General features: G+C 48.7%; 1 protein-coding gene, 1 long non-coding RNA gene, 1 other non-coding gene and 1 pseudogene across 4 annotated transcripts; 2 read left to right on the top strand and 2 right to left on the bottom strand.

Moving 5' to 3' along the window:
• Positions 1-57,449: 57,449 nt before the first annotated feature.
• Positions 57,450-883,230, bottom strand: prex2 (phosphatidylinositol-3,4,5-trisphosphate-dependent Rac exchange factor 2). 2 transcript variants are annotated; one of them, XM_072467617.1, is made up of 40 exons: positions 882,646-883,230; positions 757,759-757,830; positions 757,089-757,211; positions 755,397-755,501; positions 728,425-728,526; positions 721,091-721,252; positions 656,424-656,557; positions 648,661-648,773; positions 630,248-630,397; positions 607,678-607,822; positions 592,982-593,082; positions 586,037-586,140; positions 575,120-575,169; positions 568,815-568,890; positions 560,472-560,544; positions 559,871-560,013; positions 546,403-546,495; positions 533,344-533,492; positions 510,933-511,018; positions 499,287-499,423; positions 488,138-488,261; positions 412,377-412,561; positions 408,524-408,685; positions 406,676-406,898; positions 397,143-397,350; positions 343,631-343,810; positions 340,581-340,675; positions 318,135-318,217; positions 307,771-307,861; positions 259,535-259,663; positions 230,879-230,920; positions 206,936-207,153; positions 173,416-173,518; positions 158,615-158,758; positions 158,391-158,505; positions 145,249-145,312; positions 144,767-144,957; positions 92,432-92,534; positions 79,469-79,536; positions 57,450-58,060 (listed from the first exon to the last, which is right to left on the bottom strand). In XM_072467617.1, exons 1-40 carry the CDS (start codon positions 882,784-882,786, stop codon positions 58,018-58,020), a joined length of 4,830 nt encoding a protein of 1,609 aa, XP_072323718.1. In that variant the 5' UTR covers positions 882,787-883,230; the 3' UTR covers positions 57,450-58,017. The 2 variants fall into 2 exon arrangements, with proteins under 2 accessions (XP_072323718.1, XP_072323719.1); XM_072467618.1 differs by lacking the exon at positions 230,879-230,920.
• Positions 100,428-100,499, bottom strand: trnac-gca (transfer RNA cysteine (anticodon GCA)). Its single transcript has one exon. It is a non-coding gene; the product is annotated as a tRNA-Cys (tRNA).
• Positions 201,054-211,214, top strand: LOC140385448 (uncharacterized). Its single transcript, XR_011933363.1, has 3 exons — positions 201,054-201,231; positions 203,408-203,466; positions 210,781-211,214. It is a non-coding gene; the product is annotated as an uncharacterized lncRNA (long non-coding RNA).
• Positions 271,081-272,561, top strand: LOC140386069 (nucleosome assembly protein 1-like 1; annotated as a pseudogene).
• Positions 883,231-1,139,028: the final 255,798 nt, after the last annotated feature.

The following is a 1,139,028-nucleotide window of genomic DNA, read 5'->3' on the forward strand; positions in this document are numbered from 1 at the left end:
TACAACAGCAGGTTAAAGTCCAACAGGTTTGTTTCGATGTCACTAGCTTTCGGAGCGCTGCTCCTTCCTCAGGTGAATGAAGAGGTCTGTTCCAGAAACACATATATATATAACTTAAAGCCAATGGGATTGAGCTTTTCTGCAAAGGCTTGCCAAGTTGAACCCGACAGCGCTTCGACAGGTAGCAGACATCTGGAAACGCCCAATCCCCGTTTTGGACAGACCACTGGAATATGCCATTGTATCCTCCAAAATTTCCCTTCATTGAACAAATGTAACACACTGCTCCATAGTACAAGAGTTAAGTTAGGTCCAAGTATAAAAATTCACTTATGGGATGTGGGCGCCGTTGGTTGGGCTAGCATTTATTATCCATCCCTAGTTGCCCTTCAGAGGGGGTGGTGAGTTGCTTTCTTGAACCGCTGCAGTCCTTGAGGTGTAGGTATACCCACTGTGCTGTTAGGGAGGAAGTTTCAGGAAGTTGCCCTAGTGACATTGACAATATATTTCCAAGTCAGGGTGGTGAGTGACTTGGAGGGTCACCTCCAAGTGGTGTGCTTCCCAGGTATCTGCTGCTGTTGTCCTAGATGGTAATGGTCGTGGGTTTGGAAGGTGCTGTCTGAGGAACCTTGGTGTGTTACTGCAGTGCACCTTGTAGATGGTACACACGGCTGCCACTGTTCCTCGGTTTAGCTAGGGCTTCTTGAAGCCATACTCGGTCAAATGTTGCCATGATGTCAAGGGCCGTCACTCTCACTTCACCTCTGGTATTCAGCGCTTATGTCCATGTTTGAACCAAGACTCTAATGAGGTCAGGAGCTGAGTGATGATGGCGGAACCTAAACTGAGCGTCCGTGAGCAGGTTATTGCCGAGTAACTGCTGCTTGATAGCACTTTTTAAAAAAATTTTATTCTCCTTTTTCACATTTTCTCCCAAATTTACACCCACCTACAATAAACAATAATCAGTGACAAATATGTCAATCCCCATATCAATAACAACGATCCCATCCTCCCACCAAACCCCAAACATTAGCCCGCATGTTCACATAAACAAATGACAAAAAAGAATCAAGAATCACCCATAGTCACCATTAACACACACAGTCTCCCCCCACCAACCCTCCCACCCACCCCCCAACTAGTGTTCGATGTTATCCAGTCCTTGAAAGTGCATAATGAATAATGCCCATGAAGTGTAGAACCCTTCCATCCTTCCCCTCAGTTCAAACTTAACCTTCTCAAGAGTCAAGAATTCCAACAAGACCCTCAGCCACGCCAGGGCTCAGGGTGGAGAGGCTGCTCTCCAACCCATCAGGATCCGCATTTGGGCGATCAACAAGGCGAAGGCTACAACATCTGCCTCTACACCCGTTCCCAACCCTGGCTGGTCCGACAACCCGAATATGACCTCCCGAGGGCCCGTGTCCAGTAAACCTCCAGCTTTGGACAGGACCAAAACATATGAACATGATTAGCACCCCACCCCCCGCAACGTTCACACACATCTTCTACTCCTTCAAATAATCGGCTCATCCTCGCCCTCGTGAGGTGTGATCTGTATACCACCTTCAGCTGTACCTGCCCCAACCTCGCACACGAGGTGGAGACGTTCACTCTCCGGAGCACCTCACACCAGAACCCCTCCACCACATCCTCTCCCAACTCTTCCTCCCACTTTGCTTTGATCCCTTCCAGTGGTGCCTTCTCTTCCAAATTAGCTCCGTAAACCATCGACACTACCCCATTCTCCAGTCCCCCTGTCGTCAACACCTCCTCCAGCAATGTGGAGGCCGGCTCCACCGGGAAGCTCTGTATCTCCTTTCTGGCAAAATTTCCAACCTGCATGTATCTAAACATTTCCCCCTGCTCCAGCCCATACTTTGCTTCCAGCTCCTTCAATCCTGCAAACCGACCCCGAAGAAACAAATCTTTTAGGGTCTTAATCCCCTTCTCCTCCCATTTCCGAAAATTTCCATCCCACCTCCCTGGCTCAAATCTGTGGTTCCACCGAATCGACATTTCGCTTGACCCTGCCCCCAACCCAAAGTGTTGACGAAACTGCCTCCAAATTCTCAATGAAGCTATTATTACTGGATTCCCTGAGTATTTCCCCGGGGCCATCGGGAGCGGCGCTGTTGCTAGTGTTTTCAATCCCGACCCCCTGAACAATCTCTCCTCCATTCTGACCAATTGGGAGTCAACCCCTCTGACCCAGCTCCGTACCTTCTCCACATTCGCCGCCCAGTAGTAATACATCAGGTTCGGAAGACCCAAACCCCCTATAAAGGGTGCCCCTTTATAGCAGCACCTTTCTAACTTTGGTCACCTTCGCTCCCCATATGAACAAAGTAATCATTCCCTCAATCTCTCTGAAAAAAGCCTTTGGCAGGAAAATCGGCAGGCATTGGAAAATAAACAGAAATCGCCACAACACATTCATTTTAACCGCCTGCAGCCGACCCGCCAGTGACAGAGGAAGACCATCCCACCTTGCCAGATCAGCTTTCACTCTCCCCACCATCGCTTGATAGCACTGTTGATGACTCCTTCCATCACTTTGCTGATGATGGAGAGTCGACTGACAGGGTGGTAATTGGCTGGGTTGGATTTGTCCTGTTTCTTGTGTACAGGACACACCTGGGCAATGTTCCACATTGCCGGGTAGATGCCAGTGCTGTAGCTGTACTGGAACAGCTTGGCAAGTTGCGGAGCACAAGTCTTCAGTACTATTGCAGGAATATTATCAAGACCCATAACCTTTGTAGTATCCAGTGCCTTCGGCCGTTTCTTGATATCATGTGGAGTGAATCATATTGGCTAAAGACTGACACCTGTGATGCTGGAGCCTTCTGGAGGAGACCGAGATGGACCATCCACTCGGCACTTCTGGCTGAAGATTTTTGCGAATGCCTCAGCATTGTCTTTTGCACATTTGTGCTGGGATCCTCCAACATTGAGGATGGGAATATTTGTGGAGCCTCCTCCTTCAGTGAGTTGTCTTATTGTCCACCACCATTCACGGCTGGATGTGGCAGGACTGGAGAGCTTAGACCTGATGTGTTTGTTGTGGAATAGCTTAGCTCTGTCTATTACTTGCTGCTTATGCTGTTTGATCCTGTGTTGTAGCTTCACCAGGTTGACACCTCATTTTTCGGTATGCCTGGTGTTGCTCCTGGCATGCCCTCCTGCACACTTCATTGAACCAGGGTTGATCCCCTGGCTTGGTGGTAATGGTAGAGTGGGAGAAATGCTGGGCCATGATGTTGCAGATTGTGGTTGAATACAACTCTGCTGCTGATGGCCCACAGCGCCTCATGGATGCCCAGTCTTGAGTTGCTAGATCTGTCCAAAGTCTATCCCATTTAGCACAGTGGTAGTGCCACACAACACGATGGAGGGTACCCTCAATGTGGAGATGGGACTTTGTCTCCAGAAGGACTGTGTGGTGGTCACTTCTACCCATACTGCCATGGACAGATGTATCTGCAGCAGGCAGGTTGGTGAGGATGAGGTCAATTATGTTTTCCCCTCTTGTTGGTTCCCTCACCACTTGTGCAGTCCCTTTGCCGGAATATTATCAGGACCCATAACATTTGTAGTATCCAGTGCCTTCGGCCGTTTCTTGATATCATGTGGAGTGAATCTTATTGGCTAAAGACTGACACCTGTGATGCTGGGGACTTCTGGAGGAGACCGAGATGGACCATCCTCTTGGCACTTTTGGCTGAAGATCGGCCAGCTCGGACTGTGGTGGTACTACCATGCCACTCTTGGTAATGGACATTGAAGTCTCCCACCCAGACCATATTCTGCGCCCTTGCCACCCTCAGTGTTTCCTCCAAGTGGTGTTCAACATGATTCAACAGCTGATGTGCAGCACGGTAGCACAAGTGGATAGCACTGTGGCTTCACAGTGCCAGGGTCCCAGGTTCGATTCCCCGCTGGGTCACTGTTTGTGCGGAATCTGCACGTTCTCCCTGTGGCTGCGTGGGTTCCCTCCGGGTGCTCCGGTTTCCTCCCACAGTCCAAAGATGTGCGGGTTAGGTGGATTGGCCATGATAAATTGCCCTTAGTGACCAAAAAGGTGAGGAGGGGTTATTGGGTTACGGGGATAGGGTGGAAATGAGGGCTTAAGTGGGTCGGTGCAGACTCGATGGGCCGAATAGCCTCCTTCTGCACTGTATGTTCTATGTTCTATGCTACGTGGTAATCAGCAGAAGGTTTCGTTGCCCATGTTTAACTGAAACCGTGAGACTTCATGGGGTCCAGAGTCAACATTGAGGACTCCCAGGGCAACTCCCTCTCAACAGTACACCACTGTGCTCCCACTTCTGCTGGATCTGTCCTGCCGGTGAGACAGAACATACTCAGGAATGATGATAGTGGTGTCTGGGACGTTGACTGCAAGATATGTTTCTGTGACTATGACTATGTCAGGCTGTTATTTAACTGGTCTGAAAGACAGCTCTCCCAACTTTGGCACAAGACCCCAGATGTTAGTAAGAAGGACTTTACAGGGTCGACAGGGCTGGGTTGTAATTCTGATGCCGGGTGGTCCATCCGGTTTCATTTCTTTTGTGTTTTCGAGGTGGTTGCTAGGCCATTTCAGAGGGCATTTGAGAGTCAACAACATTGCTTTGGGTCTGGATTCACATGTAGGCCAGACCAGGTAAGGGTGGCAGATTTCCTTCCCTCAAGGGCATTAGTGAACCAGGCGGACTTTTACGACAATCGACAATGGCTTCACAGTCATCATTAAACTTTTAATTACAGATATTTTATTGAGTTTAAATTGCCATGGTGGGATTCAAACCCGGGTCCCCACATCATTATAGTGGGTCTCTGGATTACTAGTCCAGTGACAATACCACTACACCACTGCTTCCCTGTCAGGGGGTGGCCTGTGCCGAGGCAACCTTCATCCTCGCATCACCCCTCTTTCCTTGACACTCTGCCCCTGGGGTCGTGACTTGCTTGATCAACATAGCGGCTAGGGGTTGCGTGTATCACTGCTGCCCTCCTTGTTGACCCGCATGGAAGCAACACCGGGCCCAGTACCCATCGCTGAGGCGTAAATGGGCCCTGGATGAGGTGGAGTGTCCACAGGGCAAGGTGTGTCAGTAGCCCTGAGCAAACTGAGCAACAGCAACAGAGAGAGAGCAACAGCAGCCACTTTCCACCACAGCAACAATCTCACAACTCCAAAGTCTGCACTGTGAGTGCCTGTTTCGGATTGGCCTTGCAAAATTGCCCCTTAGTGTCAAGGGATGTGCAGGTTAGGCGGGATTGAGGAGATAGAGTGGAACCTAGTTAGAGTGCTCTTTCAGAGGATTGGTGCAGACTCGATGGACCGAATGTTCTCTTTCTGCCCTGTCGGGATTCTATAAACACTTTGAAAAAATATATATTTTTTTTTAAATTTAGAGTACCCAATTCATGTTTTTCCAATGAAGGAGCAATTTAGCGTGGCCAATCCACCTAACCTGCACATCTTTTGGGTTGTGGGGGCGAAACCCACGCAAACACGGGGAGAATGTGCAAACTCCACATGGACAGTGACCCAGAGCCGGGATTGAACCTGGCACCTCGGCGCAGTGATGGAGGAGTGCTAACCCACTGCGCCACCATGCTGCCCTTAAAAAATATATTTTTATTGGTGTTTTTTTTTAAAAATATATATTTTATTCAAGTTTTTCGGTCAAACTAAAATAAAACAAAATTTTCCATTTTACAACTTTGAAATAATATATACATTGACCGTTTTTTAAATAAATAATATGCTAACTAATCGGCAACTGCCAACAACAAATTAAAAAACAACAAAAATAGTAACTAGTAACTAAAATAATAACTTCACAAAATAAATACCTAATATACTAACACATATACGAAACCCCTGAGGACCCGGATGAGTCCTCCCCTCCCCCCCCCCCCTCCCCCCCTCCCCCCCCCTTCCCCCCTGGGTTGCTGCTGCTACTTTTCCTATTTTCCCTTATCGCTCTGCGAGATAGTCGAGGAACGGTTGCCACCGCCTGGTGAACCCTTGAGCCGAACCTCTTAGTGCGTACTTTATCCGCTCCAATTTTATGAACCCTGCCATGTTGTTTATCCAGGCCTCCACGCCCGGGGGTTTAGCTTCTTTCCACATAAGTAGAATCCTTCGCCGGGCTACTAGGGACGCAAAGGCCAAAACATCGGCCTCTCTCGCCTCCTGCACTCCCGGCTCATCTGCAACCCCAAATAAAGCCAGCCCCCAGCCTGGTTCGACCCGGACACCCACCACCTTTGAAATCACTTTTGCCACACCCACCCAGAACCCATGCAGTACCGGACATGACCAAAACATGTGGGTGTGGTTCGCTGGGCTTCCCGCGCATCTCCCGCACCTATCCTCCACTCCAAAAAATCTACTTAGCCTTGCTCCAGTCATATGCGCCCTGTGTAGAACCTTGAATTGTATCAGGCTGAGCCTGGCGCACGAGGACGAAGAGTTTACCCTACTTAGGGCATCTACCCACAGCCCCTCCTCAATCTCTTCCCCCAGCTCCTCCTCCCATTTTCCCTTCAGCTCCTCTACCATCGTCTCCCCCTCGTCTCTCATTTCCCTATATATGTCTGACACCCTGCCATCACCCACCCATGCCCCCGAAATCACTCTATCCTGGATCTCTTGCACCGGGAGCTGCGGGAATTCCCTCACCTGTTGCCTCACAAATGCCCTCACTTGCATATAGCGAAATGCATTCCCAGGTGGCAACCCGTATTTTTCTGTCAGTGCTCCCAGACTCGCCATCTAAGAACAAATCCTTCAATTTCACAATCCCTGCTCGCTGCCAAGATTTAAATCCCCCATCTATCTTTCCCAGGACGAACCAGTGGTTGTTCCTTATCGGGGACCACACCGAGGCACCCGTCACTCCCTTATGTCGTCTCCACTGCCCCCAAATTTTCAAAGTTGCCACCACCACTAGGTTTGTGGTGTATTTTTTCGGGGAGAACGGTAGAGGCGCCGTCGCCAGTGCTTTTAGGCTAGTTCCCCTACAGGACGCCATCTCCAGTCTTTTCCACACCGCTCCTTCCCCCTCCCTCATCCATTTGCATATCATTGACACGTTGGCGGCCCAATAATAATCACTTAGACTCGGCAGTGCCAGTCCCCCCTGTCCCTGCTGCGCTGCAGGAACCCCCTCCTCACTCTTGGGGTCTTTCCAGCCCACACAAAGCTCATAATGCTCTTGTCCAACTTCTTGAAAAAGGCCTTTGTAATCATTACAGGGAGGCACTGGAACACAAAAAGAAACCTCGGAAGGACCACCATTTTAACCGCCTGCACCCTGCCCGCCAATGACAGGGGCACCATGTCCCACCTCCTAAAGTCCTCTTCCATCTGCTCGACCAATCTTGCCAAGTTAAGCTTATGCAAGGTTCCCCAGTTCCCGGCGACCTGGATCCCTAGATACCGAAAATCCCTTGTTACTCCTCAATGGTAAATCATCTATTCCCCTGCCCTGTTCCCCGGGGTGCATCACAAACAGTTCACTCTTCCCCATATTCAATTTATATCCTGAAAATTCCCCAAACTCCCTGAGCGTCTGCATTATCTCGGGCATCCCCTCCACTGGGTCCGCGACATACAACAACAAATCATCCGCGTATAATGACACCCGATGTTCTTCTCCTCCTCTATGTACCCCCCTCCACTTCCTAGAGCCCCTCAACGCTATGGCCAGTGGCTCAATTGCCAACACAAACAGTAACGGGGACAGGGGACATCCCTGTCTTGTACCCCTTTATAGTCGGAAGTGGTCAGATCGTTGCCTATTTGTAATCACCCTTGCCACCGGGGCTCTGTATAGGAGCTGAACCCATCTAATGAACCCCTCTCCAAGTCCAAATCTCCTCAACACTTCCCACAGATAGTCCCACTCCACTCTATCAAATGCTTTCTCTGCGTCCATCGCCACCACTATCTCCGCCTCCCCCTCCGGTGGGGGCATCATCATCACCCCCAACAGCCTCCGTATATTAGTATTCAATTGTCTCCCCTTAACAAACCCCGTTTGATCCTCATGGACCACTCCCGGGACACAATCCTCTATCCTCGTCGCCATCACCTTGGCCAAAAGCTTGGCATCTACGTTCAAAAGGGAAATAGGCCTGTATGACCCGCACTGCAGCGGGTCTTTGTCTCTTTTCAAGATCAGCGATATCGTCGCCTCCGACAACGTCGGGGGTAGTGTCCCCCTTTCCCTAGCATCATTAAAGGTTCTCATCAGAAGTGGGGCCAACAGGTCCACGTATTTCCTATAGAACTCCAACGGCCTGCATGCTCCCAATTCCTTTTACCACCTCCTCTACCTCAATCTGCGCTCCCAGTCCTGTCCTCTCCTGCTCCTCAACCTTCGGGAACTCCAACTGGTCTAGGAAGTGCATCATTCCCTCCTTCCCTTCCGGGGGTTGAACCTTATATAGCCTCTCGTAAAATGCCTTAAACACCCCGTTCACCCTCTCTGCTCCCCGTTCCATCTTACCCTCCTCGCCCCAAACCCCTCCGATCTCCCTCGCCACCCCCCTCTTCCTAAGTTGTTGGGCCAGCAACTGGCTCGCCTTCTCTCCATACTCATACTGCACTCCCTGTGCCTTCCTCCATTGTGCCTCCGCCTTCCCCATGGTCAACAAATCAAAGTCCGTGTGCAATCTTCATCTTTCCCTGTATAGTCCTTCATCTGGAGCCTCCGCATATTGCCTATCTACCCTCAAAATCTCCCTCAGCAATCTCTCCCTTTCTTTACTCTCTTGTTTCCCCTTATAGGCCCTTATGGAGATCAGTTCCCCTCTAACCACCGCCTTCGGCGCCTCCCAGACCACTCCCACCTGAACCTCTCCGTCATCATTGATCTCTAGGTACCTTTCATTACATCCCCTTACCCTTACACATACCCCCTCGTCCGCCAACAATCCCATATCTAATCTCCAGAGTGGGTGCTGTTCTTTTTCCTCTCCTACTTCCAGATCTACCCAGTGTGGGGCATGATCTGAAATGGCTATAGCCGAATACTCCGTTCCTGCCATCTTCGGGATCAGTGCCCTTCCCAGGACAAAGAAGTCGATCCGGGAGTACACTTTGTGAACATGGGAGAAGAAGGAGACTCTTTACTCCTTGGCCTTGTAAATCTCCAGGGATCCACTCCTCCCATCTGCTCCATAAAATCTTTAAGCACCTTGGCCGCTGCCGGCCTCCTCTCGGTCCTAGATCTGGACCAGTCCAGCCCTGGGTCTAGCACCGTGTTGAAGTCCCCCCCCCCATTACCAACTTTCCCATCTCCAGGTCCGGTATACGCCCCAGCATACGCCTCATGAAGTTCGCGTCATCCCAGTTCGGGGCATATACATTCACCAGCACCACCGCCTCACCTTGCAATCTGCCACTCATCATCACGTATCTACCCCCACTGTCCGCCACTATGGTCTTCGCCTCAAACATTACCCGTTTCCCCACCAGTATTGCCACCCCGCTGTTTTTCGCATCCAAGCCCGAATGGAATACCTGTGCCACCCATCCTTTCCTTAATCTGACCTGATCCGCCAGTTTCAGGTGCGTCTCCTGAAGCATGACCACATCTGCCTTTAGCTTCTTTAGGTGCGCAAGTACCTTTGCCCTCTTAATCGGCCCATTCAGCCCTCTCACGTTCCACGTGATCAACCGGGTTGGGGGACTCTTTGCCCCCCCCCCCCCCCCCCCCCCGTCGACTAGCCATCCCCATTTTTAGGCCAGCTCCTCATCCGGTTCCCACGCACCCGCTTATCCCCCCCGACGGCGCCCTCCCGTCCCGACCATCCCATCCCGTAATAGCGCCCCCTTCCCCTTAGCAGCAGCAACCCAGTTAACCCCCCCCCCCCGCTAGATCCCTCTCTAGCTTAGTTGCTCCCCCATGTTGCTTCCGGAAGTCAGCGAACTCTGGCTGACCGCGGCTTCCCCCGTTTATCCTTAGCCTCCTTCCTGCGCCCCCTTTTCCCACCACAATTTCCATAGCGCGGGAACAAAGCCCGCGCTTCCCTCTCGGCCCCGCCCCTAATGGCGCAGCACCCTCTCTCCTTCCCCCTCCCCTTCCCCACCGGCACCCACATGTCTTCGTGTCCCCCCCTTCTAGGGGAGAGAAAATTTTCCCCCATCCAATTCCCAGTCTCTTGCCACCACCTCACTACTTCATTACAAACATTCTTGCTCTAATCTAGTCCAGCTTCTCCTCCTCAATACATGTCCACACCTCTTCTGCCGTCTCAAAGTAGTGGTGTTTACCCTGGTGCGTAACCCACAGTCTTGCCGGCTGCAACATTCCAAACTTCACTTTCCTCTTGTGAAGTACCGCCTTGGCCCGATTAAAACTCGCCCTCCTTCTCGCCACCTCCGCACACCAATCCTGATACACGCGGATCACCGCGTTCTCCCACCTGCTGCTCCGTGTCTTTTTCGCCCATCTCAGGACAATCTCCCTGTTTTTGTAACGGTGGAACCTCACCACTATTGCTCGAGGTATTTCTCCTGCCTTCGGTCTTCTCGCGAGGACTCGATACGCTCCCTCCACTTTCAGGGGGCCCGTCGGGGCCTCAGCTCCCATTAAGGAATGGAGCATCGTGCTCACATACGCCCCAACGTCCGCTCCCTCTGCCCCTTCGGGAAGACCCAAGATTCTTAGGTTCTTCCTCCTCGAGCTATTTTCCAGGGCTTCCAGCCTCTCCATACACCTCTTATGTAGTGCCTCGTGCATCTCCGTCTTCACCACCAAGCCCTGTATCTCGTCCTCATTTTCGGTAGCCTTCGCCTTCACTCCACGGACCTCCATCTCTTGGGTCTTCTGCGCCTCCTTTAACCCCTCAATCGCCTGCAGCATCGGGGCCAGCACCTCCTTCTTGAGCTCCTCCACACATCGCCGAAGGAACTCCTGCTGTTCCAGGCCCCATACCGATCGTCCTCCCTCCGCCGCCATCTTGCTTCTCACTTCCCTTCTTTGCCGCTGCTCCAGAGGATCCTCTGCAATCTGGCCACTATTATCTCCTCTATCCATTCACATCCGGGGGGACTCCCTTCTATGTCGCCTCACAATGGGTTTAGCCTTCGAAAATTGCCGTTGGGGCTCCCAATAAGAGCCCAAAAGTCCGTTAAAACGGGCGGTGCCGAAACGTGCGACTTAGCTGGTCATCGCCGCACCCGGAAGTCCCTTTTTATTGGTGTTTTGATTAACAGAAGAAAAAATAAGAGGAGAAAAAGAGCTGGGTTTCCCACGTAGAATGTCATACAACGACAAAGAAGAAAACTACATAGGTCTGAACAGCCGGCCTTGGGCCCTTCGTTTTCACTGCAGCCGTGACTGGGGTCTAACGCGGGATAATATTTACATTTTTACAACAATGTTTGACTTTCAGAACAGTTTGTCGGGTTCTGCTGGGGCCCCTGTCGCTTGACGGTCGGGGTTGTCTCCAGTTTCCCCCTTCTGTATTCTGGTGTGGTTAGGGTGGGTGTCCTCGTCCCTCCCCTTGGTCTTGAGGCCTTTGAGGGGGTTGGATCTGCTTCTTACCCCAGTTTCTCCCGAGCAGAAGTCTCGGCCTGGCAATCAGTGAGGCAAAGGCTCGGGCGTCCACCTCTTTCCTTGTCCAGAGCACTGGGTGCTCCTGATACCCCGAAGACCGAGCATGGCTCCAACTCGACCCCCACCACCTTAGACATAGCCATGAACACCACCTTGGATATAGCCACGGAGAAGGCTGCTCAGAATTCCCTCAATCTGGAGCAGGACAAGAACATGTGGGTGTGGTTGCCTCCTATATATGTCACTGCACTTGTCGCCCACTAACCAGTCCAGCCCTACCATCATGTCCAGGAGTGTGTGGATGGGTCTGGGGGAACTCTTTCACCTCCTTGCGGATAAAGTTACGCAGCTGCAGGTACCTGAGCTCATTCTCTTTCAGGAGTTGGAGCTTCTCTGTAAATTCCCCCACGGCCGCAAGTCTGTCGTCCACGTACATGCCCTCTATCGTCAGCGTTCCTCTGTCCCTCAGTCCCCTACCCACGTCCAAAGATGGCGTCCATCCCTGCCACTGTGAACTGTAGTTATTGCAGATGGGGGCCCCCATGAACATCTTTCCCAGTTCAAAATGGCACCTGAACTGGTTCCACGTCCTTAGTGTGGGTACGACTACAAGGCTCCTGGAGTGTGTGTGTGAGGGGAGCATGGGGTGCTGCCGTGGCTAGCGCTCAGAGTGAGGTCCGCGTGCAGGAAGCCTTATCTATTTGGACCCAATCCATCTCCAGCTCCCTTAACCACCCGCTCACCCTCTCCGCATTGGCAGTCCAGTGATTTGGTAGGGCCAGGCCTCCCACGTGCCTCCCTCATTGTAAAATGGATTTGTGTATTCCAGGCACAACTCTAAACACATCAGTGTTTAGGAGAGAGATGGGTCTGCATGATCCACACTCTGTCGGATCCTTGTCTTTCTTGGGGATCATTGAGATCGAGGCCTGTGCCAGCATGGGCGGCAGGGCACCCTTAGACAGTGAGTCATTCAACATCCCCCACAGGTGTGGGGCCAGTGCTGCTGAGAATGTTTTGCAAATGTCTGCTGGGACCCCATCCAGCCCTAGTGCTTTCCCTGACTGCATGGAGTTGATGCACTCTACGATTGCGTCCAGCCTGACAGTGCTCCCAGCACCTGTTTTTTGTCCTCCCCCACTACCGGTATGTCCAGCCTGTTGAGGAACTGTTCAATCCCCAAGCCCCCTCCAGGGGCTCAGAGATGCATCACCCTTGGTAAAAGTTGTAAAGGCATCATTGACCTCGTTTGGATCAGTTACTATCCTATCATTACGGTCCCTGATCTGGGCTATCTCTTTCACGGCAGCCTATTTTCTTTGTTGGTTCGCCAGCATGCAGCTGGCATTGTCTCCATGTTCATGCCTGGTGGAGCTGGTGAACTGCCCTCTGTGTGGAGAGAAGGTCAAATTCCATCAGCAGCTTTTTCCTTTCCGCCAGCAGTTGCACGGTTGGGGCCGTGGAGTACTGCCGATCCACCTCCAGTATAGAGTCAATCAGCCGCTGCTTGGTTTCCCTTTCCTTCTTGTCCCTAAGGGCCCTATCAGCTATAATTCCCCCCCGGATCACCACCTTCAGTGCCTCTCAAAACGTGGAGGGTGAGACCTCCCCATTCTGGTTGAAGATACATAATCGTTGATAGCTTGTGATATTTTAGTGTTGAATTCCTTATTGGCGAGGAGAGCTGCATCCAGCATCCATGGGGGGGACGTTGGGCCCATCCCTTCTCCAACCACATGTCAATGTCATGTGGTGCAGGGTCAGAGATTACAATGGTGGAGTATTCCGCCTTTGTTACCCCTGGAAACATCCTCTTCCCTACCACAAAAACGTCTATCCGTGAGTATGGACATTAGAGAAGAAGAATTATTTTTCCCCAGGTGGTGGAACTTCCGCAGATCTATTCTCCTCCATCTTCTCCATAAAGCTGTTCAGTTCATGTGCCATGCCTGACATGTCCTGCGGTTGGATCTGTCTAACGTCATGTCTTGTAAACAGTTAAAGTCACCCCCAGTCCCCCATAATTAGTTGGTGGGTGTCCAAGTCCAGGATTTTGTTTTCTTGACGAACTCTGCGTCGTCCGAGTTCAGGGTGTATATATTTACCAAAACTACCGAGGACCCCTTCCAGGATCCCATTAACCATAACGAATCGCCCCCCCCCTGTGTCCGTCCCTGTGCCCGTCGCCGTGAATGATACAGTCCTGCTAACTAATATGGCCACACCCCTCGTCCTGGCATCGAAACATTAGTGAAACTTAGAATCATAGAATTTACGGTGCAGAAGGAGGCCCTTCGGCCCATGTAAAGTGATTATGTGGAGAATTGGAGATGGTTAACTTAGTATATAACAGCATAGGGATAATAATAATCTTTATTAGTGTCACAAGTAGGCTTACAGTAACACTGCAATGAAGTTACTGTGAAAATCCTCTCGTCGCCACACCCTAGTTGCAGAGTCAGGGCTATACTGGAGAAGGGGGACAACTGGCCTCATCGGGGCAAACCTCCTCAGGCAAGAGAAATGACTGAAGGGCTAAACATGTCTTGAGGGCTTGAGTGGGGACAGTTACACTCAAGACACATGACTGGGTGAAGAGAATGGGCTGGGAATAGTATCCTCAGCACCAGGATGGGGAGAGAGAATGTTACAGATTGACATAAGCCCCTTCAGACCAGAATGGAAGGAGTTCTGATTGAGATAACGCTTCAATTTACATTGTTGAGCTGGCAAAGGCTGTCCTTGTTCCAGCCCAGTGAGGGGAGCTCATGCCAGTCTCAGTCATGCCCAGCATGTTGGATGCAGGACATGGTCGTATCATCACACGTAATGGTCTGTGGGGCTTCTGGCATTCTAATGGGCCACAATTGACACTCAGTCAGAGGAGAAACCTGCAACCTACAGATGACAGAAAATGCATTGTATATCTGAGGATGTGGGGGAGGGCTCTAAATGTTTAACTGTATAACTGAGCTCAAGGTGGGGAGGGGTGAGACCCAAAAAGGGCATAGCGCTACTCTTCAAAATGTTCAGGGGCTAACAAATGGATATCCAGCACAAATATGATGGGATCAAGGAGATCAAGGAGAATTGAAAGGTCTGTGACAGAGGAAAAGCTTAACATTAAGTTCCTCCGAGATCATGGAAGTATAGAATCCCTACAGTGCAGAAGGAGGCCATTCGATCCATTGAGTCTGCATCGACCCTCTGAAAGAGCACCCTAGTCCCACTCCCCTGCCCTATCCCCATAACCCTGTAACCCTATCTAACCTTTGGACACTTAGGGACAATTTAGAATGGTTAATCCACCTAACGTGCACATCTTTGGACTGTGGGTGAGGGCATATTGGAGGGCAGGTACAAGCACGGGATCGGGGGCCGCGCGCGCGGCAGGGGGGGGGGGGGATTACAGAGGCACCCAACACAAATGTGAATTCCCAAATTAGACATGTTAGGAGGCTTTCACTGACAGGAATCAGGGCAGTGCAGCAATAATGCCCATTCATGCAAGACTAATGCTGCTAAGTGGCACTAATCGATCGCTTTGTCTTAATCCCTTTTTCGCAGCGTTAAAATTCCTCAGAGTAATAATGAACTCCAAAGCAGTTGGGCTGCTGGAAAAGCTTCCGAAGGCTGTCAGAGAATTGGTGCTGAAAGATTCACAGAAGAGAAATGAAGCCTCAGCTTCATCTCAAATAATCAAATTTTTTGACTCAACATTTACCTTCATATTTATTCTAAACAGGGTAGTATTAGAGGATCCCAGCACCTGGTCTGAACACAGCACATCCAAGAGCCTGGCAAAACAATGTCACAGCAGTCAGTTATGTTAGGCCTGGGTGCAGGGACTTTGATACGTGCCCCACAATGGCCATCATCTCAAGGGTGGGTAGTTGCTCACATGAGAAAAAAGTCCTTGAATCCCATTCACTGACGAGTCATTGACAGAAAGAGAACGTTTGAATACTATTGCTAACTCTGTTTCTCATTGATACTGTAGAGAGGAGACCATCAGGAAGATGGAGCCTGGATTTTTTGCTGCCTGGACAGGAGAGAAGGAGGAGAAGATTGCCATGGAGCCACCTGGATCGCCAAAAGGAGGAGCAAAGGCTTCAAGACAAAGGGCCAGCAGGTCTCCCTCTAGGTGAGAGGATGAGGCTCTCAGAGACGCCATGTATAAGCAGCTCACAAGACCCAAGTCTACTGAGCTCGGGTCTCTTATCTACTGTGAACGAGAAGCAGCCAATGGCTCCACATATTCAGGAGCTTGTTGTTCACAGTTATTCAGGAACTGGTCCCACAAGGGCATGGGAGAGCATCGATTGCCAATGGCGGTGTAAGTAACAGCCACGCTGAACTCCTGCACCAGTGGCTCCTTCTCGACCTCCACTAGGGTTCTCTGTGGGATCTCTCAAGCCTCCATGCACAATTCCATTCATGAGGTCACAGATGCCCTTTTTGCCAAGACTCACAATTAATCGACACAGATCAAACAAGCCCGGACGCCAAAGCATTGGCCTTGCTGAGACTTCCAGATTCCCACAGGTTCAGGGAACCATAAATTGCATTCTTGTAGCTATAAACGCTCCATGACAACAAGCACTGTAATACATAAACTGGAAAGACCACTCACTCATGTACAGCTGGTCTGAGATCACAAAAATATCTCATGCAAGTTTACACCAGATATACAGGAAGCATCTATGATTCATATATCTTTTTTAAAAATATATATTTATTAAAGTTTTTTAACACAATTTTTCTGCCTTACAAACAATAAACTCCCCCCCCCGTAACAAAAAAAAACGAGAAATCGCGCAGAGCAAGATATATATACATGGCAAAATGATATATTTACACAGCTTTGTACACTGGCCCTCACCCGTACGTGCCAGTTTCCCCAACCCTTCATGTTATCTCTTGCTCATCCACCCTCCCAGGCAGTCCCCCCTCTCCCCCCCCCCTCCCAGGACGCCCCCCCCCCCCAGGTTGCTGCTGCTGCTGACCGACCTTCCTCTAATGCTCCACGAGATAGCCTAGGAACAGTTGCCACCGCCTGTAGAACCCCTGCGCAGACCCTCTCAAGGCGAACTTAATCCTCTCCAACTTTATAAACCCAGCCATATCATTTATCCTGATTCATATATTTTGAGTAGATCGCACATCCTGGTCGCCTTCAAGGGACCATACAGGATATAGGCCTGGCTGCTCAGTGACAAAGGATGTGGCTGATGATGCCTGTGCTGTGGCTTCAGACTGCTGTATAGAGAAGGTATAATGGAGACTTCCGGGTCGCGGCGATGCGGAGCTAAGCCGCGCGAGTCGTCAGCTCCCGCAGAAACGGACTTTTGGGCCCGCTAACGGAGCCCCAACGGACCTGTAAAAAAAAAAACAACCTGTGGGGAAGAACGGAGGAAGCCCCCTACAGCCCTGCATGGACCGGACCCGCAGTGAAACGGCAAGGAAAGCGGCCCTGGAGCAGCGGGAGAAGAAAGAAGAAAAAAACAAAATGGCGGCGCCCATGGACAGAGAGGAGATGAAAGAGTTCATCAAGTGCTGCTTCGAGGAGCTGCGTAAGGAGATGGTGGCGCCTTTACTGGCAATGGTGGAAAAACTTGGAGCAACCCAGAAAGCCCAAGAGGTGAAGATTCAGGAGATCCAGGAAAAAGTGAGTGAGAACGGCGACGAGCTCGTGGGCCTGGCGGAGAGAGTGGAGCGGCACGAGGCGGTGCACAGGACGTGGGCGGGAAGACTCGAAGACCTGGAGAACAGATCAAGGAGAAACAACTTGAGGATCCTGGGTCTCCCAGAAGGAATGGAGGGGGCCGATGCCGCGGCATATGTGGGCACAGTGATCGGGACGCTGATGGGTGTGGAGGCCCCCCCGAGATTGCTGGAGCTGGATGGGGCGCACCGAGTGCTAGCGAGGAAGCCCAATGCAAAAGAGCCGCCAAGGGCGATGGTGGTGAGATTTCACCGGTTTACGGAGCGAGAGAGGGTCCAAGAAGGAACGGAGCAGCAAGTGGGACAATGCGGAGATCAGAATATACCCGGACTGGAGCGCGGAGGTCGCTAAGCGGAGAGCGGGTTTCAACCGAGCCAAAGTGGTGCTGCACCGGAAAGGGGTGAAATTTGGAATGCTGCAGCCAGCGCGACTGTGGGTTACACATAATGGCCAACACCACTACTTCGAAACGCCCAAAGAGGCGTGGACCTTTATATTAGCTGAAAAATTGGACTCTAATTGAGGGTTTGTGTGGGAGGGGGGTGTTTGAGGGGTGAAGTATGATGTTTGTTGTACATAGGGGGTCAACCACGCGCGCGGCAAAAAAATAAATAAAAAGGGCGGGAAGGGGACAAAGGAATGTACATTGATTGGGAGAGTCCCACACGGGGGGTTAAAGGGATGGCGGGGGAAGCCGGGGTCAGCAGGTGTCAGCTGACTTACGGGAGGGATATGGGGGGAGCAAAAAAGCTAGACGGGGATCTAGCGGGGGGGGGGGCAGGGGGGGGGGAGAGGAGGGAGTTGGGGAGGGGGGGGAAAGGGTTGCTGCTGCACTGGCCGAAAGAGAACGGGACACAGAAGAGGTGGCTGGGACGGGGGTTCCCCAGCTGGGGGACTGGAGAGTGAGGGAGACGCGGACAAGGGACTGGCCCAGAAAAGGAGATGGATAGTCGGGGGGGGGGTTGAGAGTCCCTCCAATCCGGCTGATAACGTGGAACGTGAGGGGCCTGAATGGGCCGGTGAAGCGGGCTCGAGTGTTCGCGCACTTGAAGGGACTGAAGGCAGATGTGGCAATGCTCCAAGAGGCACACCTGAAGGTGGCGGACCAGGTCAGGTTAAGAAAGGGATGGGTAGGACAGGTATTTCACTCGGGATTGGATGCAAAAAATAGAGGGGTGGCAATTCTGGTGGGAAAGCATGTGTCATTTGAGGCCAAGACTATCGTAGCGGATAATGGAGGGAGATATGTGATGGTGAGCGGTAGGTTGCAAGGGACGTGGGTAGTGTTGGTAAATGTATACGCCCCGAACTGGGATGATGCTGGATTCATGAAGCGCATGTTGGGGCGCATTCCGGACCTGGAGATAGGAGGACTAATAATGGGAGGGGACTTCAATACGGTGCTGGACCCAGCACTGGACCGCTCCAGATCAAGGACGGGAAGGAGGCCGGCGGCGGCCAAGGTACTTAGGGGGTTTATGGATCAGATGGGGGGAGTTTGAGGGGTGAAGTATGATGTTTGTTGTACATAGGGGGTCAACCACGCGCAGGAAAGGATATATGGGCTGGGGAAGAGGGACAAGGCCATGACATGGAGGTTTGCAAGACCGCAGGCCAGGGAATTTTCTTTTTTCTCCCACGTGCATAAGGCTTACTCCCGGATAGATTTCTTTGTTCTGGGCAGGGCGCTCATCCCGAGAGTGGGGGGGACGGAGTATTCGGCCATAGCCGTTTCGGACCATGCCCCGCACTGGGTGGAACTGGAGCTGGGAGAGGAGAGGGACCAACGCCCGCTGTGGCGGCTGGATGTGGGACTGCTGGCCGATGAGGTGGTGTGTGGGAAGGTTAGGGGGTGTATTGAAAGGTACTGGAGGCCAACGACAACGGGGAGATGCGAGTGGGGGTGGTATGGGAGGCGTTGAAGGCAGTGATCAGGGGAGAGCTGATCTCCATCAGGGCTCATAGGGAGAAGATAGAGGGAATGGAAAGGGAGAGGTTAGTGGGGGAGATCTTGCGGGTGGACAGGAGATATGCAGAGGCCCCGGAGGAAAGATTACTTGGGGAAAGGCGACGGCTCCAGACGGAGTTTGACCTGCTGACCACGGGCAAGGCGGAGGCACAGTGGAGGAAGGCGTAGGGGGCGACTTACGAGTACGGGGAAAAGGCTAGTCGGATGCTGGCGCACCAGCTCCGTAAGAGGGCGGCAGCGAGGGAAATAGGGGGAATCAAAGATGGAAGGGGAGCCACGGTTCGAAGTGCAACGAAAATAAATAAGGTATTTAAGGACTTTTATGAAGAGCTGTACAGATCCCAGCCCCCAAGGGGGGAAGGGGGGATTAGGCGATTCCTGGACCAGCTGGGGTTCCCGAGGGTGGAGGAGCAGGAGGCGGTTTGTTTGGGGGCACCAATTGGGCTGGAGGAGTTGAGTAAGGGTTTGGGGAGCATGCAGGCGGGGAAGGCCCTGGGGCCAGACGGGTTCCCGGTGGAATTCTACAGAAAATACGTGGACCTGCTGGCCCCGCTACTAGTGAGGACCTTCAACGAGGCAAGAGAGGAGGGAACCCTGCCCCAGACAATGTCGGAGGCGACAATCTCCCTGATCCTAAAGCGAGACAAGGATCCACTGCAAAGTGGATCGTACAGGCCAATTTCGCTCCTCAATGTGGATGCTAAGCTATTGGCGAAGGTACTGGCCACGAGGATTGAGGACTGTGTCCCGGGGGTGATTCATGAGGACCAAACGGGATTCGTAAAGGGCAGGCAGTTAAATACCAATGTGCGGCGGCTCTTAAACGTGATAACGATGACATCGGAGGAGGGAGAGGCGGAGATAGTGGCAGCTATGGACGCGGAAAAAGCCTTTGACCGAGTAGAGTGGGAGTACCTCTGGGAGGTATTGCGCAGGTTTGGGTTCGGGGGAGGGTTTATTAGATGGGTTAAGCTCCTTTACAGCGCCCCGGTGGCGAGCGAGTACTTTCGGCTGTACCGAGGGACGAGACAGGGGTGCCCCCTGTCCCCCCTGTTGTTTGCATTGGCGATCGAACCCTTGGCCATATCATTTAGGGAGTCTCAGAAATGGAGGGGGATAGTCCGCGGGGGAGAGGAGCATCGGGTATCACTATATGCGGATGACCTGCTGCTATACGTGGCGGACCCAATGGAGGGGATGGTGGAGGTCATGCAGACTCTGAAGGAGTTTGGAGAGTTTTCGGGCTACAAGCTTAATGTAGAGAAGAGTGAGCTTTTTGTATTACAGGCAGGGGACCAAGAAAGAGGTATAGGGGACCTGCCGCTGAGGAGGGCGGAGAGGAGTTTTCGGTATCTGGGGATCCAGATAGCCAGAAGTTGGGGGCCCTACATAAACTGAATTTGACGAGGGTGGTGGAGCAAATGGAGGAGGATTTTAAAAGATGGGACATGCTCCCGCTCTCGTTGGCGGGTAGGGTGCAGTCGGTCAAGATGGTGGTCCTTCCGAGGTTTTTGTTCGTGTTTCAGTGCCTCCCCATCGTGATCACCAAGGGCTTTTTCAAGAGAGTAGGGAGGAGTATTATGGGGTATGTGTGGGCAAATAAGACCCCGAGGGTTAGGAGAGGGTTCTTGGAACGCAGCAGGGACCGAGGAGGGTTGGCTTTGCCAAACCTAGAGAGTTACTACTGGGCAGCAAATGTGGCGATGATCCGTAAGTGGGTTATGGAGGGAGAGGGGGGGGCATGGAAGAGGATGGAGGTGGCGTCCTGGGGGCGTTGGTAACGGCACCGCTGCCGCTCTCGCCGACAAAATACACCACAAGCCCGGTGGTGGTGGCAACACTAAAGATCTGGGGCCAGTGGAGAAGACAAAGGGGTGCAATGGGAGCATCGGTGTGGTCCCCGATCAGGGGTAACCACCGGTTTGTCCCGGGGAAGATGGACGGGGGGTTCCAAGGCTGGCATCGGGCGGGGATAAGAAGAATGGGGGACCTGTTCATTGACGGGACATTTGCGAGTCTAGGGGCACTGGAGGAGAAATTTGAGTTACCCCCGGGAAATGCATTTAGATATATGCAGGTGAGGGCTTTTGTGAGGCGACAGGTGAGGGAATTTCCGTTGCTCCCGGCACAAGAAGTTCAAGATAGGGTGATCTCGGGAGTATGGGTCGGGGAGGGCAAGGTATCGGAAATATACCAAGAGATGAAAGAAGAGGGGGAAGCGCTAGTAGAAGAACTGAAAGGTAAATGGGAGGAGGAGCTGGGGGAGGAGATTGAGGAAGGGCTATGGGCCGACGCCCTGGGTAGGGTTAATACCTCTTCCTCGTGTGCCAGGCTCAGTCTGATACAATTTAAGGTGGTTCACAGAGTGCATTTGACGAGGGCGAGGCTGAGTAGGTTCTTTGGGGTAGAGGATAGATGTGAAAGATGTTCAGGGAGCCCGGCGAACCATGTCCATATGTTTTGGTCATGCCCGGCATTGGAGGGGTTCTGGAGAGGTGTGGCGGGAGTAATATCCCAGGTGGTGAAAGTCCGGGTCAAGCCAAGCTGGGGGCTAGCAATATTTGGAGTAGTGGATGAGCCGGGAGTGCAGGAGGCGAAAGAGGCCGGAATTCTGGCCTTTGCGTCCCTAGTAGCCCGGCGAAGTGTCTTGCTATTGTGGAAGGAGGCGAAGCCCCCTAGCCTGGAGGCTTGGATTAATGACATGGCGGGGTTCATAAAATTGGAGAGAATTAAGTTTGCTTTGAGAGGGTCTGCACAGGGGTTTTACAGGCGGTGGCAACCGTTCCTAGAATATCTTGCGGAGCGTTAGAAGAAGGTCGATCAGCAGCAGCAGCAACCCTGGGGGGGGGGGGGGGGGGGAACGAGAGACTGTCTGAGGGGATGGACGAGCGGGAGATAGCATGGAGGGTGGGGGGAAACGGTACGTGCGGCCAAGAGCCAGTGTATAAAGCTATGTAAATATACCACCTTGCCTTGTATATATCTTGCTCAGGGAGAATTTGGGTTATTTTGTTACGGGGGGGGGGGGGGGGGGGGGGGGTTATTGTTTGTAAGGGGAAAAAATATTGTTGTTAAAAAACTTTAATAAAAATATTTTTTTTTTAAAAAGAGAAGGTATAATGAGGCGCATGTCACTAGCAGAGCATTGGTGGAGCACACCACTGGTATCCTAAAGAGGAGGGGCTGGATTCTCCCAAAATGAGACTGTGCCCTCACGCCAGAGTAAAAACGGTGGAGGTTTACTCCAGGAATTCCTTCCAAAAAGTTGAATGAATTCAATGCCCTGCAGGGGGCTAGCAGGGACCCGGAGTGAATCTCACAGCTTTAGCTGCGGATGTGGGCTCCCGCACCTCTGGTTCGGAGTCCGTGCATGCGCACGGCGGCAGCCTTCTGCGGCTGCGCCGTGCTCCATGGCGGACTCGGACCTGTGAGGTGTTCGCCAGAAAGTTACCCTGAGAATAACCTTGAGCTACAGCCCACTGAGGTGTGTGTCTCTATGCTGGTGGAGGATGCAAGCTGCTGTAATGTTTCTTCCTCAGCCCCCTCATCCACAGACGTGGGGCGAGATTCTCCGACCCCCCGCCGGGTCGGAGAATCGCCGGGGGCTGGCGTGAATCCCGCCCCCGCCGGTTGCCTGATTCTCCGGCACCGGATATTCGGCGAGGCGGGAATCGTGCCGCGCCGGTTGGCGGGACCCCCCCCCCCCCCCGCGATTCTCCGGCCCGGATGGGCCGAAGTCCTGCTGCTAGAATGCCTGTCCCGCCGGCGTAGATTAAACCACCTCTCTTACTGGCGGGACAAGGCGGCGCGGGCAGGCTCCAGGGTCCTGGGGGGGCGCGGGGCGATCTGGCCCCAGGGGGTGCCCCCACGGTGGCCTGGCCCGCGATGGGGGCCCACCGATCCGTTGGCGGGCCTGTGCCGTGGGGGCACTCTTTTCCTTCCGCCTTCGCCACGGTCTCCACCATGGCGGAGGCGGAAGAGACTCCCTCCACTGCGAATGCGCGGGGTGCCGTGAGCGGCCGCTAATGCTCCCGCGCATGCGCCGCCCGGCAATGTCATTTCCGCGCCAGCTGGCGGGGCACTTCCGCCAACTGGCGGGGTGGAAATCAGTCCGGCGCGGGCCTAGCCCCTCAACGTTAGGGCTCGGCCCCCCAAGATGCAGAGGATTCCGCACCTTTGGGGCGACGCGATGCCTGACTGATTTGCGCCGTTTTTGGCGCCGGTCGGCGGACATCGCGCCGATACCGGAGAATTGGATTATTGCAGGAGTCCAAGCTCGGCGTCACGTCATGGAGGTGCGATCCCGATCCTCGCCGGGAAGCTTGTCTGCAGCCTCCTTGAACTCACTGAGGGCGAGTATCTTTGCCATCTCTCCCCGAGTCTGGGCTCACTCACAAATGTTGTTTGCAGATTTTGTCTGCATGGAGCCAAAATAAAATGTTGTGATCAGAGGTTTGGTGAAATGCATATCCCCTGTGTGCGGTGAGCCCTCCCCAGAAGGGACAGAGATTGGAGTTCGAGCAACAAGACAGATAGGATGGTGGTGTTGTGAAAGATTTCTTGAGAGAGTGTTGATATGTGTTCCCCAAGACTGAATGTGTGAGATCCATGAAGAGAATACATGATTTTTGAGTACATGATGCCATGCTGAGAGCCATTCCTTTGCGCTGTAAACTGGTGCTGCCTTATTTTTGAGACTGGTGAAGACAAGTGAGCTAGAGAGAGTAATATGAGGTTATTGGACTGGTGCTTAAGTATGGTCGGGACCTTCGATCTCATCATTTCCTGTCGGGCGGACAAATCTGCTTCTGGCCCTGTGCATATTTAATGTGGTGCCAAGTGCAGAATCTGGCGTGGGATCAGCCATTCTGACCAGCGGTAAAGGTATTGCCAGAGCTGCCTGCCACCCCACTTTGTGTCAGAATGGGAGAATTCCACCTTTGAAGCCATAGCTAGCTTTATATTTAGCGAGTTGAGATAATTGTAATATACCACACGTTTTATTTTTGCACACCTCAGCTGAATCCACAGCAATCTAAAAATCAAAGCTGCAATTTGAAATATAAAACAAATATAACATAGTTTTCCTTTCCAGTTTCTGTAACAAATATTTAATACACAAATATGTGTTAACTAGTAAGTACAAATTAACAACATAGATCGCACACACAGCTTCATGGCATATTATATTTATGTACAAATGAGATATCCTTTTAAAAAGGTGCAGGGACAACTGTGTACAATTTTCTCAGCGAAGAAAAAGATACTTAAAATTGATGTCATGCCAAAAGACCAAAATATTAATATTGTATGAACATAGAGTAAGAAATGCATTAATGATACGCCCACATTTAGTGCCACCAGATTGAGATACTACTAGAGGGCAAGCTACCATTTCAAATGTAAAGCTCATAAGATTCAGAACCATTACCAATTTCCAGAATATGTTATCTTTGTAGCTTTATCCAAATAATGCAAACATGACAATAAAGTTAACCAGCTGAATTTATTCACAACCACAGTGCAGCTTTTTAAAAATTGTAATATTCTACGAAATATTAAAGAAGCAAAATCATTAAAGAAAATTGGATTCTCTATTTTATAGGCCATACTAAACATATTTTGCCTTAGTGTGGGTATGCAAGTTGCATTTTACTTTACATGGCAAAGCATAAATAAACTCTTACTTATAATTTAATCTATAAAGAAATAATAAACACTTGCCATTTAGGGTTGGACTTCAAACTGAGGTCGGGCTCCCCACATCCTAGCGTCAACTTGAGGGGTGAGCCCACCTCCACGAGGTTGACTTTCCCAACATTAATTTTTCAGATGACGGTCCTTTCATTCAGATGAGGGTGAACTTCCGTTTGTCTCCATGAAGAAGTTCTGCCTCAGTGCTGCATGCTAATTGGAGGCTCACTGCTCTGTGCCAAATCAGGATCGATGGGCCACAACCGGCATTGCAGAATGTAAGTGGCCATACTAAGGACATGGAACCATTTCAGGCCCCATTTCAAGCTTGGTGAGGTGTCCATAGAGGCCCCCATCTTCAACAATAATAGGTTCACACCAGCGAGGATAGATGACATATTTGGGATGTGGAGGAAGGACAGAAGGACACTGAGAGTGAAGGACGTGTACATGGACAATAAACTGGCGACCCTGAGTGAATTCTCAAAGAGGCTCCAACTCCTGAAAGGGAACAAACTCATGTACCTGAAACTGCCTGATATTCTACACAAGGAGACAAAAGCGTTCCCCAGACACACATTTCTGGGCACAGTGGTAAGGCTGAACTGGTTAGGGGACGACATGTGGCAACATCTACATACGACTCATAGAAAAGATCAGGACCCCACTGGATGAGACCAGATAGAAATGGAAGAAGGAGCTGGGCATGGAGATTGTCATGATATTCAGGTAAACATCATGGTACAAACATACATACATACTGATGGACAGATCAACGGACCAATCAACACACACACAACACCACAGCCAATCACAGGCAAGAGCATACACACTATAAAACAGTGAACACGACACTTCCCAGGCATTCCATCAGGAGACAGCTCAGGGCACAGAGCTCACAGCAAGCCACTCAGACATCCACCATGTGCTGAGTGCCACTCCAAGATAGTATTAGGAATAGGTCCACAGATTCTAGGGTTATGATCGAACCTCGGTAACCAGTTTACCACTGTAAATAAATGTTAGTAATAAAACTGAGTTGTACCATTCGCAACCGTGTTGGTTCATGTGTGTAGCAGAGTACCCAACACATCATAGTACCAGGAGTAACTGTGGGACCTACCTACGAATCCTCCGGAATCTGCCATCCTGCGCCATGGACGCCGTCAGCACGCCGCAGCCGCTACATGTCGCTGGAAACCTCGGCGTCAATTGGAAGCTGTTCAAACAGCGCTTCCAGCTCTTCCTGGAAGCCAACGAAAAGGAGAGCGCTTTGGACACCAGAAAGATCGCCATCCTCCTCTCCACGGCAGGTCAACAAGCCATCCATGTCTACAACTCCCTGGTGTTCGCGGAAGGTGAGGACAAGACCAAGTACAAGACGGTCCTTCTCAAACTCGACCAACACTTCAACGTCGAGTTCAACGAGAGTTTTGAGAGGTTTCTCTTCTAGCAGCGCCTGCAGGGTAAGGATGAGCCCTTTCAATCCTTCCTTACGCATCTCCGTATCCTCGCGCAGTCCTGCGGTTACGACACTACCTCCAATTCACTGATTCGGGACTAGATTGTTTTTGGGGTCACCTCGGGCACCCTACACCAGCAGCTATTAAAAATTAAAGGCCTCACCCTAGCCTCCGCAATCGAAGCCTGTGTCCTGCATGAAAACGTGACTAGCCGCTACTCCCAATTTCAAGCGGCCGAATCGGCGCGGCAGGGGTCCTACGCGGCCGGATCGGCGAGGCAGGCGTCCTACGAGACCGAACGGGTCCAGGCGATCGAGTTCCTCCCGGCCCGCGGCCCGGACGAGGGCAGCCATTTTGCTTTCCGGGGCCTCCCTCATTTGTGCGCGCCAAAAAAGACGTCGACACAGTGGGATGTGATGTGCAGGCGCGCTCGACACAAGACCGAACTGTGCATGCGCGGTGGCACAACGAACGGCATGACGTCACGACATGCGGCAACTGCGGAGCCGCACATTTAAAGCGACAATGTCCGGCAAGAAACCGACAATGCCTCCGCTGTGGCAAGATGGGCCACTACGCTGCCTGCTGTCGAGCAGCTCAACCTGCCAATGTTCCCCAATTCCGACAACGTCGCAGGGACGTGCGGACCATTCAGCCTCCTTACTACGAGTCGTGCCCAGATGATATCCAGACCAGCGACACAGACGACCGGGACGCCTTCCGTGTTGCAGTCATTGATGGGAACCGGATGTCTCCAGCCAGGACCCACCAGCTGAAGCAAGTGAACACTGTCAGTCCGGGTGATGAATGGAGTGCCACCCTAACGGTCAACCGATCACCGATAACATTCCGTCTGGACACTGGTGCCTCCGCCAACCTCATGGCATGGTCAGCCTTCTACGCCATGAAGGTCAGACCACCAATTCAGCCATCCTGTTGCAAGATGGTCGACTACAATGGGAACGTTATCCCGGCTATGTGATCCGGCCAGCTCCAGGTGACACACAACACACACACGGCCACACTCTCATTCAAAATAGTCGGACTCCCTGCTGGGCGCACAGGCATGCAAGGTTCTCCACCTCGTGCAACGAGTCCACGCTCTGTCTCCAGAAGGCACATCTGACTTCCCGGCTGCAGAATTCAGGGCACAGCTCCAATCGCTCCTCGCCCACAACCAGGAGGCATTCGAGGGCATGGGAACACTGCCCTATACCTACAGAATACGGCTCAAACCGGACGCCACCCCGGTCATTCACGCACCTCGCAGGGTCCCAGCGCCACTCAAAGACCGCCTCAAGCAGCAGCTGCAGGATCTCCAGGACCAAGGGGTGCTGTCCCGGGTCACGGGCCCACGCCATGGGTCAGCTCCATGGTATGTGTTAAGAAGCCCTCCGTCGAGCTCCAGATCTGCATTGATCCAAAAGACCTCAACAGCAACATAATGAGGGAACACTACCCCATACCCAAACGGGAAGAGGTCACGAGCGAAATGGCCCGGGCTAAAATCTTCACAAAACTGGATGCCTCGAAGGGTTTTTGGCAGATCCAACTGGATCAGTCCAGCCGAAAGCTGTGCACCTTCAACACCCCTTTCGGCAGGTTCTGCTATAACAGAATTCATAAGAACATAAGAACTAGGAACAGGAGTAGACCATCTGGCCCCTCGAGCCTGCTCCGCCATTTAATGAGATCATGGCTGATCTTTGTGGACTCAGCTCCACTCTCCGGCCCGTACACCATATCCCCCGAATCCCTTTATTCTTTAGAAAGGCATCTATCTTTTTCTTAAAAACGTTTAAAGAAGGAGCCTCAACTGCTTCACTGGGCAAGGAATTCCAGAGATTCACAACCCTTTGGGTGAAGAAGTTCCTCCTACACTCCGTCCTAAATCTACCTCCCCTTATTTTGAGGCTATGCCCCCTAGTTCTGCTTTCCCCGACCAGTGGAAACAACATGCCCGCATCTATCCTATCTTTTCCCTTCATAATTTTATATGTCTCAATAAGATCCCCCCGCATCCTTCTAAACTCCAATGAGTACAGTCCCAGTCTACTCAACCTCTCGTCATAATCTAATCCCCTCAACTCTGGGATCAACCTAGTGAATCTCCTCTGCACTCCCTCCAGTGCCAATATGTCCTTTCTCAGGTAAGGAGACCAAAACTGAACACAATACTCCAGATGCGGCCTCACCAACACCCTATACAATTGCAGCATAACCTCACTAGTCTTGAACTCCATCCCTCTAGCAATGAAAGACAAAACTCAATTAGCCTTCTTAATCACCTGTTGCACCTGCACACTAACTTTTTGCGACTCGTGCACCAGCACACCCAGGTCCCTCTGCACAGCAGCATGTTTTAACATCTTACCGTTTAAATAATAATCCATTCTGCTGTTAATCCTCCCAAAATGGATAGCCTCACACTTGGCAACATTGAATTCCATCTGCTAGACCCTAGCCCATTCACCTAACCTATCCAAATCCTTCTGCAGACTTCCGGTATCCTCTGCCCTTTTTGCTTTACCACTCATCTTAGTGTCGTCTGCAAACTTTGACACATTGCACTTGGTCCCCAACTCCAAATCGTCTATGTAAATTGTGAACAACTGCGGGCCCAACACTGATCCTTGAGGGACCCCACTAGTTACAGGTTGCCAACCAGACAAACACCCATTTATCCCCACTCTCTGCTTTCTGTTAGTTAACCAATCCTCTACCCATGCTACCACTTTACCCTCAATGCCATGCATCTTTAGTTTATGCAGCAACCTTTTGTGTGGCACCTTGTCAAAAGCTTTCTGGAAATCCAGATATACCACATCCATTGGCTCCCCGTTATCTACTGCACTGGTAACGTCCTCAAAAAATTCTACCAAATTAGTCAGCCACGACCTACCCTTTGTGAACCCATGCTGCATCTGCCCAATGGGACAATTTCCCTCCAGGTGCCCCGCTATTTCCTCCTTAATGATAGATTCCAGCATTTTCCCGACAACCGAAGTTAAGCTTACCGGCCTATAATTACCCGCTTTCTGCCGACCTCCTTTTTTAAACAGTGGTGTCACGTTTGCTACTTTCCAATCCTCTGGGACCACCCCAGAGTCTAGTGAATTTTGATAAATTATCACTAGTGCGTTTACAATTTCCCTAGCCATCTCTTTTAACACTCTGGGATGCATCCCATCAGGGCCAGGAGACTTATCTACCTTTAGCCCCATTAGCTTGCCCAATACTGCCTCCTTAGTGATTACAATCATCTCAAGGTCCTCACCTATCATATCCTTATTTCCATCAGTCACTGGCATGTTATTTGTGTCCTCCACTGTGAAGACTGACCCAAAAAACCTGTTCAGCTCCTCAGCCATTTCCCCGTCTCCTATTATTAAATCTCCCTTCTCATCTTCCAAAGGACCAATATTTACCTTAGCCACTCTTTTTTGTCTTATATATTTGTAGAAGCTTTTACTATCTGCTTTTATGGTCTGAGCAAGTTTACTTTCATAGTCTACCTTACTCTTCTTTATGGCTTTTTTAGTCGTTTTCTGTTGTCCCCTAAAGACTTCCCAGTCCTCTAGTCTCCCACTAATTTTTGCCACTTTGTATGTTTTTTCCTTCAATTTGATACTCTCCCTCACCTCCTTAGATATCCACGGTCGATTTTTCCCCTTTCTACCGTCTTTCTTTTTTGTCGGTATGAACCTTTTCTGAACACTGTGAAAGATCGCTCGGAAGGTTCTCCACTGTTCCTCAACTGCTTCACCATGAAGTCTTTGCTCCCAGTCTACCTTAGCTAGTTCTTCTCTCATCCCATTGTAATCGCCTTTGTTTAAGCACAAAACACTAGTTTTGATTTTACCTTGTCATCCTCCAACTGTATTTTAAATTCCACCATATTGTGGTCGCTCCTTCCAAGAGGATCCCGAACTATGAGATCATTAATCAATCCTGCCTCATTACACAGGACCAGATCTAGGACCGCTTGTTCCCTTGTAGGTTCCATTACATACTGATCCAGGAAATTATCCCGGGCACATTCTATAAACTCCTCCTCAAGGCTGCCTTTACCAACCTGGTTAAACCAATCGATATGCAGATTAAAATCTCCCATGATAACCGCTGTACCATTTCTACATACATCCGTTATTTCTTTGCTTATTGCCTGCCCTACCATCCTGTTACTATTTGGTGGCCTATAGACTACTCCTATCAGTGACCTTTTCGCCTTACTATTCCTGATTTCCACCCAAATTGATTCAACCTTGGCATTTGGCATCATCTCGGCATCCGAGGTCTTTCACAGGATCATGGAGCAGATGATGGAGGGCATCGAAGGGGTGTGCGTCTATGTGGACGACGTCATCATCTGGTCCACCACACCACAGGAGCACATCAATCGTCTCCAGCGCGTCTTTGCGCGCATGCGGGAAAACGGCCTGCGCCTCAACCGAGCCAAGTGTTCTTTCGGCCAAACCGAGCTGAAGTTTCTGGGGGACCACATATCCCGGTCAGGGGTCCGTCCGGATGCAGACAAGGTGAGCGCCATTACAGCCATGCCGCAGCCGACAGACAAGAAAGCAGTCCTGGGGAAGTTCATTCCCAACCTTGCCTCCCACACGACGGCTCTGCGCCACCTAGTCAAGAAGTCCACGGAGTTCCAGTGGCTGCCCACACACCAGAAGGAATGGGAGGAGCTCAAAATTAAGCTCACCACAGCCCCAGTATTGGCGTTTTTCGACACATCTCGTTACACTAAAATTTCGACTGATGCCAGCCAGTCCGGCATTGGGGCAGTACTCCTACAGCGGGATGACACTGCGTCATGGGCCCCGGTCGCCTAAGCCTCGTGGGCCATGACCCCCACAGAACAGCGCTCCGCGCAGATCGAAAAGGAGTGCCTGGGTTTGCTGACCGTAATAGCCAAGTTCCATGACTAGGTGTATGGTCTCCCCCAGTTTACCATTGAGACTGACCATCGCCCCCTGGTCAGCATCATACACAAGGACCTGAACGAGATGACCCCTCGCCTCCAGCGCATCCTACCTAAACTCAGGAGGTATGACTTCCAACTTGTCTACACCCCGGGAAAGGACCTTATCATTGCGGATGCCCTATCTAGAGCAGTGAGCACACTGCCCGATTCGGAGGGGTTCGTCTGTCAGGTGGAAGCGCAGGTGGCCTTCACATCAGCAAATCTGCCAGCTGACGACTCCAGTCTGGCCCGTATTCGCCGGGAGACTGCGGCTGACCCTCTTCTACAACGGGTGATGCGCCACATGACGGGAGGGTGGCTCAAAGGACAGTGCCCGCAGTTCTACAATGTCCGAGACGACTTGGCCGTCATTGATGGCGTCCTCCTAAAGCTGGACCGGATTGTGATTCCGCACAGCATGCATGAGCTGGTCCTCGACCAACTACACGAAGGCCACCTGGGGGTCGAGAAGTGCAGACGGAGGGCCCCGAGAGTCGGTATACTGGCCGGGCATCAGTGATGACATTGCCAATATGGTGCTCAACTGCCCCACCTGCCAAAGGTTTCAACCGCGCAACCTCCTGAGACGCTTCAGCCCCATGAGCTGGTGACGTCCCCCTGGGTGAAGGTGGGTGTGGACCTTTTTCACGCGCTCGACAGGGACCATGTAATCGTCATTGATTACTTTTCAAACTATCCAGAGGTCATACACCTGCACGATTTAACATCGTCCGCTGTCATAAAGGCCTGCAAAGACACCTACGCTCGCCACAGAATTCCGATTACTGTCATGTCGGACAATGGGCCCTGTTTTGCCAGCCAGGAATGGTCGTCCTTTGCTGTTTCGTATGGCTTCACACACGTGAAGCCTCTGCATCCCCAGTCCAATGGAAAGGCGGAGAAGGGCGTTCACATCGTCAAGCAGCTCCTCTGCAAGGCTGCTGCTGCCGGATCGGATTTCTGCCTAGCCCTGCTGGCCTATCGCTCGGCCCCACTAGCCACTGGCCTCTCACCAGCCCAGCTGTTGCTGGGTCGTGCCCTCAGGACCACTGTGCCATCCATTCTGGTACCCACAACCAACCATGCTCCGGTACTACACAGAATGCAACAGCAGCGCGTTCGCCAGAAGATGGCATATGACACACGGGCAACTGATCTTCCCGCCCTGGTGCCTGGAGACGACATCCGCATCCACCTACCAGAAGGTGGCTGGTCAGCACCTGCCGAAGTTCTCCGACGCGTGGCTCCCCGCTCGTTCCTGGTTCGCATGCTTGATGGATCCATTCGTAGGCGTAATCGCCGGGCTCTTCGCCTGCTTCCACGCTCACTACGGGAACTTACACCGCCACCACGCCCTCCTGTTGTTCCTGATATCGACTTTGTGGAGCTTCCTGCCACCATGCCCCTTCCGTCGTCGCCCATGGCCAGGCCCATTCCTCAGCCGGTGGATCCAGACCCACCCTTGAGGCGGTCAACCCGAATTTGTCGCCCACCTACTAGACTGGACTTATGAGCCTGTTTGTACATTGAACTCATAATACCACTGTGTTAATATGTTTCTGTTCTTCCTTGTCGTTACAGGAGTTTGTTTTGTCGTTCAACATTTCCCCGTTCTTTGTTTATGGTACAACCTCGTTGCTATGTCGCACCCGACATCGCCCCTTGTATATAGTTTAGCCCCATGTACATGCTGTAGATATTGCACACACACACACACATCCAGCTGCACTCAGTACATAATCTCTATTTATAACCACATAGGCACATGTTCTTGTAAAAAAGGGGGGATGTCATGATATTCAGGTAAACATCATGGTACAAACATACATACATACTGATGGACAGATCAACGGACCAATCAACACACACACAACACCACAGCCAATCACAGGCAAGAGCATACACACTTCAGAACAGGGAACACGACACTTCCCAGGCATTCCAGCAGGAGACAGCTCAGGGCACAGAGCTCACAGCAAGCCACTCAGACATCCACCATGTGCTGAGTGCCACTCCAAGATAGTATTAGGAATAGGTCCACAGATTCTGGGGTTATGATCGAACCTCAGTAACCAGTTTACCACTGTAAATAAATGTTAGTAATAAAACTGAGTTGTACCATTCGCAACCGTGTTGGTTCATCTGTGTAGCAGAGTACCCAACACATCAGAGATAGGACATAATTATGTAATTCGTCCGAGTAGTGTCCTAGGCCCCAACCACCTTCAGCTGCTTCATCATTGACCTCCCTTCCATCATAAGTTTAGAAGGGCAAATGTTTGCAGATGACTACACAATGTTCAGCACCATTTGCGACTCCTCAGATATTGAAGCAGTCCATTTCCAAATGCAGCAAGACCTGGACAATATCCAGGCTTGGGCTGACAAGTGTCAAGTAACATTTGCACCACACAAGTGCCAGGCAATGACCATCTCCTACAAGAGAGGATCTAACCATCGCCCCTTGACATTTAATGGCATTACCATCGCTGAATCCCCACAATCAACATCCTGGGGTTACCATTGATCAGAAACTGAACTGGACAAGCCATATTAATACTGTGGCTATCAGGGTAGGTCAAAGGCTAGGAATTCTACGGCAAGTAACTCACCTCCTGACCCCCAAAACCTGTCCACCATCTACAAGACACAAGTCAGGAACATAACAAAAAACTCCCCATTTGCCTGGATGAGTGCAGCTCCAACACCACGAGTGAAGCTCAACACCATCTAAGACAAAGCAGCGCACTTGATTGCTTTCCCTTCCACAAACATTCGATCCCTCCACCTTCAATGAACAGTGGCTCACCAAGGATCTACCTCCATTCCATATTATCACCCATGTACAAGGACACGGGAACACAGATTTACACTTTCTCCAGCAACTTCAACCCAAACTCTGACCTTCTCCCGATGAACCCCCCCCCCCTCCCGCCACCCAGGCACGGTGGAAAGGTTGTAGCCATCTGGGATGGCCACTTTCAGTACACAAAATGGACACTTGCAGAGCCTATAGGGAAAAATGGACAATACAAAGCAACAAGCAGGCACCGTGCCTGAATGTATATTTGGAAGGCAGTCAGCAGACGGAATCGAAACTCTGGGTCGATTTACATATTGATGGCCCATCTCCGGGAACAAAAGACTAATGCTCAGGTAGCCGATACTGTCCCAGACATTCCGGCGCCACTACCCCAACCAGAAGACACGAACAAAGCAAGGCCAACGGCCACTTAGGACACGCCCAGCTATCAAGACACCAGCCCCTTTATTGGCTTAGATCGATAACAATGATCAAGAAGCTGCCCAATTAATTGGGACCCAGTTTAAGGCCCGCCTAAAAGCACGCAAAGCCCCTCCAAGTATAAGAAGGAACCCCCGCGGGGCTTCCAGTGATGGCGGGCGGGAGGCAGCCGCTCAATGGAGGGCTCCCATTCGGGAATGGCATTTTCGGGGCTTTAAGCTCGGTCCCAGGGTCCACGGAGGTGGCAAAAGCAGGGAGAAGGCACAGAGGAGACACAGTGAAGGCACAGTAAAGAAAAATGTTGAGGGTGAGCAAACAATCGGCCGTAAAAAAAACAGCTGAAGGTCCGTCGGGGAGTGGAAAGATCACCACGGGGCCACCAAGGAAAATGGAGGCTGGAGCACCAGGGCAGGCCGCATTGCTAACGGCTGAAGAAATAACTAAGGTGATGGCTGCGGAATTCGAAAGGCAGTATACAAAATACATGGAGACATTGAGGAAGGAGATGAGGGAGGTTTTGAGTGTGTTGGTGGAGGAGGCGATTTCCCCGGTGATGACGGCGGTGGCGAGCGCAGTGGCGGAAGTGCGAGAGCAAGGGGAGGCGCTGAAGGAAGGGGAGGAGACATTATTGCAGCACGATGATCAACTTACCTCGATGGGGAAGGAGATGCGGAAGGTGATGGAGATTAACAAGGTTCTGCGAGGAAATATGGAAGACCTAGAAAACAGATCCAGGCGACCGAATTTGAGGATTGTGGGGCAGCCCGAAGGAGTTGAAGGACCGAGGCCGACTGAGTATTTTGCCGCGATGCTGGCGAAACTATTGGGGGAGGGGGAGGATCCCTCCCGATATGAGCTGGATCGGGCTCATCGGTCGTGGAGGCCTGTACCAAAGGTGAGTGAGCCGCCAGGGGTAGTGACTCTGTACAGTGTGAAGGAGAAGGTCCTGAGCTGGGCCAAGCAGAAGCGGATGGTGCAGTGGGCTGGAGCTGGTATATGTGTATACCAGGACTTTACAGTGGAGCTGGCATGGAGGCGGGCTGCCTTCAACCGGGTGAAGAGAGCATTGTACATTAGCACGGTGCAGTGCGGCATTGTATATCCAGCGAAGCTGAGGGTGACTTACAAGCTCAAGGACTTTTATCTTGGAACGGCGGAAGCAGCGGAGGAGTTTGCGAAGGCAGAAGGAATGTGACAGAACTGAGAAATTGAGAAATGGCCAAGTGCCTATGTAACCTCAGGACTGCTTTTTTGTTTCACTGCGCGTGGGTGTAAGGGCTAAAGGAGCCAATGTTGTATATATTTGGACAAGGGAAGTGATGGGACTTTCACTCGAAATGAGGGCTCTTTGGGGTGTAGGTGGATATGCGGGGTTTGTGTGCTAAAAGGGGATTTCCGAGCTTTCCTAGGACCGGGCAAGGGGGAAAGGGACCCGGGCGGCGGCCTCCACGCCGGCCGGTTTAAGCCGGCCAGTGAACGGGAGTGAGGTGGGGGGAGGGGCTGCGGCCATCGGAGCCTGGCAGAACAGGGTCCGAGTGGTCTAGCCGGGGTGGAAAGTTGGGGGGAAGGAACCGAGGTTGGGGGGAGGAGTTTTACAGGAGGCAGTGGACGGGAGGAGTTGGAGAGGGGGGCGGGGTGTTTACAACTCTTGGGTATCATGTACGGTACTCTTTCAGAAGTTGGATGGCGTTGAGTGTAAGGGGGGGGGGGGTGGACTCTATAGGTTAATGGTGACCATTGGCGGTCCCGGTCCCTTTTTCTTTTTCTCCTTTGTTTCCACCATGGGAGGGTTTATTTTATTGGATGCATATATTGACAGGTAATCCGTTGTTTGGGGTGGTGGGAGGATGGGATCGTTGTTATTGTTAAGGGGGTTGATTTTGTATTTGTTACCATTTACTGTCTGTGGGTGGGGTGTAAATTTTGAAGGAAAATGTGAAAATGGAGAATAAAAACATTTTTTAAAAAGGAACCCCCGCAAAAGGTTCACTCACTTGGATTCGGCTCTCAAGCGGAGAGACCCTTCCACCAGCACCACCAGAAGCAAGTAAGTTCAAGGTTAACGCTCGCTACCAGACGGACGACCTTAGCTGTTCTCCTGTTACCTCTTCGAACCCAACAGGCCCAGATCCGAACAACGGCCATTGTTCCTCTGACCTAAGTGGGCACCCGAAGTTAAGTATAGGTGTTAGTGATAGATATAGTTTAGCCTGTAGTGTTATTGTGCATGAGTAAATCATACTGTGTGTAAATAAATTAGTATTGACTTTGAACTAACTGGTGTATTTGCTCTTTGATCGGTATTCGGGTTGAACCTTGTGGCGGTATCAAGAGATACCTGGCGACTCTGAAAGCATACTCATAATTAGGATTAAGAAAGGTGACCTTATTAACCGCCATATTTATAGCAAGTAAATATAGCAACAAGGTCAACCCATGGGACCAGGGTGTCCACCCCGTCAGCCCCTCCCCCAGCCCTCCCTCCTGTACATTTCTCAGGGGCCATACAATAGTAATGAGAATTATTTTATAATCACTGGAAAACCAGAAAACCTCTAAAAATCTAAGAAAAACCTGAATTCAAATTGACTATCACTGATACTGGTCTAAATATCCTAAGGAAATAAGGTTGTAATCCTTAATGTGCCTATTTGGTTTGTAAATGAACAAGGAACCACATCAAAGACAATTCTCCCCAAACTTTCCAAGTGTGGTCTCCGTTGGGAAACACTGCGTGATCCAGATTGTAATCCACCCACACTTGGAATTTTTTTGGAGGGGAGTGAGTTTTGCACCAGCACTGAGGGGGCGAGGCCTAAACATGTGGCAAGCACAGCTTCACAGCGATTGGGGCACCCATTTTAAGTAACAGTAAAGGCTCCCACACCACTACCATCACCGGCATGGGTGCTTTATGCTCCCCCCAGCATCACCCTCGCCGGCATCAACCCCCTCTCCCAACAACCTCACAAGGATTGCTGGCATCGGGGTCCTCTCAATGGGTCTCCGTCAAGCTCCACCCTTAATCATCAGTACTAGCAGACTACCCCCAATGAGCCCCACTCCTGTCATGCCCCATCCCCTTAATTCCCCTCCTTCCTGGCTCCACCCTTTGCATTCTCCCCCTTTCATGCCCTTTGGCAGTGCCAGCCTTACACTGACCCCTGGCAATGCCAACCTGACTATACCACTGCCCTGCCATGTCCCCAACTACCCAGGACTTCCAATGTCCTCAGAGCCATTGATGTGGTCAACACATCTGGTCTCATAAAATTTCAATAATTCTTAGATCAATAAGACCACCTGCTGAGCTGAAGCATTTGAAACCTAGCCAAGTATTCTTAATGGAACATCTGTGATAACAAAAGTTTCCATCTCCACTGCAGATATCCCTTTCCATTTCAAAACAAAATGTCTGTCAATCAATGAAGGAGGAGCTGGTACAAACCATTTCTTCTACCTTCAGAAAAAGTTTTAAAAACCTGGGGCTGGATAGGTAGACAGATTTTGGAAAAGAGTAAAAACAACACGGTTGTGGTGATGGGAGACTTCAACTTCCCCAATATTGACTGGGACTCACTTAGTGCCAGGGGCTTAGACGGGGCGGAGTTTGTAAGGAGCATCCAGGAGGGCTTCTTAAAACAATATGTAGACAGTCCAACTAGGGAAGGGGCGGTACTGGACCTGGTATTGGGGAATGAGCCCAGCCAGGTGGTAGATGTTTCAGTAGGGGAGCATTTCGGTAACAGTGACCACAATTCAGTAAGTTTTAAAGTACTGGTGGACAAGGATAAGAGTGGTCCTAGGATGAATGTGCTAAATTGGGGGAAGGCTAATTATAACAATATTAGGCGGGAACTGAAGAACATAGATTGGGGGCGGATGTTTGAGGGCAAATCAACATCCGACATGTGGGAGGCTTTCAAGTGTCAGTTGAAAGGAATTCAGGACCGGCATGTTCCTGTGAGGAAGAAGGATAAATACAGCAACTTTCGGGAACCTTGGATAACGAGAGATATTGTAGGCCTCGTCAAAAAGAAAAAGGAGGCATTTGTCAGGGCTAAAAGGCTGGCAACAGACAAAGCCTGCGTGGAATATAAGGAAAGTAGGAAGGAACTTAAGCAAGGAGTCAGGAGGGCTAGAAGGGGTCATGAAAAGTCATTGGCAAATAGGGTTAAGGAAAATCCCAAGGCTTTTTACACGTACATAAAAAGCAAGAGGGTAGCCAGGGAAAGGGTTGGCCCACTGAAGGATAGGCAAGGGAATCTATTTGTGGAGCCAGAGGAAATGGGCGAGGTACTAAATGAATACTTTGCATCAGTATTCACCAAAGAGAAGAAATTGGTAGATGTTGAGTCTGGAGAAGGGTGTGTAGATAGCCTGGGTCACATTGAGATCCAAAAAGACGAGGTGTTGGGTGTCTTAAAAAATATTAAGGTAGATAAGTCCCCAGGGCCTGATGGGATCTACCCCAGAATACTGAAGGAGGCTGGAGAGGAAATTGCTGAGGCCTTGACAGAAATCTTTGGATCCTCACTGTCTTCAGGGGATGTCCCGGAGGACTGGAGAATAGCCAATGTTGTTCCTTTGTTTAAGAAGGGTAGCAAGGATAATCCAGGGAACTACAGGCTGGTGAGCCTTACTTCAGTGGTAGGGAAATTACTGGAGAGAATTCTTCGAGACAGGATCTACTCCCATTTGGAAGCAAATGGACGTATTAGTGAGAGGCAGCATGGTTTTGTGAAGGGAAGGTCGTGTCTCACTAACTTGATAGAGTTTTTCGAGGAGGTCACTAAGATGATTGATGCAGGTAGGGCAGTGGATGTTGTCTATATGGACTTCAGTAAGGCCTTTGACAAGGTCCCTCATGGTAGACTAGTACAAAAGGTGAAGTCACACGGGATCAGGGGTGAGCTGGCAAGGTGGATACAGAACTGGCTAGGTCATAGAAGGCAGAGAGTAGCAATGGAAGGATGCTTTTCTAATTGGAGGGCTGTGACCAGTGGTGTTCCACAGGGATCAGTGCTGGGACCTTTGCTGTTTGTAGTATATATAAATGATTTGGAGGAAAATGTAACTGGTCTGACTAGTAAGTTTGCAGACGACACAAAGGTTGGTGGAATTGTGGATAGCGATGAGGACTGTCAGAGGATACAGCAGGATTTAGATTGTTTGGAGACTTGGGCGGAGAGATGGCAGATGGAGTTTAATCCGGTCAAATGTGAGGTCATGCATTTTGGAAGGTCTAATGCAGGTAGGGAATATACAGTGAATGGTAGAACCCTCAAGAGTATTGAAAGTCAAAGAGATCTAGGTGTACAGGTCCACAGGTCACTGAAAGGGGCAACACAGGTGGAGAAGGTAGTCAAGAAGGCATACGGCATGCTTGCCTTCATTGGCCGGGGCATTGAGTATAAGAATTGGCAAGTCATGTTGCAGCTGTATAGAACCTTAGTTAGGCCACACTTGGAGTTTAATGTTCAATTCTGGTCGCCACATTACCAGAAGGATGTGGAGGCTTTAGAGAGGGTGCAAAAGAGATTTACCAGAATGTTGCCTTTTGAGGGGGGACCTGATAGAGGTATACAAAATTATGAGGGGCATAGACAGAGTGGATAGTCAGAGGCTTTTCCCCGGAGTAGAGGGGTCAATTACTAGGGGGCATAGGTTCAAGGTGAGAGGGGCAAGGTTTAGAGTAGATGTACGAGGCAAGTTTTTTACGCAGAGGGTAGTGGGTGCCTGGAACTCGCTACCGGAGGAGGTGGTGGAAGCAGGGACGACAGTGACATTTAAGGGGCATCTTGACAAATACATGAATAGGATGGGAATAGAGGGATATGGACCCAGGAAGTGTAGAAGGTTGTAGTTTAGTTGGGCAGCATGGTCGGCACAGGCTTGGAGGGCCGAAGGGCCTGTTCCTGTGCTGTACATTTCTTTGTTCTTTGTTTGTTCTCCGTCGGCTGACACCGGAATCGGGAAACACGATTGGGCGGAAAATCAGTTTTGACGCCAAAATCGCGGGGGGGCACTGGTTTCACGCCAAATCACAATTCTCTGGTGGCTGACAGCGGCGGCAATGTGTTCCACTCCGCACACACAATTGCTTCACAGCTCCCGGGTCCCAGATTTGATTCCTGGCTTGGGTCACTGTCTGTGCTGAGTCTGCACATTCTCCCCGTGTGTGCGTAGGTTTCCTCCGGGTGCTCCGGTTTCCTCCCACAGTCCAAAGAATTGCAGGTTAGGTGACTTGGCCATGATAAATTGCCCTTTGTGTCCAAAATTGCCCTTAGTGTTGGGTGGGGTTACTGGGTTATGGGGACAGGATGGAGGTGTGGGCTTGGGTCGGGTGCTCTTTCCAAGAGCCAGTGCAGACTCGATGGGCCGAATGGCCTCCTTCTGCATTGGCTGGAAGCATTGCTAGAGCTGTGCAAAATCGTAGAATTCATTAATTCCATGCAGTTAGGGAAAGGGCAGGGATCAGACTGGTTCCCAGTAGGCTTTTACAAACAATTTGCAGCAGCGCTGGTCCTGCACCTATGGGAGATGTTCAACAATTCACTACGGTAGGGGACCCTGTCAACCAAGCTGGCCCAGGCCTCGATCTAACTGATCCCCAAAGAGACCTGACAGAGTGTTGAGTGTTGTATCTGTCCAATTCAGATACTTCAACCAGCCCCTTAATTAAAGTTTACACTGGTGTCTTTATTTATGAGAACAAAGTACCGACACAGATATAATGCAACACACTTTATTAAATATAGTTAACCTATAAATTACCCACTATACATAATAGAAACACCCAGGATTCGATTATACGACCCAAAGGCGGTTCGGTATGCTGTAGATCCGATCCCTGAGTCCCTCTGGTTCCTCTTTGCAAAGGTGACTCTTGCTGGCTGTTGCTTCCTTGCTCGATCCGGGCTATGAACAATAGACCTGTTCATTTCAATGGGGTGCGATGATCCCTTGCTGGGTCTCAGTAGAGTGCAATGATCTTTGGTGGGTGATTGATGGGACAGGCCCAGACATGTTCTGGAGCTTGTCTGTTGGTTGTGTATTTGACTTTGGTCAAGTTTAGATTCCAACAGCCGTCCTGAGGTTTGACTGCAGTATGATTTTAAAATGCCCAATTCTTTAATTTAGGATATCCAATTTAATCGGCCTTAAAACTAGCCCTGATTATATTACCACAGGAGCATACAGACTCATCTCTCTCTTAAACACTAACGCAAAAATCCTCCACATCATGGCAAAAATCCTCGCAAAAGCACTGGCGAACTGACTGGAGAGCCGACTGCAGAAGTGATTACGGAAGATCAGACCGGGTTTGTCAATGGCAGACAGCAAATAGTGAACATCAGACTCCTGCTGAATGTAATAATGACCCCATCTGGGAGAGGACACCAGAGGTGATTGTCACCCTGGATTCTGAGAAAGCCTTCGATCGAGTAGAATGGAGGTACCTCATGGAGGTGCTTGAACAGTTTGGGTTTGCAACATGGTTCACCGTGTGGGTGAAGCTCCTGTACAGTGCCCCTATGGCGAGTGTATGGATGAATACTACCAACTCTGAATACTAATACTATTGACTGCACAGGGGAACGAGGCAGGGACGTCCACTATCCCCGCTCCTGTTCACACTGGCAATCGAACCACTGGCCATTGCCCTTAGATCGGCGGACCGGCATTCAAAGAGGGGGTAGAGAGCATATAGTCTCACTTTATGTGCTCTATGTGTCGAACCCCCCCCCCCCCCCCCCCACCCCCCCCCCCTGCTGGCATGGGAATGAAAACCAGACTCCTCATGGAGTTTGATGCCATCTCAGGTTACAAACTCAACCTGGGAAAGAGCAACACCTTCCTGGTGAACCTCTGAGAGGGACGGGAGAAGCTGGAAGAGCTAGCATTTACAGTGATCCAAATCAAGTTCAGATACCTGGGGATCCAAGTGGCCCACATCTGGATGAGGATCCACAAATGGAACCTCTCCAGCCTAGTGGAGATGGTGAAGAGGGACCTACACAGATGGGACACACTGAGGACTTCCAATGGTTGCCATGGAGTGGGTGCACACAGGGCAGCTCCGGCTCGAAGGTGTTGGTTTGGGCACTTTATACCTGTTAGCGGGGTAGTTCTGGCAGAAAGGTGGTGCAGACTGTGGTGGTATGTATTAGGGGTCATGTGGGACTGTGAAGCCGTGATGCTATTGGCTGACAGATCCCGGGTCCTGGTTGGCTGCCGACTCCTGGCTCCGCCCTGAAGGCGGAGTATAAGAACCCGAGCTTCTCCCCGCCGCTTCATTCTGTTGCTGAGCTGCTGGCAAGCATGCTTTGAACACTGGCAAGCATGCTTTGAAGACTACCACCGAACGGCCCCCGGCCGGATCACAGAAGACCAGAAAATGCAGGTCCTGCATTCGAGGGTAAGCCCGGAAATTTACCCTCTCATAGAAGACGCAGAGGATTTCCCGAAGGTGCTCGCATTGCTGAAGGGCATCTACATTCGGCCCGTTAACCAGGTCTACGCGCGCCATCAACTCGCGACGAGACGGCAAAGTCCCGGAGAATTGCTAGAAGAATTCTACGCCGCGCTGCTAATTTTGGGACGGGGCTGCAGCTGCCCGCCGGTGAACGCGATCGAACACACGGACATGCTAATTCGCGATGCATTTGTGGCAGGTATGAACTCTCCCCAAATCCGCCAAAGACTTTTAGAAAGAGAGTCGCTAGGACTCTGAGGCACGGGCCCTTGCAGCTTCCCTAGATGTGGCCTCGCAAAACGCCCGCGCCTACAGCCCCGACCGCGCGGATGCCCCTTGGGCTCCGTGGACCCCCGTCGCGACAACCCCCCCCCCCCCTCGCAAGCTTGCGCGGTTAAAGCGCCAGACCATCCCGGGGGGGCCCGCTGCTATTTCTGCAGACAAGCGAAACACCCCCGGCAGCGCTGCCCGGCCCGCGCAGCTATTTGTAAAAGCTGCGGCAAGAAGGGCCATTACGCGGCAGTGTGCCGGTCCCGGGGGTTCGCCGCAATCCCCGGAGAAGAACGAGCCGAGCACATCTCAAACGCTCCCCAACCCCCCAGCGCCCCATGTGCGACCCGCGGGTGCCGCCATTTTGGGTCCCGGGCACCACGAGGGGAGGATGGGCGCCACCATCTTGTGACCCCCCCAGCCACGTGCGATTCATGGGGGCGGCCATTTTGTCCACCCCCGACCATGTGCGAACCATGGGGGCGGCCATTTTGTCCACCCCCAGCCGTGTGCGATTCATGGACGCCACCATCTTGGTTGACAACAAAGGACCCCAGCATCGACGGCTCCACGGGGTCCGAAGAAGACGCCGCGACACTACTACCACAACTGGCTTCGGTGACACTGGATCGGTTTGGGTTTGCAACATGGCTCACCGTGTGGGTGAAGCTCCTGTACAGCGCCCCTATGGCGAGTGTATGGATGAATACTACCAACTCTGAATACTAATACTATTGACTGCACAGGGGAATGAGGCAGGGACGTCCACTATCCCCGCTCCTGTTCACACTGGCAATCGAACCACTGGCCATTGCCCTTAGATCGGCGGACCGGCATTCAAAGAAGGGGTAGAGAGCAAATAGTCTCACTTTATGTGCTCTATGTGTCGAACCCCCCCCCCCCCCCCTCCCCCCCCCCCCCCACTGCTGGCATGGGAATGAAAACCAGACTCTCATGGAGTTTGATGCCATCTCAGGTTACAAACTCAACCTGGGAAAGAGCAACACCTTCCTGGTGAACCTCTGAGAGGGACGGGAGAAGCTGGAAGAGCTAGCATTTACAGTGATCCAAATCAAGTTCAGATACCTGGGGATCCAAGTGGCCCACATCTGGATGAGGATCCACAAATGGAACCTCTCCAGCCTAGTGGAGATGGTGAAGAGGGACCTACACTTGGGACACACTGAGGACTTCCAATGGTTGCCATGGAGTGGGTGCACACAGGGCAGCTCCGGCTCGAAGGTGTTGGTTTGGGCACTTTATACCTGTTAGCGGGGTAGTTCTGGCAGAAAGGTGGTGCAGACTGTGGTGGTATGTATTTTTTTAAAAAAATATGTTTTATTGAAATTTTTTTCCCAAACAACAATTTTTCCCCTCTTACAAAGCAAACGCAACAATAACAATACAGAAATTTTTAACAATACACAAGTAACAAAACCCCTTTATCTTTGACCTAAACTAAACTAACCCCCCCCCCTCCCCCTGGGTTGCTGCTGCTGGTCATCTGTCTTCCCTCTAACGTTCACCTAGGTAGTCGAGAAATGGCTGCCACCGCCTGGTGAACCCTTGAGCCGATCCTCTCAGGGCAAACTTTATCTGCTCCAGTTTAATAAACCCCGCCATATCATTTACCCAGGCCTCCAGTCCGGGGGGGTTTCGCCTCCTTCCACATGAGTAGGATCCTGCGCCGGGCTACTAGGGACGCAAAGGCCACAACGTCGGCCTCTTTCGCCTCCTGCACTCCCGGCTCTTCCGCAACTCCAAATAGAGCTAACCCCCAGCCTGGTTTGACCCGGGCCTTCACCACCCGCGAAATCACTCCCGTCACTCCCTTCCAATACCCTTCCAGTGCCGGACACGCCCAAAACATATGTGCGTGGTTTGCCGGGCTCCCGCCATACCTCCCACATTTGTCCTCCACTCCAAAGAACCTGCTCAATCTTGCTCCCGTTATGTGTGCTCTATGTAGCACCTTAAATTGAATCAGGCTAAGCCTGGCGCATGAGGAAGAGGAATTTACCCTGCTTAGGGCATCAGCCCACATACCCTCCTCTATCTCCTCCCCTAGTTCTTCTTCCCACTTTCCTTTTAGTTCGCCCACCGACTCCTCCCCCTCTTCCCTCATCTCTCGGTAAATCTCTGACACCTTGCCCTCTCCGACCCACACCCCTGAAAGCACCTTGTCCTGTATCCCCTGTGTCGGGAGCAACGGAAATTCCCTCATCTGTTGTCTAGTAAACGCCCTCACCTGCATATATCTCAAGAAATTTCCCCGGGGCAACTTATACTTTTCCTCCAATGCTCCCAAGCTCGCAAAAGTCCCATCTATAAATAAATCTCCCACCCTCCTAATTCCCAACTGGTACCAGCTCTGAAATCCTCCATCCATTCTTCCTGGGGCGAACCTATGGTTGTTCCTGATTGGGGACCCCACCAGGGCTCCCTGCACCCCTTTCTGTCGCCTCCACTGTCCCCAGGTATTCAATGTTGCCGCCACCACCGGGTTCGTGGTAAACTTTTTAGGTGAGATCGGTAGCGGCGCCGTCACCAGCGCCTCTAAACTCGTCCCTTTACAGGACTTTCTCTCCAGTCTTTTCCACGCCGCTCCCTCACCCTCCATCATCCATTTACGTATCATTGCCACATTGGCGGCCCAATAGTAATCGCCCAAGTTTGGTAGTGCCAATCCTCCTCTGTCCCTACTACGCTGAAGGAACCCCCTCCTTACTCTCGGAACTTTCCCTGCCCACACGAAGCTCGTGATGCTCCTGTCTATTTTATTAAAAAAGGTCTTGGTGATTAGTATAGGGAGACATTGAAATACAAATAAGAACCTCGGGAGGACCATCATCTTAATTGCTTGCACCCTGCCCGCCAGCGATAGAGGCTGCATGTCCCACCTCTTGAAGTCCTCCTCCATTTGTTCTACCAACCGTGTCAGATTAAGTCTGTGCAAGGTTCCCCAGCTCCTAGCGATCCGAATCCCCAGGTATCGGAAGTTTCTTTCCACTTTCCTTAGAGGCAAGCCTTCTATCTCTCTACTCTGGTCCCCTGGATGTATCACAAATAATTCACTCTTCCCCATGTTTAGCCTATACCCCGAGAAATCCCCGAACCCCCTCAAAATTCGCATAACCTCTATCATCCCCCCCGCTGGGTCCGACACGTATAACAATAGGTCATCCGCGTGTAACGAGACTCGGTGTTCTTCTCCCCCTCTAATCACCCCTCTCCTTTTCCTGGAGTCTCTCAACGCCATGGCCAGAGGTTCAATTGCCAACGCGAACAACAATGGAGACAGCGGGCATCCCTGTCTTGTTCCCCTATATAGTCGGAAATACTCCGATCTATGTCGACCTGTAACTACGCTTGCCGTTGGAGCCCCATAAAGAAGTCTAACCCAGCTAATAAACCCGTTCCCAAACCCAAACCTCCTTAACACTTCCCATAAATACTCCCACTCCACCCTATCAAATGCCTTCTCTGCGTCCATTGCCGCCACTATCTCTGCCTCCCCCTCCACTGGGGGCTCATTATCACCCCTAATAGTCGTTGCACGTTAACATTCAGTTGTCTCCCTTTTACGAACCCTGTCTGGTCTTCGTGCACCACCCCCGGGACAGTGGTGGTATGTATTGGGGGTCATGTGGGACTGTGAAGCCGTGATGCTATTGGCTGACAGATCCCGGGTCCTGGTTGGCTGCCGACTCCTGGCTCCGCCCTGAAGGCGGAGTATAAGAACCCAAGCTTCTCCCCGCCGCTTCATTCTGTTGCTGAGCTGCTGGGGACAAGTCTCGCTTAATAAAGCCTGAATCGACTTCATCACTTCTCGTCTCTCTCGTAAGTCATTGTGCGCTACACAGACGATGTAGGGGAAGAGGTTCTCCCCAAGATTAGCATGGTAGTGACTGGCTACCAGACCAGGCAAAAGACAGTTAAAAAGCTGGCTAAGGAATTGGAGGAGACCTGTGGCGCAGCAATACTTTCGAGAATGGTGGAGAGGGAAGGGTCGCTGTCAGTGAGAAAGTCCCAGATGGAGCAGTTGATGAGCTTCATCAAGGAGGAATTTCACCAACAAAGGAAGATGATGCACAGTGACTGGTCAAAGGAAGCACTGCGAGGGCTACTGGACTGGATGGAGAAGTGCCTTGAGTCACAAGGGGTGATGATATGTTTGGTGGCGAAGATCGTGTCCGGCCACAGTGATCAGATTGTGTCTTTTGAGGCAGAGGTGGTGATCCTGGAGGATCTATGCAAGTCGCTGGGGGCGAAGGTAATCCTTTTTCTTGCACGTGTATAAGGTGTATTTTAGAATTGATATCTTTGTGCTGAATCGGGCAGTACTGATGGGGCTGTTGGAGTAGACAGCAATTGTGATTTCGGATCATGTGGCACATTGACTGGAGGTGAGGCTTGGGCTCGGGGTGGGTGCAGAGCCAGGATGGAGGCTCGACTCAGGTCTCTTGGTGGATAAGGTGTTTTGTGAAAAGGTGAGACTGGCGATTGGGGATTTTGTGGCGCTTAATCAGAATGGGGAGGTGTCGACAGCCACATTCTGGGAGACATTGAAGGCGGTGGTTTGAGGGGAGACATTGAAAGCTCACAGGGATCGGAGGAGGAGAGAGGAGCATGAATCGCTGCTGGATGAGATAGTTCAGGTGGATAGAAGATACTCGGCGATACCCACTAAGAAGTTGTTGGCGGAGAAGAAAGTGGTTGCCGTGGGGCAGCATGACAGGTTGATGACGGGCAACGCAGTGGGGCAGCTACAGAGGGCGAGTGCAGTATGAGTACAGAGAGAAGGCGAGGCGCATGTTCGCCCACCAGCTGCGGCAGCAGGCGGCGTGGGTGTGGGCAGAGAATGGGGAGGTGGTGTCGGAGCCAGAGAAGTTCAGGCGGTATTATGAGAAGTTGTGAGGGGGAGCAGCGAGCCAGCAAGCACCTTTTCACAAAACACGTTATCCACCAAGAGACCTGAGGCTAGCGTCCATCCTGGCCTCTGCACCGTCCCCGAGACCGGGTGTTGTTGTATGCGGACAACCTGTTGTTGTTTGTGTCGGACCTGCTGGAAAGTATGGGCAGGATCATGGGCCTGGTGGAGAGATTTTGGGCCATCTTCGGGTACAAGTTAAATGTTGGGAAGGCGAGGTGTTTCTGGTCAATGTGGCGGAGCGGGAGGCCAATTTGGGGGCATTGCCATTTAAGGTGTCTAGAGAAAGGTTTAGGTATTTGGGGATTCAGGTAACGTGAGAGTAGGTCACGATGCACAGATGGAATTTGACAGCATTAGTGGAGGAAGGTATAAGGGAATTTAAAGAGGTGGGATATTTTGCACTTGATGCTGGCAGGGGGTGCAGGTGTAACTGGGAGGAGGAGTTGGGGGGGGGGAAATAGGTTGGGGACTATGGTGTGAGGTAATGCGATGGGTAAACTCAACCTCCTCCTGTGCGAGGATGAGCTTGATTCAGTTCAAGGTGGTGCACAAGGTACACATGACTTGGGCAAGGGTGAGTGGGTGCGAGAAGTGTGGGCGGGGACCGACGAATCATGCTCATGTGTTCTGGGGTTGCAAGAAGCTGCTGAGATACTGGGAGGCGATGTTTGGGACGCTATCTAAGATAGTGGGGGAGGAAGTCAAGCCAGACCCAATGCTGGCGATCTTTGGGGTGTTGTAAGTGCTGGAGCTTCTGGAGGGGAAGGGGGCTGATTTGTGACCTGCCCTCTCTGATTGCCTGGCGAAGGATCCTGTTACATTTGGAGGTCTGATACACCGCTGGGGGTGGCGATGTGGCTAGGGGACCTTATGACTTTCTCTGGTTGGAGAAGATTAAGTTCGATTTGAGCGGATCAGCAGAGAGCTTTGAGTTGCGGTGGGTGTTGGTCATGACGCTATTGAGGAATTGTTCATCATAGGGGGGGGATGGGGGAGAGGAGGGGTAAAAAGGGAAAAATTGTACAAACTGTGGACTGTGACTTCTTTGGAGTTTATATTTTGTATTTTGCTGTTGTTACATGTGTTTGGAATAAAATACATTATATAAAAAAAAGATGGGTCACACTCCCTCTTTCGCTCGTGCAATGGTTAGCACAGTGGTTAGCACTGCTGCCTCACAGCGCCTGGGACCCAGGTTCAATTCCGGCCTTGGGTCACTGTCTGTGTGGCGTTTTCATGTTCTCCCTATGTCTGCGTGGGTTTCCACCCGGTGCTCTGGTAGAATTGATAGGATGGGAAGAGGGGGCGGGGGGGGGGGGGGGGAAAGGAAAAATGGTGGGGGCAGAAAACACCATCCGGATGAAAGGAAGCCTGTAGAAAGAGGAGAAGGAGCGGGGAAGGAGGCCCTCCGTTGGAGGGGACAAGGGTCCTCTCACATGGGCCAAACTGTGAGCATGGACCAGTTTAACCCCCCACTCCCTAGAACCCGAGAGGGGGACAGGATCTCCCTCCCCAGCAAAACTAATGTAAGGGTATTTATAAATTATGAACCATGTAAAGAGCCCTGGCAATAGTTGAAAATACGTAAGTCAAGATGTGTGTAACCCGTATCACTAAATGTTAAGAGTTCGGATAAGAACACTTAAACAAAACGATGTGATACACACATGTAAATAAAGTAAGGAAAGGATTGAACAGGAGTCACCTTCTTGAACGTGGGGGCAGCCTGTGATGCTTGTGCTGATGTTGTTACTCCGTTGATTATTATGGTTGCTTCTGTATTATTCTGCAAAGTTTGGACAATAAATGCAAAATGCCAATAAAAATATTTTTCAAAAAAAAATGTCTCTCAGCTTTGAACATGTTTCATGACCCAGCCTCTACGGCCTTCTACAGTAAAGAATTCCACAGATTGCTTACCCTTTGGAGAAGAAATTCCTCCTCATCTCAGTTTTAAATGGGCGACCCCTTACCCTAAGATAATGCCCTCTGTTTCTAGCCTCTCCCACAAGGCAGAAGAGCCCTCAGCATCTACCCTGTCAAGCCTCTTGGGAATCCAATAGTCTCAATAAGGTCACCTCTCATTCTTCTAGACTCCAAAGAGTACAGTCCCAACCTACTCAACTTCTCATAAGAAAATCCCTCCATACCCAAGATCATGACAGAGATCAATGGTAAGGGACAGGAAATATACAACTATTAAAAGACCTCTAAGTTTACACATTATACTAATCATAAGTTTAAAAAAATACTGAGAAAACATTATCTAATATTTTTGTGAATTTTTAAAATGTAAACCTTTTTCAATCTTGTCTAATGAAAATTTGGATTTTAAATATTCACTTATTTAAATGTAGAATTACATAGATGTGATTAAAACGATGTAATTTTTTTGTGTTTAATATCCCACAAAAATATAACTGTATTATGTTCTTCTTTTGTCCTATGTTATTCTGAGTTACTGATATTACTTTCATCTCCCCTCTTTACTATCACATGATATAATTACTACCATGGAGTATTCCACACACAAGAGAAGAAAACAGTAGGTCAGTGATCTTTTATTACATTAAAGACAACTTTATAGCACATATAAAACAACATAATGGGGAATGGGTGGAAGATTATTACTCAAATACAGCTTAATGTGACAAAATGAAACTGTGTTGTGCTATATGAAATATGGGGCGAAATTCTCCGTTATCGGCGGAAACTCCGCCGATCGGCGCAAAAAACGGCGCAAATCCCACTTGCGTCACGTCATAAAAATGGGCCGATAGTCCTGCGGCCCGAAATGGGCTAGCAGCGACGTAACGGGATCCGCGCTTGCGCAGTGGTTCACGCCGTGCAGCGTCATACGCGCTGCACGGCGTGACGGCTCATAAGGCCGCGCAGCTCCCCCCCCACCCGACCGGAACAGCCGACCGCAACACCCGACTTGATGGCTGGCCGTCGCTCAGCCCCGAGGTTCGAGTCACGCGATGTGGAGGCGCTCCTGGATGCGGTGGAGCAGAGGAGGGACGCCCTGTATCCCGGGCACGGCCGCAGAGTTGCCCCACGCCACAGCCGGCGTCTGTGGAGGGAGGTGGCAGAGGCCGTCACCGCTGTGGCCCTGACACCACGGACAGGCACCCAGTGCCACAAGAAGGTGAACGACCTCGTCAGAGCAGGCAGGGTGAGCGTCCCCCATATCCCCCATATCCCCTCTCCCCCAAATCCCCCCCTCCCCCATATCCCCCCATATCCCCCATATCCCCCCTCCCCCATATCCCCCATATTCCCCCCTCCCCCATATCCCCCCCTCCCCCATATCCCCCCCTCCCACATATCCACCCTCCCCCATATCCCCCTCCCCCATATCCCCCATATCCCCCCTCCCATATCCCCCCCTCCCCCATATCCCCCCTCCCACATATCCCCCATATTCCCCCCTCCCCCATATCCCCCTCCCCATATCCCCCATATCCCCCTCCCCCATATCCCCCATATCCCCCCTCCCCATATCCCCCATATCCCCCCTCCCCCCATATCCCCCCTCCCCCATATCCCCCATATCCCCAAGTGAATCCAGCCCTAACCTTAACCTCTGCAATGCACGCGCAACCGATGGCGTGCATTCATATACCTGCCTAACACTGTTGCCTTTTACCCCTGCCACCACCCCCCCCCCCCCCCCCCAGGAGAAGCGCGCACACAACAATAGGGAGCATGTGAGGACTGGAGAGGGCCCGCTGATGAGAGGCCACTGACCGTACACAGGAAAGGGCCCTGGAACTGGCTGGCGGACCTGACGACCGGAGGTTGCTGATGCAGAGGTCGGGGCCCCACGAGCAAGTGAGCCACCAACAGCCCGTCCCCATAATCCCCCCTCCCCTATATCCCCCTCTCCCGTATCACCTGATCACTGCCTGATGTCTAACCATGCATGCTTCATTGTGTATCGCAGGACCAAACGTCCAGGCACCCATCCCCGCAGATGCAGACCGCCCGCAGGATGCCCCTCGGAGACCACGGGAGACGGAGAGACCCGAACCCTCCAGCATGCGACGCCCGCAGGATGCCCCTCGGAGACCACGGGAGACGGAGAGACCCGAACCCTCCAGCATGCGACGCCCGCAGGATGCCCCTCGGAGACCACGGGAGACGGAGAGACCCGAACCCTCCAGCATGCGACGCCCGCAGGATGCCCCTCGGAGACCACGGGAGACGGAGAGACCTGGAGCAACAGGGAGACGACACCCCCGTCACGTGCGGGAGCGACCACCCAGCGATGAGGGGGGCAGCCACAGGCCCCCGTCACATCCGAGCCAGGACACCACTACCCAGGACACCACTATCCAGGACACCCCTACCCGGGACACCACTACCCAGGACACCCCTACCCGGGACAGCACTACCCGGGACAGCACTACCCAGGACACCCCTACCCGGGAAGACGAAATACCGGACAGTGACTCAGAGTGGATGGGTGGAGACGAACCCCCACCCCAAAGTGCCATGGACTCAGAGTGGGACGAAGAGCACGACACAACGCCACTGCTGTCACCAACACCCTCCACCATCGCAGAAACACTCACCACGGTTGGGCACTTTAGTGATGAGGCGTCTGGTACACTCACTGGTGCGCACAACACAGCCGTCCCGGTACAGCAGGTGGAGGTAGGAGCAGCAGAGGGACCGGGGCGGTCGGAGGGCAGCCCAGGCCAAGCGAACATCTGCCGCCCAGATGGATCCCGGGTTCCTGCAGTTACCACACCCACACATAGATCCGATGCAACCACCGACACGGAGACGAGCGAATAGGGTGACGGGTGGCTTGCGGCGGCTGCGGTCGCAGGTGGAGGAGTCCACCCGCGTCCAGGAGCTGGGAGTGGTCCCGGTCATGCGTGCCACCCAGGCTGACACCGCACGGGTGGCGTCCGCGGTGGAGGCAATGGGTGCGACGGTGTCAGACATGGGGAACGGTTTGCGAGGCCTGGGGCCTTCCGTGCAGGCGGCGTCTGTGGCCCAGGAAATGGCTGCCCTCTCACAGGAGGCCATGAGCCAGTGCCAGCGCCAGATGGCAGAGGCGCTCAACGCCATAGCCCAGTCTCAGCAGGCCATGGCCCAGTCTCAGCAGGCCATAGCCCAGTCTCTGCAGGCCATGGCCCAGTCTCTGCAGGCCATGGCCCAGTCTCAGCAGGCCATCGCTGAGGGCATCGGCGCCAGTGGCCATGTGCGAGCTGGCGTCGCACTGTCGCAGACAGGGTTCGACAACCCCCTGGGCTCCATGGCTGCAAACCTGCAGACCCCTGTCGATACCAGCACGGGCCTCCAGGACTGGCAGCGCCAGATGTCGGGGGCGCGTCGGATGGCCAGTCCGTTCGCATCCCCCACCCATGTAGAGGCCTGGGGGCCATCGGGCACCCCGAGGGAGGAGGAGGTGGTGTGGTCCATCCCGGCTCCCTCTGTAGGGGAGGTCCCGGTACACCGCGACACCTCGGACTCCCCCCCTTCCGTCCCAGGTGCATCGGGTGGGCAACGGGCAGGACAGGCTGGCAGCTCGCCATCCCAGTCGCCCGGGCCGCAGCCTGGCCCATCTAGGCCAGGACGCCCCAGGAAACGGCCGCCAAAGGGATCCAGTGTCAGAGGGCAGGAATCACAGGAGTCCACCTCCAGTTCTGCTGTACCGTCTGGGGAACCACGTAGACGTAGTCAAAGGGCCCGTAAGGCCAAACAATTAGACACTGAGTAAGTTGGCACGGGTGCAGGGCACAGATGAGTTTTAGGCGCTAGGGCACGTGCATGAACTCCTTTGGTTATTAAAGTCAATGTTACACCTACCGAAGCTGCCTTTATGCTCTGTCCAAAGTGTGCGGGGGTGTCATGTACGTTGAGCGCAAGTGTGTGTGTGAGGGGTGGTCTTACCTCAGCCCCAGGTGAGTCTGCCCCCTTCCCCTGGGCCGCCATCAACATCCCCCGGGCAGAGGACGGGACCGTGCGCTGCAGTATCACAGCCGCATGCAGGGATGGTCCGGGTGGATGGTGGTACTGTGGCCATGGGTCAGACATAGTCCAACGATGTAGAGCCAGGAGCTCATCGGAGGCGGGCTGTCATCATTCTCCATGGCCTGCGATAGACACGCGTCCACCCGCAACTGGGTGAGCCCGGCCCGTTGTGCCGCCGGTGGATCGGCAATTGGGAGTGGGGGGGTGGTGTGCATGCGGGTGGGGTGTGTGGGGTTGGGGAGGGGGGTGATGGTGCTGGGTGGATGGATGGGTGGGGGGTGTGGGTGGTCGGCTGTTGTCATGGTGTGCGGTCTGTGGCCATACTACCCGATTCCCACGCCCATCTAGTCAGTGAAGCGGGCGTCTATCAGTCTGTCCCGTGCCCGCTGGGCCAGCCGGTAACGGTGGACAGCCACCCGTCTGTGTCTACCCCGTCTGCCCTGACCATTGCCCCCATCCCCCTCATCTGGGGAGGACTGGGCCTCTTCCTGCTGCTCCTCCACTCCGCCCTCCTCTGCCTGCGGCACATCGCCCCTCTGCTGGGCTATGTTGTGCAGGACGCAGCACACCACAATGATGCGGCCCGACCCTATCTGACCGATACTGGAGGGCGCCCCCAGAGAGGTCCAGGCACCTGAAACGCATCTTCAGCACGCCAAAGCACCTCTCGATCACTCCCCTTGTCGCTACATGGGCATCATTGTAGCGGTTCTCCGCCTCATTGCGTGGCCTCCGTATAGGCGTCATCAGCCACGATCGCAATGGGTAGCCCCTGTCGCCCAGCAACCAGCCCCTCAGCCGGGGATGGCGTCCCTCGTACATGCCGGGGATGGATGACCGCGACAACACGAATGAGTCGTGTACACTGCCTGGGTAACGGGCGCAGACGTGCAGGATCATCATGCGGTGGTCGCAGACCACCTGTACGTTCATCGAATAGGTCCCCTTCCTATTAGTGAACACGGCCCTGTTATCTGCAGGTGGCCGCACGGCGACGTGCATCCCATCGATCGCGCCCTGGACCATGGGGAACCCGGCAATGGCAGAGAAGCCCACGGCCCGGGCATCTTGGCTGGCCCGGTCCACGGGGAAGCGGATGTAGCGGTGCGCCATGGCATAAAGGGCATCTGTCACTGCCCGGATGCACCGATGCACCGATGTCTGCGATATGCCGGACAGGTCCCCACTCGGTGCCTGGAATGACCCCGTTGCATAAAAGTTCAGGGCCACCGTAACCTTGACGGACACGGGGAGAGGGTGTCCCCCGCCAGTGCCACGCGGTGACAGGTGTGCCAGCAGGTGGCAGATGTGTGCCACGGTTTCCCGGCTCATCCGGAGTCTCCTCCTGCATTCCCGGTCCGTGAGGTCCTGGTATGACTGCCGGGGCCGGTACACACGGGGCGCCCTCGGGTGCCTCCGTTGCCGTGGGGCCGCGACGTCCTCCTCCCCCTCCTCGTCCTGTCGGTCAGGTGTCCCTCCAGCCTGGGCGGCTGCCGCCTGCCCCTCTGCGGCAGCCTGCGCCGCCTCTCTGGCACGCTCCTCCTCCTCCTCCTCCTCCTCCTCCTCCTCATCCAGGGCAACATAGACATGAGCGGCTGCCACCACGGCGGCCAACATCGCTGGATGATCTGAAAACATGACGACCTGGTGGGGGGGAGGGGAACGACGACATGTCATCATTGCCCATATCCCCTCCTCCCCCCAGCCAGGTGGCATGGACCGCATGGGTCCAACTGTTGGAGGCTGGCACCTGGCCAGGTGGACCAACTCATTTGCCCTCCCATCACCCACCCCGGCACGGACCCCCCCCCGCCCCAACCTCCACCCCAGCACGGACCCCCCCCCAACCTCCACCCCGGCACGGACCCCCTCCCCAACCCCCAACCTCCACCCCAGCACGGACCCCCCCCCCCAACCTCCACCCCGGCACGGACCCCCTCCACAACCCCCAACCTCCACCCCGGCACGGACCCCCCCCCCCAACCTCCACCCCGGCACGGACCCCCTCCACAACCCCCAACCTCCACCCCGGCACGGACCCCCTCCACAACCTCCACCCCGGCACGGACCCCCTCCACAACCCCCAACCTCCACCCCAGCACGGACCCCCCCCCCCCAACCTCCACCCCGGCACGGACCCCCTCCACAACCCCCAACCTCCACCCCGGCACGGACCCCCTCCACAACCCCCAACCTCCACCCCGGCACGGACCCCCTCCACAACCTCCACCCCGGCACGGACCCCCTCCACAACCCCCAACCTCCACCCCGGCACGGACCCCCTCCACAACCTCCACCCCGGCACGGACCCCCTCCACAACCCCCAACCTCCACCCCAGCACGGACCCCCCCCCCCCAACCTCCACCCCGGCACGGACCCCCTCCACAACCCCCAACCTCCACCCCGGCACGGACCCCCTCCACAACCCCCAACCTCCACCCCGGCACGGACCCCCTCCACAACCCCCAACCTCCACCCCGGCACGGACCCCCTCCACAACCTCCACCCCGGCACGGACCCCCTCCACAACCCCCAACCTCCACCCCGGCACGGACCCCCTCCACAACCCCCAACCTCCACCCCGGCACGGACCCCCTCCACAACCCCCAACCTCCACCCCGGCACGGACCCCCTCCACAACCTCCACCCCGGCACGGACCCCCTCCCGGCACTCCCCCGGAGCCCAGCCTACTCTAACCACCCCCCCCCCCCCCGCCGCACACACACACAAGCCGAGACACACCTCTTCTCAGGCAATCAGTCTGCGGCCACGCCATTTCCTGCCCAGAGCCAACCCCCCAGGCCGTCACTCACCTCCTCGCTGGTCGGCGTGAGCCTGGAGCACCGGGTCACGCCGATGAAAAGGAGGTTTGATTGACGTCGACGTGAACGGTCATCACGTCGACGGGACTTCGGCCCATCCGGAAGGGAGAATATCGGCAGGCCGAAAATCGGCTGCCTTGCGCAGGCCCGTGACATTCTCCGCGGCAGCGGCGCCATTAACGCCCCGCCGACTTTTCTCCCTTCGGAGACTTCGGCGGGGGCGGGGGCGGGATTCACGGCGGCCAACGGCCATTCTCCGACCCGGCGGGGGGTCGGAGAATGACGCCCATGATCTGAACCTCTTGGTTATATTACAGTTTTGTCGCATCCTCTTAATATGAAACTGATTAGGGCAACATCTGATTGTAGTATGCATTTGTAAATGTGCCTATGCCTGACAAAAGAGAGCTACAACGCAGGATATCATCTTAAATAGTGAACAGTTCAAATTTACAAAATAGTATCAACAAATTATACTTTAATAATATAAGAGGTAAGGATTAAAGAATTGTAACTGTTCAAGCTGAGTATAGCTTCTCAAATTGATAGTTAATTAAAATATGATGTTTTATACATTTACACTAAGCAATTTTAATTAATTTTATAGTTTAGCCAAGAGGTTCACTAAACAGCAACCCTAATTTGAGCCCGTTCAGCATAACCAAGAAACAGCTATTCCAGTTGTATGAGTGGCCAAGGTTTATCTTGGTACAGTTCATAAAGGTGAGCACATAATTTTACCAGCACTTTCAACAACTTGTATGCAAACCCGGATCATTCTGTTATCTGCAACAGAAATGGCCAATGAATTATTATTGCAAAGTCTACACCTAGGTATCCCTGGGTTATGAGGCAGGAATCTTCATGCATCTCCATCAGGGGGTGGTTGACATAACTTGTACAATCTAGTAGGAACAAATGGCAGATGTTACATAACAAAAGGGCTAAATGTATCGATGATCAACAGGTCTATTGAGCATTCGCAACAGAACACTAAAATGAAGTAAACAATTACTAGACCACGAATAGGCCCACCAACAATAAATATTTCACAGTGTACTTTACTACATTTTAAAGCAAGCTTTATAAACTGTTTTGCTGGTCCTGAAACTACAAAACATCAGTGAACATTAATTTAGTGTGAATGTTACTGTGGGAAAAGCAACTTGCCTGGGCCATTAAAATAAATTAACTCATGGAAAATAAATAAACTTTCTATTATTTGGCACAACATATCATATTTTCTGTCAATATTCTCATTGAGTTCCTTGACCTTATTCACAGCACAGTAAATTAAAGAGAGATGATTAGAAACTGTGGCCGGGATTTTGCACCCCCGTTTGCAGCCGGTGGAAATGGCGGCAGGGGTGCAAAATCTCGCAAAAGACCAAAAACTGGATTTACACGGCAGCATTTCCCAGAGTGATTGTTCCGCCAATAACGTAACAGGGATCCCCCCCCTGCATTCATTCACACATAATTATGAGGACTCTCCGTAACAATCCTCCCTTCGTGCTGTAATGTCCACCCATGGTGGTGTGATGTCAGATCGCCGCATTGACGACTGTTTTGTAAAAACATGAAACCAGCAAGCTCACCTCCGAGGGGAATTTGGAGACGAGTGCGCAGTTTGCCACCGGCCACCACTTCTTCAGAGGGGAGAGAGGGCAGTTGAAAGTTGAGGAGTGAGGGAGAGACAGCTATGAGCCTCTAAGTTGACAGCGTGCTCCAGAATCTAGGGGCCGACGTCTTCGCAGCCAATCTCCTCGTTGACCATGAAGTAATGGCTGGGGAGCACTGTGCAGCCTTTAAATGGAGTGTCCCACTAATTGATGTGCACAGCGGATGGAGGGGCAGATATAACCAGAGGCCACCTGCCACCGGTAGGTGGCATGAAACCCATGCAAAAATATTTTTTATTCAAGGTGGCTAAAAATACTGTGCGAAAACCCATCAACACCGCCAGTGGGCTAACCACCACTTTCCCCACCTGAAACCACACGTTGACATATAGGTAGAATAAGGATAGAGGTTCTGCTGAGGGAATATGAGCAGCAATGGGCTAAATTAAAAAGCAGAACCAAAAAGGACCTTTGGATTACTACTTGAGTCTTGAGCTAATTGGCATAGGTTCAATCAGATTAAAGAGGTAAATGTGTTTCTCAAAGTTTGTAGTGGGGGAAATGGGTTTGAATTCATGGGTTCGAATTCATGGGACATTGGTACCAGCACTGGGGAAAGAGGGAGCTGTTCTGGTAGAATGGTCTTCACCTGAATCATGCTGGGACCAGAGTCCGGGCAAATCACATAACTAGGGCTGTAGATAGGGCTTTGAACTAAAATGCAGGGAGGGTTCAGTTGTATGGAAAATTAGAAAATGAAAGTTCAAGGAGAAGTTAGGACTGCAGGTTACTGATGAGGCTGATTGTTACCAGAAAATAAAAGGAAGGAACAGAACGAGGAATGTCATATTGCACCAAGAAATTATACAAGAGTAGGAAAATTTGATAATAGAACAAACCTAAAGGCTTTGTATCTGAATGCACGAGGCATTTGGAATAAAACTAATGATTTAACAACACAAATAGAGACAAAGGGTATGATTTGCTGGTGATTACTGAGACATGGTTACAAGGGAACCAGGTCTGGGAGTTGAATACCCAAGGGTACTCGGTATTTCAGAAGGATAGAGAGCAAGAAAAAGGAGATTATGTAGCTTTACTTGTAAAGGAAGGGATCAGTGCTGGAATGAGAAATGATATAGACACTGGAGATCAAGGCGTGGAATCAGTCTGGGTAGAAATAAGAAATAGCAAGAGAAAGAAGTCCCTGGTGGGAGTAATCTACAGGTCCCCAAACAGTAGTCCCAGAGTGGGGCACAGTATAAATCAGGGAATACTGGGGCTTGTAAGAAATGTACAGTAATAACCTTGGGTGATTTTAATAAGCATATAAACTGGATTAATCAAATTGGCAAGGGTAGCCTCGAGGGATAGTTCATTGAACTTATTAGAGATTGTTTCTTGGAGCAATAAGTTCTGGAACCAACCAGGAAGCAGGCTATTCTGGTTTTCGTATTGTGTAATGAGGAGGGATTAATGAATAACCTCACAATTAAGAATCATCCAGGGAAGAGTGATCATAGAATGATGGAATTTCAAATTCAGCTTGAGGGCAAGAAACTGGCGTTCCACACTAGCATTTTGGAGTTAAATAAAGATAATTACATCGGCATGAGGACAGATTTGGCCCGATTGGACAGGCAGGAAGTATTGGGTATTAGGAAAGGCTGAGCCAAAAGGGGATCATGGTGGATGATAGATGAGAATGGAAGCGTAGGCTCCCGATTCGATTTGTGAAATGGAATGGTCGGTGGGCTAAATGGGCCGATTAAGAGATCCCAGGCCTTTGCACACCTGAAGAGTTTGAAGGTGGCGGTGATCTTCCTACAGGTGACATACCTCCGAGTCTAAAATCAGGTTAAGCTGAGGAACGGATGGGTGGGACAAGTATTCCATGCAGGGTTTGGCTCGAAGTCGCGGAGGATAGCCATTTTCCTGAATAAGAGAAAGGGGTTTGTGGGAGCGAAGGAGGTACAGGACCCGGAGGGAGGTATATAATAGTGACTGGGGTGCTGGAAAGGATGCTGGTGGTGCTAGTCAACGTATATGCACCAAACTGGAATGAATGATGTGGGGTTTGTGAGGGGTTTACTGGGTGTGATCCTGAATCTATTCACATGCCAATTGATTATGAGTAGAGACTACAACAGTGTGATGGAGCCGAGGGTGGATAGGTCGTGCCTCAAGTCAATGGGAAAGTTGAAGATGGCAAAGGAGCTAGGAAGGTTTTTGGAACAAATGGGAATGGTTGACCCGTGGAGGTTTAGGAACCCGGGGAAGGGAAGAGTACTCCTTCTTTTCACATGTGCATAAGGCATACTCGAGAATTGATTTCTTCGCGGTGAGCTGGGCAGTGCTGTTAGAGGTGGTGGAGGCGAAGTATGCAGGAATCGTAATATCCGATCATGTGCCACATTGGATGGAGGGGCGGGTGCAGAGGGCGGAATGAAGATTTGACACGGGTATTTTGGCAGACAAGGTTTTTTGTGAGGCGGTTAGGTCGACGATCAAGGAGTATGTGGAGACTAACCAGAACGGGAGGTGTCAGCGGCCACATTTTGGGAGGTGCTGAAAGCAGAGCGGAGATTATCTCATTTAAAGCACATAGTGACAGGAGGCAGAGGGAAGAGTATGGATGGTTGTTGGAGGAGTTGGTTGAGGTGGACAAGAGATACTCGGGGGCCCCTACAAAGGAGCTGTTGGCAGAGATAAAGAGATTGTAGGGACTGTTTGATAGGCTGACAATGGGGAAGGCAGTAGGGCAGTTAAGAAAGGAGAGGGGGGTGCAATACGAATACAGGGAGAAGGTGAGCCATCTGCTGGCCCACTAGCTGAGGAGGCAGGCTGCATCCAGATACATTTTAAAAGTAAGAACGTAGAGGGGAGAGGTAGTATCGTGCTGGGGGGAGATAAATGGAGATACGATGAGAAGAAATATAGGTGGCGCAAGGTGGAATGGAAGGGAACATGGGAAGGTTCCTGGATGGCTTGGAGTTTCCGAGGTAGGAGGAGGAGAGGAGGCAAGCATTGAAGGAACCACTGGGCCTAAAGTAAGTGATTTATAGTGTTAGTGGAATGAAGTCGGGGCCTGATGGCTTTCTGGTGGAGTTTTACAAAGCATTTGTAACAGAATTGTGATTGTCAGGCCTTATGGCCGCCGAACATGCAAACCTCCTCATGCGCGATGCTTTCGTGACGGGGATTGCGTCGGACCGCATCCGAGCACGAAGGGGCCATGTTCGAACTGGCGGAGAAGGAAACCTTGGCGCTCTCCATGACGGTCGCATCCCGTAACATGCAATCATACCCCTCCCACCGCGCTGCCCACCCTTCTACTCCTTCCTACCCCTCCTGGACCCCGCCGACGACCTCCTGAGCCGGGGCCCTGCCATCCCAATACGCCTGCGCCGCACGCCGATCAGCGCACCACGGGGGTCCCCGCTGCTACTTCTGCGGTCAACAGAAGCACCCCCGCCAAAACTGCCCGGCCCGCACTGCCGTTTGGAAAGCCTGCAGTAAAAAGGGCCACTTCGCGGCTGTGTGCCAGGCCCGCACAGTCGCTGCGATCGTGCCCTCTATCGCCCCCTCCTCCACGCCAGACGCACAATATGAGCCGCCATCTTCTCCTTCCGGGTCCATGTGCGACCACTGGGCGCCGCTATCTTGTCCCCCTTTGGCCTGTGCGCCCCATGAGCGCCGCCATCTTGTCCCGACCCCGCAATGTGCGCACCATGGGCGCCGCCATCTTGTCCCCCACAGGGTCTCCGGACATCCTGACATCGGAACCGCATACGCTCGCCACCCGTAGCATCCGAAGGCTACCCGCAGCTCGCTTCGATGACGCTGGACCAATCTCGCCCGCACAACCTGGCCACCGCGTCGACGACGGTGAAAATCAATGGCCACGCGACCTCGTGCCTGCTGGACTACGGGAGCACCGAAAGCTTCGTTCACCCAGATATGGTAAGGCGCTGCTCCCTCGCTGTCCATCCTGCCAATCAAAGGATCTCCCTAGCCTCCAGATCCCACTTCGTCCCGATCCAAGGTTTTTGTAGTCACTCTCACAGTCCAGGGCGTAGAATTTAGTAACTTCCGCCTCTATGTCCTTCCTAATCTCTGCGCTGCACTCCTGTTGGGCCTGGACTTCCAGTGCAACCTCCAGAGCCTCACCCACAAATTCGGCGGGCCCTTACCCCCCCTTACCGCTTGCGGCCTCGCGACCCTCAAGTTCGATCCCCCCTCCCTTTTTGCCAATCTAACTGCGGATTGCAAGCCCGTTGCCACTAGAAGCAGACGGTACAGCACCCAGGACAAGACCTTCATCAGGTCCGAAGTCCAGCGGCTGCTTAAGGAGGGTATTATCGAGGTCAGCAACAGCCCCTGGAGAGCCCAAGTGGTAGTGGTTAAAACTGGGGAGAAACACAGAATGGTCGTGGACTACAGCCAGACCATCAATCGGTACACACAGCTCGACGCGTACCCCCTCCCACGCATATCTGATATGGGCAATCAGATTGCGCAGTACCGGGTCTTCTCAACAATTGACCTGAAATCCGCCTACCACCAGCTCCCCATCCGGAAGTCGGTCCGGCCATACACTGCCTTCGAGGCAGACGGTCGCCTCTACTACTTCCTTGGGGTCCCACTCGGCGTCACAAATGGGGTCTCGGTCTTCCAAAGAGAGATGGACCAAATGGTCGACCAGTACGGTTTGCGGGCCACCTTTCCGTACTTAGATAATGTCACCATCTGCGGCCATGACCAGCAGGACCACGATGTCAACCTCGATAAATTCCTCTGCACTGCCACTCTTCTCAACCTGACCTATAACAAAGAGAAGTGTGTGTTCAGCACGACCCGGTTAACCATTCTCAGCTATATAGTCCAAAACGGACTTCTCGGGCCCGACCCCGACCGCATGCGCCCCCTCATGGAACTTCCCCTACCCCTCAAATGCTGCCTGGGGTTCTTTTCCTCCTACGCCCAGTGGGTCCCAAACTATGCGGACAAGGCCCGCCCACTCATTCAGTCCACCCAATTCCCCCTCGTGGCCGAGGCACAACACGCTTTCGCCCGCATCAGAGCAGGCATCGTCAAGGCCGGAATGCGCGCAGTGGACAAGTCACTGCCTTTCCAAGTAGAAAGCGACGCTTCAGACGTCGCCCTTCCCGCCACTCTAAACCAGGCAGGCAGACCCGAGACATTCTTTTCCCGCACCCTTCAAGCCTCTGAAATTCGACATTCATTCGTCGAAAAGGAGGCCCAAGCTATCGTTGAAGCTGTGCGGCATTGGAGGCATTACCTGGCCGGTAAGAGATTCACTCTCCTTACGGACCAACGGTCGGTAGCCTTCATGTTCAATAACACACAGCGGGGCAAGATTCAAAATGATAAAATCTTGCTCTGGAGAATTGAGCTCTCCACCTATAATTACGAGATTTTGTATCGCCCCGGTAAACTCAACGAACCCCCAGACGCTCTCTCCCGAGGTACATGTGCCAGCGCACAAGTGGACCAACTCCGGGCCCTACACGACAGCCTTTGTCCCCCGGGGGTCACTCGTTTGTACCATCTGGTCAAAGCTCGCAATCTGCCCTACTCCGTCGAGGAAGTAAGGACAGTCACCAGGGACTGCCAGATCTGTGGGAGTGCAAGCCACACTTCTACCGGCCAGACCGTGCGCGTCTGGTGAAGGCTTCCCGCCCCTTTGAACGCCTGAGCCTGGACTTCAAAGGGCCCCTCCCCTCCACCGAACGTAACACGTACATTCTCAGTGTGATCGATGAATACTCCCGGTTTCCTTTTGCCATCCCATGCCGGGCCCGATATGACGTCTGCCACCGTCATCAAGGCCCTCAGAACCATCTTCGCTCTGTTTGGTTTCCCCGCCTACATCCACAGTGACAGGGGATCCTCATTCATGAGCGATGAGCTGCTCAGCAGGGGTATAGCCTCCAGCAAGATGACCAGCTACAACCCCTGGGGAAATGGGCAAGTAGAACGGGCGAATGGGGCAGTCTGGAGGGCCGTCCAGCTGGCCCTACGGTCCAGGAACCTCCCAGTCTCTCGCTGGCAGGAGGTCCTCCCTGACGCTCTACACTCCATCCGGTCACTATTGTGCACCGCCACTAATAACACACCCCATGAACATGTTTTTACCTTCCCCAGGAAGTCTACATCCGGGATGTCGCTCCCGACTTGGCTCGCAGCTCCAGGACCGGTCCTTCTCCGTAGGCACGTCCGACTCCACAAGGCGGACCCCTTGGTGGACAGGGTTCACCTGCTCCACGCCAACCCTCAATATGCCAACGTTGAGTTCCCCGACGGCCGCCAAGATACTGTCTCACTCAGGGACCTGGCACCGTCAGGTTCCACCCCAACACCCCACCCCCCAACCATGCGCCGCCCCCTCCCACCGCGCCGCCAATATTGACCCCACCAAACCACCCACCCTCCCCTTTTCTGCACAAGAGGACAAAGAGGACTTCGGCATGCTCCCGGACTTCCCTGATGACTGGCCGGCATCAGCACCGCCACCACCGCCATCGGTGCCACCTCCACCACCGCCAGCACCGACTTCGCCACCACCGTTACGCCGCTCCCAACGAACCACCAAAGCACCGGACCGGCTGAACTTTTGACGGACTCCGGACCGTCAACATGGACTTTTCTTTTCCTACCACTGTACATAATTGCACTAATTATATATAGTTTCACGTCACCCCCGCGTACTCATTTTTAACAGGGGGTGAATGTGGTGAACCACTGTATTAGGGGATGTAAGGGAGGACCTGCACTACAGGTTCGCCGGCGGCTCCTGCCGGCTGGCTCCGTCCACGGAGAACTGTATAAATATGCATGACCTCCAGTGCCCTGCCTTTTCGCCAGCTGCAGCAGGAGGCCACGCATCTGACTGTAATAAAGCCACAGTTGTACCCAGCTTTAGTCTTTGTGCAATTGATCGTGCATCAGTCATTGTCTATGCGGAGTCTGCACCTTTTCCCTGTGGCTGCGTGGGTTTTCTCCGGGTGCTCGAGTTTCCCCCCATGGTGCAACATTGTGCAGGTAGGTGAATTGGCTATGCTAAATTGTCCTTAGTGTCCCAAAATGTTGGGTTAGGTGGGGTTCGGGGATAGGGTGGAGGTGTGGGTTTAGGTAGGATGTTCTTTCGGAGGGCCGGTGCAGACACGATGGGCTGAACGGCCTCCGTCTACACTGTAAATTCTACGATTCTACAATTCTATGAATACCGAGAAATAGGAGGGATCCGTTCGAGTGTGGGTCATATAGACCCATTTTGTTGTTTTATACTGACTTGAAGGTGCTGGCCAAGATGCTAGCAGGAAGGATGGAGGGATATGTGCCAGGGGCGATGGCAGAAGACCAAATGGGTTTCATAAAAGGCAGACAACTCTCCAGTAATATCAGGAGGCTTTTGAATGTGATAATTAAAAAAAAAAAAAAAATTTAGAGTACCCAATTAATTTTTTCCAATTAAGGGGCAATTTAGCGTGGCCAATCCACCTAGCCTGCCCATCATTTGGGTTGTGGGGGCAAAACCCATGCAAACACGGGGAGAATGTGCAAACTCCACACGGACAGTGACCCAGAGCCGGGATCGTACCTGGGACCTCGGCGCCGTGAGGCAATAGGGCTAACCCACTGCGCCACCGTGCTGCTCATTGAATGCGATAATGCCACCGTCGGGGTGAGAGTGGGGGAGGTGCCAGAGGTTGTTGACTCCATGAATGCGGAGAAGGTGTTTAGGGTAGGTTTGGATTTGGACCGAAGTTCGTGGCTTGGGTGCGCTTGTTATATAAAACAGAGTGATCCAAGACAAAGTGAATTAACTCATGGAGTTTTGGGCTGTACAGAGGTAAGAGACAGGGATGTCCACTGTCGCCGTTGCTATTTACATTAGCGATTGAACCCTTGCCGATGGCCCTTAGGCAGTGCGCAATGTGGCGGGGTTTGGGAGGGGGAGTAGGGGACAACTGATATTGCTATACGCGGATGACCTGTTGTTGTTTGTATCGGATCCACTGGAGAGTATGGGTAGGATCATGGGAATATTGGAAAGGTTTGGGGCCTTCTCGGGGTATAGGTTGAACGTGGGGAAGAGCAAGATATTTCCGGTAAACGCGCTGGGGCCGAAGGCCAAGTTAAAGATGCTACCATTTAAATTTGCTAGGGGAGGGTTTTGGTACCTTGTGATTCGGGTGACAAGAGAATGAGCCACGACGCACAAGTGGAATTTGACAACGCTGGTGGAAGAGATTAAAAGGGACCTTAAGAGATGAGAAACACTGCATCTGGCGTTAGCAGGGAGAGTGCAGGTCGTAAAAATGAATGTGTTACAAAGGTTCTTGTTTGTCTTCCAGGCCCTCCCGATCTTTCTCCCAAAGGCTTTCTTTCGGAAATTAGAGGCAATAATCTCGAAGTTTGTATGGGCGGGGAAGGCGCCGAAGGTAAAGAGGGCACTGCTACAGAGGCAGAGACAGAAAGGGGGGTTGGCACTCCCGAACCAGCTACACTACGACAGGGCAGTAAACATGGAGAAGGTGACGTGGAGGTTGGGGGGGGGGGGGAGGGGGGGGTAGCAGAATGGGTTAGGATGGAAGAGAAGTTCTGCAGGGGATCTAGCCTGAGAGCCGTGGCCCCTCTATCATTTGCCCTGGGGAAATACACAGAGAGCCCAGTGGTGCAATTGACGATCACAGTAAGGAACCAACTGAGGAGATATTTTAAATTGGAGGGGATTTCGGTGTTGACACCATCATGTTGGAACCACAGGCTTAAGCCGTGGGAGATGGATGGGATGTATAAGAAGTGGAGGTGGGTGGGGCTGAAGGTGAGGGACCTGTACCTGGAAGGGCAATTTGCGGGTTTGGATGAGCTATGGGAAAGGTTCGAGCTGCCAAGAGGGAGTGGGTTTAGATATGGGAGGTATGGAAAATAAGAAAAGAGTGGAGGGCTTTTCCCGAGTTGCCATGGTATACTCTGCTGGAGCATTTGCTGCTTCCAGACAAGCCTGGAAAGGGCTGGATTGTAGATATATACGGGTTGCTTGGGGAGCAAGTGACGAAGATTAAGTGTCAGTGAGAGGAGGAGCTGGGAGGAGGGGGAATAGACTGGGGTCGGTGGTGCGAGGCTATGCGTAGGGTGAATGCTACTACTTCTTGAACGCGGATGAGCCTGATCCAGTTTAATATTGCGCACAATGTGAACAAGACTCGAGCACGAATGAGCAAGTTCTTACGTGGGGTGATTGACGTGTGCGAAAAGTGTGGACGAGGACCGGCGAGCCATGTGCACATGCTCTGGGGGTGCGAGAAGCTGGTAAGGTACTGGGAAGCGGTATTTGGGACACTAGCCAAAATTAAATGGTGGCGATCTTTGGGGCCTCAGAGGTGCCGGAGCTGGTGGAGAGAAAAGCGGCCGACGTTGGGGCTTTCGTTTCTCTAATTGCCTGGCGGAGGATTTTGTTAATTTGGAGGGCAGTCACGCCATCGAGAGTGACAGCCCGGCTGGGGGACTTGCATGATTTTCTATGTTTGGAAAAGATCACATTTGAGTTGAGAGGTCAGAGGAGGGATTGGAGGTATGGTGGGGATTGTTCATGACAATGTTTGAAGAATTATTCATTGTGGGGGAGGGTACGGGGTAAAACAGGGTAAACTGTACAAACTGTAGGATGTTGAATGTGTTGGTTGTATTTGTTACTGTTCTTGTTTATACATGTTTGCAATAAAATACATTAAAAAAAAAGCTACATATACTGACAACAGATCTGGCTGTCCGAACCTAGAGTGCATTCTGCAGGCTCCCATAAGTAACAGTCATGGCTCAGCACCATACCTGCCATGTCTGTTCAACCGTATGTATTTAATTAGTTGTTAATTTAGTTAGCTAAAGTAAGAATAAATTATAATCTCTGACCTTTCAGACAAAAAAGATTAGCTACGGGAGGCTGAAAAATAGGTAGGTGAAGCAGCACAACCCCTCTGCACCAAATTCCAACTAACAGTAAATTCCCAACTTAGTGCTTAATTCATGAAGTTGCTTGAGTCACTCTGTCTTGAGTCACTCTGTCTTGGGTCACTCTGTCTTGGGTCACTCTGTGCTTGGGTCACTCTGTGCTTGGGTCACTCTGCGCTTGGATCACTCTGTGCTTGGGTCACTCTGTGCTTGGGTCACTCTGCGCTTGGATCACTCTGTCTTGGGTCACTCTGTCTTGAGTCACTCTGTCTTGAGTCACTCTGCCTTGAGTCACTCTGTCTTGAGTCACTCTGTCTTGGGTCACTCTGTGCTTGGGTCACTCTGCTGTGCTTGAGTCACTCTGTCTTGGGTCACTCTGTCTTGGGTCACTCTGCTGTGACAGTCACTCTGTCTTGGGTCACTCTGTCTTGGGTCACTCTGCTGTGCTTGGGTCACTCTGTCTTGGGTCACTCTGTCTTGGGTCACTCTGCTGTGACAGTCACTCTGTCTTGGGTCACTCTGTCTTGGGTCACTCTGCTGTGCTTGGGTCAGTCTGTCTTGGGTCAGTCTGTCTTGGGTCAGTCTGTCTTGGGTCAGTCAGTCTTGGATCACTCTGTCTTGGGTCACTCTGCTGTGCTTGAGTTACTCGTCTTGCGTTACTCTGTGCTTGCGTCACTCTATAGACAATGGAACATTACAGCGCAGTGCAGGCCCTTCGGCCCTCAATGTTGCGCCGACCTGTGAAACCAATCTAAAGCCCATCTACACTATTCCATTATCATCCATATGTTTATCCAATGACCATTTAAATGCCCTTAATGTTGGCAAGTCGACTACTGTTGCAGGCAGGGCATTCCACGCCCCTACTACTCTGAGTAAAGGACCTACCCCTGACATCTGTCTTATATCTATCTCCCCTCAATTTAAAGCTATGCTCCCTCGTGCTAGACATCACCATCCGAGGAAAAAGGCTCTCACTGTCCACCCTGTCTAATGCTCTGATCATCTTGTATGCCTCAATTAAGTCACCTCTTAACCTTCTTCTTTCCAACGAAAACTGCCTCAAGTCCCTCAGCCTTTCCTCATAAGATCTTCCCTCCATACCAGGCAACATCCTGGTAAATCTCCTCTGCACCCTTTGCAATGCTTCCACATCCTTCCTATAATGCGGTGACCAGAATTGCACGCAATACTCCAAATGCGGCCGCACCAGGGTTTTGTACAGCTGCAACATTACCTCATGGCTCCGAAACTCAATCCCTCTCCCAATAAAAGCTAACACACCGTACGTCTTCTTAACAACCCTCACAACCTGGGTGGCAACTTTCAGGGATCTATGTACATGGACACCGAGATCTCTCTGCTCATCCACACTGCCAAGAATCTTACCATTAGCCCAGTACTCTGCCTTCCTGTTATTCCTTCCAAAATGAATCATCTCACACTTTCCTGCATTAAACTCCATTTGCCACCTCTCAGCCCAGCGCTGCTGCTTATCTATGTCCCTCTGTAACCTGCAACATCCCTCCGCACTGTCCACAACTCCACCGACTTTATTGTCATCCGCAAATTTATTCACCCATCCTTCTACGCCCTCCTCCAGGTCATTTATAAAAATAACATACAGCAATGGCCCCAAAACAGATTCTTGTGGTACACCACTAGTAACTGGACTCCAGGCTGAACATTTCCCATCAACCACCACCCTCTGTCTTCTTACAGCTAGCCACTTTCTGATCCAAACCACTAAATCACCATGAATCCCATGCCTCTGTATTTTCTGCAGTAGCCTACCGTGGGGAACTCTGTCTTGGGTCATTCTGCTGTGCTTGGGTCACTCTGTCTTGGGTCACTCTGTCTTGGGTCACTCTGTCTTGGGTCACTCTGTCTTGGATCACTCTGCTGTTCTGAGTTACTCTGTCTTGGGTCACTCTTTCTTGGGTCACTCTTTCTTGGGTCACTCTGTCTTGGGTCACTCTTCTGTGCTTGGGTCACTCTATCATGGGTCTCTCTGTCATGGGTCACTCTGTCTTGGGTCACTCTGTCTTGGGTCACTCTGTCATGGGTCACTCTGTCATGGGTCACTCTGTCATGGGTCACTCTGTCTTGGGTCACTCTGTCATGGGTCACTCTGTCTTGGGTCACTCTGTCATGGGTCACTCTGTCTTGGGTCACTCTGTCTTGGGTCACTCTGTCTTGGGTCACTCTGTCTTGGGTCACTCTGCTGTGCTTGAGTTACTCTGTCTTGGGTCACTCTGTCTTGGGTCACTCTGCTGTGCTTGGGTCACTCTGTCATGGGTCACTCTGCTGTGCTTGGGTCACTCTGTCTTGGGTCACTCTGCTGTGCTTGAGTTACTCTGTCTTGGGTCACTCTGTCTTGGGTCACTCTGCTGTGCTTGAGTTACTCTGTCTTGGGTCACTCTGCTGTGCTTGGGTCACTCTGTCTTGGGTCACTCTGTCTTGGGTCACTCTGCTGTGCTTGAGTTACTCTGTCTTGGGTCACTCTGTCATGGGTCATTCTGTCTTGGGTCACTCTGTCTTGGGTCACTCTGTGCTTGGGTCACTCTTCTGTCCTTGGGTCACTCTATCATGGGTCACTCTGTCATGGGTCACTCTGTCTTGGGTCACTCTGTCTTGGGACACTCTGCTGTGCTTGGGTCACTCTGTCTTGGGTCACTCTGTCTTGGGTCACTCTGCTGTTCTTGAAATGAAAGGAAATGAAAATCGCTTATTGTCACAAGTAGTCTTCAAATGAAGTTACTGTGAAAAGCCCCTAGTCGCCACATTCCGGCGCCTGTTCGGGGAGGCTGTTACGGGAACTCTGTTACTCTGTCTTGAGTCACTCTGCTATGCTTGGGTCACTCTGCTGTGCTTGGGTCACTCTGTCTTGGGTCACTCTGTCTTGGGTCACTCTGCTGTGCTTGGGTCACTCTGTCTTGGGTCACTCTGTGCTTGGGTCACTCTTCTGTCCTTGGGTCACTCTATCATGGGTCACTCTGTCATGGGTCACTCTGTCTTGGGTCACTCTGTCTTGGGACACTCTGCTGTGCTTGGGTCACTCTGTCTTGGGTCACTCTGTCTTGGGTCACTCTGCTGTTCTTGAAATGAAAGGAAATGAAAATCGCTTATTGTCACAAGTAGTCTTCAAATGAAGTTACTGTGAAAAGCCCCTAGTCGCCACATTCCGGCGCCTGTTCGGGGAGGCTGTTACGGGAACTCTGTTACTCTGTCTTGAGTCACTCTGCTATGCTTGGGTCACTCTGCTGTGCTTGGGTCACTCTGTCTTGGGTCACTCTGTCTTGGGTCACTCTGCTGTGCTTGGGTCACTCTGTCTTGGGTCACTCTGTCTTGGGTCACCCTGTCATGGGTCACTCTGTCTTGCATTCGGGACATTTTTAAAATTTGTTGATGAAATTACTGCAGCGTTACTGGAAATACTACATTCATTGCTCATCTCCTTTTTAAAATAAATTCAGAGTACCCAATTCATTTTTTTTTCCAATTAAGGGGCAATTTAGCGTGGCCAATCCACATCTTTGGGTTGTGGAGGCGAGACCCAGGCAAACATAGGGAGACTTTGCAAACTCCTCATGGACAGTGACCCGGGCCGGGATTGAACCCAGGTCCTCGACGCTGTGATGCAGCCGTGCTAACCACTGCGCCATCGTGCCGCCCTATTTATTGCTCATCTCTAATTCTCTTTGGTATGATTTAGGTGCAGTGACAATGATGTCAGGGAGAATGTTCAAGAATATTTAACCCATCAACAGTGAAGGAGCTGCAATAAATTCCAAGTCAGGATGGTGTGTGCCTTGGAGGAGAACTTGCTGACGGTGGCCCCTATTCTTCCAGGTGGTAGAGATGTCAGGTTTCAAAGAAGCCTAGGTGAGTTATTGCAGTGCACCTTGCAGATGGTACACACTGTTGACACTGAACTAATGGATCAAGAAGTGACGAGAACGACAGTTGCGTCCCATTCTCCCAAAAAGAACATGCGCCCGGGTGCGCGGGCTTGGCCGACTGGGCCTCTGCAAGGCGGGAGAGGGTGTAGGAAGAGGAGCGACCCGGACTCTGAGGCGGAGCGAGGTCGGAGACCTGGGTGCCCGGGAGCGGGGCGAGTGCCAGAAGCACGAGGGGAGAGCCCCCCCAGGGAGAAGGAGAGGAGGCCGCAAGGGACCGGAGCGGTAAGCTGCGGCCCGGGGGAAGCAAAGGTGCGCAGGAGGAGCTGGGGCTGGAGACCAGGAAGCGACCGGAGAGAGTCGCGCCCCCAGCCCCCCCCCCGCCCCCCGAACGGAGACAGCGCATTAGAGCGCTGGCCTGCGAGCCGGCCCGGCCGACCGAGCCACCACCCCCCCTGAGCGCACCGGTCGCTGCGCCCGAAACCCAGGGCGGAGGAAGACCCGAGGGCAGTTATAGCCAAACTGCACCGGTACAAAGACAGGGAAACAATCCTGCGCTGGGCCAGGCAAAACAGAACCTGCAAATGGGAAGGACACCTCATTAGAGTGTATGAGGACATTGGGGCAGACCTCGCCAGGAGACGGGCCGAATTCAACAGAGCAAAAGCAGCCCTTCACAGGAACAATGTGCGCTTTGGTATGCTGTACCCAGCAAAACTCTGGGTCACGTATCAAGAAAGAGAGTATTTCTTCACATCCCCCGCCGACGCAAACAAATTTATCGAAGAACACGGGCTGGAAAACGAACAGCGAGGGTAGAAACAAGGGGCCCCTGGTAAGGGGCAACAACACGCCGACGGGGAGGGGGGAGACAATGCCATGCTCCCCCGCCCTCATCCCCAACATGGCAAGCGCACCCTGAACAAAAAGCAAACCGCTACCCAACGAACCGCCATAGGTGGGAAACCAGGCCCCAGCACAAGGGCACGAGAGTAGCGGAGAAGTGTGAGCAAACAGGGGGAGTGCAGGGTAGAGCAGGGGAAGAGCGGGCAGAAAGATGCAGAGGCTGGGCAGGGGAGAAGCGAGACAGTAACTCCCTAGAGGGGGGTCGCTGCACTAGCAAGAAAGCTAGCACCAGGGACATGCAAAAAAGCAGGGCCGCAGCGCGCCCCCAACAGAGGGGACGGCACCAGGCAGAGGGGAGGGACCACTCAACAGAGGCGGGAGAGCAAACGAGGATAGGAGCAGGGGAAAGAGGGACAAGGGAGGGATATACGGGAGAGGGGAGAAAGGGAGAGGAAAGGGAGACACTGGGGGAGGGGGCACAGGGGGGGCGGAACACAGGGACGGAGGGACAAACAAGGCTAGAAAAGGAACAGCAATAGGGCGACAGAGTGCCGCAACCAAGGGCTCGGAACAAGGAATCGCTGCAAGCACCCACCCAGTACGGCCTCTGGGCGAAGGGAAACCCCAGAGTGAAGGGGGCTACCAGTATGGCGGACGCACAGCGGGCGACCATGGCGGGGTTCCCCTGGACGGAGGGAAGCCCCAGAGCGCAGGGGCCCGACCGCATGGAGAGAGCAGTGGCAGCGGCCATCCTGGACGGCCCCCTAATAAGGGGGAACCCCGGAGGGCAGGGGCGCGTCTACCAGGTGAATATGGTTAATCCCACAGGAGCGAGGGTACAGAAGCCTCCCATCAGGATAGTCACCTGGAATGTAAGGGGACTCAACGGCCCAGTGAAAAGATCCAGAGTCCTCACCCACCTAAGAAACATGAAGGCAGACATAATCTTCCTTCAAGAGACGCACCTGAGAGAGCAGGACCGACTGCGGGTAAGAAAGGGCTGGGCGGGACAGACCTACCATTCCTGTTACGGGACGAGGGCCAGGGAGGTGGCAATACTGATCAGTAAATGGACGATGTTTAGGGTGACAAAGACGGTTACGGACCCAGGGGGATGGTACGTCATGGTTAGCGGGACTCTGGACGGGGCACCGGTAGTACTAGTTAACGTGTTCGCGCCCAACTGGGACGACCCGAGCTTCATCAAGAAGAAACCCCTGACATAGCGACGCACCGACTAATCAATGGGGGGGCTTCAACTGTGTACAGGATCCAACGACTGACAGATCAAACCCCAAAACGGGGAAAACCTCAAACATGGCAAGGGAACTCGGTCACTTTATGGAACAGATGGGAGCGGTTCACCCACCCAGGGGAGAAGGAATTTTCCTTCTCCCCGGTACACAACGTATACACCAGAATTGACTTCTTTGTGGTGGGGAAAACGTGCTTCCGGGGATAGACAAAGTGGAATACTCCGCAATTGTGATATCAGACCACGCTCCACACTACATGGACGTGAGGCTGGAAACGGGCAGGGCCCAACGCCCCACATGGAGGTTGGATGTTGCCCTACTAGCTGACAAGGCTTTCAACGAAAAGATATCGCTGACCATAGCAGAATACACGGAGAACAATCAGAACGGGGGAGGTCTCACCCTTCACGTTCTGGGAAGCGCTAAAGGCCGTACTAAGAGGGGAAATCATCCCTTTCAAAGCGCGAAGAGATATGGAGGAAAGGGCGGCTAGGCAGCAGCTGGTCGACTCCATACTGGAGGTTGACCGTAAATACTCCGAGGCTCCGACCGTAGAGCTCCTGGCGGAGAGGAAAGAGTTACAAAGGAACTTTGATCTGCTCTCCACCAGGAAAGCAGTGTTTCAACTCCGCCAAGCTCGTGGGACCCTATACGAACGCGGAGACAAAGCCAGCCGCCTGCTGGCACACCAGCTGAGAAAGCAGGCAGCCACCAGAGAAATTGCACAAATCAGGGATTCTAGAGGCGCATTACAAACAGAGCCAGAAAAGATCAACAAAGCATTCAGGGCCTTTTACCAAGGGCTGTACACCTCAGAGCCCTTAATGGGGGAGTCCGGGATGAAACGGTTCCATGATGGACTGGACATACCAGTCGTGGGGAAGGGCAGAAAACGGGGCCTGGAAGCAACACTAGCACTGGGAGAGATCATGGACAGCATAAGCTCCATGCAGGCGGGGTAGGCACTGGGACCGGACGGATTCCCGGCGGACTTCTACAAAACATTTGTGACAGCACTGGCCCCGCACCTGCGGGAGATGTTCACAGACTCGCTGGCCAAGGGCACACTGCCACCCACGCTAGCACAGGCCTCAATCTCGCTGATACCTAAGAAAGATAAAGACCCAACGGAATGTGGGTCATACAGATCCATCTCACTGCTGAACGCAGGTGCCAAAATACTGGCCAAAATCCTAGCCAAAAGGCTAGAAGACTGCGTACCAGAGGTGGTCGCAGAGGACCAGATGGGCTTTGTCAAAGGTAGACAGCTTACCTCCAACATCAGGCACCTGCTGAACGTGATAATGACCCCCTCCGGGGAGAGAACACCAGAGGTGATCGTCTCCCTAGACGCAGAAAAGGCCTTCGACAGAGTCCGATCTACATCCCCAAGGGGGGGGGGGGGAAGAATGCTAGGATCCCAAAGAAGGTCTTACAAAAAAAAAAATCAAAGGGAGGGCTAGCCCTCCCAAACCTACAATTCTATCACTGGGCGGCGACGGCCGAGCGAATAAGGGGATGGATCAAGGAGCCAAAAGCCGAGTGGGTGCGCGTGGAAGAGGCCTCCTGCAAGGGGACCTCCCTTCGGGCCCTCGCCACGGTGGCACTCCCATCCCCACCCAAAAAACACTCCAGCAGCCCGGTGGTGATAGCCACCCTCCAGTCCTGGAACCAACTACGGCAGCAATTAGGCCTGACCAAAATGTCGGACAAAGCTCCCATCTGCAACAACCATAGGTTCACACCAGCGCTGACTGACTCCACCTTCAAAAGGTGGGGACAGAACGAGAGGACACTGACAGTCAGGGACCTAGACACCGACGGCAGGGTCGCGACACTGGACAAACTGACGGAGAAATTTCAGCTAGCCAGGGGGAACGAGCTACGGTACCTGCAACTCAGAAACTTCCTATGAAAGGAGACAAGGACCAACCACCACGACAACATTACTGGAAGAGTTACTGGACGCCAGCATATTAGAGAGAGGAAACTGTAGCGACATGTATGATCGACTGGTAGAAAGGGCCAACACCGTACTGGATGCAACAAGAATGAAATGGGAGGAGGACCTGGGGATCGAGATAGGGTGGGGACACTGGAGCGAAGCACTGCATAGAGTCAACTCCACCTCCACGTGCGCAAGGCTCAGCCTGACGCAACTAAAAGTGGTACATAGAGCCCACTTAACAAGAACTCGTATGAGCAGGTTCTTCCGGAGGTGGAGGATAGATGTGAACGGTGCCAAGGAGGCCTGGCCAACCATGCCCACATGTTCTGGTCTTGCCCCAGACTTGTGGAGTACTGGACTGCCTTCTTCGAGGCAATGTCCAACGTGGACAATGTGTCCAGGGTGGAGTCATGCCCGAAAGTGGCGGTCTTCGGGGTTTCAGACCAGCCAGATGCATTTCTGGGGAGCAGGGCAGATGCCCTTGCCTTTGCCTCCCTGATCGCCCGCCCTAGAATCCTGTTCGGCTGGCGGTCAGCAGCACCACCCAAAGCTGCAGACTGGCTGTCCGACCTCTCGGAATCTCTCCAAATGGAGAAAATTAAATTCGCCATCCGAGGGTCAGACGACGGCTTCCACAGAATCTAAGAGGAAGGAAAGGCGAACCGCAGCGGAGGGGGGGGGGGGTGGGGGGGAGAATGTTAACCAACTTGACATCCACAGGAACAGAGAAGAAGGAGAATACAGGCGGAGGACGGGAGGGCCGGCGGAAGCGGCAGTGAGCACGAGAAGACAACGGCGGTGAAATCCGGCAGGGAGAAGCAAGGGGCAACACCGGCACCAGACCCATTCGAGGATTGCCCTCTGAAAGTGCCTCGCCGGCACAAACGGATGCCTACTTATATATATCATATCCTGTGTACATAACGGCAAAATATACTCTGTTCATAAATCCAATAAATAAACATTTATAAAAGACACGGAACTAGTAGTCCAGTGCATGAGTATTTAAGATGGTGGATGGGGTGCAAATCAAATGGGCTGTTTTGTCCTGGGTGGCATCAAGTTGCCTCAAAGTTGTTGAAGCTGCAGTCCGCCAGAGAAATTAGAGTATTACCTACACTCTTGACTTGTGCTTGTTGATGCTGGACAGATTTTGGGGAGTCAGGATTTGAGGCATGGTGGGGATTGTTCATGACAATGTTTGAAGAATTGTTCATCGTGGGGAGGGGGAGGGTAAGGAGTCAGGAGCTGAACTACTCGCTGAAGAATTCCCTGCTTTTGTATCCACAGTATTTATACGGCTGCTCCAGTTCAGTTTCTGGTCAACTGTAAACCCCAGGATGGTGGTAGTTGGGGGTTTTGGTAATTTCATTGAGCCTAAAGGAAACGTGATTAGATTCTCATTTGTTGCAGATGGTCATTACCTGACACTTGTCTGGCATGACTGTTGCTGGTCACTTTCAGTCCAAGTCTAAATGTTGCCTAGGTATTGCTGCATACAGCTTCAGTATCTGCCTCAGTATCTGAGGAATTGCAAATAATAACGAACACTATGCGAATGTCCCTGCTTCTGACCTCATGATGGAGGGAAGGATATTAATGAAGCAGTGGAAGGTGGCTGGGCCTAGGATACTCCCCAGCGTGTGAGGAAAGAACAGGGCAGTGAGGCGAGTTGGATAGCTCTGCCAAACAGCCAGCTCCAGGCACAATGGGCTGAATGGCTTTCTTCTGGGCTCTATCATTCCATAATTCCAAACTTGTGTACTTCTTATTGAATCACAGAAACTCTCCCTTGTTTTGGAGATTTTAAACAAAGGAATTGGTCATTTTGCAAATCAAACACCTGAAAGTAGAAGATCAATTTAGTCAGTCATGAATCAGTAGATTTATTTTGTTTTCAAGATGTGTGGGTGCTGGTAAGGTCAGATTTACAACTCACTCCTTGTGCCCTGTAAAAGTGCTGGTGATCCTTCTATTTGCTTTCTAGTAATTGTTTTATTCCCAGTTGCCTTGCTATGCCACTTCAGGACATTCAGTCAGCCACATGGTATTGCACTGAAGTCATGAAGTCATGTATTGGCCAGACCGCAGAGAAGGGAGCAGCATGGTAGCATAGTGGTTAGCACAGGTGCTTCACAGCTCCAGAGTCCCAGGTTCGATTCCTGGCTGGGTCACTGTCTGTGCGGAGTCTGCACGTTCTCCCCATGTCTGCGTGGGTTTCCTCTGGGTGCTCCGGTTTCCTCCCACAGTCCAAAGATGTGCAGGTTAGGTGGATTGGCCATGATAAATTGGCCTTAGTGTCCAAAAAAAAGGTTAAGTGGGATAGGGTAGATATGTGGGCTTGAGTAGGGTGCTCTTTGTAAGGGCTGGTGCAGACTCGATGGGCCAAATGGCTTCCTTCTGCACTGTAAATTCTATGAAGTGTTGGCTTTACTTCCATGAAGAACATAAAATTGTGTTTTCAGTGACAATTCAGAAGCTTTGAGGGTTTCCCCCTGGTGCCGGCCAACCAATTCAGTCTCAAACCTTCCATGATTTTGATGTCATAAGCTCTTGGTTGTGAGTACAGTACCATAGTCACTCTGCACTACAATAATCACTAGTCCACAATATCCACATTTGTGTAAATGAATGCCTGATGAATTGCACAGACCATAATCAGACAATCCACCCATCTTTCCAGTTCAGTGGCTGCTGTTATCAAACAACAATAGTAAACCAACTAATATGACATTTCATTATTTCAATTATACAGAGCAGTTACCTTGGGGCTGACTGTGGTGTTCGGTCCCTCACTCCAAGATTCTTAGCAGAGTTCTGCACTCTTGCTCCCTAAAATAAAGCAAACACTTTCTTACTACACATAAAGCCAGTTCAATTGTTTTAATGCATGGTTTGAGAAGCCACAGTGATAAAACTGCATAATCAAATTAACATTGTTCATTCATAACGTATAGGATCTGCAGTGTAGAGTTTCATGGATTATAGTAGATTAACTGATGAACTGATTCCTTCAAGAAAATTGTCATTTTATGTCTGAGAGGATTTGATGGCAAATGATAATCAATCAAAAGTAGGAAAATGTACATTTAATATTTATCCTAAACATCATAAACATTTCAAAGCCCTTAGCATGTAAATTGATAACTTTGGACTGCAGTGACCATTGCCATTTAGGAAAACATGACAGCCAACAGAGCTTAAGATCATGAAAAAAAAAGAGATATATGATCAGTTAATTTTTTTCTGGTGCAGTTGGCGATGGAGGAAAAAGGTCCTAACATAAGGAGAGCTTAAACAAAAACAGTAGATGCTGTAATACTCAGTAGGATCTGGCAGCATCTATGAAGAGAAATCAAGTTTTCGAGCTCATTTCATGGCCCCTAGCCAAGCATGTTTTTGGCGGGCGGGCTTGAAAACACGAGCGGTGGCAAGCCCACCACCTTCCTGCCCACCCTCGACCTGACCCAATAACGTGAGGAGACATAAGCTACAAGATTAATTCCCCCTTTTGTTCCTCCCCATCTGGCCACAAAACATGCCCTCCCACCCTGCTTGAACTCTCCCAAGGATGCCCGATTCCCCCCTATCCAGCAACCCCAAACTTACCTGAGTCTGGCTGCTATGGTTGCCTTGATATGGGCCTGCCTGTCATCCCAGCAGGGCCCACTACGCAGTTCTGGCAATTATGGGACTGTTGTGCCAATATTCTACTAATCACGGTGTGGCAATTACCTTGCTAGGAGAATTACTGGTGAAACACATTCATTGTACAATAAATAGAGACAGCTGGAACACTTTAGGAAAAAAGCTTCTTGTATGTTAGGAGTATTGAGGAAGTGCATTACAATAAACCAGCTTGAACCTAAAATGATTCTTCCACCACAGCCACTTACTGTGAGTGACAAATGGTAGCAGAGAATGAGCCTTAGTTTTGGTGACTGACTGCTGTATGTGAAGCCTTTTTGTTTCAACCTTCTGAGGAAAAATAAGTGTACTCTTGCTGACAATTTAAGTTGTGGAATGGTAGAAGGATAGTGCAAAATTACAAACTTTGACTATCCACCAATATTTCTCTGACTCGGAACCAAATCAGCAATTGAAGGATGAAGTTGAAATATGGACCCAGGTTACTTCCATACCCTGTCTGTAAGAAACAAGGTATGGCATTAGCATTATTGACCCAGCCAAACGCAAGAGTGGAAAGTACCTGATCTGACTAAAGAAGAGGGATTGGACCTCCGTTTTTAAGTTTTATAAAAAAGATGTGTTGTAGGATGTGTATGAAGCTTGGGCAATCTTTGATAGATTTAGGAGAATGGAAGACTGTACCATGGATTTTTATGGATGTTGTTACAAGAGACTGTAGAGAGTTGAACATGGAATTCTGGAATTTATAATTGTGTTTTGACTGACTGGACTGTGCTTACATTTCCCATGTTGATCATCTTTGATACGAATGGGAGTTCAATTCCAAGGGAAAGAATCCTTTCTAGATGAAACGATGGTAGACCTAAAACATTTCTGGGAAACAGTTGTTCGCAGCCACTTCATTGGCAAAACAAACAACGCCATGAAACAAAGGATAGAGGATTAAATGGTGACTCAACTTCGAAGTCAATGCAACATTAAATGTAAATTCCAATACAGAGATGGGGTTAATAACAGGAGGTTGGAAAATGGTCATGACCCTAGCCAGTTTAAAGTTGGGACAGAAAGTGGGCCTGGGAAGTGACTTGTATTTAAACCCCAAAAATGCACGGGACATGGTTAATAGGTGTTTCCGGTGTAATTTGCAGCAGCATTATGCAATGAACTACTCACAGCGAAGGAACCGTGTTTTGAAATAATTCGCAACCCATGATGTGGCTTTATCTGAGACTGAAAATTATGATGGTGACTGCCATCATGGCATTATATTGGTTACCGAGTTTGAATCCAGTAAGAGCATATTAATAGTTGACTCTTTCAACTGTGTAGTTTTTGCATAGTATTTGCACTTCTACAGTGTGTGGTGTGGACTGGCTTACCAGCTATCTGGGGTCTCTCTGAGACAAACAGGTAGAAGGTCGGTGTATGAAAGCAACACCTGCTTCAGGTTCTGAGATGACAACAGGTTCTGAGATGACAACACATTAACATTCTCCAAACAGGTGGTCATCCCTTGTGAGATTGCAGGGATTTATCTGTTTATCAATAAGATGAAGTCGCCATAGTCCCAGTTGATCATAGGCTCATTTCCCCTTTCAGGAGAACTGACAGGTGGTTTAACCTGAGGATCACCACACCTTCAGCAAGGGGTAAGGTTGAGAATGCGAGCCTTCATGAATCCTCTCAGAACCCGTCCTGAAGGCCTTGCTCTGCATCACAAACCAGCTGTCTAGACCACCGAGCTAAAGCAGCCCCTTCACTGATGTGGTTTCCAGCTAAATACCCCTATTAAGTTGCTCTGTGATGAATCAGACTTCGATGATGCTGGATATGAAGAATGAGTGAGCTATAGTGTTTGGAAAATGTGTGGATTTGAATTTTATTCTTATTCTTTTTACTTTTATTCTATCAGGCCATTATCACTGTCATGAAGCATGCTGATGTTATCTGCGAGGGTATCCCAACTTGGAACACCAGTCTGGAGGCTATCCCAACTTGGAAACACCAGTCTGGAGGCTATCCCAGCTTGGAACACCAGTCTGGAGGCTATCCCAACTTGGAAACACCAGTCTGGAGGCTATCCCAGCTTGGAACACCAGTCTGGAGGCTATCCCAACTTGGAACACCAGTCTGGAGGCTATCCCAACTTGGAAACGCCAGTCTGGAGGCTATCCCAACTTGGAACACCAGTCTGGAGGATATCCCAACTTGGAACACCAGTCTGCAAGGCATCCCAACTTGGAACACTAGTCCATGGGGGTGTATAATTTTTTTGGTGGGAGGAGGCCAGTGAGAATAAATAGCCGAGTTGTGTAGTAATAATAAAGGGCATGAACTGGACTACTCGATCCTGTTGCAATTAAGGTGTATGAATTATGAAAAAAATTACATCAATTTAGAGATACAAAATGTATCTACGGTATCTGAACTTGACTTCCCCCGTTTTCCAAAAATCCAAATTGAATAACCAGCTATAGTTGCCACAGGGAGCCTTCATCTTTTTCCTGGTCCAGCGAAGATATTCTAAAACTGTTGTTACAAAGGTTTTCTGCATTGCCTTAGTTCTAAGACGATGCTTGTTTGTCGTTAACTTGACCTTCAGGTTTGGTGGCTGTTTTCTGAGACTGCTAGATGGTAACTGCCTCTCCTGGCTTCAGGGTCAGGCAATTATACCTGTTGTTCTTTGATTATACCTTTTGTGTATTCTGCTGTCTGCTCCTATCAACTTTGACTCTACATTAACATATGTATATCTCTGGGACCTTCTCAATCGTCTAGAATCTGTTTCTCCTCCATAAACTAATCACACTTGATTATTATCTAAACTCATTACTGGGAGAGGCGTATACCAATTGAGGCCCTTTGAATATTGTTTCCAGGCTGATTTATGATGCTGCTTACCACCGAGGAAGCCAGAGATGTCTCATCAACAAATTCAAAAAGTTTTGGTAACCACTGCGAATAAGAATTTGGTGGACAAAAAGCAGAATTTAGAAAATTACAGACTGCACATCCAGCGCTACAAAAACTACATAGAGATGTAGCAGTACATGATACAGTATATGATTAACTTACTGAAATTAATGACTGCCCAATGAGAAATCGGCACTTTATTTCCATACAATTAACGGGAGCCACCCCATATCCAGCAGCCTCCTCAGCAAGTAGTCAGGCTGGTGCTGATTAGTGCTCCTTTTGGCAGAAGGCCTGCTGCGGGGACCCCAGATGAGTAGCCAACATCGCTCACAGGCAATGAACCCAGGGGCACTGGGCTTCTGGCCCCTCTGCTCGGTGGAGGGGGGGGAGGGTATCGGTGCTGGGGAGGGGGGAGAAACCGTACATGGGTCCTCCATGCCAACCCCCGAATCATGTGTACCCGATCCGGGGGCAACACAGAGTTCCTGCCTGTCTGCTCCACCGACCACCCATAATTCCCAGTGACTGCGGAGGCCTCTGGCTGTGTGGCTGAAGGCCATTGCTAATAGGGAATTGGCAATCATAGTTAAGTGAGCACTTCACACATCCCAAGTGGATCCCCTTGGTGTGCCATGTAGCATGTGGGGCTTATTGCTTAGCATCCCAATCACGGCGTGATACCCGGACACTGTGCTTGAACACTGCAGGAGGCAGCAGCACAGATGCAGCAGCCAACCTCCAAACACCCAGGGGCTGGGCCCCAGCATCGGGCACATGTCTGCGGCCGGGGTATGGCGACGTTCTTTTCTGGTATGTAGCATGCAGAGTGTGCAGTCCGGTAAGCAGCCTCCCCGGCCGGGTGAGCGTGGGCAGGCCGTGTTGGATGCAGGGGGTAGGGGAGCAAGACGCTATGTCAGCGGGGATGGGGGCATGGTATTGCTGGCCAGCCCACGTCGCGGGACAAAGAGCCAGAGGCGTTATTCTGGTTGTGGTGAGGATTTTTTAATTTGCCTCAGCCACTTGCCCCACTCCTCTTTTCCTCCTCCCACCCCAATGCCCTCTCAGTGATCCTTAACTTGCTTAGTCTTCCTTGCTCTACCGCTACATTTAGGTGTATCCCTAGGATTCACACAAGTTGAAGCAGCTAGCTGCTTACCAGGTCCCGTGCCCTTCGATACCCCTGACGGGCATCCTCTGAGGCCGGAGGGTCCTGGTCCACTGGCTGCCGGCACATGCACAGCCATGTTGCTCTGTTCCCGGGTGCTGACTGCGAGAGGGGGCGTCGTCAGAGGGGTGGAACTATGGGGAGCTGGTGTCCACCGTCACCAGTCCATAGGATGGGTCCGGGGTTATCATCTGTGCCCAGTCCCTCGGTCAGTGCCAAACAGCCCTGGGGCTCACCTCAGAATAGAGGGGCAGCTGGATTGAGCTCTGGCAGCCCTCGCATCACCTGGGCCAGCCAGCCCTGGCGGCTACCCAATGTCTGTACCATGGTATCAACGCTCCTTAGTGACTGGGACACGTTTCCCCAGTGACTGGGCCACGCTCTGCAGTGTCTCGGCAATGCACACCTGCAACTGGGACAAGCTCTGCAGCACGTCGGCCATTCTCATCTGAGACCGGGACATGTCCCGCAGCGCCTCATCAAGGTTCGCCTAGTAATGGGTCACGTTCCCCCAATGAGTCGGGACAGTTTACTAAGGCCCTCAGCCGTTGCTGTCACCGACTGCCCATGCCCTGGATCTTTCCACTTATGCTGCTAACATCGTGCACCAGGCTCTTCACTACGATTATCACCCTAGCAGTGTTGGCCTTGGTGCCATGCATTGCTGGCACTATCTCCTGTACCCATAGCTTCTGGGACTCCTCCACTTGGCGAGTGTCACTGCCATCCCTCTCTCAATGTCACGGCCCCGCACGCTAACATTTCCATCAGATTGTGCCCCAGGAGCCTGACCACTAAAGTTGCCCACCGAGGTGTGTGTCTCTGTGCCAGTGAAAGGTGGAATGACAGCCATGACGGATCAATGGTGACATCCTCAGAAGGTATTCTCGGGCGGTGCGGGGAGGGGAGACGGGAACCACCCGAATGGGCTGGTGGTCCTGTGGAAGAATGAACACGTGGTCAGTGGGAAGTGATGGGTCCGTCCGAGTGTCATTAACAACTCAATGTGTGACAGTCCATCTGAGTGGGGACTGGTGGTTCCTTGCCTCTGCGGCGTGCGCCGACCTCCGCATTGGTGACCGCTCTGTCCACTGTCACCTCAAAACCTCCAGGGCCCGGTTCTTTAAAGTGGTGAGGATTCAGATGTCCAGCACGCCGCTGCCAGTCTGGGCCCTCTCGACGGTTGTGGGACATCGTCCCGAGGGGACACAGAGGGCCTTGTTAGCCACACGCATAGTTCGGTGGGGAGTGGCGGGGGGGGGGGGGGGGGGGGGGGGGGGGGGGGGCTGTGGTTCACCCGGGGGAGGGGGGTAGAAGGTTTATGGGGGGTGGGAAGGTTTTGGGGCGGTGCCGACTCTTATGTGCGGAGAGAGAAGGAAGTTAACATTTTGAGTCTGGATGACTTTGAAGTCATCCAGACTCGAAACGTTAGCTCTCTTATCCCTCACCACAGACGCTGTCACACCTGCTGAGACTGTCCACTATTTTCTGTTCTTGTTTCAGATTCCAGAATCCGAAGTAACTTGTTTTTATATACGAATGACACTGTTACACCTATCTCGAAAGTGTTAGGAGTGACACTGAATCAGCAATCTTATCTAGAAAGTGTTAATCATATCTCCATAACTCTGGTTATATCCTCACAATAAAAGAGGATCCAGCTACAAAGGAAGAAACAGAAGTTTGGTTGGGCACTGAAACTAGACCTATGATGTGTTGGAGTTAAGTACCAATATGAAACCTGCTTCAGTTGAGGAAATCCTTAGAGCAAATAAAACACTAAGAGTGTGATCTACCGGCCTCGTTGCGCCAGGTGCAAAAACAAACGGGCCGGATAGATCGCGGGCGAGGCTAAAATCAGGAACCATGCCAGGCGCCGATTAGTTTCCAATCTAACTGGCCCGTTCAACACCACAGAGGTAACAGCCAACATTCTAATACCCATGAATTAGGCCATGGTACTGGCGTTAGCCCTGTGACCAGAGGATGTGTGTTGACCAGGGAGGGAACCTGTGCCCGGTCCAGTTAGTATTTCCAGGGGGTGTCTAGCACCAGGGGTCTGTTCCCCAAGGGCGCCTGCTGCATCTGGGGGTGTGTGCAGGCTGTGTTGGATGGTGCCATGAGGGATGGCAGGGATGGTGCCATGGGGGATGTAAGAGTGGGGAGGCCTGGGAGCCCATGAGTCCGGGGCCAGTCTCTCGCCCTCTCCAATTCCTTACAGATACCACATTATGGATGATATTGTGGACCCCATGGAAGCTGTGCTCGTGGTGCTGCTGGCAAACTAGGCAGCCAGATACCAGAGAAAATGGCAGCAGTGTTGATTGAGGCTCAGGGCGGTGACCCATGTCCAACCCTGAGGATCTGGCCACCCATCAGGCCAGGTAGAGACCCAGAGGAGGAGATCGGCGATGGTCCAAGGAGTACAGGCGTTACTTGTTTTTTGAGCTGATGTCGGCCAGTATGTGCCGCAGGAGGCTCTGCCTCAACAAGGTAATGATGCGGCACCTGTGCCATGTCTTTGCTGGGCCTAGTACGTGTAGGAGGAGGCTACCCATTCCCGGTGGCCACCAAGGTCACCGCAGTACTAAACCTTTATGCCTCGGGAACATTCCAGGGCTGGAGTAGGAACTTGTGCAGCATTTCCCAGCCAACAGTCCACAAGTGCATCCGTAAAGTTATGGATGCCGTGTTTGCCCGGGCAGCTGACTACAATAAACTTTGACCTGGACTAGATGCCCGGGCAGCAGGATCCTCTGCCATCGACAGGATGCCCCAGGTCCGGGGATAATAAATACTCCTAGACCTACTGAAAATTCCATATCTTTATTTCAGAATTCCAGCATCCACAGCATTTTCTTTTTGTGCAGTGAGAACATATTGTTCGATATTAAATATTGGGCTAGATTTTCCACCTCCCCTGTAGTATGTTTCTCAGCGGTGGAAGGTGGCTCACTGTTGGCGGGATCTTGTGGCCCCCCCACTGTCAGTGGGATTTTCCATTGAATCCATGGCATGGGTTAGCCATCAGTGAACTCTAAAGATCCTGCTAGGGACAACAACCAGTAAAATAACCCCCCCCCCCCCCAATTGTCTTGTGATTTATTTTATGCCCATTAAGACAAATGGAAATTTGGCTTCACATCTGACCCAAAGGGTGGTGCCTCAAGCAAAACCGGTACAGTACTGGAGTTCAAAGGACAACTAATATGATTCTCTTGAAATATTTTCCTCTCCGAGATGAGCAAAGGCTCACTCTAAAACGAGGGAGGTTGAGTTGCAGAATAAATTGGGCCTATATTTTCTGGAATGTAGAAGAAAAGCAATCTCATTGAAACATACAATATTCTGAAGGGGCTTGATAGTGTAGACATGTAGTGGCAGTAGAGGCAGTTCAGGAGGTTCACTGGGTAGATTCCTGAGATGAGGTGTTGTCATATGAAGAGAGATTGAACAGTTTAGGCCTATACTCTCTAGAGTTTAGAAGAATGAGGGGAGGTGAAATTGAGGTATACAAGATGATAAAAGGTATAAGTAAAGTTAGACGTAGAGCAGATGCTTCCTCTTGTGGGGCATTCCAGAACGAGAGGTCATCGTCTTAGGATAAGAGGTAACAAATTTAAAACTGAGTTGAGGAGAAACTACTTCTCCCAAAGGGTTGTGAATCTGTACAATTCGCTACCCCAGAATGCAGTGGATGCTGGGACAGTGAGTAAATTTAATAATAATCATCTTTATTAGTGTCACAACTAGGCTTACATTAACACTGCAATAAAGTTACTGTGAAAATCCCCAAGTCTCCACACTCCGGCGCCTGTCCGGGTACACTGAGGGAGAATTCAGAATGTCCAATTCACCTAACGAGTACGTCTTTTGGGACTTGTGGGAGGAAACCAGAGGAAATCCACACAGACACGGGGAGAATGTACAGACTCCGCACAAACAGTGACCCAAGCTAGAAATCGAACCCGGGTCCCTGGCATGTGAAGCAACAGTGCTAACCACTGTGCTACCATGGACAGATTTTTAATTGGTAATGGTTGAAGGGTTATGGAGAATAGGCAGGGCAGTGGAGTTAAGGCCAGGATGAGATCAGCCAAGGGTGGCATGGCGCAGTGGTTAGCACTGCTGCCTGCGGCACTGAGGACCAGAGTTTGATCCTGGCCCTGGGTCACTGTCTGTGAAGAGTTTGCACATTTTTCCCATGTCTGCGTGGATTTCACCCCCACAACCCAAAGATGTGCAGGGTAGGTGGATTGGCCATGCTAAATTGCCCCTTAATTAGAAAAAAAATAAGTGGGCACTCTAAATTTATTTTAAAAAAAGGATGAGATCAGCCATGATCGAATGGCAGAGCAGACTCAATGGGCCAAAAGCCTAATTCTGCTCCTATATCTTATGAACTTATGAACATGGAGAAGTTTGGTAATGGAATTAAAAACATGGGGGTGCAGTCTCTGAATAGAATAAGGGCCTGATAAAAACCTGAGTTGAGGAGCAATTACTTCAAAGGGTTGCAAATCTTTAAAATCCTCCACTACAGAGGGTTGTAGATGCTCCATCATTTAATACCCTTAAGGCTGAGATAGACAGATTTTTGGTCTTTGGGAATCAGGTAGGAAAGTGGAGTTGAGGTAAAAATTATTCATGATCTTATAGAATGTCTCCGAGTAGGCTAGGTGGGCCATATGGTATGTTCCTGCCCTATTTCTCGTGTTCTTATGAACATCTTTCAATAGTTACAGAACTTATGAACCAATATAATACTGCAAAAAGGAAACAGTTTAACTTGCCCAGCACAAGAATGAACTGTAAGGATGCAAACTGCCAAGTTATTGTGAAAATCTACAGCGAGCTTCAAAGTTTTCAAGAAGTTTAATTTTTACAATGTCTAAATGTTTGCACTTGCTCATAACAACTTTATGGATAAATATTTTTCAATGATCTTTAATGATATTTTGAGTTGCTGATTAACATTTACATCAAATTCAATAGCAATGGCTCATTTATCTTATTATGCGATTGTCACAGTGAAATATTTTTGTTTTAACCTGACTATTCATAAGTTTGCAAATTAAATATGCTATTTAGATTTTCCCAAGTTTGCAAATTAAATATACTATTTAAGGGAATATATTCCATGTGTAATCATGAGTTGTAATTGAAATATTCATGACTCTATTAGTTTTTCATCAAAAAACTTCCAAATGTTTCATTTCTGAGACATTGAAAGTTAATTTGAGTAACAAAATGAATTTTTAAATATATTCATTACACACAAGTACTTCATCTTGTCCTCTGGCAATTTGGAGTACTGTAGCACATCTGTCGCCTATACCTAGCATCACTGTATATCTTGCAATTGGTTAATATTAAGTAATGAAGAGGGATTCTTAATTAATGTATTGCAGTGCCATCATGTATTTTCCACAGGATTATATACAAAGGACTGGGAGGAAGGGAAGCGAGAAAGAAACGTAATCAATGTGTCTAAGGACATAATCAATTATCTGCAGCTAAGTAATAGCTGTAAATATATCATTAAGTCATTAATAATCTTTGACTAAATTGAAAACCGACAGGCCTATTCCTCTGCCATGCAAAATCATTACATTTTCATGTCTGCATTGTAATAAAATGTGCTTTCTTTAGTACACACCAAGATCTGAGTGCAATGAAGAGATCTTAATCGTCTTACTGCACCCACTGTTTGATGTTAAAATGAACATCCTTTTATGCTGGTTTGGTTTCCTTGTTATTACAGATTTTACAAAGAGTCATGAAGTTGTTAATAAATTGGGCATGCTAATTCACATAACTAATAAAATAATTTGTTTGGTCTGTCAATGTTACATTGTGAAAAATTCAGAATCGTTTGTGTGAAGATTCCCTGGACCAAAATGATAGGACCTCTAGACACATCAATCTTCTCTCTCTCTCCAATAAAACATTATGGAGCTGGTCTTACATTACATTTGCTAACCCGTCAAATAACTTGCAGTGAGCAAAAATAGCTCCATGATTTATTTGGAATAATTCAGTAAATTATTTGTAAATTATAAGAATTCATCTGAAAATGAGTTGTGTGTGTGTATATATGAAATAATTTGGTATCTAACTGAAAAGGTTATAATATGAGAATGTGTTTCTGGGTAGTGCCTCACCAATTGAGAACACATTTCTATTTGTTTCCAGGCCAAGTACAAAAAAATATACCTAATAACAGAAATCATTTTCTTACTGGTGAGGAGCACAATAATTAATAAGCTTAGTAATATGTCACTGGGTGTCACATCATGAATTTCTATATTTGGTACACGAACTGAAGCCTGCTGGAAATTTTCATAAATCCTGGGAGGACTCCACAGGTTCTGAGTGGATCTGAGCATTAAAAAAAAAAATCCCTTGCCCTATTATAACTGAGTTTGTAAGACATGGCAAAAGAACAACCAGAAACTGAGACACATATAGGGCAGAATCTTCCCATAATTTGTGTTGGTTTCAGCAAGAAAATCAGTGTGTAGCTCTCCAGTTGCACAGCCAGGTTTTCTCTCCAGATCTCTCTCGCTGTACACAAGAGGCCAGGTACATGATTTCTGCCGTCACTGACAGGGCAGGGCCTGATTAAGCTGGCAATGCTGGCTCCACCTTCTTTAAAAGGTACCCTGATCAGCAATTGGGATAAAACACCATGGACACGGGTGGGTGGGTGGGGGGGGGGGGGGGGGGGGTTGCACACAAGCATCAGGGTGACCCCACTGCACATGCACACATAGCCTTGGAAGTAGAGAGATGAAGTCGACCTGTGCCTGAAGCAGAGTAAATGTTAGATCAATTGTCCTTGACGCAGCCTGCGATTGGGAGCTGGTATTCAGCAGTTTAAGACAAAATTGGAAAGGGGGGAAATATGACGATGATATATTTAGCTGAAACTAAAGGGAAAAAAAATCTTTCAATGCTTTCAATAAATGACAGATACCATCTTGCAATTAGCTTGGTTGAAGTTTGAAACCCTGGAGAACAATTGGAAACCAAAGGCATTTTCTGATGTTTTAAACCTCTGCATAGCAGTCACAGGCCACTTGTACTGGAGCTGTGAAATCTAATCTCGCGAGATTTTAAAAGGAGGTGTGTCATTTGGAAGGAACCCTTAAAGGATAAGCGAAGCTGGAACACTGAAGAAAAGTGTATTCCAGAGAACAGTGGTGTACCTTTGGTTTGGTCCGAGAGAAAAAGTGAATGAACCTTCAGGATTTTGTAAGATAATTGGGGCGGAAGTACAAGTAGAACAGAGTTCATAGCAAACATCATTATAAGCTGTACCATTAAGTTAGTGGTGCTTGTTTTGTTTAATTTCTTTTTGTTTAAAAACATGAAACCTTGTGGCTTGGTTCTATCAGTTGTTTGCTCGGTGTTTAGACTTTTTTCTTTCTTTAAATGTTTATGGTCTAAACAGGTTTGTGAGAACCTGATCTTCTCCCCTTTCTTTCTTTTATAACAATTGGAGCAGTAAGGTTAGTTTTCCAGTCAAACTATACTTGGCTATTAGATTTGTTCCCACTTCACAGGCTTCCATGGAACAGGCAGAAAATCCCATAATGTTTCGCTTGGGATTATTGGACAATATCAATAGTATTTAAAAAGTCCACCTCAGAATTATATTGTGATCATCTGCAATAATCTCATGTATACAAAATATATATTGTTTTATCCAATGATTTGAAAAATTCAAACTCCATTTTTATACATTTAGCTTGACAGCATTGAGCTATATGGTAAGTGGCTCCTTGGTCAAAAGGACTGAATCAAGCTCCACAATTGGCTCAGCTGGTAAGTCTGCTTTAGGTAGAACTAACTGGAGGAGGAACAACTCAGAATTTTCAAGTCTATTATGATACCTTGTGACAAAATAGTTTGGTCATCAGGGATCAGACAATACATTTTTAAATTAAAAAATGGTTAACTTGAAAAACATGTAATTTTCTATTAATGTACCTGCTTCCTCATCATATCAGTAGCCTGCATTATGTAACGTGGAGGTAGCCCATGACATCTTGCAAGAACAATTGCCTGTTCTAGAGTGACACTTAGTGTACATCTGGAAGAAAAAAGATATTAAATCAAAGGATATTCCTTTGAGATTAGATACATTTTTCCGAAAAGTTGGAAATCTTAAATTGTCAACAAAATTTAAAGCTACGCTGCAGATTTAAAAATATATTAAGCAATTTAAAGTTTCCCCAGCTTTGATCATTTTTCTAGCTACCCTGCTGAAATTAATGTAATTGGATCCATCTTCAACTTATTAGGATTTCTAAAAAGCTGACCTGAATGTTCACTGCTACACATATGCCAGAGAGTTTGATGAAGAAAGACTATGGTGCATATTTTGCTGTGGGAATAACAGGGAAGCTTCAAAATTCACCGTTATTTAAGGATAAATAGGACAGCAACCTCCAGTGGCTGCTAATGCACAATTATTTGTAGAAAGTACTTGTCTGAGATGCCCTGCTCCTTCAGTAGACAAACAATAACAGTATCTCCACCCAAAGACTCAGCAGATATATGGAGTGTGTGATTAATGTAAAAATGTTATATATTGTGCCAGTAATGTTACTTAAAAACTCTGGTTTAAAATATAGACATTATGCAGCTAAAGCTAAAATTAAAGGGTAGTAAAAGGTGAGGTAATCATTCCAAACATTTACTTGGTTACAGATAAAGGGCTAACAGAATTGTGTTTTGATTACTGGAGGTCCCTGGAGTTTGGATAATTTGTGTTACTTAGTCCTAACAAAGCAAGTCATGGGACATCTTAGTGGAATACAGATTATGTAATTAATCGGAGGAGCCAGGTCTGTCTGTAGTTTTACAGTTTGCTACAGGATTTGTGTTTGACCAGACAGAAGTGTGCTGGATCTGCTCTTGAAAGAGTCTCTTTCTAAAAGTATTTACAAAGATAAACGAGTAACCTGTTCAGTTATCTTCATTTAAAATGGCATTTGAACTGTATTGGGTTGCTTAATTAAAATTAATAGCAAGTGTAGATAATTTCAAGTTTTTCCTTTTACTTAGGAACTGTTTAAGTGATCACTGTAAAGCTATTTCTTTGATGTCAACGTGGTTAATTCTGTGTTTAAAAGTTTTAACATATGATACCTATCGGTCAGAGTTATCAATTATGTAGTGAAGTATCCTTTCCACACAGTTTTACAAAATGGGATCGATGCATCTGCGCAGGCATGTTGGTGAGGATGAGGTCTAGTATGTTTTTCCGTCTTTGGTTCCTTCACCACCTGCCACAAACCCAGTCTAGAGGGCTTTGTCAGTTGTGGTGATGGCCATTGACGTCCCCTACCCAGAGTGGTTTGCTAGACCATTTCAAAGGGCATTTAAGAGACAACCATATTGCTTTGGACTGGAGTCACATGGAGGTCAGACCAGACATGGGTGGCAGATTTCCTTCCCTGAAGGACATTTAATAAACCAGCTGGATTTATTTTTACAACAATCAAATGTTTTCATGGTCATCATTAAACTTTTAATTCCAGATATTTATTGGATTCCATTTCCACCATCTGCCATGGGAGATTTGAACCCGGGTCCCCAGGGAATTATCCTGTGTCATTGGATCACTAGTCCAGTGACAATGCCACTGCCTCCCCTATGACATATTGTCATAAAATCCTCAATTTACCATTTGTAATCATATAATCTTTATTAGTGTTACAAGTAGGCTTACATACATTAGCACTGCAATGAAGTTACTGTGAAAGGCTCCGAGTTACCACATTCCGGTGCCTGTTTGGGTACATAGAGGGAGAATTCAGAATGTCCAAATTAACTAACAGCATGTCTTTTGGGACTTGTGGGAGAAAATCGGAGCACCTGGAGGAAACCCACACAGACACTAGGAGAACATGCAGACTCCGCACAGACAGTGACCCAAACTGGGCTTTGAACCTGGTACCCTGGCGCTGTGAAGCAACAGTGCTACCATGCCACCCATAAAACCTAGACCAGGGAAGTTTTTCCATTAAGGGGCTACATCAAGGTAAATGCATAGTTAAACGCACAAACTGTAGACTTGTCCCTGCATATTGTTAAGGTAACTCTCCAGCCCTAATAGGGAGAACCTAGCCGGAGAGAATCCAGCTAAACCAGGCCAAAGCGCATCTCATGTCGGGAGTTCGGTGCAGGTCTACCGAAGATTTTAAAGATTAAGGACTAAAGCCAAGCAAGATGTTTAAAGATTAGGTCAGAACTGTACACAATCAGGTCTAAGGGCAAGGCACACCTATAGAGGCTGCTCAAAATGAAGGACCTCAGTCAATACAAGTGATTGAGCCACACCCCTCGGTACGTATATGTGATGATTTTCCAAGTCTCTATCAATCCCGGTACTGTGTGCAGAACAGTACCCTCTGTCTTTTTAATTGATTTTATTTGCTGGTTTGACTGGGGGCCAATATTTAAAAAAGTTGACCGTGGTCAACTTTAATCTCCAGATAAATCTCCAGATTCACAACAATATTTGACAATCGTGGCACAAAGGGCTATTCAGATACAAAAGACTTCTATTTAGCAACAAGTCTGCACCTGTGTTGTTCCAACGTGCCATAGATCAATTTCTAAACAGACTAGGAGTACAGTGCTACTTAGACGATATCCTAGATTCTGGAAAGAATGAAAAACATGTTCAAAATTTAGATGCTACACTCCAGAGACTTGAGGATTAAGAACTATTAATACAGAAGGATAAATGTGAATTCTTTAAACTTCCTATTGAATACCTGGGGAATGTCATGGATGAAAAGGAACTGCTATTCTCAAAACTTTACACAATTTATTGTGTGAAAACAGGAAATGGGTGGATCAGTACAAGGAGGCCTTCATACAAGCTAAGGAGGCATTACTAAAGTCAAGTCCTGGCACACTTTGATGCAACTGGCTTGCAAGGTGGGAGTAGTGGTTTCCACCATAACGCCCAATGGTGAAGAGGAACCAATAGTGTTTGCATCAAGATCCTTGAACAAGACAGGAATGAACTTTGCACAGATAGACAAGGAAACTCTGCGCATCATTTCGAGAATCCAGAGTTTCTGGACTGAAACTTACTTTACTAACAGATCATTGACCACTGGCAATAATACTGAAGCTACACACCAGTATTCCATCACCAGCAGCAAGCCTAATGCAGAGGTGGGCTTTGCTGTTGTCAGCACATATACAATAAAATATTGTCAATCAAATCTCCATGGGAAGAATGAGTTCCTTTCTAGATTACCTTTTTGCCTAACGAATGAACATTGGTAATATTTTCTATTTCGAAGAAATGTATTAATTTGTCCCGTGGTTACAGGAATGTGAGAAATGTACCAAAAATAATCCACCACCGTCAGAAGTTATGGACGTGGTACTTCATGGCAAGACCATGGGGGGCAACCCAGAGTTGAAGCCATATGTTATCCAAAGACTCAAACTATCTGTACAGGCTGGTTGTCTCCTCTGGGAAATGAGGGTCATCATTCTACCCTTGTTAAGGGAATGTGTCCTAAACAAACTTCATGAAGGTCATTGTAGGGCAGCATGGTGGCGCAGTGGTTAACACTGCTGCCTCACGGCGCCGAGGTTCCAGGTTTGATCCCAGCCCTGGGTCACTGTCCGTGTGGAGTTTGCACATTCTCCCCGTGTTTACGTGGGTTTCGCCCCCACAACCCAAAGATGTGCAGAGTAGGTGGATTGGCGACACTAAATTTCCTTAATTGGAAAAAATGAATTGGGTACTCTAAATTTTTTTTTTTTAAATTAATTTGCCATTCAAAAGTCTATGTCCTCGAAGAGAACAATATAAAGACTGGGTGAGATTTTTGCAAGATTGAATTACCCTGGACAGCTTGTTGGTGACAATTGTAGCCACCTGAGTTGGCCACTTCCCGACTTAAAATGGAGAACCGCAAAGGCTGAAGGGAAATTCAGCCAACACAGACAAAGACTAGCAAATACAGAAATCATGTGTATTGAAACCTGTAAAGAACCAGACAGCACTGAAACCAGCAGCCATCTGCATAGTAATGCAGCAGCCATCTACATAGTAATGTGTGATTCCCAGGCACAATGGCAACAGTTAAGGTAAATAAAGCCAAGCCAGACTCCTCGGCGCCAGCAGGAGCCAAGACAAAGGAAGGCCAACGAACATTTAGGGACCGCCTAGCAATCAGGGAACCGCTCCAACATTGGAGAAATCGATCCAAGTGATCGGAAAGTAGTCCAATCACTTGGAACCAGGAACGGGGTCCGCCCCAAAGGGCGGGAAGCCCCTGGGGACTATAAAGTAAAGCCCCCAAGTTCAAATCGTTCTTCTTTGGCAGGGTCACTCAGCAACTTGAATCAATCAGTGAGAGTGACCTGTCTCAGCTGCCGCCAAGCAAGTAAGTCTCAAGTCAATGCTCGCTTTGAGATAGGCGCTCCTAGCTACCAGTCCATACCAGCTTTTGAATCCTGCAGACTCAGGACCTGAACAAAAGGCCATTTGTTCCCCTGACCTGGTGGGCCAGTCCGAAGCTAAGTATAGGCCTTTTAGTGATAGGAATAGCCTAGAAAGTAGAGTTTATGCATGAGTAGTGATTTACTGTGTATAATAAATGTGTTTTGATTTGAATCTTATTAATTGGTGTGTTGAGTATTGATCATTACTTGAACTTGAACCTCGTGGTGGTATCATAAAGATACCTGGCGACTCTAGAGCAAAGGTTATAAAACAGAGCCAATTGAACCAACCAAAAGTTGGCAACACAATGGGCCACAGTTTATTTTGCAAGAATTCACAGTAGCTAAAGGAGAACCGAATCCAACATATCCACTCCTTATCTTGCCTCTAATGGGCTTGCTGAAAGGTTTGTTCAGACAGTGAAGCATCAATTGAAGGTAACAAGTGAGCAAGGATCATTGTCAATGACTAAGCCAATTCCTGATGAGACAGGAGTACAACACATTCCACCATTCAAGTTCTCCAGCATTACTCATGGTGAAATGACAGTTATGCTCAGCATTTGATTTGTTGAAGCCACCCAAGACCAGAGGAATTTTGAGAGGAAACAGCAGCAAAGTCAGGTTTTGTGATTTGAGAGCAGGGCTAAATGCAGTGTTGTTCATAAAGGTCAGGAAGTATTGGCAAGGAGCAGTGCCACCAGTGAAGTGGAAACCTGCCTGCACAGACCGGACCAGTCCCCTAAGCTGTTTAAATGGAGGATGGCATTTGTGTGGCGAAGACACGAGAGAGCCTACACCAAACTGTGTGCCAAGTGAAGACCTAGACGTTCCTGAGAACCTGACAATGAACTGTGGAAGACCGTTGCCCAGTTGAGGACACTTCAACACCGGTCAACCTGCAAATATGACTTTGACTCCAGTTGAGGATATGAGAAACACCAGAGATTGCAGTCAATGTGAAAAAGCAGACGCCTGAGTTTCTCCAACACCGCACAGAAATCTACATCCTCTGAAATGTCTAACTTGACTGTGCTAATTGTTCACATTGTAAATTTTGATTTTGATATTGTTTTCATTGCAAGAACCTCTAATGTTAAGGTGGGTGGGGGGGGGGGGGGGGGAGAGGAACTGTGATTTCATGTTTGTTCCTAGTTGGAACATGTGGTGTACCAATGTCATTGGCTATTTGCGCAGGTAACAGGAAGTCTATTTTTACAGCCTGTTGAGTAACACCTTTCCAATAAAGATCTTGCGTGTTTGTACATTCGTGGTCTGCAAGCCTATCCTTGAAAAAATACCACAAGAGCGGAGCATGCTACAAGGAACTGCTCCTCTAATCACAGTCCATTCCTTTCCCACTTTTCTGTGGGAGTGAAACTGTGATTGGAGGAGCAGCAACACTGGTGGTGGTCGTGAGTGTGCTCCGGAAAAAGAGGTTTTAGGGCAGTTGGGGAGGGGGGGGAGACTCACTGCTGCTCTGCATATTTCTTGTGTACTGTGCACACAGATCCTAAATCCCCTGTACAGAGGACATCACACTATATTTCCAATAACCCAAGCTCCAGTGCAGAATCCCAAGAATCTGGTGTAATAAATAGCTACACAGTTCATTCACTTCAATGCTGACCATAAAGTCCTGGTCATTAATATTTCCAAAGGTTTGGACAAACTGTGAAATGAAGAAACTCAGCAATATCATAACATGTGAATTTGAATCTGAACTTCATACTAGGGGTGCAGCAATATAAAGCAGGCACCGATATCCATGCTATAAAAAAACAATACGTTTGCTGAAGAATTTAAATGGGGTTTCTATTGAACTTGTGTTTAAGTAATGGCGGTTGAGTATTGGAAGCCTCCTGAGCACATAACTTCAGTAGTTGTCATCAAATGTCTAATAGATTAGATAATTTAAAAATTAATGTTATTGAGCTCTCATTTTTGACACACTGTCAAAGAAATTTAAATAAAATCATCTTTTTTCCGATCAAAAGATTCCAATAACCATGTTCATAAAAATAAAATTTGTAGCCTAAAATATGACCATGGTTCACCCTTCAGTCCCACACTCTGGAAAAAACATTCTCTAAGCCCATACACATTGCTTCCTCTCCCTAACTTCAAAGGCAGCCTGAAACCAATCTCCTTTCACCGAGCATTCAATCATTTTTCCCAATAATTCAGATGGTGGCACAGAGGTAATATCACCTGGGCTAGCAATCTGAGGGTGATGTCCGAGGGATCTGGGTTTGAATCCCACCATGGCAGATGGTGAAGTTTGAATTTCTGAAACCATTGTCAATTGTTTTAACAACCCATCTGGTTCACTGATGTCCTTGAGGGAAGGAAATATAACTTCTTGTGACTCTGAACAAGGGCAATTAGGGACGGGCAATAAATGCAGACCTAGCCCATGAATAAAAACAATGCTCAGTATCTCCAAGTTATTTAATCACATTCCATAAGTCACCCAGTCCACATAAAACTCAGTCGATTTTGGTACAAAAGCCAATTCTATATTTTGATTGTTAATTACATTTGCTTAATAATTAAATTAATGCTTCACTCTTTGGAACAAATGCAATTGTACTTAATTGGATACTGAAAATTGAGCTTCCTGCAGGCTCAACACAAGCAATGATGGAGAGTGGAGTTAATTTCCCAGAAAATGTAATTTGATAAGCAATCTGCCAAAGAAAGGGGACGAAATCAATCCAAACACTTGGCAGAGGTACATAAGAAGATCATCCCACCTTCACTGAGTACAGTAATTTGGATTTGGTGCTGTTGAATTACTTTCAATGTTGGAATTTAGTTCAGGTTCATAAATATGTTAATTTTTCATCCATTCTTTGTAATGAGAGAAAGTTCTGCCTGAGGTGGCGGCATTTCATTCAATACTTTAAAGAATTAGTCACCTATTATTGTTGGGGGAGGGAGGCAGACGTGGGTGTTTAGTATTCTTGATGGGGGTAGGTTACTTTTGTTGTGTTATAGGGTTGGTTGTGGGTTTCTTGTGTTTTATTAATATATCATAGAATTTACAGTGCAGTAGGAAGCCATTCGGCTCATTGAGTCTGCACCAGCCCTTGGAAAGAGCAGCCCACTGAAGCCCACCCCACCCCGTAACCCAGTAACCCCACCTCACCTTTTTTATTTTGGACACTATGGACAATTAATCATGGCCAATCCACCTAACCTGCACATCTTTGGTCTGTGGGAGGAAACCAGAACACCCGGAGGAAACCCACACAGGTACAGGGAGAACGTGCAGACTCCACACACGCAGTGACCCAAGCCGGGAATCGAACTGGGACCCTGGAGCTGTGAAGCAACTGTGCTAACCACTGTGCTACCATGCTGCCCTAAAAAGCATCTGCTTTACGTTCAAGCAGCAGATGATGTCTTAAAGTGTTTTCCAGACGATGGCAGCAAGCGGAGTTATTGTAAGGATTTTCTAAATTGTTGCAACAAAGGAAACGTGACAGCCAAACACCAAAGGGGGCACCTGGATTTGAACCAGAAACCTCGTGATCTGCAGTCAAATGCTCTACCACTGAGCTACACCCCCATACTTAAAGAAGCTTTTTTTGGTATCAAGCGTTTATGTTTTTCTGCTAGTTTCCTTTCGTAGTTCATCTTAGCTCTTCTGATTTTATTATTAGTAGTCTTTTGCTGAACCTTAAAGTTCTCCCAATCCTCCAGCTTACCACTAGCTTTTGCAGTATAGTGTGCCTTAGTTTTTGCCTTTAATGTCTTCCTTGACTTCCTTATTTAGCCATGGAACGTTTTTCTCCCTTTTACAATTCCTCTTCTTCTCAGGAATATGCTTTATTAAATTTTTCCAATTAAGGGTCAATTCAGCGTTGCCAATCCACCTACCCTGCCCATCTTTGGGTTGTGGGGCTGAAAACCACGCAGACACGAGGAGAATGTGCAAACTACACACAGACAGTGATCTGGTGCTGGTATCAAACTGGGTCCTCAGTGCCGTGAGGCAGCAGTTCTAATCACGGCGCCACCATGCTGCCTGTTTGTACAGTGCAATATGTATGAACTGCCATTTGGGCTGTTTGTGGTGTCTGTTATCAATGGAAAATTTTAACAAAATATTTTTTGACCCATTATTATAGTCATATACAGTACAGAAGAGGCCCTTCAGCCCATCGAGGCTGCACCAATAAACTAAATTAAATCTGCACTAATCCCATTTGCCAGCACTTGGGCCATAGCCTTGAATGAAAGTAATGACATTTCAAGTGCTTTTTTTGAAGGTTGAGGTTTCACCTCTACTACCCGCAAATACGATCACAGACCAGACCCCAACAGTGTCTAGGATAGTGCACCAAAACCCCAATATTTGGTTTATTTTAAGCCTATATGGAAAGAATGATTTGCTCCAGGAGTGAATGCATGGAAAGAAAATGAGGCTTTGGTATTTCGAAAACAAAACTTGATGATAAATAAAATATTAAACGTTTTAACTTCACACACAAAAAAGAACAGCTTACCCCTTAACACTGCTCCATCTCCCATTAAACAACAATAAAATAAACTTACAGCTCTCAATCCAGCTTAAACCAGCATTGCATGAAATAATACTTGTGTTATTATTGCGTTAGGGAGGTGGTGTAGCTCTGTTATTTAAAGATGACATCCAGGCAATAGTAAGGGAGACATCGGTGCTATGGAGGATACGGTTGAGTCCATTTGGGTGGAAATCAGGAATAGTAAGGTGAAAAAGTCACTGATAGGAGTAGTCTATAGGCCACCAAATAGTAACATTATGGTGGGGCAGGCAATAAACAAAGAAATAACTGATGCATGTAGAAATGGTACAGCAGTTATCATGGGGGATTTTAATCTACATGTCAATTGGTTTAACCAGGTCGGTCAAGGCAGCCTTGAGGAGGAGTTTATAGAATGTATCCGCGATAGTTTCCTAGAACAGTATTGTAGCCACCTAAAATGGCTGATTCCCGATTAATTTGGCCAAAACCCGATGTAAAATAGCTAACCGAAAAGGCTGATGGGAAAAGCAGCCAACAGGGCACAAACGGACAGCTGCAGACAGAACAGCGTATTCGGCTCTGGGGAAGTCGGCCCAGATCGAAACCTGCGACCATTAGCAGCACATCTCGCCAACATTGAGGGCATTTAAAAGTTTATTGGATAAACATATGGATGATAATGGCATAGTGTAGGTTAGATGGCTTTTGTTTCGGTGCAACATCGTGGGCCGAAGGGCCTGTACTGCGCTGTATTGTTCTATGTTCTATGTTCTATCAACCCAGACATGCAGTTTAATCGGCTATCCCCGGGAACAATTGCAACATATTAGCAATTGAATGCCGGGCCAGACCTCCCGGCGCCAGCAGTGGCCGAGACAAAGAAAGGTGAACGACCACCCCCCGATCAAGGAATCGCCCCATTATTGGAGCATATCGAACCCAGTGATTGGGAACAAATCCAATCACTTGGGACCAGGGTCAAGGTCCGCCCTGAGAGGCGGGAAGCCCCTGGGACCTATAAAAGATAGGGGCCAAGTTCAGATCGATCCTTCGCTCCCTTCTTCTCCTGCTCGCAACCTTCGCAAGAACCATCGACCAGCAACCGTAAGTTTGACTCCAGCGATCGCTACCCGATAGAGACTCCTAGCCATCGACCTGTGTCAGCATTTGAATCCCGCAGGCCAGACCCAATTCGATAAGCCATTCATTTCCCTGACCTGGTGGGCCATTCCCAAAAGTTAAGTATTGGCCAGTTGTGGTAGGTAGTAGTCTAGAAAGTAGGATTATTGTGTAAGTATTTATTGCTGTACATAATAAATGACCGTTGATTTTAATCTTACTAAGCGGTGTGCTGTCTTATTAATCATAACTAGAGCTTGAACCACGTGGCGGTATCAGAAAAATACCTGGCGGCTCGTGAGCAAAGGTGACAGAATTAGAGCTAATAAAACTAAGGCTAATAAGAGCAACAGTATGTAATGGAATCTATGAGGGAACAAGCGTCCTAGATCCGGTCCTGTGTAATGAGACAGGATTGATTCAGGATCTCATAGTTAGGGATCCTCTCGGAAGGAGCGATCACAATATGGTGGAATTTAAAATACAGATGGAAGGTGAGAAGGTAAAATCAAAAACTAGTGTTTTGTGCTTAAACAAAGGAGATTACAATGGGATGAGAGAAGAACTAGCTAAGGTAGACTGGGAGCAAAGACTTTATGGTGAAACAGTTGAGGAACAGTGGAGAACCTTCCAAGCGATTTTTCACAGTGCTCAGCAAAGGTCTATGCTAACAAAAAGGAAGGCCGGTAGAAGGAGGGAAAATCGACCGTGGATATCTAAGGAAATAAGGGAGAGTATCAAATTGAAGGAAAAAGCATATAAAGTAGCAAAGATTAGTGGGAGACTAGAGGACTGGGAAATCTTTAGCAGGCAACAGAAAGCTACTAAAAAAGCTATAAAGAAGAGTAAGATAGATTATGAGAGTAAACTTGCTCTGAATATAAAAACAGATAGTAAACGTTTCTACAAATATATAAAACAAAAAAGAGTGGCTGAGGTAAATATTGGTCCTTTAGAGGATGAGAAGGGAGATTTAATAATGGGAGATGAGGAAATGGCTGAGGAACTGAACAGGTTTTTTGGATCGGTCTTCACAGTGGAAGACACAAATAACATGCCAGTGACTGATAGAAATGAGGCTATGACAGGTGAGGACCTTGAGAGGATTGTTATCACTAAGGAGGTAGTGATGGGCAAGCTAATGGGGCTAAAGGTAGACAAGTGTCCTGGCCCTGATGGAATGCATCCCAGAGTGCTAAAAGAGATGGCTAGGGAAATTGCAAATGCACTAGTGATAATTTACCAAAATTCACTAGACTCTGGGGTGGTCCCGGCGGATTGGAAATTAGCAAACGTGTCACCACTGTTTAAAAAAGGAGGTAGGCAGAAAGCGGGTAATTATAGGCCAGTGAGCTTAACTTTGGTAGTAGGGAAGATGCTGGAATCTATCATCAAGGAAGAAATAGCGAGGCATCTGGATGAAAATTGTCCCATTGGCAGACGCAGCATGGGTTCATAAAAGGCAGGTCGTGCCTAACTAATTTAGTGGAATTTTTTGAGGACATTACCAGTGCGGTAGATAAGGAGAAGCCAATGGATGTGGTATATCTGGATTTCCAGAAAGCCTTTGACAAGGTGCCACACAAAAGGTTGCTGCATAAGATAAAGATGCATGGCATTAAGGGGAAAGTAGTAGCATGGATAGAGGATTGGTTAATTAATAGAAAGCAAAGAGTGGGGATTAATGGGTGTTTCTCTGGTTGGCAATCAGTTGCTAGTGGTGTCCCTCAGGGATCAGTGTTGGGCCCACAATTGTCCACAATTTACATCGATGATTTGGAGTTGGAGACCAAGGGCAATGTGTCCAAGTTTGCAGAAGACACTAAGATGAGTGGTGAAGCAAAAAGTGCAGAGGATACTGGAAGTCTGCAGAGGAATTTGGATAGGCTAAGTGAATGGGCTAGGGTCTGGCAGATGGAATACAATGTTGACAAATGTGAGCTTATCCATTTTGGTAGGAATAACAGCCAAAGGGATTATATTTTAAATGATAAAATATTAAAACATGCTGCTGTGCAGAGAGACCTGGGTGTGCTGGTGCATGAGTCGCAAAAAGTTGGTTTACAGGTGCAACAGGTGATTAAGAGGGCAAATGGAATTTTGTCCTTCACTGCTAGAGGGATGGAGTTTAAGACTAGGGAGGTAATGCTGCAATTGTATAAGGTGTTAGTGAGGCCACACCTGGAGTATTGTGTTCAGATTTGGTCTCCTTACTTGAGAAAGGACGTACTGGCACTGGAGGGTGTGCAGAGGAGATTCACTAGGTTAATCCCAGAGCTGAAGGGGTTGGATTACGAGGAGAGGTTGAGTAGACTGGGACTGTACTCGTTGGAATTTAGAAGGATGAGGGGGGATCTTATAGAAACATATAAAATTATGAAGGGAATAGATAGGATAGATGCGGGCAGGTTGTTTCCACTGGCGGGTGAAAGCAGAACTAGGGGGCATAGACTCAAAATAAGGGGAAGTAGATTTAGGACTGAGTTTAGGAGGAACTTCTTCACCCAAAGGGTTGTGAATCCACGGAATTCCTTGCCCAGTGAAGCAGTAGAGGCTCCTTAATTAAATGTTTTTAAGATAAAAATAGATAGTTTTTTGAAGAATAAAGGGATTAAGGGTTATGGTGTTCGGGCCGCAAAGTGGAGCTGAGTCCACAAAAGATCAGCCATGGTCTCATTGAATGGTGGAGCAGGCTCGAGGGGCCAGATGGCCTACTCCTGCTCCTAGTTCTTATGTTCTTATGTTACAAAACAGATTCTGGCTCTGATTATAGCCCCTTCAGACTCTGGCTGAATATCTTCAAATGGCTGCTTCAACTGGGTTGTTTCAGCCTCTTCCTTGCTTTGCTTTGAACCTTCCTACTGGGAAAGAAAACTGCTTTTTCTTGTGGTCAAAACAAGTAAGAGTTGCCAGATCAGAGGCAGACTTCACTTCCACAAGCCTTTCTCCAAAACATATCTTTCTCCACAGCTTTTCCAAAACACTCTGCCTCAATGCGGCAACATCCTAGTGAATCTCCTTTGCAACCTCTCCAGTGTAATCACATCCTTCCTAGAGTGTGGTGACCAGAATTACACACAGTATGCCAGCTGTGGCCTAATCAAAGTTTTGCACAGCTCCAAAATAACCCCCCCCCCCCACCCCCCACTTTAGAATCTATGTTAGGACTGACAAAGGTCCCGTATGCCTTCTTAACTACCCTATTAACCTGTCCTACTACCTTCAGGGAATCTGTGGACAAGCGTCCCAAGATCCCTCTGAGCTTCCTTGTATCCTGTCACTCCCTTTAATCCCTTGTCTTGTTACTCCTTCCAAAGTGAAGCACCTTGCACTTTGCAGGGTTAAATTCCTTCTGACCTATCTGCCTATATCTGCAACCCAAGACCGTCATCCTCATGATTAACCATCCTGCCAATCATCGTGTCATCCACAAACTCGCTCATCATATTTCTGCGCCCCCGCCCCCACCATATTCTCATCTATGTTATTGTTTACTATCACATCAAATAAGGGATGTAGCACTGATCCCTGTGGTATGCCACTGGACGTTATGTATTTTGATGTATCATTTAGTTTGTTTGCTGCTGAGCTCAAATGGCCATTTGGGGTTACTGACGTTCCTTCATAGGATATGTACAGTCGATCGAGGACAAAATCATGACCCACAATATTCTTAAATGCATTTAATCAATCTAAATATTCTGGCTCCTAAGGAGATGAAGGGAGATTTGAAAGTAAATACTCCAGTCTCAATCGCAGAACTATGAACTTGCCACAGGGTTAGGGCAGCACGGTAGCATGGTGGTTAGCACAATTGCTCCACAGCTCCAGGTTCCCAGTTTCGATTCCCGGCTTGGGTCACTGTCTGTGTGGAGATCTTTGGACTGTGGGAGGAACCCCTATGGGGATAGGGTGGGGCTGTGGGCTTGGGTAGGCTGCTCTTTCCAATAGCCGGTGCAGACTCGATGGGCCGAATGGCCTCCTTCTGCACTGTAAATTCTATGAACGAATGAACAAGAAACCTGAACAAATAACGGTAGCAATTTTGTTATCAGTGCTGGGGAAAGACTCCTACATCTTGCTTTGCACCCTACACCACAATGAGGAGCAGAAAAGCCAGTCTTCTAAAATTTTGGAGGCCTTGAAGACCCACTTTAAGCTGTCTACCAATGTTACTTATGAACAGTACCATGTTCAGCATCAAAGGTCAGAAAGCAGGGGAGAATCTTGATGAAGTATGTGATTGCATTGAAGCATCTAAAACAGCTGAAGGATAATCTGATTCGAGATATAATTGTTTTAGGATCAGATCCTGCCAAGAAAGCACATCTACTGAAGAGACAAAACTTGCTCTAAAGAAAGCTCTGAGGTGATCATTAATCAGTCGACGGGGCTTGATAGAACTGATGAGGCTTTGCACTGTGCTGAGTCAGTTCAGACCTTCCTAGCATAACAGAATGGAGAAAGGGAAGAACTATTTACCAGCAGAAAGATCAAGGTCAGAGTACTGAATGTACGTACTGCAGATGACACCAAACACAAGAAAAATGTCCAGCATGGGGAAAGCAGTGCCCGAATTACAAGAAGCTGAATCACTTTGCACACAAGTGTTTTGCTGGAAAGAAAACAAAGCCAATAAATGTGGTTGCTTGAGAGATGTCAGACGATGATTCTGACTAATCACTCTACACCAAGAACCGGTTGGCACCATCAAGTCTCCAGGAGAGAAATGGTTTGTGATTATTGGATTGATGACTGCATCAATTTAATATGAAGTGTCAGATAGACACTGGTGTCTCATGCACCATCATGACATTTACAGACTTATGTGACGTTATTTAAGATTGGGACCTGAAAATAAAGCTGTCAAATATAAAGTTGATGCTACATAATAGAACAATGTTCACCCCAAGAGGAAAAACTAAACTGAGAGCCCAATGCAACAGAAAGTAAAGGTCTACAGTTCCAGATAGTAACTACTCAGTAAAATCCACTCATCTCAGTTCAAACACGTACCAATGTACCAGAAGATATTTGCACAGTTTAATGCAGCACGACGGGCATTGACTGCTGAACAAATCCTAAAAAATTAAGATGATTTTACAGTACTTTGTCTTCCTGTTGAATATCATCTTGAAGCAGATGAGCATTAAACCAACTTGGCATCATCCGAACATTCCAGCTGTTCTCCAATCCAGCCTGAAGGACAAGATAGGGGAATTTGGAGATGGGAATAATCAACAAAGTAACCACTTCTACCGACTGGATTAGCAGCATGGTAGCAGCAAAAAACCTGGAAAACTGAGAGTGCGTAGATTCAAAGGACCTCAGTAAAACTTTGAAGAGAGATCTCACTACACCATGTCAATCATCAAAGGTGTCACGGGAATGTCACTTTAAGAAATGTTTGTCTTCTCAAGTGGCTGCAGTGATGTCAGTGTGTGGGTGGGGCTGGACTCTGGCTCTGCTTTTTACTTTCGTTTTGAGCTGGAAGCTGTTTTTGGCGGAGTTTTAGTTTCATTTTCAGTTGGAGAGCTGCATTCAAACAAAGGAGGTGTATTTTAGTCTCTCTCTCTACTGCTAAAGAATGTCTCCAGATCACTTGATGATTTCAAAGTAATACCTGTTTCTGTAAGGAATGCAAACCTATTGTCTTTGTTAAAAAGGGTCTTTGACTTATGGATGTTGTTAGGAAACCTAAGGATTACCTATAGAGTACTGTATCTTTGGGAGGGGGGGGGGGGGTCGGGTATCAGTGTTGGTAGTTGATAAGGTGTTTCCTGTGTGTTTATAAAATGTTAAATGAATTCATAGAATAAACATTGTTTTGTTTCAAAATACTTTAGATCTCTGTTGCAGGACACCTGTAAAGTGGTCCCTTGTGCTCCTCGTAACCAAAGTCTATTAAAGTTATGGGTCAGGTGAACTCCATGATATGCTTAGGTGTTCTCTAAACCTTGGCCCATAATAAAGGCATTTTGCAGCAACCTGCCAAACAATTTGTTGGAACTGTAAATTTTGATATCTGAGTTTCGTGCAAAGAGAAAAGGTAAGGAGGTGTCTACACTCTGGATTCATTAAGGTGTTGCTGTTATAATCTAAGATGGAGAATTGCCGAAGCCTGTGCAAACACCCTACTCATGCTACAGATCAGATGACGCTTCACCAGCAGGGATGTACTCACTGATACATAACATTTATACAAACCCACCTAAGCATTATCTCTATACCATATATACACAAAGAGAAATTGGTGGGGGGGGTTTCAGAAACCTCCTAAGGCAGTCTATTGTTATGTTTGCAAATTATTCCCTGAACCTAGTACAGGGAAACAATCATTTGTCAACAGATAGTGATCATGAAATTTAAAGTTATGTGCATTTTGTTCAAAGATTTAAATTATCTGGAAGAATTGATTCTTCAGTGTTATTGGCTCAGTTTGAAAAGTAGCATTCTTACTGGAGGAAATTGCTGAGACATACTGTTGCCACAGTCAAACTGCTGTCTTCCTTGGGACTTGATTTAAGAGGATATGATGAGTCATCAGTGTCAAGTCGAAGAGGTATCTTTTTAGCCTACCTTGAATATCTGAGTGAATTTGATAACTTTTCAAATGTTTTTTGAGGAGTTCATCAATATTGTGGCTCAGGGAAGACCAACATTTTAACATCAAGAACCTACGATGACTTCATCACTAATAGCAGAGCAGCTCAGAAACATATTCACTAATGAAGTCAGAGATGCCAAATACTATTCCATAATAGTTGATTCAACACCAGATTGAGTCATGTGGATCAACTAACATTAATCTTAAGATAAATGTAAGAAGTCTTACAACACCAGGTTAAAGTCCAACAGGTTTGTTTCGAATCACTAGCTTTCGAAGCGCTGCTCCTTCATCAGGTGAATCTGCGCTCCGAAAGCTAGTGATTCAAAATAAACCTGTTGGACTTTAACGTGTTGTAAGACTTCTTACTGTGTCCACTCCAGACCAATGGCAGCATCTCCACATTTAAGATAAATAACTAGCGATGGTAAAATTGTAGAGCGAAGTTTTCTTTGTTTAATCCAGCTACAATCCACACTTCTGAGTGTTTGGAGACAACTGTTATGCAAACTTTTGCAAATTTAGGTCTGGTCATCAAGTATTTTCGTCAGCAAAGCATTAACAATGTTGCAAAAATGGCAGGAAAATATTTTGGTCGAAAAGCAAGACTGAGCAATGCAAGCCCCTATTCATTATTCATCCCATGAGAATCCACTCCTTGAATTTAATCTGCAACGCTGCAGCAGAATCGGAGGCATTTTTTGACGTTGTTCAAAACTTGTCTGCCTTTTTATCGTTTCTGACGCATCAGTGGAATATGCTGCAATCACGCTTGGAGCAGGCATATGGGAAACATTCGACGGTTAAAAGAATATGACACCTAGATGTTCCACTTTTACAGATGCTGTTTTGACTTTGAGATTACATCTTGTTGCAACCAACAGAGGTAGTTGAATAGCAGGGAGCCAGTTCATCCCCTATCCCACCCGCCCCCTCATCTGGGATTGTAACAATTTGGGGCATCCCAGCCGGATAGTGACCAATTGAGAGGTGTTGCCCACAACAACAACTTCACCTGGGGTGGGTTGTAACATAAGAAATGTACACAAACTAAAATTTGACTTCAAAATTTCACTATTGCAGACTGATAGAAAATGCATTGACTGAAAACTATTTATATTTTGCTGCAAATATCACCCTATCTGACCATAAACAATTTAATTATTCATACATTTCTATTTTTATAGATATGACCTCTATTATACCAAAGGATCACAACTATGGTCATTTTATAAAGCATCACTTCATTATCTTGTAAAATTGAAGCTGTTTATAGTCAACTGGGATGCAGTGAAACTTTCGATAGCACAAGTAAATTCAATTAATTTACTCCACAAAAAATGAATGAATTCTTGATGTAGCGAAACTACCATATTTAGAATAAATGCAATCTTCCTTCAGCGAGCGCAAGTCTTTTCAGTGCAAGTTGAAATGCTCTTTTACATTCAGTTTCTGTATGAATTAGGGCTATATTGAGTTATTGAATTACATGTCCTGATATATTAACCCTGGAAATTAGATTCCGCACAAATACTCAGTAAATGACTACCTTCCAGCACTTGTCTTGACTTGAACACAGCCTTCATTAAAAGTTGTACAGGACGTATATACCAGTGACTAGATAGTGTTGATTGAAAATTAAAGCAGTCTGATATTAAAGAACAGGGTGATGTCTTGAAGATGAGAACAGTTACTCTTATCTCGCCTCTGGAATGTAACTATTCTGGGACCAAGGTTGTGATATCATCTGGAGCCAGGTGCTCTGGCTGAACCTAAAATCAGGGTTGGCAAAGCAGCTTATTGATGAATCAAGGTTGTTTGATGGCACTATTATGTCTTGAACATTCTATTTCAACAAATATTATACTCAATTAGAAAACTCCAAAAACATGAATTTTCTTTTTTTAATTTACCCAATTCTTTTTTTCCAATTAAGTGGCAATTTGGCATGGCCAATCCACCTACCCTGCACATCTTTCTGGGTTGTGGGGGTGAGACTCACGCAGAAACAAGGAGAATGACAGTGACAGTGATGGGGCAGCATGGCAGCATAGTGGTTAGCACCGTTTCTTCACAGCGCCAGGGTCCCAGGTTCATTTCCCGGCTTGGGTCACTGTCTGTGCGGAGTCTGCACATCCTTCCCGTCTGCGTGGGTTTCCTCCGGGTGCTCCGGTTTCCTCCCACAGTCCAAAGATGTGCAGGTTAGGTGGATTGGCCATGATAAATTGCTCTTCGTGTCCAAAAAGGTTAGGTGGGGTTAATGGGTTATGGGGATAGGGTGGAGGCGTGGGCTTGTCTGCTCCTTCCAAGAGCAGACTCGATGAGCCAAATGGCCTCCTTCTGCTCTGTAAATTCTATGATTCTATGACCTGGGGCCGGGATTGAACTCAGGTCCTCAGCGCTGTGAGGTAATCTCCCGGTGACAAACACCAGCGCTCTGTTATTAAAGTTAAGCATCACCGTAATTATGATAATCATACCTGGTGAGCCACCTCTCCTCTAAGGCTGACACTGGTGCAGGGATCAACATCATGTCCAATCTGCGAGTGCCTCCTTTGGACGCCCAAGGGCGTGAGTCTTGACCACGACATTTGTGCTGACACCAAGATCCTTGTGTACAAGGCAGTCATCCTCTTCGATACAGCTCAGAGACTTGGGACTATGTACTGATGCCTCCTCAAGGCCCTGTGAGAGGTACCATCAATGGTGTCTGAGACAGATTCTCCAAATCAGCTGGGAGGATAGGCGTACTAACATCTGTGTCCTTAAATGAGCCAAGAATACCAGCATCGAGGCAATGATCATTCAAAACCAACTCCACTGGGCTGGCCATGTGCTTGGGATTGTCAGTCAGGGAATTGGTGGGATGATAAATAGTGAGGAGTATAGCCTCTTCGATTACAGGAGGATTTAGACGGGCTGATCAGTGGCAAACGTAATTCAATCCTGATAAGTGTGAGGTTATGCACTTGGGCAGGACAAACAAGGCAAGGGAGCACCTGATAAACAGCTGGACCCTGGGAAACACCGAGGATCAGAGGGACTTTGGTGTGCATGTAGACTGCTCCATTAAGGTAGCTGAGCAGGTGAATATAGTGTTACTGCTGCACATGGTATACTTGCCTTTATTAGCCGAGGCATTGAGTTTAAGTGCAGGGAGGTTACGCTGGAAGTGTATAAAACATTGGTGCGGCCACAGCTAGAGTATTATGTGTAGTTCTTGAATCCACATTATAGGAGGGATGTGATAGCACTGGAAAGGGTGCAGAGGAGATTTACCAGGATGTTACCTGGGCTGGAGAGTTTTAGTTATGAAGAGAGATTGGATAAACTTGGATTGTTTTCCTTGGAGCAGAGGAGACTTGCGGGGGGAGGGGGGCATGATTGAGATGTACAAAATTATGAGGGGGATAAATAGAGTAGACAGGGAGAAACTTTTCCCCTTGGTGGAGATATCAATGACCGTGGGCATAGATTTAAGGTAAAGGGCAGGAGGTTTAGAGGGGATGTGAGGAAAAGCTTTTTTACCTAGAGGGTGGTAGGTGTTTGGAACTCACTGTCTGAAAGGGTGGTGGAGGCAGAGATCCTCAGAACATTTAAAGGCACTTAGATGTGCACTTGTAATCCCAAAGGCTTCCGAGATGATGGGCCAAGTGCTGGAAAATGGGTTTAGCATAGTTAGGTGGTTGTTTCTGACCAGCACAGACACGATGAGCCGAAGGACCTTTTCACTGCTTTTTGACTAAGCAAATCTTTGCCCAGCTCAAGGAGGAGGTCAAAGGAAGCGCTTCAAGAACACCCGGAAGGCTTCCCTCAAGAAATTAAACATGGACGTCTTTGCCTGGGACATCTGCTCAGAAGAGACCTACTTGGAGGAACCTCCTGATTGAAGGAAGACAGTTCTTCGAGGACACCCGATGGCAAGTGGAGGCTGGAAAAGGAGCCTGAGTAGGGATCTACAGTGTGAGGAGGACGGATCTCTCCTCCCAGAAACTCCTGCCATGTGTGTGGTCAATTGGGCTCATCAGCCATGCAAGAACCCATGACCAGTAACACCTAATTCTCTCAGGTGGGGTGGACAATGACATATTTGTTAGCCGAGTGATCGCTGAAGAAGAGAGAACATGGGGTCACAAGCTGCCCTGCAGAGGGAATTCTTTTATTTTAAATTTAGAGTACCCAATTCATTTTTTCCAATTAAGGGGGCAATTTAGCATGTTCAATCCATCTACCTTGCACATCTTTGGGTTGTGGCGGCGAAACCCACGCAGACACAGGGAGAATGTGCAAACTCCACACGGACAGTGACCCGGAGCCGGGATCGAACCTGGGACCTCGGCGTCGTGAAACTGCAGTGCTACCACTGCGCCATTGTGCTGACCTTGCAGAGGGAATTCTTACTGCCTGGTAGCTGTAGACACTTTTTATTTTAACCTTTTTTTGAAGATTCTTCAGAGGGTGACTCCTTCTTGAAGTGTCCTTTCTCTTTCCTACCTACATCACCATTGATAATGAAGCTCGAGGGCTTCCTATTGGCCCTGCAGCGTCAGGAACTTGTCTGCCTTCTTTAACTGGACAACAAACTGACTATCTGGCCACAAATTGGTCATGCTTGAAAACTGCGTTGGGTGTCAGACACTGATGGGATACAGGGTTGTAACCCAGAAATGCTTCTGAAATCTGGTCTCTACTCAAAAACAAAAATTAATTGCAAGGTTTCACTTTAATATTACATTTTTAATTCCAGTACTGGGGTTTATTTCTGAAGGGATAGCAAAATAGAGAATTACATTAAGCTGATATCATTTGACAGCAGTTACCAAGCAATTGTCTGCAAATTAGGTTGTGAGACATTCTGATGCGATAGGGAGTTGTGTAAATGCAGGTTCTGTTTTATTATATATATTTTATCTAATACCTGCTGCTTCCTTATCCTGCATTTCAACGTCCCTCAAATTAAAGAGCAGGGAGAAGGGTTTCAAGTATACAGGGGACTGGGGTGGAATGGTAGCACAGTGGTTAGCACTGTTGCTTCACAGTGCCTGGGTCCTGGGTGTGGTAATCACCACTGTTGTACATATTAGAAGATGTATGGTAAGGCCCTGTACTACAGGTACGGGGGTAGTCCCTGCCTGCTGGCTCCGCCCAGTAGGCGGAGTATAAATATGTATGCTCCCCGTACAGCAGCCATTTCGCCAGCTGCTGTAGGAGGCCACACATCTTAGAGTAATAAAGCCTCAGTTGTATTCAACTCTCGTCTTTGTGCAATTGATCGTGCATCACCGGGTTCGATTCCTGGCTTGGGTGACTGTCTGTGTGGAGTCTGCACGTTCTTCCCATGTCTGCATGGGTTTCCTCCGGGCTCTCCGGTTTCCTCCCACAAGTCCCAAAAGACGTGCTGTTCGGTAATTTAAACATTCTGAATTCTCCCTCCGTGTACCCGAACAGGCGCTGGAATGTGGCGACAAGGGGCTTTTCCACGGTAACTTCATTGCAGTGTTAATGTAAGCCTCCTTGTGACAATAAAGATTTTTTTATTATTCTCTGTTTCTGTAGCTAAGTGGCAGCGCCAACTGAGAATCCGTGGTGCTCCACAACAGGAAAATCGGTACGAGTCCCTCACCGATTCCGGTACCAGTGATGGGCTAGCACCCGTGCTGCGTGGACCACCCGCGGATCGAGTGGAAAACGGCCGGAGAATCACCAGGTCCCGTGTCGGCATGCAGAGGGCTGATAAGCTGCAGCCGCACACACCTACGCCCCCACCGGACGCGCCGAAAAACATGGCGCCGGCCGTGTGGACTGCGTACCTACCCACCCCGATCCCACAGCCCATCCCCGGCCATCCCCCACCACTCGCCCCAGCCCCAGCAGAAGTCTCCCGGCCAGTGACACGGATCCCAGCCGAATGTGGGGCGCTGGACAATGTCCGCAGCTGGCATCCCAGGTTCCTGACCGCTGGGACCACATGTGGCACCGCTGTCGGGAACTCGGCCCATCGGGGTTGGTGCATTGCGGGTCGGCCGGCTGATGACGCGCCAGTGGCATTGTGACTGCGTGTAGCGCGCGTCCCGATGATGCCGATTTTGGAGGGGGCGGCGCATCAGCATCCGGCATCAAACTGGGGCCTGCCCCGATTACGGCGCTGGAAGCCATTCACCGCTCGATTGCCAATCCCAATTTTGGCTGCGGAGAATCCCGCCCAGGATTCCTTTCTCGGTCGGTATGTAAGAAATACAAATGATCACTCCTAGATCTTGTACTGGATAAAAAAATCAAAATATATGAGAGAAATATCATGTATTACATCGAATGAAGTGCACCAAAACAGAACATTCAGTACAAGGCCATGCTTTGCTCAAGCCTCCTCTCAAACTTTCCTCCTCTAACTCTATCAACATATGCTGGGGTTCTCCGTTCTGGCCAAATGGCAAATCCCTCCGGCAGCGCGTCCCACACAACACACATCCCCACTTCAATCCCCAAACGCTGGCATTGCCATTGGTCCATTGTGCCCTGGCACTTCAACCTTGGCAGTGAATCCCATGCCTGCCACGGTGGACCCTAAGAGGTGGGTCAGTGCACTGATAATGTGCCCCACTGCCAGCCTGCAGAGTTTGGGGGGGGGGGGGGAGGGTGCTGAAGAGCAGGGACGACTCAAAGCAGAAACACGTTCCCTTTCCTAAAATCTGTTCCCTCAGACAAAACCCTTTGAAACAGCAGCTGTTACAAGTGTTAGAGGCTTCCTTGAAATCCCACAACATTGAAAAGGCTTCAAATCCGCTGAAGCCTTTGAAATACAAAATTTCCATTCAATTTCACCTTTTGTCTAGTTTGTGATTGACAGTTTAATAGTTCAGGCACAGCTGCTTGGTGGATTGTTTATTTATCTTTCCCTTCATGCTTAATGCATCTCAAATACCCTGCTTTGATGTTAACCACAATGTTTATAAACAGTCTTGATCTGATTGTCAGTTCCTCACTTCATCAAAAGAGCTAACTGGTTTCTGCTGTGATGAGAGGAAGTTGGGGCGGGGAACAGGAAGAAGATAAGTGCCCATAACCAGGATTACATTGGCATGACTGCAATGTCATAATGGGATGATGGGGGGGGGGGGGGGGGGGGGGGGGAGAGAGGAGGATGACCATTAAGTTGCCATCCTCTTGGAAGAGATGGAAGATGCGCTGGTGTTGCGCTTCCAACCTAAGCATGGGGGTTTGCTACGCATGCTGCAATGAAATGAATGGGGAGGCACTTTTAAGGATGCATAATGTGATTTTTAATTTAATGGTACTGACCCTGGTGAATAATTTCTACTTGTGCCTAAATTCACCCATGCCCACGCCGCCTGATACCTGCCACACCCTGGTGCCTTGCCAGGCGACCCCTGGAGGGCCAAGACCTTGAGGTTCTGGGCCTGCTGTTGGGCAGCATGGGTGTTGTAATTTAGCCTACTTTTGTGTGTGGAGCTGGAGGTGTGTTGGTTACAGAGAGGCGGGAGTCAGATTGTCTGGACTTCCCCAGGGTGAAAGGCCCTGGGCTGTACACCTAGCAATTTTCTTCCATACGGGATACTCCATGGGATATAAGGGCAGCTTGAATGAAGAACTGGCCTGTCATTTCCTGCTGTATGTCTCACTCCTTTATTGAATAAAAAGTTAAATTTCGTTATCTTCCAATCTAATAGAACCTTTTCCTGAATCTAGGGAATTTTGGAATGGATCAGCTATCTCACTAGTCACTTATTTCAAAACGTTAGGGTGAAGTCCATCTGAACCTGGAGCAAATCCCCATCAATGTGCTCAATACCACCTCTCGGCTGTCTGTAACTTTCCTGAATTCCTTCCTCCCTTCCATTTCCTGACTTACAGCTATTTCTAGGATGTAATTTGTGAAAACTGATACAAAATACTGGTTAAATTCATCCATCATCTCCCTACTTTCCATCATCAATTCTCCATATGCACTTTCTAATGCTATTTCATTAACTCTTTTCCAAGTTAAATATCTATAGAAACTCTCACACTCCATCTTTATACTACTAGCTAGCTTCGCTCCTGCTCTAATTTTTCCCTCCCTGTCATTCGTTTTGTAATTATTTTCTGCTCTTTATATTCTTTCCAACTTCTGACCTGCCACCAATTTTGCACAATTATATGCTTTTTCTTTAAAGGGTGTCTTTGCGTGGAGCTAGCACTATTCAAGCGATAGGAAGCTCATGCAGAGTCCTGGCCACCAAATAGATGCCTAGCCTTCAGCTTGTTGGTGCTTGACCAAAACACTGGCCACATCTGCCCTACACCATGTGACAGAATGGTGAGTTTCGGTCACTCAATTGCATCCTGTACTTTCAGCACAAGCGCAGGCATTAGCCTAACCTGTGCTCCCTGGCTGTGCAGTTTGCTTGGACCATGAAGATTAATGTCCCATGCCTATATAACTATAATGCTAGGTATTCCGAGCACCACCCTTAATAAGTGATCCATGGCCACCATTTGTCAGTGGATCCTCAAACTTGTCCAGTCACCCAATGATTCTGCAGCCTTATAACACTGGGTTGATTTGGACGCCTGCATACAAGAGATTAACACTGCAGGAGTAATCATCAGCACTCTTCGGAATTAGAGTTGCATCATTGCAAGGCTGTGGAGGCCAGATCACCAAATGTATTTAAGAAGGAAATAGATTTCTAGACTGTCAAGGGGTATGGGGAGAGCACTGGAGGAGGGTGTTGAGATAGAGGAATGGCCATGATCATGTTAAATGGCGGAGCAGGCTTGAAGGGCTAAATGGCTTACTCCTGCACCTATTTTCTATATATTTCTAATGTTCATGTGTGCACTCAGTTTCCTGGAAGCTGCAATGATCTCTAACTTTTTCCAGTTCTGATAAATGGTCATTAACCTGAAATGTTAACACTATTTCTCTCTCCATTGATGCCGCCTTGCCTGCCTTTCCAGAACTCTCCCTTTTTGTTTCCAATAGATCCTTGCATGTCCAATGTTCCAATTGCAGTGGAAATGACTGCTTTCAGTAAGTATCCCCAATTGAGTTATCAACCTTCAGAGTCCAAACAATGAAATACAAATAAATTTGCAAAATAATCAGAGCAGGGAAGGAAATGATGAAGTTGGCTGGGAACACTTATGAGCATGCTCATGTGAGGAAGAAACAGAGTAATTATTCCAAAATGCATCAGTGGTCATGTCGTATCAATTGTAAACATCAATTCATTTTCTTTGTACAGTCAGCTCAATATTTCCAAGCTTAATTCTCCAACAGCTTCATTATTCCTACATTTCTTCCTGCTCCCCCAGAATGTTGCCCATAAAGATTTGCACTATAATTCCAAATTTGGTTTGTGACTTTTCATTACATCTGCTGGGCGTAGTGCCGCAACGCAGCATGGCTAGTGAAAGCTGTGAGACCCCGCTCCCGGGATCTACCAGGCTCACAATGCCTTGTGAGATTCAGCGCAATCTCACAAGACGTTGCAAACTGAATCCTGCCCACAAAGGGCGGGATCACTTAGCAAATCTACATATTAGAGCGAGACAGTAAACCTTATTCTAATGTGCAAATTCCCGAGGTACCTGAGGCTTTGGAATTCAACCCTTCACCTCGGGGACCTTGGGCGAGTGCCGTTTTGTACTGGTCCCCAAAACGGCACTCGTGGAGGTACCCCAAGGGGATCGGTGGACCCCAGCTGCATGCCCTTTGGGCAGGGTGGTGCCCTAGCATTGCTGGTGCCAGCCTGACAGTGCCACCTGTGTGCCAGAATGGCACTGCCAAGGTGTCCAGGTTGCACTGCCAGCTGGCAGATGTACTGCCAGATGCAGATTCCCGAGGTACCTGAGGCTTTGGGATTCAACCCCTTCGCCTCGGGACCTCGGGCGAGTGCTGTTTGGTAATGGTCCCCATAAACGGAGACCAGACGGAACGGCACTCGTGGGGGCCTCCAAGGGGATCGGAGGCCCCCAGCTGTATGCGCTTTGGGCAAGGTGGTACCCTGGCAGTGCCACATGTGTGCCAGCATGGCACTGCCAAAGTACCCAGCTGGCACTTTCAAATTGCAGGAGTACTGCCAGGGTGCCAGGTTGGCACTGCCAAGCTGGCATTTTTTGCGCGATCGGGCCAGGGTTGCCCAGTGTGGGTCTCGGAGATTGGGACGCCATTTTTATCTCTCGCTGCAACTGGGTGTTCTGGCGAGTGGCGCTCCCCATTGTAAAAAAACGGGGCTATGTGCAGCCTCGGTCGCACGTTCCCCATTCGGGCCCCTTATTCAAACTTAAGCAAGGAGTCAGGAGGGCTAGAAGGGGTCACGAAAAGTCATTGCAAATAGGGTTAAGGAAAATCCCAAGGCTTTTTACACGTACATAAAAAGCAAGAGGGTAGCCAGGGAAAGGGTTGGCCCACTGAAGGATAGGCAAGGGAATCTATGTGTGGAGCCAGAGGAAATGGGCGAGGTACTAAATGAATACTTTGTATCAGTATTCACCAAAGAGAAGAAATTGGTAGATGTTGAGTCTGGAGAAGGGTGTGTAGATAGCCTGGGTCACATTGAGATCCAAAAAGACGAGGTGTTGGGTGACTTAAAAAATATTAAGGTAGATAAGTCCCCAGGGCCTGATGGGATCTACCCCAGAATACTGAAGGAGGCTAGAGAGGAAATTGCTGAGGCCTTGACTGAAATCTTTGGATCCTCGCTGTCTTCAGGGGATGTCCCGGAGGATTGGAGAATAGCCAATGTTGTTCCTCTGTTTAAGAAGGGTAGCAAGGATAATCCCGGGAACTACAGGCCGGTGAGCCTTACTTCAGTGGTAGGGAAATTACTGGAGAGAATTCTTCGAGACAGGATCTACTCCCATTTGGAAGCAAATGGACGTATTAGTGAGAGGCAGCACGGTTTTGTAAAGGGAAGGTCGTGTCTCACTAACTTGATAGAGTTTTTCGAGGAGGTCACAAAGATGATTGATGCAGATAGGGCAGTGGATGTTGTCTATATGGACTTCAGTAAGGCCTTTGACAAGGTCCCTCATGGTAGACTAGTACAAAAGATGAAGTCACACGGGATCAGGGGTGAACTGGCAAGGTGGATACAGAACTGGCTAGGCCATAGAAGGCAGAGAGTAGCAATGGAGCAATGGACGGATGCTTTTCTAATTGGAGGGCTGTGACCAGTGGTGTTCCACAGGGATCAGTGCTGGGACCTTTGCTCTTTGTAGTATATATAAATGATTTGGAGGAAAATGTAACTGGTCTGGTTAGTAAGTTTGCAGACGACACAAAGGTTGGTGGAATTGCGGATAGCGATGAGGATACAGCCGGATTTAGATTGTTTGGAGACTTGGGCGGAGAGATGGCAGATGGAGTTTAGTCCGGACAAATGTGAGGTAATGCATTTTGGAAGGTCTAATGCAGGTAGGGAATATACAGTGAATGGTAGAACCCTCAAGAGTATTGAAAGTCAAAGAGATCTAGGAGTACAGGTCCACAGGTCATTGAAAGGGGCAACACAGGTGGAGAAGGTAGTCAAGAAGGCATACGGCATGCTTGCCCTCATTGGCCGGGGCATTGAGTATAAGAATTGGCAAGTCATGTTGCAGCTGTATAGAACCTTAGTTAGGCCACACTTGGAGTATAGTGTTCAATTCTGGTCGCCACACTACCAGAAGGATGTGGAGGCTTTAGAGAGGGTGCAGAAGAGATTTACCAGAATGTTGCCTGGTATGGAGGGCATTAGCTATGAGGAGCGGTTGAATAAACTCGGTTTGTTCTCACTGGAACGAAGGAGGTTGAGGGGAGACCTGATAGAGGTATACAAAATTATGAGGGGCATAGACAGAGTGGATAGTCAGAGGCTTTTCCCCAGGGTAGAGGGGTCAATTACTAGGGGGCATAGGTTTAAGGTGAGAGGGGCAAGGTTTAGAGTAGATGTACGAGGCAAGTTTTTTACGCAGAGGGTAGTCGGTGCCTTGAACTCGCTACCGGAGGAGGTGGTGGAAGCAGGGACGATAGTGACATTTAAGGGGCATCTTGACAAATACATGAATAGGATGGGAATAGAGGGATACGGACCCAGGAAGTGTAGAAGATTGTAGTTTAGTTGGGCAGCATGGTCGGCACGGGCTTGGAGGGCCGAAGGGCCTGTTCCTGTGCTGTACATTTCTTTGTTCTTGTTTGTGTCGCTTGGGGACTTTGTTCCCTTTTGGGAAGATCTTGTACAATGAGTTTTAAACGTGTGTAAATAACCTGTGCTCACAGCAGAAGCATTCTTTTATTGTGATTATATGACTTCATGTTGAAAGGATTTGATTATATCTTAATTAATAAAGTCGTACTGAAGAAAAATCATTATCTTTGTGAAAGTTTGATATTGAAGTGGTACCTTAATATAGTACCCACTTTAAATAACAAAACTTTGTCACTCTATTGCATCTCAACAGATTTCTTTGATATTCTTTGCGATGGCATAAATAAAAATCCCTTTCCTAATTAGGAATTTTCTTTTGCTATGTCTCAAGTTTAGCAGTTGGGCACGGAGAACCATCTTTAGATGTTCTATCCAATAAAAATTCAGGTAGTTATTTTGTAGCAACATAAGAAGTGCTTCCATATAATTGAAAAATATACTTAAAGAACTATTCTTTAAACAAATTGCCTGTGTCTTAGTTTACACCAAGTTCTGTTCTGGTACCCTCTTATGTGTCGCTTACCCGCACTGCCTTTTGGTCAAGCGTCATATTGATTTTAAAATTCTTACCCTTGTATTCAAATCCCTCCATGGCCTCGCTCTCCCTATCTCTGTAACTTCCTCCAGCCCCAAAATGCACTGAGATATCTGTGCTCCTCCTATCTGGCCTCTTGTGCCTCCCGATGCACAACCATTGGTGATTGTGCTTCCAGTTGCCTCAGCTCTGGAATACCCTCCCTATACCTCTTAGCCTCCCCACCTTGCTTTCCTCCTTAAAGAAGCTCCTTAATACGTGCTTCATTGTGGTCACAGTGCTGATATCTCCTTGTGTATCTTGGTGTCATACTTTTGTGTTATAATGGTCCTGTAAAGTACATTTTATTGTGTTAAAGATGCTACATAAATGTCAGTTGTTGCTGTTGATGATGACTGTTTGTGAAATCAGTCACACTATCCTGGATGTACTAGATTGAATGACAGGGTAATATACAAAGACAAAGATTACTTAATAGCCCCACTAGTAGTCTTGGACAATGCGTGTAGACCTGTGCACAGTATGTCCTGCACATTGTATTTCACAGTAATGAAAAAAGACAGCCTTTGGAAAGCTGCATTGGGCTTCACTGCAGGTCTCATTATACTTATCAAATTGTTGTTGATTGGTCCCATGTAGCTTCCATATTATTCTCAACAGGATCTCTCCTTAGCACAGCTCACCCACATTAAATGGACCATGATTGTTTGGTTTGTCTATCCCATCAATGTATGCTTCTTAAAGCCTGTTTCTTTGCATGACACATTTTTGCCTAGCAAATTAAATTGCATAGCAGTTTATTATTTTCCAGCAGTCATGCTTGCCCCCCTCCAATTTCATTTGTAGCAAACAATATTCTCAGACTGGGAATTCATCCTGTGATTCTAATCACACTGCAAAATTTAGATAATAAGACAAGAGAGACAGATGTGGTCACATCTGATATATTATGTGCACACCCAATTTCACTCCAGGACACACATTTACAGATCAACTCCGAGCCACCTAGAAAGCGCAGAGGAGATTTGTATTCAACACTGCACAAAGAAAATTGGCACAGAGTTAAACCATCTGCTCCAAGCTGCCCCCAAGATAAACTTTGAGAATAAGTATGGCTCTTCCCATAGAAGTAACACTGCATTAAGGTTTAATGCAGCCTGATCCTTCCCAGTCATCATGGCGACATTGGCAGATCAGCTACTTCACAGTACCAAGCAAATGACACAATGCTTTGTCTGTTAGAGGCAGTATTTTCATCACTTTCTCTGTCAAAAGAAGACAGAAAACTGATTTAATGCAAAATGATAGGATTTCCAAGAGAACAAAGCATAGTAGATCACACCTTTTATCCACACAACAGCTATTACAGTGCGATGGGCATGTACTTTAGGGTATCTGTGTTGCCTTCAGTCACATTTTACAAGGTTTAGGTGTGGCAGTGCAAACTATTCAATATCCTGTGGGTTTACTGTCATGAACTGGTGTGTAGAAAAGCATACCGCTTCCCTGAGGGCACATCACATTATTTTCTGGTTATGATGAATATAAGTTTCAATGATCTGTCCAAATGTTAGCACACATAAGTAGGCATTTTGCCTCAGGTCCTAAGGGCCTACATTCTTTTGGGAATTTGTGGTCAGGCAGCTTGGACTCTATTTGAATGGGAAGGTACCTGTCTGTTTCTTTCCCGCACTGCCTGCACTACTGTTTAAATGTTGCACTGATATCAAAGTTCTGTTGTAAATCACCGACTGACCACTAGGAATCTCATTAGTATATAAGTGAATGTTAGAGTCAAGTGACCTCAGACTGACAAGGGAACTGGGAGAGAGGTTACTTGTGCATGTTCATACTGTTATTCATCTCTGTTTTGTATATATTTGACCCACAGTCAATGTTATTCAATTGTTTATAGCTTTAGCTACAAGTGTTCTTGTAATATATATCAGGCCATCCAACAAGAACATCACAAACGTGTGCCAATGAAAGAGTTAATTTTGCTTTAATTTAAGGTATTGGAAATATATTTACATACATACTTCATAAAGTTTCTCCATACAACTTATTTTGTATCTAATTCATTTGGCTAAAAAGATTTAAATAGAAAATCGTCGCCACACAACAGGCTAAACAAATATTAAGGGCGCAATTCTCAGGCCTCATTGCGCTCACGCTCGAGCGAAACACTGCCGGTGAGTAGCGGGAGAGGCCAAAAATGAGAACCGCAGCAGGCGCCAACAGGTCTCGATGCAACCAGCCTACCCCTCGAGGCGAAATCGGGATCTCGCTGTGGCATGGCAAGAAACCAATTATCACCTTTTAAGCCCTATTTCCATACAATTAACAGGAGCAACCTCAAATCCAAACCTCCCGTGATTCATCAGCCTCCCGAACAAGTGGTTATGATGGCGCCAATTAGTACTCCTTTTTAAAAACGTGAATCTTTCGGAAGTTCTTCTGCAGAGAGCCAAAGAAGTGAGTAGCCATCTTTGCTCACAGGCAAAGAGCCATGGGGTGCTGGGCTTGCCGCTCCAGTGCTCGGTGGGGGGTTCCCTTGGCTGGGTGGGTAACCACGTGCAGCACCACCATGCCAACCCCTGAATTGTTACTCTTACGGGGGGCAACCCTAGCGCCTGCCTGTCTGCCCCACCGACCACCTGTAACCCCCACCGACTGCTGAGGCCTCTGGCCATGTGGCTGAAGTTTATTGCTAATAGGGAATTGGCAATGATGGTTAAGTGAGCACTTTACACAACCCAAGTGGATTACTGTGGAGGACGGGCCATTTAATATGTGGGAGTCATTGCCTAGCATCCCAATCACACCTTGATGCCTGAACACTGTACTTGGACACTGTGGGAGGCAACACCACATACTCAGCAGCCAACATCCGAACACCCAGGGGATGGGACACAGCTTCGGAGACATGTCCACTACCGGAGGGTGGGCGAGTGCCACTGGGAGGGGGGGATGAAATTGGGTTAGGCCCTGGGACATGACGGATTCCCAGTGGAATTCTATGAAAAGTTCTCTGGGCTACTGGGGCCGCTCTTGGTTAAGTCCCGGGAGCTGGGAGTACTCCCCCCAACGCTATCACAGGCATCAATTTCTCTCATCCTGAAGTGAGATAAGGACCCGGAGAACTGTGGATCGTACAGGCCAAATTCCCTGATGAACGTTGATGCTAAATTGCAGGCAAAGATCATGGCCACTCAAATAGTGCATTGCGTCCCGGCGGTAATCGGGGAAGATCAGACGGGATTTGTGAAGGGCAGGCTCCTGACGTCCAATATTAGACGGCTTCTTAATGTTATTATGGTGCCAGCGGAGGGGCACGATATTGAGGTGGTAGTAGCCATGGATGTGGAGACGGCTTTCGACCGGGTGGAGTGGAAGTTCCTATGGGACATTTTGGGTAGGTTTGGGTTCGGACAGGGATTTGTGGATTGGTCCAGCTGTTATACCAGGCTCCGGTGGCAAATGTCAGAACCAACCGAGTCCTGTCAGAGTATTTTAGTTTCTGGGGGACAAGACAGAGATGTCCGCTCTCCCCATTACTGTTTGCCCTGGCCATAGAGCCCTTGGCAATGGCCCTTAGATCATCAAATGTCTGGCAGGGGATAGTGAGGGGTGGAGCACAGAGTCTCTCTATATGCGGACGATTTGTTGCTCTATGTCACAGACCCGGTGGGGGGGATGGCCGAAATCATAGAGATTCTAGGAGAATTTGGGTGGTTTTCAGGTTACAAGTTAAATATGGGAAAGAGCACGATCTTCATGATCCAGGCACGGGGACAGGAAAAGAGACTGAGGTAGTTGCTGTTCAGAGTGGTTGAGAGGCGTTTTAGATATCTGGGGATTCAAGTGGCCAAGGATTGGGGGCAGCTTCATAAATTAAATCTGTGCAAAGCGGTGGATCAAATGAAAAGGGATTTTCACAGATGGGACATGCTCCCGCTGATGCTGGCGGGGAGGGTCCAGACGGTAAAGGTGATGGTCCTTCTGAGACTGCTCTTCTTTTTGCAATGTCTTCCGATTTCTATCCAAAGGCTTTTTTCAGAAAAATGAACGCGGCAATATCGGGTTTTGTGTGGGCGGGTAAAACTCTGAGAGTAAAGAAGGCACTCCTGGAACGGGGTCGCGAAGAGGGGGCTTGGTCCTGCCGAGCTTTATTAACTATTACTTGTTGGCCAACATATCGATAGTCAGGAAGTGGGTGGTGGGGGAGGGGTCGGTGTGGGAGCGAGTAGAAGTGGCAACCTGTAAAGGGATGAGTTTGGCGGCCTTGCTGACGGCGCCCCTGCTGTTTTTGACCGGCTCAATACTCTACGAGTCCTGTGGTGGTGGCAGCCCTTAGGGTGTGGGGGCAATGGAGGCAACACATGAGATTGGAGCGGGCGTCAGTGTGGTCACCGATTTGTAACAATCACCAGTTTGCCCGGGGGGGGGCGGGGGGATGGCGGCGGGCAGGGATTGAGAGGTTTGGGGACCTATTCATTCCGAGGGTTTCCCTACTTTGGAGGCATTAGAGGAGGAGTTTGCGTTGCCAGGCAGGAACGGGATTCGGTACCTACAGGTATTGGATTTTGTCCGGAGACAGGTTCCTGGCTTCCCTCGCCTCCCCCTGAGGGGGTTACAAGATAAGGTGATGTCAAAAACTGAGGTTGGAGAGCGGAGGGTCTCAAGATATACAAGGAGCTGATGGAGTGGGAAGGGGCCCCTATCAGGGAGGTGAAGAGGAAGTGGGAAGAAGAGCTGGGTGGGGAGATAGAATTCAAGCTGTGGGAAAAAGCTCTGAAGAGAGTCAATTCATCCTCGTCGTGTGCCAGACTTAGCTTGATCCAGTTCAAGGTGGTCCACAGGACCCAGATAACGGTCACCCAGATGAGCAGGTTCTTTGACGAGGTGGAGGACAGATGTGGGCAGTGTGGGGGTAGCCCGGCGAACCATGTTCATATGTTTTGGGCTTGTCTGAAATTGAGGGGATTCTAGCAGGGATTTGCGGACGTTATGTCAGAGGTCCTGGAAGGAAGGGTAACTCCGAGTCCAGAATTGGCAATATTTGGGGTATCGGAGGATCTGGGGGCCGGGGGCAGGGGGGGCGCCGATGTTCTGGCCTTCTCCTCCCTGGTGGCCCGGAGACGGATTTTGCTGGGATGGAGGGACTCGGAGCCCCCGAAGTCAGGAGTGTGGGTCAGCGATATGGCAGGGTTTCTCAGTCTGGAGAAAATTAAATTTGCTTTGAGAGGATAAATTCAAGGGTTCGCCCTGAGATGGCAGCCATTCATATACTACTTCAAGGAGAATTGAACATCAGCAGTAAGGGGGGGGGGGGGGGGAAACAGGAGGCATGGCAATCTTACAACGGGACAGAGGATATAGTTTACGGGTAGCTAGGGAATAGAGCGGAGGGAGTAGGGGGCGTTGTTCTGTAGGTTGTTTATTTTCTTTCTTTGCGTGTGTCAGCCCGCGTGGGCGTTTAAGAGATGTTAACGTGTTAAACTGTGAAAATTACAAATGCTTCAATAAAATATTTTCTAAAAAAAACTAATGAAGTAAAGAGGGAGGGTGTTTTGTATCTGGGAATACATCCCTGCTGGTTCTGTGTCAGGTGATGTGTGGTGACATCAGCAGTGTTTTGCACAGGCTTTGAGCAGATCACCATCTTGATTGCATGAGGAACACCCTTAACAAACTTCTCATTGTGTTTTACAAGAATCTAGAGTGTGGGCACCCCCGTGCCTTTTCTCTTTGCAGCAACAAAGAAATGTGACAAAAGGCAAACTGTTTTGTAAGCCTTTTTGATTATTTTCAATATCTGTTGATGACATTTTCAGGATCTATGTACCCAGATCCCCAAGATTATTTGGACCTCCATATTTTCTAGCTTTTTGTCATTTTCAAAGTGCACATCTATCCTTTTTAGGTTTAAAGTAGCTGACCTCACATTTGCTTAAAATCTGTTTACTACTGTTTTGACCTTTCCCTCACTGTTTGGAATTTTGCATTTCCAGTTATACTGCTTTACAATACAGCCTATCTTTGTGCCATGAGCAAATCTGAATATGTGGCTTTCCATTCGATCAAAGTAATTAATGAATCCAATGTGTATTTGAGATCCCATCACAGATCCTTGTCAGCATCACGAGCTACATCCTGTCAATTAAAGTTCCTGTCCACTGTCCATCATTTCAACTCTGTCTCTTTCTACTCAGCTAATTTCCTAACTAGGTCAATAATTTGCTTTCAATTCCATGAGCTTCATATTTAGATCACAGTTCCTCAAGATTGACGTTACAAAATGCTTTTTGACAGTCCATATAAATGATATCCATAGACATTCTCCTGTCTATTACTTTAGTCACCTCTTCAAGAAATTCGAGCAGCTTCATCAAACATGAACAACCCTTTACAGATCCACGCTTCATTCTTCTAATCCGCAGAAAAAATTCCCATCATCCTATTCTTAATTATAGACTCTAGCAATTTCCAGCAACAAATCATTCTGCCACCTTCCTTAGTTGAGTCAAATAAGGAATTTCAAAACTTAAGAAATCCTCTTATGATACAAGTCAGCAGAATTTACATGTGGTGCAATTACAGTGGAGTATACGGTATCACAGTGGTTACATCACTGGACTCATCATCCGGAAGCTTGGATTAATGATTCAGGGACCAGAGTTTGATTCCAGCTGGGGAATTTAAATTCAATTAATTTAATAAACTGCAATTAAAAAACCAGTGGCAGTAATGGTGACTATGAAACTACAGGATTGTTGCGAAAACTCCTCAAGCTCACTAATGTCCTTTAGGGAAGGTAATATGACATCCTTATAAAGTCTACATTGGACTGCTGACCCACAACAGCAGTTGACTATTAACTGCCATGTGAAATATCCCAGAAAACTACTCAATTGCATTCAAGAGGATGGCTCATCACCACCTTCTCATGGGTAATAAGGAATGGGCAATAGGCACTGATCTTGTCACTGTCACCGCAGGTGAATATCATGTTTGGCCTGGCAGTGGATAAGTACTATAAAACATGGAACAACAGAACCACTGCCATGTCCAATGTAAAATCCCCAAACGGGTTACTTTAACTTCAAGCTACAAAAACTAGTACTAATAAAATTAGGCGGACAAGAAATAATTTAAATAGATCTCAAAGCATATTCCCATTAATAAAGCAAAAGAAAGGTAGAATGGTAGAGTTAAGGGAGAAATACACCTACTGAAAGTTAATGGCTGGGACTCTCCAAGCCCGTGCCAGGTCGGAGAATCGCCGGTGACATGGGAAATTCCCACCATGCCGCTCCGACGCGATTCTCCGGCCGCTAAAAGAGGCCCAGTGCCGATTCTCCGCGGTCGGCATGCCGAATTCCTGCTGACATGGTTCCAACATGGTACCACCCGGTAGGAGCTCGGACCCACGACCACGGTGACCGTCCTGGTGGGGCGGGGGGGATCAAATTCCGGGGGGGTTCTCCACGCTGTCCAGGGGGCGATGGTCGGTCTCCACAGTGAACTGCGGAAGACCATATACATAGTCGTGGAACTTGTCGATGCCAGTCAACAGGCGTAGGCACTCTTTCTCAATCTGCGCATAGCGCTGTTCTGTGGGGGTCACGCGACGCATAGGCGACCGGAGCCCATGATGCGGTGTCGTCCCGTTGCAGGAGTACACCCCCAATGCCAGACTGGCTTGTGTCAATTGAGATCTTTGTTTCCTGTGTGGTATCGAAAAACGCCAGTACCGGGGCGGTGGTGAGCTTGACCTTGAGCTCCTCCCATTCACTCTGGTCTGCGGGCAGCCACTGGAACTCTGTTGTCTTTTTGACCAGATGGCGAAGAGCAGTCGTGTGCGAAGCAAGGTTAGGAATGAACTTCCCCAGGAAGTTGACCATCCTGAGAAAGCGCAGCACTGCCTTCTTGTCTGACGGCTGCTGCATGGCTGCGATGGCTGCCACTTTGTCGGCATCCGGCTGCACACCCGACCAGGAGATGTGGTCCCCCAAAATCTTTAGCTCAGTCTGGCCAAAAAGCACTTGGCTCGGTTGAGGCGCAGGCCCTGATCCCGTATCCGTGCAAAGACACGTTGGAGACGACTGATGTGCTCTTGTGGTGTGGTGGACCAGATGATAACGTCGTCTACGTAGACGCGTACCCCTTTGATGCCCTCCATCATCTGTTCCATGATGCGATGGAACACTTTGGAGGCCGAAATGATGCCGAATGGCATCCCATTGTAGCAGTATCTGCCAAATGGAGTGTTGAAACTGCACAGCTTCCTGCTGGACTGATCCAATTGAATCTGCCAAAAGCCCTTTGAGGCATCAAGCTTGGTGAATGTTTTTGCCCAAGCCATCTCGCTCGTCATTTCTTCTCGTTTGGGTATGGGGTAGTGTTCCCTCATTATGTTGTGATTCAAACCTTTTGGGTCGATACAGATCCGGAGCTCGCCGGAGGGCTTCTTGACGCATACCATAGAGCTGACCCAGGCGTTGGCTCCGTGACCCGGGAAAGCACTTCTTGGTCCTGCAGGTCCTGCAGCTGCTGCTTGAGGCGGTCCTTGAGTGGTGCTGGGACCCTACGAGGTGCGTGAATGACCGGGGTGGCGTCCGGTTTGAGCCGTATTTTGTATGTGTAGGGCAGTGTGCCCATGCCCTTGAAAACCTCGTGGTTGTGCGCGAGGAGTGATTGGAGCTGCGCCCTAAAGTCTGCACCTGGAAAATCGGACGTGCCGTCTGGAGACAGAGCGTGTACCTGCTGAACGAGGTGGAGGATCTTGCACGCTTGTGCGCCTAACAGAGAGTCCTTCGAGGATCCTACGATTTCAAATGATAATGTGGCTTTGTGTGAGTTGTGTGTAACATCGAGCTGGCAGGACCCCGTGGCAGGGATAGCGTTTCCATTGTAGTCAACCAGCTGACAGTGGGATGGCAGAATCCGTGGTTTAACCTTCAAGGTCTGGAAGGCTGACCCTGCGAGGAGATTGGCGGAGGCACCAGTGTCCAGGCGAAATGTGATCGGTTGACATGTCGGAGCCCTTCAGCGGGCCCGCGAGGGAGGAGGTAGGCCCCCTCCAGATCGCAGGCGCCCACCGATCACTTGCCCCCGATCGCGGGCTTGGACAGCGAAATGGCCGCCATCGACCAGGCCGCGGGCTAGGAGGAACTCGATCAACTGGACCCGATCCGCCTCGTGGGACACGTGCCGTGCCATTTCGGCCACCTGGATTTGGGAGTACCGGCTGGTCGCGTTCTCATGGAGGACGCAGGTCTCGATGGCAGTCACTAGGGTGAGGCGCTTTTTTTAAGGAGCTGCTGGTGTAGGGTGTCCGAGATGACCCCAAAAACTATCTGATCCCGTATCATGGAGTCGGAGGTGGCCCCATAGCCACAGGACTGCGCGATGATACGGAGGTGTGTCAAGTAATATTGGAAAGGCTCAACCTGACCCTGCAGGCGCTGCTGGAACAGGTACCTCTCGAAGCTCTCATTGACTTCCATGCTGAAGTGTTCATCGAACTTCAGAAGCAGCGTCTTATATTTTGTTTTGTCCTCGCCCTCCACGAATGCCAGGGAGTTATAGATGTGGATGGCGTGTTGCCCTGCCGTGGAGAGGAGGAGGGCAATCTTCCTGGTGTCCGATGCATTCTCCCTGTCTGTGGCTTCGAGGAATAGCTGGAGCGCTGTTTAAACAGCTTCCAGTTCACGCCGATATTACCAGCGATTCAGAGTGGCTGCGGCGGGCTGATGTTTTCCATGGAGCAGGATGGTGGATTTCTGAAAGGGTGCAGGTAGGTCTCTCAGTCGCTGGTTTGCATCCATTACTGGTATCATGTCGTGTTGGGTGTTCTGATGCACAAATGATCCAACACGGCTGTAGATGGTACAACTGTTTTATTGTCTAACCAACGGTAACAACTAACTACTGGCTTGGGTACGTGCTTTACCAACTAACCTGTGGACCCAGCCCTATCACTATCTTAGTGAGGCACTCAGCACATGGTCTATGTCTGAGTGGCACGCTGTGAGCTCTGTGCTCTGAGCTGTCTCCTGGTAGAATGAGCGGGAACTGTGGTGTTCCCTATTTTGTAGTGCGTGTGCTCTCACTGGTGATTGGCTGTGATGTTATGTGTGTGTTGGTTGGTCCAACTGCCTGTCCATCAGTGTGTGTGTGATTGCACCATGATATGCTGATGTGGATATCATGACAAGTGGTTTATAAATTTATTCACAAAGTCCTTGGGAGAGAAGCTTTCAGACGTCAGTCTGAGAAACACACCTTTCCTCAGAAACCAGAACAGGACTCTCAAAAATGATTCTAAAAACTGACACAGGGCAGTGCTGAAAACAAAACTTAAAACCAGACCCAGACCCTCCCATGAGGGACATTGCAGCCTACCTCACTGTTACCCCCTTAATCACAGCTTTCAGACGGATAATCTGGACCTAAGTAACCTAAATACTTTTAATAACGTGACTGCAAAAGACACACAATGCAATATATATAAAAAATTCCTACATTCATCACAACATGCTGCTATTTTGAAGAACAACAGGGGAATTATTAACAGAGCCCTGGCCAAAGCTTAGTCCTCAATTAGCAGGGAGTTTGTTATATGGAAGCTGGTTCCCACATTTCCTACATTACAAAGGTTACTACACTTCAAAAGGTTTGTCACAAGCTGTAAAGTACTTTAGAATGTCCTGTGGTCATGAAAGGTGCCACATAAAATCTAAGTCTCTCTTTCTTCTTTCATCAGAATTGTTCATTGTGGTGAATGTATTGCTGTAACAATTCACCATGTGCAAATCTGTATTACACTGTTGCCCATGTGGGCTCCACCTATGGACCATTGTAAGGTATTACCTATGATGTTGCATGTTGGGGCCTATGTGGGCGCTGCCCCTGGCTCCACCCCTTGACGGGAGGCATAAAGAGCATAGATTATCATAGAATTTACAGTGCAGAAGGAGGCCATTCGGCCCATCGAGTCTGCATCATCTCTTGGAAAGAGCACCCTACCCAATGTCAACACCTCCACCCTATCCCCATAACCCAGTAATCCCACCCAACACTAAGGGCAATTTTGGACACTAAGGGCAATTTATCATGGCCAATCCACCTAACCTGCACACCTTTGAACTGTGGGAGGAAACCGGAGCACCCGGAGGAAACCCACGCACACACGGGGAGGATGTGCAGACTCCGCACAGACAGTGACCCAAGCCGGAATTGAACCTGGGACCCTGGAGCTGTGAAGCAATTGTGCTATCCACAATGCTACCGTGCTGCCCTGCAGTCGCCCTGTAGGTGGCTCCCACTAACAGATCAGTCGCAGGCAGGCACTGTTCTAGTTGATCAAAGCCACAGTTTACTTCTACTCCTGGTTTCGTGTGAATTGATGGTCGCATCAATTTAATCAACTACAACGCCACTATGGAATCGGCCCTCAAACCTAACCGACTGGAACTCGATCCGCAGGCCGCGGAGGTGAAAGAGATTTTTTCGCACTGGCTCCGCTGTTTCAAGGCCTACCTCGTCGCCTCCCCCTCGCCTTCCATCACCGACGAACAGAAGCTGAGTCTCCTCCACGCATGGGTGAGCCATCGAATCTCTGTTCTACTCGAGGAAGCCTCCACCTACGCAGACGCCCTCGCGATGCTAGAGCGCCTCTACGTGAGGCCCGTGAACGAGGTATACGCGTGGCATCTCCTCACCACTCGCAGCCAGCGTCCCGGGGAATCGCTGGAAGAGCACTTACGCGACATCAAAGTCCTTGCACGAAGCTGCAATTACCAGGCCGTTACGGCCACTCAACATATGGACCTCGCCATCCGGGACACTACGTGGCTGGAGTCAGGTCCAACTACGTGTGTCAGCGCCTACTCGAAAAGAGTGCCCTAGACCTGGAAGAGACCGTAAAATTAGCCTCCTCTCTGGAAGTAGCGTTCCAAAGCCTTAACCCGTTCCCATCCAACCACGCGACCCACTTGTGGACCCCCGACCAAAGAATACCCCAGGCCTGTGCCGTGTGGCTGCCCGCCCACCATGGGGGGCTACCCTGTTATTTCTGCGGCCAGCCTCAACACCCCCGGCAGCGCTGCCTGGCCCGGAACGCGAACTGCAGCGACTGCGGGAGAAAAGGACATTTTGCTAAAGTTTGCCTGGCCAGGTCCAAAAACTCTAAATCGCAGGCCCGACCCTCAGACTCACAGGCCCGCAGATCCCGCAGTGTGGCAGCGTGTCCGCCGGCTCCTCCCCCCGGACGCGTCATCGGCCTCGTGTTGTCCGTGGGGGCAGCCATCTTCCAGCACGCTCAGCGTGTGCAACTGACTGGGGCCGCCATCTTGGCCATCCTCGCTCACGCGGCCCGCCACGTGCGACCGATGGGAGCCGCCATCTTGGCCGACATCTGCAACGCCACCCGACACGTGCGACCAACGGGGGCAGCCACCTTGGAACCACCCCAGCACCTCCGACCACGTCGGCTACCCGCAACTCAGCGCGGTCACCCTTGACCAGTCGCGACCCAAACACCTCCGGAGCTCTATGATGACCGTCCGGGTAAATGGATACGAAACGCCCTGCCTCTTCGACTCCGGGAGCACGGAGAGTTTCATTCATCCAGACATGGTAAGGCGCTGCTCGCTCCCAATCTTCCCGGCGCATCAAATCATCTCCCTCGTCTCCAGGTCGCACTCGGTGCAGGTCCGGGGGTGCACTACCGCAACCCTCACAATACAGGGCGCCGAGTACGCCAACTTTAAATTATATGTACTCCCCGACCTCTGCGCTCCTCTCCTATTGGGACTGGATTTCCAATGTAACCTCAGGAACCTAACCCTGAAGTTCGGCGGGCCCCTACCCCCACTCACCGTATGTAGCCTCGCGACCCTAAAGGTCGACCCGCCCCCGCTGTTCGCAAATCTCACCGCCGACTGCAAACCAGTCGCCACCAGAAGCAGGTGGTACAGCATCCAGGATAGGACTTTTATCTGGTCCGAGGTCCAGCGACTCTTGCGGGAGGGAATCATCGAGGCCAGCAATAGCCCCTGGAGAGCCCAGGTGGTGGTTGTCAGGACCGGGGAAAAGAACTGGATAGTTGTTGATTCCAGCCAAACCATAAACCGGTACACACACCTCGATGCATACCCCCTTCCCCGGATCGCAGACATGGTTAATCAGATCGCGCATTATCGGGTGTTCTCCACGGTGGATCTGAAGCCTGCGTACCACCAGCTCCCAATCCGCCCGGAGGACCGCCACTACACGGCTTTTGAGGCAGACGGCCGCCTCTTCCACTTCCTCCGGGTCCCCTTTGGCGTCACGAACGGGGTCTCGGTCTTCCAAAGAACGATGGACCGAATGATGGACCAGTACGTGCTGCGGGCCACATTTCCGTACTTGGACAACGTCACCATCTGCGGCCATGATCAGCAGGACCATGACGCCAACCTCCAGAGATTTCCCCAAACCGCCCGAACCCTTAACCTCACTTACAACAAGGAGAAATGCGTTTTCCGCACAACCAGACTAGCCATCCTTGGCTACGTCGTGGAAAACGGGGTTCTAGGACCCGACCCCGACCATATGCGCCCCCTCCTGCAACTCCCTCTCCCACACTGCCCCAAGGCCCTGAAAAGGTGCCTAGGGTTCTTTTCATATTACGCCAAGTGGGTCCCAAATTTGAGAACAAAGCCCGCCCACTAATCAAGGCCACCATCTTCCCACTGGCGGCTGAGGCCCGCCAGGCCTTCAACTGCATCAAGGCGGATATCGCCAAAGCCGCAATGCGCGCGGTGGACGAGTCCGTCCCCTTCCAGGTGGAGAGCGACGCATCAGAGGTCGCCCTCGCCGCTACCCTCAATCAGGCAGGCAGGCTAGTAGCGTTTTTTTCACGAACATTCACCACCTCCGAAATTCAACACTCCTCAGTCGAAAAGGAAGCCCAAGCCATCGTGGAAGCCGTGCTGCACTGGAGGCACTACCTCGCTGGTAGGAGGTTTACCCTCGTCACCGACCAATGATCGGTAACCTTCGATAAGACGCTGCGGGGAAAGATCAAGAATGATAAGATCTTGAGGTGGAGGATCGCACTCTCCACCTATAATTATGATATAGTATATCGTCCTGGGAAGCTCAACGAGCCCCCAGATGCCTTGTCCCGCGGCACATGCGCCAGCGCGCAAGATGACCGACTATGTGCTATCCACGATGACCTCTGCCACCCGGGGGTCACCCGGCTTCTCCACTACATCAAGGCCCGCAACCTGCCCTACTCCACCGAGGAGGTCAGAGCCATGACCAGGGACTGCCAAATCTGTGCGGAGTGTAAGCTGCACTTCTATCGACCGGATAAGGCCCACCTGGTAAAGGCATCCCGGCCCTTTGAGCGCCTCAGTATCGATTTCCAAGGGCCCCTCCCCTCCAACAACCGCGACACATATTTCCTCAACATCATCAACGAGTTCTCCCGCTTCCCATTTGCAATCCCTTGCCCCGACATGACCGCGGCCACCGTCATTAAAGCCCTGCATAGTGTCTTCGCCCTGTTTGATTTCCCCACGTACGTTCAGTGACCGGGGCTCATCGTTCATGAGCGACGAACTGCGTCAGTACCTGCTCAGCAAGGGCATCGCCTCGAGCAGTTATAACCCCAGGGGAAACGTTAGGTGGAGAGGGGGAACGCGACGGTCTGGAAGACCATCCTCCTGGCCCTACGGTCTAGGAATCTCCCAGTTCCCCACTGGCAGGAGGTCCTCCCCGACGCACTCCACTCTATTTGGTCCCTACTTTGCACGGCCACAAACGAGACCCCTCATGACCGCCGATTCGTTTTCCCCAGGAAATCCACCTTCGGAACCTCGCTTCCACCCTGGCTGACGACACCGGGGCGTGTCCTGCTCTGCAAACACGTCAGGAGCCATAAGTCCGACCCGCTGGTCGAGAGGGTCCAGCTCCTACACTCCAACCCCCAGTACACATACATCGAACACCCCAACGGCCGACAATATACGGTCTCCCTCCAGGACCTGGCACCGGCAGGTTCCACCACCACCGCCACCCCAACCTACCCCGCCCAACTTACGCTGACAAGCGCCCCCCCCCTACATGGCACCCGCACCCCCTCCCACCCGCCATTCCCCCTTCACTGACCCACAGGAATGAAGCCCCAGAAGACACGCTCCCAGAGTCCACGTCTGTGCCCGCACCGGCGACTTCACTACCGATGCCAGCATGGCTGAGTTCGACGCCCGGGCCAGCTGCGATACCAGAGCTTCGGCGATCACAGCGCACAATCCATGCGCCGGACAGGCTGAATGTATGAACCCTTCACCCCTGCCGGACTTCATTTTTTAACAGGGGGTGAATGTGGTGAATGTATTGCTGTAATGATTCACCATGTGCATATCTGTATTACGCTGTTGCCCATGTGGGCTCCACCTATGGACCGCTGTAAGGTATTACCTATGATGTAGCATGTTGGGGCCTGTGTGGGCTCCGCCCCTGGCTCCACTCCTTGAGGGGAGGTATAAGAGCAGTCGCCCTGTAGGCGGCTCCCACTAACAGATCAGTCGCAGGCAGGCACTGTTCTAGTTGGTTAAAGACACAGTTTACTTCTACTCCTGGTTTTGTGTGAATTGATGGTCGCATCATTCATTTTCTTGCTTGCAAATAGTGAAAGGATAACATATGTCCAATCTGGACAGCTATAATTGTGATAGTGAGCTGCTTGTAACCAGATAACTACGAAATATCTCGCTTGTTAACCATTCTAAACTCAATGACAGGCTTGATCTATCTCTTCCTGTCTGACATAAGCAGGGTAGTGTGGTAAGTGGCTCCTATGGCAAACAACGGCACCTTTATTAAAAACAGCCAACACTTTGTCGATGCTTTGCTTTCAAAATTGAGAATTCAGTATTTGTTTTATTCAGTGTTTTAATTACAATCATTTTCTACAATATTATGAGGGTAAATTGATTTGTGTTTTAGGTTGCTTCCTGGGAGAAGGCAGCACCTGAGCAGCTTGTGCTGCATTCACTGTTATCATTGAAGAGTGCTATGTGGGCTGCCTGCGATCAACATGGTCTGCTCGGTGCCATGAGAACCAACTTCTTCCCCTAGTTTTTCTTAGTTTAAGGATTTTCTTCTCTTTCAGTCCTTATGCTTAAAATGATGACCAACAGGTTTGAACTTGAATAAAAATATTTTAAAGTTAGTGACACTTGTTCCACTGATAGCCTTTTAAATCTACTCACCCAATGCAATAAATAGCGTAAGGAAGGAGCAGCGCTCCGAAAGCTAGTGACATCGACACAAACCTGTTGGACTTTAACCTGGTGTTGTCTGAATACCATGACACATGAGGAAAATTGAATTAAAATGGAAGAGGCGATGTAGCTGCATTTAATCTGTTGCTGTTGCTGTTGTTGATCACATTGACTTGTGGTCAATGAAATATGCTGGCAGGATGCCTATGGTTAATAAAATGGGCTAAATCTGAAAGCTCATCCAAGGTTTTCAATTAGGAGTCTGGCAGTGCATTGCTCGGAGCTTTATCAAAATGTCAGTCACAAATAACAAATCCTATTCTGGGACTTGGGTGAGAGGAAAGAACTGAGTGAATACTGTGTTTAGTGGAGAACAAAGAACAGTTGGATGGTGGAAAAGACAACGTTGTTAAGTATAAAAACCGGAATTTTCACTCCTGTGTGCAGTGGGCGTCATGAAGTGCCTAAGAGCTAAATCTCGCGAGAAGGCCCAAAACCAGTTTTACCATGATGTAAAACGAGGAAGTGATTGTGCACTTCAGCCATCAATGGCGGGCTACGTTTCCGAATGTCACAGACATCATTAACATAAATCACCATCTCATTAAGACGTCTGCTCACCCGAATCAGCCCTCCACACTGCATTAAGACCCCACGTTGACATGCAATTCGAACATGTGCCACAACATGATTTAATCAACGTACAGCTGGTGGCTTGCACTTTGTTCCTGATTCTGTGGTTAGTTTGCATACCTTCTGTCGTGCAGCACTTGTGGGGATCAGCACTAGACTTCGCAGGCTGTACCGCATCAGCTTCAGGGGCTCACAGGAAAGCATCAACAAGATAGTGGTGACTTTTACTGGGCTCCATGGAAAGGGTTCCATTGGGGAAGGGGTCAGACAGAACTCGAGGAAGAGCAGGAGCTGCAAGGCAAGGGCTCCATTGGGAGAAATTATTGGGAGACACAAGACTGAGAGGCGGGGGGGCACTGAAGGGACAGCCAACTGAAATAATAGTTCCAAAATGAGGACAGAGACAGAGCCGAGACAGGTTAGCATCTGTTCAATTGACACGGTCAGGAACGTGAAGCAATAATGTCCATTCATGCAACACCAAATTTGTCAATGATTGTTCCCCAATTTTTAACCTCTTGTTCACTGCCTTCAAATTCACCAGAGTATTGTGGAACTGCACAACTATTGGGTAACTGGAAAAGCTTGAGGACCCCCTGTAAATATGGCCATGCACTATTCATAGAGGATACCTCCAGACTCCCTAAATTAAACTCAGTCACTGAAAAGTCGCCCTCATGTTTAGTCCAAAGAGTGCATTTGTGGGATGCAGGTAATGATGAACCCAGCACCTGGGCTGAAAGTAGAACATCTAATCATTTGGCCAAAGCTGCCTGTAGTCGGTCATGTGGGCTGGGGGATGGGGGGTATTGTAATGAATGTTCATGCACATCATTTCAGGGGCCAGTACTCTCCGGCATTCATAAAAAAGTCTTGAACCCACAATCAAAGATAATTCCTTGACAGAAAGTGGACCTGTGGAAATAAAATGCTGACTCTTGCATGTTTCTCATTGATACTGCAGTGAGGTGACCATCAGGAAGATGGAGCCTGGCGTTATCACTGTGTGCATTACAAGCTGGAGAGAAGAATGCGACCGAGGTGTCTGGCTCAAAGATAGTAGTAGAACCCTCAAGACAAGGAACAGCAGGTCCTCCTCCAGATGCAGAGGAAGATCCTCAGAGAGCTGTCATTTCTAGGCACCTTGCTAAACCCAAGGTGTATAGATGTCGTACGTGTTATCTGCAGATGAGCGACAACCAGTGTCACAAATGCCTCCACATAATAAGGGATCTGGTGACTATGGCATTTGCCATATTCCGCGGGATTCGGTGCCATGGGGACTTGGAGGCCACCCATTGCTGTGAAAGTAATCGCTGCACTCAATTTCAACGCCAGTGGCTCCTTCCAGGGTTCCACTGGGGACTTCTGTGTGATATCCCAGGAGGGCACAGATGCCATTTTTGCAAAGGTCACCAATTTTGTCAATGTTGACAGAAATTAAGCAAGCCAGAACACACTGGGCCTTGCTGAGATTTTTGGTTTCCCACAGGTGCGGGTTACAATCAACTGCAATCATGGTCCCTGACAGCAGGTAAAAGCTCCCTGACAGCAGGAAATGCTGCTACTTGCCAATGTGCAGCTTGTATGCATCCATAACAAACTTATGATGCAGGTTTATGCCAGTTCCCAAGGAAGTGCCCACCACACATATATCTGAGTAGGTCTCAGATCCCTGACATCTTTGAGGAACCACACAGGATGCAGGGTTGGCTCCTTGGGGGGGGGGGGGGGGGAAAGGACATGGCTGCTGACACTTGTGCAGCAGCATCTGGGGCGAAATTCTCCAGTATCCGCGCGATGTCCGCCGACCGGCGCCAAAAACGGCACTCATCAGTCCGGCATCGCGCCGCCCCAAAGGTGCGGAATCCTCTGCATCTTGGGGGGCCGAGCCCTAACCTTGCGGGGCTAGGCCCGAGCCGGACTGATTTCCGCCCCGCCAGCTGGCGGAAAAGGCCTTTGTTGCCCCGCCAGCTGGCGCGGAAATGACATTGCCGGGCGGCGCATGCGCGGGAATGATAGCAGCCGCTCACGGCATCCCCGCGCATGCGCTGTGGAGGGTGTCTCTTCCGCCTCCGCCATGGTGGAGACCGTGGCGAAGGCGGAAGGAAAAGAGTGCCCCCATGGCACAGGCCCGCTCGCGGATCGGTGGGCCCCGATCGCGGGCCAGGCCACCGTGGGGGCACCCCCGGGGCCAGATCGCCTCGTGCCCCCCGCAGGAACCCGGAGCCCGCCCGCGCCGCCTTGTCCTTCCGGTAAGAGAGGTGGTTTAATCCACGCTGGCTGGACAGGCATTCTAGCAGCGGGACTTCGGCCCATCCGGGCCGGAGAATCGCGCGGGGGGGGGAGGGGGGGGGCGCCAACTGGCGCGGCGCGATACCTGCCCCCGCCGAATCTCCAGTGCCAGAGAATTCGGCAACCGGCGGGGGCAGGATTCACGGCAGCCCCCGGCGATTCTCCGACCCGGCGGGGGCCGGAGAATCTCGCCCCAGATTCCTGCTGAGAGAAGCTGTAAAAAGGCCCATGGCGCAACTCGGACATTGGTGGAACACACCATAGGGATTCTAAAATTGTGATTCTGATGCCTGGAAGATCTGGTGGAGCACTCCAGTACACACCCCAGAGAGCCTCACAGATCATCGTGGCTTGCAGCACACTACACAACCTGGTGCTGCAAAGGGAGGAGGACTTGGCAGATGATGAGATGGGAGAGCTGGATATTTTCTCCGATGAGGACTTCCAAATGGGTGATAGCGATGAGGTTGTGGAATCACAGGATACAACTGAAGGGGCCATTGCACGGGCCAGACAAGGCAGGCATGCTCATGAGGCCCTCATTGTCACCATATTCCAGAAAGATGTTGACAAGGTGCATTGTAGATCCTCTTGGACAACTCCCCTCCATCATTGGCCAGCGTGAGCAGCAGCTTTTCTCCTCTTCTAATTTCACCCAGGAACTTCCAGATGACAGTGCATCATCGCACACCACGCTCACACTGCTTTCAAGGATGGACAAACGGCCATCTGAGATGAGGTGCTATCTGGAGCAGGGTGTCCCGGCATCAGTAATCAAACTGCTGCCTCTTCACATGTCCATCCAGCATCCCAGTCACAACAGCACCCTACAAAATGCAAGGGCGTTCCTCAGTGGGCTGGTGGCTGCATGCTTTCAATCTGGCAAGGCTCTCAGGGAGATCCATCGGAACCAACGCAGCCACGCACGATTACATTGAAGGTGATACAGAAACATACTTGGGACAAGACAGCCAGTGAAATATTCCTTCAGTGACTGTAATGACTCAGTTGGCTGTGATCCACTCCCCAAAGTGCTCTGACATCCGGCAGTTAAAATGAAGGATCCTGAGCTGCATTTATCCTAACCCTAATAACGAGCCAAAGCACCTGAGCAGCCATTTGGCTGAATGATATTGAGATGCCTTCTCTTACACACAACCAGTGTGCCCTTGTTGTCAGTCCTGGCCCTAGATCAGACAACATGAAGGCCTCAAGGGCACATGTCAATGTGAATGAGGAACACTGTTTTACTTCATCACATACTCGCTCCTATCCCATTGCTTCCTTCCACATCATCTGCAGCAATAATGTGTAAATCTAGAGCATGTTTAAAGACTGTTTTGACCCCCTGAAATCATGGAAGTAGCAGCAAGAACCACTTGGAATGTCAAGGTGACAGTACACACCGGGCTGTCTGCCAATTTTGTGATGAGGCCTTTCTAACTGCAATTGTCACACTACACGGCGACAGAAACTTAAGATTGGATGTCTCAGCACCTGCACACAAATTAGCCATTGCTTTCTCACTTTTAGGTGGATCCCACTTTTTGATGAGCTCCGCAGATTGACAATTGGAACATCAGAAACCAGTTAGGCTGAGGGCATCGCACGAGCTCTGAGTATAGGCTCGTATCATCAAATCTCTGCTGAGAAACAGCAGGCAGATGGAATTGGACGGTATGTGAGCCTTCTCCAGATGTGAGCACCTTCACCTTTCAAGAAGGAGGTGAGATAGGAGCATATCACTGCCTCAATCGTTCGGAGCCAAGAATGCATAGGACAGGACCCCACGAGGCATACGAAAGAGGTTTGTTCCAATTCGGGGCTGTCTTGTGAATGCGACTGATGAATTTGGACTTGACACGACTCCTGACGGCTTGAACATACATGTCGAGTCTAGACAAGCGGCCTTCCGGAGGGGTCCAATTCGACTCTTTCCTCTTCGGTTGCTGCACCGCAGATCTCTATGGCTGCTGTTCCGGTTCATTGGTTGTCTCATTGGGTTCGCTGTAGGTCTCTTGGGGTCTGTGAATAACTCCCGGAGCTTCATTCGCCTGATGAATTCTTCTGTGTCTGCCACAAGGCAGACGTTGCTAACGCATGAAAAATAAATTGTGATGGAAAAACTGTGAAAAGAGTTTCTAGGCAGCACATTGAAACACAAAGCTCAGTCCCCCACACACCTTTTTAAATGTTATTTCAGCCAGGACAGTTCATCCCACCCTGGATTTAGTCTGAAGCAAAAATATAATAGCTGCCAGGTCAATCGGCCCGCCCATCAACTGTAAAAGCAGACAGGCCATATAAAATTACATTTAATTGGCCCCTTAATGGGCTAAATTGCCGTCTTGATTGTTGGCCGGTGCACTTCTGACTTTAGCATGTGCCCTCCGACCGAGTAGTGCACAATAACACGGGATGCACGCCTCAAGTTTTCTTATGCAATTACATGTGTTTCTGTGTCTGGCGCACACCTGTACAAGCAATGTTAAGTGTCTGGCTTTGACCGTGGAAAAAAAAACTCTCATTCAAGAAACCATTCAAAACTTTTAAATCTCAAGTTGTTCTCTTATAAAGACAGACATACCTATATTCACACCCTACATCAAATTCAACTAATCCTTTAAAAGTTTCATCAAACTGTGAAGAGAGAACCCCCTGCTACCATAATTGTAGTTTATGAAACTGAGCCAAGCATTCATAATAAGAGGGTTTGTGGAAATGCCAACAAATACCGCTGTTGAAACTGTTCAAGCAGATGGTAATGCTTTTTTCTAACCGATACCAATCAAAGCAGTCCAGCAGAGTATTTTTTAAACTCTAACTGGACAAATTTAAGTCTTTTTAAATCAAGGTTATGTGTAGGTAATTTAAAAATCTTTAGATCATGAAAAATACTCTGCCTTAAAATCTGTGTATGCTGTAGGATATAATTCAACAATTTGCATCCTGTTATAATATGCTCACGAGATGTATTTTTGGGACAATTGGTAGCATCTCTGCCTCTTAGCCAAAAGCCCTGGGTTTGAGTCTCTCTCCAGGTCTTGTTGGACAAAGAGGGTGAATCCATAATGCAGCCAAACATGTTGATTATTAACCTGCAAATCCTTCAAACACTTGCTCAATGGCAGGTGGGAAGTGTGGGAGAGATTCTTGGTCAGAGTTGTGATGGAAAGAAATTTGGAACCTCTACCATCACTTTCCATGGCTCCAGACAACAACCTACATGTAAAAATGCACGCTGCCACAGCAATTCAGACTCTCTGAGTAATCTGTAACACACCACCACCACCATTATGATATGCCCAGTCATTTGTTGGATATCTTGTATTACTGTCATCCCTTCTGCAGGAAATCATGGAAATGGTTTAAGCAGCAGAGGAAAGCCAGTGGCATAGGTTTGACGGTTAGCTTTCCTCCCCAACTCAACAAGATTATATCATTCTACAATCACTGTTTAATGGCTGATGACCCAAGGTGCGCTACATTTACACTAGCAAGCTTCCCATGCTGGTTTACAATGCTGGTACAAATAAAGACATTCAGTGTAATTTATTTTTGAAATGTCCATTTAAATCTCATGTGCCAGATAAAGGTGACTTTAACCACACAGTTTATAATATGAATCTAAAAGACACAGGCATAGACAAAGACATACCGGTGAACTCCACTATTGCACATCATGATATGGCAGGCTCCCAAACGATTGCAGAGTTCAGAAGAGACTGACAACAAACCAACTCCTGAGGCACTACAGGCTGTATAAGCACAGGGTGCTGTACGTTTCGACCTGATAAAGGATTCCAGCAATCGGTGAAGTTCATCCACTGCATTGAGGGGCCGCATACACTGCAGGCAGAAGGAAGACAACACAGAAGTCAACACCTTTTGCTTTAGGTAGGTAAGGGACAACAAGTTGAGATAGGGGTGCTGATGGAGAACAAAAATTGTTCAGTTCCATAACTGTGTATAATTTTCTGGACTCCAGAAGGAAATTAAAGATATTTATTTTGTTACAAAAATTTGACTTTTATCTTTTTATTTTTACAAATTAAACAATTTTACAAATTTGAATCCATTCAGTGAACAACTGAAATTGAGATGAATTTAAATATAAAGATTCATGTTTGTCTTAATTACCTTATCTATTGCAGCAGCTTTGGATGAAATCGGAGGCAAATTTGATTTTGCCAGATAGAAAGCCCTGTTTAAAGAATATAGCCATTAGACAAAGTTCCTTGAACAAGCTAAATGCAAAATGCAGAAAAAATAATTCCAGGAGTCCTGCTTTTCGGTAGAAGTGCAGTGGGGTGGAAGTGTTGTTTGCCCAGAGTGTAAGCACACATCTTGCCCCAAATTGTAGGAATGGTGTCTTCAACATCTGTTAGAATGGACAGTCCACACTTGTAAGGATGCATCAGTGAAATCCACCCCAATGATTGATGAGCAGAATCCCAGATTCAATTATGTTATTCTTGGCAAGTTCTGGGGTCTCCTTAAAGTTATCAACAGAACTCATTTCAGCTTCAATATTTAGGTCAGAATTTCATTTTGATCTAACAAACTTTAACTTTGACACTGTCCTTGGGGATCAGCAATAAAGTGCCGGCCTTGCTAGTGTTACCCATATCCCAAGAATGAATTGACAAAACATAAACCTGGTTTTCCTTAAATTGTGTAATATAGGAGCAGCACGGTAGCACAGTGGTTAGCACAGTTACTTCACAGCTCCAGGGTCCCAGGTTCGATTCCTGGCTTGGGTCACTGTCTGTGCGGAGTCTGCACATTCTCCCCGTGTGTTCGTGGATTTCCTCCGGGTGCTCTGATTTCCTCCCACAGTCCAAAGATGCGCAGGTTAGGTGGATTGGCCATACTAAATTGCCCTTAGCGTCCAAAATTGCCCTGAGTGTTGGGTTCGGTTACTGGGTTATGGGGATAGGGTGGAGGTATGGGCTTGGGTAGGGTGCTCTTTCCAAGAGCCGGTGCAGACTCGATGGGCCGAATGGCCTCCTTCTGCACTGCAAATTCTATGATTCAATGATTGGCCGTTCTCCAACTACTTCTTCAGCTCCAGCCATTTCCTTATGGATTTAGTACACCCAGCAAAAATCAGTAAGTCAACAGTTTATAAACTTTCTCAATGGTTAATGAGAGCACCTTCTTAGGGCAAATCTGCAATCTGCAACTCCCAGTGCGGAAAAACCCTTGCAAGGAGAGTGCATTCCAGGAAATTGCCAACATAATTTTTACATGTAGTACATGTAACCACCAATTTTCACTGGGAGCACTGGATCATAGATTCCCTTATGGATGTAATGTAACATAGAATTTGAAGATTTCTTGATTACTTATGACTAGCTGCTAAGACAGATTTTCAGCTGTAAATGATTCCTGATTGGGGAGAAATTACTGTGAGCTGCAAGTAACTGAGTAGTTGTAACTTGAGAATTTAATTTGAGTACAGCTCTCCGGGGAAGTAACAAACTAAAGAAAGATTAAAATAGAGTATGAGGTAATTACCTACAAATAAATAGACTTCGATGAAGTAAGGATCAAAGATAAAGACTTATGAGAACTGGGTTTCAAAAGTTGAGATTTTTCAGCCTGTTCTGATGAAAGATCATCAACCTGAAATGTTTCTCTCCACAGATCATTTTAAAAAATAATTCAGGAGCTGGTGATGTCACAAGACAGTAGGTTGGTGAATAATACATTTGTTTGCTCTCTTTGGCAGGATGTGGTGTAAACTCGGAACCTGTAAGGAATACTTTATGAAATTAATAACATAAACTAGCTACAGTTATTAGTTTTTGAAAACACTAAAAACCCATCTCAATTCATTACATAACTAGATTATCATAGATTATCATAGAATTTACAGTGCAGAAGGAGGCCATTCGGCCCATCGAGTCTGCACCGGCTCTTGGAAAGAGCACCCCACCCAAGGTCAACACTTCCACCCTATCCCCATAACCCAGTAACCCCACCCAACACTAAGGGCAATTTTGGACACTAAGGGCAATTTAGCATGGTCAATCCACCTAACCTGCACATCTTTGGACTGTGGGAGGAAACCGGAGCACCCGGAGGAAACCCACGCACACACGGGGAGGACGTGCAGACTCCGCACAGACAGTGACCCAAGCCGGGAATCGAACCTGGGACCCTGGCGCTGTGAAGCAATTGTGCTAACCACCATGCTACCGTGCTGCCCTAGTTAGATAAAACAAGACAAGATAGAGACGACAGTGTAGGAGGTGCACCACATCTGCAGCATGTCGGGGTTTGTGGAGAAAAGTTGGTGATCCCAATCAACCACTTTTGCAGTAAGTGCCTGTAACTTGAGAAACTTAGTTTTAGAGTTGCTGAATTGGGGTGCAAGATTTAGATATTGAGATGTTGTGATGTAACAGGGGCAAGAGTTACCCAGAAATTTTAACTCAGGAGGTAGTCACATCCTTTAAGTTAGGCAATGGATTAGATTTAGTTAGTAGTCAGGGAAAGGATGATGTGACTGTGGCGAATAAGCAAGGAACTGCAGTGCAGTGGTGGAGGGGCCTCGGCCTTCACCATTGCCCAACAGAGGTAATTGCTATTGGATGAGAACAAAGCCTGCAGGTAGAATGGGAAATATAACCGCAGCACTGGTCCAGAAGATGATTCAAGTAGAAGGAGTGAAAAGTAGTGATTGTAGGGGATGCTACTGTCAGGGGATTGGACAATGTTATTTGCAGTTGTAACTGGCAGTCCAGAGGACTGTGGTGCCTGCCTGGTGCCAGAGTTAAGAGTGTCTTCTTGCGGATGTGGAAGAACTTTGGGAAGGATCTATTTTTCATGGTCCACATTGGAATCAACAACATAGATAAAACTTGAAATGGATTCTGCTAGGAGTTGGGAAAAAAATTAAAAAGGCAGTATTGAAGGTAATAATTTCTAGGTAATTTCTTGAACCACAAGTAAATTGGTGGGGCAAACAAATCAGGAAGTTTCAATTCATGGGGCACTGACACAGCTTTGAGGAAAGAGGGAGACAGACTTCGCAAAAGCTGTGCTGGGACTTTGTTCTGGCAAATCAAATAATTAGGGCAGTTGATAGAACTTTTAACTAATCTCCATCATCTACATCATTGATAATGTCATACAGTCATAGGGCTGGACTTAATGTTGTTAATGGGGATCGCCGGGGGAAGAACTTGTTCACTGGTTGGAGAACCAGTCTGACCTTCTCTGGGATATAGGACCCACCCGATGGGAGCTGCCAAACAACAGCTCTCCTTTCTCTCCTTTGCCAACAGCTGCTATTAGCAGTGGCTGCTGCTGGTAATGAATCATAGAATTTACGGCACGGAGACAGGCCCTTCGACCCAAACTGGTCCATGCCAACCAAAAAGCCCATCTAAGCTAACCCCATTTACCTGCATTTGGTCCATTTTCCTCTAAACCTTTTTCTATACATGTACGTGTCCAAATGCCTTTTAAATGTTGTTAATGTCCCTGCCTCAACCTCTTGCTCTAGGCAGCTCATTCCACATACGTACCACCCTCTGTGTAAAAATTGGTTGCTATTCAGGTTCCCATTAATTCTTTCCTCTCTTAACTTAAACCTATGCCTTCTAGTTCTTGATTCTCCAACCCTGGGAAAAAGACTGAGGCATTCACCCTATCCATGCCTCTTATAATCTTATACACTTCTATAAAATAATCCCTCAGTCTCCTGAGCTCCATAGAAAAAGTCCTAGCCTGTCCAATCTCTCCCTATAACTCAATCCCTTGAGTCCTGGCAACATTCTTGTAAATCTCTCCTGCACTCTCTCCAGTTTAGTAACATCTTTCCTATAGCAAGGCAACCAAAACTGAACACAATACTCTAGGTGCGGCCTCACCAACGTCCTGTACAATTGCAACATAACTTCCCAACTTCTATACTCAATGCCCTGACTGATAAAGGCAAGCATGCCAAAAGCCTTCTTCACTGCCCTATCTACCTGTGACTCTATCTTTGGAGAACCGTGCACCTGAACTCCAAGGTCCCTCTGTTACACGATACATCTGAAGGTCCTACCATTCACCGCGAAAGTCCTATCTTGATTTGATTTTCCAAAATGCAACACCTCACACTTATTTGTACTGAAAGCCATTTGCCATTTCTCGGCCCACCTCCCCAGTTGATCAAGATCCTGCTACAATTTTTGATAACCTTCCTCGCTGCCTACAATACCACCTATTTTAGTGTCATTTGCAAACTTACTGATCATGCCTTGTACATTCTCATTCAAATCGTTGGTATACATAACAAACAGCAATGGGCCCAGCACTGATCCCTGAGGCACACTACTAGTCACAGGCCTCCAGTCTGACAAGCATCCTTCCACCATTACCCTCTTTTTCCGACCATCAGGCCAAGTGTATAACCAACTTGCCAGCTCTCTCTGGATTCCATGTGATCGAAACTTCCAGAGTAGCCTACCATACGGAACTTTATCAAATGCCTAACTGAAGTCCACATAGACTACGTCTACTGCCCTGCCCATATCAACCTTCCTGGTCACTTCATCAAAGAACTCTAACAAATTTGTAAGGCGTGGTCTCCCATGCACAAAGCTGTGCTGACTACTCCTAATCAAACCCTGTCTTTCCAAATGCATGTATATCTTATCCCTTAGAATCCTCTCTAGTAACTTACCCACCACAGATGTTAAGCTTACCGGTCTATAATTCCCAGATTTTTCTTTGCAGCCCTTCTTAAATAAGGGCACAACATTTGCTACCCTCCATCTTCTGGTACCTCACCCGTGGCTAACGATGATTCAAATATCTCAGCCAGGGCTCCTGCAATTTCTTTGTTGTTGGATCCCTGGACACAGCTGAATGAGGATGGGATGCACATTGTAGAGAGAGATTTGTGCAAAGAGGCAGGCTAAGGGGTTCAGAAGAAAGAATGAGGGGGTGGCTTTATAGCTCCTATGCCAACCTAGTACCAACTCATGATCCCCCATGTCTCCCTACAGCCCCATTTCAACTTGCCAACCCATGCCCTCAACCCACCCTTTGCCCTATCACCGTCCATGCCAATTCTATATTAATAGAATAATATTTATTGTCACAAGTAGGCTTCCATTAACACTGCAATGAAGTTACTGTGAAAAGCCAATAGTCGCCACATTCTGACGCCTGTTCGGGTACACAGAGGGAAAATTCAGAATATCCAACTCACCTAACAGCACGTCTTTCAAGACTTGTGGGAGGAAACCGGAACACCCGGAGGAAACCCACTCAGGCAGAGGGAGAACGTGCAGACTCCACACAGACAGTGACCCAAACCGGGAATCGAACCTGGGACCCTGGAGCTGTGAAGCAACAGTGCTACCCACTGTGCTACCATGCCGCCCACATAAATGAGATAATTCACTTATGATCAACCTTAAACAGTCTTCAAGAGTCATGCTGGGGTGAAATGAAGTTCTAAATATCGATTATTGAGTTCCCTATATTAAAACGTTCCATTCATGAAAGGCCATTCAATACATTTAAATACCCAAGCACCTAATCTCAGACCAATATAAACATTTGTATTCATAGCCCCACATCCTTTAATAGCTTCTTTGGGATGTCAATGAAACTGTGAACTTATATCCCCCCTCCCAACTGTGATAATGTGATAGGTCATGGAAATCAGACAACCATTAATAATGCTGTAATGTTAGCAGTTAGGGTTATGTCAACAAACAGCTATTGAAACGACGAGAACAGATTTATTTTAAATCTCACAGTCACAGACAGGCAGTTCATTTCATTTTTTTAATGAGCTGCCCATTTAAATAAATTGACAGTTCTACAGATTTGGCTGTCCTTCAAGGGCATTTATTTAAAAAAAAAACATTTTAGTCAGGCAGTTATGATTTTATAACAATAAACAATACAAAAACAAATGTACACACAGTTAGAACATAGAACATAGAACATAGAAACATACAGCACAGAACAGGCCCTTCGGCCCACGATGTTGTGCCGAACCTTTGTCCTAGATTAATCATAGATTACCATAGAATTTACGGCGCAGAAGGAGGCCATTCAGCCCATCGAGTATGCATCGGCAATTGGAAAGAGCACCCGATCCAAGGTCAAACACCTATACCCTATCCCCACAACCCAGCAACCCCACCCAACACTAAGGGCAATTTTGGACACTAAGGGCAAATTATCATGGCCAATCCACCTAACCTGCACATCTTTGGACTGTGGGAGGAAACCGGAGCACCCGGAGGAAACCCACGCACACACGGGGAGGATGTGCAGACTCCGCACAGACAGTGACCCCAGCCGGAATCGAACCTGGGACCCTGGAGCTGTGAAGCAATTGTGCTATCCACAATGCTTCAGTGCATAACACATCCCCCCATCTTCGCTTGTTCCCACCTACTCTAAACACAAAATAGCCTAATTCCACCCCTCCCCCCCACCCTCACTGACCACCCCTCCCCTGACCTTATCGAATCTGCTGACAGCTTAGTTTTCTCCGAAGAAGTGGATGAACGGCTGCCATCTCCGGACGAACCCTAACGTTGATCCTCTCAGGGCGAACTTAATTTTCTCAAGTCTGAGAAACCCAGCCATGTCACTAACTCAAACCCCTGATTTTGGGGGCTTCGTCCCTCCACGCTAATAAGATCTGTCTCCGGGCTACCAAGGAGGCAAAGGCCAAAACGTCAGTCTCTCTCGCTCCCTGGACTCCCGGATCTTCCGACACTCCGAAAATCGCCACCTCTGGACTCGGCGCCACCTTTGTTCTTAGTACCGTGGGCATGACATCCGCAAATCTCTGCCAGTATCCCCTAAGCTTCGGGCATGTCCAAAACATATGGACATGGTTTGCTGGCCCTCCCGCACACCTCACGCCCTTGGCCTCTACCCAAAAAAACTTGCTCATCCGGGCCACCATCATGTGTGCCCGGTGAACCACCTTGTATGTATCAGGCTGAGCCTGGCACATGATGAGGACGTGTTGACTCTTCCACAGACCCACCTCTACCTCTCCTCCCAGCTCATCTTCCCATTTACACTTTAGCTCACCTATCTGAGTTTCCTCTCACTCCATAAGTTCATTATAGATGTCCAAAACCTTCCCCTTCCCCACCTCCATTTTAGAAACTACCTTGTCATGTATCCCCTGTGGTGGTAGAAGCGGAAAGGTCGCAACCTGCCTTCGCAAAAAATACCTTATCTGCAGATATCGAAACCCATTCCCTCCTGGCAATTTAAACTCCTCCTCCAAATCCACTAAACATGGAAAGCTCCCATCAATAAATAGATCCCCCAGTCTCTCAATCCCTGCTCTCTGCCACCTCCGAAACCCCCCATCCAGCCACCCCGGGACAAACCGGTAATTACTACAAATTGGAGCCCAAACTGACGCTCCCTCCACTCCCATATGTTGCTGTCACTGCCCCCAAACTCTCAGGGCCGCCACTACAGAGTACCGGCCTGGCGAGAACGGCAGAGGAGCAGTTACCAATGCCCCCAAACTTGTGCCCTTACATGATGCCGCCTCTACTCGCTCCATCACCGACCACCACCCCCCCCCCCACTACCCACTTCCTGATCATGGCTATATTTGCCGCCCAGTAGTAAATACTAAAGTTCGGCAGCGCCAGCCCACCCCCCTCGGCTTCGCTCCAGTAGCACTTCCTTTACTCGCTGTGTTTTAACCACCCTCACAAAACCAGAGATCACCCTATTCACCTGCTTAAAAAAGGCCTTTGGTATGAAAATAAGAAGGCACTGGAATACAAACAGAAATCTCGGGAGGACCATCATTTTTATGGTTTGTACCCTCCCCGCCAGTGACAACGGATGCATGTCCCACCTCCGAAAGTCCTCTTTCATTTGCTCAATAGTCGGGTCAAATTCAATTTATGTAAGTGCTCTCATCCCCGTGCCACCTGAATTCCCAAATAACGGAAGCTCCCTCCCACCACTTTAAACGGAAGCTCCCCCCGCCTCCTCTCCTGCCCCCTCGCCTGGATCACAAAAACGTCACTTTTACCCATATTCAATTTGTGCCCCGAGAACCGGCCAAATTCCCCTAAAAGCCGCATAATCTCCCCCATGATCAGCTTAATCTCCCCCATCCGCCCGATGGGTCAGAAATGTATAGGAGTAGGTCGTCTGCATATAATGAGACCATGTGTTCCATCCCCCCCCCTTGTCGAGCCCCTTCCAGTCCTTTGATGCTCTCAGCACCATCGCCAATGGCTCTGCGGCCAAGGCAAACAATAGTGGGATGTGAGGGCATCCTTGCCTTGTCGCTCGGTGCAATTTAAAGTAGTCCGAACTCAGCCGATTCATCCGCACACTCGCCACTGGTGCCTGGTATAGCAACCGAACCCAGTCAATAAAGCCCTGCCCAAACAGAAACCGTCCCAGGACCTCCCATAGATAATTCCATTCTACCCGGTTGAAGGACTTTTCCACGTCCACAGCGACCACTACCTCCGCCTCCCTCCCTCTGAGGGCATCATGATCACATTTAGGAGACTTCTAACTTTGGCCGTTAGCTGCCTGCCTTTAACAAACCCCATCTTCCCCAATCACCTCCAGAACACAGTCCTCTATCCTTGAGGCCAAACTTTTGGCCAGCAATTTGGCATCGACATTCAGTAGGCAGATTGGTCTGTATGACCCACATTGCTCTGGGTCGTTCTCTCGTTTCAGGATCACTGATATCGAAGCCTGCGACATTGTTGGGGGAAGGACACCTCACTCCCTAGCCTCATGAAATGCCCTCACCAGCAGCAGGCCCAGTATCCCAGAGAACATCTTGTAGAATTCCACTGGGTAGCCGTCCTTGCCCCACTGCATGGCCTCCAATCCCTCTACGAATTCCACAATTCCGATCAGGGCTCCCAACCACTCCACTAACCTTCCTCCACCTTCGGAAACTCCAACCATTCCAAAAACTGCCTCGTCCCCTCCATCCCAGCTAGGGGTTCTCATACAGCCGACTGTAAAACTCCTTAAACATCCCATTCACCCCTGCTGGGTCCAAGACCTCTGTCTTTCACTCTTTCTATCTCCCTGGCCGCCTCCCTCTTCCATAGCTGGTGTGCTAACATCCTACTGGCCTTCTCACCACACTCATATATCCCTCCCCTCGCCTTCCTTAACTGCCGCACCGCCTTTCCTGTGGATAGCAGACCAAACTCCATCTGCAGCTTCTGCCGCTCCTTCAACAACCCCGCCTCAGGGGCTTCAGAATACCTTCTATTCACCTTGAGTATTTCCCTCACCAGCCTGTCCATCACTTCCTGGTCCACCTTCTCCCTATGAGCCTGTATCGAAATTAGATCCCCCCTAATCACTGCCTTCAGTGCTTCCCATACCGCTGCTGCTGAAACTTCCCCCGTACCATTTATCTCCAAATAATTCTGGATGGCCTCCCTCACCCGCCCGCATACCCCCTCCTCCGTTAACAGTCCTACATCCAATCTCCACTGCGGGCACTGACCCCCCTCCTTGCTCACCCGTAGATCCACCCAGTGTGGGGCATGATCCGACACAACAATCACCGAATACTCGGTATCCACCACCCCTGCCAGTAAAGCCCTGTTTAAAATGAAAAAAATCAATCCGGGAGTACACCTTGTGCACGTGGGGAAAAAAAAGAAAACTCCTTCGCTCTTGGCCATCCAAACCTCTACGGGTCTACCCCCCCCCCCCCCCATTTGTTCCATAAACTCCTTGAGCTCTTTCGCCATGGCTGGCACCTCCCTGTCCTTGAACTCGACCGTTCCAACCTCGGATCAATGACCGTATGGAAGTCCCCCCCCGCCATGATCAGCTTATGCGAATCCAGGTCCGGAATCTTCCCTAACACCCGCCTCATAAACTCCGTGTCGCCCAATTTGGTGTGTAAATATTCACTAATACCACCGGCATCCCCTCCAGCTTGCCGCTCACCATGATACACCTACCCCCTGAGTCCGCCACTATATTCCCTACCTGAAATGACACCAGCTTATTGATCAGGGTCACAACCCCCTAGTTTTAGAGTCCAGCCCCGAGTGAAATATCAGCCCGACCTACCCCTTCCTCAGTCTAGTCTGATCCACTACCCTCAGGTGTGTCTCATGTAGCACTGCCATGTCCGCCTTCAACAGCCTCAAATGCGCGAATACGCGAGACCTCTTGACTGGCACATTCAGCCCTCTCACGTTCCTTGTGATCAGCCGGGTCGAGGGGCAGAGGGGTGCCGATCATCCATCACCTTTCTTAGGCCAGTCTCCAGCTCACGTCCCGCACCTACTCAGGCCCGCCGCGACCTCCAATTTGTCTCCCAACGCAAATGCCTCCCCTGTCAGCAGAACAATTGCCCACCTCCCCCCTACTAACAAAACAACAATCCCAACCCCCCATATCTAACTAGTCATCTACTCGCCCCCCACTGTGCTTCCGTGATCTAGCCCGCCCAGCTAACCTGGTAGCCCCCGCCCATGGCGCTAAGCATCCTACGCCCTAACGTTCTCCCTTCCCCCCGCTCGAACATACATATGCAAAGCATCACAATCCCCAACAAACACAAAGAAGAAAATACCACCCACCATCCCCCCACAAGAACAAAGTTAACCTGAGAAACTTCCCCAAACATTGGTACAAAAACACATTCACAGCTCAAAAAGGAAATAAATTTAGCAGCACAAGCACAGAATTACTCGCCCCCAAGTTCAATGTCCTCAATCACCAAAAGAGAAATTTCTTAATTAGAATTTTGTGAGCCTTTGGAGAAATTTACATGGCATTAAATCATACCATGCTCTTATCATAGAATCATAGAATCTACAGTGCAGAAGGAGGCCATTCGGCCCATCGAGTCTGCACCGGCTCTTTGAAAGAGCACCCTACCCAAGCCCACACCTCCACCCTATCCCCATAACCCAGTAACCCCACCCAACACGAAGGGCACTTTTGGACACTAAGGGCAATTTATCATGGCCAATCCACCTAATCTGCACATCTTTGGACTGTGGGAGGAAACCGGAGCACCCGGAGGAAACCCACGCACACACGGGGAGAACGTGCAGACTCCGCACAGACAGTGACCCAAGCCGGGAATCGAACCTGGGACCCTGGAGCTGTGAAGCAATTATGCTAACCACCATGCTACCGTGCTGCCCACGGTAGCTCTTGATTGCTCTTGATTGCAATATTGGAGCTCAATTGTTAAATGGCCAAGTTATGTGCATTGAGAATAAAGGTGAAGCTACTGTCACTCACTATTATCAACAAGTAGATTGGATAGTAACTTCTTGAGTACAGTAACTCCCCATTTAAAGTTACCCCACTTCAAGTCATTCTGCTTTAAAGTCATTTATTTTAGGGCTAGTCTTCCTAATTTGCGGTTTCAATTTCAATGTAACATCATTTTGCACCTATTGCATCATTGCGGTTTTCACGAAGAATAACCAAACAAACAATTTTGTTTTCCAAGGAAGAAATTGAAAGCGTTGGCTCTCATTTCTGTGCCGTAAAGGCCAATTTCTTGACTCGCAAGCTGATTTTAATTTGGGAGCCCCAGGTATACCTGCTGTGAAACGTTACATTGGTGAGGCAGAGATACCATTTTAAAGTCAATGAGTGAGAGGCTTTTGCTACTGTACACTGGTAAAATTACTTTCTTTGTCTCAGGAAATTACAGGCCAGTTAGCATGACATCAGTCATCAGGAAAATGCTGGAATCTATTGGTAAGGAATTCTTCACAATGCACTTAGAAAAATCATACTACAATCAGACCAAGTCAAAATGGTTTTATGAAAGGGAAGTCATGCTTGAGAAATCTAGAGATTTTTTTTAGAATGTAACTAGCAGCATCGATAAAGGGGAACCAGTCCAAGCTATATATACTTGGATTTCCAAAAGGTATTTAATAAGGTGCCACACAAAAGATAAATACACATAATAGTTTGTGGAGCTGGGGGTAATACATAAACATGGATAGATGATTGGTTAATGGAGAGGAAGCAAAGAAAGGGGATAAATTGGGCATTTTCACATTGGCAGGCTGTGACGAGTGTAATAGCACAACGATCTGCGCTGTGGCCTCAGCTATTTAAAGCCTAGATTAACGACTTAGATGAAGAGGCAGAGTTATAAATCAAGTTTGTGGTTAATACAAAGCTAGGTAGGATCGTAACCTGTTTGGAGGACACAATAAGGCTGCATAAGGATAGAAACAGGTTAAGTGAGTGGGCAATTAGATGGCAGATGGAAGTCCGGAAGTTATCCACATTGATAGTGAGAATACAAAAGCAGAATATTTTTAAAAAGGTATGAAACTTGTAAATGTTGACATTCAGAAGGACTTTGGTGATAGAATGGTGGAGCAGGCTCGAAAGGCCAAACGGCCTACTCTTGCCCTATGTTCTTACGTAGAACACATGGAATACTGTGCATAGTTTTGGTCTCCGTATCTAAGGAAAGATATACTTGCCTTGGAGGCAGTAGAGCAAAGGTCCACCAGAATGGTTACTGGGATGAGAGGGCTGTCCTATGATAGGCTAAGTAAATTAAGTCTATATTGTATGGAATTTAGAAGAATAAGATGTTGAAGCATACAAGATTATGAAGGGGTTTAACAAGGTAGACTCTGAGAGGTTGATTCCTCTGGCTAGGGAATCTAGAATGTGGGAGCAAAATGTAAGGGGTCAATCTTAGGACTGAGAAGATGCCAAATTACTTCACTTGAAAGGTCGAGTGTCTTTGGAATTCTCTAGCCCGGAGAATGGATGCACAATTATTGAACATATTTAAGGCTGTGATAGATATATTTTTGGTCTTTCAGGGAATCAAGAGATATGGGGAGAGGGCAAGAAAGTAGAGTTGAGGCAGATCAGCCATAATTGCATTGAGTGGTGAAGTAGGTTTGAGGGGCCTTATGGTCTTCTCTTACTCCTATTGTTATGTTCCACCAATCATCGGCAGCAGGTTTTTAAAGTGCAGGTTTAGAGTATGAGTGGCTAATTGCCTGACTATTTTGGCAGATTCCTGCAAAAATAAACTGGCTCAGCATTGTTATCACCCAACATTCTATTGTGTGAACTGATTTGTCTTTCAGTGATCCACCCAGTCAGTATTGTCATGATGTAAACATGTTACTAATTGGTGTGACTGTGCTTTTTCCCATTTACTAACTGCTGAATGGAATTACAGATAATCGAAAAGAAAAGAGTACTCCTGTTGACTCAACTAGAAACATTAATCACAAAATGTAGGACAATCTCGCCCTTACCTGAGCTTTTGACAGTATCGTTTTATATTCTCCAGAGAAGCTGCATTGATCTGTGCTTGGAATTCTTCCACAGACAGATTGTCCGTGTAATAATAACCCTCCATACTTTCCATTGCTATATAGAAGAGACATTTTATATTTCAGATTTATGAACATAAGCATTAGGCAGGATTAGAAAAAATGCAGCAGCTGAAAAACTCTGATATATAAAAAGTATTCTATACCTTGTGTAAAGAGTATTGGGTGAACTTTAAAACCTCCTCCATTCTTTAGCCGCTGAGGAAGTTGTTCAAAGTTGTAGCTGTCAAGGTAGAAGAGCACTTTTAAGGCTTGTCGATTCCCTTCAACTTTGTACATGATAGGATTATCTGCAAAATCAGAGGGAGAAAAAACAAGTGAATACAAGTCACCATATTTTCCTTACTCTGATAAGGGCCCCAATTTTAATTTGGGTCGACAACAGAGACAAGTGGAAAACCTTCCTGAGCGTGGCAGTGTGAGGCCCAAGACACGGGTAAGTCAACGAGCAGTTTTCATTGCTTGACTTCACCAGGGTTTTGCATTAGGGTTAAAATACTTTTGAACATTGCTAGAAACTACTATTGGGATCTGAACAATACGGGGTGTTTAGCTTTTTTCTGAGAAGATAATTTTTCCTTTTTAAGACAGGATTTATCACTTCCCTATTGGGTTGTTTGTGCAATACAACAATGTTAACTCAGAAGGAGAGGTCGGCAGCCTACTCCCTGAAAGACAGTAACATTTGGTTTGACATCCTTTTTGTTTTAACGACACCTCTGTAAAGTACCTTCATGTTTCCCTATGTAAAAAGTACTGTATAAATGAAAGGTTGTTGTGGTGGTGTTGATCGTGTATCCAATATGGGGTTAGGTGGGGAGTTCCAAAATTCTGACCCATCAACTTTGCAGAAATGGCAGTATATGTCCCAATCAGGATTGTAAGATGCCTCAAAGGTGATAGTGTTCCCAAAGGCATTCTTGCTCTTTTCCACTTGAGAAGATGAAGGCCCTAGAATTAATTTGTAAAATATGACCAAAGACTATGGAAATCACAGGAAGACAATTCAATTTAGAGGAGATGGCAGTATAGAGGTAATGTCAGAGGCCTGGCAATTCAGAGACCCAGGTTAATACTATGTGGACATGTGGCCAAATCCCACCATGGCAGGTGCCTGAATTCAAATTCAATTAATAAATCTGGAACATAAAACTAATCTCAGTAATGGTGACCTAACAATTATTATTGATTGTTGTAAAAATCCATTTGGTTCACTAATGTCCTTCAGGGAAGGAAATCTGCCACCCTTAGCTGGTCTGGCCTACATGTGATTCTCAACCCACAACAATGAGATAGACTCTTAACTGCTCTAGGAACTGGCCTGACAAGCCACTCAGTACAAGGCCTGGAAGGGCTAAGGGTCTGGAAGGATAAAACCTATCATTCAATTCATGTTGGACAAAGCTGTTTGTATGTTTGTGGGTAGGTTAAGTTCCAACTGCGTTTCTGTTGTGCTTAAAGAGAGCTGCAGCATGAAGAATAAATAAACCAGTAATGGTTTCTTAGCAACTGGGGCCTTATAGAGAATCTTGGAAGTTTTGGTTTAACTAATTTGATAGCAGTTGGTGATAGATAGTGAGAAAGAAAGTAGCTCTCACAGCTCTACTAGAAGTGGTTGGTTTAGAACACTCGAGAGGGAACATCTCTCTCAGCTTTTCTAGAGGAAAACCCATACCGTAGAGTAATGGTTAAGAAAACAAGTGCTGAGATCTGAAGAGCAGTGAGTTAAGGAAACTAGAACAAATGAAGAGAAGTTTCCAAGCGGTATGAGGTTAAAGGTACTAGGACAGATCACTGTTCAGTAAAAGGTACCGAACAGAGAAGAAGGTTCAGATGCCACAAAGATTTCCAAAGTGAGTTTTAGGTTTATGAAATTTTACGACAACCTGTGGAATGCGAGTTGAAATAATTATGGAAATCAGTGGCTGAACCTCGGAGTTTGTGTAAAAGCAGTCATGACAACATAAACTTAAAAAGGGTGGTGTAGAATCCCGGACTGGATTCTCTGTTTAAAGTGGAGTGGAAGCTTTGTTTAAAAGTGTAATTTGGAAAGCCTGGTCTGGATTCGGAATGCAAAATGCCAAGGGAAAGCATCATTATTTTAAAGCATGTTTTTGGGAGTGGAATTTGGAAATTCCCATGTGACCGTCATCTGGAGGGATTCTGATGAGAAATCCACACACACTAACTTGGGTTCAGAGTGGAGTGAGCGTATTTGACCAGTCATCTTGTGTGCTTAAAAGGCACTTGTTGTGTCAATTAGACCATTGTAGTTTAAGATGCAATCCCTGTTAATCCTAATATCTAATGAAAAAAGGTCTCTATAGTTATGTAGAGGTCTATGATTCATTTATGTAGGTTTAATTATGAATTTATGGGAGCTCAACAAGACCACTTAATGTGGAAATTTTAAACATAGTCTGGAGACAATTGGTACAAACATGAGAATGGTTTCGAATCCACAAATAGTTGATGCCTATAAAATCAGTCATTGAAAATTGACTTAAATGGAATAAAATAAATAAAAGTTTTATGATGAAGGTGAATGGAGGATATTGTTCAGTATTTTAACCAAGAGATTGTGAAATTGCCATGTCTCTTTAAGAACCTGTAGCCGTGAGGGAAAGCTAATGGTTTTCTGTGATATTTGCGAGCTGTGAGAATTTGTAAATTTTGTTTGTTTTATGTGGATGTTCGTACATCTGCTAAGGTTTATCTTTCTGGGAAGTAATCTTGAGTTTCTAATTTGGAAGTTTAGAACAGACACCACAAGGAAGTTTACATAATTAATTCTGGTCAAAGCACTGAAGTGCGATAGGTTCCTCTGTTTAAGGGTGTGGCTTCCGCCATGGCCTTAATTGCCACATCTGTGAATCAAGGGGCTGCCATTCCTCTTTGAGCATCCATCTTCCTTCCTTTTGTTTCCACAAATTTGCGACCCACAATGCACAATTCTGTCACTATGCAAACTGCCAGTGTCCCTTTAAATATTCAGCCTATATTTGAGCTTCTGATTGCTTCTTCTGCCCACTGAACTTAATTTGATGCTAATTCCAGAGTCCCCTCGATTGGCTGACCCTCTCAAAATGTACCTGGAAGCCATACTACTCACAGGATCATAATCGCCAACCCGATATGGTCCCAACAATCTGTCAAAAACTAGGTCCATAAGATTCTACCCACTTTTTCTGCAATGGTACTAAACGTTTCCCCTCAAAATTACTGCTTTACATAACTTCCATCTCTTTGCCAAAGATACTTCTCTGCACCAAATCAGAAAGTAGCTGCTTTATATTGCCAGCAGTTACTTTATTATGCCACAGTGACTATTGTTGTATTACCCCAATAATAATGCTATTTTAATCCTTTTACTGCTCATGTCAGTTTGCACTATATTTTCTGAATAAGTCAAGAGAAGCAAGATTGCTCTTCCAATGGATCAACTAAAGAGGTCATTCATAATTTTCTAAATTGTTTGCCAAGGTACAAAGAAATGTTTTACATCGTTGCCCTGCAGAGTCATTTTATAAAAAGGATTACATCAAGAGCATTGAAAATAAAGATAGAAATTCAAACAGAAAAATCATGGGAATCATGCAGGCAAATTCTCAATATATGTTCCTGGCAGGCCAACCTCCCAACTGGGAACATAATGTTGTATTATTACCTTTAGTTATTCAGGTTATTAAAATGCACGAGCTATGATCGGTGCTGATTTCTATGAATGCGCAATTCTTTATATTTGGATTAGAAATTTCAGAATCAATATTCTTTATAATTCATAGAATAAAGCCAATTTGGAAGCATGGAATGCCTCCAATATAAAAATCTAAGAAATAGGAGAAGGAGAAAGAAGGCAATTCAGCCCCTCAACAAGATAATGGCTGATCTGATTGTGAACATATTTTCACTCTCCTGCCTGCTCGCAATAACCTTCCACTCCCTGGTGGATCAAAAATCTAACTCGGCCATGAATATTTTCAAAGATCCAGGCTCCACTGCTCACTGGGGAAAAGAATTTTAAGCATTAATGATCCTCTGAGAGAAGAAATTCTTCCTTATCTTCATTTTAAATGAGAGGCCCTTTATTTTGAAACAGAATCAACCTAGTGAACTGTTGTATCTTTAGACTAACAATAGATTGCAGATTCACATGGGTTGAAAGCAATATTAACAGAGGTTTATTAAATAGGTCTTCACTGTACAAAGACTGGTACTAGACTAAGGCAAATACCCATGAAGTAGCCAATGATGTCACGCATGTAGTGTAACTCCTTTCTCAAACAGACATTACATACAACTACAATAACCCACATATATAAAATGAACCTTCACTAAACTGCTTCCAATACAAATATGTCTCCCCTTAAGTAAGATGACTAAAACTGTACACGGAGTCTGGAATTTCCAAAATAATGGGCAGGAACAAAGTCTGGAAGTCCCACCCCCATTTCCAACAGATCCAATGTTCACCAGTAAAGAAAAGTGAGTAGGCCTGATTCACACATGAGGAAAGCCCAACACATCAGCAAGTCCATTTGAACTTAAGTGCTACGTTAAGTCCTGATTCTGAAAGATCCACTTACAGATGCTCACCCACCCACTGCTGTAGTTTTCTGAGATCCTGGGTTGCTGGTGGTCTCCAGTCTGAACTCTGGAGGCAGACCCAGGCATTGTTCAGGTCAGTCTTGTCATCTGCACACCACGTTGTTCCAGAAATGCTTTGCACTGTCGCGTTTTCCCGCTGACATCATGGAAAATTCAGCTTGGATGGAAGATTTCAGTCAGACCTTTTTGTGCATCCCATTAGCAAACGCAAATCGGTTTCACACCAGTCTTTCAGCGAGTTTCCTGATCCACCATGGAGCACTAGCAGAAGATACCACCAGAAATTCGCGCCAGCATGAAACCTATTTTTGCACCCCTGCTAAATTCACCCCACCATCCAACATTCAACCTGCTGGAGGTCCATCAGAGAACTCCGTCCTCTGCTTCTTGTTAGTTAGTTAGTCTGGTGTTTATGCTAATATATCACCCCAACACAGCGACATCTTATCTTGTGTGAGTAACCTTTTATGTGGTACCTTACCGAATCTCTTTTGGAAATCAAAATACACTACATCTTCTGGTCCAACTATTACCTACCCCACTTGCTTATTCTCAAAGGAACACTAAAAGAATTGTCGAATATGAGTTCCCTTTCACATTTTCTCAATGTCCTGCTACTACCTCCCTAATAATGGATGCTAGCACTTTCCCAACAGAAGACATTAGGCTAACTGGCCTATGGTTTTATGCTTTATCTCCCTCCTTTCTTGAACAGGGCTGTTATACTTGTGGTTTTCTAATCTACTGGGAACCTTCCAGAATCTAGGGAATTTGTGGAGGCTAAAATCAATGCATCCACTATCTCTGCAGTCAGTTCATCTAATTATGCTTGAATGCAGACCATACCGTCTGACATACAACCCCGCTTTAAGTTCCATTACTTTTTCTCTCATGATAGTGATTGTTCTAAATTGCACCCTCCCTTTTGCCTCGATTTTCTACTATTCTGAGACTGCTTTTTTCTTTTACTACAAAATGGATACATAATATTGGTTCAAATTCCCTGCCATTTCCTTGTTTGCCATTACAGTAAAGTCCCACTGTTCACGGGGATCTCGCAAATGCCCAAATCGCAAATGAGGAGCATGTTTTGAATTGAGTCAATTAGATAGGTTCCAGCCATGCACGGAGAGCATTAGTTTAGGCAGCTACTCTCCAGCAAAATTGTGGGGCAGTACATTTTTAAAAATAAACATTTTATTGAGGTATATTTGGTATTATCGCAACAAAATAAATAATGTATATGAAACTATAAACAGTGCAAAAGCCGTCTCCCTCCCTTACAGGTCCCACCTTTATTAACCCCTTACTCTAAGCTAAACTAACCCCCTCCTCCTTCTGCTGATGATTAATTTTCCGCGAAGAAGTCGACGAACGGTTGCCACCTCCGGGCGAATCCTAACAGTGACCCTCTCAAGGCTAACTTGATTTTCTCCAAACAGAGAAAGCTAGCCATGTCCGATAGCCAGGTCTCCGACTTTGGGAGCTTTGAGTCCCTCCAAGCGAATAATATCCGCCTCCGGGCTATCAGGGAAGCAAAGGCCAGAACTTCTGCCTCTTTCTCCTCCTGGATTCCCGGGTCTTCCGACACCCCGAAAATCGCCACCTCTGGACTCAGCGCCACTCTTGGTTTTAACACCGTGGACATGACATCTGCAAACCCCTGCCAAAATCCCCTAAGCTTCGGACATGCCCAGAACATGTGGACATGGTTCGCTGGTCCTCCCGCATATTTTGCACACCTGTCTTCCAGCCCAAAGAATCTGCTCATCCGAGCCACTGTCATGTGAGCCCGATGAACGACCTTGAATTGTATCAGACTGAGCCTGGCACATGTTGCGGACGCGTTGACTCTACTCAACGCGTCCGCCCAGAGACCATCCTCTACCTCTCCTCCCAACTCCTCCTCCCACTTCAGCTCCTCGGTCTGCGTCTCCTCTGACCCCATAGGTTCCTTGTAAATGTCAGAGACACTCCCTTCTCCTACCCACCCTATGGAAACTACCCTGTCCTGAATCCCCCTGAGTGGTAGGAGAGGGAAGGTTGACACCTGTTTACGTAGGAAGACCGGCACCTGCAGATACCTGAATTTGTTTCCCCTCGCCAACCCAAACCTTTCCTCCAGCACCCTCATACTCGGAAAGCTCCCCTCTATAAACATATCCCCCATCCTCTCAATCGCTGCTCTCCGCCATATCCGGAACCCCCCCCACCCATACTTCCCAGGGCAAACTGGTGGTTATTACAGATTGGGGACCAGACTGATGCTTCCTCTACCCCCACGTCTCCTCCATTGCCCCCAGACTCTCAGGGCCGCCACCACCACGGGGCTGGTGGAGTACCGTGCCGGCGGAAATGGCAGAGGCGCAGTTACCAACACCCCCAGACTGGTGTCCTTGCATGAAGCCGCCTCCATACGCTCCCATGCTGACCACCCCCCTTCCCCCCACCACTCACTTCCTGATCATGGCTATATTCGCCGCCCAGTAATAGTCAGTAAAATTTGGCGGCGCCAGCCCGCCCTCTCCCCGACTCCACTCAAGCATTACCTTCCTTACTCGCGGGGTCTTGCCCGCCCAAACAAAGCCAGTGATCACTTTGTTGACCCGTTTAAAAAAGGACCGCGGAATAAAGATGGGGAGACATTGAAACACGAACAGGAATCTCAGGAGGACCGTCATCTTAACCGTCGTCAGTGACAACGGAAGCGCATCCCACCTCCGATAATCGTCCTTCATTTGGTCCACTAGTCGGGCCAGATTTAATTTATGCAGCCGGTCCCATTCCCGCGCCACTTGAATGCCTAGGTACCTAAAGCTTCCCCTACTAATCTAAACGGCAGATCCCCCAATCGCCTCTCCTGTCTCCTCGCATGGACCCCAAACATCTCACTTTTCCCCATATTTAGCTTATGTGGGGCAGTACTTGTACATGTTATTGCAGCTCTGGAACTAGCAATTTGGACATCTCCTTCATTTGGTTTGCACTTCAGCTGAAATCCTTCCAGCCTCTGCTCTGTCATGGCTGCTGTCTATCCAGGGAAAGAACAGAGAGGGAAAAGAAACTGTGGATAAGCGAACATTGCTCATACAATGGATGATTTGATGTCCAGGAAAGTGAAAACACGAACCAGGAAGTCACAAACAGTGGGACTTTACTATAATAATTTCCCAATCTCACCCTCAAAGGGACCATTGCTCACTTTGGCTTCACTTTTCCTTTTTATATACTTGTCGAAGCTTTTACTGTATGATGTTACATTACTAGTTTTCTCTCATATTTCAATTTCTCTCTCTGTATGATTTTTTAGCCATCCTTTGTTGGTTTCTAAAGCGTTCCCAATCTTCTGGCCTACCTTCATCTTAGCAGCATCGGATGCCTTTTCTTTCAATTTGATACCACTCGTCACTAACGTAGTCACAAATCTTTCATCCTTCTGCTCGTCTTTCGTCCTCAATGGAATTTATCTTTGTTGAATTATGAAATAGCTCCTTAAACAGTCTTTCAGAAAATGCAAAACAGGATACCAGATGCTTGAAGGTGTTTCTATCACTATTATAATATTCTTGATATCATTCAACTAATACAGGAAATATGGATATATAATGAGTCTGCAGAGGTCTACAGAGCGTGAGCTTTATAGGAATACATTTTACTGCATTGACTAGTCTTCCTCAAGGCTGCAGGAGAGAGTAAATATTGCGATACTGCATCATTTCATGTGATGTACACATTAGATGATTAGCATATTATATAGCTAGACTTACAGTAACCCATTATACTACATCTCCTCCAAGTCTCTGATTCTCATTTCTATATTGTGAAGATCAAACAAACCATGATTTTAAACTCTGGTGTGTTGCAGCTCTTAATCTTGTTTTCTTCTTCTCATCTTCTTGCCTCCAATCTTTCTATCGGGACAACAGCTGTGGTGTTTCCATGAGTTTACCAGAACAGGTCTTCTTTTCCTTTTGAGGTGATTGGAGGTTTGAGCCTTGTAGGTGGTCTGTCAGACTCTGGTAAGCAGAAGGGGAATTAGTTAGGCTCTCATCTGGAATCTGCTGCATGAGTGTGGCACCTCTGGCTGGTTAGATTAGGAAGATGACTGCTTCCACTGTGTGACAACCAGTGCATGTCTGTTCCATCTTATCGCCCCATGCTCTATTTGGTTGAGATAGGATTGTGGGTGTGGTGTCTGTTAAACCACCGAGCCATAGCTAGCTTGGTCTTGGATCCAAACTGACTCTCCTGTTTGAAGGTCTGGCAAGTTGTTTGCCTTGTGACTTTTGTCATAATTCCACATCTGACTGAAACGATATTTGTCTTCTTTCTCCCTCACTCTGTCCAAGTCCTCGGCATGTACCTATGGTATAAGTGAGTACGTGTGAGCAGGGAGTTGAGTTCTTAGTCTTCTACCCATAAGGAGTTCCGATTGTTCATCGGATTTCTGTGCATCTCTGATTTCATTCAGTTGCTGAGTTGTTACTGGGAAGGTCACGGTTGTTGTCAACGAAAAGTTTCTATCTCTTCAACAAGGGCTTTATCTCCTTGTTCTGGTCTTGCCACTGGACAAAGCACCCATTGTACCCTGCTGCTTTCCTGAAACATGCTCTACCTTTGCATCAAACCTCATCATCCTCAGTCTGAATCACTGTACTCGTGGAGGCATTTTGCTGAGTCCTTAGCATTTAAGAGTGTCACTAAGGGTTTGCGGTCTGTCTCTATCTTGAAGTGGAGAGCAAGAACACAATCACACCCTCTAAGGGACCAATATCTACCTTAATTACACTTTTCCACTTAAAAATACTTGTAGAAGCTTTTACAGAATGCTTTCTTATCGCTAGTTTTCCTCATACGCTAATTTTCACTCTTTTTTTTCAAGTCATCCTTTGCAAGTTTCTAAACATTTCCCCATTTGATAACTTCTTGTAAGCCCATATAGCAGCCGATGCTTCTTTCGTTATCACGGCATATCTCTGTCGGTAAATGGGATGTATAGTAAACTGGTCTGTGCTTTCACACATCTGTGTTGGAAAGAGTAGCGTTCCCAGGATGTAGAAGTCAAATTCACAGCAATTATACTGAGAGATTCTCGATCATACTGAGCAAAAATATTAGGTGATATCAGCATTTCATTGATTTTCCCAAAAGACATCTGTTGTGCTTCCTCCCGACACCATGCATTGTCTTGCTGCAACAGCTGATATGGTTCACTGACGACAACTAAGTTAGGCAGGAATTTTGCAACATGGGTTAGCAAACTCATGAATCTCTGGAGCACAGTCAGGTTTCAAGAAGCTGGAAACTCATTGATTGCTCTTGTCTTCTGTGGATCAGCTCTGACACTGGATACATCCACAGTATGCTCAAGGAACTTGACAGTCTGCTGTGAGAATTTGCATTGTTGTTGAATGTAAGTCCTGCTTTCTGTAGGCATTGCAGCATAGCTCACACTCCTGTGTCATGTTCTGTCTGAGTGGACCCATGGATCAGGTTATCATCCATGTGACATACGACTCCATCCAGTCTTTCTCGGATGCTTGACATTGTCCTCTGGAAAATATCTTGTGCTGATGTGATACCAAAGGCTATTCTGTTGAAGCAAAGCTTCCCAAGTGGAATAATGAAGGGCAATGAGCAATTCAGGCTCTTCATCAAGGGGTAGTTGGCAAAAACCACTACTACATCTCGCTTAATTAAGATTAAACTCGTTGCGATGCTGCAAAGCTCATCCACAGACGACATAGGATGAACTTTGTTGAAGCAAAGCTTCCCAATAGGAATAATGAAGACAATGAGCAATTCAGGCTCTTCATCAAGGGGTAGTTGGCAAAAACCACTACTACATCTAGCTTCATTAATATTAAACTCTTTGCGATGCTGCAAAGCTCATCCACAGACGACACAGGATGAACTTCATGTTTCACTGCTTTGTTCACTCACCTGATGAAGGAGCCACACTCCGACAGCTCGTGATTCCAAATAAACCTGTTGGATTTTAACCTGATGTTGTAAGACTTCTTGCTGTGTCCAACACTGGCATCTCCACATCTTGTTCAGCTATGTAAGGCCTATGCAAATTCTGATAGATCCACTGGGTTTTGGTATGAGGACCATGACAAGGGACCAGTGTGTTGGTTCTGCCATAGGTGAAATAACCTCTGCTTCATCAAACAGAAAATTTCCTTCTTTACTTTTGGTAAGAGTGGATGAGGAACTGGACGTAAACAGCCTTTAATTCAGGATTTAGAGTGATGTGGTATTCTATCTTCAGTCCTGTGAACAGTTGTGGAATTTCAGCTCTGAAGATTTGGGGCTGATCTTCTTGGCTTTTCAGATCCTCTACTCTGCAAATCAGATGCATGTCGGTATAAGCCTTCCTGCTCAAGAGTGAGCTACTCTGAGTCTCAATCACATACAATGGGCTGGATTCTCCCCCGGCGGGATGCTCCATTTTGCCAGCAGCCCGGGGTTTCCCGACGGTGTGGGGCTGCCCCACAATGGGAAACCCCATTGACCAGCCGGCGTAACGGAGCAGCCTGCCGGCGTGCTGGAACAGAAATGGAGCGCGGTGGGATGGAAAATCCAGCCCAATGTTTTGGGTCTCCCTCCTTATTTTTCAGTTCATAGAATCATAGAATTTACAGTGCAGAAGGAGGCCATTTGGCCCATCGAGTCTACACTGGCCCACCGGCTAGAGCACGAGGCAGAGGATCGCGTCCTTTGTCATTTTATGGGAGAATCGCAACCAATGTCTTAAATCCGAATGGGATAAATAGTAGTTCAGCTTTTAGAGGTAGTAGGACATGTCTGTTGAGAATGTGATGGGAGGAAATACCATTTGAGAAAGGCTCTGCTCGCAGGGACAGTTGGGGTGGACCTTTGGAACGGCAAAATATATTTTATAATAATAATTTTTATTGTCACAAGTAGGCTTATATTAACACTGCAATGAAGTATGGTTAGTTGCTGAGATACAGAATGCGGTGCTGTACTCTGTCCCTTTTTCAACAAAAAGTCAATTAATATATGATGGAATGATGCAGACAACGTTTTGCACACTTGTGTGATTAATGCCACTGTGTTATTGGTTATGTAGTCATAAATTAGACCGAACAGAATAGCATGTCACCCATTTTTCACCTCCAACTAGTGGATTGGAGGATTCAATTATTTGAGCACCTGTTTTGTCCTTTTATTTCATGCTTCTTATCGTGGCACATGTGAGTCATGCAGTCTAAAACTAGGTGTTTTAGCACCTAGTTTTAGTCATTTTCGCTACCCTAATATTTTCTAATGGTTGGTATTTTATTTGGACTTGCTAATCTTGGGAAATGGAGTAGGTAGGGGAACATAAAAATCATTTGGGTCCATTTTACACAAGATATTTTTCTGTTTAAGTTTAAGCTGTTTCTATTGCTATTTTCTTCAATTTTGTGTTTGTAAAGTGAAGTTAACAATTCAGAACAAAATATTTCTGTAACTTCCAGAGAAATGTTTATTTGTAGACTCAGAACATTAGTGTGCAGAAAAATGTACTCTGGCATGGCCCATTGTGAAAGATTGTTTTTAAATCGGTGTTCCTATCTGCTGTTCAAAATATGAATTACACATGGCAATAAATGTAATGGAAAATAATCCCTCAAATTACATGAGAAGCTACAATTGGGAAGCTTGTATTTCTACTTACACCACCTCATTTCTTTTCCCACCTCATTTAACCTAACTCCCATCAGCACTTCCTTCTGTCATTTTCTACCATGTGTAATGATTATTATCTAGAATGTACTGCCTGAAAGAGTGGTGAGTGCATATACAATCGTAACTTTAGAAGAAAAATTGTATAAATACTCGGAAATAAAGAAATTTAGAGGACAATGAGGAAAGAGCAGGAGAGTGTAGCCAATTGTATAGCTCGACCAAAGAGCTGGCACAGACATAATGAGCCGAATGGCGCTGCATCATTCCACACTGATGGACGGACAGATCCTTCTTACACATATGTGGCGATAACAAGGAGGGTTTTTGAAACCGTTAAGCAGTACAACGCTTTTGTAAAGGGCTCTGAATGTTGGAGATTGAATAAGACACGAATGAGGTTCATAAAGATTGAGGTTCATAAAGTGCAGGTCGACGGGCCGAGTAGCCTCCTGCACTGTAAATTCTATGATTCTATGACCAGGCAGAGGGGGTGCTGGATGCCAACCTGGAACTGTCCCATTGAGTGGGGATGATGGCCACCAGCTCCCCCGAGTTCCACCCCTCTGTCCTCATCCTCTTCCCCCCTCAGAGGTGACCGCGTGTTCCTCATCCTCCACTTCCAGCACAACTCCCCACTGCTGTGCCAGGTTGCGGAGGACACAGCAGACCACCATGAAGCAGGCAACCCCCCGGGAGGAGTGCTGCAGGACACTGCCAGAGCCGTTGCGGCATCGGAACCGCATTATGAGCAGGCCGATACACCACTGAGTGACAGCCCAGGTACCCACATGGGCCTCGTTGTATCGGGTCTCTGCATCGGTCTCGGGTTCCATACTGGTGTCATTAGCCAGGTCCTCAGCGCTCCTTATCCCCTAAGAGCCAGGCGGCTATCCTGGGTGATCCTTGAAGAGGTCGGGATGTCTGACTGTCCCAGGATGTAACTGTCGTGCACACTGCCTGGGAAGCATGCACACATGCATGATTCTAAGGTGGTGGTAGCACAAGCTGGATATTCAGGGAGTGGAACTCCTTCCTGTAAATGTAGGGCACTTCCCAGATGGCTAGGTGCACGTAAGGCGACATGCATGCAGCCTATCAGCTCCTGGACCTGGGGCATCCTGGCGATAGCAGTGAATCCTGCGCCCTGGGCATCTTGTTGGACTTGGTCCGTGTCAAAGTTTATATAATTTTCTGCCGGGCAAACAGGGCATTCATGGCCTGTCGGGTGCACCTGTCGGCTGTAGCTTGAGAGATATCACACAGGTCCCCGCTTTAACCCTGGAATGATCCCGAGGCATAAAGGTTCAGGCTGCAGTGACCTTGACAGCCATGGAGAGCAGGTGTCCTCCTCCTCCATTTGGTGCCAAGTCTTATTGAAACTTACAGGATACTGCGAGGCCTGGGTAGAGTGGACGTAGAGAGAATGTTTCCACTTGTAGGATAAACTAGAACCAGAGGACACAATCTCAGACTAAAGGGCCGATCCTTTAAAACAGAGGTGAGGAGGAATTTCTTCAGCCAGAGGGTGGAGAATCTGTGGAATTCTTTACCGCAGGAGGCTGTGGAGGCCAAATCACTGAGTGTCTACAAGACAGAGGTGGATAGGTTCTTGATTAATAAGGGGATCAGGGATTACGGGGAGAAGGCAGGAGAATAGGGATGAGAAAAATATCATCCATGATTGAATGGCGACGCTGACTCGATGGGCCGAGTGGCCTAATACTGCTCCTATGTCTTATGGTCTTATGTTAAAAGGATTGCATGTTTTTAAGTGTCCACTTCAGCGAAGTGACTGGTCCAAACTTACTGGGCGGGATTCTCCGCTCCCGGGACTAAGTGCCCGTGCCGTCGTGAACGGCGTCGCGTTTCACGACGGCGCAAACAGGGCCCGGGCATGACCTATTCTGGCCCCCACAGGAGCGATTCACGCCGCTCCAGCCTCCTTACGCGACGCCAAATGGGCGCGGCGCCAACCCGCGCATGCGCAGTTGGGGCAGCTCATTCCTGCGCATGTGCAGTTGGGACGCGCCATCCTGCGCATGCGTGGGGAACGTCTTACGCGCGCCGGCCCCCACCAACATGGCGCCGGGGTTCTGGAGCCGGCCGCGGAAGGAGGTAGGCCCGGGGGGGGTGGGGGGAGAGGTCGGCCAACCGATCGGTGGGCCCCGATCGTGGGCCAGATCCCATCGGAGGCCCCCCCCAGGTGAAGGAGCCCCCCCACAGTCCGCCCCCAAGCATTCCCGCACAGTTCCCGCCAGCAGCGACCAGGGGTGAACGGCACTGGCGGGACTGTCATTTTTTTCGCCGGCTGCTCGGCCCGTTTGGGCCGGAGAATCGCCGCTCGCCATTTGCGCCGATTCTCCGAGCGGCACGACGCAATTCTCGCGGCGCTGGTTTCAGGGGTGGGGGGGGTGGGGGGAGAGAATCGCGTGCAGGTGTCGGGGCAGCGTGGCGCGACTCGCGCAGCGCCCCGGCGATTCTCCCGCCCGGCGTGTGGGGGGAGAATACCGCCCAAAGTATTTATGCTTGAATAACAAGACTTCAACAGAATCAAGTATTGATATTGTAGCTGGCCTCTTTTACAAGATTTCTACAGAACTCATGTTGAAGATTACACATGAGGAAGAAAGTAACTTACTTGCTACCAGTAGTTCTTCTTCAGACTGTTGTAAATAGAATGTGACCTTTTCCAAGTCAGCCAAGGCAACCAGAGTGTCTTCCAATATAGCCTGCTCATCCATCTGGAAGATATTAGCAAACAGACAAAGAAATTAAAGGCTGAACATGGGAATGGGTGGAATTGGATATCTAATTAATGTATCATAATTTAAGACGTACTTGCATGAATTACAGTTGCAATACCTGTAATGAAGTAGATTTGCTGCAGGCATTTTGATCAAATATACCAGTATATTGTTGACAAAATCGAGAAAAATCATAAGGTACAGATATTAAAATAGAAAATATTCTTAATGACTGTTGTAATTTTTAGTGACGATTTTTCTGAAATATAAAGGCCGGAGAATCACCAGGGGGGCATGAGAATTCCGCCACGCCGCTCCGACGCCTGCCCGCCGATTTTCCGGCAACCGGAGAATTGGCGCCAAGCGCGCCCGCGCGGTCGCCGCGGCGTCGGTCGGGGGCCGTTGACAGCGGCCCCCCCAAGCCAATTCTTCGCGCTTAAAGGGCCAAATGCCCACCGAGTTCCGGCGAGTACTGCCGGCGTGGTTTACATATGGTCCTGCCCAGCGGGACCTTGGCATTCTGGCTGCAAGGCCCATCCTGGTGGGGGGGGGGGGGGGGGGGGGGGGGGGCGGAGGGGATCCGACTCTGGGGGGGCCACCCTGGTGGCCAGGCCCGCAATCGGGGGCTACCGTTTGGTGGGTGCGCACATTCCGGAGGGGGGCCTATGTTCCTCTGCGCCGGCCCCTGTAGGACTCCGCCATTTGCCCGGGGGCCGGCGCGGTGACGGCCGTGGCACGCATGCGCGGACCCGCGCCGGCCGTGTATGGCCGGCTTTCAGCACCGGAGCAGCGCACAGCACTCTTGCACCGTTCTAGCCCCTGAGGAAGAGGAGAATGACTGGGCCTGGAGGCCTGTTGACGCTGGCGTCAACACTTGCCCGCGATATCGGTGAATCCCGGCAAAGGAATCGCACGGCTATCTTCATTTGCTGCCTTTAAAGAATCATCTAACTTTGGTCTGCTTGTTCCTATTTCAATTACCTGAATTTTTCCAGATGGCGGATAGCCTCCCAGTATCCAAAGAGTTGGCACATTCTTGCCGACTCTGACCGCATCGCAGACAATTGACGCTCCAATGAGTGTTGATTGGCTGCAAGTGGGATTGCCACCCCTCACCTCGGAGGAAGTCTCACCTTGGAGAGCTGCTCACCAAACCGATTTGCAGGCAAAAGTGCTGCAGTGGACATAAGAGAAACTACACAAACCTGCCAGAGCCAGAGGACAAGGTAATTGTAAGTACCTCAGGGCGGGAAGGATAGTGACTGCCTGGGAGGATTTCAAGGGGAATGCGCCCCCAGTCAGAAGTGGGTTTCTGTTGGAGACCCCCACCCCCCTCCACCAACCAGCAGATTTTTTTCCCCTGGATCTAACTTTGATTCTCTCTTGCACATCCCCATGGATGTTCAAAGTTCCCGCCAGTCTAAAGGTTGAGAAAGGATTGTCAATGGCCCTTCCGTGGCTACTTAAGCACATGCAAAACTTAGCCTATGTGGCTGGAAGACATCATGGGCGGGATTCTCCGACCCCCCCCCCCCCCCCCCCCCCCCCCCGGCCCGGGTCAGAGAATGGGCGGGTGGGGGGGGGAGGCGTGAACCCCGCCCCGCCTCACTGACGGCGGCTGCCGAATTCTCCGGTGCCGGTTTTCGGGCGGGGGCATGGATCACGCCGCGCCAGTCGGGGGCCGTTGGCAGTGGCCCCCCTGGCAATTCTCCGGGCCCTGATGGGCCGAGCGGCCCCCCGTTTTTGGCCAGTCCCGCCGGCGTGAAATAGACATGGTCCATACCAGTGGGACCTGGCTTGTCGGCCGTCTAGAGGGGTCCACGGGGGGGAGGCGCGGGGGTATCCGGCCCCGGCCTAGCCCCTGGAAGTGCAGAGGATTTTGCAACTTCCAGGCGGCCTGACGCCGGAATGGTTTGCGCCGCTCTTGGAGCTGGCGTCGGGCCGTCCCGCCAAGTGCGGGAGAATCCCGCCCCATATCCCTGCAATTAAATGCGATCCAACCCCCTCCAACCTTTCAGGAAGTTGTCCCCAAAGTCCATCGGAGGACCAGCCTCCCACACAATGTAAAACCTTCACACCGCACTTGTACTGTATTTGATGTGGTCCAAGAGCTGTCAATCATAGCTGGATGTTAGTTTCACAACTGGATACTTCAAAGCCACTCAGGCCGAAAGGGAGATGAAAGAAGCAATGCCGACAGCTGGTTGTATGTGGAAGATGTGGCCACCTAAAATGGTATCCAGCAAGGGATGCTGGGAAAAGTGGTCAAGGGTATGGACAAGCAGGCTGCAGAGCAGATCAAACAAAGTTGCAGCAAAACGCTTTGCAGACTTCAAACAATTTCACAGGTTGATGCAATAACATAAGCAAATTGCCATCTCCAGGCCACCCCAGAATCACAAGAATTGTCCTGTTAATCAAACTTGTTTACGTGGGCGGCATGTGGCGCAGTGGATAACACTGGGACTGTGGCGCTGAGGACCCGGGTTCGAATCCTGGCCCTGGGTCACTGTCCGTATGGAGTTTGCACATTCTCCCCATGTCTGCGTGGGTTTCACTTCCACAACCCAAAGATGTGCAGGTTAGGTGGATTGGCCATGCTGAATTGCCCCTTAATTGGGGAAAAAAAAAATTGGGTTATCTAAATTTATTTTTTAAAAAGTCAAACTTGTTTACCAGACACAGTGGCACCTAACTTCCTTATGTGGACAGTCTACATGCATTCAACACCTTCATGAATGGCCACTGAATGCCCATCCCAAAATTGATGTGGCAGCCCCTGATTGGACTTGATTGATATGGCTGATCGAGCCCTGATCAATTGATTGACAAATGACCCAAAGACCGCCCACCAAAGAGTCACGAAACTCAAACAGCATAAACGTTACTGCACAGATTAATTCTTTCTCTTGAGCAGCAGTAACTAACAATGGTGACTTCCACCGGCCGACAAAGGATAAACTGAAGGAAGACCAGAGCCAGGAACAGACCAGACCAAGGACTGAACATTGATGACTACAAGATTCAGGACACAGATAAAGGCCAATATCTGTCTGGTACTTGCTAGCCACTCTGAAGTTAAGTTAAGGTTGTGTGCATAATAACTTTGTAGTTTGACTTAAGTGTGTGTGTGATCAATTAACAGGAACAATTGTGTGAAAGTGAATAAGTATTGAACCATTGTATGAAACAGTCTCATAGTCATTTGTCCACCGTATATGGGTTAAGACACGGTGGTTAAGAAAGGGCAACAAAGCTGTCAATCACAGCCTAGTGAAAGCAGTTTCACAGAAATATGAATGAATAGCTTGCAGATCAAAGGTCTGAGCAGGTTTAAACCCAGCTGACTGTTTTTCTCTTTCCAGGATTGACAGGTGCTGCTTCCTTTGCCTGAGCCAGCAGCTATACTGTAGAGATGCGTTTTAGAGCAGTGATCTTTTTCACAGCCTCTGTCTGTACTTTTCTACAACTCCCAGATAGGGGTCACTTTTATGGGAAGCTTCCAGGCAGGGGTCTCACTAATGGGGGGGGGGGGAAGGGGGAGTCTCTGGTGGTGGTCTCTTGTGGGGGGTCTCTGATGGGGGTCTCTCAAACTGGGAGCCTCTGGCAGGGGATCGGGTCAGCCTTGTACGAGGTGGGGTGTGAGCGATAAAATCCCAGGGGAGGGGCTGAATTGCATTGCAGGGGAGAAGCAGGCCCAGCCACTGGACCACTCTATTGGGCTGCCTGCTCAAAATGGTGGCCCGATAGCGGAATCTGCAGGAATCCCTCATAATTTTTCCATATTTGCGCTTCAGGGTTGAGTGCGATTGAGCTCCGGCAGGAGAAAATAGTCCCCCAAACGGAGAATTCCAGCTGTAGTCTCCTAATGACATCAGGTTGGAGGGCAGATGTAAATGGTGATCTGCGGTGACAGTCCTTGCTATTTCAAAATCTAAAGACTGCTTTCCGCTTACAATAAATGGTGCAATAAAAGGCATAATCCAACTATGGGAAAGCCTTTATATTCGAGTGGAGCTCGCAAAAGCAGGTCTCCTCTGACTAGCTTTGGCCAATTCTATTCTGGAACTCTTCCTTGTCTCAACTTTCTGAGAGAAAGAGGAATTCCAGAAGATCATGGACGGGATTCTCCACTCCCGCACGAAGTGCCCACGCCGTCGTGAACGCCGACGGTGCGAAACGGCCCCGATCCCGACCGATTCAGGCCCCGACAATGGGCTAGGATCGGGGCCGCGTCATCTACACACACCAGGCCTTGTCACCGCGTAAAGGCGGCGCCGCATTGATGTCGCGACCGGCGCCGCATAACTGACGTCACCCGCGCATGCGTGAATGCCGTTCTCTCTGAGTTCGCCCCGCAAGAAGATGGCGGACGGATCTTGCGGGGCCGCGGAAGGAAGGAGGTCCTCCTTCAGAGAGGACGGCCCGACGATCGGTGGGCACCGATCGCGGGCCATGCCACAGTTGAGGTACCCCCCGGTGCAGGATCCCCCCTCCCCCCCGCAGGTCGCCCCCCCCCCAGCGTTCCCGCGCTGTTCCCGACGGCAGCGACCAGGTGTGGACGGCGCCGGGGGGAACCCGCCGTTTTGGTCTGGCTGCTCGGCCCATCCAGGCCTGAGAATCGCCATTTTGGGTTTCTTCGGTGATTCTCCGGCCTGCGGCCCGCGGAACCCGACGGGGCCGTTCCCGCCGCTTGGGAGAATCGCGGGAGGGCGTCGGACCGGCGTCCCGGGAAATCTTGGCGGCCCAGCCGATTTTCCCAACCGGCGCGGGAGTGGAGAATCTCGCCCCATATGTAGGAGTAGGCAATTTGGCCCATCAAGCCTGCTCGGCCAATCAGTAGGATCATTCCTGATCTGACTGTGGCTTTAACTCCACTTTCCTGCCTGACCCCATAACCCTCAACTGGCTTGTGGATCAAAATCTGTTGAACTCAGTCTGGAATATATTCAAAGCCCAGCCTCCACTGCCCTCTTTGGAACAGAATTCTGAAGACCAATGACCCTCTGAGAGAAGGAATTCCTCCTCATCTGTGGCTTAAATGGAAGACAGCCACAACAGAAAACATCCTTTCAGCATCCACCCTGTCAAACTCCTTCAGAATATATGTTTCAATGAGAACGTCTCTCATTATTCTGAATTCCAATGAGCATAGACCCAATCTGTTCAACCTTTCCACAGAGCAACAATCCCTCCATCCCAGAAATCAGTCTTGTGAATCTTCTCTGAACTTTTTCCAATAAAAGTATATCCCACTTTAAGTAAGGAGACCAAAACCGTATACAGAATTCCAGCTGGAGCAAGGCTTCCCTTCTTTTGTGCTCCATCCCCCTTGCATTAAAGCGCAACACTTAATTTGCCTTCCTAATTACTTGTTGCACCTGTATGCTACCTTCTTTAGGATTTATGTGGAAGAGACCCAAACCCCTCTGTAGCACAATATTCTCTAGTCTCTCAGCTAAATAATATTCTGCTTTTCTATTCTTCTTGCCAAGGCAAGCAATCTCACATTTTCCCACATTATATTCCATTTCCAAAATTATTTGCCGGCCCACTTAGCCTATTTACATTCTTTTGCAGACACTTTGTTGATAGCTCAATCCAAAGCCAGTTGGTGAAGTATGAAGATAGAGACTAACACTTTTCTTGATAATCGGTTTATTTAGAGTGCAGCATTACATATGTCTACTCTGTATCTACGGAGTTTCTAGAGTTGATGTCAGCATTTGAAAGTGACATGGGGCAAGCTGTAGCCACTTAAAATGGCCAACTCCCGATTCAAAATGGCGAACGGCAAAGGTTGATGGGAAGGTCAGCCAACAAGACAAAAACGAGCAGCTGCAGGTTGGCTGTGTATTTACCTCTGGAAAGGCCAGACAATATCGATACCAGCAACCATCAGCATAACAAAACAACAGCCATCTGCATACTAATGAGCAATCCCCAGGAACAATAAGCAAGATTTAGACACACAAAGCAAAACCAGACTCTTCGGCGCCAGCAGACGCCTACACAAAAGGAGGTGAACGAGCACCTCAAGACCGCCCATCGATCGGGGAACCGCTCCAGCATTGGAGAAAATCGAACCAAGCGATTGGGACAAAGTCCAATCACTTGGGACCAGGTACACGGTCCGCCCTGAAAGGGGGGAAGCCCCTGGGAACTATAAGAATTGAGCCCCAAGTTCAAATCGCTGTCTTCTCTCTCTTCTCCACCGCTTCTCCAGCTCTTCACTCTTCAACAGCTGGTCGAAACTGTAAGTCTTACTTCAAAGCTCGCTACGAGATAGGCGCTCCTAGCTATCAATCTGTACCAACTTCGAATCCCGCAGGCTCAGAAACCCGAACGAAAGGCCATTTGTTCACCTGACCTGGTTAGCCAGTTCCAAGTTAAGTATAGACCTGTTAGTTGTAGAAGTAGCTTAAACGTAGAATTTGTGCATGAGTAGTGATTACTGTGTATAATAAATGTGCTTTGATTTGAATCTTACTAATCGGTGTGTTGGATTATTGATCATTACTCGGACTTGAACCACGCGGTGGTATCAGAAAGATACCTGGCGACTCAAGAGCAAAGGTGATAAAACAGAGCAATTGAACTGAGGCAAAGTTAGCAACAAAGCCAATTTAGGTGAATACATACTACTGTTATCGCTTATAGTTTGTGAAGATTTTATTTTGTGGTTTATAGAATGTAGGGGCTATATTCTGTATTACTGAGGTTAAGGGAAGAATTGCTCTAAAGTACTTGATATTATTTTTTTAAAGAGTCCTTTAAAGATTTAATCTGAAGTGGTAAGTCATGGCAGGCGAGCTCCAGGCCATGGTTTTCTCTTCCTGTTCTGTGTGGGAAGCTAGGGACATTTCTAGTGCCTGGGGACAGCATGTGTGCAGAAAGTGGCTCCAGCTGCAGCTCCTGGAAGCCTAGGTTTTGGAACTGGTGGCTGGGGTCACTGTAGAATATCCGCGAGGCAGAGAGTATCGTGGACAGAACATATAGAGAGGTGGTCACCGCAGGCTTCGAGTCCACAGGCAGGAAGATAATGGGTGACCACTGGGCAGAGCAAGAGGACAAGGCAGGCAGTGCAGAAATTCCCTGCGAAACAGATATTCTGCTTTGATACTGTTGAGAGGAATGGCCTCTCAGGGGAAAGCAGCCACAGCCAATTTTGTTGCTCCATGGTTTACTCTGCTGCACAGGGGAGGAGTAAAACGTGTGGGAATGCAATGGTTGTAGGGGATTCAAATGTAAGGGTAAGAGATAGGCATTTCTGTGGCCACAATCAAGGCACCAGGATGGCACATTGCCTCGCTGGTGCTAGGGTCAAGGATGTCTCAGAGCGGCTATAAGACATTCTAAAGGGGGAGAGTGAACAGCCAGTGGTTGTGGTGCATATCATTAACAAAGACATAGTTCAAAAATAGGATGAGGTCCTAAAGCCGAACGTAGGGAGTTAGGAAGTAAGTTGAAAACTAGGATCTCAAAGTAGTGATCTCATGATTACTCCCAGTGCCACATGCTAGGCAGAGTAGAAATAGCAGGATATATGAGGTGAATACATGGCTGGAAAGATGATGCAAGGGGGAGGGTTTGAGACTTCTGGGGCATTGGACTGGTTCTGGGGGAGATGGGACCAGTAAAAACTGGAAGGGTTACACCAGGGCAGGACTGGGACTGATGTCCTGGGGCGAGTATTTGCTAGTGTCTGGGAAGGATTTAAACTAGAATGGCAGGGGGATGGAAACTTAAGCAGGGTGACAAGGGAAAGAGAAACAAGGACAGGAATGAAAGGACAGTAAAATGTAAAAACGGTAGACAGGGTAATCAAAGGTCAGAGGCTATGAGGGCCACAGTACAAAGAAAAGTTAGGATGATTAAAAATAACAAAAAGGTAAGCCTAATGACTTTGTATCTTAATGCACAATGCATTTGGAATAAGGTAGACAAACTGATGACGCAAAGCGAGGTAAATGGATATGATCTCATAGCAATTGGGGAGAAATGGTTACAAGGAGATCAAAACTGGGAACTTAACATTCAGGGATATTTGCCTTTTTAGAAGGACAGGAGGGAAGGTGGCACTCTTATTAAGAGATGAAATGAGGACAGTTGTGAGCGACGATCTAGACTTGGATGATGTCGCGTTCACTTGAGTGCAAGGGAAAGAAAACATTGGTAGGAGTAATGTATAGACCCACAAACAGTAGCCACACCATAGGAAAGGATATAAGTCAATAAATAATTGGAGCATGTAAAAACAACAGAGCAATAATTATTGGGACTTTAATCTTCATGTTGATTGGGTTAATCAAGTTGGAAAGGGTAGCTGCAACAACAAATTAATATCATGCATTAGGGATAGTAATGGGTAATGAGTAATGAGGCAAGTTTAATAAATGACCTTGGAGTAAAAAATCCCCGAGGAAGTAGTGATCATACTATGATAGAATTTAATATTCAGTTTGAGAATGAAAAACCTGAGTCGGAAACAACTGTATTTAACTTAAATTAAGTGAATTACAACAAAATGAGGGTAGTTAGCTCAAGTGGATGGATAAATTAGTAGGAAAGACGGTGAACAAACAGTGACAGACATTTAAGGAGGTAATTCATGTCTCTCAGCAAAAATATACACCAGGAAGGAGGAAAGATCCTAAGAGCAAGATAAACGAATCATGGCTAACCAAGGAAGTTAAGGAGACCATTAAGTTGAAAGAAAAAGCAGATAAGGAGAGTAAAGTCAGTGATAGCCCTGAAGATTGGGATAAATCCAGAATCCAGAAAAGGAGGACTAAAAAAATAACAGAGAGAAAAAATAAACGAAGAAGGCAAATTAGAGAAGAATATAAAAACTGACAATAAGAGCTTCTTTAAATATCTAAAAAGGAAGGGAGTTAAAAGTGAACACATGCCCCTTAGAAAATGAATCTCGGGAGATAGTTATGGGGAATAAGGAAATGGAAGAGGAGTTAAACAGATGTTTTGTATTAGTCTTTATGGTTGAAGATACTTCGAACATCCCATTAATACCCAAGAATACGGGGGAGGAATTGAATACCATCACCATCATTAGGGAAGTAATATTAGACAAACTAATGGGGCAGCTAAGTCCCCTGGCCATGATGGCTTGAATCCTAGGATCCTAAAAGAAGTAGCTACAGTGATAGTGGATGCCTTGGTTGTAATTTTCCAAAAATCTTTGGATTCTGGAGAAGGACCAGAAGATTGTAAAACTGCCAATATGACACCTCGATTGAAAAAGGGAGGGAGGCAAATAGTGGATAACTATAGGCTGATTAGCCTAGACATTGGAAAAATGTTGGAATCAATTATTAAGGATGTAATAGCAGCACATTTGGAAAATAATAATATCATCAAGCAAAGTCAGCATGGCTTCATGAAAGGGAAATCATGCCTGATTAATTTATTAGAGTTTTATAGGAAGTCTCAACCAGAGTGGATAGAGGGGAACCAATAGATGTGTTGTATTTGGACTTCCAGTTTGGCAAGCTACCTCACAAAAGGTTGAGTCATAAGATAAGAGCCCATGGTGTTAGAGGTAGTATATTGGCATGGATAGAGAATTGGCTAATGGGCAGGAAACAGTGAGTAGGGATAAGGGGTTCTCTTTCAGGTTGGTGACCTGTAATCAATGGGGTTCCACAGGGATCGTGCTGGAACCACAACTGATTACAATATATATTAATAACTTAAAGGAAGGACAAATTTGCACAAGACACGAAAATAGGTGGAAAGGCAAGCTGCGAGAGGGATATGAAGAGCTGACAAAGAGATATAGGGTAAGTGGGCAAAAAGTTGGCAAATGGAATATAATGTGGGAAAATGTGTAGTTGTTCATTTTAGAAGGGGGAACAAAAGAACAGGATTACTTAATTGGAGAAAAATTGCTGAAAGCTGAAACACAAATGGACTTGGTATTTGTGAACAAAATACAGAAAGCTAGCACACAGCTGCAGGAGGTAATCAAGAAGGTTGATGGAATGTTGGCCCTTATTTCAAGGGGGTTGGAGGACAAGAATAGGGAAGTCTTGCTGCAAGTGTACAATAAGAAGTCTTACAATACCAGGTTAAAGTCCAACAGGTTACAAGTGTACAAGGTATCGGTGAGACCTCATCTGGAGTACCGTGAGCAATTTTGGTCCCCATATTAAAGAGAATATCTGGGGCGGGATTCTCCCCTACCCGGCGGGGTGGGGGGTTCCGACGTAATGGAATGGCGGGAACCACTCCGGCGTCGGGCAGCCCCAAAGGTGCGGAAGTCTCCGCACCTTTAGGGGCCAAGCCCTCACCTTGAGGGGCTAGGCCCGCGCCGGAGTGGTTTGCGCTCCACCGGCTGGCGGGAAAGGCCTTTGGCGCCACGCCAGCTGGGGCCGAAAGGTCTACACCGGGCGACGCGGGTCGGCGCATGCGCGGGAGCGTCAGCGGCTGTTGACGTCATCCCTGCGCATGCGCAGGGGAGGGGGATCTCTCCCGCCTCTGCCATAGTGAAGACCATGGTGAAGGCGTAAGAAAGAGTGCCCTCACGGCACAAGCCCGCCCGCGGATCGGTGGGCCCTGATCGCGGGCCAGGCACCCCCCGGGGCCAGATCGCCCTGCGCCCCGCCCCCCCCAGGACCCCGGAGCCTGCCCGTGCCGCCTTGTCCCGCCGTTCAAAAGGTGGTTTAATCCACGCCGGCGGGACAGGCATTCCAGCAGTGGGACTTCGGCACATCGCGGGCCGGAGAATCGGCGGGGGTGGGCCCGTCGACCGGCGTGGTGCGATTCCCGCCCCCGCCGACTGGCGCGGCGTGATTCCCGCCCCCGCCGAATCTCTGGTGGCGGAGATTTCGGGACACGGAGGGGGCGGGATTCACGCCAGCCCCCGGCGATTCTCCGACCCGGCGTGGGGTCGGAGAATCCCGCCAATTATTTCATGAGAGGTGGTTCAGAAAAGGTTCACTAGGATGACCCCAGTATGGAGGGATTGTCTTATGAGCAAAGGCTAAACCGGTTCGGATTCTACTCATTGGGATTTAGAAGGATGAGAGGTGATCTCATTGAAACATATTGGATTATCATAGATTGTCATAAAATTTACAGTGCAGAAGGAGGCCATTCGGCCCATCGAGTCTGCACCGGCTCTTGGAAAGAGCACCCTACCCAAGGTCAACACTTCCACCCTATCCCCATAACCCAATCACCCCATCCAACACTAAGGGCAATTTTGGACACTAAGGGCAATTTATCATGGCCAATCCACCTAACCTGCACATCTTTGGACTGTGGGAGGAAACCGGAGCACCCGGAGGATTCTTAAGGGGCTTGACAGGGTAAATGCTGAGAGGATGGTTCCCCTCGTGGGACCAGAGGTCATAGTCTCAGAATAAAGGGGTGCCAATTTAAGACTGAGATGAGAAGGAATATCTCCTCTCAGACGATTGAGAGTCTTTGGAACTCTGTGGGGGTAGAGTCTTTGTGTATATTTAGGGCTGAGATATACAAGATCCTTGATCAGTAAGGGAATCAAGGGTTACAGGGAAAGGGCAGTGGATGTAAGGAACGTCAGATCAGCCATGATCCTATTGTATGGTGTAGCAGGCTCGAGGGACCAAATTGCCTACTCCTGTTCCTATTTCTTATGGTCTAGTGCTACCATGTTCCAACGGTCTCTCCTTATACTCCTTTGTGCAAGACAAATAATCAAGTAACCCAATTAACTTAAGAATCACCCCTTAAGAGGGCACTACAACTAAAACAAAAGTATCAAAGGAAACTTAAATTGAGATAATGTTATCCAGCCCCATCAGCGCCTGTCAGTCAAAGGTCTCAAGCATACTGGTCGACACCATGAGCTCAATCTCCAAGGATACCTTGACCAAAATATCAAGAGACCAACACATCAACTTGGTAAAAAGCCACACCCATCTACATCCCCACCTCCCCGACACCAACAACCCGCCACATCCTGCCTTCCCCATTTTAACCCCCTTATCCCACCTCCCATCCCCCTGACCCACACCCCCTTGCTGACCTATCAATCCTCTTTAAAGAAATCGATTAACGGTTTCCACCTCCGGGTGAACCCCTCTGCCGACCCTCGCAGAGCAAACTTGACCTCCTCTAGCCTTACGATTTCTGCCACGTCACTCACCCACACTCCCGCTTTCGGCGGCTCCGAGTCCTGCAACCCTAGAAAAATCTGTCCGGCCTATCTGGGAGGCAAAGGCCAAAACGTCGGTCTCTCTCACCCCCTGGACTCGCGGGTCTTCCGAAACCCCAAATATTGCCGCGGCCAGACTCGGGACCACCCACACACCTCGAACATCACGTCCGAAAAACCCTGCCAGAACCCCCTCAGTCTTGGACACACCCAGAACATGATTCACGCCCCCCGCACATTTCCCACACCTAACCTCTACCCCCACAATGAACTCCTCATCGCCTCCATCATATGAGCCCTATGCACCATCCTAAACTGGATGAGGCTAAACCTCGCACACGATGAGGACGCCTTCATCCTCTGCAAGGCTTCCGCCCTCGCCCACACCTCCACTCAGAGCGCCTTCTCCCACTTACGCTTAATATCCCCCACCAAGGCTCCCTCACATTCTATCAATTCCTTAAAGATATCCAACATCTTCCCCTCCCCTATTTCATCCTCCGACAGCACTTAGATCTACAGCCTCAGGGACGGCAGCCCAGGAAAGGACGTCACCTTTGTCTTCGTGAAATTCCAAACCTGCAGGTACCTAAAGCCATTCCCCTTGGGCAGCTCATTAACTTCTTGCAAGTCCTCCAGCCCTGCAAATTTGCCCCCTATAAACAAGTCTCCAAAGTACTCTATCCCCACCTGCCTCCACTCCCTAAACCTCGCCTCCAGCCCCGCTGGTGCAGATCAGTGCCCACACCGAGGCACCCCCCCCAGCCCCAAATGTTGCTTCCACTTCCGCCCCATCCGTAAGGCTGACACCACTACTGGGCTCGCGGAGTACCTGGCCATCGGGAACAGTATAGGCACCAACAAGAAAGCCCTCAAACTCGTTCCCCTACATGATGCCATCTCCACTCGCCTCCATAGAATAGAAACATAGAATTCACAGTGCAGGCCATTCGGCCCATCGAGTCTGCCCCGGCCCTTGGAAAGAGCACCCGAGTTAAGCCCCACCCAACCTTTCTGGACACTAAGGGCAATTTAGCATGGCCAATCCACCTAACCTGCACATATTTGGATTGTGGGAGGAAACAGGAGCACCCGGAGGAAACCCATGCAGACACGGGAGAACGTGAAGACTCCGCACAGACAGTGACCCGAGCCGGATTTCGAACCTAGGATCCTGGAGCTGTGAAGCATCTGTGCTAACCACTGTGCTACTGTGCTGCCGGCCGATCTCTCTTCCACAGTACACTTGCGCAACATTGCAATATTCACTGTCCAATAATAATTTATAATTTTAGGCAATGCCAGCACCCCCTCGCTGAAAAAAGCCCGCGGCACCGTTGGGGCCTCCCCCGTCCACACAAACCCGGAGATCAGCCCATTGACCTTGCTAAAGAATGACTTGGGGGCAAACATAGTGAGGATCTGAAACACAGGGCTGAGTCCTCCCGTCGCAAGAACGCCATGGGCGAGCCGCCTGCAATGGAGAACTCAGTTGACGTCGGGAGGGATTCTCCGGTCACCGGGTAGACTCGGCCGGAGAATCCCGCCCTCAAACAGAAACCTAGGCAGCACCAACAATTTCACTGTTTGCACCCACCCAGCCAGCAACAGCGGCAATGCATCCGACCTCTCAAAATCCTCCATCATCTGCTCCACCAGTCGAGCCAAGTTCAGTTGATGCAGCTGCACCGAGCTACGCGCCATCTGGCTACCCAAATACCTGAAACTCGCCACCACCACTCTAAACGGTAACGCCCCCAGTCTCTGTTCCTGCCCTCTGGCATTAAATGCGAACCCCTCGCTCTTTCCCATGTTTAATTTGTATCCCAAATTGCCCCAAAATTTCCACAATATCTCCAATGCTACCCACCGGATCCGAGATATATAGGGCGGAATTCTCTGAAAATGGGGCTATGTCCCACGCCAGCGGGAAAACCGGCGCCAACTACTCCGGCGTCACCAGCCCCCAAAACGGAGGAATTCTCCAGTTTCTGGGGGGCTAGTTTGACGCCGAACTGGTTCGCGCCACTCCAGCCAGCGCTGAAGGGACGGCGTGAGTTCGCGCATGCGTGGAACGGCTGCTGTGATCTCAGGCATGCGCAGACCGGCCGGCGTATTTCCGCGCAAGCGCAGACCGACCGGCGTATTCCCGCGTATGCGCGGGGGTTCTCTTCTCCGTGCCGGCCCCCGGGCAATATGGCGGAGCCCTAGAGGGGCCCGGCGCGGAGGAAAGAAGACCCACACGGAACCAGCTTACCTGCAGGATCGGTAGGCCCCAATCGCAGGCCAGGCCACCGTGGGGGGCCCCCCCGGGGTCGGATCCCCCTGCGCCCCCCCCCAGGACCACCCCCACACACTTACCTGCCAGGTCCCACCATGCGTGAGGTGAGTAATTCACGTAGGCGGGGCTGGGCAAAACTGGGCGGCCACTCGGCCCGTCGGGGTCCGGATAATCGCCGGGGAGCCGCTGTCAACCGCCCCCGACTGGCGTGGCGGGAATCCCGCCGTCCCCCGAAAAACGGCGCAGGAGAATAGGGCAGTCGGTGTCGGGGCGGCGGGGCGGGATTCGCGCCTCCCCCCGGCGATTCTCCGACCCAGCGGGGGGTGGGTGAATCTCGGCCATAATAACAGGTCATCCATATACAGTGAGACTCTATGGGCGGGATTCTCTGATGCTGTGGCTAAGTGTTGACGCCATCGTAAACGCCGTTGTGTTTCCCGACGGCATCAACATGGCCTCAGGATCAGCAATTCTGACCCCTACAGAGCGCCAGCTCGGCACTGGTGCGGTCCTCGCATGCGCAGTGGGACCGGCGCGATTTCTGCGCATGCGCGGTGTCTCCCTTCTCCGCACCGGCCCCAACACAACATGGCGTAGGGCTACAGGGGCCGGCGCAGAACAAAGGAGGCTCCCAGCTCGAGAGGCCGGCCCGCCGATCGGTGGGCCTCGATCGCGGGCCAGACCACAGCGGAGGCACCTCTCCCGGGGTCGGACCCCCCCATCCGCCCCCGGGTCCTTCCACGCCGAGGTCCTGCCAGGTAAGACCAGGTTGGAACGCGTGGCGGTACTTTGGTTTTTTGGAACGGCCGCTCAGCCCCCGACCGGTGCCGTGCCGACCATGCCGGCGCCGATTCTCCGCTCTCCGGAGAGTCGTGTCTCGGCGGTGTGGCGCAATTCGAGCCGGTCGCGGCGATTCTCCGGCCCAGCCCTAGGCTCAGAGAATCCCGCCCTATGTTCGGCCCACCCTGCTCAATCCCTCTCCAATCCCTCAAAACCCTAAGCGCCATTGCCAATGGCTCTATTGCCAAGGCGAATAGCAAGGGGGAGAGCGTGCACCCATGCCTTGTCCCACATTGTGGCCCAAAATATCCTGAACTTGCTCGGTTCGTCCATAGGCTCGCAACCAGTGCCTTGTATAGCAGCCAGACCCAATCCACAAACCTCCGCCCAAACCTGAACCTCCAACCAATACGCCAACTCCACCCGGTCACAAGCCTTCTCCACATCCATCGCCACTACTACTTTACATCCTGCCCCCCCCGAAGGCCTCCGCACATTCTCTGACACCTGCCTTCCCTTCACAAAACCCATCTGATCATCGCATATTGCTCCGGCACATGGTCCTCAATCTGCAATGCAAGCACCTTCGCCGCATCGACATTCAATCACAATATTGGCCGATACGATCCACACTGCTCCGGATCCTTATCCTTCTTTAGAATCAGGGAAATGGAAGCCTGCGACAATGTAGGAGGGTGTTCCCCTCTCTCCCTTGCTTCATTATACGTCCTCACCAGCAGTGGCCCCAAACTATGTAGAAAACTCTTGCGGGAGCCAGTCCGGCCCTGGGGCCTTCCCTGTTTGCATCGCCCCCATACCATCCATCCCCTCCCTCAGTCCAATTGGGGCCCCCTGGCCCTGAACCAGTCCCTTCTCCAGTTTGAGAAATTGCAACCCATCCAGGAACTGCCACATCCCCTTCTACCCAGTTGGGGGCTCCAACTCGTACAGCCTCCTATAGAAGGTCTCAAATACCCCATTTACCCCAACCGGGTCCATTACCACCTTACCCTTATCACTCCTAATTCTGCCAATCTCTCTCGCCGCTGCATGCTTTTTTAACTGATGGGCCAACATCCTGCTCACCTTCTCCCCGTACTCATACACTGCCCCTCTGGCCCTCCCCAACTGTCCCACCACCCTCCCTATAGAGACGAGACCAAACTCCATTTGGAGCCTCTGCCTCTCCTTCAACAAAGCTGCCTCCGAATACCTTCTATCCACCCTCAAAAACCCATCCATCAGCCTTGCCCTCTTCTCTCGCTCCACCTTCTTCCTGCCTGCCCAAGTCTAAATAAAGTCCCCTTTAACTACTGCCTTAAGTGCCTCCCACAATGTGGAGGCTGTGACCTCCCCGTGCCGTTCAACTCCACATATTCCCGAATGGCAGCCCTCACCTGCTCACACACCTCCCCATCCGCCAGGAACCCCATATCTAACCTCCACTGCGGCCATTGGGCCTCCCCCCCGAGCCACCCGCAAATCAATCCAGTGCGACGCATGGTCGGAAAACACGATCGCCGAGTACCCTGAGTCGTCCACCCCTGCTAGCAGCTCCTTGTCCATCACAAAAAAGTCAACCCGGTGCACATGGGAGAAGTATGAAAACTCCTTCACCCACGGCCTCCCAAAACTCCCCCCCCCCCCCTCCCCCATGTGCTCCATGAAACATCTCAGCTCTCTCATCACTGACGACACCCTTGCTGACTTGGGACTCGACCGGTCCAAGCTCGGATCTACAACTGTATTAAATTGCCCCCCCATAATCAACCGATGCAAATCCAGGTCTGGAATCTGCCCAACACCCACCTCATAAAATCCATGTTATCCCAATTCGGGGCATAAATGTTTACCAGACCCACCGGCATCCACTCCAACGTTCCACTGACCATCATATACCTACCCTCCCGGATCGGCCACAATACTCTTCACCTCAAACACAACCATCTTATTGACCAATACCGCCAAACAGCAGAGGGTGTGACAGATGTAGATGTGGGAGGGAGGGGAAGGGGGAAGCAAAGGGGAGAAAGAGTAAGGAAAGGTGGATAAGATGGGGGTGTCCAATATATATAAAGAAAGAAAGAAATGGTAAAAGACAGTTCAAATGAAATGGGATGAAAATAAATGGGTGGAGGTGGGGTAGAGCTAATCATCTGAAGTTTTTAAATTCGATGTTGAGACGGAAAGGCTGTAGATGAGATGTTCCCACCTAACCGTAAGATGAGATGTTCCTCCAGTTTGCGTTGAGCTTCACTGGAACATTGCAGCAGGCCAAGGACAGACATATGGGCATGGGAGCAGGGCCTTGTGTTAAAATGGCAAGCAACGGGAAGGTCAGGGTCCTGAATGCGCACAGATCGAAGATGCTCAGCAAAGCGATCACCCAGTCTGCGTTTGGTCTCTCCGATAGAGAGGAGACCACATTGGGAGCATCGAATGCAATAAACCAGATTGAAAGAGGTGCAGCACGGTAGCATTGTGGATAGCACAATTGCTTCACAGCTCCAGGGTCCCAGGTTCGATTCCGGCTTGGGTCACTGTCTGTGCGGAGTCTGCACATCCTACCCGTGTGTGCGTGGGTTTCCTCCGGGTGCTCCGGTTTCCTCCCACAGTCCAAAATTGTGCAGGTTAGGTGGATTGGCCATGATAAATTGCCCTTAGTGTCCAAAATTGCCCTTAGTGTTGGGTGGGGTTACTGGGTTGTGGGGATAGGGTGGAGGTGTTGACCTTGGGTCGGGTGCTCTTTCCAGGAGCCGGTGCAGACTCGATGGGCCGAATGGCCTCCTTCTGCACTGTAAATTCTATGATAATCTATGAAATGCTGCTTAACCTGGAATGAGTGTTTTGGGTCTGAGATGTTAAGCATGGAAGAGGTAAAGGGGCAGGTGTTACATGTATATGGAATAGGAGCAGAAGTAGGTCAACGGCCCCTCAAACCTACTCTGACGTAAACTGGCCGAGTTCCAGACGGCGTGGTTCGAACCACATTTTGCCTGTTGGGAACGGCCAATGGCGGCTGCGGAGTCAGTCTGCGGCCGCCCTCATGGAGGGCGGGGGATCCTTCACCGGGGAGGGCCTCACAGACGGCCTGGCTATTGATCGGGGGTCACCGATCCGTGGGCGCGCCTGATTGCGGGTGGGGCCAACTTTTTGGTGCCGGTCCGCGGTGTGGGTCCGCCATGTCGCGCTGAGCGGTTGCCGCAGGCCGCCGCCGTGCGCGGACCCCCAATCAGAAGTGCAGGGCCCCGTATCGGCAGCCGGAGCTGCGAGGAGTACCCCGGGGCTCTGCTAGCCCCCTTCAGGTGGGAGAATCACTTTGGCCTTTCTTTAGGAAAGTCCAGAGTGATTCGCCCACGTTTTGGCACTGGAGTGGGGACATTATTGGAGAATCCCGCCCCCTGTCTTTCACCTTTATTATTAACTGAGGGGAACAGCTGCCTTCTTTCCACCTTTCCCATGTCCGTCATAATCTTATATACCTCAGTCAGGTCCCCTCTCAGCCTTCTCAGCTTCAAAGGGAAGAACCCGGGCTTATCCAGTCTCACTTCACAGCTAAAATGTTCCATCCAAGGCAACATCCTGGTGCACTTCCTCTGCATCCCCTCTAATGCAATTACAGGCAGGGCACAACTCTACCATCATTTACCAGCATGGGAACGGTGGGGAGGTGAGTGAATGGACAGAAACATGATGGTGAATGGAATACGGGAGTGACGAAGGTATACCAGGCACAGGGATGGCTAGGGTGGGGGCGTTGGAGCCTGACATACATGCAAACCCGGGGAGGTGGGGGGGTAAAACCCAGGAGGGGGGTGGCTGGGGTTTGTGTGGTACAAGAGGAAGGGGTGCACACAGACTCATAACTGAGAAGTGGGGGGAGCAGGGTTAGGGTTGCACAAGATGGAAGAGGTACACAGAGACTCACGACTGAGCTAGAGGTGGTCGAGGTGAGCCTTAAGGCAGCTGAGGTTAAGTGTCAGAGCGTCATAGTCCAGGGGCCGTTGCCAAACAGTTGGGGTGAGAGATCAAAGGCAGTCCGGGATTTTGCCGACCATGCTACAGGAAAATGCATGGCATGCACTTCATGGTCCCAGACGACGAAGCGGCAAGTCCTGTCTGATCAATGGTGGTCATCCAAGCATGGTGCAGTCAGTACCTCACACAAGGTGGTTCTGGCGGTGGCTGCCTTGGTGTTGGGCTGCCTGTAAATGGGGAAACCGTAATAAAGGAGGTACTTGAAGCCCTAATGGTAGGGGGATCTCTGTATGTAACCGTGCAGCCATGGGGACATCCACATGATGGGTTCTGGGTGAGGGCAGAGTTGTCCACAATAATCACAATGAATTCCCCAGTGTTGCCTGGGGAGGCTGGAGAATGACTGGAGGGAGATCCACCTGTACATTGTGGGGTTCCACAATGATCAGAGGGATGTGAACAGTGACACGGGTGGAGATGTAGCTGGTCTGGAAGTAGAAGTACAGCAGAAATATGTTGTAAACCATGATGCAATTTAGAAATGAAACGAGAAAACAATTGCCCAGAAGGGATCTGAGGCAGTGTGTGAGGATTCCATGGGCGGGATTCTCCACTCCCGCGCCGAAGTGGCCGCGCCGTCGTGAACGCCGTCGAGATTCACGACGGCGCGAAACGGCCCTGGTCCCGACCGATTAAGGCCCTGACAATGGGCCAGGATTGGGGCCGCATCATCTACCTGCGCCAGACCTTGTCGCCCGCGTAAAGCGGCGCCGCATAGATGACGTGGCCGGCGCCGCATAACGGGCGTCATCCGCACATGCGCGGGTTGGCCGGCGCCAACCCGCACATGCGTGGTTGCCGTCCTCTCTAAGTCCGCCCCGCAAGAGGATGGCGGACGGATCTTGCGGGGCAACGGAAGGAAGGAGGTCCTCCTTCAGAGAGGACGGCCCGACGATCGGTGGGCACCGATCGGGGGCCACCCCACATATGAGGTACCCCCCGGTGCAGGATCCCCCCTCACCCCCCCGCAGGCCGCCCCCACCAGCGTTCACGCACCGCTCACGACTGCAGCGACCAGGTGTGGATGGCGCCGGGGGGAACCCGCCGTTTTGGCCTGGCCGCTCGGCCCATCCGGGCCTCAGAATAGCGGGGGTGCCGGAGAATCGCCATTTCCGGTGTCTCCGGCGATTCTCCGGCCTGCGAAACTCGACCGGGCCGTTCCCGGCGCTTGGGAGAATCGCGGGAGGGCATCGGATCGGCGTCCCTGGAAATTTTGTCGGCCCAGGCGATTCTCCCAACCGGCGTGGGAGTGGAGAATCGCGCCCCATGTCTGAACTCTGAGACACTTTCAGGGAGCAACCTCATACACACTAGAATTTCAACATGGGGATTATGGATCAGCTCAGAGAACCCATGAAGATTTTGTTTAAAAGTTAGAGTTGCAACCAATACTGATGATGTGCTTTAACAGGACACTACATTGGGGCGTGATTTATCCAATAGATTTCTATGCCTGCTTTCGGGCGCGTTTAGCGGGGGTGTTTCGCGGCGGCTGTAGCAGTGAGAAATATCTCGCTATTAAACAGCACTTTGTCATTTATTTTAGTCTCGGAGAGTTTCTCTCCACCATAGCCACACTCAGAGGGATTTTCTGCTGGTGAGCTTAAGGCTCCTCACAGATCGGCGCGCCATTTTGTCTGGCTTCCTGATCTCACTCCCCCCCCCCCCCCCCCCCCCCCCCCAGTTTTCGACCTCCCCCAACCTTGGGGGGACTCCCAGGAACCCACCCCTCACTCCCCTCTACCAGTTAAGGCCCCCTGGCATTGTCAACCTGCATTCGGGCACCCTGGAACTGCCAGTGTGGTAGTCCCAAGATATCTGGGTGCCAGGGGGAGTGTCAGGGTGCCAGCCTGCTGGGTGTCTCCTATGACCTGGGAGACCCCCCTTGGAGAGCCCCCCCTGCCGCCGCCAAGGTGACATTATGCTTGGTCCATGTTTGTGTGTACCAGGAGTAAATGGTGCCCTGGTGAGATCTCGCAGGTGCAGCCATTGAGTACCGGGCGCCGGGAGACTCTGGCGAATGTATATTTAAATGAGATGAACATTGGATCTTGTGAGATGTTTCGTCATCGCGAATCTTGTCAGAGGCCTCGTCCGACACCAAGTCAGACACGGGGCGGCTGCTGAACTGCGCTCTAGGAATTGGGGTAACATTAGAGGTGGCCTCATTGAGCATTTAACAGCCAAAGGAATGTGAGAAAGGAAGAGGCAGCCAGACATTAAGAGAGCACAGCTGTTGGATATATTCATGAAGCTCTGTCAAATCCTACAATATTGTCCATTTGACATGGGTCACAGCACACAAGACATTCAAATAATTCCAAAAATGCAAGGGAGGGATAATCTCACATCCAAATTAGTTAGCATATGAGTGCCTTTCAAGAGACTCAAGATCAGATGGCTGTGCTCAATCCTCTTCCATCCATTATGGGATTGAGATGTCAAGCTGTTGGCGTAGCTTCTTAACCACACATGATCTTTGTGCCAGACATATATAATCTTTGTGCCAGTTACCTTGCAAGTTCTCACGACTCCTGCACCCACAGTCACTCTAGGTGCCACAGATATTCAAAGGACTGTAGCACTTAGTGTTGATTGCTGGTTGATCAGGGGTACCCACTGAAGAGATGGTTCATGACACAAGTGTATCATCCTCAAAGTGCCACAGAGAAGAGATGTAACATGGTGCACTCTGTGACAAGTTCCCTCATTGAGCAAACCATTGGCATCCTGAAGATGTACTTCTTGATGTTTGGAACGTTGAGGTGGGCTCCGAAGTACTCTCCAGAGAGGGTGTTCTTCATCATCGTGGCCTGCTGCACTCTGCACAACCTGGCACTTCAAAGGGGAAACATGGAGGAGGCAGAAATTTTCTCTGTCAAGCAGAATTTAGAAGGGCAAGAACTTAGAAGGGCAATGGTAGTCAGCAGCTACGTGAAGATGTCATCACAGGGACTTCGGGTGGCGGCCATGGAGTGAATGATTGCACACAGGGCAGCTCTGGCACGAAGGCATTGATTTGAACTCTTTTTACCCGAAAACAGGGGAATTTTGATGGGAATATGTAGCTGAAGGTATGGAAGGGAAGATCCCCCCAGGAGTGGCATGTCTGCTGGTTATCAGACCTGGCACAAGAAGGTTAAAGATCTGGCCGAGGAACTGGAGGAGACTATGGTGCAGCAACAATTGGAAAGGTGGAGGAAGGGGAAGGGTTGTTGCATTCTGGAAAACCCCAGATGGAGCAGTTGATGGCATTCATCAGAGAGGTGTTTCACCAGCAACGAAAGGAGATGCAGGAAGACCAATCGAAGGCCATCGAAGGAGCGGTAGCACCCCTGAAAGGCTCAATGGAGAAAGTCAAGAAGTGCTTGGAGGCACAGGGGTCGCAGATATGGGAGATGGAGAGGGTGAGGTCTGACCACGGTGATCGGGTGGTGGCATTGGAGGATGAGGTGGGCTCCTGGGGGACCTTTGTAAGTTGCTAAGGGGAAAAATAGAGAAGCATGAGAATAGATCTGGAAGGCAGAACCTGCGTATCGTCGGCTTGCCTGAAGGTGTGGAAGGCACGAGTGCTACGAAACATGTTTCAAGGGTGCTGGCGGGGCTGGTGGTGGAGGGGGTGTTGGACAAGGCCCCAGAGGTGGATAGAGCACACAGGTCTCTAAGGCAGAAGCCAAGAGTGGGGGAGCACTGCAGGCGGTGACTGTGAGGCTCCACAAGTTTGTGGAGAAGGAGACTATCTGCAGTGGGCCAGGGAAAAGCGGAACTGTGAATGGGAGGGGAACAATGTCCAAATCTATCAGGACATTGGAGCAGAGCTGGCGAGAAGGCATGCGAGGTTCAATAGGGCCAAGGCGGCTCTTTATCGAGGGCAAGTTTGGGGTACTGTACCCGGTGAAACATTTGAAGGCCAGGAATACTATTTCAATACCCCAGAGGAAGCCAATGAATTCATTAGAGATCATAAACTGGAGGAGAATGAACGTTGATGGGGGAACGGAGGAGTTGGAACAACGGAGTTTGGTAGATGAGGGTAGTATGGGAGCCGGATGGTGTTTTTTTTCTTCTTCTCGGCAATGGGGGGGGGGGGGGGGGGGGGGGTGATTTTATTGTTGCGATTATTTATTAGTTAACGGCAAGTTTGTGAAGAGGCAACTGCGACTCCTCCCCCCCCCCCCTCCCGTGCTGCCTGTGATTATTTTTTGGAGAAGGTGACCTGTGGCTTTGGATGTGCCTTTATTTGGGCAGGGGAGGGGGAGGTCCACAGGGAGCCATCTGCACATACCAAGGAGGAAAGGGTGGGGTGAGGGGTGGAAGTGGATATAGGAGGAGCCTTTGGGCAGGAGCTGCCACGTTGGCCGTGGTGGTTGGCTGGGGGGGGGGGTTATGACTTGGTCGTGTTGGAGGAGAAGCATGGTCATGGATGGAGAAGTGGGCCATCTTGGATGGGCCCGGTTTAGGGTGAAATTAAAGGGGACAGAATTGGTAGGCGAGGATGGTGGACAGTAGAAGGGAATGGACGCGCAAGCCTCTGGTAAGGTTCGTAACATGGAACATACGGGGGCTGACCGGGCCAGTAAAGAGGTCTTGGGTCTTTGCACTTGAGGAGTTTGAAGATGGGGGTGGTCTTTCTGCAGGAGATGCATCTCCGAGTGAAGGATCAGGTTAGATTGAGAAAGGGATGGGTGGGTCAGGTATTTCACTCGGGGTTCGATTCAATGTCGCAAGGGGTGGCCATCCTGTTGAGTACAAAGACGGGGTTTGTAAGTGCCAAAGAAGTGCGGGATCCGGGGGGGAGAGATAGGTGATGGTGAGAGGGGTGTTGAAGGGGATGCCGGTAGTGCTTGTGAATGCATATGCACCGAATTGGGATGACTTGGGGTTTGTGAGGGGGCTGTTGGGAGCAATTCCAGACCTGGATACGCACCAGTTGATTATGGGAGGGGCCTTGAATTGTCATCTGGAGCCAAGGTTGGACAGATCGAGCCCCAGGTCAATGGGAAAGCTGCAAATGGCGAAGGAGCTGGGAGGGTTTATGGAAAGGATGGGTATGATGGACCCGTGGAGGTTTAAGAACCCGGGGTAAAGGGAGCACTCCTTCTTCTCGCACAAGTTTCAAGTATACTCCAGAATAGATTTTTTTGTGGTTGAGACGAGAGATGTTGGTGGGGGTGGTGGGGCAGAGCATGCGGGAATCGTAGTTTCTGACCATGCACTGCACTGGCTGCAAGTCGACTTAGTTCGAGGCAGGAACAGAGGCTGGGATGGAAGTCAGACTCGGGGCTTTTAGCGGACAGGGGGTTCTGCGATAAGGTGTGGTCGGTGATTAAGGACTACATGGAGCTGAACCAAAATGGGGAGGTATCGCCGATCACATTCTGGGAGGCATTGGCGACCACAGTCTGGGAGGCATTGAAGGTGGTGGTTCAGGTGGAGATTATCTCATTCAAGGCGCACGAAGATAGGAGGAGGAGAGAGGAGTATGGCCGATTACTGGATGAGATAGTCGAGGTTGACAGGGATTATTCGAGGGCCCGCACCACGGAAGGATTACCGAAAATAAGTTACAGGGATAATTCGACAGGCTGACGATGGGAAGGGCGGTTGGGCAGCTACAGAGGACGGGGAGGTTGCAGTATGAATATGGAGAGAAGGTGAGCCACATGTTAGCCCATTAGCTGCGGAGGCAGGCCTCAGCCAGGGAAATTCTGCGAGTACGGACAGGGAAGGGGGAGGTAGTGTTGGAGCCGGGAAAGATAAAAGGCGTTCAGGGAGTACTATGAGAAATTGTATAGGGCCGATCCAGGGGTGAGGAAGGGCATATGAGAGCGTTTTCCGGGTGGGCTGGAATTCACACGGCTGGATGAGGAAAGCAGGCAGGCACTGGAGGAGCCATTAGGGTTGAGAGAGGTGATGGAAAGCATAAGAGGGATGAAGTTGGGGAAGACCCCGGCGCCGGCAGTTACCCGGCGGAGTACTATAAGGAGTGTGTGACATAGTTGAAAAGGGGGGATTATTTTTACAAACTGTAAACATGAGATGTGGAGAAGGTTCTCCGACTTATTAATGTTTTTGTACTTTGGAATATGTTTACAAAAAGATATCATCTCAGTAGCACCATGCAGAAGATGTGCCCATGACACTTTGATAGTCCCAAGGTTCCAGCAGCAATAAGATCCAGGCAAGGGGACCAGAGCACATTTCTCCTATCCCTTAGTGGCTTGTCAGGGATCGTAAAGGCCTTTAGAATTGGTGACATCACAAGCAAGGTCAGCGTGGCACGGTAGCACAGTGATTGGCACTGTTGCTTCACAGTGCCAGGGACCTGGGTTCGATACCCAGCTTGGGTCACTGTCTGTGCGGAGTCTGCACATTCTCCCCGTGTCTGTGTGGGTTTCCTCCGGGTGCTCCGGTTCCCTTCCGCAAGTCCCGAAAGACGAGCTGTTAGATGAACTCAAGGGACTGGTGATGGGAGGGAACAGTCACAGTCTGGTTTGGGGGGGTAGGGGGATTCAGTAGGGTGGCTGGTGCAGGGTGAGAGTTTGTTCGGTGAAGGTTTCATGTGGGGTGGTCATGAAAGGAGACTATACAGGTGCCTTGGATAACGTGAGGGGAAAGGGTCAGGATGAGCTTGGGGACAGTAATGGATACCAACACTGAGGGGAGGGAAGGTGGATCAGGATAGGGTCCATGGTAAAGTGGGGAGGAATGGTGAGATTGAGTGGGGTGATGGCGAAAGTTGCTGAGTGACAGAAGGTGGAGGAGCAAGTCTGGAATGTAACAAAAAACATTTTTCACATCTGACCTTTACCACGCAGTTAGTCAGTGAGATCCCACAAAGGGGAAGAGGGTTTTCTGGGTGAGTGGAGCTCAAGGTGAGTACAAGTGGCTGACTAAAGGGACACCTAAATAATTATTAGGCAACTGGATATCAACAATGCTCTCCTCTCTGTAGTGAAACCCACATGGTAGCAGTTTGTTTCTTACTCATATATCTCATAACACTGAGATCTCAACAAGGGCCATGTGCTATCTTCAGAGCTGAAGGGAGGGAGGGAGGTGGATGCCTCCAAAGTGCACAGCTAGTGGATGACAGTCAACCCGCGACTACTAGCCTCCATCCTTCCGGGTGAATGATCCTCATTGACAGGAGGTCACGTGGTTAGTCTTGCTATCATAGAATCATAGAATTTACAGTGCAGAAGGAGGCCATTCAGCCCATTGAGTCTGCACCGGCCCTTGGAAAGAGCACCCTACCCAAGCCCACACCTCCACTCTATCCCTGTAACCCAGTAACCCCACCCAACCTTTTTGAACACTAAGAGCAATTTATCATGGCCAATCCACCTAACCTACACATCTTTGGACTGCGGGAGGAAAACGGAATACCCAGAGGAAACCCACGCACACACGGGGAGAACGTGCAGACTCCGCACAGACAGTGTCCCAAGCCGGGAATCGAACCTGGGACCCTGGAGCTGTGAAGCAACTATGCTAACCACTATGCTACCATGCTATGCTGCCAAGGCACTTTCTGTATAGAGTCTCAAGGGTTGCAGAGGCAAGTGGAATAGTGTCAGAGGGAGGTTTAATGCACATTGTTCTCAATCGAGTCGGAGTGTCTATCAGGTTGGCACAGGGTCAGGAGGAGCAAAGGCCTGAGCGGCAAGAGGCAACAGAGCATCAAGAGGGTCAAGATGCTGATGAACAGGGTCCATTACAACAGCAAGTACTGGTGCAACCATGGGTATTCCACAGGCGCTTTCCTTATCTAGAAATGTGCAAAAGGCAATGCCCACGGTGCCCTTGTATGCCCCGGGATATGGTTCCTCACATATGCCAGCTTCTCCAGTATGAGCTGTGGCCACAACGATTCTGAAGGAGGAATGCAGAGCTCCTGGCCTGCATTGAGTGAATAACTGTCCAGGTGCCATTTAAATGCTGCACCAGGACCTATGACCCCATGAGGTAACAGCAGGGCTCGTGACTTCCTGCCTACCTTGTCACAAGATTGACCAAGCTTCTTCAAAATGCATAATTACTGAACTGAACAGCGGAAGCTGTCGTATGTTCAGTCACCCCTTCACCCAGTAGGAATGACACAAACTTTCCTGCCTACAACCAGATTTAGACCAGAAGAGAAGATTCCACCCAAATTCAGAAGTTTAAATTACATGCTAGCATGTAACAACAATTTACCATTTAAAAAAATGTCAGCAGCAGTAACAAGCAAAGGAGTCATTTTAAAGATGAAGAGAATGTTAATTTTTTCATATAATTGTCTCAAAATGCAATGGAAAGCATCATACTTATTATGAGCCAGAAGTCTGCAACCTGCCTGCACTCCCTTAGCCATGTTCAAATAAAACAACAGAAAGTGTTTGAGAACCCCTATGCAAAATTGAAGATGACATATAGCCTCAAAGGAAACACTGCAGGCCACCAACAAAGGTATTTATTAAATACATATCTGAATGTGGGGCGGGGTTCTCTCACCCCGGGACCAGGCCTGAGAATTGCTGGGACGGGCGGGAATCGCGCCATGCCGCCGGTCCACCGATTGTCCGGGCAGCAGAGAATCGGCGCCACTGGCGCCGCCGTGATACCGGTCGGGGGCCGCTCTCTATGCAGAGCCCCTGGCGATTCTCCGCCCGGGATGGCCAAGCGGCCGCGCAAAGAAAGCTGAGTCCTCTGGCGCCATTCACACCTGCTCTTACCTGGCGGGATCGCGGCGTGGATCCATCCGGGGGCGGCCTGGTGGGGAGCCGAGGGGGGTCCAACCCTGGGGGAGGGGGTCCGCTGTGGCCGGACCCTGTAGCCCCACGCCATGTTGCGTCCGGGCCGGCGCGGAGAAGGGAGCCACTGCGCATGCGCCGATTCTCTGCTGCCCGGACAATGCGCATTAGCACCGGTCCCACTGTGCATGCGCGGACCCGCGGCGCCCATCTGATGCCGGGGATCAGCAGCTGGAGCAGCGTGGGTCGCTCCAGTGCCGTGCTGGTCCCCTGTAGGGGTCCGAATCGCTGCTCCTGAGGTTATGTTGACGCTATCGAGAAACGCGACGGCGTTTACAACGGCGTCAACACTTAGCCTCAGGATTAGAGAATCCCGCCCGTGGTGCTGTGAGGCGCATGAATATTGACAACCCTAACATTTCGGCACACCACTGTTGACTATCCTCTCAAAACCCCCTTTCCTAACCCGAAGAAGTACTACCCTGAGGCTGCTGCTGGTGATGCAGTGGGCATATTCTGCAATAACTTTGTTAACAAACTGTTTCAGCTCACCGAACAAGCTTGCTGGTATCATTTAAATAAGACCTGAGGCCCAATATCAGGTGCACCTTCAACCTACTCCATTCACCTGCATGAGTGTGTCCTTCAGGGACTCAGTTCACGTTGATAAATTAATTTCTATATCGATATGTTCAAGTCGACAAAAACCTTTATTTGCAGAGATTTTTAAAATCCTGATCCTGATAATGCAATGCAAGTATCATGGTTCTAATTGTATGTGTTACCATCAGAACTCTAGATGGAGCATATGTGAAATCTACAATCTGGGATGTATTACGGTACCAACAAAAAAGTCTTGTACTTGAAAAGTATGGAATCAATTGACCCGCATTCTTGAATATCCTCCCCTCAACAAACCCATTTTTTAATGATAAATTTAAGTCATGAAAGATCAAATTCATCAAAGGATAAAACAACATTTCATAAATTGTCTGCGTGATGCAAAAGGAAATCCTTAAACAAAACCGGTATTGAAGATTAATTGATTTTCTTTCACCACCAGTATTAAAGGTGCGAATGAGTACATATCCTAAATACAAATAAGTGTCAATGGTCTTTCTGCACAGACATCACCACATAAGCAGATGGGATGGTGGAATGTCCTTGCTATGTTATTCTCTAAAACTGTATATAATACAGTCCAGAGGTATGGCCAGTGAAGCTAAGGTAAACTGCCCATGCTGAGCTGTCTCTGTGTGCTGCTGCTCACTAGCCCTGTGCTTCTGAAAAAGGCGGCTCCTCCCTTGGGCTGGACCCTTTATACCCGTCTCTGATGCTGCCTCAAGTGATGCTGTGGCTGTTACATCTGTCTGTAGTCCCTGGTGTATGTGCAGATGTATGTACAGATGTTCAGACCACTACACTTGTTTCTCACATGGCTTTCTGCATGCCAATATTTCTAACTGGATAGTTCTATTTTTTGAAAATAATTTATTCATAGCATGGGAAGAATAAAGCCCATCACTAAAGAAGAAAGCCAGCATGGATCCATTTTAAAATTCTGTCACGTGGACTTCACTATGTCTGCTCCATGTGATTCGGATTCTGCATGCAGTTTTTTGTCAATCAGTGCCATTCAGGAACTTCCTGTAGACTGCTAAATGCTTCGATGAAATACTAATCACAATTCCATTTTGAAATGGGAGAAATCCCTGTGGTTCAAGCATTTTCTACTTAGGACTCCAGGCCACAATTAGTATTCATCATATAAAACTCGGTTTGAAACTGACACATAAAGACACCACATTGAAAGCTCGTTCTCTAACTATCATATTCCAACCTTGTCTGTGCTTTAATTTACAATCTCTACTGAATAGTTATTCCTATTACAGACAGCAGTTTCAATCTGGCGCCAAGTCCAGGGGATGTCTCGGTGTGCAGTGATAGCAGGGTGAGTAGTCATGTACATCGGATATTCGCACACAGCTAACCAGCAAGTTAAAATTACTTAATATCCTTCACTTTTAATCTTCAATGATTAAGAAAAAAGTTTAAAAGAACTTTTAAAAATGTGGTATTTTATAATCATCTAGGCGATAAGTGCTTTCACTTCCTCTTTTTCTCAGCGGAAAGTATTTAACTGCTTTTGATCTGATCAGGATCTGTCAGTCACATACATTGTGGTCAGGGTCACAGCAGAGTACTTGAGATGCTTTCAAGCATGAAGGGAGATGAAAATAAACAATCTGGACACATCTGGCTATCTGGAAGCTCTTACTCTCTCTATTACAGCCTATCAAAAGCTATTTCTCTATGAATGTGAATAGAACACTCGCAGATCAAAGGATCTGAAGGGGTTTAAAGCCTTGCAATATGGTTTGGCTTTCTATGAAGTAACAGCTGCTACGTTCTGCACTTTTGACTGAGGCAGCAGCTGTAAGGGACAGGTAAGCAAAAAGCAATGATTTTTCACTGTTTCTGCCTGGATTACTCTTCAGATTTCAGGCAGGAGTGACTGATGGGGGGGAAGAGTGTCTGATAGGGGAAGGGTCTCTGATATGGGAGGAGTCTCTGATGTGAGAGGGGTTGCTGATGCGGGAGGGGTCACTGATGCAGGAGGGGTCACTGATGCGGGAGGGGTCTCTGATGTGGGGGGGTCTCTGATGTGGGAGGGGTCTCCGATGCGGGGGGGGGTCTCTGATGTGGGAGGGGTCTCTGATGCAGGGGGGGTCTCGGATGCGGGGGGGTCTCCGATATGGGGGTCTGACGAGGCTCTGATGCGGGGGTCTCTGATGGGGAGGAGGTCGGGTCACCCTCATGGATGTGCGCTGGTGTGCGCTGTTGACCCAGACATTCCCATGGTGGGGGATGGTGGTGGGGGATGCCTCTACTTGCCAGCAGAGATTTGCGTTGGGGGGGGGGGGTAGCTGCCAGACCTCAGTGTATCACCCCGCCTGCTCAAAATAGCTGCCAATACTGGTATTCAGAACAGAAACCCAGGAGCTACCCACCATGCATAAATTAGCATGACAAGGGAGAGTGATTCACTCCTTGGCACCATTCCTGGTTTCAGCACAGACGAGGAGTGATTCTATTCTAGCAGAAGAACTTGGGTTGGGATTCTCCGGTTCCCCAGCCGCGTGTTTCTCGAGAGTGCGCCATTTGTTGGTGGCGGGATTCTATCTTCCTGTCACTTGTCAATGGGATTTCCCATTATAACCACCAAACGCCACCAGGAACTCTGCTGACAGGGTTGGATCTGAAACTAGCATCTTAAGATTAAATAAAGACAATTAGAAAGGTATGAAGGCAGAGTTGACTACAGTGGACTGGGAAAATAGGTTAAAGTGCAAGATGGTCGATAAGCAATGGCAGCCATTTGAGATAGTTCATAAATCTCCACAAAGAGATGAGGAACTAGAAACGAGCAAAGAATGACGAAATAAATAATAGAAGGGGAAATTTGGGGAAGAGAATAAACTAGCAAGAAATATAAAAACAGACCGTAAAAGCTTCTACGTGTATATACAACAGAAGGCAGTGGGTGGGATTCTCCGATAATGGGGCTAAGTGTTGACGTCGTCGTAAACGCCAGAGCGTTTTACGACGGCGTTAACTGGCCACTAGGAGCAGCGATCCACCAACCCACAGGGGGCCAGCACAGCACTGGAGCGCTTCACGCAACTCCAGCTGCCAATACGGGCCCCAGCACGAGCGGCGCGGGTCCGCGCATGTGCACCCCCCCTTGGCGATTCTCCGACCCGGGCGGGATCAGAGAATCCCGCCCAGTAGCTTCAGTAAACACTTGTCCCTCAGAGGATGAGGCTGAAGAATTAATAATGGGAAACAAGGAAACTGAGACTTTGAACGAGTATGTTTGGCTGGATTTTCATATTTGAGATGGGTAGCAGGAGTTGAGAATATTCCAGGCTCACCTTGCCCACCCAGGGAGAAAGTACCCTTCAGGATGAGATTTTAATTTTGGGGGATGGAGAGGCAAATACGGGCTGTAGTCTGGCCAGATGTTTTGGGAAACCATTCAGAGGCAGCCACGGGACCTCCCGGGTGCGGAAGCACGCAGTTTAAAAGACCTGTCTTGGTGCTGTATGAATTTATCCCAGTTAAAGTAAACACAAAAAGGTCCTCCAGTCCTCACCTTGCCTCACACTCCCCATGCTCATCCATGCCACCTCATGCACCCCAACCACCCCATGGTCCCTCATTTCCCATGTCAAGTTATTTGCCTACAAACTATCCCTATGGCCCCACATACCCTCATGCCCATTCACAATGTATAGAAGTAATGAAGCCAATAGTGACAGTAGCATGCGCAAAAAATGACTTTCAGCCAAACGTTCCAGTTTCTTTAAAAAAACTCCTTTTTATGACAGCCCAATAGAAATGTCAATCATCCAGATCTATTAAAGTATCAATAACAGAAACGGAAAACACTTGAAACCTCTTTATCCTGTGTAAATAAATATTGTGAAATTGACCTAATCAGCTCCCAGCTATCATTTTTAAAGGGCTGCCAAGACATCTCAGCTTGGCGAAAATTCAGCCCTTTGTATCTGCCTTCACAATAGAAGACATAAAAACAACCTACGAATAGCAGGAAATCAAGAGTATAAATGAGGGAGGAACTTAAATAATCACTATGAGAAAAAGTACTGAGAGAAATAGCACTAAACTAATGGGACTATAGGCTGACAAATTCTCTGGAACCAAAAGCCTTCAACCTAAAAGAAGTGCTGCAGAGACAGTGAAAGCATTGATGGTAATCTTCCAAAATTCCCTCAATTCTGGAAAGGTCACAGCAGATTGGAACACCACAAATGTAACTGCTCTATTTAAGAAAGGAAGGAGCTCATGCTTATACATTTTTGCTAACACAGGTGACATCCTTATTCTTCCTCTTGCCAGCTACACCATCCAGAGTATAACTTGAGAACTACATAGTCTATGAGATTTTGTTTAATTTTGAATTTAACATTGCATTCAATTACATTGTATGCAGGGTACATGTATATGTCCTGATACCACAGTTGCAGTTTTGAAACTGTAGGTATGTTATAATCCGAATGGAGGCCACAGGGTGTGTACCATTCGTTTCCCGTGGCCTCCATAGAATATGGACTTCCCCAGTAATGTGGCTGGGCTTCCCATTTAACTAGGGGAGCCCTCACAGTATAAAAAATCCAACCTGGTTGCAGGTCGGGGAGGGTGACCCTTCAGGGAGAGGAGATTTGTGTATAGGAAAAAAAGAGTATCCTTTGCATCCTACTTGCCATTTCCTGCTTATTCTCTTGGCGTGGATACTACAAGGTGCTGTATCTAAACTTGTTACATCTTAAATCAAATACATCAATTAGATTACTAACATAACTTAGCAATAAACTCTGCAAATTGCAGCATCTTACCAGGTTAGGTGAGAGCAGTGACTGGAAGTTAAAGAGGATTCCTACATTGGCAATTTGCTCCAACCATTTTCTACTGGCTTCCTGTGTCTCGATTTCATATTCGCTGTTGGTATCATACATTTGATGCAATGCAGCCAATAGCTGTTCTGAGAAAGCACAAACTGTGGCCACTAAACTTTGGCAAAACACCATGTCTTGCCTGAGTTGAATTTCAGTGTCTGAGGGTTAACAAAATACAAAAGGGAAGAAACAGGTGATAAAAATAAATTAACAGATAATTTTTCTGCTGACAGCAAGCTAACTTGGCTCCGGACAACACATTTATGCTAGCTAGCTATGATGCTTGATAAAGAAATTAAGTCTAAAATAGCTGGGAAATAGTAACCATAATTTAAAAAAGGAAATCAGAGTACCCAATTCATTTATTCCAATTAAGGGGCAATTTAATGTGGCCAATCCACTTACCCTGCACATCCTTGGGTTGTAGGGGCGAAACCCACGCAAACACGGGGAGAATGTGCAAACTCTACACGGACAGTGACACAGAGCTGGGATCGAACCGTGAGGCATCAATGCTAACCACTGCACTACAGTGCTGCCCTACACGAAACATAATTTAACGTTTATATCAAATGATATTATTGTGACTTTCCAATATATTGAGACAGTTCTGTACTATCTAAGGATGTTTATGATGCACAAGTATACAAAGATCACTGAATTAAATTACCACACAGGAGGCCATTCAACATGCATCCATCATGTCTTTGTCAATTCTCTACAAAAGTAACTCAGCTAGCCAATCACCTTAAATCGATATGCTCTAGTCTCGACCCTTCAGCCAATGGACAGTTTCTCTCAACTACTCTGCTTCAGCTCGTCACGATTCTGAACACCTCTATCAAATCTCCTCTCAACCTCTTTTTCTTGAGGACACCCCCAGCTTCTATAATCTATTCACCTAACTGAAATCCCTCATCTCTGCAACAATTCTTATTAATCTTTTCTGCATAATCTCCAAACCCATCACATTCTTCTTCGAGTGATGTCAAGAATTGGATACAATTCTGTTGAGCTCAGACCAAACCAGTTTCTTATAAATGTTCATCATAATTTTGTACTCTACTTAACACGCTCAGGATCCCACATGTCTTATTACCCACTATCTCAACTTGCTAGCCACCTTCAATGATTTGTGTACATTTCCCACAGGTCCCATTGTGCCTGCAGCCCCTTTAGAATTTTGCCCTTTATTTTATATGTCCTCCCTTCATTCTTCCTGCAAAACATATTTCACAATTTCCTGCATTTTAAATTTCATCTGCCCATTCCACCAGCCAGGTCCATTTGAAAGCTATCACTATCTACCTCACAGTGAAAATGTTCTCCAAGTTGTGTGCCATCTACAAATTTTGAAATTGTGCCCTGTACACCCATGTCATTATTTTGATTAAGAAAAAGAGGGCCCTCGTACTGATCCTGAGGGAGCTTGTTATATGCTTTCATCTTGCCTGAAAAGACTACTGTTCACCACTGCTTTGTTTCCTCTCACTCAGCCAACGTTCTATCCATGCTGCCACTGTCTCTTTCATTGCATGGGCCTCAGCTGTGCTGGCAAGCCTATTCTGTGGCACTTTATCAAAATGCCCTCCACATCACATCAATCGCATTACCCTGATCACCCTGTTACCTCATCAAAAAACTCAATCAGGTTAGCTAAAAACCATTTACTTTCAACAAATCTGTGCTGGTTTTCCTTAATGAATCCACATTTGTCCAAGTGACTTTGTAATTCTGTCCTGAGTAATCACTTCTAAAAGTCTTCGAACCACCGATGTTAAACCAGCTGTGCTATAGTTGTTGGACATATCCTTATCCCCCATTTTTTGAATAAAGGTGCAACATTTGCAATTTTTTAATCCTCTGGTACCACCCGCGCATTTAAGGAAGATTGGAAGATTAAGGCCAGTATATCCCCAATTTCTGCCCTAACCTCCCTCAGTATCCTTGAATGCATCCCATGTGGTCCTGATGACTTGTCAACTTTTAAGTACAATCAGCCTTTCTAATACATCCTCTAAATAAGTTTAACATAACTGCTCTGGTTTTGAATTTTATTCCTTAAGAGATGAACTCCAGTTCTTTGCTCGCACGTCTTATGGCTTTGTTGACTTGCGATGCTATTTATAATGATTTGTGTATTTATAACTCCAATCGCTTTGCACCTCTACCCTCATTAGGGGTGGGATTCTCTGCAATCGGCACGATGTCCGCCGACCGACGCCAAAAACGGCGCAAATCAGTCCGGCATCGCGCCGCCCCAAAGGTGCGGAATCCTCCGCATCTTGAGGGGCCGAGCCCTCACCTTGAGGGGCTAGGCCCGCGCCGGACTGATTTCCGCCCCGCCGGCTGGCAGGAAAGGCCTTTGGTGCCCCGCCAGCTGGCGGGAAATGACTTTGCCGTGCGGCGCCTGCGCGGGAGCGTCAGCGGCCGCTCACGGTATCCCCGCGCATGCGCAGTGGAGGGGGTCTCTTCCGCCTCTGCCATAGTGGAGACCATGGCGAAGGCGGAAGGAAAAGAGTGCCCCCACGGCACAGGCCCGCCCGCGGATCGGTGGGCCCCGATCGCGGGCCAGGCCACCGTGGGGGCACCCCCCGGGGCCAGATCGCCCCGCCCCAGGACCCCGCCCGCGCCGTCTTGTCCTGCAGGTAAGAGAGGTGGTTTGATTCTCGCCGGCGGGACAGGCATTCCAGTAGCGGGACTTCGGCCCATCGCGGGCCGGCGAATCGCCGGGAGGGGCCCGCCAACCGGCGCGCCGCGATTCCCACCCCCGCCGAATATCTGGTGCCGGAGAATTCGGCAACCAGCGGGGGCGGGATTCACGCCAGCCCCCGGCAATTCTCCGACCCGGCGGGGGGTCGGAAAATCCCGCCCTAGATCTTTCACTGTTTTCTTCTTCTTGCCAGTTTATTTCGAGAAAATTGGAATCTCCAATGACTATTATTCTAACAGCTGCTTGGTAGTATAAAATTTGAATATTAATGAAGCGAGTCGTGTCTCCAAAACCTTTCAGCTTTGCCCTGGTGAACGCAAGAAAAAAATTATTCTATGTCTTTTCTATTTCCATAGATTTACCGACATAGTTTTCATTCCACTTCACATCCATTATTAAGTGGTCTGAAGTACACATGACCAATTCCTTCTTTATCCATTATCTCAATCTCAAGTTTCTATCTTGATGCCGTTTATGGTCTTTTCTCTTGCAGCCATTTGTTATTTCCAAATAATACATTCAACCCCACCAAACCTTCTTCCTCCCCTATTCTTTCTAAATAGCACGGTAGCATTGTGGATAGCACAATTGCTTCACAGCTCCAGGGTCCCAGGTTCGATTCCGGCTTGGGTCACTGTCTGTGCGGCGTCTGCACGTCCTCCCCGTGTGTGCGTGGGTTTCCTCCGGCTGCTCCGGTTTCCTCCCACAGTCCAAAGATTAGCAGGTTAGGTGGATTGGCCATGATAAATTGCCCTTAGTGTCCAAAATTGCCCTTAGTGTTGGGTGGGGTTGCTGGGTTGTGGGGATAGGGTGGAGGTGTTGACCTTGGGTAGGGTGCTCTTTCCAAGAGCCGGTGCAGACTCGATGGGCCGGGTGGCCTCCTTCTGCACTGTAAATTCTATGATAATCTATGTTAGAACCTGCAATTGCCATTCGTCAGCTATGACTTCTACATCTTGTTCCTCTCTGTGAATTATTGCCTCCAGTGTTCTCATTTTCCTTCAGATGCTTTAAATATTACGTTATAGGCAATTTCATTTGTTTTTAGTATTCATTCTTCACATTTTAATAGATATTTGATACTTCTGATCTACGACTTCATCTCAACCCCAACTGTTTATGTTGGTTGGGATTCCCCGATCCGAATGCAACCCTCCGCCTCCCCCACTGCAGCCAGCGAGAACGGAGAATTAGGCGCTCAGCAAGACTGCAGCGGGAACGGAGAATCATGCCGGCAGGAGTGGACGGAAAATTCTGGTCAACGGGTCTGAATAATAAACCTTGGGAGTTGTTGCTCTTCAAAATACCATAACAGTAATGTGTCCTGTAAGTTGAATTTATTTGCTTTACAAAAGATTGCAACCCAGTTTATTTTCAACTTTTATCCTCTGCAAAGTTTCTAATATCAATTCCAATTTTGGTGAGCAATATAGAAACTCAAACTATTCTCATCAGGCAACTGTCTGTTTGCCACCATATTTAGAATGCTGAGGACATTGGATTAAAGATTGTATATTAAAATATCTAATTAAATTAGTTCTTATCTTGTATTGGCCAAAAACAATGCATATATTACAGACCTCAGCAATTTGCATTATTATGAAGATTATTAATAATAATAACACTCTTTATTGTCACAAGTAGGCTTACATTAACAGTGCAATGAAGTTACTGTGAAAAGCCCCTAGTCGCCACATTCCGGCGCCTGTTCGAGGGAGAATTCAAAATGTCCGACTTACGTAACAGCACTTCTTTCAGGACATGTGGGAGGAAACCGGAGCACCCGGAGAAAACCCACGCAGACACGGGGAGAACGTGCAGACTCCACACAGACAGTGACCCAAGCCGGGAATCGAACCTGGGACCCTGGAGCTGTGAAGCAACAATGCTACCCACTGTGCTACCATGCTATTCAGTTCTGCCCAGTTGCTCAGGAAGGTTTATCAGTAGAGGACTCTTTAGCATAGAATTCATAGAATTTCCAGTGCAGAAGGAGGCTATTTGGTCCATCGAGTCTGCACGGCCCTGAGAAAGTGCACCCTACTTAAGTCCCCACCTCCTCCTTATCCCCGTAACCCAATAACCCCATCTAACCTTTTTGGACACTATGGTCAATTTAGCATGGCCAATCCACCTAACCTGCACTTCTTTGGGCAGTGGGAGGAAACCAGAGCACCTGGAGGAAACCCATGCAGACATGGGGAGAAAGTGCAAATTCCCACACAGTCAGTAACCAGAGGCCGGATTTGAATCTGGGACCCTGGAGCTGTGAGGCAGCAGTACTAATCACTGTGCCACCGTGCAGCTGGAAAGTATAATAGCCGGGATTCTCCGAGCCCGCGCCAGCTCGGAGATTCAGAGTTGACGCCGAGACAGCCCGCGACGCTGGTCTAACGCCGGGACGCGATTCTCCGGCGATCAGAGTATCGCCACCACCCGTGCGCGGTTGAGGGCTGTTGAAAGAGGCCCCCACAGTAATTCTCCGCGGTCGACCGGCCGAGTTCCCGCCGGCGTGGTTTTCCACCCGGCGGAAGCTTGGACCCGCGGCCGCGGTGGCCGTCCAGGTGGGGGGGGGGGGGGGGGGCAGGAGGATCAGACACAGGGGGGCCCCCACGATGGCCAGGCCCGTGATCGGGGGCCACCGATCGGCGAGCACGCGATCCAGGGGGGGGCCTACCTTCTTCCGTGCCGGGCCCGCGCAACATGGCGGAGCCACACAGCGGGCAGTGCAGGGGCCATGTATCGGCGCCGGTGCTGCGTGCAGCACTCCGATGCCATGCTGGCCCCCTGTGGGCCACGGAATCGCTGGGCCAGGAGGCCCGTTGTCGCCGGCGTGAAACACTCCGATGTTTACGCAGGCGGCAAACTTAGCCGCGATTTTAGAGAATCCCGTCCAATGTTTCTGTATTTGTGTGTACATTGACAGGAGGGAACCTGTGGCACATGCCATGTCACTGCAGGTTTTACATTTCTATATTGGGCCACGTACGACAACATTATTGACACTGCAGTTTGGTCACACTTCTGTCAAAAAATTCCATTCTTTTCACTATTTTTTTGTTGTATTTGCAATCAGTTTCCTGATGATTTCCTCAATATTTAGCAATTAGAGAGCACATCATGGATGAAAAAGCATGCCTATTTTTATTTTAAAACCTATCTAAATAAAGAATTTTAAACCTAAAGATATATTTCAATGCTATAACAAACAGACAACTCAAATTAGTTCAGTCATCCAATCCTTTGCTTTCTTTGTTCATTTTTGGATCTTCCTTCCTCTGATGTTTGTGTTTCTTTTTCTCTTCTTTCATTTCTCATGACTTTTTTCCTTTCCTTTCAATTCTGCTGTTTCTTTCCTTGTTGTTTTCATTCTCTCTGAGTCTCATTTGTGAATGCTAATGTCCCATTATGTCTGTTCTGTCCTTTTAGTATGCTTGTCAATCTACCTTCCTCTCATTCGTTCATGTCTGTTTTCGATCTTCATTCTCCCTTACTTTCATATTCCTCTCTTACTCATGCTTAACTTTGCCTACATATGTACCTGCTCACATAATGAAGGCAGTGTGTCAGAGAAATATGCACCAACTCACCAACCAGTGAAGGTTCATAAAATGCAGTGACAATGCCAAGAGTATCAAATGTGTATTGCTGCAAAAGACAACTATAGCAGTGTAAAAATACTATTATTCAAAGTTAGCTCCATGGATTACCTGTAAACCACAGCGGAAAATGTATTCTGTCTGAGTCTATGGGTGCCATTTAACCACCACATTGCGCCCGGTGCAGATCTGGGCCTACCGGTTAAATAGCGGAAAGGCCAAAATAGAGATTCGCGCTGGGTGCTTATCAGTTTGCTATCTAACCGGCCCGCTTCCAATTGCAAGTTATGGATCACACCCAAATGTGACGAACATATCATTCACACTCATGTGCATTAATTTCCATCTCATTAGAGAGATTAAAGTCAAAAGCAATGGCCTCCCAGGAATTAACTGTATTCCCAGAGAGAAATCACATGGGCGCTGTTTAAAACATGAAGCTGGCACAATCGCTGCTGAGGGGAACTGAGGAGGTGAGTAGCCATTTCCATTTTTCGGCTTGCAACTGCTGCCCAATGCTCGGGAGGGGGGGGGGGGGGGGGGGGAGACGGACCCCTCAGGGTGGCCGGGCTTGGTCGGGAGTCTGAAGCATACTGTGAGCAGCCTCTAGCTTCACAGCTGATGGCTATTGCTAATGAGACATTTGCTTGTTATAAGACCATAAGACAAAGGGGCAGAATTAGGCCACTCGGCCCATCGAGACTGCTCCGCCATTCAATCATGGCTGATATTTTTCTCATCCCCATTCTCCTGCCTTCTCCCCATTACCCTTGATCCCCTTATTAATTACAAGAACCTATCTATCTCTGTCTTTATGACACTCAGTGATTTGGCCTCCACAGCCTTCTGCAGCAAAGAGTTCCACAGATTCACCATGCTCTGGCTGAAGAAATTCCTCCTCATCTCTGTTTTAAAGGATCGTCCCTTTAATCTGAGATTGTGTCCTCTGCTTCTAGTTGTTCCTACAAGTGGAAACATCCTCTCCACATCCACTCTATCCAGGCCTCGTAGTATCCTGTAAGTTTCAATAAGATCCCCCCCTCATCCTTCTAAACTCCGAGTAAGACCCAGAGTCCTCAACTGTTCCTCATACGACAAGCTTTTCATTCCAGGGATCATTCTTGTGAACATCCTCTGGACCCTTTCCAAGGCCAGCACATCCTTCCATAGATACGGGGCTCACAATACTCCAAATGGGGTCTGACCAGAACCTTATACAGCCTCAGGAGTACATCCCTGGTGTTGTATTCTAGCATTGTACACTCGTTAGTTGTGACAGCACTTCCCAGCTGCAGGTTGTGTTTGCTGCTTGCTCCTGTTGGTGATTAAGAATGGCTGGAGGCTGCGATTGCTGAGAGGAAGGAAGAAATAAGGTGGTTGCCTTTTGGTCTCTTTTACCTGGGATGGGGCGAGGGGAGGATTTTGGCAGACCTACTACCGGGCTGAGGATATGGGAGGACTTGCTGGAGCAGTCTGTGGATGTTTTTAAAGGCCTGTTTTGTTTGTCAACTATGTATTCTGTTCTGGATTTGTGGGTCAGCTGTTAATGCCCCCTGTGTTCCTGTGGCCCGGTCCTCGGACAGGGTGTTGATGGAAGATCAGCTGCCAATACAGAAGACAATACATTCCAGTTGTAACTGAGGGGTGGCGGCCCGGCTAGACTGCGCAGCCTGGAGGTTGCGTTGGGATTACCGGTGACTTTTCATCTTCAGTAGCCATCTGCTGCGGGAAAAGAGGTGAGGTGTTCTCTCTCCTTCTCCCGCTGTGCCCCATGTCGGGGTGACCTGTTCCGGTGGTCCGTGCTGCTCGTTCTCACATATGTATACTCTAATAGGCATGCATGCGCAGTCATTCACCCATATACTCTTTATGCTTGCACTCTCACCGAAATGCATGCACTGATGTTCACACACATACTTTCCCCAACGCGCATTGGGCGTCTTTCCACCAACGTAGGTCTGCTGGGGTGGGGGGGTGGGGGGCGGGGGGGGGCCTTGGCAGCTGGTGGAGTTCCTTTGTTTTGTGCATAGGTTTTTGTTCCTGGTATACGGCCAGTTACTTTGTTGTCTTCCTGCCTGTTTTGTGTTTTCCTTCGGTGGTTGCTCTGTATTTGGTTTGGTTTATAATGTGCTCGGTGCTAAGTGATTAGTGTCCTCATTGTATTGTCTTCGGTATTTTGATACTGTCAATAAACTAAAATATTTGCAGGTTGTGTTTGTTGCTTGCTCCGACTGGTGGCTGTTTCCTTCCTTTTCTGTAACTGGAAAGAAGGACAATTTTTTTCTAAGGTTCCTGGGTCCTGGAACACCAGGCTCCGGGGCACATATGGGTCCAGAAGGTAATCCGGTTTGAAGCAAGAAGACGCTGCAGGACCTGGTGCACGACATTGATCCAAATGGCCCACCTGATGATGTGGTTGAAGAAATGCTTTCGCAGATTGCTGATGCTTTTGTTGCTGGTGTGGTGAGTGCTTTATGTAACTGGCATGTCACTGCGGTTTAAACACAATGGAAGTCAAGGATAGTCAACAGCACCTTGAGCGCCGGTGGAATATGTGGATGCCAGGATTTGGTTCTGGTGTTTCTGTTGAGGAACCTGCGAGGGGTGATACCCAGATTCTCCGACCAGGCGGCGGGTTGGAGAATCCTTGCGCCCCGCCGCCGGCTTCCCCATTCTCCGGCGCCATTTTTCGGGCGCCTGTGGGATCGCCGCCACGCCGGTCGGGGGCCGTTGACAGCGGGACTTGAGGCTGTTTTCGTTAGAGAGAAGGGGGTTAAGAGTACACTTAATTGAGGTATACAAGATGATCAGAGGATTGGATAGGGTGGACAGTGAGAGCCTTTTTCCTCGGATGGTGATGTCTAGCACGAGGGGACACACCTTTAAATTGAGGGGTGATAGATATAAGACAGATGTCAGAGGTAGGTTCTTTACTCAGAGAGTAGTAATGGCGTGGAATGCCCTGCCTGCAACAGTAGTGGACTCGCCAACACTAAGGGCATTCAAATGGTCATTGGATAAACATATGGACGATAGGGGAATAGTGTAGATGGGCTTTAGAATGGTTTCACAGGTCGGCGCAACATCGAGGGCCGAAGGGCCTGTACTGCGCTGTAATGTTCTATGTTCTAAGGTTTTCCAGCACAAGTGGCTCAGTGGACGGCACTCTGAGAGAAGGCAGGAAACAAGGGTTGGGGATATTTGGGGGATTTGAGAGTCCCGGGTTGGAAGCCCTAACTGACTGGCAGTCTCTCTCCTTCTCCAAGTCCTTACAAATATAATATGGCTGGTGCGGTCGGTCCCTCAGAGGCTGCCCTCGTGGTGCTGGTGGCAGCCGAGATAGGCAGATGTCGGAGAAGGCAGAACCAGCGCTGATGCAGGCTGGAGGTGGCACTCCACGTGTTTGAGGCTGTCACACTCCCTGAAGACCCGGCCGCCCATCAGGCCGAGGAGGAACCCAAAGGGGGACACCAGTGACGGCCCAAGGTGTACCGGCGTCATTGGCCTATCAAGGAGATGATAGATAGTATCTGCCGCAGGAGACTCCGTCTCAACAGAGAGACAGTGCGGCGCCTGTGCCATATCTTCGCGGACTTGCCACCCTGTGGAGGAGGAGGAAACCCGCTCCCGGTGGCTGTGAATGTCACGGCAGCACTGAACATCTATGGGAACGGTTTATTCCAGGATTCGAGTGGGGACTTGTGCGGCATTTGCCAAGCTACAGCCCACAAGTGCATCAGTGAGGCCATGGCTGCCCTATTTGCCTGGGCTTCAGACTTTATCCCTTTGAGCAGGAGAGGATGGAGGACAAGTCCGGGGAGGACCCAGTGGATGGAGGACAAGCGGCAGCAAGCTTCTGGCATGCCAGAAGGACCACAAAGGCCCTCATCCTCACCCAATTCTCATAGGATGAGGTTAGTCCGTCAGCTCACCCCCTCCACTCCATTCCCTCCTTCCCCCCGAATCCCCCCTCCCCATTCCCAATCTAATGACTACAGGGGGGTAAGGAAATGTAAAAAATCAAAAAGTAAGGTGACTTTTGGAGTGAAAGTTGGGGATGAGGCTGAGTGTAAAGAGAGATTAATGAAGGAGGCCAGAATGTGTGAAATGCAGAATGCACAAGAAAATCCAGCAAGGGAAAGACAAATCAGTGGGACATATATAAAAACCTTGTACTTAAACGGATGCAGTATTCAGAATAAGGTCAATGAGCTGGCAGCACAAATAGAGACAAATGGATATAATTTGATCGAGACCACTGAAATATGGTTGCAGGGGGACCGGGAATGGGAGTTGAATGTCCAAGGGTACTTAGTATTCCGAAAGGATAGACAGGATGGAACAGGAGGTGGAGTTGCTGTATTGCTTAAGAATGACATCAAGGCTGTAATAAGAAATTATATTGGCACTAAGGCCCATAATGTCTAATCGATCTGGGAGGGAATAAAAAGCAAGGGGAAAAACTGCTTGGTAGGAATAATTTACAGGCCCCTGAGCAATACTTCCAAAGTGTAGCATAGTATAAACCAAGAAATAATGAGGGCTTGTGAGAAGCGCACAACGGTAATCATGGGTGATTTAAATATGCATATTGACTTGACTAATCAAATTGGCAAGGGTAGTCTCGAGGGATATTTCAGAAAGTGTATGAAGGATTGTTTCTTAGAACAACATGGAGCCAACCAGGGAACAGGGTATTTTAGATTTATCATAGAATTTACAGTGTAGAAGGAGGCCATTTGGCCCATTGGTTCTGCACCAGCCCTTGGAAAGACCACCCTACTTAAGCCTACGCCTCAACCCTATCCTCGTAACCCAGTAACCCCAACTAATCCTTTCGACACTAAGGGGCAATTTAACATGGCCAATCCATCTAACCTGCACTTTTTGGACTGGGGGAGGAAACCGGAGTATCCGGAGTAAACCCACGCAGACACGGGGAAAAAGTGCAAACTCCATGCAGACAGTCACCTGAAGCCGGAACTGAACCCGGGTCCCTGGAGCTGCGATGCAGCAGTTCTAAACACAGAGCCACCATGCCACCCATATTATGTAATGAAGAAGGGTTGATAAATAGTCTTGTTGTTAAGGATCCTCTTGGAAGGAGTGATCACATCATGCTAGAATTTCTAATTCAGATTGAGCGAGATAAGACAGAGTGCCAAACTAGAGTTTTAGTGTTGGGCAGAGGTAATTATACAGGCCTGAGGAAAAAATTGGCCCAAGCAGACTGGGCACAGATAATTGAGGGTAGGACAATTGAGGAACAATGGTGGATGTTCAGGGAGATATTAAATATCTCTTAATTAAAGTATATTCATGAGAGGAAGAGAAATTGTAAAAGGGAGAAAAACGTTCCATGGCTAAACAAGGCATACCATATTGCAATAGTTAATGGTAAACTGGAGGATTGGGAGAACTTTAAGGTTCAGCAAAAGGCTAATAAAAATAAAGTCAAAAGAGCCAAGATGAACTACGAAAGGAAACTAGCAAAAAGCATCAACACTGATAACCAAAAGCTTCTACAAGTATATAATGTGGAAGAGAGTAGCTAAAGTAAATGTTAGCCCTTTAGAGAGCGATACTGGTGAAGTAAAAATGGGGAACACAGACGGCAGAGGCACTGAACCAATATTTTGCCTCTGTCTTCAGTGTAGAAGAGAATTTAAAAATTCCAAAAACTACAGTTAGTGTAGAGGAAGTTGGTGCAATAAACATCACTAGGGAGATGGTATTGAATAAACTGATGGGATTAAAGGCAGACAAGTCTGGGACCTGATGGCCTGCATCCTCGCGTATTAAGGGATGTGGCAGCAGAGATACTGGATGGATTGGTTATGATATTTCAGAATTTCCTGGATTCTGGAAGGGTCCTGGTGGATTGGAAACACGCTAATGTGACACACCTATTCAAAAAGGGAGAGAAGCAAAAAGTAGGAAACAATAGACAGGTTAGCTTAACCTCTGTGGTGGGAAGTTGCTGGAATCAATCATGAAGGATGAGATAACTGAACATTTGGAAAGACAATCCACCATTGTCAGCATGGTTTTTTGAAGGGTAACTCATGCTTGACAAACTTGGTGGATAAGGGAGAACCTGTGGATGCGGTATATCTAAACTTCCAGAAGGCGTTTGACAAGGTGTCGCATTAAAGGCTGATCCAGAGGTGAGATCGCATGGGATTAGGGATAGAGTAATAGATTGGATTGAGGATTGGCTGACGTGACAGAAAGCAGAGGGTTAGGATAAATAGGTCCTTTTCTGGCTGGCGAACTGTAACTGCGTGCCACAGGAGTCAGTCCTCGGACCTCAACTGTTTACAATCTATGTAAATGAACTGCAAGCAGGGACAGAGTGTAACATAGCAAAATTTGCAGATTATACTAAAATAGGTGAGAAAGCAGGCAGTGAAGAGATAAAAATTTTACAGCTGAATATGGATAGGCTAGGAGATTGGGCCAAAATTTGGCAGATGGAGTTTAATGTAGATAAGCGTGAGGTTATCCATTTTGGCCTCCTCCACTCCCCTCCTTCCCACCTAATCCATATCTCCCCTAAGCCCTTCTTCCCCCAAGCTCTCTACTCCCCTGCAACCCTCCTCATCCCTAATTCCTATCCCCCCATGCCCCTCCTTCTCCCCCATTTCCCTCCTTCCACACTCCCATTCCCTGGCTACCCCTTCTCCCGACAACCCTGTTCCACCCTCCAAGGAAGTGTGTAACATCACCCCAGGGTGATGGGCCTGTGTCGGCACTATCAGCAGGTCAATATACAAGGCAGGAGAGTGCTGATAACTTGTTGTGAGGAAAGCTCTGATGCTCATTACTTTATGCCAAAGTCTGACTCCTGTCTTTCTGCTGACAGCGCGCTCATTCCCATCCTCTGAACAGAGTTTGCCTCATGGGCATTTGATCTGGGACCACTGTACCCAGGGGGCTGGGGGTGGGGGGAGCGAAGGACAACAGCAGATGGAGTGCAGGCTGGTCCGCTGTGAAGATTTTTTATTTTTTTTAAACAAACAATTTTATTGAGGTGTTTTAGGCATATAGAAAAAATGACATTGTACAGTACAACCAAAAAAAGAAGTCAAGACACAAATTTCACATTAAACATAATGCAAACCATGGCTCTGTTCACGCACGGACCTGCCTCAATATCCCCCTACTCTACACTACTCTACCCTAGCCCCCCCCTCCCCCCCCACACACCCTGCTGACACTTACTCCTCTGCGAAGAAGTCAATAAATGGCAGCCACCTTCGGGCGAACCCTAGTAGCGAACCTCTCAAGGCGAACTTGACTTTCTCTAGGCCAAGAAAGCTCGCCATGTCCAATAGCCATACCTCAGCCCTTGGGGGTTTTGAGTCCCTCCATGCTGGCAGTATTCGTCGCAGGGCTACCACAGAAGCAAAGGCCAGAACATCGGCCTCCCTTTCTTCCTGGACTCCCGGGTCCTCTGAAACCCCAAAGATTGCCACCTCCGGGCTCATTACCACCCCAGTTTTCAACACCTGGGACATGACATCTGCGAAACCCTGCCGAGTTTAGTACACAACCAGAACATGTGTACATGGTTAGCCGGCCCTCCAGCGCATCTAGCACACTTGTCCTCCAGCCCGAAGAATTTACTCATCCGGGCCACCGTCATGTGGGCCCGGTGCACAACCTTAAACTGGATCAGGCTGAGCCTGGCACATGTTGCGGTCGTGTTTACTCTGCTCAGGGCTTCTGCCCAGATATCGTCCTCCAGCTCCCCCCCGAGCTCCTCCTCCCACTTAAGCTTCAGGTCCTCGGTCTGCGTATCCTCAGCTCTCATTAGCTCCTTGTAGACGTCTGAAACTCTACCCTCTCCCACTTCTCCCCTAGAAACTACCCTGTCCTGCCTCCCCTTCGGCGGGAGACGTGGGAAGGACGGCACAAGTCTGCGTACAAAATTCCTCACCTGCATGTATCTTAAGTCGTTCCCTCTCGTCAGCCCAAACTTCTCCTCCAGCGCCCTCATGCTCAGAAAGCTCCCTTCCAGGAACAGATCCCCCATCCTCACAATCCCCGCCCTCCTCCATAGTCGATACCCCCTGTCCATGTTCCCCGGGCAAATCGGTGGTTGCCGCAGATTGGGGTCCACACCGATGCTCTTACCTCCCCTACATGCCTCCTCCACTGGCCCCAGATCCGAAGAGCCGCCACCACTATTAGGCTGGTGGAGTACTGTGCCGGCGAAAGCGGCAGTGGCGCCATGACCAGGGCTGCTAAGCTAGTGCCCCTGCACGAAGCAGCCTCCATCCGCTCCCAAACCGACCCCGCACCCGCCATCCATTTCCTTATCATCGCTATGTTGGCCGCCCAGTAATAGTTGCTGAAGTTCGGCAACGCCAGTCCCCCTTCTCCTCTGTTCCTTTCAAGCATCACCCTCTTCACCCGCGGGGGCTTCCCTGCCCATACAAATCCCAGAATCGTTTTATTCAGCCTCTTAAAGAAGGACCGCAGGATAAAGATGGGGAGACACTGAAAAACAAAAAGAACCGCGGGAGAATCGTCATCTTAACAGTCTGCACCCTCCCCGCCAATGACAGCGGGAGCGCATCCCACCTCCGGACCTCCTCCCTCACTCGTTCCACCAGTCGGGACAGGTTGAGCTGGTGCAACTTGCCCCAGTCCCGTGCCACCTGAATCCCCAAATATCGGAAACTCTCCCCCACTAGCCTGAACGGCATCCCCTTCAGCCTACTCTCCTGTCCCCTCACCTGAATTACAAACAACTCGCTCTTAGCCATGTTCAGTTTGCATCCGGAGAACCGGCGAAATTCCCTCAGGGTTCCCATAATACCGTCCATTCCCAGCATTGGGTCCAATACATATAACAGCAGATCAACCGCGTATAACGAGACTCTATGTTCCACTCCTCCCCGGACCAGCCCTTTCCAGCCCCTAGAAGCTCTCAGTGCAATTGCCAGCGGCTCTATGGCCAGTGCAAACAGCAGCTGGGAGAGAGGGCAGTCCTGTCTTGTCCCATGGTGCAGTCTAAAGTAGTCCGATGTCGTCCTGTTCGTCCTTACACTCGCCTCCGGGGCCTGATACAATAGCCTAACCCAGTCGATGAAACCCCCCCCCCCCCCCACCAACCCAAACCGTCCTAGTACCTCCCACAGATAACCCACTCGACCCGGTCAAAAGCCTTTTCAGCATCCATGGCTACCACTATCCCTACCTCCCTACTCTCCGGGGGCATCATAATTGAGCAGACTTCTTATGTTGGCCACCAGCTGCCTCCCCTTTACAAACCCGGTTTGGTCCTCCACAATTACATCCGGTACACAGTCCTCAATTCTGGTCACCAAAACCTTGGCCAGTAACTTGGCGTCTACGTTGATCAAAGAGATCGGCCTGTATGACCCACAGGCCTCTGGGTCCTTTTCCCGTTTCAGAATGAGCGAGATGGTGGCCTGCGACATCGTTGGGGGTAAACTCCCTCTGTCTCTTGCCTTGTTAAAGACCCTGACCAGCACCGGCCCCACTATCCCGGCAAATGTTTTGTAAAACTCCACCGGATACCAGTCCGGCCCCAGGGCTTTACCCGACTGCATGACCTTCAGGCCCCCCAACACCTCTTCGATCCTGACCAGGGCCCCCAGTCCGTCCACCAACCCCCTCCTCACTCTTGGGAAAGTCAGTCCGTCCAAGAATCGCGTAATTCCCTCTGGTCCCCCGGGTGGTTCCGAAGTGTATAGCTTCCTATAAAAGTCCCTAAAGACCTTGTTCAGCCCTGCTGTATCACCCACTAGATTACCTTCCCCATCCACTACCCTCCCTATTTCCCTAGCCGCTTCCCTCTTCCTCAGTTGCTGCGCAAGCATTCTACTGGCCTTCTCCCCATGCTCATAAATCGCGCCTTTTATCTTTCTAAGCTGCTCTACAGCCTTGCCTGTAGTCAGCACCCCAAATTCGGCCTGCAGCCTCTGTCGTTTCCTGAGTAACTCTGGCCTCGGGGATTCCGGGTAACTCCTGTCCGTCCATAGAATTTTCTTAATCAGTCGGTCCGTCTCTGCCCTATCTGTCCTGCCCCTGTATGCCCGGATTGAAATCGGCTCCCCTCTCACCACTGCCTTCAGTGCCTCCCAGAGCACCGCTGCCGAGATTTCTCCAGTATCGTTCACCTGCAGGTAATTCTGCACGCATTTCCTCAGCCTCTTGCACACCGCCTCGTCCGCGAGTAGTCCAACTTCCAGCCTCCATGGCGCTGAAAGCTGTCCTTACAAAACTGCAGGTCTACCCAGTGCGGAGCATGGTCCGGTATGGCAATTGCCGAATATTCTGCACCCAACATTCCAGCCAGCAGGTCCCTACTCACAAAAAAATGGTCAATTCGGGAATACACCTTGTGGACGTGGGAGTAGTACGAGAACTCCCTTGCCGTCGGCCGGCTAAATCTCCACGGATCTGCTCCCCCCATTTGCTCCATGAACCCTCTCAGTTCCTTTGCCATCGCTGGCAACCTGCCCGTTCTTGAACATGACCGGTCCAGGCTCAGGTCCAGGACCGTATTAAAGTCCCCGCCCATGATCAACTTACGCAAATCCAAGTCGGGGATCTTCCCTAGCATCCTTCTAATAAAATCCACATCGTCCCAATTAGGGGCATACACACTGACCAGGACTACTCTCACCCCTTCGAGCTTACCCCTAACCATAACAAACCTGCCACCCCCATCCACGACTGTGCCCTCCGCCTCAAATTGTACCCTTTTATTAATCAGGATCGCAACCCCCCTCGTCTTAGAATCAAGCCCCGAATGAAAGACCTGACTGACCCAGCCCTTCCTTATCCTAACCTGGTCTGCCACTTTCAGGTGCGTCTCCTGCATCAAGACTATGTCCGCGTTCAGAACCCGCAGATGTGCCAACACACGCGCCCTCTTCACTGGCCCGTTTAACCCTCTAACGTTCCAGGTGATCTGCCTGGTTGGGGGGGGGGCACTTCCCCCCCCCCCCCTTTGCTGATCAGCCATCCCCTTTCCTTGGCCAGCCCCCCAGCCATGTGTTGTGCTTCTTCTGGCCCGCCCCCTGGCCGGCTCCACCCATGACCTCCTCACTGTTACCATGCCCAGTTCCCCTCCCCGTCAGCAGAACAACTCCCCCCTCCACCCCCACCCCCCCCCCCCCCCCCCCTTCCCCAGCAACACCCTCCTATCACCTAACCCCTGCCCTAATCTAACTATATGGACATCCTCCACCTCGGCTCCCGTTGACTAGCTGCACTCGGCTAGCCTGGGGCTCCCAGCCTCGGCTCCAGCCCGTCTCCCACCGATTGTTCTCAGTCACCCCTCCCCCGACCCCTCCACACCACTTCCCCAGATCAGACCTACTTAAGCAAACACTCGATACAAGTCATAAACAACCCCCGCAATAGCACCATTCAAGTGAAACAAGAAAAAAAGGGATAAGAAATAACAGGCACTCTTCAGTCCTTCCCATACAGACACACAAAAAAAATTGCACAAAGTTCCCCATAAGCATCCATTTTCACCCAATCCTTTTAACCGTTTTCTTTATTAATTCCCCCCCAGCCAAACTCCAACTAAGCAAAAAGCCCAAACAGGAAACATTCAGGTAAACCACGCAAACTCGCAAAAAACCACAACAAAAAAAAAAGATACATCCCAAAACGGGAGAGACACCACATATACTTAAAAGCTCGAACATGAATCCAAACGTCCTCAGCTCAGGGCCAGCCCTTGCTTCTTAACGAAGGCCATCGCCTCTTTGGGTTCCTCGAAATAGTGGTGCTGACCCTCATACGTAACCCACAGTCGCAAAGGAAAAATCAGCCCGAATTTCACCTTGTTTTTATACAGTATCTTCTTCGCCTGCCTGCAGCCTCCCCTCCGCCTGGCCACCTCCGTGCTCAAATCCTGGTACACACGGAGGGTGGTATTGTCCCAAATACAGCTTTGTGTGCTCTTTGCCCATTGCAGCACCCGTTCCTTGCCCAGGTACCTGTGAAAGTGTACCACCATCGCTTGTGGGGGACCCCCTTGTCGCGGCTGCCACACCTGCAGTCTGTGTGCCCTGTCCATCACCGGCAGGCGCAGGAACACCTCGTTTCCCAGCAACTTCTGAAACATACCCTCCACATATGCAGCAGCGTCCAGCCCCTCTGTCCCCTCCGGGTGGCCCACGATTCTCACGTTCTGCCGGCGAGATCTGTTGTCCATATCCTCCAGCCTTTCCAGAAGCACTTTTTGCTGGTCCCTCAGCCTCCGAATTTCCACATCCACCACCGTTTGAAAGTCAGCCTGCTCCTCCACTGACTTCTCCAACTGCTGGAGCTTCTCAGCCTGATCATCCAGCCTTTTTCCCATCCGGTCAATCGACTTCTGAAGCGGCTCCAAGTTGTCACGCTTCAAAGCCAAAAAGCCCTCCTGCATAGTCTGCAGCAGCTGCTCCATTGTGGGCTGGGCTGTCGGCTCCTTGCTCTGAACACCAGCCATGCTGGTCTCTCTCACAGCCTCCATTGTGCCCTTACTCGACCACTTCTTCTGCTGTTTACAGTCCCTCCGGCTTCTTAGGTCCATACAATTCTGTATGGGTCCAGTGCCTGAGTACTATTGCTTTCCAGTTCCGCGCTCAAAAGCGCAAAAAAGTCAGGGGAAAAGGTCCAAAAGTCCGACCGAAACGGGAGCCACTAAATGAGCGACCTACTCCCTCATAGCCGCCACCGGAAGTCAATGCCCGCTGTAAAGATTAACATGACGGAGGCTTCACATATATCAAGTGTAACATATTTTAATTGTGAACATTTGATATTTCCATTTCCCTAGCTACAGATAGTGCCCGCCCTCCACATCCATCCGTGCCCAATCAGTGATCCTCTCTCTTCTTGATCTTTCTTGGTCCATTGCTGTGTCTAGGTGTTTCCCCAGGATGCATGTCGGAGGTGGAGGCAACCTGCTGCTTTCTGTGCCCTGTGGCCTTTGATGCCCTTGGTGGACATCCACTGGAGGGCCAGTATTAAGGGGCTGGTTTAGCACAGGGCTAAAGAGCTGGCTTTTAAAGCAGACCAAGGCAGGCCAGCAGCACGGTTCAATTCCCGTACCAGCCTCCCCGAACAGGCGCAGGAATGTAGCGACTAGGGGCTTTTCACAGTAACTTCATTGAAGCCTACTTGTGACAATAAGCGATTTTCATTTTTGTTTTCTGGGGGGCCCCAGGCGACTTACCAGTACCACTGGCATCACTGTGCCACCCTGTTCTGCCCGCTGCACTTGAGATGCACTGGTATCAGGAGGGGGGGGGATTCGGAAGAACTGGAAATGGCCGTTATCCCCTTAGTGGCAGGCCCCAGGGTTTCCTCCAGCGCTTTCTCCTCCCTCACTGTGCCTATAGGACCCTGGGGGTCTCCATAGAATAGAAGGGCAACAGGAGTGAGCTCTAGAGGCATTTGGGTCATTTGGCTCTGCCTGTCCTGACGGCTCTCCATTGTCTGCACCATGGTATCAGCATCCTCAGCGATGGTCCTCAGTGACTGGGCCGTGCTCTGCAGTGCTTCAGCAATGTCCCCCTCCTTCTGGGACCTGATGTGAAGGCCCTCAGCCATGGTCGCCACAGACAGGACAATGCCTTAGACACCACCACTCAAGATGCTGCCGTTGGGCTCCAGGCTTTCTATGTTGGCCTCGGTACCACGCATTGTCGGCATCATCTCCTGCACCCTTTGTGACTCCTCTAAGTGGCTATTCACACACTGGAATGTCGCTGACAACCCCTCCTGAATGTAATGGTTGTGTCCTATCAACTGCATAAGCTCTGGGCGTACCTTGACAAAAGGCTCGGCATCTGACTGGGACCCAGCTGAGTCCTGACATACAGCAGCCCTCCAACTACTGATAGCCTTGGGTGTTCCTGCCTCCAGCTGATGTGTATCAGCAACTGGGTGGTGCTCACCAGATTGTGCTCCAGAAGCCTGTCCGCTAATGTTGCCTACCGAGGTGTGTGTGCCTGTGCTGGTGGAAGGTGCGGGTAATAGCTGTAACGCCTGGACGGTGGATTCCTCGGAGCTCTCCTCCAAGGCCATCTGTTGGGTGGTGGTTGGGGGGGTAGAGGTACGACTCCAGATAGCTCGGCCCTATCAGATGGACATCCTGCAAGGGCAGGATTATTTTGTCTGACATGAACAACTCACTTCAGGCAGGTGATCTAGGTGAAGGGGCAGTGGATACTCACCTCTGCGGTGCAGGCCAATCTCGCTATTGGTGATCTCTCGCCTAGGTCAACCCCGCGAGTTCCAGGGCCTGTTCCTCATCGCGGGTGTGGTCTCAAATAGTTGGGTATCCGCCCACTGTCTTGGCCCTTTCCCGCTTATTATGGGCTATCTTCTGCGGGAAAAAGAGAGGGCATTGTGAGCAGCATGTTTGATGGGCAGGGGGTTCTAAAGCAGGCAGCATGTGTGGGCACCACAACTGGACATGAAGGGGTTGCTCTGGTGGGTGCCAGTGGGTTCTGAGGAGCAAGCACGAAGATGGAATATGGGAAGGTATGAGGTGTCAGCCAGTGATTTGTGGGGAAGAAGGTGTTGGGAATTTACAGGGTGGCAGGTGGAATTGATGCCTGGATAGAAATGGTAACTTAACCTTACAGCTCGGTGGAGATTGTTTGTCTTCTTCCGACATTGTACGGTGGTTCTCCTGGTCATGCTGCTTGCACTGACAACCGCTGCCCCTGCCTTGCATGTGATATTGGTGACGGTCCTTCTGATCCTTCAACCCCCTCGGAAACAGGATGTCCCATCTCACATCGATGCCGTCGAGAAGCCTGGCCAGGTCGGCATCCCCAAAGCGATGAGCATGTCTGTGCGCTGCCATGCTTGTTTGTTGACTGGGAGTGAATGGTGAGGGAGCATTTAAACGCAGCTCCCTCTTGTTAACGACGAGACACTGAGGTTTGGCGAATCAGATGGCGAATCAGCCAGTAATGGAGAAAAACTTGTGTAGGCTCATTTCCCGCACTGAATGCCGTCAAATACGGCCCATGATTGCGCCAATGCACCATCGGAAATAACCTGCCAAATGCGCCCAAAATCACATTTAGAAATGTTTCCGTTAAAGCACACCATCTGTTATATTGACGGCACCACATATTCTGTACGAAACATTAATAACATACAAATGTATTACTGTGTGTTGCAACTGAGAACAACGACAATAAAAAAATACAATTTTGCTCACTCCTGCTGTCACAGTTGCTGCAGATCACAGTTCAGATGAAGCGCTATCCCACCGTCCTAGGCAGTATTTACTGTTACTGTGTGAATTGCCTGGTTTCACATTGCAGGGGAGATGAGATCACCCTCCTCCTCCCTCCCAGGACCATTCCTTCCCTTTCACATGAAATTTATGGGGGAAAATCAGGTAGGAAGATTGAATTACAGTAACTATTCAAGGGGCCAAGAACAGAAGGATTGTTCATGGCACTCTATGGTCCAATAAATTACCACTTATTCTGAACAAAAAACCTTACAATAATTGAAGATATAATTAAGCGCCACTCTAAAAAAAATTGGTTAGAATGTACTAAGCTCGTTCAGCACTTCTGCAAACACAGCAATATATATTCATTACTCAGTGAGGAATGAAGAACATTTTTGCATCCAAACTAGTAGCTGCATTAGTGATTTCAGAAGAAGTGAACTATACTGCTGTCGCCAAATCATTGTGTTGGCTTTAAGGGAGCCATATTCTGAAACACTGCAGCACAAGCTCCCATCTGGATTCTCTTCAGGTGGATGGATTGCCCTGTCAGTTTTTTTTGCAGAATTTTGAACTTATGAAGCAGAGTTCAGTGGAACACTGAGAACCTTTCTTTGATTAATTTTTTTAAAGATGGCTTTACAAGAATTGCCAGTATCAAGCACAAGTAATACGAGACCTCCATAATTCAATAAAATGTCAAAACAACAATGACACTCCCCAACTATTCTGCAGTTTTTGTATCACTGTGACTTACATGTTGATGCAGTAGCTGCAGTACAATTGGCAATCAGACTATTATTACTGTCCCTTTGCTCAGTGATACATTCTGTTTTTGTAAGTAAATTTCCAAAAATTGCAGACAAGAATTAATTTATCTGTAAATCCCAGAAATTTATTCAACTAAGATAATATTTCAATAATCTATCAGAAGTGCTACAGTTTTTAGGGCAGCACGGTGGCACAGTGGTTAGCACGGCTGCCTCACGTCGCCAAGGTCCCAGGTTCGAACCCAACCCTGGGTCACTGTCCGTGTGGAGTTTGCACATTCTTCCAGTGTTTGCATGGGTTTCGCCCCCACAACCCAAAGATGTGCAGGGTAGATGGATTGGCCACGCTAAATTGCCTCTTAATTGGAAAATCAGGATAGCAGCTGACGAGTAGTGGTGTTCCTCAGGGGTCAGTGTTGGGACCACAGCTATTCATGACAAACATTAATTATCTGGAAGAAGGCATTGTTGCTAATTTGCAGATGATAGAATTGAGGAAGCAGGGAGGCTACAGAAGAACCTGGGTAGGTTAGGAGAGTGAGCAAAGATGTGGCAGATGGAATATAATGTAGAAAAGTATGAGGTTGTGCACTTTGGTAGGAGGAATAGAGGCATAGACTATTTTCTAAATGGGAAAAGGCTTCGGGAATCGAAAGCACAAAGGGACTCAGGAGTCCTAGTTCAGGATTCTCTAAGGTTAACATGCAGGTTCAGTTGGCAGTTAGGAAGGCAAATGCAACGTTAGCATTCATGTCGAGAGGGCTAGAATACAAGAGCAGGGATGTACTGTTGAGGCTGTATAACGCTCTAGTCAGACCCCATTTGGAATATTGTGAGCAGTTTTGGGCCCTGTATCTCAGGAAGGATGTGCTGGTCTTGGAGCGGGCCCAGAGGAGGTTCGCAAGAATGATCCCCGGAATGAAGGACTTCTCATTTGAGGAGCGATTGAGAACTCTGGGTCTGTACTCGATGGAGTTTAGAAGAATGAGGAGGGGAACTCATTGAAACTTACAGAATACTGAGCGGCCTGGATAGAGTGGACATGAAGGGGATATTTCCACCAGTAGGAGAAACTAGAACCCAAGGGCACAGCCTCAGACTGAAGAGATGATCCTTTAAAACTGAGATAAGGAGTAATTTCCTCAGCCAGAGAGTGGTGAATCTGTGGAACTCTTTGCCGTAGAAGGCTGTGGAGGCCAAGTCACTGAGTGTCTTCACGACAGAGGTATACAAGTTCTTGATTAATAAGGGGATCAGGGGTTATGGGGAGAAGGCAGGAGAATCGGAATGAGAAACATCAGCCATGATGGAATGGTGAAGAAAACTGGCAGAGCAGACTCGATGGACATTCCGCTCCTATGTCTTATGGGTTAGACCCTGACCTGTACACACTGCTACACTGACAATGAAGGAACATTAAATTACTCTGAACAGGATATTCCTTAGCTTCAGCATGTATAAAAAGACAATTTACAGCCGAATGCATGCTCTGCATTACCCTAGTAAGATGCATACCACCTCTCAAAGAACTTGTTTCATTTTAAGGAGTTCTGGCAATACCTGTGTTTTCAAGGAGAGCCAGGAATACTCGTATCTTCACCTCTGAAAAAAAAAATTGGAGTATTGGTAGATACATTCTGCAATTAATACGCTATTACACTACTACACACAGTGTAACAGCAAGTGCATAGATTACACAATCATAGCGATAGTGGCACGGAGGAGGCCATTCGGCCAACTGAGTCCAGGCTGTTTCTCTGCAGAGCAATCTAATAAATCCCATTTCCCGATTTATTCCCATAAAGCAGCCAATGTCTTATCCTCAAGTGCCATCCAATTTCCTTTTGAAACCATTGATAGTCTCTGTTTCCACTATCCTCATCAGCGAAAAGTTCATTAGATCATTAACACTCATAGCATAAAAGACTTCTCCATCCATTTCCTCCCTATCTCTTACCCAAAATCTTAAATCTATGTCCTCAGTCCTTGCACCATCAGCTGATGAAACCGCTTTCCTTTGACTACTTTGTCTAACCTGCCATCATCTTGTACACCCCGATTAAATCTCCCTTCAATCCCCTTTGCTCCAAGGAGAAAACCCTAGCCTCTCCAAACTGGCAATGCAGCTAAAATCTCTTGTCCCTACAATCATTCTGCTAACCCTGTAGATATCATTATAAAACTCAGAAAATCCATAGTTTAAGCCATTTTCTTCTGAAAAAAATTTCATTGATTTTTAGTGAGCGTTTACTCCTGCAGAAATATTCAACACAACACATTTTAGTTTCTTCATTAGAATAGCATTCAATCCCCGTGTTGCCTGGGTTTCGCCCCCACAACCCAAAGATGTGCAGGCCAGGTGGATTGGCCACGATAAATTGCCCCTTAATTGGAAAAATGAATTGAGTACTCTAAATTTATTTTTAAAAAAAGAATAGCATTCAATTCCATAATTATACTCAGTGTTATTGATTTTTAAAATACAATGCGGTTATGAAAATATTTTATACATTTATTTTCATGGCTTCCATTACAGTTACTGATACCATTTTACTAATAATTTAATAACATTTTATGCAAAAAGGTGATAAAGTTTACAAGAGTGAAATCAGAGAGCATAGAGGAAAGGAGACCAGGGGCGGGATACTCCGCAGTTGGTGCGATGTCCGCTGACTGGCGCCAAAAACGGCGCGAATCAGTCCGGCATCGCGCCGCCCCAAAGGTGCGGAATTCTCCGCATCTTGAGGGGCCGAGCCCTCACCTTGAGGGGCTAGGCCCGCGCCGGATTGATTTCCGCCCCGCCGGCTGGCGGGAAAGGCCTTTGGCGCCCCGCCAGCTGGCGCGGAAATGACTTTGCCATGCGACGCATGCGTGGGAGCGTCAGCGGCCGCTCACGGCATCCCCGCGCATGCGCAGTGGAGGTCTCTTCCGCCTCCGCCATAGTGAAGACCATGGTGAAGGCGGAAGGAAAAGAGTGCCCCCACGGCACAGGCCCGCCCGCGGATCGGTGGGCCCCGATCGCGGGCCACGCCACGGTGGGGGCAACACCCGGGGCCAGATCACCCCGCGCCCCCCACAGGACCCCGGAGCCCGCCCGCGCCGCCTTGTCCCGCTGTTCGAAAGGTGGTTCAATCCACGCCGGCTGGCGTGGGTTGACAGCGGCGGGACTTCGGCCCATCGCGGACTGGAGAATCACCGGGGGTGGGCCCGCCGACCGGCGCGATTTCCACCGACCAGTGTGGCGGGATTCACGCCGGCCCCTGGTGATTCTCCAACCCGGTGGGGGGTCGGAGAATCGCGCCCCAGATATGAAGGAGTTCAGGTGTGAACCAGCAGGATATTGGCCAGATTTCAAAGGAATGCAAGTGCCAGGGAGTGAGCCAAAAAAGAACTATAACTGCCTCAGGAAGGCAGACAGCATTATCAGAGACCCCTCCCACCCAGGCATTGCCTTCTTCCAGACCCTCCCATCAGGCAGAAGGTACAGAAGTCTGAAGATCCACACATCCAGACATAGGAATAGCTTCTTCTCCACAGCTACAAGACTCCTCAATGACTCTCCCTCGGACTGATCTGTTCCCTGTAAGAACACTATTCATCATGCCCTATGCTGCTTTTGCTCATGTATTTGCTTTGTTTGGCCCCTTGTTCCGCACTATAACCAATCACTGTTTAGAACATACTCACTTCCACCCTACCCCCATAACTCAATAACCCCTCCTAACCTTTTTGGTCACTAAGGGCAAGTTATCATGGCCAATCCACCTAACGTGCACGTCTTTGGACTGTGGGAGGAAACTGGAGCACCCGGAGGAAACCCACGCAGTCACGGGTAGAACGTGCAGACTCCGCACAGACAGTGACCCAGCGGGGAATCGATCCTGGGACCCTGGCACTGTGAAGCCACAGTACTATCCACTTGTGCTATTGTGCTGCCCTGTGCATAAACTTCCAAACAACTCATCTACCTGTCCATTCAAGCACCACCGGTCCTGCATGTAGTACAGTCTTTTAATCATGCATTGGACTCATCAGCCATCACAGAACCTACCAAACCCAACTCCTCAATCCCGACAGACTGCAGAAAAGAATGAGTGCGGTGGTGAGAAAAATTTTGGGGGAAAAATTGAGACACTGTATAATTCATCACTTAGAAAGGATTAATCAAGAACAGTCAGCTTGGATTTGCTGACTAACTTTATTGAATTTATTGAGGAAGCAAAGGATAATGGTCGATGGTGTTTCCTGTGGCGTTCCACGGGCTTACTACAAATCTCTTGTTATTCATATTGCATAGTTTAATTGAATGATTCAATCTTAAAAGTAGAAAGTATGATTAAGCGGTTTGCAGATGATACAAAAATTGGTCATGTGGATGATCGCAGGAAAAAAGTCTTTAGCTTGCAGGAAGATATCAATGAACCCGTGAGAAAACAGAAAAATGGGAAATGAAATTCAACCCAGAGAAGTGAGCGGTTATGCATTTGGGTCGAGCTAATAAAACAAGTGATTACATGATAAATGGTAAGATTCTGAGAAGATTAGAGGAACTAGGTACCTTGAAGTGCCCTTGAAGATAAAATATGTAGAAAAGGTGGTCAAGAACGCCACAAGGTACTTTCAGTTGTTGACCAATGTCTATGGAACAGGGGTGTCATGCAAGGTTATTGTTTAAAACATGAGTTAGACTGCAGCTGAAGTACTGCGTAGAGTTTTGGTCACTGCATTACTGAACTATACTGCATTTTGTGACTACAACAGCAAGTCAGAGACACTGGGAATTCTGCAGCGAGTAACTTGCCAAATCCTGTTCAGCATCTGCAAGGCACAGGTCAGCAGTGCGATGGAATACACTTCATTTGTGGCTCTCATGCGCAAAAAGCCCAACACCATGCAGGACAAAGCAATCTTTTTGATTGGTACCCCATCCACCACCTTAAACATTCACTCCCTCCACCACCAATGCAAAGTAGTAGCACTGTGTACCATATATAAAATGCACTGCAGCAATTCAAAAACCATTTTCTCGATGGCACCCAAGGATGAACACCTAATCTGGCTTCACAAGGAATGCACACATTCCATGAATGAATAATAAAAGGGAAAATGTGATCACGCTTGAGAGGATACAGAGGAAATACAAAAGAATATTAGCATGAGTGGAGAATTCTAGCTATGAGGAATGGTTAGAACGGTTGGGCTGTTTTCTTTGGTGTGGAGATTGTGGGGGAGATTTAATTAGGTGTGCAAAATTATGAGGTGCTTTGGTATAGTGGGAAGGACCTATTTCCATTAGCAGCGAGTCAATAACCATGGTCCTTTAAAGTAAATGGTAGAGGGATTGGGGGAAGTTGTCAAGTAACCTTTTCACTTAGAGGTTGTTGGAGGCCTGGAATTCAGTGTGAAAGAATGTAGAGGCAAAACCCCTTATTGCATTTAAAAAACACTTAGATATGCACTTGAGGTGCTAGAACCTATGGAGTTACAGTCAAGAGCTTGACGGTGAGATAGCTCTTGTAGCTAGCTCTTTAACAAGCAGAGATGGTACTGCAAAGAAAAAGTCCATTTGTGATGGGCAATTTTCTGAAGTTGGCCCGGTTTTGCCTCCCAGAATTCCGCAGGGTGTTACAACTGAACTTAAAAAAAACGTTGACGTGAAACAAAACACGGACACAATGAAGTAACTTCTTGAATATACTACTCAAGAGGTGGCAGAGGCCATCAGACTGCACAATTATATGCACCTGTACAAGATTTAAATGATTTGCCATTGAACTCCTGTGGCCAACTTTATAATTGTGAATAGTACTTGCAAGCGAACAAGCTGAGGGTTCCAGGATGTCTGGGTGCGCTGTTTCCCTAGAGGGAAACTTATTCACCAATCTACTGATGCTGGTAAGCCAGAACCTCCACTCAAAACACCGTCAGATATTAATGGACTATTCACAAAGCCAGGATGTGGAATTGTTGCAGGATTTAGGAAGGTACAATCAAAGTTGGATGGGGTCTGTGGCAATCATTATCACGGGTGCGATTTTCCCACTCTAAGAAGCATGTATTTAGGGACAGGGACAGTGGCTCCCATGGATGGTTTTGAACATCCGCATACATGGTTGCAGTTCAGAGGTTAAGCGAATCACATTGGTAAGTATCGATTAACTTGAAGGGAGTAGGATACTAATGCTTGTAAGTTACTACTGGTACAATAAGCTGCTAAAAAAATACTGGGCTGAATTATGAGCCGTGAACATTTTCTCTACCCCAACGGGTTCAGTTTGGACTTTAGGGTTAAGCAGGGGAGATGCCGGCTCGCCCACCTACACACCTTTACAACTGGCAGACGTGAGATGAACCGAATGGAATCCTTCTGAGGTGTATATATTTCTAAATCTTTCTTTAGATTGATGAAATAGTGGAGATATTATTTTAAAAATAATAGAACAATTATTTCTGAACCCACTGCGTGATGTTTCAATCAGTTTTATTTTACCTACATGATGTGAAAAAACTGCCACAGAATTTATGTATTTTTAACTTTTATGTGAATAGTTTTGTTCCATTGTCTTCAATGTTTTTATTACAAAACCGATGATATAACATTTATGGGAGCTTTGCCTTATAAACAGTTTTGTAAATCAATTTCTTTTAATGTAACACTATTTCTTTCAAATTTTCTTTCTTCTGAAGACATTCAGACTGGGGTCCAACTTTTCTGGTATCTCTCCCATCTATCTGTTCACCTATCAACCGAGACAGTAAAGAAATGTGGCTGGAATGGTATCATAGTTCAACTGTAAGTTGTAACTCTGAGGTTCATGATATACATTTTCCACCACACATCATTGAACTATGGTAATGAGTAGTTGTTTTTAACTCTCCCATCCCTTGCTCCGGGTGCTACCTCATCTAATATCAGCTAATTCTGGGGACTGGGGACTGAGCCTGTGATCTTATAATATTCCCTATTGTGTGGTTGAAAAGCACATTCTACAATCAAACAAATGTAACAAAGCAAATTAGTTTAATGCTGTAGCATAAGCTGCTTCCTTGATGTGCACTCTGGCAAAGGAAGGTTCAGACTTGGAGATCGCTTTAACACATTTATTAAACTATTAACAATTCTCCTACTTGGATTCGACTCTCCTGTTAATCCTGCTATAGCTACTCAGACTGACGAACCAGTCTGCTACAATCCACGTGGTGGGTGTGATGTGCTTCAATCAACCCTCTCTGTACTCACTAAGTGTCTCCACTGGAAAGAGGAACATCATGTGTGCTGTGTCCTTATATATGGGTTGGGGTAATGCCCCCCTGTAGTAGTGTCACCTCTGTGTGTGTCGTGACTGCCCATTGAGTGTGTCCTATCTTACTGGCCTATTGGTTGAATGTCTGTGTATCATGATGTCTCTGGTGCTCCCTCTAGTGTTTATCTAGTCTAAGTGTATTTACATTAACCCCTTGTCTTACAGTGATGCATATCACCACATCCTCCCTTTTTTCGTATTACATAATTTCTGTACAGTGTTAAAGAAAATTGAACAAAATAGGTAGATGAGAGATGACATGTACAAATCATGATGAGTGATGATTACACAATAAGTCCAAATCATATGCATGAGTCCAAAGTTTAGTAATTAATATGGTCCAGTGGCTTTCTTGTTTGGTTGGTGAGTTGGTGATGTTGATGGTGGTACTTCACACAGTTATTCGTGTCAGCGGCCTTTGTGGCATCTGCTGTTTCCTTGAGCGTGCCGTCACTGAGTTTGCGGCGCTCCCCGTCTGGAGTCATGTCCGGCTTACTTGAATCAGCTTTGGCTTGTCGATGCTCAGCTTACTTGAATCAGCTTTGGCTTGTCGATGCTCCCCGTCTGGAGTGTGGTCTGTTTCACCCGAGTCAATTTTGGCTTCTTGACGCTCCCCGTCCGGAGTCATTGCCGGTTCACTTGAGCCAGCTGAGAGTTCTTGATGCTCCCCATCCGGAGTCATTTCAGGTTCACTTGAGTCAGCTGAGGTTTCTTGATGCTCCCCGTCCGGAGTCATTTCAGGTTCACTTGAATCTTCTGAAGTTTCGTGATGCTTCCCGTCTGGAGTCAAAACATCCAGGAATGCATTTGCTTGTGGAGAGGCTCGAGCGGATGAGGATTGAATTAACATGGTGTCACCGGAGTCACCAGTAGTCTCACTGTGATTGTCGAGTGCCTCTGTACACACTAGCTGAGGTCTGTCACGTTGCACATCTGGTATGGGAAGTGGGATGCCGTCGTCACTTGTCGCACATATAGTGGGTCATAGTCGCTTTGTTGTTTACGTGAGCGTGGTAGACTGTCATAGTCTTCTTGCTGTTCACTGGAGCGTGGTAGACTGTCATCGTCTTCTTGCTGTTCACTTAAGCGTGGTAGACTGTCAGTCTTCTTGCTGTGCACTTGAGTGTGGCAGACTGTCATAGTCTTTCTGTTGTTCACTTGAGCATGGCAGACTTGCATTGTCTGCTGCTGGCTGCTCAGAGGAGGTTGCTAGACCCTCAGGTCTTGTTCATGCAAGGACGGCTCTCTGGTGTCTTGCGTTCCTTCCATCGTGGAGTCCGTCCACGAGCTCACTGTGGAGGCTTGTGTCACTCTCTCTGTGGAGTCTTGCAGCGTTCCTGGTGTGGAATCGTGCATTGGTCTTGCTGTGGAGACTGTCATCACTGCTTGTTCATGCAAGGACTGCGCTCTGGAGTCTTGCGTTGCTTCTATCGTGGAGGCTGTCCACGAGATCGCTGTGGAGGCTTGTGTCACTCGAGTCACTTCTTGTTCATGCAAAGACTGCGCACTGGAGTATTGCGTTGCTTCTATCATGGAGGCTGTCCACGAGCTCGCTGTGGAGGTTTGTGTCACTGGAGTCACTTTCTGTGTGGAGACGTGCAGTTGTCTCGCTGTGGAGTCTTTCATCGGTTTCTGTGTGGAGGCTGGGATCCTTCGCGGTGCGTGGACCACTCTCTGTGTGGGGCCGGGGACCCTTTGCGGTGCGTGGAACACTCTGTGTGTGGCAGCAGGCCGCTCTCTGTGGGCTTGTACCGCTCTCTGTCTCTTGGTGTCAGGCCGCAGCATAATCCTGCACTCGCGCGTCAGGATGTCATATATGCTGGGCTGAAGATTGGATTCTTCACTGTAGAACACATCTCGGTGCGGTTCGGATTTGGTACTGGGGTCGCCATCTCCAATGATGAAATCATCGTCTGAGTCGTAGTCTTCAAGGACTGTATCATCTCTTTGGGCAGTGCTAACTGCTTGTTACAGGGTTCTGCGGAGGTTACTTTCAGCTAATGGTCGAAGTTCAGGCATTGTGCTGCTGTTCCAGGTGAAAGAATCTTGTTTTGAGGCTTAAAAAATTTTGTTTCTTGTTTTGGGACATTTCCCCTTTAAGTGGGCGTGGTCCGGGGCCTCTGATGTCACGACTCTTGTGACGTAGAGCGTAGGAAGCGATTGCGCATGCTCAGATCGTTGTTCCTTTACTTTGCGCATTTCTCTCAACTGCGCATGTGTGGCACCTTTTCCAAGATGGCCACCAATCAAAATTGTCGTTCGCTGCTCACCCACCCCGGCCTCGTGGTTAGTATTGGCACCTCTTTTACATTTTCTGTTGTTTTTTTTGTCTTTTCCTCGCAGTATCGTTCAAACCTGTCCAGGACTGTCTGGAATTCACTCTTGTCTTGCCGTTTGGAGAACTTGAATGTTTTGAAGATTTCTTCTGCTCTTGCACCCGCGATGGTGAACAGATGCTCTGTCTTTTCAGCATCGGCCACGACTTGTAGGTCGGCTGCTACCAGGAAGATCTCAAACCTTTGCCTGAATGCACGCCAGTTTGCACTGCGATTGCCGTGGCACCTGAGCTGCTGTGGAACCCGAATCTCGATGATCTTGCCTGGGTGCTGTTGCTGGTTGTCACAAATTTGTTGAGTTGAACTATAGGGTTTCAACAGGTCACTCCTAGGTATCATGTTTTGTTATGCTCTTGATGTAGCATAAGCTGCTTCCTTGATGTACACTCTGACAAAGGAAGATTCAGACTTGGAGATAGCTTTAACACATTTATTAAACTATTAACAATTCTCCTCATTGGATTCGACTCTCCTGTTAATCCTGCTAAAGCTACTCAGACGAACTAACCAGTCTGCTACAATCCACGTGGTGGGTGTGATGTGCTTCAATCAACCCTCTCTGTACTCACTAATTGTCTCCACTGGAAAGAGGAAGATCATATGTGCTGTGTCCTTATATATAGGTTGGTGTAATGTCCCCCTGTGGTAGTGTCACCTCTGTGTGTATCGTGACTGCCCATTGGTCGTGTCCTATCTTACTGGCCTATTGGTTGAATGTCTGTGTGTCATGATGTCTCGGGTGCTCCCTCTAGTGTTTATCTAGTCTACGTGTATTTACATGAACCCCTTGTGTACTTACAGTGATGCATATCACCATAAATGCTTTTGGCTTTTATGGATTCTCTTTGAAAAGGTAGGGTCACTTCAGATGTGTTTCATCCAAGATAAAAGGCACTGTGCATTGTAATAATATGATAGTGGTACTAGGCAGACTAATAGAGTATGTGCTGTTCTTTGAAGAGTATGTGCTGTTCTTTGAACTTTGATTCAGAAATTTCAGTTCAAATAAAGACAGATTATAAACATCGTGTACAACTTTATTATGGAATATTTTTCAATTGCAGGTGAAAAAAAAATCCCCAAAACCTTCAACTCGATGGTCCAGGTAACAAGGGAAAACCAATCTATCTAAAATTTGAATCCAAGTAATTAAAAGTGCAAACTTCAAACTGGGTACTGGGAGAACAAGGGGATTTCCAATAAATTGTATATGCGTCACATACATCATTATTATACTGCTCGAGTTGCTCATACCCCATGCGACTACTGGAATCAAATGCTTTCCGCTTCCACCCCCGAGACACATTTACAGCGACCAGATCACAAGGTACTTTCCAAGATTAAAATGACACATCGTTAGCATCGATTACATTTTCCAAGTTGACAAACCTAGCTTCCTAGTAGAGAGCAGTAAGGCACCTTCTATTTTACATAGAAAATAATTTGTCTTAAATTATAGTGATGTGCATAATTAGAAGAAAAAATATTTATTGAAGTTTTTCAGTTCTATTTATATTCTGTAAATGTTTATGATAGTTAACATGCCAAATAATGAGAAAGGAAATAGTTTTTAACTTTAGGATTTAGACATCAACTCCTAGCACAGTTTGCATAAATTTGATTTGCAATCACTTGAACTCAAAAAGTTTTTTTTGGTAAAACATTTTATTAAGGTATTTATAATTTTATAATAATAACAGTAAACAGTACAAATATAAACAGAGTGCATAAACCATCTCCATCCCTAACTCCCCCCCCCCCCCTATTTTCTTATTGCCTCTGCTGACAGTTTTCCCTGAAGAAGTCGACAAACAGCTGCTACCTCCTAGCAATAACCCTCTTAAGGCAAACTTAATTTTCTCAAGTCTGAGAAGCCCGGCCATGTTGTTAACCCAGATCTCTGATTTGGGGGGCTTTGAGTCCCTCCACCCTAACAATATCCGTCTCTGGGCTACCAAGGAGGCAAATGCCAAGACGTCAGCCTCTCTCGCTCCCTGGACTCCTGGATCTTCCAACACTCCAAAAATCGGCACCTCTGAACTCGGCACCACCCTGGACATGGCATCTGCAAATCCCTGCCAGAATCCCCTACGCTTCGGACATGCCCAGACCATATGGACATAGTTTGCTGGCCCTCCCGCACACCTGTCCTCTATCCCAAAAACCTTGCTCATCCGGGCCACCGTCATGTGTGCCCGATAGACGACCTTAAATTGTATCAGGCTGAGCCTGACACATGATGAGGACGTGTTGACTCTGCTCAAAGCATCCACCCACAGACCCGCCTCTATCTCCCCCCCGCCCCCCCAGCTCCTATTCCGATTTGCACTTTAGGTCCTCTATCCGAGTTGCCTCCGACTCCATGAGTTCTTCATAGATATCCGAGACCTTCCCCTCTCCCACCCCCGTTCTGGAAACCACCCTGTTCTGTATCCCTCGTGGTGGTATGAGCGGAAAGGTTGAAACCTGCCTTTCCAAAAAATCCCATGTCTGCAGATGTCTAAACGCATTCCCTCGCGGCAATTCAAATTTCTCCTTAAATCCTCCAAACAGGGAAAGCTCCCATCTATGAATAAATCTCCCATCCTCTCGATCCCTGCTCTCTGCCACCTCCGAAACCCCCCATCTAGCCTTCCCGGAACAAACCGATGATTGTTACAAATTGGAGCCCAGACCGATGCTCCCTCCACTTTCATATGCACCCTCCACTGCCCCCAGACTCTCAGGGCCATCACTACCACCGGGCTTGTGGAGTATCAGGCCAACAAGAACGGCGGAGGTGCCGTTATCAATGCCCCCAGACTTGTGTCCTTATACGATGCCGCCTCCACTCGCTCCCACACTGACCCCCACCCCCCACTTCCTAATCATGGCTATGTTGGCCGCCCAGTAATAGTTGCTAACGTTCGACAATGCCAACCCACCATCCCCCCTGACTACGCTCCAGCAACACTTTCTTCACTGGCGGGGTTTTAGCCGCTCAGTCCCTTGATACTCTTAGCGCCATCCCCAGTGGCTCTATGGCCAAAGCAAACAGTAATGGGAGAGGGGACATCCTTGCCTCGTCCCTTGGTGCAGGTTAAAATAGTCCGACATCAGCCGATTTGTTCGTACACTCGCCACCGGTGCCTGGTACAACAACCGAACCCAATCAATGAAGCCTCGCCCAAACCTGAACCGCCCTAACACCTCCAACAAATAGTTCCACTCCACCCAGTCGAAGGCCTTATCTGCATCCATCGCGACCACTAATTAGCACAGTGGGCTAAACAGCTGGCTTGTAATGTAGAACAAGGCCAGCAGCACGGGTTCAATTCCCGTACCGGCCTCCACAAGCAGGCGCCGGAATGTGGCGACTAGGGACTTTCACAGTAACTTCATTGATGCCTACTTGTGACAATAAGCGATTATTATTATTACCTCCACCTCCCTTCCCTCTGAGGGCAGCATGATCACATTTAAGAGCCTTCTAACGTTAGCCGTTAGCTGCTGCCCTGTACAAATCCCGTCTGGTCATCCCTATCACCTCCGGGACATAATCTTCTATCCTTGAGGTCAAGATTTTAGCCAACAGTTTGGCATCTGTCTTGTTATGCTCTAGGCACAGCATAAGCGACTTCCTTGTGGTGCACTTGACAAAGCAAGGTTCAGACGTGGAGATAACTTCAACACGTTTATTAAACTATTTGCACTTCTCCTACTCGGGTTCGCCACTACTGTTAATCCTACTATAGCTACTCAGACTGACTAACCAGTCTGCTTCAATCCACGTGGTGGGTGTAATATTGAATCAACCCTGTGTCTGTACTCACTGACTGTCTCCACTGGAAAGGGTAAGATCATGTGGTTGTGTCCCATATATATGGGTTGGTGTAATGTCCTTCCCATGTCCACAAAGTATACTCCCGTATCAATTTTTTTATCTTGAACGGGGCTTTACTGGCGGGGGTGGTGGATACTGAGTATTCGGCGATTGCTATGTCGGACCACACCCCACACTGGCTGGATCTACGGGTGAGCAGGGAGGGTGGTCAGCGCCCGCAATGGAGATTGGACGTAGGACTGTTAGCGGACGAGGGGATGTGCGGGCGTGTGAGGGACTTCATCCAGAACTATCTGGAAATAAACGACATAGGGGCAGTCTCGGCAGCAACAATCCCAACCTCCCCTCAACAAACTTATCACCTGCTCGCCCCACCACTGCGCTTTAGTGAGCTAGCCTGCCCAGCTAGCCCATGGTGCCAAACATCCTACCCATTATTGTTCTCCCTCCCCCACCCGCTCGAACATACATATTCAAACCAGCACAGTCCCCAACAAACACACAGAAGAAAAAGAATCCACCCAACATCCCCCTACAAGAACCAAGTTGACTTACAGAACTGAGCAACGGCCCAAAAATCGATACAGAATGCACGCCAGGTACAGTTCAAAATGAAAATAAATTTTACAGAATGGATATAGCATTATCACCCCACAGTTCAGTGTCTTCAGTCACCTGCCAACCTTTTATCTTCGACAATGTCCATCTCCTTGTTCGGCGATCCAAAATAATGCTCCTGACCCGCATAGGTGACCCACAAACGAGCTGGATGTAGCATTCCAAACTTCACCCCCTTCTTGAAGCGGGCCTATTTTACTCTATTAAATTCCGCTCTTTTTTTGGCCGCACCCAGGTCCTGGTAGATGCGCAGCTTGCTGTTTTCCCACTTGCAGCTCCGTGTCTGCTTGGTCCACCGCAAAATCTGTTCCTTATCCAGGAACCGGTGCATTCGCACCACCATCACCCTCGGCGGCTCATTCACACGCGGATTCCTCGCAAGCGCTCTATCCGCTCTGTCCACTTCCAAGGGTCGAGCAAATGCCCCATCACCCATTAACTTTGCAAGCATTCTCACCACATATGCCCTTGCGTCCGATCCCTCGCTGCCCTCCGGGAGACCAACAATCCTCAAGTTCTGTCTACGGGACCTATTCTCCAGGTCCTCCACCTTCTCCTGCAGCCTTTTCTGGTGGTCCCTCATCAGCCCACCTCCGCCTCCAGCGCGGTTAGCTGGTCCCCGTGCTTGACCAGCTTCGCCTCCACCTTCTGAATCGCCAGTCCGTGGGCTTCCAGCCCCTGTTCCACCCGATCGAATGATGCCTTGACTGGGTCTAAACCTTCCTTCTTTTGCTTGGTGAAACTCTCCTGAATGAATTTCACCAACTGTACCATTGACCACTGGGCCTCCAAGCCAGGATCCTGCACCTCAGCCATGTTTTCCTGTGCTGTAGGTTCTGCACGCGCCTTCTTTGCTCGGCTATTTCTTCTTATAAGACTACTTCTGGTCCATGTCTCCATATACTGGTGGGGATTCCTCCTCATTATCTCACCCGCCACCGATTTTCCCAAGAAAATTCCGAAAAAGTCAGGAGATAAGGTCCAAAAGGTCCGTCGCGAGCGGGAGCTACCAAATACGCGACTTCCTGCTCCATGGCCGCCACTGGAAGTCCTTGAACTCAGAAAGTTAATACCAATCTTATTGAGATATTTAAAGTGACAGAGATTCAATAGGGCAAATACAGAAGAAATATTTTCACTGAGGGAGGAATCCAGAAGAAGATGGCATAATCTTTAAATTAAAGCTAGGCCATTGAGGAGTGAAATCAGGAGGCATCTTTTCACACGAGTGTTGTTGAAAGTCTCAAGCTCACTCCTCCAATGTCTCGAGGCACTTGATCAATGCAAATTTTGAAGACGGAAATCAATTTTTGTTTGGATAAGGATATCAAGGGATCTCGAGGAGAGGCCTTGCACTGGTGGCATAGCGGCCTCCATATTGCGCTTTGCTCTTTTTAGGATTCACTGCCGACTGTCCAAATGTAGCCTTGACCCCATTTAACTAGTATTTTGCTGAATTTATGATGCTCAAATTTGTTTTTCCTGTTCGCTGGCAACTTGACCAGAAGTCCTAAGCAGAACTGCTGAATGCCAGAGGATAAAATAAATATTTTCTTATTTAACCTGATGTGGAGCCAGTGAGAGCAGACATGTTTCTCGAGAGCAGTAGCGGACTTAAACTTTATGGGAACTCTTGCTCACCTGCATTTGCACCGCCCCTAATGATTGATTGATAGATTGATTTATTGTCACATGTACCGAAATACAGTGAAAAGTATTTTTCAGCGGCCAAGGGAATGTACATAAAGTACGTACATTATAGACAAAAAGAATGGTCGACAAGGTACATTGACAAATAGTATATCGACAAATAATGATCGGTTACAGTGCGGAACAAGGGCCAATCAAAGCAAATACATGAGCAAGAGCAGCACAGAGCATCGTGAATAGTGTTCTTAATGATGTCACTCTCCTCCCCCAGTGACATCATGTCCCATTCCTCAATTACAGCCCCCCACTCCCAACCCTGCCCATCCACACCCCACAGAACGCAAAGGCGCAAGCTACAAAAATCACCAAATTGATCACTCCTAAACTGCTTTAGCGCTGTTTAACTTGTAAAAACATGCCAGTAATTGCTGAATTGGTATCCAAGTGTACCTCTTGTCAGAATTGCAGTAATGGTGGTCAATATTGTGATGTGTATCTTGAGGCGAGAAAACGTAGAACTTGCTGATGAGCAAGCAGATGGAAAAATCAGCCAATTACATCATTGCAGCACAGGCCAGTGCAGAACAGAATGATCCAATCCAGAGTAGCAGCAAATACTTCAGTCAACAAATGCATAGGCTGCCATTCAGTATATTTCAGAGTTTCACTCAGTTTCAAAAGTTAACTTCTTTACTTCCTCTCACAAAATCAAAAATGTTACTGCCGTAGATTCACGTGAATGGAATGGCCTGTGAGTCCAAGTTCAATATCAATGGCTCTATCTGCAGAATTCCATTCTTTTCTGAAGGCCAGTCTTCAGAGCGATGGTGGTTAGAAATATCAGCGTGATACCAGCTGCAACATTATATCAGACCAGAAATGATCCATTTTGAAAACAGAATTTAAACATGAAAATATGGAAGATGGACAGATTTTTAAGATTTTCTTGCCTCATCCCTTGTTGGCATGACAATTTAGATAGCCATTTTTCAATATTTTTTATTCAGGAAATCATCAATTGCATCATTGTCGGTAAAATCTTGTAAAGGCACACTTTCAATCGCCAATATTGCTGAATCTGTCAAATTTTCCTGACTCACTGTACTTCACAAATAATTTAAAAAAATCTTTTTCAATAAAGAAAAAGAACTTTCACTGAAAGCATTTGTGACAGATATTGTTAAAAATATTTTCAGAATGATTGCCAGATTTGGAAAGGTTGCCTGCAAACTATCAAGTACAAATTCATACAGATAAGCTGATGATCTCAAAGCACAGAGCTCATCATTATCGATAAATTGAATGAATTGTTTAACTTCATCTTTAAAAAGATTTGCGTCGCTCTTCCCAGTAGAATTCACTTAATTTCTTACTGAAGCTTAGAGCATTCTAATCCAAAACTCTGTCGAAAAGCACGCAAAATAAAGCAACAGTTTTCTTCAGAGATTCACTTCTACTCTGCAATTGCACCTACTGTGTTGCAAATAACACTGACAGTCTATGATGATCTTCTCTTTCCATTTTAAAGTAATTGCATTGTCTCTAATTCATCAAAAAACAGCTTCCTGCATCATGTACGCATATCATCAGTGGGCAGCACGGTAGCACAGTGGTTAGCACAGTTGCTTCAGAGTTCCAGGGTCCCAGGTTTGATTCCCGGCTTGGATCACTGTCTGTGCGGAGTCTGCACGTTCTCCTCGTGGCTGCGTGGGTTTCCTCCGGGTGCTCCGGTTTCCTCACATAGTCCAAAGATCTGCAGGTTAGGTGGATTGGCTATTCTAAATTGCCCTTAGTGGTTAAAAGGTTAGGTGGGGTTACAGGGATAGGTTGGAAGTGTGGGACGTCCGGTTGGGGCTATGCCTAGGTAGGTCACACGTTCGGCAGCTCCCGCCGGGAACGGGCTTTTGGGCTCTCCAGAGGGGCCCCAACGGCAATTGTTCGACGGCTTCCAGTGTGGGAAGGTGACAGCAAGGTCCCCCCGACATTATATGGATTGGACCAGGAGTGGAGCGGTTAAAAAAGTGATCCTGGGGCAGTGAAAAGTGCGAGGGAGGAAAAGCAAGATGGCGGCGGGTGGAGACCAAGCAGCGTGGGCGCAGTGGTCGCAGGAGCAGCAGGAGTTTCTTAAACGCTGCTTTGAGGAGCTGAAGACAGAAATGCTGGCGCCAATGAAGGCGGCGATTGAGAAGCTTGTGGAGACCCAGAAGGCCCAAGAGGCGGCAATCCGGGAGGTGCGGCAAAAAGCCTCAGAGAACGAGGATGAGATCTTGGGCCTGGCGGTGAAGGTGGAGGCGCACGAGGCGCTGCACAAGAGGTGGGCGGAAAAATTCGAGGACCTGGAGAATAGGTCGAGGAGGAAGAATCTTCGGATTCTGGGTCTCCCTGAAGGAGTGGAGGGGCCCGATGCCAGGGCATATATGAGCACGATGCTCAATTCGCTGATGGGCGCGGGAGCTTTCCCGAGGCCCCTGGAGCTGGATGGGGCTCATCGGGTCCTGGCAAGGAGACCCAAAGCCAATGAGCCGCCAAGGGCTGTAGTGGTGAGGTTCCACCGCTTTATGGACAGAGAGTGTGTCCTGAGATGGGCCAAAAAAGAGCGGAGCAGCAGGTGGGAGAACACGGAGATCCGAATTTACCAGGTAAGGAGTGCGGAGGTGGCTAAGAAGAGAGCTGGCTTTAACCGGGCTAAGGCGGTGCTCCATCGGAAGGGGGTGAAGTTCGGTATGCTGCAGCCAGCTCGATTGTGGGTCACGTTCTAAGATCGGCACCACTATTTTGAAATGCCCGATGAGGCATGGAACTTTGTACAGACTGAAAAGTTGGACTCAAATTGAGGGTTTGTCGTGGGGGGATGTTGACTGTGTTCACGGTGTGTATTACGTTTGGGGAATGTTCTTTTGGTTTGAGTGCTGGGTGGGGATGGGTGAACGGATTTGATGTGGGGGCTGTGGGAGAGTGTGGGCATCGGTGTTGGAGGGGCAGGCCCCCACGGAGGAAGAGGGGGAGTGGAGGCCCAGGGATGGGGAGTTGGGATGAGGCCGCAAAAAGGAGCTGCGCCAGAGGGGGCGGGGCCGGCTCAGGAAAGCGTGGGCTTTTCCCCGCGTTAGGGAAGGATGGGGGTGGGGCCGGGGGGAAGTGCGGTGCTGGAGAGGAGCGCACATGGACTGCCAAGGGGATGGGAGATTCTCACACTGGGGGGTCGATGGAATGGTGGGAGAGGCTGGGGTCAACAGGAGTCAGCTGACTTACGGGAGTGTCATGGGGGGAGCAAAGTGGCTAGATGTGGATCTAGCGGGGGTGGGGGGGGGCGGACAGGGTTGCTGCTGCATTGGCCAAAGGGGAGCTGGAAGTAGGAGGTGTAGTCGGGGCGGGTGTCCGCCGCCTGGGGGACTGGAGGGTGCGGGAGGCGCGGGCACGTGGCTGGCCTAGAAAAGGAGATGGCTAGTCGGCAGCGGAGGGGGGGGGGGCGGCAAATAGCCCCCCGATCCGGCTGGTAACTTGGAATGTGAGGGGCCTGAACGGGCCGGTCAAGAGGGCACGGGTGTTCGCGCACTTAAAGGGACTGAAGGCAGACGTGGTTATGCTCCAGGAGACACATCTGAAGGTGGCAGATCAGGTTAGGCTGAGAAAGGGATGGGTACGGCAGGTCTTTCATTCAGGGCTGGACGCGAAGAACAGAGGGGTTGCAATACTGGTGGGGAAGCGGGTGTCGTTTGAGGCACTGAATATTGTAGTGGATAATGGAGGTCGATATGTGATGGTGAGCGGTAGGTTGCAGGGGGTGCAGGTGGCACTGGTGAACTTATATGCCCCGAATTGGGATGATGCCGGATTTATGAAACGCATGCTGGGTCGGATTCCGGATCTGGAGGTAGGAAGCTTGATAATCGGGGGGGGGGGGGGGGGGGGGGGGGGGGGAATATTCGGCCATAGCCATCTCGGACCACGCCCCGCATTGGGTGGAGCTGGAGTTGGGGAGGAGAGGGACCAGCGCCCGCTGTGGCGTCTTGATGTGGGACTATTGGTGGATGAGGGGGTGTGCGAGCGGGTGCGGGAGTGTATTGAAAGATATTTGGAGGCCAACGACAACGGGGAGGTGCAGGTGGGGGTAGTCTGGGAGGCGCTGAAGGCGGTGGTCAGGGGAGAGCTAATCTCCATTAGGGCCCACAGGGAGAAGAGGGAGGGGATGGAGAGGGAGAGGTTGGTGGGGGAGATTTTAAGGGTGGACAGGAGGTAATCAGAGGCCCCCGAGGAGGGGGTACTCAGGGAGCGACGGAACCTCCAGACGGAGTTCGACCTGTTGACGACGGGGAAAGCAGAGGCACAGTGGAGGAAAGCGCAGGGTGCGGCATATGAGTATGGGGAGAAGGCGAGTCGGATGCTGGCACATCAGCTTCGTAAGAGGGAGGCAGCGAGGGAGATTGGTGGAGTTAAGGATAGAGGGGGGAATACGGTGCGGAGTGCGGTGAGAATAAGCAAGGTATTTCGGGACTTCTATGGGGATCTGTACAGGTCTGAGCCCCCAGCGGAGGAAGAGTGGATGCGACGATTCCTGGATCAGCTGAGGTTCCTGAGGGTGGAGGAGGAGGAGGTGGCTGGTTTGGGGGTGCCGGTTGGGCTGGAGGAGCTGGTTAAAGGATTGGGGAGCATAAGAACATAAGAACTAGGAGAAGGAGTAGGCCATCTGGCCCCTTGAGCCTACTCCACCATTCAATGAGATCATGGCTGATCTTTTGTGGACTCAGCTCCACTTTCCGGCCCGAACACCATAACCTAAAATCCCTTTATTCTTCAAAAAACTATCTATCTTTATCTTAAAAACATTTAATGAAGGAGCCTCTACTGCTTCACTGGGCAAGGAATTCCATAGATTCACAACCCTTTGGGTGAAGAAGTTCCTCCTAAACTCAGTCCTAAATCTACTTCCCCTTATTTTGAGGCTATGCCCCCTAGTTCTGCTTTCACCCGCCAGTGGAAACAACCTGCCCGCATCTATCCTATCTATTCCCTTCATAATCTTATATGTTTCTATAAGATCCCCCCTCATCCTTCTAAATTCCAATGAGTACAGTCCCAGTCTATTCAACCTCTCCTCGTAATCCAACCCCTTCAGCTCTGGGATTAACCTAGTGAATCTCCTCTGCAAACCCTCCAGTGCCAGTACGTCCTTTCTCAAGTAAGGAGACCAAAACTGAACACAATACTCCAGGTGTGGCCTCACTAACACCTTATACAATTGCAGCAGAACCTCCCTAGTCTTAAACTCCATCCCTCTAGCAATGAAGGACAAAATTCCATTTGCCTTTCATGCACTAGCACACCCAGGTCTCTCTGCACAGCAGCATGTTTTAACATTTTATCATTTAAATAATAATCCCTTTCGCTGTTATTCCTACCAAAATGGATAACCTGACATTTGTCAACATTGTATTCCATCTGCCAGACCCTAGCCCATTCACTTAGCCTATCCAAATCCCTCGGCACACTTCCAGTATCCTCTGCACTTTTTGCTTTACCACTTCTCTTAGTGTCGTCTGCAAACTTGGACACATTGCCCTTGGTCCCCAACTCCAAATCATCTTATGTAAATTGTGAACAGTTGTGGGCCCAACACTAATCCCTGAGGGACACCACTAGCTACTGATTGCCAACCAGAGAAACATCCATTAATCCCCACTCTTTGCTTTCTATTAATTAACCAATCCTCTATCCATGCTACTACTTTCCCCTTAATGCCATGCATCTTTATCTTATGCAGCAACCTTTTGTGTGGCAACTTGTCAAAGGCTTTCTGGAAATCCAGATGTACCACATCCATTGGCTCCCCGTTATCTGCCGCACTGTTAATGTCCTCAAAAAATTCCACTAAATTAGTTAGGCATGACCTGCCCTTTATGAACCCATGCTGCGTCTGCCCAATGGGACAATTTCCATCCAGATGCCTCACTATTTCTTCCTTGATGATAGATTCCAGAATCTTCCCTACTACCGAAGTTTAGCTCACTGGCCTATAATTACCCGCTTTCTGCCTACCTCCTTTTTTAAACAGTGGTGTCACGTTTGCTAATTTCCAATCCGCCGGGACCACCCCAGAGTCTAGTGAATTTTGGTAAATTATCACTAGTGCATTTGCAATTTCCCTAGCCATCTCTTTTAGCACTCTGGGATGCATTCCATCAGGTCCAGGAGACTTGCCTATCTTTAGCCCCATTAGCTTGCCCATCACTACCTCCTTGGTGATAACAATCCTCTCAAGGTCCTCACCTGTCATAGCCTCATTTCCATCAGTCACTGGCATGTTATTTGTGTCTTCCACTGTGAAGACCGACCCAAAAAACCTGTTCAGTTCCTCAGCCATTTCCTCATCTCCCATTATTAAATCTCCCTTCTCATCCTCTAAAGGACCAATATTTACCTTAGCCACTCTTTTGTTTTATGTATTTGTAGAAATTTTTACTATCTGTTTTTATATTCTGAGCAAGTTTACTCTCATAATCTATCTTACTCTTCTTTATAGCTTTTTTAGTAGCTTTCTGTTGCCCCCTAAAGATTTCCCAGTCCGCTAGTCTCCCACTGATCTTTGCTACTTTGTATGTTTTTTCCTTCAATTTGATACTCTCCCTTATTTCCCTAGATACCCATGGTCGATTTTCCCTCTTTTTACCGTCCTTCCTTTTTGTTGGTATAAACCTTTGCTGAGCACTGTGAAAAATCACTTGGAAGGTTCTCCACTGTTCCTCAACTGTTTCACCATAAAGTCTTTGCTCCCAGTCTACCTTAGCTAGTTCTTCTCTCATCCCATTGTAATCTCCTTTGTTTAAGCACAAAACACTAGTGCTTGATTTTACCTTCTCACCCTCCATCTGTATTTTAAATTCCACCATATTGTGATCGCTCCTTCTGAGAGGATCCCTAACTATGAGATCCTGAATCAATCCTGTTTCATTACACAGGACCAGATCTAGGACCGCTTGTTCCCTCGTAGGTTCCATTACATACTGTTCTAGGAAACTATCGCGGATACATTCTATAAACTCCTCCTCAAGGCTGCCTTGACCGACCTGGTTAAACCAATCGACATGTAGATTAAAATCCCCCATGATAACTGCTGTACCATTTCTACATGCATCAGTTATTTCTTTGTTTGTTGCCTGCCCCACCATAATGTTACTATTTGGTGGCCTATAGATTACTCCTATCAGTGACTTTTTCGCCTTACTATTCCTGATTTCCACCCAAATGGATTCAACCTTATCCTCCATAGCACCGATGTCATCCCTTACTGTTGCCCGGATGTCATCCTTAAATAACAGAGCTACACCACCTCCCTTACCATCCACTCTGTCCTTCCGAAAGGTTTGATACCCTCGGATATTTAACTCCCAGTCGTGACCATCCTTTAACCATGTTTCAGTAATGGTCACTAAATCATAGTCATTCACGATGATTTGCGCCATCAACTCATTTACCTTATTCCGAATACTACGAGCATTCAGGTAAAGTACACTTATGTTGGCTTTTTTACCTCTGTTCTGAATCTTAACACCTCTCCTAAGTTATATTTCCTCTTAACCTTTCTCCTAATTTTCCTTGTTGTTGAACCCATATCTTCATGTAACAACCTGCCACTTTTACAAACACGCTTACCATTAATGTTTTCACTTCCCGTTTTATTTCTTTTAGTATTCCTGCTCCTTTTCACTGAGCTCCCCTCAGTCACTGTACCTTGTACTGTCGCTCTTTTTGATTTTTGACGATGGCTTCTCTGCCTTACACTTTCCCCTTACTGCCTTTTGTTTCTGCCCCTGTTTTACTACTTTCCAACTTCCTGCATCGGTTCCCATCCCCCTGCCACATTAGTTTAAACTCTCCCCAACAGCTCTAGCAAACAGGCGGGGAAGGCCCCGGGGCCGGATGGGTTACCGGTTGAATTCTACAGGAAATACATGGACCTGCTGGGCCCGTTGCTGGTGAGGACTTTCAATAAGGCGAGGGAGGGGGGGACCTTGCCCCCGACAATGTCTAGGGCTCTGATTTCTTTGATCCTGAAGCAGGACAAGGATCCACTGCAATGTGGGTCGTATAGACCAATCTCGTTCCTCAATGTTGATACTGGTGAAGGTGCTGGTTACGAGAATTGAGGACTATGTCCCGGGGGTGATTCATGAGAACCAGACGGGATTTGTGAAGGGTAGGCAATTAAATACAAATGTGCGGAGGCTCCTCAATGTGATTATGATGCCCCCGGTGGAGGGGGAAGCGGAGGTAGTGGCAGCTATGGACGCGGAGAAGGCCTTTGACCGGGTGGAGTGGGAGTATCTTTGGGAAGTGTTGCAGAGGTTTGGGTTCGGGGAGGGGTTCATCAGTTGGGTCAGGTTGCTATATAGAGCCCCGGTGGCGAGTGTGGCTACGAATCGGCGGAGGTCGGAGTACTTTCGGCTGTACTGCGGGATGAGGCAGGGGTGCCCCCTATTCCCCTTGTTGTTTGCACTGGCAATTGAGCCTCTGGCCATGGCACTGAGGGAGTCCAGGAAATGGAGGGGACTGGTCCGGGGGGGAGAGGAACACCGGGTGTCGTTGTCTGCTGATGACCTGTTGCTGTATGTGGCAGATCCAGTGGAGGGGATGGCGGAGATCATGCGGATCCTAAGGGAGTTTGGGGACTTTTCGGGGTATAAACTCAACGTAGGCAAGAGTGAGCTCTTTGTGGTGCATCCAGGGGACCAGGGAAGGGGGATAGACGAGCTACCGCTGAAGAGAGCGGAAAGGAGCTTTCGGTATCTAGGGATCCAAGTAGCTAGGAGTTGGGGGGCCCTGCACAGGCTCAATTTGACGCGGTTGGTGGAGCAGATGGAGGAGGATTTTAAAAGATGGGATATGCTGCCACTCTCGCTAGCGGGTAGGGTGCAGTCGGTAAAAATGACGGTCCTCCCGAGGTTTCTCTTTGTGTCCCAGTGCCTTCCCATTATGATCCCCAAGGCCTTTTTCAAACGGGTAAGTAGGAGCATCATGGGTTTTGTGTGGGCGAATAAACCCCGAGGGTGAAGAGAGTGTTTCTGGAGCGTAGCAGGGACAGGGGGGGCTGGCGCTGCCGAATTCATGCGGCTATTATTGGGCAGCCAATGTGGCGATGATCCGTAATGGAGGGAGAGGCGGTGGCGTGGAATAGGTTAGAGATGGCGTCCTGTGTGGGCACGAGCCTGAGGGCGCTGGTGACGGCACCGTTGCCGCTCTCGCCGACAAGGTATATCACGAGTCCAGTGGTGGCGGCGACGCTGAAGATCTGGGGGCAGTGGAGGCGACACAGGGGTGAGGTGGGAGCCTCAGTTTGGTCCCCAATTCGGGAGAATCACCGGTTCGTCCCGGGAAGGATGGTTGGGGGGTTTCGGAGCTGGCATCGGGCAGGGATTAGAAGAATGGGGGACCTGTTCATCGATGGGACGTTTGCGAGCCTAGGGGCGCTGGAGGAGAAGTTTGGGCTACCCCCGGGAAACGCTTTCAGGTACATGCAAGTGAGGGCGTTTGTGAGGCGGCAGGTGAGGGAATTCCCACTGCTCCCGGCACAGGGGATTCAGGACAGGGTGATTTTGGGTGTATGGGTTGGAGAAGGCAAAGTTTCGGCGATTTACCAGGAGCTGAAGGAAGAGGAGTAGGCCTCGGTGGAGGAGTTAAAGGGCAAGTGGGAGTAGGAGCTGGGGGAGGAGATAGATGAGGGTCTGTGGGCCGATGCCCTGAGTAGGGTTAATTCTTCCTTGTATCATGTATAATAATTGTTCAAAGTTACTCACAGAGCGCATATGACAGGGGCAAGTTTGTGTAGGTTCTTTGGGGTGGAGGACAGATGTGGGAGGTGCTCGGGAATCGCGGCAAATCACGTCCATATGTTCTGGTCGTGCCAGTCACTGGATGGGTTTTGTGAGGACTATGCCCAAGATGGTGAAAGCCCGTGTCAAGCCGAGGCTGGGGTTGGCATTATTTGGGTTAACGGACGAGCCGGGAGTGCAGGAGGGGAAAGAGGCCCGTATTCTGGCCTTTGCGTCCCTGGTAGCCCGGCGGAGGATTTTGCTATTACGGAAAGATGCGAAGCCCCCTAGTGTGGAAGCCTGGATAAACGAATTGGCAGGGTTCATGAAGCTGGCGAGGATAAAGTTTGCCTTGCGAGGGTCTGTGCAGGGGCTCCTCAGGCAGTGGCAACCGTTCCTAGACTATCTCGCGGAGCGTTTGGAGGAGGTCAGCAGCAGCCCAGGGCCGGAGGGAGGAGAAGGAGGGGGAGGTGGGGGGGGAGTGGGTTCTTTTGGAGGGGCGTTTGGGTGGGTGGGGGGGATTTCCCTCTTGGTGTTTTTAAATGTCATATAGGGGGGTTATTGTATATGGGGAAAATCCAATGTATAATTTTTGATTGTTGTGTTCTTGTTTCTTTCTTTTTGTTGGGGGGGGGTTGAAAATTTGTTGAAAAATTTGAATAAATATATTTTTTTTTCAAAAAGGTTGGAAATGTGGGCTTAAGTGAGATACTCTTTCCAAGAGCCGGTGCAGACTCAATGGGCCAAATGGCCTCCTTCTGCACTGTAAATTCTATGAAATATATGAAATCAGACGCACCTGTATTTTATGCTCATGCCAGTGCCTCTGCTTCCACCGGGTAGCTATAAACAGTTTCAACTTCCATGACAAAACTTTTAACTGAGACTAACAATTGTACTGCATTCTATAAAGTTGTATCTACATTTTGCAAGGATTTACGGTTGCCATTAATTCTTTTAAATAAACAGTTCTACAAAACAGTAAAAAGAGCAATATTGTAGTTTTCAAACTTCTCTGCTAAGGATTTTACTTTCGCATTCACACATAATTTTTCTGAATTTGATGTGGCTATGTCTGATAAAATTTCCTTACTATCAACAAAGTTCATTTCCAACCCAAAATAGCATCTATACAAGCAGACTACCTGGTGTCACAAATTAATTTGACCATCAAATGTTTTTCATTTGCCTGCTCCAAGCATGATTGCAACATATTCCACCAATGCGAAGAAACCTAAAAAAAAGCTATACACATTTGAACAAAGTAAAAAAAAATGTTCAGCTTCCTCACAGGATTCAGCTGCAGCGTTGCAAATTAAATTCAAGGAGTGAGTTGAACATGGGATGAATAATGAACAGGGGCTTGCATTGTTCAGTCCTGCTAGTAGACCAGAATGTTTTCCTGCCATATTCGCAGCATTATCGAAGGTCTGTTCATGACAATTTTTGATTTTCGAACCTAATTTTGCAATCATTTCCAAAACAGTTGTCTTCAGACACTCAGAAGTGTGATATTGTAGCTGGACAAAACAAAGAGATCGCTCTACATCTTCACCACTAATGGTCACATATTTTAATATTAATTGGTCCACATGACTCACATCTGGTGTTGAATCAACTATTATTAAATAGTACTTGGCATCTTTTACTTCATTAGTGAATTTGTTTCTGAACCACTTTGGAAGTTTCATGATCAGCAATATCACTTCCACCATTTCTCCAGTTAGAGTACCCGTCGGCGAATGCGTGTTTCCCTTCACTAGGGTCAGGGAATAATTTGCAAACTTAACAGTAGACTTGCTTAAAGGTTTTTTAAAAAAATCAACCAATTTCTAATTTCTCTTCACCCTCAGAAAAAGGGACTTATGAAGACTTCTAACCTTCTTTCAGCTTCCACCCTCAAACTCTTTTCTCAAGGTTTCCATATTATGTATGTTTTCTGGTTTATTTGATACCAAATATTCTATCATACCCAGTGGAACAGATTTTGGCCATAAGGCAAAGCCTTCAGGATGGTTTCTGCCCTCAATTCAACAGACAAAATGTCCTGTAGTCCCATTGCCATCTCAGGGTCCACTTCTTGCTATTCAGGTGATGGGGCACCTTCATAAATCGGCACGTCTAAGTCATCAGATAGTTCACCCATATTTTTGGTCGATGAGGATGAATCCGTTTGTGATTTTAAAACTTTTAAAAGTAAAATGACATACTGTCTTTTTACCTAGCTTCGTCCTGTTGCCTCGCCTTCAATTCCCTGCATTTTTGGCTGCCAGGTTGATAGTGTCGCTTCATATGAACTCATCTTTCTTCGTCACCATACTACCAGAAAGATGTGGAGGTTTTGGAGAGGGTGCAGAGGAGGTTTACCAGGATGTTGCCTGGTCTGGAGGGTGTTAGCTATGTGTTGAGGCTGAATAGAGTCAGACCGTTTTCATTAGAAAGACGGAGGCTGTGGGGTGACCTGATAGAGGTCCACAAGCTTATGAAGGGCATGGATAGAGTGGATGGGCAGGCACTCTTTCCCAGGGTGGAAGGGTCAGTCACCAGGGGGCATAGGTTTAAGGTCCGTGGGGCAAAGTTTAGAGATGTGCGAGGCAGTTTATTTACATAGAGGGTGGTGAGTGCCTGGAACGCGTTGCCAGGGGAAGTTGTGGAAGCAGATACATTATTGGTGTTCAAAAGGCATCTTGACAAACACATGGATAGGATGGGTATAGAAGGATATGGCACAAGGAAGTGCTGAGGGTTTTGGCAAAGGTTGGTATCATGACCAGTACAGGCTTGAAGGGCCGAAGGGCCTGTCCCTGTGCTGTATTGTTCTTTGTCCATCTTACAATCAGAGGATCGAGGAGTTCCGAGAGAGTGCACAAACTATATTGTGCCAGTAACAGGTACAACAATAGCAAACATTAATTCATCAGAGAGTACTGTTGCCCCATTTTCCTGCACTGCTGGCTCACCTCACTTTAATTCCCGCTTTACCATTGTCATGTGAGAGTACCTTTAAGAAATGGATGTTTAAGCAATGTACCTTTAAGAAATTGAGCTGATCATATTACTGAATGCATTTGACTGCCTGAAAGCTGTGGTAACCGATGCTCCTGTATTGGTGAATTGCAAGGGACTCTGTGATCAGATTGAACTGAAGAATCTAACTTTAAAGAGAAATGCCGAGGGGGGGAGGAATGGATGGATCGTGCAGAGACTTTCTTGTTCAAAGAGACTATCAATCGCGAAGAATTTCGGTTGGAGGAAGAACGGGGAAAAAAAATGGACTATATTATTATACCCGTTTGCGTGTGTTGTTTTTTTTGAACCGGTAAAATGTTTTTACTGTGTGCATTTCTTAATTGATGGTGCAAAGGTGAAAAATGAAACCATCTTGAAGTTGATGGTTTATTTTTTTTTCTTGGGGGGAGGTGTCATGTGAGAGTACCTTTAAGAAATTGATGTTTAAGCAATGTACCTCTAAGAAACGGAGCTGATCATATTACTGAAGTGATGTCAGAGTGTGGGGGGAGCTGAGCTCACTTCTGCTTTTTTGAGTTTCAGTTTGAGAACGCAGCTGGGAGTGTCTGTGTGTTTTGCTGTGAGCTGCATGAAGAAACACAGAGCTGGTCTGTTGATTTCTGCAATCCAAAGACTATAAATATATTGAATGTAACCTAATGTGCTCCTATTTTTGAAGGTCTGAAGTCTTTTGGATGTTTAAAGGAACAGTTTGAAGGATTATTTAGTGTTCTAGTCTTTTGGGGTTATCTTTGAAGTAATGGGTGCTAAGATATTCAATGTTTGTTTTTAAAAGGTTAACTTGAGTTCATAGAATAAATATTGTTTAGTTTTAAAAACCACTTGTCCATTTTTGCTGTATCACACCTGGAGAGTATGCCGTCTGCTTCCCACACCACAATCTATTAAAAGTTGTGGTTCGGTTGAACTCCATGAAACACTTTGGGGTTCTTTAAACCCGGACCCATAACACCATGAGGAACTTCTGCTGGAACGAGGGATTATATAACTCCCCAAGATTATTTGTTTCATGTATTTCTTGTAAAGGCATGATTAATTATATTTTCTACATTGCAAAAGATTTATGTAAGCAAACCAGAAGGTTGTTAGCAGTCACTGTGTCGCACAAGTCTCGATCAAACCCCATTATTCTTTTCTAATTGCTGTCACTTTACCATATTTCTATTAATATTTGCATTTTGGGACAATGAATGAGGTCATAAGCAATGCAATCAGGATTGAAAATTGAATGACAGAGTCTGCATGATATGTTATATGCTGTTTATATGTAGTAAACAAATTGTGGTCTGAATTAAGCAACATTTAAATTTAAAAAAAATTTAAATAGCAATACTTTTATTGTTAAAAATCAACCTACTTTGTGTGTATGTAATGAGAAAATTATTTTTAAAATTATGCATTGGTGTTTCTTACATGAGTACATCTTGTCTGTTAAATATTTAAAGATGTAATTGTAAAAGAAGTTAATGAAAACTGAAATCAAATCAGTAACAGGGACTTATTTTACTGGATGAAGAAATAACATATTTCAAAACATGCTTTTTTCCCCATTAAATACTTGCTTTAAGACTTGAAGTCATCAGTCTTCCCCAAAATGTTATCTTTTTAACTATCATAATGAAATTCAGAAATTGTCAACACTTGTTACTGACCTTCTACAAATCTTGTAATAGCCTGGATGAGGTTGTGCACACCACTGGGTAGATTCCATGGATCTCTCTGCACATGAATCCGGAGCTGTGTTGTGCAATTGATCTCTGAATCCATTTCCTTCTTGAATTCTATCCAACAATGAAAATGTTATATTATATTTCATGAGTGGAAATTTTGGTTTTATGACATTACACTGTATGGCAGCAGCGGACTATACTGTTACTCTTTTCCATAAGAGCACTATGCTTCTCTATTTTCCTGAGGATATTATTCGGCAAACCAATAAACTGATCAGGAATGAATAAGGAAAAGCAATTAGATATTCATCAATTCATCTGCACACTTTAATATAATTTTTTTAATTTAGTGTACGCAATTATTCATTTCCAATTAAGGGGCAATTTAGTGAGGCCAATCCACCTAACCTGCACATCTTTGGGTTGTGTGGGTCAGACCTGTTGTGTTATGCTGCTTCGGATAATATAGGCTGCTACTTGATGCAGTCTTAACTAAAGAATGCTCCAGAATTCTAAAGAATGCTAAAGAACCCCGGGGGGGGGGGGGGTTTGTTAAAAATGTTGTTGGAAAATTTGAATAAACATATCTAAAAAAAAAGATATAGTCGCGACCATTCGCGTGGAATAGGTCAATGCCAATCTTGGACCACGGAGAGGTCTCTAGGTCACATGGTTGGAGTGTCTCCTTGCTCTGCGCTTGTTGGAACCTCTGACAGGTTTCGCAGTTCAGGACCATGTCCGTGATGTCCTGGTTGATGCCGGGCCAGTAGACAGCTTGCCGGGCCTGCACCTGCACTTTTCTACACCCAGGTGTCCCTCATGAATCTGCTGCAGCACCAAGCTCTGGAGATGTAGCGGGATGACTATTCTGTCCAGCTTGAACAGGATGCCGATCAGCGTCAGGTCGTCCTTGACGTTGCAGAATTGTGGGCATTGCCCTTTCTGCCAGCCACTGCTGAGGTTGTGGATGATTCACTGCAACAGGGGGTCTTTGGCCGTCTCTTCTCGGATGACAACGATCTTCTCATCTGTTGCCGGGAGAGTGCTTGCACACAGTTGTACCTGCAATTCAATGTGCTGGAAGATCTCCAGTGGTTCACTGGGTGAGTTGGCGGAGCGGGACAATACATCGGCGATGATGAGCTCCTTCCCAGGTGTGTACATCAAATTGAAATCATACCTCCGGAGTTGGAGCAGTATTCTCTGCAAACGAGGTGTCATGTCGTTCAGGTCCTTTTGGATGATGTGGACCAGAGGCCTATGATCCGTCTCAACAGTAAATGTTGGCAAGCGGTAGACATAATCATGAAATTTGAGGATGCCGGTGAGAAGACCTAAACACTCCTTCTCAATCTGCGCATATCTGGTCTCAGTGGGTGTCATTGCCCGTGACACGTATGCTACTGGTACCCAGGATGACGTGTCGTCTCTTTGAAGCAACACTGCCCCAATGCCATTCTGACTCGCATCTGTGGATATCTTGGTCTCTCAGTCTGGGTCAAAGAATGCAAGGATGGGTGCAGTGGTGAGCTTGGCTTTCAGCTCCAGCCACTCTGTTCGGTGCTCCGCCTTCCACTCAAAGGTGGTTGATTTTTTCACCAGGTTGCGTAGGGCCGTGGTGTGTGTGGCCAAATTCGGGATGAACGTGCCAAGGAAATTGACCATTCCCAGGAAGCGCAGTACTGCCTTCTTGTCCTCGGGGACTTTCATTGCCTCAATGGCTTTAATTTTGTCTGTGTCCGGGCGCACACCGTGTTGCGAAATCTGATCGCCCAGGAACTTCGGCGTGGATGTCCCAAAACAGCACTTGGACCTGTTTAGCTTGAGGCCATGTTCATGTATGCATCGGAATACTTTCTTGAGTCACGGCACATGTTCCTCTGGGGTTGTGGACCAGATTATGATATCGTCAACGTAGACACAAACTCCTTCTATTCCCCCCATCATCTGTTCCATGATGCGATGGAAAATCTCTGATGCCGAGATGGTGCCAAATGGCATTCGGTTGTAGCAGAATCTGGCAAAGGGCATCTTGAAGGTGCAGAGCCTTCTGCTGGATTCTTCAAGTTGGGTTTGCCAAAATCCTTGGGATGCATCCAATTTTGTGAAGAAGCGCACGTGTGCCATCTCACCCGTGGTTTCTTCCCTCTTCCGGATGGGGTAATGTTCCCGCGTAATGTTTTTGTTCAGATCCTTGGGGTCAATGCAGATGCGTAGGTCCCCCGAAGGCTTCTTTACGCACACCATTGAGCTGACCCAGTCCGTTGGTTCAGTGACCTTGGAGATGATGCCTTTCTGTTGTAGACTCGTGAGCTATGCCTTCAGGCGCTCTCTCAGTGGAGCAGGGACACGTCGTGGTGAGTGGACCACTAGCTTGGCATAAGGCCAAAGTAGAATCTTGTACTCGTACGGCAGCATGCCCATCCCGCTACATACATCTGGGTACTGGGCTAGGATGTCGTCGATGCTGGCCTGAAGATCCGAATGTGACGGCGTTGTGGTGTAGACCCTTTGAATGAGATTCAGTTGCTTGCAGGCGTGCACCCCTAGCAGGGACGCCCTGTCTGGTTTAACAATCTCGAAGCGTAAGCTTGCTTGTGTGTGTCGGCTGGACACCTGCAGATGGCAGGACCCCAATGCCGTGATTGTGTTTCCATTGTAGTCCAGGTGTTTGCAGGCAGCTGGAAGGATTGTGGGGGGCTTCTGGATTCTCTTGAAGTCCACCTGCGAAATCAGGTTGGCGGAGGCACCTGTGTCCAGTTTGAACTGTATGGGGCAGTAGTTGACCTTCATCACTCCATGCCATTCGTCCTCGGAATCCACGGGCAGGATTGATTGGACTCGCGATGTGTCTGATGTGGCATATTCGCACTTCGTAATAATGTCCACTCGGAAAGTGTTGTCCAGGTATTCGTCACCTGGATCCGTCGCACTGCCTGGATCAGAGTCATGCTTTCGGTGTTGCACACTTCTGATGCGCTGCTGTCGGAATTGGGAGCGCTGGCTCCTGACTGGTGGTGCAGATCTGCACAGGGCTGCATAGTGGTTTGGTTTCCCACAGTTTAAACAGCGTTTGCCTCTTGCATGGCAGTTTTTTAAAAAATGGGCAGTGCCGCAGTTCGCACACGTCATGACGTCGGCGTCATGACGCTCAGTGCGTCGTTGCGCATGCGCCGTGCGTTTCTCGGACGTCTGCACCTGCGTAGTGCGGTTTCCGGCCGCTTCATGTTCCCGATCGCATTGCGCATGCATCGGGCACCGGGAAGAGTGCGCGAATTGGCCGCTTTCGTCAATGTGGAGGCGCTGCATCTGGGAGATGACCTGAACACTCCACCTCGTGGCAGGCTTGTTTTTCCCTTTCTGCCATTTTGTACTGTGAATAGCGATTTTTAGAGTGCTCATGCACAGTACACGTTTCAATCACGACCGGCAGGGTCATGTGCTTGATTTTCAACAATTGCTCTCGCAGAGGATCAGAGTGGACTCCAAAAACGATTTGGTCTCTGCTCATGGAGTCAGTGATATCACCGAAGTTGCAGGATTGCACTAGCAGTCTAAGGTTAGTTAGATAGGAGTTGAAGGATTCGTCTTTACCTTGCATCCTCTGCTTGAAGGTGTAGCGCTCGAAGATTTCATTGGTGTTCACCTCGCAGTGGCTGTCGAATTTTTCCAGGATGGTTTGGTACTTCGATTTTTCCTGCCCTTGGGAAAAGTGAAAGGAGTTGAAGGTGTCTATCGCATGGTCACCCGCAGTGGTGAGTAGAAGAGCTATCTTCCGAGCATCAGTCGCGCCATTGAGGTTGGATGCTTCCACGTACAGTTGAAATTTCTGCTTGAATGATCACCAGTTGGCACTAAGATTGCCGGTGGTCCTGAGCTGATGAGGAGCCTGAATTTTGTCCATTGTGCATGTATTTAGTAGCTGATTGTCACGGATCTTGCTGAGTTGAACTATATAGATTGAACAATCACTCCTGGTATCATGTTGTGTTATGCTGCTTCAGATAACACAGGCTGCTAATTGATGCAGTCTGAACTAAAGGATGCTCCAGATTCTCAAATGACTTCAACGTGTTTATTGAACTATTAACACAGTTCTCAAATGAGTTCGACTCTCTGCTAATCTAACTGTAGTAACTCAGTCTAACTGTACCAGCTTGCTCTAAGCCACGTTTTGGGGTGTGATGCTACTGATCAACCCTGTCTAACTCTCTAGATGTCTGTCTGTGGAAAGAGGCAGAGTGTGAGTGCCTCATCCCTTTCATAGTGTTTATGTCATGCCCCCTTGTGGTGATGCCACCTCTGAGTGTCCTGACTGCCCATTGGTTGTGTCCTATTCTGAGTGTTCATTGGTTGCATGTTTGCATATCATGACAAGACCCACGCAAACACGGGGAGAATGTGCAAACTCAACACGGACAGTGACCCAGAGCCGGATTCGAACCTGGGTCCTCTGCGCCATAAGCGCTCACTTTAATATTTAACTTCTAGATAATTCTTTCATATCGTAACAGTTATTGTAATGATATTATTGCATTATTGTAATCATACATTTTCACAGACATCATTCGAAATACAAAAGGATTGTAAATTTGGATGAAAATATGAAAAAGGAGAATAAAGATATTTTGAAAAAAGAAATACAAAAGGATTTATTGACCAAAAGAATTGTACAGCAACCAGCAGCCACATGGCTGCTGCTAGCTCCCTTCATGTCTCCAGCCTAAAAGGACTCCACCTCCAGGTGACCCTTACTCTGATGTGTTGCTCTTAAAGAGACAATCAACACAATTGTATGTATATAGATTTGTGTATTTAATATATCACACACAGATATGTGCCAGCTGTAACCCACTGATAACACTTTTGCCTCTGAGTCCAAATAATGTGTTCACGTACCACTCCTGGGACGTGAGCACATAATAATGCCTGTCACTGCAGTGTAGTACTGAGGAAGTGCTGCTATGCAGGAGGTCCTCTCTTTCAGATTAAATATTATGTTGAGGCACAACTGCTGTACTAGGTACATGGAGATGTTTGCATGATAGGCTTCAAGCAAGGGTAATAGGCCAATAACAATAGAAACATGACATCGGATTTGAGAAGTGATTTGTTATGTTGTAGGTGTAACATTAGCAGCTTCCTTGTGGTGCACTTGACAAAGGAAGGTTCAGACGTGGAGATAACTTCAACACGTTTATTAAACTATTTACACTTCTATTACTCAGGTTCGACGCTACTGCTAATCCTACTATAGCTACCCAGACTGTCTAACCAGTTGCTGCAATTCACGTGGTGGGTGTAATATTGAATCAACCCTGTGTCTCTACTCACTGACTGTCTCCACTGGAAAGAGGCAGATCATGTGTGTGGTGTCCTTTATATATGGGTTGGTGTAATGCCCTCCTGTGGTGGTGTCACCTCCTTGTGTATCGTGAATGTCCATTGGTCATGTCCTAGCTAACTGATCTATTGGTTGAGTGTGTGTGTGTGTGTGATGTTTCTGGTGCTCCCTCCAGTGTCTAGCTAGCCTACATGCATTTACATTGATGCACATCACCACAAGAAGTTCATCCAGTGTGCTTGCAAATATTTATCAAGTGACATCAACTAAATAATGCAAATATTCCAGTCTCTTTTCAGCGCTTTTCAGTGCACAAATTGGCGTGACATTTCCCCACATTACAAGAGACGTCAGGTTCAATCTTACAGCTGGGCTATATTTGTATGTCAGGACCATTTGTGGGTTGCAATCCCCATCATGAAGTGGACCTTCCAATTATCCTCTGCCAGAGCAAGCAGAACACCCCATCTCCAGGCTTCCTGACCAACTAGGGAGGGAGAGCAAGTGGGACAACGTGGCCATTTTAACAGAAAAGGGATTTCTAATTTAAGAGATGTTTCAGCTAAGCTCACCAAAAGCTGGATTATTTAGGTTGCAGCAGACAAAGTAATGAACAGGAGAACTGGCACATTTGGCCCAAAGATTTCCGACTCTTGCTTGGAGAACTAGCGGAAGAAGCGGAGGGGTTGCAAGGAGGTGAGCTCCCTTATGGACAGCAGGAAGAGGATACCGTCATTTCCATGGTTGGAAGTGGCCACAGAAGTGAAATGCAATAGCGTAGCCCCTCAAACCTAACCACTGTGGACCAAGGAGATCCAAGGCTTCAGGCGGGGGTGACAAGTCAATGGCATAACACTGTCGGGTATCAAGCCCCACACTCTGACATATACAGCATTGTCCTGAAAAGCATGCATCTTGTCAACACAATTTACAACTCCACTCAATCCACTCACTGCAGGCACTTAACATGTCCGTCTGAGCAGCCAACCTCACAATAATACTCAACTTACTGCCCTCCCACACTAATGCCCAGGTAGGGGAGGATGGTTGTGTAGTAGGAATGTTACTGGGCTAATAAACCAGCGGCCAATATTATTCTCTGGAGACATGTGTTCAAATCTCACCATAGCAGATGGTGGAATTTAAATTCAATAAATAAAAAAATATGACATTGAAAACCAACCTCAGGTGATGATACCATTGTTTTAAAACTCATCAGATTCAGTAATGCTCTTTAGGAAAGGAAATTCGATGTCTCAGCTGGTCTGTCCTATATATGACTCCAGCAGTGATGGCCAACGACTCAATTGCCAAGTAAATAGGAGGGAGGAACATAGGGCACCCTTGCCTCATTGCTCTACACAACCAAAAATAACCCGAGATAACATTATTCGTCCGAAAACTGGCCCTTGGTTCCTTGTCCAACAGTTTGACCCACGACACAAACTTAGGCCTTATCCCGAAACACTCACTATCCCGAACCACTCCAACAAGTACCCCCTCTACCCGATCAAAAGCCTTCCCAGCATCTTACACCACTACCACCTCCTGTTCCCCACCCCTCTGCATGAGAGAGGACCACATTCAGTAGGCATCGCACATTGGAAAATAATAATAATCGCTTATTGTCACAACTGAAGTTGAAGTTACTGTGAAAAACCCCTAGTCGCCACATTCCGGCACCTGTTCGGAGAGGCCGGTATGGGAATTGAACCCACGCTGCTGCCTAGTTCTGCATTACAAGCCAGCTGTTTAGCCCACTGTGCTAAACCAGCCCCTTTTTCGAGCGCTTTTAACCCCGCATTTCCTGGTGCTTGGCTCACATAGCCTCCTTTTGTGCACTGAGGAACTCCATTCTCCCAGGTGGCACTGCCAGGGTGCCTGAGTGGCACCAGCAGTGCCAGAGTACCACCCTGCTCAAAAGGCATGCACCTGAGTGCCGTTCCGCCTGGTCCCCGTTTGTGGAGAGCAGTACAGAACAGAGCTCGCCCGAGGCCTCCCTTCACAAAATCCGAAGGTCCTCCCCGACCACGTGTGGGAGACACCCCTCCAACCTGAGCAGCAGCACATTCATCGTAATCTTTGCATCCACGTTTATTAATGAAATGGGCCGGTATGACCCATATTCCACCTGGTTCTTGTCCTTTTACAACAAACGTGAAATGAATGCCCGACTCATCATCTCCGGGAGCGACCACTGGGCCACCGAGTCTTCAAACGCCTCCACCAGTAACGGCACCAATCAGTCTGCAAGCTTTTTTAAAATAGATTTAGAGTATCCAATTCATTTTTCCAATTAAGGGGCAATTTAGTGTGGCCAATCCATCTACTCTGAATATCTTTGGGTTGTGGGGGCTAAACCCACGCAAACACGGGGGGAATGTGCAAACTCCACACAGACAGTGACCCAGAGCAGGGATCGAACCTGGGACCTCGGCGCCGTGAGGCAGCAGTGCTATCCACTGTGTCACCGTGCTGCCCTGGTCTGCAAGCTTTTTATGAAATTCCACCAGAAACCCGTCTGGCCCCGGTGCGTTCCCCGACTGCATACTCCCCCATCGCCTTCCTAATCTTCTCCACCCTCAACTGCTCCTCCAACTCTAATCTCCCTCCCCCACCATGGGACCCTCCAATTCTCCAAAAACTCCACCATGTTCGAATCATCCTCCGGCGGCTCTGAACTGTATACCTTCTTATAAAATGCTTCAAACACTCCATTCACATTCTCTAGCGCCAACACCATCTCCCCCAACATCTCTCTCAAACCTGAACAACTTTCCGGGTAGCTGCCAGCCACCTCAGTGGCTCGCCAGCAGACTGCTGGCCTTCTCCCCGCACTCATAAACTGCCCCCTTCATCCGTCTCAACTGCCACAGCTGTGTCTGCAACAGCTTTCTACTGGCCAAAAGCTCAGGAGTAGAATCCTCCAAATACTTTCCATCCACCTCCAATATCTCATTCACCAATCGCTCACATTCCTCTCATGCTTCCCTATCCACCTGCGCCTTGTATGCAATTGCTCCCCCACCACCGCCTCCAATGCCTCCCCTACTACCAAGGGCAAAACCTCCCCATTCTTGTTAAACCCTATGTAGTCATCGACCACCTTGGCCACCCATAAACAAAAACCCAGATTCGTTAGCAGCCCCACATCTAAGCTCCAGGCCGGCCATTGGGCCAGCCCCCTCTCCAGAACCATGGTGGCAGGGTAGCACAGTGGTTAGCACTGTTGCTTCACAGCGCTAGGGTCCCAGGTCCGTTTCCCACTTGGGTCACTGTCTCTGAGGAGTCTGCACTTTCTCCTTGTGTCTGCGTGGGTTTCCTCCGGATGCTCCAGTTTCCTCTCTCAAGTCCTGAAAGACGTGCTGTTAGATAATTTGGACATTCTGAATTCTCCCTCTGTGTCCCCAAACAGGCACTGGAATGTGGCGACTAGGGGATTTCAGAGTAATGTCATTGCTGAGTTAATATAAGCTTAGTTGTGACAATAATAAAGATTATTATTACCAGGTGCGGCGCATGGTCGGAAACCACAATCGCTGAATACTCCGCTTTCCTCACCCCTGGCAACAACGACCTCCCCACTATGGAAAAATCGATCAGAGAGTAGACTTCGTCCAACGACGCAAAAAAGGAGAACACCCTCCCCACCCCTCCAGTGCAAAGATTGTGTCTCCGCGTCCCCCCCACGTACGGGTCCCCCTCTCCAAAATCAACTGACATATGTCCATGCTTGAGATTGCCACCACAATCCTCTTCGTAAAATCTACATCACCACAGCTTGGGGCATAGATACTAGGCACAACCACTAATTTACCCTCCAACACCCCCTTAACCAGAACATACCTCCCACCTGGTCTTCCACATCTTCTCCACCTGGAAACAAGTTCTTCTATTAATCAAGACTTCCCCCCCGAACCCCTACTATCAAATCCTGAGTGGAACATCTGACTAACCCAACCTTTATAAGGGCTTGCCTGGTCCTTCACTCGCAAATGGGTCTCCTGCAATACCACTACACGGCCCTTAGATTCTTTAAATGCGTGAACACTCTCACCCGTTTCACCGAGCCTCCCAATACCTCAGAAATTCTGTGGCACCAGCCAGATCGTGGGCTCTCAAACCCCCCTCCCCCTCCTCCTGGTCTCAGCTATCACTCCTCCGGGGTGACCCCACCTCAAATTTCACAGCCCAAAACCCCCACAAGATGGCTTGTGCCCCACCCCACGGGTGGACCGATCCCTCCCCCCCCCAATCACCATCAACCCAATGCCCCCTCCCCTCTCTCCTTTATAGAAACTTCCCGTCCACTTCCTCTTGAGCCACCTCATTCCCCAGAGTCCCAGTCCCCCCAACATTCACACCTCCTAGGCATGCCGAGGCATGCCTTAACAGGTTCAGCAGGCTGCAGCCTGTGGTGATATGCCTGTGCACAGCTTTGTATATAGCTTTTTATTAATGTATACTGTTATCGATACAACCTCCAACCAGCAGGTGGCGATAGAGATCTTCCATGTGCCTCGAGATAACCGGCATTTGGTAGTAAGTAGTACAAGAGGATTGTGGCCAAGAAGTAGGTCCAGGAGAATTCATGTTTGTATCATAGTTCATTAGTTATCTGTCCACGTGGTCATCTTGTTAATAAAACAATCTTACTAGTCAAAGAACTAGATGCTTTGTGTGCAGCTGTACTACGGCCACAACATAGAACATAACATGGTACCAAGAGTGTAGAACAATTGAAGGTAACAATGGAGAAAACTGGACAAAACAGGCTGAATAAAGAAAAAATAAAATTATTTTGCCTACTTGGTAAACTATAGACAACTGGAACTCAATGCAAGGAAAAACTGTTAGGGATTGAAGTTAGGGATGTAAGGTCTGATGGCACCCCACCAGCCTCAAGTTACTGATAATGAGAATTGGCGTGTTTTTAAGCAGCAATTCAATCTCTACTTTGCAGCCCTTAGCCTGCAGGCACAGCCTGACGAGAGACACATTGTGTTGCTCCTCACGGTAGTAGGTCCTCAAGCAATAGAAATTTACAATACCTTCGCATTCGACAGCGAAAAGGACAGCAAGAACTTCAATGAAATAATAAAGTATTTTGATCAGCACTGCTCTCGAAAGAAAAATGAAACATTTGAACGTTATACGTTTCGTACACGAGTCCAGAAGGTGGGCAAATCTTTTGATACTTTTTTAACCGACTTGCGGTTGAAGGCGCAGTCGTGCAATTTTAATACATTAAAGTCATCGATGATCCGTGATCAGATAGTGTTCGGGATATCAAATGATAAGGTATGTGAGAGCCTATGAGAAAAGAAAAACTTCAATTAGAAAACGCTATCAAGATTTGTCATGCAAGTGAGCTAACTGCACAGAAGATTAGCAAGCTCAATCGGAAACATTTTGGCGCCAATCTGGAAGAAGGCGCCAGCGCAATCAGCATTGTGATGCAATTGAATTAAAAGCGTAGTTTCAGTGCGGGCGGCCATTTTAAGAGGCGGATCGGATCCATCATTTTATGCCAGTGATGTGGCAATCGACATGGGCCACGGCAATGTCCAGTGTGGCAGAACAAATCACTTTGCAAAGCAATGCCTTGCACGTCCAGCAGTGGACCAAACAGGATAAGCAAACGTGATTGATGATTTGTTTTTCGTTGATCTGATTTTGACAACGGACACGATGAGTCCGAATGTGCAGAGTGAAGAAGTCTTACTGACCAGTTGCAGAAATAGTGATACCATTGAAGACAAATGTATAATTCCAGTGATGCTGAATGCCACATTGATCAAATGCAAGCTTGACACAGAAGCGAGGGTTCAACCTTCTCAGTTTGTCCGATTTGAAAAGGTGGCGAATTAAACTGAAAGTCATTAATCAACAAGACTACTGAAAGACTACAATGGAAATGGGATTGTGACACTGGCAGCATGTGAACTCGAAGCATGGGTACACAACAGAAGTCAAACCATTCCATTTTCCATTGTGGACATGGTACGCAAGTCCATCATAGGTGTGGATGCATGTGAGGCCCTGAACAAAGTTGAGCAGCTGTATATTCCAGACAGCACGGTGACGGAGGATCATTGCGACTGGCAAAGAGATATAATGGCGGAGTTATCTGATGAGATACAAGCGAAAGTCAAAGTGGAGGAAGGATAAGCCAGACAAAGAGATGGGAGAGCCAAAGGGAATTCCAGAATTCTGGTTGACCGTCTTCAAAAATGTTGATTTGCTCAGTGACATGATACAGGAGCATCATGAGCCCATCCTAAAGCATTTACAAGACTTAGAGGTGACATTTTCAGGTCCAGGGCAGCCAATGAGTTTTACTCTGGAGTTTAAGTTTGAGCCAAATGAATATTTCACAAATGAAGCAATGATCAAGACATACCCAATGAAGTCCCAGCCTGATGAGTCAGATTTTTTTTCTTTTGATGGACCACAAATTATACGATGCACAGGATGCCACATCGACTGGAAGGAAAAAAACATTACTACAAAGACCATTTAAACGAAGCAAAGGCATAAGGGTACAACAGTTACGAAAACTGTACCAAATGATTCTTTCTTCAATCTTTTTAGTCCTCATGACGTTCCAGAGAATGAGAAACTGGATGAAGGTTCTGCGGAGCGACTTGCTGCTGTTTGCAGTTGGTTACTGTTTCCATGAACTCATTATTCCAAAATCAATGTCATACTTCGCAGGAGAAGCAGCAGATGATGATGATGATAACGTTGAGAAGGGTGAAGAAGGAGATGATGAGCCAGCAGCAGAAGACCCTGAAAATGTATTTAGTTTATTTGGCATTGGTAACGAGGAAAGTTTATTTATTTTATTTGGCATTAGGGCAGCACAGTGGTTAGCACAGTTGCTTCACAGCTCCTGGGTCCCAGCTTGGGTGACTGCGCGGAGTCTGCACGTTCTCCCCGTGTCTGCGTGGGTTTCATCCGGGTGCTCCGGTTTCCTCCCAGTCCAAAGATGTGGTTAGATGGATTGGACATGTTAAATTGTCCTTGGTGTCCAAAAAGGTTGGGTGGGGTTATGGGGATAGGGTGGAGGTGTAGGGTTGGGTAGGGTGCTCTCTCCAAGGGCCTGTGTAGACTCGATGTGCCGAATGGCCTCCTTCTGCACTGTAAGTTCTATGATTCTATGACGAGGTGATAACAAGTAGCTTCCAATTTGTGCTGGACAATGATAAGTGTGAAAGCTCTAAGATGGCATGTGCAGAGGCTGAAAGTGAGATTGCAACAGCAGATCAATCAGATGAGAGCAAAGCAACTGCAAACAGACTAATAACAGAAATAATCTCCATTTTGGGGAAATTGGCTCCAGAGACGTACGATGAATCATCCCACGCCCAGGGAATAGTTCCTGTCGTGGATTCCCCAATCTTCAAGGCCAGTCCACCAAAAGACTTGCAGCAAGAACAGATGTATACATCTTCGTCCAGTTCTCCAATGAAAGATGAAACATTTATCGTTATATCAGATGAGGATGAGCTACCACTCAGTCTTCCAACAAAAGACGAGGCATATATCGTCATATCTGATGAGGATGAGCCACTAATTGAGGCTAAAACACAAAGTGAAGAAGCAACGCATAATGTTGAGGACATTGATCCAGCTAAGATACTGGAACGCGAGGGTTTGTAGATCATTCCTAACGTCGCAGACTTGCCTGCAACTGCGAAAGCGTCCACAAGTATGCCGACAGTGGATGCCTCACCAGTTTGGGCATGCAGCACAGCGTTCGAGCGCAAGCACCATGGATCAATCAAGACTCCTCAATCCAGCAAAGGCCCCAGAATCAGCTATCGTGGCAGAAGAGCCAGAGTCAGCTTTTACAGCAAAAGATCCAGAAGCAGCTATTGCAATAAGGGATCCGGAAGCAGCTAATCCCATGGCAGAGTCCAGCAGCAAGGAGGATGCCACTAAAGTAAAAAAGATAAGGAGATGCAAAGAGCGGATCTTTCAAAAGAGAAGGAATGGGAAGAGAAGAGTCGAGGATACAGTTGGTCGACCGGGTACCACTTGAGACAGTGAAGACAGAAAGATCGGCAAGAAGGCCAATATACAAGAAAACACACAGAGACGGAGTAGGAAGCATCGCTTCAAAAGGTTAAAGGAGTTGGTGAAGCAAAGGCCAACCAGAAAGCCGGAGCGGAATTCTCGTTTTACGATGGCACCACATGGCCCCTAGGAGCAGCGATCCTGCGCCGCACAGGGGGCCAGCATGGCACTGGAGAGCGTCACGCAGCTCCAGCAGCCGATACCAGCGGCAGAACGAGCGCTGCGGGTCCTTGCACGCGTGCTATGGCCGTCGCAGGTTCGCGCTTGCGTGCTACGGCCGGTGCGAATTTGCGCATGCACGCTAATTGCTTTATTCCGCCGCGCCGGGCCCCTGTAGCTCTCCACCATAGTGCGTCGGGGCTGGCATGGAGGAACATAGGCCCCCACCAGGAGAAGCCCGCCCGCCAATTGGTAGGCCCCGATCGCAGGCCGGGCCACTGTGGTGGACCCCCCTGGGGTCGGATCCCCCCTCCCCCCACCAGGCCACTCCCCGCAACGTGAACGCCGAGGTTCTGCCAGGTAGGACCACACGTGAATGGCGCCGGCGGGACTCGGCCTAACTCGGCGGGCATTCGGCCCATCGTGCGCAGAGAATCACCGGAGGGGGCCGCGTAGAGCGGCCCCCAACCGGCGGTGCGATGACCACGCCGGCGCCAATGGCACCGATTCTCCGGTGACCGGAGAATCGGCGGGCCGGCGTCACGTGAATCACGCCCCCCCCCCCCCCCCCTCCCCCGGCGATTCTCTGACCCGGCCCGTGTACTGTGCACATGGGACACATTGAAAATTATCAGGCTTATCATGTTTTGTAAAGCACAAATATATTTGTAAGCGTTAACACTTCCAAAGGAAAGGGGATGCGGTGATGTGTCTGTGCACTGCTTTGTATATAGTTATTTATTAATGTATGCAGTTCAAGCTGAGATGGTTTCCCTCTGTCGCTGGCAGGTCGGGTACAGGCAATTAAAATTAACGTGTTGCCGCGATTCTTCGGTGCCTGCTGATATTTCTGCCAAAGGCATTTTTCAAGGAGGTTGAAATGATGATTATCTCATTTATATGGGGGGGAGGGGGAGGTGGCTAGGATTAGGAAGGTGCTGTTGCAGAGAGGACGGCAGTCAGGGGGTTTGGGTCTTCCAAATTTACTATATTATTACTGGGCAGCGAACGCGGAGAAGATGAGGAGCTGGGTTAGAGGGGACTGGACTCTCAATGGGTTAGAATGTAGGAGAATCTGTGTAGGGTGTCGGGGCTGACGGCGTTGGCAACAGCGCCGCTCCCGATGGCCGTGGGGAAATACTCAGGAAATCCGGTAGTAGTAGCAACATTGAAAATCTGGAGGCAGTTGCACCAGCACTTTAGGATGGGCGCGGGGCCATGTGAAATGCCGATTCGGGGGAATCCCAGGGAAGTGGGATGGGACTTTTCAGAGATGGGAGGAGAAAGGAGTCAGGGCATTAAAGGATTTGTTTCCATGTGGTCGGTTTGCGGGATTGAAGGAGCTGGGGGTGAAATATGGGTTGGGGCAGGGGGAAATGTTTAGGTATATGCAGATCCGAGATTTCGCTAAGGAGATACAGAGCTTTCCGGTGTTGCCCGTCTCCACACTGTTGGAGGAGGTGCTGACGACTGGGGGAATGGAGAAGGGGGTGGTGTCGGCGATTTGTGGAGCGATTCTGGGAGAAGGCACCACTGGAGGGGATTAAGGCATAATGGGAGGAAGAGTTGAGCGAGAGCATGGAGGAGGGATTGTGATACGAGGTGCTCCGGAGGGTAAATGCCTCAACTTTGTGCGCAAGGCTGATACAACTGAAGGTGGTGTATAGGGCATATCTCACAAAGCTGAGGATGAGCCGACTCTTTGAGGGGGTAGAGGATGTTTGTGAACGTTGCGGGGGGGGGGGGGGGGGCCTGCAAACTATGTTCATATGTTTTGGTCCTGTCAAAAGCTGGGGGATTATTGGAGGGAGGTGTTCAGGGTAATTTCGATGGTGGTACATGTGCGGCTTGAGCCGGGTCCTCTGGAGGTCATGTTCGGGATATCAGTTCATCCGGGGTTGGAAGCGGGTCCGGCAGCAGATGTTTTAGCCTTCGCCTCGCTGATCACGAGGCGGATCCTGTTGGGGTGGAGGTCAGTTTCTCCACACTGTGCACTGGTGTGGTGGGGGATCTGTTGGAGTTTTTAAACTCTTGAGAAGGTGAAGTTTGAGTTGAAGGGAAGGATGGAAGGTTCTACAATTCATGGGCTTTGTTTATTATACACGTTCAAGAATTGGATGACATCGAACATTAGCGGGGGGGGGGGGGGGTTTGGGTGGGGAGGAGTGTTGGACTGTGTATGTTGTTGGTGGCTATGTATGGGTGGAGGGTGGATTCCTGAATCCTTTTCTTTGATGTTTGTATGTAAAATGTTGATGGTTGTTTGGGGTTGGTGGGAGCGAGGAAATGTTGGCCAGGGGATTGATATTGTCTTGTTACCGTTGATTGTTTGTTGGTGTGTGTAAATTTGGATCAAAATGTGAAAAGGAGAATTAAAAAAAAATAAAAAAAATTAATGTATAGTTATCGATACGACCTCAAACCAGAAGGTGGTGCTAGAGATCTAGAGATCATGTGCCTCGAGATATCCGGCAGTTGGTAGTAAGTCGTACAAGTGGCTGGTAACAGTAGAAGTAGCTCTAGGAGAAATCACTGAATTCATTGATTTTATTACAGTTTGTATCAGTTTGTTAATTATCTTTCCACATATGCATCTCATTAGTAAAACTATCTTACTCGTCAAAGAACTAGATGTTCTGTGTGCATCTGTACTATGGCCACAACACAGATATAACACAGCCCCTCCCCCACTTCACTCCCATTCACTATTGAACTGCTGCTTGCTAGCGAGGGAACCCCTCCACCAGAGTCCTCCTCCCCCACTCAGACAAAAGAAATCAAAACCTCTTCACCCCACCCTGCTGCCTCAAAGCACCCCAGCAAAACACAACTGCGCACACTTTCCTGCCCCCAACAAGTACCCATATTCAATACAAAAGTATCTACACCTAGATCAACAGAAAAAAACTGGAAAATACAACTTTATCAAATATTTGTCCCCGACCAACCCCAACAGCAATAAAGTCGCTTTTCCACCATACTCAATCCAGTACCAGTCCCAGTCCTTCTGCTTTTACGAACGCCTCCACTTCCTCCGCCATCTCAAAGAAATGGTCCCTCGAGTTGTGTGTAACCCTCAATTTCACCACGTAGACCACTCCGAAGCGCACTTCACTCTTATACAATGCATCTTCGCCATGTTAAAGGCCACCCACCTCTTTGTCAAGTTCACTGTAAGATCCTGGTAAACACAAAACTGATATCTTCCCACGTCACCGCTCGGGTCTCCTTGCCCACCTCAGAATCTTCTCCTTTGACTGTTACCTATGCAAGCAGACTATCACTGCCCTCGGTGGCTCATTCGCCCATGGTTTTGGCTGAAGCGACCTGTGGACCCTCTCCATCTCCATGGGGAGGGAGGGGAATGTGCCAGTCGTGTGTACACTGGATCTTGGAGTTTTTCAACAATAAAGAGCAATGAGTTTGATGGAAATGAAGCACTTCCAGTTGGATAACACGACAAGTTGAGGTTCCACAAAAAGTCAAATTTGGCCCAATTATATTTTTAGCCATCCTAAACAATACCTGTATTGATATCACACCTATCCATTGCTATAAATATGTAAGAGAGTTGGTTAACTCAGTTGGATGGATGACTGGTTTGTGATGCAGAGCAACACCAACAGCACGGGTTCAATTCTCGTACCGGCCTTCTCAACCTTGTCCCTTGCCTGAGGAATGGTGACCCTCAGGTTAAATCACCAACAGTCAGCTCTCTCTCTCAAAAAAGGGGACCAGTCTATGGCCATCTGGGACTTCAGTAGCCTCCACTTCATTTCATAAATATGTGGATGACCTAATTTAGATTTTTCAGTCATTGAGATCAGTTTTGGGAAAGGAGAAAGCTGTTTAGAAGAGATGGGCTTCATCTGAGCCGAAATTGAACCAATTTCCTGGCAGAAAGAGGAAACAGTGTAGTTACTATAGACCTCCAAATAATGAAACCTGCAGGGCAAGTAGGGTTGTGATAATGGGGGATTTCAATTACCCTAAGGTAGATTAGGGAATGGGTAAAGTGTGGGGCTCGAAGGGGAGAAATTTCTGCAGTGTGTGCAGGAGAACTTTCTGGAACAGTACATTTCCAGTCTTACCAGGGAGTAAGCTGTGCTGGATCTGGTCCCAGCAAATCAGGCAGAGCAGGTGGAGAACGTACGAGTGGGTGAGCCGTTGGCAAATAGCGATCATAATATAGTATGATTCAATATTAAGTTGGAAAAGGATAAGAATTAGTCACGGATTAGGATCCCAGGCTGGAAAAGGGCAAATTTTAGGGCTCTAAAAGTTAAATCTGAGCAGGTTGATTAGAAAGGCATTTTGGTGGATAAAACAGTGGATGAAAAATGGGAGACTTTCAAAGGAGAGATGAATAGGTGCAAGCTAGGTACATATTCATGAGAAATAAAATGGGGTATCTAAAGCTAGAGTGCCTGGAAGATTAACAATAGTGATGATAAAATTAGGAAGAAAAAAAGGCATATGATGCATGCTGGAATAATAATAGCAATAGAAATCAGGAAGAGTATCTCAAATGCAGGAGAGAGGCTAAGGCTGGAATAAGGAAGGCTAAGAGGAAGCACGATGAAAGGATTACAGGCTGTGCTAAAACAATAACAAATTGTTCTTCAAGCATATTAATGGTAAAAGTTTAGTGAAGAATAGAGTGGGGCCCATAAGGGACAAGCAGGGTAAACTGCTCACTGAGCGGAGGGTATGGCAGTGGTCTTTACCAAATTAGGAGATGGTAACAATAGCTCAGTTGAAAATATGGGTATTGAACAACTGAGCAGTATAGTGATAAAGAAAAGGTGCTAAAAAGGCCGACAGCACGTCAGGTGGAGAAGTCTCCAGGCTCGGATGGAATGCATTCTAAATTGCTGAGAGAGATAAGGGAGAGGTAATTCAGAGAGATGTAATTGACAGAAATTTTCCAGGCCTCTCTGAATTAGTCCCAGGGTACTGGAGGATTTCAAATCTGTTGCCGTTGTTTCAGAAAGTGGCAAAGGATAACCCAGGAAACTACAGACCTGTCAGCTTGACATCAATCGTGGGAAAGCTGATGGAGGCCACAATATGGGAAGAAATAAATACATACTTAGAGAAAAATAAGTTAACACTAGACAGTCAATATGGCTTTGTCAAGGGCAGGTCATGTCTGACAAATTTAAATAAGTCCATTGACGAGGTGACACAGGCAGTGGATGAAGGTAGTGCCGTGAACGTTGTATATTTGGATTTTCAGAGAGCATTTGATACGGTGCCACATGGCAGGTTGTTTAAAAATGTTTGGGATTGATGGGTCCTTGGCAGCATGGATTAGACGTTGGCTAAGAGATAGGAAACAGAGGGTAGGTACAGAGGGCATTTCTCAAGAGTGGAGACGATTTGAAAGTGGTGTTCCCCAAGGCCCAGTATTGGGACCCTTGCTTTTTCTGATTTATATAAATGATTTAGAAGTGGATGTTGAGGCCAAAATCTCTAAATTTACAGATTATATTAATCTGGAGAGAATAGTGAATTGTGAGGATGACGCTGAGCGACTTCAGAGGGACAAGTTGGCCAAATGGGCAGACACCTGGCAGATGACCTTCAATGCAGCAAAATGTGAGGTAATTCATTTTGGTAGAAGAAACATGGGGAGACAATATAGGCTCAATGGTACAACTTTGAGGGGCGCACAGGAGCAGAGGGACCTCGGGGTTCAAGTGCATAATTCTCTGAAGGTGGCCAGGCAAGTTGAAACTGTTGTTAAGAAGGTTTATAGTATCCTTGGATTTATAAGTAGAGGCATAGAGTATAAAAGCAAGGAAGTGAAGTTACACCTCTACAAATCATTGGTCAGATCACATTTGGAATATTGTGTTCAGCTCTGGGCACCATATTTAAGGAAGGCTGTTAAAGCTCTGGAGAGAGTGCAGAGGAGATTTACTAGAATGATACCAGGAATGAGAAATTTTAGATACAAGGAAAGATTGGAAAAATTGGGCTTGTTCTCCTTGGAGCAGTGAAGATTAAGAGGCGACCTTATTGAGGTGTTCAAAATTCTAAACAATTTTGACAGAGTAAAGAAGGATATTTTCCACTAGTTGGTATGTCAGTGACTAAGGGTCACAATTTCAAGATGTTCCTCAACAGAGCTAGGAGTGAGATGAGGAGAAACTTCTTTACTCAGAGAGTTGCTGGGGTCTGGAATGTGCTGCCTGGGAGAGCTGGATATATATTTGAAAGTGATGAATTTAGAGGGCTAGGAGATAGGGCTGCAGAATAGGACTAGCCACGTTGCTCTTTTGGGGGTTGGTGCAGACACAATGGGCTGAATGGCTTCCTTCTGTGCTATAAAATAACAAAAAATAACAAATAACATGAGACCGAACCCCATCTTATCATCTTAGATAATGTTGAGTGTGCGCAACAAGCATATATTGAGCTATTAGGAATCTACATTCAAATTGATCTTAAATAAGATTATCAAGTGTGTGAAATGCTAGAGACACCACATGCTATGTTTTCTCAAGCACCAAAACATATCTCAAATGTATCACTGGGTTTAATTATTATGTAAGATCCATCTTTGAATAGACCGTGCCTGTTTGGAATTCTGGAGTGATCAAAGAGCCTGTGGGGAAATGTGAAAACATACAAAACTGAACACTGGAACTGATTCTGGGTAAAGCGAAAAGTTACTCTTGACACAATTAAACAACAGAAAGTTGTTCCCTTGCTGGAAGCTTTGTTTAGACATTATTAGAAAATGCTTGAATCTCACATGCCATTGCCACTATCTCTTGTCACAACCACACAAAAGTAAATACGTGATGGAATTAAGGGGAAAAGACACCATTCCACAACTAAGATACAGGATGAATAGGCTATGGCACAGCCTGATCTGCTGCTATATAAAGCTCATAACAAGCATATTTGAGAATGTAATGAACACAATCTGACATTATAGGGGCGGGATTCTCCGTTAGCCGACGCCGAAATCGGGAAATATGATTTGGCGGAGAATAGCTTCAGACGCCAAGATCGCGGCAGGTGCCGATTTGACAACAAATCACGATCTATCGTCACCTCGAAAATGGAGTCAATGTGTTTGACTCCACACATATGGTAAGTACCATTTGCATATCATTAGCTGGCCCGACCTGGTACATTCCAGGGCCTCAGCGATTCTCCGCCTGCAATGGGCCAAGCTCCCGACGGTGTGGTTCACTTCTGCTTTTAAAAATCGTGAAACCAGCATGGCGGCTGCTGAGGGAGAGAGAGGTGGTACGGAAAGTGTTAGTCTCAGAAACGGAGAGTCCAGCCCATGATATATTTACTTTAATACCAAATGCACAATGCAGTGCACCTTTCATTTTTATTCTGTAAAGTAAGGAGGCCTGCATTTAGTAACATAATTCTTTGCATATGGAAAGTTCATAATTGTGCAATCTTTTCAGAAACCTATGGCTTATTTTTACTTTAATAATTGTCTATATCCATGTTATGAATTATGATTACTTGTTTTAATTGCATCATCATCACAATTTGGTACATGCTTTCATTAAGCTAGTTTTCTGTCTGTCTATTCCCTTCATTCCCTGGGAAACAAAATTAAAATATGGTAACCTTTATATTCCTGAATGTAAAGCTTATTCTTTTATCCACAGGACAGTCTGCTGGTTAGGATTCAAATATCTCACCACTGGCTGTTAAGTTTTCTGACAAGAAAGTAAGGCTTCTCCACTGGTTATGCTCATGGATCGAATGTTCACACTGAACAACAGCAATTGTGAAACAGAATCACGGAATCTTTGTTGTGCAAAAGGAGGTCGTTTGGCTCATTGTGTCTGCACCAGCTCTCCAAATAAGAAATTCACCTCGTGCCATTCCCCCACAGATTTGCGTGCTGAGCAAAATACTCAGGTTATATTACATTTGAACAATCTAAATTCATGAATAGGCATAGAAGCTCCAATTTTTGTCTGGCTACATCGTTTAAATGCTAGTTGACAGTACCTCATTAGCATATGCCAATCCTCAGAGAGTTCCCTGAATCTCTATTTCCAAAGAAAACCTCATTTATGTTACTAGATAGGTTCCCTTAAAGAACTGCAGTAGTTTAAAGCAGCATTACTGTGCCTGATGTCAGAAGACAATCGTCAAATTTAGTAAATTACAGTGTTGTCTTCATCAAATCCTCACGCGTTTGATTTTGATTGGGACAGTTTAAATTTCATTGGTCAGCAATGTCCAGACAGGTATAGATTACCTGACAGAAAATAGCACAAATGGAAATGTCCAGTCACTTGTTTACTATCTGAGATAAATGTTTGTTTCTAAAAGTCCACAAAGAACAAAGAAAAGTACAGCACGGGAACAGGCCCTTCAGCCCTCCAAGCCTGCGCCGACCATGCTGCCCATCTAAACAAAAATCTTTGACACTTCCAGGATCCGTATCCCTCTATTCCCATCCTATTCATGTATTTGTCAAGGTGCCCCTTAAACGTCACTATCGTCCCTGCTTCCACCACCTCCTCCGGTAGCGAGTTCCAGGCACCCACTACCTTCTGTGTAAATAACTTGCCTCATACATCTCCTCTAAACCCTACTCCTCGCACCTTAAACCTATGCCCCCTAGTAATTGACCCCTCTATATTGGGAAAAAGTCTCTGGCTATCCACTCTGCCTATGCCCCTCATAATTTTCTAGATCTCTATCAGGTCGCCTCTCAACCTCCATCGTTCCAGTGAGAACAAACCGAGTTTATTCAACCTCTCACCATAGCCAATGCCTTTCATACCAGGCAACATCCTGGTAAATCTCTTCTGCACCCTTTCTAAAGCCTCTACATCCTTCTGGTAGTGTGATGACCAGAATTGAACGCTATTCTCCAAGTGTGGCCTAACTAAGGTTCTGTACAGCTGCAACATGACTTGCCAATTTTAATACTCAATGCCCCAGCAAATGAAGACAAGCATGCCGTATGCCTTCTTGACTACCTTCTCCACCTGTGTCGCCCCTTTCAGTGACCTGTAGACCTGTACACCTAGATCTCTCTGACTGTCAATACTCTTGAGGGTTCTACTATTCACTGTACCTCCCCTACCTGTATTATAGCTTCCAAAATGCATTACCTCACATTTGTCCAGATTAAACTCCATCTGCCATCTCTCCACCCAAGTCTCCAAACAATCTAAATCCTGCAGTATCTGACAGTCCTCATCGCTATCCGCAATTCCACCAACCTTTGTGTCATCCGCAAACTTACAAATCAGACCAGTTACATTTTCCTCCAAATCATTTATATATACTACGAACAGCAAAGGTCCCAGCATTGATGCCTGCGGAACACCACTAGTCACAGCCCTTCAATCAGAAAAGCACCCTTCCATTGTTACTCTCTGCCTGCTATGACCTAGCCAGTTCTGTATCCGTCTTGCCAGCTCACCTCTGATCCCGTGTGACTTCACCTTTTGTACCAGTCTGCCATGAGGGACCTTGTCAAAGACCTTACTGAAGTCCTTATAGACGACATCCACTGCTCTACCTGCATAAATCAACTTTGTGACCTCCTCGAAAAACTCTATCAAGTTAGTGAGACACGACCTCCCCTTCACAAAAACGTGCTGCCACTCGCTAATATGTCTGCTTGCTTCCAAATGGGAGTAGATCCTGTCTCGAAGAATTCTCTCCAGTAATTTCCCTACCACTGACGTAAGGCTCACCAGCCTGTAGTTCCCTGGATTATCCTTGCTACCCTTCTTAAACAAAGGAACAACATTGGCTATTCTCCAGTCCTCCGGGACATCACTTGAAGACAGTGAGGATCCAAAGATTTCTGTCAAGCCTCAGCAATTTCCTCTCTTGCCTCCTTCAGTATTTTGGGGTATATCCCATCAGGCCGTGGGGACTTATCCACCTTGATATTTTTCAAGACGCCCAGCACCTCTTCGTTTTGGATCTCAATGTGACCCAGGCTATCTACACACTCTTCTCCAGGCTCAACATCCACCAATTCCTTCTTTTTGGTGCATACTGATGCAAAGTATTCATTTAGTACCTCGCCCATTTCCTCTGGCTCCACACATAGATTCCCTTGCCTATCCTTCAGTGGGCCAACCCTTTCCCTGGATACCCTCTTGCTTTTTATGTACGTGTAAAAAGCCTTGGGATTTTCCTTAACCCTATTTGCCAATTACTTTTCGTGACCCCTTCTAGCCCTCCTGACTCCTTGCTTAAATTCCTTCCTACTTTCCTTTTATTCCACACAGGCTTTGTCTGTTCCCAGCCTTCTAGCCCTGACAAATGCCTCCTTTTTCTTTTTGACAAGGCCTACAATATCTCTCGTTATCCAAGGTTCCCGAAATTTGCCGTATTTATCCTTCTTCCTCACAGGAACATGCCGGTCCTGAATTCCTTTCAACTGACATTAAAAAGCCTCCCACATGTCAGATGTTGATTTACCCTCAAACATCTGCCCCCAATCTATGTTCTTCAGTTCCTGCCTAATATTGCCTTCCCCCAATTTAGCACATTCACCCGAGGACCACTCTTATCCTTGTCCACCAGCAGTTTAAAACTTACTGAATTTTGGTCACTGTCATGATTTGCAGACATGCAGATAATGATATACAGACAGGCACAGACAGGCAGCTAATGAACACAGAGAACAGGACATGACCAATGAGCAGACTGGACACTCAGGGGTGGTATCTCACTATAAAAGGCATGAGGCACTCACACTCTGCCTCTTTCTACTAATGTACATCTACAGAGTGAGTCAGGGTGTATGTACAGTATCACACGTCCAACACGTGGCTAAGAGCTAGTCTGGTTCAGTCAGACAGAGTAACCGCACTTAGGTTAGCAGAGAGTCGAACTCATTGAGAACTGTGGTAACTGAGCTACTGGTTCAATAAATCAGATTGAACTAACTTCAAAGTCTGGAGTATCATTTGGTTAAAGCTGCATCCAGTTGCAGCCTGTGTTATCCCAGAGTACATAACACATCATGCTACCAGGAGACTGCTTAATTTAGGTGGTTTATCTCAGTCCGTTCCGTGACGACCAGCGAATGTATCCTGGCACCATGGAGAAGATTCAGGCTCCTCGCCAGCTCAGGACCTCCGGCAATCTCAGTGCCAACTGGCGGACATTCAAGCAAACGTTTCTGCTGTACATTGAAGCTTCAGACCTCGTGGGTGCGTCTGATGCAAGGAAGATCGCGCTTCTCCTCTCAACAGCGTGTGATCAAGCCATTGAACTCTTCAACTCTTTTCACTTCACCGAAGGCCAGGATAAAACAAAGTTTCAGACCATCCTGGACAAGTTTGACACTCACTGTGAAGTGGACACCAATGAAATCTTTGAGCGCTATGTATTCAAACACCGTCTACAAGGTAAAGATGAATCTTTCAATTCCTTCTTAACTAACCTCCGCCTGCTAGCGCTGTCCTGCAACTTTGGTAATATTGCTGACTCCATGATCAGAGACCAAATCATTTTTGGAGCACACTCTGATCCTCTGAGAGAGCAGCTACTGAAGATCAAGCATATGACCTTGCCAGTCGCGATTGAAACATGCACAGTGCATGAGCACGCCAAAAATCGCTATGCCCAATACAAACCATCTGAAAATGAGAAACCTGCTTCCCACCAGGCAGAGAGTGTGCAGGCCATCTCCCGGATGCAGCGCCTCAGCATTAATGAAAGCAGCCATTGTGCGCACTTTTCCCAGGGCCCCCACATGTGCGATGCGAACGGGATAACGAAGCGGGCGACACTCGCACTGCGCATGTGCGACGACGTGTGGAGCGTCAGGACGCCGACGTCATGACGTGCTTGAACTGCGGCAATGCCTACTTAAAGAAACACTGCCCTGCAAGAGGCAGGCGATGTTTAAACTGCGGGAAGCCTGGACACTACGCAGTCTCGTGCAGGTCTGCACCACCAGTCAGGCGCCAGCCTGTGTTGATTATTGACTATTTCTCCAATTACCCTGAAGTCGTGAAGCTCTCAAGCCTCACATCTCGGACCATCATCAAGGCCTGTAAGGAGACGTTCTCCAGGCATGGTATCCCACTCACTGTCATGAGTGACAATGACCCGTGCTTCAACAGCCACGAGTGGTCTATGTTTGCCAAGTCATACCATTTCAAACATGTCACTTCCAGCCCACACTATCCGCAGTCCAATGGGAAGGTTGAAAAAGGGGTTCACATTGTGAAACAGCTCATCTGCAAGGCCGCGGATTCTGCTTCTGACATCTACCTCGTGCTGCTTCCGCACAGGGCGACCCCACTGTCCACTGGCATGTCGCCGGCTCAACTCCTGATGAAGAGGGACCTGCGGACGACACTTCCAGCCATACACTTGCCCAACCTGGATCACCTCCCAGTGCAGCAGAAGATGCAGCAGCACCGAAACCAGCAGAAGCAGGGCTATGATGCTCATGCCACCGATTTGCCCGTGTTATCCCCGGCATACACTGTCAGGATCGAGATACCGAATAATGGCTGGTCTTCACCAGCTGTCGTTCTTCGACAGGCTGCGCCCCGCTCATATATTGTACGTATGGCTGATGGTTCTGTTGTGCGAGTAAACAGACGGGCACTGCGCAAAGTTGCCTGCCAGCAACCGCTTTCTTCTCCGTTTCCGTCCATTGTTTTGCCATCTCCTGATACCTCGAACTATGAGGCCATCAGTCAGGCTTCCATCCCGCCTGTCAAGGCGCCGTCGTCCCCACTACCACCTCTCCGGCAGTCGACAAGGATCAGACCCAAGCCCCAGAGACAGGACTTATGAACATTTGTTTTGTTTGCTATGTTCTGTTTTCTCACATTAGACAGCTACATATGCCACCGCTTGTAAATATGTTAGTATATGCCACCACATGTAAGTACGTTCCCATGTGCCGACAAAACATTTTTAAAAAGGGGCGATGTCATGATATGCAGACATGCAGATAATGATATACAGACAGGCACAGATAGGCAGCTAATGAACACAGAGAACAGGACATGACCAATGAGCAGGCAGGATACCCAGGGGTGGTATCTCATTATAAAAGGCATGAGGCACTCATACTCCGCCTCTTTCCACTAATGAACATCTACAGAGTGAGTCAGGGTGTATGTACAGTATCACACCTCCAGCACGTGGCTAAGAGCTAGTCTGGTTCAGTCAGACAGAGTAACCACACTTAGGTTAGCAGAGAGTCGAACTCATAGAGAACTGTGCTACTGGTTCAATAAATCATATTGAACTAACTTCAAGGTCTGAAGTATCTTTTGGTTAAAGCTGCATCCAGTTGCAGCCTGTGTTATCCCAGAGTACATAACACAACAGTCACTGTTCCCGAAATGCTCCCTTCCTGAAACTTCTACCACCTGGCCGGGCTCATTCCCCAATACCAGGTCCAGTATAGCCTCTTCCCCAGTTGAACGATCTGCATATTGTTTTATGAAGTCCTCCTGGATGCTCCTTACAAACTCTGCCCCGTCCAAGCCCCTAGCACTAAGTGAGCCCCAGTCAATCTTGGGGAAGTTAAAGTCTTCCATCACAACAACCCTGTTGCTTTTACTCCTTTCCAAAATCTGTCCACCTATATGCTCCTCTATCTCCTGCTGGCTGGTGGGAGGCCTGTAGTAAACCCCCAACATTGTGACTGCACCCTTCTTTTTCCTGATCTCTACCCATATAGTCTCGCTGCCTCTGAGGTGTCCGCCCGCAGTACAGCTGTGATATTCTCCCTGACCAGTAGCGCAATTCTTCCACCCCTTTTACATCCCTCTCTATCCCACCTGAAACATCTAAATCCTGGAATGTTTAGCTGCCAATCTTGTCCTTCCCTCAACCAGGTCGCTGTAATGGCAACAGCATTATAGTTCCAAGTACTAATCCAAGCTCAACGTTCATCTGCCTTACCTATTATACTTCTTGCATTAAAACATATGCACTTCAGGCCACCAGTCCCGCTGTTTTCAGCAACATCTCCCTGTCTGCTCTTCCTCAGAGCCATACTGGCCCTATTCCCTAGTTCTCCCTCAATTTTTTCACCTTCTGACCTATTGCTCCGGTACCCACCCCCCTGCCATACTAGTTCAAAACCCTCCCGTGTGACACTAGCAAACCTCGCGGCCAGGATATTTATGCCTCTCCAGTTTAGATGCAACCCGTCTTTCTTAATACAGGTCACACCTGCCCCGGAAGAGCTCCCAGTGGTCCAGATAACTGAAATCATCCCTCCTACAGCAGCTGTTTAGCCACGTGTTTAGCTGCTCTATCTTCCTATTTCTAACCTCACTGGCACGTGGCACAGGGAATAATCCCGAGATTACAACCCTAGAGGTCCTGTCTTTTAACTTTCTGCCTAGCTCCCTGAACTCCTGCTGCAGGACCTGATCCCCCTTCCTGCCTATGTCGTTAATACCAATATGTACCACGACCTCGGCCTGTTTGCCCTCCCCCTTCAGGATGCCTGCTAACCATTCTGAGACATCCTGGACGCTTCAACCAGGAAGGCAACATACCATCCTGGAGTCTCTTTCACATCCACAGAAGCGCCCATCTGTGCCCCTGACTATAGAGTCCCCTATGACTATTGTTCTTCTGCTCTTTGACCCTCCCTGCTGAACATCAGAGCCAGCCGTGCTGCCACTGTTCTGACTGCTGCTGTTTTCCCCTGATAGGCTATTCCCCCCCAACAGTATCCAAAATGATATACCTGTTCGAGAGGGGGACAACCACAGAGGATTCCTGCACTGACTGCCTGCCCCTTCTGGTGGTAACCCATCTATCTCCCTGCATCTTGGGTGTGACCACATCACTATATCTGCTATCTTTGATACTTTCCGCCACCTGCATGCTCCTAAATGCATCCAACTGCTGCTCCAACCGATCCATGTGGTCTGTGAGGAGTAGCAGTTGGGTGCACTTTCTGCAGATGTAGCCATCCGGGATGCTAGAAGCCTCCTGGACCTGCCACATCTCACAGTCAAAGTACTGATCCTCTGACTGACATTGCGATAACTAATTAATAAATTAAATTAAAAATACATTTAAAAACATTTATCCAGTCTTTCATTATAATGTTTTCCTCTTATAATATGGAGGATTAGCTTGGCTTTTCTCATCAAAACCTCCATTTCTTGAATGTCTTGCTTATATCTCAGTGATTTGAAATGAGCATATCACAAAATATTATAAAATAAACAGAGCTATATACAACTTGGGAGTAACCACTTTTAGTCAGTTTTGTAACTAAGGGAATGGATAGCCATCTAGTGCAATGAATGTAATGATATTCAAGTTGCACATTATCAATTTAACAATTAGGATTCCTACAGAATCATATGCAACAAATTAATTTTATGACAATGAGGTTTGATAAAATTGAAGATCAACTTGTCACACAGCCACAAAAGCACAATGCACAGACAGCAATTTTAACATGGATACTCATGGGAAATTGATCAGAATTTTCACTTTTACTCATATTACATTTTATTCCCTTATTTTATTTGCAAAAAAAACACATACTTTATTAGTTTTAATATTTTGTATGATGTAATTTTCTTATCTCTGGCAGGTTGTGACATGTTGAAGTATATTCAAATCAAATTTGCATTAAACCGTCAATTTAAGGCACTTATGTTTTCAAATTTCTGTTTGGTGCATATTGAGCATGATTTAATTGCCGCGTTACGATTAAGCAAGAGCGCGACAAGGCTGTTAGATTGTGGGACCGGCCAAAATCGAGTATCGCAGTGGGCACTGATCTGTTTGTGATCTAACCGGCCCGCTCTCGTTGACAAAATCAGGATCCTGCCTGAGTGTGGCAAGAAACCAATAACCAGCACTTAAGTTAAATCTCCATACAATTAACAGGAACGATCCTCTATCTAACGGCCCAACGTGTTGTAACGGGCTCCCCAGCAAATGGTCATGTGGGCACTGATTAGTACACCTTTTTAAAAACATGAAGCTGCTGGAAGGGCTGCTGCGGGGACCAAAGGTGAATAGCCATCTTTGCTCTCGGGCAAAGAACCTGGGAGCACTGGGGTTACTGCCCCGGTGCTGTGGGGGGGAGGGAGGGGAAGAGTCCCCGGAGGGTTGCCGCTCATGGTCTGTGGGGGGAGATGGTATCTCAGCATCGTCAAGTCCACCATGCAATCCCTCGGATAGTGTGGGATAGTGCCCATAATCAGCAATCAGTTTGCTATCTAACCGGTCTGCTCCCGATGGCGAGTTCTGGATCACACCAAATATGGTGAGCATGCCAATACCGAGATTGAAGTCGAATGCAATGGCCTCCCGGGAGGGGCTGTTTAGCACAGAGCTAAATCGCCGGCTTTGAAAGCAGACCAAGGCAGGCCAGCAGCACGGTTCAATTCCTGTACCAGCCTCCCCGAACAGGCACCGGAATGTGGTGACTAGGGGCTTTTCACAATAACTTCATTGATGCCTACTTGTGACAATAAGCGATTTTCATTTCATTTTTCATTATACCTTCCGCTAAGTTGATTACAGGTCTGTCCTCGGCCACCCCTGCGACTTCCAACACCTGTTCCTCTTACGGGGTGAGGACTCTGATGTCCGGCAACCTGCCGCCTGTCTGAGCCCTCTCCCGTCTGTTGTGGGCCAACTTCTTCTGTGGGGACACACAGGGGGCATCCTTTGCCACAAACGTTGTTCATCAAGGTGGGGGGGGAGGGGGGGAAGAGTTGTTCTCTGCCTTGCTCAAACCAGATGGCTTTAATGTGTAGTGTTGATCATAGAACAACGAGTCTTGAAGACGAACAAAACTATTTATTCAACACGACAATTGGATTCAACACTTATTTCGAAGAACTAACAGTTGATTAAACACACATAAACTGTACTCATCTAACATCTAACTCACTAACTCATTAATTAATCTTGCTCTCTCACTATCTTCAGTACTCCTAGCTCAGCTCCTGCTCCTACCACATACTCCAACCTTCTGTCCCACAGGCTCTGCGTCATCCCTTATATACTTCTAGGATTGTTCCCTGTAGTGGCTGTCTGTACACATTTCATTAACCCTTCCATTATCTTCATGTATGTGCTATAACCTGCCTGCTTACCATTGGCTGGGGACTAATGACAATCCCGCAATCCTGTGGGAGTATGAGCTTCCCCAATGAGGGGGGGGGCGGAGAAACCATTAGCAAACTCCAAGTATAAATAAAGCTGGCCAGTTTGGAACCAGCAGGAAGGAGTGTGCAGCAAGGGAAGTTGCTGCTGCTGTTATATATATATGTGTTATTGTAAATAAATGTTATTACTTTGTATCCTTAAAACTCATGCTGGATTCTTCGTGGCCCTCACAAAACTGGCGGCGTAGGTTAAAGTGAATAGCTGTCTACACTGCTGAAGCCACCTCCCTGGATTTTTGTTGGATACAGGTCGGAAGTTGTTTTCTATTATACCATGCCTCTGTACGGACATTTGGATGTTTTTGATGCTGCGCTGGAAAGCTGGAACCAGTATGCACAACGGATGCGTTACTATTTCCGGGCAAACAATATCACCAAAAACAAGCACTAGGTGGTCATATTGCTCACCGCCTGCGGCCCGCATACGTTTGGGGTGATTAGGAGCCTTACGTACCCAGCTGCGCCGGACACCAAAACGTTTGATGAACTTGTGAATATAGTGGGGCAACATTTTAACCCAACCCTGTCCACGATAGTCCAGCGTTACCGGTTTAATACTGCTGAGAGGACCCATGGAGAATCCCTTGCCGATTTTCTATCCAGGCTACGCAGGATTGCGGAGTACTGTGACTACGGTGAGACCTTGTCAGAAATGTTACGCGACCGTTTGGTTTGCGGTATTAACAATGCGGCCACCCAGAGAAAGTTGTTAGCTGAGCCAACATTGACTTTTCAACAGGCCATTCAAATAGTATTGTCCCGAGAGAGCGCAGAACGAGGAGTGCAGGAGCTACAGGGAATGGAAGTGCATGCCTTGGGGCGCAACCCCTTCCGTCCGAAAACGTCCCCCCGCACTCCTGCGGTACCTTGGGTGAGGCGACGTCCGGACCAACGCCAGTGGCCGTCGGACATTCCTCCCCGAAGGGAGCCTTCTCCAGAACCAATGGATGAGGAGCCATGTCCGTGTCAGACTTGTAGGCGCCGGCCCCGTCGCGGGCGCCGGTTGGGTCGTTCCGACCGAAACGGGGACCAGCCCAGGGGCCGTACCTTCCATGTGGATGAACCTGCGGCGACTACTCCTGAGGACGTGGAGGCGGAGGACGACTGCCTGCAGCTGCATTGTGTGGCAGCTCCCCGTGTGGCCCCCATTAAGGTGACAGTACGGGTCAATGGTCACCCGCTTGAGATGGAGTTGGACACTGGCGCAGCGGTCTCCGTGACCGCCCAGAGGACATTCGACCGCATCAAGCAGGGTATACAGACCCTTACATTAACCGACTCACAGGCCAGGTTGGCCACCTACACGGGGGAACCACTGGACATTGCAGGAACGACAATGACCCCTGTTGTTTATGGATGCCAGGAGGGACGTTTCCCACTTATCGTGGTGCGCGGCCATGGGCCCAGCCTGTTGGGTCGGGACTGTTTGCGCCATTTGCGGTTGCAATGGCAGCACATCCTCCAAACAGTTTCTGAAGGATTGGCTGAGGTGCTAGGACGATACCCAGATGTATTCCAGCCTGGTTTGGGAAAAATAAAAGGGGCCGTAGCCCGTATCCAACTCGAACCAGGAGCCACGCTGCGCTATTTCCAGGCGGTTTCCCGGTGCCTTACGCCTTGCTCGAGAAGGTAGAAGGGGAGCTCACTCGTTTGGAGAGTTTGGGTATTATCAGGCCCGTCTGTTTTGCTGACTGGGCAGCACCAATTGTACCTGTAATGAAGCCAGATGCCACAGTTTGCTTGTGTGGCGACTATAAACTTACAGTGAATACGGCTTCCCGATTCAACCGATATCCAATGCCTCGCATAGAGGATCTCTACGCGAAGCTTGCAGGCGGACTCTCCTTCACAAAATTAGATATGAGTCACGCCTACCTACAGTTGGAGCTGGACCTTTGCTCCCGACTATATGTAACGATTAATACACACCGGGGCCTGTATGAATATACACGGTTGCCCTTTGGAGTATCCTCTCCCTGCGCTATTTTTCAACGTGTTATCGAGGGCATTTTGAGAGGTTTACCACGTGTTGCTGTCTACTTAGATGACGTTTTGATTACAGGGACGTCGGAGCAGGAACATTTGGAAAATCTGGAGGCTGTCCTTAGACGCCTTTCGGAGGCGGGAGTCCATTTACGTCGCACAAAGTGCGTATTTCAGGCAAAGGAAGTAGTCTACCTAGGTTATCGGGTGGACTGCGAAGGTTTGCACCCCGTCGCAGAGAAGGTGCGTGCGATTCAACAGGCCCCTGCCCCGACTGACACTTCGCATCTTCGTTCTTTTCTCGGTCTTGTAAACTATTACGGGAAGTTCCTCCCAAATCTGGCAACTACGCTGGCCCCGTTGCACCTTCTGCTAAAGAAAAATCACACCTGGGTTTGGGGTCAGCCGCAAGAAACCGCTTTCCGGCGGGTAAAGCAACAATTGTCATCGTCTGGGTTACTAACCCACTATGATCCTGGAAAGCCTTTGCTCGTCACATGTGATGCATCCCCATATGGTATTGGGGCCGTCCTGTCCCACAAGATGGAGAACGGGGCCGAGCGACCGATAGCTTTCGCCTCCCACACATTGACTGCAGCGGAGAACAAGTACGCGCAGATCGAGAAGGAGGGCCTGGCAGTGGTTTTTGCGGTGAAACGCTTCCACCAGTACGTGTATGACCGCCATTTCACTATTGTGACTGATCATAAGCCTCTACTGGGACTTTTCAGAGAGGATAAGCCAATACCGCCCATTGCTTCCGCACGGATCCAGCGCTGGGCTTTGTTGCTTGCTGCATACGAGAATTCTCTGGAGCACAAACCAGGAACGCAGATAGCAAATGCCGACGCACTGAGCCGATTGCCTTTATCGACCGGCCCCATGTCGACCCCCACGGCCGGTGAGGTGGTTGCAACCCTAAATTTTATGGACACCTTGCCTGTCACGGCATCACAGATCCGTGAGTGAACCCAGACAGAGCCAGTCCTGTCAAAGGTTCGGCACATAGTCCTGTATGGTGGGCAGCATAGACAGCCCCCAGGCGAGTTGCGGGCATTTTCCTCCAAGCTGTCAGAATTCAGCGTGGAAGACGGCATCCTCTTGTGGGGGACACGTGTGATTGTCCCGGAAAAAGGCCAGGAGCTGATACTAAGAGACTTGCACCCGGCATCCAGGTGTGACCAAAATGAAAATGTTGGCCCGGAGTTATGTCTGGTGGCCAGGCCTCGACACCGACATTGAGAAGGTGGCCCAAAACTGCTCCATTTGCCAGGAGCATCAGAAGCTTCCGCCGGCCGCGCCCCTACATCACTGGGAATGGCCAGGGCGGCCTTGGGCACGCTTACATGCAGATTTCGCAGGCTCTTTTCAATGATCCATGTTCCTTCTATTAATCGACGCCCAGTCTAAATGGCTAGAGGTGCATAAGATGCAGGGGACAACGTCCTGCGCAACAATTGAAAAGATGCGTTTGTCCTTTAGTACGCATGGCCTCCCCGAGGAGCTGGTCACGGATAACGGCACTCCATTCGCGAGTGAGGAGTTTGCGAGGTTCATGAAGATGAACGGCATACGCCATATCCGCACTGCCCCTTACCACCCGGCTTCAAATGGGTTGGCAGAGCGCGCAGTGCAGACATTCAAAAGAGGCCTAAAGAAGCAGTCTTCCGGATCAATGGACACGAGACTGGCTCGCTTTTTGTTTACGTATAGGACCACCCCCCATGTGGTGACTGGCGTAGCTCCCGCAGAACTCCTAATGGGCCGGAGACTTCGCACCCGCCGTAGTATGGTTTCCCCGGACATTGGCGCAAAAGTACACTGCACACAAGAACGGCAGGGACAGGGATTTTCTCGGCATCGTCCGATTCGGCAGTTTGCGCCCGGTGACCCAGTGCTCGTCTGGAATTTTGCTGGTGGTGCCCAGTGGGTTCCTGGCGTAATCTTTCGCCAAACGGGCCCTATATCTTACCAGGTGCAAGCCCAGGGTCGTCTCCAGCGCAAACATGTAGATCACGTTCTGTCGAGAAGACTATCCCCTCCAAAGATACCCCGCCCCCGGAGCTCATTTCTACAGCCGCAGAGACCAGAGACAAGGGAAGGTAGTCCTCACAGTCTTCCACTGTTGCCTCACTCAAAGCCTGCGCAGGTAGTTACAGAACCGAATGGAGATAGAGACGCTGACATGACGGAGGCAGCAGACTCTGACTCCGAGATGGAGACACAGGACGCATCAGAGGGGGAATCCTCGGGTCCACGGGCCGTGGATGTACAACTGTTACGCCGTTCATCACGGAAGCGCCGGTCTCCGTCTCATTACACGCCGCCTGATCCAGCAGCGCGTGCAAATGGTGTCCGGCCTGCGGCAAAACGAGTCCGACGCCCTCCTTCGCCAGGGTCTTCGGTGGATTCCTTGGACTTTGAGGGGGAGGGATGATATAATCAGCCTGCTTACCATTGGCTGGGGACTAATGACAATCCCACAATCCTGTGGGAGTATGAGCTTCCCCAATGAGGGGGGCGCGGAGAAACCATTAGTAAACTACAAGTATAAATAAAGCTGGCCAGTTTGGAACCAGCAGGAAGGAGTGTGCAGCAAGGGAAGTTGCTGCTGCTGTTATATATATATATATGTTACTGTAAATACATGTTATTTCTTTGTATCCTTAAAACTCGTGCTGGATTCTTCGTGGTCCTCACAAAAGTTTGATAATACCACACCCCTCCTTTTTTCTAAAGAAAAATGATTACACTTTAAGATATTTTTCTTACATCCTGAGAGCATGCAGTATTGATCAGACATGCAGTGTCAATGACTACATAACCTACTAACCCTCTATCTTTCTACTTCTCATCTTTAAAATTGTGAATAACAAATGCAGCAAAATTATTGTCTTGTCATTACAAGTGTTTAAGTAATGGCTAACAATTTCTCGTTTTAAACTGTTCAAACTTTTTACAGTCCATAACCTTGAGTAAGCACTCAAGTCTTCACTGCGGTAATGGTCACATCACCAACAAAGCATCAGTGCAATCATCAAAAGTTTGATTGGTTGAACTATGTTCATCGTCTGAGTCGGTCTCTTTCTGTGCTTGTGATGTTGCTTTCGTGTTTCCTGTGCCTTCACAACCTTCTTGGTATCTGGAAGAACAGCAAAAATCATCACTTCCCGTCCATTGAAATGTTGTTGTTTCTTAAACAATGTCATGTTCTTCCTGACATTAGTGCCATTATTCTTTAACTTGGCCTTATCAACACATGCATATGTCTGTTCTACTTTGAATGATAGTCGTGTTGCACACATTGTGCTGCAGTTCCTTGTCGTCAATTATTACTGCACGTTCCAATACTTTCCTGCCATGCAAGTACCATATGTCACCGAATTGTCCAGTTGTATCACAGTCACACCTCTTGAGTATATTCTATGTACCCGAACCATTCTTGGTGCGCTCAGGATCAGTTCTTTGATGCCTTCACAATTCAAATTCAACTTTTATACCGCCGTGTCCCCAGGATTATCTGATGTATCTTTGAACATTTTGATATCAGGTTCCTGTGGATGATCTGATGTATCGTTGAGCTTTGTGCCATCAGTTCCTTTTGGGTGATCTGATGTATCGTTGAGCTTTGTGCCATCAGTTCCTTTTGGGTGAGCTGATGTATCGTTGAGCTTTGTGCCATCAGTTCCTTTTGGGTGAGCTGATGCATCATTGAGCTTTGTGCCATCAGTTCCTTTTGGATGAGTTGATGTATCATTGCGCTCTTGGTGCTTCCCATCTGGAGTCAACTTTTCCAAGATGTCATTTTCTTGTTGGCTGTTCACAATTGATGAACTCTCACTTGATCTGTACATTGTTGCACTTTCATTGTCAGCCTTTGTATAGTCCAGCTGAGATCTGTTAGTCTCACTTTTGTCCTGCACAGCTTGTATGCTACTTGTGATCACTTTGTCACTAGTCGCAAATAAAGTGGATAGACATTCATAGTCTCCTTTTTGTTGCTCATCATCTGTTTCTTCATTTGTCCTTACTGGCAAATACAGTGTATAGACTTTCATAATCTTCTTTCTCTGGCTCTTCAAATGAACATGCTAGACTTTCCCAGACTTCTCCTTGATCCATTGCCAAATGGATCTCATATACTCTCTGGACCAGATCCAATGCTGTACAAGCTTGCACACCTATTATCGATATCTGCTCACTGTTGACCATCTCAAAGTCTAGAGGCATTTCAATGTCTCCATGGCTCAGCAACAGATGACATGTACCTTCCGTGACTACCGTGTGCCCATTGTAGTTCACCAGTTGACACCGAGACTTCCTTATGGTCGGCGTTTTATTTGCTTGCAGCAATGACTTCCGCAAAATCATATTCGCGCCGGCACCTGTATCGATATTAAATGGTGTTGCTATGCCATTCAGATTGAGCTTTACAGTCCATCTCTGACTGATCTTTTGTTGGACAGGGGTAGTGGATTCCTCACTTGACTCCTTTGGAGCAACCTCAGTGACTGTCGCTACCAGGAAGGTGACCTCTTCTCCGAACTACTCATGTTTGCTGTCTTTGGTTGAGTTTTCCAACTCATTATCTTCTTTCTGGACACTTCTTATCTTCCTGGGTTAGTGTGAGATTCTTCATTTCCTGGACTAATTGCTTCTTCCACGCTATCTATTGTCATGTCAACATTGCTGCACAAGTGTTGTTCTGCTTCTGGTGGCGATTCATTCAGTTTTCTCCACTTTAAACCTGTTTTTCCCATTGCCAGGCATGGTCTCGTTAAGGGGGAGGAGCTACAACATCCTGACATCATCACGCTAGTAATGTCATGCATACACTTCCAGTGCGCATGCGCAAAACCATCCTCGACCGGCATGCAACTTTCTGTCCCACAAGGCTCTGTGGCATCCTTATATACTTCTAGGATTGCTCCCTCTAGTGCCTGTCTATACACATTTCATTAACCCTTACATTACCTTCATGTGAGATAATATCACAGGGAACTCGGGGAGAGGGGAGGGGGGGGGAGATCGGGGCAGGGTTGGGGAGACAGCCCTTATGGGGGAGGGAAGGGGGAGTATGGGGGGCGGAGGTGGGAGGCATAGCTGCACATGGGTGGGCCAGGGGCAGTGCCAGGCACACACCCATGAGGGGGGGGAGAAGAGGCCCGGGAGTCCGGTGCCAACTCACCCTTGCAACCCAGCAGAGGTCGTTGATTTTCTTACGGCATTTGGTGCCGGTCCTCCTGGTCACACACCCTGAGCTTCAACTGCTGCCACTTCCTCCATGACGGCACTGGCTGTCCTGTGGCTGACCCTCGGTGGCCCTCAGGGGAACAGGGTATCCTGTCTGGCCTCCACCTCATACAGAAATCTGCCCAGGTTGGCATCCCCGAATCATGGGGCTGTTCTTCTCAGCGGCATGGCTGCAAGCTGAGTGGGGTTGACTTTGCAGGACCAGTTTAAGTGCTGCTCTCCCTTATTAGCAGGAGGTTGGCGAGCACGGTCCCGACGAATCAGCCGCGGGGCCATCATTTGCGGCGTGAAGCCTATGGGGTCTCGTTAAGTGGACCAATTAACGTTTTATAGCGGTGATAGCCTTGCCAATCCAAGTGTCAGGAAGCTCGCGGCAGTTCCTATTCGTTACCACATGAACCATTTGGTTAAATCGCCCGCATTGAGAGAAAAATATTTTATGATGGCTGGGATTCTCCGGGGCCATCTTCTAGACGCAGGATTTGTAATGGATTGCAGAATCCTACTTCAAGCTGAAATCGGGATATGTGCCAGGCTGTAGACCCATCGCGTGTTTCCATGCCCATCCCGCCAGCCATAGCGTGTTTCCCAGCATTCCAGTCAAGCTTCCCGTCTCTATCCAGCTGGAATGCTGCAGCCCCCCAGCCTGGAGTCTTGCTGGTGCAAGGATTGAGGAATGTAGACCCGACGGTTTGCAATCCAAAGGGTAGCACAGTAGTAAGTACACTTCCAACTATCACCGTCAAGGTGCTTCTTCATAGGAGGTGGGGCACTGGGGGGTTTCTGCTGTGCTGGAGGAGCTCAGGTCAGGGATCCTTCCTGGAATGGAGTTCACTTGATGCTCTCCCCTTCTGCAGTCTTTAAACTCTTTAAACAGTCAGTCAGTTAGTAAAAATTTTAATTTTCTCATAATAAAATGACAATGCCCTCGGGCGAAATTCTCCGACCCCCCGCCGGGTCGGAGAATCGCCGGGGGCTGGCGTGAATCCCGCTCCCGCCGGTTGCCGAAGTCTCCGGCACCAGATATTCGGCGGGGGTGGGAATCGCGCCGCGCCGGTTGGCGGGCTGCCCCCCCCCCGTGATTCTCTGGCCCGGGTGGGCCGAAGTCCCGCCGCTAAAATGCCTGTCCCGCCGACGTAAATTAAATCACCTACCTTACCGGCGGGACAAGGCGGCGTGGGCGGGCTCCGGGATCCTGGGGGGGGTCGCAGGGTGATCTGGCCCCGGGGGGTGCCTCCACGGTGGCCTGGCCCGCGATCGGGGCCCACCGATCCGCGAGCGGGCCTGTGCCGTGTGGGCAGTCTTTCCCTTCCGCCTCCGCCACGGTCTCCACCATGGCGGAGGCGGAAGAGACTCCCTCCACTGCGCATGCGCGGGAATGCTGTCAGCGGCCGCTGACGCTCCCGCTCATGCGCCGCCCGGAGATGTCATTTCCGCGCCAGCTGGCGGGGCACCAAAGGCCTTTTCCGCCGGCGGGGCGGAAATTCGTCCGCGCCGGCCTAGACCCTCAATGTTGGGGCTCGGCCCCCAAATATGCGGAGCATTCCGCACCTTTGGGGTGGCGCGATGCCCGTCTGATTTGCGCCGTTTTGGGCGCCAGTCGGCGGACATCACGCCGTTTCCGGAGAATTTCGCCCCTCATCTCTACCCCTAAACCCTTTAAAAGGTCCGTCAGTATGTTAGGTTTATAGGTCTGTGAGATGATGGTGAAAGTAATCGCTTTAAAGTGGTGGAAACATTTGAAGTGGGTTTCACACATTCAATTTCATCGTCCATTAAAGTATAGAAATCTGTGTGTATGCTTAGAAGATTGAAAGCTTTGATCTGCATTGTTTACTTTCAATTTCATGCCCTATTGCCTGCTAAAGTTTTTGGATTGACAGGTCGAGGCAGTTTTAAAGGGGAGATCAGATTGTGTATATATATATATATATATATCTCTGCAGGGATCCATTAACTCAGGGTAGCAGGTGTTTTCCTAACTGTAGTCTGTGTGGAGTTTGCACTTTCTCCCCGTGTCTGCGTGGGTTTCCTCCGGGTGCTCCGGTTCCCTCTCACAGTTCAAAGATGTGCAGGTTAGGTGGGTTAGCTATGCTAAAGTATCCAAAAGGTTAAGTGGGGTTACTGGATTTCTGGGATAGGGTGGTAGCGTGGGCTTAAGTAGGGTGCTCTTACCATGGGCCGGTGCAGACTCGATGGGCCAAATGGCCTTCTTCTGCACTGTGGGATTCTATGATTCTAGTTTTTATTTATGAGTCTGCTTCTTTGTTCTCAAGTGCTTCCTGGAAAGTTCAGCTGTAGGGCTGCCCCTGCATTTTCTAGACCTATTTTCTCCTCGCCTGCATGTCTCTCCACATGGCAGATGGGATGAACACGATATCCAGCTGGAAGCAGCCGTGACTCCCAACACAAGGTCTATAGGCGGATGATCAATTCTCTTGACAGGTTTGTATACCAGTGCTTCAAGAGCCTTAGGTTTTCACAGCAGGTCATTGTTGAGATTAGCAGCCTCCTGAAACAATATTTCTTCCCCAGGGATCAGGTGTCTGTCATCGGAGGCCAACACCACCTCCCCCCTCCACTCCAGACCACATCTCTACCTCTTGCCAAATTTTATTTTCACCCACAGGACGACAAAGCAGAGAGTGAGAGTTTTGGGCATGGCTTGTGTGAAGAGGGAAAGGTACCATCTGTAGAGTAGGATTATGAGGCACGGCTGTGAGAGTGTAATAGGGTGAGTGTTGGCTGCTCAGGTGGGAATGTGCAGGGAGAGGTATTAGTGCAGTTGCAAGGTGTGTTGACAAGGCGTGCTGAGCTGAAGAATGCTGGGAATATCAGAATGTAGCCTTGGCATCTGCAAGTATTATTCCACTCATTTGTCATGCCTTCCTGAGGTCTTGGATCCTCTTGGTGCATAGTCTCAAGGTGGGATTGACCATCCATGCCTGTTTTGTTGGAGAGGTTATCCTCTTCCTTCTATCCTTCAGAAAGAGTGCCTCACTGCAGCTCCTTACATTCTGATTGACCGCCAGGTAAGCGTGCGAGTCCTAGCCTTATTAGCCAGGTTTCCTCTCCATTCCTGTACATGAGCAGCCTGAGAAACCCAAGTGTTGGAGAGCTTTTCTGAAACATGCAGAATAGACATGTCATCCTCCCCATTTTCCAGAATTGGCTGGGGAGCCTGGAGTAGAAATGGTAAAGAGCAAACACAAAGTTCACATATCGAGTTCCAAATCCAGAAAGAGTCCTGCTGCTGCACCAGACTTGAGCATTAAGATTCCATCCAATGTGCCAAACAGTTTCCTAATGCACTTTAAATTTTAACTCAATGTCAGTGGATGGATTTTGAATGAGTTAAAATATCACCCTGTGCTTCTACCTGGAGCCTCAGTCACAGCACTGAATAAGAAAACTATGATTGTGCATTGGACCTTAACTTAGATAAGGGGATCTGCTGCAGAGAACTTTGGAGTGGTTGCACTCGCCATTATGATCTGTGGCACAGTCAAGCAGGGCAGCACCGGAGCATGGTGGTTAGCACAATTGCTTCACAGCTCCAGGGTCCAGGTTCGATTCCCGGCTTGGTTAACTGTCTGTGCGGAGTCTGCACGTTCTCCCCATGTGTGCGTGGGTTTCCTCCGGGTGCTCCGGTTTCCTCCCACAGTCCAAAGATGTGCAGGTTAGGTGGATTGGCCATGCTAAATTGCCCTTGGTGTCCAAAAAATTGCCCTGAGTGTTGGGTGGGGTTACTGGGTTACGGGGATAGGGTGGAGGTGTGGGCTTGGGTAGGGTGCTCTTTCAAAGAGCTGGTGCAGACTCGATGGGCCAAATGGCCTCCTTCTGCACTGTAAATTCTATGATTCTAAGCAGACATGCAGCACTGCACAAACTGTGTGGGTCCTGCACGCCTCAACTGCAGAGAATGTATCAACCCTGTGGTCCTTTTTAAAGTTAGTACATTTTTATGAAGCTTGGTGTTGGCTCCAGAAGCAGAGCGAGTTTTGATTAATCAAATGGAAATTTTATGAGACTGGCCCCAGGCAGGGGAGCAACTGTATGTGCCTTCTGCTGAACAATGTGCTTTGCATCAGCACCCATAATGTGGAAGTTGGCATCTGATATGCACCAAGGAAACTGAGCATCGATTCACTGGCCCCATGGTCTCACAACTAATTGCCATGTTATACCATTATAATAAAGCTGGGTTTCAATCTGTTGCATATGGAGTCTCATTCTTTATGAATATTACAGATTCTTGACAGACTGAGATGTGTTTGGCAGACAAAGTGCAGAACTCTTGTGTTAATTAATTAACTGGACTTTGTTGGCAGGCAACAACTAGGAGGAGTTTTGAGAATCAAAGGAATGCCTTACATCAACAGGTTACACATTGTGGTTCCATCTAATGAAGAAAATGCTTCAGTGTGAAATTCATAATTGCACAGATATTCAGCTTTATAGGTAAATCAGATAAGGACACAGGACAATCAAAAATGCTGCTTCTGGAAGAAGGTTGGTTCAACAAAGTGCCATTCCAAAAAACAATTTTAAAAAAAATATTGTGGAAAGTAATAACTCCTGTAAAATCTGCTCCTGTATTGATTTCTCTGACAAATTATGGAGGCTTTTAAAGTAGGTATCTTGCAGTATCTTCCAGTTTCTCTTCAAATTTGCATAAGGTATCTCACTGAGGCTCTCTATTCTAAGAAAGCTGAATATGAATAGTCGATTGGTAATACAGAACTTGAGTAATGCTGTAAAAAGAGACATGCTGCCAAAACGTTATGTCTTGCACTCATCAGGACATACACTAGAATACCAATTTTCAAAGGGAACAACAATTTATACTGCATAAGAAAAGGGTACTGATCGGTTGGCAAGTGGACTCTGATTGTAGATGGGGTTGCCATGGAGAACGCAGCAGGTAACTGTTATCCCCCAACTTTCTTTCAAATTCAATAGGCAAGACAATTCTGATTGGTTGAAACTTTACAATCAGGAATGTACCAGGGAACAGTTGTTCTTGTTTAATTTTTAAAAAAACACAATGCCCTTTCAATCAGGCATTTCCAAAAAAAAGTAATATTGAAGTTGAAACATTAACACTGCTTCTTTCTCCACAGATGCTGCCAGAACTGCTGAGTTTTTCCAGCACTTTCTGACTTTCCGCTTGTTTGGGCTAGACTTGGAGGTGAAGGATGCAGCGGTGGACATGCTGCCTCACAACTAGGTAAGTGGGGTCTCGGAGAGCTACTATCAGTCCTGTAGGTCCCCATGAGGAATGGGTGGGAATTGTTGAGGGCTGAGGGCAGAGGACACCAGTGCTGCAGGGGTGGCCATTGCTAAAGGGGAGCCCCATCCTGGGTCAAGAACTTCCATTTTAGAGTTTAACCTGGAAGACTCCACATGTGGCTGATGGTCCACCGATTCTGAGAAAATGCAAGTGGATGCGGGAAAAGGCCTTTAATTTAAAAAAAAATAAATTTAGAGTGCCCAATTATTTATTTTCCAATTAAGGGGCAATTTAGCATGGTCAATCCACCTAACCTGCACATCTTTGGCTTGTGGAGGTGAAAACCTCGCAGACACGGGGAGAATGTGCAAACTCCACATGGACGGTGACCCAGGTCCGGGATTCGAACCCGGGTCCTCAGCGCCGTAGGCAGCAATGCTAACCACTGTGCTAAAAGACCTTTAATTGCCGACTGGGCGGCAAGGTAGCACAGTGGTTAGCACCGTTGCTTCACAGCGCCAGAGTCCCAGGTTCGAATTCCCGGCCTGGGTCATTGTCTGTGCGGAGTCTGCACGTTCTCCTCGTGTCTGTGTGGGGTTCCTCCGGGTTCTCCGGTTTCCTCCCACAAGTCCCGAAAGACATGCTGTTAGGTAATTTGGACATTCTGAATTCTCCCTCTGTGTACCCGAACATGCGCTGGAATGTGGCGACTTGGGGCTTTTCACGGTAACTTCATTGCAGTGTTAATGTAAGCCTTTTTGTGACAATAAAGATTATTACTATTATTAAGTGGGTCAATTGGGATTTGGGTGGGCAGCGTGTCTGCCATTTTCCTGCCACTTACCAAATGGCATGGCAGCAGGAAGGCAATAGGTACCCCTATTTGCCTCTGAGCTTGTCCCTAAAGCCCACAAAATTGAACTCATTGTGTAAAGAGGCAGCTGTGCACTTCCTTGGTTATTAGGACCATTCTGATCCTGGGCGGGATTCTCCGCCCCCCCACCGGGTCAGAGAGTCGCCGGAGGCTGGCGTGAATCCCGCCCCTGCCGGTTGCCGAATTCTCCGGCACCGGATATTCGGCGGGGGCGGGAATCGCACCGTGCCGGTTGGCGCCCCCCACCCCCACCCCCCGGCGATTCTCCGGCCCGCGATGGGCTGAAGTCCCGCTGCTGGAATGCCTGTCCCGCTGGCGAGAATCAAATCACCTCTCTTACCGGCGGGACAAGGCGGCGCGGGCAGGCTCCGGGGTCCTGTGGGGGGACCCGGGGCGATCTGGCCCCGGGGGGTGCCCCCACGGTGGCCTGGCCCGCGATCGGGGCCCACCGATCCGCAGGCGGGCCAGTGCCGTGGGGGCACTCTTTTCCTTCCGCCTTCGCCACGGTCTCCACCATGGCGGAGGCGGAAGAGACCCCCCTCCACTGCGCATGCGCGGGGATGCCATGAGCGGCCGCTGACGCTCCCGCGCATGCGCCACATGGCAAAGTCATTTCCGCTCCACCTGGTGGGGCACCAAAGGCCTTTCCCGCCAGCTGGCTGGGCGGAAATCAGTCCGATGCGGGCCTACCCCCCCCCCCCAAGGTGAGGGCTCTGCCCCCCAAGATGCGGAGAATTCCGCACCTTTGGGGCGGCGCGATGCCGGACTGGTTCGTGCCGTTTTTGGCACTGGTCGGCGGACATCGCGCCAATTGCGGAGAATCCCGCCCCATATGTGTAATGGCCTCACCACAGCAGCCTAAGAATGTGCATCAGCCCCTATTGATCTTTCCTTGCAGCTCTTTATATGTTAAGGCTCGCACATGATGACCTGCTCTTGCTGTAGGACTGTACTTGGAGGCTCTGATATTTCTCCCATCCCCCTTCACGAGCTACTCACAAATTTCCCTTCCCTCATAGAAAGTCCCATCAACAAAAAGGCTTGAGAGCTCACCACACATGCTCTTTCTTGCTTCAGGGTGACATCACTCAGAGTCAACAAGAGCCGACTGATACGATCAGGTGATTACTCCCATTATTCATTAGGTACTCAGATCCAGGTCATGACTAGCATCTGTATTGATGATGCCATATCCTCATCTGCCCTGTTCAACCCATTTTCTTAGGTGCCTGCTTATGGATGTGGCAGGATGCAGCACCAGGTTGCCAATTACCTCCAGTGCTGAAGACTCCCAAATGACTCAGAACTCTAATATGAGAGCAACCTTGGTCCCAAGAGGCACATGATTGCACAGCGTAGCTAAATACCACCAATATCCCTGGTTCTCATGCAGTTCCTCAGAAGAGAACCTGGATGGATTAAAGAACACACCAGAGAGGCATCAGGCTAAGTACAGCAGGCATAATCTATATTTCACAGTAAAATGTTTTGAAAAACAACCTCTCAATCTGGCTGGGTGCTAGTCAGGAAGAAGTAACAAAAGATTTAAATCAGGATCTGATATAAAATTCAGTAGGACCTCAGAGTTATCTGCATTGTTGCTACAACAACTCCCAACAACTGGCTAAATACCACCAATATCCCTGGTTCTCATGCAGTTCCTCAGAAGAGAACCTGGATGGATTAAAGAACACACCAGAGAGGCATCAGGCTAAGTACAGCAGGCATAATCTATATTTCACAGTAAAATGTTTTGAAAAACAACCTCTCAATCTGGCTGGGTGCTAGTCAGGAAGAAGTAACAAAAGATTTAAATCAGGATCTGATATAAAATTCAGTAGGACCTCAGAGTTATCTGCATTGTTGCTACAACAACTCCCACATGTCCACCCACCTTGCCCAAAAGCTGCAAACATGAGGGTTATTGTCTTCTTCAGTAGACCACTTTTGGTAGAATCTCAAAGGAGCAGCTTCTCATGTCAACTTGTGACAATGCCATTTTCTTGCCTTCTCCTCTGCCTCCAATAAAAGAACATGCATGGGAATACACATACTGAATCCGATGCAATGGTCTCCATGAGAGAATGACGGTATTGCACACAAAGTTTGTTTGATAGTCGAAACCTCAAAACTCAGCCAGTTCTCTGTTCAACATCACACAGACAAAATACCCTCTTCTCTTTGGGCGTAAGTCAAGTGCAATTCTGTTTAAATATCGGAATTTCATGTAGTTACTTTGCCTTCATTATTCTGTCATTTATACACACAGCACTTTAATGGCGAGCATATCTTTTGATAATAATAATAATAGTAATCTTTATTAGTGTCACAAGTAGGCTTACATTAACACTGTAATGAGGTTACTGTGAAAATTCCCTAGTTGCCACACTCCAACATCTGTTCAGGTACACTGAGGGAGAATTCAGAATGTCCAATTCACCTAACAAGCATGCCCACCAGAATGTCACATGTATTTCGAACGGATAGAACTCTGGCATATCTGACTTATGGACCAACTACTGACTCTCAAAAGGTGTTTTTGCCACCAAAGCACGGCAACCTACGAACATCCCAAGCTTAGAGAAAGAAAGTAACATGCTGAACAAAGCCATGGATGTGCTCAAGTCTCCTAGAGAGTTGCTGTCCAATAGGCTACAAGGGTAGGATACCTCATCACCCCAGCTGAGATCAGGTAGTTCCGAATGAGCCTTAGGCCTTTCTAGTTTTGCATCTCAATACGTGTTACCCATTAAGCCTTTCGAGAATTGGTAATGCTTGTTAATAGAATTTAAATGATTTTCTTTGTGCATTATAGAAATGTAATTACTTTAGAGATTTACGTAGGCATTAAAAACAGTATTAAAATTCAAAGGGGATGGGAAAGATTTCCTCCATGAATTGTCAGTAAAATTATTTTCCATCTATAAAGAAGATATTTACAATTTGCAATACATTGTTGGAAACAAAACTATCCCAAATGTAATTTCAGTTTAATCTTAATTATTTTCTGAAAGGGATGAAATTCCTTCACTGATAATCGGAAACATTTGATTGTAAATTTCTTTCTACAGAAATTAGATTTTTTTTGTTGTGTCATTAATCAGATTCCAGCTTCTTCTGAATTTTAGATGAAGGATTTGTTGTCCATTTTATAGTCCCATATATCTGTGGTCAATCTAGTACACTCCCACTGGGTAAGCTAGCATGTACAGACCAGAGGACCAGACATTTATATGGACCTCTGACATAACAGGTTATGTTACAGTTGCCTTTAAAGTACGAAAGGCTTCTTCTGACCCCTGGAAAATTTTCCAAGGTCAATAGTGAAAGTTCCCAGTAGGCACCCGGATTGCTGATCAGTGGATATTCAAAGTTACAGTTAATGTAATCTTTATTGTCACAAGTAGGCTTACATTAACACTGCAATTAAATTACTGTGAAAAGCCCCTAGTCACCACATTCCGGCGCCTGTTCAGGTACACAGATGGAGAATTCAGAATGTCCAAATTACCTAACAGCACGTCTTTAGGGACTTGTGGGAGGAAACTGGAGCGCCCGGAGGAAACCCACACAGACATGAGGAGAACGTGTAGACTCCACACAGACAGTGACGCAAACCGGGAATCGAACTTAGGACCCTGGAGCTGTGAAGCAAAAGTACTACTCATTGTGCTACCGTGCACATTAGTATTTACTGTGCTAATTGTAACACTCTAATTTAAATTACAGAGTAAAAACTAATTCATATTTTGACACACTTATAAAAATAGTTTGATTGTGTAAATGATTTCAAAGGAATGGCACATCGGTAACTTATGAGTAACCCTGACCTCTGTGTTCAGCTATAAACTGACTGATATCAATGCAGCAGTTGCAGCCTATTCAAACCCACAGATAACCATACATAACTTCATAGTTCGAGAGAACAAATAAATTCAAGTTTAACAGGCTTTGCTACATTAAATACCTTGAAGTAAAGCAAAGCACTTAGGCTTCCACAAAGAAATTCTAAAGCAGTTCAAGTTTTAATAAACACAACAAATTTAGAACAGTTTTACCATGTGATGAACATTATCCCTGCAACTTAATAGGAACCTGCAGCTTTTCACAGCTAATACCAAATGTTACCTTGTAAACTTCGTCTCGGGATTAAGTTCTTGGTTTGTTCAAATGCCTTTGCCACAGCTGGTCCCTTCAGAAGGTTACTGACTGCGTCCACCTGTCGGGATTAAAGCAATATCACTAGAAAAGCTTCTTTGCAGTGACTGAACAAACTGTTGCATTGAAATACGATTTGCCTGCAATATAATGGATTTGAACTCTTATCTTAAATTAGGTTTCTTACATTAAAGAAAAGCAAAATACTGGGGATACTGGAAATCCAAAATAAAAACAAAGTGCAGATTTGGCAGCATCTGTCAAGAAACAGAGTTAACGTTTTGAGTCCAAAATGACTCTTCTTTGGAACTGAATACGGAGGCTTGTGGAGTGGAAAATGAGGACTGAAGAGAGATAGAAATGTGATGGGTTTATGCTGTCGAAAAAGGAGCGTGGGTCAGATGGAACAAAGGGGAAGTTCAGGCACATGATAGAGGGTGAGGGAGATTAAATACCAAATATGTAATGGATCAAGAGGTGAAGGGATTGGCAATGAAGGTAGTAAAGAAACAAAACTGTGTAGGTGTGAATAGCAGAATAAAGTGCAGCTTTGTCTGAAAGCAAAAACATGAAAACAAGATGCAAATTAATACTTGGAGGAATAAAAAATCCAATACTCAACCCTGACTTTATTGCTAAATCTGCTGACAAGGGCAGTCCTGTTGTTGCCTCGTGTACTGTCCTCTACCTCTCAGAGGGCGAGTATCAACTCTCAGACACTATCACCCCCTGGAACATGACCCTCCCAACAAACATCAAGCCATTGTTTCCAGGATCTTCACTGACCTCATCTCTTCTGGAGATCGTCCCACCAGAGCTTCCAACCTCATAGTCCTGCAATCTTTAACAGGCCACTTCTACCTCCTTCCCAAAATCCACAAACTGGACTGTCCTGATAGACTATTGTTTCAGCCTGTTTATGCCCTTTGAACTTATTTCTTCTTATCTTGACTCTATTCATTGTCCCATTGTCATGTCTCTTCTGATCCTTCTGACACCCTACATAATTTCACAATTTCCAGTTTCCCAGTCCTAACCAGTTTGAGGGCTCTCCACTTCTCTTTCCTGAATAAGACTGGAACAATGAATGTTCCAAATACCTCATAAAAAGACAGGTATAATGAGGGTCCACGCGGATGCCCATATCTACATCTTTTATCTGGAGGAAGTGAGACAAGTTCAACGAGAGATCAAGTTCAGCCAGACAGAGGAGGGTGGTGGTGGATGCGCTTAGACCCTTTTTCCAGTTCAACGATGATTGGATTGGTGCCACTTCCTGCTTTTGTCCAGAACTAAAAGAAAATCAATTTTGCTTCCAACCTCCAATGTTCTATCACCTTCACGTGGTCCATCTGCGACACTACCGTTCCTTTCTTTGACTTCTCTAGCTCCATTTCTGGGGATAGACTGTCTATTAATACCCATTATAACCCACCAACTCCCACAGCTACCTTGATTAACATAGATTAACATAGAATTTACAGTGCAGAAGGAGGCCATTCGGCCCATCGAGACTGCACCGGCTCTTGGAAAGAGCACCCTATCCAAGGTCAACACCTCCACCCGATCCCCATAACCCAGTAACCCCACCCAACACTAAGGGCAATTTTGAACACTAAGGGCAGTTTATCATGGCCAATCCACCTAACCTGCACATCTTTGGACTGTGGGAGGAAACCGGAGCACCCGGAGGAAACCCACACACACACGGGGAGGATGTGCAGACTCCGCACAGACAGTGACCCAAGCCGGAATCAAACAGTGTCGGGCTTATTTCTCCCCTCATTTTCCCTCCCTCCCAGAACCACAATAGACTTCCCTTGTCCTCTCTTTCCACCCCACCAGCCTCCGTATTCAGAGGATCACCATCTCAAGCATGATGGCACCACCAAACACATCTCCCCTCTCCTCCCCTGTCAGCATTCTGAAGAGACCATTCCCTTCACAGTACCCTGGTTGACTCCTCAATCACCCAACAGCTCATCCCCTTCCCATGCAATCGCAAGTGTAACGCCTGCCCCTTTACCTCCTCTCCTGCACTGCCCAAGGCCCCAAACACTCCTTTCAGGTTAGGCAACAAATTAATTGCACTTCTTCCAATTTAGTCTACTGTATTTGCTTCTCATAATTTGGTCTACTCTACAAAGGGGAGGCCAAACATGGACTTGGGTGTTCGTTTTATAGGGCATCTCTGCTCAGTCCACAAGCATGACCCTGACCTTCTGGTTTCTTGAAATTTCAATTCACCAGCTTGCTCTCACACTCACATTTCTGTCCACAGCCTGCTGGAATGTTCCAGTGAAGCCCAATGCAAGCTCAAGGAACAGCACCTCATCACCTGATTAGACATTTTACAGCCTTCTAGCCTCAACATTGAGTTCAGACCATGAACTCCGACCTCCATTTCGTATTGTTTTTCCCCCAGTTGGTATCTTAATTTGGTATTTTTGCTTTAAAACAGAGCTTGCCTTTATTCCACTATTAACACCTACTCTGGACCAATATTTTATTTCTTTACTACTACCATTACTACTCCCTTTGCATCCTGTTCGATGACATCTTTGATATTTAATCTTCCCATCCTCGAACCTTTGCCTGAACTTTCCCTTTGAACCATCTGACGCTCCTGTTTTTTTCAACATGAAACTGAACTGGAGCAGCAATATAAATACTGTGGCTACAGAAGCAGGTCAGTGGCTCGGAATTCTGCAGAGATTAACTCATCTCCTGACTCCCCAAAGCCTGTCCATCATCTACAAGGCACAGGCCAGGGTAGAATACTCTAATAATAATCCAATAATCTTTATTATTGTCACAAGTAGGCTTACATTAACACTGCAATGAAGTTACTGTGAAAATCCTCCACTTGCCTGGATGAGTGCAGCTCCAACAATACTCAATAAGCTCATCATTATCTGGGACAAAGCTTGACTGCCATGCCATCTACCACTTTACACATTTGCTTCCTTGTACTATCTACAAGGTGCACCACAGCAACTCACCAAGGCTCCATCGACAGCAACTTCCAAACCCTATAACACCTAGAAGGACAAGGGCAGCAAATACATGGGAAAACCACCAGCTGCAAGATCCCCTCTAAACCACACTATGCTGACTTGGAAATATATAGTTGTTCCTTCGCAGCCATTGGAACTCCCTCCCTAATAGCACAGTGGGTATACCTACACCACACAGACTGCAGCGGTTCAAGAAGGCTGCGTAACGGCACCTTATTGATGGCATTTGGAGATGACAGTAAGTGTTGGCCGAGCCAGTGATGCCCAGACCCCTTGAAATAATTTTTTTAAAGCATACAACCCATTGTATTTCTACCTCTCTTCAGTTTTGAAGCATCATTTAAACTCAAAATGTTAACTCTGGGGTGGATTTTCTGCCCTCAGTTTCATGGGTGGGTGGGAGCAGCGGATGGAGGGGAGAATCGTGCAGGAGAGCCAAAATGGCTTTTATGACAGTGGGATTTTCCTGCCTGATTGTCTCCGCTCTCCTGTCGATGGCGCAATGGCCACCCTGGCTTACACACACTTGAATATGCATATCAGGTGTCTTAAATTAGGCCTGATTGTCCCCCTACATGAGGCTGTCCATTCACACCGGCACGAATCATGACAGGTTCGTCACATCATGCACCTTGTGAACAGAATTCACAAAAGGCGCGCAGGAGAGTACACCCCCTGGGAAAGGGTCATGCCCAGGCTGTGCCTTGTGGGGGGGGGGGGGGGGGGGGGGGGTTACCGTAGGGGAGGTGCTGGGGTTCTGTGATGGGGATGGGTGGGTGGGTTCTGTGGGGTAGGAGGCACTTCCAAAGTGTCAAAAAACATGGCACGGAATGATGTTTGTGTAGTGGTGGGCTTTATTCCTTTACATTAAATAGTCCAGATCTGAATCCTTGTAATGCTGCGCCCAAAGGTAGGGAGCCAGACCTCATGAGAGGTTCAGTATATCAGGTGAGGGCCCGCATCTTGGAAATCTGTGTAGAAACAAAGCCAACAGCACAAACAAAGAATGAATAGTGAATTGCATCCCTCCCCCTCTTTATTAGTGAACTGATTTAAATTGTGCATGGCATTATCTCCCAGGGCATTCCAGGACCCCGGGCCTAACACAACCCTGCTGGCCTATTTTCCACCGATTCATTGTATTGCACATGGATCATGATATCCAGAAAAATTGGGGCAGAGGTGACAGAAGTAGCAGGAAGTCAGACCTTCCTGGGGTGGAAGGAACGCCTGTTTATGTCCACCTTTGTCCACTTGTCTGGCATGATCTTGGAAAGAAGGCCCGACTCCATTAGTTTCTCTCCCATTTTCCTTCCCCCCAATGTTTGGAATGCTGATATTGCCCCAAAAATGCCACTGACATTAAAGAAAATTGGGTTCCCTGTACTACTCTGGACATTAGAGATACCTGATTTATTTTTGCCTTTTTTCAGATATTTGCTAAACCAGTAATGCTGGTGTCAAAACTGAGGAAATGGTTCGGAGTTTTCTTTTACCTCAAGGTTTTCTTTTACCTCAAGGTGTAATTTGCATTTAACAAGTTCAAATGCAAATTAATAATTCTGGACTAATGCCTCTACTGGCCTTTATTCATATTACACCAAGTCGGTAACTGTGAAGCAAGTTACTTCCCGCTGTTTTTTATTTAAATATATAAACAGAATAGAAATAAATATTCCTGTGATAATTTCATTCCAGACATTGAATAGTGTGCTGCGTGGAAACCTAAAAGATATCTAAAAATCTGGAGGAGAAAGAATACATAATATACAAGAGCCAATAATTAGGATCTCTGCACATACATACATTTAAACCTTTACAAGTACACCGTTGAACATAGAATTAAAAACACATCCTGCACCTAATTACCATATTGCCAGCTTTGGACGTGCCTTAAAAAAATAGACTATAATTTGCTGCAGCGGGGCAATGAATGGCAGCAAATCTTGCTTGATTAATCGTTTGACACTTTGCACCATAATTTGCTGACAGCGTGAGCTGTTAACGTTGTGACAAGGGAGCTGGGTATTTGGTCCTGAGTGATCATGGCAAGCAACTGTGCACCTCATTAACCAATCAAGATATAGGATTGTAAAATTACAATGCAATGATGTAGATGGAAGTCTAAATTAATGGGTGAATTAAATGCCAAATCAGATATAGAGAGGGGGAAAGATGGGTTGGATTGAATGAGAGAAAAGAGACTGAAATGAGAAGTAAAATTACCTGTTTTAATTTTAAATTGGTACTTTAAAAATATCCAACAACAATTACAATCTGAAGGAAGGCACCGCCACACTTATGATAACTAACTTTCAGTGTCAGAGGTTGTTTGTTAGTAATTTACACATTGGGTACTTGGACTTAAAATGGCACAAATTGACTTTCTGTGACAAGTTTAGTTTATATCTACTAAGTATATCAAATTCACACTGTTCAATGCAAGATGCAGGTTCCACAAGCTAACAAAGAAGCAGCGCATCTCAGACAACAGCTTATGGATTTCCACCTTTAGCCACGTATCTGTCCTCATCTGAATCCGCTGCAACATTTGCTCATAAATAATGATGAGCGCCACTAGTTTCTATTATCTTGACAGAAAATTATGGCCCATATGCTTGGGTATAATGGTGCTGGTCATCTTTGTCCAGTGACATCACCACTACGCCACTGAATCTGTAGTTTTGGAGTTGCAACTCAGGTTAGGCTTAAAGCAGCAAGGAAATTATTCAGGTGAGGGCCATATGTTGCATTTGGTGTGTAACCACCATTTAGGACACTCCCAGGTAATTGGACATCATGTGCTGACCTTACTCAGCACAGCCAGGTACCAACTGCCATGAAGGTCCATTTGTCAGCGAAACTTATGGAATCATATTGTAATAATTCCAGGATGCGCGGAATGAAAGGCCAAATTGGTTTATTTGAAACTGAAAATAAAGTCGCTACCACGGCACACAAAACAAACATCCCAGCCCACTACTATCGGGAACACTACTAAGGGGCTGGTTTAGCACAGTGGGCTAAACAGCTAGCTTGTAATGCAGAACAAGGGCAGCAGTGCGGGTTCAATTCCCGTACCGGCCTCCCCAAACAGGCACTGGAATGCGGCGACCAGGGGTTTTTCACAGTAACTTCATTGAAGCCTACATGTCACAATAAGCGATTATTATTATTATTAACTACAGGTCCAAGTCTGGGAGCTACATTTAAAGGTGCTGCCAATGAGCCCCAGCTGGGCGGGCTTCTGTCCACTCACCACGGGAACTCGTATTCTATGAAGCCCCCAGGGAAGAACAATCAGCAACCCCCCCGTGATCACATCTTTAACACTTATTAATTAGTTGCTAGTTCACTAATATCACTACAATTTGATTTCTAGGCATTTCTGATCAGTTCTACTCATCTTCCGAGTTCACTTTTGTCCACAAAGGGAGACATTTGACTGCTTGTGCATTGCTATTGTTCTTTACCTCACAGACTAGCTGCAAACATGAGTGATCAGGCAGGGGCAAGATTGGGAACACCACAGAGTAGGCCTAGTTGCCAGAAAGGCGAGAGGAGGAGAAGGAAAGCATTCATCAGGGAGTCATATTGAAAGAGTTCCTACAGGAAGTAATTCTAGCAATGTGGATTGAAGTAAAGATGTTTTGTTGCAATTATATAGAGCCTTGGTGCGGCTTTAACTGGAGTATTGCATACAGATTGAGTCTCCTTTCTAAGACTTGACTCATGAGTACGATTGTTCAATGAGGAAAGACTGAGGAAACTGGGTTCATATTCTCTAGAAGAATGAGAGGCAATCTCATTGAAACATATAACATTTGTACAGAGCTTAATAAGATAGACGCAGGAAGGATGGTTCACCTGGTTGGGGAGGGGGTGGGGGGGGGGGGGGATCTAGAAGCAGAGGACACAATCCCAGAATAAGCAGTAGGCCATTTAGTAGGCATGAGGAGGAATTTCTGCACTCAGAGGATGATAAATCTCTGAAATTTTGAATTCTTTATCCCAGGTGGCTGTGGAGGCTTCATCATTGAGTATTTTCAAAATAGAGAACAATATATTTCTAGATATCAAAGATATCAAGGGATATGGGAATAGTATGTGAAATGACGTTGAGGTAGATCTTATTGAATGGTGGAGCAGGCTGGAGGGATCGAATGACCTACTCCTGCTCACATTTCCCATGTTCCTAATTCTCCTATCTCTACATCACTGAATATAAATATAGGATTGAATTTTAAAAAGGTTAAGATATGTGAGATGCTGTGCCAGAACTGAGATCTCAAACCATGACATGGATAACAATCCCTGTAGCTAACAAGGTCATTGTCGCATGAACTTTCATAGTAAGCACTGGAACATTCATTATCGGCCAATTATCTATCACATATCACCGACATTTAGAAAAACAAGTATTTGCTGCAATGTAGAAGTAATTGGTATGAAGACCCCTGTATGTCCCCAAAACGTAAATTTTAAAGTAAAGTGAACTGGTAGCTTACTGATTACATTTTGACTGGAACGAACAAATCATGTTATTGACTATTTTCACAGAATCGTCATGGTGTAGAAGGAGGTCATTCGGCCCATCGTGTCTGTGCCGGCTCTCCAAATGAGTATTATGATTTCCTACCATTCTCCTGCCTTTTTCCCATAACCCTTCAAATAATTGTCTAATGTCCTCTTGAATGCCTCGATTGAACCTGCCGCCACTACACTTCCAGGAAGTGTATTCCAGACCCGAGCCACTCACTGTGTGAAGTTTTTTTTTCTCACATTGCATTACGGGATTTCCCCACTGAATTGTCCCTAGCCCCTGCCAATGACCTAATGGGGATCCCAACTTTAAATGTCACAATCCCTTTTTAGGTCTAATTTACAATTCAGATTAGGGAGGTGCCGGGGGTTCCGTGTCCATGAGGGGTGGATGGGGAGGTCCATGGCCAGGGTGCGCAAAGGGGAATTCCATAGTTGGAGGTTGAGGGGTTCCGTGTTGGGGTGTTACTTGGTGATTTCATCAATAGTCACAATGTTGAGTTCCATACACACCAGTAACCCTGCTACTGCTGGTCCATTTGTATCCACCAGGTAGAATACTTATGGTTTCTTTGCAGCCGTAACTGCATTTCAATGTCAATGTACCTGTGCAAATAATGGATGTCCCATTGCACGCATTAGGTTTTCTGTTGTAGGTTGCATCATTGACTTCCAATGATTCGAATACTTACCCTTCAAAATTCTGACTGGTAAGATATTTGCGCTCACTCTCATGTCGACTTTGGCTGTGAACATGTGTTTGCTGCTTTTCTTTGGGCATATAATGTTGATAGTAAGAAAGTTTGTAACCGTTTGACTTTATTCACACAATGGGCGGGATTCTCTGTTAGCCGACGCCGGAATCGGGGCGTGCGATCAGGAGTAGAATGGCTCCCGACGCCGAAATCGCGGCAGGCGCTGGTTTGACGCCAAATCGTGATGCACCGCCTTGTTTCTAATTTTTATTCTTCGTTCATCCGATTCTCTGATAGATAAACAGAAATAGCATGGCTCCAACATTTGCTTAAAAGGCCTAAATTTTGATAGGGCATCTGTGACCTTCCAATTCATGCTGGGGAATTTGGTGGTCATCTTCCTGAAGTTTCCTGCCCGTTACAAATGCTGTCGATGTGTAGAGAATTTGTCGCTTCTCTACATTTGTGGGGAGATTCTGCAATGTAGATGCCATATGGCTTCTTTTTTTCCTCCCCTGCTTTTTTTTTGGCTGGAGTTTGTGTTTTTCTGTTTTGCATGCTTTCTGTCTATAGTGCAGGATGGCACCCAAGTATGTCACAGTAGCTCTGTAGCTTGTACTGTCGGACTCAAAATCAACTGCCCAATCCACCAACTATCTCAGAAATCAGGGACTCATTGCTCTGTGAAGCGCTGTCTGTAAAGGGACTCTGCATCCCAGGGTCTTCAATGCACATAAAGGCTTTGTACAAAATCTTACTCTGTGGTTTTTCCTGTCATCTTCAAATCTTCATTAAGTCATTCAAGAGGAACCACTGTAACTCACCACCTGATAGCCATGGTGGTCAATGCCAGGAGGACATGGATTCAGTGCTGCAAGAATTTCAAGGACCTTCTATGAATGGTCAAGGTCAATGACCATATCTTAAAATGTCATTCCCATCAACAACACCATTACCCTCAAACACTACTCAATGCACATCACTCACCTACCAACAATCTCTATCAATCATGCTCATGCACTGACAGAACCACATTGCTAGTGCAAAGTGCTAAGACTCAATCCTACCAGTGCTTTGGGTCAATATTGCATGCATATCCCCGTAGTCTCCAGTCCTCGTGCTCCAAATTAAATGAATAAAGTAAATGCCATGTAAAATCAATCAAATACTTAAATGATTACTTTTAACTTTTATTTTTTACGTGGGTGGTTGTAGTGTGGGGAGGCTTGTGACCACATTTGCAGAATGCAAATGTTGGAGCCTAACATCGGCCTGTGTTATACTAAGTTCTTTATAGATCAGACCATGTTACAGCAGGATCCCAGTGTACCTAACATTCACAGCTTCAGAAAACAAAATGTTGGAAATACTCAGGCGGCATCTATAGAGAGAGAAACAGTTAAGGTTTCAGGTCGATGACCTTGAGAACAAAAGTCAAAGCTGAGACTCTAGTGCAATACTGAAGGAATGCTGCACTGATGAATGTGTTGTCTTTTGGAAGAGATGTTTAAAACAGAGTGGACATAAAATATTCCATAAACCCTATTTTAGAGAGGAGCAGGAGAGTTTTCTCCAGTATCCTGGCCAAACTTCTGCAGCACCTGGGATGCAATATGAGGCTGTTTGAGGATGCCCTGCAAGGCTATATGCAGTCTCCACCAGTGAAAATCAGCAGCCTTCCATCAGCCATGCTGTAACTACTGGGGTAGCATTGCATAGGAGAACTGGGACAGGTAAAGGCACATGAAGTCAGGACAAAAGGAATGTATAAGTTTGACGAGTTGAATCTCTCCTCCATTGTAGTTAAAACTGGAATGTAAAAGAGATATACGGATGTTTTATAACGCCTCCAATAAAGCCCACAAAGCAAAGGGCTTATATAAGCTGGGTTCTTATGAGCAGATAGAATTGCATATTGTGCAGCTGTCTACATTTTGTAGTAAAGTTACTTATGAAAGAATATTAAACCATTCTGCGAATGTTTACAGGAATCTTGATTCTTGACCAAGTGCTTTAACTTATATTCAGAACTGCCAACAAACATTTGCGAACAAAGTGGATTTGGTTTACTTTGACTCACCTGACTGAAGAGATGTTCTAAGCAACCATGCAGTTTATCCTGCTTGTCATGTGAAATGCGAACAGAGCAAGGCAGTTCATCCCCTGTTAGATAGGAAAGCAAAAATAAACTTAATAATGGTTCACCATTGCAAAATACTCATTTTGAATGGAATCATTTATATTTTTAATAATCCTAATCATATTTCATGAGCCTATTTGGATTTTATTCAACATATATCAGTTATGGATGCAGTTAGGAGAGTCCGATTCATAATTTCATACTTTGACAAAGCTATGTTTCCCCAGTTGTTGAGTTCCTTCTCGCCTAACACATATGGGTAATTTATTACTGAGGACGGGAGCAGGGTAGAATGGGCGCAAGTTAAAAATTTTAAATTTATAAACCTAACCCACCTATTATCGATGTTAACAGAGGCAGATGTGGGCGAGGTGAGTAGGTGATTCACTTGATCTCTGGAGGCAGGTCTTTCATTTAAATATTCAAATGAAGCTGCAAACCTCTCACTTTACCTCCATTTCAGATTTAACACTGGTGAGCTGAGTTTTTAAATCCTCAGGAATCTAAACAGTTGGTGAACGGCAAGACCAGCTGGATTGAATAGATAAGTGCCATCCCCGCCTTGTTTGTAGACCGGGAAGAACAGGCATTCTTCCCTTTGACCTATTACGCATATCTGTTAATCTCCCTTTGATAGGAATCATCCTCCTCTTCTTGTAGTCAGTCGACCTCCTGACACCACCACCCGTAAGCTTTCCACGTCCCTCTCCCTGATGTCCGATCTATGCTCCCTCCCTTCCCTCCTCTACTCAAGCTGGCTTTTGTCTTTTACCCCCCCCCCCCCATGAATGTACATAGCTATACTGAAAATAAATACATAATCTTTTATATAATCTCTAAGAAGTTCCATGATCATTGAGAAGATATTGATGGTGATGGAATATTGAGCATGATGATCTTCATGGTGTTCTGCACAAATTGCCCAAAATGTTCTACACTGATATATCTATGTTCTGCTTTGCACTGCTTAACAACAGAGGTCAGTAACCCCGTAAAGTCCAGATTGTAATGTTAAATATAAATGTGCGAACATGATCGGTTTGTCTTTCCTTGGCTTGAATGAAGTAGAATTTAGTTTATATCGAGTTTATGATGCAGACCCCATTTTCCATATAGTTAATGTTTGTCGCTGGATTTTTATTTCCATTTGGCCTGGGTTAAAATACCGGCAAGACTTCAATTCCATAGAAGCAGTCACTTAGCTGTAACCCTGGTAATTTTTCTAGGTTCAACGACTGCCCAACTGAATGGACTCCGAGGCATGTTACATCATAAACCAGTCTCTTGCTGCAAGGTAAAAGCAAGGTAAATCTGAGGGCAGAACAGAAGAGATCATATTGAAACGTACAAGATCCTGAGGGGACTTTACAGGGTGGACTCTGAAAGAAAGTATCCCCCTGGTGGGGAAGTCTAAAACTAGGCAACATAGATTAAAAATTAGGGGTCTCCTATTTAAGACTGGGAAGAGAAGAGTTGTCAGTTTTGGAATTCTCTTCCCCAGAGAGCTGTGGAGGCTTGCACATTGAGTATGTTCAAGAGTGAGTTCGATAGATTTTTGATCAACAAGAGAGCCAAGAGTATTGGGGGGGTAGACAGGAAAGTGAAGCTGTGGCCATAATCAGATCAGCCATGATTCTATTGAATGACGAAGCAGATTCTAGGGGCCAAATGACCTACTCTTGCTCCTAGTCCTTCTGTTCATGCCAGTAAAGCCCACATCCTATGAAATAACTTTTTAAAAATTACATACTATCAAATCAATACACCAAAGACTGAAATCTTTGACAGAATGATGTGGTTCACAAAACACTAAATACATCAGAAAGACCATCAAGTCCACTCCATCTAGATGTATAATTATTTTATGATCAATTCATCTCAATCTCACTTTAAAAAGTTTATCTAATTTCTGTGGGTAATTTGCTGAATGTGAGGTGGTGTATTGCATTAAGGAAAATAGAATTATAGAATAGAATTCCTACAGTGTAGAAGAAGGCCATTCGGCCCATCGGGTCTGCACCGGCCCTTGGAAATTGTAACCTACCTAGGTCCAATCTCCCACCCTATCCCCATATCCCAGTAACCACACCTAACCCTTTGGGCACCAAGGGGCAATTTAGCATGGCCAATCCACCTAACCTGCAAATCTTTGAACTGTGGGAGGAAACCGGAGCACCCGGAGGAAACCAATGCAGACACGGGGAGAACGTGCAGACTCCGCACAGTCACCCGAGGGCGGAATTGAACAAGGATCCCTGGTACTGTAAGGCAGTAGTGCTAACCACTGTACCACCGTGCCGCGAAAATGGAGAAGAGGGTTAAATGCAATGACTTGGTGACACCAGATTTCACTGAGGTTGGGTTTGTGGTGTTTTTGTTGGTGAGGATCACGGCATGTATATCATTGTGGAGTAGGCAGAGAATGGTGATAAATATCTGAGTGCAGCCAAATTTGAGGAGAAAACTCCATAACATTTGTGATTGACAGAATCAAAGGCTTTCGTGAGACTGAAAAAGGCCATGATGCTGTTCCTTGCACCTTTCTTGAATCTGTTGCGTAGTGATGATCATGCACATGACCTAACAGAAAAAATTCTAAGTGTGGTAGCGAGCGGAAATTGCTTCCCGACGGCCAACCCAGTGAGACCGCTATTGGTGTCTAATGCCAATTAGAGCCAGTAATGACGCCCCACAGCTTTCACGTCAGAAATGGCTGTCCTGCCAGCTGATTTGCATGGGCCATGCCAGGCACCTCCCTGCTAACGAGGGGGAGCAGCACTTAAATACAGCAAACACCAGACAGCACACAGCCATGCCACCGCACAGACAAGCCCCTCCTGGTCCGGCTTCTCCTCCTCCTCTGACAAGGCCGCAAGTTCCTACTGCTCCTCCTTCACCACGTTGCCCCGCTGCTGTGCCAGGTTGTGGAGGGCACAGCAGACCACCACAAAGTGGGCGACCCTCTGGCGGGGTGTACTGTGTGCTCTACCAGAATGGTTAAAGAATCGTAACCACATTTTAAGCAGTTCGCTATACTTCTCAAAGACAGCCCGGGTGGACACATGGGCATCGTTATATTGGCTCTCTGCATCAGTCTCCGGCCTTCGTACTGGAATCATTAGCCAGGAACTCATGAGGGTAAGCCTTATCCCTCAAGAGCCAACCAGTCATCTTGGAGTGTCCCTTTAAGATGCTGGGGGTCTTGGAGTGTCTTAGGGTGTAGCTGTCATGCACACTCCCTGGGAAGCGTGCACACACATGTCTGATCTTGAGGTGGTGGTTGAACATTCCTGTTAATGAAGGGGGCCCCTGGACTGCCCAGTACACACAAGGTGACATGTACGCCATCTATTCCCACCCAGACCTGGGGCATGCCAGCGATGGTGGAGGATCCTGCACCTTGGTCGCCTGGTCCAGGTCAAAGTTTCTTGATAGTCGGCTGCCCAGGCAAACAGCGTATCCGTGACTTCACGGATGCACTTGTGGGCTATTGGTTGGGATATTCCGCACAAGTCCGCGCTCGAACTCTGGAATGATCTCGAGGCGTTAAAAGTTCAGGGCTGTGGTGATCTTGACGGTGTATGGGAGTGGGTATCCTCCTCCTCCACATGGTGCCAAGTCCGCAAGGACATGGCATAGATGCTGCAGCGTCCCCATGTTGAGGCGGAGCCGCCTGCAGCACATGGTGTCCGACATCTCTTCAAACGACCAGAAACACCTGTACACCTTGGGCCATCGCCCACCTCCACCTCTGGGAACATTACTTGAACTGGGCGCAGGTTCTCTCCCCGATCCATACACATGCCTCCTCTGATTGCAGGGATACTACGAATAGGGCTCTGTCCTGGGGGTGTTTCGTGTGACGGACAGGTAGTAACTGCAGTTGTCCCTGGTGTGGGTATACACAATCCGGGAGGGTGCATGTTGGGTCCATGGTGCTGAGCCCCTCACCCCTCAGCCCAGGGGCGGCCCCCATCGATGGCGGCCGGCCGCTAAATGACGCCCACGTGACAACTCGCTGGTGAGCCGGTTAGATCATGGGAGGCTGTTCGATAGGGGATCTTTCCTGATACCAATTTGGAGATTGGCTTTAATTGGTGATTATTGGCCTCTCGCCACTTCACGGTGGGATCCGGATCTCATCAACGGGAGCGGGCTGGTTACATCGGAAACAGGTCGGCGCCCGACGCAGATCCCGATTTTGGTCTCTCTAAACTGCTCGCATGGATTCGCGCCTGGTACGACCCGGTGATTAGTATGTACCCCATGTCTGTGGTCCCTCTTGATGGACACCAGGGGCGTCATTCTCCGACCCCCCAGAGGGTCGGAGAATGGCCGTTGGCCGCCGTGAATCCCGCCCCCGCCGGTTGCCGAAGTCTCCGAAGGGAGAAAAGTCGGCCGGGCGTTAATGGCGCCGCTGACGTCGGAGAATGGCACGGGTGTGCGCAAGGCAGCCGATTTTGGGCCTGCCGATATTCTCCCTTCCGGATGGGCCGAAGTCCCGTCGACGTGATGACCGGTCACGTCGACATAAATCAAACCTCCTTTTCATTGGCGTGAACCTGTGCTCCAGCTTCACGCCGACCAGCGTGGAGGTGGGTGACGGCCTGGGGGGTTGGCCGCTGGGCAGGCGATGGCGTGGCCGCAGTCTGATTGCGTGGGGGAGAGGTGTGTGTAGGGTTTTGTGTGTGTGTGTGTGCGGCTGGGGGGTGGTTAGAGTGGGCTGGGCACCGGGGGAGTGCCGGGAGGGGGGTCCGTGCCGGGGAGGAGGATGGGGGGTCCGTGCCGGGGAGGGGGATGGGGGATCCGAGCCGGGGAGGAGGATGGGGGGTCCGTGCCGGGGAGGGGGATGGGGGGTCCGTGCCGGGGAGGAGGATGGGGGGTCCGTGCCGGGGAGGGGATGGGGGAGTCCCTGACGGGGAGGAGGATGGGGGGGGTCCGTGCCGGGGAGGTTGTGGGGGGTCCGTGCCGGGGAGGGGGATGGGGGTCCGTGCCGGGGAGGAGGATGGGGGTGGGTCCGTGCCGGGGAGGGGGATGGGGGGGTCCCTGCCGGGGAGGGGGATTGGGGGGGGGTCCGTGCCGGGGAGGAGGATGGGGGGTCCGTGCCGGGGAGGAGGATGGGAGGTCCGTGCCGGGGAGGAGGATGGGAGGTCCGTGCCGGGGAAGGGGATGGGGGGGTACGTGCCGTGGAGGGGGAAGGGGGGGGGGTCCGTGCCGGGGAGGGGGATGGGGGGTCCGTGCCGGGGAGGAGGATGGGGGGGTCCGTACCGGGGAGGGGGATGGGGGGGTCCGTGCCGGGGAGGAGGATGGGAGGTCCGTGCCGGGGAGGGGGATGGGGGGGGTCCGTGCCGGGAAGGGGGATTGGGGGGGGTCCGTGTCGGGGAGGGGTATGGGGGGGTCCGTGGCGGGGAGGGGGATGGGGGGGGGGGTCCGTGCCGGGGAGGAGGATGGGGGGGGTCCGTGTTGGGGAGGGGAATGGGGGGTCAAGTGAGTTGGTCCACCTGGCCAGGTGCCAGCCTCCAACAGTTGGACCCATGCGGTCCATGCCACCTGGCTGGGGGCAAGGAGGGTATATGGGCAATGATGACATGTCGTCGTTCCCACCCCCCCACCAGGTCGTCATGTTTTCCGATCATCCAGCGATGTTGGCCGGCATGGCGGCAGCCGCTAATGTCCATGTTGCCCTGGATGAGGAGGAGGAGGAGGAGCATGCCAGAGAGGCGGGCGGCAGCCGCCCAGGCTGGAGGGACACCTGACCGACAGGACGAGGAGGGGGAGGAGGACGTCGCGGCCCCACGGCAACGGAGGCACCCAAGGGCGCCCCGTGGGTACCGGCCCCGGCAGTCATACCAGGACCTCACAGACCGGGAATGCAGGAGGAGACTCCGGATGAGGCGGGAAACCGTGGCACACATCTGCCACCTGCTGGTACACCTGTCACCGCGTGGCACTGGCGGGGGACACCCTCTCCCCGTGTCCGTCAAGGTTAAGGTGGCCCTGAACTTTTATGCAATGGGGTCATTCCAGGCATCGAGTGGGGACCTGTCCGGCATATCACAGACATCGGTGCATCGGTGCATCCGGGCAGTGACAGATGCTCTATATGCCATGGCGCACCGCTACATCCGCTTCCCTGTGGACCGGGCCAGCCAAGATGCCCGGGCCGTGGGCTTCTCTGCCGTGGCCGGGTTCCCCATGGTCCAGGGCGCGATTGATGGGATGCACGTCGCCGTGCGGCCACCTGCAGGTAACAGGGCCGTGTTCACCAATAGGAAGGGGACCTATTCGATGAACATACAGGTGGTCTGCGACCACCGCATGATGATCCTGCACGTCTGCGCCCATTACCCAGGCAAGTGTACACGACTCATACGTGTTGTCGCGGTCATCCATCCCCGGCATGTATGAGGGACGCCATCCCCGGCTGAGGGGCTGGTTGCTGGGCGACAGGGGCTACCCATTGCGATCGTGGCTGATGACGCCTGTACGGAGGCCACGCAATGAGGCGGAGAACCGCTACAATGATCCCCATGTAGCGACAAGGGGAGTGATAGAGAGGTGCTTTGGCATGCTGAAGATGCGTTTCAGGTGCCTGGACCTCTCTGGGGGCGCCCTCCAGTATCGGTCAGATAGGGTCGGCCGCATCATTGCGGTGTGCTGCGTCCTGCACAACATAGCCCAACAGAGGGGTGATGTGCCGCAGGCAGAGGAGGGCGGAGTGGAGGAGCAGCAGGAAGAGGCGCAGTCCTCCTCAGATGAGGGGGATGGGGGCAATGGTCAGGGCAGACGGGCTAGACACAGGCGGGTGGCTGTCCACCGTTACTGGCTGGCCCAGCGGGCACGGGACAGGCTGATAGCCGCCCGCTTCACTGACTAGATGGGCGTGGGAATCGGGTAGTATGGCCACAGACTGCACACCATGGCAACAGCCGACCACCCACACCCCCCACCCATCCACCCACCCAGCACCCTCACCCCCCTCCCCAACCGCACCCACCCCACCCGCATGCACACCACCCCCCCCATTGCCGATCCACCTGCGGCACAACGGCCGGGCTCACACAGTTGCGAGTGGACGCGTGTCTATTGCAGGCCATGGAGGATGATGACAACCCGCCCTGCGGTGAGCTCCTGGCTCCACATCGTTGGACTATGTCTGACCCATGGCCACAGTACCACCATCCACCCGGACCATCCCTGCATGCGGCTGTGACACTGCAGCGCACGGTCCCGTCCTCTGCCCGGGTGGGATGTTGATGGCGGCGCCCAGGGGGAAGGGGGCAGACTCACCTGGGGCTGAGGTAAGACCACCCCTCACACACACACTTGCGCTCAACGTACATGACACCCCCGCACGCTTTGGACAGAGCACAAAGGCAGCTTCTGTAGGTGTAACATTGACTTTAATAACCAAAGGAGTTCATGCACGTGCCCTAGCCCCTAAAACTCATCTGTGCCCTGCACCCGTGCCAACTTACTCAGAGTCTAATTGTTTGGCCTTACGGGCCCTTTGACTACGTCTACGTGGTTCCCCAGACGGTACAGCAGAACTGGAGGTGGACTCCTGTGATTCCTGCCCTCTGACACTGGATCCCTTTGGCGGCCGTTTCCTGGGGCGTCCTGGCCTAGATGGGCCAGGCTGCGGCCCGGGCGACTGGGATGGAGAGCTGCCAGCCTGTCCTGCCCGTTGCCCACCCGATGCACCTGGGACGGAAGGGGGGTGAGTCCGAGGTGTCGCGGTGTTCCGGGACCTCCCCTAGAGGGGGACCCGGGACGGACCACACCACCTCCTCCTCCCTCGGGGTGCCCGATGGCCCCCAGGCCTCTACATGGGTGGGGGATGCGAACGGACTGGCCATCCGACGCCTCCCCGACATCTGGCGCTGCCAGTCCTGGAGGCCCGTGCTGGTATCGACAGGGGTCTGCAGGTTTGCAGCCATGGAGCCCAGGGGCTTGGCAAACCCTGTCTGTGACAGTGCGACGCCGGCTCGCACATGGCCACTGGCGCCGATGCCCTCAGCGATGGCCTGCTGAGACTGGGCCATGGCCTGCAGAGACTGGGCCATGGCCTGCTGAGACTGGGCTATGGCGTTGAGTGCCTCTGCCATCTGCTGCTGGCACTGGCACATGGCCTTCTGTGAGAGGGCAGCCATGTCCTGGGCCACAGACGCCGCCTGCACGGAAAGCCCCAGGCCTCGCAAAACGTTCCCCATGTCTGACAGGGTCGCACCCATTGCCTCCACCGCGGACGCCACCCGTGCGGTGTCGGCCTGGGTGGCACGCATGACCGGCACCACTCCCAGCTCCTGGACGCGGGTGGACTCCTCCACCTGCGACTGCAGCCGCCGCAAGCCGGCCGTCACCCTCTTCGCTCGTCTCCGGGACGGTGGTTGCTATGTGTGGGTGTGGTAACTCCAGGAACCCGGGATCCATCTGGGCGGCAGATGTTCGCTTGGGCTGGGCTGCCCTCCGACCGCCCGGCCCCTCTGCTGCTCCTACCTCCACCTGCTGTACCGGGACGGCTGTGTTGTGCGCACCAGTGAGTGTACCAGACGCCTCATCACCGAGGTGAGTGTTTCTGCGATGGTGGAGGGTGTTGGTGACAGCAGTGGCGTTGTGTCGTGCTCTTCGTCCCACTCTGAGTCCATGGCACTTTGGGGTGGGGGTTCGTCTCCACCCATCCATTCTGAGTCACTGTCCGGTATTTCGTCTTCCTGGGTAGTGCTGTCCCGGGTAGGGGTGTCCTGGGTAGTGCTATCCCGGGTAGGGGTGTCCTGGGTCGTGGTGTCCTGGGTAGGGGTGTCCCGGGTAGTGGTGTCCTGGGTAGTAGTGACCTGGGTAGTGGTGTCCTGGGTAGTGGTGTCCTGGCTCGGCTGTGACGGGGGCCTGTGGCTGCCCCCCTCGTCGCTGGGTGGCACACGCCTGCCTCGTCGCATCCGCACGTGACGGGGGCGTCGTCTCCCTGTTGCGCCAGGTCTCTCCGTCTCCCGTGGTCTCCAAGGGACATCCTGCAAGCGTCGCATGCCGGAGGGTCCGGGTTTCTCCGTCTCCCGTGGTGTGCGAGGGGCATCCAGCGGGCGTCGCATGCCGGAGGGTCCGGGTCTCTCCGTCTCCCGTGGTGTGCGAGGGGCATCCTGCGGGCGTCGCATGCCGGAGCGTCCGGGTCTCTCCGTCTCCCGTGGTGTGCGAGGGGCATCCTGCGGGCGTCGCATGCCAGAGGGTCCGGGTCTCCCCGTCTCCCGTGGTGCGCGAGGGGCATCCTGCGGGCGTCGCATGCCAGAGGGTACGGGTCTCTCCGTCTCCCGTGGCCTCCGAGGGGCATCCTGCGGGCGGTCTGCATCTGCGGGGATGGGTGCCTCGACGTTTTCTCCTGCGATACACAATGAAGCATGCATGGTTAGACACGCAGGCAGTGATCAGGTGATATGGGGGAGGGGGGATATGGGGGAGGGGGGATATGGGGAGGGGGGATATGGGGGAGGGGGATATGGGGGAGGGGGATATGGGGAGGGGGTATATGGGGAGGGGGGATATGGGGAGGGGGGATATGGGGAGGGGGGATATGGGGGAGGGGGGGTATGGGGGAGGGGGGATATGGGGGAGGGGGTATTTGGGAGAGGTGGGGATATGGGGGAGGGGGGTATGGGGGAGGGGGGATATGGGGGAGGGGGGACATGGGAAGGGGGGATATGGGGAGGGGGGATATGGGGGAGGTGGGGATATGGGGGAGGGGGGATATGGGGGAGGGGGGATATGGGGGAGAGGGGATACGGGGAATATGGGGGAGGGGGGATATGGGGGAGGGGGATATGGGGAGGGGGATATGGGGGAGCGGGGATATGGGGGAGGGGGGATATGGGGAGGGGGATATGGGGAGGGGGATATGGATATTGGGCGGGGGGGGGGGGGGGGAGGCTCACCCTGCCTGCTCTGACGAGGTCGTTCACCTTCTTGTGGCATTGGGTGCCTGTCCGTGGTGTCAGGGCCGCAGCGGTGACGGCCTCTGCCACCTCCCTCCACAGACGCCGGCTGTGGCGTGGGGCAACTCTGCGGCCGTGCCCGGGATACAGGGCCTCCCTCCTCTGCTCCACTGAGTCCAGGAGCGCCTCCACATCCCGTGACTGGAACCTCGGGGCTGAGCGGCGGCCAGCCATCCAGTCGGGTGTTCCGGTCGGGTGTTCCGGTCGGGTGGCGGGGAGCAGCGCGTCCTTATGAGCCGTCATGCCGTGCGGCGTGAATGACGCTGCACGGCGTGAACCACGTGCGCAAGCGCGGATCCCGTCACGTCGCTGCTAGCCCATTTCGGGCCGGAGACTTTTCAACCATTTTTCCGGCGCGACGCAAGTCGGATTTGCGCCGTTTTTGCGCCGATCGGCGGAGAATTGCGCCCCAGATTCCCAAAACAACTGCTCTACTTGGAACTCAGTTACGTCAGGAGATTGCCAGGAGGCTAGCAGAAATGGTATAGGGATGTCCCACAGCATCTGTGAAGAAATCAAACGTACCCGCCAATTCATGGGAGTCCCTGGCTTGTGATCGACCAAAATGGAGAAGGCTTATTCAGGAGGGCACTGAACACATCGAGAGACTTTGTCACAAAACTGCAGAGGCAAAATCAAGGTGTCGGAGAGAGTGCACAAACCGCCAAACAACCCCTCGAATGTGGACAAGGTGCGGCGGTGGTGGGAAGGAGAAGGAGTAGAGTGTGTTAGGATGGAGGAGGAATCTTGTAAGGGGTCTAGTTTGAGGGCTGTGGTGATGGCAGCATTGCCAATGGCTCCGCAAAGATATTCAGGGAGCCCGGTGGTGCAGTCCACGGTGAAGATATGGAATCAGTTGAGGAAGCATTTTAGGGTGGAAGGGATGTCGGTGCTAACGCCGCTGTGCGAGAATCATGGGTCTGAGCCTGGGGGGGGGGGGGGGGGGGGGGGGGGGGAGAGATGGGTAGTGTATACAGGAGGGAAGTGGGGCTGGTCAGGCTGAGGGATTTGTATTTGGAGGAAGGGTTTGATGTAGGAGTGGTTTCAAGACTTGTGTATTGAGTCAGCTTCCACGTGGGGTTATTCCCTGTGGCTCAACTCAGTACAAAGAGTAAAAACCGCAACAACAACCTGGACGAGGTGGCTGTTTAATCAAGCATGTTACGTGTACACGGAGAACAGACTTGATATCTGCCAAGACCTGTTCTGCCGAACAAAGACCAGAACACAGTACTTATACAACGTTCTGTGGTAAACACCACTAGTAACATTGCATGTATTACGGTACTGCCCCTGTATTACAGGTACAACAATAAATCCCCGCCTGCCGGCTCCTCCCAGCAGGCGGCGTATAAAAGTGTAAGCTCTCCTGTGCTGCTTCCATTCTGGTTCCAGCTGCAGGAGGCACAACGTCTTGTGCAATAAATCCTCAATTGTTTCACCATTCTCGTCTCGTGGTAATTGACGGTACATCAATTTATTGCACAAGGTTTTAGAAGATGAACATTTTAATCAAGCCTGATCACCTGGAGCTGAGCCCTCATGCAGCCACGTCCACCTTCGACCATGGCTAGCCTGCTTCGAAGGCTACCTCAGAGCAGCCACTGAAGAACTCTCGGACCCACAGAAGCTCCAAGTCCTATACTCATGGGTAAGCCCTGAAATTTTTCCCTCATCTGGGATGCGCCCACCTACACAAAAGTGATGACGCTACTAAAGGGACATTACGTCGGTGAATCAAGTGTACGCCAGGCACCTCCTGGCCACGACACGGCAACTCCCGGGGGAGACTCTGGATGATCTCTTGCGGGCCCTACATATTCTCGGTAGCAACTGTGACTGCTAGGCAGTCTCGGCAGTCCAACACACCGAACTATTAATCAGAGACGCTTATGTCACGGGCATGACGTCTACGTACGCTCGGCAGCGACTATTGGAAGGGGATACGCTCGATCTTGCAGAGACTAGGCAGCTCGCTAACTCATGAGAAGTGGCCTCCCGTAATCTGGAGCATACACTCCCGAGCGCGCGGCACCCTCGTGGGCATCGTGGGCCCCACCAGCTGCCGACTTGAGCTCACTGCAAGCCTGCGCCACGCGGCAGCCAGCCGGCCCGGTCGGTCGCTGCTGTTTCCAAGCCCGGCATTACTGCATCCCCCATGTGTGATCCAGGGGCGCCACCATCTTCTCCACCACAAGCCACATGTGGACCGAGGGCACCGCCATCTTTGATGCCGCCCGCCATGTGCGCACCGTGGGCACCGCCATCTTGGACCGCGCCTCAGGACCCCTACTCGTCTGGCTGTTCGCTGCCCGCTGATACCTCCGCCACCGCTGATCAGCCCGGGACCTCGCAACATCTTCCGCAGCTCGCCTCCATCACCCTGGATCAGTCTCGGCCCCGCATCTCGCGACCGCTACGATGACGGTGGAGATCAACGGGCACGAGACGACCTGCCTCTTTGACTCCGGGAGCACAGAGAGTTTCATCCACCCTGCTACGGTAAGGCGCTGCTCCCTTCCGGTAATCCCCGTCACCCAGGAAATCTCCCTGGCCTCCGGATCCCATTCCGTTGAAATCCGGGGGTACTGTGTCGCGACCCTCACCGTTCAGGGCATAGAGTTCAGCAACTTCAGGCTCTACGTCCTCCTCCACCTCTGCGCTACCCTGTTACTAGGCCTTGATTTTCAATGCCACCTCCAAAGCCTTACTTTGAAATTCGGTGGACCCCAGCCCCCCCTCACCGTCTGCGGCCTCACAACCCTCAAGGTCGAGCCACCTTCACTGTTTGCGAACCTCACCCCGGACTGCAAGCCCATCTCCACTAGGAGCAGACGGTACAGTGCCCAGGACAGGACCTTCATCAGGTCGGAGGTCCAACGGCTTCTGTGGGAGGGGATCATTGAGGCCGGCAACAGCCCCTGGAGAGCTCAAGTGGTGGTAGTGAAGACTGGGGAGAAGCACAGGATGGTCATTGACTACAGCCAGACCATCAAATGGTACACGCAGCTCGACGTGTACCCCCTCCCACGCATATCTGACATGGCCAATCAGATTGCGCAGTATCGAGTCTTCTCCACAGTTGACTTGAAGTCCGCCTACCACTAGCTCCCCATCCGCCCGAAGGACCGCCAATACACTGTGTTCGAAGCAGATGGCTGCCTCTATCATTTCCTTAGAGTTCCCTTCGGCGTCACCAATTGGGTCTCGGTCTTCCAGCGAGAGATGAACCGAATGGTTGACCGGTATGGGCTGCAGGCCACCTTCCCGTACCTAGATAACATCACCATCTGCGGCCACGATCAGCAGGACCATGACGCATACCTCCAAAAATTCCTCCTGTAATAATCCACAGGAGGCAGGGATACTGTCACTACACCAGTATTGATTTGCAATAACTATATCCAAGAGCCGCTCCAAACAGTGCTGCTAGCATTCCAGTCAACATAAGACTGCCTCACAAAGCCTACACAGGTGCTTATATGGGCCCCCTCAATGAGCTATCATTGAGGGAACTCATACTCCAATTGGCCAACCAATAATGCCAATTGGAGGTCATTACATCTCCATACCGCCAAACTCCTTAACCTCACCTACAAGAAGGAGAAATGCGTGTTCCGCACCAACCGTTTAGCCATCCTTGGCTACGTAGTGGAAAATGGAGTCCCAGGGCCCGTGCCCCACCGCATGCGCCCCTCCTGGAACTCCCTCTCCCCCACTGCCCCAAATCCCTGAAACCATGCCTGGGTTTCTCTCGCATTATGCCCAAGGATCCCGAATTATGCGGACAAGGCCCACCCACTCATCAAGTCCACAGATTTCCCCCTGACGGCTGAGGCCCGCCAGGCCTTCAACCACATCAAGGCGGACATCGCCAAGGCCACGATGCACGCGGTCGACGTGACCCTCCCCTTTCTGGTGGAGAGCGATGTATCAGACGTGGCTCTGGCCGCCACCCTCAACCAGGCAGGCAGACCCGTGGCTTTCTTTTCCCGCACCCTCCATGCCTCCGAAATTCGGCACTCCTCTGTCGAAAAGGAGGCCCAAGCCATTGTGGAAGCTGTGCGACATTGGCGGCATTACCTGGCCGGCAGGAGATTCACTCTCCTCACTGACCAACGGTCAGTTGCCTTCATGTTTAACAATACGCAGCGGGGCAAGATCAAAAATGACAAGATCTTGAGGTGGAGGATCGAGCTCTCCACCTATAACTATGAGATCTTGTATCGCCCGGGGAAGCTCAATGAGCCCCCGATGCCCTATCCCGCGGTACATGTGCCAGCGCACAAGTGGACTGACTCCGGGCTCTCCACTATGACCTCTGCCACCCGGGGGGGCACCCGGTTCTTCCATTTTGTCCATTGAGGAGGTCAGGACTGTAACCAGAGACTGCCAAGCCTGCGCAGAGTGCAAGCCGCACTTCTACCGGCCAGATAGAGCTCACCTGGTGAAGGCCTCCCGCCCCTTGGAGCGCCTCAGCATGGACTTCAAAGGGCCCCTCCCCTCCACCGATCGCAACGCGTACTTCCTCAACATAATTGATGAGTACTCCCGGTTCTCTTTCGCCATCCCATGCCCTGACATGACTTCTGCCACGGTCAGCAAAGCCCTGCACAGCATCTTCACCCTGTTCGGTTTCCCCACCTACATCCACAGTGATCGGGGATCCTCCTTCATGAGTGATGAGCTGCGTCAGTTCCTGCTCAGCAAAGGCTTCGCCTCGAGCAGGACGACCAGCTACAACCCCCAGGGAAACGGGCAGGTGGAGAGGGAGAACGGGACGGTCTGGAAGGCCGTCCTGTTGGCCCGTCGATCTAGAAATCTCCCGTTGGCAGGAGGTCCTCCCCGACGCGCTCCACTCCATCCGGTCGCTCCTGTGCACTGCCACCAACGAGACCCCTCACGAACGTGTGTTTGCCTTCCCGAGGAAGTCCACCTCCGGGGTCTCGCTCCCAACATGGTTGACAGTTCCTGGGCCCCTCCTCCTCCAGAAGCATGTGCGGAGCCATAAATCGGATCCCTTGGTTGAGAAAGTCCACTTCCTCCATGCAAACCCGCAGATCGCCTACATGGCACACCCCAACGGGTGACACAACACAGTCTCCCTCCGGGACCTGGCACCCGCTTGGTCCCCACCCACAACCCCTGACCTGATACCGCTCCTTCCCCTCCCAGTTGCCTCATTCACCCCTGCGCCACCAATGAACCTCACCGCAGCCCCCACCCCAGCAGGATCCGTCCCCTCACTGGATCCACTAAGGGGTGACGAAGCAGAGGACAACACGCTCCCGGAGTCGCAGGTGACCACGTCGGCACCCACATCACCACCAGGACTGAGGCGATCGCAGCGGAGGGTCAGAGCCCCCGACAGACTCAATCTGTAATGTTTTTCTTCACCCCCGCCGGACTCTTTTTTTAAACAGGGGCTGAATGTGGTAAACACCACTAGTAACATTGCATGTATTACGGTACTGCCCCTGTATTACAGGTACAACAGTAAACCCCCGCCTGCTGGCTCCTCCCAGCAGGCGGCGTATAAAAGTTTCTTCTCTCCTGCGTGGCTTCCATTCTGGTTCCAGCTGCGGGAGGCACAACATCTTGTGCAATAAAGCCTCAATTGTTTCACCATTCTTGTCTCGTGGTAATTGACGGTACATCATGTTCAGAAATCCAATCGCTGAAGTTGCTACGTTGAAACTTATCAAATAGAATTGCAAGCAGTGTTTAAACTTCACCCAATAGAATCGCAAGCAACCGATGAGTAATCCTCATCCTGACAGCTATGTACAATCTCAGCAGCCTGTGATGACTGTTTGTGAGAAACAGAACAGCAGAACCAATGTGGTGATCCACTGTAATAGGAGATGTAAGGTAGGACCTGTACTACAGGTTCGCCGGTAGCTCCTGCTGGCTGGCTCCGCCCAGGGAGAACTGTATAAATATGCATGACCTCCAGTGCCCTGCCATTTTGCCAGCTGCAGCAGGAGGCCACACATCTGACTGTAATAAAGCCACAGTTGTACCCAACTTTAGTCTTTGTGCAATTGATCGTGCATCAATTTATTACAGTCAGATTTTCCACAGAATGGATATCCGAATTAAGCCCGATCGCCTGCAGCTGGATCCGCACTCGCCCAACGCCAGGAAAGACTTTACTCACTGGCTAGCATGTTTCGAGCCTTACATCAACGCGGCGGACCCCGCACCAACGGAGGCTCAGAAGATCAACGTCCTGTACTTCAGACTGAGCTCCAGCGTGTTCCCGTTGATCCAAGACGCCACGTCTTACAAAAAAGCAATGGAACTGCTCAAAGAATACTACACACAGAAGACGAACACGCTCTTCGCCAGGCATGTACTTGCCACCCGCTCGCAACTACCTGGTGAGTCTATCGAAGACTTCTGGCGGGCCCTAATTCCACTTGTCCGGGACTGTGACTGTCAGGCCGTCATGGCCGCCGAACACTCGAATCTCCTCATGCGCGATGCCTTCGTGACCGGGATTGCGTCGGACCGCATCCGAGAACGATTGCTGGAAGGGGCCACGCTCGAACTGGCGGAGACGAAAACCATTGCGCTCTCCATGATGGTCGCATGCCGTAACGTACAATCGTCCCTCTCCCGCCGCGCTGCCCACCCTTCTACCCCTTCCTACCCCTCCTGGACCCCGCCGACGACCTCCTCAGCCGGGGCCCTGCCTTCGCAATACACCTGCACCGCACGCCGATCCGCGCACCCCGGGGGTCCCTGTTGCTGCTTCTGCGGTCAGCAGAAGCACCCCCGCCAACACTGCCCGGCCCGCACTGCAGTTTGTAAAGCCTGCAGTAAAAAGGGCCACTTCACGGCTGGGTGCCAGGCCCGCGCAGTCGCTGCGATCGTGCCTGCTATCGCCCCCTCCCCACGCCAGGCACAATGGGAGACGCCATCTTCTTCTCCCGGGTCCATGTGCGACCAATGGGCGCCGCCATCTTGTCCCGACCCCACAATGTGCGCACCATGGGCGCCGCCATCTTGTCCCGACCCCGCAATGTGCGCACCATGGGCGCCACCATCTTGTCCCCCACAGGGTCCCCGGACATCTCGACATCGGAACCGCACCCGCTCACCACCCGAAGCATCCGATGGCTACCCGCAGCTCGCTTCGATGACGCTGGACCAATCTCGCCCGCACAACCTGGCCACCGCGTCGACGACGGTTAAAATCAACGGCCACGCGACCTCGTGCCTGCTGGACTCCGGGAGCACCGAAAGCTTCGTTCATCCAGATACGGTAAGGCGCTGCTCCCTCGCGGTCCACCCGGCCAATCAAAGGATCTCCCTAGCCTCCGGATCCCACTCCGTCCAAATCCGAGGCTTTTGTACAGTCACCCTCGCAGTCCAGGGCGTAGAATTTAGTAACTTCCGCCTCTATGTCCTTCCTAATCTCTGCGCCGCACTCCTGTTGGACCTGGACTTCCATTGCAACCTCCAGAGCCTCATCCTCAAATTCGGCAGGCCCTTACCCCCCATTACCGTGTGCGGACTCGCGACCCTCAAAGTCGATCCCCCCTCCCTTTTTGCCAATCTAACTGCAGATTGCAAGCCCGTTGACACTAGGAGCAGACGGTACAGCACCCAGGACAAGACCTTCATCAGGTCCGAAGTCCAGCGGCTGCTTAAGGAGGGTATTATCGAGGCCAGCAACAGCCCCTGGAGAGCCCAAGTGGTAGTGGTTAAAACTGGGGAGAAACACAGGATGGTCGTGGACTACAGCCAGACCATCAATCGGTACACGCAGCTCGACGCGTACCCGCTCCCACGCATATCTGATATGGTCAATCAGATTGCGCAGTACCGGGTCTTCTCAACAATTGACCTGAAACCCGCCTACCACCAGCTCCCCTTCCGGAAGTCGGACCAGCCATACACTGTCTTCGAAGCGGACGGTCGCCTCTACCACTTCCTTAGGGTCCCTTTCGGTGTCACAAATGGGGTCTCGGTCTTCCAAAGAGAGATGGACCGAATGGTCGACCAGTACGGTTTGCGGGCCACCTTTCCGTACTTAGGTAATGTCACCATCTGCGGCCATGACCAGCAGGACCACGATGTCAACCTCAATAAATTCCTCCGCACTGCCACCCTTCTCAACCTGACCTACAACAAAGAGAAGTGTGTGTTCAGCACGACCCGGTTAGCCATTCTCGGCTATGTAGTCGGCTGAGGCACAACAGGCTTTCGCCCGCATCAGAGCAGACATTGCCAAGGCCGGGATGCGCGCAGTGGACGAGTCACTGCCTTTCCAAGTAGAAAGCGACGCTTCAGGCATCGCCCTTGCTGCCACTCTAAACCAGGCAGGCAGACCCGTGGCATTCTTTTCCCGCACCCTTCATGCCTCTGAAATTCGACACACATCCGTCTAGAAGGAGGCTCAAGCTATTGAAGCTGTGCGGCATTGGAGGCATTACCTGGCCGGTAAGAGATTCACTCTCCTTACGGACCAACGGTCGGTAGCCTTCATGTTCAATAACACACAGTGGGGCAAGATCAAAAATGATAAAATCTTGCGGTGGAGAATCGAGCTCTCCACCTATAATTACGAGGTCTTGTATCGCCTCGTTTAACTCAACGAGCCCCCAGACGGCCTCTCCCAAGGTACATGTGCCAGCGCACAAGTGGACCAACTCCGAGCCCTACACGATAGCCTTTGTCACCCGGTGGTCACCCGATTGTACCATCTAGTCAAAGCTCGCAATCTGCCCTACTCCGTCGAGGAAGTAAGGACAGTCACCAGGGACTGCCAGGTCTGTGCGGAGTGCAAGCCGCACTTCTACCGGTCACACCGTGTGCGCCTGCTGAAGGCTTCCCACCCCTTTGAATGCCTCAGCGTGGATTTCATAGGGCCCCTCCCCTCCACCGACCGTAACACGTATATTCTCAGTGTGGTCGATGAGTACTCCAGATTCCCCTTCGCCATCCCATGCCCCAATATAACGTCTGCCACAGTTATCAAGGCCCTCAGCACCATCTTCGCTCTGTTCGGTTTCCCCGCCTACATCCACAGTGACAAGGGATCCTCATTCATGAGCGATGAGCTGAGTCAGTTCCTGCTCAGCAAGGGTATAGCCTCCAGCAGGACGACCAGCTACAACCCCCGGGGAAACGGGCAAGTAGAACAGGAGAATGGGACGGTTTAGAGGGCCGTCCAGCTGGCCCTAAGGTCCAGGAACCTCCCAGCCTCTCGCTGGCAGGAGGTCCTCCCTGACGCTCTGCACTCCATCGGGTCACTATTGTGCACCGCCACTAATAACGCACCCCATGAACGTGTTTTTACCTTCCCCAGGAAGTCTACATCCGGGGTGTCGCTCCCGACTTGGCTCGCTGCTCCAGGACCGGTCCTTCTCCATAGGCACGTCCGACTCCACAAGGCGGACCCCTTGGTGGACAGGGTTCACCTGCTCCACGCCAACCCTCAATATGCCTACGTTGAGTTCCCCGACGGCTGCCAAGATACTGTGTCACTCAAGGACCTGGCACCGTCAGGTGTCACCCCAACACACACCCCCACCAATGCGACCCCCCCCCCCTCACCTCCCACCGCGCCGCCAATATTGACCCTACCAGACCCCCTCCCCTTTTCTGCACAAGAGGACGAAGAGGACTTCTGCTTCTTCTGGAGTTCCCCGATGACTGGCCAGCATCAGCACCACCACCACCGCCATCGGCGCCACCTCCACCGCCGCTGTACCACTGTACATAATTCCACTAATTGTATATAGTTTCACGTCACCCACGCCGGACTCATTTCTAACAGGGGGTGAATGTGGTGATCCACTGTAATAGGAGATGTAAGGTAGGACCTGCACTACAGGTTTGCCGGTAGCTCCTGCTGGCTGGCTCCGCCCAGGGAGAACTGTATAAACTGTATATGCATGACCTCCAGTGCCCTGCCATTTCACCAGCTGCAGCAGGAGGCCTCGCATCGGACTGTAATAAAGCCACAGTTGTACACAACTTTAGTCTTTGTGCAATTGATCGTGCATCAACCAGCATCCTGGATTGTTTCACAAAGACAGGATGTCAGAAGTAATGTCCTTTTGGTCAAGTTAACTATCCTAAATCCCATTTGATTACTTATTAATGCTATGTCCTAAAAATAGATGTTTAATGGTTAATAATGATTACTCAGTCCTATAATTCATCTCAATCCTTAATAAAATAACTTATGTAAAACTACTCCAGTGGCATGCTAACTATTCAGTTTTAAGAGGTATCATTGCTGAACCCCCCCGCTTCAGGGATCGCCAGTCTGGAGAAGCTAAGGGAGAGGGTGGAGCTGCTGAGGAGATGTGAGTTTAGGTATCTCCAGGTTAGGGACTTTGCTCGAAAGGTCTAGAGGAGGTTCCGTAGGTTGCCAGAACCCTACTCGAGTGACGGCTGCTTCCGGATGTGGAAGGGGAGGGAAGAATTGGGGATATATACAAATGGCTGGGGGAGCAGGGTGGTAAGCGGATGGTGAAGATCTAGGAGAAATGGGAAGCGGAGTTGGGAGGGGAGATCAATTGGGGAATATGGAGTGAGGCACTGCGAAGGTTAAACGGGACCTCCTCTTGTGCAAGGATGGGGCTGATACAGTTTAAGGTGGTGCATAGGATGCATATCATTCAGGCGAGAATGAGTGGGTTCTTTCAGGGGGTAGCAGATGTGTGTGAGAGGTGTGGGCGGGGGCCAGCGAATCATGCGCACATGTTTTGGGGTTGCAAAAAATAGGGAAGATTCTGGGCGGGAGTGTTCACGGTCTTAGCCCGGATAGTGGAGGAGGAGGTGGTCCCGGACCCTTTGGTGGCGATATTTGGGATTTCAGAGAAATCGGAGCTCATAGAGAGGAGGAAGGCCGATGTTATGGCCTTTGCCTCTCTGATTGCACGGCGGCGAAATTTACTGGAATAGCGGTCGGCATCACCACCGGGGGTAGTGGCTTGGTTGGGTGACCTGTACGACTTCCTGCAGTTAGAGAAGATAAAGTATGAGTTAAGGGGCTCAGCAGGGGGGTTTGAGAAAATGTGGGGAATGTTTGTGACTGTGTTTGAGGAGCTGTTCATCACAGGGGGACAGGGGGAGAGGGAGGGTGTAAAAGGGGAAAAATCCGTACAGACTGTATAGTTGATTGTTGGGAAGTCTGTTCCCTGGGTGTTTATAATAATAATAATCGCTTCTTGTCACAAGTGGGCTTCAATGAAGTTACTGTGAAAAGCCCCTAGTCGCCACATTCCGGCGCCTGTTCGTGGAGGCTGGTACGGGGTTTGAACCCACGCTGCTGGCCTTGTTCTGCATTACAAGTCAGCTGTTTAGCCCGCTGTGCTAAACCAGCTCCTTTGCCTATTTGCTATTACAGCCTATTTGCTGTAACCTGTTTTGATACATGTTTGTAATAAAATACATTTAAAACAAACATTAAGTTCCATCACCGTGTGATTATAGCCTTCAATACCCCATTCTCAATGGATATTGACCCAGCTTCCTTCTAAAATCATAGTGACCACTTGCGGAGTCTGCTCCACATTTCATAACACACATCTCTAACCTTGTATGATTTTTCCATTGGCCTCAGGTTCCAAATCATTATTTTACAGACCTGTGACATGGTCTCCTTGGTATTTTTTTTCCAGCTAAAATTTCATTAACTTTTCCCTTTCCTCATAACTTAATCACAATACTAATTTTGTCATTATCGTGTCATTGTCGTGAACCAACATCTGTAAAGCTCAATATGGTTGCAATGTCATCCACATATTTGTCTGAATGGTTTTCATTTTTGCCAACTGCAATTGCAAAGGCACCCAAATCTTGTTTGTCCTCTACATGTGCCTGTTGTAATGAAGCTGAGTTGTGGGGGTGGGGGGAGAGATAAATCACACTGCTGCAGAATATATTGGCTCATATTACTGCTTTTATCAATCTGTACTGAATCAGTGCCTTAAATGCAATTTCATTTGAAAATCTCTTTGGTTCTTTTGTAATTTTAATTTTGATTTTTATGTGTTATAAATTTGGATTACCATGACTATATATACATTTTATTCAAAATTGTTTTTAAGTAGTTTTATGATCTGGAACACATCAACCACGGGAATTTTAAAAATATGGAGTGAAAAGAAATAAAATATAACAAATGTAGGGGGTAAAATGAAAGGTAAAGAAAGTAGCAAAAATATTTAGAAAATAGAAAGAATACGTAAAAACATTAGAATTGTGGTCAAAAGACAAAAAAAAAACATGTTGAGAAAAAAGATGATACTGTGATTCTAAAAAGTTCCTATGTGTAAAATCTAATTTATGCTGACCTCTGTGGCTCTGTTACTGACAGAGCTCCTGCTTGCATTTAATGGACTCACCACTGCATCATACACATTGTGTTTGTGGAGCTTACCAGAGTCCATGTCATCACTGTGCACATAGGAATCACAATGGCTGCTACATATACTTGTAAAGGAGGCAATCGAATTCCTATTACTGTTACAATCACTGCAGGGGAAAGAAAACATGTTAAGCCTCCCATTTTTTTTTTTTACAAATCATGTGCAGTTTAAACTGAAAATTGTTTCACACTTTATACTTTGACAGCTGCAGTATTTATGCTTAGCCGGGGCTATATTCCAATGGAGATGGGTGCAACACTGATAAATTATGCAATACACATCATCTGACTGACGCCTAACACAAAATATAATTTATCTCGGTATTTGCTTAAATCTGATATTGTGACACATTTCTGTAATCAGTATTCTTTCGTGATTATTGCGATCTCCAGATTGTTACCACTCATTGTTTTGACTGGTACCTTACCGTAGAAATTGCTTTATCTTTTGATGTTTTCTCTTATGGTTAAATGGTTCAATCAAGCAAACAAACACAGTTCTCAAAACATTATGTTAAAGGGTTTCATCATTGAGTCTTCTTTTTAGCAATCAATTTATGATTAATTTAATAGTTTTGTATTTTGATTTGCTTTCCCTCCCTGTAGCTTTGTTGAGTGCTGTTAGCAGCATCAAGGGCATTGCATTGAACATAAGTGGAATATGTTCAAGAACAATTAGTAGAATCGCTGAGGTGCTTTGAGCTTTGTTTTCAATGCTGTTGTTGATTCAGTTCACCAATATGATGTGGGTAGGTGATTCTACTCCAGGTTAGCTCTAATCTGAAGTAATCAACATTCAATTCTGGAGTACAGGTAGAATTCCGATATAAATGCCAAATACATTTGTACTGTATTACTCTTTAGGCAGGCGTCAATCCATTAAAAATAAGCATGTTGTTGCCTGCCTAAATTAGCACAGAGGAAACAAAATAAGTAGATTAAGAGTTTGCGACTAACTGAAAAATATAGCCTATGCTGATAGCATTTCTAACTAAAGGCTTTGAATTGCTGTCAGTGCACTATTGATGAGTTAACTGAGTGTTAATTTTGGTTTTGCAGCATTAATGAACATGTCCGCTAGCCCCCATTACTATTTCCTACTTCATATGGTGGTCCAATGCCAAGGAACTGCTAAAAAATATATTTTCATACTGCATAGTGAACTAACCATAAAATAACAGTATCATAGGGCGGAGCTTTCCCAAAATGGCAGAGCTGCGTGAAACACGCTGGCTTCACAGACGCCTTTTCTCACCTGATTAAACAGCATTCTGTGTAATTTAAAGTGCTGGAAGGATCACACAGCCCATAGAGGGGGGCAGGGCCTAAACACGCTGGCAAAGCTGGGATTCTGAGATCAGGCCACCATTTTTAAAGTGTGCCCCAATTCCAAAGTTCCATGTAAGGACCTCCCCCCCCTGCATGGAGATCGGGACCCCAGCCCCCATGGGGATCAGGACCCCACTCCCCCAAAGCATTGGGGCAAAGCCCTCTCCCATCCCACCCCATGCTGTCATCGGGGCTCTCCCCTCTCTCCCTCCGCCCACATAAGGGAACACCTTCCACAAGTGGAGGAGGGTTACCATCTCCTCCGCCGGAGCCCCTTTCACTGCCCTTTCATGTGCCCACTTGGCACTACACCCTGGCTCTGGGGGGTGGGGAGAATACGTTGTGAGCAGACGATACAGCATAAAGCCGTTTGATTACATTAAAATTTATTCAAATTCATGGAAATGAGGTTCACGCCCTTCCTTGGCGTGAACCTGATCACGTCACCAGTGGGAAGGAGGAAGATCTCAAATCTAGATCTCACCAGTGCAAATCCCAATTGGTCCTCTCATGATATTTAATCGTATTTGCCATAATGGTATTTGCACTCGAGATTAATGGGGCTGCTACATCTTGCCCAGTATTCCTGATAACTGGAAGCCAATTGTGGTTAGACTGCATCAATGTACAGTTTTGGTCTCCTTATTTAACAAAGGATGCAATTGCATTAGAGGCAATTTAGACAAAGTTTACTTCACTGATTCTTGGCATGAAAGGGTTATATTATGAGAAAATGTTGTGCAAATTATGCCTATACACATTGGCATGTAGGAGAATGAGAGGTGATCTTATTGAAACACAAGATCCTGAAAGCACTTGACTCGATGTTGAGAGGATGTTTCCTCTTGGTAGAGTCGCTCCTTGTGGGAGTGCCTAGAACTAGAACACACTAGTTTAAATATAAGAGATGTCATTGTGGAGAATTTTCTTTCCTCAAATAATCGTTAGTATGTAGAATTCCCTTCCCAAAGAGTGGTTGGGGCTGAATTATTGAATATATTCAAGGTTGAGTTAGACAGATTTTTGATGAACAAGAAAAATAAGGATTATGGGGACAGACAGGAAAGTAGAGGTAAGGCAGCAATCAGGTTATCCATGATCTTATTGAATGGTGGGGCAGGCTTGAGGGGTCAAATGGCCTACTCTTGCTCCAAATTCTTCTGTTCTGTATTATGAGCTATTTAAGCAGCTGAAATAGCACTATGTTGATTGAGAAATGGAGCATAGCAGAGTAATAAAAGTGAAGTTTACTGGCTTAATGATGGAAGGAGTCAGGAGGAAGGTGGCCACATGGTGTGAGATTAAGGGCCTCTCCTCACACCCCTAAAAAAAGGACATACAATGCAGCGCCCACAAGAGGGGTTGGCAGGAAAACTGCATGCAGTGTCCAGGAGTCACAGAAGCTGGCGGGACAACAAGGAGATATCAGACCTCTCAAGACTATGGCAAGCCACTTTCAATATCCACAATATTATTCTGTTTGGAGGACAATAAAGCTTTGGTTATTGGGGACCCCTAAAAATACCGAAGCAGGCAGTGAGAGGCTCAATATAACCAAGTCAGGACGTAAAGTACAGCAGCAGGCATAAATAAAAACTTGCAACTATGACCATAATAAATGCTTTTAAGGAAAGCTGCAGTAATAAATGTATTTCTTCTCAACATCTCTAAATTCATTTTAAACTGAATATTCAGTACATCTACATTACAGAGTAATTTAAAACATATTATACCTATAAGAATCCCTGTTGCTTATTGTATCATGACCTGAATCCTCTTGGTCATCTCCAGTTACCACAAAACATACTTTTTTGCTGTTGCGTTCTGCCTTGTCAGGGTCATTCTCCCCTGTTATTAGCGACTCAGTCATTTTGGTCTCTGGTGTAGTTGGATGCGTTATTGATGAAAGGAGGCTATAACATGGGAAATAAAATAAGTAATTCAGAATGGTTAGGATTTTTCACTGAACAAAATAATACAGAAAGTTCACCACTGCTAACGGAAAAGCCATGGGGTGGATTTTAATCTGTAGGAACGTGTGGGTTTGGAGCAGAGTGGGGTACGGGGGGGGGGGGGGGGGGGAGGGGAGGGCGGGGGGGAAAGAATGTTAAAACAGGTGACTAAAACAGCATGTCCATTCCAACAACTTCTGTATTTTATTGCAGCATGTTCGGCTGCGTTCTGCAATTCCCTCGGGAGAGGCAAGTTGTCAGTCGGTCAATAAGACCAATATTTCAACACACTTTTAACTTTAGCGTCATATCCATGGTTTCCCCCAGTTTCTTAAACCATGTCAGTGAAAGGAAGGTGAGAACACAGCTGTAATTGGTGTTTTTTTTGCCTGTTTGTGGGAAATGGTTTGTTCACAGAACTTTTGCTGAGGGGAAAACATTTACTTTTTGAAGCTTTCTTTTGGCACGTTTGAAGTGTCGTGGATCATATCAACGACATATTGTCATGTGAGAGTACCTTTAAGAAATGGGTGTTTTAAGAAATGTACCTTTAAGAAATGGGTGTTTATCAGTGATGTCAGAGTGTGGGTGGAGCTGGGCTGTCTGTCAGCTTTTTACTTTTGTTTTAGGCTGTTTGCCGCAGGGTGTGTTTTAGTTTCGTTTTCAGAGCTGGATAGCTGCAGTCACAGCCAGAAGGTGTATTAGAGTCTATCTCTGTAATCTAAAAACTGTAAATCAATCCTTTGGTGATCTAAAACTAATAACTGCTCTCAGTAGTGTCTTTAACCTGATGTGCTTCTGTTTAAAGGTTGTTTTAAAGTCTTATGGATGTTGAAAGGACAGCTTAAGGATTACTTAGTGTTGTATTCTTTGGGGTTGTATTTGAATTAATGGTTGCTAAGATGTTCACTATATGTTTTAAAAAGGTTAACTGGAGTTCATAGAATAAACATGGTTTTGCTTTAAAAAATACTTTGTTTTTTCCGACTTCCGGGTGCGGCTATGCAGAGCTAGGTCGCATATTCGGCAGCTCCTGCTTGGAACGGACTTTTGGGCTCTTTTACAGGGCCCCCACGGCATTTGTTTGACATTTCCCGGTGTGGGAAGAAGGCTGCAATATTCCCCCGACAGTGTCCCCCAGGAAGGGTATGTCTCTTGGTTGCCAGACACACGCAGAAACAGTAAAAGATTTGGCTGCAACTGCAGGATAAACAGGGCCTCTTCCAGCATGCAGGCGGGGAAATGGCAAGCTTAAAGCTGCAAGCTGACCTGAGGGCCTGTATCAAAAGTGAATTCTAGCAGCAGAGGGAACAACTGTGAAAAGACCTCATCAAGGCCACTGAAGGGACTTCCGGTTGCGGTGATGCCTCGCTAGCCGCACGCTTCGGCGGCTCCAGCTCCGACGGACCTTCGGGCTCTTTTAAGAGCCCCAACGGGGAATTTTTCGACGACGCAACCCGGTGTGGGGCGTGTGAGAAGGGAGTCCCCCCCAAACGAAGGAGGAAAAAACCGGCGGCGGCGGCTGCAGCGCGAGGAATCGTCGACCAAAGGGTCAGAAAGAGAGAAGTACAAGATGGCGGCGGAGAAAGCGCAGGCGACATGGGGGCCTGAGCATGAAATTGTGAGACGGTGCGTGGAGCTGCTGAAGAGGGAGGTGCTGACCCCGTTGCTACAGGCAATTGAGGGGCTCAAGGAGACATTAAAGACCCAGGAGACAGAGCTCCGTGTGGTGGAGCAGAAGGCGACAGATATTGAGGACGAGATCCTGGGCCTGGCGGTTAAGACACAGACGCACGAGGCACTTCATAAAAAGTGTACTGAAAGGATCGAAGCCCTAGAAAATGGAGCGCGAAGGAAGAACCTTCGGATACTGGGTCTCCCTGAGGGTGTGGAAGGAGTGGACTGTGGAGCGTACGCAAGTACGATGCTGAGCTCACTGATGGGTGCTGAGGCCCCTACGGGCCCCTTGGAGGTGGAGTGGGCAAATCGGATTCCGGCGAGAAGACCAAAAGCGGGAGAACCACCCAGGGCGATAATCGTGCGATTTTACCGCCTTAAGGATAGAGAAGAGGTCCTGAGATGGGCTAAAAAGGTGCGGAGTAGCAGATGGGAGAATGCAGTGGTACGGGTATACCAGGATTGGAGTGCGGAGGTGGCGAGAAGGAGGGCGAGCTTCAACCGAGCCAAAGAGGTGTTGCATAAAAGGAAGGTGAAGTTCGGGATGCTGCAGCCGGCAAGACTATGGGTCACGTATCAGGAGAGACACCATTATTTCGAGACGGCGGAGGAAGCATGGACCTTCATCAAAGAAGAGAAATTGGATCGGAACTGAGGGACTGATGCTGCAGGAAATGTTATTGTTAATGTTACGATGGAAGTTAATTGAGAAGTAAACAGGGAAGGGGGGGAGACATTGGGGAAATGTGGGCGCCGGTGAGGGGGGAAAGACGGGACATAGTTGGAGAATGGGGAAGAGGAGGGGGAGGGGAAAGGGAGCTGCGCCATAAGAGGCGGGTCAGGTAAAGGGATGTTCCCGCACCAGAAAGAATAAGGCGGGAAGACAGGCGCAAGGCGGATGGGAGTTCCCCACATGGGGGGGGTCGAGGAGTGAGCAGGAGTAGCCGGGGTCAGTTGAAGTCAGCTGACTTACGGAAGTAATATGGGGGGAGCAATCATGCTAGAAAGAGATCTAGCGGGGAGGGGGAGAGGGAGGGGGAGGGGGGGGGACAACTGGGTTGCTGCTGCGGAAATCCAAAAGGAAATGGCTAAAGAGTGGGTGGGCGGGGATGGTGTGCGACGCTGGGGGAGCGAGCGGGAGCGCGGAGGCGGGATATGGGACTGGCCTAGAGAAGGTAATGGCTAGTCGACACGGGAGGGGGGCAGGTAGCCCCCTAGTGAGGCTGATCACGTGGAACGTGAGAGGCCTGAACGGACCGATAAAAAGGGCCAGAGTGCTCGCGCATTTGAAAGGACTAAGGGCAGACGTGGTTATGCTCCAAGAGACGCACCTAAAGGTGGCGGACCAAGTTAGGCTAAGGAAAGGATGGGTGGGACAGGTGTTCCACTCAGGACTGGACGCAAAGAATAGAGGGGTGGCCATTTTGGTGGGGAAACAGGTCGCATTTGAAGCAAAGAACATCGTAGCAGATAGCGGAGGTAGATATGTAATGGTGAGTGGCAGGCTGGAGGGAATGGAGGTCGTGTTGGTTAACGTGTATGCCCCAAACTGGGACGATGCGGGATTTATGAGACGGATGCTGGGGCGTATACCGGACCTGGAGGTAGGAAACTTGATTTTAGGAGGGGACTTTAATACGGTGCTGGACCCGGGGCTAGATAGATCCAGCTCAAGGACTGGAAGAAGGCCGGCAGCGGCCAAGGTACTTAAGGGGTTTATGGACCAAATGGGGGGAGTGGATCCATGGCGATTTCTTAGACCTAGGGCTAGGGAGTTTTCCTTCTTCTCCCATGTCCATAAAGTGTACTCCCGGATAGATTTTTTTGTTTTGGGAAGGTCGTTGATCTCTAGGGTGGAAGAAGCTGAGTACTCAGCCATAGCGGTTTCGGATCATGCCCCACATTGGGTGGACCTGGAATTAGGAGAGGAAAGGGAGCAGAGAACACTCTGGCGATTAGATGTGGGACTGATGGCGGATGAGGGAGTGTGTGCAAGAGTGCGGGGGTGTATTGAGAGATATCTGGAGGTCAATGATGACGGCGAGGTCCCTGTGGGAGTGGTATGGGAAGCACTAAAAGCGGTGGTCAGAGGAGAGCTGATCTCCATTGGGGCCCACAAAAGGAAAACAGAGGCCAAGGAAAGGGAAAGATTACTGGGGGAGATTTTAAGGGTGGATAGGGAATTTGCAGAGACCCCGGAGGAGGAATTGTACAGGGAGAGGAGACGACTCCAGACGGAATTTGACCTTCTGACCACCAGAAAGGCGGAGGTACTGTGGAGGAAGGCACAGGGGAGGAGGTATGAATATGGGGAAAAGGCGAGTCGCCTGTTGGCTCATCAATTGCGAAAGAGGGCAGCAGCGAGGGAGATAGGAGGAATTAGAGACGAAAGGGGAGACACGGTGCGAAGGGCAGGAAAGATAAATGAGGTGTTCAAGACCTTCTATGAGGAACTGTATAGGTCTCAACCCCCAGAGGGAGAGGAGGGGATGCGGCAGTTCCTGGACCAATTGAGGTTCCCGAAAGTGGAGGAGCGGGGGGTGGTAGGCCTGGGGGCACCGATTGGGGTGGACGAGGTTATTAAGGGACTGGGAAGCATGCAAGCAGGGAAGGCCCCAGGACCAGACGGGTTCCCGGTGGAGTATTACAGAAAATATATGGACTTGTTGGCCCCGTTGATGGTGAGGACGTTCAATGAGGCCAGGAAAGGGGGGACTCTACCCCCGATGATGTCGGAGGCGACGATATCGTTAATTTTGAAGAGGGATAAAGATCCGTTGCAGTGCGGGTCCTATAGACCCATTTCATTGTTGAACGTGGACGTCAAATTGTTGGCAAAGGTACTGGCATCGAGGATAGAGGACTGTGTCCCGGGGGTGGTGCACGAAGACCAGACAGGGTTCGTAAAAGGGAGACAACTGAATGTTAACGTGCGACGATTATTAGGGGTGATAATGATGCCCCCAGTGGAGGGGGAGGCAGAGATAGTGGTGGCAATGGACGCAGAGAAGGCATTTGATAGGGTGGAGTGGGAGTATTTATGGGAAGTGTTAAGGAGGTTTGGGTTTGGGAACGGGTTTATTAGCTGGGTTAGACTTCTTTATGGGGCTCCAACGGCAAGCGTAGTTACAGGTCGACATAGATCGGAGTATTTCCGACTATATAGGGGAACAAGACAGGGATGCCCGCTGTCTCCATTGTTGTTCGCGTTGGCAATTGAACCTCTGGCCATGGCGTTGAGAGACTCCAGGAAATGGAGAGGGGTGATTAGAGGGGGAGAAGAACACCGAGTCTCGTTATATGCGGATGACCTATTGTTATACGTGTCGGACCCAGCGGGGGGAATGATAGAGGTTATGCGAATTTTGAGGGGGTTCGGGGATTTCTCGGGGTATAGGCTAAACATGGGGAAGAGTGAATTATTTGTGATACATCCAGGGGACCAGAGTAGAGAGATAGAAGGCTTGCCTCTAAGGAAAGTGGAAAGAAACTTCCGATACCTGGGGATTCAGATCGCTAGGAGCTGGGGAACCTTGCACAGACTTAATCTGACACGGTTGGTAGAACAAATGGAGGAGGACTTCAAGAGGTGGGACATGCAGCCTCTATCGCTGGCGGGCAGGGTGCAAGCAATTAAGATGATGGTCCTCCCGAGGTTCTTATTTGTATTTCAATGTCTCCCTATACTAATCACTAAGACCTTTTTTAATAAAATAGACAGGAGCATCACGAGCTTCGTGTGGGCAGGGAAAGTTCCGAGAGTAAGGAGGGGGTTCCTTCAGCGTAGTAGGGACAGAGGAGGATTGGCACTACCGAACTTGGGCGATTACTATTGGGCCGCCAATGTGGCAATGATACGTAAATGGATGATGGAGGGTGAGGGAGCGGCGTGGGAAAGACTGGAGAGAAAGTCCTGTAAAGGGACGAGTTTAGAGGCGCTGGTGACGGCGCCGCTACCGATCTCACCTAAAAAGTTTACCACGAACCCGGTGGTGGCGGCAACATTGAATATCTGGGGACAGTGGAGGCGACAGAGAGGGGTGCGGGGAGCCCTGGTGGGGTCCCCAATCAGGAACAACCATAGGTTCGCCCCAGGAAGAATGGATGGAGGATTTCAGAGCTGGTTCCAGTTGGGAATTAGGAGGGTGGGAGATTTATTTATAGATGGGACTTTTGCGAGCTTGGGAGCATTGGAGGAAAAGTATAAGTTGCCCCGGGGAAATTTCTTGAGATATATGCAGGTGAGGGCATTCACTAGACAACAGGTGAGGGAATTTCCGTTGCTCCCGACACAGGGGATACAGGACAGGGTGCTTTCAGGGGTGTGGGTCGGAGAGGGCAAGGTGTCAGAGATTTACCGAGAGATGAGGGAAGAGGGGGAGGAGTCGGTGGGCGAACTAAAAGGAAAGTGGGAAGAACTAGGGGAGGAGATAGAGGAGGGTATGTGGGCTGATGCCCTAAGCAGGGTAAATTCCTCTTCCTCATGCGCCAGGCTTAGCCTGATTCAATTTAAGGTGCTACATAGAGCACACATAACGGGAGCAAGATTGAGCAGGTTCTTTGGAGTGGAGGACAAATGTGGGAGGTGTGGCGGGAGCCCGGCAAACCACGCACATATGTTTTGGGCATGCCCGGCACTGGAAGGGTATTGGAAGGGAGTGACGGGAGTGATTTCGCGGGTGGTGAAGGCCCGGGTCAAACCAGGCTGGGGGTTAGCTCTATTTGGAGTTGCGGAAGAGCCGGGAGTGCAGGAGGCGAAAGAGGCCGACGTTGTGGCCTTTGCGTCCCTAGTAGCCCGGCGCAGGATCCTACTTATGTGGAAGGAGGCGAAACCCCCCGGACTGGAGGCCTGGGTAAATGATATGGCGGGGTTCATTAAACTGGAGCAGATAAAGTTTGCCCTGAGTGGATCGGCTCAAGGGTTCACCAGGCGGTGGCAGCCATTTCTCGACTACCTAGGGGAACGTTAGAGGGAAGACAGATGACCAGCAGCAGCAACCCAGGGGGAGGGGGGGTGGGGGGGGGAGGGGGGGGGGTTTAGTTTAGGTCAAAGATAAAGGGGTTTTGTTACTTGTGTATTGTTTAAAATTTCTGTATTGTTATTGTTGCGTTTGCTTTGTAAGAGGGGAAAAATTGTTGTTTGGGAAAAAATTTTCAATAAAACATTTATAAAAAAAAAAAAAAAATACTTTTCCATTTCTTCTGTACCATACCTGTAGAGTGGGCCGTGTGCTCTCCATAACACAATCTATTAAAAGTTGTGAGTCAGGTGAACTCCATGATACACTTTGGGGTTCTCTATACCCTGGCCCATAACAAATTGGGGGCTCGAGGGCGATAAAAGTCTATCTATTGGATTGGCTTAGTGAACTTAAAGATGGTGAGGGGTGATCATATTGTGGGTGCTTTTCAGGTGTGTTATTTTAGTTTAAGTAGGGAGTGTGTTGTAGACAATGGCTCTTTCAGAGACTCTGAAGTTTTGGGGGATGGAGACGGTCACACGCAGTATCTTACGGACAGAGACTAAAAGCAGACTGTTAGATTTGGCAAAAACATTGCAGTTAACATTACCTGACAAAATGCGAAAGATGAGGTAATTATGGCGGTGGCTGAGCATTTAAAGTTGCCTGAGATACAGTTTGACTCATTGAAAATGGCAAAAAATCAGTTACAAATGCAACATGAGAAAGAATTAAAGCAGCTCGAATATGAAAGATAGGAAAAAGAAAACGAGAGGGAAGAAAGGAGAAAAGAAAGAATAGTCCTAGCAGAACAAAAAGAAAGAGAAATGGAGATACAGATCAGGGAAAAAGATAAAGAGAGAGAGTTTGAACTTCAGTAAATGGCCATGAAACATGACAGTCAGTTAAAATTGGCAGACGTAAAGGGAAACGTACAGTTGAATGATAGTGATGAGGATAGTGAGAAAGAGCGTCAAAGTCGAAGGCTTGGTGGGAATTCTATTTAAATACGTCCAAGCATTGCCAACGTTTGATGAGAAGGAGGTAGAAGCCTTTTTCATTTCATTAGAGAAGGTGGCTAAACAAATGAAATGGCCACAGGACATGTGGGTATTACTGATTCAAACAAAGCTGATAGGTAGGGCTAGTGAAGTGTTTGCATCACTACCGGAGGAGGTATCTGGGACGTATGAGGAGGTGAAAAAATCCATCTTGGGTGCACATGAACTAGTGCCTGAAGCCTACAGACAAAGGTTTAGAAATTTAAGGAAAGAATTTGGTCAAACATACATGGAGTTTGAAACGATCAAACAGAGTAATTTTGATAGGTGGATAAGGGCTTTGAAAATAGACCAAACGTATGAAGCTCTCAGAGAAATTATACTTATGGAGGAGTTTAAAAATTCAATTCCTGATGTAGTGAGATCTCATGTGGAAGAACAGAGGGTTAAAACTGCGAGGTTAGCAGCAGAAATGGCAGATGATTATGAATTAGTTCATAAATCAAAGCTTGGTTTCCGACATCAGTTTGAGCCTGTGAGGGATAGAAACTGGGGACATGACAAATACTCAAGTGATAAAGGTAAAGGTGATCTGATGGGAGATAATAAGGAGAGTGTACCTCAGACTAAAGAAGAAATCCAGGACAGTGGAAAAGAAATGAAAAATTTCAAATGTTTTCACTGTAATAAATTAGGCCATGTAAAGTCACAGTTTTGGTGGTTGAAGAAAAGCACTGGGAAGGTTGATGTGGTAAAATAGGATAAGACAGTGGGGTTTGTTAAAGTGGTAAAGGAAAGCCCAAGTGAAGTAAAGGAGGTGCAAAAGATTGTACAGCCTGATCAAGAGGTGATTGATAAGAAGGTGCCAGATGTCTTTAAAGAATTTACTTATGTAGGTAAAGTTTACTCATGTGTATCAGGAGGAGCAGGTAAAGAAGTCACAATTTTAAGAGATACGGGAGTTAGTCAATCTTTAATGGTAAGAGATGAAGAGTTATGTAGTTTGGGAAGAATGTTGCCAGAAAAGGTGGTAATATGTGGAATTCAGGGTGAGAGGAGTAGTGTTACATTATATAAGGTAAGGTTGGAAAGTCCAGTGAAGAGGTGAAGTGATAATAGGAGTAATAAAGAAATTATCTTGTCCAGGAATACAGTTTATCTTGGGTAATGATATAGCTGGCTCGCAGGTGGGAGTGATGCCATCTGTGTTAAGTAATGGGTTAAGAGACATTGCAATTAGTTGTCTCATTTATGTTCAGTATCCATTAATTGACACTGATATGTAAAGGAGCTTCGGGTGGCCTCTGTCAGGTGATGTATAGTTAGAGTTTTGTGCAAAGGCTGTGAGGTGATGTATAGTTAGAGTTTTGTGCAAAGGCTGTTGGAATGAAATAAATGTGTATTTGTGAAAAAGGAACAGAACTTTAGGCTCTTCATATCACAGCAACTAAAATGTCTAACAATTGGTAGCAGAGGATGGTTGCTGTGTAAATGTGAAAGATACAACTTTTCCAGATCAAACCAAGGAGTGAGTGAGAAAGAAAAAAAAAGGGATATATGGCTGAACCGAGGATAAAGATGGCTGGATATGACTATCCTCCCTTATTTTCTGAAAGGGAATCGTACGACCAATGGAGAAGTGCAGTAGTTATGTGGACTAAGGTAACTGCTTTGGGAAAGAGAAAACAAGGTATGGCATTGGCTCTTTCTCTACCATATGGCAGTAAAATCCGAAACAAAGTGCTTTCTGAGCTGGAATTGGAAGAGTTAGACTCAGAAGAAGGTCTGGAGACTTTATTACATTATATGGATAAGATTTATAAGAAAGATGACTTGTTAAGTGCGTATGAAGCATGGTCGGATTTTGATAAGTTCCGGAAAATGGAGGATATCTCCATGGAAGACTATATAATGGAATTTGGCAGACTATATAAAAGGCTGCAGAAACACAATCTGGAATTTCCACAGTCTGTGTTGGCCTTTAAATTACTTGACTGTGCTAGAGTGAGCAACATGGATAGGCTCCTGGTTTTGACAGGAGTTCAGTTTACTGATAAGGATACCTTATTCGAACAGATGACAAAAGCTTTACAAAAGTTTCTGGGGAAACATTCGATTCCGATGACTCTGATGACCCAAATAGGTCAGCCTGCAATAAGCCAGAATATGGAAGATACACTACTAACAGGATGGCAAAATCGTATGGCTACAAACAGGGCTGAAGACTACAGAAGGAGACCGAGACAAGGAAATTATGAAGACAGAAACCCAGTTAGGACCTACAATAGGAAGATGAACCCCAGAAACGCACGGGGCATGGTAAATCAATGTTTTCGATGTGACTCTCAATACCATTATGCTTTCAACTGTCCAACTCGTTATGATAGAGTGTTTGAAGCGACATATGACACGGAAGAGTCAGAAGAGGAAAAAGATAGTGACCAGAAAGAAGGCATTGTCCTATTGACAAGCAGTTTTATGCCGGTAATGAGGGTGTTGGTTGCAGAATCCTTCAACTGTGCTGTATTGGACAGTGGCTGCACATCTACTGTGTGTGGAATTGAATGGTTAAAATGTTACCTGGACTCTGTGAATGCTGAAAATTGTAACAAGGTTAAGGAATTTGAAAGTTCCATAAGTTTCAGGTTTGGGGATGATAATACTCTGAAGTCGCTGAAAAGAGTGGTGATCCCTTGCAATATTGCCAGAGTGAATCATTTCATTAGCACGGATGTTGTATCAAGTGAGATACCTTTGCTTCTGAGCATACCGTCGATGAAGAAAGCACACATGAAACTGGATATGGAACAGGATAAGGCAACATTTTTTGGAAAGACGGTGGACTTACAATTTACACAGTCAGGACACTATTGTATTCCATTGCTGACAAATAATATTTCAAGTAGAGTGGTTAAGGATGTGTTAATGGCAGTTGAAAATGGGACTTTAGCTGATAAAAAGCTTGTGGTATTAAAACTGCATAAGCAATTTGCACATCCATCTCCTTGGAGGCTGAAAAATTTATTAAAGGATGCAGGGGTAAGGGATGACGACTATACTAAACTGATAGAGCAAGTTAGTGACTGCTGTGAAGTTTGTAGGAAGTACAGAAGGACACCAGCACGACCGATAGTAACCCTACCTTTGGCCAGGGATTTTAACGACATTGTGGCCAGGGACCTTAAGATCTGGGATAAAGCAAATAATATATTCATTTTGCATTTTGTAGATTTAGCAACCAGATTTAGTCAATCAACGATTGTACGAAGTAAAGAAAAGAGAGTAATTCTGGATCAAATCGTGGAAAAATGGATAGGGACAGGAATGGGTCCACCGGCAAAATTCCTTACGGACAATGGGGGAGAATTTGCTAATGTGAGTTTAGGGATATGTGTGAAAACATGAATATCAGAGTTATGAATACGGCTGCAGAAAGCCCAATTAGTAATGGTGTCTGTGAAAGATATCATGCTGTCATCGATGACATGCTTTGGAAAATTTTTGCAGATCGCCCAAATTGCAGGCTCAATTCAGCTTTAGCATGGGCAGTACATGCAAAGAATTCATTGCAGATGGTTGGGGGCTATAATCCTTATCAATTAGTGTTTGGTAGAAATCCTAAAATTCCATCCATTTTGGATGACCAGCCTTCAGCTTGGGAGGGGACTACAATTAGCTCTGGTTTTGCTGAACATTTAAATGCATTACATAGCAGTGGAAAAGCTTTTTTGGAAGCAGAAGTCTCTGAAAGAATTCGCAGAGCTTTAAGACATAACATACGGCCATCAGATGCCGTTTTTCAACAAGGAGGCATGGTATACTATAAGAGAGACAATTCTTATGAATGGAAAGGCCCAGGGAAGATCATAGGCATAGAGAGCAAAACAATTATTTTGCAACATGGTAATCAAACTGTTAGGGTACATTCATCAAGGATAATTGGTACAGATTACACATTTTCAAATTTAGACAGAGCAGACAGACATGATGAGGAACCAGAGTCATCTGGTACGCATGTGTTACAGAACTATGAGGACCAATTAACTGATATAGACAGGGTTTCTGTGGAGGAACACAACACTTCTGATGAATTAGAACAGGCCTTTTTTCCGAAAGGGCAACTGCCAACAGTTGGTACAAAAGTGACATACTTGCCTGAAGGGTCTAGTCAATGGAAGGATGCAACTGTTATCAGTAGAGCAGGGAAAGCCACTGGAAAGTATCAACATTGGTTGAATGTACAGCATTCAGGGGAAGGAGTCAAGACAATGGATTGGGAAAACAAAGTTCAAAAATGGAGGGCACAGAAACGCAGTGCCAGTTCAGATAGTACATCGGATAGTGAACAGGTTCGCAGGAAAAGGGTCGAGAACTATTGAAAGGACATCCCACAGCAGAAGGGAAAGATCAAGCAGTAGCAGTAAAGAACGAGATACCAGGCGGGAGAGGGGACGTAGGTTATCAAGATCTCGGAACATGAGTAAGACTACGAATACTAATAGGAGTAGAAGCTCACATGCACGTGAAATTTTGGTGGCTTCAAATAAATTAGATGAAAAAGTTATCAAAGAAGCTAAACAGCAAGAATTGCGTAGTTGGAGTAAATTTGGGGTATACATGGAAGTACCGGATAGGGGACAAAGAGCTCTATCCCACAGGTGGATTTGCACGGAAAAGGATCTTCCGGATGGAACTTATAAGGCAAAAGCCAGGCTTGTGACAAGGGGATTTGAAGAAAACTTAGGGGATTTGGGTAATATACCTATTGACTGTCACATTGACAATAAATCCCTGTGGGAAAATGTGCACTCTACAAAAAGTGTCAATGAAAAGAGGTTACGGATAGACATCGCAAGTTTGAAGCAGATGTTGGACAGAGGGGAAATAACAAAAATTAAATGGGTCGACAGGAGCTATCAACTGTTGGACTGTGTTCCGAGAAGAGGAGCGAGTTCACAGAAACTTTTGGATATTGTTAATGGAGGGCGCTTGTTTCTGTGACTGTTTTTTTTCTTTCTCGTCGTCCCAAAAAAAAGGGGAGAAATCATGTGTGTGTTTTTGAGTTTCTTGAAATTTTGTTTTCACCTAATTATTTTTTTTCTCCAAGGGGAGACTGTTAAGTAATGGGTTAAGAGACATTGCAATTAGTTGTCTCATTTATGTTAAGTATCCATTAATTGACACTGATATGTAAAGGGGCTTCAGGTCGCCTCTGTGAGGTGATGTATAGTTAGAGTTTTGTGCAAAGGCTGTTGGAAGGAAATAAATGTGTGTTTGTGAAAAAGGAACAGAACTTTAGGCTCTTCATATCACAGCAACTAAAACGGCGAACATACTGTGGTTGATAAGCCAGTGGAAAATCAGACAACTGAAGTGTTGAAGGACGGATATTCAGGGATTTTTCCGGATTGTGTAGAAACAAGGTCGCAAAGTCACAGGTTAAGACAAGAGGAGAAATCAAAGAGTGAAGATGGCGTTGAAGTGCAATTATCAGAAACGATTTTTGATCAGATGGTTCAAAAAGAACAAGAACAGGTGGAGGATGAGGCAGATATTTTTAGTTCAGGAAAATTGGCGGAATTACAACAGAAAGATATAGAAATAAAACGGATGTAGCAGAAAGCATATACGGAAGAGTAATCTGAGTGTATACCAGAGTGTTATTGCCGTAAAAGTGATGTCTTGATGAGAAAATGGAGACATTTACATATGCAGGCGGATGAAAAGTGGGCAGAAGTTCATCAAGTAGTATTGCCGGTAGGGTACAGAAAGGAGGTGTTGCGAGTTGCACATGAGGTACCAGTTGGAGGTCATTTGGGAATTAGGAAAACTCAAGTTAAAATCCAGAAACATTTTTATTGGCCTGGACTACATAAAGACATAGTTAAATTTTGTCAATCATGTCACACATGTCAAGTGATAGGGAAACCTCAAGCAGTGATAAAACCAGCACCCTTAATACCCATTCCAACATTTGAAGAACCTTTTACATGAGTCCTAATTGATTGTGTAGGACCGCTTCCTAAAACGAAAAGTGGGAATCAATATCTTTTGACTATAATGGATGTGTCTACTAGGTTTCCAGAGGCCATTCCAGTACGTAATATTACAGCTAAAAGGAATGTGGAGGAGTTACTTAAATTCTTTACTAGATATGGACTACCCACAGAAATACAATCGGATCAAGGATCAAATTTTACCTCAAGGTTATTCAAAGAAGTTATGGATAGCTTAGGAATAAAACAATTTAAATCAGCTGCGTACCATCCAGAATCGCACGGAGCGTTAGAAAGGTGGCATCAGACATTAAAGACAATGTTGAGGGCATATTGTCAAGATTATCCAGAGGATTAGGATAAAGGAATTCCATTCGTACTGTTTGCAATTAGGGATGCACCTAATGAGTCAACCAAATTCAGTCCTTTGAACTAATATTTGGTCATGAGATAAGAGGAGCACTTAAATTGATTAAGGAAAAATTGGTGAGTGAGAAATCGGAAATTACATTATTGGATTACGTGTTAAATTTTAGAGAACGATTAAATAGAGCAGGTGAATTGGCTAGACAGTATTTAAAAGTTGCACAACGTGTGATGAAGCGGGTAGCGGACAAGAAATCCAAAGTTCTTGGTTTTGCCAGTGGAGATAAAGGTTTAGTACTGTTACCAGTAGTAGGTGAACCTTTAAAAGCAAGGTTTTGTGGACCTTATCAAATTGAAAGGAAATTAAGTGAGATGAATTATGTGGTAAAAACACCAGATAGAAGTAAGACTCACCGAGTGTGTCATGTGAATATGCTTAAAAGGTACTTTGAAAGAGGAGAGAAAAAGGAGGAGGTTTTAATGAATCTAACTCAAAGTGACAAACCAAATCCAGATGACTGTGAATTTGACATACCTCAAATTAAATTGGAAAATGAGGAATCTTCCTAAAAATTGGGGATAAATTGTTGAATTACCTTCCAGAGGAAAAACGGACTGACCTGAAAGAGTTGTTGATATGACGTGGGCAAGTTTGTAGAGATAAATTGGGAAGTACAAAAATGGCTATACATGATGGAGATGTGGGAAATGCCGTTCCAATCAAACAAGATCCATATAGAGTTAACCCTTTAAAATTGGCACAGGTTAACAAAGAGATTGAGAGTCTGCTTAAAAATGGCACAATTGAAGTGGGTTGCAGCCAATGGAGCTCACCCATAGTGATGGTACCAAAACCAGATGGTATCCAACGGTTGCGTGTGGACTACAGAAAGGTTAATGTAGTTACAAGAACGGACTCTTATCCTATCCCACATTGGAAGGATTGCATTGAGAAAGTGGGACAATCAGTTTTTATTTCCAAACTGGATGTACTTAAAGGTTGCTGGCAGGTACCTTTATCCGAAACGGCGAAGGAGATTTCAGCTTTTGTGACTCCAGATGGTTTCATAGATTATCATAGAATTTACAGTGCAGAAGGAGGCCATTCGGCCCATCGAGTCTGCACCGGCTCTTGGAGAAGAGCACCCTACCCAAGGTCAACACCTCCACACCCTATCCCCATAACCCAGTAACTCCACCCAACACTAAGGGCAATTTTGGACACTAAGGGCAATTTATCATGGCCAATCCACCTAACCTGCACATCTTTGGACTGTGGGAGGAAACCGGAGCACCCGGAGGAAACCCACGCACACACGGGGAGGATATGCAGACTCCGCACAGACAGTGACCCAAGCCGGAATCGAACCTGGGACCCTGGAGCTGTGAAGCAATTGTGCTATCCACAATGCTACCGTGCTGCCCTAATGGTATATACCAATTCAAAGTTATGCCATTTGGCATAAAAAGCGCCCCAGCCACATTTCAACGGTTAACTAATAAAGTTGTTTCAGGATTACACAATTGTGCGGTATACATCGACGATCTGGTAATTTTCAGCCAGACATAGAAAGAACATTTAAAACATCTGATGGAGTTATTTAATCGACTTCAGGAGGTGGGTTTGGTGATAAACCTAGTCAAAAGTGAATTTGGAAAAGCCCAAGTCACTTTCCTTGGCCATACAATCGAACAGGGTCGAATGGTCACACGGGATGTGAAACCAACAGTTATTGAGGAGTTTTCAATACCCTCAAGACAAAGGGAAATAATGCGATTTCTTGGCATGAGTGGATTTGATTGAACATTTGTGCAAACGGTTTGTAGCGTGATTGCTCCACTGACGGACATGCTCAAGAAAATTCCAGTGGACAGCGGACTTTCAACAGGCATTTGACGGCCTGAAAGCTGTGATAACCAATGCTCCTGTGTTGGAGAATTACAAGGGACTCTGTGATCAGATTGAACGAAAGTATCTGACTTTAAAGAGAAATGCCGAGGCGTAGAGAAATGGATGGATCGTGCAGAGACCTTCTTGTTCAAAGAGACTGTCAATTGAGAAGGAGTTTCAGTTGAAGGAAGAACAAAAAAAAAGGATTATATTATAATACCTGTTTACGTGTGTTGTTTTTTGAAACGGAAAAGTATATTTACCATGTGCATTTCTTAAAGGATAGTGAAAAGTTGAAAAATGAAACCATCTTGAAGTTGATGGTTTATTTATTTTTTCTTGGGGAGAGGTGTCATGTGAGAGTACGTTTAAGAAATGGGTGTTTAAGAAATGTACCTTTAAGAAATGGGTGTTTATCAGTGATGTCAGAATGTGGGTGGAGCTGGGCTGTCTGTCAGCTTTTTACTTTTGTTTTAGGCTGTTTGCTGCAGGGTGTGTTTTAGGTTCATTTTCAGAGCTGGATAGCTGCAGTCACAGCCAGAAGGTGTATTAGAGTCTATCTCTGTAATATAAAAACTGTAAATCGATCCTTTGGTGATTTAAAATTAATAACTGCTCTCAGTAGTGACTTTAACCTGATGTGCTTTTGTTTAAAGTTTTTTTTTAAGTCTTATGGATGTTAAAAGGACAGCTTAAGGATTACTTAGTGTTGTATTCTTTGGGGGTTGTATTTGAATTAATGGTTGCTCAGATGTTCACTGTATGTTTTAAAAGGTTAACTTGAGTTCATAGAATTGTTTTGCTTTAAAAAATACTTTTCCATTTCTGCTGTACCACACCTGTAAAGTGGGCTGTGTGTTCCCCATACCACAATCTATTAAAAGTTGTGGGTCAGGTGAACTCCATGATACACTTTGGAGTTCTCTAAACCCTGGCCCATAACAATATACTGTCTTAGATTGTACCTGCGATGTAGACCAAGATGAATAACAACAGCACCAGCAAGATCACCTGCAGCATGCTGGTCACACACCAGTAGCTGCACAGCAGAGTGGGAGCTGCAGAGAGGAGGTGAAATTTAGTGCATACCAGCCAGGGTCTCCAGAATGGTTTTAGTTTGGTGTTCTCTTCACAATGTTGTACAGCAATTTGGTTTGGATCTACAGCATGGAGAAGGCAAGGTGCTCAGATCCTCAAGGGATGATTCAGAGAGGAGGATAAGCAGAATCAAAAAGGGCAATGAGGGTGGTGCACCTTCATATTGCGCAACCCAAGTGTCAGGAATGTCCTTATTTATGCAAAATTCACTTAGCTTGACCAGTGCACCCACATCATCAGAAAGATTAACAGCTATTATTTCTCTCCTTCCCACAATGCCACTGACACAAAGCATATGGGCAATCAACAAGCTACCCCTTGAAAATATCCCCATTGGTTCCCACAAATTCATGCCTTCACTTTCATCATTAAATAAGTTAGAAGGCCACTTACCACCCATCACCAAAGAATGAACAGAATAGGAAAGTGTTGATTAAAAAAAAACACTTGTGAGCAAAATAAGGACCAGAAAACCCATCCAAATAAAATTTCCCAGACACTAGTGTGCATACCCTTATGTAAGTAAAAGCATTACCGTTCCTTTTTCAGCTATTGCTATGTGGTGGCAACCATGTGGCTTCAGCAGAGGAGGGGGCAGGGTACCCAGATCCCTGTTCTGAGTCTTAAGATGCTTGTGACTGACATCTTCTAGGTTTTGTAACCTGTGCGGGCCCCACTAAAGACTAGACCAAATGCATCCAGGCAGGGACAGACCCAGCCACTGGGACATAAGGCAGCATGTTGGGTATTGGTGAGAAGTGGAAGTGCCATGAGTGAAGTCCTCACCTCCATGACCCCTATTACCATCAAGGCCGAGCCCCTCCTCACTGCTACCGATGGAGTGTGGAGCACTTTGGCATGGATCATTGTGACGCTGCCATTCTGGCTAAGGTGGCAGACACATTTACACCCAAAATAAGCAAAATACTGCGGATGCTGGAATCTGAAATGAGAATTGAGGATTTTGGAAACACTCAGCGGTCTGGCAACATCTCTAAAGAGATAAAGCAGAGTTAATGTTTTGAGTCCTAATAGCTCTTCATCAGGATTAAAGAAAGGGAGAAAGTGCAGCTGTGAAAGATTGCAACAAAATGTAGCAACTTTAAGAACAAAAGACAGATGGCCTGGTGTGGGAGTGGGGTGGCTTGCACTGAGACAATACATATGTGGGATATTTTAAAAAGGGAGTTAAAATGGAGGAGAAAGGTCACAATCTAAAGCTGCCAAGCTCAAATGTTGAGTCCCAGAAAAGGAAGTTGGTTGGGCACTTGAGCAAAATATGCTTATAAGTCTCTGAGGATAGAGCTTGTGAACAGGCCTAATTGAATGCCTGCACAGAGAGCTTGCATGGACTTGATGGGATGAATCGTCTCTTTCTGTGCCATAATGACTCTTACAACAGTCCATGGTGTTGGCCAGTCTATCCATAGAATACGCTATTATGCTAGTAATGTGCAACATCACCACTCTCATGCCTCTGGTGGACTACCCCTCCCCCTCCAATCTTCCCTTCAATCATGACATGTCCACTTTCAGGGCCTATCAGTGCATCATACATTGTCCCCTACAATTTGCCTCTCCATTGACACCCCCTAGGATACAGATTGTAACCAGATCAGCCCAGCTTGGAGAGAGCTGCATCTTCCGATATGGACATGCTACTACTGTTCCAGTCTCCACCATTTGTTCTTGTTACTTGTGAACCGTATGTCCTCAAGTGAAAATTCAACTTGCCTTACAGGTCCCACCAGAGTGGAAGTATCTGAGCTGATGCATGGTCTGTATTAGTCCTGCCTGTGACAGTGCACAATCAGAAGTGCTCAGTTCCTCTGAGGACTTATTTGCCACCATGTCCACCAACTCCTGCTGATCAAATGAGGACTTTGTGGGAGAATAAAGTCATAACATATTACTGGGAAAGGAAGAATATTGCAAGTAGTCCGATTTTACTCATTGTTGAAATCAAGTCAACATGACTAAGTGCCACATGACATATGAGGGGTGTAGCGCACAATGACTTATGAGAGAGACGAATAGAGATGAAGTCGATGAGGCTTTATTAAGCGTGACTTGTTCCCCGCAGTTCAGCAACAGACTGGAGCTGCGGGGAGAAGCCCAGGTTCTTATACTCCGCCTTCAGGGCGGAGCTAGGGATCAACAGCCAACCAGGACCCGGGATCTGTCAGCCAATAGCATCACGGCTTCACAGTCCCACATGACCCCTAATGCATACTACCACATTCACCCTTTGTTAAAAATGAACATGGCGGGGTGGTGCTTCGCATGGTGGTAGGGGTTTACAAGGCTGGTCCTGGGAGGAGAAAATTTTTGGCATGTCCTTTCAATGTTCTACACTTTGCCCTACATTGGGCTATGTACAGGGTTTGTGAACTATTTACAATATTCGTAAGAGGAAAAAGTACATTCTCGTTAAAGTCCACAACATTCTTGTGTTACACCGATGCCACGAGTCGAGCGGGCGGTCTGATCTTCCTTGTCGATCGCCTCAGCCCCGGTGGTGGTGCAGGTGCTTGTTCCCGCGTTGTCGTCTCCGGGAGCTTTTCGGTGTCTGCTTCTGTTTCACTCCTGGTCGGACATGGGAGGAGGACCGATCCTCCCGGGAAGGGGGCGGTCGCGGGGTGCGCCGGTGGCAGGGAGGGGGTGATCGGTGTCGGGGGGGTGTGCGTGTTGCCGGCGGGCGCCAGGTCTCGCAGGGAGACCGTGTCCTGTCGGCCGTCGGGGTACGCCACGTAGGCGTACTGCGGGTTCGCGTGGAGGAGATGAACCCTCTCGACCAACTGGTCCGACTTGTGCGCTCGCACATGTTTCCGGAGCAAGATGGGTCCTGGGGCCGCCAGCCAGGTCGGCAGTGTCGTTCCGGAGGAGGACCTCCTGGGGAAGACAAGGAGGCGCTCATGGGGCGTTTGGTTAGTGGTGGTACACAGCAGCGACCGGATGGAGTGGAGAGCGTCCGGGAGGACCTCCTGCCACCGTGAAACTGGGAGATCCCTGGACCGTAGGGCCAGTAGGACAGTCTTCCAGACCGTGCCGTTCCCCCTCTCTACTTGCCCGTTCCCCCGGGGGTTGTAGCTGGTCGTCCTGCTCGAGGCTATGCCCTTGCTGAGCAGGAACTGGCGCAGCTCGTCACTCATGAAGGAGGACCCCCTGTCGCTATGGATATACGCGGGGCAACCGAACAGTGTGAATATGGTGCTAAGGGCTTTAATAACTGTGGCCGCTGTCATGTCGGGGCAGGGGATGGCGAAAGGGAAACGGGAGTACTCGTCCACCACGTTCAGGAAGTATGTGTTTCGGTCGGTGGAGGGGAGGGGCCCTTTGAAATCCAGACTGAGGCATTCAAAGGGGCGGGAAGCCTTGATTAGGTGCGCTCTATCTGGCCTGAAAAAGTGCGGTTTGCACTCTGCGCAGATGTGGCAGTTCCTGGTGACAGTACGGACCTCCTCCACGGAGTAGGGGAGGTTGCGGGACTTTATAAAATGGTAGAACCGAGTGACCCCCGGGTGGCAGAGGTCCTCGTGGAGGGTTTGGAGACGGTCTATTTGTGCGTTGGCACATGTGCCGCGGGATAGGGCATCGGACGGCTCTTTCAGCTTTCCGGGACGGTACAAGATCTCGTAGTTGAAGGTGGAGAGCTCGATCGTCCACCTTAAGATCTTGTCATTTTTAATTTTGCCCCGCTGTGCATTATCGAACATGAAAGCTACCGACCGTTGGTCAGTGAGGAGAATGAATCTCCTGCCGGCCAGGTAATGCCTCCAATGTCGCACAGCTTCCACTATGGCTTGGGCTTCCTTTTCCACTGAGGAGTGGCGGATTTCTGAGGCGTGGAGGGTTCGGGAGAAGAAGGCCACGGGTCTGCCCGCTTGGTTAAGGGTGGCCGCTAGAGCTACATCGGAGGCGTCGCTCTCGACCTGGAAGGGGAGGGACTCATCGATGGCGTGCATCGTGGCCTTTGCGATATCCGCTTTGATGCGGCTGAAGGCCTGGCGAGCCTCTGTCGACAGGGGGAAGGTAGTAGTCTGTATTAGTGGGCGGGCCTTGTCTGCATACTGGGGGACCCACTGGGCGTAATATGAAAAAAACCCCAGGCATCGTTTCAGGGCTTTGGAGCAGTGGGGGAGGGGAAATTCCATAAGGGGGCGCATGCGTTCGGGGTCGGGGCCTATTATCCCATTGCGCACTACGTATCCCAGGATGGCCAGCCGGTTTGTGCTAAACACGCACTTGTCCTCGTTGTATGTGAGGTTCAAGGCGTTTGCGGTCTGGAGGAATTTTTGGAGGTTGGCGTCGTGGTCCTGCTGATCGTGGCCGCAGATGGTTACGTTGTCGAGATACGGGAACGTGGCCTGTAACCCGTGTTGATCAACCATTCGGTCCATCTCCCGTTGGAAGACCGAGACCCCGTTTGTGACGCCAAATGGGACCCTTAGGAAGTGGTATAGTCGCCCATCTGCCTCGAAGGCTGTGTACTTGCGGTCACTTGGGCGGATGGGGAGCTGGTGATAGGCGGACTTGAGGTCCACGGTGGAGAAGACCTTATATTGGGCAATCCGATTTACCATGTCGGATATGCGGGGGAGAGGGTACGCATCTAGCTGTGTGTACCTGTTGATGGTCTGGCTATAGTCTATGACCATCCTTTGCTTCTCCCCGGTCTTTACTACTACCACCTGTGCTCTCCAGGGACTATTGCTGGCCTGGATTATGCCTTCCTTCAGCAACCGCTGGACTTCGGACCGGATAAATGTCCGGTCCTGGGCGCTGTACCGTCTGCTCCTAGTGGCGACGGGTTTGCAATCCGGGGTGAGGTTTGAAAACAAGGATGGCGGTTCAACTTTGAGGGTTGCGAGGCTGCAGATAGTGAGTGGGGGTATTGGACCGCCGAATTGAAACGTTAGGCTCTGCAGGTTGCACTGGAAATCTAATCCCAGTAATGTGGGCGCGCAGAGTTGGGGAAGGACGTAGAGCCTGTAGTTTTTAAACTCCCTTCCTTGCACCGTTAGGGTCACTATGCAGAACCCTTTGATCTCTACGGAGTGGGATCCTGCAGCTAGGGAAATCTTTTGCGTACTGGGACGGATGGTCAAAAAATAGCGTCTTACCGTGTCGGGGTGGATGAAGCTTTCGGTGCCCCCGGAGTCGATCGGGCATGGTGTCTCGTGTCCGTTGATCAGTACCGTTGTTGTCGTCGTCTGGAGCGTCCGGGGCCGTGCTTGATCCAGCGTCACCGAGGCCAGATGTGGTCGTAGTGTCTCAGCGTCTTCTTCGGACCCCGTGGAGCCGTCGATGCTGGGGACCTTTGTTGTCATCCAAGATGGCGGCATCCATGAATCGCCGCCCCCCACGGATCGCACGTGGTCGGGGGTGGACAAAATGGCCGCCCCATGCATCGCACATGGCTGGGGGTCACAAGATGGCAGCGCCCATCCTCCCCTCGTGGTGGCCGGGACCCAAAATGGCGGCGCCCGCGGGTCGTACATGGGGCGCTGGGGGGGTTGGGGAGCGTTTGGGATGCGCTGGACTCTTTCTTCTCCGGGGACAGCGGCGACCCCCCGGGACCGGCACACAGCCGCGAAATGGCCCTTTTTCCCGCAGCTCTTGCAAGTCGCTGCGCGGGCCGGGCAGCGCTGCCGGGGGTGTTTCGCCTGCCCGCAGAAATAGCAGCGGGCCCCCCCGGGATGATCTGCCGTCTTAACCGCGCAAGCCTGTGAGGGGAGGGGGGGGGGGTTTGTCGCGACGGGGGTCCACAGAGCCCAAGGGGCTGCCGTGCGGTCGGGGCCGTAGGCGCGGGCGTTTTGCGAGGCCACATCTAGGGAAGCTGCGATGGCCCGTGCCTCTGAGAGTCCTAGTGACTCTTTTTCTAAAAGTCTTTGGCGGATTTGGGGAGAGTTCATACCTGCCACAAACGCATCACGAATTAACATGTCCGTGTGTTCAGTCGCGTTTACCGGCGGGCAGCCGCAGCCCCATCCCAAAATTAGCAGCGCGGCGTAGAACTCCTCTAGCGATTCTCCGGGACTTTGCCGTCTCGTAGCGAGTTGATAGCGTGCGTAGACCTGGTTCACTGGGCAAACGTAGACGCTCATTAGTGCTGCGAGCGCCGTCGGGAAATCCTCTGCGTCTTCTATGAGAGGGTAAATTTCCGGGCTTACCCTTGAGTGCAGGACCTGTAGTTTCTGGTCTTCTGTGATCCGGCCGGGGGCCGTTCGGAGGTAGCCTTCGAAACAAGTCTGCCAGTGTTTAAAAACTGCTGCCGCGTTCACTGCGTGGGGGCTGATCCGCAGGCATTCCGGGGCGATCCTGAGCTCCATAGTCCTTTAAGCACGCTTAATAAATTGTAGCGCGCAATGACTTACGAGAGAGACGAATAGAGATGAAGTCGATGAGGCTTTATTAAGCGTGACTTGTTCCCCGCAGTTCAGCAACAGACTGGAGCTGCGGGGAGAAGCCCAGGTTCTTATACTCCGCCTTCAGGGCGGAGCTAGGGATCAACAGCCAACCAGGACCCGGGATCTGTCAGCCAATAGCATCACGGCTTCACAGTCCCACATGACCCCTAATGCATACTACCACAAGGGGCTTTTATTTACTTCTGTCGAGGTAGTTAGGAGCTCCCCATCTGCCCATCTCAGATAGCAAGGAATACCAAAACTCTGCATATTGCATGTGCTGCCTCCACTGCAACTATGAGCTCTGTGACCTGCAAAAGCCATCTTTGGCTGTGCTCTCTTCTCCTACAAGGACCAAAAGAAGAGACCTTTATGTGAATGCAATTGCATCTTTTCATCCAGTGCATGAACCCACGACTGTTGATGTCCCCATGCCCTGTGTGGATTTCATCCCTCCACATCTTGAGGCTGTGTGCATGGTCACATGAAGAGGTAACACGCCCCCTCCCCCCCCCTCCCCCTCCACCCCACTTTTAATATGTTTTCTCCATTTACAGGATGCAGATGCCTCCCATGACCATCTCATCTGAAGCCCTGTACGGAACCAGACACCCCCATCACCACTGACTGTGAGACTATTAATATGCCCCGCACACCAAGCTGTGCTTGATAACCATTGGGCACACAGACCTTGCCCTTCCTTGGAGCAGAAACAGAATGTGCGTTCTGAGTATAGCACTGTAGCATGGCCCACAGGGCTCCAGGACAGCCTTTAATCTCTCATTCTAACTACGAGGTCCACAAAGCTCGAGGACTGCCTTTAATCTCTCAACCCGACTTCTTGGCATCAGGCCAGAGACAAGCACTGTATTTCACTGAGCTCTCTGGTTCTTCAATGAATGACCATAAGACCATTTCCCTTTCTCCCCCCCCACAGAGTCTCTGTACAACATTCACTTCTTGTGCCACACTAACACCCCATTCCTTTCCGAACTGTAGAGTCTGTGTGAATCCCCCCCCCCCCCCCCCCCCCCCCCCCCCCCCCCCCCCCCCCCCCCCCCCCCCCCCCCCCCCCCCCCCCCCCCCCCCCCCCCCCCCCCGATGCAAATCGAACCCCATCCACCCCTATCTATGTACGAGTTTTGTTGTTCCATTTCAGGTTCCAGCTTCCCTACCCTCAATCTTCCCTCTGCCTGCCATTGTTCCCCCACCCTGAACCCGACCATACCCCTTCGCCCTCATGTCTCTGTCGTCTTCCTCCCACCTCCCCCCCCGGTCGCCATCCTGGTCTCTATTTTAGAGTACAGGCGTAACTGAGACACACAGCACACAATGCTGTTCTGCCGGGGTAGTGCAGCAACCTGGTGAGCAGCCCAGTTCAACACCTGAGTCAGCCACCATGAGCAGTCCCACCATACACCCAAAGCAATGACCAGAGCAACCCAATCATCACCCTGGAGTCCGAAATAAAGAAGTTGGTGGCGATCCAGGGGAACCTGAAGAGTAAGGTGGAGCACCAGGGAGAACCAGTCGAGAGGTCAGAACATTAGAATAGTGGGCGTGCCATTAGGAACCGAGGGCAGGGACCCAACAGACTACGTGGTCCAGATGCTGAGAAACCTGGTGGGGAAGGACAGCTTCGCAAACTCAGCGGAGATCGACAGGCCCATAAGTCACTCCGGCCAAAACTCAAAGCGGGGCAACAGCCGAGAGCGATCATCACCAAACTACACTGGTACCAGGACCGGGAAAGAATCCTATCCTGGGCCAGGCAAACCAAGGTCTACAGCTGGTAGAGATACAGGCTCAGGGTGTGCCAGGACATTGGGGCAGACCTGGCAAAGCGCCGGGCAGAATTTAATAGGGCAAAGTTGGCCCTGTACAAGAACAATATCAAGTTTGGGATGCTATACCAAGTCAGACTTTGGGTAACATACCAGGAGAGGAAACATTATTTTACTGCCCCTGCAGATGCAGATGACTTCATCCAAAAGAGCGGACTAGACAAGCCACAGGGAAGTCAGCGATGAGGCGGGCACTGAAGAGACAGAGAAAGTAAAGGACAATTTGGGTGGGGCTGTACTGCCTCGTTCTGAATCAGGGAACTAGTTCACAGAAAGGAGGGGGCGAGAGCAGCGGAGCGCAGGAGAGGTTGAGGAGGACATAGAGGGGAAACCGAGACAACGGGCATAGGAGGGGGTCGGGCAGGCCCCAGGAAGGGAGCCACACCCTGGCAGGAAAGCTAATGGAAGCAGGTACGAGTGAGGGGGGGCCATGGCGCATCCCCCAATGGGGAGAGTGTGCCTGGCGAGGAGGGGGGCTGTATACCGCCAAGAGAGGGAGAACTAGGGGTGCAGATAGGAGGTAGGGGGAGAAATAGAGGGTGGGGACAAGTGTAAGGTAGGGTTAGCAGAAAGGGAGAGAAGCAAAACCACAGGGGGAACAAAGGGATAGGTTGGGGGGGTATCAACAGGCCACACGTGGCAAAAAGGAACGAGGTTGCACCACAAAACAGGCACTTTGGAGGGTCCCTCAACAAAGAGAAATCCCGGAGTGCAGAGGTTCACCCACATGGTGTACACAGAGTTGATGGCCATGTTGGTGGCCCCTGGACAAAGTGAAATCTTGAAAGCTCAGGGGCCCAGCCTGATGGTGAGTACGGTAACTATTGCCATTTTAGATGGCTCCCTAACAAAGGGGAGCCCCAGAGTGCAGGGGCCCATCCTCAAGGTAAGTATGGTTGATCCAGCAGGAAGGAGGGGGGGAGACGACGACAAAAAACCGTCGTCAGAATAGTCACCTAGAATGTCAGTCCTAGTGAAACGATCCAGAATCTTCGTCCACCTGAAAGCCGACATAGTCTTCCTCCAAGATACGCACCTGAGAGAGAAGGACCGACTGCGGGTAAGAAAGGGATGGGTGGGACAGGCGTACCATTTATGTTACGAGATGAGAGCTGGGGGGGGGGGGGGGGGGGGCGGGGGGCAGCCATACTTCTTCATAAGAGGACTACATTTACCGTGCCGAGGATGTTGTTACGGACCCAGTGTGGCAATACGTCATGATCAGCGGTGTCCTGAACAGGGAACCGGTGGTCCTGGTGAATGTGTACCCGCCCAACTGGGACGACACTGAACTTTTAAAGAACACCATGGTGGAAGTCCCCAACACAGACACCCACAGACTTTGGGGGAGGGGGGGGTGGAAGACTTTACCTGTGTACAGGACCCACTGACGGACAGGTCAAACCCCAAAATGGGAAAAACGGCAGGCATGGCTAGAAAACTAGGGTCGTTTATGGAGCAGATGGTGGCAGTGGACCCATGATTGTTCATGCACCCGGGTGAGAAGGAGTTCTCATTTTTTTCAAAAGTACACAGGATCTACGCCCATGTTGACTTCTTTGTGGTAGGGAAATCGGTGCTTCCAGGGATAATAAGAGCGTAATACTCAACGAAAGTAATCTCCGACCACACTCCATACTACTTGGATGTGAAGTTGGAGATGGGCCATGCCCAACGCCCCCCATGAAGGTTGGACATGGCCCTCCTGGTGGGCGACAAGGTCTTCTGCCAGAAAATATCACAGGCCCTAGACAAATACAGCACTAACAACTGGAACGGGGAGATCTCACCCTCCACGTTCTGAAAGCACTGAAGGTTGTGATCAGAGGCAAAATTATTGCCTATAAGGCAAGCAGGGTCAGGGAAGACAGGGCGGCTAAGCAACAACTGATTAAATCCATACTGGAGGTAGACAGACGATACTCTGAAGCCCCGACCTTAGAGCTTCTGGCGGAGAGGAAAAAGTTGCAAATGGACTTTAACCTACTCTCCAACAGGAAAGCAGTGCACCAACTCCACCAGGCACGGGGGACTTTTAGAAACATGGAGAAAAAGCCAGCTGCCTACTGGCTCACCAGCTAAGAGAGCAGGCAGCTACAAGGGAGATAGCACAGGTGAAGGATAGCAAAGGAGGACTGGTAGCCGAACCAAAGAAGGTCAAAAAAGCATTTGAGGCCTTCTACCAGGGGCTGTATGCCTCCGAACCCCCCAACGGGGACTCTGGGATTAATAAGTTCCTCGATGGACTGGACATGCAACTCATGGGGAAATATTGGAGGAGAAGGCTGGAAGCACCACTATAACTGGGAGAAATCACAGACAGCAACAGTTCCATGCAGGTGGGGAAGGCGCCGGGACCAGATAGGTTCCCGGCGGACTTCTACAAAAGATTTGTGGCAGTACTGGCCCCGTACTTGCGGGAAATGTTTGCAGACTCACTAGCGAGGGACTTGCCTCGTACATCTACTCTAAACCTTGCCCCTCTCATCTTAAACCTATGCCCCCTAGTAATTGACCCCTCTACCCTGGGGAAAAGCCTCTGACTATCCACTCTGTCTATGCCCCTCATAATTTTGTATAACTCTATCAGGTCTCCCCTCAACCTCCTTCGTTCAAGTGAGAACAAACCGAGTTTATTCAACCGCTCCTCATAGCTAATGCCCTCCATACCAGGCAACATTCTGGTAAATCTGTTCTGCACCCTCTCTAAAGCCTCCACATCCTTCTGGTAGTGTGGCGACCAGAATTGAACACTATACTCCAAGTGTGGCCTAACTAAGGTTCTATACAGCTGCAACATGACTTGCCAATTCTTATACTCAATGCCCCGGCCAATGAAGGCAAGCATGCCGTATGCCTTCTTGACTACCTTCTCCACCTGTGTTGCCCCTTTCAATGACCTGTGGACCTGTACTCCTAGATCTCTTTGACTTTCAATACTCTTGAGGGTTCTACCATTCACTGTATATTCCCTACCTGCATTACCTCACATTTGTCCGGATTAAACTCCATCTGCCATCTCTCCGCCCAAGTCTCCAAACAATCTAAATCCTGCTGTATCCTCCGACAGTACTCATCGCTATCCGCAATTCCACCAACCTTTGTGTCGTCTGCAAACTTACTAATCAGACCAGTTACATTTTCCTCCAAATCATTTATATATACTACAAACAGCAAAGGTCCCAGCACTAATCCCTGTGGAACACCACTGGTCACAGCCCTCCAATTAGAAAAGCATCCTTCCATTGCTACTCTCTGCCTTCTATGGCCTAGCCAGTTCTGCATCCACCTTGCCAGCTCACCCCTGATCCCGTGTGACTTCACCTTTTGTACTAGTCTACCATGAGGGACCTTGTCAAAGGCCTTACTGAAGTCCATATAGACAACATCCACTGCCCTATCTGCATCAATCATCTTAGTGACCGCTTCGAAAAACTCTATCAAGTTAGTGAGACACGACCTTCCCTTCACAAAACCGTGCTGCCTCTCACTAATACGTCCATTTGCTTCCAAATGGGAGCAGATCCTGTCTCGAAGAATTCTCTCCAGTAATTTCCCTACCACTGAAGTAAGGCTCACCGGCCTGTAGTTCCCGGGATTATCCTTGCTACCCTTCTTAAACAGAGGAACAACATTGGCTATTCTCCAGTCCTCCGGGACATCCCTGAAGACAGCGAGGATCCAAAGATTTCTGTCAAGGCCTCAGCAATTTCCTCTCCAGCCTCCTTCAGTATTCTGGGGTAGATCCCATCAGGCCCTGGGGACTTATCTACCTTAATATTTTTTAAGACACCCAACACCTCGTCTTTTTGGATCTCAATGTGACCCAGGCTATCTACACACCCTTCTCCAGACTCAACATCTACCAATTTCTTCTCTTTGGTGAATACTGATGCAAAGTATTCATTTAGTACCTCGCCCATTTCCTCTGGCTCCACACATAGATTCCCTTGCCTATCCTTCAGTGGGCCAACCCTTTCCCTGGCTACCCTCTTGCTTTTTATGTACGTGTAAAAAGCCTTGGGATTTTCCTTAACCCTATTTGCCAATGACTTTTCGTGACCTCTTCTAGCCCTCCTGACTCCTTGCTTAAGTTCCTTCCTACTTTCCTTATATTCCACGCAGGCTTCGTCTGTTCCCAGCCTTTTAGCCCTGACAAATGCCTCCTTTTTCTTTTTGACGAGGCCTGCAATATCTCTCGTCGTCCAAGGTTCCCGAAATTTGCCGTATTTATCCTTCTTCCTCACAGGAACATGCCGGTCCTGAATTCCTTTCAACTGCCACTTGAAAGCCTCCCACATGTCAGATGTTGATTTGCCCTCAAACATCCGCCTCCAATCTATGTTCTTCAGTTCCCGCCTAATATTGTTATAATTAGCCTTCCCCCAATTTAGCACATTCATCCTAGGACCACTCTTATCCTTGTCCACCAGTACTTTAAAACTTACTGAATTGTGGTCACTGTTACCGAAATGCTCCCCTACTGAAACATCTACCACCTGGCCGGGCTCATTCCCCAATACCAGGTCCAGTACCGCCCCTTCCCTAGTTGGACTGTCGACATATTGTTTTAAGAAGCCCTCCTGGATGCTCCTTACAAACTCCGCCCCGTCTAAGCCCCTGGCACTAAGTGAGTCCCAGTCAATATTGGGGAAGTTGAAGTCTCCCATCACCACAACCCTGTTGTTTTTACTCTTTTCCAAAATCTGTCTACCTATCTGCTCCTCTATCTCCCGCTGGCTGTTGAGAGGCCTGTAGTAAACCCCCAACATTGTGACTGCACCCTTCTTATTCCTAATCTCTACCCATATAGCCTCACTGCCCTCTGAGGTGTCCTCCCGCAGTACAACATCTGGTCCCTCGGGAGCAAGAACTTCCACGGATCCACTCCTCCTATTTCCTCTATAAGCCCAGCCAGTGAGGGTCTCTCTCCCCCCCCACCCCTCCTATCCACCATCATAGAAACTCCAGGCCCTGCCCACTGGGCCTGGCCCGCCCCATCCCATTGTTGCCATTGAACCATACCCCCATCCACTAACTCTCAAAAAACCCTCACCCAATATCGATCCACTCCCCCCACTTTTCATATCTCCTAGGCCCATCAAAACCTGCTCACCCAGTCTCCACCATCCGCAGCCCCTCCCCCCACCACACGTCCAATCACTGGCCGATTTACACTTGCTAGTGTAGGGGCCCCTACCCAGGCCCCTGCCCCTCCCTCCACGCCCGGTCCCAGGAAAACAACAAGAAAATACATATCACCTTCAAACCGACAAATCCAGTTCAAACAAACTCCAGTAAAACCATCGCAACAAAAAAGAAAAAGACAGAACAGAAAAAAAACACTCTTACCTTATCCAAAACAACTCTGCCCCATTTAACCCAAACAACAGCATGAAGTAAAAAATTTGAATTATATACACACTATCCACTCTTCCAACTCCCCTCTCCTCTGTCCAAGTCCAGTCCTCAGTCCCATTCCTCACTTCTGACTCAATCCTTCTGCCTTCACGAATGCCTCTGCAACTTCCACCATCTGAAAATAATAGTCTCTGGAGTGGTGGGTCACCCTCAACTTTGTTTGGTACACCACGTCGAATCGCACACCACTATTATACAGTGCCGTCTTCACTCGGCCGAAGGCTGCCCGCTTTCTCGCCAGCTCCACAGTTAAGTCCTGGTAAATACGTACACCAGCTCCAGCCCACTGCACCTCCCACTTCTGCTTCACCCAACTCTGGACCTTCTCTTTCACATGGTACCTGTTGAAGCAAATAGTCACTGCTCTTGGCGGCTCATTCGCCTTTGGTTTAAGCCTCAAGGATTGATGAGCCCGATCCAATTCATGCTGGGCGTGATCCTCCCCTTCTCCCACCAACTTCGCCAACAACTTGGCATGTCCTCAAACGTTTAAAATACAACATCAGCGTGTTAAATTCCTGGTCCTGAATATTTATGGATCTTCAGGATCCCCGTCACAAGAATGTCCACACTGCCAAATTGCTATTTGGAATAATTACTGTCAGCAAAAGAGACATATAAACCTCAAATGTACAATATTTCAAAGTTCACATTTTCGATTGGTTATGCAGCTCTAACTCTCTTATAAAGTATCAAATTGAGAGATAGCCTGCTACCTGTTCAAAAAGGGCAGCGATACAAAAATGATTTTTAAAACATTTTGGCTGGTTGGGAGATTGTAATGCAATGTGGGAAAAGGCATTATAATTTTCTTTCATGAGGTTTTGAGAATATAATAGCGCATAATATATCAATCTACACATTTACCTAAATGTGCACGTAGCATAAGAAGACATATAAATTCCTCCTACTGGTTTGCAGTGGTTTGGAATACAAGAGTAGATTCATCAATCCCACAGTCACAGCTCAGAGAATGCGCAAAATGCTCGGGGAAAAGGAGTTTGAAAGGAGAATGGCTCAGCAATAAAACTGCAAATTGTAGCCCCAATTCTCCCCATGACTACAGCTCATGATTGAGAGTATAGGATTGCAGATTTATTCACATATCTAGTATTATTTCTAAGATCAGTGTCTATTCTGACAGAGTACACTAACATTTTTGAGAACTTTTTGGAAGAAATATTGCGTGATATCTACCAGCCACACCGCACCCGGAAAGCAGCGTGCCATGGCACAACGTGGCCAGTAAATGACAGGAGATCCCGTTGCCAGGATCTACCTGTTTCGCCACGCCTCGTGAGATCTACCGCAATCTCGCGAGACATCGCAATGTGAAACTGCCCATTGTGGGCAGGATCGCCTTTTGGCAAATTTGCATACAGAATGAGACAGCTAGTTCCCTGAGGTAACCAATGCATTCGGATCTATGTTCTTCACCTTGGAGACCTCGGGTGAGTGCCGTTCAGTACTGGTCTCCACAAATGGGGACCAGGTGCAATGGCACTCGTGGGTGTCTCCTAGGGGATTGAAGGCCCCAGGTGCATGTCTTTTGGGCAGGGTGGTACCCTGGATACCTCCACTTATGCTGCAGATGACATGTACATGGCTCTCCACTGCCTTCACCACCCTAGCAGTGTCGGCCTCAGTGCCACACATCCTGGCACCATCTACTGCGCTGTAGCCTCTGGGACTCCTGCAAATGGACCTGTTGGAGTGTCGCTGACATCCACCTCTGAATCTCACGGCAGGGCCCTGCATCAATTCCGGGTAAACCTAGTCCAGAGGCCCAGCATCTGACAGCTGGGCCCAGCAGACCTCCGACTGCTGTCTCTCCTGGGTATTCCTGCCTCCTCCTGATGTGCATCAGCAGCTGTGTGGTGCTCACTAAAATGTGCCCCAGAAGCCTGTCCACTACTGTTGCCCACCGGTAGGTGTGTGTCTCTGCGCTGGTGGAGGGTGGGGATGACAGCTGTGCTGTGATAACGGTGGCACTCTCGGAGATCTCCTCTGAGGTGTTCTCTTGGGAGGCAGGGTGGGGGTTCCACCCCTGAATGGGCCGGCGCTGACATGTTGTAGGTGGGACAGATGGGTCAGTCTGTATGGCATTAACAACTCAAGTTTGACAGGTCATCTGGGTGGGGGCAGGTGTATTCTCACCTCTGCGCCAACCTCTACAGTGGTCGCCGCTGTGTCTTCAGCCACCCCTGCGACCTCGAGGGCCTCTGATGTCCGGCACTCACTGTCCGTCTGGGCCCTCTCTCATCGGTTGTGGGCCAACTTTCCCTGCGGGAACACCGTGAACCACACATGTGGTCCATCGTGAGGGAGGAGGGAGAGGGGGTGCTCGGAGAGGGGTCTTGGGGGAATGGACCCTATTTGGGGGGGGGGGGGGGGGGAGAGGATGAGGCGGCATGAGCTATGAGCTACACTGCTGGAAATGGATAGGCCAGTGCACGGAATGGTGCTGCATGGGGGCAGTGACAGGTGCATTCTCTCGGGGGTTGGGGGTCCTGTACAATCTCACCCGATTAGCCCGGTGGAGTTCGTTGACCTTCTTGCGGTACTGGCTGCCAGTCCTCCTGGTCATGCTTCCTGAGCAGACTGCCACTGTCACTTCTTCCTAGGCACACTTGATGCCCTGTGGCTGAACCGCCTAGACCCTCAGGGGAACAGGCCATCCCGTCTGGCCTCAACCGCTTCGAGTAGTCTGGGATTGGCAGTGCACGCTCAGTTTAAGTGCTTCCCTCCCTTGTTAGCAGGGGCTACTGGGGTCCCAGCAAATCAGCCGGCAGGACCATGATTTGCGTTGAGAAGCCCGTGGGGCCTCGTTAAGTGGTTACTGCTCGTTACCACAGTTAAAAACCTTTTGGTTGGACTTCCGGGTGCGGCGATGACCAGCTGAGTCGCACGTTTCGGCAGCTCCCTGTGAAACGGACTTTTGGGCTCTTGATAGGAGCCCCAACGGCAATTTTAACGGCTGAAAACACCGTGCGGTAAACCAGAAGGGTGTTCCCCCTGGACACGGATGGAAAAAGGAGAGGAAAGTGGCCGGATTGCAGCGGATCCTTTGGAACAACGGCAAGGAAGGCAAGCAGAGTTTTTGAAACGCTGCGTGGAGGAGATAAAAAAGGAAATGAAGAAAGAGTTGTTGGCCCCGATATTACAGGCGATTGAAGGGCTGAAAGAGGAACAAAAGACCCAGGAGCAGGAGCTTCGGGTCGTGAAGGCGAAAGCAGCAGAGAATGAAAACGACATACAGGGCCTGGTGGTGAAGTCGGAGATACAGGAGGCACACCAGAAACGATCTGTGGAGAGGTTGGAGGCACTGGAAAATAACGCAAGGAGGAACAACTTGAGGATTCTTGGCCTTCCTGAAGGTGTGGAGGGGGCGGACGTCGGGGCATATGTGAGCACGATGCTGCACTCGTTAATGGGAGTGGAGGCCCCGACGGGTCCGTTGGAGGTGGAGGGAGCATACCGAGTTATGGTGCGAGGACCGAGAGCAGGAGAAGCTCCCAGAGCCATAGTGGTGAGATTTCTCCGTTTTAAGGATAGAGAAATGGTCCTTAGATGGGCGAAGAAAACTCGGTGTAGTAAATGGGAGAACGCGGTGATCCGCGTCTATCAAGATTGGAGTGCGGAGGTGGCGAGAAGGAGGGCGAGCTTTAATCGGGCCAAAGCGGTACTTCACAAAAAAAAGATAAAGTTTGGAATGCTGCAACCGGCAAGACTGTGGGTCACATATCAAGGGAGGCACCACTACTTTGAGACGGCGGATGAAGCGTGGACTTTTATTGTAGAAGAAAAATTGGAATGATTGGACTACGAAAATGAACGTTTGGACAAAGTGGTGGGACGAGTGGGGGGGGGGGGGGGCGAAGAGGGATTGTATGATTAATCCTGCGGTATGGTAACTTTTCTTTCTCCCACAGGTGGTGATGGGGGGAGGTGGGGAGGGAGAGGAGATGGGGCGTTGGCCATGGGAGGCGGGGCCGAGGGAGAGGCGCGGGCTTGGTTCCCGCGCTATGATAATTATGGCGGGAATAGAGAAGCAGGAAGGAGGGGGCGCCGCACGGGGCGAGCCGTGATCACGGGGGGAAGCCGAGGTCAGCCAGAGTTTGCTGACTTCTGGGAGCAACATGGGGGGAGTAATTACGCTAGCGGGGGGTCTAGCGGGGGGGGGGGGGGGGGGGGAGGGGGGAATTACTGGGTTGCTGCTGCTGGGGAAAGGGGGGATTGGGTGCGGGAAAGGATGGGCGGGGGGGCACCGTCTGGGAGAAATACAGCCGCGTGGGAACTGGGCGAGAAGCTGGAAAAAGATGATGGCTAACCGGCAAGGGGGGGGGTGGGAAGCCCCCCAACTCGGCTGATCACGTGGAACGTGAGGGGGCTTAACGGGCCGATAAAGAGGGCACGAGTACTCGCACACCTTAAGAAACTTAAAGCAGATGTGGTCATGTTACAGGAAACGCACCTGAAACTGATAGATCAGGTTAGGTTGCGCAAAGGATGGGTAGGGCAGGTGTTCCATTCGGGGCTGGATGCGAAAAACAGGGGGGTGGCTATATTAGTGGGGAAGCGGGTAATGTTCGAGGCAAAGACTATAGTGGCGGATAACGGGGGCAGATACGTGATGGTGAGTGGCAAATTACAGGGAGAGATGGTGGTGTTGGTAAACGTGTATGCCCCGAATTGGGACGATGCCAATTTTATGAGGCGAATGCTAGGACGCATCCCAGACCTAGAGACCGGAAAGCTGATAATGGGGGGAGACTTTAACACGGTGTTGGAACCAAGGCTGGATAGGTCGAAGTCCAGGACTGGTAGGAGGCCGGCAGCAGCCAAGGTGCTTAAGGATTTTATGGAGCAGATGGGAGGGGTGGACCCGTGGAGATTCAGTAGACCTAGGAGTAAGGAGTTCTCGTTTTTCTCCTATGTCCATAAAGTCTATTCACGCATAGACTTTTTTGTGTTGGGTAGGGCATTGATCCCGAGGGTGAGGGGAACGGAATATACGGCTATAGCCATTTCGGATCATGCCCCACACTGGGTAGACTTGGAGATAGGGGAGGAAACAAGAGGGCGTCCACCCTGGAGAATGGATATGGGACTAATGGCGGATGAGGGTGTGTGCTTAAGGGTGAGGGGATGCATTGAAAAGTACTTGGAACTCAATGACAATGGGGAGGTTCAGGTGGGAGTGGTCTGGGAGGCGTTGAAGGCGGTGGTTAGGGGGGAGCTGATATCAATAAGGACACATAAAGGGAAGCAGGAGAGTAAGGAACGGGAGCGGTTGTTGCAAGAACTTTTGAGGGTGGACAGACAGTATGCGGAAGCACCGGAGGAGGGACTGTATAGGGAAAGGCAAAGGCTGCATGTGGAATTTGACTTGCTGACCACAGGCACTGCAGAGGCACAATGGAGGAAGGCGCAGGGTGTACAGTATGAATATGGAGAGAAGGCGAGCAGATTGCTGGCACACCAATTGAGGAAAAGGGGAGCAGCGAGGGAAATAGGGGGGGTGAGAGACGAAGATGGAGAGACGGAGCGGGGAGCGGAGAGAGTGAATGAAGTGTTTAAGACATTTTATAAAAAATTGTATGAAGCTCAACCCCCGGATGGGAGGGAGAGAATGATGGAGTTTTTGGATCGGCTGGAAATTCCCAAGGTGGAAGAGCAGGAAAGGATGGGATTGGGAGCACAGATCACGGTAGAAGAAGTGGTGAAAGGAATTAGGAACATGCAGACGGGAAAGGCCCCGGGACCGGACGGATTCCCAGTTGAATTTTACAGAAAATATTTGGACTTGCTCGCCCCGCTACTGACGAGGACCTTCAACGAGGCAAAGGAAAGGGGACAACTGCCCCCGACTATGTCAGAAGCAACGATATCGCTTCTTTTAAAGAAGGAAAAGGATCCGCTACAATGCGGGTCCTACAGACCAATCTCCCTCCTCAATGTAGATGCCAAGGTCTTGGCCAAGGTAATGGCAATGAGAATAGAGGAATGTGTCCCGGGGGTGGTTCATGAGGACCAAACTGGGTTTGTGAAGGGGAGACAGCTGAACACGAACATACGGAGGTTGTTAGGGGTAATGATGATGGCCCCACCAGAGGGTGAAACGGAGATAGTAGTGGCGATGGATGCCGAGAAAGCATTTGATAGAGTGGAGTGGGATTATCTGTGGGAGGTGTTGAGGAGATTTGGGTTCGGAGAGGGGTATGTTAGATGGGTGCAGCTGTTGTATAGGGCCCCAGTGGCGAGTGTGGTCACGAATGGACGGGGATCGGCATATTTTCGGCTCCATAGAGGGACAAGGCAGGGATGTCCTCTGTCCCCATTACTGTTTGCACTGGCGATTGAGCCCCTGGCGATAGCGCTGAGAGGTTCCAAGGGATGGAGGGGAATACTTAGGGGAGGAGAAGAACACCGGGTATCTTTATATGCGGATGATCTGCTACTATATGTGGCGGATCCAGCGGAGGGGATGCCAGAAATAATGCGGATACTTGGGGAGTTTGGGGATTTTTCAGGGTATAAATTGAACATGGGAAAGAGTGAGCTGTTTGTGGTGCATCCAGGGGAGCAGAGTAGAGAAATAGAAGACCTACCGTTGAGGAAGGTAACAAGAGACTTTCGTTACCTGGGGATCCAGATAGCTAAGAATTGGGGCACATTGCACAGGCTAAATTTGACGCGGTTGGTGGAACAGATGGAGGAAGATTTCAAGAGATGGGATATGGTAGCATTGTCAATGGCAGGGAGGGTGCAGGCAGTTAAGATGGTGGTCCTCCCGAGATTCCTTTTTGTGTTTCAGTGTCTCCCGGTGGTGATCACGAAGGCTTTTTTCAAAAGGATAGAAAAGAGTATCATGGGTTTTGTTTGGGCCGGGAAGACTCCGAGAGTGAGGAAGGGATTCTTACAGCGTAGTAGGGATAGGGGGGGGCTGGCACTACCGAGCCTAAGCGAGTATTATTGGGCCGCTAATATTTCAATGGTGAGTAAGTGGATGGGAGAGGAGGAAGGAGCGGCGTGGAAGAGATTAGAGAGGGCGTCCTGTAGGGGGACCAGCCTGCAGGCTATGGTGACAGCCCCATTGCCGTTCTCACCAAGGAACTATACCACGAGTCCGGTGGTGGTAGCTACACTGAAGATTTGGGGACAGTGGAGACGACATAGGGGAAAGACCGGAGCACTGGGGGGGTCCCCGATAAGAAACAACCATAGGTTTGCCCCGGGGGGAATGGTTGGGGGATATGGAATGTGGCAAAGAGCAGGTATAACGCAATTGAAAGATCTATTTGTGGATGGGAAGTTTGCGAGTCTGGGAGCGCTGACCGAGAAATATGGGTTGCCCCAAGGGAATGCATTCAGGTACATGCAATTGAGGGCTTTTGCGAGGCAGCAGGTGAGGGAATTCCCGCAGCTCCCGACACAAGAGGTGCAGGACAGAGTCATCTCAAAGAAATGGGTGGGGGACGGTAAGGTGTCGGATATATATAGGGAAATGAGAGACGAAGGGGAGACTATGATGGACGAACTAAAAGGGAAATGGGAAGAAGAGCTAGGGGAGGAGATTGAGGAGGGGATGTGGGCAGATGCCCTAAACAGGGTAAACTCGTCGTCCTCGTGCGCCAGGCTAAGCCTGATTCAGTTTAAGGTATTACACAGGGCACATATGACTGGAACACGGCTCAGTAAATTTTTTGGGGTGGAGGATAGGTGTGCGAGGTGCTCGAGAAGCCCAGCGAATCATACCCATATGTTTTGGTCATGCCCGGCACTACAGGGGTTTTGGATGGGGGTGACAAAGGTGCTTTCGAAAATAGTAGGAGTCCGGGTCGAACCAAGCTGGGGGTTGGCTATATTTGGGGTTGCACAAGAGCCGGGAGTGCAGGAGGCGAAAGAGGCCGATGTTTTGGCCTTTGCGTCCCTAGTAGCCCGGCGCAGAATATTGCTAATGTGGAAAGAAGCCAAGCCCCCGGGGGTGGAGACCTGGATAAATGATATGGCGGGGTTCATAAAGTTAGAGCGGATTAAGTTCGTCCTAAGGGGGTCGGCTCAAGGGTTTACTAGGCGGTGGCAACCGTTCGTCGAATATCTTGTGGAAAGATAGATAGGGGAGAACAAAGAAGGCAGCAGCAGCAGCCCAGGACTTGGGGTGTGGGGGGTGGGGGGGGGGGGGGGGGGGGGGGGGTGGCCTGAGACAAGGCAGTTGCCAATTAGGGCTAGTTTTTATTTTTTGTTATTTAATATTTATTTATTTGTTGTTGTTTTTGTTTAAATTTAAAAAAGGTCATTATTATCTGTATTGTTACAATGTTGTGTAAAGGATGCACAATGTACTGTGTTGGTTGACCAAAAATTTTCAATAAAATATTATTTTAAAAAAAAAAAACCTTTTGGTTAAATCGCGCCCATTATTGCATTTAAGTTGCCAAAACAGTAAAAGGCTGAAAATTCACATCCCCTTAGCAGCACTCTACCCAGCAAATTGGGGCAACAAAATGGTCATAAATTAGGCCAGGACATGACACTGTGCCAGCAGTTCTAGTAGGGCTTGATGGTAGCAATAATGCCAAAATAAAATGGGATGTGGCTGAGAATAGGCCCTCATCGGCTGGAAGTCTCTTTGCTTTCAGCTCGGTGAAGCATCAGTGGGCTAATATGTTCAATGAGTGCATCCATGGCAGTGAACCGATCAAAGAACATAGGGCCCATCTGAGTTATTCCTCAGATACCACAGGATCAGAAAAATTTCAATATTTTTTTCAATCTCGGCGGGGCGGGGCGGGGGGGGGGGGGGATGCAGGGGGAGTGGTTGTGAACCTTTGGAATTCTGTACCCCAGGGGGCTGTGAATGCTCAGTCACTGAGTACATTCCAGGCTGAGATTGATTGGATTTGGGCATTAAGGGAAACAAGACACATGATGACAGTGTGGGAAAATAGAGGTGAGGTAGATGTTAATACATAACCTTATTGAACAGCAGAGTAAGCTTGATTAATCCTGCGCTCCTATTTCCTATGCCCTTAGAAGTCAATGTGCATGAATTATCTTTATGGGTGGTTAACTTTGCACCCTTCTCTGCCCCCTGAAACCGAGACAATAAGAACAAAATAAATAGCAACAAGAGTAGACTGGGCAGCACGGTAGCATTGTGGATAGCACAATTGCTTCACAGCTCCAGGGTCCCAGGTTCGATTCCCACTTGGGTCACTGTCTGTGCGGAGTCTGCATATCCTCCCCGTGTGTGCGTGGGTTTCCTCCAGGTGCTCCGGTTCCCTCCCACAGTCCAAAGACGTGCAGGTTAGGTGGAGTGGCCATGATCATAGAATCATAGAATTTACAGTGCAGAATTTATCTGACAAACAATTTCATTAAACCAGATTATCTGGTCGCACCACTGATGTGGGAGCTTGCTGTGTGAAAATTGGCTGCCATGTTTCCCACATTGCAACAGAAGTATTTCATTGGCTGTAAAGCACTTCGATATGTTCTGAGGTCTTGAATAAGTGTAAACTCTCTTTGTTTCTTTTACTTTATGCTACCTTTGATGGTAGCAATAATGCCAAAATAAAATGGGATGTGGCTGAGAATAGGCCCTCTTCGGCTGGAAGTCTCTGCTTTCAGCTCGGTGAAGCATCAGTGGAACTTTGCCTCAGTTTTGTCACTTGGCTTTAGAATATTGTGTGCACAATATTTTTCACGACATAGAGGGTAAAGATTTTGTTGCATGTGGGCGCAGAATGCTTCAGTGTATGAGCAGACACAAATGGAATTGAGCACAGTGTAATCATCAACGAGCCAGCCTCACTCCTGACCTTATGGGTAGAGGGAAAATCATTGATAAAGCAGCTGAAATTGAATGATCCCAGACACTGCCCTGAGGAACTTCTGCAGGAATATCCTTGGACTGAGATGATTGACCTCCAAATACCACAACCACCTCCTGACTTGCCAAAGTCTTTCCACCAGCAACAAGGCAGGAATACTCTCCACTTCCCTGGATGAGATCAGTTCCAAGTTACAACAATAAAGAAGTTACAGCCTATACAGAACTAAGCAGCCATTTGAACAGCAACTCATCCACCACATCAAATATTCACTCCAACTCACCAGCACACCATGCGTGTGCCATCTACAAATTGCACTGCAGCAACTTGCCAAGGTTTTTCAACAATACCTTCCAATGCTGCAAGTTCAACCACTGAGATAACAAGTGCAGCTGACACAAGGGAACACCATTGTTAGAACCCCAACAAGATACAGGGGGACGACCCGGTTAATCTCCCCGTGCGCCTCATGGAGTACAAGCTCCCCCACTGAGGGGTGGAGGCCCATCAGCAAGCTAGTTAATTCAGTACCATGAAAAGCCAGCCCAGGTCTGGGACTGGGACGTTCTTCTCAGAAATAAACCTTGTTGTTGACTCTCCTTTCTGGACTCCTCCAAGATTACTAAATTGGCGACAAGGATACAGCGGAACTAAAGTCGGTGCTGCTAACCGGTTGGAACATGACCGCCTCTCTTCACGAAGGAATAGGTTTGCACCGTTTTGGAAATGCCACTCTTTAGCCAACTTGACGCATTTGATGCAGGTGCAGGGAACTGGACTCCGTGGAGTGCGTGCGTTTTTTAAACAACGTTGGGGGTGATTGCCTGATGGTGATTCTTTTGACCGCCTATGGGGCCCCCACTTTCAGCATCCAAAAGAGTCTAACATACCCCATAGCCCCAGACTCTAAGACGTTCAACGAGTCAATGGCACATGTAGCAAATCACTACGACCCTAAGCTGTCAGTTATCGTACAGAGGTACCGAATTAATGTGGCCGAGAGGATCCCAGGGGAGTTACAAAGTTTCTCCCGTGATTGCGCAAACTGGTGGAGTTTTGCGACTATGAACTATCCCTACCCGAGATCATCCCTACATGATCGCCTTGTATGCAGTATAAATACAATGGTGACCCAGTGGAAATTACTGGCCAAGCCGTTGCTGGCCCTAAAAAAGGCCGGAGAGATCTCCCTCGCACGGGAGAGCAGAGAGAAGGGAGTCCAGGAACTCCAGGGGATGTCAGGGATGGTGGCAAACAGCATAGGAAGCCCCCCGTTCAAGCGAATAGCACCCCCTAGGACAGAGACCAGTGGTGCACCAACCTGGCCTGAACACCGTCAGGACCAGGCGCGTTAGCCAAGGGCAACTACAACCAGTCGGGACACCTACCTCCCCGGAGTCGATGGAGGATGATCCAATGCGGTGCACCATTTGTGGCCAGCAAAACCAGTGGCCAGTGATAGTAAACCACTGGTCAACTGCACAGCCCTAAGGAGATGCCAGCCTAGAGCTTGGACCCTCCACTTAGAACAACCTGATGAAGAGGAGTGTATGCAATTGCATCGTATTGCATTGTCACGCCACCAGTTGCCCCCATCAGGATTACTGTCCAGGTGAACAGCCACCTGGTAGAGACGGAATTGGACATGGGGGTCACAGTTTCAGTAATAGGGAGGCAGACCTTCGTGAGAACCAAGACTGGAGTTCAACAGTTGCGGTTGCAGGACACCGAGGCAAGGCTAGTGACCAAGACGGGGGATCTCCTAGCCATAGTGATGGCCCCGGTTACTTATGGGCAGCAGTCCGTTAGGTTGCCATTAATAATAATGCGGGGGCCTGGACCGAGTCTGCCTGGCCATGACTGGCTAGAACACCTCCAGCTAGACTGGCAACAGATATTCCGGATGGACAGTGGAGGACTTTATGACGTCTTGGGGAAGAACCCAGAAGTCTTCCAGGGGAGCCTGAGCGAGATTAAAGGGGCAATGGCGAAGATATATGATGACCCCGAGACTCAGCTAAAGTACTTCTGGGCCTCTCGGGTCCCCGATGATCTTCTGGCGAAAGTTGAGAATGAACTCAAACAATTGGAAGGCCTCGGTATCGTCCGACCCGTGCGGTTTGCTGATTGGACAGCGGCGGTGGTCCCCAACACTAAAACCTGACAAAACCGTACACTTGTGTGGAGATTATAAATTGACCGTAAACTAGGCCTCCCATCTGGAGAGGGTCCTAATGCCGTGGATAGAAGACCTATACGTAAAATTGGCTGGCGGTCATTCCTTTTCCAAGCTCAACATGAGCCACGCCTATCGCCAACTGGTGCTGGATGCTGATTACAGTCTTTATGTAACCATTAATACAAACAGGGGTCTCTATGGATACACAAGGTTGCCGTTTGGAGTATCGTCGGCTTGTGCAATTTTTCAGCACATTATGGAGAACATCCTGAGAGGGCTAGCGCAGGTGGTGGTCTACCTGGACAAGGTCCTGGTCACCGGAGCCACGAAAAGGGAGCACCTGAATAACCTGGAGGAAGTCTTCTGCCGGTTTTCCGAGACAGGTGTCTGACTCAAGAGAGGAAACAGCATTTTCTACAACAAGGAGGTTACATACTTGGGCTATCACATGGATCGGGACGGACTACACCTGGTTGATGAGAAAGTGCAGGTATTAAAGCAAGCCCCCACACCAGAAATGCGACGGAGTTGTGACCGTTCTTAGGTCCCATAAACTACTACAGGAAATGTATTCCTGACCTAGCGACCATCCTCGCCCCACTGCATGAATTTCTGAAGAAGCACCAGGAATTAGTGTGGAGAACACCTCAGGACAAGGCCTTTGTCAGGGTGAAGCAGCAGCTAACGTCCTCGGGGTTATTGGCACATTACGACCCCTCCAAGCCCCTTTTGGTGGCATGCGACACCTCACCTTACGGAATTGGAGCAGTGCTGTCCCACTGCATGGCTGACGATAGGGAAATGCCGATAACATACACATCAAGGACTTTGACCGCTGCAGAGCGCAATTCCACCAACATTGAAAAGAAAGGTTTGGCTGTCGTCTTTGCGGTGAAGAAATTTCATTGATACGTGTATGAACATCGATTCGCCATCGTGAATTGCTCGGGCTTTTTAAAGAAGACAAGGTGATCCCGCCAACAGCATCTGCCCAGATTCTGCAATGGGCCCTGTTGCTAGAAGCCAACAAATATACCTTCGAGCATCATCGAGGTTTGCAGTTTGAAAATGCGGATGCACCGAACAACTTGCCTAACAATGCACCACATGGCAGGAGCAACGGAAGCTCCCACCAGCTGCCTCCCTACATCAATGCTGAATTGCCATGCCGATCTTGGGTGTACCTGGATGCCGACTTTGTCAGACCTTTCCAAGGGTCAATGTTTCTACTTGTAGTAGACACCCTCTCCAAGTGGCTGGAAGTCTATCAGATGTCGTCCACACGTCGAAGGCCATGGTTGAGAAGATACGTCTTTCTTTCAGCACCCACGACATCCCGGAGGAGCTAGTCACAGCCAATGGCACTCCGTTCATCAGACACAAACTCTTTATGAAGGCAAACGTGGTGTGGCACATCCACATGACCCTGTATCACCATTCCTTGAACGGGCTGGCCGAGCAAGGGATGCAGCCGTTCAAGAGATGGATGAAGAAACAGAGCATGGGGGTCCGTGGAGGTGCAATTGGCACTGTTTTTGTTTAGTTCTGGACCACGCCACATGCCGTGACGGTTGTAGCACAGGCAGAACAGTTGGTGTGTCAGAATCTGAGGATCCGCCATAGCCTCACGTTCCCCAATATTGGCGGGAAAGTACAACGTGCTCAGGACCTGCAGAGGCAAAGCCAAAGCAGCAGACACTGACTAGGAGTTTCAAACCAGAGGATGCTGTGTACGTCCAAAACTTCAAGATAGTGTCCGTTGGGCTCCAGGGACAGTGGTATGACATACCGGACCAGTTCCGTACCAGGTGAAGACACGCAAGCGAACAGTGCGGAATTGATCATCTCAGGAACAGGAGGCCAAGCCCCATCAGAAGAACCGTCTTCCAGCCACATCACCCCGGCACATGGAGGCCTGGGGGCCTCACCCCCTGTGGGCCTCGACACAGAGAAGCGAGAGGTGGTGGATTCAGACTCTATAGATAGGAGATTCTGTGGTCGCGAGCGAGACTCCCGGAAGGTATGTTGCCTCCCGGGTGCCAGGGCCAGGGATGTCTCGGATCGTGTCTTCAGGATCCTTAAGGGGGAGGGGGAGCAGCCAGAAGTCGTGGTGCACATTGGTACCAACGACATAGGTAGGAAAAGGGGTGTGGAGGTAATAAACAAGTTTAGGGAGTTAGGCTGGAAGTTGAAAGCCAGGACAGACAGAGTTGTCATCTCTGGTTTGTTGCCGGTGCCACGTGATAGCGAGGCTAGGAATAGGGAGAGAGTGCAGTTGAACACGTGGCTGCAGGAATGGTGTAGGAGGGAGGGCTTCAGGTATTTGGATAATTGGAGCGCATTCTGGGGAAGGTGGGACCTGTACAAGCAGGACGGGTTGCATCTGAACCAGAGGGGCACCAATATCCTGGGAGGGAGGTTTGCTAGTACTCTTCGGGAGGGTTTAAACTAATTTGGCAGGGGAATGGGAACCGGATTTGTAGTCCAGCAACTAAGGTAGCCGATATTCAGGACGCCAAAGCATGTAATGAGGCAGTGGGGAAGGGAACACTGACAAAGGAGAGTATTTGCAGGCACGGAGATGGGTTGAAGTGTGTATACTTCAACGCAAGAAGCATCAGGAATAAGGTGGGTGAACTTAAGGCATGGATCGGTACTTGGGACTACGATGTGGTGGCCATCACGGAAACTTGGATAGAAGAGGGGCAGAAATGGTTGTTGGAGGTCCCTGGGTATAGATGTTTCAATAAGATTAGGGAGGGTGGTAAAAGAGGTGGGGGGGTGGCATTATTAATTAGAGATAGTATAACAGCTGCAGAAAGGCAGTTCGAGGAGTATCACCCTATTGAGGTAGTATGGGTTGAAGTCAGAAATAGGAAAGGAGCAGTCACCTTGTTAGGAGTTTTCTATAGGCCCCCCAATAGTAGCAGAGATGTGGAGGAACAGATTGGGAAACAGATTTTGGAAAGGTGCAGAAGTCATAGGGTAGTAGTCATGGGCGACTTTAACTTCCCAAATATTGAGTGGAAACTCTTTAGATCAAATAGTTTGGATGGGGTGGTGTTTGTGCAGTGTGTCCAGGAAGCTTTTCTAACACAGTATGTAGATTGTCCAACCAGAGGAGGGGCAATATTAGATTTAGTACTGGGTAATGAACCAGGGCAAGTGATAGATTTGTTAGTGGGGGAGCATTTTGGAGATAGTGACCACAATTCTGTGACTTTCACTTTAGTAATGGAGAGGGATAGGTACGTGCAACAGGGCAAGGTTTACAATTGGGGGAAGGGTAAATACGATGTTGTCAGACAAGAATTGAAGTGCATAAGTTGGGAACATAGGCTGGCAGGGAAGGACACAAGTGAAATGTGGAACTTGTTCAAGGAACAGGTGCTACGTGTCCTTGATATGTATGTCCCTGTCAGGCAGGGAAGAGATGGTCGAGTGAGGGAACCATGGTTGACAAGAGAGGTTGAATGTCTTGTTAAGAGGAAAAAGGAGACTTATGTAAGGCTGAGGAAACAAGGTTCAGACAGGGCATTGGAGGGATACAAGATAGCCAGGAGGGAACTGAAGAAAGGGATTAGGAGAGCTAAGAGAGGGCATGAACAATCTTTGGCGGGTAGGATCAAGGAAAACCCCAAGGCCTTTTACACATATGTGAGAAATATGAGAATGACTAGAGCGAGGGTAGGTCCGATCAAGGACAGTAGCGGGAGATTGTGTATTGAGTCTGAAGAGATAGGAGAGGTCTTGAATGAGTACTTTTCTTCTGTATTTACAAATGAGAGGGGCGATGTTGTTGGAGAGGACAGTGTGAAACAGATTGGTAAGCTCGAGGAAATACTTGTTAGGAAGGAAGATGTGTTGGGCATTTTGAAAAACTTGAGGATAGACAAGAGCCCCGGGCCTGACGGGATATATCCAAGGATTCTATGGGAAGCAAGAGATGAAATTGCAGAGCCGTTGGCAATTATCTTTTCGTCCTCACTGTCAACAGGGGTGGTACCAGGGGATTGGAGAGTGGCGAATGTCGTGCCCCTGTTCAAAAAAGGAACTAGGGATAACCCTGGGAATTACAGGCCAGTTAGTCTTACTTCGGTGGTAGGCAAAGTAATGGAAAGGGTACTGAAGGATAGGATTTCTGAGCATCTGGAAAGACACTGCTTGATTAGGGATAGTCAGCACGGATTTGTGAGGGGTAGGTCTTGCCTTACAAATCTTATTGAATTCTTTGAGGAGGTGACCAAGCATGTGGATGAAGGTAAAGCAGTGGATGTAGTGTACATGGATTTTAGTAAGGCATTTGATAAAGTTCCCCATGGTCGGCTTCTGCACAAAGTAAGGAGGCATGGGATAGTGGGAAATTTGGCCAGTTGGATAACGAACTGGCTAACCGATAGAAGTCAGAGAGTGGTGGTGGATGGCAAATATTCAGCCTGGATCCCAGTTACCAGTGGTGTACCGCAGGGATCAGTTCTGGGTCCTCTGCTGTTTGTGATTTTCATTAATGACTTGGATGAGGGAGTTGAAGGGTGGGTCAGTAAATTTGCAGACGATACGAAGATTGGTGGAGTTGTGGATAGTAAGGAGGGCTGTTGTCGGCTGCAAAGAGACATAGATAGGATGCAGAGCTGGGCTGAGAAGTGGCAGATGGAGTTTAACCCTGAAAAGTGTGAGGTTGTCCATTTTGGAAGGACAAATATGAATGCGGAATACAGGGTTAACGGTAGAGTTCTTGGCATTGTGGAGGAGCAGAGAGACCTTGGGGTCTATGTTCATACATCTTTGAAAGTTGCCACTCAAGTGGATAGAGCTGTGAAGAAGGCCTATGGTGTGCTCGCGTTCATTAACAGAGGGATTGAGTTTAAGAGCCGTGAGGTGATGATGCAGCTGTACAGGACTTTGGTAAGGCCACATTTGGAGTACTGTGTACAGTTCTGGTCGCCTCATTTTAGGAAGGATGTGGAAGCTCTGGAAAAGGTGCAAAAAAGATTTACCAGGATGTTGCCTGGAATGGAGAGTAGGTCTTACGAGGAAAGGTTGAGGGTGCTAGGCCTTTTCTCATTAGAGCGGAGAAGGATGAGGGGCGACCTGATAGAGGTTTATAAGATGATCAGGGGAATAGATAGAGTAGACAGTCAGAGACTTTTTCCCCAGGTGGAACACACCATTACAAGGGGACATAAATTTAAGGTGAAAGGTGGAAGATATAGGAGGGATATCAGAGGTAGGTTCTTTACCCAGAGAGTAGTGGGGGCATGGAATGCACTGCCTGTGGAAGTAGTTGAGTCGGAAACATTAGGGACCTTCAAGCAGCTGTTGGATAGGTACATGGATTACGGGAAAATGATATAGTGTAGATTTATTTGTTCTTAAGGGCAGCACGGTAGCATTGTGGATAGCACAATTGCTTCACAGATCCATGGTCCCAGGTTCGATTCCGGCTTGGGTCATTGTCTGTGCGGAGTCTGCACATCCTCCCCGTGTCTGCGTGGGTTTCCTCCGGGTGCTCCGGTTTCCTCCCACAGTCCAAAGATGTGCGGGTTAGGTGAATTGGCCAATGATAAATTGCCCTTAATGTCCAAATTGCCCTTGGTGTTGGGTGGAGGTGTTGAGTTTGGGTAGGGTGCTCTTTCCAAGAGCTGGTGCAGACTCGGGGGGCCGAATGGCCTCCTTCTGCACTGTAAATTCAATGATAATCTATGATTAATCTAGGACAAAGGTTCGGCACAACATCGTGGGCCGAAGGGCCTGTTCTGTGCTGTATTTTCTATGTTCTATGTTCTATGTTCAGATGGAGATCCAGACATCCAAGGCTTCCGGTGACGACCTTGCCAGGGATCAATTTCTAGAGGTACCTCCCAGATGATCATTCTGGAAACTATGTTCCCCCACATGCTATACACCCCCCCCCCCCCACCGACTCAGCCCCGTAGTCACAGGGAGTGCAGCCGTAGCAAAACAGAAGCCCTTCTTCAGAGGGACATATGGACTTCGGGGAGGGAGGGTTGGATGTTATAATCCCCAAGAGGATGACCCGGTTTATCTCCCCATGAGCCTCATGGAGTACGAGCTCCTCCTCTGAGGTGCAAAGGCCCATCAGTGGACGAGTTAATTCAGTACCATAAAAGCCGACCCAGGTAGGAGCCCAGCTGCAGAGGAGTTCTACTGTTGCTTGTAAATACGTCCTAGAAAAGAAACCTTGTTTTTGACCCCCCCGTTCCGGACTTCGCCATGACTATTTAAATCACCGCCTGAAGGTCAAGCACCATTCTGGCTTGGAAACATATTGCTGTTCTTTCGTCATCACTGGATCAAAATCCTGAAACTCCCTATCTAATAGCCAAACAGATATACCTACACCACACCGACTGCAAGGCTAACCTTCAACATCCTCAAGGGAAACTGGAATAGACTATAAATATGGGCATTACCAGCGATACCTATGTCCCATGAACAAATATTTTAAAAATATACCAAGGGGATGGTAGTTCATTAGATTGGATATGCCTTGCTTTTTGTGGACAGAATACACCTTGGCAATTTACCACACGGTTGGGGAGATGCCTCGTTGTAATTGCACCAAAACAGTTGGTTAGGTGCAGTCAGAAAACTGCATGTTGCAGTGACCTCCATATTTTTTAAACCATTCCTAGGGCATCAAATTCTATTAAATACGTAATGTTGTTTTATAGATGTCGCTCGAGGTCAACATTTAATGCTTGTCCCTCTCCCTCTGTCACTGGAGCTCCCTCGGTCACTGGCGGGTCGGGTACAGGCAGTTAAAATGAATGTGCTGCCGCGATTCCTGTTTATTTTTCAATGCCTGCCGATTTTCCTGCAAAAGGCATTGTTTAGAGAGATTGAAGGGATGATTACCTTGTTCATATGGGGAGGGAAGGTGGCCAGAATTAAAAAGGTGCTACTGCAGAGAGGAAGGCAGGCAAGGGGTTTGGGTCTTCCGAACCTGATGTATTATTACTGGGCGGCAAATGTGGAGAAGGTACGGAGCTGGGTCAGAGACGTTGACACCTAATGGGTCAGAATGGAGGAGAGTTTGGGTACGGGGTTGAGATTGAAGGCGCTAGTGACAGCGACGCTACCTGGGAGATACTCAGGGAGTCCGGTAGTAATAGCTTCGTTGAGAATTTGGAGGCAGTTTTGACAGCACTTCGGGTTGGGGGCAGGGTCAAGGGAAATGCCGATTCGGGGGAACCATAGATTTGAGCCAGGGAAGTGCGATGGAAATTTTCCAAGATGGGAGGAGAAAGGAATTAGGACATGAAAAGTTTTATTTCTTGGGGGTCGTTTTGCGGGATTGAAGGAGCTGGGAGCGAAGTATGGGCTGGAGCAGGGGGAAATATTTAGATACATGCAGCTTCGAGGCTTTGCCAGAAAGGAGATAGATCTTCCCAGTAGAGCCGGCTTCCACATTGCTGGAGGAGGTGCTGGCGACAGGGGGACTGGAGAAGGGGGTAGTATCGGCGGTTAATGGGGCTATTTTGGAGGAGGAGAAGGCGCCACTAGAAGGGATCAAGGCAAAGTGAGAGGAAGAGTTGGGAGAGGATATGGAGGAGGGGTTCTGGTGCAAGGTGCTCCGGAGGATGAACGCCTCTATCTCGTGTGAGAGGTTGGGGCTGATACAGCTGTAGGTGGTGTATAGAGTGCACCTTACAAGGGCGAGGATGAGCCGACTCTTTGAGGGGGTAGAAGATGTATGTGAACATTGCGGGAGGGGCCCCGCAAACCACGTTCATATGTTTTGGTCCGGTCCAAAGCTGGAGGATTACTGGAAGGAGGTGTTTAGGGTAATCTCTAAAGTGTTGCACGTGAAACTGGACCCGGGTCCTCGGGAGGCCATATTCGTGGTGTCGGACCAACCGGGGTTGGAAACGGGCGCAGAAGCAGATGTTGTAGCCTTCGCCTCGTTGATCGTCCGAAGGCGGATCCTGATCGGGTGGGTATCAACCTCTCCACCCTGTGCCCCGGCATGGCAGGAGGACCTGCTGGAATTCTTGATGCTTGAAAAGGTCAAATTTGAACTGAGGGGAAGGATGGAGGGATTCTACAATCCATGGGCGTTATTCATTATGCACTTTTGAGAATTGGATCACATCGAGCATTAGGGGGGTTTGGGGCTAGGGAGATTGGGGGGAGGGGTGCTGTGTGTATTAAGGGTGACTATGGGTGATTCCTGATTCCTCTTTGTCATTTGTTTATGTTAACATGAGGGCTAATGTTTGGGTGTTTGGTGGGAGGATGGGATCGTTGTTTTTGATATGGGGATTGACATTACATTCGTTACTGATTACTGTTTATTATTGGATGTAAATTTGGGAGAAAATGTGAAAAAGGAGAATAAAAAAAATTTAAAAAAAAAACATTTAATGCTTGTCCCAAATTATTCTTGAGAAGGTGCTAGTGAGCAGTCTTCATGAACTGCCGCAATCCATTTGGTGAATATACACCACAGTGCCATTAGGAAAGGAGTTCAGGATTTTGACCCAGTGGCAATTAAGTAATATATTTCCTTGTCATGATGGTCTGTGACTTGGACGAGAACTTGTAGGTGGTGGTACTCCCATAAACTGAGTGACTTGCTAGGCCATTTCAAAGGATAGTTAAGAGTCAATCACATTGTGTTGATCTGGAGTCAAATATGAACAGCTGAGCTGGAGATAGCAGGTGTCTTTCTCAAAGGGCATTAGTGATCCAGAGGAGATTTTACAACAACTCGTTAATTTTATTATCAGCATTGCCGATACCACTTTTTAATTCCAGATTTATTTAATTGACACTGAATTTAAATTCTCCAGGAATTCAAACTTATATTTTCAAATCATTAATCTATGCCTCTGGATTGCTAATATAAGATACTGACAGACCTCGTGAGCATTTACTGTTTGAATTTAGATTTATGACATCCGCACTATATTTTGCTTCTAGATTACTAGTCCAAATGCATCTCTAATTTCAACTAAATACATAATTATTTTTGAAGGTAATTTCATTTAATATCAATTTTCTTTTTTACTACCCTATTCCAGTCAATACTAACAACATGATTTTTCCATAGAACCTACATTTCAGCTAAAATCTATGAAATCATTAGGCCACTCAAAGTTATGAATATAATTTCCACTGATAGGTTTATTAGTTAGCTGCACCAATGAATATTTCCAATTGTTATGTCCATTGTGAACTGGAAAGGTCTCTCCAAAAGGGCATATTTAACAAGGAAATATTCCAGGTGGGCACTCTTTTCTAGTCAGGACAGATATTACTCACACAACCACTTCAGAACAGTTATCTCATAATATGCTCCAACATTAATCATTATGCATTTAGCAGCTCTTCACAGATCGATGCATCAATGGGTCCTTTGTGCTTCAAACCACTTTTATGAATATTGTTTCAGCTTTAAGTGCAGCCAGCAGCTACTGGCAGTTGACCATCCACTTGATCATTACCCAAACAATGCCATTAGCTGTTTTACAATGCCATTTGTGTTCCAGCAAAACCAATGTCCTTGCTTCTTTGAGTTCATTATTCCCTATATATTCAATAAATTGCTAGGGATCTCAAAGTTCTCACTACATGGTAAGGGGAAGATTCAGTCCCCACAAAAGCATCATAATGAATTTGCTAGCCTACCAGACAACTAAAATTTTCAACAAACTAATTTTATGCCACATAGAACAAAGCAGCTATGTTAACAGCAGGAATGATGGTCAACATTTGGTAATACTTTTACTCTCTACACCTGCATTCTTAATTTTCAAAGAGGAACAGCACTGTGAATTAGAAATTCATTCAAGCTGAGCAACATATAATTACTTTTGAATGAATCCCCAGTGGCCCATTTTGATGACTTCAGGTTTTGATTAATATTTTGCTTTCATCCCCAAAGATTCTGGGTTTAATTCCATTCAAACACTGGCATATTTGAAGCTGCTATTTAGTATTCTTCAAAATGTTGCCTGGCTGTTGATTTTTACCTGTGAAATAGAAATGGTTTAACATCAGAACGCTCAATGCCCACTTTGAAACAGAGTTGGCTTCCCACCATTGATAAAGCTGGCAGGCCATTATGTGCTTTGCATAAGATAAGTCACAGAGATTCTGTGCTCTATGTTCACGGAGGCAAGAATGGTTATCAGGGGTGACCGGTTATCAGGCCTTTTTAATTGGTGTATGAGACATCTATTGTTGAATAAAAATGGGAGGAAGGACAATCTTGGTCACGCATTCTGAGCAACACCAGGTAGATTCACTGTAAGAAGTGTTGATAAGTTAAGTATAACGTTTACAGTAGCCAGAGGAAATTTACTTAACCAAAAGGGCGGGATTCTTTGGCCTCCCAACTGCGTATTTCTCAGCAGCGGGAGGTGGTGTGCCGTGCGCTGGAGGCGGGACTCTCTGCTCCCGAATCTCAAAGAGATTCCCCACTGAAGCCGCCCCGTGCCACCAGGATACCCACGGACGGGAGTGTGCTGCTGGCGGGATTAGAGAATCCCGCTGCCAGTGATCGGTTGGAGAATTACAGCCCATAACTTACACTTGTTAGTCCTGTATCTTGGTCAGTATTGAATAAAAATTGCTAGTGTACTCACTCATCTATCTGAGAAATATAGATTTCCAGTTCCTTTACAACTGTCTGTAGCTTATTCAGAAGTTTTTGATATGCATCTTGAGTTTCCACATCCTTTCCCCTCAGGAGGAAGTGCAGACCAGGCCCATTTTGCTGACCCAAACTATGTCCAGAGGGAGCTGCCATGGTGGTGATGCAATGATGGACGTATTCCACTGTGTCCAATTTATCTATGAAATAACAGCAATGTGAAAATTGAGTGCTAAATTATGAATTTCCTTCAAAGGGTACTGACCAGAGTATCTGACAATATTTTAATGCATGTCAATATGAAATACCTATCAAATAAGAATATGATTACAATCATTCAACAAATGACTTAGGTTTCCTCAGTCTGATGAAATAACAACATACATGTCATTGCTAGGTGACATTACAACTGAATGCCTGCAAAACTCCTAAATATATCCACTTGTCCGTAATTCTCATTCAAATTCAATAAGACTTTTTTACCAACAAATGGGGTTAGCTTCTCGCATAGGTTTTATTTGGGTGCTATGATTAAAAGACCAGAGAGATAAAAGTCATATTCTATCAAGTCTTTCACGAGAGGCCAGTCAGTAAAAGTCTATTATCACATAATAGAAGTGATTAAGCAATTTGGCTAACAGAGAGAGGAACAGCATTTATTAAGAACTTATTCTTCTTTAAACAAGCAAACACCCCTTAATTTTCTCCTGTGTCACTGATTATTTACTGACCTCCAAACATTTTCTCAAACAACAAGATCAAAAAACAAACACTGCAGAACACTGGACTTCAGATCACAAAGAGGTTTTGTCATTTATTTATGACAAATGCTTCCTTTTCCATCATGACTACGACCCAAGTACAAACAATGCAAGTGAATCTTAGCTGTGCTGCTTCATCAAGTGCCTCTTGGGATTGAGGCTTTTGAGTCCTGGGAGGACTCTTCAACAAGTTGGGTCATTATTATAGGTGATTGAAGAGACTAGTCCTGTATCCTTACACCTATATGATCAGTCATTTGAGATGGCTGGTTGGATAAGGCATATAAGTTGACATCAGTGGAAACACTCCCATTAGGTGAAAGAGTCATGCATACGAACATACAAAATAGGAGCAGAGCAAGCCTGCTCCATCATTCAATAAGACTGTGGCTGTTGTGTTTGGAATTCCACGTTCCTATCATGAAGAAAAATTCTAGGCATGTCAAGTGTGCTAAACTTTGAATCTGATTGCCCTCTAATCACCACAAAGGCAAATCTAATGATATAAATTGCATCCTGCAGATCGTTAGCGATGGCACCCAAAGCTCTCAGAAGCTGCTTCACATCACACTCTTCAGCCAATCTTGCCTGAAGGCCAGTGCTTGATGTTTTAATGTGGGATACACAGAATAGGCTGGAGGTATCTGTGTAAGAGGGAATGGATGTAGATATTCCAGGAACCACCAACCAGGACAGATGCATTGTGTTTAATCCTTCTCACGATTTGAGCCCATAGACTCAGTGCCAGAGGTTGACATCTGCAGAAACACCATTCTTCATTTTCAGATCCAACTTTCACCTCTCACTATTGAACCACCTGGTATGTTGAAATGAGAATGCAAAAAAATGTCAGGGGGAGCAGGTATAGTATAAGGGTTTCACACATATAGGGTTAATGTGAGACTGAGTACAGTATAGCCCATGCAGTCATGCAAGAGAACAGGTGACCCAAACTTCAGAGTCAATCCTGTGTTGGACAGAGTCATGAGCACAAGTAAGCATGGAAACAGCTTTTAGCTTGAACGCTTTACTCAATATAGGTGTACACAGTTCTTTTTGTGAATAAGACAGTTTTTTTTTTTAATTAAATATTTTATTGAAAATTTTTGGTCAACCAACACAGTACACTGTGCATCCTTTACACAATATTATAACAACACAAATAACAATGACCTATTTTATAAACAAAAAATGAATAAATAATAAATAACAAAAATGAAAACTAGCCCTAATTGGCAACTGCCTTGTCACAAGTAACACTCTCCAAAAATATAATTTAACAGTCCAATATATAATTATCTGTAGCAACGACCTATACATACTATACAGTATATATTAACAACCCTGAGAGTCCTTCTGGTTCCTTCCCCCCCCCCCCCCGATCCTGGGCTGCTGCTGCTGCCTTCTTTTTTCCATTCCGTCTATCTTTCTGCGAGGTATTCGACGAACGGTTGCCACCGCCTGGTGAACCCTTGAGCCGACCCCCTTAGGACGAACTTAATCCGCTCTAGCTTTATAAACCCCGCCATGTCATTTATCCAGGTCTCCACCCCCGGGGGCTTGGCTTCTTTCCACATTAGCAATATCCTGCGCCAGGCTACTAGGGACGCAAAGGCCAAAACATCGGCCTCTCTCGCCTCCTGCACTCCCGGCTCTTGTGCAACCCCAAATATAGCCAACCCCCAGCTTGGTTCGACCCGGACTCCTACTACTTTTGAAAGCACCTTTGTCACCCCCATCCAAAACCCCTGTAGTGCCGGGCATGACCAAAACATATGGGTATGATTCGCTGGGCTTCTCGAGCACCTCGCACACCTATCCTCCACCCCAAAAAATTTACTGAGCCGTGCTCCAGTCATATGCGCCCTGTGTAATACCTTAAACTGAATCAGGCTTAGCCTGGCACACGAGGACGACGAGTTTACCCTGCTTAGGGCATCTGCCCACAGCCCCTCCTCGATCTCCTCCCCCAGCTCTTCTTCCCATTTCCCTTTTAGTTCATCTACCATAGTCTCCCCTTCGTCCCTCATTTCCCTATATATATCTGACACCTTACCATCCCCCACCCATGTCTTTGAGATCACTCTGTCCTGTACCTCTTGTGTCGGGAGCTGCGGGAATTCCCTCACCTGTTGCCTCGCAAAAGCCCTCAGTTGCATATACCTGAATGCATTCCCTTGGGGCAACCCATATTTCTCGGTCAGCGCTCCCAGACTCGCGAACTTCCCATCCACAAACAGATCTTTCAGTTGCGTTATTCCTGCTCTTTGCCACATTCCATATCCCCCATCCATTCCCCCCGGGGCAAACCTATGATTGTTTCTTATCGGGGACCACCCCAAGGCTCCAGTCTTTCCCCTATGCCGTCTCCACTGTCCCCAAATCTTCAGTGTAGGCACCACCACCGGGCTTGTGGTGTAGTTCCTCGGTGAGAACGGCAATGGGGCTGTCACCATAGCCTGTAGGCTAGTCCCCCTACAGGACGCCCTCTCTAATCTCTTCCACGCCGCTCCCTCCTCCTCTCCCATCCACTTACTCACCATTGAAATATTAGCGGCCCAATAATACTCACTTAGGCTCAGTAGTGCCAGCCCCCCCCCTATCCCTGCTACGCTGTAAGAATCCCTTCCTCACTCTCGGGGTCTTCCCGGCCCACACAAAACCCATGATGCTCTTTTCAATCCTTTTAAAAAAAGCCTTCGTGATCACCACCGGGAGGCACTGAAACACAAAGAGGAATCTCGGGAGGACCACCATCTTAACCGCCTGCACCCTCCCTGCCAGTGACAGGGATACCATATCCCATCTCTTGAAATCCTCCTCCATCTGTTCCACCAACCGCGTTAAATTTAACCTATGCAATGCGCCCCAATTCTTAGCTATCTGGATCCCCAGGTAACGAAAGTCCCTTGTTTCCTTCCTCAACGGTAGGTCCTCTATTTCTCTACTCTGCTCCCCTGGATGCACCACAAACAACTCACTTTTCCCCATGTTCAATTTATACCCTGAAAAATCCCCAAACTCCCCAAGTATCCGCATTATTTCTGGCATCCCCTCCGCCGGGTCTGCCACGTATAGTAGCAAATCGTCCGCATAAAAAGATACCCGGTGTTCTTCTCCTCCCCTAAGTACTCCCCTCCACTTCTTGGAACCCCTCAACGCTATCGCCAGGGGCTCAATCGCCAGTGCAAACAATAATGGGGACAGAGGGCATCCCTGCCTTGTCCCTCTATGGAGCCGAAAATATGCAGATCCCCGTCCATTCGTGACCACGCTCGCCACTGGGGCCCTATACAACAGCTGCACCCATCTAACATACCCCTCTCCAAAACCAAATCTCCTCAACACCTCCCACAAATAATCCCACTCCACTCTATCAAATGCTTTCTCGATGAATAAGACAGTTAACCTACTTAAGACTACAAAGACTTCATTGAAACTTACTGAATGGTACCCAACACCGTATAACATGGTGGTAGCTCTTGGAAAACCCAGGAACCTTACAGAAGATCCAACAGAAATTCAAAAGTTGGAAAATTAAAAGAGCAGCATTGTGACCTGACTGAAAGCACCAAAGTGGGGCAGCAATGTAGCATAGGGGGAAGCGTGGTAGCATAGTGGTTAACACTATGGCTTCACAGCGCCAGGGTCCCAGGTTCGATTCCTGACTTGGGTCACTGTCAGTGCGGAGTCTGCACGTTCTCCCCGTGTCTGCGTGGGTTTCCTCCGGGTGCTTCTGTTTCCTCCCACAAATCCCGAAAGACGAGCTATTAGGAAATTTCTGAATTCTCCCTCAGTGTACCCGAAAAGGCGCCGGAATGTGGTGACTAGGGGCATTTCACAGAAAGTGAAATGTAAGCCTACTTGTGAAAATAAAGGTTGTTATTATTAAGTAAAGACACAAAGCTGGAATGCATGAGCGAAGCTCCATAATGGAATTAGGACAGAGGGCAGAAGAAATAAATTCCACTGTGCAGCTGAGGACTCTAGGACTGTAGAGATAGTTTGAACACCCACGGATATCAGAGTCAAAGGAATAGCAGGGACAAGCTAAAAAATAAAATTCTTGGCCAGAACTAGTTTACATAATTTTGGCCTTTTAAAAGAGCAGCCTGTTTCTAAGAGCACCAGGGCCAAGTGGACTCCCCTGCACACGTGGCACCCAGCCCGTTCAGAAAAGAGAAAATTAAGTAATTAGGAGAAAATACAACAAAATAATCAGCTTTCGACACTTTAGTGACCCTAAAGCATAGCATTGAAACAGAGAAGTCTGCAATGAGTTAGTCAAAGCAGTCACTGTTTAAAATGATTTCAAGACTCAGTGCAAGTGCCATTGTAGCCTGAAGGAATCCGACTTCCAGTCATAGGTATGATTCTGGAACCACTAAGGTATGGCACAAACAAATCTTCAAGCTGGCATATGACACCTATAACCAGCCTTTTTCTCTCTTGAGCTGAAGACTGTATAACCATGAATCTCCTCAAAATGGTAGAAGAAGTCAAGACAACCTCTGTCATAAATTATAAAGAACTGCGAGTTCCTAAAAGCGCAAACAAGAAAGAGGGGACTTCAGCTCTTAACTGTCTTCTTTCTTTGCAGGGCAAGTTCCCACTCACCACCTTCTGTTGATTAAATGTTCCCTGCTACTGTGGGCAGCACGGTAGCACAGTGGTTAGCACTGTTGCTTCACAGCACCAGGGACCAGGGTTCGATCCCTGGCTTGGGTCACTGTCTGTGCAGAGTATGCACATTCTACCCGTGTCTGCGTGGGTTTCCTCCAGGTGCTCCGGTTTCGTCCCGAAAGACATGCTGTTAGGTGAATTGCACATTCTGAATTCTCCCTCCATGTACCCGAGCAGGCGACGTAGTGTGCTGACGAGGAGATTTTCACAGTAACTTCATTGCAGTGTTAATGTAAGCCTACCTGTGACACTAATAAAGATTATTATTATTAACTCACCACATGGAATGGCACAAGATTCCGCCCTAAATATTATCCCTTCACAATAAACCTGTTTTTCCTTTTGAAATCAGATAAATTGTTTCAATAGAAACACTTAATTTGACTGTCTGTATCTTTGATTCTGCCACATAGGCAATTCTGTTTCCAGCAGTATCATTGTGTAATGAATTTGTGTAAACAAGAATTTTGGATGAACATAGAACATTACAGCGCAGTACAGGCCCTTCGGCCCTCGATGTTGCGCCGCCCTGTGAAAGCCCATCTACACTATTCCCCTATTGTCCATATGTTTATCCAATGACCATTTGAATGTCCTTAGTGTTGGTGAGTCCACTACTGTTGCAGGCAGGGCATTCCACGCCCTTACTACTCTCTGAGTAAAGAACCTACCTCTGACATCGATCCTATATCTATCTCCCCTCAATTTAAAGCTATGTCCCCTCGTGCTAGATATCACCATCCGTGGAAAAAGGCTCACTGTCCACCCTATCTAATCCTCTGATCATCTTGTATGCCTCAATTAAGTCACCTCTTAACCTTCTTCTCTCTAAATCTCCTCTGCACCCTTTCCAATGCTTCCACATCCTTCCTATAATGCGGCGACCAGAATTGCACGCAATACTCCAAATGCAGCCGCACCTGAGTTTTGTACAGCTGCAACATGACCTCATGGTCATGGCCTTATGGTCTTGTGGCTCCGAAACTCAATTCCTCTCCCAATAAAAGCTAACACATCGTACGGCTTCTTAACAACCCTCTCAACCTGGGTGGCAACTTTCAGGGATCTATGGACATGGACACTGAGATCTCTCTGCTCATCCACACTACCAAGAATCTTACCATTAGCCCAGTACTCTGTCTTCATGTTATTCCTTCCAAAATGAATCACCTCACACTTTTCTGCATTAAACTCCATTTGCCACCTCTCAGCCCAGCTCTGCAGCTTATCTATGTCCCTCTGTAACTTGTAACATCCTTCCGCACTGTCCACAACTCCACCGACTTTAGTGTCATCTGCTAATTTACTCACCCATCCTTCTACGCCCTCCTCCAGGTCATTTATAAAAAAGACAAACAGCAGTGGCTCCAAAACAGATCCTTGTGGTACACCACTAGTAACTGGACTCCAGGCTGAACATTTCCCATCAACCACCACCCTTTGTCTTCTTCCAGCTAGCCAATTTATGATCCAAACTGCTAAATCACCCTGTATCCCATGCCTCTGTATTTTCTGCAATAGCCTACCGTGGGGACCTTATCAAACGCTTTACTGAAATCCATATACACCACATCAACTGCTTTACCCTCATCCACCTGCTTGGTCACCTTCTCAAAGAACTCAATAAGGTTTGTGAGGCACGACCTACCCTTCACAAAACCGTGTTGATTATCTCTAATCAAATTATTCCTTTCCAGAAGATTATACGTCCTATCTCTTATAAACCTTTCCAAGACTTTGCCCACAACAGAAGTAAGGCTCACTGGTCTATAGTTACCGGGGTTGTCTCTACTCCCCTGCTTGAACATGCGGACAACATTTGCTATCCTCCAGTCTTCTGGCACTATTCCTGCAGACAAAGGTGACTTAAAGATCAAAGCCAAAGGCTCAGAAATCTCCTCCCTAGCTTCCCAGAGAATCCTAGGATAAATCCCATCTGGCCCAGGGGACTTATCTATTTTCACACTTTCCAGAATTGCTAACACCTCCTCCTTATGAACCTCATGCCCTTCTAGTCTAGTAGCCTGTATCTCAGTATTCTCCTCGACAACATTGTCTTTTTCCTGTGTGAATACTGATGAAAAATATTCATTTAGCACCTCTCCTATCTCCTCGGTCTCCACGCATAACGTCCCACTACTGTCCTTGACTGGCCCTACTCTTACCCCAGTCATTCTTTTATTCCTGACATATCTATAGAAAGCTTTAGGGTTATCCTTGATCCTACCTGCCAAAGACTTCTCATGTCCCCTCCTGGCTCTTCTTAGCTCTTTCTTTAGGTCCTTCCTAGTTAACTTGTAACTCTCGAGCACCCTAACTGAACCTTCACGTCTCATCTTTACATAAGCCTCCTTCTTCCTCTTGACAAGTGTTTCAACTGCTTTAGTAAACCACGGTTCCCTCCCTCGACCACTTCCTCCCTGCCTGACAGGTACATACTTATCAATGACACGCAGTAGCTGTTCCTTGAACAAGCTCCACTTTTCCATTGTGCCCATCCCCTGCAGTTTTCCTCTCCATCCGAAGCATCCTAAGACTTGCCTCATCGCATCATAATTGCCTTTCCCCCAGATATAACTCTTGCCCTGCGGTATATACCTATCCCTTTCCATCACTAAAGTAAACGTAATTGAATTGTGGTCACTATCACCAAAGTGCTCACCTACCTCCAAATCTAACACCTGTCCTGGTTCATTACCCAGTACCAAATCCAATATGGCTTCGCCTCTCGTTGGCCTATCTACAAACTGTGTCAGGAAACCCTCCTGCACACATTGGACAAAAACAGACCCATCTAAAGTACTCAAACAATCCATAACAACTAACCTGTTACTTTTGCTCCTATCCAGAATCATCTTTGCAATCCTTTCCTCTACATCTCTGGAACTTTTCGGAGGCCTATAGGAAATCCCTAACAGGGTGACCTCTCCTTTCCTTTTTCTAACCTCAGCCCATACTACCTCAGTAGATGAGTCCTCAGCAAACGTCCTTTCTGCCACCGTAATACTGTCCTTGACTAACAATGCCACCCCTCCCCCTCTTTTACCACTTTCCCTGAGCTTACTGAAATATCTAAACCCCGGCACCTGCAACAACCATTCGTGTCCCTGCTCTATCCATGTCTCCGAAATGGCCACAACATCGAAGTCCCAGGTACCAACCCATGCCGCAAGTTCACCCACCTTATTCCGGATGCTCCTGGCATTGAAGTAGACACACTTTAAACCACTTTCCTGCCTGCCGGTACACTCCTGCAACTTTGAAACCTTACTCATGACCTCACTACTCTCAACCTCCTGTATACTGGAGCTACAATTCAGGTTCCCAATCCCCTTGTGACCTAGTTTAAACTCTCCCGAAGAGCATTAGCAAATTTCCCCCCCAGGATATTGGTACCCCTCTGGTCCAAGTGTAGACCATCCCGTTTGTAGAGGTCCCACCTACCCCAGGATGAGCCCCAATTATCCAGGAACCTGAAACCCTCCCTCCTGCACCATCCCTGTAGGCACGTGTTCAACTGCTCTCTCTCCCTATTCCTCATCTCGCTATCACGTGGCACGGATAACAACCCAGAGATAATAACTCTGTTTGTCCTAGATCTAAGTTTCCACCCTAGCTCTCTGAATTCCTGCCTTACATCCCTATCCCCTTTCCTACCTATGTCGTTGGTACCTATGTGGACCATGACTTGGGGCTGCTCCCCTCCCCCTTAAGGATCCCGAAAACACGATCCGATGGGAAGACAGAAACTGCAGATAACATACTGGGCTGGATTCTCCAATGGCGGGATCCTCCGTTTTGATGGCAGCGCACTCATGCCCGTGGATTTCTTGATAGCGTAGGGTTGCCCACAATGGGAAACGCCATTGACCGGCTGCCGGGACGGAAGACCCACTGCCGGTCGGGCCGTGCCGCACCGGAAAACGGGTGCGGATGGATGGAAAATCTCGCCATTGGACTTTTAAGATTGGGTAACAAATAATTACGCAACTTGCACATCTGCCGGGTTTGGATTCTCTAGCCCAAACATGCATTATATATTTTTAGCAAAGTCGATAAGAGATGAGAACAGCGGTCTTACCCTGGTCTAAGCTTTTCTGATCCATATCATTGCTTGACTGTTTCCGACTGTCCAATTGTACACCAAATGCACTACCCAGTGATGCAACATTTTTAGGATATGACACTTCCATCACATTTATATGGCAATTGGTGGGACAGAAATCACTGCTGTGCAAGGGTGAAATCTTCGACTTGGCTTGCTTGAAAGTCGGCCAGGCTCTGTTTTTCAGAACCCGTGAAAACTAAATCAAAAATATTGAAAAAGTCGCAAATTATACTTACTGATGTTACAATTATCAACTATATTGTTATTAATCCCATCACTTTTAACAAAAATAACATGATGGAATACATGAAAACTGCATCAAAGACTCCCGGTGGCTCTGTAGCTTATTGTGCCATATACTATGACACGGAAGTATACAGACAAGAAAGGCTCCAAGATTATCAAATGAAATAGCAGTGAGATGAGAGAATTCAGTGTCCTCGAAGAGATGAAAAAGATGAAAAATATCTGAGGAAAATTGTTAATTTGCAAAAGTTATATCAATTCAAAGATTTAAATTAAGGAAGTTATGTTAAATTTAGAAAGAACTCTAGTTTGGCCTTAGTTGGGAGTACTGCATTCAATCTTGCGCACCACACTTCAGGAAAGGAGAGAGTGAAGAAAAAATTCAGGAAAATGGTCTCGGGAATGAGGAACTTCAGTTGTGTGGAAAGATTAGAGAAGTTGGAACTCCTTTCCTTGGTTAAGAGAAGGTTGGGAGGAAATTTGATAGAACTATTTAAAATCATGGTGGGTCAGAGGATCAAGATTACAATCAGTTTGGGTGAGATAAGAAATAGAAAAGGAAATAATTCAAAATTGTGAATAGTTTCCAGGCCACCTAGCAGTAGCTACACAGGACAGAATACATCAGGAAATAATTGGGGTTTTCAAGAAAGGTACTGCAATAATTCTGTGTGACTTTAATCTTCACATTGATTGGACAAATCTAATTGCTAACGGTAGCCGGGAGAATGAATTTGCAGAGTGAATTCTGGATAGTTTATTCGAACAGTACATTCTGGAACCTACCTATCAGGAACCAACGATTAGCTGATTGAATCAAACAGCATATTCCTTTGTCATGGGCAGAGTAAGACTGTACTCAACTAGTCCACGCTTGCATAACCCAAAACAAAATGTCTAGCCTTTGATGTGATTTCATAATGGGGCAGCTCTTGTCGAACAATCCTGAATGTGCTAGTAGCTATGCTAATAACTTGTTTAAGATATTCCGTCAAGCTTTAATGTGGCTCATTTTTGCTTACCAGAAGCAACAAAATTTCATATGCAGTGACCTAGCCTCTTTAAACAAAAGGAATGTGTTCAAGCCTGACATCTTTTGAAATTACCCCAGAGCTTGGGGAGCCAAAGGTTCCCTGTTCCCTGTTGCTTTCTTCATGGCATCAACATGGTAAATCAGGGTTGATCTGGCAACCAATCAGCACCCTTTTCTCCCATTGTTCAAATTGTGATCATTTGAAATTTGGAATTCTTGCACTTGTCTTGATGAGTGCAAGACAAAATGCTTCAGCAACATGTCTCTCTTTTTCTCATTATTCAAGTGCTGTGCTACTAAGTGAAAGCTATGACTATTTTACCTGCATTATGATTCACATCATCAGGAAGCTTCTCCATGTTTACCAAACTAATTTTGTCACAATTCAATTGAGTTCTTGGAATCACAAGGGATTAGTAGATTAAAGCACAGATATAATCAGCATTAAATTGTGCTTTAATCAAATCCTTCATGTGATATCTGCAGCTGTGCAGATGAAAATTACATTCTCTCAAATTTCAGCAGCTCAAAGATCTTCTTACCTTTTTGTAGTTTGTGATCCTTCGGTTAATGTACTCAAGCTTTTCATGAAGCATAATGCTGAATTTTGAGTACAGTTCAGTGGGCATCCCTTCACCCAAGCAGCTTAGTCTGCTGCAATGCTCCACAAATTGCTCATCATTCTTAGCCAAACATTCAAGGATCTGTGAAAAAAATGTTGTGTAATAAATTGTAGTTTGACGCTCACTCCAACTATCCATTTACTTCTAAGGTGAAAAGGAGTTGGGATCAAAGGTAGTTAAATGGCATTTCTACCCATATACAAAACTAAAGGGCAGGATTCTCTGTCAGCTGATGCTGGAATAACGAAACACGATTGGGCGGAGAATCGGTTTTGACGCCAAAATTGTGACTGGGGCCAGGTTCACGCCAAATCGCAATTCTCCGGTGCCTCGACAGCGGCGTCAATGTGTTCCACTCCGCACGTACAGCAAACGACATTGGCGTATCATTAGCGGGCCTGACCTGGTATTTTTCAGGGCCTTCGCGATCCTCCGCCTCCACCAGGGGGAATTCCCAATGGCGAGGTTCACCTGTACAGGCGCCGTAGTTGATGATGGGTAGAGAGGAGGTATGGAAAGTGTCCAACATTGCCATAGTGTGCTGACAGTTGTGCAGCTGACCGGGGGTCTTCTGCCAGAGCCAGGAGGAGTAGCGGAGGGTGGCCAGGAGTTGGGCTGTGGGATCAGGGTGGACGGGCATGGAACACAATTGCTGCAGCCTGCCAGGCAGCCATGTGGCTGCGCACACCGCTGACTGTCACTGTGAACCAGCGTCACGGGTGATATGGGTGCCCCCCCCCCAGGTGACCCTCCTAGGTACCCTCTGGCCCCAGCCGACCCATCAACGCTCCAGCACAACCAGTGACATCTTGCTGCCTGGGATGAGTGTGTGGGGAATGGAGGGAAAATATGCGGCTGCAGTTTGTCAGCCTTTTGATTGTTAACCCCGACCCCAGTGAATCTGACACTGTTTTCCAATGGAATCGATTGTGTTCCTTAATGGTCGGTGAATTGGTCTCGGTGCAGTGCCAGTTTTGTTGTCACAGAACTCCACAAATCCTGCCCTGGTGTCAATGCTTAGTCTCAGAAACAGAGAATCCGGCCGAATATGTTTCACATTGCCATGTGAAAGAGGAAAGACGCAGCCATGTTTAAGGTCAGATTATAGGCTTCACTACAAATCCACGATTATCACAGACAAACAACAGTTTGGTTTGAGGTGGTTTGCAGCCATCTAAAAAGCAGAGAAGAGGAGATACAGGCAGTGAAAATGCTGAAACTATTGTTCACCATGTGTGATAGCTTATGGCAAAGGCTGAACTGCCTAGTGTTTGTGAGGATTTAAGGAGGTTGGTAGATTCACCTCGAGTGAGCTGGAGGGAAAGAATCTATAGCGTAACCCTGACAGTTGAAATCAGTTCTGTGATCAGGAGTTACCTGGCTGGGAAAATAATAGGAAACAAGGCATCTGGAGCCGAGAACAATTTTACACTGGTTCCTGGAGGATTAATTGTCCATTTAATGCAGGGATTTTCAAAGTGCAGATTGCGACCCGCGGGGTGGGTCATGGGCGGGTGTTGGGATAGTCGTGGAACGATCGATTGCATCGTTCCCACGGTGGTCCCGATTGTGGGACAAGTGCCCAATGGCAGCCACCAGCTTTTCAATAAGAATGGAATGAGGCTGCATCCTGTCTTCTGGCCATAAGTGGCAGCAGTGAGCAGATCACGCACCCTGCACGTACACTTGACACATAAGCGTCCAGTACGTACGTGCGTTTGGTGTAAAATCATGGAGGCGAACATCTTCCATTTTCTAGTTGCTCGCAAGCAAATCAAGAGGACTTTGAAGATGGATCATTTTGTTACAAAGAGATGGCCAGAGACACAAAAAGGCCAGGATCTCTCATCTGAATCTGGAGAGCTGCGTAGGAGAGTCCACGGTAGGACAGAGCAGTGCTAGTCTTAGCTCTCTACAGAGCTGCGGGCCTCTGGTCAACAGCCTACATTCCCTACAAGGAAAATTTTAAATCGGGAAAAAAGCAGTATAAAGATGATTTCTTGAGGTATGCTTTTGATAATTGTGCCAATGCAAATCAGGTTGCAAATCCCTCCTTTACCCAAATTTAAAGACGCAGCCCAAACTAGAAATGTCTTTTAAAACTCATAATTGCAGAACCTAATTATATCCTGTCAAGCAATTTTTCATTTCCACATGAACTTCTAACATTTCCACATTATTCCTACGTTTTTCTAAAATTTCTTCATTTGTAATTTTTTTCCAGTGATGGAATATTTCTGTAAATCTCTCTTCAGTACATCATTCCTTCTTTTTGTTATTTCTTTTTAACAGGTACAGTAATCCATATTGACCTGAACTTTGCACCCATTGGACACGTGCACGTAGCAGATCCGGAAGCAGACACAAAATACGCTTCTGGCCATGATCGAGCCTGGAACGCGATTTCACACTGATGGGCCAACTGGTCGCCAACATGAAACACATACTGAAAACGGGTCAGTACTGCCACGGAGGGTGAGGGGGATGGTGGATGGGTGCCAAGAAAATGGAGGGTGCGGGCTGATGCTTCTAATGAGTTCCCTCAGGTGGATAGTTGCTCTGGAGACACTTCAGGGAGCTGTAGACATGTACATTAAATGTGATGATGCTCCCACAGTCCAAAGATGTGCAGGTTAGGCGGATTGGCCATGCTAAATTGCTCCTTAATGTCATTAGGTTACATTAGGTTACGGGCATTAGGTGGGGGCTTGACCCTGGTTAGGGTGCTCTTTCAGAGGGTCGGTGCAGACTCAATGGGCCGAATGGCCTCCTTGAGGATTCTATGAACAGAATTCAGAAAACCTCAGTTCCCGACATCTTTTTGAATTTTATTTCATCCCAGACACTTAATACCGTCCTGGATCGAGGTTATAGCTAAATCGTCATGGCCACCTGGCTAATGGGACTGCCCGTCCACTGTAACAGTGGACAGGCCACGTACAATTGCTTTTAATTGACTCCTTAATGGACTTAATGGCTTGCTTTATAGTCGACGAGCATGTTTCTGACTCCTGCCTGCTGACTGAAATATCACACCGGTGCTTGATGATGTCAGGATGCGCGTCTGACAATCTTCTCGTGTGATTCCACGCACTTCCAGGTCCACCACATGTCCGCCCAGCCACTGTGACATGAGGCAGCATGTTGGGTTTGAACTGAGAGGTGGGCTGTGGGAGAATTGGAAGCACTTCGAGTGGAGTCCCCAATATAACATTCTGGGGGTTACCATTGATCAGAAACTGAACTGGACTAGCCATATTAATACTGTGGCTACCAGGGCAGGTCAAGGGCTCGGAATCCTACGGCGAGTAACTCACCTCCTGACCCCCCAAAGCTTGACCACCATCGACAAGGCACAAGTCAGGAGTGTAATGGAATACTCTCCACTTGCCTGGATGAGTGCAGCTCCAACAACACTCAAGAAGCTCCGCACCATCCAGGACAAAGCAGCCCACTTGATTGCTCCCCTTCCACAAACATTCAAACCTTCCACCATTGCAAAAAACGGGACTAAATGCGGCCTCGCCGGGTAGTTCCCTGCTCTGGCCTCCGATGTACCCGGATGGGCGTTAAATAGCGGGGTGTTTCTGGGAAACATCCAGCTAATCCCGCATGCTGCAGGACCCATTTGGGTAGATCACGTCCAACAAATATTCCTCGATTCTCCAATTCCTCACATGGGTTGTTCATAAGCCTATTCTTGTTTATAAAGCATTATATTTCAGGTCCACGTGTATAATCACAGAGTTCGCATTAGTCCTTTGAATCATACCTTTGCAGTTAGGTTGAAGAATCCCTTTGGTTCACTCATTTTCTCCAGAACGTGGCACTTTGTTCCAGCAGTGCTATCGTATTCATATACAACACCATATTCCAAATGAACATTATCTACTGTTAGGCTCACATTGTCCTTCTTCCCATCAATTAAGGCCATTGTATTAAACTTATCGAAGACTTCTGGGGATAAAAACATGGTGTCATCTCACAATCTGTTATTTCAAGACAAAAAAGAAAATAAAACAAATCCAGAATCTATGCCACATAAAATGTGCATATGGTGGACACTTAAAAGGAATACACTTTCTGATTTTTAGAAACTGCATTCAATTCCATTAATATTTTAATGCTAATATCATTAGCACGTCCTGACACTTTTGAAGTTAAACTACAAATGAGTGCATCAAGAAGCAGCCATCTGTTTCCATTTCTACTTCCAAAATAACTACTCTTCTTTGTAGCATTTAGTTTGAATACTGATGGCAATGATTAAAACAAGGGAAAATATCCTCCTGAACCAAGTTGTGCAGTTAAGCACAATTACAATATCCCACCCCGTACAGTATAGATAGAATTCAAATCAGGCATCATGCTCCTGTCACCAACTCATATTCTAATGAAAACCCTGACAATAATTTTCACGCACTGTATGTATATTTATGTTTACAGTGACATAAATTTCAATCATTCTTATTGATAATCAGATGCCACTTTTTCATAAAACGTATACTTATACATATTGCTTATTATTATTTAACAATACTAGTTTCTATCAATTGCAATTACTGTTTGGAGCTACATGATCCTAATATTTACCAGGGAGATGGAGAGGGTCTGTCAACATGCAGAATTCTGGAAATGACAGGAATACTAATGTCCTGCCAAATCAGACAGCAGGAACGTATTCAAACCTTTTCATCCCATTTCCATCCTGACAGCCAGCAATACTCAAGGCTGGAAGTTGGCAGGAAATCTTGTGCTGCAGGGAATCAGGAAGATTTGGGAAGTTGTGAGGGCAAGGGAATGGAGTTCAGAGCACAGCAGTGTGAAAATGAGGGAGATCAGATCATGGGGTGGAAGAGATTGCAGAGGAGAGGACCACTCCTGGGGAGCAGGGGTGGGAGGTCAGTTTGGCTGATGGCAGCGGTGAGCATAGCTGGTGTGCATCTGAAGATCATGGGGGAAGGAGATAATGGGAGGTGACAAGAACATGCAGGTGATGAGATTTCTGTACAGTGTATTGTGTGGGTGAGGAAAATTATGGAAGGACCAGGAAGACGCATTCCTGATCCATGTGGCCCACAGATGGCTGGAAAAGCATATACCTATTTGATCTGGCAGTCTGGCTCCTTTTTAGCTGTTGGGCCCTGGGGAACCCACCAAAACCATTAAACCCAAATCACTATTAAAACTTGAGGCATGCAACCTCATTAATATATTGTAATTACCAGCCAGTCACGTCAGATCAGGTGACTCATCTGTGCCCAAAGCTGCCCTGATTATGCCCGAATGGTTCTGATGAAAGGTCGTTGATTTGAAATCTTAATTCTGTTTTTCTCTCTTGTCACGACATCCTGGGCTAGTGCACAGTCAATTGCACTATTAATCCTATTAGACCCGGAGTCGCAACACAGGTGAAATAAGATTTTATTTAAAATACCCAAGGTAACTGGTTGAATCTAATATTCTGCAGTCACCAGGTTTGTAACTTTAGCACAAGTAACCTTTTATTATGTACAGTACTATAATTAAACTGACAGAAAAATGTAACTGACTCTCTAAATCCCCTTTCCCAACCCCCCTCCTAACTACTCCCACTCTCTGCGCACACACATACAACACAGAAGGGAAAGGGTTTTGTGAGAAAGAGGGACTATTAATAAAATAAAAGAACCAAGGATTTTGATGCACTGGATGACTTCCAGTCAATGTCATTCTGAAGTTCAGGTTTTTGTTCTGGTATTTCTTCCTTCTAGGCTTGGAGAAGGTTTTCTCTGGCAAGGTTGTCTCCTTTCTCTGTAAATTCAGGATTACAGCAAAGATGTGCCAGGCACTCACTGGTTTTAGAACAATAAAGCAGTTCTTCCACTTCAGCAAGCAAGAGAGAGAGAGAGAAAGAGTATGTTCCACCTCCTTCCAAGGTCTAAACAGTTCTGCCAAGTTCTCCCAGAAAGCATCACCCAGGAATAAATCACTGACTGTTGTCAGGTAGAACACTGTCCCTGTCCAACCATTGGTTCGCAGATATGCAATAGAGCTGACTTCCTCCACAACCAGTTCCTAAGATTCATTTGGTGCTGAAGAGTTGGCCTCTCCTCTCCAAACATAAAACTTGGGAGCACAATGTCCTGAAAAGCAGGCTGCTTCAACTTTGAGAGTCGTCTCCTTAAAGGCACATTCTGATTATGGGTCCACGGACCAAAAATAATAAAATAAAATAGAATAGAATAGGAACAAAGGAAATAACAGGATGGCTTCTTTACAAAGCAGACCTGCTGGGTATTTCCAGCATTTTCTCTTTTATTTCAGATATGCAGCAACCACAGTGTTTTGCTTTTGTAGGCACCTTAGTTATCCATTTTTTTTTACAATTTAAACCCCCAATTCTGTCCTGCCTGCTCTGATATGGAGGGGTGGTATGGTACTATTAAAATTTGCAATGTCACAATTCTATTTTATAATCCTGAATTTTGGAATGCTAACTATGAGTTTCATTAAAACATATGTTTTCCTTCGTTTGACCTTTGTTGTATTCAAATAAATAAAATTGGCTATGTAATTCCGTAAAGGTACATGTGATGGTGCACTTTGATATCTGTTTGGTTTCCGAAAAATGGAGTCTGCTGAAACAAAGTAAACTGAAACTATCAGTTTGGCATAGTCAGTGCACTTTATACCACTAAGGAAATGGTGTCAGCTAGCAGCAGTGAACATATCCAGCTGAATTCAAATGCACAGAATCATGTTTCACTTCCCAAAACATCCATCCATTAAACCAAAACAGAAGGTGACGCATTAGAGAAGAATTTTACTTTCACCACTTTCGCTGCAGCAAAAAAACTGTAACAGTCCTTTCTGTTTATTTCCTTTGTTCCCATTTCTTTTATTTTATTATTTTGGTCTGTGAAACCATAATTGGGTTGTGCCTTTAAGCAAAAGACTTCAAGCGAAACAACCTGTTTGCCCGACACTGTCTTCCAAGGTTTTGTATTTTGGAGAGAAGAAGCCAGACTCCGCAGCACAGAGTGGATCTTAGGAACCAGCATTTTACGGTGTTGGTTCAATTGGTTAACTGGCAACCGGTGGGTTGACCAGGAATAGTGTTCTGCTTGACAATGGTCAGTGATTGGTTCATGTGTGATAACTTTTGAGAGAACTTTGCAGAAGTGTTTAGGCCTTGGAAGTGAAAGGAATGCTCTGTATCTTGCATGGGTTTTCATCTCATTGTGTCTGGGGAAACTTTCCCTGTTTCACACAAAATTGCTGTCATCTTTACCTAAATAGTCACTGTACTCACTGAATCTCCCCAACTCACTTTACTTCATTGTATTTCACTAACTCACTGTATCTTCCCAACTCACTGTACCTCCCTACTCAATATATTTCACCGTATTACACTAAGATTAGTGTATGCCCATAACTCACTGTATCTGCCGAACTGTCGCCGAACTCACTGTTTCCCTAACTCACTGTATTTCACTAACTCACTGTATCTCCCTAACTCACTGTATTTCACAAACTCATTGTATCTCACTCACTCACTGTATCTCACAGTATTTCAATAACTCACTGTATCTCCCTCACTGACTGTCCCTCACTGTATTTCACAAACTCACTGTATCTCACTCACTCACTGTATCTCCCTAACTCACTGTACCTCACTGTATTTCACAAACTCACTATCTCACTCATTCACTGTCCCTCACTGTATTTCACTAACTCACTGTATCTCCCTAACTCACTGTCTTTCACTGTATTTCACTAACTCACTGTATCTCACTCACTCACTGTCCCTCACTGTATTTCACAAACACAATATCTCACTCACTCACTGTCCCTCACTGTATTTCATTAACTCACTGTATCTCCCTCACTCACTGTATCTCCCCAACTCACTGTACATCACTGTATTTCACTAACTCACTGTATCGCCCTCACTCACTGTCCCTCACTGTATTTCACCAACTCACTGTATCGCCCTCACTCACTATACCTCACTGTATCTCCCTCACTCACTGTACCTCACTGTATTTCACTAACTCACTGTATCTCACTCACTCACTGTCCCTCACTATATTTCACTAACTCACTGTATCTCCCTCACTCACTGTCCCTCACTGTATTTCACAAACTCACTGTATCTCCCTCACTCACTGTACCTCACTCACTGTCCCACACTGTATTTCACTTGCTCGCTGTATCTCCCTCACTGTATTTCACTAGCTCACTGTATCTCCCTCACTGTATCTCCCTCACTCACTGTAACTCCCTCACTCACTGTATATCACTGTATTTCACTCACTCGCTGTCCCTCACTGTATTTCACTAACTCACTGTATCTCACTCACTCATTGTCCCTCACTGTATTTCACTAACTCACTGTATGTCCCTCACTGTTTTTCACAAACTCACTGTATCTCACTCACTCACTGTCCCTCACTGATTTTCACTAACTCACAGTATCTCCCTCACACACTGACCCTCACTGTATCTCCCTAACTCACTGTACCTCACTGTATCTCCCTAACTCACTGTCACTCACTGTATAACACTAACTCACTGTATCTCCCTCACACACTGTCCCTCACTGATTTTCACTAACTCACTGTATCCCCCTCACTCACTGACCCTCACTGTATTTCACTAACTCACTGTATCTCACTCACTCACTATCCCTCACTGATTTTCACTAACTCACTGTATCTCCCTCACACACTGTACCTCACTGTATTTCACTAACTCACTATCTCCCTCACTCACTGTCCCTCACTGTATTGTATCTCCCTCACTCACTGTACCTCACTGTATTTCACTAACTCACTGTATCTCCCTCACTCACTGTCCCTCACTGTATTTCACTAACTCACTGTATCTCCCTAACTCACTGTCCCTCACTGTATCTCCCTCACTCACTGTACCTCACTGTATTTCACAAACTCACTGTATCTCACTCACTGTACCTCACTGTATCTCCCTCACTGTTTTTCACAAACTCACTGGATCTCACTCACTGTACCTCACTGTATCTCCCTCACTCACCGTCCCTCACTGTATTTCACTAACTCACTGTATCTCGCTCACACACTGTCCCTCACTGTATCTCCCTCACTCACTGTACCTCACTGTATCTCCCTAACTCACTGTCCCTCACTGTATTTCACTAACTCATTGTATCTCCCTCACACACTGTCCCTCACTGATTTTCACTAGCTCACTGTATCTCCCTCACTGTATTTCACTAGCTCACTGTATCTCCCTCACTGTATTTCACTAACTCACTGTATCTCCCTCACTCACTGTACCTCACTGTATTTCACTCACTCACTGTCCCTCACTGCATTTCACTAACTCACTGTATCTCACTCACTCACTGTCCCTCACTGTATTTCACTAACTCACTGTATCTCCCTCACTCACTGTCCCTCACTGTATTTCACAAACTCACTGTATCTCCCTCACTCACTGTCCCTCACTGTATTTCACTAACTCACTGTATCTCACTCACTCACTGTCCCTCACTGTATTTCACTAACTCACTGTATCTCCCTCACTCACTGTCCCTCACTGTATTTCACAAACTCACTGCGTCTCCCTCACTCACTGTCCCTCACTGATTTTCACTAACTCACTGTATCTCCCTCACACACTGTCCCTCACTGTATCTCTCTAACTCACTGTACCTCCCTAACTCACTGTCCCTCACTGTATTTCACTAACTCACTGTATCTCCCTCACACACTGTCCCTCACTGATTTTCACTAACTCAGTGTATCCCCGTCACACACTGTCCCTCACTCTATCTCCCTCACTCACTGTCCATCACTGATTTTAACTAACTCACTGTACCTCACTGTATCTCCCTAACTCACTGTACCTCACTGTATTTCACTAACTCACTGTATCTCCCTCACTAACTGTCCCTCACTGTATTTCACTAAGTCACTGTATCTCCCTCACTCACTGTCCCTCACTGTATTTCACTAACTAACTGTATCTCCCTAACTCACTGTACCTCACTGTATCTCCCTCACTCACTGTATCTCACTGTATTTCACTAACTGACTTTATCTCCCTCACTCACTGTCCCTCACTGTATTTCACTAACTCACTGCGTCTCCCTCACTCACTGTCCCTCACTGTATTTCACTAACTCACTGTGTCTCCCTCACTCACTGTCCTTCACTAACTCACTGTATCTCCCTAACTCACTGTCCCTCACTGTATCTCCCTCACTCACTATATCTCACTGTATTTCACAAACTCACTGTATCTCACTCACTGTACCTCACTGTATCTCACTCACTGTCCCTCACTGTTTTTCGCAAACTCACTATCACCCTCGCTCACTGTCCATCACTGTATTTCACTAACTCACTGTATCTCTCTAACTCACTGTCTTTCACTGTATTTCACTAACTCACTGTATCTCACTCACTCACTGTCCCTCACTGTATTTCACAAAATCAATATCTCACTCACTCACTGTCCCTCACTGTATTTCATTAACTCACTGTATCTCCCTCACTCACAGTATCTCCCTAACTCACTGTACCTCACTGTATTTCACTAACTCACTATCTCCATCACTCACTGTCCCTCACTGTATTTCACTAACTCACTGTATCTCCCTCACTCACTGTCCCTCACTGTATTTCACTAACTCACTGTATCACCCTAGCTCACTGTCCCTCACTGTATTTCACTAACTCACTGTATCGCCCTCACTCACTGTATCTCCCTCACTCACTGTCCCTCACTGTATTTCACAAACTCACTGTATCTCCCTCACTGACTGTACCTCACTGTATCTCACTCACTGTCCCACACTGTATTTCACTAACTCACTGTATCTCCCTCACTCACTGTGTCTCCCTAACTCACTGTACCTCACTGTATTTCAATAACTCACTGTATCTCACTCACTCACTGTATCTCACTCACTCACTGTCCCTCACTGTATTTCACAAACTCACTGTATCTCACTCACTCAGTGTCCCTCACTGTATTTCACTAACTCACTGTATCTCCCTCACACACTGTCCCTCACTGATTTTCACTAACTCACTGTATCTCCCTCACACACTGTCCCATCACTGTATTTCACTAACTCACTGTATCTCCCTCACACACTGTCCCTCACTGTATTTCACTAACTCACTGTATCTCCCTCACTCACTATCCCTCACTGTATTTCACAAACTCACTGTATCTCCCTCACTCACTGTACCTCACTGTATCTCACTAACTCACTATCGCCCTCACTCACTGTCCCTCACTGTATTTCACTAACTCACTGCATCTCCCTAACTCACTGTCCATCACTGTATTTCACTAACTCACTGTATCTCCCTAACTCACTGTACCTCACTGTATCTCCCTCACTCACTGTACCTCACTGTCTCTCCCTAACTCACTGTACCTCACTGTATTTCACGAACTCACTATCTCCCTCACTCACTGTCCCTCACTGTATTTCACTAACTCACTGTATCTCCCTCACTCACTGTCCCTCGCTGTACACTGTATTTCACAAACTCACTGTCTCTCCCTCACTCACTGTACCTCACTGTATCTCACTCACTGTCCCACATTGTATTTCACTAACTCACTGTATCTCCCTCACTCACTGTCCCTCACTGTATTTCACGAACTCACTGTATCTCCCTAACTCACAGTACCTCACTGTATTTCACTAACTCACTGTATCTCACTCACTCACTGTCCCTCACTGTATTTCACTAACTCACTGTATCTCACTCACTCACTGTCCCTCACTGTATTTCACAAACTCAATATCTCACTCACTCACTGTCCCTCACTGTATTTCATTCACTCACTGTATCTCCCTCACTCGCTGTATCTCCCTAACTCACTGTACCTCACTGTATTTCACTAACTCACTATCTCCCTCACTCACTGTCCCTCACTGTATTTCACTAACTCACTGTATCTCCCTCACTCACTGTCCCTCACTGTATTTCACTAACTCACTGTATCTCCCTAGCTCACAGTATTTCACTAACTCACTGTATCGCCCTCACTCACTGTATCTCCCTAACTCACAGTACCTCACTGTATTTCACTAACTCACTGTATCTCACTCACTCACTGTCCCTCACTGTATTTCACTAACTCACTGTATCTCCCTAACTGACTGTCCCTCACTGTATCTCCCTCACCCACTGTACCTCACTGTATTTCACAAACTCACTGTATCTCACTCACTGTACCTCACTGTATCTCCCTCACTGTTTTTCACAAACTCACTGCATCACACTCACTGTACCTCACTGTATCTCCCTCACTCACTGTCCCTCACTGTATTTCACTGACTCACTGTATCTCGCTCACACACTGTCCCTCACTGATTTTCACTAACTCACTGTATCTCCCTCACACACTGTCCCTCACTGTATCTCCCTAACTCACTGTCCCTCACTGTATTTCACTAACTCACTGTATCTCCCTCACACACTGTCCCTCACTGATTTTCACTAGCTCACTGTATCTCCCTCACTGTATTTCACTAGCTCACTGTATCTCCCTCACTGTATTTCACTAGCTCACTGTATCTCCCTCACTGTATTTCACTAACTCACTGTATCTCCCTCACTCACTGTCCCTCACTGTATTTCACTAACTCACTGTATCTCCCTCACTAACTGTCCCTCACTGTATTTCACTAACTCACTGTATCTCCCTCACTCACTGTCCCTCACTGTATTTCACTAACTCACTGTATCTCCCTAACTCACTGTACCTCACTGTATATCCCTCACTCACTGTATTTCACTAACTCACTGCATCTCCCTCACTCACTGTCCCTCACTGTATTTCACTAACTCACTGTATTTCCCTAACTCACTGTCTCTCACTGTATCTCCCTCACTCACTGTACCTCACTGTATTTCACAAACTCACTGTATCTCACTCACTGTACCTCACTGTATCTCGCTGTCCCTCACTGTTTTTCACAAACTCACTGTATCTCACTCACTGTACCTCACTGTATCTCCCTCACTCACTGTACCCCACTGCATTTCACTAACTCACTGTATCTCCCTAACTCACTGTACCTCACTGTATTTCACTAACTCGCTATCTCCCTCACTCACTGTCTCTCACTGTATTGTATCTCCCTCACTCACTGTCCCTCACTGTATTTCACTAACTCACTGTATCTCCCTCACTAACTGTCCCTCACTGTATTTCACTAACTCACTGTATCTCCCTCACTCACTGTCCCTCGCTGTATTTCACTAACTCACTGTATCTCCCTAACTCACTGTACCTCACTGTATATCCCTCACTCACTGTACCTCACTGTATTTCACTAACTCACTGCATCTCCCTCACTCACTGTCTCTCACTGTATTGTATCTCCCTCACTCACTGTCCCTCACTGTATTTCACTAACTCACTGTATCTCCCTCACTAACTGTCCCTCACTGTATTTCACTAACTCACTGTATCTCCCTACTCACTGTCCCTCACTGTATTTCACTAACTCACTGTATCTCCCTAACTCACTTTACCTCACTGTATCTCCCTAACTCACTGTACCTCACTGTATATCCCTCACTCACTGTACCTCACTGTATTTCACTAACTCACTGCGTCTCCCTAACTCACTGTCCCTCACTGTATCTCCCTCACTCACTGTACCTCACTGTATTTCACAAACTCACTGTATCTCACTCACTGTACCTCACTGTATCTCCCTCACTCACTGTCCCTCACTGTATTTCACTAACTCACTGTATCTCCCTCACTCACTGTCCCTCACTGTATTTCACTAACTCACTGTATCTCCCTAACTCACTGTCCCTCACTGTATCTCCCTCACTCACTATACCTCACTGTATTTCACAAACTCACTGTATCTCACTCAATGTACCTCACTGTATCTCACTCACTGTCCCTCACTGTTTTTCACAAACTCACTATCACCCTCGCTCACTGTCCATCACTGTATTTCACTAACTCACTGTATCTCACTCACTCACTGTATTTCACAAACTCAATATCTCACTCACTCACTGTCCCTCACTGTATTTCATTAACTCACTGTATCTCCCTCACTCACAGTATCTCCCTAACTCACGGTACCTCACTGTATTTCACTAACTCACTATCTCCATCACTCACTGTCCCTCACTGTATTTCTCTAACTCACTGTATCTCCCTAGCTCACTGTCCCTCACTGTATTTCACTAACTCACTGTATCGCCCTCACTCACTGTATCTCCCTAACTCACAGTACCTCACTGTATTTCACGAACTCACTGTATCTCACTCACTCACTGTCCCTCACTTTTTTCACTAACTCACTGTATCTCCCTCACTCACTGTCCCTCACTGTATTTCACAAACTCACTGTATCTCCCTCACTCACTGTACCTCACTGTATCTCACTCACTGTCCCACACTGTATTTCACTAACTCACTGTATCTCCCTCACTCACTGTGTCTCCCTAACTCACTGTACCTCACTGTATTTCACTAACTCACTGTATCTCACTCACTCACTGTCCCTCACTGTATTTCACTCACTCACTGTATCTCCCTCACACACTGTCCCTCACTGATTTTCACTAACTCACTGTATCTCCCTCACACACTGTCCCATCACTGTATTTCACTAACTCACTGTATCTCCCTCACACACTGTCCCTCACTGTATTTCACTAACTCACTGTATCTCCCTCACTCACTGTCCCTCAATGTATTTCACTAACTCACTGTATCTCCCTAACTCACTGTCCATCACTGTATTTCACTAACTCACTGTATCTCCCTAACTCACTGTACCTCACTGTCTCTCCCTAACTCACTGTACCTCACTGTATTTCACGAACTCACTATCTCCCTCACTCACTGTCCCTCACTGTATTTCACTAACTCGCTGTATCTCCCTCACTCACTGTCCCTCACTGTACACTGTATTTCACAAACTCACTGTCTCTCCCTCACTCACTGTACCTCACTGTATCTCACTCACTGTCCCACATTGTATTTCACTAACTCACTGTATCTCCCTCACTCACTGTCCCTCACTGTATTTCACGAACTCACTGTATCTCCCTAACTCACAGTACCTCACTGTATTTCACTAACTCACTGTATCTCACTCACTCACTGTCCCTCACTGTATTTCACTAACTCACTGTATCTCACTCACTCACTGTCCCTCACTGTATTTCACAAACTCAATATCTCACTCACTCACTGTCCCTCACTGTATTTCACTAACTCACTGTATCTCCCTAACTCACTGTCCCTCACTGTATCTCCCTCACACACTGTGCCTCACTGTTTTTCACAAACTCACTGTAACTCACTCACTGTACCTCACTGTTTCTCACTCACTGTCCATCACTGTTTATCACAAACGCACTGTATCTCACTCACTGTACCTCACTGTATCTCCCTCACTCACTGTACCTCACTGTATTTCACAAACTCACTGTATCTTCCTCACTCACTGAACCTCACTGTATCTCCCTCACTCACTGTACCTCACTGTATTTCACAAACTCACTGTATCTCACTCACTCACTGTCCCTCACTGATTTTCACTAACTCACTGTATCTCCCTCACACACTGTCCCTCACTGATTTTCACTAACTCACTGTATCCCCCTCACTCACTGACCCTCACTGTATTTCACTAACTCACTGTATCTCCCTCACTCACTGTACCTCACTGTATTTCACTAACTCACTGTATCTCCCTCACACACTGTACCTCACTGTATTTCACTGACTCACTGTATCTCCCAAACTCACTGTCCCTCACTGTAGCTCCCTCACCCACTGTACCTCACTGTATTTCACAAACTCACTGTATCTCACTCACTGTACCTCACTGTATCTCCCTCACTGTTTTTCACAAACTCACTGCATCTCACTCACTGTACCTCACTGTATCTCCCTCACTGTATTTCACTAGCTCACTGTATCTCCCTCACTGTATTTCACTAGCTCACTGTATCTCCCTCACTGTATTTCACGAACTCACTGTATCTCCCTCACTCACTGTCCCTCACTGTATTTCACTAACTCACTGTATCTCCCTCACTAACTGTCCCTCACTGTATTTCACTAACTCACTGTATCTCCCTCACTCACTGTCCCTCACTGTATTTCACTAACTCACTGTATCTCCCTAACTCACTGTACCTCACTGTATATCCCTCACTCACTGTATTTCACTAACTCACTGCATCTCCCTCACTCACTGTCCCTCACTGTATTTCACTAACTCACTGTATCTCCCTAACTCACTGTCCCTCACTGTATCTCCCTCACTCACTGTACCTCACTGTATTTCACAAACTCACTGTATCTCACTCACTGTACCTCACTGTATCTCACTGTCCCTCACTGTTTTTCACAAACTCACTGTATCTCACTCACTGTATCTCCCTCACTCACTGTACCTCACTGCATTTCACTAACTCACTGTATCTCCCTAATTCACTGTACCTCACTGTATTTCACTAACTCACTATCTCCCTCACTCACTGTCTCTCACTGTATTGTATCTCCCTCACTCACTGTCCCTCACTGTATTTCACTAACTCACTGTATCTCCCTCACTCACTGTCCCTCACTGTATTTCACTAACTCACTGTATCTCACTAACTCACTGTACCTCACTGTATATGCCTCACTCACTGTCCCTCACTGTATTTCACTAACTCACTGTATCTCACTCACTCACTGTCCCTCACTGTATTTCACTAACTCACTGTATCTCCCTCACTCACTGTCCCTCACTGTATTTCACAAACTCACTGTATCTCCCTCACTCACTGTCCCTCACTGTATTTCACTAACTCACTGTATCTCACTCACTCACTGTCCCTCACTGTATTTCACTAACTCACTGTATCTCCCTCACTCACTGTCCCTCACTGTATTTCACAAACTCACTGCGTCTCCCTCACTCACTGTCCCTCACTGATTTTCACTAACTCACTGTATCTCCCTCACACACTGTCCCTCACTGTATCTCTCTAACTCTCTGTACCTCCCTAACTCACTGTCCCTCACTGTATTTCACTAACTCACTGTATCTCCCTCACACACTGTCCCTCACTGATTTTCACTAACTCAGTGTATCCCCGTCACACACTGTCCCTCACTGTATCTCCCTCACTCACTGTCCATCACTGATTTTAACTAACTCACTGTACCTCACTGTATCTCCCTAACTCACTGTACCTCACTGTATTTCACTAACTCACTGTATCTCCCTCACTAACTGTCCCTCACTGTATTTCACTAAGTCACTGTATCTCCCTCACTCACTGTCCCTCACTGTATTTCACTAACTAACTGTATCTCCCTAACTCACTGTACCTCACTGTATCTCCCTCACTCACTGTATCTCACTGTATTTCACTAACTGACTTTATCTCCCTCACTCACTGTCCCTCACTGTATTTCACTAACTCACTGCGTCTCCCTCACTCACTGTCCCTCACTGTATTTCACTAACTCACTGTATCTCCCTCACTCACTGTCCCTCACTGTATTTCACTAACTCACTGTATCTCCCTAACTCACTGTACCTCACTGTATATCCCTCACTCACTGTATTTCACTAACTCACTGCATCTCCCTCACTCACTGCCCCTCACTGTATCTCCCTCACTCACTGTACCTCACTGTATTTCACAAACTCACTGTATCTCACTCACTGTACCTCACTGTATCCCACTGTCCCTCACTGTTTTTAACAAACTCACTGTATCTCACTCACTGTACCTCACTGTATCTCCCTCACTCACTGTACCTCACTGCATTTCACTAACTCACTGTATCTCCCTAACTCACTGTACCTCACTGTATTTCACTAACTCACTATCTCCCTCACTCACTGTCTCTCACTGTATTGTATCTCCCTCACTCACTGTCCCTCACTGTATTTCACTAACTCACTGTATCTCCCTCACTCACTGTCCCTCACTGTATTTCACTAACTCACTGTATCTCACTAACTCACTGTACCTCACTGTATATGCCTCACTCACTGTACCTCACTGTATTTCACTAACTCACTGTGTCTCCCTCACTCACTGTCCCTCACTGTATTTCACTAACTCACTGTATCTCCCTAACTCACTGTCCCTCACTGTATCTCCCTCACTCACTATATCTCACTGTATTTCACAAACTCACTGTATCTCACTCACTGTACCTCACTGTATCTCACTCACTGTCCCTCACTGTTTTTCGCAAACTCACTATCACCCTCGCTCACTGTCCATCACTGTATTTCACTAACTCACTGTATCTCTCTAACTCACTGTCTTTCACTGTATTTCACTAACTCACTGTATCTCACTCACTCACTGTCCCTCACTGTATTTCACAAAATCAATATCTCCCTCACACACTGTCCCTCACTGTATTTCACTAACTCACTGTATCTCCCTCACTCACTATCCCTCACTGTATTTCACAAACTCACTGTATCTCCCTCACTCACAGTATCTCCCTAACTCACTGTACCTCACTGTATTTCACTAACTCACTATCTCCATCACTCACTGTCCCTCACTGTATTTCACTAACTCACTGTATCTCCCTCACTCACTGTCCCTCACTGTATTTCACTAACTCACTGTATCACCCTAGCTCACTGTCCCTCACTGTATTTCACTAACTCACTGTATCGCCCTCACTCACTGTATCTCCCTCACTCACTGTCCCTCACTGTATTTCACAAACTCACTGTATCTCCCTCACTGACTGTACCTCACTGTATCTCACTCACTGTCCCACACTGTATTTCACTAACTCACTGTATCTCCCTCACTCACTGTGTCTCCCTAACTCACTGTACCTCACTGTATTTCAATAACTCACTGTATCTCACTCACTCACTGTATCTCACTCACTCACTGTCCCTCACTGTATTTCACAAACTCACTGTATCTCACTCACTCAGTGTCCCTCACTGTATTTCACTAACTCACTGTATCTCCCTCACACACTGTCCCTCACTGATTTTCACTAACTCACTGTATCTCCCTCACACACTGTCCCATCACTGTATTTCACTAACTCACTGTATCTCCCTCACACACTGTCCCTCACTGTATTTCACTAACTCACTGTATCTCCCTCACTCACTATCCCTCACTGTATTTCACAAACTCACTGTATCTCCCTCACTCACTGTACCTCACTGTATCTCACTAACTCACTATCGCCCTCACTCACTGTCCCTCACTGTATTTCACTAACTCACTGCATCTCCCTAACTCACTGTCCATCACTGTATTTCACTAACTCACTGTATCTCCCTAACTCACTGTACCTCACTGTATCTCCCTCACTCACTGTACCTCACTGTCTCTCCCTAACTCACTGTACCTCACTGTATTTCACGAACTCACTATCTCCCTCACTCACTGTCCCTCACTGTATTTCACTAACTCACTGTATCTCCCTCACTCACTGTCCCTCGCTGTACACTGTATTTCACAAACTCACTGTCTCTCCCTCACTCACTGTACCTCACTGTATCTCACTCACTGTCCCACATTGTATTTCACTAACTCACTGTATCTCCCTCACTCACTGTCCCTCACTGTATTTCACGAACTCACTGTATCTCCCTAACTCACAGTACCTCACTGTATTTCACTAACTCACTGTATCTCACTCACTCACTGTCCCTCACTGTATTTCACTAACTCACTGTATCTCACTCACTCACTGTCCCTCACTGTATTTCACAAACTCAATATCTCACTCACTCACTGTCCCTCACTGTATTTCATTCACTCACTGTATCTCCCTCACTCGCTGTATCTCCCTAACTCACTGTACCTCACTGTATTTCACTAACTCACTATCTCCCTCACTCACTGTCCCTCACTGTATTTCACTAACTCACTGTATCTCCCTCACTCACTGTCCCTCACTGTATTTCACTAACTCACTGTATCTCCCTAGCTCACAGTATTTCACTAACTCACTGTATCGCCCTCACTCACTGTATCTCCCTAACTCACAGTACCTCACTGTATTTCACTAACTCACTGTATCTCACTCACTCACTGTCCCTCACTGTATTTCACTAACTCACTGTATCTCCCTAACTGACTGTCCCTCACTGTATCTCCCTCACCCACTGTACCTCACTGTATTTCACAAACTCACTGTATCTCACTCACTGTACCTCACTGTATCTCCCTCACTGTTTTTCACAAACTACTGCATCACACTCACTGTACCTCACTGTATCTCCCTCACTCACTGTCCCTCACTGTATTTCACTGACTCACTGTATCTCGCTCACACACTGTCCCTCACTGATTTTCACTAACTCACTGTATCTCCCTCACACACTGTCCCTCACTGTATCTCCCTAACTCACTGTCCCTCACTGTATTTCACTAACTCACTATATCTCCCTCACACACTGTCCCTCACTGATTTTCACTAGCTCACTGTATCTCCCTCACTGTATTTCACTAGCTCACTGTATCTCCCTCACTGTATTTCACTAGCTCACTGTATCTCCCTCACTGTATTTCACTAACTCACTGTATCTCCCTCACTCACTGTCCCTCACTGTATTTCACTAACTCACTGTATCTCCCTCACTAACTGTCCCTCACTGTATTTCACTAACTCACTGTATCTCCCTCACTCACTGTCCCTCACTGTATTTCACTAACTCACTGTATCTCCCTAACTCACTGTACCTCACTGTATATCCCTCACTCACTGTATTTCACTAACTCACTGCATCTCCCTCACTGTATTTCACTAACTCACTGTATTTCCCTAACTCACTGTCTCTCACTGTATCTCCCTCACTCACTGTACCTCACTGTATTTCACAAACTCACTGTATCTCACTCACTGTACCTCACTGTATCTCACTGTCCCTCACTGTTTTTCACAAACTCACTGTATCTCACTCACTGTACCTCACTGTATCTCCCTCACTCACTGTACCCCACTGCATTTCACTAACTCACTGTATCTCCCTAACTCACTGTACCTCACTGTATTTCACTAACTCGCTATCTCCCTCACTCACTGTCTCTCACTGTATTGTATCTCCCTCACTCACTGTCCCTCACTGTATTTCACTAACTCACTGTATCTCCCTCACTAACTGTCCCTCACTGTATTTCACTAACTCACTGTATCTCCCTCACTCACTGTCCCTCGCTGTATTTCACTAACTCACTGTATCTCCCTAACTCACTGTACCTCACTGTATATCCCTCACTCACTGTACCTCACTGTATTTCACTAACTCACTGCGTCTCCCTCACTCACTGTCTCTCACTGTATTGTATCTCCCTCACTCACTGTCCCTCACTGTATTTCACTAACTCACTGTATCTCCCTCACTAACTGTCCCTCACTGTATTTCACTAACTCACTGTATCTCCCTACTCACTGTCCCTCACTGTATTTCACTAACTCACTGTATCTCCCTAACTCACTTTACCTCACTGTATCTCCCTAACTCACTGTACCTCACTGTATATCCCTCACTCACTGTACCTCACTGTATTTCACTAACTCACTGCGTCTCCCTAACTCACTGTCCCTCACTGTATCTCCCTCACTCACTGTACCTCACTGTATTTCACAAACTCACTGTATCTCACTCACTGTACCTCACTGTATCTCCCTCACTCACTGTCCCTCACTGTATTTCACTAACTCACTGTATCTCCCTCACTCACTGTCCCTCACTGTATTTCACTAACTCACTGTATCTCCCTAACTCACTGTCCCTCACTGTATCTCCCTCACTCACTATACCTCACTGTATTTCACAAACTCACTGTATCTCACTCAATGTACCTCACTGTATCTCACTCACTGTCCCTCACTGTTTTTCACAAACTCACTATCACCCTCGCTCACTGTCCATCACTGTATTTCACTAACTCACTGTATCTCACTCACTCACTGTATTTCACAAACTCAATATCTCACTCACTCACTGTCCCTCACTGTATTTCATTAACTCACTGTATCTCCCTCACTCACAGTATCTCCCTAACTCACGGTACCTCACTGTATTTCACTAACTCACTATCTCCATCACTCACTGTCCCTCACTGTATTTCTCTAACTCACTGTATCTCCCTAGCTCACTGTCCCTCACTGTATTTCACTAACTCACTGTATCGCCCTCACTCACTGTATCTCCCTAACTCACAGTACCTCACTGTATTTCACGAACTCACTGTATCTCACTCACTCACTGTCCCTCACTTTTTTCACTAACTCACTGTATCTCCCTCACTCACTGTCCCTCACTGTATTTCACAAACTCACTGTATCTCCCTCACTCACTGTACCTCACTGTATCTCACTCACTGTCCCACACTGTATTTCACTAACTCACTGTATCTCCCTCACTCACTGTGTCTCCCTAACTCACTGTACCTCACTGTATTTCACTAACTCACTGTATCTCACTCACTCACTGTCCCTCACTGTATTTCACTCACTCACTGTATCTCCCTCACACACTGTCCCTCACTGATTTTCACTAACTCACTGTATCTCCCTCACACACTGTCCCATCACTGTATTTCACTAACTCACTGTATCTCCCTCACACACTGTCCCTCACTGTATTTCACTAACTCACTGTATCTCCCTCACTCACTGTCCCTCAATGTATTTCACTAACTCACTGTATCTCCCTAACTCACTGTCCATCACTGTATTTCACTAACTCACTGTATCTCCCTAACTCACTGTACCTCACTGTCTCTCCCTAACTCACTGTACCTCACTGTATTTCACGAACTCACTATCTCCCTCACTCACTGTCCCTCACTGTATTTCACTAACTCACTGTATCTCCCTCACTCACTGTCCCTCACTGTACACTGTATTTCACAAACTCACTGTCTCTCCCTCACTCACTGTACCTCACTGTATCTCACTCACTGTCCCACATTGTATTTCACTAACTCACTGTATCTCCCTCACTCACTGTCCCTCACTGTATTTCACGAACTCACTGTATCTCCCTAACTCACAGTACCTCACTGTATTTCACTAACTCACTGTATCTCACTCACTCACTGTCCCTCACTGTATTTCACTAACTCACTGTATCTCACTCACTCACTGTCCCTCACTGTATTTCACAAACTCAATATCTCACTCACTCACTGTCCCTCACTGTATTTCACTAACTCACTGTATCTCCCTAACTCACTGTCCCTCACTGTATCTCCCTCACACACTGTGCCTCACTGTTTTTCACAAACTCACTGTAACTCACTCACTGTACCTCACTGTTTCTCACTCACTGTCCATCACTGTTTATCACAAACGCACTGTATCTCACTCACTGTACCTCACTGTATCTCCCTCACTCACTGTACCTCACTGGATTTCACAAACTCACTGTATCTTCCTCACTCACTGAACCTCACTGTATCTCCCTCACTCACTGTACCTCACTGTATTTCACAAACTCACTGTATCTCACTCACTCACTGTCCCTCACTGATTTTCACTAACTCACTGTATCTCCCTCACACACTGTCCCTCACTGATTTTCACTAACTCACTGTATCCCCCTCACTCACTGACCCTCACTGTATTTCACTAACTCACTGTATCTCCCTCACTCACTGTACCTCACTGTATTTCACTAACTCACTGTATCTCCCTCACACACTGTACCTCACTGTATTTCACTGACTCACTGTATCTCCCAAACTCACTGTCCCTCACTGTAGCTCCCTCACCCACTGTACCTCACTGTATTTCACAAACTCACTGTATCTCACTCACTGTACCTCACTGTATCTCCCTCACTGTTTTTCACAAACTCACTGCATCTCACTCACTGTACCTCACTGTATCTCCCTCACTGTATTTCACTAGCTCACTGTATCTCCCTCACTGTATTTCACTAGCTCACTGTATCTCCCTCACTGTATTTCACGAACTCACTGTATCTCCCTCACTCACTGTCCCTCACTGTATTTCACTAACTCACTGTATCTCCCTCACTAACTGTCCCTCACTGTATTTCACTAACTCACTGTATCTCCCTCACTCACTGTCCCTCACTGTATTTCACTAACTCACTGTATCTCCCTAACTCACTGTACCTCACTGTATATCCCTCACTCACTGTATTTCACTAACTCACTGCATCTCCCTCACTCACTGTCCCTCACTGTATTTCACTAACTCACTGTATCTCCCTAACTCACTGTCCCTCACTGTATCTCCCTCACTCACTGTACCTCACTGTATTTCACAAACTCACTGTATCTCACTCACTGTACCTCACTGTATCTCACTGTCCCTCACTGTTTTTCACAAACTCACTGTATCTCACTCACTGTATCTCCCTCACTCACTGTACCTCACTGCATTTCACTAACTCACTGTATCTCCCTAATTCACTGTATTTCACTAACTCACTATCTCCCTCACTCACTGTCTCTCACTGTATTGTATCTCCCTCACTCACTGTCCCTCACTGTATTTCACTAACTCACTGTATCTCCCTCACTCACTGTCCCTCACTGTATTTCACTAACTCACTGTATCTCACTAACTCACTGTACCTCACTGTATATGCCTCACTCACTGTACCTCACTGTATTTCACTAACTCACTGCGTCTCCCTCACTCACTGTCCCTCACTGTATCTCCCTCACTCACTGTACGTCACTGTATTTCACAAACTCACTGCATCTCACTCACTGTACCTCACTGTATCTCCCTCACTCACGGTACCTCACTGTATTTCACTAACTCACTGTGTCTCCCTCACTCACTGTCCCTCACTGTATTTCACTAACTCACTGTATCTCCCTAACTCACTGTCCCTCACTGTATCTCCCTCACTCACTATACCTCACTGTATTTCACAAACTCACTGTATCTCACTCACTGTACCTCACTGTATCTCACTCACTGTCCCTCACTGTTTTTCACAAACTGACTATCACCCTCGCTCACTGTCCATCACTGTATTTCACTAACTCACTGTATCTCTCTAACTCACTGTCTTTCACTGTATTTCACTAACTCACTGTATCTCACTCACTCACTGTCCCTCACTGTATTTCACAAAATCAATATCTCACTCACTCACTGTCCCTCACTGTATTTCATTAACTCACTGTATCTCCCTCACTCACAGTATCTCCCTAACTCACTGTACCTCACTGTATTTCACTAACTCACTATCTCCATCACTCACTGTCCCTCACTGTATTTCACTAACTCACTGTATCTCCCTCACTCACTGTCCCTCACTGTATTTCACTAACTCACTGTATCTCCCTAGCTCACTGTCCCTCACTGTATTTCACTAACTCACTGTATCGCCCTCACTCACTGTATCTCCCTAACTCACAGTACCTCACTGTATTTCACGAACTCACTGTATCTCACTCACTCACTGTCCCTCACTTTTTTCACTAACTCACTGTATCTCCCTCACTCACTGTCCCTCACTGTATTTCACAAACTCACTGTATCTCCCTCACTCACTGTACCTCACTGTATCTCACTCACTGTCCCACACTGTATTTCACTAACTCACTGTATCTCCCTCACTCACTGTGTCTCCCTAACTCACTGTACCTCACTGTATTTCACTCACTCACTGTATCTCCCTCACACACTGTCCCTCACTGATTTTCACTAACTCACTGTATCTCCCTCACACACTGTCCCATCACTGTATTTCACTAACTCACTGTATCTCCCTCACACACTGTCCCTCACTGTATTTCACTAACTCACTGTATCTCCCTCACTCACTGTCCCTCAATGTATTTCACTAACTCACTGTATCTCCCTAACTCACTGTCCATCACTGTATTTCACTAACTCACTGTATCTCCCTAACTCACTGTACCTCACTGTCTCTCCCTAACTCACTGTACCTCACTGTATTTCACGAACTCACTATCTCCCTCACTCACTGTCCCTCACTGTATTTCACTAACTCACTGTATCTCCCTCACTCACTGTCCCTCACTGTACACTGTATTTCACAAACTCACTGTCTCTCCCTCACTCACTGTACCTCACTGTATCTCACTCACTGTCCCACATTGTATTTCACTAACTCACTGTATCTCCCTCACTCACTGTCCCTCACTGTATTTCACGAACTCACTGTATCTCCCTAACTCACAGTACCTCACTGTATTTCACTAACTCACTGTATCTCACTCACTCACTGTCCCTCACTGTATTTCACTAACTCACTGTATCTCACTCACTCACTGTCCCTCACTGTATTTCACAAACTCAATATCTCACTCACTCACTGTCCCTCACTGTATTTCACTAACTCACTGTATCTCCCTAACTCACTGTCCCTCACTGTATCTCCCTCACACACTGTGCCTCACTGTTTTTCACAAACTCACTGTAACTCACTCACTGTACCTCACTGTTTCTCACTCACTGTCCATCACTGTTTATCACAAACGCACTGTATCTCACTCACTGTACCTCACTGTATCTCCCTCACTCACTGTACCTCACTGTATTTCACAAACTCACTGTATCTTCCTCACTCACTGAACCTCACTGTATCTCCCTCACTCACTGTACCTCACTGTATTTCACAAACTCACTGTATCTCACTCACTCACTGTCCCTCACTGATTTTCACTAACTCACTGTATCTCCCTCACACACTGTCCCTCACTGATTTTCACTAACTCACTGTATCCCCCTCACTCACTGACCCTCACTGTATTTCACTAACTCACTGTATCTCCCTCACTCACTGTACCTCACTGTATTTCACTAACTCACTGTATCTCCCTCACACACTGTACCTCACTGTATTTCACTGACTCACTGTATCTCCCAAACTCACTGTCCCTCACTGTAGCTCCCTCACCCACTGTACCTCACTGTATTTCACAAACTCACTGTATCTCACTCACTGTACCTCACTGTATCTCCCTCACTGTTTTTCACAAACTCACTGCATCTCACTCACTGTACCTCACTGTATCTCCCTCACTGTATTTCACTAGCTCACTGTATCTCCCTCACTGTATTTCACTAGCTCACTGTATCTCCCTCACTGTATTTCACGAACTCACTGTATCTCCCTCACTCACTGTCCCTCACTGTATTTCACTAACTCACTGTATCTCCCTCACTAACTGTCCCTCACTGTATTTCACTAACTCACTGTATCTCCCTCACTCACTGTCCCTCACTGTATTTCACTAACTCACTGTATCTCCCTAACTCACTGTACCTCACTGTATATCCCTCACTCACTGTATTTCACTAACTCACTGCATCTCCCTCACTCACTGTCCCTCACTGTATTTCACTAACTCACTGTATCTCCCTAACTCACTGTCCCTCACTGTATCTCCCTCACTCACTGTACCTCACTGTATTTCACAAACTCACTGTATCTCACTCACTGTACCTCACTGTATCTCACTGTCCCTCACTGTTTTTCACAAACTCACTGTATCTCACTCACTGTATCTCCCTCACTCACTGTACCTCACTGCATTTCACTAACTCACTGTATCTCCCTAATTCACTGTACCTCACTGTATTTCACTAACTCACTATCTCCCTCACTCACTGTCTCTCACTGTATTGTATCTCCCTCACTCACTGTCCCTCACTGTATTTCACTAACTCACTGTATCTCCCTCACTCACTGTCCCTCACTGTATTTCACTAACTCACTGTATCTCACTAACTCACTGTACCTCACTTTATATGCCTCACTCACTGTACCTCACTGTATTTCACTAACTCACTGCGTCTCCCTCACTCACTGTCCCTCACTGTATTTCACTAACTCACTGTATCTCCCTAATTCACTGTCCCTCACTGTATCTCCCTCACTCACTGTACGTCACTGTATTTCACAAACTCACTGTATCTCACTCACTGTACTTCACTGTATCTCCCTCACTCACGGTACCTCACTGTATTTCACTAACTCACTGTGTCTCCCTCACTCACTGTCCCTCACTGTATTTCACTAACTCACTGTATCTCCCTAACTCACTGTCCCTCACTGTATCTCCCTCACTCACTATACCTCACTGTATTTCACAAACTCACTGTATCTCACTCACTGTACCTCACTGTATCTCACTCACTGTCCCTCACTGTTTTTCACAAACTCACTATCACCCTCGCTCACTGTCCATCACTGTATTTCACTAACTCACTGTATCTCTCTAACTCACTGTCTTTCACTGTATTTCACTAACTCACTGTATCTCACTCACTCACTGTCCCTCACTGTATTTCACAAAATCAATATCTCACTCACTCACTGTCCCTCACTGTATTTCATTAACTCACTGTATCTCCCTCACTCACAGTATCTCCCTAACTCACTGTCCCTCACTGTATTTCACTAACTCACTGTATCGCCCTCACTCACTGTATCTCCCTAACTCACAGTACCTCACTGTATTTCATGAACTCACTGTATCTCCCTCACTGACTGTACCTCACTGTATCTCACTCACTGTCCCACACTGTATTTCACTAACTCACTGTATCTCCCTCACTCACTGTGTCTCCCTAACTCACTGTACCTCACTGTATTTCACTAACTCACTGTATCTCACTCACTCACTGTATCTCACTCACTCACTGTCCCTCACTGTATTTCACAAACTCACTGTATCTCCCTCACTCACTGTACCTCACTGTATCTCACTAACTTACTATCGCCCTCACTCACTGTCCCTCAATGTATTTCACTAACTCACTGTATCTCCCTAACTCACTGTCCATCACTGTATTTCACTAACTCACTGTATCTCCCTAACTCACTGTATCTCCCTCACTCACTGTACCTCACTGTCTCTCCCTAACTCACTGTACCTCACTGTATTTCACGAACTCACTATCTCCCTCACTCACTGTCCCTCACTGTATTTCACTAACTCACTGTATCTCCCTCACTCACTGTCCCTCACTGTACACTGTATTTCACAAACTCACTGTCTCTCCCTCACTCACTGTACCTCACTGTATCTCACTCACTGTCCCACATTGTATTTCACTAACTCACTGTATCTCCCTCACTCACTGTCCCTCACTGTATTTCACGAACTCACTGTATCTCCCTAACTCACAGTACCTCACTGTATTTCACTAACTCACTGTATCTCCCTCACTCACTGTACCTCACTGTATCTCACTAACTTACTATCGCCCTCACTCACTGTCCCTCAATGTATTTCACTAACTCACTGTATCTCCCTAACTCACTGTCCATCACTGTATTTCACTAACTCACTGTATCTCCCTAACTCACTGTACCTCACTGTATCTCCCTCACTCACTGTACCTCACTGTCTCTCCCTAACTCACTGTACCTCACTGTATTTCACGAACTCACTATCTCCCTCACTCACTGTCCCTCACTGTATTTCACTAACTCACTGTATCTCCCTCACTCACTGTCCCTCACTGTACACTGTATTTCACAAACTCACTGTCTCTCCCTCACTCACTGTACCTCACTGTATCTCACTCACTGTCCCACATTGTATTTCACTAACTCACTGTATCTCACTCACTCACTGTCCCTCACTGTATTTCACTAACTCACTGTATCTCACTCACTCACTGTCCCTCACTGTATTTCACAAACTCAATATCTCACTCACTCACTGTCCCTCACTGTATTTCACTAACTCACTGTATCTCCCTAACTCACTGTCCCTCACTGTATCTCCCTCACACACTGTGCCTCACTGTTTTTCACAAACTCACTGTAACTCACTCACTGTACCTCACTGTTTCTCACTCACTGTCCATCACTGTTTATCACAAACGCACTGTATCTCACTCACTGTACCTCACTGTATCTCCCTCACTCACTGTACCTCACTGTATTTCACAAACTCACTGTATCTTCCTCACTCACTGAACCTCACTGTATCTCCCTCACTCACTGTACCTCACTGTATTTCACAAACTCACTGTATCTCACTCACTCACTGTCCCTCACTGATTTTCACTAACTCACTGTATCTCCCTCACACACTGTCCCTCACTGATTTTCACTAACTCACTGTATCCCCCTCACTCACTGACCCTCACTGTATTTCACTAACTCACTGTATCTCCCTCACTCACTGTACCTCACTGTATTTCACTAACTCACTGTATCTCCCTCACAGACTGTACCTCACTGTATTTCACTAACTCACTGTATCTCCCAAACTCACTGTCCCTCACTGTATCTCCCTCACCCACTGTACCTCACTGTATTTCACAAACTCACTGTATCTCCCTCACTGTACCTCACTGTATCTCCCTCACTGTTTTTCACAAACTCACTGCATCTCACTCACTGTACCTCACTGTATCTCCCTCACTGTATTTCACTAGCTCACTGTATCTCCCTCACTGTATTTCACTAGCTCACTGTATCTCCCTCACTGTATTTCACGAACTCACTGTATCTCCCTCACTCACTGTCCCTCACTGTATTTCACTAACTCACTGTATCTCCCTCACTAACTGTCCCTCACTGTATTTCACTAACTCACTGTATCTCCCTCACTCACTGTCCCTCACTGTATTTCACTAACTCACTGTATCTCCCTAACTCACTGTACCTCACTGTATATCCCTCACTCACTGTATTTCACTAACTCACTGCATCTCCCTCACTCACTGTCCCTCACTGTATTTCACTAACTCACTGTATCTCCCTAACTCACTGTCCCTCACTGTATCTCCCTCACTCACTGTACCTCACTGTATTTCACAAACTCACTGTATCTCACTCACTGTACCTCACTGTATCTCACTGTCCCTCACTGTTTTTCACAAACTCACTGTATCTCACTCACTGTATCTCCCTCACTCACTGTACCTCACTGCATTTCACTAACTCACTGTATCTCCCTAATTCACTGTACCTCACTGTATTTCACTAACTCACTATCTCCCTCACTCACTGTCTCTCACTGTATTGTATCTCCCTCACTCACTGTCCCTCACTGTATTTCACTAACTCACTGTATCTCCCTCACTCACTGTCCCTCACTGTATTTCACTAACTCACTGTATCTCACTAACTCACTGTACCTCACTGTATATGCCTCACTCACTGTACCTCACTGTATTTCACTAACTCACTGCGTCTCCCTCACTCACTGTCCCTCACTGTATTTCACTAACTCACTGTATCTCCCTAACTCACTGTCCCTCACTGTATCTCCCTCACTCACTGTACGTCACTGTATTTCACAAACTCACTGTATCTCACTCACTGTACCTCACTGTATCTCCCTCACTCACGGTACCTCACTGTATTTCACTAACTCACTGTGTCTCCCTCACTCACTGTCCCTCACTGTATTTCACTAACTCACTGTATCTCCCTAACTCACTGTCCCTCACTGTATCTCCCTCACTCACTATACCTCACTGTATTTCACAAACTCACTGTATCTCACTCACTGTACCTCACTGTATCTCACTCACTGTCCCTCACTGTTTTTCACAAACTCACTATCACCCTCGCTCACTGTCCATCACTGTATTTCACTAACTCACTGTATCTCTCTAACTCACTGTCTTTCACTGTATTTCACTAACTCACTGTATCTCACTCACTCACTGTCCCTCACTGTATTTCACAAAATCAATATCTCACTCACTCACTGTCCCTCACTGTATTTCATTAACTCACTGTATCTCCCTCACTCACAGTATCTCCCTAACTCACTGTACCTCACTGTATTTCACTAACTCACTATCTCCATCACTCACTGTCCCTCACTGTATTTCACTAACTCACTGTATCTCCCTCACTCACTGTCCCTCACTGTATTTCACTAACTCACTGTATCTCCCTAGCTCACTGTCCCTCACTGTATTTCACTAACTCACTGTATCGCCCTCACTCACTGTATCTCCCTAACTCACAGTACCTCACTGTATTTCACGAACTCACTGTATCTCCCTCACTGACTGTACCTCACTGTATCTCACTCACTGTCCCACACTGTATTTCACTAACTCACTGTATCTCCCTCACTCACTGTGTCTCCCTAACTCACTGTACCTCACTGTATTTCACTAACTCACTGTATCTCACTCACTCACTGTATCTCACTCACTCACTGTCCCTCACTGTATTTCACAAACTCACTGTATCTCACTCACTCAGTGTCCCTCACTGTATTTCACTAACTCACTGTATCTCCCTCACACACTGTCCCTCACTGATTTTCACTAACTCACTGTATCTCCCTCACACACTGTCCCATCACTGTATTTCACTAACTCACTGTATCTCCCTCACACACTGTCCCTCACTGTATTTCACTAACTCACTGTATCTCCCTCACTCACTGTCCCTCACTGTATTTCACTAACTCACTGTATCTCCCTAACTCACTGTCCATCACTGTATTTCACTAACTCACTGTATCTACCTAACTCACTGTATCTCCCTCACTCACTGTACCTCACTGTCTCTCCCTAACTCACTGTACCTCACTGTATTTCACGAACTCACTATCTCCCTCACTCACTGTCCCTCACTGTATTTCACTAACTCACTGTATCTCCCTCACTCACTGTCCCTCGCTGTACACTGTATTTCACAAACTCACTGTCTCTCCCTCACTCACTGTACCTCACTGTATCTCACTCACTGTCCCACATTGTATTTCACTAACTCACTGTATCTCCCTCACTCACTGTCCCTCACTGTATTTCACGAACTCACTGTATCTCCCTAACTCACAGTACCTCACTGTATTTCACTAACTCACTGTATCTCACTCACTCACTGTCCCTCACTGTATTTCACTAACTCACTGTATCTCACTCACTCACTGTCCCTCACTGTATTTCATTCACTCACTGTATCTCCCTCACTCACTGTATCTCCCTAACTCACTGTACCTCACTGTATTTCACTAACTCACTATCTCCCTCACTCACTGTCCCTCACTGTATTTCACTAACTCACTGTATCTCCCTCACTCACTGTCCCTCACTGTATTTCACTAACACACTGTATCTCCCTAGCTCACAGTATTTCACTAACTCACTGTATCGCCCTCACTCACTGTATCTCCCTAACTCACAGTACCTCACTGTATTTCACTAACTCACTGTATCTCACTCACTCACTGTCCCTCACTGTATTTCACTAACTCACTGTATCTCCCTCACACACTGACCCTCACTGATTTTCACCAACTGACTGTATCTCCCTAACTCACTGTACCTCACTGTATTTCACTAACTCACTGTATCTCCCTCACACACTGTCCCTCACTGATTTTCACTAACTCACTATCTCCCTCACTCACTGTCCCTCACTGTAATGTATCTCCCTCACTCACGGTACCTCACTGTATTTCACTAACTCACTGTGTCTCCCTCACTCACTGTCCCTCACTGTATTTCACTAACTCACTGTATCTCCCTAACTCACTGTCCCTCACTGTATCTCCCTCACTCACTGTACCTCACTGTATTTCACAAACTCACTGTATCTCACTCACTGTACCTCACTGTATCTCACTCACTGTCCCTCACTGTTTTTCACAAACTCACTATCACCCTCGCTCACTGTCCATCACTGTATTTCACTAACTCACTGTATCTCTCTAACTCACTGTCTTTCACTGTATTTCACTAACTCACTGTATCTCACTCACTCACTGTCCCTCACTGTATTTCACAAACTCAATATCTCACTCACTCACTGTCCCTCACTGTATTTCATTAACTCACTGTATCTCCCTCACTCACAGTATCTCCCTAACTCACTGTACCTCACTGTATTTCACTAACTCACTATCTCCATCACTCACTGTCCCTCACTGTATTTCACTAACTCACTGTATCTCCCTCACTCACTGTCCCTCACTGTGTTTCACTAACTCACTGTATCTCCCTAGCTCACTGTCCCTCACTGTATTTCACTAACTCACTGTATCGCCCTCACTCACTGTATCTCCCTAACTCACAGTACCTCACTGTATTTCACGAACTCACTGTCCCTCACTTTTTTCACTAACTCACTGTATCTCCCTCACTCACTGTCCCTCACTGTATTTCACAAACTCACTGTATCTCCCTCACTCACTGTACCTCACTGTATCTCACTCACTGTCCCACACTGTATTTCACTAACTCACTGTATCTCCCTCACTCACTGTATCTCCCTCACTCACTGTCCCTCACTGTATTTCACAAACTCACTGTATCTCACTCACTCACTGTCCCTCACTGTATTTCACTAACTCACTGTATCTCCCTCACACACTGTCCCTCACTGATTTTCACTAACTCACTGTATCTCCCTCACACACTGTCCCATCACTGTATTTCACTAACTCACTGCATCTCCCTCACACACTGTCCCTCACTGTATTTCACTAACTCACTGTATCTCCCTCACTCACTATCCCTCACTGTATTTCACAAACTCACTGTATCTCCCTCACTCACTGTACCTCACTGTATCTCACTAACCCACTATCGCCCTCACTCACTGTCCCTAACTGTATTTCACTAACTCACTGTATCTCCCTAACTCACTGTCCATCACTATATTTCACTAACTCACTGTATCTCCCTAACTCACTGTACCTCACTGTATCTCCCTCATTCACTGTACCTCACTGTCTCTCCCTAACTCACTGTACCTCACTGTATTTCACGAACTCACTATCTCCCTCACTCACTGTCCCTCACTGTATTTCACTAACTCACTGTATCTCCCTCACTCACTGTCCCTCACTGTACACTGTATTTCACAAATTCACTGTCTCTCCCTCACTCACTGTACCTCACTGTATCTCACTCACTGTCCCACATTGTATTTCACTAACTCACTGTATCTCCCTCACTCACTGTCCCTCACTGTATTTCACGAACTCACTGTATCTCCCTAACTCACAGTACCTCACTGTATTTCACTAACTCACTGTATCTCACTCACTCACTGTCCCTCACTGTATTTCACTAACTCACTGTATCTCACTCACTCACTGTCCCTCACTGTATTTCACAAACTCAATATCTCACTCACTCACTGTCCCTCACTGTATTTCATTCACTCACTGTATCTCCCTCACTCACTGTATCTCCCTAACTCACTGTACCTCACTGTATTTCACTAACTCACTATCTCCCTCACTCACTGTCCCTCACTGTATTTCACTAACTCACTGTATCTCCCTCACTCACTGTCCCTCACTGCATTTCACTAACTCACTGTATCTCCCTAGCTCACAGTATTTCACTAACTCACTGTATCGCCCTCACTCATTGTATCTCCCTAACTCACAGTACCTCACTGTATTTCACTAACTCACTGTATCTCACTCACTCACTGTCCCTCACTGTATTTCACTAACTCACTGTATCTCCCTCTCTCACTGTGTCTCCCTAACTCACTGTACCTCACTGTATTTCAGTAATTCACTGTATCTCACTCAGTCCCTCACTGTATTCACTAACTCACTGTATCTCCCTCACACACTGACCCTCACTGATTTTCACTAACTGACTGTATCTCCCTAACTCACTGTACCTCACTGTATTTCACTAACTCACTGTATCTCCCTCACACACTGTCCCTCACTGATTTTCACTAACTATCTCCCTCACTCACTGTCCCTCACTGTATTGTATCTCCCTCACTCACTGTACCTCACAGTATTTCACTAACTCACTGTATCTCCCTCAGTCACTGTCCCTCACTGTATCTCCCTAACTCACTGTCCCTCACTGTATCTCCCCCACTCACTGTACCTCACTGTATTTCACAAACTCACTGTATCTCACTCACTGTTTTTCACAAACTCACTGGATCTCACTCACTGTACCTCACTGTATCTCCCTCACTCACCGTCCCTCACTGTATTTCACTAACTCACTGTATCTCGCTCACACACTGTCCCTCACTGATTTCACTAACTCACTGTATCTCCCTCACACACTGTCCCTCACTGTATCTCCCTCACTCACTGTACCTCACTGTATCTCCCTAACTCACTGTCCCTCACTGTATTTCACTAACTCATTGTATCTCACTCACTCACTGTCCCTCACTGTATTTCACAAACTCAATATCTCACTCACTCACTGTCCCTCACTGTATTTCATTCACTCACTGTATCTCCCTCACTCACTGTATCTCCCTAACTCACTGTACCTCACTGTATTTCACTAACTCACTATCTCCCTCACTCACTGTCCCTCACTGTATTTCACTAACTCACTGTATCTCCCTCACTCACTGTCCCTCACTGTATTTCACTATGTCACTGTATCTCCCTAGCTCACTGTCCCTCACTGTATTTCACTAAGTCACTTTCTCCCTTACTCACTGTCCCTCACTGTATTTCACTAACTCACTGTATCTCCCTCACTGTACCTCACTGTATTTCACTAACTCACTATCTCCCTCACTCACTGTACCTCACTGTATTTCACTAACTCACTGTATCTCCCTCACTCACAGTCCCTCACTGTATTTCACAAACTCACTGTATCTCCCTCACTCACTGTCCCTCACTGTATTTCACAAACTCACTGTATCTCCCTCACTCACTGTCCCTCACTGTATTTCACTAACACACTGTATCTCACTCACTCACTGTCCCTCACTGTATTTCACTAACTCACTGTATCTCCCTCACTCACTGTCCCTCACTGTATTTCACAAACTCACTGCGTCTCCCTCACTCACTGTCCCTCATTGATTTTCACTAACTCACTGTATCTCCCTCACACACTGTCCCTCACTGTATCTCCCTAACTAACTGTACCTCCCTCACACACTGTCCCTCACTGATTTTCACTAACTCAGTGTATCCCCGTCACAGACTGTCCCTCACTGTATCTCCCTCACTCACTGTCCATCACTGATTTTAACTAACTCACTGTACCTCACTGTATCTCCCTAACTCACTGTACCTCACTGTATTTCACTAACTCACTATCTCCCTCACTCACTGTCCCTCACTGTATTATATCTCCCTCACTCACTGTCCCTCACTGTATTTCACTAACTCACTGTATCTCCCTCACTAACTGTCCCTCACTGTATTTCACTCAGTCACTGTATCTCCCTCACTCACTGTCCCTCACTGTATTTCACTAACTCACTGTATCTCCCTCACTCACTGTCGCTCACTGTATTTCACAAACTCACTGCGTCTCCCTCACTCACTGTCCCTCACTGTATTTCACTAACTCACTGTATCTCCCTCTCTCACTGTCCCTCACTGTATTTCACTAACTCACTGTATCTCCCTCACACACTGTCCCTCACTGATTTTCACTAACTCACTGTATCTCCCTAACTCACTGTACCTCACTGTATCTCCCTAACTCACTGTACCTCACTGTATTTCAGAAACTCACTGTATTTCCCTCACACACTGTCCCTCACTGATTTTCACTAACTCACTGTATCTCCCTCACTCACTGTCCCATCACTGTATTTCACGAACTCACTGTATCCCCCTCAATCACTGTCCTTCACTGTATTTCACTATCTCACTGTATCTCCCTCACTAACTGTCCCTCACTGATTTTCATTAACTCACTGTATCTCCCTAACTCACTGTACCTCACTGTATTTCACTAACTCACTATCTCCCTCACTCACTGTCCCTCACTGTATTTTATCTCCCTCACTCACTGTCCCTCACTGTATTTCACTAACTCACTGTATCTCCCTCACTAACTGTCCCTCACTGATTTTCATTAACTCACAGTATCTCCCTAACTCACTGTACCTCACTGTATTTCACTAACTCACTGTATCTCCCTCACACACTGTCCCTCACTGATTTTCACTAACTCACTGTATCTCACTCACACACTGTCCCTCACTGATTTTCACTAACTCACTGTATCTCCCGAACTTACTGTACCTCACTGTATCTCCCTAACTCATTGTATCTCACTGTATTTCAGAAACTCACTGTATCTCCCTCACTCACTCTCCCTCACTGTATTTCACTAACTCACTGTATCTCCCTCACTCACTGTACCTCACTGCATTTCACAAACTCACTGTATCTCACTCACTGTACCTCACTGTATCTCACTCACTGTCCCTCACTGTTTTTCACAAACTCACTGTATCTCACTCACTCACTGTATCTCCCTAACTCACTGTACCTCACTGTATTTCACTAACTCACTATCTCCCTCACTCACTGTCCCTCACTGTATTTCACTAACTCACTGTATCTCCCTCACTCACTGTCTCTCACTGTATTTCACTAACTCACTGTATCTCCCGAGCTCACTGTCCCTCACTGTATTTCACTAACTCACTGTATCGCCCTCACTCACTGTATCTCCCTAACTCACAGTACCTCACTGTATTTCACAAATTCACTATCTCCCTCACTCACTGTCCCTCACTGTATTTCACTAACTCACTGTATCTCCCTCACTCACTGTCCCTCACTGTATTTCACTTACTCACTGTATCTCCCTAACTCACTGTCGATCACTGTATTTCACTAACTCACTGTATCTCCCTAACTCACTGTACCTCACTGTATCTCACTCACTGTCCCACACTGTATTTCACTAGCTCACTGTATCTCCCTCACTCACTGTGTCTCCCTAACTCACAGTACCTCACTGTATTTCAATAACTCACTGTATCTCACTCACTCACTGTCCCTCACTGCATTTCACAAACTCACTGTATCTCACTCACTCACTGTATTTCACTGTATTTCACTAACTCACTGTATCTCCCTCACTCACTGTCCCTCACTGTATTTCACTAGCTCACTGTATCTCCCGAACTCACTGTCCCTCACTGCATCTCCCTCACTCACTGTACCTCACTGTATTTCACAAACTCACTGTATCTCACTCACTGTACCTCACTGTACCTCCCTCACTGTTTTTCACAAACTCACTGGATCTCACTCACTGTACCTCACTGTATCACCCTCACTCACCGTCCCTCACTGTATTTCACTAACTCACTGTATCTCGCTCACACACTGTCCCTCACTGATTTCACTAACTCACTGTATCCCCCTCACTCACTGTATCTCCCTAACACACAGTACCTCACTGTATTTCACTAACTCACTGTATCTCACTCACTGTCCCTCACTGTATTTCACTAACTCACTGTATCTCCCTCACACACTGTCCCTCACTGATTTTCACTAACTCACTGTATCTCCCTCACACATTGTCCCTCACTGATTTTCACTAACTCACAGTATCTCCCTAACGCACTGTACCTCACTGTATCTCCCTAACTCACTGTACCTCACTGTATTTCAGAAACTCACTGTATCTCCCTCACACACTGTCCCTCACTGATTTTCACTAACTCACTGTATCTCCCTAACTCACTGTACCTCACTGTATCTCCCTAACTCACTGTACCTCACTGTATTTCAGAAACTCACTGTATCTCCCTCACACACTGTCCCTCACTGATTTTCACTCACTCACTGTATCTCCCTCACTCACTGTACCTCACTGTATTTCAATAACTCACTGCATCTCCCTAACTCACTGTATCTATCTCCCTAACTCACTGTATCTATCTCCCTAACTCACTGTATCTATCTACCTAACTCACTGTATCTATCTCCCTAACTTAGTGTATCTATCTCGCCAACTCACTGTATCTATCTCCCTAACTCACTGTGTCTATCCCCCTAACTCACTGTATCATTCTCCCTAACTCACTGTATCTGTCTCCCTAACCCACTGTATCTATCTCCCTAACTCACTGTATCTCCCTCACACACTGTCCCTCACTGTATCTCCCTCACTCACTGTACCTCACTGTATTTCACAAACACACTGTATCGCCCTCACTCACCGTCCCTCACTGTATTTCACTAACTCGCTGTATCTCGCTCACACACTGTCCCTCACTGATTTCACTAACTCACTGTATCCCCCTCACTCACTGTATCTCCCTGACACACAGTACCTCACTGTATTTCACTAACTCACTGTATCTCACTCACTGTCCCTCACTGTATTTCACTAACTCACTGTATCTCCCTCACACACTGTCCCTCACTGATTTTCACTAACTCACAGTATCTCCCTACCGCACTGTACCTCACTGTATCTCCCTAACTCACTGTACCTCACTGTATCTCCCTCACACACTGTCCCTCACTGATTTTCACTAACTCACTGTATCTCCCTAACTCACTGTACCTCACTGTATCTCCCTAACTCACTGTACCTCACTGTATTTCAGAAACTCACTGTATCTCCCTCACACACTGTCCCTCACTGATTTTCACTCACTCACTGTATCTCCCTCACTCACTGTACCTCACTGTATTTCAATAACTCACTGCATCTCCCTAACTCACTGTATCTATCTCCCTAACTCACTGTATCTATCTCCCTAACTCACTGTATCTATCTACCTAACTCACTGTATCTATCTCCCTAACTTAGTGTATCTATCTCGCCAACTCACTGTATCTATCTCCCTAACTCACTGTGTCTATCCCCCTAACTCACTGTATCATTCTCCCTAACTCACTGTATCTATCTCCCTAACCCACTGTATCTATCTCCCTAACTCACTGTATCTCCCTCACACACTGTCCCTCACTGTATCTCCCTCACTCACTGTACCTCACTGTATTTCACAAACACACTGTATCTCCCTCACTCACTGTATCTATCTCCCTAACTCACTGTATCTATCACCCTAACTCACTATATCTATCACCCTAATTCACTGCATTTCTCTCCCTAACACACTGTATCTCCATAACTCACTGTATCTATCTCCCTCACTCACTGTATCTATCTCCCTAACTCACTGTATCTCCCTAACTCACTGTATCTATCTCCCTAACTCACTGTATCTATCGCCCTAACTCACTGTATCTATGTCCCTAACTCACTGTATCTATGTCGCTGAATCACTGTCTCTATCTCCGTAACACACTGCATTTCTCTCCCTAACTCACTGCATCTGTCTCCCTAGCTCACTGCATCTATCTCCCTAACTCACTGTATCTATCTACCTAACTCACTGTATCTATTTCCCTAACTCACTGTATCTATGTCCCTGACTCACTGTATCTATCTCTGTAACACACTGCATTTCTCGCCCTAACTCACTGTATCTGTCTCCCTAACTCACTGCATCTATCTCCCTAACTCACTGTATCTATCTCCCTAACTCACTGTATCTATCTCCCTAACTCACTATATCTATTCCCCTAACTCACTGTATCTATCTCCCGAACTCACTATATCTATTCCCCTGATCACTGTATCTATCTCCCTGACTCACTGTATCATTCTCCCTAACTCACTGTATCTATCTCCCTAACTCACTGTATCTATCTCCATAACTCACTGTATCTATTCCACTAACTCACTGTATCTATCTCCCTAACTCACAGTATCTATCGCCCTACTCACTGTATCTATCCCCCTAACTCACTGTGCCTATCTCCCTAACTCACTGCATCTATCTCTCTAACTCACTGTATCTATCTCCCTAACTCACTGTATCTATCTCCCTAACTCACTGTGTCTATCTCCCTAACTCACTGTATCTATCTCCCTAACTCACTGTATGTATCTCCCTAACTCACTGTGTCTATCTCACTAACACACTGTATCTATCTCCCTAACTCACTGTATCTATCTCCCTAACTCACTGTATCTATTCCCGAAACTCACTGTATCTATCTCCCTAACACACTGTATCTGTCTCCCTAACTCACTGTATCATTCTCCCTAACTCACTGTATCTGTCTCCCTAACTCACTGTATCTATCCCCCTAACTCACTGTATCTATCTCCCTAACTCACTGTATTTATCTCCCTAACTCACTGTATCTATCTCCCTAACTCACTGTATCTATTCCACTAACTCACTGTATCTATCTCCCTAACTCACTGTATCTATCTCCCTAACTCACTGGATCATTCTCCCAAACTCACTGTACCTATTCCCGAAACTCACTGTATCTATCTCCCTAACTCACTGTATCTGTCTCCCTAACTCACTGTATCTGTCTCCCTAACTCACTGTATCATTCTCCCTAACTCACTGTATCTGCCTCCCTAACTCACTGTATCTATCCGCTTAACTCACTGTATCTATCACCCTAACTCACTGTATTTATCTCCCTAACTGACTGTATCTATCTCGCTAACTCCCTGTATCTATTCCACTAACTCACTGTATCTATCTCCCTAACTCACTGTATCTATCTCCCTAACTCACCGTATCTATTCCCCTAACTCACTGTATCTATCTCCCTAACTCACTGTATCTATCTCCCTAACTCACTGTATCTATCACCCTAACTCACTGTATCTATCTCCCTAACTCACTGTATCATTCTCCCTAACTCACTGTATCTATTCCCCTAACACACTATATCTATCTCCCTAACTCACTGTATCTATCTCCCTAACTCACTGTATCTTTTCAACTCACTCACTGTGTCTATCACCCTAACTCACTATATCTATCTCCCTAATTCACTGCATTTCTCTCCCTAACACACGGTATCTCCATAACTCACTGTATCTATCTCCCTAACTCACTATATCTATTCCCCTAACTCACTGTATCAGTCTCCCTAACTCACTATATCTATTCCCCTGACTCACTGTATCTATCTCCCTGACTCACTGTATCTATCTCCCTAACTCACTGTATCATTCTCCCTAACTCACTGTATCTATCTCCCTAACTCACTGTATCTATTCCACTAACTCACTGTATCTATCTCCCTAACTCACTGTATCTATCTCCCTACTCACTGTATCTATCCCCCTAACTCACTGTGTCTATCTCTCTAACTCACTGTATCTATCTCCCTTACTCACTGTATCTATCTCCCTAACTCACTGTATCTATCTCCCTAACTCACTGTATCTGTCCCCCTAACTCACTGTATCTATCTCCCTATCTCACTGTATCTATCTCCCTAACTCACTGTATCATTCTCCCTAACTCACTGTATCTATTCCCGAAACTCACTGTATCTATCTCCCTAACTCACTGTATCTGTCTCCCTAACTCACTGTATCATTCTCCCTAACTCACTGTATCTGTCTCCCTAACTCACTGTATCTATCTCCCTAACTCACTGTATTTATCTCCCTAACTCACTGTATCATTCTCCCTAACTCACTGTATCTGTCTCCCTAACTCACTGTATCTATCTGCCTGACTCACTGTATCTATCTCCCTAACTCACTGTATCATTCTCCCTAACTCACTGTATCTATCTCCGTAACTCACTGTATCTATTCCACTAACTCACTGTATCTATCTCCCTAACTCACTGTATTTATCTCCCTAACTCAGTGTATCTATATCGCTAACTCCCTGTATCTATTCCACGAACTCACTGTATCTATCTCCCTAACTCACTGTAGCTATCTCCCTAACTCACTGTATCTATTCCCCTAACTCACTGTATCTATCTCCCTAACTCACTGTATCTATCTCCCTAACTCACTGTATCTATCTCCCTGACTCACTGTATCTATCTCCCTCACTCACTGTATCTATCTCCCTAACTCCCTGTATCTATTCCACAAACTCACTGTATCTATCTCCCTAACTCAATGTAGCTATCTCCCTAACTCACTGTATCTATTCCCCTAACTCACTGTATCTATCTCCCTAACTCACTGTATCTATCTCCCTAACTCACCGTATCTATCTCCCTGACTCACTGTATCTATCTCCCTAACTCAATGTAACTATCTCCCTAACTCACTGTATCATTCTCCCGAACTCACTGTATCTATCTCCCTAACTCACTGTATCATTCTCCCTAACTCACTGTATCATTCTCCCTAACTCACTGTATCTATTCCCCTAACTCACTGTAACTATCTCCATAACTCACTGTAACTATCTCCCTAACTCACTGTATCATTCTCCCTAACTCACTGTATCATTCTCCCCAACTCACTGTATCTATTCCCCTAACTCACTGTATCTATCTCCCTGACTCACTGTATCTATCTCCCTAACTCACTGTATCTATCTCCCTAACTCACTGTATCTCCCTAACTCACTGAATCATTCTCCCTAACTCATTGTATCTATCTCCCTATCTCACTGTATCTATCTCCCTAACTCACTGTATCTATCTCCTAACTCACTGCATTTCTCTCCATAACTCACTGTATCTATCTCCCTAACTCACTGTATCTATCTCCCTGACTCACTGTATCTATCTCCCTAACTCACTGTATCTATCCCCCAAACTCACTGTATCTATCTCCCTAACCCACTGTATCTATCTCCCTAACTCACTGTATCTATCTCCCTGACTCACTCTATCTATCTACCTAACTCACTGTGTCTATCTCCCTAACTTAGTGTATCTATCTCGCCAACTCACTGTATCTATCTCCCTGACTCACTGTATCTATCTCCCTAACTCACTGTATCTATCTCCCTAACTCACTGTATCTATCCCCCAAACTCACTGTATCTATCTCCCTAACCCACTGTATCTATCTCCCTAACTCACTGTATCTATCTCCCTGACTCACTGTATCTATCTACCTAACTCACTGTATCTATCTCCCTAACTTAGTGTATCTATCTCGCCAACTCACTGTATCTATCTCCCTAACTCACCGTATCTATCTCCCTACCTTACTGTATCTATCTCCCTAACTCACTGTATCTATCTCGCCAACTCACTGTATCTATCTCCTAACTCACTGTATCTATCTCCCTAACCCACTGTATCTATCTTCCTAACTCACTGTATCTATCTCCCTAACCCACTGTATCTATCTACCTAACTCACTGTATCTATCTACCTAACTCACTGTATCTATCTCCCTAACTTGGTGTATCTACCTCGCCAACTCACTGTATCTATCTCCCTAACTCACTGTGTCTATCCCCCTAACTCACTGTATCATTCTCCCTAACTCACTGTATCTATCTCCCTAACCCACTGTATCTATCTCCCTAACTCACTGTATCTCCCTCACACACTGTATCTCCATCACTCACTGTACCTCACTGTATTTCACAAACGCACTGTATCTCCCTCACTCACTGTATCTATCTCCCTCACTCACTGCATCTATCACCCTAACTCACTATATCTATCTCCCTAATTCACTGCATTTCTCTCCCTAACACACTGTATCTCCATAACTCACTGTATCTATCTCCCTAACTCACTATATCTATTCCCCTAACTCACTGTATCAATCTCCCTAACTCACTATATCTATTCCCCTGACTCACTGTATCTATCTCCCTGACTCACTGTATCTATCTCCCTAACTCACTGTATCATTCTCCCTAACTCACTGTATCTATCTCCCTAACTCACTGTATCTATTCCACTAACTCACTATATCTATCTCCCTAACTCACTGTATCTATCTCCCTACTCACTGTATCTATCCCCCTAACTCACTGTGTCTATCTCTCTAACTCACTGTATCTATCTCCCTTACTCACTGTATCTATCTCCCTAACTCACTGTATCTATCTCCCTAACTCACTGTATCTGTCCCCCTAACTCACTGTATCTATCTCCCTATCTCACTGTATCTATATCCCTAACTCACTGTATCATTCTCCCTAACTCACTGTATCTATTCCCGAAACTCACTGTATCTATCTCCCTAACTCACTGTATCTGTCTCCCTAACTCACTGTATCATTCTCCCTAACTCACTGTATCTGTCTCCCTAACTCACTGTATCTATCTCCCTAACTCACTGTATGTATCTCCCTAACTCACTGTATCTATCTGCCTGACTCACTGTATCTATCTCCCTAACTCACTGTATCATTCTCCCTAACTCACTGTATCTATCTCCCTAACTCACTGTATCTATTCCACTAACTCACTGTATCTATCTCCCTAACTCACTGTATTTATCTCCCTAACTCAGTGTATCTATATCGCTAACTCCCTGTATCTATTCCACGAACTCACTGTATCTATCTCCCTAACTCACTGTAGCTATCTCCCTAACTCACTGTATCTATTCCCCTAACTCACTGTATCTATCTCCCTAACTCACTGTATCTATCTCCCTCACTCACTGTATCTATTCCCCTAACTCACTGTAACTATCTCCATAACTCACTGTAACTATCTCCCTAACTCACTGTATCATTCTCCCTAACTCACTGTATCATTCTCCCTAACTCACTGTATCTATTCCCCTAACTCACTGTATCTATCTCCCTAACTCACTGTATCTCCCTAACTCACTGAATCATTCTCCCTAACTCATTGTATCTATCTCCCTATCTCACTGTATCTATCTCCCTAACTCACTGTATCTATCTCCTAACTCACTGCATTTATCTCCATAACTCACTGTATCTATCTCCCTAACTCACTGTATCTATCTCCCTGACTCACTGTATCTATCTCCCTAACTCACTGTATCTATCTCCCTAACTCACTGTATCTATCCCCCAAACTCACTGTATCTATCTCCCTAACCCACTGTATCTATCTCCCTAACTCACTGTATCTATCTCCCTGACTCACTGTATCTATCTACCTAACTCACTGTATCTATCTCCCTAACTTAGTGTATCTATCTCGCCAACTCACTGTATCTATCTCCCTAACTCACCGTATCTATCTCCCTACCTCACTGTATCTATCTCCCTAACTCACTGTATCTATCTCGCCAACTCACTGTATCTATCTCCTAACTCACTGTATCTATCTCCCTAACCCACTGTATCTATCTTCCTAACTCACTGTATCTATCTCCCTAACCCACTGTATCTATCTACCTAACTCACTGTATCTATCTACCTAACTCACTGTATCTATCTCCCTAACTTGGTGTATCTACCTCGCCAACTCACTGTATCTATCTCCCTAACTCACTGTGTCTATCCCCCTAACTCACTGTATCATTCTCCCTAACTCACTGTATCTATCTCCCTAACCCACTGTATCTATCTCCCTAACTCACTGTATCTCCCTCACACACTGAATCTCCATCACTCACTGTACCCCAATGTATTTCACAAACGCACTGTATCTCCCTCACTCACTGTATCTATCTCCCTAACTCACTGCATCTATCACCCTAACTCACTATATCTATCTCCCTAATTCACTGCATTTCTCTCCCTAACACACTGTATCTCCATAACTCACTGTATCTATCTCCCTCACTCACTGTATCTATCATCCTGACTCACTGTATCTATCTCCCTCACTCACTGTATCTATCTCCCTAACTCCCTGTATCTATTCCACAAACTCACTGTATCTATCTCCCTAACTCACTGTAGCTATCTCCCTAACTCACTGTATCTATTCCCCTAACTCACTGTATCTATCTCCCTAACTCAGTGTATCTATCTCCCTAACTCACTGTATCTATCATCCTGACTCACTGTATCTATCTCCCTAACTCACTGTAACTATCTCCCTAATTCACTGTATCATTCTCCCTAACTCACTGTATCATTCTCCCTAACTCACTGTATCTATTCCCCTGACTCACTGTATCTATCTCCCTAACTCACTGTATCTATCTCCCTAACTCACTGTATCTATTCCCCTAACTCACTGTATCTATCTCCATAACTCACTGTATCATTCTCCCTAACTCACTGTATCATTCTCACTAACTCACTGTATCTATTCCCCTAACTCACTGTATCTATCTCCCTGACTCACTGTATCTATCTCCCTAACTCACTGTATCTATCTCCCTAACTCACTGTATCTCCCTAACTCACTGAATCATTCTCCCTAACTCATTGTATCTATCTCCCTAACTCACTGTATCTACTCCCTAACTCACTGTATCTATCTCCTAACTCACTGCATTTCTCTCCCTAACTCACTGTATCTATCTCCCTAACTCACTGTATCTATCTCCCTGACTCACTGTATCTATCTCCCTAACTCACTGTATCTATCTCCCTAACTCACTGTATCTATCCCCCAAACTCACTGTATATATCTCCCTAACCCACTGTATCTATCTCCCTAACTCACTGTATCTATCTCCCTGACTCACTGTATCGATCTATCTAACTCACTGTATCTATCTCCCTAACTTAGTGTATCATTCTCGCCAACTCACTGTATCTATCTCCCTAACTCACCGTATCTATCTCCCTACCTCACTGAATCTATCTCCCTAACTCACTGTATCTATCTCGCCAACTCACTGTATCTATCTCCTAACTCACTGTATCTATCTCCCTAACCCACTGTATCTATCTCCCTAACTCACTGTATCTATCTCCCTAACTCACTGTATCTATCTCCTAACTCACTGTATCTATCTCCCTAAACCACTGTATCTATCTCCCTAACTCACTGTATCTATCTCCCTAACTCACTGTATCTATCTACCTAACTCACTGTATCTATCTCCCTAACTTAGTGTATCTACCTCGCCAACTCACTGTATCTATCTCCCTAACTCACTGTGTCTATCCCACTAACTCACTGTATCATTCTCCCTAACTCACTGTATCTATCTCCCTAACCCACTGTATCTATCTCCCTAACTCACTGTATCTCCCTCACACACTGTCCCTCACTGTATCTCCCTCACTCACTGTACCTCACTGTATTTCACAAACGCACTGTATCTCCCTCACTCACTGTATCTATCTCCCTAACTCACTGTATCTATCACCCTAACTCACTATATCTATCTCCCTAATTCACTGCATTTCTCTCCTTAACACACTGTATCTCCATAACTCACTGTATCTATCTCCCTAACTCACTGTATCTCCCTAACTCACTGTATCTATCTCCCTAACTCACTGTATCTATCGCCCTAACTCACTGTATCTATGTCCCTGACTCACTGTATCTATCTCCGTAACACACTGCATTTCTCTCCCTAACTCATTGTATCTGTCTCCCTAGGTCACTGCATCTATCTCCCTAACTCACTGTATCTATCTCCGTAACACACTGGATTTCTCTCCCTAACTCACTGTATCTGTCTCCCTAGCCCACTGCATCTATCTCCCTAATTCACTGTATCTATCTACCTAACTCACTGTATCTATCTCCCTAACTCACTGTATCTATGTCCCTGACTCACTGTATCTATCTCTGTAACACACTGCATTTCTCTCCCTAACTCACTGTATCTGTCTCCCTAACTCACTGCATCTATCTCCCTAACTCACTGTATCTATCTCCCTAACTCACTGTATCCATCTCCCGAACTCACTGTATCTATCTCCCTAACTCACAGTATTTTTCTCCCTAACACACTGCATTTCTCTCCCTCACTAACTGTATATGTCTCCCTAACTCACTGTATCTATCTCCCTAACTCACTGTATCTGTCTCCCTAACTCACTGGATCTATCTCCATAACTCACTGTATCTATCTCCTTAACTCACTGTATGTATCTCCCGAACTCACTGTATCTATCTCCCTAACACACTGCATTTCTCTCCCTAACTCATTGTATCTGTCTCCCTAGGTCACTGCATCTATCTCCCTATCTCACTGTATCTATCTCCCTAACCCACTGTATCTATGTCCCTGACTCACTGTATCTATGTCCCTGACTCACTGTATCTATGTCCCTGACTCACTGTATCTATCTCCGTAACACACTGCATTTCTCTCCCGAACTCACTGTATCTGTCTCCCTAACTCACTGCATCTATCTCCCTAACTCACTGTATCTATCTCCCTAACTCACTGTATCTATCTCCCGAACTCACTGTATCTATCTCCCTAACTCACTGTATTTTTCTCCCTAACACACTGCATTTCTCTCCCTCACTGACTGTATATGTCTCCCTAACTCACTGTATCTATCTCCCTAACTCACTGTATCTGTCTCCCTAACTCACTGCATCTATCTCCCTAACTCACTGTATCTTTCTCCTTAACTCACTGTATGTATCGCCTGAACTCACTGTATCTATCTCCCTAACACACTGCAATTCTCTCCCTAACTCACTGTATCTATTCCCCTAACTCACTGTATCTATCTCACTAACTCACTGTAACATTCTCCCTAACTCACTTTGTCTATCTCCCTAACTCACTGTATCTGTCTCCCTAACTCACTGTATCTGTCTCCCTAACTCACTGTATCTGCCTCCCTAACTCACTGTATCTATCCCCTTAACTCACTGTATCTATCTCCCTAACTCACTGTATTTATCTCCCTAACTCACTGTATCAATCTCCCTAACTCATTGTATCATTTTCCCTAACTCACTGTATCTGTCTCCCTAACTCCCTGTATCTGTCTCCCTAACTCACTGTATCTGTCTCCCTAACTCACTGTATCTGTCTCCCTAACTCACTGTATCTGCCTCCCTAACTCACTGTATCTATTCCCCTAACTCACTGTATCTATCTCCCTGACTCACTGTATCTATCTCCCTCACTCACTGTATATCTCTCCCTAACTCACTGTATCTATCACCCTAACTGACTGTATCTATCTCCCTAACTCACTGTATCATTCTCCCTAACTCACTGTATCTATTCTCCTAACTCACTATATCTATTCCCCTGACTCACTGTATCTATCTCCCTGACGCACTGTATCTATCTCCCTAACTCACTGTATCATTCTCCCTAACTCACTGTATCTATCTCTCTAACTCACTGTATCTATCTCCCTAACTCACTGTATCTATTCCACTAACTCACTGTATCTATCTCCCTAACTCACTGTATCTATCTCCCTACTCACTGTATCTATCCCCCTAACTCACTGTATCTATCTCCCTAACTCACTGTATCTATCTCCCTAACTCACTGTATCATTCTCCCGAACTCACTGTATCTATCTCCCGAACACACTGCATTTCTCTCCCTAACTCATTGTATCTGTCTCCCTAGGTCACTGCATCTATCTCCCTATCTCACTGTATCTATCTCCCTAACTCACTGTATCTATGTCCCTGACTCACTGTATCTATCTCCGTAACACACTGCATTTCTCTCCCGAACTCACTGTATCTGTCTCCCTAGCTCACTGCATCTATCTCCCTAACTCACTGTATCTATCTACCTAACTCACTGTATCTATCTCCCTAACTCACTGTATCTATGTCCCTGACTCACTGTATCTATCTCCCTAACTCACTGTATCATTCTCCCTAACTCACTGTATCTATCTCCCTAACTCACTGTATCTATCTCCCTAACTCACTGTATCTATTCCACTAACTCACTGTATCTATCTCCCTAACTCACTGTATCTATCTCCCTACTCACTGTATCTATCCCCCTAACTCACTGTATCTATCTCCCTAACTCACTGTATCTATCTCCCTAACTCACTGTATCATTCTCCCTAAGTCACTGTATCTATCTCCCTAACTCACTGTATCTGTCCCGCTAACTCACTGTATCTATCTCCCTAACTCACTCTATCTATCTCCCTAACTCACTGTATCATTCTCCCTAACTCACTGTATCTATTCCCGAAACTCACTGTATCTATCTCCCTAACTCACTGTATCTGTCTCCCTAACTCACTGTATCATTCTCCCTAACTCACTGTATCTGTCTCCCTAACTCACTGTATCTATCTCCCTAACTCACTGTATCTATCTCCCGAACTCACTGTATCTATCTCCCTAACTCACTGTATTTTTCTCCCTAACACACTGCATTTCTCTCCCTCACTGACTGTATATGTCTCCCTAACTCACTGTATCTATCTCCCTAACTCACTGTATCTATGTCCCTGACTCACTGTATCTATCTCCGTAACACACTGCATTTCTCTCCCGAACTCACTGTATCTGTCTCCCTAGCTCACTGCATCTATCTCCCTAACTCACTGTATCTATCTACCTAACTCACTGTATCTATCTACCTAACTCACTGTATCTATCTCCCTAACTCACTGTATCTATGTCCCTGACTCACTGTATCTATCTCTGTAACACACTGCATTTCTCTCCCTAACTCACTGTATCTGTCTCCCTAACTCACTGCATCTATCTCCCTAACTCACTGTATCTATCTCCCTAACTCACTGTATCTATCTCCCGAACTCACTGTATCTATCTCCCTAACTCACTGTATTTTTCTCCCAAACACACTGCATTTCTCTCCCTCACTGACTGTATATGTCTCCCTAACTCACTGTATCTATCTCCCTAACGCACTGTATCTGTCTCCCTAACTCACTGCATCTATCTCCCTAACTCACTGTATCTATCTCCTTAACTCACTGTATGTATCTCCCGAACTCACTGTATCTATCTCCCTAACACACTGCATTTCTCTCCCTAACTCACTGTATCTATTCCCCTAACTCACTGTATCTATCTCCCTAACTCACTGTAACATTCTCCCTAACTCACTGTGTCTATCTCCCTAACTCACTGTATCTATTCCCCTAACTCACTTTGTCTATCTCCCTAACTCACTGTATCTGTCTCCCTAACTCACTGTATCTGTCTCCCTAACTCACTGTATCTGCCTCCCTAACTCACTGTATCTATCCCCTTAACTCACTGTATCTATCTCCCTAACTCACTGTATTTATCTCCCTAACTCACTGTATCTATCTCCCTAACTCACTGTATCATTCTCCCTAACTCACTGTATCTGTCTCCCTAACTCACTGTATCTGTCTCCCTAACTCACTGTATCTGTCTCCCTAACTCACTGTATCTGCCTCCCTAACTCACTGTATCTATTACCCTAACTCACTGTATCTATCTCCCTGACTCACTGTATCTATCTCCCTCACTCACTGTATATCTCTCCCTAACTCACTGTATCTATCACCCTAACTGACTGTATCTATCTCCCTAACTCACTGTATCATTCTCCCTAACTCACTGTATCTATTCTCCTAACTCACTATATCTATTCCCCTGACTCACTGTATCTATCTCCCTGGCGCACTGTATCTATCTCCCTAACTCACTGTATCATTCTCCCTAACTCACTGTATCTATCTCCCTAACTCACTGTATCTATCTCCCTAACTCACTGTATCTATTCCACTAACTCACTGTATCTATCTCCCTAACTCACTGTATCTATCTCCCTACTCACTGTATCTATCCCCCTAACTCACTGTATCTATCTCCCTAACTCACTGTATCTGTCCCCCTAACTCACTGTATCTATCTCCCTAACTCACTCTATCTATCTCCCTAACTCACTGTATCATTCTCCCTAACTCACTGTATCCATTCCCAAAACTCACTGTATCTATCTCCCTAACTCACTGTATCTGTCTCCCTAACTCACTGTATCATTCTCCCTAACTCACTGTATCTGTCTCCCTAACTCACTGTATCTATCTCCCTAACTCACTGTATCTATCTCCCGAACTCACTGTATCTATCTCCCTAACTCACTGTATTTTTCTCCCTAACACACTGCATTTCTCTCCCTCACTGACTGTATATGTCTCCCTAACTCACTGTATCTATCTCCCTAACGCACTGTATCTGTCTCCCTAACTCACTGCATCTATCTCCCTAACTCACTGTATCTATCTCCTTAACTCACTGTATGTATCTCCCGAACTCACTGTATCTATCTCCCTAACACACTGCATTTCTCTCCCTAACTCACTGTATCTATTCCCCTAACTCACAGTATCTATCTCCCTAACTCACTGTAACATTCTCCCTAACTCACTGTGTCTATCTCCCTAACTCACTGTATCTATTCCCCTAACTCACTTTGTCTATCTCCCTAACTCACTGTATCTATTCCCGAAACTCACTGTATCTATCTCCCTAACTCACTGTATCTGTCTCCCTAACTCACTGTATCATTCTCCCTAACTCACTGTATCTGTCTCCCTAACTCACTGTATCTATCTCCCTAACTCACTGTATTTATCTCCCTAACTCACTGTATCTATCTCCCTAACTCACTGTATCCATCTGCCTGACTCACTGTATCTATCTCCCTAACTCACTGTATCATTCTCCCTAACTCACTGTATCTATCTCCCTAACTCACTGTATCTATTCCACTAACTCACTGTATCTATCTCCCTAACTCACTGTATTTATCTCCCTAACTCAGTGCATCTATATCGCTAACTCCCTGTATCTATTCCACGAACTCACTGTATCTATCTCCCTAACTCACTGTAGCTAACTCCCTAACTCACTGTATCTATTCCCCTAACTCATTGTATCTATCTCCCTAACTCACTGTATCTATTCCCCTAACTCACTGTATCGATCTCCCTGACTCACTGTATCTATCTCCCTCACTCACTGTATCTATCTCCCTAACTCCCTGTATCTATTCCCCTAACTCACTGTATCTATCTCCCTGACTCACTGTATCTATCTCCCTAACTCACTGTATCTATCTCCCTAACTCACTGTATCTCCCTAACTCACTGAATCATTCTCCCTAACTCACTGTATCTATCTCCCTAACTCACTGTATCTATCTCCCTAACTCACTGTATCTATCTCCTAACTCACTGCATTTCTCTCCCTAACTCACTGTATCTATCTCCCTAACTCACTGTATCTATCTCCCTGACTCACTGTATCTATCTCCCTAACTCACTGTATCTATCCCCCTAACTCACTGTATCTATCTCCCTAACCCACTGTATCTATCTCCCTAACTCACTGTATCTATCTCCCTAACTCACTGTATCTATCTACCTAACCCACTGTATCTATCTCCCTAACTTAGTGTATCTATCTCGCCAACTCACTGTATCTATCTCCCTAACTCACCGTATCTATCTCCCTAACTCACTGTATCTATCTCCCTAACTCACTGTATCTATCGCGCCAACTCACTGTATCTATCTCCTAACTCACTGTATCTATCTCCCTAACCCACTGTATCTATCTCCCTAACTCACTGTATCTATCTCCCTAACTCACTGTATCTATCTACATAACTCACTGTATCTATCTCCCTAACTTAGTGTATCTATCTCGCCAACTCACTGTATCTATCTCCCTAACTTACTGTGTCTATCCCCCTAACTCACTGTATCATTCTCCCTAACTCACTGTATCTATCTCCCTAACCCACTGTATCTATCTCCCTAACTCACTGTATCTCCCTCACACACTGTCCCTCACTGTATCTCCCTCACTCACTGTACCTCACTGTATTTCACAAACGCACTGTATCTCCCTCACTCACTGTATCTATCTCCCTAACTCACTGTATCTATCACCCAACTCACTATGTCTATCTCCCTAATTCACTGCATTTCTCTCCGTAACACACTGTATCTCCATAACTCACTGTATCTATCTCCCTCACTCACTGTATCTATCTCCCTAACTCACTGTATCTCCCTAACTCACTGTATCTATCTCCCTAACTCACTGTATCTATCGCCCTAACTCACTGTATCTATGTCCCTGACTCACTGTATCTATCTCCGTAACACACTGCATTTCTCTCCCTAACTCATTGTATCTGTCTCCCTAGGTCACTGCATCTATCTCCCTAACTCACTGTATCTATCTCCCTAACTCACTGTATCGATGTCCCTGACTCACTGTATCTATCTCCGTAACACACTGCATTTCTCTCCCTAACTCACTGTATCTGTCTCCCTAGCTCACTGCATCTATCTCCCTAACTCACTGTATCTATCTACCTAACTCACTGTATCTATCATCCTGACTCACTGTATCTATCTCCCTAACTCACTGTAACTATCTCCCTAACTCACTGTATCATTCTCCCTAACTCACTGTATCATTCTCCCTAACTCACTGTATCTATTCCCCTGACTCACTGTATCTATCTCCCTAACTCACTGTATCTATCTCCCTAACTCACTGTATCTATTCCCCTAACTCACTGTATCTATCTCCATAACTCACTGTAACTATCTCCCTAACTCACTGTATCATTCTCCCTAACTCACTGTATCATTCTCCCTAACTCACTGTATCTATTCCCCTAACTCACTGTATCTATCTCCCTGACTCACTGTATCTATCTCCCTAACTCACTGTATCTATCTCCCTAACTCACTGTATCTCCCTAACTCACTGAATCATTCTCCCTAACTCATTGTATCTATCTCCCTAACTCACTGCATTTCTCTCCCTAACTCACTGTATCTATCTCCCTAACTCACTGTATCTATCTCCCTGACTCACTGTATCTATCTCCCTAACTCACTGTATCTATCTCCCTAACTCACTGTATCTATCCCCCAAACTCACTGTATATATCTCCCTAACCCACTGTATCTATCTCCCTAACTCACTGTATCTATCTCCCTGACTCACTGTATCGATCTATCTAACTCACTGTATCTATCTCCCTAACTTAGTGTATCATTCTCGCCAACTCACTGTATCTATCTCCCTAACTCACCGTATCTATCTCCCTACCTCACTGAATCTATCTCCCTAACTCACTGTATCTATCTCGCCAACTCACTGTATCTATCTCCTAACTCACTGTATCTATCTCCCTAACCCACTGTATCTATCTCCCTAATTCACTGTATCTATCTCCCTAACTCACTGTATCTATCTACCTAACTCACTGTATCTATCTCCCTAACTTAGTGTATCTACCTCGCCAACTCACTGTATCTATCTCCTAACTCACTGTATCTATCTCCCTAACCCACTGTATCTATCTCCCTAACTCACTGTATCTATCTCCTTAACTCACTGTATCTATCTACCTAACTCACTGTATCTATCTCCCTAACTTAGTGTATCTACCTCGCCAACTCACTGTATCTATCTCCCTAACTCACTGTGTCTATCCCCCTAACTCACTGTATCATTCTCCCTAACTCACTGTATCATTCTCCCTAACTCACTGTATCTATCTCCCTAACCCACTGTATCTATTTCCCTAACTCACTGTATCTCCCTCACACACTGTCCCTCACTGTATCTCCCTCACTCACTGTACCTCACTGTATTTCACAAACGCACTGTATCTCCCTCACTCACTGTATCTATCGCCCTAACTCACTGTATCTATCACCCTAACTCACTATATCTATCTCCCTAATTCACTGCATTTCTCTCCTTAACACACTGTATCTCCATAACTCACTGTATCTATCTCCCTCACTCACTGTATCTATCTCCCTAACTCACTGTATCTCCCTAACTCACTGTATCTATCTCCCTAACTCACTGTATCTATCGCCCTAACTCACTGTATCTATGTCCCTGACTCACTGTATCTATCTCCGTAACACACTGCATTTCTCTCCCTAACTCATTGTATCTGTCTCCCTAGGTCACTGCATCTATCTCCCTAACTCACTGTATCTCTCTCCGTAACACACTGCATTTCTCTCCCTAACTCACTGTATCTGTCTCCCTAGCTCACTGCATCTATCGCCCTAACTCACTGTATCTGTCTCCCTAACTCACTGCATCTATCTCCATAACTCACTGTATCTATCTCCTTAACTCACTGTATGTATCTCCCGAACTCACTGTATCTATCTCCCTAACACACTGCTTTTCTCTCCCTAACTCATTGTATCTGTCTCCCTAGGTCACTGCATGTATCTCCCTATCTCACTGTATCTATCTCCCTAACTCACTGTATCTATGTCCCTGACTCACTGTATCTATCTCTGTAACACACTGCATTTCTCTCCCTAACTCACTGTATCTATCTCCCTAACTCACTGTATCTATCTCCCTGACTCACTGTATCTATCTCCCTAACTCACTGTATCTATCCCCCTAACTCACTGTATCTATCTCCCTAACCCACTGTATCTATCTCCCTAACTCACTGTATCTATCTCCCTAACTCACTGTATCTATCTACCTAACCCACTGTATCTATCTCCCTAACTTAGTGTATCTATCTCGCCAACTCACTGTATCTATCTCCCTAACTCACCGTATCTATCTCCCTAACTCACTGTATCTATCTCCCTAACTCACTGTATCTATCGCGCCAACTCACTGTATCTATCTCCTAACTCACTGTATCTATCTCCCTAACCCACTGTATCTATCTCCCTAACTCACTGTATCTATCTCCCTAACTCACTGTATCTATCTACATAACTCACTGTATCTATCTCCCTAACTTAGTGTATCTATCTCGCCAACTCACTGTATCTATCTCCCTAACTTACTGTGTCTATCCCCCTAACTCACTGTATCATTCTCCCTAACTCACTGTATCTATCTCCCGAACCCACTGTATCTATCTCCCTAACTCACTGTATCTCCCTCACACACTGTCCCTCACTGTATCTCCCTCACTCACTGTACCTCACTGTATTTCACAAACGCACTGTATCTCCCTCACTCACTGTATCTATCTCCTTAACTCACTGTATCTATCACCCTAACTCACTATGTCTATCTCCCTAATTCACTGCATTTCTCTCCGTAACACACTGTATCTCCATAACTCACTGTATCTATCTCCCTCACTCACTGTATCTATCTCCCGAACTCACTGTATCTATCTCCCTAACTCACTGTATTTTTCTCCCTAACACACTGCATTTCTCTCCCTCACTGACTGTATATGTCTCCCTAACTCACTGTATCTATCTCCCTAACGCACTGTATCTGTCTCCCTAACTCACTGCATCTATCTCCCTAACTCACTGTATCTATCTCCTTAACTCACTGTATGTATCTCCCGAACTCACTGTATCTATCTCCCTAACACACTGCATTTCTCTCCCTAACTCACTGTATCTATTCCCCTAACTCACAGTATCTATCTCCCTAACTCACTGTAACATTCTCCCTAACTCACTGTGTCTATCTCCCTAACTCACTGTATCTATTCCCCTAACTCACTTTGTCTATCTCCCTAACTCACTGTATCTATTCCCGAAACTCACTGTATCTATCTCCCTAACTCACTGTATCTGTCTCCCTAACTCACTGTATCATTCTCCCTAACTCACTGTATCTGTCTCCCTAACTCACTGTATCTATCTCCCTAACTCACTGTATCTATCTCCCTAACTCACTGTATTTATCTCCCTAACTCACTGTATCTATCTCCCTAACTCACTGTATCCATCTGCCTGACTCACTGTATCTATCTCCCTAACTCACTGTATCATTCTCCCTAACTCACTGTATCTATCTCCCTAACTCACTGTATCTATTTCACTAACTCACTGTATCTATCTCCCTAACTCACTGTATTTATCTCCCTAACTCAGTGCATCTATATCGCTAACTCCCTGTATCTATTCCACGAACTCACTGTATCTATCTCCCTAACTCACTGTAGCTAACTCCCTAACTCACTGTATCTATTCCCCTAACTCATTGTATCTATCTCCCTAACTCACTGTATCTATTCCCCTAACTCACTGTATCGATCTCCCTGACTCACTGTATCTATCTCCCTCACTCACTGTATCTATCTCCCTAACTCCCTGTATCTATTCCCCTAACTCACTGTATCTATCTCCCTGACTCACTGTATCTATCTCCCTAACTCACTGTATCTATCTCCCTAACTCACTGTATCTCCCTAACTCACTGAATCATTCTCCCTAACTCACTGTATCTATCTCCCTAACTCACTGTATCTATCTCCCTAACTCACTGTATCTATCTCCTAACTCACTGCATTTCTCTCCCTAACTCACTGTATCTATCTCCCTAACTCACTGTATCTATCTCCCTGACTCACTGTATCTATCTCCCTAACTCACTGTATCTATCCCCCTAACTCACTGTATCTATCTCCCTAACCCACTGTATCTATCTCCCTAACTCACTGTATCTATCTCCCTAACTCACTGTATCTATCTACCTAACCCACTGTATCTATCTCCCTAACTTAGTGTATCTATCTCGCCAACTCACTGTATCTATCTCCCTAACTCACCGTATCTATCTCCCTAACTCACTGTATCTATCTCCCTAACTCACTGTATCTATCGCGCCAACTCACTGTATCTATCTCCTAACTCACTGTATCTATCTCCCTAACCCACTGTATCTATCTCCCTAACTCACTGTATCTATCTCCCTAACTCACTGTATCTATCTACATAACTCACTGTATCTATCTCCCTAACTTAGTGTATCTATCTCGCCAACTCACTGTATCTATCTCCCTAACTTACTGTGTCTATCCCCCTAACTCACTGTATCATTCTCCCTAACTCACTGTATCTATCTCCCTAACCCACTGTATCTATCTCCCTAACTCACTGTATCTCCCTCACACACTGTCCCTCACTGTATCTCCCTCACTCACTGTACCTCACTGTATTTCACAAACGCAGTGTATCTCCCTCACTCACTGTATCTATCTCCCTAACTCACTGTATCTATCACCCAACTCACTATGTCTATCTCCCTAATTCACTGCATTTCTCTCCGTAACACACTGTATCTCCATAACTCACTGTATCTATCTCCCTCACTCACTGTATCTATCTCCCTAACTCACTGTATCTCCCTAACTCACTGTATCTATCTCCCTAACTCACTGTATCTATCGCCCTAACTCACTGTATCTATGTCCCTGACTCACTGTATCTATCTCCGTAACACACTGCATTTCTCTCCCTAACTCATTGTATCTGTCTCCCTAGGTCACTGCATCTATCTCCCTAACTCACTGTATCTATCTCCCTAACTCACTGTATCGATGTCCCTGACTCACTGTATCTATCTCCGTAACACACTGCATTTCTCTCCCTAACTCACTGTATCTGTCTCCCTAGCTCACTGCATCTATCTCCCTAACTCACTGTATCTATCTACCTAACTCACTGTATCTATCATCCTGACTCACTGTATCTATCTCCCTAACTCACTGTAACTATCTCCCTAACTCACTGTATCATTCTCCCTAACTCACTGTATCATTCTCCCTAACTCACTGTATCTATTCCCCTGACTCACTGTATCTATCTCCCTAACTCACTGTATCTATCTCCCTAACTCACTGTATCTATTCCCCTAACTCACTGTATCTATCTCCATAACTCACTGTAACTATCTCCCTAACTCACTGTATCATTCTCCCTAACTCACTGTATCATTCTCCCTAACTCACTGTATCTATTCCCCTAACTCACTGTATCTATCTCCCTGACTCACTGTATCTATCTCCCTAACTCACTGTATCTATCTCCCTAACTCACTGTATCTCCCTAACTCACTGAATCATTCTCCCTAACTCATTGTATCTATCTCCCTAACTCACTGCATTTCTCTCCCTAACTCACTGTATCTATCTCCCTAACTCACTGTATCTATCTCCCTGACTCACTGTATCTATCTCCCTAACTCACTGTATCTATCTCCCTAACTCACTGTATCTATCCCCCAAACTCACTGTATATATCTCCCTAACCCACTGTATCTATCTCCCTAACTCACTGTATCTATCTCCCTGACTCACTGTATCGATCTATCTAACTCACTGTATCTATCTCCCTAACTTAGTGTATCATTCTCGCCAACTCACTGTATCTATCTCCCTAACTCACCGTATCTATCTCCCTACCTCACTGAATCTATCTCCCTAACTCACTGTATCTATCTCGCCAACTCACTGTATCTATCTCCTAACTCACTGTATCTATCTCCCTAACCCACTGTATCTATCTCCCTAATTCACTGTATCTATCTCCCTAACTCACTGTATCTATCTACCTAACTCACTGTATCTATCTCCCTAACTTAGTGTATCTACCTCGCCAACTCACTGTATCTATCTCCTAACTCACTGTATCTATCTCCCTAACCCACTGTATCTATCTCCCTAACTCACTGTATCTATCTCCTTAACTCACTGTATCTATCTACCTAACTCACTGTATCTATCTCCCTAACTTAGTGTATCTACCTCGCCAACTCACTGTATCTATCTCCCTAACTCACTGTGTCTATCCCCCTAACTCACTGTATCATTCTCCCTAACTCACTGTATCATTCTCCCTAACTCACTGTATCTATCTCCCTAACCCACTGTATCTATTTCCCTAACTCACTGTATCTCCCTCACACACTGTCCCTCACTGTATCTCCCTCACTCACTGTACCTCACTGTATTTCACAAACGCACTGTATCTCCCTCACTCACTGTATCTATCGCCCTAACTCACTGTATCTATCACCCTAACTCACTATATCTATCTCCCTAATTCACTGCATTTCTCTCCTTAACACACTGTATCTCCATAACTCACTGTATCTATCTCCCTCACTCACTGTATCTATCTCCCTAACTCACTGTATCTCCCTAACTCACTGTATCTATCTCCCTAACTCACTGTATCTATCGCCCTAACTCACTGTATCTATGTCCCTGACTCACTGTATCTATCTCCGTAACACACTGCATTTCTCTCCCTAACTCATTGTATCTGTCTCCCTAGGTCACTGCATCTATCTCCCTAACTCACTGTATCTCTCTCCGTAACACACTGCATTTCTCTCCCTAACTCACTGTATCTGTCTCCCTAGCTCACTGCATCTATCGCCCTAACTCACTGTATCTGTCTCCCTAACTCACTGCATCTATCTCCATAACTCACTGTATCTATCTCCTTAACTCACTGTATGTATCTCCCGAACTCACTGTATCTATCTCCCTAACACACTGCTTTTCTCTCCCTAACTCATTGTATCTGTCTCCCTAGGTCACTGCATGTATCTCCCTATCTCACTGTATCTATCTCCCTAACTCACTGTATCTATGTCCCTGACTCACTGTATCTATCTCTGTAACACACTGCATTTCTCTCCCTAACTCACTGTATCTATCTCCCTAACTCACTGTATCTATCTCCCTGACTCACTGTATCTATCTCCCTAACTCACTGTATCTATCCCCCTAACTCACTGTATCTATCTCCCTAACCCACTGTATCTATCTCCCTAACTCACTGTATCTATCTCCCTAACTCACTGTATCTATCTACCTAACCCACTGTATCTATCTCCCTAACTTAGTGTATCTATCTCGCCAACTCACTGTATCTATCTCCCTAACTCACCGTATCTATCTCCCTAACTCACTGTATCTATCTCCCTAACTCACTGTATCTATCGCGCCAACTCACTGTATCTATCTCCTAACTCACTGTATCTATCTCCCTAACCCACTGTATCTATCTCCCTAACTCACTGTATCTATCTCCCGAACTCACTGTATCTATCTACATAACTCACTGTATCTATCTCCCTAACTTAGTGTATCTATCTCGCCAACTCACTGTATCTATCTCCCTAACTTACTGTGTCTATCCCCCTAACTCACTGTATCATTCTCCCTAACTCACTGTATCTATCTCCCGAACCCACTGTATCTATCTCCCTAACTCACTGTATCTCCCTCACACACTGTCCCTCACTGTATCTCCCTCACTCACTGTACCTCACTGTATTTCACAAACGCACTGTATCTCCCTCACTCACTGTATCTATCTCCTTAACTCACTGTATCTATCACCCTAACTCACTATGTCTATCTCCCTAATTCACTGCATTTCTCTCCGTAACACACTGTATCTCCATAACTCACTGTATCTATCTCCCTCACTCACTGTATCTATCTCCCTAACTCACTGTATCTCCCTAACTCACTGTATCTATCTCCCTAACTCACTGTATCTATCGCCCTAACTCACTGTATCTATGTCCCTGACTCACTGTATCTATCTCCGTAACACACTGCATTTCTCTCCCTAACTCATTGTATCTGTCTCCCTAGGTCACTGCATCTATCTCCCTAACTCACTGTATCTATCTCCCTAACTCACTGTATCGATGTCCCTGACTCACTGTATCTATCTCCGTAACACACTGCATTTCTCTCCCTAACTCACTGTATCTGTCTCCCTAGCTCACTGCATCTATCTCCCTAACTCACTGTATCTATCTACCTAACTCACTGTATCTATCATCCTGACTCACTGTATCTATCATCCTGACTCACTGTAACTATCTCCCTAACTCACTGTATCATTCTCCCTAACTCACTGTATCATTCTCCCTAACTCACTGTATCTATTCCCCTGACTCACTGTATCTATCTCCCTAACTCACTGTATCTATCTCCCTAACTCACTGTATCTATTCCCCTAACTCACTGTATCTATCTCCATAACTCACTGTAACTATCTCCCTAACTCACTGTATCATTCTCCCTAACTCACTGTATCATTCTCCCTAACTCACTGTATCTATTCCCCTAACTCACTGTATCTATCTCCCTGACTCACTGTATCTATCTCCCTAACTCACTGTATCTATCTCCCTAACTCACTGTATCTCCCTAACTCACTGAATCATTCTCCCTAACTCATTGTATCTATCTCCCTAACTCACTGCATTTCTCTCCCTAACTCACTGTATCTATCTCCCTAACTCACTGTATCTATCTCCCTGACTCACTGTATCTATCTCCCTAACTCACTGTATCTATCTCCCTAACTCACTGTATCTATCCCCCAAACTCACTGTATATATCTCCCTAACCCACTGTATCTATCTCCCTAACTCACTGTATCTATCTCCCTGACTCACTGTATCGATCTATCTAACTCACTGTATCTATCTCCCTAACTTAGTGTATCATTCTCGCCAACTCACTGTATCTATCTCCCTAACTCACCGTATCTATCTCCCTACCTCACTGAATCTATCTCCCTAACTCACTGTATCTATCTCGCCAACTCACTGTATCTATCTCCTAACTCACTGTATCTATCTCCCTAACCCACTGTATCTATCTCCCTAATTCACTGTATCTATCTCCCTAACTCACTGTATCTATCTACCTAACTCACTGTATCTATCTCCCTAACTTAGTGTATCTACCTCGCCAACTCACTGTATCTATCTCCTAACTCACTGTATCTATCTCCCTAACCCACTGTATCTATCTCCCTAACTCACTGTATCTATCTCCCTAACTCACTGTATCTATCTACCTAACTCACTGTATCTATCTCCCTAACTTAGTGTATCTACCTCGCCAACTCACTGTATCTATCTCCCTAACTCACTGTGTCTATCCCCCTAACTCACTGTATCATTCTCCCTAACTCACTGTATCTATCTCCCTAACCCACTGTATCTATTTCCCTAACTCACTGTATCTCCCTCACACACTGTCCCTCACTGTATCTCCCTCACTCACTGTACCTCACTGTATTTCACAAACGCACTGTATCTCCCTCACTCACTGTATCTATCGCCCTAACTCACTGTATCTATCACCCTAACTCACTATATCTATCTCCCTAATTCACTGCATTTCTCTCCTTAACACACTGTATCTCCATAACTCACTGTATCTATCTCCCTCACTCACTGTATCTATCTCCCTAACTCACTGTATCTCCCTAACTCACTGTATCTATCTCCCTAACTCACTGTATCTATCGCCCTAACTCACTGTATCTATGTCCCTGACTCACTGTATCTATCTCCGTAACACACTGCATTTCTCTCCCTAACTCATTGTATCTGTCTCCCTAGGTCACTGCATCTATCTCCCTAACTCACTGTATCTATCTCCGTAACACACTGCATTTCTCTCCCTAACTCACTGTATCTGTCTCCCTAGCTCACTGCATCTATCGCCCTAACTCACTGTATCTGTCTCCCTAACTCACTGCATCTATCTCCATAACTCACTGTATCTATCTCCTTAACTCACTGTATGTATCTCCCGAACTCACTGTATCTATCTCCCTAACACACTGCTTTTCTCTCCCTAACTCATTGTATCTGTCTCCCTAGGTCACTGCATGTATCTCCCTATCTCACTGTATCTATCTCCCTAACTCACTGTATCTATGTCCCTGACTCACTGTATCTATCTCTGTAACACACTGCATTTCTCTCCCGAACTCACTGTATCTGTCTCCCTAGCTCACTGCATCTATCTCCCAACTCACTGTATCTATCTACCTAACTCACTGTATCTATCTCCCTAACTCACTGTATCTATGTCCCTGACTCACTGTATCTATCTCTGTAACACACTGCATTTCTCTCCCTAACTCACTGTATCTGTCTCCCTAACTCACTGCATCTATCTCCCTAACTCACTGTATCTATCTCCCTAACTCACTGTATCGATCTCCCGAACTCACTGTATCTATCTCCCTAACTCACTGTATTTTTCTCCCTAACACACTGCATTTCTCTCCCTCACTGACAGTATATGTCTCCCTAACTCACTGTATCTATCTCCCTAACTCACTGTATCTGTCTCCCTAACTCACTGCATCTATCTCCCTAACTCACTGTATCTATCTCCTTAACTCACTGTATGTATCTCCCGAACTCACTGTATCTATCTCCCTAACACACTGCATTTCTCTCCCTAACTCACTGTATCTATTCCCCGAACTCACTGTATCTATCTCCCTAACTCACTGTATTTTTCTCCCGAACACACTGCATTTCTCTCCCTCACTGACAGTATATGTCTCCCTAACTCACTGTATCTATCTCCCTAACTCACTGTATCTGTCTCCCTAACTCACTGCATCTATCTCCCTAACTCACTGTATCTATCTCCCTAACTCACTGTATCTATCTACCTAACTCACGGTATCTCTCTCCCTAACTCACTGTATCTATGTCCCTAACTCACTGTATCTATCTCCCTAACTCATTGTATCTATCTCCCTATCTCACTGTATCTATTCCACTAACTCACTGTATCTATCTCCCTAACTCACTGTATCTATCTCCCTACTCACTGTATCTATCCCCCTAACTCACTGTATCTATCACCCTAACTGACTGTATCTATCTCCCTAACTCACTGTATCATTCTCGCTAACTCACTGTATCTATTCTCCTAACTCACTATATCTATTCCCCTGACTCACTGTATCTATCTCCCTGACGCACTGTATCTATCTCCCTAACTCACTGTATCATTCTCCCTAACTCACTGTATCTATCTCCCTAACTCACTGTATCTATCTCCCTAACTCACTGTATCTATTCCACTAACACACTGCATTTCTCTCCCTCACTGACTGTATGTGTCTCCCTAACTCACTGTATCTATCTCCCTAACTCACTGTATCTGTCTCCCTAACTCACTGCATCTATCTCCCTAACTCACTGTATCTATCTCCTTAACTCACTGTATGTATCTCCCGAACTCACTGTATCTATCTCCCTAACACACTGCATTTCTCTCCCTAACTCACTGTATCTATTCCCCTAACTCACTGTATCTATCTCCCTAACTCACTGTAACATTCTCCCTAACTCACTGTGTCTATCTCCCTAACTCACTGTATCTATTCCCCTAACTCACTTTGTCTATCTCCCTAACTCACTGTATCTGTCTCCCTAACTCACTGTATCTGTCTCCCTAACTCACTGTATCTGCCTCCCTAACTCACTGTATCTATCCCCTTAACTCACTGTATCTATCTCCCTAACTCACTGTATTTATCTCCCTAACTCACTGTATCTATCTCCCTAACTCACTGTATCATTCTCCCTAACTCACTGTATCTGTCTCCCTAACTCACTGTATCTGTCTCCCTAACTCACTGTATCTGTCTCCCTAACTCACTGTATCTGCCTCCCTAACTCACTGTATCTATTCCCCTAACTCACTGTATCATTCTCGCTAACTCACTGTATCTATTCTCCTAACTCACTATATCTATTCCCCTGACTCACTGTATCTATCTCCCTGACGCACTGTATCTATCTCCCTAACTCACTGTATCATTCTCCCTAACTCACTGTATCTATCTCCCTAACTCACTGTATCTATCTCCCTAACTCACTGTATCTATTCCACTAACTCACTGTATCTATCTCCCTAACTCACTGTATCTATCTCCCTACTCACTGTATCTATCCCCCTAACTCACTGTATCTATCTCCCTAACTCACTGTATCTATCTCCCTAACTCACTGTATCATTCTCCCTAACTCACTGTATCTATCTCCTAAACTCACTGTATCTGTCCCCCTAACTCACTGTATCTATCTCCCTAACTCACTCTATCTATCTCCCTAACTCACTGTATCATTCTCCCTAACTCACTGTATCTATTCCCGAAACTCACTGTATCTATCTCCCTAACTCACTGTATCTGTCTCCCTAACTCACTGTATCATTCTCCCTAACGCACTGTATCTGTCTCCCTAACTCACTGTATCTATCTCCCTAACTCACTGTATTTATCTCCCTAACTCACTGTATCTATCTCCCTAACTCACTGTATCCATCTGCCTGACTCACTGTATCTATCTCCCTAACTCACTGTATCATTCTCCCTAACTCACTGTATCCAGCTCCCTTACTCACTGTATCTATTCCACTAACTCACTGTATCTATCTCCCTAACACACTGTATTTATCTCCCTAACTCAGTGCATCTATATCGCTAACTCCCTGTATCTATTCCACGAACTCACTGTATCTATCTCCCTAACTCACTGTAGCTATCTCCCTAACTCACTGTATCTATTCCCCTAACTCATTGTATCTATCTCCCTAACTCACTGTATCTATCTCCCTAACTCACTGTATCGATCTCCCTGACTCACTGTATCTATCTCCCTCACTCACTGTATCTATCTCCCTGACTCACTGTATCTATCTCCCTAACTCACTGTATCTATCTCCCTAACTCACTGTATCTCGCTAACTCACTGAATCATTCTCCCTAACTCACTGTATCTATCTCCCTAACTCACTGTAGCTATCTCCCTAACTCACTGTATCTATCTCCTAACTCACTGCATTTCTCTCCCTAACTCTCTGTATCTATCTCCCTAACTCACTGTATCTTTCTCCCTGACTCACTGTATCTATCTCCCTAACTCACTGTATCTATCCCCCTAACTCACTGTATCTATCTCCCTAACCCACTGTATCTATCTCCCTAACTCACTGTATCTATCTCCCTAACTCACTGTATCTATCTACCTAACCCACTGTATCTATCTCCCTAACTTAGTGTATCTATCTCGCCAACTCACTGTATCTATCTCCCTAACTCACCGTATCTATCTCCCTAACTCACTGTATCTATCTCCCTAACTCACTGTATCTATCGCGCCAACTCACTGTATCTATCTCCCTAACTCACTGTATCTATCTCCCTAACTCACTGTATCTCGCTAACTCACTGAATCATTCTCCCTAACTCACTGTATCTATCTCCCTAACTCACTGTAGCTATCTCCCTAACTCACTGTATCTATCTCCTAACTCACTGCATTTCTCTCCCTAACTCTCTGTATCTATCTCCCTAACTCACTGTATCTTTCTCCCTGACTCACTGTATCTATCTCCCTAACTCACTGTATCTATCCCCCTAACTCACTGTATCTATCTCCCTAACCCACTGTATCTATCTCCCTAACTCACTGTATCTATCTCCCTAACTCACTGTATCTATCTACCTAACCCACTGTATCTATCTCCCTAACTTAGTGTATCTATCTCGCCAACTCACTGTATCTATCTCCCTAACTCACCGTATCTATCTCCCTAACTCACTGTATCTATCTCCCTAACTCACTGTATCTATCGCGCCAACTCACTGTATCTATCTCCTAACTCACTGTATCTATCTCCCTAACCCACTGTATCTATCTCCCTAACTCACTGTATCTATCTCCCTAACTCACTGTATCTATCTACATAACTCACTGTATCTATCTCCCTAACTTAGTGTATCTATCTCGCCAACTCACTGTATCTATCTCCCTAACTTACTGTGTCTATCCCCCTAACTCACTGTATCATTCTCCCTAACTCACTGTATCTATCTCCCTAACCCACTGTATCTATCTCCCTAACTCACTGTATCTCCCTCACACACTGTCCCTCACTGTATCTCCCTCACTCACTGTACCTCACTGTATTTCACAAACGCACTGTATCTCCCTCACTCACTGTATCTATCTCCCTAACTCACTGTATCTATCACCCTAACTCACTATGTCTATCTCCCTAATTCACTGCATTTCTCTCCCTAACACACTGTATCTCCATAACTCACTGTATCTATCTCCCTCACTCACTGTATCTATCTCCCTAACTCACTGTATCTCCCTAACTCACTGTATCTATCTCCCTAACTCACTGTATCTATCGCCCTAACTCACTGTATCTATGTCCCTGACTCACTGTATCTATCTCCGTAACACACTGCATTTCTCTCCCTAACTCATTGTATCTGTCTCCCTAGGTCACTGCATCTATCTCCCTAACTCCCTGTATCTATCTCCCTAACTCACTGTATCGATGTCCCTGACTCACTGTATCTATCTCCGTAACACACTGCATTTCTCTCCCTAACTCACTGTATCTGTCTCCCTAGCTCACTGCATCTATCTCCCTAACTCACTGTATCTATCTACCTAACTCACTGTATCTATCTCCCTAACTCACTGTATCTATGTCCCTGACTCACTGTATCTATCTCTGTAACACACTGCATTTCTCTCCCTAACTCACTGTATCTGTCTCCCTAACTCACTGCATCTATCTCCCTAACTCACTGTATCTATCTCCCTAACTCACTGTATCTATCTCCCTGACTCACTGTATCTATCTCCCTCACTCACTGTATCTATCTCCCTAACTACCTGTATCTATTCCACGAACTCACTGTATCTATCTCCCTAACTCACTGTAGCTATTTCCCTAACTCACTGTATCTATCTCCCTAACTCACTGTATCTATCTCCCTAACTCACTGCAATCTATCTCCCTCACTCACTGTATCTATCTCCCTCACTCACTGTATCTATCTCCCTCACTCACTGTAACTATCTCCATAACTCACTGTATCATTCTCCCTATCTCACTGTATCATTCTCCCTAACTTAGTGTATCTATCTCGCCAACTCACTGTATCTCTCTCCCTAACTCACCGTATCTATCTCCCTAACTCACTGTATCTATCTCCCTAACTCACTGTATCTATCTCGCCAACTCACTGTATCTATCTCCCTAACTCACTGTGTCTATCCCCCTAACTCACTGTATCATTCTCCCTAACTCACTGTATCTATCTCCCTAACTCACTGTATCTATCTCCCTAACTCACTGCAATCTATCTCCCTCACTCACTGTATCTATCTCCCTCACTCACTGTATCTATCTCCCTCACTCACTGTAACTATCTCCATAACTCACTGTATCATTCTCCCTATCTCACTGTATCATTCTCCCTAACTTAGTGTATCTATCTCGCCAACTCACTGTATCTCTCTCCCTAACTCACCGTATCTATCTCCCTAACTCACTGTATCTATCTCCCTAACTCACTGTATCTATCTCGCCAACTCACTGTATCTATCTCCCTAACTCACTGTATCTATCTCCCTCACTCACTGTATCTATCTCCCTAACTCCCTGTATCTATTCCCCTAACTCACTGTATCTATCTCCCTGACTCACTGTATCTATCTCCCTAACTCACTGTATCTATCTCCCTAACTCACTGTATCTCCCTAACTCACTGAATCATTCTCCCTAACTCACTGTATCTATCTCCCTAACTCACTGTATCTATCTCCCTAACTCACTGTATCTATCTCCTAACTCACTGCATTTCTCTCCCTAACTCACTGTATCTATCTCCCTAACTCACTGTATCTATCTCCCTGACTCACTGTATCTATCTCCCTAACTCACTGTATCTATCCCCCTTACTCACTGTATCTATCTCCCTAACCCACTGTATCTATCTCCCTAACTCACTGTATCTATCTCCCTAACTCACTGTATCTATCTACCTAACCCACTGTATCTATCTCCCTAACTTAGTGTATCTATCTCGCCAACTCACTGTATCTATCTCCCTAACTCACCGTATCTATCTCCCTAACTCACTGTATCTATCTCCCTAACTCACTGTATCTATCGCGCCAACTCACTGTATCTATCTCCTAACTCACTGTATCTATCTCCCTAACCCACTGTATCTATCTCCCTAACTCACTGTATCTATCTCCCTAACTCACTGTATCTATCTACATAACTCACTGTATCTATCTCCCTAACTTAGTGTATCTATCTCGCCAACTCACTGTATCTATCTCCCTAACTTACTGTGTCTATCCCCCTAACTCACTGTATCATTCTCCCTAACTCACTGTATCTATCTCCCTAACCCACTGTATCTATCTCCCTAACTCACTGTATCTCCCTCACACACTGTCCCTCACTGTATCTCCCTCACTCACTGTACCTCACTGTATTTCACAAATGCACTGTATCTCCCTCACTCACTGTATCTATCTCCCTAACTCACTGTATCTATCACCCTAACTCACTATGTCTATCTCCCTAATTCACTGCATTTCTCTCCCTAACACACTGTATCTCCATAACTCACTGTATCTATCTCCCTCACTCACTGTATCTATCTCCCTAACTCACTGTATCTCCCTAACTCACTGTATCTATCTCCCTAACTCACAGTATCTATCGCCCTAACTCACTGTATCTATGTCCCTGACTCACTGTATCTATCTCCGTAACACACTGCATTTCTCTCCCTAACTCATTGTATCTGTCTCCCTAGGTCACTGCATCTATCTCCCTAACTCACTGTATCTATCTCCCTAACTCACTGTATCGATGTCCCTGACTCACTGTATCTATCTCCGTAACACACTGCATTTCTCTCCCTAACTCACTGTATCTGTCTCCCTAGCTCACTGCATCTATCTCCCTAACTCACTGTATCTATCTACCTAACTCACTGTATCTATCTCCCTAACTCACTGTATCTATGTCCCTGACTCACTGTATCTATCTCTGTAACACACTGCATTTCTCTCCCTAACTCACTGTATCTGTCTCCCTAACTCACTGCATCTATCTCCCTAACTCACTGTATCTATCTCCCTAACTCACTGTATCTATCTCCCTGACTCACTGTATCTATCTCCCTCACTCACTGTATCTATCTCCCTAACTACCTGTATCTATTCCACGAACTCACTGTATCTATCTCCCTAACTCACTGTAGCTATTTCCCTAACTCACTGTATCTATCTCCCTAACTCACTGTATCTATCTCCCTAACTCACTGCAATCTATCTCCCTCACTCACTGTATCTATCTCCCTCACTCACTGTATCTATCTCCCTCACTCACTAACTATCTCCATAACTCACTGTATCATTCTCCCTATCTCACTGTATCATTCTCCCTAACTTAGTGTATCTATCTCGCCAACTCACTGTATCTCTCTCCCTAACTCACCGTATCTATCTCCCTAACTCACTGTATCTATCTCCCTAACTCACTGTATCTATCTCGCCATCTCACTGTATCTATCTCCCTAACTCACTGTGTCTATCCCCTAAACTCACTGTATCATTCTCCCTAACTCACTGTATCTATCTCCCTAACCCACTGTATCTATCTCCCTAACTCACTGTATCTCCCTCACACACTGTCCCTCACTGTATCTCCCTAACTCACTGTACCTCACTGTATTTCACAAACGCACTGTATCTCCCTCAATCACTGTATCTATCTCCCTAACTCACTGTATCTATCACCCTAACTCACTATATCTATCTCCCTAATTCACTGCATTTCTCTCCCTAACTCACTGTATCTTCATAACTCACTGTATCTATCTCCCTCACTCACTGTCTCTATCTCCCTAACTCACTGTATCTCCCTAACTCACTGTATCTATCTCCCTAACTCACTGTATCTATCGCCCTAACTCACTGTATCTATCTCCTAACTCACTGCATTTCTCTCCCTAACTCACTGTCTCCATCTACCTAACTCATTGTATCTATTCCCCTAACTCACTGTATCTATGTCCCTGACTCACTGTATCTATCTCCGTAACACACTGCATTTCTCTCCCTAACTCATTGTATCTGTCTCCCTATGTCACTGCATCTATCTCCCTAACTCACTGTATCTATCTCCCTAACTCACTGTATCTATGTCCCTGACTCACTGTATCTATCTCCGTAACACACTGCATTTCTCTCCCTAACACACTGCATTTCTCTCCCTAACTCACTGTATCTGTCTCCCTAACTCACTGTATCTGTCTCCCTAACTCACTGCATCTATCTCCCTCACTGACTGTATATGTCTCCCTAACTCACTGTATCTATCTCCCTAACTCACTGTATCTGTCTCCCTAACTCACTGCATCTATCTCCCTAACTCACTGTATCTATCTCCCTAACTCACTGTATGTATCTCCCGAACTCACTGTATCTATCTCCCTAACACACTGCATTTCTCTCCCTAACTCACTGTATCTGTCTCCCTAACTCACTGTATCATTCTCCCTAACTCACTGTATCTATCTCGCTAACTCACTGTATCTATTCCACTAACTCACTGTATTTATCTCCCTAACTCACTGTATCTATCTCCCTGACTCACTGTATCTATCTCCCTCACTCACTGTATCTATCTCCCTAACTACCTGTATCTATTCCACGAACTCACTGTATCTATCTCCCTAACTCACTGTAGCTATTTCCCTAACTCACTGTATCTATCTCCCTAACTCACTGTATCTATCTCCCTAACTCACTGCAATCTATCTCCCTCACTCACTGTATCTATCTCCCTCACTCACTGTATCTATCTCCCTCACTCACTGTAACTATCTCCATAACTCACTGTATCATTCTCCCTATCTCACTGTATCATTCTCCCTAACTTAGTGTATCTATCTCGCCAACTCACTGTATCTCTCTCCCTAACTCACCGTATCTATCTCCCTAACTCACTGTATCTATCTCCCTAACTCACTGTATCTATCTCGCCAACTCACTGTATCTATCTCCCTAACTCACTGTGTCTATCCCCCTAACTCACTGTATCATTCTCCCTAACTCACTGTATCTATCTCCCTAACTCACTGTATCTATCTCCCTAACTCACTGCAATCTATCTCCCTCACTCACTGTATCTATCTCCCTCACTCACTGTATCTATCTCCCTCATTCACTGTAACTATCTCCATAACTCACTGTATCATTCTCCCTATCTCACTGTATCATTCTCCCTAACTTAGTGTATCTATCTCGCCAACTCACTGTATCTCTCTCCCTAACTCACCGTATCTATCTCCCTAACTCACTGTATCTATCTCCCTAACTCACTGTATCTATCTCGCCAACTCACTGTATCTATCTCCCTAACTCACTGTATCTATCTCCCTCACTCACTGTATCTATCTCCCTAACTCCCTGTATCTATTCCCCTAACTCACTGTATCTATCTCCCTGACTCACTGTATCTATCTCCCTAACTCACTGTATCTCCCTAACTCACTGAATCATTCTCCCTAACTCACTGTATCTATCTCCCTAACTCACTGTATCTATCTCCCTAACTCACTGTATCTATCTCCTAACTCACTGCATTTCTCTCCCTAACTCACTGTATCTATCTCCCTAACTCACTGTATCTATCTCCCTGACTCACTGTATCTATCTCCCTAACTCACTGTATCTATCCCCCTTACTCACTGTATCTATCTCCCTAACCCACTGTATCTATCTCCCTAACTCACTGTACCTATCTCCCTAACTCACTGTATCTATCTACCTAACCCACTGTATCTATCTCCCTAACTTAGTGTATCTATCTCGCCAACTCACTGTATCTATCTCCCTAACTCACCGTATCTATCTCCCTAACTCACTGTATCTATCTCCCTAACTCACTGTATCTATCGCGCCAACTCACTGTATCTATCTCCTAACTCACTGTATCTATCTCCCTAACCCACTGTATCTATCTCCCTAACTCACTGTATCTATCTCCCTAACTCACTGTATCTATCTACATAACTCACTGTATCTATCTCCCTAACTTAGTGTATCTATCTCGCCAACTCACTGTATCTATCTCCCTAACTTACTGTGTCTATCCCCCTAACTCACTGTATCATTCTCCCTAACTCACTGTATCTATCTCCCTAACCCACTGTATCTATCTCCCTAACTCACTGTATCTCCCTCACACACTGTCCCTCACTGTATCTCCCTCACTCACTGTACCTCACTGTATTTCACAAACGCACTGTATCTCCCTCACTCACTGTATCTATCTCCCTAACTCACTGTATCTATCACCCTAACTCACTATGTCTATCTCCCTAATTCACTGCATTTCTCTCCCTAACACACTGTATCTCCATAACTCACTGTATCTATCTCCCTCACTCACTGTATCTATCTCCCTAACTCACTGTATCTCCCTAACTCACTGTATCTATCTCCCTAACTCACAGTATCTATCGCCCTAACTCACTGTATCTATGTCCCTGACTCACTGTATCTATCTCCGTAACACACTGCATTTCTCTCCCTAACTCATTGTATCTGTCTCCCTAGGTCACTGCATCTATCTCCCTAACTCACTGTATCTATCTCCCTAACTCACTGTATCGATGTCCCTGACTCACTGTATCTATCTCCGTAACACACTGCATTTCTCTCCCTAACTCACTGTATCTGTCTCCCTAGCTCACTGCATCTATCTCCCTAACTCACTGTATCTATCTACCTAACTCACTGTATCTATCTCCCTAACTCACTGTATCTATGTCCCTGACTCACTGTATCTATCTCTGTAACACACTGCATTTCTCTCCCTAACTCACTGTATCTGTCTCCCTAACTCACTGCATCTATCTCCCTAACTCACTGTATCTATCTCCCTAACTCACTGTATCTATCTCCCTGACTCACTGTATCTATCTCCCTCACTCACTGTATCTATCTCCCTAACTACCTGTATCTATTCCACGAACTCACTGTATCTATCTCCCTAACTCACTGTAGCTATTTCCCTAACTCACTGTATCTATCTCCCTAACTCACTGTATCTATCTCCCTAACTCACTGCAATCTATCTCCCTCACTCACTGTATCTATCTCCCTCACTCACTGTATCTATCTCCCTCACTCACTAACTATCTCCATAACTCACTGTATCATTCTCCCTATCTCACTGTATCATTCTCCCTAACTTAGTGTATCTATCTCGCCAACTCACTGTATCTCTCTCCCTAACTCACCGTATCTATCTCCCTAACTCACTGTATCTATCTCCCTAACTCACTGTATCTATCTCGCCATCTCACTGTATCTATCTCCCTAACTCACTGTGTCTATCCCCTAAACTCACTGTATCATTCTCCCTAACTCACTGTATCTATCTCCCTAACCCACTGTATCTATCTCCCTAACTCACTGTATCTCCCTCACACACTGTCCCTCACTGTATCTCCCTAACTCACTGTACCTCACTGTATTTCACAAACGCACTGTATCTCCCTCAATCACTGTATCTATCTCCCTAACTCACTGTATCTATCACCCTAACTCACTATATCTATCTCCCTAATTCACTGCATTTCTCTCCCTAACTCACTGTATCTCCATAACTCACTGTATCTATCTCCCTCACTCACTGTCTCTATCTCCCTAACTCACTGTATCTCCCTAACTCACTGTATCTATCTCCCTAACTCACTGTATCTATCGCCCTAACTCACTGTATCTATCTCCGAACTCACTGCATTTCTCTCCCTAACTCACTGTCTCCATCTACCTAACTCATTGTATCTATTCCCCTAACTCACTGTATCTATGTCCCTGACTCACTGTATCTATCTCCGTAACACACTGCATTTCTCTCCCTAACTCATTGTATCTGTCTCCCTATGTCACTGCATCTATCTCCCTAACTCACTGGATCTATCTCCCTAACTCACTGTATCTATGTCCCTGACTCACTGTATCTATCTCCGTAACACACTGCATTTCTCTCCCTAACACACTGCATTTCTCTCCCTAACTCACTGTATCTGTCTCCCTAACTCACTGTATCTGTCTCCCTAACTCACTGCATCTATCTCCCTCACTGACTGTATATGTCTCCCTAACTCACTGTATCTATCTCCCTAACTCACTGTATCTGTCTCCCTAACTCACTGCATCTATCTCCCTAACTCACTGTATCTATCTCCCTAACTCACTGTATGTATCTCCCGAACTCACTGTATCTATCTCCCTAACACACTGCATTTCTCTCCCTAACTCACTGTATCTGTCTCCCTAACTCACTGTATCATTCTCCCTAACTCACTGTATCTATCTCGCTAACTCACTGTATCTATTCCACTAACTCACTGTATTTATCTCCCTAACTCACTGTATCTATCTCCCGAACTCACTGTATCATTCTCCCTAACTCACTGTATCTATCCCCCTAACTCACTGTATCTATTCCCCTAACTCACTGTATCTATCTCCCTAACTCACTGTATCTATCTCGCTAACTCCATGTATCTATTCCACGAACTCACTGTATCTATCTCCCTAACTCACTGTAGCTATCTCCCTAACTCACTGTATCTATTCCCCTAACTCACTGTATCTATCTCCCTAACTCACTGTATCTATGTCCCTGACTCACTGTATCTATCTCCGTAACACACTGCATTTCTCTCCCTAACTCACTGCATCTGTCTCCCTAGCTCACTGCATCTATCTCCCTAACTCACTGTATCTATCTACCTAACTCACTGTATCTATCTCCCTAACTCACCGTATCTATGTCCCTGACTCACTGTATCTATGTCCCTGACTCACTGTATCTATCTCCGTAACACACTGCATTTCGCTCCCTAACTCACTGCATCTGTCTCCCTAGCTCACTGCATCTATCTACCTAACTCACTGTATCTATCTCCCTAACTCACTGTATCTGTCCAATTCACTGTATCTATCTCCCTAACTAACTGCATCTATTCCCCCAACTCACTGTGTCTATCCCCCTACCTCAATGTATCTCTCTCCCTTACTCACTCTATCTACCCTCCTAACTCACTGTATCTCCCCAACTCACTGTATCTATCCCCCATCTCAATGTATCTATCTCCGATCTCAATGTATCTATCTCTCTAACTCACTGTATCTATCTCCCTAACTCACTGTATCTATCTCCCTTCGTCACTGTATCTATCACCCAATCTCAATGTATCTGTCTCCCTTACTCACTGTATCTATCCTCCTAACTCACTGTATCTCCCCAACTCACTGTATCTATCCCCCATCTCAATGTATCTATCTCTCTAACTCACTGTATTTATCCCCCTATCTCACTGTATCTATCTCCCTAACTCACTGTATCTTTCTCACCAAATCACTGTATCTCCCCAACTCAATGTATCTATCTCACCAACTCAATGTCTCTCCCCAACTCTCTGTACCTCACTGTATCTCCCTCACTCAGTGTATCTCCCTCACTCAGTGTATCTCCCTAACTCACTGTATCTCCCGAACTCACTGTATCATCCTAATCACTGTTTCTCCCTAATCACTGTATCTCCCTAACTCACTGCATCTCCCTAACTCACTGCATCTCCCTAACTCACTGTTTCTGCCTCACTCACTGTTTCTGCCTCACTCACTGTTTCTGCTTCACTCACTGTGCTCAATTGTGAAGAAAAAAGAAGCAACGTTATGCAGATTTAAATTCAATGTGTCTTTAAAGATCAACTTCACATAATATTGAACTCTGACATACCTTCATTAAATCCATCTTGTATGTCACTATCACCTCCTCCCGAGGCTGGGGGCTTTAAATTGATTTTGTGTAGCTCATCCTGGCCACTTTCAGTATTATTATATACCCACTGAATGGAGTCTTGCTGCATAACCAAAATTGAAATATAATGCAACTCATTTTAGCAATTTCATTCCACACCACATAATTAATTTACTATTACAAGATGAGAAAATTAGAAGAACGAGGATGTGGGTGGAGCTGCCAAGTCAGAGTGAAAATGAAGAAATCTGCATATTTTCTCTTTTGTAACTTGCAGCTGGATTGGATTGGATTGGATTTGTTTATTGTCACGTGTACCGAGGTACAGTGAAAAGTATTTTTCTGCAGCAGCTCAACAGATTATTAAGTACATGAGAAGAAAAGGGAATAAAAGAAAATACATAATAGGGCAACATAACATATACAATGTAACTACATAAGCACTGGCATCGGATGAAGCATACAGGGTGTAGTGTTAATGAGGTCAGTTCATAAGAGGGACATTTAGGAGTCTGGTGACAGCTGTATTCTAGTATGGAAAATGTTTGGGACAAAGAAATATATATATTATATTTTAATATATGAGAAATATCATACTTTATAGTTTGTACATTTACAGTAATATTAAAACTCAAGTTAAAATGCTTATAAACAGTATGTCCGATAGAGGTGTGATCATTTTACCTGTTTGCAGATCGAGAGCTAATGTAATGTTGTAACAGTTTGAGCTAAACTGGTGAAACAAATCAAGCCCCATCTTGTAACGTGAAACAAAAGGATGCTGTGTACTTTGAGTGAAGCTGGTGTATCTAATGGGAGGGTTCAGGTCTGTCTGAACAAAGTAGTTGCTTCATGGCGCTAAGCTTGAGCTTGGCCCTAAAACAAAGATTTCTCTCTCCAAGGACTGTGCACTAAGATAAGCAAGTAAAATCTGGGGCGAAATTCTCCCCCCCCCCCCCCCCCCCGCCAGGTCGGAGAATTGCCGGGGGTTGATGTGAATCCCGTCCCCGCCGGTTGCCGAATTCTCCGGCACCGGAGATTCGGCAGGGGCGGGAATCGCGCCACGCCTGTTGGCGGGCCCCCCCTGCGATTCTCCGGCCCGGATAGGCCAAAGTCCCGCTGCTAGAATGCCTGTCCCGCTGACGTGGATTAAACCACTTACCTTACTGGCGGGACAAGGCGACGCGGGTGGGCTCCTGGGTCCTGGGGGGGGGGGGGGGCGGGGCGATCTGGCCCCGGGGGGTGCCCCCACGGTGACCTGGCCCACGATCGGGGCCCACCGATCCGCGGGCGGGCCTGTGCCGTGGGGGCACTCTTTTCCTTCCGCCTTCGCCACGGTCTCCACCATGGCGGAGGCGGAAGAGACTCCCTCCACAGCGCATGCGCGGGGATGCCGTGAGCGGCCGCTAACACTCCCGCGCATGCACCGCCCGGCAATGCCATTTCCACGCCAGCTGGCGGGGCGGGAATCAGTCCAGCGCGGGCCTAGCCCCTCAAGGTTAGGGCTGGGCCCCCCAAGATGCGGAGGATTCCGCACCTTTGGGGCGGAGCGAAGCCCGACTGATTTGCGCCGTTTTTGGCGCCGGTCGGCGGACATCGCGCCGATACCGGAGAATTTCGCCCCTGGTTCTCAACTTTACACATAAGTAGTATTTGAAATATATGGGTTGCTTAATTGGAATGTAGAAGCAGGTTTCAGGAAACAAGTTAAGATGTTATAACTATTAACTGTAAATCTATTTCTTTGTTGCCAATGTGTTTAATTCTGTGTTCAAATTAAAGTTTATTTTAATACAAAAGCTGTCTACTGGTCAGTGTTATCACTCGAGAGGTTCCCGTACCAGCCTCCCCGAACAGGCGCCGGAATGTGGCGACTAGGGGCTTTTCACAGTAACTTCATTGAAGCCTACTCATGACAATAAGCAATTTTCATTTCATTTCATTTCAGGAACATTTCCTCACAGTTTTATCAAGTGCAAATAGTTGTGCTCTAATCCAATGTTTTAGTCAGAATTGGGGTTTTAGTTCTGTCCTATAAAATCATGTTGTAATTAAATTGTTTAAGTCAGTATCTCAGTTCAAATATAACCAAAAGTATATTCCAGCAACACTATTGTACATTGATATGATCATTTATCCATTTGAATGGAGAATAATTTTAATCATGGTTTCTGGAACTGAGGTCAAAGGGTGATAATCAGGCTGACTGCAAGCCAAAGTGCACTGTGAAGCATTGCGGGACGTTTTCTATATTAAAGGCATTATATGAATAAAGGTTGTTGTCATTGCTGTTTCGTACAATTAAAACAAGGAGGTTCAGAGTTGCTCATGTTGAGCAAGGAGTCTATGATGTTAATTTCATACATTAGTTTAACAGTTAGGCACAACTTGTGTATAATATTAGATGTGATATTGAAAGCACTTATCCCATATACATGCCCAGAAGAAAAGGAAAATGCAATGCTTAAGAACTTGTGGTTTGGCATCAAGAAACTAGTAAGTCTGATATCAATGTGGATCAGCAGAAAAACTCTCCGGTGATTGGATAATCCCTGGCAAAACAGAAGATGATTGCGGTTATTAGAGATCAATCATCCCAAGGCAGTGATTAGGCGCTCTTCAGAGCAAGACCTGAGTCCAACCATCTTCACCTCCTTCATTAATGACCTTCTCCTTGACATAAGGCTAGAACGGTTTACCAATGAGTACATCATAATTCATCAGATAATGAAGCAGTTTGTGCCCACATACATCAAGACCTGGACAACATCAAAGCTTGGACTGCTATATGGCAGTAACATCCATGTTACACAAGTGCCAGGCAATGATCATTTCCAACACAAGGTAGCTTAACTACCTGATCTTGGCATTGAATGACATTACAATTCCTGAATCGTCCACTATGAATATCCTCTGGGGGTCACCATTGGCAGGAAACGAAACTGGATGAGCTACATACATTTCATAATTGGGTATTCTGTCGTAAATGGCTCATCTTCTGATTCCCAAAGTTTCTCCACGAACTTCAAGGTCCAAGTCAAGAAGAAGATGGAAGGCTTGGATTGGTGCAACTGTAATAATAGTCAAGATATTTGGTGCTTGATCGTCGCCTCATCCACATGGCTACACAGCCATCATCGGTATACCCTGGCTGCAGTGTATATTATCCACAGGTTACACTGGAGCTACTTGCCAAGTCATCTTCAGCAGCACTTCCCAAACATGCATCGCATCAAACAAAGGGATGCATGGGAACACATTCATTTCAAGATTCTCTCCCAGTCACACACCAAGCTGCTTTAACATAAACCTCCATAGATTCACCATTGTTGGGCCAAAATATTGCAAAACCCGACCCAACATTTTTCTGGGAGCATATTCTTATTACGGACTTCAGCAATTCAAGAAGCTCAGGCCAATATGGTCTGGGCAATAAATGCTGACCTTGTCGAAGGCAGCCATGTCCAGGAATTGCTTTAAAAACAATTAGAAGCGGGCTGTTTTAGGTTAGATGGACGAATGTAAGATTAAATGATTGTGATTAAATCAGAAACGATGTCAACATTCAAGATTGGATTGGAAGACAAAGAAGAAGAGGTTTGGGGACAGGGTGGCTAACTATGTCTTAGTTCATGTGAAGAGTTAACACCCACATGATTGGGTAGGCCAAATAACTTGATTCTCAGATGTAGGGCAGAATCTTGTGACCTCGGCGCAGCAGATTTGTTAACATGTGGCATTTAATCAGGAGAAATGAAAATCGCTTATTGTCACATGTAGGCTTCAATGAAGTTACTGTGAAAAGCCCCTAGTCGCCACATTCCAGCACCTGTTCGGGGAGGCTGTTACAGGAATTGAACCGTGCTGCTGGCCTGTCTTAGTCTGCTTACAAAGCCAGCGATTTAGCTCTGTGCTAAACAGCCCCTCCAGTGGAGCCCCTGCTGTCTTACACCTCCACCCTGATTGAATCCATGGTGGGATGGCTCATGGACAGACTTTCTGCCGCACTGCCAATTAAGGCCCTTAAGTGGAAACTTAATACCCATTTAAGGGCTTCATCCTGCTGCTGCTAGTATTAATCCAGCTGTAGGTGAGGGGCTCACCATAAGTGGATTACAACAAGCAAGTCCTGCTGTGTTTACTTATGGGCTCCTGGGGGATAGGGCACGGGTCTTTGATCAAAGGCACCCACCCAGTGATTGATTGAAGGACCCAGCATCAATTTGAGTGGCATAAGATATGACAGGCCTTTCCTAAAAGAGGTGCTGCAGGGCTCACACCCACTGTCTAGCTAGGGGCCAAGATTTCCATTGCCTCCACAAGATTCTGCCTGTAATATTTGTGCATTTTGACATCCCATTCTTGGCTTTCTCTCATTCTTCAACCATATGGGCTGCACGGTGGCATAGTAGTTAGCAGTCCTGCCTCACAGCGCCAGGGACCCAGGTTTGATACTGGCCTTGGGTGACTGTCTGTGTGGAGTTTGCATTTCCCCCCCCCCCGTGTCTGCATGTGTTTCCTCCTGGTGCTCTGGTTTCCTCCCACAACCCAAAGGTTAGATGGATTGGCCATGCTAAATTGTCCCTTGGGTCCAAAGATATGTAGGCTAGGTGGGGTTACAGGGATAGGGTAGGGGAGTGGGCCTAGGTAAGGTCGGTGCAGACTCGGTGGGCCGAATGGCCTCCTTCTGCTCTGTAGGGGTTCTATGGATACGGTAATACCTTCGCGACTAACTTGGCATCCATATTCAGCAGTGCTGGTTGCTGCAATTTTCAGTGAAATTGTGTTTGTGTGCTGACAACATTCAAAACCTTTATATGTTAATAGAATAGTTGGATTCCCCAATTGGAAATCTAACTAAATCAAAATTACTAACTGTTGCAACTAATTTACCAAATACAAACCAGGCCATATTTTCTATGATTGATGCTGTTTTTTAACCACATCACTACTGTGACAGCATTTCTTTAAGCCTTGGAGAAAAATGTGTATTTATTTCAAAGTTCCATGGCAGTTGCATTTTTCTTGAGAGTGACCGGTGCTGGACTTCCGGTGACGACATGTGAGAGCAAGTAGCATGAAAGGTGGCTCCTGCCACGGTCCTTGTATTTTGATCCCTTTTGCCTGTTTTTTCGGTAGATTTTGTGTTCCAGCCCAGCAGGTTGGAGTGAATAACAGATATAACAGAGGAATGTCAATGGGGGAGGGGGGTGGGCAGTACTGTACAACAAGGGTGTGATCCAGTGAGACTGCGAGTCATGATGGACTCGACGGATCACTACTTTGACACACCAGAGCAGGCAGAGGCCTTCATGAAGGATAAAGGACCGGTGCTGGCTCCAGGAGGAATGGTGGGATTGTGTATGTGAAAGTTGCATTGGGTTGGTTGTAAATATTGCAATATATTGTGCCATGCTTTGTTCTTCTTTTTGCTTAGAGGTCGGTGGGGAATGGGGGATTCTTGAGGCAGGGTCAGGGGGGATGGTAGAGCGGGTGGTTTGATATGGTAATTAGAGGGAAAGAAGAGCCTTGTAAAAGAGGCGGGATTTGGACACGGGAGTAGAGACGGTGGGTTCGGGGGATGGTGTTGTTAGCTATTTAATGTTGTTTTTGGGCAGAATCCTGGGAAGGGGGTGGGGGAGACACCTTTCTAGTACTGAGGGGTAAGCTCATGAACGGGAGTGGTGTGAGGGCAGGGGCTGCGACTTGTTGGGCCAATTTGGCGAGGCTCAATGAGTCTAGAATTTCTTCTTGGGAGATGGGCGAGACGGGGTGGCAAGCGGTTCGGTGGGGGAGGGGGGGCTGGTGGCCATCTTAGGTGGGCCTGAGGCTTTGGAACTGGTGAGGGTTTTCTCGCATTTAAAGCGTTTGTGAGCCGATGGGTGTTTTCACCATTTGCAGGTACAGGGCCAGACTAGCTTGGTTGGGCCAGGTGCTCCACTCGCTGTTTGATAGTAAGGCCCGGGGGTGGCAATTTTAATCGATAAAGAGAGTTTAGTTCAGGGTGAAGAGGGTCATAGCTGGTCAGCGGGGACAGTTTGTGATGGTTTAAGGTGTATTAGAGGGAAAATTGGTGGTCCTAGTGAGTGCGTACACCCCAAATTGGGACGATGTCTCGTTCATAAGGTGGTTGTTGGTTACAGTACCCGATCTGGACACCCACCAATTAATTTTGAGGGTGATTTGAATTGCGTGTTGGACCGAAGGTGGACCACTCCAAGTTGAAGTTGTTGTCCCAGTTTTGGGGGTGATTTGAATTGCGTATTGGACCGAAGGTGGACCACTCCAAGTCGAAGTTGTCGTCCCGGATGGGATGGCAAAGGTATTGTCCGTGTCTTTGGAGGCGATGGGAGGGGCAGATCCGTGGCAGATTTGCATTCCTGGGGAGAAGTAGCTGTTGTTTCTTTCCTCGGCACACAACGTGTATTCGAGGAGCGATCATTTTATTATGAATCAGACTCTTCTCGCTGGGTGAAGAAGGCTGAGTACTCAGCAGTGGTTATTTCCGACCATCCCTGCAAGGGTGAACCTGGCATTGGAGGTAGCCGGGAGGGTCGTGAGGGGTGGCGGTTAGATGTAGGGCTGCTGGCGGACCTGAGGTTTTGCATAAGGGTTTTGAGGGCCATATGTCATGTAGAGCATAACGATAACGGGATGGTCTCCCTCTTGACTTTGTGGGAGGCTCTGAAGGCAGTGATGAGAAGAGAGATTATAGCGTTTAAGGCTTATGTGGACGGGGAGGTGAGGGAGGAACGACAGAAATTAGTGGGTGAAATCCTGGGGGCAGATCGTAGATATGTGAGGGATCTGACCCAGGACCTTTGGCATGCAGGAAAAACCTGCAAATGCAATTTGATTGCTGTCCACGGACAGGGCGACGCGGCAACTGTGGCAGTGTACGAGTATGGCGAGAAGGTCAGTCGTCTCTTGGTTCACCAGCTAAGGCTGCAGGAGGTGGTCAGGGAGATTGTTCAGGTTAGGGATTTGGAGGGCATGCTGTCTCTGTCCCGGATAAGGTTTAGTGCCTTTTCCACAAGGTCGTATATGTTGGAACGGCTGGAGGATGGACGGGGAATGGCAAAGTTCTTGGGGGGGGGGGGGGGGAAATGGTGTTGAGGCACATGCAGGCAGGGAAGGCATTGGCTAGATGAGGTCCCGGTGGAATTTTAAATTTTAATACAAGTTTGCGGACCAGTTGGGTCTGTTGTTGCTGGGCATGTTTAGTGACTCTTTGGCACAGGGCTCCCTCCTGGAGATGCTGGGGCAGGCATCAATCTCTCTGCTCCTGAAAAAGGTTAAGGACCCCACAGAATGTGGGTCATATCGCCCAATCTACCTGCTAAATGTGGATGCCAAGTTATCTATGAAGGTATTAGCATTAAGGCTGGAGCCTTGCCTTCCGGAGGTGGTGGGGGAAGACCAGTCAGGATTTGTGATGGGATGAAAATTGTCGTCCAATGTGAGGCAGTTGTTGAATGTGGAGCTTACCCCTGTGGCCAGGCCAGAACCAAAGATAATTGTGCGGAGATTGTTTGACCGGGTTGAGTGGACGCACGATAGAACAGTGTGCAGCACTGTTGCTTCACAGCTCCAGGGTCTCAGGTTCAATTCCCGGCTTGGGTCATTGTCTGTGCGGAGTCTGCACGTTCTGCCTGGGTTTCCTCCGGGTGCTCCGGTTTCCTCCCACAAGTCCCAAAAGACGTGCTGTTGGGTGAATTGGACATTCTGAATTCTCCCTCAGTGTACCCGAACAGGCACCGGAATGTGGCAATTAGGGGCTTTTCACAGTAACTTCATTGCAGTGTTAATGTAAGACTACTTGTGACAATAAAGATTATTATTATTATACCTCTTCGCCATATTGAAGAGGTTTGTGTTTGGTTCAGAGTTTGTGTCGTGGGTACGGCTATTGTATATGGCCTGTTTGCAAGTATTTTTACCAACAACATGAGCTTGGGGTCTTTCTGATTGCAGCAGGGGTTGAGCCAAGGGGTGTCCGATGTCTCCTCTGCTGTTTACGCTGGCGACAGAGCCGTTGGCCATTGCTTCGAGGGCCCCGAATGCACTGTGATTGTGGGGGTTGGGGGGTGGTGGTGGAGCAGAGGGTATCGCGGATGATTTTATGCTGTATGTGAGGGACCCAGGGCCATCTATGGGGACATTATGTGTATTTTACAGAGCTTCGGATCCTTCTCCGGTTACAAGTTGAACATGGGGAAGACTGAATATTTTGTGGTCGGCGTGTTGGGTAGAGGAGTCAGACTGGGGAGGTTGCCATTAGTTTTCAATATTTAAGGGTCCAAGTGGCTGTGGATTGGGCATGGCTCCGGAGGTTCAACCAAACAAACTTAGGTGGTAGCACAGTGGTTAGCACTACTGCCTCACAGCTCCAGGGACCAAGGTTCAATTCCAGCCTTGGGTGACTGTCTGTGTGGAATTTGCACTTTCTCCCAGTGTCTGTGGGTTTCCTCCCGGTGCTACGGTTTTCTCCCACAGTCCAAATATGTGTAGATTAGGTGGATTGGCTTTGGTAAATTGCCCCTTAGGGTGAGATTGCAGGAATAGGATGGTGGATTGGGCCTAGGTAGGGTGGTCTTTCAAAGGATCAGTGCAGATTCGATGGGCCGAATCACCTCCTTCTGCACTGTAGAGATTCTTTGGACCTACAGAGGTCAGACTGCTTCCCACTATCTTTGGCGGGCCGGGTCCAATCGGTTGAGATGAACATCTTGCCGAGATTTCTGCATTTATTTCAGTGTCTACCGGTGTTCCTGCCCTAGTCTTTTTCCTGAAGGGTCCCGAGAATTCGGAGGGGGGTTCTTCAGAGAGACACAGACAAGTTGAACAAGCTGCCAAAGGTGTTATATTATTACTGGGTAGCCAATGCGGAGAAAGTGTTGGGGTGGTGCGGGGACCCAGGGGCTCTCTGGGTTCAGTTGGAGCCTGGGGCTTGGAGAGGGACAAGTTTGGGGGCATTGGTAACAGCGCCACTTCGTTGGTGCCTACAAGGTACTCTGCGAACCCTGTGGTGGTGTCCACAATAAGGATATGGAGGAAACATCAGCAACACTTTTTAAGTTGAGGGTTGCCTTTAGACTGGCTCCTATTTGTGTTAACCACCTGTTTCGGCCAACAACGTTGGACGCCACATTTGGGGCATGGAAAGAGAAAGGGCTGGAGAGAGCGAGTGATTTATTCCAGGAAGGCAGGTGTGCCAGCCTGCAGGAATTGAAAGAGACATTTGGGTTGGCATGCTCGGACGTGTTTAGATACCTCCAGATACGGAGCTTTGTGAAGAGGATGCTCTTGGATTTCCGGTGGTGCCGCCATCATCCTTACTGGAGAGGATTTTCTCCTGTGCAGGGTTGGAGGAGGGCAGTGCATACGGCAGGTACAGATGGATCCTAGGGGAAGAGTTGGGTTCAGTGGAAGGGATAAAAGGCTAAGTGGGTGGAGGAATTAGGACCAACACTGGAGGAGGAGGTATGGAGTGAGGCGTTGCAGAGGGTGAATGCCATGCCATTGTGTGCGAGACTGAGCCTGATGCAGCTCAAAGTAGTATTTTGTGTGCACCTCACTAAGGCTAGGATGAGTCACTTTTTTGAGGGGGTGGAAGATAGTATCACCTATCTCACCTGTAATGAGAGGGCTGCTCATTACACACACATGTTCTAGTTCTGTTCCAAATTACGGGGGGTTTGGTGGTTGCTTTTTAACACCATGTCGGCTGAGATACCCTCAATTACAACTCGAGAGAGATGATTGGTAATACAAAGGCTTCAATTAGCAGAGAACCAGACAGCTACCGAGAAGTGTGCTCACTGCACACTGAACATTACCTTATATATGGCTCCTGGGGGGGGGGGGGGGGGGGGCGGGAGCCGGAGGCGGAGGCCCCAGGGTTCGAAATCCGGTCTTAAAGGGATCATGACATTAAAGGTACAGTTATCATTCATCACATTGGCGATATTAAGTATTGAGCTGGAGCCCTGTCCTTTAGTGGCTATTTCTGGAGTCTCGGATATGTTGGAGCTGGGACAGCTACGGGGCGGGTGCCCTTGCCTTCGCCTTGGTGGCGCACAGGCGGGTCTTACTGGGTTGGAGGCTAGCAACTCCGCTGACTGCTTTGGCGTAGTTAGAGGATTTGATGGAATTTTTGCACCTCGAGAAGGTCAAATACACAGTGAGCCGTTTATATCGTATTTCAGAGAGTTGGTCACTGTTAGCTGTTAAAGGAGGGTGGTGGGAGGATAGAAAAGATTGGGGGGGTGGATCTTGATCCTTGGGTGGAAGGGTTGTTTTGGGGGCTTCTGGTTGAATGCGTCTGGTTAAGGGTTATTGTTTGTATTTTTTGTAATTTTGTATAAAATGTTAAAACTTTAATGAAAACATTTTCAAAAAAAGTGACCAATGCTCAAATAAAAGAGACCTTCCTATTTGCAGTCAGAATTTCATCCAATGCCTGTGATTTTATTAAGTTTTCATTGTGTTTGAATGGGAGCGAATTCTACCAGATTATTACATGCTCCTAAATGCGTAGAAGTAGCTACCAGCATATTTATTAGTGTCCTTCATTTACCTCTTTGCTACAATGTTTTATTTTTCGTTATCGCTTATTAGATTTAGGTGCTTTATTTTGTGACAGTCTCTGCAGTGAAATTCCACTTCAGTCAATGAGAATTTCTAACATATGTCTGACGTTTATTCAATAAAGCTGAGGCATTGAACTTGTGGCCCCTGATCTTGGCAATGCGACCCCAGAAATAGAGGCTACTCACATGGTTTATCCTACTTGAATTTTTGGGGCTGTTTTTTTTAAGCACAGCTTTCTCATTGGTGGAAAGAGCCCGATGAGAACAACAAAGTTTAATATAGCGGCAACTTCAGAAATTTACTCATCGACATGTGGATTTAAACTTTGCATGGGCTCCCAGACCTTCATCATCCATTGCTTGTGTGGCCCACACAGACATAAAACTTGAAACAATTCTCATCTTTCCCAAAATGTAAAGCGAACTACAAAGGTACGTATTAAATGTAGCCGAACCAGTATTCTCAGCTGACGATTAATGTTTTTTTAATGTATAAATATGTTTGCTAGAAACCAAAAGAAGAAACAATGACTTACCTGTGAAGGGCGTTTGTATTTCCGACATGCTGTGACATGTGCGATCACACTTGCATGACTCTCTTTGCTCACGTTGATCCCATTAACTTTGATGATGCATTGACCAGGATGCAATCCAGCTACAGCTGCCACAGTTCCTATGCAACATACAAATGGCACTTTAAGACCTGTAGTTCACAGGTGACCTCGGTGTCTTTCTCTTAGACAAATTAAATATAAAGAAATGGATTATCTGGCCCACAATCTGTGGTTGTAATGATGAAACTGCAAGCATCTTCCCCTATTACTGTGTAAAACTGATCGCAAATTCAGCCATCTACACTTGCTTAGTTAAACTCTAGTTATTGCAACCATAATATCCTCATGCACCACATGGTGCGTTGTTGCAGTCTTTGCAGATGCAATCAACACACAATGATTTTGTCATGTGAGAGTACCTTTAAGAAATGGGTGTTTATCAAATAGCTGTAGTGGATGTACCTTTAAGAAATGGGTGTTTATCAAATAACTGCAGTGATGTCAGAGTGTGGGTGGAGCTGGGCTGTCTGTCTCTTTTACTTTCATTTTTGAGCTGGCAGCTACAGTGTGTGTTTAGTTTTGTTTTCAGAGTTGGAGCTGCATCCAGCTAAACAAGGTGTAATTTTGATCTTGCTGCTTGAAAAGAATGTCTTCAGATCACTTAAAAAGTGATAACTGCTCTCAGTAGAGAATTTAAACCTGATGTCTTTGTTAAAGAGGGTATTTGTCTTATGGATGTTGCTCGGAAAGATTAAGGTTTACTTATAGAGTACTGTATTCTTTGGGGGCAGTATTTGAGTTGATAGTTGCTAAGATGTTTAATGTGTGTTTATAAAATGTTAACTGGATTCATATAATAAACAGTGTGGTTTTTTTAAAGTACTTTAGATCTCTATTGTATCACACCTGTAGAGTTAGCCCTTGTGCTCCCTATAACCAAAATCTATTAAAGGTTGTGGGTTAGGTGAACTCCATGATACACTTTGGGGTTCTCTAAACCCTGGCCCGTAATAAATTGGTGTAAACTTCAATTATTATTATTATTTTTTAAAATAAATGTTTTATTAAAGTTTTGTAAACTTCAATTATTTATGCACCACCCCTGATTCAAAGCCATTGAAAATGTTCAGACTTGTTGAAAGATGTGTAACTGAGTATTTAACAGCTTACTCTTCCATAATTACTGCTGAACAATCTCTCTGGCCCTGAAAACTAATTTGAGAAGTCAAGAGTCTGCCATTCTATCCTTTGATGGAAATTTCCATAGAAATTCAAAATAATTAAAATTTTTATATAATTTTCTTAAAAGTTCTTGGCAATTCAGTTTCTGCCTTAATTCCATGTGTATGCCCAATCTTTATTTCACTCAAAATGATTAAAATTTAAAGGTCATCCATGCTCTTTATTTCCTGGTTTGCTGGTTATAAGAATTCTTCAATCTGTTTGGCAGATCAGCCTGTTTGATGACTTCAATACTTTTGACTATCAGAGTTCCTCTATAGATGAAGCCAGAATAAAAACAACTGTTGTGAAAGCAATGCTGAAGAGTTCACTAAATTTTTGAGGACTTGTTTCAAGGGGTCAACGGCAAATCCCTTCGTTGTTCACTGAAATATCCAAGCCATTCTGTATTATTTTCTCTCTTCCATATATCAGCAGTGAATATTAATTGAATATTAATGTAATATTCCACAATAATTTAATCAACATTATTTCTACTATTCATGTCACCAAATGCGTGATTGTTACAACTGGCAATTGGCCACGAGTGATCAACTGAAAACCAAAGCAGGATTTATTTTGATGTCAGCACAATTGTCTTTGTATCACTGTTCTTTGGTTACACCAATTTCATTTTCTCAATCTAATAAAATATTTTGCATTTGATTATAACCATTGAGGTTGGAAAGCGCTTGCAGAGAATGTAACAAGCATTATGCTTCAAATTAAGCTCCTAGCCACAAAACTTGAATTTGGCAGACAGTATTTGTAATTCTGAGGAAATGTAAGCAATGTAAATTAAATTGTTAGCATTTGAAATTGTTAACATAGTGGGGATAGAGGACATGACGTTACAATAAAAAGGCTGCAAATCACTTCGATGGCAGGAACATAAAACTATAAGAAACAGGAAACTGGGAAAAAATAATTCAGCCTTACGGATGGTATTGTCACTGGACTAGCAATTCAGAGACCCAGGGTAATGCTCTGGGAAACAGGTTTTGAATCCCACCAAGGGAGTTAATGAAAAAAATCTGGAATTAAAAGTCTACTGATGACCATGACCATTAAACTATTGCCAATTGTCAAAAAAAAGGTTCACAAATGCTCTGCTGTCCTTACCTGGTCTAACGTGCATGTGACCCCAGATCCACCGCAATGTGGTTGACTCTCAAGTGCCCTCCAAACTGGCCTAGAAAGTTACTCAGTTGTATCAGGCTGCTAGAAAGCCAATGAAGAATGAAACAGACCACCGGGCATCAATTTAGGCACCATAAACAATAGCGGCCAGCTCAGTCCTGTGGACCCTGGACAGTCCTCCTTACGAACATCTGGGGGCCAAAATTTGGAGAACTGCCCCACAGACTACTAAAGCAAGCAGCTGGTATACTCATACCGTGCAGATAATGTCCCAGACATCATCAATCATAGGTATGTCTTATTCCACCGGCACAACAGACCCAGCAGAGGTGACAGTGCAGTGGTACACAATGAGGAGGGAGTTGCCCTGAGAGTCCTCAACATTGACCCCGGACCTCATGAAGTCTCATGGCATCAGGTCAAACATGAGCAAGGAAACCTCCTGTTGATTACCATATGCCACCTCCACCCCCCCGCCCCCTCAGCAGATGAATTGATACTCATGTCAAACACCACTTGGAGGAAGCACTGACGGTGGCAAGGGCACAGAATATATTCTGGATGGAAGACTTCAATGACTATCACCAAGACTATCTCAGTAGTGTCATGATATGCAAACATGCAGCTAATGAACACATAGAATAGGGCACGACCAATGAGCAGTCAGGACACTCGGGTGGTGACTCACTATAAAAGGGATGAGGCACTCACACCCCTTATCTTTCCGCAGACCAACATCTACAGAGTGAGACAGGGTGTATCCTCAGCATCACACCCCAGCACGTGGCTTAGAGCAAGGCTGGTTCAGTTAGACTGAGTTACTACATTTAGATTAGCAGAGAGTCAAACTCATTGAGAACTGTGCTAATTGTTCAATAAAACACATTGAACTCACTTCAAAGTCTGGAGCATCTTTTACTCAAAACTGCATCAAGTGACAGCTTGTGTTATTCCAAATTACATAACACAACAAGTAGCACCACTACTGACTGAGCTGGCCGAATTCTAAAAGACACAGCTTCTAGACTAGATATGCAGGTGGTGCGGGAACCTACAAGAGGGGAAAATATACTTAACCTCACCCTCAACAATCTGCCTGCCACCGATGCATCTGTCCTTGACAGTTTTTGTAGAAATAACCACCGCACAGCCCTTGTGGAGACAAAGTCACATCTTCAAATGGAGGACAGACTCGCTTGTGATGCGTGGGACTACCACCATGTGAAATGAGATATATTTCACTTAGATAGCAGGAACACAAGACTACAAGAAACAGGAAATTAGGGGGAAAAAATCATTCAACATTCAGGGTAGTATTGCCACTGGATTAGTAATACAGAGACTCAGAGTAATGCATTGAGGACCAGGTTTTGAATCCCACAATGGGAGATAATTTTACTAATCTGGAATTAACAATCTTTTGATGACCATGGCCATGAAACTATTGTCAATTGTCGTAAAAAGATTCACAAACACACTTTAGAAAAGGAAACCTGTTGTCCTTACCTGGTCTAACGTACATGTGACTCCAGATGCACCACAATGTGATTGACTCTGAAACACCCTCTGAAATGGCCTAGCAAGGCTGGACATCCATGAGGCTCTGTGGGCCATTGGCAGCAGAAGAACGGTACTCAATCTCATGGTTTGGCTATCCCCCACTCTTTCATTACCACCAAGCCAGGGAATCAACCCTAGTTCAATGATGTATGCAGGAGGGCACTTTTTAAAAGCTTGTTTAGGGATGTGGGCATTGCTGGCTGCAATAGCATTTATTGCCCACCCCTAATTGGATTTTCACAGTAACTTCATTGCAGTGGTAATGTAAGCCTACTTGTGACACTAATAAAGATTTATTTTATTTATTATTGACGGAACTAAGTGGCTTGCTCGGCCATTTCAAAGGGCATTGAAGAGTCAACCACATTTCTATGTTGTGGATCTGAAGTCACATTTAGGCCAGACCTGGTAAGGACGGTAGATTTCCATCCCCATAAGACATTAGTGAAGCAGATGTTCTTTTACAACAATTGCCATTTGTTTCATGATCAGTATACTTTTAACTTTAGGGGCTGTTTAGCACAGGGCTAAATCGCTGGCTTTGAAAGCAGACCAAGGCAGGCCAGCAGCACGGTTTGATTCCCGTAACAGCCTCCCCGAATAGGAGCCGGAATGTGGCGACTAGGGACTTTTCACAGTAACTTCATTTGAAGCCTACTTGTGACAATAAGCGATTTTCATTTCATTTTAGGGGCTGTTTAGCACAGGGCTAACTCGCTGGCTTTGAAAGCAGACCAAGGCAGGCCAGCAGCACGGTTCAATTCCCGTAACAGCCTCCCAAACAGGTGCCGGAATGTGGCGACTAGGGGCTTTTCACAGTAACTTTATTTGAAGCCTACTTGTGCCAATAAGCGATTTTCATTTTCATTTCAACTTCAAATTTTAATGGAGTTCAAATTTCAACACCTGCCATGGTGAGATTTGAATTCAGGTCCCCAGAGCATTCCCCTGTATCTCTGGATTACTGATCCATTGATAATACCACTACGCCACTGCATGCCAGGAACAACACCAGTCTTACCTAAAAATGAAGTGTCAACCTGGTGAAGCAACAACTCGAGACCACTTGCATGTCAAACAGAATAAACAGTAAGTAATAGACAGAGGGAAGCGATTCAACAACCAATGGGTCAGATCTAAGCTCTGCAGTCCTGTCACATCCAGTCATGAATGGTAGCGGTCAGTTAAACAACTCATTGGAGTAGGAGCCTCCTAAAATATCCCCATCCCCAATGATGAGGGGAACTGAGGACATCAGCGCAAAAGATAAGGCTGAAGCATTTGCAACAATCTTCAGCCAGAAGTGTTGAGTGGATGATCCATCTCAGCCTCTTCCAGAAGTCATCCTCCAGAAGCATCACAGATGTCTGTCTTCAGTCAATTCGATGCACAGATGAAGGATCCGGATACTGCAATGGCTATGGGCTCTGGCAATATTCTGGGAATATTGAGACTTGAGCACAGGAACTTGCTGCACCCTTAGCCAGACTGTTCCAGTACAGCTACAACATTGGCATCTACCCGGCAATGTAGAAAATTGCCCCGGTATGTTCTATACATAAAAAGGACAAATCCGAGCTGGCAAATTACCACCCCATAAGCCGACTCTTGATCAGTAAAGGCATGGAAGAGGTCATCAACAGTGCTGCTTCACAATAGCCTGCTCATTGACGCTCAGTTTGGATTCCGCCAAGGTCACTCAGCCCCTGACCTCTTTACAGCCTTGGTTCAAACATGGACAAAAGAGCAGAATGGCAGAGGTGATTGCCCTTCATATCAATGCAGCATTTGATCAAGTGTGACATCAAAAACACCTAGCAAAACGAGTCAGTGGGAATCATGGGGAAAACTCTGGTATTATCTTTAAAAGAATCCAATATCAGGATGTGACCACAGGGAAAATTACAACCTATTGCTCAGGATTTATTTATTTTGAGCCCTTTTAGCTGTACACATATATCAAAGTAATTAATTCTGCCTAGGTAGGGCGTATTTGTCACTCCTGTTGTTGTGTTTATTTGAAAGAAATAATCATTTCGAATATTAACTGCCTTGAACCAGCAGAAAGCTGGTGGGATGAGTTGGCTGCCTGCAGTGGGACACTGGGTTTCATTAACATTCCATCAGCCAGCCAGCCACCCACTCAGAATGGATGTGCAGAAACAACTTGTTAACTTTAGGGCCATGCATATCAATCAGCCCAGAGGACACCAGTCGGGCATTAAGTAAATTGTACGTTTTGCATCAGTCATTGGACAACAGGAAGCACATCTCTAGCAGTCTGTTTTGTGCATTGAAGTTTGTGAAGACAGAAATCCTCTTGTCGGTCTTGGGTAGCAATAGGTGTGACCAAAACATTTCAAGCTTGGGCTTTTCTTAATTTCAATTATACGGCGTAAATAACCCCAAAGGAATATTAATCCTTGACCTTGTTTAGTATATCAGATCAAACCTATCAATGAAGAAATGTATTCCTCGGGGGGGGGGGGGGGGGGGGAAACAAACATGCAAAAATACAGTAAAAGGCAGCCAAGGGGACACAAAAACAACTGAAGTAAAAATGTATCTCTTCTTCCTGCAGCCAAATTCTCAACATTTCAGTATGGTCAGTGTCTCTGGGCAAATTTTATATTGTTAGTGGAGCCTCACCCTCAGTCACACAATTTAAGCCTGGGAAGTGTACATGTTAATGAGGTTGCACACTCCAGCAGTGCAATGTCTTTTTTGCCTCGAAAGCATGCATTATAAACCATGATTGTTTGAAAATGATTGGCTGCATGCAAGATACTACAAGTGGTATGCAAATTGTAAAATTAACTGGAGAGCATTTTAGAAATCCCAGTCAAATGGTTTTATCTTCTATTTCCTATTGAATGTCAGGATATTTTTAAAGACAATCATCCTGGACAAACTAATTGGCATTTGGGAAAGTGTTGGCTAATAAATAAAAGTCAGTATGGATTTGACTTGAACAAATCACGTTTGATTAATCTCATCAATTCTTTGACAAGGTAATGGAGAAGGACTGAGGATAATGCGATTGGTGCTAAGTGTATAGACTTCCAAAAGGCATTTGACAAAGTACCAAAGCACAGAATGTTTAGCAAAATTAAAAGACATGGTCCTTACCTGCTGTGGCCGACATGTGACTCCAGAACCACATCAATGTGGTTGAGTCTTAAATGTCCCATCAAGGACATTAGGAATGGGCAATAAATGCTGGCCCAGACAGCATCGCCCATATTCCATGCAAAAATTAAAAAAAACACAAATGGTTTCTTTTTTGACAGGAGGGAAATATACAGTAGTGATTCCCTAGGGTTGATATTAGGACCACTGTTCTTTGTGATACATATTAATGACCTGTGCATGTTCACACAAGGCAAATCTCAAAGTTTAAGCTTGATACAAAATTCAGAAATGTGGTAAACAAGATGGATAATAGACTTCAGGAGGATTTGGACAGACAGTGGAAATGGGGAGATACAGGCACATGAAATTTAACACAGAGAAGTATAAAATAATACATTTGGGTGGGAGGAATGAGGAGTAGCAATATAAGCTAAATGATACAAATTTAAAGGGGCTGCAGGAATAGAGGGGGCATGCACAAATAGTTTAGGGGAAGAACAACTTTGTACAAACAAACATTTGGAATCCTTTGATTTATTAACAGAGAACTGTAAAAGCAGGGAACTTATCCTAAACCTTTACAGATCACTGATTTGGCCTCAGTAGGAACACGGTGTTCAATTTTGAGTGCTGCGTTTGAGAAAGAATATCAAGACAACAGGGAGAGTGCAAAAGAGAACACTCAGAATGGAACCAGGGGCTGGATTCTCCGAGCCTCCGCTCTGAAATCGTGGGAGGGCGAGGCTTCTGCACCCACCCACCCCCCCCCCCCCCCCCCCACCCCCCACAAACCTCCCACAATCCCAAGCAGGGACCCAATTGTGTTACGATCCCAGTTGGTATTAAGACTGGACAGGAAGGTCCAAGAATGAAATCCTGGCCCCAAAGAACCTTAACTTACTTTTTTTTTAGAAAATGTGGAGGAACAGAGTTACTGGACCGCCAATTAGTTTTAACAAGAAAGAAAATTGTTGAACATGAAAAGTTTGATTGTGATACAACACTCCTTCACTCCCACTTCCTAACACGGCTACAAAGTATATTTTAGGCTATAGTAGCCCCAGTAACATACAGTCCCTTTAAATACACTGGCTGACTGTGGTCAGATTCACTTCACTCTGAACCCGAATGAATGTCCCTGGATTTCTCCTCAAAATCCCCCCCGATGATTCGTATACTGTGAGCCACCATGTCTCACTGAACTCCGGCTTTCATAAGAGTGACTTCAAATGCCGTTTTCAAAAAGAGGCACTTCCAAATCTCCCTGGCTTCCTGTCTTCAACTGCCATATATCCAGCAAAAAACTCAACTCAAAAAGGTTTCCAACCCCGGTTGCTAAACAACATTATCTTTTCCACAGTTTGTTTATTTTTCATGCCATAATCCTCTCTAAGCATGATAGAAGCACAGAACTGAGGAAACCCACATGCATACACCTTTGTCTAGCATGGATTTAACTATAGGTACACCCTTACACAAAAAAACTAAACTAAAGCGACTTAAAACTATAGTTTACTTCTAATATTTATCAATGCAAATATAAACCCCTTTAAACTACCTTTGCTTTCCTGACAATTGGCACATAATTCGGTGCACCTTCCTGAAAGAAACACCATGGAGCTCTTGTCGGCTTTCCAGTCTACAGGTGAAACACTCGGTCATTGCCATTAAATAGCTCCCGCTGTTTCAAAAAAGCTTTTCCTTACATCACCTTGGCTCTTTCACCAATCACCTCAAGTAATCTCTAGTTCTTTGCCTTTCTACCAATGGGAAACTCTATCCACTCTGGATTGATGCCCTTTATTTGGAACAGCCTCATCAAACCTTGTCTCAACCTTTGCTATCCTGAGGAGAGTTCACCTTCAAAGACAAGGTAAAATAAGATTTAATTGAGGTGTTCAGAACAATTAACTTTTAGGTTGAGAAAATAAGGAGAACTTCCTGTGGCAGAATGTTTGGGGACCAGAGCGCATATATTTCAGGTGTTGAGTTAAAGAACCAAAGTTGACATGAAGAAACTTTGCACAGCAAAACTAATGCATTACCAGAAAGGATGGCGGAACCAGATTGAATAGTAACATTCAAAAGAGAACTGGATAAATACTTGAATGGAAAAAACATGCAGTATTAGGAGGATAGAAAACGAGAGTGGGACTAATTAGGTAGCTCCAAAATGGTTTCCTTCTATGCTATATCATTTTATGATTCTATAATTAGGTAAGTGATTTTTTTATTGCTCAGAAATTGATGTTTTCATTCAGGCAGGGACCGAGTGCCAATTGCCAACTGCAGGATTGAGAAAGTAAAATATGTTAAATGTGGTAAATGTAAAGATTTCTTATAGGATTTCATGCTTCATGAAAATACTTGGGCCAGAATTTCACATACAAACTTCAGGCACACACCCGAACCGGAAATGTGTAATGAAAACGCAAAAGAAGTGCGTCCCATTGTCATCGCGCACTCACGCAATATTTCAGTCAGCGAGCAGGCACAGGCATGAGTCGGCAGCACGCCCATCAACAATAAAGAAGCCAAATTAATTAAACACTAATTGACCAGAATTTTACATTTGCCCATCTGTCTTTATGGTTGGCGGGTGGGCCAATTGGCAAGGCGGCCTTTCCCATTTAAGCTGCAACCTCAATCCAGGGCGGGATAAAAGACCACAGGCCGGGATTCTCCGAGCCCGCGATGGGTCAGAGAATCGCCGGGGAGGCACGAGAATCCCACCACGCCGCCGATGCTCCGGTCACCGGAGAATCAGTGCCAATCATGCCCTTGCGTTCGCCGGTCGGGGCCATTGAAAGCGGCCCCCGCGGCGATTCACTGCACTCGACAGGCCGAATGCCCGCCGAGTTCCGCCGGCGTGGTTTACATATGGGTCCACCCGGCGGGACGTCGCCGTTCTGGCTGCGGGACCATCCTGGTGGGGGGGGGCAGGGGGATCAGACTCGGAGGGGGGGGGGGCCTCAATGGTGGGCAGGCCCAAGATCAGGGGCTACCGATCAGCGATGTGCTTATTCCGGGTGGGACTATGTTTCTCCGTGTCAGGCCTCTGTAGGGCACCGCCATGTTCCCAGGGGCCAGCGCGGAAACGGCAGCCACACGCATGCGCCGGCGCGGAGATGGCCGTGGCGCGCATGTGCGGACCTGCACCGGCCATGGCGCGCATGCGTGGACCTGCGCTGGCCGTGTAGGGCCAGCTTTCGGCGCCGGAGCAGCGCACAGCCCTCCGGCACGGTTCTAGCCCCCGAAGAAGAGGAGAATTCCTGGGCCTGGAGGCCTGTTGACGCCGCCGTCGCCCACGCCGGTTTTGACGCCGGCATCAACACTTGGCCGTGATATCGGTGAATCCCGGCCCAGAGCTCAAATAAAATGTGTCTGGGGAATGAGGTCTGTGTCTGTCCAGACACTCATGACATAGCTTATCCATTGATATTTATTTTTCACAGGTCAGCAGCTCCTTGAGACAGCTCCACAGTGACTGTTCCCGAGGGAACACATTGGAAGCACCAATCCACGTGCTCTCTTTTCTCAGTGCCCACTCTCTCCTGCCTTCCCTGGCAGCGCTCAGCCTTTTGATGTGGTTCATACTGGCTCAATGTTAATTGCCACACACACACACACTCGCCCTCCTCTCTGACACACACATGCTCACTAGAGTAAAACTGCATTGACTTTTACTTCCACTTTTCAAAGAAATTTTGTGACACCACCTTTCTTCATTAATTTGTCTTTGTTTACTTCTACTGATCCATACTCTCCAGTTGACAACCTAGACTCAGGTGTTGCCTATACCTGAGACTATGTTCAGAAACAGATTCAGAAAATCTGTCATAGCCACCACCGAACTCTGCAGCACCAATGTGCCAATGACCCTGTCTCATATCTGACTTACACTCAACGCCCGGTGTCATTCATTATGTAGATAGTCAAAAGCAGAATAGTCAACAGTGTTCTTGTCTAAATAGCTGGGATTATTCATTTGATTGAAGAATGCATTTACAGTTTTGTTACAAAGGAAATCTTGTCCCATATTTTTTATGGAGAACAATTTGTTCAGTTTTAATACATCAACAAATAAAAGACAGAAAAGATATCCAAGAACAGCTAATATTAGCAGCTGCTACAATATTGTGATAACAAAATCAGACTTCTTAGTCACTCCAATGTTTCTAATTGCTTATAAAAACTCAACTGTTTGTTTTGAGTACAGATATCTGTTATATAAAAATGGATGTTGTTTGTCTAAAGTCACACAGTTGTTAAAATAACTTGATTTCAATGTATTTGCAGTCTTCTGCTTTTAAAAGTTCTAATATATCATTGATAACAAGGCGCTAAAACTAATTAATACCTAATTATATATAGCATATCAGAATATAAATAACAAGCTTTAATAGTGCACCATGTGAAGGAAAACAACTTGGCACTATCCACTATTGAGAATCTCCTCTGTGCTTGAGGTTGGTTTAAAACAGTGGATGAAAATAATCTACCTGTAACTGGCTATTGACCAGCTGCTTGCAAGTAGCTCAGGATAAGTACAAATAGAAAGCATTTTCTTTTTACCTCGGCCAACAGCGTGGACAACTGATGGACCAAATCCTCGAATCTGGAATCCAAGTCCATCTGCCGAGTCTGGAATCTTTACTGTCCTAATTAAAGAAAAGTTCACCAGTTATTTAATGCAGTTTTATGGCGAACTAGAGGTATAAATGTCTAAAAGCAAATAAACCATTTAAAATTAGTTTTTAGAAATTCACATTAGGTCACAAATTAATGGAAAATATTTAAAGAGCAATAACAATTAATTTGGGTAATTTCTGTAAATGGGCTGACACTACACTGAAATCCAATCATGGACTGGATTCTCCCAAAATGGGGCTATGTCCCCACGCCGGCGTAAAAACGCTCGGGTTTCACTCCCGAGTTTCCAATAAAGAAGTCGATTCACTTACCTGCAGGGGGCTGGCAGGGACCCAGAGTGATTCATGCAGCTTTAGCTGCGGATACGGGCCCCTGCACTTCTGGTCTGGAGTCAGCGCATGCGCACGGCGGCGGCCTCCAGCGGCCCTGCCGAGTGCCATGGCAGACCCGGACCACAGAGGCAGCTGCGGAATGTAGACTGCCTCGATCGGCAGCGCACCGGAAGATCCGTCCGGTCCGATCTCTCCCCCCGCCGCCCATAAGGCGCTCCCCCCCCGGTGCTCAATCCCCCCGCCCCCACCAGGGCGGCTGCAGACCGAGTCCGCAACTGCCAAGCGAGAGTCCCGACCGGCCATAGCATGCTAGTTACATGCCGTTGGGAACTCGCCCATTTGGGAGTGGAGGATCGCTGGGCAGGCCTCTGGCAATGGCCCCCCGGCCGCGCGGAGTACTACGCACAAACGCCGGGGGACCGGAGAATTGGCGGACCGCCGCCGGGCCCGATTTTGACGCCAAATTGGATTCTCCGCTCCCGCGCCAAACGCGATTTCGCCACAAGGCTGCGGAGAACCCAGCTCCATATTTCCCTTAACGTTATGATGGTACTTGTCCCCCTCTTTTTATGTCCCATATGCCAATGCAGAATGAAGCAAGCAATCTATTTGAGGCAAACAGAAAATGCTGGAAATAAACAGATCAAGCAGCACCTCTGCATACCAGATTGCGTTATGAGTGTGACCATTCAGAAGAACTGAAAATTAAGAGGCAAGTACGTATATATGGAAAGAATGATCCTCGGAATGATGTAACAGATCATATCAGTTAAGGGAGAGACAAAAGAAACAGAAAGAAAGTTTTGAAGTTAGAAAGCATTTTTCACAACCTCAAAAAATACCAAATGCACTCGATACCCAATGAAGTAATTTTAAAGCGTATTGTCAGGAAAATATTGCTGTCATGAAAGTATCAGGGAAATACAATTCTGCTGATACTATTCTGGTTATACATTTTACAATGAAAGAAAATTAAGGCAGGGACAGAGTAGGCTGTGTGAATGGAATTGCATTTGACATATGAGTTTAGCAACACTGTCAACACATTTTACCTAATTGGGGACATAACATGAATGCTTTGAATAAGTGAAAGTTTCAAAGTAAGAGATACGAGGTGTGAAAGAGTGGCATGAAGAAAGGTTCATAAAGTAAGTGTACATAGAACATACAGTGCAGGAGGCCATTCGGCCCATTGAGTCTGCACCGGCCCATTTAAGCCCTCACTTCCACCCTATCCCCGTAACCCAATAACCCCTCCTAACATTTTTGATCACTAATTGAGCAATTTATCATGGCCAATCCACCTAACCTGCACGTCTTTGGACTGTGGGAGGAAACCGGAGCACCCGGAGGAAACCCACGCAGACACAGGGAGAACATGCAGACTCCGCACATACAGTGACCCAGCGGAGAATCGAACCTGGGTCCCTGGCGCTGTGAAGCCACGGTGCTGGCCACTTGTGCTACCGTGCTGCCCGAAAATCAAGAAATCATAGAATTTACAGTGCAGAAGGAGGCAATTCAGCCCATTGGGTCTGCACCAGCCTTTGGAAAGAGTACCCTACCCAAGCCCACATCTCCACCCTATCCCCAAAACCCAGTAACCCCACCCCACCTTTTTGGACACTAAGGGCAATTTAGCATGGCCAATCCAGCTATCCTGAACATCTTTGGACCATGGGAGGAAACCGGAGGACCCGGAAGAAGCCCACGCAGACATGGGGAAAACGTGCGGTCTCCACACAGACAGTGAACCAAGCCGTGAATCGAATATGGGGACCCTGGAGCTGTGAAACAACTGTGCTAACCACTGTGCTACCATGCTTCCCCGAATAAAGGTAATTACGTCTGAGTTCCAAAGAAGTTTAGGTCAGATAAGGGAAGATCAAAGGGAGAATTGTATTTCAGGAGATATTGAAATATGTGTAAAGGTTGTTTTTAGACCTCAGCCAACAGTAGGAAAAGTTGTATACCTCCCACTGACAAGTATCTATGAAGAAAGCCGTTCTTGAAAAGGAAGCTGCTGGTTTTACCTCCAAAGCAACACACGAAGAAATGTAACAGCCTTGTGTGGTAACCGTTACTGGATTATTTAATAGATTTTAAAATCTATAAGATGTTGTGCAACAATTTGGGAACGGTTAGCTCTGAAGGTAGTTAAGTTTGTTTGGAAGTGTTTAAATTAATGATACTGTGTTTAGTCATTGTCTTAGTTAAATGTATTTTTAATTTGCTTTATTGTTGTTATTTTTCTTAATAAATTTATTTTATTTAAAATCATCACAAAACCTCTGGAACATAATTCTCTGGATTTCAAACCTCTCCTCATACTATATCAAATTTCACAAATACAGTTGAGAGCAGTTATTTCAAGTTTCCCTTCTGCGATTTGAACAACTCGGCCTTTACCATCAACCATGTCCTTATCTCTATTCACATTTATAATATAGGAAAGGTTCACACAGCAAGCTCCCACAAATACAATGTGATAATGGACAGCTAATCCACTTCTTTTTAGTGACGTTTATTGAGGAATAAATAGGAGCTAGGATACCAGGAATAAAACGAATTCACTTCTTCAAAATAATACAGCAAGATCTTCATGTTGCAATTGGAAAATGGCACATCCAACAGTGCAGCACTCGCTTAACATTGCACCGGAAATCAGTCTAAATTTTTGTGTCAAGTCACAGGAGTGGGAATTGCACTTGAATGAGCCAAGGAAAGTGGAAGAAGCAGGAGAGATAGAAATAATAGAAAACTTGGAGATCAGGTATGACATTAAAACAGATTTAAATATAAGAATATAACTGAAGTCTTAAATTACTGAAGTCAACTCAGACCAAAGGGTGACATGGTGCCATGGTGAAAGATTAGTAATAATTCTCATAGCTCGTATTGAGCTTTGTTGCAACAGTATAAAAGGCTAATTAGAGAGAGGTGAGAGTAGTAATGGGAATGAGAATTGAATTAGTGAGCCACTGGCAGTTTGAGGTGGACATGCTTGTGGACAGAGGGAGGTATTTGGCAGAGTGGTTGCCTAGTCCCATTTGGTTTTCCCAGTGTAGAGGGGGCAAATTCTGCACAGTGAATACTATCAACTAGTTTGGAATAGAGACACATGAATGACTGCCTCACACAAAACAATAATTTAAGGTCCTGAGCAATGATGTGGGAGCAAATGAGTGGACAGATCTTTATCGTGTGCAGTCACTTTAAAGAACCAATGCTGGGCAACTTGAAGTGGATTTAAAGAACGATCCAGAATGCCCAGAAGGCACACCAGTTAAATAGCGGGAAAGGCCATAATCAGCAATCAGTTTGCTATCTAACCGGTCTGCTCCCGATGGTGAGTTCTGGGTCACACCAAATATGGTGAGCATGTCATTAACCCTCATTTGTATCATTTCAATCGCATTACCGAGATTGAAGTCGAATGCAATGGCCTCCCGGGAATTAACCGGCTCCCCAGCGAGAAATCATGCGGGCGACACTTAGAACTCTTTTCTAAAAACATGAAGCTGGCGCAATGGCTGCTGAGGGGATCTGAGGAGGTGAAGAGTCATTGCAATTTTCGACATGCAGCTCAAAGGCACTGGATCTGCTGCCCCACTGTTTGGGGGGGGGGGCTTGGTTGAGGGCTGAAGCATTCCAGGTCCGGGGTCGTCCCTGGGCCAGAAGGGGTAAGGGAAGCAGATGGTAACAGGGGCATGGGTGCAGGCGAGCCTGCTGTGATTATTAATGTGACAGCACAGTGCCCCCAAATGCTCCTCAATCTCCTTGATCTTATGTGGTCTAATGCTACGTCTAAGTGTGTCCCAGGATGCACATCAGTGGCAGCCTGCTGCTTTTCGTGTCCTGTGGCCTTTGATGCCTTTGGCGGACATCCCCTGGAGGGCCCGGAGCCGGAGGGCCCCGGCAAACTAACGGGTGTCAGTGGCTTTGCCATGCCACTCTGCTCTGTGTTGACGTCCTCAGCGATGCTCCTCAGTGACTGGGCCATGCTCTGCATACGGAACATGTCCCTCCGCGACTAGGACATGATTTCAAAGCCCTCAGCCATGTTCACCTTAGACTGAGTCATGCCTTGGGCACCACCACTCAAGATGCTGACCTTGTGCTGCAGGCTTCCCACTGCAGTCGCCACCCTAGCAGTGTTGGTGTCGGTGCCATGCATTGTCGGCATGATCCCCTGTTGCTGACATTCCATCCTGAATCTTATGCCTGTCCCCTAGCATCAGCTGTGGGATAACCTTGTCCAGAGGCTCGGCATCTGACTGGGACTCAGCAGAGTCCAGGGATCCAGCAGACTTCTGACTGCTGACTTCCTTGGATGTTCCTGCCTCCACCTGATGTGCATCAGCAACTATCTGGGGCTCACCAGATTGTTTCTCAGATGCATGTCTACTAACGTTGGCTATTGCTCTCTCCTCAGACAACCCCGCGATCACCAGAGACCGTGCCTGATCGGGGGTGAGGACTTGGATCTGTGGTACTCCACCCATCTTTACCACTTATGAAGGGCTATCTTCTCCTACGGGGACAAAGATGGGTGGATCAGGAGGGTCCATAGCAGATGGCATGTGTGAGCACCGCTTCTGGGCATGAAGGGGTTGTGCTGGTGGGTGCCAGGAGGTTATGACGAACAAGCATGACGATTAGATGCAGGCGGGGATGGGGGCAGGCCGGGTGCAAGTTGTCAGCCAGTGATTGGCGGGAGGGAGGCGGGGGGGGGGGGGGGGGGGTATTTGAGGGGTGGCAGGCAGAACCGATGCCAGGGGAGAGGTGGTAACTTAACAACAGCTCGGTGGAGGTTGTTTGTGTTCTTCCCACATAGGGCGGCAATCCTCCTAGCCATGCTGCCCTCACTGACAGCTGCTGCTATTGCCTCCCAGGTGGCATTGACGAATGTGATATAAAATAGTTACTTTAGAGATATTAGTTACTGTAATGTAGAGATAGGCCAGTCTCATTCTGGTGAGTTCACAGACAAAGGATTTCAGACCGCATGGCAAAGCAAGAAGGAGGTGTGTCCAGCAAAGGAGGAGAAAAGGATGCTGGGTAATAAGGGGGCCAGAGGAAGGGATGAGAAGAGAGCCAATCAGGATGCATGGCCAGGTCAGGAGGGGTATAGGATGACCTATGGGAATCGTGTATGTGACACTTGATACCATTTGAATGTATTTGCAGAAATCCCTTTGTCTCCTTGTACATTCGTTTCCCGGGGTGTAGGAGACGAGTCCTGTGTCTTATGCCTCTGTGAAATGAATCAGGCTTGCAAGTCAAATAAAACAACTAATGCTGTACCTGCAAATCCATCTCGACTTCTATTGAGGCCAGACTGACAGGTAAAGAAATTTATATTTGTCAGCATTGGCCCCTGCTGCTTGCCCTCTGACCCCCTCGAGGGAACAGGATGCCTCGTCTCTCATTCACAGCATAGAGAAGCCTGGCCAGGCCAGCATCCCCAAAGCAAGGAGCAGATCTGCGCTCTGCCATGTATTTGTGTTGACAGGAGTGAGTGGTGAGGGAGCGTTTAAAAGTAGTTCCCCCTCGTTACCAGTGAGACGCGAGTTTGACGTATCAGACAGCAAGGCAGCCAATCATGGCGAGAAGCTCATGGGGGCTCATTTTCAGCATTAAGTGCTGTTAAATATGGCCCACTAATCACGCCCAAAATGACTTTGAAAAATATTTTGTTAAATCTTGCCCACAGTCTGGAAGTACAGACATCGGGTGAATATTTATTATTACTGAAAAGAAACATGTTGCCAAAGTTTTTGGTCTTGCACTTATCAGGACAAATGCAAGAAAAACAAATTTCAAATGATCACCACAAATTTATACTCTAGGAAAAAAGGATGCTGATTGTTTTGCAAGTCACCACTCGATTTTTAGATACACCTGATACGGTTCCTGACATTTGCTCCATCACTTCACACTGAGTGTTGATTCTCAGGCTTGATGTTATTGGCAGAGTAAGGAATATGCTAAGTCATGAGGTTTATAATTGAATAGACTTCTGCAGCTCCTGAGACAACAGCCCCTCATGGATAGGCACGTTTGAACTGCCAGATCTGTTTGACATCCATCGTACTCAACACGATGATAGTGCCACACAAAACAATGGGTGGTGTATTCAATGTGAAGATGGGATCTCATCTCGAAAAGGGGTCGAAATTTTCCATTTCTCCAGAGTGCTGGCTAAGGCTGGAAAGCCGCTGGGCAGCTTGTCGTCTGCACAGCCGTCTTTACTTGCCAAATTGCGCAGTACTCTGCAAAAAAAAAATGTACACATGGCCCACGCCATCACACTGGTGGCACAGGGTGGGATCATCGGAAATCCAGAGATTGGGGCGCCCTTTAAAAGGTGCCTCAATCTCTGATTAAACTAAATACACACACATGCACAAAAACACAGATCTTCCCACACGCATATGGACGTGCTCCGCTCCCTCCCACGGAGATCATCCCTCATGGATAGGCGGAACCTCCCAATGGAGCTCTGCAGTGGATGAAGCCTCCTCACACTACTCCTTGATACTCAGGGAGTGCCAGGGAGCAGTGCCAATGTGAAGTGCCAAGGTATTGCACAGCTTTGTCCCTCTCCCCCGGGGGCTATACCTACCTGTGCAACCCCGGTGTAGCCATCTGGGATGGCCACTTATAAAGAAACATGGACATTTGCAAAGACTCAAGGGAAATATGGCCAATGCAAGATTCAGGAAGGCTCAGAGCCTAAATGTATATTTGTAAGCAGAGAACCAGACAGTATTGAAACCACCAGCCGATTTGCCTATTTCCCTAAGACAAAGGACTGGTACTCAGGTATCCGATACAATTCCAGACACATCGGTGCCACTCCCTTTACTCAGGAAGCATAAACAGCAAGGTCAATGACTGTTTAGGACACGCCCAGCCATCAAGGCACCCGCCCCCTTATTGATTTAGATCGAAGGCAGTGATCGAAATCTGCTGAATTATTGGGTCCAAACCTAAGGACCGCCCAAAAGAGCGCAAAACCCCCCCCCAAGGAAAAGAGAGACATTGCCATGTGTTCGGTCTCTTTTGGACCTGGCGCTCCGGCAACATCTGACTCCATCTGCAGCACCACGACCAGAAGCAAGTCCTAGTTCAACGCTCGCTACCAGATGGATGAGCCTAGCTGAACCGCAGTTACTTCTCCAGACCCAGTAGATCAAGATTCGAACAAAGGCCACTGTTCCTCTGACCTAAGCCGGGTGTCTGAAGTTAAGTACAGGTTGTCATAGTGTTAGGTGTAATTTAGCTCGTAGTGTCTATGTTGCATGTATAAGTTAATCTTGTGTGTAAATAAAGTATTATTAAACTTGAACTAACTAACTGGTTGTTGGGTCTTTGATCGATATCCGGTTGAATCGTGTGGTGGTATCATTTGATACCTGGCGACTCTGAAAGCAATATAATATCAAAATCTAGACAAAAGAAGGGCAACCTTATTGACTGCCATTTTTATAGCAGGTAAATACAGCAACACTGGCGCATTCCCTCTACCTGGTTCCCATTTAAAAAAAACAGTTATAAACCTCGCCGATGTGCAGGGAACAATGTTGCGAGAAGCCCGCTAATTATATTTAAGTGTATTGAAATAAGGTTCCCGACCTTCCTGGGTGGGAAGTTCGTTATGTCACTGGCGGGGGTTGGGGAGAATCAGAAAACAAGATCTCACCAGCGAGTATAGTATCAAGGAACCCCAAGCAAAACGGGAGTGAATGGGAATCGATGGAGAAACTCTCCACTGGTTAGAGCCATACCTAGCCCAGAGGAAGATGGTTGTGGTTGTTGGAGGATAGTCATCTTAGTCCTGGGACATCACTGCAGGAGTTCCTCAGGGTAGCGTCCTTGGCCCAACAATTTTCAGCTGTTTTAATATATATTGAGAGTGGAGGATTCAGCAATGGCCATTGAATGTCAAGGGGTGATGTTTAGATCCTCGCTTGTTGGAGATGGTCGTTGCCTGGCACTTGTGTGGCATGAATGTAACTTGCCACTTGTCAGTCCAAGCCTGGATATTGTCCATGTCTTGCTGCATTTTGACATGGACTGCTTCAGTATCTGAGGAGTTGCAAATGATGCAATCCCCATTTCTGATCTTATGATGGAAGGAAGGTCATTGATGAAGTAGCTGAATATGATTGGGCCCAGGACACGTCCTTAAGTACCTCCTGTAGTGATGTCATTGATGGACATCAATTCAGTCGAGACGCTGAGTAATAGTGAACCGACACTTTAATAGACTAAAAGTGTGCCAACCTGTAGCTCCTCCCGCACTGCAAGACTGCCCCAGATCGACAGGCTTTATACCTCCACAGAGGGGCAGAGCCAACAGCAGCACCAATAACATTCCAACAGTACAACAGCAACAACCAATATACAACAGCCTTACGTAGCCATACGTGGCTCACCACATTCACCCCCCGTTAAGAAAAAAAGTCTGGCGGGGGTGAAGCGGACTCAAAGTTCAGTCTCACAGGAGGATGAATTGTTCGCTGCGAACGCCTCAGCTCCGGCGTGGACTCTGGCGTAGAGACCGTCGGCTCCGGGGGCACATCGTCCACACAACAGGGTTCCGGATAGAGTGATGACGCAGAGGCAGGGCTAAAGGACCCTGTGGGAGATGTTGGTGAAGGTGTGGGTGGGGAGGTGAGTGGAGAGGTGGCTGGGAGGGGCGCGGTGATAATGGGTGCGGGGGTACCCGCGGGAGCCAGGTCCCAGAGGGAGACTGTGTCCTGTCGTCCATCGTGGTGTGCCACATACGCGTACTGAGGGTTCGCGTGGAGAAGCTGAACCCACTCTACCTGGGGATCGGCCTTTTATGGCTCCTTGCGTGTTTCCATAGGAGGACCGGCCCAAGTTTCGTTAACCAGGCCGGGAGTGAGACCCCGGAGATCGACGTCCTGGGAAAGACAAATAGACGGTTGTGAGGGGTCTCGTTTGTGGCATTACACAGAAGCGACCCGATGGAGTGTAGCGCGTCAGGGAGGACCTCCCAGCGGGAGACTGGGAGACTTCTAGACTATAGGGCCAGAAGGGCGGCCTTCCAGACCATCGCGTTCTCCCTCTCCACCTGCCCGTTCCCCCGGGGGTTGTAGCTGGTAGACATGCTCGAGGCGACGCCCTTACTGAGCAGTTACTGACGCAGCTCATCACTCATAAAAGAGGAGCCCCGATCACTATGTATATAGGCAGGGAAACCAAACAGGGAGAAAATGCTGCGCAGGGCCTTGATGACAGTGGCAGAGGACATATCAGGACAAGGGATTGCAAACGGGAGGCGGGAGTACTCATCAGCAACGTTGAGAAAGTACACATTACGGTCAGTGGAGGAGAGTGGCCCTTTGAAGTCCATGCTGAGGCGCTCAAAAGGGCGGGGGGCCTTCACCAGGTGAGCCTTGTCCGTCCGATAGAAGTGCGGCTTGCACTCTGCACAGATTTGGCAATTCCTGGTCACAGCCCTGACATCCTCAGTGGAGTAGGGCAGGTTGCGGGCCTTGGCGAAGTGAAGTAGCCGGGTGACAGAGGTCTTTGTGGATGGCCCGTAACTGGTCTGTTTGCGCGCTGGCGCATTTACCGCGGGACAGGGCATCTGGGGGCTCATTGAGCTTCCCAGGGCGATACATGATATCGTAGTTTTCGGTGGAGAGCTCGATTCTCCACTGCAAAATCTTGTCATTCTTAATCTTGCCCCGCTGTGTATTATTAAACATGAAGGCAACTAACCTGGTCTGTGAGGGGAGTGAATCTCCTGCCGGCCAGATAATGCCTCCAGTGTCGCACAGCTTCCACAATGGCTTGTGCCTCCTTCTCGACGAAGCATTGTCGAATCTCGGAGGCATGGAGGGTACGGGAAAAAAAGGCGACTGGCCTTCCTGCCTGGTTGAGGGTAGCAGCCAGGGCAAAGTCAGACGCATCGCTCTCCACCTGGAACGGAAGGGATTCATCCACAGTGTACATCGTGACCTTGGCAATGTCGGCTCTGATGCGGTTGAAAGCCAAGCGTGCCTCAGCTGTCAGGGGAAAAATGGTGGACTTAATGAGCGGGCGGGCCCTGTCCGCGTAGTTGGGGACCCACTGGGCATAATATGAGAAAAACCCCAGGCATCGTTTCAGGGCCTTGGGGCAGTGGGGAAGGGGGAGCTGGAGAAGAGGGCGCATGCGGTCGGGGTCGGGCCCTAAGACACCGTTTTCCACGACATAGCCGAGGATGGCTAGCCGGGTTGTGCGGAAAGCGCATTTCTCCTTATTGTAGGTTAAATTAAGGAGTCGGGCGGTGCGGAGGAATTTGTCTAGGTTCGCGTCATGGTCCTGCAGGTCATGGCCGGAGATGGTGACATTATCCAAGTACGGAAACGTGGCCAGCAGCCCGTACTGGTCCACCATTCAGTCCATTGTTCGTTGGAAGACCAAAACCCCGTTGGTGATGCCAAAGGGGACCCGGAGGAAATGGAAGAGGCGGCCACCTGCCTCGAAGGCAGTGTACTGGCGGTCTTCCGGCCGGATAGGGAGCTGGTGGTACGCTTAAGTCAAGTCTACCGTAGAGAAGACTCGATACTGCGCAATCCGATTGACCATATCAGATATGCATGGGAGGGGGTACGCATCGAGCTGCGTGTACCGGTTGATCGTCTGACTGTAGTCGACTACCATCCGGTTCTTCTCCCCGGTCCTGACGACCACCACTTGCGCTCTCCAGGGGCTGTTGCTGGCCTCGAAGATCCCTTCCTCCAGGAGCCGCTGAACCTCTGACCTGGTGAAGGCCCTGTCCTGAGCACCGTACCGTCTGCTCCGGGTGGCGACGGGCTTACAGTCTGGGGTGAGGTTCCCGAAGAGCGAGGGAGGGGCGACCTTCAGGGTCGCGAGGCTGCAGATTGTGAGAGGGGACAGGGGTCCCCCGAATTTTAGATTTAGGCTTCTACGGTTGCACTGGAAATCTAAACGAGCAGGAGGGGAGCGCAGAGATGAGGGAGGACGTAGAGCTTAAAGTTAGTGTACTCCACGCCTTGTATTGACAGGTTTGCAACGCAATACCCCAGGATCTGCACGGAGCACGAACCGGAGGCGAGGGATATAGTCTGCGAGACGGGGAGGACCCGGAGGGAGCAGCGCCTTACCATATCTGAGTGGACAAAACTATCTGTGCTCCCGGGGTCGAAGACACAGGACGCCTCCTGCCCATTGATTTTGACGGCCATCATAGAATTTCGCAGATGGTAAGGCCGGGACTGGTCGAGCTGAGGTAATGCGGAGGACTATCTGTGGCAACAGCATGATAACAACATGGCGGCGTCAACGACGGCGGCCAAGATAGCGGCCCCCACGGGTGCACGCGGCGGCTGATGCGTCGGAAGTAGGCGGTCTCGGCAGGCACGATGCCGCATTGCGAGGTCTGTGAGCCTCAGGCCGGCCTTGACAGGCTTTTGATTTTGGGGCTTTAGAGCGGCTTCGCAAAATTACCTTTCTTGCCGCACTCATTACACGCAGCACTGCGTGCTGGGCAGCGCTGTCGGGGATGTTGGCCCTGCCCGCAGAGATAACAGCAAGGTCCTCCGGAGCTGGCCGGCAGCCGCGCGGCGCAGGTGTGAGGTACGCCTGGGTCGGGTGATGGCTTCGCCTCTGACGTCCCCGAAGATGCCGCGTGGTCGGACAGGAAGGCCTTGAGGCTCTGGGAAGACACTTCTAATGAGGTAGCCAGCTTCACTGTCGCCTCGAGGTCGTGAGCCCTTTTTCGAGGAGGCGCTGCCTGTCGTGTTGGGTGTTCTGGTTCACAAACAAGCCAATAATGCCTGAAGTGGTGTAACGCTATTTTATTAACTGTTCAACTATGCCAACACATTGTAAACGTGGGTATAAGCAATACCAGCTTAACTGTGGACCCTTTCCTATCACTAGCTACGGTGAGGCACTCAGCACATGGTGAATGTCTGTGATGCAGACTGTGAGCTCTGTGCTCTGAGCTGGCTGCTGCTAGAATGAGCGGGAACTCTCCTGTCCCCTGTCTTTATAGTGCTTGTGCTCTCACTGGTGATTGGCTGCGGTGTTATATATGCTGGTTCGTCCTACTGCATGTCCATCAGTGTGTGTATGTGATTGCACCATAATGTACTGATGTATACTATGACATCCCCCTTTTTTACAAAGAACATGTGCCTATGTGAGAATAAATAACATTTAATGAGTGTATCTGACCATGTGTGTGCAGTATTTACATAACTATGTACATGAGGCTAGTCTATATACACGGGAAGGTGCCTGGTGCAGAGAAAAGAAAAACAAGGTGTTACACCAACAACAAAACTAATAATGAATGCCAAAAACAAACTAGTGAAATGCTGAGACAGGATGAAAGAACAAAGCATTGAGTCCAACATTGTAAGGCTCATAAATCAAGTCTCTGAGGTGGGCGACGAATTCGGGTCGACCGCCTCAAGGGTGGGTCAGGAGCCACCGGCTGAGGACCGGGCCGGGCCACGGCCAAGTGAGGAGGATGCAGAGTATCCGGAAGCTCTACAAAGTCCAGGTCGGTGACAACAGGAGGGCGTGGCACCGGTGGAGGATCGCGTAGCGACCATGGAACCAGACGAAAGGCACGCCGATTGCGGCGATGAATGGAGCCATCAGGCAGACGAACCAGGAATGAGTGGGCAGCCACCAGCCGAAGAACCACAGCAGTCGCAGACCAGCCACCCTCCAGAAGATGGATTTCGACATTGTCACCTGGCGCCAGAGCAGGCAGATCAGTCGCTCGAGCGTCATGCGCCGCCTTGTGCTGCGCGCGAGACTGTTGCATCCGCTGAAGGACCGGAGCATGGTCGAGGTCTGGGACGTGAATTGAAGGTACAGTGGGACTGAGGGTGTGACCCATCAGCAGCTGGGCTGGTGACAGGCCCGTGGACAGTGGAGCCGAGCTATAGGCCAACAAGCCGAGGCAGAAGTCGGATCCTGCATCAGCAGCCTTGCAGAGGAGCCTCTTTACAATGTGGATGCCCTTTTCTGCTTTGCCATTTGATTGGGGTGTGCAGGGGACTGGACATCACGTGTACAAAGTTTTACCTGCTGGCGAAGTTGGACCATTCCTGGCTCGCGAAGCAGGGGCCATTGTCCGACATCACAGTGAGTGGGATGCCGTGACGAGCAAAGGTCTCCTTGCAGGCACGGATAACAGCCGATGACATGATGTCGTGCAGGCGTACAACCTCGGGATAGCTGGAAAAATAATCAACTATGAGAACATAGCCCCTCCCGAGTGCATGGAACAGGCCCACGCCTACCTTAGACCAAGGGGACGTGACCAACTCATGGGGCTGAAGGGTCTCCTGTGGTTGGGCCGGCTGGAACCGCTGACAGGTGGGGCAATTGAGCACAGTGTTGGCAAAGTCCTCATTTATACCAGGCCAGTAGACAGCCTCTCGGGCCCTCCGTCGGCACTTCTCTACGCCGAGATGGCCCTCGTGCAGCTGCTCTAAAACCAGGTGATGCATGCTGTGTGGGATCACGATGCAGTCCAGCTTCAGCAGGACGCCATCAACGACTGCCAGATCATCTCGAATATTATAGAACTGCGGGCATTGTCCCTTGAACCATCCGTCAGTCATGTGGCGCATCACACGTTGTAGCAAGGGGTCAGCCGCAGTCTCACGGCGAATGTGGGTTAGGAGTTCATCCGTGGCTGGCAGATTGGCGTCCGTGAAGGCCACATGGGCGTTGACTTGGCAAACGAACCCCTCTGGGTCGGACGGCGTGGTGACTGCCCTGGTCAGAGCGTCGGCTATGAGCAGGTCCTTACCTGGTGTGTACACGAGCTGGAAATCGTATCTCCAAAGCTTGAGCAGAATGCATTGTAGGCGAAGGGTCATGTCATTGAGGTCTTTTTGGATGATGCCGACCAGCGGGCGATGGTCGGTCGCCACAGTGAACTGGGGAAGGCCATACACGTAGCCATGGAGCTTGTCGACACCGGTCAACAGGCCTAGGCACTCCTTCTCGATATGCACATAGCGCTGCTCTGTGGGGGTCATGGCCCGTGACGCATAGGCAACAGGGGCCCATGATGAGGCGTCATCTCGTTGCAGGAGCACCGCCCCTATGCCAGATTAGCTAGCATCCGTTGATATTTTCGTCTCCCTTGCAGGATCGAAAAACGCCAATACCGGGGCGGTGGTCAACTTGACCTTGAGCTCCTCCCATTCACGCTGGTGGGCGGGAAGCCACTGGAAGTCCGTCGTCTTGCTAACTAGGTTGCGGAGAGCCGTAGTGTGGGAAGCGAGGTTAGGGATCAACTTTCCTAGGAAGCTGACCATTCCTAAGAACCGGAGCACCGCCTTCTTATCCGCCGGCTTCTGCATGGCTGTGATGGCTGCCACCTTGTCCGCATCCGGCCGCACACCCAACCGGGAGATGTGGGCTCCTAAAAACTTGAGTTCGGTCTGGCCGAAAGAACATTTGGCTCTGTTGCGGCACAGGCCTTGGTCCCGTATTCGCTTAAAAACACGTTGGAGGCGACTGATATGCTCCTGCAGGGTGGTGGACCAGACGATGATGTCGCCCACATAGACGCGCACACCCTCAATGCCCTCCATTATCTGCTCCATGATGCGGTGGAACACTTCAGATGCTGATATGATTCCAAATGGCATTCTATTGTAGCAGTACCTGCCAAATGGGGTGTTGAAAGTCCACAGCTTTCTGCTGGACTTGTCCAATTGAATCTGCCAGAAGCCCTTTGATGCATTCAGCTTGATGAATATGTTGGCTCGAGCCATCTCGCACGTGATCTCCTCACGCTTGGGGATAGGGTAATGCTCCCGCATGATGTTACGATTTAAATCCTTCGGGTCGATACAGATCCGGAGCTCGCCGGAAGGCTTCTTGACGCACACCATGGAACTGACCCAGTCGGTTGATTCCGTCATTCTGGAAAGCACTCCTTGGTCCTGGAGGTCCTGCAGCTGCTGCTGAGGCCGTCCTTGAGGGGTGCTGGGACTCTGCGAGGTGCATGAACTACAGACGTGGCGTCCTGTTTGAGCAGGATTTTGTATGTGTAGGGAAGTGTGCCCATGCCTTCGAAGACATCTCGGTGTTGAGTGATGATGGAACTTAGTTGCGCCCTGAAGTCCGCATCTTGGAAATCAGATGTGTCCTCTGGAGAGAGGAAATGTACGCGGTGCACGAGGTTGAGGAGCTTGCACGCCTGTGCGCCTAGCAGGGAGTCCTTTGAGGAGCCCACGATCTCGAAGGGTAGGGTGACTTTTCGCGAGTTGTGTGTCACCTCGAGTTGGCATGACCCGGTGGCGGGGATGACGTTACCATTATAGTCGACCAGTTGGCAATTGGATGGAAGAATTGTTGGTTTGATCCCCAGGGTTTGAAATGCTGACCATGTGAGGAGATTAGCGGAAGCACCAGTGTCCAGACGGAATCTGATCTGGGATCAGTTGACCGTCAGGGTGGCACACCACTCGTCGTCCGGATCAATGCTGTGCACCAACAGCGGCTGGTGCTTTCGATTCTTGGACAGCCTGTTCTTGCTTATGACAGCGACTCGAAAAGGCTCCCTGTCCTCGGTGTCACTGGTCTGCATGAAGTCAGGATCGGACTCGGTGAAGGTGGGTTGGATTGCCCGAACATTCCTGCAAGGCTGGTTAAATCGTTGCGAGTTAGCAGGCTGGGCTGCTCGATAGCAGGCAGCATAGTGACCAAGCCTGCCACAGCGTAGGCACTGTCGCGTTTTTGCAGGGCATTGCCGCTTTAAGTGGGCGGAGCCACAGTTGCTGCGCGTAGTGACGTCAGTGCGTTCGTTGCGCCACCGCGCATGCATGGTACCATCTTGCGTGGTGCGGGCCTGCGCATCGCGTTCCTCCACGTCACCGTCCCCTCGTTTGGCGCGTACAAGCGCGGGAGGCCTCGGAAAGCGGGCGAAATGGCCGCCCTCCTCCAGACTGCGGCCCGGGAGGTGTTCGATCGTTTGGACCCGTTCCGCCTCATGGGGCCCTTGCCGCGCCGTTTCAGCTGCCTGTATGTAGGAGTACCGGCTGGTGGCATTCTCATGCAGGACACAGGTCTCGATGGCAGTCGCGTGGGTTAGTTGCTTAACTTTAAGGAGCTGCTGACGCAGGGTGTCCGACATGACCACAAAAACAATCTGGTCGCGTATCATGGAGTCGGAGGTGGGCCCGTAGCCGCAGGATTGCGCGAGGATGCGGAGGTGTGTTAAATAGGATTGGAAAGGCTCGTCCTTACCCTGCAAGCGCAGCTGGAACAGGTACCTTTTGAAACTTTCGTTGACTTCAACATTGAAGTGTGTGTCGAATTTGAGGAGCACCGTCTTGTACTTGGTCTTGTCCTCGTTTTCCGCGAATGTCAGGGAGTTAAAGATGTGGATGGCATGTTGCCGAGCCGTGGAGAGAAGAAGGGCTATCTTCCTGGTGTCCGATGCATTCTCCCTGTCCGTTGCCTCGAGGAAGAGCTGGAAGCGCTGTTTAAATATCTTCCAATTTACCCCGAGATTGCCAGCGATGCGGAGTGGCGGCGGGTTGATGTTCTCCATGCTGTAGGATGCCGGAATGCTGAGAAGTTGCGGGTAGGTCTCACAAGTGCTAGATTGCGGCACTCCTTATACCATGTCGTGTTGGGTGTTCTGGTTCACAAACAAGCCAACAATGCTGGAAGTGGTGTAACGCTATTTTATTAACTGTTCAACTATGCTAACATACTGTAAACGTGGGTATAAGCAATACCAGCTTAACTGTGGACCCTTTCCTATCACTAGCTATGGTGAGGCACTCAGCACATGGTAAATGTCTGTGATGCAGGCTGTGAGCTCTGTGCTCTGAGCTGGCTGCTGCTAGAATGAGTGGGAACTCTCCTGTCCCCTGTCTTTATAGTGCTTGTGCTCTCACTGGTGATTGGCTGCGGTGTTATGTATGCTGGTTCGTCCTACTGCATGTCCATCAGTGTGTTTATGTGATTGCACCATAATGTACTGATGTATATTATGACACTGCCGGATATAGCTGGATCGGACTCCAGCCACATAAGTGTCCCGAATCATTAGCTCCGAATGCTCCGATGCAGAGACCGCCCGGCACTTTACAACTGTGGCCGAGTACCCTCAATTCACGAAGGTATTCTGCGAGCGACTCATCCTGGCGCTGACGTCGCGTGGTCAGGAGGTGTCGAGCGAAGACCTCATTGACCGTTGACTCGTTGAGTACGTCTACAGCCTCCATATACGAGGCCGCGTCCCTGATTAACTGGAAGATCCTGTGGCTCACCCGGGCGTTGAGGAGATGCTGTTTGAGTGCCGGGGAAACCACAGCAGTCGAGGAGTCGAGGTAGGCCTCGAAGCAACTGAGCCAATGCTTAAAGATAGTCGACGCTTCAGCGGCCTGCGGGTCCAGTTCGAGACATTCAGGTTTGAGGGCAGCGTCCATTATCAAAAAAACTTTTAGTCTATTAAATTGATGGACATCAATTCAGTTGAGACGCTGAGTAGTAGTGAACCGACACTTTAATAGACTAAAAGTGTGCCAACCTGTAGCTCCTCCCGCACTGCAAGACTGCCCCAGATCAACAGGCTTTATACCTCCTCAGAGGGGCGGAGCCACAGGAGCACCAATAACAACATTCCAACAGCAACAACCAATAACAGAACAGCAATAACAATAAGTATATATAACAGTGGAGATAATGGTAGTGCTAGAACAGTAGAACAATAGTGAACATATATACAACAGCCTCACGTGGCTCACTACAGTCGTGAACTGAGATAATTGATGAGTAAAGAGTAAATGCAAGTGTTTTGTTCTTGTATTATGTACTTCATCAAACGATGCTATATGGAAAACTCTCATATTAAATACAAACAAAGAACATAATTATTCCAGATTTCGGCCAGCATTGATTTTATTTTTACAAATAACATTGGGGAAAGTGCTACGTCATTGAAAAACAAATTTTAAAATATTGCATTTGTAGGTTAAAGGGAAAACAGGACGATTAGATCACAAGTTATATTTATGCCAGGTGTGCCAGCACTTCAATGACCATGTGCTGTCCATATGATGTGATGAGATTGAAAATGGCACACATGCAAAAATGATAGAATCTGAAAGAAATTACATTCCCTAAATATCATGCTCATTTTCTGGCCCTGCCAGTCTCTGGGATTTTCCGGTCTCGCCAAAAGTCAAGAGACTTTTGGCTAGCTCACTGCATACCCCACGGCGAGGCCTACCACAGCAGGGCCAGAAAGTCCCGGCCCAAGTGTGGCATTATTCATAAGAAAAATAATTCCTTTCTTGTGTTCAATTTCAAACAGAATTACTGCTGCTGAGCAAAATTGTTTATTTTTGTCAGGAGTAAAATATCACATTATTTTCCCGAGGTCAAGACTTCTCTTATACCAGCAAAGTGAATAGGACAGCTAATTGGATCCTAGACATCAGCCAATGTCAGTCGAAGTTGGTTTGGGGGAAGTACCACTGCAATCAAATTACCTCAATTTATCTTCTGCGACTATTGTTCTTGCCTAGCCACAGAGTTCAGATCACAAACATTATGAGTACAAGCTTACATACCACTCGTCTATGGTGTCACTTTAGTGCTCGGAAAAATGCATAAATTTTAATATGATCACAGCATGGTAGTCAACTCTTCCATTATCCTAAGGTTGGTCGTATTTGGGCATGGTAGTAACAATATACCTGATTTTTCTTTCCTCCTCAGACCTCAACAGAATTTTCACAAATATGAGATAGAGGAGCAGATAGGTAGACAGATTTTGGAAAAGAGTAAAAACAACAGGATTGCTGTGATGGGAGACTTCAACTTCCCCAATATTGACTGGGACTCACTTCGTGCCAGGGGCTTAGACGGGACAGAGTTTGTAAGGAGCATCCAGGAGGGCTTCTTAAAACAATATGTAGACAGTCCGAATAGGGAATGGGCTGTACTGGACTTGGTATTGGGGAATGAGCCCAGCCAGGTGGTATAAATTTCAGTAGGGGAGCATTTCGGGAACAGTGACCACAATGCAGTAAGTTTTAAAGTGCTGGTGGATAAGAGTGACCCTCGGGTGAATGTGGGTAAATTGGGGGAAGGCTAATTATAACAATATCAGGCAGGAACTGAAGAAGCTAGATTGGGGGCGGATGTTTTGAGGGTAAATCAACATCTGACATGTGGGAGGCTTTCAGTTGAAAGGAATTCAGGACCGGCATGTTCCTGTGCGGAAGAAGGATAAATACGGCATATTTTGGGAACCTTGGATAACGAGAGATATTGTAGACCTCGTCAAAAAGAAAAAGGAAGCATTTGTCAGGGCTAGAAGGTTGGGAACAGACGATGCCTGTGTGGAGTACAAGGAAAGTAGGAAGGAACTTAAGCAAGGAGTCAGGAGGGCTAGAAGGGATCACGAAAAGTCATTGACAAATAGTGTTAAGGAAAATCCCAAGGCTTTTTTCACGTACATAAAAAGCAAGAGGGTAGCCAGGGAAAGGGTTGGCCCACTGAAGGATAGTCAAGGGAATCTATGTGTGGAGCCAGAGGAAATGGGCGAGGTACTGAATGAATATTTTGCATCAGTATTCACCAAAGAGAAGGAATTGGTGGATGTTGAGTCTGGAGAAGGGTGTGTAGATAGCCTGGGTCACATTGAGATCCAAAAAGACGAGGTGTTGGGGGTCTTGAAAAATATTACGGTAGATAAGTCCCCAGGGCCTGATGGGATCTACCCCAGAATACTGAAGGAGGCTAGAGAGGAAATTGCTGAGGTTTTGACAGATATCTTTGGATCCTCACTGTCTTCAGGTGATGTCCCGGAGGACTGGAGAATAGCCAATGTTGTTCCTCTGTTTAAGAAGGGCAGCAAGGATAATCCAGGGAACTACAGGCCGGTGAGCCTTACGTCCGTGGTAGGGAAATTACTGGAGAGAATTCTTCGAGACAGGATCTACTCCCATTTGGAAGCAAATGGACGTATTAGCGAGAGGCAGCATGGTTTTGTGAAAGGGAGGTTGTGTCTCACTAACTTGATACAGTTTTTCGAGGAGGTCACAAAGTTGATTTATGCAGGTAGGGCAGTGGATGTTGTCTATATGGACTTCAGTAAGGCCTTTGACAAGGACCCTCATGGTAGACTGGTACAAAAGGTGAAGTCACACGGGATCAGGGGTGAGCTGGCAAGGTGGATACAGAACTGGCTAGGTCATAGAAGGCAGAGTAGCAGCAATGGAAAGGTGCTTTTCTAATTGGAGGGATGTGACTAGTGGTATTCTGTAGGGATCAGTGCTGGGACCTTTGCTGTTCGGAGTATATATAAATGATTTGGAGGAAAATGTAACTGGTCTGATTAGTAAGTTTGCAGATGACACAAAGGTTGGTGGAATTGCGGATAGCGATGAGGACTATCAGAGGATACAGCAGGATTTAGATTGTTTGGAGACTTGGGTGGAGAGATGGCAGATGGAGTTTAATCCGGACAAATGTGAGGTAATGCATTTTGGAAGGTCTAATGCAGGTAGGGAATATACAGTGAATGGTAGAACCCTCAAGAGTATTGAAAGTCAAAGAGATCTAGGAGTACAGGTCCACAGGTCACTGAAAGGGGCAACACAGGTGGAGAAGGTAGTCAAGAAGGCATACGGCATGCTTGCCTTCATTGACCGGGGCATTGAGTATAAGAATTGGCAAGTCATGTTGCAGCTGTATAGAACCTTAGTTAGGCCACACTTGGAGTATAGTGTTCAATTCTGGTCGCCACACTACCAGAAGGATGTGGAGGCTTTAGAGAGGGTGCAGAAGAGATTTACCAGGATGTTGCCTGGTAAGGAGAGCATTAGCTATGAAGAGCGGTTGAATGAACTCGGTTTGTTCTCACTGGATCGACGGAGGTTGGGGGGCGACCTGATAGAGGTCCACAAAATTATGAGGGGCATAGACAGAGTGGATAGTCAAAGGCTTTTCCCCATGGTAGAGCGGTCAATTACTAGGGGGCATGGGTTTAAGGGGCAAGGTTTAGAGGAGATGTACGAGGCAAGTTTTTTTACACTGAGGGTAGTGGGTGCCTGGAACTCTCTGCCGGAGGTGGTGGTGGAAGCAGGGACAATAGTGACATTTAAGGGGCATCTTGACAAATACATGAATAGGATGGGAATAGAGGGATACGGACCCAGGAAGTGTAGAAGATTGTAGTTTAGTCGGGCAGCATGGTCAGCACGGGCTTGGAGGGCCGAAGGGCCTGTTCCTGTGCTGTACTTTTCTTTGTTCTTGAATACCCAATTTGGAATCCGTGTCAAGCTGTTTTGACTACCATGTTGTGAAACTGCAAGTCGTCAGTCTCCAGCCCTGCTGCACCTTAATGAGAGAAAAACAATCCAGAGATCGTCATGGATCACTGAAAAGCCAGCAAGCATTGCGGGCATCTTGCAGACAAGTTCTCAGAGAATGAAAGCAGCATTATGCTATGGCTTCTGCACTATTTATATCAAATGAAATACTTTTGTCAGTTTCTGATGGGAAGTCCCCATGAAATGCCTATCAAGCACACAGGAGCAGAGTCCCGGCATTAGGTCTTCATTACTAGTGCCGCTGGTATATTAGTAATTGGTGCACATGGAGTTCAGAACAAGATGATTAGCCCTAATATCTCTTTAGATATTCTCTGCATTTCATTATTTTCATAATTTCAACCGAACAGCAGGAGCTGTTGTAGTCTGACACAAATCTGAGAAACAGCACAATGTTCTTGGTTCACAATTGGAGATAAGCCAGTGCATACAGAGTTTTAAAAATATACTTCTGTGTTGTTGAATGCGATAGAGGGTATTTTTCTAACAAAGGCTTAATGCTAAGTATCGCGGGGCTCGATCCTGCTGCAGTTCTTTAATTAATAAAAACAAAAAAGGGACTTCCTGTGGCAATTGTTCAATTACTAAACTTAAACACTTAAATGACACATAACTTACTCTCGTGGCTTTGTGCTCAGCAGTACCCGGAGAGGCCTCTTGCTACTGAAGCATTGCTGCAGGAAGTATTCAACTTCCTGAAAGGGTCGTAGGAAAACCACAATTCCATTGATCGCAAAAATCTTTTTTCCAACCTCTAGACCTGCCATCTGGAGTGAAATCACAGAAAATGTAATGCACTCAAGATTTAGCACAAAATAATAGCTGTTACATAACTGACACAATAAGATAAGTCATATAAGATTTCCATAGTTCATTTAAAGCCTGTTTACAGACAGTTCCATGGTTGTGGGCATTCATTTTGTCAAACATGATGTTAAAATGATAAACCTTACATGAAAAATCTACAATTCCATTATATTTGAAGTCGATATAAAGTTTTCTAAAAATTGATTTCCAGGAACATTTCTATTTTCTTAAGGTTTTTGTTTCCATTTCTGAGCACTTCGCTCTTGGGTTATTTTAAATATTAAATAGGCATTCATTGTTTTCTTGCGTTTGCCTGCTTCAAACACTATGCCCAGCTGATGACAGCTGGATGATCTATTCCAGACTTCTGACCATCTATAACCGGTGCCTGTGAGGAGTTGGAGAACAACCCATTATGGTTCAATTCCAAATTTTCCTGAACTCTAAGTGGGAAACTCTGTGCTCCCCTCGGCACATTTTCAAGAGGCTGACATATGAATTAACAGTGCAAACAATCACAGACTAAACTCCATTGAAGTTGCATAAAGTCACTTGGTGGAAGTAGGCTGCACATTTTCATACAAACATACAATTAGGAATAGACTTTTTGGATTGAGCTTGCTTCGCCACTTTATAAGATCATGGCTGATCTTATCATGGCTTCAGCTCCACTTTTCTGTCTATCCCCTATCCCCCTTGACTCCCTTCTCAATCAAAAATCTGTTCAACTCAGTATTAAAAATATTCAATTACTGTGCCTCCTCTGCTCTCTGGGAAGAGAATTCCACAGATTACCCTCAGAGAAAAAAAAAATCACCTTCTCGGTCTTAAATGGGAAATTGTTTATTTTTAAACCGTGTCCCCTGCTTCTGGTCTCTCTCATAAGGGGAAATATCCTCTCAGCATCCACCCTGTCAAATCCCCACAGGATCATATATGTTTCAATAAGATCACCTCTCACCCTTCTTTTTTTCAAAATTTAGAGTGCCCAATTATTTCTTTTCCAATTAAGGGTCAATGTCGTGTGGCCAATCCACCTAACCTGCACATCTTTGGGTTGTGGGGTTGAGGCACACGCAGACATGGGGAGAATGTGCAAACTCCACACAGTGACATTGGGCCAGGATCAAACCCGGGTCCTCAGCGTCGTAGGCAACAGTGCTAACCACTGCGCCACAAAACCGTCCAACCTCTCACACTTCTAAACTCCGATGGTTATAGGTACAATCTGTTCAACCTTCCTTCATAAGATGAGCCGTTCACCCCAGGAAGCAGCCAAGTGAGCCTCCTTTGAACTGCTTCTAATGCCATCATATACTTTCTTAAGGAGACCAAAACTGTGCACCGCACTCGAGAAGTGATCTGACCAGTGCCCTGTACAGTTGTAACAAAACTTCCCTACTTTTCTGTTCCATTCCTCTTGCAATAAACAACAACATTCCATTTGCCTTCTTTAAGAGTCCTTCCTGTTTATTTCCTTTGTTTCCATGTCTTTAATTTTATTATTTTGGTCATAGACCCATAACTGGAATGTGCCTTTAAACAGAAGGCTCAAAGTTGAAACAGCATGTTTGCCTGGACGCTATGTTTCCAGATTTTGTATTTTGGAGAGGAGAAGCCAGACGTCTTGGCACCGATTGGATCTTCGGGAGTCAGTTCAATTGGTTGACTGGCAACCAATGGGTTGTCCAGGGACAATGTCCTACGTGGTTCTCTCTCTTTCTCTCTATATATATATTGTTCTGAAAGCAGAGTGCCTCGTACATGGCTGCTGTGAACCCGAAATGATACCAAGTCTGATGAGAAAGCAGACCACGGTGCCAGAGAAAACCAGCTGAAGCCTAGAAGGAAGAAGTACCAAACGAAAGCCTGAACTTCAGAAAGATATTCACAGGACATCATCCCAGTGCATCAAAGATCCTTGTCCTTTTATTTATATATTCTTTCTCTTTCCATCACTCATTCCCCTCATGTGTGTGTGCCGAGAGAATGGGACAAGTCAGGGAGCGGGGATTGGGACAGAGGTAGCAGATAGTTACATTTTGTGTCTGTTTATTTCTAGTACTGTACATAATAAAAGGTTACTTGTGTTTCAAAGTTACAAATCCGATGACTGTAGTTTATTGGGATCAACCAAGGACCGCGGGTATTTTAAATAAAATCTAATTTTGCCTGTGTTGCGACTCCGGGTCAAGTGGGGCTAGAATTGATCACGCACTAGCCGAGGGCGTCGTGAACTTCCTAATCACTTGCTCTACCTACATATTAACTTTTTATGATTCATGTACCAAGACATCAAATCCCTCAGTACCGCAGAGTTTTGCTATCTCTCTCCATTTTAATTGCATTCTGCTGTTCCATTCTTCCGACAAAAGAAGACAAGTTCACATTTTCCTCCATCTGCCAATATTTTGCCTCTTTTAACCTTTCTCTATCCCTTTCTACTCTTTGGGCAGGATTCAACGAGCCCGCGGTGGGGCGGAGAATCCCCGGGGGGCCGCGCGAATCCCGCCGGGACGCGATTCTCCGAGGCGGAATGAAATGGGCGCGCGCGCATGGTGCCCCGCCGCACGGAGAATCATGGCAAGTGGTCGTAGCGGCGATTCTTCAGTGGCCCGGCGATTCTCCAGCCTGGATGGGCCGAAGTCCCGCCGGCGTGACCAGATCTCATGCCGGCGCCATTCTAATCTGCTATAAAAAGGCGTCAACCAGTTGTGATGGCCAATGCTGCAGGAGGAGGTGGGTGATAACGTGGGCAGGCCTCCCCGGGGTGTGGTTGACGGCGTTGGAGATGGACGGACACCCCGGCGAGCGACGGGGCCGTGGTTGCGGACGGGAGGCCGGGGGGGGGGGGGGGGTGGTGGTTCCACACATACGCTGCCGGGGGGGGGGGGGGGGGGGGGGGGGGGGTGAAGGAGCAGGGGGGGGGGCGACAAAGGCTGCGGGCGGCCACGACCCGCCACGGCAGTGCGGATCCAATGGCCCAGCCGCCATGATGGCCCGACACGCGGATGGCCACCCAACCCGTTCGCTGTTGCGTGTGCCAGACCCCCTACCCAGCTAGAGGCACCCACCAGCGGGTAGTTCCAGCTAGCGGCACACACAGCAGCCCCCAGTGAGGGCAGTGCCACCAGACGGTGGCCCTGACAGGGGGGACGGGCGACAGGTGTCGGGCACCGAGGGAGCGGGGTGCGTGCTGGCAACCGGGTCCGGCCATGTGGCCCATGGCACCTGGTTGTCGAGGGGGGGGGGGTGTATATGCCAATGATAAAATCCTGTCTACACCCACCCCCTGCAGATCGTATACTTTTAGCCATCTTCCAGTGTTGTTGGCCACCGTGGCGGAAGCCGTTGCCTTGCATGAGGCCCAGTGGGAGCTGGAACAGGGGCATGACAGCGAGGTGGCAGAGTCTGCTGGAGAGGAGCGGGCCGCAGTGGGGCACGTGCAAGCCGCCCAGGCTGCAGGACCACACGCCCGGAGGCGCAGGAGGAGCACTACGATGTGGGAGAGCCACCGCACGAGGATACCGAAGAGAAGGAGGAGGAGTGTGCCACGGCCACGGAGGCGTCCGATGAGGTCTCGTGTTTACCGGAGCCTCATGTCCTTCGAGGACTTCCCGGACAGGGCATGCAGGAGGAGACTCCGCATGAGCCAGGAGACCGTCGCCCACATTTGCCAACTTATGGCACACCTGGCACCACGTGGGACCGGGGGTGTACATGCATTCCCGGTGGCCGTCAAGGCGACAGTCGCCCTCAACGTCTTTGTTACGGTGTCGTTCCAGTCACCGAGTGGGGACCTGTCTGGCATCTCGCAGCCATCGGTGCAGAGGTGTATCCGGACCGTCACTGACTCCCTGTACAACATCGCGGACCAATACATACAGTTCCCTGTGGGCTGCGCCCACCAGGATACCCGCGCAGAGGGCTTCGCCGCTGTTGCTCGGATACCCATGGTCCACGGTGCGATCGATGGAGTGCACATCGCCATGCGGCCCACATCGGATGAAAGGGCCATGTGTATAAACAGGAAGGCTACGTACTCAATGAACGTGCAGGTGGTCTGCGACCACAGGATGACGATCCTGCACATCTGCGCCAGGTACCCTGGCAGTGTGCATGACTCTTTTATATTGGCCCAATCGTTCATCCCTGGCATGTTCGAGGGACCCCCCCCCCCCCCCCCCCCCGGGGGGGCTGGTTGCTGGGCGATAGGGGTTATCCATTGCGGTCGTGCTGATGACACCTATACAGAGGCCACAGACCGTCGCGGAGCACTGCTACAATGATGCCCATAGTGCAACCAGGGGTGTGGTCGAGAGGTGCTTTGGGCTGCTCAAGATGAGCTTCAGGTGCCTGGACGGCTCTGGAGGGACCCTCCAGTACCAACCGGAGAGGGTCGGCCGCACCGTTGTGGTCTGCTGCGTCCTGCACAACATAGCCCAGCAGAGGGGCGATGTGCTGGAGGACGGGCCGGACGTCACACTCACCGGAACTCAACATTCCATGGCAGCACCCCGCACCCACACTGGCACCCAGTCCCCGCCCCACCCCCGCCCGCATCGGACAGAGTACAGAGGCAGCTCACATAGGTGTGAAAGGTGTTTAATAACAGACGTCCTGTACGTGTGCCCTAGCCCATCTAACTACTCTGTGCCCTGCACCCGTGCCAACTTACTCAACATCTACCTTTCTGGCCTTACGGGCCCTATTACAGCGTCTCGGTGTTCCCCCAGACAGTGCAGCAGAACTGGAGGCGGACGCCTATGATTCCTGCCCTGTGACTAGGGTCCCCTTCGGCAGCCGTTTCAGGGGCGGCCCAGCCTGGATGGGCCAGGCTGCACCACGGGCGATTGGGATGGCATGGTGCCACCCTGTTCTGCCCGCTGCCCACCAGATGCAGCAGGGACAGTGGGAGGGGGTGGCGTCCGAGGTGGCACGGAGTACCGGGAACTCCCCTGGATGGGCCAGGCTGCACCTCGGGCGATTGGGATGGCGTGGTGCCACCCTGTTCTGCCCGCTGCCCACCAGATGCACCAGGGACGGTAGGGGGGGTGGAGTCCCAGGTTGCACGGAGTTCCAGGACCTCACCTGCAGGGGGACCCAGAACGGGCCGCATCACCTCCTCCTCCCTCAGGGTGCCCGATGGCCTCCGGGCCTCTCCATGGGACGGGGGTGCGAGCGGATCCAGCAGCGGGGCACCCCATCACCTGCCGCTGCCAGTCCAAGAGGCCCGTGCTGGTATCGACCAGGGTCTGAACGTTTGCAGCCATGGAGCTCAGGGAGTTGGCCATCCCTGTCTGGCTCTGTACAACGCCGGTCATCACCCGGGCAATGGCGCCAATGCTCTCAGCGATGGCCTCCTGAGACCGGGCCAGATCGTTGAGTGCATCTGCGATGTTCAGCTGGCTCTGGCTCATGACTGCCTGTGAGAGGGCAGCCCTGACCAGGGCAACGGAGGCTGAGTGCACAGATAGCCCCAGGCCTTGCAATCTCAGACCCATGCCCGACATCTTTGTCACCATTGCCTCCACCGCGGACGCCACCCATGCGGTGTTGGCCTGTGTGGCACTCATGACCGGCACCATTTCCTGCTCCTGGACGTGGATGCACTCCTGCACCTGCATCTGCAGGTGCTGGAAACCGGCCGTCACCCCCTTCGATCGTCCCTGGGTCCTTGACTACAATGGGTCTATGGGGGGATGAGGGAATTCCAGGAACCTGGGACCCGTCTGGTCTGCCCTCCGACCGTCCGGCCCCTCGGCTGCTCCTACCTCCGCCTGCTGTACCGGAGAGGCTGTGTGGTGCGCACCAGTTAGTGTCCCAGAAGCCTCATCTCTGAAATGGTCAACCGAGGTGAGAGTCTGTGCAATGGCGGAGGGTGCAGGAGACAGGTGTGATGCAACCTCAGTGTCTTAATCAGACCTGTAGTCGGGGGTCCCCTGGGGTGCGGTGTCCTGTCTGTCCGTCCCCTCCGTGTTGGTGTCGTGTTCTGTTCTTTAATGTCTGTCTGTCACCTGTGTGCTGGTGTCCTGTGTAGTCGTGTCGTGTCTGTCTGTTCCCTGTGTGCTGGTGTCCTGCGTAGCCATGTCCTGTCTGTCTGTCCCCTGTGTGCTGGTGTCCTGTCTGTCTGCCCCCTGTGTGCTGGTGTCCTGTCTGTCTGCCCCCTGTGTGCTGGTGTCCTGTCTGTCTGCCCCCTGTGTGCTGGTGTCCTGTCTGTCTGCCCCCTGTGTGCTGGTGTCCTGTCTGTCTGCCCCCTGTGTGCTGGTGTCCTGTCTGTCTGCCCCCTGTGTGCTGGTGTCCTGTCTGTCTGCCCCCTGTGTGCTGGTGTCCTGTCTGTCTGCCCCCTGTGTGCTGGTGTCCTGTCTGTCTGCCCCCTGTGTGCTGGTGTCCTGTCTGTCTGCCCCCTGTGTGCTGGTGTCCTGTCTGTCTGCCCCCTGTGTGCTGGTGTCCTGTCTGTCTGCCCCCTGTGTGCTGGTGTCCTGTCTGTCTGCCCCCTGTGTGCTGGTGTCCTGTCTGTCTGCCCCCCGTGTGCTGGTGTCCTGTCTGTCTGCCCCCTGTGTGCTGGTGTCCTGTCTGTCTGCCCCCTGTGTGCTGGTGTCCTGTGTAGCCGTGTCTTGTCTGTCTGTCCCCTGTGTGCTGCTGTCCTGTCTGTCTGCCCCCTGTGTGCTGGTGTCCTGTCTGTCTGCCCCCTGTGTGCTGGTGTCCTGTCTGTCTGCCCCCTGTGTGCTGGTGTCCTGTCTGTCTGCCCCCTGTGTGCTGGTGTCCTGTCTGTCTGCCCCCTGTGTGCTGGTGTCCTGTCTGTCTGCCCCCTGTGTGCTGGTGTCCTGTCTGTCTGCCCCCTGTGTGCTGGTGTCCTGTCTGTCTGCCCCCTGTGTGCTGGTGTCCTGTCTGTCTGCCCCCTGTGTGCTGGTGTCCTGTCTGTCTGCCCCCTGTGTGCTGGTGTCCTGTCTGTCTGCCCCCTGTGTGCTGGTGTCCTGTCTGTCTGCCCCCTGTGTGCTGGTGTCCTGTCTGTCTGCCCCCTGTGTGCTGGTGTCCTGTCTGTCTGCCCCCTGTGTGCTGGTGTCCTGTCTGTCTGCCCCCTGTGTGCTGGTGTCCTGTCTGTCTGCCCCCTGTGTGCTGGTGTCCTGTCTGTCTGCCCCCTGTGTGCTGGTGTCCTGTCTGTCTGCCCCCTGTGTGCTGGTGTCCTGTCTGTCTGCCCCCTGTGTGCTGGTGTCCTGTCTGTCTGCCCCCTGTGTGCTGGTGTCCTGTCTGTCTGCCCCCCGTGTGCTGGTGTCCTGTCTGTCTGCCCCCTGTGTGCTGGTGTCCTGTCTGTCTGCCCCCTGTGTGCTGGTGTCCTGTGTAGCCGTGTCTTGTCTGTCTGTCCCCTGTGTGCTGCTGTCCTGGGTATTGGTCTCGTCGCTGGACTGGGCCGGAGGGTTGTTGCTGGAGCTGCCCTCCCCGTCGCTGCTCGAGTCCCTGTGGGCTGCCCGCCCAGGCGCTGCCAGGGGCGGTGTCTGCCAGGATGGCCAGGACGATCGCCTGCAAGACACAATACACCATCATGGTTAGGCAGGTGGATGAGGGCGTGGGTCGCGGTAAGGGGACAGGGATGAGGGGAAAGGGCTGAGGGGAGAGTGTTGAGGGGAGAGGGCTGGGGGGGGTAGGGGGGGGGGGGGGAGTGCTGAGGGGAGAGTGCTGATGGGAAACGGCTGAGGGGAGAGTGCTGAGGGGAGAGTGCTGAGGGGAAAGGGCTGAGGGGAGAGTGCTGAGGGGAGAGTGCTGAGGGGAGAGTGCTGAGGGGAAAGGGCTGAGGGGAAAGAGCTGAGGGGAAAGGGCTGAGGGGAGAGTGCTGAGGGGAAAGGGCTGAGGGGAAAGAGCTGAGGGGAGAGTGCTGAGGGGAGAGTGCTGAGGGGAAAGGGCTGATGGGAAAGGGCTGAGGGGAAAGGGCTGAGGGGAGAGTGCTGAGGGGAAAGGGCTGATGGGAAAGGGCTGAGGGGAAAGGGCTGAGGGGAGAGTGCTGAGGGGAGAGTGCTGAGGGGAAAGAGCTGAGGGGAGAGTGCTGAGGGGAGAGTGCTGAGGGGAGAGTGCTGAGGGGAAAGAGCTGAGGGGAAAGGGCTGAGGGGAGAGGGCTGAGGGGAGAGTGCTGAGGGGAGAGGGCTGAGGGGAGAGTGCTGAGGGGAGAGTGCTGAGGGGAAAGAGCTGAGGGGAAAGGTCTGAGGGGAAAGGGCTGAGGGGAAAGGGCTGAGGGGAAAGGGCTGAGGGGAGAGTGCTGATGGGAAAGGGCTGAGGGGAGAGTGCTGAGGGGAGAGTGTTGAGGGGAAAGGGCTGAGGGGAAAGGGCTGAGGGGAGAGTGCTGAGGGGAGAGTGCTGAGGGGAGAGTGCTGAGGGGAGAGTGTTGAGGGGAGAGTGCTGAGGGGAGAGGGCTGAGGGGAGAGTGCTGAGGGGAGAGTGCTGAGGGGAGAGTGCTGAGGGGAGAGTGCTGAGGGGAAAGAGCTGAGGGGAAAGGGCTGAGGGGAGAGTGCTGAGGGGAGAGTGCTGAGGGGAGAGTGTTGAGGGGAGAGTGCTGAGGGGAGAGGGCTGAGGGGAGAGTGCTGAGGGGAGAGTGCTGAGGGGAGAATGCTGAGGGGAGAGTGCTGAGGGGAAAGAGCTGAGGGGAAAGGGCTGAGGGGAGAGTGCTGAGGGGAGAGTGCTGAGGGGAAAGAGCTGAGGGGAGAGTGCTGAGGGGAGAGGGCTGAGGGGAGAGAGCTGATGGGAAAGGGCTGAGGGGAGAGTGCTGAGGGGAGAGGGCTGAGGGGAGAGAGCTGAGGGGAGAGGGCTGAGGGGAGAGTGCTGATGGGAAAGGGCTGAGGGGAGAGTGCTGAGGGGAGAGGGCTGAGGGGAGAGAGCTGAGGGGAGAGGGCTGAGGGGAGAGTGCTGAGGGGAAAGGGCTGAGGGGAGAGTGCTGAGGGGAAAGGGCTGAGGGGAGAGTGCTGAGGGGAGAGGGCTGAGGGGAGAGGGCTGAGGGGAGAGGGCTGAGGGGAAAGGGCTGAGGGGAAAGAGCTGAGGGGAGAGTGCTGAGGGGAAAGGGCTGAGGGGAGAGTGCTGAGGGGAAAGGGCTGAGTGGAAAGGGCTGAGGGGAAAGGGCTGAGGGGAAAGGGCTGAGGGGAAAGAGCTGAGGGGAAAGAGCTGAGGGGAAAGAGCTGAGGGGAGAGTGCTGAGGGGAAAGGGCTGATGGGAAAGGGCTGAGGGGAGAGTGCTGAGGGGAGAGTGCTGATGGGAAAGGGCTGAGGGGAGAGTGCTGAGGGGAAAGGGCTGATGGGAAAGGGCTGAGGGGAGAGTGCTGAGGGGAGAGGGCTGAGGGGAAAGAGCTGAGGGGAAAGGGCTGAGGGGAAAGGGCTGAGGGGAGAGTGCTGATGGGAAAGGGCTGATGGGAAAGGGCTGAGGGGAGAGGGCTGAGGGGAAAGAGCTGAGGGGAAAGAGCTGAGGGGAAAGGGCTGATGGGAAAGGGCTGATGGGAAAGAGCTGAGGGGAAAGGGCTGATGGGAAAGGGCTGAGGGGAGAGTGCTGAGGGGAGAGGGCTGAGGGGAGAGAGCTGATGGGAAAGGGCTGAGGGGAGAGTGCTGAGGGGAGAGGGCTGAGGGGAGAGAGCTGAGGGGAGAGGGCTGAGGGGAGAGTGCTGATGGGAAAGGGCTGAGGGGAGAGTGCTGAGGGGAGAGGGCTGAGGGGAGAGAGCTGAGGGGAGAGGGCTGAGGGGAGAGTGCTGAGGGGAAAGGGCTGAGGGGAGAGTGCTGAGGGGAAAGAGCTGAGGGGAGAGTGCTGAGGGGAAAGGGCTGAGGGGAGAGTGCTGAGGGGAAAGGGCTGAGTGGAAAGGGCTGAGGGGAAAGGGCTGAGGGGAAAGGGCTGAGGGGAAAGAGCTGAGGGGAGAGTGCTGAGGGGAAAGGGCTGAGGGGAGAGTGCTGAGGGGAAAGGGCTGAGGGGAAAGAGCTGAGGGGAAAGAGCTGAGGGGAAAGAGCTGAGGGGAGAGTGCTGAGGGGAAAGGGCTGATGGGAAAGGGCTGAGGGGAGAGTGCTGAGGGGAGAGTGCTGATGGGAAAGGGCTGAGGGGAGAGTGCTGAGGGGAAAGGGCTGATGGGAAAGGGCTGAGGGGAGAGTGCTGAGGGGAGAGTGCTGAGGGGAGAGTGCTGAGGGGAGAGTGCTGAGGGGAGAGTGCTGAGGGGAAAGGGCTGAGGGGAAAGAGCTGAGGGGAAAGGGCTGAGGGGAAAGGGCTGAGGGGAGAGGGCTGAGGGGAGAGTGCTGATGGGAGAGTGCTGAGGGGAGAGGGCTGAGGGGAGAGTGCTGATGGGAAAGGGCTGATGGGAAAGGGCTGAGGGGAAAGGGCTGAGGGGAAAGGGCTGAGGGGAGAGTGCTGAGGGGAAAGGGCTGAGGGGAAAGAGCTGAGGGGAAAGGGCTGAGGGGAAAGGGCTGAGGGGAGAGTGCTGATGGGAAAGGGCTGAGGGGAGAGGGCTGAGGGGAGAGTGCTGATGGGAAAGAGCTGAGGGGAAAGGGCTGAGGGGAGAGTGCTGATGGGAAAGGGCTGATGGGAAAGGGCTGAGGGGAAAGGGCTGAGGGGAGAGGGCTGAGGGGAGAGTGCTGATGGGAAAGGGCTGATGGGAAAGGGCTGAGGGGAAAGGGCTGAGGGGAAAGGGCTGAGGGGAAAGGGCTGAGGGGAGAGTGCTGAGGGGAGAGTGCTGATGGGAAAGGGCTGATGGGAAAGGGCTGAGGGGAAAGGGCTGAGGGGAAAGGGCTGAGGGGAGAGTGCTGAGGGGAGAATGCTGAGGGGAGAGTGCTGAGGGGAAAGAGCTGAGGGGAAAGGGCTGAGGGGAGAGGGCTGAGGGGAGAGTGCTGAGGGGAGAATGCTGAGGGGAGAGTGCTGAGGGGAAAGAGCTGAGGGGAAAGGGCTGAGGGGAGAGTGCTGAGGGGAGAGTGCTGAGGGGAAAGAGCTGAGGGGAGAGGGCTGAGGGGAAAGGGGCGGCCAGGCAGGGGGGGATCTCACATGGTGGCGGCCCCCGACCTCGGCATTGGCAATCTCCGGTCCTCGGATGCACCAGTTATGTCCAGTGCCCTCTGCTCGTGCAAGGTGAGGGGCCGCAAGTCAGCTTCACCCCCTCCGGTTTGGGCCCTCTCTCGTTGGTTATGGGCGCTCTTCTCCTGAGGAGGGGGCACACAAATAACATCATTGTTAGGCGGTCCGATGCATACAGCCCGACAGTTGGGTCTATGTTGGCATGGGTACACAGGGCACACGGCCAACGGGCTTGCATGGGTGGGTACAGCCATATGGATCACGGCTGTGGTTGTACCATCCCCCGGGGGTGGATGTGGGTGTCACATGTGTGGGGGGTAGAGGGGTTGGTGCCATGGGCACCTTGCTGGGTACTCACCTGGCTGCCCTGAGTAGGCCGTTCACCTTTTTACGACACTGCTCGCCAGTCCTGTGTGTCACGACGATGGCACTGACGGCCATGCCCACCTCCCTCCACAGACGCCAGGCCATGTTGGCTGGGACCCTCTGGCCGGGTTCAGGGTACAGACGGGTCTTCTCCTCGAGGGCATCCTGGAGCGTCTCCAGATCGCGGTCCGTAAACCGGGGCGCTGCTCGGTGTGTCGCCATCTTGCTGCGTCAGCGGTCTGTGCGCTCGCGTTGCTTTATGTGCGCCGCAGCGGCGTGTCGATTGGGTGGCATCGCGTCTCGGACGCTGCTCTGAGGCCGCACCCCCACACTTCCCGCTGCGCCCATGCTAGCCCCCTGTGGACCGGAGAATCGGGCCCCAAAACGACTGTTGACGCCGGCGTGCAACACTCCTGTTTTGACACCAGTGTCAACACTTAGCCCATGTATCGGAGAATCCCGCCCTTTATGTCCTTCTCATTATATCTTTATGTCATCAGCAAATTTAGCAACCTTACATTCAGTCTCTTCATCCACATCATTTATAAAAATGTATGCAAATACTTGAAGACATATGCATCAGATTCTGACATATTTGCCCATTCACCCATTGGGAGAGCGCAGCTTTCAGGGGTACTGATAGTTGGGAAAATCTAAATAAAATTGTCTTGCTGTGTTAAGTGAGTGCATGGGTAAATGTACAAAAGACAATTTTTGTACACTTAATGAAAAGACCCTGCAGTCCAGTCTGTTCTGTGTCTGCTTACTCCTTTTTCATAGCATTAAATAAGCAAATCCACTTGAAAATCTACATCGACAAAGTAAAGCAGTATTTTCAGTAGAGTTTAGTAAAAATGTCAGCAAAAATTTTGACAGGCCTCCAAAGTGCTAAAGGCATGACACGCAGACAAGGTGGCATCTGTAGCAGCAGCATGGTGTCCAGCTCAGCAGGACCTTCCTCCGGCTCCTATTGCCATTATATAGTCCTCACTTCTCTTCCCCTCCCCTGTCCTTCTCCCAACACCCTCATACGTCTGCTTCCTCCATCATCCTTCTGCTTTCCAGCATCCTCCCTTTCTTTTGTCACCTCCCTCCTTCTTCACTTCCCTACCCCATGTTGTATTCTTGCTTGCTCCTTTCCACTTTATTAACCCTACTTCATGTGAATACTGTTCTTGATCATCACCCTCCATGTGCAAAGCCACCGAAGATCGCCATTTTAAAGAACCAAAAAAAAATCTGAACAACTGAACGACACAATGGTTTAATTCGCTGTTGCAGGATTGAAGTCTCAGTGGATGACAGCAACTGAAACACAAGTTCCAGATCAACTAAGCATCATACATTTGAGGATATTAATAGAGATTGGAAATATTCTTTAACCCTACAGTTCTCCAAGATTAACTTGACAAAACTGTGGTAACTCAGAATTTCAGCAGGCTACCCGAAAAGCAGTTTAAAAATATATCTGTTGAATATTACCTCAGCATAAGATCCTTTCTTCACAGATTTCACAATTGGAACCTTATTTCTTTCCTCCAAAGTAAAACCATAGCTTCCATCTTGAGCTTTAATCTAAAGACAGTAAAAGGCCATACTTGAATGTTAGACCATAGCTTCAGTAATCTACAAAATAGTTAAACATCTGGGTAGCTTGACACCAATGGATCACATATGTTGTTTTCTTATGTTTTTTTGTACCAATTATGCTGCTATTCATTGTTAAAACTGACATATGTGCACACATCATTAGTATTCTCAGTTTAATATGCTTTAATAGAAAACTTGCTTTTATTTAAAAAGCATTCCACATGCTATTTGCATTTATCCAGCTCTTTACCACATCAAAGTATTTCAAAACACTTTGGCGCAGCAGCCTAGACTTCTCAACAATCACAAAGGTACATATTAAATGTTGCTGACTTGTGCACCAACCTTGGTGTGCTAACATTTGCCAAATGTTGCTGCTATTCTAATTAGAACATACAGCAGAAGAGGCCATTCGGCCCATCGAGTCTGCACCGTCCCACTTAAGCCCTCACTTCCACCCTATCCCTGTAACCCAATAACCCCTCCTAAACTTTTTGGTCACTAAGGGCAATTTATCATGGCCAATCCACCTAACCTACACATCTTTGGACTGTGGGAGGAAACCGGAGCACCTGGAGGAAACCCACGCAGACAAAGGGGGTCACTGCCTGCAGACTCCGCACAGGCAGTGACCCAGCAGGGAATCGAACCTGGGACCCTGGCGCTGTGAAGCCACAGTGCTATCCACTTGTGCTACCATGCTGCCCTATACACTATAATAATCAGAGCAGCAAGTTGGGTACTATAATAATGTTAATCTTTGTCACATGTAGGCTTACATGAACACTGCAATGAAGTTACTCTGAAATAAGTGGTGAACTAAGGAGTGAGGTGACAGCAAGTAAGTGAATTGCAGTCAAACATCTGACATAAACTTTAATCTATAATCAAGCTTTGTGTTAACCATTGATTTCCTGCTAACATACCAATTTTTTAAAAATTATTTCATGAGATGTGAGCCTCACTGGCAAGGCCAGTATATTTGTTGCTCGTCCTTAAATGCCTTGAGAAGGTGGTGATGAGCCACCTTCCTGAATTGCTGCCCACCATCTAGTGTAGGTGAACCACAGGGAATTATTATTTTTTTCTTCAAATTTTTTAAATTCTCCTCCTTTTTCACATTTTCTCCTACATTTACACCCATCAACAACAAACAATAATCAGCAAGCTATGTCAATCCCCATAATAACAACGATCCCATCCGCCCACCAACCTCCAAACCTCAACCCGCATGTGTATATAAACAAATGGCAAAAAGGAATCAGGGATTACCCGGCGTCACTCTTAATCTACACAGCTCCCCCCCCCCCCCCCCCCCCCAACCAATGCAGTCCAGCCTCTGAGGGGGTACCGTACATGATACCCCAGAGTTGTAGCCCCAATCCCCAAGTCTCCAGCTCCTCCCATCCACTGCCTCTTGTAAAACTCCTCCCCCCAACCTTGGTTCCTTCCCCCCAACTTTCCACCCCGGCTAGACCACTCGGACCCTATTCTGCCAGGCTCCGATGGCCGCAGCCCCTCCCCCCACCTCACTCCCGTTCACTGGCCGGCTTAAACCGGCCAGCGTGGAGGCCCCCGCCCGGGTCCCTTTCCCACTTGCCCGGCCCTAGGAAAGCTCAAAGATCCCCTTTTAGCACACAAACCCCGCATATCCACCTACACCCCAAAGAGCCCTCATTTCGAGTGAAAGTCCCGTCCCTTCCCTTGTCCAAATATATACAACATTGGCTCCTTTAGCCTCGACACCCGCAGTGATACAAAAAAGAAGAAAATACAGTCATGAGGTTACATCGGCACATGGCCATTCCTCAATTTGTCAATTCTGCCACAGTCCTTCTGCCTTCGCAAACTCCTCCGCTGCTTCCGCCGTTCCAAAATAAAAGTCCCTGAGCTTATAAGTTACCCTCAGCTTCGCTGAATATACAATGCCGCACTGCAACTTGCTAATGTACAGTATCCTCTTCACCCGGTTGAAGGCAGCCCGCCTCCTCGCCAGTTCCACCATAAAGTCCTGGTACACACGTATACCAGCTCCAGCCCACTTCACCACCCGCTTCTGCTTGGCCCAGCTCAGGACTTTCTCCTTCACCCTGTACCTACGGAAGCACAGAGTCACTGCCCTTGGCGGCTCACTCGCCTTTGGTACAGGCCTCCACAACCGATGAGCCCGATCCAGTTCATATCGGGAGGGATCCTCCCACTCCCCCAATAGTTTTGCCAGCATCGCGGCAAAATACTCAGTCGGCTTCGGTCCTTCAACTCCTTCGGGCAGCCCCACAATCCTCAAATTCTGTCGCCTGGATCTGTTTTCCAGGTCTTCCATTTTTCCTCGCAGATCCTTGTTAGTGTCCATCACCTTCCGCATCTCCTTCCCCATCGAGGTAAGTTGATCACTGTGCTGCAATAACGTCTCCTCCACTTCCTTCAGCGCCTCCCTTGCTCTCGCACCTCCGCCACTGCGCTCGCCACCGCCATCATCACCGGGGAAACCGCCTCCTCCACCAGCGCACTCAACACCTCCCTCATCTCCTTCCTCGCCGTCTCCATGCATTTCGCAATCTGCGCCAACTGCTTTTTGAATTCCGCAGCCATCACCTTAGTTATTTCTTCAGCTGTAAGCACTGCGGCCTCCCCTGGTGCTGACCCCGCGGTGACCTTTCCACTCCCCAATGGACTTTCAGCCACTTTTTTCACAGCCGTTTTTTTTTGGCTGTTTTTTGACATCCTTCTTCTCTGTGTGCTGTCTCCCGAATTTTACTGCCGTCGCTGGCCCTAGGACCGGGCGTTACTCCCCGACAATGCCGATCCCGAACGGGAGCCCTCCAACGCGCGGCTGCCTCCTGCCCGCCGTCACCGGAAGTCAACCACAGGGAATTATGAAGGGAATTCCAGGATTTTGAACCAGCAAATGGCAAGAAGCCTAATTTGGTTCCAAGTCAGGATGGTATGCGGCTTGGAGGGGAACTTGCACGTTATGGTGTTCCAAGCATCTCCTGCCCTTGTCGTTTTAGAGGGTGTCATGATATTCATATTAACATATCATGGTGCAATCACACACACACACTGATGGACAGATTGACGGACCAATCAACACACACGCAACATCACAGCCAATCACCAGTGAGAGCACACGTACTATAAAACAGGGAACACCACAGTTCCCGCTGATTCCAACAGAAGATAGCTCAGAGCACAGAGCTCACAGCGCGCCACTCAGGCATACACCATGTGCTGAGTGCCTCACTAAGATAGTGCTAGGGCTGGGTCCATAGGTTAACTGGTAAAGTACGAACCACAGCCAGAAGTATATAGTAGATGTTATCAAGAATAATAAAACAGAGTTGTACCATCTACAACCGTGTTGGTATGTTTGTATAGCGGAACACCCAACACGACAGAGAGTAGAGGCTGCAGGTTTGGAAGGTGTACAGGAGGACTCATGGCATGACTGGGCCATGGAATAAAAAAGACTCAGCTCAGTAAAACAAATTACACAACTAACTAAATGAATGAACTAAATGAATGGGTAAAGCTGCCTTGACTAAATTGGGATTTGAGGCAAATGAAATGTTGCCAGGAGAGCCACCATTACAAAATTATAGCAACAGATTAATGAGTACTATTACCCAATTGACCTTTATTGGGTTTTGGAATTCTTGAAGTGCACTATTTACATGCAGTTATTTTCCTTTAAAAGAAAAGTAACATGATGAAATGTAGTTTAATTTAGTCTCTCCATTGATCTTTAAATAATAATCATACTGCTGTCAGGCCATTATATTTAAGTCTAAGTGGGTGCAGTGTCAGAATTGGCTTAAATGCAGGAAAATATAGATGCCCATTGATTTGAACCAGTGCAGAGCCATGATAATTACCTTCTAACTGTTTATTGTGAGGTTAATGATGGATCCCCATAAAAAACCCAGGATAATATGCAGTGACACAATCAATGGCATTAATCACTTGCTCCATAATTTTCTCTATATGGAGTACAAGGGTTGCTATGACGTTATAATAACATAGGTTCCTGTGAAAATCTAATTCAATAAGTTTCTTGCCAGAAATAAAATGGAGTAGTAAATCTGTTTTTTTTGGGGAAGGCATTGTTTGAGGGGAAGGCGTTGTTTGAGGGAGAACCAACTTGTTGTATACCAAGTTTCCAGCCGAATAGAAAAAAAAGTCAGCTTATTTTTAAAAAAATCAGTCTTTGCTTTTTCAGATCCCCTCCACTTTTCAAGATTGAGCATGAGGATGCTTACGCCATTCTTGCATTCCAGTGCAGGGATCTAGGTCCACCGACGCAGCACTGACCCCATTGTAATACATGAAGTCAGTGAATTGATTGAAGCAGCGTGGTTCCCATGGAAAACAGCAGACTGGATTTCACAGGTGTCATGATCCCTGCATCCCCCCCACCCCACCAAACCCCCCACCCCCACTGCCCCATGACACCCTGCTGGATTCTCATGGTAGAAAATCCCAAAAATACCTGTCAAGTCACATGAAAGGAGAAAAGAATGGCACTAAGTGCTTCCTCTCCAAACCCTAGAATATCAGGCAAGCATAGATAGAACATAGAAAAATACAGCACAGAACAGGCCCTTCGGCCCACGATGTTGTGCCGAACCTTTGTCCTAGATTAATGATAGATTATCGTTGAATTTACAGTGCAGAAGGAGGCCACCCGGCCCACCGAGCCTGCACCGGCTCCCAGAAAGAGCACCCCACCCATAGTCAACACCTCCACCAAACACGAAGGGCAATTTTGGACACTAAGGGCAATTTATCATGGCCAATCCACCTTACCATCTTTGGACTGTGGGAGGAAACCGGAGCACCCGGAGGAAACACACGCAGACACGGGGAGGATGTGCAGACTCCCCACAGACAGTGACCCAAGCCAGAATCGAACCTGGGACCCTGGAGCTGTGAAGCAATTGTGCTATCCACAATGCTACCGTGCTTCCCTTAAGAACAAATAAATCTACACTATATCATTTTACCGTAATCCATGTACCTATCCAATAGCTGCTTGAAGGTCCCTAATGTTTCCGACTCAACTACTTCAACAGGCAGTGCATTCCATGCCCCCTCTACTCTCTGGGTAAAGAGCCTACCTCTGACATCCCCCCTATATCTTCCACCATTCTCCTTAAATTTATGTCCCCTTGTAATGGTTTGCTCCACCCGGGGAAAAAGTCTCTGACTGTCTACTCTATCTATTCCCCTGATCATCTTATAAACCTCTATCAAGTCGCCCCTCATCCTTCTCCATTCTAATGAGAAAAGGCCTAGCACCCTCAACCTTTCCTCGGAAGACCTACTCTCCATTCCAGGCAACATCCTGGTAAATCTCCTTTGCACCTTTTCCAAAGCTTCCACATCCTTCCTAAAATGAGGCGACCAGAACTGTACACAGTACTCCAAATGTGGCCTTGGGAAAACTTTAATGACCTGATAAGAATGAGAGAGATAAGAGAACCGCTGCTGCCACTTTTCACTCTCTGGCACCACAAACACTCTGATCATTAGCCATTCTTGTAACTGCATCACAATTCAAAGGTGTTATAGTTCTTCAGCTTACCATACATTTACCACCTTCGCTTAAAAACATCAGTTGCAGACAGATAATTCACAGTCATTCAATTTGCAAGCATGACCCTGAGCTTCCAGTTGTCATCCAAGCCACTTCTACCTTGACTCAAGTTTCAATTAGCCACTTTATAGCATTCCAGACGCAACACTGGAGATTGATAAGTTCAGATCATAACTGTATTGAGTTTTGTGTTTTTTGGTTTTGTTTATGGACAGCAGCTGTTTGTGAAGATTCTACTAGTCCCATTCACACCTCCTCTTTCTTGAGGAAGCCAGTGGAGTAGGGAATGAATGTAGGTCCAGAGACAACTGCCCTTGGCAACAGACAGTAGGCCTCAGCTCCCACAGGTCCTCACCTGAAAAGAAGGATATTCTACACTTATATGTAGACACCAAAGGCAGCCTTTCACAATGAACTCTAACCAATAGACTGATAACCCTCATTAATGGTAACATGGGAAACACTTTTCAGAATTGCTGATACTATTGGAGCGCAGGACCAGTTTCACTGTGACCAGTTTGCACCCCCAACTCCACAAAAGCATGGAATGCAGCCCTGGTGGCACGAGGTACAGGGCGCAGAGAACACTGTTCAAACTTTCCTGGGCCCTGTTTGAACTGCCCCCACTTGACAGGAACAGGGTGTGAGTTGGTTGAACACACAACCTTCTGAAGCAGATGCGAGTGTTACCACTCAGCCATGACTGACACCTTGAGTATCCTGGAAGGAAGCAGGATTGAACTAGAAGAGAGTATTCATCACATTCAAACTCAGTGGTGCAGTGCTTCCATGACCCACAGGAGTGCCACTCTGGCACCTTCAATTTCAAGCAGATTTGTAAACTCAATACAGCCAACCAAACATGTACATTCAAATGATCAATATTTGAAAAATGCTATAAAGCTGCTCAGATCCAATCTCAGACTGGTTCCTCCCTACATTTACTGTTTATAGGCTCACTAGACTGCCACTAGTTTCCACTATTTCTGCAACATTTCCTGCTACAAACTCACTGGAGTTTCAAAATGTTCTTGTATTTACTAAATCTGATCATTTTAATTAATCCCTATTTACAGGTTTTATGGCAGCGTCCTTACCTCTGGGTTCAAGCCCTGCTTCAGGAATCGACAGCCATGGAAGGTACATTCATAACATCATTAAACAGAATGATTTCTACAAACTGAATGTAGCGAAAAGCCAGGTATTCCCGGTGAATGAGCTAGGACAACGGGCTAATGCAGGAGGGATCCAGCAGAGGGCAGTAGAGCGGAGCTGCTGATTGGCCGTTGCAGGGGAAATTTGCATACGTCCGTGTGCTCACCCTAACTTGGAGGCATACCTGAACAAGAGACCCTAGCTGTTCAAGTGAAGACAGGTATCCATCAGAGGGCAGTAGAGCGGAGCTGCTGATTGGCCGTTGCAGGGGAAATTTGCATACGTCCATGTGCTCACCCTAACTTGGAGGTGGTTTGTGGAGGAGCTCTTGTCAAGTGACTCGAGGGCAGGTAGAAGTGGAAAGTTGAACTGTGACATCACAGCCTGCAGGTAAGGGATTGGCTGGTGACTGGTAAGTAGTTTTTATTTATTTTCCCTCAGGTGTTATCGTGCGGGGCGCAGAGGTTGCTGAGTGATTGCTTGCTGAGAAGGGGAGTGAATAACAGGTAAGCTCTTTCTTTTTATCTAGAGGGGATGACAGGGAAGGTAGTGCAATGTTCCTCCTGCAGAATGTTTGAGGTGAGGGACACCGTCAGTGTCCCTGCTGATTTCATCTGTGGGAAGTGCACCCATCTCCAGCTCCTCAGAAACCGCGTTAGGGAACTGGAGATGGAGTCGGATGAACTTCGGATCATTCGGGAGGCAGAGTTGGTCATAGATAGAAGCTTCAGGGATGTAGTTACTCCGAACAATAACGATGGATGGGGTGACGGTGAGAGGGGCGGGGAGGGGAGGAAGCAGTCAGTACAGGGATCCGCTGTGGCCGTTCCCCTTAGTAACAAGTATACCGCTTTGGATACTGTTTTTGGGGGGGGGGAGGGGACTTACCAGGGTTAAGCCATGGGGTACAGGTCTCTGGCACAGAGTCTGTCCCTGTTGCTCAGAAGGGAAAGAGGAGAGGAGTAGAGCATTAGTCATTGGAGACTCCATAGTTAGGGGGATAGATAGGAGATTCTGTGGGAACGAGAGAGACTCACGGTTGGTGTGTTGCCTCCCAGGTGCCAGGGTGCGTGATGTCTCGGATCGTGTTTTCGGGATCCTTAAGGGGGAGGGGGAGCAGCCCCAAGTCGTGGTCCACATAGGTACCAACGACATAGGTAGGAAAAGGGATGGGGATGTAAGGCAGGAATTCAGGGAGCTAGAGTGGAAACTTAGATCTAGGACAAACAGAGTTATTAGCTCTGGGTTGTTACCCATGCTGCGTGATAGCGAGACGAGGAATAGGGAGAGAGAGAAGTTGAACACGTGGCTACAGGGATGGTGCAGGAGGGAGGGTTTCAGATTTCTGGATAATTGGGGCTCATTCTGGGGTGGGTGGGACCTCTACAAACGGGATGGTCTGCACCTGGACCAGAGGGGTACCAATATTCTGGGGGGGAAATGCTCTTCGGGAGGGTTTAAACTAGTTCAGCAGGGACTTGGGAACCTGAATTGTAGCTCCAGTATACAGGAGGTTGAGAGTAGTGAGATCATGAGTAGGGTTTCAAAGTTGCAGGAGTGTACCGGCAGGCAGGAAGGTGGTTTAAAGTGTGTCTTCTTCAATGCCAGGAGCATCCGGAATAAGGTGGGTGAACTTGCGGCATGGGTTGGTACCTGGGACTTCGATGTTGTGGCCATTTCGGAGACATGGATAGAGCAGGGACACGAATGGTTGTTGCAGGTGCCGGGATTTAGATATTTCAGTAAGCTCAGGGAAGGTGGTAAAAGAGGGGGAGGGGTGGCATTGTTAGTCAAGGACAGTATTACAGTGGCAGAAAGGACGTTTGATGAGGACTCGTCTACTGAGGTAGTATGGGCTGAGGTTAGAAACAGGAAAGGAGCGGTCACCCTGTTAGGGGTTTTCTGTAGGCCTCTGAAAAGTTCCAGAGATGTAGAGGAGCGGATTGCAAAGATGATTTTGGATAGGAGCAAAAGCAACAGGGTAGTTGTTATGGGGGACTTTAACTTTCCAAATATTGACTGAAAACGCTATAGTTCGAGTACATTAGATGGGTCCGTTTTTGTCCAATGTGTGCAGGAGGGTTTCCTGACACAGCATGTAGATAGGCCAACGAGAGGCGAGGCCATATTGGATTTGGTACTGGGTAATGAACCAGGACAGGTGTTAGATTTGGAGGTAGGTGAGCAGTTTGGTGATAGTGACCACAATTCGATTACGTTTACTTTAGTGATGGAAAGGGATAGGTATATACCGCAGGGCAAGAGTTATATCTGGGGGAAAGGCAATTATGATGCGATGAGGCAAGACTTAGGATACATCGGATGGAGAGGAAAACTTCAGGGGATGGGCACAATGGAAATATGGAGCTTGTTCAAGGAACAGCTACTGCGTGTCCTTGATAAGTATGTACCTGTCAGGCAGGGAGGAAGTGGTCGAGTGAGGGAACCGTGGTTTACTAAAGCAGTCGAAACACTTGTCAAGAGGAAGAAGGAGACTTCTGTAAAGATGAGACATGAAGGTTCAGTTAGGGCATTCGAGAGTTACAGGAAGGACCTAAAGAGAGAGCTAAGAAGAGCCAGGAGGGGACATGAGAGGTCTTTGGCAGGTAGGATCAAGGATAACCCTAAAGCTTTCTATAGATATGTCAGGAATAAAAGAATGACTAGGGTAAGAGTAGGGCCAGTCAAGGACAGTAGTGGAAAGTTGTGCTTGGAGTTCGAGGGGATAGGAGAGGTGCTAAATGAATATTTTTCGTCACTATTCACACAGGAAAAAGACAATGTTGTCGAGGAGAATACTGAGATTCAGGCTACTAGACTAGAAGGGCTTGAGGTTCATAAGGAGAATGTATTAGCAATTCTGGAAAGTGTGAAAATAGATAAGTCACCTGGGCCAGGTGGGATTTATCCTAGGATTTGCTGGGAAGCAAGGGAGGAGATTGCTGAGCCTTTGGCCTTGATCTTTAAGTCATCTTTGTCTACAGGAATAGTGCCAGAAGACTGGAGGATAGCAAATGTTGTCCCCTTGTTCAAGAAGGGGAGTAGAGATAACCCCGGTAACTATAGACCAGTGAGCCTTACTTCTGTTGTGGGAAAAATCTTGGAAAGGTTTATAAGAGATAGGATGTATAATCATCTGGAAAGGAATAATTTGATTAGAGATAGTCAACACGGTTTTGTGAAGGGTAGGTCGTGCCTCACAAACCTTATAGAGTTCTTTGAGAAGGTGACCAAACAGGTGGATGAGGGTAAAGCAGTTGATGTGGTGTATATGGATTTCAGTAAAGCATTTGATAAGGTTCCTCATGGTAGGCTACTGCAGAAAATACGAAGGCATGGGATTCAGGGTGATTTAGCAGTTTGGATCAGAAATTGGCTAGCTGGAAGAAGACAAAGGGTGGTGGTTGATGGGAATTGTTCAGACTGGAGTCCAGTTACTAGTGGTGTACCACAAGGATCTGTTTTGGGGCCACTGCTGTTTGTCATTTTTATAAATGACCTGGAGGAGGGCGTAGAAGGATGGGTGAGTAAATTTGCAGATGACACTAAAGTCGGTGGAGTTGTGGACAGTGCGGAAGGATGTTACAAGTTACAGAGGGACATAGATAAGCTGCAGCGCTGGGCTGAGAGGTGGCAAATGGAGTTTAATGCAGAAAAGTGTGAGGTGATTCATTTTGGAAGGAATAACAGGAAGACTGAGCACTGGGCTAATGGTAAGATTCTTGGCAGTGTGGATAAGCAGAGAGATCTCGGTGTCCATGTACATAGATCCCTGAAAGTTGCCACCCAGGTTGAGAGGGTTGTTAAGAAGGCGTACGGTGTGTTAGCTTTTATTGGTAGAGGGATTGAGTTTAGGAGCCATGAGGTCATGTTGCAGCTATACAGCACTCTGGTGCGGCCGCATTTGGAGTATTGCGTGCAATTCTGGTCGCCGCATTATAGGAAGGATGTGGAAGCATTGGAAAGGGTGCAGAGGAGATTTACCAGAATGTTGCCTGGTATGGAGGGAAGATCTTATGAGGAAAGGCTGAGGGACTTGAGGCTGTTTTCGTTAGAGAGAAGAAGGTTAAGAGGTGACTTAATTGAGGAATATAAGATGATCAGAGGATTGGACAGGGTGGACAGTGAGAGCCTTTTTCCTCGGATGGTGATGTCTAGCACGAGTGGACATACCTTTAAATTGAGGGGAGATAGATATAAGACAGATGTCAGAGGTAGGTTCTTTACTCGGAGAGTAGTAAGGTTGTGGAATGCCCTGCCTGCAACAGTAGTGGACTCGCCAACACTAAGGACATTCAAATGGTCATTGGATAGACATATGGACAATAAGGGAATAGTGTAGATGGGCTTTAGAGTGGTTTCACAGGTCGGCACAACATCGAGGTCCGAAGGGCCTGTACTGCGCTGTAATGTTCTATGTTCTATGGATGCCATTTACGGTAGCTAGGATTAGGTTTAGGTATTTGGGGATTCAGGTAGCGAGGGAATGGACGGGGCTCCATAAGTGGAACTTAACAAAGCTGGTGGAGGAGGTCAGGGAGGATCTTAGGAGGTGGGATACACTGCACTTAATGTTGAGGGGAGGGTCCAAGTGGTGAAAATAAATATTCTACCGAGGTTCTTGTTTATCTTTCAGGCTCGCCCGATCTTTATACCAAAGGCCTTTTTTCGGAAAGTGGACACGATCATCTTGGACTTTGTATGGGCGGGGAAGGTGCCGAGGGTGGGGAGGACCCGGCTGCAGAAGTGGAGGCAACAGGGGGGTTTGGCGTTGCCGAACGTGCTTCATTATTATTGGGCAGCAAATGTGGACAAGGTACTGGCGGTGGTGGGAAGGAGAAGGGGTAGAGTGGGTTCGGATGAAGAAGGAATATTGTAAGGGGTCTAGTTTGAGGGCTATGGTGACAGCAGGGTTGCCAATGGCTCCGAGTAGGTATCCAGGGAGAGTGGTGCAGTCCACGGTGAAGATATGGAATCAGCTGAGGAGGCATGTTAGGTTTGAAGGGATGTCGGTGCTAATGCCGCTATGCGAGATTCATGGGTTTGAGCCGGGGGGGATGGATAGTGTATACAGGAGGTGGAGGGAAGTGGGGCTGGTCAAGGTGAGGGATCTGTATTTGGAGGAAGGGTTCGCTAGAGGAGCTAAGGGAGAGGGTAGAGCTGCCGAGGGGGAGTGAGTTCAGGTATCTGCAGGTTAGGGACTTTGCATGAAAGGTCTGGAGAGGATTCCCTAGGTTGCCGCTGGAGTGACTGCTGCTTCTGGATGTGGAAGGGGAGGGAAGAATTGGGGATATATACAAGAGGCTGGGGGAGCAGGGGAGGTGAACGGGTGGTGAAGATCAGGGAGAAATGGGAAGTGGAGTTGGGAGGGGAGATCAATTGGGGAGTATGGAGTGAGGCACTGCGAAGGGTAAATGGGACTTCCTCTTGTGCAATGATGAGCCTGATACAGTTTAAGGTGGTGCACAGGATGCATATGACTCGGCGAGAATGAGTGGGCTCTTTCAGGGGGTAGCAGATGAGTGTGAGAGGTGTGGGCGTGGTCCAGTGAATCACGCACACATGTTTTGGGGTTGTAAAAAATTGGGAAGATTCTGGGCGAGAGTGTTCGCGGTCTTAGCCAGGATAGTGGGGGAGGGAGTGGACCCGGACCCTTTGGTGGCGATATTTGGGGTTTCAGAGAAGCCGGAGCTCATGGAGAGGAGTAAGGCCGATGTCGTCGCCTTCGCTTCTCTGATTGCACGGCGTGGAATTTTTTGCAGGAGTGGCGGTCGGCATCGCCACCGGGGGTAGAGGCACGGTTGGGTGACCTATATGACTTGCTGCAATTAGAGAAGATAATGTATGAGTTAAGAGGCTCAGCAGGGGGGTTTGAGAAAAGGTGGGGCATGTTTGTGACCGTGTTTGAGGAGCTGTTCGTCGTAGGGGGGTGGTGGGATGGGGGAGGGGGGAAAATCTGTACAGACTGTATAGTTGATTATTGAGAAGTATGTTTTCCGGGGTGTTTATTTGCTGTAACCTGTTTTGATACATATTTGTAATAAAAATACAATTAAAAAGAAAAGAGTGATTTTTCAGCTTGTAAATGCTTTCAATACACCCGATGGCAGGCAGTAAGAACGGGAGAGTTTCCTGGTCAGCTACACTGCAGAAGGCAATGCAAACCACTGCTGTACTTTGCCAAGTATAATCATGGACCAATCCAATGGAGGTCAATGGTCGCCAACACCCTCTTAGAGCATAGGGACCTGAAGGTGAAGGAGGATCCATATTTACATCAATACACATTCTAGGTTAAATTAGTATCATCAATCTTAAAATGTTAAAGTAAATAAAAGTACAGATCACACAGACAGTGATTTCTTCTCTGAATGCTTGTTTGTTTCTCAATTAAACTTACAGAAAACCACTTACAAAAACTTGGAAATATTTTGAGTATTGTGACTGAGGAGTTAAAACACAATTGTCATATATCCTTAAGGGAACACACACATATTTAATTTAATTTAATATCAAATTAACTATTATTTCTGCTTTGAAAGCTGACATTGATGATCCAAATACCTCTCATTTAACCCCATTCCCATTACAGCAATCAGTGCTACTTACCAATAATGACTTGGCTATGACATTTTCAACTATTTTCAAGTCATGTCGCACGTGCTTCTGCCTTAAGTTTGAGCCTTCTATTTCCTCATCAGCAAAAAAACGGAATAAAAGAGGTTCATCCTTAAATTCGCTCTTTTCCAGTACTATAAAGGAAAAACAAGATGTAAAGCACCAGATAAATCTCAGGTACAATTCAAATTATAGCCGCTTTAGTAACAGTTGTTTATTTGTCTTAAAAAAAGTAAACAAGACAGTACATTGATCTTAAATAAAGTTAAATGCTACAGTCAGTGATGTTCCATGACTAAAAGATGTCTACTGTCTTTTACCACAGTGTCTAAATTAGAGATATAATTTATTTGGCGTAATAGTTCCAATCATATTTATGGCATAAAAAGGCGAGGTTGACTGCAACAATATGAGACTTTGGAATGGTGATATGTAAAATTGCAGTTCACAAAAGAAAAGAAAAACTAATTTACAAAGTCACAACATAGTTAATGTGCAGCATTAACTAATAAGATTAAACAAAATAAATTTGTACCATTTTATTGTTTTAAGAAGAACTGAAGTTTGAATAGTGCACTGAAATTAACCTTACCGTGGTGCATAAAACCATTGTCACACAGTTCCACACCCAGGATTATTGCTTCCTCTCTGGTTTTACAGTCCCCCTGGTGACAAAGTAATGAACATTCTACATTGCATGTTCTAATAACACGGTAACTACCAATTCCTGTTTGAGTTCTTTCAATATCTTGTTCATAAAGTCAACTATATTAGAAACATTTTAATATAATATGAGGAGTACTTCCATAGTCCTACACTGCCAGTAGATAAGCCTTACTCGAGGATAGCATAGGATCAAGATAGGCTCTGCTGTAATCCTGATTCTCTGCCACACCTTGTACATGTATAATACATTTAACATAGTAAAATGTCCCAAGGCGCTTCATAGGAGCATTATCAAATATAATTTGACACCAGGCTACATAGGAAGTTAAAACAGATGATGAAAAAGTTGATCAATGAAGAAGGTCCCAATGAGTCCCTTAAAGGAGGAAAGAAAAGTAGAGAGGTGGAGAAGTTTCAGGAGACAATTCCAGAGCTAAGGCCTCTACAACTATTAAAGTCAGGATTGGAAGAAGTGGGGTATCTCAGACAATTGTAGGGTTGGTGTTGGTTAGAGAGAGGGAGGAGAAAGGCAATGGTGGGATCAGAAAACAAGGATGAGAATTTTAATATAAAGGCATTGCTCAGACAGAAACTAATGCAGGTCAGCGAGCACAGGAGTGATGGGGGACTGGGACTTGGTGAAATGTAGAATACAAGCAGAGATTTGGGCAAGTTCAAATTTATAGAAAGTGGAAAGTGGGAGTTACCAATGTGACGTTGGAATAGCCAAGCCGAGAAGTAAAGAACAAAGATCTATACAGCACAGAAACAGGCCATTCGACTCTCCAAGCCTGTACCGGTTATGATACCAACGTTGGCCAAAACCAACTTCCTTGTGCCATATCCCTCTATACCCATCCTATGCATGTATTTGTCAAGATGCATTTTGAACGCTGTTAATGTATCTGCTTCCATAACCTCTCCTGGCAATGCGTTCCAGGCACTCACTACCCTCTGTGTAAAAACCTGCCTCGCACATACCCTCGAAACGTTGCCCCACAGACCTTAAACCTATGTCCCTGGTGACTGACCCCTCCACCCTGGGAAAGAGTGCCTGCCCATCCACTCTATCTATGCCCTCATAATCTTGTAGACTCCTATCAGGTCGTCCCTCAACCTCCTTCATTCCAATGAAAACAGTCAGAGTCTATTCAGCCTCTTCGCAGAGCTAACGCCCTCCAGACCAGGCAACATCCTGGTAAACCGGCTCTGCGCCCTCTCCAAAGCCTCTACATCCTTCTGGTAGTGTGGCGACCATAATTGTGCGCAATATTCCAAGTGCGGCCTTACCAAGGTTCTATACAACTGTAGGATGACTTGCCAGTTTTTATACAAAGGCAATAGTGAGGATTTCAGCAGCAGATGAGCTGAGGCAGAGACAGAGTCACTCCATGATAAGAAGGAAGTAGGGGATGTCTTAGTGTTGCACTGGTTATGTGGTCCAATGCTCATTGCAAGTTCAAATGTGATACCAAGGTTGTGAGTTGTCTGGTTCAGCCTCAGGGTGAGGAATGGAGTCAATGCTTCAGGAATGGAGTTTATAGTGGGGACCAAAGTGAATATTGATATTTTCAACATTTATTTGGAAAACGATTCCCCTCATCCAGTACTGGATGTCAGCCAAGCTGTCTGACAATTTTTAGATGATGGAAGGGTAGAGACAGAGTGAGCACCACCAGCAAACATATGGAACAAGGCATGAAGATAAAAAATAGGAGGATGGAACCATGTAGGACGCCAGATTTAAAAGCACAGGGGCAGGAGGAGAAGCCATCGCAAGTGGATATCTGGCAATTATTATATAAATAAGCATGAAACCAAGCGAGTGCCATCCGATCCAACTGGACGACAATGGAGAGGCATTGGAGGAGAATGCTGTGATCAGCAATGTCAAAGATTGAAGACATATCGAAAAGGACATGGATGCATAGTTGCCACTATCCATCCTGGGAGCATGGTTACTTATGGGAGCATAGGACAGGAAATTACCGATCTAAACAGTAATGCATTTATCAGTTTCCATCTCTGATGTGTAAAAATAAAGAGCATTGAGTGGCAGAAACAATCATAATTTAAGGCATTTTATTTTAAGATCTTGTTCAAAATGAACTTCCGGTGACAGCCATGGAGTGAGCGGTCGCACATTTGGTGGCTCCTGCTCTCAAGGCAATAGTTTTTGGTCTTTTCCCCACCCAAAAGGCGAAGTTTTTGATGGAAAGAGGTGCAGGAGTACCTGTAGATGGTGTTACCCCTCTGGTGTGGCTAGTGGATGTATCCACAAACTAGGATTGGGGCGAGAAGAAAAGAGCTTCGGGAACAGAAGAGACTTTGTGGTACTCCACAGGATGAGATGGCAGAATGCAAAGGGGTTGTTCTGCCCGCCCAGTGGTCAACGGAGCAGCTAGTGGAGTTTTTGAAAGCAAAGATCAGCCAACAGAGGAAGGAGGCCCTGGAAGACCTGGCCAAAGTGGTGGAATCGATCAAAGCAGGGATCGAGAGAGTAGAGCCGGGGCTGGAGTCCCAGGGCCGGGCGATCCACAAAGTGGAGGAGCGCGAGGAACAGTTGGCTCGTTAGTGCCCGAGGTGGGAGTGATTTGGGAAGCCCAGAAGAGGCCGAAGGAGAAGATGGGGGATCTGGAGAATTGCTGCAGAAGGCAAAATCTGCAGATTGTGGGGTTGCCCGAAGGCATTGAAGGTGCGGAGGCTGGCACGTACGTGGCCAAATTGTTGGAGCAGTTGATGGGGAAGGGTGTCTTTGAGGAGCCCTTGGAGGTCGACCAAGCGCACAGGGAGCTGATGAGGAGGCTGCAAGTGGGCCAGCCACCAAGGGCAATGTTGCTGTAGTTGCATCACTTTCTGGATAAGGAGGAGATCCTTCGGTGGGCGAATCAGAGAAGGAAGTGCACCTGGGAAGGGAACGAGCTACGGTTACCAGGACTTGGGTGTAGAACTGGTAAAGAGGACCGGGTTTAGAACATAGAACATACAGTGCAGAAGGAGGCCATTCGGCCCATTGAGTCTGCATCGACCCACTTAAGACCTCACTTCCACCCTATCCCCATAACCCAATAACCCCTAACCTTTTGGACACTAAGGGCAATTTATCATGGCCAATCCACCTAACCTGCACGTCTTTGGACTGTGGGAGGAAACCGGAGCTTGTGCTACCGTGCTGCCCACGTTTAACCGGGTCAAGGCTGCCCTCTTTAAGAAGGGAGTGAAGTTCGGAGTGCTGTATCCGACCCTCCTCTGGTTGACATTTCTAAAGCGTGAGTACTATTTTGGCACTCCAGAAGAGGTGATGGAGTTCATGAGGGGAAATGGACTGGCGGGAGAGTGAGGACATTGAACTTTGGAGGAGTTTGAGCTAGTGTTTCTTTGTTTGTTCTCTGAAAACTTTTCCCTTTGAGTGTTTCTTTTGATTTGATGGTGGGGTTTTTGCAGGGCAGACCTTTCATGGGGGAACATCAAGGGTGAGGGAAACTTTTGCTGCTTTTTGGGGCGTGTGGATGGGGGGAATTGGGGGGTAGGGAGATTGGGGTTCTTTGGGACGACGGCTGTCGGAGGCCGGGTATGCCGGGCTAGTGGGCTCGGCGGGCGGGCTAGTTAACAGGGTGCAGTGGGGGTTGTCAGGAGGTAGGCACAGGGGAGGGGGATGGGGTTGATGATTTGTTTGGTGGAGGGGCGATTTGCTGACAAGGGTGCGGATGATGTGGCGCGGTTAGAAAAGGATCAATGACGGTGAACATCCGAGGGTGAACCTGGAGGGTCGTGTGACACGGACCGAGGGCTGGCACACAAAGGGATATGATTGAAAGGCAGGGGAGGGGGCCGGGGAGCCCCCTAACCAGGCTGGTCACGTGTAATGTGAGGGGCCTGAATGGGCCGGTCAAACGGTGGAGTCTGAAGGCGGATGTGACCTTTTTGCAGGAGATGTACTTAAAGATAGGAGACCAGGTAAGGTTGAGGAAAGGCTAGGTAGGGCAGGTGTCCCATTCGGGACTGGATATGAAGACGAGGGTGGTGGCGGTACTGGTAAATAAGCGGGTGTCATTAGTGGTGGGGAATATTGTGGCAGATTCAGCAGTGGGGGGTGGGCAGTTCATAATGGGAAGCTGAAGGGGTTGCTGGTCCTGGTAAACATTTATGCCCCAAGTTAGGATGATGGAGATTTCCTGAGGAGGGTGCTGGGGACGATTCCTGACCGGGTTTGGACCGGTCATGCTGGAATTCGGTGAAGGTGTCGGCAGTGCAAAGGAGCTGAAAGGGTCCATGGAGCACATGATTTGGGGGCGGTGGACCCATGGAGGTTTGGGAGGCCGAGGGCGAAGGAATGCTCAATACTTCTCCCATGTGCGCCGGGTGTACTACTTCTCCCATGTGCACCGGGTGTACTCCCGGATCGATTTTGTTGTGCTGGACAAGGCATTGCTGGCGGGGTAGGCAACTCGGAATATTCAACGATCGTGGTCTCCAACCACGCGCTGCTCTGGGTGGATTCGCAACTGGATCGGGAATAGGGAGAAGGCGGAATGGCGGAGATGGCAAGGCTGGTAGATGAGAACCTGAGGGTAGATAGAAGGCATCGGAGATGCTGGAGGCAGGCTCCAGATGGAGTTCGGATTAGTGTCCACGGGGAAGGCGGTGGGGCAGCTATGGAGCATCAGGGGGGGGGTATATGAGTACAGTGAGAAAGCGAGCAGGAAGCTGGCCCACCAGTTGAGGAAGCAAGTGGCAGTGAGGGAGATTGGCAGAGTAAAGGATGAGATGGGAAGAGTGGTATTGGACCCGGGGGGGGGGGGGGGGGGCGGTGAGGTGAACGGCATGTTTGAGACGTTCTATAGGTGATTATATGAGTCAGAGCTCGGTGTTTCCCAGGTGTTGGTCCAATCAGGCTGAAGGGGTGATGGAGGTGGTTGGGGGGCGAGCCTGGGGCCACATATCTGGGCGCATACAACGAGGCTCGGGAGAGGGGAGAACATCTCCATACACTATCGCAGGCTTCCATCTCTCTGATATTGAAAAAGGACAAGGATCCAGAGCGGTGTGGGTCGTACCGCCCGATATTGTTATTGAACATAGACGGCAAGTTGTTGCCGAAGGTGTTATCTTCACGAATCGAGGACTGTGTCCCGGGGTGATAGACGAAGACCAAACGTGAAAAGGAGGCAGCTGTCTGCGAATGTGAGGTGGCTGCTCAATGTAATTACCTTCGGAGCGAGGTGGTGGTAGCGGTGGATGCAGCAAAGGCGTTTGACCGGGTGGAGTGGAAGTATCTGTGGACGGTGCTGGGGCGGTTTGGGTTCAGGCAGGGGCATGTCGACTGGGTCCGGCTGCTGTACAAGGCACCAGTCACAAGTGTACGGAAGAACCAAGTGAGTTCGGGACATTTTGGGCTGCATCGGGTGTCGAGGCAGGGGTGCCCGGTATCCCCGATGCTCGTTTCTTTGGCAATAGAGCCGCTGGCAATGATGCTTAGGAGGCCGAGTGATTGGCGAGGGGTTGTGCGGGGGTTGGGAGGGGGGTCGCCAAGCATAGGGTCTCGCTGTATGAAGACGGCCTGCTGTTATATATTTCAGACCTATTGGGTGATATTGGGGGCATATGGAGATTTTGGAGGATTTTGGCCGGTTCTCTGGGTGCAAGTTGAAAGAGTGAGGTGTTCCCGATTGAGGCTAGAGGGCAGGAGAGGAGGTTAGGGGAGTTACCGTTCAAGGTATTGGGGGGCGGCTTTTAGATACCTGGGCATTCAGGTGACGTGGGGTTGGGCGCTGTTGCAGAAGTTGAACTTGATGCAGTTGGTGGAGCAGATGAAGGGGGACGTTAAGAGGTGGGATGTGCTGCCATTGTCGCTGGCGGGACAGGTACAGACATTAGAAATGATGGTGCTGCCAAGGTTTCTGTTCGTGTTTCAGAACCTCCCAATCTTTGCCCCGAAGGCGTTCTTTAAAAAGATCATTGCACTGATTTCTGGGTTTGTGTGGGCAGGGAAGACCCCATGAGTCAGGAGGGCTTTTTTGGAGCGAGGGCGAGGGGGGGGGGGGGGGGGGGGGGCTGACGTTGCCGAATATAATGAACTATGACTACTGGACGGTGAACATGGCCATGATTAAGAAAGTAGTTGGGATGGGGTCAGCGTGGGGGTGGATGAGACAGCTTCTTGTAGGGGAACAGTTTAAGGGCATTGTTAACAGTGCCTCTGCCATTCTCGCCGGCCAGACACTCCGTGCGCCAATTGGTGATGTCGACCTTGAGGGCATGGGGGATGTGGAGGCAGCATTTGGGACTGGAGGGTGCTTCGGTGTAGGGACCATTTGTGACAACCATAGATTTGTACCGGGGGGCTGGAGCAAAGGGGAGGGGGGGGAGGAAGCAGGGGTAAATGGGTTTAAATGGGAACGGCAGGATGTAATATGTGGCGATGGTGGTGAGCCGGGGGGCGACTAGTGGGTGTCCGTTCGTTATTTATCATGGTGTATGATTTTTCTTCTGTTTTGGTTTGTTTTAATGAAAATGCCTGAATAAAATATTTTAAAAATATATATTTTGTTGAAAATCACAACATAGTACTTCACCAAGAGGACTGGCTAATGTAGCAGTTTAATACTCTATTATTTATACCCTCTATTATTTAACCTTCTAGTCTGAATCCAGTTTCGATTGATCTGGTGAGTCTACTCTGACAGTTTAAAGGTTCCAGGTGAGATTGCAAACTTTCAACCTAGTTCCCCATGGGCATTGTTCCACAGCACAAGATTGCCCAGAATTTAGTACAAAAAAGCAATTATTTCCAATCTCATAGCTAATGCTTCACTGAGGAAGTATAACTCACAATGTACTACTGAACCCCACAGAAAGATTTAAATTTTAATCTCTCACCTGTTTGGAGTGAAACAACGTCAACCGGTTACATAGGAAAAACCACAACAATTCTTTTCAGTTTCTCTTGACAATTAATGGGAAAAGTTAAGCCACAGGTCCTATTTCTAACCGTTAACCTGTTTCAGAAACCTAACATTTATTGGTGAGTCCTGATTCAGACGCAGGTGTCACAGCCACACAGTTCAAGGGTCCTATATACTCATTGTTTATGATTACAAGAAATGAAAGTAGTACATTTGATATATTAATGGTACTCAGAAAAAAGGGGAGGAGTTTGCATAAAAAAAGAATTTCATAGCAATCTCACACTGAGGGGTAATGAATACAGCAGATATCAGAAGTAAAAAAAGATACAACTGGGGTGATCCTCTTACATTGTGATTAAGGTACATTGCTCTAACTTTAATCTGTATTTGGTCGATACCTCATGGTATCTGATACTGACAGTGAGTGCCTAAAATGTTTTTTTTAAAAAGCTTCATTTTCCACTATTCCACCTAATTAACACAAAAATACAGAAAAATTAAAAAGAAAAAAATTCTATCCTGCTCTGGCTCAAAAAAATCTGGACACATTTTGAATTTTGTGAAGGACATTACATACTCAAAAATTATCAAATATTTCTACGTTATACCACAGACAGTGTCTGAGTTAATTGCAAGTTAGTAAAAGGGTCAGTATAATCTCTGAATACTTGACAATTTAATAGGAAATCATGTATAACACCTTCCATCTCACAATGTGGGAGAGTCAGTTTCAGCGATGCCAACATGGTGGCTTCATAATCAGCTTCCAAGGACCATATAGGTGATGTGTTATCTGAGTTGGTTTAACATTGACTGCAACTGGATGCAGTGAGACTAGAAACAGGCTTCCAACACAGGAGATGGTCCAACACTGTTTTATTGAACCTGCTGGGTTCAATCCAGATCCAATGCACTTGGTCTCCTGACTCACATGTCTACACTGTCTACTGCCCTCAGTTCTCTTGCTGGATATCACTGATCCTTAATCTCTCGGTGCTCCTGATTCCATTCCCTGTGATGTTAATCCCAACTATTCTGGCTCTTTAGCATGCATTGCCTTGCTAAATCCTCCCCTGAAACTAAAATCACTAAAAAAAAAAGGATGTGCAGTCAAAATAAGATGTATAACTTCAGCTTTGTGAATTTTGCCACTTAATTCAAAAACCCTTGATTTATGCAGCTAATGCCACTTTGGTTGATTTTTCAACAGTTCCACTGTGCATCATTTAAATAATATCTCCTGCATACTTGCAATATTTCCAACTAAAAAAGGCAGATTTCCTTATTTAGGATATTTCAAGCTACCCAATCAGATTAATTTAATTACCAAAGTTACACAAAAAATATATTTGTTACTTTACCTGTGCAATTAACCAATCTGTCAGCTTGTTTGCCATGGCTACTGACTTATAGGTTCTCAGGTGATAGTCCTTGTCCCTGGATATGAGAATCATATCAGTTAACAGTATGGTTATACATGAAAGCCAGTGTTACAGACATTACATTTCAGCCTGACAAACGTTTACTAATAGTTGGCTCAACAAAGACTGCACAAACATCCCAGATTAATTTTGCAGGAGAGTACTCCCCATCGACTGGTATCAATTCAGTGGAAATCCCAGATGGGCAAGTCTCCCTATCTTTAGAGTAAAATCAGTGAATAACCTTAATGATGCTTTTTTCATTTGACTGTTTAACTGGTTGGAAGGGGTTTCAAAAATATCTCCATCCTCAAGATTGGGGAGTCCAGTACATCGTGCAAAAGGCAGAGCTGAAGCATGTGCAGCCGTCTTCAGACAGAAGTACCAGTGCACGATCTAGCCCTATCTCCTCCTGAAGGGGTGGCACAGTGGTTAGCACTGTTGTCTCACTCCCTCCACTACCAACGCAGGGTGGCAGCAGTGTACACTACAGGATGTGCCGCAGCAGCAAGCTTCCTTCAACAACACCTTACAAAACTGCAAGCCCTATCACCTAAAAGGGTAAGGGTAACAGATGAATGGAAAACCATCATATGCAAGCACCCCTCCAAGATGCACACCATCCTGACATGGAACTATATCGTCATTCCTTTATTGTCACACGATCAAATATCTGGAACTCCCTCCCTAATAGCGCTGGTGAATATTCCCAAAATAATTGGACTGCAGCAGTTCAAGACAAGGGGATTTTCACAGTAACTTCATTGCAGTGTTAATGTAAGCCTACTTGTGACAATAATAACGATTATTATTATTATTATAAAGCAGCTCATTGTCACCTTCTTAGGGTCATTTAGGGATGGTAGTAAACGCTGGACCTGCCAGTGATGTTCAAATTCCATGAACAAATGAATACCACTAACTTCGAAATCTTGTTTCTTGGCTTATGAAATGGTTTTAATGTTACTGATTTTGGAAATTCCATTTGAAGACAATGTAACTATTTCTAAGATATGAGAAATTTAAAAATATTTCAGAATTACAGCTTCTTTTTTCAATACAAAGAGTTGGAGGTTTTTGCATATTTTCACTAAGCAAATTCCTCATGAAGCGTTTTCTTGAAAAACAAAATATTTATTTCAGAAATACATCTGTTGAAAAAAAATCAATGTGGACTACATGGATAACTAAACTGGTATTTTAGTAATCCCTTAAAATATGTTCATGGATCTTTTGTCATTTCAATTGAGTTGATCCATTTAGCTCCCTCCACTGCCTTCCCCCTTCCCGTTGCCAACCAAATCAAGTTTGTGTCTCCTGCGGTCTAAGAATAGAAAAAACATCTTTATCTCGACTCTATCTTCTATCTCGATTCATTCACTCCCTGAGCTCTTGTCCACAAGATCAGTTCCTACTTCCCTGACCAGATTGTCAACCACCTAACATCACTTCTCTGGCCTCCATGCTTGCTGACAGTTCTTCTCCTTAGATACTGCCTCACTCACTTCCAAAACCACCATCACCTATCGATTGCCACCTCAGCTCAACTAACGTAGCTAGAAGTAAAAGTTGGGATTTTCTTATCTGAATTATTCAGTTACTTGCTGCCCTTAGCACCTGAGCCAATTGAACAGCTCATTTTTAGAGAGTAGATTTTGTACTGTTTCGGCACGGAGCATTGTCGGCATCCTAATAGGTGCTATTTGTCCAAAATGTTTAAAGTGCAGATATATACAAATTACAACTTGGGCTTGAATTTTACGTTTGGACTGCACTCAAAGTTGGTGTGGGCAACTTTGCTCCTACCCAAGATCGCATTGTTTATGTTATAGTACGTTGGCTGGCCAATTAAACATCATCAAGTGTGAAACACACTTGTAAAAGGTTGAGCACTGCTAGGGAGGGTGGGAGGAGGGCAGGCACTGAGAAAAGGGACAGGCTGGCACTGTTCCCTTAGGGGAACAGCTACTGCGAAGCTGTCTCAAGGGAGCTGCTGAACCGTCAAAAATAAATATCAATGGAAAAACTATGCCACAAGTGTCTAGGTAACACAATCTTACACAGAGCTCTGTCCCCAGACACTTTTGTTAATTTTATTTGAGCCCTGACGTTTCAACCCACCCTGTGGATCAAGGTTGCAACCATGTAGGCAGGCGGCAACACAAAATCCCTATCAATTAAAGTTTAATTAATTTAAATTGGCTTCTTAATTGTTGGCGGTCATACTTCCAACTTGCATGAGTGACCGCCAATCAAAATATCACGCGGATTAGATGGCATCGGGATGAGCACCCAGCCGAGCAATTAAAACTTCTGGCCTTGGACCTTCAGCCTTCCATACCCAACTGGAGTTGGAAAAGATTAAATTCAGAAATAGAGTGTCCTTTAAAGCAAACCCATTTGTTATTCTGGCAGCAAGATTTTCTCATTTGCTTCACCAAAATCTAAAATGCTCTTGTTTGTTAAAGTTGCAGCGATGCCTCAACATCATTTGAGATAACTATCTTATTAGATGTGTTATGATCCCAGCTGATGTTGCTTATGGAAAAGTCAGATCCCAGAGCGGAATCAGATGTGATCGATCCTACCTTTTGTTTTGATTAGAAACATGGAAGGCAACTACTGGCGACACAGTGGCATAGTGGTTAGCACAGCTGCCTCACAGCTCCAGTGACCCGGGTTCAATTCAAGTCTCGGGTGGCTGTCTGTGTGGAGTTTGCACGTTCTCCCAGTGTCTGCGTGGGTTTCCGTCGGGTGCTCCGGTTTCCCCCCACATTCAAAAGATGTGCAGGTTAGGTGGATTGGCCATGATAAATTGCCCCATAGTGTCCAAAAGGTTAGGTGGGGTTACTGTGTTACAGAGATAGGGTGGAGGTGTGGGCTTAAGTAAGGTATTCTTTCCAAGGGCTGGTGCAGAGTCGATGGGCCAAATGGCCTCCTTCTGCACTGTAGGGATTCTATGATACAACAGGAGTCTGCTGAACGTTTAACAAATAAATGAAAATTTAATAAATGAGAAAAGATGAACTATAATACACTACTCCTTCACCCCAACTATACCTTTGCAGATATATGCAGATTTGCAAGGATAATACAAGTTCCAAAATCTAGCTAATACGCTAATAATGCTCTCAGCAAGTACATAGTCCCTGTAAACCAACAGATAAACCGTGGTCAGCCACCACACACTCTGAAACCAAGTGGTAGGTACCACCCAAACGACTTCTGTAGAGTTCTCATTATTTTCCCTCGGATGTCTTCACGAAGGATCCACCTCCAGGGTTTCAGCATACCCTTTCAGCATTCCTCTGTCCTAGAAGGCACATGCATTCAAACCTCACTTTCCACACACTCTCTCGGATACTCAGCCATGCTAACAGAACACCACTGTCTCACAAGTTTGTACTCTGGAATCACTAACCCTCTGGTCACCTTGGATCTCTGGTTTCTCACAAGCCCACTTTATTCCAGGTCTGCACCTTTTAACTTGGAATCTCTCTCTCTGCACCTCACCCTTGACTTCAATGAACAGGACCTTTTACTAGATTCCTATGTTTTGTTCCTTTGACCAGAAGCTATTCTTGGAACTTTCTTCTGTCCCGCATCCTTGTTCCTGGGACTTTCTTCTTCAGTTTCTGGGACTTGCTTTCTGCCCCTGAATATTCTCCTCGCTGTACTAGCAGTGTTTGTGAAATCCTGCCTCCAGCACTGACTTTCTCTCAACTGAACTAACTGCTTCTGCCTTTCTATGTGTGTGCCTGGTTTCTAAGCAACAGGCCAGTTGTTTTGTACCCTGGACATGATTCTCTGCTTCATGACACCGGAAGTGCGAATCGCGATGGGAGGAGAATCGCTCATAATTGAAAAATCAAGGTTTACGCACACCGCTAATTCCGACACCATACTCCGATCCCTTGCTGGCGGCGATATCGATGTTTACGCTCATGCTTGTGATCCATGTGAAACTGTCATTTGCGTGGATTTAAATATCATTAGCAGCTTTTACACAGTATGCTCCACCCTTCCACGATGTTCCATCCCTCTTAGACAGAAGTCTCAAGGGCCCCAATAAGTGCAAGTATTTACAAGTGGGCATGTGCGCTATGGCTGCTGAGGGGAAGCGGGAAGCTAAATGAATCTTTGGATTTGCTGGGGGGGGTGGAAGCCCGGGCCGGGGACAGTAGAGAGGAGAGGCTTGGTGCCAATTCCGTGAACATGGGTGTCCCCCTCAGGATCAGGGTGGCCTGGCTCAGACCACCATTGTCTTTTTAACGCACCGCTTTGGTGCTCCATTCAGAACCCTGGCTATTCACTCTGCTAAGTGCTGCTTGTGACCTTTGAATGCTCAGGGAGCCTTTGGTCATCTAGGCCCCTCTGGTCATCCTCATACCTCAGCTGTTTCATCAAAGAGAAGAATCCTTTCCCGGTCCTGATGCTTGTGCAGCTCGACTATTACCGCTCTCAGTTGCTCCCCCGGCTTGGATTTTGGTCGGAGCAACCTAGAAGTCCTGTCGACCTCCAGAGGCTTGGGGAAGCTGTCCTTCCAAACTGGGTTGCCCAGCATTTGGGCCACATAGTTGGTCGGGTCCCTGCCCTCCATTCCATCCGGCAGGCCCACTGTTCAGATGTTCTGCCGCCTCAGCCGATTCTCTTGGTCCTTGGCCTTCCCTTTCAGGCTGCTCTGGGTCGCCACCAACCTCTTTCTCTCGACCTCCAGAGTGACTATTCGGTTTCTCTGGTCTGTCAATGCCTTTTCCAGCTCCCTTATCGTGATTCCCTGGGCTTCTAGCCTCTGGGCAGTATGGTAGTACAAGTGACTAGCACTGTGGCTTCACAGAGCCATGGTCCTAGCTTCGATTCCCCGTTGGGTCACTGTCTGTGCGGAGTCTGCACATTCTCCCCGAGTCTGCGTGGGTTTCCTCCGGGTGCTCCGGTTTCCTCCCACAGTCCAAAGACGTGCAGGTTAGGTGGATTGGCCATGATAAATTGCTCTTAGTGTCCAAAAGGTTAAGAGGGGTTATTGTGTTATTGGGATAGGGTGGAAGTGAGAGCTTAAGTGGGTCGGTGCAGACTGGATAGGCTGAATGGCCTCCTTCTGCACTGTATGTTCTATGCTCTCCATGCCGTCGATAGCGATCTGCATGGCAGATAGCGCCTCCATCATTTTGACTGTCGCCTTTATCTTTGCCCCGATGTCATCCCGCATTGTTTGCAGTTCCCTGGTGAGGAGCATCTTCCATCCATCGTCATATGTAGGCCTGACACAAAGTGACATATTCCCTTTATCAGTAAACCAGTTAGGTTTTAATGACAGCCCAATAGCTATGGAGAACATATTTCTGGTGCTTGTCCATAAATTACCAGAATCATTGAGTTCACTTTCTCAATTACCATGGTAGATATGGGCGGCATAATAGCACAGTTGTTAGCACCGTTGCTTCACAGCGCCAGGGTCCCAGGTTCGATTCCCGGCTTGGGTCACTGTCTTTGCGGAGTCTGCACGTTCACCCCGTGTCTGCGTGGGTTTCTTCCAGGTGCTCTGGTTTCCTCCCACAGTCCTCAAAAAATAGACGTGCTTGTGAGGTGAATTGGACATTCTGAATTCTCCCTCAGTGTACCTGAACAGGCGGAGGTGTGTGGCGACTAGGGGATTTTCAGAGTAACTTCACTGCTGTGTTAATGCAAGCATATTTGTGTTAATAATAAAGATTATTAAGAAATTGAGCTCATGACAATAAACACTACAACACCTGTGTCACCTGACTTTTCACCTAGCCAGGTGATCCACTAGATGTTGAGACACACTTGTCACTATAAATAATAGGGCAGCACTGGGAAAGGCCACTGACAGATATTCAAAGCAAAGTAAATAGCACTGTCTCTTAAGATATGTAAAACATTTGTAATGGAATATTTTTAAAATATTTATTATATTTGGATTGAGATACCCCAAGCCTTGGTGAGACTTTTATTCTTCTGCTGCAACAATTGCCCTTAAGGTTCACAGAATTCCAGTGTCTCTGGTAAAATACATCTGAAAAGGTTTAAACTGTTTTGGACTAATACACTGGAATTCACCCAGAATTCAAACTTCCTTTTAATGTTAATCATTGAAACAAGTGTTTGAAGAAAATGATTCCAAAGGCGGCAAGGCAGTGAAATGCCTGTACCAGCTCACCGCATAGTGCAGATTTGATCATATTTCTATTCAAACTAAAACTAAAATAATACTTAATTTTACTTACTTGATCACAGGAGTAAAGAGACTATGGAGTCGATAGTAAAGCCTCACACCCTGTCAAATTAAAGAAAACATTGTTCACTTTGCAAGCAAAAGGTCACAAATCATTTAGACACTAATTAACAGTATAGTATTTGTTACTTTCCAATAGCTTATTCTTCACTGTCATCATGAACCCTCTTATTGTGGACTCTTAATCTGATACCCAAATTACTCTTCTGTAATTATGGTGTCTAAGAATTTCCTAAAGTTCCTTCACCTTTTAACGCCTTGCTTTGAATTTCAGATGAATTGCACTGTTGCAACTCTCGATCCTTCCCTCCAGTCCACCTGCTCTCGTTAGCCTCTCCCCCACTCTGACCCCTGCCCTCACACACACTCCACTGCCCATTAGTTATCTCCTACTAAGGTGGAAGCCAATCATCTCAGTTCCAGGTCACCACTGCAAGAGTTTCTCAGGGCATTGTCCTATCCCCAACCATCTTCAGTTGCTTCATTAATGATCTTCCCTCCATCATAAAATCAGAAGTGATGATGATTGCTCTTCGCAACTCCTCAGATACTGAACCAATCTGTGTACACATGCAGCAAGATTCGGACAATGTCCCAGCTTAGCCTGATAAATGGCAAGTAACATTGCCACACAATTGCCATGGTAATGGCCATCTTCAACAAGAGAGACTCTAACCATCTCTCCTTGAAATGCAACAGCATAGCTACTGCTGAATTCCCCACAATCAATGTCTGGGAGAGTTAGCATTGACCAGAATCTTAACTGGACCTGCAACATAAATATCATGGTTACAAGAGCTGGTCAGAGGTTTGGAATTTTGTGGTAAGTAAATCATCTCCTAACTCCCCAAAGCCTGGCCACCATCTACACGGAACAAATCAGAAATGCAATAGAATACACTCCACTCGGCTGGATAAGTGCAGCACTGAAGAAACTCAACACCATCCAAAACAAAGCATCCCACTAGATCAGCACAGCACCCATGCCCTTAAACATTTATTCCCTTCACCACTGGTGCACAGTGGCAGCAGTGTGTACCAACTACAAGATGCGCTGCCAACAACTCACTACGCCTCCTTGAACAGTACCTTCCAAATCCATGACCTCTACCATCTAGATGGACAAGGGCAGGATATGCATTGGATTGGATTGGATTGGTTTATTGTCACGTGTACCGAGGTACAGTGAAAGGTATTTTTCTGCGAGCGGCTCAACAGATCATAAAGTACATGGGAAGAAAAGGGAATAAAAGAAAATACATAATAGGGTAACACAAGATATACAATGTAACTATATCAGCACTGGCATCGGATGAAGCATACAGGGTGTAGTGTTAATGAGGTCAGTCCATAAGAGGGTCATTTAAGAGACAGTGGGGAAGAAGCTGTTTTTGAGTCTGTTCGCGCGTGTTCTCAGACTTCTGTATCTCCTGCCCGATGGAAGAAGTTGGAAGAGTGAGTAAGCCGGGTGGGAGGGATCTTTGATTATGCTGCCCGCATTATGGGATTATGGTGACATGACCACCTGCAAGCTGTCCTCCAAGATTCACCCATTAACTATAGTAATTATTTCTATCTTACCTGCTTGAACATGTGCCACACATCATATGATTAGTTCGTTCAATTAGTAATTCATCAAAACTCTTGGAAATTCCATAATGATTGATTAAAATGTAACATTTTCCCTAAAAATCATCTTTAATCATCAAAGTTAATCATCTTTAAATTCACACCATGGTCACACCTGCCCCTCCAGCTAATCAGCATTAGCCTAATATTTCCTAAAAGCAGCATAAGGGTCTACAGAAAGTACTGAATAGGAAAAGCTCATGTGTACGATTAAGTAATTAATTAGATGTGAATGCCACTGGCAATGCTGCATTTATTGCCTATCTATAGTAGCCCTTGGTAAGATAGTGGTGTGGGCTTTCGGCGTCGACAACTGCAGACCTTGTGACAAAGATGTTGCTACTTAGGAAGTTCCATGATTTTGACCCAGAAGTGACAAATAAAGCTTATAATCTAATCTGGGAGTGATTTCAGAGATCTGAGATTCAGAGGGATCTGGGTGTTCTAATGTGTGACTCACAAAAGCCAGGTAAAGCAAGTAATTAGGAAAGCGAATAGGATGCTATTGTGTATTGTTTGGGAAATAGATTGCAACGGTAGAGAGGTTGTACGGGGCACTGGTGAGAGCAAACCTGGAGTACTGTGTACAGTATTGGACACCTATTTGTTTTCCAATTAAGGGGCAAATTAATGTGGCAATCCACCTACCCTGCATATCTTTGGGGGTGAGACCCACACAATCATGGAGAGAATGTGCAAACTGCACACAGACAGTTACCCGAGGCAGGGATCGAACCTGGGTCCTTGGTGCAGTGAGGCAATAGTGCTAACCACTGCGCCACTGTGCCACCCTGTTGGTCACTTTATTTAAAGAAAAATGCTTCAGAAGCAGTTGAGAGAAGGTTTACTACATTAATACTGGGAATGGGTGGATTGGCTTTATAAGGAAAGATTAGACAGGCTCGGCTTGTATGTATTCACTGGATGTATAGAAGAGTAGTGGGTGACTTGATCGAAACATTTAAGATCCTGAGGAGTCTTGACCGGATGCTTGTTTCGCGGATCTTTCCTCTTGTGGGAGAATCTAGAACTAGGGGTTACAGTTTAAAAAGAAGGGGTCGCTCATTCAAATCAGTCAGTGAAGGGGACAATTTGTTTCCTCAAAAGACAGGGGAAGTGGAGTCCTTGAATATTTTAAGGCGGAGCTAGAGAGATCTTTCATTAACAACGGGATGAAAGGTTATAGGGCGTAGGCAGGAATGGAGGTTGAGGTTACAATCATATCAGCAATGATCTAATTAAATGATGGAGCAGGCTTGAGAGACTGAGTGGCCTAATCCTGTTCCTAAATTCTTTATTCATAAGGTAGTATTTATTTTGTTTTTATTCATTCATGGCATGTGGCATTGCTAGTTGCACCATCATTTATTGCCCATCCTGGTTTGCTCTTGAATTGAGTGGCTTGCCAAGTGTTTTCAGAGGGCATTTAAGAGTCAACCACATTACTGTGGCTCTGGAATCACATGTAGACCAGGCCTGGCCAGGAAAGGAAGCAGGTTGTGAGGAGGATACAAAGAATCTGCAAAGGGATACAGATAGGTTAAGTGGGTGGGCAAAAATCTGACAGATGGAGCATAATATAGGTAAATGTGAAGTTGCCCATGTTGACAGGAAGAATACAAAAGCAAAGAATTATTTAAATAGAGAGTGCAGAATGGTGCAGTGCAAAGGCATCTAAACATGAATCACAAAAAATAAGCATGCGGGTACAGCAAATGATTAAGTAGGACAACAGAATGTTAGCCTTTACTGCAAGGTTGATGGAGTATAAAAGGAGGGAAATTTTGCTAGAATGCTACAAGGCATTATTGAGACCACATTTAGAATACCATGTGCAGTTTATGGTCATCATGCTAAAGGAGAGACACAATTGCATTGGAGGCAGTTCAGAGAAGATTCATTGGGCTTATTCCAGGGATAAAAGTGTTTGAACTATGAGGAAAGCTTAACCAGGTTTGCCCTCCACTCATTGGATGGAGTTTTGAAGAGTAGGAGGCGACCTTATTGAAATAAACAAGGGGTTGGATTCTCTGATTTGAAGACTAAGTGATGACGCAGGCGTGGGAACAGTGGTGTTTTATGCCCCAAAAAACGGCGCAAAAGCTGCACCGATCCTCCATTTGATGGGGGGCTACCAGGCACACAGCGTAGAGCCCCCAGCGTTACCTGTGGATACGGCCGGAGAATTGCCGGGTCCGTGGTCGTGCAGGTGCACGGCGGCGGCCTGCAGCGGCCGCGCCATTTAACATGGTGCTGGCCAACAACAGACACTGCCAAAAACTGCCCCCCTGTAATCAGCCATGCCACCCCTGGAACACAGCCCATCAGTGCCCAAAGCCCCCGCCAAAGCCCCCCTGCCCGCAGAACGGCTTCCCTTCCCCCCGACTGTGGAGGCGCTTGACTCAGTCCGCAGCCACCATGCCAAGTTCCCACGCCGCCAGGAACACGGCCCATCGGAGGCGGAGCATCAGGGGAGGGTCTCAGCTGACGTCCTGAGGCCGTACTGCCGGCATGCGCATTGTTTTTGAGGGGGGTGAGCAATGCAAAAGTGGCGCAATCCTCTATTTCGGCGCGAACGGGGATTCTTCGGCATATCACCAAACGCGATATCAGCATTGCCGACCGGAGAATCCCGCCCAAGATTCTGAGGGGGCTTGAGATGGTAGATGCTGAGAGGCTTTTTCCTCTCCTTGGGCTATCTAGAATTAGGGGGCATAGTTTCAAAAAAAAGGAATCTCCCATTTCATGAGAAGAAATTTCTTATCTCAAAGCGTCATTAGTTTTCGGAATTCCCTCCCTCAGTGGAGGGAGGCTGTCATTCAAGGTTGAGCTGGACAGATTTTTGATTGACAAGGGAGTCAAGATGTATGGGGAACAGGCAGGGAAGTGGAGTTAAGGTTACATCAGATGAGCCATGATCGTATTAAATGGTGAAGCAAGCTTGAGGGGCAGATTGGTCTATTCTTGCTCCAATTTCTAATGTTTGAAATGTCCTTATTCATTCTGTTTGAAAATCATTCCTTCTGAATTTATGGCATCTACTTCCATAAATTAGATTCACAAGTACAAAAAAATCAAAAGGTAAAGTCAATAACAAACTTATAATGAAGATGTCTATAAATAATATAAGCAGAATGATCAAATCTATTCTGGAATACCTCTCTGGGAGAGCGTGTGAGCATCCAAAATGTTCACAATAGTATACTCTTGGGAGGCATGTGTCATAACCTGCACCCGCATGGGACTTTGGGGATGGGAAAGATTGTATTCAGTGTGTCCCTTGTGGGACACGGGCTTCCCCGCTCAGGGGGTGGGGGAAATTCAATTAACATTGTACATACGGTCAGCCAGTTCGGGACCGGCCAGCTCAGACCCAGTTGGGTACCACCAGGAGCAGGATACCGTAAACCTTATAAATAAACCTTTGTTTCTTTTGTTCTAACACGGTGTGGACTCCCCGTGTCTCATAAAACTGACAATGAGGAGTAAAATTAGTCTGCTGTCAACCTGCAGCCCTGCCGATTCCACCACCTCCCTGCATCCACCTATCCTAGTTGGAGGAGCCTTGCATTTTTGACATGCCTCTGTTCGGGCGGCTGGACGTGTTTGGTGCTGATGTTGAGGATTGGACTCAAGTTGCGGAGCAGATGCGCTATTTCTTTTGTGCGAATAACATCACGGAAGGTAAGTGCCAGACGGTGATCCTGATGACCACTTGTGGTGCCCATACATTTGGAGTCATTCGGAGCCTTACGTACCCAGCAGCATCTGACACCCACACCTCTGACCAGCTCATAGCTCTTGTCGGTCGGCACTTCAATCCAACGCCGTCTGTTATAGTCCAATGGTATCGCTTCAATACAGCAGAGAGAGCCACGGGTGAGTTGGTCACCAGGTTTATGTCCTGACTTCGGAAAATCATGAGTTCTATGAATATGGGACTGTGTTGCCTGCGATGTTGCACAATCCCCTGGCTTGCGGCATCAACAACGCGGAAACACAGAAAAGCTCTAGGCTGAACCTTCCCTGAACCCCCAATAGGCACTACAGATATCCTTATCCCGTGAGAGTTCGGGACGAGGGGTTCAGGAAATACAGGGCATGGAGGTGAATGCCCTGTGGCGCAGTCCCTCCTTTGGAGCCCCCCCCCCCCTCCCCAACACAACCTGGTCTGACAGATGGCAAGACCCCGGCTTGTGGTCGCAGGTCCAGCTGTTGCAGTGGGAGCTGGCCTGAGAGTCTGCTGAGGGTAATTCACCTCCATACGAACTGGTGCAGCCGCTGGCCCAGGTGCCACCACAGGCAACAGGGGTCTCAATGGTCCAGGCGCCCTTGCAGAGGTAGACGACAGCTTCAGGCCTGGAATTTTCACCTTGATGAACCAGAAGAGGAGGCCATGATGCAGTTGCATTGAATGACGGTGCCCTGTGTGACAGCGATTCGGGTCCTGGTATGATGAATGGGCATGTATTGAGCATGGAATTGGACAAAGGGGCAGCGGTTTCCGTAGTGGCTCAGAGCACCTCTGACCACGTACACCAGAGAGAAACTGCATATAGTTGGGATAACATTGATCCCTGTTGTTTACGGCCATCAGTCTGCTCACCTCCTCCTTATCGTTGTTCAAGGGGGGGCCCGAATGGCTGTGCCATTTGCTTGGACTGGCAGCACATTCTACAGGTAGGGTCCGGTGGACTGTGCAAGGTGCTCAGCAAGTACCTGGAGGTTTTCCAGACAAATTGGGGATCATAAAAGCTGTGAACAAAATACAAGTTCACCCAGACGCTCAGCCATGCTACTTCCGGATGTATCCGGTTCCCTATACCTCGGTGAAGGTGGAAGCCAAGCTGACGGTCAATAAAACTTCGAGACACGACTGCAACTCCATTACTCACATCGTGGAACTTTATGATAAACTGGCCACTGGGTTCTCGTTTATGAAGCTTGATGTGAGTAATGTGTATCTGCAACTTGAACTCACCAGGTTCTCTCATCAATATATTACGAAAGATACCGAGGCCTCTACGACAACACCCGGCTGCTTTTCGAAGCCTCGTCGGTATGTGCGATATTTCAACGCATCATGGACAATATCCTGTGAGGGTTGCCATGCGTCGTGGTGTATTTGAACGATGTGCTGGTCAAGGAGGCTACCGACCAGGAGCCCTTAGATAATCTGGAGACGGTGTTCTGATGCTTCTCAGAGTTTGCCGTCCCCCTGCATTGGGCGAAATGTGTGTTCCACGCAAGAGAGGTGATCTACTTGGGTTACTGGGAGGACCATGACACCCAATGGCGAGAAGGTGCACGCCATCAAGTTGGCCCACACCCCGAAGGATGCGACGCAACTCCGCTCATTTCTGGGATTGATCAATTATTACAGAAAATTTGTCCCGAATCCTGTGGCCATATTGGCTCCTTTGCATCTGCTCCTAAAGGAGCATCATACCTAGCTATGGGGTACAGCCCAGGAGGCGGCTTTTCTGCATATCAAGAGATGGTTGTCATTCTCAGGTGTGTTGACACACCACGATTTGGGCAAGCCATTGATTGTCACATGTGCCAAGTTGCCTTATGCGATTGGGGTCATTCTGGCCCATTGGATGCCGGATGGTTGGGAGCAGCCAAACGCTTTTGCATCCCAAACGCTGACCGCAGCCGAGCGAAAATACGTGCAGATTGAGAAGGAGGGTCTGGAGATGGTATTCGGTGTGAAAAATGTTCCACCAGTACATTTACAACTGCCATTTCTACATCGTGATGGGCCATAAGACCTGACTTGGTCTTTTCTAGAGGACAAGTCAATCCTGCCTATTACGTCGGCACGGCTCCAGCACTGGGTCCTGTTGCTGGCCGCTTATGAGTACTTCTTCGAGCATCAGCCAGAGACCCACATTGCGCACACTGATGCACTAAGCCCGTTGCCACTACCGGCCGAGGCCACAGCCTCCACCCACCCCTCCGGCAGACAAAGTCATCACCACTTTGAATTTCATGAACTCACTGCCAGCCACCGCATTGTGTATCTGCCACTGGACTCAGATGGACCCCATATTCGCAAAGGTGCAGCGTCTAGCATTGTTTGGTGGCCAGCATCAACAGCTACCAGGAAAGCTGCGAGCCTTCTCCTCCAGGATGTCCGAACTGAGTGTGGAAGACAGCATTCTATTGTGGGGCACACAGGTTATGGTCCCTGCGAAGGCTCAAGAGCTTGTCTTGAAGGACGTGAAGGGTGTCGAAGATGAAAACGTTCACACGGAGCTATGTCTGGCGGCCAGGAATGGATACGGACATCGAGATGGTGCCTCAGAGTGTTTGCCAGGAGCACCAAAAGTCCCTTTCAGCTGTGTCCCTTCATCCCATTTAGTGGTTGGGCCTCCCCTAAGCTGGGTTCACGCCGACTTTGCTGGTCCGTTCTGTTTTTATGTTTCTTCCTTTGGTAGACACACATTCCAAATGGTTGGAGTTCCACAGAACGGTTGCAATCACCTCTCAAGTGACCCTCAGCATATCTCTTTTTCGATACATAGCATCCCCGAGGTCCTTGTCACAGATAATAGGGCATCTTTCACCAGTGAGGAGTTCTTGACGTTACTGAAGGCCAACAGGATTCGGCAGGTGTGAATGGCCCCTTACCACCCGGCATCTAACGGGTTTGCTGAGGGGCCGTACAGATGTTTAAACAAGGGCTCCAGAAACAGACTTTAGATTCCATGGATACACAGATGGCTCGGTTCTGGTTCACTTATCGGACCACGCCCCACACAGCGACTGGAGTTTCCCCGGCTGAGACGCTCATGTGCCGGCAACTCCATACCCGCCTGGGCTTGCTGCTTCCCGATATCGGGTTGAAGGTGTGCCATAACCAAGAGCTACAAGGACGCTGCCCTGTTTAACGTCATCCGCCGCGGCAATTCGCTCCGGGAGATGTGGTGTTCCTCCGCAAATTCGCTGGCGCTCGCTGGCTCTCAGGAACTGTTTCCTGCCAGATGGGTCCGGTTTCCTACTAGGTTCAGGTCGGCAGCCAGTTGATGAGGTGCCATCTGGATCATCTTCAGTTGCGGAGACCACTCCTTCATCAAGTTCCTGATGTGCACCCTGTTCCGAATTGTCCAGTCCCGCTGTTGGGCTGGCCCACTGTGACACTCCACAGATGTCTCGATGCAGACATGCAGGATTTCGCCTCTTTGGATTCCGAAAAGGAAATACTGCCTTCTGCAGCCTCTGATGTGGACTCTGTTGCGCAGTTACCTCCAGCTGACCTCCCGCCACGCGCTCCTGTAGGAAACAACATTACCCAACGCGGTACACGCCATCTGACCCAACACCTCGGGTGCAGGATGTTCCCACAGCCTTCAGAGGATCCTTCGGACTTTGGGGGAGGGGAGGATGTCATAACTTGTACCCGTACGGGACTTACGGGGTGAGAATGATTGTATTCCCAGTGGCCCCTGCGGAAGACAGGCTTCCCCGCTAAGGGGGCGGAGGAAAGTTAATTAACATTGTAGGCCAGTTCGGGACCAGCTGGCTCACACCCTTTTGGGTACCACCGGGAGTAGTGTACCTTAAACCTTTTAAATAAACCTTTGTTTCTTTGGTTACAACTTGATGTGGGACCCCGTGTCTTCATAAAAATATGATTCCAAGAAGTGCAAAATTCTTGGGCGTTCATCTGAATAACATGGACCTGAAATTTTAGGATGGCGAGGGCACAGCCCCTAGCATCTGAAGAGTTGGCAGGGAACACATACCCGCCAACTCTGGGAGGCGCTCTGCCATTCGACGCTCGGAGTGTTGATTGGCAGAAGGCAGGACCTCCAGCTCTCAGTCAGGAGGAAGTCCCTCTCGGGAGAGCTGCCAACTAATAAAATTGGCGGCAGCTCTCCAATCCCTCCAGTAACAATACTGCAGTGGCTGGAAGCGGTACTGCATGAAGCTGCCAGAGCCTAAGTATTGGGAATCAAAGGCCAACTTAAGTGTCAGATGTCGAGGGAAGGCCTGAGAGGGGTGGGGGCAATCAGGGTCTCTGGGTGAGAAGTCCATAAGTCATCAGTCCTTAAGGTAAGGTGCTTCCAATCAGAAGGGGGCTTCTGATAGTGACACCCCCTCCCCACCTTTCCTCCTTCCACCCAAAAAAACTTTGTTCATTTCCTGGTTGCCCCTCTGAACTGTCAACGATCAGCCTAAATACTAAGACTGGGTGGGAAATATCCTTTAAGTGGCCATTAATTGGCCACTCAAGGGCCTCAACTGGGGCAAAGGTTGGCTTCCCATCTGAGGCCTTGCATGTTCCAGCATATAATCACTGAGATAGCAAGGTAGGCAGGTCGAGAATTCCATTCATGCCATTTCACGTTTCTCCTGGCCTCAGAACCTACTGATGGGATGGGGGGAGGGGGGAGCATCGATGTCTGGCCATGGAAACTTAAGAGGTTATGTACAATATATTAATGTATATTTCAGTGACTTTTAGACAAAAGATGCAGAATGATTTCTGTTGATTTTAATTACAAATTCAACCAGAGGTTGAAGTGATCTCAGGAAAGTTTTACCACTTTCGAGAATATATAATTCTGCTGATTAAAGCTGTGTGATTCTACGAGTTTTGTTTTAGATTGCCAAGGTATTTATATTACAACCGCATAAAAATAGTTGTGTCATTATAAGTAGCAATGTTGCAAACATGTTTAAATACTTTCTTTCAAAATGTATATACAACTTTGCTAAAAATGGAAACAAATAAACTTGCATGAAAACATTTAAGATGTCGTTAAAAATAGCAAACATTCTGTTAAAGTTTATTAATTTGCTTCAAACTGAATCACGCTGCCGGCAGATGCTGGAGGATAATTACTTTATGCTTTAAAAAGTCTAATATTAAACCATGTTTGAGGTGGAATAAACTGCAATATTGTGCATATTTCAAAAGAAATATTATCTAAAATCAACAAACTAATTAGCAATTTTTTCAAAATTTTCTAATAATTATTGAGTTGCATTTACGCAAAAGGGAAGACAGCTTTTAACCTAACAAAAATGTAATAAAAATTGCATCTTAATGGGTATCCAGCAAATTAAAGAAAATGTGAGCAATATCTTTTCATTATATTAAGAATTGTACAATACGAGTGCAGCAGTCTTTATTGGCATCATTTCCCCAAAATAATATTCACTTTCAAGAAAACAAAATACCAGATATGAATTCTATATTTTACTCCATCTTTTGACCTGTGTGAAATATAAATATGCAATCTCAGTAGGTTCCTTATGAAATCAGTACCTTAGAAATAACATCTTGAATTTGACTTCTTGGATGGTATGTCCCATCGTCATATCGAAATCTGTACAGCATATGATCAGGTTTAAACTGGTGTTTGTCTGTTACTGAATACCAAAGTATATTAGTCAAAAAGGAGAAGCCACAAACATATTCAAAGCAATGCGCAGCTGAAGCATTATTAAACAATCTTGACAAGTTTAAACAATTTACCAATAGTAAAGCGATTCACAATGAATGTCGCTTTCTGAGATTAATCTGGTATAATATTTCTACCATCATAATTCTGAATATACATCTTAATATTAATAATTTGTAAATGCCAATTACATTTGGACAAAGTGTAGGTAGGATTTCATAGCGTTGCCAAATTGTTACAGAACAGGAGGAGGCCACTCTGTGTCTACATAGACTCTCTAAATGAGCATTGTGGCTAGTTCACAGACTTAAATGAACACAGACACTTAAACTCTGATAAATGTCATCATACTGCGATCATCTGTGTGCTCTGTCACTTCATAAATTTATTCATAATTTCATTCAACCTTTAATTACTGTACATCGAGCTGCTGCTAAATTGAGAATTTGTACACAATTAGAGAAAATATATATTTAAAGTACACCTGGAGCCCACTGGCAATAACAAATTAAAGTGCACACATTTGCCTTTGCTATGAGAGAGTGTTTGTACATTCTCAGCAAAGTGACTCTGATACAGTGAATTCAAGCTAAAGGGAAATCCAAACACTTTTTTCAATATTGCCAAAAAACCTGTATAAATCTGTGAGATTCTTTGAATCTGCTCTGTAATATTTACCATTGAAATTTACAGAAGGTTATGTTGCGAATGATTACAGGAAACTGAAGAAATACCAGAAAAGATAACCAGTGAAGATTGGAAGTTGCAAGAAGAACTAGAATTTGAGGTACTGAAATATAAAACGGCAACAAATAACATCAAGACTGGAAAGGCAGAAAGACAAGGTCAGATACTAGTGGAAGCACCAAAGAAGAAACAAGATGTTGCCAATAGTCCCACTAAGGTTGTAGTGAAAACAATTGAACAAATGTTGCAAAGGCCACAGGCAAGTTGAGTAAATATGTTGGAAGGCCAACACAAACTTAAAATATGCAAAAATTGAAGAGATCATCTAATCATGGGATGGTTTTCCTCACAATTTCCACCTATTTTCTGGAAGAGTAAAATGAGGTGGCTGTCGTGTTGGGTGTTCCGATACACAAACGAACCAACACGGTTGTAGATGGTACAACTCTGTTTTATTATTCAGTACAATAATAACTATTAACTTCTGGCTGTGGTTCGTACTTCACCAGCTAACATGTGGACCCAGCCCTAGCACTATCTTCGTGAGGCACTCAGCACATGGTGTATGGCTGAGTGACACGCTGTGAGCTCTGTGATCTGAGCTATCTCCTGTTAGAATGAGCGGGAACTGTGGTGTTCCCTGTTTTATAGTGCGTGTGCTCTCACTGGTGATTGGCTGTGATGTTGTGTGTGTGTTGGGTGGTCCATCTACCTGTCCATCAGTGTGTGTGTGTGATTGCACCATGATATGTTAATATGGATATCATGACATCCCCCCTTTTCACAAGGATATGTGCCTACATGGTAATAAATATTGGTGTGTACTGAGTGCATCTGGTATGTGTGTGCAATATTTACATCATGTACATGAGGCTAAATTATATACATAGGAAGGTGTCAGGTGCAACAGAGTAACGAGGTTGTACCACAAACAAAACAAGTGCAATCATCAAATATCGAAATAGAACTCCTGGAACGACAAGAAAGAAACACGTTAATATTATTGCACAACAAATCAGTGAGTCCAATGTGCAAACAGGCTCATAAGTCCAGTCTATTAGGTGGGCAACGAATTCGGGTTGACCGCCTCAAGGGTGGGTCACGATCCACCGGCTGAGGAATGGGCCTGGTCACGGGCGACAGAGGAATAGGCAGAGTGGCAGGAAGCTCCACGAAGTCGACATCAGGGACAACAGGAAGGTGTGGCACCGGCGCATGATCACATAGCGAGCGCGGAAGCAGCCGAAGAGCCCGTTGAGTCCGCCGGCGAATGGAGCTATCAGGCATGCGAACCAGGAACGAGCGGGGAGCCACGTGGCGGAGAACCTCGGCGGTTGCCGACCAGCCACCCTCCGGTAGGTGTATGCGGACGTTGTCTCCAGGCGCCAGGGCAGGAAGATCAGTTGCCCGAGCGTCATGTGCCACCTTCTGCTGAGCACGCTGCTGTTGCATCCTTTGCAGTACTGGAGCATGGTCGGGTTTAGGAACATGAATGGACGGCACAGTGGTCCTGAGTGTGCGACCCATCAACAGCTGGGCTGGCGAGAGGCCTGTGGACAGTGGGGCCGAGCGATAGGGCAGCAGGGCTAAACAGAAGTCAGATCCGGCATCAGCAGCCTTGCAGAGGAGCCGCTGCACGATATGGACGCCCTTTTCCGCCTTGCCATTCGACTGGGGATGCAAAGGGCTGGACGTCACGTGTGTGAAGCCGTATGAAGCAGCAAAAGACGACCATTCTTGGCTCGAAACACAGGACCCTTTGTCAGATATGACAGTGAGCGGAATGCCATGGCAAGCAAAGGTTTCTTTGCATGCTCTGATGACAGCTGATGATGTCAAGTCGTGCAGGCGTATGACCTCCGGATAATTGGAAAAATAGTCAATTATAATGATGTAGTCCCTGCCGAGCGCATGAGAAAGGTCCACACCCACCTTTTCCCAGGGGGACGTTACTAACTCATGGGGCTGAAGTGTCGCAGGGGGTTGCGCCGGCTGAAACCTTTGGCAGGTGGGGCAGTTGAGCACCATGTTGGCGATGTCGTTGCTGATGCCCGGCCAGTACACAGTTTCTCGGGCCCTCCGTCTGCACTTCTCAACTCCGAGATGGCCTTCGTGCAGTTGTTCGAGGACAAGCCGGTGCATGCTGTGTGGGATCACAATCCGGTCCAACTTTAGGAGGACACCATCAATGACGGCCAAGTCGTCCCGGACATTGTAGAATTGTGGGCACTGCCCCTTGAGCAACCCTTCCGTCATGTGGCGCATCACACGTTGTAGAAGGGGGTCAGCCGCAGTCTCACGGCGAATGTGGGCCGGACGTGCAACAGTAGCCAGCAGATTGGCCGATGTGAAGGCTACTTGTGCGTCGACCTGACAAACGAACCCCTCCGATTCAGGCGGTGTGTTCATTGCTCTGGACAGGGCATCCGCGATGATGAGGTCCTTTCCCGGGGTGTAGACCTGAATGATGCCGAGCAGGGGGCGATGGTCGGTCTCCACAGTGAACTGCGGAAGACCATACATATAGTTGTGGAATTTGTTGATTCCGGTTAACAAACCCAGGCACTCCTTTTCAATCTGCGCATAGCGCTGTTCTGTGGGGGTCATGGCCCGCGAGGCATAGGCGACCGGGGCCCATGATGCAGTGTCGTCCCGTTGCAGGAGTACCGCCCCAATGCCGGACTGGCTGGCATCAGTCGAGATTTTTGTGTCCCGAGTAGCGTCGAAGAACGCCAGTACCGGGGCGGTGGGGAGCTTGACCTTGAGCTCCTCCCATTCACTCTGGTGTGCGGCAGCCACTGGAATTCCGTTGTCTTCTTGACCAGGTGGCGAAGAGCCATTGTGTGCGAGGCCAGGTTGGGAATAAATTAGCTCAGTTTGGCCAAAAGAACACTTGGCTCGGTTGAGGCGCAGGCCGTGATCTCGTATCCGAGCAAAGACACGCTGGAGACGACTGATGTGCTCCTGTGGTGTGGTGGACCAGATGATGACGTCGTCAACATAGACGCGTACCCCTTCAATGTCCTCCATCATCTGTTCCATGATGCGATGAAACACTTTGGATGCCGAGATGATGCCAAACGGCATCCTATTGTAGCAGTACCTGCCAAAGGGAGTGTTGAAGCTGCACAGCTTCCTGCTGGACTGATCCAGTTGAATCTGCCAAAAACACTTGTGGCATCAAGCTTGGTGAAAATTTTAGCCCGGGCCATTTCACACGTGATTTCTTCCCGTTTGGGTATGGGGTAGTGTTCCCTTATGATGTTATTGTTTAGGTCTTTCGGGTCGATGCAGATCCGGAGCTCGCCAGAGGGCTTTTTTACGCACACCATGGAGCTGACCCATGGCGTTGGCTCCGTGACCCGGGATAGCACTCCTTGGTCCTGGAGATCCTGCAACTGCTGCTTGAGGCGGTCTTTGAGTGGTGCTGGGACTCTACGAGGTGCATGAATGACCGGGGTGGTGTCCGGTTTGAGCCGTATTCTGTAAGTGTAGGGCAGGTTGTGGGCGAAGAGCGAGTGGAGCTGCGCCCTAAAGTCTGCATCCGGGAAATCGGACGTGCCTTCTGGAGACAGAGTGTGTACCCGCTGAACGAGGTGGAGGATCTTGCACGCCTGTGCGCCTAACAGAGAGTCCTTCGAGGATCCAACTATCTCAAAAGACAGTGTGGCTGTGTATGAATTGTGTGCAGCCTCGAGCTGGCAGGACCCCATGGCCGGGATGACGTTCCCGTTGTAATCAACCAGCTGACAGTGGAATGGCCGAATCGGTGGTTTGACCTTCAAGGTGTGGAAGGCTGACCATGCAATGAGATTGACGGAGGCACCAGTGTCTAAACGGAATGTGATTGGTGATCAGTTGACCATTAGGGTGGCACACCATTCATTGCCCGGATTAATGCTGTGCACTGGCATCGGCTGGTGGGTCCTACTTGGTGACATCCGGATCCTGTCTATTACCGCAACGCGGAAGGGTTCCCGGTCGTCGGCGTCACTGGTCTGCATGTCGTCAGGGTATGACTCGGTGTATGTGGGCTGAATGGCCCGCACGTCCCTGCGAGGCTGGCGGAATTGCGGAGAGTTGGCAGGTTGAGCTGCTCGACAGCAGGCAGCGTAGTGGCCCATCCTGCCACAGCGGAGGCATTGTCGAGTTTTGGCTGGACATTGCTGCATTAAGTGTGCGGATCTACAGTTGCCGCACGTCATGACGTCATGGCGTTCGTTGCGCCACCGCGCATGCACAGTGCGGTTCTGCGTAGAGCGCGCCTGCGCATCGCGTCCCTCTGCGTCGACGTCCCCTCTTTTGCCGCGTACAAGCGCGGGAGGCCACGGAAAGCGCGCGAAAGGCCGTGGGCCGGGAAGAACTCGATCGACTGGACCTGCTCGGCCTCATAGGACCCCTGCCGTGCCGATTCGGCCGCCTGGAATTGGGAGTACCGGCTGGTCGCGTTTTCGTGGAGGATGCAGGTTTCAATGGCGGTGGCTAGGGTGAGGTGCTTTATTTTGAGGAGCTGCTGGCGTAGGGTGTCCGAGGTGACCCCAAAAACTATCTGATCCCGAATCATGGAGTCGGAGGTGGCCTCATAGCCGCAGGACTGCGCGAGGATACGGAGGTGTGTCAGATAAGATTGAAAAGGCTCATCCTTACCCTGCAGGCGCTGCTGAAAGAGGCACCTCTCGAAGCTCTCATTAACTTCCACGCTGAAGTGTTCCTCAAATTTGTGAAGGACCGTCTTGTACTTCGTCTTGTCCTCGCCTTCCGCGAATGCCAGGGAGTTGTAGATGTGGGTGGCATGTTGCCCCGCCGTGGAGAGGAGGAGGGCGATCTTCCTGGTGTCTGATGCATTCTCCCTGTCTGTGGCTTCTAGGAAGAGCTGGAAGCGCTGTTTAAATAGCATCCAGTTGACGCCAAGATTTCCATCGATTTGGAGCGGCTGCGGCGGGCTGATGGTGTCCATGGCGCAGGATGGCGGATCTCTGAAGAGGTGCAGGTAGGTCTCTCAGTCGCTGGCGAGTTTCCAGACCTAGTATCATGTCATGTTGGGTGTTCCGATACACAAACGAACCAACACGGTTGTAGATGGTACAACTCTATTTTATTATTCTGTACAATAATAACTATTAACTTCTGGCTGTGATTCGTACTTCACCAGCTAATCTGTGGACCCAGCCCTAGCACTATCTTAGTGAGACACTCAGCACATGCTGTATGTCTGAGTGGCACGCTGTGAGCTCTGTGCTCTGAGCTATCTCCTGGTAGAATGAGCGGGAACTGTGGTGTTCCCTGTTTTATAGTGCGTGTGCTCTCACTGGTGATTGGCTGTGATGTTGTGTGTGTGTTGGTTGGTCCAACTACCTGTCCATCAGTGTGTGTGTGTGATTGCACCATGATATGTTAATATGAATATGATGACAGTGGCAACATTCATAACCTCAAAATCACCAGACGAAAACTGCATTAGGATTATCCTCCCAATGAGATTCATGTCCCCTTTATGGAGATGATAGACATTTTACAATCTGATTTTAGGAGTGCGTGAATAAATCTGATGAAGCCCTACAAAACACCACAGCCAGAGATTCAGACTCCCTGCAGCTTAAAAAAAGGGCTTGCATTTATATAGCGCCTTCCACAATCTCAGGATGACGTAAACAATTTATAGTCAATTAAACACTTTTGAAATGTAGTTTCATGTGCTCAAAAATTTTAGGAATGGATTTCAGGTGTTGTCCTAATTGCTGTCCCATTCAGCTTAGTACCCTACAACCATTCTGAAACTGGTAGCAAGTTGAAGGAAAATCCCAACCCTTAAAGGAAGGAGAAACATCTGGATATCCCAAATCAGATATCATTACCATGCGAGAGAGAATAACCAACTGGTTTCTAAATTACCAATTTATTGGCAGACCTAGATGAGCACGCTATTGAAACTAAATGAACCCCTAAACGTGGGAATTTGAAAATCTGCTTATTTATTCTCATCACTCCAGTTGGTGAAAGAATTCCTTCAGAAAAACTGAGATTATAGCAAACAGTGGAACTTCACAGACAATAGTACATCTTATTTATTTCAAAGATTGCATCTCCCTCCATAAATACATATTAACCCCACAATCACTCACCATGGTGGATGATTCCATTCTCTAGCAATGCCTGGCCCAAGTGAACTCCTTCCTCAGGTTTGCTGATCTCTTTAATTTCCAACAACCAGGTGACAAACTCACTGAAATGTCAAAGCAATAAGATACAGAAACAGGATTTAAACCTTTGTTCTTCTTAAAATGATCACTCCTGAATAGTCAATCAGCACTCTGCCTCATGCTACATTTTATCCTGTCAGAATTTTGTTAACTCCAAATTCTCTGCAACCATGGTTAATTGGGAATTGCTATTGCACTCATTAAATATCTTTGTCAATTATGTAATGTGCATTGTTACACTGGGATTGATGAGGACATTAAAGCTTTGTTGAATTTGGCGAGATAGAAGTCTAGATTTTTCTCTACTACGCTACCACAATGGGTAGAAAATCACACACTACTCACAAATCTCCACACTGACCTAATTTTTCCAATCTCATACCAACATGGAATACACTGTCAGCCACGCCATGTCCTCCGTGACAGAAACTTGGGGAGCATGTTTTCCATGTCTTCAAACTCAAGGACATCCAGGGCAAAAGTGTTGGTCCACAGGATAGCGGCAGATGGGCCAGCTCCAAGGTCCAAAACAAAGGTCAACTATAAGATTGTTAAGTTGTTGTTTCTCTTGACAATCATAGAATCATCAGATTCTTACAGAGCAAAAGGTGGCCATTTGGTCCATCGAGCTTGCACCGACCCTCTGAAAGAGCACCCTACCCAGGGTCAGGCCCCCACCCTATCCCCGTAACCCAGTAATCCCACCTAACCCTTTGGACACTAAGGGGCAATTTAGTAGGGTCAATCCAACTAACCTGTACATGATTGGATTGTGGGGAAGAAACCAGAGCACCCGGAAGAAACCCACACAGACATGGGGAGAAAGTGCAAACTCCACACAGATAGTCACCCAAGGCCAGATTTGAACCTGGGTCCCTTGCACTGTGAGGCAGCAGTGCTAACACTGTGCCACCATGCCGCAATAGTTATAGAAGGGTTTTCCTTTTCTGGTGCTGCAGTGGCACTCATTAGGAACAAAACATTGCTTCCTGATGACAAAGATCCTGTCTGTAAAAAGAAGCCAGGTGCAAGAAAGTGGTTTGGTAACGCAATTAAATAAGGTTGGCAGGTGAAGAGAAATCTACATATCCTACATATCATGAGCTTCAATCACTTTGTTAAATGTTAGTCTTACTCTATGTTAAAGAGATTGATGTAACAATAATCATCTTCAAAGTATATTTTACATACTCACCTATTATTCAAGAAGAAATATCTTTAATTATCTACTCATGCTTGAAGTTTGTTAATTTTGCATGTCAGTTTCTGAATACAGGTTAAGTTAAATAATCCATTTGCATTCAATCTACCAATGGTCATCAGCACTTGAAAGAACTGGATCTGCCCTCCCTTAATCTTTTTTCCCCAAAATAACCAATGCATTATGTGACTGCACATTTTGCAATCATTATAATTCGTTTTTTTTAAAATATGTTTATTCAAATTTTTCCAACAAATTTTTTATAACAACCCCCCCCCATAACAAAAAGAAGAAAGAACACAAACCCCACATTCAAAAATAATAAACTACTTATACATTGGGTTCTCCCACATATATTAACTCCCCCATGTAACATTCAACAGTACACTTGGGGAACCCACCCCCCCACGCCCAAATACCCCCCGAAAGAACACCCCCCCCCCTCTCACCCTCCCCCCCCCCCCCCCCCCAGGTTGCTGCTGCTGCTGACCTCCTCCAAGCGCTCCGCGAGATAGTCTAGGAACGGTTGCCACCGCCTGAAGAACCCCTGCACAGACCCTCGTAAGGCAAACTTTATCCTCTCCAGCTTAATGAACTCTGCCATGTCATTTATCCAGGCTTCCACACTGGGGAGCTTCGTGTCCTTCCACAATAACAAGATCCTCCGCCGGGCTACCAGGGACGCAAAGGCCAGGATACCGGCCTCTTTCGCCTCCTGCACTCCCGGCTCGTCCGTTACCCCAAATAATGCCAACCCTCAACTCGGCTTGACCTGGACTTTCACCACCTTGGACATAGTCCTCGCAAGACCCCTCCAAAACCCCTCCAAGTGCCGGGCACGACCAGAACATGTGGACGTGATTTGCCGGACTCCCCGAGCACCTCCCACACCTGTCCTCCACCCCAAAGAACCTACTCATCCTCGCCCCTGTCATATGCGCTCTGTGAACAACCTTGAATTGTATTAGGCTGAGCCTGGCGCAAGAGGAGGAAGAATTAACCCTACTCAGGGCTTCAGCCCACAGACCCTCATCTATCTCCTCCCCAAGCTCCTCCTCCCAATTGCCCTTCAGCTCCTCTACCGCGGCCTCCTCTTCTTTTAGCTCCTGGTCAATCGCCGAGACCCTGCCCTCTCCAACCCATACACCCAAAATCACCCTGTCCTGAATCCTCTGTGCCGGGAGCAACGGGAATTCCCTCACCTGCCGCCTCCACAAACGCCCTCACTTGCCTATACCTGAAGGCATTTCCCGGGGGTAACCCAAATTTCTCCTCCAGCGCCCCTAGACTCGCAAACGTCCCATCTATAAACAGGTCCCCCATTCTTCTGGTCCCTGCCCGATGCCAGCTCCGAAACCCCCCATCCATCCTTCCCGGGACAAACCAATGGTTCTCCCGAATCGGGGACCAAACCGAGGCTCCCATCCAGCCGCTATGCCGTCTCCCCTGCCCCCAGATCTTCAACGTTGCCGCCACCACCGGACTCGTGGTGTACCTTGTCGGCGAGAGCGGCAGCGGTGCCGTCACCATCGGGGTCTTATTTGCCCACACAAATCCCCTGATGCTCCTACCTACCCATTTAAAAAAAGCCTTGGTAATCATAATGGGAAGGCACTGGAACACAAAAAGAAACCTCGGGAGGACCATCATTTTAACCGACTGTACCCTGCCCGCTAGCGAGGGTGGCAGCACATCCCATCTTTTGAAATCCTCCTCCATCTGTTCCACCAACCGCGTCAAATTGAGCTTGTGCAGCCCCCCAGCTCCCAGCCACCTGAATCCCTAATTACCGAACCTTCCTTTCCGCCCTCTTCAATGGTACGTCGTCTATCCCCCTTCCCTGGTCCCCTGGATGCACCACAAAGAGCTCACTTTTCCCTACGTTAAGCTTATAGCCCAAGAAGTCCCCAAACTCCCTTAGGATCCACATGACCTCCACCATCCCCTCCACTGGATCTGCCACGTACAGCAACAGGTCATCCGCATACAGCGACACCCGATGTTCCTCTCCCTCTCGGACCAACCCCCTCCATTTCCCGGACTCCCTTAGTGCCATGGCCAAAGGTTCAATTGCCAATGCAAACAAGGGGGACAGGGGGCACTCCTGCCTCGTCCCTCGGTACAGCCGAAAGTACTCCGACCTCCGCCGATTCGTAGCCACACTCACCACCGGGGCTCTCTATAGGAGCCTGCCCCACCTAATAAACCCCTCCCCGAACCCAAACCTCCGCAACACTTCCCAAAGATACTCCCACTCCACCCGGTCGAAGGCCTTCTCCGCATCCATAGCTGCCACTACCTCCGCCTCTCCCTCCACCGATGGCATTATAATCACGTTGAGGAGCCTTTAGCTGCCTGCCCTTTACAAATCCCGTCTGGTCCTCATGAATCACCCCAGGGACACAGTCCTCAATTCTCGTAGCCAGCACTTTTGCCAGCAACTTAGCATCCACATTGAGGAGCGAGATCGGTCTATATGACCCACATTGCAGTGGGTCCTTCTCGCGCTTCAGAATCAGCGAGATCAGCGCCCCGGACATTGTCGGGGGCAGGTTCCCCCCCTCCCTTGCCTCATTGAAAGACCTTACGAACAACGGGCCTAGCAGGACCACATATTTCCTATAAAACTCGACCGCAAACCCATCTGGCCCCGGGGCCGTCCCCGCCTGCATGTTCCCCAATCCTTTAACCAGCTCCTCCAACCCAATTGGCTCCCCTAAACCAGGCACTTCCTGCTCCTCCACCGTCGGGAACCTCTGTTGATCCAAAATCGTCGCATCCCCTCTTCCCCCGCTGGGGGCTCAGATCTGTACAGCTCTTCATCGAAGTCCTTAAATACCTCATTTACTCTCACCGCACTCCGCACCGTATTCCCCTGCTATCCTCAACTCCACCTATCTCCCTCGCTGCCACCCTCTTACGGAGCTGGTGTGCCAGCATCCGGCTCGCCTTCTCCTCATACTCGTACGTCGCCCCCTGTGCTTTCCTCCACTGTGCCTCTGCTTTCCCTGTGGTCAACAGGTCAAACTCCGTCTGGAGGCTTCGCCGCTCCCTACGTAGCCCCTCCTTGGTGGCCTCTGCATATCTCCTGTCCACTCTTAAGATCTCCCCCACAAGCCTCTCCCTCTCCCTGCCCTCTCTCTTCTCCCTGTGGGCCCTAATGGAGATTAACTCTCCCCTGACCACCGCCTTCAACACCTCCCAGACTACCCCCACCTGCACCTTTCCGTTGTCATTGGCCTCCAAGTATCTCTCAATGCACCCCCGCACCCTTCCGCACACCCCCTCATCCGCCAGTAATCCCTCATCAAGATGCCACAGCGGGCACTGGTCCCTCTCCTCTCCTAACTCTAGCTCCACCCAGTGCGGGGCGTGGTCCGAGATGGCTATGGCCGAATACTCCGTTCCTTCCACTTTCAGGATTAGCGCCCTACTCAAAACAAAAAATCTATCCGGGAGTAGGCTCTATGTACATGGGAAAATAATGAGAATTCCCTGGCCAGGGGCCTAGCAAACCTCCATGGATCCACTCCCCCCATCTGATCCATAAACCCCCTAAGCACCTTGGCCGCAGCCGGCCTCTTCCCCATCTTGGATCTGGAGCGATCTAATGCTTGCACCGTGTTGAAATCTCCACCCATTATCAAGCTTCCTGCCTCCAGGTCCGGAATCCGACCCAGCATGCGCTTCATAAATCCGGCATCATTCCAGTTCGGGGCATATACGTTTACCAATACCACCCACACCCCCTGCAACCTACCGCTCACCATCACGTATCGACCTCCATTATCCACTATAATATTCTTGGCCTCAAACGACACCGGCTTCCCCACCAGTATTGCAACCCCTCTGTTCTTCGCATCCAGCCCCGAATGGAATATCTGTCCTACCCATCCCTTTCTCAACCTGACCTGGTCTGCCACCTTCAAATGTGTCTCCTGAAGCATGACCACGTCTGCCTTCAGTCCTTTCAGGTGCGCGAACAGTCGGGCCCTGTTGATCGGCCCGTTCAGACCCCTCACATTCCAAGTTATCAGCCGGATTGGGGAGCTTCTCACCGCCCCCCCCTGCCAACTAGCCATCTCCTTTTCTAGGCCAGTCACGTGCCCGCGCCTCCCGCACCCTCCAGTCCCCCAGACGGCGGACCCTCGCCCCGACCACCTCTCCTATTTCCAGTTCCCCATTGGCCAATGCAGCAGCAACCCTATACCCCACCGCCCCCCCCCGCTAGATCCATATCTAGCTCTTTTGCTCCCCCCATGACACTCCCGTAAGTCAGCTGACTCCTGCTGACCCCGGCCTCTCCCAACTTCCCATCGACCCCCCCAGTGTGGGAATCCCCTCTCCCCCTCATGTCAGTCAGCGCTCCTCCGACCCCCACCGCCAACCTTCCCTAGCACGAGAGAAAGCCCGCGCTTTCCTGAGCCGGCCCCGCCACCTCTGGCGCAGCTCCTTTTGCGGCCTTATCTCAATTCCCCCATCCCCGGGCCTCCCCTCCCTCCACCACCGGCGCCCACACTCTACCACAGCCTCCCCATCAAATCCCTTCATCCATCCCCATCCAAGCGAACTTCCCGACACGTAGTTAAAACCATATATACAGCAGACAGCCCCCCCACAACCACAGACCCTCAATTTGAGTCCAACTTTTCAGTCTGTATAAAGCTCCAAGCCTCCTCGGGCGTTTCAAAATAGTGATGCCGATCTTGGAATGTGACCCACAGTCGCGCTGGCTGCAACATACCGAACTTCACCCCCTTCCGATGTAGCACCGCCTTGGCCCGGTTGAAGCCAGCTCTCTTCTTGGCCGCCTCTGCACTCCAGTCCTGGTAGATTCGGATCTCCGTGTTCACCCACCTGCTGCTCCGTTCTTTCTTGGCCCATCTCAAGACACACTCTCTGTCCATAAAGCGGTGAAACCTCACCACTACAGCCCTTGGTGGCTCGTTGGCCTTGGGTCTCCTCGCCAGGACCCAGTGAGCCCCATCTAGCTCCAGGGGGCTCGGGAAGGCTCCCACACCCATCAGCGAATTGAGCATCACATATGCCCCGGTATCGGGTCCCTCAACTCCTTCAGGGAGACCCAGAATCCGAAGATTCTTCCTCCTCGACCTATTCTCCAGGTCCTCAAATCTTTCCGCCCACCTCATGTGCAGCGCCTCGTGTGTCTCCATCTTCACCGCCAGGCCCAAGATCTCATCCTCGTTCTCTGAGGCTTTTTGCCGCACCTCCCGGATCGCCGCCCCCGGACCCTCTGGGTCTCCACTAGTTTCTCAATCGCCGCCTTCATTGGCGCCAGCATTTCGGTTTTCAGCTCCTCAAAGCAGTGTCTAAGAAACCCCTGCTGCTCCTGCGACCACAGCGCCCATGCTGCTTGGTCTCCACCCGCCGCCATCTTGTTTCTACTCCCTCTCACTTTTCGCTGCTCCAAGATCACTTTTTTCACCGCTCCACTCCTGGTCCAATCCATATAATGTCGGGGGGACCTTGCTGTCACCTTCCCACACTGGAAGTCGTTGAACAATTGCCGTTGGGGCCCCTCTAGAGAGCCCAAAAGTCTGTTCCCGGCAGGAGCTGCCGAACGTGCGACCTACCTAGGCATACCGCAACCGGAAGTCATCATTATAATTCTTAATGTTCATTTATCTTGCCCTGTGTACACACTCCCAAGAAATAAAGAAATGGGGCGGGATTCTCCCCTACCTGGCAGGGCGGGGGGGTCCGACGTAATGGAGTGGCGGGAACCACTCCGGCGTCGGGCCGCCCCAAAAGGTGCCGGGGCCAAAAGGTCTTTGCCGGGCGACGCGGGTCGGCCATGGTGAAGGCGGAAGAAAAAGAGTGCCCCCACGGCACAGGCCCGCCCGCGGATCGGCGGGCCAGGCCATCGTGGGGGCACCCCCCGGGGCCAGATCGCCCCACGCCACCCTCCCAGAACCCCGGAGCCTGCCGTTCAAAAGGCGGTTTAATCCACGCTGGCGGGACAGGCATTCCAGCAGCGGGACTTCAGCCCATCGCAGGCCGGAGAATTGCGGTGCAATTCCCGCCCCCGCCGACCGGCGCGATTCCCGCCCCCACCGAATCTCTGGTGGCAGAGACTTCGAGACACGGCAGGGGCAGGATTCATGTCAGCCCCCGGCGATTCTCCGACCCGGCGGGGGGTCGGAGAATCCCGCCCATGGTTTCAATAATCTTCTTTGACATTTTCCCACAAGTTTTGTAGCATTTATATTTCAACTTGAGCTCACATATTAACATATTCATTCTCTTCTATTTTTATGATTTCCTTTTAATCACTTCCTGTCATTTTCTCTTGATGTTTTATATTTCTGTGTTCTGCTCTCTATTCATTTACTTGTTTACATTTTTAATAGTGGGCAGCACGCTAGCACAATGGTTAGCATAGTTGCTTCACAGCTCCAGGGTTCCTGGTTCGATTCCCACCTTGGGTCACTGTCTGTGCGGAACAAAAGAACAAAGAAAAGTACAACACAGGAACAGGCCCTTCGGCCCTCCAAGCCTGCGCCGACCATGCTGCCCGTCTAAACTAAAATCTTCTACACTTCCGGGGTCCATATCCCTCTATTCCCATCCTATTCATGTCTTTGTCAAGATGCCCCTTAAACGTCACTATCGTCCCTGCTTCCACCACCTCCTCTGGCAACGAGTTCCAGGCACCCACTACCCTCTGCGTAAAAAAACTTGCCTCGTACATCTCCTCTAAACCTTGCCCCTCGCACCTTAAACCTATGCCCCCTAGTAATTGACCCTGATACCTTGGGAAAAAGCCTCTGACTATCCACTCTTTATATGCTCCTCATAATTTTGTAGGCTTCAACAGGTCGCCCCTCAACCTCCTTTGTTCCAGTGAGAACAAACCATGTTTATTCAACCTCTCCTCATAGCTAATGCCCTCTATACCAGGCAGCATCCTGGTAAATCTCTTCTACACCCACTCTAAAGCCTCCATATCCTTCTGGTAGTGTGGCGACCAGAATTGAGCACTATACTCCAAGTGTGGCCTAACTAAGGTTCTATACAGTTGCAACACGTCTTGCCAATTTTTATACTCAGTGCCCCGGCCAATGAAGGCAAGCATGCCGTATGCCTTCTTGACTACCTTCTCCACCTGTGTTGCCCCTTTTAGTGACCTGTGGACCTGTACACCAAGATCTCTCTGACTGTCAATACGTCTGCACATTCTCCCTGTGTGTGCGTGGGTTTCCTGCGGGTACTCCGGTTTCCTCCCACAGTCCAAAGATGTGCAGGTTAGGTGGATTGGCTATGCTAAATTGCCCATAGTGTTCAAAAAGGTTAGGTGGGGTTACTGGGTTGTGGGGTTAGGGTGGAGGTGTGGGCTTAGGTGGGTTGGTCTTTCCGGTGCGGACTCGATGGGCCAAATAGCTTCCTTCTGGACTGTAAATTCTATGTCTACTTTATCCCGACTTTCTCACTGTTTGATGCTTATATCTTTCTTTCTCTTGCTCTACATTTTTGTTTTTCACCCCCTCCCCCACTTAAGTACCTGCCACCTTGATCTCAAATCGTACACAGCATATACCATAACAAAGCAGTTTTGGATATTCTGAGAGAGTATATCTGATGTATGTATTCAGAGAAGCTTGGGAAAACTATACAGCCATATAAGAAGTTTGCTTGGTGTGTAATGCTTAGAAAAAATAGCTGCCAGGGGAAAATATACATTAGGCTTTTGCTCGAGGTAACATTGGACTACTGCAACCCTTCAAGAGATGGAGGCATTGGCATTTATGTTGCAGACTCACTAAAAAGACAAATTTTTACTTTTAATTCACATTTTAAATGTAATCACCGTTTAGTCCCATGTCTACCCTGTCCCCTCAGCTCCCACTCGTTCCAATGCACAATACCCAGACTAAAGGGGAAAAGGCAGCAAAATATTTTAATCGTTCTGCCACAAACATTCTTGAACCAATCAGTAGTAGATGCAAAATGTTACTCACCTTTTGTGGAGCAATTACCCAAAATGGGCAAGTTGTGAGATAATGACTTCTGATTCCAGTTTACAACAAAACCAGAAAAACGACTGAATGATGCAGATTTATTTTTACTCACTCAGGAGGGTACTACTCTATTTTAAATAAAAGCAAAATACTGATATTGGAAATTTGAAAGAAAAACAGAAAATGCTGGATAAATTCAGACACGAAATGATAACTCTGTTTCCCTCTCCTCAGTGGCGGGCCCACTTGCTGAGTTTATCCAGCATTTTCAGTTTTTACTTCATTTTAAATGTTGTACTGATGCAAATTTCAAATCACCACTCTTATGTAATATTGTTATTAATAAAAGCAAGTAACAAATTCTTTTTTTTATTTTAAAATTTTTTTTTATTCTCCTCCTTTTCTCCCACATTTACACCCATCAACAATAAACAATAATCAGCAAGATATGTCAGTCCCCATAATAACCGCTCCCATCTACCCATCAACCCCCAAACCTCAACCCGCATGTTTACATAAACAAATGGCAAAAAGGAATCAGGGATTACCCGTAGTCACCCTTAATCTTACACAGCTCTCTCTCTCCCCCCCCCCCCCCCCCCCCCCCCCCCCCCCCACCGCAGGTCTCCAGCTCCTCCTGTCCACTGCCTCTTGTAAAACTCCTCCCAACCTCGGTTCCTTCCCCCCAACTTTCCACCCCGGCTAGACCACTCGGACCCTGTTCTGCCAGGCTCCGATGGCCGCAGCCCCTCCCCCCCACCTCACTCCCATTCACTGGCCGGCTTAAACCAGCCAGGTTGGAGGCCCCCGCCCGGGTCCCTTTCCCACTTGCCCGGCCCTAGGAAAGCCCAAAGATCCCCTTTTAGCACACAAACCCCGCATATCCACCTACACCCCAAAGAACTCTCATTTCGAGTGAAAGTCCCGTCCCTTCCCTTGTCCAAATATACATCACATTGGCTCCTTTAATCTCTACACCTGTGCGCAGTGATACAAAAAAGAAGAAAATAGTCATGAGGTTACATCGGCACATGGCCATTCCTCAATTTGTCAGTTCTGCCACAGTCCTTCTGCTTTTGCAAACTCCTCCGCTGCTTCCGCCGTTCCAAAATAAAAGTCCCTGAGCTTGTAAGTCACCCTCAGCTTCGCTGGATATACAATGCCGCACCGCACCTTGCTAATGTACAGTGCCCTTTTCACCCGGTTGAAGGCAGCCCGCCTCCTTGCCAGCTCCACCGTAAAGTCCTGGTATACACGTATACCAGCTCCAGCCCACTGCACCACCCGCTTCTGCTTGGCCCAGCTCAGGACTTTCTCCTTCACCCTGTACCTACGGAAGCACAGAGTCACTGCCCTTGGCGGCTCACTCACCTTTGGTATAGGCCTCCACGACCGATGAGCCCGATCCAGTTCATATCGGGAGGGATCCTCCCCCTCTCCCAATAGTTTTGCCAGCATCGCGGCAAAGTACTCAGTCGGCTTCGGTCCTTCAACTCCTTCGGGCAGCCCCACAATCCTCAAATTCTGTCGCCTGGATCTGTTTTCCAGGTCTTCCATTTTTCCTCGCAGATCCTTGTTAGTATCCATCACCTTCCGCATCTCTTTCCTCATCGAGGCAAGTTGATCACCGTGCTGCAATAACGTCTCCTCCACTTCCTTCAGCGCCTCCCCTTGCTCTCGCACCTCCGCCACTGCGCTCGCCAACTCCGTCCTCACCTGGGAAACCGCCTCCTCCACCAGCACACTCAAAACCTCCCTCATCTCCTTCCTCACCGTCTCCATGCATTTCGCAATCTGCGCCAACTGCTTTTCAAATTCCGCAGCCATCACCTTAGTTATTTCTTCAGCCGTAAGCAGTGCGGCCTTCCCTGGTGCTCCAGCCTCCATTTTTACTGGTGACCCCGCGGTGACCTTTCCACTCCCCGACGGACCTCCAGCTGTTTTTTTACGGCCGTTTTTTTGCTCACCCTCGACATTTTTCTCTGTGCCTTTTTTCCTCCTGTGTCTTCACTGTGCCTCCTCCGTGCCTTCTCTCTTCTTCTGCCGCCTCCACGGACCCTGGGACCGGGCTTAAAGCCCCGAAAATGCCGTTGCCGACCGGGAGCCCTCCATTGTGCGGCCGCCTCCTGCCCGCTGTCACCGGAAGTCCAAGTAACAAATTCTTAAACTAACAGTTTTCTAGTTTGAGTCTAATTGGGAAGAAGCAAATGCAAATTTTAAACCATATTAAATGTCAGTTTACTGTTGCTTCAGAACCTCATCTAAATGAATGACGCCAATAATGCAACGGTATGCACCAGTATTATTAGACACTGAGCTTAGAGCATCTTGCTTGGTATTCTCAGTACAGCCAAATACAGGGAACCGAGTCATCTGCGCAGGAAGGTTTAAACAAAGGAGATTCCCATAATGCAAAGGGAGAATTTGAGCAGGACTCCAGAACAAACAAATTAGGAGCAGGAGTGGGCCATTCGGCCCCTCGAGCCTGCTCTGCCGTTCAATAAGATCATGGCTGATCTGATTGTAACCTCAACCCCATATTGCTGCCTTCCTCTGTTAACCTTTCGTCCCCTTGTTTATCAAGAATCTATCTGGCTCTGTTGTTTAAATATTCAAAGGGTGGGATTTTCTGCCATTCCTGCCAGCGGGATCTTCCAGCGGCGGAGGGTGTGAACAACAGGAAAGCCCGTTGACAGCAGAGGGACTGGAATGTCTCGCCACTGGCCAATGTTGGGCTCCATTTCCCCAAAACACACCTGTAATCCGGCCCAAGGATTTTGCTTCCACTACCTTTTGAGGAAGAGAGCTCCAGAGACTCACGATCCTCTGAAAGAAAACATTTCTCCTCGTCTACATCTTAAATGAGTGACGCCTTGAGCTGGATTCTCCATTTGGAAGTGTTCCCGTTGGAGCTGAATAGCATGTAATTTGTGTCCCGTTGGGGGTGCTATTTGTTCCTAGATTCAGGACATGCAAACGCACCAGAGGAGAACAATTCCCATCCCCTCATTCAGTGTAACTTCTGGAACCAGAATTCACACTAAATGTCCTGACAGGTGGAGCTGTTTATAAGCGCTCCAATCACCACACACTGATTCCAGCCACGAATATGGCTCAAAGAATAAGTGGACCCACTGTTCAACACCCACGAGGGACACCCTCTTCCCCAGAGTGGGCCGCAGACTCAAGCCTGCCCATCTGACCAATGCCGAGGAGGTGGTGGCAGAGGCAGTCAATGCTTCCAGACTCACCAGGAGGAGACAGCTGGTGGTCCTAAGAGGTGGGTGCCCCTGGGGAGGCCTCTTCTCTGAGATATCAGTGTGCCAGGGAGGGTTCCAAAAGCCACAGTGCAGGGTTCCTTTGTTTGGGGTAATCTCTGTTAATGCCCTGCGTCCTCTGCAGTAGGGCTGCACTTCTGAGGAGTGCACTGAGGAACACCATCACCTGCTGGGCCAGCGATTAAGCATGGTCACGCCCATTCCCTTGATGATGTTACTGGAGAAAGGGTGTTTCCAGAGGGGCAGCCTGTGTGGGCTCCCACATCACCAATGGCTCTCTGAATATTTACAGGGCACTCTGAGCAGTCAACAGTGTGACCAGCCAGGAGCCTATAAGTAGCAGCAGAGGGGTGCGTTCAAATCACATACTGCAGCAATGGCAGTCTGAGCCAGGCCACCCCAATGCCAAGGGGGATATCCCAAGTCCACGGGCTTGGCACCAAGTCGTACTCTGCAACTCCGCCCCCCCCCCCCCCCCCGGCCCAGACAGCCACCACCCCCCCCCCCCCCCCCCCCTCCAACCCGCCTGAGGGGGGAGCATACAGTGTCAGCCCACTACTGAGATTTAAATCCGTGCAAATGACCGTTTTGCATGGGTTCACCAGCGCCAACTTCACTAATGCTGCCAGTGGGGGACCGATGCCTGGCATCGGAATTGGTGCCGGGTGTAAATCGTGATTTTTTTTCCCACTGTTCATGATTCTCCGCCCGACCTCAATTCTAGTTGCTGGCAGTGGGAAGCGGCAATCCAGCCCCTTATTTTCAAAGAGTGACCCCAAGTTTTAGATTCCCCGATAAGAGAAAACATCTTCTCCACATCCACTCTGTCAATACAGTGAAGTAACTAACTAAAACAGATTCTCCCGGATCAGCGAGATGGCATGACGCCGGCGTAAAAAATGGCGCAAACCACTCCGGCGTCGGGCCGACCGGAAATTGTGGAATTCTCCGCACTTCCAGGGGTCAGGCTGGCGCCAGAGGGGTTGGCTCCACGCCAGCCGGTGCCGACGGGACTGCACAATTGAGCACAAGCACTGAACCACCGGCATGATTCGGCGCATGAGCAGACTGGCCGGTGTATTCGGGTGCATGCGCAGGGGGAGTGTAATCTCCGCACCAGCTATGGCAGAGCCCTACAGGGACCGGCGCAGAAGGAAGGAGTGCCCCCGCAGCACAGGCCCGCCCGCAGATCGGTGGGCCCCGATTGTGGGCCAGGCCACCGTGGGGGCCCCACCCGGGTTCGGATCCCCCCAAGCCCCCCCCGAGGACCGCACCAGCCAGGTCCCGCCGTGTGGGACCACGTCCAATCCAGGCCAGCGGGACTGGCCAGAAACCAACGGCCGCTCGGCCCAACGGGGCCCGGAGAATTGCCGGGGGGGCAAAACCGGCGCCGGAGAATACGGCAGCCGGCGTTGGGGCGGGATTCTCCCCCCCCCCCCCACTCCGAGGATTCTCCGACCCGGCGGGGGGGGATCGGAGAATCCCACCCCCCATATTTGAACAGCATCCACCATTCTGCTCTATGCCCTCATGATACTTCCAGTGTATCATATGTAAAGCATTGTGAATATTACTAAAATACTCCAAGCATAATCCATACCAAGAGTCGGGGTCCCTGAACTTTCGTACGGGAACCATATCAGCTCCAGCAAGTTTCTCCAGTAAATACCAAACTGTACAGACCATAAAAAAGTCAATACAAAGTCTTCGGTCATTTGGATTTGGATTTGTTTATTGTCACGTGTACCGAGGTACAGTAAAAAGTATTGTTCTGCGTACAGTTCAGACAGATCATTCCATACATGAAAAAAGATATTGCGCAAACTTAAATACCTGGCTAATCTTAGCCATTGTTGTGGCCCTACAGTTAAATCAGCTTGAGTGCGTATGAGTTATTTAAAAAATCACTTGCATGGGCATTGGGTGAAAAGTGGTTTGACCTCAGCTTGACAGCAGACACTGTCAAATAGTCCATGAATATTCACCATCAAGACTCAGATATCAATAAAAGGTACCTCGGTGAAGATTCCAAGGGGGCTGGATATCATAAAAAATTTATCTTAGGAGATATTCAAGATTTTCAGAAGAGAGGGGATGTGAAAATTGCAGAACAATTAAGGTAAAGAAACTGTTATTTAATTTTGAACGTTCAAAGCTTACCTGCCCAAGAAGCATTTTGGGAAAGTGCTGAGCTTCCGTTTTCTGTCCTTGATAACAGTTTCCTGTTTACACATCATATGGTAGAGCTTTTCCCCTTTTTCAGAGATCATCAACCAGGTATCTTGCTCCATTCCTAGTTTCAGGCCTAGGTTTAAAAAAATAACCTTTATTTTTCAAAATTATTCCGAAAGTTGTCGTATGCAACTTACCATGTCAAAATGAATGATTTTGCCTCTTCTACGTAAGAAATATTTGAGAGTTTTTCTCTTTCTTGATCCACAAACATCGCTCCTGAATTACACTGGAGGTCATGTGAAAGAATGTTGGTTCACAAGAGAATCTCCAGAGATACCGTTAAAAATTGCACCCATTATGGAACACGGGAAATCAAAACATAACATTAATTTGAGGCATTGTTGAAGACCCATAAAACATTTTTTTTAAGATCAGCCCCACCAATGTAAATATGCTGAAAATCCCTCAATAAACTAAAGAGACTGAAGTTCCCCTCCTGACGCTGAACCAACCTGCACCAGGAGGTCCAAACTGGAGGCCTGTGTGCGGTGCTGCATTTTTAAATTTACCTGCCAAATCCCAACAGAAACCATGTTCCCCCAGAGCAAGCAACATGATGGATCATAGCCTGATGTTCACAGAAAGTCACATCGGGATTGCTGTTGAATTGCCTGCTACAAATACAATTTTCCCTGACATCATTATTTTCATCAAGGTGGGTGGGTTCCCAAAGCCTGTGGGTCAAAGTCACTTCATGAGTTGTGGACTTGTGAAGTTCAGAACCTGTTGACAAGTAATTTTAAAAGGTCTTGCCAACGTCAAATATCATAATGTAATGGACTAAGATGTTTCTGTATGTTTTATGTAGTTATTGATCATAGGGCCCTGTCATTAAAAAATAAATGACCATTAAATTTACCAATATGATGACGTGTTCCCATAATTTAAAAGTACTTTCTCCAAGAATAATGTTTCTTCTGCATTCAACTGTACTGAAATCTGATTGAAACAGGTCAACTGGACACGATAGTTAGAGATTTACAGTGACTTTCATGGACTTTAAAAAAAGCTGAACAATTGCCTAAATTCTCTGAACTCCACTGAGCCTTTGAAGAAAATTGAGCTGATGACAGGATATATAGTCAAGCAACTTCAATAGGGTCCACTGTATTGGGATCTCTAGGGTCTGGCTATTCATCTTGGCAATATAAACACATCATAAGTGTATCGCTGCGTTTGAAGCCCCACAAATGGATGTAGCTCAGCAGGGTATGTTGACACTGCTATGCTTTGTATCAGCAGATAAGAGTAAATGTTTGAATAGCTTTATGAAAGGTAATTTAATAATTTTGACAAATTAATATATACGTAGGATAAGAGAGTGTTTTTTTTTCAATGGGTGCTTCTCTGGCTATGTGTTTGATTGAAAGTTTACAAGCTTCTAAGGGCAGCTTCTTCAGGAAGTGTTTAAATCGATTATTTTCCCGAAACATTTCAAAGATTTCCAGGTGTTATTATCTGGTTCATGGGTTCTGTACATAGTGAAAGCTGGGTGAGTGGGCATGAAGGGGCATAGGTGTAGGGAGGGGGCATGCAGATATGACTGGGGCATGGGGAGTGCATGTGGGGAATAAGGGAGTCTGGAGTTGGCATGGAGGAGGCATGGGGGTGGTGGGTGACGCCAGCATGTATCCAACTCTTTGAGGCCAAAGTTCTAGGTGAATAAGCTGAACTTACAAAGCTGGGAAGGCAAGATCGAGAAATGGCCCGTTTTGTTCTCCTGAACTGGAAGGGGAAAATCTAGGCCATGATATCTCATTAACAGCCTAAGTAATGGAGAAAATATTAGAAAAGAAAAGTGGATATGAATAACTGAGGAAATAATTCAAACTCCCATTATAAAGAAGGGTGTTCCAATGAGCGTTCGGAGTAAAATACGCTTGCCCATTTTAGGGTTTAAGATGTTCACTGATTAATTGAACTGGCGAACATTCACCCAAGGAAACAAATTCTGAAAAGAAAAATCTCTTCTTCAGAAGAAAAACTTTCACCTCAATTTTAGCCTAACCAATCCAGCAGCCAGATGTGACAGGCAGAAGGGGTCAGACAACTAATTGACACTCTGCTATTTTATTCACCATTCACCTCCCTCACCTGATTTTCCTTATGCCACTCAGAACCAACTATCAGAGCGTCCTTGTCATCCATGTAGGATGGTTGCCCCATCCTCTTTTAACCTGGGGGAAAACCTGGGGCGGGTTTCACCAATGGCTGACGCTGAAATCGCGAATTGTGATTGAACCGAGATCGGGTCTGACGTGAAAGTCACAGCGGGCTCCGATCTGACGCAAAATCGCAAATCTCCGTCACCTCGACAGCGGCGTCAATGCATATCGGAACGCATGTTTCCATATCATTAGCAGGCCCAACCTGGAATTCTCCAGGGCCTCTGTGATTCTCCTCCTCTTATGTGCCGAGTTCCGGGTGGCGCGATTCACTTGTGCTTTTAAAAATCATGAAACTGGCTTTGTGGCTGATGAAGGAGAGAGGAGGTAGGACACAGAGAGGAGCGACTGCAGGCTGCCAGGTGGACACTGGCCAGGCTGGCTGAGGTGGGGTGGGGCCCTGCCAAGGTCGGGGTAGGGCATTGGGGTGATGAGAAACAGGCCGAGCGGCCGGGGTGATCCCCCATGGGACTGGGGCGGTGTTCAGACACGGTCCGCCATTGCCGCGGCCATATTGCTGCACACCCCTGTCATGTGAGAGTACCTTTAAGAAATGGATGTTTAAGCAATGTACCTTTAAGAAATGGAGCTGATCATATTACTAAAGTGATGTCAGAGGGTGGGAGTAGCTGAGCTCACTTCTGCTTTTTGAGTTTCAGTTTGAGAATGCAGCTGGGAGTGTGTTTTGCTGTGAGCTGCATGAAGAAACACGGAGCTGGTCTGTTGATTTCTGCAATCCAAAGACTATAAATATATTGAATATAACCTAATGTGCTCCTATGTTTGAAGGTTTGAAGTCTTTTGGATGTTTAAAGGAACAGTTTGAAGGATTATTTAGTGTTATAGACTTTTGGGGTTATCCTTGAAGTAATGGGTGTTAAGATATTCAATGTTTGTTTTTAAAAGGTTAACTTGAGTTCATAGAATAAACATTGTTTTGTTTTAAAAAAGACTTGTCCATTTCTGCTGTATCTCACCTGGAGAGTACGTTGTGTACTTCCCACACCACAATCTATTAAAAGTTGTGAGTCAGTTGAACTCCATGAAACACTTTGGGGTTCTGTAAACCCGGACCCATAACACTCCACAGTTGGGCACGGGGGTACGCATCGTGCTAACATGTCGGCCTTTCACCCCCTTTCGACAATGGATATCGGAACCAGCAATGGTGGCCTTCCTGCTAGTCGCCGCAGCCCTAGGGGATGCACTGTGTTTGTACGAGCTGGAGCTGCTCGAGGAGGAAGAAGCTTCAGCAGTGAAACAGCAGCGGAGAGTGCAGCGGCTTAGTGAGCCGCAGAGGAACAGGACGCAGCCACCCAGGATGTAGAATCAGCTGCCCAACAGGCTGAGAAGCAGGAGGTGCCAAGGAGGCGCAGCATGAGGCCTCATGTGTACCGGCACCGCCTGTCATTCGAGGACCTGCCGGTCCGGGCATGTCATCGAAGACTTTGGCTGAGCAGAGAGACAGTGCGACATATCTACCACATGATGGCACACCTGGCACCACGGGGTTATGGGAGAGGACAGCAGCTCCCGGTCGTCGTCAAGGTGACGGTTGGGTTGCCTTGAATGTTTATGCGATGGGGTCCTTCCAAGCGCCGGATGGGGACCTGTCCGGAATCTCACAGACCTCGGTGTACTGATGCACCTGCGCCGTTATGGAGGCCCTATATACTCAGGCGGCTCACTACATCCGCTTAAATGTGGACCGAGTCCACCAGGCTGCCAGAGTGGCAGGGTTTGCTGTCATTCCCAACTTGCCTGGGTCCAGGGGGTGATTGACAGGATGCACGTCCCCCTACAAGCACCGGCAGATGACAGGCCTCTCTATACCAACCAAAAGGGGTACCACTTGATGAAGGTGCTGCTGATATGTGACACCAGCTGCGCATCATTCACCTTTGTGTCCCAGACCCGGGCACGACGCCTTCATTCTGGCACACTCAACAGTTCCTGACAAATCCGAGAGACCTCCCCACCCCCACCCCTCATCAGGTTGGCTCCTGGGCGACTGGGTTTATCCACTGCGGTCGTGGATGATGACGCCTATCCGGAGGCCACAGACCATCACCGGGACCCACTACAACAACGCACAAACAGCGACCAGGTCCGTGATTGAGCAGTGCTTCGGCTTCCTGAAGATGCGGTTCTGGTGCCTGGACTGCTCTGGAGGGGCCCTCCAGTATGTTGCTGAGAGGGTCACCCGCATCATGGCAGCCTGCTGCGTCTTCCATAACATCACGCAGCAGCGTGGTGACTTGTAGGAGGAGGAGGAACATCGGACTTGTACGGCGAGGAGTATGCGGATGAGGGTGAGGATTGACAGGATCTGGACCCAGGCAGCTACGGGAGGCCGCAAGGCGTGTGCACCAGGGCCAACGCACGCGGAACGCTCTGACTGTCTCCAGTTTCACCAACTAGGGGAGGTGCATAGGGGGGGACTGGCCAGGCACATGGACACTGCATCCCACCTCCCCTGCAACTCCCTCCGTGATACATATCTGCCGTACTACGGGGTGGGAGCCCTAGGTTGGCAGTAACAGTGGGTCTCGTCTATGGGGTGGAGGATGATAACAACCCGGTCTGCGATGAGCTCTGGTGCTCCACATTATTTGACAATGTCTGATTCCTGCCTTGTGACCTGGGTCCCCATTGGCGGGCGTCTTCTGGGGCGACTGGGACTGGATGGGCTCGGCAGCTGCTCAGGTGTCCCGGGTGACGTGCTGCTGCCCCATTCTGCCCGCTACCCACCAGATACGGGGGGGGGGGGGGGAGAGTCCGGGGTGCTGTGGTGTTGGAGTCACCGGCACAGGACCCAACACCTCCTCCTCCCTCGGGGTGCCTGATAGCCCCTGGGCTACACCCTTGGGGCAGGGGTACAAGATGAGCTATTCCCTGATCCCTTGCCATCTGCCACTGCCTGTCCTGGGGGCCCGCTCTGTTCTCGACCAGGGTCCGCATGCTCACAGCCGTGGAGCACAGGGAGTGGACCATCTCCATCTGGGACTGTGCCACATCACGCTGTGACTGTGCCACCACCTTCTGGGTTTGTGTCACATCAGCCAGTGATTGCGCCATCTCCCTCTGGGACTGGACCACCTCCCTCTGTGTCTGCGCCACATTGACCAGTATCTGGGCAATGCCGCCGATGTTCCCTGCCATGGCCCGCTGTGATTGGGCCACGCTCAGGACTGCTGCTGCGATGTCCAGTTGCTCTGGCACATGGCTGCCTGTTAGCAGAAACCCTGTCCTGGGCCTCGGCCAGTGCCTGCACAGAGTGCCCCAGGCCTTGGACTTGCTGATCCATAGGCAAAACGGTGCGCCCAATGCCTCCACCGTGGACGCCACCCATGAGGTGTTGGCCTGAGTGGCACGCACTGTCGGCACCACCTCCTGCTGCTGCACACAATTGGAGTCCTCCAACTGCACCTTCAGGTGCTGGATGCTTGCCGACAACCCCTCATGTAGTCACATAGAATCATAGAATTTACAGTGCAGAAGGAGGCCATTCGATCCACCGAGTCTTCATCGGTCCTTGGAAAGAGCATCCTACCTAAGCCCACACCTCCACCCTATCCCCACACCTCCACCCGTAACCCGACCTAATCTTTTTGTTTGGACTCTAGGGGCAATTTAGCATAGTCAATCCACCTAAACTGCAGATCTTTGAACTGTGGGAGGAAACCGGAGTACCCGGTGGAAACCGCACACACGGGGAGAATGTGCAGACTCCACATAGACAGTGACCCAAGCCCGGAATCGAACCTGGGACCCTGGAGCTGTGAAGCAACTGTGCTAACCACTGTGCTACCATCTCTGCGCCTGCATCTCCACAATTGATGGGATTGTCCGTTCCGCAGGCACGAAACTCGTCTAAACAGCAGCTATTCCCTGGGGTTGACCCGCCCTCCGACCCTCCGCCCCCTAGGGTGTTCCTACCTCCACCTGAAAATGACAGTGTTAGACAGTCCGATTCATGCAGCCCAGGGGATGGGTAGCTGGTGGCCTAAGTGGCCAGGGCACATTGAATAATGTGTTTACGATCCTGTCTTCTCATGATAACTGTGTTTATCATTGTTGAGAAGTTTCCTTATCTGTAGAAGGATGTTCTTGCTACGAACGGAATGCAGCGAAGGTTTACCAGGCTGATTCCTGGGATGGTGGGACTGTCATATGAGGAGAGACTAAGTTGGTTGATGCATGCGACTCCAACTTTTGAACTCAAAACTACATAAAAAATTTACATAGAAAATAGAAGGAGGCTATTCAGGCCTTCGAGCCTGCTCCTCCATCCATTATGATCATGGCTGATCATCAAGTTCAATACCCTGATCCAGCCGTCCCCCAATATCCCTTGATCCCTTTATCCCGAAGAGCTAAATCTAATTCTTTCTTGAAATTACACAATGTTTTGGGCTCAACTACTTTGTGTGGTAGTGAATTCCGCAGATTCACCATTCTCTGGGTGAACAATTTCTCCTCACCTTAGTCCTAAAATGGTTATCCCTTATCCTCAAACTATGACCCCCTAGTTAAGGACTCCCCCCCCCCATCGGAGCATGCTTTCTGAATCTACGCTGTCTAACCCTATCAGAGTTTTCTGTGAGATCCCCTCTCACTCTTCGAAACTCCAATGAATATAATCCTAACCGACTTAGTCTCTCCTCATGACAGTCCAGCCATCCCAGGAATCAGCCTGGTAAACCTTCGCTGCACCCCCTTCATAGCAAGAACATCCTTCCTCAGATATGGACACCAAAATTGCACACACTACTCCAGATGTGGCCTCACCAATGCCATTACAAATGCAGTAATACATCTCTATTCCTATACGCAAATCTTCTCGTTATGAAGACCAACATATCATTTGTATGATCACATCTGGAATTATGACGGAACAGAAGGACAAAACGTAGTACCTGAGTTTCAGGAGATGAATGAGTTTGTCAATTATTCTTCCTAACTTTAGATTAAAGAGCCCCTCGCTGGCTAACATTCAGGGAACGCAGCGTTAACGCAGATCAAAGAGTCTGAAAAAAATGTAGTATTCGCTTACAACTTATTATTTTTTGACACTAGACACCAATAGGTCAAGAGCTCATTTAAAAAATGTTAAAAAGCTGCAGAACCAGGTGGTGTCCACTGTGGAAGAGATGAAACAAGAGAAATGTTGGACATGCTACAGCTGAATCATGGGTATTCCCTTGAGGTTATTTGTGTATTTTCATACTGACCACACTGATGAAAACGGATATTCTGACTTTATATTCTTGGACCACAGAACCCAATTAATGGTTAACTGCCATTGGCACAATATGAGAACAGACAACTGTGAGGAAGAAGCTGTCAAGTTGACTGGTTGGTAAGTGCTCAGTATCAGGAGCAGTGTGTGAATAAACTGTGTCTGGAATAAGGGAAAGTTCGGGCCTCATACATCTGTTTCAGGAGGCGGTCATACCCCTTAGAAGTTGGGCCTTCTGGTTTGGAAAGTAGTCAAGGACAGGGTGTGTGACTGAAGTTGAGGCAGGTACAGGGGACCCAGAGGGCAGGAGTGTCAGCTTCTGCAATTGACCAACATTTTTGAGTTTCTCTCAGCTACTTTGATTGAGAGTGGGGACTGCAGGGTCGATGAGCTGACTGGCCATGACACCATGGTACACAAAGCCATTCAAGTGGGGATTGCACTCATTGGAGTTTAGAAGAATGAGAGACGCCCTTACTGAGATATATAGGATTCCCAGGGGGCTTGACAGGGTAGATGCTGAGAGGTTGTTTTCCTTTGTGAGAGAGTCTAGGACCAGAGGCCATAACCTCTGACTAAGGGGTCACCCATTTAAGACAGAGATGAGGAGCAATTCCTTCTCTCAATGGTAGTGAATCTGTGGAATTCTTTACCGCAGACGGCTGCGTTCATCAGGTATGTTCAAACAGAGATAGACAGGTTTTTAAATCAGTAAAGGAATCAAGGGTTATGGAGATGAGGCTGGGAAATGGAGTTGAGGATTATCATTTCAGATCAGCCATGATCTCATTGAATGGTGGATCACACTTGATGGGTGGGATGACCTACTTTTGCTCCTACATCATATGGTCTTATATCAAGTCAACAGTAAAATCAAGTTTGATCATTATGTTGCAGGAGCACGTTTTTTTCTTGGAAGAATGCACATAATGTCCGCCATCTTCAGCCATTGGTAGTCTGGGGCATAAAAGTGTCTTCCATTCGAATTGTAAATAGAAACTGTAAATACTCGAGCAAAGAACATAAATTTACAACAAATATGTAGTCTCAAATGCCCTTGTTGACTTTTCCGCCAGCTCATTCATTAACTGTTCACAAAATAGACAGAGTTAAATTAAAACAATTCCCTTGTGAAGGTCTGCTACCACAACTGGAAAATTTGGGAAATGCCCCAATAGCCAAACAGGACCAAAGAGAAACATATCACAACAGCTGTAAACAATGGGGAACCACAGAAAGTTGCATATCTCTCAGTAATAACCAGGAGCAAATGAACATTCAGATTCAGCCAATAAAGAAAGTGGGAATGAAGGCCATGCCAAACACAAATAGAAGGAAATTTCATTGAAATGATGCTTTGAAAAACTAGTTAATCACAGGATAAACCCAAGGATGCCTCTCCATCAATACATGCATACCAGCAAAAATCCTAACTCTAAATTCTCTGAAAGTCAAATGGCCTTTAACAACTCCTTGTACGAAAGGGGAATAAACACAGATCACAAGTTATAAGGGACACTTCAGTGGTACTTCAGGACATTTTCAATTACATTGACAGCCCAGAAACAATGCTGTAGAAACTTTTGAACAAACTCCAAAAGTGGAATATTTGGTAAAGATCTTGAAGTCAGCATGGGAACTGGCTCAACATGTTGGAACCCAGTCTACGTGCAGATCTCATGAAAGTCACAACCCAAGAAACGTAACTTTTAGGATAGAAATCAGAAGATGGTGTAAAATTAGATGGCCTCAGCAGTACATAAGTACACAACATTCATCTCTTTGGCATCTGTGAAGGATGCTATGGCCTTCATTTACAACAATCAACAATTGATTGGTTGCAGTCCCTGACAAAATATACAAGACAATTGCTCCCATACCTTCAGATTTATATTACCAGGTTTTGCTGGGTAGGAGGGAAAAGCAGAAGAGTCGACTATAGTTGAAACTCACCAAAAAGGTACGTTTATAACTCCTAGCTTGTGATAATCTATAAGGCATCTTTGAAACAATGCTTCCCCAAAATCTGTTGGCTCCCTCCTTTCATACGATGCTAAGGGCACAATGCAATGCAACAAGAGCACCCAAATTGTACCTCAACTCCAGAAATGTACAAATTGTAGTGTCCTTCCTGTTTATTTCCTTTGTTCCCATATTCTTTTCTTTTATCATTTTTATGCGCCAATATTCGGAATGTGCCTTTAAGTAGAGGACTCAAGCTGAAGCAGCCTGCTTTTCGGAATATTGTGTTCCGAGGTTTTGTTTGTTGGAGAGGAGAAACAGACTTGTCTTAGGGCGCAATTCTCCAGGTAAAATTTCTAAGTGATGTAGTGAGCAGCAATTGCCACGAGCCTCCCGGCGCTTGGCCCAGCGCAGCTGGCAACGCTATGCAAGGTTAACTGGTCCACTTCACGAGGCCTCACGGGGTTCTCACCCCAAATGAAGGCTCGCCAGCTGATTCGCCAGCACCGCGCTCGCCAGTCCCCTGCTAACAAGGCTGACTAGCACTTAAGCAGCACTTGTTCAGCCAACCTCAGCCAGCTTACAACAATGGCACCGAGGAAACCAGCCCCAAGATTCGGGGGCGCTGACCTGAGGAGGCTGCTAGGCGCAGTGGAGGCCAGGAGGGATGTCCTGTTCCCTGAGGCTTTAGGTGGGTTAGTCATCGGGCAGCCAGTGCTGCCTGGGACGAGCTGGCAACAGCAGTGAGCACAGGGAGTGTGACCAGGATGACTGACCTCCAGTGCAAGAAGGAGGTCAATGACCTGCACTGGGCAGCACAAGTAAGTAGACACCAACACCACACCCACCTCCCCCCACCCCTCCCGAGACCTTCCTGCCCCCACCGGAGCGTCTACACCCTCCTCCCCCTTCAATCCCCCAACCCTTCCACCCCCTCCCCCTTCAATCCCCCCAAACCCTCCTTCACACCGCTCCCCACCCACCACCACTGTGAACCACGTGTGTGGCTAATGATGCCCTCTCTGGGTCTCCTCAGGAAAACAATGCGTGCCGGACATAAGAATCTCCACCACCTTCAAGAAGTGTGCCCTTGAGGTGACTGGGGTGGCTGAGGAGAGAGCAGTCACCAACGCGGAAGCTGGTGGATGCTGCAGAGGTTAGGAACCACCGGACCTCACCTGAGGAACTTGTCAAACGTGAGTTGTTATTGCCTTCCTGACCAATCCATCCCTCCTACTGACCACATGTCTATTCTCCCGCCGGTCCTCCAGTTGAGGGGGAGAGGGCAGCACCATCAGGAGGATGGGGAATTTCCAAACATAATAAATACCTTTATGCACAACCAGTATGATGCCTCTGCCACCTTTGTCCGCAATGGGGGCTGACCGAAGAACATTTGGCCCTTCTCTCCAGGCATCTCGCCCTCCCCGTGGCACCCACCCACCGTCTAGCAGTGTGCCTGTCCCCAGAGCTGTGACCCATCCCCTGGTGCTCGGATGTTGGCTGCTGTGTGTGTGGTGTTGCCTCCCGCAGTGTTAAAGCACAGTGTCCAGGCATCAGGTCTTATCGGGATGCTAGGCAATGACTCCCACATGCTACATGGCCTGCCCATCATGGGAATCCACTTGGGTTGCGTGAAGTGCTCACTTAACCACAATTGGCAATTCTCTATTAGCGATAGCCTTCAGCCGCGCGGCCAGAGGCCTCGGCCGTCGGTGGGGGTTATGGGTGGTCGGTGGGGCAGACAGGCAGGGACAAAGGCTGCCCCATGAATGGGTACACATGATCCAGGGATTGGCGTGGTGGTGCTGCGAGCAGTTGGCCCCCGGTTGCCTCCCCGCCACAGCGCACCCCGCCCCACCCTCCCATGACGGCCCACCCCCACCCCCAGCCGAGTGTCCCCCACCGAGCACCGGGGTGGCAAGCTCACAACTCTTTGCCTGTGAAAGATGACTACTCGGCTCAGAAGTCCTTCCGCCAGGTTCAAGTATTTTCAAAAGGAGTACTAATCGGTGCCAACGTGACCACTAGCTGGGTAGGTTGCTGAATGACAGGAGGCCGTTGGATATGGGTGGCTCTCGTTAATTGTATGAAAATAGGGCTTAAGTGGTGAAATTGGTTTCTTGCCACGCTACGGCGAGATCCCGATTTTGCCTACGGGAGTGGGCCGGTTGCATCGCAAACTGCTTGCCGCCTGGCGCAGTTCTCGTCTTCTGCCTCTCCCAGTATTCACTGGCTTCGTTTCGCTTGAGTGAGAGCATAACGAGGTCAGAGAATCGCACCTTTAGGGCCTAGTTTTAGAGGAATTTTGTTCAATTGATTGGTTGATAACCTGTGGGTTGGCCAGAAGCAGTGTTCTGCCTGACATGAGTCAGTGATTGGTTCATTCATGATGCTTTTGAAATGAAATGAAATGAAAATCGCTTTTTGTCACAAGTAGGCTTCAAATGAAGTAACTGTGAAAAGCCCCTAGTCGCCACATTCCGGTGCATGTTCGGGGAGGCTGTTACGGAGAGGAGCTTGGCAGAAGTGATTAGACCTTGGTCGTTGTTGAAGTAAAGAACTTCTTTATTGTTGTAAAATTGCAGTAAACTTGAAATAATCCGATTCTACAGAGAAAGCAGACAATCTTTCCAGAGGAAAAAACATTGCAAGCCTAGAAGGAAGATGGAACGAAACAAAAGCTTGAACTCCCAAAAAATATTAAACTGGAAGCATTCCTAGTGCAAAGATCCTTTATCCTTTTATTAATATTTTCAGATGGAAAGGGGGAACTTAAGAGTTAGGTCCGTAGATTGGGGAGTCCCATGCGGCTGGGGGTCATGGGAAATCCCATGTATTGACGGCGGGGGGTGGGGGGGGGGGCGGGGGGAGTGTTTTGGAATGTGGTCGATTAGCCGGGGGAGTGGGGAATTTGGAGTATGGCGTGGAGGAGGAGGGCGGGGGGGCGGGGGGGGGTGCTTCGTCTGAGTGTTTAAAATAGTTACGTTGTAGTTAAAAGTGGTTTTATTCCTTCTAACTCTTTCAGAGAAACAATGTAACTGTTGGTGTAAAACTGGCAGAACAATCCAAAGTTAGTGATTTCAATCACTTTGTCGGATAGCTCGCAGTGTAATGCAATTGTCCAGGGGAAGTTAGCACTTCTGGACAATTGTCGTGTAAAGCTTTACTGGGGAACTTCCAATAGGAATTACCCAGCGCAATCTTTGGGGTACCCCCAAATCCGATGCTGTGGAGTCAAGACGTTATGGGCCAATATTATGTCTCTTTCTCCCTTCCTTTCTGTATGTCTGTGATGAATGTAAGAAATTGTCATTTTAAAAATAAATTTAGAGTACCCAATTCATTTTTTTCGATTAAGGAGCAATTTAGCGTGGCCAATCCACCTACCCTGCACATTTTTTGGGTTGTGGAGGCGAAACCCACACAAACATGGGGAGAATGTGCAAACTCCACACGGACAGTGACCCAGAGCTGGGATCAAACTTGGGACCTCGGCGCCGTGATGCAGCAGTGCTAACCACTGCACCACCGTGCTGCCCTGAAATTGTCATATTTGACATATTATTTGCAGTAATGTTATTAAAACTGGGTTAAAATGCACACATGGAATATGTTTGCTAAAGCTGTGATTAAGGGGTTGTAAAAGTAAGGCAATAATTAATTTTGCAGGTGAAGTGTTCTGCTCATGGAATATTGTTTATGTTTAAAGGACAACTGGCTTGCAGATAATTTGAGGGGTATTGTGTTTGATCCTGGCTAAACAGGTCACGGGGCATCTTGTGCGAGGAGACAGGAAGATACCTTATGCTTTGGGTACAGATTATGTAATTAAGGGGTGGAGCCAGGTCTGTCTGAAAAATGAGTTCTTCCTAGGATTGTAATCTGAACAGAGGGGTTTCAGTTATGGTCCTGAAAGGTTTTCTCTCCAAAGACACTTCACAGAGAAAAGCTAAGTAGAAACCAGGTTCAAAAACGTATTCATGAGGGGTATTTGAACTATATTGGTTTGCTTAATTGGAATATAGAGTGAGGTTTAGGAAGTAAGTTAAAGTTTCTCTTTTACTTAAGAGCAGTTGTAACTGTTAAATGTAAAGCTATTTCTCTGTTAGTTTGTTTTAACATAAAAGATACCTATTGGTCAGTGGTACCCAGTGGAAAGTAACATTTCCTCACAATTTTAAAAATTGCAATTAGTTGGGTTCTTGTCTGATATCCTAACAATGTCCTTCACTCTCTAGGAGACCTACAGTCAGATTGAGATATCAATCCTCTGATATCTGCAGAAATTATTTCCTCTCACTTTGAGAGCAATGCCAGTTTCTGTGTTGGCTTACTTAGTCGAAGCACATGTGGAATTACCCATCTGCATTTCTCCTTTCAAGGACAAGGCAAAGTGAGAGAATAGGTGGCAAAAATGGGCACGACAGCCAAAGGGAAAATAAGTAATTTGGGATAGTGGGGGTGTGCCTGGGTTTACAATGCGAAATATGGAGCAAGTGGGGACCAGCAGACAGAATGAAAGGGATGGTTTGAATGGGGTTGGGAGAATTAGCAGTAGATAATGAAGGAATCAGCTGAATGGCAACATCAGGATCTTGATCTGCGGAACTAGGACAGATAGAGATTTTGCTAAGTAGTAAAAGGGGGATTGTAATAGGCTAGATTCTTGCCAGGTTGAGTTTGTGAAAATGGAAAGTAAAATGCTTATTGGTTTGGTGGCTTAATTGCACCAATCAGTGAACAAGAAAATAACGTTACTGTCAACACAGATATAGAAAACATTTATAACCTTCCTAATAATTAATTAATTAATTAAATGAGTGTCATCATTTACAATAAATATGTCACAACTATCTACTGGAAAGTTACACTCGATTGCTTGAATATATATTCTCTATACTTCTCATTATCTGATGAGTTACTGTTAATACTTGCCCAACTCTTATTTTAAATTGCATTAACAGGATATTTACAGTGCACAAAGAAACTGTTTGGCCCATTGAGTCCACACTGACTCTCTGAAAGAGCATTCACCCTCGTCATGATCCCCTCCTTATTCCCCTAATTTTGCATATTCTTTCTTTTTAGATAACACTCCAATTCCCGTTTGAGTGCCTCAATTGAACGTATCTCCATCACCCTCTCAGGAAGTTTGTTTCAGACTCCAACCACCCTCTGGCTGAAAAAAAACTCCCTCACTCTATTTATTTAAGTAATCCATTATCCTTATATTATCAGCTTTGAAATTCTTGTCCACCTCTTCCAACTCCTTACATGATCCCTTCCAATAGATTTTTCCAGACAATAGATGTTTCTCCCTTCAGCTCCTTGTTCAATCTCTGGTGTGCTCTTTTGTCCTTCTCATTACTTTATTTGGTTACCCATAATTTATTTGCTCTTTACCACTCCTATTGAATGCTCAGTTCTTTCGCTGAAAAATAAAGATGGGCATCTATTAACTGACCCAATAGAAAGAAGAAATATAAGGCAAGAATATGTCAAAGAACCGCATGCCAAAAAGTCAGTTGACATTTGAATAATAAAGGAAGAAGTGGAAGTATGGGCGGCACGGCATGGGAGACCCCAGTGGAGGTGTCTGATTGGGGAGGGGGGAGGATCTCCTCTGATGGGGGTTTCCAGTGCGGGTGGAGGTCCCTCCGATGGACTTAGGGAGCACCTATATTAAATACTTAACCCCTTGGCCCACTGCAAGGTTCATCCTGTCAGGGGCACGCTGGCAAATAATTGCACAAATCCACAGCAACATGAATCCCAGCCTAAAGGGCCAGAGCATCGCGGAGGCATGGAGAATCCAGTGTCCAGCACGTTAACAGGATGCAAATGGCTTCAAATGACCAATTTGCATCTTCCAGCTGGCACAGGGCGTGAACCTCGTTGCCACCACCAGCAGGGTACAAGAGCATCACAATGGCACCAATCCCGGTTTTTGCCCAACACGGGATTCTGCACCACATCAGGAACTCCACTACTGGCGGCAGATGAGGATAATCCCTCACCCCCCATTTCTATGATATAAAAGAGAAATTCTTGGAAATGTGATGAGCTTTGTACCATCAGTTTGATTCCACACGTCTCAATGATTATGGACAGATTATTGTAAAATTACAAAATTGCACAACTACGCCACAAAATTGCACATCTTTTAACAAAACAAAATATTGTAAATATAAAGAAAAATTAAACTAAGCAAGCACCACTAACTTAACACTTTGCTATAAACTCAGTTCTACTTTTTACTTCCCAACTATTATCGTACAAAATCTTCAAGTTTCATTAATGTTTCTTGGGATCAACCTAAATGATATAACACAGGCTTCCAGAATTTACTTTAATTCTCCTTAGCAATCCAGCTATTAGGAGGCTCAGTTAGCTCAGTTGGCTGGACCTTTGTTTCGTGATTCGGAGTGGCAGCAACAATTCCCGTACCAACCGAGGTTATTGATGAAAGCCTCACCTGCTCAGCCTTGCCCCTTGCCTGAGCTGTGGTGACTCTCACGTTAAATCACCACGAGTCAGCTCTCTCTCAGATGGGAGAGCAACCTATGGTCCTCTGGGACAGTGGCAAAATTTAAACTTTTTATTCTGAGAAAAAAATTCTCCTCATCTCAGTGTTAAATGGGAGATCCCTTATTTAAAAACTGCGTTCCCTAGTTCTAGACTCCCCAACAAGGGCAAACATCCTCTCAGCATCCATCCTGTCAATTCCCGTCAGTACAGTTGCTACTGTACAGTGCCTTGGTGAAACTGCATCTGGAGTAATGTGTAGTTTAGGTCTTGTTACTTAGGACTTCCGGTTGTGGCTATGCAGAGCTAAGTCGCACGTTCGGCAGCTCCCGCTTGGAACGGACTTTTGGGCTCTTTTCAGGGCCCCCAACGGAATTTTTTCGACATTTTCCGGTGTGGGAAGATTGCAATATTCCCCTGACAGTGTATGGCTTGGACCAGGAGCGGGGCGACTAAAAACGTGGTGGTGAACCCAAAGAAAGTGCGAGGGAAGAAGAGCAAGATGGCGACGGGCGGGGACCAGGCAGCGTGGATGCAGTGGGCGCAGGAGCAGCAGGAGGTTATCCAGCGCTGCTTCAGGGAGCTCAAAGCGGACCTGCTAGAGCCGATGAAGGCTTCTATCGACAAGCTGCTGGAGACCCAGACGGCCCAGGGGCTGGCGATCCGCGAGGTCCGACAAAAGATCTCCGACAACGAGGACGAGATCTTAGGCCTTGCGGTAAAGGTGGAGGCGTACGAGGCGCTCCACAAGAAAGGGCAGGAATGGTTGGAGGAGGTGGAGAATCGTTCGAAGCGGAAGAATTTGCGGATCCTGGGCCGCCCGGAAGGGCGGGAGGGGTCGGATGTGGAGGCCTATGTGGTCACAATGTTAAACTCGCTGATGGGAGCAGGGTCCTTCCAGGGGCCCCTGGAGCTGGAAGGGGCCCATAGAGTGCTGGCGAGGGGGCCCAAGGCTAACGAGCCGCCGCGGGCGGTGCCGGTGCGGTTTCATCGGTTCGCTGACTGGGAGTGCGTAGTCAGGTGGGCCAAGAAAGAGAGGAGCAGCAGGTGGGAGAACGTAGAGGTTTGAATATATCAGGACTGGAGTGCGGAGGTGGCGAAGAAGAGGGCCGGGTACAACTGGGCGAAGGCGGTGTTGCACAGGAAGGGGGTGAAGTTTGGCATGCTGCAGCCGCCGCGACTGTGGGTCACCTACAAGGACCGGCACCATTATTTTGAGTCCCCGGAGGAGGAGTGGGCCTTTGTTCAGGCCGAGAAGCTGGATACAAACTGAGGGTTGGGATGGGTGGTCGGGGATTGCTGTTGGTGTGTTACATTTTGAGGGGGGTTCTTTGCTCTTGTTTCTTTTTGGTTCGGTGTGGGTGGTTAGGGTGGGTTGGGCACTGTTTTGGTTGGGACTGTCGGGTGGGCTCTTGGAGGGGGGTAAGTAAAGGGAGTAGGGGTGGATGGCCGGGAGGGGGGATGGGGCCCCGCGGGGGAGGGGGAGGCCCGAGTCGTGGGTGAGGAGACTGAGCCTGTAAAAGGAGCTGCGTCAGAGGTGGCGGGGCCGGGCAGGTGGAAAGCACGGACTTTTTCCCGTGCTGAAGGTTGGAGGGGGCAGGGAAGCGAGGGTTGTTTCCCGCGCTTGTGATGGAAGGGGGAGGCGGAGAGCCTAATGATGGGTAATGGAGAAGGAGGGGATGTCCCTCAATGGGAAGAGTCGAAGGAGAGGCGGGAGTGGCCAGGGTCAGCAGGAGTCAGCTGACTTGCGGGAGTGCAATGGGGGGAGCAAAGCAGCTAGGAGGGGTCCTAGCTTGGGGGGGGGTTTAACCGGGTTGCTGCTGGTATGGTCAAAGGGGAGCTGGAGTGAGTAGAATGGGTTGGGACGGGGGTCTGCCGCCGTGGGGAACGGGCCGGGCGTGGGGTGCGGGCTTGTGGCTGGCCGAGGAGGGGTTATGGCTAGTCGGCGGTGGAGGGGGCGGGTAGACCCCTGATCCGGCTGATAACCTGGAATGTAAGGGGACTGAACGGGCCGGTCAAGTGGGCCCGGGTGTTCGCGCACCTGAAGGGGCTGAAGGCGGATGTGGTCATGCTCCAGGAGACACACCTGAAGGTGGCAGACCAGGTAAGACTGAGGAAGCAGTGGGTAGGTCAGGTGTTTCACTCAGGGTTGGATGCCAAAAATCGGGGGGTGGCGATCTTGGTGGGAAAGAGGGTGTCGTTCGAGGCGTCGAGCATTGTGACAGACAATGGTGGCAGGTATGTAATGATAAGTGGTAAGCTGAAACAGGAGAGGGTGGTGCTGGTCAATGTGTACGCCCCGAACTGGGATGATGCGGGTTTTATGCGGCGCATGTTGGGTCGGATCCTGGACTTGGAAGTGGGGGGCCTGATAATGGGGGGGGGGGGCTTTAACACGGTGTTGGATCCGGCACTGGATCGCTCCAGGTCTAGGACGGGTAGGAAGCCGGCGGCGGCTAAAGTGCTGAGGGGGTTTATGGACCAGATGGGAGGGGTGGACCCTTGGAGATTTGCAAGGCCAGGGGCTAGGGAATTTTCATTCTTCTCGCATGTTCTGGCTTATTCCCGGATCGACTTTTTTATTATGAGTAGGGCACTGATAGCGAGAGTAGAGGATACCGAGTACTCGGCGATAGCCATTTCGGATCATACCCCGCATTGGGTAGACCTAGAGCTGGGGGAGGAGAGGGACCAGCGCCCGTTGTGGCGCTTGGAGGTGGGGCTGTTGGCGGACGAGGAGGTGAGTGAGCGGGTCCGAGGAAGCATAGAGAGATTCCTGGAGGCCAACGATAACGGGGAGGTCCGAGTGGGGATGGTTTTCTCCAATGCTGGAGCGGTTCCCTGATCGATGGGCGGTCCTGAGCTGGTCGTTCACCTCCCACTGTGTAGGCCTCTGCTGGCGCCAAAGAGTCTGGTTTTGCTTTGTGTGTCTAAATGTTATTGTTCACGGGGATTGCTCATTAGTATGCAGATGGCTGGTGTTTTGTTATGCTGATAGTTGCCGGTATCGATCTTGTCTGGCCTTTCCAGAGGTAAATACACACTCAACCTGCAGCTGCTCGTTTGTATCCTGTTGGCTGACTTTCCCATCAGCCTTTGCCGTTCGCCATTTTAAATCGGGAGTTAGCCATTTTACCTGGCTACAGTACTACTGGACCGCCAATGTGGTAATGGTGCGCAAGTGGGTGATGGAGGGGTAGGGGGCTGCATGGAAGAGGCTGGAGATGGCGTCTTGTGAGGGTACGAGTCTGGAGGCGCTGGCAACGGCGTCGCTGCCACTCCCTCCAATGAGGTATACCATGAGCCCGGTGGTGGCGGCTACCCTCAAAATCTGGGGGCAGTGGAGGCGGCACAGGGGGGAAGTGGGGGCCTCAGTGTGGACCCCAATACAAGGGAAACACCGGTTTGTCCCAGGGAGAATAGATGGAGGGTTTTCGGTGTGGCACAGGGCAGGGATAAGAAGGTTAGGGGACCTGTTTGTGGATGGGAAGTTTGCGAGCCTGGGTGAGCTGGAGGAGAAGTATGGGCTCCCCCCGGGGAACACCTTTAGGTATCTACAGGTAAGGGCATGTGCCAGGCAGTAAGTGGTGGAATTCCCGCTGCTGCTGCCATGCACGGTACAGGATAGGGTGCTCTCGGGGGGGTGGGTTGGAGAGGGGAAGATCTCGGCAACTTACCAGATGATGCAGGAGGAGGAGGCGGCCTCGGTGGTGGAGTTGAAAGGTAAGTGGGAGGAGGAGTTGGGAGTGGAGATCGAAGAGGGGACGTGGGCAGATGCCCTAGGGAGGGTGAATTCTTCCCCTTTGTGCGCGAGGCTCAGCCTCACACAGTTTAAGGTGCTGCACAGGGCACACATGACCAGGACAAGGATGAGCCGGTTCTTTGGAGGTGAGGACAGGTGTGTTAGGTGCTCAGGAAGCCCAGCACATCACACCCAAATGTTCTGGGCATGCCCAGCGCTGGAGGAATTTTGGAAGGGCGTAGCGAGGACGGTGTCGAGGGTGGTAGGATCCAGGGTCAAACCAGGCTGGGGGCTCGCAATATTTGGGGTTGCAGAGGAGCCAGGAGTGCAGGAGGCGAAAGAGGACGGTATTCTGGCATTTGCGTCCCTGGTAGCCCGGCGAAGGATTCTTCTTCAGTGGAAGGGTGCGAGGCCCCCAAGCGTGGAATCCTGGATCAGCGATATGGCGGGGTTTATTAAATTGGAGAGGGTGAAATTTGCCTTAAGGGGATCGGTGCAAGGGTTTTTCAGGTGGTGGCAACCGTCCTTGGACTTCCTGGCAGAACGATAGACAATGGTCAGCAGCAGCAGCGACCCGGGGGGAGGGGGGGGGGAGCGTTCTATTTTATTTTTGTTTGTTTACACTGGGGAATCTGAGTGGGTGCATATATTTGCTATGTTTGCCATGTGTTATTTCGGGGTGTTAATTTATTATTTATGTATGGGAGGAGGGGTCATGGGGGTTGTTTTATTTTGTTCTGTATTTAATTCTATTGGGTTCCTTTTTCATTTTGTTGTTGATATTTTGTGAAAACTTCAATAAAAATTATTTTTTTAAAAAGGTCTTGTTACTTAAGGATACAAGTACATTAGAAACAGTTCAGAGAAGGTTTGTTTGACTGATTGCTGGAAAGAAGGGGTTATCTAATCAACAAAGGTTGAGCTGGTAGGGCCTATACCCATTGGAGTTTGTAAGAATTAGAAATGATCTTATTGAAACATATAACCTGAAATTTCTGGGAAGTTTAATATCTGAAGACTTCAGGTATGTCAAGGAAGTGAGAGTAAGGATAACAATGGGAAAAGTTGCATTTAACATAAAGAAGATGATTTTTGACTGGACAACTGAATAGAGAACCAATCAAAAGATGAATGAAGAATTTGTTGTGGGTGTGTGGTGCTGAAACATGGATGCTGAAGAAAGAGAGCTTTGAGATGTAGAACTTGAAATGCATAGAGAAGGTAAAGTAGCTAGCTGAGAAAAAATGTGACATGGGTTGTTGAAAAAGTGCCAGAAGGACAGATGGAAGGAATTAAAACTAAGAGGGAGAAAAATACACCTCTGAACCACCTGAAGAATGGGAGATCTTATGGAGGATTAGGGAGGATAACCAACAGTCTAGTTTGGAGAAGGGAAAAAGGGGTTCTAACCTGCCACAGGCAGGCCACTGATAATGATGATCCACTTATAAGAACAGGTTAATCAATCTTTATTCTCACAAATTCTTGTCTATTATTATTTTAAAAATAAATCAATTGAATATTTCTGCTTAAATCAGCCAATAACAAACTACATCGAGCGTAATTCTCTTGCCGCATTGCGTTCAAGCGCGAGCACAACACGGCTGGACAATCTCAGGAGAGCCCTACAGCAGGCCTCCCGACACCTCCGTGCCTAACGGGGTTTACCCAAGTCCCATGAGACGTCGGAGTCAGAACTCTGCCCAAAACGGGTGGGACAAAATGACGCTCGAGGAAGTAGGTCTTAAACTTACATAAGACCTACCTGCGTGATATCCACCAGCCTCCCTTGATTCTCCCCATGGAGGCTGCAGCCAGGTGCCATCCAGTACTGGTCCACACAAATATGGACCAGGCGGAACGGCACCCGGGAGGTCTCCTGGGACATCGGAGGCCCCTGGGTGGTCAAGATCAGAGCAGGGTGACACCCTGGCATTCCCCCTGTAAGGTGGGCATCTTGGAACTGCCCATAATGGCATTGCCCTGCCGGCAGCTGCACTGCCTGGGGGCCAGGGGGGGCCATGCCCATGAAATGAGGGTGGAGGGGTGTTTGAAGAGTGGGAGAGTGCAAGGCAGGTAAGTAGGGGCTGCTGGGATATTGGGTGTGGGGGTCCTGGAGGGAGAGAGTACTGTAAGGGGGTTTGGGGGGCCTGAAGAGGGGGACCCCCAGGGACCCCATAGCGGGGTGTCCTCACTTGGCTGTGGGGTAGTGCCCATGTGTGTGTCTGTGTGTGTGTGTGTGTGTGTGTGTGGAGGGGGTGTTGTTGCCCATGGGTCCCCCACAAGCTCACTTAGATATCGGGCCACCCTTTCAAAATGGCGGCCCGATCTCGGAGTTCAGCTCCCCAGTGCTAAAAAAATTCTAAGGGTGGGCTAAACCAGTGAGAAACTCCCACGGCCCTAAAATATGACAGTGCCATTGAACTTGCTGATAGAGCCGCCAGGAAATTCCCTGAAAAACCTGCCACAAATTAACTAAGAATTTTTTCCAGAGAATCGCGTCCATCAACTCTGTAATACAATTTGAAACTTAATAGGCTGCATTTGTGAAATCACAGTAATATTTCCCATTAAACCTAATGTGAACATATTTAAATCATAATATCCAAAGTCCTGAATACTGCATGTAGAAGAATCCAAGTTTGCATAAAATACCTTTAGTACAGGAAGCCCTTTTACATGTTGCGACTTTTATTGCAAACCGGCTTTCAGATCTATCCGCCGTTATGCCATAAATAAAATGGTAAAATTTTGAAACTGCAAGTCAAAATAAGGACAATATAACTTTGTTTTCCTTGATTAGTCCTGGCTGAGATAAGCAAAATGCATAAATAAATAAATAAATGTACATCTTACTCTTTCTTCGTTCTCGTTCCTTTAGAAAGGCCTCCAACCATTCCTGTTTGTCTTCTGATGTCTTTGCCATGCAGACAAACCATTTGTTTTTGGCAGTATTGTGTATTTTCCAACCATTGATCACAGTATGACCACTGCTGTGATAATCCGCTGGAAGAGAGTGCAATGCTAGTTATACACACCACAGAATTCTATTGTAAAACAACAACTTGCAGTTATATAGCTGCTCTAATGGAATAAAACTTCCCACCGTGTTTCACAGGGGCATTATTAAACACATTTAGACACTGAGCTACATCAGGTCAGATCACCAAACGCTTGATCAAAGAGGTAGGTTTCAAGGAGCATCTTAAAAGAAAGAGAGACTCAGAGGTTTAGGGAGGGGATTCTAGAGGTTAAGACTTAGGCAGCAGAAAGCATTGTTAAAACTATTTCTTCCAGAACAATATTTTTTTTCAAAATACAAAGGACAGTAAATTATCTGGACACTTCGAAAGTGATATGATTTTTTTTTTAAAGAGTCAAAAATTCACCTTTAGACTGGCAGCAAACATGCCTTTTCCAAGAAATCATCTGAGCAACATAGTACTTAAGCAGGGAAAGAATTGTGTGCTTGTATACACTGCAGTTACTTTAATTGATGGAGAAAAAACTGTTTAAAGGCAAAGATCAAGTGATTTACTGGAAGTCACCTGACAGAGATGAGCTTAAAGTTTTGAACTTGTTCTTTTTTTTAACTCAGTTGAGAATTAACTGGGAATGTGAAGAGCTGCCCACCTCGCCTTGCCTGAAACCATGCGATTGTCAGTATCCAGATAACAATTCTCAGTGGACTTGTTTATATTTTGAAATCCGAAAGGCTGAAACAAGGAGAAATGATCTGGCTCTATTCTCCTCCACAGAGAAGTTCCATTGTTGAGGACCTCCAGATGTCTGCTGGGACAAGCTTGCTCTCTTCATTCAAGGGAACTCCAAATCGTGGAGTGTCAAATCCCTGCAAAATGTATCCTTATTATAATGATATTTTCTTCAACTGCCCATCTATGCCAAGACCCTATTTGCGTGTGTGAGTGTACCTTGGGGCATTTAAAAGGGAAAAATAGTTACACTTGCAGATTACAAAGTGTGTTAATCAGTTCTTGTAACTTTTTTTAAAGTTTTGTTTTATTATGAACTAATCATTCTGAGTTTATTGAAAGAATCCTGGTTAAAATCTCTTATATACGGGGTCTAACAGTAGCAAAAGTAAATAATTGGCTGTTTTAGTAAGTGAATTAACATTACAATAATGTTATGACCTTTGGGGTAGTAAGGCTAGATCAACTGCTCCCATGCCCGGTTCTAACAGCATGAACACTAGTGCTGGAGGAATTTAAATCAGGAATCCACAAGAGGGCAGAATTGGATGAGAGCAGATACTGAAGGGCTATGGGGGAACATTACAGAGGTAGGGAGGGAAAGAGCCATGAAGGAATTTGAAAGTAAGGACAACAATTTCAAAATTGAGGCAATTTTTGATGGGGAGCCAAGCTAGGTCAGTGAACACAGGAGTAATAAGTGGCCACGACTTGGCGTGAGTTAGGACATGGGTAGCTTTCGATTACCTTAAGTTTGCGGAGTTCAATATATAGGGGGCTAGCCAGGAGCACACTGGAATAGGCATGTCTAGAGGTAACCAAGGCATGAATGAGTGTTTCAGCAGTGGATGAGCTGACGCAGGGATGAAGTTGGAAATGTTATAGTGGTGCTAATAGGCGGTCTTAGTCAGAGCCTGAAATACTGTAGCCATCTGGGATGGTCACGTCCCGATTACAAAATGGACACTTGCAAAGACTGCAGGGAAAATTGGACAATGCTAAGAAACAAGCAGGTGCAAGCTCCGTCTGTTGATTAGAACCTTAAACGCTCAGACAGGTCAGAAACTACCAAATGATTTACATACAAATGAGCCATCTCCGGGGACAAAAGGGAAACATTTAGATACACAATGTTAGGACAGACTCCCCGGCGCCAGAAGAAGCAAATTTAAAGCAGACTGACAGTCACCAGGACACGCCCAGCGATCAGGGAACCACCCCTCTATTGGAGGAAAATCGATACCGATTATTGGGAAAGACCCAATTAATTGAGGCCAAGTTCAAGGCCCGCCCAAAAGAGCGCAAAGTCCTTTGCAGTACAAGAGGTATCACCCAAGGGAGAATCTTTCTCCTTTGGCTTTGGCTCTCAGCGAAGAGAGAGACCAGCCTAGCAGCTACAGCAGACCAAGTAAGTTCCAAGTCAACACACGCTACGAGATAGACTCTCCTAGTTGCTACCCTGTAAACAGCTCAACCCAGCAGCCTCAGAACCGAGCAACGGCCATTGTTCCTCTGACTGAGTGGGCGCCCGAAGCTAAGTATAGGCCTTAGTAATAGTGATAGTTTAGTTTGTAGAATTTATGCATGAGTGGATTTGACTGTGTGTAAATAAATGAGCATTGCTTTTGAACTTACTAACTGGTTTATCGAGTCATTGATCAGTATTAGGTTCTGAACCTTGTGTCGGTGTCGAAAGATACCTGGCAACCCTTGAGCAAATGTGATTAAATAGAGCCAAATTAAGAACCAACCAAAAGTTAGCAACATTTATAACATCCGATGAAGAGCAGGTAGAAATGAACCCAGTTAAGGCACACCAGAACCCCGCATGGGTAAATGAGGGCAGGAACAGCCAACCCCAGCCCAAAGCTCAGGAATGTTATAATTGTGGACAGCTAGGACACTTTGCACGAGAGTGCAACGCGCCCCAGAAGCAGCAGAGAAACCAACAGACAGGCACCCTAAACAAGAATAGGGCAAAGCCGATCCATAGCGTTAGCGCCCGTTCAGAGAGTACAGACATGAACGGCACCGACTGACGGTGTTCGGGCTCCCCAACTTGGATCTGCGGCACCCTTTGGGACAAGTCCGGTAGACCGGTAGTAGCAGGCAAAGTTCGGGGACAACCCGTGGAATTTCTTTGGGACACAGGAGGGTCCCGCACCACACTCAATTCCTGCACGATGTTCCAGCGAGACACGTGGCCCACAACAGACACCATCACACTCCGCGGTTTTACAGGCCATTTACAACAGGGACACATCACAGCCCCTATAGCAATAGATAGGGAACATCGCAACCAAGCACCCCGTAGTTTTAGTTGATCTGCCCCAGACAGCAGAACATATCCTTGGGATCGATTTCATGAGCTCCCATAACCTTTCTTTTGACCCAGTGAACAAGTGTGTATGGAAAATGGCAAAGGCAGCACGAGCCCCCGCTCACAGTAGGAGAATATGTAAACAGGATTAGCTCAGTAGGAGACTTCTGGTTCGACCCTCGAGCCATTAGTGCAGACAAACAGGTTAGGGCAGTCCTGCAGGAACATAAAGCAGCATTTGCACAGCACAAGCACAACTGTGGCAGTTTGACCGGCTTTGTGAACATTACAGGTCCCGCCCCTAAACCCCAGAAGCAGTACGGATTTCCCCAGGAAGCAGAGGGAGAAATCTCCAAAGTAATAGAGAGTTTGTTGGATCAAGGCATACTCGGATCAGTAGCCTTCACAAACAACGCACCAATTTGGCCCGTCAGGAAACCGGATGGATCATGGCGACTGACCATTGATTACCGGGAACTGAACAAAGTAACCCCAGCAGCAGTCCCCACCGTAGCCACGAGTCCCGAGACCATGCTCAAACAGGGACTACAGTCAAAATTTCTTTCGGTTTTGGACATTAGTAACTGCTTTTGGTCCATTCCATTGGCTAAAGCGTGCCAGTACAAATTAGCCTTTACATTCCAAGGGCAACAATACACGTGGACGTGCCTTCCACAAGGCTTCCACAACTCCCCCTCCATTTTCCACCGCTGGCAAATGGATTAGCAAAATTTTCCTGCCCCGATTGTCTGGTCCAGTATGTAGACGTCTTGTTACTACGGACAGACACAAAGGGAGAGCACATTTTGCTTCTCGCCGAACTCCTAGCACTCCTAAAGGAAATTGGTTGTGAAGTCAACCCCAAGAAGGCCCAGATTCTGAAAGAAAAAGTGATTTACTTGGGAACAGTGATCACTCATGGTAAATGCGAGATCGAGCACAAGAGAATTGACTCGATCGTCAAATTGCCCCTTCCCCACAGTGTCTCAGCCCTCCGGTCATTTTTAGGACTAGTTGGTTACTGCTGAAACCATATTGACGGTTTCGCCACTAAAGCAGCGCCCCTTTCCAAACTTCTCAAGAAGCAGGCACCTTGGGAATGGCTTCCACAGCATACAGATGCCGTGGACGCTTTAAAAAGAGCACTCAGCACAGCCCCCGCACTACATGTCCGAGATCCACGTTCCCCGTGCGCTATAGAGGTAGCAAGCACCGACCGAACCCTTTCGGCCGTGCTCCTCCAGGAACGCCATGACCAGTTACGGCCCGTAGCATACGCCTCACGCATGTTAGACCACGTAGAGCAAAGATTTTCTGCCTGTGAAAGGCACCTGTTCGCAGTTTTTTGGACAGTGCAATACTTCGCCTACATTACAGGACTCAACCCCATCACCATCCTCACAGAACACACACCGACACAGTTATTGTTAGACGGCCGACTTAAAGATGGCACAGTCAGCCAAATCCACGCAGACCGTTGGACCCTTCTTTTACAGGGACGGGTCATCACGGTAAAGAGAACCAAAACCCACACATTCCTTGCTGATAATCTGCAGTATCCAGGCACCCCTCACGAATGTGAGATCATCACCACCAAACACAACACAGGCCCATTGATTCCCAAAACACCCCCCAGGAAAACAGGTAGTAGTACACCCCAGAGACCCCAGCCCACAGATACATGCGCACCCCTGAAGATATATGTGGATGGCTCATCCACACTGTTAAACGGAAAGAGAATTACCGGTTGCGGATATATGTGTAGAGGACGCGCAGGGACGCGCCCCAGATGAAATTTCCTTGAAGTTGCCAGGACACTTAGGCTCGCAGGCAGCAGAACTGGCAGCGATTGCATATATTGTAGACCACCCAGACTCGTTCCCGACCCCAGCAGACATCTATTCGGACAGCTTGTATGTCTGCAATAGTTTGACAGAGTTCCTACCACTCTGGGAAACAAGAGGATTTGTTTCCGCGGACGGTAAACCCCTACCCTCAGCCCCATTACTCCGCCATATCTTAGAGACAGCAAAGGATAGAAAATACGGCATAATTAAGGTTCGCAGTCATCACCGTTCTTCCACCCCTGGTAACGTTAAAGCAGACGCCCTAGCGAAGGCAGGCTCCAGGCATGGTTATTTCTGGAACCCCGCCGAAAGCACCCCAGTACACACAGTTCAGGTCTCACAGACCAACTTTCAGGATTTAGCGAAGGCCCAGAAAGAGGACGAGAAACTCAGGGAAGTTTTAAAGGGTACCTTCCCAGCCCCGTACAACAAGTTTAGAAACGCAATCACCACACACGACGGTGTGATTTTAAAGGATGGCATTTATATAGTTCCCAGCCAGGACAGGAACCAAATCATTTGTCAATTCCATGACAATCATGGACACCAAGGAATTGAACCCACCCTAGCCCACCTCACACCACTTTGCTGGTGGCCTCATTTAAAAATCGATGTCACACACTACATAGAGAATTGTTTAATCTGTGCACAGAACAATCCGGACAGATATGCGAAAAAGGCTCAACTTAGCCTTACCCGCCCCGTTAATGGACCCTGGACAAATCTCCAGATAGATTTTATAGGACCCCTACCCCCCTGCAGAAATGGTTACAAGAATGTGTTGGTGGTCATAGACACCTTCACAAAATGGGTGGAAGCATTTCCATCACGAACTAATACGGCCAAGACAACGGCTAAAATATTAACACACCACATCTTTACAAGATGGGGCCTCCCACGCGTATAGAGTCCGACCAAGGCTCCCATTTCACCGGACGTGTAATGAAAAACGCCCTCACGATTTTCAGCATTAGACAAAAGTTCCTTATCGCATACCACCCCCAGTCAAGTGGTATTGTAGAACGAATGAATAGGACATTGAAAGCCACCTCAGGAAAATGGTACAGCAAAATAATAGCACCTGGGATTCAGTACTCCCATTTGCTTTGATGTTTTTAAGAAACACAGTATCTACATCCACAGGATACAACCCCCACACCCTGATGACCGGACGCCCCATGAAAGGCACTGAGTATTTACTAGGACTGGATTTGGCCAGCCCCGCAGTTACAGCCCTCACGCATGAAAATGCGGTTACACAACTAGTACAGAACATAAAGGCAGCCCAACTCGCCGCAGCAGTGAGGCGTGGAACCAGGAAGAAACAGAGCAAGGCCTGTTTCGACAAAACAGTACACGCCACGGAGTTTACAGTAGGGCAACAAGTTATGCTTTCCCTTTACAACCCCAGTTCATTCTTTACCCCCATATTTTCCGGACCGTACTCCATTTTGGACAAAGTCAGCCCCTCAGTATACAAAATAACCTCTCCCAATGGTAAGTCTGCGTGGTTTCATATAAACCAGCTCAAGGCTTCTGGCTCACAGAATAACCACACACACCACATCCTGCTTGCAGCAGCAGACGATCACGCCCCGCCCACAGGTGACGTATTCCTACCCTCCCCCAATCACTCCAGCCTGCCCTTAGACACGACTTCAACTCCACCCCCAGAGGCATGACTCCGCCTCTCCCTTCCCTCAACCGACAGCAACAGTGACAGCGATCAAGATGACGATGGCCACAGCACACCATGTTACGCCTACACCCCTGCACCAGGCCCCACTCCCAGTGAATCTGAGCATGATTCTACCGACCCATTTGAGAACACTTATATCAAAGCCCCTGACCCAGACCCACCTCCCGATGATTACGGATTGAAGCATAGTAGTTCCAACCTCGACACACGATCTGGCACCGAGACAATTCGTTCAGGCTCATCCGGAATGATGAGATGGACCCCAATTCGCTTCAAGCAGCTTTAGCACGGTTACTATAGACAAGTGTTTGGCAGCCGGGAGAAGATGATGACTTAGAGTCTGACTCCCACCAAACCAATCCCTTTGCGACCCTGTTCGCTATTGAGCAGTGAGGTGTCCAGATGATGGAGAAAAAAGGAACCGATGGAGAGATACGGTGTCCTTTCTGATGGAACCTGCACCATGTTTGTTGAATGTTTGTTCGTTAGTGTTAACGTTAAGTGTCGTGTGTAAACTCGGAAAGTTTTTTCACGGTCCCACGTCACCACCCCCTTTAACGGCCAATGGCTGTTAGAGGAACTAGTTTGTCCCCAGAAATTTGTTAAGGGCGGCACGGTAGCACAGTGGTTAGCATTGTCGCTTCACAGCTCCAGGGTCCCAGGTTCGATTCCCGGCTTGGGTCACTGTCTGTGCGGAGACTGCACGTTCTCCCTGTGTCTGTGTGGGTTTTCTCCGGGAGCTCCGGTTTCCTCCCACAGTCCAAAGACGTGCAGGTTAGGTGGATTGGCCATGCTAAATAGCCATTAGTGTCCAAAGGGGTTGGGTAGGGTTGCTGGGTTACGGGTATGGGGTGGAGTTCTGGACTTAAATGGGGATGCTCTTTCCAAGGGCTGGTGCATGCTCAATGGGCTGAATGGCCTCCTTCTGCACTGTAAATTCTATGTAATCTATGTAATGGAACAAGTTTGTCCCAGACAATAGTTCAGAGGAATTAGTTTGTCCCCAGAAAGAAGCTAAGACAAAGCAGACTGACAGTCATGAGGACACACCCAGCGATCAGGGAACCACCCCTCTATTGGAGGAAAATCGATACCGATTATTGGGAAAGATCCAATTAGTTGAGGCCAAGTTCAAGACCTGCCCAAAAGAGTGCGAAGCCCTTTGCAGTATAAGAGGTATCACCCAAGGGAGAATCTTTCTCCTTTGGCTTTGGCTCTCAGCGAAGAGAGAGACCAGCCTAGCAGCAACAGCAGACCAAGTAAGTTCCAAGTCAATGCACGCTACGAGCTAGACGCTCCTAGTTTCTACCCTGCAAACAGCTCAACCCAGCAGCCTCAGAACCGAGCAACGGCCATTGTTCCTCTGACTGAGTGGGCGCCCGAAGCTAAGTATAGGCCTTAGTAATAGTGATAGTTTAGTTTGTAGATTTTATGCATGAGTAGATTTGACTGTGTGTAAATAAATGAGCATTGCTTTTGAACTCACTAACTGGTGTATCGAGTCATTGATCAGTATTAGGTTCTGAACCTTGTGGCGGTGTTGAAAGATACTTGGCGACTCTTGAGCAAACGTGATTAAATAGAGCCAAATTAAGAGCCAACCAAAAGTTAGCAACAATACACGAAAGGAGCTATTTTTGAAAATACATTAAAGGAACAATTTTTGAAAATATAACAAACATTTTGAAAAAATGGAATTACATTTCACTTACTTGTGAGCATCTACAATGTATGGCATGATCTTGTGTGCAGCTGCGAGCGATGCTAAATCAATTGACTAACACTGAATGTAACCAATTTAAGAAAAAGGAATTGTGCTTGAATTGCACAATAGGATAAGAATAGATGCAAAACAATGGTAAAGATGAACACCTGCATCAATTGATCAAATCATCAATAGCATAGATTATTCTATCTGTTTCACATTAGATGATGTAATGCTGTTGAACAGCAAAATAAAAATGTAAAACTTAATTCATTTATCTATTTTCTCATTATTTGAGTTGGCTAACTCACGCTCCAGGCTGTCAAACTAATTGCACCATATTAAATTATTTCCAACACGATCTCTTGAATTACGTCATATGAATGACATCCTCAAAATATTCAACGAAATTGCTCCCACTATAACTTACCCTTCACTAATACACCTTGACTCTGTTTGATCAGTTCATATTTATCTACGTTTTCAGTACTTTGTCGCTGATGACAGATTCCAGTAATTTTTCCACAATTGACTTCAGACTGACTAGTGTATGGTTGACTGGATTCTCTCTGCCTACCTTCCTAAAACATGGGAGTGACATTTGCAACTTTCGAAACCAATTGGATCACCAAATTAACTGTATATTATAACTACAAAGTAGAACATTTACTGGCAAACAGGGGGTCCTCCATGCATTGGGGTCTCCCTTTGACTGCAAGTTTCATGAATACCTAACAATAGATCAGTGCAAGAAGATCGGAGACTGAAAATCTCCTGGGTGGCTCATCATCGCATAGTTGCCAGGATATTCCCACTCAGGATCTCTGATACTGACCCACTAATGTTCTCCTACCTCTGAAATGTCTCAAAATTTAACGTAATCATATTTTAATTGTTATTGGTAATGACTGGTGTAAATTTTGTGGTTAGCAGCAAAGGAAAGTCACTGACCTCAAAGAAAACTGCCGACAAACATTTATCGATCTACATAGCTGGAATTCCCCCTTTCGCCAGGGAGACTAAATTTAATTCTGAATGTATGGGAGGCCTTTATGTGCAGCAACAGCGATGTTAGCAAGAAATTAAATTCAAGTATTCACAAACAGTAAACCAGGAAGTTAAAAGCACTTAAAATCCTTCATGTTTAATCTAATTTTTCAGACAGCGGAAAAAATGTACCAATGTCACCCAGTCCGTGAGAAAAGCGACACGGGCTCAAATTGCAGAGAGACTTGAATAACATGATTTTCTCCGGCGTCATTGAGATTTGCAAATTTAACCCTCCTCCCTTGCCAGTGGAGTACTGTGAATCACGCCATAGAAGCATGGGAGGCTCATTTTACTACATTGGCATGTCATTGGCAAGCACTCATTCCAGACCTTCCCCCTCCCCTCGCAGAATATTCAGTGGACGCCAAAATGACGTCATGCCAATATCATTTACAACAGGTCTATAGAAAAGTGAACCTGGCGGCTCACCTCCAAGTGGGATGTCGGTGGTGAGTGCTCAGGCAGCCATGAATCTCCTGAGTTGTCACTGCTCAGGGTGCATTGGCGAGGGGGACAAGATCAAGTTCAACTCATGGCCAGGACTGGGGGTCAGTCTCTCAATCTCAGTGGGAGGGGTTGCTAGCTTCGATTCATTTTGGGGTACCTTGATTTAAGACAGTCTGGTGGCTGGCATGCAGGCATCACTTCCTCTTTCCGCCTTGCTGGGCTTATGAACAAATCACTGCTGAGGGAGTGCTCATTCTTAGGAGGAGTTGGAAAGTGAGTGGGAGGAGGTGAATACAGAGGATCAGCACTGGGGGCAACTGTGAGGTTTCTGGGTGTGGTCCCATGTGGTCCCATGAGAGGCGAGACTGTAAGAGCAGAGTGGGCGACTCAGGAATGGGTTGTATCCCAGCCTCATGAGGAATGAAGACCCTCTCAATTTGGGAAGCACAACTGAACAGTGAGTAGAACATCACACTCAGGCAGCATTGTAACGATCAAGGGGTTGAACTGTATGGAATTTCAATTTGACTTGTATGGGAAGTTTGTGTGTCAGGAATTAGAGTAGGTCTGTTAAATGGGAGAATGAGGGTAGCCTCTAGGTTGTACTTATAATGCTAATTGCCAACTTCACTGTAATTAACTGTGCCACATCTGCCACAAGAGGCAATCATTTGATTGATATGCTCCTCACCCTTTACTGACAAGTCAATTGTGCCAATGAAGTCTGAAGAGCTAAAGTTCACTGCCACTGATTTAAGTCCCAAAAACCTTGTCCCTCAGTTTGGTTAATTTAATTTATTTGGTTCAATTAAATTAGTTGAACCCAGGCATTCAACTGGTGTGGAGAGGTGAGGGGAAGGAGGTGGACCTGGGTCTGGCGAAACTCGCCATTAACAGGTCCAGGCAGCGGGCAATTGAGGGGTCATCCAGCCTGACTGTCTGCCCCTCTTCCATGGCTTCATTCATGGCAGGGTGACCCTGGAGAGGGAGATGCGGTGTCACACATACCATCAAGGCCTTCCTCAGGGACTGGGGTGTTTTATCGATCCCTTTAATCACATTTTAATTTGATGTTCTTAAGTTTCAGTTGATCTTTGTTTTTTTTGTTCGGGCAGTGCCCCTATCAGGAGCAGCCCCTTTTACAAAGAACAACAAAAAGTACAACACAGGAAGAGGCCCTTCGGCCCTCCAAGCCTGTGCCGATCATGATGCGCTAACTAAAAAGAAAACCTTCTGCCTTTACTCGTAAGTCTTAATTCAACGTTCGCTACGAGATGGGCGCTCCTAGCTACCAATCTGTACCAACTTCGAATCCCGCAGGCTCAGAACCCGAACGAAAGGCCATTTGTTCCCCAAGTTAAGTATAGACCTGTTAGTTGTAGAAGTAGCTTAAACGTAGAATTTGTGCATGAGTAGCAATTACTGTGTATAATAAATGTGCTTTGATTTAAATCTTACTAATTGGTGTACTGGGTTATTGATCATTACTCGGACTTGAACCTCGTGGCGGTATCATAAAGATACCTGGCAACTCAAGAGCAAAGGTAATAAAACAGAGCAATTGAACTAAGGCAAAGTTAGCAACAGGACAGTATCCCTTTAAGGGGTTGCCCCTTTTAATTTTCCCTCAGTTTATATAATTTAGTTTAATTGTGTTATACAAAATAGTTGAGAGTCGCAAGGAGCTGCTGCAAGTGGGGCTGAGGGCGGTTTTCCTTCCTGGGGTGCAAGATCTGGAAGATATCTCCTAAACCTGAAGTTTCCTACACAAAGGAGGAAAGCAATGAGCTCAGGAATCGTCTTTGTTTGCGCTTCATATTTTCTTTTAGAGAAGAGCAAAGAACAACTGCTAGAGAGAGAGACTGCTTTGGACTGCCTGCCTGTAGGCTGATAGATTAACTGTTTCACCTGGATTACAGGGGCCAGTACTGCCCTTGTTGCTTCTGTAGGAGCAATCTCTCTTTTGGGAGGTGCTGAGAGCCTAAGGCCGGCCGTGTACTCTGTCATGATCAAGTTGGCAAGGGTTCTGGATTCCAGGTGTGTCCATGGCAGATGAACCCCCTCCCGGAGGAGCTCAGGCCTTTCAGCTGGAGCAGGACCAGTCTCCTCTACTTGGGAGTCCATCTTTGCCCGGCTGAGGAATCCTGGCCGGCAAATTGGCAGGAGTTGGTGGCCAAGGTCATCATTTCCCTGAAACGCTAGACAGGACTGCTTGGAATGCTGTTTTACAGGAGTGGAGTTCTGGTCATAAACCAGCATCCATGTTGTGGTACCGGCTGGTCACTTTAACTCTTCCCCCTGATTTTATTACAAACATCCAGAGAATGTTCATTTAGTTCCTCTGGGACCAAAGATTGCACAGGGTTGCTGTTGAGGTTCTGAGTCTCTCGCTTAAGGGTGGTCAGGTGCTTCCAAGTGCCGACCTTCCACCTTCAGACCCTGCAGCGATACCTCTATGTCAAGTCACCTCCAAGATGGTGTACCCTGGTGACGTATTTCTTCCGCCAGATGCACGGCCGGAACTATGACGTCCAACTCCTGTTCGTAGACCTGACAGGTCTCCTTGCAGGTGTTGCCCGTCATTTACCAGGACCTACTCAGGCCTTGCACATAGCTCTTTTCTGTCTGGAAGAGCGGCTGTCGCTAGGGAGCCGCTGCTCAGGAATCCACACCTCCACCAATATCATTCCGGTGGCTGGCTTAGGAACAGGCGATGGCTGCTGGGGTGACCAGGATCAGGGGGGTGGTGGTGGAGTGGGCAGGATGACACCCTACGAGTTGGCACATCGCGTGACAGTATCTATCTGGCTCGCGGCCAATGCCATCTGTGACCTCAAAACGGTCATGCTCGGGCCCGATGGCACTCGTGGTCTTGAGGCAGCGTAGATGTGCGGTTAACTCCTGTCTGAGCATACCCCTGCTCAGATGGAATTTCACACTGGCCCCAAGGCCCCAAATCCCCCCTCGAGATTCGGGGCCCCCCATCTGAGTCGCCTTGTGGAAATGCCCTCCGTGTCCTTTCGGATTGCACGGAGGGGTTTCCTGTCTGGGCTGCTGCTGCACGCTCTTCACTTCCTTGCCTGCTGTCCAGATATGCCTTGGTACGCCTTGTTGCCATTCGATAGCCCCCTGTGGAGGTCCCTCTCTGGATGAGTCAACCCCCTTAATATCGGGGATCTAGGGTGGAGGGTGTTGCATGCAGCAGTCCAAACACCGCAGGATGCATCGGTTCACGGACTTCCAAGATGCCTGTACATTTTGTGGTCTTGAGGAGTCCGTGGTTGCGTTAGACTGCACTCTCTTTTCAGTTATTTAAAAAACCTTTTGTTGCAGTTTTGTTTGCAATTCAGTCCCATGCTTCTGATCGATGGGTGCCCGGTGAGGAGGGGGAGGGAAGGAGGTGGACCTCCTCGTGAACCTGCTCCTGTGCCTGCCCAAACTCGCCATCAACAGGTCCAGGCAGTGGGATCAGCTTTGGGTGGGTGACGGGATGCACTAAGAGACTAGAGATGGCAAACTTACCCGAGCCGCGCAATGGTGGTCATTCATCTTCTTCCTGCACTGCTGGCCCATCCTCTTCCGGAGTGCACAGGCACTCACCAATGCAGCTGTAACCTCACAGACAGGGATGGGCACCTTGCTGGTGGGCCGCTTCCTGGAGTGTGGGTGCAGGACATCATCCAGAAGTCTAGTTAGGACTCCCTACAAGAAACGCGGCACTGGCATCCATCACCTCGAATGGATCTAGAATGAGTGCTGGAGAGACATTTAAATGGAAGGCCCCAGTGATTAAGTTTCTCTGGGACACGCGAAACAGCAGGAGGCCACCAAGAGTGCAGTATGATTCACATGGGAAAAAATACTTTTCTTTAAAAGGCCCAAAATTCCATGAGAAATGCCATTGGTTCACAATGTTCTTCTTGCCAGAATTGACATTTTGCCATTTTTTGCTACGATTCCACGCTATGTTTTAAATATATGTGGAATGTTTAATAATTGTCGAGAAATTTGATATTTTGCAATAGTAAAATAAAATTTCAAGGCCAGTTAGGGTGTTCCAACAATTAATGTGAAATTAATATGCTATTCAAACCCCAGTTCCACCTCATTAAACAAGGTGCAAGTTTTCCAAGTTTTTACATCAAGATTAACAGCGTTAGAGTGGAAATTCCCATTAATTCATCACGTAGCCTGTGGAAATCTCTAAAGTGCAGCATATGGAGAAGCAGATACTCACTTACTGCAACCTCGCTGAGCTACTCGGCACATATTTCAATGCCTGAAGTTGCTGGCAGTGTCTTTCTAAACATATTCTATTCCAAACACAATCAATAATACAAACAATCGAAAAATAAATATCACCAAGTTTAAAATAGTTTGTCATCTTCCCCCTTTTCTCCCCTAAATTACCCCAACACCCCCTCCTCATCAGACCCCGCTGCCCCCCATGCTCCCCCTCCCCACCCACTGGTGACAGACAGATCCTCAAATAGAGACACAAAGAGCCTCCATCTTACATACAAACCCTCTTCCGACCCTCTGAAAGCAAACTTAATCTTCTCCTGTTGGGTGAAATTCCACCAAATCACCCAACCGCGCCGATACCTTCGGTGGCACAGCCAACCTCCAACCCAGTAAGATTCACCGGCGGGCAATCAGAGTGGTGAAGGCCACTACATCGCCCCTTCCTCTCTAGCAGCTCCGGCAGCTCTGAAACACCGAAAATTGCCACCAAAGGACATGGTGCCATCCTCACCCCCACAATCTCTGACAGGCTCTCGAAAACCAATGCCCAGAATCCTCCCACTTCGAGCACAACCAAAACATGTCAACATGATTCGTAGGTCCCCTTCCGCACCTCTCGCATTTGTCCCCAACCCCAAGGAAGAACCCACTCATATGAGCCCAAGTCATATGCGCATTGTGCACCACCTTAAACTATGTAAGGCCCATCCCGGCACAGGATGATGTCGAATTTACCCGGTGCATAATTTCACTCCAGGCACCATCCACCCACCACCCCGCGCTAGCTCTATCCCCAGCTTCTCCTCCTATTTCCGTCTTATCTTCTCTGTTTCCAACAACCACCCATAAATATCCGCAATACTCCCTTCCCCAGCTCATCCTGAGTTAGCAATTTCTCCACGTCCATTGATATAATAACTTGCGGTGCTTTACCGCTTGAATACCACATTCAACAGCCTCCTGATGTTCCTGACAACTGCCGCTCCTGAACAAAACCTATGTGATCCTTAGAGATCACCTCTGGCACACACCCCTCCAATCGCCTCGCCAACACCTTAGCCAGCAACTTCACTCCATATTCAGCAGAGAGATGGGCCTATAAGACCCACACTCTGTTGTGGCCTTATCTTTTCTTCCGCGCCAGCGAGTCATCTATACATCCTCAGGAGATGGAGCACATATTCCTCCAAAAATCATATATATCATTTTTTTTAATTATTAAGAGGCAATTTAGCCAATCCACCTACCCTGCACATGTTTGGGTTGGGGGGAGGTGAGACCCAGGCAGACACGGGGAGAATGAACAAACTCCATATGGACAGTGACCCGGGGCCAGGATTGAACCCCGGTCCTCGGCGCCAATGCCCCCTACTCCTTCGCCAGACCTGGGGCCTGACCCGTCCGTCCTTGGGTCTAACACACAATTGAAATCGCCCCCCATTATCAACTGATGCGAATCCAAGTCCGGAATGGATACTAATATCTTCTTAACAAAGTCTGCATGTCCCAATTGGACTCATACACATTTAATAAAACAAGCGGCACCCCGCCCACTATCACAAAACTCCCTCATGGGTCCTTCACCTCTCTGGCCACCACAAATACCACCCTCTTACTCAACAGGATCGCAACCCTCCTTGACTTGGAGTCAAACCGAAAATGGAACACCTGCCCCACCCATCCCTTTCTTAGCCATGTTTGGTCCTGCACCCGCAGGTTTGTCTTCTGAAGGAACAACACATCTGCCTTCAAACTTTTTAAGTGGGCAAACACCGGAGACCGTTTAACCGGACCGTTCAGCCCCTGAACATTCCTTCCTATCCTCACCGGGAGTTTCTGCCCCCCCCCCCCCCCTCCCTTATTAAGGTCCGCCATCCCATCTAACTCAAATCTCTCCCTGCCACCAAGTTCCCCCTCTAGCCTGCGTTAAATAGCCGCCCTATCCATGCTGGCAGTTTCAATAGCCTAATGGAAGTTGAATGCTGACAATTTCAACATCATTACCACAACTAAATCTGGGCCAATAGAACTGAAGTCTTGTTGGATGTTATTTCAAAAGTCACAATCAGTGATTTTCTACAATATTGTATATTTGTTTTGTTATTTTCTTTTTACTCGCATCACATTTTTACTTGATAATTCTATTCTTCCGCATATGGTTGGAGCTTTCTTATGAATTGTGGTTAAAAGTCTCCTCTTCCCTGGGTCTTTTATTACCATTCCTTGTAGTCACCGCAGAGACAGTCCATATTTTACCTTTGAGTGTGTTTATCACATAGAGTGGAACTTAAGGCATCCCAGCAACCAGTTTGTAGAAGCAAGGAGGTTTAATCAGATGGGAGTGGGCCAAGTGAGGACACCACCACCTTCCTACATCCTACCATTAAATCTGGGGCAGGAAGACTCTTGGATAGCCTTCCCTGCTGGACATTGAGAGGCACTCAAATGGGCAATTGGTATCTAGCTAATAGCCTCATCACACTGCCTCTGCTATTCAACTAGTGGCAGGGGGCTGTCATCTTGCAGGAAGCCCAAAATGCAGACTAGTCCATTCCCAAGAGGGAATCCCTTGTTCCAAGATACTCAATGTCTGATCATAGGACCCGTCATTCAGATCCGGGGGCGGGTTGATGTGTGCATTGATGGTAGCTGACAATGTTTCTGGTCACGCTGCCTGAAATGCAGAACTGCCAACTGGGGATTGGGATTTCTAGCCTTGAGTCCATAACCTCAAATGGTGGTCACCTACTTATCCAATAGACATTTAATACTACCGGGCCTTCCTCAATGGAATCAACGCAGGACCCTCGCAGCTCTCTTGCCAGTGGGCGAGACCCCCATTGCCCAGATTAAATTCCACTCTTAATTTATAAATAAATCGCTGCACTTTTCCTGCGCAGTTAATATGCTCAACGGGTTATTGTCAAATATGAAACAATGCAGTGCATTGTGTATAAAAAGTTTTTGTTGTGGGAATGATTAAATGCCTCCTTTCATCAATATCGTCTATTTCTATGTTGATCTCTATGAGACACAAACGCACCATTAAGCTGGCACAACAGCCAAAGATTTTATTTCCCCTTTCCTCATCCTGGTGGAGTCTGAATCAAAAAGAATGATCTTGTTGGGGTAAAACCCTCCTACCTTGAAAATGTAATCCAGTGTTATATTCTCAATCTGAAGACAATCAGTAATGTTAAACAAAAACAATTCTTCCACTGCATTGGTAATAATGCCACAAGATACAGTAAAGTTATTCTGGTAAATTGTACCAGCAACTTGATGAGAGAAAGGGCTGATGACCTCTGCCAAGAATCAATAATGATACATTTTTCCAATCAGGCAGATCAAGGTGGCAGGAAATTCTTAGTGAAAACAGGTAAGGCAAGGACTTCATTTAATTATCTATGAAAATGAATGTAGAAAAATATGTAACTTCCCATAATTTATACTGCATATGTGGTCTATTTGTCCCACCCATTTAAAATGTTGTTTGGTATGTGTCAGGACATCAGCGTTTGAAGAAGAACTGGCATTGACTTACTTTGGATTTTGAAATCTAAAAGGAGAAATGTTAAATATTTTCTGGATGTTTATGGAAATGAAGTGGTGCCAAAATTAGCCAGAAGTTTTGATAGTCTCAGCTTCTGCAATTTAATGTTTAGCCGTGGTCAACCACTGGTATGACCTTGATATATATATTATTTGGAGAAGGAAAATAACTTTTTTTGCACAGTTGTCACCTTCAATCACTTATGGGGAACAATGGTGCCACAGGATTGACACTGACATGAAAGGCAATTTATTGCTCAAGTTCTTTAATATGTATGCTACTGCGAATATTGCTCATTAAATATGGACAGTGGTCTGCCATGATTTCCATAAAGCCCTGCTTCATGGTTGTCTGCATGATTTCCAAACAAATAGAATGTTATATTACAACTTCAGCCCTTTTATTGATCAAAACAAAATCATGAACCGTGTTGTTGCAGGTTATTTGTGATTAACAGGGATGCTAAATCGTGATCAATACTTAAGGTCATATAACTGTTGAATAAGCAATTCATCATGATTGAATGAATATTTGAAATTAATATATTTACCATGTGAAGACGTAAATTATTTAATTAAGACTGTTGGTATCCCCACATGGGTCATATTCTTTATATTTGGGAGCATTTAGAATCCATCACATCAATAAGAACTTGTTAACTTCAGTTTGATCAATTCAACAAACAAATACCTGTTCCATCATCCACATTTTCCACTTCCATGACCTCTGTGTTTATTCTGCCACGAAAATGGTATCGGTGTCCATCTGCCACTTTCTTAGGGTGTGAGGTGTTCTTTAATCGCCTTAAATTTAAGTGACAGCATCATTTATTCATCTAGATCAAAAATCCGGGATCCCTTTAATAAAACAAAGTACTACAGGTGCTGGATCTCTAAAAAAAAACAGAAAATGCTGGATAAACTCAGCAGGTCTGGAAGCACCTGTGGTGAGAGAAACAGAATTAACGTTGAGTCCATATGACCCTTCTATAACTCAGTCCTGTGGAAGAGTCAAATGGACTTGAGACATTGGGTGGAATTTGGGTTCTAACTGAAAATCAGTGGGCGCGATTCTCCGCTCCCGCGACTAAGTGCCCACGCCGTCGTGAACGACGTCGAGTTTCACGACGGCGTGAAACGGCCCCGGTCTCGACCGACTCAGGGCCCGACAATGGGCTAGGATCGGGGCCGCGAGAAACTTGGGGGGCGTGTCATTAAAGCAGCGTCGTCAGCGCGCGCCGGGCATTGGCGCTGCATAAAAGGGGCGCCGCGTCATCCGACGCCTAACTGCGCGGGTTGGCCGGCGCCAACCCACGCATGCGTGGTTGCCGTCCTCCCCGAGGCCGCCCCGCAAGATGATGTTGGATGGATCTTGCGGGGCGTGGAGGAAAGGAGATCCTCCTTCAGAGAGGCCGGCCCACCGATCGGTGGGCACCGATCGCGGGCCAGACATCTTTTGAGTCCTATACTGGTGAAAATACCCCCCTCGCCCCCCCACAGGCCGCCTCCGCAGCGTTCCCGCGCTGTTCCCGCCGGCAGCGACCAGGTGTGGATGGCGCCGGCGGGAAGCTGTCGTTTTGGGCAGGCCGCTCGGCCCATCTGGGCCTGAGAATAGCGGGGGTAGCGGAGAATCACCATTTTGAGTGTCTTGGGCGATTCACCGGACTGTGCCGCGCAGAACTAGATAGTGCCAATCTCGCCGCTTGGGTGCATTGCGGGAGGGTGTCGGACCGGCGTTGCGTGAAAAAATGGCGCCCCAGGCGATTCTCCCAAACGGCGTGACATCAGAGAATCGCGCCCAGTGTGTTTCACTCCACAAACACAGTCAGGTTTTCTCACCCGAATTTCTGACACTGTCAAAAAAAATTGGGGACGGGGTGGTTTGCTTGATTTGCAGCATCACTCTAGCAGGACGGGGCTTGATGGAGCCGGGCGCCTCCCTCTGTGGCACGGACATCCACAACCCCCCATGGACACCGGAGTCCTGGATGGTGAAGAAGGTTATATAAGATTGCAACAGGAACTTGACCAATTGGGCCAGTGGGCCGATGAATGGTAGATGGAGTTTAATTTGGATAATTGTGAGGTGATGCATTTTTGTAGATCAAATCAAGGCAGGACCTACTCAGTTAATGGTAGGGAGTTGGGGGCAGTTACAGAACAAAGAGATCTAGGGGTACAGGTTCACAGTTCCTTGAAGGTGGAGATGCAGGTGGACAGGATGGTGAAGAAGGCATTCAGCATGCTAGGTTTTATTGGTCCGAATATTGAATACAAGAGTTGGGATGGCTTGTTGAAGTTGTACAAGACATTAGTAAGACCACACATGGAATACTGTGTTCAGTTCTGGTCACCCTATTATAGGAAGGATATTGTTAAACTAGAAAGAGTGCAGAAGAAATTTATGAGGATACCAGCAAGACTTGATGGTCTGAGCTATAAGGAGAGGCTGGGACATTTTTCCCTGGAGCGTAGGAGACTTAAGGGTGATCTTCTAGAAGTCTATAAAATAATGAGGAGCATAGATAAGATAGTCAGCATATTTTTCCAAAGGTAGAGGAGTCTCGAACTAAATGGCATAGGTTTAAGGTGAGAGGTACAAAAGAGACCAGAGGGGAAATGTCTGCACACAGAGGTGAACATCTGGAACGAGCTGCCAGAGGCAGGGCAGAGTCAGGTACAATTTTCTCCTTTAAAAAACAGTTGAGACAGTTACATGTGCAGGGTGGGTATGGAGGGATATGGGCCAAATGCAGGCAAGTGGGACTAGCTTAGTGATAGAAACTGGGCGGCATGGACAAGCTGGGCAGAAGGGCCTGTTTACATGCTGTAAACATCTATGACTCTATGACTCTAACCATATTGCCAAATGAGATTATGGAGCTTTTATTTCAATCTGAGCCATCATGAGTACAGCATCATAATTTGTTACTTAATAAGAATTTATATATCGGAACAGTATTAATGTGAACTAATGTTTTTGGAGATTATGATGCTGCGGAAGGAAGATAGTATTTACAGCAGGTTAGCGCGCCGTTATTTCACCATGAAACTTGATCTGAATCTAACACAGGCTAATAGAATGGAAATTGACTGATGGTTATTACAAATCCTAAGCAAATCTGAATAATGCAAACTCACCTTGTCTCAGTCATCAGGGGCATACCACAAAATTGTCCAATGCAGAAATGACTTTATAATTTCATTTGGACACAGGATGGTTAATATGTGAAATTCCCACACTGGAATGTTGAAAGCTTTGTTTTTGCTGAGGCTAAACCTACCACACAAGACTTGGAAGGTAAGCATCCATGCCCAACCTCCACAAATCTCTTTGATAGAGAAACAAACATTAAAATATATAGGAAACAGGAAGATGTTTTCTCCAATTTCCCTTTGTGGTTTCACAATGGCTATTGGAAGGATCAACAATTTAACCGAGTATTTACAAATACTGTCTCCAATGCTTTCAGTGGGATGAATGTCTGGCTGGAGCAAATTTGCAGTAAGCAAATGGCAAGCTAATTTGCACTGGGGGGAAAGGCTTAAAATGTCAGAGATGGGGAACTCAAACTAATCAGTTTTTAATAAAATTGAACTTTTAAAAAATCCTGAGTTTTACATTTATTTTCTGTGGAATACAACTGTTCAAGATGGGTTCAAACCAAATATGGAAAATTAGATATATTTCAGTCAGCTGGTCACTTCTTCAATTATGTGTGAACAATTAGTTAATGGGTGATAGATAATGTTAAATAAACATTATTTGTACCAGCTCAAATAAACTCAAAACCAGTAAATGACTTTGTAGCGCAGGTATGCAATTGCAAATCCAAGCTGAAGAGAATGATATAAAACTTAACAAACATGGAAATTGGACTTAAAATTAGCACCAATGTCTAAAACTATGATTTCAATTTAGGGTAGATACAGGAGGAGGCTGCCGACCATCCAGTCCCCAAAGCCTATGCCTGGGAATTTGTTTCTTAATTTTTCCAATTAAGGGTTAAATTAGCGTGGCCAATCCACCTACCCTGCACATCTTTGGGTTGTGGGGGTGAGACCCATGCAGCCATGGTGAAATTTTTTTTTTTTTTTTTAATGCATTTTATTCCAAATGTATATAAAGCTTTACAAAACATAGAGTCATAGATGTTTACAGCATGAAAACAGGCCCTTTGGCCCAGCTTGTCCATGCTGCCCAGTTTCTATCACTAAGCTAGTCCCACTTGCCCGCATTTGGCCCATATCCCTCTATACCCATCCTGCACATGTAACCGTCTCAACTGTTTAAAAAGGAGAAATTTGTACCCGCCTCTACCACTGCCTCTGGCAGCCCGTTCCAGATACTCACCACCCTGTGTGTGAAGGAATTTCCCCTCTGGTCTCTTTTGTGTCTCTCCTCTCTCATCCTAAACCTATGCCCTCTATTTCTAGACTCCTCTACCTTTAGGAAAAGATGGTTATTATTTTATAGACCTCTATAAGTTCACCCCTAAGCCTCCTACATTACAGGGAAAAAAGTCACAGCCTATCCAGTCTCTCCTTATAGCTCAGACCATCAACACCTGGTAGCATCCTTGTAAATCTCTTCTGCACTCTTTCTAGTTTAACAATATCCTTCCTATAATAGGGTGACCAGAACTGAACACAGTATTCTACGTGTGGTCTTACCAATGCCTTGTACAACTTCAACGAGACGTCCCAACTCCTGTATTCAATATTCTGACCAATAAAACCTAGCATGCTGAATGCCTTCTTCACCACCCTGTCCACCTGCGACTCCACCGTCAAGGAGCTATGAACCTGTACCCCTAGATCTATTTGTTTTCTAATTCTCTTCAACTCCCTAACATAACTGAGTAGGTCCTGCCCTGATTTGATCTACCAAAATGCATCACCTCACATTTATCCAAATTAAACTCCATCTGCCATTCGTCGGCCCACTGGCCCAATTGGTCAGCCATGGTGGGATTTAAACTCAGAGAAATATCCTGGGTCTCTGGATTACTAGTCCAGTGACAATACCACTACACCAATCCTCTCCAGCGATTCCACTGATAGTCTTGGTGCCGTGCGGAGCTTTCAATTTCTAGTGTTAAAATAACACCAAGACATTCACGGACTATGACTGCCTCATGATAAGTCTGGGCCTGTTTGGCTGGAACAGGTGACCCTTTGCCATAAGTATTCAGCCTGGTTAAAATGGCAGTTTGGAAACTCATCAAGAAAGTAGTGCGACCACCATTTTAACAATCTATCCATCCCATGCGGGTTTGGTTAAAATCAGGGCTTTATGTGTCAAATGATCAACATTTGAAGCCACATAACCTCAGAGTTAATAGATCTACAGTTAACAGTCTCTCAATGTTCATGGTGTATTATTATGGCTCAGATCTAAACAAATAAATTAGGGGAAAAACACAATAATTAAATGTACATAAGAAGTCTGATCATGACAGTCCATACTTTTGACCAATTTTAATCTTGAACATTACCATGTACTAAACATACCGCTTGGAGATAATTGCAGAGTAACAGAATCTGGCTATTTTCCTGTGCATTTTCAAATTCAAACCATGCGTTTTATTTGTACTCTTATTTTTACAGGTATACAACTGGAAACATAACTCCTAAAAGAAAGACAAGAAAGACTTTCCACAACCTCAGGAAGTCCAAGGCATTTTATAGCCAAATAAGTCATTTTTGAAGTGTTGTCACTATATTGTAATGTCGCAATAAAGCAACATGGCCGACAAGAAGCAATGTGATTTGATCAAATCATCTGTTTTAGATTTTGTTTGAGGGATAATTATTTGTCAGGACCCCTGCTCTTCGTCAAATAGTGTAATGTGATCCTTTATGTCCACCTAAGAGAGCAGACAGGTCGCCATTTAATGTCTCATCCAAAATATGGTACTGTCTTCATTGCAGCACTCCCCATGACTGCACTATCACAGTACTGCACCGGGTTATCAGCCTAGATTTTATGCTCAAGTCTCTGGAGGGGAAGCTAAACTGACAGCTGCCTGACTCAGAGGTGAGAGACACTGAACAATGGCTGATGCCTATAGAAGATGATTAAGAACAAAGTCTGGAGTAGAAACAAGCTACAATCAAAGATACTTGAATCAAGGACACACACACACAAACACACATAGGCCTCTAGAAAGAGATGGTAAAGTAATAATACCACAATGGGAAAAATATGAGTAACTTTCATGATTTGTTCACAACTTTGAGGCAGCATCATGTAAGGGCACAAGTTTGGGGGCATTGGTAACGCCCATTGGTAGTGGCGGCCCTGAGAGTCTGGGGGGCAATGGCGGAAGCATATGGGAGTAGAGGAAGCGTCGGTGTGAGCTCCAATCTGTGGTAACCACCGGTTTGTGCGGGGAAGATGGATGGGGGGTTTCGGAAGTGGCAGAAAGCGGGTATTGAGAGGCTGCGGGATCTGTTTATTGATGGGAGATTTCCCGGTCTGGAGGATCTGGAAGTGAAGTTTGAATTGCCGGGAGGAAATGGGTTCCGATATCTCCAGGTAAGGGATTTTGTACAAAGGCAGGTTTTTACATTTCTGCTCCTACCGCCACAGGGGATACAGGACAAGGTAGTTTCTAGAACGGGGGTGGGGGAGGGGAAGGTGTTGAAAATTTACAAAGAAGTTATGGAGTGGGAGGAAACCCAGATAGGGGAGACAAAACGTAAATGGGAAGATGAGAGGTGAGTTGGGAAAGGAATTAGAGGCGAGTCTGTGGGAGGATGCCCTGAGCAGAGTCATACGTCCTCATCATGTGCCAGGCTCAGCCTGATACAATTCAAGGTGGTTCACCGGGCACACAGGACGGTGGCTCGGATGAGCAGGTTTTTTGGGGTAGAGGACAGGTGTGGGCGATGTGCAGGAGGGCCCGCAAATCACGTCCATATGTTTTGGGCATGCCCGAAGCTCAGATGTCATGTCCAGGGTGTTGAAGGTGAGGGTGGCTCCGAGTTCAGAGGTGGTGATTTTTGGAGTGTTGGAAGACCCAGGACTTAAGGGGGCGAGAGAGGCTGATGTTTTGGCCTTTGCCTCCTTGGTAGCCCAGAGGCGGATCTTATTAGCGTGGAGGGACTTGAAGCCCCCGAAAACAGGAGTATGGGTTAGTGACATGGCTGGGTTTCTCAGGCTTGAGAAAATCAAATTCGTCCAGAGAGGTTCGTCATTAGGGTTCGTTCGGAGTGGCAGCCATTTATCGACTTCTTCGGAGAAAATTGAACCGTCAGCAGATTCAATAAAGAAGTGGGGGGGAGGGGGGGGGTTAGGGAGCAAGGGGGTAGGGGGGAAGGAGTTAGACTATGTTGGCCTTTCTTAGGCGAGAACGGTGGGAGATGGAGGGGTGTGTTACACGGTGAACTATGTTTATATCTGTACTTGTGTCTTTTGTTATTATAAAACCATAAATGTTCGGGGGGTAACAGATGAGTGTGAGAGGTGTGAGCGGGGTCCAGCGAATCACGCGCACATGTTTTGGGGTTGCAAAAAATTGTGAAGATTCTGGGCAGGAATGTTCCCAGTCTTAGCCAGGAGAGTGGAGGAGGAGGTGGGCCCAGACCTTTTGGTGGCAACATTTGGGGTCACAGAGAAGCCGGAGCTCATGGAGAGGAGGAAGGCCGATGTCTTGGCCTTCGCCTCTCTGATTGCACGGCGGCGAATCTTCTTGAGTGGCGGTCGGCATCGCCACCGGGATTAGCAGTTTGGTTGGGTGACCTGTACGACTTCCTGCGATTAGAGAAGTTAAGTATGAGTTAAGGGGCTCTTCAGGGGGTTTTGAGGAAAGGTGGGGGATGTTTGTAACCGTGTTTGAGGGGCTGTTCGTCACGAGGGGGGGCGTGAAAAAGGGGAAAACTCTGCACAGACTGTATAGTTGATTGTTGGGAAGCATGTTTCCCCGGGGTGTTTGTTCGCTGTAACCTGTTTTGATACATGTTTGTAATATACATTTAAAAAATAAAACCATAAATGCCTTAATAAAATGTTTTTTTTTTAAAAAACATTGGTGAAAGGAAAATCCATAATAGTTTTTAAAGTTCACGTATATTTAACGGTGCCGAGCAGGGCAGACACTGCCCCCCTCCCCCTTGACATACTGAAGTGGCATCCTCAGCCGAAAAAAGAATTTCAAACCCTTTCTGTAAAACCAAGAAACAGAGGAATGCTCCCCCGGACTCCATAGTCACTGTCATCCCATTCATCCTCACACATAACCTGACCCCATTCCCTGCTCTTGGAACTTAGTTTGAGGCATTTCCAGCAAGGCACTTCCTCTACAGTGAACCATTTCAGTTGGTAACCCAATCAACGACGAGCAAACCTTACTCAAACAGAACAGCCATTCTTAAATGTTGTACCCCATGTGAAGCATAATGAACTTCAAAGCATTTCCAAATCATAAACACAGAAGCTACAACACCCACCTATTCCTCTTTTTGCAGTATACCAGTAAGTTATCAAAGAGGAAAAAAACTCGTTCCTGGATGTTTCCAGCAGAAATCTTCAGCAAAATCCCTTGCATCAGCATTTCAGTGCATGAATCAGTTATGTTGGAACCCTAAAATAAACAGAAAATTGAATTATTAATAATGATTTTTCAGCAGCACTAAAAGTCTATTAAAAAGTGTCCTTCATCCATAATGGTTTAATTTTAAAAACAAATAAATCACCTCCATATATACCAATTAGGTTTTAAATAAACTTAAGTGGGTAAATTTGCATAGATTCTCTTTCTGCTCTGCCATAACTTTGGCACAAAAAAGCAAGGGAAATCTAAGGAAAAAAAATAACAGCCACTACTTAAGCCACAGACCTGTGGAGAATCCCCACAGAAATTCACCCCAAAATGACAATTAATATTTGATCACACTATTTAGATCACTTTTTAAAATAGCAAACTAAGAAATAGCAGAAATCTTGCTCGGTTTCATCTTTTCTTTCTTATTTACATAGAATAGCAGGAAATTGGATTTGTGGATTTCTGTATTATTTATAATTCACCATGACACATCAATACACTTTAACAAGCACATTTCTGTCATAATATACACCAGTATATCATGGTGCAGACACACACACACACACACTGGTGGACATGCAGTGGGACCAATCAGCATACACAGCACCGCAGCCAATCACCAGTGAGAGCACACGCACTATAAAGACAGGGGACAGGAGAGTTCCCGCTCATTCTAGTAGCAGCCAGCTCGGAGCACAGAGCTCACAGCCTGCAACACAGACATTCACCATGTGCTGAGTGCATCACCTGGTTAGGACTAGGTAAGGGTCAACAGTTTCAGCTGGTATTGCATTTAACCACAGTTCAAGTATGTTAATATAGTTAACCTTATAAAAAAATAGAGTTGCACCACTTCTAGTGTTGGTGACCTGTTTGTGATCCAGAACACCCAACACATCATGGTATAAGGAGTGGTTGCATACTAGTACTTCTGAGACCCACCTGCAACTAATCAGCATTCTGGCATCCTGAAGTATGGCGAACATCAACCCGCCGCCGCCGCTCCGCATCGCCGGCACCTCAGTGTACAGTGACAACCAGCAACGATACCCAGGCAAGATGTTCAATTTTTTTCATAGAATTTACAGTGCAGAAGGAGGCCATTCGGCCCATCGAGTCTGCACCGGCTCTTGGAAAGAGCACCCTACCCAAGGTCCACACCACCACCCTATCCCCATAACCCAGTAACCCCACCCAACACTAAGGGCAATTTTGGACACTAAGGGCAATTTATCATGGCCAATCCACCTAACCTGCACATCTTTGGACTGTGGGAGGAAACCGGAGCACCCGGAGGAAACCCACGCACACACGGGGAGGATGTGCAGACTCCGCACAGACAGTGACCCAAGCCGGAATCGAACCTGGGACCCTGGAGCTGTGAAGCAATAGTGCTATCCACAATGCTACCGTGCTGCCCCCCGATCCGGGTTCCGCAGCAGCTCCAGTGCCACGGCGATCTCCGCGAAAACTGGCGGGCATTCCGGCAAAAGTTTGAAATCTTCCTGCTGGCAGCAGAACTAGAAGACCTGGCCGATCCTGAAAAAACAGAGCTTCTCCTCCCCATCGCCGGTGCCAGAGCAGAAGAAATCTTTTAAAAATTCAAGTTCTCCAAGGGGCAAAACAGGAGCGACTTCCAGGCAGTCCTGGACAAATTCGGCAAATACTGTGAGGAAAACAGTTCCATGGTGTGCGTAAAGAAGCCCTCCGGCGAGCTCCGGATCTGCATTGACCCAAAGGATCTGAATCGCAACATAATGAGGGAGCATTACCCTATCCCCAAGCGCGAGGAGATCACGTGCAAGATGGCTCGGGCCAACATCTTTACCAGACTTGACGCCTCGAAAGGATTCTGGCAAATTCAACTAGACAGGTCCAGAAGAAAGCTGTGTACCTTTCATACCCCGTTTGGCAGATACTGCTACAACAGGATGCCATTTAGGATTATATCGGCATCAGAAGTATTCCATCGGATCATGGAGCAAATGATGGAGGGCATTGAGGGTGTGCGCGTCTATGTTGACGACATCATCATTTGGTCCACCACCCCGCAGGAGCATAACAGTCGCCTCCATCGCGTTTTCAAACGAATACGGGACCAAGGCCTTCGCCTCAACAGAGCCAAATGTTCCTTCGGCCAGACGGAACTCAAGTTCCATGGGGACCACATCTCTCGGTTGGATGTGCGGCCGGATGCGGACAAGGTGGCAGCCATCACGGCCATGCAGAAGCCAGCGGATAAGAAGGCGGTCGTCCGATTTTTGGCCATGCTCAACTTCCTGGGGAAGTTCATCCCCAACCTCTCCTCCCATACCACAGCCCTCCGGAACCTGGTCAGAAAGACGACAGACTTCCAATGGCTTCCCGACCACGAGCACGAATGGGAGGAGCTTAAGACCAAGCTTACCACGGCCCCGGTATTGGCATTTTTTGATCCCACGAAGGAAACAAAAATTTCAACGGATGCCAGCCAATCCGGCATTGGGGCGGTGCTCCTGCAACGCGATGAGGCCTCATCATGGGCCCCCATTGCATATGCGTCACATGCCATGACCCCCACGGAACAGCTCTACGCGTAGATCGAAATGGAGTGCCTGGGCCTGTTCAATGAGGTCGACAAATTACATGATTACGTGTACGCCCTCCCCCAATTCACTGTCGAGACCGACCATCGCCCGCTGGCCAACATTATACAAAAAGACCTGAATGATATGACCCCTCGCCTCCAGCGCATTCTGCTTATACTCCGGCGGTATGATTTCCAGCTCCTATACACCCCGGGCAAGGACCTGATCATAGCCGACGATCTGTCCAGGGTAGTCAACACCCCGTGTGACCCAGAGGGGTTCGTCTGCCAGGTTGATGCCCATGTGGCCTTCACGGCCTCCAATCTGCCGGCCACGGATGAACGCCTTATCCACATTCGCTACGAGACTGCGGCTGACCCCCTGCTACAGCGTGTCATGCACCACATGGCGGACGGATAACTCAAGGGCCAATGCCCGCAGTTCTACAATATCAGAGACAATCTGGCAGTAGTCGATGGTGTCCTCCTGAAGCTGGATCGCATCGTGGTCCCGCACAGCATGCGCCAGCTCATTTTGGGACAGCTACACGAGGGCCATCTTGGCGTGGAGAAGTGCCAACGGAGGGCCCGAGAGGCTGTGTACTGGCCCGGCATCAATGAGGACATCGCCAACACAGTGCTCAACTGCCCCACCTGTCAGCGGTTCAAGCCGGCCCAACCACACGAGACCCTACAGCCCCATGAGTTGGTCACGTCCCCTTGGTCTAAGGTAGGCGTTGGTCTGTTCCAGGCGCTCGGCAGGGACTATGTTCTGATTGTAGACTATTTTTCGAACTACCCGGAGGTCGTACGCCTGCACGACATCACATCATCGGCGGTCATCCGTGCCTGCAAGGAGACCTTTGCTCGTCACGGCATCTCACTCACTGTGATGTCGGACAATGGCCCCTGCTTCGCGAGCCAGGAATGGTCCAACTTTGCCAGCAGGTACAACTTTGTGCATGTGACATTCAGACCCCTGCACCCCCAATCCAATGGCAAAGCGGAAAAGGGCGTCCACATCGTCACACGGCTCCTCTGCAAGGCTGCCGATGCAGGGTCCGACTTCTACCTCGCCTTGCTGGCCTATCGTTCGGCCCCACTCTCCACGGGCCTGTCGCCAGCTCATGGGTCGCACCCTCAGGACCACGGTGCCGTCCATTCATGTCCCAGACCTCGACCACGTTCCGGTCCTTCAGCGGATGCAACAGTCTCGTGCACAACACAAGGCGGCGCATGACACTCGGGCGACTGATCTCCATGTTCTGGCACCGGATGACAACGTCCGCATCCATCTTCCAGAGGGTGGCTGGTCTGCAACTGCTGTGGTTCTTCGGCAGGTGTCTCCCCGCTCGTTCCTGGTTCGTCTGCCAGACGGTTCCATTCGCCGCCACAATCGACGTGCCTTTCGTCTCGTTCCACGCTCGCTACGTGATCCTCCAGCGGTGCCATGCCCTCCTGTTGTCCCCAACCTGGACTACGTGGAGATTCCGAATACTCTGCATCCTCCTCACTCTGCCGTGGCCCAGCCCGTTCCTCAGCCGGTGGCTCCTGACCCACCCTTGAGGCGGTCAACCAGAATTCGTCGTCCACCTCAGAGACTTGACTTATGAGTTTTACGATGTTGGACTCTTTGATCTGTTCTGTTATCCTGTTTCATCGTTCCAGTAGTTTGTATATAATGTTCATTTTGTTGTTGGTGTGACACCCTATTTCTCGGCACCAGGCACCTTCCCATGTAAATAGATTAGCCTCATGTACATAGTCATGTAAATAACACGCACACACATAGCCAGGTACATTCACTACACAATATTTATTGTCACGCAGGCACATATTCTTTATATAAAAGGGGTGATGTCATAATATACACCAGTATATCACGGTGCAGACACACACACACACTGATAAACATGCAGTGTACCAATCAGCATACACAACACCGCAGCCAATCACCAGTGAGAGCACACGCTCTATAAAGACAGGGGACAGGAGAGTTCCCGCTCATTCTAGTAGCAGCCAGCTCGGAGCACAGAGCTCACAGCCTGCAACACAGGCATTCACCATGTGCTGAGTGCATCACCTGGTTAGGACGAGGCAAGGGTCAACAGTTAAAGCTGGTATTGCATTTACCCACAGTTCAAGTATGTTAATATAGTTAACCTTATAATAAAATAGAGTTGCACCACTTCTAGTGTTGGTGACCTGTTTGTGATCCAGAACCCCCAACACATCAATTTCTTTAACAGAACTGTTGGGAATGGTGAAATAAATGTTTCTTTCTCCTTATGCATTCAACAATACTGATACTGTATGTACCAGTTTCCCCATTTTAAGTTGTTTAGCTTTAACATCTGTCAATGAACAGGGCTAGCATCCACGCTTGGCACTGGGATATGTTTTGTTATTTCTGACTGGGTCAGAGATAGGTTAGGGTGACCCAATCAGTGCCATTTTAAAGCAGCCTTTCCTACTCCCTGGCCCTCTCAGCTGCTGCCAAACTTCCCTCTCAAGAGTTCCTTGGTGTTCCTTTGATTCCTTTTTGCACTGTGATTAGTTTGTGATTGTCGGGAGGTTAGGGGGGGGGGGGGTGATGGATACCATGTACCTGTGGATGTTTCTTTTGCCAGTTGCAGCTCCTCTGTCTCTGTAGCCTGGGAGTCGCTGGAAGATGCTGCCAGTTCTGGAGAGTGGGGGAGCTGGTTTTCGCTCTCTCTCCTCTTCTATGCCCAAGTCAGTGAGACCTTCCAGTGGTTGGCTTGCCAAGCGGCTTTCCACTGATGCGGGTTGGGGGGGGGGGGGGGGGGGCGGGGGGGGGACGTCATGTGCGCTGACTCAGCAACTGGTGGTATTGTATTCTTTTGTCTTGATTTCGTCTTCGGTGTGCAGCTGGGGTCCTCATTATATTCCTGCTGTTTCATGTTTTATTTCGGTGGAAGATGCTCTGTCTTTGGTTATAACATGTCGGATCGGAACTAACTGTGCCCCTCTTGGGAGAGGTGGAATGGTTTTTCTCTCTCCTCCGCCATGCTCGGTGTTGGGAGTGGCCTTTTGCGGTGGGCTGGGCTGGTGCACCTTTCCGCTGATGTAGGTCGGGGGAGAGGGGGCGGTGTTCTGGGTGCCACGCGATTGGTATCCTCATTGTATTGTCGTTTGTATTTTTTTTAAATGTTTTTATTAAGGCATTTATAATTTTAATAATTTTAACCATCAGGTATCTGTCAATAAACTAAAATATTTGCAGGTTGTGTTTGCTGCTTGCTCCTGCTGGTGGCTGCAGATGCCTGGAGGCTGCTGTTGTTGTTTCCTTCCTTTTCTGTAGCCGGAAAGGACAATTGTTTCTCAGAGACCTGGGTCACTGGGCTCAGGGGGCCGTATGAGTTCAGAAGACAATCTAGTTTGAAGCAAGATGTCGCTGCAGGACCTGGTGCGCGACATTGGTCCAAATGGGCCACCTGATGACGCCGTTGAAGAAATACTTTTGCAGATTGCTGCCTTTGTTGCTGGTGTGGTAAGTGCTGTATGCAACTGGCACTTCACCATGGGTTCCACATGCTGGAAGTCAAGGATACTCAACTGCACCTTGAGCGCCAATCGAATATGTGGATGCCAGGATTTGGTTCAGGTGAGATTGGGGAGGGCCTGCAAAGCTGCAGCTCCTGGATGGAGAATGGCACTGATACATGGAACAAGTAATGCACTGATGCACAGATCATTTCTAAGACAAATTCTAGACATGGTAACATATTCTCAAAGTTATCCTCTGTTTTTGTTGAGAAACCTGCAAGGAGTGGTTGTGGTGGTATGCATTAGGGGTATTACGGTACCCTGTGATGCCGAGGGGCTATTGGTGGATAGACGCCAGGTCCCGATTGGATCAGCCGCCTACTGGCTCCACCCAGTAAGGTGGAGTATAAGAGCCCAGGTTCTCCCAGCAGCCGCATTCTGTAACTGTGCTGCTGGGGAACAAGTCTGCGTAATAAAGCCATTGATTGACTCCTTCTCATCTCGTCTCGTAAGTGATTGATTGTGCTACAATTTATTACGCAGACTTTAAAGAACATGCAGCTCCGAATCATTGCGGAGTGTCTGCGAATCAGCCCCCACGCGGCAAACTCAGCGGCCATTTTTAAACACTGGTCAGCGTGTTTTGAAGGATACCTCCGTACGGCCACCTGCATACCTACAGAAGACCAGAAAATGCAGGTCCTGCATTCCAGGATGAGCCCGGAAATCTACACTCTCATAGAGGACGCGGACGATTTCCAGGCGGCGCTCGCCATGCTGAGGGGAATCTACGTCCGGCCCGTCAATCAGGTCTACGCACGCCACCAGCTCGCGACGAGACGGCAAATCCCCGGGGAATCGCTGGACGAATTCTACAGTGCGCTGTTAATACTGGGGAGAAATTGCAACTGCCCACCAGTTTCGGCTAATTAACATACGGAGCTACTCATTCGGGAAGCTTTCGTGGCAGGTATGCTTTCGTCCCAAATTCGCCAGCGATTAATGGAAAGAGACGCACTAGGCCTCAAAGAGGCACGGGCCCTCGCTGCCTCGCTCGATGTGGCATCGCAGAACGCCCATGCCTACGCCCCCGACCGCGCGGCAGCCACGGCACCGTGGACCCCCGCCGCGACCGAACCCCCGGCACCCCCCCGGCCCCCGCAGGCCTGTGCTGGCAGAGCGCCAGATCACCCGGGGGGGCCCCGCTGCTACTTTTGTGGACAAGCAAAACACCTCCGACTGCGCTGCCTGGCCCTCTCAGCCCTCTGTAAAGGGTGCGGCAAAAAGGGGCACTTTGTAGCAGTGTGCCAGGCCCGGGGGGTCGCCGCAATCTCCGGGGGAGAACCAAGACCCCAAACTCAATCTCCCCAACGATCCATGTGCGCCCAACGGGCGCCGCCATCTTGGGTCCAGGACTCCATGAGGGAGGGATGGGCACCGCCATTTTGTGCTCCTCCGGCCACGTGCGATCAATGGGCGGCGCCATCTTGTCCACCCCCGACCGTGTGCGACCCGTGGACGCCGCCATCTTGGCTGACGGCTAAGGACCCCGGGATGGAGGGCCCCACAGGGCCTGAGGAAAACGCCCCGATGCAGCAACAGCGACTGGCTTCGGTGACCCTGGACCAGTCGCGGACCCGAACGCTCCAAACGGCAACAACGACGGTATTCATAAACGGATACGAGATGCCCTGCCTGATCGACTCTGGGAGCACGGAGAGTTTTATACATCCCGATACGGTAAGACGCTGTTCCCTTCCGATCCACCCGAGTAATCAAAAGATTTTCCTGGCGGCAGGATCCCATTCTGTAGCGATCAAAGGGTTCTGCATTGCGAACCTCACGGTGCAGGGGAGGGAGTTCAAGAACTACCGGCTTTACGTCCTCACCCACGTCTGCGCTGCCACACCCCTGGGGTTGCATTTTCAGTGCAACCTCCAGAGTTTAACGTTTCAATTCGGCGGCCCTATACCCCCACTCACTATCTGCAGTCTCGCGACCCTCAAGGTCGACCCGCCTTCCCTGTTTGCGAACATCACCCCGGATTACAAACCAATCGCCACTAGGAGCAGACGGTACAGTGCCCAGGACCGAACCTTTATCCGGTCAGAAGTCCAGCAGCTGCTGAGGGAAGGCATAATCCAGGCCAGCAATAGTCCCTGGAAAGCTCAGGTGGTAGTTGTAAAGACCGGGGAGAAGCAGAGGATGGTCATAGACTATAGTCAAACCATCAAGAGGTACACGCAGCTAGATGCGTGCCCTCTCCCCCGCATATCCGACATGGTCAATCGGATTGCACAGTACAGCGTTCTTTCCACGGCGGACCTTAAGTCCGCCTATCACCAGCTCCCCATCCGCCCGAGCGACCGCAAATACACTGCTTTTGAAGCAGATGAGCGGCTCTACCACTTTTTAAGGATTCCATTCGGCGTCACTAATGGAGTCTCGGTCTTCCAACAGGAGATGGACTGAATGGTTGACCGGTACGGTTTGCGGGCCATATTTCCGTACTTCGATAACGTCACCATCTGCGGCCACGATCAGCAGGACCACGACGCCAACCTCTGAAAACTCCTCCAGACCGCAAACGCCCTGAATCTCACATACAACAGGGAGAAATGTATGTTTAGCACCGACCGTCTAGCAATCCTTGGCTACGCAGTGCGAAATGGAGTTATAGGCCCAGACCCGGAATGCATGCGCCCCCTCATGGAGTTCCCCCTCCCTCACTGCTCCAAGGCCCTGAAACGCTGCCTGGGCTTTTTCTCTTATTACGCCCAGTGGGTCCCCAACTACGTGGGCAAGGTCCGTCCGCTAATTCAGTCCACTGTCTTTCCCCTGTCGACAGAGGCCCGCCAGGCCTTCAGCCGCATCAAAGCGGATATCGCAAAGGCCACAATGCACGCGATCAACGAGTCCCTCCCCTTCCAAGTCGAGAGCGACGTGTCCGACGTAGCTCTGGCAGCCACCCTCAACCAAGCAGGCAGACCTGTGGCCTTTGTCTCACGCACCCTCCACGCCTCAGAAATCCGCCACTCCTCAGTGGAAAAGGAGGCCCAGGCCATAGTGGAAGCTGTGCGACATTGGAGGCATTACCTGGCCGGCAGGAGATTCACTCTCCTCACTGACCAATGGTCGGTTGCCTTCATGTTCGATAATGCACAGTGGGGCAAGATCAAGAATGACAAGATCTTGCGGTGGACGATAGAACTCTCCACCTATAACTATGAGATCTTGTATCATCCCGGAAAGCTGAACGAGCCTTCCGATGCCCAATCCCGCGGCACATGTGCCAACGCACAAGTGGACCGTTTCCGAACCCTCCACGAGGACCTCTGCCACCCAGGGGTCACTCGGTTCTATCACTTCATGAAGACCCGCAACCTGCCCTACTCCATCGAGGAGGTCAGAACAGCCACCAGGAATTGCCAGATCTGCGCAGAGTGCAAGCCGCACTTCTACAGGCCAGATAAAGCGTACCTGATAAAGGCTTCCCGTCCCTTTGTGCGCCTCAGTCTGGACTTCAAAGGGCCCCTCCCCTCCACCGACGGCAACACGTACTTCCTGAACGTGGTTGACGAGTACTCCCGTTTTCCAATCGCCATCCCCTGCCCCGACATGACCGCGGCCACGGTCATTAAAGCCCTCTGCACCATCTTTACGCTGTTCGGTTTCCCCACCTACATACATAGCGATAGAGGGTCCTCCTTCATGAGCGACAAACTGCGTCAATTTCTGCTCAGCAAAGGCATTGCTTCGAGCAGGACGACCAGTTACAACCCCCGGGATAACGGACAGGTAGAGAGGGAGAACGGAACGGTCTGGAAGACCGTCCTGCTGGCCCTACGGTCCAGAAACCTCCCGGTCTCCCGCTGGCAGGAAGTCCTCCCGGACGCCCTCCACTCCATCCGGTCACTGCTTTGTACCACAAGTCAAACATCTCACGAACGCCTCCTTGTCTTCCCTAGGAAGTCCTCCTCCGGAACATCACTCCCAACCTGGCTGGCAGCCCCGGGACCCATCCTGCTCCGAAAACATGTGCGGGTGCACAAATCGGACCCGTTGGTCGAGAGGGTTCATCTCCTCCACGCGAACCCTCAGTACGCCCGTGGCGTACCCCGACGGCCGGCAGGACACGGTCTCTCTGCGGGACCTGGCGCCCGCCGGAGCTCCACACATCCCCCCAACACCAATCACCCCCTCCCTCCCACCGGAGCACCCCACAGCCGCCCCCTTCCCGGGTGGATCGGTCCTACCCCCGGCACCGCCTAGGGGTAGTGAAACAGGAAGAGACATTGCTACACTCCCAGGGACGACGGTGCCCGAGCCAGTGCCTGCATCACCACCGCGGCTGAGACAATCGGGGAGGACGACCAGGGCACCCATTCAGCTCATCGAATCTTTATAACAAAGCAAGAAATGCCTCTGTAAATAATTCAGTTGCCCAGTAAAAGCGGCTTTGTAAATAGTGCTAATAGTTTGATATCGGAGCATAGCCGCTGTGTTAGTGGCATCCCAGATACCAACACTGTAAACCCCTACCACCATACGGCCCACTACCTCCACCCCTTCTTTTTTAACAAGGGGTGAATGTAGTGGTATGCATTAGGGGTATTACAGTACCCTGTGATGCCGAGAGACTATTGGTGGATAGACGCCGGGTCCCGATTGGATCAGCCGCCTACTGGCTCCACCCAGTAAGGCGGAGTATAAGAGCCCGGGTTCTCCCAGCAGCCGCATTCTGCAACTGTGCTGCTGGGGAACAAGTCTGCGTAATAAAGCCTTCGATTGACTCCTTCTCATCTCGTCTCGTGAGTGATTGATTGTGCTACAGTGGTATCATGTGTTTGGTTTCTTTTGTGAAAATAAGCTGATATAGCTTTGTGTTGGTACCAATATGGATCAGTGACATTTCCTGATTGTTCAATGGTTAGTGTGATATGTGGAATGTTAATTAGTTTGATTTTCAACTCTTTGTTACTGTTGATCATTCAATAAACAAAATATTCTCAAGTGACGAGCCTCCTCGAGGGCACACATGCCATGTTTAGAGAATGATTAGTGCATAGCATCTCAAGGAAACTTTGTACAGTTTGCCTGAACTCTCGAAGCGTATGCACCATAGAGGCAGCTGCCAAAAATCAAACACTAAAGAGCTTGTCTCCAGCACTGTAAATCCTCTCGTGACCAAAGGGTAAGTGTGGATCAGGAGAGGGCACTGGAGCACGGCCTCCCTCATGTTCCCGACAGAGCACTGGGGTCTAGGGGCCCCTGTTTTGCTCGTGGTTGAGTGTGCAGAGTAAGGTTTTCCAGCACAGCTGGCTCGCTGGACGTCACTCAGAGAAGTCGTGAGACTCATCGTAACGGTTGGGGTGTGGGGGGGGAAGAACTTGTGGGATTTGAGAGTCCCGGGATGCAATCCCTAACTGATTGTCAATCTCTCTCCTTCTCCATTTCCTTCCAGATTAAAAATGTTTGCTGGTGTGAATCCCACAGAGGCGGCCTTGGTGCTGCTGGTGGCAGCCGAGGCAGGCAGAAGCTGGAGAAGATGGCAGCAGCGACGATGCCTATATATCCGGAAGACCCGGCTGCCGTGGCGTCTTAGAGGACCATCCCAGGATGACAGGTTGACTCTTGGGGGACAAGGGATACCCGCTGAGATTATGGTTGATGACACCAGTGCAGAGGACTGAGACTGAGCAGATATCCAAAATAATGAGGCCCATGCTGCCACCCATGCTGTCACTGAAGGGTACATCGGAATACTCAAAATGCGATTCCGATGCCTGGACCTATCTGGTGATGCCCTGCAGTACACACCCCAGACGGTCTCCCATTTTGTGGTGGTCTGCCGTGCCCTCCACAACCGGGCACTGCAACGGGCGATGTGCTGGATGAGGAGGACGAGGAATATGCGGCCTCTTCTGAGGAGGAGTTTTGTGAGGGCCACGAAGAATCCAGCACAAGTTGAAGGATAGAAAGAAATAACATTTATTTACAATAACATAGAAATACAACAGCAACAGTAACTCCCTCGCTGCTCACTCCTCTCTAGCTGGTTCCAAACTGGCCAGATTTATTTATACAGGGAATCTGCTAATGATTTCTCAGCCCCCCTCATTGGGGAAGCTCATACTCGCAAAGGATTTGGGGGATTGTCATTAGTCCCCAGCCAATGGTAAGCAGGCAGGTTATAACATCCCCCCCCCACAAAGTCCAAGGAATCCACGAAGACCATGGAGAAGGAGGGCGTCAGACTTGTTTAACCGCAGGCTGGACACCATTTGCACGAGGCCCTGGATCGGGTGGCGTGTAATGAGACGGGGAACGCGCTTCCATGATGAACGGCATTACGGTTGTACATCCACGGCCCATGGACCTGAGGACACCCCTCTGAGGTGTCCTGTGTCTCCATCTCGGAGTCAGAGTCTGCTACCTCCGTCATCTCGGCGTCTCTATCTCCACACGGTTCTGCAACGACCTGCGCAGGCTTTGAGTGCGGCATCAGAGGAAGATTGTGAGGAATACTCTCCACTGTGTCTGGTCTCTGTGGCTGTAGAAATGAGCTCTGGGAACGGGGAATCTTTGGAAGAGATGGTCTTCTGGACAGAACGTGGTCTACATGCTTGCGCTGGAGCTGACCCTGGGCTTGCACCTGGTAAGAAATAGGGCGAAAGATAACGGCAGGGACCCACTGGGCACCTCCAGCAAAAGTTCAAACGAACACTGGGTCACCGGGCACAAACTGCCAAATTGGCCGTGCCGAGAAAAACCATGTCCCTGCCATTCTTGTGTGCGGCGTACTTTTGCATTAACGTCTGGGAAAACCATGCTAAGGCAAGTGCAAAGTCTCCAGCCCATTAGGAGTTCCGCGGGAGCTAACCCCCCCAAAAAAAACAAAAAACCAATTGATTAAGTGAATTAATTAACTGGTTAAGGGAATTTGGTGCTCATCTCAAGGAGGTGCAGAGAAGCAGACCTGTGAGGGAGTCTCGGGAGCAATTACATCACAGCCAGCAGGTAAGTGATTGGCTTGTGACTGGTAAGTGATTTTTTTATCTTTTCTCTCTTTGACTTTCTCTTAGCTGTGTAGTGTAGTTCAAATTTAACTTCAGGTTTAAGTCATGGCAGGGAAGCTCAGACCCGTGTCATGCTCCTCTTGTGAGATGTGGCAATTCAGGGACCCTTCTGGTGTCCCTGACTCCTTCATCTGCAAGAAGTGTGTCCAACTGCAGCTCCTGTTAGACCGCTTAACGGCTCTGGAGCTGCGGATGGACTCACTTTGGAGCATCCGCGATGCTGAGGAAGTTGTGGATAGCACATTCAGTGAGTTGGTCACACCGCAGATTAAAATTACTGAGGCAGATAGGGAATGGGTGACCAACAGACAGAGGAAGAGTAGGAAGGCAGTGCAGGGATCCCCTGCGGTCATCTCCCTCCAAAACAGATTTACCATTTTGGAAACTGTTGGGGGAGATGGCTCACCAGGGGAAGGTGGCAGCAGCTAGGTTCATGGCACCGTGGCTGGCTCTGCTGCACAGAAGGGCGGGAAAAAGAGTGGCAGAGCTATAGTGATAGGGGATTCAATTGTAAGGGGAATAGACAGGCGTTTCTGCGGTCGCAAACGAGAATCCAGATTGGTATGTTGCCTCCCTGGTGCAAGGGTCAAGGATGTCTCGGAGCGGCTGCAGGGCATTCTGGAGGGGGAGGGTGAACATATAGGCACCAACGTGGTGCATATAGGCACCAACGATATAGGTAAAAAAAACGGGATGAGGTCCTACAAGCTGAATTTAGGGAGTTAGGAGTTAAACTAAAAAGTAGGACCTCAAAGGTAGTAATCTCAGGATTGCTACCAGTGCCACGTGATAGTCAGAGTAGGAATGACAGGATAGCTAGGATGAATACGTGGCTTGAGAGATGGTGCAAGAGGGAGGGTTTCAAATTCCTGGGACATTGGGACCGGTTCTGGGGGAGGTGGGACCTGTACAAATCGGACGGTCTGCATCTGGGTGGGACCAGAACCATTGTTCTCGGGGGGGTGTTTGCTAGTGCAGTTGGGGAGGGTTTAAACTAACGTGGCAGGGGGATGGGAACCGATGTAGGAAATCAGTGGGGACGGAAACAAAAGGCAGGAAGGGAGAGTGTGTAAAGCATGACCAGAGAAAGCAGGGCAGAGAGCAAGGAAAGTCTACATTAAACTGCATTTATTTCAATGCAAGGGGCCTGACGGGCAAAGCGGATGAACTCAGGGCATGGATGGGCACATGGGACTGGGATATTATAGCTATGACTGAAACATGGCTAAGGGAGGGGCAGGACTGGCAGCTCAATGTTCCGGGGTACAGATGCTAGAGAAAGGATAGAACAGGAGGTAAGAGAGGAGGGGGAGTGGCGTTTTTGATTAGGGAGAACATCACGGCAGTACTTAGAGGGGATATATCCGAGGGTTCGCCCACTGAGTCTATATGGGTGGAACTGAAAAATAAGACGGGAGAGATCACCTTGATAGGACTGTACTACAGGCCCCCAAATAGTCAGCGGGAAATTGAGGAGCAAATATGTAAGGAGATTACAGATAGCTGCAAGAATAATAGGGTGGTAATAGTAGGGGACTTTAACTTTCCCAACATTGACTGGGACAGCCATAGCATTAGGGGCTTGGATGGAGGGAAATTTGTTGAGTGTATTCAGGAGGAATTTCTCATTCAGTATGTGGATGGACCGACTAGAGAGGGGGCAAAACTTGACCTCGTCTTGGGAAATAAGGAAGGGCAAGTGACAGAAGTGTTAGTGAGGGATCACTTTGGGACAAGTGACCATAACTCCATTAGTTTTAAGATAGCTATGGTGAATGATAGGTCTGGCCCAAGAGTTAAAATTCTTAATTGGGGCAAGGCCAATTTTGATGGTATCAGACAGGAACTTTCAGAGGTAGATTGGGGGAGACTGTTGGCAGGCAAAGGGACGGCTGGTAAATGGGAGGCTTTTAAAAATGTGTTAACCAGGGTTCAGGGTAAGCACATTCCCTTTAGAGTGAAGGGCAAGGCTGGTAGAAGTAGGGAACCCTGGATGACTCGAGATATTGAGACTCTGGTCAAAAAAAGGAGGCATATGACGCACATAAACAACTGGGATCAAGTGGATCCCTTGAAGAGTATAGAGATTGTCGAAATAGAGTTAAGAGGGAAATCAGGAGGGCAAAAAGGGGACATGAAATTGCTTTGGCAAATAATGCAAAGGAGAATCCAAAGAGCTTCTACAGATACATAAAGGGAAAAAGAGTAACTAGGGACAGAGTAGGGCCTCTTAAGGATCAACAAGGACATCTATGTGCAGAGCCACAAGAGTTGGGTGAGATCCTGAATGAATATTTCTCATCGGTATTCACGGTGGAGAAAGGCATGGATGTTAGGAAACTAAGGGAAATAAATAGTGATGTCTTAAGAAGTGTGCATATTACAGAGGAGGAGGTGCTGGAAGTCTTAAAGCGCATCAAGGTAGATAAATCCCCGGGACCTGATGAAGTGTATCCCAGGATGTTGAGCGAGGCTAGGGAGGAAATTGCGGGTCCCCTAACAGAGATATTTGAATCATCGGCAGCCACAGGTGAGGTGCCTGAAGATTGGAGAGTGGCGAATGTTGTGCCCTTGTTTAAGAAGGGCAGCAGGGAAAAGCCTGGGAACTACAGACCGGTGAGCCTAACGTCTGTAGTAGGTAAGTTGCTAGAAGGTATTCTGAGAGACAGGATCTACAAGCATTTAGAGAGGCAAGCACTGATTCGGGGCAGTCAGCATGGCTTTGTGTGTGGAAAATCATGTCTCACAAATTTGATTGCGTTTTTTGAGGGGGTGACCAAGAAGGTAGATGAGGGCAGTGCAGTAGACGTTGTCTACATGGACTTGAGCAAAGCCTTTGACAAGGTACCGCATGGTAGGTTGTTGCAGAAGGTTAAAGCTCACGGGATCCAGGGTGAGGTTGCCAATTGGATTCAAAATTGGCTGGACGACATAAGACAGAGGGTGGTTGTAGAGGGTTGTTTTTCAAACTGGAGGCCTGTGACCAGTGGTGTGCCTCAGGGATCGGTGCTGGGTCCACTGTTATTTGTGATTTATATTAATGGTTTGGATGAGAATTTAGGAGGCATGGTTAGTAAGTTTGCAGATGACACCAAGATTGGTGGCACAGTGGATAGTGAAGAAGGTTATCTAGGATTGCAACGGGATCTTGATCAATTAGGCCAATGGGCCGACGAATGGCAGATGGAGTTTAATTTAGATAAATGTGAGGTGATGCATTTTGGCAGATCGAATCAGGCCAGGACCTACTCAGTTAATGGTATGGCGTTGGGGAGAGTTATAGAACAAAGAGATCTAGGAGTACAGGTTCATAGCTCCTTGAAGGTGGAGTCACAGGTGGACAGGGTGGTGAAGAAGGCATTCGGCATGCTTGGTTTCATTGGTCAGAACATTGAATACAGGAGTTGGGACGTCTTGTTGAAGTTGTACAAGACATTGGTACGGCCACACTTGGAATACTGTGTGCAGTTCTGGTCACCCTATTATAGAAAGGATATTATTAAACTAGAAAGAGTGCAGAAAAGATTTACTAGGATGTTACCGGGACTTGATGGTTTGAGTTATAAGGAGAGGCTGGATAGACTGGGACTTTTTTCCCTGGAGCGTAGGAGGCTTAGGGGTGATCTTATAGAGGTCTATAAAATAATGAGGGGCATAGTTAAGGTAGATAGTCAACATCTTTTCCCAAAGGTAGGGGAGTCTAAAACTAGAGGGCATAGGATTAAGGTGAGAGGGGAGAGATTCAGAAGGGCCCAGAGGGGAGAGATTCAGAAGGGCCCAGAGGGGCAATTTCTTCACCCAGAGGGTAGTGAGTGTCTGGAATGTGCTGCCAGAGGTAGTAGTAGAGGCGGGTACAATTGTGTCTTTTAAAAAGCATTTAGATAGTTACATGGGTAAGATGGGTATAGAGGGTTATGGGCCAAGTGTGGGCAACTGGGACTAGCTTAATGGTAAAAACTGGGCGGCATGGTCTGGTTGGGCCGAAGGGCCTGTTTCCATGCTGTAAACTTCTATGATTCTATGATTCTAACCCAGTCACCGCATGTGGAGTGGTCCTATATGAAAACAAAAAATGAGCCAGTCTCGTGTCTATAGATCCAGAAGACTGCTTCTTTAGGCCTCGTTTGAATGTCTGCAACCGCCAACCCATTGGAAGCCGGGTGGTAAGGGGCAGTGCGGATATGGCATATGCCGTTCATCTTCCTGAACCTCGCAACGCCTCACTTGTGAACGGAGTGCCGTTATCCGTGACCAGCACCTCGGGGAGGCCATGCATACTGAAAGACAAACACATCTTCTCAATTGTTGCCCAGCATCTTATGCACCTCTAGTCATTTAGACTGGGCGTCAATTAATAGAAGGAACATGGATCCTTGAAAAGGGCCTGCGAAATCTGCATGCAAGCGTGCCAAAGGCCGCCCTGGCCATTCCCAGTGATGTAGGGGCGCGGCCGGCGGAAGCTTCTGATGCTCCTGGCAAATGGAGCAGTTTTGGGCCATCTTCTCAATGTCGGTGTCGCGGCCTGGCCACCAGACATAACTCCGGGCCAACATTTTAATTTTGGTCACACCTGGATGCCCATTGTGCACATCCCTTAGTATCAGCTCCTGTCCTTTTTCCGTGACAATCGCACGCGTCCCCCACAAGAGGATACCGTCTTCCATGCTAAATTCTGACAGCTTGGAGGAGAATGCCCGCAACTCGCCTGGGAGCTGTCTATGCTGCCCACCATACAGGACTATGTGCCGAACCTTTGACAGGACTGGCTCCGTCTGGGTCCACTCACGGATCTGTGATGCCGTGACAGGCAAGGTGTCCATAAAATTTAAAGTTGCAACTACCTCACCGGTCGTGGGGGTCGACATGGGGCCAGTCGATAAAAGCAATCGGCTCAGTGCGTCGGCATTTGCTATCTGGGTTCCTGGTTTGTGCTCCAGAGAATACTCGTATGCAGCAAGCAACAAAGCCCAGCGCTGGATCTGTGCAGAAGCAATGGGCGGTATTGGCTTATCCTCTCTGAAAAGTCCCAGCAGAGGCTTATGATCAGTCATGATAGTGAAGTGGCAGCCATACACATACTGGTGGAAGCGTTTCACCACAACGACCACCGCCAGACCCTCCTTCTCGATCTACGCGTACTTTTTTTCCGCTGCAGTCAATGTGCAGGAGGCGAAAGCTATCGGCCGCTCGGCCCCGTTCTCCACCTTGTGGGACAGGATGGCCCCAATACCATACGGGGATATATCACACGTGATGAGCAAAGGCTTTCCAGGATCATAGTGGGTTAGTAACCCAGATGACGACAATTGTTGTTTTACCCGCCAGCAAGCAGTTTCTTGCGGCTGACCCCAAACCCAGGTGTGATTCTTCTTTAGCAGAAGGTGCAACAGGGCCAGCGTAGTTGCTAGATTGGGGAGGAACTTCCCGTAATAGATTACGAGGCCGAGAAAAGAACGAAGATGCGAAGTGTCAGTCCTTCGCGGTCCACCCGGTAACCCAGGTAAACTACTTCCTTCGCCTGAAAGACGCACTTTGTGCAATGTAAACGGACTCCAGCCTCTGAAAAGCGCCTAAGGACAGCCTCCGAATTTTCCAAATGTTCCTGCTCCGACGTCCCTGTAATCAAAACGTCGTCTAAGTAGACAGCGACACGTGGTAAACCTCTCAAGATGCCCTCCATGAAGCAACAAGAGCTCCCACCGGTGGCCGCGATGCGCGGCAATTTCGGTGAAATCCCGAGTCTTCACATGCCCCCCGACTATCGTCGACCTTTAGGGCCATCACGAGCAGCCAGCGGGGCCGGTTTATAAACCAGCGAAGAACCCCGCGTGGGTGTCGGGGGCTGAGGTGCTGGGCCCAGCGCGGCATTGAGGTCAGAGCAGCGGGGGCGGAGCTACGAGGAGGTCGAGGTGGCAGGCCCGAGGCCAGGGCACTATGAAGGGAGGGTGCTCCACGTCGGGTGGTTCCCACCTAGGAGGAAGAAAGAAGGCTGAAGCCTGGTCCCAGGGGAGCTCTGGGTGAATGCAGAGGAAAAAGAAAGAAGGTTTAAGGAAGTTTGGTAAAAGTTTTTTTTCTCTCCCCCTTTTTTTTCAAAAAAAGAATAAGTCAAATTGATGAAGGACAGGAGGGTGAAGGGGGAGAGAGGAGAAAAGAAAGATAAAAAACAATAAGCCGCTAAAGGATGCGAAGAGTAGCGTCGAAGAAAGGATGGTGGAGAAGATGACCGGAGTGATGGCGGTGGAGCTGGAAAAACAGTTTGAGAGGCACTTGGAGGCCTTGAGGAAGGAGACGGCGGTTGTGTTGAAGTCACTGGTGGAGGAGGCAATCGGCCCGGTGAGGGTGGCGGTGGCAAAGGCATCGGCTGAGGTGAGAGAGCAGGGCGAGAAGATGAAGGAGGTGCAGGAGGCCGTGACACGACATAGCGACCAGGTCACCTCGATGGGGGACGAGCTGCGGAGGGTGGTGGAGGTTAGCAGAGGACTCCGAGCAAAGCTGGAAGACTTGGAAAACCGCTCAAGGCGGCACAATTTGAGAATAGTGGGCTTGCCTGAAGGGACAGAGGGCCCAAGGCCAACGCAATACTTCGCTAAGAAGTTGGCGGAGCTGATGGGGGAGGGTGAGAACCCCACCCTGTACGAGCTAGACCGAGCTCATCGGTCATTAAGGCCAAAGCCCAAAATGAACGAGCCACCAAGGGCAGTAATTATCTGCTTCCATAAGTTTTGCATGAAGGAGAAAGTATTAAGCTGGGCGAAGCAGGAGCGTGAGGTGCTGTGGGATGATACTGCGGTTTGGATCTACCAGGACTTGACGGTGGAGTTGGCAAAAAGACGAGCGGCGTTTGGGCGAGTGAAGGCGGATTTGTACAAGAAGAGGGTGCGATTTGGTGTGGTGTACCCGGCGAAGTTGAGAGTAACATATAACGCCAAAGACTTTTATTTTGAGACAGCGGAGGCGGCTGAGGTGTTCGTGAGGGCAGAAGGCTTGGGACAGACATGAGGAGCGGAACTGGAAGAGAGACTATGGACTGTGTTTGAGCGGCTGGAAAATGTATAAATGTTACAACTTTCTTTTTACTGATATGTATTGCAATTTACTTCTCTTTGCATTGTTACAGAGTTCAAGTTAATGGCATTCTGTGTTGCGACGGTTAAATGTTATGTTAGTGAATTGTAGGGGTTACTTTCTCTGGGACTGGGTGGAAGGGGGCGAGATGTCTTGGCGGGGGGAGCCACCCACGCTAGCTAACTAAAGTCAGTTAGTGAACGGGAGTGAGGTGAGAGGAGGGCTGCGGACGTTGGAGCCTGGATAGCAGGCTTCAATGGGCCTACGAGGCGAGCGAGAGGGGGGGGAAAGGGATGGATGTTGGGGGATGTTTTTGTAGGGGGGGTTCTTGGGAGCGGGGGGGAAGGGGTTCGATGTTAACAATGGACAGGGGCGGATCAGGCTTATGGGGCAGGGCCCGGTGGCATGGTGATGGTGGATAAGAAAGGTGGGGGGGGGGGGGGGGGGGTGAGAGACCCCAGTAAGAATAGTTACGTGGAACGTGAGAGGGCTAGGAGGTCCGGGCAAGAGGTCAAGGGTGCTTGCGCATCTTAAAAGTTTGAAAGCCAATGTAGCAATGCTGCAGGAGACTCACTTGAGGGTGAAGGACCAGGTGAGACTTAAAAAGGGCTGGGTTAGCCAAGTGTTTCACTCCGGATTTGATGGAAGGGCTCGAGGGGTAGCGGTGTTGGTCAGCAAAAGGGTACGCTTCCAGATGGAGAAGGTGGTGGCAGATCAGGGGGGTAGATATGTGATTGTGTCAGGGGCGCTGGAGGAGAGATAAGTGGCGCTGTTAAGTGTATACGGTCCCAATTGGGACGATGTGGGATTCGCGAGGAAGGTGTTTGGGGCCACTCCCGACTTGGACACGCATGAGCTGATTGTGGGGGGGACTGGAACTTGGTGCAGGAGCCAAGGTTGGACAGATCACGGTCGCACTCGCTGGTCCCATCAGGGGGGGGGGCGAAGGTGCTGGCTGGGCTAATGGTGGAAATGGGAGGAGTGGACCCTTGGAGGTTACTGCACCAAAGGGAACGGGAGTACTCGTTTTTCTCAGCAGTCCATAAGGTATACTCACGGATCTACTTTTTTGTGGTGGGGAAGGCTTTGCTGGCTGGAGTCAAGGGGTCGGAATACTCTGCAATTGCAGTGTCAGATCACGCTCCAGATTGGGTGGATATGGTGCTGGAGAAGGGTGTAGCGCAGAGACGGGGGTGAAAACTGGATGTGGGGCTTTTGGGGAACCAAGTGTTCTGTGAGAAAATTGAAACGGTAATTAAGGAATATGTAGGTTTCAATTGTACGGGTGAGGTGTCGAAGGCAGTCGTCTGGGAGGCTCTAAAGGCGGTGGTGAGGGGTGAGGTAATTTTGTTTAAGGCCAGGGTGGACAAAGAGGAGAGGTTGGAGTGGCAGAGGGTAATAGATGAGATGTTGGAGGTAGATAGGAGGTATGCAGAGGATGGGGACCCGGCGAAGCTGGAAAAGAGGAAGGAACTACAGGCGAGCTTCGACCGACTGTCCACCAGGAAGGCGGTGAGACAACTGAGACGAGCAAGGGGTGCAGTTTATGAACATGGAGATAAGGCAGGTATGTTAGCAGGTCAGCTCCGGAGGGAGGCAGCGGCAAGGGAAATTCTTCAGGTGAAGGATAGGGCAGGGACGTTGGTGGTGGCCCCAGTGCTGATTAACAAGGTTTTTGAGGAGTTTTCTGAGAGGTTGTACAAGTCAGAGCCACTCGGAGGAGAACGTGAGATGCAGGGATTTTTCGATGGGTTGGAGTACCCGAGGCTAGGGGAGGGGGACAGGGCTACATTAGAAGGAGCAATAGTGGAGCAGGAGATAAAGGATGCGATTGGGAGGATGCAGTCGGGGAAGGTGGCAGGGCCGGATGGGTTTCCGGTGGAATAGTATAAAAAAATTCAAGGATAGGTTGGCACCCCTGATGGTGGGGATGTTTGAGGAGGCGATAGGGAAGGGGGTGTTGCCACAAACCTTGGGGCAGGCATCGATTTCCCTGTTACTAAAAAAATATAAGGTTCCGACAGAGTCTGGGTCGTATCGGCCCATATCACTTCTGAATGAGGACTCAAAAGTGTTGGCGAAGGTACTGGCGGGTAGGCTGGAGGAGTGCCTTACGAAGGTGATAGGGGAGGATCAGACGGGGTTCGTGAAAGGGAGGCAGCTGTTTTCGAACATTAGGAGGGTTTTGAACGTTGTTATGGCACTGGCGGAATGGAAGGAAACAGAGGTAGTTGTGGCATTGGACGCTGAGGAGGCGTTTGATCGGGTAGAATGGGGGCACCTGATGGCAGTGCTGGAGCGGTTTGGGATTGGACCAAGATTTGTGAACTGGGTAAAGCTATTATATAGAACATAGAACAATACAGCGCAGTACAGGCCCTTCGGCCCACGATGTTGCACCGAAACAAAAGCCATCTAACCTACACTATGCCATTATCATCCATATGTTTATCCAATAAACTTTTAAATGCCCTCAATGTTGGCGAGTTCACTACTGTAGCAGGTAGGGCATTCCACGGCCTCACTATAAGGAGCCAAAGGCGAGTGTCCGCACAAATATCAGTTCGTGATACTTTTCTCTTCACCGTGGTACGAGACAGGGATGTCCTATGGTCCCCCTTGCTGTTTGCACTTGCGATTGAGCCGTTGGCCATCGCATTGAGAAGTTCGGGAGCATGGAAAGGAATAGTGCGGGGGGGGGGATAGAACATAGGTTGTCCTTATATGCCGACGACTTGCTGCTGTATGTGTCGGATCCGAGTGCGTCGATAGGAGGAATATTGGAGCTACTGATGGTATTTGGGTCTTTCTCGGGGTACAAGCTAAACCTGGACAAGAGTGAGTACTTTGTGGTGCCTCGGCCGGGAGTGGGGGCAGGGGTGGGGGGGGCTGCCATTCCGCAGGGCAGGGACTCACTTTAGGTATCTGGGGGTGCAGGTTGCCCGGGAGTGCGGGAGGCTTGGCAGGTACAACATCACTAGTTTGGTGGGGAGAGTGAAAGCCGATCTGGCAAGGTGGGACGGCCTTCCTCTGTCACTGGCAGGTCGGGTACAGGCGGTTAAAATGAATGTGTTGCCGCGATTTCTGTTTATTTTTCAATGCCTCCCGATTTTCCTGCCAAAGTCTTTTTTCAGGGAGATTGATTGAGGGAAGGATATGGGGAGGGAAGATGGCCAGAGTGAGAAAGGTGCTGCTACAGAGGGGAAGGCAGGCAGAGGGTTTGGGTCTCCCAAACCTGTTGTACTACGACTGGGCGGCGAATGTGGAGAAGGTGCGGAGCTGGGTCAGGGGGGGTTGATTCCCAGTAGGTCAGAATGGAGGAGAGTTTGTGCAGGGGGTCGTGGCTGAAGGCACTAGCAACAGCGCCGCTCCCGATAGCTCCGGGGAAATATTCAGGGAGTCCGGTAATAATAGCTTCATTGAGAATCTGGAGGCAGTTTCGCCAACACTTCAGGTTGGGGGTCGGGTCAAGGGAAATGCTGATTCGGGGGAACCACAGATTTGAGCCAGGGAGGTGGGATGGAAGTTTTCGGAAATGGGAAGAGAGGGGGATTAAGACGCTAAAAGATTTGTTTCTTCGGGGTCGGTTTGTAGGATTGAGGGAGTTGGAAGCGAAGTATGGGCTGGAGCAGGGAGAAGTGTTTAGGTACATGCAGATTCGGGATTTTGCCAGGAAGGAGGTACAGAGCTTCCCAGAGGAACCGGCCTCCGCATTGCTGGAGGAGGTGCTGATGACAAGGGGACTGGAGAAGGGTGCAGTGTCAGCGGTGTACGGAGCTATTTTGGAAGAGGATAAGGCACCACTGGAAGGGATCAAAGCAAAGTGGGAGGAAGAGCTGGGAGAGGTTATAGAGGAGGGGGTCTGGTGTGAGGTGCTCCGGAGAGTGAATGCCTCCACCTCATGTGCGAGGTTGGGGCTGATACAGCTGAAGGTGGTATATAGAGCGCACCTCACAAGGGCGAGGATGAGCCGATTTTTTGAAGGAGTAGAGGATGTGTGTGAGCGTTGCGGGGGGTGCCCCGCTAATCACGTTCATATGTTTTGGTACTGTCCAAAGATAGGGGAGTACTGGAAGGAGGTGTTTAGGGTAGTTTCCAAGGTGGAAATTGTATATTAAGGGTGACTATGGGTAATCCCTGATTCCTTTTTGTCATTTGTTTATGTAAACATGCGGGCTGATGTTTTGGGGTTGGTGAGAGGGTGGGATCGTTGTTATTGTTATGAGGGTTGACATATCTTGCTGATTATTGTTTATTGTTGATGGGTGTAAATGCGGGAGAAAATGTGAAAAAGGAGAATACTTTTTAAAAGATGCCCTCCATGACGCGATGAAAAATAGCGCAGGCAGAGAATACCCCAAAGGGCAACTGTGTACATTCATACAGGCCCCGGTGTGTATTGATTGTTACATATGGCCGTGAGGCAGGGTCCAGCTCCAACTGTAGGTAGGCGTGACTCATATCTAATTTTGTGAATGAGAGTCCGCCTGCAAGCTTCGAGTAGAGATGCTCTATCCAAGGCATTGGATATCGGTCAAGCCGGGAAGCCGTATTCACTGTAAGTTTATAGTCGCTGCACAAGCGAACTGTGGCATCTGGATTCATTACAGGTACAATTGGTGCTGCCCAGTCAGTGAAACGGACGGGCCTGATAACACCCAAGGTCTCCAAACGAGTGAACTCCCCTTCTATCTTCTCAAGCAAGGCGTAAGGCACCGGGCACGCCCGGAAATAGCGAGGCGTGGCTCCTGGTTCGACTTGGATTTGGGCTCTGGCCCCTTTTATTTTCCCCAAATTGGGCTGTAATATATCTGGGTACCAGCCTAGCACCTCAGCCAACCCTCCAGAACCTGATGTGCTGCCACTGCAGCCACAAATGGCGCAACCAGTCCCGACCCAAAAGGCTGAGGCCGTCGCCGCGTACCACGATAAGTGCGAAACGCCCCTACTGGCATCCATAAACAACAGAGTCATCGTAGTTGCTGCAATGTCCAATGGTTCCCCCGTGTAGGTGGCCAACCTGGCCTGTGTGTCGGTTAATGTAAGGGTCTGTATTGATGCAATCGAATGTCCTCTGGGAAATCACGGAGACCGCTGCGCCAGTATCCAACTCCATCTCAAGCGGGTGGCCATTGACCCGTACTGTCACCTTAATGGGGGCCACACGTGGAGCTGCCACACAATGCAGCTGCAGGCAGTTGTCCTCCATCTCCACCTCCTCGGAAGTAGTTGCCACAGTAGTCTACCTGGGTTATCGGGTGGACCACGAAGGTTTGCACCCCGTCGCAGAGAAGGTGCACACAATTCAACTGGGCTGGCCCTAGTTTCTGTCGGAACGTCGGCCCCTCTGGCACCCCCAGGACCGGCGTCCGCGACGGGGCCGGTGCCCACAAGTCCCGACATGGACATGGCTCCTCATCCATTGGTTCTGGAGAAGGCACCCTTCGGGGAGGAACGTCCGACGGCCACTGGCGTCGATCTGGACGTCGCCTCGTTCAAGGTACCACAGGGGTGTGGGGAGACGCTTTTGGATGGAAGGGGTTGCACCCAAGGCATGCACCTCCATTCCCTGTAACTCCTGCACTCCCCGTTCTGCACTCTCTCGGGACAATCCTATTTGAATGGCCTGTTGAAAAGTCAATGTTGGCTCAGCTGACAACTTTCTCTTGGTGGCCGCATTGTTAATACCGCAAACCAAACGGTCGCGTAACATTTCTGACAAGGTCTCACCATAGCCACAGTACTCCGCAATCCTGCGTAGCCTGGATAGAAACTCTGCAAGGGATTCTCCTGAGGTCCTCTCAGCGGTATTAAACCGGTAATGCTGGACTATCGTGGACGGGGCTGGGTTAAAATGTTGCCTCACTAAGTTCACAAGTTCATCAAAAGCCTTGGTGTCCGGCGCAGCTGGGTACGTAAGGCACCTAATCACCCCAAACGTATGCGGGCCGCAGGCGGTGAGCAATATGACCACCTGGCGCTCGTTTTCGGTGATATTGTTAGCCCGGAAATAGTAACGCATCCGTTGTGCGTACTGGTTCCAACTTTCCAGCGCAGCATCAAAAACATCCAAACGTCCATACAGAGGCATGGTGTAACAGAAAAACAACTTCCACCCTGTATCCAACAAAAATCCAGGGAGGTGGCTTCAGCAGCGTAGACAGCTATCCACTTTAACCCTCATCGCCAGTTTTGTGAGGGCCACAAAGAATCCAGTACAAGTTGAAGGATAGAATGAAATAACATTCATTTACAATAACATATATATACGACAGCAGCAACAACTCCCTAGCTGCTCACTCCTATCTAGCTGGTTCCAAACTGGCCAGCTTTATTTATGCAGGGAATCTCCGCCCCCCTCTTTGGGGAAGCTCAAACTCCCAAAGGATTGTGGGTTTGCCATTAGTCCCTAGCCTGTAGTAAGCAGGCAGGTTATAAAAAGGAGGAGCCGGACTAGGAGGGTCTGGAGGATGGGTGCAGGAAGAAGCCGTAGGAGGTGCTAGAGGACAGGCGTAGTGCGGAGCTGGAGGATGGAGGACAGGAGGCGGCAAGCGTCCGGAGCACCAGGAGGGCCCTCATCCACACCAGATTCACATAGGACGAGGCTATGTATGTCAGCTCAACCCTCATTCCCCCCCCGGTTTTCCTCCTTCCCAATCACCTCGTTCCCCTATTTCCTTCCTTCCCCTGCAATCCTCTCTCCCCCTGAAATCCCCACTCCCCATTTCCCTCGTTCCTCTCAATTCCCCCTCCCCTCTTTCCCTCGTTCCCCCATTCTTCCATTTCCCTCCCCCCCCACCCCAATCACCCCCAACCCCAAATCCCTCCCGATCACACCACCCCAACCCGACCATCCTGTTCCACCCTGTGTCACCACTGTCAGCGATTCAATTTACAAGGCAGGAGAGTGATGATAACTCGCTGTGAGGTAAGTGCTGGTGCTCCTCAGTTTATGGCAAAGTCTGACTCCTGTCTTTCTGCTCACAGGGGGCTCACACTCATCCTCTGAATGCGATCTGCATCAGAGATGTTTGCTCTTGTTCCACTGACAGGTGTAACGTGTTTTGATAGTGAACTATTGACATTTCTAGTCTCCTCAGCTGCAGATAGTGACCCACCACACCACACCCCCACCTCTCTCAGTGCTGGGGGGGGGGGGGGGGGCGGGCAGACCCTGGGTGGAGTTTTGTGGTGGGTTTATTCCTATCTATCTTTTCATTATTTTGTCACTAATTCGTTTTTTCCTTTACTAAAAATTACCGTTGACAGATGAAATCTAGTTGCTACACCTACAAAATGTAGAAGATAATTTTTTTACCCCATATTTTGAGGTTCATTGCTCTGGTTTTATTAAAGTCTCTCACCAATAGAAGACTTGCTACTGGTTGCTATGGCGTTCGCCTGTATGTTTTACAGTTATCACACTTCCTAGTGTAGTGGAGTCTAGTGTATTCTTCATCCAATAACGATGCATCCTTAACACAGCCTTCAACCTATGGTCAAAGGGATGTGCAAATTGTCTATGTAATAATTTTCTCTTTCTTGTTTACATTAATACCTCTTTAACATTCTGTCTGGGGGTGATTACAATAATGTCTCGACCGTCTGAATGGCAAATCTACAGACCTCCCAAAATCCATAGCTTTATCATGCTCCATATTCAATGAAAAAGACCAAAATGAGAATGAATACTTACTTAGCAGTAAAGATATTGCATTCAATACCATATTAGTATTGGTAAAATGATTCATGCCTGCTGTTTTGCACAAAATTAATATTCTGTGTTAGAGAACACCAAAGTATATCATGGAGTTCACCTGACCCACGACTTTGAATAGATTTTGGTTATGGGGCGCACAAGGGTCCACTCTCCAGGTGTTTTGCAACAGAGACCTTAAGTATTTTTAAAACAAAACAATGTTTATTCTATGAACCCAGTTAACATTTTATAAATACACAGTAAACATCTCATCAACCCACGTAACCCCTCAGATAAAATACTCTATAGGTAACCTTTAATACCTTTTCCTTGCAACATTCATAAGTTAAACCCTTTTTCAACAAAGACAGCAGGTTTAAATTCTCTACAGAAACAGGTATTACTTTGAAATCATCAAGTGAGCTGAAGACATTCTTTAGATTGCAGAGAGAGAGCTCAATACACACATCTGCTTGCTTTGAATATAGCTCTCCAACTTTGAAAACAAAACCAAAAACAGAGCCACAAAGCAGCTTTTTAAAACGAAAGTAAAATGACACAGAGACCAGGCTCCACCCACACACTGCCATCACTGCAGCTATTTGATAAACACCCATTTCTTAAAGGTACATCCACCTGACACATGTTGCCATCACTGCTCCTGAAACAAGTAGAAGTTATATTTTTGACGTCACTTTGGTCTTTCTTACCTGAAGAATTCATGTAACATTTTAACTAGTCCACTCCAATGTACCATGGATGGACAGCCACTATCTAGAAGTGTGCAACTGAACAAATCTATGGTTAGAATACTCATTACAGGGCTGAAACTTTTATGACCAATACGATTTCTTCCAATTGGTCAGTATCATCCTACTCGCCTTTCACCTTCCATACTTTCTATGTTATATTTTGTCTCAAAAACACCATGTTCCACTTTAAGACAATTCAATGCATAATTGATGCATCTGAAACACCTGTTGATCATCCCTTGGTTATTCCTGGGGTTCTTCATCGTTCCATGTTTGGCAAACGCCCGCCACCTGTTTTAGCTTCCAAAAGGGTCTTGGTCCTCAAACATCTTGTTTGTAATTTTTCTTTCGTACATACTTTTGAACCCTATATTCGAACGGCATTGAAATGCTGCTAACGTTGTATCCTCCATCTTTGCTGTTATTGCTGAAGAACCCATTTGCATCATAAAAGCAGCCAGAAATGAATACTTCCACAAAAACATTTTAAAGCTTCGGACATTTGATCCATAAGTATCTCTTTCTCTTTTAATCTAACTCGGGTTAAATCCAAGAGCCTATCCATGCTCAATAATTTAAAGGCAAGTACTGATTTAGGTATTTCCAAGTGGAATCACTGCAATCATGTAATAGTTAATCAGCTAAACTCCATGATTCTTTGGAAGATTCATGCAGTTTTTCAAATGTATCAGAGTCCGCCCAAGTCTCACAGACATTCAGAAAGTCAACTTGCATAAAAATTTTATCCATGAATTTTAAGCGTGTCTAAACCTTAGTCATTGTTCAGTTTTGAGTGTCTCGTTCTAAGAACACTTTGCGACGGACCAGTGCCAGAGGAATCCCTTGCTTTCTTTTCAGTAGAGATGCAACCTATATCCATGCCTTGACTTAATTTCTCTATTGATCATAAGGTTCGATGTCACAGAACAGTGGTGGAATATCATATCATGCCACCTTATACTTAGTTTCAGTCATCGTTGTTCAGAGTCCCCAATTACAGTCTCCTCTCAAAACAAAAAGTAACTCCAATTCTAATCTTCCATCTGAAAGTAAATTTCAGTCAAATTTGTCAGGGGGCTGGGAAAACGAGCTGTGTTCCAGAAGCCAGTGTCGAGAGTAGTGAGGTACTGAGGAGGGTATCAAGGTCGCAGGAGTGTACCGGCAGACAGAAAGGTGGGTTGAAGTGTGTCTACTTCAATGCAAGGAGCATCCGGAATAAGATAGGTGAACTTGGAGCATGGATTGGTACTTGGGACTATGATGTTGTGGCCATTATGGAGACATGGTTAGAACACGGACAGGAATGGTTGTTGGAAGTTCCGGGATATAGATGTTTCAGTAAGAGTAGGGAAGGTGGTAAAAGAGGTGGAGGAGTAGCATTGTTAATCAAGGATAGCTTAACGGCTGCAGAAAGGCAGTTCGAAGGGGATCTGCCTACTGAGGTAATATGGGCCGAAGTTAGAAATAGGAAAGGAGCGGTCACATTGTTAGGAGTTTTCTATAGGCTCCCAAATAGTAATAGAGATGTGGACGATTAAATTGCAAAACAGATTATGGATAGGTGTGGTGGTCTCAGGGGTGTTGTCATGGGTGACTTTAACTTTCCAAATATTGATTGGAACCTCTATAGGTCGAACAGTTCGGATGGGGCAGTTTTTGTACAGTGTGTGCAGGAGGGTTTCCTGAAAATATGTGGATAGGCCGACAAGAGGGGGGGGGGGGCACATTGGGTTTAGTACTGGGTAATGAACCGGGCCAAGTCTTAGATTTGTTTGTGGGAGAGCACTTTGGAGATAGTGACCACAATTCGGTGTCTTTCACCATTGCAATGGAGAGGGATAGGGCCATACGGCAGGGCAAGGTTTATAATTGGGGAGGGGTAATTATGATGCGATTAGGCAAGAATTAGGGAGCATAAGATGGGAACAGAAACTGTCAGGGAAAGGCACAAATGAAAAGTGGAGCTTGTTCAAGGAACAAATACTGCGTGTCCTTGATAGGCATGTCCCTGTCAGGCAGGGAGGAAATGGCCGTGTGAGGGAACCATGGTTCGCAAAAGAGGTTGAATGTCTTGTCAAGAGGAAAAAGGAAGAGTATGTAAGGATGAGAAAACAAGGTTCAGTAGGGTCGCTTGAGGGTTACAAGGTAGCAAGGAATGAGCTGAAAAAAGGGCTTAGGAGAGCTAGGAGGGGGCATGAGAAGTCCTTGGCATGTCGGATCAAGGAAAACACCAAGGCTTTTAACTCTTTTGTGAGAAATAAAAGAATGACCAGGGTGAGGGTAGGGCCGGTCAAGGACCGTAGTGGGAACTTGTGCATGGAGTCAGAAGAAATAGGAGAGGCGTTGTTCACAAAGGAGAGGGGCCATGTTTTTGAGGATGGGAGTGTGATTCAGGCGGGTAGGCTGGAGGAAGTAGATGTTCTGAGGAAGGATGTATTAGCAATTTCGAAAAACCTGAGGGTCGACAAGTCCCCTGGGCCAGATGGGATATACCCAAGGATTCTTTGGGTGGCAAGGGATGAGATTGCAGAGCCTTTGGCTTTGATCTTTGGGTCCTCGCTGTCCATGGGGATAGTGCCAGAGGACTGGAGAGTGGCAAATGTTGTTCCTCTGTTCAAGAAAGGGAATTGGAATGACCCTGGTAATTATAGGCCAGTTAATCTTACTTTGGTGGTCGGGAAGATAATGGAAAAGGTTCTGAAGGATAGGATTTATGACCATTTGAAAAGATGCAGCTTAATCTGGGATAGTCAACACGGATTCGTGAAGGGTAGGTCCTGCCTCACAAATTTGATTGAATTATATGAGGAGATAACTAAGTGTGTAGATGAAGGTAGAGCAGTTGATGTCGTATTCATGGTTTTAGTAAGGCGTTTGATAAGGTTCCCCATGGTCGGCTCATGAAGAAGGTAAGGAGGTGTGGGATAGAGGGAAATTTGGCCAATTGGATAAGTAACTGGCTATCACATAGAAGACAGAGGGTGGTGGTGGATGGAAAATTTTCAGACTGGAGACCAGTTACCAGCGGTGTACCGCAGGGATCAGTGCTGGGTCCTCTGCTATTTGTGATTTTTATCAATGACTTGGAGGAGGGGGCTGAAGGGTGGGTCAGTAAATTTGCTGATGACACCAAGATTAGTGGAGTAGTGGATGAGGTGGAGGGCTGTTATAGGCTGCATAGAGACATTGATAGGATGCAGAGCTGGGCTGAAAAATGGCAGATGGAGTTTAACCCTGATAAGTGAAAGGTGATTCATTTTGGTAGAAAAAATTTGAATGCGGATTACAGGGTCAACGGCAGGGTTCTGAGGAATGTGGAGGAACAGAGAGATCTTGGGTTCACGTCTACAGATCTCTGAAGGTTGCCACTCAAGTGGATAGAGCCGTGAAGAAGGCTTATATTGTGTTAGCGTTTATTAACAGGGGGCTTGAGTTTAAGAGCTGTGGGGTTGTGCTGCAACTATACATCACCCTGGTGAGACCACATTTGGAGTATTGTGTGCAGTTCTGGTCACCTCATTATAGGAAGGATGTGGAAGCATTGGAAAGGGTGCAAAGGAGATTTACCAGGATGCTACCTGGTTTGCAGGATAGGTCTTATGAGGAAAGGTTGGAGGAGCTAGGGCTTTTCTCTTTGGAGAGGAGGAGGATGAGAGGCGACTTAATAGAAGTTTATAAGATAATGTGGGGGATAGTTAGAGTGGACGTTCAGAGACTATTTCCTTGGGTGGATGTAGCTGTTACAAGGAGGCATAACTATAAGATTCAGGGTGGAAGATTTAGGAAGGATGTACAAGGTAGGTTCTTTACTCAGAGAGCGATTAGGGTATTGAATGGACTGCCTGCTATGATAGTGGAGTCGGGCACTTTAGGAACTTTCAAGCGGTTATTGGATAGGCACATGGAGCACACCAGAATGACAGGGAGTGGGATAGCTTGATCTTGGTTTCGGACAATGCTCGACACAACATCGAGGTCCGAAGGGCCTGTTCTGTGCTGTACTGTTCTATGTTCTATGTTCACTTTCAGGCAACCATCCTCCACTGCCAATGTTAGAGAGCCTCCCAAACTTGGCTGTGAAGAAGACACTCAGACTCGGGGAGTAGAGACTGTTGATTGCAAAGGTTACTTCTCACTTTGACACAATTTCACTCAGTGCTGACTGACTTCTCTTTGTACACATCTGAGTATAACTAACTAATCAGTACCCAAAATGTGTTCACCTTATTATCTTAGCTACTCCGTATTTAATATCCAGCATTAAAGCCTATTAACACTAACACATCTTGCCAACCTTCCCTGGTGCTGCGATCCTCCCACTCACCGTGCTCATATTCGCTGATGATCTTCCTCCGAACCGGGAGTGGACTATGTCAAATGCATTTTCCTCATTTACACACCTGGTCTCTTTGAAAAATTCAATCAAGTTGGTCAGACATGACTTCCCCTTAAAACCATGCTGACTGTTCTTGATTAATCCCTGCCTCTCCAAATACAGATTAATTGTTTCACAGAATTGCTTCCAATAGTTTCCCCACCACTGAGGTTAGACTGACTGGCCTGTAGTTTCCTGGCTCATCTCTTCCTCCCTTCTTGAATAGTGGTACCACACTAGTTATCCTCCAGTCATCTGGCACCTCTCCTGTGGCCAGAGAGGAATTGAAAATGATTGCCAGTGTCCCTGCTATTTCATCCCATGCTTCACTCAGCAGCCTGGGATACATGTCATCTGGCCCTGGAGATTTGTCTACTTTTAAGCCTGCCGGACCACTCAATATGTTACTCCTTACACCATGACCTTTTATTTTCTGCAATAACCTTTGATGTGGCACCTTATCACATGCCTTCTGGAAATCTAAGTACAGTACCATCCACTAGTTCCCCTTTATCCACAAACATACTTCTTCAAAAAATCTCCAATAAATTGGTTAAACATGATTTCTCTCTCACAAAACCATGTTGATTCTGTCTGATTATCTTGAATTTATATAAGTGCACTGGTATCATTTCTTTAATAACAGCTTCAAACATTTCCCCTATGGTAAATATTAATCTCACTGGCCTGTAGTTTCCCACTTTGTCTCCCTCCCTTTTGAATAATGGAGTTGCATTTCCTATTTTTCAATCTAATGGAATCTTCCCCGAATCAAGGGAATTTTTGAAAATTAAAACCAACGCATCAACTTTGTCACTGGCCATTTCTTTTCAGTCCCAAGGTAAACATTCATTGGACCTGGGCACTTCTCAGCCCGCAGCTCCAACAATTTATTCAGTATCACTTCTTTTATGATTGCAGTTTTCTCACGTTCCTTCCTCCTTTCCTTTTCCTGGAACTACAAATATTCTTTGATCCTTTGCTAAGTCTAAAAATAACCAATCTGTTTCCTCATAAAACCAAGCAATAAGTTAAACATTTCCTCCTGGAAGAAATGTTCAAGCTTTTCCCTTTTATGTTTCAGCTTCACCCACAACCAGATGTTTGTGTTTTTCTAAAGACTGAAACCACGACAGAAAATGTGGGGACACCATCTGAGTTACTAAAAAGGTCTGGCAGCAGCCCTAAATAATTTGCTCTGTTTATTCAGACTTCAACAACTTGACCCACTTCCTGTACAGTGTCCTTCAGCCAGTTATAAACTCAGAAAATGAAGGGCAGCCCCAAATCAGTTTTTCCACAATTATAGTTATTTCACTGCAACAGGTCCCGAGCTGTATCAACACTTAGAACTTCAAAATAATTTGATACATTTTAAGAGAGGAGATGAAAAGTTAAGTTTATTTTAAAGCAACACAAATCAGATTTATCGACTAATCAAATATTGGCACAATGGTTGTATAGCATATGTGGGCTATTTCTGTATGCAAGGAGGCTGATTTTGCATAATAGTAGAGGGAGAATGGTGTTAACTGGCGATCTTTATAAATGCAGAATCACACTCATTTTTGTTTATTTCACCATGTCATGTTGCCATGGCAGGGTGCCACCTGTGCTGGCCATAAAACATGTCAACTATCAGCACCAAGTTCTTTACAGCTGCATGTTCACATACTCACATGCCATGGAGGTTGCCTTGGCCACGTGGTCCAAATGATTCTTTTAATTAATATTTCACTGTGGGACAAGACAGCAGATGAGATTTTACACTCACCTGTTGGTGGGCTTGAAGACAATGTAGGAGGGCAGGGAAAATCAAGCAGCTGGCTTCCCTGTTGCCTACCCTGTCCCCGATATGCCTGGAAATTTAGTGGGTGGGGTGGCATCAGGTGGTTTACCTGCCCTTGGGCCTATTGAGACCAATTAAGGGCCTCATCTCACCACTGCCGGTATTTTACCTACAGCTGGAGGGGGCCCATGCCATGCAGAAAATTTGGTAGCTTTAGCTGCATAGCGCAGTGTCAGGCAGGGAAGATGACCTTCCTTTGGGGGCATCCTGGGCCCTTTGGAGGCAACCCCGTTTACACCCTTTCCCCGACCTCTTGAACCCAGCCCACACTGTCCACCTTTCCCACCACCATCCCCTAGTCACCATGACCTTAGGCCAACTAGTCAGTCGGGTTCCTCAGCTCCGGAGACTTTTGGTGCTGCTGCTGGGACTACAGAGCTGCCGGACAATCAGATTGGCCAGTAGCTCTCCAACACAGTCTTTCTCCTGAGGGGCATAAGGCTCGCCTTAAAACAATTAACACTGTTCCGTGTGTGGAACTGCCACGGGGTAGCTGTCAGGATCCTGGGAAGAATCTCTCCTGACTTTTTAACTGGAATGGGGGAGGGGGTCTATGCCGCCCAGTAAAATCTAGTATTTACAAAGACCCTGAACTTGATTTAATGGTAATAACGGGATCTGGAGGGTCTAGACTGCAACAAGAACATTGGAGCAGGAGGAGGCCATTCGGCCCATTGAACCTGTTCTACCATTCAATTAGATCATGGCTGGTTATCTACATCATCACTACTTTCCCATATCCTCCTATCCCTTAATGTCATTAGAATCCAGAAATCTATCAATTTTTGTTGTGAATATGCTCAATGATGGAACTTTCAAAGCTCTCTAGGGTAGACAATCCAAAGATTTGCCGCTGTCCAACTGAAGAAATTCCTCCTCATCTCAGTCTTAAATGTCCTGCCCCTATTTTGAGACTGTGTCCCCTGGTTCTAGACTAACTAGCCAGGGCAAACATTTTATCTTCATCTGGCTTGTAAGAACTTTGTGAGTTTCAATGAGATCACCTTTCATTCTTCGAAACACTCGAGACCAAAGGCCCAGTTTCCTCAATCTCTCTTCATAAAACAATCCCACCATCCCAGGGATTAGTCTGGTGAACCTCCTTTGCACTCCCCCTTGCTTTAGACAAGGAGACCAAAACAGTATACAATACTTCAGTTACAGTCTCACCAAGACTCTATAAATTTCAGCAAGGCATCCTTAATGCTTTATTCAAATCCCCTTGCGATGAAGGCCAACATATCATTTGCTTTCCAATTGCTTGCTGGAGCAGCCAGGGTCCTTTGGACACCCGTACTTCTCAATTTCTCAACATTTATGGAACACTCTGCCTGTTTTTTCCACACTTATTCACATTATATTTCATCTGCCATGTTCTTGCACTTTCCTGTCCAAGTTTTCTTGAAGCCTCCTTGCATCCTCCTCACAACTCTCAATTTTCACCTCGTTTTGTATCATTAGCAAATTTGGAAATATTACATTTGGTCCCCACATTCAAATCATTGATACAATTTGTGAACATGTGGGGCCTCAGCATTCGTTCTTGGAGTAACCCACTAGTAACAGCCTGCCATCCTGAGAATGAACTGTTTATTCTTACTCTTTCTTTTCTGTCTGTTCACAAATTCTCAATCCGTCTCAGTATATTTTCCCAATTCCATGTGTTCTAATTTTGTTTACTGGAAGGGAAATGAGGAAAAACCTTTTCACTCAGAGGATAAGGGTCTGGAACTCGCTGCCTGAAAAAATTGTTAACTCATTTGAAAGGTGTCTGGATATGTACCTCCAGTGGCATAACCGACAGGACTACAGAGCAAATGCAGGAATGTGAGGTTAGGCTTGGTGGCTCATTTTTAAGCCAGCGCAGGCATAATCGGCCATAGCCTCTTCCTGTGCCATCAACTTTCTCTGATTTTATTCTAACCTCCTACATAGGAACTTAACATCCAACAGTGGGTGGTACTGAGAAGCGTTCTGGGAGAAATCAATGCAGTCACCACAACTTGGAACGGGATTGAGGAGAAAAACCCTTGCACTCAACAGGAGGAACAACATCCAAAAGAGGGTGTTACTGAGAAGCACTCTGGGACAAATGAGCAGTCACCGCAACTTGGAAGGAGAGTGAGGAGGACCCACTGCCAAAGAATGGAATAACCCCAAACATTACATTGCTGTAGTGTTTCCATCTCTCAAGTGAGACAGTACTTTAGGAGAGTGCCAGCTCTGCAAGGGACACTCTTCTGAGTGTGGATTTAAGGAGGTAGCTGATTGTAAGTGCATCCTCATGAGTATTTTCAATCATTTAATATTTAGTAGAGGGTTGGTCATGACAGTTGATGGGGCTTGGTGTTTTGCCTGCATAATGTAGTTAATCATGGGTGCTGACAGCATCCCTGACAATTATATCTGCAGGAAGTGTATCCAGCTGCACTTGCTGACTGAACAAAGGGATCAGTTTGTGCGGCAGCTGGAGGTACTAGGTAGCAACCAAATGGCAGAAAGCATCATAGATAGAAGTTATAGAGACATGGTCAAACTTAAGGTACAGCAAGATAGATGGGTGACTGCTTGATGGGGCAGACAGTCAGTGCAGGAGTCCCCTGTGGCTGTCCCCCTCTCTCACAGGTATGCCCTTTTGGATACCGATGAGGGGAATGGTCAGCTAACAGCAGCAGCAGTGGCCAGAGCGGTGGCACCATGGCTGTCTTGCTGGACAGAGGAGGGGGACAAAGCAAAATAGAGCAATACTAATTGGGAATTTGATAGTCAGGGGCACAGATAGGTGCTTCTGTGGTCACAAAAGGGACTCCAGGATGCTGTGTTGCCTCCCTGGTGCTAGGGTCATGGATGTCTCTGAGCGGGTACAGGGCATCCTGAAATGGGAGGGCAAACAGACAAATATCATTGTCCACAATGGTACAAATGACATCGGCAGGAAGAACAGCAAGGTCCTGCAAAGACATTACAGGGAGTTGGGTAGTAAGTTAAAAAGCAGGACTGCTAGGATAGTAATTTCAGGATCCCTGTCCATGCCACATGCTTCTGAGGCTAGGAACAGAGAGATACTACAGTTGATCACATGGCTAAAGAGCTGGTAAGGGGCAGGGCTTCAGATATGTGGATCATTGGGGGACCTACCGGTTAAGGTGGGACCTGTACAAGGATGGGTTGCACCTAAACTGGAGGGGCACCAATATCCTGGCCAGGAAGTTTGCGAATGTGGTTAGGGAGGGTTTAAACGAGTATGGTAGGGGGTGGGAACTGGAGTAGCAGGCTAGCAAGTGTAGAGACTGGGGAAGAGCTTGAGACTGAGACAAATATAGCTAAGAGGGAGAGCAGGCAGGGGGAGGTCACTGAACTCTGTGATGAGGGAGGACACCTGCAGTGAGGCATTATGGGTAGAACGCACAAATAGGGAGGGCACAATCACAACATTGGGGTTGCATTATAGGACTTCTAATAGCCAGCGGGATACAGAGGAACAGATATGTAGTCACATTCTGGAAAAATGTCAAAATAGCAGGGTTGTTGTGGCGGGTGATTTTGATTTCACCTATATTAACTGGAACTCCATTAGTGCCAGGGGTTCGGATGGAGAGCAATTTGTTTGGTGTGTTGACGAGGGTTTTTTGAAACAGTATGCTGATAGTTCAACCAGGGAGGGTCCTTACTGTTCCTGGTATTGGGGAATGAGCCCATCCAGTGGCCAAAGTTTCAGTAGGGGAACATTTTGGAAATTGTGATCATAATTCCGTATGTTTTCGAATACTCATGGATAAGGACAAGAGTGGTCCTGAGTGAGGATGTTAAATTGGGGGAAAGCCAACTACACAGAATTCATCAAGAGATGGAGAGTGTGGATTTAGAGCGGCTGTTTGAGGGTAAATCCACATTTGATATGTGTGAGTCTTTTAAAGACCTGGGGTGGGATTGTCCAATAATGAGGCTAAGCCCCCACGCCTGCGAAGAAACGTGGGCGAATTCACTGCGACAAGCATTCAGGGGCCCTGCTAGCCCCCTTCAGGTAAGTGAATCACCCCGGACTTTAAAGTCCAGAGTGATTCACTTACCTGAAGGGCTAGCAGGGCACCTGAGTGCTTCTCGCAGCTCCGGCTGATGATATGGGGCCCTGCACTTCCGGCCGGGAGTCTGCGCATGCGTACGGCAGCGGCCTGCGTCGGCCGCCCCGCGCAACATGGCGGACCCACACCGCGGACCGGCACTGGAAACATAGGCCCCCCAGGTCGCGCGCGGCCGCGGATCGGTGGCCCTCGATCGGTAGCCTGGCCGTCCTGGACGGTCCCCACCCCCCAGTGAAGGATCCCACCAGGGCGGCCGGGACTGAGTCCGCAGCCGCCTCGCCGAGTTCCCGACGAGTGAGGCCATGATAGAAACACGCTGTCAGAAACTCGGCCAGTTGACATTGGAGAATCACCTCGGGGGTTTCTTTCAATGGCCCCGTACCGGCGCCGCGTAACCGCGCGCTATTCGCGGTGATTCTCCGGGGACCGGAGAATCGCGGGAGCGGCGTGGGACCCGATCTCAGGTTTGACGCCCATTCTCCAGCCCGCGCCAATCGCCATTTCGGTGCGGAGGCTCAGAGAATCCCGCCCCAGTTGATTAGAGTGCAGTTCAGGCATGTCCATGTGGAAATGAAGGACAGAAATGGCACAATTCGGGATCCATGGATGACAGGGGGAATTGTGAGACTAGTCAAAAAGAAAAAGGAAGCATACATAAGGTCTAGGCAACTAAAATCAGGCAAACCTTTCAACAAATATAGGGAAAGTAGGAACAAACAAAAATGGGGTGTTAGGAGGGCTAGAAGGGGCCATGAAATATCATTGGTGTAGTGATCTCTGTATGTGTTAATTCATGTTCAAATAATGTAAAGTCAGTACAGCAGATGATCACTAGATGGCAACACTAACAGAACCTATAAAAGAAGTTACCCACTCTTTTCTTAGTGTGTGTGTGTGTGTGTGTGTGGAGAACAGCTAGAGTGAGACGTGATAGATCAGAGTGCAGTGCATTATTATAATTGTTAATTTAATATAAACTTATTATTTGTTTTACAAGTTTAGTATTGAAATGAAAGAACTCACTAGTTTATTATACATTACTCAATAAACATTTTGTCATCATCTGGAACACTTCGACTATTTCTCATCAGAATTCAACACAACTCAGCAAGACAAAAAGAGTAATATTTATATTACAAAATAGTAATATAACAATTGCCAAGCAAGGGCTAAGGAGGGAAGTTATTCATGGAGTCAGAGGGTGAAGTGGGTGAGATTCTTAATGAGTACTTTGCATCGGTATTCACCAAGGAGAGTGACTTGACGGATGTTGAGGTAGGGGATGGGTGTGTGAATACTCTAGGACATGTCAGCGTAATGAAGGAGGAAATGTTCGATGCCTTAAATGCATTAAGGTAGACCCTGGGCCAGGTGGGATATATCCCACGTTTCTGTGGGAGGCATGGAGGAAATAGCTGTGGCCTTAACAAATATATTTGCATCATCTTTGACCACAGGCGAGGTTCCAGAAGACTGATGAATAGCCAATGTTGTCACTTTGTTTAAGAAAGGAAGCAGGGATAATCCAGGTAATTATAGGCTGGTGAGCCTGACATCAGTGATGGGGAAGTTGTTGGAGAAGATACTAATGGACAGGATTTCTCACATTTGGAAGTAAATGGACTTATCAGTGGACACAACATGGTTTGTGTGGGGAAGGTCATGTCTTACCAACTTGACAGAGTTTTTTTAAGGGAGGAGACAAAATTAATTGATCAGGGAAAGGCTGTGAATGTCATCTATGTGGACTTCTGTAAGGCGTTTGATAAAGCCCTTCATGGCAGACTGGTACAAAAGGTCAAATTGCATGGGATTCGGGGTGTGCTAGGTAGCTAGATAAAGGACTGGCTTGGCAACAGGAGACAGAGAGTAGCATTGGAAGGGAGTTTTTCAGGAAGGAGATCTGTAACTAGTGGTGTTCCTCAGAGATCAGTGCTCGGAGTACTGTTAATTGTAAAATTGTAATATATATAAATGATCTGGAGGAAAATGTAGATGGTCTGATTAGCAAGTTTGCAGATGACACTAAGATAGGTGGAGTTGTAGATAGTGAAGGGGACTGTCAGAGATTCCAGCAGAATATAGATAGATTGGAGAGTTGGGCAGAGAACTGGCAGGTGGAGTTCAATCCGGAAAAATGCAAGGTGATGCATTTTGGAAGATCAAATTCAGGTGTAAATTATACAGTAAATGGCAGAACCCTTAGGAGCATTGAGATATACAGGTATCAGGGCGTTCAGATCCATTGTTCCATGGAAGTGGCAATGTAGGTGGATAAGGTGATCAAGAAGGCCTTCATCGGGCAGACCAATGAGTACAAGAAGTTGCCAGTTCACATTACAGTTGTATAAAACTTTAGTTCGGCCACATTTGGAATATTGCATGCAGTTCTGGTCAGCACACTACAAGAAGAATGTGGATGTTTGGGAGAGAGTGCAAAGAAGGTTTACCAGGAGGTTGCCCGGTCTGGAGGGTGTTAGCTATGAGGAAGGATTGAGTAAACCCGGATTGTTTTCATTGGAAACGGAGGCAGAGGGGAGAGTTGATTGAGGTCTACAAAATTACGAGAGGTTGAGAGAGGGTGAATAGTCAAACCTTTTTTTCCAGGGCAGCCCGGTGGCACAGTGGTTAGCATTGGTGCCTCACGGCACTGAGGAACTGGGTTAGATCCCGGTCCCGGGTCACTGTCCTTGTGGAGTTCGTACATTCTCACCATGTCTGCGTGGGTCTCACCCTCACAACCCAAAGATGTGCAGAGTAGGTGGCCACTGGCCCGCTAAATTGCCTCTTAATTGGAAAAAAAGAATTGGGTACTCTAAATTTATTTTTTTTAAAGTTTTGTCCCAGGGTGGAAGATTCAATTACAAGGGGAACAGGTTCAAGGTGAGAGGGGGAAAGTCTCGGGGAGATGTGCGGGGGAAGTTTTTCAAACAGAGGGTGGTGGGTGCCTGGAACGCATTGCCAATAGAGGTGGTGGAGGCAGGAATGTACCTTGATAGACAATGAACGGACATGGAATGGAGGGATTCAGATAGTTTGGGCAATAAGTAGCAGATCTAAGTAAGGAATCTGGATCGGTGCAGGCTTGGTGGGCCGAAGGGCCTTTTCCTGCACTGTAGTTCTTGTTCTTCCTGAAAATTCAAATACACAACATGCACCGGTTCTCCTTTGCTACAAGTAACATCCTCAAAGAACTCCAACAGGTTTGTCAAACATGTTTTCCCTTTCATAAATCTATGGTAACTCTGCTGAATCGTATAATTATTTTCCAAGTGTCAAGTTATCACATTATTTGTAATAGATTCTAACATTTTCTCTATTGCAGACGTCAAACTAACAGATCTGTGGATCACCAAATTCTCTCTCCATCCGTTCTACTTGTGACAATAAGCGATTTCCATTTCATTTCATTTAATTTCTTAAATAATAGGGTTACATTTGATATTTTCCAGTCTGTAGGAACCTTTCCAGAATCTACAAGATTTTGATCTATCTCTATAGGCATCCTCATCCAAAACTCTGTGATATAGGTCTCAGATTAAAGGAATTTATCAACCTTCAATTCAATTATTTTTTTGAGTATTCCATCTTTATTAATATTAATTTCTTTCAGTTCCTCATTTTCCCTTGGTTCCCAACATTTCTGGGAGATTTTCAGTATCTTCGTCCGTGAACACAGGCACAAAACAATTGTTCTCCACTATTGCCCTATTCTCATTAAAATTCTTCTGTCTCTGTCTGTAGTGGCATAAAATATCATAAAATATACTCTTTTGCTCCTCTTCCTTCTAAAAACATAAAATAGCAATGAATTATTTTATATCATGAAGGTATCTAGCTATATAGAACATTAATAATCACCTTCTAGAGTACTTGTTTCGCAATTATAGATTGTTTTGAATAGCAGTAGTTCTTCATATATTTTCAGTGCATGCAAACACTCAACAAAGAACAATGAAAAGAACCGCACAGGAACAGGCCCTTCGGCCCACCAAGCCTGCGCCGACCATGCTGCCCGTCTAACCTAAAACCTTCTACACTTCCAGGGTCCGTAACCCTCTATTCCCATCCTAATCATGTATTTGTCAAGACGCCCCTTAAATCGTACCTGCTTCTACCACCTCCTCCAGCAGCGATCTCCAAGCACCCACTACCCTCTGAGTCCAAAAGTATCAAACTCAGTTGATTTCTTCTCTCAAACAGTTTGATTTTACAACAGGCAGAAACAATGGGGGTGAGGAAATTTCAAGCCTGAAAAACAGCTAGATTTGGGATGGCCCATATGTAAAAATCTGAAACCTAACCACCATTCACATACTTCCAGTTATCAGGAGGCAGGTTGTACAATTAAATATACCTCAAAGTTAGCCAGTGCTGTAACTTTAATCTGGCCAGCCAGACCGCCGAGATCTCAAGAAACCCGGAGGGTAAAGGGAAGCGAGAACTGCAGGATTCAGAAGGTGAGTGCCTATTCACACACACTATTGGACAGCATGGCTAGCAGCATTCCCCCCCCCCCCCCCACCCCCCCCCCCCCCCCCCACCCCCACACACACAACTTTCCATGATAGGGAGATATCATTTGAGATATTTTTTGAAGAATTCGTAAATCTCACATGACTCTAACCCATTTTGGGAGTCAAAATTCACCTCAAATAATTTGCAATGGCCCTTTTTTACAAAATATCATTTTGCCAATAGTCCATATCAGTGTTTTTCAAACTTTTTTCCCCCAGGACTCACTTTTACCAACTGGCCGACTTCACGCTAGCAAACTTTCGCGACCCACCATTTTCGCTTACCTTTAATGCGACAGGTGGCCTGCGTGGTCCTCATGATCTCACTTGCTTTTTCACTCAATGTTACAAGTGTTAAATTTCTGCTAAGGACTTCAGCTGATGATTTAAATTCTCGCTGCATCCTTTAAAAAAAATCTGGAGGTTTGTCCTCAAACTCGGCATTCTTCATCTTCTGATGCCTTTGAAGTTTTGAGGGTTTTTAAATTTCATTTGTCAGTACTTCCCTGCACATAATACACATGGGCTTTGCATCCTGATTTGCACAATTAACAAAGCCATACCTCAAGAAATCATCTTTATATTGCTTTGTTCCCAATTTTAGTTTCTTCTTAATAGGCTGTTCACCAGAGGCCCCGGAACTCTATGTACAGAGCTAACACTAGCACTGTTTCCTCCTGCCGTGGACTCTCCTGTGCAGCTATCTGCAGCAAATTCAGTTGTGAGATCCTGGCCTGTCGTGTCTCTGGCTTGCTCGCAGCTAGAAAATGGAGGAATCTCTCCTCTGTGATTTTGCACCAAAAGCACCGACAAATGGGGTGCGTGACATCCGTGTACGTGCCTGGTGCATGACCTGCTCTCTGCTGCCACTTCTGGTGGGAAGACTGCATCATTTGCATTTAAAAGCCAAACCGTGGCCGCTCTGGTTGAGGGCGGGCGGATCGGAGACCGGGGGGGCCTTATAGACGGCCGGGGATTTAATGTGCGGGGGTTGAAACACGGGTGCGCAGGTGATCAGGGGGTCTCTTTCTTCGGTCTGGCTCCGCAGTCCGAGTCCGCCATGGAGCACGGCGCGGCCACTGGAATCCGTTGCCGTGCGCATGCGCGGCCTCTGACCCGGAAATGCGGGGGCCCGTATCTGCAGCAAATGCTGTGAGATTCACTCTGGGTCCCTGCTAGCCCCTTGCAGGGCTATGAATTCATTTAACTTTTTTGCAGGAATGAATAAAACTCCACCGTTTTTACGCCAGCACGGGGACATAGTCTCAATAATGGAGAATCCAGCCCAAGGACTCGCACAGTTGTAACACTTGCTTTACTATTCACCTGCAATGTCACAAAATTTAGTTACAATGCAAGGAAATATTGTTTGTCCTGCCCTCCCTAAACCTCATATTTTCAGCTATCCATCTGTGAGACAGACACCTTGGGCGGGATTCTCTGATATCGGCGCGATGTCCGCCGATGGCGCCAAAAACGACGCGAATCAGTCCGGCATCGCGCCACCCCAAAGGTGCGGAAGTCTCCGCATCTTGAGTGGCCGAGCCCTCACATTGAGGGGTTAGGCCCGCGCCGGACTGATTTCCGCCCCGCCAGCTGGCAGGAAAGGCCTTTGGTGCACCGCCAGCTGCCGCAAAACTGACTTTGCCGGGCGTCAGCGGCCTCTCACGGCACCCCTGCGCATGCGCAATGGAGGGAGTCTCTTCCGCCTCCGCCATGGCGGAGAACATGGCGAAGGCGGAAGGAAAAGAGTGCCCCCACGGCACAGGCCCGCCCGCGGATCGGTGGGCCCCAATCGCAGGCCAGGCCACCGTGGGGGCACCCCCCGGGGCCAGATCGCCCTGCGCCCCCCCCCAGGACACCGGAGCCCGCCCGCGCCGCCGTGTCCCGCCGTCCCAAAGGTGGTTCAATCCACGCCGGCTGGCGTGGGTTGACAGTGGCATGACTTCGGCCAATCACGGGCCGGAGAATCACTGGGGGGGGCCCGCCAATCGGCGCGGCGCGATTCCCGCCCCCGCCGAATATCCGGCATTTGTTGCCCATCCTTAATTGTCATTGAGAAGATGGTGGTGAGTCACCTCTCTTAGCTACTGCAGTCCAGATGATGTAGGCACACTCTCAGTGCTATTAGGAAAAGAGTACTATGTTTTTGATTCAAAACAGTGAAGGAACAGCGATATAGTTCCAAGTCAGAATGGTGCGGCTTGGAGGACAACTTGCAGTAAAGTCATTCCCATGCATCTGCTGCATCTAGGTGGTAAAGGTTGTGGGTTTGGAAGCTGCTGTCAAAGGAACCTTGATGAATTGCTGCAGTGCATCTTGTAGATAGTATTCACTGCTGCTACCATGCGTCACTGGTGGAGGATATGAATGTTTAAGGTGGTGGATAGGCTGACAATCAAGTTTGCCCTGAATATGGGCCAGCACCTTGAGAGTAATTGGAGCTGCACTCATCAAAGCAAGGAGAGAGTATTCCATTACACCCCAGACTTGTCCTTGTAGATGTAAACAAGCTTTGGGAGTCAGGGGATGAATTACTTGCTGCAGAATTCCAAACTTCTGACCTGCTCTTGTAGTCACATCATTTATAAGGCTGGACCCGTTCAGTTTCTGACCAATCGTTAACCCAGGATGTTGTTGGGTGTTAAATGTGCCACATGGATTTCAAGAGCACTTGACCTGCACCCTCTGTCCCCATGGTAACTATGTCACTTTGGATTATTGCCAATCAGGAGGTCATGTGCTCCCTTTGAACCCTAAATTTAAAGGACACATAACTACTTTATAAAACCTCATGGGCGGGATTCTCCGCCCGCCGCACCAGTTTTATGACACGGAGCAACCCTGCCGGCAGTGGGATTCTCCGCCCTGCCAGCCAGCCGGCCAATGGGGTTTCCCATTGTGGGAAGCACCACGCCTTTGGGAAACCTTTGAGCATGGGTGTGCTGCCGCCGCAATGGAGAAACTCGCCAGTGGAGAATCCAGCCCCACATTTGTAACAACACCCTCTACTTGCTTTCCTAATTTCCTTTCAAATTACCGTTCAACTTTCTATACTCCTCTAAGCTTTCTGTATTCTTGAACTCTCAATATCTGACATAAGGGCTCTAACTTTTACGGTCTGCTGCCGGCAAGTTTGAAGAGGACCTCATAAAATGAGGTGTGCAGCCTGCCATTGCCTATTCACATGCCCTGACCGGTCTCCCATTTTACGGGGGTGGGGGGGCAGTGGGTCCCTTGTGCTCATTGGAAGTGTCCCCCACACGGTCATCTTCCAAGCTCACCCTGCAATATAACCTTTTGCCCAAGCCTCCCGAACACAGTCTCCCAGCCCCGCAGTCCCCTTGCTGGGGCTTGTCAGCACCCCGGACTTATCTGATGTCCAGCCTCAATTAGCTCCCCTTCTTCGTAGATTGCATATAGTCCTAGCAGTGAAGCCTGGTGCTGCTTGGACCATAGAGCTGTCTATAAGGTGGCTCTCTAAAGTGGGACATGCTCCACAATAAGGGAGCACTGTTGGCCAATCAATGCCCAATTGGGTGTTAAATGGGTGCAGGGCAGCAGGTAACAGCAGCGATGCATTCCATGTTAAATCTTCAGATGACAGGGTGAGAAAATCTGCTGTCCAAAAAACCTTGCCCATGCTTTCTTTTTTTTTGTCTTACCCCCTGTTTGCTCTTGAACATCTGGAGTGTGCGGTCTCTCTATTTGAGAGTCTCACATTTTTTGCCATGGGAACATACCTGTTCTGAACCCTCTCTATTGCCTCCTTCAATGCCTCAGTGTCTGTCAGTGTCTGAAGGTAGATCAGTATCTACCTTCAAATAACTGTTTTCAGTCCACTTTGACCTTATCACACCTCAGTTTAGCAAAATTGACCTTTTCCAATTTAAAACATTTATTCTTGGTCTTCCTTTGTCCTTTTCCATAACTACTCTGAATATAACAGAATTATAATCACTGCTATCAAAATACTCTCCCACTGACCATAGATTTGAGCCAGGGAAGTGGGATGGAAATTTTCAGAGATGGGAGGAGAAAGGAATTAGAACACGAAAAGATTTGTTTCTTGGGGGTCGTTTTGCGGGATTAAAGGAGCTGGGAGCGAAGTATGGGCTGGAGCAGGGGGAAATATTTAGATACATGCAGGTTCGAGACTTTGCCAGAAAGGAGATAAAGAGTTTCCCAGTAAAGCCGGCTTCCACATTGCTGGTGGAGGTGCTGACAACAGAGTGACTGGAGAAGGGGGTAGTATCGGCGGTTTACGGGGCTATTTTGGAGGAGGAGAAGGCACCACTAGAAGGAATTAAGGCAAAGTGGGAGGAAGAGTTGGGAGAGGGTGTGGAGGAGGGGTTCTGGTGTGAGCCGCTCTGGAGGGCGAACGCCTCCACCTCGTGTGCGAGGTTGGTGTTGATACAGCTGAAGGTGATGTATAGAGCGCACCGTACGAGGGCGAGGATGAGTCAGCTCTTTGAGGGGGTAGAAGATGTGTGTGAACGTTGCGGGGGGGGGGGGGGGGGGGGTCCCCTGCAAACCACGTTCATATGTTTTGGTCCCGTCCAAAACTGGAGGATTATTGGAAGGAGGTGTTTAGGGTAATCTCTAAAGTGGTGCACGTGAAACTGGACCCGGGCCCTCGGGAGGCCATATTCGGGGTGTCGGATCAGCCGGGGTTGGAAACGGGCGCGGAGGAAGATGTCGTAGCCTTCGCCTCGTTGATCGCCCGAAGGCGGATCCTGTTAGGGTGGAGATCAACCTCTCCACCCTGTGCCCTGGCGTGGCGGGGGGACCTGCTGGAATTCTTAACGCTTGAAAAGGTCAAATTTGAACTGAGGGGAAGCATGGAGGAGTTCTACAATTCATGGGCGTTATTCATAATGCACTTTCGAGAAGTTGATCACATCGAACATTAGGGGGGTTGGGGGCTGGGAGGGTTGGGGGGAGGGAGGACTGTATGTGCTAATGGTGACTATGGTTGATTCCTGATTCCTTTTTGTCATTTGTTTATGTTCACATGTGGGCCAGTGTCTGGGGTTTGGTGGGAGGCTGGGATCGTTGTTATTGATAAGGGGATTGACATTACATTCGTTACTGATTATTGTTTTACTGATTACTGATTATTGGGTGTACATTTGGGAGAAAATGTGAAAAAGAGGAGAATAAAAAAATATCTTTTTTTTAAAATACTCTCCCACTGATACTCCTAAGGAGGTCTTACTCCAGATTCAAGTACGATGCCAGGACTTACTGAGTCATGGACAGAGCATTCATGTGGAAATTCAACAGGATGATAACCAGATCAGTTGTTCTTCCACCAACCACCCCTATTCCCCAAAAAGAAAAAATGCATGTGAAGATACAGTAAAAAAAACTGATACCCATCTGCCTGCCCAATGCACATGCATTTGGAAATCACAGATTGCCCACCCACTACACTTTGATGTGGCTCATGGTGTGCAAGGTACTGTGCCATGGGCAAAGATTTAGAAAACCTGGCCCTACCTCTCATGAGCATCAAGAAACATCTGATGAAAACAAGGTAATCCAGAAACTACTGGTGGAGAAACATCAGGTATGATATGATAATCACCACTACAGGGTTTACCCCAATGACAAGTCACCACCCTCCAAGCACAATGCCTACCAAAAAATCTGCAGGACTGTCCAAGGCAAGCTCAGAGAGGTCCAAGACACTTGGCTGAATAAGAAAGCAGACAAACTTCAGTCCTATGCCAACTTCAATGACTGGAAGAACTTCCACAATACTCTGAAATCTGCCTACAGCACCCAACCTACTGGTTTGTCACCAATCCTCAATGCAACAGGTTAACACTCAGTTAGTGTCCAAAAGGTTAGGTGGGGTTACTGGATTACTGGATAGGGTGGAGGCGTGGGCTTAAATCGGGTGCTCTTTCCAAGGGCCGTAGCATACTTGATGGGCCGAATGGCCTGTTTCTGCACTGTAAATTCTGTGATTCTATGATTCATCCATCAAAGAAGACATCAACAGACTGTCAATAACTATTTTTACTCACCTTCCCACACTGTTAGAAACAATGAAAACAAATAAAACTCCTTTCTAGCTGCAGGAGCTGATGCCATCTCAACTGAGGTGTCCAAGGCTGGAGGCCAATGCCTGGTCAAGAAACCCACTGAACTCTTTCAGTCTATGTGGAAGGAAGGAACTATCCCACAATAATACAAAGATATCTTCCAATATCGCCAGTGTCCACCTCTACAGGCAGAAAGGAATTTATCAATCTTGCTACAATCATAAAGGAAACTCACTCTTCTCAACCACCAGCAAAATCCTACCCACAATCCTTTTGAACTACTTAGTGAAACCTTACAATCATGATCTGCTGCCAGAGAATCAGTGCAGATTAAGAAAGGTAGAAGAACTATTGAGATGGTGTTTGCAGTTGGACAACTCTAGGAGCAATGCTAAGAACTGAACATGGACCTCTACACGGAACTTGTTGACCTGACCTAGCATAATCAGCAGAGAGGGTATTTGGAAAGTAATGAAGAAATTCGGCTGCCTTGAGAACTTCATCACAATGGTTCGACTGTTCCATGATTGCATTCTTGCGCATACCCTGGAGGATGGTGAGTCTTCTGATCTATTCCCAGTCACTAACATAATTAAAGAATGCTGCATGCTAATGCCAACCCTCTTCTCTGCTATGCTTTCCAAAGCCTTTCATGAGAGTGATCCTGGTATCAAAAATCAGATATCCCATGGACAAGAAACTGCTTAATATAAGATGATTCTGGGAAAATACCAAAGTCACCAAGGCAATACTATGCAATTACCTGTATAACTGTGCACTAACTGCTAGTTCAGAGTTGGAGTTGCAAAGTAACATTGACTGTTCTCCTATGCATGAAACAACTTCAGCCTCAAACTCAAAATGAAGAAAATGGATGTAGCAACCTGTTCCAGGAAAGCCCGATCTCAAGACCAAGGTTTCAGTCCATGACCAAAACCTGTTGACAGTAGATAAGTTAACTTATCTTGGCAGCACACTGTCTCTCAAGCTGTTTACATTGACAAGACACAGGCAAGAATTGCCAAAGTGTAGCCTTTGGCAGACTTCAAACATGAGAATGGGAATGGAGTAAGTCTGTCTATCAAACTGAAAGTTTATTCTGCCACTCTGCTCAACACATGTTACATTTGGACTGTGCACTAGAAATGCCAAGAAGCTCAACCACTTTACTTGAGTTGTCTTCAGAAGTTTATGAAGAAAAGATAGCAGAATAAATACCAGACAATGAAATGTTCATCCAAGGTGGCATACCAAGCTGCTGCTGCTTGTAGCTACTTCACCAGGAGATCTGCTACCATGGTATGTCACGCTCATCTGTCTTGCATCATTTGCAATCACTCAGTCGCGTCCATCATCCAACCACATCCATCCTACCATCCCCACAACCCCACCACAACCCCCCTGACTGCCCTAGAGAAGAGATCTCTGCAGACCCACAGCTGTAAACAAATAGATGAAATACTGGCACCTTCTCCTTTGGATGCTACCCCTCAGTGATTTATTATGTGTTTGCAATTTCAAGCATTTCATCATTGGTCCCATGGTCTTTCTGTACCTGAGACGCTTAGCAGACATCAAGCCCTCCACTTTCTCCCACAGATCCTCATTGATTGCCCACGTATCTGAGACATACATGAAAATGGATTGAATGTAGCATCCCATAAATTCCTTCCTGGTAACAAGCTTGAGCCTTCAATTTGCTAACACATCCTTCATCTTCACAAAATTACCCATGGCTATCTCTATCCCTCTTGTAATCTCAGTATCACATCCACCACACTCTGCCACCACCCATCTCACACAGCCAAACTGAATCACCAGTTTCAATGTGACATCATCCACCCCAATCCCCACTTCAGCCTTCCCCAATGCACCCTCGCCACTGCCTCGTCCCTCCATCCAAATATCCACACCATATTGAGACAGCAGCTAATGAACTGGGCTGGTCATGCAGCCATAATTCCTGATACTCATTTACGAAAACAAATCTTTGAGGCATAATATGAGTTTGAGCCGTGCTCCCATGACAATCAAATGATGTGTTCCAAGAACACTCTGAAGGTTTCACTTAAGAGTTCTGATATTGACTCCTGGGAGAAGCTCGCCCAGGAACACCGCACCTGGTGCAATCAAGTAGAATCGGTGTTACCTCCTCCTCCAAACAGATATAAGAAGCAGAGAGAAAACACAAGGAGAGGAAATCCTAAGCCAAGCTATTTATCCAAAACTCAATCATCGGCTGTACCCTGCTAGTTTGCAGCAGAACATTCCACATGGAGATTGGCCTTAGCCGTCACCTATGTAGCCACTGGAACCCTACAAAACACTCACAACATCATCATCTTTGCTTCCAAAGGCGAAAAATACAAGGGGCTGGATTCTCCGTTCCTGAGGCAAAGTGCTGACGCCAACGGAGAACCCGTGGCTTTTTACGAACTCAGCACATCGGAGGCGGAGCATCTCGGGTGAGCTGGCTAATGACATCCCAACGTGAGGCGCATGTCCCGGTGACACCGATTTGGAGGGAGCGAAGCATCGCAATCCAGCGTCAAACCGGCGCTGCCCCGATTCCTGCGCCGGGAGACATTCTCCGCCCAATCGTCGTTCCCGATTTCGATGTCGGGCAATGGAGAATCCCGCCCAACATCTTCCTGAAATTTTTACAATCCTCTTCATAATTGCTATTCCTTTAATTTATCCCCGCAGAACCTGGATAACATTCAGTCTTCAGCGAACAAGTGACAGGTAATATTTGTGTCAGTGAAGCGTCAGATTAAGACTACTTAGATCAAAAGAACCACCTATCCTTAACTTTCGACTGTACCGCCATGTGGAAGTCCTTCAACATCAATATCTTGGGGTCACCAACCTTAATGTCTGAGAACAGTATCAAAGGATCTCAGAATTATCTCCAGCTCATGTTGGTCCAGAACTACCACCTGCGAGAAATATCATGCAGGGAATCTGCTCCACGGTATCCAAAAGTCTTGTTGAGGATCTACAATGGGTGTATTTAAGGAAGACTGCAGTCTGTTTTGGCTTGGATCATTTGTTTCAGGCCTACTCAAAAATCGAATCATGATGGCATTTGGTGGAACTGTTGAAAACAAATTCTGTTGGTCTACCGCTTCATTTTCCAACGTTAACACAATGAGAGGCATATGAAAATCACTAACTTCTCTCTTCAGCTTTGATGAGAAAAATGAAAGGCATCCTATTCACCTTTCATCGAAGTAGTTGTGACAGGGAAAACTGAAACTTTTAAGTAACTAATGGATACCAATTTGAAGCAGATTAAAAGTGTTATTGCAAAATTTGTCTTTTTTAAAGCTTTTTCATGCATTGTAGCTTGTTTCAAATCATGAATATTTAATCTGTAGATGGAAAATTGCAAATGACACCCGTTGATTAGGTGATTTTGAGGGTAATTCTCATTTTTGATACATTTTTACACAGCCAATGAAGAATAGTCCAGTGAGTGTTCAAACATTCACCATACGTCCTTTAAGTAATTGGATAATAATAAATCCTACTTATTCTTTAATGCTCGGCTTTTCCAACTTATTTCTACATTAATTCATATGTAAGGGGATAAGGAGTGATGGGGAGAAGGCAGGAGACTGGGGATGAGAAAATACCAGCCATGATTGAATGGTGGAGCAGACTCGATGGGCCGAATGGCCTAATTCTGCTCCTATGTATTATGGTCTTAGAGTGAAATTTATCTGCCTTTAATAACACTTATGCTTGAAAAATACTGTTAAAAAAGATAATATTCAACTGAGCTTATGGAGCATGTGTTTTGCCAAGTTATTTGAAATCAATTGTATTGCATAAAAAGTTCTTTCTAGATTCTAATCTATTCCTGCACTGGCTCCAGACCATGCTCTGGTTCTAATTAGGCTAACTTGAAAAAAAGTGTAATTATTTGTTCCTTTGTTGATCTGAGGAATAGTTAGCCACACGTTTTATGCTGGGAACTATTTTTTGTTATACCTGACCGTTACATTCTACTTTGGCTATAAAGACATTCTACTTTGGCTATAAAGTCACCCAATTAAGGACATTGTTGGCCCCCAGAAGAACATCCGCTTGCTGTTGACATCTATTCTTCTTCTTGCTGAGTTACCATGTGCTGTATTTCAGTATGTACTGAGTTCACTTCGTCTCTTTAAGCTGATTTTTTTGCTGATGCTACACATTAAATGACAACATCATGTTCGAACAGTTCTTCGTGGCACCAAAACCTATCTGATCAGCTGATTACACAACATTTACACACAAACACACTCTTGGGTTCAAAATTCAATGTAATTATAAATCTTAAAACCAGACAAGAAAGAAAATAACGTTTACAGATGGCACTCATTATTTTTCCATTAAAGGGCTAAACTCAATAAATAAAAGGATTCAATGCAAAATTTCTCCTCCATCAACAGCAATGTGTTACTACCCAACAGTTTGCTTATTAACTAAATAATTGGCGTCTGAAATGTAATTTTGATGTTAATAATATAGATGTCTGTCATTTGTTTTATTAATCTAGACTATTTTCGTATGTGTGCATCTATAAAAACCTAGGAATCTATGGGGCCAAAAAGAGACTATTGCAAACAATCAGCCAAACGCACAGTTCAAAAGAATACCACACTGTGTTTTTAATATTTTCCTCTGTGAAGACAGAAACAAAGTATTTGTTTCGTTTTTATGTCATTTCCTTCTTCCACATTATAAATTCTCCTGACTACACTTGTAATGGACCCATATCTGTTTTTGCTATTTACATGCCTGAATAAGTCAATTTCTATGTTTCTTGCTCGTTTAAACTCATATTCAATTTTCCCTGTCTTAATCTTTTTAATGGTCCTCCTTTGCAGAATTCTAAAATGCTCCCAATTCACAGGTTTATCATTTTTTTGGCAATTTTCTGCACCTCTTCCTTTGATGGAATTCAACCCTTTTATTTAATTAGCCACGATTGGAACACTTTCTTTGTTGGGTTTTTATGCATTAAAGGAATATATTTTTGTTGTAAACTATGAAACAGTTCTTTAAATATTAGTCATTGCCTGTCTACTCTTATACTTGTTAACTTAGTTTCCAATAGTCAATATGCCCCAAATGGTTCTATTTGTTCGGATTTAAGATTAAACAACATCCCTTTCAAACTTGATGTAAAATTATATCATATTATGGTCACTCTTTCCTAAAGGCTCCTTTACAACAAGATGATTAATTTGTCCATTTTAATTACACAGTAATAGATGTAAAGTAGCCAATTCCCTGGTTAGTTCCTCAATGTACTTCTTCAGAAAAACATCTTGCATACATTCCAAGAATATGTCCTCCACAACCTTGGTACTAATTAGGTTTACCCAGTCTCTTTATAGATTAAAATCCCCCATAATTACCATATTACCCTTGTTACTGCATCTGTAATTTCCTTATTTATACTGTGATTTGCATTATTACTGCCATTCGGTGTAACAACTCCCACCAATGTTTTCTGACCCTTGCTGTTTTTTAGTTCCATCCAAACTGATCTCTAGAACTAAGGTAATCTCTCATGACAGGACTAATTCCCTCTAATTAGCCGAGCAAGCCCACCACCATTTCCCAGCCTTTTTGCCTTCCCTGAATGTTGCCTGCACTTGGATATTTAGGTCCCAGCCTTGCTTTCCTTGTAGCCACAGCTCCACAATGACCATCAGGTCATAAATATGAATTTCTATTTGAGCTGACAATTAATCAATATTACTGTGAATGCCATGGGCATTTAGATACAGAGTACTTAATTTAGTCATTTTACTGTTTTTGTAAACTCTGACCCTATCCACTGGCACAATTTTCAATCACTGTCTGTTACTGCCTTGCCACCGTCTAATTATAATTACCTTTATAGCGATCTTTATCTTTGTCATTTCCCTTAATTACTCAATCTTCCCCTACATCAGGCATTTTCAAAGTGGGGGTCACGACCTGTGGTTTGGTCGCGGGTGGGTGTCGAGCGGGTCACGGAGCTGGCCATCTCAGCGTTCACGATCGCGGGAATTCACACACAACAGCTGCAGCAGCAGGCTTTTTACAATACCGGCTGCGAGCGGCTTAAAAATGGCGGACACGACCAGCTAAAAAAATGCGTGTGCACTGCACGTGCGTGCCCGCTCACCAGTGCGCATGAAACCCGGGGGTGTTGGGACCTGAACCCAGGTTAAAGTGCGATCACGGCATGGTGGCGGCTGACTGCGTGTTGATCACCGATGATTAACAAGGCTATGACCTCGATCTGTTTTGCATCCCTAAACATTACTGAAATGATCTGGAGAGAGTATATATTCCTTGTGGTTTAATCATGGACAAACTGAACGTTTGGCAAGGGATATAATGAAAGCCATGGGAAATCATCACATCATCGCCCTCTGTGTACTCAAGGGTGGCTATAGGTTTTTGCTGACCTTTTATACTACATTAAAGCATTGAATCGAAACAGTGACCAGTCAATCCCAATGACAGTGGACTTTGTCCGCTTGAAGAGTTACTATAATAATCAGTTAACGGGGGAGCTACTCAGAGTTTATGAACTGAGGTACGAAATCCAAGCTCTCCTCTGAACCTGATTGGAGTAAGATTGTGAGGACCAAGTATGCTCACATCTCGCATTAAAGGTAAGAGAAAATGGTGGGTCGCGAATGTCAGCCGGCTTGGGTCGCGAAGCTCGACCAGCGTGGGTCACGAAGGTCGGCTGGCTTGGGTCCCGAAGATTGGTCAGTTGGTAAAAATGGGTTCCTGGAAAAAATGTTTGAAAAACACTGCCCTACATGATTATCCCCCTATATTTAGTTTACATCCCTCTCTACTTACCCAGTTATATGACTCGCTAGAACACTGGTCCCAGCACAGTTCAGATGAATGGAATGGAAGCAAAGCTGTAATCAAAGCTTGCAAACTCGAACCCTTACACAAACTGTCCTCCCCCCATAGAGTCCAACTCCCCAGCCACCCCAGCACCTGCTCAACATCGGCCACTCAATAATAAAGGAGAAAATTGGGTAACGCCAGGCCCCCAGACTGCCAGTCCCCCTGAAGAGACTCCTGACGAATTCTTGGTGACTTACACCCCAAATAACAGAAGTCAGCAACTTGTTCACCGTGGCAAAAAAAAGACTCCATAAGGAAAACGGAGAGGCATTGGAACAGAAATAGGAACCTTGGTAGAATATTTATCGTACGGGCAGCACGGTTGCACACGTGGCTAGCACTGTGGCTTCACAGCACCAGGGTCCCAAGTTCAATTCCCCGCTGGGTCACTGTCCGTGTGGAGTCTGCACGTTCTCCCCGTGTCTGCGTGGGTTTCCTCGGGTGCTCCGGTTTCCTCTCAAAGTCCAAAGACGTGCAGGTTAGGTGGATTGGCCGTGCTAAATTGCCCTTAGTGTCCAAAAGTAAAAGGTTAGGAGGGGTTATTGGGTTATGGGGATAGGGTGGAAGTGAGGGCTTAAGTGGGTCGGTGCAGACTCGATGGGCCAAATGGCCTCCTTCTGCACTGTATGTTCTATGTATCTATGTTAATCGTCTGGACCCTGCCCACCACAGACAAGAAGGATATCCCATCTTTGTAAATCGAACTCACCAGACTTGTATAATTTAACCTATGAAGCATGGACCAACTATAGACCACTCAAATACCGGAAGCTACCTCTGGCAAAATCAAAAGGCAGTACCGCTAGCATGGTTGCCCTCCCTGGGGGACTTAACCAAAAAATATTCACTCTTCTCCAGGTTCAACTTATATAGACTGGGTCTGCAACACACAAGAGTAGCTTATCCCTAAATAGAGGCACTCTATGCTCCCTTCTCCCCTGCCTTTTCCCCTTCCATTTAGCCGATGACCTCAGAGCTCAAGCTAAAGGTTCTATCGCTAGTGCAAACAGGAGTGGCAACAATGGGCACCCCTGCCTTGTATCCCAATTCAGTGGAAAATAACCCAAACTCAATGCATTAGGGCATACACCAGCCTTAGGGGCTTTATACAATATCTTCCTTTATACAATAAACCCCGGCCCAAATCCAAATCTCCTAAGCACCTCAACAAGGCACTCCCACGCTTTCTCAGCATTTATGGATACAATCACTCTGGTTCAGGGGCTGTAGAAGGGGAGGAGACTTCTTAATCTAGGTGGTTTACGTCAGTCCATTCCGTGACGACCAGCGAATGTATCCAGGCACCATGGAGAAGATTCAGGCTCCTCACCAGCTCAGGACCTCTGGCAATCTCAGTGCCAACTGGCGGACATTCAAGCAAAAGTTTCTGCTGTACATCAAAGCTTCAGACCGCGTGGGTGCGTCTGATGCAAGGAAGATCGTGCTTCTCCTCTCAACAGCGGATGATCAAGCCATCGAACTCTTCAACTCTTTTCACTTCACCGAAGGCCAGGACAAGACAAAGTTTCCAACCATCCTGGACAAGTTTGACAGTCACTGTGAAGTGGACACCAATGAAATCTTCGAGCACTACATATTCAAACAGCGTCTACAAGATAAAGATGAATCTTTCAACTCCTTCTTAACTAACGTCCGCCTGCTAGCGCGGTCCTGGAACTTTGGCGATATTGCTGACTCCATGATCAGAGACCAAATCGTTTTGGAGTTCACTCTGATCCTCTGAGAGAGCAGCTACTGAAAATCAAGCATATGATCCTGCCAGTCGCAATTGAAACATGCACAGTGCATGAGCACACCAAAAATTGCTATGCCCAATACAAACCATCTGAAAATGAGAAACCTGCTTCCCACCAGGCAGAGAGTGTGCAGGCCATCTCCCGGATGCAGCGCCTCAGCATCGATGAAAGTGGCCATTTTGCGCACTTTTCCCGGTGCCCCACACATGCGCGATGCGAACAGGATAACGAGGGGGCCGACACCCTCACTGTGCATGTTCGATGACGCCCGGAGCGTCAGGATGCCGACATCATGACGTGCTCAAACTGCGGCAACGCCCACTTAAAGAAACACTGCCCTGCAAGAGGCAGGTGATATTTAAACTGCGGGAAGCCTGGACACTATGCAGCCTCGTGCAGGTCTGCACCAGCAGTCAGGGGCCAGCGCTCCCAATTCCAACGACGGCACATTCCGAGTGTGCAACAACGATTACAGGCAGCAACGGATCCAGAGGAAGAATGCCTGGACTCTGCCTACTGTGGGCATCATTACCAAATGTGAATATGCCACATCCAACTCATCACAAATTCAATCCATCCTCGCTGTGGATTCTGCGTACGAATGGCGTGTGGTGATGCAGGTCAACCACTGCTCCATCCAGTTTAAAGCTGGACACAGGTGCTTCTGCCAACCTCCTCTCACAGGCAGATTTCAAACACATCAAGAAGCCCCCCAAGGTCCTTCCAGCAGCCTGCAGGCTCCTGGACTACAACGGAAATGCCATCGCGGCACTGGGATCCTGCCATCTACTCGTCTCCAACCGGAGCACTCATGCACAGTTACGTTTTGAATTTGTCAAGCCAGACAGGGCATCCCTACTTGGAGCGCAGGCCTGCAAGCAGCTGAACCTTGTGCAGCGGGTTAACACAACAACATCCTTCAATGTGGATCTACAGGCCGGCATTGACAACATCCTCGCTCAGTATCTGGATGTGTTCGACGGGATGGGCTCGCTGCCATATTGATACAAGATTCTGCTACGACCGAATGCCAAGCCAGTGGTCCAGGCATCACGCCGGGTCCCGGCTCCGCTGAGGGAGTGCCTGAAGGCACAGCTCAAGGATCTTCAGCAACAGGGCATCATTTCCAAGGTAACCGAATCGACTGACTGGGTCAGCTCGATGGTATGTGTTAGAAAACCTTTGGGAGACCTGCACATCTGCATTGATCCCAAGGATCTCAATAAGAATATAATGCGTGAACACTACCCCTTCCCGAAGCGGGAGGAACTCACCAGTGAGATGGCAACGCACGTTTTTTCACCAAGTTAGATGCATCACATGGATTTTGGCAAATCCAGCTGGATGAGTCCAGCAGGAGGCTCTGCACCTTCAACACACCGTTTGGCAGATACTGCTATAATCGCATGCCGTTTGGCCTTGTCTCGGCATCGGAGATCTTCCATCGCATCATGGAGCAGATGATGGAGGGCATCGAAGGGGTTCGTGAGTACGTGGACGACATCATCATATGGTCCACGACTCCTGAAGAGCATGTTTCCTGTCTCTAGCAGGTATTCCGCCGTGTCCATGCCAATGGTCTGAAGCTGAACAGGTCCAAATGTTGCTTTGGCATGTCGACACTCAAGTTTCTAGGTGACCAGATATCTCAGCAGGGCGTGTGCCCGGACACAGACAAGGTCAAGGCCATCGAAGCCATGAATGTCCCTGAAGACAAGTAGGCGGTGCTGCGCTTCCTGGGCATGGTCAATTTTCTGGGCTAGTTCATCCCAAACCTGGCCTCACACACCACGGCCCTACGAAACCTGGTAAAAAAAAGTCCACTGCCTTTGAGTGGAAGGCAGCACATCAGGCAGAGTGGTTGGAGCTGAAAGCCAAGCTCACCACTGCACCCATCTTGGCATTTTTTGACTCAGACAGGGAGACGAAGATCTCAACAGATGCGAGCCAGGATGGCATCGGTGTGGTGCTGCTTCAACGCGATGACACTTCATCCTGGGCACCGGTAGCCTACACATCGAGGGCCATGACGCCCACCGAAACAAGGTATGTGCGAATAGGGAAGGAATGCCTGGGTCTTCTCACTGGCATTCTCACGTTTCACGACTATGTCTACGGCCTGCCGACATTCACTGTCGAGACGGATCATAGGCCTTTGGTCCACATTATCCACCAGGACCTGAACGACATGACGCCTCGGTTGCAGCGCATCCTCCTCAAACTCAGAAGGTACGACTTTGACTTAGTGTATACGCCTGGCAAGGAGCTCATCATCACTGATGCATTGTCCCGCTCCATCACGTTGTCTAGTGAACCACTGGAAATCATCCAGCAGATTGAATCAGAGATGCAGCTGTGTGCTAGCACCCTCCCGGCGTCTGATGAGAAGGTGGTTCGTATCCGCGAGGAGACAGCCAAAAAACCCCTCTTGCAGCGTGTCATGCACCACCTCGCCAATGGCTGGCAGAAAGGGCAGTGCCCTCAATTTTACAATGTAAAGGACGACCCGACGGTGATTGATGGTATCCCCCTCAAGCTGGACCGGATTGTCATTCCGCTCAGTCTCCAGAGCTTGGTGCTCTGCCAAATCCATGAGGGACACCTGGGCGTCGAGAAGTGCAGACGCAGAGCCAGGCAGGCTGTCTACTGGCCCGGTATTAGCCAGGACATCTCGAACATGGTCCTCAACTGGGCGACCTGTCAACGCTTCCAGCCAGCACAGAGCAAGGAGACGCTCCAGCAGCATGAAATCGAGACTTCCCCATGGTCCAAGGTTGGCATCGACCTCTTTTGTGTGAATGGTCATGACTACGTGTTGATTATTGGCTATTTCTCCAATTACCCTAAAGTCGTCAAGCTCTCAAGCCTCACATCTCGGACCATCATCAAGGCCTGTAAGGAGACGTTCTCCAGGCATGGTATCCCACTCACTGTCATGAGTGACAATGGCCCATGCTTCAACAGCCACGCGTGGTCTATGTTTGCCAAATCATACCATTTCAAACATGTCACTTCCAGCCCACACTATCCGCAGTCCAATGGGAAGGTTGAAAAAGGGGTGCACATTGTGAAACAGCTCATCTGCAAGGCCGCGAATTCTGCTTCTGATATCTACCTCACGCTGCTTGCGTACAGGGCGACCCCACTGTCCACTGGCATGTCGCCGGCTCAACTCCTGATGAAGAGGGACCTGCGGACGACACTTCCAGCCAAACACTTGCCCAACCTGGATCACCTCCCGGTGCTGCAGAAGTTGCAGCAGTTCCAAAACCAGCAAAAGCAGGGCTATGATGCTCATGCCACCGATTTGCCCGTGTTATCCCCGGCAGACACTGTCAGGATCAAGATAACGGATGGTGGCTGGTCTGCTCCAGCTGCCATTGTTCGACAGGCTGCGCCACGCTCGTATGTTGTACGTATGGCTGATGGTTCTGTTGTGCGACAATACAGATGGCACTGTGCAAAATTGCCTGCTTTCTTCACAGTTTCTGTCTGTTGTTTTGCCACCTCCTGATACCTCGAACCACGAGGCCACCAGTCAGGCTTCCATCCCACCTATCAAGGCGCCGTCGTCCCCACCACCACCTCTCCGGCAGTCGACAAGGATCAGACGCAAGCAACAGAGACAGGACTTATGAACATTTGTTTTGTTTGCTATGTTCTGTTTTCACACATTAGACAGCTGTCTTCACATGTAAATTCGTTCACATATGCCACCGCTTGTAAATATGTTAATATATACCACCACATGTCAGTACGTTCCCATGTGCCAACAAAACATTTTTAAAAAGGGGCGATGTCATGATTTGCAGACATGCAGATATTGATATACAGACAGGCACAGACAGGCAGCTAATGAACACAGAGAACAGGACATGACCAATGAGCAGACAGGACACTCAGGGGTGGTATCTCATTATAAAAGGCATGAGGCACTCATACTCCGCCTCTTTCCACTGATGAACATCTACAGAGTGAGTCAGGGTGTATGTACAGTATCACACCTCCAGCATGTGGCTAAGAGCTAGTCTGGTTCAGTCAGACAGAGTAACCACACTTAGGTTAGCAGAGAGTCGAACTCATAGAGAACTGTGCTACTGGTTCAATAAATCGGATTGAACTAACTTCAAGGTCAGGAGTATCTTTTGGTTAAACTGCATCCAGTTGCAGCCTGTGTTATCCCAGAGTACATAACACAATGCACTCCACCATCTTTACCCTCCCCCAGCCCCCACAAACTTCCCCAACACCCTAGACCCATCCAATATCATTATTCCTCTCCCTTCTGTCATCTTTGAATCTCCGCCTGTTATCCTGTACCCTATCACGATCCACCTCCACCTGCCTTCCCTCTCTTCAGAGACAACACCTGTTACCATCCCTATGACCATCCTGATTCTGTTCCTTCCCATTATCTGAGCCATATGCCTTCCCCCGACCCCCCCATGAACCCGTCCCCCCTCATGAGATATTCATCTAACAGATCCTCACCCTAGGCCTGTCCCATCCCACTCCCCCGTCTAGTTGTGACTGTTCCCTCCTATCCCATTACTCTGAGTTCTCCCCCCAGGATTCCACCATCGACAATAACAACTCCACCCTCAAAGAAAGTATTCCCCTTTACTTCCCCAGACATTACCTGGACACTCTTCAATTTTCCTGCCCTGGCAACAACGGTGTAAATCTCCTCCGTATCCTCTTAAGTGCAGTTGCATCCTTTCTGTATTGAGATGGACAGAACTGCACACACTATTTAAGTTGTGGTCTAACTAATGTTTTATATAGTTCCAGCATAACCTCCCAGGTTATGCTTCAGCTAATAAACAAAAGGATTTCATATGACTTCAATATGAAATTTAATACAAAGTTATAAATTTTAAAACGAAGAAAGACACAATGCAATATAAAAGAAATGGTGCAAATCAAAAGAAGGTGCTGTAATAGAGCCCTGAGGGTGTACGTACACAAATCTTTGAAGCTGGCAAAACAAGTTCAGAAGGCTGTTAAAAAGGCACACAAGATTCCTTAGCTTTCTCAACAGGCACAGGCTATAAAAGCAAGAACGATTTTTAAATCTTTATACAACATTGGTTAGTTCCCCACTTTTTAAAATTTGTTCATGGGATGTGGGTGTCACTGGCAAGACCAGCATTTACTGTCCATCCATAATTGCCCTTGAGAAGGTGGAGGGGAGCCACCTTCTTTAACCTCCATAGTCCATGTGTTGTAGGAATTACCAGAATGCTGCTAGAGAGACACGTCCAGGATTTTGATCCAATGGTGGTGAAAAAATGGCAAAATAGTTCCAAGTCAGAACGGTGAGTGACTTGGGGGGGAACTTGCTTGTGGCGTTTCCATATAGCTGCCGCCCTTGCCCAATTGGTATAAGGATTTGGAAAGTGCTGTCGAAGGAGCTTTGGCGACTTCCTGCAGTGCATCTTGCAGATGGTACACACAGTTGATACTGTGCGCCAGTTGTGGAGGAAATGAATGGTTAAGGTGGTGGATGCGGTATCAATAAAATGAGTTGCTTTGTCCTGAATGATGTTAAGCTTCCTGAGTGTTGTTGGTGCTGCACTCATCCAGAGTATTCTTTCACACTTCTGACTTGTGCCTTGCAGATGGTGGTCAGGCTTAGGAGGTGAGTTACCAGCTGGAGTATTATGGCCAATTCTAGGCACCGTACTTTGGAAAAATATCAAGGACTTGAAGAGTGAGCACATAGTATTTATTGGAAAGGTTTCAGGGACTAGAGAACTGGTGGTCTTTAGTCCAGTGAAGGTTAAAAGGCAAAGTGACAGAATTGTTCAAAATCATGAAGGTTTTAATGGAGTAAATAAGAGTCATTTTCTCACAGCTGAAGAGTTAATAACTGAGGGACACTGGTTTAAGTTAATTGGCAAAAGAACCAAAGGTGATACCAGAGAAAATAAATCACACTCAGAGTTGTTATGATCTGGAAGGTACTGCCTTCAGGGGTGGCGAAAGCAGATTTAACAATAACCTTCAAAAGGGAACTGGATAACTACTTGAAAGGGAAAACAATTGCATAACTATAGGACAAGAGGGACAGTGTGGGACTAATTGAATAGCTCTAGTAAAGAGTTGACATCGGTACAATGGGACAAATAGCCTCCTCCTGTATTGTATCAATTACTCAATGAAAGTAAATTTTTCCAACAAGAAAATAATGATCTTTAAAACATTGGCATATTTTGTACAAATAGGCCATCGCTAAAACTTAATTTTTTTTTAGATAGCTAAAAGTTCAAACAGAGAAGTGTGTTTTGGAACCTGCTCAAAGCACAGCTTTAAATTTGGAGTTTGAAGTATTTAAATTAGAATAGTTATACCTCCCATCCTTCTATATGAGACTGCCATTCTTCTAGAACTTCTAGTTTTTCCATTTGTCTCTTGGCTTCATTGATAGTGGAGCACACAGTTTTCATGGCCTGTAGAGCCTCGATTACTGCTGCACAGTCATTGTGCCTTCTTGGTGTCCTCTTCATCAGTTCCTAAATAAAAGTAAAGATGCATTTCCTCAAAAAATGAATTGTTAAAAATGTTAACTTTCACCGAAAAAAGGAAATTAGATAGCTATCCTCAAGGAGTTACTACTTCATGAATAACTTTTGAGTAAACCCTTTTTGATTTGACACGGTTGAGAAACCAGCATAATTTCATTACAATCACTTTAATAATAACCAATTATATGCTTTGAAACAATTCTTCACAGTTTATATTAGTACGCAAATGGAAAAGGTTTGCTGATTTCGCCCTGATTATGGTACCCAACTGAATTTTTAAAATTCAATTTGCAGGATGTGCAAGTTGCTGGCAAAGCTTGTATTTATCCTCCATCCCTAATTGAGACGATGGTGGTGAGATACCTTCTTGAATACAACTGAATGGTTTCTGGGTCATTTCAAAGGGCAGTGAAGAGCCAGTCATTTGCTGTTTGTTTGAGTTATATATAGGTCAGAGGGTAGGCGCCCTTTTCTGAAGGACATCAATGAAACACTTGGGTATTTAAAACAATCAAGTAGTTTCATATAGTTACCATTACTGATGCTAGCTTTTTATTTCACACATTTATTTAGTTAACTGAATATAAATTTCCCAGCAGCTGTGGTGGGAGTTGAACTCCTGATTAGACCAAGCCTCTGTATTACTAGTCTAGTAACTTGACCACTGGACACCCAAAAAGCTGATGAGAAGAGGATTACAACTTTAGAATGATGGCTCTGGCGAAGGGTCCTTAGAACCAGCTGGCAAGAATGAAGAACAAATCAGTTTATCTGCAAGAAAATCGGAGTCCCTGCATTTCATAGGGTTTTTAAAAATATATTTTTTTTTATTAACAAATTTTCCAATATAACAGGCGGGATTCTCCCCTACCCAGCGGGGCGGGGGGGGGTCCCAGCGGGACGGAGTGGCGTGAACCACTCCGGCGTCGGGCCGCCCCAAAGGTGCAGAATCCTCCGCACCTTTAGGGACTAGGCCCGCACCTCTAGGGGTTAGGCCCGCCCCACCGGCTGGCGTGGAAGGCCTTTGGCGCCAGCGAGTCCGCCCCGGCGCGGGAGCGTCAGCAACTGCTGACATCATCCCCGCGCATGCGCAGGGGGGGGGTTTCACCTACGCGTCAGCCACGGTGGAGGCTAATGGTCGGCGCGTAGGAAAAGGATGCCCCCCCCCGGCACAGGCCCGCCCGCGGAGCGGTGGGCCCCGATCGCAGGCCAGGACACCGTGGGGGCACCCCCCAGGGCCAGATCGCCCCGTGCTCCCCCAGGACCCCCGAGCCCGCCCGCGCCACCAGGTCCCGCCGGTAAGGGACCTGGTTCAATTTACGCCGGCGGGACTGGCAGAGAATTATGAGCTGAGGACACAATTGGAAAATAAAACTACAGAAATGACAGGAATTAAAAGTAACACCTCTTGAAACCAAAGCATTTTGATCATCACACAGGAAACAATGTAATCAGATCTCTGAGATACAGTTATGTCAAAATAAATACTTAGTTGGATTAGAAAGTTTAGATCAAAGACACTTTTTACAATCAAAGTGAAATAAGTTACTTTACGATATAGTCATAAAAATTAGATAACTGTTAGAAAAATATATAAACCCAGAGACCAGGGCAGGAACTACCAGAACTAGAACTCAGAGGGAGGGAGAGAGAGAAGCAGAGAAGAAACAAGCAGCTCAGAGTCAGATTACAGTCAGCTCGGCCATGGGAAAGACAAGGCACAGCGGCCGAGCTAAAACAGCGAATACATCTCGGGAAGACTAGAATTCAAAGAGTCAGCTCTATGTCAGCTCAAAGACTGTCTGCAGAGCCAGCTCTCACAGCTCGGTACATGGGAAAGACAGGACACAGCAACCGAGCTCATCAGCGATTACATCTAAAGAAGACCAGACTTTAAAAAGAAGATTGATTGTCAAGGTGGGCCTGAAGGTCCCTTCAACCAACCAGAAGGACCCAGAAGCAAGGTCTTTTTCCTCTCTGTAAAGAAAGTATTTGCAGCTTTTAAAAGAAAAAATATAATAATAAAATAACTTAATTTAACCATCACGGGCTGGAGAATCGCCCGGGGGGGCGGGGGGGGGGGGGGGGGGGGGGCACCGACCGGCGCGGCGCGATTCCCGCCCCCGCCAAATCTCCGGTGCTGGAGAATTCGGCGATCAGCGGGGGTAGGATACACGCCGCCCCCCAGCGATTCTCCAACCCGGCGTGGGGTCGGAGAATCCCGCCCAACATCTTGACATCCATTTACGTACATAAGTTAACAATTGGAAAAATGAATCTTGGTAGCTGGGAAATCGCACAATAAATGCACAAGGTGGCTCCCCAGCAAGAGTGGGGGGAGGGGGGGAATTTGCCCTTCCCCCACTATCTTCCAAAGCAGATGCGCCATAAACCTGGTCAGGTACAGGTCCTCCAGCCGCTCCAGCAATCTGACCATCCTTAGATTTTGCCTTCTCACTCAATTCTCAAGGTCATCCACCTTAACCCTCAAGCTCTTTTTGTTGGCCACCACTGTTGCCATTTACACCTCCAGAGAAGTGCTCTGGTCGCTCTGCCTTGACAGAGCAACCCCCTACCTCCTGCAGCACCCCACTCTGCTGTTTTACCACCTCATCCACCTTAGCCAAGGCCCCTTGGATCGAGGAAATTGACTCCTCGATCGCCTTCTCAAGGCCCCCAGAGACATCTCGATGCACTTTCTGCAACTCCACAGCTAGAATTTCTACAGTTAGGGAGGTGGCCCCTGTGACTGTACTAGCCTCCACCATTTCCTTTTCTCCCAAGGCACTTGAAGCCTCCATTTTGAAGCTGTTTCTCTCTTCTTTTGTTGCCTGGTTCGGTACCAATTGCGCATCCCCTGTTGTGGGACACATACATCATTGAGTTTTTAAAGATTTTGGGTCGAATTTCCATTGCCAGCCGGGCGAAAGCGCCTAAACTGCAATCTCCGGTAGGAACTCTCACACGTGTAACCGCTCCATTACATGCCGTACCGGATTTTTGGGGCGTTAGTTAAAGTGAAGAAATGGAAATTGAGACAGTACAACCACTGGAAAAGGTGGGGTGAGAGTCCGTTGCGAGCAGCAGTAGAAGGTGAAACATCAGGAAAGAACTAGTCAGGTCAGAAAAGGACTGAATGGGTGGACAACATCAGAAACGAGAAAGAAGGAAGAATGATAATGGCACACAGAATTGCAGTGAACAGAGAGAGATGTGTATGGCCCCCTGTGGATGATGGTTAGTTGTGGATGCAACATGATCAAAATGCTACCGTAGCCCAAAACTTACCACTCTGTGGCCGTTCCAGATTTAAAATATAGAACAACAGACAAAGATTGCAACCATCAGCTAGAACCCTTACTTTAAAGAGGAGAAAATAAATGAAATACAGCAACTTAAACATTCGCACATGTCAATATCAAATATAGGTACTAGCCTACAAAAATACTTCATTCAACAAAAATATACAATTGTCTAAATAATTAAGTCTTAAGCCATGCCAAAGTCGTGAGAGAATAATTGGTTGTTCTTCAGAAAAACGCATTGTTCCATTTATTTCTCCTTAATTGTGGAACTTGATGTTGTTAGATTAACTTAGCTAAGATGAAAGATTATATGAAGCTCAGCCCCCGGATGGGAAGGAAAGAATGATGTGCTTTCTGGATCAGCTGGAATTTCCTAAGGTGGAGGAGCAGGAGACGGTGGGGCTGGGAGCACAGATTGAGACGGAGGAAGTGGTGAAAGGGATTGGGAGCATGCAGGCGGGGAAGGCCCCGGGACCAGACGGATTCCCAGTTGAATTCTATAGGAAATATATGGACTTGCTGGCCCCGCGACGGATGAGAACCTTTAATGAGGCGAGGGAAAGGGGGCAGCTGCCCCCGACTATGTCAGAGGCAATGATATCGCTCCTCCTAAAGGAGGAAAAAGTCCCGCTGCAATGTGGGTCCTACAGGCCCATTTCCCTCCTGAATGTGGACGCTAAGATTATGGCAATGAGGATAGAGGATTGTGTCCCGGGGTGGTTCATGAGGACCAAACTGGGTTTGTGAAGGGGAGACAGCTGAATACAAATATACGGAGGCTGCTAGGGGTAATGATGATGCCCCCACCAGAGGGGGAAGCGGAGATAGTGGTGGCGATGGATGCCGAGAAAGCATTTGATAGAGTGGAGTGGGATTATTTGTGGGAGGTGCTGAGGAGATTTGGTTTTGGGGATGGGTATATCAGGTGGGTACAGTTGCTGTATAGGGCCTCGATGGCGAGCGTGGTCACGAATGGACGGGGGTCTGACTATTTTCGGCTCCATAGAGGGACGAGGCAGGGATGTCCTCTGTCCCCGTTATTGTTTGCACTGGCGATTGAACCCCTGGCCATAGCACTGAGGGGTTCTAGGAAGTGGAGGGGAGTACTCAGGGGGGGAGAAGAACACCGGGTATCTCTGTATGCGGATGATTTGTTGCTTTATGTGGTGGACCCGGCGGAGGGGATGCCAGAGAAAATGCGGATACTTGGGGAGTTTGGGGATTTTTCAGGGTATAAACTGAACATGGGGAAAAGTGAGTTGTTTGTGGTGCATCCAGGGGAGCAGAGCAGAGAGATAGAGGATTTACCATTGAGGAAGGTAACAAGGGACTTCCTGTACTTGGGGATCCAGATAGCCAAGAATTGGGGTACATTACAAAGGCTTAATTTAACGCGGTTGGTGGAACAGATGGAGGAGGACTTTAAGAGATGGGACATGGTGTCCCTGTCATTGGCAGGTAGGGTGCAGGCGGTTAAAATGGTGGTCCTCCCGAGATTCCTTTTTGTGTTTCAGTGCCTCCCGGTGGTGATCACGAAGGCTTTTTTCAAAAGAATCGAGAAGAGTATTATGAGTTTTGTGTGGGCTGGGAAGACCCCGAGAGTGAGGAGGAGATTCTTGCAGCGTAGTAGGGACAGGGGGTGGCTGGCACTCCGAGCCGAAGTGAGTACTACTGGGCCGCCAATGTTTCAATGGTGTGTAAGTGGATGGGAGAAGGGGAGGGAGCAGCGTGGAAGAGATTGGAGAGGGCGTCCTGCAGGGGGACTAGCCTACAAGCAATGGTGACGGCGCCGTTGCCGTTCTCACCAAAGAAATACACCACAAGCCCGGTGGTGGTGGCTACATTGAAAATTTGGGGGCAGTGGAGACGGCATAGGGGAAGGACGGGAGCTTCGGTGCGGTCCCCAGTAAGAAACAATCATAGGTCTGTTCCGGGGAGAATGGATGGGGGATTTGGAGCATGGCAAAGAGCTGGGGTAGTACAACTGAGAGATCTGTTTGTAGATGGGACGTTTGCGAGTCTGGGAGCGCTGACGGAAAAATATGGGTTGCCCCAAGGGAATGCATTTCGGTACATGCAATTGAGGGCTTTTGCGAGGCAACAGGTGAGGGAATTCCCGCAGCTCCCGACGCAGGAGGTGCAGGATAGAGTGATCTCAGAGACATGGGTGGGGGGTGGTAAGGTGTCGGACATATACAGGGAAATGAGGGACGAGGGGGAGATCATGGTAGATGAGCTGAAAGGGAAATGGGAAGAAGAACTGGGGGAGGAGATTGAGGAGGGGCTGTGGGCTGATGCCCTACGTAGGGTAAACTCATCGTCCTCGTGTGCCAGGCTAAGCCTGATACAATTTAAGGTGTTACTAATGGGCGCATATGACTGGAGCACGGCTTAGTAAATTTTTTGGGGTAGAGGATAGGTGTGCGAGATGATCGAGAGGCCCGGCGAATCACACCCACATGTTCTGGTCATGCCCGGCGCTACAGGGGTTCTGGGTGGGGGTGGCAAAGGTGCTTTCGAAGATGGTGGGGGTCCGGGTCGAACCAAGCTGGGGGTTGGCTATATTTGGGGTTGCAGAAGAGCCGGGAGTGCAGGAGGCGAGAGAGGCTGACGTGTTGGCCTTTGCGTCCCTAGTAGCCCGGCGCAGGATATTGTTAATGTGGAAGGAAGCCAAACCCCCGGGTGTGGAGACCTGGATTAACGACATGGCAGGGTTTATAAAGTTAGAATGGATTAAGTTTGTGTTAAGGGGTTCGGCTCAGGGGTTCACCAGGCGGTGGCAACCGTTCGTCGATTACCTCACAGAAAGATAGAGGGAATGGAAAAGAAGTAGACAACAGCAGCAACCCAGGGGGGAGGGGGGGGAGGAATCGGACGGACTCTCAGAGATGTTATTGTATATGTATAATATGTATAGGTATTTGTTATTGGTAATTGTATATTGGATTGTTGTATTGTATTTTTGGAGAGTATTTATTTTGGACAAGGCAGTTGCCATTCAGTTTTGTTCTTGTTTTTGTTTATATATTATTTATTTATTTGTTTAAAACTGGCCACTGTTATTTATATTGCTTTATTGTTGTGTAAAAGAAACACTATGTACTGTTATGTTTGGCCAAAAATCTTGAATAAAATATATATATTTTTTTAAAACTTAGCTAAGCCACGGTCTAAACAGATGCATCCACGCTAACTTTTTACTTACTATCTTTCGGTCGAGTTTCATGTGCTACAGATTTATGAATATTCCAGTATAATCAAAGATCCCTCCCACCCGGCTTACTCACTCTTCCAACTTCTTCCATCGGGCAGGAGATACAGAAGTCTGAGAACACGCGCGAACAGACTCAAAAACAGCTTCTTCCCCACTGTTACCAGACTCCTAAATGACCCTCTTATGGACTGACTTCATTAACACTACACCCTGTATGCTTCATCCGATGCCAGTGCTGATGTAGTTACATTGTATATGTTATGTTGCCCTATTATGTATTTTCTTTCATTCCCTTTTCTTCTCATGTACTTAATGATCTGTTGAGCTGCTCGCAGAAAAATACTTTTCACTGTACCTCGGTACACGTGACAATAAACAAATCCAATCCAATCCAATCCAACTATATAAACAAGATTACACTAAATGCTGCTAAGTAACAACAAAACTATGTTACAAAAAAGCCATAAAATTAAGGAAAACGCATCGAAAAAAATAGCAAATATTTATTTGAAAATATCTAAGGATCAATCATGTTGTCGATACGAGTTCATTCCTTGGATATGGGAGGGGAAATAGTATATTGACATATTTAAAATAGAAAATCTGTGTCAAGTCACAACTTATATCATTATCTTAAGTACCTTTAGCAGAAGTGGATACTTGCATATCCTTTGTATGGGAGCAACTAGGTATCCTTCAAGAGGAACGTCAGGGTTCTTCCGTCCTGCGAGCAGCATACAACCCTTGAGTTTCAAGATGCAAAATGACAAATTAGATCATACATAAATTAATAATATGTCTATAAGGCAATTATCAAACAGCTTGTGGATTGATAAGTCACTTGTAACTGCATTGACCACACATGTATTAATTTAAAAATTATATAATCAAAAATATTCTTCTTTTCCAGCCATCATTTTGCACTTCCATAATTCAGATTTTTAATAGCACATGAGCACAATAGATTTCCAATATGCTTCGTCAATATGAAGGTGACATGCTTTGATAATTTATAGTTCAGCAATGAGAACGTTAAACAGAAGCCACTTTGATCGGAGACTGAAGGGCTTTACGACTGTAGTCATCTGGGATGGCCACATCCAGAATACAAAATGGACGCTCACAAAGAATGTAGGGAAATGTGGACAATGCTTGGCAACAAGCAGGCACAGTGCCGAATGTATATTTGGGAAGCAGTTACCAGACGGAATCGAAACTGGGTCGATTAGCATATTGATGGCCCATCTCCGAGGAACAAAGGACTAACACTCAGGTAGTTGATACTGCTACAGACATCCCAGCGCCAGAAAGACACAAACAAAGCAAGGCCAATGGCCACCGAAGACACGCCCAGCCATCAGGGCACCCACCCCTTGTATTGGTTAAGATCGATAACAATGATCGAGAAGCTGCCCAATTAATTGGGACAAAGTTTAAGGCCCGACTAAAAGCACGTGAAGCCCCTCCAAGTATAAGAAGGAACCCCCACGAGAGATTCGCTCTCTTGGACTTGGCTCTCAGGGGGAGAGACCCACGCACCAGCATCACCAGAAGCAAGTAAGTTCAAGGTCAATGCTCGCTACCAGACAGACGACCTTAGCTGTACTGCATCTCTTCGAACCCAACAGCCTCAGATCCGAACAACGATCATTGTTCCTCTGACTAAGTGGGCACCCAAAGTTAAGTATAGACGTTAGCGTTAGAGATAGTTTAGTTTGTAGTACTGTTGTGCATGAGTAGATCTTACTGTGTGTGTAAATAAATAGTATTGACTTTGAACTAACTAACTGGTGTATTGGCTCTTTGATCGGTATTCGGGTTGAACCTTGTGGCGGTATCGAGAGATACCTGGTGACTCTGAAAGTAAACATAATTAGGATTAATAAAGGCGACCATGTTGACCGCCATATTTATAACCAGATAAACAGAGCAACAGGACGAATGTTTTTAAAGTGTGAAGACTAGTCGAAGGGTCAATATCTAAACTGAAAGAAACTCAAAGGTTGAAAAGGGTGTGAAAGATGAGGTAATTACATAACAGTGAGTAGCTGACACCAGGCTTATTTTTATGTCAGAAGATTCCAGCAGGAAAGATACAGTAAAGGAGGTAAGGAATTCCTTTTTGTAAGAGAACAAACAGGAGTACAAGAATGTGTGTTTCAATTTAACCCAACTCAAAATGTAAGGAGGGACAGAAGCAGACTTACAGTTTTAGGGGCTCTGCACTCTCCCTCTTTGCAGGGCCCCACATCAAGCCCTGTCCCAATGGTGATGTCAAGCTCCATCCAAAACTCCAAAACTTAACTCAGCAGCATCTGTCATTTTCAACCTCTGTATCATAGAGGACATACCACTTGTGGCCTCAATGTTCCCAGTGGAGATTGGCTTTGAGATGCGAAAATAATGGTAGAACTAGTCGGCTCTGCCACTCAACATCCTGCCTTTGCCATTCAGATTTTTCAAGGGGTGTTCTGGATGCGATAAATGGAGCCACAGTCCAACTGAGGCAGCAAGCCTCGATTTTGTGCAGCGTTTTGAATGTTGTTGAAGCCGCACGGGTTCTACGGAGCTTCAGCAGCTCGCCACGAGGAGCTTGACCTGTTCAGTCTTTTTTAAGCTCGGCTTTACAAACTGTACATATTGTTTTGTTTAACCTAATACTGGGTTCAACAACCTGTGGCTCCATGTGTTCTGATGCGCAGCTCCTGCACAATTTCCAAATGAACGCACCCTTCAAAACATTACCTGAATGAGTTTTCAGAGAATTGTTCCTGCAGTGTGCCTCTAATACAGAAATTCATCAACCATCTAAACAAACTCTTGTTTGTCAAATGCTTCACCTCACCATCAGAAATGGCATCCAAGACTATTGACAGTTATTCAATCGCGTGGGTCATGGGTGGCCAGGCACATTAATAAAATATTGTACGACTTCCGGTTGCGGCGATGCGGAGCTAAGCCGCACATTTCGGCAGCTCCCGCGATAACGGACTTTTGGGCTCTCCAGAGGAGCCACAACGGAACTTTCTTGATTTAATCCCGTGTGGGAAGGTGAAGTAAGGTCCCCCCTTACGTTGTATGGCGGAGATTAGCGGTGGAGCTGCGGGAAAAGAGGCTCTGGAGCAGCGGCAAAAACGAGGGGGAAAAAGTAAGATGGCAGAGGGCGGAGATCGAGCAGCATGGGGGCCGGACCAGCAGGAGTTCCTTAAGCGCTGTGTGGAGGAGCTCAAAAAGGAGGTGCTGGCGCCAATGCTATTGGCGATCGAGGGGCTGAAGGAGACCCAGAAGGTGGAGCTTCGCGAGGTGAGAGATAAAACGAATGAGAACGAGGACGAAATCCTGGGCCTGGCGGTAAAAATGGAGGCGCACGAGGTGGTGCACAGGAGGTGGGCCAAGAGAATCGAGGTACTGAAGAACAGGTCGAGGAGGAAGAATCTCCGGATTCTGGGTCTCCCCGAAGGAGTGGAGGGAGCTGATGCTGCGGCGTATGTGAGTACGATGCTCCGTTCGCTGATGGGTGCGGAGGCCTCTCTGAGCCCCCTGGGGCTGGAAGGGGCTCACCGGGTCCTGGCGAGGAGACCCAAGGCTGATGAGCCGCCAAGGGCGATAGTGGCAAGGTTCCATCGCTTTGCGGACAAAGAAAGTGTTCTGAGATGGGCCAAGAAGGTGCGGAGCAGTAGATGGGAGAATGCGGTGAACCGAGTCTACCAGGATTGGAGCGCGGAGGTGGCAAAGGGAAGAGCTGGCTTCAACCGGGCCAAGGCGGTGCTGCACAAAAAAAGAGTCAGGTTCGGCATGCTGCAGCCTGCGCGACTGTGGGTTACTTATCAGGACCGACACCATTATTTTGAAACGCCAGAAGAGGCTTGGACCTTTATTCAGACGGAAAAATTGGACTCGAACTGAGGGGATGTTGTTGTGGGGGGAGATTTTGGTTGGATACGGGGTTGTAAATATGGGTAAAGATTACTTCATGGCTGGGATGATGGATGGGGATGTGGGCATCGGTGCTTTTCTTTTTTCTTTTCTTTTCTGTAGACGAGATAATGGGGAATGTGGGCATCGGTGCTGGAGGGAGGCGAGACTCGGGGATGAGGGAACTGGAATAATGGCCGCAACAGGAGCTGCGCCATAGGGGGCGGGGCTGGCTCAGGAAAGCGCAGGCTTTTTCCCGCGCTAAAAGTGGGGGGGGGGAGATGGAGGAAGGCAAGGAGGAGGAGAGACTCCCACACGGGGAGATCAACGGGAAGGCGGGGGAAGCCAGGGTCAGCAGAAGTCAGCTGACTGACGGAAGTAATATGGGGGGAGCAAAAGTGCTAGATGCGGATCTAGCGGGGAGGGGGGGGAGGGGGGGGGAGGGAAGGGGGGGGAACATAAGGGTTGCTGATGCACTGTCCGAGGGGGAACTGAAAATGGAAGAGGTGGTCGTTACGGGGGTTCCCCGCCTGGGGGACTGGAGGGTGCGGGAGGCGCGAGCACGGGACTGGCCTAAGATAGGAGATGGCTAGTCGGCCGGGGGGGGGGGCAGGTAGCCCCCCAATCCGGCTGATCACGTGGAATGTGAGAGGCCTAAATGGGCCAGTTAAGAGGGCCCGAGTGTTCGCGCACCTAAAGGGACTGGAGGCAGACGTGGTCATGCTTCAGGAGACACATCTGAAGGTGGCAGACCAGGTCAGGTTAAGGAAGGGATGGGTAGGACAGGTGTTCCATTCAGGGCTGGATGCGAAGCATAGAGGGGTGGCAATATTGGTGGGGAAGCGGGAGTCGTTTGAGGCCAAGAACATAGTAGCGGACAATGGAGGCCGATACGTGATGGTGAGCGGTAGGTTGCAGGGGACGCAGGTGGTACTGGTGAATGTATATGCCCCGAACTGGGACGATACTGGATTCATGAAACGGATGTTGGGGCGTATTCCAGACTTGGAGGTAGGGAGCTTGATAATGGGTGGGGATTTTAACAAGGTGCTGGACCCAGCATTAGATCGTTCCAGATCTAGGACAGGAAGAGGCTGGCTGCGACCAAGGTGCTTTGGGGGTTTATGGACCAGATGGGGGGAGTAGATCCGTGGAGATTTGCCAAGCCTTTGGCCAGAGAATTTTCTTTTTTCTCCCACGCACATAAGGCCTACTCCCGGATAGATTTTTTTGTTCTGGGCAGGGCATTGATCCCGAAAGTGGAGGGAACGGAGTATTCGGCCATAGCCATTTCAGACCATGCCCCGCATTGGGTGGAGCTAGAGCTGGGGGAGGAGAGGGACCAACGCCCGTTGTGGCAGACGAGGAAGTGTGTGGGAGGGTGCGTGGGTGCATCGAAATGTATCTGGAGGCCAACGACAACGGGGAGGTGCAGGTGGGAGTAGTATGGGAGGCGCTGAAGGCGGTGGTCAGGGGAGAGTTTATCTCCATCAGGGCTCATAGGGTTAAGAGAGAGGGCAGGGAAAGGGAGAGGTTAGTGGGGGAGATTTTAAGGGTGGACAGGAGATATGCAGAGGCCCCTGATGAGCGACTACTTGGGGAGAGACGAAGTCTCCAGACGGAGTTCGACCTGTTGACCACAGGGAAGGCAGAGGCACAGTGGAGGAAGGCACAGGGGGCGATATATGAATACGGGGAGAAGGCGAGTCGGATGTTGGCACACCAGCTCCGTAAGAGGATGGCAGCGAGGGAAATAGGTGGAGTCAAGGATGGCAGGGGAACTACGATGCGGAGTGCGGGGAAAGTGAATGATACATTTAAGGCCTTTTACGAGGAGCTGTTTAGGTCCCAGCCCCCAGGGGGAAAAGAGGGGATGCGACGATTCTTGGACCAACTGAGGTTCCCGAGGGTGGAGGAGCAGGAGGTGGCTGGTTTGGGGGCGCCAATTGGGGTGGAGGAGCTGGTTAAAGGACTGGGGAGCATGCATGCAGGGAAGGCCCTGGGGCCGGATGGGTTCCCGGTGGAGTTTTATAGGAAGTATATAGACCTGTTAGCCCCGTTGCTGGTAAGGACCTTCAATGAAGCAAGGGAGGGGGGGACCCTGCCCCCGACAATGTCGGAGGAGACAATCTCTTTGATCTTGAAGCGGGATAAGGACCCACTACAATGTGGGTCGTATAGACCGATCTCGCACCTCAACGTAGATGCTAAGTTGCTGGCAAAAATGTTGGCTACGAGGATTGAGGATTGTGTCCCGGGGGTGATTCACGAGGACCAGATGGGATTCGTAAAGGGCAGGCAGCTAAATACTAATGTGCGAAGGCTCCTAAATGTGATAATGATGCCATTGGTGGAGGGAGAGGCAGAGATAGTGGCAGCTATGGACGCGGAGAAGGCCTTTGACCGAGTCGAGTGGGAGTATCTCTGGGAAGTGTTGAGGAGGTTTGGGTTCGGGGGAGGGTTTATTAGTTGGGTTAAGCTCCTGTATAGAGACCCGGTGGCGAGTGTGGTCACGAACCGGCGGAGGCCGGAGTATTTCCGGCTGTATCGAGGGACAAGGCAGGGGTGCCCCCTGTCCCCTCTGCTGTTTGCATTAGCAATTGAATCTTTGGCCATTGCGTTAAGGGAGTCGGGGAAATGGAAGGGGGTGGTTCGAGGGGGAGAGGAACATCGAGTGCCACTGTACGCAGATGACCTGTTGCTGTTTGTGGCAGATCCAATGGAGGGGATGGTTGAGGTCATGCAGATCCTAAGGGACTTTGGAGACTATTCGGGCTATAAGCTCAATGTGGGAAAGAGCAAGCTCTTTGTGGTGCATCCGGGGGATCAGGGAAGAGGGATAGATGACCTACCGTTGAGGAGGGCGGAAAGGAGCTTTCGATACTTGGGGATTCAGGTAGCTAGGAGCTGGGGGGCACTGCACAAACTCAATTTGACGCGGCTGGTGGAACAGATGGAGGAGGATTTTAAAAGGTGGGACATGTTGCCATTCTCGCTGGCGGGCAGGGTACAGTCGATTAAAATGGTGGTCCTCCCAAGGTTTCTTTTTGTTTTTCAATGCCTCCCAATCGTGATTACGAAGGCCTTCTTTAAGAGGGTAAGCAGGAGCATTATGGGATTTGTGTGGTGAGTAAGACCCCGAGCGTAAGGAGGGGGTTCCTGGAGTGTAGCAGAGATAGAGGATGGTTGGCGTTGCCGAACTTGGGTGGCTACTACTGGGCAGCCAACGTGGCGATGACCCGTGAGTGGGTGATGGAGGGAGAGGGGGCGGCGTGGAAGAGGTTGGAGATGGCACCCTGCAAAGGAACGAGCCTGGGGGCGCTGGTGGCTGCACCGCTGCCGCTCTCGCCGACAAAATACACCACGAGTCCGGTGGTGGCGGCAACGCTAAAGATCTGGGGGCAGTGGAGACGGCACAGGGGTGCGATGGGAGCCTCGGTGTGGTCCCCGATCAGAGATAGCCATCGGTTTGTCCCAGGAAGGATGGATGGGGGGTTTCAAAGCTGGCATCGGGCAAGGGTTAGAAGAATGGGCGACCTGTTCATTGATGGGACGTTTGCGAGCTTAGGGGCGCTGGAGGAGAAATTTGGACTACCCCCGGGAAATGCCTTCAGGTACATGCAAGTGAGGGCGTTTGTGAGGCGGCAGGTGAGGGAATTCCCGCTGCTCCCGGCACAGGGGATTCAAGACAGGGTGATTTTGGGCGTATGGGTCGGAGAGGGCAAGGTGTCGGCGATATACCAAGAGATGAAAGAAGAGGGGGAGGCTTTGGTAGAGGAGCTGAAGGGTAAATGGGAGGAGGAGTTGGAGGAGGAGATTGAGGAGGGGCTATGGGCTGATGCCCTAAGTAGGGTTAATTCCTCTGCCTCGTGTGCCAGGCTTAGCCTGATACAATTTAAGGTGGCTCATAGAGCGCAAATGACGGGGGCGAGGCTGAGTAGGTTCTTTGGGGTGGAGGACAGATGTGGGAGCCCGGCGAACCATGTCCATATGTTTTGGTCATGCCCGGCACTGGAGGGGTTCTGGAGGGGAGTTGCGGGAACAGTATCTAAGGTGGTGAAAGTCCGGGTCAAGCCAAGCTGGGGGCGAGCACTATTTGGAGTAGTGGACGAACCAGGAGTGCAGGAGGCGAAAGAGGCCGGCATTCTGGCCTTTGCGTCCCTAATAGCCCGGCGAAGGATCTTGTTAATGTGGAAAGAGGCGAAGCCCCCCCCAGCGTGGAGGCCTGGATAAATGATATGGCAGGGTTTATCAAATTGGAGCGGATAAAGTTTGCCTTGAGAGGGTCTGCGCAGGGGTTCTACAGGCGGTGGCAACCGTTCTTGGACTATCTCGCGGAGCTATAGATGAAGGTCGGACAGCAGCAACAGCAACCCGGGGGGGGGGACACCGTTCGTGGGAGGGGGGGGGTTTCTGGGGGGCATTTGAGCAAGGAAACACATGAACGATCCGTAAAACTGACATGTACGGGAGGAATCCAATGTACAAAGTTCTGTATCTTATTGACTTGCCATGTTCATGTCTTGCTATGCGAGCTTTCTTTCTTTTTGTAAGGGGGGGGGGGGGGTTCTGTATGTATGGTTGAAAATTTTGTTGAAAAATTCTTAATAAATATATATTTTTTAAAAAACAAATATTGTACTCACCCTGGCTCTGGTTGGCCTATTCGAAAAGCTCACCCAGAATGGCACATTCTGGTATTCTGAACGTGATAGGTCAAAATTAATGATCTATCGCTCTGCAATTGGGTGCATGGACAACAATTCGGATGATGATTAGCCAATTGTAGCATGGGAATTCTTGATGGTGTGCGGCTACATGCAGACAGGCACATGAATGAATAAAAGAGCAGAGGCGAATATTGAGGACGAGATCCTGGGCCTGGCGGTTAAGACACAGACGCACGAGGCACTTCATAAAAAGTGTACTGAAAGGATCGAAGCCCTAGAAAATGGAGCGCGAAGGAAGAACCTTCGGATACTGGGTCTCCCTGAGGGTGTGGAAGGAGTGGACTGTGGAGCGTACGCAAGTACGATGCTGAGCTCACTGATGGGTGCTGAGGCCCCTACGGGCCCCTTGGAGGTGGAGTGGGCAAATCGGATTCCGACGAGAAGACCAAAAGCGGGAGAACCACCCAGGGCGATAATCGTGCGATTTTACCGCCTTAAGGATAGAGAAGAGGTCCTGAGATGGGCTAAAAAGGTGCGGAGTAGCAGATGGGAGAATGCAGTGGTACGGGTATACCAGGATTGGAGTGCGGAGGTGGCGAGAAGGAGGGCGAGCTTCAACCGAGCCAAAGAGGTGTTGCATAAAAGGAAGGTGAAGTTCGGGATGCTGCAGCCGGCAAGACTATGGGTCACGTATCAGGAGAGACACCATTATTTCGAGACGGCGGAGGAAGCATGGACCTTCATCAAAGAAGAGAAATTGGATCGGAACTGAGGGACTGATGCTGCAGGAAATGTTATTGTTAATGTTACGGTGGAAGTTAATTGAGAAGTAAACAGGGAAGGGGGGAGACATTGGGGAAATGTGGGCGCCGGTGAGGGGGGAAAGACGGGACATAGTTGGAGAATGGGGAAGGGGAGGGGGAGGGGAAAGGGAGCTGCGCCATAAGAGGCGGGTCAGGTAAAGGGATGTTCCCGCACCAGAAAGAATAAGGCGGGAAGACAGGCGCAAGGCGGATGGGAGTTCCCCACATGGGGGGGGTCGAGGAGTGAGCAGGAGTAGCCGGGGTCAGTTGAAGTCAGCTGACTTACGGAAGTAATATGGGGGGAGCAATCAAGCTAGAAAGAGATCTAGCGGGGAGGGGAGGAGGGAGGGAGAAGGGGGGGGGGGACAACTGGGTTGCTGCTGCGGAAATCCAAAAGGAAATGGCTAAAGAGTGGGTGGGCGGGGATGGTGTGCGACGCTGGGGGAGCGAGCGGGAGCGCGGAGGCGGGATATGGGACTGGCCTAGAGAAGGTAATGGCTAGTCGACACGGGAGGGGGGCAGGTAGCCCCCTAGTGAGGCTGATCACGTGGAACGTGAGAGGCCTGAACGGACCGATAAAAAGGGCCCGAGTGCTCGCGCATTTGAAAGGACTAAGGGCAGACGTGGTTATGCTCCAAGAGACGCACCTAAAGGTGGCGGACCAAGTTAGGCTAAGGAAAGGATGGGTGGGACAGGTGTTCCACTCAGGACTGGACGCAAAGAATAGAGGGGTGGCCATTTTGGTGGGGAAACAGGTCGCATTTGAAGCAAAGAACATCGTAGCAGATAGCGGAGGTAGATATGTAATGGTGAGTGGCAGGCTGGAGGGAATGGAGGTCGTGTTGGTTAACGTGTATGCCCCAAACTGGGACGATGCGGGATTTATGAGACGGATGCTGGGGCGTATACCGGACCTGGAGGTAGGAAACTTGATTTTAGGAGGGGACTTTAATACGGTGCTGGACCCGGGGCTAGATAGATCCAGCTCAAGGACCGGAAGAAGGCCGGCAGCGGCCAAGGTACTTAAGGGGTTTATGGACCAAATGGGGGGAGTGGATCCATGGCGATTTCTTAGACCTAGGGCTAGGGAGTATTCCTTCTTCTCCCATGTCCATAAAGTGTACTCCCGGATAGATTTTTTTGTTTTGGGAAGGTCGTTGATCTCTAGGGTGGAAGAAGCTGAGTACTCAGCCATAGCGGTTTCGGATCATGCCCCACATTGGGTGGACCTGGAATTAGGAGAGGAAAGGGAGCAGAGAACACTCTGGCGATTAGATGTGGGACTGATGGCGGATGAGGGAGTGTGTGCAAGAGTGCGGGGGTGTATTGAGAGATACCTGGAGGTCAATGACGACGGCGAGGTCCCTGTGGGAGTGGTGTGGGAAGCACTAAAAGCGGTGGTCAGAGGAGAGCTGATCTCCATTGGGGCCCACAAAAGGAAAACAGAGGCCAAGGAAAGGGAAAGATTACTGGGGGAGATTTTAAGGGTGGATAGGGAATTTGCAGAGACCCCGGAGGAGGAATTGTACAGGGAGAGGAGACGACTCCAGACGGAATTTGACCTTCTGACCACCAGAAAGGCGGAGGTACTGTGGAGGAAGGCACAGGGGAGGAGGTATGAATATGGGGAAAAGGCGAGTCGCCTGTTGGCTCATCAATTGCGAAAGAGGGCAGCAGCGAGGGAAATAGGAGGAATTAGAGACGAAAGGGGAGACACGGTGCGAAGGGCAGGAAAGATAAATGAGGTGTTCAAGACCTTCTATGAGGAACTGTATAGGTCTCAACCCCCAGAGGGAGAGGAGGGGATGCGGCAGTTCCTGGACCAATTGAGGTTCCCGAAAGTGGAGGAGCGGGGGGTGGTAGGCCTGGGGGCACCGATTGGGGTGGACGAGGTTATTAAGGGACTGGGAAGCATGCAAGCAGGGAAGGCCCCAGGACCAGACGGGTTCCCGGTGGAGTATTACAGAAAATATGTGGACTTGTTGGCCCCGTTGATGGTGAGGACGTTCAATGAGGCCAGGAAAGGGGGGACTCTACCCCCGACGATGTCGGAGGCGACGATATCGTTAATTTTGAAGAGGGATAAAGATCCGTTGCAGTGCGGGTCCTATAGACCCATTTCATTGTTGAACGTGGACGCCAAATTGTTGGCAAAGGTACTGGCATCGAGGATAGAGGACTGTGTCCCGGGGGTGGTGCACGAAGACCAGACAGGGTTCGTAAAAGGGAGACAACTGAATGTTAACGTGCGACGACTATTAGGGGTGATAATGATGCCCCCAGTGGAGGGGGAGGCAGAGATAGTGGCGGCAATGGACGCAGAGAAGGCATTTGATAGGGTGGAGTGGGAGTATTTATGGGAAGTGTTAAGGAGGTTTGGGTTTGGGAACGGGTTTATTAGCTGGGTTAGACTTCTTTATGGGGCTCCAACGGCAAGCGTAGTTACAGGTCGACATAGATCGGAGTATTTCCGACTATATAGGGGAACAAGACAGGGATGCCCGCTGTCTCCATTGTTGTTCGCGTTGGCAATTGAACCTCTGGCCATGGCGTTGAGAGACTCCAGGAAATGGAGAGGGGTGATTAGAGGGGGAGAAGAACACAGAGTCTCGTTATATGCGGATGACCTATTGTTATACGTGTCGGACCCAGCGGGGGGAATGATAGAGGTTATGCGAATTTTGAGGGGGTTCGGGGATTTCTCGGGGTATAGGCTAAACATGGGGAAGAGTGAATTATTTGTGATACATCCAGGGGACCAGAGTAGAGAGATAGAAGGCTTGCCTCTAAGGAAAGTGGAAAGAAACTTCCGATACCTGGGGATTCAGATCGCTAGGAGCTGGGGAACCTTGCACAGACTTAATCTGACACGGTTGGTAGAACAAATGGAGGAGGACTTCAAGAGGTGGGACATGCAGCCTCTATCGCTGGCGGGCAGGGTGCAAGCAATTAAGATGATGGTCCTCCCGAGGTTCTTATTTGTATTTCAATGTCTCCCTACACTAATCACTAAGACCTTTTTTAATAAAATAGACAGGAGCATCACGAGCTTCGTGTGGGCAGGGAAAGTTCCGAGAGTAAGGAGGGGGTTCCTTCAGCGTAGTAGGGACAGAGGAGGATTGGCACTACCGAACTTGGGCGATTACTATTGGGCCACCAATGTGGCAATGATACGTAAATGGATGATGGAGGGTGAGGGAGCGGCGTGGGAAAGACTGGAGAGAAAGTCCTGTAAAGGGACGAGTTTAGAGGCGCTGGTGACGGCGCCGCTACCGATCTCACCTAAAAAGTTTACCACGAACCCGGTGGTGGCGGCAACATTGAATATCTGGGGACAGTGGAGGCGACAGAGAGGGGTGCGGGGAGCCCTGGTGGGGTCCCCAATCAGGAACAACCATAGGTTCGCCCCAGGAAGAATGGATGGAGGATTTCAGAGCTGGTTCCAGTTGGGAATTAGGAGGGTGGGAGATTTATTTATAGATGGGACTTTTGCGAGCTTGGGAGCATTGGAGGAAAAGTATAAGTTGCCCCGGGGAAATTTCTTGAGATATATGCAGGTGAGGGCATTTACTAGACAACAGGTGAGGGAATTTCCATTGCTCCCGACACAGGGGATACAGGACAGGGTGCTTTCAGGGGTGTGGGTCGGAGAGGGCAAGGTGTCAGAGATTTACCGAGAGATGAGGGAAGAGGGGGAGGAGTCGGTGGGCGAACTAAAAGGAAAGTGGGAAGAAGAACTAGGGGAGGAGATAGAGGAGGGTATGTGGGCTGATGCCCTAAGCAGGGTAAATTCCTCTTCCTCATGCGCCAGGCTTAGCCTGATTCAATTTAAGGTGCTACATAGAGCACACATAACGGGAGCAAGATTGAGCAGGTTCTTTGGAGTGGAGGACAAATGTGGGAGGTGTGGCGGGAGCCCGGCAAACCACGCACATATGTTTTGGGCATGCCCGGCACTGGAAGGGTATTGGAAGGGAGTGACGGGAGTGATTTCGCGGGTGGTGAAGGCCCGGGTCAAACCAGGCTGGGGGTTAGCTCTATTTGGAGTTGCGGAAGAGTCGGGAGTGCAGGAGGCGAAAGAGGCCGACGTTGTGGCCTTTGCGTCCCTAGTAGCCCGGCGCAGGATCCTACTCATGTGGAAGGAGGCAAAACCCCCCGGACTGGAGGCCTGGGTAAATGATATGGCGGGGTTCATTAAACTGGAGCAGATAAAGTTTGCCCTGAGAGGATCGGCTCAAGGGTTCACCAGGCGGTGGCAGCCATTTCTCGACTACCTAGGGGAACGTTAGAGGGAAGACAGATGACCAGCAGCAGCAACCCAGGGGGAGGCGGGGGGGGGGGGGGGAGGGGGGGTTTAGTTTAGGTCAAAGATAAAGGGGTTTTGTTACTTGTGTATTGTTTAAAATTTCTGTATTGTTATTGTTGCGTTTGCTTTGTAAGAGGGGAAAAATTGTTGTTTGGGAAAAAATTTTCAATAAAACATTTATAAAAAAAAAAAAAAAAAAAAAAAAAAAAAAGAGCAGAGGCGAGCTTACACACCACAACACCTCCCAGTATGGGGCCCCCGTTGCAGCGGGGGGCCTGGCCAATGCGGTGTGTTTCATGATAAGTCCGCCTCTGAGGAGGGAGAAGAATATGTCAGAGAGCAAATATTCATGTGAAAAGAAGTGTACGGTAACGAGGTGAAAGAGGTTGAGCAGAGATGGGCGAAGCTGGTTGAAAGCTGGGAGGACAGTTGACAATATGTTAGTGACTGCTGATCTGGATTTGGAATGTGATTACTAATCGTATTAGGACTTTTTGTACTATGATAGTGTAATGGATCACCACCAGCAGCACAAAATGGGTTTGTAGCAGAAAGCAGCTGTTTTTCACCATGCCAGCCTTTATTCTCCACTGACTTGCTGGTGAACAATTAAACTACTAATTGGAGGTAGAGGCTCCACAAATATCCCCATCCTAAATGATTAGTGCAAAAGATCAGTCTGAACTACTCGCTACAATCGTCAGCCAGAAGTATAGAGTGGATGATTTATCTCGGTCTCCTCCAGAGGTCCCCAACATCACAAATGTGAGTCTTCAGCTAATTTGATTAATTCTGCTATGGGCCAGGGCTTAGAGAACTCCAAAGTGTATCATGGAGTTCACCTGACCCACAATTTTTAATAGATTGTGGGATGGGGAGCACACGGCCCACTCTACAGGTGTGGTACAGTGGAAATGGAAAGGTATTTTTTAAAGCAATACAATGTTTATTCTATGAGCTCAAGTTAACCTTTTTAAAACATACAGTGAACATCTTAGCAACCATTAATTCGAATACAACCCCCAAAGACTACAACACTAAGTAATCCTTTAAGCTTTCCTTTTAACATCCATGCGACTTATAACACCTTTTACCAGAAGCACATCAGGTTAAAGTCACTGTTGTTATTAGTTTTAAATCACCAGGATCGATTTACAGTCTTTAGATTACAGAGAGAGACTCTAATACACCTTCTGGCTGTGACTGCAGCTATCCAGCTCTGAAAACGAAACTAAAACACTCCCTGCAGCAAACTGCCTAAAACGAAAGTAAAAAGCTGACAGACAGCCCAGCTCCACCCACTCTCTGACATCACTGCAGTAATAAACACCCATTTCTTAAAGGTACTCTCACTACAGATACTTATATACACACCCATTTATAAACACACATTTCTTAAAGATACTCTCACATGACAATTCCAGGTGATATCAAGAAACAGCTGAAAGTACTGAATACTGCAAAGACAATATTCCGGTAATAGTATTGAAGATTTGTGCTCCTGAACTTGCCGCACCCCTAGTCAAGCTGACCCAGTGCAGTTACAACTCTGGCATTGACCAATAATGTGGAAAATTGCCCAAGTATGTCTTGTACACAATCATCAGTAAAGTTATGGAAGGGGTCATCAACAGTGCTATCAAGCAGCACTTACTCAGCAATAACCTGCTCACTGATGGTCAGTTTTGTTCCGCCAGGTCACTCAGACCTGACCTCATTACAGCCTTAGTTCAAACATGGACAAAAGAGCTGAATGCCAGATGTGAGGTGAGAGTGACTGCCCTTGACATCAAGGCAGCATTTGACGGAGTATGGCATCAAGGTGCCCTTACAAAACTGGAGTCAATGGGAATTAGGAGGAATCCCTCAGCTGGTTAGAATACCTGGCGCAAAAGAGGTTGTTGTGGTTACAGGTCAATCATCTTGAAGAGGCCAATTTGGGCATCTTTATGTATTAGATATTACACTGCAACCAGTTAAAAAAACTCATAATAATAATCTTTATTGTGACAAGTAGGCTTACATTAACACTGCAATTAAGTTACTGTGAAAAGCCCCTAGTCGGCAATTCCGGCGCCTGTTCGGGTATACGGAGGGAGAATTCAGAATGTCCAATTCACCTAACAAGCACGTCTTTAGGGACTTGTAGGAGGAAAGTGGAGCACCCGGAGGAAACCCACGCAGACACGGGGAGAACGTGCAGAATCAGCACAGATAGTGACCCAAGCCGGGAATCGAACCTGGGACCCTGGAGCTGTGAAGCAACAGTGTTAACCATTGTGCTAACGTGCCACCCTCATCACTTACTGGAGAAGTTAAAATTTTCACTTCTTACTGTGAGAGACAAGCTGCCAATTTGAGAAAGACACCACAAGGACACAAACTGTGAGTTGAAGCCAGCTTCCAGGCAGAAACTCCACAGGCGTTCAAACTGAAAGTTGGTATAACAATGTGGGAGTCTACCATTTGCTCTGGCTCCAGGGTGTCTGCCCATAACAACAGGGAGGGGTGATGGATAGCATCTGTACCTCGAAAGGAGCCATTAAACAGCAGGGAAGAAAGTGATTGATAGCGCCACACCAGATATCAGACCACCGATATCACTAATTGCAAGACAACATACGTGCCTTTGTAGTGATTGGATAATTTCATTAAGTATGCAGACCTTTGATGTGACTGGTTAATTAATCTCATATACTATGCATGATATAACCTTAATCAAAAGTCATGATTGGCCAAGATAACTAGTAACAAATGACTGGAATCTGCTAATTTGTTGTAACCGAATCTCAAAGTATATCTGTACCATTCTTGAATCTGTGCTCTCTAGCGTCTCGATTTGGAATGCCCATAGTGAGTGGAAGAGTGAAAAACACTAAGGTTGAATAGCTATACTTTTCACAGCAAAACAGCTCAGTTCCAGGACATCACTGCAGGAGTTCCTCAGGATGGTGTCCTAGGCTCAACCATCTTCAGCTGCTTCATCAATGGCCTTCCTTCCATCATAAGGTCAGAAGTGGGGATGTTCGCTGATGACTGCACAATGTTCAGCACCACTCACAACTCCTCAGATACTGAAGCAGTCCATACCCAAATTTTTATTTTTGTGAATTAATTTTACGTGATGTGGACGTCGCTGGTTAGGCCAGCATTTATTCCCCATCCCTAGTTGCCCTTCAGAAGGTGGTGATAAGTTGCCTTCTTGAACCGCTGCAGTCCTTGAGGTGGATATACACCCACTGTGCTGCTAGGGAGGGAGTTCCAGGATGTTGCCCCAGCGACAGTGAAGGAGCAGCGATATATTTCCAAGTCAGGGTGGTGAGTGACGTGGAGGGGAACCTCCAGGTGGTGTGCTTCCCAGGTATCTGCTGCACCTGTCCTTCTAGGTGGTAGTGGTCGTGGGTTAGGAAGGTATTGTCTAAGGAACCTTGATAAGCTACTGCAGTGAATCTTGTAGATGGTACACATGGCTGCCACTGTAAGTCGGTGGTGGAGGGTTTGAATGTTTGTGGAAGGGGAGAGCAATCAAGTAAGCTGCTTTGTCCTGGATAGTGTTGAGCTTCGTGATGTTGTTGGAGCTGCACTCATCCAGGCAAGTATGTTGATTGTGGGGATTCAGCGATAGTAATGCCATTGAATGTCAAGGGGCGGCGGTTAGATCCTCTCTTGTAGGAGATAGTCATTGTCTGGTACTTGTGTGGCGCCAATATAACTCGCCATTTGTCAGCTAAGCCTGGATATTGTCATGGTCTTGCTGCATTTGGACATGGGCTGCTTCATTATCTGAGGAGTCACGAATGGTGCTGAACATTATGCAGTCATCTACAAACATTCCCACTTCTGACCTTATGATGGAAAAGAGGTAATTGATGAAGCAGCTGAAGATGGTTGGGCCTAGGACACTATCCTGAGAAACTTCTGCAGTCATACCCTGGAGCTGAGATGATTGACCCTCTAATCACTACAACCAATATCCTTTGTGCCAGGTATGATTCCAACCAGCGGAGAAATCCCCCCCCCCCCCCCCCGATTCCCATTGACTCCAGTTTAGCTCGGGCTCCTTGATGCCATACTCGGTCAAATGTTGCCTTGATGCGAAGGGCAGTCACTCTCACTTCATCTCTGACATTCAGCTCTTTTGTCCATGTTTCAACCAAGACTGTAATGAGATCAGGAGCTGAGTGACCCTGGCTGAACCCAAACTCACTGTCCGTGAGCAGGTTATTGCTGAGTAAGTGCCGATTGATAGGACTGTTGATGACTCTTTGCATCACTTTGTTGATGATGTAGAGTAGACTGACAGGGTGGTAATTGGCTGTGTTGGATTTGTCCTGTTTCTTGTCAACGGGACACAACTGGGCAACTTTCCACATTGCCAGGTAGATGCCAGTGTTGTAGCTGTACTGGAATAGCTTGGGCTAGGGCTGCGGCAAGTTCTGGAGCTCAAGAATGCAGCAAGCCCTGGGCAATATCCAGTCTTGGGATGATAAGTGGAGGTGACATTTGCGTCACACAAGTGCCAGGCAATAACCATGTCCACCAAAAGAGAATCTAACCATCGCACCTTGAAATTCACTGGCATTACCATTACTGAATTACCCCAGTCAACATTCTGGAGGTTACCATTGACCAGAAACTTAACTGGACTTGCCATATAAATACGATGGCTACAAGAGCAGATCAGAGGCGAGTAACTCATCTCCTAACTCCTCAAATCCTTCCCATCATCTACAAGGCACAAGTCAGAAGTGATGGAATACTCTTCACTTGCCTGGATGAGAGGGGCTCCAACAATGCTGACAAAGCAGGACAAAGCAGCTGGCTTGATTGGTACCCCTTCCACAAATTTTCACTTCCTCAAAACAGTGGCAGCAGTGTGCACCTTCTACAAATGCACCATCGCCAAGGCTACCATCTAGAAGGTCACGTGCAGCAAATACATGGGAATACCCTGAAAGCTCCCCTCCAAGTCACTCTCCATCCTGCCTTGGAAATATGTCGTCGCTCCTTCACTGTTGCTGGGTCAAAATCCTGGAACTCTCTCCCTAGCAGCATTGTGGCTGCACCTACACCACAGGGCTGCAACAGCTCAAGAAGGCAGCTCATCACCACTTTCTCAAGGCAACTAAGAATGTGGCCTAACCAGTGACGCCCACATTCTGTAAATGAATTGGTAAATATTGCCAAGATCTTTAATTTCAAACCAGGTAAAGTAACAGTGACAGGAAATGATTCTCCACCAAGAATATGAACTTCAGTGGAAAGAAGATTGGACACAGTGAAAAATCGTCTGGCAATTCCCCTTGAGTCCATTTTGCATTCTGGTAGCGACCAATTGTATTTTCCTTTTTTAAAAAATATTTTTTATTCTCCTCCTTTTTCACATTTTCTCCCAAATCTACACCCACCAACAATAAACAATAATCAGTAACAAATATGTCAATCCCCATATCAATAACAACGATCCCACCCTCCCACCAAACCCCAAACATCAGCCCACATGTTCACACAAACAAATGACAAAAAGGAATTAGGGATCACCCATAGTCGCCATTAACACACACAGCCCCCCTCCCCCCAACCCTCCCAACCACCCCCCCAACTAATGTTCGATGTTATCCAGTTCTTGAAAGTGCATAATAAATAATGCCCATGAATTGTAGAACCCCTCCATCCTTCCCCTCAGTTCAAACTTAACCTTCTCAAGAGTCAAGAATTCCAACAGGTCCCCCCGCCACGCCAGGGCTCAGGGTGGAGAGGTTGCTCTCCAATCTATCAGGACGCCTTCAGGCGATCAACGAGGCGAAGGCTATGATATCTGCCTCCGCATCCGTTTCCAACCCTGGCTGGTCCGACACCCCGAATATGGCCTCCCGGGGGCCCGGGTCCAGTTTCACGTGCACCACTTTAGAAATTACCCTAAAAGCCTCCTTCGAGTAATCCTCTAGCTTTGGACAGGACCAAAACATATGAACGTGATTAGCGCCCCCCCGCATCCTTCACACACATCTCCTATTCCTTCAAAGGATCGGCTCATCCTTGCCCTCGTGAGGTATGCTCTGTATACCACCTTCAGCTGTATCAGCCCCAACCTCGTGCATGAGGTGGAGGCATTCACTCTCCAGAGCACCTCACACCAGGACCCCTCCTCCATATCCTCTCCCAACTCTTCCTCCCACTTTGCTTTGATCCCTTTCAGTGGTGCCTTCACCTCTTCCAAAATAGCTCCGTAAACCGCCGACACTACCCCCTTCTCCAGTCCCCCTGTCGTCAGCACCTCCTCCAGCAATGTGGAGGCCAGCTCCACCGGGAAGCTCTGCAAAATTTCTGGCAAAATTTCGAACCTGCATGTATCTAAACATTTCCCCCTGCTCCAGCCCATACTTCGCTTCCAGCTCCTTCAATCCTGCAAACCGACCCCTAAGAAACAAATCTTTTAGTGTCTTAATCCCCTTCTCCTCCCATTTCCGAATATTTCCATCCCACTTCCTTGGCCCAAATCTGTGGTTCCCCCGAATCGGCATTTCCCTTGACTCTGCCCCCAACCCGAAGTGTTGGCGAAACTGCCTCCAAATTCTCAATGAACCTATTATTACCGGACTCTCTGAGTATTTCCCCGGGGCCATCGGGAGCGGCGCTGTTGCTAGTGCTTTCAATCCCGACCCCCTGCACAAACTCTCCTCCATTCTGACCAACTGGGAATCAACCCCTCTGACCCAGCTCCGCACCTTCTCAACATTCGCCGCTCAGTAGTAATACATCAGGTTCGGAAGACCCAAACCCCCTGCCTGCCTTCCCCTCTGTAGCAGCACCTTTCTAACTCTTCCCACCCCATATGAACAAAGTAATCTTTCCCTCAATCGCTCTGAAAAAAGCCTATGGCAGGAAAATCAGCAGGCATTGAAGAATAAACTGAAATCGCGGCAACACATTCATTTTAACCGCCTGTACCCAACCCGCCAGTGACAGAGGGAGACTGTCCCACCTTGCCAGATCAGCTTTCACTCTCCCCACCAAACTAGAAATGTTGTACCTGTGGAGCCCCCCCCCACTCCCAGGCAACCTGCACCCCCACGTACCTAAAGTGAGTCCCTGCTCTACGGAATGGCAGCTCCCCCGCCTCTGCCCCCATCTCGGCCGAGACACCACAAAATGCTCACTCTTGTCTTGATTTAGTTTGTACCCCGAGAAAGACCCAAACACTCGAAGCAGCTCCAATATTCCCCCTATCGACACACTCAGTTCCGACACGTATAACAGCAAGTCATCGGCATATAAGGACACCCTATGCTTTATCCACCCCCACCCCCCCACACTCGCACTATTCCTTTCCATACCCCCGAGCTTCTTAAAGCGATGGCCAACGGCTCAATCGCGAGTGCAAACAGCAGGGGGGGACATAAGACATAGGATGGTGGAGAGAAAAGTATTTCGAGCTGATGTTGTTTGTGCGGACACTCACCCTCGGCACCTTATATAGTAGCTTTACCCAGTTCACAAATCTTGGTCCAATACCGTGGGCAGCACGGTAGCATTGTGGATAGCACAATTGCTTCACAGCTCCAGGGTCCCAGGTTCGATTCCGGCTTGGGTCACTGTCTGTGCGGAGTCTGCACATCCTCCCCGTATGTGCGTGGGTTTCCTCTGGGTGCTCCGGTTTCCTCCCACAGTCCAAAGATGTGCAGGTTAGGTGGATTGGCCATGATAAATTGCCCTTCGTGTCCAAAATTGCCCTGGGGTGGGGTTGCTGGGTTATGGGGATAGGGTGGAGGTGTTGACCTTGGGTAGGGTGCTCTTTCCAAGAGCCGGTGCAGACTCGAATGGCCTCCTTCTGCACTGTAAATTCTATGATCTATGATCCCAAACCGCCCCAGAACTGCCATCAAGTACCCCCATTCTACCCGGTCAAACGCCTTCTCAGCATCCAATGCCACAACCACCTCTGTGTCCTTCCCCTCTGCCGGAGCCATAACAACGTTCAATACACTTCTAACGTTTGAACAGAGCTGCCTCCCTCTCACAAACCCCGTCTGATCTTCACCTATCACCTTCGGGAGGCACTCCTCCAGCCTGCCCACCAGTACCTTCGCCAGTACTTTTGTGCCCACATTCAAAAGTGGTATGAGCCTATACGACCCACACTCCGTCGGATCCTTGTCTAGCAACAGGGAAATCGATGCCTGCCCCAAGGTTTGTGGCAACACCCCCTTCCCTATCGCCTCTTCAAACATCCTCACCAACAGGGGTGCCAGCTTATCCTTGAATTTGTTATAATATTCCATGGAAATCCATCCGGCCCTGCCACCTTCCCCGCATGCATCCTCCCAATCGCATCTTTTATCTCCTGCTCCACTATCGCTCCTTCTCATGTACCCCTATACCCCTCCCCTAACCTCGGGTACTCCAACCCATCTAGAAATTCCCACGTCTCCCGGTCTCCCCCAGTGGCTCTGACCTGTACAACCACTCATAAAATTCCTCAAAGACCTTGTTAATCTGATCCAGAGCCACCACCAACTTCCCTGCTCTATCCCTCACCTGAACAATTTCCCTTACCGCTGCTTCCCTCCGGAGCTGACCTCGCCTTATCTCCATATTCATAAACTGCACCCCTTGCTCACCTCAGTTGGCGCACCACCTTCATGGTGGACAGTCGGTCGAAGCTCGCCTGTAGTTCCTTCCTCTTTTCCAACTTCGCTGGGTCCCCATCTTCTGCATAACTCCTATCTACCTCCAACATCTCATCTATTACCCTCTGCCGCTCCAACCTCTCCTCTTTGTCCACCCTGGCCTTAAACAAAATCACCTCACCCCTCACCACCGCCGTTTGAGCCTCCCAGACAACTGCCTTCGACACCTCACCCGTATAGTTCAAACCTACATATTCTTCAATTACCTTTCCAATTTTGTCACAGAACCTTTGGTTCCCCCAAAAGTCCCACATCTAATTTCCATCCTGGCCTCTGCGCTACCCTCTTCTCCAGTACCATATCCAGCCAATGCGGAGCATGATCTGACACTGCAATTGCCGAGTATTCCGACCCTTTAACCCCAGCCAGCAAAGCCTTCCCCAACACGAAAAAGTCGATCCGCGAGTATACCTTATGGACTGCTGAGAAAAAGAGTACCCCCATTCCCTCGGGTGCAGAAACCTCCAAGGGTCCACCCCTCCCATTTCCACCATTAGCCCACCCAACGCCTTCGCCCCCCCCCCCCCCCCCCCCCCCCACTGATGGGACCAGCGAGTGCGGCCGTGATCTGTCCAACCTTGGCTCCTGCACCAAGTTCCAGTCCCACCCCCACTATCAGTTCGTGTGTGTTCAAGTCGGGGATGGCCCCAAACACCTACTTTGCGAATCCCACATCGTCCCATTTGGGACCGTATACACTTAACAGCGCCATTAACCTCTCTCCAGCGCCCCTGTCACAATCACATATCTACCCCCCTGATCTGCCACCACCTTCTCCATCTGGAAGAGTACCCTTTTGCTGACCATTACCGCTATCCCTCGAGCCCTTCCATCAAATCCGGAGTGAAACACTTGGCTAACCCAGCCCTTTTTAAGTCTCACCTGGTCCTTCACCCTCAAATTAGTCTCCTGCAGCATTGCTACATCGGCTTTCAAACTTTTAAGATGCGCAAGCACCCTTGACCTCTTGGCCGGACCTCATAACCCCCTCACGTTCCATGTGACTATCCTAACTGGGGGTCTCTCATTCCCCCCACCCTTCTTATCCACCATCATCATGCCACCGGGCCCTGCCCCATGAGCCTGACCCGCCCCTATCCATTATTAGCATCAAACCCCTTCCCCCCACTCCCAAAACCCCCTACATTTCCTCTCGAAAAAACATCTCCCAGCATCAATCACGTTACCCTCAGCTTCGCCGGGTACACCATATCAAATCGCACCCCCTTTTTGTACAGTGCCGCCTTCACTCGCCCAAACGCCGCTCGTCTTTTTGCCAACTCCACGGTCAAGTCCTGGTAGATCCGAACTCCAGCACCGTCCCACTGCCCCTCGCGCTTCCGCTTCGCCCAGCTTAACACCTTCTCCTTCATGCAGTACTTATGGAAGCAGATAATTACTACTCTTGGCGGTTCATTCACTTTGGGCTTCGGCCTTAATGACCGATGAGCTCGGTCCAGCTCGTACCGCCCCCATCAACTCCGCCAACTTCTTAGCAAAGTACTCTGTTGGCCTTGGGCCCTCTGTCCCTTCGGGCAAGCCCACAATTCTCAGATTGTGCTGCTTCGAGCAGTTCTCCAAGTCCTCAAGCTTTGCTCGGAGTTCTCTGCTGACCTCCACCACCCTCCGCAGCTCGTCCCCCATTGAAGTGAACTGGTCGCTGTGCTGCGACACGGCCTCCTCCACTTCCTTCATCTTCTCGCCCAGCTCTCTCACCTCGGCCGATGTCTTTGCCACAGCTACTCTCACCGGGGCGATTGCCTCCTCCACCAATTACTTCAAAGCGACCGCCATCTCCTTTCTCAAAGCATCCATGTGCCTCGCAAACTGCTTTTCCAGCTCCACCGCCATCATCTCGGTCATCTTCTTCACCGTAAGTAGTGCGGCCCCACCATGCGGTCCGGCATCCGCCATCTTGTCAGCACTTTTGCTGGTCCTCTCATTCAACGGCGAGCCCGCGTTTCCTCCCTTCTTCGATGCTGCTTTTCGCATCTTTTAACGACTTATTATTTTTCCTTTTTTTTCCCACCCTTCTTTCCTTCTTCAATCTTTTTTTTAATAGAAAAACAAAAAGATCTTCCTTCAAAAAAAGAAAAAAAAAAACACTTTCATCAAGTTTCTTTAAAACTTCTTTATCTTCTTTCCTGTATTCCTCCAGAATTCTCCTGGGACTGGGCTTCAGTCTTCTTACAACATTCTAGGCGGGAGCCACCCGATGTGGAACATCTCACCTACATCACGCCCTGGCTTCGGGCCTGCCGCCTCGACATCCGTTTAGCTCTGTCCCCGCTGCTCCGACCTCCACCGCATTGGGCCCGACGCCTCAGCACCAGCCGCCGGGGTTCCTCGCCGGTTTTCAAACCGGCCCCGCTTGATGCCCGGGACAGCCCCAAAGGCCGACAATAATCGGGGGGGGGGGGGAGCGAAGAATTGGGGAAACCTCTGAAAGCGCCGCAAATAATGGCCACCGGTGGGAGCTCCTCTCGGTGCGGTCGAGCCGCTCGCAATCACCACTGGAAGTCTGACCAATTGCATTCCAAAGAGTCTGATTACTGCTATGTGAGAGGAGAAATTACTTACACATATAGTTTAACCAGTATATATTTGATAGACCAGAACTAAAGACCAGAACTAAAGATCATAGCTGGCAGTGCACTTGGCCCAACTATCTTGAACTGTTTCATCAATGACTTTCCCTGCATCCTAAGGTCCTAAGTGAGGATGTTCGCTGATGACTGCCCTGTTATGTTCTATTCCCAACTCCTCAGGTGCTGAAGCAATGTGTGCCTAGATGTAGCAAGGCCCAGATAACATTCAACCTTTAATCAACATTCTTCGGTCACCATTGACCAGAAACCTAACTGGACCAGCTGTGCCTGCAACAGAGATCAGAGGCTAGGAAGGCTGTGGCAACTAACCCATGCCCAACTCCCCAAATCTCTTCCACCATCTACAAGCACAAGTCAGGAGTGCAATGGAATATTCTCCATTTGCCTGGATGCAGTTATGCAGTTCCAACCACACTTAAGAAGCTCAACACCATCCAGGACAAAAAAGATCATTCAACTGACACCCCATCCGTCACTGGTGCACAGTGACTACAACACGTTCCATCTACAAGATGAATTATTGTAACTCACCAACAACTCTTCATTGGGAATACCCAAACCGCTACCACCTCAGAGGTCAAGGGCAGAAGGTGCATGAGAATTCCACCATCTACACGTTTCCCAAATTATAGCTATGTGGAAATATATATTTCATCATTGCTGAGCCTAAATCCTGGAACACCCTATCTAACAGCATTGTGGATGTATCTCTACTACATGGAGCACAGCAGTTCATAAAGGTGCCTCACTACCATTTTATGAAGGTCAATTAGGGATGGACAATAACCCACGTCCTGGGAACAAGTAAAAAGCAAAGTCTGAATGACTAAACCAGTGCATGGTGCAGTAATGTTTTTATGGAAAACAACATTACAAAAATAGGCCAATGTTGGTTTTCAATATTTGAGAAACCATAAAACAAGATTTGTGATGACAGCAACAAAAGAAAATCTAAATCATTGGCTTGCAGACAGTTCTGTACTCAGATTTGATAGGAAAATTCATGCAGTCTGGTCATCCAGAGACAGAGACAAGGGTCGGATTCTCCAACCCCGTGCCGGGTCGGAGAATCCCCGGGGGAACGCGAGAATCGCGGCCGACGCCAGTTTAACAATTCTCCCCTGCCGATTCTCGGGCGTCCGCGGGATCCCTGCCCCGCCGGTCGGGGGCCGTTGAAAGCCCCCCCCCCCCCCCCCGGGCGTGTCTCCGGGCCCCGACGGGCCGAGTGGCCACCGGGTTCCGCCGGTGTGGGTTACTCAGGTCCCACACGTTGGGTCCTGGAAGGTGTGTCTGCAGCGGCCGCCCTGGGGGGGGGGGGGGGGGGGGGGGGGGGGGGCGGAGGGGGAGATCTGACCCCGGAGGGGTCCCCCACGGCGGCCTGGCCTGCGATTGGGGCCTACCGAACGGCGGGCGGGCTGGTTCCGTGGGGGCCTATGTTCCTCTGCGCCGGGCCCCTGTAGGGCTCCGCCATATTGCCCGGGGGCCGACGCCGGCCGTTCCGAGCATGTGCGGAATCACAGTGGCCGTTCCGCACATGCGCAAACTCGCGCCCACTGGAGCTGCGGGGACCACTCCGGCGCCAATCTAGCCCCCTAGGAAGGGGAGCATTCCTCATTATCGGGGACGGTTGATGCCGGAGTGGTTGGTGCCGCTTTTCACGCTGGCGTGTGGGCATAGCCCCATTATTGGAGAATCCTGCCCAAGGTTTGGTGCACTGCTGGAGCACCAAAGACTTGAGGAAGAAAGGTTTTGATATATTATCATCTCACTTGATGTGTACTTACGTGTTTCCTGAAGATTCCTAGTCGCAAACTACCTCAGGTGCTACGCCTGAGAACAAACCAGTACCTATCTGCACCACAATGTCAATTAAATTAAACCTTTAAATAATTAATTCACTGTAATATATTAAGTGCTTGTTTTGATTTTTGGAACAATTTATTTTCTCTGCAAATATACAATGGTAATTATTGAGATCCATTAATGTACTAACCAATTTGCAAACTACTACAGTTGCTTTAAATCTGAAAAAAAGGAACTGTTAGGGACACTCGGCAGGTCAGACAGCATTTGTGAGAAAAACAAATGACTTGACGCTTCAGGTACAAACCCCTGGATGCTTCCTGTACAACCCTGTCACAGAACCTTTCCACTAATGTGTCACTGTACCACACTTCATGGCAGCCCTGATCCGAAGTTAATTGCAGTGCAATTAGAGAACTGTATCCAGTATATAATGTTGCTAAAGTTCGGCAACAGATCACTTGTCAGTCTCAGCAAGATGTTTATGATAATGAGTTCTTAAATGTAGATCATTTTGCATTCCCAAAATTACAAGTGCATAATTCAAGCACAGCGCAGTTGTTAGTTAAACGCCAACAGCAACCTACAGATTTACAGACTGATTTTAAGCTGGCTGACCTAGGTGGACAGGAAGACTTCCCTGCACCAATCTTCTCCACAACCACCCACTCACACCTCAAACACTTCATCTGAAAACCATATTTATCACTGAAGGGATGTTACTAGTCACACGGAAAAATGTTTAGTTTCTTTTTGGCTTTCAAATATTTTAACCAGATGCTTTCTTCAAATCTGAAAAAAATGAAGGAGAGCTTACCAGTAAAAAAGTCCGCACAGTCTGCATTTTATTCAGTTCCAATAGTAGCTTTTGAGCTTTTTCATGATTGCCGCAGTACTCATCATAAATAGAAAATCGATGTTTCTGTTTTCCCAAACGAGAAGTACAATAAGCAACTCTTTTGAATTATTGTTCAGTGGTGAAAAATTCAGAACATTTAGAATCTCTAACTATATCAAATTACAATCCAACAATTTTGCAGCATGATCCACTAATCCTTGTTCAATGATGAAGGACGTTTTGCAAGATTACCGTATGAAATATTTTTATTGCTGAAGGTGATGCAAATAGAATAAAATAGACAAAAGACATTTGTTCATGATAGCCAAGTAGCTTTGCCATTTTTGTCAATCTGATTTGTGGACTAATAAGGCCTGGGTTAACATCAAGTTTACATTTTATCCCCTCTAAACACCAGTTGCAAGTTGGGGAAAATGATCAGACCAGTCTAAAATGCGGCAGGTCTACAGCCCTCTAGTCAATTATTCTTGTATTCTGCTAATTAAACTATGAAATATGAACTAAAATGATGCCACTTTCATCTCAATTATAGTGCATCATTTGTATATCCTGGACAATTTTGACACAGCACACATTTGGGCCCTGTTTCCTCGAGAGATGCCTTTGCAATGGAGAGAAATATGGAAGGAAAAAGAGAGATAGCGCAAATAATTTGTTACTGCAAATGTTTTCTTTATCAATCAGTTATTAGTCAATTTAAAACATACATTGTCACTCCCTCATGCTTGCTTTAAGCAATATTTAGTCATCAAATCATATTTGGTTAGAGGGGAATTTCGCAATACTTTGTCATGAATGTAACATGCAACAAATCACTCAGCTCAGTGATAACACTTATGGGTCACATTATTTTTAAAGTCTATAAGGTGCTCTATAGGAATCTACAAAGAAAAAATATGGATTTTGGAATATAATTTATTTTCTGCTAGTATCATTGCTGATAAATGCAACCTGATAAAGAGAACAGTTCTGTACATTGTTTGTGTTAGCTCAGAAAAGTTACAATTAATTTTCCAGATGTAAAACGGTAATGTTTTCTTCCATACAAAGCTGCAAATATTTCCCATAGATTTTACCTAACACATCAATATCTACGAAATTGAATCAAAAATTATTTTTATATTATTTTCCTCAAACAAGTGGACATCTTGTGTCTTAGCAAGGGGGAAAACATGTTTCCTTCAGAGGATATTAGTAATGGTGGAGATATAGCTATGAGGATATGCAGCTTTTAATACTTCCATATCTCTGTCTCAGGGTGAAAGGTTGCAACTACAGTGTGGCTGAGTCTTAAAAAGCAGATGCCCAAATAAAGAGTGAATGTTATCTTTTAAGGATGCACGAAAATGCTACGTATGGAATTTTTATAGTTACACCGTGCAATCAACAACAGTTTTGAGATCTTTACATTTATCATGTGCTTCATAATTTATTACTGGATTTTTGGCAAAGAATATGAGTAATAATGATATTTATTATTCAAAATATGTTTTAGATACAATCATATATACAGAATGAAATAGAGACATTTTTGTGTTAATATTATTGCTTCTTACAATTAATTTATCTTCAATTGAAAACTAGATCTAACCAGTTAATCAATAACATATAAAAATATTGTAGTCAGTCAGTCCAGGCAGTGATACGTACAAACTGAAGAAAACATCTTCCCAATTCATGGTGGGCACTCGGTTCAGGAAGCAGACGCTCTTCAATCATACTCAGGAATTCTTTATGGACTACAAGAATGTCCTCAATGTTAGAAAACAACGTCTGAAAATAAATATCAAAAATCATATCATGCACAAAATCTGAGCTGTTGAAAATGTTAAAATTGTGTTATCAAATTTATATCGCTTCCCTTGAAGTCAGATTTCCAAAAAACCTAATTTCGCCTATCCACATTACCCCGCCGATTCCGTCATCCCACCAACACGTTTCTTCCCTTTCATCACTGAAAACAGTAGCAAATGCTAAGATATGATTCCACATGTCCCAAATGCTTTCCAGTACCACACTTGCCCCACCTTTGACCACAGAGGACACCATAACTTGGCTGAGTTTGTCTACACCCGCAACACATCTATTTATTTTCAGGGAACAGTGAAAAAATAGAACCAGAAAACTCAGCTCCCTACCCAAAAGGGCTACAGAAGACATGTTTAGAGTCTACACTACTACCTCACCTGTTCACTCGGCATTGATAATAGGAAAGCAACTTGGAACCTTCTAGATACATAGGATTTATGTGGTGCATTCATGATGGAATTAGCTCGAGAGCTGAATCCCCCCCTCCTATTCCATGTTGTACATTTCTTACCTTAACGGTCTCTTCAGTCACATTCTTGTCAACTCTAGAAGCAGCATGCTGGATCATTCGCTGCAGAAATGCCTGATAAAAATAGATATCTGTGTTACATTAACTTTGCGAGTGAGATAAATACTTTACTGTCTATCTTGTCAATCCTAACGGTAACACTATGATTGTAAGTGCAGACAAAGTATGCTCTGTGGAATAGGGTATATTATCTTCTACCTATTCATTTAGCAGAAAAGGTCATCATTAGTTTCAAGTGGAAAACTCAATGGAAGTAGATTTTTTGTCGAATAATAGCAAACAGAAAAACATATTCTAAATTTTAAATGGTTTCTTTCATCAATTCTATGCTGTTTCATGTTAAGATAAACCTAGCGCGTAACATTAGAGTCACCATTTATAATAATATAATATAATAATTGCTTATTGTCACAAGTAGGCTTCATTGATGTTATAGTGAAAAGCCCCTAGTCGGCACATTCCAGCGCCTGTTCGGGGAGGCAGGTACGGGAATTGAACCCGCGCTGCTGGCATTTTTCTGCATTACAAGCCAGCTATTTAGCCCACTGTGCTAAACCAGCCCCTCTCTGCAGCATTCTTCACTTGTACTGCATAGACTGGGGTTGCATCAAATACCATTGGGAGAATTCAATGGTACAGATTTAATTACTGCATCAAGTTCAGAATTTACTTTTACAGTTATAGCAAAGACAGTTACATATTAATAATTTGTTGTCCATTATAGTCATCAAAATACGACGGCATACACTGGAACACCAGATCTTAACTAAGGTTCCTTACTCTATGCAATTGATCCATTAAAAGAAGAAAAAAAATCTTTGAGCCCTTCTAATTCATTATGTTTTATCTATGCCATATTGCTGAAGTGCCCTCATCAGATCATAAATGATATTTTATATGATTGTGATTGTTTTGTTACTTGTGTGGTAGGTAACATGTGCTACTCAATCCTTGGTTAATGATGAGGTCTTCTGAATCTCGATGAATAACACTCAAACTTGTCCAGTAGTAACAAAAGGTTTATTGAGTAACTATAACAATAATTGCATGAGTTCTTTACTCTAACGTTGATACTTGTGATAAGGTTAACAAGATCTAACTACAGTAACTATACGTAACTTCACTAGCCATCTGAACTAGTCTGATATTGCCCTGTCACAGTGCACCCAAGAGATCGAGAGACCCAATGTGGTTGCTTTTTATACCCCTGTTGGTCCAGCCCTCTAGTGATCATGTGGTGCTACTGATTACACATTAACCCCGTGTGTACATGCACATATAGAGGTCACTACATCCCCCTTTTTTCATGTTACAGATTTTCTGTATGTTGTAAAGAAAATTGAACAAACATAATGGATGCAGTTTGCAAATGCATTACATAAAATCAATGAGTTAATCCATCAAATGTTAATACATTTAGTCTGTTAGGTTTTTTTTGTACAAGTTGTGATGATATTGATGATTATACAAAGCCAATTAATATTTATGAATCCAATCTTAATTTAAAAAATTTGAGAGTCCAAACTTTATGAATTTGTTCGGTTGAGTTGTTTTCTTCTTCTGTTGTTGAAGTGGTGATGTTGATGTCGTTATTTCTTTGTGAACGTCGTCTGTGTTCTTGTGTTTAAGTGACCATCAAGTCATCAATGAGATGTTCGCATGGTCGAATCACTTTGTTGTCTGATTTAGACTTTCTTTTTTTTTTCTCTATGCTTGTGGTAGCGATTCTGTGTTACGCCGTTGTCTGGCCTAGACTTTTTCCTGTGCTTGCGGTATTGATTCTGTATGTCATCTTTGTTTTCTGACCTGGACTTTTTCCGGTGCTTGCGGTATTGATCTCGTGTGTTATCTGCCTTGAATGCTGGTGTGCTTGCTTGTTCTGGAGCAGATGTGATTTTGTGAGAATCTTTGTCATGCCATGGCATGTTTGTCATCTTGTCAGTGTTTTGCAGTGTGCTGTGGCATTGTCCTTCATGTGCAGAATTGTACCATGTTGTACAGGTCGCTGTTTCATTGCTGTTGTTTCTGTCATTCGCCGGTTTGCGTCTTTTAGGGTAGTGCGCATGTGCGTCCTGGCTGGAATGCTCTCGCTCAAGATGGCTGCCAATCAAAAAGCGCTGTTGCATCGAGTGAGATACTGCCTCTGCCTCGTGGTGAGTATTCGTGCCGTTTTTACGGATTTTGTTTTCTAGATAATAATTCTGTCTTTCTAAAGACTCAAAGTATTGATTTTGTTTGTGTTCATAAGCAAGGCATTTTTGTATAGCGATATCTAATGTTAAATACTTTTTTTGTGAAAGTTCTTCCCTCAAATGTTTTTCAGATAGTCCATAAATTAGTTGATCCAATATCACAGCATCTCTGAAATCAGCATAATTACAGCCTTGCGCTAGTACCTGGAGGTCTGTAATAAAATCAGTGAAGGGCTCACCATTTCTCTGGCATCTATGACAAAAGAAAAATCTTTCCAGCATTTCACCAGACTGACTTTTATAGTGTTCTTCAAATTTTGCGATAATCACTTTAAATTTAGTTTTGTCTTCACCTTCCAAGAAATTAAAGGAGTTATAGATCTCTATAGCTTCATGTCCTGCTCTTCCGAGTAGTATTGCTATTTTCCTTTCTTCAGAGTGTTGCTAACTTTGCCTTAGTTTAATTGCTCTGTGTTATCACCTTTTGCTCTTGAGTCGCCAGGTATCTTTCTGATACCGCCACGTGGTTCAAGTCCGAGTAATGATCAATAATCCAATACACCGATTAGTAAGATTTAGATCAAAGCACATTTATTATACACAGTAATCACTACTCATGCATAATTTCTACGTCTAAGCTACTTGTACAGCTAACAGGCCAATACTTTACTTAGAACTGGCCCACCAGGTCAGGGAAATAAATGGCCTTTCATTCGGGTTCTGAGCCTGCGGGATTCGAAGTTGGTAAAGATTGGTAGCTAGGAGCGCCTATCTCGTAGCGAGCATTGAAGTAAGACTTACTGGATATCAGCGGCGGCTGGACCGGTCACTGTCAAGGGTTAGTTCGCGTTGCTGAGTAACCCGGTCAAGAAATTAGCTCCAATTAAATATTTTAAAGATTGAAGCCATTGTCTTTTGTCTGTTCTGCAACCAACAATTTTAACTCTCTCCATGGTCACTTTCTGACACTGAACTAGACGGTTTGCAAACCTTGGCAACTTTTTGACTCTCAAATGAGCTTCTGATGCCATTACCACTCCATCACTTAAACCACCTACTTTCACCTCTGCAACAGCACACCCGGTCTCCACCCTTGCTTCAGTTCACCTACTGCTGACCCCCTCACCTATGTCTTTGCTGTCTTTAGTCTTGCATTTTCAAATGCACTCCTGGCTGGTCTCCCACCTTCCACCTTTTATTAACTTGAGCTCTTCAAAACTCGGATCTGGTATGCTCATGCACCAGAACCTAATCCCTGCCAGCCGACATTAGCTCCCAGTCCGCTCATGCTTAGATATTCAATTTTGCTGTCTAGTTTGCAAATAGTTCCATGGCCTCAAATCTCCCTAACTCTTGAGTTTCATCAGCCACACATCTCTCCAAGATATTTTTGCTATTCTAATTCTGCCCTCTTGTGTATCACCGGGTTGAATCACTCCATCATCGGAAAGCATGCCTTCCCCTCCTTAAAACTATTCGCCTCTCTACCTGTCACTTAACGTCCTTATGAAGCTTGTTAAACCATCGTCTCCGCTCAAGTTGTCCTAACATCTTAAATTTTGTTTGATAACCCTCCTGAGAAGTCCTCTAGAACATTTCACTACTTTAAAGGCACAATTGTTACAATCGGTATGACTGTTAATGTTTAAAGAGACAGTTGAACAACTAGTGATCACCTGAAAGAAATTACAGCACAAGGTTCCATGATTTAAAACAAATTTGATTTTACTGTACAAGAAATATATAAAGCAAGCACTGTCACTTGGTAGTACAGAACTAGAGTATTACTGATAAAAAGATACATGCTGCCAGAACTTTTCATCTTGCAATAATCAGGACAGGCTCAAGAATGCCAAATTTCATTTTATATTGCATGAGAAAAGGTTGCTACTTGGTTGGCAAGTCAACTCTGATTAGTCGAGGCATGGAGAATGCACCAGGGATGTATAATCCTGCATGCTTTTGTTTAACTCAGAAATGGCACAATGTTGGCAGAGGACAGGTTTCTCCATATGACGACATGTAGCTTCTAGCAAAAATAAGTGAGCCACATTGTGACTCTGACTGTTTATCTTAAATTGGTTGTCAATGTAATTCTTAGCACACTCCGAATTGTTCAGCAAGTACGGGTCAATCATTGAATCACATCTAATGTTAGACAAGGGCTCGAGTTCTCCGGCCATTTGCTGGCAGTGGTATTCCCTGGTCCAACCGGCAGAGCACACCCACTCATGGGTTTCCAATGGTGTGGTGTGGCTTCAATGGGAGCTGCGAACAATGTATCTCTCCCCCGCACTGCTAAAAAATGCGCAGCTGAGGCAGCCAGAGAATCTTGACCATGACGTCTGACTTTTGACAAGCACAGTCTGGCTAAGTACAATCAGCACTCTGTCTATTGCCAACAGCTGAAGGAAATTATGTTTGATGCGATCCACCAATCATTGGCACATACGGCCTACGTATCTGGCATCACACTAGCACTGAAATTCATATATACCATATTACTCATTTGTGTGTGTGGTGAACCACTGTAATAGGGGATGTAAGGTAGGACCTGCACTACAGGTTCGCCAGTAATTCCTGCTGGCTGGCTCCGCCCAGGGAGAACTGTATAAATATGCATGACCTCCAGTGCCCTGCCATTTCGCCAGCTGCAGCAGGAGGCCTCGCATCTGACTGTAATAAAGCCACAGTTGTACCCAACTTTAGTCTTTGTGCAATTGATCGTGCATCAATTTATTACAGTCAGATTTTCCACAGAATGGATATCAGAATTAAGCCCGATCACCTGCAGCTGGATCCGCACTCGCCTGACGCCAGAAAAGACTTTACTCACTGGCTAGCATGTTTTGAGGCCTACATCAAGGCTGCGGACCCAGAGCCGACAGAGGCTCAGAAGATAAACGTCCTGCACTCCAGACTGAGCTCCAGCGTGTTCCCGTTGATCCAAGATGCCACGAATTACACAAAAGCAATGGAACTCCTTTCGGAACACTACGCGCAGAAGGCGAACACGCTCTTCGCCAGGCATGTACTCGCCACCCGCTCGCAACTACCTGGTGAGTCCATCGAATACTTCTGGTGCGCCCTAATTCCACTCGTCCGGGACTGTGACTGACCGTTACGGCCGCCGAACACGCAAATCTCCTCATGCGTGATGCCTTCGTGCCTTTCGTCAGACCGCATCCGAGAACGATTGCTGGAAGGGGCCACGCTCGAACTGGCGGAGACGAAAACCATGGCGCTCTCCATGACGGTCGCATCCTGTAATGTACAATCGTACCCCTCCCACTGCGCTGCCCATCTTCTACTCCTTCCTACCCCTCCTGGACCCCGCCGACGTGCTCCTCAGCCGGGGCCCTGCCTTCCCAATACGCCCGCGCCACACGCCGATCCACACACCCCGGGGGTCCCCGCTGCTACTTCTGCGGTCAGCAGAAGCACCCTTGCCAACACTGCCCGGCCCGCACTGCAGTTTGTAAAGCCTGCAATAAAAAGGGCCACTTCGCGGCGGTGTGCCAGGCCCGCGCAGTCGCTGCGATCGCGCCCGCTATCGCCCCCTCCCCCACGCCAGACGCACAATGGGAGCCGCCATCTTCTCCTCCCGGGTCCATGTGTGACCAATGGGCGCCGCCATCTTGTCCCCCTTCGGCCACGTGCGCCCTATGGGCGCCGCCATCTTGTCCCGACCCCGCAATGTGCGCACCATGGGCGCCGCCATCTTGCCCCCCACAGGGTCTCCGGACATCCCAACACCGGAACCGCCCACGCTCGCCACCTGAAGCATCCAATGGCTACCCGCAGCTCGCTTCGATGACGCTGGACCAATCTCGCCCACACAACCTGGCCACCGTGTCGACGACGGTTAAAATCAACGGCCACGCGACCTCGTGCCTGCTGGACTCTGGGAGCACCGAAAGCTTCATTCACCCAGATACGGTAAGGCGCTGCTCCCTCGCGGTCCACTCTGCCAATCAAAGGATCTCCCTAGCCTCCGGATGCCACTCCGTCCCGATCCGAGGCTTCGTACAGTCACCCTCACTGTCCAGGGCGTAGAATTTAGTAACTTCCGCCTCTATGTCCTTCCTAATCTCTGCGCTGCACTCCTGTTGGGCCTGGACTTCCAGTGCAACCTCCAGAGGCTCACCCTCAAATTCGGCGGGCTCTTACCCCCCCCCTTACCGTTTGTGCTGTATTATTAGAATATATTTCAGTCGCTCAAATACTAAAATAATGTCACATTTAGCCAATTTGTTGTAATCTTACCATATTTTTTCAAAGTGTCAGGCTCAGACTGAAAACTGGCGTGTAACTCTCCAGTTGCACAGAGCAGTTTTCTCTCCGGATCTTGAGCCTTTAAAAAAACATTTTTTTAATATCTTTATTAAGAATTTTTCAACAAAATTTTCAACTATACAAACCCCCCCCCCCCCCCCCGTAACAAAAAGAAAAGAAAAGTCGAATAGCAAGACATAAACATATCAAATCAACATAATACAGAACTTTGTACATTGGATTCCTCCCGCACATATCAACTTTCCTGAACATTTATGTATTTTCTTGCTCAAGTGCCCCCAAGAAAACCCCCCTTCCCCGTCCACCCTTCTTCCCCCCCCCCCCCCCCCCTCCCCCCACTGGGTTGCTGCTGCTGACCGAACTCCATCTAATGTTCCGCGAGGTAGTCTAGGAACGGTTGCCACCGCCTGGAGAACCCCTGCACAGACCCTCTCAAGGCAAACTTTATCCTCTCCAACTTGATAAACCCTGCCATGTCGTTTATCCAGGCTTCCACACTGGGGGGCTTCGCATCTTTCCACATTAACAAGATCCTTCGCTGGGCTACTAGCGACGCAAAGGCCAGAATGCCGGCCTCTTTCGCCTCCTGCACTCCCGGCTCGTCCACCACTCCAAATAGTGCTAGCCCCCAGCTTGGCTTGACCGGGACTTTCACCACCTTAGATACTGTTCCTGCAACTCCCCTCCAGAACCCCCCCCAGTGCCGGGCACGACCAGAACATATGGGCATGGATCGCCAGGCTTCTTGAGCACCTCCCACATCTATCCTCCACCCCAAAGAACCTACTCAGCCTCGCCCCCGTCATATGCGCTCTGTGAATAACCTTAAACTGTATCAGGCTAAGCCTGGCACACGAGGAAGAGGAATTAACCCTACTCAGGGCATCAGCCCACAGACCCTCTTCAATCTCCACCCCCAGCTCCTCCTCCCAGTTACCCTTCAGCTCCTCTACCAAAGCCTTCCCCTCTTCTTTCATCTCCTGGTATATCGCCAACACCTTGCCCTCTCCGACCCATACGCCCGAAATCACCCTGTCTTGAATCCCTTGTGCCGGGAGCAGCGGAAATTCCCTCACATGCCGCCTCACAAAAGCCCTCACTTGCATGTACTTGAACGCTTTTCCCGGGGGTAACCCAAACTTCTCCTCCAGCGCCCCTCGGCTCACAAACGTCCCATCAATGAACAGGTCCCCCATTCTTCTAATGCCCGATGCCAGCTTTGAAACCCCCCGTCCATCCTTCCTGGGACAAACCGATGGTTATCTCTGATCGGGGACCACACCGAGGCTCCCATCGTACCCCTGTGTCGTCTCCACTGCTCCCAGATCTTTAGCGTTGCCGCCACCACCGGACCCGTGGTGTACCTTGTCGGCGAGAGCGGCAGTGGTGCCGTCACCAGCGCCCCCAGGCTCGTTCCTTTACAGGACGCCATCTCCAGCCTCTTCTATACCGCCCCCTCTCTCTCCATCACCCACTTACGGATCATCGCCACGTTGGCTGCCCTGTATTAGCCACCCAGATTCAGCAACGCCAGCCCTCCTCTATCTCTACTACGCTCCAGGAACCCCCTCCTTACCCTCGGGGTCTTGCTTGCCCACACAAAACCCATAATACTCCTGCCTACCCTCTTAAAAAAGGCCTTGGTGATCACAATTGGAGGGCACTGAAATACAAAAAGAAACTTCGGGAGGACCACCATTTTAATCGACTGTACTCTGCCCGCTAGCGAGAGTGCCAACATGTCCCATCGCTTGAAGTCCTCCTCCATCTGCTCCACCAGCCGCGTCAAATTAAGTTTGTGCAGGGCCCCCCAGCTCTTAGCTACCTGGATCCCTAGGTATCGAAAGCTCCTTTCCGCCCTCCTCAACAGTAGGTCGTCTATCCCTCTTCTCTGGTCCCCTGGATGCACTTTTCCCTACATTAAGCTTATAGCCCGAAAAGTCCCCAAACTCCCTTAGAATCTGCATGACCTCCGCCATCCCCTCCACTGGATCCGCCACATACAGCAACAGATCGTCTGCGAATAGCGACACTCGATGCTCCTCGCCCCCTCGGACCACCCCCCTCCATTTCCTGGACTCCCTTAATGCCATGGCCAAAGGTTCAATTGCTAATGCAAACAACAGGGGGGACGGGGGAACCCCTGCCTCGTCCCTCTATACAGAAGTACTCCGACCTCCGTGATTCGTAACCACACTCACCACCGGGGCTCTATATAGGAGCTTAACCCAGCTAATAAACCCTCCCCCGAACCCAAACCTCCGCAACACTTCCCAGAGATACTCCCACACAACTCGGTCAAAGGCCTTCTCAGTGTCCATAGTTGCCACTATCTCCGCCTCTCCCTCCACCGATGGCATCCTAATCACATTTAGGAGACTCCGCACATTGGTGTTCAGCTGCCTATCCTTTACGAATCCCGTCTGGTCCTCGTGAATCACCCCCAGGACACAGTCCTCAATCCTCGTAGCCAGCACTTTTGCGAGCAATTTAGCATCTACGTTGAGGAGTGAGATCGGCCTGTACGTTGCAGTGGGTCCTTATCTCGCTTCAGGATCAAAGAGATCATCGCCTCCGACATTGTCGGGGGCAGGGTCCCCCCCCTCCCTTGCCTCATTGAAAGTCCTCACCAGCCACGGGGCTAACATGTCTACATACTTCCTATAGAATTCCACCGGGAACCCGTCCGGTCCCGGGGCCTTCCCTGCCTGCATGCTCCCCAGTTCTCTAATCAGCTCCTCCAACCCAATTGGCGCCCCCAAACCAGCCACCTCCTGCTCCTCCATTCTCAGGAACCTCAGTTGGTCCAAGAATCGTCGCATCCCCTCTTTTCCCACTGGTGGCTGGGATCTGTACAGCTCCTCATAGAAGGCCTTGAATGCCTCATTTACTTTCACCGCACTCCGCACCGTAGTTCCCCTTCCATCCTTGACTCCACCTATCTCCCTCGCTGCCATCCTCTTACGGAGCTGATGTGCCAGCATCCGGCTCGCCTTCGCCCCATACTCGTACGTCGCCCCGTGCTTTCCTCCACTGTGCCTCCGCCTTCCCTGTGGTCAACAGGTTGAACTCTGTCTGGAGACTTCGCCTCTCCCTGAGTAGTCCCTCATCAGGGGCCTCTGCATATCTCCTGTCCACTCTTAAAATCTCCCCCACTAACCTCTCCCTTTCCCTGCCCTCTCTCTTCTCCCTCTGAGCCCTGACGGAGATTAACTCTCCCCTGACCACCGCCTTCAGCGCCTCCCATACTACTCCCACCTGCACCTCCCCGTTGTCGTTGGCCTCCGAATACCGTTCAATACATCCCCGCACTCTCCCACACACTTCCTCGTCTGCCAACAGTCCAACATCCAGCCGCCACAGCGGGTGTTGGTCCCTCTCCTTCCCCAACCCTAGTTCCACCCAGTGCGGGGCGTGGTCCGAAATGGCTATGGCCGAATACTCCGCTCCGTCCACTTTCGGGATCAATGCCTTGCCCAGAACAAAAAAATCTATCCGGGAGTAGGCCTTGTGTACATGGGAGAAAAAAGAAAATTCTCTGGCCAAAGGCCTGGCAAATCTCCACGGATCTACTCCCCCCCCATCTGGTCCATAAACCCCTTCAACACCTTGGCCGCAGCCAGCCTCTTTCCGGTCCTGGATCTGGAGCGATCCAGTGCTGGGTCCAACACCGTGTTGAAATCCCCACCCATTATCAAGCTTCCTACCTCCAGGTCCAGAATACGCCCCAACATACGCTTCATGAATCCAGCATCGTCCCAGTTCGGGACGTATACATTTACCAATGCCACCCCCGCCCCTGCAACCTACCGCTCACCATCACGTATCAACCTACATTGTCCGCTACTATGTTCTTGGCCTCAAACGACATCCGCTTCCCCACCAGTATTGCCACCCCTCTATTCTTTGCATCCAGCCCCGAATGGAACACCTGCCCTACCCATCCCTTTCTTAACCTGACCTGATCTGCCACCTTCAGATGTGTCTCCTGAAGCATGACCACGTCTGCCTTCAGTCCCTTTAAGTGCGCGAACACTCGGGCCCTCTTAACCGGCCCATTTAGGCCCCTCACATTCCACGTGATCAGCCGGATTGGGGGGTAACCACCCCCCCCCCCCCCCTCCCCCCCGCCGACTAGCCATCTCCTACTTTAGGCCAGTCCCATGTCCGCGCCTCCCGCACCCTCAGGTCCCCCAGACGGGAAACCCCCGCCCCGGCCACCTCTTCCATTTTCAGTTCCCCCTCGGCCAATGCAGCAGCAACCCTACCCACCCCCCTCTCCCGCTAGATCCAAATCTAGCTTATTTGCTCCCCCCATAATATTTCCGTAAGTCAGCTGACTCCTGCTGACCCCGGCTTCCCCTGCCTTCCCGTTGACCCCCCCCCCCCACCCGTGTGGAAATCCCTCCTCCTCCTTGCGCTCCTCCATCCCCCCCCCCCGCCCCTCCCTAACGCGGGAAAAAGCCCGCGCTTTCCTGAGCCAGCCCCGCCCCCTGTGGCGCAGCTCCTGTTGCGTCCTTATCCCAATTCCCCCATCCCCGGGTCTCACCTCCCTCTCGCACCGGAGCCCACATTCCTCACAGTCTCTCCATCAAAACTCTTCCCCCATCCCCATCCATCGTCCCACCCGTGAAACATTCTTTACCCATATTTACAACCCTGTATACAGTCAACATCTCCCCAACAACCACAGACCCTCAGTTCGAGTCCAATTTTTCCGTTTGGATAAAGGTCCAAGCCTCTTCTGGCGTTTCAAAATAGTGGTGTCAATCCTGATGTGACCCACAGTCGCGCTGGCTGCAGCATTACGAATCTCACCCTCTTTTTATGCAGCACCGCCTTGGCCTGGTTGAAGCCAGCTCTCCTCTTTGCCACCTCCGCGCTCCAGTCCTGGTAGACTCGGATCACCGCATTCTCCCATCTACTGCTCCGCTCTTTCTTGGTCCATCTCAGGACACTCTCTCTGTCCGCAAAACAATGGAACCGCGCCACTATCGCCCTTGGCGGCTCGCCGGCCTTGGGTCTCCTCGCCAGGACCCGGTGAGCCCTTTCTTGCTTCAGGGGTCTCGGAGAGGCCTTCGCACCCATCAGCGAATGGAGCATCGTGCTCACATACGCCCCAGCATCGGCCCCCTCCACCCCTTCAGGGAGACCCAGAATCCGGAGATTCTTCCTCCTCGACCTGTTCTCCAGGACCTCGAATCTCTCGGCCCACCTCTTGTGCAGCGCCTCGTGCGCCTCCATCTTCACCGCCAGGCCCAAGATCTCGTCCTCGTTCTCATTGGTTTTGTCCCTCACCTCTCAGAGCTCTACCTCCTGGGCCTTCTGGGTCTCCTTCAGCCCCTCGATCGGCATCAGCATTGGCGCCAGCACCTCCTTTTTAAGCTACTCCACGCAGCGCCTGAGAAACTCCTGCTGGTCCGGCCCCCATTCTGCACGATCTCCGCCCTCCGCCATCTTGTTTTTTCCCCCTCGTTTCGGCCGCTGCTCCAAAGCCTCTTTTTCCGCCGCTCCACTTCTGGTCCCCTCCATACACGACGGAAGGGGGACTTTGCTCTCACCTTCCCACACGGGAATTGGTCAAAAAATTTCCGTTGGGGCTCCTCCGGAGAGCCCAAAAGTCCGTTCTAGCGGGAGCTGCCGAATTGTGCGGCTTAGCTCCGCATCGCCGCAACCGGAAGTCTCACCTTGAGCCTTTTTAAAGAAAGAAAATGAATGGGCAGGGTTTATGCCACCACTCTCATGGGGAGGGGGCGGGGGGGCAGAATAGAAGTGTTAATCTCCCCCCCCCCCCCAACACGGAGGTATTGGGGCTTCCCACACCCGGCCCTGACCCCACCTACCACTGTCGAAGTATCGCAGACGTTCTCACCCCTATCCTCAGTGACTGCTCTCCCTGTTCCTGCAAGTTCCCCCCTCACTGCAAGCTCTCCGCTACCCCACCGCACTTAAATAGAAACCCATTTCCGCCTCCTCCCCTCCCCCACGGCCCGCCTCTGACATTGCCCCTGGCACAGGGTGGCACTGCCAGGTTATCACTGCCAACCTGACAGTGCCAACCTGTGCCAGGGGGCAGTGCTGGATCCAGTGCTAGGACACTGCCGAGCATGTCCCTCTACCCCCGGGAGCTATACTTACCTTTGCATCTCCAGAGGAATCCCTCGACTGATTCACGTTTTTAAAATGCTATTGGATACATCACATCGGCACGGTATGAATATTTAGTGAGGAGGAATCATGTGGAGGGGAGGCCCATAAATAATATTGAAATATATTTTAATTAATTTAAATTAGGTTCTTGCCCTTAGTGAGCGTGAACCAGGTATCATCACCAGTGATAGGAGGGGAAAATCAGGAAACGCAATCTCTCTGGAGAGAATTGCTTTCCCCAATTCACTCCAAATCTTCCGCCCACGTCGCTGTTTTCTTTGACGGCGATCGCAGACTGAAAATCGCTCCCAATATGTCTATTGGAAAAAAAGGTAATGTCATTAAACCTACGCTGACAGATGATGGGATGAATTTAATACTTTCAGTATTAATTTGTTTCATTTCACATAGTGAGGACAATGCATAAAGGTTTATGTACAAAAAAAATGTGTTCACAATGAAGGTTTGCAATTATTCTTCGAGGGCGGGATTTTCCAGTCCCCCAGCCGTGTGTTACTCAGTGGTGTGCCGTTCGCTGACGGCGGGTTTCTCTTTTCCTGCCACTTGTCAATGGGACATCCCATTGAAGCCACCACACGCTGCCAGGAAATCCACTGACGGGGGTGCTCTGACAGCGGGAAAGGAGAATTCCAATGGCCGGAAAATTCCAGCCCTTTTCTCTTACTGAAAGTCACATTTCAGCTGTCAATTAGCACAAAGATACAGCTCCTAATGGCCCATAAAAGGTGAACAATCAACACTAGATACCCACCCAATTTGTCCTTTCTATGGAAGCTTAGCTAACAACTTTCTTAAGCATTTACAGCTGCCATTCACAATGCACATGTGTAAGATATCAATGTATTGTGGGGACACAATGCTAATTGGACTTAAGCTGATATGGCAACCTTTGTTAAATGTTTAGAAAAGGAAAAAGGAAGCAAAATTGTTTTAAAGTAATCGGAAATCAATGCTTTAAAGGAATTTAAAAACAGGACAATACTATAAAAACCATCAGAGGCCGATTTACATGTAGTAGGTGAAAGAAAGCAGTTTTCTAATCAACATTGAGCATCAGACTAGTTAGAATATATTTCAAATAAATCATTTTCCACATATATCGCACATGACCCTTGTTTGACTTTACTGGCTCTCTCCAGGACTTTTAGCCATTCCAACAATTGTTTATATATAAATGGATATAAAATTGTATAAAATATATCACTATTTTGGGAAACAAATTATTTTTATATTTCTTCAGTTACAATTTATTAAAAAAATAATATTTCTTGGTCCAGATGCATTCTCTTGAAGTTTCCATGGTTTGCAGTCCATTTTCAAACTTTTTTTCAAAATGCTTTGGGCAGTTGCAATAAAAACATTTTGAAGTACTAAATTAAATTTTACCCTGGTCTCTCTTAATCTCTTTCAGTTTAGACCTTTTCTCAATAGCGCATGGAAACCCTCGATCGGTTACTATTCGTGTGCTATGTTCATTAGCTACAACATGCACACACACTAATTAATTTTAATGGTTTGTTTTCTCAGCATACTGTGCACTTCCATTGGTCAACAATTTTATTTCTCCTTTGTTCCCCTTGACCCGTTAAAGTCAAATTTTGACACTTTATGTATTTCTTGCCTCATGGTGATAGTTCTTGCTCGCCAGATGTAAAGTCTTGTCCAGAAAGCCAATGCGAATTTGTGAGATCAGTGTACAAGAAATGATAGCGGAGCTGCTGCATAATGCAATCTTAACATTTGAGAGATTTGATAAAATTGAATGTTTATTGTTTACTATAATATTAATACCAGATGTTTAAAATATACGGTACAGACATTAATGTGTGTTCCTTTTACTGCTAACTTGTGGAACTATAATTTGGCTACTCAAATATAGATGTTAAGAATTAAAGGGTTATGCATGAAAAAAATCCCTGGACATGACAGGAAAAGTAATAAACAGAAGTCATTCTGACAAAAGAAATGATTTTCTTGATATAAAACCAACAGCATCTATAAATAGCTGTGTACTCATCTTTACTCACCTCTTGTGAGCTAATGAAATTGTTACTGAATAATGTAATTTGTCTGTCAGCTTTCTCTCAACACTTGTCTTCTGTGTATTATTGTGGATGGGGTACGGTGCTGAAATAATTTTCCCCTTTTTCTTTACCTCTTTCGCAACAAGATGTACTTTTTAGAAGATACGTGTTGAGTTTGAGGAAGCTACCACACAGGAGCGTAAGGAAACGGAGCGTATAGATTAGGGGCAGCACGGTAGCCTTGTGGATAGCACAATTGCTTCACAGCTCCAGGGTCCCAGGTTCGATTCCAGCTTGGGTCACTGTCTGTGCGGAGTCTGCACATCCTCCCCGTGTGTGCGTGGGTTTTCTCCGGGTGCTCCAGTTTCCTCCCACAGTCCAAAGATGTGCAGGTTAGGTGGATTGGCCATGATAAATTCCCCTTAGTGTCCAAAATTGCCCTTAGTGTTGGGTGGGGTTACTGGGTTATGGGGATAGGGTGGCGGTGTTGACCTTGGGTAGGGTGCTCTTTCCAAGAGCCGGTGCAGACTCGATGGGCCGAATGGCCTCCTTCTGCACTGTAAATTCTATGATTCTATGAAACAAGAGGTTTATCAACATGGAACAAAAACTCTTCACTGCACCCCCGCGCCCAGTCCACACCGGGCTGGGGTTTTTATGTTGTGATTTGCTCCCTGGCTGATGAGGGAGCTCCACCCCTCAGCGGGAAAGCTCGCACTCCATGAGACTCACAGGAAGCTTAATCAGCCGTGCCTCGTGGGTCTCCTGTAGGTTACAATAGTGTGTTTTAAACCTTGAGTGCTGTAACTTTAAAGGATAGACACAAACAGGATTTCCTGTAGGTTTAAATCAAAAGAATAAATGTTTATTTTACACAACTGCCAAAATGTGAACACAATAAAACACTCACTCCCGTGAGCACACAGGCACATACACACAGAAAAAAAGAGCTGATGCATACACTTAGATTATTAACAGAATAACAAGAAACAAATCATGTATACTTAATCAGTACTTTCAGTTGAAAACATTGCAGGCCTGAAGGATTCTCTTTCCGAGTTCTTCACACTGGGGGTGATATGTTCTAAGTTTTCATATGAGGTTGTGGCTGAGCTTCCGTCAAGAAGAAACATAATCTTGCAAGCAAAAATAAATTAGCTCCTCTGTTTATTGCCTGAGTTGACTGTCTGTTTAGACAGGGTTCCTTTCTTTGGGCAGGGGAAATGATGATCCCTCTGCCCTGATTGTTCCCAGTCTAATTGATCTGGTTTACCCTTGGGTGAAGGTTTGTTATCCCAAGCCAGATTCAATCATGGACCATAGGATCAATACTCCCATTAGCTACAGAAATAAGTCTATATCATAAGCCATTGCTACACAATTGGGAACGAATGGTGGCCATTCACATCTGCTTGTAATAAAATAGTTGATCCATACCTCCCTCTAGGTTTCAAGTTTGCAAGAACTGAGTCTGGGGTGACCATTTTTATGAGTTTCTGTAAAGTGCCAGTAAATTCCACCAATGATCGTGCCTCTCGTCCACGCTAACAGATTCAAAAATAGCTTCTTCCCCGCTGTTACCAAGCTCCTGAATGATCCTCTTATAGACTGAACTGATCTCTCCATGCATCTCCTCCACTATGAAGCACTATACTCCGTATGCTTCACCCGATGTCTCTGTCTTTACTTTGTGTATTTATCGTATATCCAATGTTTTTCATGTCTTCAACGATCTGTCTGGACTGTACACAGAACAATACTTTTCACTGTGCCTCGGTATATGTGACAATAAATCTAAATGGAGCACAATGGTTAGCACTGTTGCTTCACAGCACCAAGGTCCCGGATTCGATTCCCGCTTGGGTCACTGTGCGGAATCTGCACGTTCTCCCTGTGTGTGCGTGGGTTTCCTCCGAGGTGCTCCGGTTTCCTCCCACAAGTCCCGAAAGACCTGCTTGTTAGGTGAATTGGACATTCTGAATTCTCCCTCTGTGTACTGGAGTGTGGCGACTCGGGGATATTCACAGTAACTTAATTGCAGTATTAATATAAGCCTATTTGTGACAATAATAAATATTATTAGATTATTATAAATCCAACGGAGTAGGCCCCACACAGACATTTATTTATTGATGACTTTCTAGAGTTGACTCATGTCTGTATGGAAATCACAAAAGGTCATATGATCCCCGGGCTCCATCTTGGATCATGGTAGATTGTCCATATCATCTTCCATGCTGATTTTGTTTAAAGTAAAAATGTCCATCGTCTCCATACAACACAAGCGTGATGGTATTTCAAAATTTACCTTTCCAACATTTGTTATTGTAGCACTTTTCTGGGTGCTCACCATCACCTATTCGTTGGCAAATTCAACTTACCTCTTTTGTTCTATAATGTTTTGCCTCTCAGCTCTTGCAAGCTAATCTTTAGATTTTCTGTAGATATTTCAAAAGTGTTCTGCTATCTACAGTATCCCAAGAAGATATAAATCTTGCTTTCAATCAGACATGAAGAGATAATTGTAATACTATATAGCAATGAGAACATGAAGAAAACTTGCTTGCAGCAGCGATATACACTGATCAGAATTAGTTATACGTTCAGCAGGTGACATAGCATGTTAATACAGAGGGCAATACCCAAAAGGAACTGGATATAAATGAGTAAGATATCTAAATACCAGATCAAGGTGGGATGGTTCTCCAATTCTTTCCATTAACTAGCTGTGGCACAAAGTGGTTCATGACTATCATTTTCACTAACAGTGCTTTAATTTCTTATCCATCTATAGCAGACACACTGTACACCCGTAACGAGACCTATAATTTCAATCATATCTGTAATGAGATTCATTTCATCTGAACTTAATGGCGTGATGCACATTTGTACATGTGGGATTGCAACCACTGTAAGATGGGTGGCATAATCGCTCGGTTAAATCCTTCTCTCTGCTTCAATGTCTAGTTCACCAGTTTAAAATAACAACTGACCATTCCAGGTACAGAAATCATTTTCTAGGTAGTTTCATAAATAAGTAGAGGGTCACATCACTCTCAAATGGCTGCAGCTGACACAAAGCACTCAGCCACCTTAGATACTCCTGCACGGCAGGAAATAACTAGCCAAAACATATTATTCGGGCCTAAATCACACTTCTTCACCAAAGGGCATCATGGTTTATCCATGTCTCATTGCCCATACCTGTGGCCAGATAGAAAACAGGAACTGTAGTTAAAATGATCTGTCAGATTTGGAGGCTAGGGTGTGGGAAAGCCAAACCATATTGATCTGCAATAGTCAATGCTGATGACCACAATTGAGCTTCACTTCAGGAAATAAAACACTGTAGTTTACATAGGTGGATTAATTTTGGGTAGAAGTCCATATGGCCACACCTGTGCCACCAGTTATCTTCTGTTCTCTGGGAAAGCTTGTAATTTGTAACAATATGCAGAGTTCTTTGATGCTTCTGCCGATTATCAAAGAGGAATGAGATGAATCAGTTTGATTTTGCAAACAATGCATTGTCCAGCAGTTTTATTTACATTTGCATTTCTCACCAACTTAAATTATGTGACTGATGTCTCCTGAGATACTTTGGAAGGATCTACTTTATGAAAATTGATAGATGTATTGATCTTGTCAGCCAGCAACTGTGCCATGCCCGAGGTGGAATTCTGCTGTAAGTCTATTTGTAGAATACAATTTAACTTGGTCACAGCCTCTTTGGAAAGCAATGCCAGTGAAGACAATTTGTTAGACAAATTGAGCTAAGTGCATTTATGTGGATAGATGTGAAATGCAATAAGTGCCCCTCTGGTGCAACATCACATTGACATTCCCATTAAAACACTCATGTTACTCATTCTATTAGTTCAAATGGGATGGACAAAGAAAATCTAATCCCAACCCATCTATTAAGATTCTGCAAGTTAAAAAGCTAGGAACATAAAAATGATAATGCAGTTTTAAAATGACAGTTATGGTATGATTGATGCACAGCACAAACCGGGTATCAAAGACAGGACGTTACATATGCCTTCATTTGCCTGCATTTAAACTTACTCTGCAGTGAAGCTACCTCCCCGCCCCCTAACCATAAGTTGTTAGACAGGATGATATGGACACTATGTTCACACTAAATTCTGATACCTTGCCGCTGAGTTTAGTGCACCACTGATTGCATAAACTGTCAGACATCACGCCTAAATTAGAATATTTAAAACTCTATCAACCAACAAGTACTATTGACCAGTTCTTTGGAGTTTCTTGCAACTGAAAAAAGCTTATTTGTGTCAAGTGACTTCTCTGATCTCTAACCATTAATGTATTCCAATAATTCCCATGCATTCCTGTCATCCTCGTGTACATTATGAATTCAGCTATGGTCATTCCAAATCTGAGCTTTCTCGCTCATCAAATCTTAGCGGAAAATATGTTTTCTTTACATGCTCGTACTCTTTCTCCCCCCCCCCCATCCACATACTGTTGAAATTCAAATGCATTGTAATCTCCCACTCCGATACACTCTTTTGCAGTGCTTCTAAACTGTGGATCCGATTGCCTTTCTTAATTTTTCATTCTTTCTGCAGTTTTAAGATTTTTAAACTCAAGAAGTGTGCCCACTGGCCACAAAGCCAGCAAAGATGCTAAGAAAGTTGTCAAGATCAGAGTAACCAACAGTACCCATGGTTGGCTCAAGGATGCATATTGCAAAGTTTTGCCAGTCACCCTGTTAACTATATACTGTATACTTAGCATGATATACCATATACTTCACCCGCTGGCTATGTCTATGTATTTTCATTATGTATCTCATAGAAATCCACTTTTATAGGTAATTAAAGTTTAAAGGAAGAAATAATTTAGTGACATTATACTATTAACAATCATATATTAGCCATGACAGCAGAAAATGCTGAGAGCATGGGAAAAGATCAGATAAGGAAGTCAGTTTGAAAGCTGACTATACACTACAAGGCCACGTTGCAGAATAAACTCATTGTTATTACTGGGAAAACATCCCAGTTCTGGAAAACATGGTGGGAAACAGGTGGTTTGATCACACCATATTATGGAAACATATAGAAATTCTCTCATGCCACATTATCTCTTAAAACTTGATAGACAGACATTTCGGTCGAATTAGATTAATTATAATTATTTTAACCCAATCACAGTCAGAAAGGGGACAGAACCTCAAAAGATTATGATTTCTTTATGAGACCGGGAGAGAACCTTTTTTGCTCTCTCCAAAATCATCTCTCTCTCTCTGAAGTCATTATTAACCTAACCTTTGAAACATATTCTTACTTTGCTTTGCAACAGCTATTTCCTTTTGTTGCATCTTTGTATTGTGCATTTTGATCTGAAGAAATTTCCACAAACTGAATGGTATTTTGAATTCAACTCAACCATCGGTATTTGAGTTGGACAAACAACTTTCGAGATTCTGTACTCACATAAAATTTGACTTGATCAGTAGACATTAAAACTGACACAAATAAAGCTACACTTTACTTCAAGAAGCTCAGTCTCAAGTTCTGTTGATTAATATATAGTGCGGCGACTCAAATATATTAACAAAGTACAGATCCATCAGTATCCTCATGTATTTATCGCATGATCTATGTTTTCATGTATGAAGCGATTTGCCTGGACTGTATGTAGTACAATACTTTTCACTGCAACTCGTTACACGGGACAATAAATCTAAATCTCTGTTACCAAAGAACAATTATTATTTCAAAAAATGATTTGATCTGCATTTTACCCAGTCAGGATGATGTTGTTCCCCTTAACAAAACCTGATATTTCTCATCAATGTTGGCAAGCATTAATTGCATCAGGCAATCAGAATCAACAATTTTCTCATCCTGCTGGTCCAGCGTTAAAGATCCTGCTAAAAGATGCAGGTGTGGCTGGCAACGTTTATGAGGCTCATTGTAAAATTTAATGAAAAATGTGACATAGCTACTTCCAATTGTGGCTTGCAATGTGGCTTTAAGATATGCTATGGGTATATAGGTATAGGACAAATAGAAAAACATTTTCATTCCATATTTTGTCATGATGAGTTTACAGACGTGTGAAAACATGACCAGTACGATCTTGAATACCACATCTGCAGGTCTTTTCAGCAATGTACTCTATTAAATGAATGACGCAGTGACCTATGAAATGCATCATAACATTTTAAGTAATCAACTGGACTTCAAGGTGACCACCACCCTGGCATGGACACTCTATTTTGTTTCAACCACCTCCCTTTCAGCATTTCTTTTGCCCCTGAGATATTCCAATGTACAATATCAGCAATCCTGGAGAGCAAACAAGGGGTGATCTGCCATATGGAAGTCATCCTTGTACATGGTTCTACAAGAGCAGAATAGGATCATAGAGTAAGGGAGGTTCTCAAGGTTCCCCAGGAAGTAGGTCTCATGCTGAACAGCAAGTGAGAGTTCGCCAGGCCCAACATTAAATTCCTAGGACATATCACCCAATTAAATCACATTACAGTTGATCCACAGTAAAGAAAGGTTATTACTGAGTTTCCCCAACTAACAGGCATCACCAACATTCAATGTTTCTTTGGGATGGTCAACCAGGTGGGAAAGTTTATTCCTATATACTCATGGAACCCTTGAAAGACCTCCTGACCAAGGGCCAGCAATGGTTCTGGGATTTGGAACAACGAAGGCCATTCAATCCATTAAAGATTGGCTAGGATGCTCAGATATCCTGGCACGCTATCCCACTTTCCCTACTGTCATCACTGTTGATGCTTCCACCAATGGCCTCAGTGTTGTTCTCATCCAGCTGCAAAAGAAGGATGATAGAAAACCTGTCTATTTTGCTTCGAGAGCCCTCACGGAAACTGACCAAAGGTATTCCACTATTGAGGAAGAGGCACTAACGGTACATGAGCTGTCTAAAGCTTTTCTGATTACTAATGAGGCTGCCCTTCCAAGTGGAAATAGACCACAAGCCCCTCACAGCACTCAATTACACAGATTGTTTTGTTTTAATATATATTTTATTCCAAACTCAAACAAGATTGAGTTACAAAAACCACCCACAAACATAATAATGCACATAGTTCGTAACATTTTTCTCTTTAACATCCCCCCGCCCCCCACCCCAATGACAAATAGATCCTTGAGCATGGCTAGGAACGGGCACCACCATGCATCGAACCCTTCTTCTGACCCTTGCAGGGTGAACTTGACCTTTTCCAAGCTCAAAGATTCATGCAGGTCCCCCACCCACCGGGAGATAACGTTGCCGAATGCCAGCTTAGCAAGTCCTTCGTCAAGCAATCACATCGGCCCTTCCCCTGCTGCAGCACCAACAGCTCAGTGACTCCTAAAAATGCCACCATGGCAGGGTGCTACATCGAACCCCACTATCTACAACAGAGCATTGAACACCACTTCCCAAAAGCCTTCTAGTTTCTCGCCCCCCCCCCCCCCAGAACATATGGGTGTGGTTTGCCAGCTCCCGCCCACATTTCTCACAGCAATTCTCCACCCTAGGGAAGAATCCCCTCATCCGGGCCCGCTTCATATGTACCTTATTCGCCACCTTGAATTGAATGAGACTCATCCTCCCACACGAGAACTTTGCATTAACCTGGCGCAATATCTCACTCCATATTCCTCACCCCAGCTCGGTCCCCAACTCTTCTTCTCACCTGCCCTTGATCCTTCCCATTGCGCCATCTCTTTCTTTCCATACCACCCATTCCAGGGGCTGGTTTAGCACAGTGGGATAAACAGCTGGCTTGCAATGCAGAACGATGCCAGCAGTGCTGGTTCAATTCCCGTACCGGTCCCCCGAATAGGCGCCAGAATGTGGTGACTAGGGGCTTTTCACAGTAACTTCATTGAAGCCTACTTGTGACAATAAGCGATTATTATATTATTATTATTACTATCACCAATCCTCCCTTCCCTCCACACGTCTGGAGCTAACAGCTTCTCCAATAGCCTATACTCCAGTATTTGATGGAAAGTGGGCAGCTGCTTCCGCACGTAATCCCGAACCTGTAAGTGTCAGAACTCACTCCTCTTCGGTAACTTGAACTTCTCCTGAAACTCCGCCAAATTTGCAAACTGTTCAGGTGAAAATAGATCCATCAACCACCCTACCCCTGCCGCCTGCCACCCCTCATACATCACATCCATCCATCTGGGCGCAAACCTATATTACCACACAACGGGGTCAGTACCAACCATCATCCCAATTTAAGTGCCTCCGTAACTTATTCCAAATCTCTATTGATGACATCACCACAAAACTATTAGTATATTTCCCCAGGAAAAATGGGAGTGGGGCTGTTTCCACAGATTGGACCCCCTACAGGAGTCCTCCTCCACCCGTACCCATTTTGGCCCCCCTCTTCCAACCATTATCTCACCTTCTCCACATTAGCTGCCTAGTAGTAGTGCAGTAGATTTGGATGTGCTAACCCCCCAACTTGCCTTTCCTCGGCAAAAGGGCCCTGCTAACCTTCGCTATCTTGTCTGCCCACACTATAATAATAATAATCTTTAGTATTGTTACAAGTAGGCTTACACTAACACTGCAATGAAGTTACTGTGAAAATCCCCGAGTCGCCACACTCCGGCGCCTGTTCAGGGATACTGAGGGAGAATTCAGAATGTCCAATTCACCTAACAGCACGTCTTTCGGGACTTGTGGGAGGAAACTGGAGCATCCAGAGGAAACCCACGCAGACACAGTGAGAACGTGCAGACTCCGCACAGATAGTGACCCAAGCCGGGAATCGAACCTGGGGCGAGATTCTGTGATCCTGAGGCTAAGTGTTGACACCGTCGGAAACGCCGTCGCGTTTCTTGACGGCGTCAACACGGCCTCAGGATCAGCAATTCCGGCCCCTACAGGGGGCCAGCACGGCACTGGAGTGGTTCACGCCACCGCAGCTGCTGATCCCGGCATGAAATGGGCACCGCAGGATCCACGCATGCGCAGTGGCACCGGTGCCAACGTGCGCATGCACTGTGGCTTCCTTCATCGCGCCAGCCCCGACGCAACATGACGCAGGACTACAGGGGCCGGCTCGGAAGAAAGGAGGCCCCCATCCAGAGAGGCCGGCCCGCCAATCGGTGGGCCCCCATCGCTGGCCAGGCCACATTGGAGGCCCCCCTCCAGGGTTGCATCCCCCCCCCCCCCCACCCCCCCCCACAGGCCGCCCCCCGACTCTTCCACGCCCGAGCTGCCGTCGTAAAAACGCCAAGTCCCGCCGGCGCGGTCCACACCTGCTCTCAGCCGGCGGGACTTGGCGTTTTTACGACGGCCGCTCGGCCCATCCCGGGCAGAGAATCGGCAGGCCCGCCGCGTAGAGCGGCCCCCAACCGGCGCCGCGCCAACCACACTGGCGCAAATGGCGCCAATTCTCCGCCCTGCAGAGAATCGTGTGCCAGTATCGGGGCCGCCTGGCGCGATTCACGCCAGTCCCGGGGATTCTCCTGCCTGGCCCCGGGTTGAGAGAATCCCGCCCCTGGTGTTGTGAAGCAACAATGCTAACTGTGGTATTATCATAATTATCGGCATTACAAGCGTTAATGTAGTGTTGAGAGTAGCCACTAGAGGGAGCTGCAGATGCAACTAGATAAGGCATTGATACTAGACTTTAGAGGATAATAATAATCTTCATTGTCACAAGTAGGTTTACATTAACACTGCAATGAAGTTACTGTGAAAATCCTCATGTGGCCACATTCCTGCGCCTGTTCGGGTACACTGAGGGAGAATTCAGAATGGCCAAATTACTTAACAGCACGTCTTTGGGGACTTGTGGGAGGAAACTCACGCAGACACACGGAGAACGTGCAGACTCTTTACAGACAGTGACCCAAGCCGGGAATCGAACCCGGGACTGGAGCTTTGAAGCAACAGTGCTAACCACTGTTAAACCGTGTTCTGTTGCAGTGCTACAAAACCCTGGTTTGACCCCACTTGGTGTACTTTGCTGGATAACGGCAAGGCATCACAGCTCCTCAGATGCCCATAACCCTTCGATCAGCCCCGTTAAGTTCCACCTGGGCACTGTTACTGAATCATACGCCACCTGAATCCCCAAATATCAGAACTAATCTGAGCCGCCCTAAATGGCAAACCCCCACGATTCATACTCTTCCCCAACTCATTCACCAGCAAAACCTCACTCTTTCGCACATTCAATTTGTACCCAGAGAAGGTCCCGAATTTCACCAACAAGTTGGAATATTTCTTCCCACACTCTCCAATGGGTCCAGAATATATAGCAATAAGTCATTGGCATACAGTGACACCCTATGGTCCTTACCCCGCCTCACAATCCCCCGCCACTCCCGAAGCCTGGAGTTCAATTGCCAAAGGCTCTTCGCCAATGCAAACAATAGTGGTGACAAAGGACACCCTTGCTTTGTTCCCCTCTGCAGCCTAAAGTACTTTGAATCCATCCCATTCATTCACACACTCGTCATGGGGGATGCATAGAGTAAGCGTACACATGCCACAAATGTCGGCCCAAACCGCCGCAAGACTTCAAACAAGTACCACCACTTAACTCGGTCAAAGGTCTTCTCCACGTCCACTGACACGATCACCCCCGGCACACTTCAGCCCAATGGGATCTTCCACATTCAATAGCCTCCTCATGTTGCTCAACAGATGCCACCACTTCACGAACCCCGCCTGATCTTCTGATACCACCTCCGGCATACACCCCTCTAATCGCCTTGCCAGCGATATCCAAAGAAATGGGTTACATCCAAAAATGACACAAGGACTTACAGAACTAAGAATAAATATCAAAGTTTTCATGACATCCCTGGGACAGCATCACCATTGCTTCTATATGTGACATTTCTCCTGAACCAGCTCAAATCAGAAGAAAGACAATTGCGTAACGTGCGCTGTCAGAAACTGAAGGAGTCCGGAACCTCAGGGGGATAAGAACATCCCTGCTGTCTTCCATGCCTATTGTTAAGAATATATACCATTCTTCCTCAATAAAGTCTACTTTGATTCACTACACCTTATTGTCAGCTCAGTGAGATCCATAAAAATTGTGAATTTGGGATACAAAGTTAAAATGACGAAAGCTCTAAATTCTGATCGGGTCCAAATTCCTAAAACATGGAATGGTTGAAACAAAGAATGTAAGCACATTTAAATGGAAATTGAACAAACATCTGCTGGAAAAGGGAATAGATTGTTACAATGGTAGATTGAGATGCGAAAAGAAAGGAGTATACGATCCATGCATACATAATTAATACCTCCTCATGGCTGGGTTTATTTGTTAGAATTTCCACAGTAGCCATGGGAATGCCCCCAGGTATGTACCAAATCTAGCTGAGATACAGAGAATGAGTGGAGCACTCGCTGCCCACACAAGTCAGAATGCGGTATGGATCATAAACAGGGCAAAAACACAGTACGGTGCTGCAATATAATTCCTGGCATCCCACAGGCAATCGGCCCAAAGTATATGCTCTCTCACTATTAGAGTTTTGGCTTCAATGTTTAAATCAGAAAGTTAAAGAGTACACAATAAAAAGATTTGTAGTCATGGCACATTTTTGACTTGCTATTCTTGTTGGACGAGACTGCATTTTGTAAATGAAATGTTACCCTTATTTTCCTGATGTTTGCCAACATAACTGCGTTCACTACCACATCAATCCAACTTCCACCTGTCCTTCCCCTGGAAACAAAGTGTCATGATATCCACATCAGCATATCATGGTGCAATCACACACACACTGATGGACAGGTAGTTGGACCAACCAACACAACATCGCAGCCAATCAACAGTGAGAGCACTCGCACTATAAAACAGGGAACACCACAGTTCCCACTCATTCTACCAGGAGATAGCTCAGAGCACAGAGCTCACAGCGTGTCACTCAGACATACACCATGTGCTGAGTGCCTCACCCAGATAGTGAAAGGGCTGGGTCCACAGGTTAGCAGGTGAAGCACGAACCTCAGCCAGCAGTTATTAGTTATAATTGTACAAGACAATAAAACAGAGTTGTACCATCTACAACCGTGTTGGTTCATTTGTGTATCGGAACACCCAACACGACATGATACCAGGATTGGAAACTAGCCAGCGACTGTGAGACCTACCTGCACCTCTCCAGAAATCCGCCATCCTGCTCCATGGAAAACATCAGCCCGCCGCAGCCGCTCCGAATCGCTGGAAATCTTGGCGTCAACTGGGAGCTGTTTAAACAGCGCTTCCAGCTCTTCCTAGAAGCCACATACAAGGAGAACGCATCGGACACCAGGAAGATCGCCCTCCTCCTCTCCACGGCGTGGCAACACGCCATCCACATCTACAACTCCCTGGCATTCGCGGAAGGCGAGGACAAGACGAAATACAAGACGGTCCTTCTAAAGTTTGAGGATCACTTCAGCATGAAAGTTAATGAGAGCTTCGAGAGGTACCTCTTCCAGCAGCGCCTGCAGGGTAACGATGAGCCTTTTCAATCTTATTCGACACACCTCCGTATCCTCGCGCAGTCCTGCAGCTATGAGGCCACCTCCGACTCCATGATTCGGGATCAGATAGTTTTTGGGGTCACCTCGGACACCCTACGCCAGCAGCTCCTCAAAATAAAGCGCCTCACCCCAGCGACTGCCATCGAGACCTGTGTCCTCCACGAAAACGCGACCAGCCGCTACACCCAAATCCAGGCGGCCGAATCGGCACGGCAGGGGTCCTACGAGGCTGAGCGGGTCCAGTCAATCGAGTTCCTCCCGGCCCGCGGCCCGAATGAGGGCGGCCATTTCGCGCGCTTTCCGAGGCCTCCCGCGCTTGTACGCGCCAAACGAGGAGACGTCGACCCAAAGGGACGGGATGTGTAGGCGCGCTCCACGCAGGACCGCACCGCGCATGCGCGGTGGCGCAACGAACGCCATGATGTCACGACGTGCGGCAACTGTGGATCCGCACACTTAAAGCGGCAATGTCCGGCCAAAGCGCGACAATGCCTCCGCTGTGGCAGGATGGGCCACTACGCTGCCTGCTGTCGAGCAGCTCAACCTGCCAACTCTTCGCAATTCCGCCAGCCTCGCAGGGACGTGCGGGCCATTCAGCCCCCATACACTGAGTCATATCCTGACAACATGCAGACCTGTGATACTGAAGACCAGGAACCCTTCCGCGTTGTGGTAATAAACAAGAACCAGATGTCCCCAAGTCGGACCCACCAGCCGATGCCAGTGCACAGCATTGATCCGGGTGATCAGTGGTGTGCCACCCTAATGGTCAACCGATCACCGATCACATTTCGCTTGGACACTGGTGCCTCCGCCAATCTCCTCGCATGGTCAGCCTTCCAGACCTTGAAAGTTAAACCACCGATTCTGCCATCCCACTGTCAGCCGGTTGACTACAACGGAAACGCTATCCCGGCCACGGGGGCCTGCCAGCTCGAGGTTACACAACTCACATAAAGCCACGTTGTCTTTTGAAATAGTTGGTTCCTCGAAGGACTCTCTGTTAGGCGCACAGGCGTGCAAGATCCTCCACCTCGTTCAGCGGGTACACACTCTGTCTCCAGAAGGCACGTCCGATTTCCCGGATGCAGACTTTAGGGCGCAGCACCACTCACTCCTCGCGCACAACCAGGAGGTTTTCGAGGGGATGGGCACACTGCCCTACACATACAGAATACTGCTCAAACCAGACGCCACCCCGGTCATTCACGCACCTCGTAGAGTCCCAGCACCACTCAAGGACCGCCTCAAGCAGCAACTGCAGGACCTGCAGGACCAAGGAGTGCTTTCCCGGGTCACGGAGCCAACGCCATGGGTCAGCTCCATGGTGTGCAATAAGAAGCCCTCCGGCGAGCTCCGGATCTGCATCGACCCAAAAGACCTGAACAACAACATTATGAGGGAACACTACCCCATACCCAAACGAGAAGAAATCACGAGCGAAATGGCTCGTGCAAAAATATTCACCAAGCTTGATGCCTCAAAGGGTTTTTGGCAGATTCAACTGGATCAGTCCAGCAGGAAGCTGTGCACTTTCAACACTCCATTTGGCAGATACTGCTACAATAGGATGCCGTTTGGCATCATCTCGGCCTCCGAGGTGTTCCATCGCATCATGGAACAGATGATGGAGGGCATCGAAGGGGTACGCGTCTATGTAGACGACGTTATCATCTGGTCCACCACACCACAGGAGCACATCAGTCATCCCCAGCGTGTCTTTGCAAGGATACGAGATCAGGGCCTGCGCCTCAACCGAGCCAAGTGCTCTTTTGGCCAGACTGAGCTAAAGTTTTTGGGGGACCACATATCCCGGTCAGGTGTGCGGCCGGATGCCGACAAAGTGGCAGCCATCGCAGCCATGCAGCAGCCGGCAGACAAGAAGGCAGTGCTGCGCTTTATCGGGATGGTCAACTTCCTGGGGAAGTTTATTCCCAACCTTGCCTCGCACACAACGGCTCTTCGCCACCTAGTCAAAAAGACTACTGAGTTCCAGTGGCTGCCCGCACACCAGAAGGAATGGGGGGAGCTCAAAATTAAGCTCACCACAGCCCCGGTACTGGCGTTTTTCAATACAACTCGGGACACAAAGATCTCGACTGACGCCAGCCAGTCCGTCCTGCAACGGGGCGACACCGCATCATGGGCCCTGGTCCCCTATGCCTCACGGGCCATGACCCCCACAGAACAGTGCTATGCGCAGATTGAAAAGGAGTGCCTAGGCTTATTGACCGGCATCGACAAATTCCACGATTATGTGTATGGTCTTCCACAGTTCACTGTGGAGACCGACCATCGCTCCCTGGTCGGCATCATTCAGAGGGACCTCAACGATATGACCCCTCGCCTCCAGCGCATTCTGTTCAAGCTCCGGAGGTACGACTTCCAACTTGTCTACACCCCGGGAAAGAACCTCATCATCGCGGATGCTCTGTCCAGGGCGGTGGACACACCGCCCGAATCGGAGGTGTTCGTTTGTCAGGTCGACGCACAAGTAGCCTTCACATCGGCCAATCTGCCGGCTACTGACGCACGTCCGGCCCACATTCGCCGTGAGACTGCAGCTGACCCCCTTCTACAGCGTCTAATGCGCCACATGACGGAAGGGTGGCTCAAGGGGCAGTGCCCACAATTCTACAATGTCCGGGTCGACTTGGCCGCCATTGATGGTGTCCTCCTGAAGTTGGACCGGATTGTGATCCCACACAGCATGCACCGGCTTGTCCTCGAACAACTGCACGAAGGCCATCTCGGAGTTGAAAAGTGCAGGCGGAGGGCCCTAGAAGCTGTGTACTGGCCGGGCATCAGCGATGACATCGCTAACATGGTGCTCAACTGCCCCACCTGCCAAAGGTTTCAGCCGGCGAAACCCCCTGAGACACTTCAGCCCCATGAGTTGGTCACATCCCCCTGGGCGAAGGTGGGTGTGGACCTCTTTCATGAGCTCGGCAGGGACTACGTCATTCTGATTGACTATTTTTCAAATTATCCGGAGGTCATACGCCTGCACGACATGAAATCATCAGCTGTCATCCGGGCATGCAAAGAAACCTTCGCTCGCCATGGAATTTCGCTCACCGTCATGTCTGACAACGGGCCTTGTTTTGCGAGCCAAGAATGGTCTTCTTTTGCCACTTCATACAACTTCACACACGTGACATCCAGTCCTTTACATCCTCAGTCAAATGGCAAGGCGGAAAAGGGCATCCACATCGTGAAGCAGCTCCTCTGCAAGGCTGCTGATGCCGGATCTGACTTCTGTTTAGCCCTGCTCGGCCCCACTGTCCATGGGCCTCACGCCAGCCCAGCTGTTGATGGGTCGCACCCTCAGGACCACTGTGCTGTCCATTCATGTTCCTGAACCCGACCATGCTCCAGTACTGCGAAGGATGCAACAACCGCGTGCTCGGCAGAAGGTGGCACATGACGCTCGGGCAACTGATCTTCCTGCCCTGGCGCCTGGAGACAACGTCCGCATACATCTACCGGAGGGTGGCTGGTCAGCAACCGCCGAGGTTCTCTGCCGCGTGGCTCCCCGCTCGTTCCTGGTTCGCATGCCTGATGGCTCCATTCGCCGACGTAATAGGCGGGCCCTTCGTCTGCTTCCGCACTCGCTACGAGATCATGCACCGGTGCCATGCCCACCTGTTGTCCCTGATGCCTACTTCGTTGAGCTTCCTGCCACTCTGCCTATTCCTCTCTCGCCCGTGGCCAGGCCCATTCCTCAGCCGGTGGATCCTGACCCACCCTCGAGGCGGTCAACCCAAATTCGTCGCCCATCTGATAGACTTGACTTATGAGCCAGTTTGAACATTGGACTCACTGAATTGTTTTGCAATACTGTTAACGTGTTTCTTTCTTGTAGTTCCAGAAGTTCTCTCTCGTTGTTTGCTAATTGCACTTGTTTTGTCAGTGGTACAGCCTCGTTGCTCTGTTGCACCTGACACCTTCCTCTGTATATAGTTTAGCCTCATGTACATATTGTAAATATTGCACACACATACTCAGATGCATTCAGTACACCCTAATATTTATTAGCATGTCGGCACATATTCTTGTGAAAAGGGGGGATGTCATGATATCTACATTAGCATATCATGGTGCAATCACACACACACTGATGGACAGGTAGTTGGACCAACCAACACAACACACAACATCGCAGCCAATCACCAGTGAGAGCACTTGCACTATAAAACAGGGAACACCACAGTTCCCGCTCATTCTACCAGGAGATAGCTCAGAGCACAGAGCTCACAGCGTGCCACTCAGACATACACCATGTGCTGAGTGCCTCACCAAGATAGTGAAAGGGCTGGGTCCACAGGTTAGCTGGTGAAGCACGAACCTCAGCCAGCAGTTATTAGTTATAATTGTACAAGACAATAAAACAGAGTTGTACCATCTACAACCGTGTTGGTTCATTTGTGTATCGGAACACCCAACACGACACAAAGTAGATAGAAATTTAAACACAGGAGGAAGCCATTCCACAGTCCTTGCCTGTGCTGAATTTAGGTCCCTTGAAAAGTTTCAATTCATTCCGATCTACTTTCTTACTTTATTCTCTTATCCTTCTGTCGCCTTTTTTCGAGCAATTGCCTTTATGAATGCTGTTATCAGTTTAATATCAATTATCAATTTTGTTTCCACTTCTCCGAGCATATATATCTACATTTGAGACCAGAGATCAATAAACACTCAAGCTGCTTTTGAAAAAATATGTTGCCCAGCATTCCATATTCCATAAATGTGTGAAAATATTTATTTTCCCCTGCTTTGACCTTCTATATGAACCGAGATGGCTTTTTGACTTTGATATACCAACAAATGGATTGACCTTGTCTGTGAAACATATGCTTACCACACCCTTTTGTTATCATCCCCGCAGTGATCATTAATGTGAAAGAAAAATTAAAACACCCGGTTATTTGCAGTAAGAATAAAGCAACAAAATTCCATGGTTTAAAATAAATGAATTTTATTACATAAGAATGAAGTCAATCAAAAACAACTGCATAAAGACTCTGAGGTAATTACTTATATTTCACATCTAAACGCACAATAAGACACAGCCACACATACTTTAGACTAAAATCCCCAACTCAACCTTCCCTTTTCTACCATTACTCCCCACCAGCATGCCTTCAGGTACTTTTCAGGTTCTCACAGGTTACCATATATATGGGGGGGGATTAACTGCAAACCTTTCCACACCTATCTTATGAGGTTTGGAACTTTTTATCTCAGACTAGGGCGGGATTCTCCAACCCCCCGCCAGGTCGGAGAATTGCCGGGGGGGGCGGCGTGAATCCCGCCCAAGACGGCTGCCGAATTCTCCAGCGCCGGGGATTGGGGATCTGGCGGGGGCAGGAATCGCGTTGCGCCAGTCGGCGGCCGCTGGCAGCGGCACCACCCCCCCCCACCCGGCGATTCTCCGGCCCACGATGGGCCGAGTGGCCGCCGGTTTTCGGACGGTCCCGCCGGCGTAAATTACAACAGGTATTTGCCGGCGGGACCTGGCTGTGAGAGCGGCCTCCGGGGTCCTCGGGGGGGCGCGGGGTGATCTGGCCCCAGGGCGTGCCCCCATGGGCCCACTGATCCGCGGGGGGGCCTGTGCCATGGGGGCACTCTATTGTTCCGCGTCAGCCGCTGTGGTCCTCCACAATGGCCGATGCAGAGATGAACCCCCCCTGCGCATGCGCTGGGGTGACGCCAGCACACGCTGGCACTCCCGCGTATGCGCCAACTCGCGCTGGCCGGCGGAGGCCCTTCGGTGCCGGTTGGCGTGGCGCCAAGCCCCTTCCCCGCCGGCCAGCGCGGCGCAAACCACTCCAGGGCTAGCCCAGCCCCTGAAGGTGCGGAGGATTCTGTGCCTTTGGGGCGGCCCGACGCCGGAGTGGCTCACGCCACTCCTCGGCGCCGGGAACGCCCGCCCCGCCAGGTAGGGCAGAATCCCGCCCCTGATCTTCAATCACAATTCCTGCACAGTGGCTTCAGCAGAAAATTGGAAACACCCCTGGTTTCTAATCGTTCTACTTCTAAGATGTGCAGGTTAGGTGGATTGACCACGCTAAATTGCCCCTTCTCATAGAATTCCTACAGTCTCATTCGGCCTATCGAATCTGCACCAACCTCCGAAGACATACCTTACCTAGGCCCATGCCCCCACTCTATCCTCGTAACCCAGTAACCCCACCTAACTTTTTCGGATACTACTAGCATGGTCAATCCATCGAACCTGCACGTTTGGTACAGGCACATCTTAGTGTCCAAAAATGTGTAGGCTAGGTGGAGTTCCGGGGATATAGCAGGGCAGTGGGCCGAGGTGCGGTGCTTTTTCAAAGGGTCGGTACAAATTCGATAGGCCAAATGGCCTCCTTCTGCACTGAAGGGATTCTATGATTTCCTGGTCTACTTCTGTTTTACAGCTCCTGGCATTTCTGCCCATTTGTTTTCCCTTTGAGGGTTCTTGTAGATTTTTTCCTCTTGCTCCAAGCTAGCCAAATCTTCCAGCCTCTTCTTCCCTCAAACACTGTCTTCAAACGGAGCATGAACTCCCACTTGCATTCTGCGCGGTGAACGATGAAGTTACTATTTTCTCTGTTTAAAGAGCAGGCCTGACAAATATTTACTTCTTATGCTCCCTTAACTCAGTGAGCTGCAAACTACACAAGACGAAAGTTGCCTCCTGGCTTTATAGGAAAGCCTGTAACTTGATCCCAAGAATGGCTTCCACTAACTCCTTTTCCATGACAACAAGAAACACCTTGAGCATGATTCTCCGGAAAGATTTCGAAGTATGGTAGCGCGCAGGAACGGCCACGGGCTTCCCGGTGCTCGGCCCAGAGAGGCCGGAAACGCTATTCAACGTTAATTGGTCCACTTAATGAGGCCCCACGAGCTTCTCGCCGCAAATGAAGGCTTGCCAGCCAATTTGCCGGGAGCACCCTCGCCAGCCCCCTACTAACAAGGTTGAGCAGCACTTAAACAGCACTTGCACAGCCAACCTGAGTCAGCTCGCAACCATAGTGCCGTGAAAACCGGCCCCAGGATTTGGTGATGCGGACCTGGTCAGGCTCCTAGACATGGTGGAGGCCAGAAGGGATGCCCTGTTCCCCCAAGGGTCCCAGAAGGTGAGACACAGGGCAGCCAGTGCTGCCTGGGATGAGATGGCGGTGGCTGTAAGCTCTGGGAACGTTACCAGTGATGCACTATCAATTACTACAAAGACGAGAGTAGTGAATAATCGAGGCTTTATTGAGCAAAATGTGTTGCCTCCTGTAGCTGCTACCAGAATGGGAGCAGCACCAGCGAGCACACACATTTATACTCCGCCCACTGGGCGGAGCCAGCAGGCAGGGTTTTACCCATGTACCTCTAGTATCTGAGTCTTACCGTACTACATCTAATACAGTTAGTGGTGACTGCCACATTCACCCCCTGTTAAAAAAAGAGTCCGGCGGGGTGGGGGTGGAAACATTTTACAAGTTCAGTCTGTCGGGGGCCTTGATCCTCCGCTGTGATCACCTCAGTCCTAGTGGGGATGCGGGCGCCGACTTGGTCACCTGTGACTCCGGGAGCATGTTGTCCTCGTCTTCGTCGCCCCTGAGTGGAACCAGTGGGAGGACGGATCCTCCTGGGACGGTGGCTGCGATGTGGTGCGCTGGGGGGAGGATGAGTGGCGCTGGGTTGAATGGGGCAACCGGAGGGGGGGGGGGGGGGGGTGTCGGGTGGGGGGCCGTGAGTGGGGTTCCAGTGGGTGCCAGGTCCCGGAGGGAGACTGTGTCCTGGTGCCCGTCGGGGTGTGCCACGTAGGTGTACTGCGGGTTCGCATGCAGGAGGTGGACTCTTTCAACCAACAGGTGCGACTTATGGGTCCGCACATGTTTGCGAAGGAGGACCCGTCCAGGAACTGTCAGCCATGTTGGGAGCGAGACCCCGGAGGTGGACTTCCGTCGTGGGGTGGATGAAGCTTTCCGTGCTCCCGGAACGTCTTGTGCCCATCGCTTTTCACCGTTGTCGTTGCGGTTGCGAAAGTTGTGGGGCCGGGACTGATCCAAGGTGATTGAGGCGAGCTGCGGGGGGGGGGGGGGGTCGGGGAGCCAGCAGACAGGGATTTACCCATGTACCTCTAGTACATGAGTCTTACCGTACTACATCTAATAGTTAGTGGTGATTACCACAACCAGGAGACTGGCCTCCAGTCCCGTAAAAAGGTCAATGACCTACACTGGACAGCATGGGTGAGTAGACACCAACGCCCCCACACCACTGCTCTCCATCCCCCAGGAACATTCCACCCCACATGAGCATTCCCCCCTCTCCCAACTGTCCATGCAGCCCACAAAGCTCCCTTCACCCCCCTGCATTCTGTTGGCTTGGTCCATGTCAAAATGGACGTAGTTTTCCACCCGGGCAAACAGGGCATCCGTGACCAGTCGGATGCACCTGTGGGCTGTGAGATGCCACACAGGTCCTCGTTCGATTCCTGGAATTACCCTGAAAAAAAAAATTCTGAGCTGCAGTGACCTTGACGGCCACCGGGAGCAGGTGTCCTCCTCCTCCATGTCCGCGGGTACATGGCCCAGGTGCCGCACCATCTCCTTGTTGACATGGAGCCTCCTGCGACACGTGTTGGGTTATCACTGTTGCTTTACAGCGCAAGTGACCCGAGTATTAATTTGTTTCATCCCTAAACAAGGTTTCTAATAATTTTCTTATGGCTTACATAAAGCTGAATGTTCGATAGTTGTAGGCTTATCCTTTTTCTATTTTACCCCTTTTTAAGCAAGAGTTAGAAATTGTCACCCTGCATTCTTTTCATACAGCAAATTTTTATCATAAAGGAGAAATTGACAAAATTGATACACTAGACATATACAACTAGCTTTTCAAGGTCAATGAGACTGCTCAGCATCAACTATGAACTTACTGTTTCTAGAACAGCAGCTTCTAGATTTCTGCATTTGTGCGTGTGCAGTTTCCAGAAGAAGAACCACAGTGAACAATGATAATTTTGCAATTATTGCCATTGCAAAGTTTGAACCACTGATTCACCCAGAGCCTTGAAACCAGCCCTGCCTCTTTGATAATACATCACTGTAAGCAAAGGGTTTTTCACATTTCACTTTACCGATAAAACCAGAGAATTCAAATCATGAAACTATTGTTGTGATTACATTTTTTAGTTGATCCATCATGAAACAAGACACTGCTGAGAAAACGAACAAAAATGGATAACTTGACGAGAGAGATATTGAAAGCTGATATGAATATTTCAACAGATATATGAGAAATCAATTGATTTTTTTTAAAAATCGGAACAGCAATTTTGGAAAAGACATAATCAACTATAACATTTATTCCATCATCTATTGATTTTGTTTCCACTTCTCCGAGCATATATATCTACATTTGAGACCAGAGATCAATAAACACTCAAGCTGCTTTTGAAAAAATATGTTGCCCAGCAACTAGAAAAAAGGTCTTATTCTTCAAAGGCAAAATGTATAACAATCCTTGTATTCCATCGCTACTGACGTTGAAAAACTACCATACATTTTTCTTCCATGCATGCTTTTGAAGCTGATTTTGAATCCAGTCACTGAAGTAGGTAAGACATGAGGTCACGCAACCAAACCAAGGCACTAGGCGGAGTAAGAGACCTCCACTCAAGCAGAACTCTTCTCCAGGTTAACAGGGCTCAGGCAAGAAAACCCTAAACTGAAGCACTGGCAAGTCTGACACCCCAAATATGGCCACGAGCGGACATAGATCCAAATCTCCATTGAATATCTCTGATATGGTGTTAAAGAAAGAGGCCCGGGACAGTGGTTAGCACTGATGCCTTACGGCACCGAGATCCCAGGTTCGATTGCGGCTCTGGGTCACTGTCTGTGTGGAGTTTGCACAATCGCCCTGTGTTTGCATGGATTTCGCCCTCACAACTCAAAGATGTGCAGGGTTGGTGGATTGATCACACTAAATTGCCCCTTAATTGGAAAAAATGAATTGGGTACTCTAAATTTTTTTTTTTTAAAAGAAAGAGGCCTAGAAGCTTACCAACCTGGGACAAGTCTTGAACATGTGTGTGGGGTTAGCTGGTCCCAAGAAAAAAAAAAGAAAAATGAAATTCTCTTATTGTCACAAGTAGGCTTCAAATGAAGTTACTGTGAAAAGCCCCTAGTCGCCACATTCCGGCACCTGTTCAGGGAGGCTGGTACGGGCAGCACTCAAACTTATCCTCCGCCCCAGGAAAAAATCCACTCATCTTCGCTTTAGGCAAATTTACCCTGTGCATCACCTTTAATGGAATCAAACTTATCGAGTACATGGAGACGTGGAGTTGATCCTGTGAAGGGCCTCACTCCATATCACACCACCCAATTCACCATCACTTCGCTCAAGAGAGGATATGGCCATATTTGCCCGAAATAGACCCGGCCAAAGACAAAATCTTCTTCAACAACCAAGGCAAAGGAGGGAAAAGCCTGCTGTGAAAAATCGTGAGTTTGGAAATACCTGAATAGACTGGAACCGGGCAGTTGGAACCAGAGAAGGAGCTAAAAATACCAAGCAGCTTCATTATCTCATCCATGGAGGATACTGGGTCCGTAATATAGAGGCAGTCATCCGCGTAGAGATTCCTGATACTCCATTCCCGCCTTGATTTATTCCACTGAACAGAGGACCTCAGCACTATCACAAGCGGTTCTATTGCCAAAGCAAATTGGAGCGCAGTCAGTGGACATCCCAGCTTTATGCCCTGATTCAACTGAAAATAACCAGAGTTCTGGGCATTTTATAAAGTAGTCGAATCCAGAAAATAAACTTGTGGCCATGAATCTCAAACAGATACTCCCAATTCCACTCTATCAAATGCTTTCTCGGTATCCAGGGAAACAATCACCTCGGTTGGGCACTGAGGAGGGGAGAAGGACAATGTTTAGTAGGCGACATACATTGGCCAACAATCGCCAACCCTCAATGAAACTTGTGTGCTCCTCCGAGATTATCTTTGGGAGGCAAGGCTCCAGTCACAGCACCAGCACCTTGGCAAGTAATTTAACATATGCGTTCAAGAGTAAGATAGGTCTATACGACCCACACTCTGTTGGGTCTTTATCCTTCTTGGGAATTGGAGGCCTGTGTGAGGGTTGAGGGCAACAAATCCCGAGATAAGGAAACATTAAACGTGTCCAGAATTAAAGGCACCAGCTGCTCCACAAACTTCTTCTACATTTCAATGGGAAAGCCATCCGGGCCAGGGGCTTTGCCAGTTCGCACCAAACCAATACATTTTATAATTTCATCTGGGTTCAATTGGGATTCCAACTCTCCTCTCCACCTCCGCTACTGAATAAGCTGTTGAAAACGTTGGTCATGAGTGAACCCTCTGACGGAGGCTCCGATCTATAAAGATCCTGATAGAATGATTCAAAAGCCTCATTAATCTGAAGAGACGCGGAAACCAGATTGCCACTCGAGTTGTGTACATGTATGATTTCCCAGGAAGCGGCCTGCTGCTTAAGTTGGTGATCCAGAAGGCAACTGACCTTATCCCCGTATTCGTAAAACAAGCCCCTCGAGCGTTGCAGCTGGCCCTTCGCTCTGTCAATACTAGCTTGAATTGAGGGCAGCACGGTAGCACAGTGGATAGCATTGTGGCTTCACAGCGCCAGGGTCCCAGGTTCAATTCCTCGCTGGGTCACTGTCTGTGTGGAGTCTGCACGTTCTCCCCGTGTCTGCGTGGGTTTCCTCCGGGTGCTCCGGTTTCCTCCCAGTCCAAAGACGTGCAGGTTAGGTGGATTGGCCATGCTAAATTGCCCTTAATGTCCAAAAAGGTTAGGAGGGATTATTGGGTTATGGGGATAGGGTGGAAGTGAGGGCTTAAGTGGGTCGGTGCAGACTCGATGGGCCGAATGGCCTCCTTCTGCACTGTATGTTCTATGTTCTAATTGCAGCTTTTTCCTACTTACCAACAGCTCCGGAGTAGGGTCGTTAGTACTGGTGGTCCACCTCAAGAATAGTGTCCACCAGCCTCTGTCGCTCCACCCTCGCTGTCTTCACCAAGTGTGCTTACAGGAGATAATTTCCCCTGAGGATCTCCTTAAGGGCTTCCCACAGCATGAAAGATGAGATTAACTTAGTTTTATTACATTTTATACAGTCCTCAATGGTAGTGGACATGCGTTCACAAAATTTCTTATCGGCTAGGAATGTTGGGTCCAGCCTTCATGACGGATGTTGGGAGGGACCTGACTCTCGCACCAAATCAACAAAGTTTAGGGCATGGTCCAAAATCACAATCGTTGAGTACTCAGCTGCCACCACTGAAAGGAGGAGAGACCTATCTACCACAAAAAAAATCGTTCGCAAGTATAGCTGATGAACATGCGTAAAAAACAAAAAATCTTTGTCACCTGGGTGCAAAAAGGTACTAGAAAGCACCTTGGCCGTTAGCGGAGTGGCCAGGGCCCCAGAGGCTGACTCCGCCATTTTAACTGCCAATGAACTGTGAGAAGTCTCCGACACCGTCGACGAACTTTTGATGGCCACATTCTTTCCCTTGGCTTTTCTGGACATTTCAATCAGAAAGGATCCTTAATCCATTAATAATGTGGGTTTTCGAACTTTCAGTGGCCCGCGCGAGGGAGCGGTAGCGCTGGAGAGAGACTCCCGCCGGTCCGCGGCATTTTGCCGTTTTCCGGGGCTTTCCCCGTGGTTTCACCGCTCGGGATTTCTTCGACCGTTGGGCCTGAGGGACGGGTGCCAGGGAAGACCGGTTTGGAGCCATTGGGGACCCCCGTGACTGGAGGAGCAGGGGCATCGAGCCCGAAGCAAGCGGCGGGGACGGAGCGTGGCCTAAGGCAAGGCCTGAACCCAGCACGTATGTAGAGTATTATTATGGGGCTGGTTTAGCACAGTGGGCTAAGACAGCTGGCTTGTAATGCAGAACAAGACCAGCAGCGTGGGTTCAATTCCCATTCCAGCCTCCCCGAACAGCGCCGGAATGAGGCGACGAGGGGCTTTTCACAATAACTTTATTGAAGCCTACTTGTGACAATAAGCAATTATTATTATTATTATTATTATTATTAGAGGGAGCAATGCACACTGCTGGCCCCCGCTGAACATGAATGTTTGGGATTTTTCAATACGGGTCCCAGGAGAAGAAATGTTTTGAACTTTGATTTTTAAATTTTTTTTATTTTGACAAAAAAAGTTTTTAAAATTATTTTTATTATATATTTTTATTTTATTATTTATTTATCTCGAGTTTGAAGAAACCAGGAGAAAAATACTTAGTGGTTAAGGGATGCCACAAACAGCTGTGAAGAAGGGAGGAAACGCGGGCTCGCCGCCAAAGGAGAGGACCAGTAAAAGCGCTGACAAGATGGCAGATGGCGGACCGCGTGGTGGGGCCGCACTACTTACAGTGGAAAGGATGACCAAGGTGATGGATGTGGAGCTAGAGAAGCAGTTTGCGAGGCACATGGAGGCGTTGAGGAAGGAGATGGCAGTCGCACTGAGATCATTGGTGGAGGAGGCAATCGCCTCGGTGAGGGTGGATGTGGCAAAGACATCGGCCGAGGTGAGAGAACAGGGTGAAAAGATAAAGGGAAGTGAAGGAGGCCGTGTGGCAGCACAGCGACCAGCTCACCTCGATATGAGACGAACTAAAGAGGGTGGTGGAGGTCAACTGAGGACTTGGAGAGAACCACTCGAGGTGGCAAAATCTGAGAATTGTGGGCTTGCCTGAAGGGGCAGAGGGCTCATGGCCAACTGAGTACTTTGCTCAGATGCTGGCGAAGTTGATGGGGGAGGGTGAAGACACCTCCCGGTATGAACTGGACCAAGCTCATCGGTCGTTAAGGCCGAAATCCAAAGTAAATGAGCCGCCAAGAGCAGTAATTATCTGCTTCCATAAATACCACATGAAGGAGTAGGTGTTAAACTGGGCGAAGCAGAAGCGGGAGGTGTAGTGGGATGGTGCTAGAGTTCGGATTGACCAGGACTTGACAAAAAGACGAGCAGTGCTCAGCCGAGTGAAGGCGGCACTGTACAACAAGGGACTGCGATTTGGTATGGTATACCCGACAAAGCTGAGGGTGACGTACAACGGCAAAGATTTGTATTTTCAAACGGTGGAGGCGGCTGAGGCGTTCATGAAGGGAGAAGGCTTGGGACAGAAGTGAGGAGTGGAGCTGGAAGAGACATTGTGGACTGTGATTGGGGAGCTGGAATCGTGGCAGCTTATACATTTATTTAAAAATTGAGAGAGAGAGAGAAAGAGGATCGATACTGGATGAGATTTTTTCGAGGGGAAGTGCAGGGGGGAATTCTAGGAGGGGGGAGGGGGTTCACTGTTAATAATGGAAAGGGATGGGTCAGGCTCATGGGGCAGGGCCCGGTGGCATGATGATGGTGGATAAGATGGGGGGGGGGGGTTGAGAGAACCCCAGTTAGGATAGTCACATGGAACGTGAGGGGGTTGGGCGGCCCAGTCAAGAGGTCAAGGGTGCTTGCGCATCTTAAAAGTTTGAAGGCCGATGCAACAATGCTGCAGGAGACTCACTTGAGGGTGAAGGATCAAGTAGAAGGGCTGGGTTAGTCAGGTGTTTCACTCTGGATTTGACGGAAGGGCTAGAGGAGTAGTGGTAATGGTCAGCAAAAGGGTACGGTTGCAGATGGAGAATGTGGTTGCAGATCAGGGGGGTAGGTATGTGATTGTAACAAGGGTGCTGGAGGGGATATGGTCTCAATTGGGACGATGTGGGATTTGCGAAGGTGTGTGGGGCCATTGCCGACTTGGACACGCACAAACTGATAGTGGGGGTGACTGGAACTTGATGCAGGAGCCAAGATTGGACAGGTCACAGCCTCGCTCGCTGGTCCCGTCAGGAGGGGGCAAAGGCACTGGTTGGGCTAATGGTGGAAACGGGAGGGGTGGACCCTTGAGGTTTCTGCACCCGAGGGAGCGGGAGTACTTGTTTTTCTCAGCGGTCCATAAGGTGTACTCGCGGATTGACTTTTTCATTGTGGGGAAGGTGCTGCGGGCTGGGTAAAGGGTCGGAGTACTCAGCCATTGCAATATCAGATCATGCTCCGCATTGGGTAGATATGGGACTAGAGAAGGGGATGGTACAGAGACCAGGGTGGAAGTTAGATGTGGGACTGTTGGGGGACTGAGGGTTCTGTGACAAAGTTGAGAAAGTAATCGAGGAATATGTAGGTTTTAACTGCACGGGGGAGGTGTCGAAGGCGGTGGTGAGGGGTGAGGTGATCTTGTTCAAGGCTAGGCTAGACAAAGAGAGGTTAATAGATGAGATGCTGGAAGTAGACAGGAAGTATGCGGAAGATCGGGACCCAGCGCAGTTGGAAAAGAGGAAGGAACTCCAGGCGAGCTTTGACCGACTATCTACCAGGAAAGCGGTACGCCAATTGAGGCGAGTGATGCGACCATCAATTCACTCGAAGACACGTGGAGAAGTAAACCGTGGTTTTAATCAGCTTAGAACTGAGCCTGCCTGTGACCAGAACAACACTGAAGGTGGCCCTGCAGGTCGGCAGCTCTTATACTTCCTCTAAAGGGGTGGAGCCATGGGCGGAGCCCGTACATGCCCCAACATACCCCCTGTGGGTGAAGCCACACAATGGCCCATAGGTAGAGCCCACAGGGTTAATAATATAACACAGTGCACTGGTGAATTATCAGTAATTATCCATTCACCACAGCGAGCAAGGGGGCAGTTTATGAGCATAGAGAGAAGGCGGGCCGTATGTTGACGGGTCAGCTCCGTAGGGTGGCTGTGGCAAGGGAAATTGTCCAGGTGCGGGACAGGGCAGGGAAGTTGGTGTTAGCTCCAGATCAGATTAACAAGGTCTTTAAGGAATTCTATGAGAGGTTGTACAGGTCAGAGTCTCCTGGAGGAGGCCGGGAGATGCAGGAATTTCTAGATGGGCTGGAGTACCCGGGGTTAGGGGAGAAGGACAGGGCTACATTAGAGGGGGCGATAGTGGAGCAGGAGATAAAAGATATGATTGGGGGGATGCAGTCGGGGAAAGTGGCAGGGCCGGATGGGTTTCCGGTGGAATATTATAAAAAATTCAGAAATAAGCTGGTACCGCTGATGGTGGGGATGTTAGAGGAGGCGATAGGGAAGGGTGTGTCACCACAAACTTTGGGGCAGGCACCGACTTCCCTGTTACTTAAGAAAGATGAGGATCCAACGGAGTGTGGGTCGTATAGGCGTATCACTGGGCGGCGAATGTGGAGAAGGTACGGGGCTGGGTCAGAGCGGTTGACTCCCAATGGGTCAGAATGGAGGAGAGTTTGGGTACGGGGTCGGGATTGAAGGCGTTAGCAACAGTGCCGCTCCTGACGGCCCCAGGGAGATACTCAGGTAGTCCAGTAGTAATAGCTTTGTTGAGAACCTGGAGGCAGTTTCGACAGCACTTCAGGTTGGGGGCAGGGTCAAGGGAAATGCCGATTCGGGGGAACCATAGATTTGAGCCAGGAAAGTAGGATGGAAATGTTCGGAGATGGGAGAAGAAAGGAATTAGGACACTAAAAGATTTGTTTCTTGGGGGTCGTTTTGCGGGATTGAAGGTGCTGAGAGCGATGTATGGGCTGGAGCAGGGGGAAATATTTAGATACATGCAGGTTCGAGACTTTGCCAGAAAGGAGATACAGAGCTTCCCAGTAGAGCCGGCTTCCACATTGCTGGAGGAGGTGCTGGCGACAGGGGGACTGGAGAAGCGGGCAGTATCGGAGGTTTACGGGGCTATTTTGGAGGAGGAGAACGCGCCGCAAGAAGGGATCAAGGCAAAGTGGGAGGAAGAGATGGGAGAGGGTGTGGAGAAGGGGTTCTGGTGTGAGGTGCCCCAGAGGGTGAACGCCTCCACCTCGTGTGCGAAGTTGGGGAAGATACAGCTGAAGGTGGTGTATAGAGCACACCTTACAAGGGCAAGGGTAAGCCGGCTCTTTGAGGGGGTAAAAGACGTGTGTCAACATTGGAGGGGGTGGCCCTGCAAACCACATTTGTATGTCTTGGTCCTGTCCAAAGCTGGAGGATTACTGGAAGGAGGTTTTTACGGTAATCTCTAAAGTGGTGCATGTGAAACTGGACCCGGGCCCTCGGGAGGCCATATTCGTGGTGTCGGACCAGCCGGGGTTGGAAACGCGGCAGAGGCAGATGCTGTAGCCTTTGCCTCGTTGATCGCCCGAAGGCGGATCCTGTTAGTGTGGTGATCAACCTCTCCACCCTGTGCCCTGGTGTGGCGGGGGACTTGCTGGAATTCTTGACACTTGAAAAGGTCAAATTTGAACTGAGAGGAAGGATGGAGGGGGGTCCTACAATTCATGGGTGTTATTCATTATGCACTTTAGATAATTGGATCACATCAACATTAGGCGGGAGGGGCTGGGAGGCTGGAGAGGGACTGTATGTGTTACTATGGGCCAAGGTTTAGAGAACACCAAAGTATATCATGGAGTTCACCTGACCCACAAATTTGAATAGATTTTGGTTATGGGGAGCACAAGGGCCCACTTTACAGGTGTGATGCAACAGAGAACTAAAAGTATTTTTAAACAAAAACAATGTTTATCCTATGAATCCAGTTAACATTTTATAAACCCACAGTAAACATCTTACCAACTACCAACACTGATAACCCCCCAAAAAGATACAGTACTCGATAGGTAATCCTTAGTAACTTTCCAAACAACATCCATAAGCCAAAACACTTTTTAACAACGGTTTGAATTCTCTACAGAGAACAGTTCTCACTTTTAAATTATCAAGTGATCTCAACAGCTTGTTTAACATACAGAGGGAGACTAGTATACATCTGCTTGGTTTGAATGCAGCTCTCCAACTGAAAGTGAAACTAAAACACAGAGCCACAAAGAGCTTCCAGCTCAAAACGAAAGTAAAAAGCAGAATCACATTCTAGCTCCACCCACAGAATGACATCACTGCAGTCATTTGATAAAACACACTTTTCTTAAAGGGGCTCTCACATGTCATCTCCCCGCAAGAAAAAAAAATAAACCATCAGCTTCAAGGTGGTTTCATTTTTCAACTTTTCACTTTCCATAAGAAATATTGACAGTAAATATATGGGGTTTTTTTGCAGAACAAAACACGCCAACATTTATAATAACATAGTCCATTTTAGTTCTTCTTCCTGCAACTGGAATCCCTCTTGATTGACAGTCTCTTTGGACAAGAAGGTCTCTGCACCATGCATCCATTTCTCTACGCCTTGGCATTTCTCTTTAAGGTCAGATACTTTAGTTCAATCTGATCACAGAGTCACTTGTAATTCTCCAACACAGGAGCATTGGTTAACTCAGCCTTCAGACAGTCAAATGCCTGTTGACTCCGCTGTCCACTGATATTTGCAACGCTTCTTTAGCAAGTCCGTCAGTGGAGCGACCACACTTGAGGCTTTCAAGTGTCAGGAGGCTTTCAAGTGTCAGTTGAAGGGAATACAGGACAGGCATGTTCCTGTGAGGAAGAAAGATAAATACGGCAATTTTCGGGAACCTTGGATGACGAGTGATATTGTAGGCCTCGTCAAAAAGAAAAAGGAGGCATTTGTCAGGGCTAAAAGGCTGGGAACAGACGAAGCCTGTGTGGCATATAAGGAAAGTAGGAAGGAACTTAAGCAAGGAGTCAGGAGGGCTAGAAGGGGTCATGAAAAGTCATTGGCAAATAGGGTTAAGGAAAATCCCAAGGCTTTTTACACGTACATAAAAAGCAAGAGGGTAGCCAGGGAAAGGGTTGGCCCACTGAAGGATAGGCAAGGGAATCTATGTGTGGAGCCAGAGGAAATGGGCGAGGTACTAAATGAATACTTTGCATCAGTATTCACCAAAGAGAAGGAATTGGTAGATGTTGAGTCTGGAGAAGGGGGTGTAGATAGCCTGGGTCACATTGTGATCCAAAAAGACGAGGTGTTGGGTGTCTTAAAAAATATTAAGGTAGATAAGTCCCCAGGGCCTGATGGGATCTACCCCAGAATACTGAAGGAGGCTGGAGAGGAAATTGCTGAGGCCTTGACAGAAATCTTTGGATCCTCGCTGTCTTCAGGGGATGTCCCGGAGGACTGGAGAATAGCCAATGTTGTTCCTCTGTTTAAGAAGGGTAGCAAGGATAATCCCGGGAACTACAGGCCGGTGAGCCTTACTTCAGTGGTAGGGAAATTACTGGAGAGAATTATTCGAGACAGGATCTACTCCCATTTGGAAGCAAATGGACGTATTAGTGAGAGGCAGCACGGTTTTGTGAAGGGGAGGTCGTGTCTCACTAACTTGATAGAGTTTTTCGAGGAGGTCACTAAGATGATTGATGCAGGTAGGGCAGTGGATGTTGTCTACATGGACTTCAGTAAGGCCTTTGACAAGGTCCCTCATGGTAGACTAGTACAAAAGGTGAAGTCACACGGGATCAGGGGTGAGCTGGCAAGGTGGATTCAGAACTGGCTAGGCCATAGAAGGCAGAGGGTAGCAATGGAGGGATGCTTTTCTAATTGGAGGGCTGTGACCAGTGGTGTTCCACAGGGATCTGTGCTGGGACCTTTGCTGTTTGTAGTATATATAAATGATTTGGAGGAAAATGTAACTGGTCTGATTAGTAAGTTTGCAGACGACACAAAGGTTGGTGGAATTGCGGATAGCGATGAGGACTGTCTGAGGATACAGCAGGATTTAGATTGTCTGGAGACTTGGGCGGAGAGATGGCAGATGGAGTTTAATCCGGACAAATGTGAGGTAATGCATTTTGGAAGGGCTAATGCAGGTAGGGAATATACAGTAAATGGTAGAACCCTCAAGAGTATTGAAAGTCAAAGAGATCTAGGAGTACAGGTCCACAGGTCATTGAAAGGGGCAACACAGGTGGAGAAGGTAGTCAAGAAGGCATACGGCATGCTTGCCTTCATTGGACGGGGCATTGAGTATAAGAATTGGCAAGTGATGTTGCAGCTGTATAGAACCTTAGTTAGGCCACACTTGGAGTATAGTGTTCAATTCTGGTCGCCACACTACCAGAAGGATGTGGAGGCTTTAGAGAGGGTGCAGAAGAGATTTACCAGAATGTTGCCTGGTATGGAGGGCATAAGCTATGAGGAGCGATTGAACAAACTCGGTTTGTTCTCTCTGGAACGAAGGAGGTTGAGGGGCGACCTGATAGAGGTCTACAAAATTATGAGGGGCATAGACAGAGTGGATAGTCAGAGGCTTTTCCCCAGGGTAGAGGGGTCAATTACTAGGGGGCATAGGTTTAAGGTGAGAGGGGCAAGGTTTAGAGTAGATGTACGAGGCAAGTTTTTTACGCAGAGGGTAGTGGGTGCCTGGAACTCGCTACCGGAGGAGGTAGTGGAAGCAGGGACGATAGGGACATTTAAGGGGCATCTTGACAAATATATGAATAGGATGGGAATAGAAGGATACGGACCCAGGAAGTGTAGAAGATTGTAGTTTAGTCGGGCAGTATGGTCGGCGCGGGCTTGGAGGGCCGAAGGGCCTGTTCCTGTGCTGTACATTTCTTTGTTCTTTGTTGTTTTGTTTGTAAAGTTCGATACATTTTTCCGGTAAAATCCACTCATGCCAAGAAATCGCATTATTTCCCTTCATGCCGAGGGTATCGGAAACTCCCCAATAACTTTTGTTTTCACATCCCGTGGGACCATTCAACCCTGTCCGACTGTATGGCCAAGGAAAGTGACTTGGGCTTTTCGAATTCATTTTTGGCTAGGTTTACCACCAAACCCGCATCCTGAAGCCGATCGAATAACTCCATCAGATGCTTGAAATGTTCTTTCCATGTCTGATTGAAAATTACCAGATCGTCGATGTATACCGCACAATTGGGTAATCCTGAAACAACTTTATTAGTTAACCGTTGAAGTGTGGTTGGGGCGTTTTTCATGTCAAATGGCATAACTTTGAATTGGTATATACCATCTGGAGTCACAAAAGCTGAAATCTCCTTCGCCCTTTCAGATAAAGGTACCTGCCAGTAACCTTTAAGTAAAAATAAAAGCTGATTGTCCCACCTTCTCAATGCATCCTCCAAATGTGGGATAGGATCAGAGTCCATTCTTGTAACTGCATTAACCTAGTCCACACACAACTGTTGGGTACCATCCAGTTTCGGTACAATCACTATGGGTGAGCCCCATTGTCTGCAACCACTTCAATTATGCCATTTTGAAGCATACTTTCAATTTCCTTGTTAACCTGTGCCAATTTTGAAGGGTTAAGTCTATACAGATGTTGTTTAATTGGAGCAGCATTTCCCACACCTACATCATGTATAGCCATTTTAGTACTTCCCAACTTATCTCCACAAACGTGCCCATGTGATATCAATAACGCTTTCAGGTCAGTTTGTTTTTCCTCTGGAAAGTAACTCAACAGTTTATCTCAATTTTTAAGAACATCCTCATTTTCCAATTTAACTTGAGGGATGTCAAATTCAAAGTCACCTGGATTTGGTTCTTCACTTTGAGTTAGAATCATTAAAACCTCCTCCTTTTGCTCTCCGTCCCTTTCAAAGTACCTTTTAAGCATATTCACATGACACACTCGGTGAGTTTTCCTTCTATCTGGCGTTCTTACCACACAATTCACTTCACTTAATTTCCTTTCAATCTGATAAGGGCCACAAAACCTAGCTTTTAAAGGTTCACCTACCACTGGTAACAATACTAAAACTTTATCTCCACTGGCAAAACTAAGAACTTTTGCTTTCTTGTCCGCTACCCATTTCATCAGATGTTGTGCAACCTTTAAATGTTGTCGAGCCAATTCCCCAGCTCTATTTAATTGTTTCCTAAAATTTGACACGTAATCCAATAATGTAAGTTCTGACTGCTTACTCACCAATTTTTCCTTAACCAATTTAAGTGGTCCTCTTACCTCATGACTAAAAATTAGTTCAAAAGGACTGAATTTGGTTGACTCATTAGGTGCATCCCTAATTGCAAACAGTACGAATGGAATTCCTTTATCCCAATCCTCTGGATAATCTTGAGAATAAGCCCTCAACAATGTCTTTACTGTCTGATGCCACCTTTCTCATGCTCCCTGCGATTCTGGATGGTACGCAGTTGATTTAAACTGTTTTATTCCTAAACTATCCATAACTTCTTTGAATAATCTTGAGGTAAAATTTGATCCTTGATCCGTTTGTATTTCTGTGGATAGTCCATATCGAGAAAATAATTTAAGTAACTCCTCCACAATCTTTCTAGCTGTAATATTGGGTACTGGAATGGCCTCTGGAAACATAGGAGGCACATCCATTATAGTCAAAAGATATTGATTCCCATTTTTTGTCTTAGGAAGCGGTCCGACGCAATCAATTAAGACCCTTGTAAAAGGTTCCTCAAATGCTGGAATGGATATTAAGGGTGTTGGTTTTATCACTGCTTGAGGTTTCCCTATCACTTGACATGTTAATAAAACTAATAATAATACTCGTTTATTGTCACAAGTAGGCTTCAATGAAGTTACTGTGAAAAGCCCCTAGTCGCCACATTCTGGCGCCTGTTCAGGGAGGCCGGTACGGGAATTGAACCCGCGCTGCTGCCTTGTTTTGCATTACAAGCCAACTGTTTAGCCCACTGTGCTAAACCATATGTGACAGGATCAACAAAAGCTAATTACATCTTTATGTAGTTCAGACCCCCCCCCCCCCCACCCTAGCCCCAATTCAAATCCTGCACACACACCACCAAAACGGAAATAACAATCAACCCCCCACAGCACACATGCATGTGGGCTGCCCAACCCACCAATGATACTATCCCAGCAGACCCCGTCTGGCGTGGAAATGCGCGCATGCGCGGGAGCGTCAGCGGCCGCCGACAGTTTCCCACACATGCGCAGTGGGGAGAGTCTCTTCCGCCTCCGCCTTGGTGGAGGCCGTGGCGGAGGCGGAAGGGAAAGAGTGCCCCCACGGCACAGGCCCGCCCGCGGATCGGTGGGCCCCGATCGCGGGCCAGGCCACTGTGGGGGCACCCCCCGGGGTCAGATCGCCCCGCGCCCCCCCCCCCAGGACCCCAGAGCCCGCCCGCGCCGCCTTGTCCCGCCGGTAAATACCAGCTTTGATTTATGCCGGCAGGACAGGCAATTTCTGGGCAGGACTTCGGCCCATCCGGGCCGGAGAATTGAGCGGGGGGGCCCGCTAACCGGCGCGGCCCGATTCCCGCCCCGCCCAATCTCCGGTACCGGAGACTTCGGCGGGGGCGGGGGCGGGATTCACGGCGGCCAATGGCCATTCTCCGACCCGGCGGGGGGGGGGGGGGGGGGTCGGAGAATGACGCCCCTGATCTTATTAAATTCAGCTTTCCCCCAATTTAGAACTTTGATTTCAGACCCACCCTTGTCATTTTTCATAACAATCTTGAATCTAATGGAGTTATGATAGCTGTCTGCAAAATGCTCCCCCACTGATACTTCAACTACTTGCCCGGCATTGTTACTTAAAATTAAGTCCAGGATCGCCCCCTTTCTTGTTAGACCTTCTACGTACTGGCTTAAAAAGTTCACCTGGATGCATTTAAGAATTCTGCGCCCTCTAAACATTTTACATGATGGCTACTCCAGTTAATGTTAGGGAAGTTGAAACCCTCACTATCACGACCCTATTACTTTTACACTTCTCTGAAATTTGCCTACATATCTGCTCTCCTATTTCTCTTAGACTGTTCGGGGACCTAGAGACCACTCCCAGCAATGTGATTGCTCCTTTTTGATTTTTAAGTTCTACCCATATGGTTTCATTTGTCATCCCTCCCTACTGCTGTTGTTGATTCTCTGATCAAGGTTGCGACATCCCCTCCTCCTTCACCTCCTTCCCTGTCATGCCTGAAGATCCTAAACCCTGGAATATTGAGCTGCCAATCCTGCCCATCTCTCAACCATGTCTCAGTGACAGCAATGACATCATATCCCCATGTTTTAATTGGTGCCCTCAACTCATCTGCCAGTTAGTCAGACTCCTTGCATTAAAATACCATCCAACCTTGCCAACTCCCTTGTGACTTAACTAGACGTTTTCTGCCTTCCTGACTCACTTGATGTCTTCTAATTTTGGCTGAAAATTTCTCCCTCACTCTGGCCCTCTGCCAAGTTAGTTTAAACTCTCGCCGTAAGCACTAGCAAGCCTCCCTGCAAGGACGTTGGTCCCATTTCGGTTCAGGTGCAACCCATCAGCCTTGTACAGGTCTGACTGTCTGCCAGTTGGTTGAAATATCTGATATCAAAATTCCAAAGCCCACAAACTGAATTTCTCTACATCATTTGGAAAAGCACTCTATTTATTTCAAGATTAAAATAGTTATCATTTATGTTTTCTGTTATTTTTAAAATATTTTTTCTTCAAAATCATTCTCAGGTTGTTTTTTAAATTTGATTACTAAACTATTTGATATTTTTTGTGAGACTGGCATCAAGTCATCAATTCCATGAGAAAAGCACACTGAGACAATACCAAAGTCAACTCACCCACTCTTAAGATTAACATGCTAAATGACTCGAAAAATACTTTGATTCCAAAGAAAATTGCTACTACTGGTGTTCCTTAATTTTCATTGATGAATGATTCTAAGGTACTGAAAATGGCACTGATCCAAAGCCACACAATGTCAATCATAATACTAATGCAAATTTAGTTTAGGCGGGAACAGTAAGAAGAGATGGAGCGGGGTGTTACACATTGAATTATGTTTACATTTGTATTTGTATCTTTTATTGTTATAAAACCATAAATGCCTCAATAAAATGTTTGTTCAAAAAAAGATATCGAGGGGGAGGGAGGTTACACCTGTTATTATATGTCAGTGTATGGTTTTTTTTGCAAACTTATAAAAAAAAATTTTAAATCTCATTAAAAATATTTTTTTTAAAGGCAAAAAATAAATTATTTAATTATTTAAAGAAATATTTCAATGAGTATTTAAAGAAAAATTCAAAGCTCTGAAAAATTCTACTTAAAGGGAACCACCTACACAAGAAGTGGCTGAGCAACCTGCTCATAAACAATTACATGAGTCGAACTGGAATACATTATCATATAACTTGCAAAATATGGCATTATAAGGATAATGCTTGTTTGTCTTGGGTTCAAAGAAATAAAGATTTGCCAAATACGTGTTTGTGAAGAGATGGCTCCTTTGTCTGCAGAACACATCAACATTTGGCTAAGATGATTCATTGAACAGTAAAAACTATTTTTACCACATATTTTCCCAGATTAATTCATTTTGGAAAGATTACGGAAAGCTTTTTTATATTCGACCAACTCTTATCAATCTTCACTCATCTCAAAAGAACTCTCAGTACTTGATGAGCAAACTGTCCAAATGTTGATTGTGGTTTCATGACTTGAACCAATGTCACAGCATCCACTTCCCATGTTGTACCAAAATCAATGGAATCACAAGATTCAACAGCTTTGTCGCATCACCAAGTCTGTCGTGAAGTGGCCATTAAATCGTGCCCTACATCTGGGTTTTCATGTCACTTCTGCATATTTTATGACAGTATTTTCTACAAAATGCTTACTTTTTAAAGATGGAAACATTGATTTTTGTGATAGGAGATCTCTAAGCCAATAATGGTGCGAATTTGAAGTACTTCCAAGAAGGGGACTCAAGAGGCGTCATTCTCCGACCCCCCGCAGGGTCGGAGAATGGCCGTTGGGCGCCGTGAATCCCGCCCCCGCCCCCGCCGAAGTCTCCGGTACCGGAGATTGGGCGGGGGCGGGAATTGGGCCGCGCCGGTTGGCGGGACCCCCCGCTGGATTCTCCGGCCCGAATGGGCCGAAGTCCCGCCCAGGAATTGCCTGTCCCGCCGGCGTAAATCAAACCTGGTATTTACCGGCAGGACCAGGCGGCGTGGGCGGGCTCCGGGGTCCTGGGGGGGGCGCGGGGCGATCTGACCCCGGGGGGTGCCCCCACGGTGGCCTGGCCCGCGATCGGGGCCCACCGATCCGCGGGCGGGCCTGTGCCGTGGGGGCACTCTTTCCCTTCCGCCTCCGCCACGGTCTCCACCATGGCGGAGGCGGAAGAGACTCTCCCCACTGCGCATGCGCGGGAAACTGACAGCGCCCGCTGACGCTCCCGCGCATGCGCCGCATTTCCACGCCAGCTGGCGGGGCAACAAACGCCATTTCCGCCAGCTGGCGGGGCGGAAATCCCTCCGGCGTCGGCCTCGCCCCTCAATTTCGGGGCTAGGCCGCCAAAGATGCGGAGCATTCCGCACCTTTGGGCCGGCGCGATGCCTGTCTGATTGGCGCTGTCTTTGGCGCCAGTCGGCGGACATCACGCCGTTGGAGGAGAATTTCGCCCAAGAAATCCATTTTTTGAGACAGAGTCATGATCACTCCCGGTGATTCCACATGCTTATTCTTCGTAATGTACACCCCCAAGTTCCCAGGGATTAAGAACCAATTCTTAGGTTAGTAATTCCTATTTAAAAGGACATATAGGGGCTGGTTTAGCACAGTGGGCTAAATAGCTGGCTTATAATGCAGAACAATGCCAGCAGCGCGGGTTCAACTCCCATACCGGCCTCCCCGAACAGGCGCCGGAATGTGGCGACTAGGGGCTTTTCACAGTAACTTCATTGAAGCCTACTTGTGACAATAAGTGATTATTGTTATTATTCAGCTGTGGCACTGTACACATTCTTTTCCCTCTGTTGTGTTGCAGTGTTTCTGCTGATCTACTTAAATGGAGACAAGTGAAGTAATAGACTGGATTTTTAAATCACCCTTCCTCTGCTTCTGTTCCCACTCCACCCATCAGTCCAGCAGATGGAATTGGAAGCAGGAAATTGCAAAATGTATTCCATTCAGTTAAACCAACTCAAAATATGATTTCAAAAAGACGTGTTAGTTTTATTTTTAATAAACTGCAGCTCTACAGTCTCAACTTTGTTACACTGAAAGTTTCCAGAAAATTGCAATTTTAAAAATTATTACCCAATAAATTTAAACAATACAAGCTTAGCGGTTGAGAATGTCAAAAAAAAGAGTACCAGGCAGCGGACAGGCCAGCTGAAAAATTGGGACTGTCCGATATAAAACAATACGAACGGCCACCTTATACCAGGCCCTCAGATATTGTATGACATCTTCACTGCCAGACCATCATTCCACCCTTGAGCTCAATATAACCTCATTATCCCTACAACTGTGCTGTTCAGAAGCAACCCTCGCTAACAACTGCAAGCGGCAAGAATCGGTCCTCCTCACCACCAATCCATTTAATACTCCAGTCGTACGACAAAACTCTTGGACCATCTTCAGTGCTCCTGAAGATCAGACCCCCCCCCCCGTGCTATTGAAATGCAGAACTTTCCAGTGTTGCAAAATGCAACACTTGCTAAGCCCAGGTTCAATCAATTTCACCCACGCCACAATCTTCATATTCCCAAAGCTTTTAGCTAAATCTAGACATACAGAATATATATATATTATTTTATACGTATGAATACGCATACATATACAAAATATATAAATAACAGATGCAGATACGTACACATACAGAGGGGTAAAATAAAGATGGTATTAATTTGAAATCCATTTTCGATCTGCTTAGAAACCAGCACTGAATTACACTTTTTTTGGTCTGAACAAAGCATGTTTTTGGCTCACAAGAAAGGGCTGGCGCCAATGAAGAAAAAGGATTAGAAAATTTGATCAGCATCAAGAATTGGAACTGAAAAGCTGCACTGACAGCACTCACAGTTAGAGCCTGGGCCCAGCGCCACCCCAGTGTCTGTGAATGAAAGTGCAGTTCGGCCTCTGCCCCCACTGCTGATGCAGCCAGGGACTCCAGCAGCTTCCTGTTGTTAGTGTCATGGAACAGTGTGTTTGTTCGTGGGATGAATGTGCCCCAGCTCAACCAGCCAGATCCCTTCATCACACTCTTGTCAAAAAGGGTCTTGGCTGTGTTCCCCTGCTAACTGTTGTAACAACTCCAGCTTCCTCATTGGATTGTGAACTGACAACCATTTGCTTCTAAATTATCCAAGTGAGGAAACATTCAGTGTGCTTAATAAATCCTCTTTTCCTTGTCATCAAGCATTGGATTTGCAAAGAAACCCCACAAGTATCCAAATGCTTTGAGTCCTCAAGGATTTTTCACTTGGCTCAGCGTCTTTGGCCAATGATTTATATAAGTATATTTTGCCTCCAAACAGGTCGATACCCAAATATTCAAGATTCTGTTGCATTGGATAGAAATTAAAAGAAAACTTGGCATTTTACTGCAGGTTTTGTTACTGGGAAATTTCTGCACCAGATTCTGTCTTAAACAATTGCCTCCCTCAGCATTTTGAGTAGTGAGTAGTTAGTATACTACATGATTAGAACAAGCATTTACCTAATTATTTCTGTTTAAACAGGTCCCAGTGCTGGTTTTCCAAACAGCTGTACTTGGAAAGACAATCTACCTAGCCCAGTCAGCTTCATAATAACAACAAATTCAATTTTATGCTAATCAAACTTTCCAACTTATGTGCTTACCCTTACAGTTTAAGGGAAATGACACTCAAGAAGTCTGTGGTCTAGAATGCTCCAGCGAATGGAGCTGCTGTGGACATCCCTCCATGAGAGGTGGGAGAGGGTGGTGTGGGGGGTTACAAATAAGAAATGCATCCTCAAACAACCATCTGATTTTAGAGAGGCAAGTTTTGCAGCAGCCAAGAGCCTCAGTGTGAAGAAGCAGGACACTTAATTTACAAATTTAAATTGACTCCCATAATGCAATTGGGAACCAGATTTAAACTTAATTGCTGACAGGTCTCCTGGGGCCAGGAAACAAGTAGTGAAAGGAAGGTGGGAGCTATCGGGTCCTGAGGTAAGTTGCTTTTATAGAACTACTTGTGGGACAGGAGAAACTGGATTAAACTGACCCTTAGAATCCTTTGGCCAGCCCTATACCAATCATGGCCTCTCACCAATTCCTTCTGTATTGCCAACCTTCACCACTACCACTCATAAGGCCCGATAATGCTCTTTCCCGACCACAATGATGTCAAGAATTTGGAGGATCCCTGAATCACCCTCCTACCAAATCAGAGATCAGCAATTAGTTTTAATTTCTTTCATGGGATGTGAAAGTGGGTAGGAAGGCCAGCATTTATTGCCCAACCATACATATCTTTGAGACAAAAGTGGTGGACTACCGTTGTGAACCACTGCAGTCCACATGGCGACGGTACACCTACAGAGCTGTCAGGGAGGAGTTTTGATCCAGCAAAAACAAAAGACAGAAAAGATAGTTCCAAGTCAGGAGGAGGACTTGAAGGTGGTGGAGTTCACATACGTTTTGCTGCCCTTGTCCTTTTAGGTGGTAGCGCACTGAGGTTTGGAACCTTCTATCAAAGGATGCTTGGCAAGTTGCTGCAGTTCATCGTGTATATTATACACACTGCTAGCACCATGTACTAGTGGAGGAATTGAATGGTTAAAGTGGTGGACGGGGTACTGATCAAGCAGTTGAGGAATTCCTGCAGCAATGTCCTCAAGCTGAGATGATTGACCTCCAACAATCACAACCATCCTTTGTGCCAGGTATGACTCCAAGAGTTTTCCGCTGATTCCCACAAACCTCAATTTTGCTAGGGCCCCTTGATGCCACACCCAGTCAAATGCTGCCTTGATGTCAAGCAGGAGGCTTTGTCCTGCCCAGTGACAAACTTTAGTGTTTTTGGAGCTACACTCATCCAGCCAAGTGAAAAGTATTCCACCACATTCCTGATTGTGTCTTGTAGGTGGTGGGCAGGCATTGGGGGAGTCAGAAGGTAAGTTACTTGCTACAGAATTCCCAATCTCTGATTTGCTCTTGTAGCTGGTCCAGTTAAGTTTCTGGTCATTGGTAACCATGAGGATGTTCATGGCGGGGTATTCAGCAATGCAACGTTGCTCAAAGTCAAAGAGTAATGGTTGGGGTTCTCTCTTATTGGAGATGGTCCTTGTCTAGCATATACATGGCCCAAATGTTACTTGCCATTTATCAGCCCATGCCTGAATGTTGCCCCAATCTGTTGCATGTTGAAAGGCCTGCTTCAGTATCCAAGGAGTCATGCACATGCAAATATTGTGCAATAATCGGCGAACATCTCCACTTCTGACCTTATAATGTAGGCAATATAACTGATGAAGCAGTTGAGGAATTCCTGCAGCAATGTCCTCAAGCTGAGATGATTGACCTCCAACAATCACAACCATCCTTTGTGCCAGGTATGACTCCAAGAGTTTTCCGCTGATTCCCACAAACCTCAATTTTGCTAGGGCTCCTTGATGCCACACCCAGTCAAATGCTGCCTTGATGTCAAAAACAGTCACTTTCACCTCACCTCTGGAATTCAGCTCCTTTGTCCATGTTTGAACCAAGGCTGCAGTGGGGTATGGAGTCGTATGACCCTGGCAGAACTCAAATTGAACATCAGTGAGCATATTATTGCTGAGTGGATGCTGTTCAAAGCACTGTCAATGGCAGTTCCATCATTGAGAATAGTCTGATGGGCAGAAACTGGCCTGATTGGATTTGTTTTGTTTTTTATAGACAGGTCATACCTGAGCAATTTTCAATGGGTAACTGTCAGTGCTGTACTGGAATAGCTTGGTCAGGAGTATGGCCAGTTCCAGAACAAGTCTTCAGTCCTGCAGCCAAGATGTTATCAGGGCCTTTGTTGTATCCAGTGCACTCAGCTATTTCTTGATACCACATGAAGTGACCTGAATTGGTAAAAATTGGCATTTGTGATGCCAGGGACCTCCAGAGGAGGACTAGATGGATTTTCCACTTGACACTTGTGGCTAAATATGGTTTCAAATGCAAAAGTAATGGAAAAGAACAATTAATGTGAGCTGGATATCAACTTGGGAGGCAGGTGGTGGGCGAGGCACTGGTTTGAAGTCAGGAAACCGGGAAGAATGGCTTTCTAGTAGGCCCTGTCGCATTTAAATGGTAGGATCAGATTAGCAACTGTCGTCTCCATTTCCCAGCCGTAGCCAGCCAGATTGAGAGGCAGATGGTTGTTGGGTGGGTCATTCTTCAACACCTGGCTGCAGTAATGGAGGGAAAAGGAGCAAGTGGGGTTTGGAAAGATAGAAATTTGGGGGATAATCAGCATCCAGAAGGAAGATTGGAGGCCAAAGTTAAATGTGGAATCTAGGGCAGGGGTAGGAGATCAGAGGTCAGAGGCCAGAAGGATAATCGGAGTCCAGGCGGATCAGAGGCCATAGTTGTGTGTGTGGAGACCGGAGGCTCATGGAGGAGACTGGAAGTCAGCCAGGTTGCAAGAGCAGGGGATGGAGAACAAACCACTCTGAGGGGACATCAGAATGATTGGTGTTGGGACATATATTGTCCAGTTGTGGGATGTTAGTGGAAGCAGGTAAACTGAATCCAGCAGGTGAACAAAAAAGCACCACCCTTAAGCCATGGCATTTCCTGAGGCCCAGAAAACTCATCTAGCTAGTGGTTACCATTGGTTAAAAATGAGGTTTGTGACCATCGGTTTGTCCCAGGCAGGATGGATGGGGGGTTTCAGAGCTGGCATCGGGCAGGGATTAGAAGAATAGGGGACCTGTTGATTGACGGGACGTTTGCGAGCTTAGGGGCGCTGGAGGAGAAGTTTGGGCTACCCCCGGTTTCTCTGGGGGGCACTTGAGCAAGAAAACACATGAATGATCCGGAAACTGACATGTACGGGAAGAATCCAATGTACATAGTTCTGTATCTTATTGACTTGCTATGTTCATGTCTTGCCACGCAAGTTCTTTTTCTTTTCTTTGTTACCGGGGGTGGGGGGGTTGTAAGGTGGATAATATTGTTGAAAAAAATTCTTAATAAAAACATTTTTTTTTAAAAATAGGTTTGTGGCCTCATAATATGATTTATGTTGTAATCCTGCCTCATGTAAGCGGGATGCGTTTCCGTCCCAATCGCCCCTCTGTTAAAACCAGAGGCAGATGGAGTCAGAGTTCAGATTTTCAAATTCCATCATTTTTTGGAATTAAAATTCCTCCCCTCCACCTCTATTCGTCTAAGGAAATGGAAATTCTGTTCCTGGCACATGGAAGTTGGAGGAATCTTGACATCTGCCCAAAGCAAAGGTTAAGTCAGCACACTCAATCTCCGGTAAAAGTTCTCTCCATATCTCTTAACAGAATCACAGAATTGTTATCTCAGACAATGACCATTTGACCCACCGTGTGTACACCCATTCTCATGGTCACATCGCTGACCCGATTCCAAGTACAGGGTGAGCAAAAATTTGCTCCAAATAAACATGAGGAAGACTGAAGCTATTGTTTTTGATGCTACCACAAACCCGGTTTCCATTGTCCAGAATTATCAGGTGTTGAAAGAGAGTTTGAGGGTTTACCTGGTGACTGGATGCCAGTGGAACGATCCCAAGAAATCTCAGAAATTATTATTATTAATTCGGGGAATAGTTGGAACTATTGAACACATAAGCATTCATTGAAAACAGAAGGAATAGGTATTCAGACTTCGGGCCTGCTCCGCCATTCATTGTGATCATGGCTGATCATCAAGTTCAATTCCCTGATCCCGCCACCCCCCATTTTTCTTGATTCCTTTCGCCCCAAGACCTATATCTAATTCCCTCTTGAAATCATACAACGTTTTGGCCTCAACTATTTTCTGTGGTCGTGAATTCCACGTATTCGCCACACTCTGGGTAAAGAAATTTCTCCTCACCTCAGTCCTAAAAGGTTTACCCGTTATCCTCAAAATACGACTCCTAGTTCTAGACCGCCCCCACCCTGCACCCCCACCATTGGGAAAATTCTTTCTGAATCTACCCTGCCTAATCCTGTTAGAATTTTATAAGTTCCTCTCACTCTTCTAAACTCCAATGAATATATTCCTAACCGACTTAATCTCTCCTCATGTGACAGTCCCGCCATCGCAGGAACCAGCCTGGTAAAACTTCTCTGCACTCCCTCCATAGCAAGAACATCCTTCCTCAGATAAGGATGCCAAAACTCTGCATAATACTCCAGGCCTGGCCTCACCAATGCCCTATAAAGTTGCAGTAAAACATCCCTGTTCCTATACTCAAATCCTCTCACTTTGAAGGCCAAGATACCATTTGTCTTCTTTCCTGCCTGCTGTGCCCGCATGCTTACTTTCAACGACTGATATGTGAGGACATAAAGGTCTTGCAGAATATCCACCTCTCTCAATTTACACACATTCAAATAATAGTCTGCCTTCCTATTTCTACTAGTGAAGTGGATAACCTCACATTTATCCAGATCCAGATTTTACTGCATCTGCCATGCATATGCCCACTCACTCAGCCTATGCAAATCACACAGAAGCATCTTTGAATCCTCCTCACAGCTCACCCTTCCACCCAACTTTGCATCAGCTGCAAATTGGGGGATAACACATTTAGCTCCCTCACCCAAATCATTGGAGCTGGTTTAGCTCAATTGGCTGGTCAGCTGGTTTGTGTTGCAGAACAAGGCTAACAATGCGGGTTCACTCCCAAACCAGCTGAGGTTATTCATGAAGGCCCCGCCTTCTCAACCTTGCCCCTCACCTGAGGTGTGGCGATCCTCAGGTTAAATCACAACCAGTCAGCTTTCCCCTCAAAAAGGGAAAGCAGCCTATGGTCATCTGCAACTATGGTGACTTTACGTCACCAAACCATTAATACCAAACCATTAGGGGCTGGTTTAGCACAGGGCTAAAGAGCTGGCTTTTAAAGCAGACGAAGGCAAGCCAGCAGCACGGTTCAATTCCTGTAACAGCCTCCCCGAATAGGCGCCGGAATGTGGCGACTAGGGGCTTTTCACAGTAACTTCATTTGAAGCCCACTTGTGACGATAAGTGATTTTCATTTTCATTTCATTTCATTAATATATGGGCGGCACGTGGCACAATGGTTAGCATTGCTGCCTACGGCGCTGAGGACCCGGGTTCGAATCCCGGCCCTTGGTCACTGTCCATGTGGAGTTTGCCCATTCTCCCCGTGTCTGCGTGGGTTTCACCCCCACAACCCAAAGATGTGCAGGTTAGATGGGTTGGCCAGGCTAAATTGCCCCTTAATTGGAAAAGAAATAATTGGGTACTCTAAAAAAAAAATTTAAATCATTAATATATAATGTGAACAGTTGGGATTCTAGCATACATCCCTGTGGTACCCCACTAGTCACTGCCTTCTAATCGGAAAAAGACCCATTTATTCCAATTTTTTGCTTCCTGGCTGCTAACCAACTTTCTATCCATCTCAAGGCACTATCCGCAATCCCACACGCTTTAACTCTACATGTTAATCTGCTTTGTAAGATCTTGTCGAAAGCCTTCTGAAAATATAAATAAACTACATCCACCAGTTCTCCCTGGTCAACGCAACAGTTACATCTTCAAAACATTCTAGGAGATTTGGCAAGTATGATTTTCCTTTCGTAAATCAATGCTGACTTTGTCTGATTATACCACTGCTTTCCAAATGCTGTGCTATGAAATCCTTGATAATAGACTTGAGTAACTTTCCTACTCCAAACATTAGGCTCACTGGTCTATAGTTTCCTGTTTCTCTCTACCTCCCTTTTGAAAAGAGAATCAAGGTGAATTCTGGAGCGTTGTAGCACACCTTGGTTTAGTCCCAGGGAAGTAAAAGAATCCTCAAAATCCCATAAAGACAGGGGAATTATTGGTTGGAAGTAAAGATAGAAAAGGGAGTGCTCTTTTGAGATTTTCAAGTTTAAAGGATAAGTGTTTTATGAAACCATGGGCTCGGACGCGGTCAATTCCATCCCCCCTTGACACAGAATTTTCTTAGAAAATATCAGAAGTCTTTGGCCCTTTTTACTTTTAATTAATAACAAGAACTATAATGAAATATGCAACAAATACCACTAGTTAATTATCATCTAATTCCTAATCCCCCCTTTGAGGGAGAGAGAGAGAGAGAGTCTTGCGCCAATTCATTGGCCACCAGCCAATCCATCAATCTGAGTCCCATCCCATCTCTATGGCGCAACAAAGTCTGGGTTCTAGCAACACCATACACTAGATTGCGACTTCTTAAATTCCCCATTCTTCTCTTCTGCTTGACGTAAAGATACATGTCCATTCAGTATCCATGGATCAGAAATGATGAAAGGGGAAATAAGAGAATCAACAGGTAGGATCCTTACAATTTAACATTGGCATTCTGTGGATATTTGCAGTTTAAAGTATTAGTGATCATGGGCGAGATTTTCCGACCCCCTGCCGGGTCGGAGAATCGCCGGGGGCTGGCGTGAATCCCGCCCCCGCCGGTTGCAGAATTCTCCGGCACCGGAGATTCGGCGGGGGCGGGAATCGCGCCGTGCCGGTTGGCAGGCCCCCACCCCCCCCTCCGTGATTCTCTGGCCTGGATGGGCCGAAGTCCCCCTGCTAGAATGCCTGTCCCGCCGGCGTGGATTGAACCACCTACCTTACCGGCGGGACAAGGCGGTGCGGGCGGGCTCCGGGGTCCTGGGGGGGGGGGGCACGGGGGGTGCCCCCACGGTGGCCTGGCCCGCGATCAGGTCCCACCGATCCGCGGGCGGGCCTGTGCCGTGGGGGTACTCTTTTCCTTCCACCTTTGCCACGGTCTCCACCATGGCAGAGGCGGAAGAGACTCCCTCCACAGCGCATGCGCGGGGATGCCGTGAGCGGCCGCTAACACTCCCGCGCATGTGCTGTCCGGCAATGTCATTTCCGCGCCAGCTGGCGGGGCACCAAAGGCCTTTTCCGCAGCTGGCGGGGCGGAAATCAGTCCGGCGCGGGCCTAGCCCCTCAAGGTTAGGGCTCGGCCCCCCAAGATGCGGAGGATTCCGCACCTTTGGGGCGGCGCAATGCCGGACTGATTTGCGCCGTTTTTGGCACCGGTCGGCGGACATCGCGCCGATACCGGAGAATTTCGCCCCATATAATTATAGTGTTAAGTTAGTCATGCTTACTTTGTTTAACTCTTATACGGTAAAGATTTTTGTTTAAAATGTGAAATCTTGTGGCATAATTATTTCGGTTAAAAATAAAACATAGAAAATAGGAGTAGGTCATTCAGACCTTTGGGCCACTCTGCCATTCAACGTGATCATGGCTACTTCTCCATCTCAACGCCATACCCCAGCACTCTCCCCATGCCCTTGACACCTTTAGAGTCTAGGAATCTATTTCTTTCCGTCTTAAATATATTCAGTTATTTGTCTCCATAGTCTTCTGTGTGAGAGAATTCAACAGGTTCACCACCCTCCGAGTCCTCTGAGTTTGGCTGAATCTCAGTCCTAAATGGTTTAGCCCATATCCTGAGACTGTGACCCCTTGTTCTAGACCTTCCCCACCCCCCCCCCCCCCCCCAACCCCCCTCAGACAGAGGAAACAATGGGCTCGATTCTCCATTCCCCGACGCCAAAATCACGTTCGGCGACGGGGCGGAGAATCCCCGATGACGCCAAAATCTGGGGTGCTGCCACACTCGCAATACTCCGCCCTTTGAAAAGCGGCGTACTCTAGGAGTATGCCGCGTGCTGTATCCACGGCCTCCAAACGTTGGCTGAGGCTGAGGCACGATGCTCCATCCCCGACCGGCCGAGTTCCCGACGGCGTGGGTCTCTCATGGTCTCACCCGTCGGGAACTCAGTGTGGCGGCTGCGGACTCAGTCCAGCACCGCCACAGTCGGGGGAGGGCTGATTCACGGGCGGGGGGGCATTATTCGGTGTTGGGGGCACTGTGGTGGGGCGGTCCATGGCACTAGCTGGCCGAAGGAGGGACTATTTCGTGGGCGCGGCCGCTGCAGGCCGCCGCTGTGCCCATGTGTGTCCACGGACCCGGCAACTCTCCAGGCCGTATCGGCAGCTAGATACCCCAACCCCACCCCCACCCCCACCCACCCCCGTAAAATGCCACCGATTTCACGCCGGCGTGAGGACCTAGTCTCCCAAACGGGGAATCCAGCCCATTATTCCTGCGTCCAGTCTGTCCAGCCTTATCAGAATTTTATATGATTTCGCATTCTTCTAAATTCCAGTAAATACAGGTTCGGTTGACCCAATCTCTCCTTATACAACATTCCTGCCATCGCAGAAATCAGTCTGGTCAACCTTTGCTGCACTCACTTTTTGGCAAGTATATGCTTTCTTAAATGAGGAAACCAACTGCACACAAGACTCAAGGTGTGGTCTCACCAAGGCCCTGGACAGCTGTAGCAAGATATCCTTGCTCCTATACTCGAGGCCAACATACAATTTGCCTTCCTAACTGTTTGATGTACCTGCATGTTTGCTTTCAGTGACTGGTGTACGAGGACATCCAGGTCTCTTTGCACCTCAACATTTCTCAATTACTGGGAGTTTTAATTTCTTTCTTAAAAGTCTCTACTGGTCTCCACCGAGATCATAACACAATTCACTCTTGACCTCCAAGACCCTCGGGACTCACCAGCCTACCTTCCATCCTCCGAGATCACCCAAAACTCTGCTGTGCTGTCCTAATTCATACCAAATCCCATTCAATAATCCCCCTTGTACTTACTGATCTACATTGGCTCCATGTTTAGCAATGCACTGATTTTACAGTTCTCACCCTTGATTTCAAATTCCACCCATGACTTCGCCCTTCTCTATTTCTGTAATCGCTCCCATCCCCACTAACTTTAGAGATAACAGCACTCCTCCAATTCTCAAATATTGCACATCCCCAATTTTAGCCTCAAACAGGCAGTGTCGCTCTTTATTTTTTTGAGTATGTCCATGCTGAAAAATCATCTTCTGTGCGCCGTTTCATTACTGAGGAATCCAATGCAGGATTGGCATGGATGTCCATAGAACTGGCAGTTCAGGGCAGCACGGTGTCTCAATGGTTAGCACTGCTGCCTCACGGCGCTAAGGACCCGGGTTCAATCCCAGACCCGGGTTACTGTCCGTGTGGACTTTGCACATTCTCCCCCTGTCTGTGTGGGTCGTCAGTGCCGTGAGGCAGACGTGCTAACCACTGTGCCACCGTGCTGCCCTACATTTAGCTTTGACCATGCCTGGAGAGTTGATTTACGGTGTTTCCCTGCAGTGTGCAGCTGGCAATAATCTCCCAGCAGTCAGTTCCTCGCATGGCTCAAGTTATCTTAATGTCAACCTTCAGTCTGACAAGCACATAAACAAGGAGATGCCAGTGCTTAGATTGTTTCATATGATATTGGAAATGGTAAGATCATGCTTGGCATAAAACGTTAACAGGAGTGTTGCTTTTGGGTTTTCCTTTCCTCCTACATGTTGCCTAAGGATGTCTACCCATGTGATGTGGTCACATCCGACTCTGGCACTGAATTTACCCAAAAAGATAATTTTGTCATCATTATAGAATGACATGATATGCCTTTAACATCATAATGTTCCAACGCATTTCCTTGGGAGTGTTATCAAACAAAATTTGGCACAGAACCACACGAGGAAATATTAAAGCAGATGGTCAAAAGCTTAGCTGAAGGGGTAGATTGTAAGGAGTGTTTTGATGGAGGAAAGAGAAGTTGGGAGGCAGAGATTTCACGAGGGAATTCTTATATGGCTCGGGTGTTAAGTTTTGTTTGATAATTCTCCTGTGAAATGCCTTTGGACATTGTTACGATCCCAGTTGATGTTACTACTGGAAAGATCCCAAATAGGAACCCAGGCTCGAAAGACCATAATTTCTACTATTTTTACAAAATGTGTATGAATAGAGTCACAATAGTTTTGAATAAAGCAAACATTTATTAAACATTAAAAGTTTGACTATAATACAATATTCCTTCACTCCTACTTATCTTCACAAATGTTCACAGACTTTTTTAAAAATAAATTTAGGGTACCCAATTCATTTTTTCCAATTAAGGGACAATTTAGTGTGGCCAATCCACCTAGCCTGCACATCTTTTTTGGGTTGTGGGGGCAAAACCCACACAAACACGGGGAGAATGTGCAAATTCCACACGGACAGTGACCCAGAGCCGGGATCGAACCTGGGACCTCGGCGCCGTGAGGCATCAGGGCTAACCCACTGCGCCACCGTGCTGCCCTATGTTCACAGACTTTAAGGATAACACAGGTTACAAAATATATCTCATGCTATAATGTTCGCGGTAAACACACAGTGCCTTTAAAACCACAGGATGACTGGGATCAGACACACTCCATTCTGAAACCAAGTGGCAGATGCCACCAAGTGAACCTCTGTGCATTTCACCTCAAATCCCCCTAGATGATTCTATTTATCTCATGAGACTCCAACTTCCACACGAGTGAGTCCAAACTCAACTCTCAAGAAGGCACACTTTAAAATCTTCTTTCAAGCAATGTTTTCCCTCGGCTGTTCCCAACAAGGATTTGCTTCCAGATTTTACAACTCTCCTTTGTCTCGAATGCTTTCAAGCTTTCACGCAAACGCTCAAAGATCCAGCCACTAATTGCTTCACAATTTCTTCAACTATTGCTTCATGGACTGTTGCGAAATATCACAAGCCTTAAGATCATTTCAGATAACTTCGGCTTCTCACTGGCCAACTTAACCAATTACTTCACTTTTCAGCTTTGTCTTTAACTTCCATGAACAGTACCCTGTTACAGTTCCAATTTCTGTTTGTTCCTTTGACTTCAAACTCCTGGAGGATCTCTTTTCGTTCCCTAGTTTCCATAGCAAACTGTTCTTTAGTTTCTGGTGTGCTTTTTTTGGGAGGTCTGCCTTTTTGTAGCTCCCTTGTCCTGCTTCTGCATCTGGCAGAGCTGTTCTGTTCCTAGCTTCCTAGTTCCATCACTATGAATTCAGCAGATACACAATCACCAAGTCTATTTCTCTTAAAGTGGCCCTTGGTAGCTGAGCAACGTCTCATTCTTTCCCCAAGCATCTGTTTACTTTTCCAGTGGTGGACTCTCTCAGCACAATGAGGCCACAGTTTGAACTGAAACCAAAACCCCCATACATCCAAACACCTTTATTTGAATCTAACTAGAGGTGTACCTTTCCTAAGCAAAAACACTAACTTACACCCACTTAAATCTACACCTTATTTGTAATATTTAACAATACAATTATCGATCACTTAAAACAACCTCTGTTTCCTGACAATATTTTACTACGTTAAAGACATTAAAAATGTTGTTGTTGCGCCGTTGCACTGCCTGTTTGAGGCCAAAACTATTTTTAATTTTGGGCCCTGTGTGAATGAAGCTAATGAGTTGCTGGTGCCAAAAAGGTGCTGCTCACCAGCTGTGGGAAAGCGGAAAACCAGCCAGCTACTCTGCTGAGTTGGCCAGCAGATTGGGCCCAGGAAGGAGGAACAAACTGATCCCAGCTGTATTTCAAAATTTCATTCCAGGGTACAACAACTGCACAGGTCCCTAAATTTGCAAATTTAAGCAGTTTTGCACCCAAAACACAGAGGTCCTTTTTACCCACATACAGGCTCGCCTGAATCAGGCAGACTGTAGGAATCCAAGGAGAGGGCTGGACTCCTTCCCTGATTTTATTCTTCCAGGTGCATGTTTTTCTGATGAGAAACAGACAGGCATCAATTGCAATTTGTACAATGACCTTCATTACTAGGAAGCTAATATTGCCCAAATTACTCAATTAGAAATTAGCTTATCTGCAGAAGAACTTTAACTCTGCTTTACACACAAGAATATATATTCACAGATATTCATTTCGGCATGGACAAAATAGCTTTTTTTGAACCTGTTCTTTTTCTAGATTTTTAAAAACTTTTTCTAAGCCATGCTTTTATTTGAATTAAAGCTGCTTATATAACATCACACATTCAATAGAATTATAGAATAGCATTGCACAGGAGGAGGCCAGTCAGCACATCAAATCTGTATCAGCTCTTTTGAAGAGCAATCCAATTAGTCCCATTCCTTGATCTTTCCCGATATCTCTGAAATGTTTCCTCTTCAAGATATTTATCTATTCGATTCTGACATCTACTGTTGGAATCTGTATCTACCACAATAAGCAGCAGCCGTTGCATAAAGCAAGTTATCCTCACGTTGTGTTTTCTTTTACCGATCACCTTAAATCTGTGTCATTTGGTTATCAACACTTCAACCATTGAAAACAGAGTAAACAATGATAAATTGATTTTAAACACCCCTGGTAAAAGACTTTTTATAGCCTTCTCTGTTCAAATGTGAACAACTCCAGTGTCTCTGGTTGTTCCATAGAACTATGATTCTTCATCTCCAGAACTATTTATTTCCTGCAATCATTTCAATAGATTAATGTTTTAACAAAATTAAAAAATTAAATTTCCATTTAGTTCATGTAACTACATCATTACCAGGAATGGTTCAAAAATCCTTAAGTTCAAATTGTAGAAAGTGGAAGGAATACAGCCAACTCTTTGCAACCCAGATGTTCCAACATTCCAGGAAATGGGGTTGGACTGAAACAAAGCTCTGAAATAACCAAAGCTCATTCATTCATGCATATTTTGAAAGCTTTACTGGCCACAAATTTTGGGGACGATTCTCCCAAATGGAGCCCAAGTGTTCGCGCCGTCATGAACACCGTCGCATTTCACGATGGCGCGAAACGGGCACGGGTTCAACCGATTCTGGTCCCCACAGGGGGCCAGCATGGCGCTGGAGCAGTTCGCGCCGCTCCAGCCTCCCTCCCCGGCGCCAAATGGGTGCCGCGCCAACCCGCGCATGCGCGGTGAATTTCTTCTGCGCGCCGGTCCCGACTCAACATGGCGTCGGTGTTATGGGGCTGGCTGTGCCGGAAAGTAGGCCCACGGGGGGAGAGGCCGGCCCGCCGATCGGTGGGTCCCAATCGTGGGCCAGACCCCATCGGAGGCCCTCCCGGTGAAAGATCGCTTTCCCCGCCCCACAGGCTGCCCCCCAGCCTTTCGCGCAGAGTGCCCGCCGGCAGCGACCGGGGTGAACGGCACCGGCGGGACTCTGCCGTATCCGTGCGGCCACTCAGCCCATCCGGACCGGAGAATCGGCGGCCACGCTGATTCCAGCGGCCTGTGGCCGGCAGCGTGCCAATTCTCCGCACCTCAGAGAATCACTCGCCGACATCGGGGCGCGATTGCGGCGATTCTCCGGCCCAGCACGGGGCTTGGAGAATCGGAGAATCGCCATAAGCAGATCATGCTTATGCACCCAAAATAGCAACATCAAAAATATCCATGGTGAGGGTCACTGGAAAAGTAACAAATGCTCGGCCCATCCCGGATGGAGAATCGCCGGGGGGTCCCCGATCGGAGCCGCGCCGGCCGCCGATTCTCAGCTCTCCGGAGAATCGGCGTTGTGCGATTCGCGCCTGGCCCGGCTCCGGCCAGGCGTGGCCTGAGAGAATCCCGCCCAATGTCATTAATGGGAATACACCAGTTTTTGTATATTTTGAATAAGTTTGGAATAAAATATATTCAAAAAAAAAAGTCTAAAACACGATCAATATTTATGATTTCTGAACTACATCTTGAAGTGAGATATACCCATTTCAAATTTGTTGTCAGTGAATTTATGGTAATATTTTCATATTGCAACAATTTGCAAATATAGTTATTTGATGTGGTAAAATGCAAAACAACCTTGTAAATGTATAGCACAAGGAGACATTCAGCTCACCATTCCATGTGCAAGCACCAAATCTTCTATTGAAACTGTCCACTCTACTGACATGTCCCTACCCTTTTGCTCTTATACTTTTGCATTGTTCCTTTTCAAGTACTTATCTAATTCTATAATAAAATAAAATACTGCAGGCCTGGTATCATCTGTGGAGAGAGAAACAGAGTTCACATTTTGAGTCCAATATGACTTTTCTTTGATCTCTTCCACAGATGCTGCCAGACCTGCTGTGTTGTTCCAGCATTTTCTGTTTGTATGGTACTTCTCCAATTGTTACGATTGCTGTTATAGTTGAAGAATCATACAATCCCTACAGTGCAGAAGGAGGACATTCAGACCAACCAATCTGCACTGACCCTCCGAAAGAGCATTCTACATAGGTCCAATCTTCCACCCTATCACCTCAACCCTTCACATTGATCATGGCCAATCCATTTAACCAGCACATCTTTGGACTATGGGAGCAAACTCCACACAGACAGTCAACCAAGGCTTGAATCGAACCCTAGTCCCTAGCTCTGTGAGGCAGCAGTGCTAAGCATTGTGCCACCATAAAAGTCTTTTGAGATTGCTGAAGTTCTTTAATGTTTCTAAAAGCTATAGGAAGTGGGGTGGCAGGTGCTAAAGGACTTAGCCGCTACTTCAAGGCCTCTGCACAAACCAATAACAGGTATTAGACTATAGGATGACTGGGAGAAGGGGGTTAGAGCACACTAAGTTGGACAAGCTGATGAAAGAGAAAGAAGGACTCTCAAAGAGAGGCCATATCCAGCTAGCATGTTCAAGGAGCAATTCAGTTCTTCACTGATGTTCAGGTAGGAATGTGTGAGATGTCTGTGCTTCAGTAAGGACGTCCTCACTGAAATCTACCACCTGCTTGCAACCACAAAAGCACCCTCAAAGCAGGACAAGGACCATATTATCGGTGGTTGTGAAGGTGGCCGTGGCCATGAACTTCTGCCCCCTCCCAAGTTGGAACCTGGAGGTATTTGCAATGTCTCTCAGTTTGCCACTGTTGGGTAAGGGAGACCACTGAGGCTCTCGAGGAAGGAAGAGATTTAGAGAACTGACAACTTAGTTCATGTGGTGGGTTTACAGAGCTTTTAATGGTGGAAGTAGTGGTATATAGAGATGAAAAGGTAAAAGTCGGTCTGTCCAGGGAGTCGGACTAAAACTGTTAAAAACTCAGCTGTCAATGGTGACGTAAAGAGAGGGCAGATGCACAAGAGGCTAGAATCAGAGCAATAAGGAGGCAACATAGAGTTGGAGAAAGCCCATGGAAGAAGATATGTATAATGACAAAGATTTTGATTTATTTTGCAGGAGGAGGAATTGGTGGACCTCGGCAGTGTGGTGGAACTTAATGCAGAACAAGATACATCTGACGCAGCCTTGGGCAAGAGTTTACAGTCAAGGAGAACAGTAAGAAGAGAATTAGGGACATCAAAGCTGGAGTTGACAATGGATGTACGAATCTTTCAGTGGTGAGGCTGAGGTCAGAGTGAAGGAAGGCTATGTGGTGGATGTGAAAAAGCAGGGTTTTTTTTGATCAATATGAAGTAGAGTTTAAAACTCAGTTTAGGACTGAACAGGATAACAAGACTGAATCATCTAGTTAAGCCTGACACGATGGCGAAGGAACTCATACAAACTTAGTGGCAAGGGAGAGAGACAGATGTCTGTTTTGGAATAAATGCACTGGCACTCAACCAAGAGTGCTTTGAAATATATGCTGAGCTTTAAACTGTTACAAGTTTAACAAGTCACAAAATGAATAGATAAGGAAGGAATCAAACAGAAAATAGGCTGAAGAAATAGGGAAAAAAGGATTAAAACAAAAAGTGTTAAAATTTCCAACTGATGAGAATGCTCATGAATCAGATGTAGCGAGACAGGGAAATCTCACATTCAACAATCAAACCCAGTTGCCACTTGAAACCCATTCTCACACAAATTTCCAGCTATGCTTACACTGCTGTGTGGTGCTGTCACATAGATTGCTCAAGAGTTTCATAAATCATGCACTCGGCATGCAAATAAGGACCTTTTTTGTAAAAGTAAGGATTCTCAATCTTCAGCTGAAAGTCCTACCCAGTGTTAATTCAGTCCATTCACAATGGATGTTAAAGTTCAGCATTATGCAGAAGGAGGCTCTTAAAGGCTCAGTCATTTCTGGCAAATTCATTTTAAATTACGTTAAGTTCTCACGAGAGGTTATGGTTGTGCTCCTGAAAAGCACAACATTCACGTGAAATTACTTTATGTGAATCGTGGGTTCTTATAGGAATCAATGTTAAAGCCGGAGTTAGGTTCTTTCAGACATTTCTTGCTCGGAAAAGACAACGTACAAGTTGAAATACTGTACCATGCATGTGCAGCAGTGTGCAATCTTTGCTGGAATAACTTGTAAAATAAAATAAATCATGGAATATAACAGAAATACGGGGGGGAGGGGGGGTGATTTTCTGACTGGAGGGCATGTCTTATGAAGAAAGGGTGAGGGAGCTAGGGCTTTTCTCACTGGAGCGAAGAAGGCAGGGAGGTGAGTTGTTAGAGGTACAAGGTGATGAGAGGCATGGATAGAGTGGATAGCCAGAGACTTTTCCGCAGGGTGGAAATGGCTGTCACGAGGGGACATAATTTTAAGGTGATTGGAGGAAGGTATAGGGGAGATGTCTGAAGTAGGTTCTTTACAGAGAGGGTAGGTGTGTGGAATGCACTGCCAGCAGAGGTGGTGGAGTCAGAGTCATTAGGGACATTTAAGCGACTCTTAGACAGGTAAATTGAAGGGGTGTAGGTTAGGTTGATCTTGGATTAGGATAAATGGTCGGCACAACATCGTGGGCTGAAGGGCCTGTACTGTGCTGTACTATTCTATGTTCTATGTTCTATTACGCTCGACCCAAGTCCCGCTAAATCGGGAACATTTTGTGTGATCTTCCTGGTCCCTTCCCACTGTCGCAAACCGGATTGCGCCCAGAAAGGGCAAGAAGGTGATTAGCATGTATTTGAATACCTTCTAATATCATTCTCCCAGTGAGCCAGAGAAGACACAGCCAGAGTGAGACAGAACCAAGAGTGAGTTTGGGAATTTGTATCTAGGTGGGAATTCGAAGCTGGGTGGGGAGGAAGTGCTTTTTATCCCTGGTCAGTGACTGGTAAGTAGTGCTTCTGTTTTCTTTTTCTTTTCGTTGGTATATTTATTTATTTTTTTCTTCGTTGTTTATTTATTTATTTTTGGGGGAGAAATTGTAATTGTTGAAGTTAACCGAAGGTTTAAGACATGGCAGGAGATCTCAGACCCGTGTCATGCTCCTCGTGTGCAATGTGGGAGCTCAGGGACATGTCCACTGCCCCTGGCTCCTTCACGTGCAAGAAGTGTGTCCAGTTGCAGCTCCTGTTAGACCGTTTGACGACTCTGGAGCTGCGAATGGACTCACTTTGGAGCATCCGTGATACTGAGGACGTCGTGGATAGCACGTTTAGCTAATTGGTCACACCGCAGGTGAAAGGTACTGAGGGAGATAGAAAATGGGTGACCAAAAGACAGAGCAAGAGTAGGAAGGCAATGCAGGTGTCCTCTGCGGTCATCTCCCTGCAAAACAGATATACCGCTTTGGATACTGTTGAGGGAGATGGCTCACCAGGGGAAGGCAGCAGCAGCCAGGTCCATGGTACCATGGCTGGCTCTGCTGCGCAACTGGGTAGGAAGAAGAATGGCAGGGCTGTAGTGATAGGGGACTCAATTGTAAGGGGAATAGACAGGCGGTTCTGCGGACGCAATCGAGACTCCAGGATGGTATGCTGCCTCCCTGGTGCAAGGGTCAAGGATGTCTGGGAGTGGCTGCAGGACATTCTCGGGGGGAGGGTGAACAGACAGCTGTCATGATGCACATAGGCACCAATGATATAGGTAAAAAACGGGACGAGGTCCTACAAGCTGAATTCAGGGAGTTAGGAGTTAAACTAAAAAGTAGGACCTCAAAGGTAGTAATCTCAGGATTGCTACCAGTGCCACGAGCTAGTAGGAGGAATGTCAGGATAGATAGGATGAATGCGTGGCTCGAGAGATGGTGCAAGAGGGAGGGATTCAAATTCCTGGGGCATTGGAACCGGTTCTGGTGGAGACCGGACGGTCTCCTGTTAGACCGTTTGACGACTCTGGAGCTGCGGATGGACTCACTTTGGAGCATCCGTGATACTGAGGACGTCGTGGATAGCACGTTTAGCTAATTGGTCACACCGCAGGTGAAAGGTACTGAGGGAACAGCAAACCGGACGGTCTGCACCTGGGCAGGACTGTAACCGATGTCCTGGGAGGGTGTTTGCTAGAGCTGTTGGGGAGAGTTTAAACTAATGTGGCAGGGCGATGGGAACCGATGCAGGAAGTTGGAAGGTAGTAAAACAGGGACAGAAACAAAAGGCAGTAAGGTGGCAAGTGTAAGGCAGAGAAGCCATAGTCAAAAATCAAAAAGGGCGACAGTACAAGGTACAGTGACTGAGGGGAGCTCAGTGAATTGGACCAGGAATACTAAAAGGAATAAAATGGGAAGTGAAAACATTAATGTTAAGCGACGCGGCAGGTTGTGACATGAAGATATGGGTTCAACGACAAGGGAAATTAGGAGAAAGGTTAAGAGGAAATATAACTTAGGAGAGGTTACTGATCGAGGTGTTAAGATTCAGAACAGAGGTAAAAAAGCCAACATAAGTGTACTTTACCTGAATGCTCGTAGTATTCGGAATAAGGTAAATGAGTTGATGGCGCAAATCATCATGAATGACTATGATTTAGTGGCCATTACTGAAACATGGTTAAAGGATGGTCACGACTGGGAGTTAAATATCCGAGGGGATCAAACTATTCGGAAGGACAGAGTGGATGGTAAGGGAGGTGGTGTAGCTCTGTTATTTAAGGATGACATCCGGGCAACAGCAAGGGATGACATTGGTGCTATGGAGGATAAGGTTGAATCCATTTGCGTGGAAATCAGGAATAGTAAGGCGAAAAAGTCACTGATAGGAGTAGTGTATAGGCCACCAAATAGTAACATTATGGTGGGGCAGGCAATAAACAAAGAAATAACTGATGCATGTAGAAATGGTACAGCAGTTATCATGGGGGATTTTAATCTACATGTCGATTGGTTTAACCAGGTCGGTCAAGGCAGCCTTGAGGAGGAGTTTATAGAATGTATACGCGATAGTTTCCTAGAACAGTATGTAATGGAACCTACGAGGGAACAAGCGGTCCTAGATCTGGTCCTGTGTAATGAGACAGGATTGATTCAGGATCTCATAGTTAGGGATCCTCTCGGAAGGAGCGATCACAATATGGTGGAATTTAGAATACAGATGGAGGGTGAGAAGGTAAAATCAAGCACTAGTGTTTTGTGCTTAAACAAAGGAGATTACAATGGGATGAGAGAAGAAATAGCTACGATTGACTGGGAGCAAAGACTTTATGGTGAAACAGTTGAGGAACAGTGGAGAACCTTCCAAGCGATTTTTCACAGTGCTCAGCAAAGGTTTATACCAACAAAAAGGACGGTAGAAAGAGGGAAAATCGACTGTGGATATCTAAGGAAATAAGGGAGAGTATCAAATTGAAAGAAAAAGCATACAAAGTAGCAAAGATTAGTGGGAGACTAGAGGACTGGGAAATCTTTAGGGGGCAACAGAAAGCTACTAAAAAAGAGTAAAATAGATTATGAGAGTAAACTTGCTCAAAATATAAAAACAGAAAGTTAAAGTTTCTACAAATATATAAAACAAAAAAGAGTGGCTAAGGTAAATATTGGTCCTTTAGAGGATGAGAAGGGAGATTTAATAATGGGAGATGAGGAAATGGCTGAGGACCTGAACAGGTTTTTTGGGTCGGTCTTCACAGTGGAAGACACAAATAACATGCCAGTGACTAATGGAAATGAGGTTATGACAGGTGAGGACCTTGAGAGGATTGTTATCACCAAGGAGGCAGTGATGGGCAAGCTAATGGGGCTAAAAGTAGACAAGTCTCCTGGCCCTGATGGAATGCATCCCAGAGTGCTAAAAGAGATGGCTAGGGAAATTACAAATGCACTAGTGATAATTTACCAAAATTCACTAGACTCTGGGGTGGTCCCGGCGGATTGGAAATTAGCAAACGTGACACCACTGTTTAAAAAAGGAGGTAGGCAGAAAGTGGGTAATTATAGGCCAGTGAGCTTAACTTCGGTAGTAGGGAAGATGCTGGAATCTTTCATCAAGGAAGAAATAGCGAGGCATCTGGATGGAAATTGTCCCATTGGGCAGACGCAGCATGGGTTCATAAAGGGCAGGTCGTGCCAAACTAATTTTGTGGAATTTTTTGAGGACATTACCAGTGCGGTAGATAACGGGGAGCCAATGGATGTGCTATATCTGGATTTCCACAAAACCTTTGACAAGGTGCCACACAAAAGGTTGCTGCATAAGATAAAAATGCATGGCATTAAGGGGAAAGTAGTAGCATGGATAGAGGATTGGTTAATTAATAGAAAGCAAAGAGTGGGGATTGATGGGTGTTTCTCTGGTTGACAATCAGTAGCTAGTGGTGTCCCTCAGGGATCAGTGTTGGGCCCACAACTGTTCACAATTTACATCGATGATTTGGAGTTGGAGACCAAGGGCAATGTGTCCAAGTTTGCAGACGACACTAAGATAAGCAAAAAGTGCAGAGGATACTGGAAGTCTGCAGAGGGATTTGGATAGGCTAAGTGAATGGGCTAGGGTCTGGCAGATGGAATACAATGTTGACAAATGTGAGATTATCCATTTTGGTAGGAATAACAGCAAAAGGGATTATTATTTAAATGATAAAATATTAAAACATGCTGCTGTGCAGAGAGACCTGGGTGTGCTCGTGCATGAGTCGCAAAAAGTTGGTTTACAGGTGCAACAGGTGATTAAGGCGGCAAATGGAATTTTGTCCTTCATTGCTAGAGGGATGGAGTTTAAGACTAGGGAGGTTCTTCTGCAATTGTATAAGGTGTTAGTGAGGCCACACCAGGAGTATTGTGTTCAATTTTGGTCTCCTTACTTGAGAAAGGACGTACTGGCACTGGAGGGTGTGCAGAGGAGATTCACTAGGTTAATCCCAGAGCTGAAGGGGTTGGATTACGAGGAGAGGTTGAGTAGACTGGGACTGTATTCGTTGGAATTTAGAAGGATGAGGGGGGATCTTATAGAAACATATAAAATTATGAAGGGAATAGATAGGATAGATGCGGACAGGTTGTTTCCACTGACGGGTGAAAGCAGAGCTAGGGGCCATAGCCTCAAAATAAGGGGAAGTAGATTTAGGACTGAGTTTAGGAGGAAACTTCTTCACCCAAAGGGTTGTGAATCTATGGAATTCCTTGCCCAGTGAAGCAGTAGAGGCTCCTTCATTAAATGTTTTTAAGATAAAGATAGATAGTTTTTTGAAGAATAAAGGGATTAAGGGTTATGGTGTTCGGGCCGGAAAGTGGAGCTGAGTCCACAAAAGATCAGCCATGATCTAATTGAATGGTGGGGCAGGCTCGAGGGGCCAGATGGCCTACTCCTGCTCCTAGTTCTTATTAGCGAGTTTAAAGCCAGATCTTCCAGCCTCATGCAATTTTCCCACCCACCAGCAGGATGCCAGCCGGGCAGCAATTATTACTGGTCTTGACAAGTATGAACCAGTTGTGATCGAATCCAAGAGAGAGCAAAGAAGTGAGTAATCTCTTTACACTACCTCCAGGGTGCCTAGGGGTATCTTTCAAAGGTGGGGGGGCAGGGAGAGGGCTCGGGCTGGCCTAAAGAGGCTCAGGTCAGGGGTCTTTTCTAAGGGGTGGGGGTCACGTGGCAAGGCTTCACCCTGTAGTCTCGAAACTCTTTGATGCATCTCCCAGCATATCAAGTTGAAAGATCTGTCAGGTGGAGGTGGACGTCTTCCCTCTGATATGGTGGTTTGAAGTGCTGATCTCACATTCAATCTTGTTCTCTTTTAGCTTTTTCAAGCCTCTGACCAGGTTGGGAAGCCTGAAAGCTTTGAATTGCATCGTTTACATTTAATGTCATGATCCATTACCTTTTACAAGCAGCTTCATTCACAGGTATTTCAGAGAATACACTAGCTTTGTTTGTTTTTATTGACCTTCACCATTGATAAAATCTGTGCTTCCACATTTCAGCTACTGTGGTTTCCAACGCCGTTTTTTTAAAACAGGGGGCGCGATTCTCCACTCCCACGCCGGTTGGGAGAATCGCCTGGGCGGCCAAAATCTCCGGGGACACCGGTCCGACGCCCTCCCGCGATTCTCCCAAGCGGCGGGAACGGCCCGGTCGAGTTTCGCGGGCCGCAGGTCGGAGAATCGCCGGAGACACCGAAAATGGCGATTCTCCGGCAACGCCGCTATTCTGAGGCCCGGATGGGCCGAGCGGCCAGGCCAAAACGGCGGGTTCCCCCCAGCGCCGTCCACACCTGGTCGCTACAGTCGTGGGCGGTGCGTGAACGCTGGGGGGGCGGCCTGTGGGGGGGGGGGCGAGGGGGGATCCTGCACCGGGCTTCACCTTGAATGTGGGGTGGCCCGCGATCGGTGCCCACCGATCTTCGGGCCGTCTTCTCTGAAGGAGGACCTCCTTCCTTCCGCGGCCCCGCAAGATCCGTCCCCCATCTTCTTGCAGGGCGGATTTGGACAGGACGGCAACCACGCATGCGCGGATGACGTCCGTTATGCGGCCCCGGCCGCGTCATCTATTCGGCGCCACTTTTACGCGGGCGACAAGGCCTGGTGACGCGGCCCCGATACTGGCCCATTGTCAGGGCCTGAATCGGACGGGACCGGGGCCGTTCCGCGCCGTCGAGGTTCACGACGGCGCGGCCACTTCGGCGTGGGGGTGGAGAATCCCGCACGGAGGATTTGCGGCTTTGAGGTGCAAGATTCCTTAATGTTGATTAGTTACAATTATAGTCCCCCTAACTACGGTGTCTTCCTTCACCAGTGTCATAACGTCTTCATCTTATGTAGCTTAGCGCTACAACCAGGTGTCTCCTCAGGATGCACATCAGAAGGGGAGGCGGCCTGCTCCCTTCCGCAAACTATAGCAGGTTTGCAAGCGTTCTCTGGAGGACCTGGAAGGCCCCGGCCAGCTTTCTGGTGGCACTGGTCTTGCCGTGCCTCCCTGTTCCGCCCACTGCCCGGAAATGCACTGGTGTGAGGAGGGGGGGATTCAGAAGGGTTGGAGACTGCCAGGGTGTCCTCCCTCGGGGTGCTCATAGACCCCTGGACTACTCCATGGGATGTTGGGGCTGGAGCGAGCCCCACAAGCCTTAGCATCACCTGCCGCTGCCAGCCCTGGAGACCCAACATTGTCTGCACCATTTTGTCAAACTCCTCAGCCATGGTCCTCAGAGACTGAGTCATGCCTTGGGCTCCACCATGACTCAGATGTTCTGCCCCAGACTTTCCACTGCAGATGCCATCCTTGCAGTGTTGGCCTGCGTGCCATGCAATTCCAGAAACATCTCCTGCGCCTAAAGGTTTTGGGACTCCTCCAAGAGGCCTTGAAGTTGCTGGAATATCACTGACACCCCCCCTCCATGACTTCCCAGCTCTGCCTTTGCACCTCCAGCAACACTGGAAGAAACCTTCCCAGAGGCTCGGCATCTGACTGGGGGCCAGCTATTTCCTTCAATCCTGCAAACCTCTGACTGCCCACTTCCTTGGAAATTCCTGCGTCCACCTGATGTGCATCATGGGTGGTGCCTACAAGATAGTGAACCAGAAGTCTGCCCTCTAATATGGCCCACCAAGGTCCGTGTCTCTGAGCAAGTGGATGTTGTAGGTGATGCCTATGATGACTGATCGGTGTATTCCTCACAGCTCTCCTCCGAGGTACTCTCCAGGGTTGCATCTGATCATGATTCTGCAAGACAATGGGAGGGACGAGCATCTGGGAAATAGACAACTCACTTGAGACTGGTCATCTAGATGACGGTGCAGTCTATCCTCACTTCTTTGGTGCAGGCTCGCTGTTCATCACGGCTCGCTCCGTGATCGGCAGGAGTGATGTTGGTGTACCTCCTCCAGTGAAAGTGTGGTAGAGGACACTGTGGTGCGCCTCCATGGTGTCCAGTAGGTGGCCCAGGGAGGCATCACTGAACTTGGGGCTACTGTCCTCTTGGCAACTGGACAAATGACTTCAGTGGAGAAATCCTATGCTGCATGCAGTGAGACAGCTGTGCACATCTGCTTTTTAAGTATGACGCCTGGAGTGAGATGCCAGTGTTCTTATGGTAGGGTAGGTGAATCAGAGGCCTGCAATCTGACATTTGTCCTGTGTGCACATAATTAATAAGCCGGGTAGCAGACAAGATAGTGTTAAAACCCACCTTTATAGCCAATGGGGAAATGTCAATTTTTACATTGTAAAGATGCACTTTCACACACTTCATTAGTGAACACAAAAGGTATTCATTAATAAAAATTCTATAGCAGAACAATTTGCTTCCATGGAGACATCAGTTATATCGATATCAGGTCGAGCAGATGCTTTGGTGCTTACGGGTTTAAAAACACTTTTGATGGCAAGGCTGACTGCTGTACTCAGGTGTCCACGTGTTTATTTTTTAATTTTAAAATAAATTTAGAGTGCCTAATTCATTTTTTCCAATTAAGGGGCAATTTAGCGTGGCCAATCCACCTACCCTGCACATCTTTGTGTTGTGGGAGCGAAACCCACGCAAACACGGGGGGAATGTGCAAACTCCACACGGACAGTGACCGAGAGCCGGGACGAACCTGGGACCTCAGCGCTGTGAGACTGCAGTGCTAACCACTGAGCCACCGTGCTGCAGGTGTCCACGTGTTTACAAACAATCCATCCCGCCACGTCTACTTGGGATAAAAGGGGTCTGGTCTTAGGGACAGTAATTTCAAGGATCCAGCTTGATCCAACACCGAGGTTTCTCATGTATACAGCTTAATTTACCAGAAATGATTGTGCTGTACTCTGTGAATCATGGCTGGCTTTTTGATTAAATTAGCAGACTTCTGCGCTCCCTGGAAAATTGAGAATCAGGAGACTTAGCCTTGTTCTGAGATTGCTGGTGCAACTCCCATTGTTGCATGTGAAGTGGTACGATAGCTAAGGAGGAATCGTGAGATTTTGGTCTCCAAGGTTCTTTCTGACAGTTTCTTTAGGCCACACTTGAAGGTTTGGACGGCTCTTTCAGATAGTCTGATTGATGCTGGGTGGTAAGGTGTAGTTCTAATGTGCTTCACACCGTTGAGAGTGGAGAAGTTTTAAAACTCAATACTTGCGAATACGGTTTCATTGGCTAATACCATGACTTCAGGTAATCTGTGAGTTGAACAGCATTGACGTAATCTTTCAATGGTAGCATACGATGTAAGTGACTTCACCTCAAAAATGTCCATTCATTTAAAATGTGCATCAATCACAAGCAAAAACATTGTGCCAAGAATGAACCAACATATATATGGATTTGTACCCATGGCCAGCCAGACCATTGCCAAGGGTGCAGTAGGGCTGCAGCAGGCAATCTTTTTTGCAGTCTGCTTCTTGATATCAGCGCCAAACCAAACCACTACTCAAAGTCTGGAAAGCATCTTCACCTTGGAGATGCCAGGATGAGCGCTGTGTAATTCAGTTAGGTGCAGCTCTCTGCCTAGTATAGGAATTACCACTCTTGCTCCCCAGAGTATGATGCCATCCTGACCACTCGATTCGTTTTTGTGGGTAGATAATGGTTTCACTTCCTCGGAAACTGGCTCATTTACCCATCCTATAAATCTCACTTTGAATCTCGATTGGTCCAGTTCTTGATGGGGAAAAAATGCTAAAAGACGTATATCCAGGTCTGATCATATTATTATTCACAGTATTATTGTTCTGACCTTGGGTTATGCAGTTATTGAATCATGCCCTTAAACTTCAGATGCTCAGACTGCTGTACCTGCGGGAGTAACCATTCTACCCAAGATAAAAATCTGATAAAAACCTATAATATGAGCATGGAAATCATCTGTCACATTTGACAAGTTGTTGGCCTAAGGTGGCATAAAATAAATGATCTTTACATTAACTCTTCATGCTATTTCAACTGGTGTAGATGTCCAATCTTTGCTGTGGTATTACTTTTCTGACATGTATATGCAAATTTAGTTTTTGCCCTTTGTGATAGGATAGAAAAGATGCACACCATACATTGGTGTTAGTTCTCCTAAGTACTTCCTCAATGAGGTGGTGGCCTGTTCTCTGCCACTGCCACGAACACCGAAGAGGAACAACACAAGTTGTCCCTCCAGTAGACCTTGTGTGATGATATGCTGTGATGCTTGAAATTCATATTAACATTTTAATGATTAAGGAAGCAGAGAGAGGACAAGAAGACAAAAACATATGATGACTTTTCCCTCCACATACACTCCATGCTCTCATCACCAGGGATGGCTGGCATGGGCTTTTTAAAGGAACCCAAGGGCTTGCAATTATGGAAGCCTTCACCTGTGCAGGTTACCTTTCTCCTGTTATAATTCACAGAGAAATACACAGAAAGAACCAGTGATCGGAATGGAAAAAAAGGCAGTTGTATGACCCAAGATATAAATCAGCCTCAGTATTTAAACATTTACAAGTCCACTGCTTTCTCAGTGACGTGTCTAAAAGGTCTAATCATGTTGGGGCAGCCAACGTGAATGATGATGTTACACACAGGTACCTACATTTGTACAATTTTATATTTTAAACTATCTTGCATAAAGCTTCACAAAACAGTTCAATGTGGGGACTAACTCAAGTGAACCCAGACGAAATGAACGAAAGCAGTGCAAGCTAAAAGAACATCTGCAATGGAACAACTGCACATCATCACAACTATCAATTAAATTGACAAGGAATTATTTAATAAATCCCCAAGCTCTTTTCATTGAAGAAGCAGAAGTTTACTGACTAATACTTTGCTTATACAGAGACTATGGCTGTAATCCAGGACAGGAATTTGAATTTGCGTAGGTGGACTGAATGAACTTGTCCCACTTACATAATCGGACAACTCGACAGCCAGAACTATATTGTACAGATGCAAGTGTTGTACATCAAACTATGTGCACAGAATTACAATCAGCTTTTCAAACCCAGTGCAAAGGAAATTGAGTTAAATTAAGGTGACAAAAACAGATGGCATGCAATAACCACATCTTGTAACTGGAATTTGTAACATTTGTTGCAAGTCATAAGAACATAAGAAATAGGAACTGGAGTAGCCATTTGGTCCTTTGAGCCTGATCTGCCATTCAACAAGATTGTGGCTGACCTACTTACATCCACCTTCCCACATTGTTCCCATATCCTTAATTCCCTTAGTGTGTCTAAAATATATTCAGTTATTGAGCATTGACAACTTTCTGAGGCAGAGAATTTCAAAGGTTCACAATGGAGACATGTTTTTCTCACCTCTTGTCATAAACAGCCAATCTTTTAATCTGAGACGATTACTCCATATTGAAGATTTAATGCGAGGGGAAACATTCTCCCAGCCAGGGCTCCATACTCTCCAGCTTTGCAGGGGTCCACATCACGTCCCATCCCCTGGTGACATGGTAGCCCACCCCAATGATGTTGAGCCCTGCCCCCAATGACATCGAGCCCCATAACAAATGATGTCAATGCCCTCCTGACCCCACCCGCCCACAGCTCACACAATGCTCGACATAGAAACCCAAAGCTTCGCCCCCCCCCCCCCTGCAAAGTAGGGGGAGTAGATGTACGAGGCAATTTTTTTACGCAGAGGGTAGTGGGTGCCTGGAACTCGCTACCGGAGGAGGTAGTGGAAGCAGGGACTATAGTGACATTTAAGGGGCATCTTGACAAATATATGAATAGGATGGGAATAGAAGGATACGGACCCAGGAAGTGTAGAAGATTGTAGTTTAGTCGGGCAGCATGGTCGGCACGGGCTTGGAGGGCTGAAGGGCCTGTTCCTGTGCTGTACATTTCTTTGTTCTTTGTTCTTTGTTCTGCCCAGTCCAGAGCTGCCAGCCCAGCCTTACTAACTGGCTGGGCTCTGGTCGGCTCAACCTGCGCTCGCTGGCCACTACTCCCCGATTCCCCGAGACGCAACACCGGCGCTTGGCTGGACTCCATCACACCTTCGACTGCAGCTCTGCTCACCTCTCAGCCCGGCCACCCAAGCAAGAGCCTTGATGACCGCGTGTGCTCCTGCGTATGCTATCTGGTCTGGTGGCCTCTGTTCTTTTTGGTTGGTTGCCCACCCGCCCTCCTTAGCCTTGGCCTAGAGGTCGAGAGTCACCCCACTGTTCCGTTCCAGCGCCACCTCCTCACCTCGCTAAAGGCTTTGCAGCAGCAGAGGCGGAGTTACACTCTTAGAGGCACACACAGCCACCTCTCAGTAAGAGACCCCTCCATTGACTGTGTTGTGTGTTTCATTCGAAGTCCGCCTCTGCTCCCAGCATTTACACTGTCAAGTTGCTGAAGAGTTTTATATGTTGAATTCAATCACCTCTCATTTTTCCAAGCTCCAGGCAATACAGGCCTTATCTACTCAATCTGTCCTCATGGAATAATCACCTCATCCGAGGTACTCGTCCAGTGAACCTTTGTTGCAGTTCCTGTTCGGTAACTATGGGCTGGATTCTTCCGCCCCGCCGCACGATCGCTACAAGCTGGACACAGACCACGGAAAAGTCCATTGACCTCGGGCGGGATTGTCCGGTTGTCGGGCGGGCGCGGCGAGAGAATCCCGCCCTATGTTCTTATTTCAGAAGGTCAAAACTGCACACAGTGCTCCAAGTCTGTTGGCAATTGCTGATGATGTATGTTAAAACCAAGCTGTGTCAGATTTTGATCACACCAGCTCAAAGCACAATTCTGAGAGCTGCGAGTGGAAAACAAAACAAAAAGAGTATCATTATTAGATGCTGATCCTGCCTCAGCCCATCTGCTGCTGAAATGCTAAGCCACAACTCTTGTTATCTCTAGACTCAAATGCTTTAATGGTCTCCTGCTTCCGATCTTCTATCTTTCAATTATAATTGCTCTTTAAAAGTTCTGATGCCTGTATCCTGTTCCGTACCGAGCAGAGCTTAACCACGAATATTCACTGAGCTACATGAATTTCTGGTTTCCCAACACCTCAATTTTTTTAAAAGGGAAAAATAAAGGTTAAGTGAATCCCTGGAGGACCACATCTCACTCATCACTATTGATAAGAATACTCGTCTGCATTTCTCTGTTGCCCCTACCCTTCCATCATCATAGAAATTCAGAAATATTTAGTAACTGCCACCATCTATGTAAACATAAGAGAAATTAATTTGAATTAAGCCCAATAAGTGGCTAATACTTCCTAATGGTCTAAGACTGACCTTCGCAGAACAGTTACGGAGTAGAGATTTGGTTATGGTAGCAAGGAATCAAAAGTAATGGTCAAGAGCAAGATCATCTCCATTTTTAAATAGCTGGTAACTCATCAACAAAGAAGTGACTCGGCCTGCATTAAGTGGCCTTTCAGCCATAATTCACATACAAACATACAAACACACTGCTTTCTAACCACATGATGCCCTATCCAGGACCTGAACTACACCCAATGGCTTAGCTAAACATGAAAGAAGAAACTGAAACAAACTGGATCAATGCATTTGATCAAACACGTAGCCCCAGGATCAAAACGGACCAACAGCAGGTGAGAACTCCCAATTGATGGGCAGTTCAACAGCAGAATGGAGTTTCAATTGTTGTAGGTGTTATTATACATCCCAAAGCACAGATCAACTAATAGTTCATCCGGACTTCCGGGTGCAGCGATGACCAGCTAAGTCGCACGTTTCGGCAGCTCCCGGTGGAAAGGACTTTTGGGCTCTTGATAGGAACCCCAACGGCAATTTTAACGGCTAAAAAAACTGTGCGGTAAACCAGAAGAGAATCCCCCCTGGACACGGATGGAAAAAGGAGAGGAAAGTGGCCGGATTGCGGTGGATCCTCTAGAGCAGCGGCCAGGAAGGCAGGCACAAAGCAAGATGGCGTCGGAAGGAGGCAGTTTAATATGGGGCCCTGACCAACAAGAGTTCCTGCGGCATTGCGTGGAAGAACTTAAAAAGGAGATGAAGAAGGAGCTGTTGGCCCCGATATTACAGGCGATTGAAGGGCTAAAGGAGGAGCAAAAGACCCAGGAGCAGGAGCTTCGGGTCGTGAAGGCAAAGGCTGGTGAGAATGAGGACGACATACAGGGCCTGGTGGCGAAGACAGAGATGCACGAGGCACAACACAAAAGGTGTGTGGAAAGGCTGGAGGTGCTGGAGAATAATGCGAGGAGGAAGAATTTAAGGATTCTTGGTCTTCCCGAAGGTGTAGAAGGGGCGGACGTCGGGGCATATGTGAGCACGATGCTGCACTCGTTAATGGGATCGGAGGCCCCGACGGGCCCGTTGGAGGTGGAAGGAGCCTATCGAGTTATGGCGCGAAGACCGAGGGCTGGAGAAATTCCTTGGACCATAGTGGTGAGATTTCTCCGATATATGGACAGAGAGATGGTCCTCAGATGGGCAAAGAAAACTCGGAGCAGTAGGTGGGAGAACGCGGTTATCCGCGTATATCAAGATTGGAGTGCGGAGGTGAGAAGGAGGGCAAGCTTTAATCGGGCCAAGGCGGGGAGAAACTGGAATAAGTGGGCTAGAAAAAGAACGTTTGGGACAAAGTGGTGGGGTGAATATGTGGGGTAAAGGGGGGAAAAAAAGGGGGAAGTGATGATTTCCCAAGTTGTTAATCCTGCGACCCTGTAACTTTTCTCTCTTCCCCATGTCGTGGGGGGGGGGGGGATGAGGAGCTGGGGGTGCCGGCCATTGGGGGGCGGGGCCAAATGGGAAGCGCGGGCTTTGTTCCCGCGCTATGGTAATCATGGCGGGAACAGGGAAGCAGGAAGGGGGGGACCTCGCACAGTGGGAGCCGAGGTCACGGGGGGAAGCCGCGGTCGGCCAGAGTTTGCTGACTTCTGGGAGCAACATGGGGGCTGGAATTACGCTAGTGAGGGATCTAGCGGGGGGGGGGGGGTGTTAACTGGGTTGCTGCTGCTGGGGAGAAGGGGGAGCTGGTATGGGGTGGGGTGGTCGGGGTGGGAGGGCGCCGTTGGGGGGAGATAGGGCTACGTGGGAACCGGGTGAGGACCTGGATTGAAAAAGGAGATGGCTAGTCGACAAGGGGGGGGGGGGTAAAAAAAACCCCAACCCGGCTGATCACGTGGAATGTGAGAGGGCTGAACGGGCCGATAAAGAGGGCACGGGTACTCGCACACCTAAAGAAACTTAAGGCAGATGTGGTTATGCTGCAGGAGACGCATCTGAAACTGATAGACCAGGTCAGACTACGCAAAGGATGGGTGGGGCAGGTGTTTCATTCGGGGCTAGATGCAAAAAACAGGGGGGTGGCTATACTAGTGGGGAAGCGAGTAATGTTTGAGGCAGAGACCAAAGTGGCGGATAGTGGGGGCAGATACGTGATGGTGAGTGGCAAATTGCAAGGGGAGGCGGTGGTCTTAGTGAACGTATATGCCCCGAACTGGGATGATGCCAACTTTATGAGGCGTATGTTAGGACGTATCCCGGACCTAGAGGTGGGGAAGTTGGTAATGGGTGGAGATTTTAATACGGTGCTGGACCCAGGGCTGGACAGATCGAGGTCCAGGACCGGAAGAAGGCCGGCTGCATCTAGGGTGCTTAAGGACTTTATGGAGCAGATGGGAGGAGAAGACGCCTGGAGATTTAGTAGACCTAGGAGTAAGGAGTTTTCGTTTTTCTCCTGTGTCCACAAAGTTTATTCACGGATAGACTTTTTTGTTTTGGGAAGGGCACTGATCCCGAAGGTGACGGGGACGGAGTACACGGCTATAGCTGTTTCGGATCACGCTCCACATTGGGTGGACCTGGAGATAGGGGAGGAAAAAGAACAACGTCCACCCTGGAGAATGGACATGGGATTATTGGCAGATGAGGGTGTGTGTTTAAGGGTGAGGGGGTGTATTGAAAGGTACTTGGAACTCAATGATAATGGGGAGGTTCAGGTGGGAGTGGTCTGGGAGGCGCTGAAGGCAGTGGTTAGAGGGGAGCTGATATCTATTAGGGCACATAAAGGAAAGCAGGAGGGTAGGGAAAGGGAGCGGTTGTTGAAAGAACTTCTGACGGTGGACAGACAATATGCGGAGGCACCGGAGGAGGGACTGTACAGGGAAAGGCAAAGGCTACATGTAGAATTTGACTTGTTGACTACGGGTAATGCAGAGGCACAATGGAGGAAGGCACAGGGTGTACAGTACGAATATGGGGAGAAGGCGAGCAGGTTGCTGGCCCACCAACTGAGGAAAAGGGGAGCAGCGAGGGAGATAGGGGGGGGTGAGAAATGAGGAGGGAGAGATGGAGCGGGGAGCGGAGAGAGTGAATGGAGTGTTCAAGGCATTTTATGAAAGATTATATGAAGCTCAGCCCCCGGATGGGAAGGAGAGAATGATGTGCTTTCTGGATCAGCTGGAATTTCCTACGGTGGAGGAGCAGGAGAGGGCGGGACTGGGAGCACAGATTGAGACGGAGGAAGTAGTGAAAGGGATTGGGAGCATGCAGGCGGGGAAGGCCCCGGGACCAGACGGATTCCCAGTTGAATTCTACAGGAAACATATGGACTTGCTGGCCCCGCTACTGATGAGAACCTTTAATGAGGCGAGGGAAAGGGGGCAGCTGCCCCCGACTATGTCAGAGGCAACGATATCGCTCCTCCTAAAGAAGGAAAAAGACCCGCTGCAATGCAGGTCCTATAGGCCTATTTCCCTCCTGAATGTGGACGCTAAGATTCTGGCCAAGGTAATGGCAACGAGGATAGAGGATTGTGTCCCGGGGGTGGTTCATGAGGACCAAACTGGGTTTGTGAAGGGGAGACAGCTGAATACAAATATACGGAGGCTGCTAGGGGTAATGATGATGCCCCCACCAGAGGGGGAAGCGGAGATAGTGGTGGCGATGGATGCCGAGAAAGCATTTGATAGAGTGGAGTGGGATTATTTGTGGGAGGTGCTGAGGAGATTTGGCTTTGGAGATGGGTATATCAGATGGGTACAGTTGCTGTACAGGGCCCCGATGGCGAGCGTGGTCACAAATGGACGGGGGTCTGATTATTTTCGGCTCCATAGAGGGACGAGGCAGGGATGTCCTCTGTCCCCGTTATTGTTTGCACTGACGATTGAGCCCCTGGCCATAGCATTGAGGGGTTCCAGGAAGTGGAGGGGAGTACTCAGGGGAGGAGAAGAACACCGGGTATCTCTGTATGCGGATGATCTGTTGCTATATGTGGCGGACCCGGCGGAGGGGATGCCAGAGATAATGCGGATACTTGGGGAGTTTGGGGATTTTTCAGGGTATAAATTGAACATGGGGAAAAGTGAGTTGTTTGTGGTGCATCCAGGGGAGCAGAGCAGAGAAATAGAGGATTTACCGTTGAGGAAGGTAACAAGGGACTTTCGGTACTTGGGGATCCAGATAGCCAAGAATTGGGGTACATTACACAGGCTTAATTTAACGCGGTTAGTGGAACAGATGGAGGAGGACTTTAAGAGATGGGACATGGTGTCCCTGTCACTGGCAGGTAGGGTGCAGGCGGTTAAAATGGTGGTCCTCCCGAGATTCCTTTTTGTGTTTCAGTGCCTCCCGGTGGTGGTCACGAAGGCTTTTTTCAAAAGAATCGAGAAGAGTATTATGAGTTTTGTGTGGGCCGGGAAGACCCCGAGAGTGAGGAGGGGATTTTTGCAGCGTAGTAGGGACAGGGGGGGGGGGGGGGGCTTGCACTACCGAGCCCAAGTGAGTACTACTGGGCCGCCAATATTTCAATGGTGTGTAAGTGGATGGGAGAAGAGGAGGGAGCGGCGTGGAAGAGATTGGAGAGGGCGTCCTGCAGGGGGACTAGCCTACAAGCTATGGTGACGGCACCGTTGCCGTTCTCACCGAAGAAATACACCACAAGCCCGGTGGTGGTGGCTACATTGAAAATTTGGGGGCAGTGGAGACGGCATAGGGGAAAGCCGGGAGCCTCGGTGCGGTCCCCGATAAGAAATAATCATAGGTTTGTTCCGGGGAGAATGGATGGGGGATTTGGAGCATGGCAAAGAGCTGGGGTAGCACAATTGAGAGATCTGTTCATAGATGGGACGTTTGCGAGTCTGGGAGCGCTGACGGAAAAATATGGGTTGCCCCAAGGGAATGCATTTCGGTATATGCAACTGAGGGCTTTTGCGAGGCAACAGGTGAGGGAATTCCCGCAGCTCCCGACGCAGGAGGTGCAGGATAGAGTGATCTCAGAGCCATGGGTGGGGGATGGTAAGGTGTCGGACATATATAGGGAAATGAGGGACGAGGGGGAGATCATGGTAGATGAGCTGAAAGGGAAATGGGAAGAAGAGCTGGGGGAGGAGATTGAGGAGGGGCTGTGGGCTGATGCCCTACGTAGGGTAAACTCATCGTCCTCGTGTGCCAGGCTAAGCCTGATACAATTTAAGGTGTTACACAGGGCGCATATGACTGGAGCATGGCCTAGTAAATTTCTTGGGGTAGAGGATAGGTGTGAGAGATGCTCGAGAAGCCCAGCGAATCACACCCACATGTTCTGGTCATGCCCGGCACTACAGGGGTTTTGGGTGGGGGTGGCAAAGGTGCTTTCGAAGGTGGTGGGGGCCCGGGTCAAACCAAGCTGGGGTTGGCTATATTTGGGGTTGCAGAAGAGCCGGGAGTGCAGGAGGCGAGAGAGGCTGACGTGTTGGCCTTTGCGTCCCTAGTAGCCCGGCGCAGGATATTGTTAATGTGGAAGGAAGCCAAACCCCTGGGTGTGGAGACCTGGATAAACGACATGGCAGGGTTTATAAAGTTAGAACGGATTAAGTTCGTACTAAGGGGTTCGGCTCAAGGGTTCACCAGGCGGTGGCAACCGTTCGTCGACTACCTCACAGGAAGATAGAGGGAATGGAAAAGAAGAAGACAACAGCAGCAGCCCAGGGGGGAGGGGGGGGTGGGTGGGGGGGAGGAATCGGACGGCCTCTCAGGGATGTTATTGTATATGTATAGGCACTTGTTTTAGGTAATGTATATTGGACTGTTGGATTGTATCTTTGGAGAGTATTTATTTTTGACAAGGCAGTTGCCATTTAGTTTGGTTTTTGTTTCTGTTCATATATTATTTATTTATTTGTTTAAAACTGGCCACTGTTATTTATATTGCTTTATTGTTGTTTAAAAGAAACACTACGTACTGTTATGTTTGGCCAAAAAATCTTGAATAAAATATATTTTTAAAAAAATAATAGTTCATCCAATCTTTTTGTCTGCACTATCTATGCATACAAAACTGGAATGTTCAGCCTTATTTTTGTAATTTTGCTCCAGTGACCTTTTTTGAATTTCATAAAAAGTGCATGTTTTTAACAAACTTATGCTTGCTTTTTGTTTTACTATCATGACATGCATTACAATTATCATGGTTTCCTTAATTTACCAGTATGTTCAATCGATCCAAGAAATGGTGGGTAAACTGTGTACTTCAAAAGTTTAGTTAATATGACTCATCAGGATGTTTCTTTGTTCTGGACAGGCAATGAACTCCTCTGAGCACGACACGTTTTGGCCCATGGCAGCTTAAAAGTCACAGAACTTTCAGGAAGCCATGAACAGCCAGTCTATTCCTACATGCAGTACATTCCAGATCATTGTGAAGCCGCACTCAAGTCAATTGAGAGCGTATCATCCTTCCTGCCCTCCAAAGTCCCATTCTACCTCCAATTCTCACTGATCCTAATCTACCCACTCCTCTAACAGATCATGTTATACCTCTTTGCTCATTAGCCCCAATTCACCCCTCTGATTGCGTACCCCAACCAATCATCCTCACACATAAAACACCCGGACTGTTTGTTCCCCTTTCCTGACACAGGAGTTTGCACATTCAGGAGAGTAGATAAAATATAAAAGGAACAAGGAGGATGCACTTGGCTTGGAAGTCTAGACTGGGATCGTAAATAACTCTGAAAATCCATTCATCTCACCAAAGAGTGAAATCAAACTCACACAAAGTGGTCTCTCATCTGTTATCCATTAGCTTAGACACCCAAATTAAACCTGCAGTTTCCAGGCTGTTATATTTAAATGCTAACAGTAAGTTTTCATTGGCCATGCACCATATATCTGATCAATATCCCAACCTGCATTATAAACCTGCCCATCAGAAAGCATTAGGTGCTCATTCTTTTTTTTTTTTTAATATTTTTTATTCTCCTTTTTCACATTTTCTCCCAAATTTACACCCACCAACAATAAACAATAATCAGTAACAAATATGTCAATCCCCATATAAATAACAACAATCCCATCCTCCCACCAAACCCCAAACATTAGCCCGCATGTTTACCTGAACAAACGACAAAAAGGAATCAGGAATTACCCATAGTCACCTTTAATACACACAGCCCCCCTCCCCCCAACCCTCCCACCCACCCCCCCCCCCAACTAATGTTCGATGTTATCCAGTTCTTGAAAGTGCATAATGAATAATGCCCATGAATTGTACAACCCCTCCATCCTTCCCCTCAGTTCAAACTTAACCTTCAAGAGTCAAGAATTCCAACAGGTCCCCCCCGCCACGCCAGGGATCAGGGTGGAGAGGCTGCTCTCCATCCCAACAGGATCCGCCTTCAGGCGATTAATGAGGCGAAGGCTACGATATCTGCCTCCGCACTCGTTTCCAACCCTGGCTGGTCGGACACCCCGAATATGGCCTCCCGGGGACCCGGGTCCAGTTTCACGTGCACCACCTTGGAAATTACCCTAAAAACCTCCTTCCAGTAATCCTCTAACTTTGGACAGGACCAAAACATATCAACATGATTAGCGTCCAGCGCCCCTCCCCCCTCCCCCCGCAATGCTCACACACATCTTCTGCTCCTTCAAAGAATCGGCTCATCCTCGCCCTCATGAGGTGTGCTATGTATACCACCTTCAGCTGTATCAGCCCCAACCTCACGCACGAGGTGGAGGCATTCACTCTCCAGAGTACCTCACACCAGAACCCCTCCTCTATAACCTCTCCCAACTCTTCCTCCCACTTTGCTTTGATGCCTTCCAGTGGTGCCTTCTCCTCTTCCAAATTAGCTCCGTAAACCGCTGATATTACCCCCTTCTCCAATCCCCCTGTCGTCAGCACGTCCTCCAGCAATGTGGAGGCCGGTTCCACCGGGGAGCTCTGTATCTCCTTTCTGGCAAAATCTCGAACCTGCATGTATCTAAGCATTTCCCCCTGTTCCAGCCCATACTTCGCTTCCAGCTCCTTCAGTCCTGCAAACCGACCCCTAAAAAACAAATCTTTTAGCGTGTTAATCCCCTTCTCCTCCCATTTCCGAAAATTTCCATCCTACCTCCCTGGCTCAAATCTGTGGTTCCCCCGAATCGGCATTTCCCTTGACCCTGCCCCCAACCCGAAATGTTGCCGAAACTGCCTCCAAATTCTCAATGAAGCTTTTATTACCGGACTCTCTGAGTATTTCCCCGGGGCTATCGGAGGCGGCGCTGTTGCTAGTGCTTTCAAACCCGACCCCTGCACAAACTCTCCTCCATTCTCACCCACTGGGAATCAACCCCTCTGACCCAGCTCCGCACCTTCTCCACATTCGCCGCCCAGTAGTAGTACATCAGGTTCGGAAGACCCAAACCCCCTGCCTGCCTTCCCCTCTGTAGCAGTAGCTTTCTCACTCTTGCCACCTTCCCTCCCCATATGAACGAGGTAATCCTTCCCTCAATCTCCCTGAAAAATGCCTTTGGCAGGAAAATCGGTAGGCACTGAAAAATAAACAGAAATCGCGGCAACACATTCATTTTAACCACCTGTACCCGATGCGCCAGTGACAGAGGGAGACCATCCCACCTTGCCAGATCAGCTTTCACTCTCCCCACCAAACTAGAGATGTTGTACCTGCGAAGCCCCCCCCCCCCATTCCCGGGCAATCTGCACCCCCAGATACCTAAAGTAAGTCCCTGCCCTACGGAATGGCAGCCCCCCCCACCCCCGGCCGAGACACCACAAAATACTCACTCTTGTCGAGATTCAGCTTGTACCCAGAGAAAGACCCAAATACTCGAAGCAGCTCCAATATTCCCCCTATCGACACACTCAGTTCCGACGGCATATAAGGACACCCTATGCTCTATCTCCCCCCACACTATTCCTTTCCATGCTCCCGAACTTCTTAATGCGTTGGCCAATGGCTCAATCGCAAGTGCAAACAGCAGGTGGGGACATAGGGCATCCCTGCCTCGTCCCACGGTGGAGAGAAAGGTATCTCAAGCTGATGTTGTTTGTGCGGACACTCGCCCTCGGCTCCTTTTTCAAAAAATATATATATTTATTAAAGTTTTTTAACACAATTTATCTCCCTTACAAACAATAACCCCCCCTCGTAACAAAAAAAAATGAGAAATCGCGCAGAGCAAGATATATACATGGCAAAATGATATATTTACCACCCTCGGCTCCTTATAGAGTAGCTTTACCCAGTTCACACATCTTGGTCCAATCCCAAATCACTCCAGAACTGCCATCAAGTACCCCCATTCTACCCGGTCAAACACCTTCTCAGCGTCCAATGCCACAACCACCTCTGTTTCCTTCCCCTCCGCCGGTGCCATAACAACGTTCAATACCCTCCTAATGTTCGAAAAGAGCTGCCTCCCTCTCACGAACCCCGTCTGATCCTCACCTATCACCTTCGGGAGGCACTCCTCCAGCCTACCCGCCAGTATCTTCGCCAATACTTTTGCGTCCACATTCAGAAGTGATATGGGCCTATACGACCCACACGCCGTCGGATCCTTATCTTTTTTTGGCAACAGTGAAATCGATACCTGCCCCAAAGTTTGTGGCAACAACCCTTTCCGTATCGCCTCTTCAAACATCCCCACCATCAGGGGTGCCAGCTTATCCTTGAATTTTTTATAATATTCCAGCGGAAACCCATCCGGCCCTGCCACCTTCCCCGACTGCATCCTCCCAATCGCATCCTTTATCTCCTGCTCCACTGTTGCTCCTTCTAATGTAGCCCTGTCCCCCTCCCCTAACTTTGGGTACTCCAACCCATCGAGAAATTCCTGCATCTCACGGTCTCCCCAGGTGGCTCTGACCTGTATAACCTCTCATAAAACTCCTCAAAAACCTTGTTAATCAGATCCGGAGCCATCAAGGTGCTCATTCTTAACTGTACATTAATTGTATTTAATTTCATACAGGTGGGAATTAACGGGGGATTCACTTGTGCTTTTAATAAATGAGAACATCTTGAAACTTGGATTAGTAGTTGGGTTGGGAGGTACATGTTCTTTGGCATCTCTAGAAACTAAAGTCTCTCAACTGTAAAGATTAGGCTCCAGTTCTATCCTTCACCATTGGGTTTTCTGGATATAAACATGTTGGTGGAAAATGGTTGCCTAAAGATGAAGGTTGGAAATTCAGACAACAAAAAATGAACATTATTGGTCATTGTGGAACCTCGCAGAAAACAAGTGTAAATTGTTGGGGTATGATTACTCTCTGATATTCTGGGTGACTTAAACAAATGACCAGTGAAAGAAAGGAATGCACATGTGAACAAAAATATTTTACCAAGGAGAAAGCAAAGCATGGCCTTGTCGTTTCCAGCAAGTAAAATCCAAAGTAAAACATTTGGAGAGATGAATGCTCTTTGGACTATCAAGTACTGCAGAGTTAAAGGAGTCCAGTAATGAAGCAGACTCCTTTCACTGAGAAATACTACTAGATAATGCATCAATGTCAACAATAAGTAGAGAAGATTGGTTTAAATATTAGCTTGATTCACTAAGTAGTAACAATCAATGCAAAGTTAAGGAATATAAAGTCGTACTTGCTTTAAGGTTTTGTGATGACAACATACTTAAGTTGAAAGGAAGTTATAATTCCATGTAAAGAGCTGGGGTGAGCCATTTATTAAGCATTGACAGAGTCTCTAAAGGAATGCTATTGAGTAAACCTATGAAAAAGGCACAAATGAAACTTGGAATGGAGCATGATACGGCAATTCTTTTTAAAAGGTCAGCTGATCTGCAGTTGATCAAGTATAATATATAATATAATAATATTTATTGTCACAAGTAGACGATGCAGTTACTGTGAAAAGCCCCTAGTCGCTACATTCCGGCACCTGTTCGGCTACACGGAGGGAGAATTCAGAATGTCCAAATTACCTAACAGCACATCTTTCAGGACTTGCGGGAGGAAACCAAGTGCCCGGAGGAAACCCACGCAGACACGGGGAGAACCTGCAGACTCTGCACAGACAGTCACCCAAGCCAGGAATCGAATCCGGGTCCCTAGCACTGTGAAGCAACAGTGCTAATCAATGTGCGACTGTGCCGCCCATCTACCTGCAAAATCTGCTCTATCAACCGCTGCTGCTCCTCCCGCACCTCCCTATCCACCTTCGCCTTGAATGAAATGACCTTACATCTACATGTTTTATATGCAATGGGGACATGTTTTCATTAAAGGTAAGGGGCGGGATTATCCGATAATGGGGCTAAGTGTTGACAGTGTTGTAAATACCGGAGCATTTTACGATGGTGTCAACGGGCCCCATAGTCCACCAATTCAGCGGCCCACAAGGGGCCAGCATGGCTGCCACGAGGAGCGCCCGGGGGAGCTGCCTGCGATCGATGTCCAATACGCGAGTCGCGTCATTGACACAACGCCACAGCGCCTTAAAAAACACATCACCCACACACAGCCGCCGCAGGGAAGATAGCCGCCAGCCATGCAGCGCCAAGGTTCCGTAAAGGTGAGTTGGACACGCTCCTGGACGCCGTGGAGCAGAGAAGGCGGGCTCTGTATCCCGGACCCGGCCACAGGAGCCCAGGCGCCACCATGTTGCGTTTGTGTATGGAGGTGGGCAAGGCCGTCAGGCTGGTTGCCAGGACAGGCGACCAGTGGCGAAAAAAGCTGCACGACCTACTCAGGGTGAGTACCCAGCACTGTGCTCCTGGCACCAACCCCCCTACCCCCCACACATGTGACATCCCCCCCCCCGCGGGACGGTCCAACCCCAGCACTAACCCACATGGCTGCACCCACCCATGCCAGCCACATTGGCCGGGTGCCCTGTGCACCTATGCCATCATAGACCCAACCGCTGGGCTGCATGCATCGGACTGCCTAACAGTGTTGATATTTGTGTGCCCACCCAGGAGAAGTCTGCCCATAACTGTAGGGAGCGGGAGGAAATCGGAGGGGATGCACCGGATTTGCACCCCCTCACCAAGCACGAGCAGAGGGAACTGGACCTCACTGACGGGCCCCAGGACTGGGAGGTTGCCGATGCCGAGGTCGGAGGCACGCCATCAAGTGAGACCCCCCTGCCTGGCCGCATCCCCTCACCCCACCCTCTCACGCCTGTCTTACCATACATGCTGTCTTGTGTCTTACAGGAGTGCCGGCGATGGTCCCGGCCAATCCGGCACCCCCCCCGCCCCCAGCCAGTGCCAGGACCAGTGGACCCCAGGGATGCAAGCACCGACGGGTAGGGCAGATGTCTCAGCAGCCCTGCGCCTGACGCGAGCCAGGACATGGAAACCCAGGACACGGAAACCCAGGGCACAGAAACCCAGGGCACAGAAACCCAGGGCACAGAAACCCAGGGCACAGAAACCCAGGGCACAGAAACCCAGGGCACAGAAACCCAGGGCACAGAAACCCAGGGCACAGAAACCCAGGGCACAGAAACCCAGGGCACAGAAACCCAGGGCACGGAAACCCAGGGGACAGATACACAGGGGAACGATCCCGTCGCGTAGAAGTTCAGGGCTTCAGTCACCTTGACAGTCACGGGAGAAGGTGTGTCCCCCAGTCCTACGCGGTGCCAGGTGTGCCATCATGTGGCAGATATGGGCGACAGTTTCCCAGCTCATTCAGAGTCTCCTCCTGCATGCCCGGTCCGGGAGTTCTTGGAAGGACATGCGGCGCCGGTACACACGAGGCCTCATCAGGCGCCTCAGTGGCACCACCTCCTCCTCCACACCCCCTCCCTCTCCTCCTCATCGGAATCCTCATCCTGTGGCTCCCCGTCGTCTTGGTCCTCCTCCCCCTCCTCCTCTGCCTGTCGGGCGGGCGGCCCTCCAACCTGAGTGGCTGGCACCTCCCCCATTGTGGCACACTCCTCTGCTGCAGCCTCCACCTCCTCTCTGTGATGCCCCTGCTTCAGCTCCCACAGCGCTTCATGCAGGGCAGCGGCCCCCACCACGGCGGCAAACATCGCTGAAAGATGCCCAAACATTATGATCTGCAGGGGGTGGAGATAGACAAAGTTTCATCATGGTGCCCCCCCCCTCCACAACCAGGTGCCATAGGCTACATGGTCGCCCCGGTTGGCAGCTCGCGCCCAGCCACACATGCCACCCACCCCCGCGGTGCCCCGACTCCTGTCACCCGTCCTCCTGCCAGGGCCACCGTTTAATGGCACTGCCCTCACTGGTGGCTGCCGTGGGTGTGGCCCTGGATCTACTCGCACCATCTCAGATGGCCACCTGCAAAGGACTATGGGAATGATGGCCAACCCAGGACTCAGACACACTCAGAGCTTGTGTGTGTATTTGCAATCCAGATAGCTAGACGCGATCGAAACCCCCGCCCGTTTGCATTCTAATGGCCCATTTCCCCAGAACAAAAGGACTGTACTCAGGTCACCGATACAGATGCAGACTAACCGGCGCCATTCCCTTTGCTAAGAAAGCCCAAACAGCCAAGGTCAATGACCGCTCAGGACATGCCCAGCCATCAAGGCACCCGCCCCTTTATTGGCCAAAATTGAAGGCAGTAATCGAAGCCTGCCGAATTATTGGGTCCAAAGCTAAGGACGCCCCAAAGAGCGCAAAATCCCAGAGGGATAAAAAGAGCCATAGCCATGTGTTCGGTCTCTCTTGGCCCCGGCCTACGCCTAAAACCAAGTGTAGCATTCCGACCAGAAGACAAGTTCAAGACCAACGATCGCTACCAGACGGAAGCCACTTCTTCTACCCAGCCACCCAAGATCCGGACAAAGGCCTTGTTCATCTGCAAAGAGCCGGTTGCCCTGAGGTTAAGTGTAGGTTATTGTAGTTGTTAGGTGTAGTTTAACTTGTAGTGTTTTATGTTGCATGTCGAAGTCATCCTTGTGTGTAAATAAACTATCTTTGAACTTGAACTTACTAACTGGTTGTTTGGTCTTTGATCGATATCCGGTAAAGCCTTGTGGTGGTATCATTCGATACCTGATGACTCTGAAAAGCAATATTATCATTAATAACTGCCACATCGAGTTAATTTGGCAACATTATTGGTACCGATTGGTGGGATAGTATTAGACTCATTAAAAAGAGCAACATTATTGGCGTCTCGGGTGCCGAATGGCAACAGTTCCGCCGGCTGGGTGGGGTGCCCCGTGAGCACCCATCCAAATGGCTGAGAGGCCTGCGCTGAGTCAGCGCCCAGTGTGGGTGTCCATCAGCATGGCCGCCATAATGGCATCCGTGTCGTTGGCACCGCCCTGTAATGGCGGATGGTTCCCGGCCGCCGCGACTGTCTCCCCGCCCCCCCCCACCTTCCCTGACACACCACCCAACCCTGGAAGGCCTCCTCCCCCCCGCAGCAGACACGGCCGTGTCTTTTCGCCAGCCCGAGTTCCCCCCATGCCAACCCATACCTCCTCCGGACGCCTTATCAGCCAGCATGACTGGTTGACGATTTTTTTTTATTTTTTTTTTTTTTAAATCGGCAGTTAGGTGGGGGTGCGGAGATTCGGAAAACGGCATCGGATTGGCGTCGCGGGCCGTTTCAGCGTAATTGGACTTAATGATCTGTTGAGCTGCTCGCAGAAAAATACTTTTCACTACCTCGGTACACGTGACAATAAACAAATCCAATCCCATCCAGGTGCTCTGGTTCAGGTGGATTGGTCATGCTAAATTTACCCTTGGTAGCCAAAAAATATGCAGGTTAACTGAGGTTACACGGTGACAGGGATAGGGTGGGGGAGTGGTCCTAGGTAGGGTGCTCTTTCGGAGGGTCAGCGCAGACGCGATGGGTCGAATGGTCTCCTTCTGCACTGTAGAGATTCTACACTCGAGGAAATACAGGACTAGTTTATGCAACCTGATCTCCTTTTGCTCCAGTACCATTCTTCTCAATCTGCACTTCCCCTTTCCCAGTCCGATAAATCCTTTCTGAGGTACACTTCCCAGAAATGAACAAATTACTTCAAATGCGTTTTACCAAAACATTTTTCAACAGTAGTATAACTTCAATTCTTTTGCCTTTATTTCAAGGAAATTGGAATGCAAAGATTCCATTTGTTTAAAATGTCTTTTGTACCTGCCCGCTAGCTTTTAGAGATTTCTGTTCAATGGCCCTTAAATCTCTGCTCCTCCTCAATTCCTAGCTTCTCAGATTCAGCTTCTTCAAACCAAAGTAGATGCCCTCACATTCCTGTTTTTCACTATCAGCCATCATTTTGCCCCCTCACTAAACCTACCAACGTTCCTTTCGAACCTTCCGCACCGATTACAGTGCTGCCTGATTAGTGTCATCAGCAAATTTGGATATCCTGTACTGCTCTCTAATCTTTGTGAAAAGCTCAGACTCCAGAACAGATGATGGCTGGTCACGCCCTGCCAAGTGGAGGACTTAGACATTGTACCTACTCTGCCTTCTACCTCCTAACCAATACCCTATCCATGCAAATATGTGTTACTTTAAATTCCATGCACTTACATTTTTGCTAACAGTACTGCAGGAAAGAAGTTGACCTCCACTTAGATAATTTAAACAGGGACATTAATATGACAATCATATCAGCAGATTTACTGGACCCAAAAATCACTGTGCCAAGATCTCTTGATCATTTCCACTCCCGGTGGTTAAACAGGAACATTAATATGACAATCATATCAGCAGATTTACTGGGCCCAAAAATCACTGTGCCAGAATCTCTTGATCATTTCCACTCCCAGTGGGGTTTCTGGGTTCAGACTAAGTTCTGCACTTTGAATTTCTTTGCCCATGCCACAATTGGGAGCATTTGCTACAGTCGCATCTGGTCAACACAAATTATTTAAGATTTACTGTGTAGCCGTCCTCATCCTTAATTATCTTGTGGTCTTACATATAAGCTACCAATAGCAGAAATGTATGTAGTTATGGAATCATTCAGAGAAAAATCCAAGAATTAAATTACTCGAGTTGGAAGATTTTATTGGATTTTTTTCAGAAAAAGACATTGTAGTAATCTCTTCCTTTCAATTTCCTAATGGAGCTCAGTATCAAGCTGAAAGCAACCAGTTTATAGTAAATGTTTAAGATCATAAACCTGAAATATTGCTGCAATTTTGTAATAGTGCATAATACTACATAAATCATTTTTTTATCCAAGTCTATAAACGATACATTATGTGGAACATTAAAAGTCAAACACCCACCCACACATGCACACACACAGCCATTTTCTCCAAAAAATCCAGAAAGATTTGGGTGATCAGTTGGCCCATTCTTCCATAGAAATTCAAACACCAGTCACACTCTCCAAGTACTTTATTATAGGGTTTTCCACAGCCACAAGGTGACGTTCTTTGTTGAAGATTTTGTTGGCTAGAAATTCAAAAGGACCCATCTTTGGGTGCCAGACCGATCAGGTCTGATATTAGATCTCAGGCCTCATTATATTAGAATCAGCGTGGTAAAAGTGAGGAGAGGCAAGAAATCCCAATTAAATCAGGTATGAGGTCCACAGATCAGACCAAGCATTCAGGGTTGTGGGTCCAGTCAAGGGCCTGGAATTACTAAACCAGGAGTACAAGGATGATCAGGGTTTGGCGACAAATGTCAATGATGGAGGATCAGGGCCATTGCTAAATCCACACTCTTTAAAATGTTTAACTTTCGTGCTGCAGGCATTGCACAGTACTGAATGCCACCCACGATATTGCTGGCCGCCTTAGGGCAAACCAATCTTGGTGATGGGAATTCAAATAAATAGGCAAACCTAGGTCCTAACCTAATAATAATGATCAGCACAGATGTGTGCGCACATGCCTTGTCTGTTATTTTGGGTTCAGGTGGCCCAATTTCTAGGCCAACAATTATAATTTCACCGCTGCCAAAACATTGTGGTAGTAAATTTAGCTTTACAATAAAAAAGACATAAATTGGAAACATGAGATGCGATTATCCCAAAAGGGAACAAAGTCCCCTAGCAAGCGCATTTAGCCATGTTTTTCCCGCCATTCGCAGTGTCGAGAAACACATGGATATTCAACGCGACCCGCGTTGAGCAAGGGGTCTGAGTGGGGAAAGCGTGGTCGAGATCGTACATAGCCCCGCTTTGTACAGTGGGAGCTCCGCTCGCTGGAACTCCCCATTGTATAGCGAGAGATGGCGGTGCGATCTCCAAGGCCCCCAAACTGATCCCCGACCTCCCCCCAGTCCGAACGCCAGGCACCCTAGCCCGATTGCGTGCTCAAAAATTGCCAGCTTGGCACCATGGCAGTGCCCATGCCAGCTGGCAGTGCCAGGGCACCACCCTTCCCAAAGGGCATGCAGCTGGGGGCCTCTGCTCCCCTTGGAAACACCTACGAGTGCCGTTCTATCTGGTCTCCGTCTGTGGGGACTAGTGCCAAACAGCACTTGCTCGAGGTGTTTGACGCAATGAGGTTGAATTCCAAAGCCTCAGGTACCTCAGGAATCGACACATTAGAGTAAGGCTTACTGCCTCGCTCTAATATACAGATTTGCTAAAAGGCGATTCCGCCTGTTGTGGGCGGGATTCACATCACAAAATCTCGCGAGATTGAGTTGAATCTTGCGAGGCGTTGCAAGCCGGGTAGATCCTGGGGGCAGTCTCCCGGCTTTCAATGACCACACTGTGGCGTGGCAAGCTGCTTCTCCGGCACATTGGATCACACCCAAGATTTTTCAGAGCACGGACAGCAGTGTAAAAACAGTAACAAAACAGTGGTTTCAAAAAGTATTAGCACATAATATTTCTAAGCTATTTCAAAAGTGGCAATTCAAGACTTCAATGTGAACCCTGAGTGAATACATTTTGGGAGTACAAGAGTTGTTGAGCAGGAGGGGAGGCTAAATCTGTTGCTGGGGGAGACTTCAAATGAAGGAGCAGGTATTGAATGTGTAATAATTTCCTGAATTACAAAGTAACAGCACTCTAATAATGAGGTTCCTATTACATTCATAACAAATGTACAAGGACCCGGGTTATTAATATCGGGCAACTCTAATTAATACAATAGGATCCACATTATTGATGCAATAGGTTATTAATTAGTAAACAAAAGTGCAGATTATTCATGAAATTGGACTGATTAATGTAATATCATCCTGATTATTGGCACATCTGCAAATAACCTTAATGTAATAGGATTCTGATTATTGATGCAATAGGACTCTGATCTTTAATTGAAGTAATTCTGATCATTGTGTCAGCATCCTGATTATTGATGCAATCACTTCCTGACTATGAAGCAGTGAGAAGCTGATTATTAACGCGATAACAACTATGTGATTATATCCTAATTATTAATATATTACAATCCTGATTAATGTGAAAGGGCACTGATTATTTATGCAATAAGATCCTGATTATTGATGAAATAGGCACTAGACTATTAATGTAATAGTATCTGGATTATAGAATCATAGAATTTACAGTGCAGAAGGAGGCCATTCGGCCCATCGAGTCTGCACCGGCTCCTGGAAAGAGCACCCTACCCAAGGTCCACACCTCCACCCTATCCCAATAACCCAGTAACCCCAACCAACACCAAGGGCAATTTTGGACACTATGGGCAATTTAGCATGGCCAATCCACCTAACCCGCACATCTTTGGACTGTGGGAGGAAACCGGAGGAAACCCACGCATACACGGGGAGGATGTGCAGACTCCGCACAGACAGTGACACAAGCCGGAATCGAACCTGGGACCCTGGAGCTGTGAAGCATTTGTGCTATCCACAATGCTACCGTGCTGCCCATTATTAATGTAATAGTATCTGGATTATTAATGTAATAGTATCCTGAATCTTAAAGTAATAGGACTCCGATTACAATTGGATTAAGAACGTGATTATTAATGATTAATGTATCATCCCGATTCTTGGTGCAAGGTATTCTTTATTATTATTGTACTTACTACTAAAAAAAAGAACACCTGCCTTTTTACAGGCTTTTTCTTGCAGCAACAATCAGACCTCAGAGCAGATTATTAGGCGGTCGACCAACAAAAAAAACCAAGATTTATCGGGGCCGCATATTTGTCACAAATCAGTCCAAGCTCCAGAATGACCATTGCTGCCTCAGACCTTGCGATGCTAAAATCCCACTTCAGTTTGGGAAGACCTGTCGTAGAATTTGTAATTTTACAGTATGAGCTTGCAAACATCAATGATGTTTACTCAGCAAAGTGCTGCTTTAATTAAATGTGGAATAAATATTAAAATATCTAAACCAGTGTTAGAGCCTGGAGAAAAACAAAAGAAGCTCCCAAAGTCTTTCTTGCACAGACATAAGGCTTTAAATATAGCTTGGCTTGTGGTGGAATTTCACTGAAGTACCAATTGTTCATGAACTTCAAATGCCACAAGTTTGTCACTTAGACCTTTCAAGTCTTCATTCAAGTGTTCTACTTCAGGTGGCTGACAGTTATCAGCAGTTCCCAGTTTAATCACCAAATCCATCCTTCTTGCATGAAAATTGGTTTCTCTATACTAAACAATTTTTCCTTAGCAGAGCCTAGTTCCTCACAGACATTCTTGCATTTCTGATGCTAACTTTTATTGCTCCTGGGTGAGTCGTTTTGCCATCTCAACCGGTCTAACATTATGAGATTGGGCTCCAGCTACTACGCAATTGGGGAACAGCCCAGGGTGTTCCTCCTGCAAAATCGGTTTCTCTCACCTCAAAAGGTTTCTCGGCACTCTTTAACATACTAAGTTTCAAATATGTAAAATCATTACCAAGTATAAATTCTACCCCTTCCATAGGTAATCTAGAAACAATTCCCACAATAACAACTCTGTTTATTAAGTCACTTTATAATTTAATAAAATAGGTTCATAAAGTACCCTGTTAATATTTTATTTTCATCAAACCATTCTGAACTCAAATCAAATTATCACCCACCATTGAGTGAACTGCCCCAACATACCTTAACACATTAATTTACATACTTGTTTAATCAGAGGAGCATTTTTAATTTTACAGTCTGAGCTTTCATCTATGTCAACATACTTCCTGCATCAATAGTGTTGACTCAGCGAAGAGCTGCATAAATCAAACGTGGAATAACTATTTAAATATGTAAACCAGTGAAACAGTCTGGAGAAAATAATCTTTCTTGTTCAGACAAAACGCTTTAATGCAGCTTGGCTTTTGGTGGAATCTCATTAAAGTGCCAATTATTAATGAGCTCAAATACCACAGATAAATGAACTAGTCATGGAAATCTTCAATACAGCCAGCTAGACACAGACAATACTGTATGAGCCTGTAACTCATCCAAAACAGGAGGCAGGAACATGGTCTGACCAGATGCTTACATAAACATGCAAACACCATTAAGACCTACATTTTATTTCTAAATATTTAAGCTGAAAATAAATATTCATTCAAATACCTAACCTACTTGACAGGCGAAAATAAGTTTCCCATTCCATCTGATTATCATTGAAATTCCAACTATTATAGCTGTATAAACAATTAGGCATAGCAGTTTATTCAAAACATATATTTATTATGATCACCCAAGATAATACACAGATACAGACAGCAAGTCAAGACCCAAATATGGTCTCCAAGTTAAGCAGGGTAAGAGGGCAGAGATTACTTGAAACAGGGTCAAACGCAACAATGAGAGCCATGATGTCAGAGGTAAGCAAGGAAGAGAGATAGAAGGTAGGGAGGCTTGTTGGAGGAAAAGAATGGGTGGGCTGGGGGGTGGTGAATGGTGCAATATCATTTTTGTTTTCGAAAATATTTTATTGAAGCATTTGTAATTTTCACAGTTTAACACATTAACATCTTTTAAACAATCGCGCAGGCCGACACACGTAATGAAAGAAAAAAAAAGCAACCGACAGAACAACGCCCCCTATTCCCCCTGATCTATTCCCTAGCTACGCGGAAACTATATTCTCTGTCCCGTTGTAACATTGCCATGCCTCCTGTTTTCCTCCCATGAGAACGTTCAGTTCTCCTTGAAGTAGTATATGAACGGCTGCCATCTCAGGGCGAACCCTTGAATTGATCCTCTCAAAGCAAATTTAATTTTCTCCAGACTGACAAACCCTGCCATATCGCTGACCCACACTCTTGACTTCGGGGGCTCCGAGTCCCTCCATCCCAGCAAAATCCGTCTCCGGGCCACCAGGGAGGAGAAGGCCAGAACATCAGCCTCCCTCCCCGCCTTGGTCCCCGGATCCTCCGAGACCCCAAATATTGCCAATTCTGGACTCGGGGTTACCCTCCCTGCCAGGACCTCTGACATAACGTCCGCAAATCCCTGCCAGAATCCCCTCAATTTCGGACATGCCCAAAACATATGTACATGGTTCGCCGGGCTACCTCCACACCGCCCACATCTGTCCTCCACCTCCTCAAATAACCTGTTCATCTGGTCTGCCGTCATGTGGGCCCTGTGGACCAACTTGAACTGGATCAAGCTAAGTCTGGCACACGACGAGGATGAATTGACTCTCTTCAGGGCTTTTTCCCACAGCTCGAATTCTATCTCCTCACCCAGCTCCTCTTCCCACTTCCTCTTCACCTCTCTGATAGGGGCCCCTTCCCACTCCATCAGCTCCTTGTATATCTCCGATACCCTCCCCTCTCAAACCTCTGTTTTTGACATCACTTTATCTTGTAACCCCCTCAGGGGGAGGCGAGGGAAGCCAGGAACCTGTCTCCAGACAAAATCCCGTACCTGAAGATACCGAAACCCATTCCCGCCCGGCAACTTAAACTCCTCCTCTGATGCCTCCAAGGTAGGGAACCCCGCCTGAATGAATAGGTCCCCAAACCTCTCAATCCCTGCCCGCCACCATCCCCTATAGCCCCCATCCTATCCCCCTGGAGCAAACCGGTGATTGTTACAAATCGGTGACCACACTGACGCCCGCTCCAATCTCATGTGTTGCCTCCATTGCCCCCACACCCTAAGGGCTGCCACCACCACAGGGCCCGTAGAGTACCGAGCCGGCGAAAACGGCAGGGGCGCCATCAGTAAGGCCTCCAAACTCGTACCCTTACAGGATGCCGCTTCCACTCGCTCCAACACTACGCACTTCCTGACCATCGATACGTTCGCCGCCCAGTAATAGTTAATAAGCTTGGGAGTGCCAAGCCCCCCTCTCCGCGACTGCATTCCAGGAGTGCCTTCTTTACTCTCAAGAGTTTTACCCGCCCACACAAAACCCGATATCGCCGAGTTCATTTTCCTGAAAACAGCCTTTGGGATAAAAATCGGAAGACATTGAAAAAAGAAGAGCAGTCTCGGAAGGACCGTCATCTTCACCGTCTGGACCCTCCCCGCCAGCATCAGCAGGAGCATGTCCCATCTGCGAAAATCCCTTTTCATTTGATCCACCGCTTTGCCCAGATTTAATTTATGAAGCTGCCCCCAATCTTTGGCCACTTGAATCCCCAGATGTCTAAAACTCCTCTCAGCCACTTTAAAAGATAACTGCTTCAGTCTCCTTTCCTGTCCCCGTGCCTGGATCATGAAGATCGCGCTCCTTCCCATATTTAACTTGTAACCTGAAAATCGCCCAAATTCTCCTAGTATCTCCATGATTTCGGCCATCCCCCCCATCGGGTCTGTGACATAGAGCAACAAATTGTTCGCATATAGAGAGACTCTGTGGTCCGTGGTCGCCCCCCCCCCCCCCCCCCTCACTATCCCCTGCCAGGCATTTGATGATCTAAGGGCCTTTGCCAAGGGCTCTAACGCCAGGGTAAACAGTAATGGGGAGAGCGGACATCCCTGTCTTGTCCCCCAGAAACTAAAATAATCTGACTGGACTCAGCTGGGTTCTCACATTTGCCACCGGAGCCTGGTATAACAGCTGGACCCAATCCACAAATCCCCACCCGAACCCAAACCTACCCAAAATTTCCCATAGGTACTTCCACTCCACCCAGTCGAAAGCCTTCTCCACGTCCATGGCTACTACCACCTCAACATCGCGCCCCTCCCCTGGCATCATTATAACATTAAGAAGCCGTCTAATATTGGACGTCAGGTGCCTGCCCTTCACAAATCCCGTCTGATCTTCCCCGATTACCACCGGGACGCAATCCTCTATTCGAGTGGCCAAGATCTTTTCCAGCAATTTAGCATCAACGTTCAGCAGGGAATTTGGCCTGTACGATCCACAGTTCTCCGGGTCCTTCTCTCACTTCAGGATGAGAGAAATTGATACCTGTGATAGTGTTGGGGCGAGTACTCCCAGCTCCCGAGACTCATTAAAAGCCTTAACCTGGAGCAACGCATTTTATGAGAACTTCTCATAAGATTCCACTGGGAATCCGTCCGGTCCTGGGGCCTTACCTGATTGCATCGCCCCCAACCCATCTATCACCTCCATGAGCCAAATTGGGGCCCCCAGGTCTTCCAGCAGCTCATCTACCTTCGGGAACTCTAGCCTCTCCAGGAATTGATTCATACCCTCCTCCCCGACTGGGGGTTCCGACTCATATAACTGACTATAAAATTCACGGAACACGTCATTAACCGCTCCCGAGTCTATCACTACCTTCCCTCTCATACCCTTTATTTTCCCTATTTCTCTTGCCGCCTCCTGCTTCCTCAGCTGATGTACCATCATCCTGCTAGCTTTCTCCCCATACTCACATATTGCCCCTTTTGCCCTCTTCAGCTGTCCCTCTGCCTTACCTGTAGAAAAGAGCTCAAATTCCATTTGGAGTCTCTGACGCTCCCTCAGGAGCTCCTCATTCGGAGACTCCGCATACGTCCTGTCCACCTGTAAGACTTCTCCTACCAACCTGTCCAGCTCCGTCTGCTCAGTTTTTTCCCTGTGGGGTCGAATCAAAATAAATTCCCCTCTGATAACTGCCTTCAATGCCTCCCAAACCACTCCTACCACAGTCTCTCCTGTATCGTTGATTTCTATGTACCCCCGGATGGCCTCCCTCACTCGCTCACAAATCTTATCGTCCGCTAGCAGCCAGGCATCTAGTCTCCACTGTGGGCACTGAGACTTTCTTGTGCTTGCCCATAGGTCTACCCAATGTGGCGCATTGGCACCACAATTGCTGAGTACTCAGTGTCCTCCACCCCCTATAACAGTGTTTTATCCAGTACAAAGAAATCTATCCTGGAGTATACCTTGTGCACATCGGAGTAAAATGAATATTCCTTGCTCCTTGGCTTACCAAATCTCCACAGATGCACCCCTTCCATGCGCTCCATGAACCCTTGCAATTCCTTCGTCATTGCTGATACTTTCCCTGACCTAGAACTCGACCGGTCCAGTCTCGGATCCAGGACCGTGTTGAAATCACCCCCCCCCCCCCCCCATAACGAGCCGGTGCGAGTCCAGGTCAGGGATCTTTCCCAGGACCTTCCTAACAAACGCGACATCATCCAAGTTTGAGGCATATGTATTTACCAGCACCACTGCCATTCCCTCCAGTTCCCACTGACCATAATCAATCTATCCCCCCGGGTCTGCCTCTATCCTCCCCATCTCAAATGCCTCCCTCTCGTTAATCAGGATGGCCACCCCCCTTGTTTTAAAGTCCAGACCCGAATGAAACATCTGTCCGACCCATCCCTTCTTCAATCTGAATTGGGCTCCCAGCTTCAAGTGTTTCTCTTGTAGCATGGCCACATCCGCTTTTAACAGTCTCAGGTGTGCGAACACACGGGCTCTTTTGACCGGCCCATTCAGTCCACCAACATTCCACGTAACCAGTCTGGTCAGGCCCTGTCGATCAGCCATGACCTTTCCTAGGCAGCCCTTAGCCCATGCCCCGTACCTCCCTTGGTCCGCCCCTCGGCAGCTACCACCCTCTTCTCTTCATCTCCAATCCCCCGAAAGTCCCTTACTCGTCAGCAGTCCCCGCCCCGCCCCCCCGCCCCCCTACTCCATCTCTCCTCTGCTCTCCCTCCATTTTACTCCCGTTAACTGGCTATCCAGCTTGCCTAGTAGCTCTCGCCCCCGGCGCCAAGCATCCTACCACTTGCCGGATCTCCTCCCCTCCCTCTGAACATAAGTTCTCAACACAGTCACATCAAACACAGAAAACAAACAAACAATCCCCCAAGGCACAGGTGCAGAGGCCCACCTCCCCTCCCTTAACAGAATCTTATCTATCCCATCACCTTCAAACAGAACCAAAACAATAGAAGAGACGTCAAACGGAGTAGGGAAAAAAAAATTATGCATGCAGAAACTCAACCATCTTTTTTCCAACAGAAGAGAAAAAACATCGCAACTCAAAACCCTTTTCACTGCAATTCGGCACATCCAACAAATCAAATTCAAATCAAGCAGAAAAAGCCCTTCTCCTCCCGAAAGTCGCAACTAAATTACAGAATTGAAATGATGTGGAGATGCCGGCGTTGGACTGGGGCGAGCACAGTAAGAAGTCTTACAACACCAGGTTAAAGTCCAACAGGTTTGTTTTGATGTCACTAGCTTTCGGAGCGCTGCTCCTTCCTCAGGTGAATTGAAAGGTTGAGATTTTTCCAGACAGAGAAAGAAAGAACCGCACAAAACTTTTTTTTCCTCCCCTCCCTCCCTTTCTTATGAAAAACTTAGTCCACCACAGTTTATGTTTTAAAGTCCTTATGCATCCACCAAAGTTCTTGTCTTTCATAAAGACCTCCACCTCTTCCGGCGAGCCAAAGTATAGCTTCCGGTTCTCGAGGTCACCCAGAGACGGGCCGGGTAGAGCAGTCTAAATTTTATGTCTTTCGCATACAGGGCCGCCTTGACTTTATTTAAACTCACCCTCCTCTTTGCAAGCTCTGCTCCCCAATCCTGATACAACCGGATCTCTGACTCTTCCCAGGTACACCGTTTTGTCTGCCTAGCCCACTTCATAATACGTTCCTTACCCAGCAACCTATGCAGACGTACCACAATCGCCCTCAGGGGCACACGACCCTGGGGCTTACGCCTAAGATCCCAATGGGCCCAGTCCACTTCCAACGGCTTGGGAAACGAACCTTCCCCCACCAGCTTCTCCAGCATCTTCTCCACATAAGCACTGACATCTGATCCCTCCTTTCCATCTGGCAGACCGACGATCCGGATATTCTGCCTGCGAGAATGATTCTCCAGGCCTTCCACCTTCTCCAACAGCCGCTTTGGCCGCACCTGTAGAATGGCAATTTCCATTGCCATCACTGTGGACTCCTCCTCTCGTTCCGTCGCCTGCTCCTGCAGTTTTTGAATCTAATGTCCATGAGTCTTCACTTTCTCCTTCACCCGGTCAACCACCCCCTTAATCGAGATCACCGCCTGGATCAGGTCTTCAGCACACTCCTTGCGATGCTGGGCGAACTTCCCATCCAAGTATTCGACCAACTGGTCCATCGTCCATTGGGCAGACACGGCCGAACTTTGCCTTGTTGTCACTGAACCCGCTGTTTTCTGAGTCTTGTTTTCATCCATCTTTTGATTTCGTCTTTTCCGACTATTTTTTGGGCGTGGTTCCATAAATTGGGGGGTTGCCTCCTTCTCCTCTCACTTTTATCAACTTATGTTGAGAAATTCCCGCGAAAATCCAGCTTAAAAGCCTTTAAAAGACCACTAGAGGTGAGAGCTGCTAAATGTGCGACCGTTCACTCCATGGCCACCACCGGAAGTCCCGCAATATCATTTTTTATATGTGGTTTACAATACTCCATTGCAAAATGCATTGAAAAATCCTGTGTCAAGATAATAATTCATTCTCACTACTCATAGAACTCTGTTGAGAGATAATTTACACTAATTTCTTTTTTTACCGCATCAAAAAGCATTTCCTCAGTTGTTCAACACCTTCATTCTGAAACTTCAATTCACAAACAGTATTTAAAAGCATTTAACAGGGCAGCACGGTGGCACAGTGGTTAGCATTGCTGCCTATAGCGCTGAGGACCCGGTTCGAATCCCGGCCCTGGGTCACTATCCATGTGGAGTTTGCACATTCTCCCCGTGTCTGCGTGGGTTTCACCCCCACAACCCAAAGATGTGCAGGATAGGTGGATTAGCCACGCCAAATTGCCCCTTAATTGGAAAAAATAATTGGGTACTCTAAATTTTTTTTTAAAGTTCAGTAGTGCTATAATCTAGGGACTGGTTAGCTCAGTTGACTAACGTGTGGTTCAAAATGAGGCCAACAGCAAAGGCTCAATTCCTGATCCAGCTGAGGTAGAGAGTTGGGACCTGCCACCTCACTCCATCCCCAAGGATGGAAGGCTATGTATGGCAAGCCACTGCTGACAAAATCTCCCGAGGAAGCTCTTCAGGATGAAGCATTAGCAAACAATAAGTCATGGAGCCTTTGGGCACAGCACACATGAAAATGGCAATGTCATAAGTTGTGATGCAGTGACCAGTTCACCATACAGAGGGTTTTGGCTACATAGCGGCCATCCATCCAATAAATTTGGCCAAGCCAGCACAGACATTGCTGGCTTAGCAATAAGTCCATACTGGTCGAATTAGCACATTCTAGAACCTCTTAGGTTGGTGGCCTTGTCCTGCAATGTGATGCCACGGATATGTCCGAAACAGCAAAGAAAAGATGGAAACTGTTCAACCTGTTCTCCGGTTCTCATATGTTGTCCGGCTCTGTACAGGAGTGTGCCAAGATCGCAGGTTTGGTGGACTCACTGCTTGGTGTTTTCAGTCAGATTGCTGTTGTTCCAAACTGTCTTATTTCGCTTGGACATGATAACTGCGGTTTTTGCAATGCGTGTGCCATGCTTGTGAATGTGTTTAAATCAATAGAGTAACAATTGTTTGTCATTTACTTTTACCACAGTCTTAGTAGATCCATTGGCATCATCTTGCCTCTTCTCTGTATTCCTTCATGTCTCCCTCAGGCTAAGTCTCATTATCTATTCATTTGATTTTTCTTCTTCTCCTTCTGTTTTCACCCTCAATTTCGTTTTCAAATGTTGCCAGGACAATGTTGTTGGGTGTTCATTTCCAATGCCCATAACTTGGTCATATTTCTCTTTTTAACTGTAATTTGCAACCAATTTCATTCCTGAACTTCTACTCGTGATCTACCCCAATCATTTGTCTTTCTGACAATCCAGCAGATTCTGAGCATGCTCCACGATACCCACATTTCAAAAGCTGATATCCACCTTACATCCACTTTTTTCAGAATCCAACGCTTGCTTCCGAAGAGTGCAACAGTCCACATTAGTAACTGTATCGGATGTTTTAACACCTTCATACAGCAAAGATAAACAACAAAGATTGGAAGTTAAAAGGTAAGAACCTGAGGTACGGAAAGATGAGATAAGAAAAGCCATAAAAACCAGTGGAAAAGCAGATACTAGCAGAAACACTAAAAGCAAGTGAAACAATGGTAAATTGTTGATGAGATCTAGACAACAGGTGAATAGCCTTGCAAGTGGACTATATCGGAGATGGTCACACAGGACTGTCTAAAATATCACACTCCAAGTCTCATGAGTCGTGTATCAGGCCGAGCCTGTGTGGACAGAGGAGTGGCAGAGGGGCAATTCAGCTACATTCCTGGAAAGTGTACAACTGACACTGTGCTTGTGCTCAGAAATCTCTTGGAGAAATATGAATATAAGTAGGAAGCCAACCTTGGCTCATGTACGTAGACTATGCCAAAGCTTTGAAACTTCAGCATGATGCTTTGTGGAAGACGTTACAGATTTGGCGTGTACAAACGTCTTGGATTGGATTCTCTGTTTGGAAGACTGAATTGCTTGTGGTTCACGCTGGCGCTAGGAGTGGCGCCCACTCTCCCCAGCCATGCAAATTTATGCATAGTGGGGGCCGCAAGGGATTACGTCGCCAGTATCACTATCGAACTGCCATTTTGAGAAGTCAGCCCCATAGCGAGGTTCAGCAGCTTCCCCCCCCCCCCTTCCCCAGTGACAAGTAAAGCCATCCTCCCTCCTTCACCCGCCCTGCACAGCACGCATGCTGCAGGATAGTGACCCACCCCCTTCAGAGCCCCCCAATCTGCACCAGAGACCGCCCCCCACTCCCCACCCCACCCCCTCAACCATCAGTCGCCACTGCCTGGAAGCTAAAGGACATTCCAGGCAGAAACAGTGAAAAAGAAAAATCATTGCTTTTTCATTCAACTGTGCTGCCTCAGACAGATGTCTAGAAAGCAGTAGCTGTTACTTCGTAGGAAGCCAAAAGCACATCAGAAGGCATTAAACCCTGGCAGATCCTTTTATCTGTAAGGTTTCACGCTGAGTGCATCTCAGGTACCCTGCTGTAAGCCCAATCACAATGTTTATAAACATCAAGACATGATTGACAGCTCCTGGCCACATCAAGAGCAGTTAAGTGCTTTCTGCTGAGAAAAAGAGGACACTTAACTCCTAGATGTTTATGAACATTGAGGTTAGGTTCATAGCAGGTCATTTGAGATGTATTCAAGCACGAAGGAAAATGGAAATAAATAATTCAGACATCTAACTGCCTGGACATTGTGTGCGGAGTCTGCACGTTCTCCCCGTGTCTGCGTGGGTTCTCTCAGGGTGCTCCGGTTTCTTCCCACAAGTTCCGAAAGACGTGCTGTTAGGTGAATTGGATATTCTGAATTCTCCCTCTGTGTACCCGAACTGGCGCCGGAGTGTGGCGACTAGGGGATTTTCACAGTAACTTCACTGCACTGTTAATGTAAGCTTACTTGTGACAATAATAAAGATTATTATCTGTCAATTACAGCTGACTAAAGGCTATTTCCCGTGGAGACATGGAGAATCCAGTGTCCAGCCAGTTAATAGAATGCAAGTGAGCTCAAATGATCCATTTACATCCTTCTGCTGGCACAGCACACAAACCTCAATACTGCCGCCAGCAGAGAAGCAAAACATCACAAAAGAATCGGCACCAGACACCGATCCCGCTTTTCCCCGACTCAGGAATCTTCTCCGCTGCATCAGGAACTCTGGTTGATCTCCTGAGCGATGGCTGATTTGGCGATCGTGTTCCACTTTGGCGATCGTGTTTCATTTGTGGGGCTGTTTAGCACAGGGCTAAATCACTGGTTTTGAAAGCAGACCAAGGCAGGCCAGCAGCACGGTTCAATTCCCGTACCAGCCTCCCCGAACAGGCGCCGGAATGTGGCGACGAGGGGCTTTTCACAGTAACATCATTTGAAGCCTACTTGTGACAATAAGCGATTTTCATTTTCATTTTTGTTGGTGTTCCTGAATGTTCCGTATTCAATGCTGTGGAGGTTTCTCTGTTTGCTGGCTCTGATGGGTGGTCTGTATCCTCTTCCAGTGTTTTGGGATTACATACCAGCTCTTCTGCTGGACTCAACACGAAAGGACGTTGCACTTTCAACAGCGCTCTTCGGTTTCTTCACAAGACTGAACCATCCTCAGTAAGAACCAGAAACGAATGTTGACCTGTCTGTTGCAGTACCTTTGCAAACCTTGACCATCCATTTCCATTGGCATCCTCCAGTCTGACCGTATCACCTGGATGCACTGGCTGGAGCTTCCTGGATCTATCTTAAACCCTTTCTGCCTCCTTTTTTGAAGAAGCAGTTTCCGCTCCCGTCCTCGGTCCATGGAGTGAGTTGCGATGAAAGGCACAGTCGTTCGCAGCTGTCTATTCATTAGCAGCTGTGCTGGTGACAGCCCATTGACAAGTGGTGCCGACCGATAGCTCATGAGCACCAGATCGATGTCTTCCTGGCTGTCAATGGTTCGTTTTAGCAGCTGTTTAATAATATGCATGCCCTTTTCTGTCTTCCATTTGACTGGGGATATAGAGGACTTGAAGTAACGTGCCGAAAATCATCGTGATGGGCAAATTCAGTCCACTCATACTTTTGAAAACAGGGACCATTGTCAAACATAACAATGCTTGGTATGCCATGCCAGGCAAAAAATCTCTTTTGCATGTTGGATGACACATCGAGCAGTTGAGTTTGCCAACTGTGCTACCTCTGGGTAATTTGAGAAGTAGTCAATAATCAAAAGGTAGTCATTTCCATTGGAGTGAGAAAGATCCATGGCCACCTTCTACCACGGAATTTCTGGTACGTGACACAGTTGTCTACCATGCCTGCAATATCTTGGGTGATGTTATAACCTGTCTGCTTACCACTGGCTGGGGACTAATGGCAATCCCACAATCCTTAGGGAGTATGAGCTTCCCCAATGAGAGGTGCGGAGAAAGCATAAGCAGATTCCCTGCATAATTAGAGCTGGCCAGTTTGGAACCAGCTAGAGAGGAGTGAGCAGCAAGGGAGTTACAGCTGCTGTTGTATATATGTTATTGAAAATAAATGTTATTTCTTTTTATTCTACAACTCATGCTGGATTCTTTGTGGCCCTCACAAAAGGTGATGACTGGCAAATAAATTGTATCCCTGGCCCTGCACTTGCACTTCTCAATGCCCAGGTGCACTTCATGGAGCTTCTTGAGCATGAGTAGCCTCAAGGAATGCGGAATCACAATCCTGTGCTGTCACAGTAGAAGGCCATTCGTCTCACTCAATTCTGGCCGCACATTATAGTAACCCGAGCAGGAATACTCAGGCCATCCTTCTCGGAAACACCTGATTACCTTTTGTAGGACTATATCCTTGGATGTTTCTTCCTTTATTATGTGTGACGTCTCATCGGAGACTGGAAGAAACACAGTGACGAGATTAACATGTAGTTACACATCAACCAGGTGTACCTCTTTAATGCCTGTGGCTTGGAAAATCGTGTCAGCAACAGCCAGGTGCTTACCTGGTGTGTAGATTAGGTCAAAATCGTAACGCTGGAGCTTCATCATCATGCGCTGGATTCTCTGGGACAACACGCACAAATCCTTCTGCACAATAGATACAAGTGGCCTGTGGTCAGACTCCACACGACCAAATACATAATCATGGAGCTTGTCCAAACTCGTGAGCACCCAAGGTATTCTTTTTCAATTTGCACATACCTGCGCTCCATCTCGGACATCACTTGGGATGCATATGTCACAGGCAGCCAACTGTCATCTGCACCTTGCTGCAGCAATACCACTCCTAGGCCATCCTCAGACGCATTGGTCGAAATTTAGTTCTTTATCGCCGGGTCAAAAAACGCTCGGACCACGCTGTCATCGGAGAGATACACAATGCTTGCCACTCCTGCTCATGTCTGGGAGACCATTGGAACACTGCGTCCTTTTTTATCGAGTCTCGTAGTTGAGACGTTTTAGAGGCCAGGTTGGGAATAAACTTGGCAATAAAGTTGATCATCCCTAGTATCCGGAGGATGCTTTTTATATCTGTGAGACATGGCATCGTCAAAATGGCCTTTATCTTCTCATTATCCGCTGCACACCATGTGCCGAGAGCCTACACCCCCCTCCCACAGAAAGGTAATACAATCAATCCCGATTTGACACTTTGCTATATTTAGCTTCAGGCCATTTTTTTTTTTAAATCCGTTGTAGGACCCTGAGAAGCCCTCTCATCGCATGTGGACCCCCAGATTATATATTTGACATAAACCTGGGCGCCTGGTAACCCGTGCTCCATGGCACGATGGAAAATTTCAGACGCCGAAATTATGCCGAATGGCACCCTCAGGAGGCAATAGTGCCCGAAGGGTGTGTATTTTTTTTATTTAGGGGCAATTTAGTGTGGCTAATCCACCTAACCTGCACATCTTTTAGGTTGTGGGGATGAAACACACGCAGACATGGAAACAATGTGCAAAATCCACACAGACCCAGGCCGGGAATTTTGTCTAACACAGCCTTCAGTTTGTCCTTCAGTGGCGACTAGCTTCGCATTCTCCTTCAATTGGATGCGGTACGTCATAGGCAGAGTGCCAAACCCTTGAATTATCTCCGGAAAGTCCTTTATGATAGATTTATGATAGTCCTTTGTGATAGCCACTAAGTAACATGCGGCTGGAGAGGCAGAAAATTCACCCCAACATGTTTTACTCTCGATAATATTGAACAAAGACCAGCATTCATAACACAGAAAACTTATGGATGTTGAGTCCGCTCCCACACAATAGAATAAGAGCTGCAGAACTGGCAGGTAGCTCCTGAACATATTTCTCTGTGCCAGCACAGAGGCATCAATCGGCCACTTCCTTGAAAGACAGCATGGGGGGCAACCCCACCAAGAGAACTGGGTTCAGACTTTAGTGGTATTGCCATTGATCAGTGAAAAATGACAGCCAGCCTCTACAGAATCTACAGGATGGCTCCCCAGTAATGAGTTCTGTTCCTTTGAAAAGCTACGTTCCTGAACCACTGGACTGTGTTTGCAAAAAAAACATCAAAACTGCCCAACCACAGTATGTTTCTTCCCCCAAGAGAAAAATACAAGAATATGGAAAAATATAGCACTCTAATTGACTCTGCAGTTCATTTGACCAGTCTCAATAGCTAATACCTTTACATTTAGATAAATGTGAGGTGATGCATTTTGGCAGATCGAATCAGGCCAGGACCTACTCAGTTAATGGTATGGCGTTGGGGAGAGTTATAGAACAAAGAGATCTAGGAGTACAGGTTCATAGCTCCTTGAAGGTGGAGTCGCAGGTGGACAGGGTGGTGAAGAAGGCATTCGGCATGCTTGGTTTCATTGGTCAGAACATTGAATACAGGAGTTGGGACGTCTTGTTGAAGTTGTACAAGACATTGGTACGGCTACACTTGGAATACTGTGTGCAGTTCTGGTCACCCTATTATAGAAAGGATATTATTAAACTAGAAAAAGTGCAGAAAAGATTTACTAGGATGTTGCCGGGACTTGATGGTTTGAGTTATAAGGAGAGGCTGGATAGACTGGGACTTTTTTCCCTGCAGCGTAGGAGGCTTAGGGGTGATCTTATAGAGGTCTATAAAATAATGAGGTGCATAGATAAGGTAGATAGTCAACATCTTTTCCCAAAGGTAGGGGAGTCTAAAACTAGAGGGCATAGGTTTAAGGTGAGAGGGGAGATATTCAGAAGGGCCCAGAGGGGCAATTTCTTCACTCAGAGGGTAGTGAGTGTCTGGAATGGGCTGCCAGAGGTAGTAGTAGAGGCGGGTACAATTGTGCCTTTAAAAAGCATTTAGATAGTTACATGGGTAAGATGGGTATAGAGGGTTATGGGCCAAGTGCGGGCAACTGGGACTAGCTTTTAATGGTAAAAACTGGGCGGCATGGACTGGTTGGGCCGAAGGGCCTGTTTCCATGCTGTAAACTTCTATTATTCTATGATTCTATGATCACTCGCTCTTTTAAATAGCTAATCTATTCTCTCCTGCTTCCTTGGACAGCACTTTCCATTGGGTTGCCAGAAGCATTGATTTTGCAAGCCATCTGGACCCAATGTCTTATCTTTCTTTGATTTCCATCAAGCCCTGAAATTCGGTGAGGATGAGTAATGATGGTCTCCTCTTTGAGCATAGAAGAATATTCCTGCTACCTTAACGTCCAACCTCTTCTTTTTATTTTAGCTGCCCTCTTCTACCATGTTACTGTGCTACCTGTAGCTTTAGGCGGTATTTCAAAGCATTTCACTTGGCCTTTTTTCCTTTAACAGTGCTGTCCAGTCAATTTCCTTAGTTCACATTTCATCCCGTCAAAGCCTGCTCTTTGAATATCTCTGTTGTAATGCACTTTGCTATCAAAATCCTAAACTTAAGCTTCACCTTATTTGCGGTCACTCATATTATGGGGTAGGTTAGCACAGCTGGCTGGACAGCTGGTTCGTGGTGTGGAGCGATGCCAGCAGCACAGGTTCAATTGCCGTACCAGCTGAGGTTACCCATGAAGGAACCTCGCCTGAGGTGTGGTGACTCTCAGGTTAAATCACCACCAGTCAGTTGTCTTTCTCAAAAGGGGAGATAAACCCATAGTCCTCAGGAACTATGGCAACTTCCATTTCACTCATATTAAAGTATACATTATATTTGGGTTGCTCAGCACCTATTTGTTACTTAATTTCAGGTCCAATAATGTCACTTGTCATATCCGTTCATTGACCATTGTCCCATGTAAACAATCCAACAATGCATGCTTCGTACTTTTCCCCAATCTCTCTCTCATAATTTGAAGTTCCTCATAATAAATGCTTCTATCCCTGCACTTGCTTCATTTATTTAACTGGCAAATCTTTGGCTCAATTTCTCCTTCTGATCTGGCGATCAATAGCAAACACTCACAATTAATTTTCTTCCCCTCATGTTATATATGCCTGGTTGCAAGATTTCCCCATTTTCCATACAATAGTTTTTTGTCCAAGTCATTGATGAACTGGGTTTCTGGGATACCTCCGAAGGGTATAATAGCCCCCGAAGACCTACAGATATTGAAACACTGGAACAGATTAGGCCTTAATCGTTAAGAGTTTGGAATCAGTTTAGGAAACATTTTAAGCTGGAGGGAATGTTGCTGTGGGCACCGATATGTGGAAATCATAGATTTATTCCAACAGGGTTGGATTCGATACATAAGGTTTGGAAACGGGAGGGGACAGAGAGGTTTAGAGACTTATTTGTGGAGGGTAGATTTGCAGAGCTGGGGTACAGGTAGAAAAGTTTCAGCTTCCGAGGGGGAAAGGGTTCCGGTACATACAGGTTAGGAATTTTGTGAGAAAGCAGCTGGTTATGTTTCCTCAGTTACTGCTCCTTTGTTGCTGGAAAAGATCATTTCTGAGGATGAGATTGGGGAGGGCATGAACTCCAATGTTTATGGATATTTGATGGAGAGGAACTCACTGGAGGAGATAAAGAGGATGTGGGTTAAGGATCCAGGTGGTGCATTTGATTGGGGGGGGGGGGGGGGGGTGGAGATGTGGAGTGAGGCCTTACATAGGATAAACCCAAGCCCATGTGCGAGATTGAGCTTGATTCAATTTAAAGTGGTGCACAGCGCACATACAACAAAGTTGTGCATGAATGGGTTCTTTCCGGAGGTGGAAGACAGATGTGAGTAGTGTTTAAGGGGGCTGCCAAAACGTGCACACTTGTTCTGATCTTGTCCACACTTGGGAGTCCTTTTTGGAGACAATGTCAGAGATTTTAGGGATAAAGGTGGTCCCTAACCAGATGGCGATACTTGGGGTATTGGAAGATCCAGGAGTACAGGCGGGAGGGGGGGTAGCTGAAGGAGCATGACCTATCAGAATTTCTGCATTAGGAGATGATAAAGTCTGCCATGAGGGGTTTGGAGGAGGGGTTCTGCTCAAGGTGGAGGCTGTTCATCTTCTTCTTCAAGAGTTGGTGATCATCAGCAGGAGAGGGAGGGCCATTTTTTATTGTCAATATAAAACAGAGCATATGGATTGTATGGTAGATGGGTTGTTCATAATGGGAGTTGTATAATGTTTAATTGAATGTTGTGTTTTGTTTATAAAATGAAAATGTCCTGAATAAAAATATTGAAAAAGGTAAAACAGAAGTATTAGTATAGATCCCAGGGAACATCACTTGTAGAATCCAAACAATAATCATCTCTTATACCCCATTCTCTGTCTCCGGCCTCTCAACCAATGATCTATCCATCTCACAAGATTCGATCCAGTTCCATATGCTTTCATTTGTTGTTAACTTCTTGCACAAAACCTTTACAAATACCTTTTGGAAGTCCATACAGCCAATAATATAGAAACTCCACCATGCTTGAGACCAACTTTTTTCATTCATTCTTGGGATGTGGGGGTCACTGGCTGGCTCAGCATTTGTTGCTCCTCCCTAATTGCCCCTGGACTGGGTGGCCAGCTAGGCCATTTTGGAGGGGCGCAGTTAAGAGTCAACCGTATCGCTGTGTGGGTCTGGAGTCACATGTAGGCCAGACCGGGTAAGGACGGCAGATTTCCATCCCTGAACCAAGTGGGTTTTTACGACAATCGACAATGGTTTTATAGTCATCATTTTTAATTCCAGATTTTTACTTTAATTCCAGATTTTTATTGAATTCAAATTTCACCATCTATCATGGCGGGATTTGAACCCAGGACCCCAGAGCATTACCCTGTGTCCCTGGTTTAATAATCTAGTGACAATACCACTATGCTTCCTCCCTAAAAGTCCAATGATTGATTAACCAGGCCTGGCTCAACCGTTACAAATCCATGCTGACTCTCTTTTCTCAGCTCACCCTTTTTCAAGTGCTTCATAATGAATAGAGAATTCAGTTTCTTCACACATCCCTAACTGCCCTTGGAAGAGAAGGTGGTGTGAGCTTCCTTCTTGAACTACTGGAGTCTATGTGGTGTAGGTACATCCAATTAGAAAGGGAGTTCCAGGATTTTGATCCAGTGACAGTAAAGGAAAAGAAATATAGTTCCAAGTCAGGATGGTGTGTGGTTTGATGGAGAGCTTGCAGATGGATGGTGTTCCCATGCATCTGCTGTGCTTGACCTTCGGAGTTAAAGGTTTGGAAGGTGTCAAGGAGGTTTGGTGAGTTCCGGCAGTGGATCTTGCAGATCGGTGTTTTTCAAACTTTGTTTCCCGGAACCCACAGCTGCAAACCGGCTGACCTTCGGGAAACATGCCGCCGACACATTTGCTTACCTTTAAGGCAAAAAGGGAGCCTACTTGGTCCTCCCGATCTCACTCCAATCAGATTCGCAGCATATCAGGTGCAGAGTTCAGTCAGTTCCTTTGTGCCGTCTTCATCTTTGTGAGGACAGAAAATCCAACCTCACATATGTAGGTCGTCATGAAGCACTGGTTACGCCTGAGAGATGCTACTTCAGAATGATGACAGCATCATAGATTTTTGGCATTTGATTTAAGTAAGAAAACAGACAAGAACTTGAGAAGCAGACAGGAATATTTCTCTTCCATTTCAGCTTAAGTTATGACACAAAGTTTGGGTGCTATGGTGCCGCCACTGGTCAGTGGGCCAAACTGCAGTGAGAATTTTACTCATTCTCAGTTATAATTTTGGTAATGACATTTTATAATAATAATCTTTATTGTCACAAGTAGGCTCACATAAACACTGCAATGAAGCTACTGTGAAAATCCCCTGGTCGCCACATTCCGGCACCTGTTCAGGTACACAGAAGGAGAATTCAGAATGTCCAAATTACCTAACATCATGTCTGGTCATGGAAAACAGACAGGAACTGAGTGCCAGGGTAACTTTTTCAAATTATAAGTTCTATCAAGCAAATTTCTCAAACAAAACCTAGTTACCGGATTACCTAACCACTCCGTCAAATCCTACTTCCAATTGCAAGGGCAAAATACTGCATTTGCTGGAAATCAGAAATGAAAACAGAAAATATTTAAATGCTTGGGCCTTACAGTATTTATCGTGAGAGAAGGAACCAATATGCCTAAAGGCCATGAATCTGAAACAGCTGTTCTTTCACTTCAGATGTTGCTGACCTGCGGAATATTTCCAGCATCTTGTGGTTTTATTCTTGTTTCAGACTGAATTGATATGAATCTACGATCAGGTTTATTTGCAGCACAATATACAAGTCCCTGTCTTCACAGTGCCCACCCACATCAATTTTCAAATGTTAATGTTGTGAATAGGCTAACACTGCAATGTTAATGATGTACATGGAACATCTAAATTATATCTTCTTATTCATTGGACATTTTGGTTAGGAATCGGTTATTCCCCCATTTTATAGGTGGTTTTCTGAACTGCCGTGTAATTATGATATGAATGTGAAGCAACTGACCATGTCATCTCTGAAATGCACAAAACAGTTAAAAACGTCCAACAAAAAAAAAATCGCTTCTTTGTTTTGTTGCATTTTTCCTTCAGGATACCAACCATCTCGTAGCCTATTGTCCAGTCGCCTTCCTAATCCTTCGGGGCTCCCTTAGATCAGGAAATAAAGTTCATATAAATAGGCACCAAATTCCCGGGATTCGCGTCATTTCCTCTCTAATCACAGACAAGCCAAATCGCCTTTTCCCAGCGTTTCCCGCAGGGCTGTTCATTGTACTGTGCAAAGTTTCTCACCATCTGCAAAGTTTCTACTGATAAAACATTATTGGCATTTGCGCTATTTCTCAGAAGACACCTGAATTGCGTTTATTCTGCAGACTACATTGACATCATGTAGAACTGCGAGGCTCTTAACTATAAAGTATATTTGGACTGTCGTTCACATTGGGGGAATCTGTGTACGTCGTTAGCCACAGCAATCAGAAATGCAATTGGAGAAGCATTGAAACGATGCACAAAACTTTAGCACAGCAAGAAAATCCAGACCAGACCAAGCACTTTCTAGTTTGAGCTCGATCAGTCCTGGGTATAAATTGCCGTTTGCAGGTATTGCTGTATGATGAGCAACGTGTTGGGACTTATAACTACTCCAGAACTTTTGCTCCAATACTTAAAATGTGTAGAGTGTGTTCAGAAACGATCAGAAGGTGGATACATTCCACTTTCGCTCACATTGTTACACTTAGCATGTATGCAAAATTAAACACGTGACTGATTTTACTCCGGATGATTGACCTGAAAGAATTAAATGAAATTCTAGTTGTCCAACTAGATTCATTAATGTTCACCTGGTTTATTATTAACGAATTAATAGCATCACAATCTAGCAAACTATAATTTGGACCAAATTTCACGCAGTGAGTCATTGAAGATCTTTGTCTTACTCCTGCTTTGACAAAAATACACATCCATACAGCTGTAATTGAAACCGGTCCATGAAACTTGTTCAACTCAGAAGCGGTTTAAAAAGTAAACTTACGGAGACGAGGAACTCCAGTGTGTCTACATAATCTCTCTCCGTCTTCAGGATTTCAGTCAAAACACAAACTCGAAGACGAAGCTGCTTCTCCAAATCCTTGCCGCTAATTTCTCCTTTACTCTCCGACTTTTCTTCGGTCATTTTACTTAAGCAATACCTTTTTTTATTAGCAGCAGCTCGTGCCGAAGTATCACCACCTCGTTCCCCTTCCAAAAACGTATGTTTTTCTCGTCACTTCAGAGGGATCAATCCGTCAGTATGAGGGAAAATAAACATTGTTTTCCTCGGATTTGGGCTACCGTTTGATGTTTAAGAGGAGAAATGGCGATAGGGCTGTTTTCCGTGAGCTGGGCGACTGGAATAAATCAAGGAAGCAGGCGAGTCGGGGAGTGCACAGGAATCGGGCAGGCGCTGAGTGTTGCAAGGGGAAACCACATGGAAGAAACTGTGGGAAAGGCACTATTAAGTTTATACATTCATCAAACACTTCCAATGTGACCCCAGTGGAATCAGGAAGGAGGAAAGGAAAACAATCTTGGAAACTGTAGCTTGCGACACATGTTGGTTAGAATACAGTCCCTGTTTCATAACATTGCATTTGATAAGTGTTTGGAATGTGGACAATGTTTGCCTGAAATTTGTTCCCAGTCCAGGTTTTGTGCTCCTGAACCTGCGTAGAAAGATGTCAGATAGCCAGGAATCTTTTGCATTGCTAAATTTATCAGGGAATCAGTTCACCTTTTGCCCGAAAAGTTTACATTTTTGAGATTAATAGATCAGCATGTAATAAAAATGAGAAATCTAAATCTAAAATGAGAAATTTAAAATGGACTAAATTTATTGCAAAAATCGAATTTATGTATCGTGCTTTGATAGAATTTCCAGTGGCAGAAGGGTCGATAACCAAAAGGTGACTGAAAAAGAATCAGTCAGAAAGACAAATGTTGCAGTTTGCAGCGATCTGTAATGTAGGGTGCGATTTAACCGAAAAGTTTCAAGTGGTAGCAAGTGAGAACTGCCGTGAGCTTCCCGACGCTTGGACCTGTGAGGCCGCCACCGCTATAAAATGTTAATGGGTCCACTTAACGAGGCCCCATAGGCTTCATGCCGCAAACGATGGCTCACCGGCTGATTCGCCGGGACCGCGTTCACCGGCCCCCTGCTAACAAAGGAGAGCAGCACTGAAACCGGTCTTGCACAGTCAAGCCCACTCAGCTCACAGCCATGCCGCCGAGACTAGTCCCATGATTCATCATGATTTGGCAGCATTTCCCAGTCTACAGTGACCCAGTACCAGGTGGATCTTGGTGAAGCGCTGCGGGGCTGTGGTAGTCACCACTGTTTGTATAATACATATATGAGAGGTAATATTGTAAGGCTCCTGTACTACAGGTACGGGGGTAGATCCCTGCCTGCTGGATCCGCCCAGTAGGCGGAGTATAAATGTGTGTGCTCACCGAGCTGCAGCCATTTCGGCAGCAGCTGCAGGAGGTAACGCATCTCTGCTTAATAAAGCCTCGATTACTCTCTACTCTCGTCTCGTCGTAATTGATAGTGCATCAGGGGCATATCCCAGTCTCAGGTGGGCATTGCGGAGGCTTTCCAAAGAACATCCCTGTCGCTAATGGAGGTCTCCCAGTCCCATGTGGACAGATCCAAGGCGCTGAGGGACACGTCCCATTCTCAGGTGGGTACAGCCGAGGCGTTGCAGAGCCATATGCCGTTCGATGAGGGACACGTCCCAGTTATAGGTGGGCATTGCCGGGGAGCCCCAGAGCATATGCCAGTCACTGAGGAGCATCGCCGAGGGCATCAATACTGTGCTGCAGAATTGGGCGTCTCCAGGGCTGGCAGAGCTAGATCCAGCTGCCCCTCTGCCCTGAGGTGAACCCCAGAGCCCTATGGGCACCGACCGGGAGGAGAGGGTGATGGGTGCCAACCTGAAACCACCCTATGGAGAGGGGACGGCGGGCATCCACTCCCCCTAGATCCACTCCACTAACAGCAGCGGTATCTCGGGGTCAGCACCCAGAACAGGGTGGCACGGCGAGGCATGTGCCGCCGGCAAATGCATCAGGGCTCTCTAGCTCCAGAGCCCCCAGAGGATGCCCGCCAGGGGCATAGAAGGGCATGGGACCTGGTGGGCAGCAGGCTCCACCTTTGGGGACACACCTAGGCACAGCGGTCAAGCAGAGAAGGCTAAGCAGGTCGAGAATCACTGAGAGGGCACTGGGTGGGTGTGGGAGGGTCAGGGAGCGCTGGGGAAGGAAGGGAAAACCATCTGGGGAATGGAGCAGTTGGGGATACTTTGTTAAATAATAAAAATCTTTGACCTTAACATGACGCCTCTGCCACTTTTCTTCCACAATACGGGCCAAGCACCAATGATATGCCCCATCTCCCTGGATGGGGAGGCCCTGGGTGCTTCTTTCTGTCCCGCCCCCCCCCTACCCCCCACCGACCTGCACACCCTGCCTACATACCCTGAGCCACAAAGCGGGGGCCCCTGCTCACTGCACCCCAGTGTTGCCCTGTTTATCTGGATATATCTGCCGTGGGGGTAGCACGGTAGCACAAGTTGATAGCACTGTGTCTTCACAGCGCCAGGGTCCCAGGTTTGATTCCCCGCTGGGTCACTGAGTGTGGAGTCTGCACGTTCTCCCCGTGTCTGCGTGGGTTTCCTCCGGGTGCTCCGGTTTCCTCCCACAGTCCAAAGACGTGCAGGTAGGTGGATTGGCCATGATAAATTGCCCTTAATGACCAAAAAGGTTAGGAGGGATTATTGGGTTTCGGGGATAGGGTGGAAGTGAGGGCTTGGGTGGAAGTGAGGGCTTAAGTGGATTGGTGCAGACTCGATGGGCCGAATGGCCTCCTTCTGCACTGTATGTTCTATGTTCTAAATATGACGGTCAATATGGTCGCCTTTCTTAATCCTAATTATGTTTCTACTTTCAGAGTCGCCAGGTATCTCTCGATACCGCCACAAGGTTCAACCCGAATACCGATCAAAGAGCCAATAAACCAGTTCGTTAGTTCAAAGTCAATACTATTTATTTACACACACAGTAAGATCTACTCATGCACAACAGTACTACAAACTAAACTATCTCCAACGCTAACACCTATACTTAACTTCGGGTGCCCACTACGTCAGAGGAACAATGGCCGTTGTTCGGATCTGAGGCTGTTGGGTTCGAAGAGGTAACAGGAGAACAGCTAAGGTCGTCTGTCTGGTAGCGAGCGTTGACCTTGAACTTACTTGCTTCTGGTGATGCTGGTGGATGGGTCTCTCCGCTTTGAGAGCCAAGTCCAAGAGAGCAAATCTCTTGTGGGGGGTCCTTCTTATACTTGGAGGGGCTTCGCGCGCTTTTAGGTGGGCCTTAAACTTGGTCCCAATTAATTGGGCAGCTTCTCGATCATTGTTATCGATCTTAACCAATAAAAGGGGTGGGTGCCCTGATGGCTATACTCCCTCCTTGTGATCCTCAACGCGAAGCGTGAAGGATCATATTACTGCATCTTCTTTGTTCTCTGCCTAAGTCAAGCACCCGCGATCAAGAACAGGCTCTACTCTACTCTGTCCTATGGATTGGAACTTTACCTAAATTGTTTTATATACACACATTATTATAAAATTCTACGGGACGCTATGACATTCAGGCATGCATTACAGGCACTCATCCAGCTCCTCACCCAGCTCCTCCTCCCACTTGCCCTTCAGCTCCTCCACCGAGGCCTCCTCCGTCTCCTGCAGCTCCTGATATATTTCCGATATCTTGCCATCCCCTACCCACATGCCCGAAACCACCCTGTCCTGTATCCTCCGGGCAGGTAGCAGCGGGAATTCCCCCACCTGCTTTTTCACAAACGCCCGAACCTGCATGTACCTAAAGGTATTCCCCGGGGGTAGCCCAAATTTCTCCTCCAACGCCCTCAGACTAGCAAAAGTCCCATCAATGAACAAGTCCCCCATCCTTTTGATACCCGCCCTGTGCCAACCTAGAAACCCCCCATCCATTCTACCCGGAACGAACCTGTGATTGTTCCGTATCGGGGCCCAGACTGAAGCCCCTGCCTCCCCCCGTGCTGTCTCCACTGCCCCTAGATCCTCAATGTCGTCACCACCACCATGCTCGTGGTATACCGCGTTGGCGGAAGCGGCAACAGTGCCATTATCAGTGCCCCCAAGCTCGTATCTTTACAAGACGCCGCCTCCAACCGCCTCCACGCCGCCCTCTCTCCCTCCATTACCCATTTCCGAATCATGGATATATTCGCTGCCCAGTAATAGCTGCAAAAGTTCGGCACCTTTACGGACTGCACCCTGCTCGCCAGGGAAAGCGGCAGCATGTCCCACCTCTTAAAGTCCTCCTCCATCTGATCCACCAGCCACGCTAAATTGAGCTTGTGCAGGACCCCCCAGCTCTTAGCCACCTGAATGCCCAAGTAGCAAAAGCTCCTCGCCACCATCTTAAGCAGTAGCTCTCCCAGTCTCTTTTCCTGGCCCCTCGCATGTATCACAAAAAGCTCGCTTTTTCCAACATTCAGCTTATACCCCGAAAAGTCTCCAAAATCCCTAAAAATCTACATGACCTCCCCATCCCCTCCACCGGATCCGCAATGTACAGGAGCAGGTCATCCGCATACAGTGAAACACGATGGTCCTCCCACCCCTGAACCAACCCCCTCCAGTTTCTGGACTCCCTCAACGCCATGACCAGCGGCTCGATCACCAGGGGGCGTCCCTGCCTTGTCCCTCGATGTAATCTAAAAGTACCCCGACTGCAGCCGGTTCATAGATTATCATAGAATTTACAGTACAGAAGGAGGCCATTCGGCCCATCGAGTCTACACCGGCTCTTGGAAAAAGCACCCTACCCCAAGGTCAACACCTCCACCCTATCCCCATAATCCAGCAACCCCACCCAACACTAAGGGCAATTTATCGTGGCCAATCCACCTAACCTGCACATCTTTGGTTCGTCGACACACTCGCTACCGGGGCCTGATACAACAATTTGACCCACCCTATAAATTCCTCTCCAAACCCAAATCTGACTAACACTCCCACTCCACCCGATCGAAGGCTTTCTCCGCGTCCATTGCTGCTACCACTTCTGCGTTCCCCCCTTCCGAGGGCATCATGATCACATTCAGGAGCCTCCGCACATTCGTATTCAACTGCCTGCCCTTCACAAACCCTGTCTGATCCTCATTGATCACTCCCAGGACACAGTCCTCAATCCTAGTGGCCAAAATCTTGGCCAACAGCTTGGCATCCACATTAAGGAGCGAAATCTGCCTATTGGAGCCACATTGCAATGGGCCCTTATCTCGCTTAAGGATAAGCAAGATCAGAGCCTGCGACATCGTCGGGGGAAGGGTTTCCTTTTCCTTATCCTCATTGAAAGTCCTCAACAACAGCGGACCCAGCAGCTCCGAGAATTTGCTATAAAACTCTACGGGATGCCCATCCGGTCGTGGGGCCTTGCCCGCCTGCATACCCCCTAACCCCTTAACTAGTTCCTCCATCTCAATCGGGGCCCCCAATCCCTCTACTCGCCCTTCCTCCACCTGTGGAAACCTCAGGTGGTCCAGGAACTGCCTTATCCCCTCCCCCCCGCTCTGGGGGTTCTGACTCGTACAATTTGCCATAAAAGTCCTTGAAGACCTCGTTAATCCTAGCCGAGCTCAGCACCATGATACCCCCCTATCTCTAATCCCCCCAATCTCCCTGGCCGCCTCTCTCTTCCGCAGCTGATGCGCCAGCATCCTACTTGCCTTCTCCCCATACTCATATACTGCTCCTTGTACCTTCCTCAACTAAGCTTCAGCCTTCCCCGTGGTAAGCAAGTCAAACTCCGCCTGCAGGCTCCGGCGCTCCTTCAACAACCCCTCCTCGGGGGATTCCGAATACCTCCTGTCCACCCTAAGTATCTCACCCACCAATCTCTCCCTCTCCATTCTGTCCCACTTCTCTCTGTGGTCCCTGACTGAAATTAGCTCCCCTCTGACAACTGCCTTCAGCGCCTCCCAGACCACACTCACCGAATCCTCCCCATTGTCATTGGTCTCCACATAGCTTTGGATACACCTCCAAACCCGCCCACAGACCTCCTCGTCCGCCAGTAGTCCCACATCCATTCTCCACAGAGGGCGTTGGCCTCTCTCCTCCCCAGCCCCAACTCCACCCAGTGCGGGGCATGGTCCGAGATCGCAATGGCTGAATACTCCATCCTCTCCAATCTCGGGATTAGCGCCCTATTTACCACGAAAAAATCAATCCGCGAGTACGCCTTGGACCTCACTCTTTACTGGGGAAAAAGAAAAGGATAATCCTTGGATACAACATTCGGTCCATCCCAAAGTCATTACTCATCAGGTGCCCAACTCAGCCATACTAGGCTTCCCCCCTGGGCACCCAAGAGAGGACACCCCCATTTCATGGGGACAGCAGGATACCAACCAAGGCGGTGGGCTTTGTGTAACCCAGCACCATCCATCATAAGAGACTCAGGAGATTCTGACGCCAGGAGTTTCCACAAAACCCCAACCCTTACACTGCACCCAGGTTTCACCAGCCCAATCCTAATCAGGACAAGGCACTTCTCCCCATCTCCGAGAAGAAGAGACACACAAATTGTCCCCAACCAATGGAGAACTCCAGCACTGAGGAAGAAGAACTGTCAAGACACCCACATCTTGGGTGCCCTGGGAGAGAGGGCCAGTCCTCTCCCTCTACACCCTGGGGCCCCCCACCATTCCACCAGGCCGTGCCAGAACCAACAACAGTGCACCCTGCCGGGTGGGAGGCACCTAGCCAGATCACGGAACTGACATCCCAGAGGGGATACTCATGGCCACCCTTATCCTCAGAAAAGTTCAACCGAAACGAAAACAGTCAGAGAGGGAGTCCCGTCTCAGGAGAAAAGACTTACTTGAAAAATAAATTTAGAGTACCCAATTAATTTTTTCCAATTAAGAAGCAATTTAGCGTGGCTAATTCACCTATGCTGCACATCTTTTAGGTTGTGGGGCGAAATCCACGCAAACAAGGGGAGAATGTGCAAACTCCACACAGACAGTGACCCAGAGCCGGGATCGAACCTGGGACCTCGGCGCCGTGAGGCAGCAGCACTAACCACTGCGCCACCGTCCTGCCCGAGAAAAGATTTACTTGACCCCAAGTAAGAGATAAAGAGACAAATATAGTCCAGTCGTCATCAGGATAACAAACAGTCTGCCTGGGCCTAAAAATATAAAAGCACAGATGCTCTGGATTGAAGTTGAACCAAGGAAAACAAACCAAAACTGGGTTAGCTCGAACTGAGGGGGTCTTCCATGAACCTTATGGACAAACTAACCCTACGAACTCTCACCCTCCACCCCTCACCCGCTCCGGGTCTACTCATCTTCCATCTAGGCGAGACAGGCAGGGGGAAGTCGCAAAAAGCACCCCCTCCCCCCAACAGGATTGTCAATCCATATAAGACCTGAATATATTTAGGATAAATGGATAATCAGGGTACAGGCCCTCGCGTTCACATTATTTATTATTCACTTCCCTGTAAATGGAAAAAGTTGACAATATCAAGCAGGAACAACATGATCAACTGGAAGCGAAGTCCATGATAACAACCAAGATTTAGAAATGCAAGGCTGTCCTCATGATAAAGACTTCTTCAATGGCGCACAAAGATGACCAAAATCAAAGATAAAGCAGGATCACGGTAGCATAGTGGTTAACAGCATGGTAGCATTGTGGATAGCACAATTGCTTCACAGCTCCAGGGTTCCAGGTTCGATTCCGACTTGGGTCACTGTCTGTGCGGAGTCTGCACATCCTCCCCGTGTGTGCGTGGGTTTCCTCCGGGTGCTCCGGTTTCCTCCCACAATCCAAAGATGTGCAGGTTAGGTGGATTGGCCATGATACATTGCCCTTCGTGTCCAAAATTGCCCTTAGTGTTGGGTGGGGTTGCTGGGTTGTGGGGATAGGGTGGAGGTGTTGACCTAGGGTAGGGTGCTCTTTCCAAGAGCCGGTGCAGACTCGATGGGCCGAATGGCCTCCTTCTGCACTGTAGATTCTATGATTTTTTTTTTAAAGTGCTGTTAGGTAAATTGGACATGCTGAATTCTCCCTCTATGTACCCGAACAGGCGCCGGAATGAGGCGACTAGGGGCTTTTCACAGTTACTTCATTACAGTGTTAATGTAAGCCTACTTGTGACAATAAAGATTACATAAAGCAGTGTTCTTCAAACTCGGGGGCGCGACCCGCGGGTGGGTCACGGGCGGGTGTCGGGAGGGTCGCCGAGCCGTCTTTCTCGGCGCTCCCAATCGTGCAAATCCCTGCGCAGCAGCCAGCTTTTAATATCGCCAGATGCAACATGTAAAAAAAATTCATCCGCAGTGCGCATTGCGCATGTGCGCACGGTCACCAGCACGCATGCGCAAAACTATGCACATGCGCGCCGATGATCAGGCACGCATGCGCAGTGCGGCCGTTATTTTTTTAAACGGTCGCAGCTTTTTGTTTTACAAGTTCGGGGCTTTTTAATTCATTTTATTCATTTATTTCATTCATTTTTTTAAAAAAAGTTTTTACAAGTTCAGGGGGTTTTATTTAATAAAATTTTACGGAAGAATTGCAGAACTTTGGACAGATGGAGACTTCATTCTTTCCAACACCGGAAGGCTTCACCTTCATCCAACAGGTTCCATTGGAGGAGCGTGTACGAGGGCCAAAGGGACCAAAAACCATTTCCTCCATTTTTATCAGCCTCAAACAAGGTAAGAGAAAATGGTGGATCGCTCAGGCAGCCGGCGTGGGTCACAAAGCTCAGCCGGCATGGGTCCCGAAGGTCGTCCGGGTTGGGTCCCGAACGTTGGCCGGTTGGTAAAAATGGGTCCCCGGAAAAAAAGTTTGAAGAACACTGACATAAAGGATCAAGATCACTGAGCACACAGCCAAATCTCTCAAGGATTTTGTTGAACATGCACAAGACACCTTTACCTCCACTATGCTATGCACAAGGCTGAAAAGACAGATTAAAAGATGAGCAGAGCCAGTGCTCGTAAGAATGCAGCTGCTCCCGTGCTCACATCACGCGACTCCCCCATATTGTATATGTTTTTAAAGTGTTTATCTCAGTACCCAGGCAGTCAACAACCTAGGCTCCAACCAGTGGGGATGACTCTTAGCAGCTCAGCCACCTCCAACCCTCATGACCAACATCCAGAACCGGATAACACATGACCAGTAGTCGGAAGGTCACGCCAATCCTAGGCCTCGAAGACCATAAGACATAGGAGCAGAATTAGGCCACTCGGCCCATCGAGTCTGCTCCGCCATTCAATCATGGCTGATATTTTCTTATCCCCATTCTCCTGCCTTCTCCCCATAACCCTTAATCCCCTTATTAATCATGAACCTATCTATCTCTGTCTTAAAGACACTCAGTGAATTGGCCTCCACAGCCTTCTGTGGCAAAGAATTCCACAGATTCACCACCTTCTGGCTGAAGAAATTCCTCCTCATCTTTGTTTTAAAGGATCGTCCCTTTAGTCTGAGATGGTGCCCTCTGGTTCTAGTTTTTCCTACAAGTGGATACATCCGCTCCACGTCCACTCTATCCAGGCCTCGCAGTATCTTGTAAGTTTCAATAAGATCCCCTCTCATCCTTCTAAACTCCAACGAGTACGGACCCAGAGTCCTCAAGCATTCCTCAAAAGACAAGTTCTTCATTCCAGGGATCATTCTTGTGAACCTCCTCTGGACCTTTTCCAAGGCCAGCACATCCTTCCTTAGATACGGGGCCCAAAACTGCTCACAATACTCCAAATGGGGTCTGACCAGAGCCTTATACAGCCTCAGAAGTACATCCCTGGTCTTGTATTCCAGCCCTCTTGACATGAATGCTAACATTGCATTTGCCTTCTTAACTGCCGACTGAACCTGCAAATTAACCTTAAGAGAATCATGAACAAGGACTCCAAAGTCTCTTTGTGCTTCTGATTTCCAAAGCATTTCCACATTTAGAAAATAGTCTATGCCTAAATTCCTCCTTCCAAAGTGCATAACATCACACTTTTCCACATTGTATTTCATTTGCCACTTCATTGCCCACTCTCCTAACTTGTCCAAGTCCTTCTGCAGCCCCCTTGCTTCCTCAATACTGCGTGTCCCTCTACAGATCTTTGTATCATCTGCAAACTTAGCAACAGTGCCTTCAGTACCTTCTTCTAGATCATTAATGTATAATGTGAAAAGTTGAAAAGACAGGATTAGATGTGCTCCATCAAATGTAATTTGCCCAACCTCCAGATCATGATTCCCGAAACATGGCACCCAATTCTCAAAGTCAGTTTGGAACTTCTCCAGTGCCTCACCTCGGGGACCGGGCTCAGCAGCACTCCTCTCCTGTCCCCCCTCTTTCCCTCCTGACTCCCTCAGATTGAATGACAGGCCATGCAACAGGAACCCGCCCATACAGAGGCGGGCTCCCAACAGGTACAGTGCTATTTCTATTGCTGGAACCTCCTCATGTGCCTCCATAAAAACATCCCGTAATTCTTGAAACTAGCTCAGAGCCGAGATTTCCTGTCAAAACTGAACCTTCGTAGGCAGCCATCATCCATCGATGCACCCAAAGCTCAAAAGCAACGAGACCACTAAGGGCAAGGCCCCACCCCAACTCCTCCCATCTGCCACAAACAAGTGAGGATTTCGACATTCTAACTAAGCTTCATCATGCAGAAACACCAACCAACCATTCTCGGGACATAGTGAAAATTATGTAAACCAAGAAAAGACAAAAAACAAATGTGCACAACGATGAAAAGACAAATTAAAAGATGAACAGAGCCAATGGTCACGAGAACGCAGACGCTCAAGTGCTCACATCATTTTAAAAAAACATTCATAAGTTAAAGTTAAATTGAATTAAAATTCTTAGTTCCCAAATACTACTCCATCCATTGGGACATTGTATAAGCTTTGGTAGAAACAAACAAACAGTCAAGTCTTAATCAATTTGCTGAAGATATTGGAATTATGGCTAAACCAACAAGTAAAATCTGACTAAACCGACAAGTAAAATCTAACCAAAGTGTAGCACAGTGTATTCCAGTTTGTTCATTCATGTATCATGCCAAGTAACATGATTTTCCAAACCTTCCAATCATTAGCAACATTGGGTAACCTCATTGTTGGACGCTGTTTAAGCCAGCCTTTATTATTTAGCTGCTTCCTTCTTGTTCTTCTTCCTTTTACCCTTCTTTCGAGTCGATATAAACAGAGGTTATGAACATGCACGAGATAAGGTCACACAGACAGAGACGACTCCTGAATGCGATGCAGGGTGAGTGAGCAGTTTGGGGGGGAATTTGGTTTGGGTGGGAATTTGGAGCAGAGGGGCTGAGAGGTACTCGTTTTTCTATTTATTTTCAGCCTCCAACAGTTGGTGAGTTTCCTTCCTTGTCTCCAAGTGAGGCGAGTTCAACTTTCTATTACTTTATCTGTGTAAATTATTAACTAATTGACTAATTAAGTAAATAAAGTTGGACAGAAATGGCAGGACTGGTGGTGTGTTGTCACTGCAGCATGTGGGATACTGTGGAATGCACTGCAACCTCGGATGCCATCTCTGGTAGCGTTCCATGTCTGATAAGCTGCAGATAGTGTCTGCACCTTAGGTAACTTTGATTCAGAGTTGCTGAGCCGGAGTCTGAGTTGCAGATATTGCAGGGCATCAGGGAAGGAGTGAGTTTCCTAAATACTTTCTCCTGGGGTGCAGTCACTGCTCTGAGGTTATGCATAACTTCAGAGTTTGGTCAATGGTCAGGAACAGGAGGGTGTATTGATTGAGGAGCCTCAGCTACTGACTTTGTCCAACAACTACGAGGTAGTATTACACATGCCCCTGTCTACATCAATGGCTCTGAATGCAGATGGTCGATAGCTTTAAGTTCCTGGGAGGTCAACATCACCAACAGACTGTCCTGGTCCATTCATGTTGATGCAACAGTTAAGAAAGCCCAACAATTAAGGACAGGGGAGACAGCGTGGTGCGGAGTGGGATTGGCATCAATGGGGTCTTCCGGGACGTCTACGAGGAATTGCACCGATCCGAGCCCCACGGGAGGAGGGAGGGATGGGCCGTTTCCTGGACCAATTGAGGTTTCCAAAGGTGGAAGAGGGACTGGTGGCAGGACTGGGGGCCCCGATTGGGCTGGAGGAGCTGATCAAAGGGATAGGAAGCATGCAGGCGGGGAAGGCACCGGGGCCGGACGGTTTCCCGGTCGAGTTCTATAAAAAATATATGGACCTGTTGGGCCCGCTGTCAGTTAGGACCTTTAATGAGGCAAGGGAGGGGGGGGGCTTTACCTCCGACGATGTCCCGGGCACTGATCTCCTTGATCCTGAAGCGGGACAAGGATCCCCTGCAATGTGGGTCTTACAGACCAATTTCCTTGCTAAATGTAGATGCCAAGGTGCTGGCGAAGGTCTTAGCCATGAGGACTGAGGATTGTGTGCCGCAGATCATCCATGAAGACCAGACGGGGTTTGTGAAGGGGAGACAGTTGAACGCGAATGTGCGGAGGCTTTTGAACGTTATTATGATGCTGGCGAGGGAGGGGGAGGCGGAGATATTGGTGGCGATGGACGCTGAGAAAGCCTTCGATAGGGTAGAGTGGGGGTACCTGTGGGAGGTGCTGAAGAGGTTCGGGTTTGGGGAGGGATTTGTCAGCTGGGTTAGGCTGTTGTATGAGGTCCCGATGGCGGGTGTGGCCACAAATAGGAGGAGGTCCAAGTACTTTCGGTTGTACCGAGGGACGAGACAGGGGTGTCCCTTATCCACCCTGCTCTTCGCACTGGCAAGTGAACCCCTGGCTATGGAACTGAGAGAATCGAGGAACTGGAGGGGGTTGGTGCGGGGTGGGGAGGAGCATAGGGTGTCGCTTTATGCGGACGACCTGCTGCTGTATGTGGCGGACCTGGTGGGAGGAATGCCAGAGGTAATGAGGATCCTTAGGGAATTCGGGGACTTTTCGGGGTACAAACTCAATATGTGGAAGAGCGAGCTGTTCGTAGTTCAGCTAGGGGACCAGGAGAGGGGGATTGGCAAGCTCCCACTGTGGTGTTGGGTGTTCTAACACACAGAAGAGCCAACACAGTTGCATATGGTACAACACTTGTTTATTTAAACTTGCTATTTACAACTTGGTCTTTGCACTCTGCACGTGGGGGGCTCCCTGCTTGTGGTGTTTCAACAGCTCTTTCATGCTTCCTTCTCCCCAGACCTACTGACCTCCAGGTGTCGTGCTCGTGCTTTTTATGTGGTTGGTGTTCTTGTCTGTGATTGGTTGTGGTGTTGTGTACTCTGATTTGCCTGTTAGTGTGTCCATCATGATGTGTGTGTTTGAATATCATGACATCCCCCCTTTTTACAAAGATATGTGCCTACGTGGTAATAAATATGATCGTGACGTGAGTGCATCTAAGAGTGTGTGTGTGTCGTGTGCAGCATGTGTCTATGACGGAACTATGTACATGGGGCGATGTCGAGTGCGTCACATGAATCCAGTTGTACCATAACATAACAGAAATGCGAACGAGAGAAGAAGAAAAAAAATTTTGAACAGTTGTCCAGTCAGCCGACATCTGGAACGATAAACAACAACAGGTTATCATGTAAAATTGTCCAACTTATTAAACATATGAACTGTATTATAAGTCCATTCTAATGGGTTTGCGACGAATTCGGGTTGACCGCCTTAAGGGTGGATCAAGAACCACCGGCTGCTGTGCAGGCATGGCCATGGGTGGCGATGGAAAGGGCGTGATGTGCGGCAGCTCCACAAAGTCATCCTCGGAAGCCTGTTGAGGATCTGGCGTGTTGTGTGGCTGTGAACGTGGAAGTCGGCGAAGGGCGCGCCGATTGCGGCGACGCACGGAACCATCCGGCATGCGAACCAGGAACGAGCGGGGAGCCACTTGTCGGAGGACTTCGGCCGGTGCTGACCAGCCACCATACGGTTGATGGACGCGTACTTTGTCTCCGGAGGACAGGGGGGGCAGGTCCGTCGCTCGTGTGTCGTACCGACCTTTCTGGCGATCACGCTGCAGTTGCATGTCCCGAAGAACCGCCTCATGGTCTGTTGTCGGTGCCAGGACGGAAGGTACCGTCGTCCTGAGGGAGCGACCCATTAGTAGCTGCGCTGGCGAGAGGCCCGTGGATAACGGGGCCGATCGATAGGCCAGCAAGGCAAGGTTAAAGTCCGATCCGGCATCAGCCGCCTTGCACAGGAGCCGCTTTGCGATGTGGACACCCTTTTCAGCCTTCCCGTTCGATTGTGGATGCAGAGGGCTGGATGTCACATGAGTGAAACCATATGCTGCGGCAAAGGACGACCATTCACGGCTGGCAAAACAAGGTCCATTGTCTGACATGACAGTCCTTGGAATGCCATGGCGAGCAAACGTTTCCTTGCAGGCCCCAATGACTGCGGACGACGTCAGATCATGGAGAGGCATGACTTCCGGGTAGTTTGAGAAGTAGTCTATAATAACAATGTAATCTCTGCCGAGCGCGTGAAATAGGTCAACACCCACCTTCGCCCAGGGGGACGTCACCATCTCGTGTGGTAGAAGTGTTTCCGGAGGTTGCGCCGGCTGAAACCTCTGACAGGTTGTGCAGTTGAGCACCATGTTGGCTATGTCTTCATTAATACCCGGCCAATATACCGCCGCCCGGGCCCTTCGTCTGCATTTTTCGACACCCAAGTGGCCTTCGTGTAGTTGACGAAGAATCATCTGGCGCACACTGTGTGGAATGACGATCCTATGCGATTTCATAAGGACCCCGTCTATATTGGTGAGATCATCTCGCACATTGTAAAACTGGGGGCACTGCCCTTTTAGCCACCCTTCCGTCATGTGGCGCATCACTCGCTGCAGCAGAGGGTCAGTCGCCGTCTCTGCGCGTATGTGGGCCAGACAAGGATCATCAGCTGGCATATTTGCTGCTGTCAGAGTCACGTGTGCCTCAATTTGACGCACGAACCCCTCCGCATCTGGTGGTGTGCTCACTGCTCGGGAAAGAGTGTCCGCCACTATGAGTTCCTTCCCCGGAGTGTAGATCAGTTCAAAATCGTACCTCCTGAGTTTGAGTAAGATGCGCTGGAGGCGAGGAGTCATGTCGTTCAGGTCTTTGTTAATGATGTTGACCAGGGGGCGGTGGTCAGTTTCGACCGTGAATCGTGGCAGGCCATACACATAGTCGTGGAACTTGTCCAGTCCAGTTAACAAGCCCAGGCATTCTTTTTCGATTTGCGCGTAGCGCTGTTCGGTAGGGGTCATGGCTCGTGAGGCATACGCAACCGGGGCCCATGATGACGTGCTGTCTTTTTGCAGGAGTACCGCTCCAATACCAGATTGGCTGGCGTCTGTTGAGATCTTTGTAGGGCGAGTCGCGTCAAAGAAGGCCAGCACTGGTGCCGTGACCAGTTTGTGCTTGAGCTCCTCCCATTCCTGCTGATGCGACTGGTGCCAGTTGAATTCCGTCGATTTTTTTACGAGATGGCGCATGTTTGTTGTATGAGAAGCCAGGTTGGGAATGAACTTCCCAAGGAAGTTGACCATGCCCAGGAATCTTAAGACAGCCTTCTTGTCAGCCGGTCGTGGCATGGCTGTGATGGCGCTAACCTTGTCTGCATCGGGACGGACCCCGGACCTTGAGATGTGGTCCCCGAGGAATTTCAGCTCCGTCTGGCCGAAAGCACACTTCGCACGGTTGAGACGCAGGCCATTTTGCCGTATGCGGGTGAAGACACGTCGAAGACGATGCATGTGTTCCTGCGGAGTGGTGGACCAAATGATGATATCGTCCACATATACACGTACCCCTTCGATGCCTTCCATCATCTGCTCCATAATGCGGTGGAATACTTCAGATGCCGAAATGATGCCGAATGGCATCCGGTTGTAGCAGAATCTGCCAAAAGGGGTGTTGAATGTGCATAGTCTTCGGCTGGCCGGGTCCAGTTGGATCTGCCAGAATCCTTTGGACGCATCCAATTTAGTGAATATGTTGGCTCGCGCCATCTCGCTGGTGAGGTCTTCTCGTTTTGGGATGGGATAGTGTTCCCGCATGATGTTGTTGTTCAGATCTTTTGGATCTATACATATACGGAGCTCGCCAGAGGGCTTCTTTACACAGACCATGGAGCTGACCCATGGCGTGGGCTCCGTGACCTTGGATAGGACCCCTTGGTCCTGAAGAATCTGCAGTTGTGCCTTGAGGCGGTCTTTGAGAGGCGCAGGAACCCTGCGAGGTGCGTGAACGACAGGGATGGCGTCCGGTCTGAGTCGAATCTTGTACGTGTGTGGCAATGTCCCCATGCCTTCAAAAACCTCCTGGTTGTGAGCGAGGAGGGAATGGAGATTCGCGTGGAACTCAGCATCCGGGAAGTCGGATATCTCATCTGGAGAGAGAGACATGATGCGCTGTACCAGGTGAAGGACCTTACACGCTTGTGCGCCCAGTAACGAGTCCTTTGATGAGCCCACAACTTCGAAGGGGAGTGTGGCCGTGTACCTCTTGTGAGTCACCTGTAGCTGGCAAGATCCTACGGACGGGATAACGTTCCCGTTATAGTCAACCATCTTAAGCCGGGATGGTGTGATGAGTGGTTTGACCTTCATGGCCTGGACTGCAGAGTAAGCAATCAGGTTGGCGGATGCGCCGGTGTCCAGACGGAAGGCGACGCGCGATCGGTTGACCGTCAGGGTGGCACACCACTCATCGTCTGGATTGATGGCATTGACCTTGTTGACATCAATGACGGCAACTCTGAAGTCATCCTGGTCATCTGCATCACTTAACTGGAAGTCTTGATGCGTGGGCTGGACGGTCCTGACTCGTGTGCGAGGTTGTCGAGGATGCGCCGGATCCATGGGTTGAGCCGCACGACAGCGGGCTGCGTAGTGGCCTATCATGGCACATCTGTTGCACTGTTGGTATTTTGCAGGACATTGCCCTTTTAAGTGTAGACCTCCACACTTGCTGCACGTCATGACGTCACGGCGTTCGTTGCGCCACTGCGCATGCGCAGTGCGATCTTGCGGTGGGCGCGCCTGCGCAGTGCGTCCCTCGTTGTGGCCGTTATTCTTGGCGCGCACCTGCGCGGGAGACCGCGAAAAGCGCGGGAAGCGGCCGCTGTCGTCCGGGCCGTGGGGCGGGAAGAAATCGACGGCCTGGATGCGTTCAACGTCGTGGGCGGCCTGGCTTGCCGATTCGACGGCTGGGGACCCCCTCCGTGCCAACTCGGACGCCTGAAATCGGGCAAAACGGCAGGTCGCATTTTCATGGAGGACACAGGCTTCCACAGCAGACGCTAAGGTGAGGCTCTTTATTTTAAGAAGCTGCTGGCGTAGGCCAGTGGAGGCAACGCCAAAAACAATCTGGTCCCTGATCATGGACTCTGTGGTGGTGCCGTAACCGCAGGACTGCGCTAGAATCCGGAGGTGCGTCAAAAAGGGTTGAAAAAGCTCCTCCTTACCTTGCAGGCGTTGCTGAAAGATGTATCTTTCGAAAGTTTCGTTTACTTCAGTTTGAAAGTGCTGGTCCATTTTGAGGATGACCGTGTCATATTTGGCCTGGTTTTCGCCTTCCTCGAACACCAGTGAATTAAAGACATCATTTGGGTGGGGGCCTGCGTAGAAGAGGAGCATTGCAATCTTCGAATCATCCGAGACATTCTGTTTTTCGGTGGCACGGATGTACAGGTCAAATCGCTGCCTGTAGAGCTTCCAGTTGGTGCCTAGGTTCCCCGTGACTTGCATCGGCTGCGGTTTGCCGGTGTGGTCCATGTCCAGAATGGCAGGTTGGTAGGCAGGTATCGATCCACTCCTGTACCATGTGGTGTTGGGTGTTCTAACACACAGAAGAGCCAACACAGTTGCATATGGTACAACACTTGTTTATTTAAACTTGCTATTTACAACTTGGTCTTTGCACTCTGCACGTGGGGGGCTCCCTGCTTGTGGTGTTTCAACAGCTCTTTCATGCTTCCTTCTCCCCAGACCTACTGACCTCCAGGTGTCGTGCTCGTGCTTTTTATGTGGTTGGTGTTCTTGTCTGTGATTGGTTGTGGTGTTGTGTACTCTGATTTGCCTGTTAGTGTGTCCATCATGATGTGTGTGTTTGAATATCATGACACCCACTAAAAAGGTCGGAGAGGAGCTTCAGATATTTGGGGGTACAGGTGGCCAAGAGCTGGGGGGCCCTGCATAGGCTTAACTTTACAAGGCTGGTGGAGCAAATGGAGGAGGAGTTCAAGAGGTGGGACGCGTTGCTGCTGTCCTTGGTGGATAGGGTGCAGTCAATCAAAATGAGGGTGCTCCCAAGGATTTTGTTCCTGTTCCAGTGCCTCCCCGTGTTTATCCCGAAGGCTTTTTTTCAGGCGGGTTAACAGGAGTATAATGGGGTTTGTGTGGGCGCGAGGGACTCCGAGGGTGAGAAGGGTGTTCCTGGAGTGGAGTAGAGATAGGGGGAGCTGGCGCTGCCCAACCTCTGTGGATACTACTGGGCCGCCAATGCGACGATGGTGCGCAAGTGGGTGATGGAGGGGGAGGGGGCTGCATGGAAGAGGCTGGAGACGGCGTCCTGTGTGGGTACGAGTCTGGGGGCGCTGGCAACGGCGCCGCTGCCGCTCCCTCCAAGGAGGTATACCACGAGCCCGGTGGTGGTGGAAGCCCTCAATATTTGGGGGCAGTGGAGGTGGGATAGGGGGGAAGTTGGGGCCTCGGCGTGGACCCCATTACGGGGGAACCACCGGTTCACCCCAGGAAGAACAGGTGGAGGGTTTACGGGGTGGCAAGGGGCAGCGATACGAAAGTTGGGGGACCTGTTTGTGGACGGGAAGTTCACGAGCTTGGGTGAGCTGGAGGAGAAGTACGGGCTCCCCCCCGGGGAACACCTTCGGGTACTTACAGGTAAGGGCGTTTGCCAGGCGGCATGTGGTGGAATTCCTGCGGCTACTGCCACACACAGTACAGGACAGGGTGCTCTCGGGGGTGTGGGTGGGAGTGGGGAAGATCTCGGAAACTTACCAGGTGATGCAGGAGGAGGAGGAGGCCTCGGTGGTGGAGTTGAAAGGTAAGTGGGAGGAGGAGTTGGGAGAGATCGAAGAGGGGACGTGGGCAGATGCCCTAGGGAGGGTGAATTCTTCCTCTTCGTGCGTGAGGCTCAGCCTCATACAGTTTAAGGTGCTGCACAGGGCACACATGATCGGGACAAGGATGAGCCAGTTCTTTGGGGGTGAGGACAGGTGTGTTAGGTGCTCAGGGAGCCCAGCAAATCACACCCATATGTTCTGGGCATGCCAAGCGCTGGAGGAATTTTGTAGGGGCGTAGTGAGGACGGTGTCGAGGGTGGTAGGATCCAGGGTCAGACCGGGCTGGGGGCTCGCAATATTTGGGGTGGCAGAGGAGCCGGGAGAGCAGGAGGCGAAAGAGGCCGGAATTCTGGCCTTTGCATCTCTGGTAGCCCGGCAAAGGATTCTCTTTTAGTGGAAAGATGCGAGGCCCCCAAGCGTGGAATCCTCGATCAGCGATATGGCAGGGTTCATTAAATTGGAGAGGGTAAATTCGCCTTGAGAGGGTCGGTACAAGGGTTCTTTAGGCGTGGCAACTGTTCTTAGACTCAGCAGCTCGCGGGGGGGGGGGGGGGGGGGGGGGGGTTTACTTTATTTTTGTTTATGTTATTTACACCGGAGGGTCTGAGGGGGTGTATACACCTGTTGTGTTAAGTCGGGGTGTTAATGTTAATTTATTATTTATGTACGGGGGGGGTGGGGTTTGGGGGGTTGCTTTTTTAGATTGTGTTTTGTACTGAACACCGTTGGGTTCTTTTTTCTTTCTCATTTTGTTATTGATATTTTATGAAAACCTTTAATAAAAATTATGTTTAAAAAAAAGAAAGCCCAACAACGTCTCTACTTCCTTTAAGGGAAAACTAAAGAAATTTGTCATGTCTGCATCGACTCTCACAAACTTCTACAGATGTGCCATTGAAAGCATCCTATCCAGCTGCGCCACAGCCTGGTATGGCAACTGCTCGGCCCACGATCGCAAGAAACTGCAGTGTGTGGTGAACTCAGCCTCATGCATTACACAAGCTTGCCACCCTCCCATTGATCATGGCAACACGATGAAGGATGCCATTCAAGCTGAGAGAGCAAAGAGGAATATAGTAGTGATAAGAAACAGTATGGTCAGGGGGATAGATACTTTTCTCTGCAGTTGAGAACAAGATTCCAGACAGCCATGTTGCCCGTCATTGCCAGGGCCATCTGGTTTGGAGATGAACTTGCAGTGACAACAGGAGGATGCATTGGTCGTGGTTAATGTAAGAACATAGGTAAGATAAAGAAGGAGATGCTATTTATTTTGAGCAGCTGGAGAATAAATTAAAAAGTAGAAACACAAAGGTACTAATCTTTGATTGTTCCCTGAGCCATGAGCAAATTAGCATAAAATACCTAATCTTGAGAGTCAAATGCATGACTTCAAGTTTGGGGTGGGAGAAATGGGTTTCGATTCCTGGGGCATTGGGTATTGGGGAAATTGAAAGCTGTTCCGATGGAACAGCTTTCATCTTAGCTGTGCTGGGACAAGTGTTCTGCCAAATCGTATAATTAGGGCAGTAGAGAAGACGTTAAACTAAATAGTGGGGATGAGAGGAGATGTGATAAACTGAAGAGAATAGAATAGCATTAAGGAAAATGGCTCTCAAAGTATGTCAGAAAGGAACAGGATGGCTAAACATGAGACAGTGCCAACAGTTAAGGCTAGAGATTGAAAAATAGCAATTCAGAATTAAAGGCACTCCACGGGAACGCACACAGAATTCACAACAAGACAGATTAAGTTACGGCACAAACAAGTAAATAGATATATATGATTTAATTACCATTATGGAAACGGGGCTGCAGGATGGCCAACGCTGGGAATTGAAAGTCCAAGGTTATTTGGCAATTAGGAAGGATAGGTAAAAATTAAAAGGAGGTGGGATTTAATAAAGGATGGGATCAGTACTTTAATGAGAGGGGGACTTAGTCGGAAGATCAAGATGTAGAATCAGTTTGGGTGGAGTTAAGAAACAGCAAGTGGTAGGAAACTTTGGTAGATATTGTTTATAGGCCAACAAATAATAGTGGTAATATACAGCATGGTATTAATCAGGGCATTAGAGGTGCATGTAATGAGGGTAATATAGTTACCATTTAGATTGAGTAAACCTAATTAGCACTAATGCTGGGAGGGCTAATTCCTGGAACATATATGAAATGATTTCCGAGAACAGTAAGTTGAGGAACCACCGAGAGAACAAGCTATTTTAGATCTCATATTGTGCAATGAGAAAAGATTAATTACAAATCTTGTTGTAAAGGAGCCTTTAGGGAAGAGTGAGAATAATATTGCAACATTTTACTTTATGTTTGAAAGTGATGTAGTTCAATCTGAAACTAGGGTCTTTATTATAAACAAAGGAAACTACAAAGTATGAGGGGAAAGTTGGCAGAGGTTAATTGGAGATTAAAAAGGAGGATGGTAGACAAACAATGATCGGCATTTTAAAAAGGAATACAAGGTACAAAAAGCCAGGAAAAGTGATCCAACTATGGCTAATGAGAAGTGTTAAAAATTAAATCAGATAAAGGATGAGGCATTTAAAGTTGTCACAAAAAGTAATAAGCATGGTAATCTTCCGATGGAATTGAAAGGCAATTCGGCAAGCAAGTTGAGAGGCAAGGGAAAGATATGATGGAGACCCTCAAATGGTTGGTGGAGGAAGCACTGCTCCTGATAAAGGAGGCACTGGAGAGTATGTCGGAGATGGTATGGGAGAATGGTGAGGTGCTGAAGGGGGTGGAGGAGATGCTGTCAGAATATAGCGACCAGTTGGCTTCGACGGATACTGAGCAGCAGAGGGTGGAGGGTGGGATCGTGGAGTAGCTGGAGGGGTTGGAGAGTCCAAGGCCGGCTGAAAACTTTTAATTGATGTTTATGAAGTTGATGGGGGAGGAGGGTCCCTCCAGGTGAAACTACGGACGACTGAGCCACCACGGGCGGTGTTAGTATGTTTTCACAGCTGTTGGATGAAGGAAAGGGTCCTGAAGTGGGCCACGAAGAATCGAGAGGTGCGGCGGGAAGGCAGCAATATTCGTATATACCAGGATATCGCAGCAGAATTGCAAGGAGGTACCTGGCCTTCAGCAGGGCTAAGTTGGCGCTTACAAGAGTGGCGTGCATCTTGCTGTGGTGTACCTGGTGAGGCTGAGGGTTACACATAATGTGAAGGACCATTTCTTCGAGACAGCAGAGGAGGTGGAGGCCTTTATTAAAGATCAAGGACTCGGACTGAACTGAGGGAGTTTGAATGAATTTTGCTAGTGGTTGGGACGGGTTTGTATGGGAATGTTGGTGTGATATTGAGTTTTTTTCTACTGTTCGTATATTTTCTCGTCCCCATTTTCCCCTGTGTTTCTTGTGCAGTGTTGTGGTTCATTGAAATGAGTGTGTTTTGTTTGTGGCCTTTTTCGTTTCTGTTTGGGCAGCACGATAGCACAAGTGGATAGCACTGTGGCTTCACAGCACCAGGGTCCCGGCTTGGGTCACTGTCTGTGCGGAGTCTGCACATCCTCCCCGTGTGTGCGTGGGTTTCCTCCGGGGGCTCCGGTTTCCTCCCACAGTCCAAAGATGTGCAGGTTAGGTGGATTGGCCATGATAAATTTACCTTAGTGACCAAAAAGGTTAGGAGGGGCTATTGGGTTACAAGGATAAGGGTGGAAGTGAGGGCTTAAGTGGGTCGGTGCAGCATTGATGGGCCCGAATGGCCTCCTTCTGCACTGTATGTATGTATGTTCTATGTAAAAAAATGGACATACAAAGAATGTTTCCTTTTCTCGTTGGGTGTTTTTTGGCTTGGAGGGGATACTTGGCCTGGAGGAGGGGACGAGGTGATGGATAGTTTTAAGGTTGATAGGGGGATGGGGAAGTTTTAGTTCTTGGGTTTGGTGGTTTGATCTCTTTCTTTCATTGTGTGAGGAGGGTTCTGGTGGACTGGCTACTTTGCTATCAGGCTGAGGTTGGCTAGTGAGCGAGAGCGAGATGGGGGTAGGCGCTGTGCCTTGCTGAACACATTTGGGCAGGTTTCGATGAGCCTTGGAGGTGTGAATGGTGGGAGGATGGGGGAGAGAGGGGTTGGCTTGAAAGGAAGTGGTTGGGGGATTTCTGGGATAGGGGAGCTGGAGGAGTGGAATGCTGACAGTGACTAGGATTTGTTCTTTATACCATGTGGTGGGTGGGGCTGGCTGCCATCTTGGATGGGCTCTGGTTTCAGGACTATGGGATATGGAGGGGGTAATCCCTCGCGGTGCAAACATCCAACTTGAGGGGGAGGGGTTGAGAGACCCCTGATTTGATTGGTTATGTGTAATGTGCGGGATTTGGCGGGCCCAGTGAAATGTGAGTTTTCTCACATTTGAAGAATTTGAGAGCCGATGTGATGCTTTTGCAGGAGACCAACCTGCGGGTGAGGGACCAGATTAGACTCCATAAGGGTTGAGTTAGCCAGATGTTCCACTCGGGCTTTAACATAAGAACTAGGAGCAGGAGTAGGCCATTTGGCCCCTTGAGCCTTCTTCACCATTCAATAATCATGGCTGATCTTTTTGTCGACTCAGCTCCAATATCCCACCCTTAATTCCTTTACTGTGCAAAAATCTATCTACATTTGTCTTTAAAACATTTGTTATGGGCCAGGGTTTAGAGAACCCCAAAGTGTATCATGGAGTTCACCTGACCCACAACTTTGAATAGATTGTGGTATGGGGAGCACACGGCCCACTCTACAGGAGTGGTGCAGCAGAAATGGAAAAGTATTTTTTAAAGCGAAACAATATTTATTCTATGAACTCAAGTTAACCTTTTTAAAACATACAGTGAACATCTTAGCAACCATTAATTCAAATACAACCCCCAAAGACTACGACACTAAGTCATCCTTTAAGCTTTCCTTTTAACATCCAAATTACTAAAACACCTTTTACCAGAAGCACATCAGGTTAAAGTCACTACAGTTATTAGTTTTAAATCACCAGGATCGATTTACAGTCTTTAGATTACAGAGAGAGACTCTAATACACCTTCTGGCTGTGACGGCAGCTATCCAGCTCTGAAAACAAAACTAAAACACTCCCTGCAGCAAACTGCCGAAAACTAAAGTAAAAAGCTGACAGACAACCCAGCTCCACCCACTCTCTGACATCACTGCAGTAATAAACACCCATTTCTTAAAGATACTCTCACTACAGATACTTATACACACACCCATTTATAAACACCCATTTCTTAAAGGTACTCTCACATGACACATTCAACAATGTGGCCTCAACTGCTTCACTGACCAGGAAATTCCACAGATTTACAAGCCTTTGGGTGAAGAGGTTCCACCTCAACTCAGTCCAAAATCTACTCCCTCTTATTTTGAGGCTATGCCCCCTAGTTCTATTTTCACCAGCCAGTGGAAACAACCTCCCTGCTTCTAACCTATCTATTCCTTTCATAATTTTATATGTTCCTATAAGATCCCCCCTCATTCTTCTAAATTCCAACGAATACAATCCCAGTCTACTCAATCTCTCCTCATAAGCTAATCCTCTCAACTCCGGAATCAACCGAGTGAATCTCCTCTGCACCCCCACCAGTGCCAGTACTTTCTTTCTCAAGTAAGGAGACCAAAACTGTACACAGTATTCCCGGCGTGGCCTCACTAGTACCCTCTACAGCTGCAACATTACCTCACTGTTTTTAAACTCCATCCCTCGAGCAATGAAGGGCAAAATTCCATTTGCCTTCTTAATTACCTGCTGCACCTGAAAACCAACTTTTTGCGATTCATGGCAGCATGCTGCAACAGACAGAAACCTCATAATAAATAAACAACTAACCAACATCCCAACACCCCCTGCCATTCCCTCCTCCTGTCCTGCCCTCCCCACCGGCTGACACCTCAATTCTGCTTGAAGAAATCATGAATGGCTACCATCTCCGGGCAAAGCCATCAACCGACCCTCTTAAGACAAGCTTGATTTTCTCTAACCTTAGGAAGTCTGCCAGGTCACTCAGCCATATCCCTGGTTTTGGTGGCTCCGAGTCCCTTCCCGCCAGCAAAACCCGTCTCCGGGCTACCAGGAAGTCAAAGGCCAAAACATCGGCCTCTCTCACCTCCTGGACTCTCGGGTCTTCCGACACACCAAATATCGCCACTTCTGGACTCAGGGCCACCTTCACCCTCAACACCTAGGACATTACATCCGCGAACCCCTGACAGAACCCCTTCAGCTTCGGACATGCACAAAACATGTGAACATGGTTCGCGGGCCACCCCGTGTACCTCCCCATACCTGTCCTCAAACCCCTCAAAGAACCTACTGATCCTGGCCACCATCAGGTGCGCCCTATGAACTACCTTAAACTGGTTAAGGCTGAGCCTCGCGCACGACAAGGATGCATTCACTCTCCTTAGAGCCTCCTCCCACAACCCATCCTTCATTTCCCCCCCATATCCTCCCATTTCCGCTTGACTTCCCCTATCGGGGCTCCCTCCCAGTCCATTAGCTCCTTGTAGACCTCGGACACCTTGTCCTCCCCCACTCCTTCCCTCGATAACACCTTGTGATGAATGATAACTGTATAACTGTACCTTTAATGCGATGATCCCTTTAAGACCAGGTTTGGAACCCTGGGGAACACCGCCTCTGGCCCCCCCCCCCCCCCCCCCCCCCAGTATCGGGTATTCTCCACGGTCGATCTAAAATCCGCCTATCATCAGCTCCTTATCCGCCCGGAGGACCACCCCTACATGGCCTTCAAAGCAGCCGGTCGGCTTTTTCACTTCCTCACGGTCCCTTTTGGCGTCACAAACGGAGTCTCCGTTTTTCAAAGGGCGATGGATCAAATGGTGGACCAGTACGGCTTACGGGCTACATACCCGTACTTGGACAACGTCACCATCTGCGGCCATGACCAGCAGGACCACGACGCAAACCTGAATAAGTTCCTCCAGACCGCCCGGGCCCTCAATCTGACATACAACGATGAGAAATGCGTGTTCCACACAACCCGACGAGCCATCCTCGGCTACGTCGTGGAAAATGGGGTCCTAGGCCCAGACCCCGACCGCATGCGCCCCCTTAAGGAACTTCCCCTCCCCCGTAGCCTCAAGGCCCTCAAACGGTGCTTGGGGCTCTTTTCCTATTATGCCCAGTGGGTCCCCAGGTATGCGGATAAAGCCTGTCCACTCATTAAAACGTCCACTCATTAAAACCACGGATTTTCCCCTGACGGTTGAGGCTCAGTCGGCCTTCAGTCGTATCAAGGCCGATATCATCAAGGCCGCCATATACGCGGTGGACAAAACCATCCCCTTCCAAGTCGAAAGCGATGCATCAGACGTCGCCCTGGCTGCTACCCTCAACCAGGCGCGCAGACCAGTAGCGTTTTTCTCCCGAACCCGCACTGCCTCGGAAATCCGGCACTCTGCAGTCGAGAAGGAGGCACAAGTCATAGTGGAGGCCATGCGGCACTGGAGGCACTACCTAGCTAGTAGGAGGTTCGCCCTTGTCACCGACCAACGATCGGTCGCCTTTATGTTCGATAACGCACAAGGGGGCAAAATAAAGAATGATAAAATTCTGAGGTGGAGGATAGAACTCTCCACCTATACGTACGATATTACATATCATCCGGGGAAGCTCAACGAGTCCCCAGATGCCCTGTCCCGCGGCACGTGCGCCAATGTGCAGAAAGACCGCCTGAGGGCCATCCACGGTCTGTCACCCGGGGGTCACCCAGCTTGCTCACTTCATCAAGTCCCAAAACCTACCTTACTCCACCGAGGAGGTCAAGGCCATGACCAAGGCTTGCCAGATCTGTGCGGAGTGCAAACCGCACTTCTACCGGCCAGACAACGCTCGCCTGTAAAGGCCTCTGGGCCCTTTGAGCGACTAAGCGTGGACTTCAAAGGGCCCCTCCTCTCCACCAACCGCAACGTTTATTTCCTCACTGTCATCAATGAATTCTCCCGCTTCCCATACGCTGTCCCCAGCCCCGATATGACTTCGGCCTCCGTAATCAAGGCACTGCACAGCATCTTCACCCTGTTTGGTTTCCCTGATTATATCCACAGCGACCGGGGTACATCGTTCATGAGCGATGTGCTGCATCGATATCTGCTCAACAAGGGCATCGCCTCGAGCAGAACGACCAGCTATAACCCACGGGAAACGGGCAGGTGGAGAGGGAGAACGTGACAGTTTGGAAGGCTGTCCTTCTAGCCCTACGGTCAAGAAATCTCCCAACCGCCCGCTGGCAGGAGGTCCTACCCGATGCCCTACACTCCATTTGGTCGCTCCTCTGTACGGCCACGAACAAGACCCCACACAACCGTTTGTTTGTCTTCCCCAGGAAGTCCACCTCTGGGGTCTCGCTTCCACGTTGGCTGATGACTCCGGGACCAGTTCTACTCCGGAGGCACGTGAAGAGCCATAAGACAGATCCACTGGTCGAAAGGGTCCAACTGCTACATGCAAACCCTCAATACGCCTACGTCAAGCACCTCGACGGCAGGCAGGGCACCGTTTCCCTGTGAGACCTGGCACCCGTTGGCTCTCCCACCGATGTCCCCCCTTCTACCGACGCTCCCCTCCCCGCACCGGCTGCCGTCTCTGACAGCACCCCCCCCATAGCGCCCCCTTCCCCCCAGCCGGCGCCGGCACCAATCACCCTAGTCACCCCGGATATCCCCCCTGCTCCAACACGGGCAAAGGCTCAGACAACCGTGCTCCCGGATATACCCCACCGAGGGCGACCGTATCCGCCGCACCACCGCCGGAGCTGAGAAGGTCAACACGGACAATCAGACCACCCAAAAGCCTGAACATGTAATTCCACTTCACCCCTGACGGACTATGCATTTTTTTAAACAGGGGTTGAATGTGATAAATGATAACAGTATAACTGTACCTTTAATGTGATGATCCCTTTAAGACCGGGTTTGGAACCATGGGGAACTCTGTCTCTGACTCCGCCCCCCCCAGGGAACTGTATATAAGGTAATGTTCAGTGGGCAGCGTGCAGTGAGCACACTTCTCAGCAGCTGTCTGGTTCTCTGCTAATTAAAGTCTTTGAATTATCAATCTTCTCTCTCAAGTCGTAATTGAGGGTATCTCACACCTTATCCAGTCATCCTGAGGGCGTCAAATTGGGAAAGGACACCACCTGTCTCCTCACAAAGTCCTGGACCTGTAAGTATCTAAACCCGTTCCCACTGTGCAGCTCATATTGGGCAGCGCGGTAGCACAGTGGTTACCACAGTTGCTTATCAGTGCCAGGGTCCCAGGTTCAATTCACTGTCTGTGCGGAGTCTGCATGTTCTCCCAGTGTCTGCGTGGATTTCCTCCGGGTGCTCTGGTTTCCTCCCACAGTCCAAAGACGTGCAGGTTAGGTGAATTGGACATTCTGAATTTTCCCTCTGTGTGCCCGAACAGGCCCCGGAAAGAGGCAACTAGGGGCTTTTCACAGTCACTTCATTGCAGTGTTAATGTAAGCCTACTTGTGACAATAAAGATCATTATTATATGCCTCCTCCAAGTCCTCTAAACTCGCAAAGCTCCCCCCCACAAACAGGTCCCCAAACCGCTCGATCCCTTCCCGTCGCCACCCCGAAACCTCGCGTCAAACCCCCCCCCCTGGTGCAAATCTGTGATTGCCGCAAAGCAGTGCCCACACCAAGGCACCTTCCAACCTCAGATGTTGCCATCACTGTCCCCACACCCGCAGGGCCGCTGGCACCATCACAGGGCTCGTGGAGTACTTGGCTGGCGAGAACGGCAGAGGCGACGACAACAATGCCCCTAAACTCATACCCCTGAAAGAGGCCGCCTCCATTCTTCCCCACACAGACCCCTCCCCCACTCCTCACTTCCTCACTATAGCAATGTTCGTTGCCCAATAATAATTCATTATATTTGGCAAGGCCAGCCCACCCACCCCTCGCCCCCATTCCAATAGCACCTTTTTTGGAAAAAAAATATTTTGTTGAGGCATTTAAATATTTACACAACAAACACAATCACAAAACAAAACAAGCCAACAGGGCTGCAAATAACCAAATCACCCCCACCCCCCTCCCCCACAGTCATGATATCCACATTAGCATATCATGGTGCAATCACACACACTGATGGACAGGTAGTTGGACCAACCAACACACACACAACATTGCAGCCAATCAACAGTGAGAGCACACGCACCATAAAACAGGGAACACCACATTTCCCGCTCATTCCACCAGGAGATAGCTCAGAGCACAGAGCTCACAGCGTGTCACTCAGACATACACCATGTGCTGAGTGCCTCACCCAGATAGTGAAAGGGCTGGGTCCACATGTTAGCTGGTGAAGCACGAACCTCAGCCAGCAGTTATTAGTTATAATTGTACAAGACAATAAAACAGAGTTGTACCATCTACAACCGTGTTGGTTCATTTGTATATCGGAACACCCAACACGACATGATACCAGGATTGGAAACTAGCCAGCGACTGTGAGATCTACCTGCACCTCTCCAGAAATCCGCCAACCTGCTCCATGGAAAACATCAGCCCGCCGCAGCCGCTCCGAATCGCTGGAAATCTTGGCGTCAACTGGAAGTTGTTTAAACAGCGCTTCCAGCTCTTCCTAGAAGCCACATACAAGGAGAACGCATCGGATACCAGGAAGATCGCCCTCCTCCTCTCCACGGTGGGGCAACACGCCATCCATATCTACAACTCCCTGGCATTCGCGGAAGGCGAGGACAAGACGAAATACAAGACGGTCCTTCTAAAGTTTGAGGAACACTTCAGCGTGGAAGTTAATGAGAGCTTTGAGACGTACCTCTTCCAGCAGCCCCTGCAGGGTAAGGATGAGCTTTTTCAATCTTATTTGACACACTTCCGTATCCTCGCGCAGTCCTGCGGCTATGAGGCCACCCCCGACTCCATGATTCGGGATCAGATAGTTTTTGGGGTCACCTCGGACACCCTACACCAGCAGCTCCTCAAAATAATGCGCCTCACCCTAGCGACTGCCATCGAGACCTGTGTCTTCCACGAAAACGTGACCAGCCTGTACTCCCAAATCCAGGCGGCCGAATCGGCACGGCAGGGGTCCTACGAGGCCGAGCGGGTCCAGCCGATCCAGGTGACGAATGTGATATAAATTAGTTACTTTAGAGATATTAGTTAATGTAATGTAGAGATAGGCCAGTCTAATCCTGGTGAGTTCACAGACAAAGGATTTCAGACCGCATGGCAAAGCAAAGGAAGAGGTGTGTCCACCAAAGGAGGAGAAAAGGATGCTGGGTAATAGGGGCCAGAGGAAGGGATTGAGAGTGAGCCAATTAGAGTGTATGGATATGTCAGGAGGGATATAGGATGACCTATGGGAATCGTGTATGTGAAACTTGATGCCATTTGAATGTATCAGTAGAGACTTCTTTGTTCTACAGACTCACTTGATTCCAGAGGTGTACGAAGCAAGATGTGTTTTGTACCGCTGTGAACTGAGTCAGGCTTGCAAGTCAAATAAAATAACTAATGCTGTACCTGCAAATCCATCTCGACTTTTATTGAGGCCAGACTGACGGGTAAAGAAATTTGGGATTTGTCACAGGCGGCCCGGATGAGAGCGGCCATTTTGCGTGCTTTCCGAGGCCTCCCGCGCTTGTAAGCGCCAAAAGTGGGGACGTCGACGCAGAGGGACAGGATGCGCAGGCGCGCTCCACGCAGGACCGCACCGCACATACGCGGTGGCGCAACGAGCGCCATGACGTCACGACGTGCGGCAACTGTGGATCCGCACACTTAAAGCGGCAATGTCCGGCCAAAGCACGACAATGCCTCCGCTGTGGCAGGATGGGCCACTACGCTGCCTGCTGTCGAGCAGCTCAACCTGCCAACTCTTCGCAATTCCGCCAGCCTCGCAGGGACGTGCGGGCCATTCAACCCCCATACACTGAGTCATATCCTGACAACATGCAGACCTGTGATACCGACGAACGGGAACCCTTCCGCGTTGTGGTAATAAACAAGAACCGGATGTCCCCAAGTCGGACCCACCAGCCGATGCCAGTGCACAGCATTAATCCGGGCGATGAATGGTGTGCCACCCTAATGCTCAACCGATCACCGATCACATTTCGCTTGGACACTTGTGCCTCTGCCAATCTCCTCGCATGGTCAGCCTTCCAGACCTTGAAGGTTAAACCACCGATTCTGCCATCCCACTGTCAGCTGATTGACTATAACGGAAACATTATCCTGGCCACGGGGTCCTGCCAGCTCGAGGTTGCACACAATTCACATACAGCCACGTTGTCTTTTGAAATAGTTGGATCCTCGAAGGACTCTCTGTTAGGCGCACAGGCGTGCAAGATCCTCCACCTCGTTCAGCGGGTACACACTCTGTCTCCAGAAGGCACGTCCGATTTCCCGGCTGCAGACTTTAGGGCGCAGCTCCACTCGCTCCTCGCGCACAACCAGGTGGTTTTCGAGGGCATGGGCACACTGCCCTACACTTACAGAACACGGCTCAAACCGGACACCACCCCGGTCATTCACGCACCTCGTAGAGTCCCAGCACCACTCAAGGACCGCCTCAAGCAGCAGCTGCAGGACCTGCAGGACCAAGAAGTGCTTTCCCGGGTCACGGAGCCAACGCCATGGGTCAGCTCCATGGTGTGCGTCAAGAAGCCCTCCGGCGAGCTCCGGATATGCATCGACCCAAAAGACCTGAACAACAACATTATGAGGGAACACTACCCCATACCCAAACGAGAAGAAATCACGAGCGAAATGGCTCGGGCAAAAATATTCACCAAGCTTGATGCCTCAAAGGTTTTGGGCAGATTCAACTGAATCAGTCCAGCAGGAAGCTGTGCACTTTCAACACTCCATTTGGCAGATACTGCTACAATAGGATGCCGTTTGGCAGCATCGCGGCCTCCTAGGTGTTCCATCGCATCATGGAACAGATGATGGAGGACATTGAAGGGGTACGCGTAGACGCCGTTATCATCAGGTCCACCACACCACAGGAGCACATCAATCGTCTCCAGCGTGTCTTTGCAAGGATACAAAATCAGGGCCTGCGCCTCAACCGAGCCAAGTGCTCTTTTGGCCAGACTGAGCTAAATTTTTTGGGCGTCCACATATCCCGGTCAGGGGTGCGGCCGGATGCCGACAAAGTGGCAGCTATCGCAGCCAAGCCGCAGCCGACAGACAAGAAGGCAGTGTTGCGCTTTCTCGGGATGGTCAACTTCCTGGGGAAGTTTATTCCCAACCTTGCCTCGCACACAACGGCTCTGCGCCACCTGGTCATGAAGACAACGGAATTCCATTGGCTGCCCGCACACCAGAGTGAATGGGAGGAGCTCAAGGTCAAGCTCACCACCGCCCCGGTACTGGCGTTTTTCGATGCCACTCGGGACACCAAGATCTCGATTGACGCCAACCAGTCCGGCATTGGGGCGGTACTCCTGCAACGGGACGACACCGCATCATGGGCCCCGGTCGCCTATGCATCGCGGGCCATGATCCCCACAGAACAGCGCTATGTGCAGATTGAAAAGGAGTGCCTAGGCTTGTTGACCGGCATCGACAAATTCCACAATTATGTGTATGGTCTTCCGCAGTTCACTGTGGAGACCGACCATCGCCCCCTGGTCGGCATCATTCAGATGGACCTCAACGATATGACCCCTCGCCTCCAGCGCATTCTGCTCAAGCTCCGGAGGTTCGACTTCCAACTTGTCTACACCCCGGGGAAGGACCTCATCATCGCGGATGCCCTGTCCAGAGCAGTGAACACACCGCCCGAATCGGAGGGGTTCGTTTGTCAGGTCGACACACAAGTAGCCTTCACATCGGCCAATCTGCCGGCTACTGACGCACGTCCGGCCCACATTCGCCGTGAGACTGCGGCTGACCCCCTTCTACAGCATATAATGCGCCACATGACGGAAGGGTGGCTCAAGGGGCAGTGCCCACAATTCTACAATGTCCGGGACGACTTGGCCGTCATTGATGGTGTCCTCCTGAAGTTGGACCGGATTGTGATCCCACACAGCATGCACCGGCTTGTCCTCGAACAACTGCACGAAGGCCATCTCGGAGTTGAAAAGTGCAGGCGGAGGGCCCGAGAAGCGGTGTATTGGCCGGGCATCAGCGACGACATCGCTAACATGGTGCTCAACTGCCCCACCTGCCAAAGGTTTCAGCCGGCGAAACCCCCTGAGACACTTCAGCCCCATGAGTTGGTCACATCCCCCTGGGCGAAGGTGGGTGTGGACCTCTTTCATGCGCTCGGCAGGGACTACGCAATTCTGATTGACTATTTTTCAAATTATCCGGAGGTCATACGCCTGCACGACATGACATCATCAGCTGTCATCCGGGCATGCAAAGAAACCTTCACCCGCCATGGAATTCCGTTCACCGTCATGTCTGACAACGGGCCTTGTTTTGCGAGCCAAGAATGATCTTCTTTTGCCACTGCATACAACTTCACACACGTGACGTCCAGTCCTTTACAACCCCAGTCAAATGGCAAGGCGGAAAAGGGCGTCCACATCGTGAAGCGGCTCCTCTGCAAGGCTGCTGATGCCAGATCTGACTTCTGTTTAGCCCTGCTCGGCCCCACTGTCCACGGGCCACTCGCCAGCCCAGCTGTTGATGGGTCACACCCTCAGGACCACTGTGCCGTACATTCATGTCCCTGAACCCGACCATGCTCCAGTACTGTGGAGGATGCAACAACACCGTGCTCAGCAGAAGGTGGCACATGATGCTCGGGCATCTGATCTTCCTGCCCTGGCGCTTGGTGACAACATCCGCATACGCCTACCGGAGGGTGGCTGGTCGGCAACCGCCGAGGTTCTCCGCCGCGTGGCTCCCCGCTCGTTCCTGGTTTGCATGCCTGATGGCTCCATTCGGCAACGTAATCGACGGGCCCTTCGGCTGCTTCCACGCTCGCTACGTGATCATGCACCGGTGCCACACCCTCCTGTTGTCCCTGATATCGACTTCGTTGAGCTTCCTGCCACTCTGCCTATTCCTCTCTCGCCCGTGGCCAGGCCCATTCCTCAGCCGGTGGATCCTGACCCACCCTTGAGGCGGTCAACCCGAATTCGTCGCCCACCTGATAGACTGGACTTATGAGCCTGTTTGAACATTGGACTCACTGAATTGTTTTGCAATAATGTTAGCGTGTTTCTTTCTTGTCGTTCCAGGAGTTCTCTCTCGTCGTTTGCTGATTGCACTTGTTTTGTTTGTGGTACAACCTCGTTGCTCTGTTGCACCTGACACCTTCCTATGTATATAGTTTAGCCTCATGTACATGTTGTAAATATTGCACACACATACCAGATGCACTCAGTACACACTAATATTTATTAGCATGTAGGCACATATTCTTGTGAAAAGGGGGGGATGTCATGATATCCACATTAGCATATCATGGTGCAGTCACACACACACTGATGGACAGGTAGTTGGACCAACCAACACACACACAACATCGCAGCCAATCACCAGTGAGAGCACACGCACCATAAAACAGGGAACACCACAGTTCCCGCTCATCCCCCCTTTTCACAAGGAGATAGCTCAGAGCACAGAGCTCACAGCGTGCCACTCAGACATACACCATGTGCTGAGTGCCTCACCCAGATAGTGAAAGGGCTGGGTCCACATGTTAGCAGGTGAAGCACGAACCTCAGCCAGCAGTTATTAGTTATAATTGTACAAGACAATAAAACAGAGTTGTACCATCTACAACCGTGTTGGTTCATTTGTGTATCGGAACACCCAACACGACACCCACCTCCCCCACTGCCCACTGCTGACAACTTAACTGTTCCCAAAGATGTCGATGAACGGCTGCCATCTCTGGACAAACCCCTCCACGGACCCTCTCAAGTCGAACTTTATCTTTTCCAGCCTGAGACACTTTGCCAGGTCACTCACCCAAACCCATGATTTTGAGGGCCCCGAGTCTCCTCCATTCTAATAATATCCGTCTCCGGGCTACCAGGGAGGCAAAGGCCAAAACATCGGCCTCTCTCGCCCCCTGGACGCCCAGGTCTTTTGACACTCCAAAGGTCGCTACTTCTGGACTCGTGACCACCTTCACTATCAGGACCTCCGACATAACTTGGGCAAATCCCTGCCAAAATCCCCCAAGCTTCGGACAAGCCCAAAACATATGAACATGATCCACTGGCCCACCCGCACAACGCCCACAACTATCTTCCACCCCTTCAAAAAACTTGCTCATCCTGGCCATCATCATGTGCGCCCTGTGGACCGTCTTAAACTGGATGAGGATAAGCCTAGCCCACGACGAGGATGCATTCACCCTCCGCAGAGTCTCCTCCAAATAGACCAGCCTCCAACTCCCACCCAACTCTTCCTCCCACTTGCGCTTCACTAACCCTATCGGGGCTCCCTCCCAATCCATCAATTCCTTGTATATTTCTGACACTTTACCCTCCCTACCCCTGTTCTTGACACCACCTTGTCCTGCTGCCCCTGGGGTGGGAGGTGAGGAAAGGATGGTACCTGCTTCCAGACAAAATCCTTCACCTTCCAAGACCGGAACCCATTCGTGGTGGACAACACAAACTCCACCAACCCCTTCAAGCTGGAAAAGCTGTCCTAAATCATTCAATCCCCACTTGGTGCCACCCCCGAAATCCCCCATCCAGTCTCCCCAGAAAAAAATGGTGATTCCCACATAATGGTGCCCAAACCGAGGCCCCCTCCAGCCTCAGGTGCTGCCGCCAGTGTCGCCACACACTCGGGGCTGCCACCACTACCGGTCTTGTGGAGTACCTGGCTGATGAGAACAGCAAAGGCACTGTCAACAATGCCCCCAGACTTATGTCTTTACAAGAGGCTGCCTCCATCCGCTCCTACATCAACCCCTCACCTACTACCCAGTTCCTCACCAAAGCTATATTCGTTGCCCAATAGTAGTTCATTAAATTCGGAAGAGCTAACCCACACCCCTTCGACCCTGCTCCAGCAGCCCCCTTTTCACTCGTGGGGCTTTACCTGCCCAAGCAAACCCCAAAATCAGCGCATTCACCCTCCTGAAAAAAGCTGTAGGAATGAAGATCGGGAGATTCTGAAACACAAACAAGAACCTCGGGAGAACCGTCACCTTCACCGATTGCACCCGTCCTGCCAGCGACACCGAGAGTACATCCCACCTCCTGAAGTCCCCTTTCATCTGTTCCACCAACCAAGCCCGATTCAACTTGTGCAGCTGTACCCACCCCAGTGCCACCCGAATACCCAGATATCGAAAGTTCCCCCCCTAAACGACAACTCCCCCAAGACTCTTCTCCTGCCTCTTCACTTGAATCGGAAAAACCTCGCTATTCCCCATATTCAATTTGTACCCCGAGAACCGGCCGAATTCCTCCAAATCCTCATACCCCCCCCAGTACCTTCCGATGGGTTCGAAATATAAAGCAGCAGATCATCCAGGTACAGCGAACCCTTATGCTCCACACACACCCATACTATCCCCTTCCAGTCCCTTTACGCTCTCAGCACCATTGCTAAAGGCTTTATAGCCAAGGCAAGGGGCAATGGGGAGAATGGACATCCCTGCCTCTTCCCCCGACGAAGCCTGAAATATTCCGAACTCACTTGGTTTGTTCGCACACTCGCTACCGGTGCCCGGTACAACAGCCGTACCTAATCCACAAACCCCTGCCCAAACCAAAACTGCCCCAGCACCTCCCACAAATAGACCCGCTCCACCCGGTCGAAGGTCTTCTCCTCATCCATGGCGACCACCACTTCCACACTTCGTCCCTCTGGGGCATCATTATAACATTCTGATGTTGGCTGACAAATGCCTCCCTTTAACAAACCCCGTCTGATCCTCCCCTATCACCCCAGCACACAGTCCTCAATCCTTGAGGCCAAGATCTTGGCCAGCAACTTGCCGTCCACATGTAACAGCGAAATTGGCCTGTAGGACCCACATTGCACCGGATCCTTATCCCTCTTTAAAATTAAGGAGATTGAGGCCTGCGATAGCGTTGGGGGGAGCACCCCCATCTCCCTAGCCTCATTAAACAATCTTACCAGCACTGGCCCCAGATCCCCCAAAAACATTTTGTAAAATTCCACTGGAAACCCGTGGGCCTGGGGCCTTCCCGCCTGCATCGCCCCCATACCTTCCACCACCTCCACCAACCCAATGGGGGCTCCCAGTCCCTCCACCAAGTCCTCCTCCATTCTTGAGAACTCCAACCCCTCCAAAAATCGCCTCATTCCCTCCATCCCGGCTGGGGGTTCCGACTCATAGTGCCTCTTATAAAAATCCCCAAACACCCCATTCACCCCCACCGAGTCCAAGACCACCTTCCCTCCCCTATTCTTCACCTTCCTGATCTCCCTCGCTGCCTCCTGCTTCCTCAATTGATTTGCCAACATCCTACTCGCTTTTTCCCCATATTCATATACTGCCCCTTTAGCTCTTCTCAACTGCCCCACCGGCTTACCCGTGGATAACAGCCCAAACTCCATCTCTCCATCTGTAGCTTCTGCCACTCCCTTAGCAACCCCACCTTCGGGGCCTCCGAATACCTCCTATCCATCTGCTAGATCTCATCCACTAACCTCGCCATCTCCGTCCGCTCCGTCATATTCCTATGTGCCCACAACAGCCAACATTCGAGACCCACGCCACCGGAACTTCATGACCCACCATTTACCTTTACTGTGACAGGTAAGCCTGCTTGGTCCTCATGATCTCACTTGCTTTGTCATTCAATGTTACATTTCTGCTAAGGACTTCAGCTGATGATTTAAGATCTCACTGCATCCGTTTAAAAAATCAGGCGGTTTGTCCTCAAACTCACCATGATTAGTCTTCAAATGCCTTTGAAGTTGTGAGGGTTATAATATTTCACTTGCCAGTACTTCCCTGCATATAACGCTTACGAACTTTGCAACCTGATTTGCAATGGCCCATTAATAAACCCATACCTCAAGAAATCATCTTTATACAGCTTTGTTCCTGTTTTCAGCTTCTTCTTCATGAAATGTTCACCAGAGGAGCTCACACCAGCACTGCTCGCAGCTAGAAATTGGAGCAATCTCTCTCAGACACCGAGCACATGACATCAGTGTTCAAGGCGCATGACCTGCTCTCTGCCACCGCTCCAGGAACTGCAGTTTAAAATATTCTGCACAAAGTAAAGCTAATGGAGAAGAATCTGAAACACCAGAAACATCTGAAAACCACCATAGTTGAAAATCTTCTAATGCAGCCAAAGTACAGTACTTGTTCCAACTTCCAAGTCCACCAAAGAACCACCGATAAGGGGCTTCACAACTTCATGAGAATCCTTTGTTTCTAAAAAAAAACCTGTCTTCCTTAATCAACTCAACTAAGAAGATGTCAGGCCTGCATCAATATGGAGAATGAGTATTAAATTCTATTCTTAGAATTACGACTTTAACTTCATACAAATTAAGAGCAGGAGTAGGTCACTCAGACCCTCAAGCCTGCTCCACATTCAATAAGATCATGGCTGATATGATTGTAACCTCAACCCCATATGCCTGCCTAACCCTGATGACTTTTCACCCGCTTGTTAATCAAGAATCTATCTAGCTCTGCCTTTAAAGTATTCAAAGATTTTGCTTCCGCTGCCTTTTGAGAAAAAATTCACCTCACCCGGTCTTAAATGAGCGACTCCTTATTTTTAAAGAATGATCTTAAAGGCTTTGATCGAGTAACCTCTTACTCTTTTAAACTCTAGTGGATACAAACCTAACCTCTCCAACCTTTCCTCATCAGACAACCCCCCCATTCCTCGTATTAGTCTGGTAAACCTTCTCTGAACTGCTTCTAACACACTTACATCTTTCCTTAAATAAAGAGACCAGTACTGTACACAATACTCCAGATGTTCTCTCATCAATGCCCGATACAACTGAAGCAAAACCTGGTTACTTTTTGTGCTCAATTCCCTTCATAATAAATGGTAACATTTTATTCGCTTTCCTTATTACTTGCTGCACCTGTACACTAGCCATTTGTGATTCATGCACTAGGACATCCAGATCCCTCTGCATATTGGAGCTCTCCAATCTCTCACTATTTGGATAATAAGCTTTTTTATTCTTCCGGCCAAAATGGACAATTCCACATTCTACTGCATTTACCAAATTTTTGCCAATTTACTAAATCTATCCACACATTTTTGTAGCCTCCTTATGTCCTCTTAACAATTTACTTTCCTACCTATCGTTGTGCCATCTGCAAATCTAACACCCATACCTTGAGTCCCTTCTTCCAGGTCATTTATACAAACTGTAAAAAGTTGAGGTCCCAGCACTGATCCCTGTGGCATGTCACTCGTCACACCCTGGTAACCATGAAAAGACCCACTTTTACCAACTGTTTCCTGTTAGCTAGCCAATCTTCAATTCATGCCAATATATTCACCCTTCCACCCTGAGCTTTTATTTTCAGCAATAAACTTTGATGTGGCATCTTGTTAAATGCCACCTGGAAATCTAAATGTTGGTTCCCCTTTATCCACAGCATGTGACTCCTTCAAAGAACTTGAATAAATTGGTTAAACATGATTTCCCTTTCACAAAACCAATCTGTACCTGTATGAGTGATAGTCTGAGTGAGATGTGTGATTGAGATGTTGCATTTTAAACATTGGGGAAAATTTGTGATAATAAGTAATCTTCTTTATTTTAAAATCAGAAAATGCCTGCCTAAAATTGGGGAAATATCATTCTGAGGGTAATGAAATATACACAACTTGCACATGAACATCCTGATTCTGAACTGAAAGGGACCAAACTAACTCTAACATTCTCTGCTGTCCATGTATTTAGTGACCATCCCTTTGCTTATCCTTAATTTTTCTCTTTTGGCTCTATTCATACATGGGACAGGATTCTCCAATTGGGTGACTAAGTGTCGCCGCCAGGATGGAACAGTGTATGGTTCGCGCTCCCTATGGGGACATTATTCGGCCATGCCACCAACTTCAGCACCCCCCCACCCCCCGACACACACACACACCCGCAGAACCTGCCTCCATCCGTCTCACGATGTCCTTTGTGTGTCCCCAGGGCAATACAGCCCATAATCTCAGGGAGCACGAGAAAATCAGTGGGGCATCCCGGACCTGCATGTGCAGACACCCATGGAGCAGAGGGCAATGGAGCTGGCGGGCAAAGTAGAAGAGAGGGCTGTTTCCAAAGTGGAGGTCAGCATGCAGCAACCAAGTGATCTCCTAATGCAAAATGGTGTCCATATAGCTAGTGAGTCACCCCTCTCCCACAGACCACTCCTTCCCAAGATCTCACTATGTCTCTCGTCTTTTGTCTTGCAGTATCACCATTAGACCAGGCCGCCTGGGCTATCTCATCCCAGCCATATCCTCAGCACACTGTGCGACTCGGCCAACGTTGTCTACCTCATACGCTGCAGGAAAGGATGTGGTACATTGGAGAGACCATGCCGATGCTGCGACAACGGATGAACAGACATCTCGCGACAATCACCAGGCAGGAATGTTCCCTTCCAGTCAGGGAACAGCAGTCAAGGGCATTTAGCCTCTGGTCTTCAGGAAAGCGTTCTCCAAGGCAGCCCTCAGGACGCACGACAACGCAGAATCGCTGAGCAGAAACCGATAGCCAAATTCCGCACGCATGAGTACGGCCTCAACCTGGACCTTGGATTCATGTCTCATTACATTCACCCTGCATGATCTGGCCTGAGCTTCCAAAATCCTACCAACTGTCCTGGTTTGAGACAATTCACACCTCTTTAACCTGTGATTGTCCTTCTCTAAGTCGCTCCGTCTGGACCTGTAAATACTTAATTACCTGCAAATACTCGCATTCAAAGTATTGTCTTGCATCATTGACTTTGTCTATATATGTGGTTGTGGAACCCACCTCTTCACTCACCCAACGAAGGATCTGTGCTCCGAAAGCAAGTGATTTGAAACAAACCTGTTGGGCTTTAACCTGGTGTAAGACTTCTTACTGTGCCCACCCCTGTCCAACGCTGGCATCTCCACACTAAAGGCAGGAGTCAGACTTTGTCAAACGATAAAGAGCAACAGAGCTCATCTCACAGCGAGTCGTCACCATCCTCTGTCCCATGGACAAGGCCCATTGATGCTGTCAACCCAGGGCCAACACCCTGTGGTGATGCTGGTAGGACCTTCGGAGGGAGGAGGGGGAGCTCGAGTGGTGGGATGGAGTGAAGGGCAGTGGGACAGGGAATGTGCAGTGAAGGGATGAGAGAAAGAGAAGGTGCAATGAAGGGAGCAGGGACAGGGAAGGGGCAGTGAAGGGAGGAGGGACACGGTAAGCGTGAATGGCTAAAGGGAAGAGGGCGCCACTTGGAGGGAGGGCAGGTTGAGAGGTGGGAAAAGGCGGTGGACCTGCCAGTGGCCAAACTTCTTAGTCGGCAACGCTGGACGTGATTAGGTTGTCCGTGTGCGGCGGCCCTGGAAGATTCGTTGGGCGGCCTGCCCTGCCAGCCCAGGCTTCATGCCCAGTTCTTCCTGGCCATCCTTCTCATCCGATGATGCCTGGCGTTCTTCCTCCTCCTCCAGCATGTCCCCCCTCTGGTGCGCGATGTGGTGCAGGACGCAGCAGGGCAACACAATGTTAGAGATCCTCCTGGGGTTATAGTGAAGAGCACCACCAGAACGGTCCAGGCAATGGAAGCGCATCTTGAGGAGGCCGATGCACTGCTCAATGACGCTCCTGATCGCTGCATGGGCATCATTATAATGGATCTCTGCGTTGGTCTAGGGCCTCCGAATTTGCACCATTAGCCAAGACCTCAGTGGGAAATGCTTGTCGCCCTCAGAGTGTTAAGGGCCAGGGCTTAGAAGCTCCAAAGTATATTATGAAGTTCACCTGACCTACAACATTTATGTTGAATTTGGCTCGGATGAGCAAAAAGCCTTCACTGCAGGTGTGATTCATCAGACTTCCTAACACTTTAATCGAAACAATGTTTATTATAAGAATGTAGTTAACATATATATTTATATATATATATAAAAACACAACAATAATTTTTAGCAATTACAAACATAAAGACACCACGCAATTACAGTAATCTATGTACATAACGCTTAATGAATTCCCCCTTAGCTGTTCCAATTCAATAACAAAATCCAATTAAACCAAAACCCCTTTTCAAAGGCGTGGTCCAGCACACTGTACTCTCATTTGAATGAGACTGGTCCTGTCCCGAAGATTCTGATTAAGTTTCAACCAGCAATTTTAAACTCCTTCTGGAAAGCAACTATATCTTTAAAGTTACCAAGGCAGTTAGTCACAACCAATGTGCTTTCTACTGGAACAGCTTTTAAAATGAAAACAGGGAAAGCACTTCTTTCTCCTTCTGCAGTCCAAAGAGATCAAACTGAAACTAAAAACCCCTCTCACCTCACAGTCACAGCCCAATGTGCTCCAAGTAACATGATAAGAGATTAAACCTTTCTTAAAGGGACACTCACATGACAAGAGCCAGCCAGGACCTATGCTACCTGGGTATCGGGTAGAGACGTGCATGATGTGCAGCTGGCGGTTACACACCACCTGTACATTTAGGGAGTGGAAGCCCTTCAGATTGAAGGGCACCCACTGTGTGCCATTGATCACCCCCTGGACGTGGGAAAAGCCAGCGATGGTGGCAAATCCTGCTTCCCTGGCTTCCTGGTGTGCATAGTCCAGACTGAAGTTTATGTAGTCCGCTGCCCAGGTGCATAGGGCATCCGTCACAGTGCAGACGCACCTGTGTGTGGATGTCTGAGAGACCCCAGAGAGATCACTCAGCCCCTGGAAAGATCCAGGGGCATTAAGGTTCAGGGCGACCGTCACCTTGATGGACACTGGGAGTGGTTATCGCCCTCCATATGCCCGGGCTGCCAGGTGCGCCACCACCTGGCACTGGTGGCGCACAGTGTCAGTGGTTAGCCAAAGTCTTCGGCAGCACACGTGGTCCGGCAGTTCCACAAAGTACAGGCGCCGACGGTACTCACGTGTCCTCATGTGGCGCCTCCTTCATACCTCCGCCTCGGCCTGTTGGACGACCTGCACTTGAGCCTCACCGGCTGGACTCTGCTCTTCTGGGGAAGACACCTTTTGTGTAGAGTCCTCCCTGAGCAGATCCTGTTCCTCTAGTCTCCATGCGTCCTCAGCGGCAGCTGCAGCCGGGTAGAAAGCGGGCATTTCTGGCTGTACACTGAAATTCATTTCTCTGCAGGGGGAGAAAAGCGAAGATATGTTAGCAAGATGAGTATACCCTTGCCCATCCAAATCCAACAGGCTGCATGGTGCTCATGAGTCGCACTTCAGTTCCACCCTCCACATATCCCACACCCCCACGCAAACTCAACCCCACCCCTCAGCCGGTCCCCAGATACGTTGCCAACCACACTGCTCCCCTGCCCCCATCAGGGAGTGGCACCCGGCCTTTGATGTGGGGAGCCTCTATCCTTCCCACCCATCCCTGTCAACAAGGGTACCGGTGCCTGCCACCACCCATGTCAGCAATAGGTCTGCGGCCCTGATCCTGTCTCCCCAGTGGCATCCACTGTGGGTCATTGGGTGGGTCATGTGTTATCCCGGCAGCAGTGTGGTGCCGGGTTGTGCATTGGAGAGGGTCACAGTGTGCCACCAATTGCCCCCATACTGAGAGGTTTGTGTGTGGGCAGATCCTACAGATGGGAGTGAGTGAGGAAAATGTGCATCTGCTGGGAGCTTAGTTGCAGTGATGTGGGTCCTGGGTATTATGCGCAAGTTGTGAAATCTGTCTGGGGAGAGGATGGATGGGAGAAAGGGCGCAGTGGACAGGTGGGGCTTGGAGAAAACTGGTGGTCCAGAGGACTGGGCTAGCTGATAGTGTCACTGGTGAGGCCTCTGTCCTGAGAGGGGCAGTGTTCCAGGAAGGGTTCCAAATGCCACGATGCATGTGTCCTTTGTTTGGGGTGAGTTCTGCTATTCCCTGCTTCTCTTGTAGTGGGGCGGTGCTTCTGAGGAGTACAGCAGCTGGTGTCCCACTGCTTGAGCTTTGCCACCCTCATCCCGTTGATGACCCCTCTGATGATGGTTTCCAGGGGGGCAGCCTGGGTGGGCTCCCAAATAACCAGAGGCTCTCTGAACATTTACAAGACAGAGCGAGTGAGCAGTCTGCACTGTGAATAGCCAGGGTCCAAGTAGCACCAAAGTATTGTGTTTGAAACATGTACTGCAGCAATAGTGGTCTGAGCCAGGCCACCCCGATCCCAAGGAGAACACCACAAGTCCACGGACTTGTCACCAAATTGCTCCTCGCTGCTGTCACTAGCCCAGGCAGCCACCCCCCAGCAAGCTCAATAATTTTGGAAAGATTTTAAAAGTTTCCTTCCCTTCTCACTCCTCAGCAGGCTGTGAAAGAAGCAAAGTGAGCCATATCCAGAAACCCAGAGAAGTGTCTGTTTGTTCTGAAAACAGAGGTTTGCGTAACACCTTCGACTTCTAGTGTCAAGTGAAAGTGAAGCCCTTTAAAATACCTCCCCGAGAGCAATAGTGGGTGCCTTGTGGTAATATTGCTGGAATTTTTATATATTAAGGCCGGAACTTCTGGCCATTCATGCCGGCGGGATCTTCTGTTCGCGCCAATGGTTAACCCCGCTGGGATTCCCCAGTGGCGATGTGTGCAGTCATGGTGCTCAGGTTCCGTTTGTGAAAACGTGCACAAATTCACACCCGCGTGACGTCTGCCTGAGAGGGGCGGAGCATCATGGAAGGGCAGAGCATATTGTGTCCAACCTGCTAAGTAGTTTTGCATGGCCCCGATGGCGCAGGGCACTAACCTAGTTTTAACCGCCAGGCAGGGACCAGAGCCTGATACCAGAATTAGCATCAGGTATAAACCTCAAGTTTTGCATGACGCCCGATTCTCCGCCCAATCGCGATTCGCATTTCCAGTGCCGTAAAGCGAAGAATACAGCCTATTGTGTCACATTAGTGTTTAGTTTGTTCTTGCTTTTTGGCAGAATCTCTTTCACAGGCTCTATTGACTATCACTTTAAATATTTTCCATTGCTGTTATAATAATAACCTTTTATTGTCACAAGTATGAAGTTACTGTGAAAAGCACCTCGTCGCCACATTCCGCCGCCTGTTCGGGTAAGCTGATACAGGAATTGAACCCGCGCTGCTGGCCTTGTTCTGCATTACGAACCAGCTGTCTAGCCCACTGAGCTAAACTAGCCTACATTATTGTTTGCCAATATTTTTGTTTATTTTGCTTACCCAAATTCTATTCCCATCCCCTCTAAATCGGCTGCTCTCCAATATATTACCTTGGTCTTTGTCATGCTTATGTCCTTCTCAATTATTATCCTAACCCATGTTATACTCTGGTCACTATTGCTAAGATGTTGCACTACTCTTTCTTACCGTTACTCCCCTGGTTCGAGTCCCATTACTAGATTGTGAAGAGAATATATTTTTTCCAATATTACTGTGGTATGCTGTAAAGCAAGCTTGTGGGGGCTGTTTGTGCGTGTGACTAATTTACTTAACCTGCAGACAGTCAGGCTGCAAGGTTTAAATCATCAAAAGGGCTAGGTGTCAAAGCAGTCATTTGAAGTGGAGATTAAGCTTGATAGCACAGTGGTTAGCACAGTTGCTTCAGAGCTCCAGAGTCCCAGGTTCGATTTCCGGCTTAGGCCACTCTCTGTGCGGAGTCTGCGCATTCTCCCCTTGTGTGCTTGGATTTCCTCCGGGTGCTTCGGTTTCCTCCCACAGTCCAAAGATGTGCAGGTTAGGTGGATTGGCCATGATAAATTGCCTTTAGTGTCCAAAAAGATTGGGTAAGGTGAGGTTACGGGGATAAGATGGAGGTGTGGGGATGGGGTGGAGGTGTGGGCTTAGGTAGGGTACTCTTTCTGAGGAGACTCGATGGGCCAAATGGCCTCCTTCTGCACTGTAAATTGTATGATTCTACGACCAAGCTAAGATGGGTTGCATATAAATACAACTTGAGTAAAATTTGCATTAGGCGATAAGTGAGGATTTGGATCTTAGCTGTTGAATTTCAAAGAGAAATAAAAAGGAGCTTTGTAAATCACAAAGGTCATAAATTAATAAAGAAAAGTTGTTCAGTTTATTTACCCAAAAGTAGGGGCCATTGGGAAAACCTGAAAGATTTTTAATTCTGGGAAAGGTAATTTCCAAAGAAGAATAAGAACAATGGGTTTAAAGATGAAAGAGGAAAAACATTTACAAGGAAAGACTGAAAGCTGTGTTAGTAGCATGTAAGATCCTACAGTGTGCTATGCTAAGAGAGCTTTATTTTAATTCATTTTTATGGGGTATGGACTTCAATGGGTAGGCCAGCACTTGGTGCCCTACCCTAATTACTCTTGAGAAGGTGGTGATGTCGCTGCCGCCCATGTGGTGTAGGTACAACCACTGTGCTATTAGGGAGGGCTGTGAAAGAAGCAAAGTGAGCCATATCCAGGAACCCCAGAGAAGTGTCCGTTTGTCCTGAAAACAGGGGTTTGTGTAACAACTTTGATTTCTAGTGTCAAGTGAGAGTGAAGCCCTATAAAATAGTAGGTGCCTTGTGGTAATATTACTGGAATTTTTGTAGATTAAGGCTGGAACTTTCTGGACGGTCATGCCGGCAGGATTTTCTGGTCCTGCCGTTGGTTCCCCAGTGGCGAGGGGTGCATTCCAAAGGGAACCCCGTTAACAACGGCGGTATTAGGAGATCCCGCCGCTGGCCAATGACGGAGATGGTGAGCTAGTGGTAATCATGACATAGTGGTAATGCCACTGGACGAGTAATCCAGGAGGCCAAGCAAATGATCAGAGAATCACCAGGGGGCAGCACGGTAGCCTTGTGGATAGCACAATTGCTTCGCAGCTCCAGGGTCCCAGGTTCGATTCTGGCTTGGGTCACTGTCTGTGCGGAGTCTGCACATCCTCCCCGTGTGTGCGTGGGTTTCCTCCGGGTGCTCCGGTTTCCTCCCACAGTCCAAAGATGTGCAGGTTAGGTGGATTGGCCATGATAAATTGCCCTTAGTGTCCAAAATTGCCCTTAGTGTTGGGTGGGGTTACTGGGTTATGGGGATAGGGTGGAGGTGTTGATCTTGGGTAGGGTGCTCTTTCAAAGAGCCGGTGCAGACTCGATGGGCCGAATGGCCTCCTTCTGCACTGTAAATTCTATGAAACTAGAACATGGATTCAAATCCCACCACAGCAGCTGGTGGAATTTAAATTTTATTAATAATATCTGGAATTGAATGTCATAAAAACCCACCTGGTTCATTCATGTCCTTCAGGAAAGGAAATCTTCCATCCTTACCCAGTCTGGCCACATGTGACTCCAGACCTATGGTAATGTGGCTGACTCTTAACTGCAATCTGAAATGGCAGAGCAAGCCATTCATTTCAAAATAATTAGAGATAATTTGGAGGCAGTTTCACCAGCACTTCAGGTTGGGGGCAGGGTCAAGGGAAATGCCGATTCGGGGGAACCATAGATTTGAGCCAGGGAAAATGGGATGGAAATTTTTGGAGATGGGAGGAGAAAGGAATTAGGACACTAAAAGATCTGTTGCTTGGGGGTCGGTTTGCAGGATAGAAGGAGCTGGGAGCGAAGTATGGGCTGGAGCAAACCACGTTCATATGTTTTGGTCCTGTCCAAAGCTGGAGGATTACTGGAAGGAGGTTTTTAGGGTAATCTCTAAAGTGGTGAACGTGAAACTGGACCCGGGCCTTCGGGAGGCCGTATTTGGGGTGTCGGACAGATGAGGCAGTCTCTAGGCAGATGTTGTAGCCTTCGCCTCGTTGATCGTCTGAAGGCGGATCCTGTTAGGATGGAGATCAACCTCTCCACCCTGTGCCCTGGAGTGGCCGTGGAGACCTGCTGGAATTCTTGATTCTTGAGAAGGTCAAATTTGAACTGAGGGGAGGATAGAGGGACTCTACAACTCATGGACGTTATTCATTATGCACTTTCGAGAATTGGATTACATCGAACATTGGGGGGGGGGGGCAGGGAGGTTGGGGAGGGGGACTGAATGTGTTAATGGTGACTACGGGTGATTTCTGATTCCTTTTTGTCATTTGTTTATGTTAACGTGCAGGCTAATGGTTGGGGGTTTGGTGGGAGGATGGGATTGCTGTTATTGATATGGGGATTGACATTACATTCGTTACTGATTATTGTTTATTGTTGGGTGTAGATTTGGGAGAAAATGTGAAAAAGGAGAATAAATATATATATATTTTTTAAAAATAATTAGACATGGGTAACAAATGCTGCCCTGACCAGCAATGCCCACATGCCATAAAGGAATAAAGAAAGAAATGTAGAGATAAGAAGAGAAAGACATAGCAGTTCCAACAAATTAAATAAAGTGCCATTTATTTTTTATATCATATCAGGTCTGGTATGTTTTGCATAATTGATATTCACTGACATCAGTTTGAATTGATTGTATCATATATACATTGTCAACATCAGTTGGCCATGCTTTCCATAATATGTGCTGCTCGTTGATGCAAATTTTGACGACTGAGCAAATTATTTTGTATCCCTGAGATTTTACAAGCAGATCTGCAAATAACTACTTTTAAATAATCAACACTTTGGGAACACAGGTATCACATTTATGTAAATTAACTGGATTTGAAATAATCAAAGCCAATTTACTGACCACTAGTTGTTAAGATATTAACCTCACTGCCTGAAAGGTCTTTTCCATTTAAATATTTTAAATGGGCTGGTTTAGCACACTGGGCTAAATCGCTGGCTTTTAAAGCAGACCAAGCAGGCCAGCAGCACGGTTCAATTCCCGTACCAGCCTCCCCGAACAGGCGCCGGAATGTGGCGACTAGGGGCTTTTCACAGTAACTTCATTGAAGCCTACTTGTGACAATAAGCAATTTTCATTTTCATTTCATTTTAGAAATGCAATAATGCAAATCTACTCTACTTTCTTTCAGTACTAGCCCAAGGCTCCAAAGACAAATTTGTTATTATTTTTAATTCAGCCAGCTAATAATCCTTTTTCTAAAGTGCTAGGTTAATGGGATGAATCAGTCTCAAGTAAAATCAAGGCTAAGTTAGTAATCAAAATTGAATTTGTATAAAATATTGGTCAGGGAGACAGATTGCATAGCATCAATTTAATTAAGGGATTTAAAAAGCATTATAAACTGCATGCATTGAGTTAAATTACTTTATAACAGGCATCTGGATCCTAAAATAAGATTATTGCCTTCACGACAAAGCAGAAAATGCTGGAAAAACACAGATCTGGCAGCATCCAAGGAAAAAAAAATTAATGTTTTGAGTCCATATGACTCTTCAATCCAGCCCATATTTTCCGAATGCAAATCGAGAGAAGAAAATGAAGGATTGGTTTGACACAGAAAAGATTAGCAGGTTTTTTACACAAGACTCACAAAATTTTGATTGATCCAGTGAAAGTGGACCTCCTGTTACCTTCTTGTACGACTAAACCTGAGCCAAATGTTGCAGGAGGCATGAGGGGGGTATCTGAGCAAGAAAACAAAGTCAGTGTTTGTCATATCATAAGAAATTTAGTGATGTGACATGCTTGGTCAGGTTAGGGTTATTTCTTGTGATGCCACTTCTACATTACACATTGCCACAGCACTTCCCCTACCAAATACTCCCATTTGCCCATTGACAATAAGCATTAACCCTCTAGTTTCAGTTGTACAAGTATAGTGTTTTTCAAACTTTTTGCCCAGGGACCTATTTTTACCAACCAGCCATCCTTCGGGACCCATGCCAGCCGGCCGACCTTCACAACCCATACTGCCCAAACTTTGCAACCAACCTTTTTTTCTGCTTACCTATACTGCAAAAGGTGAGCCTGCTTGGTCCTCACAACCTCACTTGCTTTGTAATTCAATGGTACATTTCTGCTAAGGGCTTCAGCTGATGATTTAAGTTCTCACCGCATCCTTTGAAAAAAATCAAGTTCTTTATCCCCAAACTCACCATGCTTAGTTCACAAAAGGCTTTTGAAATTTTGAGGGGTTTAATCTTTCATTTGCACATAACGCACCTGGGCTTTGCATCCTGATTTGCATTGGCACAATTAATAAAGCCATACCTCAAGAAATCATCTTTATACTTCTTTGTTGCCGATTTCAGCTTCTTCTTAATGAGTTGTTCAGAGGCCCTGGAGCCCGCACCAGCACTGTTTTATCCTGCCATGGACTCCCCTGAGAAGCTCTCTCCAGCAGATTCAGTTATGAGATACTGGCCTGTTTGTGTCTCTGGCCCTTTCTTCCTTATTACAAACTGATCCATCTTCACATACTCCTGTTGCTTGCTTGCAGCTACAAAATGGAGGAATCTCTCCTCTGTGATTTTACGATGAAAGCACGGATCGTGTGATGTCAGTATACATGCTGAGCGCGTGGCCTGCTCTCTGCTGCCACATCTGGTGGGAAGACTCTGTCATTTTAAAAAAGAAATTTGGTCCTGGGTCAGCATGATGACGTCAGGAGGAGACGGTACGAGACAGCGCGCTGATGGCAGGAGAGACGGTACTGGGATAGTGTGCTGATGTCAGGAGGAGACAGTACTGGGACAGAGCGCTGACATCAAGAGGTGGTAATATGTTCCACTGGACCTGTGCACTTCCAGATCTGCCTGAGGGAGCATGTATGCGGACGGCATTTTCTTTTCTTTTTTAAACAGCACATGGCGTCGTATGAGTTTTATTTGTGAAGACTGATAACTTAAAATACACCATTATAGTGACACAATTGCAGAGGTTTCAAACATTCACACAGATTTCACATGCTGGTCCTTAAATTCCACTTGCACTGCCCCAGAGGAGAACCACACGCCATTTAATTTCTGTGATTGCTGCTGCTGTATTCTTCTTGGATCTGTTTGAAGAACAACAAATTGCTGCAATCGCTGTATATGTAGCTATCACATACTTTCTCCTCCCTGTGAGGGTGTAGGTATTGAAGTACTTGTGGAAGCCAGTGAACTGGTGCTGACTGCCAGCATTGTGACCCGCCATTCTCACCCCTCACACAAACTTTACTCAGCCGCTCTCAGTATCCTTCACAGGCCCCGAGCTCCAACAGTCCCACCACCGGAAGTACTGCCCTCACCTGCTCCTGTTGGTCAGTGGAATAATGAGGCACCGGTTGTGATGTTAGGAAGGCTAATAACCCATTAAATATTCTGGGTGCCAATCGTATGGAGCAAGGCAAAATGCCACAGTTGCCGGCATTCTCAATCTAAAAGTCGTGGCCGTTGGGCACTTCTCCAACCGATCGCTCTGCAACCTGCCCGACACCTGCCCGTGACTCCTACAGGTCATGACCCTGAGTTTAAAAAACTCTGTACAAGTAGCAGCTTCTGCTTCTCACGCATCAAGCATTGTAGCACATTGCTGCCACCTAGTTGCTCAGGGAAATCATGGCATTCTTCTAATATTCAATAGTAAATCTCATCCTGCTGCCACTTTCCTGCCCCACATACTATTTTCTGCAAGCCACATTTATGGTGTACACATCAGTATGCTTCACACAATTCATAAGCCTTTGTTGCGAATCTCTAGAATTCTTTGCCACAGTGGGCTGCGAATGCTATGTTCAAAATGAGTATGTTCCATCGATGCCGACACAAATTAATAAACTGACCCTTCTTTCTGCAGGACAACTGGATCAGAATAGCTAAGAACAGGAAGAGGACCAGTCCCCAGTTTGATAGAACAGGATTTTCTGGAGGTATTGGGCACACAAGGGCAGCATAATTTTCTTAGAATGGCGGTATAGTTGTGATCTCATCACTCTCATCCAATGTCCACAGAGATTCCCCCAAGTCAGCTAATCCACAGTGCCAGGGACCCGGGTTTGATTCCGACCTTGGGTGACTGTGTGGAGTTCGCCCTGTGTCTGCAGGGTTTCCTCCAGGTGCTACAGTTTCCTCCCACAGTCTAAAGATGTGGTTAGGTGGATTAGCCATGCTAAATTGCCCTTAGTGTCCAAAAGTTAATTAGGGTTGCAGGGTTATGGGGACAGGGCAGGGGAGTGGGCCTGGAAGGGGTGCTCTTTCAGAGGGTCAGTGCAGACTCAAGGAGCTGAATGGCCTCCTTCTGCACTGTAGGCATTCTATGTTTCTATGGTTGTCTACCATGCCATGAATATCTCCAATATCCTTATTTGAACAAAGGCAGCATTCCACGAACATGCAAAAGCCACAAGGACAGGAACACAGAGCAGCATGAGAATGGATAAAGAACACTTAGAAAATACACTGTTAAGTAATACAGGTAACTATGTTGTGCAAGAACAATTGTTGAAGCCCTCAAAAACATAAAAGGCTAAGAAATAGAAGTAGGTATATGTCATTCATCCCTTTGAGATAGCTATGCCAAATCAATAAGATTATGGTGAATCTTCTACCTCAACTCTACCTTTCTACATTATCCCCCATTTTATTTAATACCCTTACTACCCAAAAATCTATTTATATCTCAATGACTTAGCACCCACCCTTGGCAGCCAAAAATTCCAAAGATTCACAACCTTTTGAATGAAGTAACGTTTTCCTCATTTCAACCCTAAATGGTCAACTCCTTGGGCGAGATTCTCCGACCCCCCACCGGGTCAGAGAATTGCCGGGGGCTGGCGTGAATCCCGCCCCCGCCGGTTGCCGAATTCTCTGGCACCGGATATTCGGCGGGGGCGGGAATCGCGCCGCGCCGGTTGGCGCCCCCCCCCCCCCCGGCGATTCTCCGGCCCGGATGGGCCGAAGTCCAGCTGCTAGAATGCCTGTCCCGCCGGCGTAGATTAAACCACCTCTCTTACCGGCGGGACAAGGCGGCGCGGGTGGGCTCCGGGGTCCTGGGTGGGGGCACGGGGCGATCTGGCCCCGGGGGGGTGCCCCCACGGTGGCCTGGCCCGCGATCGGGGCCCACCGATCCACAGGCGGGCCTGTGCCTTGGGGGCACTCTTTCCCTTCCGCCTTCGCCACGGTCTCCACCATGGCGGAGGCGGAAGAGACTCCCTCCACTGCGCATGAGCGGGAATGCCGTCAGCGGCCGCTGATGCTCCTGCGCATGCGCCGGCCGGAGATGTAATTTCTGCGCCAGCTGGCGGGGCACCAAATGCCTTTTCCGCCAGCTGGCGGGGCGGAAATTCGTCCGGCGCCGGCCTAGCCCCTTAAGGTTGGGGCTCGGCCCCCAAAGATGCGGAACATTCCGCACCTTTGGGGCGGTGCGATGCCCGACTGATTTGCGCCGTTTTGGGCGCCAGTCGGCGGACATCACGCCGTTTCCGGCGAATTTCGCCCCTTATTCTGAGACTTGGAACCATTCCGCAGAGTGCGCAACTGGCCACACTTTTGTTTTTAAACAGAGAAGTATTATTTTCTCTGCATTCCCAACCCAACACCAATTTCATCTACCTTTTTTTGCAGGTCAGGAATGCCTAGTGTGTAAAATACTGAGGTCAGGTTCTCCATTTTAAAAGAGGATGAAAGTAAGATTTCCTCCCACACACCATTTTTCTCTGCTGGTGCATGGTTTTGGAAGCCCATTAAAAGCATGCACAATTTGAAAGTTAGAGAAGAAAATGGAAAACTTGCTGAAGAATCTGGAACATTCTGAAAGGTAAGTGTAAAATATGTTTAAGCCTTCAATTGTTACTATGAGAAGCTGTATTAGAATGTAGATAGAAACATAGGGCGCGATTCTCCACTCCCACGCCGGTTGGGAGAATCGTCTGGGCCGCCAAAATTTCCGGGGACGCCGATCCGATGCCCTCCTGCGATTCTCCCAAGTGGCGGGAACGGCCCGGTCGAGTTTCGCGGGCTGCAGGCCAGAAAATCGCCGGAGACACCGAAAATGGCGATTCTCCGGCACCCCCGCTATTCTGAGGCCCGGATGGGCCGAGCGGCCAGGCCGAAACGGCGGGTTCCCCCCGACGCCGTCCACACCTGGTCACTGCAGTCGTGGGCGGTGCGTGAACGCTGGGGGGGTGGCCTGTGGGGGGACGAGGGGAGATCCTGCACCGGGCTTCACCTGGAATGTGGGGTGGCCCGCGATCAGTGCCCACCGATCATCGGGCCGTCCTCTCTGAAGGAGGACCTCCTTCTTTCCACGGCCCCGCAAGATCCGTCCCCCATCTTCTTGCGGGGCGGTCTTAGAGAGGACGGCAACCACGCATGTGCAGGTTGGCGCCGGCCAACCCGCGCATGCGTGGATGACGTCCGTTATGCGGCGCCGGCCGCGTCATCTATGCAGCGCCGCTTTTACGCGGGCGACAAGGCCTGGCGCGTGTAGATGACGCGGCCCCGATACTGGTCCATTGTCAGGGCCTGAATCGGTCGGGACCGGGGCCGTTCCGCGCCATCGTGAACCTCGCGGCGTTCACGATGGCGCGGCCACTTCGGCGTGGGAGTGGAGAATCCCGCCCATAATGCCATGTTTTATCACGGGACTCTGTCTATTTGTTCACATGCATTACAGTGCTTTTGCAATGGAGAAAGCACCACAATGCAACAAAAAATATTACAAAGTTTGTGCTGCCATTTTCCTACTGTAATTTGAATGGCAGGGGCTGATAAAAAGAAATGGTTTTAAAATTACAAATGCTTCAATAAAATATTTTCTTTAAAAAAAATGGTTTTGACACTTGAAAAAAATCTAGACTTGAGAAAAATCTAACCATCTGCCCCCGTACATTTACAGGTACTCGGCTTCAAATTTGAAATGAACACTCACTATTCTTTCCTTCCCAGAGAGCAGTCTCTTCTTTGGATAGCTGTGACCATGAACAGTGCTTGACAGAGTTTCAGGTGCTAATGGGTTTCGGCACAGTAGGTATTGATTGCTGAAAAGAGACAGGTTGCCACGTTTTTCCTCTTGCATTCATCGGGACAAACACAAGAATGCCAAATTTAGAGCAGCAATGCGGCGCCATGGGTAGCACTGCTGCCTCACGGCGCTGAGGTGCCAGGTTCGATATCGGCTCTGAGTCACTGTCCATGTGGAGTTTGCACATTCTCCCCATGTTTGCGTGGGTTTCGCCCCCACAACCCAAGGATGTGCAGGGTACGTGGATTGGCCACGCTAAATTGCCCCTTAATTGGAAAAAAATTGGGTATTCTAAATCTATATTAAAAAAAAGAATGCCAAATTTAAAGCTATCACAACAATTTATACAACAGGAGAAAAGAGCACAGATTAGTCCAAAGATGTGCAGGTTAGGTGGATTGATCATGCTAAATTGCCCCTTCGTGTCCAAAAGACTAGATGAGGTTACTGGGTTAAGGGGATAGGGTGGAGGCGTTGGTTGAAGTTGGGTAGACCAGTGTAGACTCAATGGGCCGAACGGCTTCCTGCACTGTAAATGCTATGAGTTGTTAAATCGATTCTGATTGGCCGAGGCATTGCCATAGAGAAAGCAACAGGGAGCCATAGATTCCTCAAGCTACCAAATAATTGAAAAATGGCGCAAGGCTTAAACATATTAATCATGTTTGTAGAGTACAGGGAATTTGAAAAAAGGTGCAAGGCTTAAACAGGTCCCTGCATATGAATATATGTCATGTCTAGAAAATGTAAATGAGCCACATTATGAGCTCAATTGATTATCTTAAATTGATTGTGGATATAGCTCTTAGCTCACTCAGGATTGCTTAACAAGTGCCACCTAATCACAGAATCACTTCGAACAGTAGACCTTTTGCTTTGGGTTTTGCAAGTGCAGGTTGATTCTGCAGTCTGTATTCTGCCTACTGCAAACAACCAAAGGAACATGCCATTTGACACAATCAGCCAATCGCTGGGACATATGGCCTTTGTACCATTGAAATTCATATATGACATTATCTTTATAAGCTAAATCCAGAAAATCGTTTTTTTATTTATCTTTATTTTGGAAGCCTTCTTTTTGAGATAAGCGTAGAATCTTTGAGGTTTTCAAAACAGCAATTTTCAGCACAAACTTGCTTTTGAGAGAACTTCCATTTGCAGCTGGGTATAGCTATGATCTTACCTTTTTATCCTGCTTCTCCTCTTCTCTCCCTGCAGTACAGAGCTAACCCAGCCACTGCTGTACATTTTTTATCTTTTGATGTTATTCTGTCTAAATGCAATAGAAAACCAGGCTTTTAGCATGTTGGTGTGACATGGATACTTACGTCTCCACTTTAAACCCATCTTTTTTCATTTTTAACATCGAGAATTCTATAACCTATTGTTTTTCACTTCACTTAAGTAAACACCGGTTTCCGAGCTGCTAAACTAATTCACATATCAAACCTCTCCAGATAGCACTCTCATCCATATTTCCTTAATCTTTATTTTTAATTCAATTCTTGAGGTACGATCAATTGAACAAAGACTAGAGTTGGATACAACTGAGGCTTTATTGCTCTAAGATGTGTGGCCTCCCACAGCAGCTGGCGAAATGGCTGCTGAATGGAGGACACGCATATTTATACTCCGCCTACTGGGTGGAGCCAGCAGGCAGGGGCTACTGGCAAACCTGTAGTACAGGTCCTACCTTACATCAGCTAATACAGGTGCAACAGTGGTTTACCACATTCACCCCCTATTAAAATTGAGTCCGGCGGGGGTGGTGGAGAACTATATACAGCAATGAATTTATATTTACAGTATTTGATAAGAAAAAAAAGTCTTTTGAAGTCCGGTGCCAGTTAAGAGATTTAACCGGTCTTGTGCCTTGATGTTCCGCTGGCAGCGACGTAACGGTGGCGGCGATTTCGATGCTGGCCTGATGTTCGGTGACTCCGGGAGCGTGCCAAAATCCTCTTCATCCTTGGGCGTGGGCAGGGGAAGGGCGGATGGTCCTGGTGGGGTTAATGCTGGGAGCGCCGGGGGAGGGGAGGGTGGCGCCGGGCCGGAGGGGTGTGTGTGTGTGGAACCTGCTGGTGCCATGTCCCTGAGGGAGACAGTATCCTGGCGGCTGGCGGGGTACGCCACGTAGGCATACTGGGGGTTGACATGGAGCAATTGCACCCTTTTCACCAATGGGTCCGCCTTGTGGAGGCAGACGTGCCTACGGAGCAGGACTAGTCCTGGAGCTGCGAGCCATGTCGGGAGCGACACCCCGGATGTGGACTTCCTGGGGAAGGCAAAAAGACGTTCATGGGGTGTGTTGTTGGTAGCGGTGCACAGCAGTGACCGAATGGAGTGGAGTGCATCAGGGAGGACCTCCCGCCAGCGAGAGGCTGGGAGGTTCCTGGACCGTAGGGCCAGTTGGACGACCCTCCATACCGTCCCGTTCTCCCTCTCTACCTGCCCGTTTCCCCGGGGGTTGTAGCTGGTCGTCCTGCTGGAGGCTATACCCCTGCTGAGCAGGAACTGACGCATCTCATCGCTCATGAATGAGGATCCCCTGTCACTCTGGATATAGGCGGGGAAACCGAACAGAGCGAAGATAGTGTTTTGGGATTTGATGACGGTGGCAGACGTCATGTCGGGGCATGGGATGGCAAAGGGGAACCTGGAGTACTCATCGACCACACTGAGAATATACGTGTTTCGGTCGGGGGAGGGGAGGGGCCCTTTGAAATCCACGCTGAGGCATTCAAAGGGGTGGGAAGCCTTCACCAGGCGCGCACGGTCCGGCCGGTAGAAGTGCGGCTTGCACTCCGCACAGACCTGGCAGTCTCTGGTGATTGTCCGTACTTTCTCGATGGAGTAGGGCAGGTTGCGGGCCTTTATGAAATGGTACAACCGTGTGACTCCCGGGTGACAAAGGCTGTCGTGCAGGGTCCGGAGTCGGTCTACTTGTGCGCTGGCACATGTACCTCGGGATAGGGCGTCTGGGGGCTCGTTGAGTTTGCCGGGGCGATACAAAATCTCGTAATTATAGGTGGAGAGCTCGATCCTCCACCGCAAGACTTTATCGTTTTTAATCTTGTCCCACTGTGTGTTATTGAACATGAAGGCTACCGACCGTTGGTTAGTGAGGAGAGTGAGTCTCCTGCCGGCCAGGTAATGCCTCCAATGCCGCACAGCTTCAACGATAGCTTGGGCCTCTTTTTCAACGGATGAGCTGAACATTTCTGAGGCATGAAGGGTGCGGGAAAAGAATGCCACAGGCCTGCCTGCCTGATTGAGGGTGGCGGCAAGGGTGACGTCTGATGCGTCGCTCTCTACTTGAAAGGGCAGTGTCTCGTCTGCTGCATGCATCCCAGCCTTGGCGATATCGGCTCTGATACGGGCGAAGGCCTGCTGTGCTCGGCCATCAAGGGAAAATGGGTGGACTATATGAGTGGGCGGGCCTAGTCCGCATAGTTTGGGACCCACTGGGCGTAGTACGAGAAGAAACCCAGGCAGCATTTGAGGGCCTTGGGGCAGTGGGGGAGGGGAAGCTCCATGAGGGGGCGCATGCGGTCGGGATCGGGCCCCAGAACTCCGTTCTGGACCACATAGCCGAGTATGGCTAAGCGAGTCAATTCTAAACACACACTTCTCCTTGTTGTAGGTGAGGTTGAGGAGAGTGGCGATGTGGAGAAATTTGGCAAGGTTGGCATCGTGGTCCTGCTGGTTATGGCCGCAGATGGTGACGTTGTCTAGGTACGGGAAGGTGGCCCGCAAACCGTACTGGTCGACCATTCGTTCCATCTCCCTTTGGAAGACCGAGACCCCGTTAGTGACTCCGAAGGGAACCCTGAGGAAGTGATAGAGATGACCGTCCGCCTCGAAGGCGGTGTATGGACGGTCTGATTTACGAATGGGGAGCTGGTGGCAGGCGGATTTCAGGTCTACCGTTGAGAAGACCCGGTACTGTGCAACCTGATTGACCATCTCAGATATGCATGGGAGGAGGTGCACGTCGAGCTGCGTGTACCGATTGATGGTCTGGCTGTAGTCCACGACCATTCTGTGTTTCTCCCCAGTTTTAACGACTACCACTTGGGCTCTCCAGGGGCTGTTGCTGGCCTTGATAATGCCCTCGCGAAGCAGCTACTGGACCTCGGGCCTGATGAAGGTCCTGTCCTGGGTGCTGTACCGTCTGCTCCTGGTAGCGACGGGTTTGCAATCCGGGGTTAGATTGACGAAGAGGGAAGGAGGATCAACCTTTAGGGTCGCGAGGCCGCACACTGTGAGGGGTGGTAGGGGCCCATCGAATTTGAGGGTTAGGCTCTGGAGGTTACACTGGAAGTCCAGGCCGAGTAGTAGGGCAGCGCAGAGGTTAGGGAGGACGTAGAGGCGGAAGCCGCTGAAATCTACGCCCTGGACCGTGAGTGTGAGCGTGCAGAACCCCCGGATCATGACGGAATGGGGTCCGGAGGCCAGGGAAATTCTTTGGTTGGCGGGGTGTACCGCGAGGGAGCAGCGCCTTACCGTATCCAGGTGTATGAAGCTTTCGGTGCTCCCGGAGTCCAGCAGGCAAGAGGTCACGTGGCCGTTGATTTTCACACTGGTCGTTGCGGTGCCAGGTTGTGCGGGTGAGACTGGTCGATCGTCACTGAGGCGAGTCATGGTCGGTTGTCGCTGACGTCGGCTGATGGGGAGCCTGGGGGGTCCAGGTCCTGGAATGCTGTCGGTGTCCATGTCCTGTGGGTGAGACAAGATGGCGGCGCCTGAAGATCCTGCGGGGAACAAAATGGCGGCGCCCATGGGACGCACGTTGCAGGGGTTGGACAAGATGGCGACGTCCATAGTCCGCACGTGGACTGAGGGGGAGAAGATGGCGGCGCCCACTGGCCGTGCGTGGCCCCGGGAGGTGAAGATGGCGGCGCCCACTGGCCACGTGTGGCCCCGGGAGGTGAAGATGGCGGTGCCCACTGGCCGCGCGTGGTCCGGGGAGATGAAGATGGCGGCGCCCACTGGCTGCGCGTGGTCCGGGGAGATGAAGATGGCGGCGCCCACTGGCTGCGCGTGGTCCGGGGAGATGAAGATGGCGGCGCCCATTGTGTGTAGGCTAGGAGGGTGGGGGCGATAGCGGCGACTGCGCGGGCCTGGCACACTGCGGCGAAGTGCCCCTTTTTGCCGCAAGCCTTGCAAAGGCAGCGAGGCTGCTGCTGGCCGCAGAAGTAACATCGGGGACCCCCGGGGTGCGCGGATTGGCGTGTGGCGCAGGCATACTGGCTGGGTAAGGCCCCGGCTGGAGCGGTCATCTGTGGGTTCCACAAGGGGTAGGAGGGGTGGGCCGCGTGGCTGGTGGGGTAGGCCTGAATGTTACATGAGGCAACCATCATGGAGAGCGCTAGCTTCTTTGTTTCAGCTAGGTCGAGCGTGGCCCCTTCTAACAGTCTTTGGCGTATGAGGTCCGACCCAATCCCCGTTACGAACGCGTCCCGCATAAGAAGGTTGGAATGTTCGGTGGCCGTAACGGCCTGACAGTCACAGTCCGGGACGAGTGGGATTAGGGCCCGCCAGAAGTCTTCGATGGGCTCACCAGGGAGTTGAGAGCGAGTGGCGAGTACGTGCCTGGCAAACAGTGTGTTCGCTTTCTGTGCAAAGTTTTCTTTGAGGAGCGCCATGGCATCCGTGTAGTTCAGGGCGCCCTGGATCAGCAGAAACACGTTGGAGCTCAACCTTGAGTACAGGATCTAAATCTTCTGAGCCTCCGGAACAAGGGTGGTCGCTGAGTTGATGTACGCCTCGAAACAAGCTAGCCAGTGTTGAAAGTCCTTTTTGGCGTCACTTGATTGCGGATCCAGCTGCAGGCGATCCGGCTTGATACGGAGGTCCATCTTCTGAAAATCTTAGAGCAACAAATTGAGGCACGATCAATTGAACAAAGACTAGAGTTTTGTTTTGTTTTAAAAATATTTTTATTCAAATTTTTCCAACAAAATTTTTAACAAACAAACCCCCCCCCCCCCATAACGAAAAGAAGAACACAAACACCACAATCAAAAATAATAAACTACTTATACATTGGGTTTCTCCCGCATATATTAACCCCCCCCATATATTAACCCCCCCCCCATATAACATTCAAAAGTACCCTTGGGGAACCCCCCCCCCCCCACCCACCCAAATATCCCCCGAAAGAGACCCCCTTCCTCTTCCCCTCCCCTCCCCCTCTTTCTCTCCCCCCCTCTTTCTCTCCCCCTCTTTCCCCCCTCTTCCCCCCTCTTCCCCCCTCTTTCCCCCCCTCTTCCCCCCCTTCCCCCCTCTTTCCCCCCCTTCCCCCCCTTCCCCCCTTCTTTCCCCCCCTCTTCACCCCCTTGCACCCCCCTCTTTCCCCCCCTTTCCCCCCCTTTCCCCCCACCCCCTCTTTCCCCCCATTCCCCCCCTTCCCCCCCTCTTTCCCCCCCATTCCCCCCCTCTTTCCCCCTCTCTTCCCCCCTTCCCCCCCCTCTTCCCCCCTCTTTCCCCCCCTTCCCCCCTTCTTTCCCCCCCTCTTCCCCCCCTTGCACCCCCCTCTTTCCCCCCCTTTCCCCCCACCCCCTCTTTCCCCTCTTTCCCCCCCGTTCCCCCCCGTTCCCCCCTTCCCCCCCTTCCCCCCCTTCCCCCCCTCTTTCCCCCCCTCTTTCCCCCCCTCTTTCCCCCCCCTCTTCCACCCCCCCTCTTCCACCCCCCCTCTTCCCCCCCCCCTCTTCCCCCCCCCTCTTCCCCCCCCCCTCTTCCCCCCCCACCCCCGGGTTGCTGCTGCTGCTGACCTCCTCCTAACGCTCCGCGAGATAGTCTAGGAACGGTTGCCACCGCCTGAAGAACCCCTGCACAGACCCTCTCAAGGCAAACTTTATCCTCTCCAGCTTAATGAACCCTGCCATGTCATTTATCCAGGCTTCCACACTGGGGGGCTTCACGTCCTTCCACATGAGCAAGATCCTCCGCTGGGCTACCAGGGACGCAAAGGCCAGGATACCGGCCTCTTTCGTCTCCTGCACTCCCGGCTCGTCCAAATAGTGCCAACCCCCAACTCGGCTTGACCTGGACTTTCACCACCTTGGACATAGTCCTCGCGAAACCCCTCCAGAACCCATCCAGTGCCGGGCACGACCAGAACATGTGGACGTGATTTGCCGGACTCCCCGAGCACCTCCCACATCTGTCCTCCATCCCAAAGAATCTACTCAACCTCGCCCCTGTCATATGCGCTCTGTGAATAACCTTAAATTGTATTAGAACATAGAACATAGAACGATAGTGTTGCACTGAAACAAAAGGCTGAGCCTGGCGCAAGAGGAAGAGGAGTTAACCCTACTCAGGACATCAGCCCACAGACCCTCATCAATCTCCTCCCCAAGCTCCTCCTCCAACTTGCCCTTGAGCTCCTCTACCGAAACCTCCTCCTCTTCTTTCATCTCTTGATAGATCACCGAAACCTTGCCTTCTCCGACCCATACACCCAAAATCCCCCTGTCCTGAATCCTCTGTGCCAGGAGCAGCGGGAATTCCCTCATCTGCCGCCTCACAAACGCCCTCACTTGCATATACCTTTTTTTTTTATATAAATGTTTTATTGAAAATTTTTTCCCAAACAACAATTTTTCCCCTCTTACAAAGCAAACGCAACAATAACAATACAGAAATTTTAAACAATACACAAGTAACAAAACCCCTTTATCTTTGACCTAAACTAAACCCCCCCCCCCCCCCCTCCTCCCCCCCGCCCCCCTCCCCCTGGGTTGCTGCTGCTGGTCATCTGTCTTCCCTCTAACATTCCCCTAGGTAGTCGAGAAATGGCTGCCACCGCCTGGTGAACCCTTGAGCCGATCCTCTCAGGGCAAACTTTATCTGCTCCAGTTTAATGAACCCCGCCATATCATTTACCCAGGCCTCCAGTCCGGGGGGTTTCGCCTCCTTCCACATGAGTAGGATCCTGCGCCGGGCTACTAGGGACGCAAAGGCCACAACGTCGGCCTCTTTCGCCTCCTGCACTCCCAGCTCTTCCGCAACTCCAAATAGAGCTAACCCCCAGCCTGGTTTGACCCGGGCCTTCACCACCCGCGAAATCACTCCCGTCACTCCCTTCCAATACCCTTCCAGTGCCGGGCATGCCCAAAACATATGTGCGTGGTTTGCCGGGCTCCCGCCACACCTCCCACATTTGTCCTCCACTCCAAAGAACCTGCTCAATCTTGCTCCCGTTATGTGTGCTCTATGTAGCACCTTAAATTGAATCAGGCTAAGCCTGGCGCATGAGGAAGAGGAATTTACCCTGCTTAGGGCATCAGCCCACATACCCTCCTCTATCTCCTCCCCTAGTTCTTCTTCCCACTTTCCTTTTAGTTCGCCCACCGACTCCTCCCCCTCTTCCCTCATCTCTCGGTAAATCTCTGACACCTTGCCCTCTCCGACCCACACCCCTGAAAGCACCCTGTCCTGTATCCCCTGTGTCGGGAGCAACGGAAATTCCCTCACCTGTTGTCTAGTAAATGCCCTCACCTGCATATATCTCAAGAAATTTCCCCGGGGCAACTTATACTTTTCCTCCAATGCTCCCAAGCTCGCAAAAGTCCCATCTATAAATAAATCTCCCACCCTCCTAATTCCCAACTGGAACCAGCTCTGAAATCCTCCATCCATTCTTCCTGGGGCGAACCTATGGTTGTTCCTGATTGGGGACCCCACCAGGGCTCCCCGCACCCCTCTCTGTCGCCTCCACTGTCCCCAGATATTCAATGTTGCCGCCACCACCGGGTTCGTGGTAAACTTTTTAGGTGAGATCGGTAGCGGCGCCGTCACCAGCGCCTCTAAACTCGTCCCTTTACAGGACTTTCTCTCCAGTCTTTCCCACGCCGCTCCCTCACCCTCCATCATCCATTTACGTATCATTGCCACATTGGCGGCCCAATAGTAATCGCCCAAGTTCGGTAGCGCCAATCCTCCTCTGTCCCTACTACGCTGAAGGAACCCCCTCCTTACTCTCGGAACTTTCCCTGCCCACACGAAGCTCGTGATGCTCCTGTCTATTTTATTAAAAAAGGTCTTAGTGATTAGTATAGGGAGACATTGAAATACAAATAAGAACCTCGGGAGGACCATCATCTTAATTGCTTGCACCCTGCCCGCCAGCGATAGAGGCTGCATGTCCCACCTCTTGAAGTCCTCCTCCATTTGTTCTACCAACCGTGTCAGATTAAGTCTGTGCAAGGTTCCCCAGCTCCTAGCGATCTGAATCCCCAGGTATCGGAAGTTTCTTTCCACTTTCCTTAGAGGCAAGCCTTCTATCTCTCTACTCTGGTCCCCTGGATGTATCACAAATAATTCACTCTTCCCCATGTTTAGCCTATACCCCGAGAAATCCCCGAACCCCCTCAAAATTCGCATAACCTCTATCATTCCCCCCGCTGGGTCCGACACGTATAACAATAGGTCAGCCGCATATAACGAGACTCGGTGTTCTTCTCCCCCTCTAATCACCCCTCTCCATTTCCTGGAGTCTCTCAACGCCATGGCCAGAGGTTCAATTGCCAACGCGAACAACAATGGAGACAGCGGGCATCCCTGTCTTGTTCCCCTATATAGTCGGGAATACTCCGATCTATGTCGACCTGTAACTACGCTTGCCGTTGGAGCCCCATAAAGAAGTCTAACCCAGCTAATAAACCCGTTCCCAAACCCAAACCTCCTTAACACTTCCCAGAAATACTCCCACTCCACCCTATCAAATGCCTTCTCTGCGTCCATTGCCGCCACTATCTCTGCCTCCCCCTCCACTGGGGGCATCATTATCACCCCTAATAGTCATCGCACGTTAACATTCAGTTGTCTCCCTTTTACGAACCCTGTCTGGTCTTCGTGCACCACCCCCGGGACACAGTCCTCTATCCTCGATGCCAGTACCTTTGCCAACAATTTGGCGTCCACGTTCAACAATGAAATGGGTCTATAGGACCCGCACTGCAACGGATCTTTATCCCTCTTCAAAATTAACGATATCGTCGCCTCCGACATCGTCGGGGGTAGAGTCCCCCCTTTCCTGGCCTCATTGAACGTCCTCACCATCAACGGGGCCAACAAGTCCACATATTTTCTGTAATACTCCACCGGGAACCCGTCTGGTCCTGGGGCCTTCCCTGCTTGCATGCTTCCCAGTCCCTTAATAACCTCGTCCACCCCAATCGGTGCCCCCAGGCCTACCACCCCCCGCTCCTCCACTTTCGGGAACCTCAATTGGTCCAGGAACTGCCGCATCCCCTCCTCTCCCTCTGGGGATTGAGACCTATACAGTTCCTCATAGAAGGTCTTGAACACCTCATTTATCTTTCCTGCCCTTCGCACCGTGTCTCCCCTTTCGTCTCTAATTCCTCCTATCTCCCTCGCTGCTGCCCTCTTTCGCAATTGATGAGCCAACAGGCGACTCGCCTTTTCCCCATATTCATACCTCCTCCCCTGTGCCTTCCTCCACAGTACCCCCGCCTTTCTGGTGGTCAGAAGGTCAAATTCCGTCTGGAGTCGTCTCCTCTCCCTGTACAATTCCTCCTCCGGGGTCTCTGCAAATTCCCTATCCACCCTTAAAATCTCCCCCAGTAATCTTTCCCTTTCCTAGGCCTCTGTTTTCCTTTTGTGGGCCCCAATGGAGATCAGCTCTCCTCTGACCACCGCTTTTAGTGCTTCCCATACCACTCCCACAGGGACCTCGCCGTCGTCATTGACCTCCAGATATCTCTCAATACACCCCCGCACTCTTGCACACACTCCCTCATCCGCCATCAGTCCCACATCTAATCGCCAGAGTGTTCTCTGCTCCCTTTCCTCTCCTAATTCCAGGTCCACCCAATGTGGGGCATGATCCGAAACCGCTATGGCTGAGTACTCAGCTTCTTCCACCCTAGAGATCAACGACCTTCCCAAAACAAAAAAATCTATCCGGGAGTACACTTTATGGACATGGGAGAAGAAGGAAAACTCCCTAGCCCTAGGTCTAAGAAATCGCCATGGATCCACTCCCCCCATTTGGTCCATAAACCCCTTAAGTACCTTGGCCGCTGCCGGCCTTCTTCCGGTCCTTGAGCTGGATCTATCTAGCCCCGGGTCCAGCACCGTATTAAAGTCCCCTCCTAAAATCAAGTTTCCTACCTCCAGGTCCGGTATACGCCCCAGCATCCGTCTCATAAATCCCGCATCGTCCCAGTTTGGGGTATACACGTTAACCAACACGACCTCCATTCCCTCCAGCCTGCCACTCACCATTACATATCTACCTCCGCTATCTGCTACGATGTTCTTTGCTTCAAATGCGACCTGTTTCCCCACCAAAATGGCCACCCCTCTATTCTTTGCGTCCAGTCCTGAGTGGAACACCTGTCCCACCCATCCTTTCCTTAGCCTAACTTGGTCCGCCACCTTTAGGTGCGTCTCTTGGAGCATAACCACGTCTGCCCTTAGTCCTTTCAAATGCGCGAGCACTCTGGCCCTTTTTATCGGTCCGTTCAGGCCTCTCACGTTCCACGTGATCAGCCTCACTAGGGGGCTACCTGCCCCCCTCCCGTGTCGACTAGCCATTACCTTCTCTAGGCCAGTCCCATATCCCGCCTCCGCGCTCCCGCTCGCTCCCCCAGCGTCGCACACCATCCCCGCCCACCCACTCTTTAGCCATTTCCTTTTGGATTTCCGCAGCAGCAACCCAGTTGTCCCCCCCCCCCCCCTCCCTCCCCCCCTCCCCGCTAGATCTCTTTCCAGCATGATTGGTCCCCCCATATTACTTCCGTAAGTCAGCTGACTTCAACTGACCCCGGCTACTCCTGCTCACTCCTCGACCCCCCCCAGGTGGGGAACTCCCATCCGCCTTGCGCCTGTCTTCCCGCCTTATTCTTTCTGGTGCGGGAACATCCCTTTACCTGACCCGCCTCTTATGGCGCAGCTCCCTTTCCCCTCCCCCTCCCCTTCCCCATTCTCCAACTATGTCCCGTCTTTCCCCCCTCACCGGCGCCCACATTTCCCCAATGTCTCCCCCCTTCCCTGTTTACTTCTCAATTAACTTCCGCCGTAACATTAACAATAACATTTCCTGCAGCATCAGTCCCTCAGTTCCGATCCAATTTCTCTTCTTTGATGAAGGTCCATGCTTCCTCCGCCGTCTCGAAATAATGGTGTCTCTCCTGATACGTGACCCATAGTCTTGCCGGCTGCAGCATCCCGAACTTCACCTTCCTTTTATGCAACACCTCTTTGGCTCGGTTGAAGCTCGCCCTCCTTCTCGCCACCTCCGCACTCCAATCCTGGTATACCCGTACCACTGCATTCTCCCATCTGCTACTCCGCACCCTTTTAGCCCATCTCAGGACCTCTTCTCTATCCTTAAGGCGGTAAAATCGCACGATTATCGCCCTGGGTGGTTCTCCCGCTTTTGGTCTTCTCGCCGGAATCCGATTTGCGCACTCCACCTCCAAGGGGCCCGTAGGGGCCTCAGCACCCATCAGTGAGCTCAGCATCGTACTTGCGTACGCTCCACAGTCCACTCCTTCCACACCCTCAGGGAGACCCAGTATCCGAAGGTTCTTCCTTCGCGCTCCATTTTCTAGGGCTTCGATCCTTTCAGTACACTTTTTATGAAGTGCCTCGTGCGTCTGTGTCTTAACCGCCAGGCCCAGGATCTCGTCCTCAATATCTGTCACCTTCTGCTCCACCACACGGAGCTCTGTCTCCTGGGTCTTTAATGTCTCCTTGAGCCCCTCAATTGCCTGTAGCAACGGGGTCAGCACCTCCCTCTTCAGCAGCTCCACGCACCGTCTCACAATTTTATGCTCAGGCCCCCATGTCGCCTGCGCTTTCTCCGCCGCCATCTTGTACTTCTCTCTTTCTGACCCTTTGGTCGACGATTCCTCGCGCTGCAGCCGCCGCCGCCGGTTTTTTCCTCCTTCGTTTGGGGGGGACTCCCTTCTCACACGCCCCACACCGGGTTGCGTCGTCGAAAAATTCCCCATTGGGGCTCTTAAAAGAGCCCGAAGGTCCGTCGGAGCTGGAGCCGCCGAAGCGTGCGGCTAGCTAGGCATCACCGCAACCGGAAGTCCCTTCAGTGGCCTTGATGAGGTCTTTTCACAGTTGTTCCCTCTGCTGCTAGAATTCACCTTTGATACAGGCCCTCAGGTCAGCTTGCAGCTTTAAGCTTGCCCTTCCCCCGCCTGCATGCTGGAAGAGGCCCTGTTTATCCTGCAGTTGCAGCCAAATCTTTTACTGTTTCTGCGTGTGTCTGGCAACCAAGAGACATACCCTTCCTGGGGGACACTGTCGGGGGAATATTGCAGCCTTCTTCCCACACCGGGAAATGTCAAACAAATGCCGTGGGGGCCCTGTAAAAGAGCCCAAAAGTCCGTTCCAAGCAGGAGCTGCCGAATATGCGACCTAGCTCTGCATAGCCGCACCCGGAAGTCCACTTGCATATACCTGAACGCATTTCCGGGGGTAACCCAAACTTCTCCTCCAGCGCCCCTAGGCTCGCAAACGTCCCATCTATAAACAGGTCCCCCATTCTTCTGATCCCTGCCCGATGCCAGCTCCGAAACCCCCCATCCATCCTTCCCGGGACGAACCGATGGTTCTCCCGAATCGGGTACCAAACCGAGGCTCCCATCTCACCCCTATGTCATCTCCACTGCCCCCAGATCTTCAACGTTGCCGTCACCACCGGACTCGTGGTATACCTTGTCGGCGAGAGCGGAGCGGTGCCGTCACCAGCGCCCTCAGGCTCGTGCCCCTGCAGGACGCCATCTCCAACCTCTTCCAAGCCACCACCTCTCCCTCTATTACCCACTTACGGATCATCACCACATTGGCAGCCCAATAGTAGCCGCACAGATTCAGCAGCTCCAGCCCTCCCTGTCCCTGCTACGCTCCAGAAACACCCTCTTTACCCTCGGGGTCTTATTTGCCCACACAAAACCCATGATGCTCCTACCTACCCGTTTAAAAAAGGCCTTGGTAACCATAATGGGAAGGCACTGGAACACAAAGGGAAACCTCGGGAGGACCATCATTTTAACCGACTGCATCCTGCCCGCTAGCGAGAGCGGCAGCATGTCCCATCTTTTGAAATCCTCCTCCATCTGCTCCACCAACCGTGTCAAATTAAGCTTGTGCAGGGCCCCACAGCTCCCAGCCACCTGGATCCCCAAGTACCGATGGTTCCTTTCCGCCCTCTTCAATGGTAGATCGTCTATCCCACTTGCCTGGTCCCCTGGATGCACCACAAAGAGCTCACTTTTCCCTACGTTGAGCTTATAGCCCGAGAAGTCCCCAAACTCCCTTAGGATCCATATGACCTCCACCATCCCCTCCACTGGATCTGCCACATACAGTGACACCCGATGTTCCTCTCCCCCCGGACCAGTCCCCTCCATTTCCTGGACTTCCTTAGTGCTATGGCCAAAGGCTCAATTGCCAGTGCAAACAACAAGGGGGATAGGGGGCACCCCTGCCTCGTCCCCCGGTACAGCCGAAAGTACTCCGACCTCCGCCGATTCGTAGCCACACTCGCCACCGGGGCTCTATATAGGAGCCTGACCCAACTGATAAACCCCTCCCCGAACCCAAACCTCCGCAACACTTCCCAAAGATACTCCCACTCCACCCGGTCGAAGGCCTTCTCCGCGTCCATAGCTGCCACTACCTCCGCCTCTCCCTCCACCGATGGCATCATAACCACGTTGAGGAGCCTCCGCACATCAGTGTTTCGCTGCCTGCCCCTTACAAATCCCGTCTGGTCCTCATGAATCACCCCAGGGACACAGTCCTCAATTCTCGTAGCCAGCACTTTTGCCAGCAACTGAGCATCCACATTGAGGAGCGAGATCGGTCTATACGACCCACATTGCAGTGGGTCCTTCTCCCGCTTCAGAATCAGCGAGATCAGCGCTCCGGACATTGTCGGGGGCAGGGTCCCCCTCTCCCTTGCCTCATTGAAAGACCTTACGAACAACGGGCCTAGCAGGTCCACATATTTCCTATAAAACTCGATCGGGAACCCATCTGGCCCCGGGGCCTCCCCGCCTGCATGTTCCCCAATCCTATAACCAGCTCCTCCAACCCAATTGGCGCCCCTAAACCAGCCACCTCTTGCTCCTCTACCCTCGGGAACCTCAGTTGATCCAAAAATCGTCGCATCACCTCTTCCCCTGCTGGGGGCTCAGATCTGTACAGCTCCTCATCGAGGTCCTTAAATACATCATTTACTCTCATCGCACTACGCACCGTATTCCCCCTGCTATCCTTAACTCCACCTATCTCCCTCGCTGCCACCCTCTTACGGAGCTGGTGTGCCAGCATCTGGCTCGCCTTCTCCCCATACTCGTACGTCGCCCCCTGCGCTTTTCTCCACTGTGCCTCTGCTTTCCCTGTGGTCAACAGCTCAAACTCCGTCTGGAGGCTTCGCCGCTCCCTAAGTAGTCCCTCCTCGGGGGCCTCTGCATATCTCCTGTCCACCCTTAAGATCTCTCCCACCAACCTCTCCCTCTCCCTGCCCTCTCTCTTCTCCCTGTGGGCCCTAATGGAGATTAACTCTCCCCTGACCACCACCTTTAACGCCTCCCAGACTACCCCCACCTGCACCTCTCCGTTGTCATTGAACAAAGACTAGAGTTGGATACAACTGAGGCTTTATTGCTCTAAGATGTGTGGCCTCCCACAGCAGCTGGCAAAATGGCTGCTGAATGGAGGACACGCATATTTATACTCCACCTACTGGGTGGAGCCAGCAGGCAGGGACTACCGGCGAACCTGTAGTACAGGTCCTACCTTACATCACCTTATACAGGTGCAACAGTGATTTACCACAATTCTTAAATCTTAATTTTATTCGAAGACCTTGACTTAACATCTCATCTGAAAGAAGACATATCCAACAATGCAGCTCTGCTTCAGTACTGCACTGAAATGCCAACCTACAGGATGTGTTCTAAGACATGAGATGATAAGGACATCAAGGGATATGAGCGTAGTGTGGGGGAATAGCGTTGAGACGGAAAAATCAGCCATGATTTAGTTGAATGGCAGAGTAGACTCGAGGGGCCAAAAGACCTACTCCCACTCCTCTTTCCTATGTTTGAACACAAAAGCATCCAGTGGTGAAAGTAGTACTAATGAGCTAAACAACAGAGAAAGGAATGGATTAATGCAGGTATTTCAACTTTGTTTTGAGGCCACTAAAAAGTGAGCTTTGAGTTATTTAAGATAATAAACAATATTTAAAAGGTAAATTAAGCTCTGACAGTAAGGCTAGAGCTGAGGTTCAAACTAATGGAAGGCAAAATTTAAGACTGGTGCCCAAAATGTATTTGTAAAACCAAGAATTATAAAGACATGTAGTCTCATATCAAAGCTCCAAAACCTAAGACTTGCTCCTCACTCTGCAACTGGATCCTTGACTTTCGGACCCACAGACTACAATCAGTAAGAATAAACAACAACACCTCCTCCACAATAGTCCTCAACACCGGGGCCCCGCAAGGCTGCGTACATAGCCCCCTGCTATACTGCCTACACACACGACTGCGTGGCAAAATTTGGTTCCAACTTCATCTACAAGATTGCTGACGATACGACCGTAGTGGGCCGGATCTCGAATAACGACGAGTCGGGATACAGGAAGGAGATAGAGAACCTGGTGGAGTGGTGCAGCGACAACAATCAATCCCTCAATGCTGGCAAAACTAAAGAGCTGGTCATTGACTTCAGGAAGCAAAGTACTGTAGACACCCCTGTCAGCATCAACGGGGCCGAGGTGGAGATGGTTAGCAGCTTCAAATTCCTAGGGGTACACATCACCAAAAATCTTTATTCTAGGACAGTACGGTAGCACAGTGATTCGCACAGTTGCTTCACAGCTCCAGGGTCCAAGGTTCGATTCCCGGTTTGGGTCACTGTCGGTGCGAAGTCTGAACGTTCTCCCTGTATCTGCGTGGGTTTCCTCCGGGTGCTCCGGTTTCCTCCCACAGTCCAAAGATGTGCAGGTTAGGTGGATTGGCCATGATAAATTGCCCTTAGTGTCCAAAAAACATTGGGTGGGGTTACGGGGATGCTACCAAACTTTTTTCCAGTTAGTCTCATGGCATGCTACTAAACTTCTTTTTTTTTAATTAAATATTTTATTGAAAATTTTTGGTCAACCAACACAGTACATTGTGCATCCTTTACACAATATTATAACAACACAAATAACAATGACCTATTTTATAAACAAAAAATGAATAAATAATAAATAACAAAAATGAAAACTAGCCCTAATTGGCAACTGCCTTGTCACAAGTAACACTCTCCAAAAATATAATTTAACAATCCAATATATAATTATCTGTAGCAACGACCTATACATACTATACAGTATACATTAACAACCCTGAGAGTCCTTCTGGTTCCTCCTCTCCCCCCCCCCCCCCCCCCCCCCCCCCCCCCCCCCACCCCCGATCCTGGGCTGCTGCTGCTGCCTTCTTTTTCCCATTCCGTCTATCTTTCTGCGAGGTATTCGACGAACGGTTGCCACCGCCTGGTGAACCCTTGAGCCGACCCCCTTAGGACGAACTTAATCCGCTCTAGCTTTATAAACCCCGCCATGTCATTTATCCAGGTCTCCACCCCCGGGGGCTTGGCTTCTTTCCACATTAGCAATATCCTGCGCCGGGCTACTAGGGACGCAAAGGCCAAAACATCGGCCTCTCTCGCCTCCTGCACTCCCGGCTCTTGTGCAACCCCAAATATAGCCAACCCCCAGCTTGGTTCGACCCGGACTCCTACTACTTTTGAAAGCACCTTTGTCACCCCCACCCAAAACCCCTGTAGTGCCGGGCATGACCAAAACATATGGGTATGATTCGCTGGGCTTCTCGAGCACCTCGCACACCTATCCTCCACCCGAAAAAATTTACTGAGCCGTGCTCCAGTCATATGTGCCCTGTGTAATACCTTAAACTGAATCAGGCTTAGCCTGGCACACGAGGACGACGAGTTTACCCTGCATAGGGCATCTGCCCACAGCCCCTCCTCGATCTCCTCCCCCAGCTCTTCTTCCCATTTCCCTTTTAGTTCATCTACCATAGTCTCCCCTTCGTCCCTCATTTCCCTATATATATCTGACACCTTACCATCCCCCACCCATGTCTTTGAGATCACTCTGTCCTGCACCTCTTGTGTCGGGAGCTGCGGGAATTCCCTCACCTGTTGCCTCGCAAAAGCCCTCAGTTGCATATACCTGAATACATTCCCTTGGGGCAACCCAGATTTCTCGGTCAGCGCTCCCAGACTCGCGAACTTCCCATCCACAAACAGATCTTTCAGTTGCGTTATTCCTGCTCTTTGCCACATTCCATATCCCCCATCCATTCCCCCCGGGGCAAACCTATGGTTGTTTCTTATCGGGGACCCCCCCAAGGCTCCAGTCTTCCCCCTATGCCGTCTCCACTGTCCCCAAATCTTCAGTGTAGCCACCACCACTGGGCTTGTGGTGTAGTTCCTCGGTGAGAACGGCAATGGGGCTGTCACCATAGCCTGTAGGCTAGTCCCCCTACAGGACGCCCTCTCTAATCTCTTCCACGCCGCTCCCTCCTCCTCTCCCATCCACTTACTCACCATTGAAATATTAGCGGCCCAATAATACTCACTTAGGCTCGGTAGTGCCAGCCCCCCCCTATCCCTGCTACGCTGTAAGAATCCCTTCCTCACTCTCGGGGTCTTCCCGGCCCACACAAAACCCATGATGCTCTTTTCAATCCTTTTTAAAAAAGCCTCCGTGATCACCACCGGGAGGCACTGAAACACAAAGAGAAATCTCGGGAGGACCACCATCTTAACCGCCTGCACCCTCCCTGCCATTGACAGGGATACCATATCCCATCTCTTGAAATCCTCCTCCATCTGTTCCACCAACCGCGTTAAATTTAACCGATGCAATGTGCCCCAATTCTTAGCTATCTGGATCCCCAGGTAACGAAAGTCCCTTGTTACCTTCCTCAACGGTAGGTCCTCTATTTCTCTACTCTGCTCCCCTGGATGCACCACAAACAACTCACTTTTCCCCATGTTCAATTTATACCCTGAAAAATCCCCAAACACCCCAAGTATCCGCATTATTTCTGGCATCCCCTCCGCCGGGTCCGCCACGTATAGTAGCAAATCGTCCGCATACAAAGATACCCGGTGCTCTTCTCCTCCCCTAAGTACTCCCCTCCACTTCTTGGAACCCCTCAACGCTATCGCCAGGGGCTCAATCGCCAGTGCAAACAATAATGGGGACAGAGGGCATCCCTGCCTTGTCCCTCTATGGAGCCGAAAATATGCAGATCCCCGTCCATTCGTGACCATGCTCGCCACTGGGGCCCTATACAACAGCTGCACCCATCTAACATACCCCTCTCCAAAACCAAATCTCCTCAACACCTCCCACAAATAATCCCACTCCACTCTATCAAATGCTTTCTCGGCATCCATCGCCACTACTATCTCCGTTTCTCCCTCTGGTGGGGCCATCATCATTACCCCTAACAACCTCCGTATATTCGTGTTCAGCTGTCTCCCCTTCACAAACCCAGTTTGGTCCTCGTGGACCACCCCCGGGACACATTCCTCTATTCTCATTGCCATTACCTTGGCCAGGACCTTGGCATCTACATTTAGGAGGGAAATAGGTCTATAGGACCCGCATTGTAGCGGGTCCTTTTCCTTCTTTAAGAGAAGCGATATCGTTGCTTCAGACATAGTCGGGGGCAGTTGTCCCCTTTCCTTTGCCTCATTAAAGGTCCTCGTCAGTACCGGGGCGAGCAAGTCCACATATTTTCTATAGAATTCGACTGGGAATCCATCCGGTCCCGGGGCCTTTCCCGCCTGCATGCTCCTAATTCCTTTCACCACTTCTTCTACCTCGATCTGTGCTCCCAGTCCCACCCTTTCCTGCTCTTCCACCTTGGGAAATTCCAGCCGATCCAAGAAGCCCATCATTCTCTCCCTCCCATCCGGGGGTTGAGCTTCATATAATTTTTTATAAAATGTCTTGAACACTCCATTCACTCTCTCCGCTCCCCGCTCCATCTCTCCTTCCTCATCCCTCACTCCCCCTATTTCCCTCGCTGCTCCCCTTTTCCTCAATTGGTGTGCCAGCAACCTGCTCGCCTTCTCCCCATATTCGTACTGTACACCCTGTGCCTTCCTCCATTGTGCCTCTGCAGTGCCTGTAGTCAGCAAGTCAAATTCTACATGTAGCCTTTGCCTTTCCCTGTACAGTCCCTCCTCCGGTGCTTCCGCATATTGTCTGTCCACCCTCAAAAGTTCTTGCAGCAACCGCTCCCGTTCCTTACTCTCCTGCTTCCCTTTATGTGCCCTTATTGATATCAGCTCCCCTCTAACCACCGCCTTCAACGCCTCCCAGACCACTCCCACCTGGACCTCCCCATTATCATTGAGTTCCAAGTACTTTTCAATGCACCCCCTCACCCTTAGACACACCCCCTCATCTGCCATTAGTCCCATGTCCATTCTCCAGGGTGGGCGCCCTCCTGTTTCCTCCCCTATCTCCAAGTCCACCCAGTGTGGAGCGTGATCCGAAATGGCTATAGCCGTATACTCCGTTCCCCTCACCTTCGGGATCAATGCCCGACCCAGCACAAAAAAGTCTATTCGCGAGTAGACTTTATGGACATAGGAGAAAAACGAGAACACCTTACTCCTAGGTCTGCTAAATCTCCACGGGTCTACACCTCCCATCTGCTCCATAAAATCTTTAAGTACCTTGGCTGCTGCCGGCCTCCTTCCAGTCCTGGACTTCGACCTATCCAGCCCTGGTTCCAACACCGTATTAAAATCTCCCCCCATTATCAGCTTTCCCATCTCTAGGTCCGGAATGCGTCCTAGCATCCGCCTCATAAAATTGGCATCATCCCAGTTCGGGGCATATACGTTTACCAAAACCACCGTCTCCCCCTGTAGCTTGCCACTCACCATCACGTATCTGCCCCCGTTATCCGCCACTATAGTCTTTGCCTCGAACATTACCCGCTTCCCCACTAATATAGCCACCCCCCTGTTTTTCGCATCTAGTCCCGAATGGAACACCTGCCCCACCCATCCTTTGCGTAGCCTAACCTGGTCTATCAGTTTCAGGTGCGTTTCCTGTAACATAACCACATCTGCCTTAAGTTTCTTAAGGTGTGCGAGTACCCGTGCCCTCTTTATCGGCCCGTTCAGCCCTCTCACGTTCCACGTGATCAGCCGAGTTGGGGGGCTTCCTACCCCCCCCCCCCGCTTGTCGATTAGCCATCACCTTTTTCCAGCTCCTCACCCGGTTCCCACGCAGCTGTATCTCCCCCAGGCGGTGCCCCCCCCGCCCATCCTCTCCCATACCAGCTCCCCCCTCTCCCCAGCAGCAGCAACCCAGTAATTTCCCCCTCCCACCCCCCCCCGCTAGATCCCCCGCTAGCGTAATTACTCCCCCCATGTTGCTCCCAGAAGTCAGCAAACTCTGGCTGACCTCGGCTTCCCCCCGTGACCTCGGCTCGCACCGTGCGACGCCCCCTCCTTCCTGCTTCTCTATTCCCGCCATGATTATCATAGCGCGGGAACCAAGCCCGCGCTTCTCCCTTGGCCCCGCCCCCAATGGCCAACGCCCCATCTCCTCCACCTCCCCTCCTCCCCCCATCACCACCTGTGGGAGAGAGAAAAGTTACCACATCGCAGGATTAGTACATAAAACCCCTCTTTGCCCCCCACATTCGCCCCACCACTTTGTTCGAACGTTCTTTTTAATAACCCGCTCATTCCAGTTTTTCTTCCACAATAAAAGTCCACGCTTCATCCGCCGTCTCAAAGTAGTGGTGCCTCCCTCGATATGTGACCCACAGTCTTGCCAGTTGCAGCATTCCAAATTTTATCTTCTTTTTATGAAGCACCGCCTTGGCCCGATTAAAGCTCGCCCTCCTTCTCGCCACCTCCGCACTCCAGTCTTGATAAACGCGGATCACCGCGTTCTCCCATTTACTGCTCCGAGTTTTCTTCGCCCATCTAAGGACCATTTCTCTATCCTTAAAACGGAGGAATCTCACCACTATGGCTCTGGGAATTTCTCCTGCTCTCGGTCCTCGCGCCATCACTCGGTATGCTCCCTCCACCTCCAACGGACCCGCCGGGGCCTCCGCTCCCATTAACGAGTGCAGCATCGTGCTCACATATGCCCCGACGTCCGCTCCCTCCACACCTTCAGGAAGACCAAGAATCCTCAGGTTCCTCCTTGCGTTGTTTTCCAGTGCCTCCAACCTTTCCACACATCGTTTCTGATGTGCCTCCTGCGTCTCCGTCTTCACCACCAGGCCCTGTATATCGTCCTCATTCTCGGCTGCCTTTGCCTTCACGACCCGAAGCTCCCGCTCCTGGGTCTTTTGTTCCTCCTTTAGCCCTTCGATCGCCTGTAGTATCGGGGCCAACATCTCTTTCTTCATTTCCTTTTTGATCTCTTCCACACAGCATTTCAAGAACTCTTGTTGTTCAGGGCCCCATGTTAAACTGCCACCTTCCGACGCCATCTTGGTTTTTGCTTGCCTTCCTTGCCGCTGTTCTAAAGGATCCACTGCAATCTGGCCACTCTCTCCTCCTTTTTCCATCCGTATCCAGGGGGGATTCCCTTCTGGTTTACCGCACAGTGTTTTTAGCCGTCAAAATTGCCGTTGGGGCTCCTATCAAGAGCCCAAAAGTCCGTTTCACAGGGAGCTGCCGAAACGTGCGACTCAGCTGGTCATCGCCGCACCCGGAAGTCACTAAACTTCTTAAACATGATCAACATTTCAGCTCAGCAGCTCCAGAGTGTACTGATGAAAAATAAGGGGCGGGACTCTCGATTTCTGAGACTAAGTGCTGCCGTCGGCGTGGGAACAGTGGTGTTTTACCACAGGAAAAACGGTGCAACAGCTGCACCGATTCAGCAACTCTAAATGGACTTGCACCATCGCCACGTGGAACGCAACCAGTTCCATGCAAAACGGTGCCGGGTTTGTCGGGTTCGTGATTGGCACACGAGGCTCACACGCCACAGCCGCACTTAAACGATCCATCCCCACACATACACCGTCCCAGTCAACAGGATGGCTGCAACGAGAGCAGTGCCACAGTTCAGGGACGCTGAACTGGACACCCTCCTGGACGCCATGCAGGAGGCGGGTGATCCTGTACCCGACCCGCGCGGATGGCCGCCAGGCGACGCCATTCGCCATGCCTGGGCACAGGTGGCAGAGGTGGTCAGCACTGTGGGCATCGTCATCCGGACTGGCATCCAGTGCAGAAAGAAACTGCATGACTTCCTCAGGGTGGCCAGGGTGAGTAGGCAGTGCTATGCCCCTGGCACCAACCCTGCCTCCCCCACACACCCATAACCTGGCCCCTCCCTGCTGGGGGGGCGGTGCACCCATATGGCCGGTGTTACTGTGTAGAACCAGGGGCCGGCGTGTGTGGTCAGCAAGATGGCCGCTGCAATGGTGGACAGTGCCTGAGCACCGCCCCAGTCCCGTGGGGGTGCACCCCGGCTGCCCGCCCCCCCCAGCACGGTCGGTAGTCCGGGCTAACAGCCCGCAGTCACCACACCATTTCCTACCTCCTCCCTCTCGCGCTCAGCAGCCAAGACGGCAGGTTCACGATTTTTATAACCACAAGTGAACCACGCCATCGAGAAATCGGCCCACTGGATGCAGTGAATCGCAGAGGCCCTGGAGCATCGAGCTTCAGGCCCGCTAATGATATGCCTACTGTACCTCTGGCCCACGCGATGAGCGACGCATTTACATCATTTTCAGGGTGCCAGAGCATACCAATTTGGCATCAAACCTGTGCCTACTGCGATTTCGATGTCGGAAGCTATTCTCCACCCACTCACATTTCGCGATTTTGGCGTCGGCAAACGGAGAATCCCGCCCAAGTTGTTTCTCATTGGAGTTAGTGAAGGGCCGAATTACATTTTTGGTTCCATCTTGATAGTAAACTATTCACATTGGAAAATCTACATCATTGTATTTTATAACGTAGATGCATTAAACCCAGAGACAATTTTGATTTTTGTTCCTCCTCTCTCTCACCTTGTCAACAAATTTCTCTTTCTTCCCTAAACAAGTTTCTCTTTCTTTCTTCACATATTATGATACAGTAACAAGAGTGAATATTTCCAATCCTCAGTGCAGCCATCAGTCAGCTGTCCCTCGATTCAAGGATTATGTCTATTCAAAGTCATGAGTTTCTATCATGCGTGTTCATGTGACTGAAATGGGCGATTCTTGACCTGGATATCTTTGGGCAATTGGGGCAAGATTTAGAACATAAGAACATAAGAACTAGGAGCAGGAGAAGGCCATCTGGCCCCTCGAGCTTGCTCCACCATTCAATGAGATCATGGCTGATCTTTTGTGGACTCAGCTCCACTTTCCGGCCCGAACACCATAACCTTTATTCTTCAAAAAACTATCGATCTTTATCTTAAAAACATTTAATGAAGGAGCCTCTACTGCTTCACTGGGCAAGGAATTCCATAGATTCACAACCTTTTGGGTGAAGAAGTTCCTCCTAAACTCAGTCCTAAATCTACTTCCCCTTATTTTGAGGCTATGCCCCCTAGTTCTGTTTTCACCCGCCAGTGGAAACAACCTGCCCGCATCTATCCTATCTATTCCCTTCATAATTTTATATGTTTCTATAAGATCCCCCCTCCTCCTTCTAAATTCCAACGAGTACAGTCCCAGTCTACTCAACCTCACCTCGTAATCCAACCCCTTCAGCTCTGGGATTAACCTAGTGAATCTCCTCTGCACACCCTCCAGTGCCAGTACGTCCTTTCTTAAAGTGAGGAGACCAAAACTGAACACAATACTCCAGGTGTGGCCTCACTAACACCTTATACAATTGCAGCATAACCTCCCTAGTCTTAATCTCCATCTCTCTAGCAATGAAGGACAAAATTCAATTTGCCTTCTTATCACCTGTTGCACCTGTAAACCAACTTTTTGCGACTCATGCACTAGCACACCCAGGTCTCTCTGCCCAACAGTATGTTTTAATATTTTATAATTTAAATAATCCCTTTTGCTGTTCTTCCTACCAAAATGGATAACCTCACATTTGTCAACATTGTCTTCCATCTGCCAGACCCTAGCCCATTCACTTAGCCTATCCAAATCCCTCTGCAGACTTCCAGTATCCTCTGCACTTTTAGCTTTACCACTCATCTTAGTGTCGTCTGCAAACTTGGACACATTGCCCTTGGTCCCCAACTCCAAATCATCTATGTAAATTGTGAACAGTTGTGGGCCCAACACTGATCCCTGAGGGACACCACTAGCTACTGATTGCCAACCAGAGAAACACCCATTAATCCCCACTCTTTGCTTTCTATTAATTAACCAATCCTCTATCCATGCTACTATTTTCCCCTTAATGCCATGCAGCTTTATCTTATGCAGCAACCTTTTGTGTGACACCTTGTCAAAAGCTTTCTGGAAATCCAGATATACCACATCCATTTGCTCCCCGTTATCTGCCGCACTGGTAATGTCCTCAAACAATTCCACTAAATTAGTTAGGCACGACCTGCCCTTTATGAACCCATGTTGCGTCTGCCAAATGGGACAATTTCCATCCAGATGCCTCGCTATTTCTTCCTTGATGATAGATTCCAGCATCTTCCCTACTACCAAAGTTAAGCTCACTGGTCTATAATTACCCCCTTTCTGCCTACCTCCTTTTTTAAACAGTGGTGTCACGTTTGCTAATTTCCAATCCGCCGGGACCACCCCAGAGTCTAGTGAATTTTGGTAAATTATCACTAGTGCATTTGCAATTTCCCTAGCCATCTCTTTTAGCACTCTGGGATGCATTCCATCAGGGCCAGGAGACTTGTCTACCTTTAGCCCCATTAGCTTGCCCATCACTACCTCCTTGGTGATAACAATCCTCTCAAGGTCCTCACCTCCTGTCATAGCCTCATTTCCATCAGTCATTTGTTATTTGTGTCTTCCACTGTGAAGACCGACCCAAAAAACCTGTTCTGTTCCTCAGCCATTTCCTCATCTCCCATTATTAAATCTCCCTTCTCATCCTCTAAAGGACCAATATTTACCTTAGCCACTCTTTTTTGTTTTATATATTTGTAGAAACTTTTACTATCTGTTTTTATATACTGAGCAAGTTTACTCTCATAATCTATCTTACTCTTCTTTATAGATTTTTTAGTAGCTTTCTGTTGCCCCATAAAGATTTCCCAGTCCTCTAGTCTCCCACTAATCTTTGCTACTTTGTATGCTTTTTCCTTCAATTTGATACTCTCCCTTATTTCCTTAGATATCCACGGTCGATTTTCCCTCTTTCTACCGTCCTTCCTTTTTGTTGGTATAAACCTTTGCTGAGCACTGTGAAAAATCGCTTGGAAGGTTCTCCACTGTTCCTCAACTGTTTCACCATAAAGTCTTTGCTCCCAGTATACCTTAGCTAGTTCTTCTCTCATCCCATTGTAATCTCCTTTGTTTAAGCACAAAACACTAGTGCTTGATTTTACCTTCTCACCCTCCATCTGTATTTTAAATTCCACCATATCATGATCGCTCCTTCCGAGAGGATCCCTAACTATGAGATCCTGAATCAATCCTGTCTCATTACACAGGACCAGATCTAGGACCGCTTGTTCCCTCGTAGGTTCCATTACATACTGTTCTAGGAAACTATAGCGGATACATTCTATAAACTCCTCCTCAAGGCTGCCTTGACCGACCTGGTTAAACCAATCGACATGTAGATTAAAATCCCCCATGATAACTGCTGTGCCATTTCTACATGCATCAGTTATTTCTTTGTTTCTTGCCTGCCCCACCATAATGTTACTATTTGGTGGCCAATACACTACTCCTATCAGTGACTTTTTCGCCTTACTATTCCTGATTTCCACCCAAATGGATTCAACCTTATCCTCCATAGCACCAATGTCATCCCTTACTGTTGCCCGGATGTCATCCTTAAATAACAGAGCTACACCACCTCCCTAACCATCCACTCTGTCCTTCCGAATAGTTTGATACCCTCGGATATTTAACTCCCAGTCGTGACCATCCTTTAACCATGTTTCAGTAATGGCCACTAAATCATAGTCATTCACGATGATTTGCGCCATCAACTCATTTACCTTATTCCGAATACTACGAGCATTCAGGTAAAGTACACTTATGTTGGCTTTTTTACCTCTGTTCTGAATCTTAACACCTCGATCAGTAACTTCTCCTAAGTTATATTTCCTCTTAACCTTTCTCCTAATTTTCCTTGTCGTTGAACCCATATCTTCATGTAACAACCTGCCGCGTCGCTTACCATTAATGTTTTCACTTCCCGTTTTATTCCTTTTAGTATTCCTGGTCCTATTCACTGAGCTCCCCTCAGTCACTGTACCTTGTACTGTCGCCCTTTTTGATTTTTGACTATGGCTTCTCTGCCTTACACTTTCCCCCTTACTGCCTTTTGTTTCTGTCCCTGTTTTACTACCTTCCAACTTCCTGCATCCTTTTCTTTCCTTCTCTGTTGAAACTCTGTCTCATCAGCAGGGAAAATCAAAGCATGAGACAACTTGATGGATAAGTCGGCACCATTCTAAATGATTGGTAGCAAGCTCTTCCCAGTCATTAAATGCCACAAAGAGCTTCAGAGTATCTTTGCAATGTTAACTTTGTTTTCCCTGAAACATTGGCCATTTGAAAGTTGAGAAAACAGGACCTGGCAGGGGAGACCGTTTTCGCCCTTCCAGACATGATGTCCAGTCCATCAACGTTGAAATTTCAGGAGTTTTACCTAAATGCTTGTGCACGTGGCTTTAAGAAAGACACTGGCCTTTATTCAACTGCCCTCACATTCAATCCGGAGGACCTGCTGGAAGGATTGCTGATTAAATTTCTCTAGCACTTTCTGAGCATCGCTCTAATGCACAGTCCAGGAATACTGATGACAATTGTTCTGCACACTAAAACTTCTCTTGATTTGCAGAGGTCTTTGTTGTCAAACACTCACTGCTGTAGTTCATAGATGGCTGAACTGGCACAGCTGATCGAGTGTTGGATCTCCTCATCAGTGATGAGAGACGTGGCTGCCAAGGTATGGGAAGTATTCAAAGTATTCCAGAATTTCCCCTTCAACATAGATAGAATGCTGAATATTTGACTGATCAGCTGTGCATTGCTATTCAAGTTTTGTTTTGGCAGCATTCAAGGACAGACTGAGTTTCTTGTGTGCAAAATTGAAGAAATTAAGAGTGGGTTGCAAATCTATTTCAACAACAGGGCTAGGTCAAGAAGAAGCAGGTGGGAAATTTGGTTTGGTGAACAATATTCTTGTGACGTGTAACCGCAAATTTCTACAATGGCTAAACATTTGTATCACTGTACCTGTCAAATTCTATGGCCAATAGGTGGAGCCAACCGGTCTGCAGGAACCCATCAACAATAATCACCTGAGATGAATGTGAATGAACCATTTGAGCCATTGACAGGACATCCAGACTCAGCTGGGTGGGGAACAAGCATTATACTTAATTACTTCAAAGGACAGAGAGGAATTCACCCAGCCATAAAATAATTAAGTTACATCTAGAATCCACTAACAATTACCATATTTAGGTCATTGGTCAGTTGGAGAGAGGGGATCATGTGACAAGTCAACTAACTCTCTTTTACATTTAAATAAACTGTTTTCTACATGCCACAGAGAGAAGCAGAAACGATATCAAGTGGTAAGATCCATGTGTGGGTCTCCTTCCCTTTCTCTCTTAATCCAACACACAAATTTGAGCTCTGCGTGTTGTTTGACATACACAGGCCACAAGCAGAGATTTTTAAAAAGAAATCACCACAACTGCTGTTGTCTTCAGAATACAAGTCAACTGATAATATCTTTAAGCCGCCTCAATGCCAAATCTAGGGGCTGGTTTAGCACACTGGGCTAAATAGCTGGCTTTTAAAGCAGACCAAGCCAGGCCAGCAGTACGGTTCAATTCCCGAACCAGCCTCCCCGGACAGGTGCAAGAATGTGGCGACTAGGGGCTTTTCACAGTAACTTCATTGAAGCCTACTTGTGGCAATAAGCAATTTTCATTTTCATTTTCAAATCCTGAAGGACCACTGAGCTCTCCCAAACAATTAGCCTACAAGATCCGTATAATTTAAATATTTATTGTACTCTAAAACATCAATCTATCCTCTCATTCTGACATTGATTTGTGTGCATGTGTGAACTTTGAGTGCATCTTTTGTGTTTGTGAAAGGCAGAACATTTTTATTATTTTTACTTAGATTAGGCTAAGTACCAGAAGGACTTCCTTCTGACCAGGCCTTAATTTCAGGATCATGATGTAAGACTAACTTGTGACAAAATAGAAAACAGTTGCCTGGAATAAAGGATCCAACTTGCACTACCCTGTTAACGAACACCCTCCAGCGAAGCCAGACTCATGACAGACAAGTACCTTTACCAAAGTCTTTTCCAGGAGAGCCTGCAGTAATTAATTGGTCACAGCTGAGCCTAGCATAAATTACAGAACTTGGATATTTAGATTGCCATGGTGCAGATACATTCCAGGTTGTGTGGCTCTTGCATCTGTGGAAGGCATGTGTCGACCATATAACTAGTGAAACTCTGTTGCTCGAGATAAAGGATGGTGCAAAGTCTGATGTGGAAGCTTGGTACATCAAAACATGTTCATATATCTGTGGTTCACTACACATATGCATTTATATTGCAAAGGTGCAAGAAACTACTGTCGAAGATCCACACCTCCATCTGGTGGAACCAGTGTTCAATGGCACAGAACATTGCTGATGTTGTTTGCAGGAAGAATGTGATTAAATGTTTTATCATGAGCGTCACCACAATGCTTGGGAAGAGTACCAGTTGTCCAACTGAGATCTCAAACCCAGATTTGAGAATTTTAATGGCCATCTAGTGACTATCACTCTTGGAAGGGGAGGCTAAGAAGCATTGCTTTGGATTCGTATGAACTGCTCAGCAATGGGAGATTGGAACTGAATCAATCTTCTGTGGGAGACTTGAAGGCAAGTCCACAGTATTTTCAAACACTATTGACCAGGCAGCCAGCTTAACCTGGAGGGCCAAATCTGCCAATAAAAGCTATGATTTTTCCCATTCAGCTCTAGATTACCTTTTAAGTCATGTGCAGGTCAAACTAGAAATCTTGAAGATAATAAACAGCTTTGACAACTAGACGATACAAAAACACACAAATCAAAAACAGCCCGTGATGAGCACCATTGTCTTTATGCTAACTTATTAACATTTGAAAATATTTGAATTAAAATTTTCAACATTTTTACATCAAATAACCCCAAACCCAATGCCACCCCCGTCAAACAGCCCCCCCCCCCCCCCCCCCCCCCCCCCCCCCCGCGTAGGCAACCAGATCCCAAAAATATAAGACAACCATCACCATCTCTGTTGGAGAAATTTCACATTTTCCAAATACAGGGGGCCGGGATTCTCCACCGGCGGGATTCTCCGTTTTGCCGGCGCCCGGGGGTTTCCAGACAGTACGTGGAGCTGCCCCCCAATGGGAAACCCCATTGACTGGCCGGCGTAACGGAGAATCCCACCAGTGGGCCGGGCAGAAATGTGGCGCGGCGGGGCGGCGAATCCAGCCCAGGAACTCCATTAGATCCCCCAGCCACGCCGAGACACAGGGCAGAGAAGCTGACCTCCAACCCAACAAGATCCACCTGCGAGCAACCAACGAGTGAAGGCTAAAACATCTGCCCTGCACCCAGCTGCAACAACGGCAGGTCTGACACCCCAAATATGGCCTCCAGGGGACCGGGCTCTAATTCCACATGCAGAACCTCAGGCGTGATGCTGAAAAATGACCCCCAAAATGTCTCCAACTTTGAACAGCATCAGAACATATGGGCATGATTGGCTGGGGCCTCCCACACCACTCACAGCTATCCTCCACCCCATCAAACAGCCAGCTCATCCTCAACTTTTTAAAGTGTGTCCTGTACACCACTTTTAATTGAATTAACCCCATCACTTCTCGGCCATTTGGCTAAGATGAGCGTGAAGTCAGGTGTAATGCCTGAAACTAGTATGTCACTCTTGCGGGGATCATGAATTGGATTCAATTTGAATTGGTTTTTGGAGCAGGCAAGGAACAGGATTAGGGGTTTGCCCCTGTCCACACTCTGAGCTCTGGCTTTGTAATCCTGATAAAGTAATTTTTTTAAAAATTGAATCAACCTCAGCCTTGCACATTAGGTTCGGTCATTAACCCTTCGCTGTCCTTCACACCACACTCCTTCCTCCAGTGCCAGTCCCAGCTCTTCCTCCCACTTGGGCTTAATCCCTTCCACAGACACCTTGTCCTCCTCCATGACCCTACCATAGATCACCGACATGACCCCGCTCTCCATCCCCCCCCACCACCACCACCACCGCCACCGACCACACCTCCTTCAACAATGAGGACGACGATGCTATTGGAAAGTTCAGGAAGACCTGTCTTGCGAAGTTCCGCACCCACATATACTGCAGCATATATACAGGAAGCCCTCCTCATGCTGGAGCCCAACCTTCATCCGCAACTCCTCCAAGCTTGCAAACCGCTCCTCAACAAACAGATCCTTTATCTCTTTCACCCCTTTCTCCTCCCCTCCCCGGAACCTCGCATCCATCCTCCCTGGCTCAATCCCATGATTCCTTCTTATCAGCATCACCCTCAAACCTGCCTGATCAAATGCTGTTGGAATTGCCCCCAAATCTTGAGATTGGCTACCACCACTTCCCTGGGGGCGAACGGTAATGGCGCCGCAGCCAGCGCCCACAAGCCTGACCCTTTACAAGAATTCACCTCCATCCAAACCCAGGAAGCCTCCATCTCTCCAACCCAGCCCTGCACCTTCTCCACATTCGCCACCCAGTATTTGTGTAACAAGTTCTTAAGGGCCAAACCCTCTGACTGTCGCCCCCTTTGGAGCACCGCCTTCCTTATCCTGGCTACCTTCCCTGCCCACATAAACAATGAGATCAGCCTGTCCACTCCTCAAAAAATAACTTTGGAAAAAAGACCAGCAGACACTGGAATAGAAACAAGAACTTTGGCAGAGTGTCCATTTTTACTTCCTGCACCCAGCCTGCCAGCGAAAGGGGAGATTATCCCATCGCACCAAGTCCTCCTTCACCCTCCTCACCAGGCTCATGAAATTAAGCTTATGAAGTTGAGCCCAGTCCCACACCACCTGCACCCCCCAAGTACCTAAAATGAGTGCTCGTTACCCGGAATGGCAACCCTCCCACCCCCGCCCCAGCACCTGGAACAGACACCACAAAATAAATTTAACTTATACCTCAAAAACGCCCCAACTTTCCTAAGCAACCCTATTATGTCCCTCACTTGAGTCTGAAATGTGCAGCAGCAGATCATCCTCGCAGAGAAGACACCCTATGCTACACCCCCCTCCTCACTATCCCCTTCTACAAGTCTGAGCCCCTCAGTCCAATGGCCAGGGGCTCAATCGTCAGCGTGAACAGAAGAGGGGACATGGAAAATTATAAATGCCTCAATAAAATATTTTCTGAAAAAAAAGAAGAGGGGACATGGGGCATCCCTGCCGCGTTCCCTGAAATAGTGGAAAGTAACCCAAATTTGTATCGTTCGTCCTCACACAGGTCCTTATATAACAACTTCACCCAAGCCACAAACTTAGGCCTAATATCAAATTTCCCCAGCACTGCAAACAAATAGCTCCACGCCACTCTGTCAAACGCCTTCTCCGCATCTAATGTCACTTCCATCTCCAGCTTCCTTCCCTCTGCCGGAGAAAGCACCACATTCAGCCGCTGCACATTTGACAACAGCTGCCTGCCCTTGGGGAACCCTGTTAGATCTTCTCTCACCGCCGTTGGAAGGCACTCCTCCAACCTCACCGCCAACAGCTTCACCAATATCTTAGCATCCACATTCAGTAGAGAAATGGGCCTGTACAATCCATGCTCCACCGGGTCCTTCTCCTTTTTGAGTAATAATGAGATGGATGTCTGCCTCACCATCTCTGGCAATACTCCCCTTACCATCACATCCTCAAACATTACTACCATCAGCGGTGCCAACATATCGTTGATTTTTTAATAAAATTCCACCGGGAATCCATCCGGCCCTGCGTCTTCCCTCATCTCAGATTCATCCTCTGGCGGCTCTGACTTATACAAGCCCCTACAAAAGTCCTCAAACACCTTATTCCAACACCACCACCAACCCGCCCGTTCCATCCCTAATCCACATGATCTTCCTCGCTGCTGCCTGGCGATGGATCTGGCCCGCCAACAATTGACTGGCCTTCTCACCAGACTCGTAGACAAACTCCTCTCGCACGCCTCACCTGCCGAACCGCACTCCCTGTGGATAGAAGATCAAGCTTGGCCTGCAACTCCTTCCTCCTCACCAGTTTCCTCTGGGTGCTCCAGTTTCCTACCACAAGTCCGGAAAGACTTGCTGTTAGGCAAATTAGATATTCTGAATTCTCCCTCAGTGTACCTGTACAGGCGCTGAAGTGTGGCGACTAAGGGATTTTCACAGTAACTTCATTGCAGTGACACTTGTGACACTAATAAAAATTATTATTAAAAGCCCTGGCTCTGGATCCTCCGCATATCTTCAATCTACGTCCACAATCTCCTCTACCAACCGCTGCCGTTCCTCCTGGGCCTCCCTATCCACCTTTGCCTTGAATTAAATTACCTCGCCCCTCACTTCCGCCTTCAAGGCCTCCCAAATGCCCGATGGCAAAGCCTCTCCATTTCCGTTAAACTCCACATCCTCCTCATCACCTTCCCCATCCTAGTGCAAAAACTCAGGTCTGCCATCAAACTCAACCATCCTTCCCAAACCACCCCAGTCCAAAATCTAATCCACAAAACGTTAACCATTACATCCATAAGGGGAGAAAACAACATAAAGAAAAAACCCAGTCAAAAAACTTCAAAGTCCAAATTCAGTCCAGTCCCAGGCCTTCTGCCTTCATGAATATGTCCACCTCCCCTGCCGTCTCCAGTCACTATCACCCCCTCCTCTTTCCGTTCTCGGTGGCTCACTCGTTCTCGATTTTAGCCGGGGCGACTGGAGGGTCCTTCCCCTCCTCCATCAACTTCGCCTGCCATTGTGCGTGACCCTCAGCTTCACCAGGTATGCCACACCAAACCGCACGTTGGCCACCCGTCTCCTCACCAGCTCCGTCGTCAGAACCTGGTATATACGTATACCGTTGCTGTCCCACTCCACCTTCCGCTTCGCCCACCTCCGCACCTTCTCCTTCACTTGAAAATTGAGAAGGCAGACGATCACAGCTCTCGGCGGTTCATTCATTCTTGGTTTTGGCCAGAACGACCGGTGGGCCCTGTCCAATTCGTATTTGGAGGGGTCCTTCCCCTCCCCGCATCAACTTCGCCAGCATGTCTCAGACACACCCACAATCCTCAGATTCTGCCTTCGTGACCTGTTCTCCAGGTCTTCTACTTTGGGTCTCAGCCCTCTGTTGATCTCCGCCATCTTCTGCAACTCCTCACACATCGAGGTGAACTGGTCACTGTGCTGTGACAGTGCCTCCTCCATCCCCTTCATTTTTTCATCTTGTTCCCACACTGCCAAGGTCTTCACCAAATCCTCTCTCATCAGGGCAAGTGTTTCACCACCCCACTCCTTAAGCGAGGTCACCATCTCTGTCCGATGCCTTTCAAAATGTTTTGAGAACAGCCGCTCAAACTCCCTGGTCATCACTTCGGCTATCTTTTCCACCGATGGGCGCGGCCCCACCAGGCGGGCTCTCTCCCTCCATCTTCACTCCCACTGAAGTCCTCACCGTACTCGACAGCAGACTTTCGCTCACTCCCCTTTTCCCTGGATTCTTTATTCCAGTTTTTGACATTCTATAAATGTCAAACCTTCCCGCAGTTTCTCAGCAAAGAATTTTCCCCAAAACTGGGTGTAAAGGGCCTAAAAAAGACAACTCTGGCAGGAGCCATCAAACATGTGCAACACTTACATGCTGCAACCAGAAGTCACCCCCTGACTTAGTAGCTTCAATTTATTTTTCCTTACTTGGCACTCCAAGAGTTTCACCAATGTTATGGAGATCATATTCCATAATTCGGCCCATTGTTTTGTGAAAGCCAAATCCCACCACAATTACAGGAAGTTGGGGATGGAAACATTGGTCATTTGGATTAATGGGATGGAATAATGGAGCAAGGTCCAGTTCGGTCCTTTTTCTCTTTTACTTCCGGTCAAAACTTCTGCCAGAATGGAAAAGGTAGGATCCCTTGCAAATTAGGCATATACATAGAACAGAATAGAACCATAGAATCCCAACAATGCAGAATGAGGCCATTCGGCTCATTGAGCCACCAACCACCCTCCAAAAGAGCCCCCTACCTATGCCCACTCCCCCACCCTATCCCCATAACCCCATCTAACCTGCACATCCCTGAACACCAAGGGACTGTTTAGCATGACCAATCCACCTAACCTGCACATCTTTGAACTGTGGGAGGAAACTGGAGCATCTGGAGGAAACCCACGCAGACGAGAGGAGAAAGTGCAAACTCCACACAAATAGTCACCCAAGGTCGGAATCGAACCTGGGTCTCTGGAGCTGTGAGGCAGCAGTGCTAACCACTGTGTCACATCATGTTTCCTAGTATTACCACCTGAGCAAAGCTGGGCACATGAGATAACGTTTACCCTGATCTCGAAGTGCAAAAGGTCCTGGGGTGAATAAAAATTCACAATGTTGGTTTTGGCAATGCAATTGAGCAATTAGATTTGACTGCACTACAAGAATAAGCAGAAACATAAAGTGAGCATTTAAAAAAAGTTATTGCTTCTGTTACGGTTCTGCATGTCACTTCATCTTGCCCCCAACTCCCCTTGCAGCAACCCCCCACAACCTGTGTTCCATTAGCACAGTACAGTGAAGTCCCATCATTGGTGGGGTTACATTCCTGTAAAAAGCTCGCAAACAAAATTGCGAACAATGAACATACTTTGCAATGGGAGTTAATTAGATAGGTTACAGCAATGCGAGGACAGCACTAGGGTGGTCTGGTGGCATAGTGGTTAGCACTGCTGTCTCACAACTCCAGGGACCTGGGTTCAATTCCAGCCTTGGGTGACTGTCTGTGTGGAGTTTGCACTTTTTTCCCATGTCTGCATGGGTTTCCTCCGGGTGCTCCGGTTTCCTCCAATAGTCCAAAGATGTGCAGGTTATGTGGATTGGCCATACCAAATTGCTCCTTAGTGTCCAAAAGGTTAAGTGGGGTGACTGTATTACGGGGATAGGTGGAGGTGTAGACTTAAGTCGGGTTCTCTTCCAAGGGCCGGTGAACACTCGATGGGCCAATTGGCCTCCTTTTGCATTGTAGGGATTCTCTGTTTGTGTAGTTACTGATAGCAAATTGTGGTATGAGGCAGACGGGAGTTGTGGTATGAGGCAGACGGGAGTGGGTGAGGGGAGCCTCTGAGCTCAATGTCGTGACAACAGAATCCAACTACAAACTCATTTGCTCTTTTTTAAAAAAAATTTAGAGTTACCAATTATTTATTTTTCAAATTAAGGGACAATTTAGCGTGGCCACTCCCCCTACCCTGCACATCTTTGGGTTTTGGGGGTGAGACCCACGCAGACGTTAGGGGAATGTGCAAACTCCACACGGACAGTGACCCGGGCCCGGGATCAAACCCGGATCCTCGGCGTCGTGAGGTAGCAGTGCTAACCCACTGCGCCACCGTGCTGCCTTCATCTGCTCTTTTAACATCCGACACATTTATTGAAAATTTTAAGAAGAGAAAATCTACATTAAGAAAAAGATGAATCACCTCAGAACTGACAGACAAGCATTTTACATAAAAGAAAAATAAATTGGCAACATTTCAAAATTAAACAAAGCCTCATTTGCAGGGAAATTTGGAGTTCCCTCTTGGATGTTCCCAGGCAAGGGTTTACAAGACAATTGTCCAGAAGTGCTAACCTCCCCTGGACAATTGCGCTCTACCAGGAACCAGACGACAAAGTGATTTAAATCACTAATTTTGGCTGTTTCTGCCAGTGTTAACACTAACAGTTACTCTGAAAGTAAGTGTTAGAAGAAATAAAAGCACTTCTAACTTCAGCGTAACTATTTTAAAGACCCAGATCGATACCCGCACGGGACACCCGAGCCCCCAGTGGACTCCCCCCACTGCGGTATTCCCCATCCTCGACCTGACCACCAGTCCCCGGACCAGATTTGATCCCCTGACCCGACTCAGCTACATATCCCTCCCTTTTTGAATATTGGAGTGCCCCCTAGCCCTACACCACCAATAGCAGACCCCCATCCCTGATACAACCAGAGTTCCACCACTACCTGAACCCAACCCCATCTTCCTGAACCCCTCATCCCCAACCCCATGTCCAATACCTCCTGATATCTGACTCCCTCCCGATGTCTGACCCCCCCTCCCCCTCCCAAATTCCATCCTCCTATCTGAGGCACTTAACTTCTCCCTGGCCTGTTTTTTTGAATGGGACCTTTAAACTTACCTGCTTTACAGCAGCTAGTGCTGTAAAAAACAAATGGGCATCTCCTCTTTTGCTCTGATTCTTGTACATTGTGACACTGTAGCCGGGGATGTGCTGTGCTGCCTGAACCTCACCTGGTTGAGTCAGAAAGGTTGGGTGAAACAGGCACTTAGCGTGGATAAGTAGGTGCAAAGTGGCAATCTGACGCTGATTGCCATTCCAAGGAAGTTATGGCCCAATATGTCATGCTATTGGTGCATCTGACAAATGCAGACTATGCGGTGAATGTATAACGGCAACCATTCACCACTGTATTGCATTGTACTATGTTGTTGGCCTTGTGGCTCCACCTATGGACCATTGTATCACATTACATCGCACTGTATCATGTTGGTGCCCTTGTGGGCTCCGCCCCTGGCTCCGCCCCCCCTTGGGGGAGGTATATAGATCTGCTGCCCTGCAGGCGGTTCTCAGTGCAGAGCAGTCGTAGGCAGGCACAGTTCTAGCTGATTAAAACCACTGTTCACTTTAACTCTCCGTCTCGTGTGAATTGATGGTCACGTCAATTTAATCAGCTACATCGCGATGGAAGCAGCCCTCAAACCTGACCGACTGGAACTCGACCCACAGGCCGCTGAAGCCAAAGGGATTTTTTCGCACTGGCTCCGCTGTTTTGAGGCCTACCTCGCCGCCTCCTCCTCGCCCTCCGTCACCGACGAACAGAAACTGAACCTCCTCCACGCCCGGGTGAGCCACAGAATCTCCGTGCAAATCGAGGAAGCGACCACGTACGCAGACGTGCCTGCTCGGGGAGGGCGCCCTCGACCTAGAAGAGACGGTAAAATTAACCACCTCCCTAGAAGTAGCGTTTCAGAGCCTCAACGCTTTCCCCTCCGACCACGCGACCTCCTCGTGGACACCCGACCAGAGAGTATCCCAGGCCTGTGCCGCGCGGCTGCCCGCCCAACCCGGGGGGCTGCCCGGCTATTTCTGTGGCCAGCACCAACCCCCAGGCAGCGTTGCCCGGCTCGGAACGCGACCTGTAGCAACTGCGGCAAGAAAAGACACTTTGCCAAAGTTTGCCTGGCCAGGCCCAAAACCTCCAAATCGCAGGCCCGACTTTCGGACTCACAGGTCCGCAGCGTGGCTGCGTGCTTGCCGGCTCCGTCCCCTCCGGACACGTCATCTGCCTTGTGTTGTCCGTGGGGCAGCCATCTCTGACTCTACTCAACATGTGCGAGTCACAGGGGCCGCCATCTTGGCCGCCGTCTCCCACACGGCCCGCCATGTACAACTCATGGGGGCCACCACCTTGGCCTCCATCTTCATCGCCGCCCGACACGTGCGACTGACGGGGGCAGCCATCTTGGGACCACCCCATCACCTCCGACCATGCTGGCTACCCACAACTCGGCGCGGTCACCCTCGACCAGTCACGCCCGAAGCACCTCAGGAACTCGATGATGACCGTCCGAGTCAAAGGGCACGAAACGCCCTGCTTGTTTGACTCCTGGCAGCACGGTGAGCTTCGTACACCAGACATGGTAAGACGCTGTTCTCTCCCAATTTCCCCCGCATCTCAAACAATCTCCCTCGTTTCCGAATTGCATTCAGTGCAGATCCGGGGGTATGTGTCGTGAACCTCGCGATACAGGGCACCGAGTACGCCAATTTTAAACAATATGGACTCCCTGATCTCTGCGCTCCTCTCCTGTTGGGACTGGACTTCCAGTGCAACCTCAGGAGCCTGACCCTGAAGTCCAGCGGGTCCCTACCCCCTCTCACCGTATGTAGCCTCACGACCCTAAAGGTTGACCCACCCCCGCTCTTCGCAAACCTCACCACTGACTGTAAACCCGTCGCCACCAGGAGCAGGCGATACAGTATCCAGGACAGGACTTTTATCAAGTCCGAGGTCCAGCGGCTTTTGAGGGAAGGGATCATCGAGGCCAGTAACAGCCCCTGGAGAGCCCAGGTGGTGGTCGTCAGGACCGGGGAAAAGAACCGGATGGTTGTAGACTACAGCCAAACCATAAACCAGTACATGCACCTCAATGCGAACCCCTTCCCCGGATAGCGGACATGGTGAATCAGATTGCACACTACCGGGTGTTCTCCACGGTGGATCTGAAGTCCGCATACCTTCAGCTCCCAATCCGCCCGGAGGTCCGCCACTACACAGTCCTTCAGGCAGACGCCTTTATTTATAAAAACCCTTTATTTAAAATATCTAAGTTCCAAATTCTTAATTCATAACAATGAGGACCTTGGTTGTGGCTGACCTAACAATATACAAATAACTAGCTGTTATGAATAAGGCAGAACTTATTAATTATATATACTGAACAAAAATCAATCAAAACAACATGGAACGTTCTAATTGTTCAAGATCCTAGGATTCCTTAAGTGCTGCCAGCACAGGCAATGCCTTTCCTCTTTTATCTCTGAAGTGATATTCTGTTGAACCGTGTCTCAAAAGAATCATACTACAGAAGTGATGGTAAACCTAAGCCAACAAAGATTCAGATTTTTCAACTTTTATCCATAATTCTAACTGTCCCTCTTCCTAATTTAGAAACCACTTCCATTGGCAGAGGGTGAAGGCCATCTGGTGTCTGCCAATCTCTGCAATTCGTCACGTGAACAAATCTCCATCTCTTAATCCCTGTGTCCCCGGCAGTACATTCCACTATGGACAAATTACACTTCTTTGTGGGTACATAACAGTTGTACAAACGATGTTACATCCTCTTATCAATAATAAAACCTATCAGAAATAGTTCACATCACCATGGCCAGAATTTTACCCTCCCCCCGCAGAAGGTTCTGAAGCGGGGGGCGGGGGGGGGGGAGGGGGTAGCATAAAACAGCACGGATGGGATTCCATCCAGGAATCTGCCTGCCCTCATCCAAATGCAACTTTATGGTGGGGTGCACAGAGTCTCGGGTGGGAAGCCCAACGTGCCCCAATAAAGGTGCTTAAGTGGCCACTTTAAAGTATTTTCTCACCTATCCTCAATTTTTAGGTTGGAGGGTGCCCGATGACTAAGTGTGTGAATCTTAAAGGCCAGGATTCACCGCAATCGGCGAATTGGCCCGACGCCGGCGCGAACCACTCTGGTGTCGGGCCAACCGGAAGGGACTGCGCAAGTTAGTGCATGCACAGAACCGCCGGCGTGGTTTAGCGCATGCGCAGACCGGCTGGCGTATTCTGGCGCATGCACAGGGGGGTGTCTTCTCTGCGCCGGCCATGGCGGGGCCCTACAGGGGCCGGCGGGGAAGGAAGGAGTGCCCCCATGGCACAGGCCCGCCCACAGATCAGTGGGCCCCGATCGCGTGCCAGGCCACCATGGGGGCCCCCGGGTGCCGGATCCACCCACGAGGACTGCACCAGCCGGCCTACCAGCCAGGTTCTGCTGTGTGGGACCATGTCCAATCCAGCCGGCGGGACTGGCCAGAAACCGATGGCCACTCGGCACATCGGGGCCCGGAGAATTGCCGGGGGGACCTCTGCCAACGGCCCCCGACCGGTTTGGTATGATCCCTGCCCCCGCCCAAAAACCGGAGCCATAGAATACGGCAACTAGCGGCGGGGCGGGATTCACACCGTCCCCCGGGGATTCTCCCACCCGGCGGGGGGTCGGAGAATCCCGCCCAAAATGTTTTGATCTTGGACGGGAAGGGGGAGGGGTACCTCAATTGGAAGACTCCTTTAGACTTGAAGAATCCTCCCCTCAGGGACCAGGGATGTGTTCCTCACTGACTCTCAGAATGATAGGAGAGTCAGGGTGTTGGGGGGGGGGGGGCGGTGCTGGACGGTGGTAGTCTGGGGGAGGGGATAGGCCTACTGGTGTCTGGGGGGGATATTGGGTTTGCTTGGGGAGGGGTTAGAGTCTGCCCCACAGATTGGGGGTGGGGGGTGGGTGTAGTCCCATGTGGCCAGGGTTGAGGGACTATTTTTGTTCCATCCACTTTCCCTCTTTTCCCTGCCTCTGCACAACAACTAATATTTATATAGTGCCTGTAAATTAATAAAACGTCGCAAGGCACTTCGCAGGAGCAATACAAACAACATGTAACAAATGGTGGCATAAAAAGATATTTAGTCAGATGTCCAAAAGCTTGGTCAAAAGGTAAGTTTTCAGTAGTGCCTCAAAGGAGGAAAGCCAGCAGAGAGGCATTTTGCAGAGGCTGGGAATTCCTGACTCCTGACTCCCCAAACCTGTCCGACACGGCACAGTCAGGAGTGTGATGGAATATTCAACGTTTGCTTGGATAAGTGAAGCTTCAACAACACTTAAGAAGCTCGACACCACCCAAAGCAGCCCACTTGATTTGCACCTATTCCACAAACATTCAATCCGTCCATCATTGATCAACAGTGGCAAAGTGTGTACCATTTACAAGAAATACTGCAGGAACTCACCAACGTTCCTTAAGCAGCACCTCCCAAACCCATGGCTGCTACTATTGAGAAGGACAAGGGTAACAAACACATGGGAACTATCACTTCGAAGTTCCCCTCCAAACAACTCACCATCCTTCACTGTCGCTCGGTCAAAGTCCTGGAACTCCCTCCCTAATATCACTGTGGAAGTACCTACACCACATGGACTTTTTAAAAAAATTTACATGGGATGTGGGCTTTACTGGCATTTAGGAGTCAACCACATTGCTGTGGATCTGGAGTCACATGTAGACCAGCCTAGGTAAGGATGGCAGATTTCCTTCCCTGAAGGACATTTGTGAACCAGATGGGTTTTTCCGACAATCGACAATGGTTTCATGGTCTTCATGAGACTTAATTCCAGATTTTGTCTTCCACTGAATCCACATTCCACCATCTGCTATGGCGGGATTCAAACCCAGGTCCCCAGAGTGTGACTCTGGGTCTTTGGATTACTAATCCAGTAACAATTCCGCTGCACCACTGCCTCCCATGCACTGCAGCAGTTCAAGAAGGCAGCTCACCACCACATGCTCAAGGGCAATTACGGATCGCCAATGATGTCAGCGTCCTGTCACCCCTCTCCTCACTACAGCCTTCTCTCCTGGCCCTGTGCAGAAACGCCCAGACTTAGCTGCAATCTGGGCTCCCAGTTATTTATGATGTGGGACTCCAAATAGCCTCAGCAGTTGACACTGCTCCTAGTGGTGTTACTGGTACTATCGAGCTTCTGGCCAATCAGATTGGCATCAGCTCTCTGATTTGGGACTTCCAGTGTTAACTGGCTGAGGGGGCATCTATCTAGAGCATGGTGGCATTCCCTGTAAACATTTTTGCTGGTAGGGTGGGAAACCCCACCATCCATAAAAGTTCTGTCCATGGGGAAAGATGGATATGATTTTGAGAGATAACAACACACTCAAAGTCTTGAGGGGAATTGAGGGGTTAGATGCTAGTTTGTAACAATGGTATGGGCATGGGTTATTTTTTGAAGAGGCAGGTGATAATGTGAGGGATGACACTTGGAGAGAAGCTAGCTTGGTGGCCCTCGCCCCTGGCGCCAGACAATCTCCCACCTGTAGAGGGTGCCATCTCTGCTACTCCACTACTGGGCCGATATCTGGGGTTTGAGTATCTGTGTGTGTCTCTCTCCAGCTGGCACTGAAACTTCAGAGGCCAGGGGATGTCGCACTGGGACACTTCCACTGAAGAGAGCACTGAATCAAGCCTGCCGTTTATTCCCAACCGGCAGCCTGAGGCTTATATCACACAGATCTCCAGACCCCTACCAATACCCAGGTGATTCTCTCTCTTGCCGGTGGTGCAACACCCACCCGGTTCCTACTTCGCTAGAGTAGCTTTCCCAAGAGAGAGAATAGGACACTGCTGTTTATTTCCTAACCAGCAGTCTGTCCTGAGTGAATCGCTCAAGATGACCCTGATTCTTGAACCCGGAATTAAGGTGAGGAATATTTTAACAATGACTTGGTCAGAGATCGCTGGTGAAAGATTGAAGAATTTAAACGACTCCAATTATCATCAAATCAAGGTTTATTGCAAAACCCAGGTCAAAATCATCAACAGAAGAAAATATAATAAAATCTTATGCTCTAACACAAACTAAGTCTATTCAAAAGTAATATAACGGACACAACGAAAATTCTTATGATTACACAGTTTTTAGCAATAGCACAAAGCACAAAACAAGTTCCCTTCCCCAAAGCCTCAACCACTATTAAAGTCAAGGGAGTTTCGCAAGCTGCTGCAGGGTACTTACGGTCACAGGCTGCAGAGGTCAAGTCAGGGGTGCAGAGGTCGAGCCAAGAACGAAGAGACCCTCAACCGAAACACAGCCCCTTTTATATTGTTTTACCTGGCTTTGTCCTGTGTTCGGCCAGCCCCTTTTGCATTGAATCCATAAGGTTTAAAGTTCCCGCTGGTCCTGCCCCCTTTGAGCCGGTCAGACCTGTCGAGATGGGAGTACCTCCCCTAGGTCCGCCTCCAGTCTGTTTTTTTTGAGATAACGAGGTTGAGCTCCCTTGAAGATTTTCAAAGACTTCCATCTGCTCCGGAGATAGCTGCTATGTTGATGGGGTGTTGATTGGATTCTGCTCTGGTGGAGGCCAGGTCATTTACATTTGCATGGGGCTATGACCATCCCATTGTCCTGCTTGCAGGCAGGCCCCCTGTGTATTCCCGTGCCCCTTTGTCTGTGTTTTGATCTTATCTCGTTGTCTGGCTCCTTCTTCCTTGTAGCTCCTAGGGGGGGGTTTGTAAATACTTATGTCCCTACTCAGCTCAGCGGACCAGGCCTGCTGGGAAAACTGGTTACGTTCTCTTGGCTGAAAAGTCAGTTTACAGTCTCTGAGTTTTATTCTTGGGCAGTTCCAAAAAAGGCCGAATTGCCCGAAAACCTTACAGATGCCCCTTCGATACGTCCCTACCTGCTTGGACCGTATCGACACAGGTGAAGGGCAATTATTTCCTTTTGTGTGGACCGTAGGCCCCCCCCTCAACAACATGCGAAACTACAAGTCCCAAGACAGTTCCCTTAATCTAGGCTACCCCTGATTTCAATGAAAGGGAAAGACAAGACCATACTTAATTCAAACAGACAGTAACATATACACATTTCACCGGAACCCCAAACGTAAGGGTCCCTGTACATATATCACAATCAAGTAACTGAAACCCGCGAATCCATACAACTATTTACAATTGCATCTCTTTATTTCACCAAGGATCCTCCTTTCTTGGCTGCACTTCGCTTCTTCCCGTTGAAGGCTCTTCATTTATCCTCCATCGTCGATACCTGCAGCTGAGAGGTTTAGTCCAACTGAGGCGACAGCATAATGTACCCCCTGTACAACATTTCCTTTGTGGGGGCAAACACTAAACCATTCTCAGGCCCCCCCCCTGGTGGTGATCGGACAGTTGTGAGGGTCGATCGGTTGGGCTGTGGGCAGGGGTCGCTTTACCTGAACCAGCAGTTCGGTAGCTTCTACAGTCATCCCTTCCCTGGGCGTTACACATCCCTCCCCACTGCGGTCAATTTATCCCGTTCCCTGGGTTCTGCCACCACCTTACAAAGTGATTAATGCCCCTTGTGGACATGCCTTGGTAGATCCCCATGAACACAAACAAATGCCCTGGTCAGAAGCCCACCACTTATCCCAGCAAACGGTGATCCTACCCGGTGACCCCGTGATGGTCCGGTAGGTGTTGGTGTCCGGGCGTTCCCAGTCCGAGGACCGATCCCTCATGTCCAGCCTCAGCTTCCTGGGCCACCACCATCTCCCCAAAGGAACGTCCCCCTCACAGGTTAAACACACCCGCCTGCCCTCAGTCACCCTAACCCGGTCAGTCGAAGGACTCTTCTGTCTCGCCTCTGGTCCCACCATCGCCAAGATCATCAAACTCCACATCGTCGGGTGCCCCATCTGTAAAAAACAAAACACATCCTTGCCTCCACAGAACTACCTACCTTAAAGTGGATGGGTTCTATCCAGCGGCAGCAGCAGCTCCCGCTTTGAAGTTGCCGCAGCCTGTCTGTGATTCTGTGTTTGCAGCCCGGCTGCACCAGGGTCCTAGTGCCTGGTGCTTCATCATTTTACCATTGCACTAGGCGCTTCTGTGATCCCACGATCCTAAATAATCCACACACCACTACACACTAATTAGAACTAACAGGGGGGGAAATGCTATATACAATGCCACCCGTCTCCGGGTGGCCAAATTAAAACTGTGCCCCACTAAACTGGGGCAGTTCACCTGTTTGGTCCAACGGCTCGGGCCAGACCGTCCCCTCCCGGGGGTTCGGGCTGCCCCTTCCTCTCCTTTCCCAACAGGGTTCGGTGATCCCTCATCGCTCCCTTCTACTCGGGCCCCCTTACTGCGGGACCGGGTGACAGGGAGGTGTAATGGGGACCATCTTACCGGGGGCTTGGAGACCCGATTGCTCCTTCGTCCCCTGACTGGTTCCCAAGCCCAAGGTGATACCTCCACTTCCTCCGCCTCCTTAGCCTCTATACTAAGGCAGGCCACCTGACCCACAGGTAAGGGCTTGGGAATCGTTACTGTCCCTGGGCTGGGTGCTTGCAGCACTGTCGGTCTCTTTGGGACTGCCCCTTCGGGACAGCACCTTGTCACCGGTTGTGTGATCGTGGAGTCAGGGACCTCCCCCACCGTTGTTAATTCTACGGGGGGTTTCTCCACTACCACCCCCAGTCTTCCCCCCACCTTTATCTTTCTTGCCCTTATGGGGTGGAACAAATTAAATTGACTGATGTGGCGTTCGCATGGGTCCCACCTTAAGGGATTTAAACTGCAAATAGCCGCTGAGGCAGCCTCCAGAATGGGACCCTGCACCTGGACCGGACCAGGGTCTGGGGCTAGAACTACCCCTGCGCTCCCTTTTTCCTGAGGCTGCTCCCTGGGTAGTCATACGGGTTCTTGTGGTGTGGGTGCGGGCAGGCCCTGGCCCGTTGCCATTGCCACCTGTCCCGACCCAGCTGCTAGGCTCTGCAAAAAGGCTAAAAGTTTCTTTACCTCGAAGGTTTCCGGGGCAGCTGCTCCTGCCGCCGGGGTCTGACTCTCTACTGCGGGAGCCCTCTCCTCCTTGCTAGGGTTTTTACATTCCCTCTTGAAATGCCCGGCCTTCCCACACCCGTAGCATAAGTATTCCTCATGCTTCCACTCTCTCTTAGGGGCTGCTGGCGCGATTTCATGCACCCTACCCTTAAGGGGCTTGTCCTCACCCCTCTCCCCATTACGATATGCGAGGGTAAGTTTCCTAAGGACCTCTTCCTCATTAAGGGCCGGGGTCTGCGGGTCGAACCAGTGTTCGGCTTTTGCCCTAACGTTAGGGAGACAGTTGGCAACTAGGGTCTTCAGCCAGTGGGCGGTTCTTTCCCCTAAATTCCGTCTATCCGCGGGAACCCCGCATGCCTCCATATAGACAGTCCACAGTCTGTCTGCGAACATGGTGGGAGATTCCCCTGGTTGCTGCTTGGTTTCCCCCACCCTCATGAAAGGGCTCCCCAGATTCAAGCCCATCGCCTCCAGAACAGCAGTCTGTGCTGCCGCCCATGTGTCAGGTCTTCCCCCATTCCCAGAGGTCACTGTCCTGCATAGCTGTGCATCTAGGGTCATCAGGAGCATCCTTATTTGCTCCCCTTCGTCGCAGTCATTGATGCTGGCTGCCTGTTCCACCTCCATAAAATGAAGCGACGGATCCCCTTTTGGAGTTAGTCTGGGAACGTGGGCCACCATCCCCCTGAGCGCGGATGCCCCATGAGGAACGATGATGTCGCCCTCAACCGGTCCCCTATTTGCCATCCCCGCCGGGGGACCATACCTTCTTTGCCTGACAGGGCACATCTGCCCTACCTGGGGTTCCTGCTCCTCCTCCCCACTGTCCAGCTCTCCTGCCCCGTTGGGTAGCCCCCCTGTCCCCGGGCTAGCTACCCATATAGGAGACGCCGCTATCTGGGGATACACCACTGACCCCCCTTGGACCTGCCCCTGACCGGGCGGTCCAAACCCTACCTGCTGACCCGGCCCCATCACCGGCATCCCAGGCAGCGGTCTGTCCCCATCCCATGGGGACCCACATACGAAACCAGGCGGACACGCCTCCAGCTGGGGGTACCCTGCCGACCCCCCTTGGACTTGCCCCTGAACGTGCAGTCCGTTCCCCGCCTGCCGACCCGGGCACGATCCCGGTGCCTCAGGAGGCGGTCTATTCCCCTTGGCCTGTGGGGAATCATCCGCTTAGAGGAGCACCTTGCCCCTTGGGAACCCCCCTGGACCTACCAGGTGTACCTGTCCCCTGACCTTGGACAAGGCCTCCTCCAACTCCGTTATTCGTGCCTGGCACGGCCCATGGGCACAGTCCCCTACTTCCTCGCGAGCCACTCGGTACGCTACCTGGATGTCCCGGAACTTCCCCTCCAGCTTCCTACACTGCTCTGTACTCCGAACATAGAGTTCCTGGAGCCTCCGTTCCTTTTCTTTACCCTCCACTATCTGGCAGTGGAGATAGTCCTTCTCACACCGGTTAGACTCGCTTTCCTGTTTCATTTCTGCCAATTCCTCCCGCAGTCGCTCCACTGCGCTAGCGCTGTCCCCTGCGCTGGCCCTCACTTCTCTCAACTCCTGCTCTAACTCTTCGACCCTTTGCTCTGTTTTGACTACCTGCTCGGACAGGCAAACCAGCCAAACTGCCTTCTCCAAGTGCCTTTTGTGCGCCTTACTTTCTGTCCATGCAGCCGCTGCCATTACCGGTTGCTCCGCATTGATTAGTTCTGAGACCCAAGGTTTGGTGAGGTTGACCTTTTGCCACAAATACGAGGAGATTCTCTCCTCCATTTTACTTCGTTCCCTCACCCCCTCTGCCAAGTCACATACTCCAAACCACCGGGCTCCTGCCGCGGTCGCCATTGTAGAGGGTGCCATCTCTGCTACTCCACTACTGGGCCGATATCTGGGGTTTGAGTATCTGTGTGTGTCTCTCTCCAGCTGGCACTGAAACTTCAGAGGCCAGGGGATGTCGCACTGGGACACTTCCACTGAAGAGAACACTGAATCAAGCCTGCCGTTTATTCCCAACCGGCAGCCTGAGGCTTATATCACACAGATCTCCAGACCCCTACCAATACCCAGGTGATTCTCTCTCTTGCCGGTGGTGCAACACCCACCCGGTTCCTACTTCGCTAGAGTAGCTTTCCCAAGAGAGAGAATAGGACACTGCTGTTTATTTCCTAACCAGCAGTCTGTCCTGAGTGAATCGCTCAAGATGACCCTCGATTCTTGAACCCGGAATTAAGGTGAGGAATATTTTAACAATGACTTGGTCAGAGATCGCTGGTGAAAGATTGAAGAATTTAAACGACTCCAATTATCATCAAATCAAGGTTTATTGCAAAACCCAGGTCAAAATCATCAACAGAAGAAAATATAATAAAATCTTATGCTCTAACACAAACTAAGTCTATTCAAAAGTAATATAACGGACACAACGAAAATTCTTATGATTACACAGTTTTTAGCAATAGCACAAAGCACAAAACAAGTTCCCTTCCCCAAAGCCTCAACCACTATTAAAGTCAAGGGAGTTTCGCAAGCTGCTGCAGGGTACTTACGGTCACAGGCTGCAGAGGTCAAGTCAGGGGTGCAGAGGTCGAGCCAAGAACGAAGAGACCCTCAACCGAAACACAGCCCCTTTTATATTGTTTTACCTGGCTTTGTCCTGTGTTCGGCCAGCCCCTTTTGCATTGAATCCATAAGGTTTAAAGTTCCCGCTGGTCCTGCCCCCTTTGAGCCGGTCAGACCTGTCGAGATGGGAGTACCTCCCCTAGGTCCGCCTCCAGTCTGTTTTTTTTGAGATAACGAGGTTGAGCTCCCTTGAAGATTTTCAAAGACTTCCATCTGCTCCGGAGATAGCTGCTATGTTGATGGGGTGTTGATTGGATTCTGCTCTGGTGGAGGCCAGGTCATTTACATTTGCATGGGGCTATGACCATCCCATTGTCCTGCTTGCAGGCAGGCCCCCTGTGTATTCCCGTGCCCCTTTGTCTGTGTTTTGATCTTATCTCGTTGTCTGGCTCCTTCTTCCTTGTAGCTCCTAGGGGGGGGTTTGTAAATACTTATGTCCCTACTCAGCTCAGCGGACCAGGCCTGCTGGGAAAACTGGTTACGTTCTCTTGGCTGAAAAGTCAGTTTACAGTCTCTGAGTTTTATTCTTGGGCAGTTCCAAAAAAGGCCGAATTGCCCGAAAACCTTACACACCTATTGTTCCCTCCCCACCCTTTCCCCTGCTCATACATATATTCAAATGAAAAACAATCCCAACACAATTGCCCGACAGAGATTTTTTTAAAAACCACGTTGAGCACATAATTTTTAAAAAGGATCAAGCGAAAGATCCAGCATCTGAACAAACACACCTCCATCCCCCAACAGTGCAAATGCAAACTTTACCTTACTCAGCTCTGCAGCTGGCCCCAGATCCATGCAACAGGCATAACAAATAACGTCCAAAAAAGCAAGAAACAAGAAACCTTTTTGGTTTAAAAAAACCCCATAAACACTACAGCAAAATTCAAAATTCAAAGTTCTCAGTCCGACACCAGTCCTTTCCTTTTCGTGAAGTCCAGCACTTCCTCAGGCGACCCGAAATAGAAATGTTGCTCCTCGTGTGTGACCCAGAGGCGGGCCGGATACAACAGCCCGAAATTCACCTTTTTCTTGAAAAGGGTCAACCTGATCTGGTTAAACCCCGCTCTTCTCCTGGCCACCTCCGCACTCAGGTCTTGATAGATCCGCAGGATACTGTTGTCCCATTTGCAGCTCCGTGTCTGCTTAGCCCACTGTAAAACACGCTCCTTATCCAGGTATCTGTGGAATCTCACCACCATTGCCCTCGGGGGGGTCTCCCATTCACGGCTTCCTCGCAAGCGCTCTGTGAGTCCTCCAAGGATCGGGGGAATGCCCCATCCCCCAGCAGCTTCTCGAACATGGCTGCTATGTATGCCTCAGCATCCGCTCCTTCGGACCCCTCTGGGAGCCTAACGATCCTCAAGCTCTGCCGACGGGGCCTATTCTCTAGATCCTCCACCTGCTCCAGGAGCCTTTTCTGCTGGTCTTCACAGTGCGAGGATTTGAGTGCAGGAGCAGGGATGTCTTGCTGCAATTATACAGAGCCTTGGTGAGGCCACATCTGGAATATTGTATGCAGTTTTGGTCTCCTTGTTCTAGAGGGAGTGCAGAGAAAATTTACCAGACTGATTTCTGGGATGGCAGGACTAATGTATGAGAAGAGATTGAGTCGCTTAGGATTGTATTCGCTGGAGTTCGGAAGAATGAGGAATGAGGCTATGTCATGGAATGTGTTGAATATACAGCACCGTTGCTTCACAGCTGGTTAGCACAGTTGCTTCACAGCTCCAGGGTCCTAGGTTCGATTCCCAGCTTGGGTCACTGTCTGTGCGGAGTCTGCACGTTCTCCCCGTATCTGCGTGGGTTTCCTCCGGGTGCTCCGGTTCCTCCCACAGTCCAAAGATGTGCAGGTTAGTTGGATTGACCATGATAAATTGCCCTTAGCATCCAAAAAGGTTGGGTGGGGTTACTGGGTTACACGGGTAGGTTGGAAGTTTGTGCTTAAGTGAGCTGCTCTTTCCAAGGGCGGTGCAGACCTGATGGTCCCAATGGCCTCCTTCTGCACTGTAAATTCTGTGATCTATGACATTCAGGTTGAGTTAAATACGTTTTTGATCAAGAAGGGAATTGAGTATTATGGAGGGAAGACATGAAAGTGGAATTGAGGCCACCATTAGATCAATCCTGATGTTGTCTAATGGTCTAGCATGCTCAATGTGCTGAATGGCCTACTGCTGCTCCTAATTGTTGTGTGAATATGCCTGCAGTCTAACATGAAACGCATCCTTTCCCAGCATTCATGATGCCATATTTGTATTGGAGTTTAGATGGCAGTCAAATTACAGAAGGTAGTGCCTGTGACTCCTTTTTTAAAGCAGAGCGTGGAGCTCTAAAGTTTCTGGAACAAATTATGGGTTTTTTTGAGCAAGTCAGTGTGCAACGGTTTTGTAATCTTACCTGTCTGACATTCCTTTGTTGCTGATCCTCCTCTTCTTCAGGAATACAACTTATAGGAAAACCTATTGTCCAAATTTATGAAGACGTGAGCAAAAACAACAACTTCAAAAAGGTATCAATGCGAAAGTAGGCAACAATTGTAAAAGAGATGCACAAGAATGTTTACGAAGTTGTCTTCAAAGACCATATTTTCTCCTCCTTTAATCAAAGTGTTGTATCCTCATAATCCTGAATATCCTTTTTGAATGGGGCATGTTGATGGTTTAGTGCAAATGTTGGGAAAAACATGGATGTCAAAATGCCATCAACTCCACTGTGTTATAATAAGGAAGTAATAGTCTCTTTCTGGTACGAGCTCCCTGCGCTTATCACAATGCCCAATGGAGATGGGAATTATTGATAGGAATCAGGTACAAATGATATATGTCCACATTTACATTCTATTACTCACCGATCGCAATGATATATGGCTGCAATGAAGCGGAATGTTTTGTTTTTATGAGTAAGGATGACTGATACCTTTGCTGTAAACTAACTTTATTGCTACACACTTTGTTGTCATGAATACATAATGGTAGCACAGTGGTTGGCACAGTTGCTTCACAGCTCCAGGGTCCCAGTGACAACTGTTGAATTCTTTACCCGTCAGTCTGGCCTCAATAAAACTCGAGATGGATTTGTAGGCATAGTATTATTTATTTTTAACCAACTTGCAAGTCTGACTCGCTTCTCAGGGACACAGAACCAGTCTCCTGGACCCCTTGGAAACGAATGAGGAAGGAGACAAAGGGATCTCTGCAAATACATTCAAATGGCATCAAGTTTCACATACACGATTCCCATAGGTCATCCTATACCCCTCCTGACCTGGCCATACATCCTAATTGACTCACTTCTCATTCCTTAACCCTGGCCTCTTGTTACCCAGCATCCTTTTCTCCTCCTCTACCAGACACCCCTCCCCCTTCCTTGCCATGCTTTCTGAAATCCTTTGTCTGTGAACTCACTAGAATTAGACCGGCCTATATCTACATTACTGTAACTAATATATTTAAACTAACTATTTTATATCACATTCGTCATTCCCTCTTTTTATCATTTCATGATAACCTATCTATTCAATCCGTAGCTACGGCCCCTCATCTAAAAAGATTTGTCGCTGCATTTCCAATTCCTGTTGTAGCCCCCCTTCATCCGCTGCACCCTCGTGGATCCTAACAGCCAAAATTCTAGGGGCGCCTATCTGTTCCAGTGCACCCCGCATTCTACCCATCACGCATTTAAGGATGGCCAGGCCCACAAAGATGCAGCCAATAGCCACTGCTAAATACATGGCCATATTTATCAACCAGTCCTTCCAACCTCCAAATCCCCAGTTACCCCAAGAGCCAGGGTCCTGCATTCCGTCCAGGTAATCCCGTATGCGATCCATAAATTTAGTGATGTTAGCGGTTAGGTCTTGAACTCCCATGATACACTTGCCCTGCACTATGGCGCATACCCCACCCTCACGGGCCAGAAGATAGTCAAGAGCATACCGGTTCTGCATTGCAAACAACCGCAGCTGAGACAATTCCTTGGTTATTGCCCCGAGGGCTCCCAAGGTTTCGTTTCCCAGGATGGTAAGGCCACAAATAAAATAATTCCTATCGCTGACCGCCAAGGAACCCCCCACACCTCCCAGTGTCAAGACGCTCAGAATTCCCCACCCGGCTGAGTGGCCCCGGTTGGGTGCGAGAACCTGAGGTTTTTTCTAGTTCTCGCAGAATTCAGCTGAGACTGCCCGGCGTGCTAACTGATTATGCAGTATCCACGCAGAGGGGCACGGGTCTGTGGTAGGGACTAGAGTCACGATAGCAATTTGGTGGGGAAATGGGGGTGACAAAACATTGGTCGCTGTGCCATTAAAAGAAAGTAGTATCCTTACTCCGTGTACAGGCTAGCATCACAATCAGTGTATCGGCTGCGTAGGGATCCCCCAGTAGCCCAGTTTATCCAGCTTTGGAACGCCTATTCGGGCCTCCCAGCAACGCGGAAAGCCCTAGTCCCAACAGTGATATGAGAGACATTCGCCCAGCCACAAAGGAGCTGGAGGCCGACGTTCAATGGAACGCAGGTGGTGTTGCAACAAACGCATTGGCCAGACGCCTGGGTGATATGGCACCTCCTGTCCATACAGGTGGGGAACAGACATGTTATATTCGTTTCCGCCTCTACCAGCAAACAGCCGTACCCGTCACTGCCAAAACAATTCTCGTACGACCGGGAGTCCCTATTGGGAGTGAAGTGGCTAGGTATATACGCCCTCCACCGTTGCAGCCTATCATACTGTGAGTGGGAATTATCCCGAGGAAGGGGAAGACAAATAGCCGGTGGTTCTGAACCCGGATCGTAAGGAAGAGTGACTTGCTCGGGCGGTGGCTCGGAACGCTGACAATGAACCACCGTTTGGGGAGTGCCCCAAAGCGGTGAAACAGAAAATAACCTAGACACCGCTGCGGGGTTCGGGTAGCAGACAACCCGTCCCTGGCCATACAAGCGGTGGTAAATCTGGTAGAAGAGATTCATACTACCCGGGCTTTCCTCAGTCTGGGCCCTAAATGAATTAAGTGTATCTCCTGATAACCTACGTTCTAGTTGTACTCCCCTCCTTACATGCCCCGTCCTCTCTCTAGTCCCCCTCTCTCTCTCACAACCTCTTCCTACCCTCTCCTGAAGGTCTGATTTTACCTTTATGGCACCAATCTTAACACATCCAAAATCAAATTTATATGTACTCCAAAAACAAGGCAATGTCCATGTAATGTTCCCTTCCCATCGCCGGGACCGGTGCAATTGCTTCATGAGTCCTGCATTGTCCGTTAACCTGATGACCTTCCATGAGTCGATACCATGTCCTCGTATATGGGGGCAGCGAAGAACATCACCTCTGCATAAACAAAATGTCCTTGTAGTTTGGTTGGGGTTACAGATGTAGATGATATTTCCCTTTTCCATGTCCGTCGCCGATGTCACTCCAAGCGAGGCGAGGCCGAAGATTACACAGGCGGTGCGCAGCCACCCCATCATGCTTCACACCTGTAAAACAGCGCTGGGGAAGGGAGGCAGGTTAGTAACCGGCCGTTTTACAGTGGTAGAGGTGGACCCAATTTACAGTGGTGGAGGTGGACCCAAGCACTCCGCCCCTCCACTTTAACTGCAGTGGGGGCGGTAAGGAGAACTTGGAAGGGCCCCTCCCATCGCGGCTCCGACCCTTTCTGAGTCCAATTTTTGACCATGACATAACTACCGGGCTGCACTGAAAGTGAGCTAGGTAATGGGGGCGGTGGCGGGTGAGCCGCGCAGACCTGGCCATGGAGCCTCTTGAGGACCTGAGTGAGGGCTAGAACATAGATGGTCATCTCTTCAGTCATATGGTGAAACTGAACCAGTCTGGGAACATGCAGGCTCCAGGGAGTTCTAAGGGGCCTGCCATAAAGGATCTCAGCAGGAGAGAGCCGGGCCGGTCCCGCAGGTGTAACCCGCAGCTGGAAGAGGGCAACGGGGAGTAACTTAAGCCATGTCAGTCCCGTGTCTGCTCTTAATTTAGCCAATTTAGTTTTGAGGGTCTGATTGTGCCTCTCAACCAACCCGGCCGCCTGTGGTCTGTACGCACAGTGTAACTGCTGGCGTATGCCCAACTGGGAGCAGAACGCCTTGTTAATCTGTCCAATAAAATGAGGCCCGTTATCAGAACTTAACTGAGCTGGGAAAATGAAAATCGCTTATTGTCACAAGTAGGCTTCAATGAAGTTACTGTGAAAAGCCCCTAGTCGCCACATTCCGGCGCCTGTTCGGAGACATGGATAGAGCAGGGACAGGAATGGTTGTTGCAGGTGCCGGGATTTAGATATTTCAGTAAGCTCAGGGAAGGTGGTAAAAGAGGGGGAGGGGTGGCATTGTTAGTCAAGGACAGTATTACGGTGGCAGAAAGGACGTTTGATGAAGACTCGTCTACTGAGGTAGTATGGGCTGAGGTTAGAAACAGGAAAGGAGAGGTCACCCAGTTAGGGGTTTTCTATAGGCCTCCGAAAAGTTCCAGAGATGTAGAGGAGAGGATTGCAAAGATTATTCTGGATAGGAGCGAAAGCAACAGGGTAGTTGTTATGGGGGACTTTAACTTTCCAAATATTGACTGGAAACGCTATAGTTCGAGCACATTAGATGGGTCCGTTTTTGTCCAATGTGTGCAGGAGGGTTTCCTGACACAGTATGTAGATAGGCCAACGAGAGGCGAGGCCATATTGGATTTGGTACTGGGTAATGAACCAGGACAGGTGTTAGATTTGGAGGTAGGTGAGCACTTTGGTGATAGTGACCACAATTCGATTACGTTTACTTTAGTGATGGAAAGGGATAGGTATATATCGCAGGGCAAGAGTTATATCTGGGGGAAAGGCAATTATGATGCGATGAGGCAAGACTTAGGATACGTCAGATGGAGAGGAAAACTGCAGGGGATGGGCACAATGGAAATGTGGAGCTTGTTCAAGGAACAGCTACTGCGTGTCCTTGATAAGTATGTACCTGTCAGGCAGGGAGGAAGTTGTCGAGTAAGGGAACCGTGGTTTACCAAAGCAGTCGAAACACTTGTCAAGAAGAAGAAGGAGACTTATGTAAAGATGAGACATGAAGGTTCAGTTAGGGCGCTCGAGAGTTACAAGTTAGCTAGGAAGGACCTAAAGAGAGAGCTAAGAAGAGCCAGGAGGGAACATGAGAAGTCTTTGACAGGTTGGATCAAGGATAACCCTAAAGCTTTCTATAGATATGTTAGGAATAAAAGAGTGACTAGGGTAAGAGTAGGGCCAGTCAAGGACAGTAGTGGGAAGTTGTGCTTGGAGTCCGAGGAGATAGGAGAGGTGCTAAATGAATATTTTTCGTCAGTATTCACACAGGGAAAAGACAATGTTGTCGAGGAGAATACTGAGATTCAGGCTACTAGACTAGAAGGGCTTGAGATTCATAAGGAGGAGGTGTTAGCAATTCTGGAAAGTGTGAAAATAGATAAGTCACCTGGGCCGGATGGGATTTATCCTAGGATTCTCTGGGAAGCTAAGGAGGAGATTGCTGAGCCTTTGGCCTTGATCTTTAAGTCATCTTTGTCTACAGGAATAGTGCCAGAAGACTGGAGGATAGCAAATGTTGTCCCCTTGTTCAAGAAGGGGAGTAGAGATAACCCCGGTAACTATAGACCAGTGAGCCTTACTTCTGTTGTGGGAAAGATCTTGGAAAGGTTTATAAGAGATAGGATGTATAATCATCTGGAAAGGAATAATTTGATTTGAGATAGTCAACACGGTTTTGTGAAGGGTAGGTCGTGCCTCACAAACCTTATAGAGTTCTTTGAGAAGGTGACCAAACAGGTGGATGAGGGTAAAGCAGTTGATGTGGTGTATATGGATTTCAGTAAAGCGTTTGATAAGGTTCCCCATGGTAGGCTACTGCAGAAAATACGGAGGCATGGGATTCAGGGTGATTTAGCAGATTGGATCAGAAATTGGCTAGCTGGAAGAAGACAAAGGGTGGTGGTTGATGGGACATGTTCAGACTGGAGTCCAGTTACTAGTGGTGTACCACAAGGATCTGTTTTGGGGCCACTGATGTTTGTCATTTTTATAAATGACCTTGAGGAGGGCATAGAAGGATGGGTGAGTAAATTTGCAGATGACATTAAAGTCGGTGGAGTTGTGGACAGTGCGGAAGGATGTTACAAGTTGCAGAGGGACATAGATAAGCTGCAGCACTGGGCTGAGAGGTGGCAAATGGAGTTTAATGCAGAAAAGTGTGAGGTGATTCATTTTGGAAGGAATAACAGGAAGACTGAGTACTGGGCTAATGGTAAGATTCTTGGCAGTGTGGATGAGCAGAGAGATCTTGGTGTCCATGTACATAGATCCCTGAAAGTTGCCACCCAGGTTGAGAGGGTTGTTAAGAAGGCGTACGGTGTGTTAGCTTTTATTGGTAGAGGGATTGAGTTTAGGAGCCATGAGGTCATGTTGCAGCTATACAACACTCTGGTGCGGCCGCATTTGGAGTATTGCGTGCAATTCTGGTCGCCGCATTATAGGAAGGATGTGGAAGCATTGGAAAGGGTGCAGAGGAGATTTACCAGAACGTTGCCTGGTATGGAGGGAAGATCTTATGAGGAAAGGCTGAGGGACTTGAGGCTGTTTTCGTTAGAGAGAAGAAGGTTAAGAGGTGACTTAATTGAGGCATACAAGATGATCAAAGGATTGGATAGGGTGGACAGTGAGAGCCTTTTTCCTCGGATGGTGATGTCGAGCACGAGGGGACATACCTTTAAATTGAGGGGAGATAGATATGAGACAGATGTCAGAGGTAGGTTCTTTACTCAGAGAGTAGTAAGGGCGTGGAATGCCCTGCCTGCTACAGTAGTTGACTCACCAACATTAAGGATATTCAAATGGTCATTGGATAGACATATGGACAATAAGGGAATAGTGTAGATGGGCTTTAGAGTGGTTTCACAGGTCGGTGCAACATCGAGGGCCGAAGGGCCTGTACTGCGCTGTAATGTTCTATGTTCTATGTTCGGGGAGGCTGGTACGGGAATTGAACCGTGCTGCTGGCCTGCTTGGTCTGCTTTAAAAGCCAGCGATTTAGCGCAGTGCGCTGTATACCGTACCGGGGAATGATTTCCCGCATCAGAACTTTAACCACAGTAGCAGCTTTATTATCGATAGTCGGATACGCCTCGACCCATCTGCTGAACACATCCACAATGACCAAAACATATTTATAACATTGACACCTTTCTAACTCAATGTAATCCATTTGGAGCGTCTCAAGGGACCATTGGGCAACAGGGTTTGCCCCATACCACAAGGGATACCTTTGCCGGTGTTATATTGGTGACAAATCAAACACCGATTACTGATACTCTGGGCCAACCCCTGCATTTTAGGGTGCCACCAAGTGTCCAGCAACAAATCACTAGTCCCCCGAGCCCCACAATGAGTTGCAAAGTGTACACATTCGATGACCCATAAAGCCAGTACATCAGACATACAAGTCTGATGTGCAGGCGTGGTCCATAAAGAGGAAACAGAATCATATGTACAACCTAACCGTTTCCACATTTGTTTATCAGTCTCAGGAGCGTCCTCCTGTAACCTTATGACGTCTTGGATGGTTGGCATTGGCTTGTCAGAAGCAAACCTATTTATAGCAGATCGTTTAGTCTGACTTAACATTTTAGGCACCATCACTTGCTGAATTTGCGCGGCTGTCCGCGCTGCACAATCTTCTTGTTCATTACCAACGACAACTGGGGTCTTACTGTTTGTATGGGCAGCGCATTTAATGACGGAAATCTGCGCGGGCATAAGGAGGGCCTGCAGTAGGTTATTAACTAAATCCCGGTGGGATATTTCCGTGCCGGCCGAGGTAAGGAATCCCTTATTCTTCCAGAGCTGTCCGAAGTCATGAACTACGCTGAAGTCGAGTGTTAATCATTTCAGGGACCTCAAAATATTTTATGCAAGTGCCGTCTGGCGTGACTTGAAGTGCGTACTCTGTTGGATCTGAATGATCCACTGCCCTTCTTACCATAGGCCCCAGATCCTTGGCATGGTACTGGTCGTGGACCTGATGTGTAATATGAGGGCCTACAGAAGCTGACTGTGGCCATAAATGTGGTGGTATTGTAACAAAATCGGCTGTACCTTCTTTTCCCGTGACTGTGGCTGTAACCTTGACTGGGCATTCGGTCCCAATTAACGGCCGGTATTTGTCCTCCAACTCCCTGTTTTGTCCGGTTCTGTCATAGACCAGGGTAACGTGATGCAGTGAATGTTCAATGTCTAACGTCCACCACTGGGGAGTGATAGAAATATAGCACTATTGTCCCATCCTCCATGATTGAACCGGATTGAACCGTTACCTCTTCATCTCCGCACTCTAGCTGTAGCTGGAAGATACACAGTAAATTTCGGGCCAACAAGTTACAGTCCAATCCAGTAGTCACCACAAACTGATGTTACAGCATCAGGGTTTGGTATTTTCCTAATCGGCAACTGTCTCAGAGTGTCACTAGGGGGCGCTCTAGCAGATTCCTCTGGCTCTTCAAAGACTTTGACGTTCTTCCCTTCCACTAGGGGGAGCTCCAGCTCCTCAGAACCATTCCCATCCTCTTTCTTTGTTCTCATACTTTTCTGTCCTACCATATCGGTCTGAAGGGATCTAGGTGGTATGCGTGATTCTTTCTGGATAGGATCAGGACCCTCTCTCATTGTCCAAGATCGGGCCCTAGAGCTAACTGGGCTTGTTGAACAGAGCTCCCCTTCTCCAACAGACAGTGAAGATGCTGAAATAGGACCCAAACTATCAACCGAAGGGGCTGGGGAAGCTGGCATGATTTGAATCTAAATTATGATACCCTGGTGGTTCCGGAATACAAAACCCAAGCCCTTTGGCGATGGGAAAGTGATCATGTGGACAGGAGAGGAAGCTACTGGCAATCTTCAGTCATAATCCTACACACAGGCATCCTTGGGATGATGGTCACTCTCCACAAATTGGGGCAGATGTGCAGTTTGTATCATAAGGCGACAGAGCAGACCCTTTTGGCTACAGTGCTGCTCTCCCCAACCTTGGGACGGGAAAGAAAAAGAACCCTAAGCACAGCCTTCTCTTGCTGCACCTGCCAGCACACCACAGTTGGGCATCAATGGCTGCAGTTCAAAGTTAAGAAAAGGTCAACTAACCTAGAGATGACACTCCGCTCATGCAATGTCTGAATACCTTTAGACAGTAATACAAACACTGAAATGCAGGTACAATATTGATGGAACCACCCAATGTACCTACACGTGGTGCATTGAGGCTTGCTAGAACAAGTATGCTCTTAGGGGGAGATGATGGCATAGTAGTGATAATATCATTGGACTAGTAATCCAGAGGCCCAGGCTAATGCTCTGGGGACACAGGTCCAAGCTCCACCACGGCAGTTGGTGTAAATTAAATTCAATTAATAAATCTGGAATATAAAAATCCATCTCCGTAAATTGATTTTGACAACTATCATGATTGTTATGAAAAAAACACCTGGTTCAGAGAAGGAAATCTGCCATCCTTCCCTGGTCTGGCTGGCGTGTGACTCCAGATCCACAGCAATGTGGTTGACTTTGAACTGCTCTCTGAAATAGTCTAGCAAGCCACTCCGTTCAAGAGCAATTAGCGATGGGCAACTGGTAGAATCGACCTTTCAGTATATGACAACTTAAAGGAATAAACGGTCCAAGATTTAAAATGGATTCCCACATTTCAAGCAGGACAGTGAAAAATGCTGAATCATCAGATAAGAAAGCTAGACAGACCAAGGTTACATTTGGCCAAGTCACAGTGTCTGGGCAACACTCCCAGAAACTGTTTTCATGACAACGGATAGGATTCATAAGAAAGGATGCATTTCATCACCTCATGTTAAACTTTGACAGACAGATGTTGATCGAATTAACTGTGTAATAGCTTTAACCCAATCACAGCCAGAAAGGGAGGTCCCATTAGTGACAGCAATAATCTTTAAAATATACGTGCCGGTTTGAACAACTCATTCCGGGATCACCTATCTATAACTTCTGAAGCTACTCTTCTGCGCTATCGCTTTGAACAGCCATTCTGTTTTTATTTTCAACTTTCTGTATCAACTAGAAGAAATATCAAGAGCTGTAATTTATATTGAATTCAACTCAGTACTCGGTATTTGCTTGGACAAAACAAACTTTAAAAAGACTCTGTATTTGCTTGAAAACTGACCTCTGATAAGATACATCTGCAAAGCTAAATGAATAAAGACAATTTACTTCATGCATGAAGCTCTGTTTCATAATCTGACGAGTAGTGTATATCGTGCGGTGACACATAAGATACACTAACCAAAGTTCAGATCTAATAGCAACAAATGCTGGCCTTGCCAATGATGCCCACATCCCATTAAAAAATACAAAAAAACAAAACAAAATGACACCTATACACCAAAAAGGACACACACAGTTGAAGCATTCTACAACAATCTCAGCAGGATCAAACAAGGAGTATCACAGCAGGAACAAACTAATCCACTTGGCGATTTCAATGCCTGTGTTTCAACAGACCGTAATACATTGGGGGAAGGAGGGAGTAGTAGTACTGGGACACATGGCAGTAGTAGAGTAAACTCTGTCATGGGAATGTCACTTTAAGAGATGTTTGTCTTCGCAAGTGGCTGCAGTGATGTCATTGTGTGGGTGGAGCTGGGCTCTGGCTCTGCTTTTTACTTTCGTTTTGAGCTGGAAGCTGTTTTTTGGCTGAGTTTTAGTTTCGATTTCAGTGGGAGAGCTGCATCCAACCCAAGGAGGTGTATTTTGGTCTCTCTCTCTGCTAAAGAATGTTTCCAGATCACTTGATGATTTCAAAGTAATACCTGTTTCTGTAAGGAATGCAAACCTACTGTCTTTGTTAAAAAGGGTCTTTGACTTCTGGGTGGTATTTGGAAAGATACTAAGGGTTACCTGGAGAGTATTGTATCTGTGGGGATTATCAGTGTTGGTAGTTGATAAGATGTTTATTGTGTGTTTATAAAATGTTAACTGGATTTATAGAGTAAACATTGTTTTGTTTAAAAATACTTTAGATCTCTATTGCATCACACCTGTAAAGTGGGCCCTTGTGCTTCCCATAACCAAAATCTATTCAAAGTTGTGGGTCAGGTGAACTCCATGATACACTTTGGTGTTCTCTAAACCCTGGCCCATAAGAAACCCAATGGTCAACTCCTCTCTAAATACGAGTTTGACTTCAGCATCACAAATATACTCTTCCAACAAGCTGATAAACTGGAAGCAACATGGAAGCATCCCAGATCTAATATTTGGCTGGTATTGGATGACATTATTGTATGACAGAGACCTTGTAAAAAATTGGTGTCTTGACTAAACAGGCATTTTCTGAATAATATAGAACCTTGATAGAATTTGTTCAACAATGTTGATTCTGACACTGGAAAGGATTCATCAACATTTTGACCTCTAAACAGTCTTAGTTCAGGCTGCTATGTTGACATTCCTAAACTCGTCGAATGGCACCTTGTGCGCCCCTTTACATTTGCAAATGTTTAGAAAGAACCATGGTGTGACTTCAGCATGATGTAAACTAAAAATCCTTAAGGCGGGATTCTCTGGCCTCCCCAATCATTGGGGGGGGTTCTGCCTTAAATGTGCTGCATGCAGGTCAGACCATTAGCTTGTCAAGAGCATCATACCCTGGAGTGTAACACCTAAAGCACTGTAACGTAACAGCCCACCTGCAATGGAAGCCTGATGTAACATTACTAAAAGATTGAACCAAGAGATTGGCCAACGGACAAAAAGGGGTCTGAGTGCGGGGGAGAGGGGTCTGAGTGCGGGGGAGAGGGGTCTGAGTGCGGGGGAGAGGGGTCTGAGTGCAAGGTAGAGGGGTCTGAGTGCAGGGAAGAGGGGTCTGAGTGCGAGGGAGAGGGGTCTGAGTGTGGGGGAGAGGGAGAGGGGTCTGAGTGTGGGGGAGAGGGGTCTGAGTACGGGGGAGAGGGAGAGGGGTCTGAGTGCGGGGGAGAGGGGTCTGAGTGCGAGGGAGAGGGAGAGGGGTCTGAGTGCGAGGGAGAGGGGTCTGAGTGTGGGGGAGAGGGGTCTGAGTGCGAGGGAAAGGGGTCTGAGTGCGGGGGAGAGGGGTCTGAGTGCCGGGTAGAGGGGTCTGAGTGTGGGGGAGAGGGGTCTGAGTGCAAGGTAGAGGGGTCTGAGTGCGGGGGAGAGGGAGAGGGGTCTGAGTGCGAGGGAGAGGGAGAGGGGTCTGAGTGCAGGGTAGAGGGGTCTGAGTGAAGGGAAGAGGGGTCTGAGTGCGAGGGAGAGGGGTCTGAGTGTGGGGGAGAGGGAGAGGGGTCTGAGTGTGGGGGAGAGGGGTCTGAGTACGGGGGAGAGGGAGAGGGGTCTGAGTGCGGGGGAGAGGGGTCTGAGTGCGAGGGAGAGGGAGAGGGGTCTGAGTGCGAGGGAGAGGGGTCTGAGTGTGGGGGAGAGGGGTCTGAGTGCGAGGGAGAGGGGTCTGAGTGCGGGGGAGAGGGAGAGGGGTCTGAGTGCGGGGGAGAGGGGTCTGAGTGTGGGGGAGAGGGGTCTGAGTGCGGGGAAGAGGGGTCTGAGTGCGGGGGAGAGGGGTCAGAGTGCGGGGGAGAGGGGTCTGAGTGCGGGGGAGAGGGGTCTGAGTGCGGGGGAGAGGGGTCTGAGTGCGGGGGAGAGGGGTCTGAGTGCAAGGTAGAGGGGTCTGAGTGCAGGGAAGAGGGGTCTGAGTGCGAGGGAGAGGGGTCTGAGTGTGGGGGAGAGGGAGAGGGGTCTGAGTGTGGGGGAGAGGGGTCTGAGTACGGGGGAGAGGGAGAGGGGTCTGAGTGCGGGGGAGAGGGGTCTGAGTGCGAGGGAGAGGGAGAGGGGTCTGAGTGCGAGGGAGAGGGGTCTGAGTGTGGGGGAGAGGGGTCTGAGTGCGAGGGAAAGGGGTCTGAGTGCGGGGGAGAGGGGTCTGAGTGCCGGGTAGAGGGGTCTGAGTGTGGGGGAGAGGGGTCTGAGTGCAAGGTAGAGGGGTCTGAGTGCGGGGGAGAGGGAGAGGGGTCTGAGTGCGAGGGAGAGGGAGAGGGGTCTGAGTGCAGGGTAGAGGGGTCTGAGTGAAGGGAAGAGGGGTCTGAGTGCGAGGGAGAGGGGTCTGAGTGTGGGGGAGAGGGAGAGGGGTCTGAGTGTGGGGGAGAGGGGTCTGAGTACGGGGGAGAGGGAGAGGGGTCTGAGTGCGGGGGAGAGGGGTCTGAGTGCGAGGGAGAGGGAGAGGGGTCTGAGTGCGAGGGAGAGGGGTCTGAGTGTGGGGGAGAGGGGTCTGAGTGCGAGGGAGAGGGGTCTGAGTGCGGGGGAGAGGGAGAGGGGTCTGAGTGCGGGGGAGAGGGGTCTGAGTGTGGGGGAGAGGGGTCTGAGTGCGGGGAAGAGGGGTCTGAGTGCGGGGGAGAGGGGTCTGAGTGCGGGGGAGAGGGGTCTGAGTGCGGGGGAGAGGGAGAGGGGTCTGAGTGCGGGGGAGAGGAGTCTGAGTGCGGGGGAGAGGGGTCTGAGTGCGTGGGAGAGGGGTCTGAGTGCGGGGGAGAGGGAGAGGGGTCTGAGTGCGAGGGAGAGGGGTCTGAGTGTGGGGGAGAGGGGTCTGAGTGCGGGGGAGAGGGAGAGGGGTCTGAGTGCGGGGGAGAGGGGTCTGAGTGCGTGGGAGAGGGGTCTGAGTGCGGGGGAGAGGGGTCTGAGTGCGAGGGAGAGGGGTCTGAGTGTGGGGGAGAGGGAGAGGGGTCTGAGTGCGAAGGAGAGGGGTCTGAGTGTGGGGGAGAGGGGTCTGAGTGCGGGGGAGAGGGGTCTGAGTGCGGGGGAGAGGGAGAGGGGTCTGAGTGCGGGGGAGAGGGGTCTGAGTGTGGGGGAGAGGGGTCTGAGTGCGGGGGAGAGGGGTCTGAGTGCGGGGGAGAGGGAGAGGGGTCTGAGTGCGGGGGAGAGGGGTCTGAGTGCGAGGGAGAGGGAGAGGGGTCTGAGTGCGAGGGAGAGGGGTCTGAGTGCGGGGGAAAGGGGTCTGAGTGCGGGGGAGAGGGGTCTGAGTGCGGGGGAGAGGGGTCTGAGTGCGGGGGAGAGGGGTCTGAGTGCGGGGGAGAGGGAGAGGGGTCTGAGTGCGAGGGAGAGGGGTCTGAGTGCGGGGGAGAGGGGTCTGAGTGCGGGGGAGAGGTGTCTGAGTGCGTGGGAGAGGGGTCTGAGTGCGAGGGAAGGGGTCTGAGTGCGGGGGAGAGGGAGAGAGGTCTGAGTGCGAGGGAGAGGGGTCTGAGTGCGAAGGAGAGGGGTCTGAGTGCGGGGAGGGGAGTCTGAGTGCGGGGGAGAGGGGTCTGAGTGCGGGGGAGAGGGGTCTGAGTGCGGGGGAGGGGAGTCTGAGTGCGGGGGAGAGGGGTCTGAGTGCGGGGGAGAGGGGTCTGAGTGCGAGGGAGAGGGGTCTGAGTGCGGGGGAGAGGGGTCTGAGTGCGTGGGAGAGGGGTCTGAGTGCGAGGGAAGGGGTCTGAGTGCGGGGGAGAGGGAGAGAGGTCTGAGTGCGAGGGAGAGGGGTCTGAGTGCGAAGAAGAGGGGTCTGAGTGCGGGGGAGGGGAGTCTGAGTGCGGGGGAGAGGGGTCTGAGTGCGGGGGAGAGGGGTCTGAGTGCGGGGGAGGGGAGTCTGAGTGCGGGGGAGAGGGGTCTGAGTGCGGGGGAGAGGGGTCTGAGTGCGGGAGAGAGGGAGAGGGGTCTGAGTGCGGGGGAGAGGGGTCTGAGTGCGTGGGAGAGGGGTCTGAGTGCGGGGGAGGGGGGTCTGAGTGCGGGGGAGAGGGAGAGGGGTCTGAGTGCGTGGGAGAGGGGTCTGAGTGCGGGGCAGAGGGAGGGGGTCTGTGTGCGAGGGAGAGGGGTCTGAGTGCGAGGGAGAGGAGTCTGAGTGCGGGGGAGAGGGGTCTGAGTGCGGGGGAGAGGGATCTGAGTGCGTGGGAGAGGGATCTGAGTGCGTGGGAGAGGGGTCTGAGTGCGGGGGAGAGGGGTCTGAGTGTGGGGGAGAGGGGTCTGAGTGCGTGGGAGAGGGAGAGGGGTCTGAGTGCGAGGGAGAGGAGTCTGAGTGTGGGGGAGAGGGGTCTGAGTGCGGGGGAGAGGGGTCTGAGTGCGTGGGAGAGGGGTCTGAGTGCGTGGGAGAGGGGTCTGAGTGCGGGGGAGAGGGGTCTGAGTGTGGGGGAGAGGGGTCTGAGTGCGTGGGAGAGGGGTCTGAGTGCGGGGGAGAGGGGTCTGAGTGCGGGGGAGAGGGGTCTGAGTGCGGGGGAGAGGGAGAGGGGTCTGAGTGCGGGGGAGAGGGGTCTGAGTGCGGGGGAGAGGGAGAGGGGTCTGAGTGCGGGGGAGAGGGGTCTGAGTGTGGGGGAGAGGGGTCTGAGTGCGGGGGAGAGGGGTCTGAGTGCGGGGGAGAGGGAGAGGGGTCTGAGTGCGAGGGAGAGGGGTCTGTGTGCGAGGGAGAGGGGTCAGAGTGCGGGGGAGAGGGGTCTGAGTGCGAGGGAGAGGGGTCTGAGTGCGGGGGAGAGGGAGAGGGGTCTGAGTGCGGGGGAGAGGGGTCTGAGTGCGGGGGAGAGGTGTCTGAGTGCGTGGGAGAGGGATCTGAGTGCGAGGGAAGGGGTCTGAGTGCGGGGGAGAGGGAGAGAGGTCTGAGTGCGAGGGAGAGGGGTCTGAGTGCGAAGGAGAGGGGTCTGAGTGCGGGGAGGGGAGTCTGAGTGCGGGGGAGAGGGGTCTGAGTGCGGGGGAGAGGGGTCTGAGTGCGGGGGAGAGGGGTCTGAGTGCGAGGGAGAGGGGTCTGAGTGCGGGGGAGAGGGGTCTGAGTGCGTGGGAGAGGGGTCTGAGTGCGAGGGAAGGGGTCTGAGTGCGGGGGAGAGGGAGAGAGGTCTGAGTGCGAGGGAGAGGAGTCTGAGTGCGAAGAAGAGGGGTCTGAGTGCGGGGGAGGGGAGTCTGAGTGCGGGGGAGAGGGGTCTGAGTGCGGGGGAGAGGGGTCTGAGTGCGGGGGAGGGGAGTCTGAGTGCGGGGGAGAGGGGTCTGAGTGCGGGGGAGAGGGGTCTGAGTGCGGGAGAGAGGGAGAGCGGTCTGAGTGCGGGGGAGAGGGGTCTGAGTGCGTGGGAGAGGGGTCTGAGTGCGGGGGAGGGGGGTCTGAGTGCGGGGGAGAGGGAGAGGGGTCTGAGTGCGTGGGAGAGGGGTCTGAGTGCGGGGGAGAGGGAGGGGGTCTGTGTGCGAGGGAGTGGGGTCTGAGTGCGAGGGAGAGGAGTCTGAGTGCGGGGGAGAGGGGTCTGAGTGCGGGGGAGAGGGATCTGAGTGCGTGGGAGAGGGATCTGAGTGCGTGGGAGAGGGGTCTGAGTGCGGGGGAGAGGGGTCTGAGTGTGGGGGAGAGGGGTCTGAGTGCGTGGGAGAGGGAGAGGGGTCTGAGTGCGAGGGAGAGGAGTCTGAGTGTGGGGGAGAGGGGTCTGAGTGCGGGGGAGAGGGGTCTGAGTGCGTGGGAGAGGGGTCTGAGTGCGTGGGAGAGGGGTCTGAGTGCGGGGGAGAGGGGTCTGAGTGTGGGGGAGAGGGGTCTGAGTGCGTGGGAGAGGGGTCTGAGTGCGGGGGAGAGGGGTCTGAGTGCGGGGGAGAGGGGTCTGAGTGCGGGGGAGAGGGAGAGGGGTCTGAGTGCGGGGGAGAGGGGTCTGAGTGCGGGGGAGAGGGAGAGGGGTCTGAGTGCGGGGGAGAGGGGTCTGAGTGTGGGGGAGAGGGGTCTGAGTGCGGGGGAGAGGGGTCTGAGTGCGGGGGAGAGGGAGAGGGGTCTGAGTGCGAGGGAGAGGGGTCTGTGTGCGAGGGAGAGGGGTCAGAGTGCGGGGGAGAGGGGTCTGAGTGCGAGGGAGAGGGGTCTGAGTGCGGGGGAGAGGGAGAGGGGTCTGAGTGCGAGGGAGAGGGGTCTGAGTGCGGGGGAGAGGGGTCTGAGTGCGGGGGAGAGGGGTCTGAGTGCGGGGGAGAGGGGTCTGAGTGCGGGGGAGAGGGGTCTGAGTGCGTGGGAGAGGGGTCTGAGTGCGGGGGAGAGGGAGGGGGTCTGGGTGCGAGGGAGAGGGGTCTGAGTGCGAGGGAGAGGAGTCTGAGTGCGGGGGAGAGGGGTCTGAGTGCGGGGGAGAGGGGTCTGAGTGCGGAGGAGAGGGGTCTGAGTGCGAGGGAGAGGGGTCTGAGTGCGTGGGAGAGGGGTCTGAGTGCGGGGGAGGGGGGTCTGAGTGCGGGGGAGAGGGGTCTGAGTGCGGGAGAGTGGGAGAGGGGTCCGAGTGCGGGGGAGAGGGGTCTGCGTGAGGGAGAGGGGTCTGCGCGAGGGAGAGGGGTCTGCGCGAGGGAGAGGGGTCTGAGTGAGTGGGAGACGGGTCTGAGTGAGTGGGAGAGGGGTCTGAATGCGGGGGAGAGGGGTCTGAGTGCGAGGGAGAGGAGTCTGAGTGCGGGGGAGAGGGGTCTGAGTGCGGGGGAGAGGGGTCTGAGTGCGGGGAAGAGGGGTCTGAGTGCGGGGGAGAGGGGTCTGAGTGCGAGGGAGAGGAGTCTGAGTGCGGGGGAGAGGGGTCTGAGTGCGGGGGAGAGGGGTCTGAGTGCGGGGGAGAGGGGTCTGAGTGCGGGGGAGAGGGGTCTGAGTGCGGGGGAGAGGGGTCTGAGTGCGGGGGAGAGGGGTCTGAGTGCGAGGGAGAGGGGTCTGAGTGCGAGGGAAGGGGTCTGAGTGCGAGGGAAGGGGTCTGAGTGCGAGGGAAGGGGTCTGAGTGCGGGGGAGAGGGAGAGGGGTCTGAGTGCGAGGGAGAGGGGTCTGAGTGCGGGGGAGAGGGGTCTGAGTGCGGGGGAGAGGGAGAGGGGTCTGAGTGCGGGGGAGAGGGGTCTGAGTGCGGGGGAAAGGGGTCTGAGTGCGGGGGAGAGGGGTCTGAGTGCGGGGGAGAGGGAGAGGGGTCTGAGTGTGGGGGAGAGGGGTCTGAGTGCGGGAGAGAGGGGTCTGAGTGCGGGGGAGAGGGGTCTGAGTGCGGGGGAGAGGGGTCTGAGTGCGCGGGAGAGGGGTCTGAGTGCGGGGGAGAGGGGTCTGAGTGCGGGGGAGAGGGGTCTGAGTGCGGGGGAGAGGGGTCTGAGTGCGGGGGAGAGGGGTCTGAGTGCGGGGAAGAGGGGTCTGAGTGCGGGGGAGAGGGGTCTGAGTGCGAGGGAATGGGTCTGAGTGCGAGGGAAGGGGTCTGAGTGCGAGGGAAGGGGTCTGAGTGCGGGGGAGAGGGAGAGGGGTTGAGTGCGAGGGAGAGGGGTCTGAGTGCGGGGGAGAGGGGTCTGAGTGCGCGGGAGAGGGAGAGGGGTCTGAGTGCGGGGGAGAGGGGTCTGAGTGCGGGGGAAAGGGGTCTGAGTGTGGGGGAGAGGGGTCTGAGTGCGGGGGAGAGGGGTCTGAGTGCGGGGGAGAGGGAGAGGGGTCTGAGTGCGGGGGTGAGGGGTCTGAGTGTGGGGGAGAGGGGTCTGAGTGCGGGGGAGAGGGGTCTGAGTGCGGGGGAGAGGGGTCTGAGTGCGGGGGAGAGGGGTCTGAGTGCGGGGGAGAGGGTCTGAGTGTGGGGGAGAGGGGTCTGAGTGCGGGGGAGAAGGGTCTGAGTGCGGGGGAGAGGAGTCTGAGTGTGGGGGAGAGGGAGAGGGGTCTGAGTGCGGGGGAGAGGGAGAGGGGTCTGAGTGCGGGGGAGAGGAGTCTGAGTGCGAGGGAAGGGGTCTGAGTGTGGGGGAGAGGGGTCTGAGTGCGGGGGAGAGGAGTCTGAGTGCGGGGGAGAGGGGTCTGAGTGCGAGGGAAGGGGTCTGAGTGCGAGGGAAGGGGTCTGAGTGCGGGGGAGAGGGAGAGGGGTCTGCACAAGGGGTCTGAGTGCGAGGGAGAGGGGTCTGTGCGAGGGAGAGGGAGACGGGTCTGTGCGAGGGAGAGGGAGAGGGGTCTGAGTGCGAGGGAGAGGGGTCTGCACAAGGGGTCTGAGTGCGAGGGAGAGGGGTCTGCACAAGGGGTCTGAGTGCGAGGGAGAGGGGTCTGTGCGAGGGAGAGGGAGACGGGTCTGTGCGAGGGAGAGGGAGAGGGGTCTGAGTGCGAGGGAGAGGGGTCTGCACAAGGGGTCTGAGTGCGAGGGAGAGGGGTCTGTGCGAGGGAGAGGAGTCTGAGTTCGTGGGAGAGAGGTCTGAGTGAGTGGGAGGGGGAGAGGGGTCTGTGCGTGGGAGGGGGGTCTGAGTGCGTGGGAGAGGGAGAGGGGTCTGAGTTTGTGGGAGAGGGGTCTGGATGAGTGGGAGGGGGAGGGGGAGAGGGGTCTGTGCGAGGGAGAGGGAGAGGGGTCTGTGCGAGGGAGAGGAGTCTGAGTTCGTGGGAGAGAGGTCTGAGTGAGTGGGAGGGGGAGAGGGGTCCGTGCGTGGGAGGGGGGTCTGAATGAGTGGGAGGGGAAGAGGGGTCTGTGCGTGGGAGGGGGGTCTGAGTGAGTGGGAGGGGGAGAGGGGTCTGTGCGTGGGAGGGGGGTCTGTGAGCGTGGGCGAGAAGTTTGTGCATGCCCGAGGGGGCAGAGTGTGTGTGCAAGAGAAATGGGGCTGGGTGCATGCGAGTGAGAGAGAGAGGAGAGGGCTAAAAAATTAAAAAGCCTTCTGTGAGGTAGGCTTTTGTATGCTTGTATCTTTTATGGGTAAACAATCATTTTTGGTTTGAAATGTTCACAATTAGACCGTTTCTCAGGCATTCCGTCATTACTCTTCGGAGGTCAAAAGAGTCTGATGGCTGAAAAATTTTGGGAACGCTCTTCAACTGATATTTTGATCCTTTTCGGTGTGGAGAAATGAAATACTAAATTTAAAAATTATCTTATTCATTAAGCAAAGGGTGGAAGGAAATGCTTAATTAATTCAATATTAAAAAACTGCCTGAGGATTCCATTTCTAACTTCTGTTTGTAGAAGTGCTGTGCCAAGGCCTCATGAGTAATGAATGTCTGTCAAACATCTGTCATTTAACACTCTGATTTATAAGGCACAAGTGATCCTCATTTTGCATTATCCTTTTCCTGGAATCTGTCATCCCGTAGCTCTTTCTCAGCAGAGATCCCTTTACCTCTTTCAGTGGCATTGTTACGGGGCTGTGTAACATGATTTGAAATAGTTACTCTGCCAGCTCATCCAGGATTGGACTGCAAGATATTACAAGAGCAATCCAAACATCAGAATTGTTTTAACTAAAGACTTGCTCTATTGGGCGCTATCTGCAGACCTTGCCGCGCTGGGCGAGAGAACGAGCAGGCCGGTCAGACAGCGGGAGAGGCTGAAATCGGGACCAAGCCGGCCGCCAGTCGGTTTCCAATCTAACCGGCCAACTCCTGCTGGCGAGATCAGAATCCTGCCGTGGCGAGAAGCCAATAATCACCAATTAAGACCAATCTCCATCCCATTAAAGGGGAGGGCCCCCTATCTAACAGCGTGCCGTGATCTAACTGCCTCCCCAGCGAGCAGTCATGTGGATGCCGTTTAGTACATCAATTTAAAAACATGAAGCTGGCACAGCAGCTGCTGTGGGGATCCGAGGAGGTGAATAGCCATCATGGAAATCGGGCAATTAGCCTCGGGGCACTAGGGCCGCTGCCCCGGTGCGCGGGCGGGTCGGGGAGCAACCGGGGATGATGAGCTCGGTGGGGGGGGGGCGCGGCCATCATCAGTGGGAGGTCGCCCCTGGGCTGGGGGTGCAGGAGATCCAGCACCCGCGGGCCCAGTATGTCACACGCCCCAGATTGTGTTTCTCCATAATAGGAGCAGCTCCAGCCGCTGCCTGTCCATCCCACCAAACATACCCGGGGCAGAGTCCTGTCTGGGAAAATGGTGATGGGCACTTAAACCCCCATTGACGGTGGCCTTTGGCTGCACAGCTGAAGGCTATTGCTCATGGGGAATTGCCAATTCTAGTAATGCGAGCACTTCACAGATCCCAAACGGATCCCCATGGCTACACATGCTGTGACTCCGGTGATTGTTACTGCCTTGCATCCCAATCAGACCGAGAGGCCTGGCCACTTTGCCTCAACTCCGGAGGCATCAACACCACAGAGGTAGCAGGCAACATTCCAAAACTCAGAAGCTGGGCCACAGCACTGGGCACCTTCCCACGTCCAGAGGGCGATTGTGTGGATCGGGGAGGAAACCAGCGCCCCGCTGTGGTAGTATGTATTGGGGGTCATGTGGGACTGGAAGCCCTAATATCATTGGCTGACAGATCCCGGGTCCTGGTTGGCCGTTGACCTCAAGCTCCGCCCTGAAGGCGAAGTATAAGAAGCCGGTGTCTTCCCCCGTATGCCAGTTTACTATCGGGCTGCTGGGGAACAGACACGCTTAATAAAGCCTCATGGACTTCACTATATTCGTCTCATGGAGTCTTTGTACGCTACACCCGCCAAGGTAACATTCCCGGCGGGTATCTTGGGTCCGGTGTCTGGTGCCCAGGGGACCCTGGTGTGGCAAGGATGCATGTGCAGGGCGGGTTGGATGGCACTCTTGAGGATTGGCAGTGGAATCCGAGGGTACCTGGATGGAAGCCATAGCTGTCTGTCAGTCTCTCACCCTTTCTAATTCCTTTCAGACATCACATTATGGATACCGTGGGCCCCGCGGAAGCTGCCATCGGGTGGAGAACGCAGCAGCACCAGTGTCGACGGAGGCACAAGGTGGCACCCCATGTGCAGAGCCCCATGGCATGGCCCCATGTGTGGGGCCCCATCCCACACCCTGATCACTCAGCCGCACTTCAGGCCAGGGAGGGACCCAGAGTGGAAGGTCGGCGACGGCCGAAGATCTACAGGCATTGCTTGTCTTTCGAACAGATGATGGACAGCATGTGCTGCAGGAGGCACTACCTCAACATTGAGAGGGTGCTAGGGTGAGGCAACTGTGCCAGGTGCTTGCGGACCTGGCACCGTGTGGAGGAGGAGGATACCAGCTTCTGGTGGCCGTCAATGCCACCGCAGCCCTGAATCCCCACTTTTCAGGATCATTCCAGGTGTGAGCAGCGACGTAGATGGCACACATATCACTTTGTGTGCACAGGGTGGCCCGGGAGTGTCCTTCATTAACATGGAAGGGGTTCCACTCACTGAATGTTCAGCTTGAGTCCAATCACCACATGAAGATCATGCACACTTCCCTGGGAGTGTACATGAGAGCTACATCCTGGTGCAGTCGGAGATCCCTGGCAAAGGACACCCCAGGATGATTGGTTGGCTTTTGGGGGATAAGGAGTACCATTTAAGTCCTGTCTGATGACGCCAGTACGGAGGCCGGTGACCGATGCGGAGATGCGCTATAATGAGGCCGATGCGGCCACCACGGCTGTCATTGAGCGGTGCATTGGATTGCTCAAAATGGGGTTCCGATGCTTCGACCACTCTGGTGGTGCCCTGCAGTACACCCCCCAGAGTGCTGCCTTCGTTGTGGTGGTCTCCACAAACTGGCACAGCAGCAAGACTACGTGCTGGAGGTTGAGGAGGAGGTGCCAAACCAAGAAGGGCTGGAGGACCCGTGCGATCAGCTGGAGGACAGGTGGCGGCGAGGGTACTGAATGCCTGGAGGACCTGGGAGGCCCTCATCCTCGCCCGCTTCACATAGGATGTGTCTTTGCCCGTTATTTCTCCCCCTCTCCCCTTCCTACCCACCCACTGCACCCCCCGCCCCCCCCCCAACCATTGCCCTGTTCCACCCAGGGTGATAAGCCTGTGTCGGCACTGTCAGCGGGTCTATATCCAAGGCAGGAGGGTAATGATAACCTGATGTGAGCTGAGCTGTGGTTTTCCTAAATCTATGCCATACTCTGAGCCCTGTGTGGTAGTCACCACTGATTGTATAATAGATGTAATAACGGTAGAGTAGATGTAATACGGTAAGGCTCCTGTACTAGAGGTATGGGGTGCAAATCCCTGCCTGCTGGCTCCGTCCAGTAGGCAGAGTATAAATGTGTGTGCACACCAGAGCTGCTCCCATTCTGGTAGCAGCTGCAGGAGGCCACACATCTCTGCTTAATAAAACCTCGATTATTCTCTACTCTCGGCTCGTAGTAATTGATAGTGCATTAATTTATTGAGCAGAGATTTTACAGCGATGGACCTTCGCATCAAGTCTGATCGCCTCCAGCTGCACCCTCAAGCAGCCAACGCCACGTCGGCCTTCGACCACTGGCTAGCTTGCTTCGAAAGCTACCTCCGATCATCGACTGAACAACCCTCAGACACACAGAAGCTCCAGGACCTTTACTCATGGATGAGCTCTGATATTTTTCCCCTTATCTGGGATGCGCCCACTTACTCTGACGCAATGGAGCTCCTGAAAGGACTTTAAATTCGGCCGATTAACAAACTCTACGCAGGCATCTCCTGTCCACGAGACAGCAACTCCCTGGTGAGTCTTTAGACGATTTCTGGCGTGCCCTGCACATCGTGGCGAGGAACTGTGACTGCCAGGCAGTTTCGGCAGTCGAGCATACTGAACTTTTAATCAGAGACACTTTTGTTACGGGCATGTGATCGGCGTACATCCGCCAGCGCCGATTAGAAGGGGGTACGCTTGACCTTGCGGCAACCAGGCAGCTCGCGAACTCGCTAATAGTAGCCTCCCGTAACGTACCGTCGTACGCCCCCGACCACACGGCATCCTCATGGACATCGTGGGCCCCACCAGCTACCGCCCCCAACCCACCCCAAGCATGCGCCGCGCGGCAGCCAGCCAACTCCGGGGGGCCCAAATGCTACTTCTGTGGGCAGACCAAACACCCCTGTGTGGTGAACCACTGTGTTAGGGGATGTAAGGTAGGACCTGCACTACAGGTTCGCCGGTAGCCCCTGCCGGCTGGCTCCGCCCAGGGAGAACTGTATAAATATGCATGACCTCCATTGCCCTGCCATTTCGCCAGCTGCAGCAGGAGGCCACGCATCTGACTGTAATAAAGCCACAGTTGTACCCAATCTGCGTCTTTGTGCAATTGATTGCGCATCACCCCGGCAGCGCTGCCTGGCGCGGAGCGTAACCTGAAAGACCTGCGGAAAGAAGGGACATTTTGCTGCTGTGTGCCAGGCCCGATCGATCGCTACAGTTTCTAGGCCCAGCGTTCCTGCACCCCCCATGTGCAACCCGTGGGCGCCGCCATTTTCGTCTCCGCAGACCACGTGCGGCCCCTCGGCACCGCCATATTCTTCCCTGCAGACCACGTGTGGCCCTTGGGCGGCGCCATCTTTAACGCTGCCCGCCATGTGTGCCCCGTGAGCGCCGCCATCTTCGGCGCTATTTTGGACGGCGCCACAGAACCCCTGCTTGTCGGGAACTTCATCTGGCTGTTCATCGCCTGCCACCACCGCCAACCAGCCCGGGGCCTACCAGCACCAGCCGCAGCTCGCCTCCATCACCCTCGACCAGTCCCGGCCTCTCAACCTCTCAACCGCGACGACGACGGTGAAAGTCGATGGGCACAAGACATCCTGCCTTCTTGACTCCGGGAGCGCAGAAAGCTTCATCCACCCCTCTACGGTAAGGCGCTGCTCCCTCGCGGTACACCCCATCACACAGAGAATCTCCCTGGCCTCCGGATCCCATTCCGTGGAAATCCTGGGGTACTGCATTGCTACCCTCACCATCCAGGGCGTAGAGTTCAGCAACTTCCGACTCTACGTCCTCCCGAACCTCTGTGCTGCCCTGTTACTCGGCCTGGATTTCTAATGCAATCTCCAAAGCCTAACCTTAAAATTCGGCGGACCCCTACCACCCCTCACCATATGCGGCCTCTTAAGGTCGATCCACCTTCCTTATTTGCAAACCTCACCCCGGACCTCACCCCGGATTGCAAACCCGTTGCCACCAGGAACAGACGGTACAGTGCCCAGGACAGGACCTTCATCAGGTCGGAGGTCCAGCGACTACTGTGGGAAGGGGTCATTGAGGCCAGCAACAGTGCCTGGAGAGCGCAAGTGGTAGTAGTAAAGACTGGAGAGAAACACAGGATGGTCATTGACTTCAGGGTTCCCTTCAGCGTCACTAACGGGGTCTCGGTCTTCCAACGTGAGATGGACCAAATGGTTGACCGGTACGGACTGCGGGCCACTTTCCCGTACCTAGATAACGTCACCATCTGTGGCCATGATCAGCCGGACCATGACGCTAACCTTCTCAAATTTCTCCACACCGCCAAACTCCTTAATCTCACGTACAATAAGGAGAAGTGCGTGTTCCGCACCAACCGCATAGCCATCCTTGGCTATGTTGGGGAAAACTGAGTTCTAGGGTCCGACCCCGACCGCATGTGCCCCCTCATGGAACTCCCCCTCCCCCACTGCCCCAAGGCCCTGAAACGATGCCTGGGGTTTTTCTCCTATTATGCCTAATGGGTCCCTCACTATGCGGACAAGGCCCGCCCACTCATTTTTTCCCCTGACGGCTGTGGCCCGCCAGGCCTTCAACTGCATCAAGGCTGACATCGCCAAGGCCACGATGCACGCAGTCGACGAGTCGCTCCCGTTTCAGTTCGAAAGCGATGCATCGGATGTCGCTCAGGCCGCCACCCTCAACCAGGCAGGCAGGCCCGTGGCATTCTTTTCCCGCACCCTCAATGCCTCCGAAATTCGGCACTCCTCTGTCGAAAAGGAGGCCCAAGCCATCATGGAAGCTGTGCGTCATTGGAGGCATTACCTGGCCGGCAGGAGATTCACTCTCCTCACTGACCAATGGTCGGTTGCTTTCATGTTCAATAACACACAGCGGGGCAAGATCAAAAATGATAAAATCTTGAGGTGGAGGATCGAGCTCTCCACCTACAATTATGAGATTTGGTATTGCCCCGGGAGGTTCAATGAGCCCCCTGATGCCCTATCCCGAGGTACATGTGCCAGCGCACAAGTGGACCGACTCCGGGCCCTACACGATGGCCTCTGTCACCCAGGGGTCACCCGGTTCTTTCACTTCATAAAGGCCCGCAACCTGCCCTACTCCATTGCGGAGGTCAGGGCTGTCACCAGAGACTGCCAGGTCTGCGCGGAGTGCAAACCGCACTCCTACCGGCCAGACCGAGCGCACCTGGTGAAGCCTCCCGCCCCTTTGAGCACCTCAGCATGGACTTCAAAGGGCCCCTCCCCTCCACCGACCAAAACACGTATTTCCTGAACGTGGTTGATGAGTACTCCCGATTCCCATGCCCCGATATGACTTCTGCCACAGTCATTAAAGCGCTCAACAGCATCTTCGCCCTGTTCGGTTTCTCCGCTTACGTCCACAGCGACTGGGGATCCTCCTTTATGAGCAATGAGCTGCATCAGTTCCTGCTCAGCAAGGGCATTGCCTCGAGCAGGACGACCAGCTACAACCCCCGGGGAAACGGGCAGGTGAGAGGGAGAACGGGACGGTCTGGAAGGTCGTCCTGCTGGCCCTGCGGTCTAAATGTCTCCCGGTCGCCCGCTGGCGGGAGGTCCTCCCCGATGCGCTCCACTCCATCCGATCACTACTCTGCACTGCAACGAATGAAACCCCCCATGAACGTCTCCTTGGCTTCCCCAGGAAGTCTATCTCCGGGCTTTCGCTCCCAACATGGCTGGCAGCTCCTGGACCCGTCCTCCTCCGCAAACACGTGCGGATCCACAAGGCGGACCCGTTGGTCGAAAGAGTACAACTACTGCACGCAAACCCACAGTACGCCTACGTGGCGTATCCCGACGGGCGCCAGGACACAGTCTCCCTCCGGGATCTAGCACCAGCTGGATCCCCACCCATGGCCCACCACCCGACACCCCCTGCCTCCGATTACCCCGGCGCCACTCACCCTCCCCCCCCAGCGCACCTCACCACAGCCCCCGCCCCAGGACGATCCATCCTCCCATTGGTCCCACCCGGGATGAAGACGAGGACAACACGCTCCCGGAGTCACAGGCGACTAAGTCGGCGCCCACATCACCACTGGGACCAAGGCGATCACAGCGGAGGATCAAGGCACCCGACCAACTGAACTTGTAAATTTTGCCTGAACTGCAAATTTTTCCACCACTCCTGCTGGACTCCTTTTTAACAGAGGATAGTCACCACTGATTGTATAGTAGATGTAATAACGGTAGAGTAGATGTAATACGGTAAGGCTCCTGTACTAGAGGTACGGGGGCAAATCCCTGCCTGCTGGCTCCATCCAGTAGGCGGTGTATAAATGTGTGTGCACACCAGAGCTGCTCCCATTCTGGTAGCAGCTGCAGGAGGCCACACATCTCTGATTAATAAAGCCTCGATTATTCTCTACTCTCGTCTCGTAGTAATTGATAGTGCATCACCCTGTCTGTTTTCTGAGTGCACGTTCACACGCAGCGCATTTGTGAGGGGGATGGGGGGCAGTTCCTGTAGCAGGGAACCCAGAGCCTGGGGCTCTCTGAGCACAGGGAAGGGCAAATGGGAGAGGGGGGCACAGACCGGCCCACAGTGCGGAATAACATGCGATGTCTCAAGTACAATAGTGACCCCCAACTCTCCTTAACTACCTATGGTGCCGCCCCCCCCCCCCCTCCCCACCCAGTGCCCTCTCTGTGATCCTCAATCTTCCTCCCCCTCCGAGCTCTACCGCTACGTGTTTCCCCAGGAAGCACATCAGAGGTGGAGGCAGCCTGCTGTGACCTTTGATGCCCCTGCCGGGCGCCATCTGAAGGTCTTGGGGCTGGAGGGCCCCTGCAAATTTGCCAATGGCACATGCCTTGCTGTGCCACTCTCTTCTGCACACTGACCACAAGATGCGCCACCATTGGGACATATTCAGCAGCGCCTCAGCAAATACCCACCTGAGACTGGGACATGCTCCACAGCACCTCAGAAAGGTCGACTTGCGACTGGGACATGTACCCCAACGACTGGGACATGCTGTCCAGGCACTTAGCAATGGCTATCACTGACTGAGCTACGCTTTGGACCCCGCCACTCATTCTGCTGATGTTGTGATCCAGACTCTCCACTTCGGTCACCACCCTAGCAGTGTTGGCCTTGGTGCCACGCATTGCCCGTAGCCTTTTGGATTCCAGTCGGCTTTGGAGCTTCTGGTTTGATACTGACAACTCCCTCTGCATCTCACGAGCACACCTTATCGATTGCATCAGCTCCGGGAAAGCCTTGGGTGACTGACACATTCTCTCTGTGTCTCCATGGGTTTCCTCTGGGTGCTCCGGTTTTCTCCCAAAGTCCAAAGATGTGCAGGTTAGATGTTTGACCATGATAAACTGCCCTTAAAAAGATGAGCAGGTTTGATGGGGTTACGGGGTTGAGACAAGGGAGTGGGTCGAGATAGGGTGCTCCTTCAGAGGATCGGTGCAGACTCTATGGGCCGAATGGTCTCCTGCACAGTAGGGATTGTTTCTGTTTGAGTTTCTCATCCCATGGCAACTGGATCATGGGCATGCCTTTGAGCTAAAGTGCTTATCTTCACTTCACCATCCCCTTTTAAGAACATTCTTTTTCATCTTTAGTTAAAGGGACCATTTTAACTCGTGTAACATTTAGTGTTTATGACAATATGCACAAATGGCAATTCAGGTGCTATCAATTGTACTCAACTATTATTAGAAGAATGGGGAAAGTTGTATACATCTCCAGTTGATGCTGCATGATTGTGCTGTATTTGATTTATTTGCACATGGAGTGAAAGAGGGCTTGCGTTGCATGAAGGAATTTTAAACTGAAGGCATCTGCTTAATGCTAGACCTGTTCAGGGTACACACGCCTAGTGTTGTGATTCCTTTCATTTCTATCAAGAGCATATGTTGCTTCTTGGCTGTTGGTCAGTTTCCCCAGAACGGAGATAACATTCTTGTTGAGGCCCTGCTCCTTACTTCTTGCTCCTCACTGAATTACAGGCACATTTTATGCTATTTCAGCTGTGTTATGTAGGTGTATTCCTGAAAGCCTACTTTATCTGACCTCTCACCTTATTTGGGCCATGGTTTCCTGCTGATCCTGCTTATGCTCCTTCCAATCTTTCTCCAACAAAACATTGATCCTTCAACACCCATAAAACTGGGTTTACCAAAAGATCATAAGACTTAGGAACAGAAGTAGGCCACTCAGCGCATCAAGTCTGCTCCACCATTAAATGAGATCATGGCTGACTTGACATGATAATGCTTGTTATAACCTGCCTACTTACGATTGGCTGGGGACTAATGACTATCCCACAATCCTATGGGAGTATGAACTTCCCCAATGAGGGGGGCGGAGAAACTCCTAGTATAAATAAGCTGGCCAGTTCAGGAACCAGCAGGAAGGAGAAGGTAGCAAGGGAAGTTACTGCTACTGTTATGCATATATTGTTATAGTAAATAAATGTTATTATTTTGTATCCTTAAAACTCGTGCTGGATTCTTCGTGGCCCTTACAAAACTGGCGACGAAGGTAAAAGTGAATAGCTGTCTACACTGCTGAAGCCACCTCCCTGGATTTTTGTTGGATACAGGTTGGAAGTTGTTTTCTATTATACCGTGCCTCTGTACGGACGTTTGGATGTTTTTGATGCTGCGTTGGAAAGCTGGAACCAGTACACACAACGGATGCGTTACTATTTCCGGGCAAACAATATCACCGAAAACGAGCGCCAGGTGGTCATATTGCTCACCGCCTGCGGGCCGCATACGTTTGGGGTGATTAGGAGCCTTAAGTACCCAGCTGCGCCGGACACCAAAACGTTTGACGAACTTGTGAATATAGTGGGGCAACACTTTAACCCAACCCCGTCCACGATAGTCCAGCGTTACCGGTTTAATACCGCTGAGAGGACCCCTGGAGAATCCCTTGCCGATTTTTTTTTTTTTTTTTTTTTTTTTTTTTTTTAAATCCAGGCTACGCGGGATTGCGGCGTACTGTGACTATGGTGAGACCTTGTCAGAAATGTTACGCGACCGTTTGGTTTGCGGTATTAACAATGCAGCAACCCAGAGAAAGTTGTTAGTGGAGCCAACATTGACTTTTCAACAGGCAATACAAATAGTCTTGTCCCGAGAGAGCGCAGAGCGAGGAGTACAGGAGCTATAGGGAATGGAAGTGCATGTCTTGGGGCACAACCCTTTCCGCCCAAAAATGTCCCCTTGCACTCCTGCGGTACCTTGGGCGAGGCAACGACTGGACTGACGCCAGTGGCCATCGGACATTCCTCCCCGAAGGGAGCCTTCTCCAGAGCCAATGGATGAGGAGCCATGTCCGTGTCAGACTTGTAGGCGCCGACCCCGTCGCGGACGGCGATCCTGGGGACGCCAGAGGCGCCGTCGTTCCAACCGAAACTGGGACCAGCCCAGGGGCCGTAACTGGGACCAGCCCAGAGGCCGTACCTTCCATGTGGATGAATCTGCGGCGACCACTCCTGAGGACGTGGAGACGGAGGACGACTGCCTGCAGCTGCATTGTGTGGCAGCTCCCCGTGTGGCCCCCATTAAGGTGACAGTACGGGTCAATGGCCACCCGCTGGAGATGGAGTTGGATACTGGCGCAGCGGTCTCCGTGTTCGCCCAGAGGACATTCGACCGCATCAAGCAGGGTATACAGACCCTTACATTAACTGACTCACAGGCCAGGTTGGCCACCTACACGGGGGAACCACTGGACATTGCAGGAACTACAATGACCCCTGTTGTCTATGGACGCCAGGAGGGGCGTTTCCCACTTATCGTAGTGCGTGGCCATGGGCCCAGCCTGTTGGGTCGGGACTGGTTGCGCCATTTGCGGTTGCAATGGCAGCACATCCTCCAAACAGTTCCTGGAGGGTTGACTGAGGTGCTAGGACGATACCCAGAGGTATTCCAGCCTGGTTTGGGGAAAATAAAAGGGGCCGTAGCCTGTATCCAAGTTGAACCAGGAGCCACACCGCGCTATTTCCGGGCGCGCCCAGTGCCTTACGCTTTGCTCGAGAAGGTAGAAGGAGAGCTCACTCGTTTGGAGAGTTTGAGTATTATCAGGCCCGTCCGTTTTGCTGACTGGGCAGCACCAATTGTACCAGTAATGAAGCCAGATGCCACAGTTCGCTTGTGTGGCGACTATAAACTTACAGTGAATACAGTTTCCCGGCTCGACCGATACCCAATGCCTCGCATAGAGGATCTCTACGCGAAACCTGCAGGTGGACTCTCATTCACAAAATTAGATATGAGTCACGCCTACCTGCAGTTGGAGCTGGACCCTGCCTCCCGACCATGTGTAACAATTAACACACACCGGGGCCTGTATGAATATACACGGTTGCCCTTTGGAGTATCCTCTGCCTGCGCAATTTTTCAACGTGTTATGGAGGGCATTTTGAGAGATTTACCACGTGTGGCTGTCTACCTAGATGACATGTTGATTACAGGGACGTCGGAGCAAGAGCATTTGGAAAATCTGGAGGCTGTCCTTAGACGCCTTTCGGAGGCTGGAGTCCGTTTACGTCTCACACAGTGCGTATTTCAGGCAAAAGAAGTAGTCTACCTAGGTTATCGGGTGGACCGCGAGGGTCTGCACCCCGTCACGGAGAAGGTGCGTGCAATTCAACATGCCCCCACCCCGACTGACACTTCGCATCTTCGTTCTTTTCTCGGTCTCGTAAACTATTACGGGAAGTTCCTCCCCAATCTGGCAACTACGCTGGCCCCCTTGCACCTGCTGCTAAAGAAAAATCACACCTGGGTTTGGGGTCAGCCGCAAGAAACCGCTTTCCGGCGGGTAAAGCAACAATTGTCGTCGTCTGGGTTACTAACCCACTATGATCCGGGAAAGCCTTTGCTCGTCACATGTAATGCATCCGCATATGGTATTGGGGCTGTCCTGTCCCACAAGATGGAGAACGGGGCCGAGCGACCGATAGCTTTTGCCTCCCGCACATTGACTGCAGCGGAGAAAAAGTACGCGCAGATCGAGAAGGAGGGCCTGGCAGTGGTTTTTGCAGTGAAACGCTTCCACCAGTATGTGTACGGCCGCCATTTCACTATTGTGACTGATCATAAGCCCCTGCTGGGACTCTTCAGAGAAGATAAGCCAATACCGCCCATTGCTTCTGCACGGATCCAGCGCTGGGCTTTGTTGCTTGCTGCATATGAGTATTCTCTGGAGCACAAACCAGGTACGCAGATAGCAAATGCCGACGCACTGAGCCGATTGCCTTTATCGACCGGCCCCATGTCGACCCCCACGACCGGTGAGGTGGTTGCAACCCTAAATTTTATGAACACCTTGCCTGTCACGGCATCACAGATCCGTGAGTGGACCCAGATGGAGCCAGTCTTGTCAAAGGTTCGGCACATAGTCCTGTATGGTGGGCAGCATAGACAGCTCCCAGGCGAGTTGCGGGCATTTTCCTCCAAGCTGTCAGAGTTCAGCGTGGAAGACGGCATCCTCTTGTGGGGGACGCGTGTGATTGTCCCGGAAAAAGGCCAGGAGCTGATATTATCAGACTTGCACAATGGGCATCCGGGCGTGACCAAGATGAAAATGTTGGCCCGGAGTTATGTCTGGTGGCCAGGCCTCGACACCGACATTGAGAAGGTGGCCCAAAACTGCTCCATTTGCCAGGAGCATCAGAAGCTTCCGCCGGCCGCGCCCCTACATCACTGGGAATGGCCAGGGCGGCCTTGGGCACGCTTACATGCAGATTTCGCAGGCCCTTTTCAGGGATCCATGTTCCTTCTACTAATTGACACCCAGTCCAAATGGCTGGAGGTGCATAAGATGCAGGGGACAACGTCCTGCGCGACAATTGAAAAGATGCGTTTATCATTTAGTACGCATGGCCTCCCCGAGGTGCTGGTCAAGGATAATGGCACTCCATTCACGAGTGAGGAGTTTTCTAGGTTTACAAAGATGAACGGCATCCGCCATATCCACACTGCCCCTTACCACCCGGCTTCAAATGGGTTGGCAGAGCGTGCAGTGCAAACATTCAAAAGAGGCCTAAAGAAGCAGTCTTCCGGATCAATGGACATGAGACTGGCTCACTTTTTGTTTACGTACAGGACCACCCCCCATGCAGTGACTGGGGTAGCTCCCGCAGAACTCATAATGGGCCGAAGACTTCGCACCCGCCTTAGTATGGTCTTCCCGGACATTGGCGCAAAAGTACGCCGCACACAAGAACGGCAGCGACAGGGATTGTCTCGGCATCGTCCGATTCGGCAGTTTGCGCCCGGTGACCCAGTGTTCGTGCGGAATTTTTGCTGGTGGTGCCCAATGGGTTCCTGGTGTAATCTTTCGCCAAACGGGCCCTATATCTTACAAAGTGCAAGCCCAGGGTCGTCTCCAGCGAAAACATGTAGACCACGTCCGGTCCAGAAGATCATCCCCTCAAAAGATTCCCCGCCCCCGGAGCTCATTTCAACAGCCGCAAAGACCAGAGACAAGGGAAGGTAGTCCTCAAAATCTTCCACTGGTGCCTCACTCGAAGCCTGCGCAGGTCGTTACGGGACCGAATGGAGATAGAGACGCTGACATGACAGATGCAGCAGACTCTGACTCCGAGATGGAGACACAGGATGCATCAGAGGGGGAATCCTCGGGTCCACAGGCCGTGGATGTACAACCGCGCCGTTTATCGCGGAAGCGCCGGTCTCCGTCTCGTTACACGCCGCCTGATCCAGCGCCGCGTGCAAATGGCGTCCGGCCTGCGGCCAAACTAGTTTGACGCTCTCCTTCACCAGGGTCTTCGGTGGATTTCTTGGACTTTGGGGGGGAGGGATGTTATAACCTGCCTACTTACGATTGGCTGGGGACTAATGACTATCCCACAATCCTATGGGAGTATGTACTTCCCCAATGAGGGGGGCGGAGAAACTCCTAGTATAAATAAGCTGGCCAGTTCAGGAACCAGCAGGAAGGAGAAGGTAGCAAGGGAAGTTACTGTTATGTATATATTGTTATAGTAAATAAACGTTATTATTTTGTACCCTTAAAACTCGTGCTGGATTCTTCGTGGCCCTTACAAAAATGCTCAACTCCACTTTCCTGCCGAATCCCCATTATCTTTGATTCCCTTCCTGATTAAAAATCTGTATATCTCAGCCTTGAACATACATAATGATCTAGCCTCTGCAGTAAAAAAAATCCATAGATTCACAAGCAGACTCGATGGGCCGAGTGGCCTAATTCTGCTCCGGTGTCTTATGGTCTTAATAAAGTCACCTCTCATTCTTCTAAACTCCAGTGAGTATCAATCTACTCAACCTCTCCTCAGAAGAAAATCCCTCCATACCCAGGAGCAACCTGATGAAACTTCTCTGGACTGCCTCCAATGCCAGTATATATTTCCTTAGATAAGGGGGCCAAAACTCTTCACAGTATTCCAGGGGCGGGATTCTCCGACCCCCCCCCCCCCGCCGGGTCAGAGAATCGCCGGGGGCTGGCGTGAATCCCGCCCCCACCGGTTGCCGAATTCTCCGGCACCGAATATTCAGCGGGGGTGGGAATCGCGCCGCGCCAGTTGGCGGGCCCCCCCCCCAGCGATTCTCCGGCCCGCGATGGGCCGAAGTCCCGCTGCTGGAATGCCTGTCCCGCCGGCGAGAATCAAACCACCTCTCTTACCGGCGGGACAAGGCGGCGCGGGCGGGCTCCGGGGTCCTGGGGGGGTGCGGTGCGATCTGGCCCCGGGGGGTGCCCCCACGGTGGCCTGGCCCGCGATCAGGGCCCACCGATCCACGGGCGGGCCTGTGCCGTGGGGGCACTCTTTTCCTTCCGCCTTCGCCATGGTCTCCACTATGGCGGAGGCAGAAGAGACCCCCTCCACTGCACATGCACGGGGATGCCGTGAGCGGCCGCTGACGCTCCCGCGCATGCGCCGCACGGCAAAGTCATTTCCGCGCCAGCTGGCGGGGCACATAAGGCCTTTCCCGCCAGCTGACGGGGTGGAAATCAGTCCAGCGCGGGCCTAGCCCCTCAAGGTGAGGGCTCGGCCCCTCAAGATGCGGAGATTTCCGCACCTTTGGGGCGTAGCGATGCCGGACTGATTCGCGCCTTTTTTGCGCCGGTCGGCGGACATCGTGCCGATTGCGGAGAATCCCGCCCCTGGTGTGGTTTAACTGCCTTGCAGAGTTTTAGCAGGGCTTCTGTTTTTTATACTCCATTGCCTTTGAAATAAAGGTCAACATTCCATTTGCCTTCCCAATTACCTGCATGCTAGCTTTTTGTGATTTATGCATGAAGACCCCAAAATCCCTCTGTGCTGCAGTTTTCCTCCATTTAAATAATATGCAGCTCTTTTATTCTTCCTACCAAATGCATAACTTCACATTTTCCTACATTATGGGTGCAATTCTCCGGCCTCGTTGCGCTCTTGCTCGAGCGAAACAAGACGGTGAATAGTGGTAGAGGCCGAAAACAAGAACCGCGCCAGGCACCAAACAGTTTGCAGTGCAACCGGCCCGCTCTCGTAGGCGAAATCGGGATCTCGCGTGAAACCAATTATCACCACTTAAGCCCTATTTCCATACAATTGACAGGAGCTATCCCATATCCAGCGGCCTCCCGTCATTCATTGGCCTCCCCAGCAAGTGCTCATGCTGATGCTGATTAGTACACACTTTTTTAAATGTTAACCTGGCGGAAGAACTTCTGTGGGGAGCCAAGGAGGTGAGTAGCCATCTTTGTTCACATGCAAAGGGCCCGGAGGCTTGCCACTCCAGTGCTGGGAGGTGGGGGGGAGGAGAGAACGACCCTCTACAGGGGTGGGCTGCCATGAGGGGGGGTGGGGAAGAGGAGGAGGAGGAGGCGGTACTGGAGGGCAATCGTATGTGGCACCCCCATGCCAATCCCTGGATCGTGTGTACCCGTTCCAGGGGCAACCCTTGTACCTGCCTGTCTGCTCCATTGACCACCCATAACCCCCATGACTGCCGAGGCCTCTGGCCATGCGGCTGAAGGCTATTGCGAATAGGGAATTTGCAATCGTGATTGAGTGAGCACTTCATGCAACCCTAGTGGATTCCCGTGGGTGGGCGGGCCATGTAGCATGTGGGAGTTATTGCCTAGCATCCCAATCACACCATGATGCTCGGACACTGTGCCTGAACACTCCGGGAGGCAACACCACACATGCAGAAGCCAACATCCGAACACCCTGGGGATGGGACACAGCTCCGGCAACATGTCCACGGCCAGAGGGTGGGTGAGTTCTACGGGGAGGGGGCGAGTCTGGAGAGATAGACTAAGAGTTCGGAGGTCGGCCCGCATTGCAGAAGAAAGTGACAGAGGCATCAAACTGGTTGTGCACAAGGGTGTTTATTGTGTTTACAATTCTCCACTTTCCCGATGGTGCCTCCGCACCCCCCCCCCCCTCCCCACCTCCACCCCCTCCCCCCGGTGCACTATGTGATCCTTGATGTGCTTTGCCTTCCTAGGTCTACCGATATGTCTAGGTGTGTCCCCAGGATGCACATCAGAGGTGAATCATCATAGAATCATAGAATCTACAGTGCAGAAGGAGGCCATTCGGCCCATCGAGTCTGCACCTGCCCTTGGAAAGAACAGCTTGACAAAGGGTCATTTGGACTCGAAACGTTAGTTCTTTTCTCCCCTTACAGATGCTGCTAGACCTGCTGAGATTTTCAAGTGTTTTCTTTTTGGTCCTGGAGCTGTGAAGCAAATGTGCTAACCACTGTGCTACCGTGCTGTCCATGGTGGAGGCATGGGGACGGCTAGCTGCTTACCTCGTCCCGTGGCCTTTGATGCGCCTGGTGGACATCCTCTGGGGCCAGAGGGCCCCAATTCACTTGTCAGCAGCAAATGCACAGCCTTGCCGCCCTGTCCCGGGTGCTGACTGTGGGATGTGGCCTCATCAGAGGAGTGGAACTTGGGGGAGTTGGTGGCTACCATCGCCACTCCATAGGACGGGTCCAGGTTGGCACCCAGCGCCCCCTCCTCCTGGTCGGTGCCCATAGGGCTCTGGGGTTCACCTTGGGAAGGAGGGGCAGCTGATTCGAGCCCCAGCTGCCCCTGCGTCATCTAACTCTGCCAGCCTGCCGGTTCCCCATGGTCCGTTCCATCGTGTCGACGCCATCGGCGATGCCCTCCAGTGACCGGGCTACGCTCTGCAGTGTCTCAACAATGCCCATCTGCAACATTTTGCCAAGACCCTCAGCCATGGCCATCACCGACTGCGCGATGCCTTGGACACCTTCACTCATGGTTGCCACTGCGGTGCAATGCATTGCCGCCGACATCTTCTGTGCCCATAGCCTCTGGGACTCCTCCAATCGGCCATGGAAATGCTGGAGTATCACTGACACGTTCATCTGAATACCCTGACCGCTCCCTATCGTCTCCATCAGCTCCGGGAATACCTCTTCCATAGGCTCAGCATTAGGCTGGGACCCAGCTGGGTCCTGGGATCCAGCAGACCTCTGACCGCTGTCTCACCTCGGGGTTCCTGCCTCCACCTGATGTGCATCAGCAGCAGTCTGGTGCTCATTAGATTGTGCCCCAGAAGCCTGTCCACTAACATTTCCCACCAAAGTGAGTGTATCTGCGGTGGTGGAGGGTGGGGATGACGGCGGTGATGCCTCGGTCATGCCTCCCTCGGACCTCCCCTCCACGGTGGTCTGTAGAGGCTGGAGGGTGGGCCACCTGGGATTGGCCAGAGCCATCGGCTGTAGGACCTGTGGGTGAATGGACATGAGGTCAGTGGGAGGGATGGGTCAGACAGTAAGGCAATAACAACTCGCGTTTGACAATTCCCCGTGGAGCCCGGTGTTTCCTCACCTCTGCAGCGTCCGCCAATCTCCACGTTGGTGACCGCTCTGTCCTCGGTCACCCCAGTCACCTCAGGGCCCACTCCTCGAAGGAGGTGAGGATTCTTAGATGGGCCCTCTCCTGGCGATTGTGGGAGATCTTTTCCTGAGGAGACAGAGAGAGGGCATCGTTAGCCATATGCGCGGTTCACAGTGGTGTGGCGGGTTTGAAGGAAGGGTTGGGGGTTTGAAGGGAAGGAGCTGAAGGGAGGGTTGGGGGGATTGGAGTGAAGGGAAGGTTGGGAGGGTTGAAGGGAGAGGAGGTGGAGGGAGGGTTGGGGGTCACATGGAGAGTTGGGAGGGGTGGATGCTCACATAGAGGCGGAATGGTCTCCGGGGGAGGGGGGAGGCATTGGCGCCTAAACGCTCTGGCACTGGAGGCCAGTTCTCCTGGCGCTCACAGCCGTCGCCATCACCTTGTCCAGTCAGCACTGGCTGGCCCAGTGTTCTTCAAACTCGGGGGCGCGACCCGCGGGTGGGTCGTGGGCGGGTGTCGGGAGGTCGCGGAGCCGTTCATCACGGCGCTCCCGATCGCGCCAATCCGCGCGCAGCAGCCAGCTTTTAATAACACCGGCTGCAAGCGGCCATTAAAATGGCTGCGAACATGTAAAAAAATGTTGGCCGCATTCCGCATGCGCGCACGATCATCGGCATGCATGCGCAAAACTATGCGCAGTGCGGGCACTATTTTTTTAAACGGTCGCATCTTAATCGCTCACTTGTGCATGCACAATTTATCATTTCACTTCATTGTTCCTTGGTTACCTGGAATAATTTTAAAACGTGCAATGAAGTAAGTAGTTTGTGTGTAATGTTCTTGTCTCCATCTATATGAGAATAAAAGGAATGCAAATCATGATTAGTGATACTCATTCTTGCATTACCTTTTTCACAATGGTATTTCCATGCTCATCTGTGTACTGTTCCTCTGTAACTGTTTTATATTCATTTATTTTATTCATTTAATTTTTATTTTTTTCATTTATTTTATTCATTTTTTTTTTACAAATTCGGGGGGGGGTTTAATTTAATAAAATTTTACGGAAGAAATGCAAAACTTTGGTCAAATGGAGACTCCATACTTTCCGACATCGGAAGGCTTCATTTTCATCCAACAGGTTCCATTGGAGGAGTGTGTACAAGAGCCAAAGGGACCGAAAACTATTTCCTCAATTGTTATCAGCAGCAAACAAGGTAAGAGAAAATAGTGGGTCGCTCAGGTCGGCCGGCGTGGGTCACGAAGGTCAGCCGGCGTGGATCACGAAGGTCGGCCGGGTTGGGTCACGAAGGTCGGCAGGGTTGGGTCCCGAAGGTTGGCCGGTTGGTAAAAATGGGTCCCCGGAAAAAAAAATTGAAGAACACTAGGCTGGCCTGTGACTGACCCTCTGGGACCCTGGGAGGTAATAGGACATCTCTCCTAGCCTCCACTGCGTCTTGGAGCATCTCAAGATCTGCATCCCCGAATCTTGGGGCCGGTCTCCTCGGTGCCATTGTTGTGAGCTGGCTGGGGTTGGCTGAGTAAGTGCTGCTCAAGTGTTACAATCTTGGACCTCTAGATTAATGGAAAAAATCTCTTCTACGAAATGTGATTGTGTTGATTAGCATATTGTATACAGGGCTGAACATTTTAACATAGCAGTGTAGATCTGAATCCACCTCACTTATAATCTATCGGCTCCACTTTTGAGTTTGCTAACTCCTGTAAGACCTGCAATTATTGCCACTGGCAATTTAAATTAAAGTGGTTTTATAAAAGCTAACAGGAGAAATTAAAGGAGACTGATTGAGAAGGGAATATGAATAGCGATTCAGCAATGTAAAAGTAGCCACAGAAGTTAAAAGGATGGATGATGTGAAGCTTTTGTTCCCATGGAAGTGATTTTTTGAATTGTCAGATTATTTTAAAGGTGATCACATTGTGCATTTTAAGCATTCCTAAATAAATTGCAATCCATTAATGTATCACAAGAACTGTTATATAACGGACTATTATTCTATAACTGGAACTGAAATGCATAAAAATTACAGATTTGTTTTCTGCCTACAGGTGAATTTATGGCAGCCCAGCAGTATCCCATCTGTTAAACTTGGTGTTGTTGCAGATATACATGTACCCAGAAGCAGTTCTCAACAATTCTTTTGGTTACTTCTGCAAACTGAAATTGAATTTAAGTAAGGACATAATTTATCTTTTAAACTTGTAATGTCTTGTCTAAATCTATGTTGGTTTTATTTTCTACAAATTCAATTCAGTAACATAGAAAGAAAGAATGAGAAAATAGGAACAGGAGGAGGCCATTCAGCCCTTCAAGCCCGCTCCACCATTCATTATGATCATGGCTAATCATCCAACTCAATAGCCTAATCGCGCTTTGTCCCATATCCTTTGATCCTTTTTGCCCTAAGTGCTACATCAAACTGCTTCTTGAAACCATACAATGTTTTGGACTCAACTATTTCCTGTGGTAATGAATTCCACAGGCTCACCACTCTCTTGGTGAAGGAATTTCTTCCCATCTCTGTCCTAAATGGTCTACCCAAATCCTCAGACTGTGACCCCTGGTTCTGGGCACATCCAACATCAGGAACATCCCTCCTGCATCTACTCTGTATAGTCCTGTTAGGATTTTATAGGTTTCTATGAGATCCCCCCTCATTCTTCTGAACTCCAGCGAATACAATCCTAACCGATTCAATCTCTCCCCATACGTCAGTCCTGCCATCCCAGGAATCAGTCTGGTAAACCTTCGCTGCACTCCCTCTAGAGCTAGAACATCCTTCCTCAGATAAGGAGACCAAAACTGCACACAATATTCCAGGTGTGGCCTCACCAAGGCCCCGTATAATTGCAGCAAGACATCCCTGCTCCTGTACTCAAATCTTCTCGCAATGAAAGTCAGCATACCAAGAGCAGCATGGTAGCACAGTGGTTAGCACAGTTGCTTCACAGCTCCAGGGTCCCAGGTTCAATTCCCGGCTTGGGTCACTGTATGTGCGGAGTCTGCACGTTCTCCTTGTGTGTGCGTGGGTTTCCTCCGGGTGCTCCAGATTCCTCTCACAGTCCAAAGATGTGCAGGTTAGGGGATTGGCCATGATAAATTGCCCTTAGTGGCCAAAAAAGTTAGGTAGGGTTACTGGGTTACGGGGATAGGGTGGAGGTGTGGGCTTAAGTAGGGGTGCTCTTTCCAAGGGCAGGTGTAGACTTGATGGGCCGAATGGCCTCCTGCTGCACTGTAAATTCTATGATTTGCATTCTTTACCACCTGCTGCACCTGCGTGCTTACCTTAAGTGACCAATGTAAGAGGTCACCCAGATCTCATTGCACGTTCCCCTCTCCTAATTTATGGCCATTCAGATAATCGTCTGCCGCCTTGTTCTTGCCACCAAAGTGGATAACCTCACATCTATCCAAATTATACTGCATCTCCCATTAATTTGCTCAACTTGTCCAAATCACACTGAAGGATTACTGCATCCTCCTCACAGTCACCCTCCTACCTAACTTGGTGTCATCTTCAAATTTGGAGATCTGACATTTTGTTCCCTCATCTAAATCACCAATATATATTGTGAATAGTTGGTGTCCGCGCACCGATCCCTGTGGTACCCCATTACTCACTGCCTGCCAATTTGAAAAAGACCTATTAATTTCTACTCTTTGTTTCCTGACAATTTAACTCATTTTGTACTTCCCATTTTCAGGGTTTTCTGTGTAACACATTGTATCCTCATCAAGGGGGCTGGGCAGGCCAATTTTCTCCAATACCTGTCACTCTGTGGCTTTGTGACCAGCTGCCAGAAGACAAATTAACTGGTCTGGTTTGTCCTTCTTTGGAATTACTCTCATTTTCCCATGGAACAGATGGTTCACCTTGGCTGGGCATCTTCCCGAGTGGCACTGATGAAATTATGACTTTGCTTGTGCACAGAAACTTGCATCTACCTCCCTTTGGCAGAGTACGAAGTACTCACCTAACCCTCATTCCCACTAAGTTTCCAACTACCATCTTCCTTTCCTGGCCCCAATGCTTGCTGACACTGTGAATGGTTCTTTCTCCTCAGATACTGACCCTTCCTTTCATTATTGCTGTCATTACAGCCACTAAAGAAAATCCCACACTCGACCCATTTTATCCTTGGCAACTGCTGCCCCACCCCCAACTTCCCTTACCTTTCCAAAATCCTTGAATATGTTGTAATAGAGGTCAACAGCACATCAAAGGTCCCTCTGTGTGCTGCACCGGTCAAAATCAACCGCCTAAGTATTCTAATCCCATTATGCAGCACTTGACCCATAACCTTGTAAGTCTTGGCATCACAAGGGCACATCTAAATATTTCCAAAATGTAATGAAGATCTCTGCCTCTACCACCCTTTCAGGCAGTGCGTTCCAGACACCCACCACCCTCTGGGTGAAAAGGTTTTTTGTCACATCCACTCTAAACCTCTTGCTTAAATCTATGGCCGCTGGCCATTCCCTCCACCAAGGGGAAATGTGTATTCCTGTCTATTCTATCAATGTCCCTCATAATTTTGTACATCTCAGACATGTCCCCACATGGTGTCCTCTACTCCAAGAAAAACAACCCCAGTCCATTGAACCTCTCTGATAACTCAAACTCTCCAACGCAGGCAACATCCTGGTCAATGGCCTCTGCACCCTTTCCAGGGGGCAGCCTCCTATTAATGTAGTGCTCCCGGGGTTCTGTTGCTCATAATGCTTTTCCTTACCTTGTTTGCCCTGCCCAAGTAGCTCACCTCACGTGTTTCCAGTTGAATTCCATTTGCTACTGATCAGCCCATTTTTGACAGTTTATACTGTAGTTGACAGCTTTGCCATGCAGTATGCTTTTTATTGCAATCAACTATTTGCAGGCTTGGGCGGCACGGTGGCAGAGGGGCAAGCACTGCTGCCTCACGGCGCTGAGCTCCCAGGTTCGATCTCGGCCCCAGGTCACTGTCCGTATGGAAATTGTACTTCAGTGGTGATATTGGTTTCTCGCCACGCTATGGTGAGACCCCGATTTCGTCTACAGGTGCGGGCAGATTGCATCGAAAACTGTTTGGCACTTGGCACGGATCTCGTTTTTGACCTCACCCACTATTCACCGGCCTCGTTTCGTTTGAGCGAGACTGCAACGAGGCCGGATAATTGCACCCAGAAACAAAGTTACTTGGAGGCACTGGGTGGGCAACCGGGGGGCCACCACACATGGCACCCCCATGTCAACCCCTAGATCGTGTGTACCTGTTCCGGGGGCAACCCTTGTCCCTGCCCGACTGCCCCACCGACCACCCATAACCCCCACCGACTGCCGAGGCCTTTGGCCATGCACTGAGGCTACTGCTAATAGGGAATTGGCAATCGTGGTTAAGTGAGCACTTCACAGAACCCAAGTGGATTTCTGTGGGTGTGCGGGCCATGTAGCATGTGGGAGTATTCGCCGAGCATCCCAATCAGACTGTGATGCCTGGACACTGTGCCTGAACACTGCGAGAGGCAACACCACGGACAGCAGCAAACATCCGAACACCCAGGGGATGGGACACAACTCCGGGGACATGTCCAAGATCGGAGGGTGGGTGACTGCCACGGGGAGGGGACCAGCACCCAGTCCAGGTGACATTATGAGTGGGTGTCCGGGGTACAGGGTCTGTGGTCCAGTGAGGAGAGCCCACTGCAGCTGGGAGTACATGGGCAGGGCGTTCTGTCTGCATGTTCCTCATTGCCAACGTCCAGCTTGTTGCCCCACTGCTATGCGAGGTTATGGCGGACAGAACAGACCACCACAAAGCGTGCGGCACTCTGGGTGGTGTACTGGAGTGCACCACTGGAGCAGTCGAGGCATCAGAACTGCATCTTGAGGAGTCCAATGCCCCACTCAATCACAACCTGGGTGGCTACATGGTCCTCATCGTACCGGGTCTCCACTTCAGCCTCCGACCTCAGTACTGGTGTCATTAGCCAGGTCATTAGTGGGTACCCCTTATCCCCCAAGAGCCAGCAACCCATCCTGAGGTAGTCCTAGAAGAGGCCAGCGATGACCGACCGCCCCAGGATTTAGTTGTCTCTCCCGGGAAGGGTGCACTCACGTGCATGATCTTCATCTGATGGTCGCACACGTGCTGTATGTTCAGGGAATGGAACCCCTTTCTGTTAACGTAGGGCACACCCAGATGGCCCGGTGAGTGCAGGGCAACATGCGTATCATCTATTACTCCCTGGACCTGAGGCACCCCAGTGATGGTGGAGAAACCTGCTGCCGGAGCATCTTGTTGGGCTGGTCCATGCCAAAGATGATGCAGTTTTCCGTCCGGCCAAACTGATCACCCGTGACCTGCCGGATGCACCTGTGGGCTATGGCCTGTCAGATGCCACACAGGTCCCCACTCAAGCCCTGTAATGATCCTGAGGCATAAAAGTTCAAAGCTGCAGTGACCTTGATGGCAACCAGGAGGGGGTGTCCTCCTCCACCAAGTGATGCCAAGTCTGCGAGGACATGGCACAGTGCCGCACCATCTCCTTGTTGAGGCCAAGTTTCTTGTGGCACGTGCTGTCCGCCATCTGCCAAACGACCAACGATGCCTGTCCACCCTAGGCTGTTGCGAGACTCCCCCTGTGGGTCCCTACCTGGCCTGATGGGCGGCCGAATCAGGGTGTGGGGTGGGGTCCGGCACATGGACTGCCGCATCTACCATCTGCGGACGCTGCTGCTGCTGCCGCCGTCTCCAGCGTCTGGCCACCCAGCCAAGCAGCAGCACTGCTAGGGAAATTTCTGGATCCAAAATCCCTGCCATAGCATTCAACATCTGTAAGGCATTGGGAGAGGGCGTTAGACTGACAAAAAGTGGCGGCTCGCTGGTGGCCACTGTCGCCACTCCATGGGACATGTCCAGGTTGGCATTCAGCAGCCCTTCCTCCCGCCCGGAGCCTACAAGGCCCTAGGGTTCACCATGATGCGGAGGGGCAGATGATTCCAGCCCCAGCTGCCCCTGCATCATCTGGCTTTGCCATGTTTCCCCATGGTTAGCACCATCACGTCAATGCACTCTAACATCTCCCAATCATTTCCTCAGACCAGCATTCAGCAACACTACTTTCCACTGGCCATCTAACTACATTAAACATCACATGTACTCTGTTTAGTAAAGGATTAAGTCCATCGACTTCCAGAGAATTACTGTTTCCTCCAGGGTACTATTGTTGAGATGTACCTGCTGCTGATGTCTCAGCATTTGAAGTCGATTATTATTTTCATCAGGAAGGATTAACACTCGCTAAGTTAACTAATGATCTGCAATGTTAACTAATGATTCTGTATGTAAATTCTTCCAAAGCAAATGTATAGACATCAGGGATTACTTTCCGTTGCCATGGAAGAAGATTATTTTTTAAAGTTCAATTAATTCTTTAGAAGTTGCAGCTAACTTGTATCTGACTTTCAGTATTGGTTCCCAGCGATTTATTATGTCATGTAGTTTGTCTATGAGGTGTTATGGGCCAGGGTTTAGAGAACCCCATAGTGTATCATGCAGTTTACCTGACGTACAACTTTTAATAGATTGTGGTATGGGGAGCACACGGCCCACTCTACAGGTGTGGTACAGCAGAAATGGAAAAGTATTTTTTAAAAGCAAAACAATGTTTATTCTATGAACTCAAGTTAACCTTTTTAAAACATACAGTGAACATCTTAACAACCATTAATTCAAATACAACCCCCAAAGACTATAATACTAAGTAAACCTTTAAGCTTTCCTTGTTAACATCCATACGGCTTAAAAACAAAACCTTTATCAGAAGCACATCAGGTTAAAGTCACTACTGAAAACATTTCTAATTCTGAATTCACCAAATGATCAAGAGATGGTCTTTTGATGGCAGAGAGAACAGCAGTACACTTGCTTGGTCTGGCTTCAGCTCCAACACTGAAAACGAAACTAAAACACACCCTGCAGCAAACAGCCTAAAAAGATGACAGACAGCCCAGCTCCACCCACTCTGACATCACTGCAGTAATAAACACCCATTTCTTAAAGGTACTCTCACTACAGATGTTTATATACACACCCATTTCTTAAAGGTACTCTCACATGACACTTCCCCCCCAAGAAAAAAAAATAAACCACCAACTTCAAGATGGTTTCATTTTTCACCTTTTCACTATCCTTTAAGAAATGCACACAGTAAATATACGTCTTCTTATTTTAAAAACCCACACGCAAACAGGTACAATAATATAGTCCATTTTTGTTCTTCTTCCTCCAACTGAAATCCTTCTTGATTGGCAGTCTCTTTGAACAAGAAGGTCTCTGCACAATCCGTCCATTTCTCTATGCCTCGGCATTTCTCTTTAAAATCAGATACTTTAGTTCAATCTGATCACAGAGTCCCTTGTAATTCTCCAACACAAGAGCATTGGTTATCACAGCTTTCAGGCAGTCAAATGCCTGTTGTAAGTCCGCTGTCCACTGAAATTTTTGACGTTTCTTCAGCAAGTCCATCAGTGGAGCAATCACGCGACAAAACATTTGCACAAATGTTCGATCAAATCCACTCATGCCAAGAATTCGCATTATTTCCCTTCGTCTTGAGAGTATTGAAAATTCCTCAATAATTGTTGGTTTCACATCCCGTGTGACCATTCGACCCTGTCCGATTGTATGGCCAAGGAAAGTGACTTGGGCTTTTCCAAATTCACTTTTGGCTAGGTTTATCACCAAACCCACCTCCTGAAGTCGATCGAATAACTCCATCAGATGTTTCAAATGTTCTGTCCATGTCTGGCTGAAAATTACCAGATCGCCGATGTATACTGCACAATTGGGGAATTCGGAAACAACTTTGTTAGTTAACTGTTGAAATGTGGCTGGTGCATTTTTCATGCCAAATGGCATAACTTTGAATTGGTATATACCATCTGGAGTCACAAAAGCTGAAATCTCCTTCGCCCTTTCGGAAAAAGATACCTGCCAGTAACCTTTAAGTAAATCCAATTTGGAAATAAAAGCTGATTGTCCCACTTTCTCAATGCAATCCTCCAAACGTGGGATAGGAAAAGAGTCAGTTCTTGTAACTGCATTAACCTTTCTATAATCCACACACAACTGTTGGGTACCGTCTGGTTTTGGTACCATCACTATGGGTGAGCTCCATTGGCTGCAACCCACTTCAATTATGCCATTTTTAAGCATACCCTTAATCTCTTTGTTAACCTGTGCCAATTTTAAAGGGTTAAGTCTATATGGATGTTGTTTGATTGGAAATACATTTCCCACATCTACATCATGTATAGCCATTTTAGTACTTCCCAATTTATCTCTACAAACTTGCCCATGTGATATAAATAACTCTTTCAGGTCAGTTTGTTTTTCCTCTGGAAGGTAACTCAACAATTTATCCCAATTTTTAAGAACATTCTCGTTTTCCAATTTAATTTGAGTTATGTCAAGTTCACAGTCATCTGGATTTGGTTTGTGACTTTGAGTTAGAATCATTAAAACCTCCTCCTTTTTCTCTCCTTCCCTTTCAAAGTACCTTTTAAGCATATTCATACGACACACGCGGTGAGTTTTCCTTCTATCCGACGTTTTTACCACATAATTCACCGCACTTAATTTCCTTTCAATCTGATAAGGTCCACAAAACCTTGCTTTTAAAGGTTCACCTACCACTGGAAACAATACTAAAACTTTATCTCCACAGGCAAAACTACGAACTTTGGTTTTCTTGTCCGCTACCCGTTTCATCACATTTTGTGCAACTTTTAAATATTGTCTAGCCAATTCACCTGCTCTATTTAATCGTTCCCTAAAATTTGACACATAATCCAATACTGTAATTTCTGATTTTTCACTCACTAATTGTTCCTTAAATCAATTTAAATGGTCCTCTTACCTCATGACCAAAAATTAGTTCAAAAGGACTGTATTTGGTTGACTCATTAGGTGCATCCCTAATTGCGAACAGTACAAATGGAATTCCTTTATCCCAATCCTCTGGATAATCTTGACAATAAACCCTCAACATTGTCTTTAATGTCTGATGCCACCTTCCTAATGCTCCCTGTGATTCTGGATAGTACGCAGTTGATTTAAATTGTTTTATTCCTGAGCTATCCATAACTTCTTTGAATAACCTTGAGGTAAAATTTGATTATTGATCCGATTGTATTTCTGTGGGTAGTCCATATCTGGTAAAGAATTTAAGTAATTTCTCCACAATCGTTTTAGCTGCAATATTATGCACTGGAATGGCCTCTGGAAACCTAGTAGACACATCCATTATCGTCAAAAGATATTGATTCCCACTTTTCATTTTAGGAAGCGGTCCTACGCAATCAATTAGGACCCTTGTAAAATGTTCCTCAAAAGCTGGAATGGGTATTAAGGGCACTGGTTTTATCACTGCTTGAGGTTTCCCTATCACTTGACATGTGTGACATGATTGACAAAATGTAACTACATCTTTATGTAGTCCAGGCCAATAAAAATGTTTCTGGATTTTAGCTTGAGTTTTCCTTATTCCCAAATGACCTCCCACTGGTACCTCATGTGCAACTCACAACACCTCCTTTCTATTCCCTACCGGCAAGACTACTTGATGAACTTCTGCCCACTTTTCATCCGCCTATGTAAAGGTCTCCATTTTCTCATAAAGACATCACTTTTACGGTAATAACACTCTGGTATACACTCAGATTCCTCTTCCGTGTATGCTTTCTGATACATCTGTTTTATTTCTACATCTTTCTGTTGTAACTCCGCCAATTTTCCTAAACTAAAAATATCCGCCTCATCCTCTACCTGTTCTTGTTCTTTTTCAACAATCTGATCAAAAATCGTTTCTGATAATTGCACTTCAACTTCATCTTCACTCTTTGATTTCTCCTCTTGTCTTAAACTGTGACTTTGCGACCTTGTTACTACACAACCTGGAAAAATCCCAGGATATTTGTCCTTCAACACTTCAGTTGTCTGATTTTCCACTGGCTTATCAATCACAGTAGGCATCACTCCTACCTGTGATCCAGCTATATCATTACCCAAGATAAACTGTATTCCTGGACAAGATAGTTTATTTATTACTCCTACTACCACTTCACCACTCTTCAATGGACTTTCCAACCTTACCTTATATAATTGAACACTACTCCTTTCACCCTGAATTCCACATATTACCACCTTTTCTGGCAACATTCTTCCCAAACTACATAACTCCTCATCTCTTACCATTAAAGATTGGCTAGCTTCTGTATCTCTTAAAATTGTGACTTCTTGACCTGCTTCTCCTGATACACATGAGTAAACCTTACCCACACAAGTAAATTCTTTAAAGAGATCTGACAACTTCTTATCAATCACCTCTTGATTAAGCTGTACAATCTTTTGCATCTCCTTCGCTTCACTTGGGTTTTCTTTACCACTGTAACAAACCCCACTGTCTTATCCTGTTTTACCACATCAGCCTTCCCAGTGCTTGTCTTCAACCACCAACGCTGTGACTTTACATGGCCTAGTTTATTACAGTGAAAACATTTGAAACTTTTCATGTCTCTTCCACCCTCCTGGATTTCTTTCTTAATCTGAGGTACACTCTACTTATTATCTCCCATCAGATCACCTTTACTTTTACCACTTGAGTATTTCTCATGTTCCCAGTTTCTATCCCTCACAGGCTGAAACTGATGTCGGAAACCAAACTTTGATTTATGAACTAATTCATAATCATCTGCCATTTCTGCTGCTAACCTCGCAGTTTTAACCCTCCGCTCTTCCATATGAGTTCTCACTATATCAAGAATTGAATTTTTAAACTCCTCCAAAAGTATAATTTCTCCGAGAGCTTCATACGTTTGGTCTATTTTCAAAGCCCTTGTCCACCTATCAAAATTACTCTGTTTGAGCCTTTCAAACTCCATGTATGTTTGACCAAATTCTTTCCTTAAATTTCTAAACCTTTGTCTGTAGGCTTCAGGCACTAATTCATATGCACCTAAAATTGATTTTTTTTCACCTCTTCATAACTCTCAGATACCTCTTCTGATAGTGATGCATACACTTCACTCGCCCTACCTACCAGCTTTGTTTCAATTAGTAATACCCACATGTCCTGTGGCTATTTCATTTGTTTAGCTACCTTCTCAAATAAAATGAAATAGGCTTCCACCTCCTTCTCATCAAACCTTGGCAATGCTTGGACATATTTAAATAGATCCCCACCAAACCTTTGACTGTGACGCTCTTTCTCACTATCCTCTTCACTATCATCCAACTGTACGTTTCCCTTTTCGCCTGACAATTTTAACTGACTGTCATGTTTCATGGCCATTGTCTGAAGTTCAGACTCTCTCTCTTTATCTTTTTTCCTGATCTGTATCTCTCTTTCTCTTTCTTTTTTGGTTCTGCTAGGGCTATTCTTTCTTTTCTCCTTTCTTCTCTCTCCTTTTCCTCTCTCTCTCTCTTTCTCTTTCTTTTTCCTCTCCCACTCTTTCATATTCAAGCTGCTTTAATTCTTTCTCATGTTACATTTGTTTAATTTGCAACTGAATTTTTGCTATTTCCAATGAGTCAAACTGTATCTCAGGTAACATTAAATGCTAAGCCACCACCATGATTACCTCATCTTTCTGCATTTTGTCAGGTAATGTTAACTGCAATGTTTTTGCCAAATCTAACAGTCTGCTTTTAGTCTCTGTTCGTAAGGTACTGCGTGTGACCGTCTCCACCCCTAAAAACTTCAGAGCCTCTGAAAGAGCCATTGTCCACAACACACTCCCCACTTAAACTAGAATACCACACCTGATAAGCAACCACAATATGCTCACCCCTCACTGTCTTTAAGTTCACTAAGCCAATCTAATAGATAGACTTTTATCCCCCTCAAGCCCCCAATTTGTTATGGGCCAGGGTTTAGAGAACCCCAAAGTGCATCATGGAGTTCACCTGACCCACAACTTTTAATAGATTGTGGTTATGGGGAGCACATGGGCCCACTCTACAGGTGTGGTACAGCAGAAATGGAAAAGTATTTTTTAAAAGCAAAACAATGTTTATTCTGTGAACTCAAGTTCACCTTTTTAAAACATACAGTGAACATCTTAGCAACCATTAATTCAAATACAACCCCCAAAGACTACAACACTAAGTAAACCTTTAAGCTTTCCTTTTTAACATCCATACCACTTAAAAACAAAACCTTTATCAGAAGCTCATCAGGTTAAAGTCACTACTGAAAACATTTATAATTCTGAATTCACCAAATGATCAAGAGATAGTCTTTTGATGGCAGAGAGAACAGCAGCACACCTGGTTGGTCTGGCTTCAGCTCCAACACTGAAACTAAAACACACCCTGCAGCAAACAGCCCAAAACGAAAGTAAAAGGCTGACAGTCAGCCTAGCTCCACCCACTCTCTGACATCACTGCAGTCATAAACACCCATTTCTTAAAGGTACTTTCACTACAGATATTTATATACACACCCATTTATAAACACCCATTTCTTAAAGGTACTCTCACATGACAGAGGTGAACCATTGCTGCATGTTGACCAGGTCCCTGATTTCGTCATTGACCTCACCAGGCCGTAGATGGAGTGAGGTTCCAGTAATTAACAATGGACATATAGCTGTGAATGGGGAGCTGCAAAATAACATTTTGCACTGTCAAACAACTCATTTCAGCAAATTCAGTAACAATATAATGTATAGTACTGCACTTAAGATTCAGTCTCTAGAGGCCCTGAAAAAGGTGGTGGGCTTCGAGGTGAAGGCTGGGGGTGCCAAGAAAATAGTGGGGACTCTGGTTGGGCTCCCTGACACATTCTGGGCTGGGACGTTACCCAGGGATGGGCAAGTGGATTGGCTGCCCGCCCCACGGGGGCAAATTACATAATTAAGTTCCCAGTTCGGACCAATTATCCAGCCTCGCCAGCACTGTGCCTGAAGCCGAGTGTCCCCAGCCGTTTCGGGAGAATTCCAGCCTAATGATGGCAGCCTCCCTGTGTGGGCTGGTGTGCTGTGCCATCAGAGCTGGAAGCTCTCTCTGCAAAGGGAAGTATAAAAGGCCATCCCCATAGTCCCGACAATCCAAGGAAAGGGATTTCTTCTCTGATCCAACGGACTTGCCGCCGCCTTCCCTCTGAAATATTTAATTATTTTTATGCTTCCTAGGGCACCTCCATTTTGAGGAACCCACAAGGTCACGTACCTGATGCCGGCGTTATTGGGAGCTTGCTGGGGTGACCAGTCAGGACGCTGCCTCCGCGAACATTGCTCTACCGGTGTTGCTGTAGATAGGTGCGGGCTAGGGGCCCCCATTTGGCCCTGACATTGCAGTCCTGAAGCCCTCAGGGAAATCTTGGGTGGAAAGGGAAAATAGATAGAAAACCTAGATAGTTTTCTTCTTAAAAAAGCTGACTTGACTTCCGGTGGCGGCTATGAAGGGAGTAAGTTGCACACTCCTATGAAGGGAGTAAGTTGGTGGCTCCCGCTCTGGTCGGACCTTTGGACCTTTTCCCCCGATTTTCTACCGGACTTGAATTGTAAAACTGATGACAGAGGCAATTGTGTACTGAATTCCCACATCGGTGCATGGAGAGAAGGACTAGAAGTGCTCGTAAAGAAACAGAAAGACAGAGAAGGCTTGGGCTGAAGCTGCAGCGGGAGACAGCATGGCGGAGGACCGGACCTCTGGTTTGTCGACCAAGCGGTCAATGGAGCAGCTGATGCAAGTTATTCAGGAAGGCTTTGCTAAGCAGAAACGGGACTGCTTGGACCCGATAAAAGAGTCAATTGAGCGGCTGGAGCTTAGATTGGACTCCCAAGATCGGGCGATCCAGAAGGTAGAGAAGACGTTGGCTGAGCAGGAGGAACATCAAACTGCAGTGGAATTGGAGGTGGGGGTGCTGAGAGTCCAGCAGAAGAAGCTCCTGGAGAAGGAGGAGGACCTAGAGACTAGGTCCTGCCGGCAGAACTTGAGAATCGTTGGGCTCCCGGAGAGGTCCGAAGGAGCCGACGCTGGGGCATACATCGCTGACATGTTTGAGAAGCTGCTGGGGGATGGGGCATTCGTCCAGCCCTTGGAGGTGGACAGGGCTCACAGAGCACTCGCGAGGAAGCCGCGAATGGGAGACCCCCCGAGGGCAATGGTGGTGAGATTCCACAGGTACTTGGATAAGGAGCGCATTCTACAGTGAGCCAAGCAGACACGGAGCTGTAAGTGGGACAATAGTATCCTGCTGGTCTACCAAGACCTGAGTGTGGAGGTGGCCAGGAGAAGAGCAGGTTTCAACCAGATTAGGTCGATCCTTTTTAAGAAAAAGGTGAAGTTTGGACTGTTGTATCCGGCCCGTCTCTGGGTCACGCACGAGGAACAGCACTTTTATTTTGAGTCGCCTAAGGGCACGTTGGACTTCGCGAAAAGGAAAGGACTGGTGGTGGACTGACAACTTTTGAACTTTGCTGCAACGTTCTTGTTTTTGTTTTTTTCTGTTCTTTTAAAAACAAAAGTTTCTCGTTTTTCACTTTGTGGAAGCAGTTTGTAATGCCTTTTGCATTGATTTGGGACCAGCGGTAGAGCTGAGCGAGTTAAGGTTTTCATTTGCACTGTTGGGGGATGGAGGTGTGCCTGTTTAGATCTTGGTGCTTTTCTGTCGGGCAATTGTGTGGGGATTGTTTGATGTTGGAGTATGTTTGTATAGGAGGGTGGGGAGGGAACAATAGGCGGGAGACTATCCGGCGCCAGGGATTGGGGCCACCAAGCTAGCTGGGCGGGCTAGCTCACGGAAGTGCAGTGGGGGGGGGGGGTGCATATGTTTGGTTTATTAAAAGGGTTGGGTTACAGAGTGTTGTTACTAGGGGGGGAGGGGGTGTAAATGTTCTGCTGTTGAGGGAGGGACTTGGGATAAGGGACAGCGAGGAGGTTGGGGCGGAGGCTGCCTGGGGGCGGACCAGTGGAGGCGCGGAGCATGGGCTGGAGGTGGGCCCAAAAAAGGGGTTGGCTGATCGGTGAAGGGGTTGGGCAATGAGCCCCCCCACTAGACTGATTACCTGGCATATTTGAGGGTTAAATGGGCCAGTCAAGAGGGCACGTGTGTTCGCGCATCTTAGGGACTGAAGGGGGCGTGGTAATGTTGCAGGAGATGCACCTTAGAGTAACTGACCAGATTAGATTGAGGAAAGGTTCGGTCAGTCAGGTCTTTCACTCGGGACTAGACTCAAAGACTAGAGGGGTCGCGATCCTGATCAATAAGCGGGTGGTGTTTGAGGCGGGTAGAATAGTCTCGGACGTGGGATGTCGGTACATTATGGTCAGTGGGAAACTGGAGGGGGTGCAGGTGGTATTAGTAAATGTGCATGCGCCAAATTGGGATGATGTGGAGTTTATAAAGAGGATGCTGGGGAAGATACCGGACCTGGACTCGCACAAGTTGGTCATGGGAGGGGACTTCAATACAGTTATTGACCCTGGCTTGGACCGGTCAAGCTCAAAAACGAGCAGGGTGCCAGCAATGGCAAAGGAACTAAAAGGGTTCATGGATCAGATGGTGGGGGTGGATCCATGGAGATTTGAGCAGCCGAGGGTGAAAGAGTTCTCCTTCTACTCACACGTGCATAAAGTGTGTTCCCGGATTGATTTTTTAATTTTTAGCAGGGCCTTGCTGGCTGGGGTAGTGGACACGGTGTACTCGGCGATCACAATCTCAGACCATGCTCCGCACTGGGTTGACCTGCAGGTTAGTAAAGACAGTAACCAGCCCGCAATGAGGTTAGATGTGGGACCTTTGGCTGACGAAGGGGTGCGCGAGCGGCTAAGGAAATGTATTCAGAACTACCTGCAGGTCAACGACACAGGGGAAATTTCAACAGCGGTGGTCTGGGAAGCACTGAAGGCGGTGGTCAGAGGGGAGCTGATCTCGATCCGGGCCCACAGGAAGAAGGTGGACAAGGCAGAGACGGATTGACTGGTAAAGGAAATACTACAGATCAATAGGAGGTATGCGGAGCCCCCAGAGGCAGGGCTTTTAAGGGAATGGCTGTGGCTACAGGCGGAGTTCGGCTTGTTAACCACAGGTGGAGCAGCTGAGAAAGGCGAGGGGGGCGATTTATGAGCATGGAGAGAAGGCCAGCAGAGTGCTTGCACAGCAGCTTAGAAAGAGGGAGGCAGCCAGGGAGATAGGGAAAGTAAATGACGGAAATGGGAACCTGGTTGGAGATTCAGCCTGGGTGAATAAGGCATTTCGGATTTCTACAGCAGGCTGTACAGGTCGGAACCCCCTACGGGGCCGGAGGGGATGAGGCACTTCTTGGAGGGGCTGAATTTCCCAAAGGTGGACGGGGAGCTGGTACAAGGGCTGGGGACTCCAATCGGGTTGGAAGAGATAGCGGAGGGGCTGAAGGCCATGCAGTCGGGTAAAGCCCCGGGGCCGGACTGGTACCCAATGGAGTTTTATAAAAAGTTCTCTGGGATATTGGGGCCGGTGGTGATCAGGATGTTCAATGAGGCAAGGGAAAGAGGGGTGCTGCCCCCAACGATGTCACAGGCCACGATTTCGCTGATTCTGAAGCGGGACAAGAACCTGGAGCTGTGTGGGTCCTACAGGCCGATATCCCTGTTGAATGTGGATGCTAAATTGCTGGCCAAAAGTTTGTCCTCCAGGATTGAGGATTGTGTTCCGGATGTTATTGGGGAGGACCAGACAGCGTTTGTTAAGGGTAGGCAGTTGGTGGCCAATGTAAGAAGGTTTTTAAATGTGATCATGATGCCCCCGGAAGGTAGGTAGGTGGAGGTAGTGATCGCAATGGATGCAGAAAAGGCTTTTGATTGGGTAGAACGGGATTATTTGTGGGAGGTACTGGGAAGGTTCGGATTTGGGCGGGGTTTTATTGACTGGGTCAGGTTGCTGTATCAGGCTCCTGTGGCAAGTGTACGGATGAATAGGATTTCATCGGACTATTTTAGACTGCACCAGGGGACGAGACAGGGATGCCCCCTGTCCCCACTGTTGTTCGCGCTAACTATAGAGCCATTGGCAATTGCTCTGAGAGCCTCAAGGGGCTGGAAGGAGCTGGTCCAGGGATGGGGGGGGTGGGGGGGCACAGAGTCTCGCTCTATGCGGATGACCTGCTTCTGTATGTATCGGACCCAATATGGGGGATGGAAGAAATCATGAGGATTCTAGGGGAATTTGGCCGGTTTTCGAGGTATAAGCAAAATATGGGGAAAAGTGAGATGTTTGGGGTCCAGGCGAGGGGACAGGAGAGGTGATTGGGGGAGCTGCCGTTTAGATTAGTAGGGGGAAGCTTGAGGTATATAGGCATTCAAGTGGCGCGGGAATGGGGCCGGTTGCATAAGTTAAATCTGGCCCGACTAGTAGACCAAATGAAGGACGACTTTCGGAGATGGGACGCGCGTCCGTTGTCACTGGCTGGGAGGGTGCAGACGGTGAAGATGACGGTCCTCCCGAGATTCCTGTTTGTACTTCAGTGTCTCCCCATCTTTATTCCGCGGTCCTTTTTTAAACGGGTCAACAAAGTGATCACTGGCTTTGTTTGGGCGGGCAAGATCCCACGAGTAAGGAAGGTAATGCTTGAGCGGAGTCGGGGAGAGGACGGGCTGGCGCTGCCAAATTTTAGTAACTATTACTGGGCGGCGAATATAGCCATTGTCATGATATTCAAACACACACATCATGATGGACACACTAACAGGCAAATCAGAGTACACAACACCACAACCAATCACAGACAAGAACACCAACCACATAAAAAGCACGAGCACGACACCTGGAGGTCAGTAGGTCTGGGGAGAAGGAAGCATGAAAGAGCTGTTGAAACACCACAAGCAGGGAGCCCCCCACGTGCAGAGTGCAAAGACCAAGTTGTAAATAGTGAGTTTAAATAAACAAGCGTTGTACCATATGCAACTGTGTTGGCTCTTCTGTGTGTTAGAACACCCAACACCACATGGTACAGGAGTGGATCGATACCTGCCTACCAACCTGCCATTCTGGACATGGACCACACCGGCAAACCGCAGCCGATGCAAGTCACGGGGAACCTAGGCACCAACTGGAAGCTCTACAGGCAGCGATTTGACCTGTACATCCGTGCCACCGAAAAACAGAATGTCTCGGATGATTCGAAGATTGCAATGCTCCTCTTCTACGCAGGCCCCCACCCAAATGATGTCTTTAATTCACTGGTGTTCGAGGAAGGCGAAAACCAGGCCAAATATGACACGGTCATCCTCAAAATGGACCAGCACTTTCAAACTGAAGTAAACGAAACTTTCGAAAGATACATCTTTCAGCAACGCCTGCAAGGTAAGGAGGAGCTTTTTCAACCCTTTTTGACGCACCTCCGGATTCTGGCGCAGTCCTGCGGTTACGGCACCACCACAGAGTCCATGATCAGGGACCAGATTGTTTTTGGCGTTGCCTCCAGTGGCCTACGCCAGCAGCTTCTTAAAATAAAGAGCCTCACCTTAGCGTCTGCTGTGGAAGCCTGTGTCCTCCATGAGAATGCTGCCTGCCGTTTTGCCCGATTTCAGGCGTCCGAGTTGGCACGGAGGGGGTCCCCAGCCGTCGAATCGGCAAGCCAGGCCGCCCACGACGTTGAACGCATCCAGGCCGTCGATTTCTTCCCGCCCCACGGCCCGGACGACAGCGGCCGCTTCCCGCGCTTTTCGCGGTCTCCCGCGCAGGTGCGCGCCAAGAATAACGGCCACAACGAGGGACGCACTGCGCAGGCGCGCCCACCGCAAGATCGCACTGCGCATGCGCAGTGGCGCAACGAACGCCGTGACGTCATGACGTGCAGCAAGTGTGGAGGTCTACACTTAAAAGGGCAATGTCCTGCAAAATACCAACAGTGCAACAGATGTGCCATGATAGGCCACTACGCAGCCCGCTGTCGTGCGGCTCAACCCATGGATCCGGCGCATCCTCGACAACCTCGCACACGAGTCAGGACCGTCCAGCCCACGCATCAAGACTTCCAGTTAAGTGATGCAGATGACCAGGATGACTTCAGAGTTGCCGTCATTGATGTCAACAAGGTCAATGCCATCAATCCAGACGATGAGTGGTGTGCCACCCTGACGGTCAACCGATCGCGCGTCGCCTTCCGTCTGGACACCGGCGCATCCGCCAACCTGATTGCTTACTCTGCAGTCCAGGCCATGAAGGTCAAACCACTCATCACACCATCCCGGCTTAAGATGGTTGACTATAACGGGAACGTTATCCCGTCCGTAGGATCTTGCCAGCTACAGGTGACTCACAAGAGGTACACGGCCACACTCCCCTTCGAAGTTGTGGGCTCATCAAAGGACTCGTTACTGGGCGCACAAGCGTGTAAGGTCCTTCACCTGGTACAGCGCATCATGTCTCTCTCTCCAGATGAGATATCCGACTTCCCGGATGCTGAGTTCCACGCGAATCTCCATTCCCTCCTCGCTCACAACCAGGAGGTTTTTGAAGGCATGGGGACATTGCCACACACGTACAAGATTCGACTCAGACCGGACGCCATCCCTGTCGTTCACGCACCTCGCAGGGTTCCTGCGCCTCTCAAAGACCGCCTCAAGGCACAACTGCAGATTCTTCAGGACCAAGGGGTCCTATCCAAGGTCACGGAGCCCACGCCATGGGTCAGCTCCATGGTCTGTGTAAAGAAGCCCTCTGGCGAGCTCCGTATATGTATAGATCCAAAAGATCTGAACAACAACATCATGCGGGAACACTATCCCATCCCGAAACGAGAAGACCTCACCAGCGAGATGGCGCGAGCCAACATATTCACTAAATTGGATGCGTCCAAAGGATTCTGGCAGATCCAACTGGACCCGGCCAGCCGAAGACTATGCACATTCAACACCCCTTTTGGCAGATTCTGCTACAACCGGATGCCATTCGGCATCATTTCGGCATCTGAAGTATTCCACCGCATTATGGAGCAGATGATGGAAGGCATCGAAGGGGTACGTGTATATGTGGACGATATCATCATTTGGTCCACCACTCCGCAGGAACACATGCATCGTCTTCGACGTGTCTTCACCCGCATACGGCAAAATGGCCTGCGTCTCAACCGTGCGAAGTGTGCTTTCGGCCAGACGGAGCTGAAATTCCTCGGGGACCACATCTCAAGGTCCGGGGTCCGTCCCGATGCAGACAAGGTTAGCGCCATCACAGCCATGCCACGACCGGCTGACAAGAAGGCTGTCTTAAGATTCCTGGGCATGGTCAACTTCCTTGGGAAGTTCATTCCCAACCTGGCTTCTCATACAACAAACATGCGCCATCTCGTAAAAAAATCGACGGAATTCAACTGGCACCAGTCGCATCAGCAGGAATGGGAGGAGCTCAAGCACAAACTGGTCACGGCACCAGTGCTGGCCTTCTTTGACGCGACTCGCCCTACAAAGATCTCAACAGACGCCAGCCAATCTGGTATTGGAGCGGTACTCCTGCAAAAAGACAGCACGTCATCATGGGCCCCGGTTGCGTATGCCTCACGAGCCATGACCCCTACCGAACAGCGCTACGCGCAAATCGAAAAAGAATGCCTGGGCTTGTTAACTGGACTGGACAAGTTCCACGACTATGTGTATGGCCTGCCACGATTCACGGTCGAAACTGACCACCGCCCCCTGGTCAACATCATTAACAAAGACCTGAACGACATGACTCCTCGCCTCCAGCGCATCTTACTCAAACTCAGGAGGTACGATTTTGAACTGATCTACACTCCGGGGAAGGAACTCATAGTGGCGGACACTCTTTCCCGAGCAGTGAGCACACCACCAGATGCGGAGGGGTTCGTGCGTCAAATTGAGGCACACGTGACTCTGACAGCAGCAAATATGCCAGCTGATGATCCTTGTCTGGCCCACATACGCGCAGAGACGGCGACTGACCCTCTGCTGCAGCGAGTGATGCGCCACATGACGGAAGGGTGGCTAAAAGGGCAGTGCCCCCAGTTTTACAATGTGCGAGATGATCTCACCAATATAGACGGGGTCCTTATGAAATCGCATAGGATCGTCATTCCACACAGTGTGCGCCAGATGATTCTTCGTCAACTACACGAAGGCCACTTGGGTGTCGAAAAATGCAGACGAAGGGCCCGGGCGGCGGTATATTGGCCGGGTATTAATGAAGACATAGCCAACATGGTGCTCAACTGCACAACCTGTCAGAGGTTTCAGCCGGCGCAACCTCCGGAAACACTTCTACCACACGAGATGGTGACGTCCCCCTGGGCGAAGGTGGGTGTTGACCTATTTCACGCGCTCGGCAGAGATTACATTGTTATTATAGACTACTTCTCAAACTACCCGGAAGTCATGCCTCTCCATGATCTGACGTCGTCCGCAGTCATTGGGGCCTGCAAGGAAACGTTTGCTCGCCATGGCATTCCAAGGACTGTCATGTCAGACAATGGACCTTGTTTTGCCAGCCGTGAATGGTCGTCCTTTGCCGCAGCATATGGTTTCACTCATGTGACATCCAGCCCTCTGCATCCACAATCGAACGGGAAGGCTGAAAAGGGTGTCCACATCGCAAAGCGGCTCCTGTGCAAGGCGGCTGATGCCGGATCGGACTTTAACCTTGCCTTGCTGGCCTATCGATCGGCCCCGTTATCCACGGGCCTCTCGCCAGCGCAGCTACTAATGGGTCGCTCCCTCAGGACGACGGTACCTTCCGTCCTGGCACCGACAACAGACCATGAGGCGGTTCTTCGGGACATGCAACTGCAGCGTGATCGCCAGAAAGGTCGGTACGACACACGAGCGACGGACCTGCCCCCCCTGTCCTCCGGAGACAAAGTACGCGTCCATCAACCGTATGGTGGCTGGTCAGCACCGGCCGAAGTCCTCCGACAAGTGGCTCCCCGCTCGTTCCTGGTTCGCATGCCGGATGGTTCCGTGCGTCGCCGCAATCGGCGCGCCCTTCGCCGACTTCCACGTTCACAGCCACACAACACGCCAGATCCTCAACAGGCTTCCGAGGATGACTTTGTGGAGCTGCCGCACATCACGCCCTTTCCATCGCCACCCATGGCCATGCCTGCACAGCAGCCGGTGGTTCTTGATCCACCCTTAAGGCGGTCAACCCGAATTCGTCGCAAACCCATTAGAATGGACTTATAATACAGTTCATATGTTTAATAAGTTGGACAATTTTACATGATAACCTGTTGTTGTTTATCGTTCCAGATGTCGTCTGACTGGACAACTGTTCAAAATTTTTTTTCTTCTTCTCTCGTTCGCATTTCTGTTATGTTATGGTACAACTGGATTCATGTGACGCACTCGACATCGCCCCATGTACATAGTTCCGTCATAGACACATGCTGCACACGACACACACACACTCTTAGATGCACTCACGTCACGATCATATTTATTACCACGTAGGCACATATCTTTGTAAAAAGGGGGGATGTCATGATATTCAAACACACACATCATGATGGACACACTAACAGGCAAATCAGAGTACACAACACCACAACCAATCACAGACAAGAACACCAACCACATAAAAAGCACGAGCACGACACCTGGAGGTCAGTAGGTCTGGGGAGAAGGAAGCATGAAAGAGCTGTTGAAACACCACAAGCAGGGAGCCCCCCACGTGCAGAGTGCAAAGACCAAGTTGTAAATAGTGAGTTTAAATAAACAAGCGTTGTACCATATGCAACTGTGTTGGCTCTTCTGTGTGTTAGAACACCCAACACCACAGCCATGATCAGGAAGTGGGTGGTGGGAGAGGGGTCGGCATGGGAGCATATGGAGGCGGCTTCATTCAAGGGCACCAGTCTGGGGGCGTTGGTAACTGCGCCTCTGCCATTTCCGCCGGCACAGTACTCCACCAGCCCCGTGGTGGTGGCGGCCCTGAGAGTCTGGGGGCAATGGAGGAGACATGTGGGAGCAGAGGGAGCATCGGTCTGGTCCCCAATCTGTAATAACCACCGGTTTGCCCCGGGAAGTATTGATGGGGGGTTCCGGATATGGCGGAGAGCAGGGATTGAGAGGATGGGGGAATATGTTTATAGAGGGGAGCTTTTCGAGTATGAGGGCGCCGGAGGAGAAGTTTGGGTTGGCAAAGGGAAACAAAGTATCTGCAGTTGCGGGACTTCCTACATAGAACATAGAACAAAGAACATTACAGCGCAGTACAGGCCCTTCGGCCCTCGATGTTGCGCCGACCTGTGAAACCACTCTAAAGCCCATCTACACTATTCCCTTATAAACAGCAAAATACAGTCATCTATTTCATAGAATTTACAGTGCAGAAGGAGGCCATTCGCCCATCTCGGCCCATCGAGTCTGCATCGGCTCTTGGAAAGAGCACCCTACCCAACTCCACACCATCCCCATAACCCAGTAACACCACCCAACACTAAGGGCAATTTTGGACACTAAGGGCAATTTAGCATGGCCAATCCACCTAACCTGCACATGAATAGGTGTCAATCTTCCCGCTCCTATCGCTAAGTGGGATTCAGGACAGGATAGTTTCCAGAGGGTGGGTAGGAGAAGGGAGTGTCTCTGACATTTACAAGGAACTTATGGGGTCAGAGGAGATGCAGACCGAGGAGCTGAAGTGCAAGTGGGAGGAGGAGCTGGGAGGAGAGATAGAGAATGGCCTATGGGTGGACGCGTTGAGTAGAGTCAACGCGTCCGCAACATGTGCCTGATACAATGCAAGGTCACTCATCGGGCTCACATGACAGTGGCCCGGATGGGCAGATTTTTTGGAGTGGAAGACAGGTGTGCAAAATGTGCGGGAGGACCAGCAAACCATGTTCACATGTTCTGGGCATGTCCGAAGCTTTGGGGATTTTGGCAGGGGTTTGCAGATGTCATGTCCACGGTGTTAAAAACAAGGGTGGTACTGAGTCCAGAGGTGGCGATTTTCGGGGTGTGGAAAGACCCGGGAATCCAGGAGGAGAAAGAGGCAGATGTTCTAGCCTTTGCTTCCCTGGTAGCCTGGAGATGGATACTATTAGCTTGGAGGGACTCGAAGCCCCCGAAATCGGAGACCTGGCTATCGGACATGGCTAGCTTTCTCTGTTTGGAGAAAATCAAGTTCGCCTTGAGAAGGTCACTGTTAGGGTTCGCCCGGAGGTGGCAACTGTTCATCGACTTCTTCGCGGAAAATTAATCGTCAGCAGAAGGGGGGTGGGGGGGTTAGTTTAGCTTAGAGTAGGGGGTTAATGAAGGTGGGACCTGTAAGGAAGGGAGGCGGCTTTTGCACTATGTTTATAGTTTCATGTACATTGTTTAGTTTGTTGTTGTTACAATACCAAAAATACCTCAATAAAATGTTTATTAAAAAAAAAACTGACGGGTGTGAAAATTAGAATACACAAGCCTATGAAAGTAACAGGCAGAAAATGACCTAACGGTCTATCCACCCTGTCCCCCACAGTAATGTTGCTTATACATCCACTTGGAGCCATGTAATCACAAGAGAGAAAAGAAAATAAGATCAAAAATCAAGGCTGATCATAGAAAAGCAAAATGGAAAACCCCTCTCCTTGAGCTTTTGGAATTTGTTCAGGAAATTGCATTGGTCCTGATTTATATTAGAGGAACAGAAGTGTGAAGATCAAGCAAAAGTGAATAATATTTAAGGACTAAGGCTTTATTGCAAGTGGTGAATTTGAGGGTGGGAATACTTGTACTCCTTTATTTATTTGTATTAAATATTTGGTTAATTGATATTATGAACTAAAGGTGTCAACTTTAGATTTTCACTATTGAAGGGGTTGAAGCCATCTCCCCATTTAAGCTTTGACAATGTAATTTCTAAAGAGTTAATCAACAAACATTCTAATTCTATTTATCCGTTTCTATTCCATGAGAAAATACATCAGGGGCGAAATTCTCCGTTATCGGCGCGATGTCCGCCGACCGGCGCCAAAAACGGCGCAAATCCCACCTGCATCGCGCCGCCCCAAACGTCGCTAAGTCTCTGGCCCGGAATGGGCTAGCAGCGACGTGACGCTATCCGCGCTGGCTCACGTGGTTCACGCCGTGCGGCGTCATACACGCCGCACAGCGTGACGGCTCATTAAGGACGCGCTGCTTCCCCCACCCGACCAGAAGACCCAACCGGATGGCCGCCCGCCGCTCAGCCCCGAGGTTCCAGTCCCGCGATATTGAGGCGCTCCTGGATGCAGTGGAGCAGAGGAGGGAGGCCCTGTATCCCGGACACGGCCGCAGAGTCGCCCAATGCCACAGCTGGCGTCTGTGGAGGGAGGTGGCAGAGACCATCAGCGCTGTGGCCCTGACACCACGGACAGGCACCCAGTGCCACAAGAAGGTGAACGACCTCGTCAGAGCAGCCACGATGAGTCGCCCCCACCCTGCCCGATATCCATATCCCCCATATCCCCCTCCCCATATTCCCCCTCCCCCATATCCCCCATCCCCCATATCCCCCTCCCCATATCCCCCTCCTCGGCTCCCCCCCTTCCGTCCCACGTGCATCGGGTGGGCAACGGGCAGGACAGGCTGGCAGCTCGCCATCCCAGTCGCCCGGGCCACAGCCTGGCCCATCTAGGCCAGGACGCCCCAGGAAACGGCTGCCAAAGGGATCACGTGTCAGAGGGCAGGAATCACAGGAGTCCACCTCCAGTTCTGCTGTACCATCTGGGGAACCACGTAGACGTAGTCAAAGGGCCCGTAAGACCAAACAATTAGACACTGAGTAGGTTGGCACGGGTGCAGGGCACAGATGAGTTTTAGGGGCTAGGGCACGTGCATGAACTCCTTTCGTTATTAAAGTCAATGTTACACCTACAGAAGCTGCCTTTGTGCTCTGTCCAAAGCGTGCGGGGGTGTCACGTACGTTGAGCGCAAGTGTGTGTGTGAGGGGTGGTCTTACCTCAGCCCCAGGTGAGTCTGCCCCCTTCCCCCTGGGCCGCCATCAACAGCCCCCCGGGCAGAGGACGGGACCGTGCGCTGCAGTGTCACAGCCGCATGCAGGGATGGTCCTGGTGGATGGTGGTACTGTGGCCATGGGTCAGACATAGTCCAACGATGTGGAGCCAGGAGCTCATCGCAGAGCAGGTTGTCATCATCCTCCATGACCTGCAATAGACACGCGTCCACCGGCAACTGTGTGAGCCCGGCCGTTGTGCCGCAGGTGGATCGGCAATGGGGGCGGTGGTGTGCATGCGGGTGGGATGGGTGGGGTTGGGGAGGGGGGTGAGGGTGCTGGGTGGGTGGATGGGTGGGGGGTGGGGGTGGTCGGCTGTTGCCATGGTGTGCGGTCTGTGGCCATACTACCCGATTCCCACGCCCATCTAGTCAGTGAAGCGGGCGTCTATCAGCCTGTCCCGTGCCCGCTGGCCCAGCCGGTAACAGTGGACAGCCACCCGCCTGTGTCTAGCCCGTCTGCCCTGACCATTGCCCCCATCCCCCTCATCTGGGGAGGACTGCGCCTCTTCCTGCTGCTCCTCCACTCCGCCCTCCTCTGCCTGCGGCACATCGCCCCTCTGCTGGGCTATGTTGTGCAGGACGCAGCACACCACAATGATGCGGCCGACCCTATCTGACCGATACTGGAGGGCGCCCCCAGAGAGGTCCAGGCACCTGAAACGCATCTTCAGCACGCCAAAGCACCTCTCGATCACTCCCCTTGTCGCTACATGGGCATCATTGTAGCGGTTCTCCGCCTCATTGCGTGGCCTTCGTATAGGCGTCATCAGCCACGATCGCAATGGGTAGCCCCTGTCGCCCAGCAACCAGCCCCTCAGCCGGGGATGGCGTCCCTCGTACATGCCGGGGATGTATGACCGCGACAACACGTATGAGTCGTGTACACTGCCCGGGTAACGGGCGCAGACGTGCAGGATCATCATGCGGTGGTCGCAGACCACCTGTATGTTCATCGAATAGGTCCCCTTCCTATTGGTGAACACGGCCCTGTTATCTGCAGGTGGCCGCACGGCGACATGCATCCCATCGATCGCGCCGTGGACCATGGGGAACCCGGCCACGGCAGAGAAGCCCACGGCACGGGCATCTTGGCTGGCCCGGTCCACAGGGAAGCGGATGTAGCGGTGCGCAATGTCATATAGGGCGTCTGTCACTGCCCGGATGCACCGGTGCACCGATGTCTGCGATACGCCGGACAGATCCCCACTCGGTGCCTGGAATGACCCCATTGCATAAAAGTTCAGGGCCACCGTAACCTTGACGGACACGGGGAGAGGGTGTCCCCTGCCAGTGTCATGCGGTGACAGGTGCACCAGCAGGTGGCAGATGTGTGCCACAGTTTCCCGGCTCATCCGGAGTTTCCTCCTGCATTCCCGGTCCGTGAGGTCCTGGTATGACAGCCGGGGCCGGTACACACAGGGCGACCTTGGGTGCCTCCGTTGCCGTGGGGCCGCGACGTCCTCCTCCCCCTCCTCGTCCTGTCGGTCAGGTGTCCCTCCAGCCTGGTCGGCTGCCGCCTGCCCCTCTGCGGCAGCCTGCGCCGCCTCTCTGGCACACTCCTCCTCCTCCTCCTCATCCAGGGCAACATGGACATTAGCGGCTGCCGCCACGGCGGCCAACATCGCTGGCTGACCGGAAAACATGACGGCCTGTGTGGGGGGGGGGGGGGGGGGGGGGGGACACACGACACGACATGTCATCATTGCTCATACCCCCTCCTTCCCCCAGCCAGGTGGCATGGACCGCATGGGTCCGACTGTTGGAGGCTGGCACCTGGCCAGGTGGACCAACTCACTTGCCCTCGCACCCCCCTCCCCGGCACGGACCCCGTCCCCCCCGTCCCCCTCCCCGGCACGGACCCCCCGTCCCCTGTCCCCCTCCCCAGCATGGACCCCCGTCCCCCTCCCCGGCACGGACCCCCCGTCCCCCGTCCCCCTCCCCGGCACGGACCCCCCGTCCCCCGTCCCCCTCCCCGGCATGGACCCCCGTCCCCCTCCCCGGCATGGACCCCCGTCCCCCTCCCCGGCATGGACCCCGTCCCCCGTCCCCCTCCCCGGCACGGACCCCCCCCCGTCCTCTCCCCGGCACGGACCCTCCGTCCCCCGGCACGGACACCCTCCCTACCCCCCACCCCCGTCCCCCTCCCCGGCACGGACCCCGTCCCCCATCCCCCTCCCCGGCACGAACCCCGGCACAGACCCCCCCGTCCCCCTCCCCGGCACGGACCCCGTCCCCCTCCCCGGCATGGACCCCCCATCCCCCTCCCCGGCACGGAGCCCCCCCGTCCCCCTCCCCGGCATGGACCCCCCCCCCATCCCCCATCCCCCTCCCTGGCATGGACCCCCGTCCCCCTCCCCGGCATGGACCCCGTCCCCCTCCCCGGCACGGACCCCCCCCCCCGTCCTCTCCCCGGCACGGACCCTCCGTCCCCCGGCACGGACACCCTCCCCCCAACCGTCCCCCTCCCCGGCACGGACCCCGTCCCCCATCCCCCTCCCCGGCACGGACCCCGTCCCCCTCCCCGGCACAGACCCCCCCCGTCCCCCTCCCCGGCACGGACCCCCCGTCCCCCCCGTCCCCCTCCCTGGCATGGACCCCCCATCCCCCTCCCCGGCACGGACCCCCCCCCGTCCCCCTCCCCGGCACGGACCCGTCCGTCCCCCTCCCTGGCAGTCATCCTCCCGTCCCTGGCACTCACCCCCCTCCCGGCACTCCCCCGGAGCCCAGCCCACTCTAACACCCCCCCCCCCCCCCCCCCCGCTGCGCACACACACGCACACACAACCCTACACACACCTCTCCCCCACACATACAGACTGCGGCCACGCCATTGCCTCTCCAGCAGCCAACCCCCCAGGCCGTCACCCACCTCCACGCTGGTCGGCGTAAACCTTGAGTACTGGTTGACGCCGATTGAAAGGTGGTTTGATTTACGCCGACGTGACCCATCATCACTTCGGCGGGACTTCGGCCCATCCGGACGGGAGAATATCGGCAGCCCCGAAATCCATTGCCTCGCGCCCACCCGTGCTATTCTCCGAGGCGTTCGGCGCGATTGGCGCCCCGCCAACTTTTCTCCCTTCGGAGAATTCGGCGGGCGGCGGGGGCGGAATTCACGACGGCCCACGGCGATTCTCCGACCCGGTGGGGGGTCGGAGAATCTCGCCCCAGATTTCTCACATTGTTCATCTGAACCAGGTGCTGTGCTGCACACATTTTAGTTGTAAATTCAGCGTCAGCTGGCAGGCAATTTAAGCTTTGTTAAACTTCTTGTGGATTGCCATCTGTCCCTTGCCATGAATCTGGGGCGAAATTCTCCCCCAACGGGAGCATTTTGGTTTCAGCCCTGTATACATTCAATGCAGCTTTTGAAACATTCTATTGAGATCTCAATCAGTCCTGGAGAAGAGTTCAGCCATGTCGGAGTTTTTGGATGGGTTATCCTTTACACTGGGGGCGAGGGAGTGGCGGGAGGAGTTGGAATCCCCATTGGGCCTTGTGGAAATTAGGAAATTTATTGGGTTAATGCAGGTGGATAAAGCTCATGGCCCTTAGGGATTCCACATTGTGTTTTCTGAGAGGTTTGCATGGCAGTTGATCCCTTTAATATTAGGTATGTTCAATGACTCTTTTTCCATCCGGAGGTGATTGTTTCCATGGATGCCGAAAAAGCATTTGATAGAGTGGAGTGGGGAAGTCTCTTTGAGATTCTCAGGAGGTTTGGTTTTGGACAAAAGTTAATACCCTGGATTTGTTTACTGTACAGGGCCCACACTGCTGGTATTTGCACAAATGCCTTGATCTCGGGTTATTTTCCGCTGAATAGGGGTACACGGGAGGTATGTCCATTGTCTCTGCTTCTATTTGATTTAGCAATTGTATCACAGGCCATAGCGTTAAGACCTTCCAGTTAGTGGAAGGCGATAGATTGTGGGGGGGAGGGGGGAGCATAGGCTGTCCTTAAACGCAGATGATCTTCTTCTTTATATTATGGACCTAGCCTCCACTATGGATGAAATAATAAAGCTACTGAAGAGTTTTGTCTGCTTCTCTGGGTATAAGTTGAATTTGGACAAGAGCGAACACTTTCCAGTTAACCCCCAGGGAGAGGAGCCTATCCGGAGATGTTGCCTTTCCGCCTGGTCAGATCTAGCTTTCATTATCTGAGAATCTGGGTGACCCTCTATTGGGCCTCGCTCCATAAAATATATTATGTTGGTCTGGTGAATGGGGTCAAATCTGACTTGCAGAAGTGGGATAACCTCTCCCTGTCCTTGCGGGCAGGGTTCAGACCATTGAAATGAATGTTCTCCCGAGGTTTTTATTTATTTTTCAGTGCCTCTCCACTTTTCTCCCCAAATTCTTCTTTGTCAGCGTTAACATATTAGTGCCCTCTTTTATTTGGGTGGGCAAGACCACAAAGACCGTAGGGCATTCCTCCAGAGAGATAGACAGTCAGGTAGTTTTGATTTATCCAATTTGTTATTTAATTATTGGGCTGCCAATATTGCGAAAGTACTGGGGTGGTTTTGTGATCCATGTTCCATATGGGGACATACTGGAGGCCAGTTCTTTGTCAGGGATCGAGTTTGCGTGCTTTCGTACCTGCCTCACTTCCGTTCAACTTCCGTTCTCTCCTGCAACATTTTCTTTGAATCCAGTAGTGGTATCCACCCTGAGAAGTTGGATGCCGTTCACACAACATTTTAAATTAAGCTCCATGTTGTTGTTGGCCCCTATCTGCAGTAATCATCTCTTTGTGCCGGCGGGCTCAGACTCCATGTTTAGGCCATGGGGAGACGGGTTTGGAGAGGGTTTGGGGATATGTTTGTGGAGGGAAGGTTTGCTAGCTTTGAGGAGCTGTCGGAAAAATTTCAACTCACTGGGACCTATTTGTTTAGATATTTCCAGATTCATGATATTTTGCGGAAGACTTGTCCTTCTTTTCCCTTAGCACCACCGTCCTCCCTGTTGGGGAGGATTTTATCTTTGGCCGAGGCTGGTGGAGGGAGTATTTTGGGTATTTACAGCCAGACCCTATCAGCGGAGTCGGCTCTGTTAATTGAGGTGAAGGTGAAATGGGAGGGTGATTTGTGTCCTATTCTGGATGAGGAGTGTGGAGTGAGGCTCTTCGCAGGGTCAACTCCACGTCCTCTTGTGCTTGGCTTAGTCTGATCCAGTTCAAGGTGGTGTACAGGGCTCATCTGACCAAGGCGATGATGAGTGGTTTTTTTCAGGGGTGGATGACAGGTGTGAGCGGTGTTCTCGGGGCTGGCTAACCATTATCACATGTTCAGGTCCTGTCCCAAGTTCTAAAGCTTTTTGTCCCCTTCTTCGACACGAGTGTCAGAGATTCTGAATGTCAGACTGGATCCTTGTCCGCTGGCCATTTTTGGGGTGTTGGACTCGCTGGTGCTGCAGACGGGGGTAAAGGCGGATGTCCTCGCCTTTGTCTTGTTAATAGCTCGGAGGCAGGTTCTGCTTGGGTGGAGGTCTCCTACTCCACCCAGTACATTGGCCTGATTGGGTGACCCCATAGAGTTCCTCCATCTGGAGATGGTCAAGTACACCATTCGGGAAGCAGTATAAGGGTTCTACCTAAGATGGCAGCCACTCATGTCCTTTTGTAAAGAATTTGTCACCGTCATTTGTTAAGGGCGTTTTAGTTTAATGTTGGGGTTAAGATTGGATGTGTTCTTGATTGTTGGTTAGGCTCTTTTTACAATGTAACTTTAAGCATCTGTTTTATATTATTATGTTATTTTGTTTCAATTAAAAGGTTTTTTAAAAAATTTTAAAGTTCAAAGGTTTATCCCCTACTTGGGATGACACAAATTTTAAAACATTGATGCCCCTAATTGGGATGACACAAATTTTATCAACTGTTAACTTCCCTCCCCAACCTCGACTCACACCAGCTTATTTTAGGAGGCGACTTGAACTGTATTTTGGACCCTAAATTGGATTGTTCCAAACCTAAATCTCGTGTCCCATCTGGGGTGGGCAGGGCTTTGTATACCTTTATGGCACAAATGGGGCGGGGGGGGGAGGTGTAAATTCCTGGGGCTTTTTGCACCCGAATGTCAGGGATTTTTTTGTTTTTTTTTACATGTCCACTATGCACAACTCCGCAATGAGTTTTCATTTTAAATGGGGATCTCCTCCCTTCGGTACACTGCAATGATTATTTCTGACCAAGCCCCACATTTTGTTGATCTGTTGCTGGAGTCCTACCTCACCCAACACCCACCCTGGAGATTAGATACTACTTTGCTGGCAGATGAACAAACATTGGGAGTGTTTGTCCACCTCCACAGATGACTGTATTAAACTGGTCCATTTTAATCTCCCCCTCCAAGGCCATCCTTGGGGGTGGGGGGGAGGGGGGGAATTATTTCTTAAAGAGTGTGACAAATGCAGAATTTTAGATACGCTAGATTGTAAACATTTGACAATTTAAAGGTAAAAAATCTGGGTTAGCGTGTTTGACTGCAGGAGTCACGTATTTTTTTTAATGAATCTTGTGTTGTACAATCAGAGAGCTTTTAGGAGCTAGAGGTGAAATTGACCTGGGCTAATGCACTGTTGTTTGACCAGAGGGAGTACCTGGAGAGTATGTGTTTTCAGCCTGGGGCGGTAATTTGTTTTCAGCTTGGGGAGCTCGCCAGCTTCTGGGCTTCCATTTTTCACACTATGTCGGAGATAATCTGGGTGGATTTAAACCCAGGTCCACTGGTAGCGATATTTGGTGTTTGGATTCACCTGCATTTCACTCTTGGGGTAGAGACAGAGGTTGTTGCCATTGCCTCATTGAAAGCCCGGAGGCGAATATTGTTTGTTTGGAGGTCTCCCATTCTGCCCAGTGCCTCTACCTGGTTGGGCAACTTAATGTCATTCCTACACTTAGAGAAAATTAAATTTACCATCGGGGGGTCAGTGGAGAGGTTCTACCTGAGATGGCAACCATTTATTTCCTTTTTTTAAGGATCTAGACACCATCAGATGTTCGGGGTTTAGTCATAATTTTTAAGCTAATTGTGTGTAGTTTTGTGGCCTGCAACCCTGTAGGTAAATTTTTGCACTTTTGTGTTCTCCACAAATTTTGTTATTAGGTAAAACTCCAACATACATTTTTTTAAAAGAGAGAGGAGCGTTTGTGTGTCTGAAATGAGAACACCGTTCTCCTGCAGCACTCCCAGTTTTAATTCATTTGTGAGCTAGAGATCAGAATCATCCCTCCCATTAAAACGGACAAAAAGTAGGGAAGACCTGAAAGCATTTTTGAATATGATAACTTTGTAATTACATAAATGTATGCATATAAGACATAGAAAAATCTTTTAAATTGTTTTGTGTGTTTGTAGCTATTGTGCAATCCTTTATTTGCGGTTTATTTCTTCATATAATAAGAATTTTCCTGGGGGTTCCATCGGTCCTCTTTGGAGGTCAAAATGGTTCTGCTGCTGGAAACATTTGGGAAACAAATGAGATAGATCATAAATATTTGACGCTCCAACACTGATCCCTGTTGCACTCCACTGGTTGCAGTTTGCCAATCTGAAAATTACCTCTTTATCCCAATTCTCTATTTCCTGTCAGCAAGTCAATCCTTTATCCATGCTAATACATCAACCTCAGCATCTTACTGAGCTCTGAGGTTGTGCACCTTTTCTGTGACACCTTTTGAAATGCTTTTTGGAAATCCCGATACATTACATCTACTGATACCCATTTATACATCCTGTTTGTTACAGTCTCGAAGAATGATCCTTGCCAAACACTGTGGACTGGATTCTCCGATTCTGTGGCTACATCTGCAGGATCCGTCTGGTCTTACGACCAAAAGTCAGTGCCGCCCCCGCACCGATGCTGCGCCTAGTGGGGAGCTAGCAGTCGCGGCAGGTAAAGCCGCCTTTACCTGCCGAAACGGACACAGAATGGCCGGGTCCGTAACGCACTGCAACGGCCACGCCATACCACATGACACGAGGACCCGGCCTGACAAAAACTTCCCCCTCGTATCTCCTCTCACCACCCGGATCCCCCCCCCCACCCCTCCCACCACCTAGCCCCTGCCGAAACCAGTGGAATACCCCCCCGCCTCCCCCACCCCCACCCCCCGACTGTGGCAGCGCTGGACACAGTCCACAGCTGTCATGCCAGATTGACGGAAAGTGAGAGGACATGTGTCCCACGCCGTCGGGAGGTCAGCCCATTGGGGGGGAACATCAGGAGAGAGCCTCGGGTGACTGAGGCCGTCCCAACGGTATGCGGCATACCCCTCGAGTACGTCATTTTTGAGAGGGCAGAGCATCGGTAAAACGGCACCGTCCCCAATTTCTGTGCAAAAATGGATTCTCCGGCCGATCGTCGAACGCGATATCGCCGTCGCCGATCGGAGAATCCCGTGGTGAATGTGTGAGTGTCTTAGAATCATAGAATTTACAGTGCAGAAGGAGGCCATTCGGCCCATCGAGTCTGCACCGGCTCTTGGAAAGAGCACCCTACCCAAGGTCCACACCTCCACCCTATCCCCATAACCCAGTAACCCCACCCAACACTAAGGGCAATTTTGGACACTATGGGCAATTTAGCATGGCCAATCCACCTAACCTGCACATCTTTGGACTGTGGGAGGAAACCGGAGCACCCGGAGGAAACCCACGCACACACGGGGAGAATGTGCCGACTCCGCACAGACAGTGACCCAAGCCAGAATCGAACCTGGGACCCTGGAGCAGTGAAGCATTTGTGCTATCCACAATGCTACCGTGCTGCCCTGTTAATGAGGTCCTGGCCTTGTCCTGTCTCCAGATGGACTGACCAGGAGGTGTCATGTTTCTTGTCTTATACTGTGTCTGCTCTTGTCTGTGATTGGCTGTCGTGTTATGTGTGCTAATTGGTCTGTTGGTCTGTCTATCATGATGTGTGTGTTGTGATGTGTGTTTGAATATCATGACAGTGCCATGATCTGCAGTACCTCAGCAATGTCCATCTGCGTCTGGGATATGTCCCTCAATGACTGGGACATGATGTCAAGGCCCTCAGCCATGGTCATCACAGACTGAGCCATGCCTTGGACACCACTACTCAAAACGCGAATGCATTGTCGGCATCATCTCCAGTGCCCGTAGCCTTTGAGTCGCTCTAATCGGCTGTGCACTCGCTGGAATGGTGCTGATATCCCCTCCTGAATGTCACGGCTGTGTCCTATCAACTGCATCAGCTCTGGGATAGCCTTGTCCAGGTGCCATGCATCTGACTAGGACCCAGCTGAGTCCTGGGATCCGGCAGACCTCCGAATGCTGTCTTCTTTGGATGTTCCTACCTCCACATGATGTGCATCAGCAACTGTGTGGTGCTCACCAGATTGTGCCCCAGAAGTCTGTCCATTAATTGTGCCCACTGAGGTATGGGTCTCTGCGCTGATGGAAGATGAGGATGAGAGCTGTGGTGCATTGATGATGGTGTCCTCTGAGCTCTCCTCCAAGGTGGTCTCTTGGGTGGCGGGGGGGGGGGAATGGCTCCAGATGACCTGGCCCCATCAAAAGGATATCCTGGGTTGTGCAGGTGGGTGCCAGTGGGTTCTGACGAGCAAGCATGAAGATCGGATGTTAGGAGGGTACGAAGTCAGCCAGTGATTTGTGGGGCGGGAGGTGTTGGAAATTTGAGGGGTGGCAGGCAGAACCAATGCCAAGAGAGAGGTGCTAACTTACCATTGCAGCTTGGTGGAAGTCGTTAGTCTTGTTCCAACATTGGACAGCAGTCCTCCTTGTCATGCTACCCACACTGACAGCCGCTGCCATTGCCTCTCAGGCGGTATTGGTGACCCTGCTGCTGGTCCTCCGACCCCCTCAGAGGAACAGGATGTCCCATCTTGAATCAACAGCGTCGAGAGGCCTGGCCAGATTGGCATCCCCAAAGCGAGGAGCAGGTCTGCGCGCTGCCATGCTTGTGTGTTGACTGGGGGTGAGAGGTGAGGGAACATTTAAAAGTAGCTCTTCCTTGAGAGCGGCAAGACACTGAGGCACGAATCTGGCAAATCAGACAGGTGAGACAGCCAATAACAGTGTGAAGCTCGTGGGGGCTAATTTCCAGAACTAAGTGCTGTCAAATATGGGCTACGATGTCGCCAACGTGGCCATCAAGAGACACATGCCCATTGTGCCCAAAATGACACTGAGAAATGTTTCTGTTAAATTGTGCCCCTCATATCCAGGGAACCTGTCAACATTTCATCCAGTTGGCTGGGATGGGTGGTGGAGGATTGGTAGCAGGGAACTGGTATCATTTGCTTTTAATATTTGATCAGCCCACATACACAAGGGACCAAAGGCTGACACCTGAGGGTAGGGAGCCTGACAGCCCAGCTAAATTGGTGGTCAGGTGCCAGATAAATGCTCACATATACTTCAACCTACTCAGCCTATGCAAATTAAGTTCCCTCCCACTGACTCCGCAAACTCCCAGGGCACCAACATGCACAATCTTGGCGAAACTGTCTGGATCACGTCCTGCAAGTTGTTTCTTGCAGTTTGTTTAAATGCATGTGCTCACTATCTACATTGTTTTTTAGGACCCTTGTTTCTGATCTTTAGGGACTGATAGAAATGCAAAGTGGCTCCAGACTTCGCTTGCGCCGGTCAAATCCACTCTACAGCTATGAAGTCTATCACTCTTTAAAAGAGGTATGTAAATAAAGCCACAACACATGTAAACACTGGTTTTAATTGTTCTTTATCCGGAAGAAATGCGTGGATTTTTGCTGCACAGTAAACCATGACCCTAGTCTTGGGTTTGAGGTCCTGGGTCCTCAAATACAAGCCAATTGCTGAGCGGGCATATTGGACGCTTTGGTTAATTTCATGGTCTCTGTCTTCATTGAGAGGAAGCTCCCAAGATATTGAAATCGTCCTCCTTTTCTAGGATCCCGCATTGACCTTTATCGATGCGGGGAGGTGTTGTGCAATGGGCATTGGTTGGAAGAGGACCTTAATTATCCGTTTTTTAATGAAAGGCCCATTTTCTGATATTCCTGGCGAATGAGTTACCAATGATCTGGAGTTTAGTTTCTGAATGAGTGCGCACACAAGTATCATCTGCTCAATGACTGAAGTTGGAGTGATTTTGGTTTTGGATTGAAGAGTGTAGTTTGAACACTCTCCTGTCTGCATTATCAATTATCTCAATGCTCGCGGGTAATTTCCTGGAGTTGCATTATTGTAGTGAGGAAGGTGGAGAAGAGGGCTGTTGCAATGACACAGCCTTATTTGAATCTGGTATTCCCAGAGATGGGATCTGTGATGGTTCCGTTGATGAGGAATCAAGGCTTGCATGTCACATTGGAGTAGGCAGAGGGCGCTGACAAATTTCTGAGGGCAGCCAAATTTGAGTAGGATACTCCATCTACTTTCATGGTTGACCGAGTAAAAGCCTTTATGAGGGTGTTAAAGGTCATGTGCAGTGATGTTCTTTGTGAATTTTTGGATTTACAACAGTGTATTTACATACTACCCTATGATTTGGAGACTTGGACAACTTGAGCAGACACCTCAATGCACAAAAGCAGTACCCTCATGAGATATTCCAAATCCTGTGGCCAGAAAGGCAGTCCAACAGTGGCATCTACTCCCAAGCCAACTAGCCCAACATCAAGGCACTCATCACTCAAAATCACCTCCGCTGATCAGGACACCCCCTGCCCGCCACTGCTTGAAAATTATTGAATACCAAGAGTATTAATGATTAATGCCCACTTAATGGAGGTGGGGGAGAGAGGGAAGCAGGATGTCCACCCTCCACCCTAATACCTAATTAAATCCCACATCCACCTCGCTCCCCCTCCCACACACAACCTATCTTGCCTCCATGGAGGCCATTAAATTCCATCCATGATCTCAAGTCACTCCAACTGTTTGCAGCGGAGGACATTGATTTCTACCAGAGTTGAATTAATTCAGGTGTACTTGGCCCAAAGGAAGTCCTTGTCTTATTATCCACTGGTGCTTCATCCCAAACTCTATTCTTGACTCTTTTTTAAAATTTAGAGTACCCAATTTTTATTTTATTTCGAACCCGGGTCCTCGGCACTGTGAGGCAGCAATGCTAACCACTGTGCCACCCCTCATTCTTGGCTGCTTTTGTCAGTGCTGCTTAGCCATTGCCTTCCACTCTGAGGGGCAGGCATGGAGGCAGGTTCCGACTCTACCTCAGCCAGAACAGGAATCGAACTGCACTGTTACCATTATTCCGAACCACAGGCGAGTAATTTAGCCAGCTGGGCTAAACATCCAGAGTTGAATACCCAACTCATATTTGCTGCTCGAGCTGAGAATGAAAACTGGGTATTTGTTTTGGCAATGAGAGGTGGCAATGATCAGTGGAACTCCATCTCATCGATGCACCTAGGACAGGAAGAAAAGTCAAGGGTCATCTTCTTTTAATATAGGCAACTAAAATATACAAATTGTCATTAATTAGTTAACCATTGGCCTTCACATCAGCTTGATAGTACGGTTGGCAGCACTCGCACGCATCTCTGGGTCAGAAGATTGTCAGTTTGAGATCATACTTTGGGTTGAGTTCATAATCCAAGATGTCATAAGAACATAAGAACTAGGAGCAGGAGTAGGCCATCTGGCCCCTCGAGCCTGCTCCGCCATTCAATGAGATCATGGCTGATCTTTTGTGGACTCAGCTCCACTTTCCGGCCCGAACACCATAACCCTTAATCCCTTTATTCTTCAAAAAACTATCTATCTTTATCTTAAAAACATTTAATGAAGGAGCCTCTACTGCTTCACTGGGCAAGGAATTCCATAGATTCACAACCCTTTGGGTGAAGAAGTTCCTCCTAAACTCAGTCCTAAATCTACTTCCCCTTATTTTGAGGCTATGCCCCCTAATTCTGCTTTCACCCGCCAGTGGAAACAACCTGCCCGCATCTATCCTATCTATTCCCTTCATAATCTTATATGTTTCTATAAGATCCCCCCTCATCCTTCTAAATTCCAATGAGTACAGTCCCAGTCTACTCAACCTCTCCTCGTAATCCAACCCCTTCAGCTCTGGGATTAACCTAGTGAATCTCCTCTGCACACCCTCCAGTGCCAGTACGTCCTTTCTCAAGTAAGGAGATCAAAACTGAACACAATACTCCAGGTGTGGCCTCACTAACACCTTATACAATTGCAGCATAACCTCCCTAGTCTTAAACTCCATCCCTCTAGCAATGAAGGACAAAATTCCATTTGCCTTCTTAATCACCTGTTGCACCTGAAAACCAACTTTCTGCGACTCATGCACTAGCACACCCAGATCTCTCTGCACAGCAGCATGTTTTAATTTTTTATTATTTAAATAATAATCCCTTTTGCCGTTATTCTGACCAAAATGGATAACCTCACATTTGTCAACATTGTATTCCATCTGCCAGACCCTAGCCCATTCACTTAGCCTGTCCAAATCCCTCTGCAGACTTCCAGTATCCTCTGCACTTTTTGCTTTGCCACTTATCTTAGTGTCGTCTGCAAACTTGGACACATTGCCCTTGGTCCCCAACTCCAAATCATCTATGTAAATTGTGAACAGTTGTGGGCCCAACACTGATCCCTGAGGGACACCACTAGCTACTGATTGCCAACCAGAGAAACACCCATTAATCCCCACTCTTTGCTTTCTATTAATTAACCAATCCTCTATCCATGCTCCTACTTTCCCCTTAATGCCATACATCTTTATCTTATGCAACAACCTTTTGTGTGGCACCTTGTCAAAGGCTTTCTGGAAATCCAGATATACCACATCCATTGGCTCCCCGTTATCTACCGCACTGTTAATGTCCTCAAAAAATTCCACTAAATTAGTTAGGCACGACCTGCCCTTTATGAACCCATGCTGCGTCTGTCCAATGGGACAATTTCCATCCAGATGCCTCGCTATTTCTTCCTTGATGATAGATTCCAGCATCTTCCCTACTACCGAAGTTAAGCTCACTGGCCTATAATTACCCACTTTCTGCCTACCTCCTTTTTTAAACAGTGGTGTCACGTTTGCTAATTTCCAATCCGCTGAGTCATTCCAGTACTAAATGAGCACCGTGTTATTGGAAGTGCGGAACTTCAAATAAATGTTGAACACAGATCTCACCAACCTGGCTGATGGCTCAGATGGGTATTAAAGATTCCTTAAAACCGGGGATGTGGGTGAGTGACCTGCCAGAGTTTCTTCGGCTGGAAAAGATAAAGTTTGCCTTGAGAAGGTCTGTGGAAGGTTTGCCCAGAGATGGCAGCCGTTCATTGACCTCTTTGAGAACAGTTAAGATGTCAGCAGTGGGTGCGAGGGGGGGATAATAAAATGGGGAGGTAGGGGAGCTGTGGAGTGGGGGCGTGGGATGGTGGGGTGTTAGGTATTTAGTTGAGTTGGTTATTTGCAGCCCTGTTGGCTTGTTTGTGATTATGTTTGATGGGTAAATATATAAATGCCTCAATAAAAATAATTTGTTTTTAAATTAAAGATTCTTTGCCCCAAATACAAGACTGTTAAATTTTTCTAGTGTCTTGGACAATATCCATTCTTCTTTTTTTTAGAAAATATTCTATTGAGGCATTTATAATTTTTATATTTTAAACGAAGAAGTTCAACACAAACAAAACCCCACAATAACACACCCAACACCCCCCCCCCCCCCCCCCCCCAAGCATAGACCGCCCACACCTGTCCTCCACCTCCTCAATAAACCTACTCATCCGGGCCACAGTCATATGAGCCCACTGGACCACCTTGAATTGGATCAGGCTAAGCCTGGCACATGAAAAGGATGCATTGACTCTCCTCAGGGCCTCCTCCCAATACCTGACTTCCAGCTCCCCTCCCAGCTCTTCCTCCCACTTCCTCTTCACCTCCACTATTGGAAACCCTTCCCACTCCACCAGTTCCTTATATATTTCAGAGACCCTCCCGCCCCCAACCCCTGCTTTTGACATCACCTTATCCTGTAGTCCCCTTAGTGGGAGGCGAGGAAAGCGAGGAACTTGCCTCCGGACAAAATCCCGCACTCATAAGTACCGGAACCACCCCCCCCGCCGGAGCGAACCGGTGAATGTCACAGATCGGTGACCACACCGTCCCATATGCTGCTTTCATTGCCCCCACACTCTCAGGGCTGCCACTACCACTGGGTTTGTGGTACTGAGCCGGCGAAACCAGCAGAGGTGCCGTTAACAAAGCCTTCAGACTCGGGCCCTTGCAAGATGCCGCCTCCACTCACGCCCACACCGACCCCTCCCCCACTATCCACTTCCTAACCATCGATATATTAGCCGCCCATCCAATATCTATTCTTCAATCAAATTAATTAATGTGAGCTGATATTTCGGTTGGAAACTTAGAATCTCAAGAACAGCTATCCAACAGCTCATAAAGTTTTATCTGATATATATGCATAAGTAAAGGATGGAATTTTTATCTTAGGTTTATTGTTTAAAGTTCTCAGTGGTAGATAATGATGCTGGAAAAGATTGGGCGCGATTCAGTGGCCTTGCTGCGCACGAGCGAGAGCCAACCTCGGCCAGGGAGAGGCCAAAAACGAAAACATTGCCAGGCACCAAACTGTTGGCATATAACTGGCTCGCTCTCGTAGGGGGAATCGGGATCCCGTTGTAACATGGCAATAAGCACCACTTAAGCCCTATTTCCGTATAATTAATGGGAGCCACCCCATATCCACCAGCCTCCCGTGATCCAGTAGCCTCCACAGCAAGTGGTCACGCTGGGTTCGTACTTTTTCAAAACATGAACCTGACGGAAGAGCTGCTGCGGGAACAATAGGAGATGAGTAGCCATCTTCGCTCACAGGCAATGAGCCCGGAGGGCACTGGGCTTGCTGCTCCTCTGCTCAGAGGGAGTTGGGGGGTGCACTGGAAGGGGCGGGGGGGGGGGGGGGGGTGCAGCCCCAGTTGGAGTGGTCCACCATAGGGGTTTGGGGTATTGGGGCTTGGGGGGGAAACCATGCATGGGTCTTCCATGCCAACCCCTGGATCGTGTGTACCTGTTCCGGGGGCAACCCAAGTCACTGTTCGTCTCCTCCACCGACCACCCATAATCCCACTGAATGCGGAGGCCTCTGGCTATGTGGCTGAAGGCCATTGCTAATAGGGAATTGGAAATCATAGTTGAGTGAGCACTTCACACATCCCAAGTGGATCCCCGTGGGTGGGGAGGCCGTGCAGTATGTGGGGTTTATTGCCTAGCATCACAATCACACCATGATGCCTGGACACTGTGCTTGTACACTGACTGTGGGCGGCAGCCCACAGATGCTGCAGCCAACATCCACATTTCCTCATTTGGGGTATGGCAACGTTCTGTTTGGGTGTCTTGGGTGCAGGGCGTGTGGTCCGGTGAGCAGGAACTCCCCCCCCCCCCCCCCCCCCCCCCCACGCACCCCACTGTGGGGCCGGGTGTTTGTGAGCAGGGTGTGATGGAGGGGGGGTGGGGTGCTAGGACCCCATGCCTGGAGGGATAGGGGCATGCGATTGGTGGTCAGCCCGCATTGCAGGACAAACAGCCAGAGGCACTATATTGCTTGTGGTGAGAGTTTGTAAATTTGTCTCAGACATGTGTACACCACCGGCCCACCTTCCCCCCCCCCCCCCCCAAACCCTCCGTCCCCACCAAACGTTCCTTTTGTCTACATATCAGTGGTGGAGGCAGTCAGCTGCTTACCACATCTTGTGTTCTTCGATGCCTCGGTGGACATCCAATAGGGACTCTGGGGCCAGAGTGCCCAGCGCACTTGCCTGCGGCACATGCACAGCAGTGCTGCACTGTTCCGGGTTCTGACTGCAAGACACGGCGGGGTAGAACCCGAGGGACCTGATGGCCACTGAAGTCCATAGGATGGGTCCGGGTTGTCACCCAGCCGCGGCCATTCACATCTGAGACCAGGATATGTCCTGCAGGGTCTCATCAAGGTCTGCTGGTACTGGGTCACGTCCCCAGCAAGTCAGACAGTCTACCGAGACCCTCAGCCATGGCCATCACCGACTCTGCCGTGCCTTGGACACCTCCACTCTAGCTGCTGTCACCATGCAGCAGGCTCCCCACTGCGTTCGCCATCCTCGTCGTGTTGGCCTCGGTGCCTTGCATTGCCGGTGCTCTCTCCTGTGCCCATAGCCACTGGGACTCCTCCAATTGGCTATGGACCTGCTGGAGTGTCGCTGACATCCCCCTCTGAATATCACGGCCACACCCTAACATCTGTATCAGCTCCACGTAAACACTCTGACTGGGACCCAGCTGGGTCCCGGGATCCTCAGACCTCCGACTACTGTCTCTCCTGGGCGTTACTGCCTCCACCTGATGTGCATCTGCAACTGTGTGGTGCTCACCAGAATGTGCCCCAGAAGCCTGATCACTAATGTTGCCCACCGAGGTGCGTGTCTCTGCGCTGGTGGAGGGTGGGGATGACAGCTGTGACACATCCATGGTGGCATCCTCAGTTCTCCTCCGAGGTGTTCTCATGGGAGGCGGGGAGAGGGTGGAGGGGGGTTACCTCCAGGGCCCGTTTCGCGAATGTGGTGAGGATTAAACAACACCTCCTCCTCCTCAATAGTCCTCAATACCGGGGCCCCACAAGGCTGCATACTTGGCCTCCTACTATACTCCTTGTACACACATAACTGTGTAGCAAAATTTGGTTCCAACTCCATCTACAAGTTTGCTGACGACATGATCATAATGGGTCGGATCTCGAATAACAATAAGTCAGAATACAGGAGGGAGATAGAGAACCTAGTGGAGTGGTGTAGCGATAACAATCTCTCCCTCAATGCCAGCAAAACCAAAGAACTGGTCATTGACTTCAGGAAGTAAAGTACTGTACACACCCCTGTCTGCATCAACGAAGCCAAGGTGGAGATGGTTAACAGCTTCAAATTCCAAGGAGTGCACATCACCAAAAGTCTGTCCTAGTCCACCCACCTCGACGTTACCACCAGGAAAGCACAACAGTGCCTATACTTCCTCAAGAAACTAAGGAAATTCACATGTTCACATTGAATGTTACAAATGCACCCTAGAAAGCATCCTATCGGGCTGCATCACAGCCTGGTTTGGCAACTGCTCGGCCCAAGACCGCAAGAAACTTCAGAGTCGTGAACGCAGCCCAGGCCATCACCCCCCCCCCCCCCCCCCCCCCCCCCCACCCCCCCCGAGCTTACTCACTCTTCCAACTTCTTCTGTCGGGCAGGGTATACAAAAAGTCTGAGAACACACACAAACAGACTCACAAACAGCTGTTTCCCCGCTGTTACCAGACTCCTAAATGACCCTCTTATGGACTGACCTGATTAATACTACACTCCTGCATGCTTCACCCGATGCTATGTATTTACATTGTGGACCTTGTATTGCCATTTTATTTATTTTATTTTAATTTTATTTTCATGTACTGAATGATCTGTTTGAGCTGCTCGCAGAAAAATACTTTTCACTGTACCTCGGTACACGTGACAATAAACAAATCCAATCCAACCCGATTATGATGTCTGGCATGCCGCTGCCACTGTGGGCCCTCTCTCGACAGTTGTGGGACAACTCCTCCTGCGGGGACACATGCATCGTTAGCACGGTTCACCGAGGTGGGGGAGGCGTGGTTTGTGTAGGGCGGGTTGGTGCCAACTCACATGTGCGGCCCAGTGTAGGTCATTGACCTTCTTGTGGCACTGGAGGCCTGGCCTGCTCGTCATGCTGCCCAAGCTGACAGCCGCTGCCACTTCATCCCAGGCGGCACTTCCGGGACCCTCGGGGGAACAGGATATCTCTCCTGGCCACAACCGCCTCAAAGAGCCTCCTAGGTCTGTGACTCCAAATCTTGGGGCCAGTCGTCTCGGCGCCATGTCAGCAAGCTGAGTGCGGGTGGCCATGCAAGAGCTGTTTAAGTGCTGCTCGAACTTGTTAGCAGGGAATTGGCTATTGCAGTCCCCATGAATTGGCTGGCGAGCTTTCATTTGCGGCGTGAATCCCGTGGGACCTCCTTAAGTGGAATTAAGGTTTTAAATCGATGCCGGCCACACCTGGGCCGAGCACTGAAAAGCTTGCAGCAATTCCTGTTTGTTTATACTCAACAGTTCAGTTGCTGACATTTTGGTAAATACATTATACCACAATGCCAAATGGTATTTTAGTTTGAATATTTTTCAACCGCTGAGAGGTTACCCTAATTGTACTGCACAAACCACGCAACAAGCCCTTGGAGCGAGGTTTCAAATCAGTATCATTTTGTAGTTTAATTTCATTCACTCATCAGTTTATGACTGTTCTATGCCATTGAGAATATATACTGGATTCACTGCGTATGCACCTTTAACAGCTGAGACCACTACACACCTCCACTGGGTCCCAGACTTCAACTTTGGACATTCTCATACCGTCTGCTTACATTTGTATGTTTCTGACCAAAGCATGTCATAGGAACTGGAATAAACCATTCTGTTAGATCACGACTGATCTGTATCTCAACTCCATTCACCCAATCTTTCTCCATGTCCCCCATTTCCTATCCCGAAAAAGGCTTTATCTATTGCAATCTTGAACATTTCAATTTACTCTCCATTTTTCAGGGGAGAGCTCCAGTCAGCTTTCATCTATTCTCGTCTGCCTAAGGTAGCCATGGGCTAAATTGAGAACAAACAGATTTGACATTCTGATGCGAATCTCTGACTCTCCTGAAGATAGTTTTAAAGCAGCAATATGTATTTCAGTTGTGGTGTAAGCCTGTGTTAGACAGTGTCTGACAACTGTTGTCAGCTGGCATCATACAGAGAATAGGTCATTGTATCATCTTTAGTTGTACAAATAAATGTTTGAACTTCCAATAGGCAGGTTGCTAATTCTCAAGTATTTGAGGATGATGCATTAGATTTGCGACTGTCATTTGAACCTCAGTCACTTATTAATTCATCCTGCATATTTAGTGCACATTATGAAATTATACTTCTTGAATGTGGAGATGAGAAAATGCATGTGATTATTTATTCCATATCCTCAGGTTTTGAAATCCGCAGTGTAAAATCTAAAAGTGTATTTTAAATGATTTAATGATTTTTTTTTCAGATTCAAAGCTGGATGCATCAGATGAATGAGTCACATTCTCATCTCCTTTCTCTTTTCTCCATTGGAAAATCTCATGAATGGTGTGGTGAATGGATAATTACTGATAATTCACCAGTGCACTGTGTTATGTTATTAACCCTGTGGGCTCTACCTATGGGCCATTGTGTGGCTTCACCCACAGGGGATATGTTGGGGCATGTACGGGCTCCGCCCATGGCTCCACTCCCTTTACAGGAAGTATAAGAGCTGCCGACTTTCAGTGCTGTACCGGTCACAGGCAGGCTCAGTTCTAAGCTGATTAAAACCACGGTTTACTTCTCCACGTGTCTTCGAGTGAATTGACGGTCGCATCAATGGGCGACCTCTCTTTGTTCTTCAGGTAGTTTACTCAGATTGCCAAAAATGTTACAACACTCGTGTCATCAGTCAAATTGAGCATTTACTGTTTAATTTTTATTTCAGCTTGGCAAGAGATCACATTCTTTTAAGAAAGCAGTATGGATAGATTGTGGCATTCATGCGAGAGAATGGATTGGTCCAGCTTTTTGTCAATGGTTTGTCAAAGAAGTAAGTATTCAAACTTAACCAACTAAAATAATCTGCATTTTCTCTTGAAATGTTTGCTCTCGATATTGCAGTCAGCAGTAAACCAACAACATTTCTGATGTTGACCTAGCGTTGGGAGAGGAGGGAGGAAAACAGGAAATTAATGTCAGCAGAGAGAAGTACTTGAGAAAAGTTATGGGACTAAAATCAGGCAAATCCCCAGGACCCGATGGCCTACATCATAGGATTCTAAAAGAAACAGCTGCATAGATGGTGGATGCTCTGGCTATGACTATTCAAAATTCCCTTGATTCTTAAACGGTTCCAGCAGATTGGAAATTAGCAAATATGATACTGCTATTCAAGAAAGAAGGGAGAGAGTAAACCGGAAACTACAGGCCAGTTAGCCGAACATCAGTCGCCACGAAACGCTGGAATGTATCAAGTCTTGACGATGAACTTAGAAATCCTGGGCGGGATTCTCCGAAAACTGGCGCGATGTCCGGGACCTGGCGCCAAAAACGGCGCGGAACACTCCGGCGTCGGGCCCCCCCAAACAACGGAAATTCTCCGTCCCCGAATGGGCTAGCAGCGGCGTGACACCATTCGCGATGGCGTCACCCGACGTGGACGCCATGTGGCGTCATTGACGCCGTGCGGCGTGACGGCTCAAAAGACGTGCCCCCCCCCACCCCGGAAGACCCGACAGGATGGCTGCCCGCCGCACAGCCCCGAGGTTCCAGGACCACGACATCGAGGCGCTCCTGGACGCAGTTGAAGAGAAGAGGGAGTCCCTGTACCTCGGACACGGCCGCAGGGTCGCCCCACGCCTCAGCCAGCGTCTGTGGAGGGAGATGGCATAGGCCGTCAGCGCTGTGGCTCTGACACCACGGACAGGCACCCAGTGCCACAAGAAGGTGAACGACCTCGTCAGGGCAGCGAGGGTGAGTCCCACCCCACCCCCCCCCCCTCCCTGCCCGATGTGCGGCACACACCCAGGTGAAACCAACCCTAGCGCTAACCTCTGCACTATACACGCAACCGATGGCGTGCATTCGTATACCTGTCTAACACTGTTGCCCTTTATCCCTGCCACACACCCGCCCCTCACAGGAGAAGCGCGCACACAACAATAGGGAGCATGAGAGGACTGGAGGGGGCCCAGCTGATGAGAGGCCACTCACCGTACATGAGGAAAGGGCCCTGAAACTGGCTGGCGGACCTGAGGACCGGGAGGTTGCCGATGCAGAGGTCGGGGGCCCACCAGCAAGTGAGCCACCGACAGCCCGTCCCCATATCCCCCCTCCCCCATATCCCCCCTCCCCCATATCCCCCCTCCCCCATATCACCCCTCCCCCATATCACCCCTCCCCCATATCACCCCTCCCCCATATCACCCCTCCCCCATATCACCCCTCCCCCATATCACCCCTCCCCCATATCCCCCTTCCCCCATATCACCCCTCCCCCATATCACCCCTCCCCCATATCCCCCTTCCCCCATATCACCCCTCCCCCATATCCCCCTTCCCCCATATTCCCCCTCTCCCACATCCCCCATATCCACCACATCCCCCATATCCCCATATCCCCCCTCCCCATATCCCCCTCTCCCACATCCCCCATATCCCCACATCCCCCATATCCCATATCGGGCAGCACGGTAGCATTGTGGATAGCACAATTGCTTCACAGCTCCAGGGTCCCAGGTTCGATTCCGGCTTGGGTGACTGTCTGTGCGGAGTCAGCACATCCTCCCCGTGTGTGCGTGGGTTTCCTCCGGGTGCTCCGGTTTCCTCCCACAGTCGAAAGATGTGCACATTAGGTGGATTGGCCATGATAAATTGCCCTTAGTGTCCAAAATTGCCCTTAGTGTTGGGTGGGGTTACTGGGTTATGGGGATAGGGTGGAGGTGTTGACCTTGGGTAGGGTTCTCTTTCTAAGAGCCGGTGCAGACTCGATGGGCCGAATGGCCTCCTTCTGCACTGTAAATTCTATGATCTATAAATTCTATGATATCCCCCCTCCCCCATATCCCCCTTCCCCCATATACCCCCTCCCCCATATCCCCCCTCCCCATATCACCTGATCACCACCTGCGTGTCTAACCATGCATGCTTCATTGTGTATCAAGGAGCAAATGTCGAGGCATCCATCCCCGCAGATGGCGACTGCCCGCAGGATGCCCCAGGGTGACCACGGGATACGGAGAGACCCAGACCCTCTGGCACGCGATGCCCGCAGGATGCCCCAGCGACCATGGGATACGGAGAGACCCGGACCCTCTGGCACGCAACGCCCGCAGGATGCTCCAGGGCGACCACGGGATACGGAGAGACCCGGACCCTCTGGCACGCGACAGCCGCAAGATGCCCCAGGGCGACCACGGGATATGGAGAGACCTGGAGCAATAGGGAGATGATGTCCCCGTTGCGGCGACGCAGGGGTGTGCCACCCAGCGATGAGCGGGGCAGCCACAGGCCCCTGTCGCAGCCGAGCCACAAAACCACTACCCAGGACACCCCTACCCAGGACACCCCTACCCAGGACACCCCTACCCAGGACACCCCTATCCAGGACACCCCTATCCAGGACACCCCTACCCACAACATCACTAACCAGGACACCCCTACCCAGGACACCCCTACCCAGGACACCCCTACCAACAACATCACTAACCAGGACACCCCTACCCAGGGCACCCCTACCCAGGACACCCCTACCCAGGAGACCCCTACCCAGGAAACCGAAATACAGGACAGTGACAGAGTGGATGGGTGGAGACGAACCGCCACCCCAAAGTACATGGACTCAGAGTCGGACGATGCGCACCACACAATGCCACTGCTGTCTCCAACACCCTCCACCATCGCAGAGACATTCACCTCGGTTGGGCACTTTAGTGATGAGGCGTCTGGTACACTCACTGGTGCGCACAACACAGCTGTACAGGTACAGCAGGTGGAGGTAGGAGCAGCAGAGGGGCCGGGAGGTCGGAGGGCGTCCTGGCGCAAGCGAGCATCTGCCGCCCAGATGTATCCCGGGTTCCTCGAGTTACCACACCCACCCATAGCCCCGATGCAACCACTGAACCTGGGACGAGCGAAGAGGGTGACGGCCGGCTTGCAGCAGCTGCAGCTGCGGTCGCAGGTGGAGGAGTCCACCCGTGCCCAGGAGCTGGGAGTGGTGCCGGTCATGCGTGCCACCCAGGCCGACACCGCACGGGTGGCGTCCGCGGTGGAGGCAATGGGTGCGACGGTGTCAGACATGGGGAGCAGTATGCGAGGCCTGGGGCTTTCCATGCAGGCAGCGCCTGTGGCCCAGGACATGGCAGAGGCGGAAGAGACTCCCTCCACAGCGCATGCGCGGGGATGCCGTGAGCGGCCGCTAATGCTCCCACGCATGCGCCGCCCGGAGATGTCATTTCCGCGCCAGCTGGCGGGGCACCAAAGGCCTTTCCCGCCAGCTGGCGGGGCGGAAATCAGTCCGGCGCGGGCCTAGCCCCTTAAGGTTGGGGCTCGGCCCCCCCAAGATGCGGAGGATTCCGCACCTTTGGGGCGGCGCGATGCCCGACTGATTTGCGCCGTTTTGGGCGTCGGTCGGCGGACATCGCGCCAGAGAATTTTGCCCATGAAACTTGTAAATGTTGATTTTCATAGAGACTTGAGTATGCTATCCAAACAACACAGAGTTAGCATGCAGGTACAGCAATCAATTCAGCAAGATGATCGAAGAAGTCATCAACAGTGTTGTCAAGTGTAGAAGGATAAGGACCCCACAGAGTTCCTTAACATCCGATCTCCCTGTTAAATATAGATACCAAGTTACAGACCAAATTATAGGCATTAAGGTTGGAGCCTTGCGTCCCGGAGGTAGTAGGGGAAGATCAGACTTGGTTTGTGAAAGGGTGGAGGTTGACAGTGAACATGGGTCAGTTGCTGAATGTGGTGCTTACCCCGTGGCCAGTGGGTATCGGAGATAATTGTACCATTGGACGTGGAGATGGCGTTCAACTGGGCGGAGTGGGGGTGCTTTTTCACGGTGTTGGAGAAGTTTGGGTCGTTATATGCTGATGATTTGCTGCTGTACGATAGGGACCTGGGTCAGCTACAGAGAATATTACGTATATTTTGCATTGTTTTGGTGCCTTCTCCAGTTACAAGCTGAACATCGGGAAGAGTGATTATTTTGTGGTTAGTGCATCAGGGACGGGAGCCGGATTGGGGAGGGGTCCGTTTTGGTTGGCGGGAACTAGTTTTTGCTACCTCGGGATCTAGATAGTGAGGGACTGGGACGGCTTTACAGATTGAATTATATAATTCTGGTGGGTAGAGTTGAGGCGGACTTGCAGAGGTGGGATAGTCTCCCGTTATCGTTGACAGGCCAGGTCCAATCAATTAAGATGAACATCTTGCTAAATTTTTAGATTTATTTCAGTGTCTGCTGGTGTTCCTGCCCAAGATATTTATCCTGTAGTTTGAGGAGCTTATTTCTGTTTTATTTGGGCAGGTTAGGACCCAAGGATTTGGAGAGGGCTGCTTCAGCAGGAAAGCCGATCGGGGTGTGGGGGTGGGGGGGGGGGGGTTACTATTGCCAAATTTGCTGCACTATTATTGTGCGGCCAACACAGAGAAGGTGAGAAGGTGTTGGGGCAGTGCGGGGACTCTCCCCAGAGCATTGCTGTAGGAATCCCTCAAGGTAATATCCTCAGCTCAACCATGTTTAGCTGCTTATCAATGACCTACCCTCCATCATAAGGTCAGAAGTGGGGAGCTCACTGATGATTGCTCAATGTTCAGCACCATTCATGATATCTCAGATACTGAAGCAATCCAAGCACATGTATAGCAACATTGAGGCTGGACTGATAAGTAGCAAGTAACATTTGCATCACATTAGTGCCAGGCATTGACTGGCCACAACAAGAGAGAATCTAACTATTTCCTCATGACATTCAATGGCACTACCATTGCTGAATACCCCACAATCAACATTCTGGGGGTTACCATTGACCAGAAACTGAACTGGGCTACCATGGCAAAAAGAGCAGGTCAGAGGCTGGGAATTCTGCATAGGGTAACTCACTGTCTGACTTTCTAAAGTCTGTGCACCATCTACAGGTGCTACAACCAGTCCCCGAGCAATATGTTTTGATTCTGGCCGGGATACTCCCATATTTGTATTCACCCCCCTTGGTTTAAAAAATATTCCATTATGAAAGGTTTTCAAATGTAACACCTTCACAACCATATTCAAACAACAATTACAATATCTCAACCACCCCCCACCCCTCCCCCCAAGAAGAACAAAAAGCAATCCCCCCCCCCCCCTCCCCCCGCACCCCCCCTCTCCCCTCTTACATCTGACGGTGACCAGCTCCATGAAATAGGAAATGAACGGCTGCCATCTCAAAGAGAACCCTTCCATCGACCCTCTCAGGATAAAATTGATTTTTAATGTAAGAACTCCATCAGGTCACTTCTTTAAAAAAATGTTTTTATTGAGGTTTTTACATTTTGTACACGATACATTCGGTAAGGATAAATGTGACGGTTACAATGTACATGTCATTTTCTTCTGGGCCGAAACGCCCCTTTCATTTGTTATTTAAGGGTCCTTTCCTGGGTCCCTCACTGTACAATGGGCAATTATCTGCTCTTTGCACCTGGGCGGTGCCCCCCCCCCCCCTCCCCATGGGCGCGAAAGCGCAGCTAATCTGCTGGTTCATTTTGATTAGGGCAGAGAAGTCATTCTATCATGTGATGCCTCGCCTTATGGCATCGGGACACTGCTCTTATCTGATGGAGGATGGGTCAGAAAAACCTATTAGATTTGCATCACGCATACTGACAGCAGCTGAGAGGGATATTTGCAGTGAAACGGTTTCATCAGTAGCTTTATGGGCACTCATTAACCACATGTGCAGACCACAAGCCACTGATGAGCCTTTTTAGTGAGTCCAGATGCATTCCTCCCATGGCCTCTGCGAGATTGACACGCTGATTCGTTTTCCCTTAACGGACATGCCAACCAAGACAGTATTTCCTCCTGAGACAATTTTCTTGCTTGAACGACTTTCAAATTCTCATGTGAACGCCAAACAAATTAAATAGTGGACAGAAAGGAATCAGTTTTGTCCCGAGTGAGGAGATTCCTTCTACAGGGTTGGCCTCCTGTTACAGATCATGAGAATCAAGACCATATGCAAAACGCAAGGATAGGCTGAGTGTACAGGATGGTTGCATTCCTTGGGGGTCTAGAGTGGTTGTTCCACCCCGGTTATTCGCAAAGCATAGATGAAGTCCATGAGGCTCATCCAGGTGCCCGCGAATGAAAAGTTTAGCAAGGTCTACTTTTGGTGGTCAAAAATGGTTCAGCACTTTGAGAACAAGGTGAAACCCTGTTCTGCATGTCAAATAAATCAAACGATGGCACCACTGCAACCGTGGGAGAGACCTCACCACCCCTGGTCTGGACTTCATGTGGATTTTGCAGGACCTTTTCTGGGTCATATGTTTCTAATTATTGTGGATGCGCATTCTAAGTGTTAGAAGTGCACATCATGAACAACATTACAGCTTCCATTACAATAGAGAAGTTACACCACGTTTTTGCAACTCATGGCATACCAGATTCTCTGGTTTCTGATAACAGGGCAATATTTGCGAGTGATTGGTTCCATGAGTTTATGCACAAAAAATGGAATATGAAGCCTGCATTCTTAACCTTGCCTCTCGCTAGAGGTGTGGTGATCCTCAGGTTAAATCACCACCAGTCAACTCTCCCCCTCAAAGGGAAAAGTAGCCTTTGGTCATCTCAGACTACGGCAACTTTACTTACATTACTTATATTACTTTTCATCCAACCTTGCATGGTCTAGCAGAGCGAGCTGTTCAGACACTGAAAGAAGGAATGAAGAGAATGAAATATGGAAAGTTGGGAACTCAGCTCCCATGATTCTTGTTTCAATACCGTATCACACCACAAACGACAACAGGACTTTCCTCGGCTAATACTGGGAAGCCAAAATCTCATCTGAATCTGCTACATCTAAATGTCAATGTGAGAGAGGGAAGGAGACAGGAAATACAGAAGGAGAGTCATGACTATCGTGTGAAGGAGAGGCATTTCAATATTGGTGACTGTGTCTATGTCAGGAATTTTGGCAGCAACCAATGATGGCTGCCTGGAGTTATTCTGAACGAAAGTGGTCCAGTATCATTAGTGGTTAAGCTGATGAATGGAAGGGGCATCCACAGACACCAGGAGGAAAACCATGCAGACACGGGGAGAACGTGTAGACTCAGCACAGACAGTGGCCCAGCGGGGAATCGAACCTGGGACCCTGGCGCTGTAAAGCAACAGTGTATGCCAAGCCACACAGCCACTTGTCACTCAGCTCAGCTACAAATTTTTCTTCCATCTCCAGGAAAAGTTTCACTTTGTCCCTCACTTCATAAAAATCCATCAGCACACTGCTGAGCCAATGTATTTCACAACAGTAAACTATTTAAAAAAAGATATTTTATTCTCCTTTTTCACATTTTCTTCAAAATTTACACCCACCAACAAACAATAATCAGTAACAAATACAATGTCCCCTTATCAGCAACAACGATCCCATCCTCCTACCAATACCCAAACAACAGCCTACATGTCAACATAAACATCAAATAAAAAACATAAAGGAATCAGGAATCACCCATAGTCACCATTAACATATATAGTCCCCCCCCAGTAATGTTCAATGCCATTCAATCTCCGAAAGTGCACAATGAATGAATTGTAGACCGTCCCCTCCCAGAATCCTCCCCTCCACTTTCTCTTGAAAACACCTCACCTAGCATCGGTACACTCCCCCACCTTTTCACACCTCCTAGGCTCATCGAAATCTGTTCTATCAGACTCTGATGGTTGCAGCCCCTCCCCCCACCACACTCCCACTCACTGGCCAGCTTGAGCTGGCAGTGTGGAGGCTCCTCCCAGGCCTCACTCCCCTCCAATCCTCTCCCCACTGCCCAGTCCCAGGAAAACAAAGAAATCTCGTTTAACACACAGCCCCAAAGATACAAACCCCAAAGAACCATCATTGCAAAAGAAAATCCCAATCTTACCTTGTCCAAATAGGCAACGTCAACTCATTTAGTACATATAACAACATGCAGTGAAAAATTGAGCTACATACACTCCTCCACACCCCCTACCCTCAGTACAAGACCGATCCTCAGTCCCATTTCTCACTTCTGTCCCAGTCCTTCTGCCTTCACAAATGCCTCTGCCGCTTCCACCGTCTTGAAATAAATGTCTTTGGAGTTGTAGGTCACCCTCAACTTAGCTGGGTACACTACGCCAAACCGCACACTGCTGTTATACAATGCTGTCTTCACTTGGCTGAAGGGCCACCTGTTTCCTTGCCAACTCCACAGTAAAGTCCTGGTATATAGGTATACCAGCTCCAGCCCACTGCACCTCCCACTTCTGCTTTGCCCAACACAGGACCTTCTCCTTTACACGGTACCTACGGAAACAGATAATCACTGTTCTTGGTGGCCATTCGCCTTTGATTTAGGCCTCCACGCCCTATGAGCTTGAACCAGTTCGTACTGAGGGGTATCTTCCCCCTCCCCCAACAACTCCGCCAACATCTTGACAAAATGCTCTGTTGGCCTCGGGCCTTTCACCCCTTCGGGAAGACCCACGGTCCACAGATATTTCCGCCTAGCTCTGTTTTCCAGGTCCTCCACTTTGGTTCGCAGACCCTTGTTGCCCTCCACCACCCTCTGCAGCTCCTCACCCATCGAGGTGAGTTGATCACTGTGTTGCGACAAGGCCTCTTCGACTCCCTTCAGTTTCTCACCCTGCTCCCGCACCTCGGCCGATGCCCTTGACACCACCACATTCACGGGGGCAATTGCCTCCTCCACCAGCACCTTCAATGCTGCCACCATCTCCTTCCTCATCACCTCCATCTGCTTTGCGAACTGTTTTTCAAGTTCCACGACCATCACCTCGGTCATCCTTTCTGCCGTGAACAGTGCGGCCCCACCCGGCAACCCAGCCTCTGCCATCCTTCCAGTTGCTTAACAGACCCTTCCACTCGACGGCGAATCTTCACTCGCCCCCTTCTTCACAGCAGCTGTCCTTTGGGTTTTGGACATTCTTCTTCCTTATGTCTTCCTGCCCTTATTTAATGAAAAAAATTGCCCCTGGGACCAGGCATTAAATTCTAAAAAATCAAGCCTTGAGCAGAATCCATCCAATGTGCAACCTCCTCCTACATGCCGCCACCTGAAGTCTTCACAATTGTAAACTAATCTTTGCATTCCGATTCAAGGGGTGGAATTTTGTAAAACAAAAATAGCAAGGTGTCATTTTTGGAGAGAAAATCATTGTGAATCCCACAGGCCCTGGCGGTGCATTCTGGATTGTGATTTTTAGCCATTGAGAGTTTTTTCCCCCTACATGAAAAACGCTGTGCCAGAGGCGGAAAGCTTCTAATTCGCCCGCCCCTCGGGTCATGTGAGTACTTCATTCAAATGGGTGTTGCATTTAAACAACTGTACAGCACTCATTCTCGTTCAAACCAGGAGGATGGCAGCTAGAAGACTAGCTCCCAGATTTCTGGAGGGTGCCCTGCTCGATTGCTGGATGCCGTGAAGGAGAGGCAGGCCACAATCTATCCACGAGTTTCCAGGAGCCCATCCAGCAATGTCATCAATTTTGCCTGGGAGACAGTGGCAGTACTGGTCAGAGCCAGCAGCATGACCAAGAGGATGGGGGTTCAATGCAGAAAAAAGATGAATGTCCTCCTACAGTCTGCAAGGGTAAGTGCCCATTGTCTCCCCTTGGCATTCGACCCTTTCGTCAACCCCAAAATGTCACCTTGAACCCACATGCTGCCACCTTGCATGTCCTCAGCACCCAGTCTCCCAGCATCATCCTCAAACCCCTCCCCCTGCATTCCTCCTCATCAGAACCACTCCCTGCCTCCTCATCAGAACCCTCCCTATACATACAAGTTGTCCTCGGCTTCCAACCACCAGGTGTCCAGCTCACAATATTCCCTTTTGTGTCCCTGCAGGAGAAGATGCCCATAACTGCAGAGAGCGAAGACCGCAAAAGTATGCCAAAATAAGGATTGTGACTCCTTTTGAAGAGAGGACCCTGGTGTTCGTAGGGGAGGAGCAGGCCTCACAGATACTGAGGTTTGTCTGTGACAGAAAAGTGAGGAGTCACTGCACCTTTATCCAGATAACCAGTCGCAAGTGAGGTATTTATTGTCCAAATCCTTGACCGGGTTTGTATTAAAACCATGTCCCTTGCCTTGCTGTTCCTTTGTTCCATGTAGTAACCCAGGGGCCCACGAGCACTGGAGCAAGGAGGAAGCACTGGAGGACATCCTGGGAACTTCCACCCAGCAGACCTTGGGAGTAACCATCTGACCGCCCCCCCCCCCCCCCCCACCTTTTTGATACCAGCGCTTCTTGGGGTGGCGGGCAGAACAGGGTGATGCAAAAACAGCAGTGCTAGCCGAAACTTGGTCGGGGTCCTCCAGAGGATGGCTGCCAAGGGCATCACAGACTGCAGGGCGTGGAAGGCAACAGGCCACCTCCATTTCTGATGTGGATCCTGGGAATGCACCTAAATGCAGTGCAAAACGAAGGAGTTTTAGGCGTAGAGTGGACATGGGTGATGTTAGGCACAGTTAGTTTGGGGTCAAATCATTTTTCACAATTGCACTTGTCACCTTATTAAAACCAATTGTTCACAACCTTAAAACCTCACTCTCTTTGATCTGTCTCCCACTGAGATAAATCCTCACCCTCTCCAATTATTCAATGACCCCTAGGCCCTTAGCCCCCTCTCGAGCAACGGGACAATGGGATGTGGCCCCGAGCCTCACTCACAAAGAAGCTGGGGACAGACAGCAGACAGACAGGAGTCAGACATAAGCACAAGCTGAAGAGTATCCGAGCTCTCCCCACTGCAAGCCGTCATCACTCTCCTACGTTGCCATGCTAAGTATGTATAAGGACTACAGAGGGTCAGCACCCTGATCAGATGTTTTTGTAGCAGACCTCCACCGTTGTTCCTTGGGGGCGTTTGGCGGGCAGGGGGCTGTTGTTGAACTGTCCGCGACATGATGGTGCTAGTGTGCGAACCAGGAAACAATGAGGGCATCCCTGGTGCTCCAGCCCATGTGAACCCTCACACATGCCTGGTCTTCACCCTCTGGCTCCTTTTCAGCCTCTCTCCACTCCCTCCTGGACTTTCTCCTCATCAGTGGAAACATTCCACTCCTCCTGGATGTCTTCATTGAGGACGTCAACCCGCTGCTGCTCTAAGTTATGGAGGGCTCGGCAGACCACAATGATGTGGGAGACTCACTGGGAACTGTACTGCAGGGCCCCACCGGACCAACCGAGGCAGTGGAAGCACATCTTCAGCTGCCTGATGCACTGCTCTACCACAGACCGGGTGGCACTGTGAGCCTCGTTGCAGCGGGACTCTGCCTCAGTGTCATGCCTCCACACAGGTGTCATCAGCCAAGACCTAAGCGGCTTTCCCTTGTCTGCAACAAGCCATCCCTGCAACTTGGAATATCCTTGGGATTTGAGACTGCCCAAGGATGAAACTTTCATGCATGCTCCAGGAAAATGAGCACACACATGCATGATCTTCTTCTAGTGGTCACACACCAGCTGCACATTAGGGGAACGGAACTTCTATTAATATATGGGACTCCCTGATGCCACAGAGCGTGAGGAGTCACATGAATGCCTTTGATGGCCTGCTACACATGTGGCCGACCAGCAATGGAAAATCCCGGAGCCTCTCGTCCTGAGAGGGACGAAAGTGATGTAGTCAGAGTGCACCCTGTGGTGAACCATTGTATTAGGGGATGTAAGGTAGGACCTGCACTACAGGTTCGCCGATAACCCCTGCCGGCTGGCTCCGCCGCTAAGATTTGTATAAATATGCATGATCTCCATTGCCCTGCCATTTCACCAGCTGCAACATGAGGCCACGCTTCTGACTGCAATAAAGCCACAGTGTGGTAGTAGAGGTATTACGGTACCTGGTAATGCTGGAACACCATTGGTAGAAATTGTATGCTTCCTATTGGTCAAGCTGTATGGTAGCTCCGCCCTGCTAGGCGGGGTATAAGAGCCCGTGCCGCCCCAGCAGCCTTCATTCTGTACCTGAGCTGCTGGGGGAAACATCTAGCTTATTAAAGCCTTCAGTTGGACTACAACCTCGCTTTAGTGGTCATTGATCGAGCATCAATTTAATAAGCTGGATTTAAAAGGATGGAGCTCCGAGTCAAGCCGGAGTGTCTGCAACTCAGCCCCCACGTGGCAAACACAGCGGCAATCTTCAAGCACTGGCTGGCGTGTTTTAAAGGATATCTCAGGACGGCCGAAAATTCCCTGGGGAATCGCTGGAAGAATTCTACCGTGCACTCCTGGTGTTGGGGAGGAACTGCAGCTGCCTGCATGTTTCGGCGAGCGAACACACTGAACTCTTGGTCCGGGACGCTTTCGTGGCAGGTATGCTGTCATCCCAAATCCGCCAGCGATTGCTGGAAAAAGACACTCTAGGTCTCAAGAAGGCATGGGCCCTTGCAGGCTCCCTGGATGTGGCCTCCAGAAACGCCCGCGCTTACGTCCCCGACCGCGCGGCAGCCTTCTGGGCAGCGTGGAACCCCTCCGCAGCCGACCCCGAGACATCCCCCATCCCCCCACAAGCTTGTGCTGCAAGGCGGCCTGGCAACCCCGGGGGGCCCTGCTGCTACTTTTGCGGGCAGGTCAAGCACCCCTGCCAGCGCTGCCTGGCCCGCGCATCCACCTGCAAGGGATGCGGTAAAAAGGGCCATTTTGTGGTGGTATGCCAGGCCCGTGCGGTTGCCGCGGTCTCCAGCGGCGAATGCGGACCGCCACCACAAACCCCTCCATGGTCCCCGTGCGGCCAGCGGGCGCCGCCATCTTCCCAATCCAGGGCCACGTGCGGCCCCCGGGCGCCGCCATCTTGTCCTGCAGACGCCACGTTAGATGGGTGGGTGCCGCCATTTTGTGCACCCCCAGCCATGTGTGACCAATGGGAGCCGCCATCTTGGCTGGACCCCCAGGACCCCAGATTGGCTGACCACACACTGCCCGTAGAGAACACTCAACTGCAGCAATTAGCCTCGGTGACTCTGGATCAGTCCCGGCCTCGAACACTCTCAACAGCTACAACGACTGTACTTATCAACGGGCACAAGACGTCCTGCCTAATCGACTCTGGGAGCACAGAGAGCTTCATGCACCCCGACAAGGTAAGGCGCTGTTCTCTCCTCGTCCACCCCGTTAATCAAAAAATCTCCCTGGCCTCTGGTTCCCACTCAGTAGAGATAAAGGGGTTTTGTGTAACAAACCTCACAGTCCAGGGAAGGGAGTTTAAAAATTACCGGCTCTATGTCCTGCCCCACCTCTGCGCGGCCACACTCCTAGGTTTAGACTTCCAGTGTAATCTCCAAAGTCTAACTTTCAAATTCGGCGGCCCTATACCCCCCCCCCCCCTGTCTGCGGCCTCACGACGCTCAAGGTTGACCCGCCTTCCCTGTTTGTAAACCTCACCCTGGATTGCAAACCCGTCGCCACCAGGAGCAGACGGTACAGTGCCCAGGACCGATCTTTATTAGGTCAGAGGTCCAAAGGCTACTGAGGGAAGGAGTCATTGAAGCTAGCAACAGTCCCTGGAGAGCTCAAGTAGTGGTGGCAAAGACCGGAGAGAAGCATAGGATAGTCATCGACTACACTCAGACCATCAACAGGTTTATGCAGCTGGACGCGTACCCTCTCCCACGCCTTTCCGACCTGGTAAACAGGATCGCGCATTACAAGGTCTTCTCCACGGTGGACCTTAAGTCCGCCTACCACCAGCTCCCCATCCGCACTAGTGACCATAAATACACTGCCTTCGAGGCAGATGGGCGGCTCTATCTCATCTTAAGGGTTCCCTTCGGTGTCACCAACGGGGTCTCGGTCTTCCAGCGTGAGATGGACCGAATGGTTGACCGGTACGGTTTACGGGCAACATTCCCATATCTCGATAAAGTCACCATCTGCGGCCACGACCAGCAGGACCACGATACCAACCTCTGAAAATTCCTCTAGACCACAAAGATCCTTAACCTTACATACAACAAGGATAAATGCGTGTTTAGCACCGACCGCCTAGTCATCCTCGGCTACGTAGTGCGAAATGGAGATATAGGCCCCGACCCTGAGCGCATGCGCCACTTTATGGAGTTCCCCCTCCCTCACTGCTCCAAGGCCCTGAAGCGCTGCCTCGGGTTTTTCAGTTACTACGCCCAGTGGGTCCCCAACTATGCGTACAAGGCCCATCCCCTGATCCAATCCACAGCTGTTCCCCTGTCGATAGAGGCCTGCCAGACCTTCAGCCGCATCAAAGCAGACATTGCAAAGGCCACAATGCACGCCATCGACGAGTCCCTCCTTTTCCAGGTCGAGAGCGACGCGTCTGACGTAGCTCTGACGGCCACCCTCAACCAAGCGGGCAGGCCCGTGGCCTTCTTCTCACGTACCCTCCATGCTTCCGAAATCCGCCACCCCCTCAGTCGAAAAGGAGGCCCAGGCCATAATAGAAGCTGTGCGACATTGGAGGCATTACCTGGTCGGCAGGAGATTCACTCTCCTCACTGACCAACGGTCAGTTGCTTTCATGTTCGATAATGCACAGCGGGGCAAGATAAAAAAACGATAAGATCTTGTGGTGGAGGATCGAACTCTCCACCTACAACTACGAGATCTTGTATCATCCCGGGAAGCTAAACAAGCCTCCTGACACCCTGTCCCGCGGGACATGTGCCACCGCACAAGTGGACCGTCTCCGAGCCCTCCACGAGGACCTCTGCCACCTGGGGGTCACTCGCTTTTTCCACTTTATCAAGACCCGCAACCTGCCCTACTCCATCGAGATCAGGACAGCCACCAGGGACTGCCAAATCTGTGCGGAGTTCAAACCGCACTTCTACCGGCCAGAGCAAGCGCACCTGATTAAGGTTTCCTGTCCCTTTGAACACCTCAGCATGGACTTCAAAGGCCCCCTCCCCTCCACCGACCGCAACACGTACTTCCTGAACGCGATTGATGAGTACCCCCGGTTACCATTCCCCATCCCCTGCCCCGACATGACCGCAACCACCGTCATCAAGGCCCTCCATAGCATCTTTGCACTGATCAGGTTCCCCGCCTACATAGGGGGTCCTCCTTTATGAGCAACGAACTATGTCAATTCCTGCTTAGCAAGGGCATCGCCTCGAGCAGGACGACCAGTTACAACCCCCGGGGTAATGGACAGGTAGAGAGGGAGAACGGAACGGTCTGGAAGACCGTCCTACTGGCCCTACTGTCCAGGAATCTCCCAATCTCCCGCTGGCAGGAAGTCCTCCCGGATGCCCCCACTCCATCCGGTCACTGCTTTGTACCACAACCAACCAGACACCTCAGGAACGTCTCATTGTCTTCCCCAGGAAGACCTCCTCTGGGACCTCGCTCCCTACCTGGCTGGCAGCTCCCGGACCCATCCTGCTCCGAAAACACGTGCGGGCGCACAAGTCGGACCTGTTGGTCGAGAGGGTCCATCTTCTCCACGCTAACCCCAAGTACGCCTACGTGGCGTACCCCGACGGCCGGCAAGATACAGTCTCCCTACGAGACCTGCCGCCCGCCGGAGCCCCACGCACACCCCAGCCACCAGTCCCACCTACGTGGCGTACCCCGACGGGCGACATGATACAGTCTCCCTACGAGACCTGCCGCCCGCCGGAGCCCCACGCACACCCCAGCCACCAGTCCCACCTACGTGGCGTACCCCGACGGGCGACATGATACAGTCTCCCTACGAGACCTGCCGCCCGCCGGAGCCCCACGCACACCCCAGCCACCAGTCCCACCCTCCCCTCCACCAGGGCACCTTACAGGAGGATCGGTCCTTCCGCCGGCCCCATCTAGACCCCCCAACCACCGACGCACCCCGCAGGCGCTCCCTTCCCAGGTCAACCGTTTTCCCCACCAGCGCCGTCTAGAGGTGTTGAAGCTGCCACAGAGATCGAGGCCACGCTCCTGGAGTCACAGACGCCCGAGCCTCCACCGGAGTCACCACCGAAGCTCCGACGATCACAAAGGACGACCAGGGCCACCGATCGACTGATTGTTTAATTTTAAATTGTAAATTTAAATCATAAATTGTAAATAGTTACTAGAATTGTAAATAGTTACAAAATCTGTTCAGAGGTATTACGATACCTCCATAACTAATTCTACCACGTTGCCATGTTTGTAGTATCAGGCCACCACCCCCGCCGGACTCTTTTTTAACAGGGGGTGAATGTAGTCGTAGAGGTATTATGGTACCTGGTAATGCTGGAACACCATTGGTACAAATTGTATGCTTCCTATTGGTCAAGCTGTCTGGTAGCTCCGCCCTGCCAGACGGGGTAAAAGAGCCCGTGCCGCCCCAGCAGCCTTCATTCTGTACCTGAGCTGCTGGGGGAAACATCTAGCTTATTAAAGCCTTCAGTTGGACTACAACCTCGCTTTAGTGGTCATTGATCGTGCATCACACAGTTGTACCCAATCTGCGTCTTTGTGCAATTGATTGCGCATCAATTTATTGCAGTCAGATTTTTTCACAGAATAGATATCAGCATCAAACCAGATCGCCTGCAACTGGATCCGCACACGCCCGACGCCAGAAAAGACTTTACTCACTGGCTAGCATGTTTTGAGGCCTACATCAACGCGGTGGACCCCGCGCCAACGAAGGCTCAGAAGATAAATGTCCTGTACTCCAGACTGAGCTCCAGCGTGTTCCCGTTGATCCAAGACGCCTCGAATTACACAAAAGCAATGGAACTCCTTAAAGAACACTACGCGCAGAAGGCGAACACGCTCTTCGCCAGGCATGTACTCGCCACCCACTCGCAACTACCTGGTGAGTCCATCGAAGACTTCTGGCGGGCCCTAATTCCACTCGTCCGGGACTGTGACTGTCAGGTCGTTACGGCTGCCGAACACACGGATCTCCTCATGTGCGATGCCTTTGTGACGGGGATTGCGTCGAACCGCATCCGAGAACGATTACTGGAAGGGGCCACGCTCGAACTAGCGGAGACTAAAACCTTGGCGCTCTCCATGACGGTCGCATCCCGTAACGTACAATCGTCCCTCTCCCGCCGCGCTGCCCACCCTTCTACCCCTTCCTACCCCTCCTGGACCCCGCCGCCGACTTCCTCAGCTGGGGCCCTGCGCTCCCAATACGCCTGCGCTGCACGCCGATCCGCGCACCCTGGGGGTCCCTGCTGCTACTTCTGCGGTCAGCAGAAGCACCCCCGCCAACACTGCCCGGCCCGCACTGCCGTTTGTAAATCCTGCAGTAAGAAAGGCCACTACGCGGCTGTGTACCAGGCCTGTGCAGTCGCTGCGATCGCGGCCGCTATCGCACCCGCTATCGCCCCCCCCCTCTTCCACGCCAAACGCACAATGGGAGCACCATCTGCTCCTCATGGGGCCATGTGCGACCAATGGGCACCGCCATCTTGTCCCCCTTCGGCCACATGCGCCCCATGGGCGCTGCCATCTTGTCCCGACCCCGCAATGTGTGCACCATGGGCGCCGCCATCTTGTCCCGACCCCGCAATGTGTGCACCATGGGCGCTGCCTTGTTCCCCACAGGGTCTTCTGACATCCCAAGATGGGAACCGCACATGCTCGCCAACCGAAGCATCCGACGACTACCCGTAGCTCACTTCGATGACACTGGACCAATCTCGCCCGCACAACCTGGCCACCATGTCGACGACGGTGAAAATAAACGGCCACGCGACCTCGTGCCTGCTGGACTCCGGGAGCACCAAAAGCTTCGTACACCCAGATACGGTAAGGCGCTGCTCCCTCGCGGTCCACCCTGCCAATCAAAAGATCTCCCTAGCCTCCGGATCCCACTCTGTCCCGATCCGGGGCTTCTGTACAGTCACCCTCACTGTCCAGGGCGCAGAATTTAGTAACTTCCACCTCTATGTCCTTCCTAATCTCTGCGCTGCACTCCTGTTGGGCCTGGACTTCCAGTGCAACCTCCAGAGCCTCACCCTCAAATTCAGCGGGCCCCTACCCCCCTCGCGACCCTCAAGGTCGATCCCCCCTCCCTTTTTGCCAATCTAACTACGGATTGCAAGCCCGTTGCCACCAGGAGCAGACGGTACAGCACCCAGGACAAGACCTTCATCAGGTCCGAAGTCCAGCAGCTGCTTAAGGAGGGTATTATCGAGGCCAGCAACAGCCCTTGGAGAGCCCAAGTGGTAGTGGTTAATACTGGGGAGAAACACAGGATGGTCGTGGACTACAGCCAGACCATCAATAGGTACACGCAGCTCGACGCGTACCCCCTCCCATGCATATCTGATATGGTCAATCAGATTGCGCAGTACCGGGTCTTCTCAACAATTGACCTGAAATCCGCCTACCACCAGCTCCCCATCCGGAAGTCGGACCGGCCATTCACTGCCTTCGAGGCGGACCGTCGGCTCTATCACTTCCTTAGGGTCCCTTTCGGCGTCACAAACGGGATCTCGGTCTTCCAAAGGGAAATGGACTGAATGGCCGACCAGTACGGTTTGCGGGCCACCTTTCCGTACTTAGATAATGTCACCATCTGCTGTCATGACCAGCAGGACCACGATGTCAACCTCGATAAATTCCTCCGCACTGCCACTCTTCTCAGCCTGACCTATAACAAAGTGAAGTGTGTGTTCAGCACGACCCGGTTAGCCATTCTCGGCTATGTAGTCCAAAACGGACTTCTCGGGCCCAACCCTGACTGCATGCGCCCCCTCATGGAGCTCCCCCTCCCCCAAGGCCCTCAAACGCTGCCTAGGGTTCTTTTCCTACTACGCCCAGTGGGTCCCAAACTATGCGGACAAGGCCCGCCCACTAATTCAGTCCACCCAATTCCCTCTCACGGCTGAGGCACAACACGCTTTTGCCCGCATTAGAGCAGACATCGCCAAGGCCGGGATGCGCGCAGTGGACGAGTCACTGCCTTTTCAAGTAGAAAGCGACGCTTGAGACGTCACCCTTGCCGCCACTCTAAACCAGGCAGGCAGACCCGTGGCATTCTTTTCCCGCACCCTTCATGCCTCTGAGATTCGACCCTCATCCGTCGAAAAGGAGGCCCAAGCTATCATTGAAGCTATGCGGCATTGGAGGCATTATCTGGCCGGTAAGAGATTCACTCTCCTTATGGACCAATGGTCGGTAGCCTTCATGTTCAATAACACACAGCGGGGCAAGATCCAAAATGATAAAATCTTGCGGTGGTGAATCGAGCTCTCCATCTAAAATTACGAGATTTTGTATCGCCCCGGTAAACTCAACGAGCCCCCAGACGCCCTCTCCCGAGGTACATGTGCCAGCGCAGAAGTGGACCAACTCCGGGCCCTACACGATAGCCTTTGTCAACCGGGGGTCACTCGATTGTACCATCTGGTCAAAGCTCGCAATCTGCCCTACTCCGTCGAGGAAGTAAGGACAGTCACCAAGGACTGCCAGGTCTATGCGGAGTGCAAGCCGCACTTCTACCGGCCGGACCGTGCGCGCCTGGTGAAGGCTTCCCGCCCCTTTAAATGCCTCAGCGTGGATTTCAAAGGGCCCCTCCCCTCCACCGACCGTAACACGTATATTCTCAGTGTGGTCGATGAGTACTCCAGATTCCCCTTTGCCATCCCATGCCCCGATATTACGTCTGCCACCGTCACCAAGGCATTCAGCACCATCTTCGCTCTGTTCGGTTTCCCCGCCTGCATCCAGAGTGACAGGGGATCCTCATTCATGAGTGATGAGCTACGTCAGTTCCTGCTCAGCAGGGGTATAGCCTCCAGCAGGACGACCAGCTACAACCCCCTGGGAAACGGGCAAGTAGAACGGGAGAATGGGACGGTTTGGAGGGCCGTCCAGCTGGCCCTACGGTCCAGGAACCTCCCAGCCTCTCGCTGGCAGGAGGTCCTCCCTGACGCTCTGCACTCCACCCGGTCACTATTGTGCACCGCCACTAACAACACACCCCATGAACGTGTTTTTACCTTCCCCAGAAAGTCCACATCTGGGGTGTTGTTCCCGACTTGGCTCGCTGCTCCAGGACCAGTCCTTCTCCGTAGGTACGTCCGACTCCACAAGGCGGACCCCTTGGTGGACAGGGTTCACCTGCTCCACGCCAACCCTCAATATGCCTACGTGGAGTTCCCCGACTGCCGCCAAGATACTGTCTCACTCAGGGACCTGGCACCGTCAGGTTCCACCCCAACCCATGCGCCTCCCTCTCTCCCCCCCCCCCCCCCAACAGCGCTGCCACCATTGACCCCACCAGATCAACCCCCCCATTTCCGCACAAGAGGACGAAGAGGACTTCTGCATGCTCCCGGAGTTCCCCGATGACTGGCCAGCATCAGCAACGCCACCACCGCCATCGGTGCCACCTCCACCACCGCCAGCACCGACTTTGCCGCCACCATTACGCCGTTCCCAACGAAGCACCAAAGCACCGGATCGGCTGAACCCTTGACGGACTCCGGACCGTCAACATGGACTTTTCTTTTTTTTCTTCTTCCTTGTTTTCCCCATTCTTAACACTGTACATAATTGCAGTATTGGAATCTAGTTTCACATCACCCCCGCCGGACTCATTTTTAACAGGGTGTGAAACACTGTATTCGGGGATGTAAGGTAGGACCTGCACTACAGGTTCGCCAGTAGCCCCTGCCGGCTGGCTCCGCCCACTATGATTTGTATAAATATTCATGACCTCCAGTGCCCTGCCATTTCGCCAGCTGCAGCAGGAGGCCACTCATGTGACTGCAATAAAGCCACAGTTGTACCCAATCTGCGTCTTTGTGCAATTGATTGTGCATCACACCCGTAACATCACTTGTGTGTGGATGACTGCGAGATGCCACAAAGGTCACCCATTGAGCCCTGGAATGATCCAGTGGCATAGAAATTCAATGTTGCTGTGACCTTTACAGCCGCAGGGAGTGGGTGCCCTCCTCCTCCAGGTGGTGTCAGGTTTGAAAGCATGTCAAAGAATCATAGAATCCCTTCAGTACAAAAGGAAGCCATTCAGCCCATCAAGTCTGCACCGACCTTTCGAAAGAGCACTCTACCCACGTCCACTTCTCTGTCCATCCTGCCCAATCCCTGGAACCCCATAACCTAACATGCACACTACAAGGCAATTCACCTAACCTCCACATCTTTGGACTGTGGGAGGAAACCAGAGCACCCGGAGGAAAACCACACAGACACAGGGAGAACGTCGAAACTCCACACACAAAGTGACCCAAAGTCAGAATTGAACCCGGGTCCTTGATGCTGTGAGGCAGCTGTTGCCTTGTGAGGCGGAGTCTCCAGCAGTATATATTGTCCGACAGCTCCATGAAGGATACTTGGGTCCTGTGAATCTGGGTTTTCTTTGTCTTTGAGCCCCCTGTTTGGCCTGCATTGTGGCCAGTATTTGAGCCTGCCCTGTGCCCCCTGGCTTCTTGTAGCTGTTGGAGTCTGTGCTCCTCCGGTGCCATTTCATCCCGAGTTCTCTTGGAATTCTGAGAGCGAGAGAGAGAGAGACAACTTTGTGTTCCAGCCATTTGCCTTCAGACCCTCCCAACACCATTTGTACTCCTTCCCCTGGAAGCTGTCATCCCTTCACCTTCGCCGGCGGCCACCGCTCACAGATCAAAGAACAATACAGCACAGGAACAAGCCCTTCCGCCCTCCAAGCCTGCGCCAACCATGGTACCTGACTAAACTAAAACCGTGTGCACTTTAGAGTCTGCATCCTTCCATTCCCACCCTATTCATATATTTGTCAAGATGTCCCTTAAATGCCGCTATCGTACCTGCTCCCACCACCTCCCAAGGCAGCGCGTTCCATATATTTACCACCCTCTGTGTAAAACATTTGTCTCGCACATCTGTTCTAAACTTTTCCCCATATATACTTGACTCACCTATCCTAGGAAAGAACATCTGACTCTGTCCATGCCACACATAATCTTGTAGACCTCTATCAGGTCGCCTCTCAACCTCCATCGTTCTAGTGAAAACAGACTGAGTTTATCTAACCTCTCCTCCTAGCTAATGCCCTCTATACCAGGCAACATCTGAGTACACTGTGTCTGTACCCTTTCCAAAGCATCCACATTCGTCTGGTAGTGTGGCGACCAGAATTGTACACAATATTCCAAATGAGGACTAACTAAGCTGCAACATGACTTGCCAATTTTTATATCGGTGCCCCAACCGATAAAGGCCAGCATGCCGCATGCCTTCTTGACTACCTTATCCACATGCACTGCCACTTTCAGTGATCGGTGGACATGCAAGCCCAGATCTCTCTCCCCGTCAACACTCGCATGAGTTCTACCATTTACTGTGTAATTCCTACATGCATTGGACCTTCCAAAGTGCATTACCTCACACTTGTCCACATTAAACTCCATCTGCCATTTCTCCGCTCAAGACTCCAACCAGTTTATATCTTGCTGTATCCTCTGACAATCCTCTTCACTATCCGCAACTCCACCAATTTTTGTGCGAACTTACTAATCAGACCAGCTACATTTTCTTCAAAATAATTTCTATACACTACGAACAACAAAGGTCCCAGAACTGATCCCTGTGGAACGCTGCTAGTCACATCCTTACATTCATAAAAGCACCCTTCTACTGCTATCCTCTGTCTTCTGTGTCCAAGCCAGTTCTGTATCCAACTTGCCAGCTCTCCTCTGATCCCATGTGACTTCACCTTTTGTACCAGTCTACCATGAGGTACCTTGTCAAAGGCTTTACTGAAGTCCATGTATACAACATCTACTGCCTTTGTCTCATCTATCATCTTTGTCACTTCCTCGAAAAACTCTTATCAAATTAGTGAGGCACGACTACCCTTCTCAAAACTATGCTGTCCATCACGAATAAGTCCATTTGTTTCCAAATGTGAGTAAATTCTGTCTCTAAGAATCTTTTCCAATAATTTCCCTACCACTGATGTAAGGCTCACCGGCCTATAATTTCCTGGATTATCCCTGCTGCCCGTCATACACAATGGAACAACATTGGCTACTCTCCAATCCTCTGGAACTTCACCTGTAGCCAATGAGGATACAAAGATTACTGTCAAGGCCCCAGCAATTTCCTCCCTTGCTTCCCTCAGTATTCTGGGGTAGATCCCATCAGGCCCTGGGGACCTAGCTGCTTTAATGCTTTTTAAGATGCCCAACACTTCTTAATTAATATCCACATGACTCAGAATATCTACTCACTTTACCCTATACTCTTCATCAACCAAGTCCTTCTCTTGCCTACTGAGGCAAAGTATTAATTTAGTATCTCGCCCATTTCCTCTCTTTCCATGCCGGTCCTGAATTCTAATAACTGACATTTGAAATCCTCCCACATGCCGATGGTGATTTTCCCTCAAACAGCCTCGCCCAGTCAACACTCTCCAGATGCTGCCCAATGCTGTTGTAATTAGCCTTTCCCCAGTCTAACACTTTCACCTGAGTACCACTCTTGTCCTTCTCCACAAACAGCTTAAAACTTACAGAATTATGATCACTGTTCCCGAAATGATCTCTGGCTGAAACTTTGATCACCTGGCCGGGCTCATTCCCCAGCACCAGGTCTAATATGGTCCCTTCCTGAGTTGAGCTATTCACACATTGTTTCAAGAGACCCTCCTGGACTCACTCACATGTCTGTTGCCCTTCCAACTTCATTGCTTGACCGGCCCCAGTCAATGCCCTCGCAGTTCAGAGTCACATGTCGCCTAACGTCTGTTTGTTCCTGCCCTTAATATCTATATCACAGGGCGTTCAGACAGGCTCTTTCTGTGGTTGCCCCTCCCTCATGGGCAGATCAAATGGATGCCTATGTTTACATTGAGGGTTTTTGTATCCTCTAAATACTTGCCCACTGAACCCCCCCCCCCCACCCTCCAGCCAGGCTGGTTACCATCCTGCCTTCTGTTTTGGGGTCTCATCTAACCAGCCCCTTAGGCTGGTCTCCTTTAGTCTCATCACAGCCTTCCTTCCACCTGAGCTCCATACCCACAGGCACCCCAAACCCCCATGCCACTAACAGCTGTAAACTAAATGCTCATTTTCATTTTCTGTCCACACAGGCAGAAATCTCATTCAGAGCTGTGCACAGTTCATAAAACAGACAGGCTGAAGCCTTCAGGACAGCACACGCCAGCTGAAACCCCCATTCTGGCGAAAGACCACGAACACCCATGAACCAACCCCGCTCTACAGCTGACCAGCGGATACTATATACACCCTGGTACAAGGTGGAGAGTGGTTCTTACCTTCTTCCTCCCTCTCGGAGGTCATGGTTCCTGTTTTAAAAACAATTGACGATAACCTTGCTAATGATATTGAAATTAATTCAAATCAGGTTCTCGCCCTTTCTGGGCATGAACCTGATTGCGGCATCTGGGAGAGGCTGGGAACATCGCGTTCGGAAATCTTGCCGACGCAAATCCTATTTCTGGCCTCTCACGAGAGTTTGCGGCCATTACACGATTTGTGTCCGCGGCTAATGGACCCGCGGGATCACTGTCAAGGTCTTTCAATAACTCCTTAAACTGGTGGTTGTTTAGCCCTCTACTTTTTTTTTTATAAATATTTTATTGAAACTTTTTGGTCAACCAACACAGTACATTGTGCATCCTTTACACAATATTATGACAACACAAATAACAATGACCTATTTTATAAACAAAAAAAAAAAAAATGAATAAATAATAAATAACAAAAATGAAAACTAACCCTAATTGGCAACTGCCTTGTCACAAGTAACACTCTCCAAAAATATAATTTAACAGTCCAATATATAATTATCTGTAGCAACGACCTATACATATTATACAGTATATATTAACAACCCTGAGAGTCCTTCTGGTTCCTCCTCCCCCCCACCCCCCCCCCCCACCACCTCTCCCCCCCCCCCCCCCCCCCCCCGATCCTGGGCTGCTGCTGCTGCCTTCTTTTTTCCATTCCATCTATCTTTCTGCGAGGTATTCGACGAACGGTTGCCACCGCCTGGTGAACCCTTGAGCCGACCCCCTTAGGACGAACTTAATCCGCTCTAGCTTGATAAACCCTGCCATGTCATTTATCCAGGTCTCCACCCCCGGGGGCTTGGCTTCTTTCCACATTAACAATATCCTGCGCCAGGCTACTAGGGACGCAAAGGCCAAAACATCAGCCTCTCTCGCCTCCTGCACTCCCGGCTCTTGTGCAACCCCAAATATAGCCAACCCCCAGCTTGGTTCGACCCGGACCCCACTACTTTTGAAAGCACCTTTGTCACCCCCATCCAAAACCCCTGTAGTGTCGGGCATGACCAAAACATATGGGTATGATTCGCTGGGCTTCTCGAGCACCTCGCACACCTATCCTCCACCCCAAAAAATTTACTGAGCCGTGCTCCAGTCATATGTGCCCTGTGTAATACCTTAAACTGAATCAGGCTTAGCCTGGCACACGAGGACGACGAGTTTACCCTGCTTAGGGCATCTGCCCACAGCCCCTCCTCGATCTCCTCCCCCAGCTCTTCTTCCCATTTCCCTTTTAGTTCATCTACCATAGTCTCCCCTTCGTCCCTCATTTCCCTATATATATCTGACACCTTACCATCCCCCACCCATGTCTTTGAGATCACTCTGTCCTGCACCTCTTGTGTCGGGAGCTGCGGGAATTCCCTCACCTGTTGCCTCGCAAAAGCCCTCAGTTGCATATACCTGAATGCATTCCCTTGGGGCAACCCATATTTCTCGGTCAGCGCTCCCAGACTCGCGAACTTCCCATCCACAAACAGATCTTTCAGTTGCGTTATTCCTGCTCTTTGCCACATTCCATATCCCCCATCCATTCCCCCCGGGGCAAACCTATGGTTGTTTCTTATCGGGGACCCCCCCAAGGCTCCAGTCTTTCCCCTATGCCGTCTCCACTGTCCCCAAATCTTCAGTGTAGCCACCACCACCGGGCTTGTGGTGTAGTTCCTCGGTGAGAACGGCAATGGGGCTGTCACCATAGCCTGTAGGCTAGTCCCCCTACAGGACGCCCTCTCTAATCTCTTCCACGCCGCTCCCTCCTCCTCTCCCATCCACTTACTCACCATTGAAATATTAGCGGCCCAATAATACTCACGTAGGCTCGGTAGTGCCAGCCCCCCCCTATCCCTGCTACGCTGTAAGAATCCCTTCCTCACTCTCAGGGTCTTCCCGGCCCACACAAAACCCATGATGCTCTTTTCAATCCTTTTAAAAAAAGCCTTCGTGATCACCACCGGGAGGCACTGAAACACAAAGAGGAATCTCGGGAGGACCACCATCTTAACCGCCTGCACCCTCCCTGCCAGTGACAGGGATACCATATCCCATCTCTTGAAATCCTCCTCCATTTGTTCCACCAACCGCGTTAAATTTAACCTATGCAATGTGCCCCAATTCTTGGCTATCTAGATCCCCAGGTAACGAAAGTCCCTTGTTTCCTTCCTCAACGGTAGGTCCTCTATTTCTCTACTCTGCTCCCCTGGATGCACCACAAACAACTCACTTTTCCCCATGTTCAATTTATACCCTGAAAAATCCCCAAACTCCCCAAGTATCCGCATTATTTCTGGCATCCCCTCCGCCGGGTCTGCCACGTATAGTAGCAAATTGTCCGCATATAAAGATACCCGGTGTTCTTCTCCTCCTCTAAGTACTCCCCTCCACTTCTTGGAACCCCTCAACGCTATCGCCAGGGGCTGAATCGCCAGTACAAACAATAATGGGGACAGAGGGCATCCCTGCCTTGTCCCTCTATGGAGCCGAAAATATGCAGATCCCCGTCCATTCGTGACCACGCTCGCCATCGGGGCCCTATACAACAGCTGCACCCATCTAACATACCCCTCTCCAAAACCAAATCTCCTCAACACCTCCCACAAATAATCCCACTCCACTCTATCAAATGCTTTCTCGGCATCCATCGCCACTACTATCTCCGTTTCCCCCTCTGGTGGGGCCATCATCATTACCCCTAACAGCCTCCGTATATTCGTGTTCAGCTGTCTCCCCTTCACAAACCCAGTTTGGTCCTCGTGGACCACCCCCGGGACACATTCCTCTATTCTCATTGCCATTACCTTGGCCAGGATCTTGGCATCTACATTTAGGAGGGAAATAGGTCTATAGGACCCGCATTGTAGCGGGTCCTTTTCCTTTAAAAGAAGTGATATCGTTGCTTCAGACATAGTCGGGGGCAGTTGTCCCCTTTCCTTTGCCTCATTAAAGGTCCTCGTCAATACCGGGGCGAGCAAGTCCACATATTTTCTATAGAATTCGACTGGGAATCCATCCGGTCCCGGGTACTTTCCCGCCTGCATGCTCCTAATTCCTTTCACCACTTCTTCTACCTCGATCTGTGCTCCCAGTCCCACCCTTTCCTGCTCTTCCACCTTGGGAAATTCCAGCCGATCCAAGAAGCCCATCATTCTCTCCCTCCCATCCGGGGGTTGAACTTCATATAATTTTTTATAAAATGTCTTGAACACTCCATTCACTCTCTCCGCTCCCTGCTCCATCTCTCGTTCCTCATCCCTCACTCCCCCTATTTCCCTCGCTGCTCCCCTTTTCCTCAATTGGTGCGCCAGCAACCTGCTCGCCTTCTCCCCATATTCGTACTGTACACGCTGTGCCTTCCTCCATTGTGCCTCTGCAGTGCCCGTAGTCAGCAAGTCAAATTCTACATGTAGCCTTTGCCTTTCACTGTACAGTCCCTCCTCCGGTGCTTCCGCATATTGTCTGTCCACCCTCAAAAGTTCTTGCAGCAACCGCTCCCGTTCCTTACTCTCCTGCTTCCCTTTATGTGCCCTTATTGATATCAGCTCCCCTCTAACCACCGCCTTCAACGCCTCCCAGACCACTCCCACCTGGACCTCCCCATTATCATTAAGTTCCAAGTACTTTTCAATGCAACCCCTCACCCTTAGACACACCCCCTCATCTGCCATTAGTCCCATGTCCATTCTCCAGGGTGGGCGCCCTCCTGTTTCCTCCCCTATCTCCCAAGTCTACCCAGTGTGGAGCGTGATCCGAAATGGCTATAGCCGTATACTCCGTTCCCCTCACCTTCGGGATCAACGCCCTTCCCAGCACAAAAAAGTCTATTCGCGAGTAGACTTTATGGACATAGGAGAAAAACGAGAACTCCTTACTCCTAGGTCTGCTAAATCTCCACGGGTCTACACCTCCCATCTGCTCCATAAAATCTTTAAGTACCTTGGCTGCTGCCGGCCTCCTTCCAGTCCTGGACTTCGACCTATCCAGCCCTGGTTCCAACACCGTATTAAAATCTCCCCCCATTATCAGCTTTCCCATCTCTAGGTCCGGAATGCGTCCTAGCATCCGCCTCATAAAATTGGCATCGTCCCAGTTCGGGGCATATACGTTTACCAAAACCACCGTCTCCCCCTGTAGTTTGCCACTCACCATCACGTATCTGCCCCCGTTATCCGCCACTATAGTCTTTGCCTCGAACATTACCCGCTTCCCCACTAATATAGCCACCCCCCTGTTTTTCGCATCTAGCCCCGAATGGAACACCTGCCCCACCCATCCTTTGCGTAGCCTAACCTGGTCTATCAGTTTCAGGTGCGTTTCCTGTAACATACCCACATCTGCCTTAAGTTTCTTAAGGTGTGCGAGTACCCTTGCCCTCTTTATCGGCCCGTTCAGCCCTCTCACGTTCCACGTGATCAGCCGGGTTGGGGGGCTTCCTTGTCGATTAGCCATCCCCTTTTTCCAGCTCCTCACCCGGTTCCCACGCAGCTGTATCTCCCCCAGGCGGTGCCCCCCCCACCCATCCACTCCCATACCAGCTCCCCCCTCTCCCCAGCAGCAGCAACCCAGTAATTCCCCCCCCACCCCCCCCCCCCCCCCCCCGCTAGATCCCCCGCTAGCGTAATTACTCCCCCCATGTTGCTCCCAGAAGTCAGCAAACTCTGGCCGACCTCGGCTTCCCCCCGTGACCTCGGCTCGCACCGTGCGACGCCCCCTCCTTCCTGCTTCTCTATTCCCGCCATGATTATCATAGCGCGGGAACCAAGCCCGCGCTTCTCCCTTGGCCCCGCCCCCAATGGCCAACGCCCCATCTCCTCCACCTCCCCTCCTCCCCCCATCACCACCTGTGGAAGAGAGAAAAGTTACCACATCGCAGGATTAGTACATAAAACTCTTTCCCCCCTTTTAACCCCCCTCTTCGCCCCCCACATTCGCCCCACCACTTTGTTCAAACGTTCTTTTTAATAACCCGCTCATTCCAGTTTTTCTTCCACAATAAAAGTCCACGCTTCATCCGCCGTCTCAAAGTAGTGGTGCCTCCCTCGATATGTGACCCACAGTCTTGCCGGTTGCAGCATTCCAAATTTTATCTTCTTTTTATGAAGCACCGCCTTGGCCCGATTAAAGCTCGCCCTCCTTATCGCCACCTCCGCACTCCAGTCTTGATAAACGCGGATCACCGCGTTCTCCCATTTACAGCTCCGAGTTTTCTTTGCCCATCTAAGGACCATTTCTCTATCCTTAAAACGGAGGAATCTCACCACTATGGCTCTGGGAATTTCTCCTGCTCTCGGTCCTCGCGCCATCACTCAGTATGCTCCCTCCACCTCCAACGGACCCGCCGGGGTCTCCGCTCCCATTAACGAGTGCAGCATCGTGCTCACATATGCCCCGACGTCCGCTCCCTCCGCACCTTCAGGAAGACCAAGAATCCTCAGGTTGTTCCTCCTTGCGTTGTTCTCCAGTGCCTCCAACCTTTCAACACATCGTTTCTGGTGTGCCTCATGCGTCTCCGTCTTCACCACCAGGCCCTGTATGTCGTCCTCATTCTCGGCTGCCTTTGCCTTCACGACCCGAAGCTCCCGCTCCTGGGTCTTTTGTTCCTCCTTTAGCCCTTCGATCGCCTGTAGTATCGGGGCCAACAGCTCTTTCTTCATTTCCTTTTTGAGCTCTTCCACACAGCATTTCAAGAACTCTTGTTGTTCAGGGCCCCATGTTAAACTGCCACCTTCCGACGCCATCTTGGTTTTTGCTTGCCTTCCTTGCCGCTGTTCTAAAGGATCCACTGCAATCCGGCCACTTTCTCCTCCTTTTTTCATCCGTATCCAGGGGGGATTCCCTTCTGGTTTACCGCACAGTGTTTTTAGCCGTCAAAATTGCCGTTGGGGCTCCTATCAAGAGCCCAAAAGTCCGTTTCACTGGGAGCTGCCGAAACGTGCGACTCAGCTGGTCATCGCCGCACCCGGAAGTCAGCCCTCTACTTTTAATAAACTCTACTCGGTACTACTGTCAATATTACATTGCTCAGTCACACAGATTGGACGCACAGATTCTCCTGATGAATGTTGCAGTGACGTACAATCAGCTTACTTTGATCAAGATTGAAGCGATTCATTTATTTATTGATTAGAGCAACTAATAATCCCTTTTGAGATCGAACCATAGCTGGAGCGTCATCAGGAGTAACATTACTTAACTTTTCAGATGATAACTGAAGCCCGTGCACTGCCGATGTGACCTTCTCAAACATATCTTCATCTTTGGTGCTGTCATGCCTTGCTACTGAAGCAAACAAGTCCTTTGAATCTCAAAATCTGCTGTGATTCCACACAGATGAATTGCCAGTTGGCCTGTACTTGTTATGCTTGTTGTCTCATCAATAGCTGCAGAGTAAAACTCAAAATCAGCTGCACAGTCTTTGAAAGACTTTTCAATGTCTGGAAACATATCATTAATTCAATCTGACACAGTCCTGCAAGATAAGATCACGCTCTCAAATAATTTAATTTTCTCTGGAGCCAGGAGAGCTGCGGTCGCAATGATGCGCTCTTTTACAAACTCTCCTTCTGATTGAAGCTTCAGCTTTTTTTGCAATAAGTTCACTCACCACAGAACTGGCTTACGTAACACCGGCCAGCTCCTTTCTCAGTCTTGTGAAAATTGTTTGCTGCACGTTCACATTATTTTCAAGTGCTTTAATTATGTCTGCTCGCACTTTTCCTTGAATTTCTTCATATTTGTGCTGTAGTGTCTTTCTACCAAAATAGAAATTGCTTCTCCACAAATCAGGCATACGGGTTTACAAAAAGGTAATTGTCCATTTTTCATTAAAAACACAACACATTTCTTCTTTTGTTTGCAGTAGCCATTTCTTACAAGTAAAGCACAAGCTTTGAATGATGTGCTAAAAACCCACAGGAATCATGATACTTAGAGCACTAGATTTTGCAATCTATTTTTTTTTTTACAATTTGAAGAAAAAAACTAAGCAGCACGTGAAGCAAAACCCCAAGCCTGTGTATCAGTTGAATTTCCGGTTCAATTCTGACAATACAATTGGAATAATTATGAATTAAATCGCTGCTTGTTTTATTTCCCTGATTACGAGAGAAGAAAAAAATACAGAATCTGCTGGGTTAGCTGAATCCCGTTCTTTCCTGGTACTCGATTATAGCAACATAATGAAGATATCTCCTGACAATGAGGGATATACTGTCAAGACAGTGCAGAAGGAGGGTGTGGTGATATGCATATGCATAGCAATGTGTGTAGTTGGATGTGCGATCCCACCAGCAGGTGGGGACAGAGATCCACCATGTGACTCCACAGAACCAGCAGTTGGTAGTAAGTTGAAAGAGAGGCCAGTCGCATTAGAAGTAGCTCCAGGAGAATTCAATTATTTGTTTCCGTTTGTATTATAGTTCGTTAGTTATCTTTCCATGTGTTAATTTTGTTAATAAACTATCTTACTAGTCAAAGAACTAGATGTTCTGTGTGCATCTTTATCATGGCCACAACACAGAACATAACATGATACCAATTGAAGATAACTACGGCGAAGGTGGGATGAAACAGACTGAAGAAAGAAAAAAATAAAATTCTTTCACCTACCTGGCAAACTACTGACAACTGGAACTCAGTGCACGGAAAGACTGTGAAATTCGAGATGGAAAGTCTAAAGGCCTCACCAGCTTCAAGTCACCGGTAATGTAGACAAGAATTGGCTTGTTTTTAAGCAGCAATTCAAACTCTATGTTGCAGCCCTTAGCCTGCAGGCACAGCCTGACAAGACGCTTATTGCATTGCTGTTCAATATAGCAGGTCATCAAGCAATAGAAATTTATAATACCTTCGCGTTCGACAGCGAAGCAGAAAGCAAAACCTTCAATTAAGTAATAAAATACTTTCATCGACATTGCTCCCTGAAAAAAAATGAAATGTTCGAGCATTATATCTTTCACATGCGTACTCAGAAGGTGGGCGAATCTTTCAATAGTTTTCTAACCGACTTGCGGTCGAAGGCACAGTTGTGCAATTTTAGTACATTAAAGTCGTCGATGATCTGTGATCAGATAGTGTTCGGGATATCGAATGATAGCGAGAGGCTATTGTGGGAAGAAGAGCTTCAATTAGAAAATGCTATCAAGATGTGTCATGCAGCAGAGCTGAGTGCGTCGATGGGGGGTATCCTGGAGCTGCTCCAAACGTTTGGGTCTTTTTCGGGGTACAAATTAAATTTAGACTAAAGTGAATACTTTGTGGTGTCCTGGCTGGGGGTAGGGGTCGAGGGGCTGCCATTTCATAGGGCGGTGACCCACTTTAGATATATGGCGGGGGGCTCCGTAGGTAGAATCATGTGGTGCCGGTGCTAGCCCTTCAACAGTCGCTGAATTGGTCCAGGTGCAGTGCCGGGTTTGCTGTCGTGGAAATCCACGAAGCCTGCCCTGATGTCACCAATTAGGGCGCGTTTCTCTGGAGAAATTTCCAAGTGTGCTCGTGAACGGGAATTGCTGCGAGCTTCCCGGTGAACAGCCCAGCGAGGCCAGCAAAGCAACGTCAATTGATCTATTTAACAAGGCCTCGCAGCCTTCTCGACGCAAATGACGGCTCGTCAGCTGATTCGCCAGCACTGCGTTCGCCAGCCCCCCGCTAACAAGGGTAAGCAGCACTTAAGCTGCACTTGCTCGGCCAATCCCAGCCAGCTCATAATAAAGGCGCTGAGGAAATCAGCCCCAAGATTAGGGGATGCTGACCTGTGGAGGCTCCTGGACACGGTGGAGGCCAGGAGGGATGTCCTAATCCCCCGGGGGTCCTGGAGGGTGAGCCGCAAGGCACCAGTGCTGCCTGGGACGAGATGGCGGCAGCTATGAGCTCGGGGAGTGTGACCAGGAGGACTGGCTCGAATCAGCTGCCCCTCCATCCCAAGGTGGACCCCAGGGTCCTATGGGCATTGACCGGGAGGAGCGGGCATAGAGTGGCAACCTGGACCCGTCCAATGGGGCTGCGACAGTAGTCAACATTTCCCCCGAGTTCTACTCTGATGAGGCTGCGTTTCGGGGTCAGCACACGGGACAGGGCAGCACTGGCTGTGGATGTGCCACCGACAAGTGAGCCGGGACCCTCCGGCCCCAGAGCCCCCAGAGGACGACCACCAAGGGCATCGAAGGCCACAGGACGAGGTAAGCAGCTGGCTGCCTCCACTTCAGATGTGCATCCTGGGGAGACACCTAGATGGTAGTAGTAGAGCTAGGAGGGCTAGCTCTGGTTCACTGAGGGCACTGGGGGAGGGGAGGCAGGGTAGGTACGGGGTGAGAGGGGGTGTGGGAGTAGGGAGGTGGGGTGACGCACCATCGTGAGAGTGGGAACCTGTATTGAACAATAAACACCCTTGTGCAGAACCAGTAGGATGCTTGTGTCATTTTCTTCTGCAGTGCATCACCACGTGCAGGTGATGGGTGTGAGCGAGCACTCAGCACACAGTCAGGGGTCAGACAATGGCATAGATTGAGGAGTAACAGCGCTCAGCACTCTGCGGGTTATCATCAAACCCCTGTCCTCGACAATGACCCGCGGACAGTGCCGACACAGACCCAGCACGTCGGAGTGATGACACATACCCTAGGAGGGTGGGAAATGGGGGGGGGGGCGGTAAGTTTACGATGACGGACCAGGCCACGCCCAAGTTGAAGCAGGCAGGTATGAGGACCTCCCTGGCCTGCGGGCGCCAGGTCCCGGAGGGAGACGGTATCTTGCCGGCCATCGGGGTGTTCGACGTACGCATAGTGTGGGTTGGAGTACAGGAGCTGGACCCTCTCTACCAGGGAGTCGGTCTTATGGCTCCGAACATGTTTTCGGAGGAGGACTGGACCCGGTGTCATCAGCCAGAGGCCCCTGAGGTAGCTCCCCTAGAGAAAACAAACAAACGGTCATGAGGAGTCTGGTTTGTGGCCGTGCAAAAGCCGTGCAAAGGAGGGACCCTAATAGAGTGGAGCGCATTGGGGAGGACCTCCTGCCAGTGAGAAACTGGGAGATTCCTGGACCGCAGGGTCAGTAGGACAGTCTTCGCTCTCCACCTGGAAGGGGACGGACTCATCCACCGCACGCATCGCAGCTTTGGCGATGTCCGCCTTGATGCAGTTGAAGGCCTGGTGAGCCCCGGCTGCCAGTGGAAAGAGGGTGGCCTTAAATAGTGGGCGGGCTTTGTCCGCATACTGGGCGATCCACTGGGCGTAATACGAGAAAAATCCAAGGCACATCTTTAGGGCCTTGGGACAGTGAGGGAGAGGGAGTTGTAGGAGGGGGCGCATACGGTCAGGGTCGGGCCCCAGGACCCCGTTTTGCACGACGTAGCCGAGGATGGCTAGCCTGGTTGTGCGGAAAACGCATTTCTCCTTGTTGCAGGTGAGGTTGAGTTTTTGGGCGGTTTGGAGAAATCGGTGGAGGTTGGCGTCGTGGTCCTGCTGATCAAGGCCGCAGATGGTGACATTGTTCAAGTACGGAAACGTGGCCCGCAGCCCGTACTGGTCCACCATTCAGTCCATCGCTCGTTGGAACACCAAAACCCCGTTCGTGACGCCAAAGAGGACCCGGAGGAAATGGAAAAGGCGGCCGTCTGCCTCAAACGCCGTGTAGTGGCGGTCCTCCGGGCGGATTGGGAGCTGGTGGTATGCAGACTTTAGATCCACCGTGCAGAACACGCGGTAGTGCGCAATCTGATTTACCATGTCTGCAATCCGGGGAAGGGGGTACGCATCAAGTTGCGTAAACCGGTTAATGGTTTGGCTGTAATCAACCACCATCCGGAACTTTTCCCCGGTCTTGACGACCACCACCTGAGCTCTCCTGGGGCTATTGTTGGCCTCTACGACCCCCTCCCGCAAGAGACGCTGGACCTCGGACCTAATGAACGTCCTGTCCTGCATGCTATGCCGCCTGCTTCTGGTGGCTACTGGTTTGCAATCGGCGGTGAGGTTTGCGAAGGGGGGGGGGGGTCGATTTTTAGGGTCGCGAGGCTGCATATGATGAGCGGGGGCAGGGCCCCCCCGAACTTAAGAGTTAGGCTCCTGAGGTTGCACTGGAAGTCGAATCCCAAAAGGAGAGGAGCGCAGAGGTCTGGTAGCCCATATCGTTGAAAATTAGCATACTCAGCGCTCTGTATCACTAGGGTTGCAGTAGTGCACCCTTGGATTTGCACCGAGTGCGACCCAGAGGCGAGGGATATGGTTGTTGCGTCGGGAATATTGGGACTGCGCAGCGTCTTACCATGTCCAGGTGAATGAAGCTCTCTGTGCTCCCGGAGTCGAAAAGGCAAGGTGTCTCGTACCCGTTAACCCAGACAGCCATCATGGAGCTCCGGAGGTGCTTAGGTCGTGACTGGTCCAGGGTGACCGCCCTGAGGTGTGGGTAGCCGACGCGTGATCAGAGGTGCTGGGGCGGCCCCGCGATGGCTGTCCGTGTAGGTCGTACGCGTCGAGCGACAAAGCAGATGGCGGCCAAGAAGGCGGCCCCCATTGGTCGAGTGTGGCGGGCGGTGAGGAAGATGGCGTCCAAGATGGCGGCCCCCAAGGATCGCACGTGGCCGGCTGCGTGGGGGAGGATGTGCAAGATGGCGACCCCCATGAGTCGCACATATTATGAAGAGGCGGAGTCGGCAGACATGCTGCCACCTTGCGGGGTCTGCGGGCCTGTGAGTCTGTGGATTGGGTCTGTGAGTTTGAGTTCTTAGACCTGGCCAGGCAGACCTTGGCGAAGTGTCCTTTTCGCCCGCAGCTGCTGCAGTTCGCGTTGCGGGCCGGGCAGTGCAGTCGGGGGTGTTGGGACTGGCCGCAAAAGTAGCAGGGTAGCCCCCCATGATGGGCGGGCGGCCGCGCGGCACAGGCCTGGGGCAGTCTCTGGTCGGGGGCCCACGAGGGGGTCGCGTGATCGGCCGGGAACGCAGTAAGGCTCTGAAAAGCGGCCTCCAGAGAGGGAGCCAGTTTTACCGTGTCATCCAGGTCCTGGGCCCCTTTTTCGAGCAGGCGCTGTCTCACATAGTTCGATCGGACCCCTGCCACGTAAACGTCTCGGACGGCGAGCTCCGTGTGCTGAGTGGCCGTAACGGCCTGGTAGTTACAGTTGCGCGCGAGGGCTTTGAGGTCACATAGGCAATCGGCGGTGAGATTTGCGAAGGGGGGGGGTGGGGGTCGATTCCCCGGGGCGCTGGGGGCGAGTGGTGAAGACGTGTCGCGCATATACCTCGTTCACAGGCCGCACATAGAGGCGTTCGAGTAGTGCGAGGGCCTCTGTATAGGAAGCGGCTTCATCGAGCTGGACAGAACTGCAATGGCTCACCCGTGCATGGAGGAGGCTCAGCTTCTGTTCATCAGTGACGGATGGCGTAGACGACGCGGCGAGATAGGCCTTGAAGCATCAAAGCCAATGTGAAAACATTTATTTCGCCTCTGCGGCCTGTGGATCGAGTTCCAGTCTGTCAGGTTTGAGGGCTGATTCCTTAGTAGTATTTTAAGCTGATTAAATTGATGCGACCATCAATTCACTCGAAGACACGTGGAGAAGTAAACCGTGGTTTTAATCAGCTTAGAACTGAGCCTGCCTGTGACCGGTACAACACTGAAGGCGGCCCCGCAGGTCAGCAGCTCTTATCCTTCCTGTAAAGGGGGTGGAGCCATGGATGGAGCCCGTACATGCCCAACATACCCCCTGTGGGTGAGGCCACACAATGGCCCATAGGTAGAGCCCACAGGGTTAATAACATAACACAGTGCACTGGTGAATTATCAGTAATTATACATTCACCACACCAAGCACCCCCGGCAGCGCTGCCCGGCCCACTCATCCATCTGCAAAGGGTGCGGCAAAAAGGGCCATTTCGTGGCAGTATGCCAGGCCCGGGCAGTTGCTGCGGTCTCCGGGAGCGAACCAGGACCACCACCACAACCCTCTCCATGAGCCACATGCGGTCAGCGGGCGCCGCCATCTTCCTTCTCCAGGGCCACATGCGGCCTCCGGGCGCCGCCATCTTGTCCCCCCGGGACCACGTGCGACGGCTGGGCGCTGCCATCTGGTACACCTCTAGCCATGTGCGACCAGTGGGTGCCGCCATCTTGGCTGGACTCTCAGGACCCCGGCTCGGATGACCAAACACCACCCGAGGAAAGCATCCAAATCTTGCCATGACTTGCCTCGGTGACCCTGGACCAGTCTCGGCCCCAAACACTCTCGACTGCGACGACGACCGTGCTCATCAACGGGCATAAAACATCCAGCCTGATCGACTCCGGGAGCACAGAGAGCTTCATACACCCCAATACGGTAAGGCGCTGTTCTCTTCCTATCCACCCAGTCAACCAAAAAATCTCCCTGGCCTCCGGGTCTCACTCGGTAGAGATCAAAGAGTTCTGCATAGCGAACCTCACGGTCCAGGGAAGGGAGTTTAAAAATTACCGGCTCTACATCCATCCTCACCTCTACGCTGCTGCACTCCTAGGGTTAGACTTCCAATGTAACCTCCAGAGCTTAACTTTTAAATTTGGCCGTCCTATACCCTCCCTCACTGTCTGCAGCCTCTCGACCCTCAAAGTCGATCTGCCTTCCCTGTTGCGAACCTCACCCTGAATTGCAAACCCGTCGCCACCAGGAGCAGACTGTACAATGCCCAGGACCGGACCTTCATTAGGTTGGAAGTCCAGCGGTTACTGAAGGAAGGTATTATTGAGGCTAGCAACAGTCCCTGGAGAGCTCAAGTAGTGGTTGTAAAGACCGGGGAGAAGCATAGGATGGTCATCAATTATAGTCAGACCATCAACAGGTATACGCAGCTCGATGCGCACCCTCTCCCCTGCATTTCTGATCTGGTCAATCAGATTGCACAATCCAAGGAGCGGGATTCTCCACTCCCGCGCCGCCGAAGTGCCCACGCCGTCGTGAACGCCGTCGAGATTCACGACGGCGCGAAACGGCCCCGATCCCGACCGATTCAGGCCCCGACAATGGGCTAGGATTGGGGCCGCGTCATCTACACGCGCCAGGCCTTGTCGCTGCGTAAAGGCGGCGCCGCATAAATGACGCGGCCGGCGCCGCATAACTGACGTCACCCGCGCATGCGTGGTTGCCGTCCTCTCTGAGTCCGCCCTGCAAGAAGATGGCGGACGGATCTTGTGGCGCCGCGGAAGGAAGGAGGTCCTCCTTCAGAGAGGACGACCCGACGATCGGTGGGCACCGATCGCGGGCCATCTCACATTTGAGGTACCCCCGGTGCAGGATCCCCTCCCCCCCCCCCCTGCAGGCCGCCCCCCCAGCGTTCACGCGCTGTTCCCAACGGCAGCGACCAGGTGTGGACGGCGCCGGGGAAAACCCGCCGTTTTGGCCTGGCCGCTCGGCCCATCCGGGCCTGAGAATAGCGGGGGTGATGGAGAATCGCCATTTTGCGTGTCTCCGGCGATTCTCCGGCCTGCGGCCCGCGGAACTCGACGGGGCCGTTTCCGCTGCTTGGGAGAATTGCGGGAGGGCGTCGGACCGGCGTCCCGGGAAATGTTGGCGGCCCAGGCGATTCTCCTAACCGGCGCGGGAGTGGAGAATCTCGCCCAAGGTCTTTTCCACGGTGGATCTAAAATCCGCCTACCACTAGCTCCCCATCTGCCATAGCGACCGCAAATACACTGCATTTGAAGCAGATGGGCGGCTCTACCACTTCCCTGTTTGCAAAGCTCACCCCGGATTGCAAATGATCAGATCTTATGGTGGAGGATTGAGCTCTCCACCTACAACTATGAGATCTTGTATCGTCCTGGGAAGCTAAATGAGCCTCCTGATGCCCTATCCTGCGGCACATGTGCCAACGCACAAGTGGACCACCTCCGGGCCCTCCACGAGGACCTCTGCCACCCGGGGCTCACTCGATTCTACCATTTCATTAAGACCCGAAACCTGCCCTACTCCATCGAGGAGGTCAGGACCGCCACCAGGAATTGCCAAATCTGCGCGGAGTGCAAGCCGCACTTCTACAGGCCAGAGAAAGCGCACCTGATAAAGGCTTCCCGTCCCTTTGAACATCTCAGTATGGACTTCAAAGGGCCCCTCCCCTCCACCGACTGCAACACGTACTTCCTGAATATGATTGACGAGTACTCCCGGTTCCCATTCGCCATCCCCTGCCCCGACATGACCGCAGCCACCGTCATAAAAGCCCTCCACAGTTTCTTCACGTTGTTTGGTTTCCTCGCCTACATACACAGCGATAAGGGGTCCTCCTTCATGAGCGACGAACTGCGAGGGAGAACGGAACGGTCTGGAAGACCGTCCTACTGGCCCTACAGTCCAGGAATCTCCCAGTCTCCCGCTGGCAGGAGGTCCTCCTGGATGCTCTCCACTCCATCCGATCACTACAGTGTACCACGACCGACCAAACCCCTCACGAACGTCTCCTTGTCTTCCCTAGGAAGTCCTCCTCCCGGACCTCGCTCCCAACCTGGCTGGCAGCTCCTGGACCCATCCTGCGCTGCAAACACGTGTGGGCGCACAAGTCGGACACATTGGTCGAGAGGGTCCACCTCCTCCACGCTAACCTTCAGTACGCCTACGTGGCGTACCCCGACGGCTGTCAGGATACGGTCTCCCTACGGGACCTGGCGCCCTCTGGATCCCCACCCACACCTCCACTACTGACCCCATCCTCCCTCCCACCGGCAGCGCACAGCCGCCCCCTTCCCAGGTGGATTGGTCCTCCAATGGTCCTATCTAGGGGTGATGAAGCTGCTGAAGAAGCCGAGGCCACGCTCCCGGAGCCACGGATGCCCGAGCCGGCACCTGCATCAACGCCGAAGCTACGACAATCGCAGAGGATGACCAGGGCCCCCGATCGACTAATTGCTTCACTCTGACTGTAAATAATTAGTGTAAATAGTTGCGACATGTAACGAGGCAAAACACTGTGCTAATGTATACCGTGTACCACCATAACCTACACCTCTACCATTGTATAACGCAAGACCACCACCCCCGCCGGACTCTTTTATTAACAGGGGGTGAATGTGGTAGTCGGTATTAGGGGTATTACGGTACCCTGAATAATGCTGTAAGGCCATTGGTGTGGTAGGTACCTGAGACTGCTATTTTCATTGGTGAAGCCTGCCTGCTGGTTCCACCCAGTAAGGCGGAGTATAAGAGCCCGTGTCTCCCCAGCAGCTGCATTCTGTACCTGCGCTGCTGGGGGAAACATCTAGTGCAATAAAGTCTTCAATTGTCTCCAATCTCTTCTCAGGAGTTATTTATCGAGCATCACGGGTTAAGATCAAAAATGATAAAATTCAGGTGGAGGATCGAGCTCTCCACCTACAATTACGAGATTTTGTATCACTCTGGTAAGCTCAACGATCCCCCAGATGCCCTGTCCCGAGGTACATGTGCCAGCGCACAAGTGGACTGACTCCGGACCCTGCACGACGATCTCTGTCACCCGGGAGTTACCAGCTTTTACCACTTCATTGAGGCCCACAATCTGCCCTACTCCATCGAGGAAGTCAGGGCTATCACCAGAGACTGCCAGGTCTGCGCAGAGTGTAAACCGCACTTCTACCAGCCAGACCGTGTGCGCCTTGCGAAGGCCTCTCGCCCCTTTGAACGCCTCAGCGTGGACTTCAAAGGACCCCTCCCCTCCACCAACCGCAACACGTACTTTCTTAATGTGGTCGACGAGTATTCCCGATTCCCCTTCGCCGTCCCATGCCCCGATATGGCATCTGCCACCGTCATCAAAGCCTTCAACACCATCTTTGCTCTGTTCGGTTTCCCCGCCTACATTCACAGTGAACGGGGATCCTCATTTATGAGCGAGGAGCTGCGCCAGTACCTGCTCAACAGGGGCATTGCCTCAAGCAGGACAACCAGCTACAACCCCGGGGGAAATGGGCAGGTGGAGCGGGAGAATGGGACAGTCTGGAGGGCCGTCCAGCTGGCCCTACGGTCCAGAAATCTCCCAGCCTCCCGCTGGCAGGAGGTCCTCCCCGACACACTTCACTCCATTCGATCGCTCCTGTGCACTGCGACCAACGAAACCCCCATGAACGTGTCTTTGCCTTCCCCAGTAAGTCCACCTCCGGGGTTTCGCTCCCAACGTGGCTGGCAGCTCCAGGACCCGTTCTCCTCCGCAAGCAGGTGCGGCTCCACAAGGCGGACCCGTTGGTTGAGAGAGTACTGTAGTGACTTCCGGGTGCGGCGATGACCAGCTAAGTCGCATGTTTCGGCAGCTCCCGGTGGAACGGACTTTTGGGCTCTTAATAAGAGCCCCAACGGCAATTTTAACGGCTAAAAACACTGTGCGGTAAACCAGAAGGGAATCCCCCTTGGACACGGATGGAAAAAGGAGAGGAAAGTGGCCGGATTGCGGTGGATCCTTTAGAGCAGCGGCAAGGAAGGCAAGCAAAAACCAAGATGGCGTCGGAAGGTGGCAGTTTAATATGGGGCCCTGAATAACACGAGTTTTTGAAACGCTGCGTGGAAGAGCTTAAAAAGGAGATGAAGAAGGAGCTGTTGGCCCCGATATTACAGGCGATTGAAGGGCTAAAAGATGAGCAAAAGACCCAGGAGCGGGAGCTTTGGGTCGTGAAGGCAAAGGCTGCCGAGAATGAGGACAACATACAGGGCCTGGTGGTGAAGACAGAGATGCACGAGGCACACCATAAACGATGTGTGGAAAGACTGGAGGTGCTGGAGAATAATGCGAGGAGGAAGAATTTAAGGATTCTTGGTCTTCCTGAAGGTGCAGAAGGGGCGGACGTCGGGGCATATGTGAGCACGATGCTGCACTCGTTGATGGGATCGGAGGCCCCGACAGGTCCGCTGGAGGTGGAGGGAGCCTATCGAGTTATGGCGCGAAGACCGAGGGCTGGAGAAAATCCTTGAGCCATAGTGGTGAGATTCCTCCGTTTTAAGGACAGAGAGATCGTCCTAAGATGGGCAAAGAAAACTCGGAGCAGTAGATGGGAGAACGCGGTGATCCGCGTATATCAAGACTGGAGTGCGGAGGTGGCGAGAAGGAGGGCGAGCTTTAATCGGGCCAAGGCGGTGCTTCATAAAAAGAAGATCAAATTTGGAATGCTGCAGCCGGCAAGACTGTGGGTCACATATCAAGGGAAGCACCACTACTTTGAAACGGCGGATGAGGCGTGCACATTTATTGTTGAAGAGAAATTGGAATGAGTGGGTTATTAAAAAAGAACGTTTGAGACAAAGTGGTGGGGCGAATATGGGGGGCGAAGAGGGGGGGAAAAGGGGGGAGAGATGATTTTTATGTTGTTAATCCTGCGACCCGGTAACTTTTCTCTCTTCCACAGGTTGTGGGGGAGGGAGGAAGGGAGGTGGAGGAGTTGGGGGCTTTGGCCATTGGGGGCGGGGCCAAAAGGGAAGCGCGGGCTTTGTTCCCGCGCTATGATAATTATGGCGGGAATAGGGAACCAGGAAGGAGGGGGCGTCGCACGGTGCGAGCCGAGGTCACGGGGGGAAGCCGAGGTCGGCCAGAGTTTGCTGACTTCTGGGAGCAACATGGGGGGTGTAACTACGCTAGTGGAGGATCTAGCGGGGGGTGGGAGGGGGGGATTTACTGGGTTGCTGCTGCTGGGGAGAAGGGGGAGCTGGTATGGGGTGGGGTGGGCGGGGCGGGGGGGCACCGCCTGCGGGGGACACAGCTGCGTGGGAACCGGGTGAGGAGCTGGGTAAAAGGGGATGGCTAATTGACAAGGGGGGGGGGGTAAAGAGCCCCCCAACCCGGCTGATCACGTGGAATGTGAGAGGGCTGAACGGGCCGATAAAGAGGGCACGGGTACTCGCACACCTAAAGAAACTTAAGGCAGATGTGGTTATGTTACAGGAGACGCATTTGAAACTGATAGACCAGGTTAGACTACGCAAAGGATGGGTGGGGCAGGTGTTTCATTCGGGGCTAGATGCGAAAAACAGGGGGGTGGCTATATTAGTGGGGAAGCGGGTAATGTTTGAGGCAAAGACCATTGTGGCGGATAGTGGGGGCAGATATGTGATGGTGAGTGGCAAATTACAGGGGGAGGCGGTGGTCTCAGTGAACGTATATGCCCCAAACTGGGATGATGCCAACTTTATGAGGCGCATGTTAGGACGTATCCCGGACCTAGAGGTGGGGAAGTTGGTAATGGGTGGAGATTTTAACACGGTGCTGGAACCAGTACTGGACAGATCGAGGTCCAGGACTGGAAGGAGGCCGGCAGCAGCCAAGGTGCTTAAAGACTTTATGGAGCAGATGGGAGGAGTAGACCCATGGAGATTTAGTAGACCTAGGAGTAAGGAGTTTTCGTTTTTCTCCTATGTCCACAAAGTTTATTCGCGAATAGACTTTTTTGTTTTGGGAAGGGCGTTGATCCCGAAGGTGAGGGGGACGGAGTATATGGCTATAGCTATCTCGGATCACGCTCCACATTGGGTGGACTTGGAGATAGGGGAGGAAAAAGAACGGCGTCCACCCTGGAGAATGGACATGGGACTAATGTCGGATGAGGGGGTGTGTCTAAGGGTGAGGGGGTGTATTGAAAAGTACTTGGAACTCATTGATAATGGGGAGGTCCAGGTGGGAGTGGTCTGGGAGGCGCTGAAGGCAGTGGTTAGAGGGGAGCTGATATCAATCAGGGCACATAAAGGAAAGCAGGAGAGTAGGGAACGGGAGCGGTTGCTGCAAGAACTTCTGAGGGTGGACAGGCAATATGCGGAGGCACCGGAGGAGGGACTGTACAGGGAAAGGCAAAGGCTACACGTAGAATTTGATTTGCTGACTACGGGTACTGCAGAGGCACAGTGGAGGAAGGCACAGGGTGTACAATACGAATATGGGGAGAAGGCGAGCAGGTTGCTGGCCCACCAATTGAGGAAAAGGGGAGCAGCGAGGGAAATAGGGGGAGTGAGGGATGAGGAGAGAGAGATGGAGCGGGGAGCGGAGAGAGTGAATGGAGTGTTCAAGGCATTCTATGAAAGATTATATGAAGCTCAGCCCCCGGATGGGAAGGAGAGAATGATGTGTTTTCTGGAACAGCTGGAATTTCCGAAGGTGGAGGAGCAGGAGAGGGTGGGATTGGGAGCACAGATCGAAATGGAGGAAGTAGTGAAAGGAATTAGGAGCATGCAGGCGGGAAAGGCTCCGGGACCGGATGGATTCCCAGTTGAATTTTACAGGAAATATGTGGACTTGCTCGCCCCGTTACTGATGAGAACCTTTAATGAGGCGAGGGAAAGGGGACAGCTGCCCCCGTCAGAGGCAATGATATCACTTCTCCTAAAGAAAGAAAAAGACCCGCTGCAATGCGGGTCCTATAGGCCTATTTCCCTCCTGAATGTAGACGCTAAGATTCTGGCCAAGGTAATGGCAATGAGGATAGAGGATTGTGTCCCGGGGGTGGTCCATGAGGACCAAACTGGGTTTGTGAAGGGGAGATAGCTGAATACGAATATACGGAGGCTGCTAGGGGTAATGATGATGCCCCCACCAGAGGGGGAAGCGGAGATAGTGGTGGCGATGGATGCCGAGAAAGCATTTGATAGAGTGGAGTGTGATTATTTGTGGGAGGTGTTGAGGAGATTTGGCTTTGGAGATGAGTATATTAGATGGGTACAGCTGCTGTATAGGGCCCCGATGGCGAGCGTGGTCACGAATGGACGGGGGTCTGCATATTTTCGGCTCCATAGAGAGACGAGGCAGGGATGTCCTCTGTCCCCATTATTGTTTGCACTGGCGATTGAGCCCCTGGCAATAGCATTGAGGGGTTCCAGGAAGTGGAGAGGAGTACTCAGGGGAGGAGAAGAACACCGGGTATCTCTGTATGCGGACGATTTGTTGTTGTATGTGGCGGACCCGGCGGAGGGGATGCCAGAGATAATGCGGATACTTGGGGAGTTTGGAGAATTTTCAGGATATAAACTGAACATGGGGAAAAGTGAGTTGTTTGTGGTGCATCCAGGGAGGCAGAGCAGAGAAATAGAGGACTTACCGCTGAGGAAGGTAACAAGGGACTTTCGCTACTTGGGGATCCAGATAGCCAAGAATTGGGGTACATTGCACAGGTTAAATTTAACGCGGTTGGTGGAACAGATGGAGGAGGACTTCAAGAGATGGGACATGGTATCCCTGTCACTGGCAGGGAGGGTGCAGGCGGTTAAAATGGTGGTCCTCCCGAGATTCCTTTTTGTGTTTCAGTGCCTCCCGGTGGTGATCACGAAGGCTTTTTTCAAAAGGATTGAGAAGAATATCATGAGTTTTGTGTGGGCCGGGAAGACCCCGAGAGTGAGGAGGGGATTTTTGCAGCGTAGTAGGGATAGGGGGGGGGCTGGCACTACCGAGCCTAAGTGAGTACTACTGGGCCGCCAATATCTCAATGGTATGTAAGTGGATGGGAGAAGAGGAGGGAGCGGCGTGGAAGAGATTGGAGAGGGCGTCCTGCAGGGGGACTAGCCTACAAGCTATGGTGACGGCGCCGTTGCCGTTCTCACCGAAGAAATCTACCACAAGCCCGGTGGTGGTGGCTACTCTGAAAATCTGGGGGCAGTGGAGACGGCATAGGGGTAAGACGGGAGCCTCGGGGTGGTCCCCGATAAGAAATAACCATAGGTTTGCTCCGGGGAGAATGGATGGGGGATTTGGAACATGGCAAAGAGCAGGAGTAACACAATTGAGAGATCTGTTTGTAGATGGGACGTTTGCAAGTCTGGGAGCGCTGACCGAAAAATACGGGTTGCCCCAAGGGAATGCATTCCGGTATATGCAACTCAGGGCTTTTGCGAGGCAACAGGTGAGGGAATTCCCGCAGCTCCCGACGCAGGAGGTGCAGGACAGAGTGATCTCAAAGACATGGGTGGGGGACGGTAAGGTATCAGACATATATAGGGAAATGAGGGACGAGGGGGAGATTATGGTAGATGAGCTGAAAGGGAAATGGGAAGAGGAGCTGGGGGAGGAGATTGAGGAGGGGCTGTGGGCTGATGCCCTAAGTAGGGTAAACTCATCGTCCTCGTGTGCCAGGCTAAGCCTGATACAATTTAAGGTGTTACACAGGGCGCATATGACTGGAGCACGGCTCAGTAAATTTTTTGGAGTAGAGGATAGGTGTGCGAGATGCTCGAGAAGCCCAGCGAATCACACCCACATGTTCTGGTCATGTCCGGCACTACAGGGGTTTTGGGTGGGGGTGACAAAGGTGCTTTTGAAGGTGGTGGGGGTCCAGGTCGAACCAAGCTGGGGGTTGGCTATATTCGGGGTTGCAGAGGAGCCGGGAGTGCAGGAGGTGAAAGAGGCTGATGTTTTGGCCTTTGCGTCCCTAGTAGCCCGGCGCAGGATACTGTTGATGTGGAAGGAAGCCAAGCCCCCGGGTGTGGAGACCTGGATAAATGACATGGCAGGGTTTATAAAGTTGGAACGGATTAAGTTCGTCCTAAGGGGATCGGCTCAAGGGTTCACCAGGCGGTGGCAACCGTTCGTCGAATACCTCACAGAAAGATAGAGGGAATGGAAAAGAAGACGACAGCAGCAGCAGCCCAGGGGGGGGGGGGGGGCGGGGGGAGGAACCAGAAGGACTCTCAGGGATGTTAGTGTATATGTATAATATGTATAGGTTGTTGTTATAGGTAATTGTATATTGGACTGCTGAATTGTATTTTTGGAGAGTATTTATTTGGGACAAGGCAGTTGCCATTTAGTTTTGTTTTGTTTTTTGTTTTGTTTTTTAATTTTGATGTTGTTTATATATATTATTTATTTCTTGCTTAAAACTGGCCATTGTTATTTATATTGTTGTATTACTGTGTAAAGGATACACAATGTACTGTCATGGTTGGCCAAAAATTTTGAATAAAATATATTTTTTTTAAAAAGAGAGAGTACTGTAGCCAGTTAAAATGGCTAACTCCCGATTTAGAATGGCTAACCGCGATTTAAAATGGCGAATGGCAAAGGCTGATGGGAAAATCAGCCAACAGGACTAAAACGAGCAGCTACAGGTAGACTGTGTATTCACCTCTGGGAAGGCCAGACAAGATCGATACCAGTAACCATCAGCACAACAAAACACCAGCCATCTGCATACTAATGAGCAATCCCCGGGAACAATGTGCAACATTTTAGACACACAAAGCCAACCCAGACTCGGCGGCGCCAGCAAAAGCCTACACAAAGGGAGGTGAACGACCACCTCAAGACCGGCCATCGATCAAGGAATCGCTCCAGCATTGGAGAATATCGAACCAAGTGATTGGGACAAAGTCCAATCACTTGGAACCAGGTACAGGGTCCACCCCGAAAGGCGGGAAGTCCCTGGGGACTATAAGAATAGAGTCCAAGTTCAAATCGGCCCTTCTGCTACTCCTTCTGCCACCCTTCCACCCCTTCTGCTTTTTCTTCTGACCGGGTCACTCAGCAACGCAGACCAACCCTTGGCAGTGACCGGTCCAGCCATCGCGAAACATCCAGTAAGTCTTACTTCAACGCTCGCAACGAGATAGGCGCTCCTAGCTATAAATCTGTACCAGCTTCGAATCCCGCAGGCTCAGAACCCGAACGAAAGGCCATTCGTTTCCCTGACCTGGTGGGCCAGTTCCAAGTTAAGTATTGGCCTGTTAGTTGCAGGAAGTAGCTTAGATGTAGAATTTATGCATGAGTATTGATTACTGTATATAATAAATGTACGTTGATTTAACTCTTACTAAGCGGTGTGTTGGATCATTGATCATTACTCGGACTTGAACCACGTGGCGGTATCAGAAAGATACCTGGCGACTCAAGAGCAAAGGTGATAGAACAGAGCAATTAAACTAAGGCAAAAGTTAGCAACAGTACAGCTACTCCATGCGAACCCGCAGTACGCCAAGACACAGTCTCCCTCAGGGATCTGGCACCAGCTGGGTCACCACCCCCCCCCCCCCCACCCCGGCGCCACCCTCCCTTTCCCCAGCACACCCCACCGCAGCCCCTGCTCCAGGACAATCCATCCTCCTCTTGCTCCCACCCGGGGATGAAGAGGATTTCGACACGCTCCTGGAGTCACTGAAGACCACGCCGATGCCTGAGTCGCCACCATTACTGCGGCGCTCTCAACGACAGATCAAGGTGCCCGATCGTCTAAATTTGTAACCTTCTCTGTAATTTTAAAACCAATCTGTATGTATATAGTTTTCCACCACCCCCGCAGGACTCATTTTTAACAGGGGGTGAATGTGGTAGTCACCACTGTTGTATTATATTGTATATATGGGTATTACGGTAAGGCTCCTGTACTACAGGTACGGGGGTAGATCCCTACCTGCTGGCTCCGCCCAGGAGGCAGAGTATAAATGTGTGTGCTCTCTGAACAGCAGCCATTTCGTAAGCTGCTGTAGGAGACCACACATCTCTGTGTAATAAAGCCTCGATTACATTCTACTCTCGTCTTGTCATAATTGATAGTGCATCATAGGCTAAAACATCTGCCTCCGCATCTGCTTCCACCCCGGCCGATCCGATACCCCGAATATGGCCTCCAAAGGACTCAGCACAAGCCTCACATGTACCATCTTCGAAAATACCTTGAACACCTCCCTTCAATACCCCTCCAGCTTTGGACAGGACCAAAACATATGTTCACAAACATCCTCTATCCCCTCAAAGAGTTGGCTCATCCTCGCCTTTATGAGGTGCACCCTATACACCACCTTCAGCTGTATCAGCCCCAACCTACCAAACGAAGTTGAAGCATTCACAATCTGGAGCACCTCACACCACAACCCCTCCTCCATGCCCTCTCCCAACTCTTCCTCCCGTTTTGTCTTAATGTCCTCCAGCGGTGTTTTCTCTTCTCCCAGACTCACCCCATAAATCGCCTACACCACCCTCTTCTCCATTCCCCCTGTTGTCAGCACCTACTCCAACAGTGTGGAGGCCGGCACCACCGGAAAGCTCTGTATCTCCTTCTTAGCAAAATCTCGGTGTCATGATATTCAAGTGAACATCACAGCACATACATACATACATAATGATGGACAAATCAACGGACCAATTAGCACACACAAGACAGCCAATCACAGACAAGAGCATACACAGTACAAAACAAGGAACACAACACTTCCCGGGCAGTGCAGCAGGAGACGGCTCAGGGCACAGACCTCATTGCCAGCCAGTCAGACAGTCACCATGTGCTGAGTACCAGAGTTTACTATGTCAATAGTTAAATGAAATAAAACAGCGTTGTACCATTCGCAAGGCCCCATGTACAAGCATGAAATGTTGGGTACTCTGAGACACAGACGAACCAACACGGTTGCAAATGGTACAACGCTGTTTTATTTCTTTTAACTATTGACATAGTAAACTCTGGTACTCAGCACATGGTGACTGTCTGAGTGGCTGGCTATGAGGTCTGTGCCCTGAGCCGTCTCCTTCACTCGGCCCTGCATATTTCTAAACACTTCTCCCTGCCCCAACACGTATTTCACCCCCAGCTCCTTCTGTCCCGCAAACCGGCCTCCTAGAAACAAATCCTTTAACGCCCTGACTCCCTTCTCCTCCCATCTCTGAAAACTCCCATCCCACTTCCCTGGCTCAAATCTGTGATTCCCCCGAATTGGCATTTCCCTTGGGCCGCCCTCAGCCTAAATGCCGGCGCAAATGTCTCCAGATTTCCAATGTCATTATTACTACAGGACTTCCCGAGTATTTCCCCGGGACCATCGGGAACGGCGCTGTTGCCAACGCCCTCAGCCCCGACCCCGTGCACAGATTCTCCTCCATTCCAACCCACTGGGAGCCCCCCGCTCTCACCCAGCTCCTCACCTTCTCAGCATTCGCCGCCTAGTAATAATATAGTAAATTTGGAAGACCCAACCCCCCTGACTGTCGTCCTCTCTGCAACAGCACCTTCCTAATCCTTACCACCTCCCCCCCCTCCCCTCCCCCACCATACAATATAAACAAGGTATTCATCTTTTCAACCTCCTTGAAAAATGCCTTTGGCAGGAAGATCGTCAGGCACTGAAAAATAAACAAGAATCACAGCAACACATTCATTTTAATTGCCTGTACCCGATCTGCCAGTGACAGAGGACGACCATCCTACCTTACCAAGTCCGCCTTCACCCTCCCCACCAAACTAGTAATGTTATACCGACGGAGCCCCCCCGCCCCCCATTGCTGTGCAACCTGCACCCACAGATATCTAAAGTGAGTCCCCGCCCTACAGAATGTTAGCCGCACCCCCCCCCACCTCTGCCCGAGACACCAAAAAAATTCACTTTTATCTATATTTAGCTTATACCACAAAAAAGACCCAAACACTCAAAGCAGCTCCAATATTCCCCCATCGACACACTCAGTTCCAATACATACAGCAAGCTTTCCGCATACAAAGATACCCTATCCTCTATCCCCCCCCCCCGCACTATCCCTCTCCACCCCTCTGAACTCCTCAACGAGATAGCCAACAGCTCAATCGCAAACGCGAACAACAGTGGGGACATAGGACAACCCTGCCTGGTCCCACAGTGCAGAGCAAAATATCCCAAATTCATGTTATTCATGCGGACACTCGCCCTCGGCTCCCTGTACAGCAGCTTTACCCAATCTACAAATGTGGCCCAATCCCAAACTGCTCCAGAACCGCCATCAAATATCCCCACTCTACTCGGTCAAACGCCTTCTCGGCGTCCAATACACAACCACCTCTGTCTCCCTCCCCTCCGCCGGCGCCATAATCTCCTAATATTCGAAAAGAGCTGCCTCCCCTTCACAAACCCCGTCTGATCTTCCCCTATTCCCCTATCACCTTCAGGAGGCACTCCTCCAGCCTACCCGCTGATACCTTCCCCAACACCTTTCCGTCCACATTCAGAAGTGAAATGGGCCTATACAACCCACATTCTGTCGGATCCTTCTTGAGCAACAGGAAGATCGATGCCTGCCCCAAGGCTTTTCCCTATCACCTCCTCAAACATTCCCACCATCAGTGGCGCCAACGTATCTTTAAATTTCTTATAATACTCCACCCATCCGGCCCTGCTACTTTCCCCGATTGCATACTCCCAATCGCATTTTTTATCTCCTGTTCCACTATCGCCCCCTCCAATATGGCCCTATCCTCCTCCCCCAACCTCGGGTATTCCAAACCATCCAGAAATTCCTGCATCTCCCGATCCTCCCCAGATGGCTCCAACCTATACAATCTCTCGTAAAACTCCTCAAACACCCTATTAATCTGATCCAGAGCCACCACCAACATCTCTGCCATATCCCGCATCTGAAAAATTTCCCTTGCGCTGCCTCCCTCCGAAGCTGGCCTGCCAACATGCACCCTGCCTTCTCTCCATATTCGTAAACTGCTCCCCTCGCCCACTTCAATTGGTGCACCGCCTTCCTTGTGGACAGCCGGTCAAAGCTCGCCTGCAACTCCTTCCACTTTTCCAACTCCGCTAGATCCAAGTCTTCTGCATACCTCCTGTCTACCTCCAACATATCATCTATTACCCTTTGACACTCCACCCTCTCCTCCTTATCCACCTTTGCCTTAAACGAGATCACCTCTGCTCTCACCACCGCCTTTAGAGCTTCCCAAACCACCGCCTGCGAGACCTTCCCTGTATAATTAAACTCCAAGTATTCCTCAACTACTTTCCCAATCTTATCACAGAACCCTCAGTCCCTCAACAGCCCCACATATAATCTCCACCCCGGCCTCTGCATTGCCCCCCTCTCCAACACCTTATCCACCCAATGAGGCGCGTGATCTAATATCGCAATTGCCGAATATTCCGGCCCCTTGACCCCAGCCAACAGTGCCTTCCCCACCACAAAAAAGTCAATCCGCAAATAAACCTTATGGACCGAGGAGGAAAAAGAGTACACCCGCTCCCCCGGGTGCAGAAACCTCCAAGTGTCCACTCCTCACATTTCCGCCATTATTCCAGCCAACGCCTTTGCCCTGCTGTTGGGACAAGCGGGTGCGGCCGTGGCCTGTCCAATCTCCGCTCCTGCACCAAGTTCTAGTCTCCACCCACTATCAATCCGTGTGAATCCAAGTCGGGGATGGCCCCACACACCTTCTTCATAAATCCTACATCATCCCAGTTGGGACCATACACGCTTACCAGCACCACCAACCTCCCCTCCAATGCTCCCACATACCTACCTCCCTGGTCTGCAACCACTTTCTCCATCTGGAACCGTACTCTTTTGCTAACCAGTACCGCTATCCCTCGGGCCCTGCCATAAATTCCCTAATGAAACACCTGGCTAACCCAGGCCTTCTTAAGCCTCACCTGATCCTTCACCCTCAAGTGAGTCTCCTGCAGCATCGTCACATCGGCCTTCAAACCTTTCAGATCTTGATTTCTTGACTGGGCCTCGCAACCCCTCACGTTCCCCGTAACTCTCCTTACTGGGAGTCTCTCACCACCCTCTTCGCCTTCTTATCCACCATCATCGTAACATCGGTCCCTGCCCCATGAGCCTGACCCGCCCCTATTCATTGTTAACATCAAACCCCCTCGCAGAATCCCCCCCTGTACTTCCTCTCGAGAAACCCTCACCCAATATCGATACCCTCTCCCCCTTTTCACACCTCATAGGTCCATCGAAACCTGCTCGTCAGGCTACCATGCCCACAGCCCCTCCCCCACCTCACCTCCGTTCACTCGCCGACTTAAGTTAGCTAACGTGGGGGCCCCCACCCAAGGCTTTCCTCCCTTCCCCTCCTGCCCAGTCCCAGGAAAAACAATGAAACCCAAACATCTCAATAAAATAAAACCGTTACACCAATGAATAACAATTAGAAAAAACTTAACCTCTATAACAGAGTGAAGTACAAAAAAACAATTCACAATGTAGGTCAAAAAACGAAACATTTATACACTCTCCCAAATCCCCATTCACAGCCCACAAACCTTTGTCAGTTCCAGTCTTCATTTCTGTCCCAAGCCTTCTGCCTTCACGAACGCCTCCGCCTCCACCTTCTCGAAGTAGAAATCTCTGGAGTTGTAGGTCACCCTCAGCTTCGCTGGATACACCACACCAAATCGCACCCTGCTGTTGTATAATGCCATCTTAACTCGGCCGAAAGCCGCTCGCCTCTTTGCCAACTCCACTGTCAAGTCCTGGTAAACGCGAACACCAGCACCAGCCCACTGCACTTCCCGCTTCTACTTCGCCCCGTTCAACACCTTCTCCTTCATGTGGTACTTGTGGAAGCAGATGATCACTGCCCTTGGCGGCTCATTCAACTTTGGCTTCGGCCTCAGCGATCGATGGGCTCGGTCCAGTTCATACCGAGAGGGCTCATCACCCTCTCCCATCAGTTCCGTCAACACCTTGCCGAAATACTCCATCAGCCTCGAGCCCTCTACCTCCTCGGGCAAGCCCACAATACTCAGATTTTGCCACCTCGAGTGGTTCTCCAAGTCCTCCAGCTTTGCTCGAAGCCCCTTATTGTCATCGACCACCACCTGCAGCCCATCCCCCATTGAGGTGAGCTGATCGCTGTGCTGCGACATGGCCTCCTCTACTCCCTTCATCTTCTCGCCCTGCTCCCTCACCTCGGTCAATGTCTTTGCCACAGCTACTGTCACCGGGCCAATTGCCTCCTCCACCAATGCCTTCAAAGCCACCGCCATCTCCTGCCACAATGCCTCCATGTGCTTCGCAAACTGCTTCTCCAGTTCCAAAGACATCCCCTCAGTCACGCTCTCTGCTGTGAACAGTACGGCCCCACCCGGCAGTCCAGCCTCCACCATCTTGCCAACCCCGAGGCTGGCCCTCTCACTTGACAGTGAACACTCACACCCACCCTTCTTTGCGGCTGTTTTCCTTAGACATTTTGACATCCTTTGCCTTCCTTATATCTTCCTACATCCAATCATTCGCAAATTGCCTCCAGGACCAGACTTTAAAACTCCTAAAAACACGCCTCAAGCAGTAGCCACCCAACATGCGACTTCCCCTCTACAGGCCGCCACTGGAAGTCCGTAAGAAGCATTATCATTAACTTGTTAACTTTTTACATCCCAGTCAATATACATATTACAGACTCCTGCCTGTAAAATTCATAGTAAGAAGTCTTACAACACCAGCTAAAGTCCAACAGGTTTGTTTGGAATCACTCGCTTTCGGAGCTCAGCTCTTCATCAGGTGAGTGAAGAGGTGGGTTCCACAAACACATATATAGACAAAGTCAACGATGCAAGATGATACTTTGAATGCAAGTCTTTGCAGATAATTAAATCTTTACAGGTCCAGATGGTGCGACTGGAGAAAGGGGAAGGGATAAACACAGGTCAAAGAGGTGTGAATTGTCTCAAGCCAGGACAATTGACAGGATTTCGCAAGCCCAGGCCAGATGGTGGTGGTGGGGGGAGTGAATGTAATGTGACATGAATCCAAGGTCCCGATTGAGGGCATACTCATGCGTGCGGAACTTGGCTATCAGTTTCTGCTCGGCAATTCTGCGTTGTCGGGCGTCCTGAAGGTGCCTTGGAGAACGCTTACTCGAAGATCAGAGGCTGAATGCCCTTGACTGCTGAAGTGTTCCCTGACTGGAAGGGAACATTCACGTCTGGTGATTGTCGCGCGATGTCCATTCATCCGATGTCGCATCGTCTGCAAGGTCTCACCAATGTACCACGCCTCGGGACATCCTTTCCTACAGCGTATGAGGTAGACAACATTGGCCGAGTCTCATGAGTATGCACCGCGTACCTGGTGGGTGGTGTTCTCACTTGTAATGGTGGTATCCGTGTCGATGATCTGGCACGTCTTGCAGGGATTGCCATGGCAGGGTCGTGGTCGCTGTTCTCCTGAAGGCTGGGTAGTTTGCTGCAAACAATGGTCTGTTTGAGGTTACGCTGCTGTTTGAAAGCAGTAGTGGGGGTGTGGGGGTGGCCTTGGCAAGATGTTTGTCTTCATCGATGACGTGTTGAAGGCTGTGAAGAAGATGTCGTAGTTTCTCCGCTCCAGGGAAGTATTGGATGATGAAGAGTACCCTGTCGGTTGTGTCCCATGTTTGTCTTCTGAGGAGGTTGGTGAGTTTGTTTGCTGTGGTGCGTTGAAACTGACGATCGACCAGTCGAGCACCATATCCCGTTCTTACAAGGGCGTCTTTCAGCGTCTGTAGATGTCTGTTAGGTTCCTCCTTGTCAGAGCAGATCCTGTGTATGCGGAGGGCTTGTCCACAGGGGATGGCTTCTTTAATGTGTTTAGGGTGGAAGCTGGAGAAGTGGAGCATCGTGAGGTTATCCATGGGCTTGCGGTAAAGCGAAGTGCTGAGGTGACCGTCCTTGATGGAGATACGTGTGTCTCAGAATGCAGCCGATTATGGAGTGTAGTCCATGGTGAGTCTGATGGTGGGATAGAACTTATTGATGTTATTGTGTAGTCGTTTCAGTGATTCTTCGCCGTGGGTCCAAAGGAAAAACGTGCCATTGAAGTATCTGGTGTATAATGAAGGTCCTGTGTGGTGAAGAGGTCTTGTTCAAACTTGTGCATGAAGATGTTGGCGTATTGAGGTGTGGATTTGGTCTCCATGGCTGTTCCGTGTGTCTGGATGAAGAACTTGTTGAAGGTGAAGACGTTGTGATTCAGGATAAAGCGGATGGGTTGCAGAATTGCGTCTGGAGATTGGCAGTTGTCGGTGTTGAGTACTGAGGCTGTTGCAGCAATGCTGTCGTCATAGGGATGAGTGCCGAGACCTCCATTGTGACGAGAAATGTTCCTCATTCAACTGGTCCATGGGTGCTGAGTTTCTGTAAGAAGTTGCTCATATTTTCAAATGAATGGTAAAGTATCTCATCACTGGAAGTAATATGACTTAAATAATTTCACTTAAAATTAATCTGCCAGGGGCAGCACGGTGGCGCAGTGGGTTAACACTGCTGCCTCACGGCGCCGAGGTCCTAGGTTCGATCCTGGCTCTGGGTCACTGTCCGTGTGGAGTTTGCACGTTCTCCCCGTGTTTGCGTGAGAATTACTGATTTCTGTGACGCTATCCCAGTACATTCTGGCAGACACTATAATTCCTATTGAGATACAGGCATGACTGATGTGTTCAGTCACTGTGAAGGAACACCATCAATGTGCTGGGCAGGTTGAACACGGTTGCTTCCCCATTGTGCCTGCGAAAGAAAGGCCAAGAGGAAGTCCTGGACTGAGAACCCTGCCTTTATCTTGTGCAGGAATCAGGTTTTCACTTCAGACTGACAGCAACACAGTCCATCATCACTCGGAGCCATAGAAAGAGTGAAATTAGTGGGAGTTTATTTTCAGTAGTGAACATTATGTACAAGTGATTCACACCCGTGTCAGCATCCACAGTGAAGGCAGACTGTAGACAGCTACGCCCTGTTGTTTTTTTTAAGAAAATAACAACAAACAATAGACCACGTACCCCACTTCGCCCACCCGAAATCGATGAACGGCTGCCAACTCCGGGCAAATCCCAGTATTGATCCTTTTAGAGCGAACTTGATTTTTTTCCCAGACTGAGAAACTTTACCATATCGCTGACCCACACTCCTGATTTCGGGGGCTCTGAATCCCTCCATCTCAGCAAGATCCGTCTCCAGGCCACCACGGAGGAGAAGGCCAGAAGATCGGCCTCCCTCCCCCCCTTTGCCCCCGGATCTTCCGACACCCCAAATATTGCTAATTCTGGACTCGGAGTTACCCTACCTTCCAGGACGTCCGACATAACATCTGCAAATCCCTGCCAGAAATCCCTCAGTTTCGGACATGCCCAAAACATATGAACATGGTTTACCGGGCTACCCCCACACTGTCCACATCTGTCCTCCACCTCCTCAAAGAACCTACTCATCCGAGCTACCATCATGTGAGCCCTGTGGACTACCTTGAACTGAATCAAGCTAAGTCTAGCACAGGATTTACTCTTTTCAAGGCTTTTTCCCACAGTTCAGTTTCCAGCTCCCCTCCTATCTCCTCTTCCCACTTCCTCTTCATCTCTCTGATAGGGGCCCCTTCCCACTCTAACAATTCAATGTATATGTCCGAAATCTTCCCACCTCCAACCCCTGTTTTTGACAGCACTTTATTCTGTAGTCCCCACAGCAGGAGGCGAGGAAACCTTGGGACCTGTCTCCGTACAAAGTCGCGCACTTGAAGGTACCGAAACCTGTTCCCACCCGGCAAATCTAACTCCTCCTCTAATATCTCCAGGGTCGGGAAGCCCTCCTGGATGAATAGATCCCCAAACCTCTCAATCCCTGCCCGCTGCCATACCTTAAAGCCCCCATCCAGCCCCCCCGGGACAAACTGATGATTGTCACAGATCGGTGGCCACACTGACGCCCCCTCCAGTCTCATATGCTGCCTCCATTGCCCCCACACCCTCAGGGCTGCCACCACCACAGGACTTGTGGAGTACCGAGCCGGCGAGAATGACAGGGGCACCGTCAGTAAAGCCTCCAGACTCGTACCTTTGCAGGATGCTGCCTCCATCCACTCCCAGACCGACCCCTCCCACACTACCCACTTCCTGACCATCGATATGTTGGCAACCCAGTAATAGTTAATAAAGCTCAGGAGAGCCAATCCCCCTTCCCCGCGGGCCCGTCCCAGGAGTGTCCTCTTTACTCCCGGGGTTTTACCCGCCCATATAAACCTCGATATCGCCACATTCATACTTCTGAAAAAAAGCCTTTGGGACAAAAATCGGGAGACACTGAATAAAGAAAAGCAGTCTCGGAAGGACAGTCATCTTCACCGTCTGAACCCTCCCCGCCAGCGTCAGTGGGAGCATGTCCCATCTACAAAAATCCCTTCTCATTTGATCCACTGCTTTGCCCAAATTTAACTTGTGAAGCTGCCCCCAATCCTTGGCCACTTGAATCCTCAGATATCTAAAACTCTTCCCAACCACTTTAAAAGCTAGCTCCTTCAGCCTCCTTTCCTGCCCCCGTGTCTGAATCACGAACATCTCGCTTTTTCCTATATTTAACTTAAAGCCTGAAAATCGCCCAAATTCTCCGAAGAAATCCATGATTTTGGTCATCCCCCCCACCGTGATATAAAGCAGCAAATCGTCCACATAGAGAGAGACTCTGTGTTCCACCCCCACCCTCACTATACTCCTCCAGGTACTCACTGCTCTCAGAGCCATTGCTAAGGGTTCTATGGCCATGGCAAACAGTAATGGGGAGAGCGGGCACCCCTGCCTTGTCCCCCGACAAAGGCTAAAGTATTCTGACCGAACTCGGTTAGTTCTTACATTTACCACCAGAGCCTGGTACAGTAGCCAGACCCACTCCACAAATCCCTGCCCAAACCCAAACCTGCCTAAAATATCCCATCGATACTTCCACTCCACTCGGTCGAAAGCCTTCTCCGTGTCCATGGCAACTACCACCTCAACCTCACGCCCCTCCGCTGGCATTCTACGCCCTGTTGTTTATGATGACCTCAAGAGAGCACTGACCTCAGGAGCCCTGGCATGCTTTTGGGATCTTGCTGTGTGGCAGTGCCACCCTCCTCAGCCTGTGGAGTTGGAACGGATTGAACGCTCCTGGAGTCAGCTGGGTGGATGGCCCCAGGGTGTGCGCCAGTTGGTGATCCTCTCTGTGGGTGCCTAAGTGCCCTGATGCCTCCTTTAGAGGGAGGGACAGCTGGAGTGAGCTTGAGAAGCCCCTTCCCAGTCTGGCATAAAAACTGGTGGAGTGCAGCAGTGCAGGACGGAAGTTTGGACCAAGGTCTCCATGGCAGTCGCCAATCTACCAGTGGTGACTTTGGTGCGTTGGAGTCTGGCACAATCACCTCAGTCTGAAGGCGGACGGACTCCTCCATCGACCCTTGCAATCTGGGGAGCGCAGCAGACATCTCTTCTTAATTTTACAAACCTTGCCTTTGGAGCTCCAGCAACTGAGGCATCTCCGAGTTAAGAGGCTCCTCACCTGACTCAGATTCAGCAGATTCCTGGCTTCCAGAAATCTTCTGAGTTCCGGCACCCTTGGATGCCCCTGTTTCCTCCTGTTGTGGATCAGACAGTGTGAAGTGCTTACCAGATTGTGACTGCGAGGATGCTCTAGAACTAGGTCCCACCAAGGTGTGTGTCTCTGTGTTGGTGGAGGGTGTGGGTCAGTGCTGTGTTGGTTCTTCTATTTCAGGTTTGTGAATTCCTCTTAATAATAATAATCTTTATTAATGTCACAAGTACATTAACACTGCAATGACGTTACTGTGAAAATCTCCTCACTACTCTCCAACGCCAGTTCGGGTATACTGAGGGAGAATTCAGAATGTTCAATTCACCTCCCAAGCACGTGCTTTGGGAATTTGTGGGAGGAAACTGGAGCACCCGGAGGAAACCCATGCAGGCACGGGGAGAATGTGCAGACTCCGCTCTTCTGTGCTGCTAATCATAGAATTTACAGCGCAGAAAGAGGCCATTTGGCCCATCGAGTCTGCACCGGCTCTTTGAAAAAGCACCCTATCCCCATAACCCTGTAACCCCACCCAACACTAAGGGCAATTTTGAACACTAAGGGCAATTTAGCATGGCCAATCCACCTAACCTGCACATCTTTGGACTTTGGGAGGAAACCGGAGCACCCGGAGGAAACTCACGCACACATGGGGAGAACATGCAGACTCCGCACAGACAGTGAACCAAGCCGGGAATCGAACCTGGGACCCTGGAGCTGTGAAGCAATTGTGCTAACCACCATGCTACCGAATATTACACATTTATTACACGGGGTTGGACTCGAGGACTTGGTTCATGGATCCCCTCGGTTGCTTCCCAGTTGTGCCTGCAAAAGAAAGGTCAGCAATGTATGGCAGGGTCTGAGAAACAGGAGACATCACTCACATCATGTTTGTCTGCAGGATGCTGCAGGGCTGGATCCTCAATTGGTTGAGTGCTTCCCACCTCACCAGCCAACTGAATGGCTTTCTCCTCAAAGTCCATGAGTTCTTGCATCCCTCCACCCATCTGGGATCTCTCCCTCTTGTTGTAAGCCAGCTTGCCCTGCATGAAGGCAGATGGAGAGCATGAGCAGGACACATGCCATGGCAGATGATAAGGATGCCTGGAATGTGTGGATGGTGAGTGGAACCAATGAGGTGATGAGGACACAGCCCCCAGAGGAGATGATGTGTGTGTGAGGTCAATTGATGGTGTCCCTTGAGCTGGCATTGAGTGAGATCCCCGTAGATGTGTGATGGGTCTGTGAATTTGTGGGTTGTAAGTGATGAGAAGAGTGACTTACCCTGGCTAAACAGATAAATTCATTATGGCACTGGATGGCTTTCCTCTTCTGTAGGACGTTGGCAATGACCACCGCTACTACTACCTCCCATGTTAGATTCGGGGGCATGTGGGGTTTTACAGGTGTGAAGGGGTGCAGAGGTGTGAAGGGGAATGGGGATGTAGAGTATGAATGGGCATGGGGGAGTATAGAGGCGTGTAGGGCATGGGGGATGCAGAGATGTAAAAGGGCTTTGGGGGCTTTAGAGGGGAAAGGAATTCAGAAGGAGGGGTCAGTGGATGCAATGGTCAGTATCCGGGGGACATATTGAGGGTACCTAAGATAGGGCAGAATGGTGACAGTCAAAAAGGGTAGTGGGAGGATCTCGGGTGGAAGGGTGAGGGTGTAATGTGTAATAAATTTGAGTGAAGGTTAAGGGTTGTTAGAGGCGATGTGGAAGTTGACTCAGATTCAGGAGGCAGCAGTATGAAAGATGTCTATTGTAACAGTGGTGGAATGTTTGGGAAGATGAGGGACTTCAACATTTACCTTAGGTGATGGGGAGGGTTGAAGGGTGACTGTGGGATGTCAAATGTATGTCCTGGGAGAGCACTGGTTATGAGGGGGAGGCTGTGAGTGACAGGGGGCGGGGAACAGGTGTTAGACTCTATCTAAAACATGACTAGCACCATGGCTGCTCGCAAGTATGCAGAGCCTTGTGGTGGAGATTTCTATTTGTTGCAAAGGGGTTGGATCATCAGGTGTGGGTGGAGGTGCAGATCATCTAAACTGGACAACTGAAGGGAAACCTCAGCATGAGTAGTTACAATGCTAGGGCCTTGGGACGGATGAGCGTGTGAAGAGGAAAGGTTCAGCGTGCGTGAGAAACCTCCTGTGCATGGCTCGCAAGGACCCTGACAAAAACCTCTGCCTCCCTGCACATATCTGAATCAGGGTGACATGGAGTGTTTCTCAGAAGTTGATGGCTGGGTAATGGGGCACACAGGTTAAAACATGAATACAAATAAACCACATCAGACATGATTAAAGTGCAAGTGAGCTATGTTTACACAAGTGTGAAAGGTGCAACAATCACAGTGCACCAGTGCAACCACTTGTGAATTCAGACCTTCTTAATTTTTCATTCCCCAACACTTCTTCTAAGTGCTTCCCTGACATCTGCAGCAGGGATGGAGGCTAGATGGCCCTGATGCTTTGAATTACCTTGGTGGATGTCCTCGGGAGACCTGAGGCTTACAGCGGCCTAGCTTACTTTGGCTGTTCTGCTGTGAGTTTGTTTTTCCCTTTGCAGTCACATAGGACAAGGCTGAAGAGGATTTGGAAAGCTGGACACTGCAAGAGAGGCCTGAATGGAGGTCGCCACGTCTCCTCCCTTTAGGTGTTTGAAGGCCCCTGCCATATTTCTTAGGGGGAAGGTGTACCTGGAGGGAAATCGAGTTGCCCCATCGCTTACTTGTGTAGCCACTGCAGAAGTGAAGTTTACCCATAGCTACAGCGATGGAGTGCAGGTCTGTGCATATCTGTGGCAGAATCTACTACTGCTAATTTTCCAGCATCTTTTGGAAGATGAATTCCAGAGACCCGTCATCGGGCATGAACCTCGCAGATGCCTCTTCCCCAGCACTCTGTGCTGGTGCACTTAGCTGATCCTACTTCCTTCTGCTGCGGCCATGTGTCTGTGCAGTGACCACCAGAGTGTGAGACCCTTCCTTTTTAGGTCTCATGCACACTGAGGTGTGTGTTCCTGTTGGAGGGTGCAAGTGTCTGCTGTGACGCCCCTACATGTGCACTTTCTTCATCAGCAATGTTCTCGCTCCTCTCCGGGCTTGTATTCGTGGACAGAGCTTCCTCACTTTCGGTCCTTGCCCTCTTCCTGATGGCATCGGCAAGTGAGAGGAGAGAAAGAGTGACTGCCTCAGCTGCCTCCAACATGAAGGCACCCTTTACTCTGATGTTCCTATGACATGCATGGATCCTTACTGGATGGAGGCCGCAAGCCAATCTCTCTATCTTTGATAAATCTGTCCCACTCCACCCCTGCCTGCTGTATTGCCCACTCCTCGAAGTCAGTCAGTTCTTTTAAATGTGGTCAGCCTCCTCCCATCTGGACAGCACCCTCTAGAGCGATGAACCCATGCAGTTATAAGCATAAGGCATGTAGATTGTGATTCTTTCTGGTTCCTTCAATGCCTGAACCCCTTCCTACCAACCGCATCCCAGATAGTACGTAAGCTCTCTGTGTGGAAGGGTGAGGAATCCACAGTGGTCTCTCTACCTGCAGAGTAGATGAACTGCAGTGGGGCTATGAGGCATCACCTTATCACATTGCCACTGAGGCCCATGTCCCCTGTACCATTCAGTGGGGTGAGTGTGAACAGTTGAGAGTTCATTTACCCTGGCAACTCAGATGAGGCCATTAACCCTCTTGCAGTATTGGAAGGCAGTAATCTGCTGGAGGCCCTGGGCACTGACTGCCCTGGATACTTGCTCCCAATAAGAGATAGTGTCCCTGCTCAGCTTCCTCATCTAATCCGGTGGTTAGAGGACATCCCTCCTGGCCACAACCTGGGAGGCTTCACTGAATTTGGGCACCGGAATTGCCTGCACGTTTTTGATCATCTCCTCAATCAATGTTGCGTAGATTGCTGTCTGGGCATCTTTTAAAAATGGCATACAGATATTACAATGGGGCACATGCCATCCAGCCCACCCCACCACAGAAATGTCGGGAACTCCGACTGCATGATTAATTAGGTCGAGGTTGTGCGAAATGGCGTGAATTCCCAGTAGCCTCTGTGGTGAGAAACACTCCCATCCTCGACACGAGACTTGGGCCGGGAAGAGAACATTCTGCCAATGCTTCAGGTCAATGAACCTTTGTTAGTTTCTATGTTTACTGACACAAATCACAACCTCTCTTGACACCTCCAATGTCTTGAAATCGTCAGATTGCTTATTCAACATCCAGTACTAGATAGCAGACATTTCCTTCAACTAAGTATTGGGAGGAGTGAAGTCATGCCTTCAGTCCCTGTCAGAAACTCTGTTCCCTCGCCACCAGCTGCATTCTTCTCCAAGGTAACTGTGAAGAGGCTGAACCAGACTCTTAGGGCGCGATGATCTGGCCGCGTTGCGCTCAAGCGAGAGCACAATTCGGCCTAAGTATCTCGAGAGAGCCCTCCCGCGGGCTTCCCGGCAACCTCGTTGCCTCGTGGGATTCACCCAAGTCCCACGAAGTGTCGGATTTGGAACTCTGCCCAAAAGTGGCAGCCAAACGGCGCTCGCGGAAGTAGGTCTTAAACCTACTTGAGGCCTACTTACCTGGCATACACCAGTCTTCCTCGATTCTCCAGTCTTCTCAGTGAGGCTGCAGCCAGGTGCTGATCAGTGCTGTTCCACAAGAACATGGATCAGGTGGAACAGCACCCAGGGCTCTCCCAGCCCATTGGAGGCTCCTTGGTGGTCAGGGTCAGTGCAGGGTTGAACATGGGTACCTTGGCACTGCCAAGGTGCCTGGGTGGCACTGCCAAGCTGGCTGGAGCACTGCCAGGGTACCAATGCAAGAGTGGCACTGCCAAGGGTCAGAGCCCACGGGGGGCCATGCTATAAAAGGAGGGTGGAGGGGGGGGGGTTGAAGGGTGGGGGTGAGCAGGGCAGGCAAGTAGGTGCCTCTGGGAGGGGGGGGGGGGTGATGGATGGGGGCCCTGGCAGGGAGGGTGTGCTGTAAGGGGTTTTGGGGGAGGCATAAAGAGGGGGGCCCCTGGGACCCCATAGAAGGGTGTCCTCACTTGGGGGAGGGGTAGTGCCCATGTGTGTGTGGGGTGACATTGCCCATGGGTCGGGGGGGTGGGGAACCCACAAGCTCACAGAGATCGTGGCACCCTTTCAAAATGGTGGCCCGATCTCTGATTTAAGCTCCCTCGTGCTTAAAGAAATCTCTAAGTGTGGGCTAAACCAGTGAGAAACTCCCCAGGGCCAAAAAAAGTGACGAAGTGTCATTGAATAA

This window comes from Scyliorhinus torazame, chromosome 11 (assembly GCF_047496885.1).
Source record: "Scyliorhinus torazame isolate Kashiwa2021f chromosome 11, sScyTor2.1, whole genome shotgun sequence".
Classification (NCBI taxonomy): Eukaryota; Metazoa; Chordata; class Chondrichthyes; order Carcharhiniformes; family Scyliorhinidae; genus Scyliorhinus; species Scyliorhinus torazame.

What these genes read in the sequence shown, in the direction of transcription:
- prex2 (XM_072467617.1), bottom strand. Translation starts at nt 882,786, where the DNA reads ATGACCGAAGAAAAGTCGGAGAGTAAAGGAGAAATTAGCGGCAAGGAT. An exon ending in GAAGATGTTTTCTTCAGTTT is followed by an intron (nt 755,502 to 757,088) that starts GTACGTATCACT and finishes TTGGGAAAACAG; the next exon opens with AAACATCGATTTTCTATTTA. An exon ending in TGTCCACGCTGTTGGCCGAG is followed by an intron (nt 499,424 to 510,932) that starts GTAAAAAGAAAA and finishes TATGTTGCATAG; the next exon opens with GAACTGTGGCAGCTGTAGCT.